Below are 1,153,433 nucleotides of genomic sequence, written 5' to 3'. Positions count from 1 at the left end.
TTCTTTCCCATCTCTGAGAGTAGACAATTGTGTTTTGGAAAGGTTCTTCACAAAACAGCATTATGGCTGCAAACAGATGATGATGTACATGAAGCTGAACAAAGCTGCACCTGCAAGGGAGCCACACCTGCACTACAGAGGGATTTGGCTGGGGATCCAGTCAAACCAGAACAATTCTATTATGTCACCCTGGGGTCAGGTGAAGGCAAGCTGCCCAAACCAGAAAAGTTCTCTTAAAAAGAGGAGAAAATGAAGCAGATGGCCTTCAATGAGGATACTATACTTTAAGAAAACAAAAATTATTAAAAATTGAAACACTAAAGTTAAATTTGGGGAAATAAAATACTTCAACTCTGCACAGACGTCATCTAGAGGCTCCATAAAAGACCTGAGACAAACTTGGAGCAGACAAAAACAGGCTTTAACCTGGCGACCGTAAGCATTCTCATTCTACTGTCAGAGCACTTAGCTCGCAGCACATAAAATATTGAGCTAAAAGAGAGGTATTGATGCAGATGTAATGGATGTGTAAGCAAACTTGCTTTTTGTGTACATCTTAAAAGTAATTTAAAGCCTCATATGTTGGGAATTGCTGAGTCTTATTTTTAGCCTGGGGCAAATTTTTATAGCTAAAAACCAAACTCTAATGATAAAAATTTCTAATGGTCAGACTTAGCTACTCTTCTGCTGCTACGTATCCTAATGGAACTCCCCAGCTTCGCTAGAGCTTGTTCCACAAACCAGTCCATGCACCCACTTGACATAAACTCTAAATTTCTACAACTTGAAATTAGGCATTATTTGGATGCATTTAAATCTCATCTGTTTTAATGGAGAGCATGTGTTAATTTTCTTTCAGACTACCTTTGAAAGGATCATGAGCAAGTAATTAAAACTATTAGTTGACATTTCAGTTCTCAATAGCTCTAACTAGCCTAAAATTGTTCTCTTTAGAAATGGTAAACATAGTCAAGACAAATAATTTCGAGTTATCAAGAAAATTAAAACTCTGAGAGCTCATTTCATTCACATAAAACTTCTCTTGACCTCGAAGTGTAAAACAACTTTTTTTATGCAGTTGTTTTAAATGAAGTATGAAAGTGCCTGTGCTTTTAACCAATGAAGGCAGAAGCCCAAATGCAATTTCCTTTCCCTAACAGACACAAGTATTCACATCATCTGATGAACCACCCTAGAAGGGAAATACTGTGATAGGTATAGAAGCATCATTAATTCAAGAAAAGGATCAATTCAGAAATCACCATCAAAATATTATCAAAAACTTTTTGCTTATTCCACATGAAGCTGTAAGTCTTCTAATGTTGGTCAGGTCAAAAGAATTTGTAATAAACCAGAGAAAACCCAGCAGCAGCAGGGTTTTTCCCAGCAGCAGGAAAAAGGGACACACACGTGTTGCAGGACGCAACACTTCCACAGATAGAAAATCATGGCTCTTCCTCACCTGACTTAGCTAGTGTCTCAGATCTGGGGCAGAATAGGAAATAAGTTCAAGACTTCCTAACTTTCAATTTTCACACACAGAGAACATTCGAAGTTTTGACAGCTGATTAAGATATTCACCAAAAGACTCCCCAGGACACCTATAAATTGAGGAAAAACATCATAGCAGTCCAAATAATCAGCTGGCATAAATTGGAATATAAGTCTTGAACTTGCATTTTAATACCTTTTAATCTAATCCAATACTTTGAGCACACAGAAAAATATTCCTGCCGCAGTTTTTCCATTAACTGCTGTTGACTAATTGCACTGTGATGGTTTCTAATCAGCAAAATACACTAAGCTTTAACAACAGCATGACAGACTACAGCATTACAGCTCCTTAACACTTGTAAAGGAATGAAAAACAACAAAACCTAATCTCCCTATAAATCGTAAAAAGACTGAAAGAATTACGTGTTTTTTATTTAAATAGTTAAAATGATAAAGAGAACTGAAATCCAGTACTAACTAAACAAATAGAATTATTTCAGTGAAGTCAGTCTGATGGCTGCAGAATTAATTCTATTTGCATAGTAATGTTTAAGTACTAGAAACTGCAAAAGGAAAAATTCTGAATATCAATTATGATAATTATGACTACAGACTATTGGGAGATAGGAAAAGATCAGTCTTTTTTCCCTTTTTTTCCTCTGGTATGTGCTTTTCTGTGCACAGTGGTAAGCTGAGAGCTCCAGTTGCTATAACAACTTAACTCTCTATTATAATCAACAATCATCCAAGTTTAATTGCCATTCTGCCCTTCTAAACCAATATATTCAACAGCAGTTGTGTGAAATCCATAAGTCTTGTTACTAAAATCTATTCAAAAATCTCAAAACAAGCTGAAGTACACTTACACATCAGAGTTAGTCTGGAGATGTCCTTCACTTCCTTATTTTCACAATGTTCCATTCACAATGCTTCACTTTGTCCATGAGAACATCTGTCTTGGGCCACTTATCCTCTGATGAAATGCAAAACTAAATATAAAACAGAATTTAAACTGAACGTACGAAATAAATTAAAGTAACAATTTAAAACGTATTCCACGTTATGATATTTTTCTGATTGTATAATCATCCTCACCATATACAAAAAAAAAAAATCCCAGTTAGGTTAGCAACAGGGGTTAATAAGCTGGTCATAAAAACAATTAAGTAATGAGCAGGGAGTATAGAACACCCAATGCACTTCAAAATCTAGTGATACAGATAAACAGAGTATTACAAACTATATCATCAACTATAAAAATTTTTATTGCTGGCCTTATGAATGTTTTCTTTCAGTAATCAACAAAATCATATTGGAAAATGGGAAAGATGTTAGCATTCTTCACAAATTGTCTAATTCAGGCCCTGTGGGCTCAGAATAAAATTAAGCCTTATCATTTACCCATTAATTAGGATGCTGAACTGTAATAACATGCCTTGCACACGGTGTCAGAAACAGACAATCAGAGCAGAAGAAAAAAGTGGAACTATAATACCATCAAATCAGGGTTAAACAAACTAAAAACGCTCTGTTACATAAGATAGGAAAGACAAAGAAGTGATGCCGTATTAGCTGATTCTCTCTGAACAGACAGAATGTTTGCCCAAAACATACTTAAACTTACGTACTTTTACCATCACCTGTTCCTGCCTCACACGCTACATCTTTTTTATACTGCAGAAACTTGCAAATAATGTAACAAGAGCTCATACCAACACTCAAAACTTATCTGTCACATTAGGTGCAGGACCTCGCAGTCATTTATAGCATAATGAAATCCCAGAAAATGACTTAAACACAATACTGGAAGCTAAACCTACAAACGAGCAAGCCAGAGTATACAACTGGACAGCACAAATAATTCAGCCACAGACCAAATTTTTAGCAATATTAACCTGTTAGCTACACCTGTCTTAATATTTGACGGCAAAGACACAGAAGTGCTAACTCTGTGGCCCATGGACCAGCTTCCCTGTCCATGACTTGTTTTCTGATGGTCTCTTCACATCAGAGCAAGCGGGTAAAGCTGGCCTGTGGGGGAGATGGCAGGGCTTGTGCCAGCCTTCCCTCTGCTGGGCTCTCGCCTTTGGTTGCCTCTCGCCCTACAACGCTCTGATGGACAGGACATGCTTTTCAGTGCCTGAATGTGAAGACATTGGAACCACCTTGGTATAAGGCTGGCCATTACTACCCGAGTAGAACAACCACCTTTGTTACCAGCTAACTATTAGGAAAAGTAACTACAATTTCAACACCACTATGAAAATAAGTCACACACATTAAACTTAAAAGAATCATAAAAAAATCAAACCACTGAGTCATGTTGTCTCATGTTTGAATATGCCTGGTTTTAGATTTAATGCACTAATTCATTATATGTTTGTTTGTCCATCTGTTACTTACTGATTAATAAATACAGTACACAAAAAACCCACATGAAATAAAAAACCACCAGCTCAGTATAAGTATTAGGTCAGTAAAGAGAAACAAATGATAACAAGTAACCCCATCCTACAATCCTATCAGACTGTAGAACAATCAAAACTATACTGACATTTGAAATCTATTTAAGCCTTTTTATCTATAATACTTTTCTATTTAACTGAGTTACAATGAAGATTTACGAAAAAAAAAATATATATATGTATATGTAAAGACATGAGGACTTAGGAAGTCAGAACACTAAAAACAAGTTGTGCAGAATTTTTTTTACAAGAACTGCTTGGTACTTTTATCAGAAATCAGTAATTCTAAAATATAGCAATGAATTAAGAACAACTGATAGTCTTTGATAAGGTCCAGTTCTGTGGAATTGCAGTAGTGAAGCAACAGAACAAGCTTTGACTTCTGTTCCAAAAGTAGCATTTCATAACACAGCAAAAAAGGCTCTTGCTTTTGATCTCAGTTTATCAGATCCAGATCAGAGAACAGAATGGACTCTTTATCTTTTAACAGTAATATCTTTTTTATTATATGTCACAGCAAAAATCTTATCTTTGTCTTAGAAGTTTGAGACTAATGATGACGTTAGGAGCCCCATGAACCTTGCCAGAAGTTCAGCCAATTACGTGATGAACGATGAAGATGGAATCTTCTTTACTCCTCTGTGACATTTCTAGAAACATAATTCTGAAAACCTAAATGGAGTCATTGCTTTTCACCCCTGTGGGCAGAACCATAATTCTTCAGATATACATTCTAACTAGGTTTTCTAATAGCTCCACTCATTTCTCAATCTTTCTAACAAGATTGCCAGAGAGGACAGCTTGTCTATGGCATATTTCTCTTCCAAAAGGACAAAAATCATCTAGGCTATTATTCAAGCCTTTCAACATCACATTCTGGTCATCAGGACTTGTCAAATTAAACAAACTAATATTGCAATTTAAAAAGAAAAATTAAAAAGACAAAAGACGACTATTTCCCACAGTTTCCACAACGCACTTTGTACAGTCAATCGCGTTTTAAAAGTAACTCCTCGTCTCTGAAATAGAAGGATATACATTAAGCTGAAACCAACAATTGGCATTCACTATGTGGCGTGAAAATTCTCACAGCAATTCAGAATCTAAAATTGTAACCAAATACTGAAGTACCACTGCACATAGTAGTACTAAATGTAGAAACTGTTCTATTGAATTAGCAAAGGCATTTTTTGAGCAGGTCAGCAATTTGTTTGTAGAAAACAAACAAAAGTTGTTTAGCAAATTATTATTTTTACATATTTACATATTATTTTTAATTCTGAAACTAACAAACGGACATTAAGTGGGAAGGATCTATATGTAAATTTTCTGCTCAGTCAATGTATACATTTCCCTCTATGAATTACTATATTCATAATCATTTTCTTTTACCTTAATTCCACCAAATGTGAACGTTAAAGCCAAGGTAACATACTTGTTGCTGTAGTGGTTTCTTCTTAAAGTTCTCATTTGTCAGTGCGTGCACAGGGTCTCTGTTCCAACAAAGGCTTGAGGAAACAGAACACCATTAGACACACAATCTGCTACCTGCTCCTACCACGGAAAACTTAAATTGTCTCATAGTTCAAAGATTTAGAAAAGAAATCTTCAGATTCATTGTTCATTTATAAAGAGCAAATGGAAACAGAAACTGAAGAGAGGGCTTGGGTTTTTATAGAGTGGACTTTCTTTAAAAGAGAGAAAAATATCAGGAAGCAAAAATATTGCAGTGACTTAAAACAGGGTCAACATCACAAAGAATATTTGTTTTCTGACAGAAAGTGTTCCTTTGAAAACTTAAGCAAACAAAATCAAAAGCTTAGGTTTTGTCTACAGATATGATCCAAACCATTCCATTCTTTTAATACAGTGAACTCCAATTAATTGGACACAAATGCAATGGACTGCAGATCATTTACATGAATTCTTCTAGCAAGTTTTAAAATGAGAAAAAAAGTCCCATTTATCAATACTCAGCAATAGCATCTCTCTGTAACTGAGCGTACACTGTCTTTAACTTGAACCAAAGCCTCCTAGTCCACCCAGGTCAATTGTCTTGGGCAAAGTTTTAATAGTTTGAGATTTAATATTCATTTTATGAAATTCATCCTGGTAAAACTGAACACAGGATTAAGTAGTGAAAATCAGTACATCAGAACCAAAGAGAGCTAGATCAAAGTTTTCTTATATGTTCAAATGCATATTTGTAGGGAAAAATGCACTGATTAAATCTGAAGCTATGAAATAACACCTCCTTTTAGTTTGCTTCACTATATGTATCTCAGCGCTTTTGTATAGCTGCTTCACAACTTGACAGCTACCTTCATAATATTTTTAATTAAAATAGATTACATACTTCAAGGAAAAGGTAGCCAGTTTCCTTTGCCTAAGTAATTCCAGAAACTCTACACCACTAACACCACCTTTCTTGGGATGCAAATTAGTGGTTATTTGAAAGCCTCTACCATCCGCAGCGTTTTTCTCAAATGACTATATTTAAGCTTTTGGTAACTTTTGGCTTTTCTCTTGGTTTCTGTTGGCACCAAAAGGGAGCACGTTCAGAAAGAACTGTTGGGTCAACAAATGCAATCACACCAGCACAGCCAGTGCATATTGAAACTTGCCTTTTAGTTTTAGTCTTCAAAGATAAAGGCCAATGTTCTCTTACATTGAACACACCTCTTCTGCTATAAACAAGATTATCTTTTAAAATGAAGATAACATCTGATACATTTCCCTTAAAACCATCTTAACTTTAAAATTTTTTGCACTGTACCACAGTCACCATGAATTTAAGAGTTACAAAGAGCAAATTCAGCAAACAGCAAATTGATTATAGACTCAAAGCCCAGACTACCCAGACCTTTGGTCCTTTCCCACCATTCAGCCAACACTATTAAAAAAAAAAAAAAAAAGCAACTCATAACAGAATATTCACCATCACCTTGATGAATACCCTAATGCCCTTTGCCCAAAGGTAAAGCAGTCAGTTAAGATAAACCCTGCTTTGATTCTTGCACTTTGTGCTATGTTTGGAAAAAAAAAAAAAAAAAAAAAAAAAAAAAAAAAAAGAGCAGTCTGTATTCCACCTACTGCACTGTTCTTTCCTATATGATGTGTATTTCCACCAATAATAGTCTCTTGCAGTATAGGAATCAATCCAGGATTCCCTGCTGCCCTCCCATTCCCACTGTACAATCTCATAATTGTTAAATTACATTGTTTCTGCCCAATGCATACTAAAACCAGGTTAAGTGAGATTAGAACTGAAAACAGGTTAAAAATAGATTCATTCACCAGAGAGAAGTGTTATATATTCTGAAGAAGGGGTAGGGGGAAAGGTGACTAAGAGGTCTCAACAAGGGGGATTAGACTTTGCTACTTAATAAAATATTAAGCGACAATCAGACAGGAATGTGTGGGAAGCACAGTTTGGCAGTACTGCTCTTTTAGGATCTGTTTCCTTTACAATTTGCATTCCTTTCTGCACGCATTTGAGATACATGTATGTTGGCTTTTTAATGATTAGAAATGGCTTTGATCTTGACTACTTGAAGGAACATAAAGATATAAATAGTGTGAGTGGATATGATTATTCCTAGTAACAACAAACATTAAAATCCAATATAAGCTTTTCTGAATTTTTTAAACATACCTTAGGAAGTTCAGTCTTTAGCTTATGTCATTCATAAAAGAATGATCTACAGAAGAAGTCAGAAATGTACCAGCATTCAAGGTCCCCAAATACCACTAGTGCCAGCTTATCACAGATAAGCGACTAGGAAATTGGAAATATCAGCTTTCTGCTTGAGTAGCTGCCAGTCTCCTTTGAGATGGAATAGAGAGTAGGAAAACATCATTCCTGCCACAACAGAACTGTCAAAATAATGAAATAATATCTGATGATTAGGTATGACAACAAAAATAGTCAACTGTTCTAAAAACAGTCACCAGTTGATAACAAGTGCCTAATATCCAGGATTTGATGGCTATTTATGAGGTGTGAAAACAAAACTCTAATTTATTAGGAGAATTCCTAACTGGACAAATTAAAAAAAGTGGCCCTAAATCTTCATTCAGGTGACAATTTTCTGGTCAGTGAAGTGAGATGAGAGGAAGAGCTATTATGATTAAAAGAGGAAATTTCTAAAGAAAAAATGCAAAAAAAACACCCCCCCAAAACCCACAAGACATTACCAATATTGTATCATCTCAATCCAAGAACCCAACAACCCCAAAACATACCTGTCTCACAAAACAGTAACTTCCAAGGTCCTTAGCATCTTAGGAAAGCATTGCTGAAACCTGAGCTCTGGTCTCCTCACGGGCATAAAATATATCATTTAGGTACATACGCGTGATCTGACCTAAATCCTTAGCCTACTGCTTTTCATCAGCAGCTTTAATGTATGCAGTTGATTACATCTAGTGAAATACAGAAAACTACAAGGAATATCAAAATTAAAAGGAAGAAGTATGGCCCAATTGCTCCAACAAATTAAGTAAAATTTTAGAGAGTTCTACAGTATTTTCCAGTATTCAATTGACTGAAAGAAACTCTCCTTCCTTCCATTACCAGCCACCCAATACTTTTTCACAGGTACTTTGCTTTCATTGGCTATTCAACTAGAAGAAAATTAACTTACAGAATAATAAAGGCACCATGGCAACATAGAATAATTAATCAGTGAAACGTACGTACCCTTTTCTCACCAAAAAATGGCAAAGTCATGGAAGCAAAACTGTACAATGTCATAGTGAACTTGTTTCCAAAATTAGTTGAGTAGTTTCACAGCAAAACACACAAACACAAAGCAGTTCCTTAGTTTCCTCTTTCCACTTATTTTTCTGCGTTCCCTCCACCAATGTCTTGATTTTCAATAGAAATACAGAAGCAAAACACCTACACTCCACCCTTCATAAGCACATGTGTAGATTGAAACAATTTCATTTCTTAAAAAAACCAATTTGTTATTCTGACCAGCCCTATACAAAGCTATTCATGAGAAAAGTACTTTCACTAATTGCATTTTGAAAGGAATATTAAACAAAATAGTTATACCAAGTCTTGTTACTCAGTGAAGCCTGTATTTCAGTGCTAATTTTTCAATACTAATGATGTTTGTACTCAACGGAGGAGAAAAACCTCTTCATTAAGTTAAGCGTGTAATTCATAGGTATTTCCAACAAATTATAAAGCTTTGATCTTCTGAAAAGCACAACAGATAAATTAGATACTGATATTCTATGGCTGGGATTTTGAAAACATTCGATAAAATTTTTACCCAGAGTACAAATATATTAGAAGAAAATGATGCGCATATAAAATTATATAGTTCAGCATCCCCCTGGGATTGAGAAAACGTTAGAACATTAGTCCCAATGTTTCACTCCAAGACCACTGAAAAGCAAGGTTCAGCAGTGCTCTACAGTTTTGCTGTAAAAGCTGCATTTACCTGGGAAAACGGGACGAAGGTTTGTACTTCGCATGATTTAGCATCAGCTACATCTCTGCTATACAAGTGTAATTATTTTTCCAACTATCTCCCCAACTATGACGTTTTGAACAGAAAAGACATTTGATAATAAATCTTAGAACAAAAAACAGATCAACCTCTACACTCCAAACCAAGCAAGTGTGGAAAAATGCAAAATTGAAGAGCCAGCAAAACAAACAAAATATTCTAATGGTTTCTTATTTTTATGTTAGCAGTTCTTTACTTGTGACAACACCTGTAGACCATCTGGAAACTTCAGACAGCAAGGTAACACAGGCAGCAACCAGTCCAGCAACATGACACTGGAAGAAATCTCCATCTTTCAGTCTTTACAACACCAGGATTTCCAAATCTCATCTTGAGTTGATAATTTTTCCTGTCTTCCAAACAAGACTCATTTTCTATCTGTAACTGTCTCTACAAAGCCCAAAGGAAGTTTTTCAGCATTATAAAGAGTAATTAAAAACATTCCTCTAAACAGAGGCAACCCTTGGGGACCAGGATGAAGGAGAAACTTTCCTATGTACCGTGCTTGCAGGCAGAACCATCGCCCACACTAAGCTCTCCAAGCTTTAACCAGTACAGGCACTAACAGCACCTAACAATAATTTTAAAAATCCCTTGTAAACGAAGCATACACCATTTCCCAGAGGAATACATAAGTTTGCCAACCCACAGATGGACCTGACTAATTCTGTAGGCCTTTTTAAGTGAGTAAACGGATGTAGCTGAACGGTGTTTGAACATAATGTGTCAGTATAATAAAAACAAATGAAAACCCAAACTCTGCATTTAAGTAAGATGATGACATAGATACACAATTTGTCCACAGGAAAATTTGAGTAAATCTGAAAGAATTACTGAAACAAATGCATTTATAAAGCAAGCTTAACAAAAGACAAAAAAAGCCACCTCCATCCCACTCCAAAAAAAAAAAAAAAAAAACCCCACCAAAAAAAAAAAAATACACCAAAACCCCAACCAGCAGATTATGTAGACTCAGAATTTTTTTTTCTCTAAAGAAATGTGTTATAACCTTGTTCAGGACATGAAGTGATTTTAATTTGACAGCTGACAACACGTGGTACTTACATGGAGTGCTACCAGCCTTCACAGTGGCAGACAAAAGCCCTGTGTGGTTCCTGCAGTTATATGACTGAGGTTTATGAATTCCCTCACTCATATTCTTTTAATATGTGCATTTTAGAGCTTCCAAGATACAAAAATACAGACTTTGAAAATCAGAGATTAACTTGGTCACTTGTGGAAGGAGGGGTCAGAGCATGGATGATAAAAACAAGGCAGATATTATGCACATGGTGGCTCTCTAACATTAAAAGAAAGCTTCAAAACTACATATATTCTTGTTTGTACTCTCTGGGCTCAGGACTTCAACTATCTTCCGCAATTAAATCTATCAAACTTCAAGCTCCCAATTAAAAATTTTCAAATGCATCATGCTCCAGGGTGTCTGAAATTAAAAACCACTTTACATGTTTGTCAAGTCCTCTTTTGTAATTTTTACGGAGTTGCTCTTTCTGCTGCGATAAGTGCTGCCAACCACTTTCCCTTTACGTGCCATGACAAAAGAAAAAATAAACAGAAATTCCTTCAGACAGCTCATTCTGAGCGACAGGATTTGTTTCAGCAGCAGTGGCTCTTACCTTCTTCAGATACCTAATCTCAAGAGGGAGACAGGGGGAAGAGAAGAATATCTCCATATCACCATTCTTCAAGGCTATTGCTCTAGAGAAGCTGGAAGCAGCTCAGCTGGTGCTCTGAAGACTACCCCTCACCCTGCTCCAGAAGGAGCTGTGCTTGGTGGAGGAGGTCGGGGGGAAAAATACTAATCCTAATACTGATAGGTCCAAGTAAATATAACTATGGATAAAAGAGGTTCATTCCTGATATGCTACTACACTATTCCTAAAATAAATGGTTTCACACACATAGCGATGTTGTGGTGAGTGTCCTACCACAGAGACAGAAATGTGTCTTGGGTCTTCTGTTCCTCACCTCTCTGAACTGATTCACCAAAAGAGAGAACCTAAAAATACTGTGGTTTCCCAAAGACGACTACAGAAGGAGATATAAACATAAATACACAGTTCTCAATTTATATAAGTATGAATTTTTAAAATGATGTGATATATGACACCAACATTGTTTATCTATACACGTAAACCAACGGAAACTGAATGAAAAACTAAAGTGGGAGATGCCAAACAGCTGGATTTTTACTGCAAGAACTGCAATCCCCTCTTTCTCTCCAAGAGTTTCATTCGCCTATCGAGAAAGATTAAACCTGTGAAACCAGATTTCAAATTCCAAATTGCTCAAGATGAGAAAGTCAGAAAATGCTCCATCCCAAGACTTCCTTTGCCATGTAATAACACTGTAGGTAACTTTTAATTAACTGCTACCATTTCTGTTAACTTGAATTCTTATTTTATCTTTAAGAGAAAAAGCCAGGAACTACAGAGAACCTCAAACTGGCATTTCTCTAAAAGCAAAAGATAGTTAAATATATTAGATATTAGGAGACAAAAAGCAGTTAAAACAGAAGTACAAGGGCAGTTCATAAGAAAATAGTACAGTACATAGCGGGTATAAAAGGAATATGCAGAGCATTAAGTACGAACTACGCTCAACCAGTATAATACGAGGGGCAGATCAGAATTCTTTATTTTTTTGCTTTCCATCAATTACATAGGGGATATTTTTTTTCCAACTCAAGTTACATTGTGCATGCATTGTTTACGATGTGTGTAGTATTTTGTTTACTTAGCTTTGCAAAACATCCTGTTTTGATATTACATTCCCACCACAGGCCCTTGAAAATTAAAACACGTTCGGAGAAACATAATACTTGACATTGGTCTGTTGCCATCGTAAACACTCTTTTTTCCTCAGCCCCTCATGAACACCAATACTTGTATTTCATAGGTGTGTGTATCTGATTGTTGTGTTACCTTCTATAACATGTAAAACAAAGTCAGCGTTCTCTGATAAAACAGAGGTAAAGTTTCTGAGTAAACTGAATTTCTTCTCTTTTAACAGCAAAGATGAAGACATCTGGAAGACAAATAGGAACCTACCCTAAAAAAAAGCACTAATATTAGCACCCAGGGAGACATTTCTTATCCTTCCCTTGAAGGAGCAAAAGCATCTCTGAGCCAATAATTACTTGGGTGGAATAATCTGTGGGGTAGGGAATTAAATGTGTGGGCAATACCACTCAAAGTACATATAGTCAAGAGGATTTAGTCACAAAATGAGTATTATTAATGTTAAAATGCAAATCACCACAAACCCCACCACTTATCACTGTGCTGGACTACCAGTCATTCCAAAGAATCCCACTGCATTTGGGTACCGAGATATATTTTCAAATCTGGCCATAAGTTTATCAAGTGAGGATGCAAGTCACCATAAAGGGTAGCAGAACAATGACTTGTCAGCTGCCAGAAAAGAACGTTAAACCAAGGCATGTACTTGCTATGTTTACTACGACAAGTCAGTTATTCCTTTGGGTTTGATGGATTTTTCTTTTTCCTGCCACCAAGCTACATGTTTTGTATTTTAATATTACTACACTGCATAACACAGTGCCCTTTAACTAGTAAGGGATTTCATTTCCTGAATGCAAACTAGATTGCAGAAGAGGTTAATGAGCAGAATAGAGAATTATGTATTTCATGTAGGCTATAAAGTTAACACTGTGCATTTGTTTTTCTTTTTGTCTCTTATCCAGTTACTCTTCTTTGTACATAAAGCCCTGGGTTCCAGCACACCAGTGAATTCTTGTAAAAAACACCAAATGTTCTGCAATCTTATGAAAAGGGAAAAGTAGGAAAAATTAAAACATGTATTGCACTATCCCTGTATGAGTGTTTCTCACAAAAGTTAGTTTTATTTCACTACTAAAATGACTCAGTCGAGCACAAGATGACTGATCGTTACATGTCGTTCATAGCATGTATTTAAGCCAGCTAATCAAAGACAACCCATTCTACATTTTTATCAATATTCTATTTAATGATCAGCAAACAAGCTGTCAGCCTCACTATGTTTTCTCATAGAACTTGGGTTTATCTATGCAACTTTGATGGGAACAATGAAATTCTTCAGTGTAGTATTACATTCTGCAGAAAAGTCATGCAAACCTGCAGGGCAATTTTAACTTTGAACTGCCTGTTCCAGGAGGCAGCACACTTCAGTCTGCCCAGGGTAACCAAGGGTCACATCACAGCATGAGACGCGACCAGGTCTACCACGGTATAGAGCAAAGTCGTGTGCACCTTACTCAGCTCAACTTAAAGGATCTTTTCAGATTTTTATATCTTTCCCTTTCCTCTTCTACATGGCACGTTACAAGAGATCTGAACTGGAACCCAGAAGATGACCTACTCCCCCAGCACATCTCTGCTTCCTCACGAGATCGAGAGAAAAGACCAGCAACGCATATCCAGTGGTCTGCTCATGCTGTGCACTGAGAAACACAAAGGAACAAACACCTCCCTCTCTCTTTCTCTCCTTAAAAGAATACAAACAAATCCTTTTTATTCCAAGCAGTTGAGGATTGTTAGAAATAAAGCAACAGCTTTTTAAGACTCTAAGCATACTGGGGAACTGAAAAGCACCGTGGCCTTGAAGAACGAAAACACCATAAATCCAAAGCTTAGGAAGAAGGGGACATCATCAAGATGATGCTGTCTATTTTAACCTGGGTACAAGTAGCTTCTCTCATCTCTAACAGAGAAATTGTTTTTGAAATGCTGATTTATTTCAAACCGTATCCACACTTTTTAAAACCTCACCTCTTCAGCTGCTGATTTGGGATTTCAGTGCTGCAGAGCAGCCAAGTTTAGACGAGCAAGAGAACAAATGCTTTCAAGACTTCCTGTTCTGCTTGACTTACTCACTTGGAGAAAATTCAAACCAATAAAAGAGAACAAAAGGGTACTTTTTTTTTCCCAGGCTATAGTTTCTCTGTTTGACTGATTCCTGACCATCCTATTAAGAAAACTTCCAAGCTTACCAGCAAATGCAATAAACATTAGACACACTGCTACTTCAAGAAGTTGTTCTACAAACTTTCTGCCTTTAAAAGTTTATCAATAGACTCCATGTTGAAGAAAGACTTTATGTTCTTTTATTTCACATTCATTGCTGGGGAATTGCTAAAAAAAGGTAATTGGCCTGCAATTATTGCTTGTTACAGCTTCACCCCTTTATACTGGTACTTTCCTTGAATGTCAAGCTCAGTCCTTAGCAGGATACCGTCAATCCTCACTTCCAAACCACCCACTAAAGGCATTAACCCTTTCCTAGTGCAAAAACCAGAATCACACCCTATTTCGGCCAAGTCTTCATGCTTTACAGAACAAAACACAGCTGTTCCAGTCAGGTGCACTAACTGATGTGATCACATACAGTATTATACACACAATATATTTTACGGAATCCTTCTCTAATAGTTCTAGCAAGATCTCTCTGCAAGAGCACGCTGTTCTGATCAGCTAGCTGTTGGAATTCAGGAACAACAGCAGCAGCCTAGCAGCCAACCTGCAAGCAGAGTATATTTCCATATACTACCTGACACACAGGGAGTTCTGTACATACATCATTAGGAACGAGGTGTTAACGGTCCTGCTTTATGGGAGCTGGAAGCAAATATGTTAACTGATCTCATTTAAATAACTGAATACTAAGCAGATTAAATTCCTCTGTACAATAAGAATCACAAAAGAGGATGCCTGGTGCTACAACCTGAGATGACATGGTCGGAGAAAACCATGGTGCTAACAGGTGTAACTCCTACATTATTGTAAAAGTGCACAGTGGAGACAAAACTATTGCCCAGAACTGAGGAGGACAGCTCTGCACCTCCTACAGCAGCACAGACTCTGAGTTCAGCATCCAGTCCTTCCAGAAAAGCAGGAAGAGTAGAGATCCTGACTTATTTTGTGGCTGCCCACTCTTGAAGAAAATAGAAGTTTTGTTTTTTTTTTTTTTAACAAATAAATGACTGCAATAAGAAAATCCTCCCAACTTGCTGCTACTATTTCTCAGCCAAACAACCATCACCTTACACTTGAGTCTGGCTGCTGTTGGGCCAAGCAGACAGGAATATCCCAGTCTGACAACTGACCTGAGCCCTAAGACCCTTTGAAGGCCCAGCAAGCTTGTGGTTGTGACTTTCTGTAGGTTTTTTATTGAAGTAAACAAATCTCCGTGTGGCAGCTACTCATAAAGAACATTCAGGAATTCTGGTTTTCAGGCTAAAAAGTGACATTGCACAAGTTTCTCCTCAGTGAAGCAAGACTGGCAGGGTTAGTTGGTCAGTAGTGAGCTTGCTCCCTAATTGCGCAGGGGAGAAGGTTCATGCTTCTTGAATGACAACTGTGCTGGTCTGTCCAAGATGATCCCTTTCTTTCAGATACGGTTCTACCCTAAAGAAAGTATCAATAAAATACAGTGTCTGACACACAGAAATGTTGAGACACTGGGCAGATTAAACTGACCTAGAATGACATGGTTTTGAAACTTTGTGTCATTCTTTAACACTAGCAGTGAACCATGTGAAAGCTAAAATTCTTCAAATGTAAAATTATTTCATTCATTTTTCTGACAAAAATAAATTCTTTTAGTATAACAGAGTTTTACTAAATAAGCTTTAAGGAGAGGGTTAATTTTATTTTTGTATATTTTTTTTTTTATCTGGTACAGAAAAATATCACAGGCTGTCCATACTCTGCAATATTTTCTCTCATTTTTCAGTGGAAACCCACCACAAATACAAACCTTTACAGGGACACCGGATATACCACTCTTCCAGGCTAAGGATCAGAATACTGCAACATCAAATGGAAATAAATAGGAAGAGGGCCATAACTGAGGTAACAATAACCTGTAGTGTATTAAACCAGCAATTAAAATTAATAGGTAGGTGGCATTTATTTGTATTGTTTTATCTGTTCCTGATTATTAGCCTGAAAACTAAGACACTTGCCATTGCATTAAAAGCCGTCATTAAATATCAGCTTGCTTTTTAAAAAACTAATATCATATTAAACAAATAAGTTTTCCAAGTTTTAAGAACAAATGTAACATTTAACTTTATAAGCTTATAAAATGCTCTCAAGTTTTACTTTACATTCCAGAGTCCTCATTCACAATTTTCATTAAATTGAATGAAAACAGCCATTTTGGATACTAGGTTGATCATGGCTACTTCTGAAGTTCTTCAGAAGGAAGATCAATTCCTGCTTTTGTCTGACTATCAGAGAGACGCTACTGCAATGAGCATCCGTTCACAGAGCAGACTCGGAACAGGTTCATTACTTAGAATAATTCAGAGATGCTGTTTCATAGGTTGCTCACAGATCTGCCAGAACACCACTGATAGATTTATCAGCTGCATTTTATGATGGCTCCAACTGCCCACCACCTCCTCAACCAAGCTGGCAGCATGTGAGCCTGCACCACAGCTTCCCCAGTTCAGTCTGATCTCAACAGCTGCTCAAGGTGGGTCTGCACTACAGTATCCAAGGGCAAGGTGAGAAGGTGAGCTGAAGGTACATTATTATTCCTGTCTCCACCTCACCCTTGCAATGCTGGCTGAGCCTGGAAACTGGGGACAAGGATGCCTGGTCTTAGCACTTGCCCTGCTTCAGCTGATAACACAACCAGCTGTCCTGCAGCTCCTGCCTCCTCTTTATGAGCCTGAGAAGTATTCTTAACCAAGTGACCAAGCACCAAGACCCACAGGAAGAAAGCCAGGGGAAAGCAAAAAGAATTATCAACAAAGCTGAAGCTATTGCCATCAGAAAGCATTAAGCATTAGTAAGCTTACAAGGTGATTTACAAGCTGTTCTGAGAAGAGAGGATATCTAAAAATCCTTCCTGTTCTCCCTTTCTTACAACAAACAAATGCCTAAAGCCAAAGGCATAAGAGAAAAGAAAATCTTAGGTGATTTCTTTGATTAAAATTAGGGCAAGAAACATTCAATGCAGAGTAACCTTTTCTTTGAACACTGTAACATAAAAGCTTCCTAGCAGCGTATCTATTTGGATCACGACAAGAAGCGATGCACTCAGCACTGAATTACGCAGGTACTGAAAAAAAAATGAGAAAGCCTGTACTCAAAGAAAAAGCCCTCTCCTCTCTAAATGTATTTTGCCCAAGCATCACTTCTAAAATATGCCTCTGGAGAGAAATTTCTCACCAATTTCACAATGCTGCCATTTCCTAGCAAACCTGTTTGCAGCCAAAAGAAAGATAACATTTATATACCTGAGATGTATTTATTCTCTTGTATACTCTTGTTGAGCTGAAGAATAGGCAGTAGTGATCCTCTTCATTGCTGATACGAGGTTTGCTTGCAGTTACAAACGCCTTAGTGCGTACAAGGTCGCTGAAGAGTCACTACGTGAAGCATTATGTGACACTGCACAGATGTTGAGCTGCAAGGACAAGAGCCATACCACAGAAATGTCTTGAAAAGGAGAAAACCTCTTCCATTTTTCTGGCTTTGATAAGCTTATGTTGCAGCTAAGTTCTGCACAGATCAGGAGAATTCCTTGTTATTAAAAAAAAAAAAAACGCAATACAGAAGAAACAAGCTCTCTGTTAAAAAGTTATGGCAAGAAGGGAACAGCTACTATGCACAGTTCTTAACTAAACAAATGCATGGTAAGAGAAAACAGAAAGTCATTTGCTCTCTCCTACCCATATAGCCACGCAAAAGCTGTTTTGCATCCTTCTTCGCCCATCTGTGACACCACAGAGCTATCTCAGACCTGAACTGCATGGTCCTTGGTTAAAGCCTGTGACCTAGCAGTAGATCACCTCCTTTCATTAATATATCGTTTCAAAATGCTATATTGTTCTTAACTCACACACAGGAAGGATATAATAAAAGAAAATACCACTTGTTGCTTGTACACCTTGCAGTGACCTCACCTCGTACCCACACTTTGCACAACTGCATGAAGGTGTATGCTAAGAAAATAAATCATAGAACTGAAGAGAGATTAATTTTTAAATTTGATTTTCCTAATTACATTCTTGGTTAATCTGGTCTTTCTGTTAGATGCAAGGTCTCAAAGGTCCTTGAAAGATGATCAGAGACAAAACTTTTAAATACAGAAAATACCTACATATCTCCCTCCAGTATCAGAAAGGAAGGGACATAAAATAAAAAAAAAAATTCCATTACAGTATTCAGGAAAGTTTATTCTAAATGTACCAAGGCCACCTAAATGTCACATATTGTTCAGGGTTTATAACACTCCTAAAGTTCACAAGTAAGCTGGATTACAAGAGCAGTAAACCCTTTTTTAACTTTGTACTTCATGTAATAAGACTATTATCTGCCATCTATTTTTTACTGGATTCCAAGTTTCCTGTTGTAAGAGCCTGACATAGCGGAATCATGTATTATCAGCATTCTTCTGACCCTTATTGCTCTTTTTCTCCTCAAGAACATTTGTTTTCTTCAATTCACAAATAACTTCATGACATTCAGCAAGTCATCTCAGCAGTGAAGTTGGTTTGGGGGTTTTTTTTGTTGTTGTGTGTAGGTTTTTTTAAGAGAGTAGCTGAAAGAAAATTATAATAGAAGGGTTATCACAAAAGAAAGAAAAGTGATTTCAATATTCAAGCGTACACAAATAACTCAGTCTCAACATCCTAAAACACTGAGACATAAGACACCAGGGTTATAGAGGCAGAAGTGCCTGATTGCCTGATTTATTTGCATCCCTTAAATAATGCTCTCCCACGCTCTCTGCTTCAACACAGGACTAAGAACCTACTCAAAATGGCTGAGATGAAGTGAATGGTTCCTGCCTTCTCTCTCATGTTGATCTTGTAGTTGTTCCTTATTCATTTATTACCCTTTTTCTCCTTCAATCTGAAATAAAAGCAATTCCGAGAAGAAAAGTGTTTGCTCAAAGTAAACCTTGTAGCAGAAACGTGGGCTGCTCAAAGGCTGAAGGGAAACAATGGCTCATAGGAAGTGAAAACAATAATAGTTTATTTCATATGTGCAGATCCTCTGCACAGCGCATTAGTATGAGCCTTTTAAAATTCAAGCAATAATTCTGTATGTCTTCTCCTTTCTAGCCTGTGTGAATCATCACCCTCTCTTGGACTAAGAAGAGAAGGCAATATTATCAACACTTTATGGATGAAGTATGGAAGATTAAGTGTCATGCCACAAATCAAACAAAAGCCTTCAGAAGAGCTCCTGAACCAAAGGCTGCTGCTTTAACCATATGATAATTTTTCTCTGCCAGGCATTTAAATTTTACCCCAGCAGTTCAGGAGTTCCCATTAGCACAGAATTTGTTCCAGCACCTGTCACCAATAAAAGCGAGAGAGATTAGAGTTCAGGAAAAGGATCCCATCTGGCTCCTTATTACCATACTCTCCCCTCACTGAAGATGGGACGCGGCTACAGAGTGCTACTGAAGGAATCGAGAGTGCGAGTACAAGGGAAAGAGCAAGGAACACATTGCAGAGGCCACAGCAGTTTTCAGAAAACAATAGAGGAAATCTTTGGAGTTTCGCTTGGCTCTGCCTGACACAGACACCAGTCTGGACCTTGGAGATAATAAATATAAAAGACCTGAGCGTGAAGATATCACAGGACAGGTTTCTGGAGAATTGGCATACACTCATTAGATTTTAAACCAAGGTGACAGAAAAAAAAATTAATTTGTATTTCTAATATTTTTGTAAGTAATAGTTCAATATTGTTCTCACACACAGAGTTTTATACCTTACAACTGATTTGCAGCTGCCGACTTTGCCTTCCATGCTTGCATCAACACTGCTCATCTTTCAGGCTAGCACACATGCCCTCTCATTAGCCCTTCAGGGGACACGGGCCAATTTTACCTAGGTAACAATCTCACATATCACAAAGTAGGAGCATTAACTGAGAGAAATCCTGATGCAGCCATACAGAGGAACCATGGGTCCCAGAATACATTGCTTCATGTTGCTCAGAGGTTTTTCTCTGCATAGGTGTAATAATATCACAGCAATGAGGATTAGACAGCCCTTCTGAATGCTACCTTGACACAACAGTAAAGGCTGGCAAGATGTGAAACACGAATCCTAAGACACCCACTCTCTGGGTGTGCACCTTGGAATTAATTAAAAAACAAGTTGATCGATTTTCTTCAAATCTTACTTTGTTATTAGTATTATATAGTTATGCACTACTCAAATAACGCTTAATATGTTACATGTGGATGGAGAAGACTGTGCTTCTGTATTTTCCAAAGGCAAATACCAAAAGCAAGGACGCATAGGTGCACCTAGACATATTTACACACCTTTCTACGCACAATACAGTACTACTAGAACACATAGTTGGTATTTTACCTCCTTCCAAGTCCTGTTCCCAATTCTAACCTGTGGATAGTGATGGTATCTGCCCAGTAAATCCTACTGAAAATCAAAATAGCTTCTTGAGCCAATACAGGCAAGATTTATACAATACAAATAGACAGCTTATGTTTCTGCCAGCATTGTTTTAGCCCCACTCAGCAGCTAAAACATCACACTGTCACTAGCTTGCTCCCCCCCCGCCACTGCCTCCCCAGTGGGGTAGGGAGGAGAACTGACGAGAGGAAAAAAAAAAAAAAAAAAAAAGAAAAAAAAATGTAAAACTCACAGTTTGGGATAAAAACAGTTTAACAGAACAGCAAAGGAAGAGAAAACAGAAAGGGAAAATAAAAACAGCAACAGAAAATACTTAAACACATAAATAACATTACAGCAACTCACAGCAGTTCCTGAAGCCCAGTTCCTTCCCAAGAAGCAATACCTGCCTCTCACCCCCACTCCCACTTTATATCCTGAGCATGGGGTCACATGGGATGGAGCAGCCCTGCAGCTCATTTGGGTAACCTGTCCCAGCTGTTGGTAATGAGTAACCTGTCCCAGCTGTGTCCCCAGCCACAGGGGCCACCAGCTCCAGCTCCTCTTCCAGCTCAGGTGAAAGTGAACTCTGTCCTAGCCAGGACAGACAGAAAGGAATGTTCATTCCATTCAATCCAGTTTTTGTTGATTCACATTGATCATCAGCATTTTTAATGAGATCCTTAGAATGTCTGAGAGTCCACGAAAAACAAAATCTTCATAATCTTAATCTGGAAATATCTTTATCTGTCCTGGGTTACGACAATGCTCCATCAGTATGAAGTCCAAGTCTTGGCAGTCTGAAGACCCGTGTATTCTGATCTTTTGCTGGCCAGTCCAGCAGAGAGATGCTCTTATGGGGAAGATGTGACAAACTAAATTTAATCTCCTAAACCAGAAAATGACCTAGTCCCAAATAAATGGTGAGGAGATCCTGATCACTAAAAATGATATTTTGAGCAGCTAAAAACTGTATTTTCTGTCTTCTATGAGCTTGGATATTTCATCTTTATATTAGAGGAACAGGATGTGGACACTGAACAGCAAGTACTTTGGAAACAGAAAGCCTAAATGAACGCACAATTCAGTTGAAGTTAATTTGAAAACTCCTACTGACTTCACTGAGGCAAGAATTTCATCCTTCATCTCAGAATGTTCAACAAATGCCCGTGATAACTCCTCCCAGTTTATCCCAACAAAGGCTTTCCTGAACAGGACCCAGCTGTGCCCAAAGCATGCTAGCAACAGCTCAGCTCATTAATGTAGGAGGCATGTGATCTATTTCAATCAATCAATGAGCTACAGATCAATATGACAGGAAGGTTTAACGTTAAAAAACTAAATAATGACTTCTTCTGAAAAGTCTGTTTCAATTCTAAGTCTCAGCTGCCCACCTCTGCTGAATCCGCAATACAGAGCACAAAGTTAAGCAATGAGAAGGAAAAAAAACAAAGAAAAAATCCTCGGTAGCAAGACGAAAAGCAAACAGAAGATCCTCCACCTTATGCTCACAAAAAAACCCCAGAAATTCAAGAAGTAAAGTTAATGCAGCAGAAGTATGTTTTTATTTCACAACTTAGATTTAATATTTGAAAATGCATTTAATATTTCTCACCTGATTTAAACATCATGATAGAAAATCAATGTCCTGATTATGTAGATGGTCACCCCACTGATCACTTCCATGATGAAGAAATAACATCAGTGTATGGAAACACTCAGCCACGGGAGTTAATTTTGGATGCTAAGCAAAATGTATTTTTAAGTGCTGATTTATAGAACTTATATTAAAAAGTGATCAAAATAACACTCAGAACTTCAAAATTGCAGTGGTATAAGCTATGCAGTTAAAGTCTAGGACTCAGAATGTTGTCTTTATAACCTGTAAGACTGTACTGCAATCCTTCACATATTATGAATTATCAAAGTAAGCTTTCAAAACTTAACAGCAGTGTAGCAATGGGCAGGCAAAGTAAATTTTATTCTTTTGTTATATTCAGCCTTGAAACTTTGAAGTCTTTTGATTTATTGTTGTTATTTTTATTGCAAGATTTTAAGGTCAGAAAAGACTATTTCTCATCTGATCTAGGTTCCTGTCCATCACCAGTCATTAGCTCTCACATCTCAGCCAGATCTCTCTATGAAGAGCTCTAAGAGGGAGCAGCACAGTTCTCAAGGAAATGTCAGCGACGGAGCTGCCAGATATGCCAGAAGCTCCTACAGTGGAAGAAGCCTGATCAAGTGATGTGCCTGCAGATGAGCTCACAAATGCCAAATACGCCTTGCCATTACAGGAAAGGACTAAAGTTTAAATTTGCTATTAATTTGAAAAAAAAAGCTTCATCAGCCTTATCTTTCTTTATTTGATTATTGTGTGTGTTCACAGAAGTTCCAAATACAAGTAAGATTTATATGCAGAGCTACATAAATTGTCTGTTTAAAGAACACATCTGTGTTTTAACAGATAGATACACGCACACCCCCCCAATCTATTAAAATTTAACACAATATCTCAGGAATCAGCAGAGCAGTACAAACCCCTTATTTTGATTACACCATTCTGATAATAAAAGCAAGTGAAGTTCCTTGGCTATAGGGAGCCTACGAAAAAGTCAAGTAGAAATCTCAAGTCTACTTCCAGCGAAGCCATGAGGTTACCAACGGCTCTGGCTCACGCTCCCGAAGCGAACAGCTGTGGCGGCGTGAAGCTGTACTTCCCCCAGCTGTTCATTATCACTTGGCAGATGTTACCGTCCCTGCGGCAGGAAACAAAACACGTGGCATCACCTTCTCTCTTTCAGCACTGTCTGGTACTTCAGCACAAAGTTCCTCTGACTGTCAACTTGCATGAACTGTGAATGACACACAGCCCCCAAGTTCCCATCCTAATTCACGTGAGTATAACCACTGTCAGATCACCAAATCCAGTTATGTTTTCGGTAGCGGAGTCTTTTCTGTTCACAATTCAGCCACATACAAGTAGCCAGGTAGCGGTTCTCTCCCTGAAAGAGAGCTGACTGCTAACTGTATTAAAACCAGAACTCACAAACGTAATTTGGGTAGATTTCTCTGAAAATTCCAGTCTGGCTGGCTGTACTTAAACTCGTGTGCCCTACACATCTTCCCTACGCAGAGGCAGCTCTCACTGCTGAGTTCATCTGTTTCGATTCATTTTTACATCTATGCTGGGGTTTAAGGGAGGTGAGCAACACCCGAAGCCTTCCCGTAGCGCAATACTGCTTTTCTCCCTGTTATGACCTCTGAGGGTCTTTGGGCTCTGGATTACAACAGTGCAATTTCTCTCTGCTCCCGCTAACGAAAGGGCCTAGGTAAAGATAAGACAAGACTCGTGTTGCGTGAACTTCCACAGGAGTTCGTTGTGTTAATATCAGTCTCCATGGACAGCAGGCATTAAATATTTCAAGATCAAAGAGTTATTTTTAATCTAGCAATTAATCATCTTCGAAGCTTATTCACAAATAACAAGCAGCGTTAAAATCTTCATGCCAAGGTATTACAAACAGGCCTGCGTATGTCCTTACCGCTCTCACAGTGCAGTCTCCAAAGAATGACAACATCTCCATTGCTGGCAGAAGCCGTGCTGAATATTTGTTATTTTGAGTGAGGATATTAGAATCCCATTTCTTTACCTGATCTTAGTTTTTACTGTTGTTAAAGTATTTTTAATATACAAATAAAGAGATAATAAGAACATTAGCATTATCTCTTAATTCTTTTTCCTACATCCAGTCTTGCCCAATGCATTTCGCTGTGAGAAGAACTTGAAGATACTGAGGCAAGGGGCTCTCAAGTAAGACAAAGGATGTAACTTTCTGAGAGAAGAACAAGGCTACACTACAAGTAAAGCTGAGATTCTTGCCACAGCAAACAAGCTTGCAGGAACTGAACACACACTTTTTCTTCAACAATTCTCTAAATATGTTCATAATTCTATTAAATTATAATTGTAGTATTCACTGAAGTATTTTAAACTTTTCTAGAGTACCAGCAACAAGATTTTCAGGACCCTTAAGAGTTATTTAACTTTTTGTAGCCTTTCAGTTATTTTTATCCCATCTGCTATCCATGCAACCACTGTGCCATTCAAAACACGGATAAAAACACTACGCTCCTGGGAAAGGCTGCCACAGAAAAGGTTCCACACACCCAGACCCAACAGCTACACATACGGTATTAAATTCAACAGCACAAAAGAATAAACAATTACTGGGACTGAAATTCAATTGCCTATACTATGAAATTGCTAAAGTAGTTCTAGTAGAGTTATAAATAAATCCTGTATCAGAATTTAGCTCAAACCAGTGACAATTCCCAGTAGACATTCTGACTTTTTTGAATCTGTTCTGGAAGCTCTGTGAACCTGATACTATGAACACAGTCTGTTCCATGCCTCTGATTCATTAGTGTAGCTACAGCCTATTAGTCTATAAATTAGGGTGGCAGGGGCGGGGTAATCCATCACAGTAATGCCAGACATGCATGCATACATTTCACTTTTCTATGCACAGACTTGGGGAATGGGACACAGTACATTCAAAGTTAGCATGTACATCAGCTGTCCCAGTTCAAAGAGCTGTTGTACGGTCGTACAAAGAAGCAGCAAAGCTGATTTAATGGAACAGGGAACATGAGGTTATCACAGAAGAACAATATTTTGCAACAGCAAGAGAGCTGGAAAAACTGTCTGTAGCCTTGGATGCACTGAAATGGTCAGCATGGACAGGGCTGGTTAATGCAGACTTAATAAAATGTAGTTGTATGCCATCCTCCATTACCTTCTGCTTTTTAAGGGAAAAAAAGTCTTCCAGCTCTGGAATAAAGCAGTAATTTCCTGACTAGAAGCTTTAAGAATACAAAGCTGACTCTTGCTGAGCCAAGTAGTCTCCTTACAAAAAGAACCCCACTTTAAGATTCTGCAGTGCCTCTGCAGCATCTCCTTCTAATCAACCTTTCATTGCCGTACACTCATCTTTTCTCAACCCTACATACAGAAAAATAACTACCGCGTACGGTTTGGCTGAGATTGCTTTTTCTTCCCACCTTCACCATTGTTTGCCAGGGTCAAACATAATTGGGTGAGGAAGAAGGCCTTGCAACCATGAATGGAATAAGAAGTCAATAAGAAGCATTACTCCTATACATCTAGTATCTCTTATAGTCCAGAAAAAAAAATCAGGAAATAAACTAACAATCATATTTGTAGTTCAAAATCCATGTGAGGTAGGGGCATATGCTTGGAAACCTTTTGAAAATCTTAATTAAAACTGGCATACAAAAATATACTTGACAACTGAATCAGCATTAAAATAGTTTCTAGGAGATAAATAATTTACAGGCTTTCACAGTTAACAATCTGCTTTCTGGAAATAAACTTCACAGTTTACTATAAAATGATCAAAGAGGGATTAGGTAGCTATTCAATTTACTGGAAAAACGTTACACCATATCAATGAGACTGAGAAAATGAGTAGGGAGCTGAATATGTTCGAGAAGTTGTAATGAATCTAAACAGTGATAGAAATTCACTGGGTATGCAGTCATTAATGTTAATTTTATGAATATTAAAATCACCAAGGGGAACAAATTTGCTGGCACTATAGCTGGCTAAACAGTCCAAAAGATTTCATTTTTAAAAAGTTTAACAGATACATTTTTAACTCTGAATTTGGAGATTCTTTGCAACATATGATATAGAAAGTATAAAATACAGAAGGTTCTTTCACCTTCTACAGATTTGTCTGCTTGCTAGAAATAACTTCAGTGGCCACCTAGCATCCTTTGACAGTTAAGTAACGCAGTGAGAAGAGGATAAAATGTAGACTAATGTCTTCCAACTGGATGGCCTACTGAGATCCCGTGGCTTGGTGCTCATTGAAAGCAAAGGGAGTTCCAAAACCTGCAGTGGAAAATTCATCTGTCGGTGGAGATGTCTTTCTGGCATTTTAGGATTTTTCTCTAATCCTGTGCTGGTTGCCAGCATTACATGTCACCCTGTTCTTTGGGTAGAGGATATGGTAGGATCATTTTATGAGATACTGGTCTTCGCCTTTACATAGAATGTAAATGTTGTGTACGGCACACAAATTTATACCAAAAAAAAAAAGAGCAGCTTTAAATAAAGTCTTTGTAGTGGAAGTGAGGCTTCACAGAATGATAATGTTCAGTTTTCAGAACTCCATGATTGTAGTTCACTATGAAAAATTCTGTGCACTCTCTGACATTGCTTCGGGAGATGATTTTATGACTAACCTCATGTGGTGCTCGTGGCCATTCCAAGTAGAAGTTAAACAGCAAACAGGGCCGGTGAGTATGCTACATGTACAAAAACACAAAATAAGATTTTCAGAGCTAACTCCACCCTGAAACAGCTGAGTGAAGTTCATGTTTGAAAGAATTAAGAATCTCTTCCTTTTTTTTTTTTTTTTTCCCCAGAAAACTTAGTGTTAGTTTCTGAAGAAACAGATAGTAATTAGCAAATAGGAATTCTGTCGCTCTCCTGCCTGGTTTCGTCTTCTCCATTTTCTGCATCTTGAAACACAGCAACAGCAGGAGATTTTGTGTGCATACAGTTCTTTTACATCTAAGGTTTCAGTACTACTTTGAAAGCTCTTTTTAATATGAGTTCTCTTTTCTTTTAGAATGCGGATCTCAATAATTTATTAGTTACAATGTCTCACATTTGAAGAAATATATTTTCACTTCCAATTGTCTCTGTTTCTTTAGGAAGAATGTAACTTCTAGGTGATCACCAAAATCTTGCTTGTCATGGTGAGGGAAATTTCCTTTTTGATTATGAAAGCAGAAGGAAAGCTACATCAAATTTATTAATATATATTCAAGGTGTACTTGGCAACCCACCTTACACCGAGAAAATAATTACTTTAGAATCTCAGAGGTCATTAAAAAAAAAAATTCTTCTTCTAAGCTGCAAGCTGAAAATGAAACAAGCACAACCTAAAAATACAGAACCAGAAAACATTACGTACGCACACCAATACACATTTAAGAATCTGTGAATCATAAATCTTTTCTGCCCAACTTTGAAAGAATGACTAGGAAACAATATGATTAGGACCAGTCTCGGCAACAGCAAATGTGTATCTAGTAATGAAAATGGACATTCAAAAAAAATGCCACTCAGCTCTCCTGCTATTTCGTGCTGGACACTGCAGTGACATTTCCAGGCAATTTACTTATTTCATTTTCTGTTACAGCAGCTGCCATCATCTGTGATCTGAAAATACTACAGGACTGAAGAATCTGACGTCTCATCACAAGTCAAAACTTTTTAATACAGTTTGAAAATGACTGGTTGTGAACCAGTTCCCCAATATTTGCCTGAGAGTCTCATTTATGAATCTGATTCTTGGAGAAATGTATTTCCAGTTTTCATAATCCATTTCTCCCCATCAGCTCTAATCATCCTTTCTCTCTCTTCCCAAAGAATTCTGTGGCATCTCCATTTACTATCATTAGCAACCAAGCAAGAAAATTATTGCTATTATTACTTCCTGAATTGAGATATTTGGAAATTGTTTTTGAAGTTCTATTTCATGCTTTTTGAAGTTATCATCACTTAGAAACAGTAAGAAACATACTGAAATGGAAAAAACACCCACTGAAGTGTACTGTGACACCCTAAAAGTTTCTTGTCAAAACTCAAATATTCTAAATTTGTGCCACTACAGTGTCTGCCTGCTTTCATTTTTCCACATCTTCTACTTGAAGACAAATGTAGGAACAGAATAATTAGTTTCTATCGTAATGAACTGTAAAATTTATAGTAGATTATTAAATTGAGAAGCATAGAACAATATTATCATTAGGAATTTTTAGGTTATAAAATTCAAATTATCTATATTTCATAAATTCTCTCTGATCTTCATTCCTATTACAACTTTCCCAAATATCCTTCTTGTTTCTTATTTCCATCTGGCACACTCTCACAGTTTAAAGGAATCTTTATATACAGTTGTGCAGGATTAAGGCAATTGCAGGGTTTTTACCCAGTTCACCAGTAACAGGTATGCTCAGGATGTATCATCTGCATGTTTTCCTGTGGTGTTCTGTCCTGGCATCAGTCTGTGTTTAAAACACTCTACTTAGAATATGTTCTTTACTATAATCAAAAGAAAAATAACCTTTTAGCACAGTACAGGGTATTATTTTATCCTAGAGAGAACTGAGCACATCCTTTAGAGCACCGTTACTTTATACTCTCTCCCATCAGCTTGCTGACAGATACCTTTTAGAAGTGGAATTCAGCTTAGCCCCCTTTTCAATCCTAATCTTTCCCCAATTTTTGCCCTCTTGTAACATAAACAGCGTAATGACTCCTTCCCAAAAGCTTTGCAGCTGGCAATACTGACACCTTGCCGAGAGCAGCAGCAAGTATTGTTACCTAGTGATCTTCCAAATTGCCATTTTTCCTTTTCAACTCTTTCTACGATATATCTTCTTGATAGAAAACTACCATATGAAGTGCTTCTGAAGTAAAGAGATTCACTTCAGAGGTTCTGGAGAAATTTTCCCTGTTTTTTGCTTAAATTCATGGCTCTAAAAAACACTGACAGTTTTGATGGAAGAGGTTGCTGCCAGCAAGAAAACAGATGCAAAATTAAGGAAAACGTGTGAAATGTTGGGAAAAGTAAATCAGTGCCTCAGTGTCAGAGTCACTATTTCATTATTCAGATGCAGTAGGCTGAGCAAAAAAGATGAAACATGTCAAAAGTAAGAATGAGGTTAGTATTGAAGCTCGCTGAGAAAACTCAGCATCCAAGGCTTCTGCTTTGTAATATTTATAATTACTCTCCAAAATCCTGGTGCTTCTCTGACTCACATCGTTTTTGATCAACACATCTAAGCGTATTACTGCAGTATTTGTTTCACTTCACTGTAATTTCACCAAACTCAACTGATTTCCACCAGTGTAAAGCTAAAGCTATACTGTCCTGAATCAAGCCCAACACAATTACTTACTTAAAAGAACAGAAAAGGTAATACTGAGAGAATGTAACGTCTTTGGGAAAGCTGAAGGAAATTAAATTCCTTTTAGAAAAACATCTAAAATATCCTGACTGCAGCCGGATGGGATTTACTGCCTGTAAATTAGGCCCTGCAGGGCTGAATGTGGATACAGATGTCTGATCATCAGTTTTGGAGGAGAGGACATGTATTCCTACATTTGTTCCTGTTTATCATTTTAAATTAACAGTGTTATCATTAGTTTTGCCTCTTGACAGAAATAATCTGTGGAAGACCAAATAATCGCTAACCTGAGGAGCAAACCGCTACCAACATCACTGCACTACACTGCAAATTGTAGCCAAACCCTAATTCTAGGATAGATCCTTGCTGCCTGAGCTAAACACCACCACAATCACGCTGTATCTGAGCTGGGTTCATTTTGATCTAATTCATTTTAATCTAGTATTTTTCACTATATTCTTTCCAGCAAGTAATTCTTCAGAGGGAAAACAAGGAGTAAACTACAACTACCTGACTGATTCCATGGTCAGTTCATACCCTCAAATGTTACTTGAGTTGTCTGTTGTCTTATTTTGCGCAACTCAGTCTTAAAGTTGGATAAACCTCATCGCTGTAACCCCCTAAAGCAGGAGGCTCATTTTGTTTTGTGAGGTTGGTAACAAAGTTACTTTAAAATACATCACAAGTTCACCTCAGTTTTTCTAACTGTTTACACTGGAATGCAAACACAAACTCTTCTACAAAAATCAGAAATAATTTCATTTTGACCTTTTCAAATTACTTTGCTACTGCATCTTCCGCAAATCATCTTTTCATGTCCAACTTCATTATTGTTTTTAAAAAACTCTAATAATAAAAATATTTTAAAAGTAAAACTGATATGGTAACAAACTTCAAGGTTTTTTTTTTTTAACTTGCTAGAAAACAGAAAAAAATAATGATTACTTATTCAGCAGCTTTAACCTTTCTTATATGCAATGTAAGGCAATGCTCTCTGTGCCTTGCTACTTCAGTTTTGTATGACCGAGAGGAATAACAGGATCATGAAGAACTAGCCCGGAGATGATCTTGCTACTTGTTAAACATAATAGCCGTTAATGACGGATTTCTACCCACACATTTTTCTTAAATAAGGCTTCTCATTAGTGTCAAGTACCATCATTTGTAATTTTTAGAACATTTTAATATGTTTTGCTTCTTACTCAACCAACACACGGAAGGAGAAAGCGTGTAGTATCATTTTTGAATTATGTCTTCTCTAGGCCGTAGTGGCAAGTCTTTGCTAATCAATACATTTCATCTTTCAAACTAAATGCATTTCCAACTATCTGTCATGTGAAGAGTTGAGACAGCAACTGGAATGCACATTCAGAAAGTCCTTTTAACTACTTTTCCCTCCCAAATAAGCCTTGGTTATCCTGCAAGATTTTCAGCCTGATAGTAATCTCTCAATCTCACCGGGGAACACACTGCTTATTTCTTCTGAATTAATATTTTATAGCTTATATTGTGCATTACAATTTTCCAGTCCTCACTCTAGACTGCAGAAGTACATTTATCATTTCCAAGAACAATAGTTTTTATTCCGACTGTGCAGTAAAGAACCAGAGCCATCCTAAAATGAGCAAAATGAGTAGTGCACAGAGAAAAGGAAGATAAAAGCAGGCTTACAAGAAATATAAAAGAGACTTTTTTTTTCCCCCTTGATCAATTTATTTTCTCAAGGTGCTTTTTAACAATGAGGCAGGGCAGCATACTTGGCTCTGTCAAACTCAACATTCCTTCAACCTCATTTGAAGAAATAATGATTTTTTTACAGGAGAAAATCCTGTAGAAAGGATTTTACAGATAGCCCAGCAGACATATTTTTCAAATGGGGCAGACAGTCCTGCAGTTTTATACCAATTTTTGGAAAGCAGTCTTATACCATGAAAACCAGAGATACTACAGTTCAGATTCAAATTCGACCTCTTGTCCTGGGCAGATAAAAGTAGCAAGGTTTGGAAAGAAAAACAAAAAGCAAAAAAAATAAACCCTAGTAATGAGCAAAATCCAGGCTGGAAGGCTTTAACAGAAATTATAACAACCCAAAAGATGTTAGAAAACCTTCATACACAGAATACATTCTTTTCTATTCAAAGCCTTTCTGCTGCCTAGGAGTCCCAGATGATGCCCCTCATTTCACCTGAAGGCCTCACTAGCACAGTGCAAGGAGACAACTGCTTGAACAGCAGTGCCTGCCTTCTCAGAGCTCCCTACCAGGGAAGAAAACCCCTCCCTTCCTCCTAACCCTCCATGCAGCTCTTCTCCTGGCATCTTTTTTTCCAAGGCATCATCAGAACAGAAGGCAGACCACCACCTGCACTCCGTCCTCGGCAGCTCTGGGAGAGCACGGCTGCGTTTACTCAGGACGACGTTCAAAGGCAGGCAGTTTACTTTGTCAGGGCTACTAACAAAGGATGTGTTTCAACAGCTTTGAACAGTAATATTCCCTTCTGCTAAAATCAAAGCACAAATGAATTAAACAGGATTTCTCACTCAAGGAAGGCAGACTGTCAGAGCAATATTTTGTATTACCCTTTTTAAGCTGAGTGAAGGTGTTTCACTCCATGTATCAGCTCTGGCAATGTGCACAGCTGTATGTGAACCAAAAAGGTGAGGAGAAACCGTGGTGCTGGGATACCCATGGTATCCCTGCCCACAAAGCCGTACCGTTCCCTGCCTGCCCACAGAGTTCAGCCCCTCTCTCAGGCCAAGGGAGACGGAGCGAAACGAGGGCAGACACAAGCACCCCTTCGCCGAAGTAGAGTGCTCCAGCTGCTCTCTTCGCTTCCGTTGTCCTTCCTCACCGCAACTCATGACATCGCGTTTCCCACCAAACAGCAGATTTCCAAAAAGTCAAGCTATAACTACACATTGTCATGGGTAAGGCTAATTCTGTGTAAGACATGTATACAAAAATACCTCCAGCAGATTTCTTCGCAGTGGACAGGAAACAACAGCATCTCAAAAGTTTTTATTTATGTCAAATTCAAGATATGTTAAAACATGCAAAGCCTCAGGGGTTAGTCGCACTGGGATAAAGCAACAGCAGTACACATGCCTGCAGAAAACACAAAAGGATTAAGGAACATTTTCTCATTTTTTTCCCTTGACCAAGCAGCACTGAGAGCTGTTCTAGAGGTGGTGAATCCCTACGTTTGCATAAAGATGTTGACAAATCTATCCTACATTTCAGTTTACTCTTGGAGTGATTTTTCTTTAATATATGGCCAGAATAAACATTGTGCAGAAAGCTGCAGCGTGTTTTGATTGTCTATAGATGCTGCAAATAATTTAACAAGCACTTTCATGATGTTTCTTGCTGTAGGCAAAACATTCATTTTCTTCTGCTTAAAAGTGATGATTTTTTTATTATTTCCTTTTTACAACAATTTAGGAAAATACTAAAAAGAATGCTTCTAGTATAATCATTTATGAAACAGACAATGCCACAAAATTGGCTCCAGATCTCGTTCGATTAAAATCAAGCTATGTCAGACACTTGGCCACCATGGATTGCAAGTTCTAATAAATGTTAAAAAAAATCTATTGAGATTTTGACTATTACAAAAGTCTTCAATGTGCAAAATTCCCTACACAGAAGTATGTAAAAGATTCCAATTTACACTATGCTGTCTTAATATTTAATTAATAATTTTGCTCTAATTAACAGTTACAGAGTACCCCATTTATGATTCTTTTCTTTCATCAGCTATCCCCTTTCCCTCCCTGTGCTTGCAGTACCAAACACAGAGTTGGAATATTAGCTTTCTGAACTCTTTGATTAAAAAACATAAGGTACATTTCGCCCAACATAACCTCCCAAAAGTCACAGTTCCATAGTGAAATAACCCAGCTATATTTGCAAAAAAGAGATTCTCTGCTCTGAAGCTCTGAAGGACTAGTGACCCCAAGAAGGCTGAAAGAGCAGCTAAGCTGTGCAAGCTGGAATATACAGAACCCCGTTCAGGGATAACCCACAGTATCCCCAAAGGCTGTTTGCCTTCTTGGACACAAGAAAATTAAACTATTTTTAAGTGTGTTTTCCACACACTCCTGTCCTTATTAAAACAAATATATAGTCACAATATTGAGAACACTGTAATTGAAAGTCATGGCCAGACTGTTCCAGAGGTGTAAATCAGTAAACCCACTGAACTGATAAGTAAAATCCTGATGTGAATGTACCAATGCAAATCCGGGATAATGAGAGTGATTTATACAGCCCGTGCTTGTAACTATTTTCACTTTAAAAATACATTTCGCTTTCATTGACATCTGTTTCCGTTACTTTTATTGACAATTGGTATCTAAAGTTTCAGAATCATCTCTAGGGTGGGGATTATACAGGGGAATGGATTGAAACTGTTAGGAATTCTGCTCCAGATCCAGCATTTCTCCACAGCCTGAGCCCTGATTCCCACGCACGCTGCTTCTGAGTCGTATTCCTTCACTGGGGCCAGATTGCTCTCTAGAGTAAGGGAATATTACTTTGCTCCAAGACAAGTAGTTCCCAGTCACCCTCACCTGTACTGAAGGAGCACATTAAAGGAAAGACATTTCAAGTAAATAAATTTAGCTGGACCTGTGCCATCTTTATGGAAGGACGGCAAGACAGTAAGAACAGTGGAGTCCGAGCAAATGGCCAATAATTTTGTTGTTAATAGCAGAATAAAATACACATAAGAAGTTTTACTGCAGTTCCCAAGTTATTTGTGGCTGAGATGCACCTGAAAAGCTGGCAATTAGTAAGAAAATGTGCTCTTTACAAGGCTCTTACAAAGTTCCATTAAGTCTGCATTTACTTAGCATTTTCTCTAACTCCCTTCTTGGAAACCAAGTGGCAGCAGTTTCAGGAAAAAGTACTAAGAGAATAAATGTCTATTTTTCCATTCTAGTGCAACAAGCAGTGGCTGAACTCCAGACTGCCCAAACTAAAACTGGGCAAACCCAGTGATATGCATTCCAGGTTTGATCACGCAATACATCTCCAGAATAAATTCATTACTATATTCGTTCCAAATACAGATATGAACCTCAGACTGTACAATCTAGGAACACTTGCATGGCTTCAAAATTTGGAGACTATGAAAGAACTGAGAGATTTCAGTGCCCCACTCTGTGTGGTTCACCATAGTGATGCGGAAGCAATAGGTTTAAGTCTGCACAACTTCAAAAAACCATGCATACGTTCAGCCATACATCTCCCACTGATGTAAAACCATAAAGTCACCCAGAAGTATTCAAAAATGCAGGACTATAACTTCAGACCAAAGCAGAGTAATCCTGTTTTCAAAGTTCCCTGATAACAGCTGCAGTCTTTTGAATTTGCCTTGAGTTTCAGTTTGAAGATCTACAAAAAGATATCTATCTCTAAAGCACTCTGCTCAGGAAATGTCAAACGTAAACAGACTTTGAAGGAGTTAAACAACTATTTCCAGAGCAGCAATCACCAATTTTAAGCTTATTTGTTGTTTTAGTTTGATTTAACGACACAGAAAGGAGACCTCAACACAAAGCAATGACATGCAGCGATGCGGTGGGTGGCAGTGTGATTACATACGCTGGGTACCAATATTAATTTTGGGGTAATGTATGTACATACACCACTTTGCAGCTGATTTCATTTCAGTATGTACAGAGTGTATGTTCTGACAGCTGCGTGTCATACCAGGGTCCCATCTCTGTCTGACGTGATTGATGCGCAACCCCTGAGACCGCTATCTTTCACTACAAACAGGTATTAGAGAGGCAGGTAGTGTGAAAGAGGTATCTTCTGTTTGAGGGAATGAAAGGGAAAAAAACAATAAACTGAAAAGAGCTGCTTTTATTTAAAAAGCAGCAGGACAGGAAAAAATAGTTCTTTAAAGAAGAATCTTTCATCTCACAGTGCAGGCTTAGAAGATAAAAATGTTTCCCAATTTTCATATATGAATATCTAAATTCAATCTACAAACAGAAATTGAAACAAGAGTGGCCTGGTTTCCAAATATACTTTCAATTCTTACAGTCTCTCTTATTTTTTTATATCACGCTGGCTTTTAAGGTATCTCTGTATTGCATATTGCAAGCTCATGCAAGTTTGTTGTATGCAATGTCCAAACCAGGCAAACGTGAAGCCAGCTGCAGGAAGGATGCTGGCTGAACAGCGGCTGCTACACCCGAAATATGAAACAGGACTCAGTGTTGTACTAACTGCATGGAGAACTGAATTGTCTCTTTCAGGTCAGCTAAGTCATAAAATTCAGAATGGTGCCCTATATACTCCTGTATGTTGCTCACATGCCTCACTGATGAAAGATAAAATTGTAGTATTTTATTTAAATAATGGATTTGAATGAAAAAAATCAGCAATCTACAATGGAAAATTGTTGTCCTTCATTGCAACCTAATATGATCTGATGGCTATTTAGTATTAGTATTTAGAATTAGTATTTTATCTTGATTTTTTAGCAAGACAACATACATTCTACCACACACACGTGTGTGCATGCACAAGCAGATCCTGCAGCTCAAGTGCCATCACTGTTGTTCCCAGTTCTCTTGGGTCCAGTGACCAACTGTCTTTATGAGAGGAAGGCCTCAGAGTGAAAACCCCTCTCTGGTGGGTAGCAGGCACTCTGTAGTGAAAATAAATTTGAAACACCTTCACCTTTTGTCCGGTAGGATTCATACCCTGGTGAAACCTCTAAATTACAAAGGTGTTGCAATTAAAGTGCAAGGGTAGCAGTGAACACCAGGGGATACATTTTATGTATGCTTAACAAATGCAGTTTGGAGGAAATAATGAACATTTACTTCATGAATCCCATTAACACTTAAGTGTGAGATATGCTAAGCAACTCAGCACTGTCAGAGCAGAGATGTTGTTAAGATTGTCCTGAAGCCAAGCTTTTAACACTAGGATACAGTAATTTAAAGAAAATTTTTATTAACACACACATTCCAGCCATAGAGTGGCTTAGGCTGAACGCAAACTGGCTTAGAATGAGTGATTGCTGGGCAGTACAGACCTTTTTCTTATCCTCCCATCTGAAGCAGCTGTATGCCATCCTAAATGTTTCCCGAGTGTCCTGAAACCATTACTTTCTGCTAAGACGTTGACACCCATGAGCACTGCCAGAATTGCTCTCCTCCATCCCTCATTATTCCCACTTACAACCTACCAACCATAAGTACTTGTTCTCTAGGACAATTGCTTCACCATAATTCACTATTAACTGTGGCCACACTGCAATGAATGGATCTAATACTAACAGAAATTAAAAAATAAAAACCCCACAGTGGGTATAGAGGATCACTTGGAAATCTCCTACATTTCAAACTCAAGTTAAGGAATCATGACTTAATCATGAACTACTATCATCCACATCACTACAGGAAAAAAAAAAAATTAAAAACCCTTTAAAACATTTATTTGCCAACCTCTATTTAACACTGGCATCACTAGTGACCCAAAAAAAAAAAAATTGAAATATCCATCTCCAATTGTTAGCACCTCTTTCTCTCCAAAAAAATAATCTGTCCTGAAGCTGAGCCTCAGATAATCCAGACAGACAATCAAGTTTGGTATTGACTGTCAAGCTGACAATATTTCTATATTGTTAAGCTATCTCAAAACGAAGAATTAAGAAAATCCACAGTATGGACTGCTTAAAAAAAAAAAAAAAAATGCTCCACATGATGACTGCTATAAAAAGAAAGTAATTGTGTAGTGAATCAAAATATTATTACAGACTGCTCATCTCAAATAGGAGGTAAAAGCATCTCTTCTTAAAAAAATAAATTAAAAAATTAAGAAATTAATCTCATTTCCAAAATAAGATTTTTTGGGGCATGTATTACCTCAAACAAGACAGACATCAATTCTCAATTCCTTGTCTTCCATTAAAGTATGTCAAAGGGCTCTTCCTCTGGAGTAATCCAATTCCTCTTTGCAAGAAGATCTTCAAAAAAAGAGAAAAAGAAAAAATCTTTTTGTTGTGGTTGTTATTGTTGTCTTCAAAAAAAAAGTTGACTGACCTAAGGGTGAAGAGAGGCATTAAGCTGGGTATTTTGCAAGAAGCCCTGGGTGCAGAAGTTGTTCGTTATCTGAACTTGCTGTCTCTGAGATATTGCCTCAAAGCAGCCCCAGCAACATCCGTCTCCTGTTCCCAGTCCAGAACCGGACACAGCCTGCAGCGAGCCAGGACCTCCTGCTCACACAGACGTTTTCTGAACTCTTTATCAGCTCCTCCATCACCACCCTTCCTTTTCATCCTAATACACCTTGGTAGTCACCACATATTATTCCCATTCTCAACTGAGTCACAGTTACAGGTCATATTAACACTAAAATCTTTATTCAGCAGAAAGGGTTCAACTGGCCATCAACAGGACTTCTAACTTAGACCCAATGTCATCAAAATTTATGAACATTCATCTCATCTAAAGGCTGACCAACACTCTTCCCAAGCATGAAAAATGCAGTCAATGTCAGAAAACCTATCAAGTTCACTATATACTAACAAAGCCAGCCATCGTTCTTACAGTATTACAGTATTCTTCACAGTGAATGAAGTACAATTCTTTCAAATTAAATCTTCCAAGCTCGTATAAAAGACTATTGCCAAAGCAAAAAGCAGATTTGTTTTTCAGCTGACAAATGAGTGATTATTATTAGACATTTTATACTAGATCTATAACACCAAACTTTCCCTTTGAGAAATTTTAAATATTTCTCCCAGTGCTCCTGAGACACATTTATGGATAGTATATGACTTTTCAAAGAAATTGCACCTCAGAATTTTGTTTCTATGACAAGAAATAAGACTTCAACTCTGTTTAGTTCAAATAGACATACTGAAGGTCAATATGGGCTGCATATTTAGACCTCTAGAGTAGGCAAAAAGTGAAAAGGCAAGTAAATAATCTTAAAAATACAAGAGCCCAGCCATAAAAATTTATTGTTTATCTTTTGCAGTGATGGTATTTTACTTCCAAATAAAAATCCCAGTTCTCCAATGAACAGAATTATTGAAGTACTACACTGTTTTAATTTCAGGTATTTGAAACAATGATACCATAAAACGATCTGAAGTATTGTTGCCACATAAATCTCCCAGCACTTTCCGTGTCCTCAATGTTCAAGCCTAAAATTGTTTCATTCTTTAGCTGACAGTGCACATTGTAAAAGTTGCAGTTTATCACTTTTCTTTCATTCTTCTCCAGCAGTTACATTACCACATCCTTTTTTATTACTATCACAGGATGTCATTCTATAAGTGACATCATAAGGGGAGAACAAGAATTTGCCAGGAATGGTCGGAACTGCTCTGCGGTGCTACACAGCTCTGCATTTCAGAGAAAAAGGGACAGTCTTGCATTTTAGCATGCTGAACATGTTCCCCATCAAATCTACTGCCTGTCACCATAGTCCCTTGGACTGGATAAATTATATGCCACAGTTGGGTAGTACAAAGGTAATTCTGTTGCCATATGTTGTGCCAAAGAGCCCATGCAGTGACAGGGTGCATTATAGATTATGGTTTCCCATGTGAGGCCCATTTTCTCCTTCATCTACAAGGGATAAACCTTGCCTCCTTTAAGATTTTAAACTATCCGAAATAAAGCAGTACATCCAATAAGCTGGAGATGCAAATTCTGCTTTAAAAAAAAAAAAAAATAAGAGAGGAAAAAAAAGAAAAAAAAAGAGGCAGAAAAAGCCCAATGATTTTTCAGATTTTGGGAATTACTTGCCTTGCCCCAGTATAAACCCAGAATTCACTCTGCATCAATCCCCTGGGAACTCCAGCCCCAGCTCTAAGTTACAAGTCAAAAAAAAAAAAAAATGGAGCTATGAACACTGAAATCAGCTTCACGCATTTTCTTTATCAGACGCTCTGCAGTATTTTTGAGTTCTTTGGTTGGTTGATTTCAAATGCTGGCATTGGCAGCAGCTCACACGTAAAGAAAAGAAACATCATGAGAGATGAAAGAAAATAGGTAGAGCCCCCCAGAGCATGTTTAAGAGATTTTGCTTGTCTGTTCAATTTATTACTGGATTTCATTATTTAGCAGAAATGAACTGAAGTGGTTGATAATATGCCACAGATTATTTCAGCCGTCAGCATCTGGCACAGTTCAGGAATACTCAAAAGCCATTGGTACATGACTAGATTTGGGCATCAGGAGAAAGGAGGTCTGCTTGAAGTCTTGTTCCTGGTAAAGAAATGACCACATCATGTATGTCAACTCAGTGAAGACACGGGCTTCATCTTATAGGGCACACATGAAGGAACTACATTTTAGGTACAAGTACAAAATATAATATGTAAGAGGAAAGAATCTAACAGGTAAGTATCTAACACCTCACATTGAGAAAACCTGCTCCTCAAGGTAAAGGGCTGAGGCAGCTAATGCACGTACAATCAAACACTTCTCATATTTTTCAAGAATTAAACAAGACACACTCCATAATCCATACAGTCATACGTGCTCATAGCTCATTTATTTGCTTCAGTGCTTTTTTTTTTAAACTCTCAGAAGAGAAAGACATTTAGAAAGGGCTTTGCATAACAAGAGCCAGTTCCTCTTCCACCCATACATTAAGAAAGAGATGGAGCTATGCCTTCAAGGAACCATGCAGGAGTATGAACCCCAGCCCACATTAGAATCATCAGAAATGCTGCTCGCAGAACCAGGAGTCAAGGGCTTCACACCCTGCCCACCAAAGGAAGCCTAGGCCTGATAGAACACTGACTCCCACCTTGACTGTGTTCTCTTACTTTTTTAAACAATGAGTTTGGATATCTGTTATGCCAGAAGGCAGTCTGTAATCTTCATTCCAATTTCAAGGTTACTAGAACACACTCCTTTTGATTTAAGGCCTTTTGCCTTCAGCTAAAACAGAGCTTATTCTAATTATCTTCATTATAACATCCATAATTCGGGGCTCCCATGGGCACTAAGGGTGTAACAAGGATGGCATAAATTTTCACATCCAGTAACCTCTAAATTACTGCGAGCTTATTTCACTGGAAGAGGGTACAAAGCAAAATAAAGTCTTTGCTTTCCACTCACTTTACAAATGTGGGGATGAAACTTTGTGGGCAGGTATGTGAGCCTATGTCATCTGCATTTCTGTTTTTCAGTGCTACGTATAGATCATGGTCCAGATGCTGCACACATTCAAGCTGGTTTATTGCTATTTTCATGGCCAAGTTGCCATAAAGCCCAGAAAGGTTTATGGCCACATTAAAGAACATTCTCGCATCAAGTCATCCAACTGCTTAGTCATTGTGTAATAGCTCCTGGACACCACCGCCCTCTGTAAACTTTATAGGAGATACTCAGATACAACCAGAAGGACCAAAAGCATCAAGTGGGCTTTTGCCATAAGAAAACACTGTGAAACCTTCCTCAGGTTGGTGGGTCTCCATTTGCCCTAGGGTTCCCAAGACAAAACAGTAACATAAGAATGGAAAGAGTATTTAAGGTGGAGGGAAGAGATAAGAATTATTTTTTCTCTTCAGCTGTGAGAAATTTAAATGAAAAGAATAAACACCATCCCTAGACATGTGGACTTTTCTCATAAAGACACCCCAAGTTGTATGGATTCAGTTACCACGATGAATAGTGATGGTAATGGCACTATGGAGAATAACTCGAGGTGAAAAAGAAGAACAATTCACATTGCATTCAATAAACATTAGATCTATGATAGATCAACAGATACATATCAGTTAACCTCCTGTTCAGTTATTTAATAGGAATATTTAGGATATATATATATATATCAGGACATCCCCTGATCTAGTCGGGGATGTCCCTGCTCCTTGCAGGGGGGTTGGACTAGATGACCTTTGAAGGTCCCTTCCAACTCTAACCATTCTATGATTCTATTTATCATCTAAAGTTACAGTTATTTCACATATTCCACCAAGACCTGTCAGTCCACCTAGTGTTAGGTAAATGCGCTAAGTGAAATCTGATCAGATTTGTTATTTGAGTATTTCTCTTTTTTGTTTTAGCATGCCCCACTAGTTGGCAATTACTGCCTACTGTACAGTCTATTAAATATTCATGTCAGATATTATTTGCATAGAGCAGCTTTTCTCTGATAAAAAACATGTTATTCGTTCACCGCTTAGAAGATTGACCTAAGGTCCCTCCTTTAAACACACAGTTATATTGATTGTGAAAATACACCAGGAAAATTATGTAGTTTATATGCATGCATTATTTCTACTGAGTCATCTTAAAGCTTATAATTTAAGCCTCAGTGTTTCAGGTAAAATAAAATTGCTTCACTAAGTAAGACTGCTTCGATTTCAGCTTTGCTCCAAGCTTTGCCAGGCAAGCAGAAAATCTTCATAGTATGGAGGGTCTTGTTCATATAGAATATATAGTTATGCATTGATAAAATGATATGCATTCAACACACACCTTTCCTTTGTCCAAAGACCGTTTTACAAACCCCTTGTTTTATCTTATGTAAATAATCTCATATCCTATATTAATGGAAAATCATCATAAATGAACAATGAATTTAGGCTTCCCAAGCACTGCTGTGACTACTGCATTATACATAGCATACAGAGGGCAAAGGAAACTAAGGAGCTTCCTTCAAACAGGAATAAAATCCTCAAACCACACCAAAAGAACCCCAAGCAACAACAGAAAGATAAGCTAACTGGATTTAAACTAAAAAGAAATGTACTTCTCAGGAGGGTGTCCCCTTGAGAAAGAAACTCTGAAACACACCAATTTTTAAAAACTTATCTGCATTTTACTTTTCTGCCCCTCTCACTAGACAGTAACAATTTAAAAGCATAAACAAGGGAAAACAAAACAAAACCCCCACAACAACCAAGAAAAAGAGAGAGAGAGAAAATGACACCTTCTAACTTTTTTGTTGGCATTTTGCTATTTTCTTACATCCAGCCACCTGCTAGTCTTTCCCAGGTGCTCTCCACCTTTTATATCTCACCTCCTTGCCTCTCACTCAAGCGTCTGCTGTTTTCTCCCCACTTCAGCCCTCTGTTTCAAGAGAACATTGTGTCCAGTATGGTTATTCATCACAAAAAAAAATCAAAACAACGAGGAAAATTACAGTTCAACACTTAGAGGAATGACATGATCCTGGCAGCGTTGCTTGCTATGACAGGAAATCTATGTCATGGTGTAGCCTGTTCACCTTTTAAGTCCCACAACTCAACGTGGATTTCCAGTTGTGTATGAGCCTTTTGTTGCTGTCTACACGCAGATAAACTGCAATCACTCTGCAACGCCATTTCATTTCAAGACTTAGTAGTCACACTACTGCTGATGCAATTAAAACGCTGAGCTAAATGATGTGTTTGAAGAATGAGCTCCCTTGTAAAACTCTGGCATAGGCCTAATAGGATTCCTGCCTGTCTTGAATAAGAAGTCCAGGATACTATATTCTCCTAAATCTGAAAGCCAAGAAAAACGTTCTCTGAAGACAGCTGAAGTTGGTATCCTGGGGTATACAAAATTCTACATGTTAGTCTGATGAATACCCTTCTGCATTTCACCTGATGTCCTCATTCAGCTCTGTACAGAAAGTAAAACTTTAACCTCAGCAGAAACGCTGGCAAGTTTTGCTGAGCTCTTTTACCTGAGAAACTCACCCACGGAACTGCAGGGGTAGGAAGGTTGCCTGGCTTACTTTGCTTTCATTTATCTACTGCAAAAATTTTTCCGGCCAACAGTAAAGTTCAGAAGCAGATATCATCAAGTAGGTTTTTTCCTCTCCAAATCCAAAGTTCTAATACCATGTTCCCATATATGCACATACTCTTGTTTTCCTTAACCCCTAGTGACTATTCCATTTCATTAAAAATATGAATAATCTAGGCAATACACAGCCAAACTTCATTCTATCTTTATAAATGCAAGCAATACAGTACAGATTTGCCATAATTTGTACTCACTGTGACATGGTAGAAAGTCAAGCATAATCAGCTGGGCTGGAAAACAGATGCAGAGGCTCTTAAAGGACTGTATAACACACTGGATGTGAGAATAACAGGTAATAAGATCCTTTCTCTATTGACATACTGCAGCACATGTGTTAAAAGCCTATAATATTGGCTCTTAAATTTTGTTTCAGGACTTCCTTTCTACTCAAAATGAGAGGACAATTAAACCAGCATTTACTTTCAGCTTGCAGAATGATGAAAGTTATTTAAGAAATTATTTAAGAAATAAGCAGACCATATGCAGCAATATAGTGAACTTACGTCTGAGCTGTAGACAACTGCAAATCCAGCAAACAAAAAGATGATGTGGGACCACTCTGAAGACCTAAGCTACGTGATATGTATGCTACTATTTTTCTATAATTTCTTTACATTTCAAAAAAAAAAAAACAAACATAGTGTCTCAAAGATGAAGCGCCTACCTAGTTTTATTAAACCTGTAGCAATAGGCAAGACACAAGTTCCTTATGGGGTGCCTTACTCATTTGCAGATCTAGACTAAAATATTGTTTTTCAGTGTATCTAACAGGACTAGTTTCTTGTATATTAACTTCTGTGTCCCAGCAAATCAAAGTATAAATGTTAGTGAATACTCCCCTAATGAATAAGATTCCTCTCAGTGTGGAAAAGTCCACATAACATGGGTACTGCTTTTTCAAGACATGAAGTGTCATATCTTTGTATTTTTTTTTCTGTAACACCCAGAAAACGTCAAGGGTGAAACTCATATTTTGTTACTTTATATATAGATTTTTACTTTCAGACGCTAAAGGCTCCTTTTCTTTATTGTTTATTAAAATGATTCAGTAGAAATGTTTCCTGAACATGGTAATTCAACAAAACGCTACACTACACTAGGACTAGAACACTCTTTCTAAAATGCTTCTCCTAAATGGATCTGAGGCTTTCTCATTCACATTTTTATGGAACCACACGAGAATGGATGTTTCCTATACCGTTTTTGCAATATAGAAATGCATCCCAAGAACATATTTCTAGAAAAAAAAAATCTGTGAGAACAATGCAGATCTCATGCCAGTGAAAATTTGGAATAATTCCACTGATGTTTCTAAAATTATCCTAATGTAAAGAAGAATTGCATAAAAGAAAATACAGAGCCTTTTGTCTCCAAGGTCTATTGCTATACAAATAATTAATTAGCATAGCTTGTATGCTGCGGGCCTGCCTGTCTGACCACTGAGCAATTGAATAGAGTGATTCTAGGAGCTGTAAGTGGTTGCTTCTGGAAAGCATGCAATCCTTCAAAACAAAAGAAAAAAACATTCTTTACTAATTCAATTTTTACGTAATTATAACCGAATCAATCTTATATAGACTTTTTGGCATCTCTGTTCTCTCATTGTTACAACAATTCATAACCTCATCCAGCAGTAACAATGTTAACAACAAAATTTGGACAGATTCCAGGCACAGAGGCAAGGGACAATTTCACCCAGAAACTTATACATACATTTTACCGTTACTTAGTATTGCATGTAGGAGATACACGTATATAGAGAAATGTAGGTTTTCCTTGGAGAAAATCCACAGGAACTATCATCATCAGCTAAATGCTGCACCAACTGCATTAGGAAATATATTACCTTTTTGATTTCCCCAAAAAGACTAAAAATCTCAAGGATGGCAATACAGGATTCTTATTTCCGCTGCTAAACTAGAATTGTAATACAACAATTAGCAGTACACAAATGCAAAACATGACAACAAAATACGTCACCAGATATTCGGATCCTTACCCCATAAAATCACCTTCACAATTAGGTGAGAAAATTCTAATCACAATAGTTGATGAGACGTTACAGAGAACGGAATACAAATCAGACACCCAGAGGCCTCTCTAACATTCTCTGGCGATTCCACAGGGCAGCAATGACTCAAAGGTATCCCTAGCACATCCTGTCGATGATCTTATCCTTGTATCCCTGTCTCTAAGCACACAAACACAACACCAGAGAGTAGGTCTCAAGTGAAGGAACAAAAAGGACTGTTTTCACAAAGTGTAGGGTAGTAATTAAAAAAAAATAAAAAAAATTGCATGAACAGTAGAAAAAGTTGCATTTTTTCGTAAGGAGCTTTGGGGCTTGTCTGAGGTATAAAACCGAGGTGACTGTTAATCATTGTGAAGGGTTTGTTTTGCAACCACTGTTCAAGCAGGAGTTCATCAATTTTGTGCATATTAGGTTCAGAAACGACCCTCTTCGCTCGGGAGTATTTAGTGCAACTAGATAAACACAGATGTTTCCCAGAAATCCCTAAACACTCTTGTGTTCAAATATTCACAACATTTTTCAAATTGACTATGCTAATCTTTGCTGCCCAACAGGTTATATCTTGTCTTCAGCAGGATCAGTTGTGTTCAGATGTAATTGAAAACTACGGTCATCTCTAATATTTTCCTCTGCCACTAAACTGGTCCAGTCACTGCTTCCAAATAAAAGGCTGGAAAACTTTAAAGAAGCAGTTTGGACTGGAAAAAAAAGGCAGACAATGTGACAAAGAGAGAGGCTTATTTGTTCATTACCAAAATTGCTCCTGCTATATAATCCTTATGGGTTGTAATTAACATTTCTTGTCTTCACTAAGGCATTTTGATCAAAATTGACATTGTAACTTCTATTCTTCTCCCTGTGTGCAGCTAAATTCCATTCCTCTTCCTGTTTGCGAAGGGGGATTTTCAAACATGCTTGAGATGTCAAGGAAATAAAAACTTGTCCATAAATAATCAGTGTTACATACTGAAGACAAGATGTGCAGGTATCAAAGGAGGAGAGAGAATGGAGTGATAACAAAATTGTCTCCTGGAAGTATCCCAAAAGAGGAATGGGTGGCTACCGTTTGTACCCGGTGGAGCTTCCCTTCAGGAGCCAGGGCAGCACATTTGGCCTCACAGTGGAGCAGAGCCCATGAGGAGACTCACACGATCGTCAGTGGTACAACCGAGTAAGCTGAAATTCACAGCAAGAGAGGAGCTTTACTAAGCGTAAGGTTGTGTTGCAATGTAAATACAGTTAAATCAGTAGAGGAAGCTCACCAAGTTGATGTCCAGATCAATACTACCCTTGCTCTGTTTAATGATGGAGACATGCTGAGAATTTATAGTAACCTGTGACGTACCACCTGGATCTGGGTCAGAGCAGAGCTTGAGATAGCACTACTCCAAGTAGTACTGAATACTGAAAGAGGAGTAGAAATTCTAAGTTGTTGAATACCAGGTACTTTGAGTCCCCAGAAGCATAGTGTACTGTGAAAGAATTTGGAGTAGGTCAGAAAAGAAGGCTGTGATTCTGGAAAAAGTAGCGGAAGACTCATTTATTACTGACTGCTCTATAATCATGCCTCATATAAACAAAGGAAAAGCCCAGTATTACTTGTAAGGATCACAGAATCCACTGTGATATGTTTTGGCTTGAGGCATGTGTTTGTGGTTTCAAGCTAATCCCTTAATCACTGATGTGAAAATTGCTGGGGATACATACAGACAGATAGCTAGGATCCTCACCGCAGCATCGTCGGCTTTTATTTCAAAGAACAAGCACAGCTTGAAGAATAAACAACTAACATTTCATGTTACATACTTAAATTAATTTAGGATAACAGAGTGATATCTTTATAAGATACTTAATAAAAATTTTTAAAAAAAAAAGAATGAGAAACAGAACAGGATTTGTTCAACTTAGCACAGAAAACAAGGTTACTATACAGAGGCTAAAAATATTATTTAAAAAAATAAGCTGTAGAATGAATAGCACAGGAGCTACTAACAGAAGAACTGTAACAACTAGAGAGCAGCCTGCTCTGCTGTACTGCAGTGTAAACGAGGAGTACCTTCAAATTGTCTGAACTGCATCAGAATAACATCAGAATGAATGAAATGAAAAATCGGGGTAAAATCAGAGAAAATAGCATATGTAGTGTAAAAGTCATGCATGAAAGATGAAAATACCTTAACCTGGCAACAGAGGACAACTCTATAACGAATTTTTGGCAGCACACCATGCTGAGAATGGTGCCAAATCAAACATTCCCCAAATTCCACAAATACTGGAATCCAGGTAATTTAAAATGCAATCTGATAAAGAGAACTTCCATGAATCTCCTCTCTAGCCAAATAAAACTGCTTTGATTATATAAGGATTTGTGTTATAGAATATATACCATGTATAATGCATTGATCTGCGTTCATCTCTTCCTGGGCACCTGTGGGACATTTTCATGAGTGTAGGGGGAAATCTCTCCATGTATGAAACCACGCGTGTTCACAACCCAAAGAGAAAATGAAAAGCAGTATGTGTATCTTGACTTCTCTAGGAAGAAACTGTGCTCACTGCTTAAAGCAGGCTCAGCTACAGCAGATCGCCCAGGACCACGCCTGGGCGGGTTTTGAGTACCTCGAAAGGATGGAGACCCCGCAGACTCTCTGGGCAACTTACTCCAGTGTCCGATCACACTCTCAACATGACACCACCACCTGCTTGATTAAACGCAGCTCGCTTCTTAAGCTTAGTTTCTTTCTCTGAAAGCTTTCTTGCCTCCAATACACTTCGTAAATGTGGAAACCATTTCAAAGCACCGTATGCTGGTGTTTTCCAAACTATCCTTTTCTGCAAATTGCCATTTCATAGAAGTTTAGGTGAAAATGCCTTTATTTTTATTTGGACAAAAACTCATTTAGAAAGATGAAGAAATTCCCCCAATACGCAATTCCTGACATTTGGCTATCTCTAGAATGAGATAAAACTAGGACATCAAGCTAACAATTCTCTAGTAATATACCACACGTATGGCATATTTTGGAACATCTATGCTCAAAAATTTAATGTACCTTTGAGATTCATCATTAATGTTATACCATCAACAGGTTCGTTTGTTGGAAATGGCAATCTCCAGAACACCTCTCCTAAGAACATAAATTGCGAAGCCAAATTCTCTGGGAAAAAAAAAAATGTTTCACTGTGGTCCTGTCATATGGTTTTTAGATCAAGCAGCCCCAGATTAAACCAGTTCATAATTTCTGATACTCTGATTTCTGCACTAAATGAATGAATTGACTTAATCAAATTCTTTCAAGTTTTCTGAAAGAAAAGTTTAAATTTTACAGTAACGTGTGATGAGTATTCAGAGCCCGAGGTTCACTGGTACCTGTGCAGCCCATGAAAGCATCCCATTCACTGCAAGTGGATCTGCAAGCGCTCAGCACCTCAGGAAGCCAGGTCCGTTCTGTCTGAGCAATAGCACAGTTGTAACCAAGCAGCAGGAACGGAATAAGAAGAGCAGACAAACAGTAAAGGGTCAAAGGATCCAAACGGCCACACCACACAAAAGCCTCAAGTAAACCATGGCAGCACCTGCCTAGAGATTCAGTAATGCATTTAATAAAATATGTCTATGAACAGCAGACACTGTTTTTATACCTTATCTTGTCCTCTCTTTAATGTAGGATGATATTCCAGGCCACAATGTTGTTAGGGTAAATTTTATTTCCCTCCAAAGTGCAGATGAATCCTTTAGCTCTCCCTTCACCTATATATCAGCAAACAACAAAAGAGCATGAGAGAAATCATGTTAACAAATCAGATGAAACCTGGTGAGGCCATCCTATCACAGTTAAAATAATCCGGCAATTCAATTTTCAAGTTTACTATTGCCCTATTGCTTTAATTCCTAAAACTTTGCTGGATTTCAAACTATCCAGAAAAAGCATTTTTCATGAAGTAACGTCATACTCCAAACTTAATTAGAATTCATTAAATTAAAGCCAAATTAATCTCCAAAAGGACAGCTTTCAGAGGTAAAGAGAAAAATCTCCTGTTGAATATTAGTTATGTTGGAAGAAGCCTGGGCTAACGTGGCTCACAGAAAATCAAGGTTTACTTTTTCCTCCTCGTCACAAGTCTGAGCAAACCTTTTTTAGTAGCTGCAAGCACATCAGATATTCAGACATGGAAGGCCAAGGAAACACAGAGGTTCACAGGTACACAAGGGCTATTAGTACTTGTATTAATGTTATTATGCTTTCAGGTGAAAGATCAAGACTGAAATAGTTATATGACTGTCATAGTTCAGCCCTGATCAGGACCAGACTACGCAGTCTCTCTCTCACTCCCCCCACCCTCCGACAGAATAGGGGGAGATAATATAAGAAAAAATGGCTCGAGGTTTGAGATAAGGACAGGGAGAAAATCCTTAAAGGTACTGTTACAGGCAAAACAGACTCGACTTGGGGAAAACCATTCATTTACTACTGAAAACAGCAGGATAATGAGAGAGGGAACAAGATAACCTCCCCCCACCCCTTCCTCTTCCTGAGCTTAACATTATCTCTACTACCTTCCCCCCGTAGCGGCACAGGGGGGAAGAGGGAATGGGGGTTGCAGTCAGTTCATCATACATTGTTTTACGCCGCTGCTTCATGGTCAGGGGAAGAACTCCTCGCATTCCTCCCCTGCTCCATTGTGGGGTCCCTCCCACGGGCCACAGTCCTTCGTGAAACTGCTCCGGCGTGGGTCATCTCTTCCACGGAGTGCAGTCTCTCCAAAACAGCTGCCCCAGTGGGCACTCCACGGGCCACAGCCTCCTTCAGGCCTCCACCTCCCACAATGTGGGGTCCTCCATGGGCTCCAAGTGGATCTCTGCCCCTCCGTGGACCTCCATGGACTTCAGCGGGACAACCTGCTTCACTATGGTCATCACCACAGGCTACAGGGGAATCTTGGCCAGGAGCCGCATTACTCCTCCGCCTCCTTCTTCACTGACCTTGGCGTCTGCAGCTGTTCCTCTCACAAGAAAAGTTCTTCACAACAGGCTGGCAGACACCTCTCAGAATCTTTTCACATCATCCATCTCATCTCCTCTCCACTTCTTGCAGCCAGGCTGGGCCAAGTTAGGCCCAGTCGGCTGCCTGGCGAGAGGCCAGAGGGTGAGGCCTGCGAGGCCTGCGCCTCCCCCTCTGCACCTCTGGCCCCGCTCAGCTGCTTCACATCTTCTCTTCTCTTTTTTTTTTTCTGTTTTCCCCTTCTTAAATATGTTATCGCAGAGGCGTTATCACAGAACATTCTGCTACCAATCGGCTCAGCCTTGGCCAGCAGCGGGTCTGCCCTAGGCCTGGCAGAGTCCACTGAAAAAAGGGGAGCAACTTCTAGCAGTTTCCTACAGAAGATACCAGCTTAGGCCTCCCCTCACTAAACAAAACCACAACAACGACACACAGCAGAAGTACCAAAAAGCTACTTAGAATATCTAAAATAATTCTTGCACCCTTTATTCCTTCGAAGTTCTAATGACAAATTAACCACTCAGGTGTCATATAGGAGGAAAAAAAAAAAAAACAACCCAAAATTAAACCAATTAATAAAAAAAATTAAAAAAAAAACAACTTGCCTTAAAAATGGCTTGAATCTTATTGCATATTTTAGTTTCTTAAATTGACCCAGCAGGGATTTTTTACTGCTTAGCGTTAGGATTTCATTTACTGTCTCTTGCCTTCTATAGTGATTTGCTTTCTGTTGTTGAATTTTCTTTAAATGCCATGAGAAATCCATAAATTCTCCATCACAATGTAAAATGCTCTGTTTCTGAAGTGCCCTTTCAAACTCAAGCTTGCAAATATGTGGGGTTTTTTTTTCTCATTTTGGCCTTTAGTTGCTGGATTAATCTATGTGGACATACTTAAATTTTTACCATGAAATGAGTTAAAACATTCTCCATAGTAAAACAAAAGATTTTCTCCTGTGGACAACTGATTGCAGACAGGATAGCTGTTACTGTTCCAGGAAGGACTGAAGGTTGTGGGTATGTGGAGGAGGAATTCCCAGCATAGCAATTTCCTTCTGTTTGTGTCTATTTTACTCATGACGCTTCCTATAGTATTTTAGCATTGAACTACACATTTATTCATGAGAGACTGATGTCAAGGTGGAGGTCATTTTTTTTTTCCTTCATATAAAACCAACTCACTTCCATCAGATTAATTTTGCTCTCTAGACATAATTGAAATCTCTTCACAAATAATTTTTTATCATTACATACTTCTACTTTTTCAATATACCCCTTTTCATCCTTTCCGTGTTTCTGTTACTGTTAGTTCTGATTCTTCAAATTCTCTGGAATTAATTGAAAGCTTCAATCTCTCGTGTATATTCTAGAGAAAAAGAGAAGAATAAAAGAGAAAAATGAGTCTTTAGAAGAGATGATCAAGACTTTTGTCTTAACATTTACAGGGCAACTGAAGCACACCTCCAGGAGCATTTTAAACCAACATTTTGCTAGTCTTCCTCTAGGAGTAAACAGGATAATATTTTGCTCCAACCCTGTATGATTTACACCATCTTCTTAATATTACAAACAGGAGCAACCAGTTTTTCTTTAATACATCTGGATGCCGGCGCCAGTTAACTGACCTCACTTTGTCACAGCCTAGAGCAGCACCAGGCAATATTGCCAAGCTGTAAAAGACAATTCTGAAATCACTACCTCACTGAAACTGGGACAGCTTTTCATTTCTACCCATCACTTTTCCTCTGTCTGTTAAAAAAATAAACTACACAATCAGTGCTCAAGGCTTGGGTTTGCTTTTTGTTTTTCTTATCTACCATGTTTTCTGAATAATATTGAAACCTGACAAAGCAATTGCTGCACTGAACTTTGGTCTGCAACCCAGCTAATTGTAAAGACATCAAGGAGAAAAGAAGCTTGACCAGCAACTAACTCTACTTATTTATTTACACAAATTCTGTTTCAGAGTTTTGTACCCCTTAATAAACCTCAAGAAAAGGACTTAGACATGAGATCAAATACACACCTAATGGTAATGTATTCTTGTAGTGTTTCCTACACTTAACACTTTATAAAGTTAGAAAATTAGTAGAAATAAAACTAGGCAGTGTTTTACAAACTCTGTGATGAGTTACTTCTGTCAGATTGGCAATATATCATATAAGCACCACATCTGAGACGACTAATAAACCCTAACATGATAAACTGATCATTTAAAGTCAGAACTAAAGTGGTCATATTTGTATCCATTAACTCATAGCTTCTGAGCATTTGTCTTTCATTTGGTTGATGTCTCAAGAGTTTGGAAGTTTCTTAAACAAATCCCTTTAATTCTTTCACGACAGAGCACTATATAAGTGCTTGTCTTATTTTTATGTTACTTTTGCAGTTTCAGAAATGCAATCTCTTTTAAATTAATGCAAGACTTTCACTCTATATAATCCTCATAATTAATCTCCTCTAGTCTTCTGTCGCAGTCAGTAGCTGTAAAAGCTTAACACAGTTTATCTTTTCATCTACACAGAAGAGACGCTTGTGATGTCTGCCTTCCGTTTGTTCACCTCTTTGGGGCACAGTGATACTGAAGAATTATCTCCTAAATAATCCGAAGCAATAATTTCTAGAACATGTGTAAATTAGAAGATTAGGAATCCACAGGACCCTGATCAAAGCCATTCTGTACTCATGAGCAATAATTTCATTGATTTCAGTGCCCTTTGGCTCAGGCCTCAAACTCTAACAACCTATTTGCTCCAAATACAGCCTGGAAAATACACAAATTGCAACTGAGTACAGATTTTTAGAGTAACTTAGTTTAGTGTTTAAACCTTTACTATTGATTACCTTTCCCGTTTGAAAATCAAATCAAACATGAAAACTGCTCTCCTTTATGATGCAAGAGAAATGATGAAGGATGAAGCAGTTGTCCAAGATAAGACAAGCAGTGATTCTGTGTGGGTACTACAGCTGAGACACTGACTCTTTAATCGTTAACAAAACAACAATATCCAGCGCTGTCTTTTGCCATATATTCTGATATTCCATACATTTTGAATCAGGCTCCATAATGGATATATATACTCCTGGCTCTCAGTCTCCAGCTCAGAAGCTTCTTCCTTGAAAGGTAGCCTGAAGTATTTTCAGTTTATAAAGAATATGAAAAATCACTAGAACACCTTAAGGATCTTCTGGTAACTTATAATTTTGCTGAAAATGGCATAGTATAGAAAATTTACTACAAGATTCAATATAGTAGGAGATACATTTAATTCTGAAAGACTGAACTATATGTTGAGACAACATTTGATTGAAACAGCCCACTGATTTTCAGTCCTCTGCTCTTAGCACATATACTTAGAATTTGAGAACGGCTTCAGCTGAGCAGAGCCTTTGAAGACTAATTTAAATGTCTGGTGGGATGGTGATGTAATTTGATAGCAGAAGTTTTTGTTTGCTTTCTTAATCACTTTTTAATTGCACTGCATTCCTCTCTTTGATAGATAAATTTGCATTACGGAACACAGTAGAACAAGAAACCCGAATGTTATTAGTTTTCTATGAATTAACACACTTCACTTCTGATTCCACTCAACCGCTCAGTTTCACAAAAATCATCATCAGTTGCTGCTTACTCATCCTACATAGAAGTAAGATGAACAGGATTCAGACCTTGCACTAAAATACATGTTTATTAATTTTATTATTTAAACAGTTTGACATAATAGCAAGCATCCTTCATTGCTCCCAATTAATAAGAAAATTGCAGTACACACTTTTGTGTGTACTCTACCAGAGCATCAAACAGATACTAATTTCAATATTTGCTAGCTTTGGATTATTCCAGATTTTTCTCTTTAGTTGTTAGTCATTTACTAAACCAGTAAAATCTACAGTGATTTTAAGTGGTAAGTATAGAATATTCAAAGCTCGAGATTTTCATAACTGAGTCAGTTGCCTTAAGGCAAATATTTCTTTAACGAAAAAAGTGTTATTTTCTTCTAACTGTGACTGTTTCAGGCTGTGCATATTCACCCTATGGAAGGATACCTGGAATATAAGATGCAGTGTCTGAAATCACTCCAGGGTCGTCTCCTACAGAGTATTCTGTATTGACTGGTCATATCCACACTGCATAGCATCGGCCTAGCATTCCTTGTGCACTGCATCACGCCAAAGCCTCTAAGATGTCTTGTTATTTTTTGTGATCTGGGATTTTTTTCCTGTTCAAACTGAGGACTGGGTCATCATCTGCTGCAATGGCATTCCATTGTGTGATGCGAAGAGAACAGCCTCACGACAGATGAGGGATTTCGCAGGTGCAACACTTGTTGAACCAGTGTTGAAGGATCCTGCAGGACAGAGGCAGCCAAACCAGGCTCAGATCAACTGTTCTTCAAAATTCATCTGAGATTTGCATCTGAAGGAAGCAGTCTCTCATTCCAAGAGGAGCTCAGCCACACACTGATGTACATGTGGTGTAGCTACCCAGGAGAAGGAAACAGGGAACAAAGCAGGCAGTTAAGGTAGACAGGAACTCAATATTGACAGCTCTGTTTAGTTAGCACCTGAAAAGAGTTATCCAGGAAAATAGGACTTTTTTGGCCGAATACCATTAAACCGGTAAACACTTTACCTCTACAATAATGGAAAAAACGCTATTTAAATTGCAAATATGAACTCTGTTCCACTGACTGTGATCATATAGAATGCTTTTTGTATTGGAGAATGCCTCATATCTCCTGGCAGAAGACTACAAAATGCCATCTATTATGATTTCCTAAATAATGAAAGCCTGTATTATAAACTTTTGCTGCAATATTTGCATTCACACATTTCTTTTTTTCTGAGGTATTGTCTTTTGATATTGTAAAGTCTTATTTTAAGTCACTTAAATGTCTTTCAGAGTATAGATGAAGGTCAGTACTTTTATAAGCTTTCTTCCTCTGTAAGCCCATAATACTCTTATGATATTAGGTATGTACTTAAAGACTTGATTGTTGGCTTTCATTTACTTAATATCTTGGCAAGTTTGCAGTACTGCCACAAAATTTGTTTAGCAGCAAAGCACACAACTGTTCTGCTTTTTAAGCTAGGTTTATTTATAAATTTATTCCATAGCCTGCTCATCTTATTTTAATGGCCAGATGTTCTTTTCCCTTCACTTCTTAATGAACAAATACCCTTAACTAACCAGACATTCTCAAAGTTCTTCATCCTAATGGTTTTAATATTTCCATCTTTTTCTTCTTCGTCCCTTTTTGGCTACTTTCTTCTATGAATTGTTAAGGGCACTAAAGGCATTTCCAACATAAAAATACTTATTTGAAAGAGATATATCAAAACCCTGCTCTCAGAAGTCATTTACTTCAATATCTAACTGCAAGCTCACCACTTTCTCTAAAGTAAGCCTGGCATCTGTTTTTGTTTACCATTTGTTAATGACATGAATTCATACTAAGAGGATGAAACAAAATTTAAATATAAGTACCCTTTTAGATGCACTGCATGGAGAATATAGCACTCTTAAGACTCTGTTCATCTCCTTATAGTTTACATGGAGGCTAGATGATGTCTTAGTTACACTAAAAACAACATCTGAGTGTGCTGCTTGGTTTACAAAAACAATTCTGTGGAAAACATTTCATACAAAAAACCCCCAAACTTGAACGCAAAACAAACACAAAGCAAAACCTTTGCACTTCTAATGCAGCACTTTTGACCAGATTAGTTCTGAATGTAAGCATTCCTTTAAAGAGAAGCAAATGGCTATGTTCTTTCCCAAAGGTAGGCTAAAACCCACTGTAAAACAGGAAAACAGATAATGTAAAAGATGATTACAAGAGCACAGACTCACGGTAGCAATCTGGGCCTGCGAGCCGGTGGTCAAGGCTACCCCTGCCGGAAGGACCTTCGGCAAACCGAAGCAGTTCTTCACAGACTGTTGATGGAGTCAGCATTTTATCATTTTATACTTCTTGCTTTTAAACTGGTCAGACAAAGGCACATTGTTTAAATTACGAATCCTTAACTAACTTTATTCTGGCCTCAAACCGTCAAGGATGGAGCTATAGAAAGGGTATCTTTAGCAGCAGTTAACTTGGCTACTAATATAGATTTCACATTTTTAATTTTATTGCAACAAGGATGTATTTTCCTTTCTACTGTTACTGTAAAACCGGTCAAGAAACTCTCTAAGACTCACTTTGGAGTTCTAGGAAGCAGGGATACTTTATTACAGTGCTTGATGCATGGGGGATAGCTCCACCTAACGTGCATGCCGTCATCCAAAACCAAAGAAAATATATAGAGGCTATATATACGTACTTATTAGTTTTCAGATAAATCATTAGTATACTCGTCACAGTTCCTGGAACTATTTAGCGTATTTAAATGTCCTTTGTGCATGCGTAGTGAAATGGGTCAGTGGTCCTCTGGGGGTCTCTGGTGGTCCCAGGCCCCCAAAAGTCAGTGTCCTTTAGTTGAACTCTTTGTTGGCGCATGCTCAATATATATCCTAAATCTGTTGCCAAATATCTACCAGCCCAAATTGGTTCAAAACCCTTATCGTCCTTGCCCAGGCCTTGAGCAAAGAGCTGCTTATCTAAGGAAAAAAAGAAAACATTGTTATCTAGCTAAGTTCAGCAATTATTCAACTCAGAGCATCTTTTGATCTTTTCTCTATCTTTGACTTCCTCTTTTAGTCTGGTACCAATCCCTCCTTTTCTTCAAGGGTGATAGGTTCTGACTGTGCCTGTACATTCCAAATATGACCTATTCTATTCTCAAAAATGTTAGTGAAACATTTTACTGACAATTTCATTTTGCTTACACTATAATTATTTGGTACTGATATGATGCTGAGTAGAAAGGGACTGAGGCTGATGTGGTTTTGCAAAGACCATCTTCCCAGCTTTGCCATCTGCCTCTGAAAAGCATACAGCCATTAATACGGTCAGAATTAAAAATATCTATAACAGTAGGATGAAACTATTATAGTTCTGTCTAAATAGCATTGTCAGAAATAGTCTGTACTTAGTAAAGTGTTGCTGAATTACGGAAATTTACTGCTGACAATTCATTTGCAAAGTTCATTAAGACAACTCTATTGTATTCCTCTGTATGTAAAATTAAAATGGAAGCTGAAGCAGCAATACAAAATCATTTTATTTAGCACGACTTCTCCTGTCCTACTTTACCTGTTCACACACACTGGATATTTTTTAAAATAGTCAACAATGACATCTAGACAGAGCTGTGCTCATCTGTTCTCGTCTTGCAGGACCACAACTCATTTCAAGTTTGCAAAGTGTGGTTTATCCAAACCACTCCCGCACCAAGTGCCGATGGAAAGTCCGAGATGTAAGGGTGCAGGCAAAATCCCAGACACACCAGTAGCTGAGGCTGCTCAGCCTACTGCAGCGAACAGCTCCGTCCATGAGGTGGGAGATTGCCAAGTGCTAGGGCACTGGCATTCCTAATGCCCAAATGACTCATGTGGTAAAGCTGAGAGCCACAAGATGCCATTCACCATTCCTTTCATCCCTTTGGAAAGGTTTTGGCTGCCAGGAGAAATAAAAAGGAGGGAAGCACAGAAATAATGAACCACAAGCAAAACCAGCAAGAGCAATCTTCTCCCATTCTAACACTTTTTACATCAGGAACAGAAGGCATTGTGCACTGTTCTCAAAGGTGCTGATCACAGAGCCCTGGGAATCAAAGGCACCAATGTGCTTGAAAGGTGTTACGCACCCAGTTAAAACAGAGTTGCCAAGCCTCTGTCTGTGTCTGGACATCAGATAGTGTGGACTTAAGTATGGAGTGGTATCCCTCAAATTCATAGAATTCCTTAACCATAAAATCTCAGTATAGTACACCCCGATTAAAGACTTTGGAACTGACAATTCAGACAGTTGTTCAGCTCAAAACCAGCTTAGATTCAGTTTAAGTCAAGCTCAGGGAGAGAGGAAGGTTTGTATTGCCTTCAACAAGCAAAGGGGCCATCAACGGTATCATTTAACAATGAGGACAGCAGAACACCCAGTCTGGGGCTCTCTGTAGTAAATGACTTCCTGACAGTCTGATAGCGGTATGTAGCCCATTCATTTTGACATGACATGTACTATTTTTATTATTATTTACTTAGCAAATCAAACTAATCCCAGGAGCCCACAGTTATAGAAGCCTGCTGAAGTATGCTGGGCAATAAATACTTGTACACTTGAAAACAGACCTAAGATGGGACTTCAAACTCCACAGAAAATCTTAAAGGAAGATAGAGAGATTTGCACACTACCTTATAATGATCCTTATCATATATATTCTCTAAGAGTTTAATCAAAAATTGGTTCATCATAACAGTAAATCTGAAGGACAGGGTAGAGCTCAACATTAGCAACAATCCACAACACATTGCTCCACTTCCTACCTCTTGCTCCAGGTTCTTCCAGTCAGGTCTTTAACTAGCAGACTCTCAATACAAAACAGATCTTTAAAAATATTAAATAGTTGACATATAAATTCATATTATTTAGCTCATTTGCAGCTTACTAATCGTCTCCTTTATAATCACTCTCTAAACTTTTCAAACAGGGAGAAGACAATTACCAAGGCCCCTAATTTTGCAGGAATATCAAGAGGAAAACGTCAGCAAAGACAGAAAGAAGAATTAATCGATTAGATTTTTTTTCTCTATTTTCAATAGCCATATTTAAGGAAATAAAAGAGTAACTTGAATATTACATCAAAAAAAATGTAAGAGAAGGATCATGCAATCATAGAGGAACTCAAGCACTGATTTAATTCTCAACATTTTAATTACAGATTTTATAAATTGATTTTGATTCTTTCTGAAAAGTTTTTCATGGACTGTGTTCTGAGGTAATAATATCTGATATAATTTATAGTGTTAGGGAAATTCTATTACAGCTCTTATATGATTGCCTTCACTGATAGTAATTATTCCCTTCTTAGATTTTGATCTACAGGTCTCATTTCTAACAAAGGCTAAAAGGCTAAAGCCAGGGCTAGGATGGTTCTATCTGTCTTGGACACTCGGGAAATGCTCCTTTAACCCTGCTGATGCAACCTTGAAACCTTGCTGGGAAGAAAGCCATTTCCAAGTCAGCTTTTAGAATTTCCTGGCTTTGATTTAGGAGAAATAACTTTTCACCAATTGATTGTTCTCCCAAGTCTTGAATTGCTAAAACCAACAGTTAGATTATGATTGTAAGAAGGGCAGGACAAGAATGTTTTATTCTTGAGCCTTAAGGAAATACTTTAGAGTCCTTGGTAACCTGACCACATTTTTAAGATCACTAACGACCTCTCCTCCCTTTTCACTCGTAGATACCCTACAGCTTGCTTAAATTTCAGTCCTCATCCTGGATCTGTGCAGTACTCCTCAGCCTGCCACATTTTGTATGCTATTTTCTGAAAAGTGGGAGTTCAGTAGTACTGTTTGGCCCTTTATCTTCAAACTGCTGATGTTGCTCAGAAAATACCAGAGCTAATTCTGTGCTTACACAAATTGTCCTTTTCATTCCTCTGCATCTAGCTGATATGAATGTAATTAACTCCATTAACTTTCACAGTCATACCCCACCACTGCTCTCCTTTTTTTTTTATTAATATAAATGAAAAAAAAAAAAAGATTTGGACCTCTACTTTCTGAAGTCAGTGCTGCAGAGAAACAGGCTAGGGAAGGCAGCTACTCCAGAAATACGGCTTGCTATTTATGACATTACCCATACCACAAGAGTCTGAGACATTCTTACATTGGACAATACATGGTGCATTTTAATTTAGATTAACACTTGTTTTTAGAAGGATTCAGACTATCTCAGTGATTGCTGATTGACATAAAATTAAAAGGGAGAAAGAGTGGCTCGGAAAGTGGTTGTGCATATATTTAACTTGGTGATGTACTGAGGGAATGAACAGACTGCCTCTCCTGACCTGTGTGGAAAGGCAGTAGAATAAAAATGTGCCTTTGCACTTAGCCTTTCCTTTTTAATACCTGTCACGTCTCTGATTTGCCACCTTTAGATGAATTGCTACTCCTCCCATGCATAGTGTGAATTGTTTGATGTATCTTTCAAGTAGCTGTTAAATCTGGGATACAGTAAAGTCATGTAATTTATCCTAAGTCAGGGGTGGCATGCCTCTCTGCTGCACCCAGCCACAGAACAGAAAGACTTAAGACTTTCAGTTTTGCTTACTAGTAGGAAGAAGCTAATTATTTCACCTCTTTAGTTAAAAAAAAAAAAATAAATAAATAAAAAAAAAATCCTACCATATACCCAACCATTTCTTCTGGCCAGCAAAAAATTCGAGGTGAGGTCACAACACCTACCAACTTACTGGCTCTTAAGGGAAAATATGTAATCCCTCTTTTCTTCCCATATTTAGCTGGATTCAGCCTCCACACAGAGATAGATACACAAGAATGTACTAGAATGCAACTGTCCATGACAAATGTTTTTCTATAGGGCAGCAAACTCACTGTGTATATAAGAAATTCAATTTTTGTGTTGGCAGGAAATCCAAAGAGAAAAGACATTCTTGTCTAGAAGGAGAAATGTATGTTCCAATCAGAACAGTCACTTCCATGGTAATTTTATTTTAATCTGCATTTCAGAAACTGTAACTCTTGAAATTACAGTCCTTATATAAATATTTGAGAACAGAATCTAGAATATCATTCTGAGTTATCAATTTATTCTCTGACACCTGTTAATACCAGAATTTGATGAGGGAAAACCCTTTTGATACTAGGGATAGACTGGATATTGCATAGAAGTAGTCTTATTTTTTAGAGGTGAAATATTACATTTCAGTATAAGTCAAAATGAAATACGGACAGAAATTTCACAATAGTCTATAATAAATATGTAAAGTTTATAAATAGATGAAGTTGACTGACATCTGGTTGAATTCTTTTTAAGTGACTCATCTATTTTTTCTTTATACGAAAACAGCCAAAGCAAAACAGAAGAAGGGGTTATTTTTCAAATTCAAAACATCAATATATATGACAGACAGGTGCTGTACGAGCCTTTCTTTGACTGTTACCAAATTCCACAGAAAAAGCCAAGAATTCAGCAAAGAAAGGCTATCCAGCCATTTCATGGGAACAGAGAGGGATTGTACCAGCTCATGTTTAAAGAACTATTATTGGCCCTCTCCTAATTCTGTCTCCTGATAGATAAGACATGATATTTATACACAGAAAAGACAGTCACAGCCATCCAGTGGAACCCTGCATCCCATCACCCCGGCACGACCGGCAGGATCACAGGCAGCTGCCCAGTACTGGCACGGCTGTACCGCTGCCGACTGGGTATGAAGAATGCTGGAAGTGATTTGCACAGCACACATTTAAACCCTGACTAAGTGCTTAAACAATACTGTCACTTTCTCAATATAACTTGCTAGATATGCCCTCTGACATAGTTAGTTTTTCTAAAAACCACAAAGTAAAAATGCAGGATGTAGCAATCCCTTCAATGTTAAAAGCTTTAGTTCTGAGCCTTTCATTAGTATACAGAAGGTGAGCCTCTAATTACTAATCTTTCACAGTCTGTAGCACCCTAGGGCTTCCAAACATCCTGGTGAAGGCAGGAAGGATATTTCAGACTCCATTTCAATTCCCTTAAACTTTTGTCAACAGCCTCATTTCAAATGGGAACTGCTTAGTGCTGCTCAGCTGTGCTGTCTCAGCTTCTAAGCCAGCCCAGCTCTGAAAAAAAAAAAAAAAAAAAAAAGCCCTCATTAAAAGAGACGGGCTTGAAATAAGACTCAGTTTCAAAAACCTCTAAACTACTGCAACACTGAAATATGAGGATAAACTTTTAGGGCTTTTCTATATCAGGCAGACATTTGACCATAAAAATATTTTATATACAGTGTGGATGGTAAACAGGAGGAAACCACTGATCTGGTGGATATGGATGAGGCTTGTACCATGGTGTTCTTCTAGTCCTCTGCAGTGCTGCTATACATACACACAACCCAGGGACACTCTTTGGGGCTCGTTAAGGCCTGCAGGGAGCCTTTCTGAAGGCTTCTCCTTGCAGATTTCTGTCACCAGAGGTAAACAACTCTCAAAATTCAATAAATCACAGCACAATGTCCTGTTGTGGCAGAAAGTATGTCCAAGCTCAGTACCCCTGTGATGTGGGCACTTTCACCTTCTTCCTCTTACATTCTTTACAAGCTGGTTTTTTGGACACCATTACAAATGCCCTGATATTTCAGTCTGGGCTCAGGCATACTTAAAGGTAATCCTCCATAAACGAGGGCAAATGTCATTGGCCAAGTGATATATGAACTACATGAGTGTAATTGATGGCTATTCCTAGGAAAGACACCTTGGATGATTAAATGATATTTCTACTTCATTCTTAATTCAAAACTGATTATTACATGTGCAGTTACTCACGTTATACTTCCCAATTTGAAAAATGAAGGTAACAAGATTGAAAACCTCTTTAACAATGCCAAGCAAGAGGCACACAGATCTTGCACCAAACCATGGAGAAGGCATCTGTTCCGATCTTCATGTTTTAAACTGAATGTTCAAAACATCTTTTGTCATTCCTGTCGACTTCCAATGTGAATTCTCAAAATCTAACAGTGTTCAGGAGAGACAAACCTGTGTGGCTTGTTGAGCTACATCAGAAAAGCATCACATCTTGTACAGCTGGTATACTGGTTTCCAACATTTTATGAAGACGTTCATTAACACTGCATAATATTCCAAAATCTGCAAGCAGAATTATTTTTAACTTTTTAATGTTTTCCTTTGAAAGCCAGTTATATATTCCACAGGTGTCTACCACGTAAGATGATATTTGTTTTTTTCTTTAAAAAAAAAAATTTTGTTTTTTTTTTTTTAATAGGAAAAAAAGATGTTTTACGTTAGAACAGATAGTCTCTAATGTCAATGACCTGTTAAAGCACCATTGACACTGATAACAGAAGTGAACCATAGTGCACTACGCTTCATACTTAGTGTTCAGGGAAAACATGATCTGTAGCAGCTCTAAAGAGTAATTCTGATCTCTAGAAAGGAGTCACAATGATCCCATTAACATTGATCACATTTGAAGAAGTCTCAGGCATAATACATTATTAATAAAACCCATTTCTGTTTTTTTTAATGGTTTGAAAAGAAACAAAGGAAATTAGATAGAAATGTCTCCATTAAAATAACATAAGTGGTCAGACTAAAACCCACCAAAGGCAGGAAATCCAGAATCAAAAGTTGCTGCTCCCACTGAGTGTCTTCAGACATTAGCTGAACTTGTGTGCTATACTTTGCAATATTGAATCCTGGCATAAGTTCAAAACAAGGTGACGGAAGGACGAGTCACCTCCTTCCTGCATGTTTATGTCCAAATCTTAATGCACTTTTTGTGTATCATACCAGTAACTGTCCTCTAGTTCTCACTCCTTTAACACATGTGATTGTTGACAGGAATTTCATCTTCCATGAAAGACAAAATCAGGGTAAGAGTAGAAAAAGACAAATTCTCAGGGGATTTGATGGAAAGACTTACAACGCTCAACTCCCAGGCTAGATATAAGGTAAAAAAAAAAATATATATATATACATATCTGAAAACCCGAATATGTTACCTAACCAGCCCTTATTAAGTAGTGGAAAAGAATTATAAAGGAATATGTCTGCTAGCTACCTTCAGGATCCAGAACCAATGTTCACCTCAAATTATGCCTGTTCCAAATTTTCCAACAAAATATTTATTGAATACTTCAAAAGAAGATGGAATTACCAATCTCCAGATACAGACAACTTACACTACGCAAAAACAGGCGCTTGAGGCAGAACGTAGAGGTCAGACCACCAGCTAGCACTACGTGGAACTGTCAGAGGGAGCGTCCTGTTCCCCTGTGTCTCAAAAGTCTGTCACACCTGGATCAGAGGGACAGCGGCCTTTATCAGTGTGAGTGTGAAGTGTGTGAGTATAATAGAATAGGAATCTTAGAACAGAAAGAACAGAAATTGCTGTCTACCCACTCAACCAATTCCACTTAGCAAATCAATTTAACATTTCATGCCACTGAGTGGCATGGTTCCCTTCTCACTCATTCCACCCCACATTCCCTCATGGCACCACTTCCTTACGCACATTTATATGAAAAGGTACTTTGTCACCCTGTAAACACAGTTATGAGCTTTGGGCACTTCTCTAAGAACAATACATGTTATCTAGTATGTGTGTTTTTAAAAGAAAGTTGCATATTTCCATCATAGAAACTTAAGAACAAATCAGCAGAAAGCTCTTATGTCCACAAAACAAGAGTACATAATCAGCCGTATCTTACATGATATCTGAAAAATAATTATTCATAAATTCCTATTCTACATATGCAATAACTGAATTTCATAAGTCATGAACTTACTGGCAAAGAACTTCACAGACCTTTTACACATGCATGCATGAGAACAGCAGTGGACTCTTGTTCAGGACATGGGAGCTCTCTGGGCACTATGTAGGAATTCAAGTGTCACCAAAGATGATCTTTGGGAATCCTGCACTGAGGCTGAATGCAACTGCACAGAGCAAGATTGCTTTTACAAACACCCATCTCCAAAAGCTTCTTTTGAAACAGGCACTTATGGTATTGGGTTCTTCAGAACAAAGATTCATGATGTGCTATTAGTGAACTGACCAGTATTATTCGAGACATAATGTTCTCATCGTATGGCATAAAAACTCCTTGTGGAAAGGAAAAGGCCAAGGAAATCCTACACGGTCCTCTCTGAATGCTTTTTCCTCTCCAAAACTTAAAATATCTAAGGAGTTGCAGCCAATGCACAAACCTGTTTATTCTGCCCATATTGCCCTAGATAGGATATTTTTATGACCTAGGAAGGATGGAGCCCATAATATTACAACAAAGATTTGCTGGCTGGGGTCACAAACTGGAACTGCAAAACCAACTGCAAATTTTTTTTGCAAGCAGTCCAAAGGAAAAGATCATTCTGGCATTACTAACAGGTTTACTAAAGGAGTTTACTTAGCTGCCAAATCAATACAAAACAATAGCAAAAATACCCTCTGCCTTTTTCTTTACCAACAGCAAACTTTCCTACTGGGAATGCCGCTAGTCGCAGAACTGTATCTGTGCAGGTTGTTGAGCACAGCAAAGTCTTCCATTCCCTCTTAAAAAATGATACCATAGGGAAAAGCATTCCCACTTTGACATAACAGATTTCCTTCTTTTTTAATGTGAACCCTCAGAAGATTACCACATAGTACTCCTGTACTAATGCGTTCAGGTTACCCGAGCTGGTTTATGGTCCCTTGTTATACTGCGTACAGGAAAATCTCATTTAATTTCAAACTAAGCATCAGTTATTTTCCATTCATTTTTCACAGTACATCTGTCAAATTAAAACAGGCTTACATATGAAATTATTTATGTATACACTTTGATTTCAAATATGTATACACAGGCATTCACATACCTGTATCTATCTATATATCTAAAATCAAAGAAATGTGGTTGCTGAAGTTTTCTTTCAGAAAACAACAGCAAAAACAGCAGGGGGCAAGCGGCAGCAAAGAAACAGGAGGAGCTTGAGAAGAGCAAATAGCATGAAATATCCCAAAGACATTGGAAACAGATTTGTGTAATAGTATATCAGCATTAGGGAAATATTTAGTTATGTTGCCTTTTTAAAGCAAATCTCCAAGCAGTTAGTATCAATTACCATAAGCAGGCAAAATTCCAGTTCTGTCTTTGTACTTTCGTGAAGCAAAACTCATTGCCCTTCCCTTCATTCTTGAGGGAAGATGTCTTCTATTTTCACCCACCAAAAAAAAAAAAGTAAGAAAGAGGAAATTTATATAATTTTGAAGATGTCATTCAAAACCAAATGCTTTTATTGATACCTAGTTTTATATTTGTTCCATGTATACTAACTAAATACTACAAATAGTAGGTTTTTCCTAGACACTTCAGGTGTCTAACCATCGTCTTTTGGCTCTGGAGAGCCAATTCAAAGAGAGATAACTACTCTGCCCCGGGCAGCTAGGCTCTGAACAGTTCAGACCTTCATATGGAAGGTTACTGCCCTTCTCTGCTCTTATTTCTCTACTGGCCAGCCACAGAATCTTGAATAATCATTTCTGCTCGTCTTGGAATTGAGGGACAGCTCTGCTAATAAGTTGTAAACCTCTTTCTGTTTAAAGGTAGACTAATTTAAGTACTCAAAGTCCACACATCTATTTGGATTTTCCTGACATTTGATATTTGCTCTGGAGTTCAGCAAGATTAACATTTTGAGGTCAAAGTCATTCCAGTCCTCAGAAAGTAATGCTTGTAATAAAACCCATGCCTGCCTTTTTGCTGGCAGATGTTAATTACCTCTCTTCTACAACCTCAGGTATCAGAACAGAACTATAGCCTTTTGTAAAATGGTCTTGATCGTTCAAGACTTACCCAATTAATTTTAAATACTGAAAATAATGCTTTAGAAAGAATTCAGTTCCCTAGATAGCCTTTATGGTCTAGGTAAACACTTGCCAAAGTGTTCTTGTTTGTTTATGAGGAAGAAAATAATCTGAGTATTGAAGAAGAAACCCAACTTATTTTAGCATTGAGAGCACTCTTTGTACTTGACAGCAGACTAGGTGGGGGTATCTGTTTCCCCTCTGCTGAATTTGCCTTAGGATGTAACAGGGGGAAAAGCTGGAGAAATAGAAGACAGCTGAACATCCACATATAGATTTCTCAAAAACTCTAAATTACACATGCCAGAGTGGAGGGTTGAAAGTTGCTGTCCTACAGAAGTTTAATAATCCAAGTCAGGGATGGTCTTTTCGCTCTCCCTCACCCTTATTCATGAAGCCCCATCTCCGTCCCAGCCCTGACATCGATATGTATATGAATGGGCTGTTAACTGGTTCAGAGAGCTGAATAGTTAAATATCTCCCCAAAAAAGTGGTAGGAGGTAGTTAGCTATTTTACCCAGTTCAAGGTTAACAGAGGAAAAGGACCCCAGCATCCCTAAAAAGCCCTGAGTTGAGCTGGGTTTCTCTCATTTTAGAGCCTCCCTCCAGTTCTAACAACAATTACAAGAGTGCTGAAGTCTGGAACAGATTGTTGACCTTTGCCTAGACATTTGGTGGATACACAGCTTGTGCTACTTTAATTAAATACAGGGCTGACAGTTTGGACCAGTCGTCAGAAACTCATTAAAGTAATGAAAATGTCTTTGCAGGTACCTTCCAGGCTATCTTTGTAAACTCTTCAGGCAATATTAGAGATTGCAGGGTTGAGAACAGTTCCAAAAGTCTACTAGAGGAATAAATGATGATGGGGACTCATTATCACATGACAGAAATTAATCCAGATGGCTGGAAACAGGGATAGAGCAAGTTGAACCTAGTTCCGTTGATTTCAGCTAAAATTCTTCCACCTCCAGCACACCAGTGAATTGAGAAAATGTCCGCATAAAATTCATATTTGTATTATAGCTCTGAAATGTCCAAGGAAAGCACCCGATGCTCAGATACTGAGATTTAATTAAATTTAGAATTCAGTTAATAAGATGGAGAAGTTAGAAATATTAGACATTACTCTACATCTGAACTTCTCCCAAATTTCTTTTCCTAAAGTGCCTGTAAGCAGAGGTTCCCCCAGGATTAACTTCTCGAGTATCCCTTCCCTCACAATTTCTGTCAAATCTCTGTTCAAAACCTCCAAAAGCAAAGCAAAACCACAGAGCCATAGCCAGGAGATTCCTGGCATCAAAACCTAAGAAGATGTCTCTACAGTATTGCTACATAACGCACAGTACGAGCACTTGTTAAAGTCACAACGGAACCGGTTTTATGAAGAGTAAATTGTGAGCTATCTCACAAAAGCCTTTGCATTATCATTTAAAACTCTGCATTGGCAAAAAGGCTTCTGAGCTTGTAGTGCCTTAAATTTTCCAAACAAGGGTGTACAGCTCATCAGTCCAAACGTAAAAACTCTGCCTAGTTGATTTTATTTCCCTTGGCATTTTTCCCTTTTTCTTGAGAGAAGACAGCTCTCAACATTGCTATGCTGATAAAAGAGCAGGAAAGCTATATGATACCGCCACCTCCATCAAAAATCACTTCCTTGTCAAAAATCTATATATTACAGTTGTAGCTGAAAGGGGCTTTGGTGTAGATTCAAGGCAATGCTGCTGGGACACTCTATCTGTGTTTGCATTAGGGCTTTTCTCCGGTCTGGCTAGTAATTGTTTCAGTCACAAAACCTTTTTTTGTCTGTGCTGTACTTGTCAACTGCTTAGTGGGTAGGCTGTTGGGAAAACTGAAGCTCTGAGAAGCCTATTTTCAAGGTAATTAAAAGTAAAGATTTTTCCTCTTGTTTTTTTTTTTGCTGCCCCAGGATTTTTGCTCTCAAGCAGAAACTCCCTATTGAAGCGAACAGCGCTTTCAAGAATGACATCTCTGGTCAGTATAACTGCACTCGTGCAGCGGTGGTTTTATTATGTAGTGCTGTGTTTAGCCAACTGAGAATGAGATGACAATTAAAATAAAGCTCTTGCAGAGTACCTGCATTCAGGCAGACATATTATGCGCTTATAAGAGATAATACGCCTCGGAGAATGAGATGGCAAAATTCAGCTCAGATACAAGCTCTTTTGAAAAATACCCATCACCAGTTAAACTATGCCTACGTACCCCAGACCTGTTGTCATCTGAGTAATTCCACAGTGAATCGTGACAATAAGGCAGAATTTCTATGGCAGAAGAACAGAAAAGTGAGAGAATTTAGCAATTATTTCTTTGGAAAGAACATTTTAAATAGGCCTGTTTTCTATAATGCTACCATTCCTAGCTGGATCTAGAAGTTATTACTAAGGTATACCTTGCTGAGATAGGGGGACCTGAATTTAAAATGTCAATAAAGAAGGAAAACAGATGTTCTTATCTTTACCCTGCACAGCTCTTTCCAGGTTTTCCTTCAATCTATTCTCTTCTTTTCTTTCCTATCCTTTCCACTTTATTTTATTCAGTGAAAAACTGAAAAAATTTTAAAAGAAAGAAAAAAAACGAAAAAAATGGCACTAGACAAATCAGTATGTTTCCGCCATATGCTCTCCTCAGAAATCAGAAGATACGGGGAAGTATGCTTTTGATATCAAGTAAGAAAAATAAAGGCTCTAGCAAGGACCTTAATAAGACATAATAGCTGCCAGTATAACTCGCTACTAACTTTACATTAGTGACAAAAAGGAAAAACTCCACTGAAAAAAGGCTGCACTTGTTTAAGAGGAAGATGGTTCAGCTCCATGAAGAGTGACTGCAAATCTCCTCAATACCTTGGCCCTCCACCCTTCTATTGTAACACACTGAGCTCCCAGTGACAATCCAGCAGTTAAGACAATTAACAGCCAGCTCTAAAATTTCTTGATTTGTAACTTTTGGAAATGAGGTCAAGAACACATTTTTTTCAAAGTCAAATATTTTTTTCAAATGTTTGAACTTAATTTTCAAGCATTGCTCTCAAAATTGTAATCAGTCCCAACTACGACACTTAGAGGTCAATTAACAGGCTTAATGATCACCGGTCATACACCAGAATGCTGAAACATAAAATGGCCACTGAAAACTTTTATTTTTAAATTTCATGCCTTAATTTCAGATTTTTTTTTTTTTTTAAGTGTCAAGTTACTTCATACCCACACAAATAGGAACACTCTGAATTAAAGGTCAAGCTATTTCATTACAGGCACCCATTCAGAGCAGCAAGAAGGGAACATCTTTCAAACATCTTTCAAAACATCTTTCAAGTCATTCTGTATTGCAGCTGCCCTTTGCTGAACTTGTTCAGATATTGCTAGGCTTACAGAAGTAGCAGGCAATTTGGGGATTTGGCTTGACATAAATTAAGCTTGTTATTGCTATGTAGATCTTCTGAAATTTGTTACTTAGAAAAGCTGGAGTTATATCATTCAGTGGTTAGAGAAAAAATACAAATTTTGTCATTTTATTTGCTATATTCTAACATTTGCTTGATAAACTTTGTTTTGGTGAATAAGCCATCTATTATGCGAGTAAAATTACTAAAACATACACATAGTGATATAATACAAAGTTCCAATGTAAATTTGATGTGTATGTATTATGTATATGAATTATATGCACTTAGAATTAGGCATATTAATGTTTTAAAGATGTTAACAAATATAAATAGCAAATGCTTAGAAGACAAGCATATACAGTAAATAATGCATGAAAGCATACTTATGGTGGTGATTTCTGGAACTATTTTCCTCAGGAATCAAGTTGACAGCACAAAGTTTTGAAATATTTAAAAAATTCTAGATATTGTTCACAAGAATTCTCAGTGAACTTCAGGCACTTTAAAACATTTTAATGCTGACAATTCTTCATTAAAATACAGACATACCTTTGTAACCAATTCAAATGCTAAATCTGTCTAAACTGTTAGCTTTCATCTCTTAATCATTCCACTGTGAGAAAGGTTCCGAGTCACAGGAATACCTAATGTATGCTTGGAAAACACTCAGAGACTGGAGTGATGATGTCAATGTAAGAAGAGACCCAGATAAATCCAGTGTTCCAGCACCACTGTAAAATATAACGTGCGCTTTCAGCAAGAGACTCATTTAACAGTTGAGCTGATCTTAGTTAATTCTTTACGAACAAAAGGGTGTAACTTAAATATTGACAAAAGTCAAAATCTGAGAATGGCACAACATTCCCAGATATTCTAAATATCCATAAATCCCAGTACGTTTCGAGGGTTTGGAGCAGGTTGAGGCTGGAGGATGTAATTCAGGATTTAGTGGCCACATTCTAAGAAGTCTGCACAGAACATCTAACAAATGAATATTTTCAAAAGTCTAAAAATGTCAAGAGTTTAAGGAAACAAGAGAGAGACGAGTGGCTGTCTCTGCCAAATACCAACTCCCTAGTGCAAAAACTACCAGTGCCCAGCCTTCTCAAAGGTAAGTACTCGGTGGGTTCTTTCTGCTTTAACTGCAGCAAAGAATACCTTCTTTCCTTCCCTTGTTCTTGTACACGTGCAGAGCATTTTAGATTATATTCTGAAAACAAAACAAGAAGGAAATATTTTTTTGACCTTGATGCTTGGTACAGAGAATTGTAATCCAAATGGTTTGGTTTTTGCAAAGTTAGGATATGTGTAAGTTGACACTAATAATGAACTGTCAATTGCCAGTTCTCCTTATAAGAACACAGTTAATATAGTTCAATGCAAACATTTCGTACTCCAATAACTGGCCAGCAAGAACATGTTTTGATATTTAAATCAATATTCATTTTGGTTTTCAGTTGATCATTTTTAGTTTTGCAAGTGCCTGAATCTAACTGGGATCTGGGACAAAATCAGCTGCACATCGAGAGGCACGTGCTGCAACCTAGGCAGAAACATCCGCGGAGTTCTGAGCCTCAGCTTAAACTCCCCATTCAGGTCATATTCCTAATGCCATCTGTTGTTGCATTTGAATGTTTTCAGTCTTCTAACATCAGCTGATTAGTCTTTCCTTCTGTGACTGAAATAATGAAAATGTCCCAAAACATACTGTCACAGTAGAGACTGTGTAACTAGAGAAAAACACAGCACAGGACCAGTTCATTCTAACAAATGGCAAAGGAGAGAAAAGAGCTATTTTGGATTTCTTAACTATAAAAAATGTTATTAAATATTTGTACTGTGAGTATTTAATACATCTCAATTAAATCTTTGCAGTGTACTCTCATAAGTATATATCCATCATATTTTAATGTATATGTTTTATAGATACGCATACACACAGACACTCTTCCGGGGACAAATTAGGTATTTCTAAGTAGAGACAAATATAAAATGACTCAGTATCTAGAAATAAATACACTAACAAAGAGAATGTGGTAGTAACTTGCTCCAAGGCAGCTATGTTTAGCTTTCCTCGATACTGCAGGCAAGCAGGACTCCCCTGGAAGGAAGCGTGCCCTTCTCCAGGCACAGAGCTGGTGCGTACATCCCTGCGGGTACATTACGCGGCACGATGCTCTAGCTGGGCTTGCTGTAATTATCCCTCCTGAGGAACAGGATATATTAGCCTGAGAAAAGTACAGTATTAATGGTTTTTTTTGCCGTACTACTACTACACTCCTTTGAGAAAGGCTGAAGTGCTGCTGAAGCTGAGGGTGGGGAACTTGTGTCCCCGTTCTGCTATGACAGTCACATTGCCTGTCAGGGAAACGCGCCAGATTAATCCCTTCCAGGAGCTGGGCTATGCCTGAAGCTCACACACTGGAAGCGACAGAAGTACTGAGAAGCTAGTTATGTGCCCAGGAGCTAGAAGTGGGCCCAGAGGAAAGAAAGTATATATACGCACAGATACCGTAAGAGAAACAGTAAGGAAAACACAGATATAATAACAGCCCGAGTTCCCTTAAAAAGGAGAACCGTAACACTTGGGAGGTGTGACCCTGGAACAAAGAGAATGGAAATGGAGTAGGAAAGACCTGGGTGGGTTTTTTTTGGTTTTTTTTTGGTTTTTTTTTGTTTTTTTTTAAAAAACAGGAGTCCTACAGGAAAACTAAAAACTACAGACAGAAGTTACTAACCCTAGTAGAGCCAATATCTCAGCAGTTTTTACCCAGATGCACCATGATGAACCTTTGGATAATACGGTCTGGTGTTCTGATCCAGTTCTACATACCTTAAAGCCTTCTACACCAGTAGAAATAACCAGCAAATTAAAAAAAAAAAATTCTGCTGAGTATAGCAAACAGAATTGGCTGAAAAATGGTCCAATGAGCCACAGAGCCAGCACGAAGGAAGGAGTGGGAGGAAATGGATTTCCCCTTTCAGAAGGCTCAGCCGTAATGTGCAGCTTTACTCACACAGTACCAATTTTTTTTTTCTCTAAAAATTAGTTCAGAGACACGTTCCCAATATTCTTTCACCAGAGCAGTATATTCAGCAGCACTAGGCTAAAGTTGATAATGAGAATAGCTACTCACCAACTGAAATTCAAAGGAATTTGTCAACAACACTAAGCTTAAAATACAGATTTTACAAAAAGACTGGGTAATATGGAATCAGCCCAAGGGTTGTTCTGTCTCATCTGAAATGTAGGAAGCACAGACAGTGGATTTTTATACTATGCTATCAACAACAATGAAAGAAGAAGAGCTCCTGTGGTAACATCCTCAAAGTCCTGATGCTATTCCAGTACTGGCACTAAGGCAGCTCTGAATTTTTCTAACAGTCACCCACAACTTCATACACTCCTGAACTTCCATTAGCTTCTGTAGACTAAAGTACCAGATATTCCTCTGGAATTCCTGGTTCTTGTAAGTCTTTGGCACTTACTGATAACTACAAGTTCATAAGAAGTTCTGGAAGATTTTTCTTTCCCCACAGTATTTTCAAATTTTGAATTTGATGTCAGCATCTCTCTGCTGCAGAAATCTCAGCTTTTGCCTATCCCTAATTATGGGTGATTCATGTTATAACAATACTGACTGGCTTGGCAAGAGTTGGTGTGCTACCAATCTCAGACTACGCCTACCATGTTAGGCATCTCCACCTGTGGATCACTTCTAATACACCTAAACATCCAACCTTATAACCTGAAGGTAAATTAGATAGTGAGAGGTGGACAAACTTGGATGACCAAATGTTGCGTCTTTGCCAACTGTGTATAACCTACATGTGGTAATTTATGGAATAATGCAAAATACACAAAAGTTTTAAAAATTTCTGTCCAAGGTTGAAAGAAAGTATATCTAAACCTATTACTCATAAGTATTATGATTTTTTTTTAAATAAAACATTATCAACAAGATTATAATTATTTTCCAGCAATGTACGACAGATATGGAATTATTTTAAATAAAACTGCCCTGTATCTGTCTTCCTGCTTTAAAAGAACCTAAAATGTATTCACACGGTAAAGTTTATTCAGAGATAATGCAAAATAAATGCATTTCCATAGAAGATCCATTTCAGTCTACTGCATACAGGTGTACTGAAGACAGGTTATGCATATTAAACCTCCATGTAAAAAACATCTGAAAAAATATTGCTATCCAAGCAGTTTCTCCTGTTTCCAAAACGAACTGAATCTGCAGATGCACAGGATGCTTAACTAGAGGCAGGGGTAATATATGCATTATTCCTTTTACTCACTGCTTCCTCTCCTAGCTCTCAGCATACTGGTCTGACAGTATATGTAAGAATGAGAGAGAAGAAAGGACTTTACAAATTGTGCCAAATAACATTAATCCATCGAAAAGGACAGAAATTAATCCTCTCTTTCCTGGGACTGAAAGCTAGATATCTATGAACAAGTATTCTAGAAGCTCTTATTTCATTTCTGAATCGAGAAACCTTCATTAATTTGGGCCATTAATTGTGGAGATTCATTACTGGCATATTTTCATCACTTTAGTTTCCTTTTAATGTATTCTTAATGAAATGCTTCTATTTTCACACAGGCCTTCTATATCCGAATTAACTTGGGCGGTTTTGCAAAAGCTGCCCTATAAAAAAGGCAGATGAATGAGCCATGCACTTACCACAAAATACTGTGATTTACTAATAATGCTAAGCGCACTTCAGTATCAGGCATTACACAATAAAGGCTCTGTATGTTCATTGTGTTCTATACAGTGAAGATTCTGCCCTTTAAAATACATGCATCTGTGAAATCCTGTCTTAGAAGTCGAATTTGTCTATTTGGTGGTAACTATTAATTTCAGGTGCTCTTTCCCTAGCTGTTTTCCTTCCAGACTCACACATCACTCTCAGTGACATCAATGGGACACAAAGTGTGTGCAATAGGGAGAGGTAAAAGGATGCCTGCAGTGTTAAGGTAAGATAATCAGGGAAAGCTGGATGAGCTACATGTTAATTATCTACCAGGTACCATAAAAGTGCATGGCTTCTTCAGGATTCTGAGACATAAACCTAATGCAGTTAATTGGACTGAAAACTCTGTGGCCAAATGATTTACAACAATTTCTTTGCTATTCTAAGGACCTTTCCCTTTAGTAGGGTGATAAGCAAAAAGGCATTCCGATCCTATTGATAGTCATGTCATATAAAATCCATTACTGCGGTATATAACATTATTCACCTGTTGTTGTAGTATACACACCTTCAGTAGTATATAGTATAGGTAGTAGTATATACATCTTCAGTCATATATACACCTATCTCTCTGTTGGTTTCCCTGTCACAATTTTAATGACAAATACAGTGTTCAATTAATAGAAAATACTTTAAAAATTAACTTTGATTAATTTATGTAACATGCATCAATTTATTTTCAAATTCAATTTCAAATTATTAGTTTTGTATTTAAATTAGAGTAAGAAATATAAATTCTCACTGAAAATACCTTTGACACTTCACTGTGATATATTTTACAGGTATTTGTTTCATTTTACATGTACAGTAACACATCTGTAGGCATCAGTTTATTAATGGAATAAATTAAATATGTTTTTCAAACCTGACTCTGCACAGTTACTCTCAACTCACACTGGTGAAAGTCCACTGAAACCAGCAGCAGCTATGGAAATGCTCCAATGGTCAGTGTTCTGAGTTGCATTCAGGAGTCCATTTCCAATTAGTACAGTTTTTAAGCATATTGCTAAAGGTTCACCTGTATCAATGACTTAATCAAAACCTTAACATTAATTACACCTTAAATAGTTCATTGAGCAGACTACACTTCAGTTTTGATCAAATACTTTCCCAGAATGAAAGGACAGACTAAAGAGGCAGACCGCTTGCGTTCACTCAGGTTTTAATTTCATTTCACAGGCAGAAATATGCAGTTTGCTCTTACTGTAACCTAGATTGCATACAATCATTTGTCTTGCAACAAATGATGCTGTCAGAAAAAGCACAGTGTCAAATATAATCTTTTTCATTAAAGAAAAGCATTTTAGGAATTTTGTTGTGTTTCACCTTTGTGACATAACGTTTCATAATGCTGTATTCCTTTTAGCACAAATGTCCTTAAATGTCACTGGCTCATTAGTGCAACTATACTTACTTCTGCTTGTAATTATAGGTTACTTATGATTAATGTGCATTTTAAAAATGGTACCTGTTCCACTGAGGATTATTAAAAATGGATAATCAGAAGCATCTCCTTGAGAAGAGGAGTTAAATATTCTAAAACTTAAACTACATAAGTATTGCATGTAATAATCACAGAGTTTAAAATAACAATTCCAAATTATTTGTAATGCAACCTAAGGTAAGTCTAGTTTTCCTATCATTTTATAACAAAAAAAAAAAACAAAAAAACAAAAAAAAAATATACAATGCAACAAGATACAATATAGGTACTGCTGATTCCAATATTATGAAGCTTCCGATCAAAGCCCAGGTCTCAGTCCTAGAAAACAAGCACTTTGGTCTCACAAAGCCATGCACTGCTCTGGGACATCCCTGTGGTCTCTGTTCGGGGAGATGTGTTCTGTATCCTTACACAGGCAAAGAAAACACATCCTCACCATATGAAACACTTGTATTTCAATGGAAAAGAGAAGACCATAACTTTCCCAAGACGCGTGGTGACTCATTCTACAACCACAGACACCTCGTGCCACCTTACAGAAAGTATGAAACTTAGGAATACTGATTGTGAAAAGGGCATTTCCAAAGATTCCATCTGACCTGGATGAGACCCATCAGTAGTGATCTTTAGTTGTTTTCTGAAGTTCTGATTTAACCCATTTATTTGATCCATAAAACCAATCCAAATTTGTAGAATTCCCTACAGCTAATGAAACGACCAGCAACTTCCCAGACCACTGGGCTACACTCGCAACATTTTAATTCCAAAGGCGCATTCATCCCACTCACAATATGATGTCAGTGATCTATATTTTTCCCTATATTGACAGAGTTGTTTATGGCACTCCTCAGGTACAGGCCTTGGGTCCCATTCTACATTTATCTGCTCCCATTAAGTGGTGTCATTAAAGACATTTCGATAGCTCTCTCGACACTCTATGAATGTTTGTGACATTAAAGCTTGAATGTCTTCGAATTTTCTACAGCTAAATGTTGACAAGCTTGAATTCTTATTTATTGGTTCCCTGCAGTAACAAACTGCACGCTCATCTTTGACAGTTCCTTTCATGATGAGCTCTGCCCACAAAAGGCTGAAGTTTTGAAACTACATTTGAGCAAACCCGTGTATTAAGGGCCAAATTTATTGCAGCACTAAAAAACAATTAAAAACATGCATGTATGAAAAGGCATAATGAGATGTTTAAATGCTATACTGACTCACATGTACTTATTTCAAGCAAATAAGCTCCGTCAGAAAAAAAACTCCAGCTTTTGTTTCCGGATGGGATGAAGAGAGAAGTATCCTCATTCCCAGCTCCACTAAAAGACAAGGCTCCCACAATCATAAATTAGCAAATGCAGATCAGGATTTTATATCACTGTCCAAATTCTATGTACAGCACATATAGAAAATTCAGGACTTTAAAATTAGATTAATTTCCTTCTTACTTTCTTTTAGATATGTTCCACTAAACGTTAACTAAACAAGCCTAGCAAAGAAGCTGAGCTCATGGAGGTGTTTTCCCCACTTTCTATTAAGCTGAACATCTTAAACAATACAGAAAGGAGTGGAGTAGTAATTTATTTCAATCATTTGAAGGATAGAAAAAAAGGTTTCATCTAAGGCATTAGACTCAATTAATAACTATATTATTAAAAAAAAAAAAAAAAACACAACAGAAAACCAAAGGCCAAGTGATCACAAATTCAGAATCTCAGTGTAAAGTTAAACCAATATATAAAGTCAGAATATACAAAACCATAAATGTTCCCTAAGCAGGTCTTCAAGAAATAATCATACAGACTTTTAATACAGACTGCCTATTGGGAATATTTGTTTACACAGAGCCTACAAATTCTGTATACCAGCAGATAAAAACTTAATGATACTGTAGTCTCTACTGCATACTGTAAATGTCCAAACATGGACAAAAAGAGAAAGATAATCAAATGATAGTGCAAAAAATTTGTTCTGTATTCATTCACCCTTTGAAAACGGTTGACATGAAGATCTTCATTTCCTGTGCCTACCCATCTCCTTATGCCTTGTGCTGTTGTACTCAATATTCAGTCCTGAGTAACGTTCTGCAGTGGAAATATAAATCACTAAATCTACAGATGGCAAGGGCAAGAAACAAGCCACGCAGAACCCAGAATAAATAATTCACAAAAGCCATAAGGCCAAGATAGGAATGTGTTCTTCTTATTTTCTGTGCTGAAATACTTTTCCAAAGGTTTAGAAATAGGTATTTACAAACAAGAGTCGAGTGACTTGACTCTAGAAGTCATTTTTTTCCTGTGGTATCAGCAGGATAACATTGATTTATTTGGGGACAAGTTCAAGCCCAGCATTTGTTCTTTGTAGACTGCGTCTCTAAAGGTGAAACTCATAGTTCAAGTCTTATACACCAAATAAATTCCACTTAAATCTATTTTGATGGCTTAATTGGGGTGTATGACTTGTGTTGGCCTCCTGCAGAGTGTTGGATTTCACCCTATATTATTTGACCTTATTGTGAGAACAGCGTTGCATCTTTTACTGTTTGTTTTATTCATGATCCTGAGGTGAATACAATAAATAAAAGCTTGAAAAAGCATTCTTGAAGCAGTTCCACTGTTAGAGGAAAACACTGTTTACCTCACCCCTGGGTAAGCAATGGGACTACAAGCACCAGCGGTACTCAGGTTAACTGTTAACTGTTCAATCTACATACACGGTTTGACTTCATTTATAATTTTACAATCCCCTCCAAATCCCAGTCTCAGTTGTTAAAGTTGTATGAGGTGCACACAATACAGAATACGCAGAATGTGTTTTTTCCTCTTTACCAAACTGCTCTGCCTGTAATATGGGAAATGGTCACATCTGAATCAAGCACAAGGAACAATTTCCTTGGTGATGACCGAGTAGGATTTTCAGATACATATACGAAGTGCATATTCACACTAGAGTTGCTCCATCAGCGTATGTACTGCCTTTTGCTTGCTCTGCTGATGCTCCAGTAACTTGCCAAGTGAATCAGTGCACATCTAGAAACCACACTGCTTCATTAGAACACTACTGTGCTCAGATTCATAAAGACCAGGATTACTAACAGCGGCTCGATTTCTGGAACTAGTGTCAAATTAATAGGTGTATATGTCTTTCAGGTATGGCTCACTCGACTGCATCTTGGAGTGGTTTTAACTTGTTCACCCTGAATATTACAAGCCCACAAGCGTGCCCAGTGAGAAGAGGTAAAAGTAAAGGGACACTGGAGCATGGTGATGGGAAAAGCACCCACCTCCTGTTGGCACAAACCCTGCACCTGGATGGCTTGGGGCCATCGCGTTCCTCTCTCTGCAACTCAGCATGTCCCCTGGCAGTGCAGAACTGCATGTTGCTTCTCTGCACAGAACCTCTTGCAACACCTACTGCCTCCACGGCAGCCACGCCACGCCAGCCAAATCAGGCAGGCTTCAGAGAGCAGAGCAAGGATGCCTGGCAAAAAACCTGGTGTCCCTGGTCCAGAGCAGAGGAATGTAGTACCCTAGGAGTGCAGACACATGAGGTATTTAAACACAGGGAAGATGTATTATTGAAATTCCACCATGGCTTTTGATTAGAAGGAAATGATTCAACTCAAGAGAAAGCTTGTGTTGGCTTAGATACAATCATAAAAATAGCTGTATTAATCTACGAAGTTCCTGCTTCCAACATATCTTCCACTGTGCAGAAAGAAGCAGTTGTACTGAGTCATACTGTAAATCATAGAATCATAAAACAGAATCATAGAATGGTTTGGGTTGGAAGGGACCTTTACCAGTCATCCAGGCCAACCCCCCTGCAAGGAGCAGGGATGTGCCAGGCAGATTTAAAACAAACTTCTCCTACTCTCCCAACTTTACCCTCAACTCCACTGATCACGGATTCAGGGTCCTTCAACACCAAACCAAACAGAGCAAAGAAACAAGGATGCTTTTGGGAAAAAAAAAAAAAAAAAAAAGTTTCATACTTTTATGTAGGTAATGCAGCAAATGGCTGTCAAAAGTAGAAGTGAAACTACTTCCCCTGGTACCACCCATCACCCGCAGGCCCTTACAAACGCTCTGTAGGGAAAGCATAACCTTGAAGAAAGAGTAAGAAAGGCTCTAAGTCCCCTGGTAAAAACTATCCTCAGAAAACAAACACACTCCTGTCCTTTAAAGGAGATGACAGTCCATGACCTCATGTTCCAGGAGCTTTTTGTGTCTGCTCCATTTTTTAAGATACAGATACTAAGTCTAGAGCAAAATGTCAGCCATACATACACTTTAACAGTTTAAGGAGAAGAATTAGTCAAAGAAGAAAAATCCCCTAACCTTGCAATTTTTCTCTATTTCTAGATACTGATTGTACTGAAGCTCATAATATCCACTTCACCAAAGAGAAATATAAAAGCTCTACAAGGAACAATGCCTGAAATTAATTTAAGAATACATTTAGGTGATTTTTTTTTAGTCTGACTTTTTTAAGGGACTTATAAGTTAAATATCCATTTCACTAATTTCAATATTTCACAATATATGAAGGTACAGAAAAAAGTGTTAAAATCAAAAAAAAAAAAAAAAAGAAGTATTTAATCTTGATGGCGCTGACAAATTCTGTTCAACTACTCTTTAATACAGATACTCACAAGTCAAACATTCTTCAAACAAGACTTCAAGCACTAAGGTAATTTTCAGAGACACCCCCCCCCCCCCCCCCCCCCCCGGTTTCCTTTCTCATCTCTTTTTTTCTTTTTCCTTTTTTTTTTTTTTGGGGGGGTGGGGGGAGGGGACAGGGGGCAGGGTGCAACAGAATTGGATTTAGAACGTATACAATATTTATGTAGTACAATACATGGGGCTGGGGCAGGGGGGAAGCTTTCTTACCAGTAACAGGCATTCTTAATATGATTGGGGTTTTTTACAACCTATCAGTCTGGTCTGGAAAACATATCCTCTTTGCAAAAGAGTGTATGCATGCCCTTGCTCTATCACGCTTATCCCAAAGATACATAAGGAGGAAGATATCCAAGATCATTTAAATTCTCCTTCAGCCACAGATACTGAATTTCAAATCCTGAAAAACTCTGTAGGAAAGACGAGGAAATAGACTCACTTTCATATAACACATCTTCAAGAACTCCATTTTAATTCAATCTTCCAGTCTTTGAGAGTTAATCCTATTTACATTCACACTGTAGACAGTGCCAAAGAGCTTCCTCCCTTCTGGAAATTATGTGACAAATTGTTTTGGTGCCATCTGATGTCCCAACAGCATGCGAGGAGCTCTACCACATGCCCAACCATTGCCCAAGGCCTCTGAGATGCTGCAGTGCATGGTGAAGGTATGAATGTGACCCCTGTTGCTGCATAACAGATGTCAGATGCAAAGATGTTTCTCAACCGAGCAGTAAAGCACATTTCATTTTAGGCTTAATAATTCATGAGTTTAAATATTCTAATATATCATGGTTAACACCCAGCAGTCACCCACTCCCTGGAAAGTCTACTGCAAAGTGTCAGAGTAAGTCATATAGAAACACATTAAATTCTAACACGTAGATGCAGAACCACGGAAATCACTGTACCTCAAAATCACTTATTAGTCATACTAATTTAAGCTAACAGTCTAAAAATAAACCTCTGCTTCATAAGGCTAAGCTATGAATCACCATAATATATGAATCGTAACTTCAAACGCAGTAAGGAAAAGACATGGGAAAATAATACGGTTTGTTCAGGAGAGCGCTGATTATTCCATTTCACAGAAGACTGAAAAAAAAGCAAGTTTCATTATTTTTATATAATCATTCTAAATTGCAAAACCCTCCACACATCCAGCCTATTTAAATACCATTTTAACAATGTAATTGCTACAGATATTTCTCTCCATCTTCTTTCAAAAAAAAAAATACACTGGTAACAGCACCTTAATTTATTTTGTTATTCATCATTCTGAGGGGCTGACACCTGGCGGAAATGATTTTGTTTAGATTCATTCATATCAGGGTACTCAGCTGGAGAAGGCCCAAGTGAATAATTAACTAATCAGTGGAAGAACAGCGCACTTTCCAGCACAGAGGAGATCCTGGAATTCCCTCTCTGTGACAAAGATAAATCCACATGCAAGCATGAAAATACCAAAGTTTGAGATCTTTGAAGATGAAACAATAAAATATTTGTTCAAAACTTTGACTGCGGTTATCATTTATCCATTTAACAGTTGTGAATCAGCCAACAGACTATGCTCATCTGAACACACTTTGAAGCAGGGACACATTGGCACAGGAATTTAATGACAAATTCTATCTAACATTGGCTACCACTGCCAACCCTATGCCAGCACCAGCTCTTGAACGTACATTATCCTCTTCACAGGAATTAGCCTTCCGCAAGGCAGGCTACATACTTAAAATGTAAGACTATCCACATTTTCATCATGTTCCTTTGAAGTTTGAAAAGCTTTGTGTACATTCTTGATTCGAACTCTGATTCCTACAGAGGAATAGAATATAAAATCTCCTGAATTCTAATCTCTCCATTCAGGGATAAAGTGTCCAGTGACTGGAATCAAAAGCACTGAACTTAATTTGTTTAGACACAACCTAACCCTCCCTATGTACTACACCGATATCTTAAGCCTTAATACATAGGATATCAGGCTTTCACTCTAGGACCAAGCACTTACAGGTCAGGCATCAAATTGAATTTTCAGATTTCTAAATCTCTACCTGATCCAGCCATCATTTTCATAAAGAGGCCTCATGTTTATATGTAAGCAATTCAGTAATTGCAGGGGAAGAAAGTACAGCACGAGGCTGTGCATTGGCAGCTGCTCTTGAGCAATGAGTCCTTCCAACAGAAAGAACTTCTTTGCACGTGTCACCTTTGTAGCCCTGTGACATTTTGATTAAAAATGTAACTAATCTTACAAGAAGTCTTGCCCAAATGTAATCAATTATACTTTGTCCAAAATGAAGCTGTAGCACCTTTGTGGAAGAAAAATGAGAGGAGATGCTGGGTTGTGGAGGTTTTCTACTGATGAATGGACAGAGAACTGTGAACATACCAACTCCATTACCATTACAGGCAAATTAAAACTAATGCACTTCTTTGTACTTCAAGAGTTATACTTTTTTTTTACCAGAGACTGACTAAATTGGAATTCAGTTCTTCCGAATCATGCCGAAGATGGACTAATGAGCCAGAAAATTTCTGTCATGTGTTTTCTCACCCTTTTATACTACGTTAAAAACATTAAAATTGGAATACTTAGAATAACACATAAATACTTGGTCAACATTGCCTAGGCGCTAATAACCAAGGCTTTTAGTTTTTCATAGTGTTATCACATCTTACATGAAGCTGAAGCTGATGAAACTACTTTAAGCTAGATAAAAAGAATTGATTCACAAATCCAAGTTGTAAAGCAGTCGGGTTTTTTGCCTCTCAGAGATCATGTTGAACAGGTAGTAACAGGTTGCATCCAAAATTTGTGCTCATTTCTTCAAAAGATGTATAGAAACTCCACATCCCCCAAAGCTATACTCCGCAATAGCTAGAGCAAGAAATACTAGAGAAGAATAAAAAATAACACAGCAGACTAGAGCTAGCAGCCCAATTTTCTGGTCTGGTAAGGTGTAAATGTAACGTTATTCTTAAAAGTACATCAATATATAAAAAGACAGATTCCAAACCCGGCACTTACAACTGATATCAAAAGATTATTCCAAAACAACTTTTTGAAATCTATGAGCACTCCCTACACCATCGAAAAGGGAAAGGGCAAGAAAACACCACATATGAAGAGCGTATTTTATGAGCATGAATTCAACAAAGATCATCTATGAACAGAAAACAAAATAATTTTCTCTTAACTTGCAGGAGTTACCTTTGAACCCTGAAAAAATTTAACTTTCTTAAATTGGAAGATTCCTGGAGAACGAATATTACGTTATGCTTGGGTCAGGCATCGGTTTTAATTAGTGAAGGAGAAAACCGCAGGTATTACTTACTGGCCTACAATACATTTTCCATACTGTTTAAGGCTAATTTGTGCTTTATTTTAAAATGTTTATGAATCCTGAACTTATAAGGAACTTTCAGCTAGAGTAACTTTGCATTGCATATATAAGTGCAAGTAATAAACCAGTATTTTGGAACTGTAATATGTTGTGGTTTTGTTTAGTGAGGGGGGGTGGCTAAGGTGGTAGCTTCTGTAGGAAACTGCTAGAAGTTGCTCCCCTTTGTTCAGTGGACTCCGCTGGGCCTAGGGCGGACCTGCTGCTGGCCAAGGCCGAGCCAGTTGGTAGCAGAATGTCCCATGATAACACCTCTGCAATAATGTATTTAAGAAGGGGAAAACAGGAAAAAAAAAAAAAAAAAAAAGAGAAGATGTGAAGCAGCTGAGTGGGGGCAGAGAGGGGGAGGCGTGAGCCTTGTGGGCCTTGCAGGCCTCACCCTCTGGCCTCCCGCCAGGCAGCCGACTGGGCCCGACTCGGCCTGGCCTGGCTGCAAGAAGTGGAGAGAAGATGAGAAGTGAATAAGATGTAAAAAGGATCCTGAGAGACGTCTGCCAGCCTGTTGTGAGGAACGGCTGCAGACGCCAAGGTCAGTGAAGAAGGAGGGGGAGGAGTAATGTGGCTCCTGGCCAAGATTCCCCTGCAGCCTGTGATGACGACCATGGTGGAGCAGATTGTCCCCCTGCAGCCCATGGAGGTCCACGGAGCAGCAGAGATCCACCTGCAGCCCGTGGAGGACCCCACGCCTGAGCAGGTGGAGGCCTGAAGGAGGCTGTGGCCTGTGGAGGGCCCGCTGGGGCAGCCATTCTGGAGAGACTGCACCCCGTGGAAGAGATGACCCACGCCGGAGCAGTTCCACGAAGGACTGTGGTGTAGGGGTGAGACCCCACAACGGAGCAGGGGAGGAATGCGAGGAGTTCTTCCCCCGACCATGAAGCAGCGGCATAAAACAACACGTGATGAACTGACCGCGACCCCCACTCCCTCTTCCCCCCTGTGCCGCTCAGGAGGGGGAAGGTAGTAGAGATAATGTTAAGCTTGGGAAGAGGGAGGGGTGGAGGGAGGTTATCTTGTTCCCTGTCTCATTATCCTGCTAGTTTTAGAAAAAAAAATGAATAGTTTTCCCCAAGTCGAGTCTGTTTTGCCCGTGACAGTAATTTTAAGGATTTCTCCCTATCCTTATCTCAAACCTTGAGCCGTTTTTTCTTATATCATCTCCCCCTGTTCTCTCAGAGGGTGGGGGGAGCAAGAGAGAGACTGCATAGTCTGGTCCCGATTGGGGCTGAACTACGACATATATTAATCAAATATCTCTGGTGCTTACATTGTCATCTGTCAGTCCTCAGTACATGGTATTTCCAGGGATGTCACATCACTGGAATACTGACTAGAATCTCTGAGAATACAGTTCCAGAAATAAGGATGCCACTTTCAGGAATGATGCTAAAATATAACTTGTTGACAGTTTTATAGGTTTTTATAATGCTCAAGGTGATGCACACATTGAGTGCATAAAGCATGAAACACTTTATTGACACGGTGTACCCTTTGCCTAGCACATCTGGTATTTTCTTTTTAGATGAAATCCAGTGTATTAATACAAAATAAGATAGCCATTATATATTTAACCAGAAATTGTATTACATTTTGATAACAAATACAGTACTAGTTACAGCTTTTTGGATATTTTTTTTCCTAAGTCCATATAAAATCAATATATTAAAAATTAAAGGTCTTAAGATCAGTTTCCTATTATATGGGAGCTTCTTGAGCCCTTCTAGAAATGCTGCCATTCTTTAAGATCAGTAAACTTTCAATTTCTGTCTTTGCTAAATTCACCCAAGTGGAAAGTAACAGAGAAACTGTACAGGGGAAAAAAAAAAAAAAAGAAAAGTATATTCTGAACACTTTTAAACTCTAGCTATTATCAGAATGGCCTATGCAATATGCAGAATACATTCATTTCTTTTTCTCTGTCTTATGATAAACATTGACATGAATTCCAGCTAGAGATCTGAAAAGCTGCTATAAAGCCAGTTTTTCCTCTTGACTCTTTTGGATCCTATACTGAGATCAACTGAACTAGACAGAAGAGTTATGCATACTGAGGATACAAAATGCAGATCTTTCAGAGAATAAATATGATCACTGTTTAAATGTAGAATATGTATTCGTCTCCATTTGGAATTCTTCTCCATACTGGGGCTCTTGAAGTTCAAACTTTTTTTCTTCTATTCACAGCAAGACAACCAAGTATCACTTCAAAAATAATAAAACCCCACACTTTTAAGTAGTTTGAGAACAATTTAACTTATGTCCAAAAGGTTAATTAGATAAATTACTTGTTTCTGGACACAATTTGATCACTTTGGACAAATTTGGGATGTTTGCAGGTCGTTGGTCTTATGTTTGCTATCTCTACAACTGACATGCAGAATATAAATACTGTAAAAACATTGACCTGGGTTTTAAGGGAAGTTCAGGATCTGAGAAGGCTTGAAAGTTTCCCATTATTTTAAAAAAAAAAAAAGGTACATGAGTTATCACAAATACAGTACACAGCAGATAAAAGATCCACACCTAAGAATTCTTAAGTCTGGGCTTCAGTAGCTATAGAAATTCTGATAGATTATGACAGAGTATATTCCTAGAAATAATAACTGCATACAAAATCTAATACTTACGGCTCAAACTCCAAAAGAAGTAGTGTTGTACCTGCAACAAGTTAAGAAAGTGGAATTTTAAATAACTAAATGAAAATGTTCCCTGGATCCTCTATGAGAATATTTACATATATATGTCTTATTAATGTATCACTAGAATACAGTAATATATATAACTAATACATTACTTGGAATTACTCTTTATTAATTTAGCTTTTTTTTTAAAAAAAAAATTACTTTCACCAAAATGATCAGGAATACAACTGGAAATTCAAAGTATTTACACATCAAAGATCTTCCTTTGATGCTTTACATTTGCCTAATATCAGTCAGCTAAGCTATATGATACTTTATGTGTTTTGTTATTTATACAGCCAGGAGAGTTCTGTGACAGTAACTGGTTCATGGTTGAAGTTATAGAAGGCAATGAGCAAAAGACCCCAGCTATAAAAGTACTTTACAGGCACTTCTAGCCAAGGAGTGGCTGATATATCCATAATCTGCAGTTACACTTCTTTAAGAAATGCAATGAAAGAGAAAACAGTGTGAATAACAACAAAATAGTATGTGCACATGTGTATACATGCACATGTATACATTTAAAAATAATATCAAGGTATCTAAATGACAGGAGCATGTGAAGTTTTGAAAGGAATTTAAGCACCTAGTACACGGATACATGCTGCAACTTTATTACCTAAGCAGGAATCCTAACTGACTGAAAATATACGTGAGCTCTTCATTAAAATAAAAGCTGTGATTCAGAAAATACAGGATACATACCTTCTAATATATTTGTATTCCAGAAAGATAATGTTCTGTGTTTTATCTACATCAGAGGAATCTCCTGAAGCTTTAACAGTGCGTACAAGTTTTCCATAATCTGTTGACATAAAACAGGCTACAAGAAGTATAAAGAACTCCAAAACTAGCATACAGTTGGTATATATTTTATATATCTAACTGAAAAATATCAGGTTGTCCTTTGTAATGGTCTCTAGTTAATATTTAATAAAAAGCTAGCATATCTAGTATAATGAAGATACTCATCCCTGAAAATTTTCTTCTACAGGTTCATGAAACTACCTATGACCTCCTCACACAAAAGCTTCAAGTCTTCAGATTTACAAAGCCGCAGTTGCATGAGCCAGTGAGCCAACTGTTCAATATCTATCTATTTGTCGAGCACACTGGGCTCATTCACTCTGACATCTGTTGTTAGCTCTCCTCCCAACAAATCTGGTGAGAAAGCGTGTAGTGACATGTAAGAATAGTGGAAGAAAGGATATATAGAAAACGACCTGCTGAAGGAGCTGAACTACACACTTAGAGCAAAGCTCACTGGATGTCTCCCTCTTTCACTTCTATAAAAAAGGGAATGATAAAATGAGAGAAAAAATAAGGAAAAAAAGTGCCAACTTAGGAAAGAAAAAAAACATCTTTTACTGAAATTTTAACTCTAATTCTTTTATTGACAAGAATAAAAGGGGGAAGATATGGGTAAATGGAGAACTTTGGTAGAACTTTTCCAATTTTCTATAACTTCTGTATTGTTTTTTCCTTTTAATTCTAATCAGCAACATCCCTTGTGAAGTTACAGTTCCTTACCAGTTATGAATAAATAGTAAAAATAAAAGACTATGCTCTGAAATATCTTTCTATTTACATCAGTATCTCTGCAGACAACACTGTTATTCTTTACTTGAGATATTTCCAATTCAGATTAAAGTGAAAGTAAATCCAGTCCCCACTAGTAATTTAAAAATCCTCCACTCATGTGTGCCAGGTTTTATATATTTTGGAATATATGCCCAAAAGTGGCTGCTTAAGACAGGGTGTTTTAGGAGAGGAAATTGTGTGAGAAAGAAAATGAATAAAACAAGCACAATAATATTTCATGCTTCTGATTGAATTTTTATCTCATCTCATTATCATGCATTTGCTTATTTTTTTTTCTAAATTCAGTGATAGCAAATGCTGATAAAATTATGTTTATGCAGCTCCAGGCCACCACATAATTTAAGAAACATGCACACATACATTTTAAACAAATAAATCTGTCTTGTGTCGAGAGTATTTCAGAACTGGGCTAAAGAACTAATCTCAACACCACAAAATACTACAGAAAAAGATGATTGGTGACAGATGATAAATTACCTAAATGATTCGCTGTTGCTCTTGGAAAGCTCTATTTATCTGCTGCCACATCTGGATATTTGTTGCCCATGCACCTATGGCAATGACCAAAGTCAAAACCAGCACCTTAACGGTGGTCGCTGAAAATAAGTTTACAGTAACAATGGAAGACTGATATGAGAACTAGTGCAGAAAACAGTTTTCTTGTCGTTCAATAACAAAACTTACCGTGCACATAGTTGAGGTTATTGACAGTGTTCTATGCTTCTGGAAAGTGAAGTTCACTGTCGCTCAAGCATCTGAAAAACAAGGAGTGAAGAATTAGAGTACTTCAGATTTATATGTCTGAAAAGCAGTAACATGTATTTGTCAGGATAAAAAGTGACGCAACCTTAACTCTGCTCCTTCACGTGGCCACTTGGAAGAGTCACTGCACTCACTATTGCAGCTCTGGGTCATGCAGAGATCTGCTGGAGCAGCTTTGCAGGGCTGCAATGAGAAATGTGACCCAAGGACCAGTGTGAGGACTGTAACTGCGATAGCAAGAATTCATCTAAAAATTCTGGTCACCATTTTACCTCACTAAAGATCCTTGTGCCAAATGAAACACATATATTTAAATCAAATAAATGTAGCTGTATTTTGAGATGAATACTTCAAAATAACTGTTTTTATAAATACTATGAAAGCATACTTGATAAATATTTTTGGACCTATTACTATCCTGGCAAACATGTTAATCTATATATAAACACAAAATTATTTTAGTACAACTATACATAAATCTCTGCTGAGACATTATATGATATTTCATACTGCTGATAGCAGAAATCACCAGTGACATTAAATGAATTGTATTGTTTCTGCTGGTGAACTGCAGTATCTAACACAGTACCCTGTCTTCAGAAATGTGTATTAATGTAAACCACCAATTTAACCAGAAGCACAGTTATTAAAGTCAATACTATTGGGAATCACCTGTAAGTAAATATAGGGAGACATTCGTTCAAATAAACACACTTACACCAAAACTTTGCACACAACTGCTCAAAATGGCTGAAAACATATAAAAGTCATGTATTCTTTTATTTAATAAGAACAGGAAAGGGTTTACTTCTTCAGTTAAAACATTCTCCTGCAATTAAAGCAAATCACTAAGTGATATGGAAGCTACTTCATTTTCCACTAGCTCCGTGTTTTCTGCATTTAATTTTCATGAGTCTACAAAGCTCCTTTAAAATTGTACAGTTTCTGCGTTTGAAAGGATTATAAATTTCATGGGTGAAGAATCCCTAACAAACATGCAGGGACGTGTTATTGTCATGTCACTTCTCCTTATATTGACAAGTCAGTGATGAAAGTCAGATGTAATTTCCCCAATCTGATCTACTGTGGTTTCTAAATCAGATACATGAAAGACAGCTCGATACGAGGCATAAGTCAAGGTGTGCCAAGACCTCTGAGAATTCAATGAACAAGGACTTCCTCTGATTGTTAGGTATTAGTATTTGTGAGACATTTCTGCTTTATGTTGAAACACACGCTATATCATTCAACAGCTATATTGCACACAGCTAAATCCCGAAGCTTTTCTGAAGAAAAAAAAAAAAAAAAAAAAAAAAGAGCAACCAAGAGTTGCTTGAAAGACTAGATCCACATCTATTGGAAGATGGGCCAATTTCCATCACAAATAAAAGCCGTCCGAAGGCTTCTCTATTTACAACTGTCTATTCCTGGCTCAGAGCTATATACAATCTCTTTTCATTGGTCACAAGTTCCTCAACTGAGAGCTGCAAGAAATCACAATGGCTTTCACCTCAGGACCACTGGGATCAACAAGGATTAGTAGAGAGCCATAACAGTGATTAAAGAATGGGGAAAACAGCCTGAATGACAGATTTTAAAGCTCAGACTGTTTATCTCAACAAGGGAAGTTTAAAAGGGACTCAACTGGTGTCTAAGTATCTAAAATATATCTGAGATCAAAGACAAATGGAGAGCTTTACATGTATGCAGGAACACCCAGTGAAAAATTACAGCCTGCACGAGCAACCACATTTCTACAGTCAAAGCTGGATTTTATAGTATGTACAACTGGTTCAAAAAGGCAACAACTCACACTGGGCAGAAACAAGAATATGTCTTTAAATAATGTGGAGCAATCCTCTTTTTCCACTAGCTGATAAATCCCAGGTAGACCACCACACATCAAGAAGAATTATGGGATTCCTGAAGAGACTAATGCAAGAATGAAGAGCACGAACATGACTTGTCAATCGGCATGACAGTGAAAAGCATTCTGGAGTCTAACCCATTAAGCTTGCAAGCAATTTATAAGGATACTTAATATAAGCAATATACTCAGTTTTAGGACTACTGGCACCAACATGAGCATTCAAAGAACTGAGAGACCTATGTCTGCAATTGCATCGCTCAGGGACTAATGGCCCAACACACTTCTTTCCCCTATCCCATCTGACAACTGCAGCCTACCTGGTGATGGGATACAGTCAGGATTCCTAATAGGATGAGAGTCAACAGTGCTGGAAAAAGATATTCACATGGTATTAATACATTAGTAACTGGAATCCTTCCCTTCAGAGCAACTCAGAAGAAATGCCACCAAATGATAGCTTCTGCAGCAGGAAGATCTGTATTTCTAGATGACTTCCATTACTAGGGTCTAACCACTTAGGATCATGACAGGTCTCATTTTTCATAAATTTCATTTTTACTTTGGCAGGAGATAATAACATCCAGTGAGCTGACTCAACTTCAGATAATTACTATCAAAATTGGTCCTGCAGCTTCAATTGGAAAAAGTTGTCATCTTCACTGCCTGCCTAAAACTACCATGCTGCATGGGTGCATTTCAGCAGTGATTGAAATACTTGTAAAAAAGTGTAAGTTGAAGACTGAAGAATTAAGTCCTTGCAAAGATCTTAATTTTTCTGGTCATTAAGTATTCAGTGATTATGCTTTGCTTATACTTTTACTTGTATTCACTTTGATCGACTGCAATCCTCATTATTGAGAAGGTAAATTAAGTACATTATTGAGAAGGTAAATTAAGTACTTAGTTGCAAGTGGACGTAAGTCACATAGTACAGTCTACTTCCTCTGTTAGGGACCAGTCATCATCCCAAAGTGAATGACTATTTTGCCACTGAGTTAAGCTGATACTGCAACAACTGAAGTACAGTCAACATGAGGAGTTAAAATTACTGTATTTCTGTAGAGTTTGGAAAGAGGTTCCTATCTAAACAGAATTAGGGCACTTAAAAGAGATTTTAAATTGTCTTTCTGGGCTCTACCCTACTGGACTGCCTGAGGTAGGATTTCCAGAAAAAAATAATTTAGCATACAAAGCATTCCCACATGGTCAAAGAAAAAAAAGTGTCATTTCAGTAAAAGGTTTCAAAAGTATTTTCAGTACTTGATGACTACCAGTAAGGAAAGATCTGAATTGTACAGGATGTATAACATTTCTATTTTATGTTACATCAGATGATGAGACAAGTAGGAAATACTTACTAGCACAAACCAAATCTATGTTTTTTTTTCTCCCAAAGTCTGGATGATTATTCCTCTAAAATAAAAACCTTTAAAGACAGATAATGATTTAAATAAGCAAGAAGGAACATTAGAATACCACATGCTGTATTCACAGCCAGAGTATTTGGTCTGTAGGTCAGAAAAAAAAACCTACAGAAAAAAAGCTTGCTGGCAAGACATTTTCTTATTCAGAAACAAAGTGTGAACACATTATTAAAAATCTGCTTGCCATGGTTCAAGGATTCTTTTGCATGTCATTGCTCTTTCTGAACAGAATACCTTCAAAAGTCTATAGAAGAAATTGCTGAATATCACTGAGGTTCCTGATGAAACTGCAGAAATAATTACTCAACGGATTCTGAAGATTGCTAAAAAAAAAAGGTTGTAAACAAAAGTAATATGTCAGTCTGAAACACTAATACAAACTGGATAAGTCTTAAAAAGAAGGATTGAATACAACCTGACTACCATAAAAAAAAATTATGTAAGATAAAAGAGTTCTTGGTTGTAACATCCATACAATCCAGAGCAGTGCAGAGACAGATTTGGATTCCTTTTCAGAAAATGCCGGAAAGCTTGCCACAAAAGTGTTCGCGTGTATCCTTATTCAAGCAGACTCATGGTTTTCTGTCATTTCATCTGAACAGATACTGCATTACTAAAATCTCTGGAACTCACTGGTGTCTGCTTTGAAGTGAATATTAAAACTGTTTGCAGATAGTTTGCAATGCTGTTGAATTTCAATTATTTTCCCATCCAGGCATCCAGAGTCCAGCAGTACTAAGAAGGCTTTTTGAAAATCCAGTACAGAAAAGTAGATTTGCATAGCTCACCCTCAGAGTTGTCCCATGATTTCTCCATTACATCATAAGGCTTGTAGAGGGTGATCAAAACATCACATAACGTTGTGTAGTTGTGCCAGAGGTTTTGAATAAATTAGCTTTTGGAAAAGACAATTAGAGATACTCATTAGAGATGGCTAAAGAGATGCTGAAGAAACTAGGAGGGACCTACAATACTAATTCCATATGCCTAACTCTTTTACTTGTGCAGCTGTGAATCATTTGACATCATAGCACAAGGACACACATGACCTTCAGGATTCAAACTTCTTAGAAGGAACCCTGCTATAGAGAAGCTACAGTATCTTATCAACAGCATCAACAGAAATAGCTCTTTTTGATAAATTCACTGAAATAGGTGAAGTTATCATTTAAATAAGGGTAGGCAAATTCATTTTAAATCCAAAATGAAGATCATAGAGGAACTTACAGCGTGCTAAGCAGTCAACAGCAATGTTGCCGAGATGTTTTCTCCTGAGGTGCTTTTGCCTGGATAACAAAAAATTAGGACTGGAAAAATGAGAGCATGGCAAACTCGGCTCACGCTGAAGAGACAAGTTTTTAACAAGGTCTGAAAATTTTAAAGACAGACGGAGAACTGCCTTTTTTCTTATACTTATAAATATTATGGTTCCATTCCTCACTTCAAAATTAATAGCATTTCACTGTGTTCCTCCCAGAAAGAGAAAAACTACCAGGAAACCAGAGTGACTTTCCAAGCGCAGTCAGTCAGTGCAAGCCCCATGCACTGCCTCTCCCCTCCCTATCAAAGCTAGCAGGGTGCAGAAAAGCCATTTTTGCTCTGCTGCTAATTTAACTTTCAGTATGTGATGTCTTGGGTATATTGATAATCCATATTTTCTTCTCTGTGTTGTTTTATAGAAATAAAGTACATAGTGCTTTCAAAATCCTTTTCCACACCAGTCCCAGCAAAGGATCTTCATATTCCTGTAAGATGGTTCTTCGCCTTTCAGACAGCAGGACAGAACTGATGAGGTGCATGAGCAGCTATCAACGCCCCAAGGAAGCTGTTAACAACTTTTGGCAGGAGAATCCATTAAAAAGGTTCTAACTTGAATGAAGCAGGGGCCAAGAAAGCTGAATTGTACAGCCAATAAGTAAGTCTATCCCACAATACGAACTCTTTTTTTTTTTTTTTTTGGCTCTCAAGAAGATAAAGGACTGTTCTCTGGGACTTTTTTTGGCAAGCTGTACTGGAATGGTATTTTGGCAAGGATACAAGTTACAGTTCAATGCTCATTCACTATGAACATATCTGGAGACGAGCAGTATCCACCTCCCAAAGAAGCCTTTATTACTATCAAAACATATTTGGCAAAAGTTCTCAGTTTACTTTAAAGATAAGGAGGGCTAGAACATATTTGAGAGTGAGAATAAATTAGCTCCGATGCATCATGTTTTTCCTAAATTTTAAGCACATCATTTATGAAGGCTTACTTATTAACTGGAATTATTTTCAAGGTTCTGGCTCTGTCATCGAGACAGGTAGAATGAAGATGAGATAGGAATTGCTTGCTTTCTCCAATCAGGACTCCAAAACAAAGATGAAGTTCACCCGGAAGATTTCTATGCCACAACTCAAGAGATGGGTACTAAATAAACCAAACAAAAAAAAAAGTCCTCAATAACAGAGGCTTGCCCTTCCAGTTATTCTAGAAATGAAAAGGAAAGTTCATTCCGAAGCCCTGACACCTGGTGAGAATATTAAGTATGGCCATCTTTTGAGTGGATCTAGTGCTGAAGCAATGTACATAATTTCAACTGGAACAGCCTTGAACCTACAGGCCAATATTTTAGTTTCAGCTTGTGTTTTTAACTAATTTGAAACCATTTTGTTGCAGCATGTGTGGTGCTATATTTTTAGTCTATTTATCTAAGGCAAAGAGTAACATATTTATAGCCTTAGATCTAATTACTGGTTTCTCCTCCATATTTTTTTTTTGGTGTGTGTCTTGAAATTTAAATTGTGTATTTCAGATACACAAGAAGGGACGGGTCCTACCTCCAAGAGCCAGTGCTGCTAGTGCTGGTAAGACAGAAGGGGGAAACAAATACAGAGGAAGGAACCAAATTAACACACTGGGAAAAAGTTATTTATTTTTCACCCAGCAGAAAAAATAAAGAACTCCATTTGGAAGTGACATGAAGGAAGTAAAAGGCAAGTTTCTGTATCAGAGCAGAGATACACACACCAAACCTGCCTCACTGGTCTTGCTTTGGGTTGGTCTGGCTCCTAGAGCAGCACACACTCCATGAATCAAAACAAAGGACCTGTGCTTCACCAGTTCTGTAACACCATCCTTTTAAAGAAAGATTGGATGCATCTGTCCATTTGTTGGAACTAGAGTCAGCACCTTTATTTCATTTTCTCATTTTTTGTCAGCGTATGTCATCTCCTTCTTTGAAAACAGAAGTTTGTTTTCAAGGTGTTTTTGCAAAAAGTATCTTACAGAGTCTGTAAAGAATTTAAATATCTTATCTTGTTTTAAAATACACCTTTGATGCTTCGGTAATAAGTTTTAAAAGAGTATTTAATTAGAACTATTTCAGCAAAACCTGATCAAAATGAAATACAAAAGATAAGAGCTTTTGCATTTTATGAAGAAAACATCCAGCTAAGATGAAGAAAAGTGCTTTCCTTTGTACATTTGACAATAAAATAACCTTTCCTTCTTTCATTAGTAAACCATGGCAGCATACTTTTTCTTAACACTTTTTAACCTTAAATTTTTTATGAAATGAATTTTATAAATGTCATGGACAGATAAGACCAGCTGACAGCAGGTATAATGAGAGACTGGTGCTCCTGTAAAAGCTCTTGGATGTAGCATTGCTTGCGTACCTTTAGTATGACCTACGGCACCTCCGCTACAGAGTTCTGGGTCTCCAAAATACAAGACAACAAAAGAAAGTGTTATTTTCAATTTAAAATCTTTCTTCACAGTACTGACCACTACAAATACAGAAAAGGGTGGTTGGTGACCTATGGATGTGCTGCAAAGCTAATCTGTCACCAGCAGAGTTGAACAAAGCAATCAACGGACCGCAGCGAAAAATTATATCCTCTGCTTTGTACACCGCTGCACACACAATAACAGCTGTCCTTAATAGAATAAGACTGCTGGGAGAGATCGCCATTTGTTTCGTGATGTTAGTGTCTCCTTCAACAAAAATAAACAGTAATAACAGAAGCAGCAGCTTTGTTGCTGAAAAGTGCACAGGCTCTCAAGGGGATTTGGGAATTAAGATGTCTTTAGGAGGTCTTCCTGAAACATAGTGGCTCTTGAAACCTCAACAGTTTTTCAATATATGAGATCTCAAAAGAGAGGGAGAGAAATTCTTTCTAAATACCCTGTACAAGCGCCTTACACAAATAAGAACACTTATAGTCTGTATTGAGAAGCAGTTGTCCTTGTTGCTTTTTTTAAAAACATTAGTTTTGCTGTTGTCAAGATGCGTCAACAGTGTTCAGGAGCAATAGTCAAATAGTCAGTAACCACTGCCACAATCAAAAAAAGAATATAATGCAGATACAGAAGGAATATGAAGTAATACCTTTTAATTTGAAATTTTAGAAAGCTGTCATTTCAATTTTTTTAAGACTTCATTTTGTTTTTACACAATATACCAAGTCTGTACCATCTCTGGAAAACATTCTAAGAATTACCAGTGAACACAAAGGAAGAATGATGAGGCAGAAGAGACGTTCAGCTGTGCGCTCAAGGACTCTGGGGTGCATGGTGAAGAGCTCCCTCTCCCTCGTGGGTTGGGACTCCCTCTCGCAGCACAGAACAGCTGTATTGCTGAGAGACGGCAGTAAAAAGAAAACACTTTGACAAGACTGCCAGTTCCTCTCCCTAAGGAAAAACTATCATATAGATAGTACTGCACCTGATCTGCTTTTGATAACTTAGATTTTAGGCTGAAAAGCAGAGGAAGCCAAATACATAGACCTGCGGGTTGTGCACAATGCCCAAAGAAAGCTTCATCTTCTGGAAAATGCTTCCCTGATGACCAAAGGAGAGCAAAACAAACTCACAGCAGTGAGGAAGTGAAAGTGGTTTGATTTTTTCATTGACTTTTGATCAAGACAGCAACCTAAATTAAAACTATACTAAATTTATTACCTTTTCTATCATATCTAATATACACAATGTGATCTCAGTATTGACAACTTCTCTTTACTGTCAACAGTGTATTCTTCACAAAATGATTGGTAAACATGTTCAAAAAAAGGTCCCGAGTGACGCAAATGTGTTTGATGTGGGCATCTCTGTTATTTTGCCATCTCTGGAAAATTAACAGTACTACAGCTCCCGATTGTTTGATCACTCGACCGGAAACCATGAAGCGTAATTGATAAATGTCAGATCTGCTTTGTACATGAAGAGTTTTTACTGTGAAACATTGCTCTTTGAGCTCAGGACAAGAGTTAATTAAAAAGTTGGCACCAATGATAACATCCTCAGCAGGCAACATCTATTGATCTCCTCAGCTGCATGAGAGAGGGAGAGACTGATAGAAGATTATAGAATGTTCACACAGAACAAGGCTGATTGCCACAACTTTTCCTCCTCTTACATGCTCAAGATTAGATACTACACAGCATTAAAAGTATAAAGAGTAGCAAATCATCAAGAAACAGTACCAAGCCAACGTTGCTGGTTTTCCATGTTCTACTATCCTTTTTCAAATTCTATCTCAAAACCACAATTTCTTTTAATATGTTTATCTTCCACTTTCCTCCTATAGCTATTAATTTCATTTAGAGAGTAGAAATTTATTAAAGGCTTTCACTGCACTGTGAAGCCTTACACTTCCTCCTTCAGTTCATACTCCTGATACATTATTGCGTACCTTAGGTTTTATTTTTTTCTTTATCCTATTCTACTGTTCAGTATGGATCTGAAAGAGACAAGCAGACACACTACCTAATTCTTCTGTAGACTGTGGGATTTTATTTTCAGGAGCCATTTCTTGGCATCCTTCTGCTCATGAATATTTTTTCTAGCATTCATAGTGTATGGGATGCTCACTCAACACCTCCGTTAATTAATTTAGGAACACCTCAGACATATGAAAAAGCACTTGGATAAACAATTTATCTTTCTGCACTTTCTAGAAACAAAAATTAGATGTTAGTATCACAGTTTCTGTGGTTAAACGTCTGAAAGAGCTACAGAAATACTCCAGTGGAGCTTTCAAAAGAATGGATCATAGGATTGAGCCCTCCATTTTTACATTGTTCTTAAAATCTTGCATGTTGTTCTGAGCAAGAAAGCTATTCTTGTCTTGGGGTCTCTTGCCGAACTCACTGCTTTTTCATTACACTTAGGAATACCCAGGACTACTGGCTAGTATGTGACACGCACTCCCATCACGTGCCACCAGTTTTAGCTCTCCTCTTCCTCAGTTCCGACAAAGGCTCTGTGCACTCCTGTGAAATGCAGGAATCTGCTCCCACTGAACATCCCAAGTTTCAAAGACAATGCATTGTGCTTTTTTTTTTTTTAATACCCTTGATCACACTCTGCTAGCTTATTCCATGCTGTCAGACTCTTTAATAAAGCTCAATTTGAGAGCCATCTTAGACCTTAGCTTTCAGATATTTTCTGATTTCATTTTATTATTATTATCCAGTTATAAACCACACATGCTAAGAGGATGTAAGGAACACAGTTGCTAGGTCTCTCAATTAAAGACTGGCAAAGAAAGTCCTAGAGAAGGTCATTTGCTATGTGTGTTTGAATTTCCACAGAGTTCTAACGAATGCTTTTACCTCCTGGGTCAAGCAAGTAAAGCCTTATGTTATTTGAATGAGGTGGATCAGAGTTAAAAATAAATACTTCTTTAGGGAGAGCAAATAGTGCTTTCTGTTACATTTCTATTACTACCTTCTGTTTAAAGACATGTTGTTGGTATCTTCTCAAAAATAAGGTGAAATCTTCCATTGGTGAGACTTTTTCTTCTATACTGGCCCTTCTTGGTATGACCAGTGTGACCCTATTCTCTTCTCAAGTCAAAAAATGCTGCTGAAAGCCTATCTTTTTAAAGCATATTGTAATTATTTTACATGGCAGGATCTTGGAGCAACACCATCGCAGCTTAGTACTCAAATTAAATTAGCTATTGAGCCTTCCAGCTGGAAGTCCCTTATTATCAGTGACTTCCTGTTGGAATTATGGCGTAATTCAGAAGATAAACCAACCCAGAGCCAGAGCATTAAGCTTGGTGGTTATATCAAGGCCACGTCAGAATGGGGAAGAAGTGATCAGCCATGAACAACATGGCTAGAGGATAAAACACAGCCAAACTGATCTTTCTTATAACTTAGTTATTGCATATTCATAGAACTCGGGGCAATGGATCAGCACTTTTTAGGATCAAGACTATTACACAAGCTGACGTAACTCTTTTCATGGGTTATTTCAAACTGCATAAAAACCCAAAGAGATAAACCATCATCCATACAAAGAAAAGGAAACAGCTTGATTGCTGCACCAAAAATAAGTAGACAAACTCATTTTTAGATCATTCAATATACTGAGGAGTCTCTTAACGTTTTCAGACAGGGCAGAGTAAATCTTGCAAGGCATGTGAATAGACCAGTTGGGAAAGCAGGGACGAGTGTTGCCTGGATAGAGCAGCAGAGGATTATGTAGCTATGGCCTGAAAAAACTGACTTTTTCTACATAATATGCAAATACATAATTCAAAAAGAAAAACTGTATCAGGATTTGTCTCATAATTTTCTGTTATCTCTTGTTATTACCAAAAAGGCTGGTTAAGTGATTTCAAAGGATTTTCACACTGATTGAGGGTTGTATGTCAACATGGTGATCCTTTGCTACACGCTTTCTGTCCTCTCAGGCAGCAGATTATTTTCAGTGCTGAATCTCTTGGAAGAACTTCCACAAAATGCAAACTTACAGAGTGTGATACGATTTTTCTAGTCCCCCTGTCAATTCTCTCAATTAGTGACCATAAATAATTCCATTTTTATTATCTTCCTTGTGCATTTTTGAATTCCCTAAGGCTCTGGTTTGAGTTCTAAGCTTTTGTGTATTTACATGCATCCCAGGGGTGTTATTTTCCAACAACCTCGCTTCAATTTCCATTGTTATGCATATGATGTAAAAAAAAACTTCTTGCCATTTCCTCTGATCACTCGAAAGCTATCTGCGCTCACACTTTTCCTTTAATGCTCTGCCATCCAGCATATCTTTTTTTCCCCTTAAACATTGATAAGACTAAAACTCTTTTTACCAGCTTTCCTCAGCTCATGAAGCCTGTTTCCTTCTCTCCTATTTATATTTCTTATGATTTAAAATCAACTTACAGAGCATCTCTGGCTGTGAATGTTGGATTTTCTGGTCCCAGATCACCTTTTAAGGGATCAGATAAAATATACCACGTTGCACCATCTCAGCAACATCTTTAAATAACTGACATACATTTGAAGATGCAGTTGCCCTCGTGCCTTTGCAAGACATAAAATTAAAGTCATTACTTTTACTCTCAGGTCTTTGTAGCAAAACAGTTCCATGGATTACCACAGATCAGCTGCACATATTATGCATACTGAAATCATTTACATGACTTCAGCATATGCTATCAAAAATCCCATCAGTCCATGCCTTTGCTTACTGTAATATATGGCTACATACATGAAGAGGTCATGGAAATAGGTAATTTTTGTCACAGTAACTCCAGTTAAAAATTCTACCCCGTCATTAAAGGTGTCATCCAGCTTCGCCTACCAGAGACAATGCAAATCCATCAGAAATGGTAAACATGTTATCACTAATAATATGCATTGCTTCATTTTTCATGCATCCACAAAAATCAAATCTATCTACATAGAGACTATGTCAAAACCTGGCCCTAATCAATACATCTGGCACTTATAATAAATAAGAGATGTACAAATATTTTTATGTATACATTTCTTATAAAAAATTCCTAGACCCAGCATTATGGAGGGAAAAAAAAAAACCAAAACCAAAAACAACCAACCAAACAAGAAATTAGCATACTATCACTGACTTCAAATTTTAACACAAACTGAGAAACCAAGCATTAATATTTACATATTTCCTTGCATGATATGTAGCTTTATTCCTAAGGAGGATATCAAGAAACGACAAAACCAGGTAGAAGCATACTGAAGCTGAAGATGACTATTAAACCTCAGTGGCTACCCGAGGTAGCAGATATGTTGGTTGCTAATATCATGGCGATATTATCAGTTAATTTGTAACAGAAAATAGCACCTTCAGAAAAATGGACAGGCATTATATAGAGTCATCGTCACTTTCTCTTTTTTTTTGCACTGCTATGTTGGACACACCTTGATTTTACTTCTGAACCATTGTTATCATGAAATTGGGCTAAATCATGAGTTTTACTATGAAAACAGATATGACTGCATATATCACTGCCTTCTACACATGAAACAAAAATATTTGTTACTTTTGGTACAAACATCTTCCTTCATAAAGCACAGAAATCCTTGATGCTGAACTGCAGAACCAGTCTTTTGTCCTCTCAGTGACTGTGCTGTAAATCAGTTCGATACCTGACACGGCGTTGCGTAACAATCACTCTTTTTAATTCCAACAATTCCAAAAATACTTGAATTCTGGAAATAACTGATTTTTTCAATTGCTTTTTATCTTTTCATAAAAGGTATTTCTTTGCCAATGAATTCTGCCAGGTTAAGAACACTAGAATAAGAGTGGCACCTTTAAAAAGTGACTATATAGAAGTGGTATGCTCTTACATACGTGTATCTCATTGTTTTTATTGCATCTGACTCCGGCTAGCTTTGCAAAGCCAACATACCGACGGGAAAAAAGGAGCTGGATTCTGGTTAAGACATTTGCAGAACTGTTAATTACATTCTAAAAGCAAAAGTTTTATTATTTATGAACTGTAAGCCAGAGAGAACTTATTTGACTTTGGGTTTGCCAATTAGAAAAAAATTTTTTTTTCCTTTCCCATGACAAAATACGATCTGCAAATTACTGTGTTACCATAAATTTGGAACACAGTTTTTCAGGGTGATTCCTTCACAGTATCATTTCCATTTATTTATTTACCTAGGAAACAAACCAGGCATTGTGTCTATAAACCAGTACTTCTTGACCTGTGAGCGCACCTCAGCTTGTACGCCCTCTCTGTTGTGAAATTCTGACCCGAGACAGGAATGTCACTCCAGCACTTACTACGAAGACCAAAATGTAAAGCTAGCTATCTTAACTCTAGGCAGCTATCAAACCAAGATATTTTAATTCACAAACCCCATTGTTTAGATAACCACCTTGCTAGCAAAAAGACCCCAAGCTTACACAAGCAGGCCAAACTCTCAGAGGTGTCAAACAGAGCAATTCCCACCCATGCTGGGAAGTTATACACTGATTTGTCCTCTGCTGAAACCTCTGTTCAGCTTGTAGAACCTTACATGTGGATTAAAATATTTTTTTTTTAAATATGTTTTGTTTTAAAACCTGGAAGTTAGATTTTGGATGCAGACATATTTATTACTGCTAAGTCTTGGATATATTTTCCTTATAAAGGAATTGCAATAATTGCCATTCAGAGCAAGACATGAAAAACACAGCACTTTCCCCATTTCCTCTATCTGTTGCACAGTATTTTCATCTGTCTACTACTGACAATGTACTAATGAAAAAAGAAAAAACTTAACACAATAAAAAAAGTATAGGTGTCTATTCCGAGCTGTGCATGGATTTGAAAAAGAACACAAAAGAATAATACATAAAAGCATCTGTTATGGCAAATCCATTTCACAGAATAAAATTCTGTACCAGAAACTATTAAGAGGGGTATTCAGAGATGCAATAACGTTTTAAACACCAGGATATACCATAAAGTATTTCAGAGAAATTTAATCCAACCATAATACATAACTGGATAAGAAAAGCTAACTGTGCATACATAATCAATAATGTGGTGTGTGCCAGTTTAACAGGATATATAAAAGCTTTATACTCTCTTCCAAAGTCTCGCTTTAAAAAAAATTCAGCCGCTCTTTTGCTAAGCTTACCAAAGTGATCATTAAACATTCTAAACTTAGAAAGAGGTCGTATTTTAGATAAGGTAAAATAATTACTGAATTACTCTTATTTTTCAGAACTTTCCCCCCACCCCATATATTCGATCAAGCATTAGTATAAAATGGTTTTTGCAATGAAATTTACTGCACCAAAGAAATGATTTGTAAAGGCTGAGCAACATATGCAAGCATTTTTCTTTTCCCCCTAAACTGCATTCATTATACAGTGCTAGTTATCATTTGGAACACCTCAAAACTGTCCATCTCTTCATATGTATAAACTACTGCATGGCAAAGCTAAGTTTTTCAAAATATTGTCTTACAGTTTATTGTAATAAAATAGGGCTGCCCCAAAGAAGCACACCTACAGAGTTCTACAGAAGCAAAAGGGAAGGAGGAAAGACTGCTAAGTTCTCCTGGAACCCAGCAGTGCTGCACCCCAAAGCTGTTACCCATTTAGATGACAAACTGCATTGGCCAATTGTCAGGCTCCACTCCTACAAGTCTGGGATGCAGGTTAAGCACTTTGAAGTCCACGCGATTCACAAGCCCCATTCGTAACAGGAATAGTGGCTAACAGCTTTCTTCTCTTGAGGAGTCCACTCCTGCCTGATAACTTCCTGGGAGATACGATGCTTCTACAGGCACGTTGCTCAGAAAAGGAAGATGAAAGAAAATGTACCCCCTCTTGATAAGTAAGAGAGGAGATCTAATGGGTCCCTTCAACCCAATTTTCTGACTACCTTTGACACCTGCATAACAGTAATAGTAGAAGAAAGATCTACGAAAGTGTTAGTTCAGTTAGTAGTGGTTGTTCATTATGACATTTAAAGATGCAATACCTTTAATACTAAAAGCTTGCATAGAATGGCTACACTTGTAAGTGGCAAAGAAAAGAGCGCTCATCTTCACCTTAAACTGGACGTAACAAGTTAACTCCTCTAAACTGAAGGAAAAATACCCTGTAATTAGACACTACATTTTTGGTAGTAAGGACAGTTAAGCATGGGAACAGACAGGTAGGATCCGGAATCCCTGGGATCTCCATCTCAGGTTTGAGAACTGACAGGCTGTTAATTGTCAGCAGAACCCAACACAGTTTGGCCAAGGACAACTAGGATGCTCCCATAAAATATCTAGGCATGGTTAAGGGGGTTATAAGGATGAAGAAACATTCACAGTTTGTAATATTGGTCAGGCAATTCGTTTGGAGACAAAAAGAGTTTAGCCATGTGGATGTAAGACATGCAGTAATATTTCATCTCAGGGCCAGACCACAGAGCCTGGCTTATTTTACGTATCAATACAAATGTAGTTTCTAGAGTCCTTCATAGCCTAGTTTTCCAGCAGTTCTGTACTATGTGCTATGCTGTTCACTAAGATGCAGTCATAAGGCAACATTAAAAAGAAACCTAATTGTCTTTAACAATTGAAATGAATTTTGAGAAGAAATTACTCAGTTGTTCAAAGAAGCAGAAATTGTTAAAGACAATTAGGCAGAACAAGTAGTAGAGTAACTTCTCTCACCTTTAGGTCACCAATTTAAACTTGATTCGGTTCAGTGGTGACTGGAACTCATTACCTTCTGAAAGGTCTGCAAGATAAATCACATGTCTTTGTCAATAGCTTCTCATGGAGAAATGCCAGCATCACTAGACTTGGTATTCTCTAGTCTTATTAATGTTTGTGTAATCAGGACAGTGGTCAAAGATTTATTTTTTTATACTCAGGACTAAAGTCCCGTTTGCACCTGCAGTTAGAACCCCAATATCTTTTGATGGCAAACTTGGGGTCTTCTCCAACGAGGTGAGGTCACCTCCCCTTACTTACAGTACCAGTTAATGCATATGGAGATGAAATTAGCACACTCTATTTTGAGATTGAACTACTTTGCTCTCCAGGTTCCAAGATACATGAGTAACTTGGATTATGACAAGTCTAGCTACTATTTGTTTTCACCAAATTAACTTTAAAATTAACTTATCTTAAGGAGGCATTTGGAGCTGAAGGAAATCAAATTAGGAATGTAGCATGATGAAGGTTAGGAAATAGCAGTGGTAGTGAAGACTTCAGGAACTGGAAAACAGCTTAAGAGGGTTGAAATGAAGGGTAAGGTATCAGGAAAAATAGTGATATTTCAATTCCTGAATAGGGAGGACAGTCTAGCTACTTGAATATTTTTTAATCAGTCAGCACAATTTCAATAATGTTAAAAAGAGTAAGAGTATTGTGATAAGTGGTTCAGCCAAGAAGGAAGATCTGAACAGAGAACATGTCAAGGGAAAGACAATGCAAATTCGTTTGGGCTTGAAAGGAGTTAATATTATGAAGCAGGATTTATTTATAAAAATATCTTGATTTCTCCTGAATTTCTTCCTTCCTCCCTCTATAGCTCAACCAAAGTTCCTGTTGTTGCTGTTTGTTCAGAATCAAAGTACATTACACAATTTCCTTCTGTGTATGTTGAGGTTTTGTAAATATTTGAGTCAATACACGGTTAAATGTAAAATATCAACAGCAATGAAACCTACATTTAGCACTGCTTGTTCCATGTGAGTCTAATATTGTTATATCAGTCGATCACGGAATATTTAACATAGGGTGCTTAAAATCTGGATTTTTATTCTCTTAATGATCTGTAACTTTTTCTGTTAATCATGCCTGCAGTTATGGACAAACTATGCTATCAAACCCAATAACGAAAAACCCTATCATTAGTCTGAGAAGTTTAGTTTAAAACAGAGAAGACAAACTCCAGATTTATGCTTTCCCTTGAGGGGGCCCTGTGAGCTGCATAATATCGTTGAAGCCATGTCAGAGTCACCTTTCCTTCTAATATCCTAAGTGACTGGTTGAAAGGAGGACAGCTGGAATTAAATCTCCTTGCTAAATCTCCTTTGTTCAGCTGGGCCAGGCCGTCATGTCATTGCAAAGTAACTCTGCAATGACACAGAGAAATGCAGAGTAACACCGCAGTGATCCATCAGCGTATTTCATGATGTTATGAATGGCAACACAGCAGCAATGAATTCTTCTCACTCAGTTTGTTCTGAGTTGCACACTTTAGGGTCTTATAGAGGAATAAACTCTGTCTAGATGAATGTCCTGGGACAGTCTGTCCTCCTGAGGCACAAAGTATGCTCGGTTTCACAGAGTGTGAGGAGAAGAAGGCACCAAACCAAGTGCATAAGTGATGCTGTAGAAGAAGCAGCCTCAGGCAAAAGTCCTGCAGTGAGAAAGACTAGCTGCCAGGAGTCTAATGTATTATCTCTAAAACAGTACAGAAAAATGCAAAATTTCCCATTAAATCAGAGCTAGAAATATTGCTTTTGTTAACCCCTTTCCCCTGAAAGGGAGTTGCACAATGTGTACCCTTTGTTTGGGACAAGAATTAACCCTGTGTAAGTGCACTCAGTAGGAAGGACGTTATAGTTTATGTTCCTCAGTCTCCTGGCAAGTTAACCTACAGGGATGGCTCTGTGGGGCTGAACTTCTCAAGAAGACTGGGAAAGACTGGAATCCTGCTCAGCTATCTCTCCACAGACAAACTACTTATCAAGAACACAATACCACCTTTGTATAAAGATCAGTGGTGCACATAATTTCCATCTAATAGAGACCAAAGGTGGGACAGGAGCAGAAGCTGCACAGCTGCATGGCAATGCAGTTTACACAGGAGCCAGTATCAAACAGGTCAACGGCAAAGGCTGTGATAAAAGCCTAGTTCTGTTTTCACATCATGCAAAGTAAGGGTTGCTGGAGTAAATTTTAAATATGATACTCCCTGGGATGACTAACTGACAGATAAACTTTTCTTCTTTCCATTACAGCACTGGTCAATATGCTGAATTCAAGACAGAAACCTGCACTGTAACTTTTTCTTGGAATTAAAAAAAAAAAACCAAAAAAAAAAAGTGACAAATCAATTACATGCTCAAACTGCCTAAGTCTCCAAATACTCTTGATACTGCTTGTGTATTATAAAATATGTATCTACAGTTAACAAAAGGAAGATGTCTTACACATTTTTTGGATGTATTTCTACTTATTTAAACATTCCAAGTTCACAGAGTTACTCAGAAGCAGCATGGCAAAGAGCAGTAAAGAGGATATTTATTTTTCCTTTCAAGATCATAAACGGGGACAATGTTCCATTATCAACATATTGCTAAGTCTGCACTACCAAAAATGCATGAGGACATAAAATCTTTTTTTTTTTTTCCTGCAGGATTATCTGTATTTTCTTTATAGACAAATCCCTACTGTATCTAGTTTTCTGCTCCCCAGCAGGTTGCAGCTCATCTTCCACAAACATAGCAAGATATATTTAATCTTCTTGTTCTCCTCAGAATCAAGAAAAAGTACAAATCTTTACACACTTCATTAAGTTGTTCCCAAAGACTATATTTTTATACATATAATAAATTGCTTTACTTTCATTCACTCCATTAAAGGTTTTGAATTTGTTATACCAGCTTCAGATTCTAACTGGAACAATGTGAAGGATTCTTCACAATGAAAAATGAAAACTGGTCTACTGCTGGATGGAGCTATCAAGGCGCAGGATATGATCTCCTGCAGAAGATCAGACAAGGAAAGAGTTTAAACAAAGAGCCAGTGTGGTCACTGGTAATTTTGCAAACTTTGAGACAGAAGGCATTCTCCTCCAGAAGAGTCTCCTGTAAGAGTCTTAAGCTCCAGCAAAGACTTCAGATCTGTGCAGCCAATACAGTCTTTAGGGAGAGCAGCTAAACCACAGAAAGCAAAAAAGTCTGATGTAATATTTACGAACCCCAGCAAACACAAGTACAAATTTTCTGTCACTTGCAAATGGACAATCTAATGGGGAAGGAGACAGACTAAGATTTCTCATTTCCACAGATGAATTTAATAGTTATGAACTGAGACTGTAATGTAAACTGGGCAGATTGACACAAAAATGGAGCCAAGCACAAAGTGAGCTTCTTCACATCTCCTTGCTGGGGAATTCTCAGCGCCATGGATTATTTTCTATAATAGCTTCTCCTTTTCAGCAGAAATGATATTTAAATATAGTCCTAGTAAACCGTGTCCAAAAGTGGTATTCCCAGCCCCCAAACCAGAATGGGAATACGCACCATACAGAACTAAGAGTGGAGCATCAGGGCACCCAAATCAGAAATCTTTTTCCCCTGAATGCTACAGCACACAAGTCCCTTTATAGCTTTAGCACTTCATCTCCTAATTTTCTGAAGATCTTTTTTTTTGTGTGTTATATACTCAAAAAATACTATAACACTGAAGTGCCTGAAACAGTTACTCTTAAAGCCTGCTTCTTGTGTTCTTCACATGGCTTAGTGCTATGGGCTAAGCTGCTGCCTCCTACACAGATTTAAGTATACTAGAATAATGATGTTAATCAATGTGGTATAATAAAAATGCATATATAAAAATTTCAATACAATGTGTGATAGGATCTTCTTCTTCTAGGATATTCTTAACAAGAGAAGCAGACATGTGCTATGTCTAGAGATCAGATAGAAAAATAAAAATAATTACAAGTAGGATGCCAGTAGCCATCTTCAGAGGGATGGGGAGTGGGGGAAGTATACATCATTAATTTAATTTCTTTCATTAATGTGTCTGCTTCTTTCTTTTCTTAGGGTTGTCTCCTGAACTTTACTCACAAAACCCACAGGCTACACCCTGACATTGATTTATAGGTAGAACTCTCCAGTGAAAGCAAAGAGGAACTTTGTTTATAAATGTATGGTACAGTATCTTTGAAAACGTAGGAAAAGCTTCTCAATTTTATAAAAACAATGGACTTTCTTATCCAGACAGGATACGCTTCTGTAGCAGAAAATGTGCCCAGAACTTTAAACGGCACTGCAGAGTTCTTTAAACCTTCTTCTCACACACTTCTGATACCTCCAGTAAAACAGATTTTTTGAGTGCTTTGATTAAGTCTACTTCTTATCAATTTCACACAAAGCTGCACATGGATGAGCTACTCTTCTAGCCAAAGGGCTGGGGAAACTCACAGTCAAACCAGACGTTCCCATTTCTTTTTGCTTCCAGTTCCAAAACTCGTAACAGTAGGGCAGCGGTAACACAGGAAGCGTCAGACTTGGAAGAGAAAATACACAGCTCTACGCAGTGCTGTATCTCACACATCTAAGTGAAAAAGTACAAGTAGGTCTATCAAAAACAAAACAAAGAGATGGAGCTACAACCAGCTGAAGTGTAAAATCCTGCTGTAATCAAAATGCAGGTGAAATCATGTTGATTGCACTATAGTGTCATATAGGCAGGAATAACAAATACATTCATGCCTGCAAAACCAAGTATCTCATTCCAACACTGTTTCATAAATAAATTTTCCTGTCAGCCAACAGTTACTTTATGTACTAGCTGCTAACGCAATCAATCAATAAACACAAAAAATATTAAAAACCCACATAAAAAAATCTGAAGTTTTAACTGGAATGCAATCAGGTTTTGAATAGCAAGAAACCTTTGGGATTCTTTATTTCATAAGGGTCCAGAAGAAAGGCTGATTTCCAGAAGAAACATGAACTGAAAAGAGAATCTCAGAAAATAAGAGACTTGGCACCACTGAACGCACACTACATCATTAAATTTCTGCTGCTGAATTCTGTGCACTTTAGCATGTTGCTGCTCTTAATAGGGAAGAAAATGCTCATCAAGCCCCATGCGGGATCACTACAACCTCGGGTTTCACCACCAGGTCTGGGAAGAAAGAGCAAACCCACATTCATCACATTTGTTCCCTGCCCGAAATTTATAGTTTGAAACTTCCTCCTGACACTGAAAATAGTATTAAATCTAGGAAGAAGAACAAGAAGCATGAAAGAGAAGAAAAACAGCCTTCAATATTCTATACTGAGGAAAAAGCAACTCTATAAATCAAAAGGCTGACTTATCAGTATAGAGATTTTTAATAGAAAAAATATCAAGGGGAGCATACCATATGGATCAAAGTGCTCTCCACATATGTTAGTTTTTTTCATTTGAAAAGTAACATATGTGAGGAGATGCATAAGAAGTGATTTCTGAAGATCTCATCTGGCTTGTTTTTAATTGGAATAATATTAGATTTTCTATCTAACTGAATAACAAATGACTGCTGTTGCTTCACTAAGTATTACTGTCAGTTATAGATTGAAAGATTTGGATTCTGTTTTCTTTGAATACTAAAGCTAAAATAACTGCAAAAAAAAAAAAAGGAGAATGAAAACTACACAGTATGAAATACATGTAAGCCATGGAAGTTTATCTATTTCTATATCATATTTGTACAACTATGATTTTACTGGGCTGTTAGATTCAAAGGATTTCACAACTCCAGCAAGGCCAAAAGATGTTTAATCGAAGACACCCATTTAGAAAGTCAGAACTGTACATCTCCAAACAGAGTTGCTTGAAGTAATTTTTTGATATCTTTTTATTTCTCCATTATAGATTTCATTAAAAGGTGTCAGAACTTTGGTCAATTCTTGGAAAGTATAGTGCGAGTTTGTTATTTTAACTGAGTTAACTTATTCAGTGGAATAAGTATCTCCAGGACTGAATTTCAGACACTAGTGGTATTTTGACAGAATTTAGAATATATGTTCAACATCTTTGTCGGCGAGATGGATAGTGGGATAGAGTGCACCCTCAGCAAGTTCACCGACGACACCAAGTTGTGTGGTGCCGTCGACACGCTGGAAGGGAGGGATGCCATCCAGAGGGACCTTGACAGGCTGGAGAGGTGGGCCCGTGCCAACCTCATGAAGTTCAACCAGGGCAAGTGCAAGGTCCTGCACCTGGGTCATGGCAATCCCAGGCACAAATCCAGGCTGGGCGGGGAATGGATTGAGAGCAGCCCTGAGGAGAAGGACTTGGGAGTGCTGGTGGATGAGAAGCTTAACATGAGCAGGCAATGCGCCCTTGCGGCCCAGAAGGCCAACCGCATCCTGGGCTGCATCAAGAGGAGCGTGGCCAGCAGGTCGAGGGAGGTGATTCTGCCCCTCTACTCTGCCCTGGTGAGACCCCACCTGGAGTACTGTGTCCAGTTCTGGAGCCCCCAACACAAGAAGGACATGGACCAGTTGGAGAAGGTCCAGAGGAGGGCCACGAAGATGATAAAAGGGCTGGAGCACCTGTCTTATGAGGACAGGCTGAGAGAGTTGGGGCTGTTCAGCCTGGAGAAGAGGAGGCTCTGGGGAGACCTGATAGCGGTCTTCCAGTACCTCAAGGGGGCCTACAAGAAAGATGGGGAAAGGCTGTTTAATAGGGCCTGTTGCGATAGGACGAGAGGTAATGGTTTTAAAATAGAGGGGGGTAGATTTAGATTAGAAATTAGGAAAAAATTTTTTACGATGCAAGTTATAGAACACTGGAACAGGTTGCCCAGAAAGGTGGTGGAGGCCCCATCTCTGGAAGCGTTCAAGGCCAGGCTGGACGGGGCTCTGAGCAACCTGATCTGGTTGGGGATGTCCCTGCTTCTTGCAGGGGGGTTGGACTAGATGACCTTTGAAGGTCCCTTCCAATCCTAACCATTCTATGATTCTATTATTCTATATGATTTCTGTGTGGCAGTTTCTAGTATAAAAAGTTATTACAACACTAAATGTGGCTAAGATGAAACAACTAATTTATTGATAAATAAATAACAGAGCAAACATATTATCAGACTGTGATTGCTTTAATTCTACACAGCTTTTAGATATTTTTTGTGACTATTCTGAAATGAATGAAAACCTATTGCTAATGAATCTATCAGTAGAATCGTTCAGCCTCTAGACCCAAAAGCAGGTGTCTCTTTGTCACGCATGTAAGAAACTGCCAGTGTTACCTCTCTATCTTCTGTATTTCACTCATATCTGAAAAAAAAAGTTTATTCTCATGATAAACTGATAGTTCTCATTTACAAGTGCATAATCCAATAATTTCTGCAAAGGGAAGGGAACTCTTCTCAGGTCTGACTGTAACAAAGATTTTACTGCTGCTGCTAATCAAATTGAAAAAGTCATGTACAAATCAGTATGGTCTCAAGATGTCCATCTCAAGATATCGTGGGCTTTTACAAACGATCTGGGCGCTTATGATGAAGTCTCAGAGGTACGACTCAACTAGCTGTAAAGATACGACTCAGCTAGCTGTAAAAACCTATCACAAGCCACAAATTATTTTGTTTTCTGAAGAAAAAGCAAGATTCAGTTTTAAACAAAACAATACACATGAGCATTATGATATATGGAACTTCTGAAAGATCCAAAGTCAGGTACTCAGCTGAACCCTTAACTAGGACTGACACAGTGTTAAGAATGATGCCAAGCCACTGCATAACAAGTGGCTGCTTTCTATGAGCAAATTCCAGGGCCAGCTCAGTTCCATTAATGTTTTACTCCATTATCTGAGAGCTGACATCTTTTCAGTAATTACTGCAGATGATACCACCTCTAGTGTAATTAAAGAACGATTATTTAGAGTGAAGTGAGCCAAGATCATCCCCATTCTCTGTTTAGGCCAGAGCCAAAGAAGGGCTTGTCAAATAAAATGGATGTTTTGCATTAGGGAGCAAAAAAAGGGTGATGTAAAGAGTCAAGTAATTTGATGGGCAACGCTGCAGTGGAATTAATTCAATATGTTCAATATGGTCAGTTCCATGTGTAGTAATATTGGACAGATGGGTATGATAGCTATGTACTTTCACTGCCTTTGCATTAGTGATTCAGTACTTACAAAGCAAACCTCAGACAGCTCCTGGCTCTTTGCCCAGCGAGAAGACTGGAAGCAAAACACGTTAAATGCTCCTGCAAATCTACACACTCTGAAATGAGCCTCTTTCAAAATGACCCTTTGGCCACCAACCAAAAAAATAATCACAATCGTAACATGAGCCTATAAACTTTTTGGATTAGCGGTTAAATAATAATGAACAAGAACTGAAAGGAGCAATTCACTTTGTATGAATACTAATGAGAGACGGTTTGATGCAATCGTTGGTTTTGATGGTAACTACGTATGAGGAATAATTACATCTCTTACTTAAAACATAAATTGCATGTTTTAAGGAATTACTTAACAGAAGAATGGAGTTAATGAATGCATTCCATCAGACCCAGGATGGTAAAAGATCACGGCTGACCAAAACATATGTTTCCTAATGCATCAGAGTTCAGTGTTTATACAGCAAAGGTCATGTTTGGTCAACTGGACATAACAAGTTTTCCCTTCAGGAGCTGATGGAAACACAGAGATCCTCAAACATGTAGGGAATTATTTAGAAACATTTGCAGGAAGTTTAGCTCCTTGGACAGTATAGTCATCTGTTTAGGCGTTTACACATGAATCCTATAAATACCATCCACAAAAGATGGTCAGGTTCTCTTATTTTGAAAACAAATGTGTCATCATGAACATTTAAAAAACAGATGTAAGGAGAAATATGATAGTCTGGAATCCTGAATGCTGGTGGCTTTCCTAGAATAGTAAGATGTTCACTGAATGACTAGGCTCAAATAATTTATATTTACAGTTTGTTTAATTCAGCTATCCAGAACTTCAAGAAATAAACAACAGCTCATGATGGCTTACTGTTTTTTAGTGGATTAATTTTTGTCTTCTAGCGTCCTGTGAGGAAAGACACTGTGATAGGAAGTGTGATATTAAACTATCAGTTGTTTCTTTCCTGTAACAAAATACTGAAAAAGTGAGGTTTGCTTTGCAATTAAGCTTCCTGAATTGAAGGCTGGGCTTCAGCTTTAATTATGGGACAAAGTATTTTAGAAGTTGGAGGAAAAAGTTAAAACTACTAAGAACTAGCAGAGAGCAAAGATGGAAGGTGGTGCAGTCAAATGAAAAAACATTCACACTGAGCAATAGTTCTGAATATGGAGGAGTACCTGGGACATTATTAGCAAGTTTTCTTTACTTCCTTAGAGACATCCTCCTTTCACCCATGCGACAAGCTGCAACTCCAAACCAGAGAAAGCCCTGAGATTTGATGCTGACAAACCACAGCAACTTTTTGCTGAACGAAAACTGAGATGAACACACTAAGAAGCACTGAAACACCCTCTGTGAACACAGAACAGTAGAATTCTCAGAGCTGAGACCCGAACACATCCTCTACCGGCTCTCTTCAAACCACAGCATGACCACTCTCCCCATTTTTTTCTGGTCCTATGACTGCACAATAGTTTCACACAAGTGGATCAGTGATCAAGTGGATCATACAGCAGGACTGCAGAAAGCAGCATACCCAGATGGCCCTCCAGCTGGAAAAGGCACAGAGAAGATGCTAGCTCCTGGTTCTCATGCAGAGGGAAGAACTGAACCAGTGCAGTCTCTCACATCATTTTAATCTCTCAGCTATTTCATGAGGAGACTGAGAGGTGTCTTTTATCTGAAGCTTATTCTGCTTCATTTACTTCAGGAACGGGCATCAGATTAAGGAAAACTGATAGAAGAGCATCTAGATTACAGATCGCCTTGAGATAGGGGTCCTAGCTTAACTGGTGATTCTGAAACTCTTTGGCAGTCTTACAGGCAAGTAAGAGACCACCACTTGGGACATGTAGAGTATATGTTCTCTTAAATAACTTCTATCCATCGCTGCTGTTTTCAGTAAGTAAACAACAGAACATGGAAGGCAAATGAGAACCTCTGGATGAAGAGCAAGGAACAACAGAGCCAAAGTAAGCAGTTCAGTCTGCACGTGCATTTTGTCTTACAGCCAAGGCAAATGTGGGATATATTTTCTATGAGAATGTCTCAGAGCAACATTTGCAACCATTCGGCATCATACATATACTCTCTACTTAACATAGATCAAAGTCTAGTGTCAAAGTTCTCTGCATAATACATATAAACAGAATGAAACATCTTCAGAAATAACACCCAACACATGTTTCTCTTGCACTTAGTATGATTTCAGTGCATGATTTACATCTGCTTTTTTAAAGAAAAATCGTATATCTGATTTGTAACAGTACTCGGCAGTTCTCGGTAGACAAGAAAAAAAAGTATGACCTCAGACAAGAAATAAACATTCACAGTATTTTTAGCAAAAAAAAAAAAGCCTGAGGTGCATAAGAAAATTATACTATTCTGCACAGGAAATTATTTTGGAGATGAATACTAATCAGGTATCACTGCAGTTTAGGATTACAGTATGGAAACTATGATGTGACATTTCTGACGTGTATGTACTTGTTCTCATAAAGGTCTCACTGTGTTTCAAATACATAACCAAAATGTAGACTTCAGAGAATCCAGAAGGCAGATTTTTTTTGCCAATTCCATTCCCAAAAATTACTACAATAAATAAATTACAGCATATATTATAAATATATGTTTGAAATGGAATGTCAAATCTGAATATTATTAAAACTGAGAAAGTTAAAATGTTATGCCTTAATTATACATAAATTTTGAATTACCATAATCAAATTTAACAAATTATGACAAAATCTGGTATGAGAGCTCTTCCAATACCTATACTGAATCAAGCAAAATCTCACGTATTTCTATCAAAGCTCTCAAGATATGCAGTTCTTTGTCCTTTAAATATGGTGGCAGTACAGGAATCACACAGCTTCATTTGAAGGTATTCACTTTCATGATTTTTTTTTTTCCAGATGAAAGAAAAAGATATCCCTAATATCCTCTGCAATTATCATGGAAATGATTGACATGAATAATTATCTGCTGGGAATACCAGCAGAGTAGGATTTATAATAGAATTACTATCATCCTCATTTTACGCGTTGAGAACTCACGTGTATATGGGATTAAGCAATGTAAGTCACACAGAAGACCGTAGTTGAAAACGGGTTGTTCATTCATGCACTTTTTCCACTTAGTGCAAAGACTCTTCAATGTCCACCTTCCACTTTTCATTTACACGGCCTCTGGTAGAGTTTGTATTCCCGTTGATGACACTGCTTGCTGTTATCATACAAACACTTTTAACATCCCTAGTAAGCTTTTACTCAACATTTTAAATCTTTGCTTATGTCATATAAAACTGCTAAATTGCTGAATTGTTGATTTCTTGCTTATAGTATTTTAAAATCATACTGAAATGGCTTATTTTGAGAAGGGTTTGGTTTTGGTTTTAAATCAGGAAGCCCTTATGTACATGCAGAGACGCACCCGCGTCTGACAGGAGGCTGTTTGCTAGAACTCTATGATAAAATAATTCCTCTCTTTGAGGTCATTCAGAGACCAAACGCTATGAATACCACAGCCATATATCCATCACTTGCAGGATAGCTACGATGACAACAGACAACACAGTGGAAAACTTATTGCAGTGAATGTGTAGGACAGCAAACAAACCTCTGATTATTCCTCTCTCTAGTAGTGTATAATAAAGAAATAAAAGTAATATGAAGAAAATAAAGAAATCATGTGATATGGAGAAAGCTATGACAATTCAAAGCCCAATATGAAAGGTCTGCACGGACATTTGGTACAGAACAATATGAACAATACTTTCAGGAGCAGAAGACCTACCGGGGCCTTTGCACTGCCTTTCTCCCTATACTACCTACCTTCAGCAGGTAACAAAGATCTCCACAGGGCATTCTAGTATATCCAGGCATCTCTCTGGGGACATCCCTTGCCATTTTATAGTCAGTTAACTGATTAGTATTACAAAATCTGAGACGTATTTCTTATTATTAATTATTAACTTCTGATTTTCAGCTGTTTTACCTTCATTCAATATGCAAGTTAAAAGTCACATCCAAAACTGGTTAATTCCTAACCTAGAGTTTTCTAGGGATGGGGATTAGAAAGCTTATCTACAGACTTCTTTCAAGGTTATGAAACCTTTAAAACATTAGCATTTTAAATACGAGCCTTCAACAGCACTATCATCTTCCACAAGCAAATTTCTGCTTTATGTAATCTGAAAAGTGGTTGTTACCTTAGGCTGTGCTTCTTATTTAAGTTCACACAGGGCTACACTCAAGAAGGAAGTGCTTTTTCTGAAATGTCAGAATAAGAATAGGATAAGGGGATGACTTATACTCTGCCTGATGCCATCTGATTCTGAATTTAAATGAGCAAAACCTCAGGAGACTCGTATTTTTCCTAGAGAACCGTATGGTGCTCACAATGGGAAAATATTTACAAGTGAAATGCAGTTGGAAAAGACTGATGTTAAATGTTACTATCATTGCAACTACTTAGCTTTGTTCAAACAGTTGTGCAAGTCTAAAATCATTATTTCCCTTTGTTTTCTTCACATACTGTGTGAGCAAGTTCATACAGTAATTGACCAAAATTAATGCATTAATATACAGTAACAGAAGTGTAACTGGCTTATCAAAATAATTTCAGTATTTTACAAACTTTATCAGAATCAAAGCACTCACTAGAAAATAAAACATAACTGAATCACAGCCATTTCACGCCATTTTAGCAGTCTGGAACCACCCTCTGTGCTCACCTGAAGTCAGATTGGAGTAAAGTTGCCTCTTGGGACTGCATTTGTTAAAAGCTTGGGTGCAAGGAAGTCCTTGCACATTCTCTAGAGTGTGTCCTGGGAAAAGGTGCGTAAGTAGAGGGCTGGTAGCGTGGACGGCAGGAGGTGAGTCTTTCTGCGACGAGCGATGACCAGGAAGGGTCTCTAGCTTGTAGCTAGATACAGGAGAGCTTGCCTGAATGACACTGGTCCCGTGGTCTCAATGCAGAACCCTTGCTGTAAATTACGAGACATATCACAGATCAGTCATCACTAACTCTTTCTCATATGATTATACATTACATTCACATTTTATTTGGGTCAAGTCTTGAAAGAATTAATGGAAGATGGTCTTAAGAAAGGAGATCATTCTCAGGCTTTAGCAAACAGTAAAAGGAAAACATTTTGATTGGTATACCCACTAAACCATTAGTTCACTCCGAAACAGCATATTGGACATAAATATTAATATTATTGCTTGTGCAGTGTGAATAAAAAAAAAAAAAGAAATAATGTTTTCAGGATTTTGTGTGTAATGCAACATCACTTAATAAATGTAACGTATTTCTAAGGAGCACCTGTGGTCAGACAATTTTCAGGTGAAAATGAAGCCGTCCAATTTTTTTTTTTTCCCCTCTGTGTTTGAGTTGAGCTTATGTAAGGAACAGAAGTGCGAAACTCATCCATTTTGCAACCACCTGGCATCATCAAGGAGCTTTCAGAGATGAGAGGAATTACGTGCCATCTCATCTCGTGTATTAACAGCATAATTATCAGCTCAACCTCAATTCCAGTAAGATATTTTCCGTAAGAGGGAAAAAGCTGGTAGCTTTTCATGACCCAGGATGTGGTTATGATGTTGTCCCTCTTGGCTTGGAGAGGTTTATCTCCCTGAGGCTGCAGCTTGCCTGTGGAACAAGAGGTGCCAAAGCTGCTGCCTCCCATTCCAATGACACATTTGCTCTAAAGCCTCACAGTGATAATTTAATAAGTGCTTCTCTGGTTACTTTACAGAAATACCAACCAGAAATGTGTGATTGTGGAATACTACACCATCTTCATACTTTGAATGTTTATTAAATGCTAGCTAAAGAAAGCAATAGATTTTCATTTCAATTAAAAGTAAAATCTTTAACATTTAACTGCAAACTAGCTGAAGTGAGTGAGAAAGCTACGCAAAGTTTTTTTGTTTCCCATTGGAAACTGTCTACTATCCAGAACAGTGGTCTTAATTCCTAGTAGATTTAAAATTCTATTATAGCAACCAACCATAAACATACTTCGCAAGAAGCTTCAGAGCAATTTCAATCATTAAATACATATTTTATTTTTTTTTCCAGTTGTACAACTCTTCCAGCTATTAAATATTAAAACATTGCTGTGTCACTCAGGTCAGTTCAGTAAATCAAGTAAACTCCATACAAAGTATCCTAGTGCCTTTTCCGGTTAAGCAAAAGTCTAATATGAGAAATGAACAGGAGCCAAGGGGCCAGGATCATGAAGATTTCACTTGGATAGTTTCAGTTTGTTTTCTGATTACTAACTGTCGTAGTTCAGACCCGATCGGGACCAGACTACGCAGTCTCTCTCTCACTCCCCCCACCCTCTGAGAGAATGGGGGGAGATAATATAAGGAAAACGGCTCGAGGTTTGAGATAAGGATGGGGAGAAATCCTTAAAATTACTGTCACGGGCAAAACAGACTCGACTTGGGGAAAACTATTCATTTATTACTACAAACAGCATGATAATGAGACAGGGAACAAGATAACCTCCCTCCACCCCTCCCTCTTCCCAAGCTTAACATTATCTCTACTACCTTTCCCCTCCTGAGCGGCACAGGGGGGAAGAGGGAATGGGGGTTGCAGTCAGTTCATCATACATTGTTTCACGCCGCTGCTTCATGGTCGGGGGAAGAACTCCTCGCATTCCTCCTCTGCTCCATGATGGTGTCCCTCCCATGGGCCACAGTCCTTCGTGAAACTGCTCCGGCATGGGTCATCTCTTCCACGGGGTGCAGTCCCTCTAGAACAGCTGTCCCAGCGGGCCCTTCACAGGCCACAGCCTCCTTCAGGCCTCCACCTGCTCTGGTGTGGGGTCCTCCACGGGCTGCAGGGGGATCTCTGCTCCTCCGTGGACCTCCATGGGCTGCAGGGGGACAACCTGCTCCACCATGGTCTTCACCATGGGCTGCAGGGGAATCTTGGCCAGGAGCCGCATTACTCCTCCCCCTCCTTCTTCACTGACCTTGGCGTCTGCAGCCGTTACTTACAACAGGGTGGCAGATGCCTCTCAGGATCCTTTTTACATCTTATTCACTTCTTATCTCCTCTCCACTTCTTGCAGCCAGGCCAGGCTGACTTGGGCCCAGTCGGCTGCCTGGCAGGAGGCCAGAGGGTGAGGCCTGCAAGGCCCACAAGGCTCACGCCTCCCCCTCTCTGCCCCCACTCAACTGCTTCACATCTTCTCTTTTTTTTTCCTGTTTTCCCCTTCTTAAATACGTTATCGCAGAGGTGTTATCATGGGACATTCTGCTACCAATTGGCTCGGCCTCGGCCAGCAGCGGGTCTGCCCTGGGCCCGGCCAAGTCCACTAAACAAAGGGAAGCAACTTCTAGCAGTGTCCTGCAGAAGCTGCCACCTTAGGGCCCCCCTCACTAAACAAAACCAGAACACTAACACAACATATACGTGGGCCTACAGCATTCTGGCTGCACTACAGTAGAACTAAAGAATGCTACAAAGGAGAATCACAGCAAGTAGGTAGTACAGGCACTATGATAAAAATCAGTAATACTAATTATAACTTATCCTGAACATCAACAGCTGAAAATAGCCAGCCATAGGCATGTTTATGGTTGGTTTACATCCTCATCAGGGCACCTAAACTCAAGCACAGAACTGTATTAACACAGCTACACAGACTGGGTTAACCCAGAGCATGAGGTGAGTAGGATGTGGATCTATCTGCAGCTCTTCGTTCCAACATACGTCACCTGAGTCTAGAAGGTGGATCTACGCTCTCCGTCACAAGGATCCTCATTTCAAAGTTCAGAAATGTGCCAATTTGCACTGCAAATTCTTAATGACAATATCATAGCACTTAAAAATTTACTTCCCACACTCACTGTAAAGTTCTATTTGTTTTATGTACAATAATTAGATACAGAAAAAAAGTTACAGAATAGTGACCAGTTATCACTATTTTTCAACATTTTACAGGTTCTGACTTCCCATATACATTCTGCCATATTTCTTCCAATCTGTTACATGATCATACTAGTGAAATAAAAGCTACTAAACAGTAAAAGTTGTGAGTCCATAAATTGCTTTTAAGAAAAAAAAAATTACTTACTTTTTTTTTTTAATAAAACAGGCTCTCTCTACGTATTTCAATTTTCTTTCTGTCCCTCTGTTGATAGGAAATTCCTATGTCATATATATAAGAAAAATACCTAATAGCATCAATGATTCACAAGAACAGTAAAGTAGCAGTACAACTCTGGGGTTCTGCTGTTGTTAACAAAATACTTCATTCCTCTGTGGTGCTTTCCAAGCCGTGGTTCAATTACTGTCCAATATTCAAATATCTAGTCATTCTATTTTTTTTTTTTAAATAATCTTCAAGGTTGTACTAATACTGCTTTAAACAAAATATCACTGCTTTAAACAAAATATCACTGCTTTGGTTTTCTCTGTGAGCTCCAATGCAAAGACAAGCAGTGTAACTTTCTTCTGGAATACATCTGCAGTCCACAATCTGGATTGATATCAACTTCAAAAAATAAATCAATGGAAAAGCATCAAAGAGGCCTTGTGTCAGATATAATTAAAATTATGCTACTTCAGAGCTAGACTTGTCATCTGTATTTCACTAATATATGCAAATGTATTATTCCACATATCAAACTGTACAAATAAGCTAACTGAGGAAGAACCTAATAAATTTAATTATTTTTAAAACTGAAAGTTGTTCTCAAGTGAAGTAGGAGGATCAACATGTAATACTGAGGGATTTCCAATACTGCTATTTAAAAGTACATTCCAAAATACATTGCTCTGAATAGATAAAGAAAGGGCCGCCCATAACTTCTCTAATACTACTTTGACTTTTTAAATCAAAATGAAAACTTTAACCATTCCCAAATCAAAATAATTCATTATAATTCAACTGGGCATTAACCTCTCTTGACAGGCAGCCACAGTGCCTTGTAAAAGCTATAATTTATTTGCCTTATCTTCCTTCTTTGCCCTTTGATAATGAACTGTAATGATCCTTTGTCTCTCTCAGGGTATCATTTGGTTCAAGAAGAATAGCAAAAAAAATAAGCAGCGCATCATAGGAATTCAGCTCTGAACAAAGTTCAATACAGAGAAGAAATCAAAGGATGAGGAAAGAATATGTCTAAATCCAAGAATTAAGGGCTCATTAGAAAAGCTATCAACTCCCCTAAGACTTAGGCAAAATAAATAATGCAGAACAGTGAAAGATACATTCAGATTATTCAAACCCAAACTGCTGAGTGATCCTGATCAAAGGAAACACTTTAGTGATGTATAGAAAGTGAATCACAAATAGTCTAGCAGTTATTTAGTCAAAATAAAAGTTTCCTGAATATATTCCAAGCAAGTCTGAAGAAGAGAAAGTAAATGGTAAGAAGTGTACAAATCATCTGAAAGACCATTAAAAAAAAATCACTAATGAATCTTACTGGGTTATTCTAATGTTCCTTTAAGTTGCACACCTGAAGAGATCTGGTAGAAGTAAGATAGCAGGGTACAACTCTAAAAATGTAATAGATGATACCCAATTATAGCAAATCCAAAATAAGATCCAAAAAAGGCCTAATCAAACTTAAAGAGCACCAGTTAAAAAACAAATTCAAGACATATTTATCGTTCAGTCCACCAGGAACTGCATTGTGGCATACACAAAATATAAATGAGTCTTTCCTGAATCAAGGTGTTTCTCTGTGACTGTGTTTCACCTGTGATGATTGTCTGCCAGTTCCAATTAATTTCAACACAGAAAGAAGCTACACTGAGGTTGTTAAAATGCATAGCTACAAGTACATTAAATCCTATCCTTGGATAACAGCTTACATTCACTTCCATTCTGTTCGATTACAATACATCTGTTGGTACAAGATAGATTTTAGGGAGACATCATGCCTGACAGATCCCCATCTAATAAGATCTAATTGCAAACAAAACTATGCAATAGCTGATATGCAACTCAGTGGATTATTAAATCTAGGGGAATAAAATTAATCCTGCATACTTCAATCAACCATAAAGAATAATACAAAATAAGGAAGGCACAAGCTAAACTGAATAAAAGTAAGTAATTGAGGGTTCTTGAGCTACAGCTGTAGAAGTCTTAATATGTCCTACAATTATGTAATGTTACTTTGATACAGACAAATACAATCATACCTTTAGGATCAAAAGAGTGATGATTATACCACAATAGATATTGTCCTGTTCTTGAAAAAGCTATTGAAATTCCAGTTGATAACTGACCAGGACGGCAGAATTCAGCAGAATTCAAAAGATCTAAAACTCAAAAATAAACAGAAAAAAACTCAAGTAAGCAAAGATTTTCAGAATGTGGTATCCACGTTTTGACCAATCACTTAAAAAAACCCCAAACTTAAACACAAGAGGGGTCAGATATTCCATGAGAATGGCTAAATGTCAGGACAATATGCATGGGAGAATGCAGTAGCTCATTATGCTTTATTTATCAAAAAGCTTAAGGTCAAGCCTTTGAGATCAACTATTGCTCTGTAGATGAAAAATTTGGCAATTGGCTCAGTCTACCAGACAGAAATATGAGATTAAATGGCTGGAAGATAAATTAGAAACAGTCAGAAATAAGGTTCAGTTTTGAAACAATGCCAGCATAGGCGTAAATACAAGATTTTTCAACACTAATCATCTTAAAGATGAGGTGGTTTCTTTTTTTTCTATAAGATCTGCACCAATACAAACAAAAATTAATTCCTGAAGTCAGACTACATGACAGCAATACTCCCTTCTGGCTGCATAATCTGTTATCTAGATGCTCATGGACATCAGTCTTGGCATCTTACATAAATAAATATTTCATTTAATAAGATTTTAAAAACTGAGAGTTGGCTTTGGAAAAGTAACTTAGAATAATTGTTTTTCCTTTAATAAAAAAAAATTTTTGTCAGTATTGTACCTTACTTAATTGTTTCTTATATATTGCTTTTATTTCAGCTTACAAAATTAAATTATTATAAATGCAATACTTTCTAAATGCATTTTTACTGCTAAAGTAATCTTCTCATGCTTACATTTTTCATCAAAACGTCACCTATCATTTTTGACATGATTTATAAAATATCAGCAATACAAACACTCATTCACAAACACAATTTCTTATTGTGATCTGATTTTCCTTTTATCTAAATGAAAAATAAATTATTAAAAATTAAATAAAAATGATACAGTAAGAATATTTCAGGCAGCATTATTCTGATCATAACATTCCTAGTCTTAATTACATGCTGTTCTTCCATGTCACTTCCAGATATTATACTGCCTTAGCCTCTCCATTTTTATGTGCTCCTATTAATATTTAACTATCTAATGTCTTTTACTAGAAGATGTTTAAAGATTAGATGACGAGGAAGGAACCATTCCTGTAGCTACTGCAGACTAAATTATATTCCAAATTGGAAAGCCCTTCTATCTAAATAGTAAATCTACATACAACCTTGCCAGATATAATATTTATTAACAATTGGGTTTGTATATTCTCTGACACAGCTCAATTCAGTACCTTGTAATGATACTTAAAATGTTAGATATAGGTAGTCCTATTAATTTCACAAGTGTAGCATTAAATATGTGCTCGAATACTGTGCTGAAATGTAAACTTAAGCCTGCTGTCATCTTAGATATCACAAGATTTTGGCCAGTTATAAAAATTACATTCATAGATTAAAAAAAAAAAAAAAAAAAAAGTAGTATCTTTTAAAAAAGACTGTGATTCAACACAGGATTAGCTTCTCTGTAAGTACAAGATGAACTGACATACATACAGTACCCTAAGTGAAGAGGATCACGGTGTCATCTCCAGCTCTGTCAAAGTTACACCCATTTTTTTTTAAATGCTATGGAGCTTCTGCATGACCAAAACCATATATCCATTTTTCCAAGTAACACACAATAACATTCCTTCAGTTTTGCAGAGGCTGTATTGCCTGTTTGTGAGGCAAGGGCGATACTGCTGTCAGCCTGTCTGGTGTCTTTCCAATCCTTATTAAACAAACAAATACCACCACCCACCGCCCACACCCTAAATACCCTTCCTGCTTTAAATGATCAAAGCATTTTCATTTTTTTCATTCTCCTACTATAAATGTTTGTAGCTGCACTGTGGAGTTATAGCTTTGTATGCCAGTCCTATAGTGCCAGCGCTGCAATGGTGACAGAAGTTAAAGGGAAGCCAGAGATGGAGCTCGTAATTCTGCTAAGTGTGTTGGAAGCTTCCAAAAGTGTTAAATCAATCAATAAAAACAACAGGACTATAATCTAATTTCAGCAAGATATCATTCATCGGTTTATTTCCTTCAGAGAGCTTGTGTTTGAAATTGCCACCTTCTCAAAATTTGCTTTTAAAAATTTTACTGACTTGTGAACACATTGTTACTCGGCATTTAGACCTGACATTTAGACCTGACTTTTTAAAGTATCCACATAATCATCCATCTAGCTCTTTTTTTCTAATAATTTCAAGCATAATTCACATTTGCTACAACACTGGCAATCAAAAATGAAGCTAATTTTCTGATGGCATTACTTCCAGCACATTGAAGCCCTGGAACGTGTCCAGAGAAGGGCAACAAAGCTGGTGAGGGGTCTGGAGCACAAATCTTATGAGGAGCAGCTGAGAGAGTTGGGATTGTTTAGTCTGAAGAAGAGGAGGCTCAGGGGAGACCTCATTGCACTCTATAGCTTCCTGAAGGCAGGTTGTGATGAACAGGGGTTTGGCCTCTTCTTCCAGGCAACAAGCAGGACCCGAGGAAATGGCCACAAGTTGTACCAGAGGAGGTTTAGATTGGACTTGAGGAAAAACTTTTTCTCTCAAAGAGTGGTAAGGCACTGGAACGGCCTGCCCAGGGAGGTGGTGGAGTCTCCGTCCCTGGCAGTGTTCAAGAGGCGGCTTGATGAGGAGCTACAAGTTATGGTTTAGTAGCTGTGGCAGCAATGGTAGTGGGAAGACGGTTGGACTAGATGATCTTATAGGTCCCATCCAACCATGTGATTCTATGATTCTATGATTCTATGATTCTAAGTAATGGCTAATCATATATAAAACCATCTCTTTAACCAAATGTACAGTAGCAGGCAATACAAAATTCCATCGGGGAAAAAAAGAAAACAAAGGATAAAATGGACACAACGGACAAAAAATCCAAAGGGAATCCATCCTAATTGTGAGACCAGAGCTTTGGATTCAAATAACTAAATCTAAAGCTAGCTAAAAAAAACCAAAGAAATAACCTTCCAGAAAAATGAACATTGATTTAAAAAAAAAACTTATTTGAGAAATACTTTATTGCCATTTGGCTATTTTTTTTTTTTTTCAAAAATTTCATTCTTTTTACAATACCAGGCATAAATACTTGCACTTGGCCTAAAATTAATGGAAAACGTATTGTCTAAAGGTTTGGAGAACCATCTGCTCCCCAGAATTCAAAACCACTCAGGTTTCCTATCTATGCGATGCTGTAACAGCCTCATTTCTTCTCCCAGACAAACATCCAAACCAATCAGCGTGACAGAAGGTGCACATTAGACAATGTTTCCACCACTGAGGAAAAACTATTGAAATAACAAGATCCAGATGTTAGACCAAAAAGGAGTTTATCATTCTCAGAAACCCCCAAATTGTGTCTGATGTTTCGTACAAAGATTGCCTAATTTGCTAATGCGCATTTTCTTGCTATGTGATAGAAAAAAGCACACCTGTCAAGAAACCTGTTTTCCACATGCATTGGAACGACATCTGTAGCAGCTGAGCATCAGGGAAATTCAGATACCATAAAATTATTTCCAACATGTCTTGCTTTGTACAGCTTTCTCTGGAAGCATCAAGCTGCAGAAAATAAATATGCCTCATTTATTTACTTTGTTTACAGCATCTACAGTTACATCAGGGTAAGGAAATTGCTGATGAAGCTTTTTGAATAATAAATTCATGGATTGTTTTACATATTATAAACTTCTGTGTCTGAGAGTTGAGAATAAACTAAATTTCTAGGTAGAGCCACAGGGCTGGATAGTCTGCTTTAATAATTACGTTCGGTATCACTTATGGTCATCTACAACACACATGGAACGGCATCTTTAGAATTCCCCTGGTGAAATACATTTTTGCTACCATTGTATAAAGTCCTGAAATAGAAATCTAATTTCTTATTAAATGTGACAGTATAATTCTGAGAATCTACTGATGAGTCCTAGTTTTTTGACCAAAATCTATCTTATTTCAGGTGATTTTTTTTTTCTAGTGATATTCCGCCATTTGCAATCCTCTGTTTCCAGGCTTGAGGAAGAGAAGAAGAAAATACCAGACTCACTAATGATTAGGCAAAAGCATACTTGGGAGTCAACCTGGACTACCATGTTCAGAAAGTACAGCAAAAACTGGCTCTAATAAATATTTTAATTAATGTATTATGCTTTTAATCAATTATTTTTATCACATCTTCTACACATTGCAATTAGAACCATGACCACTGCAGACAGTAATAAACATGACTGCAGCTCCTAAAAGCTTCCAATCCAAGGGAATGGGCAATAGAGGAAAGAAAAAAAATAAGGCAGACACAGATTGTTGAAGGCCTGATTAAAAATAAATAAAAAATACTAAAAATTTGCTACAAGTAGATGCAACAGTAAAAAAAAAAAAAAAAATAGTAAAAGCAGGGTCTTATCTTACCACGTGACACTTTTAGTTGGGAGGGATGGAGCTCTGAAACTTCCAGAACTTCCTTCTCACAGTGGCTGCATTATAGGCTTATTTTTCACTGTAAGATAAGAGGGATTGCTCCACCAAGATTGTATCTGATGATTGACATCTGCTTTTGTGAAGATGTTCTCAGCAAGATTCATAGGATTTTTCTGTCACTGATATCTGAACAAGCTTTAATTTTTTAACCCACCACAACAAAATTTTGGAGTGTGAGGCTTCTGAAGAAGAAAGTTGATACAACATTGGAGTTGAGCATATCTTCGAAGTATCATAGGGCATATGATTTCTCATATTAATACTTCTTACAAGAACTGCTGAGATGTTGAACTTTAAAATGCAATGCAAGTATTACACAAGTGAATTATTTTACTTATTTTCCATATATTACAGCTGAATAGCAGTTCGAGTATAGTTATGGTTGAAAACTGCTTACATTTTAATATCAGCCTATTCTAAACTCTGAAATCCACCTGCTGACTCAAATGGTTTAAAATTATTTTGCTTTATGGTGGTGGCCAAAATATTGGGTAATTTGGAAAACATTCTTAAGGCACAAGTCAGTTCCCCTCCCAAATGAGTTTGTATCACCTTTTCCTAAAATTTTTTTCACAAATTCAGAACCTAAATGACACATAAATGACATTTATTTTTCTTACAGTGTAAGAAATACTATAAAATAGTTAGAATCATAGAATGGTTAGGATTGGAAGGGACCTTTACAGCCCACCCAGTCCAACCTGCAAGGAGCAGGGACATCTCCAACCAGATCAGCTTGCTCAGAGCCCTGTCCAGCCTGGCCTTGAATGTTTCCAGGGATGGGCCATCCACCACCTTGCTCTTCATCTGAATCCAGAAATGTTTTGTCTGAAACTCAAATTCATTATTTTGGTGTAATATTTTAAACAATTTTAAACTATTGCAATGAGCAATAATGAGTTATGGAGAAGATAAGGAAATCCAGCTACATGTTTTGCATAATTGAACAGAGTCTGGCTCAGGGAAAGAAAATACTGAGTCTCATGGTTAAGACATCTATAAAACTTAAGCTTCCGTGCTCACACAAACTGCTTGGCTTTTGTTAGCTCTTTAACAGCTTGATGGCGGAGCTCAGGTAGTGAGAATGAGGAACAGAGTAAAAGAATTCAAGAAAAATATGTGATGAAGCAGTAAGAGGCCTGAAATACTATAGCTTCTTTCACAAAGAATACATGTAGGGTCTGCAGCGTGATGGCTCAGGCAATTCCAGGTAACAATTTATTGTTGTTGCGAATATTCACTGTATTTTTTATTTTTGCAAATTAAATTCAACAACTGAAGAACTGATAAAAAATGGAATCAACCTTTTTTTCATCATTTTTTGATGAATCAGAGATCATCCTTAAAAAGACATCTAAGTCTAAAGGAATTCACAGGTGTGAACACACAGCCATTGTGCGCATGAGAAGTCAAGCCCTGAGCTATCTATGACCTTCCTGCCTTTTATGGCAACAGTGTCCATCTTCAGAGCTCCTCCTCAGAGCTAACCTACCACTTTAATAATATTACTGAGACGAAAGACAATGAAGGTTTACTGATTCCAAAACTCAGATGCAACACATTATTACACAGCTGTGGCACGTAATTCAGAGATGTCATGAGCACCAGAGGCCTAGGAGAGACAGAAATCAAGGATAAGGGCAAGGAGCTGAGGAAAGGCATCCTTGGTACGCTCCACATTCCCTCCAAACAGGATGTGGGAGGTGCTGCACTTCCCACTTTAAGGTTTGAACATACCTGAGTTTGCATTAAAAAGTGTAAGACTTCCCCTCACTGGCCTTAATACTACATTATCACAGATTTGGGGGACTTAATTTGTTTATATTTTTTTAGACATCTTTTCAGATTCTACACAACAACCAACTAGAAAGCAAGATATCAACAGAAACAACTCTTACACATTCACACTTGATCACAGCAAGACAATTATAAAGACATCAGTTACACAAAAAGTGACAATTCACAGCTGACTGGGAGGAGACTCAAAACCCCACCGCACGGTCAAGAAAAAGTGGCAACTTACTAATATGCCACTCTGAACTGCTGTGGCTTGGCAGAAGAACATAGTCCCTAGTAGATAATTTTCTTGCTCTACTCGTCTTAAATTAAACCTTTAACACTGTTTTAATGTATTTTTGTGATGTGAGAAAAGGAAGTGTCTTATGTCTGAAGAGAAAAAAAATAGTTCAGTTGTCTGAGCCTTTGAGAAGGTTCATCTTGTTTCTAATAGCTCATACAGAATGTAAAAAAAAATACAAAATAGAAAATACCTTTAAATTAAAAAAAAAGGATTTGGATAAAGAACTGCTTTGTATCTTTGTTAATGATGCTACAGTCAATTACAGTTGCTGAACTATTTGTTTTTATAGTACTACAAACCGATTCTGCTTTGTTGACTTATAGGTCTGCACTCAGAAAATACTCACAAATCTCAGAGGATACAGAATCTGTATTATTCCCCAAAAATCCATATACAAGTGACTAGACATGACTTTTTCCTGTATAAGAAAAAATACTTCCCACCTCTGCTTTCAAGGTGCAACAGTATCACTGAAATAAAAAAACAAACAAGCAAAAAACCAAAACAAAAACAAACAAAAACCACTGAAACAAGAGAAAAATCATGAAAGAAAATGTTATACATGTTTCATGGTTCTTTTAACCCAAAATATAAAGGGGGAAAAAATAGCTAGAGAATAAAATGCAGATTTTCTAGAGCAAATTCCTGAAATTCTAAATCTATTTTTAATATGAAATGTCTTTTTCTGACAGCATATTCAAAACAGCATAATGAAGATCATACTACAATATTGCATTGCTCTTTTCAAAAACTTTTCCAAAATCACCCTGGCATATAATAAACAGTGGGAGTTTTTAAATGGATACTCCTACAGAAAACAGTGAACAGAAAAATTAATTTGCTGTAACTATAGAGCTATTTTCATCTTGGCTTTTTTCCTTTGTTCTTAAATTACTGAAAAACATTTGAGCATAGAGCAGATAAGACTAGACAAAAGGGGACGACAATAGAGGTAGATTTGCTATTATAAACTAAAACTCTGAAACAATTATACAATACTGCATGTATTTCTTAATAAATAAATGTCTATGCATTAAATCTCTAACCACGATGAAGCACTATTTCAGAAAGTCTCGCGTACAGGAATTAGCATTTATCTGTTCAGTTAGACTCTCCCACTACTTACGGTATTATTGTTTTGTTGACAACCTAAGCACTGCACTGCAGAACAAGAACTTATGAATGTAGCTGCACTGGGTCATCGCAGAGGTTCTACACAGTCCAGGGTCCCGTCTTTGTCCATGGATAAAAAAGACAGTGATCATGCAACAGTGCTAATTACTAGAACCCTCCCTCTGTCTTCACAAAGATCTACTGAATTACTTCAAGTGAAGTGTAGGTTATCACCTGGCTGCTTTGGAAACTCACAGGAGCAGTTCAGCGGTAGGGACTCCACATACGGTACGTTGCCTTTGCAGTCGACACGTGCCGTCTCTCAGGACAGTGTTCCATTCCAGGCATCATGCCCGTGGTCTTTCCACAAAGTAAACCCCAAACATAACAGCACTCCACCACATTATCCCCAGTGCCCATGGCAAAACTACTTCTACTTTATTCGCACTTCTTGATATCTCTTTCTCTACCTAGGAGGTTCCTACAAGAGAGGAAGCTCCCCATTCTCAGCAAAACCTCGTGGTGCTCTGGATTCCCCTTCTGTGGGACCCACTCGTAATTACTTAGCTAAAAGGCATTTCAAAAGCTAGAGATGGACATTCTGAGTTTGCAGTTCTATGACTAATGTTTTGAGAGATTTTAAACACTGAGATTTCTTCTTCCAAGGTCTAAATCTCTTTACCTTATTAAATAGTTGCTGTAATTGTAGGTGCATATTTTGAAGCTACAGTACTGAGAGGAACTAACTCCTCAGCATCACTCAAGAAAGATGAGCAAAATTTTATTGCTGCTTTTGTTTTCACCACATGTAAAAAAATTACAATAATTTCAGTGTGTTTAAAAAGAATTCACAAAATGGAAACTGAAGTAGTGCATTAGTTGTACTACTTGTAGTACTGAGTACTTTTGCATTCCCACTATTCGAATTTGAAATTTCTAGATCAGATTCTTAGCTACTAGGTATTATATTATATCGAGCTCCATAAAGATTCATCATTTTCTGTCATCTAAGAATGTAGAGAAAGAATCCTACTTCAAGACAGCATAAGATCTCACAGGATTTTATTTCCTTTTAATTTCTACAGAAAAATTCACTATTGATGTGATCATCTGCTGCCTTTAGAGCAATTGTATGAGTAAACAACAATTATCTGTCAATGCCTGCTTGTTATTTGGATAATGACAACTGCAGTATTCCAGTCAAGGGGCAGTAATACAATTGTATTCTAGACTTTCTCAGTTAACTTTTCTGTTCTTGCAAAACAACTAGTAGGAGCACTAAATTGCACACTGCAGGGCCAAAGGTTAAGTATTACAGAATAAAGGGATTAATTTCTCCACTTTAGCACTTATAAGCAGTGAGTGGAAAAGGGGTAAAAAACCACATCTTTCATCCTGTTTTACTGAAACAAACACTTGATAGTGCTGTTCACTTCCAACAGTTGCTTATTTTTATGACTGAATTAAATCTGAAGAATTTATTATTGAAAGAACCTATGTAAGACCCATTCTTGTATCTTTATTCATATTGTTTGGACTCCTATGCTGCAAAAAAAATGGTATGAAAATTATGCAACTAAATCTCATCATGCATGCAGGAAATAAACAGTAAGGTTTTAGTGAATGCCTTGTATTATTCCGTAGTGCACTCACTGAATTAAAAAATAATCACCATCAAAAACCTTATAATCATATTCTGATACTTCAAATTTCTGAACAGATTTTGTTAACTGCTTCTCCTTTGAGCAGGAGGTTGGACTACAAGAACTCTGGAGATCTCTTTCAATCTGATGATCTTATGATTTTGTAGCTATTAGGAAAAAAATGTTTCTCCTAAGAAGCAATATAATATCAAATGAATTTATACGACAGCAGAAAAAAATGAATACAATAATAATGGCTAGCTCCTGGACAATGAAGTGACAAAAATAAATAGAATTAATATAGTGTAATGCATTAGGACTACAGCAACTTTATAACTATTAAACTGAGAAATGTCCATTTACAGGTTCCACAGCACTACAACAGAACCATCACTCTGTACTTTAGCAAACTTGTGAAAGAGGATGATGATTTCTAAAGGCGTTTAAAATAATGGAAGCACTTATAAATCATTATGATGATTTACAGTGATATTTTATCATGATTTATTCTGATATTCTATGATTATTTAGGTATGTTCATGTTTATCTTGCATTCAAGTAATGAAAAGTTGCCTTGGTTTCTCCGTAGACACTAAATTGGCTAAATAAACTTAACAGCAACCATTTTAAATTATTCATTTGGCTTTAATCTTTCATTACGTTGGAGAATAAACCAGAAATAGAAGGCTTCAACTTATGATGGTCCTCTAAATGATACACAACATGAATTAATGCCACTGGCAATAAAGCCTTTTTTCCTTACCATGAGCACCTTGAGAGGACAAAGAATCAGCAGCTCATCTCATCAGCGCAACATGAAGAAACCAGACTAAAAAGTGTTGAGTTAAAAGGAACACGGTAACGGAAAGTTTAGACCAGATATTATCAGCTTTGAGAATGGCATAATTGGAAAAGAGAAGTCAAAGTACAAATGTATCAAAACTCTGTTGGTAACAGAAAACTCTAGATGAAGTTTATCTCACCAGAGAGCATAGCACATTCAACACTTTCACCAAGGAAATGCATTGCATGAACTGACTGATTGCAGTGAAGTTTGTCTGAGACTTAAAATCTATACATGGCAAGTCGGTAGCACTCGTTACCCTGTTTTTAGTAAAACCTCACCCTAGATCTCTTAACTAACAAACACAAGAACAGTGATATTAGTTAAAAAAAAGAAAAAGACTGTTTAAAATAAATCACCATCTGTCCCTTCCAGTACTGTAGATACTGCTTTGCTCAGATCCACTATCTTCTGCTCAAAATGTACGTTTTCCCCTGCTGACTTCCAGCGTAGCAGTTAGACTTGCGTGGACTGACTCTGGGCCTTTCCACTGAGAGCGCTGGGCAGCTCTCACCACACAAACAATCAGCACTAGGGGCCAAGCAGCCATCCTCAAATACATCCACAACATGAATGGCAGAATCTTCTTCAGAAATGTGAAAGAATTCAGAAATGTATCATATCTGTGTAGTTTTATAAAAATACATTCTTCAAACTGTGTCTGTAGGTGAGAATATCAGAGATGTAGAAACCTCACTATGTTGTTCGGGTACTCTGCTGAACACATTCATGTGTGAAACCAGTACTGTGATGTGAGATGAAACTAATAAATAGAAAGGCTGCCTGTCTGAAAGGAAAAGTCAGGACTGTTCTACTTTTGCTCAGTCTCTCAATATGATTTACATCTAAGAGTATCTATTAAAAACCCTGTTGCTTTTCTCTTTGATCTAAAGGTGTCAAAGAAGCATCCGTGATAACACACTGCTTATTATTTCAAAAATCTGAATTTCCTTTGAATGGAAAATCAGATAGAATGACATATTTTTTAATGTATGACAAAAATGCTGTGTATTAGAAATTAAAGAGATCAAGACAATTGACAGTAAGACTACAAAGGACTGGTAAATCAATAGAATGACTGAAATGTATGAAAAGGAAAAAAATACCCACCGTTCTGCTTAAACAAATGTGGCAGGATGAAAAACTTTATAGGTATCAATTAACAGAGTAGGATCATTGTCCAAAACCAAATCACAGTGTTTATTTCACTTGTCAGGAGCCTGGAGAACAAAAGAAACCTGAGCATACCCACAGTTCAACAGAATAAGTTCTTGCTGAACTAGGTTATGGGACTGACTGAAGGTTTACCGGGGAAAATGAATGAAGAATGGAACACAAGTGCACAGACACCACCATCCCTTGCACGTAGGCAGTGGAGAGGTTACACGCTTACAAGCAGTGATAGCATCTAAGGCTTAACTATTAAGACATAAGAACACTCATTAGACTAAATTTTAAACAAAAAGCCTAAACTACAGCTCATAAAATACCATCAAAACGGGCTTAAAATTCTTCCCTGACAAGCTCCAGTGTCCAACAGGTTTTTCCAAAGTATCTTAAACGATTCAAAAGTTTACATTCCATTAAGAGTCACTGGAGAAATGTCAATCGGGTCTCTGTCTCAAAAGCCTATTTCCAACCCACTAAAGTTAGTGCCAGTCACTGCAGGTGACACTTAGGTTCTTCACAGTGCCTTGCACAGGGTCCAGTTCTGAGATGATGACAGTTAGGATTTGAATATCAAGGTATATCACTCCTGACACTCAATGGAGTAAATTTGGCATATTTTCAGCTCTCCTTCAGTTTAAAGAAAAACAAAACAAAACCCAGGAATTCACCTTTCTAAATTGGAAACAGATTAATTTGGAGGGCAGAGGGTGAAGACAAGTAGAAAGAGCCCAGTGTGAATGTCTTAACATTCTTATATTTTTCTATTTGTATATACACCTATTAAGATGAGTTCACTTGAAAACGTGTCTTCATTTCATTGCCATGGCTACTCGACACAAATGGCATATGTCTGGTTTCTGCTCGTCCTTCCTCCACTCACTCAATACACATGCTGCCTGCCTTCCACTGCTGATCAGTCATTTGGAATGTAACCTAAAATTGAACAACCTTCTTTGAAAAAAGCCTTCCCCCCCTAAAGCACACTCATGTAAGTATAAGGATGATACGTTTTTCCTTCATTACATCAAGACCTGGATAGTTCACCTACAAACTACTAACCATTCTTTCCCAAGGCAAAATAAATAAACCTGGAGATACCAGGCAGAACATTCCCAGAATAATGGAAGATTTTTTTCCCTTTTGAACATTTGTCAACAAGCAGGATTATTGAACAAAATAAGTTTCCTTGACAGAATGATTTCAGCTTTTGAGAAAATGTATTCTGTCAACAAGACAGAGTAAGGACTTGACAAAATAATACGTCTGAACCGCAGAAGTGTTTGGAGTTTGCTTCTCAAGCATAACAATGAGAGGTTGTGTGCGTGTGTGTGCAGGCACAATGTCAAAAGTAAATCTTTTGACATTATATGCATGTTTTCTCCTCAGGTGTCAAATTCAAAGACAAAGTCTGGCAACATCTCTAACGTCTTCATATAATGAGCCATGGCCAGAAACCAACGCTGTTTACAGAGACTGATCTCAAGACCCCTAGAGAAAGTCCTTTCTAAGCCAAACAATTAGCAAGAATGAAGCAGTAAAATCAAAGGACAGCAACAGCCACAGTAGATAAAAAATTAATCCAAAACAAAGCAGAAATATCTGAATATAGCCCAGAAAGACTCTTTAGGCTGAGAAAGTTAGAGTTAAACCCTTGTTTTCAAAATTGTCTTGAGGTAGTGGCACTCGTCTTATCCACAACTCCATGCTCTGTACCAGAAGCCCTGCTCCTGCAAAACAGCTGGTACGCTTTCACATCTGTCACAAAATTTCAACTGAAGTTAAACTGCCTTTTATGAAAATATTTCCTCGGAAAGCTATGGGAAAAGAGGGAGAAAGGGGGAGACTCCAAGCATAGGGTTTACACTCTTACTGGTTTTTACTGAATTCACCTTCTCAGTAAGGGAATCCTGGCAGTCAAAACATCCAGCACAAACTTTTAAATCAAAGCTGAGATTTAAATACTTCATTCTTGTCCTCACTATCAGATCAATAGTGGATGTTGATAATTTATAGATACCAATACAAAAGCACACCGATAGAGTCAGCACTGGAGAGAACCCAATAAAGAGTGTGGGGAAAAAAGAAAGAACATTATTTACAATATGCTTTGCCTGCAGTGGAACGCAGTCACCATCAACATTTTTCACTAGGATTTGTGCTGCTGGATATATTGTATTTCCTCATGAGTTCCACTGTAAGGAGGAAAAGACTAAATAAAATTAAAAAAAAAAACCCAGGCATTACATCTGTCAGCTGTAAACAGGACATCGTCCGTTTTTCTACTACCTTTATAAACCACATTCCAGGAAATTACCTTTCATGACTGAATTACCTAAAATCATTTTGATACTTAATGTGCAAAGTCCTCATGCTTATTTGTGGTGTTACAATGACCAACAACATATTTTAAGAGCCTTTCTCCAGACTATCAGTTACTTCTCAAAGGGTATAGATTTCTCCACTTCTGCCTTTGTTTTGATGTTAACTATGCGTTTCCTGCTAGTCACATGTAAAGCTGGCATTAGATTTTGTTTAAGATCTGACCTTTTTTGGCAAGTTCTGTACTTACTAATGAAATAGCCCAAAGCAGAATAAAATCTGTCTTTCCAGAGATAATCTGGCAGTGGTGCAAGGCCCATTTATGGAGTCCTCAGTGTATTTTTGATGTCTTTTGTTCTACTGAAATAACTGGATCAAATAATAACATGATGACAGGAACATGTGGCATCAAAATCCAGGTACAATGCCTTTTACCACTGGGGGACAAAGTCTTGATATCAAGTTTTGCTTTAGGCAATCTTAGCAAAGCCTACTGCTTGATAAAATAAGTTCTGGGAAACCACGTTCAAAGCCAGGCACTGGCATAAGCATCTCAACATTAACAGCTGACTACAATGAATTAGAAGTCTCTCTTTTGGGAGCAAATTCGTGTTAGACTTAAGACTTCTCCAATGCAGCTAGCATTCAAAAATGTTGAGAGTGGTAAAAGAAGGCCTGACAACATCGTAATACCAGGAAATCCAGGTAAGATGTATATATGCATAAATGGTACAGTGGAATAAATTTAGTATGTGCAACTTGGCTATATGAAGAGCTAGTAACTGTGCAGTAACTACTGTTGTGGAGTAATTAAAGAATTAACATATTCTATATACCAAATCAATTTGCTTCTTCTTGTTTATCCTCTTCAGCTGTCTTTTTTACAAGGTGACAAGTGGTGTGTGCATGGACACATATGAGTTCAACAGTTTTTAGTGTTAATTGCAAGAATCTCTACACGTGTTTTTTTGGTTGTTGTTCTGCTTTGTGTTTTCCTTTGTTCTGCTGGGGCAATTGGACCAAAACCAATACTAAACCAAGAATGTTGCACCACTGCTTATAGAGGTAAGAAGTCAGTCGTCATATCATACAAATAAATGGTAAACAACTTCCTGGAATTACTTCTTCTATACCAGACTTTCTTGTAACAAAATGTTATAGTGAGGGTTGCTTTGATGACCAAGTGTTCAATAATAACTTGCATTTTCTGTTGAAAGGCTAATAAACTTTTATGTCTCATGTTGCTGTGTTCACATACGGCATACTGAAAATTCTGCTTATACATCTGGAAGAACATAAATCAAACATCTCTAACACCCACATTTCAACACAAATAGAATGTGAGCTGAGAAAAGTTACATTGTCAGCACTGAATGACTGAAATAGTCAAAATGCAAGAAAAACATAGCCAAAATAATATAGCCAAAGTAATCAGTTAGGGAAAACTTGAAGAGTTCACCAAGCTATTTTTCAGACACTTGAAGGCCTCACGAAACTAAGCAGAAGAAAAAGACTGGAGGGTGCAGGGCCAGTGTGAAGCCACCAACAAATTAGAAACTAGAAAACAACTAGTCTGTGCTGAAGATAACACTTCTGGTCAAATTTCTGCTTTAATGTTTGAAAAAGATCCTTCAGCTTCAACTCTTAAATCCAAATCAGTGTTTCAATGTGAGATAAAATCTTACTCCCAGTTGAACAGAAATCTAATTACTGAAGATGCTACAGTTCTTCAAATGTTTTGAAGTTCTTCAAAACCAGAGTGTGCAAATGTATGGAAATACATACATGTACAGTCACCAACCTACATACTAAACAAGGGTCTATACGGAATATGTTTGAGTGTGTACGTGTGTATATACACACACACATCCCCCTAAAGCAAATATCTATTTGTCTCTCTGAAAGAACATGTATAGGTACACATGTGTATTCAGAAAGGTCCTTTTCATGATTTTGTAATTCTTCCTCAAGTTTAGCATTCCGCATCCACTTACTTAAAGGAAAAAGACTTGACAAATTGCAAATTCAGTAAAAGAATGTTATATACTATTCTTGCATACAGGATGTGACATCTGAACAAAAATAAAAATATTTTTAAGGCTGTTTATAACTTTTTACGGAGATATTTTGAAGCTTGATAAAATATTAAAGAAATAAATGCCATAGCGGAGCACTAAACTCCTGTGCCCGTGTTTTTGTGTTTATGAATTTCCCTTGAGGTCCCATCAGTGGCGCTTTAGCAGCCTATGTTCTTAATACCCTCAGGATCCTAGAATTTAAGATCAAAAGATCTTTTAAAGAATAGCACGTGCTAGAAGCTTTTAATATATAAGATGTTGGAGAAGTTAAAAAACCCCACCTAAAACCTAGCTGCTTTTCACCTATCCAGCTATGTATCCCATGAATCCTGTGAGCAGGTTAATCTTTGACATAGCCTTGAGCTACTTTTATTTTAAGAAGTTAAGCAAAGAACACTGTACAACCTGCCACATACCAGTCTGGGATGTAAAGTGGTTTGAACTATGGCAAGCTACAGCACACATTAGGATTTCTATTAAAAATAAATAAGGGCTTCTCAACATTTTTCTCCTTAAGAGGGAACAACAAAGGGGACAGACACAAAAGTGAATATTAATCTTCCAGTTTAGCTTTGTACTAGGGTATGCCACAGAGCAAAGGGAAATAACAAGAGGCAGTGCAATCAAATAAGTTTATACTGGCACATGGGTGGCTTCTTATCACTCAGATCAAAGGATGTGTTTTACTGGATCAGACCATCGGTGCGCGTGTGATCCTCCCTAGGAGGCTGACATCGCCATACAATACACATCTAACCAATTGCCTGCTCTCACACAGAAGCCCTTTGAAAAGTCCATTCTGATTGACTGAACACTTCTAGCTACACATTCCACAGCCTGAATATATAGTGCAGCACTTCTGAGTCTCCTTCTATTTGTTTTCAATTTATTTCCCTTTGTAGTCATAGCATGTCTCTTTGTTTTCAAACTACAGGACAAAAATTCTCCCTTGGTACAGTACCCATTAGGAAGAAAAAAAACCCCACAAAACAAACCAAACCAAAACAAAATACCCCTCTGAATATTATCATTTAAAAAAAAAAAAACAAACAAACAAAACCCAGAGTAATTGGAAATCTGATGCCACAAAACCAAAACAACTTCACAGTTATCTATGAAAGTCTTAACAGACATACTCCAGATGGATTGAATTATTTTACATGAAGCATTCCCTTCATACCATTGCCCTGCAGGGTAGGCAAAACCATACATTAATAAATAAATAAGGTACAATTTCTCCAATATGCACAGAAATGCCTACGCTATAACTGTTTAATGCACTTTTTACTTTAGTCTGACATTTTGTAGCATCTACCACATGTCAATGCTGCACAGAGACATCACACCTAGTGAGGATCCAAAGAAGTATTTTTCATCACCTGCAAGGAATAAAGTAACTGACAGAACAGTAAATAATAAAAATGCATTCCAATAAAAAAGTGTTTCTCTGAGGTGCTAACAACCTGCAACTCAAAGGAGAGGAAAATAGGACATTCTTTCAAAAAATGAAAACAGCTACCTGTCCTGGATCATACAAAACCTCTATAACTTTACGTTTCCAAAATCTCTACATACAGTAGACATAAATCCTATTCTTTTATTCCAAGAAGAGGAACACTTGCACGCAAAGGTGCTCTCCACAGTCTCAACGTGATATCCAAAGATACTTTGGTAATGCCTCTTCCCCTACAAGAGATTTTTTTTTTTTCCTCCAGAAGTTGTGAAAACACCTGAGCTAAGAAACAGTGTGAAAATCCTCTGAACTGACTTAAATATATATATATATATATATATTTCAGAAAATCTACAGAATATGAGGAAAATATATTTTATTTTGGTCTTTCTGTTTGACAGTTTTTCTGAGCTGGCCATCTGCATTAGTTCTGCATGTCTGCCAGCTGACAAGTTCTATTTGTTGAGCAGATAATTGTAGCTGTTTTATTTTCCTAGTAACACACTATCACAAAACACAAGAGTGTTCAGCTTACTTTAGATGTGTTCTTCCATATACAGAGGGCAGTGAATAATAGTGAAAACTCTTCTGCCTGACAAGCAAAGCATGGATGTGTCACATCAAATACTTTGTCTTGCTCAGTGTTCCTGCAGAACAGATAGCATTTAGCCTTCATATTTGACAAGAAAGACTTACAAAAATAGCTGTGAATAGCTTGCATTTCAGGTATAACTTTTTAAAAAGTTTTCTTCAGGTTTTTAAAACCTTATTTCATAAGTTTTTAATACAGAGACTACACTAAAATAGATAAAAATGAACTGCACTTTTAAATAAAGAAAAAGAATTTGAAAATTCAAGGCATTATAGTACATTGAAAGCAGGTTATGATTTTCTGGTCATAAATACTATCCCTTTACAAATTCATCTATATTTTAAAGGAGATATTTCAATATCAGTATCCCTGGGGATGAATTTTAATTACACTCTGTTGAAGTTACATTGCTTTACAGAAGATTTTATTATTTTGCCTTGTAATTTACAAGGAGCGTAACTATGGCAAATTCACAGTGTACAATTTATTCGGATAAACAACCAGCTACTGAGTTATTCAGTCACCAACTTCACAACTGAGGTCTAGAAGCCTTCTGAGTGCTGTTCCACAGTTACTAAGCTAACTTAAAACCAAGCTTACTACTGACATTTCCCTTGCTTTTTCTTAGGCATTTCAGAACCTTTGCTTGTGCCTTACTAGTATTTGTACAAGTCCAGACAAATCATTTTAGGAAGTTACATTAGCCCCCAAATGGTATCTTTTTCCATCGGGTTAGTTTTTAGCTAATCAGCTTCCGAGGCCGCTTACCACACGATGGCATAAATTCCAGCGCAGCTCGAGGCAGGAACACACAGTTGGCAACAGATGGGACGACTGGACCCTACAAACTGGATTTAGATCAGTTTACGTTTCCATTTATAACAAAATCTCATAAAATGATTTCCCATCAGATTGTGAAGTGAAAATTCTTTTTTTTTTTTATGTTTTGAAACTTACTGTAAAAGTATTTAAGTTGAAACACAAAACTCTATATTTGCAGAACATAGAAATAAGTCTCCAATTTGCTTCTGGTGTTGTCTGAAGACCATGACAGAAATATGACAGTTTCAGGGCAGGAAGGGCGCAGATTCTATTATTTCAAGGTACTTCAATTGTGCAATTTAAAATACAGGGGAGGGGAAACAGGAAAAAATATTACACACTAGTATACACATAAACTGAAACATCACAGCTGTGTTCATCAGAGCAGGAACACAATCAATACCGAATATGAGAAAGTTACGCTACTTCAAGGAACGGATTTAAAGATCATCCTCAATTTGGGCAGCTCATTATGATCATCACTTCTAATGCGGTATAAAGCAATTATTCCTTCAGTTTTGGTTACATTTGCTCTGCAATCAACATTGGCAGAGATGTCAAGGGAACATATTGCAGATATTCAAATATCAGAATTAAAAAAGAATCTTTAGAAGATGGAGCTGCAAATGTGCAGGGATATTAAGAATTACAATGGCTTGTCACTTCAATGTGGAAATCAATAGTTATCCAACAACAATGCCATACTCATGGGAATGCAAGTCCTGACCAAAATGCTGTATCTCACAAATTTTTCAAAAGAGAGAAAGAGGATCTGATCTGTGGGCACTTAATGTGGAGAGAAAAGTAAGAGGAACTACAAGACTCAGAACAAACTGCTGTACATCCGTGGTTTAGGGCAAGGAAACAAAACAATACCTACTTTTGGCTAAAATTTATCTCACTAACCTGAGCTACTAGCTCTACCACGAGGCTAAAGATGCCGCCTAAAGTAGCACACTGCAGATAAAAGACTTGATTTACCAGTGTACTCACCTACTTTACACCAGTTCTATTCCAGTACAACTTGAAGAATCAATAGGTATGACTCACTGCCGTCTGACTTCCACTTTGCACTAGGGTAATTTTATTTGCTAAAATGATGCGACAGCACCATTAAAACAGAAATAAGATTCATTATGTATAAGCATTTAGGCTTATGACTCTCCCTCTTTCTAAAATCAATGGAAAATTCATCCACATCCTTCTGTCAAATACTGTTCCACTCAAACTCAGAATTAAATTAAAAAAATATATACCTTTTAAGTCTGTATTTTCCTACTTTTTCTTTGTTAATCAATCATTTACACACCAGTGCTATGCCTTTATTATCCCATTACTTCATCTCCACTGATTAGCAAAGTTCCACTTAAGCTGCAAAGAATAACTGTTGACATTTATTAAGCAAAACTTGTAATATATAGTTTAAATCAAATTCCATATATTACCAGTTTAACACATTAAGGCTGAATCTTGAAGTGACTAAAATACATGTACATGCAGCAGTAGACATGCATGTTTATCGTCCATCTTTATAAAAGTGTCTTCTTTCCGGGGGGGGGGAATTTATCTGAATTCTAGAAAGTAACAGGTGAAACAGTTAAAAGCACAGCATATCGGGGAAAAAACCCTAAGTATTCATTCAGTTTTTCAAGACTCTTTTTTGACTGCTTGAGTTTCCTCTTTTTGTCTATAGTGTCAGGCATCACTGCACATGTAAACAAGATGGTTTCCTTCTCCTTACAGAGATTTGTCAGGTTAATAATGTCTTTTATATTTAATACATTTTCATTTTTTGGTATGCAAACAGCATTAATTGAGAGGAAAATGGACTAAGGTTCTGGAATATCAATGAAATTTTTAAGAGCTGTATCTTTAGATTTAGCAGGGCACATGGTATTTCTAATGAGCTGATACCTTGAGGAAGGACCACCACGAGGCAGCAATGGAACAGAAACGGAGATGATGAAAGTCTACAGGGAACTGACAGTTATCTGGAATGTCTGTGAAACAAAAATTGTTTCCCTGAGGAAGGGAAACAAGCAAAACTACTTAATTTTTAATCTTATTTTTAATATTTAAAATCAGACTGTCTCAGTCGCTTCTAACGAGAAGAGGCCTAACACAAGGTAAATACAATATTAGCTTATGACAACAAACTTTGCCAGTTAAATGCTTGATTCATAAGCAGTCTGTATTTCTTTTCTTTACATACCAGAAGGCAAGTATAAAGGAAAAAGATGACCTTTCCAAGTAACTAGGATAGTACACTTAAATTGCAGAGACATATACCAAATTAGAGCCATGGCTTTGTAAATTACTGTGTGTAATTTAATTGATAAAGACTAGCATTTACGGCTTTAAAAAACAGTCATATACAGAAGCAATAAAATGTACTTATACAAATAGAACTATGGTAATACCACAGCAAAATGAACTTCCAAACCAGAACACTGCACAACTGGAGATGGACTCCGCCGAATTGTGACAACGGTAGAGACAGAAAAGGACTTTTATCTCCCTCTTCCACAGCCCTGTAAAAGGTCAATGTTGTTACAAGCACTGGACTACCCAAGGGGGATGAGCTAAAAAGGAACTGCAATCACACTTTCAGCTCTATCAATTTTCTGAGACAAGAGAATAGTCTCCGAAGCTATTTTTCTGAACTATTTCTATGAATACTACCACATTAGATGCTCCCGGTCTTTTCACAGCGCAAGAGGACAGAAGCAGAGATATCCGTCACAGAGATGGGCATCAGTTTGTGCAACATATTTCACACACTTCAGCAAACACAAGAAACTCAGCTCCCATTCAAAGTACAAGACTGTATCAGAAGAACTGGAAAACTTTTAAATTGGATTTATTAAGAACATTCAGACAGCCACAGAAGAAATAAATCTACATATGCAAAAAAAAAAAATGACACAATTATATTATTGGCTATCAGTAATTATAACTCAGAACTAGTTTTCTAAAGTTAAACTTCCAAAGTTCTCTTTCGTCTTTGGCTGACAGCTTGGAAATATATTTAACATTTATTTGCATTTATCTGGTGCTTGAAGGGCTAAAATACAAATATTTGTTTTAAAGATGATGCATATTAATAGATATTTAACTTAAATCAACAAACACGAGAATGACAGGCCAGCTTTGATTCAAAGCAATACCATAAATAATTATCAAGAGAGAGAATGAAGGCCACATATTTTCCCCATAGTGTGACTAAAACTTTAAGAGAAAAATACTGTGTTGCCATTTAATGGCACTTCAGAGTACAGTCACACTTACTTAGATTCATGTTAAAATCTCAATTTATCTGGAAAAAGTCTCTTGCAAACCAAACATCAAACAAAAACACAGAAGAAAGACCACAATTCCCTTTCTTCACCCTAGGAATTGAGAACTGAGTCTGTGATTTATGGATGTCTTGCTTGCAGGATGCTCTCACAGGTTAACATGAAATCTATGGCACTTAAAATAGTCATGCCTCCTCTATACAGAGGTACCACAGCAATACTATAAACTTAGGTTTGCCTTATTTTTTATATTCTTTTAGTCTCTATACAGAGTGTAATTGCTGTTGTACAGAAATTTAGACATATTTCTGTTTTGCACACCCTCACAAGTTCTCAGGAACACAGTCAGCAGGTATAAGGAGGGTCAGTTTGTGTTCACCTGTCACACATTTTAATAGAAAGCTGACAAAAACTTCCCTTCAGACCGTTCTTAGGCACCTGAACACATGCCAGGGTCTAGTATTTTAAACTCCCTGCAAGATTTTGCTTACTATGTGAGTTAATTTAGTATGCTGGACACATCAAATATGTAAGTAAAGCATCACCTGCATGAAGAGGAAGTCAATAGCACAGTCAACGAAAACCAATATTTTTGGGAACCTAAGTAATTCTAATTTACTTTGCAAATTATAAATCTGTCTAATTAATTTACTCTGCAAATTACATGAAGAGCCAATATGCACCGGTTTTGCACCTTCTGTCTTTGGTGGCTAAATACAGACATACTTTCCTATAGCACTCTAGACAGGAAAAAAAATAATTCCAGTGACATAGTCAAGATATGGAAACTAAAGCATCTTACATACATTGATTTTGTTGATATTTATATATATTTCTATTTTACATTTTATTTCTTTTTCTACATTTTGAGATCATTTTTCCCAACACTTCCTACAAATTTATGATAAATTATTTCAGAATATAAATTAAAATTATTTTCAAGATAAAGCATTTTCCTTACAATTTGCTGGAATTCTAGTATGTTCTATTCCTGTAACATTTTTTTTAATTAATTATCATTGCCTTAAAAAAGCAAAAAAAAACCTTTTTCTCTAGCTTTACTTTGTAAATCACAAATCTTGGTGCACTGCTGTCAGTAATAATACTGCCTTAATCGAAACATATGGTGAATTTAGTACAACAGAAAAGGCAAAAATGTGAAAATAAGTTGTTGTTCTACAAACAGTGAAAAAGTGTTATCCTTTTGATTCTTTTTCATCCAAGCAAGACCTTTTCAGTTCTTCCCGTTTCAGGGAAAACTTCATATTAATTGTTTGCTTTGGAATTCAAAGGAATTCCAAAAATTCAAAACACAAAACAGGAAATAAATATTTTATTTCCTCTCTCCATTTATGCAATGTACAATTCACCATCATAACCGGAAAAAAAAAAAAACAAACAAAAAAAACCCAACAACGGCACTGACCTAGTCTGTTGGGTGTTTTTAAGGAAAAGATTAAGACAACACACATGGGACTTGGTGACATTCCTCATGTTTGCAACTGAAATATTGCTATGAATTATCAATTTATATTTTTTAGGCTGAACAATCAGAGAAAAGCTATGTCACAAGCTTAAAAGACTGAGTAAAGGCGTGAATATTTCTTTTTTTATTAAGATATGTAAATAGAAGTTGAGCACAGTCTTACACAATACCAAGCATCCTCAACATCTACTCTTAGGAATCCTACCATCGAAAACAATAGCAGCAGAACGCACTTCTTGACCAATGGAGTTCCTTCACATTTCACAATAACTGAGCCCCAAAACACATTGCCTTGATGAGATGAGAGTTCCAAGCAAACTGAATATCCAACATAGCAACACAAAACTTAAAAGACCAAAACAAACGAGCATTGCTGAAATGCTGTCAAACCAAACTTAGTCTACTGTACCACAAGGGGAAATTACAGCCTTCAGAAAATTGTATTTTCAAAAAACAGAACGGAAATACTATTCAGACAAGGATTTTTGCTTTTTTGGATATTTACAAAAATTTTAGCAGCATAAATTTTAAGCAGTCTTGTAAGTTTTACACAATGTTTTAGCTCACCCTCCTAATAAATCCTTGTAAAACAGACAGTAAAAAAGTCAATATCAATCAGTAGTATAATGTGAAAATGAATCCTTATAGTTTTGAGTACTTCTAGTTTAGATTGGGCAGGACTTCTGATAGAAGAATAATTTTCTCTGCTGAAAGAAGATTTTTATACAGTCATCTATGTGAAATCTCTCAAGAGCCAAGGAAAATGCAGGTTCAACCAACAGCAAAAAAATGGCCCCAGAGGTCTAAATATCCTACTCACACCCAAAAAAAACCAAAAAAAAACAAAAAAAAAACCAAACCCAAGCTGAATACTGTATTATATACAAAGAACATGGGAGAAAGTGGCTTTCCCACCCTTGGGGAATGTGTATTCATATTTGCGTCCCTAAACATGGCAAATGTCCATTCATATTAATATCGTTTCTACAAAAGACTTTCTGTAAGCGCAGCAAAAAGGAGATAAGCTCTTGCAAAGAACATGGGATCTGTGCTTTGTTTTCTTTCTCTTAGGCTGCACTTTGTCACCGACTTCTGGAATCAAAGGAAAGATTAGCAACATGCAGAAGGGCATGTACAAAGTAAGCCAGTCTGAGAGCCAAGAACTGGGTCATCTGCTGTCAGCTGTGAAATCTGCTACATGCTACAGAAAGGAAGGGCAAAAAAATACCGGTAAGGTGTTTCCCTGGGTTTAGAGCAGCTGAGAAATGTGTCACATGGAAAAAAACTGCTTACCGGATTCTCACCAAAAGCAACATATAATCTGATTTAACTCTGCACAGAAGATGCTAAATTAGGACTTCATTTAAAATTAAGATCAGTATTTGCAAAAGATTCCTTTTTCTTTTTTTGTAAACTCCCATCAGCTGTTTCTTCTGTATGATTCTATTAGTAAGGTTTGTGAGAAACAAGACAAGTTTTGCAGTAAATTGCCCCAAATCACATACATTAAGGGCTGGGCTGAAAAGGATTTTCAATCTTTCAGTATTTTTCTTCTCCATTTCACATATTCCCTCCTACTAAGGACGGGGTTAAAATGTACTGAACCTTATCTTAAAATAAACTGAACAGAAGTAGAGACACTAAAGCAAAGATTTAAAACCTTGTGATATCTCTTATTCTAGACTACAAATACCCAGTACAGGCATAGCAAAGTGTATTGGCCAAGGCTGACGGTGCTAGAAGTCTGTAGGTCCTCAGAACAAGGGGCTGTGAATTTCCGCAGTGACTGAAAGCATCATTCATTTTTCTTCACGTCTTTTTTTTTTTATTTTACCAGTATTTTGGGATTGGTTTATTTGCGTTTTAAGGAATACATTACTATGCTGTATTAAAAAAAAAAATCATAAATCAGTATTCCAGCAAGTCAACTGTAAATAAAAATCTTACATTTTTATTTCCTGCATCATCTTTCAGCGGGGGGGACCCTAGCACAGGAACGGCTAATGCCAAGGTCATTCTTTACGGTAGCCACCATAAGTGACAATAAGTGACTTTGCATGCACTGACATTTATTTTTAAACAAAATTTCTTTGGCTTTAATGACAAAATCCAGGGATTACAGTAAATACAAGCCTGCTATCGTTAATCTTTTAAGTCAACTACTATGTTTTTCTGAAAACACTTTCAATGGAATTCAAACCAACCTTTAAACAGAGTAAGCTGTGGTTGTAAACAGATCTGTTAGCTTCTTTGTTTGATTGTGCCTATTAAGATTAAACAGAAAATGCAATTTTCTGTTATACAAGACATGGCAAGGACTTCCATGAGAAAATGGGGGAGAGGAGAATGGCATCTTCATTCCATATTTACGTAGTTTGGCTTTTTTACTTTTAGATAAAGTAGTATTATTTTATCATAAAATATTGTCTATAGTTAAAACTGGCTCTCAATTTTTTTCAAGAAACAAAATAGCTTTTAATGCAATTTACTGTTATTGACTCTTAAAACTCTCACAACACATTTCACTGCAACACAGACTGAGATTCTCAAAGGCTAGGAGGGTGCTATTTTACTAAGCTTCATGGTCCAGATTGGGAGATTCTAAGGCAACAGTGTTTACAAGCAGTATCTTCTGCTAACTAACGTTCATCACGTGCTCTTTGCCCTAGAGCAGAATAATGAAGACCAGAAAAAGACATAAAGCCACAATAATGACACAATACAGAGTAGGCTATGTAACGTAGCTCTTGATTCTCTTTATTTTTTATTTTTTATGGTCTAGACAGATGTTTAACAAGATGGTTCAAGCCTTTCCACCTTGTACTAGCTTAATCAAAGAGATTGTAGCTCACCCAAGTATTATATTGTATAATATACACTGGATATAAATTATGTACAAGTATAATAGCATCTATTAGGGTAACTATCCATTGATAAACAACAACTTATCTTGAAATTACATGCATGAGAAGAAGAGTGTTTCCTTACGACAAACACCAAGAAACCATTCAACTGAGGATGAAATGCAGCAGTGATGTGAGGGAGTCCAATTTGATGACAAGATAATGTCATCTCCCTCTCCACGCTGAACAAAAAAAAAAAATCTTTGGCAACATTTTCTTGTATGATCTCCTTAGCTTTACTGCACGCATCATCTCAGAAGAATGCAGGGTGGCAGAGAGCATTGGTTGCAACTAGAGTCTCTGTACCAGTAAGAGAAAAGGCTGCAGCAGAAGCAGGAGAGTGGAAACACTATTGACTGAACGCTTTCAATGACCATATGTCCTCAGCACCCTGTACAGGAGCTGCCATTGATTACTGGAGCCTGAAGGCTGGAACAGCTGGAACAGTTCTGTGACCTGACTATTCATTTCCCTGAGCCTCATGCATCCCACTCGCATAAAACCATTCTGTAGGAGGGAAGTCAAGTTCTGCTTGCATGCGTTTCCCCAGCCCCACACTGTATATTTCAGAAATGCAATGACTTCCACAGGTAGACCAGGAAACACTGCAAGCTTCTGTCACTTACACATTAAGTTCCTATTACTTACACATTTAGGTATGGCTAATGCAAACGATTCTGCACGATTTATTAACAGCAGTGAATGAAATCAGCCAGTGCCCTACCCCATTACAAGGGGACACGCATAGGACAACACTTTAATGAATAACAGCAACAGACCCCCTTACTGAAGGCCTTGGTGGTCTGAAGGAAAGCACACTGCATTGCAGTTCTACCAGCATGCTGGTTTCTCACTGTGTATTACTGGGGAGACCAAAGAAACTGTTACTGAAGCAAAGGAAGTATTTCACTTAGAGAGTTCAAGTCACTCGGAAAATCCTCTCACAAGTGTCTGTCTTCCTTTCTGAAAAAATTCCCAACTGCCCGACAAGCCCTGCATTGCCAAAAGTTGTTCCTCGCTGCAGACTGGCAATGAGGAACATCAAGGCTCCACACTCCCAAACCCAAGAGCTGCTCATGCTCACAGAAGCTTCTGGGCCCAGGCTGCCTGTTACGCTCCCTTCACATGGCACACGTCACTCTGAACTGAAGAGCAGCATAGCCATATCAGGTTTTCCTCCCCCCTTATCCCCAGTTTATTTCCCAGTGACACTCCTATTGCCATTTACTCAAAATATCTCTTACCTTCTATTGCTGAGGTACTATGTGACAACTCCATCCAAATGCAACATCATTGTACTTGGCATTGAAGTTAAACACATGAACAAAAGAAGCATTTTTGCCAAATTAATGTGTACTCTTTTTGCACATAAAAGTGGCAAACGGAGCATCCCACGTGATCTCTTCAGAGCTTGATCAATTATTTTAAAATTGTAGTATCAATATCAATGCCAAACTCTAAGTATACCATTTTAAGAGCTGAAGTAGCCACAGCATCTAAGTCATTTGTATAAACCAGCAAATTACACCCTTCTATAACCATATAACACTTCACATGCTCAGGAGTTGAACTCCAAATTCATTGTGGAGTCCTGTTTGTTCAGTTCTTGATGTAATTTTATTAAGAGGAATAAAATAACCAAAATAGATAGCACACATACAATTTCATCTGTCAGACTGGGATCACAGTTCAAAAAATAAAATAAAGCATAACGGTTTTCCAGCTATGTGTTTTAATTCAGACTGCTAATTCGCAAACTTCACACTGAAATTTTGTGGCAAGTATCTACTGATCAGTGTTGCCCTGACAAACTGCACTTGCTTCGAACCTTTGGCAAAAGCAATATTGGCAATAACTTACTCACCAGCTCTCTCTTCGTAGAGAACTTCTACACACTAGTCTCCAGAAAGAGCTCGTTTGCAGGTTAAGATTTATCTCACAAATAGCACCTTCCCCTGAACCTGCGAGGAAAAAAAAAAAATCAGATATATGGATGTTCTTACCAGAATTTATCTTAGAACAAATTTTCCTTGGAAAAATTAGTTTTGGCCATATTAAATTCCGTACGGAGACCCACTCTCCCTGAACTGCTATGTTTATTCTAACAACAAAAATTTCACAACATACTGCAGTAAAATGCAAGAGTACTGCTATTTATTTCATTTTAATCTGAAATCTATTCTTATTGAAGATGCCTATAAAATTTAATTTGCAAACTATAACTTATATCTACAAATTTTAAAGCAGTCTAAAGAATTTTACAACAGATATAGAATTTTCTATTAAATCGCATGGGTTTTTAAAGTTTTATAGATTCTTGTTCAAACACTAGAGAAGACTATTACAAAAACGTTAAAGGGGTTTTACATAAAAAGTGAGATTGTAGAAATTAAATTTCAGTATGTTTTTGATTCTTCAAAGACTTTCTTTTGCATGTAATTTGAACATGTGCTAGTCCCTTCCAACATAAATTCTAATCCCATGGACAAAAAAAAAACAAAACTAAAGCTAACACTTTGTTGCACAAATTTTATTACTTTTTTTTTTTTTAGCTACAATGATGATCAAGGTCACTTGGGGTAACTGCTGGCTCTATGGTTATACAAGTAGCTGAATAGCTGTTGCAATGGAAAAGAATTTGTTACTACAAAATCATAGTCAATGGAATGAAGCTTATGACTGAGATGACTTATGCTGCTTTAACAGCTGAAATGAAAGACAATTACTGCAGCACATTTGCAACACAAAAGCACACTTTTAAGTGAACAAAACAGTGATGATGACATTTTTCAGACAGTAATTTAGTGGGCTCTTCGTTGCAGTTATGTTACTGACAATCATTTTTAAAAATAAAGTAATATTTGGGGAATAAATATGTAGCTACACTTTCCACACAGAGCAGAAGGAACAAAACCAAATACAGTGCAACCTCCAGAAAATCTGCACCAGGGTCATGTAAGCACATGTCACTCTTGTTATCACTTTCCCCCCCCCTCCCCCATTTTGACTGCAGCAGCATTAATCCATGCTAAGGCACTAAAGATTATCAGACAATTTTGCTGACCATTGCTATTGCTTCTAATGTGCAAGTTTCTACTTTAAAAACATTTAATCAGCATAAGTTCTTCTTCTGCAGCCCAATTCTACCAAGAAATTAAGAAGGCTGCAGTGTATCTATTCTAATCCTGGTCATTTTAACAAACATCTGTCCTGCATAATTTTTGTAGTGTAACAGCTGGCCACATAGAGTTACTTTTTTGAATGTCCAGTAGCAATGAAAGCATTTAATTTCTCCAAAATGTCTGTTTGAGTACTGTAAAATCCTATGAAGAAGAAATATTCCCAAAGTAAATCAGAGTATAAACTCCATAAGGAGGAAGATGAATGCACTTCTACTTCAGAAAACAAACGAAATGGCAACAACTCACTCTTGCCAGACGCAGCAATAGTTTAGTACAGCTGGATAGAATACGCGTGTCACCTGCTTTTTCAGTTAAAAGAACAGTCCATAGAAAGGCACTCTATTGAAATTCATAATCCAGATTTCTACTTTATTTTAAGCTAACATGTCCGTCAGACATGAAACACAGAAACCATGCGTATGCACCGTATATACGCACTGACATAGACAAACTGCGATATAACACACTTAAACATCTGTATGTACGGGTGCATATCAACATATGTAGGTAGGTAGATCTGTATTAGGGTAAGTTCTAAGAGTGACTCCAGAAAGTTGTAGCTATAGGTGTTTAAACAAATATTTTCAAGTATGATGGGGATTAGAATTAACCCAATCAAACTCTTTTCTATATTGTAGGAAACAGTTGCTGGATAATACTACCACAGAATTTTAAAACGAAAGAAATTTTTGTTCATGGTGCATTTAAAATATTACCAAAGTTTTATTTTGCAGCTCACAACAAACCTTGCTTCAGTGTTCTTCAGTGCTGCACTCATTGCCCCCATCTTCACCTAACTGAATCTTTTTTCTCCTTCCAGCCAGGAAAGGCAGTACTCCTTTCATCTTTCTCAAAATCTGTCATATTTTCTAAGACATTATTCAGTAGTTAAGGCTACTTGGTGCTGTACTAAAGCAGTTGATTGGATTAACAGAACTAATACTTATGCCTCTGATAATAAAAAGGATAGTTTTCCTAAAATTAAATTTCTCTGTGATTGTAGATTAAAATCAATTGGAGAGTTGGTGGCTTCATCAGAAAAGAGGAGTGAAGAAAAAGGACAATGTCTTTTGGGGATTTACAGAAGGAAGCAGAGGTTTCCTAAGTGTAACCACAGAGAAAGGAAAACCTAAATCTCATTAAGACCAGCTATCATAATTTAGGCAGCCAAAAAAAAAGACAGTAAGTATCCTATTTTTTTTTTTAAATTTAGGGAGAGTGGTAGTCATACTTCAAGCTTTCTGAAGCTAGTAGAAGAATCTAGAAAATTAGCCTGTTAGAAAAATCTAATATTCCATCAGTTGACTGCAGGAACTTCAGCCATTTGAAGTATGAAAATTGTGACCAAACATCATGGAACTGTGGGATGTGGCCATTCTACACCGCAGTTCAGCCACGTCCTGAAAAGACAACTTCCTCTTGTCCCCAAAAATCTATTCACCTTCAAAGACAGTGTTGGGATTCCGTATTCAAAAACCAAACAAGCAAACAAAAAATTAGGGCTTAGGAGAAGGTATCTCCTGGTCACTCATCTGAAGAAGTTATTTAGTAGGAATCAGCAAGATCCAGAGAGGATACAACTTAGCATGTTTGGTCTTTCTAGAATGGAATAGGTACATCTATCAACTTCTGATCAAACCATTCAAAGGAATGAGAAATGAAGGATAAGAAAGAAGATAATTACATAGGATATCTTGTACAACTTTCAGAAAAAGCCATATTCACAAATTTTCAAGTTACCTGTAACTAGCAGATGTAGAGTGCATTTTCCTTCACAACAAATGAGATGGAGGGCTTAAAAATGCAATTTAGCACTTTTTTAGCACTAAACAAATTATTTGTGAATTTCTAAGCAATTTCTAAGCCTGTAAACCTGAAAATCCTAGATGATACAGGGACCCTGCACACCTGAATAATATACAGAAGGAGATTTTATCTTGGGTATTTCAAAATTAGTTACAGGTCATTTAATGGGTCCATTGACCTTCAATATGCACTCTTTAACCAATAGAAAAAAAAAATCTCAAATGAATGGCATATGGGAAATATAGTTTTAATACTGTTGATAAAGTAATTTGTCAATAGAGGTCCATTATAACAATATTTTTTCTCTTTTTCGCTTTTTTCCTCTTACCTTCATTATACTCCCAGAGTAGCTAACACCCTCTCTTTGATCTCAATCTCAGTCATGCATTTAGAGTTCATGGGCTACTTTCCCTATTTCATCCAGATGCTGTAAAACATGATGTGAAGCTTGCAAGAAGACTGGGACAGGACATCTGGGTGCCTGACATTCCTTCAAGAAACAAAGACCAAAAAATAGTCAGTGTATGCTACCTAAAATTACCATAAATTACAAATTTTATAAGAAGTTACCGTGTAGTGACATATTCATTTATGTTCAGAAGAAAATATTTTCAGAAGGAAACAGAATTATACTGAGGTGCATCCAACTGTATCACTGAAGAACAACAGATCTCCCTGTCACTAAGTACAAGGACATTTGTCACATCATTACCATGCTATTTTCAGATAATTGTCACTGCAGAAGCACCATACAGCCTAATAGGTGTTCATTTGGTTTTGCCTGCACTGTCAATAGTAGGAAAAATACATCACAAATATTTTAAATATTCTGACAGAGTGACACAGATGTTTAGAAGAGGTTTAAAAATGACAGGAGCTCTTTCAGAAGAGAAACAGTAAAGCTCAGGTTTTATTATTTTATGTAGCAAGCTGTTAAGATTGTTACAGGGGGAGTAGGGCGTAAATAAAACCTTCAACATTTAAGTCAACATAGTGTTGGCTATGTATCTATAGAAAACAATTTGGGATTTCATTTGAGGCTAATGCTAATTGAAAAATGTAAAGAGAAAAAATAAACAAAATAACAAGAACAAAAAGCCACCTAACTTGGGTCAGGCACTCATATACTGCAAAAACTAAGAGTATTCAAAAATCCATGGCTACCATCACACATCTGCTCCATTTAAAACGTGAAATGAGTCAGCAATTTCAACCTAACACATACTTATGCAGTATCCCCATCGCAACCGGCACTAATTAACCTTGCAAAGAAGTGGAAGATATTAATTCAAGTGGAGTGCCATCCTAAACAACTCTGCTGCTTCTTCGTTAGTATAGTTACAGCCTTAATTGCCTCAGTGAGCCCTAATTGGGTGTTCAGTCTGAATATTCCAGGGAGAAACACCAACTTCCATTTCCATTCAGAAACACTACTCTCAGCAAGACTTTGAAGCAGATTTGTATGTATATTGGTTCTACTCACGATGAGTATGCTTTCTCAATATTGAAAAGCCTCTTTTCCCCTTAGAGTATCTAACGTTTAGAAGCACTACATCCAACTTGGAAGTTTCTCACATCTTCCAAACAAATACCTGGCCTTTGCGTTGTGATATATTTTTAGAGGCAGTGTATTAGGCTAGAGAGAGGGGAAGGTGAAGGGGAAAATTTCTAGTACACTTTTTTCTTTTGTCCTGGGAGGGAGTAGCTGAAAAGCAAAAATCCCACCATTAGGAGAACTGAGTCCATCACCCTTTGCTTCTAAAGGCAAAAGTTTTGTTGCACCTGTGCCATCTTCCTGTTTTTTCACAAGCCCAATTAGTTTCTGTTGTTAAACACAACAGTGTAAATCAACTGACAAGCTTTTACCCTTCTGGGTGTAGCGTCCAGGTTTTGGTAGCAGTGGGGGGCTGCAGGGGCCTCTCTGAGGAGAGGCCGTGGCTGCCCCACGCCAGACACAGCCGCTTCTGATCAGCGCCATAACGGCCCCACTGCAGGGCCCAGCTGAGCCCAGCAGCAAAGCCGGTGGAGTGGGGGAAAGGTGGTTTACATTTTGTCTTTGTTTCTCACCATCCGTTTCTAATTGGCAATAATTTACATCAATTTTCTGCAAGTTGAGTCTGTTTTGCCCATGACAGTCACTGGTAAGCGATCTCCCTGTCTTTATCCCAAGCCACGAGCTTTTTCCTGTGATCTTCTCCCCGTGCCCTGTTGCAGAGTGAGAGTCAGAGTATGGCTGGATGTGCATCAGGGAGGCAACCACGGACAACCCACCACAGAAAGACAACAAAAATGTCATTAATAAAAAGAATACCGTGCTGTTTTATCGGGTTTTCTTGAACAACAGAAATTCACATTTCATTTACTATTATTGAGTCAATCAAAAACTGCACTGCTTATCCCAGCTACCCTCACTTCCCCACTGTCTGATGAGGATGCTGCTCCTAGAAAAGCCCCTAGGCTGAATTATGGGACAGAGATTTTTCTCATTCCTACTTTGCTCATTTTTCTCTTTTCTCCCTTCTTTATATTTTTCCTTCCAGTTTTTGGAAAGACAACTTCCTTCAGACTCCTCTTCTTATTTTTTACCACTTATCTTGTTGTTATTTCTTTTGTTCAATCCATTTCTTTCACACCTTCTAAACTCAACTTTTACAGGAATAAAAACCTAAAAACACACATTCAGCCAGAACTGAGAAGTTAGCCCTGCTTTGAGCAGGATACCAGACTGGCTAACCTCCAGAGGCCTTCTCTCAATCTGAATTATTCTGTGATTCCGTGATATACATATTTACACACTTATGGATATACAGAGCTTCTTTTTGACTAGAGCACGTATTTCACCTCACACTGCAAAATAAATGTAGGTTCACAGCATCCCAATTTCTGCTGGCCTGGAGAATGACCTTGAATTGTTAACATCAGTCTCTGCTGCCCATTCCCAAGCAAGACGCTCTTCTTCAGGAGGATTATCTGAATCAGTAATGGCCTTTGCTCCTGCACGGATTTACTGTATTTGCAAGTATAACTTGTGCAGCATTGAGACAGAGTAAACAAGGCTATAACAAAGAAGCAATACCAATGAGTTCTGGTTATCAATGTCAAGCTTCAAAAGAAAATTTCAGTTCTGAAAAGTTGAAAATCTAAACAACGGAGACTAAATGGAGTTTCTCATTAGAACAAGAAAAGTTCAAAGATGTGAAAACTTAGCTATAACAAGTATGCTCTTTGCTATTTGTTTTCATGTAGTAAGTTTCTTAAGACAGTAGAAAACTAATTGCTTACTAACATAAATAAACACTGTGTGGCATGTTTGAGTATTCACTAAGATTTACACAAAAGCTAACGAGAAAAAAATATTGTGCCTTCAGGACATAGTGTGATGGCTAGAGCCTGTCACAATGATAAAAGCTTCTAACCTTGCTGTCAGTTGACGTCTTGCTGGAAGTGGCTTTGGAGTCAAATTCAGTGGAAGTCAGTAAGATTAATTCTAGCAAGTACAGTTCATTACCTCTCACAGAAAACACCATCAACTGAGTTTAATAACTTGCTTTTAACTGTTCAGTTGTGATGTCTCCAGTAATAATTATTGATTATGTCAAAAAAAATTACATTTTGTGTAAGACTATTGCACAACACATACACCAACTAAGTGCCAGTTGATACTTCGCCAATTTGATTTATTAAGAGTTACGTATACACAAGTGGCAGCTAATGTGCTGGCTGCCTTCCTGTTATGCCTACGCTATTCTAGTCCCTCCCCTTCAATGCTAATCAGTGAGCAGAGCATAACAAGGAGATAATTACACAGCGCTGCTATTTGTGCCAAGAGACTTTATGTAAATATTTTTAATACATTCAGTTACTTTTCTCTCGCTACAGGTTGCATTTTAAGGCAGAAGTTTGGAGAGACGCTTTCTGATGCTTTGCTTTGTTAGCCTAAATCATGTATGAAAATCTCCTTTGTAAGCAGCAAAGTAGTGAAGACAGAGCTAAAGGAAATTTTGATACTGAGTGTCTGAAAGTGAATTAAGGTATTACATTTTTGGAAGCCAAAATTTGCTTGACTACTCTGCTACTTAAAACAAGGTACACGTGAACTACTGATTTCTTTATTTTGTAAACATTCATATGAAAATTATTTCAGTTTTCCATTCTTCATTCAAAAAAGCTCACAGACTCAGAGAATAATGCCAAATTCTCTCAAAGTTAGTGCTATGATAAACTGACTGAAAATTAGCATGTAGCATTGAAAATACGGATAAATATGACAATAAGCTTAGCTGGCATAATGTTCATTTGGAGAAGAAGCAATTAACCTAAAAAAAAAAAAAGCCTAAACAAGACACTAAAGAGTCAGGCTATTACTAGAAAAATTTGTTTCCTTTCTTCCTCATTTAAATGTTAAAAATAAGTTAGGAAGCAAATTAGATTCCCATACACAGCTTTAAAAATTATGATAAAATGTACCAACTGAAAAAAAAAAAATCTCAGAATAATTCATTCTAATTTGTGTCTACCATGAACAACAAAGTCCCTTGGAAGCAGACCTTTATATAAAGTCATTAGACTGTTGCTATTTCGACGGGCAAGGATTTTAATGAACCAATGGCAGCTAGCTGATAACAGTTAGATGAAATGAAATTAAACCATGCACACTCTTTAAAAGAGCAACAGTGCTCCTGATAACAGAGACTTAACCATTGTGTTACCTAATCGGCCGCCTGCTTGCAATTTACTTCACTGCAGATGAAATTTAGTATTAAATATCCATCAATAACAGTGTGCAAATAAAAATCATGTAAGCAAACGGATTTAATGTCACATTAATGAGACTGGAAACTGCTTAAGGAATTATATTTTAGCCTTTATCAAATAAAGGTACTTACAGGGGAGAGGGCTTCCCTGAACTTACTGGAGTAGGAGATTTCAGCGGTTAATGAGAGGATCAAGACAAAATGCCGAACTAAACAATATCATAAAATCTTTATTTCTGAAGATTGTCAATTCAGAGTCATCACTTCCACATACTCTGTTGTAAGCAAGAGGTTCATTGACCACATTTGAACTTCCAGCAATACTAAAAGTTCAAACACTCATCTGAAATCCCAGTATACCAAAAAAAAACTTAGCGCAGTACTCAATCGCAAAATAATTACACAATGGCTGGAGGAACACCAAATTCCTAAATTCACAGTTACTAACAGGTTCTTACAGAAGCTATAAGGAATATTTTTTTTAAGCCTTGAGATCTAAAACTATACAAATATATGAATGAGTGCAGAGATCTATCAACATTTTGTCTGTGGTATGAGATAAATAAAATGACTTAAGTGACAGCCAACAGGAGTTGCCCTGTCTGATTGGTTATGAGGGTAACTTTTCCCTAAACTTTTCCCTTAATGGGGATCTGCACCTGATCAATGTTGAGGCAAAATATGGAAACTTACAGCCATGTTAATAATTGGATATGTTTAGCTTATCTGCTTAGTTTTCCTTCTTTCTTCATAAAGCAACACAGTTCTTGGATGTTTTTGGCTGTTTGTTAACTTCAGAAAATCAGTAATTTTTTGGAGATTTGATCATCCTTCCAAACATTCAGGATGGCATTTCAGTAATAAGGACCTGCTTGCCAGCTCTTGATCTTCTGTTACAAAAAAAACCAAACCAAAACAAAACAAACAAAGTCAGGTCAGACATGCTCACTTGATGTGCAGGTACATCCAGAAGCCAAACAAGTGCGCTCCACATGTTTTCACGTCTTTGGATCAAATGCAGAGAAACTCCACAGTAAAGAATTACAAGTGAGGCTACAGCAGTGAGAAATATTTTTTTTGATGAGGTGAAGAGCTGATTCCCACCTAGAAGACCAGTACAAGGCCTCTCCATCAATTAAATCTCAATGGAATTTCCAGGAGTTAAGTGGTGCTTAGCTCTTAGGCTATGGTTGACTTCACCAGTAATGAGTGATTCCACATGAGTTACTGCTGGCTAATACCTCAACTCCAAAAACGGGTAAACATTCAAAAATGAACAACCTCAGCATTTTACACTACTACAACTACAACTCTATTTCTCAATAATTCTTCAGGCCTTCTCATATACAGTTCTGATTTCTTCTAACCAAAGGTACTATGCGGGACATTTTTAAGGATTAACCTTGCATAAAACGGCCTTTAGAAAGAAACATTTTCAAGATGATCACTATAGGGGAAAGATGATGAAGAAGAAAGGAAGGAAAAATGCAACTTTCAGATTACCTCTAAAAATGCGTACAACTCCAAAAGGATAAAAAAAGAGATATTAAAAAATGCTAGGCTTTTGCCCTCTCATGTTTCAGCAAGGGATTCTAAATACCATCATGGGAGAAATCAATTTGCAGCAGCTGTGGACAGCCTTAAGGGCTTGAACAGCTTAATTGGAGAAATGTTTTAAAAGTTAAAAGGCCAGAATCATGTCAAGTGCATGAAGCAAAAATTCACAGATGCTTCTAAATGTATTCATTATACAGGATTATAAAGGACAGCATCAACGTAAGAAAAAATGTTCAAAAACGATCATTAAAAGCTAGCTTTATTGATGAATTCTAATCAAATACAAAAAATATTAATATAGGCATCTATATTATATTTTAATCTGTTCTAAAAAGTTGTATTAGTAATTTTTAAGAATTATTCTTTAGTATGTATTTAATGTACAGAAGCTCAATTTTCAGGTACTTAGAAACATAATAGCCACTTAATTAAAGTCAGGATTGAAATTTAACAGTTCGCTTAAACTATTCATCTCCTAATTTAGTTTTCCTCTTTACGTTGACTTTAGCGTTCATGTAGGGAGACAATCTGACTTTCATGAAAGCTGAAGCCCAAATGCATAGAATATGAATGGGCACAAAACCTCTACATTTTAACTTCAGAGACAGAACGTGTCTTTCTCCTTTGGTTTAATTGCACATAGAGATAACGGTGCCTTGAAAAGCACCTGTTTGCTGAGTAACTCAGACCTTAAGGATGAAAATAGCACAGAAGGAAAATAATGTCTAGGCAAAAAGCAGCAATTCTACTGTTTACTATTATGTCCCTCATTAAACATGCACGTTTTACCTTTCCCATCATCATCCCTCAGTGGTGCTGCTTAAGAAGGAGACAACAACGTTCATTACAAGTCCACCACTTCCAAGAAGGAGAGGGTCTTCAGCTATTGCTCCCTCCAGTGAACTATGACCAGAAATGTGGATAAATTAGTAATTCAAAGAAAATGTTACTGTTCTGGAAATACTGTAAGTATACCACAGGTAAAGGAGATCATGACAATCTTCAATTCAGGAGCCCATTTCTACTCAGGAAATATACATTTAATCAGGATTTAAGCAGGTGCCTAAGTTCTCTTTCCCCATTGTAGCAAGCCATATTTAAGGCTGATCTCTTTTATCATCTCCCAATCCATCTGCTTTCCAACTTATCTAGTCTCTATCAAAGGCCAGTAATCAAAAGCCTTTGTTGTTTTTTTATGTTGTACAAAAAATAGCTCTGAAACTATCTGTTCTAAAAACTATGAACAGTAGTGAGGCTATGACATACAAGTCTTCTACAATAAGAAACTAGAATTAAAAGATGAATTTATGTTCTAATTGAACTAATTATTGGGAAAAGAGATTGCAGGAAGCCCAAAACACTGAACTAATTCTCTATGGAATGCCTTCTGGTAAAGAGGACATGAAAAGAGTCCTCACCTCATGTCAGTAATTATTTTGGATAATACAGAGATGAATATTAGGTAAATGTCCAAGTATCTGCTTGTATAAAGCAGATAGTAATTAACAATTAAAAAAAAAAAAAAAACCAAAAAAAGTCCTGTTCTATAGAGCTTCCTGAGCTATTGTCAGAGACACAATCTCAGCTGCAACTGCGTGGTCTGTCTTCTGCTCTAGGATTAATAGGTCAAACTCAAGCAGTCACTGGATAGAACTTTATACCTACACGAGGTTGAAAAGATGTGAGATGGGAATCGGGTGGTGCAGAGCAGCAACACTTCAGTATTTTAGAACAGCTGAGGATATAACTTAAAATCCTTATTAATAAACATACAGGCTAGATACGATGAATGTGAGCCTCTACCGTGCTACTCCAAGTTTCTGTCCTTGAAATTTCTTCAAAGTAATTATTTTGACAGAATGACAAGACTGAAGTGTCTCAATTACAGTGACAAAACCAATCCCTATTTCTGTGCTGTATGTGTACAGTGCATATTGTTCCAATCTCTCCATAGCAAGTTCCAGTACAAGTCCAAAAGCTGTTCAGAAATACCCCTGAAAGCTTTTTGCCCCAAAGAACACTTTTTCTCTTCTCACATCTCATCCTAAGGAACCTCAGGCATCTCTACCTTTAGGCATTTTTCTGCATTTAGCTATCTCCTTACTAAGAGATGCTACAAATTATAATATATGCACCTTCAGAACTACAAGGTGCATTTGTTTTTTCATGTTCTGTTCACAAAATCAGAAATAAACACTTCCTGCCTTTTGCTTAAGACACTTAACTGGAAACAGACGGCTATGTCTGCAGTATCCATCTCTCTGAACTCAGCCTATTCATTGGACTGCACAGTCCTGTCACTCTTATTTAACCTGGGCTAAGTTTGCACTCTTCATTTTCCCTTAAGCAGTAATCCCCCTGTATAACTTGCTGAGGGCAGTCCCAAATTTACAGTCTCTGCTCTTGCAGTCATTTACCAGTCCTGCCTGATTTCCACCGAAGATGAAAGTAGCTGCACTGCATGAACCCCAGACAGTCTTTTCAGACAGGCAGACAGCCTTCCTTCCTCTGTTAGCAGGAAACCTGTGTGCAGCAGCAGCGCTTCCAGAACTGATCATTTTAATTTACTGGTTGCTGTTTTATTTACGTACCTTCAAATTTGTTTTATCGTTTTCATTTTCTACTCGTAATACACGCAGGAGGAAAATGAGTCAAAAAAGTCATATCAAAATAACCTTTCTGGTTTTTCGTAGGTAGATGGGATATTCTGATATGGGAGTCCATTATTTTTCCATTTAGGCACTACAATATCCTTTAACTTACTCCCATTTTCCCTGCCTAATTTGCCATCTCTTAGATGCCAAGAATGCGTAGAAATCTCCGAGGGGTGTTTCTCTCATCAGCAGAAAAGGAGCATTGGAATAATGACTTTCAGGCATTGGTGGTAAGCACTGTATTCTCAGAAGCATAAAATCAGAAATGGAAAAACTCCTAATAGGTCACCTAATCTATCTTTCTGCACAAACTGAGTTCTGCATAGTTGAAAGATCCTCAGTTTCGTTAAGAAGTTGCCTGCTTGGGATTCCATACACAGACTTCTCTCCAGTAATACAGTCTTATGCTCTTCCCCATGTCCCTTCTCAATCTCAAGGAGTCGAAAATCAGAATATATAAAGAATAAAGGACGAGAAGCTCAGAAAGTTGTTACATTAAAACGACCAACTTAGCCTGACATCACCCAGAGTTTTGGGCTCTGTAATAACAGGAAAAAAATAACATTTATGTGGCAATAATTACTTTCTCAATGTACTGGAATAAATTTAATCTTGATGAAATTCCATTTGATGCCAATACAGTGACTAGAGCCTTTCTAATACACCTCTAACTCTCATATCAGGAGGATAACATCTTGAAATTCCTCAGTAATGAACTTCCTTACACAGTTAGGTGATTACCAATATCTAAAGCTACCCTTTAGAAGCTCCTTTCAGAAAAAAAATAATGATCTGTTTGCAAAAGCTTATGGGTTTATATTTGCTCTCTGCTTAGTTCTGCAACTCTTCAGTTACCTTATTTGTGCTACTGTCATCAGTAGGAACTTAAAATGTTAAATGGTCTCTGAACTGGACATCTGTTTAATTAAGTTACACTATCCAACCAGTTTCACCAGCAGAAATTGTGACAGAATATCTGCCCACACCCACACGGTGTTAGCAAACATCCCTAGACCACGGATTACCAACAGGTATTAATAACATCGAGAGTTTTGGGCCACAGTCTCATGCTACTAGTGGAACAGCTCTTATTTTTAATGTGCCTTGAAGATGAAGGAATGAACTGAGGGTGAAGGAATTGAAAGGCTTATCTCTCATTCCATGGCTGTTCGGTGGATCTGGAGAAAACAGAGACCTCACAGGTTCCGCTGAGTAGCAAACAGTCACAGATGGATGAGAAGCTGACCTTCTAAAGCATCACTCAGCAGAGCTGAATTAGCACAAAGGTATAAATAACCAGCTATTAGTATTGCAGCAGAAGCAGCAATTCTGTCATTCTGCAAGGAGAGACAATCAGATTTTATTATTTGTATGTAATCACAGCTGCTATGGGGTAGACAGGAGTGAAGAGAGACAAATAAATTATAACCTTTTTGCAAAAGTAAAATCAAAGTAGTTTTGTGGAAGCTTTTAAAGCAATAAGAGTTCTTCCCAAATGGGGCTTCTTGCATTCATTTTGATAGCAAGGGAATTTTTTTCCTGATGGCGTAAAAGCAAAAAAGAAAAAGTTCCTGTCATGGTTTAAGCCAGTAGTTTTCTCCTAGAAATGTGTTTACAGTTCTAGTCTCAACAGGGAGGCATGTTTTGCATGTAAATAGCAGGTGGTTATGGAGAGTTACTTTGACAGCTAATGTCTTGAGCTGCCTTGACATCTGTGGTCTAATAGAGTGGCTGTGCAGCAAGTGAAGTTCCTGATGAAAGGCTACCAAATTAAGTGGAGTTTTTAATCTCAGTTTCTAGCCGGCTACACTGGGACCATCCAAGGAGGAATGAAGAAATTATTAAAAAGAGACTGCACTCTGGCTCCTGTGGCAACTGACATAAAAGGACTTGAAAAGACAAATAAGACGACACTGATTTTAAAGCCACAGTGGTTCTTCTCAGTCAGCATCACTGGAAATTGCATTGCTCAAAGCAGAGGTGGTCTGACTCTTCCCCAGAAAACAAGCAACACCATGCTGGGGCAGAGGGGGAATGTCAAATGCACCCCCAAAGAGAGGTAATTAAAATCCTTGTTTTATTTATTTTTCTGTGTAGAGAATTAATAGCTACAGTGTTCATAATGTCTCCTGGCTCCTGTGCTTAGGCTTAATTTACATTTTCTTTCTATTTCCTAAATTATAACCTGAAAATTACACTGCAGATCTCGGGAAGGTACCCGATTCTCAATAGTAATGTCTCTGTGCCAAAGAACTGAGGAGGCCATAATTTTTCCATGGACTTTTCCTTTCCAGATGATGGCCTTTCCTATGCACTTTCGCCTAGAAAAACCCGTGACTTATGAATCCTGCAAAGATGCTTGGGCAGAAATACAGCGTACTCGTCAGTCAAATGTATTCAAGGAGTGTTAGAAGACTCCCTAATCCATAAGGCTCTAAGAAACTACATACAATGTACAACTAACTCATCCATAAAGTCATTCACTAATGTTTGTCTCATATGCAGATTAGGACAAGGAGTTTGCAGGCACTTCAAAGATTCACAGTTCAGCTACCAAACCATTCTGGTCCTCCCAGCTGGATCTTTGTGTTTAACTGTGTGGCTTTACTGTAAAACCAAATCTTACTCCTCAACAGCATTTGGGGTATGTTTGCTGCTAGCACTTCAAGACATATTTTAAGCACAAAATATTCCTGAAAAAAAAAAAAAAGCATAGCTTTTTGGAAAACATGGATTTTTTTTTTTTTCCTCTCAAAAAAAGGTATTACCAAGATACAGCTGCTATCTGATCTCACGGCAGTGTTTCAAAACAGAAAACTAGATGTTTAACCATTAAATTTTTTCCTCCGAATTTTAGGAATTCTGGACATTACATCCTGTACAACTGTGAAATGAAAGGGAGTTCATGGAGCAGCTGCTGTGTTGCAGCACACTCCTCACATTTCCAGGGAACCCTCTCTCCAGATCACTTGAGAAAGCCCAAAGTGCGAATGTGACCGTCTCCTCATAGATTTGCACATTTCCATGCCACCAGACCCTGCAGTGGTGTGAAATATTCTCTGCAAGAGAAAGAACAGTGTCACTGCTAATCTGTTTTCTCTGAGAAACATCCCAGTTGAATGGGACCAAAGGTGAAAGCTGCATTTGAGACATGTAAGATACAACATCTCTCTGCCAAACTATAAACAGAATGACAGTCCTAAACATTCCTTAATTATTCTGATTCTACGTCGCCTTCATATTGGCTGTTGGCAAGTACACTCTATTCTGCCCTACAGTTCTGCTTCAGAGGAACACTGTGCTTGTCCTGCCTCCACTGCCTGTCAGAAGAATGCCACCGTAAAGATGGTGGTCTTACTGGGATCTGTCTTGACAGGTAATCTATTACATGACGCATCCTATGTCTGCCTCTTGCCTCAAAATGCAGGTAGAAGTAGCAATCAGAAAAACATCGTGCTGGCTTCTTCTTTTTTTCACTGTATGTATCTGTTTGCATCACTTGTGTTATGTCCAGGAGCATTAAGAAGCTATGTACATGTAAAGCTTAGGATCTGTGGGGAAAGGGAAAGAAACTCTGATTAGATTAGACTCTGCAGAAAATGAAAACACTGAAGCTCCACAACTAAATTCTGAAAATCAAATATTGACAAGAAGATAGTCCATAATAATCTCTTCAGCATTTCTGCTCTGCCAATTATGTGCTAAAAATACTAAGAGCCCACATTTCACTTGAGGTAAAATTACCATGCAAGTGACATTTCCTCCTGCATCTCATGACAAGACTTAGACTCGGAAGTCACAAACAATCATAAGAGTTTGTTAAATCCTTGCCATTTCTTTTTTACTCTGCAGCCTTGACATAACACCATTAGAAATTATAACTATAAATCCACTGCTCAGCAAAACTAGGTAACAGTGTATCTTCCGAAGAGCAAGAATTCACAATGGAATATTCGAATGCAGGGAAGCAAACGTGCTTGAAAATAGATAAACAAGTTTATATCCTGCTGAGAAATTGAGAGGTGGTAGGAAAGTTGCATTTGTGAATGCACACGGAGATGATGCAGCCCATGTGGTTACACAGAAACTATTTCTGGGGCCTGATTCCAGCCCCGCAATGAGCTTCCTCCAAAGCCAGCTCTCACCTTGATTCCGATCCTACTGCGCACTAACACTACCGCCTTCCACAGACTCTACTGCCCTTCTCACAGATCAGGTAATTGTACATGTCCTATTCAAATTCCCTCTCCAGAAAATTTTGTGAACCTGGCTGTAATTACAGACTCCAGACTCCATCCTTCCTGAACTGAACTAAACGTAACGCTCCCAAGACAACAGATCTCTGTTCATTTTGTAGGGGCAGATGGCCTTCACTTTGTTGTTTTGTTTTGTTTTTTTTTTCTCCTTCTCATCAGATCTGAAAAATCTAATTCCTAACAGATGATTGCGATAATACTTTTGTATGCTTTGGTCAAAAGCTCAGCTATAATCTAACATAATTACCCATTTAATGGATACAGTATAGGATGCATTAAAATAATATCCTTCCAAGTCATAGTGCAAGTTGTATTTCAACAGCAAAACAACCATGTCAGTGGCAGAAAGCTGCCAACTGCCCCTGTTTCAAAAACAAACAAAAAACAACCAAACAAACAAAAACTTGGGGGAAAAGTATTTCCACAGGGTGTACTGAACTTACACCTCAAATCAAAACTAAAATATTAAGATTTGTTGTGCATATTTTGATTACTTAGAAATACAGACCATACAGACCAGTATCCTGCCAAAAGCCTGTCACAGTCACTTGAAATAATTTTAATATTAAAAAATACTAACTGCTATAGGATACAATGTTCAATGAGAATTTAGAACTTATAGGTGTGATTTATTTAATACAGGTTAGACATCTATCTCGTAATGCAAGTTTTCTGTTTTCTGAAGGAAGAAAGAATAGTATTAGACAGGAGCAAGTAAAACAGGAAATATTTTCTTACTACGTAAGAAATTTATAGCTACTGGTAACAACTTAGTGTGTCTAATCCAAAGTAATTCCTCTGTTAAGCTATACTTCCACTTTATTAATGAATATTTGTCTGAATTTGTGCCAAACATGCCCAACAAAAACAAAAAGCAAATGTTGCAAAGAGCAACATAAAATGCTGAATGGACATGTCAGCATACAATTTCTGCAGGGCAATCAGTTGGTACCAGCTCTTTTTTGACAGACAATAATGTTCCAACAAAGCCATGATGTGCTTATGCTAAAATCATTTTAAACTCTATTTATACTTAAATAAAATATTTGCTATGGAAAAGATAGGAACTTGGAAAAGTGTAAATATTTCTTCTTCTAGATTACAACTTGAAAATATTTCTCAGTATAACACCAATTTAAAATCATTGCCATCTAGCAGCAAATCACTTACCTGGGGAAGTGAGTAGACTGAATTCAGTCTGGCTCTGAGGGAATAAAAATCTGAGAAAAATCCGTTCAAACCCACGCTGGACATCTTATTAGGTAGGCTGAGGATTAATGAGGCTAGAAACTAACTGCACATTTGTTTCTAGAAATGGTCTTTGTCTCATTACAGGTAAGACACATTGACAAAACAGTATATAAAAATTATATAGGGACTGTCCTTGATGTTTCTGTTTCCTGCGGAGAGGACTTCTCTGCTCAAGTGCAGCAGTCAATAATATACACATGCAGTTAAAATTAATCTTAAAGAGGTGTGACAGATTTTATCCTTCATCACTTTTAAGTTTAAGATTAATGAAGCACATTTCCAAACCTGATGATGTATTTACTCTTTACATCCATGTGCCACATTACAAATAAAGACTGTATAGAGTTATTGCTATTATTATATGCTCTTGTTACAAACCAAAAAACAACCCTTGACTGAAGCAGTTGCTTAACTTCATATGTAACCAACCTTTGAAGTTTTCACATCTTAGATCTCTGGGGTTTTTTTTGTTTGTTTTTGTCATCGGAATATAATGTAGCTTTAATCACCTCAATGTCACCACTTAATACCAAATTAAAATCTAGCAGCTGTTGCCTATCACCAGTGTGTGGCATGTGTTCATAATACAGTGTGTACAAGATGAAGAATTTAGTATATGCTGGTTTTTTCTGCAATGCATCGTACGTATTGTTATTCTCTCTCTTGCCAACAGCCAAAATGAAACATTGAACAGAAGACAGGAACGAGTAACTGAACTGAGGCCAGTCTTCAGCTTTTCTCTTGGCATACTTTGCTCTTTCTTGTTACTCTTTATGAAATTAATCCATCTCACTATCACATCATGTTTAATTAGTATTAGCAATGATCCTCTGAAGTCTTTTAAAATCAGAAGTTTCTAGGATGTATCTCCACATCTTGGCCATGTGATCTATTCTCCTTTTCCTTTACACTCCATTTATTAAACACTGATACACTGTCAAGTAATCCAGAGGTTTTCAGACTGGAAAGGTTTTAGATAATTACTAATCCCCAATATTTTCATTATTTATTCAGAGTTTTACATCACTCGCCTGATATTTTCATTACTGTTGCTCTATTCTGAAGGAAAAAACTCGTTCCAAATTAACCCTACCGATGCTCTGTAACTCCCAATATCATCTCACATCCACCCACACTCAGCCTTAGAAAGCTTTCTTCAACACCTCAGGCATTAGGATGTACAATGCTGTTCCGTTAGGGTTAAATAAATGAAAACCAGAGTATCATCAGCATATTATAACTCAATCTTAACCAATGTCTTCTTCCTAGCGCCTTCAACTGCTCCACGTGTAAACTGTGAAACCCAGCAGAGTCCCACTTAGGAAAGCCTGGTGAGGCAGAAAGCGATCAGTGCGCTTCCCTCTTGGATCTCCTCTGATACAATCCGACAAATTAAGCTCCGCTTTGTGTACTGGGTTATGATGCCGTCACAAATCAATACAAGAGCAACACCACCTATAAAGCAGGCTGCAATCCCAATCCAATTGCCACAAGACAACAGAATTCTCTCTATTTTTTGGGTAACAAAATCCACTGCCATTTAGTAATTGTGATGTGATCGGATGCAGCAATTGCTCCATGTGAACCCTGTTGTTAACAAAATCTGAGCGAAGCTGCTGCCCCACGAGGCCTGCAGAAAGGAGGCCTTCAGCTGTGCTGGTAGTAACCTTCTGTACAGCTTGAAGCAGGATCTCTTTTATTCTTTCATTATTACATGAGTGTGCAGCAATCACACAGTAGGACTCCCAGTCCCAACTGGGGGCTTCTACTACTCTGAGATAAATAAAATATGTGATTAATAATACACACTAGAGTAAGATCAGTACTTCATAAGAAAAAGAAAAATACACTCCTGGAGAATAAGCATGCACTTTACAATAATTATACTTAGCATTCCGTTTTTCTTCTTACTTATAAACAACAGCAACAGGACAAAAGATGGCAATTTTAATTATAAAGCAGCTTAATAATTTTATAAAGGGAGCTGTGCTCCTGCTGTACATCACAGCATAATGAATTCCTTTTGAAATGGGAGAAGGAAAGAATAATCCCAGAAGCTCTAACAGATAAGATGAAATGCCATCCTAATGCAATTTGCATCTTGTTCCCGCCATAATAAGTAGCTATTTTTGTTTAGCAAATTGAATGCTGTGTTGTTCCCAATAACCGGAATGAGTGTGGACGGGGAAGAATCTGCTTACATGGGAATAATTTTTATGTAATTAAGTTGTTTATTGTTCACATTGTCTGCGCAGCCTATAAACACCAATACTGAGCATTCAGCAGAACTTAGACAAACCATTAGCCTAACTTGAACAGTGGGAAGGGATCAAAGAGACCAGATATAGTTTCAGTAGCTTTTTGAATTTTACTTTAATTCAGTAGAGTCCAGCCTACAAATCTCAGGTGATTTGACAGAGTGCAGGTCTCTTGTACTTATGTATCTCTATCTGACTTCATAAATCCTTCATATGTTTCTGCTCAAAAGTTTAAGACTTACACCTTAGTGACTGCCTCTGGATGAGAGTTATCTATGGCTGCCAGTATTCGAAAACGGGGTTTAGTATATAAAAAAAAAAGAGACTGTCTGACAAGACAACTGAACTGTGAATGTGTCTGATGGATTCCTCCAAACTCTAACTGGTTACAATTTTTACATGCAATATGGCTATAGATGTGATATTTGAGGTCTTACAATTAAAAAAAAATGCTCTACAGTGCTAAGAAACTGAACCATGACTTGAAGATGGGTACTTTTTTTCTGCTTCTGTATATACTCATTACTTTTTCCACCTACTGTTTAATTAAGTCCATATATTAACTGCTTTCAATAGCACATTCTCCACAAAAGTAGCTATTGAACATATGACTAAATTAATGTGCTTAACAGTAGAAACATCGCTTCAGCAGTAGTGGGATGTAAAAAACAACAGTGGGACGTTTATGCGGGGGGGGGGAAGCTGCACTATGTGGCTGCTAAAGAAAGCACAGGAGTGCATGCACGAGCCACTGGATGAAGAGGCAGGTAAAGATCAGGAATCTTGCAAGAGTCCTAAGATTTTAACAATATGCCATCAGAAAGAATGATGGTGGATGCCACCTCAGAGCTCAAAGAACTAGTAAGCCCAAGATAAACATGAAAGACACCAGAGTTCAAAGCCTGGCTGAAAACAGAGGCACTGTTTTCTCCAGAAGCAACTCCAGTTAGAAGTGTTCCCCTTCCACCTATTTTGCCAGGGTTTTATTTGTTTTGTTTTAACCCAGATGAGCTTGCTGATCCAACTCACAACATGACTCCATAAACAGTTGTGTTAGTACAACTGAGGGAGCACTATGCTGCAGCACGGCACAGAAACAAACGGCTCTGGACGTGACAGGAGCTCACGCTGAAGGGAAGAGATCATCAAACGAGGGCGTCTCTTCCACCTCAAGAAAAGTGCAGCATTGTTTTTATCGCCTGTGACATAGTTTGATCCAGAAAAAAGCGAAGCTGTAGCTTCATCTGTAGCTGAAAGGTAATCTGAATTTAAACTCCATCATGAACACAGAAAGCAAAGTTAGGAAAGAATATTGTCAGGCCATGATGTATCTTCAAGAGAAATAAAACAATTTGGATTATGACAATAAAGCTTTAACTTGTTATAAAACCGAAACCCTCTTACTTTCTGATAGTGAAAGTGCAAACGATTCTGTTACAAGTGGAACACAAAGAGCTCCTTGCCTCTTATTTGACTATCACAGAAACTGTCTGCAGCACACGAGAGGGTATGGGTAGGTTCATTCCTTGCTGGTCCTCAAAAGGAAACTCCATGTATTATCAAACGGACTTCCAGCCACGGCTCACCAGCAGAAAACCTGGCTTAGAGATCTGCTGTATCTTTCATATAATCGCACAACTCCTATAGATCTTGGTGGGCAGAATACAGACAAAGTTTAAGAGACAACGGCAACCGCACAAGAATTTCTAACGCCTATGAAAAGGCAGATGATGTACTTACATTCTCATCTCAGTTACACGATGACCTACTGAAGGTATAAAAATGCTTGACATATCCAGAATGTTCAAATCCCTGTCTACGAGTAGCACCATAATTCCCAAAATCATTTACAAAAAGATAACAGCAGTATGAGATGTATCATATCCTTTACCTGTGACAATATCTGCAGTGAAGCACGTAAGAAACAATACCAAAAAGCGCAATTTCATTTCTTTCTCTTATCATGCTCAGGTTTTTAAACACAGTAACTTCAGTCTCCATTAGAAACTCCTTATTTCTCTTCCCTCAAACTAGCTGCCTAGTGCAGGCAAATTTCTTAGATCCAATCTGAAAGTGTTCACAACTTCTGTTGCCGATAATTTTACTAAAAATATGTTTTAGTTACAAAGTTTAACCAACAGTTTTCTGATCCTACATTTCTACTATTCCAGGATGAGTTTCCATGATCTGGGCAACCTTCTTTTTTACTGAGGCTTTCTCTGCAAGTCTAAACGAGCTTAGACTTCTGATGAAGAGTTTATCCCTATTGGACTCATACAAGAGCAGGTGTTTGCAGAGACAAAGCACAGCCTTTTCCAAATGACTTGGCATTGGAACACACTATTTTAGTCAACTGGAATACACTGTTTTAGAATTCTTCAGTTAGAATAGCAAAGCACTGAAAACCCACGATAACAGACTTACTTACCTCTCTGCTTCACAGTAGCCATAATATGCCAAATTTTGCTCCAAGCAGCCAGCTCCAAGTTCAGTTCTGGAGCAAACAGTGCCAGTTCATTGGCCCTGTACTGTGTTCCACTGACCAGTCTGGCCAGGATACTGGGAGCTCAAAGAAAGCTGCAAAATACACCTAGACACAGGCTAAATTACCTGTGCTCGGTTTGATGCTCCCATGGCCAAGATTCCTCTTGGCACCAAAATAAAAGTGTTCCAACTCCATACCAAGCTGCATTTCCTTCTGCAGGTAGCAAAGTCAAACTTTACTGAAAGAGAGAGACCACACAGAGCAATTACAGCAAAAGACAGAGGTTAAAATTCTGGAATACGAACAATAAGGTTTCATATTTACGATGCTCAAGTGGATCTTTATATTTTGCTCATTTGTTAGTTCATTCATCAATTTTCACCTTATTTACAATATTTTAATAATAATAAACAGGAAAGACTAATGATTTGCATTATTATAAAAGTATGAAAAATAATTTGCACCTGTGGTTTTTGTGTTTAATTTCCACTATTTCAAAGGCATAAACTTTGTTAAAATCAGCCAAGACTTCACAGGATATTTGAATCATCTCAGTTTTAATTGTAATTAGATATTAAGTGATAGAATTATCTTTGTATTTTCCTTACTGTCTAGGCAAAAGTAATCTGTACATTACTGAATAAAACAAAACAATTTCAGTTTAGACCTCAAACGATAGATAATTCAATGCTTTAAATTCTTTCAAGGGAAACAAACACCCAACAAATCATATATTTTTCACCTTTAAATTGATTTTCAATATTGTTCTGCTTTATTTGCTCTTTCCACATGGTTTCTTCTGTTTCCTCTTTCTATTGCACTTCTTTTTCTGACATGTAATTTCCTACTTGCTTTTATTTCACTTATTCTACTATTTTTTTTCAATTATTTTTTTCTATTATTTCATCTTCTTTTCTGTTTGTCAATTTTATGCCCTTTTTTTTTGTGTGGCTTAGTGGGTTGACATGCCTTTATTGTTGCATTTATTTTTATTTACTTTTTTGCTTTCATTGTTCTATAGATGAGACGCTATGCCAAGTCAAATCCCTTTTCAAATTTTCTTTGAATAAAAGATGAGCTGCTCTGGAATTCTTCCAGATGCAGCTGCCAAAACGAATGGGTCCAGCTCAGCTTCCTTTGGATTATATTCCGTGAGAGTTTCACTACCACTCTAGCTGTAAGAGGAATACAGAAACTTTACCATGAATGTCTTTTTTGGTACCTTTAATTATCTCAGTCTATTGTATTTCAGATGCAAAGCTAAGTGATAATAAAAAAAAAAAAAAGAAAAAAATAGCTTTCTTGTGCTGACTTTTGACAAATATCTATTGATGGAGACCTTTGAAAAACAGTACTTGTATGAACAGTAAAACCAAGGAAGATTGAAATCTTGCAGCTCTTGTCTGTTGGGATTCTCCTGTGTCTACTGCTTTGGGTGTTTCGGGGTTTTGTTTTTTTGTTTGTTTGCTTATTGCTTGCTTTTTTTCCCCCCTTTCTAGCACTTTTGCCTCCAACTTGTACAACTTGAATATTTCCATATTTCTACAGTAGTGTCAAACCTGTTTAAAACATGACAACAGGTTCTGAAGTTTTGTTTCAGAACTCTTCTCACCTTATCCAGTGCTTAATAGCATTGCTGGTAAATTGAACACTCCTGACATTCATACACACATAATTATTTTCAGTCCTTCCTTAAAAAAGTTATTCCCTTTCTGATAGGGAAGACAGATTTTTTTATTATAAACAGAGTAATCTTTTAATAACATTAAAAATACACGTAGTTGGATCAAAAAAAAAGATTCCTTATTTCTTAGAAAAAAGGTCAAATCTGCACTTAAAGAATGTGTTTAATAGCTGTAAGTTACCTGTGAAACATTACAGCATATCTGAATAAAATACATTCCTTAAATGCTTACTACTGGAACATGAATTATTAGACCAAACAAACCTTGCACCAGTACAAGATTTTGACCATTACCACGAGTTTGTGAAAGTCAAACATGTTGATGGATGCATGCACCCAAACTATTGTATCTACATAAACCCTGGATGTATTTACTGCCCCTGTACAGACAAACTGCAGAATTCCTTTAAGGCAACTTCTTTTATCACTACATCTAACTGATGGGCACAGAAATCTCTAACCCGACGTTTCTGTATCACGAAGCAGAGCCTGGTGTGGATGTCTGAGCTGGCATGAACCCAACACAGCAGCACTGACCCAAGGAGGAAGTGTTGAGCACATTTACCGAGCAGACTTTATAAGGCTCATTTGTGCACATGGAGGGAGTCTAAAACTTCTAAGGAGGAATTCAAGTGACTTTCACTTCTGCTGAAAGTACAACACATGTGCAAGTGCCAGAATTACTTGAGGTGCACAGAACAAGCACATATGCACACCATGGACCATTGATATATGTTTTTGCCCCAGAAATTATATACTAAAATATGTTAGTTGTAAAAACATAGGTCTGATTTGTGCTCACAGTCATAACATCTCCTGAGCTACTTTGAGTTGTTCTCTCATTAAGGTGAGGAAAAAAAACAAAATCTCACAATGCCACGATAGCACTCTGCTTTTATTCTTAAGCAGGTATCACTGCAGGTACAGGCACTGCCTTCTTCAGCTCTAGCTCAAACAGTTCTGCATGGCCCCACACTGACACAGCTTTGCATCCTTACATTACAGATCATTCAAAGATCGACTTCTGAACGGTCTAATATAAGCTAATTACTTTTTCTTTTGCTCTGCCTTCACTACGGAGACAGTATTTTTCTTCTCTTTTGAGTGACTGTTTCCATTGAGGAGGTCTCAGTTTACATCAGGTCCATCTTGTGCTATGTCCTGTTCTGCAGACTTCTAACACCACCACTGAACTGTACGCCCATCAGTTAGTTGATCAACAAGACAAGTGCTCTTGGATGAATTGCACATTTAAGGTTCGAGCCAGAGGTTGCCCTAAACCTGAAGTGATAACTGGCTTTTTAAGAGAAAAAAAAAACAAAAAACAAAAAAAACCAAAAAAAAACCCAGAAGGCATTTGAATCCTGCCCTAGCTCATTTGTACCTCTGCTACGGTGTGCTGCAATACCACTGAAAGCCACAATGAAAATTAATTGGTAATGCTCCATCATGACCGTCTCCAGGTGCGAGAAACAGCGGTAGCATAATGTCATTCCCAAGGCACATCCGGAGAATAACACCACAGCTAGCAGCTGGTAGAGCCAATCTTCACAGTATTTAAAACCACTTTTTCTTTAGATTTGGCAAACAGCTTCTTGGAAAGGAAAACACCAACTGTACTAGCAGCTTGTACCTGAATGCTCCTGAATCTATTCAAGCCCACCTGTAATGAATAAAAATGTCAATCAATATATCTGCACATTAGTTTTTGAAAAGCAAAACAGAGAAAAAAATCAGATGCAAGACAGCATTACGTCTATAAATGCAAACAAAGAACATATAGCTGCAGAAGATGCATCACGCATCAACACATAGCACTGACAGATACCAATTTGCACACATGGTACAACGTGATACAGAAACAATGAGACAGAGTCAAATACGTATGCGGAAAGCAGAACACTTGCAGTGAAACAGAAACAAAAAGTTTCTGCATTTGACTTCCAATACTAAACCAAAACAAAGCATATGTTTACATGGCTTGAGGAAAAACAGCTGGTAGCTTGGTTTTGGTCTGTTCTCATCACTTCCGCATTCTTCTCCAGTGACACTTACCATCTCCCAGGTCACCAAATCCTGCTCTAATCCTAGAAAATATCTTCCCTTGGAAAAATTATTATTTTTTTTTTTTTAATGGAGAAATGAGTTCATAATCTCCAAGAAACAGGGAAGAAATAAAACCAGTTTGTAGGGAAAAGTCATGTAACACAACAAACTATGAGTACTGTTGTAATTAACTGCTGCATTTAAAACTGAGAAATTGAATATTATATTTTTGGCTAAGTTTTTATACAGAAGAACCCTGAAATTCTCTCATTCATTTTTAAATAAGTTCACTAAAGCTTTAATACTAGAAACATGCGTTCCAATACCCCTATGTTCACAATCGTGTATGTATTTTAGGTGCCAGATTCAATGCAATGAAACACACCAGACAGATAGCACGCTTCCCGCATGAGGAGCAGGAGGGACAAAACCATTTGTTTTCTTCATTGGTTTTCATCCGGAAGACACGTTTCAGAATGCAAATGGATGCTGTCTTCTGGGCTTCCGTGTCCCAGATGCCTTTTCTTTCTTTGAGTTCAAGACAAGAAACTCTCATTCTTTTGCATCCTTCACTTTTTCATTCTTCCCGTCATACCTCTACCCAGCCAGCAGTTACAGATAACGCGGGTTAGCAGACAAAGTTTGTATGTATCAAAATTACACTCTCCTTAGGCCATACTTGAACATATTGCTCCTTTGTACTGTTCCCCAGATCAAAAATAAATGCATCGTGATAGGTTTTTCATGGCCACCTAGCTCCACCCATCAGAAATGCTGACTGAAACGAAATATGCTACAGGATAAATGTAGTAATTTAACATGTTTCTTTCTACAAGCCAAATATTTGAAAGCTGTGTCGAGCACTTCCCTACTTACCGAATTTGATTTATGGGACTATCACCTCCTGTGATATTACTGAAGAAAGAACATATTAAATGGTGTAACAGATTTATATGATTTTTTTGTAGTGGCTCTGGCCATTATTGACATTCTTCAATTATCATTGACCTTTATGTTCTAGGACAAATACTATTCCCTGGAGTAGCCACTTAGAAGAAAATTTAATGTGCTGTTCCTGAACATGTCATTTTTATGCTACTTTAAAAAAGAAATGCTGCTTAACCAGCTAATTGCACAAATTGTATGTCATCTAATGATAGCTCTCCTCTCTAGGAAACCTAGAGTAAATTAGCTCTGCAAATGGGATGGGGCAATTCCAGTGTTTTCTGGCAGACTGTAAATGATAGATGTTCCTGGCATCTAGCAATATTTTTACTTTGTTTCCCAAATGCTGTAAACTCATTAGCATCTCATCATATTCTTGAACGCAAAACCCCACAGCATGCACTGGACATCTGGGAAAAGCTGTAACAGCAGATTAATCATTGCCTTTTTGTGAGATGGTGGAAACACAGGAAGGATCTTTCTACTCCTGGCAACTAGATTTTTGTTCTATTCTTAATCTTTAATCCATTTCTCTGTTCAAAGTAATGATAACAAGATGCCAAATTTCTCTTGCAGGACACATTCCAGGAAGAAGTGAATTCACCAGTAAATGTTGCAAGACTGAGGTGGTGAGTTTTCCCTCTGTCATCACTGTGTCTATAATGATTTTTTGCTGGACACGACCAGTCAGATAAGGGCCTTACTTTGGTGTAACTAGCTAGGGTACGGGCAATCTTTCTTCAAGGAACACTCTGTGTCTTTATCACTGAACGCAGGGAACTCACCTGCCAGCTATGACCAGAATCGAGTTCCTGATGGGCATTCATCTGTCAATGCCCATGGCAAAGGGCACAAGTATCAGAGGATTTGATTAACAAACAGTATAAGGCAGAACCAGTGCTCTGGTGTTAAGACACAACAACAGCTAATAAAGCTGTCTCTATTTAAATATGCTTTCTAGTCTGTTAAACGATATACATCCTAGCAGCAACAGATTTTGAAGTGATTTTTTAAATGACACCATCAGTTATCAAGGAAAAAATGTTAGAAGTAGGCAGGCAGGAACTTTATCTACTAGATAGAATCGACCAAGCTTTGGGGCCATTTCTGTATCATGTGCACAGAGAGTTTCTTATCAGAGGACCACATCCCCTATTGCATTTCTGAGACTGTATGTCGAAAGTTTATACCACATGTTCATGTCCTTCATCTAAATACAGATTTTTCACTGTCAAATTATGCTCTAGCTGCTCTTAATAAATCGCGAACTGGTTTCTGCTATGAAAAGTTACAGTATTTTAAAATGTTACTGATGGGAACTGTGCATAAGAAGCAAAACCTACACTATATTTTAAAACATGCCAAACAATACTTGCAAATATGTCTTTAAATATATCTTAAAGATATCTTGCATATATATCTTTAAAGTCTATTTGTCCAGTTGTGGACACAGCCCACACAAGTGGGGTTTGCCTAAAGCTCTGGGCTATGCTAAATCAGGCTTCTGGGATAGGTTTAAGAAGAGAAGTCAGAAACCAGTATCAGTTTGTATTCCTAACTGGGACCATACTGAATTCACATACAGTGGAATCATATGGCAACGTACTTTGAGGAGAAAGAGCCTGAAATCTTTAAAATTTATGAAAATTTCCTAAAGAAACGTTAAGCAAGACTGCGTAACAAATATTATTTATTCACATCTTGATTCCAAAAGGTAGTCACAAAGTTACTAAATTGCAACTAAAGCCTGGTGGATGAATAAGAACATGGGATGATCTGTGGGTTTGGAGGAAACAATAGACAGCCTATAGCCCTAATTTATGCTAAATAAATTTTTAAGAAATTGTTGTTTCCTCACAGTCAAAACAATTCACAGAAGTATCTCTTGGAGAAAGAAAAGACCCTCTCATTTCTTGACATGTTTATCTTTAAGACTTCAGCTTTACATTCAGGAGACTTTAATTAAGTATCTACAATTAGACTGAGCAGAACTTATAGCCCAGTTCCTCCCACACAGTCCTCCACAATAATCACACGGCTATTTCAGCATACGCTTCTCTTCCCCTAAAGCAACTTTCTGAAGGTATTTTGTTGTTACAACTTAAGCTGTACAGCCAGAGGAAACTAGAAGAAAATCTCTAGACCCCAGAAGTTTACACTGGTGAGGATCATCAGGGTATGATCTGCTGTAGTTTCCAGAATTATCACATTATTATCTACACTAGCTTTACTCCCCAAAATACCCAAGAGAAAAAGCTATGAAGAATCTTTGATGCTTGGGACTTACACGTACATAACACAAAAGCTTCCTTTTGTTTTAAAAAGGAAAGTAAGAAGAAATCCCAGAGATGCTAAGGCTTCTTTTCCACTGTGGAAAGAAAAAGCAGAAGAGTTCTGCTCTCTGCAGAAAATCTGCTCACTGGTTAACACTGGCCAGACATCCATTTATTTATCTAAATGGTGACCTGTTTTCAGCTTCCACTGATTAAGTAACAGCAATGTTCATATGCCGGGTTTCTTAAAGTGGAATGTTCTTGGCCTCTTTTTTTCTGCAGCAGACCAAAAACCCCGGAAGCTACACTTCCAACACATTCCTGAAACCCCCTGCTGTCACCTCTTCCATTTCTGCCCCAATTACTTAAATTAGTCTTGCAATTTGAGGTGAAGTAGGAGTCTTCTTGCAACTACCGATTACAGAGAAAATGAGCCAGATATACATCTGATGTACACACATGTAAATCTACACCGATTTACACCACATGAGTATCTGACCTCCAAACACGTTATATCCCAAATCCCTGTTTGTGTGTTATAGAAAAATTACACAAATATGTGTTTAGTAGGTATGGTTATATCCAGCAGATACTTTAAAAATAAAAGAACAACTTTTTCATCAGATAATTTCAAAGAACAAAGACCAGTGATCAAAGATTTTCACTGTTTTACCTACACTTCTTTTAATAAAAATATGAACTCAACAAATAAACACACAACAGCGTCTAATTTTTAAATTACCGAAGAACAATTTCATATAATAAAATACTTTTCAGAGATATCCTGATGAATAATTACTGTCATATCTCAACAGTGCAATTTAAATCAATAACATTACTGGAACTAGAAGCCAACATACTGCCCTCTGGTCATGCTAAATGCAAGTTATTTCCCAAACTGCTGAAGTCAGAAGAACAAAGTTATTCCTTTACTAAAAGAGTCTACTTTTACTAAATAGTGAATATAACTGCACCTGATTCTCATGTGTGTCTTTTTGAAGTAGAGAACTCTGATCCTCCACCAAAGTAAGGGAGGCAGACACTGTAATCATCAATTACATCGTTAGAGAGAGCAAATTCCGTATCAGCGACCAAACCCAAATAAGCTGAGGAAAACTGACACAAAAAAGGAAACCACTCCCTTCACTTGCTCCCCCTGCTGCAGAGATAAAACAGGAATTGATCTTTTATAATTTAAATTAAAAGCAGGAAGAAGGGAAAAAGCGTGACATTCTGGGAACGTTCTCCTTTGACTCGGATGATGCAAAGGATTTTACTCCCACATGAAACAGAGGTCACTCCTTACATGGTGGTAATATTTAAAATGTCTTCAACGCTTCATAAGCATAGAGAAAAAGATGGTTTAGGCAAGATGATTTAAACAAAATATAAATTGATTAAAAAAAACAGAGAAAAGAAACATAACATATAATTGCAGAGGGAAATACTCTGTTGCGTTTACATTATATATTTTTTTGTATTTCATAGGCAGACTTATTTAGCTGCAAAAAGTTAAATACTGCTTAGATTGAATAAATGACCTCAAGTGATCAGTGTCATCATCAGCCCATGTTTTACCTGCTTTAATTTTTAGAATACAGGTCTTAGAAAGAAAGGTATAAAGCCTATGAAGCTTACTCCTTAGGGTAAGATATATTCTTAATGGGCAGCAAGTTTTGCCAGACTTGTGCTGTTACCTAGTATTTTCCCTGGCATATCAGGGAAAGGTTTTAAGGCTTATGTTAAGAAATGATGTTTAGAACGATGCTAGGCCAGGCCCTGAGCTGTTCTTAATCCTTCATACGTCTGTTGACTCCCACAGAGCTACGCTAACTCACAGCAGCTGAGCAGCTGTCCTATTTGAATAATGTTTTATCCCTTAATCTGATAAGGGAGTTCTTCACCTAAAGCCATGTGGAGACAGGCATGCATCTGGAAGAAAATGGAAAGTTCAATCCAAGACCAGGAACTGAAAATATTGACATGTCAAACATAATATCAACAACTCCAAGCCCCATGGAGCCCCAAAGTCTGTGTGTCTCAAAGGAAGTCTCATGGTCATCCAGATCAGCTTCTCAGGTGAGGGACCCACACACAAGTGCAAACCAGCACAATGCACATCGCCATCACTGATAGTGCTGCGGCCTACCTGAGACAAGGAGCTTGCTCGTACGGTGAAGGCCCTGTTCTAGATGCCTGTGATAAATAAGGTGAAAAAGAAAAAAAAAAAGAAAAATGAAATCACTGAATTTACATTTCAAAGGTGTAAAGCATTTACTGGAAGTCATGGGATTGAAAAACCTTTAATCCTCCCTTTCTAAGTTAAATATGAAGAAATTCTCATCATGAGCCCTGTCGTGTTACGGGGCCAAGTCAGTGGAAGGTTCTAATTGACTTCAGCTGTGGAATACATCAGGGATGACGAAGACACTCAAATGCTACAAAGAAAACTGATGAATTCTGTTTTACAGACTGCATAACAAAAGGGCTTTGTGAAAAATCATCTCGCATCACTGTATAAAAAAGTGAACAGCTCAGAAAATATTCCTTCTCTTGGCAGCAGCGGAATACTTGTACCAGTAAGGAAAAGGAGCAGAAGCCATCTTCTTTCTGATACATTAAACCTGTTTATCCTTGGACACATATCACTTACTCTGTATCAGTCCACAAAAACCAAACCTATTTCTGTGGTGTGGTTGAGAATGAAGGTTTTAAGAACTTTGAAATTTCTTCATGAAAGCCACTATAAATGACACTTGATACTTTTGGCATTTTATTAATTAGCTATTGATCAGAAGGTTCCAGGCTTTATGCAGCAGAAACTCACCGGCCATGCACAGCGATATACTGAGAGGAAAAACCACACAAACATGTATCTATTGTTTCTCCTCCTCTCTTAGCTCCTTGTTAGAGAGAACTGGTTTAGGAACTTAAAGTTACATTATAAACCTTATTTTGCTAGCTGAAAACCAAATCATTTTATTATTAATAAAAGAAGATATCACATAAGCCTTGTCTTTTTGGGACTAAACTTGCTGGATAGCACTACATAAATGGTGCACAGCTCCTATATGGGTGCATAAATGGTGCACACAATACGCAGAAATATATACAGAAATAACAGAAAAGAGTAGTCTATGCTTTAAGAATCATGACACCTAGGACAGGGAAAAACCTGTATTTCCATATGCCTTACATTGTATATACTGATGAAAGTTTTGCTGTAGCTCATGATTACTTTGAGTTACTCAAATTACAATGCCCTTTGACAGTCTCTGCTGTTGTATTTAAAACATTTCACATGAAATAAATACTGTCTTTTAAAATCTAAGATTATTTTTTCCTGACCATTTTGGGTTATTTCTCTCTCATAAACTTAAAATGCCTTATGTTAATAATGCTTCTCTAGAAAAATAATTGAGCTTCTTAACATAGTCACTGTGATCAAATGTAACACAGTTTCTCAAAAAAAAAGAATTTCAGGGTTTTCACAAAGAAAGACCAGATCACAAATGTTTCTCACATGTCAAGGCTTTCTGCCTACAGGAAAAAGGAAATATCAGCTCCCAAAAGACATGTCTTCACTTTTGATAACTGCAATCATTTAGACTTAAAGTAGCTGACCAGGGATATTTCTCTGTGTGTGCGTGTACATTGCTGCCATTGTTTAGAAGCACTCAAACCCACAGATAATTTGAGCCAATTTTGACCTTTAAATACCAGTTATACCACTTTGAGATAAATGAGTGTTGCTACTTGAGAGCTGTGTGAGGCCAAGAGCAATGCAGGGACTGAGTGCCTGAGCTGGCAGCACAATCAGCAGTAGCTCTGATTAATGAATAAATACAGGTGGAACAAATGAGAAATAATTGAATTTTTTTTTCTTAATGTTTCAGTCTTAAAAAAAAAAAAGAGGGAAGAGACAGAGACAATTTTAAGCCTCTTTTCCTTTATCAGGAAACACTGAACAGTGGGCTCAGCTTGTCTAGCAGCAAAGTCATAATGAAGGTGATGAAGAGGATTTTCACTGCTGTTATTTTCTCTGTAGTATTCCATCATGAAAATTTTAGCTTCAGACATTGACCAGGTTTCCTTGTCGGCCTTCTCTCACCTGTTCTGGGACTGGCCCCGACTCATGTGGGCACTGTGAAAAATAATGGGAGAACCTGGAAGAAGCTTGTGGTGGTCTTTATGCCACAGACCTACAAGGACCTACAAGCTGTGTGCCTTCAGCATACATTTTGGGAACATTCAAATTAAATAAGCCATAGATCATTGCAAGCTTACTCAAAGTATATGAGGTCTTAGATTTTCAACTGTCTTATGATTTTTAACATGACTCTCTTCTGTACTTATATTGCCCACTCGCTCTAATCATGCTAACATCATTACTCCTTGCATCTGAATTATCTTTCTGGGCAAACTGCTGGGGCATTTAATTTAGTCTCTTATATCTAGCAAAGACACAACAAAACTAAACAGGAATGCATTCTAAATGTGAGAATGCATACGGTACAAAAGTAAGCACTGGAATTGTTGCCACTACTAAAACCCAGCAACACCAAAAAACACAACACAGCATGAGAACCAAAACAAAAAATATCTGGTGTTCAAATAGTAAGGAGTTTTCCAATAATGTTTTTTTTCACCAACAAAAAGTTTGTAGATTAAGTATATGATAATACAAGATATCATAAATCAGCAACATTTTTTGAGGAAGAACTTGACCTTCTGGGTAATGGGTGCCATTATTATTCACTTAAGAATTACTTGCATTTTTCTTTATATCTCTGGTACTGGTTACTACCAAATGGAATACTAGATTAGACTCATTCCTCAGCTGCTCTGCACAGAAATTAATTTATACTTTATATCTGTATATTGCAGTGAAATATGGTAAAGTACTAAGGTGACCACAGAAATGCAATTAGGAAATAAAATCTTCCAAGAAAAAAAAGAAGGTTAAAAGTTAATTGTATTTGTGAGTAGGAAGTATTAGATGTAAAGTACTCCTACTGCCATTCACATTTTAGTTTCAACATAGTTTAAGGTCAAATCATCTTAAATGTGATGTGACATGCTGATAACATGCAAATTCTCTAATGTAATGTTACAAGAATATACATAAATATTTCAAACCTAAGTGGAAAGACAAACACAATTCATCTTGTCTCAACACACATTCTCTTTTCCCTGCATCATCCTCAGTAGTTCAAGACTATGATCTACTGTAGACGTTTCCAAGAATATAAATCTTGCAGTAGTTGCTAATGATTCTTTGGCAAGGACAGAAAAAATTAGAAATCTAGCTTATATAAAAAAAAAAAAAAGTCAATGAATTAAATGCAAATCCTGTTTTCTTAAAAATCAATAAAGTGCTTTGGAGATATGTCTGGAAGAAACAACTAATAGCCCAGCGTGGAATTAACAGTGGACATATTTTATTACTAATACAGCATTAATTACGACTATTGAAATGGATACCTACAGCAGGTCATGTAACTTAGCCCATATATCAAAACTACTCAAATAAATCCTTCCTCTTCCACTTATACATGGTCCTGAAGACTAGGATACAGGAGAGGAGCAGATGCTGACACCTCTGACAGGAGGGGTCTGTCAGAGTTTTCATGAGAATTGAACCACAAATATTTACACAATGAAGTATTTAAAATTCTATGGAAATCACTAAAAGGCACACACATATTTCCTAGTAGTTACACTGGATTCAAAACAGAAGCTATGGAGAAGTAACGGGCTTTGCACTACAGGCATTGCAAAATGCTCTTGGCCCACGACACGCAGTAGGATGGAAGAAAAACAATCTCCTCTGGACATGAATGTGTACTCGTGAGAGTTTTCAGATTTCTGTTTTCCTCACAGTTTTCAGGTAGATGAGGCTAGCGCAGGGAACTGAGTAGGCACACTTACATTATGATAACATCACAGATTACTTGCACATATTTCCCAGGCAAACTCATTAGCTGTAAAACACAATAAATAGTATTTCATACATTTCCATCTACCTTCAGTACTTTCCTTTATGATTATTTCAAAGATAGTGGAAACTCCCCCTCAAAACTGTGAAGTAAAATTATGTGCAAAAATTCAACATGACCCTGGTTTATAAAGAACATATACCGAAGACACCAACGCTCCACACCACCTATGTATTCTCCTTAATTTAGAAATCTGGCATGCCCAGCAAAATGGACTGTCCTCATTACACTAACCCATCACTAATGTTTGACCAAAATGAAGAATATTCCAGTCACATTAAATTGTTTGATCTGTGCTTGAAAGACATGATATTAAATTCTCACATATAATATCTCTCACATATAAGACTATTTTTATACATATACATATATACACAAATATATGTATGTTAGCAAGTATATGGTATCATTACAAATTCAGGGGGTTGCATATTTCTTGATACAAGTCTCAACCTAAGCAGGAGAGAACTCCCTAAGTATCTGACAATAATTAATGCTAATGCGAGGAGGAGGAGGAGAAGATAAACTCTTACAGTCTCTTCCCAACCTTTTTTTCCATTTCTCCAAGAACTAATACGATTGTCACCCTCTCATCAGAAAAGAACACGATCTATTAGCTACAGCTGATTAGCACTCCAGAGATGGTTATTTCTTCTTTGCGTTTCAAAACAGAGGTTCACTTTTTAACTGTATGTGATAGAAGAGTGATGGGTTATCAAAACCTTCTACTTAAGATAAAGAAGCTGCTGCTGAATGGATGATAATAGGTAAGAGACAAGTACTTACATTTAGGGGCTCAAGTCAGGTATCTAGGTAATTCAGCTACTTCAGCTGTAATTAACATGCATTACAGACGTTAAGACTGCAATTATTTCTCAGTGAACCTCTATTATTTGTGTCTTTTACAAATATCGATACCTGAATGCTGATATTCACATCATGTAACTCATTACCGCTAACTGATTGGCAAAAGTAAGCTCATATAAATAAATGTATCTTCCAGATATTACCATCATGCCATAGGTATAGGAATATGCTAGAGACTGAAGCAAGACTCCCAGCCAAAAAAGTAGTGAATATATTTTCCATAACAACCTTCCAAGACGGATAGTGGAAGAAAAAAAAAACATAATGACCTAAAAGAAAGATTTTGGGGTTTATAAAAGAAATTACAGGCTGAGGTGTTTGCAATATGTAAGACTGAACCTGATGGCTAGAAAATTGCAGTAAGCCTTATCACATATGTTAATCTTGTCATTCAAAAAGTAATAAATCTAAGAGAGATTAGACATAAATGACAAATGATTCATCCTAAAAACTATATTTGTGCTTTCCCCCCAGAAATGATATTTGCTATAGATTATGTATCAGGTATTTGGCAGAAGATAGCTGCAGAGAACATTCTCCAAAATGTCAAATTACACTGAAATGGAAGCAATCTGGGGGTTTTTTTTGTTACTTGGAATCCAAGCAAATATCATAACTCCAGGATCATTTTATTTCCACCTATACTCTGAAAAGTTAACAACCAAAACATAAGAGCCTCATACAACCAGGGAAAGGACCTATCTAGACCCAACCAGTTATCAGTATTTGAAAATCTGGTAGATGTGTCCACTAGCAAAATAAAGGCATTAGCTAGAAATCTGTATCGAAGAGATGAAATAGCTTCATGGGGTTTCAAATGACCACTGTTAGTTAATCTGTTTCTAAGAGTTTATAATTGTGCAGTCTTTGGGTTAATTTGATATCATGAGATTTAAACTGCTCCAGTGTATTCTGTAACCAGTATCTGCCAGATAGTTAAGCAGAGCATGAGACACGCCATCTTTCTACTCTTTAATTATTTCTTTCCCTTCCCTGCTTGCATTTCATTTTTTTCAGCTCTTTCTTCTATTGCCCTTCAGATTTTCTGGTTTTATTATGATCATCATAGCCATAAATAAACAAACAAAGCACAATACTCACTGATTGCTATCTTATATGCTAAAATTCTAAGATACAGTATTTCAGAGACAGGGAAAAAAAGTCTGATCTCCAGGATAGCACTTGTTCTATTTCTGGAGTAACCACCAATAGCAAGAATCACATTACAATAACAAAAGTCATATTTTTTCCAACAATGCTGAGGAAAGAAATATTCAAACTCTTCCTAATAAAAAGTTTTCTTAAACTCCTTTAGCCTTCTATTACATTGCTGAAGAAATCTTCTACAAGTTCTCCGAGGAATACTTGTATTTCTAGAGAAAGTACACACAGACCAGAAAAAAAAAAGAATCACACTGATTCACTTTCATCTTTGAACACAAAAGATCCCAAAAGTTTCTCGACATTTTCACCTCTTCTTTTCTCTAACAATAGAAGCAAATTACTGTTGCTCTCTCTGGCCCCAGCCTTTTGGCCAACAGTGGGACCTCCTCCAGAAAAGATGGCTCCAGTCCTAACACCTTCATCAGATTTGATAATTAACAGGCCTGGCTATTTTTAACTGAAGTGGTCATTGCTGCTCAGTCTCTCAAGCTTGACATACAAGCCTTGCCCAACTATTAACTGTAACTTCTCAGGTCTGGATCCTCTCCCAGGGGAGAATATATGTGCACAGCTCTCTAGTGTGACAATGTTCTAATGTATCTAAAATAGCAGGATTAGAAAATAATTTTGTGACTGTATCCAATCAAGGAAAAAAAAAGAAACCATATGAAACCCTCTAAAATATAGTTTAAAAGAGATCAACAATGCAAACTTCAGAGCTCTAGGAGAGTTTAGAACAGACGAGTTCTCACGGGGACCTGAGCTGGCCCTCTAAGTAACCACAATCCTTCCCCCAAGCCCTCCCTTTTCCAAGGGGCAGTCATGTTTGGGTACACTACTGGAAAGCTTAAGAAACTCTGGAACAACCAAAACAATATGATGGTGACAGTATTTTAAGTTCCAGCCATGGACGACATCTGGAAGCCGAGTGATGTATGCAGTGAAGTTCTACCTCTATAAGAAGCAACGGCTAGTATGTCAAAAATACCATTTGAAGATTATGATGTCTTTATATATTTAAAATGAGCAAAAGCCCTGAAAGGAGACTCTGATTTCAGGTTTGCACTTAAGTAAACCTCTAACCTATGTTGATGTAAACCCAAAACATTTGGAAAAAAAAAAAAATAAAAAAAATTTTTTTTTTTTTTTGCTTTCTGTTTTGTCCATTACAAATGTTGTATGTGCAGACCTCGATGTTGTTTCAGGGCCTTGTCTCTGGACTTTCTGGCTTCTAAACTAAAGACTGCTCATAACATCTCAGAAGTTCACTTGGATTCAGATCAAAATGACAAAAATTTAGCAAGTCTGAGAATGAAAACAAACTCTCAAAAATTAATAGCCTCTTTGCAGCAGTGTTAAAAATGGAATTCCTTGGCCTCTGCTAGTGTTGTTTTGGTATGTCACACGCTGTTACATCAGTCATGTTCTGTTATGTTAATATGTTGAGATGAATCGCAGCAATGCCACAGCAGCCAAGGAATGTCAAACACCAATACCTCGACACCAAGTGAGAAACAGGCCTTATATATGCTTAAACATTTTGACTCACCATCTTACATTCCACAAAAACACATAATCCAAGTTCCAAGCACTTACTAGAAGTAGAAAATTAAGTAATTTTCCCTTGAGACGGATTTAGATTTAAGTGAAATAATTGTAGAAGTTGAAATACTGTAAGGTTTCATCTTCTCAGACTATCATCTTCCCATTTGAAAGACAGATATATCAATTTATTCACCCTGCTGTCATGAAAAAGCTAGTCACTGAGATCTGTAAGAAGGAATGATGGAAAGTCACAGAGAAAATGCATGTTTTGTTGCCCTGTTGTAAGATGGAGGTTTTGTTACCTCCAATGAAGTAACAAACCAGTAAGAGTGTGGAATTCTGTATTTTATTTTTCCTAATGGATTATCAGCAGCAGCTAAATCAGAAGAGTAATTATTTGAAATAGCATACTCAAATTTATGTGACAAAAGTATCTGTAAGTTTAACACTGAGTCATACCACTAAGCCAGCTTTACTTTCTTTAAAATACCCGCCAAAAATGTGATTCTACTCCATGACTACTGTTATTTTTCAATTCCTAGCAACTCTGCTAAACGCAATGGCTCCTGATATTCCAATAATCCTGTGTGCTGTACTGACACCACTTCTAGTTTAAATATCTCCCAGGAAGTCTAACAGAAAGTCTTCATTTGGTCATTTTATCAGGTGATTTACATCTGTAGTCAAACCACCTCATTCCTTTAGAGGGTGAATACCTTCATCTGTATTCACATTGCTTTTCCTGGTAGACCTGAAGCACAATTTCCCTCTCTCCAATTTCAGCACACAGCCGTGCAGATGTTATCCTCCTTTTGCAGGAAACCGCCCCGTAAGGAGTCAACGGCAAAGACTGCGATAGCGACTTCACGGACTCTGTGAATTATTCCACTGCAAGTGTTAACCTCACACTGCATTTACATTTGGAAAGTTAGACATCTTGAACTCACTCCAGGCATTATACAGACTCAGAGGGCTAGACTTAATAAGGACAACTTGGTCAGAGTAGCTTAAATTTATACAAGTACAAAGGGAAGTCATTAGCAATGCAGTTCACATAAAAGCCATGCATTTATGCATTTTGATTCTGCCCCTTTTTCTACTTTGGCAGAAGAATATGAGGAGAAGAAAAAAAGAAGATCAAAAGCTATAGAAGTTTTGCAAGAAGCCAAGTTAGTTCATAAGACCACAGAACAAAGTAATGTTATTTCCTAAGCTGATGTGGCCTTAAGTGTCTGAAATCTGCCTAGAGCTTGCCAGAGGCAAACAACTACCGCGGACCATCCTACTTCTCGTCTACTTTTTGTTCATTCATTAGGAGAAGTTTTCCGTGTCGTGTCTTACCTACCTCCGTCTTCTCCCCACTCTGAAAACACGTTAGTTACTTTGAGAGCAGGTCTGCAAAATGTGCTCACTGACACATTCACGTAGCTCATACACGTGTACGCACACATACTGGTGGATACAAACTTCTTTGGTATAAAAATGTTTTTTCTTCAGTCTTTCCTTAAAAACAGTGTTATTGCAATATCCTTTGCCTGTAGGTTTGCTGTGCTTAACAGAATTACCAGCTGTCACTAAATTCATGTGCTGTTCATAAATCTAACTGAATTTTTTGGACAGCTGTTCATCTGGGCATAAACACGTTCGTTCTAATAGCTACATTAGCTCCACAAGCTGATTTGTTTGGTTGTGGTGTTTTAGCTTACACTCAGTGTAATTATTTCTGACATTTCTCCATCAAATAAGTTTTTTTTTTTGTGTTGCAAGTTTTCTTACTTTCATTTGGTTTAAGCCAATCAGCGACTTTTTTCATAGCAGATGCTGTAACAATGATGGACAGTCTGTCATAAGCAGATGGATTTGGTCTAAATCCATCCTCAGAAAACCATCCCATCAAGAATGAAGAGCTGGTCTCTTGGGAGTACCAGTCAAGGCTCAGAACACCTTCCCCAGCGTTTAGTCAGCACAACTCCCAGGTGAATTCCAAACACGTGACGACAGGTATGCCAATAATAAAGGGAAACAGCAATATCTTAGCCAAAATACAGCAATCTGCTTATTTTCAGGCATAAACAATCCATATTATGGGATACTGACAGAACAACAAATACAGCATGGAGATAGAGGTAGGGTAATATGGGAGGGAGAGAGCAGGTGGGGATTGGGTTTGGATCACAACTGCTACAGTCAGAGAATAATTCTATAAATGCTCACGGAGCCAGTGAGACTTGTCTCTGTCTCACATACCTATAAATCCAAAACCAGCAAGAAACGGTAATCTATATTCAGCACAGAACGTATTCTTTTCAGTGCTAGGGAGAATGGGGCAAATTTCTATTGACTCATAAGTGCTTGAGTGATCTTCTGAAGCCTTTCACTTCTTCCTGAGGGCTGCTACCTTCCATTGTTCAGAGAAAAACAATGACGATCTGGTATCATCATTGGCAAACAGTATACTGGCCGCAGTTATTTGTTCAGTCTGAAAATTCGCTAATTTTTGATTCCTTGAGATTCTAGCAACTTGACCTTAAAGCACTCCTGTATTTGTTAGTTACTCTGGATTTATGGGTGCCCTGAGTATCTATGAATCAGACCTGATGTGCTTCACCACAAGCATTCAAAATAAGTTCTTGTGTATTAAAGTGTGCTTAACTTCTCTGTGGTCATTTATCCACTTCTTTAAAACACAGTACAGGTTCATAAAGTAGAAAAAATATCATTATTAGAGATTATGTCAGACTGCAGCAGAATGGTTAGGAACTCCTGGTTTGGTACATCTTCCATTTAAACTCCACTGAACAGACAAAAGGATGAAAAGGAAAAGATGCAGAACACAAATGAAATTTTTGAAGTATGAAGGTTGGCTCACATTTCTATAGACTTGTTTTTGTTTCACTACAGAAGCATGCATAGGTTAAAGAAACATAAGAGTGGGGAAACATGAAAAGGAAGAGGGCAGTCAAATGGGCAGAAGAAAGGGAGGAGTAACAGGGAAGGATGGAAGACAGAAAGCAGAAAGAGCTGTAAGATAAAGATGGTAGAACAAAACAGAGAGGTAAGAAGGACTATTCATCACTTCTACTGCCTTCTGGTGATATGGCCCAAGTACAGAGAAACGCAGTGTCTGGCAGATCAAACTGTATTTGCAGGTCCTCAGTATATAGTCTTCCTAGTAAGAAGTGGCATATGAGGTTTTACACAATCACCAACAATTCTGAAATTCTCGTAGAATTGATCCACTAAATGACATTGCCTACTTCCCTGAAGATGCCAGTGACCTCTACAAAAACTCATAGCACACTAATCTGTTTGTCAGCTCTGGCACTCTATTTCGTAAGGTGCTTTTACTAAAACTAATGTTGTTCCACTAGAGTGTCTGAATTAACCACAGCTGAACAAAAAGGCCCAATTGTTTAATACATTTTTAGAAAAGATTGATTCAGTTAAGAACACCAGTCATCCTAGGGGCAGAGATTATATTGCAGCAAGTCATTGTGCATACTCTTTGGCCCTTAAAAATACACAACGGTAGATGGCCGACTACTGTAACCTAAAACAATACGAAAGACCACATTCTTTTTAAAGAAAATAGCATTATGTAATGTCCATGCCCCAAAATTCAGATACGATTAATCAGCCTGCCACTGGATGTCACTGTTCTTTGAGAGCTGGCAACAGGGGAGAAAAAGGAGAAAAAAAAAAAAGAATTAAAAAACCCACCTGTTTTCTATTATTTGAAACATAGAACTCCTAGATTAAAAATTATTTTTTACATTCTTCCTTTTAGCTTAACTTTCAGAAAGGTCCTCTTTAGTACGTGGGTATCTGAAAAGAACTCTGCAAATTGCTTGCGTAAAGCCAACCAAACAACTGTTCTGTAAAAGCATTCCTCAAGTATTTCACAGACATTATCGGAAAGAGATGGCACAGAAAAAAAGCAAGTGTATTTTCCATTATTCCAATGCATTTACTATGTTCTGATGGACTGTTGTGATAAGGAAAGGAAGCACAAATCAATTTGGATTTTACATTCCATTTAATTGCATATACACTGCAGTATTTTGAGGCTTTCAGTACAATCTGTAAGCTGCCATCAGCACAATAAAGCTGCTTGTGCCAGATGCACCACCATAACCAATCTTTCTAGGAAAGATGTATCTTGCACCTGGGAATCAGGATAGAATTTTTGGTTCAAGATTGCTAGGGCTTGAATCAAGATCCACTACATATTATAATTAAAGGCTTTCTTTTTTTTTCCTAACCTAACAGAATGAAATGGCCTAAAGATGGTAGCAATTTTCCCATGTTAATATGGTAATACAGAGATGAAGTAAATCATCAGAGCAGAATGAATTTTACGGTATTTCAAGATTGCTTTACACTGTAGTTATGCCTCTCTCCCCCCACCCCCCCCCCCCCCCCCCCGCCAACTCCCATCAACCCCATACTTCAGGAAGCAAAGCAATACAGAATCTCCCGTTTTACCAGTGAGGGATCTGGCAGCCATCTGCACAGTTCCAGAACAGAGTATGACTCACACATTACGGGGATACATTATTCACAAGATGTTCCAGGGTTGCTTCCATTCTCTCGTGTAAGAGGTGAAAAGCTGTGTCAGCCTGGGGGGCTGCTCAGCAAATTCAGTTCAGTGCAGACAGGCATCTTAGCAGAGATGTGGGATCCTTGGAAGTGGATCCTCACAATGCCAGGCGACTGGGGAATCCAACACAGGCAACACTCAGCTCCACGGAGCAGCAGGTTGCTTACAGAATTGCCATCTTTCACTGCAAGGTATTTCTAGAGCACGCCTTGTTATCTGCATGTTTGAAGTATCCTGGGAGTCTCAGTGGTATTTTATGGTGTTTGCGGAGTCAAGAAGATTTATCACTAATATTGCAGATGGCTGAAAATTTAAAATTAAATTTAAGAGGCAGGCAGAGGTGAGAATCATACTGTCTCTTTCTAGTCACTTTTTTAGATCTCTCAACAGGATAAAATGCAAAAGAGAGTGACTGTGTTCCAAAAAATATGAGTTATTCATATACATGGTAAGAGATGTACTGAATTCAAAAAGTCACAAAAGGAGGTTCTGGAAAGCCTCCTTGCCTCTTCACCAGGGGAATGAGAGAGGCAGGGATAGAGAACACTGGCACTAAGACAACTGCCGCATCTTCCAGGAATAGCTTCAGCTTTTGTAGACACTGTCTCTCCCCGAACGACACCAGCTACACACCACGCTTTCTAGGACTGTGGCAGAGGTGAAGTGGCAATAATTTTGCTGTTGTCAGCCCAAAGTCTCATTATTGCTTGTGGGAACTGGCATTTCATGTTCCAAGTACCAAGAACATAATTTTCTAACTATCACCCATTCACAAATTTTCAGGAGAAAAACCCTTCCCAAAGTTTCACCATGGCAGTGCTCTAAAATTTCCCTGGGTGATTGATTTTGTCAAGTCTAATAATCTTGGATAAAACAGCTGAGATTGCGGTTTGCTTATATCTGGACAACAGTTTGCTCCACAGTGAGCTTTCAGCTTTAGGAAAGACAGTATAAGGGTGTTCTGTTGATTGCAAAAGCTTCGTGATCAAATCACCTTTTTCAGGACAATTATCAACTTTGCCAGGGAGACTCCCTAATCAGTGATCCATGTAATTACTTTTCCATGTAGATTGAACTTGAGAACTGTTCGCTAACACTCTAAATATACAGATAGCAGTGTCTAAATATCCACAATCATAAACGCAATATTTTCCAGTGGGTTTTGTTTGGATATAGTGGCATAAAATATGTAGGAATATAAAGACACCAGAAATCAGAAGACTCCTCTGCAATGGAGATCAAATATTGGTGGGAGTTGCTACACTGCTTGATTTCTACTGGGGACTTAAATTTGATGACATCTCTCCACACACCCAAATGAGTGCTCTGATCACTGGAATACTGGTTGTTCTGGCTTCAGTGTTTTCCAATGAAAGGAAAATTTTGTCACAAGCATAAGCTATAGAAAGTAAAATACTACAATAGTTCCAGGAGAAGAATGGATAGGTATTATAAAATCAGCAACAAAAGATCTAAAACCTATGAGTTAGGTTTTTTTTTTCCTCCCTGGATAGATAATCTCAGAATCTCACCGGCTCCCTTTGCTGAGACCCAGAGACAGAATGGTCAATCTTAAGAGGCCAAAGTGTCAGGCCAACAACACTCTGTGTCTTCCATTTTAAGTCACTGCTTCTGAAAAACCAAATGCATTTTTATGTAGATAAGAAATAACATTAAAATGTTAACAGCTTTATGAGAGATATGTCTTTTTTATGCATGTTTTTTTCTTACTTGGCACCTCAGTAAAAAAAAAAAAAGAGCAACTACATGAAACAACAGCAGATTTTTTTCATTACTGCTAATATACCCAATGATTATATTTGTCCATTTTTATCGCCCAAATAACTCATTCACCCCTGTGGCCAGTATTCATTTTTATCTTTACCTAAATAAGATTTTAATTTGAGAAATAAAAGCCTCTACCTTGGATTGTTCATGCTGTGCAAGATTAGCAACTGGTAATCAATTTTTTCATACATAGAGGCCTCACACCATATTTCAGTCAATTCTCAGTCTGAGACCATTTACATGTTTGATATGGTATCCAGATTAAATGATGGCACTTTTAACACTTCCAATACTCTAATATTCCTCAATTCACAGGTATTGAAATGAAGCACACAGAAAGTGTGCACTCCTCTTGAGAGATAAGAGGACATTAGCTCCTGACATTTTCCTGTCAGAAAAACAATAAATAGTGTATCACTGTACCCAAGCTGATAAACTATCCCTCCCAAGGCTTCAAGCTCTCTAAGCAAGCTCGGCAATATTGGCACTACATGGTAGAAACATCCAAAGCAAGCTGCCTAAAAGCACCTGCAATGTTCTATACTCAAAATCCCAAATGTACGTAAATCTGCTGAGTCCAAGCCTAACGACTAAAATAAGACCATTCTGCATTCATCCTGTCTGCACTAACTGATCGGTAAGGGAATCCCACACAACCATTATTTCTTTGGCAACGTGAAACTCTGGTGACAGAGTTGGCTGAGCTCATGGCTGAGCTGTCTCAGAACCAGACTGGAAAGGTGCACGATGATTATTTGTAACGTGGACGTTCATGCGGCCTAGTGCGTATCTACAGTTGACTCCTACTGCCATGGCCTCCCCATTAGCCAGCACCTCTACACCTAGCTTGATTCTAGCTTTTACATGTGCAAAGTAATAATACAATGCCATCCAGCGCAGTTCTAATACTCCTTGCAATTATGGCACCAAGCTCTAATTACACTCTTACTGGGTTTTTTTAATGATGAGCATTTCGCTTTTGGGGGATTTTTATTTGTTGTTTTTAGTTCAAGGGAGCAGGAAACCACACAGAAAGTATAGCTGTGCATTTTAATTGCTGAGCCTTAATCATAAAAACCAGTGAGAAAGGGAATTAGCCAAATACAGTGTAGCAGAAAAAAAATATTCATATCTATGCAGTTTGCCATAACGACATCTGGGACTGTCAAAACTGGCAGCTGAGATGCTTCAGGAGCAAACTTTGAAAAATATGTACATTGTGAACTCCAGCTAAGTTGAACAAATTTCCCGCACTTCTAATTCTCAATACCAAAGTCTTTGCAGTGGGTTGTAAGACAAAATAACGCCCCTCCTCCCCCAAAAATGTTAGAACTTCAGTGACAAAAGTCCCCACTCCACTGACTTCAATGGATAATATAAAGCAAGCAAAGATTCAGTCCCAAATATTAAACATGGGGTTTACCACATAATGTTGGCCTGAATTTGCGATTCAAGATGGGAAGTAACTGAGGCATCCTGATATTCCAAGAAGAAAACACATTTATACAACAAAATGTACCTTTTGCCAGAGTTTTAATTCATTTGATAATACTTTCTAAAAGTATTTTCATTTTTCTGGTTTTAATGTGGTGAGCTGCTTTCTGTGAACAACAAAACCTGAATTTAACTGTAGGTACAGAAAAGTAAGTCTGCACCTGCTATTTCTATGCAGCATGTCACTTCACATTTTTTCCATTTTATATACTGAACTATACTAAAATTAATTTTAGGACTCTGCACATTTTTAACAACATTTTAAAACCTTAACAGTTGACAACAGTAATCTAATTTCATTTTTCACATCTTCTAAAAATGCTAGAGAAAATTTAATTCTAAGTTCATTTCCTGCAAACTGTATCATTGACTTTTCTTATAAGGACTTTTTTTGGGAAAAACTTCCTTGGTACTGTTGAGAATTTCCTGTTTCCAGAGAATTCTCTGTAACGCAGAGCAGATTACAAACTTCAAGAGAAAAAAAAAAAAAAAAGAAAACCCACTGAAAAATTAAACCCCACAGTAAAGACGGGGAAGAAACAATAAAAATGGAGCCAAAAAGGTATAAAGTCAATCATTACAGAAATGACTATAGTTCCTGTGAGAGATATGTTCTCCAGATGGTTTAGTACTGAAGGCAATACACTACTATTTAGATGTATTTTATGCTTCTTCAAGAAAAAAAATCACCAGTGTTCCCCCCTCCTTTCTGCACTGCCTATTTCCCAAGAGTATTCACCCACGAGTAGTGCTCTCAGCTTAGGAGATCTACATAATTGGTCCTCCCTCTCGCACGCTTGCGTGCATTCTTCCTCCGTACAGCACATTACCTTCATAACTTCCAACCATTTACTGACTCATCAAACATCTTGTCAAGCCTCATAAGTCTCACTAGAAGTAAACTATTTCCTTAGTACTCATTCATCCTTTATTGCGTGAACTGGTTTTGTCTTTTCTTTAATGACCGGAATTTGGAGACACAGATATTCATGGTATTGTAGACTTCATTTCTCTAATACATTTTCAAAGTAAGAGGTGATCAACTGCTGGAACAGTTCTCCATAAAACTGCTAAGAATTTTTAAGCAGTTGCTTTTATAATAAGAGCAACATCCAGGACAAAAATGTCTTGAAGGCATTTTTTTAGTTAATTGTTTCACAGAAGGCCAGATATTTCTTTTTTTTCTGATTTTATATTGTACTAAAAAGAAGAAAAAAAAAAGAGACACATGCATCCAAATATTCTTTACTATTAAAGCCATAAAGAGGTATGTTGCTTTTATTAGTAGTTTGACCCCTTTCAAAGATTAGCAAATACTGAATTTTTCATGAAATACCTTTTTATCATCTTATAGTATGTTAATAGAGTAAAATACTTAATACTTTTGTGTCCTGTCAAACATTCTATATATGAAATACAAATACAGGTAGAAGGGACAATCCAGGAGGTCAGAGATGAGACAATAGTACTTGCTGGTGAAGCCTGAGCTGCATATCTTTATCTGGGCTGCTTCTATCTAGAGCTTATTCTGCGTATCCTGAATATTTTACTCTTCCATGCTGCATTTTCCATACGTATATTCATTACAACTATTTCACTGTGAAAAAGTCACTGATGCTGAAGTCTTCTGTCTCTAAAGACAGTGCAATCTATTATATACAATCTTTCCTAACGCTTGATGTTTACTTGTGAGACAAATTGCAGCCTTGCTGTAAGCTGGTACACAATCCTAAAATGAAATTTATTTTCAGCTGCTTATATGAGGGACAAATTGAAATCCAGATGTACTCAAGTGTAGCTAAAGAAACTTTGCTGGGCAAAATCAAACTATTTCTTTTTATTCTTTACTAGATAACTTTCCTGATACACTCCCTCTAACCCAACTTGGTTCTATTTTGTTGGGTTTGTTTTTTTTTCACTTTTGTCTCTTAGGAACAGGGTATAATAACAAAAAAAATTTCTTAAGCTGGATTTGGATCTACTTAGAGCTTCTATTTCATCATCCGTTTTTCTTTTGCTTCTTCATTCTGTAGATTTAAGAGTAAGCCAAATACTTAAAGTTTCAAAGATGTTAGTCACATAATTATGTATCAGAGCATGACAGAAATCACACAAAGATCAGAAGAAAACCTCAAAAGAACTCATCTGAAGGAATACAGTTTCCAAACTTGGCAGTATTTTATGTTACAAGACAGTACATTAATAATATGTCACGGGTGAAGTGCAGGTGAAGAATTTAGATTGGAGAGTTAACAACATCATTTCCACATCAGATTAGGCAACCTTGGCCAACGGCAGCTGTGCTTGGACAGCCACAAGAGGTCAAGTACTTCAGGTTTTACAAATAATGAAGCACACTCCGAACACTGTTCTTTCTTCGTCTACATGGGAAATTAAGAAATGAATGGATGAAGTATTTCTTATGGCTAACTGGCATATTGTGAAAATACAAAAATCATATCAAATACTTCACCTTCTCTTTTCTCATAGCCAATATACTAACAAACTTCCGAGTAACGGCCTTTGCATCTAAAGACATATCTCCTCAGACTACAGGTGATTAAGAAAAACAATCCACCCTGTGCTACATCTTTCAAAGAACCCAGAGAAGGTCTGAAAACACTTTGCAGTGTGATTATGGTAAAATAGGCCACGAACAGGCACCTTCCAGATATAGAAACTGATTTCACTACAGCGCAAGAGTGGGCTTCCTTTCCAGTCTGACGATACTTTTGCTGAGAAGGATAAGGCTTTGAAGAAATTGACTTAGTTCTGCGATCCTTGTGTAGTGCTCTTCTGGGGCCAGTCCTTCTGATCCTGTAGGCAAGGCAACAGCATGGGAGACCAGCCCCCCCACCTCACCACATCACCACCATCTGAAAACTCATTTTTCTGTGCTGCAGCCCTCCCACCTGGAGAATGGAAATACAGCTAACTAATTTACTAGATAAAATGCCACATTACCAAACAATTACATCAAAATCCCAAAAGCAAATAAAACTAATCTCATAGCTAACTTCTGTATCACTGCTTTCAGCCTGGTGATTAAAGCCTGCAGGCTTAGAATGGGAATTGTTCTAGCTCACTTCTCTAGAGACAACAGTAAGCTCCAGCCATGCTCTCACTAAATTCCAGATATTTATAATGCATTTTTTTAAAAAAAATAATAAAATAAATAAAATATGCATATAATAAGTGCCTGGGCTTCAATGGACCATAGTCGAATTTCAAGCTCTATGCATCTCAGAACAATTTCTACCTACTTTAATTCAAAATTATTGTATTAGGTTAGTGAAATTCCAGTCATTTACATCAACTATAAAATGCTGACGGGCAAAACTGGGCAAAATCTACAAGGACATTCAGTAAGGACAGAGACATGTATGCTAAGTGATCTCATCACATTTTGACAAGAAAGAGGTGAAGTTCAGTCATTTTAACATGCTTTCCAAGAAACTGTAGTAAAAAAAAAAAATGTGAAGGATCACATGAGAAATTGTTGGATAAAACAGTAAATTGGAACAGTCCCCTTCCATTAGCTCTGTTCTAACACGGGACATGGAAGATGAACACAACATGAAACGCTAGATATAGAAAGTGGGACATGTGTAAAATAGTTCTTCAATCAAAATAAGCAAGCTCTGCTGTTTAGCTTAAAGTACTCCAGCAGTCATAGTGGGTTTTCCTGTTATCTGATGCCATAGCAACAATAATCCATTTTAAAAATTGTAGTAAGAAGGTAATATATTATCATGACAGCTGCGTCAAATGACTGCCTCTCCTGTGTTAGGCTCTTGACTTTACACAACAATGTTAAGATGTTTTTTAACCAAGTTTTCAAGATGAAAATAACATGGTGTCAAAATATTTTTTCTAACCAATCAGCACTATTGAAAAACATCACTGAGCTTTGTTTCCATGACAACTACTCTCAAATGTTACAAAACTGCACCAAATTTACTTACAAAGAAGGGTTCTTATACAAGAAATTGGTTCACGTAACCTACTATGCTATACAAACTTACACATGTAACATACGCTCACAACAAAAAAAAAATGTATTGGTGAAGTTTAAATTTTCTAGATTTGTACTTCCTATAGGCACTTTTCATATCTGGAAGGGATATTTTTTTTTTTTCTGCTCTGTTTTAATAAAATATAGATTTACCTATGAATCATTGATTACAAAGTAGCTACAAAATCTATAAACACAAGAGTTTGAAACCATTATTTACTTCCATCAAACAGGGGCAAGCAGGGGCAATTTTGGCCTCGATGGACAGTTATACAATGAAACAAAATAAAATATTATTCTGGAGTTTCCCTGTGTTTCTCCCCTGGGTATTTGCACCATCATCAACAGCTGAGAAACTCAACTTCATTGCTTCTTTTAAAGACAGCTCATCTTGTCATTCCAGTGATTTGTGGTTAAGAAAAATAATCCCATTCATATACTGCCAGAGATGCCTTACCAAACACAGTCTGCTATGGGATTAATGATTTATTATAAAATCTAAAATCATGCAGATTAGTGGCACGGCGTGATTAGTGGAATAAACATCATCACAGTATTATAAACCAAAAAGTAAATTTCATTTATAGTGGATTTGTGAATAACCAATTACAAATTACATGCATTTACAATGTATTACTGTGTACTTTAAGAAAGTTTTTCCACTAACAGTTAGATGGCAGGGAGAAAAAAAAAAAAGAAAAAAAAAAAAGCATTTCCAGTGCTATTCCACCTATCCTGTTAGTAACAAATTAACAAATTCTTAAATCACACAGTAAAGTAATAATGACAGTGCTTAAAAGAGGTATCCTTTGACAATTAACTTGAACCTGTAATAACGCAGTGCTATCCTTTCCCAGTAAAACTGCTATATGCGTGTTCAGGGACTGTGAGAACTACAAAAGGAATCAAAAAAAGGGGTTATAACCTGTATGAGGTGAAGTGGAAAGTCAAGGAATTAGAATAATGATTCACTTTTAAATAGTTATAGAATATTCTTCTAACTCACCTTTCTGCAGATGTGACTTTCTTTTGATTAAAAAAACCCCAAATTTTGATGTCACTAACAAATAGGTTCAAAGTCGGTCAGAATCTCGGTTTTAATTGGTTGACATAACCCACCCTGGTACTTTATTACAATATGCACATCAAATCAAAAATAAAAGAGATGTCAAAGAGTTGCTACATAGTTGATTCTTTACTAATAGACTTTATTACATCTGTCATTCTTGTGACCTCCACTCGAAACATTAAAGAATAGTATTCTTATGACTAAAACAGAATGAGAAAACTCTGAATTGGTGAGCTCTATCCAGAGGTTCCTTTCATGACTGGTACTGCTCTCAGTACAGTAATCAGTCTTTCAGCAAGTGCCTTTAGAAAGTGACGGTTACGTTCTGCTCTGGCTAGGATACTGGGAAAGATTGCTGGAAACCCTACCCACATTGCAAAGCAACAGCTCAGAACAGTCATTCCAAATTATTTCTATGCAAATCGTTACATGAAAAAAGATTCCCAAATCCTCATATTTTCCAGTGATTTATCTGCCTAGTTGGCAAGTTTGGTGAAAGACAATTGTACAGCAAAGAACAGGAATCAGTGAAGCACACTGATCAATCTAAATGAAGTATGAAACAGAAAATGTTTCTCTGCATTGATTTCACTACATCTTGCAATAATCATTCCAGCCTCCTTGATTGACTCGCAAAATTATAGCAGACATTTTTCAGAGTGACATGTCTATACCACCAAATGCGTTCTGGCACAAAGTACCCGTTATTAAGTATCCTTTATAAAGTGATGTTAAACTTCCATAAAAAAAAGACCAGAAAAGATATATTCAGGTTCTGTCTGGATGATAGAAAATGGTAGCCAACAACAAACAAACCAACCCCCATGCAGAATGAGGAATTCTGAGGAAATGACACTGTTTTATGAGAATAAAAAGAAGAATCTGCTATTGTACCTTGGCATGATGTTAACTTGACTACTGAATAAGCCTGGCAGATGCACACAAGGTACTCACTCTTAGAAACATTTTTATAACCTTGTTAAGAAACAGTATTAATTTCTTTCTATTTAAGACTTATGGTCCACACACAGTTCATTATTTACCAAGTAATTAACTACCAAAACAGTCACAATGAGTTAGCTAATTATGTGTGCTCCACAGATGGAAGGAACAGGTGAAGAAGCATAAGCACACTTTTTCACATGATGGCAGCATCAGAGAATAGTGAACTTTGTTTCTATACTCGCAAAACTAAAAGAATTGTAATGAAAACATTTTTAAAGTTCTGCCTTTTTTCCTCCCTGCTTTAAGCACTGTGGATCGCAAAACCAAATAAGCTTGGCTTTTCTTTGTTTAGATGCAAAAGCAACTTCATTCGCTCCTACACACAGGAAAACAGCCAAGTCAAGTGTCAACAATCTTTCTGCTGGTCAACTCTACCTTCTCACTGCCTTGCTAGTGCATGTGTTTGTCCCGTTAAAGCATACCAAGGATCATAATGTAAGCACATCAGCACTGGGTCAGACTTACATGTTCCTCTGCTCTGTCCTCAGCAGTGGCACACTCTTTTCCTTCTCCTGAGCCTGGCACCTCTTCATTTCAGTTGATGTGCCCTACTTCTTGTCCGAAAAGAGACAATGAATGTCATTCCAAAGAAGTCTTCTCTATGCTATGCATGACCTGGAGACCTTTATCATGTGTCTCTGCCATCCCTTCTCCTGGCTGAAGCATCTTGCTGTGTATCACTGGTTCTTCTATGGAAGCCTTTCCATGCACCTGAACATCAGTTTCAGCTTTCTCTGCCACTGTCATTATACTACGCTCTTTTTTAAATGAGCAAGAAAAAGAGGTACATGAAGTAGACACAGAGTTACAAAAGAGCTTAATAATGTTCTATTTTTTAATATATATTTTTTTTTCTGATAAATCCTAATATTTCAGATTCTTTGGGGATATTTTTTGAGAACTGAGCTAAAGCTTTCCCAACGTGCTTCAATGAGTTAATTCATTTTACTGGGTTAATGATTTCAGTAACACAACTGTCATCCTCCTGATCCTCCTATGGCAATGTGGCACTTGTTCTCTGCCTACACTGCCAAGAACAAATGTGTTGTTGGGTTTATTAATGCTACCTGAAGCAATCTGTTGGCCTCACTGCCTCCAGCAAGTGGAAATGCCAAATTCACAACACAAATAATTGTTTTAATGTCTTTGTCTTGATCAGATCTTCCAATTCAGTAATGACCCTCTCCTCAAAATCTGAGAAATGGATTTAACTAACTTACTAGATGATTACTAGATGAATGCTATTAAAAAAAAAAAAAGGAATTTAAAAAAATATAAATTCATACATTTCTTACTCAACCTTTCCAGTAAGATATTCTCTACCTTCAATAATATGTAAGCAAACAATAAACTTCATTAAACCTCTTTTATATGCAGGCCATTTAACTTTCTTCTACATTCCTCAAATTAACTAAGCCTTACCTGCACCCTTGCCAAGTCACTAAGACAAATCCAGGAGACAGCATAATATATTCTGATCTTGGCCATGTGTAAGACACTTACCACCTTCTCACAATTACTCTTGGGACTAAGACAGGAGCAGAAGGAACGCCTTGGGTTTTTGGTATCTACAAACAACATTGCCATTTTTTCTCATCACTTTGGCCAGATAGTCTGGTTTCTACTTGCCAGTATCCAGGATAAGATATCAGCTATGATAATTAATTGCTAGAATTACAACCACAGTGACATAAAAGGTAAAGCCAGATGCTCCCTTAAAAATATGCACAGCATCATCCTCACTGCTGTCTGATGTTCAGATTTTTGCAAAGGGCTTGGGAGGACTACCAAGAGACTGCCTGATGCCACCACCTCAGAGCTCCTGCATAAAATTTCTGGAGCACAGGTGGAATTCTGCAAAGACATGGAAGCACACGTGGAATAGCACAAAACGAGTTTCATGCAGAAACAAATGTTTGGCAGTTCAAGACAACAACTACGTAGGTTTTTTTTGTGCAAATTAAGTGCACAAGGGTTGACCAAGGTTGCATTCATAAAGAAACTCATGAATAAAAACCGCTTGCTGGACTTTGCTTTAAGGTAATCAGAGGGTCTCTGGAGAGACAACAGCAGAAGTATGACATTTTCCCGAATATCGTATGCCAAGCATCTTCAACATTTTGAAACTCAAAATATTCTTAATCCTATGTGTAGAATCATATCCACACTCCAGTGACTCTTCTTCTGCCTTTCTCAGGCCTTTAAATACGGCCAGGCAATTGAGAGCAAACACTTTCAATTAGAGCAATTTTTATAGGCAAGTTATAAGTCTCTGAAACCAGGAGTTTATAATAGCAACAGCGACATAACTGTAATACAGCTTCACTATAGTAAATCAGTTTCTTGTCTTGTAAGTCACACATTCTATAAATCAGAAATTTGGAATGTAAATCTCAGCACTTGTTCATAAATCAGCAATACTGATCAACACTAGGAATAGTGTTTTAGCAGTAAATCCCATTTGGCAAAGATACTCCTCTGTGTTAGTTCACTTAAAAACTGCTTAAAGTTGTATTTCAGAGATTCTCCCTGCAAGTCTTCTGACCGCGCTGGACGTAGCCAGTGTTAGCGCAGACCCAGAAAGCAGCCGCTTCTCCGCAGCCTGCCACAGCTCTGGCTGCTCAGATTCATTGTTAGTCCAGAGGGATGCTTTGTAAAGATGTTGCTGTTACCAATATTAGTCTCACAATAGCAGTCAGTACTGAAATAGACCTCCGAAACTTCATTAACACCCCAGGGTCCTGCACACTCTGCGTGCCTACTTCAAAATCAGTTATTGCTGAATAGTTGAAGGCCATGCAACCATGTTCCCACCACGCTCAGTGCCTGGGCAGGAACGAGAGATACGTACACAGTCTCAGTAACACCTCTGCTGGTGCTTCAAATCTGTCCCAAAAATAATTTCCACATGAAAGGCAGACAGGTACGACAGCAGGCATGGGATGTAGAGTGAAATGCACGTAACAGGGTAAAACCGGTAAAACCATGAGGCTGACAGACAGAAATATGCTGTCACTGGTGTTGGCGCCTTAGTTACTACCCAGCTAAATGCTACAGCTCTTGTAACCCCATCTCCTCATTAACAACTACAATTTTCAGGTATACACCAAAAGCTTTGTCTTAAAAGGAAGAAAATAGCATGAATAGAAGTATTCTGGTTTGTTTTCTGCTTTGCCAGTGCAAATTTGCCAGTGGTTTTCTTTAAAACAAACAAAAAAAAAAAACCCTGTGAAATTGACTTTCCAACTCGTAAACCCTTTTCTACCACAGTGAGAATGGGACTTTCGGGATAACACTTCTTCCTAGCACATGTTTTATGGGACATAGATTTCCAAGGGAAAGTTTCATCTCTTCAGTGCGACCAGTAACCATACCCACACTCGTGTTCATTTAGGGCATTTTAACAACGTGCTGTTCACTCAACTCAGGAAGGGTCATCGGGGTTCAAATTTAATTTTTCTTCACTCTGTTGTTTGAACACATGGAAAATGAGGGAAAAGCTACTTGTTCTCTGTTACTGAATTTTTAAGAGATTATTGCTGAAAAACAGCACAAATAACAATGTAGAGTGAAATGTTCCTTTTTTTAGTAGATTTATCTACTGACTTTAAATTATTTTTATTATTTCATGTTATGGCAATACAAAACAGTGCAATCACTGAGAGTCAGACTAACTTTGCTTGCTTTCCTAAACTACATCTCATTCTATAGCTTCTATGAATGAGATTGAGATTTCTCCTGTGGAAACATCTAATCACAAAAAAGTATACCTGCTACTAACATAGGAAGTATTGCACCAGAATAACATTGTTTTTATTCTTAAATCTGTTGTTTTGTCAGTTTATAGGAACAGTGCACACATACTGACCTGATACGAAAACTAAGTTACAAACCAAACTCATCTCTCCATCGACTTGCAGTTCTGGTGGCTAAAATGAGAAAAGAAATTAATGCCATTACAAGGACACCTCCAGATCTCCCAGGAATTTTGTACACAGAGAGCAGGATTCCAGGAGTGACAAAATGTTTGCCCTTGAAGAGCACACTCCAAACAGGCCTGCCGCTGCCGTTCCCAGGGCACTACAGATGCAAGTCAATGAGCAAATAAAGGGCAAGGGGGATTCTGTGGAGACATTAATCTTCATAACATTGTCTTAGGTAGTCAACCAACAACTGAGAAGGCCTGATATATTCCTTTCGCTCCGATATCTTCTTCAGAGGCCTCCTTGTACAAGCACTATTGGGCATAATATTTCACAGCGGTTATCAGAAATGAGGAATTTAGACGGTACGTTGCAGCTTCCTCGCAATCAATGTAGACTGATGCTCTGGAGGCAGGAGAATACTTCTGTGGGATTATGGGCTATGAATTACAAAACTAGCTTATCTAGGAAATTAATACACAAAATAAAGAAAGATAAATTAAGCAGAATATCATGCAGAGTCCTTGCATAATTACAAGTTCAGATAGTAAGACTGATATGAAGTCCTGAGTTAAACAGTATTTTCACATTGCATTTTTGAGTGGCGAACTACCCTAGTAAGTTGTGTTAAAAAAAAAAAACCAAACAAACAACCTTTTTTCTTCTCTAGTGACTTTCAGAGGTTGAGGTTTTAGTGTCTATTATGTGTTTGTAAGAACATTCTTAGATAAAGCAGATTGCCTACGTTTGAATGGTTTTACCTTCACAAAATAACTGAAAAAAAAGTGAGTTATAATGGAAAATATTAAGCAAATTTAGTGTAGAGTTTGCCATGCTATAATGAAGGATTTATGAAGTATCTATAGTTTGACTTCATAATAACCAATCTCAATCACAAGGTTTGTGATCTACAGATGCTGCTGCCTGTTGATTGCTGAGAAACATTTTCTCTGATTTTGCTGCAACTTCTTCCTGGTGGGTGTTGTTTCATGGAGATGCAGCAATGTGGAGGAGTAAGCCCTGTATCAAACAAACATTTGCATGGCTCATGTTCATACAAAATTTTATGATGTGTTAGCCGTTGTGTTTGTACCTTTGAATAATTTTAAAATATTTTGAAATGGTATTAAAATCCTGCCAGGCAATTCATTTTACAGATTCACAGTCTGAGAAAGTGTAAAAAAAGTATTCTGAAGAATAACCTTTGATTCCAAAGGGAATATATAACTGTGCAAAGGAAATTCAAAGTATTTTATAGTTATTTGTAAAGAATTATGTCCAGACTTGTGAAGGACTTCAATAGCATGATATAATACAGACAAAATATTTCTGCCATACAGGTGTTTCCAAAGAATCTCTCCAGGATTCTTAACTAATGTCAAGTAATTGAAAATATTATAAAACGGTTTCTGAAGTACAACCTAAAAGTGTGCAACGGTGAACAGGTAAAGCAGTTTCCTTTACAAGCTTATCCTCTAACAAATGTTAGATTGCTCCAGTGCACACTATGTTGTGAGACTCCACAGGTGACTTTTTTGAATTTAGTATCTACATGAACCAAAGTTTTTATTTGTATGAAGGAGAAGATAAAGAGGATAACGAAGGAGAAGTAAGTTCACTGTCATCAAGCTGTTAACTTTACCGAAGCTCACTTTTTTCTCTCACAAGTGATTATTTTTGCAGAGTTATTCCTCCAGTGGATTAAAGAAATTAAATACAATTTATAGCGGAAAGTAAAACTAAACATACAGAGACTACATTTTCCTGGAAATCAGACATTCCTTTTTTTTTTCCCCCACCTCCCCATGGTGTTATTGTCCAGGATACGTTACTCTTTTGAAATATAATCCTTGTAAACAGGTAAGAACTGGTGAGATCCATTCTGGAAGTTCAATATTAAATTATAAATAAAACTCTGAGGCAGATGCAACTCACCTTCTTCTGAAGGTGAAGTGGGATAGGTAAACATTTGTAAATGTTACGTATTTTAAAACGCACAAAGTTTAATCAAATTAAAGCTCTTTCACATCCTTTGGCTCTACTTCCAAGGAAACGTTCCTATTCTAACTAGCTGTGTATTTATTTTAATATATAACACTGCAAAATATCATCTTACTTCTGTTATTTGCCTGAAGCAAATTCATTTCAAATATGAAACTTTTACACAATATTTACTGTTCAAGTATTGCAGCTTTTATTAAATGGGGCCAGAGAGGATGCCGAGGGATTTAAAGAAAGAATTAATAATAACCATTGCTAATTTAGGCTTATGCACTACTTTATTGCAAAAGCAAGGATGAAGATAGGAAACCAGGGATAATCCAATTGATATAAAACATTTTGAATCTTTTAACTATATTTGAACGAAACATTTTTAAAAGAAGGCTACATAGCTGAAATAAGATATATAAGCCAGAGATAGCATACAAATTTAATCTTTTCCTTTTTAATTTGTGCGAATGCGTGATAACAGTATGCAGATCTTCCTCACCTTCATATGATCTACTATGATTTCAGTGAGAGTTGTAATATATTAAAATAAAGCTAAATTTGAAACAACTGGAAAGCACAGAAGCTCAAAAATATATTTCAATTAACAATTCTTTTAAAATAAGAACACTGTAACAAAAACAAGACCACAGGGTAATTCACGTTGGAAAGGACCTCAGAAAATCATCTAGTACAGCCTCCTGCTCAAAGAAGGTCAGACCAAGTTACTCAGGGCTTTATCTAGTCTGGTTTTGAAATTTCCAAGAAAGGAGACAGCATCACCTCTCTTGAGCAACCTGTTCCAGTGTTTGATTGTCCCCATCATAAAAAAAATGTTTTTCCGTAAACCTGGTTAGAGATACAAGGACTGTAATAAAGATATAAGGACTATACATTTCCAAAGGAAGATATGCCTCATTTATACAATCAGCTAGGGTGAGAAAGGAGTCTCTGGTCTCATTTCACAATTTAAGGAACTAGTTCACTATTATAATACCTCTGTACAGAAAACAGAAAAAGTGAAGAGAAACCCGAAATTATCGGAAATCCACATCACTAAGGTCTCTCTTTCTTTTTCAGTGGACGGGGTGGATGCACTCTTTTTCATTCAACATGTACATTCTGAATTCAATCCAAACTCTATTGACTTTACAAAACAACCTTTTTGACTTAAGTTATCCTTTCCCTCGAGTTACCTATAATTTGTTAAGTGAAAAAAAAAAAAAAAACAAAGCTTTATTTCAGTGACCATCACAGAACATTTCATTCAAAACCAAGAGAGGTCAATAGATTAACCTAATTTAAGGATCTCATCTCTTTCTCCTGTTGACTCTACTGATGTCAACAGGAGAAAGGAAACATTCAGTCCACATAGGAGTTTCAGCAGTGCTCCCTACAATATAGATGATGTAGTAAAAAAATCTGTATATGTAAACAAACAGAAGAATTTGATATAAAATAGATTTAATGGACTTTGACCATTTATGTTTCACAGTCCATTGTTGTATTTGTTGTTCAGTCTGTGTGTAAAATCCAAATTTCAGAACAAAAAGCCAAAGCAAAAACAGATGAAGAGGAGTGGGAGTCTAACTGAAGCATTCAGAAGGTACTCAGGCATTTGCAACATATATATTGGTCTAAAAGTCTCAGATTTAATAAAAATATTGATGTAAAGAGAAAACATTTCTTGTGCAGTTGCCACCACAAAAATTCTCCATGAGTTTTCCTAATTTAAAAAGTTAATATTTAGTTTAAAACATTGAACACAATCTGTAATGGATCTCGTAAGTGAATAGTGACTGCTAGTTCATTGCCACTTCTTTGCTCAGTTCACATTATGGAGCTAATCTAACAGGCTCAGTACGCTGCTGTAATTTCTAAAAGAGCATCTTCCACATACATAATTCTGTGTATAAATGCATGTTTTATACACACCTTCCAAGTATCTTCCAAAATACATTAACTAGTTAACTTTGTAGAATCAAGCACTCAAAAATTAGCATGTGATAGAATTACATTTTTACTGCAAACTCAAAAGTATAAATTATAATAAAGTCCAATTCCACGACCACACACCATTTTTCCCCACAGGATCACTGCCTCACTGAATACGGAGTTATTCAATATTTACTTTTAGCTCACCACACAATTCATGCTCTCATTTCTAATGAATTGCTTGCAAGCCAGAAACTCCACTTAAACAGGAGAAACAGCTTCTCTCCTAAGGTTATCTAGAATATCCATCAATGTAGTATCTGAATGGCTTACAAATTAGTTAGTTCGTCTTCATAGCACTCTTATAGTCCATTTCAGAAATACAAAATGGAAGCACAAAGGTACCAACTACAGTTACAAATCTTCACTCACTTTCCTTGCTGCATCTGTGGCATCTAATGGCATGGTACTGCTGCTACACCTCAGTTCAAATCAGCCCACACTGGCATGAACTGCAGAAGAGCCCACCTCCACACAAAGAAATGGAGGGGCCTCCCGATAAAGCTGGCCATTATTGCCTTTAAACACCCCTTCTCCAAAGAGTGAAGACTATTCCTGATGGGAGTGAATTGTTCAGACACACGGAATGTGTTTTATACGTAGCCCTAGAGAGCAGTGCTGCTTCAGATCTTCATTCCCTTGCACCTCCTATCCCTCCCCCAAGTTTCTACCCCTGTGCCACTTCTTTACTCTCCTAGGTTTAAGTCAAATCATTCCCTCCCCCTTTACAAAGAGTGTAAATTCCTTCCTTTTAGTTCTTGCACTTGAAACTGTAAAGGCCTTTCATGTTTAGTGGCTTCAGAAGACAACACGCAGCCTAGCAAGCAGGAGATCTGCAGAACTGGAGGGTACTCACAATGATTTTTGAATAATTTACTTTTCACTCACCCTTACAGAACATGTGTGTGATTAAATGTTCAAAGAGCTGCTAGCATATTTGCATAAATTCTCATAGGAGCGGCAAAAGGCATGGCACTACACTAAAATTATCAAGTTTCAAGGTCATTCTGCAAACCATGATTTTTTTTTCTCCATGGATCACAGTATCGTTGTAATGTAGCACCATAAAATACCTGAAAAAGCCGTAGTTTCTAAATTCTCAGAGTCATATATCTATCCTATCATCATCAAAAACGTTAGACTAAAACCCTCAAAAGTGGTGACTCCTAAACTCACTATAAAACCTAAAAAGAATATAAGAATTAAATTTTTACCCTCATATTCTGTATAAGGCTTTTCTTATGAAAAAAAAAATCCTACAGGAACTTAAAAATAACTCTCTGTGGCAGACTTTCTGCCATAAAAAGACCTTCAGTGTGAATTTTAAAGCTAGCACCAAAGATAGAACCCTATCACAGAGCGTGTTAGGAAATCTTCAAAACAAAGGGAGTTGCAGCTCCTTCAGAAGCAGCATGTGAACCCAGCAGCACACACGTACGAGGCCTGTGGCTATTCTAGGGGCAATTTCACACAAAGCTGTCTAAAACCTGACCGCAATTAACGGCAGATAAGCAAGACGTCTTACTTGGCCTTTAATTGTGTACTTCAGCAAGGAACTTCCATGACTTTATCAGGAGAAAAACAAGTGGTAAAGCAAACTTCACTCACTGGAGTGACAAAGCACAGAACTTCAACGGAATCCAAAAACCTTTTTTAAAATTTATCTTATTACCTAAATGAGAACGTAACTGGCTATGTTTCTTTCTTTCTACTAACAATCTAAACTGATTTAGTAAGCAGTTAGGAAAGGTATTATTAATACTAATTATGTATCTGTTCTCTGTTATTTATAATGCATAGTAAATATAGAACATAATGCAAAAACATACAGAAGAAATACAAATATCCTTGCACTAAATTTAAAAAAAAAAACATTCTCATCAAAAGTCTATACAACGCTGAAGAGAGCATCAAGTTAACTTTGTGGCAAAAATTCTTTATGGAATAGAGAAATCTTATGTATTGAAAACTAGAACTGTGAGTTTTAAAACACAGATGTATGAGATGAACTACAGTAAATGACAATTAACTATGTGAATTATTAATGGTTCTAATGACTATTAGCTAGAATTATGTTTGAAGCATTAATAAAGGCACAAAAGACAACCCAAGAAGTAAGAAAAACAGAAGCTAAGACATCCATGCTCAGGAAGAGTGGTGTGAACTGCTCTGAGCTTATTTTGCAAAAGGAAAGTGGCATGGCACTGTGATCTGTCGTATCTTGGCACAAAATCTGTTATTTGAGGCCTCCAATCTGTAAAATCTCCACTCTTGCACTGGTTCAAGGAATCTCAGTTTTTATTATTTTAAAGTCAAGTTTTAGTTGCTCCCATCTTATATAAATCCCACTCTTCTGTAATTTGTCTTTCCCATTCACCTTTCCAACAACCATCCCATTTTTCTTCTCTTTGTCCCCTGTACTCACTGAACGAACTAATTACAGTTGCTGTCTGGGAAGCAAACTCCCCGACTCCATTCCAGACTGTCTCCAACTCTGCCTCTGCTCCCTGCACCGCACTGACACTGCTTTCAACCAAGTCTCTAATTACATCTCCCTGGTTTCAGTATAGAATCGACACATCTTTTATCCTAACTGACCTGGCAGCCACTTCTGACACCCATCAGCCACTTTCTTTGCCATAATACCTTATCATCATTAACTTCTGTGTTTCCATCCCCCACAGATATTCCTCAAGCATTCTCACACCGGTTTCCTGAGGACAATGAAAACAAGTCTGGATTTCATCCCCAAACTTTTCTCTATACCCTGGCTCAGAGTAATCTCTCAAATGAATTCTCTGCTTTATTTAACTACTATAGTCCCAAAATCTCACTCCTCTGTAGTAATATCAGCTCAAATCCCATCGTCTCTGCATCACATTGTTACACGCATTATCGTCTCTACCTACTTAGAAAAACCTCAAGCTCTTTGATACAAATTTGTGGATTTACAGTAAAAAGAACAACCTCAGCTTTTCTAAAGATGAGTTTTCATTGTTCCCCAAAGCTTCTCCAAATACTTAACCTTTGGTGGTCACTGTGGTTTCTATCACTGCTCCTACCAACCCCCTGGTTAACGCTACCTGGTTCCACAAACCCATTATTTTTATGACTTCTTATTAACTTTTCTTCCACGGCACTAAACACAAACTTATCCTCACTAAATGTCTTCCAGGGTTAGAATCATTCTCTAATGGGAATCAGCATGCTAGAACAGGGAATATTGAGGAGGATGAAATTATCCTTACCCCACTGCTTCATGGAGAAGACAAGTTATGGCAGAAATAGCACTTTTTACACAGAGGGATCACTGACCTTTTACAAGATCTACACATTCCCTCATTTTTCATTCCTCTTGATTAAATGGTAGGAAAGTGCAATTTTTTTAATACAAACAAAACATCATATTAATGCAGGAAAGCACATAAAAATGCAGCACAAGCAGGCAGTCCTCTGCTAAGATTTAGTAAAAAAAAAACACACCACACCCAAACAAATAAACACCCACCACCAAACATACCACATTCTCCCCAGCAGCTACTAATTCCAAACACTGTGGAAGAGTTAAAAAATAAAATGAAAAAATGTTAAGCAACACTGTGATAACCATCATAAGGGATGGAGATCCCATTCCTCTTTGGGAAAGGGACTGCAGCGTACTCTCAGTAGGGCCATTTTGTGATCCTCAGGGAAAGAGTTTTCTTATGTATGTCCGTAGTTTCCTACTCAAGTAAATTCTTTAGAAATTACCATAATAAATAGAGAGAGGTAGATTTAGGTTAGATATTATGAAAAAATTTTTTACACTGAGGGTGGTGGAACACTGGCACAGGTTTCCCAGAGAGGTGGTGGATGCCCCATCCCTGGAAACGTTCAAGGCCAGGCTGGACGGGGCTCTGAGCAACCCGATCTGGTTGGAGATGTCCCTGCTCCTTGCAGGGGGGTTGGACTGGACAGCCTTTAAAGGTCCCTTCCAACTCTAACTATTCTATGATTCTATAATGAAATGATACTGTAATTTATATGACCAACAGCAATTACAAAACTCTTCTCTTACATTACCTTTAAAACTTTCTAAAAATAACCTGTGCCAGTTCTCTCCATATTAACACTAACAACAATACACTGTTTGTATTTCTACAAAAATACACGAGAAAAGTCCTATGCTTTTGCTGATTAAAATATTTCCAAAAAGTAGTCTTTACAAGCATAAATTTTCCTTCTTTGATGATCTTCTAGTGTGCCACCTTGCAGAGATGGCAAGTTAGAATGGGTGGGATCATATACTAGTTTGAGACACTTACATCTCAGGTCATGAATCAAAGTGTTGGCACTCTATAATGAGAGATCGATAGTGTTTTTGTAGAAAGACCCTATAGAATTTTGTAAATTATGAGCATTTATTGGAATGTGCCAGCAACAGAGATCAAATTGCATTTTCTCCAGAGGGGTTTTTAAAACCACACCTCAAATGTGATAAATGTAGAGTGACTACAAATGTTAACACACTGTTGTTGTTTGTTGTAAACTTTGCATAAAGTTTACAAAAATTAGAAGCCAGTGCATTTACTTTCTCCTGTTTAATAGCTGAGCAATCATCTCATCAAGACATTTTCTCTTGTTACCGTAGCAGTGGGTCATAGCTAACATTTCTCAAGATTTTACAGATGGCAGCAGAACATAATCATTTCTTTCTTTCCCCATCTACCTCCCCCCTTCCCCACCCCAAAGGTGTTGATCAGGATATTCTAACATCCTTGTAGTTCGTGGAAATGCACTACATGTAAAATATGCAAATAACTTCACAAATTCACTGCACTTTACTCTTATATAATGAGGCAATAGAGCCTTCAAGTAAGACACCGACCGGGAGTCATAGAAATAGCTTTTCTTGAGCTCAACTCCCTCCTCCTCGGCAGGAGGGCTGCCAGAGACACGGGTGCTCAGCCAAGTGCAGCAGGGTGCTGGGTACCACCTCCTACTTCTAACGGCTGAGAACAGAGGTTGAACTTCCTCTCCTTTATCTCTAAATCCATATCGCTCTGCTGTTTTCACCACTGCCACTGGGAGATGTTTGGGATGACCAAGCCATGAACACTATTCCGAAAGCCTTGACAAAACACCCAGGTATCATAATGCAGGGCTAAAAAGCAAAGCCTGAGCCTCCAACACGGACAATAATGTCTGGCTTAAGAATTTTTCCTTCAGTGTTTCCCATACAGCTGTCCTAACATACCATTGATACTCATTCTTACATCTCTTAGAACTTGGTCTTAGCAAATACTGAAGTACTTAAGAGGGAAGGGAACACTTGGGAAATAATAAGGCTCTTCTATCATTTCAATGCTGGATTCAGATACTGTTAGTTCTTAGTTTAGTAATACAAGAGTTTCCTCATATTCCCTTCTAGACTCTCTTGCTTGCTGTAGACAAGTGAGATGTTGTTACAAGGGACAGGCCGCTCAGTAATTACCACATGAGATTGCTATTTGCTATTCACTGCTTTCCAAGCCTACGAGTTTTTGCCGCTCCCCCTCTGGCTGCACGCGTCTGCCCCCAGTTCTGCAGTAGTTCTGGCCCCCATTAATCAAAGACAGCACACAGTAATACACAATCACTGACCTCCAAGGACAAGCTTTACAAGTTCATGTTTTCAAATAGCATTTGGAAAGAACTAGGTGTTCTCTTTGAGCAGAATTTTACTGCAGAAAGCCTTAGTGGGTTACATGAGACATGCAGTCTTGGGCCAGTTTCTTTTCAGAGGTAAGCTGTCAATCCAGCTTGGAGTGCCTTGCAATTTTAAATCCTGTCAAGGAGGTTCAGAGAAAATAATGGGTGCCTTTCTATGCCACCATAAATCAAGGCAAACAATGAATAAAAATAACGTTCCACTTCATAAAATTCTTTATACTCTTCTAATCAATTGTAACTTGGAAAAATATGAATGCAAAGGCTAACTCCAGGTCTAACGTAGCTGAATATTTAAGTGGGGAAAAAAAAAAAAAAACCAGTGGTAGCCAATAAACAAGATTCACCTGACTGCTGTATAGAAATGTTATTTAATGCACATCTGTGTTTAGAAGCTTAGAAGCAGCAGGGAACATGGCATTTGTTTTTTGGTTCTCTCAAGGTCAGGATAGTCTTTATGCTCTAGACAGTGGTAGCCCAAAGTCATGCGGTTAGTTTTAAGTTATTACAAAACAGTGATGTTAATTTATCTTAAAGAAAACCTATTCATTTTGATTTATTTCTGGAAGGATCTTTGCCTACTTGGAAGCTGCAGTAAGTCAATAAATTTCATCAGCGGTTATAATCTCTTGGCATGGACTGAAAAGAAAAGATGAACGGACAAGACAGAGAGTCAGCAAAGTGAAGGTGCTAAACCAGTCTTAAAAATCTGCACATCTGCCTGCCTCAACAAAAGGAGCCAGTGCTCAATTTAGCAGTACAAATATCAGTATCTTTGCTTTGCTAGTCAGTGTAACTCACAGGACCTTCTACTCTACTTACATTTTAGATAACATAGCAAGCCAGATGTAAAATCCAGTAAGTTAATGAATTTTAAAATCCACTAATCCTAGCATGAGTCGTTTATATCTATACCTCTCTATGTATATGTCTTCTTAGGAAGACAGATATATATATGAAAGCACACACACTTAGCAATGAAAATATTTAAAAGAATAGTTTTGGTTCACTTACATGAAGTCTCAAAGTTTGGTTTCTTCTTATAGAATAAATTAAATTTCACACAGTGAACATTATCAACTTACTTGGGAGTTTCAGTCCACATATTGGCAAAAGCAACTTTTTTCTTCTTCCTTTTTCAACTATTTTAACAGTAGTTGTCTGCCAGACCCAGGAATTCCAATCTAAAAGGACAAAAAGTCTCTTCTGATGAGACAAAGTGAGCAGAGCACCAGTTACTTATGAAAGTATTTTGCTCAATCATGGCTCAATCAGCTCAGTCAGTTTTGTTCAGGATTTCTTTGGGTCAAACCAAAGATCATCCCACCAAACATGTAAGCAATCTTCTCAAGTTGGCAACAGTGCTCAGTGCTTTTTTGTGATACTCACGAGACCAAAACGCTTACAATATTTTCCTGTTACAGAAAAGATACATTCAGTAGCTAAGTAACACACAAGCATTGGTGTGTAGCATCAAGTTAAATTAAGAAGTTCAGGTTTAAAAGAACTCAAGACTCAATGTCTCAAACCCTCAGAGCAATGAACTGGCTCCTGTGATTCTTCTATTTACCACAGAAACTGCACACATTCCCGCAACATCGCAGGCTAAACTGCAACAGAGAAATCCACTGAAGATACTCATTAGAGCTAGACATCAGAGACTTTCAACTGTTGCAGGATTATAAAGTTTAGCCATGTCCTGTGACAGAAAATTGACTCTACCATCCATTAAGTAAGTGGCCATCTCTTAACATTTTGGATTCCTAAAACACTTATGCCTAAGCAGGTACCAATGGAGGTGTTGGACAGCTTAGTGGAAATTAAGGCAGGTCTTCCAAGAGAGCGTGTCTCTGTACTTGTGCTTTACAAATGCTGTTCTTTAGTAGTGCCATCTTCAGCAAAACAGGAAAACACATTTGTTTAATGGAGCATGAGTAGTAAAGGCACCAAGAAAGCAGTCGGGGAGTGTCTTTATTAGTGCTGCTATTACCAGAACAGTACTCAAAGAATGTGGGGAATTTATTGAATTACATCCTGAATAATTTAGTTTAGAAGAACATGCTCAAAAAAACCACACAAAAAATATTTTTAAACAAAAGTGACATGAACAAAATAATGCTTGGAAAATTCTTATCATTGTTATTACATCAGTTTTGATATATATTATTTATTTTATCATTTTGAAGAGCCTTCAGGACATAATAACATAAGAAAAGCTAGAACGGATATTAAACAGTTATGCTGGTGGTCAATAAAATTCTTTGATGGAGACAAAAATTCAATTATTCCACAGAACAAAAATGTTGTTTAATGTAAAAACAACAGCCCTTGCATATCTCGTCTCTTCAATATAATCCAGGTCTAAAAAACCTTTGCATTCTGTCCTCACTATAAAGGCCAGATCCTTTGCTGACTTAGGGCACTTTACACCCATTTTAATCACTTCAGACTACTAAGTACCTTTTGTATTTCTAACCAACAACAATCAAATAATAAGTCTTCCTAAGACTGTTACCTTACCATGTCTGCTCCAAGCAGCTAAGGCTGAAAAAGACACTTGCAAATGAAAGTTTGCAATTTTTTTTTGGTTAAGGCTCAAAGCTGTTGTACTCAGCACACAAAGCTGGAGTTATATCTCTACTAGCCCCAGTGACTTATCAGTGGAAACAATATCTTGCAAATAAAGACAATAATATAGCTCTTCTCTGCCTCTGACTTATTGTCTTTCTCTTCCTTTCTAGTTCCAAGAAGTCCACTAAGAAGCGGGCCCTGGGAGAAGAGTATCGGGAAATCCATCTGTAATTTTGTGGTTCTGCTAACTGGAAAAGCATGCTTTCTGCTATTTCCAGGGCAACCATTCCAGTATTTCAGAAAGCACTCCATGTAGACACAGGGACAGCTTCACCTCTCAGGCAAACATACGGCTCCCATTTTCAAAGCTGTATCTCTCCCTTAAGTGTGGAGTGCATCCGTCACTCCTGAGAGTGCAGTAAAATTCTACAAAATCCATGCGGCTTCACATTAACAGTGCAAAAACAATAATCAATCTCCAATTACTATTACATCTAAGAAATATATTCTTTCTGGAGATACTTTATCACTTAAAACCGTGAGAAAAAATTTCAAGAAGTTTTAGTATGTGGAAGCAATGGATGCATAACATGCATGTGGCATGCAGAAGAGTTAATATACAGTAACTGTTAAATCTAGACATTAAAAATTATCTGCCTAGAACAGGTAACTAACCCAGTAATTATACGTAGATACTTAGACTGGACATTTAGCTTTCAAGTTAATTACCAGCAAAAAAAATTTACCTGAGGTGTCAGCAGGAAATAAATAAAAAAAAACTTGATGTGTTAGAAACACAAAGCAGAGCAGTCTGCTTCAAGGCTCATATCAATTTAATTTTTTAATCACACTCTCACACATTCATTCTGTTATTCACTGTCATAATTTATTCATCCCAAGATGCACCTGTGAAACTGCTAGATACTGAAATTTTGGCGTGTTAGCTTTGGAAAAGGTGGGATATATTTACCTCTATAAGTACATGAAAAATAAAGGGTTACGAAGTTTATCTCTTCTGATGAGAGTGATGCAGAGCTCCCTGTGACCACGCTGATCAGTTTTAGCTAACTATACCAGTATCAGATGTTATAAAATCTGTGAGAACCTTTAATCATTGGTGCTCTTTCTGAATACACATAATCAAATTCACCAAATGCTGGATACAAAGCTCCTGAAATTAAGTTTCCTGCTGTCTTTCAATCCCTGTAATCCATAAGTATCATCAACATTTTTTCCAAGTCTCTGTCTCTCTTGGAGTAGCACAGTGCTCCAGCTACTCACTCCAGCTCACGGTGGCACGGTTACGTTCCTCTTCCCAACTGGACCCAGCATCAACTAAATGGCTTCTGGGGACATGTGTATGCTCACTGTAAGTTTACTCCAATTCCTTTGCTTTGTTATCTGACTTTGGAAAAACGATAGCTGAGGTGTATCTCACAGCCCTTTTATTTTCCAAATGCATTAGGATTTGAAAATCAGGACATCAGATATGTCAATAAAGTAAAAAGACACACTAATTAGGCCTTTAACCCAAACCAATCTGCTTCAAGTGACATTTACTTTAAGTCCTGAGATTCTCATGCAATGCATTTATGCAGCAATCACCTCCTGACCCCTCTCTGCTCATCTTCAGAATTCTTGAAATCACATGCCATTGTAGCCTGTATTTGGGATTCTCAAAGGTGTTCTGAGAGCAGTTTTATAAAAATCATGCCAAGGAAAGGCTGAATGCTGAGAAGAGGCTTCTATAGAGTTTATCAAGAATAGCTTTTGATGCAGCTCATGCCTATGACTTTTTCTTTATTCCCCACAGAAGCAGGAGAGAGCAGACTTCTACCTCGTGCACATAAGTAGTCCCATTGTCCACTCAAAAATAGCTCAAGCTTTTTTAACATTCTTTTTCTAGTATTATTTTTGAAGTAAAATATAAGAAATGTTTATGGTTTGAATACAGTAATTTTCACACAGTTTGTAAATAAAGGCTTTACAATTACTCAATTTCACAGCAGAAGTATGCTCAGCTCAGCAAATGGAGATCCATCTGAGATGTGAATTAGGAAATCTTAGATTCTGATCTTACAAAAACTTCTGATCTCCCAAAGGGGACATATGTAAAAGCTTGGAGCAATTTAAAAATTAAGAGAGATAAATGTAGTTAATGAAGTCTGGAAATAATTTCATTTAATTAATACATCTTATGTTTTGTCATTTATTAATCTTGTCAACTAAGTGAACCAAATTACTGCTTGTTCCTTTTTAATTTAATCTTAAAACACTTTGTTATGCTTATGCAGGTGGTTATTTATTTTCAAAGTATTTACTGAACAACCAAGATGAAGACTGCTAGCAATGATGTGGACAGCTTCAGTATCTCACCCTAGTGTACTGCAAAAAGCAGGAGGAGTCATCTTTCACCAGACCCTTACTACCACTCAGTGCTCTTGCAGAATATGTTGGCAATGTTTAAAATCTTTGATCTGTAAGCTCCTTAGGTACTGTCATTATATAATTAAGCACAAGTTTTAGGAGATTTTCCATTAAGTTCTGTTTGGTCAGTCCCCTTTCTCCTGTACACTTCCAAAACCCCTCACGTAAATAAAGATACCTGTGTCTGGCCATTGTGGTGGCCAGCTCTGCAAATTCTTCTCTGGAGAAAGTAGAATATAGGAATAGAAATTGAGATGTTATTTCACTGACTATGATACTGGTAGGTTATCCAGAGGAGAATAAGGCACAAAACCTAAAAGACTGATGCACTCTGTGAAGCCAGAGTGGAGCACTCACTAGAGCCCAGTAGACCCCTTTGTACAGGTCAGCATCACTGTCCATGCCAAGTACTAAGAGGTTAAAAACGTGGCCAGAGGCTGCTCTGTTCTAAGACATTCTCCGAAGCCTTGTCACACCTGCCACTTAAACAGAGCACTTAAATTAATAATTTCATCTTTCAACAGATTTTTATTGAAACTGCAATGTTAGTGACAGATCTGGATTTTGCATCCCTCCTGCCATTTGTTTTGTTGTTGGTTTTTGTTTTTTGGGTTTTTTTTTAAGGGAAGGCAGTACACTACAATTTTATATTACTGAAATACATTACTCAGAAACTGGGGTTAGCATCTGTGATGTGAAGGTACTAATTCTGCTTCATAGCTGTAATTAAAATGCTACAGATGCAATATTCCATGGAGAGTACTGAAAAGTTTATGGGAAAACCTATTATTGAACATTCAAATACAGGATATCCGGCATTTCAGTGCATCGAACAAGGTGGGAGTAACGGTCTTCCTCACATTGTGATGTTGTTGTAAAGACACTTTAAATACATAAAATAAGAAGAAAGAGCAATCATTCCTAGCATAGCAGAGGTATAAATTATCTTTCACTTTGTTTACTATTCTTCAACTTAAATGCTGAATTTCTTGAGGATATGCGTTAAACAACTAATCCGTTATTGTATTAAACCATTACTGTGTAATGAAACAATTACAAGCACACTGAGAGTTACTGAGTTACTGTTGTCCAGAAATGCATACTAAAGGAAAAGTGTAAGCATGATTATCAAACATTTAACATACATGTTCATCACTCACACAACCCGGTTCAAGAACAGCTCCAGAGATACAGCTACTACTTGTTCCACCTGCTTAACTGATTTGACTTTTGAGTGCTTTTTAAATTACCAGCTTTATCATTCTCTGGATTCTTTTTATTTCATAAAAGCAAACCTCTTCGGGAATCAAGGGGCTGAATCATACGCTACACACCAAAATCTGACATACAGCAAATTCTTCTTCCCATATAGCAGTGGCTAGAAACAGGTCATATTGAGGTGAAGGCTCAATATTCCATTCTAATAAAATAATGCTAATACTTGTTATAGCCTTCCATCTCAATGAATTTTAGAAACAATTATTAATCTTCATACCTTGCCGTGAACCTGCATGGACTAAGTGAATCATTTCAGTATTTCTTCATTTTTGCATTTCCTGTGTCTTAGGATAAACGTAAAGATGGCAATAGTCTGGTGGAGAGGCAGGGACTGTAAACTAACAATGGATATATTTTTAGAGGTATTTTGGGTCTTGCAGGTTGTATAGCAACACTACTGGAAGGAGAGGCAAAACCTAAGGTAGAAACAGTGTCCTGTATCTTGTTCATGTGGCTGTCCTATAAATTTGATATTAAATATTGAATTATAAGAAAACTGATTATAAAAATGTCAGCATAGAACATACGTTCATAATCTAGTAAAGAAACGAAACAAAAATTCTGCTAAAACATCTTATTGATAGGCCTTAAAACATACAGATAATATTTTTTATCATTCAAAAACTAGAGGAATGGTAGGAATATCTTACAACACCAAAATAAACAGAGCTTTGTGTATGAGATTCCAAAGATACTTCCCACATTTTGAAAATAATTAACCGAATTATCTCCAAATGACAGAATAAGCAGCAGTAGTTTAATTTCCCTGAATTGTAACAGACACACCCAACACCCAAGCACTATATGACAAAGAGTTTTAATTAAATCTATGTAACAAAAAAAAAAAAAAGAATGTTTCACATCTTAATTGAAAAATCACCAGCTAGAGAACTGAGACAGTGAAACAGTCTGGAAAGCACAGAGATATAACTGAAGAAAAGAACTGGTCTCACTAGTCAGCAATTAGTGTGAATACTGCAGTTTAAATAATGGTATTTTAGTGATTAAGAGAAGAACTAATTCCTATTCTATGATGCTTTGCTTTGAGAATTATACCTCATCTTTGCGAATCCCTGACGGAACACAAAACTTCATCTTACACCCTACCAAAGCAGAAGGCTCACTGTTGATACAAGCACTTTACATGACAGAGTAAGACACCAGCCTCTAAGAAATAAGTGATAACCACGTACTTATGTACACTTTTGCAGGTTTGATCTGTGTTACAAAAATCACCACCTTCTGAGGTCCTTTTTAAAGTATTTGGAAAGAGAGAGAAAAGACTGGTATTTGTGGGCTTTGTATCAGGCCGTGCATTCTCTGCAGTTACACGAGCGAATGCTGCAAGAACAAGGCAATGGCTGAGCTTTACGACGTGATATGAAATGAAGCGGTTAAGTTCTAAGATTTTGACATGGGAAACCTGCCAAGGCCAGATGGAAATCTCAGCTGTCACGAGCAGAGGTCATCCTGTCCTTCTCAGCACAAGGTGCTGCTGAAATCCGGTGTACTATTCATGCAAGTTCATCATACCTATCCTTTTTAATTAGGAGATGAAATGATTTATATGTGATTTTCTTGTTATTCATTGTCTCATCTTTGTTTGGTTCTACTTTTTAATTATAGAAGTCCACCAGAGATGCCCCTAAGGTAGTGCTGATAATCTAGGTTTATATTTCTGAAGAATTTGTTTAAGGGAAGCTTGGATAAGCCTTAAAGGGAATCTTTGATAAGCCTTTGTTCTTTTAAATTATTTTATTATAATGCAGCATTTTCAGAAAGGGCAACTCTTGCTGAATAAAGGAAAGGTTTATTGATGACACTTTTATAGTAAAGTTTTAATGCAGCTGCTTCTAAAATATTTTTACAAGGTCTATTTAACCCTCTGAAACTACCTATAAACAACTCTAATTACCAGACATGCTTAATGCCGATAATGTTGTCCTCCAGAGAAACATATAGAAATACCTCTTATATAACTAAGCATTATAGGGTAGTTTGCACCTTTTTTTCTTTAAATAAAACACAAAATTCAAAGATTTTATTACATTGACCAGAGACAAAAAACAAATCACAATGACAGTTCAAGTTCTTTGAGAGCTGATGAAGGCATATGTAGGTAAAATGATGAAGAAAATTTTAAACAATACCACAATCAGTGACACAGTACACGAAAAAGCGGATTTACAGGACAGTAAATAAATGTTATTAAAAATATTAGAAAAACTGTTTCAACTAGAAGTAAAAACTGAACCTTATTTAAATCTCCTGAACAAATTAAACATACTACTGAAGTATCTTGAAGTCCTACTGTCTCTGTTCAGCTGCACCCAAAATTATAAGATTATTCCTAGATTTGAGGGTTTTTCCATACACTTATTTTCCTTTTGACTCCTCTGTAGGTGCTATTATACAGTAAAAACAAACTACAGTCACGATGTGCTGCCTGCTACTAGAGCTTAGAGTTAAATCAATTCAACAAACTAACCAAATAAAATCTGTATGAGAGTGAAAGTCCAATCCCAGACTGGAAGAACGTAATGTTAGTTAATTTTGCTTATCAAGGGGAAGTGTTTGGTAGAGTTCTGCCTTACACAGTTAATGATGCAGTCTGCAGGGGTTAGCACTGACACTGCCTACCTTGAAGCCACTTCCCTTAGATGAAGTCCTTCACCAAAGGCTGTCAAGGCAATTATGCAGATGTAGGAAAAAAGCATCCCTGCATGGAGAGCAGTGAATAAAGGCAGGAAATAAGAGACTGGGAGTTTTCAGAATAAAGGGAGGACAATGTGGAGTTGGTGGTAGGTGAGCTAGGAGCTACAAACCATTTGGGGTATGGAGGAGGTGGGTACGAACCAGCTGTTCTGTCCCTTTCAGTGCAGAATCAAGACAGTTTCAGTAAGTGGCTGTATCTGCTCAGTTAAAAAAAAAGTAATAATAAAAAGGGGAAAAAAAAGAAGGGCTTCTCACAAGTAGCACATTGGATGTCAGGAACTTCTGCTGAAGGATGCTACAGATGCTACAGTTCTACAGGTGTTTAAAAAAATGTAACTTCTCTTTTCATAAAGTAACTAAATACACAAAACCAAACTGAATTTCAAAGTTAGTGAAGTGAAATCAGATACAAGACGGTTGGTGTCAGGTGTACCTATCACGTATGCTTGCCCTGTCCGCCCTTTTCCCTAGACATTTATTTACAGCCACTTTCAGAGATTGCATACTGAACTACAAGACCTATGGTGACATTCCTACTTTTTCAGATTTAGTTAAAATATTTTTTGCATAATTTACTTCTGTAACTTAAGTACAAATTTTGCTACTTTGTTTTTAGCACACACAATTTACAATTATACTCCAACTACTATACTGAGCTTAAGCAGTGTAAATACCATACAAGCATTATTTCTAAACGAGCTCCAGCACTGTGATGACACACCCTAGAAACAAAGTACAACCCACCCAAATCCATGAAATGGTTTCTATGCTCTGCTGTCAATAATCAGGCTGGGTTTTTTTCAGCTTTCACTAAATTGTTTTAAATTGAACTAAAACTCCTTTGCAACTTAACATATATTTACTTAAAATGCTAGAAATCACTAGATACGTAACGAACGCTTTAAATAACACTTAGGTCAGATTCTTGGGCTCTGTCAAAAATCTGAGACTAAATAAAGCTGATCTCAAATTTCATTACATGAGACCTGAAGAGTTTTAATAGCACATTGTAAATGACAGGAAAAAAAAAAATCTGTTAATAAATTAATTATTTACTGGTCACTGATGGTGATATGTTTACCTGACACCTGAATATCTGCATATGAAATCACAATATCTCCCCTTCCAGGTGTAAAGAAACACAAACCAAAGTTCTCTCCCTGTCTTGCTATCTCACAGATGAAAGTGGAGGGAACGATTAAGAAAACCCACTGGGTGAAAGGAAAAAAAAAAAAGACAATTTATCTACACTAACCTATCCTGTCTCTCCTACCAGTTACACAGTAATATAAAAGCATGTTACTATTTCCAGCGTCAAGTAAGTCTTCATATTGTATGGGAGGAGGAGAAGGAAAAGTACTTTGTATAAATTTAGAAGTACTTCCCATATGGTCCCCTATTTTAAGCCTATTTTCACTTTCCTCCTCTTCCTAATCTTGTATCTACACTTCACCTAGTTAGCAAGCTGCGCGGTTAAATATCTGACACAAACACATGGATTAATGTTTGTACCTAGAAGATGAATGGCATTTTTAAAAGGAACCACAAGGTTCAAAGCATGGTACACTCCATCTCCTGAAAACGGGAAAGGGAAACGTGGGTGCAAGACCTACTATTAGTATCACATTTACTAAACAGTTTATATACCTAAATCCAGCTCGTCCCAGTTTCAATGTGCCTGATGAATATCAGGTAAGAAAAGATAAGAAATTATGTCCATGATCAGAATTATCTATCACGTAGTCATCAAAAAAGTATCATACCAGAATAGGGTCTCTTTATTGTAAGCTTAATATTTTATCCATTATTAGCTCCACAGTTTCCTCTTTCTCCTTTCCTTCCTATATGAATACATCTATTAGCATTTAAAGAACAGAAGAATATGGGTTTTATAGTATTTCTAGGTTTAAAAAACAAAAAAAAAAGTCAACAGTCTTCCTTGCAAACCAACAGAAAGGAACATTCTGCAGAGGGCACCCTCGGTACAGTTAGCACAGCTCACCTTTTTCCACTGCATCTCTCCTTCTCCATAACTTTAACTACATAATATCACATTTACAATTGTCAGAAACACACAATAGGGAAAAGGCTTTCTCTGATGGCAGCATCACAATGTAGGATGCAGACCTGTGAAAGAGAACAAAGTATACCTGTACAGAGTACAGTCACTTTGCTTTTCAAATCTCATCAATGCTTTTTCGGCTTAATAACTTATCATGAGTTAATTTGCTGCTGAGAACTACATACTAATACTAAAGACAGTGTATATCTGCTATTATTTTTATTCCTTTTTCTTCCGTACTGTTCCTTTGAAGGCTTCTATTTATTCAGAGATACAGGAATAAAGTGCTACATTACATGAAAGGAGGATTGCAAGAAAACAGGGTTATAGCAGCGCACATCCTACATGGCACAATATTCAGACTTTTCAGTATTTTAACAACGAGGTCTCATAAGCAAGACAGAAGCTACTGTCTACACTGGGGGTGCAAGGAAAGGCTCATTTAAATGTTATCCAAAAGCATATTTCTCTCTGCATTATCTTACTGCTCAAACCATTCATACCCAGTGCACTGCTCTTTCTGCTGACACAGCTGCTTCTTTTCCAACCCTCCCTCTCATATAACCTTTTTCTTTTTTTTTTCTCCTTCCTCCTTCAGAACCATTTCTGGGCAGTTTCACAAGAATTTTGATTGCTGTTGTAAAGTTTATATCATTGCCATCTGACAGCTGTTTGCTGGCCTCTGTGAAATAAGTTGATGGTCTGAGTTCATTTCCTAACAGGCCGGTGTTCACAACCTAAATACCAAACACCACCTCCATCAGCACAAAGACTTCCAGCCAACAAAGAATGGAAGCGTACGCTCACCAACGGGTAAAATATAAGCCTGAAGTGAAACACATTTTTAAGTACTCTTGTGAGAGTACTGCATTTTGCAGGCAGATGGAAAACTAACAGAAAATGAACTCTGGAAGAGAATCCCAATACAAAAGATCTGAATGACACTGGTAGGTGACTCATGCTGACTATAGTGAAGTCAGAATTTCAGCAGCAGTGAACATGGTGACAAAGCTGTGCTGATACAGCTGTATCTATAGATACACAGCAAGACTGCTCGTGATCTAGGGAGAGGAAGGTATGTAGAAGAAGCAAAACGGGAATACCCATCAATGTTGGGAATTCTTACCTTGCCAGCCACTCTAAAAATTAAAAACACCTCCCTGTAAATTAAAAGATGGCCTATAACAAAGCAATCTATAAAGTGTTACATCTTCTTTACCGATTTCAAGACTAGCTCCTTTGAGAAAACTGGAAAATGTTAAATTACTCAAATTCACTGTGATAAAGCACTTTATGGAAGCACATCTTATAATCATGTGCCATTAGGAAAAGTACTAACCAACAAACAACATGTGGAAAATATTATTTAGGACATTTATTAAGAGCACTGCAATCTGAATCTTTGAATCCAATTAAAATCTGACCCTTCTTCAGAAAATAGTTGGTGCAGAGTTTAATATCCCAATAAAACTACCAAGATCTCTGAATTCAGATGAGTATCACAATTTCGTCACGAGATACAACCATTTCATATTATATCTGACTCCTTTTGTTTTGAAAATGAAAGCAACTTTACACTGACTGCAGAGCATTCTTCTGAGAGTAGCTACTGCTACTTAATTTTATTTCCTGTGTATTTTTCTCAGATTAGAGGAGAATGACTTGCTCTTACTTTATGTTGATTAAATCACAACAGCAAGTGTTTTAATTTATGTGTTCTAGCTATCAAAGTAGAACACAATTTTCATTTTTGGGCAAGGATAATCATAATTAAAAACACATTAGCTGATTATACCAAACATTCATTCTGAAAAAATATTCTACATCATGATTTATGAGTTATGGTTTGCTAGCTAACATATTTTGAAATCATACAACTTCATAAGCTGATGTAAGGCTTTGATACCCCAGCTACCCAAAACTGTGAGACCTAGGACCAGGCACTAAGAACTCAGAAGATTTTATGGTAGCTAGACTGGGGTACAAATGCAGATCAAAAAGAGACCTTTATAAACATAAAATATCTAAGCTCAAACCTTCACAAGAATGAATGAGTAACCTAACTTGAGATTTCTAATTTCCATTAATAAATAACAATTTCCTCTATTTTTCTACAGCTACTGTGACAAAGTTTTCAGGAGAGGGAAAACACCTTGGGTAAAGAAAGCCTGCACTTCTCAGCTTGGGGGTTTGGTTTTGGTATTTCAAACAAGTTTGGACTCACTTTCCACCTTCAGTTATAAGGAAGTCAGCAGCATCAGAATAGATATGAATCTTTATTTTCAGACATTCCTGCTTATTTTAATTTACTGCATTTTTACCATGTTCTGGTACCTGTGCGCACTACAGTGAGCAGTGGTAACACTGGGAGAGAAGGAACTCTATCTGTAACACTGCTGTGCCACGCTGTAGCATCAGATCTTTCAGTGTCTCAAGTACCAGGGAACCTAGAGAAACATAAATTTCTTCAGCCATTATGTAAAAGATCTTTATGTAAAACAAAGGGCTGGAGAAGCATATTTCAAATGACAGCTTCTAGAATGAAGATCTAAATACTTTGAAGCTCGGGTAATGCTCTGTCGTCTGAGGATGGAGGAATCTCCTCTAAAGCAGACTCAGGATTTTCTGTATGGTAAAACTATCCTACTGCTATAATAAGGAGCTTAATACTTCTTCATGTATCTACTCACTTGATCTCATGTTCAAGTTTTTGACATCTTCCCCAAGTAAACATATCCCAGTATAGGATGTACTGCTTTAACAGGTATTCATTTTACCAAGCTCCACTATAATTTGTTAGTCTTACATGATGCCTCAAGATGTTTCACAAATTTTAAAAAGAAGCTAAAAGGGAATAATTTGCATATATTACTTAGGTTGTACATGCTGTAAATATTGATCTGCTGATAAAGAAGCAAGAGCAAAAGTTGTTCAAAAATGAGTGCTTACATTTCTATAGGTTTTAAAAATCATTTTTCAAGATCAATTTTTAAACTTGGTGCAGACATTACAGCTCTGCTCAGTGCTGCAGCTAAAGGCTACTCCACTTCCAGTCTATGACATTCAATGTATATTACGGCAATTTACAGACAATGAAAGCTCTTACTTTTACTCTTTTGGAATTACTACCAATTTATCACAAGTGGTTCAAACCTCATCTACTCCTGCCTGTGTTATACTGAGAATGAAGCTGCATTTCACAATTTTGACGACGTGTTTTAGCCACCTCCCACTGAATCTCAAGGATGATGCACAGATACACTCGTGTAGTGTTCTGAATAACTTTTAAGTATTTTCATCCCTCAGAAATTAGAAACTGTAATTTATCTAATGGCCGAGAACAAAAGGCAACAATAGAAAAGCTTTTATCCTACCTCCATGCCAACCTCCACAATCACTACCTGTTTTAGAAAGGTTCTAGTAGAGAATTGCAAATCTCAGGAAATACGAGTAAACACAAACAGGATTCAGCTAGAGAAGTGATTCCGACATTAGCTCGGAATAAAATGTCACTCATTTAAGAAGCCTACTGTCAAATGTGACAAACACGTGAGGCTTGGGAGCACGCATTGTTTCCCTTTCACAAGCACACAGCACATTAAATTGTCAAGGCCAGGGTACCATTCTGGTTAGCAATGCAATTACCAATATTAACGAAAAGCATACTAGTTAAAATGTACAAAATATTCAATGGATTGCTCACACTGCATTAGTATCTTAATCACAAAGCATGCAAGAAGGAGGTAAAAAAAATATCTTTGAGATAAATATGTGTCTCCCAAACGGTACATGGCTTCTCACCATCACCCCATGCCTTCCCCCACCCCAGTGCCACACACTTTTACCTTTCTGTCCTTCTTTCCTTCTGTTCTTCCCATGGAGTTTTCTGGCTGTCCTCACACTTTTCTACACACAGCTTCTCTCTTCCTGAGACGGCTGCCCACACTGAACTTTCCTAACACCTTCACAACTCCCCACAAAAACCTATCTTGTTTCCTCATTCTTTGGTAGGCTCCTTCTCCTAATTCTCTCTCTCCTGGAGTAGGCAGCTACCCAGAGTAAGAGAAATGCCTCCTAGCTACCACCAGGAGAAAGAGGTTAAGTTTTGAATTTAAATTTTAATTTCAAAAATGAAATTAAAATCCCAATCATGATAACCTTACTCCAGCTCTGGCGAGGTCACACAAATAAATCAAAATAAACCCAAAGACCCTAAGGAGGACTGCGTGCCATTTCAGAAGAAAGTCACATTGTCCTGAATCCAAGGGATTCACGTGAAATAGCACTAGATAGGTCATTAAGGTTCCCAGAGACAACCTGAGCCATCATACAACCATTCACTAGACAGAAGGCCCTGGATCTTACTGGTATATCTGATGCTTGAAATCAGGTGTGATTCTGTACCCCTCTTTTCTTTCAAGCACACAGAGAACGCCCATGTGAAAGCCCTGACATTTCTACCTCCCAAGAATTATTAGAGATATATCACACTTTCCTCTAAAAATAGTTGGATTCATCCAATTTAATGAAAAATTTAACGTTATGTCATACATTACCAATAATGAAACACCTCCAGGAATAACTACAAGCTATGACTGATTCAACTCCAGGGCTGGACAGCAGTTGCACACCGTCAACTTTGGTTTTCAATTTTTGTTCACAATGCAGTGCCTCTTTGCTGAAAATGCCCAGTGTGCTATATCACGTTGCAACAGAACAAAACACTTTCTTCTACCAGAGAATACTGCTGGGCCCAATTTTTCATTGCTTGGATTTTTATTTTTAAGGTTTTCCCACCCAAGCAAATACTTTTGCTCTGACAGCATTTAATAACAAGTTTGACCTTGGAGTGTCCAAGTTGAAATTATTTCAGAGTACACTGCGGCAGAAAATCAGGGGCCAGGGATTCCTTTCCTTATTTGAATTTTATTATTTTGGGAGAAAGGGGAATCCCTTGTTTCACAGAAGAAATTACTTTTGAGCCACAGTGTGAAGAGTTTTTGCATGAGTGCATGAAGAGCTACAACTTTTTATGCTTACTGCAGTTGATATTATGATTGTCACCACTGACAAAAGTAACTCAGCTACGTCCTCCTCCTGGGCATATCCCTGCAAATACAGTAAAGAAATCTGAGAATAACTGGTTTGTATTTCATATGTGTTGGAGAAGGAATATTATTCTAAGGAGTGGGACAGCCTGAGCACTGTCCCTTCCTGACAGTCCTGTGGGCCAGTACAGCTTAGAGCTTTGGAGACTGCAACGTAGCCCTTCATTATTCCAGGAAATTCATGTCCAGCATCCCCTCTGTGGAATGCACCATCATTATAGAGCATCATTCCCAAGAAAGATACAGTTGCAATGAAGAACATTGGCTACATCATTAACTACAATTCGCCATATTTTATGTGTGAACTGAAACATACACTATTCTTTCTATCTGAAGGGTCAAATACACAAGTATTTAATAGAGATGAATAAACTTCCAAAATTGATCCTATTCACATGTTTTGGGCTCTTTTAATCTCTCTATTTCTCATAAACACCACACAAACTGAAAAATATTAAAGAAACACACAGAGTAACTATTTCATTCTAATGCTAAGTAAGAATGAAAATTATCTTTTGTTGCTGAACAGAAGAAAGCTACCGTGGTGCAAAACCACTGTATGGTATGTTTGTCTGGGTTACTACATAACTCAAAGATTTAATTATCTTCGACTAGAGCTGCATTAATCTTTATCCCCCCTAAAAATAATACAATACCAACTACAACAGCTTAGATACAACAGTGGGACATGATTCCTGACAGTCCAATCATTGGTTCGTCTCACAATATTCACAGGGAGTCAAAACATTGCTGTTAAATCGCTGCCCTTCCCTATTCTAAGAAGTCACCAGGTGAGCTGTTTCAGTGGTAATAACAATGGAAGACACCACAAAAGAATTTGTTGTCAACAGATCTGCAGGGAAAAGCAATGCTGCAGACAGAATATTGATTGCTGTATGAAAAAAAAAAAAACAAAAACATTTCAGATGTACTCTGCATTAGACTCACACAAACCCTCTTATGTAACGTGGAATAACGTTACGTTTTATGGACATTCTATTTTCATGGAAAAATGCTTTCTAAAATTATAGGTTATTAATATTCTGTACTGATCTAAAGCAATTTGAATGCATATGCCATGTTCACTACGGTAACTGTGGTACAAAGAAAAGGCATTTATCTCCGTATAGGATCCCCTTCTGTCACAAGTGAGCACAAAAGTACATACAAATTCTCCAAGACATTGTTTCCTTAGTGCATTGTACAAACTCGCAAACAGGAGAGGAGGAAAAAGAAGACAGAAAAAAAATAAAGACAGAACCAATGACAAGTCACGTAATTTGACCTTTTTGTTCTCTGTCCTGGAAAGTAAAGATGATTCAAGAAATGATACTCCTTTAGTTGTTCATCAATCATCTTCTATTTAGCAGTGAGATTTCCCATTCCAAGCTCTCAATAATTGTGATTTACATTCAGAGTTACAGTTTACCAATGACACTCTGAAATGGCGGCTAGAAACATCAAATTTATACTGTCACTAAAGATTTCTGTTTGTAACACAAGTATTGCTTAAAAAACACTCAAATGCCTATACATTTTAAAATAAAAATAATTACAAAGAAAAAGCCATAAATCAAACAAAAGGCATCAAAGGCACTGCATCTAATCTATCTTTTTTAATTGCGTATTTAACTCACAATGCTTGCAAAAAAAAAAACCCATTAGAATTCACAAATGACAAGAAGTAGCTATTCTCTAAGGCCTCACAGGGAAAAAGCGAGCAAGGGTACGTATCGCTATCCTCAGCCAAGAGTAGATGACTGTTTGTTGTCCATGGGCTCCCAGGTGTTACTGAAACATCTGCTCTCAAGCTAACAGCCCTAAATACAACATGTACTGTCAGGTTCTGACTATTCCCAAAACCAGAGAGACCATAACCTCTCTGGACATCTTGTTACACTGCTTGACCATTCTCACTCCAAAAAATTCTCTCTCATGTTTTATATGGAATTTCTCGTATTTTGGGTTAGCTCCCACTACCTCTTGCTACCCCAATCTTTAACCAATTTGGTGTTTATACACATTGACAAGATCGTCCCAGCACCTCCTCTTTTTGATGTTAAAAAATGCCAGCTTTCTCAGCCTCTCCTCTTGTAGCAGAACCAGACACAGCACACCAGACGTGTCTCACCAATGCCGAGTAGAAGGGAAGAGCCACCTCTCTTGACCCACTGGCAGTGGTCTTCCCAATTCAGACAAGGATGCTACTGGCTGCCTCAAATGCAAGGGCAGATTGCTGGCCTACACACCACTCATCCACCAAGACACCCTCAGGGATTTTTCTGCAAAGCTGCCTGCCAGCTGGTCAGCCTCCAGCTTGTACTGGTGCATGGCATGGTTCCTCCCCAGGTATAGGACTTCACTCTCCCCTTTGGTGAACTCAGTAACATTTTTGTTTGCCCATTTCTCCAGCCTGTCACTATCACTTTGAACAGCACCACAACTATCTGATGTTTCTTCATTTACGACACATACACACAACGTACAAGTCTATGACAGCAATGCCACTCAACTTTATGAACAAGCTTTTCATCAAATAAATATTACTTTCTGCAGCAGAGATAATTTATTCTTTGTGTATAATTGATTTGCGCCTGCACTTAAAAATGTCTTTTGAAATCCATATTATAACTAATACTGTCACATAATAAAAAGCAATACTTTCAATTGAAAGTTAATTATTTTCCATTATTCAACATTAGTAGACAAGGCAAGAACATGAAAGAAGTTATTCCAAACTTATAATACATGGGTTTTACAGCTTAATGTCAAGAAGCAATACTGTAAATTAAAAACTAAGCAAAAGGATTGTAGTATCTCATATTTAGAAATTCCACACATCTATAGATAATTAAGGCAGGTGAATTATTTTTGCAGCATTGTCCTGAAATCTGCAATTAACAGTAAAGTATTTTTACAGCAACAGCACACTGTTCTGTAATGACATTTTAGACATAACATCACTATCAAGTTAGACACTCTTACTGCAATACACTGCCACATTTTTCAAGGTTTTGTAGGAGGTATTTCTATTTTTTTCCTTCCTTTTATCATTACTACAAGACAGCTTGCTTCACCTAGCTTATCTAAGCCACAGTTGGAATTGGTAAATCACAGGTATGACAGAGAAAGGGAACGTCATTCACTGCACATATGTAAAGGTGCCACTTCTGAGGCCTCTTCCAAGTGACTGTTTCAGAAATAGAAACCATATGTGGGCAACACATGACTCTCTGCAGCTACTTCAAATTTGAAGAATAAAAGCTCTTCGTAAGACATGTGAAATAATTTGAGCATTGACTTTCTGCAAATGCAAAATATTTTCAAAATGAATAAAACACCTGGAAATGAGCACCATCTCATTTTGAAGGCATTTATCCTCCAAATCATCCTCACAGTGGGTTAGAAGAGAACTAATACAAAACTTCAGCGATGGCGAACTGTGATCCCTCACGGAGATTACAGAAGAAATTGAAAAGGCAGTTTTTCAGTCTTTGTGTATTTCTTATGCTTCATATTATGCTTATTCTGAAACCTCTGTCAAAAAAAAAGTCACCAACAAGAAAGAGCTCCCCCTGGTAAGTTCCCATCAGAGAAGACAGTTAGAAGTACTCCGTGATCTGCATTTTCATGTGGATTTGGATTTGCACTTACCCCTTTTCCCTCACCAGCTTGGAAAGCATTGGGTTTTATGGCTGGTCTTCTCTTTGAAGCCTCTGGAGCTGTCCAGATGGCTTTAACATCCCCATCTCCTCCAAGAAGTATTCTATTCTCTTCTTCAACAGATTATTGGGGCACTCTCCTAACGAAAAAAAAAGAAAAGGTAGTTTCACTGACTTAATTACATAAGTATGTCCTTCTTAGACTAAGACTCATCTACAGCAGGTAGTCCCTTGTCCCAGTGAGATGTATGACATTGCTCCTCCCTCCCTTCCCCGGCCTATTTGCTGCTGTCTGGCACGTTCCACTGGACCTTAGAGTTCTCTTACCCATTTGAACACTGAAGACACACATGACACGTGCAGAATTATACATATACCCCTCATTATTGGCTCTTTACCGAGGAAAGACATGATGGCAGTTAACTGCTTAGGCTGCCTGACTGCATAGCTCTCCTGGCATTACGGGATATTTAAAGACACCAGCTCACATGTACTTCTGCCAAGCATAAGCCTGCAAGTCCACAAGCCCCACGACATAAATTACTATGTTCGTGGCATATGGTTGCTTTTTTTGACAGAATGTGTTCAGATCTATCCAGTCAGTCAATCAATTCTCCCTTCAGAGTGCACAGATTGTAATCATTTGGTAGCCTCGTCTTCTACATCTAGTATACCGTAACTGCTGATTAAAACAACCAACTCCAAAAGATTTTAATCTTATTTTAAGAATATACACACATAGGCTACTTATACAATGTAACAGACCATTGGCAATATGCTTGAAAACCTTCCAATCACATTAATTAATAACAAATAAACCAGTACAGTTGCATGCCTACCATCCCCGCGTACAGACAGTCGAACCGCTGCATCGAAGTCCCTTCAGCAGGCACAGGAAGTCTGCAAAATAATTGCCCTTTAGTCATTACAAGATTACTTTTATTTTAATGGATGCTGGTGTGTGAAGGAGAATATAGAACCAAATTTTATTTTTGAAATGTCTGCATCAATAAAGGTGCCTAATTAAGGTATTCATTAAAGTATACAAAGTTAACTTAACAGGAAAAAATCCAGAGAGTACTATTACACTTCCCCATTAAACTAATTTGATTGGGTTATAACGCAAATTCTAATAAGATGATGATATTAACTAGTTCAATTTCAAAATGTCTTATCATGTTTATTTTTATTATGTTACTAAGCAGAGTAGCAATTGACTTAATTTATTTTATTAAATAACATTTCTCAATTAGTTTAAAAAGGGACAATGACCTAGTTCTTTCCTTAGGCCGCTAGTGTGCTGCCATTTTAATCAGTACATCATAATTAAGGTTTTCACCAATTTCACAAACTAGCATTCAAGACTATATAGACTTTTTTTACTCAAACCAGTAATTTAGTCTGCAGTTATATAATCTGTGAGTGTTAATATCTATGGTCACCGATGAATTGGGAAAAGATCTGCATTTCAGTTTGTTACCTGTTCAGCTGGTTATTTTTTTTTCTTTCTTTCAGCTTTTACAAATAGACAATATAGACATCTTAATAATTATTTAAAATTACTATCGATGATAAACTACAAAGCTATGTTTATCATTCTTCCAAAACAGAAACAGAACAAGTTTTCTTCCTAATAAATTAGGGCACTTTCTGACTTTACTCCATCATGTTATACTCTGAACACAGAAAACGTGATACAGAATGTTCCAGTGGCAAATTCACAACATCCTTGTCTAAAATCTGGATGTAGCTGGCTAGCATAAAGCGGTTACGTAAAGCTACGTACAGTCTGCTGATCCTGGGGCTTCAGGACTGCTGTATTTAACCCCAGGGGCTCTCAGCATGTGCGCTGTGTACCACCAGTGACCCATGCAGACCCACCATTTTCAGTTTTGGGAAGGAACTAGGAAGCACCACAACTCCTGCCAGGTGCATTATCTCCCAAAAGGTGTTTTAGTGTTGCATTAATGCTCTGGAGCAGGAGCCTATTACTGAGATCACAAGAAAGGACATGCAGAAGGTTGTAATGCCTGCAAACTGGGCAAAATAATTCCTGAACACATCTCGGTACCTTGGCAGCGTTACCACCTCTGACACCTCCCTTTCCTCCCTTACCAGTATTCGCGCATTCTGCCACCACTTCACCTGCAGCGTTTTCCCTGCAAATCTGATCTCTGAGAGCCAACTCGGCATGGTGAAGCTTCGTTACGTTCTCTGCACTTGACCTCATCTGCTCTCCTAAATATTGATCTATTTAACATAGTATATGCATTAGAAAAATCAAGGCTGACAAAGTTTTGAAGACCAATCTATTGATATAGTTCAAAACCCAGAAGCGAGAAGGTCATTCAGTGTCAAACTAGGATGTAACCTAGTAAAAAACAACCTACTGCTGTCATTAATAGACATTTTCCTCCCAAGACCTTAAACAATTGAAATACAGACTTTTCTAATAGCTAATACATCATAAATGTATATTTCTTGTTGAGAAGTAAAATAATTTTTAAAATTAATAAGTACATAAAAATAAGTATTTGCATATGCTGAGGTTGCCCACTATTTCTACATTTCTTTTTAGTTCAGTACAGAAGACCTCAAAACTAAACATTTTGGTCACAGAGGTCATATCATTTTAAAAGCTTCCATCTGCTCTGCCACATTGATTTTCTAACGTGCATAACATGTTCAAATGAATACAGTCAATAGTTCAGCAGACCAGACAAATCAGAGACCAGAAATGCTGCAGAGATTATCCTGACGCTTCGCCGATCACAAGTGTGGCCTAATGTCAGGAGATTAAAGGGATTTAATTTAATGTCAAGGAATCAAGTTTTATACTTTATTACAAGTAAAGTTAAACACTTCATAAGTAATTACAAGCACTAAAATATGTCAGGAAATATATAAAACTAAAAATAGTAATTCTGAAGGAAAATGGTATTTTAATGTGGAAAGGGTGAATCAACAACTGAAATTTGGGCATTCTCACCTGCACCTCCCCTCATGTGGCAAATAAATGGGGAAAAGGCTAACCATGTGAATGGTAAAGGAGAGAACACCACAATATCTCACGAGACTTGTAACAAAATTTCTCAGAATTCTGTTCAATGAGTCAGGCATAATATTTCCTGCTAATCTGGTACATTTACTGTTGCTCATGCAATACACCTATTATTAAGAGTTTAATTTCTACAGAAAAATGTAAAAAAGCCAACATTATGAACTTGTTTCAGCTCAAATTCTTAAGAAACCTTTTTCTCTTACAAGACTAGTTGCAAATTTTAAATCTAAATAGAAATGTCACTAGAAAGAGGCATTACTTTTGTTTCTTCTTTGGCTTTAAGGAAAAGGCTGCCAGGGCAAGTGTTTATAAAAGCTAAACCCAAGTGTTTGACTGGCATTCCAACACGAAGCTCCAGCACGCTGAATTAAAGTATTTGGAGACTATGAAGTTGTGCAGTTCGGAAACCATGTCCATTAAAAAACGCAATTCTTTGAGTTTATGGTCCTAAGTCCTAACTTTTGAAAGAGTAGTTGATTTGCTTGTTGATACATTTATCTAGCAGTTCATTATCATCATCAGGGGTCAAAATATTAATCACCCTCATGTATTAGTGAAAAAAAACCCACTGCAAGTTACACAAAGTACATGCCACTAATTAGTGGCACAAAGACAAAGCACATGGATATACAGTGAAACAGTCTCTTGTTTCACAGCAACCCATGTGTAAGTATCATAAAGCAGTAACTCGTTACTGAATTTAGAATGAAGAGCAGCATCAATGACATTAAGTTTAAAAATAGAAGCGTAATTAACAGAGCAGCTTCCACTGTGAATCGGCTGCATGCATCTGCAGTTCAAGCATTTGTCTTACTACTTCAAGGCAATATTTTTAAACTCTCTCCTAATGCTCGGGCTTGTCATAAATACTGATGCAGTGGTCACTGCAGATCCAGTTTACTTCTTTTAGTTTTTTCCCCCAGTAAACAAGATTCAGAATTCGAATTTACTTCAAAATTTGGCATTGTATATCTGAATACAGAAGGTGAACAACCTGCTATTTTACTCTGTTGTTATGGTTTATTTTGAACAAAAACAGGAACATCTACTCACCTCTCTGCACCTACTGGATGAGGAGGACTTGTTTTTAATGGTCTGCGGTAAGAAAATACATACTTATTTTGATATCATGTACAATCAAGACTCCAATTAGTTGCACCGATGCAACCTACACACTCATTTCCAGGAGTGGTGGAGCGAAAAAATTTACTTGCAAGAATTCATTTGTGTGAGTCCGTGATGGACAACACCCATCCATCAGAGTGCTAGGTATTCAAAACCTTAGAAACAAATGGCAGAGTCTGTAAAATACTACAACAAAGTGCTGGTAAACTTTAACATGGGAATGCTGTAAGTGTTAATTTATTTCCACAGAAGGTAAATTCAACATAGAATATAATTCGTTAAGTAAATGCAAGGCTATATGAATGTCAGGTTTCCAAAATAGACAAGATACAGCCAAAAAAAGTTGAACCACTAGTGTGTCTTAATCAGAAGCTTATAGAAGTACCAGTTCTACCTGGATCCCCACCCTGAACTCTCAGTAGTGTCAGCAGGACTGGCAGAGGTGCCCATTAACATCCCACTGACTCTGTAGCTCTGTAAGCCACATATATCTTCGGGGAAAAAAAGAGACACAACAGATTGTGTGGAGGATAGGGAAGAGGCTGGCTATTACATAATTAAAAAGTTGTATCAGTAGTAGTACTAGTAATAATAATAACAGCACAGCTCTAAGCTTCCTTAAAAATTTTGCTTAATTCAGTGCTGCAGATACAATTCTGATACTCGAGATACTGCTATAAATCAAACGTTATTCGGCATAATATAAATGCAATTTACAAAAGAAACCGATTCCGTGTGTTTACAAAGGTTGTTTAATGCCTTCACTGCTCTCTGATATATGAGAGCTCCATTCTGCAAGGCCAGTAAATGTCTTGGTGAGCCATGCTGGTGTCAGTTGCGTGGCAATTCCAGTCTCTTCCTGAAGTATTTAACAGTTGTATAAAATACATTTTAATATACAGTTGGTTTTTTGTCTATATAGTAACTACCATCTACAGAGTTACTTTGTTTTTAATAAGTGCTTAATCTCAAAGTGAAAAGAAATGGCTCTGCTCGCAGTTGAAAAGAAATGTTCAAAACATCTGATCTTTCCCGCAGCATTCTCCCAAGAATTTTGCTCTACCTTTATGAGTGTTAGGGAAAGTACTTGAGACTAGTAACAGCACAGAAAGTATTTTTTAGTTGTTGATGTAGCTGTCAAAATTTCTCAATTATAAAAAAAAAAAAAGAAATCGTTTTCTCGAAATAAGGAGTATTTTTAACGAAGATACAGTGGGAACTCACTTCTCCTTTAGTGAACAATTCGTGATGGAGACTTCATGCTCCTGTCTTCTAATTGACACATGTGTAGTATCCAGAGTGATTTTCTCTTTCTTGAATATATCCTGTCAGGTGGGACTTAGATTCAGTTGAATCTCTAATTTGATTCTATTGATTAAAAAAAAAAAAAATCTGTCAAGTGATTCAAACCATTCTGTCAACAAAACATCCCTGGCTACTTTCAGATCTTTTCTGTAGATACAATTTGCAAAATGATATATTTTCTTGGAAATTTATTTGTAATTCAGAAATGTATAGTTCAGGAGCCTTATCTCCTAAAGTGCTGAATAGCTCTGTTAACATCTTCAACTCCCACGGGAGCACAACTGTGCGGGAAGGTGTGCATTTTGCATAAGCCACCACGAGCATTACAATTTGCTCTGTCACACACAGCCTCTTATGTCTCCAGCATTTCTAACTGCTATTACTGTACATCCTAGAAATGAGTTTATCAGCCAAAATTGACTCTGGTTATTTATTGGTGGCATTAAAAGAAAAAGTCAGATTTACAAATGAAATAAGTAATATTCAATTTCTGATTTTTATATGAACTAAGCTTTCTTGAAAAAATCATATTTAATATAGAAAATGGCAGCAGAGATTAATGTTACGGTCATTTCATGAAGCCTGACTGTAGTATTGGAAGTAACAATTTTGCCTCCTATAGAGGAAGAGTCTGAAAAATGAAGTAAATTCACATCTGCTTATACACAGCTATGGTGTCTGCTCAAGACACTCTCATTCAGTGACACCTCTCAATTTCTTTTTTTTTTTTATTTTATTTTTTTAATGGTAAAGGGGATAAGTTTGAAGGAAATATAAAAAGGAAAAGTGATTCCACCGTGCATTGAAAATCTCCGCAAGCAACACTTGTAAGGACTCCAAGGTTCTTTTTTAACTTTATTTATGCCTATAGCATTTTTTTCTAAACAAATATAAGTATATAGGCTAGGCATTACTTTACATAGTTTCTCAAATTAATAGTTAATAGTTAGTTTTATAGCTGAATGCCCTATTTTTCTACTGTTCCTTCTTGAGCTTAAAGTATAGCAGATACAGCTTAATTTTGGCACTAAAAGGACAATCCACTACTCTCCAATAGCAATGAAACTCTTAAATTCAAGGTGAACAATCAATTTTCCTTGTTAGGTACTATTTCTCTTTTTTAATAACAAAAGTAATCTCTACACAGTATAATGAAAACATGTACACAACAGTACACCACTGCGTACTTACCAGCACAGAGCCTAGATTGTCAAATAATTCTTGAATTCTGAAGTCACGTACAAGGAACGAAAGAGTGACTTCAATCAAGGTCATCATGGTCTCCACATGTGTTTATAATATAGACTACATCACATTACTAATAAAAAAAAGGTGGTTTTTTTTCTCCCTTTAATGCTTGGCTTTTCTGTTTTTAAAATAAAATTTTTGTTGTTACAGGTCCTAAGTGATTAGGAACCCAAGGGCCACGCATTTCCATGAGGCTTCCATTGATAAGTCTGTGGACATAGGGAATGCAACTGCCTGTGCAAACTACATGTACTGAAAATTTCACAATCCTGTAAAGTTACTTTCTGTCAGTACAATGAATCCTTCAATAAAAAAAAACCCTTGCAAACAAGAGTCAAGAGGAAAAAAAAAAAGCTACTGAGATAACAGCACTACATAAATCAAAGTAGTTCTAATGAATTCAGTGGAGCAAAGCCAACTCAGAGAAGCTAAAGATCTGTCCAAATATATTGAACAAATCAATCAAAATTTAGTGTCGTTGTTTTCTTACACATCATAGTAATATGATTTTAAGATCAGTTGATCTATGCACTTAATTAATTTATAGCTGTATCTCAGCATAGCACCAAACATGTTTTCGCTGGGGAAAAAAGGACAACTCTATTGATGATGAGATGCTGAGATATTGCCGGTTTGACACTCCAGGCAGAATTCTGGAGGACAGTCTATATTCTTCTAGGTTCACAAAATAGAGGTAGCTCACACAATTCAGAAGTTTTCTTCAGGGCTTTATCAAATCCCTCACTCCCCAAGAGGGCTCTGCGTATCCCCAGCAGAAGATATTAAGGTCAGAAGAGGTATGCACACACCTCAGCACAAAAAGCCCATTCAGGCCCATGCTCTGTCTGCAAGTTGAAGCAGTGGAAAATAAACGCTCTACAAAAAAAACAGTTGTGCTGTCCTCTTCATGTTCAAGGAAGAGAGTAACACATGGGAAATCTGTCAGGAATTCTCTAAGGTGGGATTTTGGACGAAGATAGAGTCTTACACAACTTAAGCCATCCTCTCTTTCTGGCCTACTTCTGAGAAGCTCAATGGTTGCTGTAACATTGTCTAAACCATCACAGGTTCAAGGTAACAAAAACAGAAACTGCATGATATTAACTACGTTAATAATGTATAACCAGACATTACATAATTTGCAATATTCAGTAAATTTAGTGCCATGGCTGTGCTGTAAGTCACTTCTTGCACAACAGCCACGTCTATAACTGTGACAACTCCACTCACAGACTACATTCATACCTTCAAATGGCTTCAATTTAAAGATAAGGAATCCAAAATGGCAAGCATTTCAGAAAAGAAAAAAAAAAAAATCACAAAACACCAGTCAAGATTTCTTATATTTCTTGAATGTATTGCTTGAAGCTTATTTTTCTCTCAATTCAGAGATGCAGAGAAGGGCAAGAAAAAGTAACCTCTCTATTCCAGTGGGGAAATTCTTGCAGTAACGGAAACACCTTCAAAGGTTATAGCAGAGTTCAAAAGCCTAAGTGCAGCTCAGAGAAATAGAGTTGGGTTTACAATTTCAGACTTCATGACCAGAACATGTTAACCTGACATACAGCAGATTATCCCACTGGTAAGAGACTGAGCCCATTCAGAAACAAAAAAAAAATAGGAGGTGGGGAAGAAACTATGAAGGGTCTTCATTTACCATACAACTAAAATGATTTTGATTCAATGAGCTGAGGGAATAGCACTATTTAATTACAGTAGTGGAAAAAATAGGCACAAGAATTTTAAATTTCCAAGATGCTGAAGCTTTGAGCATCATTTATTTTTGTTCTAGTTTGGTTTGAAGCACCCATCATTATCACTGCATCACAGAAAGTGCAGGAAAAACTAAGGTTTCCCCATATACTTAAAATTATATAAATACTGAGGTATCAAAGTCTATTTTTTTTTAAAAAGCACTTATCAATGTAAAAAAGGAAACAAGAAAAGAAACATTAAATACCCTTTACAATAAATCAATTATTTGCTTACTACAATGATCAGCTGGATCTAACTCTAAGTCACTTTTTAATCCAGAATACCAGAACCACACAATTTAATATAATTTCTAAGCATACACCGACTTTGCATCATATATAGAAAGATATTTCATGCTCTGTAGAGTAAAAAATGTAGGTCAGGACCCACAGGCTATCGTCTAGCTACGCTGCTGTGAGTTTAACATATTATTCTTTTGGGAAAATAATAAAACAATTCAATGCCACACACAAGCCAGTCATCTTCAAACATTCGGATTTCTTAAGAGCAAAAGGAGACTGACACCTAACGCCTCATTGGTGTGAAAGTCACTGTCGTACTTGCAAAAAGTTTTCAGCAGGAAAGCAAGTGGAAAATGTTAAAGTTTTGCCTTGCTTGTAAATGAAAAACACTACCATGGATCAGGAGAACCGTAATTGATGCTGAAAACTGACAGTCAGTTCATCCACCTGTACATTTTACATATACACGTCTCCTTTCTGCTCTAACAGGCTTGCACTCAGCCGGTTTAACTGAAGGGTTCCTAAAGAATAACAAGGCTTATCAGTATCTCTTACTTAAGCTAAATCATCTTTTCTTCTTTTAGGGATCTCTTACTGCAGCAGTCTCATTGTGTTTTGTATTCATTTACCAAAACAAATAACTAAGGTTAAAAGAGTGATTGAAATAAGAAAAGAGAAGTGGGGGCAGCAAAATTAGAAAGTGCTCATATGGTCCAATTTATTGGTTTAGTGCACACAGGAATGTTCCAGTTGTATGTCGGACAGATGATATTTTCAAAAATGTTAGGAATGTTATGAACATTGGTAACAAGCTCTGACTACTTTCGGTCTCACCTCTGTGACAAACCTCTCAAACAACAGGGCACAGCAGAATTTGAACATGGGTCAGAGTCTGTGTTAATCTTACCATTTCAGGAAAATACTGACTTCTTTAAATAACTTTCTCCCAGAAAACTGGTGATATGCTAGTCAAATCAGCAAGCCCTGTAGCACGTAACCAGCTTTGACAGGAGGGATGCTGCTCTATCTTACAGCACACAATTTCAGTCTGATTTCTCCAGGGATGACAGCTCAAGGAAGAAAACATCAAGAAAATGAAGGCTTTCATGAGAATTAACATTGAGACCTGCCTCTGAAGTTCTGCTTAAGGTTTCTCTCTCCCTAATGTTCTTACGTGGATACACTGCCTATTTCTTGTACCAGTGGACATTTCTCGGGGCAAAGGTGTACACATCACAGAGTTGAAGGACAAATCATGTTATGTTAGGGAAAATATTTTAAAGAATTATTTTACAGTTTATGGCTGCAGCGTATTTACACACAATACCTAATAATAAACAATGCATCCTTATTTAATCAGCAGTACCCCTCTACAGAGCATGAATAACATACGTATCATCTATTCCACTACCTCAATACAGAAAGGTGGCAAATACCATTTTGGGGGTGTATCAGTACGTAATATCCCCAGTGCTGCTTATGCAAAATTACTTTAATCATGAGTCATGGTCATACATTTAATTTACGGTTTTCCTGCAACCTTTCTGGCCATCCCATGAATGAAATCTGTGAAGGATCATGGATGTCTGTAGCTCCACCTGGAGACAATAGAGATGATTCTTACTTAAACAAGATTCCTGCTGACTTCCCAAAACACTGCCGTATGAAGACAAAGGAATGGACTTATCAGGGAGAAGTCCTTCTGAACATGATCTAATACTTGACTGATTAAATTTAAACTCAGGAATAAGGTTCATCCATGATGAAACTGGAACATGGCCTATGAGAAGACACCCTGCTGTGTCTAAAAAGAGAGTAGTTTCTTGAGAGTTGCTAAGAAGTTGCAGGCACATGCATTGCAATTTTAGACTACCCACATCAGAAAGACCAACGCAAAATACACTGCACACAAATTTGCAGCCATACTATTTACTAGGTAAGGTTCTTTTTGGCCTTGAAAAGGCTATTTGACAAACTTTCCTTCTTCCTAACATCCCAAAATGCTTAAGAACTAGTGATGGATTATGGCAGCACTGCGCCTGTCTTCACGTGGCTCACCTAAGTTGAGCTATATAATAGCAATCAGCTCAGAAAGATAGGGCGCTAAGAAAATTTTCATTATAGAAGATCCATTCAGATCCTGATTCACATTCCTCATCTGAATCAAGCAGACGTACTGCAATCTAGACAACCCACCTCTTGGTGAATGCTCAATCTAATCATCAGGCTATGTATTGGTGAGAAAATCCTCTTCAAAAGGCTTAATAGGAACTTGAATTTCTAACAGAAAAATTAGGGAAGAATTAGAGAAAAACATAGTGAACCTAGTGAAAAAGGTCAGTTTTGATACACAGATTATAAATTAGTTGTTTTGCATTTATAACTATAATAAAGGTTAATGGAAAATAGAAACTTGTGTTAATAACAAAACATTTGAGATCAACAGTAAGCAGTTATCTATTAGCTTTTTTTCAATAGGGATGTGTATAAAAGCATCTGGCTACCAGTGAGCAACCTGTAATTTGATAAATTACAATCTTTAACTGTAATTTAAATTGCAGGTAGAATAGGAGGGGGTTTGGGTTTTTTTTAAATCATCAATGACTTTACTCGTAAACTCTTGCAGTAAACTTCATTTAAACCTCAAAACGTTAGCACTTACTTTGATCTTAAACCAACAGCAGTGCAGATTACAACAGAAAACTGTAAGCAAGAGCATAGTGAGCGCAAGTAAGAAAGGCATTGAACACATCGACAGTCGTGAAAATTAACCCTCTATTCGAGCTCACATTAGGGCTCATGATCCAACTGAATTCCCATGTTTCTCAGGGATCCCACAGGAAAGAGAGGCGAAGTGAAAGGAAGAACATGCAAAAAACAGGTGGTCACATCTCCTCTTTTTCTTCAGTTAATGGTAAAATTCACAGATCTTGTCTGTGACTCAAAACTTTTGGCCACTTGCATGTTACGTGCGTTAGACAGTATGGGCTGGCTACTTATAAGACCATGTTGCACCAAATATAAAAGGTTTTCCTTTGCACCATTCAGTCAAATATTGCAGTACATTCTGGAAATCAGATGAAATTAAGCACACTGCTATTCAGTCAGCCATTACAACGAGCAAGCTTCCCAATCCACCCTTCAGTAATTCAAAGCCACTTCATTACAGCAGTGCCTTTTTAAAAGTAATATTATGAGTGCTTCTAGTTAAACTATTGTGTTCATCTTTTCTTCCAATTAAATTTACTCACTTATAAAGAAGAGATAAGAATATCTGAAACTGAAATTGTCCCCATCTTGAGAACATTTATACAGTTTCTTTTCCGAGAACTTATTTTAACACCTCAAAAAGAAAAATCTGCTCATGTGAAGACAAAACGCAACCCCAGAGCAGCATGAATGTGTGCAAGGTCACTGTTCTTCTATGATTCAGTCACCACATTGAAAATTATTTGTCTAATGTGCAAATTGCCAAGTTGCTGATGGCGAGATTCTTAACACTTCTAAGCACTGCAAAAGTAGATCTCCAGCTTCCCTAGCCTACAAGCCACAAACTGCAGCCAGATCATATTCATCTCTCCTTACAAATTTCAGTTCCACTTACTTCAGTTCTCAAAACACATCAAATATTTTGGCCATTTTCTGAAAGTACAGATTTTAAGAAAGGTTAAAGTCTCAATTCACAAAACAAAGACTACAAACAGAAAAGAAAAAAGAAAAAAATAAAGGAGGAATGCCTGAGGCACTGCTTTCATTCTGAAAGACTAAGGAAGAATGAGGCTCTTACAATTACAGGCTAGGTGACTGCACTTTCACAAATAACAGCCTGTGCAGATATCAGGCCCATTTTAAATCTCCAAGTCTTTTCCTGCTGTTTGTGGTAATAGAAGTACCTTAAAATATATATTAAATATATCTGAGAAAAAAAACCAACTTTACTTCCCCTACTTTTATTAGTCTTCTTTTCAGTCTTATTGAACTACAAGAACCCCAATTTAAATGCTCTTTTAATTTAAGAATGCTACTTAATAATATTTCCTTCCTAATTCAGGTGCACTTTTGCCCATATATATTGCGCTCAACACTTGGACATCAATGCATTTGCTCAAAATAGCATCAATTACGCATATATATTTATTTAATAAGCTGAACACAGTTAAACTCACAGAATATTTGTAAAAGGATAATTACACAAGAGGTCCAAAAAGTAATGGTTACTGTCTGAAGGTCTGACAGCACAAATAGCAAGTATGCCTTTTAGGAACATAAATATTTTTTAATGATGACTTGGAATGCTGGTAGAACTCCGTAGATTCTATAAAGGACAGAACTTTTCTTCCAATATTTTTCAAAGCAGGATTAGCTTCATTTTACAACAAAGGATGCTGCTGTGAAGGACATTATATGACCCAGAAAATTTCACATCATTAGTCAGTAACAAAGACAGAAACAGAATCCAGTTCCTCTGAACTTTAAGCTCCCATTCAAAATAGCTGTTTATCCCTCATGAACATGAAGGAGAAGGGAAAAAAAATTAAAACCAAGCATTAAAAATGTAAGCTGCTACAAATAGGAGATATCAGTTTCTCTAAGAGGCAGAAAGCTTCTGTCTTCACTTAAGATAGGATTCCATTCACTTTATTTGATTTGTAACACACAGAATGTTGCCTACATCCATATATAAAATAAATACTAATATAACTGTAGAAAAGATTCAAGATACAGATTTGCATCAATATATGGAATTGTAAATAGTCATATGTACAAAATCAAGTGGTCCCTACCCTTCAGCCCTGAGCTTTGTACAAAACAGAAGCCCTACAGTTTAGACAGTCTGCATAATGATGAGTAGATAGATGTCAGGATTTCAAGCAAACAAATTGATGAGTTGATATACATCAAAACAGTTCTTTCTGAATATGTTAGAATTGAAATACCAGGGAGTTGTACTTAAGTCAGCTAAAGGAAATTTTACTTTGGTGTGGCCTGAAAGCTTACAGGCAAGTTAGCTGTCGATATAAACAGGAAACATCTGCTGACCGTAGCAGTTTTGTCCATATTCATCATACGTCTATGCAAATATTGCCTAATATTATACAAATACTTATTTTTATAAGCAGAAACTGGGATTCTTAGTCTCACAACTTCTTTACTCTCTTACTTACAGGATCTACTTTTCTAGCTAGAACAGAAGAAGCAGACTGACAATGGTTTATTCCAAGCTGATACAATTATGTAGTCACTTGATTTCAAGATTGAATAGTTCAAAGATGATACAAGAGAAGTGCTGGAATGGAAACCACTGTTGACAGGCTCCCACCTATGGGAAACAGGAAACAGATCTACTGGTTTAGGTATTGTCATGAAACAGCCGTTCCAGCCCCCAGAGTCTCCTTCAGAATTCCAGGGAAACATTAGAAGCCTCAAACTTTTTCTCCAAGGTTTTTATTAGAAGAAACACATTCAAACTGAAACACTCCAATAAACAAGGAAGCAGGCAGAGCTAGTTACAAGTCCTCAAAGTACCACAAACTAGGCGACCGTTGAGTGTATCTCAACACTTAACTCTGCACAGATTCAGTCTTTATTGTAACGTAATGCTTAGTTACTCTTTTTTTTTTCCAATGCTATGAATACCTTTAAAGAATATATGCCCTAGAAATTTCTGTTTTAGCGTAACAGTTATCAAATATCAGTCATTAAAACCCTGTTGTGGGTAACCAATGACTTTAGCTGTATTACATTACACTTTTTACTACTCCAGGCACTTAAGATCAACATTAATTTCAGCAGATTTCCTGTAACAGAAACCTGGTAAATGTTAGGCATCTTTTGAGATCAGGGCATCTAGTTAGTTTTTAGGCAAAAATACTAACAAATTTCCACCAAGTAAGGAACTAGATGTCAGAGGGTGTTTGGCTGTACTGAAATACAGAAGTTGTTACCTCTAACGCTGATGTTAATTACTTTATTTCTAAGGGGAAATTTACTAAGCAGGAAATGTCAGTAAATCCATTCATTTGCTGGCACTTTAATTTTTGTTTACACATTTGAATTATAAAATATCAAATTTAATATTTATCTTTAATCTTCACAGTAGAATTGAAGAGGAAGATGTGTTTCAGTTTCCTTAAAAGTGAAAGGCATCCAAAACAGTGAATAGCTCTCAAAGCAGAAGTTAAAGAATCTGTACTGCAGAAAAGCCTTTTAAACACCTTCAGTGTTTTTTCATAGCAGACTCCAGCTGTGGATTGTTTGAGAGCTACACGAAAAAACTTTTAACCTTGCAAAAGAAACACTGAAGGGTAACAAACCTCTCTGCCCGGCAGATTACAGTCCTTCTGCAGGAAGCAGACTGAAAAGCATTTACTGTGCCCACTACAGTTTTTAATTCTTAAATCCCAATAATGCCAGCAAGCACATAGAGAAGAAAATCTGGGAACAGAGTATCTAAGCAACATATCAAGGTGGTTTTGTTCATCACACATCCTGTAAAAGATGAGTCCTGGGCAGGCAGCTAGAGGAGCAGTGGCTGGAGAAAGCCCTTGAAAGGAGCCAGGATCACATCTCCCTCCGCAGAGTGCAGGAGAGGCAGCCACAGGAAGGGGAAAGGAGACTAGGCAAGGCCAGATCTGCAATGCAGTGAAGACACACCACGTCCAGGAACCTGGAGTAGATGCACAGGTAGATCTCGAAAGTGATGGAAAGAATTGTTTATATGCCTAAAAATGTATTTGTGTAATCCCCAAAGCCACTGAACATTGCAAGTCTGGTAAACCGGGAAGAAGACAAATATTAAAAAAAAATATGTATAATTTAAAAATTCTGTCTGAAGCTTTTCTTTTTATTTTGAAACTCTAAAACTTGTGGTTCAAGTCTGCATTTTAATAAAGCTCAGCCCTTGACAGTCAAAACATTTTTGTACCTTTATGGAGCTGGAAACAAGGACACTCTTGGTTTCATCTCACTTAATTTGTAACCCCCTCACTCGTAACAGCTATGACACTGGATAATAAACTACTATTTTGAGTGCAAATATACTTTTACTTTCTCAGTTAAACTTTCTCAATTTAAAGGACAAAAGTTCACAGCCATCATTTCTAACCTAACCATAGTGAAACCAAGCAAAAGAAAACCAAACCAAGTCTCCAAAAAAAACCTACAGCAACAAACCTATCTCAAGAAAACATCCACAGGCATTAAAGAGAGGAGCTATAAACAGTCTTACAAAAATGTGACCATCAACACGGTACTCTGCTCTTGGTACAGTTTTATGGCAGCCACTGACATGTCTCAAACATTTAACTTCCAGTTTTGTTCCATGACCTCCCAAGAAACACAGCGCAGCAGAGCCATGGCTGACAGTATCAGTGTTCTCACACTGCTCTGTCAGTTGAAACGATCAGGAAAGCTGTATTTGAAAATTACCAGATCCCCTGAACCTTGCAGTGCATCCTGAAAATGAACACACCAACCTTAACTGCAGTTATAGATTTATATCCAGATCTCCAGAGCCCCAAGACTGGCAACTTCTGTTTTTCTAAACCAGGAGTGAAATCCAAATACAGCAACACACCAAACTCTGGAAATCCACAGTTGTTTACTTAGTCACACATAAACGGCCTAACTGGAAGCTGGTACTTAACAGGCTAAATGAGCAACCAAATCACTTCTCAGAACACAGCATGATGGGGGCAAGGAGGGTAGAAACCAGAGAGGAATCAAGAAGTAATTTGCCCACACAGAAATATCATTTTAGACATTTTTGATTCCTGCTACCAGTTGTTCAAAGGGTCTTATTTTGGGGTGGGGTAAAAAAAAAAAAAAACCCCAAACAACAAACAAAACAAAAAAAAAAAGAAAAAAAAAACCAAACAAACAAAACTACCCCATGTTCTGTTTGCCACACCGGAGAGGCACAGTTTGCCATTTGAGCGGCCTTAGTTCTATTAGCAGCAAGAGCTCCCCACCACGGGGCCATGAAGGCCGTGACAGCACTGACACACTGACTGGCGAGTTGACTCTGTTATGCTCTATTTTCCTCTCTTTTGCAGGGACATTGTAAGGAACCTTTCATCCGCTCTGTCAGCCAGAGGCAGAGCTAGAACCTCACCCAAATGCTGTAAGAACAAGGAAATACTTTAAAGAAAGGGGGTATAAATTAATATGCATAGAAATAAACCACTGAAACAGGCACTAAGAAAACTACTTTATAGCCAGCAAGATATTTTTTCTAATAAATAAATATGTTTAATGTCCTACTGATCACAAAGCTTCTCTGCTGGTGTTTCTTCTCAGTTGCTTATTTTTCACTCTGCGATTGTGCTACATCTGACACAACGGGGTTCCGATCTCAGCTGGGGCCTCTCAGCACTCTCATCACAGCAATCCAAAACACGGTGACAGAAATGCTCTCAGACTCAGTACAGAATACATATGAGCGTATATATATTCCATTTTCCTGAACTTTGGTGACTCCTCACCCTCGATTTCCTGAAAAGAGAGTTTTAAATGTGCTTGTTGATGAACAAAAAAAAATGTATTATTTTTTGCACTTGGAGGGCCTGTATCCAAGGTTCTCCAGTTATCAATAAAAATGACTCTTAAAACACACTAATGAAGTGCAGGAAGAAAGAACCACCAAGCTGTTTGGCAGGTGGATGAACTTAAACAGAATGCTTCTCCAAATATTATCAGTAGGACAGATGGAATCATGAAACTGTTTCTATTTCTGAAACAAAACACGTGGAAGTTCTGCTTTTAACTATCTCGTATCTTATTCCTTATTTTAAAAAAATTCTAAATATGCAATAAATGAAAAAGCTTTTCACATATAAAACCAAGTTGAATTAATAAGCAACAAATATTATACTGATTAAGATTTCTGACAATGTTTTTTATTTGCAGTTCTCATAAAAGATTGTTTAAAAACCTCTAGCTGATACACATTGTTATATTATTTGAATTATTTTTTTTCACAAATTTGCATTTACATAATGAATTCCTAAAGGTTAAGGTGAATTAAACTTTTTCGTTTTGGCCTGAAGTCTTAAAAAAAAAAAAAAAAGCAAAATGTAGTCAGATAAAGTTTTTCTAAATAATATAAAAAGGTTAAAATATTCTTTACATCAACTCTCTCTCTCTCTTAATTAAATGAATGTTTACACATTTGCTTAAGGAAGTAATATACATGTAATTTTTTTATTTTTTTAATATATATTATGGGAAAAGTAAGAGCTAATGACACATCCATACCAGTTCAAGTATCTCCACAGTTCATCTGTTTGGAAGACAAATACTCAGAATACAAAGGTGCTGCCCAATGAGGAACCAGATCTGTCCTCAGAAGAGAAAACTAGAAATTAAAGAGGTAAATAATGATCTAATATATTCAAAATGCAGATAGTGGGGGTTTGTCTCACTTGCCTGAACGGTTAGCTCTCAGCAAATGAAGCACCTAACGAGCTTAAAGATCAGCAAAGCTACACACGTGACAGACCATATTGCACAGGGATTTTTCATACAGCTTCACTTTCAATTTACTGCCCAGTGTCTACCCCAGGTTCTCAGAAATTACTATGTCCTATGCAACTCCTATAATCAGTCCCCAACAAACTAACCTTCCTCACAGCAGTTGATCTGACAGTGCGGATTAGCTGATGATGCTGGCTTTTAAATTGGCATCATAGCTAAAACCAGCAGTGGATTAGAAGGTGCAAAATGGTGGGACAACACAGCCCCAAACCAACATGCTTACCCATAACACAATAACAAAGCTGTAACATGTATTGATTCATTGATCACAGCTGAACAAAACACACAGTACCCAATTTCTCATTCCCGAAACAATTCTTTCACTTGTTACTTTCTGAAACCTTAACTCTGTTTTGGTTGGTCATCAAAGTTTTTACCTTTTTAAAATTTCAGGCAGAGCCCTAAGCCAAGTGAAGTAATTTGTTATCCACAAAGACTTTCTCAAGTTCTGAATAATCCCCTTTGTGGACAGTTATTCATTTTACATCATACTGTTCCAAAGCACCACCGAACAAGTGATATTACATCCTAACAGACTGAAGAAAGCTGGCTGCTTGAGTCAAAGAAGAAATAATGACAAAAGAGAAACCTGTGCTGCAGGAATGAAAGTTAGAAGCTCAGGAAAACACTGTCTGAATTCCAGCACTGGAGTTAAGAAACTGAGGTATGGAATATCCTATACGTGGGTTTTCTTTTGCCATTTAACAGAAGTGTTTGTTACTTTGCAGAGACTCATAATTCTCTCCTTCTGTCTAAAGCAAAGGATGAACAGTTTAGCAAAGTCTGTCTCTTTACAGATTTACTTGTCATACAGCCCTGTAAAGCAAAGACTCCAAAGGAGAGAATATTTTTCAGTGTGTCTTAGCAAGTGCCAATCTTGAGAGAATGGTAATCTTGGGCAGTAGCCCAGCAAACCATGAACTTCTACGTCAATATCCAGGAAATAAGCTGAGATGGAGAAAATGTAGCGCCTCTAACCTGCCCATGCCTTGGGGGCCCAGGGCAGATCCAATTTTTGGATTATGGTACATCAACCTGGTGATAAAATCCAGAAAAGGAATCTGGACTTACTCAATTTCGTGATAATTTACTGTATTAAAATTCAAAAGGAGTACTCCTCAATTCTGAGTATGAGTATCACAGGCTCTTAACCACTCAAATGTCAGACATTACTATCAATGTTTAAGTCTAAAGGTATTTGTTAACAATTCAGATAAACTTTTCCAGTGTTGTTGACAGTAGCTTTAACATCTGCATTCTAGGTATCTTACAGCGGTACATCGAGTGCAGTGTAATTTTTCATATGAACTTTCTTTTGTTTTGGAAGAGAAACTACATTCTATCTTCCATAAATGTCCTTTGACTATCAACTTTAGGCATATGTTAAAATAATTTCTTATCTCATGTTTAAAGCTTCTGTGTTGACAAAGTGAATCACACTTTCTCCATTTCTTTCACACTATTTAATTTTGGTTCCAATTTCCAATGACTTTTCAGCAGATATTTTCTCTGGTATGTTATTTAAGTGTATCCAAGACAAAAACCTACAAATCAACAGGTAGAACATTTTGTAATTTATTTTTCACTATTTTCCTGTATTGATTTATGGATTTACAGTGATTTGTTTATTTTTGCAACAAGAGAGTCACTCATAAATTAGCTATGCACATTTGAAGATCAGGTCAATAGGTTATTTTATATTGTATTAACTGTTACACTGAATTTAAGATCCTTTTTTCATGATATAAACTCCTGAAAATGATTATTAGGAAGATAGTAAGATAAATTAAACAAAACTTTAGAAAATACAAATATAATAAGCATGTACATCTCATTGGTAATAATCTTTATTAATTTACTGTAATTTGTTAGGACTCAACCAAACATCTTGCCTTGTTTCACAAAGGAAACTTCCTCCAACTCAAAGTTTGAAATCAGCTGAAATTAGCAAAAGGTCAGAAAGTGAACATGCAGTTGGAAGCAAGCTTCACAGCTTCCTTGAGGCACTGCGGGCACACAACCCATGCAAGCCTGCACCGCGAGTCCCCTTCCCACTCCCCACTCTGTGACGGCCCTTTTCTGTCACCATTTCCTGTAACAGAGAGCAATCTCATGTCCGCTCCTTCCTTTTCAAAATGCTGTATTTTTTGAAATCACTATCTCTCGCAGAAAGATATTTTAACAAACATGTCCTTTTAAAGTTACACTGCTTCAGTAATTTTGATTCTGAATACAGTCATGCACTACAGCTTGTCTGTAAGAGCTTCAGAGAAATGGCTGGAATTGTTCTCCACACACCCAGTGATGAACTGCAGAATCCAGAACTCTCCTGCTGAGGGCTGAGATTGCTAACAGTGCTTACCAACTGCCCAAAGCTCGGAGGTGGCATGGGTTACACATAGCTTCACGGCACAGGTACTTTATTTTTGGTTTTGCAGATATAAGTTTCTATCCTGCAGCACAGCAAATCTTTTGAGTATCTTGACTTCTCCAACTACGATCAATTTTAGTTTGCTCAGAACTAAGGGAATGGCAGCAATTTGACTATTCTCCACAAAGCTCAAGGTAGGAATGCCTCACTGACAGGTTAAGCTGTTAACCACGTACACCAAAACAACTTTGTTCTGCACTTCTGTCTGCATAGGCTGCTCAGTCTTGACTGCCGCGTGCTTTCCTACGGTGTGTTAGCAAAAGATTTTATGCCAAGAAATTTGCTAAAATCTTACTGAAAGACGCTACTCACGTGCATATACGTGAGTAGACAATGTAGGCGTATGGTAGTCACAGCTAAAAGTGGAAGGATAAGGAAAACATGTAAATAAGGAATACATAACAAGACTACAAAAGAATGGTTTGGGTAGGTATCTTGAGTAAATTGTATGTAATTAGATACACTGAGAGCAGTACAGGAAAAGAAAGACTTACAATAGTGCTTCTCCCCTCCTCCTCTGAATTGATACGTCGTTTCATTAGGTCACAGATGAAAATTATAATAATTGCTTTTCATACCACTACCAAAATTCTTTTCATCTAAACCAGCTTTCTGGTCATAAATTAATAATTTTACAAAATAGAATCACTTTCATGATTATTAGTGGTGGAAAAAAGAAGAGGGAATTAATAATAAAACTGTATTTACTATTACTTCTGCAGATTTACGTGAAAAGGGCTAACAGTTTTAGATGTTTATTTAACAGGCAATAGGCAGCAAAAGTCAATTTTTAGCCATTTTCAAATCCCTACATTACTCTCCAGTGCAAAATTAATTAGGAGAGGCCTAAGACAGACAGTAATTGTTGGTAGTGTTGAACAGAGTGAAAAATGTAAGGGAATACTGGGATTTCAGCGCAACATTTTACTTACCTGACTACCTATTGTTTTCAGCATCAGTTTTTACAGGTCAGTAAATAACTATCCATAAATCTAAAATTTACAAAATAATACAATTTAATATTGATGAATTTTAATACTGCATAATCAATAGTTACTACACTGCAATTGAAAACTAAGAGAGAAATGCAGCTTCAAAGACTTTTTTAAAACCAAAATTTATTTTTCCTGATCACTAACTCATACTAATAAAATTACTTAATAAAAGTTTACACAACAACCAGATTCAGCCCCTTGTTTTAACTTTAGGGCTCTGCATTTACTTCACTGAAGTGAATACTGATACATCCTCCTCTCAAAGGAAAAGAGAAAAAAAAAAAGCTGAAAAAGCCACTATCAAAAACTTCCTTCTGAAAAACAGTTGACTTGTACAATACTGTATTTGAAGAGAAATTAAAAGCCTTCTCACTTACATTTTAAAAACAAGTATTCATTAACTTTGGCAACTAAAGCTTATTATTAGATCAACTCAGATTCCTACACTATATTCCTTTCACTCAAACATTTGATTTCAAGCAATCTCATCCAGTTCTGTCTCGCCTCATCTTGGAGGAGCCATGACACAAGCACAGCCTATGCCTCCACCACCAAATATGATCTGTACCACCAAGTCTGAAAGGCTGTAACATTCACATGCGTTAGTGTCCTCTGCTACTGGGAACTGGAAAATAGAAAAATCAATCTCCTATTAATTTTATACAACGGATTAACATTTTTCAATGAAATTATATACACTGCTTTGCTATTTTAAGCTTGCACAGGTACACTAAGCTTAGCGCCTTAACTGTGCAAATATGACGTGCCCTTAACTGTGTTGGTACCAAGCAGCGTGCACCAGTTTATAGCGAACTGCATTGCAAGAAATAGGATTAACATTAGCATTTTAGGGGAACTTGAGAAAAGACATGCTAGACTTTCAGAAAGTCCTTCCAGTCACTCTGTAAGGCAGCGAGGCAAGCACTTTTTACTACCTTAGTGAAAATAAAAATGTTAAGACTTTTTTTAAAAGTCACTTGTATAGAACCCCTGCACAGAGACATTTTTCCTTCCAATTTCTTCCCCCACAGCCACATACACGCTCAGCCTCCAACCAGCTGTCTGACATCCTTCTTTCTGACTGCTCCTTGTTAGGCATTCCTGTAAGCCTAACTCTCCCACTGTTACAAGTAACCTTTATACCCCTTTTCTTTGGTTATATGGCACTTGTGTATTACAGGAGTTCGCCAAGGAACAATAAGAGCCTCATGGAACGAAGCAGAACTCCCTAGGGCTTGTTTATATGAAAATATTGAATTGCAATAACTCAAGACATAAATCCAAACAATTACATCAAAGCTAGCAGAAAAAAAAAAAATAAAGATACTTCCTTATTTCATTGGGAGCAGCCTACAAAAAATATTTACCTACACAAGAATTAGTAAGTCTCATCCAAAAATCAGTGTGCCCTCCTGTACGTATTTGTTGAAATCACTCACTGCAGTGCATCAGTCCACTACTGGTGGGTGGTACATAGTTGGGGAAAGTGGCAAACAGAGGGCACAGCTTAATCAGATTGATGTGAACTGGCTGGAGAAACAGGCTACCAGGAAGTTCAACACAGGTGAATGCAAAGCCTTGCGTCTGGGCTGGATCAGGCCCTGCAGCAGTGCAGGCTGGGCAGTGATAAGGAACCTGGTGAACAATAAGTTGTTCATTCTCTCTTCATTGGTCTGCAGTTCCATGTAACATCTGATTTTTCTCTGCTGGATACTTTTTCTCTTCACTTTTTTACCTCTACAACTGGTTCTACCCTGCTCTCCAGGTTGCTCTGATTTAACAGCCAGTCATTGACTCTAAACAGGAGCTGTTTACAGCCCGGGGGCCTCTGGTGTCACCCTGTGCTTGATAACGGTCAGCTCAAAGTGCACCGTATTAAATGTCAAGGTATATGTAGCACCCATGCCCCTAGATAACCATACAGTAGAAATACATCTACCAACCTACAATTTCAGGTAATTTCACCAACTTAAAATGAAGTTTTTGGGGGTTTGTTTTTTTTTTTTTTTTTTTGGGGAGCATATCTAAATTCATCCTTAAGCTCCAAAGCTATGTTCAGCCACTACAGAAAGTTTCCCAGCCCAGGAAACTACCTTACTCTGGCATCATATTTGAAGTGATGCTATAATTATTCTCTCCTTTGCATAATGTGTTCCTAATTACAACATCCTGATTACAAGGGTAAGGTAGAACTGAGGACACTGCCTATCCTCATGTGCCACAGCCAAAAAAGATCTCTTCTAAATACGATAATCTGTCAAGACTAAAGATGTACAAACAACATATGACTCTAGCTACGTTAGATCCTGAGAAGGACAAAATTTACCTAATTCTGTTTTATTAAAGATATTTACACAAACAAAACACTGCTTGTAAAAGTAACAGAAAGGGAATGTAGGCATGTTGCAACAGTACAATTTCAAAATCTAACTCCTAGTGTGAAAAAAGGTGAGGGTTTTTTTGTTTTTATTCTCTGGTTTTACCCAGAGCTGAAAATCCAACAGGTACAAAACTACTCCTAAAGGAAACCTGAACCATAAATACAGTATTTTGTTGCAGGTGATGCCATCTATAAGATTTTCTTTCACCTACCTTGGAACTGAAATTTCTGTCACAAAGAGTTTGTGTAGTGACTTGGGATCTCAATTTCATACAGCATATTCTAGAGGCATTGAAGAGTGGGCTGGATTCTCCATATGCTAGGATAAATTTCATACTGGCTTTAAAACTGCGGAAGTATAAGGTTGTCTTAAGTATCACAAAGTTATTTTTAGTCCTCTTCTAACATAATACAGCTGACACAATCAATGTTATGACTAGAAAAATGCATACACGGGCATATGTGTACCTCTGTACATGTGAAGTGCATGTAAAAAGATTGTCACAGCTTCAGAATCAAAATTTCTTACTGACAAATGTTAGCTGATGGCTTTCTTGCATGTAAGAGAGAATGAGTTAGCTCTTACCTGGTGCTCCTTGTGCAAGAGTTGTTTAATATGACCAAAAAAAAAATCATATTTGAAACTGTAAATAATTTGCCTTCTAAGGCTTAAAACGACTATAAACAAGAACTTTATTTCAACAAGAAATAAAATCCCACTTCTCATAGCTGAAACTGTAGAACAGGACACCATGTTAAAGAATATGTTTTTCAGAAAGTTTTTCAAAATACATAAAAGCTCTGCTTTTTTCTGCCTTACACGGTGATGAAACAGTGGGACCTACTGCAACCTTAGTAAAGGGAGAAGCAGAAAAAACACTCCCATTGAAACAGTTACTGTTTCTTTTTAAAATAGGGGAGGTTTTTTTTTTAAATAGACAGAATCCAGAGCGAAGTATACCATAAAGCTTTTCTCAGTGCTTATTTCAAATGACCTGAATAGCTCATCACAGCTTTGTCAGTACTAAGCAGCACACCTATTCCAACAGTTTGTTAAAACCCTTTATATCGTACAGAACCATCAGGCATTTTGTATAGATCATCTCTTTTATAAGTCCAGTTAGTAGATAATAACTACAGCTTGGTGAAGGTAACAATGCCTTCTTTCCCACCATATGTCTATGAAGATAACAATCACACTGGGACAAATTCCACAGGAACTATGCCACAAATAGCTTATAAATCTCACTATTTCAGCTCTTCAGTGTATTGGGTTTCTTTAACGAATTCAGAAGTTTCCCATCATTTGTGTCAAACGCAGTATTTCAAAGCAGCCCTGCATTACAGAGCAAAGCTCCAAAAGGAAAGTGTACTTCCCTGCGCAGAGAGGAATCCGAGACTGCCTAGTACAGACTGAGCTGTTCTTTGATGTAGGTTTTACGCGCTCTCTCTCTTTCATTTACCTGAAGTTAAGCAACTGATAAACAGGGGGGAAAAAAAAAAAAAAATGTATCCAGGAAACCAAAGATTATTCACTGGGGAGAACAACTTACAAAATTGTTCTTCATGCCCAGTAATCACTTAAATCACAAACCATTAGCAGCAATCACATTGATTACACAAAACAACTTACAGCCCCACGAAGCAGCTAACCATAATCCTTCAGAATATAAACTATTAGCAACTGTATGATTTAGTATTGCTAATAGATAATGATTTTAAATGGCTATTAAAAGAGAATATCAATAGCTGCTTTACTATGAAGCTTTGACCTTTGACTACTGAACAAAGTAGTATTTTAACTAAACCATTTCGGTGAAGCTCTTCTCTTAGATTATCACAGTTAGTTAAGAGTTTAGTGTATACATACTCTGCAGGGACTCTGAAGAAAATCTATGGAGTGATGAAAACATTCAACTACAATTTGTAAACTAAACGTTCCCCCTGAACAGGACAAAATATTGGTGATCAAATCACTATTTAATTAACTGCCAAAGTGCACAGATGTATCCATATGAAATTGCATATTTCTTTCAGAATTTAAAAAAGCCTGAGGATACATCCATTGCCATTCATTTCAACATTATGAAGATGTTTGTTTCCTAGGATTTTGGTAAGTATCCAATCAGATCCTCCCCAGACATCCTTGAGAAATTCAGAGTTGCATTGCATTCTGACGTGTCATTTTTGTGTTCTTTAAATTGCTGGAATAAGGAATATATTAAGTGTCTAAGAAGATCACTAGAATTTTTAACATAACAGATGAGAGTGTTTGTCTTTTCTCTACCTCATTCCCCTGTTCTGGACACTGGTGGCATCCACCTTTGCAGGAGGTATCTGTGCAAGTACTCTAACTTAACAGCAACACACCTGATCAAAAAGAAAACGGGCCTCACAATAAGCCAACAGAAACAAATGCAACTATAAGTGAAAAATGGGGAAAAGGGAAAAGGCTACAAGAGAAAAATAACAGCGAGTGGTAAGCACCACAGTATGTGGAACCAGTAGATAGAAGTACATAGCAACTTCCTTCCTATTTCCTTGACTACTTTGAAGTACTTTCAATTAAGGTCTGGCTTTCCTGCAATGCACCAGATACAGCAGATACAGGTGATCTGACGTCATTTATTAATCTGGTACACCAAAGCTACATTCAGATATACATGGATATGGAAAAAAAAGGATACAACGCATTAAGCTAGAAACAAATAAAATATTATTTGACAGTAAAAAAAGAGGAAACAAGAGGTCACATGTAGTAAATCCTACAAGTCCATAAATAATAATGATAATAAAGGTTTAATTGAGTGTCTTTGACATTTCTGTTATCTGATCCGTGTCCTAGACTGCCATACACAGACATAGAATTTAATATTAAAGACACAACTAACAGCCTCCTATAACTATATTAAGTCCAATTAAATTGATATTTCTGTACTTCCTGGTATATAGCCATTCGGAACAGTAAGCAATTATAAGTATACATGGCTGAATACATTGCGTTCACTGGCCTTTGTAATGCTGGGAGAAGAAGTTGATGACAGAAAAAGATACCTAGTTGCTTCATCTGGCATCTCCCCAGTGCGTACCAACTGGATAGGAGGATGGGGAGAGAAGCCTGCCCCACAGATACTGCACAGACAGAAATGCCTATAATTCACTTAGCCCGACAGAGAGCAACAGAGGCAGGAGGAGAAGCCATTTTGGGAGAGGACGGGCAAGCAAACCTGACCATCTGCTGTTCATTTCCCTCAGTCCCCAAGCATCAGTAGTCACCGGACTAGGGTTGTACGTCCTCATTCCTTCCCTTTAGTATGTGTTTATCCATTACCTGGACCGGAATTTCTCCGGTCCCTTTGTGAACCACCTGAAACTTCCTGTCTCCAAAACCTTCTATGCCAACAGATTTCCAAAATTTTCAGTTTAAAAGTACTTCATGGCATCTATTTTAAATTTATCTCTTAACAGTTTTAATTAGTGCCTTCCAGTTCTAGTATCAAGATTTAGTAAAAATTCTGTTTACTTTACTCAGTCTTTATCATTCCATAAAGCTCAAACTTCCCCCATTTCAGCCTTCTATTCTCCAAACTGAAGAATTTTACTTATAAGGTAGCTTTCTCCATCCTCCTGACTATTTTATCTGTCATCTTCTATACCCAAACTCTACTGTGTCCTTCTAAGAGCACTCAAGATATGGGCAGAAGGTTTTAAACAGCATTTATCTCCTTCTCAATACTTTTCCTGATAACACGAGAGGCACCGAGGGCTTTTTTGAGAACAGGTATTCACTGTGCCAGCAATTTCAAGAACTGTTAGCAATGACTTCAAGTTCTGCTCTCTGAAATCTGTCAGCGTCCTATAAGATTTAGATAAGATTTTATTTCCAGATTTGTTACATTAAATTTATCTACAGTGAAACTCATGCCACTTTTTTTACTCATTCGTTACATCTTGTGTAGTCCACCTGGCACAGCGTTCGACTACCCAAAAGAGCTTGTTCATCTGCAGCCTTGGAGACTTCACTGCATACAAAATCACTAGAATTTAATTTTCATCTTTGCAATTCAGTCTATTTTTCTGCTAATTTTTTGAAAGATGTCCATTGAAGAGTCTAACATCTTCCATAACTACACCTATTGCGTTAGAATATATTTGGATTTAAAATAACATTTGAGCTATGTACCTCTTTTTTTAGGCTACTAAAACTCGCTGTAACTTCCTATTAGCCAATGTTAAGTTCTGCAAATAACCAGAATATTTTAGAAAATACCTCCTAGTTCTTAGTTTGACCTCAGATTATGAAGAGTAATGAAGTGATGATGCATGCTATCTTCCCATAGGCATTCTGTGTTTGAATTCTGTGACAGCAAGGCCTCAAAAGTATCTGAAGTCAGGTCCAGGCAGAAACTATTTATTTTTCTGAGTATCTAAAGCAAGCTGCAGTTATTCAAACCTCTTCAGTGAGGTAATCAAAGTAAGTCAGTGTATGATCTTTTAGAAGTACTGTTTTTGTTGTACTCTCTCTCTGGATTAAAGACCTTTATAAAGGCTACATTTAAGGTTGGAGAAGGTAAACAGATACATCCATATTTGTTGGGTTTTGAATTGTGTAAATAAATCCTAAAATTTCCACACTATCTTTTTCTCTTCTTCATGCTTTGATCATAAAAGAGCTTCTGATTCTTCTTTTTTGTTTGTTTGTTGGGAGTTTGTTTCTCAGGAGGAGAATCTATTAATCTCTTCTGAGTCATTCTGATACGTAATACTTCAAAACTGTTCACTGTCTGTGTTCAGCGAAGGAAGAGGAGCATTGCAGTGAAGATTTTACCTTCAGAGACAGGCTCAATTGTCATCAGCGGTTGATGCTGCAACCCAGGCAAAAAACAACTCCTCAAAAGCTAAATCAGTCCCCTTCACAGAAGGGACTCCAGTCTCTGGATCTGTAAGTGCCTTTACGCTTACAATCGCTGCAGATCTGGGAACACAGTCATGTTGTTTCCCTCAGACTACATGTAAACAAGCGTACAGTAAATGACAGAACAGGCACCCAGATAACAATAACAAGATGCTCTGCCAACAGCAGCAATAACTAATTAAATAAATTTCCTGGTGATCGAAGTCCAATAACAATGCTAGGTTACTTTTAACTTATTTATATCAAATCTTGGTAAACAAATGTAGTGCAGTACGCATCTCTTGAAAGAACACATGCACATCCCCTATCTTCATTTTGGAAATCAACAACAAAGCTGGAACTCACCACAGGAAGGCAGCAAGATGGCTCCTGCACTTGGAACAACTCTGTGAGATACAAAGAAGCAACAAACCTCTTTACCATTACAGCATATCGCATCTTCTCAGAAGGTTATTTTTCATCTTTGGGATGCTGTAAAACTCTCCTGTGTAGAGCAAAATGCCCTAAAGCCCTCAGACTTAGCAGTGATTCATTTATGTGGTACAGCTTTGTTGTCTGTGACTGCAGAATCAACCAGTGATCATTACTGCAGACAGGCTCTCTTACTGTGATTATTTGTTACAAGGAATGAGGCTTACGTGCAGCTCAAAGGTGCGTCTCTTAAGCTACCTGTACAAGAGGCTACTCTAAATCTGATGTTAGCACTCTGTGCTTTTTTTTTTTAATAGAATGTAATCATCCTTCAGTTCAATAGTAGAGCTAGGTTACTACTGATGAAAAAGAATAAAAAAAAATACAAGCATGCATGCATACATTAAAGTAAAGGTAACAGCTTTACATCAGTACAATGCAGTCACAACGGTACATACATTTCTATGGTTTAGGACTTTTTTCACCATTGATAATGGACAGCTTCTTCTAGGAAGCAAGCAGCAGATAGTAAAAGTTAAATTTCTTCACAGCTGATTAGTTTAGTATATTTTTTTTATTTCTACTGTAGTCTAGAAATACTGGTTTATGCCATGAGGCAGGACTACTTAGCAAACAACCCCAATGGCAGAATGGCACTTAGTAGCGAGAGCAAGAGTAGGAGACAGTTCCTCCCACGTCCTGCTACAGAACGGTGCGCCAAGTCATAAGAAATCTTACCAAAGGCATTAGTATTACCTGCGTACCCAGGAATTCGGCTGAAATGCTGCCTAAATCATGGAAATCAGTATTGAAGTTGTTACAGGAAACTACCAAGGATCTTACTTAGCCCTACTCACTGTGGAACTAGCAGTGTACTTAACATAAACTGAAAAAGTGAAATAATGTTGACTACAAAACCCTTCCCTCTGTGACCGCTATCTTCTGGAATGCCTACAAAGCGCCACTACATACAAAGAGCTGGATGAACCATTGCTCAAATTATGCTAAAACCATTGAAAAATGCAAAAACTGAGGCAATAGCTTTAAAAAAAAAAAATAGTAAAATGTAATGTATATTCATTATCATCTATTCTTCTCTGCAAATAATAGGAGGATCCCATGCAGACATACTAACGCTATGAAAAAAAAAAACAACAAAATTCAGAATCAAGAGGATTCTAAGATTAAAAAAAAATGGTCTTCAACTGAACCACAGGGAGGGAAGAAATATAGAACAAACTTTTGAGAACAAATATTCTTCTTTTTAAATTCCGTATACTTTCTTAAAATTATACAGGAGAGCTTGTTTCTGAAGTAAAATTGCAAAACAAAAAAAAAAAAAACAACAACCCACCCAATACCTTCTTCCTCCCTCCCCAAAAGAGATTTTCAGTAAAATACATAGTTTTTACAGGACTGCATGTTCTGACAAAGTGGTTTTACCTACCTCCCTCAGACCACAGTCAAACACTAGATTACTCAATAGATTTAACAGTATAAAATCAACAAGAGAAAGCTAAGACTTCCAAAATACGTTTATTAACTGCATAAGGTGGGCAAGAATAAATATTCTCATGAGAAAAATTAATTTTAGAAGGCTGAAATCAAATTTATTTCCCCAGAACCCAATGCCTTAAATCACTGAGCACTTTGCCTCAGAGCTAAACCGCAGTGTAGGTGGACACCGAATTACTAATTCGGTCTCAAAGTGCTTTTTTTAAAATTCTACATACAGACTGTTAATTTTTAAACTGAAGTTCTAGAAATGGAGGCGAGAATTTATTTAAATCTCACTGTACTGCTAACTAAGCTCTGAGACTCTCTGCTGAGGAGAAACAACATGGTCTGCAGCAAAGACTTGAGTGTATGTTCACCAGCACATTTCCAACTGTAACTGAGACAACTGGTAGAGAATTATAGTCTAGATAACTGCAGAGAACTCAGAAGTCAGCCTTGGATTTATAGCCACCCCTCAGCTATTGCTCATGGCATGACACCTTAACCAATGACATAAAGATGTCACTGCTAGGAACAGTCATCTGAAGCCATGTATCCACTCAGCTCTCCTGCTACGCTGCTGGGAAGAGGGAATGGAGGAGCCCACCTTTGCCACAACCAAATCAAATAATTAATACTGACTTAACTACAAGGCTTAAGTATTTGCTACATCAGATATTTTTATAACCTCTGCTTCCATTTTCATGTCCTATTTAATGGTGAAGCCCATTCTTCCATCTAGATCATAAGCGCTCTGTGGAAGACAGTGATATCCTTGGAGCTTCTTCGTAAAAGACACACCGATTCCTGTGGTTCTGCATGCTACGACAAGCACAACATCAAATGAGAAATCAGGGAAAAAAATAGTTCAGTTATTGTCTTTTTTGTGGTTTGTTTTTTGGTTTTTTTTTTCCTGTAGAGTTTATATTAGAAAAGTAACTTCTTAAAACTCTTTTTGGCCACCACTGCAAAATGGCAGTTATGGAATCACAGAATAATTTAGGTCGGAAAAGACCTTTAAGATCATGGAGTCCAACTGGTAACCTAACACTCCCAAGTCCACCACTAAACCACGTCCCTAAGCACCACATCCCCATGTCTTTTAATTACCTGCATGGATGGTGACTCAACCACCTCCCTGGGTAGCCTGTTCAATGCTTGACAACCCTTTCAGTGAAGAATTTTTTCATTATACACAATCTAAATCTCCTCTGGCACAACTTAAGGCCGTTTCCTCTCATCCTATCATTTGTTACTTGGGAGAAGACACCAACACCCACCTCGCTACAACCTCCTTTTAGGTAGTTGTAGAGAGCAATAAGGTCTCCCTTCAGCCTCCTCTTCTCCAGGCTAAACAACCCCAGTCTCCTCAGCTGCTCCTCCTAAGACTTGTTCTTCAGACCCCTCACCAGCTTCATTGCCCTTCTTTGGACACACTCCAGCACCTCAATGTCTGTCTTGTAGTGAGGGGCCCAAAACTGAACACAAGGTGCAACGTCAAGGTGCGGCCTCACCAGTGCCAAGTACAGTGGGACAATCACTTCCCTACTCCTGCTGGTCACACTATTTCTAATAGAAGCCAGGATGCTGTTGGCCTTCTTGGCCACCTGGGCACACTGCTGGCTCATGTTCAGCCACCTGCTGACCAGCACCCCTAGGTCCTTTTCCATTGAGTAGCTTTCCAGCCACTCTTCCTCAAGTTTGTAGTGCTGCATGGGTTTGTTGTGACTCAAGTGCAGGATCTGGCATTGAGCCTTGCAGAACTTCATACAACTGGCTGCAGCCCATTGGTCCAGCTTGTCCAGTTTCCTCTGATGAGCCCTTCTACCCTCCAGCAGATCGACACTCCTGCCCAACTTGTTGCCATCTGTAAACTTACTGCAGGAGCACTCAATCCCCTTGTCCAGATAATTGATAAAGATACTAAACACAACTGGCCCCAGTACTGAGCCCTGGTGAACACCACTTGCAAATGGCTGTCAGCTGGATTTAACTCCATTCACCACCACTCATTGGGCCTGGCCATGCAGTCAGTTATTTACCCAGCAAAGCCTACACCCGTTCAGGCCATGAGCAGCCAGTTGCAGTAACACGTTTACTAATGTCTCTCAGGTAACATTATACAGCTCCTAGTCCAAAAGCATTAAGACTTCAGCAAGCTACAGTTCCAATCTAAGTGGGTTCCCACTGACCTGAATGCAAACTGGCTAAGACAGTATTTTTCCAGTTGCTTTTATGCGTACTTACATCTCATTGTCAAAGATGAAATGTCAGACTAAGTATATTAAGAATACTCTGTTGCAGAACCAGAAAAAAGTCTCCAAACGTGTTTAGAGAAAAGACCCTTCGGGCACTAGAAAAATACAGCTTAGTGTCAAGCTTTTGTTTTGGATGGATTGCAGTGGATCTTTTCATTGGGCAAACCTTAAGGCTTGATCAGCACCAAAAAGAAGTGATAAGCGAAACAGAATTCCCCGCACTAAGCCTCTGAACTGTAGTCAAATGCTTGCCCCCTTCCCCTTGTTGATTTTTCTATCATTTTTAATTAGACTTCAAACTACACAAGGATCCTTTTGATCTTTTTCACTTTTGTTTTCCTTATATGTAACTTTATATTCATGACAGGAGTACATGATACAAAATAAAGAAGTTAACAATGATAAAAACAAAGTAAGAAAATCTCATTCATAAAGCTATAAAGTGCCATATAAACTCTTCAGATATTAATACGGAAGGTGATATTTCATCTTTAAGAAATGTTAACTGTATCAAACATTGACTGTTTCATGGGTAGGATTTTATGGTCAGCTTTATTAGAGGTGTAAGTGAGCTGCAGTGATGGACTGGCTGATTTTGGAGGAGAAAAAAATCTTTAGTTGAAATTTGTGCAAGGAAAATAACTCACAAAGAGAGTAACTATTCAGTGATGTCTAAAAATGAAAGTACATAAAAATGTCCTATTTATATTAAAATTAAAGTTATATGTTCAACAGCAGGAACTTGTATCACAGACAGAGAAAACCATCCTTGGGCAGAGAGGAAGCCCAACGCCAAGCCTGGCAGGCTGCAAAGTGACAGGCAGCACCCAGCACACCAGCAGCCACGGCGCAAGGCGGGGCAGCCACATGCTGTCATCTCTGTCGGCTCAGTGCTTGCATTTTAACCCTCAAAAGGAACTCAGCAGCACCTTACCTGCTGCTGTACCTAAGTAGAGGTGAACTGGTTTACACTCCAAGAAGTTAAAAAGCAGAAACAGAAATTTACCCTTGAAAAACACATTCAAAGTTTGATGCACATACTATGTGCAGTGGTGCACACGTATGGTTATCCAACTGACATTTCTTGTTAAGAATGGTTTATATAGACACTTTAGGAGGATTTAATATTGTTTACAGATTTTTTGCAGTAACATTAGCATTGGTAGAGGGCAGACTATGGGCCATGGATCAGGAATGTCACAAGCAGAGTCCATGCCCCAGGATCAAAGCTGGTCTAATAACACCATGTGATTGTGCATAAGTCAAAGACTACCAGCAGCAACACAGACTACACAGCCATGAGATAATTCATTAGGTCTAGAAGACTATCCAGACCTAATTTAGAGGCTATTTGAAGACAGAAGAGGTATGATTCATGTCCATCTTTGTTACTGCACATTTTGCATCTCTATTAAATCTCATTATTAAAATCAGGCAAGGGAGAGGAAAAAGATGACTGCAGAAAACTCAGTCAGAGGAATTTTTAAAGAGCACATTTCCTTTGTAAAGCACATTCTCTCTCCAGCTGTCTTCCCTTCTGTGGTGCTACAGTGTGACAGCACAAGATTCCCCATGTTTGGAGAAAAAAGGAAAGTGAAGGGCTTGCTTCAAAATATCATCACTGTACTTGGGAGAAAAATATGCAAGGAGGAGGGTATGGAGAAGACTTCATATTACTATTCAGAAGCTAATTTAATCTCTTTAGAATTAGTGCAGGAAAGAATCTGAGTTGTGAAGACATGGATAGGAAGGTAGTTTCTCTTAAGAAAAATTTAATTTTTACAAATGTTCTCCCTCCTCAAGAGGAATACTTAACCCTAACTGAAAATAAAAATTAGACTATTGACAAGACAAACCCAAAAAAGTATACTAATTAAATATTGCTAAGAACAGTATCACAAAAAATAAGAAGAGCTATTTTCCATGTTGCAAATAGAGGCTAAGCAAAGCCTCTTCTAACCTTGACTTGAAAGTTAATGATATCACAATACTGACATTCTTCAAATGTGAAAAAAGAGACAGCCCCTGCAAGGATCACTTGTGTTACTCGTTTCCCATGCTGGGACCAAATCCGATACAGAACTACTTTTACAACCCTGTAATTCATAAGGCACACAGTCCAACTGTGATCTCTCTCTATTGTACAGTGATTATTTCAAAAGTCAAAGCAACTCTGCTGTGACATAACGTAAGAAGCTGATCTGCACCAAATTCATTCTGAATTTCTAAGTGAAGAAGAAACAAATGTAAATATTGGTGTTTGGTAATTTTTTTTATTATTTTCTTTTTTTTTTTTTTAATTTTGTGAGTCCTATAAGCCACTCGTAATGACCAAGCCATGAAAATAAAACTGAACAGTTTCAGTGGACTTCACAAATGCTCCTCTTCCCGTCCCAGAGCACTGTTTAACATGCAACTGGACTGTAATGTTTCTTGTTAGGCAGACAGCTTAAAAATTAGAATTGTGGGAGAAGTGATTGACGATCTGAGTTCCTATAGCCCTTTAATGGAATATATTCCATTTCAAAATATGTTTATTATGAATTATTGGTTTGTCACCGGACTTGAAAGCGCATTTACATGAACAGCTCAGATCTCTACAAGGGAGAACACTTTAATCAGGTAACCTTTCCCTCAGTCTTTTCCATACTTTACAAAAACAGACAACCTAGCTAGAACGTGGTCCTTTGCATACAGAACCAGGTTATTGATTGAACAGTGTTTCTTAGCTTAGAAGCCACTTACTCAAAGTCAAAAAATGTTGTGACCTCAACCCCTTACTCTCAGAATAAGTTATTAAAATCAGTGTCTCAGGCAAAGCTTTATGCTATTTGTACAAAATGATGAAAAATCATCTGAATACCAGATGAGAGAAGAAACATCTTTTCCAGCTGTCCTTATAAGAAGAATATTCTCAAGCAGAATAGTCCTTCAAGCACAAGCTAATTTAAAATTTTTTACCAAGTATCCTGTAACATCCAGAATTTTGGTTTTCTAAGCAGCTCTAGCCTGAGCTTTACTAATCAAACCCAAGAGAAGAGAAGATGCCACTGTGAACTACACAATCACTCCACAGCTTGCCACTCCTTAACCAACTGGGATTCCCTGGAGAACGAGGACTCCCATCACTCACAATACAGTTGGTACACCACCCATGGCAAAGGAGTGACATAGCTGAGTATGGCTATTGTCATCATCTCTCAGTCACAAAAAGCAGCATTTTATTAACAACAAGAAAAAAAAATTATGGAAATGTTTTTCCCTGTCTTATACAGCCCTGGTTATGCTGGTAAGATTTTTTTTTTTTACAAAGTTATCACTGGTCCTCTGCATAAGAAGTTGACTCTCTGAGGGACGTTCAGTGACAGGGTGGTAACATGCAATGCACAAGAGTCCCTGTAGCCATCATCTCAAAACCCCTCAATCCCCATGGCATGAGTTGTTAAGTCAGCAGTTCAGCTGGCCATAGATCTCATTTAAAGTAGAAACCATTCCTTGCCAGAGTGTGATGAAATGATTGCAAGGTCTGTAGCAAAGGATAAATTAGATTACAATTAAAAGCACACAGGAATCATAAAATGCTCCCTATGGAGAAATTAAAGGAGCTTCTAAAGTCTAAGGTCATTGCATAGTATTGGTTGAAGGTCCATGTCAGCACAAACATTGACACATTCTCATTTTCTTTGTATTTTAACACAGGCTCCTGGAACCTCCCCATCCCTTACTAGACCCTTTTTACCCTTACTAGAAGAAAAAAAGACAATGTTGCCTTGTCCCTCATTTCACTAAAGAGTAACTGTAGTACCTCAACTGCAATGAAAACAACTTACGTTTGGAAGATTAATGCTGGTGTTGCCACTAGTTACCATTCAAAACCAACAGCAGAAATAACAGAATTGTGATATTTCGCACAGTATCTTTCACATATGGGGATATAATTTACATAAGTGTATCCATATTTCCATTTCACATGGTAGATTAGAATTTAAATATCAATGGCAGAAGACAAAACAGAAGGCCAGGGTTAAATTTGTTATTAACTTGACAAGAGGAAAAGAATTCTCAGCGCTACAATTAATACATCTCACTGGTAACTGCAAAGTTTCTCAATTCAGTCCACATACATCCATCTAGTTTTGCTAGCACAGTACTATCCAACAGCTTGCTCAAACAGGTCTAATTTTTTTTCAGTAAACTGACTTTTCAGCAGTCACTCTCATTTTCAAGACCAGATTCTCCTCTCACCCTACAAATGCATTTATTCTGACTTAAGTCAGACTTCCATTTATTTTTCTTTTTAATTATGTTGTACTGCTGTATTATTCAATGATTTATGCAAAATGGGAATTATATATCTCAAACAGGGTTTTATAACATGCTGAACTTCAGATCAGTAAAAGCAAAAGTGATCAACCCATCTGACTGGTTTTCAGATTAACACAGAATTTATAATCTAACACATGTAACAGTACTATGAAAAAAGAAAAATAACACACATCAGATATGAAACTAACTTAGCAGAGACCTTCAAGGTCTAAACCATTCTTATTTTTATTTCTGATTCTTATACACAGGGCAATTTAAAAATTAAACCCATTGTTTCTTGAACATGAAGAATTGTAGGTTCAAATCAAGTGTCCATACTGGACTTTTTTTTTTTTTTTTTTTTACACATAACTGGCCTTGCTGGTTTTGAGAGAGATCCTGACAACCACAGACGGAAACAAATTCTATTTTATTTCTCGGTAGTCTTCAAAGTCATTATATCTACTTCTACTTAATTCCTAGATAGGTGATGTCTACAGAAATATGTTATTAAATATAAAAAAATTAAATACAATTAAAATAGCAATACATCAAATGTTCATTATCTTTAATAGGAAATATTCTAGAATACCACTGTTGGAAAGAATACACTTAGCATACAGGAACAGCAGCGATACCTGGCTGTCCATAAAGAGTTAATCTGGACTTTCATTGCATTAGGATTGCATATTACAGTTTCTGCTTAGAGTGGATTTGCATGCACTAGAGGATAGCCAAGCCAAAGAACAGTTTTGCGAGCTACTAAATGGTTCAGTAATAGCTTGAATATTAGTAAAGTGGACATGATGTAAATAGGGAAACACTTATTCCACAAGTAGCACAACTTTAATTCTAAAAATCATCATTTTTCATATTTAAAGATTGTGTGTCTATTCTCTGAAAAACAGCTGCTCTCAATTAGCTTAACAAATGTGTAGCATGAGTCTTCCTCTCCTCCACCACAGTAAAAACATATAATCAGATTTACAGTTCATGGAAAGTCTGCATCACTCCTAAAAGCATTGAACATTTCTTCTATTTCCCCATTTTGTTCAAAGTAGGCTTCATGGTACCAAATTTTTTCCAGATGAAGCCACATTCATGCTCAGGAAGTCACAAGGCAAAAAGAGAGGGAAAAAATTCAGAACAATAATCAAGAAGGTAGCCAGAATTTCCTTGTTCCTTTAATTATTAATCTGATTAAAAACATATATATATATATATATATATATATCTCTGTTGGTATATTCTGCATAAGTCCTCTCTCCATACTACAGGCAAAGTAGGGAATCTAAGATTCTGCCTGGCTCTGCATTATTATGTACCACTGACATGTTTGAGTTCAGCTGCCTTCTCTCCTGGGTTTTTGGCCAGACAGTGGTTGTTATCTGATTTACTCTAGAGGGTGATTTGTAGACATCTAATCTTATTTATCTAAAAATTGCATGGTATGTAATTTTATCTTCTACTGTGTATTCCAGTAAATGTATAACTAACACGATATTCCATATCTGTATGTAAGAGCTGAGATCTGTTAATACATTACATGTAAAACTGCCTGTTCGTTAGAGAACAGAGTTCAAACAATCTTGGTTCTAGAGTCTATCTTCTCATTATTCATCAATTACAGAAGCTAAATATAAATCATTAGGAATTAATACAAAAACATTATAATGTTCAAGAAAAACCCATCATTTGTTAGATAACTAAACACACGTACAAATACATAGTTTAGCTGTATGACAGTATTTTCCATTAAGTAGCATCAATTTACTTTGCAAAATATAATCTTAGTACACAAACCTCAATACTCACTTCAAATTGAATAAGCATTGCCTCCCATTTTACAGTCACTAGATGTGAAGAAGGCTGAGCTGACCAGTTTGAGAGCCAAGCAAGAACAGAAGCATGTTACAGAATGCCCACTGGACTTCAGTGCTCTACTTGGCAAAAGTAGCTTAAGTTTGACACTTTAAAATATATGACTTGCAGACATTTTCATTCAAGTGACACAGAGTAGTCCAAAGCTGTGAAAAGTGAGATTACAGATCTCCTAGGTTCCCCAAACCTAAGAGAAAATTATTTTTGCTATGTTACTGCTCTGCCTCTAATCAAGGGTGGTCAAGGGTAGAAGTCAACCAAAAATATCTTCATGAGTTGGGAAAAGAAACAGTATATTTCACCCCTTACTCTATGATTTTGAATTTCTGAAGTACATAACTTATGTGGCTTCCAACACTACAAGAGTCTAAAAGATTGGTATGATGTCGGTGTCGGGAGTCAGCTTTAGCAAACGTGTTTCTCTCCAGATACACAGAAGACTAAATGAGCTACAGTGCAGTAATATTCCTGAGAATACCATCAATAGAACAAAGAAAACACACTTTGCCTCCTTGTTTTTTTTCCTCTTCACCACAGCAGTATAGCTATGAAACAGATTTATTGATGGGATGTATGATCATTCCAGCAGAAATGTGAGGGAGCAGTGGATCAGCACTCACACCTCATTTCCCGTCACATCCCACCAGAACTGATGACCTCTCCTGCCGCACACTCAGCTGAGGGATAGCACCACACCATGCGAGACAATGCATGTCCAAAGCAGAGGAATCACTTGTCTCGCCTTGTCACAGGTAGGAGCATAAATTTGTTTCCCATATGTACAGATCTATTTGTTTGCTGTGAATGTACAAAGCAGCATTGCCACATAATTACCATCTGCCATTTCATCTAGGGAGAGAGATACAGCTGTTGTTTTTTTCCTTTTGTTTTGGTTTGCCATCTTTTTTCACTGATTTCATGCAACATAAACTTATGTAATGCAAACTATAACTAAGCAGTTTCCCAAGTAACAGCGAGCAACACTTTTACTTTAAATGCAGTCTCAACCTTTCACAGTGAAACGCAAGCCTTCAAGTAGATATTTCATCTCAGGTGTTCGTACGTAAAAGGCACTCAGTGGGACAGGACTAATGATCAAGTACAGAAATCATACTGCCTGGCAGCGCACACATCCCAACGCCCAGATACCAGCCAGCCCTGACAAAAATCACACACAACAGCTAGCCACAGGCATCATCCTTCAGCACAGGCCCTCAATTACTGCGCTGAACAGCACTGACATCTTCTACAGCTGATAAACATTCTTTAACGACCAAATTCAGCGCATCTCATAGGGGAAGTCTTGGAGCTTAGCGCATATAAAAATTGTTTGACCCCAGTATTTATGTTCTGAAACCTGCAGAGTTAATTAGAAGCATTACAAAATGCATTGCCAGCACCGGGAGCTTATTCCAGCTGTAGAGAATGGCTTTTGGGTTACAAACCAAATGCTTAGCAAGTAATTTTAATTTATTTTTTATTTAATTAGTTATCTCAGTCATGAAGCATCAGTGGTTGCTATGATCTAACTAGTTAAGGCATGTTTGCTGTATGTTTTTAGTATGTCATGCCCATGTATTCATATCCTATTTTTTACTTCTTATGTAGCATCACAATTCAGCAAGTATTGGAAAGGTTTTGCCCACTTTATTCATTTCTTGTTCCTTCCCCTCTGAAACAGCGTCCTTCTCAGATGCAGCACGGGCTGAGCAGCAGCATCACATCCCTAACCACTGGCTGTAAGATGTTACTAGACAACAGCCTGCCACGCAACTGTACCAACATAAATACTAATGTAAAGGAATTGCACTTTCTGGTCCTTCAAGGATGCTACTTTTTCAGTGTGCTTTTATTTTAAGCACTGGTTAATTCTTTGCAATTATCTCTAACATCAGACCTCAAGGTTAGGGATTATCCCCCTGAGTACTCCAATAGCTCCTCTACTGGACTTCCTCGCATCAGGGAAAGGCAGAATTCAAGGTCTTTGAACAAAGTAACATTTCTAACAGGAACTGCAACAGTAGTGATAACTAATATAAACCACGTTTGTAGAGACAGATCAAAATTAAGTTTATCATTGGAGTATCAGCCTAGGCATTCAAAACATAAGAAATCAAAGAACTAGACATTCATGTTTCTTTCCTATGTAACTGACATCAATTAATTGAATTGTTTCATTTAGATATGCTTTCAGGAAGACCTATCCCGAATCCAAACATCAGCTGTCTGGAAGAGGTCCCCAAAGAAATAAAAGGGTGGTTTTAGGAAAAGAAGTAGCATTTCTATGAACATCGTAACAGCTGCAGCACAGGACTGTGCTCTATCTTTAATAAACAGACACACTCACAAGTGAAAATAGTAACTGTAGTACTTCAGAGTACATTTTCCATCATCCCAGCCTTCTGCAGGGACACAAAGACAGACACACCTTGCCTGGACAGACTAACCTCATACACATACATCCACTCTAATCGTGAGATAGGCAAGAACAATAAAGAAATTTAATTTCTGAGTGGTTTCTATTCATAATAGATTTTTCTAACAGTAATTTTCCTTAGCAAGAATGTAGAATTTCTCCCAAGGGAAAAAATTTAGACATCTACTACAGTACCAGCTTCATTTTCACCCTCAATCTACACCCTTTAGGTCCCCAAATCCATTCATTTCTTCCCTATATAAACATTTATGTAGTGCATATCTCTCATAAATGAAACCCCAAAGCAATGATGAGCTTGTTATGAGAATAACTTGATACAGATTATTATTCAGCAAGGATACAGCCAGCAAAATAAAACCATCCTAAAACCAGCATTTGGCAGTGGCTATCAAACCAAGCTTGTTACACAGCGCAACCATCTTTTATCAAAGTGCACTCTAATTAAGGAAATGAGATAGCAAGAACACAGTGACATTGTTAACTTAATGACCCATACCCAAATTATTCAAAACTTCTTTCAAGTTCAACTTAATTGTAATGGATATAATATTGAAGAATTTAAAGACACTCTGGATTCCTCCTAGAATATCCTTAATGATCTTTCTCTCCTCTCCCTTGAATTCTGGTGTTTGTGCGTGTCTAGAACACTGTTTATAATCCACGTGTTTAGTATGGAAGTGAATTCCAGTTTATAGCCAGTGCCAGCCTCGCAGTAAAATGACATCCATGTTCTCCAAACTAATCACCATGTCGTATTTTAAACTAATAAGGTACAAGAACTTGGTAGCTATAACGATGAAATTGAACTGGGATCAGACTCTCAGTTCTGTCAAGTGAGACCTTCTCAAAGCACAGAAGGATACCTTTGTAGATTCTAAAGATAATTTTTTAACATTTTAAATACAGAACACACAAAAACCACTTTAAATTAATTACCAACATAACTGTATTTTGCCTTGTTCTAGAAAGCAATCTGAGAAGCACCACAGTGTATTGTGGGCTTCCAACCAAAACAAAACCCATTAAAATGCAGCTTTACTACAAACAGCAAGTTTAAGTTACTCTGGAGACTGTTAGGGAAATCCAACGTACTTATTTTTCTTACCTGAATTGTGAGTGCATTGTTTTCATCTGCAGAGGAAGACTTGATGTCTAATACAAATTTGTTATAAAACAGAAATAGGAAGAACATTTCTATCTTTGGATTTGTTGTTGTTTTGGTTTTTTTTATTTTTTTTTTTTTTACCAAATTATTTGATTATGGGCTCCAGAAGGAGAGCTACTTCCCACATAACGCAGAACAATCAGATCTGTTTTAAGACTACTGATACAAACCATGAGAAAGATTTGGAACATTCAGAAAAGATGTGCAACTCATGTTGTATTTCCTTACTGGTTATTAGAGAGTAAGGAAACATTCAAAAGCACATTTACAGGAAGCAAAACACACACGGAAAAAAAAAAGAAAACTTTAATTAGCTTAGGCTGCAGCCTTTTGGTTCTGGACAGCAACAGAACTGTTGTACAAAGCAAGTCCATCCAGTAATGAAGGGCACTGTTAATTAGCACATATTACTGTTAGAGACTCATTTTGGATGCTCTTAATATCTTCAGAATGATCTTTGTTTCATACAATACAATAAAAAGATCCACTACTCCTCAAAAATCCCTCTGTTAACATTACTCTCCATCTTCAACTATAAGTGCCAAAGAAATTAGTCTAAATGCTTTGTAATTTACCTACCCACGACATGACGTGGGTGATGACTTCATAACCCATATTTGCTGCATTACCTAATCACCCTGCGCTCTGAATCTTGGTGTAACGTGCCAAGCATAAGCAGCGTGGAAGTTTCAGCTTTAATTCTGACCACAGGTCTATTATGCAAAGCTAAGTTCTACAGGACAGGAGTCCAGAAGATCACTGATAGTCTGTACTTACAGTTTCACAAGTTACCACTTCCAGTCCTGTGTCATAGTGCAAGTTTTTCCATGCTACGTCTTGTTAATGAAAACCTCTCTTTTCCCCTTCCCATCCGAAAGCTTTTTCAGGCATCCGTATTTTTGTTTCTAACCGTACCTTATCCTTAATAACTTCAACACAGCTCAAAACCAGGATACTGCATAGCAATTTTTCCCTTCAGTAACAGTCCTGCAGAGCACAGCAGTGGACTATAGGACAAAGACATCAGCAGTGAAAGGGACTCCTGACCAATAGTCCAGGGCTGTTGGTAAAGGCAGTCACACAACTCAATTTCCATAAGCTGATCAAACTGTATTTGAAAACTACTTAGATTTTTTTCACCTCTTACGCTTCTACTAACTATTCTTTCAGAATTGTCTTCAATTACCATTATTTTCTTGCATGACAGAGTTTATTTCAATTCCCTCTGAAATAGCCATAATTTCTAAAACCATAATTTCAGTACAAGCAACAGGTGCAGTAAGGACACAGCAGTCCAAATTTCAGCATAGCCTGTACAACACATCAAGGACTCTGGATTTCTACATGCGTCCCTGGAGTTGCCATTGTTGAATTATCACATATTTACTAATGCTAACTAAAGGGGAATTAGTTTGGATTTGCTTACTTATGCTGTTAATCATATTTTCTTCAGCAGCATAGATAGATTATTAAACTGAGCCTTTTAAAGTATATATTCTGTTATAAAGACACACCAAACAGCTAGGGCAACTGGCATTTCCAGACAGTCCTTTGGAGATTTCAGTCTCTTACCTCCGTCTCATGCTGTCTGGACAAACAGTTAAATCGCAAGTCTGTTGTGTTCAGCAAAACGGGGCTCTGATCTCCATGAAACTCAGCCTTCATTTCATACACAGACAAAAGGATCAACATTTCCATGGACTTTTCAGATATAACTACTAATGCTACATATAAAAAAATAAAAATGGATTAAAATAATCACACTGGCTGAAACAACAAGTAATATGACCCCATGTACCTTGGTAAACTCATCTGCTGTGTTTCCTTGCAGACTATCTGGCCATGTATAGTCTTCTATCCAAGACTACTTAAATGACGATTTCTGTGTGCTCTGCTTTTCTTCTGCTAACGGCAGACTTTTGTTTTAGGAAGCAGCTACCCTTTCCCATGGAACCATCATAATCCATCCCATTGATACTGCCTTCAGATTTTTACAGACAATGGGAACAGAAGCAGGAACCACGCTTGCAGCGAGCAGCTGTCAGTTGCTGCAGTTCTGCATACATGCAGTCTTTGCAGAAAAAGTTAGCTAGAAAAACTGCTGACAGCTGTTCATTTACTGACAAACCAACAATCAAAAAAAAACCAACCCTATGTCATCATACTATCAGCTGTGCCATGAAAAATAATTATGAGGATTACAGAGGTTCAACTGGTGGTCAAGAGGTTGCTCTCAGTCTATGGGAAGGCAGTGTTGTCCTGCTGTTGGATTTGGCTTGCATGCTTTTTGCCTCCTCAAGGAATAGAGTTAGAGCTGTCAACCACTGGTACGGATCTTATAGACCATATTAAAGCTTTTTCCTCTGTGGATTTGGTTATGGTTGATCATTGGCTTCATTTAAAGCTGACACAATGTTTTTCCAATTACAAATCCCTTCTCACGTGGACTGTCTGGTGACTATTTGCAAGTTCCAGCTTTGGCTGTACCCTTACTCCTCTGAGTGCTGATTTGCTCTAGAGAAATCTTTTTTAATGTGATCTGTATGTATCTCAGACTCAAGCAGTCTCCCTGCCTAGTTCTGTTGAAATCAGTGTATAGCTTCAGTAGTTATTAGAAGCTTTTCTTTTAGACATACACACATGCCCACACACTGGAGCACCCCCACCTTAGAAAACAAAGCTGAAAACGAAGAGAAGCAAGCTGCACATTTAGAAATAACATCGATAATGCATTTATCAATTATTGATGGCCAAATTAAGATAAATGAATTCTACTTGCACTTGTAAATGAGCTGCCTTTCAAAAGTGAAAAACCTCTGATTTTGCTTACTTCTGCAAATTTTCCCCCAATTTAGATGCAACAAATGGAATCTTCCCTTTGCTATACATTGTCTCATTTTCTCAGTTTGTGCTGGGTTTAGCTCCAAATCTGACATATATGTTTTTCATGATATTTGCAGATTAATACAGAGATTTGTGTTGCATTTCAGAGGAAAAAAAAAAATAAAAATCAAACAACCAGCCAGCCCTACTGGTTTTGCATTTAGGATTTGCAGTTTTTAAGCACACAGTTTTCAATCTTTCTATAATCCATCCAGCAACATAACAGATGTTTACCAGTATTCTCACCAATGTCTTTTCTCTTTATCAGACCAGGTGAATTTTCTAAAATGCCTCAGTCAGAGGAAAAATACTTTTTCGAAGCTGTTTCAGAAATTTTATAGAGACGAAGTGCTTTCTGAACAGAGCGCCTTATTGTTAGAGATGAAAAACATGACAGCCTAATAATATGTTGGGACTTCAGAGACAAAACCAAGCTCAAAAAAAATACTGGAAACAACGTAGGGATTATTTTCCTTTTACATGTTCAGCACAGATGGGAAGGTGCTGTCTTGCTAGATGGCCTCATTCTCTTTTTAGCAATTCCAATGGTATTTAAGGAATAAAAACAGAAAAAGGGATTTGCCTTTTTAGAGAATTGCCAGTGCAGCACTGTCAGCTTTCTTCTTAATGTCTTTTATTAGTATTTGTAATTTAGGGTGAAAAGGCCCTACCTCATGTAACTTAAAGTTATTATGGTAACAGGTGTGAACTCTAAAGACTGGTTTTGTTCATGTGATTAACTGCATGTAAAGAAACGGTCTGGAACCCCAAAATCTTTTCTCCACAGGACAGCAACTTCACATAGAGAATTAATGACCAACATTTGCAAGTACTTCTCCTCAAGGGAAAGCTACTGAATTCCCCCATCCTAGAACTATGTGTTTCAGAACTGCTACTCTCAGTAGTAGAGAAAGCACATGCAGATAAAATTTGCATTCTTAAATGCCCCTCTATTCCCAAGGCCATATCCCATCCATTTTTAGGTGTGGACATGTTTGTAGTACAGCAACAGAACAATAGGAGGACAGAACATAAAAAAAAAAAAAAGATATATGAGGTTACAAGGAAAGAAGAGCTCCCATTAAACCAGCTCCTGGTCATTCTTTTCGAAAGAGCCGGGAGTCCGATGCCTCAGCCAGGCACAAGATCTGACAGTGCTATCCATAACAAGAGGTTAAAACTGTGCCAACGCTAGCTTGAAAATTCACTATAGGAGATCTGATCTTCCATTATTTAGTTACACTGATCTATAAACTTTTTATATTGTTTATACGCTCCAAGGTGTTCAAACATAAAGCATTACCACAATTGTTCATAACTCCTCAAGTTTGTGAAACAATATCCCTTAAAACAGATCCATTTTGATTTCCTGTTCAAATGGTTTTCACTTTAAGTCATAACTTTTTTGTAGATACTTTAATTCCAGCAATGTTCTTTCTGTATAGATAAAAAAATCACTGCACGCTATTGAATGGGTGGTTGGATAGAGTTGTAATTCAGATCAGAGAGTACCCGCACTCACAATGCAATTCATTGCACAGAAGCCCAAATCAGGCTGAAGCACTTCCTATATACTGTGATTTTTAATAACAAAAAACTTTTAAGAAAATTAATCAAGTTTACTTGCCTGTGATTTCAGACCGAGTATATACTCTCTCTGAATAATTCAGTATGATGACATTTCAGGGCCTATATCCAATAATAAATATTCAAAGTCTGATACTTTTCCAAACCCTTAGGCTGGTGTTCAAATAGTCATTCAAAACAACGAATGACAGTGACAAAAGCAGAAGAGACTGTGTTTAGGAACTAATAACAAAAAAAAAACCAGTAAGTTAATTGCTGAAGAATTATTATCCTTTACGACCCATGCAGCTTGTACAGAATAACTCCAATTTTGCAGTAGGTCCTCCTCCCAAACAGTCTTTAGATAATTATGTCAAAACTCTAATATCAATTTATAGCAAGCAGAGGAAAATTTTCAATTCTAGAAGACAGGAATGTTACAATAAAAAAAAAAATTAGTATTTATGTATTCAACATAGAAATGGAATTTAATTGAGGATCTGAGGCATTTAACTTCTGCACATACATTACTACTCAGTAACCACAAGTTAGAACTTCCTATGATTACTCTGCAGCAAAACTCACCTTTTGCCATTCTATACAGAGAGAATGTCCCAGTGCATCAAACATACACTGTGGTAATATTTTCGTAAATGTTGAAACGCTGACAGCTATTATGAAATCACTTGCAGCGTACCACTGGTATAAACTTAAGAACTTTTCTGAAACATTTAATTTTGACTTGATTGGTATTAGGTAAAGCACATGAAAAGCAGTTACAAAAATATCTCAAAAAAATGAATAGCTCGAGTTTTTGAAATGAAAATTTACACCCTAGCTGCTTCTTCAGTCTGTCACTTCTGTTTTGAAATCCCACAGTGACCAAACAAAATAAAATCAAGGCAGAATCGTTGTGAACTTGAGTACTGTCTGTACTATCCGTTCCTCTTGCTTTGCATCTTGCACCTCAACATTCCCACAGCACAAGGGAGCAAAGGGCTCCCGATGCCTGAATAAAACTCAGGGAGCATTAGTGGTAACACAAAGGCATTTGCACTCGGATTTCTAACATCACACTTAATCTATTCCTGCTTGAAAACTCTCACTTTTAAATACTCCGGAGATTTGTTCTCCTATTTCCCTGAGCTGGTATGAATCAGTGTTATCTGTTAGTTCTAAAATGCTCTCTTGTAAAACCTTTTAAAATTTTATACAGCGTAACAAAATGTATTTAATATTCCTTAATCTAGCCACTTATTGTGCCTCATGATTTGTTTCGTTAAGTAAGCCAGTTCCCACTCCTATTGCTGGATTTTTTATTATTTCCTTTTAAAATTGTTTATATGATGTGTATATGATGTGTCTCTGCAGCCAACATGTTCTGTTCATTTAGACGGAAGATGCATTTGGGGCAATGTTCCTTTCTAACTGAATGCCTAAGCAGTCTTTAGACTGTTCCACAGTGGGATACCAACAAAAACATAAAAGAAATCAGAGTTCAGGTACAGAAATTCATATGGATAACAAAAATAGAAAAGGTAAAATGTAATCAATGCTTACTAACTTTCATACAGGATCTAGAGACTTTTTACTTTAAATTTGTTTTATACTGACGTTATAATTGGCTTCATTAGTCTTGCAAATTGTCGCTGCAAGCAGACAGGCTGACTGCCTGGCTCCTGCAGCTCGAAAATAACATTAGAAAATGCTAATTGTTAAATGAAATTTCGAGCTAAAATATCCTATATGGAAACACATTACACTTTAAACACACAGATACAGAAAGTTTTAGAGCAGATAAGTAGAACCGGGATTTTAAAATACAAGCTCAAATCATCACCAAAATGGGAAATGGGGTGCATTAGAACTTGATTGAAGTTTATTTGAAAAAGCACACGCAAACACCCAGGAAATAAAGCTTCTAATGAAGTAATTCAATGAAGAAACAAATCCTCCATGCTGTGCTTAACAGTTTATTCTGCACTTCTCATTTTTTCTAATATTTGTAGGAAACAACACATAGTACAAATTTAAAGAAAAACTTTTTGATTTCTGTTAAAGATGCACAGTTAAACAGCGGAAGTATAGGGAAAAGCTTTTATCATAAGCTTTACTTAACACATATTTGCATTCTTTAAGTACTTATTAGTAAGAACTACAACCAATGCTTTCATACAAGGCAAGTCATTTATTAGGAAGAATTAGGGAGGAAGCAATTATGAGACATAACTTTAATAAAATGGTTTTGATGAAGTTCTCCTTAAACAGAGATTTAGATCGTCATAGATTTTTTTCTTATTTTATTAAATACTTAGTTATTCATGTTTGCCTTTAATTGTCATCATCCTTTCCCCAATACATCTGCATTAAAATATTAGCACAAGTTGAAAATGCTTCTGAAAAAAAAAAAAAACAAAAAAACCCACTCTCTTACACAGAACTGTCTCTAAAGTGGGCTCTTTCACCTAATTACTCCATTGAGGCTTCCTCAGACTGTTGACAGAAAATTCCTGTAAAGCAGATACTAACAGAGGCATATTGCAAAGTTGAAAGAGAACTGTCTCCACATAAAATCCAGAAAGAAGAATCTAAAGAAATAGGCTATTAGAAAATCACTTTTAAATCTGTCATTTACTCAGTTCTGCAGTCACATATGATATAAAAGTAAAAAAAAAAATTAAAAAAAAAGACTTGAGGAGACAGTCTCCCAATCTCTCATATAGGAGAAAAACCATGTTAGCCAAGAAAAACTTGACAAGTCTGCAAAGCTGATTCATAAATCTTAACAGACTTACAGAGTTCCAGATGTAAATGCCATGACAATCTTTGCTAGAAATTGATATTAAAAAAATCTGCAGAGTAGGATTTTATTAGGGCTGAAATTTATAAAGTGTCAGGAGAAATTACTGAGAGAAACAACATTCCTTCCCATTCCTCCCTTAGAAAATTCTGAAGAAACATCGATAAAGAGCATTCCAATGAACAGCCTTCCCCTCACAATACTCCTATATAACCTTAGGGCTCCAAACCTCTTAGCAGTGAACCTACTAACACACACAGTGTCACCAACTATGGAATATTCAGAACAACAGAGATGCAGAAAATATAAATTTTCTTGACGACGTTTTATCTGGAGATAATAAAAATGGTGTACACTGCAGACGACATTTTCGCTGCTTTGCCATAGTCTTCAAATAGATCTGAGATTCTGCTTTGTCTATCTGAAGAAGATATGCAACGAGCAAAAGTAAGTGCTAAGGGCTTCACTAGGGAGACAGCACTTCTCACGCTACACTCAAGGCCATACACTAGAAGAAGCAAGAGCAGACAAGATGTGCTAGCTACAGAATCCAGATGGAAGGAAAAAAAAGGATTTGGAGAATCAGACTCTAGCAAATCTTGTAGCTGCTAACTGTAGCTATTGTAAACTGCTATCTGCTCCATGTTCTTCCCAGGAGTTAGCCTGTTACCTCCAACACAGGCAGGTACTACACCAAAAATGAAACTGAGAACTGGGTCACAGCTGAAGTGCTGGAATGTGCTTCCCTTGCCACCACGTAACAGAGAAGGGAAACTTCAGCAGCTGACAGCCAACAGCCCCTGAAAATACTGTCAGGGGAGGTGTCATCTCCACTCTCCAACTACTCCTCAAATTCTGTCACACCGCTACCATTCAGCTGCCATCACTTCTAAGATGACAGGGGAAGAGTGGATTTTGGTTTGGAGATTTTTGTCCCTAAATCATCTTAGATCAGAAAAAATTTGTGCACCAGAACCTGCAGCTAGCAAGGAGAAATTATACATAGGTATATAGATGCGCTGAGCTATCAGCTACTGCTTAGGCTTAAATATAATCAGGATGCACTTATCTGCTGGCAAAAGCTATCAAGCAGAAGAACCTTTGACACTTCTGTAATAGTCTGTGTTCAGAAGATCTCAAAGACATCACATTTAGATATTATGTAACATAATAATCCAGCAAGATGCATTTTCTCTGTGCTTCCCCATGTGCTTTGCAAGAGATAACAATTACAAATGCCATTTTCTCTGGTAAGGCTAATGTAGTTTTTTAAATGATGTTTATGTATTACTACAAGGTATGTTTTCCTGCAATTGCTCAAATAGCTAGTACAGATGAAAAATAGTCTTTGGTTACTTCAAGATCTCCATTAAAAAAAAAAATCAGCAGACCTACATTGTGCAAAGGAACCATTTTTTTTTCTCTTCATAGACTTAAAGTAGTAACAGCTGTACTCTGTTGAATCAAAGTGCATTGCAGCACCATAGACTTTGTAGCACTGCAGTCCCTCTCCTTTCTTCCCTACTATAGTATAAAGCACAAGCCCTCAGAGGAGCCTTAGAACAAGGCAAAGAATAGAATATTTTTTCTTCTCAGATTCCGTTTGTGTTCACAGAGTCTGAGCCAGGAGCGGCCCAAGTATGAGCTCTCACTTCATTCACCCTGTCTACAGCATCCTGCAGCAAGGAGTTTCATAATCTCATGTTTCATAATCTCAAAGTTTCCATGGATTCAAATCGTGAGCAACAAACTCAGAATCATTAAGCAGTACCCAGTAACAGACCGGTAAAAAACCCTGTTGCAGAGTTTTTGGAGTTTATTCCCTTTAACAGTGTTAATGGTATAAACCATAGGCCTTGAAAGCAGTCTCAGATTCAAGGAAGGCTGTTCTAACACGCAAATACAGCTGCCTAACATTTCCATTTGCACGTCATAAGGTCTTTAGCAGTTGGCATCTTTATTTGAGGGAAGCTTGTTTATTTGCTGCTACTCTTCCCATTTTGTTTGAACGCAAGTTCGTTATCAATGGACTTGCTGGATTGGATTAGGCATTCCTTTATATGACTAATCAGAACGCAGATGAAGTTAAACCCAGTTCTAACCGCTCATGGCAATTTAAATCTATGAAGTCTAAGGCTTATTGAAATTTAGACAGTGCATCCTCTCACCACAAAATACTTTTCGGTAACAAAACACTTTCTTTCCACTATCACTTTCGATAGATATTGCTGGCACACCTAACATTAGCTGGCTTAAAGCATGTAAAACATTTCCTTAATTGCTGAATGACTTCCTAACTTCTGTACAAATTATGATTAATGAATTTTCAAGCATCAGGGACCTTTTTTGTCAATGTCCGAAGGAAGTACACTCTTGATCTCAAGTATATATAATACTCATCACTCTGAAAACAATAACCAGACAGTGATCTATATGTTATTCTACAAATTCAAAACTACTTGCAAATACAGAAGTACCTCAGGCATAACTAAACTAAGAGAAGTGTTACTCAAGTCATTAACTGCACTGGTTGCAAAAGATTTGTGCTGAGGTATTGATAATAGGCAATTCCATTGTTTTTGCTGTCTTTTTTTCAGCACACTGTTGAATGAGTGCAGGCAAGAATGAATGATATACAAATGTGTACAAGATTTTGTAAAATTCAGTAGAAGCACCTTGGGTAGTCCAGGTACTTCATAAAAATCGCTGCAAGCAGTGCTGGGGAAAAAAAGGATGAATTCTATCATGGGATTTATGTTGGGAGGCAGAAAGATCTTGCAGGGATTGTAAAAATTTCAGAGCCTGGTGAGTAAAGTGGTCTTAGTTTTCACGTGTTTGACCAGAATAGTGTGATAATTCTAAAACTAGTAACTTAAACATACTAAAGATTACTAACAAACATCACAATCTCTCCTGAGGTAATAATCTAAAATAATCTTGGTTTTATTTATTGAATTCTAGCACTCAAATCCAAGGCAACTGCTATGGTGGTGCATTCGTACTGCTGACAAAACTCAGTACACGTGAAGACAGGAAAAGTGTTGATAGTAAGAGGAAATTAGTTTCAGAGTTCAAGCAAGTAAAAAGCTGACTACACCCTACTTGTGCAGAAAAAAAAAAAGCAGAACACCATTATTCTATCTCACAGGTAATAATACAGTTTGATAAATCTGCTACTTAAGTACAGCCACAAGTACTCAGAGGTGAGCGTACCTGACTGTACACTGTGCAACAGCCCACTATGACCCTGGGATACTTGTGGGATTCTTTAGGGATGGGAAAGCACTGAGCAACTGTCTTGACAGTATGAAATAACAGGAAAACTCCTCAAAAAACACAACAGTATTTCTTTGACACAGGGAAGCAGTTGAGTCCCTATTGTTGGTTTACATTCCTCTCTGATTCCATCCTCAGAAGATGACATTTAGGCCACCACTTTATTTAGTGTGGTATTTGAAGCTTCCAGCTCATTTCACAAATGGTCACTTCTCTTGGTAGCTCAAGGCATCTAGCTTAGAGATACAAGTATTAAGGAAGTTAGAAGCTTTTTGAGATGAAACTAAGTATGACATAATTTAGCACAAACTTGTTCCTGAATTCATAAGAAATTATGATTGAAAGATCTGAAGTGTTCATTAAAGATACAAATATAGAACACAAAGTATTTAAAAGCCTTCATGAATACAGCTGAGTTGTTTCCTCATGAGAACACTCAGTGCCCCTCCTGTAAACACATTATGCAGCAACACTCACTGAGCTACAGGGGACATTTTCCCAACTGTGGCTTACATGTGACTTCACCATTCACCACAACTGAGATATCACAGAGGTAACCCTGAAAATTTTAATGGTTTAAATGAAATGGATAAACTTAGGTGGATATTTAAAGATTTAAAAGCATGGAGATATGCAATCTAGTAATTTAAGATTAAGTTAGATGATATATCACCCACTAGACACAAAATAAGAAAGAGAAATGAGTTCTATGTACCTTTAGATTAGCTGTATAGCCTAAAATACTTGCAGGAAGGGTTGCCCAAGGTTCCCTACAGTTCCTAGCGAAGCATAGCAAGATGCACATATGTCACATCAAGTTTTTTTAACCACCACAATAATGGTTACAGTTGTCCTTGTCTCAAACTGATCCTGATGGAAAGTGCTGCGAATTTCTATAACATTATGAGTAAATGAACCTTGCGATGCCTGAAAGAAGAAACATTGTTTTGCCTAAGAAAGACATTTGTGTGTTCAAAGAGGGTGAGACAAACATCTTATGAAGAACACAAACTATTTTCTAAGCAGAAATTAAATGTTTTTCTTTAAGTGATACTTCCACTTCCAAACAGGACTTACATTTACTTGGTTAAGAAAAAAAAAAAAGAAAAGAGAAAGAAAAAAAACGCTGCATTAACAAAGACAAAAAAAAAATCCAAAAAACATGGCAAATCCTCAGTTACGAGTGTTGGACAGGTAAATGAAAACTGCCTGATGTACTTGCAAAGCCACATAATTCTTTACATGGGCTTTCTTACATCTTCTACACATCACCAGATTCACAACTCTCAGCACAGCTAATAGTTCAACTTCACAAAATATGAACATGAATAGTAGAATTTCAGGTCAAATAATATGCTTCCTCAAAGAGATCAAAGTTACATCATACCGAGCGCTCTGAATCTGATAAAGAGTATTTGGTTCTGGAATCACAATAAACAAACAAGTTCATTTTTCACTTACAGTAAAAATATCAAATGATAGAGAGAAACAAATGTATTCAAATTTTTTTTAAGAAAATATCGTTTTTAAGAGTAGGTGAGCAGTTGGAATCATACAGTTTGCATTGCATTTTTAAACCCTCCTCCACAACATAATTGTTACAATGAAAAAAAAAAAAAGTAAGTAAAGCAACAGGGAATACATTAAGAATAAAATCAGGTTGGTAGATACAGACAACGCAGTTGAGTTAACAGTTACAATCTCAGTGTGCTTTCAGGGGCTATTATCCTCACTTCAGCATTCTGTTTATTGTTTTAGTCCATCTGCAAACCATGAACACTTGGAGGTATACTGTTCTTTCCTATAACAGATTTTGTTTGCACTTAAACATTGACACAGTTGAACAGATATGCCTTCTCATATCTGTCATAGATCAAAAAATTTGTTTTACAGATGGCTTTTCCCTGTGAGGGAAATGTAATAATTATAATTCCTATTTTCTGTCCTGATTACATGGTCTCCTTCAGTTTACTAGCTGTGGGTTTTCAACACAGCCATTGCCCATTTCCATGGTTATCAGTAGGATGCTTTGTGCTCTGTTTTCAGTTTTGAAAGGCAAACTGAAGGGTACTGTAACATCAGGATACAGAGAAATCCATTTTCCACAGTTGCAAGCACAGTGCAATTCTCCTTTGCTTGAAGGTAACCACTGACACTCAGTCCATCGGGTTCCTAGTTCCTACATCCCTCACATGACCACTGGTGCTCACCGTGTGGTGCTTACACAGGGTGAAACTTTGCCCAGTGCTGTTAGTCACATCACTTAACGGCACATCTGAGGTTTTTAGATATAGCAGCAACGGACCATGTATACACACACGTGCATTATTTGATACAAAATTACTCGATCATGAAAACTCCAAAGATTCAGAGGAGTCTGTACTTGTGCTAGGCTTGTCATTCTCTGTCACAGACCTTCCCAGTCAATCACACTGCTTGTGATAAAAGGAGAATGCCAAAGAGAAATTTGTTTCCTTTTACCGTATAAGACCAAATACCATTACGTTTTCAGCCAGTAACAGGTTCATGAGACACCCAGACCCTAATCTCTTTCAGGAGCATGAAGTAAAAGATACCAGACTTGACTAATCTGTCATCTCACATTCACATGTGGAGTATCAACATGCTGTTTGACTACTGCGACAGCAGGAGATACAGATTTCAATGAATGAAGTAAGCAGCATTAAAATATTTGGTATGCCAAAGCATTATTTTAATTTTTAAGTACAGCAATTAGGAATAACGTCTTAATTTACAACCAGATTCCTAGCCAAATCTTGAGCCAAATATTCAGAGAGGAAAGCAAACAGAAGAAAGAGGTTACAGTTTGGTTCAGATCAACCTGTACCACCACCAACACAGATAGAAATAAAGGCAGCTCAGTAGCATTTTAAAGAAAGGAATTTAATTTAAAATTCAGATATTCTGCCTAGTAAGTGTTCTTATAAATATAAATTTGTTACTACTGCAACTTTCAGAACTATTTCTCCGAGATCATTGTTCCGCATTCTATTATACCAAGATTCACTTGATGTGAACAAACTAGCACACTTATTATAGTTATCTGCCCAGTTTTGTAACTCTTGACTGTATTAGAATTGGAGGCTATCCATTTGCTGCAACTACATTTACCAGAGAGAAAAGATTGAAGGAAGAAGAGGAATATAAAGGGAAAAAACAAAGACATCTACAGACTTCCCAGTTCAACAGAATGCATCAGAGCCTATACTCCTACCATTGCACCAGCCTTTCCTCAGGCCTTCACCATCTTCACAGAGGTAATTCCCACAAGTAAAGATTAAATTCACGTGGTACCCACTGGACTAAAAAGGCTGTTGAGAAGAAAACAGGCATAGAAACTGCCCCATCTCTTACCCTAAGCCAGCTGATTAACACTAATTGTCAGCTGCAACAGTTGAGGTCCCACAGGAGGGTCTGAGGAGTTTTTTGTTGGTTTTGTTTTCTCCATAAACCAGCATAGACTTTTTACCTCCTGCCTCTCACTTTGAATCTACTTCTCATTAAAATGTGACAAAGAGGCCTGATAGGATGTGTTTTGAGACTCAGTATTTTAGAAAATATACAATTGGATTGTGGGTGGTTGAGATTGGGGAGGGGTGGGGGGTGGTGTTAAACTAAAATAAACTACACACACACACAAAAACAAATTAAACTCCTCCAGAGGTCTTCCAGCAACTGAGTCTTTCATTTTAAGTACAATTTGGAGGAAAAAAAAATATCAAAATAAAAGTTAAAGCTACAATTTGAACTACAGTTGAAAGTCTTCTCTGTAGTCTTTGACTACATAATCACCTGAGTATTTCTGTTCCTTAAGCTGAAGATAGTCAATGCACAGTACAAGCCCTATTCAGCAATTCCTCCTGCTCTGGCAACTGGAACAGTGGTATCATTATTAATGGGAGAAATCATGATCTGCTACCCCAGCAACACCTGTAACAACACAGATCGAAGACGAGTATTAACTGACAAGGAACTGGAAATAAAAACTACTTTAGTTACAATACGGTGATTACTAAATGGAATGCAGTACAGAGGGGAAAATAATGTATAAAAAGGAAGACCAAATCTCTTTTCCAAAGATTCTTCACACGTTAATCCTGAAGCTGCAAGTGTAAATTACAACCCGCTGTTCTGAATCATCTGCTCAAAATACATATTTAATTGTATTCTTTTCTTTCTCTTCACTGAGAAAGAACTGTGCCCTGCACTTTGCTCATATAAAGAAGGAATTATCTGGTATGACCTGAATCCTCGGCTCCTTTGAGAAGACAGTATCTCCGTACTACATACACATGGAGTAGCTAGTATTCTGTGCCTCTCTGCCTTACTAATGATGGAAAATAAAGTTGCACCTACTAGTAATCATGGACTGGAATTTAATTTGTGGCACTGCTAACAAGTTTAGGAATTGCCTAGTACTTACTGTAGTTTTCTCTATTTGGTGTGCAAAACAGTGGAAATCAGTTCAGAAAACATAACAGAGAAGGAAAATTAAGCACCTTGCCTACCGTAACACCTGTTACTGGATTACTAGGTAGTGATGGAAGGCTTTTGTACCCACAGTAGAATTCATCCTGTCAAAAAAAGCTAGTGATTTCTTTCAGCAGAGAGTGCCCTGAAGCACTAGAAAAGGCCGTCATGTTCAACTGAATTCAGAAATCTGAAGCTAAGGAAATAAGCACCTAGCAAGGAACAAAGACGACTAGCAAGTTCTCTGTATTACTAGGAATACACTTTGGAATAAACTGTGAATTAGGAATGAAGTAATTTAATAGAACAATGGATTTCCGAAATTAAGTTTTCTAGATCCTGCTTTAGGCTTTTTAGAGTGTTTTAGAGTGTTGGTCTTTTTTTTTTCCTCACATCATTAGCACTGAAAACAAAAAAAAAACTGCCAAGAATTTATGCTATTATAGTATATACAAGTCTTAGATGTTCACTACAGACTTAATTTCAGTAATACTTAATTCCATTCAACTTGAAAAACAGAAAAGAAGATAAGACAAAGGAAAAATTTAAGACTATATTATTCAAAAGTGTATATAAATATAAAATAACAAGTGCTGCAAACATGCATGTCTTTGGCTTGAACCATATTAAAATCTAGTAATGAAAAATCACGATGCCCTAAATCAGCAATTCATAAGTTTTAGCCTGTGCAACCTTCCACAAGTTAATAAAGGATGGCTGTAAGAAAACCCCTGTCACACATCAGAATGAATTCGAAGTAGACAGAACTCTAATAATATTTATTTCTTATTTTGGGACACAGTCATAAGTACACTATTTTACATTTTTATTCTTATAATTTGCCACCTGAATTTAAAAAGCACATATTAAAAACTAGTTACCTTCCACATTCTAAGAGAATAGTAGCATTGTATTAGATGTACCTGAGGTATCTATTAGATCAATATATTTGTTTAAGACATGATCAATAACAGTAGACTCCAAATTTTCCTGCAGAAAATACCAGAAGTAACAGGTGGACGTCATGTACAATTGTAACAACCCACAAAAGCCCCCATATAAACCCCCAATCCTTCCACTCCTGTACACTGAGGAGAAATTTCTGTGGAGAAGCAGACGCAACTGTAGCAAAGTATCAATCCAGAATCTGCAGTAAATTGTTCTAGTTCAGCCTCTGACTTAAAATCATGCAGTTATCCTTGGGTTCCAAGCCTGTCTGCATTTATTTTTTTCTTAAAGGTATGCTATTATTTCTCCAGGCTTAATTAAGCAGGGTGCAAAACATGGAGGATGGGGAACTCGCAGGACATAAACATCAATGATACACTAATTTGAGAACCTACCTGCAAAAGCATGAATCATTGCTACTAAACTTAAACAGAACTTCCTCCCAAGAACACCGAAAATAAACTACAAGTTCAAGTCCTTTCACCCTCAAAGTCAATTAAATAAATTTTTCAAATATATCCTGCATGATAAAAATGAGTTAAAAAAAATATAGCATTAAATTTAAGTAAACATTTCAGTCATCCCTCTGTGTTTCTAATTAAAAATTTTGTGCCTTACATTCAGTTCAGACCTCAGGATTTTTCTAAACTAAGAGTGAAGGAGGGGAAGAGGTCTTTTTTCTTATTTCTACATTATGTTTTATGAAATTTTCTAAGAAACGGACAAGACTTGACATAGCATGTCATGACTGTTCCACTCACTGTAACTAGCTTCTTTGTCCTAGAAATAACGAATTAACCACCAGACATTTCTTCTACCCACAAGATGTGTGTGGATGAAATAAGCCTCTGTAACAAAACAAATCACTTCATGTTTTTTAAGAATCAATTGAAAGGATAAAAAGTTTTTTCTGAAAAATAAAAGGTACTTTTGCTTCCTTTTGAATCAAACGTAAAATTGATTCTAAACTATTTTATTAGAACAATTACATAGATTTTTGTTTGGCTCAGATCTCAGCTTGAAGCCTCTGGACAAACTAATGTCTTGCACAAAAATCAGACCTCAGAGGGACTGGAAGCTTTGTATTCATTATGCTTCAGAAAACCAACAACATTATTCAATGTTTTCAGATTGTTGTTTTTTTTTCCACAGAGATATTTTATGGTGATAGTTTTATGTAAAACAGTAAATGGTTTCCTATTTTCATTTTATTACTAAGCACTTCCTTAAAGCATCATGGGAGAACAGTAACAAAAATACTGCTCCTTATAACATGGAGCTGCCTCTTCCGTCATTTTGGAGATTACTGCATTGGCATACCAATCGAACAGAACGTTGTCAAATTACTAGGCAGATAAAGCTACAGGAAATAAAATGATGAAAAGCTAAGTAGCGTGCAGTACAAAATAAGATACTGCAGTGCATGTAAAAGGTAGTTACTTGAGATAGGTATGTAACAAAGCTTGTAGAAAACACAAAAATGGGTAGAAACGGAGCAAGTTAGATTCGAACTGACACCTAGTTTTAGACACCTATGTGTCCACGTACATGACAAACAATTAATTTCTTCAGTAACAGCTTATTTGATTTGTCCATTGTTTCCTAATGCCTACTTTATAGTTACACTTTGGCCCCAGCTACACTCTGCTTCTCATGAGGTCTAAGAATGGAGTTCCTGCACCTTTCAGTTCTCAGGATTATAGCAGTGTGTTAACTTCTGAGTGCTGCTCCGATCCACAACTACTTCGTACGAGCCCTGACGACTGTTCGATTAGCCAGGTCTTGCTGGAGCACAGCAGCACTGATCTTGCCATGCTTCTCTGGCTCTTCACAGATAGAAAATTCACAGCACAGACTGTGTGGGCTACTGGAGTCTCCCGACACAACAATTACCATTCAACATCTACATCGTAGCTCTACCTTGTGCCACCAGAACATTGTAGTGGAGCTGCACTGGAAAACTAGTTGGCCTGTGTCTTAAAATATATACTAAGGCATTCAGTGATCTTTGAATCTAAATCACATTACACAGAGAACAGTCTTAAATCTTAATCTGAAATGAAAGAGACTTGTTCCATATTTAAGATCACAGATGCTTTTTAAAGGAGGAAGACATGATTAATAGAGCTATTGTGCTTTTCCCTGACACCATAAATAAAATATACATCAGAATATTGACTTCAATGAAAACAAAAAGCCAACAGCATCAAGCACCAGGAGTTCAGCATGTTCAGCCTGGCATGTAGGTTTCTCAGATCTCTGCCTGAAGGGACAGAAGGTCCCTTCCCTGCAGGGCAGCAGGGCATGAACCCTCTGGAGCAGGAATCTCCAACAGCTGTGATGCGTCAGGCTGGGGTTCGTCCTGGGCTCCATGTAACATATACATCATGTTTTTCCGGTAGCTAATCAAATCTCACCATTACATGTGAAAAGGAACTAACAGCATGGAAGGTAAATTGAAGCGGGGGGAGGGTGCAGAGAAGATGCAAACATTTCCATAAATACAAAGCATTTTATCCGTGCTATGAGAAGCCAATAGTAAGGATACGACATGAGCAGAGTTATTATAAGTCATTGTTTAGTTAAGTTTGTACAAAGACATTCAGGTACGGTAGAAAAAGCAATCATTATTTTAACATGACAAAGTAATTCTTCCAGGAGGAAATCTATTGGCAGAAGATACCAGCTGTGACTGGTACATACCTGCTGCTGTGCAAGTGTACTTTTGGGATTCCTGATAAATACATAGTAGGTAGATGGCAAGGATGCCCTGAACACTGTAGGCCAGCAACAAGCAAGCTACAGGAAGGTTAGCAGCCATCTCCCATTGCCTTTACTGCTGCTTTCAACTATCATTAAAGGTTTTTTTGTCTCTTTAATACAGAATGCTGCAATAGTAAAGGCAATGGCTCTTTTCCTTTGCAGACGTAAATTGGCACACACCTGTATTTTCCAAGGAAGTCACAGGAGGCTCTTAAACACCCTGCCAATGGCCAACTTTCTACACTGGTCACTCCTAGGTGGTAGTCAAAAGTCACTGCCAGATGAAATCAGACTTTGCAACCAATATGAGAGACGAGAAGCAGACAGATTTGTATTTCTTTTACCAGTTTTTTTTCCTACATTAAGGGTTACATAAAAGATCTTCCTTTGAATCTCACTTTAAGAAGCTAATTGTACCGATAACGAGGGTTTACACAATAAGTTAGAGTCAGTAATTTAGAAGGAACCAGAATTCAATAATTTAATCACTTTTTATCCCCCTCAAAAGAAAGTATCAAACACTGTCAAATGGTACAAAATGTATTTCTGAGTTAGAAAATTAATAGAGAAGTTACAAACATAAATTACTCAAAGCCAGGGTAGATTTTCTACTATTTTTTAATTAAAACAAGGAGTGTGTACACACAGTACTCCAGAAATGCCAAACACACATTACACCAGTTTGGAATTTACAGGTCAATGCTTTGCTATGACCCACAAAATTATCTGGCAGTTAGCACATCTGATGAAGGGCATATTGGATAGCCCTCACGTAAGAGACTGCTACAATTAATCAGTAAAAGTGTCCAATAGACTCTCACACAGTAGTAAGGGATTTTTATTGAAACATTAAAAATACCTCAAAACTATGAGTTTCCTTTCAAACTTAAAAACAAAACTCTAATGTTACCAATGTTTTTACCACCAACCACGACAGCATATGCAGTCTCTACCCTTTGGGCCATGCTTTCCTTATCATCTTCTCATTGTAGTTGATAATAAACACAGTGTATAATTGGACTCTGATTTTGTGTAAACTCGTTAAGATGTAGCCAGCGGGTGAGTCAGTCACAGTGCTTTTAACTCCTTCTACTGCTTTAAACCATGAAAAGCTGTTTCTCCACTCTCAGTGAAAAAAAAATAGGTCATACTGGGGAGAAAATAAGCAAAACTTAAAGTACTAAATAGGAACACCAGTAACCAACCAGAATTTAAGGATGACCAAAAAATAATAATAAGAATAATAATACAAGTGTCATGAAGAACGATTCCTTCTGTACATTAACCACTTGCAGGAGGATCGTAAAGAGGAAATCCTTGTCTGCCTATGCAACAAGTGGGGATTAAGCTCTTGGAACTATTTTTTGCAAACGATATTCTAGCTAGAAAATGAAATCATTAAAAAAAAAAAAACACCACAAAAAAACCAAAATGTGTCCTGAGTGATTTAAAGGTCCCATTTTCTCCACACACACTCAGTTGACAAACGTGACAGAGACCTAATGCAAACTTTAATAAGAAAAAAAACTCAGGCAGCGTCAGGTGTGCATTTGTTCTAAAGTAGAACAGATCTACCTGAAGCACTTCAAAATACCATGAGAACACAGGGAAAATATAAAGACCTTCAGAATCCGAGTTTCAGAGCTCAATTGCATGCTTAGGCAAGAAAAACTAAGCTCCCTCTCTGAGTATGAGATGGAAAAATCCTTTAAAATAGTTTAAAAACCATTAATAGACTTTATACTGACATAGGAACAATGCAACTATACTGTGAACGTCCCTTCTCAGGAGAGAACAAAAAGGTTTAAACAATGAGTCTGCCCATAAACCAAACACACAGGAGCAGTGACGGAACTCCAGACAGATTTCAGGGGAGTGAGTCCTCCCACAGTAGTCTGATGGGTGCCAACTGGAAACAGCTCAATATGGCGGGGCAGGGGGAGAAGTCTAAGGGTACATTTCCCCCTCCCCTCAGTTTCCTGAGTATATCTTATTCTGTAAAGCAAAGAGTTATGCCTACAGTTTACCTAGTACAGCTGCTATGTTCCTGATAAAGGGAAGAAAGTGTCTCTCCCACAGAAAAAAAACACGTACACCCACCTATGAAACTCCCTGGAAAGCAAAATACAGGGTAGTGAAAGTTCCATTAGGCATGAAAGTTGTGGTATAGGTCCAGACTGACAGACCCAAGGACAGAGATTTTTGAAGGTATGAAGAGTAAACCAGAAGCCTTACTCATCACAGTAAGGAAATGAAGTAAAACATGAAGGGAAGATGCAGTTTATTTTATCAGAAGAAACCACTGAAAGTTCCCGGGCTAAAAAGCAAGACCAGAAGGCAAGGCTACTAAAATCTGCAAGAACCCAGGTTAGTTGCTTTCCAGCTTCCCTTTCTCTCAACACAGCAGCTTTCTATACAACATACCTAAAATAGCTCCTGTTCTTGTTAATGAGGCAGTTTCTATTATTAGAAAAATTATGAAAGAAAACGATGCTTAAGACACTGGCAGACTGATATCACCTGGTAAATTAACATCCATCATATAAAGGTCACAGGTCACAACTTAAGTGTAACAGAACCTCGCCAGACTAAAAATGTGCTCTAAAAAGCTTTCATACTTTGAGAGTCAGTTGAAAACACGGATTGGTACTGGTTTTCTTAGTTTATGTAGAATTGGCTATGAAGTACATTCTTGTCAGACTGCTACGCCTTGATTCCCAGCAACGTAAGGATTCCGATGTTCTCAAAATATCAAGGCAATTTTCAAAATAACAGCTAGTGGAATCTGGCCAGTTAAGTCTTGCTAATGGGCTTTATGTCCTTCCATTGTAAACCAAGTAAAGAGACAAATAAGCAAGAATCAACGGGACGTTTTTCTTCTTTCACTATTATATTTACTGTAAACTGAGTTTTTATACACTTTTATGACTAGTAAATATCTGTGCTACTTGTCCATCACTAGCTGCTGCCATCTGGTAGCTATGTGAACTATATCACAGATTTTTCTTCTTAAAACAGCAGCTAACCTACAAGCTTTCTTTTATATTGATGCTGCAAGAATTCAAGTTCAGAGTTGTTTTGCCCTTGTACAACGTCTTATGAATTTTGCTGAAGGGTGTGTCAGGGTTTGGGGAAAGGAAGGCTGTCTTGTTGGGTTTTGTTTGTTTTTTTTTTTTAAAAAAAAAAAGATTTTTAAAGATTTGTTCTTATTTTGAGATGTGAATCAGCAGCACTGTGTAAAGCTTTTCAACAATTGAGTTAGAATTCTTCCATCAGCAATAGAAGGAGGCTGTGTGGGAAGGGATGTGGAAAGTGTGGGAGTTCAGAGCATGTTCATTATGTAACTCAGTTGGGAACTGAATTTCGAGAAGTCAAGGAGAAGCCAGCAGAGTGAGCAGTCAAGTCAGCAGTATGTAAGAGTAAGATACTGAATCTGCAGAGGCTTTAAGTTACATGTCCTCCCTTCTTCTTAGCAAAGCTGTCACCTTCTCAGATTGATCTGAATGAATCCAGTATCCTATAGCTTCTCAGCTATCAACTATTCTACGCTTGTGCACAAAGACTATTGTGATAGAAAGAATGAACCACAATGTGAAGTGAAAACACTGCATTTTACAGTTGGAGTAAATAAAAAAAAAATTACATATTATTGATTGCCTACAGAAGAAATGAACTTCCAGAAAAACTGGCAAAATAGATGACACAAAAACAACAGAATTTTCTCAGTAACTACAGCTTGTAATCCTGGAGGTCTTCCATCCCCTAAAATATTTTAGGTATCAGGAGCATGTTTGCATGCCACTTCCATGACTCGATGGGGGGAGGAATTCATTTTTTTCCTCCATGTTGAAAATGAAACAACACATTTACAAATAAGCAGGCTGAAATGTAAAAATAAAATAAAATATCAGTGCCTGTTTTCTGGAGCATCTGGTGCTAGAAATGCCCTTGACAAATTTTTATTCCATGCTAATGTTTAGCTCACACCTCAGAAATCCCCACAGAAATACTACAAAGCTATCCCTAGCTATGCTTATAAGTAACTGTTTTCTACTAACTTCAGTACATTCCTGCAGAAAAGCACCAACATCATCTGCATACACAGAAAATTCCTGAAGCCATGCTCTTTCTGCATTCAGGCTGCTAGAACTGGACAGGCAAATTTAGGTGCATCTCAAAGTACTGCTATTATGTTACCATCAAAACTGCAAAGGGAAAATTTAAACATCAGCAGCACAAGTAAGCTCAAGTGTGATGGTTCATATTCAGTGGGGACACAAGAAGTTTGGGTTTGGAAATGTTCTTTTTAGAGTATTTTCTATTTTTGACAAAATGGTGGAACCATCCTGGCTATGCATTTAGGCTCAAAACAGCAAAAGTGGAGTGTCAGTGACTAACTACCATGTCTTGGGAGTGTTTATCGTGAAGTCTCTCTCATTTTCTTCTGTTTGTACTTCTTCATTTTCTGGATTAGTTTTGACCTGCTCTCTGTTCATTTATGTTCCAGCCCTCTATTGCACTCCCACATGCCCCCTCCTTTCAGTTACTCCTTATGTCTTTCCACAGTTTCTCCTCCCTCTTAAGTATTTATACACATTTTCTCACTTATCTCCCCTCATACGAAGTTGTACACAACAAAAAGGAAGCTGCGTTTTCCTACATTTTTCAAAAGATGAACACGCTGCATCATTCATGTTTTTCTGACAGCTTCCAAAGTCACAAAACACACTACAGGAATAATCACTGTTTAGTATTTCAGCCACTGAGTTTCGCAACCACTACTATTCTTACAGCTCTTAACAGATTCACATTACCACTAGGATTGTTTATTTGCCCTCTGGTCATGCTGGTTTTGTTTAACGGGGGGCAGAAGGGAGCAGCTTCTGTAACAAACAACTATAAGTTGCTCCACTTTGACCAGTGGACTTGGCCAGGCCTAGGGTAGACCTACCACTGGTCAAGGTCAAGCCAATCGGTGACAGAATGTTCTCCGATAACACCCCTGCAATAACGTATTTAAGAAGGGGTAAATTAAAAAAAAAAAGTGAAGATGTGAAGACACTGAACAGACGTAGAGAGGGAGAGGCGTGAGCCTTGTGGGCCTTGCAGGCCTCACCCTCTGATCTCCCACCGGGCAGCCGACTGGGCCCGGCCTGGCTGCAAGAAGTGGAGAGGAGATGAGATGTGAAGAGATCCTGAGCTGCCTGAGCTGATTAGGAAGAATTTCTTGTGAGAGGAACGGCTGCAGACACTAAGGTCCATGAAGAAGGAGGGGGAGGAGTAATGCGGCTCCTGGCCAGAATTCCCCTGCAGCCTGTGGTGACAATCACAGTGAAGCAGGTTGTCCCTCTGCAGCCCATGGAGAAGCAGAGATCCCCCCGCAGCCTGTGGAGGACCCCACACCAGGGCAGGTGGATGCCTGAAGGAGGCTGTGGCCCATGGAGCGTCCACACTGAGGTAGCTGTTACAGAAAGACTGTGCCCCATAGAAAAACGACCCATGTCAGAGCAGTTCACAAATGACTGTAGCCCATGGGAGGGACCCCACAATGGAGCAAGGGAGGAATGCGAGGAGCTCTTCCACTGAGGAGAAACAGCCAAAAGCAGCATGTGATGAACTGACTGTAACCCCCATTCCTTCTTCCCCACTGTGCTGCTCAGGGGAGCAGGGAAGGAGACAGAGATAACTAAAATGAAGTTAAGCCTGGGAAGAGGGAGAGGTGGATGGAAGTTGTTTTGCTCTCTTTCTCATTATCCTGCTTTGGTTTTAATAATAATAGTAAATGAATAGTTTTCCCCAAGTCAAGTCTGTTTTGCCTGTAATAGTAACTTCAATGATCTCTCCCTTATCTGAAACCTCAAGCCTTTTTGTTATATTTTCTCTCCCCCATTCCCTCAGAGCGTGGGGGGACAGAGAGAGACTGTGTAGCTTGGTCCCATGTGGGGCTAAACTACAACACTGGCAAACTGTAAAAACTCAACTATAGGAGACCATGAATGACTTCTGGTGTGACGCAGTGCTCTGTGGTTGACGATACTGAAGTGTCAGCCAAGTTCTTCCCAACAGCATTTCTGCCTTCTGTAGATCTTTATACAGAAGCCATTCCAGTAGTGGTGCAAATGCAATCTCAATGGACAATGACAATAGCAAAGACCACGACTGTACAAGAAAACAATGATACTCGTGTAACTGCTAAGTTAATGTCACACAATTATTTCATTAACTGTAAAGTTATCTGTGATAATTTTTGTTTATATTCAAATAGCTGTAAGGATAAGAAAAGTTTTACTCAAGTCTGTAAATTTTATAGTAATACTGTAAATTTCATAAATGTTTTAGTGTTTTCTAATAAACCCACAATTTCCAAAATAAACAAAAAAGCAAGCAAATAAACAAAACAACCCAACTCAACACACCCCCAAGATCTGTATAACCAATGCTAAAGGCATGAAAAAGGACAATCCTCCAATAACCACATATCTGCAGTTCTCCTTTCTCCCCCTTCCAGCATCACACAAAGCCAAAACTTTTAGGCAGTCCTTTTTGGTTGATAGCAAATTGCATCCAATAACTGATTCAATATGAGTTGCAAATAGCGTATATAAAAAAAAAATCTAACATTTAAAAGAAAACTTATTCTGGCTCATTTTGCCAAAACAAACAATGGTTATGAGAAGCAAAATACTCCATTTTAAACAGAACAATTCACTTGGAGCACTTAAAAGCAGACAAAGTGCAGAAGTAAATACAGATGAATGCTGGAACAGAAGAGGTGGAATAGCTCTGTTTCCTTCCAGGAGATCAAACTCCAGAGTTAGAGCACTCTCAGTCAGTGTAAGCTAAATCTGGCTTTTCTTCCTTTGCCTACTTTATTGCAAAGAATTCAATCAACATTTCTCACACAGGCAATCAGGCTCTGAAATATGCTGAACTGACCTCATAACATCAGGCTCTGGGGTGTGCTGATGGGAGACTAGAAAACCACTGCTCCACTTTATATTAATATAGGTACATATTCATGGAATAAAAAAAAAATATTTTCTGATGATTTGGACACTCATCTGGGAAGCAGTGGATTGTGGTTGTCAGTAAGTGTTTGTTTATGCCAAGCAGAAAAGAATTAACAGGAAAGAATAAGAGAGAACACCATCTAGGATGGAGGTCACAAAAGTGTTATAAACAGCAGAAATTAACAGCTCAAAAATGTTTGTGCAGAAAAAGAAATTAAGTATGGTTCTCATGTTTCAAAGGACTGCCCTAACCCATGAGTGATAAGAAACAAGAAAAATTATCCCGACAGTCCAACACCCATGATTCCAGTAGTTTCCCTGGAGAACAGCTGATTTCACATACTGCTTATACATAAAAGCAAGGGACAGAGTCCTACATGCTCTACCTCCGTTAGAGTATTCCTGCTTTTCCAGGTCTCTTGACTTCCCAGACACAGCTAAATAATTCAGAGGCACTTATCACAAAGGTATGGTGCAGCTCAACTTTTCTGTCAGTTATTTCAAAATTAGGAAAAGCCAGTGTTTTTGGAGTAGTAATCGTATCTTTGGTTTTAATTTTAAGGTGAGGGCCACAACTTGCAAGTCTTCATTCACTATTAAGGAAGCCAAGGTTTGCCAAGTGACTAAAAATCTTTTCAGAGTAAATCACTCAGAATACAACAGAATGATGGATAGGGCACATAGCAGGAGATTGCTCTCTCTTATATCTAAATGCACGAAAGACTTTCCTAATAAAAAATATCAACATATCAAAGTGCATATGAATCCAATTACCCAAGAATATGTTCTGGAGATAAACTCTTCATGCATGTAGTTGATGTAAACAAATTAGCACTTTACTTGTGTTTATAGAGTTTATATCTATTCTGAAATGCTGAGCAATTAAGTTTTTCCACTTTTTATATACAAATACATAGAGGAGTTGCACAGTTTGACTACGTGCACATATAAAGCATCCCTGGCTACACATAGACGATGCACTGTGCTGCTAGATTCACCTTCTATATTCCCCTTTTCAGAGTGGGCTCATCTTCAAAGTGCTGGAAGCAAAGAATCACGCAAGTGTTACCAGTGCAACTTGTGTTTAAGAGAACTATGTGCCATCTGTAACACCTTACATTAATTCCCCTATTTTTCCTCCTTTATTTGCTAGTAAATGGCAAAGGAGTAACTTCTTCTAGAGCTAGAACACACTCTGCTCCTGCTAGAAGGACCACACAGTTTACTTTGAGAATAAAGCCTAATTTTAATATCCATGTCATTATTGGAAACATGTCTGTACAGACAAAAAAATAGAAATGTACACATGTCTAAGATTAAAGCAAAAAGCTTGCATTGACAAAGACATTATGTACATAATTTCTTTTGACATCACAGTTAAATGTCTATATCCTAGAGTACTATTAATCATACGGCAAAACTCAGCTCTCAAGTACAAGGAAAAATGTACAGGTCTTAAGCAAGTACATGCACGAACTATGTCATAGCACACAATTTGCTGGTTTTATATTCTTTGGATCAAATTTCATTCTTAAGGAGGAAGGAAAAAAAAAAAAAAAAAAAAAGAAAAGCAAACCACCAAGCCACACACTTCTGCACCTCAATATCAAACTGCTCTTCAGTTAACTGAATCTTCAATTTCCCAAAAGAGCAACACAGGTAATTACCTTCCGCTGTTATTCATTTATAAGGATTTGTTCTCAAGTATTTTAGTTTGTAGATAAATTTTGTGGCATGCCACTGAACTGCTACAATCTAAACAAAATTCCAAAATTTGGAATGGTCAAATGTTGGGCAGAAATAGATTCAGAGCAAAATGATGACTGCTTCTACTTCTGCAAGCAACTAAGCACACTTCATGGTATTTTCTCAAAATACATTCTAGAGTGCTTGATGATTCTTATTCAATTGCATTCAGAGATCATTTACTGCTAAGTTTAATACAGAAATGTCTGCCCAGGGAAAGACTGTGCTCCTGAAGTGCTTGTACCAATATACATAAAAACACTTCCACCTAGCAGAAGTAGACTAAACAAGAAACAGGGTTCAGCCCACAAAGCAACTTAGCATGGACAGATTACCTGTGGATGAACTATCTAAACAGCATATTTGCTGAAAGCAAAAGTGTTTTTATTTTTCTGGATCTTCTTTCCTATTTCTAGACACCATCATCGCCCTCTCTCTATTCTGCCTTCTACAGTATTTTCCATCCAGAGATCTGGAAATTGCTTACCAGGAATGAACACTTTTATCCTCTTGTGTCTGTGTATACATTTCTGTTTTAAGAAAAAGAAGCCTACAAACGTACACAGCAAGGCACGGAAAACTGACACAAATACCTTAAAGTCACTCAACAGATGAGTAGCAGAGGCAAGAAAAGAACCCAGGTTGTCCAATTCATCATTGCACGTATCAGAATAGCACTTATACCAAATCTGACACAGTAGTGTTCCAGTACGTGGCATAGTTACTGTAAATCAGAAATGTTGCTTTGTTCTTATTTTATAGGTAAAGAACTGAAGCACTCAAAAATACTAAAACTTAGAACCACAGTGGCACACAGGCATCAGAAACAATCATTAAGAATACTTTCTAGGGAGTTTTGAAACCATTAATAGGGTAACTCACAATGCCTACTTTTAAGTCAACTTAAATCATCATCAGTACCTGAAAATTATTTTTGTCAGTAAGTATCTGAAGTAGCTATGTTTATCCTGTAGTGCACACTCAGAAGCAACTGGTTCTTGTCAGTGTTTATAACACTGTTAACGAGTATCCCCTGCTGGGACCAATAAACAAGGTAATCCTCCTCCTTGATCTGTGAAACACACACCTGTCATAACAGGCTCAGCAGATAACATAATAGTGACTACTCCTACAGAAAACAAGAGGTTATCCTTTTCCAGGTATCTTAGCCAAAATGCCAAACACTGGAATTAAATCTTCAGATTAAGACAATTCACACTCCTACTTCTGATCCATCTAACAATGTTCCAATCAGATCAAAAAGCTGATCAAGTGACTGAGCAGCACACAACTCCTGAGGACAGCCACATGACACACAGTTCCTGCTTTCCATATTTTATTTACATAAATTTAAAAACCCAGAATGCATAATGCTTGCATCTCTATATGCAAAAATACTATCCTGCAGTCTTCAAAGGAAAATGCCCATTACACAAAATATAAATACACCGCAATTTAACAAGACTTTACCTGATGTAGATTTGATCCAGACTACTCTATATAATGTAGGTAGCAGTAAAGTTCTGACATCAGTTTTCCTTTAACTACAAGTTAAAAGAAAAAACACTTTTCACTAAAATAATGTTATAGAAGAACCTTATTATATATTTGTTATTAGAGACAATATGTTTATCTAACTGAAAATAAATCAGGAGTCTTTGATCTGAAGCGCAAAAGACCTTTCTACTCCAAAAGTCAGTCTACAGGGGCACCCCTCAGCGAGCTTTTACCCGTAGCTATTATTCAGCACCGAGCGGTTTCAGGTCACTAGCAAACAGGGGGCTTTAACCTTTCTGCACAAATATTACAAGATAGGCTCATTTGTTTTGAAGGTATCAAACTGAGAAGCCTTTTCTGTGTTAAATTGTTGTCTAGGTAGTATTCTCCAACAGTTGTCACTGAACACCTAAAGTAAAACGTCAATGCCTCTAATTTCTTGCAATGTCTATCATATCTCTAATTACGCTGTTGATTCTTCTTGCCTTCTTTGGGAAGATGGAGGGGGGTGGAAATCAAAGGAAGAAAACAAATAGCAAGTCATTTATTTGAGATCAGGATTTCACAGTCAGGACAGATTCACAAACGTGTGATCACAATACTCAAATTTGTTTCTTAGGCTGTTGCATGATTTCTTCTGCCCCTGTTTTGCCTTCCACAAATAATCAAGCATTTGTATTATTATCTGTGCTAAAATATACTGTATCAACACATCTACTAATAAAACACCAAGTTACTAGCTCTTCTGAAAGACAATAATTATAAATGCAAAATACTGAACAAAGTTAATAGAAAAAAATAGATAATGTAATGACAATTACATGTCTCAAATAGCAATTTTTCATCAATATATATTTTTCATGTAGTAATTATAATATTAATATGTTCTTCTGTGACAAAAAGGCACCTCCAAGTTATTAATGACAATTAATATCTGTAATATTAATTTTAAATAATTCATGCAATAATTTATATACTAATAATGTAATTAGACCAAGGTTATGATCTCTGCATAGTAGATCAGTACTCAGTTCATGCTGGCATCTACTTTCTTCTGACACAATGTTTCTGGAGGTTTAATTAAAGCCTACAGCATGTTTCAGCCTTTATTCATTATATAAATATTCTATTCCTTCTCTAGACTATTCTTCCTCCCTGCCCAAAAGTACTGTATTTAACTTCATGGCTGCACAATTCCTAAGCACAGTAGAAGGGCAGGTGCATCTCAGAGCTGTACAGGAGGAAAATACTTGCTATGTTCAATGAACAGCTTTTTTTTTCCCCAAGAAGTCTTCATCTTGAGTAGTATGTCTGTTCTCAAAGGCTTTTTCCCCTGACTACATGAAGCCTACTGCAAAGTTATGCAAGATAACCTGTCTAAAATCAGACAGGTACCAACAGCTACTGCAGAAACAAGTGACACGTATGCCTGCAGTAACTGCCCTTCCTCCGTGACCTCTCACAGCACTGTGAAATCACCTGCGCCAAGATGCCAGTTTACCCTCTGTGCATTTGTAGGACAGTAAGTACAGCTTACCACACAGCAAAGCGCTGCTTTTCTTCCCTCGAAACTCACAATGGTTCCCAACAGTCACATATGTCTCTATAAAAAGATTGTGTAGCTCCCAAATGTCCAAATGACCTCCCCTTGTAAAACAAGTTAAAGGGAAGAAAAAAAGTTCTTACTTTTTCTCCTTCTGAAGTACCTCTTAGGTTTCCAAAATGCAGGGGTGTGGAGGAAAGGTCAGAAGTAAAAACTAGAATCGAGCCTCTAAATCACCTTTTCTTAGAAAAGCATTTCAGATCTTTCTCTACTCAATGCCATTACCTAATACTCGCCCTGTGGAAAAACACATATCTGCTTAATTAATTCAGGTTAAGTTTAAACACAAGCAGCATTGCACCGAGATGTTTTGTCAGTGGGCCATAACGGTTGTACTGCTATTCCAGGCCCAGACTAGTTTGTGTATCACACAGCACTGCTACTCATCAGGAGTCATCTATGCAACTCAGACTGCAATGAGTATAAACGAGAGGGAAACACAGCACTGTTTTCCATCCTTATCTGTGTATCGTCCATATGCTTACCGGGTAACTCTTGGCCGATTATTCTCCTCCTGGCTCCCATCAACAGGAACCAGATAATGCGTCTGCTTTTCACCCCATGGACTGATTGGGGGGGAAGAAAAAAAAAAGTATTCTTCATTGGCTGAGAGTATCCCATTGCACTCTAATAACACAGTCATTTAGATTAATCTGAAAACATGCTTTCTATTACAGAGCTCCAATTTCCTAAGAGAAATATCTTTAGTGTATTAGTAGTATGCTGTTCAAGACTGCTTGGCACAGATTTTGTCTTCTGTATACAACTCTATTATATGAATTGACGATGGAAGATGTTTCTTCTTTACAAACAGTGAAATCTAAATAGCAAAGCCAGAAATATATTAATGTTTGTTGCATCTCATCTCGTATTAAAGGACAATTTCATGGTAGAGACTGAAGTCTTACAGGGAATTGTTTCACTTGGGACCCCTATAGTAAAGGAACAACTTCAAGTTGTTATTCTTGGAAACTTTGTTTTTCAAGACATGCTATGTCTTCCTGCAAATATAACTTGTGAACTAGCAGCCTCTTGTCACCACTTCTGGCAAATACCTGGATATTTCTTTGATCATCTTCTCAAATACTACCACTGTCTCAGTCCTAAAACCACTTGCCAAACCAATGGGCAATGACATAGTTGCAACTACATGTAGAAAATATGAAAACCTTAACAACTGCAGAGTTAACACTAGTTTATTATATTTTGCTAGATTTGCATATCTGAAAGATAATGTTCAACAGATGAAGAGAAAAAGTATAAAGAATATCTTCTACTGAGTTAGTGCGACAAAATGTTTGGAGAGTGCAATTCATTCAGAAATAAAGTACCTTGACAAATAAACTCCTGATGTTAGCAATGATTAAAAAAAGGTTACAATACATCAATGCTTCTGAAAGGTGCATGAGAGTTTGTCACTGGTAATTAAGTTGTCTATTTTTTCTCAGGACAGGTAGTACACAAACAGATAGAGGATGCAAGCTCTGAGAATAGTTCTGGCACACCAAGAAAGGAAAAGTGATGGAGCTGGTCAATGCATCAATGACAATTAATGACGTTGTGTCCTGCCAGATGGCTACAAGATATCAACCCCCTGCCTGTGATCTGAGATCAGCTCTGTACCACTGAGTCACGGAAAACAGAAATAGAGAAATAAAATTGCAGTAAGCTAGAATAGAAAGATAATAACTGTGTAGTCATCTATAGAGATTGAGTCATTGAATAGCACAGCAAAAAGTTGAGACTTCTGAAATCCTGCCTCTCTGAACAGATAATGATGAAAGGCATCTGACAGGAATAGTGGCAGAACATCCCGATCCGCACATCATACTTGTGTGTCAAATGCAAAACTAACTTAAATAGCGTTCTGATCAGTCCACAGTTATCTTCACTGATAACGAAGTTACTCACGGTGATGGAGTAATCCTCATCAGAAAGGAAAAATTACATAATAAGTAGCAATACATCCAAGCATACTTACACTGACATTGATATCTTAAAACTCCTAAACAAACTCACCTCTACCACTTCCGTGGACTAGGAGACTGCCTGTAGCAAAAACAAAAATCAAAGCTACTTCATGTACTTGTGAGTAAAGCTACACTAGTGTTCAGGAGCCAGAAGACATCCTATTATGCTGTGATTCCAGACTAGAGTTTTATTCCAGCGTTTAAGACGCTCCCTGTGAGATAAACAATTTTTATGGGAACTAGAGCATCAATGATTAAAATGGACCAAAATGACTCATGCAGAACTCATCCAAGATGTCTGTCCTGAATGCTTTAAATTTCCACATCTGTTTTGCGAGCAGAGAAATTTCGTGCCAAGAGCCTTCTACTACCATTCAATGAATTCAATTCTACTGAACCGCCTTCAGCTCAGCAGAACTGAACTTCCACTACCAGAGCTTCCATGAGTAATTGTGAACTTGTACTTTGTATTTCTAAGAAGAAAATAGAGTGCTGAATCTTACAGAGACAGTAAGTGCTGCTGTAGTCTACAGTACTGGTCATCCTGAGGTCCAGTGCTAACTCAGACCATTTTCAGATAACCTACGTACCTGTACTTTACAAGGCTGCCTTTTAAACTATTTAGTTTGTCACGTTCTCAGCTTGTCCCATATTGAACTCCAGGTGCTGGCTACACAAATCCATAACTGAAAGCTTTTTTAATTACTATTTTTTATATTTTATTTTCTAAAAGTTAGCAATCAAGTAGCAAAGAAAAACACACACAATTAACACTTTGGGGATTTCCCAATGCCATATTGAACATGGCACGCTGTTTGCAATCTCTGGCCTGCAGTGTCCTGAGGCCACAGAAAAAGATGCTGCTGTAAATTGTAAATGCCATTTTTCAAATAGGATACTCAAAACAGTGACAGGATGTCAGCAGCTTACTGAGAAGTCTACTACCCTGTTCAACAAAATCCAGGCAACTCATATTAATCACTTGTCCTCCATTAGCTGAAGCTTTTAAAAGGCAAATGAACGAAGACAAACGCAAGACTGTGCTGTCTCTCACAGCAAAGAAACACACTCCTAAATTGTTGACTTAAGCTCAGTAAAACGCTGAGCTACCACAGAATTCTCAGTATTCAAGTCTGCTAGAACAAAAATAATAGTGAAGTTGTAAAAATAGCAAAATACTCAGCTACTCGTTTAAGAAAAACAGGCTTCTAGTAAGTGTTTTTGACCAGAAGCAATAATGGTCTTTCACTTTAAGATTGTAGTTGACAAGCTGTTAACTAGCTGTTAAACTTTATGTTTGGTTTTCTCTTCAAAGCTCCATTCTACAGCCATTGCTTTAGGTTTGTGTCTCCACTACATCCGGGGGTGAGGCAGTGGGAACCACACACAAAAAAAAAAAAACACCACGAAACACAACCACCACACAGACATGCAAACTAACTCCTCTTTTCCAAGAGGACAAGATGATGAAAGCGACATGACACACATTCCAGGAGCTTCACTACACCTTCGTGATTCGGGCCATACAACTCCAGGACACCGCAGAGATCGCATCTGCCCAGAAGCGCAGAAGAGATTCCAGAACTAGACAGAAAGCTCTGAACCCACAGGGATCAAATACTGCGTTAGCTGATGGTAGAGCTTAGTCAAAACTGCTGATTGTGCTTACTTACCATCCATCACAGTCATGTCGTTACAAAAACGCTTTTCCATCTTTCTTCGTTTGAGCCAACAAGCCTGCTCCATCACAAAAGTAAAAAAGATTCCATCTGGCAGCTACTTTTCTTCCCTGTTTCAGTATCATTTAATTTTTAATGTCAGAGTCTATTTGTCTCTTACTGTTCAAGCAAAATGTAACCCTTTATCTCTCCTTCAGAATCCTATCTTCAGTTTTTCTCAAGGCAAATAGAAGTGACTTATCTGTTGCAATACTGTTATTCTGCCACCTTTATTCTTATTTGCCATTGTTATTAACAAATGCATCAGCATTTTGTCAGTGAATAATTCTGCCTCAACAAGGAATAACTTAAATTCTTCAAATTATAAAGTGGAAGTAAGCATGCATGTGATTTAGGCACAGGCAGGGAGTTTTGAAATCTAAATACAATTCTTCAAGTACTAAGAATTCATACTAAGTTATCCTCAGCAAGCGGCCAAGGAGCAAACTGAAATATCCTGAAGTAAACTGCTTATACCACCGCAGAAACTGCATGTGGCCTCAGCAGCAGGGCCTACAGCCATTCTGCTGTGCAAGGAATAACACAGGGAGCAAGCAGTACGAGGAGCTGGGGCACACACATCTTCCACAGTTGTAGCGGCGATTAGAAGCACCTGATAGACTCACACACCACTGAAGTTTTCCAAATGTTGATAAAGGAGACCAGCATGAAGTAATACACAGGAAAAAAAAGAGAGGAAAACATTTTGATATGCAATTATCCCATTCATTCTTCCTTCTGCTTAACAGTCTAAGATTTAAACAGGAAAAGAGTCTTGAAGGGCTTAAACCCTGACCGTTACATCACGCTTCAGGGGTAAGGTTTAATCTTTCATTTCTTAAACATCAGCTTCCTCACCTCTAGAACAGAAGTCACTGAAGTACTTTCCACTGTGTAAGGAGCTATGAAGATAGAGGCACAAAGCAGTAACAGTACCTAGAACAGCACACTGAACAGAACAGGTTTGAGCTTACATTCTCTGTATCCTCGGTGTTATTATTCCCTTAAATCATCCTGAATACAAAATTAATCTGGAATAAAAATATTTACTTACAGTATTTAAGATAGCCATTGCAGTTAAAAATGTCAAGAGGAACAGTTTATTTACATCCTGACTTTAAAACACAGTACTTCTGACGTGCGGAAAACGGACTCCACGATCTGTAAGACTGTAAAATAGGGATGTTTATTCAGCGCTGGGCAGCACGGGGGGTAGTCCCCCCAAAACCGTGCACGCCTGACAAGGCAAGTCACTTTAAATTTATACAACCAAGTGTTACATATACATAAAGTTTCGCAATACACCTACACACATGCATGACCTATCCCCGCTTCGTATTAAAATTAGTCCCAAGGGGTCATTTTCATCAGCTCCTCCCATCTGCGCCCGTGCAGTGTCTCCCAGTGGTGGCCATCCGGAGTCGCGGGGATGAAGGCAGGTGACTCCTCCTTGTCACCGCCAGCAATCTTTGGTTCTTGCGCAACCGCAGGGTTTGTTTTGGCTGGTTCTTAAGGCAAGTCCCTGGTTCTTATCAGGAACTGTGTCTCCTGAAGAACCACAAGACTTTCTGCTTCAGATAGTTTGCACAATAGTTAGTAAATCATTGAGCACTATTTATCAGCTTGATTCCTTAGTATTAATCCCTTCTTTCACTTTGACCATTAGGAAATACATACAGTAAAGGAGTTTTTCTGTTACAGCATTTTCGTATATAAGGGATTAACTTTAATAGGATCTTCATCCCTTCCTCCTGCTTTGAAAGTAGCGTCTCTAAAGCTGAACCATACTGGGACACAGCCATGGTATCTGAAAATGCCTACAAAAGGAAACCCTAGCAAGCAGTCCTAACCTTCACTTGCTTTACTACTTTAATCTGTTATAATAGCCATGCAATTGTTACACTCCAAAAGGAGCATAAAGATAGATTTTTAGGAGTCTATTAACAGGAACGTATAACTTCCACAAAAACCCATAATATCAGTACAACTAAAGCCTCCCCAGTCACACATACAAAGAACACAGTTGGTTAGTTTGCATAACCGATTCCTCCTCACTATCAAGTTATTCTCTGGGTTCTTATCTGTGAAAGTTGAATTCTCATAATTAGAGAAAAAATTACAATGATGATAGTCACAGTCTGAGTCACCTTTTGTATTCAACTATGTATTTCAACTCCCTTTTTACTACACAGTCCAAGGATGCATTTCCTTTTTATTCCACAGGACAACTAAAATTTTTAAATGATAATTATTCTTTAATATTAACACTGTATTTTACTCTTCTTATATTCTACACTCCTGAAAGAAGATGAAAAACAAGTAATGCTCAAGCATTATAGAAATAAAAGACTTATGAAATGCTTAAGACTGCATTACACAACCAGTCTAGATATTTTTAATAGCAGGGTGACAGTCCTGCTTTTGAAAACTGGTGGTAGGACAATCCCAGCTGCCTCAACTCCTGTAGGTTTTTTTTTTTTTTTCAGTAAAATATTTATTATCTAAGTACCTTAATAAGAAACCAAATCCTGGATGCTGCCGATAGAAAGAAAATCGGTTTCTTTCTTGGATAAACTGAATGGAGGGAGGGGGAAATAATACTCAAGTTTTCCCACAGCCTCAGGAAACTATCCAGCAATTCCTAAAACTTGTTAGCTGAAATAATTCTCTTTCTTTCTTCATAACAGTCTTACGTATTTTATGTAAATAAAAATTCCAAGGAGGCATCTAGTAAACTGCTCAGTCATTTCCAATCCACTTTTCATTTACACACTTAGGAGAAAACCTAAATCAAAGTCTTTCATGAAGATTTAACAGAGAAAATTGTGAAAAAAATCTGTCCCGTCAAACATGACAAAGATCATACAGGGCAAAACAAGAAGATCCTAGTTATAAAATTACAGTTAAACGATTATTAGTTTAGTTACACTTACCGTGTTAGTGAAAATTAAGATTACTTGATTTTATAAAGTATAGAGTAAAGATCCAGAATACTGAATTATGTTGCCCGATTGATTACAGATGAAACAAGCTCTCAGAAAGGTTGTAGAAGTCATTACTGGGTAGGTTAGCAAATATGGGTACATACTACTTTCTTCTATAAGAAAGCTTTCACTTAAGAAAACAACAACAACAAAAAAAAGGCCAGTTAGGCAACATGACACTTGGTAATCTAGATGAAGTTACATGATCACTTATTGAGAGTGACAAGTGTAACATTAAGGGTAAAATATTACATATTTGTACAAAATGAGTAATTGCTGTACACATCTATTTAACACACATTTAAGAACAAGGTGAACAAGAGGTCTTTGTTCCAGCTAAGAAGTCTATTAGCCTAATTTACAATTACCCACACACTGAAACAAAGCTGTCAGAGCATAAAAATGTCACTGGTGACAGTTTACATTACACCAGTGCTCAGATCACGATGGAACTGCTAGCATCAAATTACAACCAGCTTAAAGAAACACAGAAGTACTATAGCTGTAATAATGTAAATCAATCTTACAGCAAGTCCAATTTTTTCCTGATGTTTCAAAAACGGTATGAAAGGTCAAAGTAGTAACACAACGCTAACCAACTCTGTTTTTTAATACGAGTTTGAGAAAATGTAAACATTCTGTTAGTTTTTAGTGCTAGAGTAAACATGTGGGACACATTTATAGGGCAGTCACAGGAAATTACTTACAGAAGTAATTTTATAACTTACATTTCCTAGGAGATGCTTTGATAAATAATTTTATTGGCTTAACCTGCAAAATCTATTGTAATTCTGCCTTTATAGAAATGCCTAAATCTATCTAAATTATCTATTTAGATAAATGTAGTGCAATCACATTTTCCTGTTCCTCACCTTTCATCATTTGCTTGTTACGATTAAAATTAATTATCACCTTTTCTTCTTGAAAGTAGTGATGCTTTCCAATTTTCTGTGTTAAGATAAAGTTTTTTCCTGTTATACGATGTTACTGTAAAACAACATTATCAGGTACGCTTATACTCCACATTAGGTTTTCAAGAGGAAAAGAAAAAGTCACATCTTGCTCCCGCTCCTACCAAAACCATAACGGCAACAATTAAACATAAATGGCAACAACAACAAAAAAAACATACAGGATCTCCTTGCAAAGCTCAGATTACAGGGTAGCCAAAGCAGGCAGTCAATAAACAATGTATTTCATTACCACTTGGGGAAGGTAGTTACGTAGTTTATGCCATACCCACCCTACAAAGATAGATTAAAAGAGTGAAAGGTAGTTTTAAAACTATGAATAGCTACTGAAAGTTTGCTAATATACTTTTTAAATTCTATTGTAACAGTTCCCAAATGCTAAGGCAAAACTCAACTGCTAGAGTCAGTTTTGTAGTGAAAAACTGTCACTAAAAATGTATTTTTCCAGCTTATTCAAGCAACTTTTCTGTGTTTTAGCTATGGAAATAGTACAGTTGGCAACCACCACAGCTGGTAAAGTGAACAAGTCAATTAAGATGTTTCAAAGCACAGAAGTCACTGTTTAAGAGATGCTGCTCTATCAGCGAATAACAGTCAAAGAAAAGGCCTACTATGTGAAAGAACCCGGTGTGTGGGGTGGGGGTGTTGTAGTTACTGTATTTTGTTCTCTTTATATATGTACAATCAAAGTTACAGAAGGGAAATAAAACTTTAAATATTTTGAGAATAATTAACCACAGTAAAAGAATGAAAGGCTGCTATGCAGGGTATTGAAAAAAGGTAAGGATGGAAGTGACAGGTTTTATGAATGACCAACAGTAGAAAGAAATTGTCATAGCCATCACACCCCTTTTAAATCACAAACACACACACCCCCCACACCATTTCATGTCCCCAACATACATTCTCAATGTGCCTTTTTTTTTGTTTGTTTCTTCTCCTTAACTCAGCTGAATAAAGTGTCCTATCATCCTTCTGCAATCAAATTAAGGGTTAAAATAGTTGTTCTAAACTTTGCTAGCAATGAATAAAGTCTCAGCTCTGTGGCGATCTGCCACTCTCATAACCCTTAACAGCTTCATTGATCCTGAAAAACTTACCATTTTGGGACATCATTAGCATAAAAAAGTATTTATAAAACACCTGCTACCAACTTTGCAATTAAGATCTAATTGCTGACTCAGCATTTTGAGAAATAATACTATCTCAGCAACTATCTTCCCAGGGACCCAACCCAAACAATTGCAAAGCTTGAGTGTCCTGTTACACTTTGCTTTGGAAGTTGCAAATAAATACGGGTATTGCTTAGTAAGTGGAACAGTCTTCCAGATACCATACAGGGATGAACTGCATGACAAATCTGGACAGGTGAGTTATCACAGCAGCATCCAGCATTGCAGCACCTCTGGCCACCTTACTGTCATGACAATCCCTAATGTTTTTTGTGTACACTGCCTCACTTGGATGTAGACTGTAATGCAGAAAATAACATCCTGAAGTATCCTACTGTATTTCTCTCTCTCTCCCATACTTCTCTGTAAGAGAAGCTTTGTGACCTCTACCAAGGGAGGGAAAAAGCACTCTTAAACCTGCCCCTATGTACACCCTCAATTTATACCATGCCAGTAGCTGTAGCCAGAGTGTCTACAGTAGATTCGCCTCCCCAGCACACAGTGATGGCGACAGTGGTGGAGGCTATCTCAGAGTGTCACAAATTCTGAAAAAAAAAAAAAAAAAAAATAGCATTCGCTGGGACAGTCAGCAGTTCCAGGTTTCATAGGAGCGCAGTTGCAATACTTCTCTGCCAGTCCCTCTGGAAGCCTGGTCCTTTTTGACAGGACAGGAAAATGAAGTATAAGATTTTACCCTCAGAAAGATATACCGATCCCAAAACTTAATAAGCATATTACCTGTAATTATACTATGTTTAGAAACAGTGACTCTTTCCCTGTGAAGAGCTACCTGCACTTAGAACATCTCACTTTTGTTTTCTGATTATTACTAAAATTGTTACCCCTAAATCTCAGCTTGAGGAAGCACAGTATGAACGTATCGGCAGCCAAAGCATGTGACCCACAGAGCACCAGAACATAACTTCAGGAGCAAGTGTGACAATGAAGAGAATTAGGAAATTTGGCAGATAACTGCAATAAAAGCAAATGGATTGAAAGTCTAATGGTGGGATGAGAATTAAGTATTACAGCCCTGGGCATAAAGATCAAGACAGTAACAGCTCACTAAGCTTCTTTATCTAGAAACAATCACTGCAAAAGCATATCTAAAATGGGATATTTCTAAGTCAGGTTATTCACAAGTTCTCTGTAGCACTACTTTTTTTCTTTTAGGCTGTTCTAACTTAACTACTGTTGATAAAGTATGCACAGTTATTTTCCCTTCAGCTATTCTCATCCATTTTCTTTATGTTCCTGGTGCACAACTCCATTAAATAATTTGCAATTATCACCTGCTTGATGCTGTCTACAAAACACCGCTACTCCACACCTGCCCAAAGTTCAGCAGCACACATTTAGCATGTACTTCGCCTTGGCTTGCAGCAGCAGGGCCCAGCTCCCAGGGACCAGTTAAACAATGGCTGGAGGTCAAGGAAAGCTTCTGACCTTTCAGCACGTAGCACAATCAAGGAATAAAAAGCAGAACCGATCACCAGAATACCAGTCTCTCTCCTTTGGTCAAACTCAAATGTAACTAAGTTCGGGGAACTCACTCCTTCCGCTATTTAATTATCTGAGGCAGTTAAGTGCATGCCATCCTCGCCAATTTACCAGTATTTTTAATCCAGCACTTTGTAACTTAATTTTTCCAGAGTGAAATGTACATTAAAAAATAAATTTAAAATATCAGATGTTAATAAATTTAGGGGCAGGGAGTGCTCTTCGGTGTTGTTTTGGGCTCCTCTCAACCACCATTTACTTTGGATTTTTAAATGAGTTCTTGCTTACTGCTTTTCCAACCTTGGGAATGGACTAGCACCAACTGCAATCAGCTGCCCAGAGACTGCCCATACCACTGCAATACAACTTATTTTATTTAAGAGAGATCCTTCCTCTCTTACTCAAGACAATCACTTAAAGATGGGCAGGTGCTTGATAATTAAAATGGAAGGGTTTGCATTCACTGTGGCTGTGCGATTGTTTAGTCAAGGGGGAAAGACAAGCACTGTTATTTTATTGAAGATGCAAATGTTCACATCTCTGCTTGTTTGGTCAGCTGCTCAGTAAAAGTTGTCCTTAAGTTTGTCCAGAGTTCCCCTCTGATTAAGGCAGACACAGTGGCATTTGGCACACTTGTGTCAAAAAATTAGTAGACTTTGGAACTGAAAAAATCTGAAATACATTGTGCCCAAAAGTATGCCTTTTACAAGGTAGTAAGTACCTGGTTTTGCTTATTAACACTTCAAAGGCATCCAACAAATTCAAGAACCACCACAATCTTAAAATAATCACCAGTCACCAACTAAGACATATGAAGCTATACATCTACATCTTCTACAAGCTACTGCATCAGCAATACAACTGTAACACATTTTCTCTAAGATTTAGAGGTTTCTGAACAGGAACATTGTTTTACAAATTTAAAATGAAACCTCTGACCATCTCTTGGATATACACTTAAGTTTTTCTTAAGCTTAAGCATCTGCCTTGCCTTCCTCCCCTTTAAAGAGTAACAACATTTTTGCCAACTCCAGTTTTGCCCTTTGTGGTCTGCTTAATACTTACTAAACTACTTTCTTTGCTTTTCATGTACCTTTCCAGCTCAAGAGATCCAGATCTCAGTCTTGCTCTGTCTTTGGCCAAATCATTTCAACACGTCGGAGTACAGTATAGATTTCCTCTGTCCAGGTACCAGCCTTGACAAGTTTTATTTCAAGCTACCATGACAGCTCTAATCTACAATTTTATATTAGGGCGGGGCCTTGAACAGTTCAGTCCACCAGCTAGAGGCCTGGATCCCCATTAAAGTCTTCTTTTTACAAAGACTTCAGTTCAGAGATTGGCTAACAACTGTGCTATTAGTCACTTCGTTCAACAGACTCTTTTTCTGCTGATAGCACTTCAAGACATGGAAGCTTTTTACTGTCAAAATACACGCATTAAGTTACTGGATTCCGCATGTTAAACAAAGAAAAGCTTTGTCTTTTACTCAATGCATGGTGAGTGTTCCCATGAAGTAAGCACTGCTGGAGAAACATACCTTCCTTTTTGACTGACTGAAAACAATACTGAGTGCTTATCTTTGAGTGTCTTAAACACTGACTTTTCAAAAGAACGATCAATAATATAACCCCCAAAGTAGAAATCTCTCCCTGCTGAGACAGTACCCAGAATTTCGAGTTGATCGCATCAGCAGTGACTACCTGAAACAATATTTGTTAGTCAGGGAGTCACAAGTCAGTGACAGTTTCATAACTAGTGTACAGAAAAGTCTAAGAACATATACATTTTTTAAGAAAAAAAGTTTAAACACTTTATGCTTGTGTGGCATGAGAACAATGTTTACTGTTCTGAAATACAGCCTGTGCTCTGATACATCAAAAAGATCCTTCAGCTCAGTCTTCGCTTCTGAAAAACACTTAATATTAGGACAAAGTGATACAGAAGCAGTAGACTACTGCTGAGTTTTCCAAGATCATTTTCTTTAGATAAAGGATGTCAGGAATCCTCCAGAGGAAAGATGAGGTTTCAAGCTTGAATGATACATCTAACAGATTAATTTTAGGAAAAAAAAAGAAAAAAATCCCTATAGTCAAATTATTAGCAAAGGAAAACAAACCTTCAGGGTTTGTTTTGTTTAAAAGTTGTTCTGTTATCAAGTTTTTCTACTTCACAGACAGCTAATGCCTGCAGTGTTATGCAAGGGAAACTGTTCTGCAAAAAGGCACCAGGTTGTCATCAATGAAATTGGCAGTGAAGTTTGACAGACTGAATTCCTTCCTTAAAGTTATATTAACCATGCATACTATATCATGCAATTGGGTTTTTCGGGACTTCAAGCGTGTTCACAGTATTACATACGCTTTGCTGACTTTCTAACACTTAGCTTATTTGAAGAATGTTCAATGAAGTCTTGAATTAGTAGCAAATGTTCCTGGAAAGAAAATTTGAAATTGGCACCTGCACCAGAATCCTGATAGTAGGAGTTACACTCATCCCAGAAATGAACAGAAGCCTACCAGCCTGTCACCAGAACCTCTATTAAAAAAAAAAAAGCCAACAAAAACCACAAAAAAAAAAACCCAAAAAACACCAACTACAGTTAACTAGTGACAAGAGTAACAAAGTATCACCTAAGAAGGCAGAAGGGAAGACTGGTTAACATGTAACAATATTTAATATGTTTTCACCAACAGTTTACAAATTAGAAAGCAAGCTAGCCAAAAGTTACCTACCACAATTTAGAACATTTCAATCATTTATTCAGCTATGACCAAGTTTAATACATTGTTATTTACCAATGATACTTTCAATATATGCCGCAGTTGTCATCTTCCAACTGCTAAGAAATCCATTGTTAAGTATGCTAAGTCTGAATCAAAAGCTTATGTTACAGAAACAGAACTTCTAAACAATTATTATTATTATTATTCCCATAGAGGCATACATCACAGTATTTTATGAAAACCTCCCTCCAGTAGAATAGCAGCAACTAGAAATATTTTTGCTTATCAAGAGAACACACACTCAAAGGACAGTTCTTGTGAAATGGAAGCATTAATCCATTATCAGTTTCATTCCAGTTCTTGTTTAAATCTGGCTTGGATATGTCAACATGAGCTCCCGATCCTTTCTTTCCAAAGGCTTTTTGTACATACAATTCCCCATTATCAGTTCCTTGGACGCTTCCATCTCCCAGAATAACTTAAAAATAAGATTCACTGCAGCTTAACTACAGCTGGACATGAAAGGTTGCAGGAAAAAAAAAGTAATCTTAATTTTAATTTCCAGAATCTACTGTAATGCTCTCCCTCCAATTCCAAATGAAGCATCACAGCTGTACAAGTAAAGCAACTTCTTCTGGACTGTGCAAGGACCTGGAACAATCAGTGCACATGACAGAACAGACTGTTCTTCATACTATCCTCATGGACATCTCCCTCTGAAAAGGAAAGGTATAAGCTCATTTACTTCTGCGCAGCTATAAAAGGATGAGTCAGCTGTACCTGTCAAAGGAAACAATGGGTTTTCTCCCAGATTTTCCAGAGTTTATCAGCTCTATGATTTTTTTTTTCTCTCCACACTGCAGATGGATGATATTGTAATTAGTTATGAGAGGCAGAGCAGAAACTGGTCTTACTCATTGAGTGGTCTTACTATTACTACTTCACAGGTCTACGTGTTGTAGATTACTCTGAGTTGATTCTGAGGACCTTACAGAGCCATTCCTTGAGTGGCATCTCATTCTGGAAAAAGCAGAGGGGAAGTGCATCAGAGAATATGGGTTCTTTATCATATGTAAGTAATATTAAATCTTTAAACATTAATTCCCCATCTGCTCTTAAATCTTTATTCTAATATGGCTTCACCCTCATAACTTCAGATAACTTAAAAAAAATGTAAAGATCAGGATAAATGCAGTTTTACTCTGAATGTAATGGCTGGGTCTCCAGAAATGGAGGTTTCAATTTTTTTCACAACCTTAATTCCACTAGTAATTGCTTAGTATTTCTTTATGGATCCCTGTGAGGGGGGACGGGGGAAGTATTAGAAACCTCTAAATACTGATTCATTTTTGGAAACAGCCTCATATGGCTCTCATGGGATCACAAGGAGACAGTGCAGCTTAAGTAAACAATCTCTACCAACACATCTGAATTGTTTGCTGCTTGATCTCTCAGTACACAAATGTCTGTAGATTTATTCAGTTTGTGTCAAGCTGACACCAGATCTGGCTATCTATACTACTATTTCCAGCCTTTTCTTCCCCCATCCTTGCCTCCCAGTCTTATCTTCTATGTGCTTATCTTCTAATACTCTTCTGTTGCTATGACAACATGAAAAAAACACCATTGCCATAAATTAATACCTGAAGATACTAAAACCAGTGTTTGTCACTTCTTAGTAACTGTGGCCTCTCAGTTACTATTCCCAAGGAAGATGCAAACACTGTGATCTTTTGTTTCCTTTGCTGAAACATGTGCTTTTTAGTTGCAAATAATCTGAACCTACAGATTAGTGCATTTATATGACAACAATTAAATCAGCTTTTAATAGGAACCGCAAGCTCTTCATGAGTACTCAGAAAGGAGTGCATATGACCTAGTAACAGATTTTTCCTCACAGAAGGAATTATTCCACTTCATAGACAAGTCAAGTGAGAGAGAAGTTAATGCTGACCCAAACTATCTTTCCAGTCTACCACCTAAAAAAAATAGTCTCTGTATTTAACACCAACACTACATTATTTTTTTGAAAAAGCAAACCTCAAAATATATAATATAATATAATATATAATATAATATATAAAATATATAATATAATATAACTGACACTGGTGAGTAAGCAAGTCAAGAATTCTAAGAACAAAGTTCACCACCATTCTAACTGTGACCAGGAATTTCACAACCAGTGAGTTTTGTCCCTGACAACTGAGAAGTTTACAAGTCTACTTTGTAATTCAGACTCTTGCTCAACAGGCTTGCTTTCTCTCATGTGTTCGCTTACAAATCTGCCAACTCATATTATTTTATTAATAAGCTGCACCTAGCATCAACACCCAGCACATCTCTTCTGCTCTGTTTTTAATCACCTTTCCCAATAAATTAACTAATAAAGATACAAAACATCACAAAGTAAATAAGGACCTGGAAATAAATTGTACTCTTCTAGTAATCTGAAAACTTAACAAGAAAATGAAAAGTAGTGGATATGACTAAGCCAATAAAACTATCAGCAGGGTAGATCCTGTCCTGCCTTTGTGTGTGTTCCTAAGGCTGAACTCTCAGAGAATGCAAGCAGACACAAATTTGCAATGCCAGAAACAAAGTGAGTGGTGTTATGGGCTTTATGAGACAAGTGTTCTTATTATCTCTACAATGCTGTAGCACCCACAGTTAGTTATTTCATACAGGTGCAGATCTGTTGGCCACTGGAAAGGAAAACAGCAAAGAGTGTTTGTTTGCCTTCAATTATGTAAGTGGTTTTACAATTGGGTACACAGGTGAAAAATAGACCACGATTGCAGCCATCGCTCAGACTGCTTTACTGTGTTGATCATATACAGCTACTTAGGTTACCAAAGAGAACCTGAAATCAAGCATTCACAAAGAGAATTACCAAAACTTTTATAAAATATTTCAGAAGATGAAATAGCTTTTGGAAGTAATAACTTTCATTTTTCACATTTGTAGTGTTTAACTGTAGTAAGTTTCTTTCTCAGCTTAATTAACAATACCGTGTAATACAGGTAAATTAGTAACAATTTTTCAGCAGTAACATGGCATTTTTTCCCCTAAGGTTTCTTTTTTTTTTGCCTAGGCAAGACAGTCCACCACTTACAAGAACACAGAAAACTATGAATATGACAAAGACTACTATGAAGCAATAATGAGGTGTCTAAAATGACTTAACCTTAATCCTGTTATCAAAGGTGTTTTATGCTTAAAGCAGTCTAAGCACTACCAAAAGGCATTAAGACTACAGTTTTTCATGTTATGTCTATTATAAGAACACCTCATCAATATAACAACATCCTCTGCTGCCCAAACCGTCATGTACTGGTATAGGAGGGTCAGTGTATTTCCTACTCAGACATGAAGAACCTCACTGAACCTGCACTGCTGATACCAGACCTGCATTTATCAGAGCATCAAGAGTTGTGTTTTTTGATGACAGAGATCTGTAGTAAGCTTAATGGGTAAAACAAGAATGGTAACTATACACAGCACAGACCTAATCTAAAACATTCTTCTCGCTGCAGGAACAACCAGTCTACCAGTGCTGCTAAGGTAATGACAGCATCTGATACAGGGATGCTGTAACAGGAGAGGAGAGGCTCACAAAGACATAATGCTGCCTGAAGGTTGATTAACTGGGGCTAAACTGCTTCCAGAACTCATGCTATCTGGATTGGAAGCTGTTGCACATTATCATGTAAATTTATCAGCTACCAAAAGCTTCACAGTCTGGATTTGAGAAGCTTGTAAATCCACTTCAGAGCTTACTAACATATCCTTGCCTTTATCTAGTCTTGTTCACCAGCTTCTGGGTTAATCATATGATTTTGAACAAAAACTCAAAGATTTTGGAAGGTTTCTTTCCTGGACCCTGGGACCTCAACTCCTGTCAACAATCAGTCAACAGTTTTTTTTTAACTTCTCATTTAGAGATTTTCATATAAGTTTTTCACATGAAAATAAATAAGGCTGCACCATTCCCAAAGCATGGGATATATATGAATAAACCCTAAATGTCAATATTTTACTGTGAATTACAAATGTATAAGTGCCTGTTAGAGCTGTACAACTTAAGCTTTCAAGTGATTTTTTTTTTTTTTTTCGTTTTGTCTGAGTCCCTGTCCTACTGCCAGATAACAGTTCTATTGCATACTTTTATTATTTGGGGAAAAACATGGGGTGGGAGGAACAATAAGTAGATGCAGACTCCCTAATGACTCAGCTTGTCATTTTTCCCTTGCCTCAGACACATAGTTAAAACTGTGCCATATTATCAAAAAATTAAATCAAAACTTCAAACTTCAGGGAGCCTGAATGTCTGGTTCTAGTGACACAACACCAGGTCAATATCTATCTTTGCCATTTGCTAGCAGAGCATTAATAGTTACTGTGTTGAATTACATCTGAAGCACAAAAGGCCAAAGCAAAAAGGCTGCTTTGTAAAGCAGGCTTGCATGTCTGCACCCCTTGATCCACACAGATCAGTTAGACCATCAATAAACCCAATGAATTATTTCATTTTTCATTAAAATACTTCTTGGTTTGGGATGGGGCAGAATTTCAGGTGGCATTAAAAAAGCTTATGACACTACAAAAAGGTCAACACAGATGCAAACATAAAAAGGATACTTGATTGCTTAAAGTAAATTTAATCACAGTAAGAGAAGCTTTAAAAGTTACATGAATGTTTCAGTTATGCATTATTAGTTTTGTAAAGTACTAAAAGCCAAGGCAATGCACCCAGCTCGCGGTTCCACTGGCCGATGAGAGGATGGGAAGGTGACAACACACGGTGACAGGGCAGGAAAACACACAGCTTTCTCTGAGCTTCTCTCACACGTGTGCACACGCACGGTGTGAAAATTCTCAATACATATGTAAAGTAAAAATCAATTGAAGAGACTACATAAGGTAAAACTAGAATTACTCAATAAAGCTAATGAAAATGGTACTAATGGGTTCTAATCAAATGTTTATAGAGAAAGACAGACTGATTTTCTAAGACCCCTGTTTGTGTTCAGTTATGTACATGGCAAAGAAACTCAACAGTAGACTCTTTTATACCAAAGCCAAGCCAAGTAAATAAATAAACAAACAAATGGCTCTAATAGGCCACCTTCCTCTGTCACCATTTTAACTTCTATTTTCAATTAAGTCATGCTTTCTGTGATATGTGTATTATCTAATATGCTATTTTTACATTAAAATCTACTAGTATAGTTAAACTCCACAGTTCTGCTCACTACTAGCAGCAAGCCTTGTATGATGAATTAGCCACTGCCAGGGACTCAACTATCCCAGAACAATGATTTAATGGAGCACACACATACATAGATTTTATTGTTTCTGAACACTGTCAAATTGGTCATGAGTCAATACTCAAAAACTGTGGTCAACTGCCTTTCTATATAGACTTACACAACTCAGCTATTGTTGTCCTTCAGTGTGTTGTATGTGACATGCAGTAAAATAACACTTATCTGACACACTAGTACCTAGGGACAAAAACACGACAGAAGAGCATTGTCTTCCTGTCCTTTTAACTTACTTATTTCCCAGCTATGACGATAAACTGCTATGGAAGCAGAAATATGAGACACAAAGGGGTAGAAAGGAGAAGTGCTTCACTCAGCCTGACCTGTAGATGACAAATGATCATGTCACACTGAATCACCCCAAACCGTGCCCCGCACCCCCATCAAAAAAAAAAAAAAAAAAAAAACACCCACCACCACACCAAACTCAAACCAAAAATAAAACCAAACCCAAACCAAACATCAGTCCTACGCCACAGAACAGTTATACAGAGGATGAGGAGGAAACAACCTAACTCTACATTTATCACTTTTGGAGATAAATTTGAGGTGTTTCATATTTACAAGTTTTGCAAAGCACAAAGCAGTATTTCAGCTCATTTTCTACATCAACATTTAAAAGAACACACACTTCCACCTTCAAATGCCCTAAATGCACTGAAGTACACAAATACATTGTTTTCTAGAGGCATGATGTCACATGGCTTAAAAAATTAGGGCTGTCAAGTCCAATAAAGTGGCATATGCACTTAAATGTACATTTTCAAATACAGAGAGTAGAACTTCTAAGGCTGTCCCTAAGTATTAGATAAAAAAACACATACCTTAATTCAGCTTATGCAAGTAAGAGGGGCATTTACCACAGTTGTGTTAAATTAATTATATAACTTGGTATTTATAGAGTAAAAGAACTCAATAGACTTCACCATTTTGTTTGTTAGTTTTAAACAGGTAACGACTCTGACCTTCTGCAGCAGATAGGCACTTTCTAGCAGAATTTGCTCATTACCTTTCTCATTTGGGAATGTTAGGACATATAATATAGTAAATATACTGTATTTAGTATATTTTAAGAGTCACTGAAGAAGGTTACTTCAAAAGTGTGTTTCCTTCTAAACTTCTCTGGTGTCCACGTAAGGTTACTCATAAATGTGGAAGTGATGGCTATGAACTATTTCTTTTGAAAACCACCACACTTAGAGCCATGAAGAGATTCAAATCAAACACGAAGGCTATGTGCTCAGGGACAAACAATGATTAAATCTCTGAGCTTCCGGCACAGTATCAGTAAGAAAAAAATCAAGACTAGAAGAGGAGAATAAGTATTAAAGGAAGATTATTTTTCCTTTATATTAGTATAAGCAAAAAAAAAGCTATTAACAGTTATTATCAAAACATAGTATTTTTTTAATCATAGCAGATGTTCTGCCTAAACTTGGCTTAAGCCAAGTACATTCAAACTTTCATACTTCATTTCCAGATTAGAGCAATTAGGAGGAATTCAACCTTTTACAAAAGCAACTTCCGTGGTTTTAAATAATAATCATTAAAAAAAATGTTTGGGCTTCACAGATTTTAGGAACTGCTTAGCTTTTATAGCTCATTTCTTTCCACTCTTAATTTGCTGTTTATAGGAATATAAATAAACTTTCTTCTGTATTTCACTGTTGTTTTTTTACATATGGTCTATGGGTACTCAAAGCAGGATCATTCAGTTTCCTCTAAACTCTAATATATAAAAATTTGTCTACAACAGGATGTAATAAAAATCACATCACTATGCACTCAGTCTGTTTACACATTCAAATCAACATTTATTCAACACTGAAAACTTGGTAAGTTAAATACACAAAATTTCCATAGAAACTTTATCACAGGACATTACTCAGTGTTCGCTTGATTCTGCATAGTTCAAAAGCACAAGATGAAACCCATGCAAGTCTTTTCATAATGCTGTATCACTTACATTCCCCTGAATCAACCACTTACTTGGGAAATAATAGAATTAGCATAATAGAACGGTGTTTTCTCTAATTGGATATTGTGCAAGCATTTTGCACATTTTAAGCACAGACTTCAGGTCTTCCATTCTGCTACTGTATCTTTAGGAAAAAGATCATTAAGCAACTGCACTCTTTGCTACTTACTCTTTATCACTTCAAAGAATGCAGCACAATTTCTGATGCCATGTGAGAAAGGAAGACAATCCATTTGCTTAGTTTCCTCAGATTAGATCATGTCTGCTTTTGGTAAAAACTTTATGACTTAGGCTACCTGTATCACGTCATCGGTGTTGAAAAAGCTAGGTTAGCTAAAGTTACCAGTAAGAATACAGGACTAACTCAGGTGTTGGTCTTTAAAGAAAACCCAAAGAAACCAATTGTACATGACATTTCAGGTTTATTTTGCAGACTAACTCACCTGGCATCCACTGAACTACCACATTAAGGTACTCCACATGCATTACAAATCATAGTGCATCTGGGACTTTGGGGGGTTTTTTTCTTGCTTGCAAAGTACAGAACATAAGCCTACCTGGGCAGTATGGAACTTCACCTGGTCTGCAACAAAGCACCATTTTGAACAATAGGCCAAAAAAAAATGGTATATTTACTGATTTGCAGCCGTAGCTATAAATGTTTATTCAGTGTATTCGGTATTGGTAAAACACTATCATAGCTTACAAGTATTAGACATACAGAACAGAGTGATGCAGATCTGGCCCTCTATTTGAAAAAACCTCCTTCCCTATTCAAATTCTCCAAACATTCCCCCTCCTCCCGCCCCCTAATATTAATGGTGTCATGAAATGGCCATCTATGCCTTACTGTAGTAAGGTGCTCTTTTTTTTTTAATTTAAAACTGTTTTCTCTAGAGAAGATATTGTTCTTTACTTCTAATACTCAGCAACCCCTCAAGCTCAATGTAACTTTTACATTAATATTTGATATTAACTCTGCAGTAAATTTATCACAATAAAATAAATATTGATCCTGTATCTTTAATTTCAGTGGACTTCCTGAGAATTTTTTTTTTTTGGTAACTACTTCTTGGAAGTTTAATTTCGATGGAACGATACTTAATATTCAAATACATCTAAGAGCATCTTCTTAGCTAGCATTACATTAAATGAATGGGAGACAGTATAAGATATTATAGGAAGTTTGATGCCAAAAAGCCTACAGAAGAGCTTTAAAATACTATTTATGTTCAAGATTCAAATAAAATCTCAGTTAATGTTTAATTGTATATCATGCATTCATTTTTCTCTAATTTAACTGTTTCATTACAACATGAAAAGAGGTTCCTCAGAGAGTTCCAGTGAAAAAGTCCTACCACTTTGGGGTTTCTGTAATTCTAGAAACTACAGAAGAAAAACAGTGTTTCTGTACGATACCTGTTACTGAAAGACAAACTAATCACTAAGCATCTGTTGCAATTTAGAGTATACATTTCCAAGAAGGCTGGCCTGACATTAATAAGAAAAATTCACAGGCAAATGCTATTAGAAACCTGACCCAAAGTGGCAGTATTAAAATCCATCTTAAAACAAACAAACAAAAAAAAAGGAATAAAAGCCATACCTAAAACACATTGATTACACAATGTAATAAAAAGACAAATTTTGAGGGCTTTTACTGTCACAGGAAAGTTTATACACCAGCCTGTCTATACAAACTGTTCAACTGTCAGAGAGACTAACCACATCAGATTCTGGTTGCAAGTGAGGGCTGAAAAGGAGTTTCAAGTTCAAATAGACATAATTTGTGTTTTTAGAAGACAACGACCATCTTATCATCCAAAATAATACATAGATCACCCCTCATGCCGGGAAAAAAAAAGTAAATTTAAAAAAAAATTGTTCAGTCTTAGATATAGCTGGATGTCCCCACTTCTGCACATTCAATGTCACTAATTTCTGTGAAATGTCCTGGGCAGAGCCTTGCCTTTGGTTAGTGTTCCTGGTGCTTCTTTCTGTCAGGCACTGGCATACTTTGTACCTGCAGAGAGTGTGGAAGAGAGGGAGGACTTCCTTAGAGACTGTCTCCAGAGCCCCAACTAAGTTGCCTGCAACATGTCTGGATCCATGTCTGGATAAAGATGTTATTCTTTTCAACAGGGAAGTCAGTATCAGTTACAGTCAAGTATACCTTTTTTTTTCCAATAAGAAGTTAGCAAATACTGGTCATCTGAATTACAGAATAATCAGACAAAGAACAAATCCACCAGTATTTTTCAGTAGTGAATAGACCAATTTATCTTTCAATTCATGAAAAAAACAAAACAAAAAAACCACCAAAAAAACCCCAAACCACACCACACCTCTTCTTGCTCTTCACCTTAAATCTCAAATTCTTTATGTGACTTTGCACTATGCAACAACAAAATGCAGCTTTGCAAGGTATGCATGATGTGGAAAGGGGATGAACAAGACCAGGTATTCCATGTCCAACTGGAATTTGAGCTAGAAGTGCTGTACCAACATCCAGTCTAAAGTTTAGGAAGAGTCTTCTGGAGATATCTAGCTTAGGATCAATGAAATTCCTTAACTTCCTGGTCTTAATACTACATTAAGACACCTTCTCAGACCTTGCTCAGAATAGTTCCTACTTATTAAAAGAGCCAAACGGCTACTCGTATGCTACTGTACTTGAAATAATGCTAGGACTTACTTTTGTTGTGGGTTGGTTTTGTTTTGGGTTTTTTGGTTTTTTTTTTTTGGGGGGGGGGTGTTTTGTTTTGTTTTATTTTTATTCCTACAATTCATGGATTTTAAATGTAGATAAACAACAAAACAGCTAACTCTCCTGATCCATATCAAAGTTTTAAACGAATCAAAGAATATTTTACCTTGGATAAAGTAATTTTCAAATGCAATATAAATAAATAAATGCTGATTATACTGGGCAAGGTGGTCTTCTCAGTCTTCCTTTGCATATTGAGACAAACCAGTTAAATTGTAGGAAACAGATTTGGTTGTATTCAGTTTAAGAAATTAAACAATTTGTACAGCATATGAGCTAATCATAACTTTAAATTTTTAAAAGTAACATTACACAGAACAGCAAGAAAATTTAACCTATTAAAGATTTTCTCTTCCTCAGTTGTGAATAATAGGCAAGTTATTTCCAAGTGCCTCTGCACCGTACTGCAGTCCTTGGAAGGCAGGAGGCAAATGCTGCAATCCAATATTACTTCATTCTCTTTGTGTAATACAGACAGTACGCTGGGGAGGAAAAAAGTAACAAAAGCTCAGTAGACAACTGCTGAAATTGCAGTTCTAGCAGCTCTTAACCAGCCCCAGGATCAGACGATTCATGAATGTGGCAACCTGCCACTTCCTCCTTTCTTTCACTGGTCCTACGCTGAATGAATTTCTGTCTTCAGAATTTGTCCCTATGATTGCCTAAATCAAAACAAGTACGATGAGAATCGATTTAAACTTTTATAAGCACATTGTGTTTAAGTGTATGTAGAGAGGGTAAGTTTCACCTGTGTTGATGCGAGATACCTTAGATAAAACACAGGACACCACCACTAGGTACTGACTAACAAACAGGCCATAAACACCATTTAAGAGTTCAGTTTTCAAGAACTTGGCAAACGAAGAAGTAGCTGCCTGGAATCAGCTCAGTAGCATTAGTTTCTAGCTGGAGTTTCTAAACTTACTCCTTGCTAGATGGTATCATGCCAAAACTGGAGACAGTCATTTATTTTGTTTTTCTCTAATGCTAAGACTATTTCATCGTTATATTTGGCAATTCCTTACTCAGCAAAAACCGTCACCGATATCGACACAATGACATTCACAGCGAGCTACTGCACCGAGGCTAACACAATGAGACCAACCGCATCACATTCTGGTCGCAAGTGAGGGCTGAAAAGGAGTTTCAGGAAATTCAACACCGAGGTATAGTCTTTTTTTTTCTGCTCCACCTCTCCACACTGCAATTAGAATACACCCCTAAGTCCACAAATTCTCCAAGTAATGAACTGTCATGTGAAAGGGGACAACAGAAGGAAAAGGTAGAAACCAGCAGCGATTGGACAGAAGTTTGCCATAACCCCTGCTTAGCAAGTTCTCTGCCAAGCAATTTATATCCACAAGAGGTACATTCCATTCCCTTCGCCTCTAGTGTCTTTTAAAGTTAAAACTTCTTTCTTGCTGCAGTTTATGGCACATTTTTACTATGTGTACTTAGGAAGCAAGCAAAGCTGACTAAACAGATTTCCTCCATGACCTTTACTACTGTCGGCTGAAAACAATTTAGTCCATTTTAAGTCATTTGAGTACTGTAAACATAATCCAAGGGGCTTAGGAATGACCGCCTAAACCATGACCTTTCAAGCTGACAGATGACAAAAAATACTCTACTTTAAACTATTTTAAAAGATATTATAAAGGTCTCTTATTCTGCTGAAACAGAAAGGAATTTTCCTTTTACCACTACAGAATAAAGAAGCTTTTTGTTCCTTTTGAGAAAGTCATGGAAAACAGAAATAACCTGAAGTACTCTGGTTCTCTCTCTCTTCATTAAAAACTCAATCCATCCAATTAACGTAAACTAGAAGTGAAATACAAGGGGTAAGCAAGCAACTGAGAGAGTTAAGCCACACACAAACAAACAAAAAAAAAAGAACAAAAAAACTTTACAACAGAAATACTTGGTCTGGGAGTGATGAGAAAGAAATACTTTATCAAAGTCAATTTCATCACAAGTTTGCAAACATACTTTGTTTTTATCTTATTCATACTGGAGGGAAGCAAGATATAACTTTCTATTTGCCATTGTTGGTTACTCTGGAAGTCAAGGTAGTGGTCAGTAAATCCACAGTTGCAATCCAAAAGCTACTATGTTGTGCTTTATTTTAAAATTAAAAGTCAGCCAAGTTTCTGATGCTGGCTCTGTCTCTTGGTCCACTAATAGTAACCTCAGCTCTAGTAACAGACTTGTTCCACTCACTGTCTCCCACCAATAAAGAAAGAACATTCTTGGCATATTTCTAGGACAATGACTACATGTTAAACTCCTGTGAAAATGTAACGAGTACACAAGATGTTAGGTGTAGTGTATCTTGGACTTCTAGAAATTCAACCACATAGATGCTCCGTATCTAGTTTCTCTTGTCACAACAAGATAAAAGGCAAGGTGTATCATATACCTCAAATCTTGTCTTTAGCACACTACAGATACCTAGATCTTACTTTAAGAGTTTACTTTAAATCATAATAGATTCAGAAGGGATGCCATACTGCCAAATGAAGGCAGCATCTTATTTCTGTGAGCTAGCACTGCAGCACATACTCTGCAGAATTTTTCAAAATACTATTCAATACTTGAATTTACTATTAAACATGACTGATGCACTAGAAACTTTTGGGCTCAGAAAGGGAACTGAAGAACCTAACACAGATTTAACTACTATTAAAGTAAAATAGAGAACACAACTCTGCAATAACTATGCACAAACTCTTCTAAAGCAAGACCTTGAGGGCAAAGCAAACCAAAAGGCAACAGAATCAAAATAAATAAAAAGACATTATTTCATCACAGGTAATTTGAAGTTATAGTATAATAAGGAGGCCAATGAGACAATCTTTAGAAGCAGACATGGTATTATGTGCAATATCACAAACTCATATGCTGAATATTCCATAAGGAGAATATTCCTTATGGAATAAGAACAGAAGCCAAGAAATTCCTCTGGAAATTCAAACAGAGCTCTTCAGTATGAACATGAAATTTCTCAAATGTACACTCATCACATGCAATATACAACATGTGCAACTAATACAGCTTCTCTCTCTGCCACTTTCCTATCAGAATCCAGTCGCTCCTGATGACTGGAGCTAGCGTTTGTCTTGAGTACAGCCTTAACTAAAAGTTTACTTTGTCAGTACAAAAGTGAGAGTCAATAAGTAATGCCAAAACTAAAGTCCAAAGCTGTAGCATCAAACACTTCAGTCCTCCTTCAAGTACATTGGAAATGAGTCTGCAAAGCTAAGTGTTTGCTTTCTTGACTTAAGTAATCAGAAATGTAAGAGTGCTTTTTTTATTTCTTTCATTTTTTACGTATTACAGATTCACAGAGTCTAACTGGTGGCCTTTAACATCCAGCTAAGGTATGTTGCTCTCCAGGTAAGATCTTTAAAATAACCAAATCTATGTTGTGGGAAAAGGCTACATTTTGGTATTTCGGCTACTTCAGAGCACATGAACACACTGCTCATGAACCCAACTCTATGCAGAAGAAGGGCTGACTTAACAGAAGAATCAGAAAGCATCCAGAGAAAGAAACATACAATATATGACACCATTTTATTACTATACATTCAATAGACTTGAAATGCTGGTGTATGATGTTCTTAATACCTCATAAAAAAAAAACCTCCAAAGGTCAGATTCAGTGCCTAGTCGAGGTAGTAGAAGTTCTGACAGGAGTATCAGTAGAAACGGAAGCACAGCACTTCTAAAGCATCAAGTGCATCCAACATACAAAAGAGGAGATAATAAGCGACAGGCTTTTCTCCTTGAGGACATGAAGAATAAGACAGTTAAGATACAGAACTGTGAAATCACAGAAGTTTCATTTAGAAATAATGAAAAATGTCTCAACTTGAGAGAAAAAAAAAAAAAAGAGGCAGATGATGTTGTGCTAAATGTTTCTCCTTCTCCAAAACCAAAACAAAATTGAAAACTCTGTTGTCCTGGGCACCTATAGTGCCAGATATCATAAGACAACTCTTGAAAATGGGGGGGGGGCGGGGGGATGTGTGTGTGTGTGTGGAATGTCTCCTGAAAAGAAATTTAATTATTGTCTTTTGAATTTGACTCATGTCAATGCTGCAGTAAGACATTACAAAACAGGTAAGAAATTAAGCCGAATTGTTCCTGGAAGTTACCCCAAAAAACCCACCCCTTTGTGGTGTCACATCAGCACACCACCTCAGAAGTCATTTCTGTGGATTTCTTGAGTACTCACAGATGCGGCACTGCAGCAGCCTACTTAAAACATGCTAAAATCCAACATTTATTGTTGTAGTATTGATTGCACAGAACTATGTCCTTCGAAAAGATGATGCATCCTTTTTTGGCAATGACTAAAGACTTGTTCAGTGAAAAAAAAAAGCAGAATACCTCTGAAAAGACAATAGCTAAAATATAATCCGCATTTTTCACCAATACTTCTACATTCTTACAGGTTATCACAACTAAAATCTAACAGCTAGATAAGCTGTATGTATGTATTTCCTGGAATTATGTATATGCCCATGTAAGTTCACAAGTTTTGACAGAACTACTCTCTTTTTTAATAGCCAAGAGCATCCAGACTTATATCTCCATGCACTTTACAAATCTTAGTTACTACTATCCAGAAGAGTCTTATTTTTGACAGGTAAGATACAGAAAACAAATCATACAGCCTGACTGTATTACTCAGATTTTATTTTCAAACAAAACTGCTAGGTGTCTTCCACAGCAGATTTCCGAGGCATATGACTGCCTGTTGCCTCTCAAGTCAACTAGCACAGAGAATTTATAACTACAGTTAAGACTACAGTAGTGGTAGAGTACATTGAAGGGTAGGCTTACTGTAGACATCCACTCTAAGGAAACTTCACAGATCCCAACGTTGTCTAAAGAGTTTGTGCAATTTTTGTTAACTGTGTTTATTTTTTAAATACGTTGTCTGTACTAGTTGACTGCTAATTATCAGACACACAGCAAACACAGATATCTCTAATGAAATGTCTACTAAATCAGAAAACGAGAAGAAAGAGCTACCTCTTTTGACAGCCAGCCACATGTAGCAGCCTAGCACACTGCTGTTACCCGAGGTCAGTGTGCCTTGGAACAGACAAGGCTCTTGAGAACTCCAGCCACCGTGCTTGTTACATTATAGACATCACATCTTGAGAACACCAGAGCCATTCACTTTGATTTTCTGATGTTCTGATTAGACTTAAGGGGGGTGTGACTTCCTGCTGTTTTAGTTAACTTTAGGCTTGAGACACAGATCATGGAAGTCAACTGCTTTCAGACTAAAGATTTTCCTTTTCCTAGTCCTTCCCGTCCCCAAACACAAGATGCCTTTCCTATGATCTGTCCAAAACACCAGAACTTTCACTTGAAAATGCAGGGGAAAAAAAAAAATCCATGTTGTCCATTCTACAAAAAAATGACAGTGATTACTTTTTTTTTTTAGTTTTACCGTGTTAACGTTGTACAAGTTTTTCTTGTTTTCAAAGATTTTTAATTTTGTAATGAAGGAAAATGTATCTTTAATGTCTTCATTGCTTTCACAGCATTCTCTAAACATAGAAATACTCCGCAAGCCGACATGGATACGAAGCAATGGCAAGTAATACAGACTTTTCTCCCACTGTAGGTAAAACTATTCATCCAGCCCAGGGAGACTTCCTACTAAATGTTTCAAATAGCCATTTCATCTAGTTTGACCAAGTTCGCCAAAGTTTGACCTTCTTCAAGTTTGTGACATGTAACATGGTTTATTTAGCACTTGGGCCACAATTTTCTGTGTCCAACTCACAAAGAATCAGAATTGTCCTGTGGACCTAATCACTGAAGAGATACTTTCAAAGTCAAACAGTGAAAAATTCACAAGCTTGCCAGTCCAGAAGCTACAAAGTCATTTATGCAGATTTTTAATGAGCCCTCTTAAGTACTTAAACCAATTCAGATAAATCACAGTAAGCTGTATCCAATCTGCATTCCCAGAAATATTTTCATCACATACCTTAAGTAATCAGTCAGTATTAAAGAAAACATCCTATTTGCAGTTCAACTTACTGAACTAGCTGAAAACTCTGGGTACAAAACTCTACTCAAGTCAGGCAAAAATGTAGAAGAAAATGACATACAGAATATAGACTTTGACATCAGAGAGTCAGATCACAGGCACAAGATTTGTTAATGAGAAGTTTGACTCATTAAGAAAATACAGAAGGTCAGCAGGATCACTGATAAAAATACCATCAGTGTTACTACAAAGCTAGTAATTCCAAGTACACTAAGTTTTATAACGATCCCCAAAATCTTCAACACAACTCCTCAAGTAGTGCAGAGAGCATCCTTTAATCATTTTCATGCTATCACAAAAGAAAGAGGCACAGTCACAAGCCTGTGGAGATGAGGACCATCACTAAGCCTTGGCAGGCAGAAGACTAAAGTTCAGTACAACAGGTGAAGAAAGTGTAAAGTCATTTTCACCTCTGACATTAGACCTGCCTGCATAAAAGGGAAACAACAAGTTGGGCAGCAAGTGCTGCAGCCATGTGAACTTACAAGTTCTCAGAAGGGTCAAAACCAAATGATACTCCCTTTTGCGAAAGTTTACCATTTTGTCAGACACTCTAGCTCTATCCCGTACCAAGTACAAAACTACATCTAAGACTACTAGATGTCTTTACTAGACTACTGCATGTCTTTACTTGCAACTTCAACAGACAAATCAGAAGTGGCTGTCACTGGCTCAAACCTAGTCCAAGTGTTTGATTTGCCTGGTGTTGTCTTCATGAAGAAAATGGCTTGATTTTGAACCACACTGGACATTCCAAAGCAGAATATGACAAAAACTAAATATATTTGAATCAATAGCTTAAAAAAAAAATCACACCAAGTTCCAAAAAATTATGTTGGTAGGGCCTTAAGTAATCCAACAGAAAGGATCACCACAATGATGGCCCCAAAACTGTAACAGCTCCATGTTTATGTAAATTAATGTTTTCTTGCTAATTTTCTTGGTTTGTTTTCTGAAGTAAAATGGCTAGTATAAATGAAATGAAATTGATTTCAAGCTACGTAACATAATGAAAAGTATTTAGCATTTATTTGGTCTTCTCATCTCACTGGAATAACACAAAAAAAATTCTTATGGAGACTATATTTGTGCATTCTATCACCAGTTTTTAAAAAGTGTATAAACTTCATGACTATCAGTTTATAATCACCCTGCCTTCCTTTAGAAGAAAAAAAAAAAGGGAAAAAAGAAAAAGAACGTTTAGTGTTACCACTACAAACAGGCTGGAACCGTACAGTAAGATACTATTTACTTTCCGTGTAATTGAAAATAAGTTTGAAAAGAAAACAGCCAAAAAGTATTGCAAGAGTCACTAGAAATTCTGCTATGCAGATTTACTTCTCGGTACTCTGAGATACCACATAGTTACACATTATAAAAAACCCTAACAGAGAGCTAAAAAAAAAAATCCCTATTTAAATCATCTTGTTCCTCTTAACGTTACTTAGTTTGATACCATAAGTCTTTGTAGTAGCACCCTGTTGTGTGTGCTGTCTAAAATATTCTACTGTAGTGTAATCAGCTAAACACTCTTTGTTTAAGTCCTAATCTTTTCCAAGTTTTTCCTAACAGCTGAACACCTGCGGAGGGCTCCCATAGTTATCTTTGTGATGCAGAAACATAAAAGATGAAACATGGTGCGTGTTACAGAAGCTATGCATACATGACAAAAACCTCAAGGGATTGCCAGACTGCCCATTTACCATCAGATTATTCCTGTAGTTCATCTTCTGAGCAAGGACACTCACAATACAGCATTGAATTATTGGTTTATTAAATGGAGACATGATTTTATTCAATCAACATTACTGAAATACTGAACATCATTTATTTCGCAGTTTAAATGAAGGCAAGAAAGGAATATAAATCTACACCTCTCTTTCACTCATTACATACTTTATTTCCACTGCATCACTTTTTTTTTCAGATTTTAATTCAATTACCTCTCTCATATTGGTGACTTTTCCTCCTATGCAGAGATCCAACTCCTTGAATAGAGGTATTCTACCATAAAAGCAGAATTAAAACATACACTTCTGTAGAAAAGCTTTATTGTCTTGCACATTCTCCACATAACAGTACACTTTAACTAATCAACTTATTGTTACGAAACATTCAGTCCCTTCAGGGCTTTCAAAAAGCATGTTCTTTACTCAAGTCACAATAATATTTTGAATCTCCTCAGAAACAGCACAAGACATATCCCTTTTACCCCCTCTTTTGACACGTCAGCACCACGAGACTGATACCTCTGCTGCCCCCAGCCCCAAGGATGAGCACATTGCCCTGAGCTGCTCTCCGCACTAGTGCGGGGAGCAGGAGGGAGCATTAGGAGTGCACCAGACACAAACACAAGAGCCTCAATACTCAAAAATGCTGCTAAACACTTAAGACATCAAACAGTCCTGTGGGTGTTATTCTACAAAATTACTCCTGTTTCTTAGGCAGCTTAAGACCAAATAAAATAAGCGTTCAGCATTCAAAAGCATTCTAAAATAATTATAGTTCCTTCACTAGATTCTGATTTGACAGTTTAATGCATATTTGTTTTTGTAGAATTTAAGAAGAAATATTCTTACTCTTCACTAATTTATTCAAAAGCAAATTCTGGATCCTAAATGGAGTCCAAAAAGGGTAGACGACATTCTGTTCCCACGATGCTATAGTTGTCTACCAGGTCTTAGTCTTGCATGTAGAAATATCATTATGATTGATTCCCCCTCTCCCTTCTCCTTTCTTGCTTTTTTGTCAAAGCATTTCACATCTCTAAACATATTACGTTATGTGAACCACAGAGATTTACTCTTTATATGAAATTCACAGCTTTTCAGAAATTGAATGAAATCTAGAGAAGTTTCAGACTACAGATGGCAACTGTCAATTTTGCTTATGCTTGTAAGATTACCTTTAACAGAAGTATTCCTTAATCAGGTTCCATTTGCTTTGGCCATTAAGTCTCTGTAATACTGCTGATCTGGATGCCACCTGGGAACTTAGCTGGCAGGAAAAGTTTCTCCTTCAAATAGAAAGTGGATTTCTTTTTACACAAGATCTTTTGTGTAAGCTGCACAATACGAGCTTTTGCTTGATGACAGAACCTTTACAATGTTTTTAAGCAACTTTGTAAGAGATTGCAAACACAATACTGAAAATAAATTTTCAGGGAAGAGCAAGAAGATAGGCTGCTCCAAGAGCAGAGAGATAAGCCAAGAACTTAGGTTGACCATAGCACAGGCAAGGGCAACCTCATCAAACAGGAGAGACAGTCCCACAGGATCAAACAGAGCCAAGCAAGGTCTAGGGTGCATCCAGGGAGGCAGAAGCCAGGGCCAGAGACAGGACTGGAGAGGAGGCTACGACACAATTCTACTTGGCGACCTGTAGACAGAACCAGAGCTGAGACTGGAGAGGAGCTACCCGCAACATAGCTCCAAGGTCCATCCAGGAAAAATAATCAGTCATCCAAGACAGCAGGAGACAGCTGGGTACAGGTATATCTTTGATGGAGAACAGGCAAGGGCCGTGGACCAACAGGAAGACTGTGTAAGGGATCTGGGTGGGAGAAGGCCCCAAGTAAGTCTTGTCAGGGAAATTAAGGCCAATTAGTGCAACCCTGCCCCTAACACAAACCAGTCTATGCTCTAACCTCTAGGGTACTGTTTAATAAATGCATACATGTAGCAGTGACTGTTGCCCGTTTCACTGGCTCACACACTAACATCTGTTTCAGTTTAAATCCGTATCAGTTTCCACCACTGGGATTTTAACTTGGAGCCCTTTGGTAGCCCTCAAAAGTAGGGCTCAAAAGTTGCCGTAAGGCAACTCTTAGCATATTTTTAAGAACAGACACTTGATCTATCAGAAAATTAATATAAAGTACCAAACTGGACAGGAAAACAAATTCCAAGCATTACAATTTAACCTGAAAAGGATCTTTAACACACTGGTATTCCTGTGCCAAGGGAAAAAGGAAAGCACAGTTCACTGACAACATCTGAAGCTAGTAATTAGCCCAATGAACCACTAAGAATGCAAAGTTACTCTGAAATTTTAAAAAGACTTGCTATTTTAAAATTGTAAACTATCAACTGCAGTTGATCACCCATTATATTGCTTGCACATATATCCAGTATTGGCTTTTATACAGTACTTTCTGTTAAATAATTATCTGCAACAAGAAATGAGAATGAGATGAAGTAGCACAGGTGTGCATTCTGTTAAAATATTCATTAGATATGCAAATCAATTATTTTTTTTCCTCTCTCCTCAGGCAGGAAAGGTGCATTAAAGACGACCATTTTAGAACACAGTTACTGTACTAAGAGAAAAACAAGGTGGTTGTAAAATAAAAGCTCTCGAGAGGATACTTGGGTACAGCCAACCAACACACCACATATAAGGACAGTGTACAATATCCATTAATGATTGCAGCTGACTCTCGTATCTTCTCAGTAGAGAAGGTGGTCACTAACAGAGCCCCTAGCCACAGCACAAGCATCAAAACAAGAATGAAGAGTACTCAAGTTGAGTGGTTCCCAATCTGATTCATTTGCTGCAGACACTTGCTGTGCAGTTAACACGGTAATCCCTGTCTTCACAGGTACCAACCTCTGAGCTTCCGTGCTGCAGTCCGCTTCCCCGAGCAAAGCCCTCCCCCGTACCCCTCTTTGGCTTCCCTACTTTTACAGCTTACTGTAAGGATGTTACAATACATTTCCTCATGAATCATTGAATTGCTTCAGTCATTAGTAAAGGATATTAACAAAGACATTTTGGAAACTCAAGGGGAAAAGATACTTTGTAAGAAAGATGCAAGAGAAGTTACATAGTTTATCTACAGATTTGCAAAGCTTTAGAGGCACCTCTATGTAAAGAGGAAATCTAAAAGTTACCTTAAAATATTTGAGCTACTGGAATAGATTAATAAAAGCAGATTTCAAATCAAAGGAGATTTGCAAGTGGGAATAGTTTTGAAGGAGTGCAACAAGTACAGGAGTGCCACAAGAATCAATATTAAGATTAATACAATTCTTGTCACTATCTCTTAAGATTTATACAGTGCCAGATGGACTGCAGTGACAATATTCACTTAAAGTACAAAGCAGCCGCTGCCAGCATTAAGCAAGAAGGTCATACAATTCACAGGCATAGAGGGTTCATGTTACTATGAAGGGGACAGTGATGAAAAACAAAAAAGAACATAACATTTTAATGAGTTATATCCTACAGAGATGTGCAGGAGAAATATCTGTTCTCAGAAACAATTGTATTCTTCTTTCAGCTTGGATACTAGGTACAATTATTATCAAAGGCAAAGAGCTTTTTGCAATACATTTGTGAAGCTGAATTTATAAAACTAGGTTCTTTGTTTAAAAACAATAGGAAAGTCAGAATACCGTAATACAAGAATAACAGGAAGCAGACCAATTTAGTAGGAGAATAACAAAAATCCCTAATGAAAAGTAGTGAGATTGAGTATTCTTAATTAGAATGTGATTTATTTACTCATCATGCCGAGAAAATAGACTACAATATGTCTTGCCTGAGCATTATACCTTGGGTTTAACAGGAATTTAATGATCATCACCACCCTGGACAGGATTTTGGTTCATAGTCACAGTTTCTGGAAGCCATTAATTCACAGCCATGTTACCCTGTACACTGAGTGCTCCATATAAAGACTTCTGAATAACTGTCTTAACTACATATTTAACATACAGTTTATGATACACACACAGAGATAATAAACAAAATCCTCAAGTTTTAGAAGAGGAGCCGTTACTTACAGTTACCTGACCTCTCCCACCAGTACATACACCTCATTTCCCACCACCACACATTTTCTTTCACCCTCAATACTTAGTGCTCTTACTGTTAAACAACCTCACCTGTTCAGCATAAGGCTAATTATCAGCTCCACCAAAAATAAGTAGCTAAGATCACAGATCTGCAAAATTCACCAGTAACATGAAAAAAATTCTCAAGCTTTGAGCTCTGTTTACTAGTCAGTAAGCCCTTTTTAGCTTCTTTTCCTTCTGACTAGAACTTCAGTGGCAAAGATCTTCAGCTTTATCATTAAATTCCATTCAGCCACTAGTCCTCGTTCAGACAAGCCCAGCATGCAGCCTTACCTCCAGGCATCTGTGTAAAGTCTACCAAATTCAGCAGTATTGAAACACACAGTAAATAAAGACACAAATACATAGGCAAAAAAAAAAAAATGTGTATAGTTAAAAGTACAATAGCATTTTCAGTGACATAACTTTACAACTTTAAAACTAAAGGAATCATTTATATAGCTGACACACCGCACGAACAGAAAAATACATTAATTTAGATGTTTTGATGTGGGGAACGTGTAAAAAAAAAAAACTACAAAACACACCCAATCATTACCTGAGGAATGTTTCAGAAAAGAAGAAAAATTCTAATTAAAAATTACTAACTCTCATTTCAACCAATCTAATCCCTTTATTTGTCAACCTTTCAAACACTGCTATCAGCCACAAATGACACCTAAGCTTGAGAAAGCTGTAATTACTGCAGCGATTTTCTAAGGGAGTTACAAATTGCAAGTATTTCAGTTTTCAATTAAAATTCAAGGCAGTAATTCCACAACATGCCAGTGATCACAAAAACTCATCTTTGGTTTGTTTTTCTTTTCCTCTCTTACAAAGTGTCACGTTTTCAACTGGTGTACAGTGGGTGATGAACTAAAGGGAGAAAGGCCCTTCCCCTCCCTAAATTATCTCCTGTTTGAACAAACATGCAATTTAACTGTAGCAGGGAAGCGATCCCACTAAACCCCACTATATAAACGTATCGTCACTTTGGACACTGCCTTACTCCAGTCAGTGAGAATTACACTACCGTGTTCAGAAATGAAGATAAGAGCTGATTACCAGGACCTCATCCTCCAGACTCTCTACTGTTTCATTAGCTGAGAAAGACAACAGGAGCCACTGCCAAAAATAAACAGGACACAAACATCCAGCAGTAGCTGAAAGCAGTGCCCCACAAAGGCCTGGAGTAGCCACGGCACCTAGACACACGCACATCCATTATAAAGGTAAAAGGCGGACTGGGGAACGAGGATGTCCCGCATCGAGAGCGATACAGACGACAACGCGGCCCGAGGAGGAGGGCAGCACGCAAGCCCTTCTTGGTGAAGAGCACGCTGACAGGCTGGGGTCACAGCAAGAACAAACTGCAGACCAACTGGAGTGCACCCAGAGCAACCTGACGGAGGAAGGCACACAGGGCCCATGGCAGCTCAGACAGCCGTCCGGCACCGAGGGGAACAGAGCCAGCGGGTGCAGCCCCAGGGCCTCTCCTGCAGCACGACCCTGCGCCCTGCCCCTCACACCGCAGGGCCGAGCTGCTGCCGCCGCGCTCCCCTTACCTTACCCGGGGGCGAGGAGCCACCAGAAGCCCAGCCGCCCTTCCACACATTGAGATTCCACCCCGAAAGCAAAGGCAGCCGACGAACCGGTCCCACTGACTTCAGCTCACCCAGCCCCGCAGGCAGCCCGGGCCACGGCGAGACCCCAGCGCTGTGGCAGGACAGGCACGCCCCGGCGGCAGCACAGAGCCAGGCCCGTGCCAGCGGTGGAAGAAGGCTCTGGAAGGCGGCGGGGCGGGGGGTGGGGGGGGGAGGAGGCACGGCCCCGCCCTCCGCAGGTGCCTCCCGAAGCCGCAGGTGCTGGGCTGCAACAGCAGCAGGTTGGAGGTGATGGTATCTGGCACAGAAGGGTGGTGCGGGATCTCCGGTAACTTGTAACGGCGCAGGTGAGCAGCAAAATGCTTGGTCGCAGCTTACAGACCAGTGTGTTGAGCCTCCTCGTTCTCTGCACGCCCCTGCACACCTGCTGTGTTCTCCCTTTTGAGCTGCTCCTAGTGATTGTGAGCGCTCAGAGAAGACCTCCTCCCCGCATAGCGTGGCAGAGAATTAGTAAATGTGCATGTTTAAGGCCCATAACTTTCCTGCTGATTAAATGTGATCATTGTAGGCTTTTTCTAGTGGTAGGCTTTACATCTTTTCATTATTTATTAAGTAGAGATGAAGTAACAACCTGAGATATTAATGTGATTCAGGGCCTGTGAACTGTGTGGCCTGCCAGGTTGGGAACACACGGCAAACTGTAATGCCTCCACAGAAAAGCGAAAGCAACGATCGCATTTGGGGTTGTGTTGTGCTGACCCTGACCTGGCCGCACAGACCTCACCTCCTGGCTCCGCCACGGACTGGTCTCCTCCTCAGGCTCTTCAGCCTGCAGCTGATGTAGTCACTGACCCCGGGCCTGCTCCGCTCGACTTGCCGAGCTTCTCTGGGGCTGCAGCTCGTGATGAGGGCCCTCAGGCTCCCCGTCACCTCCCGGTACGGTGCAGCTCCCCCACTGCTCCCCGCATTGACCATGCCTTGGTACCCCAGTGACTGTAAAGCCACAGGGCAAAGCTTGACCTTCCTTCACTGGCCAGCTTGACAACAGGAGCTCAAGTTCAGCCATCTTCCCACCATGATCACAACGAGCTCAGCTGTTATGTATTTTGTAAGTACTACCTCTATTTTGAGGCCTAGATGTATGGGGTTTATTCATCTCTTTGTACTGTAATATACGGTATTTGTTTGAATTCATCTCAGTGATCTGGATCAGTGGCCTGGCCTCTTCGTTATCTGCCTGTGTGTAATCCACAGTAATTATCTTAGATGATTTGATGTTTTCTTCTAGCTCATTGATAAAATGTCAAGCAGTGAAGGACAAAGAACCAATTACATTAGGATCCTCTCAGAAGGACTTCAGCTGGCTGACGATTTCCTTCTGACTTCTCAGTTATTAATCCCTTAAAAGTATTGTTTTAATTTCTTAATACATCACCACCTAGAATATAAGGATTCCTTCCTAGTGTATTTTCTCTTAATCAAAAAATCTTAATTTATACTCATTAACTACTAGTAAAATAATTTGCTTTTAAGAATTCAGTAAAAACATTCTGATTTTTAAGTCAATCCCATAATACTGGCAGGTCAAAAACTCAGTTACTATCATTCTTATATTTTATTTTTTTTATAGCTAGTTGCAAATTGATCAAGAATTTCTTACTAATTATGAGAAACTTGTGATTTCTAACACATAGCTGAATATTACTCTGTTCTACTTAGTTGTAATAAAAAATTAGTATTATGCTATCTAGAAGTTGGCATCAGTTATTGTTTTAACAGAAGCCTGACTATGCAAGCTAACAAAAGAAATTTCTAAGACTTTATGTATAGAAAAAACAAAATAAATACATATCATTTCCAATGAGTAGATTTTTTTTTTAATTTGGTCTGGAATTATTTTATTTTCTCTGAGGTTAGCATGATACAATACAGTTTTCCAGAGAATGAGGAAATACGTCAGTTTTGTGTTACAGACACAAAGGCATTATTTTAAATCAAGTCAGGCAACAAGGTGGGCCACAGTTCTGACCTAAGGATTGCACTTGCCCTAATATTGTACTTGAATAAAAATACCCTCAAGTTTATTGTTCAAGGGTTTTTTTCCAAGTTTTACCTCCCCTGAAAGAGTCTACTGGTGTCTTTGATAGAAAAGGCCACGGTAAATCCACGATCCTCTGAAAAGCGATGGAGATGTGGAAAAGAGCACATAGGAAATCCTAAACAGGCAGGAAAAAGGGATGATCATAAGCCTGCCAAACAGCTATCAGAATAACGGGGAATTAAATAAGCTTACAGTTGCCCTTACAGTTTCCCATGGATTTTGTAAAAAAAAAATATTATATTTACTTACTTCTGTAGAAAGTGATATTGAAGCCCATCTTGTGGAACTCCATGGTTATGCTCTTGTTTTAAGAAGGTCAACTCTGACAGCAATGTAGACTTCAAATGAGTCCTGTAGTGTTTTTTTCCGAATTAGGAATAAGACTGGGACGCCTGTGCCACATGTCCCAAGTCATGCAGTTGTCCTGACCGGTAGCACTCTGGCTTCAAGCAAAAGGTACCCAGCCAACATTGCACGTACACGTACGGATTTTATATAAGCTTTCATGTTGTGAACCATTTATGATCAGTCAGATATTATGGACTGTTCCATAAACAAACAATACCAATTAGTCTTTCACTTAAGAAGTTGGCTTAAAAACCAAGAATGTTAAGTCATATGCTTCTCCTACTCCTCATTTACTTACTATCCAGTTATCTCCTAATTTGTAGCATAACAGAAAATTTTTCTTATTGCACTTAAAAAATTAGGGAATGGGTTCTTGTACCTGTTCTGAGTACAAACTATTTTTTTACCTACTTTTTAAATTTAATTTTAGTTGATTTAATGGTGTTTTCCTGGCAGTGCTGTGCTACATCAACACTAAAATACGTTTATTTATATTTTTCTTTTATGGGGAGCTGTAAAAAATACTGCTTTTTTTTTTTCTTTTTCTGATCCAGCCATGCCATATAAACAATTTAAACCACATTTTTTCTGTTTAGTATGTTAAAAATGTATATATATCATGTTTAACGTATCAGAATAACTAGGTATTAAAAAAGAAATACTTCTAGACAAAATGCATGAAAGTCTAATCCCGATTTCTGTCAAGCGTGTAACTCATTACAAAAAAAGAGCACTGCGTCCTTGTTTAAAATAGCAGAAGGCAGAACACACGGATGCAATCTCTTAGCTCCTTCCACAGGGATGGTTTGTGGAACCCCATGTAACTGTTAGAGCAACAACAGCAGGTGTAACTGAGAAGTTTGTAGCTTACATCCACGCACCTCTAGTCCTTTATTATGTTTCAGTTCCTGCAATAAGATAGACAATGTACGAGTGGGTAAACAGACTGCATCAGTAACATGCCATCAAGTAAGTGCAATAATACATGCATTCTTTTTTTTTCTTTTGCAATGAATGACTTTTTTAATTGCTTCATGTTATTTTTATTACTAAAAAAATTAAAAAGAAAGCAAAAGAAAATAACTGAAATTAATAACAAAAAAACCCCACATACCAAATATTGCAACTTTCAGTTCTTAACTAACTGCTAATTTCATTTTACCTGTATACAAATGTTGAGCATAGCATCTGCAAATGCTTCATAGGCTGTTTTCTGAACCACCTCCCCACAGAAATCACTTTGCAGATTTTCATGGGCATGACTATTTTTTTCTTCAGGCCCAGAAAGCCTGAAGGATCAGATCTGTTATCTGCTCAAAAATGCCGTTTGTTTTTTCATTTACAGAGACAATCCGTGACATGAAAATACTAGGAGGCTAAAACATACCTCTGCAGTCCCTTCACTTGTTCACTGCAGACACAAAGGATGGAGCAAAGGTTGGGCAACTAGTGTCTTTTCCACCTTTCTCAAGCATAGAGCAAAGAGATGTGAAGATTTTGTTTCCTATCCAAACGTGTCAGCCAACAGAGAAGGGGATGAATACAAATTTGGTGTGCTTCTGGTCAAAGTTCAGCACAGAATCTTGTTCTCATCTGCTGACTGATACACACTGATTTTAGGGTACTCAGCTGTGTAAGACAGAGAAAGAAGAAATTACAAGTACAAAGTCTTACAGGTTTGTTTTTCTTTGCCTTGGTACCTGCAATAATTTAAAAATTTCCATGTCTTTCTCACAGCATCATATTTCAGTTTGTTTCTGCATTTACCTTGAAATTAAGTGTTAACCAAATTACTTGTAAAAAACCAGTGAATTATGATAGAGTATTCCCTTCGAAATCCATTGTAATTCACAGTCTGTTCTTCACTGAAGACTGTATATTGGTATTTACTTCAATTTTTTTTTTTTTTTGTAAATAAGGAGCAATGTTTTTCTTTTTTTATAATCAACACACTTTTCTTTACATTTCCAAGTGCAAAAATACACACAGTAACAGCCACAAAGTAACAATAACCTTATACAAAGAGAGTGGTGGTGAGCCACCTTACATTTATACCTTACTTTTACAAGCAATACAAATTGCAGGTGTTGGTACTGACATTTGCTTAATATGAAAATATATTTCCAGGAAAATATACACGATCAGGCATCTTTAGCAGTCATTTTCACTGTTTTCCTTCAGATTTTAAACACGAGTAGAGGCAAAGAAAACATAATTGAAGTTGTATTAGTAATCATTTAAAAATGTTTTTAAATGATGATGATGTTCTTTCACATTTTCTAGAACAGGTTGTTCTGTATAGAACTTGAACAGTGCTGTTCGCAGCTGGCTTCTCTTTCTGTTTCTGATTTCTTTATTCTTCCACTCCCTGCGCACCTTTTACACAGCCCCACGGCAGTGCTTCTTCACACCAATATGATGTGCCAAAATTCTCTCTTTGTTTTACAGCACACAACCTGTCGTTCTGCTGCACAGCCTACTGCAGCCTTCTCATTTCCCACATAGAATGACATGCAGATCTCAAATTATATCAAAAAGTGAAGCATTCCTGTTCCAATTTCATACAACGCACTGTATTTCAGACGTATTTTTATGCAGAAAGTCAAAGACGAGGTTAGCAATTAACTGCAAGATTTTACAGTTATTTCACAAATTGTGAATTCTTTACTCATTTTTACATTACGTACCATGATTAAAATAAAGTAGTATTAAGTGTAGTGAAGTATTTTTTTAAGTATTAGCCCATGCAGACTTACAGTACAAACAAGGCTATCTGTGTGATCAGAATTGTAAGTACAATACTTTGTAAAATTTGTACCTTAGCAGTGTAACCTTAGATTTTTCTTTACTTTTTTTGGTCTTGGCTGTAGTTATATTGTCTTGCCGTCTGTATCGGCATCTGTCCTGAAATTTCACATTCCTAGTTCCTATTTGATTCCGTTTACTATCTATCCCTCCATCTTACTGGTCTCATTTGCCCTTATTCTATATTTTCATTCTCTTTGTGCTGTTTACACTCATTTGCTTGAGGTCTAGCACTGCCTTCTCTTAGCAATAGAGCTAGATCTCAAGTGTGTTTAAATCACTCTTGAGCATCACTCTTTTTTTCTCTGAAATGAGGCATATTTATTTAGAAAACTCCTTCTTTCCTGTTACATCATTTAGCTTTTCTTCATAATTATATATCACAAATATCATACTATAAGGAATGAAAATGCAAATATAGCTTTTGATGCAATGACAAGTCACTGACTGTTGGTTTTAGTTTGTACCTACAGAGATACAGACCAGTAAACCTCTCCTTCACAAAAGTAACTCATAAAAACAAACAGCTCTCTTTAGTGCTATTTAAGATCCTTCTCCATAATGGAGTTGTAGCAGAATTTTTTCACAGAAAGAGATAGTAGCATTTTTGCTATAAAGAGACCTTTATTAGATTGAGGGGCAGAGAAAATTTGGCTGCTACACAAGATTTGGAGATCTCAGTGCTCCTTTCACGAGAATGGAAGATGGTAACTGATGAAGGGACCTTTGAGAGACTCCAAAACTATGTACACCTCTTATTTTATGTTAGTCTAGTAAAAGTGTAGCTGCTTCTACATTCAGCTGTCTAGTTCAGTTGGCAAGAACTACATTTTTCAATAAATCATTTTCAAGCCTCTTTTGATATCTGTTCCCTTGTGTCAATGATAGGTTTCTGAAAAAGCAAAAGCAAAAAACTCTCCTAGGCTGTTTTTCACTGGTAAATACTAGACAGAATGGATCCCAAATGCTGTCATGCACTTACAAGCACTCGTAACTATTTAATGTGCGTGTAGTAACAAAACACCCACTACTGTCTTGGCTAAGTAACATGATGTAGTAATTGAGGTACTAGCTGGAGCATGGGGACCCGAGTTCTCAGTTGATGCTCTTTTCTCGTGTGTAACTCAAGCATGTCACTTTGGGCCTGTTCCCTATCCTGGTCCTCGTTTCTTCAGAGGACAAAATGTGTCTTACCAAAGTGAGGCATCGTTATCATTTGAGAACTGTGAACTACAGTCTTACCAAGTGGATAAAAATAGACCAGTGCTTTGCGTACAACGTATGTTTCGTACTTAGCAAATAGTACAAAAGAAATCTTACAGTTGGCCAGCCACCAGCTTTTAGCGCACAGCCCCCTGACCTCTTCATTGCAAAGGTTACCACCTGCCTGAAGGGTAGCAACTACGGTAGCATTTGTGACGTTTCTCATCACTGCAAACATTTCGCCTTCATATATTGTCAATGATCGTAGAACTGGGGCATGATGGACGTTTACCTGTTGTTCTTTTGAATCTGATAGGTTTTTCCCTCCTAATTTTGGAACGGGAAAGTTATAGTGAGAGATTCTGAAGTTTATAAAAGAATTTGCTTGGTTTGTACACTTCTATCATGTGTGGTATCATACATGGAAGTATGATGCAAGTATGAGGCTCATGCGTAGAGCCCTTGATCAGGTTACTTCAACCTTCTTTATCTACCTGTATATAAAAAAAACCCTATCATATTATGCCTCATCCAAGAGTATTGCAAGCCTTAGCATAGCATAACATTAAAAAAAATTATATCTGTAAGTTTCGTTATTGCTAATTACTTTACTTGGTCTTGTGATGCCACTCATGTAGTCCATTTGTGGAACACCTGTTTAGTCTAAATGTAATTGACCTAAACTCATGACTTAGTAAATTACATTACTCTCTAAAGAAGTGTACGTAAATAAAAGTATACAGTGGTTTATATTTAGAATAACATAAATGTGCTGTCTTCTCATAGTCAATTAAGTATAAATATACTTTTCACACAGAAGTTTTAATATGTTTGGCATTTTGCTGCCTCCCATGCTGGCCAAGGACTACTTTTACATGCATTACAGGACACATTCATTGCAAGCGAATGCATTATACAAAAATAATTTTTAAAAATTAAATATTTACGTTCCTTTGAAGGTTTAATACCAAATCTCCCTAACGGCTGCATTTTCTCATTTCTGCATTTTACAGTAATTGCTTTGCTCACCATGTAGGCTTTGGTGATTTTCCAATTAATTGCCAACCCATCTGACCACCTTTACTCAGTGTTTTGTTTCTGGCTTATAAAAAAAAATTAGCAGACGTAAAAAACATACTGGTAATGTTTTTGACTGCTTATGAATCTGAAAAGGCTATGCAGACATTAATTAAGTCACATAACGGTATTTATCAAACACTACTATGATTGATGCAAGTACTCTGTAGAGTGTGTATGCGTAGGCAATACAAAGCCCAATCTCAGAGGGATTCCCAAGCCTGAGTTTCATTGGTAAAGTCCACTTAGCAATTACTGGGAAATTTAACTCATTACATCAGCAGTATGACACGGTATCCAGAAAATTGTGGCAGAAAATAAACAGCAGTCTGACAAATGTTAAATGGTACCAAAAGCTACTCATCTCTTTGAGTCTTCATACCCTTTTTATGTACAGACTTTACCGTACAGAGGGTTTAAGACTACTTTTCTTTCTAGAAAACAGGCATTACGATAAGGAAAGGTGTCACACTGCAATGCCTTGCTGAAGAAAATAATAACAAGAACCACTGAAAAGAAGAGAAACTGTTAAAAAACTTAGCTGTACTGGCTCTGTTTGGTAGAGTTTCATTTTAGGCCCTAATCACAGGGACAAGATTTGTCCTAAATTGTTTGCATTTTCTTCTGAACATTTGGAAATTTGCTTGTTAAGTGTTCAGGTGGAGGAAGAAGCCTTCTCAGGTGCAAAAAGAAGTAATGCTGTGCAGTCAGTGGAAAGAAACATTCAAACAATTATACACCCTACTGCTTCAAGTCATATTAAAACAATCTATAAGCTAATTCAGTGCTAACACAATGTCTCATAAATGGTAAACAGGCTGAATGAACATCCTGGCTGAGCAGGCTGGATGAACAACCTTCCAAGTTAAGAAATACAGCATCATTGCGTTGTTCAACAACGTTTTAACTGCCAGTTATGCTTTTTATTCCTGGTATATATAATCAGTGTTTCCAGCACAGATTTGTTTCCAGAGTGTGTGTCGGACAGTACAGAAAATATTATATTCTGCAGCATTTCCTATAATATTCACAGCGGTCCTTTAATTTTTCCAGTAAAATGTACATTTGGACTACTTGTCCCTAGTTCTTAAACATAGTGCTTTGAAGAAACAGATCATGAAAGAAGGAAAACTAACAACTAGCAACTAAGAATCTGACAAAAATTTGACAACCTTTACCTATCTTATTGAATTTCCATATTTTCTGGTACAAGCCAGTTGGCGGAAGAAAATCAAGTGGATTGAAATGGAGATTTAAGAGGATTCTAGTACAAACCTAACCCCCACTCACTCCTCTCCAGCTACACCAGCTCCAACCACAATTTATAGCCAGTCCTGTGGGTTTGGTGTCAAACATACAGAACTTGTGCACAAACACTGAATTTATACTAGAAATAGCTGTGTTATTTTAAATTTCCCCCAGTCTTGTTTAAAATCATGTTCCTAGCTAATTCTGGATAACTAACTACTTTCTACTAAAATCACAAAATGGCACCAATATCATTACATAGGGGACAATTGTAAAAAACATTGAAAAAAATACCATCACCGAGGTGACTTACTCAGAGTTCTCACTACAACTATTTCCACGTACCTCAAACTAAATATTCTGCTATTGCAACTCATGTAATTCTTCTGTTAACATACAGTTTACATACAGTGTCTTCTCATGACTGTCTTGACTCTGCAGGGCGAATAAGCATGAATAGGTATTATCAACTTTCTAACATTTTTGATGTTTATTTTCTTTTTCCTGTGAGGCAAAATTGTTGGATGTAGTCTTCTTCAGAACATTTTCCACTTTAAGAATAAACAGAATAATCTCACTGCAGTTCTCTTACAGAACTGATGGAAAACTCTAAAATTTGAAGCTGATGCTTAATGCCGCCTTGCAGGCTTAGTAATGAGCACTTACAGGCCTTTTGATTGAAAATTCAGCTGGCTGCCTAGTCCCTGAGATACCTTTAAATTAATCAGACTTCCAAATACTTTTTTTCATAATTTTTCTTGATCTTTCTATTTGGTGAAAAATTAAAGCAAAATGAAGAAAACTGGGGAGATAAAGTTAAACATGAGTATCATGAATGCTGTAAACCCAGGAAGCATCAATAAGAGATATTCTGTTTGCAGATCAAATGACAACATCATCTTTAATATCCTGGAGTACCAGTAGGATCAGCTGTAAGATTCATTAGCATTTTTTTTTCCCCGCCAATAAAATTATTTTCGATCTGGACTATATCTGGAAAAGCCAAGGCAAGAAAAGCCTTCTCAAAAAGACAAGGTGGTACATACATCTGCCATGTCCCCAAATGTTAATTACTTATGAGTAAGATTTAAGATCAAAATGGAAATGAAAATGATCTTCAAAGAGTAACTGAAGAGCGATGGCTGTAATTCAGCTTTCTGTATGTCTTGATTCTCATTTTCTGACACTTCAATTGAAGTATGATACTTCGTTCTTACAGATTCCATATTTCAGCATACACTACTCATCTGGTAAAAAAAATTCTAGAGTACTAAAGGGCAATATCTCTTTGGAATGGATGTTACAGGAAGTTTTGTATTTATACACAGATCAGATTGTAATTAGAGATGTTGAAACAGGCATTTTTTCCCTTTTGGTGCTATGTTAAAAAACCCAACAGTTCATTTATTCATATTTCATTGATACTATTAAAACTACAGAATGGTTGGGATAGAAGAAAGGAAGTCAAAACTATTCATCTAATTTTGAAGCTATACATCTGAATTGTTGGATCCAAAGCAGCTCAGTAATTCTGTTAAATCCTAAACTGAATGAAGTTGATTCTTTCACCCTTAAGATACAGAATAATTTTTGGTAATGACTTCTGTTCACTCAAGATTTTGCCCTGAAAGGAACAAAGGCTGCACAAAAATATCTAATCTTCATAGGTTTCTAGACTTTACAAGGAATAATTCCTGCACGGAGGATGATCTCTTGGAAAGAACTTATTTACTTAACCCTCAGTTAGAAGAGTTTATGCACACACAGAACATCCAGACAGTGTCTTAAACTGAGTCTTGAGTATCTCGCTTGCAACCTCTATTCGCTGCTCCGAAAACGAGTAACAGAGCTCCAGAATAGCTGCGTGCAAGCATTTCTGTGGGAGGAGCTGTAGCTAACGTTTCTATAAAATGTTTCCCAAAAAGCCTAATAACATTTTATAATGTCAGAATGGAAATCCTAATGTTCAGTTTCTCTTGGAAGAACTGTTTCTTTGTATCCTTTGCTCAGAAAAGGCAAACTGGCTGTTCAGAGCCCCCAGTTTTGCTGAGGAATGTTTTTGTTGTTACTGCCCCGCAGTGGCTCATTGGAATATGTATGCAGGGCGGTTGTTTTTTTTCTGCTTGAGCAGGCATTTGAAGAGGGGGAGGGTTGCCAGGGAATCTTTTCTTTTCACGCAGACTGCCTTGCTAATGATCTACAGTTATAGGCAAACACAGCTATGATCCAAGATCACATTTTCTTTCACGTCCTTATTAAAGAGCTAATGTAGTCCTCTTCTCAATGTATAGATTATATTCTCTGTTTAAACATAGTTCTTTAGATTGGGTGAAATAGATTTAGTAGACAAATGGGAGACTGATTCAGAGAACAGGCGTTTCATTGAGCCCTACTAGTGGCAGCGAATTCTGCAGGATGCCATGAATGGTAAAAACCTCAATGAGTGTAAATGCACATCCGTGTGTGTAAATACTCTTTTTCACACACTGTTTCTCTGTACGTATTTTTCTTTAATATAACTTATTCAAGAACAAAAACAAAACTACCTTACAGTTTCAATAAATGTCGTTCTGTGTTGTATATTTAGGACATACATTCAACAATCAGGAACTCAGGTTTGCTCGTTTTGCTAATATGATTTGGCAGAGCTAACACTTCACACAATGAACCAGGTTCTCCTGTGCACTGTAGCTTTGGACCGCTCTGCCAGCATCATCCATCTCCCAAAGCGAAGAGCAGGCTCCAGCCACAGACATTCTCACACTACTGCAACTCCTTGCAGTGACTGCAGCCAGCCAAACGAAGGGTTAGCCTCAAATATTCCAGTGCCAGTTTAACCTCCTGGCCCTCTGGCAGTGAGCACGATACCTTAATTCCATACAGAGACACTGGCCTTTGTCCACAGGTGTACTAGAACTGTGGCAGTAAAAGAAGAAGAAGTATAAAAGTAATTTCATTCAATTATTTTTCCAGCCATTTCTTGCAGATTTGAGTTTAGATACACTTACTTCTATAGTCAAATACATTTTTAAATTGGTCTCAGATTAAAATAGGGGAAAGTACCCTGGAATTCACCACTGCTTTCAGTCAGTGAAGCAGGGAGAATGTTACAACATACTAAGTCACCCTTCATTCTGACCTTGATTTGCAATATACAATTTAGTGAATCTCACATCACATCAGATGTTCATTGGGCTAAAAAGATCAGTGAGCTTACCTGCCAGGACACATGTAGCTTACCGCTTTGTTTTGAGTTCAGCTTGTCGGCGTACTAGTGATCCGCGTTCCGCCTGCACGCAGAGGCAGAACCGTTCCCTTCTCACAATGCATAGCCTAGCACTGCACTGTCGTTCCCATTTCAGCTGAAGAATGTTTATGGGGCTGAGCATACTTGTGCTGTCATCCTAATTTTTCTACATTGTTATTGTACCAGCAGAAAGTTCTTGCAAGATGTTGTTTAAAATGCTGGCTGCTCAGCAAATGATCTAGTGCACACAGCATTGTAATAATACAGAAATCTGCATGTTGAATTTCAATTATCCTTTAAAGCTTTCTAAACAGAGTGCTTACACTTTCTTTTCAACATGCAATGAGATGTTACTTGTTTGTTTTTGTTTTTTTTTCCTTTTCTAGAAACATCAGCAAGGCAAGGCACTAGAGAGCTTCCTTCTGTTTAAGTGATTGTTTACTGTAGCTCCTGTGCCCTGCGGAAAGCCTGCCTAGTGAGTGACCATGTTACAAAACAAATTCACTGTTTTCAAATCAGTTAATGTATTATATCTCTCTCATGAAAGAGGAAATTAATTCTGTGGAATGCTTGTTACTTTCCAGAGTTTAAATGGCCAGTGCAGTAATGCATTTTGGGGTTGGTACAGAGTAGAAGGGTGCCCTATGATGAAATTTATTTGCAGAAATTTGTCACTGGTGCAGGCAGTCAGCATATGATAGGGACTGACTGCTTAGGACATGAAATAAGAATCGTTATTTACTACTTCAAACTGGGGTTTGCAACTCACTAGCAGTTATCCTTTTTGTTCTGGGAGACAGTTGGATAACCACTCTATGGCAGGCTAGATTTCATCGGCATTCTGATAGTGCGAAAAGAGCATCTTAAATAACTTTAATAAAACATACGGGGGAAACAGTGCAAGGCTGGATTCAGCCATGATGGCAGGGAGGAGGGAAGAGGAAATTATTTGTACCGTAGCATAGCATTCCTGCCCTCATAAAACATGGTCGCTATAAATTTCACACTGAATGCAGTAAGGAGTTCCCACAGCCCAGAAAACTGAGACAACGCAGCAGTCACCAAGGAAGTGGGGAGGTCTGTATGCCATACTGCAGCAGCATGCAGAAGTGCAGGAATAAAGCCTGGAAGCAATATAATCACGTTAGCGTGGCTGCATATAATCGTGTTAGCCCAGTTTGAAAGGCAGAGCTAATCTGTCCAGCTGCAAATTGTTTGGATGAAGCCGTAGTGCTTCAGGGATCTCTGCATTCTGCTGCACTGGTCTGTGTAGATAAGTCTATGATCTGCCAGATGAAGGTAAAGTATGTTGGGTTAGGATAATGGCATCTTCCTCATTACTAGCAAAATTACAGACTGAGACAGGAAAGCATTTTTGAAGTTGGAGATTATTAAAGGATAAGCCAAAACAATTTGAAGTTTGAAAAAAGTGTAAAATAAGAAATAGAAGCAGCTCTTTTCCCTTCTGTAAGAGCCTAACTAATAGTATATGGTTTTTAAGATAATGGAGAAAGGAACAATGAGAACCAAACTTCTCATTAACAGCATTCAAAGAGAAGAAAGAAGGTGTAGACTCTGAATAACCACTTCAATAGCCTTGCTTACAGAGAGGTTCAGTTTAAACCCCGCTACTGGTTTACAAAACAACATAGACTCAAATTGAAGAGAAAGCATATTAACATCTTCTTGAGTCTAAGTGAGGACTGTCTAAGTGAGACACAACTCTAGTTTTGCACATGTCTGTGTAATATGTATAAACATCATCAAATTTATGATGAGATTGCATCATTATTTTAAAATAATTAAGCTTAAGAAAAATATCCATAAGCACACAGTATTTGTATGACTAGCTCTTACATGTTTCACCACTGAAGAAGACTAATTCTGGCTAATTTGTATCTGTCACTATTAAATGTTTATGTGTTAGTGGTTAGTGATTCATTTTTGAGGAAATGACTGGTAAATACCAGTCCAAATTACTGCAGGAAGTAGTGGATAGGCAGGAGGATAGCAATTTCCCATGTACTACAGGGTTATAAAAACAAGTTAATGTTAGGGGGTTTTGAGTGCTGGAACATGCAGTCTCACAACTGGGGTAATACTTGTTTTTGTCTTACTAGTGGGCAAATACTGAAAACATTTCAGAAATCTACTAAATAACTCTGGAGGAAACTTAACACCGGCCTGAAAAAAACTCGGCTTTGCTTTCATTTCGTATTAGTCATTGTGAGAACTGTCTTCCGAGATCCTGAAGGTATTATCATGGTTGACTACGTTACACTTAAAACCCTCAGGGTAGCACTACACTTACCTGTGCATAACCTGCAATCAAATATGAAAAATAAATATTAAGGCACAGTTTGGAATCCCTGAGGCCTTGTTTGAATGGCTTATGCTGTCAACTTTCATTTATATCATATTTTAAATTTGGCAGACATATCAACAGCAACGGATACTTGATTTTCAGTTCAGATAAACCATTTTGTTTAACTATGTCTAGAATATGCCCTGAATAGCACTGCAGTACAGATTACAGGTTGAGCTTTTTTTCCTTCATAGAGCAATGCGAGAGATTTTTCGTTCAGATCTAACACAGATCACAGCCTCTGCTTTTCATTTATAACAAGTTGCAAGCAAATGAATAGAAGCAGAAGTGGAGAAAGACTACAATACTTTGCTTTCCATTTTCATATCCTGACCCATGGCTGTGGTCAGGAGAAAACAGTATTCTCTAAAGAGATCTACAGCCTATTTCTCTGATTCACATCCTGAAACATCCAGAACTCATCGGGAATTGTACAACATGGTGGTGTATAGTTGAAGTATAGTTAGACAACGCCACAACGTATGTGCCTTGATACGATAATCCTCAATCTGGCATTTACTGGTGCCATGCCTGTGTGTTTGTGGATTAGGACACAACTGCCCCCAGCATAGCTAGAAACCTGGATAGCTCTGCCTAGTGACAAAGGATAACCCACAAGAACTTGAGGGAGGTTTTACTGAGATCAGCTTCTGGTCTTACTCTCCTCTCACATCCAGTAAGTCTGACACATAACAGACATTCCTATTATCAGCGTAGGATAAGATGTAGGCTTGATCTCGTTTAAATTTTATCAGCATAGCTGTTGATCAGCTGTTGTTATTCACACATCCATCCCGATTCTCGAGTTATCCGTTTAACTGCTGCTGTACAGGGTATGCCAGTAGAAACATTTTATACCTGTGTAATTGGATCTACGCTAACGCGATTGAAATAATGATAAAACCAAAAGCTGGTCTTGTCTGTGTGGGGAATTTTATGAGCAGAAATATATTGCTATAAGCAGGGGTTCAGGCACACGAGTGACTACACCAGTAATGCATTACAGCGTAGCATCGGCTTATCCATGGCAACTGGTACCTGCGTGGCCTGAGCCGTTGTACGTGCAGGGTGGGAGTGCGTCACAAAGTTTAAGCAAACGAAGTTTACCAGGGCCTTGCCACGGGCAGAGGGCATGGCTTGGTCAGCTCCTTAGGTCAGACGATGGATTAGCTTGTTAAGCTTCAATAACTTGAGAGCAAGTCTGAGTTCCCTTTTTATGTAGTTACAGAAATTTAAGTCACTCTGTGATAATGTTATGAAGAAAGAGCAGCTCTTCTGTAGTTTGCCTTACCCTGCCTTTACATTTACTGAAGGCATACGAACAAAACTATCAGAACCATGACAGGGGTTTTTTTCAGTAGCTGTCTTCTCTACAAATTTAATGTAAAGAATACCAATATCAAAATTTATTCCTGCCAAAAAAATTGAAAATATGTGTTCATGATAGCAAAAGTAAAGTAACTTAAATATGAGTGCTCTGAATACTTCCAGTAATACAAATCTCGGCTACCTGGAGTAGGCAGCAGTTGTCCTGTTGAGTTCTGTATTTGAAGTTATTGGTAGTGGTGATGATGATAAATATTTACGGATTACTTTACAATTTTATTCATTAATATAAACTTTGGAAGTGAAGCAGAAGCAATTTTTTCAAGGTTGTGCCCAAGATTCATTGTTGGGTTGGAAACAGAGCCCTGCTTATGCCTTTGCAGCCAACTAAATGATTCTTCCTCTCAAATTATGACCAATTATAGTGTATATACATCTATATAAGTTTGGTTATACATTATTATATATTACTGGTTCAAATTGGGTCAAATTATATTCCATAATTAAATGTATAGCTAATGTGATGAATAAACATAATGTAAATTCTAAATATTCTGGGGTACTTGGATTAATCAGACTTCATAGTATAACACTAAGGATTACTTTGGTTCATGGGTTTATGCTGTCAAAGAAAAACCAACCTATATTCAGAAATGTTAATAATATCATTTGTGATAATAACCTGAAAGATGTGGTCTCGAAATCTCATTCATTCCTAAATCCATTTCATCACGAATATTTAAAAACTTTAAAATGTTTCCAAAGAACACAGCTAAGAATATTAGCAAAAACTTAGCAGCATGTAATACAATTTACAAGAAAAATGTTTGCAGAAGTATGTTCTCTAGGAATGTATACTTTAAATGCATAAAGATTTATTGAACTTCTCTCATATATGGCATTAATTTTTTTTTTTTTTTTGCCAGTCACCTCATTTCTAATTTCTTTGTCAAACAATTTTGAACATTGGTGATGATTTATCTTGGCACTGTGTAGTCCTGTTTTCATTTTTTAGTTAATTTTCAGAGAGAGATCATGAAATTTAGGGTCTTCTATGCTCAAGTTTTGCAATTTATACTGATACAGTTAAAGTGACAAAACCTAAAATTCATCAATTAATATAAGTTTATAAATAGTTATAAGAGTTCAGGAGGGTGAACTCCTACTCACATCAATCCTATTTGCACCAGATCAACTGCTAGAGCTTTTATTACCATGATGATGTCTGTCAAAAAGAAATCACAGCCACAAATGCCATAGTGGTACAGCTAATTACACCTATTTTTAAACTGTATGTCTAAGCCACTGAAAAAATAAATCACCTGTATATTTTTTGTCTCATGTTCTTTTTCAGATAATAGGTATAAGTAGCCATCTTTTGAAAGCAAGCTGTGCTTCACTATTAAATATCATAAGTGCAAAGTGGTTTGTTTCTTTAAATTATGTTTATTAGGACATTCTGGAATGGACCACACACTAATTTCACTGGAGAAATGGAATTTTTTTTTTTAATATTGGTAGCTACCAGAAAAACAATAACCATGTGCGAAGAAAAACAAACAAACGTTTGTTGTCAATTGTCTTACTCTAAATCAAATTCGTTATCTGCAAACTGTCACTGCATAGTTCTGCATATTATTTCATTGTATTTCAAGGTTACTAGGAGTAAGGATAAGAACAATTTTTAATCTGTTTTGGTTTTCCCCTCAAATTCTTCACTTTCAAGAAATTATGGGAGCTAACAACTTTGTTTCAACATGGAAATGGTCTAGGACAGCAAATATTATTTTTTTTTTTCTCCATAGAAGCATTTTCTTCCTTTGGCAACAACAATAATGCTGTCTAAAACTTGAATAAAACTCATTTTCTTCTACTGCACTGGAACCTACATTTTAAACCCAAAAGCAAAGGAGGCTTAGCCTAAGCTGAACTAGACAAAGGTCTGTAAGTCTTACTATAACGGACCCATCAATATATTTTTAACTGATTTTTACTTATATTTTATTTTTCTTTTGCTGTTTGCTCTAAAGTTCCTGTGAGTATGTTACCAGCATTGCGTCTGTGGTTTTTAATACCAACTGAGAACTATGTTAATTTAAAGCTTTGTGTGGGATGCTTATCTTCCTGGTTTGTTGTGGTTACACAAGATCATGATTTGTGATACGTGACTTCTGAGGTTAAAAGAGTTTCATAAATAACTAGGCAGTGAAATTAAATTGGAAATTGTATTTTTCCTGCTAAATATTATATAAAAAAAAAAAAACAACCAACTTTTCTAATTTTCTAGTTGCAAAGCTGGAGATCGTGAAGGAGTATCATTGCCTATGACTCCCTCTAGTGATTCTGCTATGGGAAATGCAGCCAACTGCAGATGCCAGCCATGGGAAATCACCCTGGATTCTTCACCAGATAAACTCTTCACGTCTAAAAAGAAGTTTTTCCTAAAGGTAATTAAATTCTTAATAAACTAAAGTTTTATAAGGAGTGGGATAAAGTATTCTAGACCATACACTGTTTTGGGAAATTGATGTTCTCCAGCAAATAAATATTTTCTGATGCAAAGAGTCTTTCTTCTCCTCTGTTTAACGGAGAACCCTGATAAGACGATAGAAACAAAAGCTGATGTAGTAAATATGGATAGTGTTAGTGCCTTCCTATCTTGATATTGTTGAAGGCACTTAATTAAAAAAAAAATTCTGAGCCCTCCTCTTGGGATAATTGGGAAACTCCAACACAAAAATGACTCCAATGTACTTACTGCATCACTTTGTATATCACTTTTTGCAGCAGTTTGTGATGCAGCAACACAGAATGTCACAAGATGTTCAACGTACAACCACTTAATTGTGTGTAACTGTAATTTGCATTCTCACTAGCTAACATTATCTCTCACTAACATTATTATTTTGGAGTCTTCTCTCCAGTTCAAATATTCGCTAACCATTACCATCTGTTGCTGGTATCCCTACGTTATCTCAATAAACTTTTACATGCATTTGTTCCATTTTCACAAGTTTTAACAGCGTGACTTTTATTAGCTGTAAATATTATATTTGTTCCAGATATAGATAACCTTTGCCACAAAGAAATGCTAGTATTTTACCTTGCCTTAAATGTGTGTCGTATTTGTGGCCAGGTATGGAAATGTCCTTTATGTTCTTTATGAACAAGAACCCACTTTGCCACAAAGTCTCTAAGAGCTCAGAACATCTATGCATAGCAAATGATATCCTGGTTTTCTCTGTGTTAAAAAAGAGGAAGGGTGCATTTGTTCATTAATCATAAAAAATTAAATCAGAGAAAGTTAGCTTTGACAAGTGATTTGCTATAATTCAGTCATGATTTGGGGTTTGTTGTGGTGTTTTCTGCATGCAGGTGTCTCATGGTTTCATGTTTATGGGTAGTTCAGTGAGGCATTAACAACAGATGTCGTTTTGAGGAAAAAAAAAAAAAACACCTAAATGCAATTCCAGATTTTGAGTTGCAAAAATACTTTTCCAGCAAGTAGATTTGGAGGCCACGCCTAATAGCCAGAATGGAAATGAGCAAATGTAATGTCCTACAATGTCAACCCAAACCCCAGGTAAGACTGTCACGTTAGTCTATACCGAATTCTTTGTATTCTTGTCAATAAAACCACTTGTTGTTGTGGAAGGAAAGTCTAGTATGTTACATAATCCTGTGAAAAACTTAATAATAAATATTTTGTTGTATAAATTGAAGGAAATGAATTCATATCCCAGTGGCATGCCTTTCTGCATAACTCTTTCTTCCAAAACAATCCCAAGCATTTGAAAAATGCAGAGCTTCACTCACCACTGAAATACAGCAATCTGTGGAATGGGAATTACTAAGCACCTGGTAGCGTTGCACAGCTAGAAGCATTCATACCCATTCTCCATCATTATTTTGACCCCGAGACAGATGGTTATTCAGAAAGTCCTATCTCATAATTACCACCATTGAATGAATAACATTTTTATTGGGTCCAGGTTAGCGTTCTGTCTTGGAAACTCTGTTTTGCAAATCAATTTCTCCATTCTCTAGCACAAAAGGGAAAAAAAATGCTTCAAAGTTAGGTTCAAAGGATTTTGACACTATAGACACAAGTTCCTCTGTTTCTTTCCCAGGTCCTATTATAAAAACTGATATTGATGAGCATTTTTGCAATGCACATTACAGAGCATGAACAGCCAGGGAACATCATTCCCTGCAAATCATGCATCAGAAAGCAAGGTAACATGGTTTGCGCACCTCTCTGCTACTTGGAGAAATGAGAATTTCAGAAATCTTTTTTTTTCTATGAGGCTTGACAAAATCACTATCTAATTAACAGACTTTTCCTAACTACTCAAAGATTCTAAGCACATCTGCTTATTTGAAGAGTCTGCTTTTTTAAATTCCTCTGGATATTAATTTGAAAGTAGGCCGATTTTGTAATGCTGATCTTATATTGCTGGTGATAATGATTGCAAAATAATATCTTTGCTTAAGTATAGTCTGGACATGCCTTATGAATTATTGGGAACTTCGTCACCCAACATCAAATATATCTTTTGAAAAACAATACATGCTATAGTTTCTGATTTAAAAAAAGGTGCTGTTTGCTTTGTTTCCTGCTTACTGGAACTAGTGAGTCCAACCCATGGAAACAGTATAGCAGTTCCTGTTGCACCACTTCATAAAATAGTTGGCCTGTTTTGGCTCCTTGGAAATTTTCAGTACCATAGGTAGTCACCTATGGGTAGAAGGTGACTATAGGTAGTCACCATGGGTAGAAGGAAATTCTACTGGGCAGAAGGAAATTCTACTGGGTAGAAGGAAATACTCCTGCAAATCTCCAGCTGCAGATGTACTACAGTGTTGCGGACAGATTCTGTGAGTCCTTCGCCTGCTGAGTTTGCTCTCACAATACCTGGTGTTCCACACGTGCTACTATCAGTCAGCAAAATACAAAACCCCAAACCAACAGTGACACAGGCCAATGCATTCTGAGCTTAATGCAGACTCCAGTTTGATTTAGATGAGGTCCTGAGTCTCCTGCATACAGACACTTCAAGGAAACTTTAGAAATTTAATTTTTGAAAGGAACTCTCTTCAGTATTATATGGCCAGCAATACCCTTAGTATTACAGTGATGCCAAAAAAGATGCCTAAAATTGCTATTACTAAAGAGCAATGTTTTCCCCTTTTGCAAAATACAACATATTTAATAGCTTATGAAATCCAGGCCTGATGAAGATTTAAAAGCATCTTATTTTAACAGGCCTTTGCTCTGTCAGAAAGAAAACACAAATAAATCTAGGCATGTAAAATACTCATGAAATCAATTACAGTTTTGAACATGAAAAATTCAAGCTTTATCAAATAATTTATCAAACAATATATGTGTATCTTTTTATTCAAACATAATTTGAGCAGTGTTTAAGATATTTCTACTCCTGAAGTTTTACTTTTCATATTTAATAAGGATCTGACAGGCTCAGAAATTAAATGACTTGCCAAAAGGCAGATTGAAGAGAATACCCTGGTGGAAAAGAAAGATCAATCTTCCAAGATCCAGAGCAGCATCTGATTTACTGCACTCCTGTTGTTCCCCAGCTACAGGTGTTGCAAAAAGGCATTGTAAGCTCTAGGAGGAGCCAGGGAAGGAACCGCAGTAATCGCATTACTTGTCAGACAAGAGCGGCCAGTCTTCTGTTTGAAATACTCTTGGAAACTACTCATTTCCAATCTTACAAAACTCCTGTGATGACAATGGGGCTTTTCTTCAACATCTTTGTTACCACCTAAGGATAACTAAATAATGTTCCATAGTTTATAATAAATACAGCTGAATCAAGGATTCTTTCTCAGAAGTTCACCTGAAATCTTCAGTTTACGTGCAAAGTTTGTCTCAGTGGCGTCCTTAGAACTGTGTCTCTGGATGTACAGTTGTTGTGTCACAGAATGTTTCGGTGTCCGTAAGCCAGAGGAACAGTTGTCAGGGTAGGGATCTACCTGCTCTGTCATTACCCTGCACAGCCACAGGGACAGCAATCGCTTACCTTGGCTTGAGCGCTTCCAACATTGTTCTCCAGAATAAGCAGCTCATTTCTATACTCCCGGTCATCCATTCAAAATCTCAATCATGACTCTAGCTGATTATTCTTTAATTGCACACACCATTCAGCTGAAAGGAGAATAAAGAAAAAAATATTTACTTAAGACCAACCAATATTTGCGGCCCTATAATGAATATTAAATAGTATTTAATAATGTTTATATGTTAAAATGGGTTAAGCCACTAAAATAAGGAGTGGGAAAAAAAAAAAAAAATGTGACTTTTCATACTAGTAAGATATCCTGAAGGTTTATGGAATTTTTTTTTCTTTTCTAGGAAATCACTTCTAATTGCATTAACTTGAAAGCAAATTTATATTATAATGGCAGGTAACAGCCTTTTAGTATCTTCTGTTTTGAATATTTGAATAGATATGCAATCCTGTTAGTGTGCATAATTCTGAAATTTATAGCTTTCCAGTACAAGCTAATTTAAAATAATGAAAAAAATATTGTTTATTCTAGCATTTTTGCATGTCTAGACTGCTTCTTAAACACAAGCTGTGCTGTAAAGTACAGCAAAAGACACAATGTATTTCAGCTTTCTTAGTTTGTTTCTATTTTGCAAGACAGAAATCCCCAAACACTCTTAAAGATGCAGAGAATAGCACAGCGTAACACTTGTTAAGTTTGCAAAATTAATTTAAATGAACAGTTTCTGCAAATTTTTATTGCTCACATAAATTCCTGTTATCAAGGACAGATGACAAATATTTATTATACAAAAGGTATTTCATTAATTCCTGGGTTAAAGACTTGGTCTCATATTTACCTTATTTATTTAAGTCATTTATTTAAGCTATCACCTGCGTTGTCATCCATATCCTAGCTCTTGGCTCATGTAATCGAGCGGGAAACCGGCCCCACAAACCTCTGCTTGTGCACTAAGTTCATTTTGAGTCTGTCTAACCTCTCCTCTTGCGCTCCCCTGCCAAAGCCATGCCCTTTGGGCGCGCGTGCCTGAACTCCCCAAATGTGCAGTATCGCAATTAATGCGTTTTATACATAATTCATGGCAGTTAAAAAACATTGTCACTTGCCAGCTGAGATGATAATAAAATTAGTACGTTCTCCCTCCTGCTGTTAGGTACCAGACTTCCAAAGCTCCATCTTTTAATCGTTCTGGCAATAGCCCTGCGAGACACCAAACACCACTGGTGCCTGGCTCTCCCTCAAAGAGGTCTGTATTTAGAAATCGTGACCCTTCTAAAAATAAAGCAGTCTAAACTTCCTACATATTATCAATGGATGTATAATGATGCCAGTCTTGGAATGAAAGGCGTAGGTACCATATAGTTATGCGACAATTGTTCATATAGATTTCTGGCGGTAGAGTTTGTGTTTTGTTTTTTTTTTTTTTTTTTTTAAATAAGTCTGCCATTTCTAATTAATACTGTATTTGACCTCAAGTGATTTGACCTGAAGTTATGCCAGTTTCTTGCTTAAAAAAAAAAAAATCTACAAATAGTTTAGAAAAACTGATCAACCACTGTAAATGACAGCTCACTGCGAACGGTGGGACTCAGACCCACTGTTTGTGCTCGTTACACAGCCCAGGTACAGTATCAACTGGCCTTTATGAATCCGGTGCAGCATAGATAAACGTTGCTCCTAGAAAAGCTAAAACTTGGGAATTCCCATCATCAGGAAGCAGGAGTGAAAACAGTGCTAGCGCTCAAAGAGCCCAAGTGGGATTTATTTTACATTTCCAGTAAATGGGCATGAGGGAAAAGGAAGGGGAAGAATCTATTGTTCACATAAGTATATGGAGAATAAAAGTCTTACTTGGGATTGAGGCAAAATCCTAGGGAAAGATGTGGTACAGTGTAGTTGCAATTTGTTTTCTGAGTTTTTATGTTTCTTTGACAGGAAAAATGAACAAAGCAGAACTCTGCGAGGCCTTAGCAGAGGAAGACCTCCAACCTTCTTTGTCACTCTGGTGAAAGTAGCTCCTTTTTGTTCCCTGCACCAGCCTCCACATACACCTCGTTCCCAGCAGTGAAGGGAAGGCTCGTGTCTCTTATTTTCTTGCATGGAGACATAAAAGTGAATTACAGTCTTTCTTGGAGACTGTCGTTGACAATGGCCTCTCCATGACTTCTCTGGGTGACCCAAGTAAGGCTACTCAAGCCATGTATTTTGTGTGACCTTTGCAAAAATGCTGAGAATTCATCCTACAGGCAGTGCGTTTTTATGAGCAGGTTATTCCCCAACAACTATAGAGCCAGTGGTTGTATAACATCTATGAGACGGTTCTCCTTACATTTTGAGAAGTTTATTAAAAAAAAAAAAACAGCGTCTGTGGGAAGAGAACCACAATAATTGCAATCAGGGAGACGCAGGGACAGCCCCTGCTCTGCAAGGCAGCAGCCTGCCTGCAAGCCGGCCAGCACGGAGGCGACAGCACGGACCTGCTAGTGCACAAATTGCTCCAAATCACCCCCACTGCACACAGGATCCTGAGGAATCAGCCGAAGGTGCTATATGGAAACCATATTTAGGAGAGTTTTTCTCTAAAGTGCAAGTTTTACAAAGAAAGCAAGTTTGACCTTCGCAGTATGCAAAACTTTGGCTCTGGTCCTAGCTCTTTTCACGTGTGAGTAGTTCCTCTGGGGCCTCTTCATGTGCTCAGAGTAACAAACAATCTCAGGATTTAGACCTTGATCTGAGCCAAGGGTAGCAGCAATACCTTCCAATGTGCAGAAATATTTTTGTTCTCAGTGAAGTAATGCATTTGCTGCAGGGATGGAGTTAATCTGACTCTTTGACTCTTCATTTTCATGATGTAACTGCTTTGGTTTGTAGAGGTTTTTGCCCTTTTCGAGGGCACCAGTTTGCCTCCAGTATCTGCTAAGTAATCCATCTACTTCTTCCACCCTTTTTTTTTTTTGTGTGTAAATGAAGTAAGACTTGTCACTAAATTTGACTTTTGGCTGTGTATTTCAAACATAGTTCAGGCTGAGCTGCTGGATCTATTGTAGCTTATCCTCAGACACCAATTTGAAAAGCAGGACGGGTCATCCCCCCCAGACATGCTGTTTGCTTTCCTTTCTGGAATGGCTGATGCTATCACAGTTGATCGCTCTTGCGCAGGACAAACCATCATGTAGGTCATTTCATCTCTCAGTAATATTCAAACATCTTTCAGTACTTTTTTTTCCAAGTAATAATCTTTATTTTAATTTAATCTGAAGCCAGGAGGACAAGAACAGGACAGGGTCCAAACAAAACACAGAAATTTCTTCATCAGTTGCCTCTCCTTAGGTGTAAAATGCAGTTGTCTGTGAGGATATGCCTTTCATGGACTTGGCTATTTTAGAAATCCATTGTAACGACAGCTCAATGAAATAAGTCTTAAAAGAACTGACAGTGGGTCCTAATCTGCGTGCCATCAATGTGATGTAAACCAAGCACCCTGTAGCTGCATGCTGCTCCTATTTCTTGTCTTGTTGTTGTTTATATATGCTTTATTTCAAATTTTATTCAACATTTTCAGAAACGTTGATAAATACGTATAACTGACTGGTAGGCATTACTCTCAGCATCGTGCTGTGCTGCAGCTGGGACAGGAACTCTAATTTGTGGGGAACGTTCTGTTTGCATGCGAGGAGGCACCTCTGCTGCCTGGATGTATATGAAACAAAAATAATGAAGTCACAACTTACTTCACTAAATTCACAGAATTTAGCACCCAGTATAGCAATATACAACAGGCGTGTGGTCAAAGTCAGGTGACTGAAATACAATGTGGAAAAATCTAGAAGAAAAGGAATTACAGCTGTTGTGTAGTATTTTAGCACGGTTAATGGCCACACGATTGTTCATTCCGAGTCCTTATTCAAAGTATCTAATGGAATTTATGAGTTAACAGGTGAGATGGATACAATTCACTGAATGACGGGATTTTTAGGAGCTGTTTTTAGAACCCTCTCATCCTCTGTCTTCTATCCCTTTCTTTCAGAGAAATCCTGGCGTTTAAACTATACTTAGTGATAAAAGTGAGACATCACCTACAGCTTGCTGCAGTGAAGAAGGTAAAACAAGGCTTTCACGTACAGTCATACTACTTTTAAAGAAGGACACACGCAGGAATGTGAGCTGTTAGGGTAAGTGCAATTTCCTTTCTTGTTCGTCAGAAAATGTTTCAAAACTGTCTCCTCACCCAACAGCAAAGTACAGAAAAATGCTACATTATTTACTAATAATTATTGTGCTCACTCGGAAGTGCCTACTGCAGGCATCTGGCGAAATACTGCAAATAATTGCAGACACTCAAATTATTAAAATCAACACCACAGATTAACTGTTAATTAAGCTGTATTTTCACGCGAGCACCGGTAACGGCGGCACTCACCAACACACTCCCCTCCGCACTCACTGACCCTGCACACCGGGGCAATAAGCGGGCAGAGCCCGGGCTCTCGCCCCCGCACGGCCCCCGCACGCTGGGGCAGCGCCTCCCGCCCGGGCCCGGGCCGGCTCCGGCCCTGCGGGGGGGACCCGGCCGAGTCCCCCGCCCTCGCTCGGGGACCGGGGCTCGGCCCGCCTCGAGCGGGACCCCCGGCCCGGCGGCAGGCTGCAGCCCGCCGGGGCCGTCCGAGGCCGGCGCTGCTCTCCCACCCGCGTCCCCGCCTCAGGCTGCGGCACCACCCCGCGCCTCCGTCCCAGCGCCCCCCGGCTCGGCTCTCCCGGCCTCGAGGAACGTCAGACCGACCGCCGCGGCCCCACGCCGCCTGCCCCCGCCCCGGGCGCCCAACGCCCGCCGCCGGGGAAGGCGCCGCTCGGCCGCCAGCCCCTCGCCCCTCCCGCGGGCGCCGAGCGCGGGGAGCCTGTCCCTCCGCGGCCCCGCAGCCTCGGCGCGGCGGCTGTTCCGCAGCGGGAGCGGGGCTCCCCCGGCGGCCGGCAGCTCCTTCGCCCCCGTCTCGGGCTCCGCCGGGGGAGGGCGCGGGGAGTACCCATCGCTCGGCCGCGGTCGGCGGCCCCGCAGCGGGCGCCGCGGGGAGCCGGGGGCGGCGGGCGCCTTCGCGGGTACCGGCGCTCTCCCAGCCGGGGCCGGGCCGAGGCGCCAGAGGGGGCTCCTCCATCTCCCCCCGCTACCCGTCCCCGGCCCCAGCGCGGCGCTGCTGCAGGCGGGGAGCCGGCGGCGCGGGGCTGCCCGGCCACCCCGAACTGGCAGCGCTGCGCCCCGCTCCGGCCCCGAGCACCGCTCCTCCCCGGCCCCGGGCAGGGAGAGCAAGGCGAGGGGGGAGCGCGGGGAGCCGCCCGCCGGGCTTGCGCTGCGGGGCGGGGGGGCGCCGGCGGGGTCTGGGGCCGCCCCCCGGCGAGGCGGCGGGAGCGGGCACGCCGCGGCTGCCGGGGGATTCTCCGTGAGGAGAAGGCAGGGCGGCTGCGGGAGGGGGAACCCCCCTCGGCCCGGCTATTCGCATCCCCGGTGTCGCTCCTCCTCCTGGCGGTGATGTCAGCCGCGGGGAGGGCCGGCTGGCAGCGGCAGAGCGGGGCGCGGGCGGCCGCGGCAGAGCCCAGCCGGAGCCGCCGCCGCCGCCGTCGCCGGGACAGCGCGGGCTTGGGGCGCCGCCGGCAGCGCGGCCCCAGGGGCGCCGGAGCGGCCGCGCCGGGCCAGCAGCCAGGCGGCCCCGGCGGGAGGCGGGTGGGCGCCCAGCGGCGGCGGCTTCTCCCCGCGGAGGAGGGGACCCGCGCTCCGCTCCCCGCAGCCGCCCGGCGAGGGGAGGGCGCGGGGGCCGCACGGCGGAGCGGCGCCGAGTTCAGAGTCTCTCCGCGCAACTTCGGTTACGCGGCCGGACCGCTGCGGACTGCGGGGCTTCCAGGGCGCGACTGCCCTTTCGTCGTTTCGCAGCGGCAAAAGCCAATAATTAACTAAACCCAACAGAAATAAAACAAACTCAGGCTTACCCAAAAGTTAGGATGTCTTTTTTTTTTTCTTTTTTTTTTTTTTTCCCCCTTTCTTTTACAATTTTATTCCCTATGTGGAAGTCGCTGATGAAGCGTGCTCGGCACACTGCATGGGAAGAAGCGGCTTGTGTTTTGGATCGAGGATTTGCTGTTGCGAAGCGGTCTAACTTCCATGCAGCGGGGCAGCCTTCGCTACTCTAAATGCCTCGATGCTGTGCTGAGGAGCCCGAGTAGATTGACATCTTGTGCAGAGAAGGCACTGAAGGTAAGAAGGGGGCTCGGGGAAAAGGGGGACTGTAATATCCTTTTCTGTGGTAGCGTTTGTCCAGCATCCCCCTTTCAGCAGAGCATCAGCAGTTCAGAACAGTATTGACAGGATGGAACTGATCGAGTAAAATGAAAGTCTGCTCCTGTGAAAAGTGCAGGGAGCTCACAAGTGCCTGCAAAAGCTGTATTTCTTGTTAGTCTGATACCACAGGGCGTTTGTGATCTATGCTCACGGCGCGGGCAGTGAGCTAACTCACACAGCTCAGGAATGAGGATCTACAGACTCGGTCTCTGACGGGCAGTTTGCGTTGGCTGCTGCATTTTGTTGAATGTGTACCCCCCACTACCTCCCTGGAGCATCCCATCATCCCGTCTGATTTGGTGGTTTTTTGCAGATATAGTGCCTAGTATTAATGAGAGAGGGAGAGGGATGGGAAAAAAAAAACCAACCCATATGGAACATTTTATTGATGTGATCATAATCCTGTAATGGAGATTGCATTAAATGAGGATTGCATCAAAATGCCTAGCTGCTGTGGAGAGACGAGAAAGCAAAAACTATGCTGGATTGTAAATGAAGTTCTTTGATTGAAGGATTTTCTTCAACCATGAAGGGATGTCTGTAAGCTTAAAGTTGCTGTATTTGTGGAGTACTGGAACGGGATAAAAACCAGATGAAGCTGAAATACATTTTAATTTACTCAGGCTCTGGATACAGTTAGAATTGGTTACAGGCATTGCAGTGATGTCCAGTGAATGCTTGGTTTCAGCTATGGAGACCACAGAAAGGCAAGGAGAGAGGAGAACCCTGAAAGGCAAGGAGGGAATGTTACCGGTTGGGGAAGAGAAGGGTGGTTCATGTGTGACTTTTGCCATAACAGCACAAAGCTTACAGCCTGCTGGTTACAAGGAGAAACCTTGTAGGCGATTGGGAAGGCAGAGGATTTATCTCACTCTCCTTTTGCAGCCTTGGCGCGGTTGCCTGTAAGAAGTAGCTGTGAGGTGTTTGTCAAGAGGCAAACAGGGACTTCTTTGCCCCTCTCGGACACTGAAAGAAACTGTAAGCTTGAGAGAGATGGAGTCACTCATCTGATGCTGTCTTTTTGGGCTTGAGTTGATACTACATTTTGAGTGTTGCTGCTTATCTCAGCTGGCAAAGGAGGGGAGAAGATGTTTAAGTTTACTGAAGGGAGCAGAGCTGAGGACGGGAGATATTATCAACTCACCCTTGCATTCTTTTAGTGCTAAATTTTATTCTGGCATAGAGAACTGAGCCACAAAGAGCACCTTCTTCAAGCCTTACTGAAAGGAAACCTAAAGAGAACAAAAAGATAAAGCCGAAGAGAACGTGTAACTTTTTGCTTGTCAGCAGTGGAAGTAGCATTGATCTGTCACATTACACAGGTCAAAAGAGGTAAGATAGGAAAAAAGTTATTTCTGTATTTACTAACATTTCCTCACACACACACAAAGTTGGCATACAAATAAACATCACGGAGTGGGAAAGCACCATTTCTTAGAACCACCTAAGTTACAACTGGTGTGAGCAGCAGAGAAGTTCCTGTAAGACCACCCAATGGTATTTACCTGTGACTGCAAAAGAGCTGGTTAGAATCAAAATTCTATGGAATAAACCAAAACCAAAGAGCTGATGTTCTCAGAAGTAATTTGTTTTCCCATTTGAGTTGTGTGTAAAACCTGAGGTAACAGCTCCGCAGTTCACCCTCTCTCTTGCTGTACATTTGGCATAAAGCTGAGACGGAAACATTTATTTTAAATAAAATGAAGAAAAGCAGCGTAAGTGTATTGAATTCCTCTTAAGCATTTCAGTTTGGCAAAAGATGACTTCTAGTGAATTGCAAGAGATGGATTTAGACTATTCATGGCTAAGCTCCAGGGAGCTTAGTGTTAGCTCAGTAGGCAGAAGGTTCTTCCTCTAAAGAGATATCTGGAAAAGATGTGTTTACATTCCAAGCCATATTCAGTTGAGATTGTTGGTTTCCACGTTATAAAATCATTTGTTATGCTTCTTAGGGGAATGATGCTTTATCTGGAAAATAAAGCAAGTATTCCTAGCAGTGTGCTTTAATTGTACTTCTGTATGTACAAATGTTCCAGATTTTACTCTATTTTTTATGAAATAACAGCTGAGGAAAAATGTGTCTTTGGAAACCATGGTTATCCATGCAGATCTTGGTCTGTATTTTAGCTACAGAAGAACTCTGCTTCATGGCTGCATTGTTCATCCTTGCAGCATTTCTTTAAATGTGAGCCTTGCTATAGTTAAAGGATAATTTATATTCAGTGTAGTACTGTCTGCTCAGTGGAATTGGCTTTATACATCACAGTCTCTGCAAAAAAGGAGATCAAAGATCCGAACCTGTGGTCCTGGATTGCATTTGTATTCTACATGGATTTGAGTTATCTTATGCTGGAGCCATTCACACTCCCACAGTTAAGAATAAGTCAGTCTTTCCATTAAAACGTTCATTTGCTTAGTAATTTAACAGCTAGTTTTAAAGACGGGCTCTCAGCTTAAGTTAAACACATTCATATAGCAAACCAAAGGATCTCCTCAGCAATTAAATATAATAACAACTGGCATTTGCCAGCAGAGCACTCTTAAGTTGAATTTATGGAAGGCTTAGTAGAAAATAACGCCTGCCTGAAAAATTTAGAGATGAAAAGGAAAAAAAAAAACCCTTTCAGATTTGGAAAGCCCCTTGGGGATCCAGGGGAGTGTTTACAGGTGGAGTTTAAAGGGGCCTGTGATTGTTTGGCAGGCAGTAGGACTCTTCTTAAAGGAGAACTGCACTGGCTCACATCAGGAATTACTCAGGTCTCGGTTTAATGGTTCATGTTTAGATTGTATGAGAATAAATGCCTTTGGCATTGCTCCAGTGAGTTCTTTTGAGGGTTAAGTTACAAGAACAACAAACCCCCAAACCTTGTATCTTAACCAGTGAAGCTATCCTTTCAATGAGCTAAAAAGAACTACACACTGTTTAATAATGTTGGCTGTCTGACACAGCTGTGCAAAGCATTTGGGGGATGCTGCTAAGGCACACTTGCCAGGCAGCCCACCTGAGAACAGCCGTGGTGGTAACCACGCCTTCCAGCACGGGGACAGCCGGTGGGACTGATGGCCAGTTCCCTCTGAAACAGAACCCCTTCTTCTAAAGCATCTCAAAAGCATCCCCAAATCTTTTACAAATGCCTGTCTCAGTGAGATAGGCTTGATCTGTGCAGACAAAGTATGTGAACGCTTGTAATAACGTGGTGCGTATTTCAGGTTAGGAGTTACCAGACTAGAATTAAAAACGCACGTAGGTTCAATGTTACGGTTGCACGTGCTATGTAGGAGCTGTGTTCAAGCAGTAGGTTCAAGAGGCAGCTTGTCGTATTCCAGGTATTTCTTACTGGATTAAAAAAATGAGTATTGTTTGCATGAAAGTTTTGTCATACAAATACAAATTAACAAGAGAGATTAATAGTTTTCTGTCCCAGTTACCTCCTTCTGCAATGAGATCACTGTCAGGAAATTTGCACCAGTTCTCTTTCTTCACTGCGATGCAGTAGTGGTGACCATCTTCCTTAGGTCTTCTGAAAATTCTTGCTCCCTGCCAATACACAGGCAGGTAATACGTGGCAGGAAATTTAGGGTGGAAATGGAAATCTGATTATCCCTTAAGATCCGTGGGGAGATTCCCGTTCTTACTATCCAAAGTAAAGAAAATGGGTTTAAAACAGTCTTTTTCAGTCTCTGAATTAGCTGAGTGACTTTCCAGGAAGCATAAAAGCTTATATAGGTTTTGCACATTTAAAAGCTCCACTGCAAGAGGAGTTTAAACTGTCTTTAAATTTGTTTTAAGGTGTTATATTGTGAGTAAGGGTGAGATTAGTGGAAAATACATCTTGAGTGATAATAACAGTATTTACCACCTCTGGCACAAGTGAGTGAAAGTTATATATATGATTTTTAATTAAAAAAAAAACTTTTTAGAAAAAAATTCCTGTTTCCAAATAAGGAAAATGAGTAACGCTCTCAGTCACGGAGTAAGATTGCATATTTGAACGAAAAAAACCCCACCGAACCCACCTCTTGCACAGGAGGTTTCATGAAGGTCAAGGGAAAGTTAATGTAAAAATTAGAATACAGACAGAAAAGACTGTGGAATTTAGTCTGTGGATACAATCAACTCCTGTCAGTTTTGACAGTAAATAACAAACTGTATCGTAATTAAGCACTCTTTTTATTTGAAGTCTTTTGTCATTGCCTTTAATAAATATCCTATTAAGAATTACTTTATTTCAGATACACTTAGAAAATACATGTTTTCTCACAGATTACGTAACATGTCACCTTCTTGACCCAACATGGCCTGAGCCAAAGCTTCCTGCAGCCTGTGAAAAAATGCCTTTCAGAACAGGGCTTTCAGTAATTGCTTCTTGCATTCCGGAACGTGCACACTTTAACTTCTGCCGCTTGTTTAGGAGTTCAGCGTGTTACTGTGGCGTGGAAGGCATTGCTGTGGAGGAGTTTTGCTTGCAAGGATGGCAGAACTGAGCCTGTTTAACTCACTTCTAACTGCTTTACTGACTTCTCAGGGAAGTTCTTTTTAAATGACTGCTGTTTTCTTTCACTGAAGTTGGAATAGACTCTGCAAGGATTATGTAAGTTCAAGAGAACCTACACAACCAGATCAGCAGAGAGCCAAGTACGTTCTGAGAGACAGATGAACGTTGAAATTGTTGGAGACCTCCAAATTCAGTAGTGAAATTATAAACAGAGGTGGCTCACTGTATTTAAAACCGATCACTGGGGGGTTTAAAATGGCATTTCACTGTGCTAAGAAACTTTGCCGGCTTCATTTCCTGCCAGGGGAACATCTTGCGTTGTGTACTACTTTGATTTGATATGGTTGGTTTGGGGATGACTTTCTTCCTCCAAGCTGGTCTAGAAATAAGATGTCACTGGTGATGTAGTCTGTTTGTATATCAGTGTTTATCTGACATCCTTAAGGACATCGTTTTACTTTTTTGTAATAATTTCATTAGTAATTATGTATGCTTTATGCTGCCTACTGAAGTAGCAGGAAATACATGCTAAAGGGAAAAAAAAATCCAAGTAAAAGTTTGGAGCGCTTTGGGCACAGCATATTTCCTTTAACCAACTACATCATCGTCATTATTATGGCTCTGTGCTATGTTGTTACATAAATAAATGTGTGTGTCTGGGAATCTATCATCTACTGGGTCTGTGATCACTCAGGCGGGCACACTAAAGCCACACGCAGTCTCACTTCCAGCTTTAGTCCCCAGCACACTTGCCCACCAAAAGAAAAGGGAAAAATATTTGAGGGATGACAGAACTGCAGGTTCCATGAAGATGCAGCATAGGGAACAGCTATGAAAAAGTCCACTGCCTGCCTTTACCCTGTAATGCTGATTTCATTACGAGGTCACATTTTTTTATAATCCTCCTGAGAAAGGAAGTTTCATGACTTTGGGGAGGAACGGAGTTTTGTGTCTGCTAACGGAAGTCATGGTTTAAACCCGTGTTTAGTCATTTATGTAGGTTTTGTGATTGCTTTTGTTATTTAAAAATATGTATGTTCCTGTCTTTTGACAAACAAGTATGAAACAGGCACACAGTTACCTGGATCATGCTTTTACTTAGTAGTTTTCTTCCTGAAATGAAGCGTAGCTTCAGTAGAATGCATTATGTCAAGGTGCAGGCTGGAGTCACAAATTGAAAACAGATTTTCTTAGGACTTGTAGGATGAAAGTCCCAGACTTGACTTGTCCATGTTAAATAGCCAAGCAGTGTGCCATAGCGTTCCCTAAAGAAAAGTGCAGAGGAAGTCCAGTGCTTTGGAATTTCATTAAATGGTGACTTAAGAGGAACTGTAATGTGCACATGTAACTCTGGACTCAAATAATTTGTGACCTCACTGTAGGAGTTTGTTCAGACTACAGTTGCTGCCAGTAATTTCTAAATATATGCAAGATATAAGGCATGAAACTAAAGCTATCATTAAGTGGAGTAATGGCTTTACTTTGTCAGTCATTTAATTGACCCTTGGAAAATGTACGTGGCAGTGTGTTGTATATTCAGATCTAGATTACAAGGGCACACAGTAATAATTTTGGGGATGAAAATTGGAAATGAAATGCATAAAATTCATTTTCTGTTCATCTCCCTGCCTGGCCCGCGTGTGAGACTTTACCAGAATCAATGGATTCCAGCTAAGGGTTTCGTAACAGTTTCCTACAATCGGGACTCCACTGCAGGAGACCAGTTAAGTGCTTGCCAGACAACTGTATGTTAACGTCTAGTTACCAGAGAGTTCTTTTTAAAATTCACGTTCAGGAGAGCTGTAATTTTATGACTTCCTAAAGAAAGCTGGATATAAAGTAAGTCACGGGTTTTGTCATCTTAGATCATTTGTTATCGTTTTCTAAGATTATTAAGAATGGCCTTTTCCTTTGGCCAAACAGCAGCTGAAGTCACAAGTACTTTCACCATAAATTTGAGGGAAAAAAATCACAAATGTGTGCATGTATAATTGTTTATGGCACTGGTTAAATCTGAGGAATGAAAGTTATAGGCGGGTCCTTAGATACTGGAAAATAAGTGCATTTTAATTGTATATAATCAACCTGGAATAATGATGACTACAAAACTGAACTATCCTAACATTTAGAGTATTCACATATTATTCCCCCGCCCTCTTGTTTTTCATATATAAGCTCTTTAAAAAGACAATAAACTTGGAGAACACCATACACCATGCTTTCTTAATAAAAAAAAATCTTTAAAATGCCTCTTCAAAAGGCTACAGAATTGTTGGCTAGCAGTTATATGAATTTTTTTTTTGACAATATGTTCAGTCAAATTTGAGTTAGCTTTTATCTTTCACAGTTTAGCTTCATCTACGTATACAAATAGTATATTTTCAAGAACTGCTCTGAAAGTACCCTAAAGCATAATACAAGTATGTTTGAGACGAGTTCATAGAACATTAACTCAAGGTGTTTCAAGCTACAAAGGGGGAGGGGGGGAAGACATTCAGCATATCAGGGGAAAAAAAAAAAAAGTTGGTCACTTTTAAAAAATGAATCAGAAAGCAAAGACATTAATAGTCTGTGTCAGGAATGCACCACTGGTGTGCGTGGTCAGAAGCTGTTGTTTTCCGAGCTGAAGAAGGTTAGGATGTGTCAAACACTGGTAGCCCTGTGATGAGAAATGACGCAGTCCTGTCTTCTGGCTGAAGTACTGTGTCAGTGCTGAGCCAGGAGCATCGCAGAGCAATGTGAAGCTTGTGTGCTAAAGGGAGAGAGATTCTTGGTGACCAAATGACTCTCTGCAGAGTTTGGGTGTTGCCTGTGCTGCTTTTGAATGTTTTAATGGAAGCGCTTAAAAATTCCTGCTTTCTTCTCCTGTCCCTGAAAACAAAAGAAAATTGAATTTACATGGTGCCCACTCTTCTCACTTTTTAAATTTGACTGACTTGCTCACTAGAGCATAGTTTTATAGAGTGGAAGGATATTTTCTAAAGAAATAGAAATGCCATTTGAACATGCGGGGGAAAGCTTGTCAATAACCCCTGCCAGCTTTTTACAACGAGGAAACAAGCACAAAGTAAGAAAGAATGCATCTTCCTCTTCAACGATACAGAAACTCATGTTCTTTAGATTATTTGAAAACAATGTGGTTTTGAATTAACTTTGTTAATTGAAGTTGAAAAGCAGTAAACTAATCATTTTTATCATGAAACTGAGGCAGGACTGATACTTTCAAAAGAACTTCCATAGTTGGGGTACGAGTCCCATTTTCAAAATGAGTCGGACTCTGAAGGAGATGAGAGCTTGTCTGCTTTTAGAAATCTTTTACGGGATTTTTAAAACAGTACAATTTTTGTTAAAGACTAGTTAGAATAACAGTTTGTACCTCATCCAAGTTTTCTAACATTTCTTTGAATATCAGGGACATTTAGACTAGTCACAGTTTGCTGCTTTTCAACTTCAATTTTGTTATGGCTCCCCTCAATGTCAACACTTGTATTTTTGTTCTACTGCACTTAACAAAAACGAGTATTAAAAAAATAATGTCTGAATGAAAAATAGTGCAAAATCAGTCTGTAGAAAATGTGTACAGTTTCAGTTCCTTATATGTAATTAATTTTGGCAGGAACGGTACTTGTAGGTTTTATTGTATTATAAATGCTAAAAAAGCTTGAAAGAAATCACTGGAAAAAGGCTTACAGGAGGTGATTTAGATGAGGCTGGCAGGTACGGCTACTGCAAGATTAACTGAATTCTGAAAATCCAGTCACTTCAGAGTATTGCATCTATGTGTTCATTTAGTCATCGCTGAAGCAAAAGTCATCTCTCTGCTGATCTGCTGAACTGCGAGACAGTGGCTGATGGAGATATTAATCAACGAACAGAAACTACTTTCTGAAAAATTTGGGATGCTTCAGTGATTAAAGTGATAACTTGCTACCTATGTGGTTATATGTATATATAATAAATAATGGAACACTGTGCCATTACAAATATGTCTGATGGGGAAGACAGATGAAGTGTAGGGAATCTATAAGGGACAGTGAAGTTGAAATGATGAAATTTCAAAATACTCTTGGAGACAGCTTCACAAAGTTACTATGGTATTAAAATACCTGTTGATGAGCCTCACAAAAATTAGATAGGCTCAGACATTTCTTAGTCTGATCGCATTTTTAATAGACTATTTTGTGAAGAACAGATTAAGGATGCCATCCCTCATTTTGTGAACTACCGTTATGGCAGATTTTCCTCCCTTCCTTTTCTTTTAATACATATGGCTTTGGTTGACGTAGCTCTTACAAACTCAGCCGTAACTGTTTTGGAGGGAGAAACATGTCAAATCCTTTCTGGGCTGGCAACAGCTAATTTCTTTCTCAGGTTTTTGAGATCCTACTCAGTTTTATAAAGGACCCTGTAATGGGAGCCATAATTGTAGTTTCCCGTTTCTGTCAATATGAAGAGTTGCTGGATATCCTTGACATCAGCATGATTTTAGGCTGGGTTACGCGTGCTAATTTGCACTAGATCCTTTGCCATTTTCTATTTACCCAAACCTGAACTGCGTATTCATCTGAGTTTCCTAGTGATAAAAAGTGTGAATTATTTGAAGCTGCAAGCACATAAGATAATCTTGGTGGAAAACCAAAATAAATACTTGAAGCGGTCTCTTCTTTTTGCATACTGAAAAATGTTGACCTAATTTTCAGAAGAATCCTTGGAAATTTTCAAAGCTTCATCCAAGGCAACCTAATGTAACTTAGAAGCTCAGAGGCAGGTTTGGCTAGACAGCATCTCCAGATGCGTCTTCCAGCCTGAACTGGTTCTATGAAAAGACACTGACGCGTCTATACAGGTCACACATTTTCACCTTATCTTAATTGTGATTTTTTGCTCAAATTCAGGAGCTTGCTATGTCCTTGCTGTTCTGGTTGTTCAAGGAGTAATGAAGAAGTCAGGAACAGGACAGGAAGAGAAACCTACTACTGAAGAGAAGAGAGCTGTTATTTTTGTTCTTGCATTTGGATCTCAACATTGTTTGCTATTCCTGTCTCAGCGTGTGCTATTTGGTGTAATTTTTGGAGGCCTCCCTGAACTGAGGTTACATAGACAGGCTGCCACTTCAACAAATCGTCTATTCGCTGTCTTTCTGCAGTGCTGTTCACAACACAGTTTGAAGTACTGCTTTTGATCTGTGAAACACTTTTTACTTCCCTTTCTCTTTCTGAGGAAGACCTGCTCTACGTTTTTGTTCTTCTGTAAAAACCAACTGGAAAGCAGAAGCCTCAGCTTCATAAACTGAGCCGAGGGCAAGAAAACCTGAGACTGAATCTCTTCCCTTAGCCCTGCCAGACCTGAGTTAGCTGACATTCAGAGCTGTAAGACAAACCTGTTAATTCAGTTTTCCTGAGGGTTTTCTGGAGTGGACACATTAGATGGAGTGTAATTTTGTTTGTATTTGTGAGGAGTGTTCTGCTGACGCCTCATGTTGATGGTTTACTGCTCTTTACAAGAGTGTCTGGGGTTGATTGACAGGTTCGCTGCAAAAATGCAAGAAATGCAGTTTCTAGAGAGGGACTTCAATGTACGGATAAGAGAACAAGATAAGGTTGAGAATAGACAGTATTTTTACTGACAGAAATCTGAGTACCTTCACTAGATGTAAGAGAAGACCACTGTAAATGAAACCAAGGCACTTAAAAATTCTCTTAAAAGTATCTTTAGTGTTACAGATGCCCTAATTTATTCTTTGTTTCATCATGGAATTATTTGTCAAAGTGTGCGGCCAAACAAAAATTATGCACAGGAAAGTAGTGATGAAGGCGCCTGAGTCTGAGCTAGCATTTCACCATTTGCTGTTGGTGCAAAAGCTGGATTAGACTATTTCTTTGTTTCAGATACTTTCACTTATTTTCCATGCTGTCTGCATAACATGATGTAATCGGTACATTTTTTAGATGTCTAAACGGATCATAATACTCCATATGCTAAATTTAACTCAAATTTAGGTTAAAAATTACTTCCATGGGTTTGTCCTGGTTTACTTGGGCCAATTTGAACCACAAGCTCAGGAGAATTCTGCATGTACTCATTCAGTATTTTCCATCCTTGACTCTTCCTGTGCCATTTCATTCTCCATTTTGTTTCTGCTGTCTGAACATTTTATTTCCCTGGAAAACTACTTAGGTGTTACTAAAACATTTCCATAAATCTCTGCCGCTCGCAGTTTATTTGTAGTTGCTTGGTCATTAAACATATTTGTTCCACAATGATGGACCGTTTCCTTCAGATTATATTGAGGAAAGCTTCTTATCCTAATTATTTGTTTATCTTAATGAATGCGTGTAAAAGGCTGTATTGCATTTGTGCCATTAGACGCTCTCAGTCTGGTATTTTCAGAACCCTGCAGATGTGGATTTTAAATAAATGAAAAGAGCAGCTGGTATTTAGGGAAATCTTTGGTAGGCCAAGAAGCTACATCAAAGTCTCCCCGAGTTCCAGGAGATACCCTGCATAGGGACTGTTCTTCCATCAGTAGGAAATTTAATAATACAGTACTGATCTACAGTATGTTGTAGAATTCCCTAAATATGCAGAATATTCCATAGAAAAAAAGTGTATGCCACAGAAAGAGATCTGCAACATTCACTCTGTGCTTGTTAGCACGTATTTGAGACGTGGGGCTTAGGCTTGCTTTGAGATGATCAACCCTGATGGTGCTGAATATAAAAATGTCAATATAATTAGTCATCTCCAGCAGAAAATTTCTGCCATTTTTTTTCATTGTGTGGAGGAGGGGATGAACTGGTTTTCAGTTATTTTTTATCATTCAGGTTTTCTGGTTTTTGCCATTGACTGGGAACATCTACCAATGACTTTTTTCCCATCCTGTATTCAGGGATGGGCTATTTTATGAGCCAAGTCTTACTAAACAAAACGCCCTGATGAAGCAGCGTGAACTGGTGATAATTCAGCAAAAGCTGTTCCTTGACTGATGATCAGGAATAGGACACAGAACCATACATGGTCAGCTTTGGATATAAAGTGAGCTCATTACACTGTTCCAGTGCTAATCCAGGCTGTCTCTATAACACTTGTAATGTGAGTGTTCACTGCAGAAACTTCATATTAAATGTCCTGCATAAGACACATATCTACGAACGGACTCTGTTTTTGCATTGGTGCGACCACAAGAAAATAGCGTTATGCAAATATAAGACGGTACCCACAAACTCGGAGCACAGACAGCTGTTCTGATCTTTCCCTTACTTGCACCACCATAACAAATTCTCAAGTGATACTTCACTGCAATCATGGCTAGGCAAGACAGTGTAATTTACAGGCACAGTTACCATCATAGATAATACGTATGGGTTGTATAACCATAGGGAAATCACAGATTTTCAGTTTCCCTTGGAATGTGTTCATTGTTAGAAGGTATTACCAGAGTATTGTTTGTTGTAAGAGAAGAAAATCCCGTTCAAGTTTTTAATGAATCTCTTGAGAGATTCATCAGATTTACAGGTTAAAAAAAAGCTGTAAACATTCTACTGGGAGCAGTCATTACAGAGAAGATGAATGTGAGTTATCTGCACGTTTCTTATGAAACGGAAACCCTGAAGACGATTTACAAATGGAAAAGCTGTTTCTCTTTAAATGGTCTGTACTGCTGCATTATGTATTGAAATACAAAGTACGATTAAAAGTCTGTTTGCAAGATGAGAAGCAGCTTCACCATTTTGTTTGGAGAATTCTATAGGTAAGACAACATTGATCTGAATTTGAAGGGAAGAAGCCTGAGACAAATGTTTCCTTCATTTCTAGATTAGAAAAAGCGTTAGAGTGGAAGAAAAAATCCTTACTGCATAGTTAATCGACTTGGAGGGCCTTATGCTGAAAATCTGATTTTCTAAATGAAATGAAAATTAATTAATAAAAGGTCTGCAGATTAAATAAATAAATTCAGAAAACCTGCTCAATCCTCTGGTGAGTTACTTTTTTTGGTAAGTCAAAAAGTGACAGGACTGCTAAAAGGCTTGCGTTTCCACGAGGCACTTCATACCCTTGATTACTCACTGAAGCCTGACTGAACCAGCAACATGCTAGTAAAAACTCATAGTTTGAGGTGAAAAAGTTTGTTTAATCCTTGGGGTTTTTTTTTGTCTGAATTATTATAGATGCAGTGAAGGGAACAGTTTTGAATATAGTGCTAAAAGATAAAATGCAGATAAATATTTCTAAACTAATTCACGAAAAGTTGTTGCTTCAAACTTTTAAATCGGTCATCTAAGTTTGCTCTGAACATTTTCTTGTAGTTAGTATTTCTTGCTGCTTCAGAAAGCTCCAGATCTGCCATGAAGAAGACAGTTTCTTTGTAGTTTGGGTGCATTTTGGCATTAGTTTTGTTTTGTTGGTGTAACTCTTCAATGAAGCACAAATGTACTGCAAACTTGGATAACAACAAAACGTGAACTGTGTCCTAACCACATCTGCTGAACATAACAACAGTAGTTTTGCATTTATTCAGCTTTCCAGGAGATCAAACCCTTTGCAAATAATATGCATAACAAACTGCTGTATTCACAGTGCCTCATCATTATGAACAGTGTGTATTTCAGCTGACACAGCCATTCACAACAGGATTTTACCAGTTCAGTACATGACCGTGAATCTGGTCTTACTGCCATACTGGAAATATTCAGGACTCTAAAATAAAATCACTGTGATGCCAACAGCATTGATACCTCTGCTGAATGTTCTTAATATTTGTAAAGATTACCTGCCACTGTGTGTTTTTTCAAAGATATGTGTTGGTGCAATTTTTTTTTTTTTTTTTTTTACTTAAAAGCATGTATGTGTGTTTCTTATGTATATGCATGGCCATGTTGTGGTTACGAAAGTTGGAATTTATGTGCTTGGTGTGAGCTAAACATTGGGCTTACAGGTTTTGAGCAAGCTTCTTCATGAAGCAGTCCCAGTAAAATTCACCTCCCATCTGAAATACCCATGTGCAGAGTCCTCTTGAGCAGAGTCAGTCATGGCATTTGTAACGGTGTGACCGACAATGAAGGTGAATCAAGACAAGAATAAGGACGTGAATTCTGCTCTAGCATAAGACTGAAATATAACAATGTAAAGGAATGTGCTCATTCATGTGGGGTCATGTTTGTGGTGTAGCCTGCCGGTGGAAGATTAACGGAAGGGTCATTGTGTTTGGGTATATCTTAGATATCAGTGTTGCAACATGTTCCATCTTATGTTCTTTACATTTCCTTTTTACATGAATTTACATTTCTCTAGATGACTGGAAAGCATTTTGCCAGTTTTCATGTATCCACTAACCACTACTACCTTTCTGTGCCTGTTTGTCTCCCGCTGACTCCTACTTTTCCACAGATATGGGCCCTAAAAGGAACATTTCTTTTTATGAAAGCAATACGTTCCAAAAGGTAATTTCAAGTCCTGTGACTATTGCCTTTACCAAGGCTTGCAAGATTTTAGGAAAAATGCCAGCTAGTGCGCAGCCAGTTTGGCTCTCAGAGCCCAGCGGTAAGGTTAACAAGTTGTAAATAGCTGCATGTTGCCATTATCTCAAAACCCTGCTGCTTTCAAGACATGATGAGGACTCTAATAAGAATGTTTGTTCATTGCTTGCCTGGTTGTTTTCCTTCTCTTGCACAGCATTTACTGAAGAGTAAGATTTAAAAGTTGGATGGCTTGTGATGGGGTCTTGATGTAGTTCTTTCATCCTACTGACTAGCATGTTACTGATAGAACTCTTAACAAACAGATCACTGAGAGGAGGGGGAAAAAACAAATCCAAACCTGCCACTGGGTTTTTGAAGAGCTATTTATAGGAAGGAAGCTGTAATTTGGGATTTTTTTTTTTTTTTACAAAAGTAAATTCAGTGTTAAGAGAGCTGAATATATTTACAGTATACATGTATGAATGTTTACACTGGATAAGACTTTTTTACAGCTATATAAATGTGCACATCTTGATTGATGTCTGTTGAGCTGTGCTGACTTACGAAAAACATGGATTGTATCTAGCATATGTCACTCAAAGTTACAGCATCTCAGTTTTTCAGACATATATAAAAATTCAGCTTGGTGTATTTAATGAAACTAAATATTTTCAGTGTTTAAGACCTGCTTGCTTTGCTTTGAGAATGTCTGATGTGTTAACTTTTGCATGTATTGCTCAGTGACAATGGCCATGGTCACTGAGCCATTTGGAAACTGGCCATTTGGAAAAAGGTTGGTAAATGAATCCTTATTAGTATATTTTTTGTCCCGAAACGAGCAGTATGAACTGGCCACTGATCCAGGAAGAGTTAGTACATTGAAACTTGGAATTCTACATGATCATTTGCTTCCACAGGAATGCACCAACACTGATCACTAAGAAACATGAGACTTGGATGTACTGGGGAAGAACTGAAGCTTGATGTCATTCTCCTATTAGTTTTTTTTTCTGACTGAAAATTAAGAAAAATATTGTATGACTTGATTTGAAGAAGAGTGAAAATGTTCAAGGTAGACACAAAATAATAATAGCAGTAAAACCAGTACTACACCAGTGGTATTGCTGACAGTACCACTCAAACAGACAACCCAACCAGCAGCAACAAAATTCTCATGAGAATTTCTTCCCAGGAATTTCTGATGTATCAGAATAAGAAAAAGAAAACAAACCAGGCAGACCTTACTGCTTTAGCTTTCTGTGCCAGGAGCTGATGATAATTCATTAATTAATTTTTGTTCATTTTATTTTGGGTGGGGAGAAGGGATGGAGAAGAGTGCACTGTGTTACCTGGCAGCACTGTGTTATGCTGCCAAGATATGTCAGACCCTGCCTTAAGCCTGGTAAATTTACAATGAAACTGAAAAGAACCACCTATGTAGGAAAGAGAGCGGTCCTAGAGGAACATTTCATGGACGTGAAGACATGGTTGTAGAAGTACATGGCTGGAACACCAAAGTACTGAGATGAATACGCTGCAGTATCAAGGCAAAGTGCCAGGACGAAGAGAAAGTGTTCAAAGAAACGACAGCATTGGAGCCTTGCAATAAAGAGAAGCTTTGAGGCAAGACACTGAAGTACTGAGAAAAATATCAAAAAGCCTGAGACGTTTTGCCAAGCTAGCAGAGAACAAGAACCAAGGCGAAACATTAAATTCTCATGGAGAAGTACCCAAGTGCTGAAGGAAAATGCTAAAATGTTCAGATAAAATTGATGGTTCTAATGCAGAGTGCTTAACAAGCAAAAGCAAAAGTGCAGAGTTGAATACCTTTGAACTGAATGGCTGAACAGAGGAACCAAGGAAGTAGTCAAATTAGTTCTTTTCTTGAAACAAGGTTTTTGGGGAAGCTGATGTTATGATTCAGTCTGGTTTTGACTGATGCTCTGCTTATGGCAACATCAAAGGACTTATTGGTGTTTTGGGACAAATGGGATACTTTTACCACAGCATAAGTTAGCAGTAGTTATTCTAACACAGAAGGCTACTGGGTTTTTACTACAGGAAAAGTTAGGAGAAGGGTGCAGAAGTGCACCCCTCACAGTATTTGTTGTGTATAAAGTTCAAAAGGAGAAATTATTTTTGTAAAAATTCTCCTTGGGAGGCTTAAAGTCTACAAAATCCTACCAAATGACATCAACATGCCTTAGGATCAAAGGCTTGTTTAACAGCTATGTGACATGTTTGCAATTTTACAGGATGTTGACATCCTACTGTTAAAGATCTTCAGGAAGGGTTTCCCTAACTGACACCTATTCAATATCATTTATGTAAAGGCAGTGCAAGGTAATTCTGTAAAAGAGATTTGTTTTTAATATAGCAAAGTGTACAGTTTCTTCCATACTGAGCTCTCTGAATATTCCTATCTTTTTTGTCAGTAGTCTTTATTTTAAAAGCAGCAAGGGGACTATAAGATAAAGGGTGTCCCGTGACTGGTGTGGAAATTTGCTGAAGGGAAATGAGATGCAAGTTTTACAGAATCACAGCATAGTTAGGGTTGGAAGGGACCTTTAAAGGCAGTCCAGTCCAACCCCCCTGCAAGGAGCAGGGACATCTCCAACCAGATCAGGTTGTTCAGAGCCCCGTCCAGCCTGGCCTTGAACACTTCCAGCAGGTTGTGTTGGAAGTGCTGCGACTCGCTCCAACAGGTCCACATGCTGGGGGCTCCAGAGCTGGACACAGTACTCCAGGTGGGGTCTCACAAGAGCAGAGGGGCAGAACCACCTCCCTCGACCTGCTGGCCACACTGCTTTTGATGCGGCCCAGGATACGACTGGCCTTCTGGGCTGTGAGCACACGCTGATAGCTTATGTCAAGCTTTTCATCCACCAGTACCCCTGAATCTTTCTCGGCAGGGCTCCACTCAATGCTTTCATCCCCCAGGCTGTACTGATCCCAGCAGTTCCCCCAACCCAGGCACAGGACCCTGCACCTGGTCTTAAGACACTGCCCTTCTAGCTTATTTTCAGGCCAAAAGTGATGAAACTGTAGACAAAGGGAGATGGATATAAAATTCACAGACTCTACTCAACCTGAAGTAAACCTGTCTCACTCTAATAACGGCTGAAGAACCAGAGCGATGACAATTTGTGTGTGAAATGTATCTACGTAAAATAATGCACATTTGTCATAGTTCAGTGCACCTTAAAAGAGAACACTCTATGTACTGTATGCGTGAAGCTGTCCACAGAGTTGGTAAAGTGCCATTTAACCCTCTGCATTTAGTTTCAGTAGAAATTGCTCTCTTCACAGTTGTATAAGCTGTCGCTTTCTGTAGGGAATGACTCGGATGGCCAGCCGTACTTCTTCAATAGTTCCAGAGCTTTTCTATAAAGATAAGATTTTTAGTATAATGCTGAGATAGTTTATGTTTTCTTTTTCTTTAGTTTAAAGGGTTTTCCAGTGCTGATTAGTGCGTCAATTATCGGTATGACATAAATACTGCCTCACCTGATAAAACCAGTGTTGCTTCACTTTTCTTGAGCTGTTTGTTCAGATGGCGAATGACGTACAGCTCCAGAGCATTGCTCTGTGCAGATTCTGACAGATTGCTTGCAACAGAACATAGATGCCTGCATTCTGCTCACAGATTTAATATGGAAAATATATTTTGATTACCACCTTCCATAACATCCTCTTCATGGAATAAAAGGAGCGATGCCTAGTGCAACATTTTAAAATTTTCAGAGGTTGAATCAGACAGATGCATATGGAAGGTCCTTCAGCTTGAAAAAAGCATCATCTTGGAGCACCCAAAATTTTCACTTTACCCTTCAAGTGTTTGCAACACTGGTCTGTAGCACTGAACACACTGTAACTCCATAGGCACTGGAAGTTTGTGTGAGAATTACTCAAGATTTAGAACAAAATTTGTACACAATCCAAGTCTCTCTTGGGCAAACATACCACGCTGGAAACTTGGGAAGAGTGGACATTATGTAACTAGGCTCAGCTTCACAGCTGATTTAGAAAAAATGACATTTTGCTTCCCAGAATGAGATCTGGGTAAAGAAATTTTATCTGGATCAAATGCAGCAGCTGTTGCAGTTTATATTCAAGTGTGATGCAAATCAAGGCCCTGTTCCCTTCTGACCAAAGAGGGAACTGTTGTTGGTGTTTTGGTTTTTTTTTCCTTTTTTTTTCCCCCAGAGAACTGGCCCGTGGTTTGACCTCTGTAATTTCAAGTGATTTTTAAAAAATTATACAAGTTTTGGCATATTGTAATGACACATATAAACAATTTAAAAATACTTCCATGATGAATCTGTGTTGTAACAGCCAGCTGCAGAGTACTTATAACTGGAGTGTGTTAAACCATTTAAGTATTCCAAACATTATGTACAACAGATCTTGTACTAATTCATTATGAAAACAGCAATTTCATTTAATCATTTATTAGCTATTTATAAGGTGTCTGCATATTAAGTATGCATACAGATTGTTGTTCAACCTGGCGACCAGTATAATGACTGCGTAAGTGTCACCCACGTGTAATCACTAATGATTTTTCTGGTGATCATTTTTCTCAACTACTAGTTACCAGCATGACTCTACGGTTCTGAAACATGTATGTGCAATAGAGTAAATGAGTCTTTGACCTCCAAAGAGGGGAAAAAAACCCAACAAATTGCATAAAACAATGTTCACGTTTTAATGTCAGGCATTCACTGCTCATTTCTATTCACTTCTGGAATGTATACTTGCCACTGTCATAATAAAGACAGTGAAGCAGGTTGCCCAGAAACACTGTAAAATCTCTGTCCTTCGAGGTTTTCAAGATCCAACTGGCCAAAGCCTGAAGCAATCTGGTCTGGATTCAGCACTGACACATACCTGCACAGGAGACTGGACTACAGCCCTTTCAAGGACCCTTCCAACACGAACAATTCAGTGACTTCCTATGAAGTCACAGTGGGGAACTAAGCAGAATGCCATTAGTGATCTGGTACATCTGCAAGGTTGTTCAACTTAATGTTATTGTACAATACAATGTTGGACTGTGAATAGAAAGGAAACAAATCCAGAGGAAGCAAATTGTGCAGTACTCTGTCATTCCACCTTGGTGTATCTTAATCACTGGTATTTTTACCACACTGCTGCAGTGCTTTGTTTTTTTTATATGAATGACACATGAGTTTCAGCTTCCCTGTTGTGATAATGAGCCGCTTTGCTGGGTCTTACTGTACCGTAGGTGTAGGGTGCCGTAGGATGCAACTGTTACTAGCAGGATACTGTTTGCTACATACCTTGCCTATATATCCGAACCATCTTACTTATCTAATGATTAAAGCTTTGAGAACCTTAACCAAGAATTTGCCACCAAATTTAAAAATATCCAAGGATTTAGGCTACCAAATCCTAGAGCATGACTCTTATCTATGTCCCATAAAGATTTACTGGTTTGGAAATATATCTTTCACAAATTGCAAAGATCTTAGCTTGAGCTCTAAATAGCTTTACAGCATAACATAAAATACAAATACTAATAATAAATGTAAAAATGTCCAAAATTGAACATACAGCCATCTCGCTAAAATTCAGCTGATCAGGTTAACGTAATTCTCTTCTGTGCCTGGTCACATGCTTCTCTGCCTGCTGCATAAACCAGGATGTGCACTCAATTACGTGTAGATTGAATTTAACTGTTAAAATTCTTAGAGATTGTTAAAATTCTTACTGAAAGGATTATTTTTCACATCTCGTCTTACTCCTACAATGAATATGTGTAGACTGGAAGAGACCTTGTAGGTCTTAACAACCTTGAACCTTGCTACCACAAACACCTCACTGTATAGTCTTTTTTGTAGATGTACTCACAGACTATTTTTATAAAGAGAGTGGGAAATTGGTCAGGTTTTGTTGCAAATAATGATTTTCGCACACGTCAGAACTTCCATTGCTTATTTTCCCCTTCCCAAGTAGATAAATGTAAAAATTCCTCTTGCCAGCAAAGAATTGATAAACTACTGGAGATTTCAAAATTCCAGCTGATTCCCATAGTGACACATCGCTTTCAACTTCAAACTCTTAGACACCAATATTTGGTGCTGAGTATTTGAGGTTAACTACACTATACATTTCTTGTGAGGTGAACAGACTCTCTTAGTCTGTGAAAATGTGCACTATTCAGAGAGATTTGGTACAGTTTTTGATGCTATATGCAAGTGCACCTGCATTAGCTTCACTCTTTTTAATATCTGTAGTGTTGCCATTTGAGTTAAAACTGAGTACATTTTGTTGTAAATGTCTATATTCATGGATTCCCATATACATACCTACACATATATGAGAGATTTCTTTTTAAAACCAATTTTGTTTTCAGTTGTGAGAATGAAATTTCTCTCTCTGGGTGTTTCAAACTGAAAAAAATAAGTTTGTTTATAAGAAAGACATCAACAAACGTCAGCAACTGATAAAATTAAATGGGACATAAGAAAAACCGTGAAAAGCCAGAATCTTAAGTCACACATCAGTACCTGTGGGCATTCAACAATGTGGCACAATATGGCATTCTATCAAAACAAATACTGTTTAAGCAACAGAGATTGAGTGAAAGGATTAACGACAGACTGGAAGAAACTGCTGGCTTGCAGTAATCAGGAGAACTTATCTGGCTACTGACTGCCAGGAATACCTGCCATGAAGTCTTCATTGCTATTACAACTTGAAATTGATGCAGCAAACGGTATAGATTATTTTTGCATAACATTCGACTGCTGGTTATCCATTTTTTCAGTGTTTGTTCATATCACCTAAATATGTTTCCAAAAATAGAAACCAGGAAGGAAATTATCCAAAATTATCTACAAGGGCTCATATAAAGTACTGCTTTTGCTGCTGCCTAGAAGCAGCATGCCAGTTACAGGCACCAGTAACTGAACCATCCAACCCAGTATAAACCCAACTAGAATTCGGCAATGGTAGTACCAAGCAAAAGACAGCAAATAGAAAAAATAAAGGTGCATAAAAATATTTGTGTATCAACTTGCCTGTATATCAACAACCCCAAGGAGAGCTTTTCTGGAGAACTAACATCATTTTACATACATTTTGGTACTTTGAAAATAAAGCTTGATATGAACACACATTGTTTGCTTGTCCTTCAATTTATGCTCTTTTTTTTAACCAGTGAGCTTACACTGACTTAAATGAAATTACATCCTGATGCAATATGAAATTAAACTGTCTTTAATGTCAATTTGTGTAACATTAACTTCCAGAAGCCCATCACCTGAAGTTTAGAAGGAACTGTTCCTTCAATGTATGACTGCAGTGAACTGTAATATTTTATAGCGACATTATGTAAGGAGAAACACAGAATACCGAGTACTCAGCGCTGAGTACCGAGATCCTGCAAGTGGAGTATGTGACAGACCATTTCTAAGTAGTAGAACTGGCAGCCACTGTGCAATCCAGTTTCAGTAAGCACAGAAGCCAATAAGCTAAGTTATGATCTTGTATTTCTTACAAAGCAAATCAAAGAGAAGAGAAATCACATTTGTTAGTTTAGCAGACCTTGGAAAGCTCTTACTTCCACAGTGCCGCCTGATTCTGTGTTATCGTGTGAATATCCTTTTATATGCCACTAACAAAGTAATCTCTCTAAATTCCTTTTCAATTTATGCTTAACCATGCTGATTTGCATGCACATAGAAAAGGAAATGAGAAACTTTTAAAGCAAAAACCTGTATTCTTAGAATTTTATATTCATGCACATTTTTATGCATGGAATTCCCATTAAGATTACAGGAAGAATTACCTACAAATCTTCCATCCTGGAAGAGTGATTAAATTCCCAAAGTTTTATGAGAAATAAGAAAACTGTATCTTGCTATTCAATTGTCAGTTAATGCTAATGAGAGGCATGCGCAACTACACTCTTGTATGTTTAAATTGACCAAAAGGTTTGTATGAAGCTGGAGTTGGACAGGAACCATGAGTTATTCATATCTCAGAGGAAACATTTTTTAGTTTGACTTCTGCTTCAGCTGCTGAATAATTTCTACATTTTATTTTTTCTGCAGAAAAAACCACTTTTAATAAGAATGTGAATACATGTGAATGTGTGTAAAGTAGATTAATTGCATGAGTCTCAACTAAAATTAGCATCGTGTAACCATTTAGATAACAAGACTTTGTTTTTTAAGGCTACTCTTCAATTTAAGGAGTGATACCTTCTTTTAGAACTGTGAGTTAATCTGAATATGGTCTCAGTTGCATAAGTGTGATGTAGCAAAAATTCCCATTCCTATTTAAATTAAAATACACGGCAGCTTCTACCCACCCAACTGCAAAATGTCCCAGAACCTCGCTTCATTTTCTGTTTCTAGGGTAGCAGCAAAGAATAATTTATTTCAAGTTTCATCACTGTTCTCTAACTTGTGGCAAACATTTGGTGCCTCATTTTGCCAGATACATTATACCAGAGGACTTGAATTAATAGAGGCATCTTAGTCTGGTGGTGATGAAAAGCCCAAAGAAAGATCTGCTTATTCAGTCAGAGCTGCTATACAGTAATATACTGTGCACTATACACTGTGTGCAGCTGTTCGAATCTATATGGTGAATTCAAGCAAGCGTAGAAGGAATAAAACTGGAAGAATACTGAGAAACAGTTACTGAGATTGCTGTACAGGAACATGAATAGCTGTATTTTTATCTGGGAGAATTAGAAGGGTCTTTGTTGTTCCCTGCATGTTCTTTTTATATTATTTCTAAGTTTTCAGTGCTGTGGAGTCACTGTAAGCATTTCTTTAGGAATGACAAAAACAATAAATGAGGAGGAAAGAAATATTTCTAAAATTTTCTTTTTTTTTTTGTTCAGACAAATTCTATAACCTGTATTTTATTTTTAAATTATTCAAATTATTTTACTTATTTATTCCTGATAGTAGTGACTCTCAGAATAGCAAATATTCTCTCTGACATGAACACCACTGGAGTAAAATAAGACATTTGGAAATGAAAGTTATTTGATGTTTAGAATTTATATAGAATCTATGTTCTTGCTACTATTTTTATAAATTGAAGCTAGTTTTAATTAAATACCATGCTTCTGATATCACATTCATAAATTTTAAAGGTACAGAGATTCAAATACTTTGCTACTTTTGTATTCTTAGTGCTATGTTCAGCCTCCATGTATTTTTGAAATTGTTTGGCAAAATATTTTACGTACAGTTGTTATTGACTGTTTTCCATTCAGACAAACTCTGCACAGAAGAGAACTTTCTGCTATATAAAAAGCTATAGAGTTCTTTCCAGAATTCAGTTTCCTAGTGTAGCTTCTTTTGTATTATTGTTCAGATCCGACCGGATGTTGTAGATGGCAGTACCATCCAGAGGCACTTGTGTCTGTTACTCTTCTGTGACTCGTTAGTACACCTGATTACATAAATTACATCCATTACATGAATTGCCCTGGCAACCGGACAGCTGTGAGTGCCATCAAGAATTCTATGTACTTGTTGGCAGAGTAAGAGAGTTTGATTATTACAAATATCTTCATTTTTACCTTTTTCAATTAATGCCTAATGCCTCCTGCTTGCATTTTATTGACCTCCTAATTACCTTTAGTTTTGTTTCACCTATAAATGAGGGATTGAGCCATTAAATTTTTGGGGGGGAGGAGAAGGGGGAAAGTACTGCAGATTAAAAAGGAAAGAAGAAGAGAGAAAATGTAATTGGTATAAAAGTTGTATAAATGAAGTTTCTTATTATTTTTCTTTAAATAATGAATTATTCAGTATTTTGGTGTTAATAATTTAACAGAACCCAAAGTAAGATATCAGCAGGACGTATGTAGGATGGGTGGTAGTTCCAGCTTGATCTAAAAGGCTTGCCTTTGTATTGAAGTTGGGTTGAAGCTTTGATCTATTTATAATGAGTATTCTAAGGGTTTACTAATTATTTTAAACCTGAAGAGAATCTTATAGTCCATTTTTCAGTTGGAAAGGAACCAAAAATAAACCTTGCTGGAAGGTAAAGGCAGAAAGTCGTAAAGTTCAGGCTTGTTTTTTAAAGTTAAAGCATGACTGCCTACTGGCTATAATTTCTGATAAGTTTAGGGGGAAAAAATGAATTTTCTGTCTCCTTTTTTCATTCTGTAGCATAAGGAAATTTTCTTAGGTACTTCTAACTTCTGACTAGAGATATGGTGTCCCTTATATATTCCATCCATTTAAAAGTTTGTAGTCATAAAGTTGTAAAGCAGAAATTTATTTTTTTTTGTCTTGTGTTTTTGGGAATTACGTTTAGACGTGTACCAATTTCAGTTACCTACCACATTTAATCTACTAACAAACTAAATTAACTAACATACATTTTTATGAGAAATTGCGGGATGGTAATCCATTTATCAAGGGAAACTATATAAAATGTTCATGACTACACAAATACAGCATTAAAATAAATCTAAATGTATCACTGCTTAGAGCATTGCTCATGATTTGAGAGGTTTTTTTTGGAAACCAGATACTTGTACCGGATCCATATTTAATTTCATCTTTAAAGGCATTATACTTATTCCACTTTGTTAGTTTCTTTGTACAATAATTTTGTCATTCCTCAATAGAAAAACTTTATTTCAGTTTTTCAGATACACAGAACTCAAGTATAATTTCCCAAGACGATCATTAGGAAACAGCAGTGACAGTAATGGGTGGACGTAAGAGTTCTCTAGCTTTATGTCCGTAAGCACTGCAGCACGTAAGCTCACAGCTGTAACAACTGGAAATTTTCATTGTGTTTCAGGGTTCATACAAATATTCCTCAAAGCACTAGTAACAAGGCTAGGGAATTTATATATATATATATATTTGCATCACAGAAAGCAGAAATTAATATAAAACAGTTCTGTCCGTGGTGGCTTTGAATCAGTAATTTTAAAATCTGGAATACATGGAAATCATTTGTTTTATGCAGACATTACTTTAACTAGCTTGATGGTGAGGATGAATACTTTCTCTCACTGAAAACACAGACCATCATAACAAATACAGAAGCCTTGTTCCTGAATGTAAAATGGTGTGCTTCACTATGGTACTAAGTGCTATTTACATCATGTGAGAATTTTTTTTTTCCACTTACTAGAAAATTTTCCAGTTTTCAATAGGAGCTGACTAGTTTAATGAATCTGTAACACATACAAAATCCTTTCTTTTCTTCCCCTTGAATCAGTAGTTGGGATTAAAGGTGAACCTCTTTTCATGGTTCAAATCATTTTCATTAGCAGAAACGAAAAACATGCCCAATAAGCCTAGTATTGCGAATAATTATTTAAAATAGTTCTGAAGAGCAATTTTTGCCTTTTCAATTATGCAAACTGCTCATCAAGTTTTTGTCTTTGGTAATCTTTGGCTGATATTAGAAAACCGACACAGACTTCTTGACCTGACACAAATGTAATTGCTGTGAAGGTTTTTTTTTTATACCTTTACCCAGGCGCAAGATTAAAGAAATGAAAGTACTGCATTCCACAAATCAAGCTCATACTTATACCTGTATCTTATCCTTGCGATTAAATTTTTATAGAATCATAGAATAATTCACGTAGGAAGGAACCTTGGGAGTTTCTAGTCCAATCTCCTCCTGCTCAGAGCAATGTCAGCACTGAATTCAGACCTGGTTGTTTTAGGCTTTGTCCAGTGAGGTCTTAACCTGCTCAGAGAGGGATTTCACAGCCTCTCGGGGCATCCCGCTCCAATGCTTGATTATCCCAAGTGATTTTTTGTGCTGTAATACCCAGTCAGAACCATCTCCATTTCAGTTTATGAGCCTGTCTCTTGTTCTCTCACAGTGCACCTCGGTAAAGGGCCTGGCTTTGTCCTCTTGGGATTTTTTCCATGCTAGTCATTCCTTTCCTCCTTGAACCTTGTGTCTTTAGGCACAAAGACCTTTTCCCTAAAGACAGAGGCAAAGAGGCAAAGTTTCTGTGTCTGTCTTCACTTTTGTGTCCTGTGTATGTCCTTTTGTACAGGAACATGAGTTCCCTGAGAAACCAAGCAGGTCTCCTGGTATGTCTGCTTATTTTTCTGGGTTATCACAATGGAATCTTCCCTGTTTGCAGAAGGTTGCCCTTAAAAGTCTGCCAGCTCTGTGAGTTCGTTTTCCTTTCAGAGCTGCCTCCCACAGGATCTCATGCGCCTAAAAGAAATCCCTGCCTAAACTGAAGTCTGTCCTCTTAAAGTCCAGGGTCTGTACTCTGTTACTTGCCTTCCTTTGTCCCCGCATCTTGATTGACTATCACTTCTAGACTGCTATAACCCATCAAATAATATACAGGAATCTCTTAAGTAACATACTTGCACATTTTACCAAATTCAGTGAGGTGTGGCTATTTTCAGGTAATTAATTACTGATTGATCATTTAAGAATTTGTCACTGGGACCTAGATGGAATAGATAATGAGACTGCTTGTTACAAATTCAAACGAATCTAGATCTAAGTGGAAAGTATACATTCTTTCTTAAAAACAATCACTTAATTAGCTATAGCAAGTAAAAATTTGATAACAAAAAAGATCTTTAACTGTTCAGTCACAGGATTTCACTTCCAAGGTGCTGTATTTTAAAGCCATGTAACACATACTAAGTCCATGAATGATCACTACAGCAAATAGTTACTCATTGTCATCGAGTTTAGCCTTCAGAGGACAAAATTTGTAATGCCATAATATTACAGAGAATTTATGCCTTTTCTACAACAGAATTCTTGCTATGCAAATATTTTGTACTCATACAAGATCAGAAATATTGTAACAGTGAATCTCTCACAATGTCAAAATTAACACTGACTCCAGTTGAACTAGGGCAACGGAAGTCTTGTCCAAGTCAATGGAAGGTCAATACAAATCAAGACAATACAGCACATGGCTGTACTGTTCTTTAAAATTAATTGTATCTCTGTGCCATTGGCTTTATTGGGATTATACTGAGGTAGGTTTTGGTTTGGTTTATTTAAAATATTTTTGTATAAAAAGCAGGAAGAAGATTGGAAGGAGTAGGACCCTATTTTTCTCTAATGGAAAAAAATGTTTATTTTATTTCATTCAGATTTCCCATCCTTTCTGTTTTACTGAAGGCAGTGGAAGAGGAGATTTTTGAAGTTCAGCATCGTGTCTGAATGACATGCAACCAGAAACCATATATGATAAACCACAGTGCAGAGAAGTCATAGTTTATAGTGTAAAAAGTATGGAATCGTTAACTCTATAACTTACTGATGAATCCAGACATACTGTAGTAATCTACTAGCTAAGTAACATACAATAAAACTGAGTTTTTCTTCTCTGCTCCTTATTTTGCCAACATAGTTGACATGTAGAAAGGGGTACGTGGCTTCTAGCTTGTACACATTTTCCTTGGGGTGGTGGTAATTTGAATTTGAACAACGATTCAATACATTGTATATAGAAGATACCAGTAGCTACGGCATACGCAAAAGCCTTATTCAAAACATATGTAGCTGTTCTGAATGTTTGAATATGACTTTTTAAGCTACGTCTGTATCTGTTATCATATGGTGTGTTCTAGTACAATAGCAATTTTCCATAGTAATATATGAAAAATATGTCAATGTTTATTATTTGTCTCAGTACAAAAACACATTCATTCTCATTTTAAAAAACCTCACATTTTCCCACCATGGCTTAAATACATACTGGGAATACTGAATACATTCAGACAGCTTTTTTTGTTGATGACCACAAGATTTCATAGGTTCATTTAGTGAGCACAGGAATATTTTCTCTTTATAAAAAGAAAAACTTTCAAAACTTTTAAAAGCAGGGAATTCAGAAGGCACTGAGGTTTATTTCTTATTATGTGTAACAACAAAATAAAAAAAAAGTAAAGAGAAGATGCTTACATACTAGGAAGAACTGATAGTGTAAGCAATGTGTACAAATAACTTTCAAAAACCTAGGCTGCTTCCTCTCAGTATTTACCATGTTTAAGCTCCCTGAAGACTGCCATAATTAGTTTTCTCCCTCACAAGTAATTATGAGCACCTGTAATTTTTAAAAAAATATTTGTGTCTGAGATATTATCCCTTGGGTATTTTTCTTTTAGAGCCTTCCTCATTTGCTCTTAGAAGTTCTTTTCCACTAACTTGTACTCTTGGGATACTTTAAATGGAATGAAATGTTCTTCTTCAATTACTTCTAAAACCAGATGAGACCTGAAACAACACTGACAATGTTTTTCTTCCCCATGATCATTTTGGACTGAATGTCATAGGTTCAGGATAGCTGACTTACCTGATGAGACAGAGAGGTAAGTGAGGTCTATATAGGGTATACTTAGACCAAGAGAAGCCTTGAAAGGGTTTCACGTGGCTGATATTGAAATTCTCTAAAAATTTCATAGCAGATGGCAACAATGTATGGATCCATAATAATTGCTCTACATAGTTCACTCCATGATGGCCACAAATTTTAAAATAATGTAACCAGAAATGTCACAGGATGGCTGCATAGAAACTGCCTTGTTGTGGACACTTGATCAGACCCTTGTGATATAGGATATCTAACTGATGTCTTGAGGTCCTACTATGGGAACAGGATAGTGGTTCCTTTCACGACTCTGTCCTGGGAGCAGCTCTTAGTAGCTGTTCAGTGACAGAGACAGGGATTTTACAAGCAGTTGGATCTTAAGGAAGACTTTTGTTAAGGGGTGGTAAGTCAACAATTCCCATTTTCTCACTGTTCTGTTCCTCCCTTTCTCAAAATAGACTGTGTATCACTCTGTGGGAATTATGCGATACCACAAACCAGAAGATACTTTAGACACTGAAAATCCCAGCAGTATGTTCCTCTACTCTTCCTTCTCCTTGGATGTGTATGAGGTCAAACTCTACAGAAATACATCTTCAGTACTTGAATGTTGACATTTGTTTTAAGCCAAAATATTTCCTCAGAAAGAATTATTTAATAGTAATTTTACTTAATGTGAGAAACAGACAGGATAAGCCATGAAGCCTACAAAGAATTGCCCATTAATTTGACAAATCTAAACCGCTGACTATCTGAGAAAATAATTTGATTCAGGTTTTATTCTAACACTGTATTGATTTTAGAATGATCTTAGCATTCATTTTGGTACCGTAGATCAGTGATTAAATTTTGTTTTCATTTTTCATAAGGTATTTCGCAATTTCTCTGTGTGCTGAATCACCAATACAATCTGATAGAACTATTTCTTCGTATAAGAAAATTCTCAGTGATGGATAAAAATTACTGAAACTGATTTGGTTTAAAAAGCACTTTGGTTTAGGGTTGTGAGATACATTACATACCCCTAAATTCACATGAGGGTTGGTAAGTGTCCTTAGAGGATAGTGATGTGCAGCCTTAAGACTAAACCTGTGGGTAACATAAAGCACAGGACCTATAACGTTTTCCCAGGCTCTGGATAAAATGTCCGTTACGGGAATTTTCTCAATTTGTGCTGATAAGGAATTCAGACCTTTCCACTTTTGTATCCTCCTTTCCTAGAAAGAAATGCCAATTGCACAAGCTTAGAGGAGACACAAGCTGGTCCAGTCTTCAGTCAGGCTGACTGGGAGACCAGGAGTCAACAGCTCCTGTTGTACAGCTGAGATAAACCCTAACTGGCTCTAATTTCAGTTTTCATCCCTCCTTTAATCACTGTTAAAGATAGTGGAGACACTATACTCTGGGAGGGTAAAAATATGCACTGTTTTTAAGCTATAGCAGTGTCAGAATTTCTCTGCCTTCTATAGCACATTAACTAAGAAAAGGTTAATTAATACCAAACCAGGAAGTACAGCATGCTTCAACATGCCCTTCCTCTACTCTGTCATGCAAATACTTTACCAGAACAGGAATGGTGTCACGCTACTGATATCAGCCCTATGCTTGGCTTCGAAACTACCTACAGACAAAGGTCTTTTCAAGGGGCAGTGCCCATTCCCTTTAAGGCCCTTTAATGTTTTCAGGGAATCAGCTCCACCTGGTTGCATTTGACCTTGTTAAAAAGACTGCATTCAAACAAAGGGGAACTAATCTAGATTTCTCAACAAGAATAAAAGTGAAAGCAATCACTGGCTTTTCAAAATTTGCAATGGTCTTGGCTGGATATGCTTACCTTGAAGTTGTATTTTCCCAAGAGCCCTCTCCCAAAGAAGAGGTTGGGATGCTATTGTAATGTCAAATCTGACTCACTGTTACAGTTGCTATTAAAAGTTAGCAGCTGTAATTAGGGGAGAATTTTGAAGCTGCAGTGTTGTATTGTCAGTTGTAACAGCTTTTAATTATCTTATATTTTTCTTTAAAGTGATCAGCTTTGCAGAAGTTGAATGTGCTTTTATCATTTTTACTCTGGAAATGAGCTGACACGTTTAATATAATTTAGATAGAAATACTGTTACTGCAGAAAACAATTGGAGTCTGTGAACTTTTTAAAGGATTTTGAACACAGGAGACAGCCATAGTGCTTAGAGGGATTTTGCCATCATCCAATTAAAATAGTCCTCCATTCTCTCTAATACCATTCTATCTGGTCTTAAAATGCATAAGACTAATTACATTAGCCCACAGAGGCCTGCATGGCTAATACTATTGGCCATTTCCTCAAATAGAAGAATTATAAATGATTAACCACTTTGCAAATAATACCAGTGTTTCTACTGCAGGACTAGACTTGATACATAGATACGCTGTCATTTTGCACTCCGCTCGCAGCAATGTATGTTACTCCAGCTTAGAATAGATGCCAATGTTGAAATTGCAACGGCCAATTCCACTGTCCCTCCAGCCTACTTTAGTCTGACAGGAAACCAAAACCTTTTGTTGCTATTTCTAATCTGGTCTTATGCTGAGGATAGAAAGAATAAAGACAGAGCCTTATAGATTAGCCTGGTAAAAGGACAAGCCTTGCTATGCATGACTTTACTCCCTTGAAGTCCCTTCGCTCGTATCAGGAAAAAAATATAGCTTTCCAGGGAAGGACTTTGGTTCTTGAGGACCTGAAAGAATGCAGCTAGTGCAGGATCTATGTGTGAAAAAGAGTCTGGGTCAGCAGACTATCTTGTGGCATGCAGCAGTCCAGAAGGCAAGATACAGCTAAAGAAATACTGTACAGTGTTGTCATTTTTGGCAGGCAGCGTCCTTGTCAATATGCATGAGCACCGAGATGAATGAGAGAACCTGTCACCCAAGGGATGTTACACACTGATGACAACAACCACTCACAGGTCCTCTACCATACAGTTAGAATAAGTCCTTTCACAGTTGCCACTCCGAAAGAAGGAAAGCTGCTAGGCAGCCAGGGACAAGCAACATTGGTAGTACAGCCATTCTTGCAGCCAGCGACATTTTAACTTTCTGGATCCTGCTTCATAATTGATTCCTCAAGACTGGAAAAAGGGAAAATTCTGTCTGCTTCAGGAACCCCAGCAAACCTGAAAATTAATCCTTATTTTACATTATCCACTGTATCCCCATTAGAGACCAATTTAGCCCATGATTCTTAGTTCTGGGAATCCTATCTCACACCAGCATGTTGGTATTACATCGTATTGTTTTGATAAATTTTAATTTCATATGTTTTAACTGTCATATCCGACTAAAAATCCATCATGGGACAGATTCACGGTCATGTCATGATCTGTTTTATGTATTCTGTTTTTAATTATCCCAGCTCTATCATACAGTCCCCAGATTCTTTGGGGCAGGGACTAAATAATGGTTCAATTTGGACTTTTTTGCTGTTATTAATGTTTGAGTAGGGATGATGCCTTTCAAATCACAGAAGTGGAATTAATCAATCAAGCAGGTACAGATGAGTGTCCTTTATCCTTCTAATACTTGGCTAGTATATATCAAGAGATGGGTGATAAGGCTATAATGTTTCAGAAAGGATAATTCCTTCTTGCTGTTAATCTCCAAAAAGCTCACAAAATGCTACAGGGGATTTATACTGTTGTGAATCTAAATTTTAAATTTGAAATGTGGCAAATGGGAGCTTTCATTTATCACAGAAGGAAAGATTATTTTCTTTCAAACACATTCAGAAATTACCTGTTCTAGGCAGGTCTAACATCTTGTAGTGGTTTGAGTTTTTTTTTTTTTTTTGGCAACTATAAATGCCTATCAAAGTAAATGTCATCCATAGTAAATGCAGTGCAATCTAAGTGGTGTTGGATAGTACTGGACAGTTATACGGTCACAGTCACCTTCAGAATGTTCAGTATCTTGAGGAAAGAAAATCTCTAACCATTCCCTTGAGAGATTTGTCAGTAGCAGGCATGTTCTCTTAAATTTTGTGTTAATGCCCAACAGAAGTTTATTTCACTGAATGCTTTTCATTTTTTTCTCTTCCATATACGCAGTGTATATATATATACATATAAGTCCTAAATGAGTTTATAAATTGAACCAGAAGATTCGGGGTATTATGTTTTACAAAGTAAATAGGTTTTTGAAAAAATATTTAACTTGGACTTCATGAACGCTGGATGAGATACCCAGCACTGGATATACATTTCCCAGTGCTGTGGGAACCTAAGTTCCACTGGAGGTCTAAAGCATTGGTTCTGATTAAACCATTTATGATCTAACTTACTTTCATGGAGACATGTCAAATTAGGATATTTGAAAATTAGTCTGTAGAATTTGAAAAAGGAAATATTTTCAGTATCTTCCAATACCTTTGAACATATCCTTTCCATGGGCTTAAAATCTCATTATTCCAAAGAAAGCACTAAGGGTAATTTAAAATTGAGTAAAGAAGTTTGGGTTGGTTTTTGTTTTTGGGTTTTTTTTTATTTACTTTGAGGGACTATCGGCTGCTTCTTGAGATTACATTCCAGTATACAGAAAAGCAGTTTATTGCCAAGATGAAACAGAAAGCTTAATAGGCACTGTATCTCTTGATGCTTATGGAAACTTTGCCAATAATCTTAAAAGAAGCTGAATTGGACTCAAAAAAACCTGACACAGATGAAATTTGGAAGAAATACTCCTTGCAACAGTAGTACCAGATGTGTTATTCACACTATTATAATACTACATTATTCTTCATTTTATTAGATTAAATTATAAATTACATGTGTCCAAGATTAATGGGAAGTCTTACTTGTAGAAAAAACCTGGCATTTTTTTTCATCGACAGATTGAAATAATTGAAATCTTACAAGTAGCTTGATCACTTACAAAATTAGCTTTTTACAAAAAGAATTTTATCTTTCTTAACAAGGAAAAGGTGTGTTATCTATTCCATACTTAAAATTTTTACAGGAAACTGTCACAATCCTTCTCTAGGTGGGGGGGGGGGGGGGGGAACTTAATTCTCTACTATTTTTTTAGGAGTTGTAACATGGCAACATGATTTTGATATCCAGTCAACTAAGTGTACTCTTACTTCTTGCAGAACACTTTAAGGTCATTACATATAGAGTACTTGTTATTGTTAGGCACTAGGTGGCCTGCTTGCTAAAATATAGTAATGAAGACTTACACAAAGATAATTTGCAAAAGCAGAGAGTGAAAAATAAGTAAATAAAAACGTATCTTTAATTTCTAGTAGAGGATGATGCACTTTAACTATCTGAAGCAAAATAACATATGCATGGAAATCTGCAGACAGTATAACCTACCTAAAACCAACTTAGCACACAATTATTTTGTTCTTGTCTTGCAATATTCAGTTCCTCCCTGTATGTTTGCATAAGGAAGACCAGTAACTCATTCATACTTTAAGTGAAAACATTATTTTCTTACCTAGCAATGTCTTAACAGTGCTGGCATCAAAAACCATCAAGCTGTATGTGCATCTTATTTCCTTCCCACTACCAAAAGATCAAAGTTTCTCTCAGGAAAACAGGGTAATAACCTGTATATTTTCTAATCTGTAAGCCCTTAGCTCTCTTGAGAGAAGTTAAAAACCGGCAAGTACAATGTAGTAGTAGCATTTGTTTTAGAAACCTAATGGGTTATTATATTAGCTCAGAAACGTGAAAAGGGTCAGTATTATTTATTGTTTCTAAGGAGCAAATGTAACAGCCAATGTTTTAGGAGTTAGTTGTACACATATAGTCAATCTGATCTCAGACAGCAATCTATAAAAAACAATAATTAAAAATAGTAAGCAAAGCAACACCTTGTTTGTTTTTTTTTTTTGTTTAGTAAATGAAGGCTAGATGTGACCTGTGGTCTTTGAGTACTACAACCGCAATCCTGCACACTAAAACAAATCATGGTAAACTTTATTTTTCAGCAATTTTGATGTTTCCATTTGTTGGTCTGTGACTCGTTAGTATCAGTAGAAGGAGATATATGGCGACTTGAGGTGGTGTTCAGTTTGAGCTTTTGGACTTTGATTAAAAAAATTATCAATTTTATTTATTTAAAATGTAATTAAATAATAATTTAACAACAAGCATTCATAAAAATAGTTTCACTGTTTAATTGAATGGCTAAATAATTAACCACAGATTTATTTCACTATAATTATTCACCTTCTGAATTTCAGGTCAAATGCAAGATTAATGAGATGGCTGATATTCTAATGATTATTTTTGCTGTCATTGATAGAATTCTAAAATATTAGCAGTCAAGGAGAGTGCAAAGCTTTGACTCTCCTGCAGAGGCCATGTAAGAAGTACATACCTGAACCAACGAATGGAACGTAATCGCCATTCCAGGCAACACTATTTTGGTCATCAGCGTGAAAATTCATCTTGCAGATATTTTTCAACTGAATTCCTATAATGTCTGTTATAAAACAAATAAATTAACTAACAACAGAAAGCCCCATTGCACTGATTTCTAACTGTGTAAGAAAGGGCATTGTGTGGCTCGTGTAATTCCTTGTTTTGTTTTCTCCTGAAATCATATGAATTTAAACAATGGATTCAGATAACTGATCATATTTTTGTAGCACAGAAATGATATTTCAACCCGGTATTTGTGTGCTTTAATCCGAGTAAGAGCAGAACATACCAGCAAATATATGGCAGAATACAGTGTGTTCCATGAACACGTCTATTTATTTTTTTCCTACAAGAAAACATTGCATCCCAATAGAAGAGGAACTACAAGAATTTTTATTTTTGCCATTTGATAAAAAAGTGTATGCCTCCATATTCCAGCCAAGTCTGAGAATGAATCTCTTGAATTGATTTTAAAGAAATCAGACTTGGCAGTATCCCTCAGGTTACAGGGGATGATTCTCCATTTAAAACGCAGCATCCATCCACACTCTGCACTGAGGAATAATATGCCTCCTCAAACTCTGTCAAAAAAAAAATAAAAATCTGTGATATGTGGAGCAAAATAATAATAAAAAAATCCCATCACTAATGCTGGTAGTAGCAGTGGTGAAGGAACTACTGATTATATACACACTTTCTACTGACGTATAGAGAAACATCACTGTGAGACATTAGACTGCCTCTAGGAAGTCATCATCTCTAGATATCAGAAAATAGGTGCAATGTACTGCATCACATAAAACACAGTGGAATTTTATTAGGCAAATAGACCTGCAAGCTTAAGACACCATGTCACACTTTATATATACTGGTACATTTGAAAAAATTTAAAATATCTCATAATACTTTGCGGTATGCACGGGAGTAACATCATTAAGTTCCAGGCAAGTATTTCAGTCATCCTGTTAAACCTGCTGATATTTTGTTCCTAATGATTATGTTGCAAAAGTGGCTGCTCTTTGATAGCACAATATTTTAGTATCTCCAGTTCCTACACCATAATAGAACATTTTCTTTGGGAACTTTTCTCTAGTGCATTCAATACATATCACATATAATGCAGCATGGGAATTGTGACAGATTTTACTAATAGAACACCCAGTTTTCCTTACTAAACACTCAGGGTTTGAATTTTGTATGTTCTGAGCATCTATTGTACCAGAAATCATTAGGAGTTCTGACTGACAGTCATATTGTCAGAGATTAAAGGTTTGAAATGTTATTATTTTTTCTATTCATTTAGTAACAAATCAATATTTCTACTCCTTATACCAGTAACTGATGCAAGAGTTAATCTTATCACTGTTGCTCTTCTATCTTGTGAAGCAACACATAATTATGTCCTTTGTGTCACTTGCATTGTTCTTGTTTAAGTCATTCAAAACAACTTCTGCATATGAAGAAAAACATCAGTTTTCTTGGTAGGTCTTAGATTTGGAGGCATAATTAGGTGATATATCTATGTGTTTTCATGACATTTCTATTACAACCCTAATACAAATGTCTAATTACCAGAAATAACTAAAAAGTCTTTGGTCACTTCTCACTGACTGAAACGGGCAAAGTTAACAAAATGTGAAGCATTTGTACGGCGTGTACAGTATTTAATACAATCCCATGTTATTCAAAGACTCTCTGTGTTGCTATTCAACTTCAGCTAATAGGCTGGTATGTGTTTTGTGGGTTTTTTTGGTGCTCTTTTCTGTCTTTCTTACATTTAAATAATAAGCTGTTATCAAGTGGTGAAGTCAGTCCATTTATATGCAAAATTAGTTTTTTAACTTGGGTTTGTGGAGTAGGGACATGACTTTTATACTAAACAGAGGAAGAAGAATACATATCTATTTGAAACTTTAATCATTGCTCACATTATTCCTGTAAGATTTTTCCTCGTTTAATTCCTACTTTCAAGAACTAATATTCTATTTTCTTCAAAAATATCCTGTGCAGTGTACCAGTAATTATAAAACTCATCGCGGACCAGTAATATTGCATGAGAAAATGCACTTCAATGTGATTTTTAAAAGCTTTTTCATGAACATCAATGACCTACAGGACTCTGATGTATAGATGTACACTGTTCTCATTATTAATGTAGTTACGACTTCTCCCCCCCATTAAAAACCTTTGAGGCTGTTCACCTTCTTGCACTATGTCAGAATAAGAACGGATGGGAAATAATATCCCAAACCTATGTCATATCACTTGTATCTGGACATCACTGACAGTAGGCTGGCCACACTGAGTCAATGGACACGCAGATTTCTAGATAGAAATATTGCGTCCACGTTATAAAACTCCTTCTATTTCACCCGAATAGTTGACAGGTTTCAATGAGGAGGCAGTGAAGAAATGCAAACAACATATTTTCCATTATTTGAATAAAAGTCTGTGATGGAGCTACAGTATCTTTATAAAGTTTACGGACCTCGGCAAAACTGGAACAATCAAGTTTTCTGAGATTCTGTGAAGTGTCAGCTTTACCATGGCAGGCTTCAGTCAAGGACATAGCTTGTTTTGATCTGGCCTGACATTTGTAATAAAATGCAAAATTAACTATTCAGTGCTGACACATAACAGTCTCAAAATTTTTAATAAAGTTCTGTGGTTTAGATATGTAGGATCTCTCACTTTATGCTTCAGTTAAGACATTCGATTTCCAGAGCCATAGCTCTGGCAAATGTTGTAAACCCTACAGAAGACGCCACTGATTTCAGTGGCCTTTGAATCAATTTAATAGAAAATTGCTGACCAGATCCTCCACTTTTTAAGCTGTATTTACTACACAGGTAAAACAAAATTTAAAGGACAGAATCAGGCCCTGCACATCATGCTGTAACACAGTTTAAAGCATCCTTATAATTCTGTTTCATCCAATTCTGTGACTCTTTTTTACTTTTTGTACAAGTAGTCTGACTGAATTTTGGTAGTTGCTTTCTCCCAAGTCTAAACAGCTATGCTCCATCATTTCCACTGTATAATTTAGTTTTCAATCCCCTTTCCAGAATCACTTTACTGTAGTGCTCCTGGCACAGAATTTCAGTGCTTTGAGATGCAATCTATGTGTTTGCAATCTCTACAGCACTTTGGGGATCTGTCAGGATGAGAGGTGCTATGCACTAGAAAGTACTTTACCAGAACAGTTAGATGGTTCCAGTGTCACTTTGTTTTTTTTTTTTTTTTAAATAACAAAGAAAAATACATTACATTTTAGTCTATATAAACTATAGAATTAAATAAGTATTTTTCTTACATATCAATAAGGCGTGATACTTTTCACTAGTAAGAGAAATTTCTTAGAAATGTACATGATTTCCCCTTTTAAAAGTTGATATATCCTTAATAGTCATGCATATGCTAACACTGCGTTATTAAAAGTTCAGTCTTAGTCCATTAGTATAGAAAGGATTAAGTTAAATTTTGCTGCAATTGATGCACAATTTGCTATATATCTTTTGTTTGGAAGTTACATCAAATAATGTGAAAAAAAATCTGCAGGAAGCACTGTATAAAGTAATTATTATTGCTATTACCATCTTTAATTACTTGCATTGTATGAACATACTGAAGTTATGGTCAAATGTAGTAAGGAGAGAACTCCTCCTTAGAAGGACTGGAAGAACAACAGGCAATTAAACATAAGAGCTGTGTCACAAGCAAGTAATCAAATGATATCAGTGAATTTGATTGAATTTAAAAATATATATTTACTATATCTATATTATAATATCGTAAGAGATAAATTCATCCCCTTAGCAATGTAAGATATGAATTAGCAGAGCTTGATCTTAATCCTTTTAATTATAACCAGCTGGGACCAAGCTCAGATGCTTTTGCTGTCCCACTTAATAAATCAGAGAAAATCTATTCTCAAACTGCTTTTCATTTTCTTTTATATACATTTATTTCCTATCATTAATAGAGGAAAAAAGAGTGGTTCACGTCTTCCTCAGAGAAAATTTTTCTAAAGCCACACTATGCTGTAGCTGCTATTGCTCACACCTTTTATGTATACAGCACCTTTCACTCCGAGTGGTTCCCAAAGTGCTTTATAGATCTAAAACCAGGGATTTTTATTTTCCTCCTACCACTGCAAGTCTGTACCGACAGTGCTGCACGGAAGCAGCTTTGAGAAAGGGAGCACGGAGTAACCTCTCCAGTTGAGCCTACAAAACACTGGCATGCAGGCCAGCCTGTGGTAACACAGACCAGAATTTGGAGAGAATTTGTAAATGCTTATTCACGTGGAAGCACCTGTGCCACAGTTTCCACCAGGCCTACCACTTACCGCCTACTCCCCCTTGTCCGGCAGCGCCTTGTCGGGAACTCTCCGACAGAGGCGCGGCGCCGGCAGCGCCACCCTGCTGAGGCGGGAGGCGGGAACCGGGAACCGGGACGCTTCGAAGCTTCGAGAAAATGGCGGCGGGGAGGGGTGTTGGCGGGGGGCGGGGGGCTGCCACGGTGAGTTCGCGTTCCGAGTTCCACGTTCAGGGTTCTCTTCCCACCCGGTCCGGCGCGGCGGGGAGGGCTTGAGTGTAGAGCTGGTGGGCAGTCGTATGTCCGCAGTTCTCCTGCAAGTCTGCCGCACAGGCCTTTCAAAGCTGAAGTTGGCGGCTTTGTCTTTGCGTTCAGGTAAGGAGAAAGAAAGTTTTTTTGAGAAGCTGCCTGAGGGTCTGTGGGGGGAGTGGTGAGCCCTCCCGCTGGCTGGGGTCAGGGCGGCCTTGGCTGGGGGGAGCTGGCCTACCGGGACAGCGAGAGCAGAGGCTTTTCCTTTTAAACTTAATTTTTTGTTTTATCTCAGTCTGGTTCTGGTGTTTTTGTTTTCTATGGTTTTGGTTTATATTCTAATATAACTTATCTTCAGGTAGTTTTGTTCTGCCTTTGTAACAGCGTTGTGCTCAAATCACATTATCTTCAGAGAGTTTTCTATTACCTACTGCAGTGTTTTATTCATCTTGTGTATTTAGATCGGGTCAGTTAACTAAAAAATTTGTTGATGGCTTCCCTCCTATTTGGGCAAACACTCAAATTTTCAGAAAATTATTTCCCATGCAGTTAGTTCTGTTTGTGGTACTCTTAGAGATTCCAGGGTTGAGTTTATGATTTATAATTATGTATTCTTATGTATTTTATCCATATGTTATATGTGACAACTTTGGAAGAACATGGTGATGAGACTGCTGATTGGTGGGATATCTGCTAAGGTATAGAAAACCTGTTTTATGATATATTTTATATTTTAAGCTCTGAACCAGTGCCTTCTAGTTTAAATCTCATTCACAGTAAAGCTATCTTAAAGAAGATTTAAAAATCCCAAATGAAATGGAGTAGTTGTGCTGTCACTGGAGTAAAACCATGCTGTTTCCTGTCTGAAGGCTTCCATGGAGACTATGCTGCTTTCTTTTTCTCTGTAATATAGAAACTTTTGCTTGAAGGAAATAGATTGAATAGGAAACATTTGGCTTCTGTGAAGTGTTCACAAAGATGAATGTAAAATTACCTGAAATATTTTCTTCTCATTTTACCAAGGAAGAAAATAACAAGCTATTTGATGCTTAGGCAGTTATTAATTACAATGATAAGTAGTGAAATACGTTGCTTAAGGACTGCTAAGTGCATACATTTTGTATGTTTTAACGTGATACTTCACCAGCCTTACAGCATTGAACATAATGTCCGTTTCCAGACAGCCTGGTGGGAGGTTGGAATAACCAAACACTGAGATGTGTTTTGTACATGCCTTGTTGCTGTAGTCTCCTGGTCCTATTTCACGTAAACACACTGATAATTTGGTAAGCAGGAATCATGGAGAAAGTTCAGCTACTCTTTTCCTTCAGGTTTGGAGCGTTGTAAGAACTTGTTAGAAAAATCTTCGAAAGTATTTTCACAGGACACTCAGCCTTCTCTGGGTATGTTATGCTGAGGCAGAGAGAAACTGATGGAAATATAAAAATATAAGTGATTGAAAAAGAACTGTGTAGAAAAAGTAAGATTCTGTTATAATTTAAAGTCTACTATATGAATCTTGACACCCAGGAGAACTTTTTTTTCCTCCTTCAGGAATTTGATGCAATTAATGCGGAATTCCAAATATCCTGGGTTTAACAGGAGTTACAAAATATAAATAGAAGATTAAAAAAAAAAAAAAGAATTTCTTTAAAAGAAAAAATGACATATATATATATAATGTATATAATTTATTATATATATTTGTGTGTGTATATATATTAGGTTTTGTTATTGTGTTTTCTGTAAAAATTGGGAACAGTGTTCTCCAAAATGGAACTTTTGGTTAAATGAGAAGTGTAAGTTAGGGTAATTACATTATCTCTGTGTTTTGAACTGAAAGGGAGATGGAAGAAGGCAGCTGCTTTCTGCTACTCTAGAATAAGGAAATGTTGTTATGTATATGACTGAACTCTAGGCAGAATTATTTATTATAAGAAGGTAATAGACAATATAGTGTTCAACTGTGAGCAATATTCCTATCCCTATTCACAAATACTTGAAGTCTTTAGTAGACACTTTGAAATTTATTTTTCTACCATTCAATAATGAAAGTTACTAACTTGAAGAAAGGCAGTAAAGCAAAATGCCTTGTCTGTGAAACAGGTAATCTTGACAATTGCCATTTCAAAGGATTTGACACAAGTGACTAAAACCATATTTACTTTTATTTTTAAATGAATAAAAGTGTGTTTTAGTTTGAAATACATCCAATGATCACATATGTGATTTCACATAATTTCTTATTGTGTTATTGCATTCTCTTGCCAGTGGTTCATGGATGACTTTTCTTTTGTTTGCTTTAGCAGAGATTTAATTTTCAGATTTCAGGCATGAACAGATTTTCAAGGAACAAAACTAGAGCACTTTTCACTTGATTTGTAAGTTATGTTAATGTGTACAAACAGACAAATAAAACACTTGAAAATGACATTGTGAATCATGCCATTAATAACTTGATTTTTAAAATTGTTTTTGAACGTCAGTCGTGGAATTTTAGTGAATATATATTTGAATTTCTAAAGCAATGTTATGTTTGCTTTGGAATTGTAACATTCATCAGCTTTATGGAGGGTTTGTGTGTTGTGGTGGGTTGGGTTTGTTTTTTTCTATTTGTTCAGGTATGCCAGTGTTTCTTTCAAAGAAGATGGAAATAGCCATGCTTCTTTTCTCAGCCTTTAGCTTTCTATGCAGCTCTGGTGCAAAACTGTTTCACTGGTGAAAGTAGGACTGTCTATTTCCTAGTCTTACTGGTATAGGAAAAAAAAAAAAAAGATACTCTGTATTCTCACAGCTTTCTGAAATAAGTTACAGTGTATTTTTAAAATATTTGCTGAGTGGTTGCTAGATGCATTTTCCAAAACATGGACTATACTTACTATTTTAGTAAAAACGACTTCAGCTTTACAGGCAATCGTTTGGAACAATTAAAAGAAATTACTCTTTGTGCCATGTATCAGTGTGATTGAGTTCAATTTGTTCATTCAGCGCACTCACTGCTTGTTGTGTATTTATAGTTCTGTTTGCTGTTTCCAGCATCTTGATACAAATTTTAATGAGCACTCTTCCTATTAGTGGCGGATTAGTATCAGGAATGTCGAATTTAGTTTCATTAAGAAAGTATCAGTTTCTTGTTTTCCACACCTTGGCTGCTGCTTCACATGGCTGCAAGAATCTGCCTTCGCATCATTAACTTTTTATTTCTTCAAGTGAAGACTGTTTCTTACCCCCTGTGATGGAAAAGTTAAAAAAAAAAAAAGCCTAAAAATACTCTGTTTCCAAAGCACTGAAGGTGTTGAATCAGGAGAGCATGGAACTGTAAGCAAGTTGTGGCTCACACTTATTTAATTCTTTTGTTGACTTAAATGGATGTGGGGTGATGTTTTCTCCTGGTGGTAAGAATTTCCAGTTTCATTTTGTACATCAGTGTAAAAAAAAATCGAATTAAAGAAACCTTATTGAAGTCACTACCATCACGCTAATAAAAAATAGATCAAAGAATAGATCAGTCCCTTAGTGGATTTAGAGTAAAATCATATGAGGGAATGAATTTGAAAGCCTTGATAATATAACAAATTGTCTATTTCTCTTTGAGGTAGGTCTTTTTCTTTGAATATTATCATGAAATATACTATATAGGGAGTGGATCTTGTGGATAAATATTGACGGCTGCAAGATAATTTCTGTTTGAAATATTATAGAGTGTGAAAATGAGTTCAGATTATTTGTTATCGTTTGTGCTTGGCCTTAAAGAAATAAGAGGAATTCCTGTCAGGTAATAGCTTTATAGTGTTTCTTATTGTCATCAAACCAGTAAGAAATACCAGTAGAGTCTCTACCTTTTTAAAAAAGTTAACCATGATCAAAACCAGTCAGTTCCTTAAGAGAAACATGTTGTGTGTGGTGACAAAGGATAAACATTTCTCTGTTTAGCTGTGTTAGTGACTTAAAACAAACAAACGAGGAAAAAAAAAACCCAACACAAAAACCCCACGACCAAACACACAACACTAAAAATCTGCAGTACCAGGAAAGATCCTATCTACAGTCCAGCACCTAAGGTCTACAAGATGAAGTTGAAATCGGTATCAACATGATTGAGAGATTAAAAACCTACACCATACAGCATAGAACCGCTTAATTATCAGTGATCACTTCAGAGGAAGCCTTTGTGAGCTGGAATAGTTGCCAATAGCTCACTCTTCAATTAAACAGCATTGTAATCATACTGTTGACTGACAAATAGAGCCCACGTTATGGGGATCTTTTGATCTGAGAAACACTTATTTAGCACAGGGATTTAAATACTGCTGTTTAAGGAGTCCGAGGTGGGTTAGCAGCAAAAAAAAAAAAAAAGGGATGTTGTATTGAAAAAGTATGTTATACTGGCTAAATTTGTTCATGGATTAAAATAGGTTCAGGAATATGAAGATAAGAAAAGGAGTGATGTTTTTCAGGTTTTTTTTTCTCTATTAAGATTTAAATGTTTTGATCTTGACATAGTTTTGGACTTTATTCCTAAATGTTTAAAATAGTCTGTAGTACCTTTTTTCTTAAAACTTAATATAGCAGTTACAAATTGCTAGAGCTTTTTTATTCCTGCTCTAGGTCAAATCTGAACTTAAGCATCAAGAAACAGTGTCGAATTTTCCAACTGAAGTGGATCCCTGGACTCTACTGCATTTACTGCTTTTCTGTAATCCTCTTAAGCCCTGAAGTCCTGTCATAAGCTACAGGAATTCTGGCTCAGGTGGGACCAGGTTGAACCTTTTGTATGGAGAACAGATTTAGATTCTACCTTTGCATGTTAGTCCATTATGTAGTTAAAGCTTTTGTATTTTGTCTGCTTTTCAAGATATGATTTGACAGCTGCTAAATGAGATAATAATAAATATATAAATAACAATGAAAATATTTAAATTATGCCATTGATATTTAGTATATTGGTAAAAACACAGGTATATTTAAGTGCATAGACACTAATATGAACAATAACAGCAAATCCCAAATTGTTTTCCCCTCCTAGCCTCCATCCTGCTCATTTGCCTTACTGGTTACAGAAGTCAGCAGTAAAGACAGCAATGCATTCTTTTGAAAGCTGGGAAAGTGGCTTGGCAAGCTTGATATTACCTTCTGTTAAATAATTTTATTTGTTCTTAATTTTTTTTTTACTACTTTGAAAGTGTTAGTGAGTGCTGAAGCTTATGGAAGGTCCTTTAGAGTTGGACTACTCGATTTAGCCTTCTGTACTTTTTCTTGTTTTTTTTTTTTTTTCTCTATACTTCAGTCATCAAGAAAGCCCGTTTCCCCACACTGTACTGTGACTGCCTTTCTGCTCAGTTCCTTTCTTTTTTCCTTTTTGCGTTTTTATCTTGTGTGTCTCTCTTAGTTAATCTCTAACTTTTTCCACCATCTGTTTCCATTCACATGCTCTCTTTTGACAGATTCTCTGGATGTCCTGTTTTGTCTGACTCTACCATTTCCATTTGCAGTTTCTTTAGGCTTTCCTTCTGCTTTTGGGTCTGTATTTATATTGTTTTCCCATTTTGTGGTATGTATATGAATGATATATAGACAAATATGAGAGATGTTTAATATTGTATGTCATTAGAAATACTCTTCTTTTGTAAACATCTTTCAGGATGATGCTCGGTTGCTAAAAAGTACCTCATACTCTTTTTTCCTTGCATTGCTGTTGCCATAGTATTCCCATCAGTGCTCCGGCACAAATGACAGGCAACATACAGCTATGACTATATAAATAGGTTGCTTTAAGAACAACACTTTTCCCAGGGCATAAGATGTTCCACCATACATCTAAGCAGAAAACTTGAGTCATGTTGACTTTTTTCCCCTTAAAGGTCCACAGCTCTAGAACAGGTTTTAAAGGTTCAAAACTGTTCCTAGTATTGTTTAGAAAGACAGGTAAAGGCCATTTAAAACGAATGTATTCTACAGAAGTTCAAGACTTAAGTCATTGATGGTTGTTTTTTCTACTTTGAGACCAAACAATTTTCTCTTAAAACTCATAACTCTACCTATTGCATGTCTATACCCTTGAGTAGTTCAGAAAAATCTATGGCAGTAGAAGAGATCACAAAAAGTCATGTTAACATTTATCTAACATCGTTTATAGTAAGTGTTTTATTATTTCCATATTTTAATGTTTTTTAAAAAAAATTGACTAAAAAATATTTTTAATAGATTTGTTAAAACTTTGTTTCATTAAAAAAGTAATTTGAAATATGCGTAGTAATGTGATATTAAGAATTTCCACCCTGCAGTTTTCCTGACAAACCTCTTTAAGTCCTGCTCTTGGTATTTTTATAATCCATAGAAACTCCACTGCAATTATAACTGGGATTGTAGGAATTCTTAGAAGTTATTTTTAATATAATTTGTCTACAGATACTATCACAACTTTTCGAACTGATTTGTGAGATTTTTTTCATGAACTCTTCAGACTCTTCGATTTGTGTACTCATCCTCAAATTGCTTAGTACAACTTGATAGATAAAACACAAACTTTTCCTCTGAGTGTTACTAAAATTCCTTGTGTCTTCAAAATGAGAGAGAGGAGCAGTGTAACATTAATACTCTTGTTAATAATCAAAAGATTTTTATAGCACACAATTATTTATTAGGAAGATGTATATGCATGGCTGTACAATATTTTATATTCTTATAATGTATAGGCAATCCTTAAATCAGTGTTTTCATAGAAGAATTTGGGATAGAGACTGGAATTTGGTTTGTATTTATGATTTTTTTTTTGTTTTATTTCCTTCTGTCAGAAACGGAACTGTAAGTTTAAAATATTATTCTGTAAACATTATGGTGTGAAGGTTTTTTTCCCTGTTTTGTTATTTTTCAGTTTAACTTCTCTTAGAGAAGAAAAAGTGGCAGAATAGTGCTTTGCAGTATTCACGGAATGGGTTACCATTTTGAAATTTTGTTTTGAGAGGAACATTTAAATGTAAACTCTTCATTGTAACTCATACATTTTTTTAAAATTTATTTTTTGCATGAAAACAATGTAAATATATTTATTTTAATCATAGTGAATACAAAAATGTACTTTCCTGAAATAAGAGCTTTCTGCAGGTGGAATGTGCATGGGCAATTACTTTAGTGGGGTGGCAATTGCTGGAGATGTATTTATAGAAATATGAGACGGCTAATAAATAAAATCATAATAGTTGAACCAATATACTTGTACAATATCATTACAGTTCTTTCATTAAACTCATGCTGCTACCGTAGTATTACCATTAATGATAATCAGTATCTGCTGATGACTTCCTTATTTACATATTTAGAGTTTAATATTATAATGGCTGTATAGAATGGCTGTTTATAGTACAGTGTTTCTTCTCTTCTGAATGCCTGTTTAGTGTTGTATTGTGCCTTACACTGAGTTACTGAAGTATTGCAAACAAGTCAGTGAATTACTGAAATACCGCAGGTAATGCGGTAACTGTGCCATATAAACTGCATATCGAGTTCTCGCCCGTGTCAGCAATCTCATTCAGGTTAATTGAATTACTCCAGTGAGCAATGCTTTTTTCCATAAGTGAAGACTTGCAGGATTGGATTTTTATTTCATGTTGCTGCTTTTGTATAATCATAAAGCCAGAAAATGCTTTACGGTTAAATCATGCTGATGTGGAAAATACACCTTGCAGATGCTGTTGGAATGTTCTTTATGTGTTACTTACTCCCAGTCAGAAGCAGGTTGCAGAGTTGAAATGGAACAGCAATATTAAGTATTCCTAATCTGTTCCACTGCAAAATCAAATGTTTTAATTTAAATTACCCTGAAAGTGGTACTGCTGTGAAAGGCACTAACTAATGGGTGAAGACAATTACTAGCTTCAGTAATTTCTTCAACCACTGCAACTTAATCTGCCGGAGTAAATCAATCTGTGCTATGACAGGGAGAATAAAATCAGAAAAGGCAGGAAAAAATTACATTTCTACCTCCACGATGAAAAGAATGTAGATGAGTTAGTACAGGTATATTTGAAACAGATGCTAAGCTGATAGGACTTAAAATTTCATTAACAAAACTAAATCATTTTAGATGGAACTCGTGAACATTTACCTTACAAAAATGCTATCCTAGATTATTCTAAATTCTGGAAGGGCAGAATTATGCAAAGATTAGGCAAAGCAGCATATTCTGTACATGGATTTCAAGAGCATGTTTTTTTTTTCTGTAAAAGTTCTCAGCTGAGGGCTGTAGGTATGTAGATATCTATATGTACCTGTAAGTCATCCCTTTCTACTTCCACCCTTCTTGAAGTTGTTAACAATCTTGAGAGGAGAATATTCTGTTATTCAGAACCTAGGTTGAAAAGTACAAAATTTTCATTTATTTGACGCAGAACAAATCTGTATGTCACTGTAAAGGTATCGGTATCTCAGAGTACTTAGCTCATATTTAAGCAGACATCACCAGATTTAGAATTGTGTGAAATTTCTTAAAGTTCATTCTCCAGGAGAAGTAGTAAATGTTGTCACATACCAGATAGGAAATTATTACTGCATAGTCATTTTTCTTTTAATTTTTTTTTTAATTTTTTTTTCCCCTGACATTGAAGAAAGTAAAAGAAATGTCAACTGTCTTAGAAATTAATGACGAGCATCTGAATGGAGATTATCTGGCAATACAGTGGGCAGTTGGGGAACTAAGAGGGTTAGAAGTTTACCCTTCCTGCCAGGAAAAATCTTTGAGCTTTAGTTCTACATCCAACACTTTTGATGTTTTGCTGTCCTTCATCCGTGTTGGAATTGCTGCACTGCTCTTTAGACACAGAATCCAAATTACAGTGAATTGAGTACTAGTATTTATGTTTTCTTCCGAAGATCAACCTAGATCGTGTCATCTTAAAGAAAGGAACAAACTGCTGTATTAGTATCCCTGTGTTAGACAGATTACCCATTGTTGGTGGAAGTCCACCAGACTCCACCTAGATAACATTTTATTGCTGGTTTAAGTTCCTTTATTAAAAATAACTGAATTTCTTTGCTGTTAACAGATAATACATAAATTTGTCAGTGCAGAACTTAGGGGAGATTTAATATAAGCGTTCTTGGTTTCCCATCTCTGAGCAAGAGATATAAAAAGATCTGGTTCTCAGTAGATGGTTGCTTGCAAACTTCTTGCCTTCTTTGTTCTCTTTTTTTTTCTTTTTTTTTTTTTTTTTTTTTTTTGTTTCCAATGTGGCAGAAGCTTCAAAGGAAGAGGTTTTCTTAAGGAGCAAAGGAAAATCTTGTGCTGGAAATAGAGATTTTTGTATGTGTTTATTCATTGACTCTGATCCGGTTATAAGATTCTTGCCACAGTGTTAACAGTTTTCAGTAAAAAACTGTGCAATAAATTTTATAAATTTTAGGAAGGATTATTAAGTCAAATACCACTTTACTAATAGGATTTTCAAACAGTTCAGGTTATTTGCCATAGGAAAGGTACTCTAAATGTCTCCGTTGCTTTAAGGACACAATATTCTGTAAATTTTAAGAATTTTTCTTTCTTTTCCTTTTTCCAGCTACTCTTGGTGTTCTACACGAATACTCATTAGTCATTCTGGAGATGGACTTGCTGTCTGAAACCTACCTCTTGGCAGTCTTATTAGCATGTATTGTGTTTCAATCTGGCGCACAGGAGAAGAATTACACTGTGCGGGAAGAACTGCCTGAAAATGTCCTCATTGGCAATTTGCTCAAGGATCTTAACCTAACGCTGGACCCAGATGTGCCCCTTTCCTCGCCGCTACAGTTCAAGCTTGTGTATAAGACTGGGGATGTACCGTTAGTACGGGTAGAGGAGAACACTGGTGAGATATTCACAACTGCAAACCGCATAGACCGAGAGAAGCTGTGCTCCGGCATCTTTACTGAGAATCGCTGCTTTTACGAGGTGGAGGTTGCTGTTTTGCCTGATGAAGTTTTCAGACTGGTCAAGATCAGATTTCTAATAGAGGATATAAATGACAATGCCCCCCTCTTCCCCTCGACGGTTATTAACATCTCTATCCCTGAAAACACAGCAATTAATTCTCGCTATTCTGTTCCATCTGCCATCGATCCAGACATTGGTGTGAATGCTATTCAACATTATGAACTCCTTAAGGTGAGTTTCTTCCCTTCTTCTGTGGTACTGTCTGTGTTACTGTCTTACCATAAATGTTGCCAGTCCTCGTCAACCCATTAGACATATGCAACTGTGTACCACAGTGGTGGTACAGTGCAGATACTCATCTGGAAATGTTAATCTATACCCCGAGGGCATTCTAGTGCAGCATATCTTCACTTTGTGGAAAGCTGTTTATGTTACATATGTCTGTGCAACAGGATGATGAAATATGCATGTCTTAATGAACTCTCCACCGGCACTTGGAGTGTTTGTACACTTTGGTTAACAGTCTTCTTGCACCATTAAAGATGTGTTCTTGTTGCCACTGACATGACAGCACCGAGTGCAGCAATAATTTGCATTGGGTTTATGTCTCTCTCTTGCATGACTGCTAGATTTGAGCAGTAGAACTTAGCCTAGAAGCTTATGTGATGTGTTGATCATCTCTATACTGATGTGCTATTCCAGAATGAAAAAGAGTTTATTTGTCAAAGCAGCTCTGTAATGTTTCAGTGGACATAATGTCTGGGCAGGAGAAAGTCCAAGGTGTGCATGGATGCAAGGATAGCAGTGTCCATGGACTTGTAAGAGCAGATATTTTGTATTCTTGCTTCTTTTACCCTTTCTAGCAAATGACAGGAGAATTGCAAATAGGGAGCAAAAGAGTAACATATAAATATGTGGTGTGTAAGAGTGTGTGATTGCTAAATAGATTAGTTTCATTCGAGTTTACTTAAGTAGAGAGTTTAGAACAAGAAAGGAACTTTTCCTAAAACTGTTGGGTTGTCATGTGGGAAGCTGAAAATGTCTTCACTTCCCTTGATTTGGAGTAGGGAACTGTTGGGTGGTTTGACTGCTCAGCAACCAATCTGACACCCTCGTTGCTAACTGGAAGGGTATAGACTATATAGGCCGATATATTGCTTGATTGACCTGATAGCTAATATTCACCCATATCAGTACTTACTATCAATTTAGTAAAAATAGAGTACTGCTTTATTTTAGCTCATTTAAATTGCTTACAACCTGAAGTAGTTGTGGCAGCGTGGGTACTAACTAGTGACAAAGACATAAAGGTCTCTCGGAAAACTACATCCCACTAGACACTTTTGGTTAGCTATCTAAAAAAAAAAAAAAGCCCATGTGTATGTGTCTGCGCTCAGTGTAGCCTAGGAATTTAAAAATTTTCAAGAACTTACTACGATGTTTGAGATCTTTTAAGTAAGCTTTTTGAAACTTAGAAATTCCTAGGTGAAACTGAGAGGAGGCAGATCTACCTGTATGTGGTTAGTTTGTTGGGTTTTTTTTGTTAGCTGAACAGATGCCTCCAGTAGGATGCAGTCTTCTTTATCTGGCATTTTAAATGAGAATCTGGGAATCCGGGGAATGAATAACAGCATATTAAATAAATAACAGTAGGAGTAAAAAGTAATTAAAAACCCAGAACTACAGACAAAATGTGGCAAAATGATACATGGTCTGACTAGAGAAATGTTAGTTAATATCTCAGAGAAATGTGCTGTTATTCTAGGAAAAAGAAAAAAACAAAAACAACAACAAAAAAACCAACAAAATCAGGAGTCCCTGGGATTGAGTTCGGATCACTGCAATAGCAGTCTTGTTTTGTGAGTTTATTTTTGGACTGTGTATTCAGAAACAGAATGTTACAGATCAGCAGAATGATAGCGTATCTGTATCACACAAGTGGGAGCTCATCTGAAATACAAGCTACAGCTCTGTACCAAAACTAGTGGAGGGTGTAAGGCTTTGTCTGATGATCTAATGTGAGATGAGATGAGATGGTCTGCCAGAAAGCCAGATTTCACCAAGAGATGTGCAAATAACTTGAATTAGAAGAAACAGCAAAAATTAAAACGAAAACCAGTTACATGTTTATTCACATGTCTCTGAAAAACTGCCTTTGCCACAGAATGGAAAGAAAAGTGATGTGGATGAACACACACTGGTATGTACTAAAAGTTCTGAATTTTTCTACTAGATGTGTCACAAAATAATTTGTAAAATATAGAAATCCTTATAGACTTATCTCCTAAATTTATCAATTGTATTTTTCTCTTGCATGCCTGCTGGTCAGGTAGTTTTTGAGTTATGGATCCACTGCCTTTAGATAGGCCAGCAATTTCACGTACCTTGGAAGGTATCTGTAAAACCGAGAAGCAGTTTATGACCACCAGACACTGTTTGGAATGGTAACGTCCAAATGTTATTCCATTGGTAGTTTTCACAATGTTAATAACAAAAATGATCATGTAAGAAGAAGGAGAAAAAGTAGTAGAAATTGAAGATTCTGGTGAGCAGGCAGGGAATGTAGCATCCATCTGTCACTGGGGAGGAAGAGGAAGAAAAAGGGAGATGGAAAAAAAAAAAAAGATATGAAAAAGGGAGGGAAGAATGATGGTGCCTGAGGATTCTTTCATGGATAACAGTGAAATACTAGGAGGGAAGGTTACGGGTGCACAAGGATGATATTGCTTGCCTTTTCTCCCAAAACACTCTTCTCATGTGCATTATCCTATGCTGTTTTGGGGGGAATGCTCTGGAGATACTAATGTCTCCTGGCTTGTGATGTGTGTTGACCTTTTCCTTCCTTTCATAACCAGCGTACAGAAAAGTGCAGAAACTGCAGCACATGAAGCTGTCTTGCCTTCTTAGCAGGATGAGTCTCATAGGGCTGATATGACAGTGTTGCTGGGAATTTTGGGAAGCACCAGATCTGAAGAGGATGGGCAAGGCAGCATACTTGGAGAATGGCAGAGGAGTGGGAGATGATAAGATATGCAAGTCACTTCGTCAAAGGCTGATGCAGGCAGCAACATTGTGAAATGTGTTGCTCTGTATTTTAGGGAAAGAAACAGCAAATTGACAAGCTGTGCAATGAAGAGAGAGTTCTTCAGTTATATTTTGGTTTTTAAAAAGTTTATCTAAAATGTGCTTATTATCTGTGTGAAACTAGAAGAAGATAAAGACATTTTTGCCATAAGAATTTCTAAAAAAAAATAAACTTCTCATGACAAACTCAGCTGAATAGTTTATAGGTTCTTAGTGTTTTTAGCAACTCTGTATCTCTTGGGGAAGGTAACATTCATGGCTCAAATTATGGGAAAAAGGTTGCATTTAATTATTGCATTCAGTTTCTTTTGCTGTAGATAATTAATTATAAAGTCTTTAAACTATATTAAAGACATTCATGTTATTTTTATCTCCTGCCTTTTTCTAAAAATAACTTTAAAATAGGAGAGAGCAAAACATAGTAAAAAAGATATTTTTTATTTTGCGTTTGGCATTACTTGGAAGTTTTGTAACATGTGATTTGAGTTAATACAAGAGAGGGCTTTAATTACTGCACAAATTAGCATTCATGCATTTTTTACCTGCATGCATTCTCTTAAAATGTACCTCAATAGAAAATAACTTCTTTATATGTTGCTGATTCATGGTAAGGCAACTTCAAAACTTTCTAGGTGTCTGTGCTTCAACTATACACTGTCTGAAATGCGTGAACTCTAAAAACACAAGAGTTTTATGTAATCTTTGCATTTCTTTTTGTAAGATTTAGTTAGGAGTTATGTGAAGAACAAGTTCTAAGGAAAGTAGTGTTTTGTTTTGTTGGTTTGTTTTTGTTGTTTTTTTTTTTTAAAGGAAGATCCCAACATGTCTTTTGGATAACTTTTGAATTGCACATGCTATATTATTGCCTTATTTAGAAAATGAGTTGCAACAATTTGCAAATATCTCCCACCCAGCCCATCTAATAGCACTAGTAACCAATCAAGGATTTCTCTGATATAAGCTTACAAATATTGAATTATTTAAAAGTAGCAATGCTTTAACGTTACATGAAGTTCTGTTCTTTCTCCCACCCTACCTCCCAGAAAAGTCATGCAAGGCACCTTGCTGTTCCCCAAGGAAATTGTTGTACATAGCATTGTAAAAGATGGTGTTTCCCTGCTGAGATGTCAAAGGTGACCATGGATAGGATGACATTTGAGGTTCAAATGTATTTACTGTGAACAAGACTAGAGAGGGAGAACCTAATTAGATATGATGTAAAAATAAAAGAAAAAGCACTTAGAATTAGGAATAGCTCCAAGTCTGGGTTGAGCAGAAAGATGGCGTAACACTGGTAGTAGGAGGTGGTAGAGGGGGCAGCTAAGATAGGTCGTGAAGTAATTCAGAGGAAGATATGGCCAGACGGAGAAATGATTGTTTTGCCTCAGTTGCGATAACTACTTAAAGTATAAACTGGGATAGGAAAAAAGAGATGGACATTCTTAAACAGAAGTAGTGTGTTAAAACAGTAGAATGCAAGAGCAAATTTTAAATTGAATGTTAATAAGCAGTGGCTTCTGATGAAGGATGAATCTACAAACACTTCTGTGCTGGTTTAACCCTGGTAGGCAGCTAAGACTGCAGGTTGTGTTGCTTACGTGCTGATGTAAAATGTACATTGTGTCTGGCAATACCACCACAGTGTTAAAAATACTTACGTGCTGTTGTTGATTACACTATTTTGGTACACTTATGTTGGAATTCAAGGCAAGCTAATATAAACTGGTTAATACACTCAGAATTTACAAGTGTCACAGGCCTCTGCTTTGACTGGGAAGATTTTAGTGTGAAGCACTTCTTTGTTCCCTTAGATGTTAAAAAAGGGGAATTGTTTTAGAGCGAGTTTTGAATAGAATTCCAGCTCTGAGCACTGTAATGAAGAGTCACATGTACTTCCGAAACTGTTCATATAAGTGCATGCTTTAATTATTTTTTTAATTGGTTACTAAGCATTTCTTGTCAACTAGATATGCCATATATACTAGATGTTACGTAGGCACAGCAATACCCAATTAACAGGGGCCAGACAGAAAGCATAATTGCTCTTACAGGAGCAGAGCATTTTTTCCTCTGAGCTAATCCTGTGTGCTAATAGGTTCTTGTTTTAATCTGTCACATTTTGTGGAGAAATTAGATTGGCGTTACTGTTATAGTTCCATTACTCTTACCTATTACAGTAATTTGCCTGTATTTACTTATCATCAGAAGCAGCTGGTGCATTCCTTTTAGAATAACATAATAATCTATTGGTAACTGTCAGTTCATACCTCTGTAATCAGACAAAATAGATTCTTACTCAGTCTCTCAGCACGTCAGTCTTGCCTCTGATGAGGAGAGTTACTTCTTGCTACTGTAGATCATCTCTTGTCATGTCTTTCAATACAAGCTTTCCCGTTCTTTCTGATACGGTTTATCAGTTCCATGACCCGTGGAAGATGGAGATCACAAATCTTCATGGTATTTCAAGCCTACTCTTGCAAATAGGTTACTTCTGAGCTTCACAGTAGTTCTGGATCAAGTGACTAATGTTACTGTTTGTGAAAATAAAGTATGGATGGAGGTGTATTTTATGGAAAATGAAAGCTAGGAAGGTAGTTAAATAAAAATTATAGAGTGAGACTAGGTTTGTAGTTAAATCAGAACCAGAAAGTCACATTAAGGAAATAATTGCTGATAATCGTAGCATAAGCAGTGCTGCAAATTTGATAGTCAAAACCACTAACAGTGGAGGAGGGCAAACAAGACTTTTCTATGACCTGTTTGTGTTTTAATGTTGCAGCAATGCTGTCTGAGTAGTTCAGTATGTAGAGAGAGAGGAAGGAAGCACAGCTAATGTCCCTGCAAACTCAGGGCACAGTGACGCAAACATCATCTTAACACCAGATCACCTTCCCTGTCCCAGGCATCAGCTGCTTGAACCTCTAATTTCTGTCTTTTATTATGGCTTTGTTCCTTTAAGTGGAAGCTGAAGCAGCAGCCCTCACTTTTTCTCGCAAACCACGTTTGAGTGAGGGAGCATCTAGCACAGCTAATCATACTGAAATTAATGTGGATGATTCTTCAGTGTAGGCTTCAGCAACATGAGAGGACAATGAAGTGGTATATTGGCCCTTTAAATAGGTCACAGAAAGCCTGGGGTGGTTGTTATCAACATCTGCCTTCTGTGAAAAAGCTGCCAAGATAGAGCTTTTTCTACATGTAAACAGACATTTATTAATATTGTCAGGTCTTACTGAATAGTGCAGTTAGACACTAATAAGATTAGGTAAAGTCCAACTTCGTTATCTCCTGTAATAAAAAATCCTTTGTAAATTCATGGTAACCTACTAGTAGGAAAATATCTTTATACTTTCTAATTTCTTTTTTATTAGCAACCCTTTCTAGTAATTGTGTAAGGGACCTATGTCTGAATTGTAAAAGATAGCTGTTCAAGATCACAGAAACTTTCATACTTCAAAATTCACTGACACTAAACCAAAAATACGTTACACGTATCTTGATGTCCCAGGTAACAATAGTGCTGAGGTATTTGGACCTAAAACTGAGAAATAATGGTTTTGTTAAAACAAATCCTAGATTTGACTGTACTTATATACAAGGTGTGATTGTAAGAAATATGTTAAAAAAGCATTTGAGTATTGTGTTTTTCTGGTTTTTGTTTCTTTTTTTTTTTTTCTTTTTTTTTCTTTTTTTTTTTCTCTCCCACTGATCTGTAGCTTAGACTAAGATTTTGACTTTCTGCATGCATGGGGGAATGGCTTGTTTTCTGACTAGACAGTCCCTTAATTAGCATAGAGATTTAATTCAGCATAACTTTGCAGGACAGCTTAACTTCAGTCTTCACTGTAATACCTCATATATTTGCAGAACAGTACTATGTCTTTTTTTTTTTTTTTTTCCCCTATTTCATGTGCCAGCATGGATGAGGAAGGTAATAGATTTAGGGAGCTCAAAAAGAGATTTAGGAGTTTTTTTGCTCTGGAGTTGCATGCCAGTCAAGCTCTAAGGTCACCCTTTAGTGCCTATAATTTAATAACTATGGAGAGTTGGACATGTTGACTTTCTAAGGTAACTTTTAGCTGCCTTTTAGAAGAGAGATTTTCTAGGACAGACACAATGTCTTCTGAATGCTGCTGAGTACTTTTTTTTTCCCCTTGAGTCCTCAGTGGCAGTGTTACTCTGTTACTGATAGAAGATCAGTGTTTTTCTTCAATGTTATAGCATAAGTTCAATTATTTTCACATGGGTGGTTCTCTCTCCTCTTTTCCACTGAGGTGTGGTTACCATCTGAAGTGACAAGAATTTCAGCAGCAGGCCCTTGAAGACTTATGAATGCTACTTGCTGAGATGACCAACTTCACAAATAAATGTTTTTCAAAAAACTTATCTTATTTCCTTTAATATACATTTGTAGCGGTTGAAGTGCCGTTGCAGATTTCTGTTAAAACTTGATACACCTACCTTCCAAGTAATTTAGATTTTTTAATTCTGTTTAGTTTATTCTACTTAGGAAGTAGTAATGTGCTGCACAACAGGGCTAGATGTGAAAGTTAGTCTTCAGCTATAGGGAAGTTCAGGCATTAGTAAAAAGGCTCAATTATTTGAAGGATTGAGCCTCACAGAGTCTAAAACTATTCACAAACACATAAACTTCCCACCAATTAATGTGGTTTAGCTAACATTGTCCTTAGTACCGTTGTGTAGAGTTTCTGATGCTGGCACTGTAATCCTCTGATTGGGGAAAAAGACTTTTTGTTCCAGAAACCTGAGACCAGTTGGTTTCAAGCAAAGTAATAATTTTGATACAATGGTTTTATAGTTAACATCGTCAGTAACTGTCCTTTACTCTAGAAATCAATTCTTGAAAAGTAGATATATTTTCAGAAGTCAATGATTTTCCTTTCACTCAGGCTTTTGTCTGATAGGTACAACGAAGCCTGATCATAGCTTTGTTTTTGACCTTGTTTTATGCAACAGTTCCTTCCCTTCCATGCATTTCTGTCTGTTTTCACATATATACCAACCTAACTTACCCTGCGCAACTTTTATTTACCCTGGTACCTTCCCATAAAAGAAACCTATCGTGAGCCTATGCAATAAGGATTTAGGCGTGCAAAGCAAGTATTTCATAAATGCTTGAAAGAACACATTAAATTACTTAGGACAGGATATATTTAGGTAACCCCATATGTTGTTTTTGAGGGATGAGAGGGGAAAAAAATCTGTTAGTATTGCAAATTGTAAAATTTCTTAATGTTAAATAAATCCTCATATCACAGATGTGCAGAATTTTCTTGTTACCAGTTTCCTTATGATATAAAAGATCAGTTGAAGTAATGAGGAGCAGTTCAAATAGAATGGAACAGAGTGTAGTGAGCTTTCAGTTCAGGTGAAAAGTAATTCGCTCTCTGCCACTGTTTCTCTTGTCTACATCAGGTAGTTTGGGGTTTGTAGATAATATGACATCAGCTATAAAATGAGATGCAGAAACTTGGGGGATGCTTATGAGTGCAAAGTGACATCTTAAAATCTTGAAAAGCTCCCTTGCGAATGTGTGGAAGGGACAAATAACTTTCATTGTGATCTTATTTTCTGTTAGTAATTACAGGAGAACTTATAAAGTGGACTGAGGGCAAAATTATAAGTGTTTCAAGGTAGAATTCTTATCCATTACATTTATCATTATCCTTGGACATCTAGTGGAATATATTTGCTTTTCACTGTTTTCCAATTACTTAACTTCAAGAACATAAGGAATTTAAAAAAAAATTATCTTTACATAGCTCCCTTCAAAATTTTTTTATATCATCTTTGCATCATAAGACAGTTTTCATTATTTTATGATACAGTTCGATATCCACCTTCTTACACAGCACCCTCCATTTACCCATTTGTTCTTACTGTCTGAAATACCAAAGTATATAATCTTTATGAGAAGGTTTTGTAGTAGAATAAAAATATTGCTCAGTATTAATTTGTCTAGAGAGGTTTGAACAGATAAGTAGTCGTGTATGAACGTTGTTTTGAAAAGTCACTGGGTCTGATTTTTAAAGGGGAAAATACCTGATTTACGTTCTTACGGTTGTGAAATAGTATCTCTAAGTAGATAAAACTCAGCTACTGACTGGTGGTAGTGAGTCAAGGTAATTGCTTCTTGTTGGTTGATACAAGGCTCCTTTAGGGTGGTTTATGGCATTATTACTGTAAAACTGTCAGGTTCCATTATCCTGACGTCCCTTTGGGGGATTGACTGAAGACTAGAGGAAGCAGTCTTCCTTCCAGGCATGGTAAGTTCAGTGAGTTAGGGTGAGGGACAAGTTGGTGTATCTTTTTGCATTTGAGGCTCTGATTTTCACACTAGCTGTCATGAAACAATAATATATAACTTAGCATGTCTCTGTGTGGGAAGGATGATAGACTCAAGCTGGAAGGCACAAATCTGTCAAATGGAGATCTTCACTTCATCTATCTTGTATGAATATTATCTTTTGCTGATGTCCAGACAGATCAGTGTGCTAGTTAACACAGATGTGGTGATGCTTTCTGAGCATCATAGACTAAGGATTTGTTTACACAGTCCTCTTGAAACCAACTATAGGCAACACTTAGAAATTAATATTTTCCCAAAATACCTTGAGTAAAAACTTCAGTTTCAGTTCTATGGAAAGAAATCACAAATTACAATTGATAATGTTCTCAACAGTAAACCAGAATAAAAGCAGTAACAAAACCCCCGTGTATCTCAATAAAATTATAGTTTGGTTTGCATATATGGATGATATTGGAACTGCAAATATGCCACATCAAGCAAAGTTACAGTAACTGTGTCGTATTCTTAAGCAGTTACATTGAAGTATCCTCTTATGAATGGTGAATTTTTATGTTTACTATACAATGGCAATGTAGTGCACTTCTGAGGAAAATTTACAGATAAATATTAAATGTCATAGGTTTAGATGCTGGTAATGGTAGACCTGGAGGACAAGGTTTTTTTAATGTGCTTATTTGTTTTCAGATAGCTATATCTTATGAGCTACTTGGAGGATGGGAATAAATCAGTGTTACTAGCTCAAACTAAGTCTGGATTAAGAGAATTTGAGACTTGTGAGAGTTTATAAAGCATGTAGACAGTTAAAAATACTTTTAAAAGTGCTGAAGGATCATTGAAGAGGGTTTTTTTTGTTTGGTTTTGGTTTTTTTTTTTTCTGACCAGTTAACTGCAAAAATTATTGGCTCAACATTTTATAAGTACAAACAGACAATAACATTCTCTTGGAAGATCTCTCTGGAAGTCAAAACTGAAGCCATGACTGAGTTGTACTAGTCACTAGGTCAAGACTTCATTTGATTTCAGTAGAAGCTGCTTTGAGTCTTTTAAATTTTCCTTGTGTTATGCTTGCCATAAAATCCTCCTCAGTTTCAGAGGGTGAGAAATTATTATTTTTATTTGATTTCACTTTCTCTATTTTTCTCCTTTCTACAAGATGCAAGCAGGAAGACAACACTTTTAATTGGATGTTGGTACACAGGGTGCTATTGTTACAGTTGCAAGTAGATTTCTTTTGTTACTACTTGGAAAATTGATCTGAGTTTTAATAGCAGAAATGTGCACTGTGTCTCACGTATTTCACACTCTTACTGGGGGCAAGTAAAAAATTTGAAATAGAAATTTTAGTTTTCACAGCTATTGTTAACTTTCCTCATGATAATCTAACATTGAAATTCAGTCTTGGGAAAAAAATACCTTCAGAGTCTGGAATGAAATACATTTATAGGTGCTTTTGAGGAGTAAATGCTTTTATCAATTACAAAAGCAACTCCTGATAATTATTTGACCCATACCTACAGCTTTTAAAATCAGAACAGTTGTGAAAATCCTATGTAGAAATGAACCCCAAATTTGCCGTCAGAGTACTGAGGTGAAGAGGATGACATCACTGCATGCTTTCCTTGTAAAAAGTGCAAGGCTAGAGGAAAGTGAGGAGTTCAGCAGATGTCTGCTAAGTTTTCATGATTTGATAATGATTTTCAGACAACTTGCAAGAATTTCAGGGGCCTCAGGTTTCATCAGGTTGCCATTTGCCATTGTTTTTATTAGCTACTAAGTACAGGTAGCAGGACGCACCCTGATCTTGCAGCTATCCAGTGCGTGGTGTATGAGCCTGCTCTTGCCTCTGTGATAAGTTATCCGATTTCTTTGTGTGTCTCTTCCCTGTGCTGTTGAAAATGCATCTATCCTACCTGCTTTGCATAAATCAGGGCTCCCCCAAAATACTTAGGGGTAAAATATGACCAGGTTTCTGGCTTTTATCTTTCTCCAAATCAGATAGGTGAGAGCAGTGCTAGCAAATTAGCTCTTCTGGGACTTTTTCTCAGATGCAGCAGAATAAACAGCTGTGACTCAGACTATTTATTTTTATATATGTGTGTGTGTGTGTGTATATATACACACACACACACTATATATATGTTTGTTAACAGTGCACTTAGGACAAATTATACTGCAACCATACTCTTTACTACTGTCTCAAAATACACAATATTTTAAAGACTTCATATTTTGTGTTACAAAGGAAAGAGGTAGGACCCTTTTTGAAATACCCTGAGAGTTTACCACCGTTGTGCTAGTACATTATTTTTATACATTCAGTGTCAGTATCTGCGAATACAGACGTTTCTCTTTGGCCCCCATTTTATCTTTGAAGAGTGACTTGACATAAGTTTTTGAATTTCAGACTGTTTATTTGGTAATTATGTTAGTGAAACTGACTTCGGTTTTCTGCTTATATAGTAGTCATCCTCAATGTATCCAACAGGATTTTACTTTTTTTTTTTTTTTTGTAATTTTCTTAGTTGAAAAGTTTGTCACTAAACTGCTTTATTACTAAGTAAGAGCCTCATTATGAAAGGCAGGAAGAGCAGTCACCATCCAAGCATGAAACTTATTACATTTAAAGACCTTTTTTTTGGCCACCAACATAAAAATAATTATCACAAGTTCTAGAAGAAAATTAACTAATCGTACTCTCTGTTGCTTCAAGGAATGTAAAAGTTCTTTGGATCTGGAACAATTCTAGTTTAAGAATAATTTTGTGAAGTTTTTTTTTTTCTGCTTCTTTTAGTTGTTGGAATAGATGCAGCAATACAAATTTTACTTGAGTTTTGGATGTCTACCATGAGAAACCTTGAATTAGGTTTCCAACAGACTGCATCCGAATCTTAATTTTTTTTCCAATTATTATTACTAAAAATTCAAAGTTATTAATGAATAATTGTCTTTTTCACATGAACCTATGAGATGATTTAAAAAACCCAACTATTTTCAACAAGTTCAGAAAACAAAACATAAACATGAATGATAATAGTCACAAAACTTCCAGATTTTTCTTTTCTCCAGGTCACTTTTCTATCACTTCTGTTTTGTGGAGGGATGAAGATTTCCAGTTTCTAAGATACATTTTGAAAATAGGGAAGTTTTTCCTGGTTTTAGTTGCCATAAAATACCCAATTAAATATTAAATAAGCTTTTACAGTAATAATCTATTCTTGATTTAAATTTTGTGTTTAACTTTCCAATATTGGATATTTGTGATAAAGATTGAAATAATCCTTGTTAGTTTTCCCCCTGTATACTATATGTAATATTTTTCTTCCTTTCAAGAGGAAGTTTAGGGAGGAGAAAAAGGTAAGTCCAAAATTATATTCTTTTAGCTGTCACGGAATATATTTAAATCGAGCGTCACCATGGATCGTGGCACTTGACTGCATTATTATGGTTATTTTTATTCCTGAAAGAAAGGTTTATTACGAAGTGATTTATATTCCATAGCCCAGAAATATAATTGGTCTGAACACTGAAGTCCCGTAGAGCTTTTGAAGCTGGGACATGTAGCAAAGAGCATTTCAGACAATTTTAAAGAAACAAAAAGAAACATTGGTAAAAGGAATGAATTTTGAGTCATCAGCTGTCAGTATTGAAATACACTTTTCTCACATCATGCTGTAATTGCTAGCTCTATTAATGTGATGTGTATTATTGCTTGGGTTATTGCTGATGTTCCAAAGTCAAATAATTGTAACTTTTTCTGTTTGCTTTATCAAGCAAATTGACATTTGCTGTTTTTCTTTTGAGTCAGGATGTTCCTCTGTGCTTTTCAGAATGGGATATTATACGGCTTTTCCACTTTGAGATTACTTTTTCCTCTTCCTTTTAACCCCAGTCATATAATTTTCATCCTCATTTTCCTTGGGGACTTTTCAAAGCTATTTCTTGTAGCACATTTAAAGGTATAAACAAAGTAGTAGCTTCTGTTTTGCTCCCCATCCTGTTTTCCATGAGACCTCAAAAATAGTATTCTGGCAGGTATAGATCGGTATTTTTCCATTGGTGAATTGACCTTTGTATGCAAAGCCAAAACAAAGTGTGAAAAATGTGATTTGAAAGTCAATCTTACAAATAGACCATAACAGTTTGATAGAATTTTCCTGCTTTCCAGCAGTGTTGCGCACCTTTTGTTGTTTCATGTAAATGAAATATTCATCCAAGATTAATATCCAGGATACTTGCTGTGCTTGTAGAATATCAGAACATGAATCAGTTCCTTGTACTTTACAGATTACTTAGTTCTCCTTAAGATTTTACAGTAATTTTTTTTTTTTTTAACTTCTGAGGAGGTCCAGTAGTTGTCTCATTTAAAAAAAAAAAAAAAAAATATATATATATACACATATATATGTTTTCTGAATAATTTAAACCTTCAACTGCCAGCATCACCCAGAGTTCTTGACAACTAAGTTGAATGCCTAACTGGACCCTTGGCAGAGGTAAAGAAAAAAACATTGTTAGTGTATGTTTTAATGTCTGCTTCTGATGTTTTAATATTTTTTTTTTTTAGTATTCAGATTTTGAAGTGCATTGTGTTAAGGCTTTATGACCTTTGCTGTACACTTTCACACTTGAATCTTAGTTGGACTTTCATCTTTTCAATCTTTCCTTGTCTTTATTTCCAAAGCCTCAAACGGTTGCCTCTGCCAGCGCAGTTGTTTTTGCTAAGCACTAATCAATGACAGTAATGGACAGCATGGACAGGAGCAGGATCTGTTCTGTTTCTGTCATGGTTTTTGCTTTCAAGGTTGCTTGTGAGGGTGGTGTCCTAGAAAGCAATAGTGTCTGCATTTCAATCGTAACAAAGGGAAAAATAAACATTAAAAATAGTTCAAAGAATCTGAATTAAAAGATAGAAAGGACAGAAACCATTCCAATGGTCAGTCTTCTAGGACTGTGGTATGTGGGTGGCAGGATGATTATTTACGATGTTTATGACTTCTACAAAAGATCAGTTTTATCGTCATTCTTTCTGCTAACTTTTGGAGACAATAAATGAGCAATCTGATAAAAGCTTTTTGTTATTTAGAGCAGTGCTGTATGAGAAATAGCGTTGTCTTCTTTCAGACTGCCTAGATAGTTTTCTGAAAGGGTACAACTGACTTGAAATCCAGTTCTCACTTTGTAATGCTATCTAAACCAGTAGTATTATCCTTTCGTGTTGTTTTCTGTAACACACACATTCTGCACTCTGATATAATCTCTGAGGGTCACTGAACTCTGTGATTTGGCTCGGTGTGGTTTTGTTAGTGGCCTGCAGAAGTAGTTGTGAGTGAGACACTTCTGCTTTCCATGCCTCAGTTTCCTTATAACTAAGTGGTGTGGGTGATACCGCCTGCACCTGGGAATAGCCTTGGTGGATGAAAAGAGCTTTCATCTGATCTTGTATCCTGTCTCTAACACTTGATATCAGATACTTAGGAGAGACTGTAAGAACAGCACAGGCATATTTTCTCAAACTATTCTTGAGCTTCCACCAATTTGAAGGCCACAGATTTCTTGTCTGGAAATGGTGGTCCTGATATTCTTATCTGGATTTTTTTCGTATGTGCAGTTTCTCCAGTTGGGTTTTGAACCTATTTTGTAAAACTTGTAAGTTGTAAAATTTGAGCATTCAGAATACGGGCAAAGATTTAGATACTACAGCATACTTATTTTAGCTTCTCCTTGCATCAGTCCACTGATGACATCCTTCTACTATGAAAACAGCCCTGTCTTTGAAATGTGTTTTGCATACAGAGATGAAGAGATTAAACGTTATTATTTTACTTTAAAATTTATATAGTTTTTCATAGACTTATGGAGGGGATCAGAAACTGTGCTAACAAATTTTTCACAAATAAGCATACCCATTGTATTAGATAAAGTAGAAAGAAAGTTAATTTGTTTCATATTTGAAATGTATATATGCTTGAGCTAAGATGAGAAGTCAAGGCCAGAGATATAAGCAGAGTTTATTCTGCTACCTAGTGTCAGAAAACTTTGGAATACTCAAGATTTTCTCCTAAATTTTCCTTGTTCAGGAAGTGAGAGAACAGTCCAGGCTCTTTAAGAAGCGATTTCACCTTTGTGGATTTAAAACTTGGGGCTTTAGATGCCTCCGTATTAATGATTAAATTTGATAATAAGTTTAAAATTATTTGATGTATGAGTATATAATTCAGTGTTCCGTTTTGTTGAAAATCTCATTCCCAAGCTTTAAGTCTTTCACAATAAGTAATGAGGAGGGTGGGAGGGTGTATGTGTGTGTAGAAATCGTATCTAGCATTCATAGGCACAGAAGAAATGGTAAAACCACTGGTCTCCTTGTTGTTTTAATGTTCCAATAATATTAGAACTGAGTTCTTAAAAACAGGAGTGAAGTCTTTCAGAAACAGTTTTGAGTATTGGTTTTGAATTGGTTCAGCTGCATTATTTGTCACAGCATAACGCATGCTACAGGCTGCTGGATTTCATGAGCAAGGTAACAAAAAAAATTGCTTTTTATTACTCATTATCTCTAACAAAGACCTGGCTAATTTAAGTTATGCACAGTGCTTTATTTTCCCCCTCGTATTTTTTGTTTTTATGTTTGTTTTTTTTTTTTCTTTGCATACTAGTGAGTGAAACAAGAAACAAGTTTATCCATCAGAAAAAGTTTTCATGTAGTAACTTACATTGTGATTATCAGTAATTTCTGACGTGGTTCGCATTTGAAATATTCAGTATCGCTATAAATCAGAAGTACAAGCTTATACTATAGTACTGTGTGCTGCCTGGCTCTGAAATCACTGAAAGCTAAAGAGATAGGTTAATATGTGTGTTACTGTGGAATGATTGATTGGCTTTTCCTGCTGGGCAGCTGTTGGAACTAATCAGATTGTGCCGAAGAGCACAATAAGGAAAAACTTTATTAATGCTTAGCCCTCTTGGAGGCTCTGTCCTTTCAGCTGTCATACTCAAATCAGTTTCACTAATTTAGTCTAGATTTGCTGTCTTGTTAAAAGCCATATTGATGGATTTAATTTAATTTTATGTTTTACAATGGATTCTTCCACATATATCCACAGTAGGCTGCTTCTTATGGTAATGGTAAAGTTAATTGAGAATGGAAGTGGAATTTTGACTCTGTAGGTAGAATGCATACCAAAATGAGCAACTAGTTTTGTAGTGTCACCTTAGAATTTTGCGATAGCGCTCTAAGTTGTGAATCCATGTGAAAACTGATTTTTTTTTTTTGTTGTAGTGAGCAATTCTGCAGATTTCTAGGAACAAATTGATTCAATTGTTTCTTGAAGAGTACTTGTCTTGTCTTATTTTCAGTATCTGTGAATTTGGTGTCTAATGACAGATGTAGTAATTGGTAGAATGTCCCAGGCATGTTTTAAAAATAGTAATGTGCCTAACAAATTCTGAATTCTAAATCAACTGTTCATTTATCTTACTGCTTCAGAAACATAAGAAATTTAATTCTTGAGTTTGTAGCTTAGTACCTTAATATGCAAGAATCCTAACAATACATTAAACCATTTAAAGAAATAGAAATTAAATAAGTGCAAAAATCAAGATATAGGCTAAGTCTTTCTGTCCAAGTTAAAAATTGTTTATGGAGAGTTTAAGTTAAATGGTTTGAGGCGTACTTCCTTTTCCCTGTTGGCAGTCAGTTTCCCAGTCAGCGGACGTGAGTTAACTTCTATGCTTTTGCTGGATTTTTTTTTTTTTTTTTTTTTAATTTTAATACTTCTAGTTTGGTAGATTCAGTTGTTCACGTCATGTTTTTAGAATGTGAAGGCTAAACTTCTCATTAAATTATTCAGAGCATGGTATCATCCCTGGAGGGTGCTTTCTTACAGCCATTTTCCTAGTTCTAACCTGTATGTGGCTGAGAGATGCTGTCTTTGCTAGCAAGTGTCTCAAAGCAAGATGCAGTCCGTGGGCATTGTGATGGTTCTTTAACCTGAGGTGATAATCGTTGTGGAGTAGTTACAAAGAGTCTAGGGAAAGTTCTCAGTTGTTGTTTGCCACACTGACGCTTTTGTGGTTGAGGTATGTTGGTTGCCCGAAAGCTGTTGACTTTTTTTCACTGAGGAATAGGCTGCAGGTCTGATTTCTGTGTGCATACTGTGAACTTTTGTTGTACCACAAACAGTATGCATACTGTTACTTAGAGAGATCTGCTTCAGGACAGTGACTGAATTAAGCTCAGGAAAGAACTTTGAGTGGATCCAGACCTGGGAAAGCTTACTCTTTCCCTGACTTAAATTACATGAGTCGTTACCGGGCAGAAATTACTTCAACTATCTTTGCTTAATATGCTTTTTCTGGAATAGTACAGTTTGTGTGAGGTCAGTCATATTGCTAAATAACACTTCAGGTATTTTGCTGATTCTTGTGTGACCTTTCCTGTGGAGATACACATTCACTTTACTACTAGGATTAACCACTCTATGCAGTTTTTCCTGTGAATTGTGGGAAAGCTTGTCTCAACCCCGGAGATAGTTCACGGTTTGTTGGAGGATACACGTTACCTGGTGGGACTGATCTTAGACCTTTGCAACAGGAGATGGATATTACATTTATATTCTGAAGCTAGTGTTCTTCGTGCTTAAATGTTGGCTTGTTGTGTTCTATGGTTCTGTGGGTTTTTTTCACATTTTTTCCTGTTGGAGGACAAACCCCTACCCATTAGCCAAAATTTATAGTGTATATTGGAGACTGAACTGCTACTGGAGAATGTAAACAGTGAACAAACACTGAGTAGGAAAACTGGAATGGAATGATAAGCATTTGGTGTTTCCCCTTAAAACATACCATTCAAATATTCTTAATTGCGTTTTCTTTCTTGCAAATCAATTATAACAATTTTGTCACTGATTTTAAGTCTGAGAAATAGCACAAGTATATTCAATTACAGTAAAATTGGAATTTTATTTTTATTTTTAGAAATGAATATATTCTTGAGTATAACTACTTATAAAAGTATACATCAAATATATTTTTAAGATTTTTGATCCAAAAAAACTTGCAAGGAAGCCATTTTTAGGAATATAAGCTGTTAACTAGAAAGTCATGACAGTTTATATACTAGAACTTTCAATAAGCACGAGTAGCACGAGATTACAAAATTGACTATCAGAGTCAAGTTACAGTCAAGTCCTTGCCTTACAGTAAGGAAATGTTTCTTTCTTTTCATCTTACTTTTGTTCTACTGGTTCGGATAAACAGGAGTCAGTAACGCTGGAGGAGGAAGACAAGTTGTCTCCCTGATAAATACATTTTTTTGTTTATCCTCTACATTCCCTGATCAACGTGGTGAAAAGACATTTATTTAATGAGTTTCAGAATTCACTGGAACTATTTTTAGTACTTACTGTCAATCTGCACAACTTTTCAGCAACTGTCTCTGGTTCATTACTCTGAAATTGCAGTATTATTTATTGTTTTCCACTGTGTAGTGAAGTGTCATCTTGCACTTACAGACGTCAAGTACTTTTATAGTTTAATATGATAATTCCACTAATGTTTTCTCACAATAATACAAAAAGGATAAGTTTTCATTATTTGGAAAAGCATAACTTCATTTCTTTCAAAAGCAAAACCAATCCTGTGGTAGTTAAATGTCCCATATAAACTTTCTCTTCTTTTGAGTTTTACAAAACCCTGCAAAGAGTGGAGGCCTTGAGAAAGGCTTACTGTCGTATTCGTTTCAGCAGTGTTTGCCACAGGCCTGCAATTCCTAAAGCCTGTTTGTGAAAGCTGGGGGAAGTCTACTCAAAATGAAAGCAGTGAACTCTTATTATATTAGGGTTTTTTTCCTCATTTTGTTATATTTTTACCCACATGAATTATGAATTTTATCCGTTAAGGCCGTGTGTCTTTTAATGTCAAAATTCAAAGCAGTGACGCATGCACATAAAGGTATAATCTCTGCATGTGAAAGAACGTCCTTGTGATGTAAATCCAGAGATCATGTTATCTTATTCATTTGTTTTCCTTGTGTTTCTGGATGCTAGGGTACCTGAAGGGAAAGATACATGTGCGAGATACTCGTGCCATTCAGATTAAAGTTTTGTCAACACTTTTTCCTGAAAGTGTAAACATAGAGGGAAGATACAGTGTTTTTGCTCACAGCTGAACTTTAGTCTAAAAGGGCCTCAGATTGAATAAAATAAACTTGCGAAATGACTGCTTGGAAAAACTATAGCATCGGAGCTTAGGGTATAGATTTGTCTTAATGAAGATGCCATGTACTTAAATCAGTCAGGCATCTTAGCTGATTTTTTTTTGTGTGGATGTATAAGAGGGAATAAGATAATAACAATACATTAATTATTGAATGTTGGGTTGTAAATTTTTATACTCCCTTTTTAAATAAGGACAAAGTTTTTCTGTCTATTTTTTTTTTTTTTTTTGTTTTTCTGTTTTTCATGAGCCAGATTCCCACTGAAATTACTGGAAGCTGAGGATACTGGTCAGTCTCTGTTCTAGGTTAAAGGAATTTTCAGAAATGTCTCAGTTGTTTCTATTTTCTTGTGTACAACTGGCTGTCAGTTTTAATCTCCTTCTGCCTGAAAGTACAGATCTGGTTATAGAGGAAGAAGTGAATAGGAAGGCATTGCAGGTTCACCTGCTCCAGCACCCAGTCAGCATTCATCTGAGAGCTCTAAAATGTGTGATTAGGAGCCTGAGATACCTTGTTTGGCTGTTGAAGCAAAATGGGGTTGTGATTTAGGAGCTGTTCTGAACAGCAATACATAAAAGTTAGCTGTTACCTCCAGTGATGCAGTGATGCATTAGAGAATTACATCACTAAAACAAGTATTCTTTTCTCTTTTTCAGAGATACTTGATTTTGTTCCTGTTAGTGTTGTCAACTAGGAAACTGAGCAAATATGTAGCAGCCATGCAAATATAAAAATTCACTTGTTGCATATATTATTGCCTAATTAAAATCCTTATTTTTTCCTTAATTATATATCTATAGTCTGACTCTAAAAACAGAGAACATACTGAAGGACAGACAAATCAGGTATCTGGAACTTTATATAGCTGTGGAAACGTGGAAGTTCTGAGCAAAGCTCAAACATGTTTAATACCTTAATCTGAACATCTTCAGGTGTGTTGAAAATGTGATTTCTTGTTCAATAGGATGTCTTTGAATATTTCTGAACTGCAATGGAGGAGATAAAGAGGGGAGGTTACTTCCCTAATTGTCTTACTTGCAGCTATCGACCTTTCCTCTTTTGGGAAGGGTGTCTCTAAATGAAAGAACTTCTGTTTACGGTTCTAAAGTTTAAAGTTCTAAAGTTCAGTTTAAAACATTATTGGTAATTCAGAAGTGACTGGCTCTTTCAGAAAAGCTACGAAGCTTGTACAACTGATAAAATTATTCTGTACTTCAGTTTCCCTTCTTTAGGTAGTGGTACAACTATTTATGTAGCAGGAGTATTGTGAAGATAAGTTCCTTAAAGTTTTGTGGTGCAGCTGCATATTTTGCTGAAAGATGTGATTGTGTGTCTACAGTACATTGTGCAAGACTAGTCAAGTGACAGCCCAGTTCCTGCTGCCAGTTTTTTATAAGCAATTATCTCAGTAATTTTGTATCATGTTAATGCAGTAATGTGGGTACATCATTACTCCTACCCTGGTTTGTAAAGGTTTGTGAAGGGAATTTTTATTAAAAGAAAAATGTCAAGGTTTTGTTTAATTTTTTTTTATTGTAACCTATGATTCAAAAGAGAAGTTAGATTTCATTAAAAAAAAAAAAAAAGTTGAAACAGCATTTTAAAGACCGAAGATGTAATATGGGAAGAGAGCTACTCTTGAAACCTTGTGTGGTCTTGAAAACGTTAAGTGTGTGTGTTGCTACTTTCCAGCTCTCCATGTCCTCGCCCTTGTAAAGCTTGTAGATTAAAAATATTAACGTGTTAGGTATGGAGTTTCAAGCTTCCTTAAAGTGTAGACTGGAGAAATTAGCAGCAAAAAAGTAAATATATTTTAAAATTCACTGTCTCTTATTGTTTCTCCTTAATGGAGGTGAACGTTAATAAATACTTCTGGAGAATTGGGTGCCAAGAACTAGTGAGGATGCACAAATATTCCATCTTAGAAAAAAATTATCTGTCTATCTTTCTTGTATCTGTCTTGGAATATAAAGTTGACAATGTTCAGAATATGACAAGATTGAAAGGAACTCTTTACAGCAAGGAACAAATCATCTGAAAGGATTAAGGAGGCTCAAGTGCTGTAATTGTTAGAACTCTCTCAGTCTTTTTGTAGTAACATTAAATTCAGATTTCCAAGGGAGTAGTTTCATGTTTACATATGCCTCCTGGCCTGTTTTTCTTCTTCAGAAAATCAGTATTAAATGCATTGATTGTCTGCTTCTTCATTCCATATTATGCTTTTTACTGTTCCGTTCTAGCATTAAGTGGTTCATTATTATCCTTATGTTCTATTGATCCTATCTACAGCATTTTGCTTTCTGTCTACTTCATAGGACAAGTAAGGCTTTCTTTGTGTGATTGGAGAGGAAATCTTTGGCAGTACTTTACATTTATAGAAGCTCTCTTATAATTGGAGTGGAAAAATAGCAAGTTATGATATAGACATTGCTAACAAATTATGTCCTTAACTTTTACGTAGAGATGGAGCTAATTAGGATTCTGAATGCACAAAATTCACTTCAGGTTCTTGCCTGATTGGAAACTTCAGAATCCTACTTTTACTGTGGATTTTAACCTCTAAGTTCACTTGACTCAGAGCTAAGTTTTGGCTTGCTTCAAAGGAAACCATGTGATGCTGACAGAAAACCATAAAATAAACAAAACTTGTAGGAATCTTGGCCTACAAATTAAATGTCTGTAGTTGTTTTCATAAAGAGCTAGTCTTTCAAATATGTAGGCAACTTTGCATCTACTGAGTTTTGCATAATAATAACTTATTGCCATTGGAATTTTATTTTCTCCCTTAAGGTGCTGTCACTCAGTTCCTAAGGCCACCGTTGGTATTAATAACACATTTCAAGTAACTTTGGGTTCTAAGCTGTGTGATGTGCTGAGGGTAGTGACTGAGTAGTCTTTAAACAGGACAGCTGTTCAACAAGTTCTAATCTTGTAGGGTGCGTGAACACGGCGTGAGTTGCACACTGTGCAAGTAATAGCAGACAAAGAACTTTCATTAAAGCTACCGCACTTGCGATATTATAGATCTGACTGTACTAATATGCACCTGTTACAGGAACTTACAGCCATTATTGCCTATCATGTAGAATATTCTGTGTTTAAAGCTTTAGCTTGGCTTTGGGAATTCACATTTTCACATGCAAAGTATCACCTTTGAAAGAAAAGAACAAGTTTAATTTTCACCTTTTATTAAAAATACTGTCCACTGTATAACTGTTGTCCAGTTCTCTGCCTTAGGAATTAAAATTGTGCTACTGTACTCTTTTCTTTGAAATGTAACACTACAGTTATAGAGCAGTTCCATATGCCTTCACAAAAAGAGGTCCCAGCCACTCTTTCCTTGTATATCTTGTAATTTTACAGGAGACCTGCAAAGGTTTTCTGTGTTGCTACATCTGAAATAACTAGCAGGTAGCAAATGTGTTATTTTCTGGACTTTCTGAAAAGATTTTAGGGTCTTTTGGACACACAATTTCATTTCACCCAAAGGTTTTATTATTAAGTAATTAATGAATCACCAAATTACTTTCTAATGGGAAGCTGATTTTTTTTTTCCCTTTTTTAGCACTTTGTTTCATTTCCCAGTATTACTGTATCTGGCCTGCTAGAATTTAGTCACTCTAAATCTGCCTGTTTTAGATTCCAGATTTATAGAAATAATAAAACTAGCTGATTTTAAGAGGATTGTTGACATGTAATAAATAAATGTACACTTGTAGCTTATTGAAATGAGTTACTAGTAAAAGTTTGTTATACACGTTGTCTAGCTCTTGACTTTTGTTTAAGACTCAGTTGAACTAAAGTCATACATCCTGTAATGTGTTTGTCATTTGCAATCCATGAAGATAAGCATTGATAATAAGTACAGGGTGAAGCTGTAGACAGAAAACATAGAGCTGTCTTTGCTCCTGTCTTTCCCTAAAGGTTCAGAATACTCTTTTTATGAAGATTGAGGACAGTGTTGGTCTATTCTCTGTCAGTTAACAATGTGTAGTTATTATATAAAATTATAAAATTTGTAATGTTTTAAGAAATAGTGACTAATAGACTGCCTACGAATTTCAGAGCACAGGCAGTCATTTTTATATGGTTATTTAGCACAATATTCTTTCTCTTCCCTATTTCAAGATGTTTTGAACACAGCAGACCGTGCCACTGTTACAAGCATTAGCCAGATGCTGGTCTTTTTTCCCATTCCTCTCAACAGTGAAGCCCACATTACAATTTGTGGCCTGAAAGAAGATTCATTACAATGTGCTGGTAGTCACTACCCCATAGATTTAACAAAATACTGTGGTACTGCAATATGTATGTCTAGAGGCAAGTATGTGTAGACTTCAGGTGCACTTTGTCACACGCAATCCTGTCCGTAATACTAGAAGCTCTTCTAGTTTACCACATTACGTGTCCATGTGTCATTGATTCTGTATTTATTAATCTACCTGAATGTTACAATTTTTAAAAAAACTCTCTAATTTTTTATTTACATGACAGCCCAAAACAACTCCGAAAAGGACATTTGGATCCATTACAAATGATCAGGTAAATATACGATAGGGAGCGTTCAACAGGAATACCAGTGTCATTGTTTCAGAGACTACCGTGTGCATGAATCCGCTGAAAAGATGTTATGAAAATTGATAAAGGTATCAGAGTTACTTACTGCCCTAGTAAAAGGATCTTGTGATCAAGGTCAGAGCCTCTTAAAGATAGTCCTGGCTCTTTGTTTAAAAAGTCTTTTTAGATTAAACAAGTCAACCTTTTTTATTTCTCACTGTCATCCTTCTGTAGTGGTAGAGATAATAACGTAGCAGATAACTTTTACCAGTCAGTCACTTTAATGGTGAAAGGTACTATATAAATGTTAATTATCTATTATGCTTTTCCTATGGACTCATACTCTTCCTAGTGTGAACGAAACCTTCACATGACTGGGATAATGTGCTGCTGAGGTACAGTTCAGTCCAAATAACAATCTGACCCTAATGGAAATTTTCACTTCGTTGAGGTTTTAATGATGATAGGCCATTTCCTTCAGCATCCATAATTTAATCCTGAAGGTTTTTCTTCATGTTTCTCTCAGGATTTTTAACTCTCAATTTCTTTGCTTATAAGGGAGAGAATTAGATACTTATAAACTTAAAAGTATGTTTCATGAATGTTTCATCGTTTTTGGAGTGTTTAGAATGGGAGAACTCTCTGTTCTTAGAAAATGCTTTTGTTAAAATGCAGCATAATGTCACAGCTAACCTTATCCGTTAAACAACGTGAAATTGGCTTGCTTGAATTAGAAGAAAGTATAACTGTAACTCTCACTTTTTTTTTTTTTTGGTGGTTTAAAAAGATGTTTAAACCTGCAATGAATAGCAAGAAACACTTAGATAAGTAATGTTCTATGGAAAAATACTAAGTGTTAGTTATTGACTTGTAAGAGAACTTTGTGTTCTTTTCTGTTTCTCCAGTAATTTCCTACTGGTGGTGGGGAACTGAAGCTCTATATTTTGTATCAAACTTGTATGCTATAATGAAAAATATCTTTCACATACTTGATAGTTAAAAGCAGAAATGGCTATGCATATGTATGGCTGCATGTATTCAAAGTCTATATGAAGTGTTTGTTGTAGTTGTGGGATCTAATGACAGAATAATCAGCACCCATCTGTCAACTTGTGTTTTTTTTTTGTTTTGTGTTTTGTTTTTTTTTTCCCTCTAGCTTCTGTTACTTTTTTTTCTGTAAATCTATGTTAAAATGTAGAATATATGATTCATAATTTCTCAGTAATTATGAAATTTATAGAAAAAACCTGCTAGCCAGATTGAAGATGAAGAGGAAACTCACACTCTGCCTCCATTAAGAGATCAACATAAAATTACCCTTCTAAAATTTAACCTAATTGATTCAAAATGTGTATCTTGATTTAGAAATTATTTGCAAGGCTTATATTTTCATATGCCTACTGCTAAAGAAGCTAAAGCTGTACTTGTTTTATTGTTTCAAAATGTGTCCCAGTTCACTTTAGGCTGCCCCTAGTTGCAGCTTAATGTTGTCACAAGTACTGTGGAAGTGGCACAGTAATTTTTGAAATGTGGATGAATAGTTCTTTTCTATGAAATAAATGATTACTTACATGGGGTCAAATCCCAGCGTTGAGAAAACAGGCAATGAAAATGTACAGCCTTACACAGAGTTAGACCTGTAAATGCATTCACTTAAGGGTGGGTAGCAAGATACAGTGAATACAAATGTAAGTATTTTACAGTTAATGAGGAGTAAGTCCTTGCACACTGGGAGTGTTTTCTTTCCCTTTAGTCTGAAGTGTCTCAGATCAGTTTAGAACACACGTACAATTACCTGAGTCAAGGTGAGACAAGGACGATAAACAGAGGAGGAACCAGGCTGGACGCAGTTGTTCGGTTTCTTGTTTTCCTTGAAACTGAATGTTGGTTTCGATCCTCCAGTGCATGCATACTGTCTTGCCTTTGGACATGGTTGAACTTCGGTTTCATTCTTCTTCTCCACACTCACTTATACAGTGGAGAAAGCAAATTACATCTGTCCTGGAATTTAATAACTTTTCTGCAGAAATAGAGAAACTAGTTAACAAAACACGCTACCACCTCCTCCAGCTGCCCCCCCTCAGTTTTTCTAAAATGTCCATTTCTTCACACGTTTGCTCTGAAGCTTTCTTAAGGCCCTAGAGCTTAAAGCAAAATCAAATATTGCAAAATAAAGGTAAATATATAAATGTGTATTCCTGTATACAGTGTATGTGTAAAATATATATTTTATGTCACTTTCAGAACATGAATGAGATGTTTCTGAATTTAAATATGCTGTCATGCTAAAGTATGTTCTTTCTGTGTCTTGTAGGGTCAAAATGTATTTGGTCTTGATATAATTGAGACACCTGAGGGAGATAAGTGGCCTCAACTGATTGTCCAGCAGATCTTGGATAGGGAGCAGAAGGATACCTATGTGATGAAAATTAAAGTTGAAGATGGTGGAAGCCCTCCAAGATCTAGCACTGCCATCCTGCAAGTCACAGTGACTGATGTGAATGATAATCGCCCAGTCTTCAAAGAGAATGACATTGAAGTGAGTGTTCCAGAAAATGCTCCAGTGGGCACTTCTGTTTCTCAGCTCCATGCCACGGATGCAGACCTGGGCTCAAATGCACAAATCCACTTCTATTTCAGCAATCAGATCTCCAGTTTGGCCAAAAGGCTGTTTGCCATTGATAACACCACTGGCCTCATCACTATCAGAGAACCACTAGACAGGGAGGAATCTCCTGTACACAAGCTAACTGTTTTGGCAAGTGATGGCAGTTCAACACCATCAAGAGCAACAGTGACTGTGAATGTCACAGATATTAATGACAATGTCCCATCAATAGATACAAGATACATCATCAATCCAGTGAACGGGACAGTGCTTTTGTCTGAGAAGGCTCCTCTTAATACAAAAATTGCATTGATAACAGTAATGGACAAGGATGCTGATCTGAACGGAAAAGTTACTTGTTTTACAGATCACGATGTCCCTTTTAGGCTAAAGCCAGTGTTTGATAATCAGTTTCTCCTGGAGACAGCCACGTTTCTAGATTATGAAGCCACGCGGGAATATGCCATTAAAATAGTGGCTTCAGATTCAGGGAAACCTCCCTTAAACCAGTCTGCAATGCTCCTGATCAAAATTAAAGATGAAAATGACAATGCCCCAGTTTTTACACAGCCTATCATAGGTCTCTCCATCCCTGAAAACAATGCTCCTGGTACTCAGCTAACCAAGATAAGCGCTACGGATGCTGACAGTGGACGCAATGCTGAGATTAGCTATATCCTGGGTTCTGATGCACCCCCTATTTTTAACCTTGACCGCCGTACAGGCATTCTGACAGCAGTGAGAAAGCTGGACAGAGAAAAGCAAGACAGGTACTCCTTCACTGTGCTGGCTAAGGATAATGGGATGCCACCGTTGCAGACCAATGCTACTGTGACAGTGTCTGTCCTGGACCAGAATGATAACAGCCCTGCTTTCACACATAATGAATATAATTTCTATGTGCCAGAAAACTTACCCATGTATGGCACAGTGGGGCTTATCACAGTTACAGATGCTGACTCTGGAGAGAATGCTGCGGTGACTCTCTCTATATTAAACGGTAGAGATAATTTCATTATAGATCCACTTACTGGTGTGATAAGACCTAATATTACCTTTGATAGGGAACAACAGGGGTCATATACTTTCCAGGTGAAAGCTGTGGATGGAGGAAGAGTGCAGCGTTCCTCAACTGCCAAAGTGACCATCAACGTTGTTGACGTAAATGACAACAGGCCTGTTTTTGTTATTCCTTCATCTAATTATTCGTATGAGTTGGTTCCAACGTCAGCCAGTCCAGGGTCTGTAGTTACCAAAGTCTTTGCAGTTGATAATGACACAGGAATGAATGCAGAGCTCCGCTATAGCATTATAGGTGGGAACTCAAGGGGCTTGTTTACGATTGACCAATTAACAGGCAATATTACTTTGAAAGAGAAGGTAATTACATCAGATCACGGCTTGCACAGACTGGTGATAAAAGTCAATGACCTAGGACAGCCGGAGTCTCTTTATACTATAGCTCTTGTGCATTTGTTTGTGAATGAGACAGTAACCAATAGTTCCTACATACAAGAGCTGGTGCGCAGGAATATGGAAACTCCAGTTGGCCAGAATGTTGGGGATGGTGAGATAACCCCACAAACCAATGATTATGTCAAGATCATCATTGCCATTATTGCAGGCACTATGACAGTTATTCTGGTAATTTTTGTTACTGCTTTAGTACGGTGCCGCCAGACACCTAGGCACAAGGTTGTCCAAAAGAACAAGCAGAGTGGTGAATGGGTTTCCCCAAACCAAGAGAACAGGCAGATCAAGAAAAAGAAGAAGAAGAAGAAGCGCTCTCCAAAAAGTCTCCTCCTCAACTTTGTGACTATTGAAGAATCTAAGCCTGATGATCCTGGCCACGAGCACATAAATGGCACTTTAGACATTCCTGTAGAGCTAGAAGAACAGACTATGGGAAAATACAACTGGGCCACCACACCAACCACATTTAAGCCTGATAGCCCAGATTTAGCAAAGCACTACAAGTCTGCTTCTCCGCAGCCTACCTTTCAAATTAAACCTGAGACTCCTGTACCCCCCAAGAAGCACCATGTCATTCAGGAACTGCCTCTAGATAACACCTTTGTGGTGGGCTGTGACTCGCTCTCCAAGTGCTCATCAAGCAGCTCGGACCCTTACAGTGTTTCTGAATGCAGCTGTCAAGGAGGCTTCAAGACCTCAGGCCCCATACACAACAGACAGGTAATGGAAATTTTAAGGTGCTCTCTTTTTTTTTTTTCCTTCCCTTCTTACTTTGCCCTTCCTGGAACTCTAGCTCTGAGCACTTTGTCAGCAAGGACTAAAAGTTTGAAAGGTCGTACTTGATTGAGGCATTGAAAAGTAAACAATTTAAGATTCATCATTGTTAAGGGAGAAAATGAAAATGCCATGTCTGTTGGCTCTAAGGAAATTGAATTATTGCATTGGTGGGTATGCCTGACTGCAGATGGCAGCATGGCCCTTCCTGCATTACTGCAGTACCCGTGCGGCTCTGTAAGGCAGAGAGGGCTTGTGGTACTGTCCTCTGTAGTGTTGTATGCTCGAGAATTGAAGTAATCTAGGCCAGGTGGAAAGCAATAAAGCTTTACCGGATCTGGTAAGTGGTTCTTAATATTAATGGAGTCTGGAATTGCAGCCTTCATTTGGGCATAGCTTTACTTCAAGGTCTCTCAAAAGCAGGCAAGGATTTTCCTCTGAGAGTTTCAGTGCCATTTTCAGAATAGAAACATACTGGACTACTCAAATCTAGTGGAATGACACAGTTGACAGGCAAAGTTAGGGTAAAATTAGAAATATTAGTGTAATTGCTCTCACTTATTTGCTGCTGTACCTGATAAACCAGGTATTAGCTTCTCAGAAATTCAGTACAGCAAAGGAAATGTCTAAAGAATCCTAAGCTTAAAGCTAAAATTAAAATGAGAACCAAAATACCTTTTATTCTTCAGAATAAGCCTAGAAACAGGCTTTAAGTCACCGGAAATTGAATTGAATGTCTGTCCATATTCTGGATAAAGCTTTGCTATTTGTCTGTTTACTTCTCTTTCTTCACAAATATCACAAAGTTTTCAATTAAAGTAGTTTTCTAGTTAAGCTTTAATTGGTCAAGGAATTAATCACTGAAGAAACAAATACTTCAGGAGAGTTAATTATATTATTACTAACCTATTTTAATGCTATTTTTCAGGAACAAATCCTCAGGATGACTAACTCTGGTAGACTTTTTGCTCAAATGAGATTTCAATTTTTTTTCTATAGGCTTTCTTTGGTTACCACTACAGTGATAACAAAATGTACCTAAAAAAAGCTCCTCATTCAAAGTAGTCATCATGTTTTGGAAAACTGCAGCATGGGTTGTTCAGTTTATTCTGTTTTATTCCCCTTACCAACACAAATCTGTGCAGTAGTCCAGATCACTATGCTTTATAAAACTTCATTCTTTTTCTGAGATGTGTTAACAGAAAAACTGAAAGAAAATAAGTTCTTATTCTAGGACATGATAGCAATGAAAATTGTATAGCTTTTTGAGATTTTAGTATTTTCTGTTAAAGATATTTTAATGGGTTAATTTAAGTTACGTGTTAGAGAAGCTTCTTGCTAATTTCTTCATCTATTTGAACTCTCCTAGCTCTGAGGAAGGGGGGTGCTGTTTTCAGCAGTACTCTAGGCCTGATCTGAGTGATTTTTCAATTGACTTCTGGTATAGTTCCTCTGAGCCAAAAACGTTCTTCCATTGTCTGCTCAAATTCACTTTGTCATGTAGTAATTCTGCTAACAAAGAAAGCAAGCTCATGACTCTAGGTTTTTACTAAGGTAGGCTTCCATCAGAAGGGGCTTTTAAAGGACAATGGAAAGCAATTCTCTTCTGCAGAAGCTGGTTTGGTAAAAGAGCATTTTCATTTATCTGTACCTTAAAGGTCAATGACAGGGGCTTCCTATCTGGAAGAGCAGAATAGAACTGCTTTTCTTTTCTTTAATACTCATTACCTGATATTAGCTTATCTTCATATAGCTGTACCTGAAATTATATTAATATGATGTGCTGAATATATCAAAAAGAGATTAGACTCACTATTTGTGTGGATTTTGTTAGATTTACAACTGTCCTTCTTTAGGTTTCTTTTTCTGTATGAAAGTGATCGTGTTGTTGGAGAAAGTATAACTACTCACTATCAATAGCCTTTTACACTGATTTGAAAACATTTACCTTTAAACATGTGAATTCTTATTTAAATAAAATATAAGTAATTCCATAAATGCATTCATTTACCTAAGTTGGGCAAGAAAGACCATTAGATTTAAATCCTCAGCGTTGGACCAGGATCACAAAGGCAGAATGATATTTCATGATAAGTAAAAACAAGCAAAGTATTTCTAAAATCTCAACAGATCTTTTAAAAGTCACTCTTAATCCTAAGCTGGCTTTGTGTATGTAGTCTGTACAGTTTTATCTCCTGTGGGGCTATAGGAGGTGGGTCAGGACAGACTGACTTAGAGTTGTCACTGTTGGCCAGTAAAGAAATGAAACAAACACAAATAAGCTGCTGCCCGGTGCTTCAGGTGTTGTGCTGTCCGGCCGTCCTCCAGCCTCAGGAACTTACAGGGTGTTTGCGCTTAAGGGTGCGTTTGTGTGATGCACTCTCTGAATTTTCAGAAAACTGTAGGACAGCCTGGAGAACTGAAGGATAGTCAGTTCAGTTAAAAAGGGGGATGTGCTAGTTTGAAAAACGAAAATAATGTTTAATATGAGAAAAAATATTTTACTTTATCACTAACAATTACTGTAATGCATCCCTTTTACAAGCCAGAAGCTCTCTGAAGGAAACTAAAGAAGATTACATTTGCTGTGAAGATATCTCTTCAGTTTCTAATGGGTGCTGATATTAATAGGCTGCACGTCTCAGCTCTTCTTAGTTTTGTCCGTGCAAGACTTTCTATTCAGATATTTGAAATAATAAAGTTAAAAATATATGTTTTATTCTGAAGCTCTAAATTTTGTGTTTGTCTGAGTGGTATTGATTCAGGTCTTTAAAGAAAGGAAATTATGTCTTTGCTTTACTGCTAAATTTGTCTAAGTGATCTATAAAATGACAGAAAGTCATTATAACAGTTGTACTCAAAAAGCATGCAAGAAAAGATGGAAAGATTTTTCTACTAAAAAAAAAGTGTCTCTTTAGTGGTCATGTGGGCAAATAAATACAGCAATGCTACAGATGAAATTTTTATGGAGACGGAATCAGAGACTCCTGAAGCAGCGGAGGACACATTGAATCATGAACTACAGGAGGCTGAGGAGGGAGAAGTATGGTCCTAATGTAATTCCTCTAAAAGAGAGATCAAGCTTCTGTTGGACTTGTATGTAAGAAAGGGCAAGGGAGAGAGATATCAATATTATTTTGAAGTTACACAGTAGGAATTAATGAATAACTACTGACAGCAGAGCTTCAGAATAGCATGCTTTCTTTTGGGATGTAGTAGAGATAATTCTTTTAATCAAGTTTTACCAAGTGATAAATTGTGGAGGGGCTTCTTTTTGAAAAACCTTGTTATGAAACTAGGATATATCTTCTAATTCTTTTTGCATTTGCATTGGAATGATGAAAAGAAAGGAGAGATTTTTTCCAGTCTAGTTTTCAGGTAGTATGTAACACAATTTTAAAATCTGAAATCTTTGCTCAAGTACTTTAAAAAGTATTCAGATAATTCAAATGCCTGTCTAGGTATCAACCTGTCTATTCAAAGCATGTGTAATTATAGAGTACAATGTTATTTTTGGCAGCTTGGTTCAAAGAAGCAACTGCCACAAAGTTTCATTAGAACTTCCCATACATCCTCCTCCTTCTCCCTTTCTTTCAAATAATGCTGTTTCAGACATTCTTTTCATCTTAAAATAATATAATGCATACTATAGGAACAGTAGAAATCTTCAAAAATAAACACCTGCTCACTCAGGAAGAGTCCTGTGACCTTTTGTATTGTCATTTTAAACTTTAACTTAAGAACGAGATTTTTCTGACTTTGTGTTACTGAAGGAGTGTGACTGTTCATGAAAGCAGCACTGGAGGACTTGGTTGAGTTTAAGTCCACCTCTTCCACTGGGAGCTGGAAGGTGCAGTCATGCTCTGAATCTGTGGTTACATGGTTTTTGGTGGTTCTCCCTGCTTCACAGTGGACTCTGGTCTGTATCTTGATTTAGCTCCACTGCTAGTACACATCTTCGGGAAATTGTTGAGGGAGTCAACAGGCATGTAGATTGATTTTTCTCATATTTACTAATGCAGATCTTCATTAGTTGATTTTAGTTTGCAGGATTCCATCATCTATCAACATATCCATGGTTAGGAGTAGAAATTTTAGATGACACAGTGGTCTCTGCTGGACTTGGTTGTTAGAAACTGACTGGTGATAGACATTGTATTCCTTACAGAAACTGAATGAGAAGTAGACCTCTGTGGTGGTTTAGCCGAAACCAGGACAACCTCATTTAAAATACATTACGTTTTGGGGCCCTTATTAGCAACTGCTTAGACATACTTACAGTTGTGGTATATTTGATTTTCTGATTCTGATTTGAAATGTGGTGAAATGTCATTGTAGCTTCCCACTCTCTGTGAGAACAGTGTGCTTAGGCTGTGAATTGAAAGAGTATTGCACTGTTCCTGAAACTAATAGCTCTGAAAACTCACCTGTTATGTAAATCTGTAGCTGCAGGATTTCTTGTTTTGTTTAGTAACAGTGAGAATAGTGTGTTTAATCCAGTATACTGCAGTGATCAGTAGGCAGTGCTGATGCTTCTGCTATGTTAAAGGGTATAGAGATAACACTGGTACCTTGCATTGTCAGACACAGAATAAATTACACTTCAAGAACATTTTCTTCTAAATATCAGCTAAATAACTGTTGGTATAAGCCGTTCCTAAAAGCCGTTTCAAAATTGAGTGCTATGATTCTAAATATTCTTTTTATTTTCTCTTGATTTTTCTGGCTGTTAATTTTGCCAGTAGTTCAGATATGCTGCCATGTATGTACATTTCAAAAAGCGCCTGACATTCCCATCTGGAGAAAAGGTTTCGAACTGAAGGATAAGGGAAGGTCTGTGGCTCAGAAGTTAATGAGCAGTTACTTCAATAGTACTGCACATTTAAGTAAAGCTCATCAGGAAAATGCTTTTCCTCTGTGGAACACTTTGAAGAAAAACTTCTTCAGAGTTGTTCTTTTAGTATGTATCTTTCACTGGAAGAGCGTGGGGAAAGATATCTGGAAAGCCCCCCTGTTGCCTCATAGTAGAAGATGGAAAGAGAGCACAAATGGGAAGAAAAGAAAAAATAAATTCATATTTTGTGTGAGGCAAAAATGAAAGATTTTGAACATACCATTTGAGTAAAAACTAATTCAGAGAAAACACAGGCTCTCTCTTCCCCCCGCCCCTGCTAAGTAAGAACTCATTGACTGAGTTTGTGCTGAAGTTGGTAGGTGAAGTTCCAGCATTAATAATTTGGTGATTTTTATGCAAGCTAGGATAATACACAACTTTCTCTCCAATAGCAACTTGCCTTGAGGTAGTAGCAGCATAAATTTTCCTAAGTATTAAGTGCTTTTCACTTTCATTTTTCAGTGGGATAACTGAAAAGCTTACTCTTTTCTCCTCATGACTGAACCTTGTTTTTTTAAATGACATGTAGCTATAAACCATTGCCAACAATGAAGTCTGATTTAACTGCAGTTTAATTTTCACACTTCTTTCTTTTCCTATTTTCTCCCAGAAGATATTGCACTCAATAATCTGCAGTAGGTAGCAATTTCCTGACCAGTGAGTGGCTGGTGCCTTGGTGACTGTGGTATTGATAGTGCTTTCTTTCCTGTGAAATAATTGATTGGAATGTCCTAATTTCTGTGAATTTTTAGGACTCTCAATCTGTTGATGATAAATATAGATTAAAGATGCAAAATAACTTTTCAGATCAGAATATTCTGTGCTCTTAGGAACAATACTCTTGAATGAAGTCTGCTAAAACCCTGCAGAACGTTTTCTAGGTAGTATAGTAGTCTTCTGATAACTATAATCTTGCAAGAGCACTTGGGGTTTTGAGTTGATAAAGCAAAAAAAAAAAAAAAAAGAGTAAGAAACCTAGAATAACATACATAGAAGCCATTTCTGTGACTCCTTCTGTTTCAGCTTTTTTGCTATGTATGCAGATCTTTGTGTACAGAAACCTGGAAAAACACATACATCAAAAATAGTTGGTTACTTAGAACTGCAGTAGTTCAGTACTTCTCAAACCATAGCATGACTGACGTGGTAGAAACTGGAAACAAATTTTACAATATTTGGGGAAAATTATGCAGGAAAGGGCTTTTCTCATGCTGTTTCTCTGTTTGCCAGCTCTGAACGTCATCGCATCTGATGTTATATACTGAAGTCGTACGTGTACACAATGATGTTAAGCCAGCAAACATGAAAACAAGGAAATAGCACGAGAAAGCCCTTTGTCCTGTCTCTGATTGCCGAAGAAATTTATCGTCTGATCTCCAGAGGGGTTTGGAAGTGACGATGAACTGTTCAAGCTGCCCTACTGAAAGGTATCAAGGGCAAGAATTTTTTAAAAAAGAAAAGACAAATAAATTTTAGTACGTTGTGCTGTAGTGTTCTATAACATAGTTTTGCTAAGAAAGAAGTAATGTGACCCATCCTTCTTCACAGTTGGCAATTATAGTAAATCTATTTTGTTTGTAATCATCTTGTCCCAGATTTTTTTCCTTATTTATTTTATTAAAACAATTAGAAATTTTGTTTCTATAAATATGTTAAAAGGGAGCAATAAATTTTGTTCATACATTGAAAAGAGAATGTAAAGTTCTTTATACTCCCTGCATTTAAAAGGAAAGCAAATGAATTGTTGTCACTTACAGCATCATTATACATGTTAAGACTTAAGTGTTATTTATATCTATTCCATAATATTTTAATGATGATATTGCTGCTATGAATCATAAATAGAATTGATCAAATCACTGCTTTCTCATTTTATCGGCACAATAGTAGTAGTGAAAAATGAGTACTTCCTGCTTTCTTATCCACAGCTTTTTGTAAGAAACGGTCACCTCTGAAATAACTGGAAAGTACTCAATTAACTTCTAAGCATAAAATTTAATTTGCGTGTTGCTTGCTGAAATTTAGATAATGTCTATGTAACAGGTGCCATACATTTAACCTTTTGAAGTATTTTTGTTTATAAAAAAAAAGTTATAAATCCAGTGTCTTGCTTTTCAGTGTGGTAAAATAGGAAATAGCATACATTTTTTTTTTTTTCACTGTTAGGCAGCACATGGGAAAAAAATGGCCTACTGTTGGATTATTCCCAAATTATTTATCTATATAGTTAACTTTTAAAAAAATATTTTTTTTACATTATAATTTGTTTTTTAGCACAGGTCATTTAAAAAGTAAAATTTTACTATCATAGCTTTGTTTGCAGGTTGGTTGCAAGTTCTTGTATATTGCCTCACATTTTAGGGAGTAATGCTTAATATGTATCATCTATAATAGTAGAATTTCATATGCGATGCAAAATCTCTTAGGAAGCGAAGGAGTATAAAGAACCGTGTTTTCTGCACTTATATGAAGACATGTAATATTAGTTTGCTAGAATAAAATGAAATACAGACACTGCTTTTAACTGGGATGTATACTATATATAACTTTCTTTTAAAGAAAAAGTTATTAATGATTCATAAATTAGACTACAACATGGAACTCTTACACATTATTGTATGTTTGATGTAAAGATATTTATAGGCTTGTACTTAATATTCATGTTGCCTCAGTTCTTGGACTGCAGAATGTCTACCATGACTGTTGCCTATAGTTTCCTCCACATTTGCTATCTGGCTCTTTTAAAAATGTGTATTTGGCTATTGGATCTGTAAAATAAATTCTATTAATAATGAAGTACGTATTGTAATTTAGCATATTGTATTGCATAATTATAGCTATGACTGTTACAGAAAATGTTTGATTTCCAATAATGAAATTGTTTTATTGGGAAGAAGTTTATGTACCCGTAAGACGGTTTTGCTGTTCCTATTTATCATACCCTTGCAGCATAACTAAAATACCAACACTTTCAGTGGGTAGACATACAGTAATGGTATTTATTGACTCAATGCCACAATTCAGCCAGTTGCTTTGAGTTGAAAGTTCATTCCTAACATAGTAAGGAATTTATTTTCTAAGTATTGTTTAGTGTAATGAAGATTAGGCCTCCTTATTGCTGTTACAATTGTTACAATTATTCGCTTAGATGCTTGGTAGGTGGGTGATGGGAAGCGCTCAAAGGTGTTTGTTAAGAATAATAACCCTTTGACCTAGTAGAGTTGTTAGACAAGAAAATGGTAGGATTTAAGAGCCTTTCAATTTCCAGTTTTTCTTTGTTTTTTTTAATCTTTGGATTTCTGTCGTTATGATAATTAAGTTGGTTTTCTTTTATGAGAAAACTCGTATACATAAAATTAATGTTTGTTAAAGAACAGAACCAAATAATTTGAAACTTTTTTTTTTTAATTGAAGGACACTGAGGGGAGATACTGAGCTAGGTTAGTCTAATCTAATTTCAAGCATTTAACTTAGTCATCTCAAGCCGTTGTATAGTTGCCCTCAGTTTTTCCTCTGGTCATGAAAAGGCATAGGTACAGTATACATTTATTTTAGGACTACATGCTATCTAGAAGTGCCTACTTTCTTACACTGAGTATGACGAGAACTTTTGATAAGTACCTTTCTAATTCAAATATGCCAGCTACTTTCTGAGAAAAATATTTGTTATGAGATTCCTGGTTCTGCTTTTAGCCTAGCTGAAGGTTTGCCTTTTTCTTAGTATTTCACTCGTCATATGGTTCTAGTCTACCAATAAATAGTTCTAGAAGAATCTAAGGTGATTTAAAACTTGAAAAAAATTACAAGAATGAAATAAAAGGTACATCAAGTGGTTGGATTATTGGTCCAAATCATGAAACTCTCTTCTAGTTCTCTCATGAGTAAGCACAGCCAAATGTAACCCAGCAAATGTTCTAAGGGAAAAGCCAGCAGCCTCTTAAGTGGTTCATTCTCATGTGCTTCCTCACTTGCTGTTTTTATTTTTTTACATCTGAGCACTTTTTAAAAACTAAGTATTTCATAGACAGGCGTAAGACTCATTCAGAGAGCTTGTTCCCTTCAAAGGTTACATGGGTTCATGAAAGTTTCATGAAAACCTTGTGTACTGACTTAATGTCTATGTATGCCAAATATTTATTTCTGCGCTTTTCAGTGGTGTGAAGGCTAAATGGAGGCCACTCAAAATTTTTTATGTAGTTTCATGTTTTGTTTTGTTTTTGCTGATTTTTTTTAAATTAGTATACTAAATCAAAGCTAGGTGTATGTGTGTCAAAACCAACTTTTCCTCAAATGTTTTCACCGACAGAAATGCTGTTTTCTGACTGCACAGGAGTCAGAGTAAATCAAGAGTAAAAGTCACTGGGTTGACCAAATGCTGCTTTTGAAATGGAAAACTAATTATATTTTCTTTAAAGTATCAGTCATACTTTCTAAATTATTTTATTGTACTTCAGCCTGCACATATTATTACTTAACATCATCTCAGTAAACTTCTACAGAGATTCATCCTTTATCTAGTGCACATTGCCAACCCTGTCACCAGTGCAGACAGGTCTGTACCTGTAGGTGAAGTCCTAGAGTTTGGTTTTGGTTAGTTACAGTGCTACGTGTGGCTCAGCAAAAAGAACAGTTCTTTATTTATTGCCAGTTTTCCAGAGTAAGTAAGTTGCATTGCTGCTTTTAGCCCTACAATGCCAGCAGCCAAAGATGGCATGCAGATCTGCCGTTCTGCATCCTGTGTCATGTGGTCCGTGCCTGGATTTCATAGGAATGTGTCTACCAAAGCTCAATGCCACTCCGTCTCAAACACACCCTGTATCAAGTGAGTCACTCCAAGGGAAAGCTGTGGCGCACAATCTGCAGTTTGTATGAAAGCTGCCTATCATATCAGAACATATATTGGACTTCAGAGGATATCTTTAAATTCTTCTGAATTTAATTGAGTGGAGAACTGCTGAAGGGCAGTAGGGTGCTGTCAGGAACAAAGCTGTTTTCTGATGTAAATAGAATTATTTTTTTAACATAAACTGTAATGCTGCGGGGGTTTTTTGTTACACATTTTCAGTGATTTCCCATTTTACCATAAAGCATATATTTATGGTATGTCCCGGTCTTAAGTATTATTTGTAAAATCTTTTTAACAAGTATTTTTTTAATATATATTTTTGCTTTCATATTGAATTACCGAGCACTGTTCCTTTATGTCTTATTTATCTATTTCTGAAATAAATTTTGTTTGAAGATTTTATTTGTATACCTTCTGGAGAAGCACTGTTTTTAAATACACTTCTGGCCTCTTTGCTTAGTGCATGCACACCATCGAATCTACACAATTACTGAGGGTTTTTTACAGTGATTAGGACCTCTATTATTAAAATAACTTTACCATACATAATGAACTGTAAAGCCTTCTAATAATCTAAAGAAATATGCTTCTTTCAAAACCTCATACTCCTTAGCAGTACATTTATTTTGTCTACATTTTCTTTCAAGGAATCTGATCTAAGCAGGAATTCCAAGAGTTGTACATCTTCTAACAACGTTTACATGCATGTGTGGGTGTTTATACAGTGTTCAGGGCTAGAGAGAGAGAGACAGATGTAGTGCTTTTGTATCTGTACCTCTGAATGTATGTATTTTGTGTGCACATGTATAGAAAGAATGAGCCTGAGGGTGTGTATACACATCTATCGTGTATTCCGTTAGCAAAGGTTATAGGCAGTATATATTACATAGAATATAGCTGTAGGTACGTGCGTATTTCAGTACCCAGTGTATCTCGCTATGAAAGATGGCCAAGCACTAAGGTTTCACTTGACCACAGTGTTTGAGAGCTGGAAAGATCGGTCTTCCCTTCTGAGAGTGTACTGGGTCCTCACTGTATTAGAGAGTGACTCTTGATAACCTGGAGGTTAGGATAAAATACGATAAGTACAGTTTTGAATTTCAGTTATTTTTCTTTCACTGTTTCGCTTTTACTTATTCCAATACTTCCTATTCTATAATACTATTTTTTCTATTATATAGATTCTTTTTCTTAAATCTTGCCACTGAAAATGTCACGAGAATGATGTTTCCGTATTTCCTCCCAATTGTGAGCTTCTGCTCGTTTCACAGTTGTAAATCAGATTCAGTTATTTATATTCATACAGATGGATATTAAGTAAGTGTGTTATCAGGAATTTTTCAGGGGTGCTACTGACTTTCTACAATCCTTAAATAGATTTTATTCATTTATATTTAGTATGTTTTTCATTTTTATGGAAGGTGTTCGTTAAAGCTCAAATAACTTGTTTCCAATAAAAACTGGATGATGATGTCAAAGAGATGAGCTTTGATTTCCCACCACTGAATTGCAGCTAAGAATTATGAGCTGAATTCCAGTCAGTTTTCTCAGCATAGTTTTCATCTTTCTCTGCTAAGAGATGCCCGTGGCTGTCAGATGGGTGAACAGCCCTCTGCTTATGTTCTCTGTTTCCTTCTGGGCTGTGATACTCTCTTTGTTCTTGATATGATCATCAGACTCTGACATGAAATTTGAATCTAAGAGCTGTCCTCAAAGGAATTTCCTCTTTTTTATTGTCTAGCAGTACGAAAACTTCCCTTTTATCTGTGTGCATCAATAGCAAACAAGTTGCAGGCGTATAGGCACACAGACATTAATATGGATCTGAAAGACTCCAATCATAGACTTTCTCAAACAAAAATATTTTTCCTAGATCCATATCTAATGCATTCACAGGCTGATTCATAAAGAATGTCTCTTCTTTCTCTCTTCCTCTACTGCTAAAAAGAAAAGAACAGGAGAAATTCTGGTCTTATCCAGACACTAGTGCCTGTGTGTTTCAGATAAGCAAATGACCAGTGGACAGAAGAACTTCAAACAGGTGAATGGAATTTGGAACTTCTTTTCTTTTAAACTTTTAGAGCATTTGAGTAATTGGAAATATTCAGGAAAACACATGCCTTCAATGACTTAGACATACTTTATAGGGGGAAGCAATTCAGGGAAACAAAAAAAATCTTTATTCTAACCACATAGTATCACAATCTCTTTATCTGTTATTTTGTATTAAATGACAATTAAATATTTTACTTTTTAAAATATAAATTAATTACAGTTAAATACAAAATAACAGCTGAATATTTTCTGACAGAAGTGGAACTTATAAAATAGCTTCTTATAAAATAAGAAAAAATCTGAGTATTTCATTAATTTTCGAGAATTACGTTGTGTCATTGTATGATATACCAAAATTTCTGTGTATTTGGGAGCATGCCATTGGTGGAGTTGTACTAGAAGATCTGACTTGAAGTTAAGAGGACTTTTTGGCTTACATGCATGTGGTACTGTGGTTTTACTTTTTGGGGGGACGAACACTCAAATTATTCTATATTTTCAAATCAATTTGTTTGTAACGTGATTTGTGTGATCTTAATTGCTAAGGTACAAGAAAGCATCTTTAGGTATTTGAAAGAAACTAATAGAATACAACAGCAGTACAGATTCTTAACCCGCCGGTAAATGAAAAATACCCGTGCCTCACCTATTCAGTGCTGTGTATCTGTTGTCACTGCCTGTCAATCAAAGTTGCCAAGGTCTGTATAGACAAGGTCGTGATCCTGTGCAGGCCTTGGGTGGTATTGGTGTAGAAAGGGGTGAGAGAAAAGGAAGACCTTGTTAGGGTATAATTTTTATTGTGGCAAGATAGCTCTGTCAGAATCTGAAGTGCCACATCAGAGATGTAGTGCCACATCTTGGCTGATGTAGTTTGGAGTCACATTCTGACATATTCTGACATATTTTCTTAATTGGATTGGTGTGGATTTATTATCATGGATAAAGGTAGCAGAATGTTACCTGCTAAATTTGAATGTATGCGTACACATGCATATGTGTTCTCCAGGTGAGATCCCACCTGGAGTACTGTGCCCAACTCTGGAGCCCCCAGCATGAGAAGGGCATGGACCAGTTGGAAAGGGTCCAGAGGAGGCCACGAAGATGATCAGAGGGCTGGAGCACCTTTCCTATGACGACAGGCTGAGAGAGTTGGGGCTGTTCAGCCTGGAGAAGAGGAGGCTCCGGGGAGACCTTATAGTGGTCTTCTAGTACCTAAAGGGGCCTACAAGAAAGATGGGGAGAAACATTTCAGCAAGGTCTGTTGTGATAGAATGAGAGGTAATGGTTTTAAAATAGTAGGAGGTAGATTTAGATTTGATAGAAGGAAAAAAGTTTTTGTGCTGAGGGTGGTAGAACACTGGCACAGGTTGCGCAGAGACGTGGTGGATGCCCCATCCCTGGAAACGTTCAAGGCCAGGTTGAGCAACCTGATCTAGTTGGGGATGTCCCTGCTCCTTGCAGGAGGGTTGGACTGGATGGCCTTGGAGGGTCCCATCCAACCATGACGCTTCTGTGATTCTATCTTCTGTTTTCAAAAGCATCTGGTTTTGGGAGGGTTAACATGAAACTAGCTGTCGCAAACCTACCAATGAATCAAACTGAAGCTGGGAAAGTGCTTTTCTATTTTCGATAGTATATTTGTAAACAAAGTATATTTGTAAACAAGACTTGGAGAGGGGAGGAAAACATTGGATTGTGTTCTCAGGCTAGCAGAAAGGAGGCAGTAACTTCTATAGCCTGCTGAGATTTTGATTGCTATTGATTTCATAGTTAGATGCCAAAACCACTACAATTTATAGGAGAAATGTTTCTTCCAACTTGTGTTGAACTCAGTGAGAGCTGCAACTAAGAGCCGCTGCTACTTGTAAAGGTATGTCTGATATTGTTATTAGCAGCAGTGATCAGCGTTGTATTCGCTGTTCTGCAGTGCTTGCTGAGTCAGCTGGATCTGCAATATTTTTTAGAACTGAGTGAGAACAATGGATTTACCATCTATCGTACAAGAAAATCCCATTTTCCTCCCTCAAAATAGCAGTAAGCAACTCTTCCAAATACAGATATCTAATACTTTTCAGAAGTATGTCCCATTAGACACATTGAAGTAAGATAATAGCTTCTATGTGGATCTTTATTCTTCACACTAAAGATTATTTATTTTATACATTATGGGGCTATAGAAGCCTATACGTAGCTATACACACAAAAAGAAGGTAAATTTCTAATACTTTTCAAATGCTTTTTTTCTCTAAAAGGGCGTATTCTCAGATACTTCTTGCTGTTTAGTAGCATGGCTGAATGGATTTTTTTAATGGCACAAAGTAGATTTTTTTTTTTTAATCTAGCAAAATTACATTGTGACTAATTAAAAAGCATGGATAAACAGATTGGGATTTACTTACAAATGGGGCGATCATTACACCTACTAATTTTGAAAACATTAGGCTTGAGGATTCCTTCAAACTTATTAACAAAGAGATGATAAGTTCTAAGTATGTGATGAATCCATTTTAAGAAGGCAGTAACATTCTTTGGTTGTTTTATGGCCAAAGTTGTGAAGTAATACCTGATGAGTGGTTGTTGCCAATTCAATTCCTTTTCCTCATCAAGTTTATTTTAAGACCACTTCTATGTAATATTCCTTTCACCAGGTTCCTAACTCAAGTTAGTTGTGTCCTGTTCATGAAATATTAGCTTTGTTCTTTCATGGTTTAGAAGAATATTTGTATGGTCTGACAGCATGAGATTCTTGTTTTCTGGTCTCTAATAGAGAGTTTAGAATTGTCTTATTTGTATGTTTCCCTAATTTTTTATTAATATATTGACACTGTGATGGGTTTTTTTGTAACAGTCCAGACATGTGTAAGTTCTTGCACAGGGCATTGTGTCAACTTGATGTTTTACGAAGGCACTGTGATAATAACCGAAGGAATTAATATCAGATGTATAAATCTTTGACAATGTATTACAACCATCTAGGATATGTTGGTGAGTCACAGAATATACTTCTATTTGTTATATCAGAGTCTTTAAAGATTATAGATCATGGAATCATAGAATAATTGAGACGCAGAAGGACCTGTGGCAGTCACCTAGTCCAATCACGATGCTCAGAACTAGGCTAGTTTGGATCAGTTTGCTCTGGATGTTGTTTAGTTGAATTCTGGCTATCTCTAAGGGTGGAGATTCCAAAACCTTTCTGAAACACTAGTTCCTATTTGACTAACTAACCCCATAGTGATTTCCCCCCCCCCCCCCCACTCCCCCCCTCCCCGATCTTAATTGGAATTTCCCTTGCTTGTGTTTGATTTCTAATGAAGGAGCATGCATATACTTTACAGATTGATATGAAGTACTTGAGTACCAGTGAAACCTTTTCTGGGGCCTTAGATACAATCTACCGAAGTCTGTTTTGAATGGAAGTCGTTAAAGCAGATCAGTCATTCATTGTATTTCAGTCATATCTCTTTGTTTCTTTGACAAAGGTGTGTGTGGTGTCCCAGACAGCATACATGCTCAGTCAGACTGAGAATTATTGTATGGTGAGCTCTCAAACAAGAGACTTGTTCGCTGCCTTCCCAGTTGAAAAAGTCACGATGGGATAAAGTGAAACTTTCCAGTCAGCTCTAGTGAGGCCCTCATGTGTTCAGGTAGTTTTTCTTTCTTCGTTCTTTCCTTCCTGTCTTGAACATGGCTTCATTTTGAAAGATAAAACTGAACTGCTTCACCTAAGGAAGCTGCAGGATAAGCTCTGTCCTTACAGTCTCACTTTTGTCTGTATCTGTCTTGCTCTTCACTTCTAGATAGGGAACAGTCTTCAGCTGTCTTAATCGTGCTTCACCAAACATGTCTTCATCTTTTTCAGTCTTCATGTCTTTTGCACTCTTTCTGTTTTAATGCAGACAGTAGTGTGTTGCATCATCACACTTTATTTTGTGTCACTCTGTGTTGTTGCTAGTACAGAATCTGTGAACATTCACACAAATGAATTTTAAACTAATGCTGAAAACTAAGCATATTTGGAAGAACTTGACTCTTTGCTACATCAATACTTTCAAGAAAGTACTTCTTCCTGTTCAGCCCATTTCTGAGATCCTCTTGGAATACAGTCCTACGTCAGTATGAATGTTTAATATTTCTGAATTCTCAAGTATATGTAAGTGTCTCAGCGGAAATCAGAATCTTAATTTGTTTTATGGATCTTCTACTTATATGCATAAATATCAAAATGAATTCAGTTTCCTTATAGATATAAATATTTGGCATATATCTATTTATATACGTTTTCAGGAAAAAGTCTGAAAGAGCACTGTTACCTGCACACTTGCATGGCTCATCAACTTCTGTACTCATCTTTATTTCATAAATATCTTGTGAGTTTTCATATGGGTTCCATCTAGTTCTACTGGTGAAAACACCGATAAGTTGACATAGTTGTGATTGTTTTACCCAAAAAGTAATGTGTCAATCAAACCTTTTCAGAAACTTACTGTGAAGGTTGGATATTAAAAGCAGATAGAGATGACAGAATAATGCTGTCAATAACAATTAAAAAAAAAAGAAAATGTAATTGGAGGGAAAGATATTCTTTTGATGTTGTCTGTATACAAGATATACAATGGTGCAATTATCTGTTTGCTTTCAGCTACGAAGCATGATTTATTAGTTACGGTATTTTGGCTTTGAAACACTGAACATGGATAAGACAGCACGTGCTCGGTTGTGTAAGGGTTCCAACATCTGTCCTGACAATCCTCTTACAGAAAGTCTTTTTGGAATTAGGAAATGGCAACATGACTTCTGAAATGGATATGAAAGAAACGGAGTAAATGGGGTGGGGGGATTGGAGAAGAATGTTTCATTATTTCATTGCCCCTTTTTAACACATTAACTGCTTGAACTATTTGTTTTCGTTATTCCAGATGGTAGCAAGAAGCGTATAAATGAATAAAATTAAATAGAACAAATCAAATGCTTGGCTGCTGTTCAAGAGCAGCTAAGGCTAAGCTTTATTAAATTCACATGAGGATATGATAACTGTGGAATTTCACAGAATGAACTGCAATAATCTTACTCAGGAAGAACATAATTCTTCTTGAGATAGATGGGAGAATCTAAAATTTTATCATGGAAAAACAAAGCCCCTTTGGAGCTTTATTTTCAGAGGGCATTCACTACTTGAGTGAAATCTGTCTGTGTACCACAAACAGAATCAACCTGCACAGTCCATTTTTAGAAATCCAAAGTTTTAAGCTTTTGTTCTTTGTCAGTGGCAAACTAGAGAATACCTCAAAGAAAGTTGGTATATTCTATGTTAAAACTCTTCCCTTTGGCATATAAAATCCCTTAAGGAATAAGCATATTTATATTTTAAGAGGAGGGGAAAAGTATTAAATTTTAAAATTATATTAGATTGATTTAATTTTTATTTTAGTAGGAAAAAATGTAAAGCTGACTAAACCAAATATTTTTGGGTTTTTTGCAAGATGTAATTCACATTGTTGATGCTTTTTTTTTTTTGTGACTGTAGATAATTATTTTATGCTTCTGCAGTTAAATGGCTGTCTCTACCTCAATGTTTTTCAGACACCTCTTTTGTCACTTAATGGAATTAACTTTAAGCAAAAATTAATGTTTCTTTTTAATATTCTATTTTTATCTTACTTCTTTTCAAAGAAACTCCAAAACTATTATTCAAAATTTCTGATGAAAGAACCACATGTTTTCCTCAAAACCCTTGTAATTTATTTCCTGTTTATTTTTTCCATTTACATATAAATCAAATTGAATTTCATTCTTAAAACTTTCTTTGTAAACTGCATCCCTGTATCTAAAATGAAGGAAAGAGAAAATCCTAAAGCTCAGGGCTAAATGACTCTGAGCATGCGAATCAGTTGAGGAGCTGGTCAGGGAAAAACAAGGGAAGGAATAAATCCAAAACTTGTTTTATGTTCTCTTTCCACTGGGAAAATGTGCAGGGAAAAGCATTCCTAGGTATGCTGTCCACTGGATGGTGGCCATCTGCTATGACTACTGAACTTCATGGAATTTACTAAATTTCATAGTCAATAGGTAGTTGAATTGAGTAACAGGGGACATAATTTATCAAGTCCTGCAAATCCTGGTATTTACACAGGGCCCATGTCAAGTAATTTACTCCCTCTCAGTGGAGTTACCGCATGGATCAGGAGAAGAGGTGAAATGAAATTCCCTTTGAGGAAAGCTTCGCAAACATGGGAAAGGATGCAGTTCTTGCTTGCAAATGTCTTGATAAAAGTTTCTGTTTGAAAGGTCAAAAAGATTTTGAAGCATTGAGATAGCCTAGAAGGTAACTCTGAAATGACAACTTGATGAATAGTTGCAAATGTAAACATTTTTTATTCTCTTTTCCCTTTCTTTTTCTTTGCTTTGTTTTGGTTTTGTTGTTTGGGAGTGTTTTCATGCTTGAGGGTTTTTCCCAAGTACAGAATATGTTATGCAGTAGCCTAAAATATATATATATATTTTTTACTGGACTCTATACATATACTTTCTTACAGCTCTTTGGCTGTTTGATGTAAGGTATGAAGTAATCTAGATCCTCAAATTCAGCCCAATATTTTGAAATGATTCAGTGCTGGGTACAGAACCAGTGCAAATCTATGTTGTATGTATTTTATATAGCAGGCACTTGTGTCCTGTTCTGTGACTTGTAAGTCAGTTTGAAAAGCTTAAACTAGTGACATCTTTTGATCTTATGTACGTCTTTAAAACTTACTTCTCTGGGTTTTAATCCTGCATTGAAATTATTAAAAATTAAAATTCTAGAACAAAGAAAGGGAAAACTATTAAGAGAGAGCAGTGAACTATTTGAATATTATATTAATATATTTTAAAAAAAACATTAGCTGTAACAGAAACTTTGTCCACTTATTGTTTATTACTTATGAGTTATATTTATCTTTTCATTAAATGTGTTTATACTTAAGTTATTTTTGAGCAATACACAAACCCAGAGCATGGTTTGCAGTAGCATGGAGAAATATTGTAGTACAGTAATTACAATTTTTTTACTAGGTACAACTCATTAACATCTATTCTTTAACAGGAAGAAAATTGTTGAAAGAACATGGGAAACTTTTATAGGAACTGATGAATCATTGCCTTCCTAAAGTTAGGTATAATTAGAGCGGACATCACATGGAAATAAAATAAAAATAGTAGAAGGCGACTGCTGTTTTAGTCTTTTGGTGAAGTCCTTTGTAGTTGCTTTGGGTAACGTGCAACACATGTCGCTTTTGGTTTTGGGGCCAGAATAACTTGGTCACTGTTGTGGATTGAAAGACAGAATCCCACTGCTGGATAAACTGGAGGTATTCATCAAAGCCACAATTGCAGAACTTACTGGAAAGCTACCTGCACTCATTCCTGAAGATAATAGTCCAATAGTCTATATAAAAAATAATGGCCAGAAAAAGTCTGTCATATGCCATAACAGATATATAACCTCTTCTCTTTGCGAAACCGGCCCAAATAAAATCTCTCAGATTTAATCAGAACTGGTTTTCCTTTCCCTATGCCACTCAAACGTTTCCTATTGATAATCTGAACAAAATAGGTTTCAGAACACAAAGTCTACTTTTGTATTATTAAGATGAAAAGATTCTGCCAGGATTTGATAACATTTGAGATACAGAGGCTGCTAAAGGAACATAATGAATATCAAATATATCTGCAAAAAGGACTTTTTATCAAGATAAAATCCTGATGAAAAATGCCACTTATTCTTTATTTTCCATCAGGCAGGTTTAAAGACTACAAGTCAAGAATGTAGATCTATATTTAATGGAGGTATTTCGTTTAGTACTTTATGTGCTGAAATGTGAACCTGAAATTCAGCTGCCTCTCATCTGATCCAAAAAAATAATTTAAAAATTAGATTCAGTACTTTCATATTCAAATACAAAATGTTCTATTAATAAATCAGAACTTACCAATGGTTGTCACAACCTTATGGGTAAATCTGTGTAACCTGTTATTCCAAAGGACTTCTGTAGTATTTGAACTGGTTTTGATGTAAATACTTTTTCCTCTGGAAATAATTCACAAAATAAATATCTGGCTAGTCACTTTTAGTTTATACGCCTTAGCAGTGCTAGGTTCCATGGGTGAAGAAGAGGGTTATTAGTCTGTTTTTAATTTTTTAATTGGTTTCTCCTTATTTCTAGTTTTATCTGCCAGTGTAATGCACTTGATACGGACTTCGTTAAGGGGGTTATTCAGGAGCTGGAACAGGGTGTTCCACTACCAATAAAAAAAATGTTCTGTGGTGGGAATTCACAAGTGAATGTCTTGTAGTCTTCCACAGGGGTTGTGGAAGATGGTCTTACGCTGTTTCTGTTCCATGACTTGTGTGCGGTTGTAGGCTTTGTATGGATTTTCCTTTTTGTAATTGTTTTTGTCCTAGCCATACTGTGGCTGGAGATGAGAAGAAAAAGAAAAAAAGTCAGAAGAGCTTGATAGCAATTTTGGTTTTGAAAGGGAGGGACTGGTTGATGCAGCTTAAATAGTTGGATCAACCAGTAGTTGTTGAATTAGAGACAAATACAAACTGCAAAACCTTACAGGTCAGCTGTACACCAGCTGTGACCGGAAGAGGATAGTGAGAAGGAAAGGTGAATCAATAGGACATATGGTAATAAAATTTTGAGAGAATATCCAAAAGCAGATGGATGGATATGAAATACCCCTTCTTTGCTAAGTAAATAACAGAGAAAATAAAAAAAAAAAAAACCACTGAGTTTCATAGCCCTGCTGTTTGGAGTGTTGTTGAGGATGAATGGGGTTTTCATAATGGAAGACAGATTTCTGATTGACAAGTACATTGACTGTAACCATGGTGTTTATGCGAAGTAAATGGGCCGTATTGAGGTGACGGTATCTCACTGAGGCAATGATCATACTGGATCCCTTAGACTGGTGGTGAACGGGTTTTACGTACTGTAGTAGGAGAAATGCTGAAATGAAATGAAAATTGACGGGTTTGTTTTACTTTACATTTTACTGTCTTTGGGTTACTTGGTTCCCTTCTGCAAATTTAGAGCAGATTGGCTGACATACTGGATCAGAAACTGTTGTATCAGGCCTGATACTCAACTGTCAGTGGGCCGAAGCGCAAGCTTGTGGAGGGAGAATGAGCAGAGCACATACGGCCCTGTTACTCACTTCTTATTATATAGTGCTTTATGTTGAAGATGGACATCAGAATCTCATAGTGACTTCTTCCAAGTGGTAATAGTTTCCCTTTTGGATGACTATAAGGGTAGCAGAAATATTATTTTTTTTTACGAAGGATTTAGTTTGGAATTCATTTCTTCTGTAGGGGGTGAAGGAAAAGACACACCTAGAGAATCATTGCTGTAGCTGCCTCAGATACCTAGCATAGGCTGGAGGAGTCATTCTCTATGTACTGTAGGGGGAAAGTATGAACACTTAGCTTTTAGATAGCTAAAGCTGAGTAAGATGGTTTCTGAAATATAATTAAAAAAAAAAGTAGGGCTCACAAAACTGAGAACATTTTGAAGCTATGACACCTTCAGTACTTGTTGGAGCGTAGTCTCAGACCCTACTGCACGCTAGGCAGAGAGCCGACTATTCTGACCGTTTCCGTGCTTTTATACCCATAGGTCCTCCAACCACCACCAGGTGTCCCTTATCTTTTTCCCACTACCACGTGTCCTCGATCTTGCTTTCCTTCTCTTAGAAAGTCCCTTGTTTTTCAAACCCATGGCTTCTGATATTTGTGGCCCCCAGCAAGTACTATAGGCATATATAATCTCAGTTAGACAGAGCCGAGGTAATTACATGATAGATAATGCTGAGAAGAGTTTTCAAACTGAGTAGAAGTATTGTACTCAGATATTTTGACATCCATTGACTCCAGTGTTAGGGTGCTTATTCCATCTGTGTTGTTAGAAGTTGTTTGAAGTATTAGTAAACTTTACTGTGTAAAGAAAAAATAAATTATCTGATATTTTCCTTTATTTTTGTAGAATAAACATTTCATATGCTCTGTTATAACAATCATATTTCTTACCTTTGAAGTAATTTCTCTTCTCACATCATTTTGGTATGTTTATTTCCATCAGTCTGATTCACCTCCCTTACTCTTTGCCATAAACTGGTAAAGATTCAAGTGGATTTGTTCTACTTGTTTATTTGGGCATATAATTTATCACCTATATATTTATCAAAAAAGTAAAAAGAATTTTGGAGAGCATGTACTTAGTGTAACAGCACATGTCTCCATATTGCTAGCAGGCAGCCTGCAGTGGATCCTGATACGTTCCAATAATCCAAAAACGATGCCTGAGAAGAAAGTGAGAAATGTTTTCTTCAGGCAGTGTGGATGGTGTAATCACTTTCTTTTTTTTCAAAGTTCACAGATGTCAACACGCATGTTTTTGTTTTCTTTGATAGCATCTAACCTTTGGAGAAAATGCCGTTCACTTAGCTTGCTGACAGGATTCACTGTTGAGCTCAGTCAATGAGGCACCAATCAGTTTAGTAAGCCTCTTTCCCAGCACATCATTACGAGATAAAGTTCATGTCATGTTGTAAAAGAGGTCAGAGACAGTGTCTTCTCAAGCTGTATTCCTGTGCTGCTACTTCATAACTTGCAGGAAACGTTTTGGGAGAAACAGTGTAATAGAAAACTTGTTTTCAGAAAACACTAGGCATTTTGCCACATACGTACTACTGTCGACGCCTAAATCAAGTTAATGGTTTTAAAGAGTTCGTGTTTCTTTTGGAATATGCCACCTGGACTGCTTTTGGAAAAACTGGACTAAGAATGAGAATTCATCGGTGTAATTCTGAGGTGCCTGTTGCCTGTTTCCGCTTCCCAGAAACCTTTGGAATACTGAGCAGCACAGTTACATTTTTATGCAAAAGTGTAGGAGCAGAAGTTGGCAGTAGAGTGATAAGAAAACGGGAAGCGGACACATTGAGGGGGAGGATTTTATCCAAATTAAAGCTAAAAATTCCTAAAATGTCACGGAAATTTTTGAAGCAGAAGAAACTTGTTGCTTTGCACAGCTTTTGGTAAAGTTGAGGTATTTTCATGTGTGTTAAGCAGTTTTTACTTAATCCTTCCTTTGGAAGGAGTACGATGTGGGGTGAGAAGAACCTTACGATGCAGGAAAACCGAACTTAAACTCCACTGTAATACAATTCTGTGTTTTATCAAAATAGTCCATTGCTCTTTTACTGTTGCCAGAGATAGACATCCCAAATCTCAGAAACTTCCATCCTATGTGATATTAATTACCACATTTATTGTGATATCCAGAAGGATTTCAAAGTCTGAAATCTCAAATTTCAAAATCTGAAAGCATCTGACAGTTAAACTATATCTTCAGCCTAAGTGCAGCTCCCGTCATGTGAGGTTTTACATACGTTGGAGTGCTGTGGTAAAGCTGCTCTTACGCTGTGATACGTTTTGGAACTGGAGAGGTTTCAAACCTGAACTTTCCTGAGTAGTCCTGATACTTCTGATGGCTGTGTTTTAGAAAACCCTAAAAAATAACTTGTATTATTACTATTTATTATTTGGCTAGTTTTTGTTTCTTTAGGGCCGCATCTTGAATTTTTTATATGGAAAATCAAAGGTACAGTTATTATTTGATGCTTCATCTCATTCGCTTTCTTCTAGTTTGAAGAAATAACATGCTTTTATTGTATGAATAAAAGACCAAGAAAAAAGTCTAATAATGAAGTAGAATGATACTCTGTAAAGACATCTGTGTGATACTACACATCATACTGCATATTTGTTCACAGCTTTGCACTGTAAGAAAACTACAAGGGGATGGAACCTCAAGAGAAAAAGCCCTCTGAAATGAGAACAATACCAGAGCGTAAGGTGTCTTGCTGACCTTTAAAAACCCAATGCAGTCCCACACAATTTTCTTCATTCAGAAGCAATCTGCAGCTCTTCGGCAGCAAACCAGTCAGTTGAGTTCTCACTCACTTTGATGTATGAGTTGAAATTTAATAAAAAAAAAAAAAAAAAGGAAAGATCTTTTGGAAAATTATATTAATGGAGGTTCATTTTCATTATGTCCATTTTTCTTTCATTATTAGACTGCTATAGGGATATCTTTTTTCCCCCAGTGCCCTTTTTGTAGGTTATTTGTGTGTGTGTGTTTGTTTCTTCACATGCCTTGAAACCAGTGTGATAATCTCTGCTACCAGTTTCTTCCGTCCTATCCTGCTGCATTAATTTTAGCTACAAAATTTTATAGGTTAAAATTTTAGAATCAATTGTCCTTCACTGCGCTTTGCCATCTTACATTTTATTTATTTGGTCAGTGGCAAAAGGTTGCTATTGCTTTATCAGGAAATATTTGGTGTTTTATATGAAACCAAGCATCTTTGCATGATCTCAAATACTGAACAATAAACACAAAATGAAGATACGGTAGTGGAAGTATTTAAGTAAATTGTTGAATTTTGTAATCGAGGATTATTATATGCTTTTAGCTCACTCTGTTACCTACTTTTAGTGACTCAAAGCACTGGAACTTGATTATCTTAGTGAATGAGTACTCATATTATGGTGAGTTCAGAGGAGACTGTTGCTCCTGAGCATCACTTGTAGACCATGAAATTATTCCTGTTCTTCAGAAATTCTTATTTCGGTACATGCTTAAGATGGGCTTTTCAAAACTGTGCAGGCTAACGCCACTTTCAGTGCATTGACTTCTGGGAAAGCAGAGTAAGGTCAATGCACAAAGCTTTAGAAAACTCCATTTCTCTGGTTTTCATTCCAGGTCATCGTTAAGAGGGTAGGCAACATGAAACGGGAGGTTAACTGTGAATGCAAGTGTCATTGAAATGGCTGAAGTTACAGATGACTCCATTACTGTCACTCTTTTATCTAAAACCATATTGATTTATTTTGAAGTAGTTAATTTTTCAGTGTTCAGTGCAGTTTAGAGATCCATCTTTTTAGTCACATGACAAACTGATGTTTGGTGAACTGGCTCAGTTCACTGAAAATTCCCCAATTTATGACATTATATCACACTGGATAATTCTTTGTGTGTCTGTATAAAGAAGCATTACATTAAGCTGAACTTAGCATCATGTGAAATTAAACTGTAGTTTCAATCTCAACTTTGAAGCAGAAATTACAGAGATACGTTTCTTTCACTGATTGTTTACAGGTATCTACAGGAAAAAATGTTTAAATAATTAGAAGAATTTAACCATTCAAAAGTAAAGAAGGCCTATGCTTAGAGCCATTAAAATCAAAGCTTCTCTTTGTTAATCCACTGCTACTTAACATCTATTAACTGGGATTTCTTTCTTACCGACAGGTGAAATTAGGACTGGATGAATCTAAGTTTAAACAAGACCTCTCTGGTTTGATAGAGCAAGGACAGTGGATTGATCCAAGGAAGGCATAATGAATCAATTAACTTGCTACTTGTAGAGGGAGGGAATTGTGAGCATAGGAATGACAATCTGAATGTTCTTTTCACAAAAAAAAAAAAAAATTACTAGGAAGCAGTGGAAGAGAAGGAAAAAAGTTGACTTCCATTTTAGTAGTGGAAGTTACAATGTGTATACATTTGAATAATACAGACAGATGATTAACATGTTGCTAAATTCAGCTGGTCACTCTTCAACAGTGATCCCTAGAAAGGACAGATAGGATCTAATGAACATTTTGTGTGAAATCTAAAATGTAACTAAAATAAAATGTTGCTCAAGAAAACAAAAACAGCAGGGATTCACTCAGACATTGTCCGTTATTACATATACTGGAAAAATGTGAGAGCAAGATTTAGATACCGTGGATGATGAGAGAGTTTTAGGGCTAGACTACAACAAGCCGAGAATTCTTTATCTGTTTTTGAAGAGACCTTCTGTATTACATTCCTGAAGAATTATATTGTTGTACATTGTCCTGTGTCCTTTTCTGCTTTGGAAGCCTAAATGTAAGGATATGCTTGATTCAGACAGCAGGATGCAAGGAGAAACTTGTACTGGCCAGCTAACCTGTTTGTATGCCATGTTGAGGAGAAACACAGACTAGCATTCATTTGTAGCGCTATCTATTCAGTCTCATCCCAAAATTTGTTGATAAAAACAAATTTCCATCATGAATATTAACTAACCTATTCACAGTAGAACCTAGTGATGGTTTATTTGGAACAGTGTGAATCCCTACAAGTCTGATAGATACATTCATAGATTATCTTAGTTTGGACGGCATAGGAACTCACAATTTGGAAACCGTTGGTGTTAGTTTGACTACATGAAGAACACCTCCTGTGGCTTTATAGTCTTCAGTTTCCATTAGCTATATTTCCATAGCAAGGACACCGCAAGCTTTTTGAGAAAATTTTCAGAGTAATTACTATTGTGAATTATCGACCACTTGTTTCACGTAGCAGAGGCTAACCTTACTTGTTATCTATTAAAGGAACTCTATCACTTCAGAAAACAGAATATTCTTAGGTGACCAGTAAAAAGATTTTTATTAAGTTGAAACAATGTTCTTATAATTATCCTTCAACAATATACACTTTTAGAAAAATTGCCCTTTTAGCAAAATGAATATAATGAACCACTCCAGAGAACTCGCAGTATGTAGGCATCTCATTTTTTAAAAAAACTCCCCAAATAAAACATCTCTAAAACTTTGTCTTTTAAGGATATATCTATATATATATTTTTATGTTGTACAGCAGTTAATAAAACTGTGTGAACCCAGCCTAGCAGAGTGTGATGGAACCTCTTAAAGAGAGGAACATTGATTGATGGGTGTTGGTAGTAAGTAGTAGGAGAATTTTCCCAGTAGACAGGAGTCGTTAATTAGAGGGAAGGCAAGTGCAAAATGTAGAAAGGATCTGAAACTGGATTAGGTACGTACCGATTCACTATGCCTAAAGAGAATTTTCTCAATTAACTGCATAGTGTAAATGGTGCTCCATTAGATGTTGGATTTCACTGAGGGTCTCTGTTTTCACTTGATTTGGAAGAAGTAATGTTTTCCAGTGTACACATTCAAAACAGACTTTGTCTCAGGGGAAATAATAAAAGCTTTAGAAATATGACTGACTGATTTTCCTTCTTGTTCCTCCTGCTGTAGTAATAATCCATTATAATTCAGGTTTACCCCTGTCTGGAAAAAAATAGGATGAAAAACTCTATTGAAATCTAGTTTAGGAGACTTGGACTAGGAGTTAACATATCATGCTAACCACCTTTGCTAACCTGTTGTTACGCACTTTCTGAAGTTCTGTGCCGCTAGATAAATCCAGTTTACAAAGTCTGAAGGTGTCTTACAGTAGAAGCTGCTTCACTTGCATTCTGTAATCCCCCATTTCCTTATTATAGCACTCTGCATCTAAATGCCTACAAAGCAAGAATTTGGAGAATCTTACGGTTCTGTATTCTTTAAAGTTTTGTTTGAATAATGATTAGACTAACCTGGCTTGGGTTAGGAAGAGCCTGTTTAAAATTGCGCTATCCTGAAATGCCATACAAATGAATCCTGATAAAGGATGAGCTAGAGAATGTGAAACTGTTTCTGAGCAGAAGCCAAATCAAAGGCCTGCTCTTTGTTGCTAAATATTTCTTGCTTGAATTAACTTAGACACAGAAGGTGTCCTGAGGTAAAAGCACAGTGAAAGGATGTATTCGTTTCATCACAGTGAAAGCTCGGTGAGGTCAGCCGTATGCCGAGGCACGTTGCTGACCAGGCCTAATTTATCTCACAATAACATGGAAGAGTGTTGTCGCCTTTTCTGTGTTATTTTGTTCTTTTTACGTCGTGTTGTTAGTTTTTCTTCCTTAGAGCTGGAGTTTCTCATGGAAATCAACCACTCAGCAGTAATAACTTTTTTTAGCAGTGAAATTACTTTAAGAGTTTACCTTCGTTTCATGATTACTCCAGTTTATCATCAGGAGAAGACTTTTGCTTAACGCTTTGCTTTGCTATAAGGTTCCAATCAAACAGATATTTTCTCAATTTTTTAAGCTTTAAGAGATTGTAACATTATTGAGTTCAGTAATGGTTAGTTACATGCATTTCTCTCACCTTCCTAACAGGATCAAATGTACCAACTTTTTTCTATCTTGCAAGAAGTTTCTTAACTCTACCGATTCTCTTACCTCTCATTCATACTCACGATAAGGATTTTACGTGGTATAGTTTTCCTTTTACATCTTTATTCCTTCTGCTGTAATGGAATTAATTAAAAAGAAAACGAACACTGATTTGACAACTTGTGAACATTAAACAATTTATGAACAGACCGTTTTCTATCTTTAAACTGTAGGTAATGGTGTAAAAATACAAATGTAGCAAATTATTTAGTATGTAAATATAACAAGTGTTAAAAAATTGAATATGACACTTATTTCTAGTTTGAGAACCAAGACTAAGGAACTGTGAAAGGTGTTTGCTATGTAACAGCCTTTTGCGCTAGGCAGAGGCAGCTGGGGCTTCTTTTGTGAACAGAGTGGGGGAGAAATAATCTAACAAAGAAAGTAAGTATAAGTTTTAATTTTATGGCTTGAAGAGCCTAAGATAAGCACCATTCCAAAAAAGGGGAACAGAATTTTGAGATGTGAGAATAATAAATCACACTCAAATCCTGCCAAATATATGAAATAAAATTTACTTTTTCCCCACAACTGTTTAGGACTTGGTGTTTATTGAAGTCTGCCATTATTTAGAGTGAAATAGCAATGAAAAAGAACAGAATCTGAATCTGTTTGCTTTCCTATTGTCTAAATATTTCATATTCCTCCAGATAGTAGAAATGCATGTGAAGCAGTAATGCAAAATTTGGCTGCTTGAAATATGTCAGAAAAAAGTCTGAGTCTTCATTCAGAGAAGTCCATCACTTGCATTTCCAGTCTTACTTGCACTTATTGTCAGATAGTGTCTGTCAAATTTTCATAATTGAGATAAATCTAAAGGTTTCCATCTCAGCTGAGTGATGTTCTCTAAGTTGTGGTTTTTGCTACCTGCTTACAAGATATAAGGGTGATGAATAGACTCCATCCATGTATTTAAAGATGGACACAGTGGCAGCTGGATAGCTTCATCTTCATCTTTGTTTTTATTTCATCAAGTTCATCCACTCTATTCTGATAGCGTGAATAGTAACTATGCAATTCGGCCTGAGGTTTTATAATCTAAGAAAAAGGCAACTATAAACAGAATTTAAAACCTTAATTAAAAGTAGGGGGAAAAAAGCCTTTTCTTTGTTCATTTGTGTACAAATAATCACACAAAATCAAGAAAATTCCATATCTAAAAATGTACTTAAGATAGAAAAAAAAGAAATGTAAATATACAACCATTTTTTCGTAGCATTCAAAACAGGCAACACAACTGCAGCCATTCCTAAAGACAGATGAAAAAAATCAAATCTCTGTCTGCTCCGCTTGTGCAATGGTTCCCGCGAGTTTCTTTCTTTCTCTGCATTCAGCAGAACACAGGGAACGCATGATTGGAATGATGGACTGAAATGTTCCACCAGCATAAATTAACACAGCTGAACAGTTATTTTAATTCAAAGTGAGTAGCAGTGTAGTGACATTACATGGTGATTACAAAAGCAGGAACATCTCTTAAACTGGCCTTGTATTCTGCCAACTCAGGAAAATATGTCTCAGCCACTGAAGTGAGAAATCTCTAGTTCGGTTTTTATTTCAGCTGCAAAGAAAAGAACAGTTCAGCCGTGCACAATGAGCAAATTCCCCTCTCCCCCTCCATGGCTCTCATTCAGAGGAGGCAGGCAGACATGCACTGGAGTTGTTCAGGGGTTCTGATCTCTGGCTTTGGTGGGCAGTGGAGCTGAGGCTTGCCCCTCTGGTTCTTGCAGGAGCGTTGCTGGGTTAGGAAACCTGATAAATTCTTTACTGCTGTATGTTCTTCAAAACAGGAGCTATGCTCCATGTATGATTACATCACTTAAAATGCTGCTCTCTAGGGATATACACTGCGGAGTGCGCGTCCGTAACGGAACCAATGGTCCCCGCCCAGATTCCTATGAAATCTTGAGGCTTTGTTAATTTTCATACAACATCTTAAAGATTAAGTATAATAGCTAACATCACCTAATATTGTCATTTATGTGCAAAAATACATAGTTTCATCTATTTACTTCCACAGAAACCATCCGACAGGTTTCAAACTGACAATGTACGTATATGAATATAGAGGTACCTTAGCATAACGTCAGCGAAACAGTTACCAACGTAACGGCGTGATTTAGCTACATGCAGAAATGAGTAACGTACTTGGTGATGATATCTACAGTCTAGAAAATATACTTGGGAATTTAGCCCCTGACGGCAGGAAAATAATAAATGAAGCGATTGTATTCTGCACCAAGGTTAAAAATAACCTAATGGAGTTTTAATGATCTTACTAAAACCTGAAAGTAACTGCTAGTTTTTCTGTTAAACTGGGTCATTTCACCAAAACTTGGTTGGACAAAGGAATTAACCATATGTTTTCTGACTCTGAAACTAGTTTACATATCTGTTTTATCTTACATTTTTTAGCTGTCTGAATTTTGTGAACACATTTTCCCTTAATGATTGGTGAGGTATCCTTAATTAAGTGTGTAAATTTAAAGTGTGTGTCATACAGCAGTCAAGAAAGAAAGGAAGGGAGGAAAATTTTTTGGCAGCATGAATCAATATGCTCAGATATTGACACTGTGTATTCTGTTGTAAATTCTCTCTTTGTTTTCCTATCACCACTGACTGTTGCCACTGCTTAGACAACGAATGGAGCTGAATTCACAACGTGAAGAAGATTGAAAGTGCTTGCCTGGCGCTGCTTGTTCCAAAAGCAGGAATCAGAATCCCCCTTGCAGATTGTCTTCCTGGCCAGAAATGAAGCTTGTATGCAGTGTGGTTTCATATTTTAGATGTGTCAAACACACATTGCAATAACCTAGTTAAAATTAGATGCAGAAAAAAAAGGGAATGGCATGACCGTTTGCAAGAGCGATAGAGAAGGAGAATTACAGAGTGAAGAAGCTTTTGTTTATAGAAATGAAGCGCATTTTCAGTCAAGTATGTAGCACATTATGTTGCTTATAAAGAATACATTTTCTTATCTGTGAGCATTGGCTGTAGCAGGACTGAGTTATAAACTGTAGCATGGCATAATGGTATTTATTTCTACCCCTCTTTAAAATGGTGGACTGTGCTTCAAGTTTACTTTAATTGAAAAAAAGTTATCTCTCCTTGCAACTATGCTTCTGTGCTTCAGTTAATAATCTTGCTCAGGCTGTTTTTTACTGTTTCATTCCTAACTTGTCGGAAGAATTTTCTTTAGGACATAGTACCTCAGCACAATCTACATTTAAAACTTTCTTTAAATGTGAAGACAAAAAATTTTTAGGTTTTCTTGTATTTCCCCAGAAATGGATTGCAGTAATCACCTTGGCTTACCCTGCGTTCCTTCCTCAGGCTACGTTCTCAGGGAAGTGTGACTTTGATGGAAGTCGTGAGTAAAGAGTGCTGAACAGGACCCATTGTGATTGTGACACATTTTGAAAAAGCTTTAGGAATGATAAACTGCACAGTTGCAGTATTGCTATTTTATTTTATATTTAAGGAAGACCAATGAGATTTGAGGTCTTCTAAAAGAGCAAAACGGATAATAAGAAGTATGTTCGCTTGGAGTTTTCCTGAAGGCACTTTCTTGTCTCCTTCTGTCATGCTCCAAAAAGTGTAAAATAAATTGTAGGAAACTAAATGAAAATTTCTACAAGGAGCAGCTTTTTTTTTTTTGTCAGTGTAATGTAGGATGAAGTCTTCTGAGAATTCACAGGAAGTATCGTGGATTAAAGATTTAAAACGTAGCAACGTTATAAACAAGTAGAAGGTCAAACGAGGTCATCATGCATACAATTCAGGATTTCGTTGTGTGTGTCACCTGCAGAGCTCAAATAGTTGAAAAAGTGCAGAGTCATGGCTTCCTGAACCACGGTAAGAGCACAGATTATGAAAGACCAATATTGCCCCTACGTTAATTAACTAGCAGTGAGTAAATGAACTCAGTGCTTGTAACTTTTGTAGAGAGGGAAGCTGGGAGAAGGAGCAATGAATCACGTGGTTTGCTGCAGCGCTCTGCAGTCCAGCCTTAGCTCTGCATCCAGTGTTGCATAAACCTAAATCAGACACTTAATACTTTTATTTTACTTTGTTTGTATGATAATTGGCTTTCTCTGTGGAGTATGAGATGGAGGACATTAAATAGCAGCTGGGAGTGAAACCTAGCACTAGGCAGGCACTGGGTAAGTAGTTAGGAGTGACAATGGCTCTCTCTAGGGAATCACGTACGGGGTGTCACCCGCTGGCTGCAGCACAAAGAAGCCCCACAAGGAGCCTGATAGGAAATAAAAAGCATACAATTAGGAAATACAAAAGCGAAAATTACTTTGAAACTCAGTAGGGGTGCACAGCAATCCGCTGCTCAGAAGCAGATGAAAACTACCTAGGTCAGAATCGAGTCGGCCAAGTTCCACAGAGCACTGCAGATAATGAGTCCATTGCCAGGGAATCCGTCAGAGCAAAACCTGCTATTTAAAGTGTCAGAACTGCCAAGGACAGTTTGACTGATCTGGTGAGAGTGTTGAACCCATGTCACTTAGAGGCAATCAACAAATTAACTTTGAAATCTCAAAAAGATAATCTCAATTTAAGAGACGACATTTGAATCAATACGCTTTTGGATCTTCTGGTAAAAAAGGGATGTACGTTGATTCAAGTTTACAAGCTGTAGACAGTAGTCTGTTAAAGCAATTATAGTCACACGTCAGGCTGGTTGGAAATCAATATCTGCAAATGTGAGATATTTGCATTTTTTTTTTTTTCTGCACAGGCCTATTTAAAAGAAACTGATCATTTTCCCTCTCCAGGCTTCGAGTTACAGCTGTTTAAAATGCACTTTACAGTCGACATTCAGGAGTCTTACAATCAGGTAACACTATTAAAAATAGTCTAGGAAAAAATGAATACCAGACCTTGATTAATATTACTGCCTGGTAACACCGTGAGAAAGAACTTGAGTATTCTGTGAAATGAACTCCATGTACTGTCACTTCTCTTCACTTAGCTTTCAGGTGGATTTCAAGCACATCAGCACAGTGATGCTAGATTATTGCAGATTTACTTAGCCACACTTTCAACAATCGTGATAGACTTTTAATTCTTTTAGTCCTTTCTCAGAGTAATTTTAAAGAAACACTAATTAAAGCTTTTCTATTGAATAATACATGTGCTTCACCCTCCAAAGTTTAGCTTAAGGGACTCACATTGACAAAAATACATTATATTCCTTTCACTTAATTTCATTAGTGGGACTTCTCTGACTTTGTGGGAGCACACAGATTTTCCTCCAGAGCATGTTAGAGCACAGAACGATTAGCAGAGCATTAGAAGTAACCACAGCCCAGGAATAATGTCAGTTAGCCCTATGGCAGTGTGCGAGTTCCAGGGCAATTTGTAGATGTTCTGTTCAATGGTGTATAAAATAGGGATGCACTGCATTGTACTTGAGGCACTTTCTCTAGAACTCCAGCCAAGTCTGATACACTAAATAATTCAGACTTATACCAAGCAGTATACTTGTGTACTGTATTGACAACGGAAGAACTTCAACTTAAAAAGTGATTTTTTTTTTTAATGTCAACTTAGAAAAGATGGTTTGATTCTTGTGTATATGCTACTGAAAATCAAAAGATATTCTACTGAAATCAAAAGGGTTTTACTGGTGTAAAATGAGGTTAAAGAAGAGGAGAATCATACCCTCACGGAGCATTACGAGGCAAGGGGTGACAGTGGAAAAGCATTGGTATTCTACTGTGAAGCTAAGCTTCCTGCAGTAATGAGTCCATAGCAGAGGCCAAACAGAAAGCAATACATTTGGGTTCAGCATCGCGTTCACCTTCTGTGGTCTGAGAGCACATGGGAACAAAAGGAAATATGAGCAGTGGTTTCAAGTATTTCTTGTTATCCTTTTATTTCTTTACTGCTTTCTATTCCTTTCTGTCCGTTATCGGTGATCATCATTTTAAAACCATTTCTAGTTCTGGGAACAGTTCGTACTCCTTTGTTGAAGCATTTATGATTGTCAGTAAAGCTTTTCAGGCTATCATTTTATTTAATATAAGCCAGCCATATTGTTTTTCAGGCTACTAGAAGCATTTTTCTTTTTCATCAGCCAGTCAAGTTGCATGGCTGTCCTGTATGTGTAAAGTTCTGAATTACGTTACAGTCATTCTCGTTGTAGGACAGGTCTTGCGCAACCTTGGTGTTGTGTGTCTACTCACTATATCCAGGAAATTTGCCAATGTTGATAGGAGTTTATATATTATTAATACTTTATTTTTTTTTAAGTGCCAGGTCTAATAAAGTGAACAAATACAAAAAAAATACCCAAACATTCAGGGCTACTGATTTTAATGTTTGTTCTAACTAGTGCAATTAACATTACACAGATATGAACTAACAATAATGCAGATTCTTTTTGAACAACAAGGAACTATCCTGCTAAAGGAATTTTCAGCTTATAATGTTAATCAAATTAGTTGATAATATAAAATAAAAATTGACTGATATTCTGCCCCTACTGAATTACTTCTCTTCACTGAAAATCTGCAGTTTGAACTGCTGTTTTACAGATTTGAACATACAGCTTCAAAACCTTTGCAGTAGAGTCATGACTTTCCTCATGAGGTCACCCACTCATCCTCCTCCTAGTTCTCTGATAATTTCTTCATTGTGTTATCCAGCACAATATCATCTCCTCTTCTATCTTCTGCTTTCACTCCGTTTTCATCACTGGCCTGTCCTCACTTCCTTTTCTGTGTCCCTCTACATAATACATCTGAATATGATGGGTTCAAAGACCATCATGGTGTTGATGATTCACAATTCTGCATCCTCACTGTACATGAGATCTCTCCTTTAGGCATTGAACTAAAATGTAACGGTCAGAATTGTGCTTCTGATTTTTTTTTTTTCCTAGCCTTGACTGCCAGCTTTTGCTGTGTTGCATCCAAATTAGCAAACTTAGAGGATGGGGTACCAGACTGAGCACGAGCAGGGGAGTACTAACCCAAACACCAACTAATGCTTTCCCTTTGAAGTGAACAAAAAACTTGCACATGTAGCAACACAGGCTACTAGAGAGATTGGTTCTTTGTATCTTAGTGTGAAATAAGGCAGCAGCAGAACTAGTGGGTTTTTTTGTTTCAAGCTTGCATAAAAAATTTAAAGACAAGGCTACCTGTGTTCTCTGCTTGTTACATGAGGACTTGAGAGTGTGCATCCTACACAACAGGTGGTCAGTGTTTCACAACAGGTTCCTTCTTCCTTCAAGATGACAAATTTCTCCAACAAGACCATTTTGTTTTTACCAATACTCTTTAGGATACAGCTTTCTGATAGCATAACTAATGGCTTCATTAAAACAATTAAGCCATGCACACAACCTTGGTTTTGTCATTGCTGTTGATATGCCCTGAAGCAAGTTTCCTTCCAGGTTGTGGTCTGTGTTTATTCACAAGTGGTCGTCTACGTTTATATTTCTGTGGCTTCTGGTTTCACTTTGTGGCTGCATTTTTGAGCCTTCTGCTCTCAGCCTGGGACTCACTCAGTATGCATTATTATTAAAGAGCCCTTGACAGTTCACTCTTCAAAATAACAGTTTCTTAAAAGCCTATATATTGGTATGTACGCAGATATTTTTGATATCTAATTATAGCAGTGTTACTGATCATTTTCAAATGGGTTTTCTTTGTGTTTGTTTGTTTCTCTTAAGATAAAAGCACCTCTAAAGAAACTGCTTCCCACCTGATACTCCATTCACAAGCATTTTGTACTTGACTCTTCCTACTACGCTTGGATGCCCACATATTTACGGGCTGATAGATTGTTATAGTGATTTTCTTATATTTTCCTCCATCTAGGATATTACACTTGTCCATTTGATTCAAATCTGAGAATGTCCTGAAAGGGAGGAATAATTTTTAATTTCCAAACCAGAAAATTGTTAGAATTTAGCATGCAGCGAATGTGGCATTTTAAAGTCACATTACTATAAATAACAGGTAGTACAATTTTGATAAAATTTTATTCTTTTTGTGCATATCAAACAGGATATTGGAGATATTGGAGAGAACAGAACTTTCCCGTCTCTTATAAAGGTCTTCTCACTTTTTTCTTCAAATTGGAAAAAATTACTTAGTAGGCGGCTACAAATAAATACAGAAAACTTTTTATATTATCTTACTTTCAGACAAATTCTCACTTAAAATCTATGGTTGATAATAAAACATAAAGTCCAGAAGTAATGCTAACCTCCTTTTTTTTTCACTTCTGTGTTGAACAGTGAAAGCTTTTTTAGATAGTTACTGAACGACAGACCTCTCTGGTTTGTTTTGTTTTTTTTTTTCCATTGTGACGTTTAGACAATGAATCTACGCACCATAGTCTGACGTGAAGTGATTTATTTTTTCTGTTCATCTCTTCCAAGCACTGTAACCTGGTGCACATGTATAGCCAGTTTACTTTGTGGGCTTGACCTCACAAGGGGATTTCAATTTCTTTTCTCATTGTGAATGTGGAAGAGTACATAGACTTTTTATCGGTTTATTTTCTTCCCAGAAGTTTCTCATGGTGCACAACATTATATCTCCTCAGACTCTTGCTTCCTTTTCAGCCAGGTAGTTTTCTGCTTTTTTTTAAAAAAAAAAAAAAACAAAACACCTGCCTTCTTGTTTAGTATTCATTGAAACCTTAGAATAATATTCTGACTTTTTAAAAGCAGAGGCTCAAAGTGAAAGGATGCTACACAGGCACTGTCTAAATTTCAATAACAGCAGGGTGAACATGTACACTATATTACAGCTTTGCAAGAAAAATAAGATACAGTATTTATAAAAAACCTTAATATTATTGATATACAAGTGTATTATCTATTTTATCTTACAAAAATTTGTACAAATATTTACAGTTACTATGTTATTTGTAGTCATAGAAATAGGACTGGGCTCTATGCATTTGAACAAGAAATTCCACTGATTGCATGATAATATAATTGAGCATATTTAGCCTGCCTACCCTCAGTGATCTTTCCCTGTGGTTTGTCACAGTTCTTGTCCCAAACCCTGTCTGTGTGATCTGACAGAGCAACGTTCCTGACAACAGAAAAAAAAATTCACAGACAATTCAGTAGGAAGATTTTGGATTTTCAGCAGCTCTGCTGGTCAATGTAAAATTGAGGAGAGTTATGCAAACCCACTTGATTCATTATTTTAGCCAAAATTAACAAGTAGAGCAATTTGAAGAGGCCATCATCGGAGAGAAATTTGAGAACCAACAATTTTGATGAAAGTTTCAGTAGGAATATGTAGGTGAATTGTAAGATGGTAATGCATCCAGACTTGCAACTAATCTCTTATTGGTGTCATAACAGAATTTCTATTACTCTGTGATCTCTCTTTTGATGATTATAGGCTACTCAGAAGACTTATTGAGCTTCCTCACTTGAAAGAACAACTACAAAGGAGATTTTTCCCATCCAGTCAGTCTAGTATGTCTGTCCCCCTCCGACCCCATGGAATCTACGCATTTAAAACGACAAAATTGCTTTAATCACTGTCTTAATCGTAGTAAACTTGACTGAAATGTCTTTATTTACTTGCCACAGAACAAACTGTTAGAGATAAAATGTACTGGCCATTGTAAATGTATCGTCTAGAAAGGACTATTTTTATTGAACTCCTGCCTTACTTTTCATCATACATCCAAATTCATTCTCCCATTGAATGAAAAATAAAAAAAAAAAACAAAACCCAACCCAAAACAGATGTCTTGGGATTAGAATGCTGAAGTTTTTTTTTTTTTTTTTGCTTTACTTCTTGATTTTACAAAAAGAACAGTAGATTATAATCAACATTGTTTATTTCACTGCTTGACTTCCTAAATATTAGCGGCTGGATTATGAGCTTGTCTGTGGATAATCAGGAAAGGCCAAGAATTGCCTATTTTGAAAATCCTTTCTGCCCAGGGTAGGAATCTGTATCTAGCAAAGCTGATGGCAGCTTTTAATTCCTGATTAGTGCCAGCTGAAAAGCTGTAGAAATTAACTGACCAGACAGTAATCAGAAAGCAGAGACAGACAGACGCTGGGAATGCTTAATGGATAAACTGTGATTATTAGCCTGACAGTGGAAACCTCGTTGCAGTACTCAAAGAGAACAATAACTGTAACTTCAAAGTGGAGTAATACTTACAGCTTGAAAATAGTTGAAGCAAGTTGTACATAATGATAGGAAGACTTTCACGTGGTACGTGTAGTGGAATGAGCTGTCACAGCACTGGTATTGTTCGGTTCTCACTTCCAGAGCCCTTAGGATACTAAACCTTGAGCATATGTTTAACTCCTTGCCTTGGTCACCCTTGTCTCTCACATTAACACCTAAGTGCTTCAACATGTGAATGCCCTCTGCTTGTTTGCAGAGGAGTGGAGTGGATACCTTGAGGTGTCCTTAGAGCAAGGGCTGGTTATTTCTACCTTTTTTGAAGGACTGAGTCCTACCCATAAAGTGCAGGAGATACCACATTATTTAGATTATTTTTCCTTTTACATTTTATGTGTTTGTTTATACTTCCACATGCCAAGCAGGTTCCCACCAGCTTGAATTTCGTAGCCATACATGTTATAGATCAGCTGTTCATGCTAGGATCCTTGGTATAACAGTTATGTCTGGAGGAAATAATTTATTACTTCCTTAGGGATGTTCCAAAATACGATATTTAAAATCTCTGAACTGGAAAAGCATTTGGCAACATATCTAAGAGTGCATAGCATTTTAAGAAGCAGCTTTGTTCACATCTGGTAAGTGCTATGTGTGGTTTGGGTGGTTTTGTTTGTTCGTTTGTTTTGGTAAGTCAAATTACCCCTGCTCACTGTGTGTAGGAATGAAGGAACTCCTCGTTAGGATGCTTAGAGGTTTTACAATAATTAGTTTGCAGTGTGCCACACGGTTCGTGGTTGTGTGTATGACGTATGATTCAGTACTGCCAGTTAATCTGAAATGGCATGATCCACCGATGCTCCTTTAGCATTTAACTGACCTGACGTGTCATCTTTATATTTTAGCGTTCTCTGACTCCGTGACATAGAAAGTCATTGGGTATCATGAGTACAGATATGTAGTAAAAAAATAAAATTGTGACTATAAATTATTAAGAAACTTAGATATTATTAAATGTCCCAAACAGTGGGTTTCCAACTTGCAAAATTTCACATGTTCAGATGACTTTCACCTGCATTTTTCCCATTATTTAGTTTCTTGATCTAGTTTTGAGAAGGCTCTGTTTTATTCCTCTTTTTTTGAGTCATAGTGACCCAGCAGCCTAGTACTAGTCACACATTTATCTTATTCTTATGAAGTGAAAAGAACTGTCGTCAGTGTGACCTTTCTCTTTTGAATAATCCTGAGCATTAATAGAAAATAATAGAGAATGAGCGCTCTGAAATGCTTCACTGTAAATGTTGTGTCCTCAGCGCTGCAACTCTGAAGTGTGTTTTCACCATGAGACGATTTCTTTGTTATGACACTGTGTGTATATTTAGCTTGCAGTAATGTGACACTTATCATCTCCTTAAAAGCTGCATCATTTTCTTGAAACTAAATATGATACAGTGTAGGTCATCCCTATAGCGCTTATATGACTCACTCCTGGTATCACTAGCCTATCACGATATTATATCTTCAAGATAATGTAGCTGGAAGTAGTTGGAATTTTTAGTGCATTACTTGACCAGCCACATTACTTCTCCACAAAGTGTGAATTCACATCCTCTATGGCATTTCTGTTTGGGATTCCAAGAGCAACAAGCGGTGACCACAGTACCAGTCAGCCTAATTTGTCTCCTCTTTGAGCTGGTTATCATGACTAGTAAGGTTTCGTTCTGCCTTTTGTTCTGTCGATCATAAAAGTATAGCCTAAGTGTATTTCTTAGTAAAAATGATTCAACAACCAAAGGTATTGTAGAGACTTGGTAAACGCCTGTGTCTATTGGACTAGTAAAGTACATTAAGTTATTACAACTGAAATATTTCATGTTGTTCCTGTATTTGTCAGTGATTTTGAAAAGAATCCCAGTATTTGAAACATTGCTAACAGGTGCAGCTCAGCAAGTCATAAATTAATGGAATGCAAGAGAGTCAGAAGAGAGGGAAATAATATTTTAGAGTGTGTATCAATTGCAGGAGAAAATATTTCTGTGTGATGCGTAAGTAAAAATGCGTATTATGTCCAAAAGTTCAAATGTGAAGAAAAGTCAAATAAAAGCATTTACAATTCTCAAATACTGACTATTTTCATTTCACCTCTGGGACAGAGATAAAAAAATTTCCAAGAGGCAAAAAAAAATAGGAATTTGCGTGTGTCATCCAATGAACATGTGATTTTTAACATCAGAAGTTCTAGAGAACTCATGACATTGAAGTTTGTGTGGAAACAGACAGTGTATGGTCCATGGGGGGGGAGATATTGAGTGTAAGACAGATATGAATATTAATAAGAGTGAGAGTAAAAGAGAAAAGAAGACCGAAACGTTGTGTAGAAGATAATGAGCTGAATCCACAGGGAAGTCTACAGAGCAGGAGATGTGAGAAGTCATGGTTACTGCTGAGTCAGAAGGTAGGTTAAAGGTGTTGAAGCAATGGGCAGATTGGATGGTGCAACTGCAGCAGAACAAGAAGTTACAGGGAATTATGTAAGCAGTATTCTGTGAATTAATTTAAGCAAATGAGCATTTCACTTCATGCAAAGAGTTGGTACCAATTTGAAAAACAATGAGAAGAGAATTAGTTAAAATTCAAGAAGCTGCCAGAAACATTGTCAGAAATCTCTCCATGGAACCCAGGACTTGTGTGTTACACTCTAAAACAAATCGAATTCTGCATCTTGCTTTGCAAAAGTCCTCTCCTAGTAGTGGGAATCTGGTCAGAGTCTGGCACTCTAGAAAATATGCAAATGACAAGAGATCCAAAGATCTTCTCTAATTTTTGTCATACACAGTTAGAAGCTTCTGGAGAAATAGTCAACGTGCTGCATTTGTGATCTTGTGCGAGTATTCAATTCTTGTGTTCCTAAGAAGAACTACAGAATGATGAATAGCATACTATATTTCCGTGCTATAGCTGTGAATTATGCCAATATAGTCATGGTTTTATGAATGTTAACTAGTAACTACATTTCAACAAATTAATTAATGAAGAAATACGTTTAAGAAATGGAGAGCCTGTTTTGACAAAATTGAGGCATTTTGTAAGGCTGCAGTTGGAAACAACACATGAGATGATCAGAGCACTTCTTGAGGTATTTTAGCCGTTCTCCTGTGAAAAAGATGGTCATTCGTTGTGGCTTTGATACAAGGGGGAGCGTTGTTTTTCATTAAATGGACCAGCCATCTGCAGGCTAAGAGATAAGAAGATCACAGAAATAACTCTAATATCTACCAAACTCTATGGGGTTTACTTTTTTTTTCCCTTCTTCATTTGAATGGGGAGAGGTATATTTCTGTTTTCGAGTTTTTCTCATTAGTATGAGAGGATTTTCTCATTGTTAATAAGTAAATTAAATAAATAATTGGCAGAACTTGATCACTTGCAGCCTAATTTTCCTGTGCAATTTGAGACACAAATGTAACCAGGGTAAAATGTAATTTGTCAACTGGATCAGTGCATAAGTACCAGTGTTAATATGGTCATTTGTTAATGTGGAAAGTGAATTCGTTATAAGCTAGATGTGCAGTCATTTACTTTTGATTATTGTAGTTCAGTTTGAGAGGCTGGCAAACAGGCTGCTGATGGAATTTTTCCTAATTTTGTTTTGCATCTGTATTCTAAGGACTTCTGAAAGGAAAATGGAAAAATAAACCTTGTTTAGGAAAAATAATGATATGTGTAGAAAATATAATCTAGTTTCTAATGTGAACTTTGGCAGACAACATTTGACACAGCTACTCTGTAAGAGTACACTTTTAGAAGTAATTGCATTTGAAGTATCTTTAGCTGCTGTTTGTGGTATTTATTTTGGAAAGACAACTCCATTTACTGTCCTACATGAAGATTTTGGGTGCGAATGTAGTTTATTTCTTCTGACAGCTCATCTCACTTAACCTTATTTTCTCATGCAAACACGACCTCTCATTTCATTGTATTAAATTAAATTATATTCTTGTCTGGCTTTGGAAAAACTTCAGGAGAGGCGAGAAGGTTATCTGAGGAGAAGATAGGACCTGTGGACTCTTCCACTACTTGTTGCTTGACTTTTTGAAGAAAACAAATAGTGGTTTTGGTTTTTTCTTATTAATTTCTCATCTCTTCGTTTTGGGGATGGTACACCTCTATTGTCCAAAAGTAGATTGTAAAGGTACCTTTAGCCATTCTAGGGCTTGCAGTCAACTTGTGGTGTCTTATGTTTCTGAATAAACAAGAGTAGCCTTGCTTCCTAGATTTTTTGGTTATAATTCAATGAATTTTTAGGAAAGACTAATAGACACTCTGGAAGTAATTAATAAAAGAATGGCAACTATTCTGCTTTTGCCCCTTCAGCATTCTCTCACTGTTTTCTCATTTCATACAGACCACATCATTATCAAAAAAGACCAATTTTAACGTCCTGGCAATGCGTTGTGTCATGTAGCATGACCACTATTGATAGTACACTGAATAAATCAAAATAACGATGAATATAAAGACAAAGCATGCAATTGAAGCAGGCAGGAGCAGAAATAACAAAAAGGAAACAAGCAGAGGTTTACTATGTTTTACATAGTAAATGATATTTTACGTGTTATTTTATTCTTTGATTACCATAGAAGACAAACAGAAAAGGTAATTAACAATAACATTGATGCTAATGAGTGCTATTATTAAAGGAAGGGCTATTGAAGAAGTCCTTGTAGTTGTAGTGCCCATAGGTTTTATTCTTTTCCCTTTTTTTTGATGCAAAGTTATATTTTTATCTACGTGATGATGCCTGATGTGATGAAGCAGCAGACTAGATATGATTTCTTTTTTATTTGGTGCCATCATTTTGGATTATATTATTATGATTTTTTTTTTAAGCTCCTTACTTGTAAAATAAAGATCAAAGCTGTTGGCTTTATCCATCACTTTTTTTTTTTTCCAAAGCCAGATAAATCACAGAAGTTCAAGTCACTCAAACAACTTAATAAAAGTCTGTTCATGGTTGGATTGAAAACTAAGAATAGATTTTGTAATTTTTAAAAAGTAAAAATTGCAAAGGTTAAATATTGGGTTCTTTAACAGATTGCAGAGTATTTGAAAGTAAAGAGGTTTTCATGGCTCATGTTCATTGTTGCTACTGAGTACGTGTGAAGTACGTAAATACATAAGTATGTTTCTCAGAACTCTCATATGTGCTCTCACAGACGTAGAGGTGGAGGCTAGTTTCTACTTTTATCCTTGAAGTTGTTCTATACCAGTATGGAGCTCTAAGTCACTATTGTCTTGTATTTGTCATATCTAGCTGAGACTCTGACTGTGTCGTGCTGTACAAGATTGCTTATCAGTTCCCCTAATGAGGTGCAGTGGAGGGAAAGGGAGATCTGTTTCTACTAGGCACTGTTTTCCACGCTTGATTTACTCCCGTGAATAGCTGTTCATGTTGATACACACTTTAGAAAGATTTTTAAAAGTACCTCTAGTAATGTGTTGCTGTTTCGTCATTTGTCTTAATTTCATATTGATGTTTTACTAATCTGATTTAATATGTAGAGGCACAAAGCTTTGGCTGATGTTTTCTAGTGTGCATGTTCCTTTGTTTTTTTGTTTTTTCCTTGTTTTTGAAGTAGGCAGTTTAGATTGGTGTGTGCGTAATTCACAAAATTCTGAAAGAGTTTGTGTATCACTCTGCAAGCATCCTGATTGCTTATGCATTTTGCCTGTGCAGTCTGGAATTTGGCAGGGTTCCTTCTGCTGGGTCTGTCTGCTTCGTGCAATCACCGTGATGGGCCAGTATGTGTACAACGTGTGCCTAAAGCACTTGTGCAATGTCCTTTGCAGGTTAACAGGTAGGGATTTTCTTTGTTAATTGCAGGTATAGTGTTCACTTGCTTTGTGAACGTGTCACTACACTCTGTCTATAAATCAGCCCAAAAAGGACCTCAGCTTACATCTCTGATTGTGGCTCTTGCGTAGGAAGACATAAATAGGAGAGCAGTATCTCTGTGGAAATACATTCAGAGGATATGTCTCCGAGATAACATGCTAAATGACTTTTGTGTGTGTGTTTAAAAGAGGTTAACCTTAATTAAAGAAGATATTCTGAAAATATTACCAGGAGTACTTCTGACAAGACTGTTTTATTCAGTCTTGTCATATCTTTATATCCTGAGCACAGTTAGACAGCTCTGTTCTCCTGTGGTATACAAGAGGTATTTTCACCCCGTTGTTGCTCAGAAAGTTGTGGCTCAGCTGGCATCCAGGTTGGTACCCGGCATGTACAGCCGTTTGCAGCCTGACTCTACAGCACTTACCACTGAGAGGAGAAAGAGAAGGTTAAGGGTTGTTCCTTTGCTTGTAGAGCTCAGATTCATTTTGTTTACAAGAGGCTATTAGTCAAAATAACAAATAGCAATAAATGAATAAAGTAAGTCCATTCCTAATTTCCAATATATAATATGTGGAATCTATTCAAAACCGATTATTTGTGAAGTTTCTTAAAGCTGTTCATGTTGTCTGGATACTGGTGAAAAGGAAGTGCAAGTTTGTCTTCCTTTTCTAAAACCTATTTATTTTCCTGTACAGAATATTGCTAAAAGCTATTTTCAAGCCCATGCTCAAGCACAACCATAATTTAAAAGCCCCAGTGCGCAATGAGAGCTCTGCCTCTTTTGCTATGTCCATTGCTGCAGTCTCTTCCAGCTGCCTAGAGTTGTTTTAATTCAGTCAAGTTACCACAATGTAATCTTTCCGCTTTCTCATCCACTCTGCATGTAAGAGGATGCACCGTATTTTATTTTGAGCATATGGACTGGCAGTTTGTGTGGCAGATTTTCAATAGTTCATCTTTATTACACAAGTAGTCCTCTTTTTTTTTTTTTTTTTTTTTTTTTTTTTTTTGCGTTGAGACCTTTTAAAATGGCTGCAGAAAAAAAAGATTAGAGAGCTGGGGCTCTTCAGCCTGGAGAAGAGAAGGCTTCAGGCGGACTTTAGAGTGGCCTTCCAGTACCTAATGGGGGTCTACAGGAAAGATGGGAAAAAACTCTTCAGTAGGGCCTGTTGTAATAAAACAACGGGTAATGGTTTTTAAATAGAGGGAGGTAGATTCAGATTAGATATTAGGAAAAAATTTTTTAAACTGAGAGTGGTAGAACACTGGAACAGTTGCCCAGAGAGGTGGTGGATGCCTCATCCCTGGAAATGTTCAAGGCCAGGTTGGACGGGGCTCTGAGCAACCTGATCTGGTTGGAGATGTCCCTGCTCCTTGCAGGGGGGTTGGACTGGGTGGGCTTTGAAGGTCCCTTCCAATCCAAACCATTCTGCGATTCTGTGATTTAGAAATGGAAAAAAAAAATGGTTAAGAAATCAATGTAGCAACAGTGGTGAGCCTAAAATGTCAGCATTTTAACATACCGAAAACTACATGTGTTTTGCCAAGCTTTTGCTATTAAAGCTGTTGAAATGCTGTTTGTTAGAGAAGTGGTTTTCACTTTCCATCCTTCACATTGCAAGTGCACCTAATGTACGAGGCCGTAGTGTGCGCGTTGTGTATTTTCTGCTGCTCTGCTGTTGGAACAATCGTTTTCAAGTTATACTGCCCCAAATAAAATGAATCTTGGGCAGGTTGGTTGAAGAAAAAAACCTGGGAAAACAGTAAAGGAAAATACTATATTATGTTTCATTTTACAAATTGTTATTAATTTCAATTTCATTTTTTAATCCTTGAAAAGTAAAGCTTTTGAAGCCCCAAACCTGATTTGAATAAGTATGGTGATATTTAAAATTCTACACTGAAGTATAGCATCACTTGATTTTCTCTGCCATGTATGTGCATTTAGAATTAATTTGAAAGACTATATTTAGCACAGAGAACATAGTATGAAAGAAGTGCTTTATTGTTCAGTGGCAATTAGACTATTGTTTTTAAGCTTTCAGTCTGATTTTAGACCTTGAGGACACAGCTGAAAGCCAGCATTAGTTAATAGTTTTTAAAGACCAGTTCAGTTTCTCCTGCAAATGATAATTCTAGCAAATGTTAGCTAGCTCCAAGTTCTTGCTCCTAGTTCTTCGCTTTTCCACAGCTACAGAAATTCATCACAGCGGGAGACCTGGGATACTGCAAAAACCAGAGATTTACCAGCTTGGAACCTCTGAACTGGTAAATCTCTAAACTGGATAATTTGATTTTTAAATAGCTATACAAAATCTCTGTTACATGATTTTCTCTAGGAAAGGCAACTCTAACAAAAACACATGCCTCAGAAATTACACGTGAGTTTGTTCTGGAAACTGGGAAGTAACAGTCCTTTGAAACTGAGGGACACTGTTACGGATTCCTAGGTGTAACCGTTACCTGTTAAGGCTTGATGGCATTTTCACAATTGTTTTGCTTTATAAATGAGAAAGAAAATGTAGAAGATAAGATTGCTAGGGTATGATAATACATACAACAAATTAGATGTGAGATGTGCCATTTGGCCATACAGTAGCATGTAAATGTTGAAAATAATGCCTGCTAAAGTGTCTGCTAGAAAAAGAATCACAAGAACTGAGTTCTAAGTTAAATAAATACATTTTCCTGCCAGACAGTCTGGCAGGAAGCTGCGTTACCATTTCTTTTAAGGCAGTGGTATTGGTAGCTGTGGTGAATGCTGGATTTTTTGAAAAATAGGTATTATTTTAAATTCTTTTTGTAGTTTGCCTACTTCTCTTGCAAATTGTCCTGATACCTGTATGTTAGCTTATTCTTAGCCCTTCGTACTTAGTTTTTTACCCTCCATGAAATTCCCACTACTTAGTCAAAAGAAAATTAAATTTTCTTGGATCACAAAACTCAAGAACTTTGATAAATGGTTTCTTTCATTGTGCTTTCCTGTAAGTCTTGGGTTTCCATTTGTGTAGAACATTTATAGTCTTCCATAAATAGTTCACTTGGATTATTACTTGCGAATAAGGCTTTTATTTTGACCTTGAAAATTTCATTTCATTTCTGAACTACTAACAGATCTCTGCTCATCTGACATCCTTTTCGAATGAAACCTGAAAGCAAGCACACATTTGCAGAGAAATCATTTTTATAGGAGAAAAAAAAAAAAAAAAGATACGTTTGCATCAGCCACAAGTAGGTTTAAACCAAAAAGTTTGACGAACTTATAACCTTCACTTTGATATCTTAAAAAAAAAAAAACATCTTTACAAATTTGTAAAGCTCCTTTACTTAGATAATTTTTGTTGGTTTTAGCACTGGCATCTCCCATGGATTGCAACTTGAGCTACTATGGAGGGAGCTTCGTAGAGCAGTGACGCAGCAGTAAGAAAGCATGAGTTCTTCCTTTTGAAGAGTGCATTCATAAACTTACAGTAGGCAAACACATACTTAATACTTGAAATTTTAGAAAATATTGAAGTTTTAGATCGTGTACAAAACCTTAAGGCGTACCTTTCCACTGCTGCTGATCCTCCTGTTTCAGGTACACCTAATAAAGTATGTACTCTGTCACCTAACTTTTAAAATAATAATATTATATTTGTAATCTCTTATTTTTAATTAAGATAAAAATACTGGTACTCTTTCAGTATTTAGTTGTCTTCTGCTAAGTCTGCTGTGTTTTTTCTTACTTGTGTTTCATAGAAACACAGGAAAGGGCATTGGATGTTGCCAGAATTAGAGAGAGAGAATGAATGAATAGATGAATATTTATTGAATACTGTGTAGTGATCCAAGAGGCCACTCTGGGGGAAAAAGTCAAACTCCAAGGAAACAGTAATTATGTTAGATCAGTGTCTTTCAACTTTTTAGCCTATGCCTGCCCTGATTCACTTAAGGGAACTTTGGCAGCCTGTAATAACTCATGGAGTGTGAGGGTCCCTTCACTGGGAGCGGACCTGCTCGTCATTCCCAGTGCAAGGCACCACCCACTGACGCTGCTGAGAAACGTGTTCACCAAATGCCTCTTACCAGTTATCAGAGACAAAGGAGTGGGTTTTTTGCAAGTTATATCAGTGTATTCTTCTGAGGTAGTTGGTGTTATTGTAGGTAATTTCTGGGAGTGAGAAACCAGTAATTCTTTCCCTGGTCACAGCCATCACCTGAGCTAATCAGTCTTTTGAATTCAGTGTAAGCCCTCAAGGACCCATGTTATTTAACTGAGGTTTGTTTGGAGATTGTTGCTGTTGTGTTTTGTTTGTTTTGGTTTTTTGTTTTTTTGGTTTTTTTTCATTTTCTGACTGTCTGAGAATCAGGTTTGGGGCAAAGCCTGTTGTAGCCCAACTTATCACATGAGACAGAGATGTAAGGTTGAAGACAGTAATATCTTAAAATAAACGCACTAACAAACCAAAACCAGCCAAATAACCTAAAAAAAAAAAAAGAAACCCAAACCTATATCCACAACTATATCAAGTGATGGTAAAATCTAAAATGTTTAAATATTACTATCTATTTGGTGCTGCATTCATTTATGTAGTTAGTTAACGATTGCTGAGTGTAATTTCTTATTGAATATTCAATTGTGACTAGAAACAGAAGTTGCATACATACTTTGTAGCTACATCAATTAATAAAATTTGAAATTTGGAAACCTGAAATGGGTTTGAGCAAGGTTTGGATGTCCTTAAATGATTTATTTCTTGTGGTACAAAATAAGAAATCTTTAGTGGTTTACTGAAAAGATTTAAAATATTTTGTGAGTATTTTCCTTCAGTGAAAAGCTGAGGAAATACGAAGTCATGTGATGAAGTTAAATACTGAAAGTTGTGTAACCTGCTGATATTCAAAAACATTCATTAAATATGCTGTTCATGCCAGTGGAAGTCAGAGTGTTACCTACCTGCAATCAGTTAGGCAGCTTTCGGAGAAGAGGTCATGTATCTTCTCTGCGTTGTGACAGTTTTGCATAAAACTTCCTGTGAATTCAGTAGCTCTTTCCCAAAGCTGTGATGCGAAAACTGAAGGCTTTTTAAAAGCCAAAGTATCTGTTTTCCTTATGCCTCTATTGCAATAGTGTAGAAGAATAATAATCTTAACCTTCACAGCGATGAAAGGTTTAACGAAGGATGTACATCAGCTGTCACGTCAGCCACATGAGTATAGGAAGGTAAACTTTTTTCCAAGTGCACAATTTCTCCTGTAGTATCCACGTCTGCTTCCCTGCTGAGGTTCTCTCTATATAGTTTGCATTTTTTCCCCCCTAAAGTAGTAACAGAAATACTGGAGGGTGTTTTACAATTCTGCAGTACACCTAGTACAGCGATAGATGAGAATTATGTGACTTCTCAAAAAAAAAATTACATTCATGCATCAAATAATAACTTATTAGTGTTACAGGTGTTGAATGTATCAGTACGGAATTGTCAATTACAGAAGAATTTTAAAATATTTTCATACTTACTTTGTATATCAATACCTGCTGGCTCTCTGCAATGTTAGAAATCGTGCATCTTTCTTAAATGGCACTTTGTGTAGAATCTTAGTCAAGTATATTAAACAGAAGTCATATAAAATAAATGGGTAATGTTAAAAAAGTGACTGTCATGAGGGTACTTAGTTTTGTTAGGAAATGTCTTCAAAATTAACTCTACCATGTTAATCACATAAATCTCTTCAATAATTATCAGTCTTACTCACTGGAGCTAAGCTTTTAGCAGGCTTTAACAGCAATTAAGTACTTTGCAAAGTTATCAGAGCTTTTAAAAATTATTTATTGAGAGAATCTCGTGGAATATTCATATGGCACCTGAAAGCAGTTTCTAAGATACCTTTGAAAGAACAGCGTGCGGGTACATCTCTTGCTCGTCTGTCTGAGTTACGGGGATCCGGTGTGGGTTACTCTCAACGCTTGCTATTTTGACAAGCTGTGCTGCACAAGTTTAACAAGTGTGTTATTTGCTAGCATTTGTAAAAGCTTACATGCATGCAAGCGTTCACCTTTGTTAGTATTATTAGGTAAAAGTTATGTCAATACATGCAGTAATCAAGATACAAACACAGAAGCACGATTGTAAAGCCTGTTTCTCATTGAAAATGCCTGAAGGAGCTGAAGTGTTACACGTGCTGGCATATTCTGGTTCAATGTCTGGACTAACAGATACTCTGATAGCAACACAGTGATAGTCATTTGTCCTTGAGAATATAGGATGAAGACTGTCGTTCAAGGAAACAAAACTTTTTTCTAGGGTTGGGAGTTTTCAGTTTCTCTAAATCATTGCTGCCACTTATAATGTGCCCGTAATTATGAATGCGTGTGACCATGCAACTGGGAGATTTACCTCTTCTGAGGCTCTAGAACAGACTTATTTCACTGTCTGGGGCTGTGTTATTGGTGTTTAAAATGATGAACCATAAATTTAATTTATTTAATTTAAATTTAATTTTTGTTTAGATGTTATCCATTTGGAATGAAATAGGCACAATTAAGGGCGCAGGTAATATTGAAGCAGTAGGGTGAAAGTGCTCTCAAGATTTAATAGCATTAGTATCTCTTGGCGTATCTTTGTGCCGGGATGGCTTTCCCTGCCTTTCTTTTGTGAGTATGTGTCTGCGTATGTTCCTGTGTGTGAGCAGTTCTGTCTGATATGTGATTTATTTTGAAATTTAAGGCAATTGAAAAAGAGTAAATGGCTGATAAGTTTATGCTTTGAGTTGCTTCCTGCTAAATCAAACACATTATACTGCTTCCGTCTTGACATCTGAAGGTAAATTCATTATACAAATAATCTTTTTTTTTAATATACTGGTTTTTAATTAGTTTATGTAGGAAGTGTTCAAGCCTCAAAACCAATTGTTGTGGTAAGTGGGTAAGAGCTGATAATGTCAAAGATCAGCACAATTATCTATTTTACTGAGGTTAACTCTTTTCCTAAGAGTTCGTATCAATATGTTAGACGTTTTTTTTTGATTTGTCATAAAATCAGAATGAAAACAAAGATGCTTCAATTTGAAGAAGCCATCCTCCACTCCGGTTCATTTTATTCTTCCCTTGAGATAGATAAGTTGCTAGAGAGCTAAATGCCAAATGTCTCACACTACAGTCCTGTGTGACTGATGCCTCTCCCACTCCATGATACACAGCACTTAATTGCTTCCTTAGTCTCAGGGTATGTTGGTCCATTTTATCACCTAATTAGATTGTGCTTGAAACACCATTTGGTAGTAACAATGCAATCTGCTTTGCCATTTGGTTCTTCATTAATTTACTTCCAAGGTTTTGTTTTTGCTGGGGGGAAAAAAAAGAAAAGAAAAGAAGGAAGGTTTTGTTGTTTTTTGGTTTTGTTTTTGTTTTTTTTTTGCCACAAGGTATCAATTAACACATTAACAATCCAGTATTAAAAAGCCACACTGAAGAAAGCACGCAAGTTGTTGGTAGATCAGCTCTAAACTCCACTTGGATTTCAACTTCACTGCATTTCTAGCTTGAGAGGACTGACACATACATATTAAAAGCTGCAGGGGAAGATTGGCAGGCAGTGAAGACAACCCCCAAATGCATTTTCATGGTATGTTATAATTCAGGACTATTATATGCTTTTACCCATCCAAAACTCTTTGTCCTTTTCAGCTCTGTGTGCAAGTGGGCTGCTGGTCTCCCAAAGAATCGTTTTGTTCTTTTAACTGTGTGCAAAGACATGTCATTCCAAGCTTTCAGAACAGTAGATATTTTCAATATGTGATTGTCCCTGAAATAGTGTTTGATAACTGAAGATGCTCTTTGATGAGAAGAACTGCCTCCTTCAACCATTTGTTTTCCAAAGCTGATTGCCTGTGGCATGATTGTTTTACCTGTGTCTGAACAAGAGAATATACGATTGACTCAGTGCTTTAAATCAGGGAAACATCCTTGAACGAAGAATAAAAGAATGTCCTCACTCACAAAGCAGCATTGTAGGCTATATGGTAATGTAAATTTAGCACCTATAAACTTATTTTCTTGTAGTTAGAAAATACGTAACGAGACTTCATTTTGTCCAGAGTGTAGCTAGATGAAGAAATGCTGTAGGGAGAGGACAAAGAACCCCCAGTGCCCTTGTAGAATGGGTAAGGAGAAAAAAGATCTAAGAATTCTTTTACTGTACAATTTTTTTTTTTAATTCTTTAGTAGCGTGATACATAATTAAGCCAGAAAAGCAGAACCTTGGTAATGAACTTTCTATTCAATGGCATGACTTTGTTAGCCACCCTTAGTTATGCTGTGTAAGAAGTAAAGGTTCTTTGAATAACTGTATTTCGCACCCCCAACCCCACCCACCCCCAACACACATTTGTCACCAGCTGTTTGGGTCTGGAAACTCAACTGATCACTAATAGCAAAAGGGAAATGTCAAAGAAAGCTATGGCTGATGCATTTCATAAGTTAAGAACTTCTAGTCTGAACTGGTATGGCTTTTCTCATGTTTCTTTAGACTAGCGTCTTCCTTCTAGCAAAGACAAAAAAGCAGGAAAGGTAGAAGTACTTCTTACCTTATGATAGCATGTGTCTTAGTTATGACTTTGATTCTTACAGCATTTAATGTATTTTACTTTCACAAATTAGTCCGGCTTTTTTTTTGAACCCACAACATCCGTAACACTCTGCATAAATTAATTCCCCAGTTTAACTACAGGGAGTCTGAACAAAAAACTTGTTTTAGTTTTCACTCGTTACTTGGTAGTTTCCCTTGGTGCCCCCCGTAAGTTCTTCTACTCTTATTCCAGTACAAAGAAAACCCAGTAAACAGGTAATCTTTGCCTTCTCTATGCCACTCAGTTTAAAGGTTTTGTGTCACACACCCCAAAGTCAACTCTTCTGGCAGAAGAGGAGTTGTTTTTCAGCTGTCCTTGGTACAGAAAGCATCCTGTATCTTTCCTTATGCTGTCTGTAGGCTTTTTGAAGTACCTTACTTATTTTTTGATGAGTGGAACCAAACTTAGACACAGTATTGAAATATCTGGTAGCACTTTAGATGGTGTTTCATGCTTAACTGCCAGAAAATTACAGCCACAGGCTGTGCTTGAGGAGTAAAAGTATCTTTAATATTTAGACTGATATTACCTGACAACTAGATGAATCTGAGGTGAATGTTGGGTTGTCATTTGACATGTTTTTCAAGTATCTGACTGGAAGTGAGAAATAACTAGGTTTGTTCTTGCTCAAAAATATTTACATCTCAGATTTGAAGTCAGAATGTCAATAGGACAATTAAGGATCATAATATCTCTTACATTCATTAAATCAATGTCTTTAGTGTGCCATATGCTAGTGAGGGTTGTAAGGAGCTCCATGGTGTAAGAAGAGGACTTAATGTTGACTTAAGAGGATTTAATGAGAGAGTGGATTACACATGTGCTTCTTTTATACAGTCGTAGAATGACTTGTATAGGCATACCAGCAGAGAAATGATGACACTCTTTAAGAGAAAGAGAGTTTCTATAACTTTTGGAGATGTTTTTTCCAACGTAGCCTATTTCTGTAGTCAGAATACATCTTACTTACCGTGCAGGACTAGGGACAGTCATCTTTGGTTTATCCTCTTTCTGTGTCTCTGCCGAATTTGCTGTAACTGACCCTCCAGCTTTAAAAAAGAGGAACAGGAAACTAATAGCAAAACCACCCAGAACAAAAAGCATTTAAAAGCAAACTGCCGCAGCTATTTTCCATGGACTACTGTGCGACAATCCTGTTGCAAACAGATTAAAACAGCAGGGCAGCAATTGTGCTGATAGTACCAATATCTGCTGGTATTATTTTTCCCCAGGCGTGGAGAGGAAGTCTTTGTGCAGTTTCATCTTTCGTATATACTCGTCTCCAAGATGAAAATACTTTTGATATCTTAGGCAAGGTGACTATTAAGAAAATGAAAAAAAATTTCCAAATATCTGATTGCCAATACTCTTATTTTTGTTAATACATTTAGAAGTTTTGAAATTACATTGCGGCTGCTAATCTGAAATTTTCCTGCATGAAATCGACACATTTCAAACTTTGCAAGGTTTACAAATACTGATCCTAATTTCACCACTAAGTACAGCCAAAGCTGTTCAATGGAGGGTAATGGAAAGCAGTATTGTTCTGAGGAAATGGTCTCAATTTTATGAAGACTTTTTTTTTAAATTTGTGGTTAACCCAACCTTGAGCAAACCAGTATTAACCTCTGCCATCATGGATGGTCAAATGGATTTTGCATATTTTTCAGTTCTTCATTCTTTTGGGACCACAAAGGTGACAACTGGTGACAGCCCATTACTTTAAACAACTTCTTTTCAGAGAAAAAAAGTGGAGAGTCAGATCTGTTGGCTACATGGAAAGGGACACACATCCATCTTTGTTCAGAAGTCAGCAAAACTAAGCAAGAAACAGTTTAAGACTACTTCAAACAGGATAAGTTGAACACTTCAAAACAGTGAGACGTGAGTTTTGCAGTCTGGTCTAGTCCTACCAGTCTTACAGTGACTTAGCCAGCAGTGACTAAGATTGTGAGGGAGTTTTTATACTTCTTGCAAGTCACATCTGGTAAGGGAAAGTTTGTTTTTAGTTTGCTGGATGTGTTTTGCTTGTCCTATTTTGATCCTCTTTCTTCTCAATGATGCTTTCATGCAAATATATCTTTCACTATTTATGCTAGGAGGTAAAACTCCAGGTACCTATGATCAAATTTTCACATACACTGTAAATAGACCTACTGTATTGAGATCTGAATTTGCAGGGAGCGATCAATTGAAAGCACAGGTTTTTTTCTTCGGTTTGAAGGTTGTTCATTTTGCCACAAGGCATCTTAGCATTCCTCCACCTTGAAGTGTTTTTAGCCCGCCATAAAGATAAGTACAAGTTGTGTTTGTCTTCTGAAGAACTATGCTTTTGAGATATTCCATCACAGCCCTGATATAGATCTGAAATATTGAATGAACATAAAATCCAAATGAATTGATGTCTCATGATCAACATATATAGAATCAAATCACAGTATGCACTAATGAGATGGGATGGAAACTGATAGTACACAAATCTTTGTACTTCTGTGATTGTGTGTGTGTGTGTGTGGTTATGCTCAACACCGACTAATGAAAAAAAAGCTGAAAAATAAATGATAATTGCTTTTTATCCTGGAGTTTATGAAACATGCAAGAATGTTGCTTTGTGTCAACACTAGACTCTTTCCCAAATAAATCTACATATGGAGAGTGGAAAAAAAAACCTTCTGCAAACAGAACAGCTGAAACACATGCTTGGCTGAAAGTACGAAGTACAAAGTGCTCAGTTCCTGAATTGAGAAAAAGAGAGGTGATGTTTGGGAAGAAACACGACCAGGGCATTGCTGTATGTGAGACTGCAGAGCTGCTTTAAACTCTGCTTTATGTCCAGTAAGGGACCTCTCCAGATAGCGATATATCTCTACCAAACTCACTACTTTGCAAACAATTGAAAAGCTATTATTAAATTTTGTGTTTGTTTAGCACAAGAGGCTAATCTAGGATTTTATGCTAAGTAATATATTTATATACAGGTATTTTAGAAACATACTTCCTGTTCCTTCAGATTTTTTTTGAAGACTATAGAAAAATAGTCTCAGGGTGTTGAAAGCCTAGAAGTTGTCTGTGTCACTCGGGGGGCTGAAAGCCTGAGGGTTGGCTCTGTCACGTCTTGAAGTCTGTTGTAATCTGAATTCCCATCCAGCTGCCTGCTGGTAGAAGTGAGATGTTGCTGTTTGTAGGTGGAGAAAGGAAGAGTTGTGACTGAGAATTGTTAATTGAAAAACCCAACCAGCTGTGAATAGTAACTTTACTACTGATATAAGTGTGAATATATTTATTACAGTGTAGAGTAGTATAAGCTTTAAAATATGACAGTGCTCATAATACACTGGTCTAAAGCAATCAGCCTAATATATAGAATCATAGAATCATAGAATGGTTAGGGTTGGAAGGGACCTTCAAAGGTCATCCAGTCCAACCCCCCTGCAAGGAGCAGGGACATCCCCGACTAGGTCAGGTTGCTCAGAGCCTCATCCAGCCTGGCCTTGAACGTTTCCAGGGATGGGGCCTCCACCACCTTTCTGGGCAACCTGTTCCAGTGTTCTATAACTTGCATCGTAAAAAATTTTTTCCTAATTTCTAATCTAAATCTACCCCCCTCTATTTTAAAACCATTACCCCTCGTTTTATCACAACAGGCCCTACTGAACAGCCTCTCCCCATCTTTCTTGTAGGCCCCCTTGAGGTACTGGAAGACCACTATCAGGTCTCCTCAGAGCCTCCTCTTCTGCAGGCTGAACAGCCCCAACTCTCTCAGCCTGTCCTCACAGGAGAGGTGCTCCAGCCCTTTTATCATCTTCATGGCCCTCCTCTGGACCTTCTCCAACTGGTCCATGTCCTTCTTGTGTTGGGGGCTCCAGAACTGGTCACAGTATTCCAATAATAAATATAAATAAATAAAATATATTTATTATATAAAAATAAATAGTAAAAATAATTAAAAATAAAATAATAAAATAAAATAAAAATAAATAATAAAAATAATAAAATAATAAAAATAAAATATATTTATTATATAAATATAAATAAATAAATATATTTATTAATTATTGATGCTTTCTGTCACTGTACAAAGCAGCGTTCTTCCTGAGTGAACATTTACATTCTTAGATGTCCAGATGTAAAATATTGAGTTACTGCGTAATCACAAGAAGTAGCTGACAGATGGGCTCTGTTATTTGTGAATTGACATAAAGTCATCAAAGTTCCTGCAGACACCCTATGTATTTATTGAAATGTCAAGATCTTACTAAAAGCTTTAGTCAAGAAAAATTAGTATTGCAAATTATATTAATCAGAGTATATCAAGCTGTACTAACCAGCATAATTTATCTTTGTATTAGAAAGCTTTAACTGGTTGTAGCAACACTAATTAAAAGAAATGTACAGAAATCCTTTTTTATTACCAATCTGCCTTTCTTGTTCAACAGGTGTCAAACCATTCAAAATAGCTAAAAACCCCCAGAATTTAGAAAAACTACTAAAATAAGGTGTAAATAGTGCTGAATACAGCTACATTTTATGGCTCATTAAATAGATTCTTACAGCAAACTTCATTGTTTCCTGCAGGTTTTTAAATATAATATCAGATACTGAGCTCAGAATAGAATGGGAATTTCCTGAGCTTTACTTTAAAATATGCAAAAAAAAAAAAGAGCATTTAATTGAATTCACTTCTAGGTATAGCAGCTCAAAGCTCTCACATCTGATTTTAAAACGCTCTAGGAAGATTTTGAATATTGAAAAGACTGTAAAATGCCACATTATTCCTTGTGATAGATAAAAATGTTTTCGTCACTTTTAATGTGTAACAAGGTAAGAAGTAAAAGTACTGTTCACAATTTTTACTAATTTCTGGAGTTTAAAATGCAACCACCTGTCTCTCAAAGCCTGAGTTGCAAATCTCTGGAGTGAGTACCTTGACCCTCTCTCTCGTGGTTAGGTAAGGAGATGCCCCTGCGTCCTTGCCGGGTTCTTTTGCTGGGTGTTCTCCAGCATCTGCATTTGACGTGGGAGGATCTGGCTGAGGTAATGCAGACCTTCAGTTTAACCTTGTGTGAGTTTTTGTCACGTTATGTAAGGCTCCATTTGGATATATATAGGTGGAATTTTTATTTTTCCTCTAATTAATGATCACTGCCTTCTAATTAGCACAGCACTTTAGTGTTTTTTTCCTCCTGAGAGTGGAAAACCTTGTGTTTTAAAAAGTTAAAACATTTACCAAGTGGTTGCCTGTTATCCACTGAGACTTTCAGTTGTTTTAAAATAGTTCAGGTACATCTCACGATAGCCCACAGCTCTTTCTCTTAGTATCATATAGTTTTAAAGGCCTTTTCTAAGGCTTTAAACGTTGCGTATTTCCCTTTCTCCACACCCCTCCCGAACAATTGAAACTTGAAAATATTTGATACATAAATCGGTGTTATTATTCAAGTTTAAAAATTTGCCATTGTCTTTATACAGCAGAAAGCATTCCTTGCCTTACTCGCCTCTTTCGGGGTGAATTCTGACAAGTTTACTGGCAGGTATAGAATGTTAATGTAGTATTTTTTTACATTTTTAGCCTTTTCTAGGGAGGAGATATTTTTGTCCCCAGTATTTCCTTCAAGAAGCTTTCAGCTGGGAACTTCTGTCCCCATTGGGCCATAGAAATACCCTCACAGTTCAATGAACAACAGAGCAGGACTGAAGAGAGGGGAAGGAAGGCGTGGGGATGGGGAAGGGATTCTGTGTGTCTACATTTCTGTTAAGTACCATCCAGTGCTATTTTTGCCGCCTGAGGAGATCCGAAACGTGAACGTGGGGGTAGCAGGTCTTACATGGGACCTACAGAAGGTCTGTACCCTTCTTGGTTGGTATTTGGTGTCCAGCCAAGACAACTTAGGGCATCTGTAATGGTGTTACAGACTGGTGTTTAGGCAACCAGTTCCCATTTTGTGTACTGGTGAATTTTCTAACAAAGATGAAATTGGACTAGATGAAATGTGTGTAGTTAACATTGCTGCCAACTTCAGGTACATTGTATTCTCACATGGAAATTTTCAAGTGCAAACGCTAACATTTGTTTTCTGAACAGAAGCACAAAAGGATTCTTTTTATTTAAAAAAAAATAAAGTATGTCTTTCTTAATTAGTGAACTTCACCTCTTAGCTTGTAAATTATCAGATCTCTCATTATAACCCAAAGGAATATATGTTCTTATTTTTTCCAGATGGGTTGGGGGGAGCTTTGGGGGGGTGGGGTTGTTTAGGGTTGATTAGAAAGTGGCTGCTATTAAAAGGAGCTGTTTCATTGCCTGAGATTTGGTTTGATCTGAGGAGGAACTCTTTGGAAGCCTCTGGGCATTCGCAAATGTTTCCACATGTCAAGGCAGTTTAAGTGTGGAACAGTTTTGAGCTGTGAAATGAGTGACTAAGTGCAGAGACTTGGTTTGTTTTTAAGTGTTCATCTTAGATAATGACGCATTGGCAATTTAAAAATCATTCTTCATTAGTTTCAACTGAATGCCAGCCAGACTGCATAGCTTAAGGAAAAAAAAAAAAGAATCCAGTATCAACAAACTAACCACAGGAGGCTCTTGCTTCGTAGCGATGCTCAAAAATGTGTTAAAATGTTAGGAGAGTGTGGGAAGCCAGAGAAGAAAACCTACTGTTGTCTGCTCTGACACAGAAATAAGTAGATTGATCTGACGTAAACAAGTGAGTTAATCTGAGTTACAATGGTTTGCAGTCATCAAAACGCTTTTGTAATAAACTGCTACTTGTTGGAGGGGGAGAAAAACCTCTCAACCTGCCCTTCACTGATTCTTATCATAAAAAAAACCCAAAACATTAAAGGAACAGCAGGACAAGATGTCTATTTCGAGCAAACCAGAAAAGGCTTTCTTTTACGTTTGATTTTGCACTTGGGGAATTTTACTTCATCTCTCCCTTCAAAGGCAGCAGAGAATTCATTTACTGTAGCCTGAAGTTATGGTAGCAAAACAAAGGCTTGCAACTTAACATACTTCAGAAAAAACAAAATAATTCAATTAGACTAACTCGCTTGGTTGTTCCTGAACACTTGTGAAGTTGAGAAGGACACGTAACTTCTGTTTTGAAAGGAGATAGTCTGTAAACTGGAAAGAAAAGGAGAGTCTGGGAAAAGGAAAGGAGGGAGATTGAAAGGGAGCACTTGGACTAAAATAAGTCCCTCAACTTCTACACCTTCCCAGGGTGAGTAGGGTTTTAAAGTGGAAGGCCAAGAGATCAGACCAAGAGGGCTTGTCAGTTTTAAGGATAATGAATTTGATCTAGAAGATAAAATGTTCATTAAAGTTGAGGTAGTGAATATTTTATACCGGTGGCCATATGATCATGAGAACTTTTTCCTACTGACAACGGAACTCATCTTGCTCTCTAGAGCAAGTTACCTAACCTTAAGTGAGTAATTTATCTTCAAGACTTGATGCATTATCCTTTGAAGTGACTTCCTCTCCTGTTCTGCTATTTCATTTGCTGAATTTTGAAAGTGGACAGATGTCAGGCAAGCTTGTATTTCTAGGATATTTTGGTTGGTTGCAGTTGGAGCTATGCTCCCTCAAATGCTGTGCTCTGCTACTTTGGCTTCAGAGGAGGAGGAATATTGGCTGATCTTTGGCTCATCTTCCTGTCTTCCCTGGTTTTCAAGCTAACAATTTGAGTAGGTTTGAGACAAACTGTCCCTTAACTTTTACATAAAAATAAATGTCAATGGAAAAATATTTTTTACTTCTTCCCAGAATATTTAATTTGGCCTTTCATAGTCAGTCACCCTGGTGATATAACTCATCCTTTTCAAAGCAAAAAGAGATATAAGTGCTCCTGGTTTTCCCATTTTTGTAGTCCAGTAGTTCCGGTGCTGCTGAAAATCAGCTTTTAATCTCCCAAGTTAAAAATAGATTTGAATTCAGTGAATAAGAAGATGAATTTTTTCAGTTTGTTTTTTTTTTTTTTCTGGGACAGGTGAGTGCACCTCTCCCTAATTTTCTATGTATTCAATTTCTTTCCAAATCCTCATAAGTAATCCTGCTTTTACAAACATATTTATCTTCCTTTTTGGAGATGAGAGTTGCAGATGGTGAGATTTTTATAAAAATATTTAATCTGGAAATAAACCAAAGAGGATTTAAAACTATGATGGGAAAAAACAGATGAAGAAAGAAACCTTGAAGTGATCCAGGAAATTCAAAAGACAGCTCAAACCCATTATATTTAGTATGTTTGCATTGTATTTTTCTTCTGTACAGAGTTGCAAGCATAAATTTCAGAACTTTTTGTAGTTACATGATATTCAGTGCTAGTAGGGACCGTATGCATTTGTAAGAAGTTGTTTCTAACGTGATAATCCACAAATGATGAAATAAACATTTCTTAATTCAAACAAGTTGGAAGATTTTTTATCCTTTCTACCTTTGAACATCTTTCTTCAAGTCCAGACCTTGTATTTTCATTTCTATTAGTGAGTTAGTATTTTTAATACGTTACATTTCAATATAGGAAACAGACTGTAAAAATGTGAATTGAAACATTTCAAACACGTACGCGAAAGAAGAACATAGTGGAAAATGCCTCTGTGAGATTGTCTTTAGTTAAAGGGCTCTAACAAATTGCACACTTCCCTTTGCTGGCAAATGGAAGAACTGGAGGCGTGACTGGACAGCTGCAAGTGCTAAAACATAGTGCTGGTTTTATGGTAACAGAAAAAAGGAATTGAGTTTTGTCCCACCTGTGGGAGAAATTTTGGCATTTTGGAGAGATAGAAATGCACGCTTTTCTATAAAATGTTAACTATCACTGAATCAGCATAGCTGAGCGAGTATTGTTTCAGAAAAGAAACTTCTAGGAGACTTCCGTTGAAAAGGCTGCAAGATGTTAATGTGTGGTGTAAAGAGATGGATAGCCTTAAGGAGATCATTCATTACTTCTGCAAAACCAGCTTTGTAGGTATGTGGCAACTGGGAAAAATGCGTCTTCTTACTTTAAGAAGTGATTCTCTTTCACATTTTATTTAAGTACTCAACCAGCGGGAGGGATACGGACCACACATAGAGGATTACAGTGTTATGTATGTAACTCGTTATTTGGTTCTCCGAGGAAGTATTCTGCTTAAGGAGGACAGTGAGAGAAAAAATGGGCTTATGTTTGATTTTGATTTTGTGTTGATTTACAGGCTTCTTTTATAAGCTATTAAGGAGAAAAAAAGTTATAAAGGGATATTTTCACAACCAGAATTGCCACTATAAGTTACATTTTTTCTTCTGTACCCACAGCATTCCATTCTAATGGAATGACCTTTGTCTTGCAATCTAGATTCCTTCTGTGAGAGTCAGCAGCTCTCCTAAGTCTAAATTCAGCTATAGCGCTGCAACCTAAAATATGTGAACAGCTAGAAAACATTCAAGGTGAATGATTTAGTTTTTGCTAAACAGTCATGGCATGACTGTTATTCACAGTTATTATTCACATATCTTCCCATGCTGCAGTTCACTTCGAAGGCAGCAAGTCCTGAACACAGGTGGATAGCCAGCTTTGCCTCCAGCACATTCCTGCTGCCTCCAATTTTGTGTCGTTTGCAAACTTGCTGAAGGTGCACTCCATCCCTTCCTGCAGGTTGGTGATGAAGATATCAACTGGCATTAGCCTCAGTATTAACTACAGAGTAACACCACATGTAACTGGCTGCCAGTTATAGTTTGAATAATTGGCCAAGCACTTGAGCCCAGTATTACAGGCATTTTTTTTGTCCACGTTATACTTTGCTTGTCCCGTCCATATCACCTCATTTTGCCACTATGGTACAGTAGACTCTCGAAAGCCTTCCTAAAACCAAGATAAATGATACCCACTGCTCTCTGTTATCCACAGAGCCATCCGTTTAATTGTAAAAGGCTTGATTGGGTTGGTCAAGTATGGTTTCCCTAGTGTGAGTTCCATCATGGCTCTTTCTTCATGTGCCTTTTGTGTTTAGACACGATTTCTGTGTAGACTTGCTCTATATCACCACCGAGACTGAGGTGAGGCTGACTATCCTGAATTCTTTGTTGCCTTTTTGAAGATGAGCATACTATTTGCCTTTTCCTGTCATGGGATTTTTCCAGTCCTCACAGTCTTTGAAATGACAGACGGTGTCTTCCTGATGACATTTTTTCAGCTCCTTGCACACCCTTGGATGCTGCCCGTCTGATTTCCTGCCTGGGCTTGTGTGTGTGCTTATCCAAGCAGTGCCTAACTTGATCCTGCTCTATCATGAGTAAGTTTTCCTGCCTACGTGATTTTGCTACTAGATACATGACTGAGAGAAGACCTTGCTGGTGATGACTGAGGCAAAGGCAGCACCAAACACCTCAAGTGTGGGTACTAGTAAGAGGACCTCAACACAGTGAACAGTTAAAATACTACTAAGGATTTTAGGAAAATGGAAACTGAGATAGGTAGATGGGGTTAGAGGAAGATATGATAAAACAAGAATGCGTTCTTCAGGTTTTCAGCAAAAGTTCTGGAGCAAACACATCCCATAGTGCCTTGTACCGTCCTGCTGAACTGTAGGAGCACTGAGATCATGCATGCATTTTAATCAGACATGGGAACAAATACCTTGCTGAATCGGAGCACTGTTAGTTAAGATATATGTGCTATAGCCTAATTCAGTAGTGGCTTCTTATTTCTCTGTAAATACACCTGAACTTTTTATGCAAGTATTACCTTGTCTCTCGTAAGATTTATCCTTTCTGTGGTTTACTAGATAAGTTTTTGGTTTGGACTACAGTCAAGTAAGTGCTTTAGTTACCTCTGCAAATAGAAATATTATAAAATGGAGCTAAGCTTAGAAATAATTTTTCTTTGAGTTATCTGGACGTGTATTTGAAATTTCAGTGGCTGTTGCTTTTACACAGTCAAGCTGATGAATGTAGGTGCAGGTTGCCGCTGGAAAGGGAAGGGATGCCCTGCAGTATGGGATATGTAATTCAGTGTTTGAGATCCGTGCATTCATTAAAGGTAATGAGTATCCCAAACATGCAGCCCTGTCAATTGCAGTGATAATGAATCAGGAGAGCTGAGTTTTCCATAGATCTGAATGTATTATGGTGAAAACAGCTTTAATGACTTCCTGACAAAATTTACAATGAAAACATAGTTCAGCTAATTAGTTTTGTTTATATTCCTTTGACAAGAGGGCTACAGCATGCTTTTGTAATTCCCCTTGGAGTGCAGTGTTAGGTTTTAAGATGTACACTTTATTTTCCAGCGTTTAGTTTATAGAATAAGAATGAGCTTTCTGCCTTAGCCCCTTCTTTCTCTGCTGCTTGTATCCATTGTCTTAAAAAGACAGCAAATACAGTTTCTTAGAAAACTGTATTTCTTTCCCCAGAAAAGTTGCATTTAGTATCTGGACATTTTGCTGCTTTCTTCATTATCTTCACATTTCCCTTCCTCCTCTAGGTTAATCACCTCAACATTTCTATAGAACAGGTTTTCCTGTAAGATCACCTGTCTTGGCTTTTGTACAGAGGAACAGCGGAAAAAGGAAGAAGAGGAGGAGAAGCTTTTCCTTTATTGTATATTGATTTAGAAATGAAAGACAATAATGGAAATGATTATGATTATATAACTTTTCCAAAGCAATAAAACAGTAGTGAAACTTGAGTGCTCTGAGTGAGCAGACTCACAATCATTCTTTAACAATTACCTCGATGTTCTCTCCAGAAGTTGCAATGGAAATAAGGTTCCTGTGCTGAGGATGAAAAGCATCACCTAAACTTGGGTGAAAATCTTCACACATTTTAGGATACTTTTCTCTTAGATACATTTTCCTCCTTCTTGTGATTCTGATAAATATACAGTAAGAGTAAAGAAAGTAGAAGAATGTCCAAGTACTAAATGCAAGTTTTCTGAGAAAAAAAAATTGTGTCTAGGTGAAGTCCTCTAAGTGTGGAACTTCTTAGGCTGTGGAGTAAAACAAAAAGTCTAAGCTCCTAGGAGATTTATGTCCTTGCTATATTATCCAGTCAATGTTTTTAGTTATTTGGAAACATTTAGTGATTCTCTAATAATACTAGAAGTAAGTTTGTAAGGTTTCCTGCTAATCACTTATAGAAATGACCATTAAAATTCAGGACTGGATCAGCTCCAGTTGGTTTGGAAGTAGACGGTTGTACCGTCTAGTTCAGTTAGTGGCACAGTTGGGAAAAAACCCCATGAACTGGTTTTCAATTCCTATTTTGATGCATTTTTTTATTCATTATAATTTATTTATGATTGCACATTATCAGTATTATGGAAGCATTGAGAAGCTCTGAGTAAGTGTTTAATTGTATCAGACACTATCAACGTGCAAAGCAAGCAAAAGAAAGCCTGTTCTCCAGCCAGCTTAGACTCTGACAGGGTAAAGATGCGGTGGGGAAAGGAAGCTGCTTTGTCATCACTTCACAGATCGGGCTCTAACACAGACTGACTCTTTTCTCTTTTTCTCTCCCTCTCTCTCCCCCTCATTGTCTCTCTCATTTAAAATATCTTGAGCACCTACAAAACCAGTTTCGTGTAACAGTAGAATTTCTTCCTGGGTGCCCAAATTGGGTTGGTTACTGCAAACCTAAGGCAGGTTACAGAACACGTACAAGTAATGAGCACATTTTTCAGCCCAGTGGAGCTCTCCATCACTTTGCCGACTCGAGTCGTTAGTGATGGAGGGCAGCGTTCAGCACGCTGATTGTGGGAGCGTTCCTGCCAATGAGCAATGCAGACTGTAATAAAATCTCTATTACTGTTGCCGTTTTTCACAATTCTCTCCTAAGCTTGGTGTGTGATAAATTGCACGGAATTATAAAATTCTGTATATCAAATGCTTATGGGACGCTGGTTTATCTTCTGGGCATATTTGGGAGTGTGTCTCAAGGAAACTTGGTTTATGTCCAGTTCCATTCTTAGCGAAATATGGTGTGTAAAACCTAGTCAGTCAGATTCTTGGTGCTGATTCTTTAGTAATAACATCTAAAAAATATCAAACAATTCTCTATAATAAGCAAGGTGTAGCACAATGGAAGATGTTTGGAGTTTGTCTATGACATTAAAACAGAGTATACAGGAGGAGTGATTTAAGGAATAAAATCTATTGGAATAGAAGAGGAAAGTTATTTATGTCAGTATTTTAGAAAGATATCTTATTCAATATCATTTATAGGAAAGCTATAGAGAGAGAATTTTCTTCTATTTCTTTATGTTATTCCTAACAATATGTTACTGAATATTGTTTCTTTAGAAAAGAATATTTTAACTTTGTGCAGAGAATAAATTTATTGGCATATTTTAATACAAGACTGTATAATTACAACTACAGGTTCTTTTTTTGCCTTTGTTGCTTTTGTTGTTGTTTTTCCTTAAAACCTACAAGGCAATTTAATTTACTTTTCCTTTCAGTATAAACAAACATTTCCTAATTATAATAATCAGTTCACGTGCAGTAATCACATTAGCTGTGGTAATTATTATATGCATCACCTGGACCTCTATTTGGGTTGACAGACAAAATCAATAATTCTCAAGTAGGCAGAAGTGCAAGGCTGATGATGTGTTCAAGTGATCAGAGATCAGATTGCGTTTGATTACATGATTTGGTTGGAGATTTTAGTAATTAATGTTCTTCGTTAAAATACAAAGAACTAACCAGATGCGTATGCTCTACCCTTGCTGATAAATGGTCATGCACACTGAATGCCGTGGTTTGAAATTGAACACCAGAGTGGCAGCATGACACTCAGGATCTAAACTTGGGTCTGCAAGTTTAAAAAAATAAAAATTCAGTCTTTTTATTAATCACCTATTCTTTCCTGAAAATACAAATTCACAACAAGTCTTTAAAGGTGTGGCAGTTGGATTCTTCAGCCTTTGTCTTTTAACACTGCACTACCTAGATGAAGTTGGATCTTTGCCGGTTGAAAACTTCCGTATATCTGTATCATCCTGGGTGTATGGATGCAATTCCTTGGCTTGAGGTTGTTCCGCAAAGCTGATGATTGTCCAGCACTTTCAAGTTGCTAAATAGATGTAGTTTCAGAATTCATGAAAATTAACTTTGATATTTAGAATATTTTCAGTAGCCTTAGCACGTAATTTAGTCTGTATTAGCATATTGTTGTTTATTATGTTTAGAATATTAATATATACTAAAAGGAATCTTAGTGCAGTACAAAATTATAACTAAAGACTTAACAAGCAACAGTGCAGGACTCTTTGAATTATTGCGTTTTGTGCGGTACCTCAGGAGAAGAAATGAGATGGAACGGTGACTAAATCAGTCTTCCACCTCCCTTTGCTGTAGGAGGATGGATTGTCCTATATAGTGATTGTATAACACATTAAAATAATATAAAATTAGTTAATTATTTTATTGGATTATAGTTGCAGTGAATCCTGGCTTTGCTCTCCTTGTCCCTGGACACAACAAAAGGGGACATCTCAGGATAAACACGTTTAGAATTCCTGGCTTTACAGTAACCATAAATTGGATCTAACTGCTACGTTAGAGTGTTCTGAAGCCCAACAAGTTAAAGCACTCTGAAAATATTTTGTTATATGAGTTTTTCAGTGTATGTGAAAATAACTGCCCATGTAATGCTCATGTCAGCTCTGTCTTGGAGAGAGCAAGGAATTAAAGAAAAAAGGCCTCATCCTCACAACGCAAGAACACAAGTTGGGAAAAAAAGTGAACACTAGCATGAATTATACCACACGTTAAGTAATGTGTCTATGAAATGTCAGCTGTGTATGTGCTAGACCGTTCAGAGAATGGTGAGCAAAAAAGCCAACCAAGCAAAAAGTTCTCTCATGCCTGTAGTAAAAGCAGAACCAATTATTGCTGAAAGTCTGGTTCTGCATCCCCAAAAGAAAGTTTCTGTGGTCAAAGGAGGCACCTTACACTGGTCTTGAAACACTCAGTTATGTCCATGACCAAAGAGAACCAGGTCCAGCTGTCGAGTGAAGAAGCGTCCCACAATACAGAGTTAGAATGAAAGACTGAGAAAATTACAGGCAAAGTGTTCTGTACATCAAGATATGCTATTTCTGCAGAGGTAACGGCAGAAATTTACACTTAACTCCCCTCATCAAGGCCAGACTACATGAAAATGCTGCTCTCCACATTACAAATCATTCTACAACAGCACTAACATAAGAAACGGTGCTGCCTGCGGCACTTGTTACTGTTTTTTCTGCAGACTCACAAGGTGTAGTAGGATGATAAGTTGCAGGCAGGTAGAAAGAATGACTGGAGGTGTGGAGCTGCCTCTGTCGGAGGGGTGACTGCATGAAACAGAGCCCTTCAAACTGAGAAAGGGCACCTGAACGGAGATGTGACGTGACAGAGCTCTGTAAACCCACGTGTGCCATGGAAAAGGAAGGTAGGGAGCAACTAATTGCTCTTTTCCAAAACAAGAACTGGAAGGCATCAGGTTAAGCTAGCACCTGGAAAGTTCAGAATAATAAGAATTCCTGGTTATAGTTAAGCTCTGGAATTTCTTAGCCACACAGCATTATTGATAATATGTTTTCCAGGAGTTCAAGTGATAAAAAAATCCACTGGGAACTTTAATACAAAATACCACCTCTTGTTCAGAAGACAGTTGAGTTGGAAGCTGAGGGAAGTACCTAGGGCAGGATGTTGCGGGGTCCATCCCTTCTCTTGGTCACTGTTGAGGACATCATACAGAGTTTGGTGAATCTTTCCTCTGTGTGGCTGATCTTTAACATGTGGGTTTTAAAAGGTAAAATTAAGTGTATTTTGAAGTAGTAAGGAAAGCTGGATTTTCAGTTGCAAAATTTACAGATTGATAGTTGAAGGAAGTGTGTTTTCACAAGTCTAGCACGCAGCCACAAGATCACTGAAGCACAGCAGCTGTTGGGTGCTGGTAAAATTCAAGAGCTGGAAGCAGAACCATAGGGCAAGAACTTCCTGAAATAGATTGGACAGCAAAGGAAAAAAAAAAGAAAAATACATGTATCTTCTTTTCTGTGATGTATCTCGCAAATAGTGTTCCATGAAGGTTTTTGAAGGACATATCACATGACCTATAACGCTTTAGTAAGCTGGACTGTATTACAAAAATCACATTGCAGTGTATTGCAGAACTTCTTTACCCTTTTTGGCATATGGTGGCAATACTGAAGGAAAAAAAATTAAAAAAAGGAAGATGTTTAAGAGTATTAATGGAAGTCTTTCCATGGCCTTAACTTTTATACAAATAGATTGTGTCAGCAAGTGACAAGTGGTGCTAAAGAGTTTACCCTTCTTTCAGGGATAGGTTTTAGCCCTTTGGGGGCATGACTGTTGTGATGGTGTGCTTCCCCGCACTCCCACCACCTCCACGCTGACCTTTCCCTGTAACCCTGCTAAAGCGATAGCCACCAGTGGCAGTCGTGATGGATGAGTCTGGCTGTGATGGCTGCATCCAGCTCAAAGTCGATTTAGGGGAAACAGATAACAACACAGTAGCCACAGGCTAATTTATGGCAATGCGCCCACCTAACCATAGTGCTGGTCAATGTCTGACTCAAGGCAAGTTGGAAGAAACTAACATCTGCAGTTGGTATGCAAATTGGCCTATGAGTCAATTATCTTACTCCATAAATAGTGGACAGCCCAGGGCCCGTTGACCTTCCCTGCATGGCAACAGGATGCATGCCAGGATCTCTGCTTGAGTAGGGAAACCTCTCAAGGTTACCCCTCAAGGCTGAGAGAATCCTTATCATGTCAGATACAGGTAAGTGAATTGGGAATAAGTGTGCTGAGACTTTGTAATCTTAGCTAAGTGATAGAAAGGACTGATTACACGTACATAATCTGTTAGACATAAACCATTGACCAAGTCTGGGACTAAGACTGGATCCAGCTTCACCAAGACTTCTTTCTGAGAAGGAGTTGAGAATGCAACTCTGAACCTCATGAGTCAACGGGAGGGTCTCCCTAACAGTTTTGTTGGACCCTGTCCTCTGTGCAGTAAATAATCAAGTGTGCTTTGCCACTGAATCTTGTTAAACCACTGTCTCATTTACCATTGAACTTTGCTAACTCACTGTCTTGTATCAATAAAATTTATTGCTGCTTCTGTCTTGCGAGTTAAGTGCATCACTCTTTTCTGTGACAAATTGGTGTAGTTGGCAGGATGGCAAGTAGTATCACCGATTATTTACATAGGCATAGAGTGAATTGGGGTCCCAACTTCTCAGAATAATGGATTAATGATAGTTGGCATAATTAGGAAGCCATTGAAGAGCACCAAAAAGTAACTAGGTGCCACACAAAGGATGGAAAAGGGAAAGGAGTTATCTGCAAGATGCTAGGTTGAGACAGAATTTGTGAGAAAAGGTCAAGATCATGCTTATGCAGGCTCCCCACTCCCCTGACATCGTATGGATCAGGAAACTAATAGTATCCCAGGAAGAATGGGATGGACACATCTGAGGTGATCCTGATGATAGCAAGCCAGAAGAACTGTTTAAACACATGATGAGATTTTGGAAGGTCACCAAGCATCTTTGAGAAAGGATAGGGCAGGTGATCTAATATACAATCCAGTAAAAGTTTGCACCAATTGAGCATGGAGAGATCTCATACAGACATGATGAAATTCAGCTGTTCTTTCATGAAAGAACTACGGCACTGTTGGTTGCAGGGCGGCCCAGCTTGTAGCTGTCGCTGCACCAGCCTGCAAGGACTGCTTCTGTAATTTATCAGTTGGAGAAGGCAACAAAAGCAAGCAAAGAGAAAGTTTTAATTTGTGCAATCCTTAGCCTAAAAAATGCTCAAAATTAAAAATTTGAACAATTTTTCTTATGAAGTCCTATGCACCAATTGGGAATTGTATGCAAGTTTCAAGAGAAATTGTGATTTGCTATAAACTGGAGTAAGCAATGCAAGAGGAGTTTTTCCTTTTCTCCTGCAACTGCTTTTTTCTTCCTGCCCTGTGTGTAACCAATACCACTTAAATGCTGTGCTGCTCTCAGAGCTCCCAACAGTATGTAAGTTAAGTTTAACCCATATCAGTATAAAACCGATGAGTGATTATCTTCCCTCAAGACTACAGTATTTTAACATTGTTTTCATTCTAGTTACCATCTCATAAATTATCATAAAGAATTACTGTAACAGCAAGTTCAGTACGCATCTTTTGTTTATCCAATTCTGTTTCTCATTTAGTTTTTCTTCTTGTTTAAAAGAAAATGAGTTTCCTATTTACCAGAAGCAGAGGAGTTCTTTGGATTCACTTAACAAGTATTCCCTTTTGTCTCTGTCTATTAGAAAAGCTTTTGAGGATGTTGTCGTTAGCCTATTAAAGCTGGAATATAAAGTACTCTCAGAAAGCTACTTTTTATTCTGAATTTTATCAGACAAATTGCTAAGAATTGTCTTATTTTTTCCACTTTTTTATCAGAGTTCGGAAGACATTGCTGAATCTCAAAAATATTCTTGCTCAAATATTAGTGCTACATCTGGAAACCTTTCAGTAGCTTTAGGCATGTCATTCATGGAGTTCACCAGATTTCAGAGGACCTTTAAAGGCTGCAACAATTGTCCCTAGTGCTACGCACACGTTGCTCAGAGGAAGTTCAGTTATGCTGAGAAGCACAGACCAGAGAAGTAATTGTGATCCAGGAGATCAGATCCAAGCATGGCTTTGGTGGCTGCCTATGCTTAGGTGCTTTTTCCGTAACTAGTGGTTAAAACATGTCTCACTGACATAGCCTGTAAGTGAACAGGGAACAGAGATCATGCTGGTACACAGGGAGTAAAAAATCAGTTTGAAACTGAAAGACTTACTCGTCTTAATTATCATTTCTGATTTCTTTTTGATGCGCATCCTGTGACCAAACCCTTTCCTGGTGTCCAGCATGGTTCCATGCTAGAGGCTTTGATACTTCCCTGTGACAACTTCTTTGCAATTAATTACGTAGAAGAAAATAGAGTTGCATTTAAAGGACAGGACTACAGTTAATCTGTCCTTCTATGTAATGCTGCAGTCCTTATACGTTCTGCTGCAAAATATCTGATCTATCCAGGTGGCAATGTTTAAAACCATGGTGCTTATTCCTTTTTTGTTGTGCAAGTTACATCTGTAAAGCTTTAACCTAGAGTTATGATGTTTGAAAGAACATTTAAATGCAACTGTTCTACAACAAGAAAGGAGAAAAATACAAAGAACAAAATAAAAAGAATAAATCAAGATCTAATATCTGATGTTGGGAAAGAAATAGGTAACCATCTTGGCAAACGTTGCAGACTTTACAACATCGGTCATTCAGTCACTGATTTTGGCTGCCTGTTGAAGAAGGTGGGCAATAGTTCTTTTGCGTATGATGTCAGAGAGATGGAAGGGCCAATGCCTATTGACACTCTTCTAGGTATACTCTTCTAGGTGTTCTGTGTTTCCAGATTTCCCAGGAGTGGAATGTGGATGTGAAGATTGAGTTTCTGGGAAGTAATGTGAAAGGTTGGTAAAAAAAATAATGACCTTTTCAGATCATGAAGTGAAACAAAGGATTTAAACCATTCCAGATGTTTCAGTTTGCAGTTTTATGGAGAGTCCTTGATGGTCAACAGTAATGGATCTTTTAGACAGAACCAACAGTTGTGGATCTTATGCCTGAGAACATTTCCCTTTTTTTTTTCTTTCTTTTTTTTTTTTTTTGTACTGAAGCAGTCTATCTCTAATATCTGCTTCTGGAATATTTGCTTCTTATACAGGCTAAGAAGTTTAACATGTGCAGATTTAGTTTGCACCTTCTCACCTTTGCAGGAATCTAGTTCAGCTACAATTAACACATGTAAAATTTTTCACACATTTTCAAACACCAAAGAGAAAAAGAAAATCTAATGTACAATCAGTGAATTATCTTGGATAACCTTGCAGATATCCAGCCACTTAGGAACTGTAAATACTCAAAGTTATTTCTTATTGAATATGTAGGAAAATATCAAAGGAGTGTTAGCAAGTATATGAACGGATGGTAGAATACATTGAGCTCCTTGAAGGAAGGAATGAAATCCTGATCTTGATTTGAAGGACAAACTCACGCAGTCATATGTGGTTCACTTAGAGGGAACCGGTCTCTTAGCGTGATTCGCGTTTCCATATTTATGTGTCTTTTTGTGTGACCCTAATTGATTCGTCCTGGTGATAGAATAATCTAATACACAACCAAAGGGCATCTGTAAGAAAAGCTTTAAAAGGAAGGAGTGAAAAAAATGTAGCCTGATTGTCTGCAACTCTCCTGCTTTGAGTTAGTTTTGTTTCAGAAAATTTAATAAAGAGAGACACTACAAGCAGCATATTCTCTGCAAACTAGTTTGTGTTTATTGCTTAACGCACACACAAGGGAGCTGAAGGTATCAAGCCCCTAGAGTTCATGTGCTCACCAGTCCCAAACCCACACGCCGTGAGGCTTTACTGGCCAGGCAGTCATTGGTTGGACGGGGGAGGGCTGGCCACCTTTGCTCCTTGGGACAAGCTAAAGTGCAGTGGTACTGGGCTGCCATCTTTCAAGTTTGTTACCTCTTTGTCCCCCATCCCTGACCCCCTGGCCCTTTTCATGTTCGTGTTTTTCCTCTTGTGTCCTTGAGCCCGTAGCTATTACCATCTCACTCTGTTTTTACTCTTCTCTTCTTGGCTCTAGCTTATTTTCTCACACTTTCTTTCTAACAACTTATAAATTTTCTCAGTAACCTGAGCTGAGGTCACCCGGCTATGCCACATCAAAGCTAAGCCTTGGATCACAGACAGCTGAACCTCTGGGTTGAGCGTTACGTCTCCGGGATAACTGGAGTGCAACAGGTTTAGGAAATACATTTCCTGAACAGATCAGCCTGGATTCCTGATTGGCACTTAAGTGAATAGTTAAACATTTCCTTTGGCTTTACAAAGTAGACATAGAATTGGCATAATCTTGAGGTTTTCCTAAATAGAGGTATTAGTTATAGAGTTTGAGGAATACTTAAAAGTTTGAAATTCAAAATTATCTTTCCAACAGACAGATCTTTAATACCCTGAATAAGTCTTCTTGCATCAAACAGAATTAAAGCTTAGTGGCGGATTTCTTTTTGAACATTTTCCAAGAGGTTGTATTTTTCAGGAAGCTCTATTACAGTCATATAGAATGCTTCTAAAGCTTAGGTATATCACGTAAAGTAAAAACCAAATATCCTACCTTTGGATAATTCTCCATGGAGGTACTTAAACCAAATAAAACTTCATGTAAACTCAAATATTAGATCTTTTAAGATCTTTGGAGAGATTTTAATGATTTCTGTGGCTAATGAAAAGAAAAACTCCATTATTGTCTTGTTTCCTTCTCCCTAATCAGCAAAATGTTATGTATTGAGGTAAAATTTTAAAAATTTTGAAACTGCTTTCACTGAAGTCAGTGTCTGTGCAGAAAGCCGACAGTAAGGACTGACTCGCAATGCAGGAGCCGCTTAGCTTCACTGCCGTTGTTTCTAGGTGAAGTAGTCTACTTCTCTCCTCTGTTGTTCCACTTCGCATTCCCATCTTTGTGAATCAGCAGCTTAACCACTATGGTTTATCCCATATTATGTTAAAAAGTCATTGATTTTTTCCTTTCGTTAATACATCTCCTTGTAGTTTTCAGTGGTTCAGTGGATATTATATGAGCACTGGAGCCTGCAACATGGAGTTTTTATATAAGTCACAGGTTTATCCATCTCCATTTGTAAATTGGGGCTCAAAGAATGCTACAAACTGGGTGTATTTCTCATCCAGTGGTATCAGAGGTTCCTTCGTAAATGTTTCCTGGCTAGTCCTGGGTGATAAATGATGATACAGTCCTTGACTGGAAAAAAATGATGGCCTGATAAGGTTCACATGAATGATGATGAAGAGAGATGTGATCAAATAAATACAGTTTTTACATGAAAGTATGTTCTTACTTCTGTTATTATAAATAGTTAGAGTAAGTGTAAGTGCTAAAGCATTAGATCCTCATTTTTACTATGGAATTATACTTAGCATTCTCTGCTTATCCAAAAGGAAAGTGATAGTTCTTCGTTTCCATTTGATCTATTTTTTCCCTCCAGCATAATGAAGAATGATGATACTTTTAGATGTTGACATTTTAGAAAACTGAGATGGTACGTAGTAGACTACAAATGATGAAAGCTTAATGAAAGTTATTTTCTCATAATAGCTCTAAATTGGCTATTTCTGCAGAGTGGAGTGGGTCCAGTGTATTGAGCTTGCACTTTTTACCCCTCCGTAATCCCGTAGTTACTAAAAGTAATGTGGAATGACTTTAACTGTTTAGCTTTTTAAAGTCTAGGGCTAAGAGAACTGATTCAACTTGAATTTTCACACTATTCCTGTATGTAACAATTTGTTACTGTAAAGAGATGAAGGATTGTTATTTCCTGACATACTGCATTTCAAGCCTGGCAGTCAAAACCAGAAACCATGTTTTACAAATAGTAAAGATCATAATGTAAAGCAGTAGAAAATGGGGATTTAAAACTTCTGTACTAGGATAAGATTTTCATATTATCCAAACTGTGAGCCAAAATATGAAAACTTTCAGTAAATCAGCCTGTAATAATTTAATATATGTAGAGCTGGAAGGCTTCTAAATCTCATTTCTTTCCAGAGAGTTAGGAAGATTGTTTCCAAATGCATAATAAAATGAAACTTTTCCCAAATTTTATCTTTAAAAAAATTCCAAAAAACTTATTTCTGCAGGACCCCTATTTTCAACACTTAAAATTGCTGGAAGTTTTGTCATCCTGATTCATGCAGATGTTCTCAGGTTGCAGTGATTTCTCGTGTTCATGCTACAGTGGGTCAAAGATACGAGATAATAAACCTAAGACTTGCGAATACCATTCTAAAAAGAAATTCTGAGATTTTTTTCTGTCCTCAAATGTAATTTTTTTTCTGTGCAAGACTCTGTTATCTATTATAATAACATTTTTTTTCAGAATGTACATGTTTATAAGAAAGGTTGACTTTAATTCTTGTAGTTGTCTCAGGCTAAAGATAGGGTTGTAATACTTCAGCAATCTTAAAATGTCATCAGCATCCTGGGCAAACGCATTATTGAAATACAAGTGTTTTCAGACCTAATGTGATTTTATCGATTTATTAAGCATAAGCTTCTATTTATAGGTGATTGCTAGAATTAATGAGGAATGCTCTGCTTTTGTAAATCTCCATTTTATAAGCCTGCAGTTCCCAGTAAACTGTTGGTTCACCCTACCCATTTGGTAGAAATATGTTGTTGAACTTCCTAAGGATATATTCTAGTTGCTTGGCAATGGATTGTGGAACAATTCATTTAAAGTTCAGTGAACACAGAACTAGAGTAATTTATTCAAATCCACCACTTATTAAATCAGGATTTGAATTAATTTTTTTTCCTGACTAATAAAATGGACTTGAAAAGAATGCGCTAAACCTCTGTAGAATTGTGACAAAGTCATTCTGGTGACTGTGTTGTCTATTCGTTTTTGCTGCCAGTAAGGCAAATGGAGATGAATACATTTCCCATTGTTTCGTGGATTGTCAGAAAGGGATTTATTTTTAAACAGTTTATTGTCTCAACATCATCCTCCTTTCAAGATAAGTAACGTGGAGATAATATCCTTGCATTTTTATTAGGCATCTGAAGTATCTGAATATTTCACAAGAAGGGGTGTTTTCTTTTTCTATCCCTGGTAAACTGAATGGTAAAAAAAAGACTGCAGGTGTTGAACTGGAATGGTTTTCTGATGGGCATGAATAATTTAATTGCTTGGATTTAAAACGTTACAACAAAAAATACCTTTTATTTTAAGTATCAGGTTTGGCCCAATTTTACTAATGCATGTGTTTCCGGTTGGATACTTGCTGCTTCTTTAATCTGTACAAAGAAAGACAAACGGAACATGACATATTCTTGAAATGTCAAGCTCACCTGCAGTCACTGGATTTTGCTGTGCAGCTCTGTGAGCTTTTGATCAGAGCCATAAAGCGTGTTTTATTATGCATTAGGACCTGAAAGGAGGAACGATGAGTCTCCAAGGGTTGTATGGTTGTTACAGCACGATCCTCACTGCCTGTGGATCATCTTCAGATCAGGGCACCAGAGCCCTGTGTCCTCTAGGAGAAAACAAAGCAAGACAGACCCAGGAGCCTGCAGACTTAGTATAAACCAAGATGTAACTGAATGAAAAAAGAAATGCATTTCCTTGTCTCCCCAGTGAGAGAATATGGAATATTTATCTAAATACCAGTCAAGTCTATGGGATTGACAGCTATTTGTAGCTCCAAGACAATTAATCTTATTTCTTCCTACCCATCATCTCTTTTGAAGGGATCTCAAACATGGGCAGGGTGCCCAGCTGTAGCTGAGACGACATGATCTGGCGATGTCTGCTGATACCTAAGTGCTGGTTCTCTCGCAGGCAGCCTCTCTGACTCGGGCAAGTCCAAGCAGGAACATTTCTCCTGCAGCACAGCAGCAGTGTGTGCTGCGCTTCCTGACCAGTTGGCTTCATCGCAGATAATGTGCACAAAGAAGATACACACTTACGGTGTTGTGGCTCTCACGATTTAAGAATGTAACCAAGACAAAGGTTATAGCAGAGAAGATCTTAGGCACATAAGCCCTTCTTCGTAAGGATTTTGACGAGTTCTGTCAGGATTTTGAAAATGTCTTTGTGATGGCATCCTCAATAGGAATCAGAGTAGGACTGCCTTTGTGAAGAAGGGAGGATAGTGAAGACATGGACCTGCCGGAGAGGGTCCAGAGGAGGCCACGAAGATGATCAGAGGGCTGGAGAACCTCTGCTATGAGGGCAGGCTGAGAGAGTTGGGGCTGTTCAGCCTGGAGAAGAGGAGGCTCCAGGGAGACCTTATAGCGGTCTTCCAGTACCTAAAGGGGCCTACAGGAAAGATGGGGAGAGACTCTTCAGCAGGGCCTGTTGTGATGGGATGAGGGGCAATGGTTTTAAAATACAGGGAGGGAGATTTAGACTAGACACAAGGAAAAAATGAGACATTCTAAATACAATTTTAGCAGGCCCTAGTGTTTGGTAAACAGTGTGATAGAGAACCTGTTGTTTGCAAAGCTCTTAAAAACTAGTAAATTAATCCCCACAACTTCATTAAAAAGGTAAATTATTTCAGGTGAAAAGGGAGAAAAATGACATAGAAAAAAATTACACATTATACTTAGAATTACATAGGCTTTTTTTGTTTGTGTGTGGATGTTTTGGGTTTGGTTTTAAGCGTGGAGTAAATTCAAGAGTTCTTTAATTTGCATTCATACAAGTAGGTGCTAATCCTTCCTTCAGTCTATTCACTTTGCTTCCATCATAGTTTGGCTCAATCACTAGCACTTACCATGTAATTATGTAGTGAAAACTTCCTAGAAAGGAATAATGAAAGAGACTTTCAGCCACTGCTCTTCTACGAGCGAATTCAAAACCAAAGCACAGGAAATGTTAGACGAGTCAAACCAGTTTTGTTTCTTACCCAAACGTACACTGACATCCCGATCAGAAGAGCTGATGGCCATTTTCACCACTTAATGCTTTTAAGTACCAGAGTCTTAGATGCCTGATTTTTTAACAGTAGCATTGCTTCCAGAAGTCGTTGGTGCATGCACACTCTCCTTCTTTCCTGTGGAATTTCTGTTAGCTCTGGGTTTGCTGTATTATGGGGAATATATTCATATTGTGAGACAGGAGTTTAAAGTCTTTTAAAATGGAATACAAGACTGTTTCACTGTCACTGATAAGCAGAATATCTTTGTAACAAGAAAATGGTATCTCTAGGAGCTCAGTGTTGAATTCACATCAGTGTGCCCTCCTTTGTGCAAGCTCCTTCAGATGTGACCAGACGCAAAAAAAAATGCGTTAGGTAATGGTGATAAAATTCTGTGCGGCAAAATATGACACCAGCAGTACTCCTGTGAATACCACTCCATTTTCTCTTCTTCTAGTCATCAGTAATTTATTTCTTATCTTCCTGTCTTATTTTTCTAAGAAATAATTGATTAAACTGTGTGTTATACTCACTGAATGTTATTCCTGGAAAAGAATTGAAAGTATAAATTTCAGTGAGACTGGAATTGTAACAGTCAGCTTTGGGAATCCCGTGCAAAATTATTGTAAAGAAAATCCATTCTAAAACCATAGGGAGAGTATGATGGCTGAAACAAAAAATGGAGCCAATGTGCATGATCTGTGTTTTTTTCCCATCTATCTGTTCTAAAAGTACTTCTGAAAAGAGCTTCCTGAAACACAAAAAAGACCCCTTATACATTCGCTAGTGAAGTTTTTCAAATTTGTGTTGGTAACAAAATGTAATAGCAACTTGGAAAATGTGAGAGGAATCAGAGTAGACTGGAGTAACTCTGTGTTGGAAAGAATGACTAGAACTGGGTGGCTGCTTCATAATGGCATCATGTCTCATCTCATACTAATTTTTTAAACTGATAAATTACAGTACTATGTTTTCTGACTTAAAAAAGAATGTTTAAAGTGTATGTGATTATATTTATAGCATAACAGAAATAACTACTTCTAAAGCTTAATGACAGCGGTGTGCCAATTAAAAAGTTGGTTTAACTTTCTGTAGCAGTGAGGATATGGATAGGTTTCCTTTAAATGAATGGTATAGAGTATTTAAAGGGCTTTAAAAGGAAGACCTATATTTTGTGTTTTATTTCTGCAGATGGTTTTATTAGATCATTAAAAAGTTATATACAAAGGGCAGCATTTCTTACCAGGAAAATGAGATTTTAAAATAACTCACATTAGTGGTCAATCCTTGCTATGTCTGTTTGAGTTCTAACACCCGTAATGATTTGTTTTAAAGGAGCCATATCAACCTGTGCTGATTTTTAAGACTTTGCTGATTGATTTGACTTGTTTGATGTATTATAAATCACACAGCTATAAAGTCACAGTAAAAATTCCATTAAACTTGTGAGGTAAAAAAAATACATAAATAAAACAGTACGAAATGCAAGACAGCAGGAAATGTGCTATTTCTTTTCCTTTCTAAAATTTAAGTTTACAGCCAAGACCCTTTTTATGTGAAGAAAAACAATGGCAACAAATAAGAATCTACCGGGAGTCTCGCTCTGTAGTTGCCTTTTATTTCCTATACTTGAAATACAACAATATTTCATTTTCCTTCACTGTGCCTCCATAAAGCTGGATTTTGTTATTTCATTGTTCAGAACTGCTAGTATTTGTTTTCAAATTAAGACACATGACCAGGAAAACCATTGTTGAAAATACTAAAAATAGCTAGAAGAGGTAAAGACTTCCAAATACGATCGCTCTTGCTTCTTATAATTTAGTTCTTCCATTTCCACAATCTAGCACTATCCAGACTGTCTAACCAGTAACTGTGCTGAAACTCTCCCCAGACTCGGTTTCCTGTATAATTTCCTGTTACTATATGTTTTGCTGTGTGAATTATCCCTTTTCATTTCCGCATTTGGCCTAAATTGATAAATACTGAAGTAATTCTTTACAAGTGACAAAATTTTTGTGATTGAGATCTCAGAGAGGAAAAAGACCTCATGTTCTTGAATTAAATATATTAGAAAGTTGAATGACTAGTTCTAACTTACACAATTTTATCAGAATTCTTGACTTTTTCTTCACAAAAAATAAAACTTAGCTTAAATGTAAATTAAAATTATTTTGTTTTCATTGAGGTAGGGAAATATTGTTAGAATTTACTGTGTTTTCATTTTCATTTTTTTTTAATTCATAAATTCAGGATACACCTTTGTTATTTCATTGTACCATAGCATCTTCGTAGACACAAGGTATAATATCCAAGACACAAGATTCTCATTTTGAGTGCTATCAGAACAGCCAAATATGACAGCGCGTGATCTGAGAGTTAAGCTGGGCTTTGGTTGTGCTGTGGGACTGTGACATAGTGGCGTGCGTGTGAGATACATGTTAACTGGCTACTAAAACATCTCCTGAAATATCTTAAAGCTAATGACGACCTCTTTCACCGGAGGCTGCGTTTTTATAAACAGTGATACTGGTGATGGTGATCCATGTGCCTTTCTCTTACCAGGGAGATGTGGCTGAAGACCTGCTCGTTGCAGAGGTGTTGATGAACATGTGATGCATTGCATTATGCTTTGTCTGCCTCCCAGTACTGTCACATGGACAATAATCCTTGATTATTCCGTGCTGCTGTCCTCACCCTGGCTCCTGTGACTTCCATTTAGTGCTCCGCTGTCGGTGCAGGAGGGTGTATACGCCTGAGGCTCTGCCCTGGTGCGGTTTGTCACCGTCAGAAGAAGGGGACAATCTCTGAAAAATGACCACATGGTTTTTGTTAGGCATGACGTGCTGGAAAGTCTGCATCTGGCACTGTGACCAGTGAGGCTTATGAGGCCATTGGTGCTGTCTTGTCTCCTGAGTTGTCGATAACAAAAATATTCCTAGAATTGTTGTAGGAGTGGAATAGATGAAGTTTCCAATCTGTTCAGGCAGATATATAAATATATACATGCTATTTCAAGCAAATAAGTTCAGGAGAGAATACTTTTGCTATTAGATAGACTTTTAGCGGCAAGACTGTAGAATCCTGAAACGTATTCATTGTTATATGCAGTAGGAGCACTGAAATGAGACAAGACACAACGACGTCCCACAGACCTGTCCATAGCTGTTAACCACAATGGCAGAGTTCTAAGGAAGGGTTCCTTACTCTGGAAAGGCCGGCATTCATTCACTTCCCTCCCTTTCTGAGTAATCCTCATGCTGGGAGCTGCATGCCAGCAGGTAACCGGGCCGGTTAAATGTACAAGGAGTAAGTACCGGTTGACACTGGTCTGAGGTGCTACTGGGCGCATTACAGCACAGGGTGGTGGCACACCGTATGAATGGGCGTTAGTGGAAATGAAGGGGGAGTACCAAGGGAAGAACACAGTCACAGGGTCATCCTTCCCGTTCTGGGCTTGTTAAATCGACAAGTCTAACGCACAGTTGGTTGTATTACCTGCCAGAAGGGGGTTCCTCTCCAGCTGGTGGGCAGATACATGGAAATGCACAATTCATTGCATGTTGGGACTCTTGCTTTCTGTAGAAGCGCACATGCTGATAGCTTTTTAAATGCTGGATATATAGCTGCCTTTGATGAGTGCCAGTCCAGACAAGTATAGCGAGTGCCCCAAATACCACATAACAAATGTAGCTCATGAGTATGCAAAGGCAAATATACATAACCAAAGTGTATTCCAGTTCACTCTGCTGGCTGCTGATGCACAGAGTTTCTGAAATTTCTTTATAAAATTCTGTATCGCTCATTTTTCACGGAATCACAACAGAAGGCTCAGAAAGCAGCTCCTTTCCCTCCACTGTTGTTCCTTTTGCTTATTTCCCATTTTCTTGTTTCTTATTTCATGTACTTTCATGACTGCATGGAGCCCATCTCTTTAATCTGTTATCAGATTCCCTCCACTGGTCTGTCATTTCGTCCAGAACTTCAGAATCCTGACATCAAGTGCTGTTCTTGACAGGTCGAATATTTGTTCCAGAAAGAAAATTTGGTTTTGTGTTTTTCTTGCATATGCAGGCACTATTGCAATTAAATAGTAAAGGATTTTTTGTTGTTTTACTCAAAAGAAGAACATTCTTTTGTTTTATGTGTATATAGTTATTGAGATGATTAAAATGGAAGGAATAGTTGGATAATTCTGCCTTTTAAGCACTCAAATATTCTTTGCAGCAACTGCAGCATTACAGAATGTGATGTTTCAGATACAACGATGTAAGAAAGACCTGTTATTTCAAGCATTGGAGCTGAAACCATCTGTTTTTGCTAAAGAAATTTTTGTATGTCTTTTGACAGTTAAACTGATAAATAACCAAATGGGAATTGCAAGCCGCAGTGCTAGCAGTGTGGGTTTGTCATGCCAAGAAATCTCAGAGACCACCTGGAATTACTACTAAATGAAAAAAAAAAAAAAAGTTTTATTACTCCTGAGTACCCTTCCTTTAATCACTTTATCTTTCCTGTACACGGATGTCTCGCCTCCTTATCTCATGTTCTTCCTGCAGCTTCTTAGAAACACTTTGGTTTGGTCGCTGTTCTGCTTTGTTAAAGTCATGGATTTTGCTCCTATCAGCCACAAACTGCTGCAAAATTGTTGCTCCGAGATTACCAGGAGTCTGTACAAGCGTCCTGACGGGATTAGGAGGGGCCATTGGTGCTTCAGATCATGAAGATAGTCTAGACTGGGGAAACTGCAAGCAGTACGGAGGTGTGAGTACCAGTCAGAGAGATGCCAAGATAGCCTATTTATTGTCTGAAAGTAGAGCACAGAAATGGTCAAGGAGCGACATAAAAGTGTGTTCAGTCCAGTTGTTGAAAGGTGGGAGGGAACCGTGATACCTAAATTTATTTCAGCTACCTTGGCCGCATGCGTTCGCTTCAATATACGTTTGCAGGTTGAAGACAATTTTAAAAGTCCTTGGTGCCCGCAGCAATGCTTACTGCTCTGTGTGTTGGGTAGATATTCACACGTGTGCCAAAGAGAAAAAGCTGCGTGAAGAACCTCTGTGCTGAAGTCACAGCCGTCGCTGGAATAACTGCTGCACGTCAGGGGTCCGGTTTGTCGTCTCCAGCAGAGCTCCCTGGTAGCCCAGGGGCTCCTGGCTTTCCAGAGAGATGCGTGGAATGCAGGAGAACTTTCTGCGTTTGCTTTGCTTGTAGGCGGCTGGTGTTAGAATAGGCAGAGCTTTAGAGAAGTGAAGCCTGGGTGGGTGAGTGCTTCTTGCTGAGCTGAACAGAGGATGGCAGGCAGCGTTTTCCCTTTGATGTCTGCTGCATTTGACAGAGTTTCCCGGGTGGCTAGGCTTCTTTCAGGTTGATGTTCCTGCTAGAAACAGCTAATTTGGGAGACATCAAATAGTTCCTAATTTAGCTTATTTGAAAGGAACTCAATATTGAAAGTGAAGCGGCTACCAGTGAGATACTAGTGAGAGCAGCAGGTGAGTAAATGTAAGTGGGGTGAGTAAGCAAAGGAGCCACTTCAGAGTACTAAAAAAAAAAAAATAAATCCATTTGCCTTATGCTGATTTGGCTTCAGATACATCTCCTCTGGAAGTGTCACTGAAGTAAGATTTCCCCACTGTTCTCACATATACTAGGAGTGTATTTACTCGTTACTTGCATATGAGGAATAAAGTTGAGGAGGCTGAGATCCTTCATTCAGACATTGTAAGTATTAGTATGAGAACATCAATCACAGGACATGACCTATGGAGATGCAATGGAATATAAAGTCCAATTTTGAGCTAGGGCAAGGATGTGTGCAGCTCTCCTGGTGAAAAGAAAGCCCTGAAGACACGTCCAGTCTCTGAGGAGTTTTTCCCACCTTCTGATGCATAGCCTGTATCAGGGCCATGGATACAACCTTACCTGTAGCCTTCTCCTTACCTAACGTCCTTGAATATTATTCCAGTATCTAATTTTAAAATGCCAGCTGGTTACTCTCTGCTTTTTATCCCTTCCCTCATAGCATGATGGGTTGCCTGTGTTCACAAGACCAATGGTGACCTTGAAAAAACGTGATTCCGAATCCAGTTCACAGTTGGCTCCTTAGGCAGCCAGAAGCCGACCATAGACGACTTGGCCTGGTAGTGGTGTCTTACAATTGTCCCGTCTTCCCGGCTCCCACTGAATGCTCAAAGAGTGCACATGCAGGGTGCAGTTGATTGATTCATGCATCAAGCTGATGATTGCATAATAAGCCTAATTAGCTGCAGATCTACCTATTACCTATATTCTGCGTGAAAATGGGTGGCTTGCTGCAGCATGGACGTGCTCTACACCTCAAGAATTTCCAAGAGCTTGAAACATTCACTCCTTTATCTCGTTATCTCCTTCAACAGACTTTCAAAAATGTCAAACCTTCAGGGTCTTTAACACATTTTAATGTTACAAAATCTGTGTGCTGGACAGGTAGCATTTAATCCAAATTTACTGTGATGTTTGGATGAAGATCCTCTTACCTTAATTATTTTGCAGATACTTAAGGATATCTTTTAGTATAACACCAGGATTTGACTTTACTCTTGCACTGAGGTTGAATATACTGGAAACACAAAGAGGCTGAATTTCGCTGTTTGCACTTAGCAGAGTAGCAGCACAACGCAGTTTATACAATGCAAAATATGGGGTTTTTTTAATATTTGTCATGATTTTTGTTGTATTTTCAACATTACAACTTCCACAAGTAGTTTGAAAATGTTTCTTTTCATAGTAGTCAAAGATCCAGTATGAGATTATGATGTCATATATTTCTGATTACTATTGGCCTTTTTTCCTTCAGTAGAGGACTGTCAGATGGGTGTAGCTGATGATACTTCACATGCTGACTGAACAAAAAAAAAGCTAATTCACTCAGCACTGACAATATTTACATTATGTATATTGTGTAGAAATAAACTTCCATACAGTCTCACATAGAACTTTGATTTACAATCTGGGGCACTGCAATTAAAGAAAAAAAACTGACTCCAAATACAAATCAGAAAAATCTGATATAGATATGATTCGTGCAATCAAAAGGAGGATTTTTTCTTTTTTTTTTGCATTTGGTTCAGATGTTTGAGGAAGGAAATAGTATCTTTATAACGTTCTGTAATGGCGATAATATTGAGGTTTTTGCAATGACTCTTTCTACCTAAATACTCAGGCCAACAGATTTATTGAGTGCTGTATTCCTTGCTCACACTGGCATCTCTATGACATAAGCACACCGACTGACTGTATTATACCAGAGAAAAAAATACTTCTCAGTGCTCAAGAATCAGTTATTTTTATAGTTTCAGTATCTATTGCCACAGTCAAGAAATGAGTCAGAAAAAATTAAACACATGGTAGGTATTTCCAAGAATACCTTCGGATACTGCTTTCAAGATATATTCCCTCTTTAAATTATTTTTTTAAGAGGTGCTAGAAATACTGTCCTTCTCATGTATGATGATTTTTCTGGAGAAATATCTGATTAAATTCAAGGTGAGAAGTTAGAAGTTGTTTGCTGAACGTTCTGTTATCAAAATCTCTGTCGTATAAACTCCTATACTGCGTCCCGCAGAATGGAATTTCTAGGTATAGTAGCAATTTGTTAAATAATCACAGTGCTCTTCAATTATATTCTGACTTCTTTCTTTCTCTCTAGGGGAATGGCATGTTCGTAGGCTATTTCTGCACGTTCTCAGTTTCATAAGGTGGAGACTTTCAGAAAATAAGACACTGGTAATACCTTCCAGCAGACCATACACCCTCAGAGTGAAAAGTGATGCAGCACACAGTCCAGATACACTTTTGTATAATAGATGTTTATTAATACTCTTTGGATAAATCTAGTGGGTTTTGTTTGTTAGTTTTTTATTTGCTTTTTTTTTCTATGTGTAGCATTTCATTTTATGTGGTTTGCATACTTTCACACTCTTTGTTCCAGGAAAACCTCTCCCGTAATTGAGTTTTGGCTTCATGAGAGTAGCAGGCTCATATCATAATTTTACCGTGCCTCCAATCTGTGGTTGTTGTGCTGGACTTCACACTGGCACAATAACAACAACAAAATGAGCGTTGACAAAATCACTTTGACTTTTCCTGATGTGATGCTGTCTCCGACGTCCGTGGAGCAGCAAGCTTTCGGCTCGGAGAGCACCCGGCTGTCTCTGGCAGCTTTTGGTTCTCTCTGTCTCTGTGTTAAACTTTGTAGTTGCTTTGGAGAGGGGCCGGACAATAGAATGAATGGACAAATATATCACTGCATTTTAATAGCTTCTTTCCTAAAGGTCCATTCATACCTGGTTAAATATAGCATCATAAAAACATAAATGTAAGTTTTTGCAGTCTAGTCAGTGTGTAAATTAAGACTTTCTGGTTGAAGCTATTTAATGTCAGTCTAGGCAATTTGTCCTTTTTCTTACATAATTGTCTTGGCTTTGGATAATTACAGATGTCATAAACTGATCAGGAAACCTTCATATTTTTTAGCAGTATAATATCTTCACAGGTACAGTAACCTATAGATTCCACTTTGCAAACGTGGCTTTAAGTTAGCAGCCGTACTGAGAGCTGCTATTGAAGTCAAACCTGTAAAATAGAGAAGCATGGGAAGACTTTATCAAAGCAATCTGTAATATTTAAGCAGAATGAAATTAGCTCGGTAAGAATAAGATCAAAGCTTTAAGTGAGGTTCTGAGGGTAAAGAAAAGGCTGCAGCGGTGAATAGTGATTACTTGTAGTTAATTTAAACTTACTGAAAGATTTTAAGGATCAAAGTTGGGTCTTTTGAGGAAGGGGATTCATCCAATTTCTTCTACTTATATTATTCCAACATAAATTAATCTTGATATATTTTATTAGCTTCTTACTTTTTTGTAGGAGCAGGAGCACTTTGACCGCTCTCTGCTGAAACTCCTCAGCTTTTGTCCGTTGAAATCCCACAGGAGTTCCTGGGTCGCTGTTCCCTGGTTTCAAGCCCTGTGGGCTGGCCCCGGTCCTTCCCCTCAGCAGGACACGGCAGCACAGGTCAGCGCTTTGCCGGGAAGGAGAAATGGTTCTGCAAAGCCATCTCGGGTCCAAGCCCACGTGGGTGCTCACAGTTTGTATGTGCTAGTTAGCACACACATGTTGTCAAGTCTTTGTTTTCTGTTCAGCTTTTAATGCCTCAAAGAGTCATTGTGGCTGTTGTGCTTACTATCTTTTTTGAAACTATTTCTGTAGTCGTGATACAGGTCTTAAGCAATTTGTCTGCTACTAGTTGGATAATCTCTGTGAAAGAAGCACATTTTGATGAGTGAGGGATAGTTTATTTTTTGAAACATAATAGCTCGTGATACACCTTCCTAATATACTTAATAGACTTCAAAACTAGTGTGCTGTGTTACAATTAATTGTGATTGCCTAGACTCCATACAGTTACTGTGCTTCAGTAGTAAATCTGTGTCGTGGTTTTGTTTAGTAGGGGGGGCCTAAGGTGGCAGCTTCTGTAGGAAACTGCTAGAAGTCGCTCCCCTTTGTTCAGGGGACTTGGCCGGGCCTAGGGCGGACCCACTGCTGGCCAAGGCCGAGCCGATTGGTAGCAGAATGTCCCGTGATAACGCCTCTGCGATAACGTATTTAAGAATGGGAAAACAGAAAAAAAAGAGAGAGAAGAGAAGATGTGAAGAAGCTGAGTCGGGGCAGAGGCGCAGAGGGGGAGGCACAGGCCTCATGGGCCTTGCAGGCCTCACCCTCTGGCCTCTCGCCAGGCAGCCGACTGGGCCCGACTCGGTCCGGCCCGGCTGCAAGAAGTGGAGAGGAGATGAGAAGTGAATAAGATGTAAAAAAAGATCCTGAGAGACATCTACCAGCCTGTTGTGAGGAACGGCTGCAGACGCCAAGGTCAGTGAAGAAGGAGGGGGAGGAGTAATGCGGCTCCTGGCCAAGATTCCCCTGCAGCCTGTGGTGACGACCATGGTGGAGCAGGTTGTCCCCCTGCAGCCCATGGAGGTCCACGGAGGAGCAGAGATCCACTTGGAGCCCGTGAAGGACCCCGTACCGGGGGAGGTGGATGCCTGAAGGCAGCTGTGGCCCGTGGAGGGCCTGCTGGGACAGCTGTTCTGGAGGGACTGCACCCGTGGAAGAGATGACCCACGCCGGAGCAGTTCCATGAAGGACTGTGACCCGTGGGAGGGACCCCACGCTGGAGCAGGGGAGGAATGTGAGGAGTTCTTCCCCCGACCATGAAGCAGCAGCGTGAAACAACGTATGATGAACTGACCGCGACCCCCATTCCCTCTTCCCCCCTGTGCTGCTCGGGGGCGGGGGGAAGGTAGTAGAGATAATGTTAAGCTTGGGAAGAGGGAGGGGTGGGGGGAGGTTATCTTGTTCTCTGTCTCATTTTCCTGCTGTTTGTAGTAATAAATGAATAGTTTTCCCCAAGTCGAGTCTGTTTTGCCCGTGATGGTAACTTTAAGGATTTCTCCCTGTCCTTATCTCAAACCTTGAGTTGTTTTTCCTTATATTTGCTCTCCCTGTTCTCTCAGAGTGTGGGGGGAGTGAGAGAGAGACTGCGTAGTCTGGTCCTGATCAGGGCTGAACTACGACAATCTGTAATAAATTTGTAATAAATATGAATGCAATATTAACATAAGGCATGTTAACGTGATGGCAATATCCCTTTAGGATAACCTTTCAAATTCTTCTTTCTTACCTAACTTTGTCATCCATGGAGATATCCCATCAGATAATGCTGTCCAATGACTTCATTATCTTTTTTGCAGGTATCAAAAGCCTCAAAAAACATTTTATTTTTTATGCTACTGTTTGACAGCTGTGGCAATACTAGTATATAATAGTAATATATAGCTGAATGGCATTTTAAATCAAATATATTACAAATTGTCCTGTTCTAAGTAATAAAATAAATAAAATAATAAAGATTAATCAGATATTGCATCAGAATAAAAAAAATCTCTTGGAAATTAGGTTTCAAGGAGCATGTAGCAGTAATTTTGCTTACCTTAAAAATTTATTCTGATAATTAACCGTATATGGTACTATTTTAAGAAAAAATATGATTTAGAACAATGTTCAGCTCGGGCAGCTCCAGTAGGTTTCTTGTTGGTAGTTGGTGTCCCTCCACTTGGTGCAAGTTAAGAACTATGTGGTGTGTTACATTCCTTCGTATACTTCTATGAATGTGAAACCCAGAAAGAGAGCTTAAAGTAAGAACAGATGTTGTTTAAGATGACACCATTTGATGTAGCTAGTGCGTTGTTTTTAGGCTCAGACTCTCTTGATGAGCTTTCAGCTGGTTGATGGCACGGTGAAGTGCTGGTGAAAGCGCGGACTCGCCTCTGTGCTCTGCGTCGGACTGCACACTCGAGGATGCAGTGATCTCTTAGTGATCAGGGGGATCCCGCGTGTGATCTGAAAGGGAACGGGAAACAAACCAAATGAGAAACGCAGCTTCCTTAGCTCCGGTTGCTGAGGCGACTCTCTCTGCTCTTTAGCCGCCACCGTTCCGATGCAAGGGAAAGGTGCAGGATCCCTCCTTCGACAGCGGTTTGCTGCAGTGGGTAATGGTGCTGGGAGATCACCCAGTGCCTCCTTTCTCCTGCGGGGTCTCTCCCGACGCGGAGGACAGGGCCTGAATTTGGACCCCCAGCCTGCGCCATTAGCAGTTTTATATTCCACACGCCAACAAAGTTGTCTGTACAGCAAGGCAATTGCTTCCACTCTTCTGGCCAAACCTTCAGCTAGCATGAAGGGTTAACGTCGTTGATCTGAGTAAAACAATATCGAGTTTGAACCAGGTGAGAATTGGCACTCTGAGTTTGGAATTTTCATACTTAGTAGCCTTCCTACTGCCTTGCTCGTACCTGCTGCTGTCACCAGCGTTTACAGACATGCTTCATCTTGCTGTTCTGTGACAAGCTGGGGAGAAGCAGAGTTGCAATTCAGTTGATCTCCTGAGAACAGAGATGGGCATATTGGGGATTTTCTTTCCTTCAGTTCATATTATGAGCATGATTTATGTCCTTCAGTTTTGAAAAGGCAGTGTTTTTAAACAACCTTCCGAACGATGGCACCTCTTTTGATGCCGTCCTGTATACAAAAGCATACTTGCTAGGTCTGCTGACTAGAAATGTGTTAGAAAATAGCTTTTCAACTTGGCTTTTCTTACCGCTTTAATTTTTAAATATTATAGCTCTTAAAATATGTTTTTTATCCTCTAAAGTGAATGGCAAAACTTCAATACAACATTGGTGTAAGGATTATGAAAGCTCTGAAATCTTTTTAGTCTAACCTTAATTTTCTTCTTCCTTTAAATCAGAACCATGTTTAAAATTTTATCCTTAATTATGAAAATCACAATTGTTATATCTTCAATTCATGAGCTTCTTCCACTTACTAGTAATTACGGCCTGGGGGAATAAAAACTTGCGAGTTTCTTTAAGACTGAAATAGAAAGCTGGGAGTTTGTAGAATACTCTCTTCTTTCTCGATTAATACTTGACTGCTAACGGTGGTGTATCACCGCCTGTTTGATCCATGAGGCTGCTCATCATTGTCATGACACAAGTTTATGCAGCTGAAATATTCCATAAGAATAGTGCTAAAATGCTTCATCCCTCATATTTTAGTCCGGGTATTCAGCTGCATACAGTGATCTTCACAAAGAGTTTTAAAAACTTCCTTCTGGTAAACCTTTATAAAATGTGTAATTCTGCACTGACCTACTAGAAATCCAAATGTCACACAATTAATCCTACTTTTCAATATAAAGAATTCATATGAAAGACTGGGATAACATGCGTGTACATAGTTAGCCTAAATCCACTGCTACCTTTTTTACGTTGTGTTCTGGGAGATTTCAATTCTGGAAGGGATGCAGAGAGTTACATCTCCCAGTTGATGATATTTGATGTCTTCAAAGACATGAAAGTGTGCTTCTACACAGAAGACTTTTTGATGATACTACAATATTCCTTGAAGAGATTTAAATTCCAAAACTACTGTCACTTGAAAGTGGCTTATTATCTCTATATCTCGTTTCAATGAAAAGACACGTGGCGTAACACATATTTAATCTTATTTGGAGGTTATCTAAAGGACAATATGCGCAGGTTGATGAAAAAGAAAAGTTCAGTGGATACAAACACTTTCCGCTATCAGTTTGTTGCAGAATGTGTCTACCTGCAGGTCTTTGATTACCAGATGAGTAAGGGAGAAGAGCTTCAAAGCGTAACTGCTCACGGGGCCAGCAGATCACCGGCTCTCTGGTCAGTCAGATAAAGAGAGCATGCCTGATCGGGCAAAACAACGTTTGCATCTCAAAAAAAGAATAAAGTAATCAACATCTTTCATTTATTTGGATACATTTCGTAAATATTTTTTACATCCATTAAAAATAAACATGTTTGAGATGTGAGAACAAGTGTGAGGGGGAGGAATGTGTTAAATCTGCTCAGTTCCTTGGAAAACTCAGACCAGAGATTAACTCTAAAAGCTACCAGGCTCCCCTTTCAAATAGGCTTCTCCAACTAAAGAAACCTGAGGAAGACAGAGTCCCCAAGGAGGTTTTGTCAGGAAGGCCTCTGGAACAAGTTGGCTGGATACAGAAGGAGAGGGGCCTTTAAGATGTAATCTTAGTTTGATAGGTTAAGTGTGGTTTCTCTGTCGTTTCTTCTTGTAGCTGTGTGAAATGGTAACGTCTGGTTTGCATGGTGCATAAAGTACTTCTATTTTCAGTTTACTTTTGAGGAAGTTTGTGTTGAAGTGTAAAGTTTTCTTGGTCAACATCAAGCTGTCCACCAAAGAGTGTCATCTGTAAATCGGGATACTGAAATCTGAATAAATGTTCAGCTCTCCTTAAGGCTTTACTCGGCGGTAGTTAGAGAATAATGGTCTGTAGCCCCCTAGAAATTTCACAGACCATTTGGTGATGTGGTTTGGAGGTGTGGAAGAAATGTCATCTAGTGAGCAGTTTTAACTGGGATGGGTCTCTAGAAAGCAAAAAGCACTAATAGCTGCAGTCAGCAAGGTATCCTGATGTTCTTCCAAATCTAGGGGTATGGTTGGGTAGGAAATTTAATATCCATGCACACTAGATTATGAAATGAAAATCTGGAGACCCAGGGCAAGATTTCCCGAGTGCTTTTTGGCTTGTGAACAGAGTACATTGTAAATGGAGTAGTGTTCTCTGCACGCACCGGTGTTTGGGAAGATGTATTCCATGAAAACAAATAAGATTCCTTCAGTTTGAAAATGCCAGAGTATTTACTTGCTAAATAAAATATAAAGAAAGCTGTAAATATGCTTCATTACAACACAGCCTGGTCTTTAGAGGATTTTGAATAGCTGTTGTGCACAGTGGAAGACAAATTAATCTCTCTGAATCTCTCTCAGCTGAAACATTCTAATGTTAACTAACAGTTTCTAGTGATCAAAGTGATTTAGTTGAATTATTTATTTGCATATGCATTTAAAAGTTTTTATTGTTGTAGCTCAAGGGAAGAGAAGGGAAGGTGGAAGAAAAAGAAAGTCTTAAGATAATTACCTGAGATTTAGGAGCAGCTGGCCCTGCCTTGCCCTACTTCCAAAGCTGGATCGGGCATCTTGGGCTGCCCAAGATCTCCCAATGGCCACGTGGTCTTTGCTGTGGCTTCTCACCGTTCGAATAGCAGGCGTATCTGCCCCTGTCTCCTTTTCACTTGTAATCAAGGTGATCAAGAATAGATATTTTCATCCATTAAAAAAGGTGGTGTATTCCACTCAAGTCAAAATGTTTACTTAAAGGGTATATTTGCAGAATATATCGCAGTTGTGTGTATTTTATTGTTTCTTTTCTGTTGTTCTCTGTATTGATCTCTTTAACAGGAAAATTGTCAGCTTAAAAATCAGAACCAGATTCTGTTTGGCACACAGGAGAAATCAGTGGAAAGCTAAGGTTATAACATGGCTTTGTTTTCCCTTTTTTTCCCCCCTTCAAATTAATTGGTTACAGTTGCGTGTTGCTGCTTTCAGTTAGTAGTTCAGCCAGAGTCTGCTGTGCTGTAGTGTATAGCCCCGGGAAACAAACTGATTAATGAAAGCTAATTGGAGTGCAAATTTGTTTGTATTGGCGTTTGAAGGCTGAAATCAATACTATATCCAAACAAAGCCATGAAACTATCAACTCATGTATTGCTCAGCTTCAAAATGAAAAAGGCAGCAAGTTTTGTTTTTTAAAAATATCTATTATCAAAAATGATACTGGGAGAAAATTGCCAGTTCTTAGTATTTTGAGTATAATTCGTGATCTATTTTTAGTTCTAATGCCTTTGAAACTTAAAAAAAAAAAAACACAACGAAACAAAATCTCCAGAAAACCATTTAGAAAGGTCAAGGTAAATCACTTTTTGTCTTATCGCCTTTACATCTGTGGAGACACTAATTCTCAGAACTCGTAGGAGGAATAATCTATTATGCCTTTCAGAAATGAAATAAATGTAAACAGAATACCATTGTGCATATTCTTAGAAGGAAGAAGCATCACTCTGTGTGCTTTGGGAGTCTTTCCTTTACTTTTATTGTATTCAGGGCTGCATTTTAAATAATTGTCTAGCCATACCTGTGTAATAAAAAACATAGGAAAAAGGGTCCAAAATGGTAGTTAAGCTATTTGTGAATGTTTTGTCTTGTAGAATAAAACTTCTTTAGTGAAAGGTTAGTGCAGCTTCATATTTTGATTTTTTCAGCCATTCTTTGCAAAGAGTAGTCCCACAAATAATTCTAGAAACCAGTTTGCCACATGTTTGTATCATGTTTGTGTCCAGACTTCAGCATGTGTACTCATATATCCACAAATAATTATATTTATATATATAATCCTGTTGTGGGAAGCTTGAGAAAAGGGTACCATTGTATGATTATTTATTTGTTTTGTTGTTTTTCTAAGAAACCCACACTATTACCTCAGCATTCTGTAATACAGCAATGTGGTGAAAACAGATAAACTGTTATTTCAGGTAGTGAGTTATAAATATCAGTTCTGACTGAAAAGACAACTTTAATCTAATAAGAAGTGTAACTGGTTAATTACATTGCCTCGGATCTGGTTTATACTCTTATCAAATATGAACAAGACCTTTCTTCGTTGCTCATGAATGAAAATGTATTAAATTGCTAATTGTTGCAGTTACTTTTTATGGAAGAATCAGTAAGTGAAGTATTCTAAGATTAATTTCAGGTCTATCCTGTATTATCATATTCTGCAGACAGGGCGTTGTTATATTAAAACCAGACCATTTTCTTTGAGTCATTTGCACATTGCTATGATTTTTAAAACAGATTAGGTTTGACCTAAATCTCTCGCATTGGATCTGGTTATTTTCAAGGATTCTATGATTCTGCGATTCTGTGCTTAAATTGCTTGTTGTTTTGTTTTTTCTGTTTGCCTGCAGCCTAAAGGAAAAATATAATGCATTAAAGTAAATGGCTGTGATAAAATATTGTGATTAAAAACCTTTGGAAGAGTTGCAAAAGTCTCTCTGTGCTTATCTGTAAATTAATCTCATTTCTGAAATGACTGGCAACTTTTTTTTTTCAAATTCTGATTATAGACTGCTTTTGTGGTGTTGTCAATTATTTGTATGAGCTAGATGAAGATTTTTAAACACCTTTTCACGACTAGCTAACTCCCAAAGAAGGATTAGAGTCAAGGTCCCCCGAGCACATGAGTTACTGTATCAGTTCATGAAGTTCTGTTATTTCCCACAATGAAATTTAACAGGAGAGAAATTGGATTTTTGTAGCCATTAGCTATTTCAGGGGCATTTTTTCTTCCATTTTTTCTGATGACTTACGGTTGCATCCATAAACACTTGGAAATAGATTCCACACACTTGGTGTGGTTTGATGTGTATACCTGATTGTATGTACGGATCCGTTTTCAGCACAGTCTAAGAAACTGCAGAAAAAAAAAAAAAGAGAAAGGAAAAAAACCCACTTTTTTTTCACCTCTAAATCTTAAATTTTACATAGCATTACTTCTTTCCTGTGTGTCATTCAGACTTTGTATTCTTTTTTCTGTGTAAATAATCCTACCGCTATGCTGTTCTTCCCTACCTTGGATATATTGATTTCATATCTTTGTCAGACATACTTACAATTTCAAATTTTTCAAGCATTCTTCTGGTTGATTATTTTTAGTATTATGATTTTTACGTTTTTCCTGCCTGCCTGCACTGAGTCTGGACGGCATATATGAGACAAATTATTTTTCTTCTTTTTACCAAGTTCTAAAAATTTTCTATTTGAATAGCTGCATAATGATAACTATAGCAGTTCTCTAATTCAAGCCATCTGCAAAAGTAATGTATCCTTGGAAATATGTTAACCTGATCTAGTGGAATTAAAGGATGTTTATTTTTTTTCAAAAAGACTCACTTGAAAGAAGAGAAAATCTAGTGTCTGCATATTTAAGCTTTGATTTAAATAGTGACCCTGAACCTTGAAGTTAAGGGTGAGTTTTTAGAAAGTAAGATGTTGAAACAGAAAGACTGGGGTTCTGATTCCTTTCCCAGCAATTTCAATGGGTATGCAAGCAAGTACTGGAGAGAGATCCAACTCATCTAATTACCCACTTGTATAAGATTTTAATTATTATGAAGATTATTGAGACTGCCAGCCTAGAAATCAATACTTTTTCCCTGGGTCTTGTCTATGTGTGCATCCATACCGTCTTTTTACAAACGTGTCATTATGCTGAGTTTGGCAGTTACCAACACAGATCACTGCCGATAAACAAAATCAAGAATACAGCTTCGGTAAATATATGCTAATGGTTATTGGTAAAAATGTGGAATTACATATGTAAAAGACCTAAAGGCCATGGGAAGTTGTAATGTTAAAGTGTGTAGCAGATGATACTGGCTTTCCTAAGGGTTTGCAGTTTTATCTTGATAATTGCCTGTTAAAAGGGCTCCGTTTTCATTGCGTCAGATTGAACTTACCTTCAAAAATTACTCTGGGATACCAATATCATAATGATTCTAATACTGCTTTTAATTAATGATCTCTAATAAAGATAATGAGTCAGTTATATTCTACCAGATTAGTTTAGCAATGGACTTCAGACTGCGGTTTGAGGGGCTGAGGCAGGCAGGGGCTGGCAGGGAGGGTCCGGCTGTAGCAGAACATTGATTGGAGACCAAGAGCACTGGCTGACCTGCAGCATCCGGGATGTTCCCTGCCAGGACAGGACCATTCTCCTGCCCTTTGCACTCCTTATCAAGTTTTGCGTGCTTACAGATTTCAGAACAGAAGGATGACGTATTTTGTGATCATTGTGTTATTCTTTGCTTGTGACCCATTTCTCGCAGTGCTTCTCTTTACCTCACAAGAAGAGGCTATGTTCAGCGGAACGTGCACCCGCTTTTCCTTTTCATCTGGCTCTCCTACTTGCCTTTCTTTCTGTATGCAATTAATTCCATATCTATGTATTATGTATTTGATCTAGATGTTCATATTCATTCCACTGAATTGAAACTCTGAAGTACCCTAGCATGTGATATCTATAAATTATTCAAAATTCCAGTCATAAATTTTAATTTGATTCTGAACAACATACTAATCTAAGGAGATGTTAAGTAACCTTTGCAATATATGTTGATATATAAATAGTGGCATTAATGTCTCTGAACATCTCGATAAGTGTTTCATGGTATCGTACATTCTCCATCTCTCTCAGTTCTAAAAGCCGTTGTTAGCATTTGTAATTTTCTTTGTGAATTCTCAGAGTCTGATCCCATATAGAGCTGCTGTACAGCTTAAACTGTTTCCCATTCATTTGCTCACGTGAAATATAGGATTGTGTGTGGAGAGTTTAGGAACCTAGTTTTGCCGGTTATCATCAAAGAATCATGGAATGATCTAGGCCCTGCAGAATCCTTTGATATCTTCTTGTCCAAACCCCATTCAAAGCTGGGCAAACTTTGGTGTTGCTTTTTTTTCCAGTCATTTTTAAATATTTCCAAGAGTGATGATTCCACAAACGCTGGGCAGCTTGTTCCAGTCTGTATTTGTGAATGTTGTGGGGTCAAAACTAAATAAAAATGAGTTTGAAGTACTACAATTAACACGTCATCGTTGTGCTGTGACTTCAGGAGGAGCTGTTCATTAGCATGTGAATGAGATCCTCCATGTAACATCATTGTAACATTAAGTAAATAAGTCTTGTCTCTGTTTTTACCAATGGGATTCTGTTATCATTACTCCCTGGTAATCGTATTTGAGTTAGCATTTAAGAGTAACAGCTCTCACAGGTACCCATCAGCAGAATATTGCGTAAAGAAGCACAAGTGTTTTGTCTTTTAGTTATGAGTATGAAACGGTCTCATTTGATTTAAAAATCAAAGAAAACTTTATTGTGGATTGCTGTGAACTGGAAAGAAGAATTTGGTATTTGTAGTACAATTTAGTGTAAAACAATTAAATCAACCACAGAAAACAGTCACTGGCAGGAAGAAGAGATAACTTGAAAGTTTTATATTTTGGATATTTCCTCAAGTAATTGTTAACGATATGATAAGTAGAGGCAGATTTTATAGCACTGCAGTGTACCTGCCAGGAAGTGTGTAACAAACTGTTTCAATTGCTAATGCACTGGTATTAACGGTGCGAGCCATGACAATCGTTCTATCAATAATTACTGAGACATGGTAAAAAATAGTGTACGTTGCTTGATGTAGCCAGCCAAATGGAGGCCCAATAATCGTCTGCTGCATCAAACTGTAAAATATAATGACTTTTGAAGGTTGAAGTTTATGAGAGCAGTTTGTTATGTGTTCCTAACAATGCTTTCTTTTGCTGTTGTTTCTTCGTTATGTGGATAGGAAGCACTGTAGCAGAAATTGGGCTCGAGGGAAACAGTGTCTACCAGTAGTTTAACCTTGTGACATTCCGCTAAAAAGCACAGGTTCTTCTGAAATACATAATACATGAACTTCTCTGATTGTTTAGCATTGATCAGTACTCAAGTAAATTGAGTTACTATCTTATTAGCACAAACAGCAAGGCTGTAGTGATCCTCCTCACCCTCCCATGGTGTATCAAGGGGCCTGGGGATTTCTGCTTCTTTAAAACGGAAAGTCAATTTAAAAGAAAAAAAAAAAAACTGAACAACAAACACATAGCTAGAAAGCTCTTTAACAAAGGTAGAAAAGTATTTTGAAGCAGCATCCTTCCGACTGCAGATGCATCCATTTGAACTTCAATATTCAGGTTTCAGTATAGATTAGTTCTCAGGCTTTTTGTCCTCTGTTGTCAGGTCTGTCGGTCGTTACATTTTCCTCTCTCTCCATAACTGTATCTATACATTATGTATAATCGTATATATACAGTATATAGATAATGTAGATTTCTGTAGTAACATAATTAGGCTGTGTTTCTGTCCTGGTTCTGGCCAGGATAGAGTTAATATTTACCTGAGCTGGGTGGAGAACTGAAGCTGGTAGCCCCTATGGCTGGGATAGTTAACTAATTAGCTAACAGCTGGGGTTAATTTACCCAAATTAGCCAAAGGGCTATTCCATCCCATCTGACATCATGCTCAGTATATAAGTGAGGAGGGTGCTGAAGGGAGGCCCTCCTAGTTGGAAGAGACTGGATGTGGAGATCTGTTGTGAGCTATTATACTGTATTTGTGTTCCATCACTGTCTTGTTTTCTTCTGTCATTACTGTTAAATTTACTTTTTGTTCAATCTCAACCCGCGTGTTTGGGTTTTTTTCTGGTTTTCTTTTGTTTGTCAAATCTCCTCCTATTCTCTCGGAGAGTGGGGGGAGTGAGAGAGAGACTGTGTAGTCTGGTCCCCATTGGGGCTGAACTACGACAGTTTCAATGGCAAAATTAAAAAAAAGTCTCCCGTTCAGGACCCATCAAAGCAGAACATTAAATATATTTGCCTCCCTCAGAGAAGAAACAACGAAAGCATGTTTTAGAAGCGTGTTGTCTTTCATTATAAAAATATGTGCACGCACAGGTGATATATTTAAAAAGCTAACAGTTTGTCACTGAAAATGTTTTTCGTTTGCAATCCTCGCTTTTCATATCTCCTTCCTTTCACCTTTCAGTTGCAGAAGGCAAACTGGCCAAAATGGGTGGAATGTTTCTAGTGTAAAGTAGACTTTGAGGCTACTTTTATCTTCAGTAGTACATAATTGTAATTGTCATCGTTTATTTTTAACTCTCAGTGAAAGGTCAGAATGAAATATTATGTTGAATCAGGGGAACATGCAAGATTAAGGCTAACCATGTTTTAAGAGCATTTCAACTCTGAGGGAGGCACTTCTGTCTAAATTAAAGTTTGATGTTGTGGGAACTAACTTTGATTTTGTAATGTTCTGAGCCAGTCATCCAGATTATCAAAGGTAGTTTCCCTATAAGATGGGCAGAAAACATCAAAAAGAACCCTTTCCAAAACCAGCTCCTAGGGCTTTAATTGTTCAGCATCTCTGATGACTTTGAATTCCTCCTCACTTGTCAAACAGCCTCAGCTCTTTCAGATGATGCTTGGATACCTAGAGCCGCAGCAGCATAGGAATCTCAGGGCTGTGCCAGGCAGCAAGACCTCAGTTTTCATGTCTGTTCCTTTTTCTGCACACTGATGATGCTGAAGCTAATTTCTGATAAAATTAGTTAAGAGAAGTATGTTGTAGATAAGTGGAACTGTGCTATAGTTATGCGCTGTCACTTGCACATAATTTACAGGTAAACTTTTGCATGAAAAAATATTGCCAGAATTTAAAAGACATTAAGTGTGTGTGTACATATTTGACAGAAGATGTTATGTGGTATCAGATCAGGGCGTTTGGTGCCTTAATCATTTGCTTATCATTTTGGTCCTTTTCTCATTCAGATCCTAAGTGTCTTTTTGTTGTTAAATATATTTCGTTTTGCTGTTCCTGCACAGACACTCCAGAAGTGGAACCAGCAGTGAGGCAGTGATTTCTGGATGCACAAAGCCTCCTTCATGGTTCTGTGAGATGAGCTGGTATCTGTAATTCTTTTTTGGGCTCTCTGAAGTTAATGTTCATTTGGAGTACGTGTAAATTCAAGCTGTCTTCTTGGCCAAGAGTAAACCACACAACCTTGAGAAAAAATGTAAATCTGGAAACTACTACTCCAAATGAAAGAGAGAAACAAGTAATGCCCATTTGGGACTTAAGATTTGTCCAAAGAAGCCACATAAATCTTCACTATCCTTAGTCTAGAGCTTCAGCAGCTTCAGCTTGGCTGTTATCTGGGTACTGATAAAAGGATCTGAGGGTCCCTAGGCTTGTTGTGGCTCTTCCCTGCTCTCCCTTTCTTCCTGCTCTGCTATCTCTGGATCACCCAGAGGAATCTGTAACCATCTGAGAAGTTGCTGTAGGTGGTTGATCCCCCTATGATTCATTGTACAGTAATTGCTGTGCTCTGTAACTATACTATGGATGAATTTTTGAGAGCTAGATACACACACTGAAGGTTTCTGTGCCCTTGGTATACCAGGATTACACGGCTATGCAAACACTGCATGCAGCGGTGAGTTCAATCTCATGTCGGGCAGTGGCATTTCTCCAGGAGGTGGTTGTATCACTGGGAATTTCTGCTCAGGAGAAGCTTTACTGGAGTGGCTGAATTGGCTTGCTGTAGTAATGAATTCAAACATGGATGTGTGCGGGTTTTGAATGGGATAAAGTTAATTTTCTTGATAGTAGCTGGTATGGGGATATGTTTTGGATCTGTGCTGGAAACAACGTTGATAATAGAGGGGTGTTTTCATTACTGCTGAGCAGTACTTACACAGTATTTTTTCTTGTTTTGCTTTCCTTGCATGCGTGGTTTTGCTTTATCTATCAAACTATCTATGTCTCAACCCATGAGTTTTCTCAGTTGTACTCTTCCAGTTCTCTCCGAATCACACTGTGAGGGGAGTGAGTGAGCAGCTGTGTGGGGCTTAGTTGCCAGCTGGGGTTAAACCGTGACAACACGTATGAGCATTTCTGTAGTTAGTGTTTGCACAGATAATGATCCCTGTTGGACCCGAGTTTCAGGAGTTAGATTTCCATTCTAACACAGAGAACTCTTAATTTTCTTTTCCCAGTGATGAAATAGCGGTTATATTTCTCTATAATGTCCTTTTCCTCTAAGATTCAATCTCTTACTAATCTGTCTGGCATCAAAATATTCTGTCCACAAGTTACATTTGTTTTATTTCAGCCTAGCACCTCTATTTTTCAGTATCCAGCATCATATATTGTAATATCTTATAGTTCGTACTTCTGCCTAATATTTCTTGCCCTGAATACTGGAGTATATTTTGACACAGATTAATAGCACCGACGTGTGTGATTCAGTCATTTTGGCTTGGGGTGAAAGGTTAAATTACTACTTCTGCTGGTTTGAGACCTGCTGAAACATTTCAACACTGCAAATACAATTTGTTCAGATTTTTTTTTTTTTCTCATTTGACTTGTAAAGAAACTTAAGTCAAAGCAATTTCATTGTAGCAGATGTCCTTCAGCTTAGGCTACTGGTTACTTGTCTTTCTCCACTGCCTTCTTGACACAGTACTGAACTAAGCAAGGATACGTTTTTTAATAGCACAATGGGAGATAAAAATAATGTAATTAAATAATTGCCAAAACTTTTAGCAGATGACACTTAGCAAGGGGAAGTTACTGGTTCCATTATATCTGTGTAAATCCCATGAGATTTATAGATGAGTTCTGTGAGAAAATAAAAACACTTGTTGGAATGCGCTAATAACAGATCACTGCCGATATACCGATATTCTTCTCACCTGTAGAGAGGAAATAATCAGCCTCATTAACCCAGTAAAATTTATCAGAGCAGCTGACACTTTTGCAATCTGTACATGGCTTTTCATAGGGAAAGCTAAGAAATACTGCCAGATGTTGATTGATTAGAAGGCTCAGGAGAACTTGCTGAAGAATCATATTTTTGTTTGTTTATTTGAGATCTCAGGTAACCCATTCTATACAACTTTTTTTAAGTACGCTTACTATGTTATCAAAGATTTTTACGTTACCTAAGTACTTTGAAAGAGTGAATTATATGAATTGTCTGTCAAAGTAGAACAGAACCAAATTATTCTTAGTACTTGCACTTGAAAAGAATTCTAAAACTGCAAGTGGTTTTAAAATACAATTTTAAACAACTGATCATTAAACTAATTTCATGTCCAATTCCATTTTGTGAAGGTGGATTGAAACTTTTCTCTTCTGAAGATTTTTTTTTTTCCTTATCCATCAGTTTAGAGTGTAGTTTTTTAAAATCATTAAACTAAATCAAGAACGTATGCTTTTAACAGACCCAAATCAAAATGTGTATAATTCACATTCTACACAAGCTCCTTCCTGTTGGAGTTGCTCCTTGACGGTGTTTCTGTCCTCCCTTTAGGAGATTACAAGGTATGAATGTCACAGTATCTTTAAAATTGGCCATAGGAAATATTTTCTATCTTCACTTTAAAAGATTTTTGTCAAAAGTACTTCATCTTGGAATTCATCCTTTTCCTCCAATTCACATAGCCTGTGTCAGCTTTTTTAACTGCTGTAGGCAAGATTTTTTTTAAAAACTGGTTGCTAACTTGGTGGCGCTGGGGGTTGGTTTTGGGAGGTGGGGGGGATGGTTGAGTGTAGAAGTGGAAGTAGCTTTATGGGTCCTTGTGCTTGGTAACCATCAAGATTTTACAGTTTACAAATTTCCTTCAAACTGTCAAAAGTGAATACTCAAGAAATCACTAATCACTCCCTGTACAGTGGAGTCATACTGCCATTATGCTTTAAAGAGGAAAAAGTGGGACATTTTTCCCAAAATTTAGTGTCTGGGCAGAGCTCTGCAGGTAGATCCATCATCACTTCTTGAACAGCTTCCATGACATCCATATTAATTCTGCAGCAGTGCAGTAATAAGGGACTAAAATCTAAACTGGTGAGTTTCCCTTTATGCTTGACAGAAAGTTGCTCCCGAATCTGCGCTGAGGGGTAATGTAATCAAAGCACCCGCATCAGAGAATTGCATGGAGGCAGCCGCTTGCCCTTTGGCATGTGTGGAGTCTGGGAGCCAAATTGCCTGACTTACTGCGTAACGGCTGCCATTAATATGTATGAAAGGATAGCGTATGCGGGTGTGCCATGAACCCAAAGTGCAGGAGAGAGTAGTAACGCAGTGTAGGTGTGAGAGCTGTCACGTTTATAAAAGCAAGAGATGGTAGACTGATTTGCAAGGATGAATTTGGTGATCTATTAATTCTTTCCAAAATCTCATAAGCTCAAGCATTCAGCTAATCTGATTGAAGATTTTAAATAATCAAACTAAATCAAAATAATGCATTTTAAAAGGGAATCCAATCAAAGTGTTCTCATTATGGCCATACAGATATACATCTGCATGCATCTCTGTACATCAACTCTATACGTCTAGAAGTACAATCACAACTGATAGGAAGTGCCTCTAATAACCCTCAAAGAGAAATATAGACGTTTCGGGCCTAATTAGCCGTAACGTGAGAAGAAAATTGATTGGAAGATAGATGTAAAGACCAAGTTGCTCATACTAGAGTAGAAAATACTAGAGAATGCTAGAGAACGGCTTGCTGCCTCAGCCTTGGTTAAAGGGATTGTGAGTCCAGCAAAAGGACAACCGCTCAATTCTTTAAAAATGAGAATAACGGAATTTTTAGATGAGTTTATTTGTCTTGATAGATTGAAAGACAGATGTACAGCATATAAAGGTTTATGAAAACATAATCAAGTCTGATTCTGAAATATTTTTATGGCAACTTTCATGGCACACAACATAACTCAGTTTACCTCCATGATTATTTTAAGCTGAAGGGCAGTGATAAGTCTCTAAAATACCACCCGTCTCAAGAAGCTATTGCTGATACCGTCATGAAGGTATTTGCCCATTATATATCGCCAGGTAGCAGTGACCCTGTAGAGATAATTTTTAAATAACTAATAATTTTTCATTTCTTACATGCTAGCATTGAAGGGTTATCCTTAGCTATTTGGTATTTGTCCCAAACCAAGAATTATTAATATCCCTTAGACATTTCAAAGTGTTCAAGATGGTTCTATATTTTCCTCTTACATATTTGCCCTGTTTATCTACCAAATTTTGTCTTGCTGTCTTTCAGATACAAAACAAAAAAGCACTTTATAATCCTAATAGTTCTTTAATGTGGGATTTAAATCAATGGCTACCAATCTTGAGTATTACAGCCTTCAGCTTTCTTCAACTGAAAGAAATGTTTTCAGGCTTTTATTTGTTTAATTTGTATCTGCAATATTTTATTACAAATGAGTCTCCACAGATTTAGGCTATGTGATACTTCAGTTCACAGTACAAACATGCAAACAATCGGAGCTGGTTTTGAAACATTTAATAGATTCATTTCCTTTTAATTATCTTTTTTGCTCAAATTGCTGAAGTCAGCAGTCTTTCCCCAGCACAAAAGGATATTTTTTTCAGAGAGAAATACTAATAAAAAAGAAACCATCAAAACCATATTCGTATCTAAAGTCCACCTTCACCTGACAGTCTGCAAACAAATACCTTTAGAGTGGAAGAGAATTATTACCTGCTCTGCTGATAAATTTCTCATCAAAGCCATACAAATTAACTGTCTCTTCCAAAGCTCTTACTCTTCATTACTTGGACCATATTTATTTATAGTTCTCACCTAACTTCTGCAAAAGAACATGTTCAGTATTTTTATATTCTTAGGCCTGATTAGTACCGCGGTTTCAATGGAGGAGTTTTCATCAAAGCAGCTCCTGCCTTTGTCTCTCTTATGAAGATGGAGATTTTTTTTTTTCCTGAATATGCCACATCATTAGGTCTTTTTAAAAAGAGAATCTTCCTTGCAATTGATTGCTTCAGCATTCATAATGTAAGTATTTTAAGCAGAATGAGAATTTACTGTAGCCTTGGTAAAAAAATTAAACATTTATTTTGCTACAGTTTTGACAAGAACAGTTAGTTCTGGACTGGAACTTAAAAGAGCTGGCCTAAATTCCTGGCTGTGCCACAAACCTTTACTTGGGAGCATAAACAAATCATTGAGTTTTCTCTTGACCTCAAGTCTCTATTTTGTTAATGGGGATGTTAACGCTTTCCACTTTTTCTGACAGTTTTAATAGATCAAACACTCAGGACATATTTAGGTACTGCAATTGTACACGCATATATGTACACACAATTATTTAAAGTAAAAAGCTCTAGATATACTTCATGTATTTCATAGACAATAATTCGGTGTTTATTGCAAAGGAAGACTGAAAAAGCATTTGAAGGATGTGAAAGATGAAATGTAGTTCCAAGTAGGATTTTGACTTTTTGTGCTCTGTAACCTTGCACTAGTTAATATTCTGAACTTCAGGGTTTTTCCTAACTTTAAATTGGATTATTTAATTTATTTATTATATACATTAAGTAGGATGTAGGTTAAATGTCTGGTATGTGTAAAGGATCTATTCCTCTAGGTTTTGTAGGTTAAACCTGAAGACTTTAAAATGTAGCAAAATTTTACTTAATTGTAATGACCATAAAGTGTTGGCCAAGTAAACCTGTGGCCAAAGTTCTCCTCTCCACTCAGTCATTAAAATCTTTGTTAAAAAGGGTTACTAAAAGTTCTCCTAGTTCTCCTGATTAATTTTCCATAAATTACTGGCATATCAAGGAAAATATTTTGGAAGATTTCTGTAATATTTATTGGAGATGGATGCATTGAGAATGGAACGTGTTTCTTTATTAAAAATCAAACCAATTAAATCCAGAAAGTTCTGAATTTCATCAGTAAATAAGAAGAGTCCCCTTAAGTGAGTCATTTATATTCCAGTAGAAAAAAATCAAACCCGGGTGCTGTAACATGGATAATTATTCAAGTTTCCAAAATAAATTCAGAGTCATTCTAATGATAACTTCACCAGTAGAGCCCAGGATTTAGGGATTGTCTGAGGCAGTATGTGACTCCAGCTACCGAGTCATGACTGGGTCCTTCTTTGTCTGGAGGGAAACATATGTTGGGATGGAAACCACCAGACATCTCTTCAGTTGACTAAGCTCCGCTCTGTGCGTGGAAATGCTTCTGTGCAAATGTGTGGGTGGAAACGAGCCAATGTTGTGTTTATTCAGCCAGCACAATGATCTGAAATAACTCCTGCTGGTTTTGTGTGCCTTAATAAATAAGTTTAACTATGATTCATATCATAGCCAATAGCTCACTGATGATTATTATTTCAGGCTTGCATTGCAAATACAGAAGGTGTCTCACTGAAAAATAACATTTAATTTCTGATAACAAACTAAGCCTAAATTTTACTCATGCAGTTTGTTCCCTATAGGCAATTTTTTTTTCGTTAAACTTCGTACTCTAAGCTTGCTGATAATTTTCATTATCAGAATTTCTGTATACCTGTTTTGTATGTCCCTTTTCTTTTCACTTTGTGAATTCAACCTAGATGTATATCTGAGACTCGTGCTCCATAACAAGCAGTGATGCTATCCCTGCACTCCTGCTAAAAAACCTGACAGCCTTCATTAAATCAAACGCTGTAACTTTTTGGACACAACATTTAGTGACTTTAAAAACCAAGTATTTTCTCAGGCTTATTGTTTAAAGAGGATGGAGGTGGCTATAGCCAAGGCTAGAAGTCAGAATGACTGTTGGGAAGGAGTGTGTAATAGCTGTTTCCTATAAGATATGTCCAAGCCACTCCATTCATGCAGTGAGTTTGATTGCCAGGCAAGAGACTTGCAGAACTCTTCAAATTATAAATTGATCAGAATAATGTGATTTCTATATGTTTAATACATTTAATTTCAAGGAAACTAAATACAGCATAGAATTTTATTTTTGTTATTGTTAAGACAAAGCTTGTAGTAAAGGTAAGTTAAGGAACTGAGATTCTTTCCTTGGTGGCATGAGTTTAAATAGTCATCTCAAGAACATGGTCTTGACGTGCTGGAATTGGTATCAAAAAGCACACCAAAATGTTGAGATGTGTTTTAAGAACTTGGCCTGCCTAAAAGATAGCGCCTTGTGAAAGAGGCAATCAGAAGAAGGATGATTAATAATGGAAAGAAAAAAAAAAAAAGAAAGAAAATGAACATACATTAACAAATGCTGCAAGAACGGAGAAAGTGTCTTCATCAGTGCCTGTTACTCAAAATAGTAATATTTTTGTCTACCTCAGCCCAGAGGCTTAGTGAAATACTTGAAGAAAAGATGTATTTGCCTGCTGTTGGAAGAATAAAATTCAGGTAACCGATGCAACTAAATTGTCTGTCTTCATCAGTTAGTTCCTCATTCCTCTGCTCCTGTGGTGTGAATGTCTCTCATAAGTCTTGGAACTATTACAGTGAGATCATTGACCCACGATTTTTATCTCACTTTAAACTCTAAGAGAAACAAAGAGCAGTACTTGTATTGAAAAGCTAAATTGGCAGTTCTTCCTGACCTGGAGACTGACCCTACCTCATTTGTCTCATCATGAAGTAGAGACGCTTAACTCCATTAGGATTTTAGAGCACAGTAGGTAACTTAATCACATAATGGAGAAGCACAGCGTTTTATTTCTTCTTTTCCCCGTCCTGGTACTAAGATTTCCTGCTTTTACAGAGGTAACTTCTGCGTGGGTAGTAACTTGTTTGTGTCACAATCAAAGTCAGTGTAGCCAGAGCGAGGGCTGCAGCGGGAGCGGTGCCGCGGAGAGAGGCTCAGGTAGGAAAAAGAATGTTTTGTCCTTTTAAATTCAAGATTAAGCTGTTTTAAAAAGAACTGTGTATGTCAAAGAAGCTGGAGAAAAGTGTTAGCAAGTGGCTTCTTGTAGGCTTTTTCAGTCGCTGTGTCAGTTTATTTGAGTGTACATCTGCTGGTAGGCTCGTGTCAGGCTGAATAAAGTTCTTAAAAATCTCATTATTTTGACAGTTCAAGGAGTTGCTTTTTGCTGTAGCTGTCACAATTTTTAAATTTTGTCAGTGACATCTTTTAAGCATTTTTGCTTAGTTAGATACTACATTGTAGGTAAGGCCAGTGGCCCGCATCTGTTATACTGCCATTAGGAGTAAATTAATTAAATAGATAATTTGACTCTTGTGAGCAAATGTTTTAGTTTGCCTAACAGTACACAGAATTAGGCAGACTAAGCATTCATATTCGGTGGGATTTGTTGTAATGCCTCCTGAAACTTAACTTTATTTGAACTGGAAATGACTTGAAAGGCTAATTCCCTGCCTGTAAGTTCATCTTATTACTGGTTGATGACTTCATAAACAGCATTAGCAAAGGTAGATTTTTCTTTGGGCTTTTGAAAACCTTGAGGAAAAAAAAAAGAAAAAAAAAAAAGGAGGAATTAAATACGCACTAGCAGGGGATATGCTAGTGTCAGACTTACCTGAACAATTTAGGAGGAATTTCTGCTGAATCCCAAGGACTCTCTCCTATAGCTCTTTAAAGTTCTTCAGTATTTGAGACTATTGTGGTTACTTGCCATATTCTATATCCTCCTTAAAGTACTCTGGCTCTGTTAGGAGTCACGGAAGTTCTGGAAGTAGTTTTACAGATTTATAATTAGTTTCAGAGAAGAGCAAGACTGGAAACCAGCAAGTAATTAGCTAGAAAGAGTGAGTCCCCATTAGCAGCTGAAGAATTTGGTAGAATTTCGCTTGGAAACCACCTTGGCAGCTGTATGGCAGTTCTGATACACATTATGCTTCTGAAAAGGGAAACTCTGGCGCGTGATTTCCATCAAACAGCCAACTTCAGAGCCAGCTCAGTCCAGCTGGGCCATATGGAACCGGCAGCAGTGGCAGCCCTACCCCTCTCTCCCCGTCCCTCTCGATCCATATGGAGCAGGAAGAAGCCAAGTTCCAGCAGAACTGGCATGCTAATTCTGGTATCTAGCAAAGCTGTGCCTGGGCGAAAGAACGTTACCAGGGGCATCGCTGTATCTTGTGAGCTCTTCTACCAGTTGTTGTACTGGTTCTCTGGAATTCGATGCTTTTGAAGGGGCTGGAGTTACGTTCTCAGCTTGACAGGTTCCAGAATAGGGTAACAACCAAACAGTACAATCTTGCACTCCTCTACCTCTGTCCTGTTCCTGCCAGGATGCCTATGGTTTGTCATACAAGCTGCAGTTACCACTTTTACATCGACCATGTAATGGATGCCATGAGAAATTTTATCCAAAAAGTTGGAAGATATGGTCTGCAACATCTAGCTCATTGAACTGCTGTATGTGCTGGGAGGGAAATGTGAGGAAAAAGATTATTTTATGTTATTGTAGGATCAAATTTCCATATTGATAAGGCATAAAATTGCTACTCTGAAGTTACATGGTAACAGTACGAGATTTTATTAAATAAGGCATTTGTCTCATCTCAGATCGAACATGATTGTGCAATGTACCTCAGATAAAGGGGTTGTGTGCTGTCTTAGCCATTACTGCAAGACTGCTTTTAATGAACAAATATACTATTTTTTGTTTCTGCTGCTTGTATTTTATGTTGTAGGAAAGAATATTGTATCTGTCTTCTGAAAAAAATAATGCTACTGAATTAAAGAAACACATTGCTGTCATGGACAAAAGATCAATGGGTTTTTTTTTCCTTTTTTTTTTTTTTTTTCAAATTTCAAATTAATCTCTTGCAGAAAGTAGTCTAACAGAAGAGGCTTTTTCTTTTTTTTTCTTTTTTTTTTAAAAGTATTACTTCCTAGTGGCTGCTTCTATACTGTTCTGTATCAAGTTCTTCCAAGAAAACAGGAATCTGAATTTATCTATAGATACATTTGCTGTCTGAAGGCAGCTTTGGGGGTTGGATTTAGAATGATCGTGTGGATATTTCTAAAAAGAAACCTCATTTTTACCCCCTGCTATAGAGCCTGGTCCAGGGTAGGATACCTGCGAGTCCATCTGTCCTTACGGAAACAGTGATGGAGAAGATGAAGGAGAACTTGTGGGAGGATTTCCTAGGTGGGCGCTGGCATTGGCGACGTGTGCAATTTCCAAGTAGGAATTCACACACTTGTGGAAGGGAGGAGGGAGTTTTGTTTCCTCAGCTGAAAGGGAATCTGAAAAAAGCCGAGATTTCTCAAACAGAAAAGGCAATGATGGGCTCCTGACAGCTGAGGGAGTTGTTTGGGGTTAAACGGCTGATACACTGGGTTGGCATGCAAAGGCTATTTCTAGCCTAAACCAGCCAGCTTTATTTAATCTGCTCTGCAGTGGTGGTGTTGGCCATTTTATCAATGCGAGCATTTATTTACGGTTCAGGAACCACAGTTTCTTTCTTAAGAAATGTATGGTCTGAAAATTTCAGTCAATTCTAGAAAAGCATAAAGATCAGAGAAACTTTAGTCTCCTAAAATTAGTCTAATTAGAATATCAGTAGCTGCTTTTCCAGTGTAACTGGAAAGCATCATGGGAAATTAGCAAGATAATTATGGGAATCGTTGCTCGATGAACTTGACTGCTTATTTGGCAAATAGTCCTTTTGTAATGAATTGCTTTGTGCTGTGTTCTACCATTCTCTTCAAAAATACTCTCGTAGATTCTGTTTTTTATACCCAGTTCCCCATTTAAACTCTTATGTAAAGGGGAGGGGAAAAAAACCTGTGAAGGCTGGTTTTAAGCAAGCAGTTCTGCTTGGTGAGGCACTGCCTAAGAAAATGAAGATTTTTGGTTTTCTATTTTATTTTTTTTGTGGTCAGAGCATGATCTTTTTTTTCACAGATTTTTAAATAGAAGATACTACTAAAAATGATGATGCATGCACATATTGCATAAAGAATGTTTTTATTTATCATCACTTCTTATTTATTTGGTGGTGAAAGATGCATTAGTTTAGAAATAGACATTGCAAGTACACAAACTACAATTTTAAAGAAAAATACTTGGCAGAAATAATGCAAGACATAAGCTTTCTGTAAGAAGAAATGAGAGCGAAGGATGAGATTTGGCCAAAACCTGTCTTCATATGCTCCCCCCCCCTTTTTTTTTTTTCTGTAAGGCAAGAATGAGATTGTGTTCAATATTGTAAAGTCTGATTTTGTCATAACTAAGTAAATAAACTTTGTCTATGTTTTTCTTCTGTGTGCTTTTAGCATACTTTTGATTTTACAGTTCCTGTCAATAGAGTTCTTGCTGCTTTCTCTCTCATGCTAAGAGAAGATTAATAGTATATGTAAGAATGAAAGAGAGGTACTGAATGAAGTTTGACTCTCAAAAGAATTCTTATAAACTATGGGCTCTGACAGAAGCCTACACTTATTGTTTTCTGTTTATTTAAAAGCTGCCAGTCTGCCAGTGAGGTCGGTACCGTCCCCAGAGAAGAGGAGCTTTATGCCATTGCCAAGTAACATCTCTTTGATTAAACACATCAATTAATTCTGCTGTAACCTGACAAAATTGGGTCCTTTTGACTTTAACCTTCCTTAATGTGGCATGTCTGTTGCAGACAAGAATGTTTTTAATTCAGGAAATAATGCTGTGTACATGGAAGAATACTACTTTTTTTTTTTTCTAGTAGAGACAGAGCAAATTAACTCCCTGAAATATCCCTCTGTGTTCTGGAGTGGATTTAGGTCGTGCCGTTAGCCAATAACTTTTATTTATCACGGATAACCAGCATTGTTGGAAGAGCTGTAGGACTCAAGTTGTGCTGCTCTGGGGACATTTAAAGACCTACAGTAAATCTGGAAGACTAGCGAGTGCCCCTGTCCAATTCTGTTATGTTCTATTTCTTACTTTTTCATCCTCGGATTGCACTTTACACCTTAATCCTCAGTCCTCCACCACTGATGGTGAAGAAAACACACCAGTTTACACTGGATACCAAAGCTGTGTTGTGTGGCACTTCTTTCTCCATGTCGTTGCGTGCGTACCATGGACTGAATTGCTAAAAAGCTGCTGCACAAGTCCAGGTGTGCGATAGCTGAAGCAATCTGAATTAAATGACACCGTTTCTCAAAGCCCTGCAATCCTTCACAATGTAAGATGTACGTGCCCAGGTAACCACTGGAAATCCATAATTAAGGGACAGGAAAATACTGTGCCGTTTCCCTTTTTCATCTATTTCTAATAGAATCCAATAATTACTTGAAAGCAGAGAGAATTAATGACTAAAACAAGTCAGCGTGGAATTTATAAACCTACATTAAAGTTACCTGATGTGGTAAGGCATTAATCAGAATTTATGAGGAGAAGCAATTTTCATATTTCCATTCTGATATATGTCAAAGTTGGGGAGGGGTTGTTTGTTTATTTTTTTTAACTAGGCTTCCCTGCAGGCTAGCATTAGCTCAAGAAAAGCTTAAATAATGTTTTAAATAAATATACAAGGTAAGAAGTTAAATTAAAATAAATGAAATTAATTAAAATACCAAACTCAAATTCTGTAGTATTTCTATTCATGAAGTGCTATGGTGATAAATTAAGTGAAATCTAGAGTGACAGAGAAGAATGTACCTTACAATTGCCTCTTTCACTGTAATCTAAATAAAGAATCAGTGAAGGAGTAAAAAATGTAAAGGTATGGCAATGCTTTTAGTTTTAATTAGTCGTGAATATCAGCAATATTTAATCGTTCTTTAAGTACTGCAGTATTCTGCAGTATGCTAATATGTGTTGATTATAACAATGTTTGTGGAGGCCCAGAGATACGCAGCGCTGCGCCTTGTCTCTTGTAGATTGTCACGGGTAGGTCACTGCTTCCGTCTGAATCTGTACAAACGTGCAAATCTCCGTGGTGAACTATCAGTCACAGAAAAATGGGCGTGACTTCTGGTGATGCACCTGGCTGCCGGCTTTGCTGAAGTGATGCTTGGGGAAAAACATGTATCTGGCTCCCCCCCACCGCCTTGTAAAGCCACTCGAAATGCTACGTTTATAAATCAGTGAACAATATCATGTAATGACAAGTATGTAATCTCATCAAGTAAAATTGAGATGTTTTATAAATTGTGATGATTGGTTTATGAAGATGCCTACTCTCCCACCCCACTTCACATTTGGGCATGGTTATCATTCTAGCTCTGAGTTGTAACCAGGAATTAATGCTGATTATTTTTCTTCACCCTTTAGCATAAGTTAAGCTCCTCAAACATGAGGCTGGTTGAGGTTTTTGCCCTTCTAAATAAATGCTACAGTTCATCCAGTTTTATTACAGTCTGTTTTTTACGAATCGTGTAATTCGGCGTGAAGAATTTTTCGGCAGAAGCTCAGCTGTACTTTGTGTGGTACATACAAGGAAGATGTGCCAGCAGGAGAGACTGAGTTGCCTGTTCCTTTTTCATGTTGTGTCTGTCGTAAAAGGCCATACCTACATTTAGAGTGAGAAGTCTGAGTCTTTAAATTGCTAGAGAATGGGTTCTGGTTTAGACTGAGTAAGCTCTTTATTCCTCCTGGAACTGACAAAATCAGGAGTTAAATGCTGATAGCGCAGACTTGGCAGGCAGATGGTACAAATATAGCGTGCTGGAGAATAATTCGCTTGTAGCCTTGGATGTTAACTGTAGGATATTCTGTTAAGAAAAGACATGGTTGGCTGGTGGGATTCTCCTTTGTGTCTTAGCCCAGAGGCCAAAATGTGATTTTTGTATGTGTTAGGAAATGAGAATATAGCTTGAGCAGATTTGGATCTCTATGTACAGATTAGAAGCCAGGTACAAAACAGAAAAACCTGTTGGCTTTTTTTAGTTCTTCTCCCCTCTGTTACTTATCTTGGCGTTTTCTGTTTTCTTTCAAATGGATTAAGCCTGTCATGTTGAAAGTCCTTGGCTGCTCTATAGTAATAGGACCATAGGGCTCCATCCAGCAAAGTGCTGAGCACGCTGAACCCAGTGCAATAAAGCACGTGAGTGTGTACTTACAATTATCAATGCGATTGGTTGCAGTGGGAATTTTTATTTCGCTGCATGCTTTATTCTTTCTGGATTTGAAGGAAGAACAATGTTGCACCTTCTAGAGATAAACTCCTATTAAGAATACATTTATTTAATTGTTACTCTTGATGTAGTTTTGGGATTCTACCTGCAGAAGTCACTGCTGTTTGATATTGAGCAATTGTGGCTCATCCAACTTGAAATATTTTTATGCTGGGTTAGTTATTTTCTCATTAGCCTTTTTTAGTTTTTGTTGAAATTTCTCTAACTTGGCACAGGTTTTTCAGTAGCCTAATAGGATGCATGATGATCTGGTAATCCATTGTTACGTGAAATTGAACAAATTTGATCAAATAAGCATAAGAATTGAAAAATGTGATGATGTAAGTAGGGATTCAATTAAGTCAGTCAGGTTGCTGCTTCTCCTACTCCAGCAGTGTAATGACTGCTTTTAAAAATGAAAGAGTGGTGGGAGATCAACTCTTCATCTTCTCTTGGATTTAGGATTCCCAGTCGTTCCAGGAGAAGGAACATTTCCCTGTTTCCTCTTTGAGGGAATGGAGATGGACTTAGTCCCCAGTGCCTAGTACAGGATTTTAACAAAGCACATACTTGCAAACCATCACCAGTAAGATGTCATCGCTCAAGTGCTGTAAACGCTGAGAAGAAAGCAGACTTGTTTAGTGTGTCGTAAATTGGGTACCTAGAATTGGTGACTGTAATGTCTGTAGCAACCCTAGCTCAGCTGTGGGATATTTTGTCTAAGCAAAAGCAAAAATCTGTGTAAGATAACAGAGGGAACAGCATTGAGATGAGCAGTAAGGATAACTTACGATTTCTTCTTAAGAATTGCCTCAGTGCTAATTCCAGGGTGGAATAAATGTTTAACTGCTGTTAGAAATAGCAAGGAAGTTCTGATGGTGTCAGAAACCCTGTGACCTAAAAACAACTAACGTCAGTGCCCAAAAAAAGTAAACCAAATGTAAAGCAGTTACAGGTCACCTCTGTCTTACTGTGAGGTTGTAACTGTGTCACAGGAAAAGTTTGTCCCTAAGCCTGGACTTTCCTGTTACAGTATCTCGATTTTCTGTCAGTTTGCAGAGCATCACATGCAACATTCACAGGCCTGCAATTGAATACTCCTAAACTATTGCAAAATGGCTGAAATTCCTCTGAACTGCTGCCAGATTTAGGATTAAAATGGTATTAGGGAGAAGTACTGTCCCTTTCATAACTTTAAGGAAAAATGGGACATTTGACCTTGTATTTACTGCAGACAATAGCCAGCTAACTGCTTCTACCTTTCGGGCCAACTTGACTTCTCGGTGCTTTATTATACATTTTCCTGGAGGCAATGGCACTTTCATTTTGCTTGATTTAGAATAACAGAAATGTTTTGATTGGAAGGACCAGCCAAAGCTAACTTCAGTGTTTACCCTGAAGCACGATCCCTGTGAACACATGGGGTTTATTCATCCAACCATTACAGAAAACGGTTTTTAAAAAAAATTACTCTCACATCCACTGATTTCACTGTAAATGAAGGCCCACGGCCTTCCCCCTGGGCCTGCCATTACAAAGAAAGGTAGAGACTGAAGACGAGGGGAAGACTTGTATGTCTAACTCAAACATGTCAAGCGTTCACTTCTTTGCTGAAGAAGAATAATGCATTTAATTAGACTATCATTGTGACAAATTGGTTGTGATGAGGCCGTCTATCTCAGGAGAGCGATGCTAATCTTTCTTGTAGTTTAAAGGCTCTCCTGTGTTGGCATTAGATAGATAACTAATCTTTTTGGGGCTGTGGGAAAACAAGGAATTATTCCTATTAGAAATGATTGGATACCTGAATTGCCTTATATATGTATTTTTTTTTTAAATGAGGAATAATTTTGAGGACATTAGAGTTTTAAAGGACTAGATCCCATTAATGCCTTAAGCACTGCAGAACTCAATTTATGAGCGCGTAACTTGTTAAAACCTCTGTCCCTGTAGTGGAGTCCTGGACCTACAGTTTTGCTCTCCTGTACCGTAAGGAGAGAGTTACCCACCTGAGGCAGCTGGTCCTCAAAGTTACTGAGTAAAGGACACCTTAATGAGCTGAAAGGAATTGCAGAGCAGCGTGGCACACGCTTCGCAGCTGAGATGCCTTCTGAGCCCTTGTGTGCAGGTGCTGCTACTTCTGTTACACAAAACCAAGAATCCTGCCCTAAGAAAACATACTGACAAATTTCTTTCTCGGTATTCAGCATGCTTGTTTCACTTCAGAGCGTGGCTTGCACTGCATCACCTCCAAAAACTGAGCAGTGTAACAACTAGCCATGTCTTCACTAATCTTTATAATCATGTTTTCTACTGAAGAGCTTGGCATAAAGAGAAATAAAGTGTTATTCTGCTGTAGTTGAAGAAAATTTTAAATGCTTGCTTTTACCTGATAGGAGTGGCCCTTTAGGATCTTGTGAAATCCCGTAAAAATAAACACAACTGCCAAGACTATTGTAGATCATGCTAAATTGATACATTTCATCATGAAAGGCAGAAGACCAAATAGGTCATCAGCCTTTGGTGAAACACATACACACGCCTGACACGTCACTGTTTCCTAAAGACAAGTATTTTACCATTTCTGGTGCTCCCTCTTAGCCTTTTCTAAAGGACAGCTGCACTCTTAACTTCCCCTACGCGCCCTGTCCCCAGTATCTTGTTTCCTAAACTTCTAACCATTTTGTTAGTCTCTGGTCTGTCTCTGTCTTCAAAGTATGGTGGACAAATGCTGCTCCTCCTGAGGCCTCACTGGAGCTGGGTGAAGTCATGGTCTTCTCCCTTTCACATGCAGCTTTGTTAGTATTTCCAAAAACAACTGACAGCTTTGAGCCTCCGTGTTGTAGATAATCATAATTAAATTTTAGGGAGCTATGTTAATCACTTCTCAGTTGAATTTATGTAGTTTTCAAAAAACTCAGTGTCAGTTCCTTACTGTCCTGTGTTATGTCTGCCCATAACAAAGTTCTCTGGACAGGCAGCTGCATAACATCAAGTAGGAGACTGAAACAGTAGGAGCACGTCAAAGTTGATGTGGACTATTCAATGTTGACCTAAGTTAGGCTGTTGATCCAAAGTGACCAAATAGAGTAGAAAGACGCTGGCGGCAGGGAAGGAGCTTGTTGCTATCTCCTTAGAAAGCGTGAGCACTTCACTCAGAAAGCAGTACATGGACTTACTCGTCAAGGTGGTCTGACTGGCATTCGGCCAGTGGCTGCCTTTCCCTTATTTATTGTGAGTACAAGATGCAAACACCTGTATGGTACAGCTGGGGCGTGGGAAGACGAGTATACTTCTCCAGAATGTTAATTAGCTTGTGTGAGTAGCTAAACTGCCTTAAACTGACAACCACAGTGCAAAAAGCGTTAAAGGTCGTGGGGGACTGTTGGATGTGTGGTAATTATTTCCGACTGTTCCATGCTGAAGTGTCAGCTGTACCTATAGAAATCAGTAAGATTACATTTCTGGAAAGAGCTGTTCCTTCTCTTCCTGCAGGCTTACCCTCAATAACATTATAACGAAGGATCTAAAGGACTTTCATCTGTTTACAAGGTGAATATACATTGAATTAAACTCTCTTATCCCAACCGGGTAAAAATTAGTCTTGTAAAGCTGAAGTTTATATTGATGAACAATTAATCAGATGGGTAGTCTGCTGAATAAAGGCTTAAAGCAACAGACTTATTGCGAAAAACATTACCTTTCTAGACAGCTGATATCACAGAAGCAATCTGTTTATTTGTACTGTAATTGAAATAGACCCCTGGACACGGTGAAGGTAAGAAGGCTTCTGTGAGGCTTTGTATAGCCACTTAATGTCATGTCATTTGCTCCTATATCAAGTTGCAAATGCGGAGGCTCAAGTGCAAGTCTTCCACGCTGTTGGCCCTTCAGAGAACTGCTGGGACAGATAAGCAATTGGAGCTGCCGCATGTTTGCAGGATCACTCATTAACCTCGCCTGGGTTGCACGTAACAGAAACGGTGTCATCCTGCTTTAACCTATGTTTGTTAAATATAGCAGCTGGTAAAATAGAAAGAGAGAGAGCGAGCGTGCCTATGAAATAATCTGCTTGAAACACCTTGGTATTCAGGCCGAAGGATAGCTGTTTTCTCCCACAGATCAGGTTCAGGGGCTTGAATAGCCACAGTGCTGTCATTGCCTCCGGCAGCACATGAAGCGTATGTGCCTATGAGATAAATTTAAAGCTAAGAAAATTCCATTTTCCAATGGTAGTTTCAGAAATCATGATATGTTTATATGTAATATGTTAAAAGGAATTCTGCTCTATTTTTTCTTAGGATGTATTGTTTCCCCCAACGCGTGTCGGGATTGTGTACATCGACAAACCGTACTCATTTGCTGGAGTCAGAGTTCGGTGGATATTCCAGAACTTGTAAACATCTTCTTAATGAGGTCTGATTACTACAATCCTATTTAAATGACTGAACTTTAGCAACAGTTTTTATGCTATGGTATATATCTTGATATTAATCTAGTTATGGCTGAAGGAACGCTTCAGTTTTTCTAGGAGATAGAATCACTATCTAAAAAAAGCCGCCTGTTTTCCCCCTGCCCTTCTCCTTTCCCAGATCTGTGGCCTTCCTGCTACATCCAAGCAGGAGAAGCAAATGTTAACAGAAAGCTGTGAAACATGGTTTAAGGGAAAGACTGGGCAAACAAATGTTTACTCAGAGACTGATATGTAACTTCACATGTATTGTATTAAAAAAAAAAAAATGAGAGGACACCTATCAAAAAATTTTCCTTGTGAAAGGAACATTACCGTGAAAGAGTAAAGAAAGGAGAGCAGTACCAGCAATAATATAACGTGCATAACAAGTGGGGAAACGTGGTGGAGTTTTGCTAAAACTGAAAAACCAAGAACAACAACAAAAAAATCCCCCCTAAATAACCAAAGAAAATATGCTTTTGGAACTTGCTCCAAGAGGTGAACCAAAATAGACTTTGGCAGTTGCAAACAAGAGCTCTTCTACCTCCTGCACACGTGATGTTTGCTGATAACTGCCCTTACTCCTGTATCCCCTGATAAAGTGTCCGTGCCGCTGCTGGTTATGCTGGTTTCTGTCTCGGCTTGTGACATAGTCTACCTGACACCATTGAGGTGAGATGGCTGCCTATCCATCCTACCACAGCTGCACACCAGATGACGTGGTTTCGCTTCCAGTACGTGTGAAATGAGTTGTAATGCTTCCTTGGGAGTTGCCCACATTTGCAAGTAGACCCTATGGATGTCCACACACCCCGGCCATAACGTCCTGCTGCAGATGTTAATGGCTGTGCAGCAGAGGATTGCTTTCTCTTCGGTTTCTGCACAGTTCTTTCTGTGACACAGTTTGAGATTTTTAATGATTTATTTTTTTCCCAGTAAACTGCAGTACTTGCCTTAAGAGAAGACAATAAAGATGTGCAGAACTGTGATCCTAAATATTTAAAGCAGTTTCATGATGTCTTGTCTTTTTTTTTTTTCATTTAAGCTGAATAATTGAAATTGCATATGGAACTAATCTTTGTCTTTTTGAGAGGAGTTTTTGATAAGTCTCTTGGTGTGACACTGGAAATGAACACGCTGGGTGTCGTAACAGCAAACAAATTATGGTATAGATAGCTATGTTGAAGCTGCAAAGCTTTTTCTCTTTGTTGTTCTACAGTTTTAGAAGCCCAGTCTTTCCAGCTGTTTGCTGGGTGCACACTAAATTTCCATCTTTTTTTTTCTGCTAGGTCTGATTTTTGCACATTTACAAATAAATAGTGCAGGAAATCCTCTTTGTATAGCAAATGGTATGCATAGGTGTTTACATCAAGAAAGAAGTATAGAAGAATAGATGAGAACCACATGTATACTGCTGTGCACACAGAATAAATTATTTTAATATGTGGATAGGATTTGATATACGTGGACTAAGGGCAAAGTCTAGTCTCCTGCCTGAGTTAGAGCTGTGCGGCTAGAGGGATTTCCTGAATCGTCCCCATCCGACCAATGACTTAGAATTGGGATTTAAGGCAAAATGACCTTATAGATTAATTGCAAAAGAATGTTTCAGATTGCAATATTACTAGGACTTTTGGGGTCACTGTTTGTGTTTTTTTTGTTTTTGTTTGTTTGTTTGTTTGTTTGTTTGTTTGTTTGTTTTTAAAGTCTTTAAAATCATGAGTACTTCACAAAAGAATTTGACAGCCATAGCCCATAGTTCATCGCTGACAAGTCCTCTGGTTTTTCGTCTTTTACCTACCCCTGACCCTTCTGCCAAGGGTCATGTAATACTTCATCACAATGGAGCAAGGGTAGGGAAACGGCTTATTTTTTTCTGCAGTCCTGAATGATTCACATCTGGAATAGTGCAACAGCTGTAATGAAAAATATTCTATATTGTTGACTGGAGTGCTTGGCTCTAGTGAGAGTGCCAGTCATTCATTCCTGGTTTGCTTTTTTCCAAATCAGTCTTGGGAGCCCAAAGAAATTCAGCAGTAATCCACTTCCCCACAGCTAAGAGAGATGCTTCAGAAGAGCTTTTCTGATCGTTTGTAAGCACTGCTGTGATGCAACACCTGCACAGGTAGTCTTTAAAAGCTCCTTGTAAAAAACTAATGTACAAACAAGCATTGTATGTGACATTAGTTTGTTAGAATTGCTGCGTCAGCAGCAATAAATATTTCTTAAAAAATAAATATTTCTTAAATAATTATCAAATACTGGGCAAACCTTGTCAAGTCTGAGCTGTTTATTCAGCTTTTTCATTCTACTTCTTATTTAGCTGTCTATAAGCTTGTATATGCATATTTTCTGCCGGGGTGTGGGCAGGAATTGCATTATCCAGGAAGAAAACTACAATCCTGGATACATCCTCATATGTGCTGAAAGTAGTGGGAGATAATGAGAAAATGTCAGGACAAAGCTTTTTTATACTTGTATAAAAAAAAAAAAAAACCCTTGTGTCTCAGTTAGATTCAAGGAAATTTTTTACAGTGAGGGTGGTAGAGCAGTGGAACAGGTTGCCCAGAGAGGTGGTGGATGCCCCGTCCTGGAAACGTTCAAGGACAGGTTGGCCAGGGCTCTGAGCAACCTGATCTGGTTGGAGATGTCCCTGCTTCGGAGAGGGGTTGGACTGGATGACCTTTGAAGGTCCCTTCCAACCCAAACTGTTCTGTGATTCTGTGAAATCTCTTGGTCTTAGCTCCATTGTGATGCTGTGTTTTAAAGGTATTTCTTACTCCTGTAAAGATGGATGAAACCCCCAGCTGGTGAGATAACTTACATTGCTTTTTCAGAGTGAATTCTGCTTTTTAATTTTACCTCAACAGTGCTTTATTTTTTTTTTTATTTTTTATTTTTTAATCTGCTTATTACTGGGCAATCCTTTTCCTGGGTTTTTCCTGTGCTGACCTTTCTCACTGGCAAGGTGGACTTTTCCCTTCCCTAACAAGTCCAGGAGGTTTGTCTACGGAGAAAATGTGGTGAACAGTTATTTGTACTGAAGTCTCCAGCGAATTAAACGTTAATTGGTAAGAAATGGGCCAAAGCTTCAGTGGGAGGATGAATACACACACAGCATTGCTGGTCTCCAAGAGGTGATGAAGGGGCTTAGAAAGACAAGTGGTACTGCTGGTTCCTATAAAAACATTTTAAGATTATTCTGGACCATTTCAGAATCCAGGGCATGGCAATTCTTGGCAAATTATGGACTTTGAAAAGATAACTGTGCATTAAGAAGTAGAGAAAAGCAATATTGGGATTTCCTTGCCCTGCAGCAGGACAGGGTGTGGCAGAGAAGTTGTCACAGGTTTTGTTGGTTGTTAGGAGGTTCATTAGAGCTTATAACCAGATTGTTTGGTTTGTTGCAGAGGGGAATGCAGAGGAAACGTTTCAGTAAAAGCTGGTTGAAACTGTCGTCATGCTTCTGTGCTAGTGGATAATGCAACCTTTACTTTTTCCATTTCTTTCTCTTGCTTTCCCTTTTCATTTTAGCAAATGCTGATCACCTGGCTTGCAAATAAGTGACCTCATCAAACAGTGTGCTTTTCATCAGTTGCTTTCATCTGGTCTGGAACACTTAATTTAAATAAATAGAAGTTATTTTTGCATTGATTTGAAGATTTTAGAATAATTTCCCTTTTCCCAATTAACCTCAGTGTGATGTCTTCTCCTTTTCAGTGTTTGATATCATCATAATAGAAACATAAATCTCCCTCCCTTCTTTTCCTTAACTTTGTGTGTTGTTTTACCACGTGAATTCTCACAAATTAAGCTGGACTTTCAGATTTCCTTAGTGCGATTGTATAGGCCATTATGTACCCGTAGCTCATGGTTTGGTTGCATGTTTGCATGCAGACATAGCTTCTAAACTTTTACCTGACCTTTAAACAAGGAAAAAAAAAAAATGTTCAAGGATTGGACTCTCATCCTCTAGAAACACTGGGTAAGTGGAAAAATTTGGTCTTTCCAGCATGCTGAACAAAACCATTGCTAGGATTCAAATCCTGTATTGTTTGGGGTTTTTTTAGAAGAGGTTTGTCTTTTTCTGCCTATCAGAAGTAGGACTTAAAAACGCAAAGGTTATGCATTTGTAAGAACTTCTCTTCTTGGATGGAAGAAGAAGAGGAGAAACAGCACATCATGCATTCTTGTTTCACTGACAGGTCACCCGTGTGAGCTGAGCAAGGCAAAGATTGCTAGTTTCCCATATTTTCCAGATTATCTACTGGAATCAGTATGCATCTGTACATCATCAATAAAATAATCAGAGAATACAGTATTAAATAGTCAGCACAAGGAATCAGAAAAAGGAGAAATTTTATGTTAACTAGAAAATTCTCTTAATTATTCAAGAAAGCTACCAGAATACAGCAACAGTGCAGACTTTTTTTTTTCTTTTTTCTTTTTTTTTTTCCTCTCTTGTCTTTCACAACAGATGTCCAGTTGGGAAACAGCACCAAGAGAGTTGTTTGGTTGTGCTCAATGCAAGGAGAGCTGCCTGGTGTGACTGAAACAAGAAGCAAACCCAAAGCATTTTGATATGTCAGTGTAGCCCAGACCTTAATTTATATTTAATTTCTGATCTACCAGTGAACTAACTGGAAGGTCAGTGATCAAAATACTAAAGTTGATTTTCCTATGGCAATTAATTTTCTTCATTAACCTGGATATTGCCAAGATACAATTGGGTACATCTTTACATCTGTATTTTCTTTTTATTGGTGATCTTGCTACTGTATCAGTGGAATTAGCTAACATGAAAAAGGCTTTCACTGTGAGGTGCTCTGTCATTTTTCTGCTTTATCTCCATGCACTTTACGCCTAGGATTCATTTTATCCCTAATAAGCAAAGAAGCTGTACAAAATTAAAAGCCCCCATTAAATTCAAAGGGACAAAACACGCCTATTAATTAGAAGGGAGTGGTTTGCTGAATTGGGGCTGTTGGCTGAAGGCCAAATGGGTGGTTATATGAGCACGAAAGGACCAGGCAGATGGAAATCGCTGTCAGTCCTTACTGGCGGTGGTTCTTGCTTACGCATCTGGCCGTGCAGTTGTTGGGGAATGCCTGGGTGGCAGCCCTAGCACATTCTCTGCTGTTATCCGTGCTGCTGTTGGATGCAACAGCAAGCTTTCAAAATCTTTTAATAAAAATTTTTATTAAATGTACTGCATTTAAAGCAATGGCACTGAACAAACTAGAGTGCCTCTTTTTTTTTTGTATGAGCTGCAGCTTGACGGAATGCTGGATCATCATGTGTACACAAAAATTAGACAAGGTACTTTAGTTTTTCCTCCCTGAACTTTTCTTCCCCTTTTTTAAAACATAAGATAGTATCAAGACCTCATGTGAGCTGGAGGATGATGTTTTAATTGAGTAAAAATGAGTCTGTCAGCCAAATTCAAAGACAAATCTTTACTTTGCTCTGAACAAATTAAAGTGTCTGGGTTTATTATTTTTTTTGTGCTATAACTTCAGAAATGAAGTTAACATTTCAAGTCAAATCTTTAGAACAGTTTATACAGCTGCTGTGTCCAGCTGTCAGCAGGCTTGGTAACAGAATTTCGAGATTATTTATCTGCTTTGCTTAAATATTCCAAATTGGAAAATGCTAATGTTTCAGTGGAATCTCATCTTTTCATTCTCTCCTCTTTAAAATCTAGATATTGATTTTATCTACTTTGTCATCTCATGTTTCATAAATTATAGTTTCTGTGTGTAGACATAGTATCTTCTTGCTTCTGATCTATGCAGACTAATGCCGGGCAGGCTTTTTTCCCACTTTCTGGCTGATCAGCTCTTGAGATCAGGTGCTGCAAACCACCGTTTCATGGGCATTCTCTGAGCTGTGATGCCTCTATGGAAGGTCCAAATCTTGCAGTAAAGCTTACCCAGTGTCTGTGAGACAGATTCCATACATTCAGAAAGAAGTGCTTGCGGGCACTTGCTTTTGAGGTCTTGGTGCAGAAGTGAGACCCAGACAGTGTGGAACAAACGTTCAGCACTGGGTCTGTGCTGGTCCTGTAAACTTACTGGCTTAACCCTCCATTTTCACTCTTCTTTGTAGGGAAGTGTTTTATCTTTCTTCAATATTTATATTCTCTATTTTGTGGATGAAATACTCTCCTAAATAGCAAAGTGCAGTTCAGGTATTTGTTCTAAAGGACACATCCCAGCCTAAACACGTCTGTAGCCTTTCCCATCGGCTCCATATAGAGTTCATCACAGGTACGTACATAGCAAGAAAGAAGCCTCAGTGAAGATGCGGGCTCGACCAAATCACCCCTTAGTTCCAGATATATTTACACAGACATCTTGAGCAATCTGAAGAATACATATTTTTTCATGTTGGAGATATCACTATTTCTGGTTTATTTCCTTACCATAGTAAAATTGTTCATAGAGGGATGGAAGTACATGCGAGGGAAATTATAAATGACTCCTAGGCAATGTGTGTGTTTTAAACAAAAGAACCCCAACTATTTATTTGTTTGTCTATTTACTTTCTCTCCCCTCGCCCCCCCAGTCTTTATGGCCTTGCAAGTCAGCGTGATTGAACATCTGAATAAATCTTCTTCCTTCATTTCCTCCTAGACTTTTCTCTGTGCATTTCAGTCATATTGCGGGAGTTGACATGTATATAAATCCCACTCAAATCAAATAGAAATTAAACATTGATAAGGTTATGCCATAGCTTAATAAATGTAAGTCCTGATATTTCAGGTAAATGATGAGTAAAGGAACACACAACTTCACTCCAGGAAGGATTTCTCTGGGAATATGTGCTTAAACTTGTGGGGATTTTTCTGTGCTCATATTAAGCTGCTAGAATCACTTAGCCGATGCCCTTGAGCCCGATTTATCTGTGACTATATTTGTTTTGTTGTTGTTTGGGATTTTTAGATCTTATTATATTTATCAGAGTTTCCGTGTTATTTGAGCAAGGAGCTAAAAGGCAGAACGCGGTGCTCCACGAGCACGGCTGGCTGCAGGAGCGGCGTTGTTCTCAGGAGACCTAGAGAACATCCCACCACGTCTCCCACATCAAAGATGCCGGTGCGCGAGAGGAAAACAGGCCAAGTACTGACACACTGACTGAGGTGGGAAAGCTGAGGTCGTCTTAAACACCCCGTTTGTGGAGATAATCAGCTGTTATACAGGAACATTTATTCACCTCAACTTTATGAAATTACATACAGTTCTGTCTAGGTAACATGAAAAAATAAAACATACGTAACAGTTCTGTACGACAGAATAGCAAAACCCAGAATATAAATATAGTGTTGATTTTCTACCCGTTTAATCACATGGGCGCTTTCTAAAAGACGTGAAGTAAGTGTCAAAATTGTGTTATAAGCCAAGTTTTTGTTGATAGGTTTTGTGATGATTTCTTAGTTTGGCAATTTGGAAAGCCTGCACACGTACACTTGATGTGTTAACTTGCTAAAGTTTGGACTTGGTCTAGTTTTTGTATTTAGTTTGAAAACTTGTAGTCTGAGTTCTCCTGTTTAAAAATCAAACATCTGCGTGTTTTATAGTATGACTATAATTTGGCAGGGATTTCTTTGTGTTTACATGTGTCGTACCATCAGAAGTGTTTCTAGCTTCACCTGTGTGTCCCTGAAGGTAAAGGCTGGATCCTTTGCTTGCGCTGTTCTCATTACTGGGTACATTTGCATCGAAACAAGTTAATTACAATACCTTCTGCTTACAGGAGATTCCCCATGTACTTTTAATTAGATACAACCTCCTTGATTTCATTTAGTGAACAATTACGTAGCTTGCTATGCAATGTTAAATAGTTTGTGCTTCACCCAAAGCGTGTGAACGGATTCATAAATATGATGGGATCATAAAATCACTTTGTGGGTGTAAAATTGCAGATGGTGGAAAGCAATCCAGAAACACCATGACCTGGGATATATGGCGTTCCCAGGAGAAGCTGGGGTACTTGGAGCTACATGGGGCAGAGGAAGGCAGAGAAGATTAATCTATTGCAAATCTTTCTCTCCCTCCCTCCTTGCCTCAGTTTGCCACCCATCGTGGCAGTGAGAGGAGCTTCCCTGTGAATTGCAGAACCAGAGGTTGCAAAGGAGGCTAATAATGCTGTTTAGGGCTGGTGGTTATCAGTGGGAAGACAAAGAAATGTGGGGTTTTTTGTGCTGTGTATCTGTAGATTTGTGTATCCCAAATGTCAGAAGGTTCTGCTGATGTCTTTCAAAAGGACACTTTGCACTGTGCTGCTATAGCTGCTGTGGCTTTGCTGTCACTCATTTCTTCACTGTGGGGAGCTCAGCGTAGGCTTGGTAAAAGCTCTCAGTTCCTTGAACAGGGAACTCTGCAGCCGCTTCTGAAATGCTCATTGGGCTAGCAAAGCCTTTGGGGCTTTTTGCCCCCATTCTTTCTGAGCGTTTGCTGTGCCTCTTGCCTATCTCAAGTGTCACTCTACATTTTCCCAACTGGATTAGTGGCTGCTTTATTGTGTGTTTCACTTTCTTAATCCCTGTGGGTCTGGCGTAGTGTGGGTTTTCTTATTTTGTGTTTGTTTTTTTTTTTTTCCCAGCTTCTTTCTCTCAGCAGCCAGTTACCAATAGTATGCATTAGGAAAGAAGCTTGTCCAAACCAAACAATTTTAACGCAATATCCAATTTCTCTGCATGCCTAAACCCGTACCTTGATGCTAAGCCTGGCCAAGTGATGGCTCAAATCTCTCTAGTCTCTTTTGCCCATTCCTCTTCCTTTCATGTGGGTTCCAGCTCTCTTGAGAGTATAACTGTTTCAAATATACCGGTCATGTTATGATCACAGCTTGCATTCATGTATTTTGTCAAAGAAAAACAAGGTGAGTAAAGGATTTGTTTCCCATACATGTACGCTGTACCTAACAGCATTCAGAACAACTGAACAGAGGTGTTGCCTGTAGGCTTAGGGGAAGCTGAAAAAAATAATTGTGAGCAGCATCCCACCTACTTAATGTAAATTCTTCTCCAGGAGAAGAAAAAAACCCTATTTTCTGGTAATATTCCATTTCAGGGCAAGCTCCATGGTGCTGTGTTTGTCCCCTCAGCAGAGGCAGAGCCCGTGCTGTTTCACCAGACAAACCACAGCAGCCCTTCTCCTCTCCCTGTGCCACGGTGCGGTACTGGGCAGCTCACCCCTTGGGCTGCAGTCACTTGAAAGGAGTTGGGATACTATCAGAAACGGGGAGGTTTCCCATTTACTTTGCCACTAGCATAGGGTAGTGTTCTGAAGGCAGTTGTAATTATTGCTAAGGGAGCTGAGCCTGCACCTGAATCCAGACATTTGCTTTCTTTGATAGTAGCCAGTCTCACCCATCCCGGCAGAAAGTGCACAAAGATTATTCTGCTTTCCTCCCCAAACGAGTTTGTGGGTTTTTTTTCACCAGATCCTAAAGAGCAGAAGCAGCCTTCGAATCCACTGACTTTGTACTCTTCCCTCAGCGCATAGTTCTAGCAGCTTCTTCATGCATTTTGATGTTTGGGTTTTTAATTTTTAAACCAGGTTCTTTATTACTGATGAAAAGTCAACATCAAAGATACTAATTTGGAGGCAGGTCTTCTCCTTGTCTGAAAAAGAAGCAGAAACATTCTAGCTATCTGATTTCCAAGGGAATGCTTAATTTTATTATGCCAAATACAGGTGCTACATATTAAATGATGAAACTTAGCTAGCAACAGTCACTCAGAGTTAGAAGGCCACAGTATAATGTCATCTTAAAATGGAATATGTGGTTTATGCATATGGAAAAGGATAATAAAAATTCTTGATTTTTGTATCACGATTTGCATAGTTCAGAAACAGAATGTCCCCCGTCTGTAGTTGACTGGGAGGTCAGAAGGTTTCTGGTTTTAATGAATTGAAAATCTCTTTGTTATGACAAATCTTACTTTCTTGAGGAAATGTATTTTTATTTTGCCCTTGCTGCAGTCATTCACGTTTAATGTAATACGACACGTACTCCTTCAGTAGACAAAATGCCGCAATGTGCTTGGGCTTCATGTCCTCCTGTATCGTGCTCTGTTCCGAGGCGTGGTATCCGTACCCCATCTATCGTAAGGACGCTGTGTAAGTAGGAGATTAGCTCAGATAAAAGCACTTGCCAGCTGCCTCCAGCTGAATATTGCACCTGTGGTACTGGGATAATGCTGTCTCCCAGGCCTTCACATCCAGGCTCCTTCTGGAAAGCGTCGCAGGTGACGGTGCGGTCTGTGGCAGCGCACCTTGGCAGGCGTAAGGAGCGGTGTCCCCTTCCAAGGTGTAAGTAGCATGGTGAGTATTCCAGAGGGCTCGGGTGCCCTGAGATGTTTCACTTGCACGACTTTTGCAAGAGAATATCCAAGCATTATTTCTTGGGCTACATCTTGTGATGGGCTTTTTCTGTGATTTCTGTGCTTTTGCACTCAGCATAAATAAGCAAATCCTTAGCTTCATTGTACCCATTATTGTTCTCTATGCTGCATGGTGAATGTAAAGATTTATCTTACCTCGGGCTCCAAGCACCAGATGTCTTCATATATGCTATTCTGAAAACTTCATTTCTGTGTCAAAAACACAAATGCTCCAAAGCAGATTGCACATGCCCCCTCAGTTCCCCCATTTCAAGAGACGGTGTCGTCTTCTACTCCTCTCATCTGCAGAACTCTCAATTGGTATTGAGGCTTGAGCGCTAAAGACATCTACTAAATTGCCAACTTAATCATCTCAGAAGACAGGGCAAACTCTAGAGCTTTTCTCGGTGCTTCATTCATCAGTCTCTGGACAGGGTACCCTCTCTTACCCAGTCTGACAGACTGCCAGAAGGTGGGCAATGGAAGGAAAGAGGCTGGCAAGAGAAGGGCAAGGTGAGTATGAGAAGCTACCTGCCTTGTTACGGTGGGGCAGGTGTTCCCAGTGAAGAGTAAGCAGTGGTACAGAGGCTGTATTTCATTAGCAGTTGGTGCAGCGAGTGCTTCTCATGGTTTTGTGAGTAGGAGGGAGGCTGTTCAAGCTAGAAAGGATGCACCAAGCTTGTAAATCTGAAGAAAAAAAAAAGATGCAGAATCAGAAACAGCTTTCCAGGGAAGCAGCTCAGTGGAAGGTGGGAGGGGGCTGCGTTTATTTTAACACTGCGACAACTATGGTCGGTGTGGAGTCTGATTGTTTAGACATGTTTTAATTCACTTTTTCTTCTTTATTTGTTTCCAATTTTTATAATTTTTAAATTCCGTAATGCACCTGGTGAGAACAAACTCAGCTTTGGGAGAGTTTTTTGCTTCAAATTGACTGTTTTAAGGCTGATTTCTGAAAGCTCTCGCAAGCACAGCACACGTTCCTTTTCAGGCTGAAGTAATTCAGTGGGGACATACTTGCAGGGTGTTCGCGACCTGGAAAACTCAGGAGTCTCCCAGGTTGGAAGCTGCCAGCAGTGAGGTTGCAGTGCAGGATACCGGGGAGGGCTAGCCCTACGGTGAGGGAAGAGCATCGACAGGCACCCACAGCCACGGCAAGTATGTGCTGTCCCCCCAAAACATATTTTAACAAATTGAATAGAGAATAATTTATTTCTTTAATACTTTATTAGGAGTACAATGTTGGGAACTAATGCTACTTAGTTTCGTGTGAACTGCTCTTTGGCTCTTTTAAACACTGTACCTGAAGGGTTTCAAGCAGAAGAACTGATTTTTCCCTAAGGTTGTTAAACGATATTGCAGATTTATGTTTGCTTATGTAGCTTCTGTTACGCTTCATGAACACTTCACGAATGCTTTGAATGCTGAAAACGTCTCAGTCAACTTAGAGAAAGCTAAAAACACAATCTCCAGTGTTTTGGCTTTGTTGTTTTTTTCCTTTTTTTTTTTTCTGTTTTTCTCCCCTGTAAGGTTTTATTTCAGATTACTTACCTAAAATAAAACTGTCACAGCTCTCCTCAATCTTGCAATCGTTATTTTTCAATCTAAACATGCACTGCCTAAACAGAGGACCAAAATGCTTTAAACATATTTAGATAATTTTCTTCTTGTTAAAGTTTGTTCTAATTTGAGCCTACAAAGTAGATTTCCAAGTCATGGTTGTCTTTTCGAAGCAGCAGTTGTCCTTGCTGGTTTTTTCAGCCACAGTTCTCATTTGTTGTGTATGTGAAAAAGATATGCGCACTGAGAACGTGCTGTACGTTTGGTAAGAGTATGAAACGATGTTCCAGGGGTGTTAATGGGAGTCACCCGTCATCTGTCGGGAGAATGGGCCTGGGAGCTCCTGAGCCACCCAGGGAGCCCATGGTCTGAGTGCTCTGGGTGAGCTGGGAGTTTTCAGAGCAGACGAAGTACGTCTTTAGTGGTTTGGTATGAGTCCGGTTGTATCTATTTCTCTGGAGACTGTGATCAATGTGATATTTATTCCGGTATCCATGTTATGTAAATAAGTACAGATTCTCTTGTTCCGGCTGTACAATGAAAATGTAATTATCTGTGAAGAGATATGGAGTACGGAATCTGCTGAAGTGTGGGGTTCCTTACACCTTGAAGAACAGCAGCGGAATTTACGTGCTGGCTCAAAAAGGTTATTAATTAAACCTTGATTTAGATACAGATAAAAATAGGTCCATTAAATACACGCTCTTTAATTAGGTCTTCCTTTTAAAATCACGCAAAACTTACATAAATTATTATATGAAGTATTGCCCGTTTGTACTATACAAATAGTAACATTTATAGTTTATATTCCTTAATGTTAATAACTCAAGGAAGTTGTTTAGCAATGCTAAACCCTACGATTGTTGTCATACTTGCAAACCACGTGAGTACGTGAACAAAACAGTCGACAGATGCCTTGCCCTGTGAAACAGGGAGAAGTATCCTGTCATCTGAGCTGTCCAGTTCACGGCCGTTTGTAAACTGTATCGGTTTTTAAGGTCTTTCACAAGGTTTTTAATATTTTATTCTACTGATTTACTGTTAGCAATTAAATCACCCTTGTATTACAGCATCACCCCTGTCAGAATATTGCTACATTAATTTTGTCTTGAAAAATACAGGCTGAAGGATAAAATCTTAATTGTAAAACAGCGCATGTTATTTAGTTGTTGTGTGTTGATATGATACAGAGTAAATTGACTTTATTATTTTATCATTACATTAATTTATGAACTTATATTCTGTTGTATGCTTATATATGATACTCACGCTATACCAATATTCTTTCTTTTACTAGACACAAGATGTTCTTGCTGGGCTTTCAAACTCATTTCTGGCCTCTATTTGTGAATTCATATAACTGTCTGGGAGTTTTAATAACAAATGCTTTTAACAAATACCTTATTGACCAGAGTCAATAAATATTTGACTCCTGTAATTAATTTAGAACATTTTAAGGTAGTTCCATTAATTAAGTAGGTTTTTTTTGGTAACACCTCGCATATCTGCTGAGAAACTGTTTTTACCACTTTGATCACAATCAGTATGCTTTCTGGAGCTTCATCAGTGTTACAAACCTGCTTCACTCATACCAGTTCTGGTATTTTCATCACAACCAATTTATGTTTCTTTTTTTTTCCCTCCTCTGTCTTAAAATACCAAATTTTTAATGATAAAAATGTATCTATGTCCTAGGGGGATACTGATAACGATGATTAATTGTGGTTAAGGAAGGAAAAGACTTTTTGAACTTCTATGACTGGAATGTCATAAAGACATTTGTGAGTATTTTATGGATATCATCAGAATGTTCAAGTAATGCCCTGTAGAAATACAATGTACTAAGGAGAATATAGTGAGGTGTCAGCTATGTGCTTCCCTCATGCAGGCTATTCCTTGATTTCAAGGGCACAAAGTATGTGAAACTGTATGCCCAGACAGCGTAAGCAGGTATCAGTCAAACAGCTTCCTTACACTGCGTTTGGTGGCTTTGCATTGATACGTGGCTAGGCTGTGTTTCTAACATCAAACATACAAGGAATCCATCCGAAATCACAGGAATGATTGTTCATTACTTTCAGGTACATGAGCAGAAAGGTGAAAATCTGTTTATATATTGGAACCATAAGTAACTCCTTATGCTTTAGTAGGATCTCATATCATTAAAATTATCTTCCCTCCCCCTGAACTGGAATCTTTGCTTATCTTGCTGGTGAAGAACTGAAAATAAAATGTGTGGCTTGCTTTCCAGCTGCACATCTCGTAGTACAGACTTTGCAGCACAGCATGCAAATGGGTGCTCCAACGAGGGCTGGGTCTTGTTAAAGCTTATTGACAATACTGAAACCAGAGGAAGATTTACGTGTTTTCATAACATCAATATTAAATCACGTAGTCATAATACGAGTGTGTGAAAATGGAGAGGAATTGTCTCTTTTGAATGCATGGAAAGTATCCCTCTCCAGGGAAAATGATTCCGAAATACTTCTCCCATTGAAAACATTTCACAGGTTCATCACAGCCATCGTGCTGCCCAAACTTAGGAACAAGAAAGAAAGCAGAATAAACCTCTTCCATCTTAAATTTACTGTATATCTAAATTAGGGCATATCACGTCCACTGACAAATTCTGTCTTCTCAGTTTGAAGCCTTCTGATCAAGTTGTGTTTGGAAATGTCTGAAAGTGCAAAGTGAGTTCAGTAAAGTTGAATGAATTGTAAAGGAATAGTAGAGAGACTTTAAAAAAAAAAGTGCATATATATTTGGAAAACAAAAGTTCTTGTTGATAGTGATCTGGTTCAGCCATTATTTTGGGAGACCTTGAACTAACAACCATTTTCATAGTGTGTTTTGTTACATCCTGTGGAAACACAGCAAACTAAACTGGCAGCGTATACTCTACAATCACACGTTCATGTGCACTGCTGCAGTGTTACAGCATCACGGAATATTATTTGATAGGACAAAGCTCTATAGACAGCTTCATTGCTTTTAAGAGACTTGCACAGTGGCTCAGATCACGGCTCTGATCTTTCAATTAACTGTCATTACTGGGAATGGCATTGAGCCTTGTGAATAGGAGGGATAACCACTAACGTGCTCAGCGCTTTGCCTTCTGGCCTCTCTTCTGAAAAGACACTTACATTAAAATTGTGTTTAAATTTTTTTCTTGAAGGTGGAACCGTTATGTACGTGAGGTTACACATGTTCTGACTAATAGAAAGACATTTGAGGCATTTTGGATTTGTTAATTTTTTTTTTTTTCCCCCAAGAAACGTGTATGCTATAGCTGTGTAAAGCCCTGTATCTCTGCTGCTGTTCTGTAAGGTTGACATATAATTAGCAATTTTAAAGCAAATGAGAAAAGAAAAATGACTGCCTGTTTGATAGCAATGCAGAACACACAAGTGCTTTACAGAGGTAAATGTAAAATTCTTGACTTTTTTTTTTTTTTGGTAAATGGAAGTCACAGAGTAATGGTAGGAGCCCTGTTTGATGTGAGTGCATTGGCTGTTGTAAGTAAAAGCTCTTCACTCTGGTGTGATTCCTGTTTGCAGACTGGTAATTTGATGCTTAGCCTGATATTGCAAAAGAAGTAAATCCTGATCAATATGAATAAATTTATCAAGCTTGAACATTCAGAATTGACACTAGAAAGTGCTTCAGTGTGTGTGCCTACAAAAAGGAGAGCAAAAATTCAGGAAGATAGAAACACTCCTCACCAGAATTATATATAACTTCTAAACATGGGCTGCTAGAGTTAAGACGGTGGGATGTTAATTACTTGTCACTTATTTCAGGCTGAGTAATATTGCTCAGCAAAATTTTATTCCTGAAGCAGGCATTGCAAAGCTAAGAGGAGTTTGCAGAACTTAGCAATGTGTGTGTTTGCTAATGTTTCCGCTCACTGCAAGAGGAGCTTCATTTCTGGAAATATAAAATACTTTTTCTTTTGTGATTTATAGGAAGATGCTTCAAGTAATTCAGTTTGATAAGTAGGTCTTTCAGGAGTGATTAAATGCTTCCCGTTCGCTAAAGAAGAAATAGATACATGCTGTAGGACATTGTATACAGGCTGGCAAATTGGTTCATAATGCTTTCTGTCTTATTTCTATCCCCTGCTCTGAAAAGCAAGAACCCAATGGCTCCTCAGACATCAACATAAATGATAAATAAACTTGAAAAGGAACTTTAGTAAACGGAGGAAACCTTTAAGAATCAGAGTATCTTCCTGGCCAGGCACCATTGCCTTTAACGTCTCTGTTAAAAGGGATTCATACCTGACAAAAGAGGCAATTAGTTTGCTGAATGACAACAAGAAATGTCACCACTGGTAGTAAACGGATGACTCTATTCCTTATTCTGTTGGCAGCTCTTATTATTATGAACATTAAAGTAATCGGTTCGCTGTCACTTAAAATCCATGCCTACCTCCTCCTTCCTTCAAATACCCTGCTTTCACTTGTATGCTGTGTTATTTATGTACTGTTTTTACTAATCCTTGCTGGCTTGAAACATGGCAATAATCTTGCGATCTAGGTAGAAATATATAAGCATAATAAGCATGAGGAAGAAATGACCATGCTGGCATATAATCATTGTTGAATGCTCTTTATAGCTTTGTAATGGCATAGGGGTCCTCCGCTGCTTTAAAGAAGAAAGCAAAGAGGATAGAATTAAAAACCAGAATTTTAGTAAAAATTTACTTTCTACTGCAATGAAAATGAGGCAGACTTTTTCTCCCCTCGCTGTGTCCGGGCACAGTCTTTTCATAAATGGCATCCTGGCAATATGCTGTTTGCCAAATGTACCCAGCCTGAGACTGGATTTGCTCCTTCTTCTACTTTTCTCTGTCGGTGATTGCTTAACTAAAAAAAAACTAAATAGCAATCAGATTGTTTTAACTGATCTTAAATTAAAAAAAACCAAACAACTGTTGGCTAGAAATTAGGAAATCTTAGAATAAAAGAAGCTGTCTTTTGAAATTTTGTTTGGCCTTATTGAACACTGGGAAAATGATCCCAGATTTGCCAGTTGGATGCAGAAGATGCGTCTGCGTTTTAGTTCAGATAACGTGATCTCTACTTTGTGTCCCTCACTTCATTTTATGAAATGGTTTGGAAGCATGCAAACTGAATTTGGTTTGGGGTAAAATAAAACGAAGGATACACTTCAGGAGGACATCTGTGCTTCAGTTAGGTTTGGTTGTTGACAATGGCGCCGGACTGAAGCTGGACTGAAACTCCTGAAACACGTACAGGGCAAAGCTCCCGTGTCGGTCTGCAGTTTCACTGTACAGATCTCACTCTAGAGCAGACTCCAGTCCCTTCTGGGATTTGAGCTTTCTCCACCATGTTGATATGTGGTTTAAACTTTGTGTCTTCCAATCATTACTTTGAAATACTCTGCTTGGTTGAAACTTCGCAATGTAGGGGATAAGAATGAGCTGGTTGGTCTTTTCTTGGTCTTTCGCTGTGGATGTTGTGTAGTGTCTGTGTCCGGCCACTGAGTTGGGTCAGAGCAGTGGGTGCCCCCACTAATGGTCATTGAACTCCAGGCCATTGCTCCCACTGTATGAGGTTAAGGCTGTGCCGTAGCTGTTGGAGTTTTTTTGGTTTAGGTTTAGGGAAGAGTGTGAAAATAAGCCAACAAATAATCTAGGAAAATCCTGTAAAGAAAAAAAAAAACCTCAAAGATTGCTGGTTGCACATCTGTCTAAACTGTGCATTTAAGGAAAGAAAACCCTTCATTTCACCTCTTGAGTTCAGTGGGAAGCACTTCTCTGAAATGCTCTGCTGTTGCTCTGGCTCTTCTGTCACAAGACACGTTAGTATGAAGAGAGAATCTTAAGTTAATGGCATGATTCATGGCAGTTTCAGTTCTGAAATCCATCCCTGGTATAGCACACTAATGACTTACCAAAACATCGCTTATTCAGCGAGCGTGCAGTTCTGCCGTTGGGTCGTGTGTACGTGAATGGCTGCTGGCCATCCAGGCTTGGGAGACAAACAGGGTCTGAAGTGCGATTAGCTACATACTTTGATGACAACTTTCAAAAAACAGTCACAAGGTAAATGGTGTAACTCGTTTTGGCAGTTGGTGATTTACAGGAACATTAACTTTCGAGCTCAATTGACAGCCTCGGAGCTATGTTTCATATAAAGTACGTGCAGTTTGGAAAGAAAGTCACAGAGACAAAGAAGTCATCTATTCCATTAGAGGAAGTACGCTTTCAAAAATAACTTCAGCATTATGAAAGGAGGCATTAGTGAAGTATTACTTTTACACTTCTTTTCTTGATTCTAAACAAAAGAAGCAAGTGTCTTGCAACAGACACCTGAAAAATGTTTTTTGAGCTGTCATTATGAGATTGGCAGTTTGGGAGATCTCGTGTAGAAGAATCAAAAGTTAAAAAAAAAAAACAACACAAAAACTTTGGAAGTCTTGGAAGCTTTAGTAACTTACTGGTAAAAAGAGTCTTCAAAATAGAAGGTGACCGTTCTGAAACTGTGTATGCTATGCAAGAGATCTTCTACAGAGTGAAAAATATTCTTCTAAGTTTAAATATCTCTTCATAAATATGCTAGTGACTTTCTAAACTTTTAATTCAGAGTAAACTTTCTACTTAAGGGATTTTAATTTTTTTTCTGGTTGGATTGATACATCCAAGATGAGTACCTCCTTACATTTCCTAGGCTCCATCCTATTTGTTTATTCTCTTTCTAGTTTGGTCCACGTTTTGTACTTTGAGTGGAGGAGAGTTTTTGACTGATTTCTTACTGCTTTGGTGAAATCAGGTAATCTTTAACTGGTTGAATAATTCTCTGTGTCAAATGAATAGAGTTACTGTTGTTGAAATTGTGTGTTTGCTATGGAATGAGCTAATTTGCAAGATCTGTGACACAAATTAGAGATACAGAATATCATATAGCATCCATATTTTGCTGTAGTCTATGTTATATCTAGAACTGGCATAAAAAAATAATGTAACAGTTGTGACTGTAGTTTTTATGTAGTCTGCATTTGCCTTATTACTGTATTTTCAGACTTACATCTTCAGGAATTTAATCTAAGACCCAAATACTAAAGCATCTGCTCTGGAAATATATAGTCCTATCCAAATAAAATATTCATGGGAATCAACAGTACGATTTGTCCTGCTGCTCCATGGTGCGATATCTGGCTTTGTTGCAGTATTACTTCACATCTGAAATAAAATGTGCACATGGTATTGTGCAGGTGGGCCATCTTAGCTTTCATCTAGAACATTACTAGTCTGCTAAACTAAATATTTTGGTGTTCAGAGATGCTTCTTCAATTAAGTCTGTTTCTGTTAATTTCTCAACATACCACCTTGGAAAATTCACTTAACCTCTGAAATTTATCTTTCTATTATTGGAAAAAACACAGGATAATAGTGCTTATGTAGGGTGGGAAAGATTAGATTCATTGATATCTCTGTAGTCTTTGTGCTTTGGAAAATTAATTACTTACTTGCATTTGAAAGAGATATAACATATTGCCAAGAATATTTATTCATTGAAAAATCATCCAACCCAGAAAGAACAACAACAACAACAAGAATTAATTCAGTAGATAGACAGACAGAAGTTATCTGTTGTAGGACTGGCCAGTTAATAGTGCAGATGCTCTCTTTTCACTCTAACCGAGCATACAGTTCAGGTTAGTATATCTGTAAGTAAAGCTGAAATTTAAATACTGTTCACAGCACTTGCTAAGAGATTTGAGATTATTATTTTATTTCAAGATATAACAAGACTCAGAATTAGGCCAGCTTCTGTGGCCATGTGTGTAACACGTAAAGCAGTGCTCGCCTTTTCCCACAGTGACACTTGCACAGGAACGTTAACAGAAATATCTCTGCTTCACCTTCAGAATACCTGTTGACCTCTCTAGTTTAAAATACTCATATCTTTCTCTCATTAGCATCTCTTGGGAGAAATGAAGTGAAAAGATTGCTGCCTTATTCTAGTTAACAGCCTATTTAAATTAAAATGGTAATATGCACACGCATGTATTCTCCTAATTTGATTCTCTGCGTTTTTTCCAAACAAAGCATTTTGTGTTTAAAAGAAAAGCAGGCATTATTTGTCTCTAAGGATGAATTAGCTGTATGGCTAAAGTGTGTAAAGATTAAAAAAAAAAGATATTTCACATAAAAACAGACCTGTAAGGAAACCAAGCTCTGTCTGTGACTTCCCCAATTCTGTGCTTTCCAGTCTGTGGAGTCTTTGTATTTTGGGGGCATCAGCAGGGGAGGTGGGAAGAGGATAGAAGACAAAGCTTTCCAGACAAAAGAGAAAGTCAGATCTTTATCTTCCAACTTCTAAAATGTAATTACTGGAGCCATTCATCCTGGCAGTCACTAAAAGTGCTTTCTGAAGGTTTCCAGTTGCCTTGAAAGACTTCAGGGTAGAAATGTTGTATTAGCTTAGTAATCACGTTGTGTTCTCGGTAGTGGTGGTGTGTTCTTACCAGCAGAGTTCCAGAAGTTTCGCACTCGTTACTGTATCTGAAAATCCAGGAGATTGTTGCTTTATAATTCCATTGTGTTGTGAATTCTCCTCTTCAGCGTCTGATTTGTGGGATGGCTGAGATGCAGCCCTACCTCTCTGAGGGACTGCGGAGAGGCGGCGGTGGGGAGAGCAGCTCCAGGGAGTGCCGGGGCCCAGCCCAGCCTCGAGCCCTTGTGCGAGGGGGCTGAGGAGTTGTACCCACGACTCTGCTTATTCCTTCACGCATCGCTGTCCTGCTGAAGCGCGCCATTTTGTGATTTAGGGTTTGGGCCGTGCACGTCCTTACGTGTGGTGACGGTAATTGTGAGCACATCCTACGCTGCTTACGTAACAGTAGTCACTCTTATATTTATTTCAGTATAGGCGATAAGTTATAGCTGTAACATGTGGATGTTAAGTGTTTTACACTGTTGTAATTGTAAATCTATCTAATTAGATGGAGAGTCTTTTCAAGATGCTGACCCCTGTCTAACAGCACAAAACAATTTTTATTGATGGTGGTAATCCAGATGGCTAGCAATAGATAACTGAAAGGATAGAAGAGTAAGTGAAATAAAATAAACATTTCAAGTTCAACTCTTACTGCAAGAAGGGTTAGGAAAGTAATTTAAACATTGGCAGTTCAGGAGAAGGCCTGCTTTTTCTATTGTATCTGAAATGGTGAAGAAGTTCTTCAGCTTAGAAAAGAGAGGAAGAAAAGCTGTGCGGAAAGTACTTGAATATGTTTTTTAAAAAGAAAACCACAACAATGCAGTTTCTGACAAAAAGCCTGAAAACAAAAAGTTTTCATCCTTCCTTACAATAAAGGTACACGCACAAGGACTCTTGGTGCCATGTCAGCCATAATGGATCTTTGTAGTTCTGCAATCGTGTTGTACCTACGATGTTTAAAAATATTTTTGAGAGAGTAGAGAAGGTTATTTGTTTGAAAAGAGAGGAGGAAAAAAAAAAGCTCTCAAAACTAGACAGTTTGAGAGGTTAAAATTCACAATAGTTGCATAATTGAAACAAATTATTATTGTACACTTAAGTGCTTTGGTAAATTCTTGTAATTGACTTATTTACCTTTAAAAGATACTACACTGCTTATTACCTATCGAAGTTGATATGTGTGTACATCTGTAAAGAGTACAAAAGGGGGATAAATGTTAATTATAAGCAGCACTTTTATTCATATACTAAAATTAACTATAAAAACTGATAAAATACTTGTAAATTGGTATGCAGTCTGTATTATGCCCTGTAGGAAGATAAGCATACTCTTTTAATTGTTATTAATATTTTATGGTATGCCAAAACCCAGCAACAACTAACATCATATAAATAAACAGTAGCACAGACATATCTGGTTGTTTTGTTCTTCATAAAGATACTGGGCACAAAAGATGAGCTTTGAGAGTTCCTTGGGAAAGTAGATCTGAGCAGAGAGTTTTGGTTTTATTCCAACATAAACAAAACAGCAGACCAGGGAATTTCAAGGAATTTCAGTTGTGTTGAAAATATTCTTTCTTTCTCACCGCAGTTGTTAGGGAGTATGGACAAAGCATGCCATTTCTTACTGGTGGAACGTTCCTGTGCATACCAGTTTGTGGTACACAATTTTTTTTTCTGGCCAGAACAAGTCTCTTGGTGACAACTTTTATAAAATGTGGTTGTTATGCTGCCTTGTACCACAGTGTGAATTCCATACATTTGGGCATGTATTCCTGGTTTTCTGTAAAACCAGGGTATTTATGGGTATGGGATTTCATAACACTGGTTTATCTTGGTAGAAATCTTAGAAAGAAACAAAATCCCTTTATATAGCCTTAATAAAAACAGCTGAAAAATCAGATTTCAGAAGACCCTTTTCCTCACCACATGACTTTTTATCATGGGCTGATAACTTTAAATGAGTAGTCATCTTTACAGGAAAGAACCTTAATCATGTATGTCTCTGTATGTATGTATGTCTAATCTACAAACTCCAACAAACTTCCAGACAGGGAAACCAGGACCAAAGAAGCAAAGGAGGGATGGATGCAGCCATAGACTTGTTGCGCTGGAGAGAGCTCTTCTGGAAATGAGAATGTGAAAGTGAGACAACAGATTCAACTGTAGTTCACAGTCAAAGTCATACAGTAGGAAAGAGAAGAGCTTTCAGAAGAATCTTTGGAAGTATGTAATCAATTTGGTTTTATCTCCAGTAGCAGGGATTGGGGGCGTTATTAGCACAGTATAAATACAGGAATTGTGATTTTCCCCTGGCTCTGGGTGATGGCAGCTGTGGAGAGCAGCTCGCACGTCACACTCCATGTGAGCCTTTTTGCTGCATCGCCTTTGTTTCCTCTGTGCTCGGTACCAGTTAATGATTCTGATGAAGAACTTGGCTATAACTTTTAACATCGAGTTGACAAGGCCAAGGTGCTTGCGTTTTTTTTTTTGTCAGTGCTGCATTCGTAACAGCTTGTATTGGTTGCACTTCTCTACGCGGTGATCTCCTCCGCACAGAGGGCAATTTCAGAAATATAAGTTTCAGATTCAGTACAGCGTGCTGCACCAGGGATGCTGTGTTTGGTAGTTAACTTCTCCAGATTTACTCACTCAGCCAATCGGCACTGGCTGATAATGAAGTGGGTGATTTACGAATGCTGAGGGCACAGTGAGGATGAACCTGTTGACATCTAAAAGCAGAAGAGTGCATGTTGAGCCTCGGGTAATCATAAAAGCTTTTTACGCTAGCGAATGCTTACTGTGCATTAGGGAGCTGACCTTAATGCCCCAGCACATTTAATTCTTTTTCCTTTTAAATTCCATGAAATATTTTTCTTTTTTTTTTATTTTATTATTCTCATGTTAAAACTATTACAACCTACAGCTTTCTCTCATAAAACTTGTAGTTCACAGATTTCTCTGAGAATCAGACACTAATTTTCCTATATTAATGCGTGGGATTGGAAGCCAATTATAGCATGCTCTAGCAAATTCAGGACAACATATCTCCTGTTTACTACTTAACGGTTTCTTCCATGAACTGTTTTTATGACTGCTGAAACACAGTTACACAGTTTGCCACACTGGGTAACTTTCTGAAATGCTAACTGTAGAGTGATTCCATGGTTCTGCAGGTTTTGCTGGTGCTGCGGCAGTGCGATCTGTAGCCGTTTGGGCGTGGGTTGCGCTGAGAACCATGAAATGCCGTGTTGTGCCCTGCCTACACCGGGAAAGTCATCTCCTCAGAGCTCTGCTTTTTAGTTACTGAAATTAAGTCACTGGAGCACACACGTCGTGACATCTTGGCATAGCCTGCTTGTCAGCAGGAGATCTTGTGTTGTTCAGGGGGTTGTTTCGCTCTGGAGACAAGCGATGGTTTGCCAGCTTCCATCAAACATGTGCGGACAAATGCAAATCTGCAGAAACAAACACTGTGTTGCTAAAACTGTAAAGCACTCCAGAACTAACACAGGCACATGCGAGTTGCTTATGAAAAATGTGTTAGAAGTGCCATAGGGTGGAATTATCACTTGTAAAGATCTCACTCCCACAGCTTAGAATAGCCTCAAGGTGCTGGAAAATAAGGTTCTGCACTGCTCTCTGGAGATCGTGTCTATTTTGTCTTAATTATTATAGCTCTGAATATTGTTACTCCTTAATGCCATGTTGTGAAATCCATGATGCGCTCATCACTCCAACCACACAGCGCACAAGCTATTTTTTTTTAATTCCCTTGAAATCCAACATAATAATTTAATTGGTTCCTCCCACTTGTTGAACTAGAATTTTGCAAGCACTCACCATATAATTTACTTGACCTACAAACACACCGGTGTGTGTCAGTGTGTATATAGCCTCTTATGGCATACTTTTCATTTTTTTCAAAATGAGCGGTGCCATTCACTTTAATATTTCTGTGGGAGTGGTATATTTACCTTGTCTGTATCCGTTTTCTTCCTGTCTCTCTGACCTATCTAATGACATGGTGTACTTCCCAAGATATAAAACCATCTGATGTGAAGTTGAGTTATTGACTTGCTCCCCAATGTCTGAACCACTCGGTCTTCAATTACGCTTTGGATTGTTGAGGTACAGCAATCACTCTCAGCAGATCTTTATCAAGAAGATACTTCTTTGTGTGGCCAGTTCTAGTAATTATCTAGTTATTAGTCAGTTGAGATCAAGTCCTAGAACACAATTTTGTAATTTTTTTTTTTTCCCATGATAGTACTTTTTTTTTCTCTGTGGGGCAAATAGAAAGAAGTGAAAGAAGTGTTCCAAAACTGTAAGATGGAAAGGCGTATCCTAAGAGAAGTTCTAACTGTGGTGCCTGTTGGTGTGTGTGAGTGGATGGAGAACCTCTACTGGTCTGAGTAACTCCTGTGTGTGGGACAGTGTATTCAGTGTTCCTGTCATCTTCCAGCCCTGATGGACAGTGATGACAGTGAGCTTGGGAGCACCGACACGTCCGTTGGCTCCATATGAACCCAGCTGTGATGGCAAATGTGTAACATAAAATGAATCTTTCCCCACTACCACAGAGAAATACAAAAGAAGGAGGATTATTCCAACTTTCCTATTGTAGGAAAGGCGTAAGCCTTCAGAAAAGTTGGAGGAGTGAAAGGATTGATTTGTTGTGAAGGATAGTTAGAGGAGACAGCAAATCAATTTACTGAAGCGAGAAGTTTGTGGGAGGGTCTGCCAGGACTTGTGGCTAGGGAGGACTATGTTAAATGATGCCCCAAAGTAAAATGATGTAGATAAAGGAGAACATTTCTGAAATGAAAGGAAGGAATGTAGAAATAAATGCAGATCTCAAAGCAGCAAAGAACCTACTCTTGTGCTTGGGAATTTATGACAGAGATAAATTAAAGAAGCCAATTGTTGGCAGAAAATTGCTTGAAGAAATTTTATAAAGTAGAGATAGCTTCATAAGGACTGAGAAAGAAAGAGAAAGGGAAAAGAATCAAATCCCAATATGTTTCTGGGAGGGAAACGTTACAATTTTTTAAAGGAAATCTGATTTCTGGTTGAGATATAATCTTAAACTTTTGTAAGGAGATGGCTATTTAAGACTTTACTTGAGCTGTGTAATTTCCTTTATAGCCATTTCAGGCTTTTATGATAAGATTCTTCCACACTAATTTTTGCTGAAACAAACTGTTCTGCCTAAAATGAAACAGTGGTATCTTACGCTATAGTAGAACATTTCTCTAAAGTAAGAGGTAAATGTAGGATAAACTTGTAAATAGAGAAGCAGGAAAATTATTTCCACAGTGGATTTTTTTTTTCTGTGAATCCTGTGATTTTGTAATAGTTCATGCATTTATAGGTATAATCTGAAGCGACATTTAAATATGAATTCTGTATTATTGATATTTCATCTAGTGAAGAGTGATTCTAGATACTCTCTGTGATGAGTTGGGTAATGGAGGAGGGACGTGTAATTTGAATCTTTAGTGTGATTCATTGATGTGTTAAGAATAGAAGTATAATACGTCAGGATACTTTGCTATCTTCTATTTACTGCCATCAGCCTTTCTAAGATTCTTTAAAAAGAGTCTAAAAATTCCCTGATGTAACACCGTACTTTAAACATCACCATGAAACCGAGATGTGAGGTTCTGTAAAAGTCCTCACTCGCAGGATTCGGAACAATGCAGGATTAGGTCTGTTGTCTTCAAGTTTGTTTATCATACATCTTTAGCATAGAAAATAGTATTGCATTTTTTATTTGGTTGGCAGCTGTCCGAAGCCTTCCCCAGTCCCTGCTGATACGTCTTTTGTCTGACCTCAGTGGTGTGACGCATGCTCATGTTGCTGTGTATCAAAAGCAGCTGGTTTTGAGGGAACTCTTTTATATCATTTACCATTTAATTAATTATTCTAGCTGTGATTTTTACATTCACAGTGGTTAAATTGTGTTAGTGTGATCAGTGTATGTCTGCAAAGGGGAACAAATCTCTTTCATTCCTCATTTTGAAAGGTTTCTCTTTTTGGGCTTTTCAGTTAATGTCTTAATCAGCAGCGTCTCTCAGCACCCAGAGACTGAGCAGCAGTGACATTTTTGTTCTTCTCATTTTCATTTTTATTCCAACTCTTTGTTTGCTGAAGAAACAGAACAGGATGATTGTTTTAGGATGTTGGCAGCATGGGTTCCTTGGGCTGGTCGATACACATCTTGCCGAAAGTGCTTGTGCCAGGTACGCCGCTGCGTCAGAAGTGAACACAGAAATTTTGAAGGGCACAAAAAGTTGATGATGTTTGCTTTTTGAGTTCCACTTCACTAATATTGAGCAGCAGTGTGTGCGCTCAACTGCACAGAGGAGGAAAGGGAAGATGAGCCGGTGCTTTTGTGTAGCCAGCCTATCTGGACTGCTTGTGATTGCCTATAAAATTCCATTTTGTTCAGTCAACAAGTTTTACGCGGTCTCTTCTTTCTTTCCAACTGCTGCCTTTGAGATAAGTCTGGAATAGCAAAGAAAGGAAAAATATTATTTTTGCCTTTGAATGCTGAGGCTTTATACAGGTATAGACAGATCATAACAGCTTTACGTTCTTGTAATAATGGTATTTTATCTTTATTTATTTATGTTACAGTGAGACTGACAAAAATATTTAAAGGATTGTGGGACAACGTGTTTTCCATTTCCCTGCTTCAGAAAGAGATCATTGAAATAACTTTTCTTTGATTTGGCTTGATGATATTCCAATTTACGTGTAATATTAAGCTATACTTGCATTTAAAAAAATCAAATAATCTCTAAAAACAAAGAATACTGACCCAGAATCTTTTTGGTTGATTTCTGGGATTTTTTTTTTTTTTTTTTTTTTTTTTGCAGTGAGCCTTGGACCAGTATTGCCCCTATAAAAGTAATTTGGTGTGAGTTCGGATCTTTCATTTCAGTCGTACTTCATACGGTGTGGGAAGTGGAATAATAAAGAACATAGAGAACATAATCTGAAAAGGTCGCAGGGCCACTGTCATGCAAGTTGTGAGTGTTTCATGTTCCTTAAGATTTCGAATTTACACCAGGAGGTTTAGTGCAGTAATCCTCAGATAACAGAAAGGTGGGTTTAGGTTTTTTGTTTGTTTTTGTTGTTGTTGTTGTTTTTTATGGAATACATAAATCACAGGCATTAGAGAAGATCATGAAGGACTCGCATAACTCATTAGAAAATTATCACAATCTTTATACGTGAAATTATTCCCAGTCTGTTGCATATGGACAGGATTGTGCACTTCATAATCAATTAATGAAAGTGGCTGCTGTGTGTGATTTCACTGCTGTGTATTATTTCACTGAAAGTGTGTTTGATCTAAGACAAGAAGCAATTCAGTGTAAATAGTCTAGAAATCCAGTGATGGCCGTTTTCTGTGTTTTCAACATTGCTTTTCACAGCAAATGTTTATTTGCAAATCTCTTAAGTGAGATATGCAAAACCCTCAACCTCCATCAGAATGATGCTCCAGTGATTTTTATCTTATTAACTGTTTCTAAAAGCTCAAATTATTCCTGGAATACATCATCTGGAAGAATTAAAGCAATTCCTTCTAATAAGCAGACTGCCATTTTCTTCAACACGTATCGGAGCTCTGTGTACAAAATAGCAGCTCCTTTGATATTGTATTCCTTAATCCACTAGGATGCATTTTCTTCTACAAAATAAAGAAAAGAGGATGGTTTAAAGTTATCTTCGTTTTTATAAGTTCATATCTATGACCTTATCTACCTGAAATTTGAAATTCCAGTTTTTACTCTTTTTGTTTTCTGTAGAATTTTGGTTTAAAAAAATAGATTTCTAAATCTTGCAAAGCTTCCCGTATTTCTTTGTAAGCTGCCTCAAATTGAAGTCTCTGCTCTCATGTCTTAACTATTTTTGGTGTTCCACCCCAGCTAGAATTAAACCAGACCAGGTATGTGTATGCATTAACATGTTTTGGATTCTGCATTAAAAATCCCATTTGCTGGAATTCCAAGAGTTTCGTATTCATCTGCGTAGGGCCAGAGCTTGTGACAGGTATCACGTCACCGAACTTATTCCCTCGAGTTTCACGTGCCCCGTATCTGTAACTTACTGCTGGGAAGTCAGATGCAAAAAAAAAAAATATTTGCAGTAATTTAGAAAAAAAGCCTCACTTATACAGTGCATTGCTTATTAAGAGTATCTTCTACAATGTAACAGAGTCTGTTTTATAAAAATGCGTAACAAAGATCAAATACATTTTCATGTAGCATGTCAGAAATATTTGAAATCTGGAGTGGATCTGGAAATCAGAGAGTGTGTCTCTGAATATGCATCTGTTTTGAAAGACGTCTTCCAAATTCTAATCTTATACATTATCAAACCTACTTCCGATGTCCTGCTGTATTTATGACAGTAGTTTTCTTCCCAACCTTATCAGAGAGAGGGCATCTTGTCTCTCGTCGTGCCATTAGGAAAAAAAATTGTCTGCTGCTTGAAGAATTACTATATGTGTGACTCTGCTCTTTACTTTGCCATTTTTAAAATGAGGAAAATTATGCTTCTGGAAAAGTGACACTAACGGAAGTTCATTATTGTTTTTATAAAACAGAACTGTGCTTGAAAACTTCTCCACTGCAGGCACTGTTAGCAGAAGCAGACCTGTATAAACTCATTTAATCATAAGTTTATGGAAGATATGATTTCAGATACTATGTTCTGAGTTTTCTTTTTTTCTTTCCCCCACCTTGCCCCAAGGGGGAAAACAATCTCTTATTCAATAATTCATGAATAATAGAAAATAAAATAGAAAATATGCAAAGTGTCAGGAAACATGTTTGAGAAACAGCGTGTGTTAAGATTAAAATAAACTTTAAAACGGAAGGTGAGAATGCATCAGTACGATACAGTTGGTAGAAGACAATCAGAAACTGATTTATCTTAAGTGAAGACACCTTGCAGGATTAAGTTTTGACATCCTTAACACCAGTGTAACACCCGCTCATTCATGTTCTTCTGTCTTTTGGAAATATTCCGGGCTCGCCTGTCATTTAAAAGGCTCGGATCTCCCCGGAGCCCTTTGTGTTCTTAACTTTCCCCTTGCGTATAAAACCTGTGGAGAACATGGGGTTTATTTCTTCTTGTGTTCGTTATTTTACCTTCTAAACTTTAACTATCCTTAGTTACAACAGCAATAAAGCATTGCAGTAACGTGGGGTGCGGCACAGGCTGCGTAATCCCCGCGGATCCCCGATCCGCGCTGTGTCCTTGCCACGCTTGGCGCCGGGTACAGCGGGAGCAGACAAACTCCGTCTCTGCCTCATGCTTCTGCTCTGAGCATATTTCTGATCGGAGTGGGGACGAGGTAACAGATGCACCAGAGGTAATGCTTGTATTAAGTACTTAAGTTTTAAAGCCATTCCAATATCTGGGCTGAGGAATCTTTGTCTAGACAATAATGAGAGCACATCTCCTGAGTGGGCCCATTACTTGTCCCTGGGTATGTAAAAAAACCTCCAAACCCAAACAAAACAAACAAACAAACAAACACAAAACAAAACACAAAACAAACAAACAAACAAACAAAATTCTTCCAGAAATAGAATTAACTATTCTCTTGACAGCAAACCCTATTATGGCAGCTAAATATGTGATATCAAGGTAAGATTTTTTTCCGGCAACTTTAGAAGGGATTCCTGAGATAGAGTGAAGATGGGGTTGGTATAACGTATGAGGATTAGGGGAAATGAGATGGGACTTTGTGGACATCTTAGGGATAGCACTTTCCTATTGGAACAGGTAAATAAGTATTTTCCTATTTTTTTTCTTGATGGAAGGCTGATGTGCTTAGTTGTCCAAGGGAAGGGAAGAAGCTGCAGAGAGGCAGACAAACACCAGTTTATTTTGGTTAACAAGAGTGCAATACACCTTTAAAGAGATTTTACTATAATAATATTGAGATTTCAGACTCGTATCTTGACCACATGTAAAGTAACAAGTGCCAGGAGTATTTCATTACATATGTCTAATCTTGTAAGAAGACTCATATACTTTTTTCACAAGTTGTGCGGATGTAGCCTGCTAACATTCTTGACGTAAGCGGGGCGATGGATCTCCCTTGCCTTGACCCGCCTTAGAATGCATGGAGCTCCTCTCGCCTGTACTTACCCTCGGTGACTCCTGCGTGCGTTGCCCTGCTCCTCTCTATTGTACAAGTTACACTGTTTGCATTCAGTCTGAATTCTGTGCCATAGGTTAGGATACCTGCTGAATAATTTACTCAGAGACTTGATAAGGAAAAAAAAGTTATTTCTGAGCATACTTCTTTATCTCTTGAGGGATTATTTATGGTACAAGTACTTGATCTGGTCATACTCTTGCCACCTGAAGAACGCTCTGAGTTTATATTTTGCTTCATATACTAAGAACTACAATATGCACTATAAAAATCAAACATACTTTCTAAGACAAATAGTCACAGCTGGGGATAAGGAATATAGATAGGATGACATCAAATGAGAAGAGCTGATGATCCAACAAGGCTTCTGTAGATCATGTTGTCTCTGATGTCAGGAGAATTGCAGATTAGTCTTGCTGCTCTTTATAAGTAAGCCTATTTATCAACTTTCTGGAAAAATCTAATTTAAGGTGGCACATTTTCCTTAGTTCTGCCACACTTCAAAGCTTAAAGTACAGGGGTTTGTCAGCCATTCTCTCCTGGCTATAATCGGCGTGCGAGGTTCCCATGCAGGCCTTTCTCCACCAGCCAGGTCTGGGCTACTCCTGGCTGGCCCCGATAATGTAATTTTAGTTTGCTTGATTAGTAAAGTAAAAAAACGAGGAAGCCTTAGCTTTTAACAACTTTATCCCATTCAGATGTAATGTTCAGAGAGAAAGCTATTTAAATTGCAAATGTTAAATTGCAAAAGTATAACTTAGTCACAGCATAGAGAAAGAAGATGACAAGCCCTAGGAAAAAACCCAGTTGGACAAGGTGGATACTGGTGGAGGCTATGCTGTTTTTCCTGAATAACCTACAGAAAGAGAAACTATTTTTATGAAGGGATATAACAAGAAATGCGACTTGTAAAAACTCCTGAGAAAATATGCAGGAATATAAAAATGCATGGTTTTGCTACCATGTACTACATTTTTAACATGATGCTTTATAACCGAGTCACAAAACGGATTTGTGTACATTTATATTCATTCTTTAAAAGCTAAGTAGAGCTCAGGCAACTAAAACAAGCTGTTTGATATGATGTTCTTTTTTTTTTTTTTTCCCCATTTCACTTGATGTAAGAATACCTTAGCATATAATGTCACTTTAGTTTTATATATGTAAATACTTTCAAGTCAGAACATGTAGTGTGAGCATATTTTATCAGCTATTACTGCTAAGATTTTTACATATACGAACTAAAAAAAAGTTCTGTGTTTATCAAATTTTAAAGTAATTTTTCTCCTTTAGGATTCTCTGATTTTTTTGGGAAGGCCTCCGTTCTTATATCAGAAAGAATTTAGCTATGCGTTCATTAAGAATTTTTTATAATTTCTGAAATTTGGGAAACTCGTTTAAGTACGTTAGCAATGATGTGCAAGATAGAACAGAAGTGTGACACAGTATCTGACTGTTATTTAAATGTAATAAAATCAGTTGAACGACCAAGTCTTCAATAGCATATTCTCATAGATAGGCTTTTTCTTAGGCTTTCCAAAAAGCTGATATTCTTACAGAGAGCTTTAGGATAAACCCATATAATTCCTCTGTGTGACATTTTGAAATGACCAGACCTGTGAATATCACACCTGACGGCTTTTAAGTCAAAAGCTTTCATGTGCAGGAAATAAAGGTTCAATTAAAAAGAGAGAGAAGAGGGAGGTCATTTGACATTGCTACATTGCATTCTAAACCAGGTACAGAAAAGGAAAATGAGAGCAAATTCAGTAGGCTGCTAACTCAAAGCTGAACAGACTTAAATGTTTGTATTGCCTGTTCAAAAGAATGATAGATCACAATTTTGGTATGACATTATTGTATCAGCTCTCACAACTTTGTGGTCTCAGTCCCTTGATTTTTGAAATTTTGCTGTTGGCAGTTACCAAGTGCTTGGTTTTATTCTCCAGCAACAGAGAATCAACTTTGTCATCATTTAGAGTCTGAAATCTATAAATTTCCTCTACTGTAATTTTAGCTGTGAAGATGCCGTGTGAGATTACAAGCACTGACAGCAGGTGGAAAGAATTTCTGCACCTTAGTGCACTGACTTTGCTTTGTGCTTTTCCAGGTGAACTGTACTTGATTCACTATTAGAAGTATATCTATGCACTGGTAAGATTAGTGAGCATTTTAATGTTTAATACTACATACAGTATCTGACATTTCACAGGGGATTCAGAGCAAATCTTTTCTCCTTGCATAAAACCTATAGGATACATTTACCTTAAAATTGCCCTTGAAATAGATCCTTTTTCTAGTGATATTTGGAATAATTTCCCCCAAATGACATCTCCTTTCTTTTAAGATGCTTGATCACTGAATCTTGAAATACAGGTTTGGGTTTTGCTTATGGTTGAATTTCTTTACAGAACCACTAAGAAAAAGAATTTGCCACGTGAAGATTCACCATGTATCTCTGGATTTGCTAGCTGTATAAAAAGCATTGTTCTTCTATGGATGACCTCCTTGTACAGAATGATAGTTTTATCCTTCTCTACATCATTATGTTTGCTGTACAAAAATCCTGCTGTGCTACATCATAATAACATGTAATCTTCTTGCTCAGTTTAGTGGAGATTTAAGGAGCCGCTGTTCATGGAAGCAGTTTTCTAAAGTCTGATCTATAATTTACCAGAATCAACCAGGCAAAAGAGCAAGAGGCTTTAGAAGAGGCATACAGCCCTTAAAACTCTTAAATGAAGATTAGTTTAAAGTTTACAATCCGGTACAGAACCATCTGGCAAATCTCATGTCAGGCTTTGTTGAACCTCTGAGCTTTCCCAGCGTGCTGTAATCGTTCGGCCCCCACCCCACACCCTGCCTTTATCTTCCATCCCCGTGCCTCCTGCCAAAAGAAGGATACGTTGGAACAAAAGAAGGAAAAAAGTAAGCGAAGGGGTGATTTTTCCACGGAAATAGTAGAACAACTGTAAACGGTGGAGGCTGAGAGTGTGCAGCACCTCTGGAAATCCTGCCCTTCTAATTGCTGTCTGGCTGGATATGCACTGGGTGATTTATTGCGTCTTTGAAGAGGTAATTGCAAGATAAAAGCTGCCTGTTGGCAGAACCATTAGAGACTTGCTGGGTTAAATTGTGGCTTTGGAGGCCAAGGAATCACTGGGAGGACATATAGCAACATCACAAAGCATTCTGATACTTGTAAAAATGGAACCGCACTTGTTACAGCCGAAACAGCGTGGAAGTTGTGTCGGGGTGATCCCAGGTCGCTGTTCCGCGCGGAAAGCTGATAGCTCCCATCATTCCGAAATCACATTTCAGGGCTCTAGATGGTGGTTTCCTTGCCAATACCTTCACAAAGGGCTTAAATTGTCTTTCTGTTCCTTGGCAAGGAGAGAGCTAATGTGTTTCTCAAAGCAAAACCCCTCCCATATGAATTCCTACTCACGTCTTGATTTCAGCTGTCTTACGGCTTTCCCATACACTCCTGTGTCATACAGATTTATTTTCGGATTTATATAAAGCTTGGAAACACGGAACAAAATAATTGTTCTAGCAGTCTATTGCATAAAGTTGTACTTTCTTCACTGAAACGAACCCTTCTGCTCACCTTTCACATGAAGGCTGTTAGGAGGCTGAAGGAGAGGACTGCAGGAATCCAATTACCTGAAATCAACTTACGGGCAAGGAGGCAGCGTTAATGGAGATAATCTCCTGCTCAGGCTTACGGCGCTTCTTTGCCTCAGTGCAATAATAAAGATGTTCTCCCTGGACAGTGAAATTAGTATACATGATTTCCTGATTATAATGTCAGACAGAAAAATAATAAGTCTGCGGTTCTTGTCTAAAATACAGCTTTTGGCCATATGCTTTAAACGTAACTAGAAAAGACAAAAGCTGCCCCAAACAAACATGTGCGATCCCAGGCTTCGATAATGTAACAGAGCTAATAGACTACTTACAAAATGTCTTTTGCTGTTTGTTTCCTAAATCTCACTTCAAGCCATACAGGATTTCAGGTTGAAAGACAATTTTGTAAAGCACTTTTTTTTTTTTTTTTTTCCCTCCTCTCCTGTAAAGCACAGGAGTGGAACACTTTGAGTCAGACAATCTTAATGCTGCCGTAGCAATTTTGTAAGGCACCAGAGAAAAAGGCATCGTATTATCTTTGAATTTCAGTCTGCTCTTGCTCCTCGCAGCAATCAATAACCATTAGAATTATTGGTGGTAGTATCCATCTAGATAATTTTAGGGCTTTTCCATGAATCAAAATACATAAAGGAAAATTGTCATGTTGTAACTTTTTCTTTTCTTTTTATTTCTAATAAATCGAGATTTGTTTTGAAGAAAAGCAAAAAACTGTCAATAGGGAAGTGAGATGAAAAGGAGATGACACCGAGATGAACAGATCCATTAGTCAGTATTGGAATAAAAAGTTTGAGGCCCAGAACAAATTCACTTTGCAGCCAGGAAAAGTGATAGGCATTGAAAAATTAGTCATATCCTTGGGTCAAGTTACTAGAAATTTTTATGATTATTTTAAAACCCCAGCTCACGAAGTAGAGGCCAACCAATTGACTGTCATTTAACTTCTTTTGAGCAAAAAGGGAAGGACTTTCCCACAATTTCAGAGGATATGTTTTGTATTGAGCTGGCTGCCTGGCAGCTCAGGAGTCGTACGGCGGGCTCTGCGGTGGGAGCACAGCTTGAGCTGGGTTCGGCAGAAGCGGGAAGTGGGCAGCTGCCCGCAGATCTTTGCCCTACAGCTGGACGTGGCAGCTTCCTCTGGTTCTCATGCGATGCGCTGCGGAGAGGGAGAGGCGAAAGGGAGAGCTCGGCTGGTGTCTGTGGGACCGGGCCACAGGGAAAGGGCATCCCTCTTCCTCAGTCACCTGCATCCCACCTCCCCGGCCTACACAGGAGCCTCGCAGGGCAGGATGCGAGACGAAGCGGCCTGGACTGCTACGCAGGGCAGAGAGAGGATGGGGCTGAGCCTGCTGGAGAAAATAGGTTGAGCAAATTAGCAATGTCTTGTTACAGATCAGCCTAACCTGCACAGACACCAGGAGCCAAGTGGTTTTGGGGGGACAGTGCCATCAGATGGGAGATCTCCTATGCACCAGCGATTGTTGTAAAATAATTTTGAACTAGCTCTGGTGCACAAGAGATTTCCCCCTCATATTTCAGAGTAGAGATCACCAGTGTGGCATCTTAAAGATAAAAATGAGATCTGACTTAAAATGATTACTTTCATAACCTTTAAAATCTATTTTACAATTTCTTTTCTCTGGTAGATTTTGGAAGCTTGGATATTACCTGTCAAGCTGTCATAAGTAATTACATGTTTGTTAACTTACTGCTCCTAATAAACAACAGGAAATATTCATGATGAATTTCATTTTTCCCTAAAAAAAAAATTAATAATGACTTTGATTAAATATTAAAGGTTTCTTTTGTTGTTACAACTAGAGAGAAAATTCCAAATATCAGCAAAATGTTTTGTGCACAATTGTTTTACTACCTGGCCATTATGCTGGACTGTATTGATTGCTGACATAATTGATCAGGATAATTTGTAGGTGGTCAGGTGGAAGACTGATGTGACTGGCTGTATGATGAGTCAGCAAAGAAAAACTTCTTTCCTACTGTCTCACTGCAAATACCAGAAAATTGGGCTTTCTTTGGATAGACAGGATTGCCCGGCCACCAGTACCTTATGTGGCTTCCTGGGGGATTTTTTGCCTTCCCTGGTGCCTGTACCAGGGCAGTGATATGCAGTGTCAGGTAATGATGGAGAGCAAAATTAGTCTCCCTCAGCTCCGGCGGAGTGGGGGATCTCAGAAGGTGTTGGGTGAATGGCAGGAACTGAATCCATTGTCTGGATACACCCGGTGCTTGTGGAATGGTAGCTGGCTGTAGAAGAAGTGACAGGTGGTTCGTAAAACATGAAAAGAACCTAATTTATTCCAGAAGTCAAGCCTGCCTGCTAGAGAAATTGTAATCTGTGCGCCTACAAGAGCTAAGGGAGCTTTAATGGCACTGCTGAAACCATAATGTGTTATCCAGGTTGAAATCATTCCATCTTTATCTCATTATGAGTACAATTTTCTTCTATGTGTGAAACTTCAGTGTCAAATTGAGGAAGTAGGGGAACATAAACAAAAGACTGTAGGCATATTCTGTTGTTTCTTTAGAGGAACTGTAGAAGCTGCGGAAGGCTGTGGGAAGATGCTCCAAGCAAAATGGGGGGAATAAAGGCTTCCAAAAACTTCCTACTTTCAGTAAGAGCTTCTTTATCTGCGCTGGAAGAAAGAAGCTCCCGGGAGGATTGTCTATCAGTACCGCATTCTTTTCTAAAAAAGAGAAAAGAGAACTTGTGAATAAGTGCTGCTTGTGGGATCCATTAAGAGCGTGTGTATATCTCGGCGAGCGGTGAGTAGGGAGCTTGTACACTGGGAGCACAATTGCTATAGTAACAAGTAGCTTGAACAGCTATTTGCACACGTTGAGTTTTGCGGCACGCTGAGTTGGAAGCGGCGGCAGACGTGCCGCTGGTTGGTGCTCCAGGTGCTGGTTCCGTGTAAGCCACCAGTGCAGTCACAGCTCTCGTGTAGGATGTTTTCCCACACTGAAAAGTGGCAATGCAAAACTTCTGGATTCTCCATGGCAAACCAGATCTGTGCCACGCATTAGGGCCTTTAGTTTCTAGAGCTCAATTCCTTTAGTTCTGAGACGGCACGGTAAAAATGGAATGTGAGCTGGAAAGGAGATGTGTGCTGTGTGGGGAAATCCGGGAGGCGCTGAAAGCAGTTACTGCTTGCTTTTGTCTTTCTTCCATTTTCTCCAGGATGCAGGCTGCTGACTGACTCATAGTTGCCCCAGGATCTGCTCGATTTTCGCTCTTGCTGTGTTTGGTTACTGCTTTCTGACGCTTCTCTACGGAGGGGTGAAAGGGTCTCTTTGGGTGCTGGCAAGTGGAAACAGTGGGAAGTAAATGAAGAGCACAAGGTGCTAGGCTATAAGAAATTCAGCATTAAGAGGTGTTTGAGCCTTCATTAAGTCTTGTCTAAGATTTAAAGTATTGTTTTCAAGTGTTACTCAAGCGTTTTGAGTACTGTCTCACCTAAATGTACTTTTGCATCCCTTTTCTTCATGTGCTCATACACTTGCTTGTTTCTTTCTGCTCAAAAATAGAACTGAGTGGACAAATGTTGTATTAAAAACTGATGTGAAATTCTAAGGAAAACTATTCCTCAAGAAATAGAGTGATTTTTTTTTTTTTTTTTAAATGTCAGTTCCTGGCAGGTTATCCCATATGGAATTATTATGGTATCTTGGCACCACAATTGATATGTTTAATAATTTTCATTATGTGTTTGGGTCCCTTTTGATGCTTGATTATTACATTTAAAGAAAGATTATAAGGTAGAATACATTTGCTTTTGAACATACGAAAAATACAACCTTCCCTTTCTAGATGCATTCATCTTAACTCTGTTTAGCATTCACTAAATCTGTGGTTATTTCTTTTTTCCTTTGAAATGCACTTATTGTTCTATTTCAAGAATGAATCATGTTCTGTTGCTACCCCAAAATACAACAAAAATGGGAAAAATGATTGCCTGTAATCTATTATTACAGGCAATCCAACCTGCCAAAACAAAATTGCTGTTTAATAAGGTGTTTTTTTTGAAATGAGCCCTGTGAATGCTCCATGCTAACTGAAGTTGCCCACAAATTCTGTATTTAAAGAAATGTTTCCTTTTAAGTGGCCATACTTTACTATAGAAGACAGACAATCCAATAGCATCTCTCTTCCTCTCTTTGTCAGCCCTCGCAGTCTCCATGGGTATTTAGATCACTCCGACGTGAGACCTGGATGAGATGCTATTTATGTTACATATTGTCAAAAGCCTTCTCCAAAGGGTAGCACAGCAGAGATGATGTATTTCAGGAGGAGGAAAGTCCTGGCACTATTTAAATAGTGTATTTCAGCAGAGGACCTTTTTTTTTGTGAACGTCATTGTTCCTGTTTTATGTCAGAAAGAATTTAGGGAGAAAGAAAATGAGAGACTTGTCTCTATTTCTGCAGAAACATGTAAAGTTCCTTCCCTGGGAAATTCATGTGGAAAAAAAACAAAAGGAGCCAAATCCTATTCAGTGCTCAGTCCCAGTGCTCAAAAATCTTACGTATTTATTATTGAAGCAGAACAATTAACACGTTAACAAGTAATTGCAGAATGTTTTGGTGATATTAAAAAAAAAAGGAAGTATGAAGGGTCAGCAAGTCTATTTATTTGGAGACCGCTTTAATCTATCTGATTTTATGGACTTCTGGTTTGGGTTGGTTGATCTTGAAATATTCCAAGGTATTGGAAAGTCGAGGAGACAAGAAGCTGTTAACTGCTTGGTCTTCTGGCTCCAGCTCCAAAGAGCACTAAGGAATGGCTACGGCTCTCATCTGAAAGCACGGCTCCCCTGCTCGCATAATGGAGACTTTTAAAAAGTTTTCCATAATATTTCTCTTAATTTGCCTATTTAAGTTAGTTCCACTGCAGTCTATGTCCTTCTTTCAGGGTGTCCATTGAACGTAGCACAGCCTGGTGAGGAAACAGCAGAGAAACTGGAGTTGAGTTCCCTGCTGAACCTTACTCTGTTGGCAAATAATTTCCTATTTTTGTCTGAGTGTTTTCACCTGTACACGTAGATGAAGGTTTGTACCCCACACCTTGAAAGTTAAAGCAACTCTATAAATAATAAGTTACCTAATTGCAAAAATAAGAACTACAGTCTACTCCAAATTTATGCAGTTGTGATATGTTACCATTATTTTGTATGAATTTGGTAGCTGACTGTTATATTCCCTCAAGGGAAATTAATGCTGAATGCTGCCACAGTGGTTGAACGTGTAACTGATGCATACTTTTCTCTCCTAAAAGCACACAAAAGAAATGGGAAGACCACAAACTCCTTTGAAAGAAACGACCCTGGAGCCTTGGACTCAGCCACAGGTAGGCTGGAACAACTTTTCTGACAATGGGTTTTCTGTAAGCCATAATTGAATTAATCTTGGGCTCTGAAGAACGCTGCAAGAGGTAGCTCTGTGGTTCTTGGCATCATATGTCAAAATGATTCGTTTGGTGTTTGGCTGCCCAGACTATTGGTAGTGTCCTTTTAGTTGAAGTCTCAGTTTTTTTTTTCCTAAGGGAGAAACGCCAGGACTATTTTGCTTTCAGTTTGTGTTCCTTACCTGCCTAAAAAACCTTGCAGAACTTTACAGAATGAAACTGCTGTCTGAACGGTGTGTCAATAAACTGCGAGCATCTCCTGGTGTCAAAATGAAGTTTGTAGAAGTTTGTTAATGTTCTGGTTTTGTTAGTGAGGGGGGGCCTAAGATCAACCTTTTGCATCATAAAGATTTAACCAAAAGTGAAGCAATACTTAATCATGCAAAACCAGATAAAGCAATGGGGATATTAGTATGCAGTCTTCCTTAACACAAAGTGGTTTTGGAGGTGTTGGCTTCGCAGTTGTGTACTTACTGGAGCAAATCGGTTATTATAAATTTCTTACATGCAGGAGCTCAGAGCCATTTTTGCTCTTTATTCCCTGGGTATCGGTGTACTGTACTGCACACTGCAGTATGTGGCTTCGGATGTGATGGGAGGGAAGGAATGAGCCAGTTCATAGCGGAGGTGAAACTGGATGTTGTTGGTCCAAGGACAAGGATTGGGGCTGTACAAGAGAAGGGGCTGGAGTGGGATGGAGATGAAGTAGGGTGTGAGGAAGACCAGCCTGGAGAATCAGGTTACTTCTGCAAATTCCCAGAGGAATATTTCTGCTTTTTATGAACGGGGGGGTCATTTTTCCTTTAGCATTTTCCTGACAGAAACACCCCCCTGTGCTTTGCAGGGTTCACCCGTTGCTGAAGGCAGCAGTGAGTCTGTAGCTGCAATACCCAAGTTGAAAGTTTTGTGGCAAAGATCGAGAGAACCAGGCAGAGGCAGCAACCCCTGATCTGTAATTACGCTGTGACCGTAGTCTGAGTAGGCTCTGCCTCGTCTTTTCAGGCTGTAAGCACTTTGCCCAAACAAATATTCTCCTATTTAGTCTTTTGTTTTACAAACTACTTATATGAAATCCTAGAGCTTAGGCTTGTTCCTCCAAAAGCATATGGCAAACACAGCACACGGTTGTAGAAGTAGAAATGAAAAAATACCCACTTCTCTGTTACTGCTACCTTTGTTCATGCTTGAGTGCATGTTTTTTATTAGTTGCAATGCTAGCTGTGCAGGCTTTCATGGCAAAATCTATACAGCTGATTAAAATATAGTAGCTCTTAAAGGGTAAATTCTCCACTGTAGTCACAGATACGTAGTATTTATGTTTGTGCACCCCTGCATACAAAAAGAAGATAGGTACCTGTAAACATGCAAGCCATGTATTGTAGGGAAGTCCCTCAACGGTTGCTCTCCAGAAGATTGGCCTCCAAACGCCTCTGTCCGGGCAGCTGCTAATCGCAACAGTGCAGCGCGCATTGATCAGCGTCTGCAATCGATGATGTTTGTGTGCAGGACCACGGGAGCTTGCTACGGTCCATAGACACCAATAGAGCGTAACTCCTTATGTGCAGGAACAAAACTGTTAAGGAGAGTGTTTCTTCCCGGTAGTTCCTGCTAAACAGCTAATGAATCGTTATGGGAGGGCTAACGGGCTCCTGTTCCCTACAGCACGTGTTGCGGAGGGAGCAGGCAGGTTGGTGTAGTTCAGCCCCGATCAGGACCAGACTACGCAGTCTCTCTCTCACTCCCGCCCACCCTCCAGTGGGACAGAAGGGAGAATTGGTAAACAAAACAAAACAAAAAAACAAAACAGCAAAAAAACATAGGTTGAAATTGAACAAAAAGTAAGTTTAAAAGCAATAACAGAAGAGCAATGGAGTACAAATACAGTATAATGGCTTACAACAAATCTCCACACCCAGTTTCTTCCAAATAGCAAGAGGCTCCCCTCAACACCCTCCTCACTGATACACTGAGCACGATGTCAGATGAGATGGAATAGCCCTTTGGCTAATTTGGGTAAATTAACCCCAGCTGTTAGCTAATTAGTTATTATCCCAGCTGGGTGCCCCAGCCATAGGGGCCACCAGCTGCAGTTCTCTGCCCAGCTCAGGTGAATATTAACTCTATCCTAGCCAGAACCAGGACACAGGTGAAGAGCTTGGAGTTAGGGCTGGGCTTCACTTTGTTGGCACAGAAGAGGGAATTTGGGCTTCCTTGAGAGGAGGAGATGAAGCAGCTTGATGCTGCGGTCATGGTTTAGGGGGGCTCTGGTGAAGGAACGTGGGTGACAGAGGTGAGGTTTTGTAACCACTTTGCTGCGGTTTGTGTGGCTGTTACCAGCAATATTCCATTGTCCTGTCCCTGTGCTGGTGAGAATTATTGTTCTTCCTGAGTGTACAAGCCATCGCTGTGTTATCGGATCGCTTCCAAAAGCTGTATTTGCTACTGCTTAACTTAGTAACTACCCAGAATAAAATGTGTGAAATGTTTTTGCCATTCCTATTAATTATTGGGAAAAAAAACCCCTGCTTTTTAAAACATACAAAGAAGCTAACACAATGTCGTGGTTTTGTTAGTGAGGGGGGCCCTAAGGTGGCAGCTTCTGTAGGAAACTGCTAGAAGTCGCTCCCCTTTGTTCAGTGGACTCGGCCGGGCCTAGGGCAGACCCGCTGCTGGCCAAGGCCGAGCCGATTGGTAGCAGAATGTCCCGTGATAACACCTCTGCGATAATGTATTTAAGAAGGGGAAAACAGGAAAAAAAAAGAGAGAGAAGAGAAGATGTGAAGAAGCTGAGCGGGGGCAGAGGCGCAGAGGGGGAGGCACAGGCCTCATGGGCCTTGCAGGCCTCACCCTCTGGCCTCTCGCCAGGCAGCCAACTGGGCCTGACTCAGTCCAGCCCGGCTGCAAGAAGTGGAGAGGAGATGAGAAGTGAATAAGATGTAAAAAAAGATCCTGAGAGACATCTACCAGCCTGTTGTGAGGAACGGCTGCAGACGCCAAGGTCAGTGAAGAAGGAGGGGGAGGAGTAATGCGGCTCCTGGCCAAGAATCCCCTGCAGCCTGTGGTGACAACCATGGTGGAGCAGGTTGTCCCCCTGCAGCCCATGGAGGTCCAAGGAGGAGCAGAGATCCACTTGGAGCCCGTGAAGGACCCCGTACCGGGGGAGGTGGATGCCTGAAGGCAGCTGTGGCCCGTGGAGGGCCCGCTGGGACAGCTGTTCTAGAGGGACTGCACCCCGTGGAAGAGATGACCCACGCCGGAGCAGTTCCACGAAGGACTGTGGCCCATGGGAGGGACCCCACGATGGAGCAGAGGAGGAATGTGAGGAGTTCTTCCCCTGACCATGAAGCAGCGGCGTGAAACAACGTATGATGAACTGACCGCAACCCCCATTCCCTCTTCCCCCCTGTGCCGCTCGGGAGGGGAAGGTAGTAGAGATAATGTTAAGCTTGGGAAGAGGGAGGGGTGGGGGGAGGTTATCTTGTTCTCTGTCTCATTATCCTGCTGTTCGTAGTAATAAATGAATATTTTTCCCCAAGTCGAGTCTGTTTTGCCCGTGATGGTAACTTTGGGGATTTCTCCCTGTCCTTATCTCAAACCTCGAGCCATTTTTCCTTATGTTTTCTCTCCCTGTTCTTTTGGAAGGTGGGGGGAGTGAGAGAGAGACTGCGTAGTCTGGTCCTGATCCGGGCTGAACTATGACACACAAATAGGCTTTTTTATTTCGTGGAGAGAAGAAATGTAATCAACAAAATAAAAAAAAAAAAAAAACAACTCCTGGAACCATTATTGTAGTAGAAAATTAAATTAGTTGTTAATTCTTTCATGGATGTAATTCTGGCCCCTGCAAATCCCTCCTTAGATATTTTGTATAAAGTGAGTAAAAATTCATGGCATGGATAAAAGCTTTGTCTATTTTATGAGCAACAGGCAAATGATCCAAATGGTGCTCATAAAGCAAATGGTTCTCAACTCTAAAAGGAGAAATATATTTAAAAGCCTCTAGAATGAACCATGAGTAAAACCAAGTCCTATTTACAAAAACGTGTAGCTTACATCGAAGTTTCTTAGTGTGTCCTCTGCCCCCGCAAAGGGAGAGGCTGACTACTTTTGTCTACTTAATCATTTTTGATTGCATTTTCTTGGGCTACTTAGTGCCGCTGAATGTTGAGAGCTGCTATGGGACGCGTTCTATCAGCCAAGAGAGCACATGCAGGCGCTGAGAGCGCAGTTCAGCGTGCAGGGCCAGGCGGTCAGTGAAGCAGAAAGCTCCACATCTGGCCTCTGACACCGGGGGGGAGAAGCCGGTACCTATTAGCGGCCGGGCAATTGCACACAGAGGTTGTAGTTGGGAGAAACAAGAAACCGTGGGGTTTTTTTGTGCGGAGGCAGGGAAGGATCTATGTTCGTGTACCCTCATGGCCCTCGTTTGGCTTATTTGTTCAAGGTTTCATCGTAGAAGCAGGCAGGTAGCTGAAAATTTTGAAACGGAACTGTTCAGTTAGACAAAAAAACAAGAACTTCAGCACTTTGTCAGGCTCATTTCTTATTCTGTGGTGGGGGTTTTGGTTTTGGTTTCACGCTTTTTTTTGGTGGCTTTTTGGCTGTGATTTAATAAGTTCTTAGAGCAATACGACATTGCCAACGTGGGAATTCTTTTTCATGGCCATGCCTCTTAACTTGCAGTTTTCTGTATCTTTATCTGTGAGCTCAATGAATGGAAACTAATGTCACTGCCTGGAAAATAAAGTGTGAGAGACTCCTTCCGATAAATTCAGGACAAGACCTCCGCAGATAAGGAACATGTGTGGTAGAAGTTGCCCAAATAGACTTGTCATTGGTTTACAGGCTTTATTTAAATGCTAGATACCATATATTCCTGTGGTTATGTGTTTTGCTGCTTTGCCTGATTAAACATTTAGCTGATAAATCCTGTCAAGGCTGTTCAGAGCTGCTGCGGTTAAGATTACGTATTTACAGCCTCTATTTTTTTATGGTCAGTGTGAAATAGGATAATTTAAAATCAAACTAATCTGTGATTGTTTAAATTTTTGAAGTTGCTGATACTTTTTGAAAAATCTGAATTATGTATGGTAACGGCATGAAATAATATTGATTGCAATTATTTTGGTTCTGAAAAAAAATTGCTTTCTTCTTTCAAATTAGTAGGAGGATAAATCTAGAAAGAGAGAATAAAGATGTGCTAAAATAAGGAAAAGAACAATGATTAAAGTTCTATAGCTTAAAACTGCATTAGTGGCAAGTAACGAGGTCAAACAGCACAGCAGATACAGCAAAACTCCCACTCTTCAGTTTCAGAGCATTTCTGGCGTACAGCTTTTTTTTATGACTCTTACATCTTTATCTATTCTATATCTGTGTGAAATACTGCAGATAAGTGATTCCTAGAGGTGTTCGACATGATAAAATGTGAGAAGGTGGTGTCACAAGTGCTGTAGCTTTTAATTTGTTTATTAATTGTAATATCGCCAGGTGCCCTTACTCACTTAAGGTAATGGCTAAAAAGCCAGGGTACAGTTGCATTAATTTTCCTGGCCCAAATGTAGCATAATTACTTTAATGAACACATTAATTTATCCCCTTTCTCATGCTCTTCCTCCCTCACAGTCCGCATTGTCACTGGAAACCCAAACAGCGATGACCCTGAAGGTTTGTAGCTCTCCTCGAAGTTCTCTGTGAGGGTTGAATATCCAAGGATTGGGATTTGTCAGGCTTAGGTGATGCACGTCATGTGTGTCTTACAAATGAGCAACACCTCGCACCAACATGCCTTCGTTACCGCCTGGTGTAACTGTGGTGCGTTGCTCCAGTGCTGAGTGTGAGCGTGACAAGATATGGACCAAGTGCAACCATTTTTCTCTCAAAAGCAGAAGAGGACAATAATTTGTTTCCCCTTTTGCATCTATAGTTTTATTTTCTTTTTGTTTGTGTGCAGAGCTCAGTCATTTTTTTTCTTCTTTTTTTTTTCTTTCTTTTTTTTTTTTAAGTAGAATTAGTCTTTGTGGAAAGGCAAAACCACTCAGACTGAAATCTAATTACAAATGATAGAGTGTAGTATTTTTCTGCTCAATCTTAAAGAATCACTTTATAATCTTGGAACAGTGGATAACAACATCACTAATCCAATATTTTAGCAGTAAATACGTTTGATGATGGGAATTGCTACACTAATCTTATATCCCTCCACAGTATAGTTAAGAAATCCACAGGGGGTTTTACTAATCAGTTCTTGTAAAGTAAATCAAGTCATGTAATTCTCCTTCCCTCTAAATGCCCAGCAACTGCAGGCAGAACAATATGCAGTACTTATCATTCTTTTCATCAGTTTTGTACCCAAATCTGCAGCCATGCTTTCAGTATGCAAGGAGAGACTTCTGGAGAGACGAGTCTCCAAGCCCCCTCCTGCACGTGGTTGAGGAGTCGCCACCAAGAAATATAATCTGGCTACGTTGGCTAGCACACTTCTAGCACGTATGGTTTAAGCTATGTAATTTAGACCCCAGTTTTACTGACCAGTGAGATACATTACAATATGGCTTGTGTTTTTATCTTATTTTAAAAGACTGTCAAAAGTAAATTAGTTTTGTTTTTTAAATTATAAACAGGGTGTTTTACATTAGGAAGAAATATTCACAGCCATGGTTAAATATTTGAAGAGAAGCAACTAATAAGAATTCTGTGCATATTTTTTTCTCACAGTTCATGGGAACTGAATTATTTTTCATTAAGTCCTGGTGTGCTGTGTTTACTTAGCTCACAGCTTCAGCCTTTAGGTTTCAAAATCAGTGAAAGTCTGAATGAAAGTGAAGCTTTATTTCTGACTTGGTGTCTTCAGCTTAGATACAAACCAGTCACCTGAATAGACTTAAGCAGTCTAGTTATACCCTGGTTATAGTGTTTAGAATCTATGTCCTGAAAATATTCCTGTTTTAATTGGTGCCTTGATAAATTTACATGTGCCTCGAGTATATTTCTTGTTTAATGGAACTTCAATTGCAATCTAATTAGTTCTAACAGAAAAGACTTAGTAAATTTAAAATAATAAAAAGAAAAATCCAGATAGAAGATGTGGGGATTCTAAAGGCAATGTGAATTGCCTACATAAGTATCTGAACTGTTTTTAAACACTTCAATCTTAAAACAAGATTTCTTTTGTCTCTTAAAAAGAAGGCCTTGCCAGCTAGAAGCTGACTGGAAGCAGACAGTTGTTTTGGTCTGATCTGAGTACCAGCAGGAGTAAAATAGTATTTTATGAAGACACTTAGGAGGAAAACACACTAATTTTTGCACTTGGAAAATAATTATAGTGGATACCCTCATAAACATTTAATCTTCCCAGCAGCAGCTAGTGTAGTACCTGGCTGCCAAAAGGTACAAACCTGGCGTCTCACAGATAGCGACGGTATTTAGTTTGAGCTGTGTTCCTAGGTTGTAATCTGTAAGGAATTCCTGACGTTCTCTACTAATAACATATCCAGAAATCAGGATACAGTTCTGGAAAGTACCTTCTCAGAAAGGCAATTTATTAATTGGAAATGGGCATTAACCATTTCCTGTCTAGCGATGGTTGTCCCTGATTGTTCTATTTCACACAGAATAGAGGAATACCAGTATGCCACGTATAAACCCGTATGTCAGCATGTGTTTTGGCTGTGGTAGGCCACTGGTAAACTGTAAGTTTAAGTAGTGAAGTGTAATGATAAGATGTTTGCAAATAAAAACTGTAATTATAATCTAAATAAAGATTTATTCTGCAGTGGAGCGGGGTTGCTTAGATAACCTGGCCAACAGGAAAAACTCTATTAATCTATTAAGAGTTTGCTACATTTATATATGTAAGTATGTGTTTTTTCAAGATCAAGTTTTGCCATAGCATATGAGCAGTGGAAGTTAGTAGCTGATGTAGCTCGAAAGTCACTCAGAAAAAATAAGAAAGCAAGCAGGATATCACAGTTGTGAGCACTGAATTTACTATTGATTTCAGCAGGGGAGACCATTACAAAGGCAGAAAAAAATCCCATTTCATTTAAGTTTATCTGTCTGTTTTTCAGACCAGCTCATGATTCTATGATTAAAAACTCTCGGTCTGAGCTAAGCTGCAGTTCTCTTACAAGTTAATTAAAATAAATGAGAACTCTACAGACAGTTTTCATACTGTTTCCTCAGGATATTTTCAGGCGTTTAGCTATACAGAAGCAGAAAGCCAGTTGCTTTGGGGGTTGTATCTCTGAGGACAAGCGCCTGCATGTTCGTCTCTGTCAGATTGTTCCATGTATCTTCAGAATCCAAATGTCAAAGCTGCTGAGTGGAAAATTGGGGGATAGTAAGGGCTTCAGGTCCTTACTACCTTGAAATATTTAAATCTTTTCTAAGTTATTCACTGAGACTTTGAAGAACGTATTTTCATTTTTTGTCCACCACGACAGTGATGTTGTCTGCCTAATTTCTTTGACTCACACTGTTAAATCTTTTCCTTCCTCGTACTTCTGACATCTTGGAGCTGTTATTACAGACTTGAACAGCGGTGTAAGTGGAGAAAGAATTGGTAGCAGGAGTGGGGGGCTCTGCTGTAGAGCATCACCTGGAAATTCAGCCCAGTGTGCAGGAAAACAGGTAACCCCAGAAAGCATCTTGTCGGTGTGCAGCGTACTGGAGCTACAGGAGGGAGCCGTGCTGCTCAAGGCAGGCAGATGATTTATTCTCCATTGCCATACACTGAGTTAGAGAAGATTGGGTACTCAGTAGTGAAATATCCAGTGACATTGTTTAAAAAGGGCAGGGAGACAGCTACTCCTTCATCTTGTGAGATGCGGGAGGCCCTGTCGGTGTCTAAGTAAATCACCAGGAACCTGCTTTCAGAAAATGTAGATGAGATCTTTGAGGTGCTCAGTTATCTGTCGGGATGCTCAGATCGGCTTTCCTCCCTGCTCTATTTCTTCTGCCATCACCCCCCGTTCGGTGACGTCCCCATTATTTAGGAGAAAGCGAGGAGTAACAAAATCATTAAGTTGCATTGGACTGTAACTTACGTGCTCTGAGCTGTGCCCAACATGCATAAATCTTTAAACAGAAAACATAAACGAGGCGTGATTCATCAAGGTGTCCATTTTTCCAGTGTCCGGCTCGCTGTCGGTCGCGGAGCAGTGAGCTATAATGGAAGGCGGGAGCTGGGCACGGGAACAGATCCATCCTCACTGCTGCGGCTGGCGAATGTGTTTATGCATCTCAGAATAAAAGGAGTGATCTGAAAAGCTTTTGGAACACATAATAAAAGCTTTTTGGTGTTGTGTTTTGTCGTAGTTCAGCCCCGATCGGACCAGACTACGCAGTCTCTCTCTCACTCACTCTCTCACTCCCCCCACACCTTAAACATGGTATCAGCTTTAGCATGGACCTTTGTGCATACAGTGGGTGTATGAGGGAAAGCTTTTGGAAGCTTTTTGGAGGCTTTCTACTGTCTGTTAAGCTTTTTGAAAACTTGTAACCAGTTTTTTGTTGTTGGTAGTGTTTTTGTTTGGTGGTGGTGTGGTGGCTGGTTTTGGGTTTTTTTTTGGTTGGCTGCTATAAACTCATACAATCTTTAATAAGAACATTATCCCTTCTCTCCTGATGAATGAACAACACAAATTTTATTTTCCTGGATAGCAAACACAGGCACTGCCATGAAGTCTTGTGTCCTGGTTCTGGCTGGGACAGAGTTCATTTTCACCTGAGCTGGGAGAGGAGCTGGAGCTGGTGGCCCCTGTGGCTGGGGACACAGCTGGGACAGGTGACTCATTACCAACAGCTGGGACAGGTTACCCAAATTAGCCCAGGGGCTGGTCCACACCCTGTGACCCCATGCTCAGTATATCAGTGAGGAGGGTGCTGAGGGGCAGGTTTTGCTACTCAGGAGGGGGCTGAGCATCAGGATCTACCATGAGGTATTGCACCAGAAATTGTGTGCTTAAGTATTTTCTGTTATTGGGTTTTGTTTTCTTCTGTTGTTCTTGTAAACATTTTTTTCTCAACCCACCAGTTTTGCCACCTTTTCTCCCTGTCTCACTGGAGAGTGGGGGGAGTGAGCTGTGTAGCTTGGCTCTGAGCAGGGCTGAACTGCAGCATCTTGTCCCTAGGAATAACAGAGGTAGGCACTAGATGTGTATGTGAGCTCTTCACCTGGAGATTGCCCACGCTGACCACGATTCTGAAATGCTGAATGTTTTCCTATTGATCACAGTGGAAGACTGAAACCTGGTGTCAGCTTTCAGGTAAGAGGGACAAATTATTCCGGAATGCTGCTAGGGCCCCCAGTGCACGCTGACACAAGGCATAGTTCATATGTCTTTGGTGTTGAAAATAGTTTTTGACTGAGTTTAGCTAACTGAAATGAGGCAGTCACCAGTACGTTAAGTTGTACGGTTATTGCTGTGTGTCTGTGGTGGAGACGGTGGCTCTGGGTTGCTGTTGCCAGGTCAGTTGCCGTCTCAGTGAGTTTCTCTGCTATTATATCAGTTGTTTTTCTTGAAGGGTATTTTATAGACTGATGAATTTTTTGGCTGCAAATTCTAGCATATAAAGCACTTACGTTCCAACTTGGTGCCACGGTGGCTATACAGCAATAGGTACTGCACATCCATTCAAAGCCTAAATGAGATCAGCACCACTGTTCTCTCCATCTCTCCATCTGCCTTGGAGAAAGAATCCCATAAATAAGAAGGCATGTAAGGGAACACTATCACATTATATTCAGCATTTACAGTGTGTGTATTAATTACTGCAAGGCAATAGACGCCCATGCGGAGCGGGCAGGCTCTGCTGAGGGTGCCTGCGTTGGGCTCTCCTCACCCGGAGCAGCGCTGGCTGGAGACGGACCCGTCTCGCTCCCCGGGCTCTGCCTGGTGGGCTCGCTGGCAAGCAGAGCTGCGTGGTGCTGCTTGTTAAGATTATATTGGTTTTCTTTGTCTGAAAGGGATTGCAAAATAGGGAGGGGGTAAAAAAAAACAAACAAAACAAAAACAAACCAAGACAAAAAAAAAGGATTTGTAGAGGTTTTGCCTATTCTGATAGCTTTTGGTGGCAGATTCTGATGCTGAGCTGGGAGGGTCAGAGTCCAGCCTGGCCGCATGGCTCCCTTGCATGTGCTCCCTGATCTGCATCCAAGTGTCTGTGCAATGTGCAAGTGTGTCTTCTCATAATTAGTTCCGCAAATAAGACCACCTTCCAGATCTCTTCCTTCTGTGTCGCGTATTCTCGCATCTCATATTCTTGCACCGCAGGAGCAGTCGCTGATTTTTATGCCGTACAATTCCAAGCCATTTCTGTCCATCTGACTGAGCCTGCTTCTTGTCCTCCAGCACAAGTTTTTGCAAGAACTGGAGACGCGTTACAGGAGGTCTCAAAAAGATGGTGGCCTGCAATCAGTTGCCACTGAAATGGCGTATCCAGGCTGCAGTCTGCCTGCTTGTAGCTGAGGGACACAGGTGAACAACACAGTGTATGTGCCGACTCTGAAGATGCTTAAAATAGACTTTTATAATACAGCATTTGTCATCTTCTAGAAGTGAAAATATATTTGTTTGGCAACTAACTCTGCTTTGGTGATGGAAGGTAGTTTTCTGGTATATATCATTCTTCCTATGTATGAACTTCTTAATTTGGAAGGGCCCTATGACATTCTTCCATGCTATTAAAAATACAGATTTTACAAGCTGGTTCTAATTGCTTTGTTTATTTATGAAGTTAAATTAGGGAAAACGCCATTAGAAACAAATGCCAGGTTCCAGATAGTAGATGTTGGTGCTGCAGACGGAGACCATAGTTTGGAAAACAATGACCAAAACTTTACATTTTGACTTTGTTTTGAAATGCCTCTGTGCTTTCCCAAGGAGAGTAAAACTATTTGTTGTGCCTTATGCTGTTTTTCTCACTCTGACAGTTATTAGAAGCAGCTCAGACCCAGAAAGGAGTGAGTGTTGCAAATACTGTGACAATGGTTGGTGTTTGTAGTGGAATTCATCATTCCTGGAAAGATGCATATTGTACTGCTTTGTTTTTAAATCCCATAAATTTTCACCGGTAGCACGGTACTTAGTAACGTGATGAATTTCACTCTATGGCTGCAATATGGATGGTGTAAACCATGAACCAAGGGAGAAATTGCACTTTATTTGTCATATCCTCTCTGTGCTACTGTTCTCCCACAGGATTTTATTCTAAATTCCTCTTCACTTTCAGGCAAAGACTCACCTTAAATAGTCAATTTGCCACTGCTTGTGGGAAGTTCCTCTCCCGAGGTGCCCACAATCCGTTACTGCAATGACCAAGGTTAGTTTGAGGTGCTCATTTTTATAGTTCAAGGTGTTCAGGGCAGTATCGTCCTCATCTGAAGTACTAACAATTCCCCAACTATTTACAGTGTGGGGACATTTTTAGTACAGGGTTGTTTATCTGGTGGTAATCTATACTTACATTTTTACTGTAAAATTGCTGTAGTTCTTGGGCCTGTGGTTCGGATAACATGACAAAATACCATCCTCTTCATTCTGTGTGTTTAATACAGCATGTATGTTTGCTAGGGGATCTTGAACAGCTTTCCAGGTATTACTGTGCAACCCCACTGTGGACTATAAGCCTCCAGTCCCTGGTTTTACTGGGAAAGAAACCCAGCTTGAACCCATAGCAGCACTGACCAGGTAGAGGGAGGAGGTTGCATGCTGAGCTGTACGTCTTACGCTAAGGTTGGTTTGTGATGCTTTTTTTTTTTGTCAGGATAATAGTCAGTACTATGGATCAATGTGCACTACAGAATGCTTTTAATAGGAATTCAGTCTTTTTATATATTTTGCTGTCTCTCACTTCACACGTGTGTCATTGCCTAGCCAGCCGTCCACAGACCTCACAGTCGTTTTAGCAGCTGTGTCGCGGTGGGCCATGCCCGTAGTCGGGGTAAGCGTACTGACAGAAATGCATAGTGTAAACCTGGGTCTTCCTCCGTTTGCTACTTTTTACAAATAAGCAAAAGAATGGGAGTGTTGGTTATGAATTAGTATCTCATTGTTTTGAGGAAAAAACTGTGGTCTAAAACTGGTGGCTTGTTTTGTTTTGAGAATGCTATTACTTAAGGCCTTTAGAAAGTTTTTGTTTTTTTTTTTTTTTTTCATTTTCTGAACAGATGTGCACTTTCTGTAATCAGAGATGAATGATCAAGTTGTTTGTCCATTCCAGTGTATTTGATTGGCTTTTCCTTCCTCTTTTCTTCCTCTTTTCCATATAGGAAAACCTGTTTTTTGCAGTGATCCTGTCACGTGCGTGTTACAATTTTCTCCTTCCAGATTTTGTTTCTGAACATGAAGGATCATTTCTCAAGATCCATAAAACCTTTACTATCCACAGTGGATTCTTATGATTTGTATCCGCTGATTTTATTTTCCTGTTCAGCAGCCCGCCTGCGAGGCGACGGGACAAGGCAGGCAGGTCTGTGAGGACAATGCTCCTGGTGCTTTGGAATTCTGATCGATTTTCTAGAACTGCTTTCGTATATATGTCTAACACAGATCTTTGTTTAAGTAAAAGTAATGATGCTTTATGATCTGTTTCATTCTCTCTATTTCAGGATTTACAAGTGTTGTGACTCAGAAGCATCTCAGCTTTTTTTTTTAAAGAGGAGCATTGAGAGGAACTAGCTTGCTTTATTTCTTGTTCAGAACACAGCTGAAATGGTAGGCTTCTGGGCTTGGCAGTTTTACAGCAGCTTGATAAAATAAAAATAATCGTGCCATCGCTGTTTTATCTGACTTCTTTCAGATGTGCTTCCTTCAGAATTGCTTTTCTTTCTTTCATATTTGTGGCACTGCGCTCGGCAGAGTGGCAGCCTGTTCGCAAGCGCTGCCAAGTTGAGGATTTGAGAGAAAGTAAACAACTCAGTTGGAAACGTGGATAGCAAGCACTGCATAAACTCTAAGAAGCAAAGATATGCTGCTGTATTATACAAGAGTTCGCTTAATGGAAAAATGCTGTTTCCCCTTAGAAGGAATGAATCTCTCTTGCTGGCCATTGTAAAGCCAGCCAGTCGTGCCTGACAGCTGCGCTCTGTTTGGGCAACTTCTCTATCAAGTTTTTTTATAGCTCTCCTCCTGAAAGAGGAAAAAGTGATTTTTGGCCCTCAGTTAGAACATAAGCCAATATTTACAAGGAATAAATCCACATGCTAGGACTACCTAGAGAGAGCTGATGGAGAGAGCTGGGAAATACCTGAGAGAGCCGTGATACGGGCCATTATTGAAGAAGGCTTTTCCTACATATGAAATAGTTGCTTCTCACCTATTCCTCAAATATTAGTTTACTTCTACCGATATTTGTTCCAGGGGCTACAAATCTATTAATGATACTTTACAAAACAATACTCAGACCATGACAGGTTTTAGTTTTTGCAAACAGACATGACTTAACTCGGCTGCTTCTCAAGTAATTTGTGTATTGCTCCTACCCTCACCAAACCACCAGACATCAGTGAGATGACAGGCAGTTCCTCGTTATCTTCCTGAAGAGGAAATGGGACTCCACTTTTAAGAAACATGTTAAAAGCATTGCCTAGTGCAGTTTTCCCAAAGCAGGAAGATTGCTATTAGATTTTTTTTTCTGCACTGTTCCTATGTAGACTTTAACTCCATCTCTTGTTTCTCCACACTCAAAGACAGATGAAGTTCAGAATAGACCCCAGAATTATTGCTTTAAAAAAAAAAAAAGTCAGTCCTATAGGTTTGTGAAGCCCCATGGCATCTGTATTAGTTTGAGGGATTGCAAGTAACTCACACTATTTTACTGAATTCACCCCTCACGGTAGCATACTTTAGGTCTTCACTTCAACATTGTTTTACCTGTAGCTGTGCTTCAGTGAAAGAACTTAGCGGAAGTTGCTCTCATTAACCTTTTCGATTTATTTCGCTTTGCTCTAGAAACCTGGGAATGTGACTGACACTGTACATTTGAAATGATGTGTATCAATTGCACTCGGATATCAGAATTATTGCAGGGCATAATTTAAATTGTTGGAAAGAATAACTACTACCTTTTTGGAAAGGAAAATTTCCATTCCACTTAAATAGTGTCTTGAGAGATCATGTTTTGAAATGAGGTGAGCATAGGAGTATTTTAAATGTTTTTTTTTTTTTAATTAGCTACCAGAAGACTTAAACTGGTCCTTATTCCATGATCTTCATTCTCCAAATAAACTAAGCTCCCTTAAAAGGTAGAGGTGGCAGACACGATGATAAGGAGAGAGATACAGAATGAAGAGCAGGTACAGACCTGCTCGTGTGATGCTGTAAGCGAACACAATGCAAACCTGTGTTGGTATGTGGGAATGTACAAAATGTATATAGCAGATGACCAAACGAACATAGCTGCAGAAAATAAATGCTTCTGAATAAGATTGTTTAGCCGTGATAGATGTGTTGTCAACCTGCTGCAGCTAAAAGCTAAATACATGAGTTGGAGAGAAAAAAAAAATCCAATTGAACCAAATCAATCATTGAGGTGTAGGCTATTAAACGCTGACAAGTGGTAACGGCTGGTTATACTGCTGGAAAACTTTGGGGTATAGCAGAGCCCTTTGAGTAAACTTACACGCTTTAAATCAAAAATGAAAGTTTGTTGTTTTCTTTCATGGCATGGTGTGTCAGAGGCCAGTATTCTCAGACACTGTTACACAGTGTGAAATTACTGTTTTACTTGGTTCTTTATATTTCTGGCCTCAAGATCTTGATCGTTACAGTCTATCCATCTGGCAGAACTACAGAGTTCAGGAAGAGTTTAGATTCTATGGCAATAAAAATCTCTATTTTTTTATTATTATTTAAATAATGAGCAATATTGTTTATGCGAAGTGGAAGTCAGGTAATCTGTGATTTGTTTTGTTCTCTAGGGAACTTTACACAGAAAGTCCACATGGCTCCTTCATTTGTTTTTCTTCTACAGCCAAAAAATTCGCCACACAATTGTGTGAAAATGCAGACTGAAGTCTTAAGGAGACAATATTTCCGACTGTTTGGAATTACTTGTTTAAAATAACAAAGCTTCCATGGATTTCTACTTCCCCAGTATGTTTTGTACTATAAGGCTTAAATTGTTTAAATTTATGTAGAAAATAGTGAGAATAGACAGGGCATGTTAACAGCGTGGAGGCACGGAGCTTCAATGGCACGTTTCCTCGCGCATTGATCTGACCGTGCTGTGTGGCGGCTCTGCCGCTTTCTGAGGGCTGAGGACCAGTAATCGGCACTCGCTGGAAGAATGGGAGGGAGCTGGTAACCAAATTTAACTGCGACAGCCTGCTGTCCTCTGAACAATGCCGAGGAAACGCACTTCTCTTTGTGACAGTCAATGCTAGAACAAACAGGGGGGGTGCTAAGTGATGAACAGTAGTCGTAACTTAAAGGTTTCACTTTATAGATCTACGAGGAAGGAACAGTAAAACAAAGAATGAAAACCTGACGTGTCTACTCCTACTGCAGGTGAATTTTTCAAAAAGAGTCTTTAATCTCCATTGTAATTTGTGTCCTCTTGCTGTTTTTCCTCTGAGGTGCACTGTTGGGCTCTCGTGACACACGTAGCAAAGCTTTTGACGCGCAGGCTTGTGGCTGGATTGTGCCGAACAAAATAGCAGGGCCAGGATCCTGACAGGAAAGCGCTTTGGTCACTTCCAAGCCTCTTCTCATCTTTTGGTCAGCTTTTATGGGGTGAGGGCAGGTGGGTGTGAAAAACACTTGCTTAAATCATTATTGTAGTATTCTTCTGAATGTTCTTCTGTCGGGGCGCTTACCTTAGAGTTAGCGACAGTTTCCTAACACAAAGAAGAAATTGCCTCCGAATAGAAGCGTACTGGAAACGATCAATCTTCCATAGCGGCAGTAAGCTATTGGAACAGAAAGCAGAACGTAATATTGTATGTTATATGGCCTGTTACTGACTTCTAGGCATTACTACAGAGCAGTCAAGGCTTGTCTGGGAAGTGGAAGGCACTAAATGTATAGCTGCTAATTAAGCCTAGACAAAATAAATTTTATGGTGTGTTTCCTATAGGTAACATCCTGTGACTGTGCCAGGCTTCATGGGGAAATTAAGGCCAAATGAAGAAATGGCACTGCTGCTGTGCATGTGGTAGTTTTCCTTAGAAACAAATAACAAGATATATTCTGCGGTGACCTCACCTGCTGCAGCGCAGTGTGAGGTAAAAGGGATTTTTCAAATGGTAGTTGTGGTTTTAAGGATTTTCCAGTTTAATTGTAGATGCTGGTGCAAGAAGGTGCAGAAATGCAGGTCTTTTGCCTCTGTCACCTGCGAGAGTGGTAACAGCCCGTTTTGTCATACTACCTCTACAGAAGACATATGAGAACAGAGTAAAATGTGTATAAACCCAAAATGTTTCTGTCTGAAGAGAGCTTTAAATGCTCCCACAGCAAATATGTGAGTCTCTGCCTCTTTTGGAGGCGGGTGACGTTCCTCGGTGGCATAAGAAAGATCAAGTCAGGACAACAACAAGTAGGTTTTGGCATGAAAAGGTAACAGAATTGAGAAGCGTGCACTGTTAAAATCTTGTTGTCTTCAGCGTGTTAATAAAGCTGTAGTGAAAACGGCCACTGCAAAGCACAGAGTGGGAAGAGTGGCCAACTGGGAGGTGGCCCAGGAGAGCACCTTGGGGCAGGAGTGGTGTGGGTGTCCAGCGGATACCAGGTACCCTTTCCTGAAGGTGTTAGTCTGCGCTACCCAGAAATATTTGCAATCCCTCAGTGTTGAATGGAACCTTAAATAATTTACAAGACTACTTAAAAGTGCTTTGTTTAAAAACTTTTCACTGCATTTTGTGTTTGTTTGAATTCTTCTGTTAGTTGCTTTGTTGATAAAAGTTTGTTTTCTTATGCTAATCTTTGTTCAAGAAACCCACCTTAGCTTTCCCTCTTACAATGAGTTTGGATGTGCAGAAGAGTAAGGAGCCTCAAGTGTTCCTGAAAGGCAAAGACAACTGGAAGTCTAAAAATTCCTTAAGTTCCTCCAAAATTTTTAGCCTACGTTCTTTAAATCAAGGGAAATGTGAAAGTTTAAGGGCTTGTTTTACTGGTAAAATCGTTACTTACAAATAGATCCTTGATGTCATGCATGAGATAAATCCTAGCAGTGGTTGTTTTGACACTCTGGAGTGTACTTATATTATGCACTGGTTTCCCAAGAGATCTTAAAATTTAACAAGCAGAGGCCAGCGTGAGTGATGAAATGAGGCAGCAGCAGAGCCATTTCAATTATACTTTTATTACACCATAGCCATTCTTCCTGGAGCGCTCCGTCCTTTTTGTAATGCTTACTAGAGTATGAAGTGCTCGGTGTGAAGGCAAGGCAGCTCCAGTTTTATGAGTAAGTGGACGGCGTGATTTCAACGTGCCGTGACAGCGGTGCCGGGGTTGTACAGCACGAGGAACGCGGGGGAGCGCGGGGAAAACGAATGCTCTGCGTAACTGTCCTGGCTGGGGCTCTCCTCAGAGAATGGCAGGATTTGCTAATTCAGTAATATTGTCAGGAACAGAGGTACTTGCAAATGGTTTAGGTTTCTCTGGTTTGTTTTAAGATAATTCACTGTTTCAAGTCTATAGTTAACAGTGGTTACCTTTTTTTTGCCACCCCCCCTCCCCCCGAGCAGGCCAGTGCAACAGCTTTGATATTGATCATGTTTCTTACTATCTTTTTACACTGCCTATCTCATAGTTATCTGCTTGTATGTTCCTGAATGTTTATTTCTAATATAGGCTATCATCTAGAAAGGCTATTGAATATATTGAAGTGTTAATAATGTAACTTATACTTCAGATTACGAATATAAGTGAGTTCCCTTTTTGTGCAAAGACAGTAACAGGCATGTTGTACAGATTAAATGTAGAAATACATAGTTAAAGATCCAAAAGTTTAAACAACTTTTCTCACTTAATACATTTTAAGGAGCAATTTAAAGTTATCATAAGGGATTACGTTAAAATAACTTTCTATTTAAGACTGGAATAACAACACCAGGAGCTGGAACTCCTCTTGGGTCACACAGGAGATGAAACAGCTTTTGTTTCTATAGTGAACTTATCATACCTCAAGGGGGCCTACAGGAAAGATGGGGAGAAACTCTTCAGTAGGGCCTGTTGTGATAGGATGAGGGGTAATGATTTTAAAATAGAGGGAGGGAGATTCAGACTGGATATAAGGAAGAAATTTTTTACACTGAGGGTGGTAGAACACTGGCACAGGTTGCCCAGAGAGGTGGTGGATGCCCCATTCCTGGAAACGTTCAAGGCCAGGTTGGACGGGGCTCTGAGCAAGCAGATCTTGTTGGCGATGTCCCTGCTCCTTGCAGGGGGTTGGACTGGATGGGCTTTGAAGGTGCCTTCCAACCCTAACCATTCTATGATTCTATGTGGCCTCTGCTTCCTTTAAGGAATGTGCCTTTCTGTGTTATTTCATGTGCCCCTTGAACCCTCAGCACTGTCGAATGGCCTCCAGTAAACGCAGAACCAGAGCAAGTGGCACCCAAAGAGAGGGGTTCCCTGGCCCGGGTAGGACAGTGCTTCGGGGGGGACGGGAGTCGCGGCTGCCACTTTGGTGATCGAAGGGCTGCATGTGCTCCGCTTAGGCTGCGGCTGATTGTGATTATTAAATTCCCATCAGAATACACTCACTTTCATTCTAATACAGCATTATTAGAAATCTCCCTCAATGTCTAAGGTAATTGTTAATTTAGACCACTTGTGTCTTTCTGAGATTAGTGAGAAGGGAATCTATTTTTTTCTCCCTTTACAAGCAGGCCTGTTAAATCCTTTAGCTGAATGGATAACGATTACAAGTCTCAACTGACAAGCTACAATTTTTTTCAATTCCTGAAAGGTCATTTATAATAACAGAAATGACTAGCACAGCACACCTACAATATCTGTGCTGTGAGAGAACTCTGATTAGAATTTCAGCTGGTACCAAGGGGTGTGCTTTTTGTATGCAGAGGGAAGCTGTTAGGCTGCTATTCATGTCCACGGCTGCTCTGGCCGGCAACAAATATTCACACTCCTTTCTTATAAAAAAAATAAATGTGATGGTATAAATGCAAACTGCCTCCATTGATGGAATATTATTAAATTCTTCTGATTAGAAACAGATGTGCAACATTTCCTGCTACAGAAAGTATTGTCAGGCTAAAGCTGCAGTGCAGTGTGAGCGTATGAGGAAAAGAAGAAAAATTCAATTTTAGAAAATGCAGAGGGAAAGGATTTTTTTCTGTTTGCTGTTTGTGGTCTGAAAAAAGTGAGAAGGGAGACCTATCTAGTGTTTGAGAACAGAGCTGTATCTCTGCCAAGTCTTGGACCTGGTTTTTTTTTTTTTGTTTTTTTTTGGGGGGGTTTTTTTTTGTTGTTGTTGTTTTTAATTAGCTTCTGCTAATATAACTCTTAAATATGCTGGAATGAGTATGGAATTCCTGGTGTAGGTTGAACAGTTCTTGTATAGTTGTAGTAGTCTCTAAAAATGAGGACGTTTGCGAGTACTACCACTCAAGAGTCTACTGGGAGAGCCCAGCAAGCCGGGTGTTGATTCAGGAGTGACAATTCATGTTCTGTTCTTTTGCCTGTACCTGCTCAAACTTTAATGGAACTTTATTGGGAAATCTTATTTTCCCTTGTAATATCTGTGACCTGGAGTTAGCTACTGATTATGCACCCTTTTAAAATGTTGCTTCTGAGCTTACAGAGGAGCATTTTGTTGGACAGAATGAAGTGAATACCTTGCTGCAAGGAAGTTCAATTAAAGCTGCTTCTTAGCAACTTAGCCGGCCATTCTGTTCCACTTTGGACGAACGACACACTTCTCTGTTTCCTTTTACTTTTTTTTAATCCTTTCCACATAATAGACCGCCACAGTTTAAAAAATGTTCCATCTGACAATATGCATACATATTTTCCAGGAATAAATTAGGACATTTCCCAATGCTCCAGCACATCACTGTTTAATATAGGCCAATAGATCAAAGACAGCTACTGTAGTTTCCCTTCTGGGTCTGTTAAAACCAGTATAAATGTGACCCTTTGTAATACGTGCTGTATTATTTAGAAGGCCACCGTCTTCCTGGAGTTAATCTACTCAAGAAACTACTAAATTTGGGCTTCTTAAGTACATCTTTCTATGGTATGTCCACATACATATCTAGTTATGTGGTGTGTTTTAGGTAACCAACTAGTTACCCCCTCGCGCCTACCTAGTAACCACCTGGGCCTACCACACTGCGTCACATTTGGGCTATGAACCAGCAGCCACCAATAGCTTACCCAGCTCGTAGCTTCTCATTTTCTGTATGGAGCCCTCAAATGGTTAATGATTTGGACAATTATCAGTTTCCTGAGGAATCCAGAGGAGGGACCGCATTTTCATATGTATGAATTTTTACTTCTGAAGAGTAAATTACATTTGATGATCATATCTGTGGAATCTGCTATTCTTGTGAAAGCAATCGGTGTTTCCCTCACAATACAAAATAAGTGAAGTTGCTGCGTGCACGCGTACATGAGAGAAATAAGGAGTGCTGTGTGTATTTGTGAGAAGTTGCCTGGAGTATATACGCCGCTTTCCGAGAGATTCTTGTGTAATACTTTCACTCGCACATTAAAGACTAACAGCACTGGTTCCAAAGGATTAAAATTTCTGAGCTTTGCTAGAAAATAAATTAATTAAAATGCGGCATCAGTAGACTAAATATTATCACAATAAATGTTATATCACCACTAAAAATGAGTTGTCGGAGCATTAATGTGACTTTGAAGTCTTTCCTAGCATTTAGGTGATGCTGTATTACTTTATTTTGAATTTATCATTAAATGAAAACTAGGGGAAAAAAGAGCGGAATATTTTATTGTACTATAGAAATCAGAATGGAAAAAATCCCCAACTCTCCTTGGTTCTTAGCAGTACTCCAGGTTTAGAAAGTCAAAAGCCTTCTAGTATCCAGTATGTAGTTCTCAGATGAAGAAATGATGGAAAGGTGACTTTGTTGGAGAAATCTGGAATAGCCATAGTCCTGTCCAAGTTTGTAACTCAATTTACAGATGTGTCTGTTAGCTTCCAGGTAGAAACAGGAGATATTAGTATGCAATTTCATGATGAGATTTCATAATATTTACTGGTTTATAGCAAATAAATAGGGTAAAGGGTTTGATAATGCTGCTTCTGTAAATTTTTGCACCGTTTCTATTTTCCTGCCCGCCCAGCTGCGGAGAAGTGTGTTGGTCGGTGTCCGCATTGCTGGCTGTCTCGGCAGATGCCAGGATTGATGTCCAGCCCTGAGCTCCTGCGTTAACTGACCCCACTATCTGAACAGCGCAGTATAGCTGGACGGCGCTTTATTCCTGCTCTGTCACGCGCTGTAGTTACTTATTATCCTCTCTTACGCAATTTAGTACACTTTGGCATATGCTCAGATGAATTACATCCAAGATTAGTGAGGTCTTTTATTTTCCCCAGGAGACTGAAATTTAGAATTGTGAAAATTAACCAGCATTGCTTCTACCCCCTGACCCCTGCACCCCGTACCCCACCCCACCCCTCCCCCCCCATCCATTTTAAAACTCACAGGATGTAAGTTGAGCAGTGTTTACTTAAATTGGTGCTGAAAAAAAGCCCCTGCAATCAGTTTCAGACATATTCAGAAATGGCTGATCACAGAAATAGATTTGTTTGGGGTTTTTTTGGTTTTTTTGTTTTTTTTTCTGCTGGTAAACGGAGTAAAGTGGTTGGTTGTGCACTGTGGATGTTAACACTGAGAGGGCACTTGTGGCAGACTTACCTAGGCATGGTCGTAGCGGTGATTTGTCGTTTAATGAAATTTCAAGTAGCTGAGGTAGAGCATCGCGTTGAGTATAAACAAATAATTTGTTATATAAACAAATGAGATCTAAATTACAGTGATTTTTCACCTGACATAGATCAGTGCAGAGTAAATAGTCATTTACATTACACTGCGGAGCTGGCAGCGTGTCGCTGCACAGGGGGGAAGGATGAAGTCCTGTCCCTTCCTCGGCCCGTTTGCTGCTGGAGGGTGTGTACGGGTCTGTGGCAGCCGGGAAACCTTCCCCCCTCCTCCTGCTGCCTCCCTGAGGGGCGATGGCAGTTGGGCCCCTAAATCCTAACAGAGCGGTTCGTGCCGAAGGAGACAGAGGAGCCTCAGTCCTTCTCTTCAGTCGCGTTTCATTTCCTTCCTTTACATAGTTTTTTGATCTGTGAAAAACTAATTATTCTTTCTGTAAAATCTGATCAGTTGAGAAGGGAGAAAAAAGTCTTGGATCTGACCTTTCCTGACATTAATGCTTCAGGGCTAAAGCAGTTCTAAATGTTTTTTTCAAATGTATATTTTATAGACAAAGGAATTACTCACTTAATTCCGAAGCGATGGAGCAGTGTTGGCCACTTCGCATTGTCTTTGAGAAATAATCAAGCTTGGAAAACGTGACTCATAAAATTTCAGTGAGGTGCCTGTGAGTAGAAGTGCTGGGGAGCAGGGATGACGGGAAGCGTTGGCAGCGGTCTGGCTGACGGACGCTCGGGCGGAGGTGCGTGGTGTCCTCTGGTGCAGGATGGGCTGTGCGCACACAGTGGATGTATGTGATCTCTGGATTGCGTGATTTTAAAAGAAACATTTCTAAAACTCGGAAGGGAATCCTGTTATTGGGGCTGATAACTCCAATAACTGACAGGGATGCTGAAAACTTTCTTCTACCTTGATGGCCAGCTGGTCTACATCTGTCCCTCAAGTGCTGGGTAAGGTGGTAGCTGCTGTTGTTATCAGGCAGAGAATGATTCCCAGTAGCAAGTTTAACCTTCATTTGAACCGTCAGCACTGTTAAGTTGTTGATAATGATACGCATTTGCTCCAGCATGGTGCGTTGGAGAATATTTTCTTGACCCATTTATGCCTCTCCCATGTATCCATAGCCTAGTGCTTGTAAAATATTTTCTTTTTTCTGTGCTTTACCTCTAATGATTAATAGTAAACCTAGTGATGAATGTGAAGGAAAGGGTGGCAATTATAATTTCATTAATCACCAAATAATTGGGGTCCAGGGCTCAACTGTGACTTTAGACTTTGACATCCGGAGGAATTAAAGAGAAATTTCTATTAATCACCGTGTCCCAGCTGCTGACAAGGCCTGTTCTAACAATAGATCTAATCATTTCAAGATGTGCTACAATTAGTGTGAGGATGATAAAGGAGTTCATCCTCTGAGCCAGCCTTCTGATCCCAGGAGGCTGCAGGAAGGAGCCTCTCTATTACGCCAATGATTTACCTCTAAATGCTGTGCGTTGAAGTCATGCTTCCCTGGAGATTTATAAACGTAAAGCTTTTAATAAACTCAACCTGACTTAGGGAGCCTATTCAAAGCTGGATGGCGTGTTGCAGTTGGATCTATCTGTGATGATTAAAGATGTAGAAATTAAGGATATAGTATGTTTGTTAATTTGTGCATGGAAAAACATCTGGTTGCAGTTCCCTCATTGCGCCGCAGCGTGTTGAGAAGGTTTGAGCAGATGTGTGGTTAAATGGTAAATTAGAAAAGAGCGCGGTGCCTGGTTTGTGTAACCAAAGAGCAACTCCGTAACGCCGTTAACAGCTGGGGTGTCCGGCTATGCCGAAAATAGGGAAATGTCTTGTGCCGTTATTTCAGACCTCCGGCTAGTAGGAGCATTTTTTTGTGTAAATCTTCCAGAGAAATTCTTCAAGTTCACTGGCTCTGCCTTATCTGCCCTGAGTATAGAATTAAATGAAGCCACCAATGTGTGAGCAACATTCTGAAAATAAAGACTCCACGCGTAGAGAAATAATGAATTTTCTAAAATCTATATGTGCAGATAAGCCACAGGTATCCATGTTTGAGATACTGAAATGATGTAACTAAGGCAACTGGAATAATAATTTGACATCAGAAGGAAGCTGGTATAAATGGGATTGCAGGGAGTTGTATACATTTTCCGGAGGTTTATTTAAACTCTTTTCAGCAAAAGTGAAACTTGTCAGAAACATAAAAATCTGTTGAAGTTACCAATGTTTTATGTTTATCATTCATGTTTATGGTAAATCTCTTTAAAGGCTTTTGTTTTTGAATAGAAGATTATAAGTAATCTTCTAAAAACAAATAAAGCTTTTTAAAGGTTTGTATATTAAACCTTCTAAGCCGTGAGTTGTGCGTAATTTTATAAGTGATTCCGCATTGCAGTATTTGTCGGATATTGCTTATACCCTGGCACCTCCAAGGGCTAAAGCAGCCTTCCCCACACGTAGTAAAACTCTGCGAAGACCTATTCTGAAGCAAGATGATTGAACTAAATGTACTAAAGCTGGGGAGACAATTAAAAGCAAACGAATTTTGGATGTCGATTTGATGTTTGAAGCAGGCTAATCATACATGGGATAATTAATCTTGTAGAGCAACATAATTATTTTATATATACGCATAAAGTGCCACCTGGATCGTTATTTCAAAACGGATCGTTTGAATGAGTAGTGCTAGAGCTGTGCTCTTTCTCTATCACACCGATGTTCAGAGGATTTGGCTGTTCCTAGGTAGCCATCCTGAACAAGGGCGTAGGGTCCGTCGTCCAGTGTTGGGTAGTGCCTAGAAATCAGTGGAAGAAGTGCTTTGCAAGGTGTCCCTGAACTGAATGCATGGCTTCGAAAAGTTAAATTAAAATCTTGACCAGGTGATTAGGTGAATCGCATCTGATTGAGGTGAGTCAGAGCAGTTCAGTGATCTGAGGTGAAGCTAGCATGATCAAATACTTTGTTACTGAAATTGAGCTTTGCAGATAATTTAATTGTAAATTCAGTTATTGAATTTATTCTCCTTTTCAATTCAGAGGCTGTTTGAAAGCAAGTTTTGGTTTTCTTTGTGGTGTTTGCTACTCCTGTTGTTTTTAATTTAACTCCATGAGTCACTGAACTCTTTGCTTTGGTCGTTTGCGGCAGTGCAATCAAAACCAAGCCATTCGGGTCAGTTGTCGTTGCTTCTTGGACTGCTTGGCGAAGCGTGCATCTTAAAGGGAGAACTTGATACAGCTTCTGAAGCTTTTGGTGCCTGAGATAAAGGAACAGAAACTGTGTCTTCAGAAACTAGGTTCGGTGGCGCTACAAGGACCTGCGCGTCTTTGTGAGGCTCAGTTAAATCCTGGTTCTCAGGGTGGGTTTTGAGACTCTTTCCCTGTTTCTGTGTGTAAGCAGGTGCCTCTGCCATAAGTTCTGCTTGGGCTGGTGGAAGAATTTGGAGACTGTTGCCCATGAGGATTTGTGTACACAAAAGTTGTTGCTTGGCAGCGTCGCGAGGTGAACTGGTGTGAAGATTGGAGTAGTGGTCTTCTGAATTCAAGTGAATTGGATTTTAGGGGACATTCACTCAACTTGTATGCCATTTTTTCATGTTTCTGAGCAACATTCATTTTTTTTTCCTTACAAAATCTTGAAAACAGAGGGAAAATAGGAGTGCTGGGATGTTTTAAGAGCAAATGGGCTGAACTTCCAAGGTGTGCTTGGTTGCCTTTCATGTATTGAGTTACGACTTTATTACTACAGTAGAACAAGTGATTGCTGCCCTTTTTAATAAAGACCTGTTATGATATGTAAGAATAGAAACAATTTGAAGATCATATATTTAAATTTCAATTGCTGTTATTACACCTCCCTTCTTCCTTTCTTTAAGAAGAGACATTTCGGATCTTTCCATTATCTTACATTGTGCTGTACATGCAATAATACAGGGAAAATTTAAAATCTGTGAAGAAATGTTAGCTGAATTGTTTGGGGTTTTTTTTTGTTTTTGTTTTTTTTTTTTTTTTTTTTCTTCAGTAACGGAAAAAAGGTCTTTTGCGTTTTTGTTATATCCACTGATGTTCACCACAAAATTATTACCTATAGAATTTTGAGAATCATAGAATCATAGAATGGTTGGGTTGGAAGGGACCTTCAAAGGTCATCTAGTCCAACCCCCCTGCAAGGAGCAGGGACATTCCCGACTAGATCAGGTTGCTCAGAGCCCAGTCCAAGCTGGCCTTGAACATTTCCAGGGATGGGGCATCCACTACTTCTCTGGGCAACCTGTGCCAGTGTTTTACAACCCTCATTGTAAAAATTTTTTTTCCTAATTTCCTAAATCTACCCCCCTCTATCTTAAAACCATTACTCCTTGTCCTATCGCAACAGGCTCTACTGAACAGTCTCTCCCCATCCTTCTTGTAGGCCCCCTTGAGATAGTGGAAGGCCACTATAAGGTCTCCCTGGAGCCTTCTCTTCTCTGGGCTGAACAGCCCCAACTCTCTCAGCCTGTCCTCATAGGAGAGGTCCTCCAGCCCTTTTATCATCTTTGTGGCCCTCCTCTGGACCTTCTCCAACTGGTCCATGTCCTTCTTGTGTTGGGGACTCCAGAACTGGACGCAGTACTCCAGGTGGGGTCTCACCAGGGCAGAGTAGAGGGGGAGAATCCCCTCCCTCGACCTGCTGGCCACGCTTCTCTTGATGCAGCCCAGGATGCGGTTGGCCTTCTGGGCCGTGAGGGCGCATTGCCTGCTCGTGTTAAGCTTCTCATCCACCAGCACTCCCAAGTGATGAATTCTCCCAAGTGAGAATTTTAAGTGAAGTTCAAAATTACTGGTCCAAAAAAGAGATCGGTCGAATGATCTCTTATTTTCAAATGATTTTATAAACAGTGAAAGCGTCAACATAGATCAAGTGAATGAAGAAAGCTGAATTTAAATAACACATGAAACAGAACGTGAAGACCAGAAGTACTGAGAAGAAATGTTTCCAGAAAACAAATTATTTTAAACTGTTTGCTTACTATTACCATTACATTTTCAGCAAGTGCTTCAAGTTCATAAAAGGCTCATCTAATTCTGACTTTTTAAATACATATATACTCTATTATAATTTATTGGATATATAAAGAATTTATAATATTATAGGAAACTTACATGAATCTCAAAACAGTAATCTTGCTTTGCTGATCGTATTGAAGAACAGACCATGAACAACAAATAAATGGAAAAATCTGTGTATTAGTTCTTACAACACTTGCTTCCTTCCCTCTCCTAATACTGTTTTCTTCATATTTTCTTACATGCTTACACAGATTTTTTTTTTTTATATACTGTGTAAAACATAAAGCAGTATGATATTACAGCTTCAAATAAGGACACTGCAAGTCAACATACTTCAGAATTCCTCTGGAATGAAGTTTCTCTCTGAGCAATGCTGTAAATTGCAGTGAATGCATGCATAAGTGTTTTTATTGGGATGCATTTGAAATTGGCCTTTTCAGGGCAGCCAGTTTCTAGTATTCTTCAGGTCATGAAAAAGACTTAGGCGAGTACTACAAACAATAAGATTTCCTCGTTTGTCCCTTTCTTGTAAGGACTGAGAGCAGCAGCCGCTGTGTTATGGCGAGTATTGCCGGCTGGGTCCTGCTGGCAGGTAAATACCGTGTAGCAAACGGTGTCGTTACAAGGACTCGTTTCGCCCAGGCCGTGATTCATTAGTACCAAATATATGCTACAGAACGTGATAACTGCTGCAGCCTGAAGTTTTACAGTACTGGAAAGGCAAGAATAAAATGCATTTTAAGAAAAGAGAGAGGGAGATAGAGAAAGTCCCCCTACCATCAGTTGAACACGCTAGTTTTCACTTGACATTGATAAAATGAATATGCAGTAAAAATGAATATGCAATAGAGAGAAGTTATGTAAAATCACTGTACATATTAATATAAGGAACAGGCACTATTCATAAACCTTTGCATAGGATCCTTTTATGCCCCTTATTACTGTTCTTTCACTGTACCTTCCCGTGATAGGAACCTCAGCTTAGAAAAAAAGACATAACATACCATTTATGTGACAGATTTATGATAATCAAGAAACATATATAATTTTTTTCTTTTTTTTTTTTTTCTTCTCCTAGCAGAATATTTTCCTTTAAAACCTGTGCCCTGAGAGGAGTTTTGGATGCTTTAACTTGATTCAGTAAAGGGAAGCCCTTGAGTCTCTTGGCACAGCTAGGATACAAAGTTTTTCGTATAAATGATGTGAGGAAGTTTTTTTCTCATTTACATCAATCTCTCAGCTCCCTAAAATTTCTGTTCAGAAAGGGCAGAAGAATAATGAGAATACATTTTTATATCCCACACATTACACGTAGATTAACTTTAGATTCTAGAGCTTTCTCATTGTTTCAGCATATTTAATTTGCACTCTCAGTAAATTTTGTTGACACTTTTTGCTTCCTGTAATTTAGAATTTCGAATTCACCTTGAACTGGAGCTGCGTACCAGCTGAGGAAATCTTTCCATTTCCTTGTTTTAATTTTTGGCAGAAGGTGTATTTGCAAATCAGTGTAGTGTCCTTGTGTATGATGTATATGCAGTGTTCTGTTATGATTGTTTTTAGCAAAATATGGGGGTTTTTTTCTTATTTTTGCAAGTGCTTTGCTCTAGTGTTGAAGTTGTCTTATGTTTGCTAGAGTTTGTTTTCATTATAGATGCCATCTGTGGAACAACATGGCTTAAAACTGTGTTGAAGAATATACAACATTTTCAATAAAAGTAATTCTTGTGTCAGGACACAGGCATGTTAAGGATTATAAATCTTTATTTTACTGCCAACCTCTGCTGGATTTTACTTGCTGCTCTGTGCAATCCTCTGTTGAGCAAAGTATTGTCTTTGTTATTATTTAAAAAGTTAAGGACATCATTTCAGTATTAGAAGGGATAAAAATTTTAAGTGTCCTTTCCTTCTTATGGTTTCTTGCCTGTTCCACTCTGCAGGATTTTTTTTACTCACTGTATAACAAAGGTGGCATTGCCTTGTAACCGTTGTACCTTATTAATAATCTCATTAGCGTTCTTTTTTTTAATGAGTACTGCCATTCAGGTATCGGGGGGAGCTCCCTTGCCCAGTTACTGTCATTGCTTACCCAAATGCTGTTATGATAGAAAAATGTTTGGTCATAAACGCAACCGGGAGCCGCAGCCCCGTACTAGGTGTTAGAATCTTCCTGTTAATGAAGTTTTCATAACTGTTTTTGTTGACCTCAACGTTCTTCATTCCCAGTGCAGAAGTTCCCATAAGGTAAAGGTGATGGAGCTGTAACTCTGGATAACACCTTTGAGTCTTGTCTTTCCGTTTGGGTCTAGCGGAGCCACGTTTGGGGCATGGGGGAGGCTGGGTGGCATGGCTCTGATCTCTGATCCTGTGGAAGGGATAGGTGTCTTCTGCAGATTTGGATTACAGCAGTGCAATTCGGGCGTGGCGGTGGGCTGTGGCATGGGAGACACGCTTGAAGCACCTGAGGTTCAGGGGTAGATCGGCCACCCTTACTGTGTTATCTCCTTAGATGCTCTCCCATCCTCTGTTAAGTCCTAGAGGCAATGGAAGAGATGTGGCCATACAGTAGAGTGCTTTATTGGTGCACTGTGGCACTTCATCTGCGTTGGCCTGTGAAATGATGGGTAGGTGACCTACGCAGCATAGAGCACGCTTCAGCTGCCTGTGCTCTGCTCAGACTGACCCAGGTCACTAAGTTTAAGTAGCATTGTATAGAGAGCAGCACCAAGATGATTCTGCTGGTTTTTGCCCCATTTAATCTTTTGCTGAGTGGCAGCAAACGTGAATTACAAATTTGATGCCTTGATTTCCTTGCGTCAGTGTAGCAATGACACTTGCTGCGCTTCTCCATTGATGGTGAAGCATCTGCATCTCCTGGTGGTTGATCAGCATTTTGAATCTCATAAAAGCAAAGGCTTTAAAAATGTATTTTCAGTTACAGCGCTCAGATGATATTCCATATGCATCGTGTTTGTTTGTTTTACTGAACAATGATACAGTAAATAGAAATATTTAATCTCTGATTCGTTAACGCACTGCCTGGGAGTTTTTGGAGAATTACTTGTTTGTGTCTTGACTTGTCAAATTAGCTCAGTGAACAGATTTGCAGACTTCGTGTAGTAAGATTATATATAAAATCTGAAGTCTGTAAAACTATTCTTGTGATGTAATCTTTGTAATGCTTATGCTTGAAATGATCTCATACTGTAGATTTACCTAGTAATGTGATATTTTGGACTGAGAGGCAGGACTTTCAGTTTTTTCTGCTGATCACGCTTCCTGTTGCAACTGAGGTCAGATTGCTGAATGAGTAAATTTTTCCAACAGTCTGTGGAAGAAACTCTCACTTAGCTGCTTATTTTTGATGAATCAGACTAACCTTAACCAAATATTTTTGCTCTACAGTTTATTTTTTAAACCACCAACCACCCAGAGAAACTGTCCTGTCAACATGCCATCCAATGACATGGTTTATGTTCCTTTTTTCCATCAGAAAATGAAAATTTGTTTACTTAAAAAGTATCATCATCCATGCTTCAGTATTCATTTTCCTTATCTTTGGGAATGGCCGCAGTTCAGTCAAGAAGAGTGATCTTTTATGTGACATAATTATGTTATTTTATATATATATATAAAGTATATGTTAAAAACTAGTTGACGCATGGGTATTTTCTTGTGAGACCTAAGCAGCTGGTATTTTTACGTCCTCTGGCATGTCTGGGTGAAAAGCTAAGTGTCAAGAGTTATGATGAGGACAATAAATAGCGTATATTGGGAACATAAGTGCACAGTGTACATTGCAAAAGATGCCGAAGTGTGGCCCAAAGCAGTCTGTAATCCGATGTGCCATGAACACAGGATTGTGTGACTCAGCTGTGTACAAACAAAGCAAATGGTTGACAAACGCTTTTGGTATGAATGAGTGGGACTTTGGGAAGGTGCTAAGGATTGTGTTTTTTCTCCCACGGCATGAACTCCATCTCCCACAGCGTAAAACTCCTCTCCTTCAGGTTTCAGTTCTGTCCTCTTACAAAACATATTACAAACTGTACTTCTGTGGTTAAAAAATGACTTACAATCCATGTGAGAGTTTAATTCTTTACTGTAGAAACTCTATGAAGAATATCAAACCATTAACTCAATTTTAGAAAATTATTACCTTAATGTAATCCATCGCAAATGAAGCTGTGGGTCCCTTTTCTGTTCGCTGGAGACTCTCTTAGGCAAAGTGCGAAGGGTGATGGGAGGCCGAGGATGAACTTTCCACTCGCCCACCAGCCCCATGATCAATGTTGTAAATATGTATTACTCGTGAAGTAGTTATTGAAGCCAAGAAGGTGAACTAATTCTGACTAGACGTTCAAACCAGAATGTCAATCAGCATGGTCGCTGCAGCTCATCATGCTTTGCTCCCAGCAGATGGTCTGATAGCACACTTGTAATTTATTAGCTAATGTGAGACACCGCATTGATTTAATACTCTGTTCTACTGGCTTACTGCGATGTGGTGCAATTTTACCTTGGAGCATGACCTCAATGAAATCAGCTTCAGGTCTATAACGGCACTAATATAAATCATGTGTCTCACCAAAACACTCCGAAATGTTGACTAGTAATTAAAATTTGCATGGAGATGGGCGTACCTAGCCAGCCGCGTAAGCTGTATTTTACAGTTTTATTTGTTTAGTATATTTGCATTAGTTAAACTTTAAGCCCTTCATCTAGTTTTGTAAAGGTGTGTACAGTCTCCATTTAAACTGTTATGAATCCGTACTTGAGATGCGTTTTCACACTTGCATGACTCCTAATTCTACAAGATTTCAGCAGAGAGGCAAATGTCTACCTATGAGGATGTGAGAAGAATTTTTTTTTTTTCATAAAAGTCTTTTATTCCTTATATGAATATTCAGAACTTGCTGGAATCCTTCTCATGAGCTAAGAAAGTCCCAAGGTTTTTATATTTGAAGGAAAAGTTAGAAAGGCATTTTTCTCGTTACCTTAGAATTAATATTTGATTTATATTACTTGCATGAAGTGTATCTTCATCAGTCTGCGATCTGTGATCAAGTGTATTCTTTCCATTTAACTGCAAGTTTTCAAGATTCTCTGAGGATGTGTTATCCAATATTTCTATTAAAAGAGAGTGCATGGAACAGAGTTTAACTTCCCTAAGGAAAACAGAGTGAAGTTCACTCAGATTGTTCTATAGATTCGTAAGCAAAAGGGGCAGGAGGAGGGAGATGAGATTCATGTTCAGTTAGCAGCAAGCCTTGGTCACGTTGGCGACCTTCAACACGGGGTCAGTAGTCTTAGGAAGGTCATCTGTACAGGTGAGCAATTTCACAATTTGTGACAATAAAGAGTCGTGTAGGTCCTTGGATTTCCAGCCTGCGGAGACTGGGAGTTTTATGACTATGCTTTGGCTGGTGCTGTTCTCCGTACTCTTGCAAAGCATCTAATTTCTCCTCGCCACAGCTGAGTTTGTGTGTGTAGGTAGGACATTGGGTTTTGTCTGGAGGGGTTGGTTTGATATATAGCTGCCTGAGTTATGCCTCTGTATTGGTACAACTGTTAAGTTTAACACTATGTAAAATTTGACAGACATAAAGACAAACCTTATGATTAAAAGCTAATAATTAATATAAAATAGTAAACTGTCTCCCAGAATTTTAAACTAATTCTAAACTAAACCTTTGTGTCGCATCAGAATTTATCACGGATGTGGTGAAGTAAGAATTGATGGTTGAGGCTTCTAGGTAGCATCTCCATTAATTAATTTTCCAGCTTTTAGATCAAAATAAGCAACAAGTATTGATATGAAATTTGCACACCAAATTCCTTCTTGGCTAACAGAAGGAGAGAGAAAATTATTTATAGCAGTCTTGACTGATTTTACTATTGCTAATTAGTTTCTAGTAGTTAATGGAATAGATGAGCTGATGGAATTAAACCAATGCAGCTAGCAGTGTTTTGCCAGACAGGATTTAGTGAGATGCTGAAAAAAGTTGGTAAACAGTAACGGGTAAATGACAGCTTGGATTGCTTTCAGAGTGGAATGCTCTTTCTTGCAGGTATGATAGTTTCTGAATATTAAATGGACAGAATTTGGATAGACTCCAAATTCTGAAGAGTTGATTAACTTAGGCTGTAGGAATAGTTAAAAAGCAAGATTGCAGATTTTTTTAACAAGAATTTCCTTCCCCACCATGTTATTGTATCTCAGTGTTTTGGATCTGTGGTGAATAATGGAACCCGAGCGGCACTGGAAAATCTTCTGCGCTTAATGCTCTGTAAAAAACTGTGCTGAAATAAGGAGCAGGAAAGCAATGCAAATGTGGCTGGTGCTACGGAGAGGTGTGTGGTAGGTCAGGTACGGAGGGATGTCTCGTGTGCTAATGAAGTCACTGGATCTGTGAGCAGACGTGTGTAAACCGGGGCAGAATCCGTTACCAGTTACACCTGTCAGTGGAAACTGAGCGATGTGGATTGGGTTTGATTTGCGTTCTGGCCTGAGGTGTGACCATATCTGTGAAAATCTTAATTATGTTTAAACAGCTCATAATGAGTTTCCTGGTAAAACTACAGAGAAATTTCACCAGTTTAAGAATATTCATCCCTAGTACTTCACACACGTTGTGTGTAAGCTTTGAGGCACGTGCAGTGCTTGTTAATCAGGTCTGAATGAGATGATGACTAGCAATGATGATAATCAGAAAGTCTAGATGGGTATTTTTTAATATTTCCATTTTTTGCTGTATCATGGGTCTTTGTATCCTCTGAGGTGGAAGAAGCCACAGATGCTCACCTCTGACTATCCCAGTCTAGTCCTAACAGAGTAAATAAGACATGATGGTGATAATTTAAAGATATTAATAAACTACTTGTAAAAAGAAACAAAGAAACCAGCCTAACATAACAGTATTGGTTACTTACATGTCTATCTATAATAGTTAAAAAAATACAATAAACTGTCGGTTATTTCTTGTGCTTATCAGGCAGTTATGATTACCTCTTTGAAAATGAGTCTGTTTTTCTTCTGAAATTGAGATCTTGCTAAAGTTACAGAAGCTCTTCACAATGAAACCCATTTGAAACAGAAAATTAAATGTTAGTTACGTGTGATAGAAGATGAGAATTTTTTCCCGAGATCCTTTTTGTTTGATATCAATGTGCTGATTTTGGTGAAACAAGTATTTCAAAGTGCTAACTCTTTCATACTCGTCTTGTGAGCGGTTTTCCATCTGACTTTATTTTCCTCCCAATAATATATTTCCTGCTGTTTGGAAACTACACGCAGCTGGCGACATCGCTTAGAAATAGTCTTATATTAAAACATAACACACAGTGATAAAGGGAACTACACTGATCTTAATTCTCAGTTTAACTGTGCCAAAAATTAGTGACTAGGAGTTGGAAAGTAATGAGAGGGGATCTGAAACAAATGCGATAAAAAGATGAGGGGCTTGGCCTTTGCCGCAAGGGCACCTGGCAGATCTGTGTCGATGTTGCCCCTGAAAGGACTTGATCAATCCTAAATGAGGCTTGTCTTGCCTAGGTCCACAGGCTGTAGCTCTTATTTTTTATGAAGAAGAAAGATTTTACAGTATAGTCAGCTTTTCACGTGTCTGCAAATAGCAGATCACTGGTACAAGCTCTACATCCTTAGCTATGGAACTGAGAGAAAATTTCAAAGAAAATGTCACTGTAAGATTTTAATACAAAGTAATCTACTTTTCTTCTTTTTCTCAGTAATAGACTGAATTGAAATAATAAAATCATAGAATTGTAGAATGGTTAGGGTTGGAAGGGACCTTCAAAGGCCATCCAGTCCAACCCCCCTGCAAGGAGCAGGGACATCTCCAACCAGATCAGGTTGCTCAGAGCCCCGGCCAACCTGGCCTTGAATGTTTCCAGGGATGGGGCATCCACCACCTCTCTGGGAAACCTGTGCCAGTGTTCCACCACCCTCGTTGTAAAAAACTTTTTCCTAATATCTAATCTGAATCTATCTCCCTCTATTTTAAAACCATTGCCCCTCGTCCTATCACATGAAATGACCATTAAAAAGATGGTGGACTCTTTATAAACAAATGGTGGAGTTTTTAAAAACAAATATAAATAAGATTCCCTAGAGACTGGTGGGCAACCTCCTGACCGTCTCAGTGTGCCGTAGCTTTGTTGGAGCTGTCTACAGCCAAAAAGAAGCAGACCAAAATGTGCCAGGCATCATCCCAGCCTCAGGTGTGCCCTTCCAAGTAGAATGAAGTTGTTTGGTAAAGACCTGATAGGTAAAAACTGAGCTTAAAAATAAATGAACTCATTTGGCTGAAAGTGATTAAGCAGCACTTGGATCTAGAGAGGGTTTGTCAGTGGGAATTGGGATAATTTGGTGGAAAGACAGCTTCTTTAGCGGGCACTGCTGGAGTCAGAGGAGGGCACAGCCTAATGCTTCCAAATTAATAATATCTGAAAACAGATTTGAAATTCCAGGCGGTTTCTTAAATTGGTATTTTGTTTAAATAAGGCAAAAAAAAAGTATTTTTATGTGAGACCTGACCATTAGGCATTTATAATAGGAAATAAGTATTCCCAAAATTATGTATGCTGTTTTTATGCACATCTGTACTGAAAAATATTTTTGAAAAAAAATAATACACAAGGAGATAAATTCTGACTTGATTTCAGGACGCTGATTAATTTCGTGCTCAGTGTACATTTCCCAAAAAAAGGTTAATGAATCTGTTGAACTAATGAACTTTTCTTAATTAATACAAGTTTCAATTTTCTCAGAGAAGGGGCGTTAGAGAAGAGAGCAATGAATATCACACAAATAAGCACATATTGACCACATTTTTGTCAAGTGAAAACACAGAGGATGGAGTTATTTTTCTGCCTTTATATAAGACACTTAAGGAGTGAATCTGTACACGTGTATGTAAACATACGTAGATATTTCAGGATTTTCTCCAGAGTGATTTTACAGAGAGTTGAGGTTTCGTCCCTCTGAGACTCTTTTTCTTTATGTAGCTATTTCACAGAGGTGAAATCCCTACGAGGAAAAACGATCATTGTTCTCTTAGTTAAATTGGCCTATAGATCCTGAGGTGGAAAGGTTCCCGCTCGGAACGGAGGCTTTTTCTCCCCACTAATGTCTAAAACTAAATTGCCCTCAGGCCTTGAGCAAATGGCCAGCCTTGTAAAAGAGCGTGTTCACCAAAGTGCTAAACGAGAGGTGGCAGGAGCTGAACCAAGGGGGATTCTCTGCGGAGCGCGGTGCGTACGGCTGCGTGCTTGCCTGAGGTGAAGTTACAAAGCGGTTCCTATCCATCGAGGCGTGTGGGTAACTGAAATAGGAGCTCAGGAGCTGGGAATGGAGAAGTCACTGCCTGTCCTTGGCCGCTCCAGTCCAGTGTGGCTGTCGGCAGCGTGGCCGGCGTGCTTGTGCTGACATGGGGCGTGCAGAACCCTCCGAGGGTCTGAGGAAACCTGTGTCCAAATGGGAACTTCCCTGCCTCCTGCCAGTGCCACCCTGCGCCTTTCCGTCCCCAGGTATCCCCCTAACCTTTTGATGGCTTTACAACATGGTAGGGAATTACTTCCTTCACTGATTTTCTTCTGATTTTGACCGCTTCCACCTTTCAGTATTTGCTTTGGATGGTGCATTTACTTTTTGGGGTCCAAACTTCCTTACAAAATTATGACTTGCCTCGAGTTGTAACTGGAATAGATCCTGTGGTTATCAGAGGGCAGATCCTTCAGGTCTCTTCTGAACTCATAATTTCAGTGAAACAAACTTTTCAAGAGCGCAAGCTGCATGTACGGTTTCAAATTAGGGAATTTTTATTTCCTCTGTAATTATATTAAATGCCTTAATAAAGAAAAAGGTATTAAATAGATCATTACTATTTATAAAAGTAGTATTTATGCTGTTATTCTGCTAAGTAGCTATTAAGGATTGTCAAAGATGATTTGTAAAATAGGAAGCAGGAGTTTAATTATGTAGACTTTTGTGGTTAGCGGAGCTCCCTGTTACATCCTCTTTCTGACGCGGGAAATTTATTGAGCTCGTACACTGAAGTGGAGTGGGTGTGAGGGAGGGCGGGAGGAAATACAGCCGTCGTGCAGGGCCATTTGGATGGATGCTCTGCTCTACAGTTTCTTTAGAAATGTGGTCCCAGCCGCCCTGTGTTTGGATAGCACTGGCTGCCTGTTGAGAACCTTGTACACAGTTTCAAGAGTCACTTTTTATTTTAGCTCATGGATGCAGCAGCTGAAAGATCCCTCTCTCTTTTTTCTTTTTTTTTTTTTTTTTTTTTTTTTTTTTTTTTTTTTCCCCCCTCCTTTCCTTAAATTGCCTCCCAGTTTCTTGGAATGAGCTTTGAAGTAAGTCTGTGATGCTTTGTGGCACCGCTGTGTCAGTACGCAGCCCTGCTCCGGAGTTACCCTTACTGATGTGTGGGGTGATGATGAATATGGAAAGAAATCACCGTCCCTTTGTACTTGTTGCTTGTCTGGTCAGAGCTGATGGTCTGTGGGAGAGGAGGTAAACTGCTGTCAACACGGGCTCAGAAAGGGCTTCGAGGAGCAATGGGGAGCCATGAAATGACACTGGATTCTATTCCAAGGCTGGGCAGGTTCCTGAGACTTAGTTGATATTGAAATAATTTTATGTCATCTTTTAAATCCTCCAATTTCTGTTCATAGAGAAGGCCCCCTCTGCTTCTGATAGAATGCATATGTCTTAGAATTGCTTTTAAATGTTAAAAAATTTTATTATGAAAGAAAACAAATTTAATAAATTATTTCATAATAAAAATAAATTACCTGTTTTCAAACATAATGTTAAACAATTACTTAACATGCACAAAACCCATTAGGCAAACAAATTTATCTGAAATCTCTGTCTGTATTCTTTTATATTTTCTTTTAAACTAGTTTTGTAATTTACTGTCTAAAGTACTGATGGACCCACTCGATGAAATAAACTTTTATTAAGTTACAACTTAAAATAAAGCTTCTATGCTTTTCTACCCCTCTCACTGTTACGTATGGCTTTCAAAGCCAGTTTTGAAGGGTTTAAATAACTTAGGAGAGAAATTCAAATTGTAAGTATGGTCTAAAGAGCAATGAATGGCCTCTTGTTACTGAAAAAAACTTTACTTCCAAACTTTGTGTCTTTAAAATCACAAACACTATTTTAACAAGAGAATATTGTATTAGTTAACAATGTGCTAGCAACACAGTAGAAAAAATAGAATTTACTTCTTTGCTTTGCATTTATCAGCATTGTTGTGCTTTGGTTTCCAATTCCAGGAACTGTATTATTGACGAGATTACGCGTCTCAGATTCACCTTACAAAGGTGCACAGAATGGAGGGGAAAAAACGTTATATATGTCTATTTTTAATAATTCACACATCAGACAGATAAAGGTCTCAATGTACGTGGCTTTCATGTAGAGCCGTTTGTGTAATCCCAGTGCCTCCTGAAGCGCTGTCGGCACGGATCCGCCCGCCTGGCCGTCCCGTTCGCAGGGTGGGTTGAACAGCTGCCAGAGGAGCCGTACAGACGCGCAGGCAGTCATCCTTTGAGCGGGAAGCTGTAAAACAAAGCATTTTTAGAATAGGAGTGCTTTGCAATAGGAGTGCGTGTGTTTGTAACGTGCACGGTGAGCATCAGTCAGCTCAATGCCGGGAAGCAGGTTAGTGCCCCAGGTCCTTCATCCTCCTTTCAGGGTACTCAGGTGGATGGCAACCAGTAAACAGATGAAATGTTTTCTGCACCTTTCAAGGCCCAAGTATCTTAAGAGGTTGAAGAACACCCAGCTCCCGGGAGGGCTGAAAGGGGTCATCTTGCAAGTCCCCATTTTTCTCCCCAGCACTGATAGGAAATCAGGCGTATGATAATTAATCCTTGTGTTACGTTGATTGAGCTGTTTGTACAAAACCAACTCAGTTAATACACAGCTCCATCTGTAGAGGATACAGAATATTCAGTCACTATAATGGCACAATCAAGAGCAGCAGCTCACGTTCTTCCTGGGAGAGCCCTGCGACAACCCAGCACACAAGTAAGCAAATGAAAACGTTACTGAAGTATCGAGTGACAATATTCCTTTAGTGCTTCAGCGAGACTTCATTCAAAACTGTTCTCTCTAATATTCAGCAAGCTTATTTGTGTTTTGAAAGTAAAACTGGCTTTGCTACACTAATTTTTAACTTATGTAAATATTTGTTTGTATTTTCATATCTAACAACATTGTGTTTCTTTTTTCCACTGTCACAGATGTAGCCAATTTTCTATCCCTTCCCCCCAGCATTTTTTTGGCAGCTAATGAATGCAGTCCTTTGGATCTCATCTGATCTTTGGCAGGATCTCTGGAATTGATGTCCTAGGATGTGTGTAGCTAGCTCAGTAATGATGTTACAGGAAAACTAAACACTCCAAGCTACAAAGCTCTATTCAGAAATTTTCTCTGATCCAGAAGCAAACTAAAAACTTCTGTAGTCCCATGAATCACAAAATGAATATTCAGTAACGTGCACAGATAGCCAAGGGAATGAGAGGGTGATCCTCCAAGGAAAGCGTAATACCAGCAACTTGGAGTGCTTGGACTCCTCGTTAAGGAGATCGGTATATATTCTCAAACAAGTTGCTTAATTGTTTCTCCGTTGTCCTCAGAAAGAAGTGTAATGATGTAATGTGAAGTATTGTTAGCGTACGGCTTGATATCCATATTCAATATCAAGATCTCATTGTGAGGGACTGTAAAGTCAGTTTGCATTTCACCCGCTTAAATCTAATTCCTGCTTCTGTGGGAGTAATACAGCAATCCCAGGTGGGATTTATCCAGGATGCTGCCAGGTGCCAGGAGCTATCACACAGTGCCTGAGCTGATGTGAGGCAGGTGGAGGACTGTCACTCTCCTCAGCTCTTAGGAATAATTCATTAAATACTTCTACCTGTGTCACTTGCAGGTAAAACCTCCGGTGGAATTACTTGTCTCTATTCTTGTTAATCCCTTGCCTGCCAGCTCTCGTCAGGCATTACATTCTGCCTGCCTTAGCAACTTTCAACATGCAAATTCTTTGGCTGATGAAGTGCTGCTAGACTGTCTCGTATAGGTGTATATTATGGATTTGGGTGTCATATATTAATCTTACAGTAATATTTCTCTTTGTAGTTTGGACACTTTCTGGCACAGTTTGTAAGAGCAAATAATTGGAATATTTTTTTTTTTTCATGGAATTCGACATCTATATGTTGGTTTGTACTGAAACGTCAAATATCCAAATTCCAGTTTCAATGGATGAAAGCGTGTTCCAGCGCAGCATGTTCGGCGTACGATGCTCTAATACGTTTTACAGGGTGGTGGCTGCACTCATGTTAGCAGCAGCTTTACTGAACTCCAGCTACCTGGAGGCTGGGCATCCGCAGTCCTTGAAATGTTAAATCTTTGTGTAGAACAGCAGATCAAAAAGGTTAAGTATTGTTTACCTGCTGAAAAAGGACACAGAGACAGGACTTATGTCCTTAAGATTTAGCTAGGACACATCAACTTCTTAAGAAGCATCTTGCTGAAGGTCCTGTTAAAATATTTCATTTACGCAATATTTAGGCTACTGCGCTGGTTTAATTCTGGCTTGGTATATTGTGCTGTCTTAGGAAAAAGACCAAATCATTAGCTTAATTTTAGTGCATCATTTAAATAACAATACTGATAACATATTGTGCTGTGTAATTATAATCTTTTTTGTAAAGAGAAGATGATAATTCAGCTGTCCGTGGATTTTAATGCAGTTAATGTAAGTTCTCCACCTCGAGCAGTGAAGTGCAGTTGTTCAAACAGTTACCTTTAGTCACCACTCTCCTTCCAAACAGTCTTGTGGAACTCAAGGTAAAGTCTGACTCAGAAGATGAAAACCACGGATTGCCGAGGGGCCTACATATTCTGCAGCAACTGGGATCTGTACTTCTAAACTGATTAGACGGGTATGTTCCTTATCTGGAAATAGTTCAAGTATTTACAGTTGGGGGAGGTTTTATCCAACACCATTTGTTTCAGATATCTGTCTGCTAATGTTTAAACATTTTCTGCTGTATTTTGAAAGCCGTAGATCTCGACTAGGCACTACAAATTCACTCCTCCGCATGTCTTGTATCTGCATAGCTTATGTACGGCTTGATATGTTTCACTCTGCGTCAAGCCCAAAATATCCTTTCTGTATTTTCCATTCAATACACAAACCTTTCAACATCTGAAGCTTTAGAAACTATGCACTTCAGGAAGTACGGGGTTTCTTTTTGGAGTCCAAAATTGCCCAACAATTTTTGGACAACCATTATTGCACATATGTGTATAAAGAAGAGCTCATTCCTGTCTCTGAGATCATTCAAGTTGAATTACCGTATAGATGCACGTTTACCACGCAGGTAAATACACCTACACGCACGTCTGTACAGTGAAGGGAACAATTCACTGTCAAGTAGTGTTTACCACAGAGCTTTGGAGAACTAGGGGTGGTTTTCGGTGTAGTACATTTGCTAGAATGGTAATGGTGAAGAGGAGCCAAAAATCAGTATCCTCACACTTTTACTATTAAATCTGACTGAGTACAGGTAGGAAAAAAATGGGAAGGATGATATTGCATCACTAAGTTTAACTTAAAGAGCGGGACAGAGGAAAATGTGATATGAAGTGTGGTGGATGGAATAGGATGCCCAGGAAAGAATACTTTGAGAGATAATACAGAAAAATCCTTTTCCTCTCGTTCTCAAAAGGCACGTAAGCCCAAGACCTACCTCATCCTCAACAACCTAACCCAAATTGCTTATCACTGAAGAAGGATGAAATATATTTGAGTGGAATAATGAATTCTGAAGTTGTCAGTTTGTTCCAGTACTTCTAGTGCTAGAAGCCCAGAGTACTTGCCAAAAGTAGTTTTGTCCACATAATTAGTCTTTTAATGTAAAATCAGATCTTTGTGGACTTTTTTTCTTTTGTAGGACTGCAACTGTGTTAGGAGCGTGTTTTGATGAGCGTGAGTGAGCAGCAGCATATGTTTTCAGTGCTGTTAATAGGCTGGAACCAGTGTCAAAGAGAACATATGTCTCTAGTCTTCCAGCCGCCTCTTTTGGCTGCTCTTTGGACATTGATGCCAAATAAATGAATAAATCTTGTCGGTCTTTTCAGGCCATTCATTAACTTCACTTCTTTTTGTTAAATAATTTCTTATCGCTCTAGGGCTACCAATATTTTTTTTTGCATGACTTTGATTTTTCAGATTCATACACTTATTTCCTGTGTGTTAAGCAAAACCCTTTTCCTTTTTAATTGGATTCTGTGTGTTTGTGTGATTACTTAAAAGTGGAATACTTAATTTTTGTTATTTTTTGAACTATAAGATTCCGTACAATTCTGAGAGCTTCCTGTAACCAATACCTAGTTTGGACCCTGACTATACTGTTTCTTGAAGAAGTTTCTCTTTTCTAGTTCTAGTATTGAAATGCTGGTTTAAGAGGCTGTTGCTGCTTTTATCTTTTTTTCCCCAGTGAGAGAAGAACTGGCTAATGGGGTTTGTTACCTACCTTGAGATCGAAGAGGTCAAGATGGATCTGCGGTAGCCAGTAGTGAGGTGGACAAGGCTTCTCTAGGTTCACAGCCTCAACTTGCTGTTTGACCCTGTGTTTCTGTGATGAACATTAGAGATCTTAGACAGATAAAATATTGGAATACCAATGGAGTAATTGGTATTCCGATACTGGAATATTGGAAATATTCTGGAAAACATCCCTCCTGCTCATATCCTCTCATAGCTTATCCATCTCACAACAGCAAAAGCATGGCAGGATTAAAATATAGATGTGTTTTGGAAATGTTAAAATGATAAATTATGTAGGTTTATTACTTTTATCCGTGCTTTTAATAAGAACTGTTTGAAATTATAAAGCTCTGTCTTTTCATGCGATTGTGTCTGTCAGTATTCCAGAGGGAAGACTGTCTCCGGGAGAAGGTATCAGAGTATGAATACTGCTGAATGATTCATTTATAAGTCGCTTTATTTTCTTAGGAGTTATTCTGTTGTACTTTCCTCCGTAATACCTAAATTTTTCCATGCTGTAATAGGCTCATATTCTTAAAACCTTTGAGAAGGTGTGATGTTACTTTGATCTCGTGGGCTGGACAGCATGGCAAAGGAAGCATAGCAGACTGCCTTAAGTAGCCTTAAGGTTCATCTGGAAATGGGGCATGTGTATCCCTATTTATTCTGTGTTGTTACCAAAACATAGCCTTTTCTTGGTGCACACATGTCAACGTAGCTCAGAAAGAAAACTTCTGTTTAAGGCAATTGAGTTATCAAGGAATTGTGTGTGTTTGGGTTTTTTTGTTTGTTTGTTTGGGTTTGTTGTTTTTTTTTTTTCTTCTGGTGTGCTTGTAGGTATTTGGTGTGCATGAGTGTGTGTGTGCTGAACACTAAGATGACCACTTGAATTCTTTAGAGAGGTTGAGGAACAGTGAGCAATAAATGGGATTATTGACCCACTTTAATAAATGGCCTGTTGAAAGAAATCATTTATGTGCATATAGTATTTTTTCTACACTACATAAAAATTTGTCATGTGGACTTGACAGATTTGTTCAAAGAAAATATTTATTGTACCCTGAACTATGTAACATGTCTTGATTATTGATGTTTCTTGGTTTTGCTGGCAGAGAATGATATTATTGTTTGGTTTTTTTTAAGAATCCTTTGTGTTATTCTTAACAGTAACGAAGTAGGAGTTCCACACCTTCGTGGCAGTGCTTCATGCAGTACAGACTGTGTGTGTTGTCTATGTCTGTTACGAGCTGCTGAATAGTGATATTCTTCTCTTTACTCCCAAGATTAAATATCCTTTTTATCTTCCACTTCCTTTTCAGAGGGAAGAAAAATATGCTTAAACTTGTGTCTTAAATGCGATTCAACTTAGTCTTTTATTGTTATAATTTACATGGAGCTCAGATGGCTTAACAAACAACTTTTTTTTTGGGTCAGCTAGATGATGCTGAGGCAGCACAACATGCTTTTCTGCAGCAGTTATCTTAATTAATAAGGCTCTTGCATGCTTTCTGTGAAGTCCTCAATACCAGCTTTAAAAAGCCTCTTGATTCTTTAACCTGTCTGATCAGAAGAGTGTTACTGGAGGAAAACAACTACTTAAAATGAAAGACAGTCAAAATGCGTTTAAAGAAACTTTTAGAATATGAATGTATACGTTGTTACAGAGCTGGAAATACGGGGAGAGAAGAAATCTCAGGCAGTCTATTCTAGGGATCTGAGCTCGAAGGTGAACAAGACAGTTCATTGAGATTTTCTTGTATTTTCCAAAGAAACAAATGTATCTCTTGTCTGTGTCATTGTCTGTTAAGAAAATGCTAGTGTGAGTAATATTTGATGCGATGTATTCTTATTTGTTTGTATCTCTGACATTTTGTTAAACATAAAAGCAAGTGGGAGAATAAGGTGCATCAGGGGGATGTTATGGCTGAGAGGGAAGTTTATCACTGAGCTGTCATTGACAACTGAAAGAATTCATAGACCCAAGTGTCACGCGATAACACATTCCTAACAGCAACTTATTTAAGTATATAATTCTGAATTTAATCCGTGTGCTACCTTCAAGGTTAGTAGCTAGAGGATACTTGGGATCAAAGAAGGCAGAATATGAAGGAATCTATTAGAGTCTAAACCAGGTGCTTAACTTAGATGTTGAAATGGGTTTCTCGCCTGAATCCAGATCAATGAATTTGTGTTTAGCACCAAGTCCGTTGTAGGGTTTTTGTTGTCCAGAAAATGGTCCTGTTCTTGAGGACAAGGCATCATATGTACCCTTATCATCAATAAAATGATGCATAGAGTCAGGTGAGTGTTGCTTTCAGGAACAATTTAATCCCAACAACCCTTGTCTCTGGTAACTTCCTCTGTAAGGTTAGATCAGGTATTTTAAGGAGAAATTAATTTCTAGCAAGTTGAAGCAGAGCTTTCATATTGAAAATTTAAGGAAAAGAAAAAAAACTTATAGGAAATTGTTCTATTGCAAAGGATGTTTAGCTTAATATTTTACTTTAAACATGGAGACACTTTTTTCTGTCTTTATATTTTTATTTTCTGCAGAACAATTGGGTAGTTGACGGAGATAATATTGATTCTGTTTCTTTCTCCTTAGCTGGTTGGTGATGGTAAGGTTAACTTGGAAAAAAACATGCTTTTGAATATTGTGCGTCCATGAACAAAATTCCTATTGTCACAAGCACTCAGTAGCATTCTCCAGGATCAATTCAGCTTTGCATGTCCATATTAAGTGATTAGATTTTAGGGAAATCCATGAAAGTACGTGTGAATATGTATGGCTGCTGAATGTGCCTGTATAAAGTCACTTGTAGAATAAGGACCTCAAGTAAGACTTTTAAATTAATCATTATGTTCATTAAAGAATTCCAAATGTCTGCAAAGCAAACATTTAAATCTTCCCTCCGTATGGAGGAACAAGCTGTATAGCATGTAGCTACTAAAATCGTAAGACATCTATTTCAGCAAGCAACTTAACAAAACTGATGCAACTATGACCAAAAAAAAAGTTACCTTGCCCATCACCATCTTAGAGAAATATTTTATACTCCCTCATAAGAACCTTGCTGACAAAGAAGAACATGCTTAGTGACTCCAGGTATGGGTTGAAATATGCTGTGTGGTCAAAGAAGGTCTGTGAAGGGCAACTCCCTTCAGAGGCATCTTATGAAGCTTCTGGAAAGAAACAAGTGAGGATGTGGAAGAACCTGAGAGAAAGTTTGAGTTTGTACCTTGAGTTATGATCTGAAGTAAGAAGTCAAATGTCTATAATTGCATTAGTAGTTGATTGGGATAATTGAACTAGTTAGTTGATTCTGGATTGAACATCAGTGCTGGTGTGTGGAGGGAATTCTCTGAAAGAGCGAGGAGAAGGTGCTAATGGCAGATCTCAGTCACAGTGCGCAGGTGGTGTTGTCCTGTGACTTCCAATAACCGTAGCTTTCTTCAGTCTTCATTTTGAGATGATTTTTAGCTTTCTCTCCTGAAATCAAGATGTCTAAGTTGAAAGACTGGTGTCAAAAGCCTAGAGTCACTCAGTTAACACACTTCCCTCTCACCTAAAGTACAGTACCCTTAAGATGGGACTTGTTTCATATTACTGCCCAGCAAGTTGGAATCCGTGCTTCCAGATACATTTTTCACCATTTACAGCTTTTGATGCAGTGCCTAAAGCTTGATTTGTTGCTTTGAGATGATTCCATATCAAGTGCCATGAATCAAATTATTTTCTAACACAATGGGGTTAGCACCTCTCCTGCTGTGATGACTGGTTTTGCAGGGGTACCAAAAATACATGCTCCACAGCAGCAAGGTTTATTCCATATTTCGAATAAAATCTGTCCACTTGACCATTCTTTGGTTAGCTAGAGACCAGTACAGAAAATATTTTTCCTTTGATGGAAATCGATATCGGTATACATCATGGGCTCTTTGGAATTAATTGTTCCAGGGAGACAACTTTCACTGAGTATGTGGTGCCCCTCGCTACGGGAAAGTACCTGTGACCTGGTGCCCAATTCCAATGTCCTTGGCAATGTTGAAGAAAAACCAAGCTACAGAACTACAGTCTGCTGGTCTTGATGTGTTCTTTTTTTTAAGTCTATGTGCATGTCGCTCCTTATATGTTTTTGTTATTCTTCCTAAGGGAAGCAATGTGTACATGGGGTTTTTAGACCTTGCAAATTAATTCCATGTTTTGAGCAAGAGTGCAAGTTAACTTATGGAACGTTTGCTGATGTGAATATTCTGGATCTCCAGTGAAAGAAGAATTAACCTATCTGTATTTTTTTCTTTACCTATTTAATGATTAGAGAAATAAGATTGACTTTCTGTAAGGCCTTTCAGTTGAATACCTTCAAGCATATAATAAAATATGAATTATTTTATCTTTCCATCTATTACAATGCTAACAGAACACTATAATCTCTATTTGTTGATGGAATTATTGAGTCACTTTGCAATATTAGGGAGAATTCAGATCATAATGGAGAGAAAAAAAAAGTGAGGCAGGAGTGGGACATTTTAGGGGCAAAGAGACATTCTATGTTTTGTGAATAAGGAGAGACACACAAACACACTGACATGCATAAACAAATTATTAAAATAATTGTACATGTATTAGCTCCCAGTCTTTGATATTCTTTCCCCAAATCAAAAGCTTTGACATTCAAATGGTATCTTTGTTCTCATAAAATGTTAGAATAAAAAACCCAGGGCTATGTTGGCAGTAAACTAAGGTTGCTTTCTAAGTGCTGGTTTGACTGCAGCAAACACCAGCATACTATCGACAGAACAGTTTTTCTTCAGATGAAGGTTCACTTTCATCTAGAAGTTTATAGGACGTAATTTAGTATGGAAACTTTTCTTTTTTACAAATATGATTGTATATTTTACACAAGATACTTTCTAGACTATCAATTTTGTACTTCTGTTTTAGATTGCATGTTACTAATGCATTGTAATTTCTCCAAAATGCTGTGCAAGAAGAGACCTACTGCCCGATGGTTTTGTGTATAAAATACTACATCGGGTACTGTATTTCACATTTAATTTGAAATCCCAATGAGCAATACTGAACTGCTGAAAACAATTTGGGTAGCTGGTGAAGCACAATATCAAGGCCCACAGATAGTGTAAGAGATTTTTTAACTTTTTTGCTTAGTTCTTTCAGAAATACAATGTCAGAGCTAAGGTATCTCCTATTTAACTGGATCAAAAATTTTTTATTTCTCTAAATGGCAAACTGTAATGAAATTGCTACTTAGGAAAAGGTTATACCTACTCTTAACTTCAGGTTTTTCATACACAACATTCTGAAGTCATTTAACATAAACTTCAGATTTTAGTCTACGTGTCTGTCAACATCCATAAGTAAATATGTAAATAGATGGGAAGAATTATTTAATTAATGCTAACTGATTGGCCTCTAATATAAAGGTGTTTGCACTGTTTGTGCACTAATTCTCCTCAGTGTATTTGATTGTACTCTGATGAGCTGAGGGAGGCTCAAAGACAAAAGTACTACATTATTTCTGAACGGTTATAAGGTAGTTATCTGAGATCCTCACAGTGAAAGGGGAAGGAGATTGCATATGGTCCATGTCACAAACTATTTTGTTAAATTTGAGATTGGATTATCCCATAGCTAGATATGTTTTGAAGTACCCTTTGGAATTGTTTTGAATCTGATGCCCTTTCTGTAATGTAAATTCTTTCAGCTTTACTACTAGGCTTTGTGTTTAGTTAAGGATCTTTCTCCCAAGTATGTATTTAAAATGCTTAAACTGCAGCTAGTCTCAGTCTAATGTAACTTTAAACTTCTTTATTTCAACATTTTAGAGCTTCCTTCTCTTATCTTGTTCAGTAATAAACAGGAACACTCAGGCACAAAGATGCGGTTCAGATAATGGAAGCAGACTGGTATTGAAAGATATATAGGAATTAAATACATACTGTTGTATCGCTTATCTTACAATTTCTGATATCAATGAATAAGATGTGGCAGCTGAAGTTGACAGTAGCCTTGAAGGTATCTAAGGCTGACTAAAGCTCAGCCAGACTGCCCAATGAGTTAGCCAGTTGTAAGTGTTGTGTTGACCAAGTAAATCCAACTGAAACAATAGCTAGTGTTAAAGCAAAACCAAAAATTTTAGTTAATGAAAATAGAAATTAAAACATCATTTTGTAGCACAATAAATTTTGCAAGGCAAATCCTGTGCCTGTTCTTACCTCAATGTTGCTATTGTACGTAGGAGAGAACAGCACACACACTCTTGCAGAAGGAAATACTAAAATAGAAATTTCAAAATGAACTAATGTCTCTGAGAGAAATCAGATTCGCTTCATCATGTAGCATTTATATTAGCACTGCTACTTTACTGGAGACAAATTAAGGGGATGACTTATTAGAAAAAAATTACTTGCACACACTGTAATTGCAATAGGTTAAGAACCCATAAGTGCTATCCCAAATAATGGAAAGAAAATGTAATCATTTAATCTCATGAACTCTTGTCCCTGTTTGGATAACTTCTGGAATTATAAATTCCGATCTTATTTTTTATATTATTTTGTGTGAGGCTTTTTGGTAGACTCTTCTTAAAATTGCAGCAAAGTCTATCCAAGACATATACATTCTGTATGGAAACATGCGAGAACAGTGAAACAGGAATCTGGGTAAACAGTTTTATAATGACAGCTTTGGCATGTGGCTATTCGCTCTTGTCCAAGGTCATGCCTGCTATTTGCAATCCATTTTAAGAGACACATGAGGAAAAACTGCAATTTGAGGTGCTCAACGACCTGCATGGCTTCCCCATACAGAGCCGAAGTTCATTTTCGAGTATTGCAACTATTCTGTAATTATGAAATATAAGTATATGTGAAATTTCCATCTTTTCTGATTTTAAATGTGGTTGACTATATCCAAAACCATCTATTTAGTGAGAAACTTGGAATAATAATCTAGAAATCCTTATTCTTACTTTTGTGCCTCAATCACAAAACTAAACCTAGGCTTTTGGGGTTTGATTTTATTCGTCCTAAAATTGAAGAAGGGAGGCTCCAGATCTTGATATTCAATGTACAGATCAGTAGCGTTATGTTTTGCTCTCCGTGTTCCATGGAGGTGTTTTCTGGAGTATTTTTTTTTAACAATTGTACCACTTTCAAAATGTTATTTCTACCTGCTGCAGTTAAATTAACTGCTGGACTGTAAGCTCCTATAAAAGCAGTAGAATGTAACAATATAAGTGAAATCTTTAAAATTACGGCAATGATTAGAGTGATAATGAGCAAACCTCTCTTAGTTGCCAAAGAGTGTATTTTTATTATGGAGCTGATTTTTGTAGGAGCAGCTCATGGTGTGATTGAAGTCTGACGGATCATTTGTATTAAATACAACAAAATTATGTATAAAGCAGGTATATGAATCACCGTTCAAGGTTTTATAGCGTTTTGACTTCCAATCAAAACGGTATTGTTACTGGTAAATGACTGTGAATGACTTTGTCTGTTGTAGCACCCTTAGCAACGTGACATTGTGGTTTTGTGCTGCTTGTTGAGTGAGAATGTGAGTAGATTTCAAGTCAGGAAATAAAATCAACATTGATGCTCTTGCAATAAATGGAATAGGAACTTATTAATGATGAAAAGAAAATCAAAGGCACTGCTTATGTGAGCTGAGTTCTGTGGGAATGAAAACATAAATAGTTTAAAAAATTGGTGTGTAAAAATCCATACTCTGAATAGGAGGACAAAGTCAGGCTCAGTGGGTGAAAATTGTCAGTTTTACTCCCTGTTTGACAAGTAAAACCTGATACTTTTTAAAAAGACTTTTTTTTTTGTATTTGTGACCACTATTTTCATTTGTTTCATTTTTCCTCTTCTAACAAGAGGCTGTGCAGCCCTATATTCTTATTCATTGAATCTGCAGAGTGGATAGAGAGTCCTTAGCTTATAAGAAAAGATTTTAAAAAACAAACCCAAAACCGCCTCAACTTCAATTGCTTTGATCTCAGTCTCATTACTACTGCTCAAGGAAGATTCTGCGAAGAGCCACACACAAACCATTTATTTTGCAGCTCCCTTTTGAAATCCAGTCAGCGCAATACTTACAAAGCGTAAGGGCTGCTTATCATCTGAAATGTGTCCCCACCGGGGAACACGTGCCTGCATTGCCCACGCAAGCGAGGACCTGAAGCCAGAAGGTGCAGAATGATAATGAGGTAAGGAGAGCTTTAACGTTGCAGTATGTGCAGGTGGAGACCCTGTCTGGGTGAAATGAGACTTCCTAGACATGTGGGAATCCTCTGGAAGGAGCTGAACTGGCAAGTCAGCCAATTTCCCTGATTTCTAGCTTAGGTAAATTTGCCTGAATGACTCGTCGCTCTCTCTCCTCATGAATAAGAGCTTTTGAGTTAAACGTATCAATCCTGATGAGAAAAAGAAGATTAGGAGACAATGACATCTGCTGGCTTTGGAAAGAGAAGACATCAAACCAGCATATCCTGGCTAGGCAAGGACTTTGCTTTTTACCAGTCCTTCATTTTGACTTCTCCACGAAACTGTGAACCTACAAAACAATGTGAAAAAGGGTGTATGGACACCAGGCAGCTCGGGAAGGAGAGTGGCTGCTGGCTTCTGCTGGATGCAAACTCGGCTGGTGCAGGAGGGCGTTTCAGAGAGAAGGAAGGTCCTGACCAGAGCTCTTCTCTGCGGGCACCCTTGTAAAACGTCCTGAGACACACTTCTTGTGTGCTTCTTGATTTGGATAAGAACAGTCACAACTAACTACTCTGCAAGGAAGATATTGTCCTAGAAAAGCAGCATACAAGAAAAAAAAAAGACAGAATTTTTTTTTTGTTTTATTCCTTCTTCAGAATAATGGAATAGATCCCCTTTCAGATGTTTCTGTTGGAATTCTTAATTAGCACTGTGCTACGTGAAGTATATAACATCTTCCATCTAATGACATCAGAAATCTTTTTAAAAATAAATGAGTAAGGGGTACCTATCCTTTTTTTCCAAAGTTAGGAACTTCTTATCCAACATCTCCAGTCTCATTTGTTTGGGGATGATAAGATTGGATTCAAAATCGTAACATTTGCATTGAATATTTTAGGAAGATTTTTCTGCGTTTGCTTTTACAGCTTTGATTAAGATTCATGTATTAAATCCTTCTACAGTCTCTTAAATCTCTGGGTGTCATGTAATCACATCTCTCTAGAAGCAGAGATCTAAGGAAAACATTGAATAGGAGGTGTTTTGAATTAAAAAATTGAAGGTTTTGACATTTAGAAGCCATCCTAGCGCAGTAGGCACCTGGAGGAAAGGGAGGCACTCTTTTTTTCAAAGATTTATTTGGGGGCCCAAAAGCCAAATGAAAATACCAAAACTGAAGCTGAGGCTTCCAGCTGCTCTGACTGCAGTGGGTCTTAGCGCCTCTCTTGAGAGAGAGACGGTAAAACACTTAGGCCGCAGCACAGCCCAAATGTCTGCGCGGCTTTTGATTTGATCACTCAGACCCACTACAAAGGGAAATGTTGATTACAATACAGGTGGGAGACTCAAAGTACTTATTATTTGGTCTGTTGTACATTTTCTGTTCATCTTTATTATAGCCTGTTGCTTGCCTTCTACCACTTGCCCTCGAGCTCCAGACTTCAACTTACAAGCTGATAAATACTAAAAGTCAGCCTGCTGGGTTTTTTTGTTTGCTTTCTTGTTCTTTTTTTTTTTTTTTTTTTTCCTAGCCGTACTTCAGATGTTTTTGTCAACCTGCTTTTCCTGTTCTAACCTGTGTACTAAGAGGAAAAACGCGTCCACTTTCAACAGGATATAATAGCATAGATCTGAAGTCAAATGGATGTATTAGGATTATGGTTTCACTTTGCAAGCAATTGCACTGTGTCACTGCGGTGCTTTTGTGTGTGAAATATAGTTTACTTATTTCAGAGTGCGGGAGTGTAAAAGTATTTCTGTGATTCTCTGTCAGTCAGCCGTCACTCGCATTCCTCTGCCGTAAGTTCTGCTGTTGTTTTTATTTTTTCTGGGGTTTATGTTGTTTTTCTTGTTTGTTTGTTTGATTTTTTTTTTTCCCCTTTAAATCAAGCCTGGTGATCTAGTTGGCACACTGTAGCTGGATTTGTACAAGAAACTTGTTAAAGTATCATGAAAGAGAATTAAAAAGATGAAGGGTCTCTGGACCTAAATAGTTTAAAGCTTCTCTGTATACAAGAAAAAAATCCTTAGCATTCGTAGCACGCCTGATAGAAATGCATTATATATTGTTACCACGTCAGCTTGTAATATTGGTACATGGCTTCAGTGCCTTGCTTGTATTAGTAATTACATTTAAATAATTTAACTCCACTCTAGTACAATGTCTAGTGGAAATGCCAGATTCTTTAGGAAGACATTTCCTTTCGGATTGACCTAATGACTTCAGAAAAATGCTATTATTAAAGCTTGTTAACTATTGATATGCAAAAATAAGCCTGTTATGAGTGTAATGGAAGGAACTAAAAAATATGCTCATTTTTGAGAATATTTGTGCAACTTGATAACACATGATTTGATTTGGCTTCTGTGGCTGATATTCTTAATAGCCTGAGTAGTTGTATTTTGCAGATCATAGGTGGCTTTTATCAAAATCAGGCACAAAGTGTACCAATAGATCCGTGATTGAAGCGGGCCAGTGTAATACAGTAATTATTCTAGAATGATGCAATACCCAGCTAAATTCTTGGATGGCAGCAGGATTTCTTGGACTCCAATAGGACTGCACTCACCTGAAGCTGGAAGAGATGGTGGAGTGCACAGAGTAGATTTTTTTGTGTGTGGTTTTATGTTGGATGTGTAAAGGGTAGCATAGCTTCAGATATGTCGAAATTCATCTCATATTTTGCTTTGAGTTTGTACCAACACTTTAAAGTTGTTTTTCAGCCTTCTGTTGGGTTTCTTTTTGTGTGGATTTGTTGGGTTTTTTTCGTTGTGGAATACAGTCTGCCACACGTTTTGAGTATAAAATGCTGCATCTCTGTTGCAGAATGTCACACAGGAGAAGCTTCTAACATTGTAAAAATGTACATAGGTGGCAAAGTACTCTTCCTTTATGTTTTGTTTGCACTAAACAAGCCTGTTTGCAGGCTCACAGTAGGAACTGAGTAGTAAGTACTAAGATGAGCACGTTGTCTTTCCTCGAACACCAGTGAGTCCTTCCTCAGCAGCACTGTGGAGCAGTCTATGGAGCGCTACAGTAATTTATCAAAGACACTCAGTCAATCTGTTGTACCTTCTCATCCTTGGGTTGCTGGTTCACTTTGCTGTTACTCCACAAAACGGGCACAAGCCTTTGGCTGTCTCTCTTCCTAGGTATATCTCTGCAGTGGTTGAACTGCTGGGTTTCTTTGGCTTTTTGCTCTTCCTTTTTCCAATCTGTTTATTCATTTCCATCAAATCTGCTACCTTCTCCCCATCTTTTATTCTCCTTTAATCCATAATTTCATCTTCCTAATCTCTAAGGGCTTTTGAATGTCTTCCACTCTTTCTGTTCATTTTCCATCAGGGGATTCTTGTGGTGGATCCAAAGGCTTGTCTCAGGTTTGCAATGCTCAATGCATATGATGTGCTCTGGCAAAAGGGTAGCAGCTTTCCTTACCCCCCCCTCTTCTCCCCCAGCCCTTCCATCTGCAGTGACAGGCTCAGATTTGTGTAACTGTGGAAAAAACCTAAAAGCATCTGGGTCAGGTTTTCTGGTCCATTTATCATTAAATAGATTTCCTTCTTAAGAGGCTTCTATGGAGCAAGGAGAAAAATAATACATATATGAAGCTAAGTGGAAAAGGATCTAAGTGAAATATCAGGACTCTTTTATTTTCCAAATGTGTTTTTTTTTTTTTTTTTTTAGTCTGTTCTAATTTTGCTCCTAGTGGTGAAATTAATGGATTAATATAAGATTTTTGACATGCTAATGGACATGTCTGAAAAACTGGGAATTATTATTTTTTTTTAAACATATACCTTTAAATATTTCTATATTAACTACATTGAGGTTTGTTTTTTCTAAGCTAATTGGCAACCGTCTAAATTACTGACTTTGTATATTCTTACTGAACTAAATGCTTTGATCTACTTAATATAATCAATAACAGAAATACACTCTGATTTGCAGAAAAACAGATGATTTGATTAAGTGTTGTTTTTTTTTTTTTTTTTCAAACTAAGGACAAATAGCCATCTCTCCCTGTTGTCAAATACATTTCTCTTTGATTGAAAGTACAGATACTTTCATTATACATTAGCTGTGTTACTTAATGAAATGGACGTATTGTTACAGCTGAAAACTATATATAAATTACATATTGTTATAGTTGCTATGGCAAATAATAACCATTATTTAATGGTAACTTATTGAGTAGCAAGGCAAATGTAGTTGCTAAAATGCAAAATGCTGTTTCTCTGGAGAATATATTTAATACCTGATCTAGATTATTTTTTCTTAATTGTCTGGCCTCATGGCTATTTTGATTTGTGTACCTCTGAAATATTAACAGGTATACAAGAAGGCAGCATGATTTTGGACAGAGAATATAGCTGCATGTACTCTGTGGTCCTGGTTCTTGTACTTCTAGTTTTAAGGATGTTCCTCATTCATACTCCAGCCTTCCCTCTTTCCCATCTGCTGGTGTTAAGAAACTGTGCCATAACTTTCTCATAAATTAGTCCTAGACTGCCTCAGACGTCAGGCTGGTCTAACTGTTGCTCACGTCAGTAGGGTGTTACCTTTTAATATCGAGGGGATTTGGCTATTGGTCAGAAATGATGTTCTGAATTACAGCCAAGAAGATACTACTGATATAAGTGCTTGATGCTGGCCTCTTTAAAAAGGTGAAGTTTCTATCATGCATGAACCTTTTGGGATTGTTCATGGGAACCAACAAGCATGCTTCTTTGCAGAAATTTTCTAGCTAAAAGGGAATCGCTGTCGTTTACTCAAGAGAGGAACAGATGCAACCACGCAGGTAAGTGTAAGTAGAAACTCGTGCAAGCTCAATATATTCCAGAGGAAAAGATGGAAATAAATCTTATATGTATATTATACTGTCAAACTCAGTAGTAATTTTAAGATTAATTTTGCCTCCCCATTATGGATATGTGTCACATTTCCCCTGGGTTGAGTCAAACCCTGTTTATTTTTTGCCTTCTCTCTCCCTCCATCAAAATTTGAAAGGTGTCTAATATGCAGAGAAGTCTGGAGCTCAGTGTTATTTAAATAACAGATTGATCCAGGGCTTGCCATGCAAATAAATGGTACTGGGAATAATTGCAGATTTGGAACAGGTCTAACAAATGTATGGCAATTGAAATAAAAAGTCAGCGTTTATTAGTGTGCTGTGCAGCGTTGTTCCTCCTTGACAATAGACTTATTCACAGGATCTTGCTGTGTTAAAACTTGGTCACTGTTGGTTTTGTCAGGTTCTGTTTGGTACCTGACTTAACATCTTTGTAACAGACTGCTCTTATCAGTGGCTGAGCTCCTTCTAGCCAATAAAGATGATCCAGCTTTCAACAGAGACTGTACGAACACCAACTAGCTTGAAATCCACTCTCCCATTGTCAACTTTCTGGATTTTCTAGGTTGACTTCTGTTTTCAAGGAGCTGGGCAGAAACGGCATCTGTAGTTTTTCTATTACAAAAGTGGTTCTGGCTCATTTCTCATTTGTGCACTTTGTTCATATCTCATATCAGAAAGGAAGAAGAATGAGAACTATATTAAAAAATGTGGCATTTAACACAACATAACCTCATCAATTAAATAGCTTAGATTTGGCAAGGATTAGATATTTACAGCATGTAAATAGAATTATTAATTACATAATATATTGTTTGCTAAGGTTCTTAATCCTCCTGCTTCAGGGTGTAAACTAATTAGTAGGCAGTGCTGAAAAATGTCATCATTTTATGATATGAGTTCATGGGCAAACTGTGGATGAACAAAACAAGCTGCCATGTGATATTAATTGACCAGCAGAGACATCGTTGGCCCTTGATGGGAGTTTGTATATGCAGAATGCTGGGAGAAGTGTTCCCAATCAACTGGAGAACTAAAGTGGGGATGGTAGCAGCCCTTCAAGGGGAAGGAAAACATTAAACATCTAATTCAACTGTCTTTAAAAATCTTATCTGTAAGAACGGGCAATAATTAGATGTCTATCTTAAATAGACCTTTCTCAGCAGAGACCACACCATGAGTGTTTTAAGCACAGGCGGTGCATTTGTCTTTGAGATGTGAAACTCTTTCTTAGTTTTCCAGTCAGCAGAATAATGGCTTGCAAGAACCTCGTCCAACGCTGCAGTTAAATCAGGGCTGTCTCTGTGGCGGAGCCGTTATCCCGTGGCCCGGCAGCGCTTTGACAGACTTTGTGCTCCGGTGGGTAATGGGGGTGAGGAATGGGCAGCAGCTAGCAGAGGTCAGATCCCTGTAACGATTCACCTTCTTCCGAAAAGCCTATAAAAGGAAAAATAAACCACCCTTTTATTCAGCAGCACAGTGCTACCACTTTGAGCAGGACGTATTTCTCACAGGCTGGCTTTCCCACACAGAACCTTGTGCTTTTTTTAGCTGCTCTTGATGTCTCCCCTTGCTCATCCGTAGCCTGAAGGATTTGCTGGTGGTTTCAGAAGTCCAGGCTCATCACCCTGGTACACATATCTTCTTGCCCTGTTCACAGAAACTTGTAACGGAGAGGAGCTCTGCTCTTTCACTGGGAGGTACTGGGAGCCCACTGGAGAGCATCTGCAGCTATCTGTATTCCCAGAGCTCTATTAGGAGCTCAGGGATACAATGGGAGCAAAGAAAAAGATAAGCCAGTGTTAAAATAATTAAAAAATTTGGTTTTGTGGTTGAATTCACAATGCCAGCAAGGTTCTGTGTATTTGTGTGTGTCTCTGCGGAGGTGTGTGTGTGTGCGTTCAAAGGGAGCGCGTGTGTGTATTAATCCTGAAGAGGAAAACAGATGTTCAAAAACTAGGAAGTTATTTGTTCCTGTAGACAGAATAATATTGTTGTTAAAAACACGTTGGGAATTGGCTTCTCCTTCCTTTACAGTCAAGGTTGGTGTAAAGAAGGACCCATGGATTTACAGGTAGTTCACAAAAAATATTTTCTTAAAACAGGATAGAATGTGAAACCTTTGGAGAACCAAAACAATTTTCTGCCCACATGCAAACAAAGTGACATAAATAATATTTCTGCTTCTGGTTTTCTGTTCCTGTAATACTGAGGAAACTCAGTGGACACTGCAGTTCAGGAAGGTTACTCACCGCTGCCTCTTCTGGCTGCAGAGCTGGCTGGGATCAACGCTCCACACCAAAGCAGATTTTAGGATTTTGCACCAGCTCAGGGTATCTGATGGCAAGAGAACGAGTCTCATTCCTGCCTTTCCAAGCGTTCTGAGACATCAAACAGCGTGGCGGTGTAGTGTGAATGACTTCATACCTAACTAGTAGATGTGATGAGTATCAGGGTTACAAGTACGCTGTGAAGTAGCGTAAAATTAGAGTAGCTCCCTATGATACAGGATGCAAAATGAGAGTTGTTAGGCTGTGAAGAGATCACAAGAGTGATACTGAAGCAAGTGTAAAGACGGCAGGTTGCATCTCCATTTTACAGCACTATTCTTCTAGCTCTTTTTCTTTCTAGTCATGTATCGCTATTTTTTTTTTCCTGAAGTGTAAGATCATTAAAAATTATACTAAGTGAATAATTTTTCTCATTCTTTGTGTTGAAGTAATGGATTGATGGTGTTCTCACTCATGTCTGAAAGTTGCTCACCATTAGTTTAATTTATTTGTCTAATTATCTTGTTGTTTTGTTAAATAATTGGTATAATAAGGCTTTGCAAAGCTTTCCAAATAAATAAAAAGCATAGAATGGCATATTTGAGATATGATTTTTGAAAGTTCCTGCCCCAAGCTTTCAACACATCTTAATTTTTTAAGTAGGCAGTGTGGATGAACAGTCTTGAAGTCAGAACTGCACATTCATCTGTTTACGTAATTTGCTATTAATTGGGATTGCCTACTATTGTCAATAGGCTGTTAGACCTTCAGCTTGTTAAATGTTGGCTTGGATTTTGTTGCTTGTCTCTTTTTCTGGTTCTGACTGAGTCTTTCCTTTGGCATATTGCTTGTAGCCCGTCAGTGACTTTTTTTTTTAAGTGTTTTGTGACTGGCTAAATTTATTTTTTTTTTTGGCATGGTTGAGACCAATGCAAGAAGTAATGGAAGGAACGTGGAAGAAAACTGTTGTAATTGCAATTTACTCTGATTCATGAACACTCAAGCATAGGCTGCAGTTAAACCTCATCACATCTGCAGTCAGCAAATAAAATCCTCATGAGAAATTAGAAGTGTTGCAGTGATTCCAAACTTGGTATTCCCATGGAACTATAAACTGATGCTTTTCCAATATCCAGAAGAAGATACCAAGATGAGAAATTAGGGAAATTATGTTAATTTAAGTTAGCACTTAAATACATGCTTAATTTTACTTAACTAGATACTCTAGTTTCAGCTACTCGTGTGCTTAAAGTCCTTCGTAAGTGCTTTGTTGAGATGTTGATGATGTTTTTTCCATCTAGCATTACATAGTGATCAAGCAGAATATGGACTATAAGTTGTACAACTGCAGCAGATTTTACAGTCTGTACTCCTTACTGAAGAGACCTGGAGGGAAATAACTGTTTCTTTCATGTGTTACCAGTATGAATTAGCTTATGTTTGCTAATTAGTACAATAATCTTCTAGTAATTCATTCTTTTTCTGCATGGCTTTTCATTCTTCAAGTGTTTTTTTTTATTGGTATTGTTCCATGGTTTTCCAAGTCTAATGAAGACTTCAAACTCGGAGAGGGGGAAGAAGCATGAGTAACATCTAAAAGAGGAATTAAACAGAGTTGTGGTAATGCTAAATACATCCTTCCCAGAAGGACAGGAGAGAGATCTTACTCCAATCTGCATAGAAAAATCAAGATAAAAAGCATTTTAATATTCTTCAGGATTGCTAGTGCTCTATGTTTGCAGAAGACTGTGCTAATGGTACTGAACGGCCTGTGGACCGCTGACTGCCTGCGTCCCCTTTGATTTATCCCATGCACTGGAGTTCAGTAAAGGCAACGCAGCCATCGGAAAGAAGTGTTGTAAAGTGTGACAAACCCAGTTTCTTCTGAAGAGTTCAGCTGTCATGATGCATATTTTGCATCTTTCTCTGATGTAACGAGAGGTGTTAGTTCCTTTCTGATATTACATTTCAGAGCTGGCTATACAGCTTTAGACTTGCCTGGAGCCAAAAGATGTCCATTAATATGAAATGTTTTATTTTGGGTGAAGGGGCAATAAATCTTTTGCAACTGGAAAGAGGGGGTGGGTTTCCTGATAGGCTCTACTTCGATTTGTGAAGACAAAAAGGGTTTAGTGATTACCCTGCCAATTTTGCATCGTACATATCATGTAGGTTGATAAATATTCTAACTTAAAATGTTGTAATGAAGACAATCAAAAGTTCCAGAAAATATTTCAGGAATTCGGAATAAAAAAGAAAATTATCTGAAAGTATCTGCAGAGGTAAAATCAAATCCAACAAAAGCAGCCTCTGGAGAAAGTTTAGCTAAACTGAGAAATACGTAGGAAAGGAAATGATGATAGGAAATGGAAAACTTTTGAAAGATGAAACAGAAATGCTACAGGGATAAAAAAGGAAGAAAAAGAAATCTTCCAGTTTAGATAGGCAATTTGGTGAAAAGAGACAATATTTTGCATTTTATTTTTTCTACTTATTTCTACTGTATGTTAAAGCAAAAGTCAGAGCTGCAGGACTGACACTGTTGTTTCAGTTACAAATCTCTTCCGATTCCACTGTCAGCAAGTTCTTCTTTGCCAATTTTCGGGCTGTTATTTCATTCAGCAAAGTCACTGATTAATTAAAAAAAAAAAAAAAAAAAGAAACAAAAACCTATCCACGGACCTCTGCCCATGAAGAGAATATTTAGATTTTCAAGTTAAACAGAGAGAAGCTATTAAATGGCCCATTTTGAGCAAATTAGCCAAGAAAGTGATATTGTTTCCCTTTTTCGGGTATAACTAGCCTGTTCTGTGTGTTGAAGCACGCACACGTTCTTTATTTCTGTTGTAAACCGAGGGACAGATGTATCTAAGTTATAGAATGTAGATGTAAAAACAGAACTATGAGATTGCTTTTTTAGGATTCATTTTTTCTTTTTTTTTTTTTCTTTTCAGGAGGTAAATAAATACAGTTTTTCCAGTGATCCCACAAGGGCATTGTTTAGGGAGAAGAAACTAAGCAAAACATTATTCCTTCTCGCAATGGGATATAACTAGCTGAAATTTCTTCAGTAGTGAAATTTGATTGTAATAATAGGGAAAGACTGCTTTGAAAAGCTCCTGTGATATAAGGTTATGGGGATCTGGCAATGCTGAACTGTGTACCTGGAAGACATTTATGTACATAAAGCCTGAAGAGAAATTATTATAATCAATTGTATTGTTTTTCCTTGCGTTTCAGAATGAGATGCAACATCCATAATGCAGTAAAAATCAAGTGAGGAGAAAGCGATGTCATGTGAATTCATCTAACTAAATTCTAATTTTCGAGCCCTTTGTTTGGCTGGGGAATAGCACTGGCAGGATAGTGGCTGCTGGCAGAGAAGTTCATTTCTTTCCCAGAAGAAAAGAAATCAAAACAGCTTTGCACTGATCAGCTGGCACAGGCTGCTGGATCAATGGTTGGCAATTTGCAGGGCTGTGCTGTAGATAAGGCTGTCACATTTTGGCAGTCTCATCGCTACCAGTCAGGCACATAATAGCTGATAGGTCTCTTTCAGATAAAGATGAGTAGCAGATAGAAAAGTGAAGAGAAAGGGGAGTGAAAAGGGGGATAGAGGAGGCAGGGAAGATGGCAAATCAGTATTTTTAACCTCACTTTGTAGTTGTGCTCCTTGTGCTCCAGTTAATTAAAATGCATGTTAATATTGCTGTTAATTCTTGCAGCTTTCAACTGATAGTGGTGATCATCAGTGTAACTCTTGGGTTTTGTGCTTTATCTTTCTGAAAATGAACAGATATTTGCTGAAAACTAGAGTGCCCTCCCCAAACCCCCAAAAGCATAAATCCAAGAGAGTCACTGTGTGCTTCAAGATGTCAAAAATCTCTGGTTTACATCTTCACATTATTTTGTCTCACTTTCTTTAGTGTAAGTATGACATAGAGTGTGGTTATCTTGAAAAAAGAAAGTGGACTTTTGCCCAGATTCCCTCCTGGTCCATTATTTGTTGCAGCTTAGCTCTAGATAATCTTGGGGTTTTCTTCAGCAGAGGTTGTGCCCTGGGGAAGGCAAGCTGGTAAAGAAGTGAAAAGAACAGGAAAAAAAAAGATACTTACCCAGTCGCTCAATTATTTTCAGATGGTTTCTGGTTTCAGGAAAATTCAGAAAAATAGCAGCTTCCTTTGAATTCTTCTGCTTTCTATTTTCTAGTGGTTCACTGCAGGTCGTAAGGAAATCTTTTAGTGACTGGATGGCACTGCAATGAAAAGAGGTGTGGGAATCATTAAATTAATACTGATAAAGCTGCTAAATATGCTTAGGGAGACGTAGACATTTCCAGAAGCCGAAGAACACACAGAGTAAAGGATTCTTTAGTAACAAGTGCCCTGGCTAGTCTTAATTTTTAATCTTGAGCTTGCATTAGGTATTCCTGACTACAGGGAATGCTCTCTAATTCCAGTGTCTAGTGTTGTACAGCCTTTCAAAATCAGTTATACCCAGTGCAGGGAATAAGTAAATGTTTTACTTTTCCCTTTTTTTTTTTATTTTTTTCTTTTTTTTTGATTTCCAGATTTTACCCATCAGGAGGAAAAATGCATCTTTTAACTGTAAAGGAAATTCAAAAGGATGTTTGGTTTTTGTTTTGTTTTTATTTTCCTTCAAACCGAATTTTCAAGTATTTTTATCAGAGCAATTAAGTACCATTCATTTTGGAAATCTCCATGCAAGTTATTTTTGCTGTTTAGTCCTTCAGTCTCTTCCTTGGGGAAAACAACTCTTTTTGATCCGTTTCAGAGAAGCTGATGAGGCTGCATGTATCTGCAGTTAGGTAGAAGAACTCTCCCTAAAGTCCAAAAGGATTTGGGATGTAGTCAGCCAAGTCTTTCAGACTATTTTCCAACTTGATTTAGTCAATTCTTATGGTGCATTGCACCACTTTGCTGTGACTTGATGTCAGAAATAGTGGGGGAAAAAAAAAAAAGGGGCGGGGGGGGGAGGAAAAAACTCTTCCCTCATTGGCATTCTGGGGAATTAAAGACCAGGAATGAGAACACCACAGTGGCAGCTGACATGGATTGTTTATTTAATTCTTCCAATTTGTTCACCTTAATAAAACACTAAAAGATTTGAGTGAGCGGTAATTAACAAGAGAGAGCCTGTCTAATGAAACCGGTACAGGATGATATTTGTTTCGAGGATCGATAGAAGACTGTGAGTGAGGATCATACCGGCATCATTCAGGAAAACAAATCACCTTGTGCCAATCAATTGTCATGCTGCACATGCATGAATCTGTGTGAAGCATTTTAAATATTGCATCAGTAGGAAGACAGGAAAGGAAAAGCTGGGTAAATTTGGAGGTATCTAGTACTTAATTTGTTGGTCTGTCAGGTACTATAATTATAGTTGTAGCATTCTTCTTCTGTGCCTTCAATAGTCATTACTAAGCAATTCTAGTGACATAATCTAATTAAAGTGTGCTTCTCTTAGAGCGCACCGAGTCCTTTGCGCAGGGTTTCTTTGTATTCTGCCACCGCTTGTGTGTTTTCAGGAAAACAGCATAGGCTGCATTCCCAGAAAGAAAGAAAGAAAACAGAGCAGCTGATAAAAAAAAAAAAGCTACTTCCCTGACAATCCTTTGGGCCCTCCAGAGACAGCAGTTGGATTCCCTGTTGCCACTAGTTGACTTAGTAATTAATAACGCAGCAATTAGCAGTGAGTTTCCAGGTCTCAGTGCACAAGGCGGGATTTTATTTATATGGTGAAGTTACGTTACTACTGGCAATAACAGAGTGAAAAGGAAGCGGTGATCCAGAAGTCTCTCAAAATACAGAATCAATTTGATTATGGGAAGAATGGGGTTAGTGCTAAAGGAAGGTAAATATGTCCTACGTGAGATTATTGAAAGCAATATTAAAGCTAATGTGAAATTGCTTTTGCTACCAAAGGACATAGATTTGAAATTGCATTTCTGAAAGAACAGAATTTAGGAAGTTTTTAACTGCATGGAAAGATGCAGATTATAGATAAACGGTTAGGAACTGGATTATACTGCTGACTGTAATTTAGAATCACAGAAAGGTTAGGGTTGGAAGGGACCTTCAAAGGTCATCTAGTCCAACCCCCAGTTCTGTTCAGAATGGGACTGATGAAGAGAAGATTCAGAAAAACAGAAGGCTTCCTTTGAACAACGGCTGAAGGGTAATTCAGAGAGGCTTAATAAGATTAGAAGTGATTTTTTTTCAAAGAAGGTATAGACATAGTTTTTTGAAAAACAATACTGCACTTAAACTCAGTCTTTGACTTGGACAAAAAGCAGTTCCAGAGCCAAGGCGCTGCTGAAAATAAAATAACCAACTTAATGTAGATGCGTAGGCTTGAGTTGCAGGAAACAGTGTGGAGGATGGAGGGAAGTTATCAGTGAGATTCATTCAGGTGGCTGGAGGAGGTTCAGAAGCTTTACTTTTTTTGCTCTTTGTGGATGGCAAGATGAATGACAATTTCACTGGAGGAGCTGGTACATTTCCAGGAATTCTGTTCTAGAGCACTTTTTTCTTTTTTATTCTCATTTGTAAAACAATTAGAAAATTAACGTCACAGCTCTGTCTAATGCATACTTTGTTAGCTATTCAGACAAATTCATTTGGGTAATGGGAATGCATTTTTTTATCATAAATTCAGAAATTTAAACTCTTGTGTAAATCTTATGGGCCTCATTGAGTCCAGCTACAGGAATCGTATTCAGCAATTGCATTTGTAACTGGCAGCTGGAGCTGAGCTGTAGCTCTGAAAATTCTCAAACCTTGTGAAGTGGTAAATAGCTCTGACTGGCTTTAGTCCTGGGATGGCAAGGACTCCCAATTGAGAAAGTGCCTTTAGAAAGGGGAATTTGTGTGGAATATTCAACCGCCAGCAGCCACAAACAGGAGGGAATGCAACAGGGAGATGTAATTATGCTTTTTGTCAAAGTGCCAAAGACAAGATGATCAACAAGTGGCACAAGGTGGCAAGATTTATAGGCTGGAAGCTGTAAGAGATTAACGAGAGGAAATTGTCTTTAGCCACTACAAATAATGGTTTTATAGATCGGGATACTGCCCCATCGGATTATTGGGAGATACATGGGATAGCATGAGTAACTGGAGATTGCTTCAGTGACTACTTAGAAACATTATTTCTTATTATTTCATCTCTGTGTGTGTATATTGGTGGTGTGTGTCTGAAAGAGTATGTATAGATACGTGTGGTGGCACTGGTAATTTCTGTCATCACAGCAAGTGAATGGATTGTGGGAGGGTCTGAGACAAAAGAATGTGTTGAGCTTGCAGCCTTGCCTTTGTGTGGCAGGGGAAGTAAAATGGGACAAGGGAAAGACCTTACACAGTGAAACTGATTTACCATTCATTAAATTCCTTGAACAGATTTCAGCTGTAACAATAAAACAGCCTCTTTCCATAACCAACAATTTGGAAGCAACAAAATATTGCATAGAATAAGGGCTGTTTGTGAATATGTCAAAAAATCTGATTTCATTAATCAAAATGAGATGCAAGACATCAGTCATTGAACTGCAGAGACAGTAAATTAGTACAGTTATTTAGGATCCAATCTAAGCTCTTCTACACTATTTACTAGGTTCTGCTGCTTGTCAGTTAAATGTGTCAGTTATCAGGAGTTCCCGAGTAAAACAACTGGGAAACTTGAATTGTACAAGCTATGACTGGTAAAAAGTGTTGGTTGTTTTTTTTTTTTTTATTTTATTTTATTTTGCAGTAGCCAGAATGTGAATCATGAGAAAGGAGTGCTACTGACAGGAAGAAAATTGAAATCTTTAAGGTTCGGTGCTGTCAAAATTTCAGAAAAGTAGACAAAAGCTTATGTTAGAAAAACTGCAGAGACTTTTGTCCAAAATAAGTTACAGCAAATTTATTTGTTTGATCAAGATAGCCATCGGAATGATCATGATCTTAAAGATACAATTCTCTGAAAATACTGCTGGAAGATCGTGGTAGTAGAGGGCAACCATGGTGACATGGATAGAAGATATGCTGGGAGACTGGATGTTGGTGCTCAAAGCTATCAGTCACTTGAAACAACCTCTAAAAATTCTGTGGTATGCAGGCTATAAATGAGTTACATATTTTTAGCTGATTTGCTTTCATCATGTTTATTTTAACACTATAAATCTGATAATGTCATTATGGTACTTCTGGAAGAGGAATTGATCCTCCTCCACATTATAAAAATTGTACAGTTGTGAAGTTATTGGATCCTAGATTGCACAGATATTACCCATGTGCTAGTCTGCCTTTAAAACTCTGATTTTGATTTTAAAAAGAAAAACAATTTCTGATGAATACATCTTATGATAAAGCTTTACATAGAACGTTCATTTTCTACAACCATGACCCTGCGTGACTGATAAATGACCATTTCCTCATGGTCACGGCCATCTTCTTTCTCAACAAGTTGCTCATACTGATCTGCCGTGACGTGCCTCCCATTTTCGTACAAACTCACTCTTCATAGAGCAACTCCAAACTGAAGAGGCAACCAAACAATGTTTGAGGAAAATTCCTATGTTGCTTTTCTGTTTCCATTAGGAGACTGCTGTGATTTTTATGTAAGTGTTGACCTGTCTGTTGAAGTACTATTTTTTTTGTTCGCTACATTGAGTATGTGTATATAAGTTGATAAGCGTACATCTCCTTTATCTGATACTTTTCCTCTTGTTTTGAGACTCTTCTGATGACATAAATAATCTTTCTGTGAAATAATAAAAATATTTTTAGGTTAAGACTAGGTACATTTTCAATATAGAGAAAAACAAAACGGGTGGAAGAAGGATTTAATTTGCAAAGGAGTGGTAAAGTAATTCAGTGTTCAGGCTCTTGTTTTCTGGTTTTGTGTCCAGTCATAATAAATAAGTAAAAGTATATGAGTTGTCAGTAGTAGTGAGAAGGTTGAAATAAATTACATTGTGTTTTAAATAGTATTTCACTTGTAGATTGGCCTGGACATTTGTGCAAGTTGTAAATATTCTATCTGACAGCATGCATGAAAATTTGACATTTTGCTGGGGAGGTCAAGTTATTGTTTGATGTGAATTGGAATTGAGAAGATACTCAGTTTTTCTTAAATACAAAAGTGCATTTCTACTGCATGTTCATGAAATTTACCAAAATTTCACATTATTTTTTAATATTTCCATCTTTATTAATATTATAGCATGTACCTGCAAGGCTATATTCATTACCCCGAAACAACATACATAAATCAAACATCCCAACTGATTTCATCCCTAATGTATCTTGGAACACTAATTATTAGCTGAATAAGTATGCCTTCATATACCATGTGAAAAAGCAGAGGGGGCACGCTCACCCTCCTCGCTGTTTGTTTTCCTTACGCGCTTCAGATGAGAACGGAGTTCAGAGCTGGTGTGTGTGTGTGTGTGTCAAAGTATCGACATGTCCCCATGTCTGAAAACAATCTCACATTTGTTTCACACTTGGGTATGTCTGGGATTTTTTTCTAAAGAAATCGGGTACATAGGTAGCTATGAAGTAGTTTGTTTTCAGATGCTGAAAGAATTAATTTTTTTATCATCCGTTCCCTATAATATCTCTCTCTATTTCATGTACATCTGTCTCTCTTTGTTCTAAGAGCCTGTTGTTATTGCTGAGGATTTGTTATGCTTGACATTTCAGCCACCTCTTGTCCACAGTCTTATCGTTTATGTTGGTGAAACGTGTTATTCACAACACTAGCAGTGGCTAAATATCTATTGCGTATTTAAAAGCAGTATGAGGAAAAAATGACTTTTTTTTACGTTGTATCTATATTCATTGCACTTGCAATTGCTGTCACAGTTGTAAAGAGAAAAGAAATGGGGAACCTATTAAACAGATAAAACATCAAGTATCTGAATTGTGAAAATGATTTAGCATCTAATCTCGTTCAATCTGTGCAGATGCTGCTGGAAAGGCCTAGGGCTATTTCAGTCTAAAATTTTTGCAAGGAATTACTGTTACTTGTATTTATTTATTTAGAACGAGTTGAGTTCCTTCCATTTGAAGGATACAGGCAATTAAAAATATGTTTTCTCTTTTCTTCTTGGTAAATACAAAAGATGAAATGCCAGCAGGAGTTATTGCGTCGCACAACTGGGAGGATATGCCAGTGTGACTGCTTCCTTTTCTCCCTGTTACTCTGAAACCGTTACTCAGTGTTGTATGGATTGGGTATACGACAGGCAGAGCGACGTCTACTCATTTAGGATAAGAAAATATGACTGGAAAGTCTCCAGGTGTTTGGTTTGATTTAGACCCATTTGCAGTTGTGTAAGAGAGAGAATAAACCCTGAGGAAAGCTGTGGACCCGTGATGTATAGCACTATGAGGACTGCATTAGGGCCCCTGTCTGGCAGTGTAAATAAAGACTTTTGTGTTTTCATTTATTGACTGCAATGCTAAGAAAGCTTACATTGTCCAGCAGAAGTGGCTGAAAAATAACGTATGGAAAATCTATAGGAGACACAGAGTCATTTTAGAAAGTAAAGAACAATTAGCTTTATCATCAAAGACAAAAGCATTGTTATATACAGGCTGCTTTGCTTCCCAACGAACCTATTGATATTTCACCCTGCGTTGAGTTCCTAACAGTACTTCAGTAGAAAAGGCAAAAACTGTTCTCACTGAGGGGGAGGTGGTACTTCATAGTCCATTTGTCTTTTCTGGAACGCAAATATTTCTGGGAAAGGATGGGTCCGAGCCCTCTGCCACTGGGATTATAGGAACTTTTTCTTTAGTGTCAGTATGACCAGGCTGAGATCTGGGTTGTGTGGAAATACAGGAGGACTGACCCGAGTGTGCGTAGAGGTGAGGAGTGGACAATAAACTCAGCCTCTAATCTACAGCTCAGTCCCTTTTTAACAAACATGTAGGAAAACGGTCCAGTGAAGACAGTGAAAAGAATTATACATTCCATTAAGTTGATATTCGTATTTCTTTTAATAGGCTTTTGTATCGCTGAATGTGTAGGGGTTATGTTATAGTATGTAATATCTTCAATATTTTAATAAAAATGAGTGATTAATGCTTCACAAAGCACTAAAATTCACTAGTCACTTCATTAGCTTGTGAAAATTAGCTCTTATCAGCAGAGCATATATACATTGTCCTGCTTTCCTGCCGTCTCTCTAGAATAAGTATAGATAATATATACAGTGGTGAATGTACCCCTGAAGGCTTTTAACCATCAAAATACAAGGGCTTAAGTAGGCTGGAAGCACTGGCCTGAGCTCTGCCATTGTCATGGCTCCTGAAGTCACGAACCATTCCTCGTGGCTCAGATATCACCGTTAAACTGGAAATGAACGGGAACAGAAAAAAAAAGCTAAGGAAGAGATCACAGCTCCCATTAGTCAATCTAAAGCCGTCTTTGTAAAGTATTGCCTTGCAATCAAAATCTGTTTTTACTCACATAAATAACAAAGAAAAAAAAAAACAATGATCTTGATTTAAAAACTCCCCAGGTATGTCTGCAGAGATGTTTGTAGTCATCTCTTATTTATACTCAATTGATGAAAGAAGGAGGTGGGATCAGGATATAGTTTGTCACTTAGCTTTGATCAGCACCTCTATAGGAAATGTTACTGAGACAGGAGAAATGCGCTCTGTGAGCAAGTCGCACTGCTTGTGTGTCCTGAGCAGCGGGAAAGGATGGTGTGAAGCGGGGGAGTGGTGGGATTGAACTGGAAACACTACTGTGTGCAAAAAAAAAGTGCAAATTGTGCAAATCATGTCTTTGTAGTACTGCACTCAGCAGTAAAGCATGAGAGAACTTGTCTGTCAAACGTACGGGAGAAGAACGGAAGGGACTGAACGTAGAGCTGATCCAACAGCACGGGAACATGGCCAATGGTTCTGCAGGAGCGCTGAACACAGGTGTGCTTTTGTTTCTCTTTAAATGCAAAGTAACTATTGGTTTCAGTCCTGTTGCCCTGGATTCACGCAACTGGAACAGAGGGGACTCCTGTTTACCAGTATGTAAAGCTGTTCAGTGCCTGTTTACCTGCCCAGGATATTTTCATCTGTGTACCAACTACCAGTGCTAGCAATTATATATCTGTTAGATTCCATAACTTGATTTTGCACCTTCCTAATCCTCACACTACAAATCCAAATGCTTTGGGTAAAAGTTATATGCCTATTGTTTTCTTTAAATTAGCAATTATTACCAAATTCCTATACATGGTGATTAATTATATATTTTTTTAAACTCCCTAAGTTAAAATATATAATTAACATATTATATTTGCATACTCACACCCCTATTTGCATGGAATACAGTCCGGTGCATCTAAGAGATACCCATGCCACTGACAGATGAGCCTCTGCTAGGTAGTTAGCTCTTGCTGTAGTTGAAGGTACGCATGTAACTAGAAATTATTCCGTGTTTGACTTTCTGCACTCCAGGAATCACGCAGGCAGTCATGGTTACTGCCTGGCCCAGCCTCCCTCTGGCTGCTGGGGTGCTGGGAATTGGGCAGCTGCAGATTCTCCAGAGCTGGAGAAGCTCTGTATGCCAACCTGCGAGTTGGTTTTGAATAATTTAATATGTTTATAAATGAGTTCATACAAGGCAAACTTTGCTTTTTAAATCCTGAGGTTTAACATTTTATTGACACATAAGCGTACCAATAATACTAAAAGGAAAGCAATGGGCTTTTTTTTTTTTCTTTCTTTCCTTGAAGTGATTACAAAGAATTAGTTTATCCCAATGCACCAGTTTGATAATAGGCTCAGCACTTGCCTAAGCCGGCAAATAACATGGGCAGGATTTTGCCGTTAACCTGCAAGTAAACAGTGACAGTAACTGCAGTGCCGGTTTTAGAGTAATAGAGGTTGTTTTTTTTTTCCTGTGGCACCGGTGAGTGGGTGATCTGGAACTTGGGAGACCAGTGTGAGAGACCCAGAGGCCAGGACATCACCAAACCATCGCCAAGGCGCGCTTGGGCTGCAGCTGTTAAAAGCAGCATGAGTCTCATAATTTCAGTGTTCCCGCTGCTTCTCTGCTTCAGTCCGTTTTTCTATATTCTATTTTAGCTGGAGTCTCCCTAATTTCACAACTCCCCCGTGGTGTATAGGATTTTTTATAGCTGTAAGGATTGTGAGTTGTTGCCTTGGAAACACAGTTGTGCATGCAGCTGTTGTAACTGTACTTGTTACTTTTGCTTTATCACAAAAGGTTTCAAAGCTTTTCTGTATTTGTATGACATTTCTTGATTCTGTAACTCTTTATAACAGTCTGTTTGACAAATTACCAGAGGAGGAAATAAAACCTCAACCTCACGGTGTACAGCATGCCCCCGAGCCCTGCCGGCATCACCTGCTTTCCTGCCCTCGGAAGCCTCCAAACTCCACTCAGTCCCCTGCCGGCCTCTCTTGAAAAATATGAAAATGTAAGAATTTTTGAAAAAACACTTTTTATATTCTCCATCAAGGCTTCTATCTGCAGATGCTAGGGCTGGCGTGGAACTGCAGCTCCTCCCGATTTCTGCATGGGAGCAGGCAGCTGTAGGAGGAGAGGTGCCTGTGCCAGCCCGGGCCTCTGGCAGGGCTCCCACTCCTCAGGACAGATCCAGTGGGAACAGTGGGTGGTAGCAGATGATTCCTGAAAGCTTCACCCATGTAGAGCACCTTTCCCATGAAAGCTGCTTTGGTGCCAGAGGAGGACTAACGTTCATACTCGCTGCCTTTGTTGTAACAGTGCTTAATCCCGTCCTTCGGGCCTCCCGCTCGACATCAGGCCCTTGAAGTGAAGGTGTTTGATCCCTGTTGGTACTGAGGAAGGGGGTTGTTAGACCAGAGAGCAACCACACAGGATGCCGTTCCAGGGCAAATCCTCCTGACTTGCCAACTGTGAACTGATGCCAAAGCTTAGAGATGGCTGAAATGTGTAGGCAGCTAGCGTAGTTCTGAAAGTTGTATATGTTTGGTTTTTTTTAGCCAAGGCTTCTGACTGCCAGTGTATTTTCAATCCATATACTTGTCAACTACACCAGTTTAGCTGGCACTGCACTGCCTTTAGATTGTATTTTGGTTTTATAGCAATATAAAAAATGGTTCGTTTGTTGTGTGTCGCTCCCTCGCTGGCGCTCAGACTGCTGAGCTTTCCCATTTCCCCTCTCTGCAACAGAAGCCACAGTAGTTGGAGAGGACAGGTGGGCCCTATTTCTGCCACGCTCTCCGAAAGAGGGAAGGATGCTGCATGAATAAATACAAAAGCTGCTAACTGCAATTAGGTACTACAGTGGTTTTGTCTCCTTGCATCTATCTGCTTCTCGTGGACCTCAGTCCATTTTGATGCCTGTGTCTTGTGCTGCGCGTTGTTTGCAGCTGAAGATTTTTTAGATAATTTTTAACGTGAAGATTTGAGTCAGGGCAGCAACTGGCAGCCAGGCCTGGTTTAGATGACCAATGTGAAGTTTCACTGGATTTGCTGTGGAGAGACACAACCTTACCCTACTGAGAGAGGCTCGCTATAGCATAATGCAGTACAGCTTTCTTCTTCAATTTAGTGTCCTCAGGTGTCTTAACCTTAGGAAGTTAGAACTACTTTTTTTTTCTTTTTTTAAGGAGTTTATTAGGAAAGTCATTAAAAAGCAGATCAAACCGGAAATATCTGAACAAGTAATGTGCAGACATAATACACAGTGCTGACAAGGAATGGATGTTTGTGCTCGTAAACTTGGTGAAAATTATAAAATTACATCTTTTCAAATTGCTGTTCATCTGATGAATACACATGTTAACTGTCAAATTGTAATCCAATGGCAAAAGTTACCAAGTAACCCCAGAGGAACATAGCAAAACACCGGATGGTGGACAATTCTGGAGTTTCTTGAGCTCTGCTTGAGAAGGATGGAGAACATCCTGAGGATGTTCACAATCAAAGGCACCTTTTTACCTCCTTCTCTTTAATGATTCACTCTTTGGAATAAGAGATATATCTGCAGAGAAGCACAAGCTGTATCTTCAAGTCTCTTGATTACAGTCATTAAGCTGACAGGGATGATATAGGATCTGCTGTTTTATGCCAGATCCTCACTGTATGAAGAGAGGATTTACAGGACCTATCATCTTTTTGTCTAGGCATCTGCAACAATGTGAATTCAGTGAAGTTCAGAATTAGAGCAATAATTTAAAGTAGACGATAGTATCAGTTTCAAAGCAGCATCTCTGTCGTACTTTCAGAATATAAGTAAATATAAAAATAAGTACAGTCTAGATTGTTAGAATGTGTTTTTACTGTTTTTATGACAGTATCTGAAATTCTTGCTTCTTCTGTTTGTGTTGAGTATCGAAAAGAAACTGTATTTGACTCTACAAAGGTCATATACTGCCAGATGCAATATTCTGGAAGCTGGATATTAATGGTCTGTGAGCATCTGTAGTTTAAGCATTTGTAAACTTATTAAGAATTTATTGAGGTTGTGTCCTTGGTTGCTGATTGGAGTGGGTTGTGAAAAGCATTGCACAGTATGTTCCGTCATATTCTGATGTATTCTTCCTCTGTCAGCCCTTCCTGGGAGGACACTTTGACATAATAACCTTTACAACAGAAGTTTCCAAAGCCTGAACTCTGGGACCTTAATGTATTTTGGACTTGCATGTGTTTTTTTCTTAACCTTGGAGGATCCTTTGGATGATAGAGGTTTTCAGTTGCAAAATGTGGTATGTATAATAATAATATAATAACACGTACCATGGTGCATTAGCAAGAGTGCAGATGTTAGGTCCACATAAATGATTGTTGTCCTCCATTCTTGTGAGACCATGTCTGGAGTCCTGTGTCTGGGCTTGGGCTCGCGGCTCCCAGGCAAACGTTACAGAAGCAAATTAAGCAGAGGCCATCAAGTTGGTCAGCAAGCTGGTGTACATGTCTTGTGAGGTGAGGTTGAGAGGATTATTTTGTTCAGCTTGGAGAAGAGGAGGTGAAGGGAAGATCTTCTTGCAGTGTGCAACTGTCCTAGCAAAAAACAGGGAAAAGATAGAGGCACTAGGAGTGTGGGCAAATACTGGAAGCAGTTTCCCAGAGATGTTTTAGAATCTCCATCCTTGGAGACGTTTGAACCCAACTGGACATGGTGCAAGACAATTTCTTCCCTGTGGACGTACTGTGAGCAGGAGCTTGGACTATGATGTTGCTTGCAACCAAAATTATTCTATTCCTCTCTGATTTTTTTTTTTCTTTTTCACCCCATCAACCTTGTCAAAAATGCATTCATCATCTACAAAAGCAGTTCAGGAAAAAAAAAAAATTATTTGAAGATTCATTTTACTGTTTGCTCAAATCAAGAGATATTTGCAATTGTGGAAAAAAGCAATGGATAAGATGAGAGAAAAGCCAGAAAACCCCTGATGAAGGTTGTTCACATCTCGGATCTCTCTCAGAGAATCTCGAGAAATAAACTGTCTTAAATTATCCTCCCAGGAATGGGATGGCAGTGGAAATGAATGCTGCATTTGCTACAAATGCTAGTATCTTAATCTATGCACTTTGTGTTTCCTCAACTGTCTTCCCTATCAGATTTCAGCTGTTGAACTCTAAAGTCAAAAAGCTAACAGCTTTGCAGATGAAGTTCTTCTTTCCCATTCCGGACTGCGATTGCTTCTGACAGCCTGTGTTTGCCTGTCTTTGAGATTCACACAGATTAATTTCCATCTTGGCACTGAGGATTTGCATCACGCTATTAAATGTACAAGGACACAGTGAGTGAATACCTATCCATGTCCTGAAGACACTCTGGGTCTTGAGAGCATTTAGGGACTTTATAAACTGACTTGTGCAGATAAGGAGATACCTCAGTGAAACACCTTTGGCAGCTACTGCGACAGCCTTACGGATTAAAACAAGATTTAGAAGCTATTCTATTCTTTAAGATAAACAGATTTCTGGAGCTCGCTCATTTTATGTTTTTTGTATTCTTGAGGTGAGGTTTGACATTACCATGGAGTTCACTTTGCATCTGGGATCAAAAAGCATCAGCATTTTTGACTAGGTGAAGTGTTTTTGTTTTTTTTTTTTGTTCTATACCTTCTTCCGTGATGTGCCAACAAGCTGATTGGTACGTTGAAGGTATGCATGTATACGTATCTATGCATATTGCATATAAAAAAAATAAAAATCTAAGAATTCACTCACAGCAGTAGCTATGCCACAGGTGAAAGGGTGAATTTTTAGGGCCATTGAACGCTGTAAATGTGTTCATTGTATCAGTGCTTCAGAAATACCCATTCTAAATAACTTTGTGTTGATCCACTGTGAAAATTCATTGTGCTCAATTGCCCTCAAAATTTCTCATTTCTCATCTGTGATGTTGCAGTCTCCTGACTGCACGCTGGACTGCTGTACAAAGCATGTGGGCACCCTGCCTCAGAGCATCTTAAAATACTGTATATTGCCTGCAAGGTTTCCGTGTTACTTAAAAACCGAACAGATCTGTGTCTAGGGCTTGTCTCTGTGAGACTTTCAAAGATGGGAATAGATTTCATGGAGCTAGTTTCTGAGTTGAGGCGTGCACACACAATAAAACAGTCTTGCCGATGTCACATATCATGTGTATCTAACACGGAAATGTGGAAAATGGAACTTTGGCTTTAATTTTTAATCATACCTTTGATTTAGAGAAATCAAAACCACTCTCATATCATTCCAATTCTATTCAATTTAGGAGAAAAAAAGAAGAAATTACTAGGGGTGTAAATAACTTTCTTTTGGCATGCATGGCAAGAGGTTGAGTCATAAAACGATTGGGATTTTTTGACATCTCATTGGAAACATGATTTACGGGTTGGATTTTTTTTTTTTCAATTTTAAAAAAGTACCAGAGTTTTAATGTTTTTTATGTCCTTTAATTTACTGTATTGTCTGATTTCTTATAAAAGCCTATGCATATCAACCTTTAAGGCATAGGAGATACCTGTTTTGGAACAAAGGACACATGACATTTAAAGACGAGCTGTCTTGATTGGTCCTTACTGTGTTACAATACATTGGTTATTGCCTCTGGATGCTCTCAGGAATTTCAATAACGATGTCACCATAAAAGCCTGATGAGATTGGCAGAAACACTGGCCAAGGAAGGTGCGTCTAAGAAAATGAGAACTTTGCATTCAAGTTAACTGAGACAGTGTGTTGAGGAGTGCAAAGCTGCAGATTTAAGAGGTGTTGCTTTTGTTCACCTTGCAATTTTATGCTTATAAGTTTACAAGACAAAATCTTGCCTGTAATTTAGACAAGTTGGACATTTTGTCTTAAAAATTATGGTCGGAGATACTTAATCTTGTAATAAGACTTTGATTTTTCTTCCAATTAGTAGGAACTTTAATTATGTCCTTGTACTAATGTTCTGCTGGAGCAGTGGCTCATTTCTGAGTTGCTGTAGTGGGGGAGTTCCTCCTTAAGCACCACACAAGCCACTGCTCCAGGAATGATTCAGTCTTACACTGCTAAACCTGAGAGTCAACTGGACAGTGCCAGGGCCAGACTAAGCCTCACTCGGAGTCTGTTAAGTATCTGAACTCTGTAGTAGCTATTTAATTCATATTCCTGCAAGTTCACAACTGTGTTTTGTTTACAGTCCGTAGATTTTTACTCTTTAACAATAAAATGGGAAAAAATAGAAATACAGTCTATTTTTTTTGTTTGTTTTCTTGGTTTTGGGGTTTTTTCCTAATCATTAACAGTCCATTTACCTTCCATCCCCTCTCTACGCTGGTTTTTGTTTTTCAAATAGATTATTGGTAAGCAGGTGAAAGCTGTCTTCTAGGGACACGAATATCAGTCATAATTTTTTTAAGAAAAACAATGTTTGCAAGCACATTGCATTTTTCATTTTGAATGTTAAGTATACAACAAATTATTACCTTGGCAAACATATAAAGCACTTTCCTGAATCTGTACATCTCTACATTCATCTCTAGCATCTAGTAATAATACTCTGGGTGGCAAAGTAGTACTAATTCATATAAACGATGGTATGAACAGTCATAATTCATCTATTCTTCAGGTGTAAGAAAGACCTGGTATTCTAAACCAGAAAATATTATCTGATTTGAAGTTCTTGGGAGCAAAAGGGAAGATCTCCATTGTTTTAGTGCCACTTTTTTTTTTTTTTGTATTTAAATGCATGCATTCAATAGAGCCATTCTTAGAAAGAAGATAAAACATCAGAGAAATATTCTTCTAACTAGGCTTGTGAAAGCTGGATTTTGTCTAAATTATTTGCTGACTTCAGTTATCCATTTCTCAGAAAGAAAAAAAAAAATCACAATCTCAGAAGATCTCTCAAGAGAAGCTAAAGGCCAGCTTGAGTCTATTTGTCTAGACTTAACTGTTCAATACTCATCATCTTTATTCTTTTTATTCTTATGCCTCAAAGTAATTTTAAAATGATGAGAGATAATAAGAATAGTTGTACAAGAGTGGTACCTCTGACAAATATGACCAATTCTGTAGAAAAAAGAGTTCTGGTTATAAAGCTTTAATTTTCTTTTATTTAGTTGTACTGCAGGTCTTCAGCATTTCGCTGCTGTTTTTATTGTATTCCAAAAAACATGTACTTTCCCAGGAAAAGATTATATTTATGTAGTCTGTGAATTTACACTTTTATAAAGTTACAATTGCATCTTTTGTTTCGATAAAATTGCATTAACATTGTGGTTTCATTCTGTTTCATAATTAAATCACTTCCAATCTAAGTAAGTAAGTACAGGAAATCTATGCTTCAATGTGCAGCTCTGCTGACAAAGTGAAGGGTAACCCAATTCTCATCCGTGCAACTTTTTAATTAGTTGCTACACATCTGAGGATTAGGTTTGTTGGGATGTCTTGCAGAAAATAACTTTAATGTTCAATTTGGTTGAGGACTTTCAATAAACAAACATAATTAATAAAGCTATTAAACAAATGTCTCTGACCAGTTTCCATATGTATTGCAACTACTGTAAGCCATTTCCAGATGCAGACAGTTGAGAAGGGCTTATCTTTCAGTGGTTTTGCTGAATCTTGAAGACTATCTGGGTATTTTCCATTATGAGCTAATATGCATTTGAATTTGCTGAACATATTTTCTAGGGTCTGCAAAAGCCAGGTGGAGAATCATGCTTTGTTACAAGCTCTGTTATCGGCCCTCTCAAAGTGCAAGATTTCATTTTCTATTTGTCTAGGTTTCAGAATATTCTACATCTGAACAAGATAGCTTTTTTTTATTTTGCCGAGTTTGAAATTATTATTTTAGAGATGAAAGGTTTGTTAAATTATGCCCTTATCTGGAATACTTTTAAATGAATTGTTATGTGAGGGAATAGTTTTGTGAAATGTTCTGGATGAGCCTCTACAGCTCCAAGTTAAATTACTGGTATTAAAACCAGCTCATCTAAAGTAAACTTGGAAATTATTTTAGACTTATATTATCATTTGAAAAATTCAGAATTTCAGTGAAAGAGAACTGGTATAGAAATGAATTCCAATTTCCCATATCCCTTGGAAAATAAGCTCTGCTATTTAAGTCCTGGCAAGTTGGCGTTGATTTTGTGTGGAGACTCTTGGCTGGTTTTATGGTGGCATAAATTCCCTTTATGTTATAGCTTGCTAATACATACGGTGCTATAAATCAAAAACATTCTTTCACAACTTTTGTGAGCTATTGAGGTGATGGTGATGATGTAACTTATCCCAAAATACTATTTTCATTGTACCAAGATTCCTGTGGGGACAGACTGCCTTTACATCAAAGAGCCATTCAGTTCTTAACCAACATATATTAATTTTATTTGTATGTTCTATGTATTTTTAAGTGTGTATGTGAAATGTATTTCATTTTCTGGTTTTTTTTTCCAAGAAATTTCAAGTCTGTTTTAGACAGCACTAGAAGAAGGGCTGTGAAGAAACAGCCAGACCCAATATAGTAAAGTTTATTTCTAAGGATTTTATAATGTGAAACAAACCTGAGAAGAGTAACATTAACCCACAGGTGCAAAATTGTGTGCTCCTTTTTAATGGACTGGATTGTCATTAGTCCTTTTCACCATCATTTCACTGTCCTGTTGTTGATTAAAAACAGTGTCTGTGGTTTCTTCCCTGCCTCTCAGTCAGCGGTAGGTGCTGCCTGCCTTCACTGTATACGCCAGGGCAAAAGTCACGTATTTCTTGTTCTAACAAAGATGTAATGACTTATAATAAAATGTTTTCTCACCATGTCTTGCTGTCCTGTTTGGCTGAACGCTCAGGACATGGATATGAATGGTTAATCCGGCAGAATACCAGCGGTTTCTGCTGTCTGCGGCCTGGCTGGTTGTCAGCAGGCGGGATCCAGCGGGTGCCTGCCCACCCTCCGCAGGGAGCTCGTTAGGCTCTGTGATGTTTGTTGCTGTTAATTTGATATGGCATTGCATACAGAACTGGCCCAAAATCCAGACTGCTGTTTAGGGAGAAGCAGTGAAACGATAAAATTCTTCCCTTGTTTGGTAGAGGTTTTCTTCCAGCCCTGAACTTGGAGTTATCTGAGGATTGAATCCAAAGGAGCTCTGCGGGAACAGATTTGTAGTTTCATTCCTTAAATGAGAATGCCATAAATTGCAGTTATACGTGACACCATTTTCACATTTTCTAAGTGCTCTGTGAATTGAATGGCCTTTTCCCAGGAGGAAGGGGATTGATACCTGGGTTTTAGGGAAGGGTTGGGACGGGACACGCTTCCTTCCTGCTTTCCCACCTCGTTTTCTGTAAGGCAAAGTGCTGCTGCAGCCAATGCAAGGCTGATGCAGATCAAATCCCTCCCTCCTTTCATGTGAGAGAAAGGTAAGGTTCCTAATGCAACCTCTACTTGGCACAAACATGGGGAAGGTGAAAAAATGTCTCTGAAAAAGGATTTTTGTGCTCTGAAGGTTGATATTGCTTAGCTGTAACAATGGCAACTTCTTAACCACTTTAACAGAAGTTTTTCTATCAGAGGTAGATATTAGATATTAAGGTACCCAGGAGGAACCTATGCAGACATTGATCTATTGAGTTCTCAGGAGAAATTAAATAAATAATAAATTGTACCGACATGATAAATTTGGAGGAAGCCTTTAATCAATTATTAATTGATTATTCACATGAGCACAGTGCTTGTAAAGATCAAAACCTAATTTTGACAACATATGCAAACTTTTCCTTTTGAATTTAATAATATATTCTCAATCTGTTGTTCATTAAGGTGAACATCTGTGAATTCATTAATTTTTCTCCAAGCTTGCTGCACCATGAACTTCGTTTCTATAACAAATTTTCCAAAGAATAATCCCATTACAAGCTTAGTTTATAATACATACAATGACAGCTTCGTTAGCATGCTTATCTTTTTTTTGACTAATAAGTCTTTGCAGCAAAATCTATTCCAAGATGGTATAGGGCAGTCAGACCAGGAAAAGTGTGTAAATCTGATTGGGGAAACTGGCTGCAGAGTCTGAGATCTCATTATCTGGCCTTACAAAAATGTGACACCACAGATTTCCCAAAATATGGTGTTTCTTAGCTGTAAATTGTCACTTGCAAGTTACAGAAAATATGAATTTTAGCCAGCTTGGTATTTGCCTTATTTTCTTTTCTAAACTGGAGTTTTAAAATAAATTTGTAAAATCCCTCTTTTGATAATTTCATATTACTGTTTAAGTGAAATTATTGCGGTCCTGCTGTCCTAAATATTTTCAAAGCATACTGGGAAGAAGGAAGAAATAGATTAACGATTCCACCTCCAAACGTTGATTTTGCACTTTTAAATGGAAATGTGTAAGTAAAACTGCACTCAGAGATAATACCTATAGGTGCTTCTTCAGACAATTTCCAGGCAGCATAGTTTCTCCCTCTCACAGCGTACAACCGTAGCTGAAATCTGCCTGTCTGTCCCTTTCAGGCATTTAGATATAGACAGTGGCCTCTTCTTTCTTTGACTTTTTTTTTTTTTCCATGGAGTTAATGGTAAATGAAATGCTGATGTTTCGGAGGAGATGAGTTACGTGCTGTATTAATCTGACCAGTCCACATTAGGAGAGCGCTGAGCAGAATTTGCAGCTGCAGAAGATTGTCACTGTGTTCCTGTGTTTAATGGAATAATTTAGGCATAGAGACAGAAAGAAGTCTATACCAAGATGAGTACAAGAACTTTTAAGTAGAAAACCTGTAGCTAATTTTCAGTCCTGTAATTGAATTTGCAGGATAGCACATAAATAAAGCTAGGCTTTTTTTTAAAGTCAGATTCTTTCCACTGCACAATAATGTTTAACTGCCTTGTAATGCTTTCCTGTGTATTTTCCCACATGCTGTGCAATTCCTTTGCAGCGCTGCACGCCTCGAGACTTCACCCGGGATGCAGCCCATGCCGTGTTGCATCAGGGAAGCTTCAGAAATACATGCGGGTTGATTCATACCTAGCCTGCTAGGTATGAATTGTTAATTTGTGATTTGTTGCAGCGTGCTCAGCCATCGTTGCGTGGTCTTGGCTGTGCTGGATCCTAAAATGAGGTGCAAAACTCTTTCCTTGAAGATTTTTTGATGATGATAATGTTTTACTCCCACTAAAAGTCAGAGCATTTCTTAAGAGGTTCGATTCCAAGGCTGAGCTTTGAAGAGTTTCATTGAAAAGAAATTCCAACAGAATAGTATTAAATTATGTTAAGAAATACTTAACTTTCTTTTTCCTCTGACTGTATTGAATTACTTCCACTTGGTGATTGAGCAGAAGTTTTTGCAACTTATGGATTAAAATGGTTTTAAAATGTTGCTGTAATATCAGCTTAAACAGTCAATACCCCCTCACAAATGCCTGTTAGATTTTGTGCATTTGAGATGCAATCTTACAAAACACTGAATTCTCTCAACCTTTTGTAAAGTCAGTGGAAACCAAGACGACCTGGGTTGAAGCAGAGGACATTGAGTTCATTGTGAGATTGAGTCTTCACTGTACCTTATGCTCTTAACATTTTAGATAATCCATTGATCTCTTTTGAACAGGTAATATCTGTAATAATACCACTTTTCTACCTCATCTGAAGTCAATTAAAAGGCACGTATTATAGCTGTATTTTAATCAAGACTTACTGGGAAATGGAAGTAAAGAATTCTGCTTTTCTTAATAGTACCATTTGCAACAAGGAAAGCTGACTTGAAAATGAAATGAATTATCTGTTCTTTATACATCCTTTATGTGTCCACTTTCCTCCCAAAATGAAATTAAATTACCTCTAGCCTACAGAAGAAAAATCATGAGAAAAAGTAGATGGATCTTGCCAGAGCATTCACATGGAGAATGCAAGTATAATTCAGTAAAGTTTGCTCTATAAATATGAACTCGCCAAAATACAGGTTGTCATTGAGAGGTGGTGAGTAGATAACTAATTTTTATGTCTTCCAGTCCTGTCTACTTACAGGATTTAAATTAGAGGTGGTGCATCTCACTATAAACTAGGATGTGGAAGAAACAAACTCTGTTCAATGGGCTGCAGAAAAGGTTTGAACACATTATTATTTTTTTTCCTCACTCTTGGAGTCTGGAAACTCTGCTCCGATGTGTAACGACGCTGTATGTCTGGCTGTTCCGGGTCAGCCAAATACCTGCCTTCAGAAGACTGGCTGTTGCATTATTTCTGAACTGGTCAGTGTTAGCATGACTGTGTACTATACTACTCAATTTTGAAGGGTTTCAGGCCCAATGTTGGGAAGCATTTACTACATTTTGGTGTGTCTTAAAGTAAAAAATCAGTATCTTACCAATTAAATAATCTCATACCTGTTCAAAGAAAATAGTTTCTTGCATGTGGATGAGGGATTGTTGTAGACAGTTGAATTTAATTTGAAATCCTAAATAAATAATTAAAAAAGGAATCTACAATTCATCTAGTGTGTTGTCATTTACATTCTGTACTTCTGTTGAGGGCAAGCTCAAGAGCAGGTGTAATTAGGAAAGCAAAGGCTGGTTTGCTATTTACCACACGTTAAGAATGGGAAAAAAAAAAGATACTGCATTGGCAATGAATCTATTGGGCCTGTGACAGATTTGAGATTAAGTTCTTACACTTCCATGACATTTTGAAGTAGACCATTTTTGTTGAGGAAAAGGAAAGGTCATGTCTCTCTTATCAAGCAGTCATAGTCTCCTGTAAAATAGAAATGTCTGTTTAATGTCAGTGAACAGCCTAGATGGAGATTCATGTTGGAGCAAAACATCTGCACTTTATTTTACACTTCGAAGTTTATGCTACTTAAACCTTGTGATAACAGGATCCGAAGTCATTTTCAGATGGAATTCCTCTACCACTACAACATGATGCTCCATTCATGCCCTGTCCACCTTTTTCCTCTTCTCCAAAATCAGTCTCTCTGCATTCCTGACAAAATAATCCTTGTGTCAGGTATCTAACATCATAAAAGACTCGGCGAGCTCAGATTCGTGTTATTACACTAAGATATCTCACGGTTTTTGCTCAGAATGGATTTTGCAAGTCCTTTTTTCCTTCCTGGCTGAATGTACAGACAGAGAAGCCAAGCAAATCATTGACCAAAGTGATTAAGAGGAGTGATAAGTGATGCTCCAGTGGTCCTATAAGGCATGAAAGAGGGATGGTAAATAAAAGCATATTACCTACGTAAAGTTTAACTTTGTAATTCCTTTGAGCTCTATATAAGGAAAGACTTCATTTCTATACTGCCTTTTGTTTTATTCCATCTCGCTCCTTTGTCTTATGAATCTATTTCTAGCATATGTGTATTTACCTACATTATTTATTTTTAAGAATTGTTTCTTTAAAGCTGTTCTTTACTGATAGAACAAGAGTCTGTTCTTCTTTTTAACATTTACAGGCTATGTAATAATGGAAAAAATTATTGTTGGAAGTCATGATAGTTTAATGGCAGTAATAAGAGCGATAGCTTTTACTTTATTACTCTGTGGAGTTATGTTTCTGAACTATTACTTTTCCCCACCTTAAAACAAAAAGAATTTAAGTGCAGCTTACCTGAAGGTTAAACGTGTGTACGTGCATTTGAATGGCTTGTACACATGGGGGCTTGGCATAAAACTGGACCCCCTGTAAATTAATATGGGGCTTGAAGGAAGTTTTGATATTTCCAGAAACTAAAATGATTTTAGCAGATCAGTGTATTTTTTGTGTGTGTGTGTGTCTTTGTGTGTGCACGTGTGGTGTTTTTTAATCAGCTTACAGAGCTTTTTTTCCACCGTGCCCTTCTACATAAGGAATATCCTTCAAAGAAAGGTATACTTTGTAATAGCTAACACTTTCACGTTATTTCTGGCAATAATTGGTGAATATTATTTAATAAGTAATGATTGAAATAAGTCTTTCACAGAAATTACCTATTAAGGAATTTCAGAAGTGATGGCAAATTATTTTGCATTGCATATTCATGCAGTTTTATTTAATACAATATTTAATGTAAAATATGACATTAATTGCTTATAAATAGTTTCTTATACTCTGGATGCAATTTTTAAAAATCCTATACTATCAGAAATATTCACCTGGCATTGCATTTTAATCAGTCAATGTCTTTGTTAATGTTAGGTCTGTTGGCAAAGCAGTAACCATCGGAAAACAAGGAAAGTTTGATTATTTACTCAGAGGGGAACTTAATGATAGGTCTTCCGGCGTCTGGTATGGTGAAGGAAGTGAGGTCAATGTTTTGGCAGCTAAGATTGTAGGAGAAATAAACTTAAGTAATTAGTTTGTTATATGTTACTCTCTTCAACTTTTTTTCACCTGCCACTTTCTCCTATATTCCCTTTCCCCTTTCTTCATTTCTTCTACTTTTCTCCAGTACTTTATGTCACTGCTTGTTCCAACTTTGGCCTATGGTAATTATGGTTTTTTCCCTTTCTTTTTCAGGATCAATCCTCTTAGTCCCTTTTCTCTACCTTCTGCACTTGGGTTTCATTTTTCATCCTCAAAACATTATTTTTCCTGATTTTTTTTCATACCTTCTTATAATTCCTTGGAGGCTTTTTTGATAGAGGCAGAGGGCACGCATCAGCTCACAGTCCTCGTAAGCCGCAAAGCGAAACGGTCATGTCTGTGGAGCACAGGATGCAGCAGCAAAGTCAATGATGTGTAGCCAGGTACCATTACGGTGTTTTGTCCTAGATTTCAGCAGTTACCTTTGATGGGCAGGGCTTTGTCTACATTCTTCTCTCTGTTATTCTGGAGTTTTGCTTTCTTTCAATACCTTCTCGTTAGGAGCAATGAGTTGTCCCTATATGGTGTGATTTGCTGTCATTGGTGGTATTTTACTTTTTTTTTTTTTTTCCTGATCAAAACATGTAAATGTCTCTGGGTGTCTTGGGAAGCTTTAATCTTATAAAGTAGGTTTTATTGAAGAGTTGTTGTGTTTTTAGATTTATGATAAGTTTGATAATTACATTAATTATTATTCTTTCATGTTTGCTATTTACAATCAACAAAGAATCTGATTCTGAAGCTCAAGGGGAAGTCAAAATATTAGTAGAGTCAAAGCTATAACAGCAATCAAAAGCACTTACAGTTTCTGTTGGAAAGAAACAGTTGAGTTTGAAAAGGAAGGATGGTTGTGGACAGTTGTTTCACTGCCACACCGTGGCACTTACACCAAACGTGTTTTGGCTGTGGCAGATGAGAAACTCATGACTGGAGTGCAGTCAGGTTCCCCGTTATCCTTGGTAACTGTGTCATCTAACTTTCTTTCATAAACTCATCAATTCCTGCCCTAAATCCCTTGAGCAACCATTTAAATAACTGGGAGCTCAGTGTGTCTATGTTTTCAATTTACAAAATTTATCACTTCACCTCTGGGTTTATAGTGCGGATGTGCTGAATCTGAACACTTCAAAGGAAATTTAACAGTTGGAGTTCCTAATAAATCCTTAGTTCACCCATCTGTATAGTTTGTATTAACTGTCCATTAAAGGTTTCCTTACAGCATGTAGATTTGTTTCAGAAATGCTTCAGAAAATTGAAATAAGAGGAAAGCAGACAATAACAACATTCTGTAAATGTGTGTCTATTAAAAGTGCGGGTAACTTCAACAACAAAAAGCCATTTCTTGCTCCCGTCATAATTAACTGAGCGCTTTACAAATCATTTTGCATCCCAGTCTCTCAGGCTGTGAAATACTGGACTCCATCCTTCTCCTCTTCCTTTCAGTGAGTTCTGGTTTGGAATTTAGTGCTTTTCTCCTAATATCAGGTCTGCTCTGTTACTTCTCATTTTTTTAGTATTCTGCTAGAGCACAATGAATTATTCTACTACTACAGTTAAATGTAATTTAACTTATCTAATGGTTTACCTATGACAGGCAAGCGTTGGATGGATGGTAAAGGCTCTTTTTGAATGAGATTATATTTATCTCATGACCAAGATTTTTCTTTACAAAGAATAAGAAAGAGAGCAAAATTTGAATTGCTTAATATTATTGGGTTTTTTTGTTTGTTTGTTTTGCTTTGGTTTTTTCAATTCAGATTTCATGCAAGGGCTTACCGCCTCTCTCCTGGGATGGATGCATTTGCACAGCTGTTAGTATAAAAGTATTGTCTGGAAATTGAGAGCTTTAGACTTTTCTATATCATTGGTCCTCTGACTTACAGTCTTAGAAACCCACATAATTTTGGGGTGTTTTGTTTTTCCTCCTAAAGCTCATGACACACTGGAAAAATCCCTATTTTGTTTTAATTCAGGTGGAAATCTTTTTAAATACTTCAGTTTGACCACCAAAGTGAATGCCCAAGCATTCTTTTTAACTTCTTTCATCGTTTATTTAAAGAGGTGATGATGGGGAGTGCAAATGGGACATCACGTGTGCTGGAGAGAAGAAGGTATTGGAAGAGCTGCAGTTTCTCAGGACTCTGGCAGAAATACTGAAATATGAAGACATTTTCAATGGAAGTGGGGAATGTGCACTACATTTTGACTGACAAAGCTATTTACTTTTAGTATCATTAATCATCTAGAGCCCAGCTGAGTCACAGGTCACATATCTAGCCATGCTGAGACTGTACCCATTTATCCCATCAGCTTCAGTGTCGCTCCGTACAAGGAAACCGAACATGACTGTCTCTTGCTTCATGCAGTTACAGGAAGATAATCTTGTAGAGACTTCCATTGGGAAACTCAAAATGTATGTAGGTGTGTGAATTTTCTGATACGCTTTATGTTCCATCTTTTTACTATGTTACTAAACACGTTCCCTTCTTCCCTACAACTGCCTTGATTATTTTCTGTTTTGTCATAAAATATTTGCTTAGTAACAGGCATAGGAAATTGGCAGTCATCTCCACATTTCTGCCTTTGATTGTTAGGAGCTTTGAACCTATACAGAACATTTCACAATTCAGAGGGGAAAAGTAAGCCTGGCAGTTGATTTCCCGCTTTTAACCAACACACAAAGCAAAATATTTATTTACAGTGATCACAGTTCTATTGTTCTCCAGACTGTAGGAAACAATAATGCCTAATCAGATGCTTCTGCAATTCAGAACCTAAAATTATCTTGACTCCTACGAGATTGGCTTTAACCTTTATCTTACAGATTTTTCTTTCTCCTGTTTTCCTCAGATTTTTAATGGCAGGAAAAATGAAGACACTTTTGCATTTTTCTGACTTCAGCATGGAGGGTTTTATTGCCAATCTGTCTGACTGGACTTAATTAGAATATATATCAACCCTATGCTAGATATTAACAATATTTATCAAAAAGTTCATTTTTCACATGAATCCAACATTATTCTTGAGCCATCTGCTATGCTTCCCTGAATTCAGCAACTTGAGGGGATTTTACAGAAAAGGTGGCCCCTGTGGCAGTGTCAGTTGTGGGACAGCAAGTGGGATAGCGTACGATGAAGCTGGAATGTGTCGTAGCCTCTCTGAGATGTGTAGCATCCCCAGTGGTTTTGAGTAAAAGCACTTTATTCCTGAAGCAACTGTACATGCATGTTATAGGGTATTTAAATGGTCTGTTGATCTAAAAGGCACTTGGCTTGAGGGGACAGGAATTGAATCTGGGGAAGAGGTAAAATAGGTGATTTAGTCAGAGGATGTTGTGTGTCATCATTGCTAGCCATAAGGAAATAGATGTGATGTGCATGTTGTATTTCAGTCTGTTTCTGGTTCTTACAGAGGGCAGGAACCTAATTATGCTGTCAGTTATTCCATCAGGTCGATGGGCAATGATATAATATGGCAAATTAAAAGGTTTTGTATTTGTAATTCGTTAGCTGGTGTGAATGAGCTGAAAGTTGCTTTGAAAACTAGGAAATTACAAGGAAAAAGGAAAGAAGAAAATTACAAAACCATTCACTGAAAAAAACAGAAAGTACTAGAAATACGGTTTCAGTGAAACTATCAGTCGTATTGCGTATATTCATGATTAAATAATCACATGTTTTCTGCCTGGTAAAGCGTGAGTACGAATCAGGTTCATGGCGTGAAGTTCCAGGTGCAACAGCACGGAGGGGAGCGAGGCAGGGGGGAGCCCTGCGCACCCGCTGATGGCCACGGAAGAGTAAGGGATGGCGGGGAAATGGCCGTGGGTTCTCAGTGTGTGAGAACTGGCCACAGGCCCCTAGAACCTGTCCTTTCTCTAGATAATCTACTACTACTACAAAAAGTATACTATTACAATAGTAGTAGTGAAAGTAAAATAATCAGTGTCTGTGAATCGCTGAGAAGCTACTCTATGGATAGTGTAGAAAATTGTAAGGAAGATTAATAATGAAGTCTTCATCTGAAGTACAAGAAAAATCTTTGAAAAGTATATGGAAATGATATGCTTCTCTACAATAACTGAGGAGAACAAAATACTGAAAAACTCCTTGTTTAGTGAGCACTGTCTACCTGCTTTTTAAGTTTTGCAGAACTGGGAAATGTATCTCTAGAGGTACATTGAGTCTCACACTGTGAAACTCTTGTAAGATGAACATCTAGGTTTGGCAGCCATGTATCCCCATGGTCCTCTTTAGCGTCCGATTATGAGTCTAGTTCAGCATATGGCTATCTCCGTTAAATAACAGATACTGTCTTCAGTGGGATCTGGATCAATATTTCTATAAACTCACCACTTTCATATTTTGAAGTGTAGTGTCCCAACTGGAGATGATTTGTCAAAGGTGAGTAAGAGTAAGATCAACATTGGCCATTACTGGAAAATCCCCAAATACTGCCCTTTAGTGAATTCTTAATACTGTTAACTAATTAATTTTTATTTTTAAGGCAATAATATAACTTTTGATCTTTCTAAATTAATCTGATAATTACAAACTATTAGACCATTTCCACTTTCTAGACAATACTGATCATGGTCAACAATTTAGCCAAAGATATGGAAGGAGAGTTTGTCTTTGTTTACATTTTTGCATGTCTAAAAGTAAACATCAGGAACGGACCCTTTTGGATATGAAGAAAATTAGATAGCCATACAAGTAATAATCAGCTAATACTAACAACTCTTTTTTTTGTGTGTTTTCAGGTCATGTCATGTAATCATGTTTTTACAAACAGCCTTCAATTATAGTATGCTCCCCTTTTTCCATGGGCGTGCCAGATTTATTTGTCTCTGAACACTTATCTCACAGGGCTGCCTGACATGTGGCAGCCCCTGATAGTGGTTCAGACATGCTCAGAAAAAGTGATTCTTTTAGCAAAGACCAATATGAATGATTGGAGCTGCTCTGTATGTGCTGGGCAGTAATCTGGGCTTTCACAGTAAATCCAACTGGCCCCGAGTGTGTCCAAATCGCTGAGCATCTCCCAGCTGTGCCTTGCAGGTTTGGAGGTTTGGTGGTTGGGGAACGGTGGATCCACAGTGCATATATTGTATATGATAAGTTCTATGATATGGAAATCTCAGGGAATAAATTTGGTACCTTTGCGTCGTGTTTTCCCGGAGGAATATATCAAGATTGAATAAATGTTTTAAAAAGTGAGGGTTTTTTTCAACTTTTGAGAACTTTGAAAACTTTGAAATAGAAGAGGTAGAAGTTTCCTCTTTTTGTTGTGGAAATATAGTTGAAATTTATTGGATGAATTAACTTTTTTTTTTTTCAGTTAGAAATCTGGACAAATGTTTTAGCTTAATTGACGTATACCTTCATTTTATCCTCCTTTTCTTTATGCAAAATGCTTTTAATAATTTGATTTACATAAATATATATTTGATTTGGAAAAAGTAAAAATGTTTTGAAATACAGTTTTCTGATTCTCCACTAACTCTGGTGATCTCAGAAACCTTTTTCTGTGGCTTGTACAGAGTAACTACAGACAAAGTGCCATTTTCTGACATGTTTGTGTAGGTCAGGTCAGAAATGCCTCTGTCAGTTTGAGTCCTTCCATCATTTTGGGTTTTGAAATCTGTTGAAGTTGAGCTCAGACAAATCCCATATATAAACTTTTTTGGCTTGTTGAGGTCAGGTGGATTTATGATGCAAGTTTGGCTTCTCTAAGTATCTTGTCTTTAGGATTTGGGGTTTTTTTTATTTATTTTTAGGGAGAGCAATGAAAATAAATGTCTGACTGACGTTGGACCTAATTATGTAAAGAGCAGTATCAGAAACCTGGTCACTAAAAGTTAAAAGCATGATGCAGTAGTTTCTCCTACGTTATTTACTTGGCACCATGCAAAAGAATAACTTCTTCATTTAGCATCAGAATAATTTTCTTCAAATGCAGGTAATCCAAAATTTTCTGCAAAATTATCCCTGAAAATATGTATGCAGGGAGATAAAATGAGGAGGGTTAGGATCTTAAAATGCAGGAATGGTGGTGAATTTTGTGTGACTACTGACAGGAAAACAAGCCTGTCCCATAGCCAGTCCAGCCACATAAATAAAGCAGAGACATCACAAATCATTCGCTTCTCTTTTCACTATCTCTCCCCCTTTGTGTTGGGATTTTTCAGCAGCTGTATGTGCTATTAATCTGCATTTAGGTATGCGACTGACTGTCTGCTGTGCCCTCGTTAACAGATGCTGCATTCAATTTGCTAGTTGGGATCGAGGCATTTTAAAATGCCATCCTGTGTTTTAGCATTGTGTGCAACATGTTTCTTCAGTTTTGGCTGAAAAGCTTACTTTAGTGAGGGAAGCGTGAACAACCATGTTTGTTATTTTTTCCTTATTAGCCCTCCTAAGCGTATTCCCCTTTTGCCAGCAGTGAAGCAGTTAGCGTGCAGTAGAACTCTCCCTGATTGCCTGCTAATCTGTAAGGATCTTTCTGGTCGCCTTCATTACTGCATCAGCAAATTACAGGATGCTTTTTTGGTCCGTGCTTGGCTAGGTCTGGGACACTGCCAATGCATTCCATCCAAAGAAATGGTGGTGTTCTGCCTGAAAGCCTCCATCAGATGGAGTTTGGTGGAGCAGAGGCTGTGGCATGCTTGTCATCACGCTCGTTGTAACACGGACAATTAGTGATGCTGCTGGGTGGTGCGTACCACCTGGTTGCATAGATGAAGTCCTATTTATTACTTTCAGCAAGAAATTAAAACAGACTGTGACTGTACAATTATGGTGATAGGAGAGTTTGCCTTACAAAGTACCTGTGGGTTTCTGACCAAGATCTCCAGTGCAGCAATCTCAGACACCCAACGTCTGTGCACATCGTCCTGTCATTGTTATTCCCTGCTCACGCTCAGCACAGCCTAACGTCAGACTCTCGCATTCAGCTCATCTTGAAAGAAACGACAGCACCCATGGCTTTGCTGCCTTTCTTCTCAAGTTATCCGAGCAGAGCTTTGTGGAAAGTTCTGCCAGTTTAGAAGGTTGATGGTGTATTTGCTCCATCCACACATTGTGCGCGGGGCATGAGCAGAATCTGTGCTCTGAGTGAAGAGCACAGAGCCTGCACACGGGCTCTCCATGGTGTAAGTACATCCTGAGATATTTCCGTGTCAGTGCTCCTAGCAAACAGTTACACTTTGATCCACGGGGGAAACAGACCCTGGGAGATAATCTGAATAGCAAAGCAAAGCAAAAATCAAACTGCTCCTTCTGTGCATCTTTGATGCACTAGAACTTAATTTACTTTATGCATAGAACTGCTTTAACTTTACCTGGAGGCAAGGTGCAATTTAGATTGCCTTTTTTTTTTTTTAAAGAAATCCCATTATCAATATTAAAGTATTTCATGTGTATAAAAACATAGGCTGTAGATTAACTGTTATCCCTTTTTATTTTTTTACTCAGCTTGAAGCAGGTTTTGGATTCACCAAAATTAACAATTAATTTCTTGCAAACCCTTTATATATCAAGTTATTCTTTCAAATACTTGGCTAATATAAGTATGGCTTATCCTGTTCTGCAGGTGGATGTTAATGGTCTCATGTCTTTACATGGCAGAGACACAATATGCATGTCCAGAGCAGAGTGCAGCTTAGTATAAAAGCCCATCTCGTTACACAGTTCAGGCATCCCAAATTGTGTGAGTAGCAGTGATATATCTGTGATTTATCAGTGGGAACTCTGGCTTCCAAGTAAATGAAAGCCAGGGTATATACAAGCAGGTACATCAAATTAGATGTGCAAATTAAATTGCAAGATTTAGGTTCCTAAGTAAGTTTTGACCTAATTTTTCTAAATGTCAGTCACTTGCTATTCCCTTCTGCCTTACCAGGACGGGTTTTGGTTTTCTAAAACTATAAGTGGGAATGTAGCTTTAAACACTTCATTCTGAAAAAGAAGCAAGATAAACAGTTTAAATCCTGGAATTAAACTTGAATCTCCTATGTTCCTATTTACAATATATTGAATGCACTTTTAATAGAACTTGTAAATTTACAGGTCTGGCATAGTGGCATCAGTAGTGAGGGTTTAATTCTGAAACAAAGCTTATTTCCACCTACAGTAAATTATGTTCAAATAGAATTTTTTAAGTCGACTCCCATAGGTTTATATGCATTTTTGGTTCTGTGATACTGACAGAATTAGAGGATGCCCAACAGCAGCTGCCCGTTGAGTTGTCACTCTGCTGAATGCTGGTTTGTGTCTGTGCTGGGATTCTTTTCTTTTCCCTGAAATACTGTTGTCTAACAAGCAGAAGCCACATTCTACCACTCCCAATTTTAATTAGAGCATTTTCTTAATGCAGAATGCTATTCTTTCTTAACTGTAAATCCACGTGGGTTTTGTTGAATTCTGTTGTCCATGGGGCAGACCTTAGAGGAAAGCAGCTCTTGGTCTCAGAGGGTTAATGCTTTAGCCAGTGGGGGCTCAGTAAAGCAAGAGCATTAATATTTTCATCAATTCTAGCTAACTTACAGTATTTCACTGGTCAGATCTAATTTGTTTGATGAGACATCACTGAAAGATGTTATCTATAGTGTAAGCTCAGAAATTGATTGTAACACATAATTCAAGGGCACCGTTTCATGCCTAGGGCAAGAAATACTCTTTTTCTCTTCATTTCATTTGCTCTTTTATAATAGCGTACCTTTGCCAAACTATATCCGCCACAAGAAGCAAAAAACTACGATAACAAAAACTCCTAAACTATGTATTTTCCACTCGGACCACAGAGTAAAGTCGCGTTTGTTTATTTTTGCCATTCCTGCCATGTTGGAAGGCAGGAATATCTGAGGCAAATCAGATCTCAGTTTATATCTGCATTCACAGCTACTGTGGTTAGTTTGGTTATCTCATTCTTCAGTCCTTAAAAGAAAAGACCTAGCCATCAATATTTTAACAATATTGTGAAATTCACATGTTAAACAGGCTCCACTGATGCTTTATATATACATACATATGCATGCCAAGCACAGCAGTCACATCTTTTAGCTAATATCTGTTTAATGTGTATCTTAAAGGTGAATCTTCAGCTCTCAGACTGAAATTCTTAGTTAATTTAAAATGTCCCCTTTCTGCCAGTTCCATCGTGTGTAAGCCCAGAGCCATCCTTCTGCTTTGAGTGCCGTAGGTTTTATTAAGCATGTCCCAAGATGATCTGTACTTCAGCTGTTTTGTTTGCTTCATAGTGGATTTTTCCACCCTTTGTAATAAGAGAAAATATACTGTGATGAGTCAGCCGAATGCTTAAGGTACAAGTGAAATTTACTGCTGCGTGCCTTTACCCTTATCCTGTAACTCCCCGGGGACTGCAGCCATAAATACATTGCCTTCTCTACAGCTGTCATTCTGACGCGCTAGAAAACGCTGACATTCAAAATGTTAAAACAAGCCATCAGTAGTTTTCCACAGTGCCCATGAAAATTTTGGATTTCAGACAATTCAAGCATCATTGACCTTGAATGTGATTAATTTAATTTTTTTTTTTTTAAAAAAAAAAGGAATGGACTTTTTTACTGTTAGCTCGGATTTCTACGTTTTTGATAGATTGTAGGCAATGTTAAAATACTCTCCTTTAGTACACACTTTGATAATGGACACAGGAATAATTGGATCATGTTGGATGTCGTCTTTTCTGATTTTCTAAGATTCAGGTAATTTGCAAAGTCAGAATTTACCAGAGCAGAGCACTGCCCAGAACAGCCAGTTCTCTTAGAAAATCTGGTCTCTATCCATGATGATAACCCATCTATCTTATTGCTTACAATAGGGCTTTGTGTCTCCCTTTCTTATTGTTTTATTTTGGTAGGAACAAGTTTCCCTTTCTGTAGCCAGTGCTGTTGTTGTTTGTCCTCCTGCCTTGGTTTCACAGTGTACTTGAGGCTTTTATGTGCACAAATTTCTTGTTCTAATCATTCTGCTATTGATTGGCCTGTCACATTGCCAAACTCTTAGATGTGATTTAACGTCTAATAAATCATTAATTAATGAAGAAGTAGTAATGAATTTAGTACAAGTAACTCATTTCCTGGTCAGATACCAGTCTGACTTGTCAAAAGCTTGCGGTCAATACTTTGGAAAACCAAATCCCACCCATCTCTAGTCATACCAGTATCACTCCCAGAGTAAGAGCTTGTGTTTGCTCAAGTGATAGCTTGAAGTATCGCTTCTACGTAATGTGAGGCAGGGCTCGTTTTTGTGGGTTGATATCATAGAATCATAGAATGGTTAGAGTTGGAAGGGACCTTCAAAGATCATCTAGTCCACCCCCCCACCCCCTCACCCCCCCCCCGCAAGGAGCAGGGACATTTCCAACTAGATTAGGTTGCCAGAGCCTCACCCAGCCTGGCCTTGAACGTTTCCAGGGATGGGGCTTCCACCACCTCTCTGGGCAACCTGTTCCAGTGTTCTACAACCCTCATTGTAAAATTTTTTTTTTCCTAATATCCAATCTAAATCTACCCCCCTCTATCTTAAAACCATTACCCGTCGTCCTATCACAACAAGCCCTACTGAACAGCCTCTCCCCATCTTTCTTGTAGGCCCCCTTGAAATACTGGAAGACCGCTATAAGGTCTCCCCGGAGCCTCTATAATCTCTTCTATAATCTCTATCTTCTCCATATTTCTCCAATACACCATAGTTTGACCTTTTGGGTCATTTTTAACTTTTTTTTTTAAGTTGCAGCAGTAGAGTTGGTTATTGAACATTAGGATGTTTTCAGTGGTCTCTTCATACGGTGGCTTGTGGAACAGTTGTTCTGCAGATCTGTCTATACTTCCTATGTATAATCTGATTGCCTGTGACCATACGGGAATTGAATCATTGAAGAAATGAAGGCTTCCAGTGCTTTGATTGTGCTTTTTAATTCAATCACTGTGTAGATCCACTATTGTTTTTCGGTGTTCATTTCTCATTCAAGCAAAATTATCTTACTATTCATGTTAGGTTATGCAATGAATATATTTGATGCCCCTCATTCTGAGCATTGTCTGTTCAGGATTCAACACTTCCCTTTGACTGAAATTACCATTATAGGTGCTGTTGTCATAGTTCAAATTAATTTCCTGTTTAACAGGGATACTAACGAGCTACAGTGACAAGGATAAGTGCAGTTGGAGTCCGCTCAGCTGAAAACTGAAAAGTAAAGTGGTCGTCTCTTGAGTTCTCAGTAATATGGTTGCCTTCCTTACAGAGGAGGCTCTGTGATTCTTCCTGTATTTTTATCATTTACCTTTTGTGTTGTAGCACAGGTGTGTTTTCTTGAACGACATTTGGCATAGATTACATTCTGCCTTCTGCTGCTCAGTTGTGCCCTTATGTATTTCTATGCTGAGCATTTGCATCCTTGAAGAAAATGGCTTAATTTATAGAAAAATTTTACCTGCCCATATTTCAAGTATTTCAGTGGAAGATGTACTTGACCACTTTAATTAAAAATAAAAATAATAAAAAGCCCCAAACAAAAAGCAGTCTGTTTGGATCTGGTCCTGAATTTTAGGACTTGCATGGCAGCTATAGTGCTCTGTGCCATGTATGAGAATGAGCAGCTCTGGAAGAACTGAAGGACCTTTTGACCAGACATACGTGACCACCATTCTGAGCACTTTGTCTAATGAGAACAATGGCAAGAACATAGTTTTCTTTCTTAGATTAACACCCATCCGTATGGGGTTTGTGTGGCCAGGTTTTGGTAGGGGAGCTGCTATATGGGTGGCTTCTGTGAGTTGCTGCTAGAGGCTTCCCCTGTATCTGACAGAGCCAATGCCAGCTGGCTCCAAGACGGACCCGCCGCTGGCTAAGGCTGAGCCCAGCAGTGATGGTGGTAGCACCTCTGTGATAACATATTTAAGAAGGGCAAAAAGTTGCTGTGCAACAGCAAATGTAGATGTAGAGAGGAGTGAGAATATGTGAGCGGAACAACTCTGCAGACACCAAGGTCAGTGAGGAAGGAGAGGGAGGAGGTGCTCCAGGCGCTGGAGCAGAGATTCCCGGGCAGCCTGTGGTGCAGCCCATGGTGAGTCCGGCTGTGCCCCTGCAGCCCGTGGAGGCTGCACTCGCTCTAGGGGACACAGCAGAGAGATGGGAGGTAAAGTCAGGCCTGGGAAGAAGGGGCACTCCCTTGTTCAGCAGAGGACGGGGAGTGGTAGAGTGGCTTTGGTGGGCACATGGCTTCCAGCCAGGGTCAACTCACCACACCACCCCAATATCGATCGGAAGAGGAAAGATATTCCTCTTCATTATCACATCCAAGTTTAGAATCTGTAAACAGTATTATTCTTCAGAACGTTTTTCATATATGCCTATTTCTGTGTTAAGGACCTGGGTTTGTAGACATCTCCAGAAGCTTTCTGTTTTGGTTCAGGCTCTTGCATTTTAGTCATCTGTTCCTGCTACGCTTCACGTTGAGTGAGGATATTATTAGTTCCTCTTCATGAAGGAACATTCTGATAATTCATTCTTAAAAGTTGATGGAGTTTTTGGAAATAAATCCTGAAAGCAAATTGTTTTAAAAGGAGTATTACATTTAACCATTTTAAATAACCCATAGTAACATGTAATAAAGCAAGCAATAGTAATGTATTTCTACATCCCAGACGTTATATTTTTAATTAAAATGTGCTGTTACATAAACCTTTTTTTAAAATAGCATTACATAAATTCTGGCAATTATTTTGAGGCTGAATTGAATGTTCCAAGTTGGTTTTGACCTTTCTTATATTGTATACCAAGTAGCTGCAACAAAGGATGCCTGTCCTGTTCCAGAGTCCTTTAACAAAGTATTAGCTGTTGTAATTTAGGAAAAGGATTTAAAATACTGTTCTAGAAAGGAAGGAAGATCCCTGACTTGTAATGAGCAGTCCCTAGGACTATGCCTGTGTGGTTTTCTATGATCAGAGATGGCTGAAGTCATCAAACCTTTGTGTCAGGTCCTACAGCAAGAGAGCATATCTCTGCGTGAATTTTTGCTTAAGTAATCTCATAACACTTTGTCTCCCCCAAACCTGTCTCCTTTGAGATCGGTGTGTCTCGCTAGTGCTATACAGACTGCTTTCTGCCTGCTTTCTTTGTAAGCACCAGAGTAAACGCACACAGGTGGAGATGAGAGTGGGAATATGCAAGGGAGTGATGCTGCAGGACAGAACCCACTGGGTCACATCGGCGTCTTTCAGCACGTGTCAGACCATTTCCCAAAAGGCAGGTTATTACTTTGCTGCCACCCTCACACAAGCAATAAATAATGAGAAATTAGTCAGACAACAAACAACTGCAAAGAAAAGCAAACCATACTAAGCACCTGCAAAGGCAGATGCTCGTGCTTAGGCATACATTGAGGAAAAGAACGTTCCAGAACACACCTAGCAGGACTGGGCTTAATGAACAAATCGACTTGACAAATGTCACCTCCTCTCCTCATCTGCAAGCTTTCACCATTATGAATTTCCTGTTCTGAATTACCTGGTAAGTATTTCCTGCATAAAAATGTCAGCTTGTGAATTGCTCAGATGCTGGGTTTTTCTCATTACCAGAGCTGTCTGATTGCCCGCTTAGTTAAATGCTCCAAGTTTCTTACCCACCAGGCAAAATACAGCTGCAAAAAGGTAAAGACCCCATACCAGAATTACGTTTGTATCCAGAATCTTTACTTCTCTTTGCATAGAGTAGTAGAAGTTCATGCTCAAAATGCTTGCATTTGGGTTTACCACCGAGTAAAGGCTACAGTGCCAGAAAAGTAGTGTCTCTGATGATGTGCCATTCTTTGGGTTGCTATTAAAAGAAATAATAGGTCTAGAATGGATATCTAATGATATTTTTCATTTCCAGCTATAAACCTTTTCATTGTAGTTTATGACAGGTCCAGTTGCATGTATTTCCTTTTAACTTTAGCTCAAAAATAATAATAGAATCATAGAATGTTTTGGATTGGAAGGGACCTTCAAAGGTCATCTAGTCCAACTCCTCTGCAAGGAGCAGGAGCATCCCTGACTAGGTCAGGTTGTTCAGAACCTCATCTCACCTGGCCTTGATTTTTTTGCAGGGATGGGGCATCCACCACCTCTCTGGGCAACCTGTTCCAGTGCTCTACAATCCTCATTGTAAAAAAAAAAAAAAAAAAAAAAAAAAAATTCAAGACAGTTTGTGGTTTTGGAAAGATAACTCTCCTGTATTGGGTACCAACACATGCTGAAAGTTTGGAGTTGAGTCATCCGCACGCACCATTTTTCCACAGTACAAGGAAGGTGTGACCCAGTGAGGGCATGCCGAGCTGGAGTGGCATACGTGGTGGTAGGGTATTGACTGGAAAAGAAGCAGATTTTTTTGTTCTTTCTGTATCCTATACTCCTGTCGTTATCTCTGCACCCTCCTGCTGTTTTCCTACAAATGCTACTATTGCTCACAAAGCAAATTAAGTTTTCAGGTAGATTTTAAACTTTTTTTTGGTATTGGAGTTAAGGAATATAGAAGGTAAAGTAATAAAAACCCTGGACACCAGTGCCTATTTACTTATTGCAGAATCAAAAGAAATGAGCTCAAGATTGCTCTGATGTGGTCTTACCTGTAGCTCAAAAGGCTGAAATGATTCCCCCTCGATGGCTGCACAGCACTTTGGTGATGGAACTCCTTCGCTGCTGGAGTTTCATCTTGTTAGTTATACCACCTCTTCGGTGGTAATCTGTCAGGACAACTTGAAAGGATATTGATTAAGGTCTTAACTCCCTTTTTATCACAGCTAATTATATTTCTGGGGGGCAGGTGCTAGATTTCAAGACATTGGTTTTGGAGCAGCCTCTAACAAATGGGATGATTAGAACTTCAGAGAACTGTTGACTATGAGTTCTGACTGTCAGCTATCAAAACTGGTATTCATAAAGAGTTTGAAAATGGAAATTTTCTAGTTTTCTGAGATATCTGTTAAAAATTCAGACCTTATCTTTGTAGTGAGTATGTATTGCTGTTCGTCTTCCATTACTTGCACTGTTGCTTGTCAAAATTCTGGGGGAGGTTCTGAACAGTAAACTAGAAAAATTTTGCTTCGGAATTGTCTCCAAGGGATCCATTGGAGATCTGAGGGATCCATTTCTGAGGGAGATGTTAAGAGCACACCTTTGAAAATAAGAGATGAAGAATTAACCAGGGTCAAAGGTCCTGATGTACTAATTAAATTTAAATATATTTATACAAGCATCAGCACAATGACTTTTTTTTAAATAGTGTTTACATGCTTATAGAGTGTTCATTGTAGTAAGATCCTAGCGTATAAATTTTTATCGTTGTTACATGCTGACTTTTTTCTTTCTGAGGCTAAACAAGTATTTATAATTGCATTTTATTGCAAATTACCTAATATTTTAATTAATTTGGGAAGCATGCTAAAGCTGGCCTTTTTAAGAAGAAGGAACAACACTAATTAACTTTGTAAGGAATGAGATCAATATTGTTCTTTTCCACTTTCTCAATTCAATTTCTCCTTTCTATTTTCTGAAAATGGAATTGGTGTAGGTTATGGTCAAAGGTTTAATGTGGCAGTTTTCATAGTTGCTCAAGTGAGTAAGCATCTCTCCCAATTGCTTCCACAAACATAGTCTCGTACACTGCCACCGTGACCAGTTTGTTGCATCCAGACTACAGAGGTGTTTTGAATTCTCCATCATTTTGCAGTTAAATTCTTATTGTGGGCAAAAGAAAACACAGTTTCAGTGCAAAACCAAGAATGTTAGTCTAGTTGAAGTCTTAGTGGTCTAAAGAATTATTACTAGTCCAGTTGCAAAGACGCTTACACTTTTCATTCAAATTATATACAGTTAAATTTAATCTATGCAAACTTTCTAGTATCTGCCCCTTTCTCAGGTGTTACGTTACTCAAGCTCAAATAGCTGTGTTCTAGAGGGAGATGAGAATCCCTCAGTCGCGAGCATTTGAGTCCTTCCCCAGAAGTATGATGCCAATGTTGGTGATTTCTTCTTCCTCGCACTTCAGTGCATCAGAGTCATCTTCACGTTCTTGCTAAATGTTCTACACCTTGCTCTTTCTTCATAGGATTGCCTAGGTCCAAATTTACAATAGACAGTGTATTTTACGTATGTTGGATACTTGTTCTTTGTTCTCTTTGTTAACCATGAAGTGGTTATACCCAGCTCCCAGGGGTGTATTCACCATAATGAGGTGGAGTTCAAAGCTCCTGGGCCACCAGTATCATCCTGTACCCATACTTTTAAGGTTTCTACTGTCATCTTATGCCTGTACTTCTCTATGCTGCATTTTATCTACAGTCATAGAGAGCTCATTTTACCTAGAATAACAGTATGCATTGCTATTTATTAGTTTCATATATTTATATGTGCATGTATAAAACAAGAACTCCTTCCCCATACCAGAAATGATTGCACCTGTATATCTGAGAATTGCTGTTACCAGCAAAGCAAACAAACAAGCAAAGCAAAGCCCACCGCAGCTGGGCCGAGGCAGGTCCGGGCAAAGCCTGAGAGCGCAGGAGGGCTGCGCTGCCGCTTCGCACAAAGCCTCTGGCCTCTTCCGAGCAGCGGCAACACCGCGTTTACTGGGCCGCAAGGCTACACAACAAAGCAAAAGTCTGAGTTACAGGTTTTTTTTTTTCTCTACTAGTGTATCACAAACGAAACAGTTCTCTTTTCTCTTTCACAGCAGTAAGCTGAAACCCTTAGCTGCCCTTTTCACACTCACCTTTTAGCAAACTTCGCCTTGATTCACCAACAGTCCTCCTTCTCCAGGCTGGTACCTGCGTCTGCCAGGCCTGCTCGTACCCTTCGTGCACGTTTTCTTTACCTGTGGATGACCCCTGAAAGGTACCAAACAGTGAGATATCTGAATGCTGGAAAATGATAGTTGATGCCTCTTAATAGTGACTAATGAAGCTGAAATGTGTGTCTGTGCACCTTCCCTGCTTTTTAAATGCTGAGTTTTGGGCAGAGGCAGCAGGGCTGTGTCTGGTGTGGATGTTGAGCACTGAGCACAAAGAGAAAAGTCTGGACTCTGAGCAATTTGCAATAAGCATTTGTAAGTAATTCAAGTATTAAGTGTAACAGTGCTCTCCCCCTGTGATTTTTAGCACCCATTTTTTCCCTCCTCTTCCTTGATTGCTAATCAAATCACATATAGAAATGCTTTCCTGATGAATCTCACTCAGTCTGTGGGCAGTCTCTCACATGTACTTCACTACCAAAACATGTCATTTGGTCACTGTGTGCCTATATAATATAATTCATCTTTTCAGAAGCTTAAAAGAGTCTCCCTCTGTGTCAAAAGGCTAAATATCCCAGAAGGCTGTTGAGTGGACCTGTCCCTCAAGCCTTAAGAAATAAATGGAATGCTGATTTGAGGCAGTTTTGAGCACCATTTAAATAACCACGGGATCCCATTTCATAAACTGTATGCTGTCTTAAGGCTTCTCTGTATTGATTTTCATGTGTGGGAATGTTATTGTGGGTTTTTGCAATTTTGCTTTTTTGTTTTTACGAGAGGGGGCAAAAAACCCCAAAGAGGAAGAGAGAAGGAAGAAGAAAAGAATTCTTGCTATACCTCTGAAACCTTTTCTTTTTTTTCATATGTTGTAGGCTTTCATGTCCAAGCTCTCAAGGATTTTGTTTGATAGATTAGCCTGGGTCAGTGATTCTGAAAAAGTACGATTTGAGGGAATTACAAGAATGTCCATGTGAGCAGGACAGGGGACAAGAGCAGCCTGTTACTACATTGCCATGCCTGGACACTGACAATGCTGCCCGTGATTGCACTAATGGACCAAATGAATAAAAAGCCCTTTTTGGAGCAAGTTAAACAGTCAGCCTGTCCTTAAAATATTCCTCTGTCTTACTGAGTTAGCTGTAGCTCCTGAGAAATCACCAGGTGCTATTTTTATGCTCTTACTGTGCAAGTAGAGATGTCACACAGCTGGCTTTTCCCCTGTTTGTAGCTCCTGCGCGTAGCCAAAGGTCAGTATGTGACGATTTCGGCTTATCTTTGGAGTCTGATGTTTGATGCTGTGCTAAGGTAAATGATCCATTTAAGTGCTGTCTGAAATTAGTTGTCTTTTGTTCACAATGGTCTAATTCGAGTCACATAATAAATAATGAATGCAAACGAGAGGTTGCAGTTCAGTCACAACTTATTATTTGCAGAATTACCTCTGACCTCTCATTTGCACTTACAAGTGGCAGACCAGCTCTTGAGGTATTTAGGAGATTGCTTAATGAAGATTCATTTATGAAGACGTATGGCTGGCCAATATACTGGTCATTACATTGATCTTGGCATTGAATCAGAGTGCAAGCAACCTTTGTGTAACTGAGGAATGGAAAGGAGAAGCAGCTAACTACTTTGAGCAACTTTGGAGTCAGTATTTTTTTTTTATTTGTCTACTCTTTGTATTGAGAGGTAGCTCATTCTTTCTTTCAGTCTTCTTTAAAAGCTTTCTTTTCTTATTTAAAGAAAAGATATTTTATTGTATAATATTTTTAAAAGCAAGATTTTGTATAATAGTGCAGCATACTATTCCATAATTCTGTATTACATTTTCATTGCCTATTGTAAAGCCTACTGTAATTCCATCCGCACGGGCATATATAGTCTGTTCCAAGCTTTGTGGTTTTGACAGACAAATTACATAGGTATGTCAAAAGTATAAACAGAGTAGAGAAAGAGAATGTCTAAAATGTATTTTGTTCGTAGGCATGGACCATTGTGTCACCTAATCAGGGAAGATAAATGTCTCTTTGAACTTAAGCAGTTCATAGGTATAACTTAAGGTTGTGTCGTGCCCCACCCTAATTTCTAAATCTTATTTGTTTTCTTATCAAAAGTCATCTAATTGGTAAGAGATAAGTATGTACACACTGCTTAGGAATGATGTAGTTTCTTCTTTCTGCTGCAGTCGTTCTTGGCCTGCAGTCGCCTGCTTTTCACACCCTTTCTCCTCCTGGGAGAGGATGCTTGATTTTCATGAAGCAACTTAAAAATACGTCCAGATGTAACCCAAGTCTTGTAAACAAAGGAACCTGAGGTCTCCTGTGTGACCCACGAGGGAATTGGTGCCCTCCCGATGCACGGCCGAAGCCTCATGGCTTCTGTTTTATGGCAACACTGCTTCAGCATCATAGCGTTTTTACTGTGCCTGGAAGAATCAATCTTCATTGCAAAATACCCCAGGGTGACGGAGTGTGTTTGTGTGGCAAACAGTGCTGTATATGCCAGATTATAGCCGCAATTCCAGTGTCAAAAGATTTTGTGTGATCTGTCTGCAGGGATTTACTGGGTTTATAGATGACTAAAACTACTGGCAAAGTAGTGACTAAAAGCACGGGGGTTGTGTTTGGCCATCAACAGCTGGAACCCCACCTCAGAGGGATGAGCGTGAGTATTGACCTGCAGAGTAACAAGCTTTGGATTTATTCTGATGGCACAATAACACTATACAAATATAGGAAAGTGCTTTAAATGTAGGGAAAGAGTGATTTTGGGTTTTTATTGTTTTGGGTTTTTAAAAATAATTTAAATGGAATGATGGAAAGCCAAGGTAAAGTATGTTTTGAATTTCAGATTTTCAGGAGTTCTGTTCCTGAGTTTTTCTTCATTTCCATGCAGAAGCTCAGTGTTGTTGTTCAGTGGCTTTGACTCAGTTGTTTATCTTCCTGGAGTTGGAAAATTGGATTGTGCCTGAATTTCCATTCTGGTTAACTTAAATTAAAAACCACACAATGAAACCCACAAACAAAGCAAAGAAACAGCCAACCACCCCAAAACCCCCAGATGTCCAATGCTTTATATTCATGGATGGGAAAACAGCCATTGATTGTTTTACTGAAGTTTTTAAGCTAGCTGGGATAACGCAAATCATTACACTTAAAATATAAGTTGCAATAATTGAACGTTCTGCCTTTGGTAGGGATATCTCAGTGGGAACCTTTGTCAGACGTTAACATGCACTGAGAAGACATCGACTGTTTTAACTTTCCATTTCTGAAGTTAATTGTCTGGTCTTCTTTCACCTCTGTAAATCGATCGGGTTTTCAGCTTTTTCTGCAAACACGCACACTTACAGCACTGGTGGAAGGTAAGGCAGCACGTTGTAGAGTCTGGGCTGGATTTCCGAGCTGCAAAACAGACTCATTAGAGAGAAAGTCTACCTTACATTTTCTTGTCAAGCAACAAGTATCACAAGTGTTTTAGTTAGTCTTCTAATTCAATGGGATCCCTTTGTTCGGAGAAAGCCAAAGCAGGGAGCTGAATGTGCGTTGCTCCTGTCTGGGTGCCGTGTCTGGCCATGGGAGCAGAACAGTCTGGAGGTGAGGATCAGCCACCATTAACAGCAGAATTTGCCCTTTGTATTTTTATTTTGTTATTTTTAATGACCCAAGCATTTTGCAATTTAAAGTGAAATAACTCTTACAAATGATCTTTCGCCTGGTGAGAAATCCTTTTAAAAGAGAGAAAGGAAAATATATTTGCATGTTTGCATTAAGGTACAAGATCTCTGCCTACTGTGATTGAAAATATATAAAAAATCAATTTGGTTTTCAATATTTTTCAGTCACTGAAGCTATCAGAAAACCAAATTAATTAGTTTTTCTCACAGGAATTATCAAGGGTCGTCTCAAAATAATTTAGAAGTCAAACTATATACAATAAAATAATTATTTTGAATGAACAAACCAGTAAAAATCTGAGAACATGATGTCTTCAGCTGTCTGGAAATTAGCTGGATCTGTTCTGGTTCCTGTTGGATTTAACCACAGTATCACTCAATATTTCTGGAAGTTACCTCAGAACAAGCAAAGTGTAAACAAATTTTAAAAGATAAAGTTTGGTTTTTTTGCTATTTATTCTCGGAGTGATTCTTTTTGTTTTTTAAAGCTTGTAAATGGATGAAGAACTGATTTAACCGTGTGCTGCTTGTGGTGAGATGAAAAAGAGCATGATGTAAACAAAAAAAAATACTGGTGTGAGAGCTAGTGCGGTGTTCAAGAGCCTGTTGAGTAACTCGGACCCAGCAGCGTGACTCTGCAGCAGCTTCTTACATGTGCTGGGGGGTGAATTGGTTCTTTGCCACCAAACCCTTATCCAGGAGGCAGCAAGGACTCTAGACTAAGGAAGTTCGAGTGCTAAGGAAGGTGAAGTGCAAGGTTTTAGTAGATTTTCCACAGGTTGGTGTTTCAAATGAAGCAGAATGTTTGGGTACCTGTGCAATAAATCAACTTAAACTTATAGGTAAATTTGCTGCTACTGCTTTCAGTGTTGCTGTGTCTTAATACTTCAGTTGCTTATTTGAGAGTATTTCCAGCTGGAGCTGTAGTAGTGTGCTTGTAAGAGCTGTAAACTCAGACAAAATCAAACCTTTACCGATGGATGTGTTGGTTTGTGATATAATGCCTTTTGGCTGATTTTGATTTGCATTGATTTGCCTGTGTTTTTGTTTGATTACCTCTAGGCTGGTATTAGAAATGCGTGCATTTCCGTTTGATCCCCCATTAGGCTTTTACCTCGATGTCCTATTGATACATGGCACTTGCGGCCTCCCTCCTTTCCTGCCTGGCTTTGGAACTTGGAAAATTAAATGAAAAAAATTTGGAGTGGGCCTGCAGCTGAACTGAGCTCTGGTGTTCTGAGTTTATAAAATCAATAACAATGAAATATTTCAGCATTTGTTTAATATAATGAAGCTTCGTGAAACTTCTGTGCTAGCTTTCCTGGAGAAGCTTGCTGATGCTGCTCTACAGCAGGGCTTTGGTTAAAAAGAGTCTCCTGGAAAAATATTTTGGTCTTTTTTTTTTTTTTTTTGTAGAATGTTACTTCTGCTGATATTTTGATTCAGGTTGTGTCAATGTTGAATTGCGAGATTGATGCAGGAGAATCACTGAATGCTTCTCTACTAATGTTTCTTTTGTGAAGGGAAGCAACATGTAAAATAATGTCCTCTTTTCCTCTGCGGATGTCTTGTTGTACCAGTGATAGCTTGTGGGGACTCGAGATTTAGCCCAGTATCTTTGCACTGGTCACTATTACCATGTCTTAAATCATGAATCTGGATTTTATTGGGGCTTTTATAATTCACTTCACCCAACAGTTATTTGGAAGGAGGTAGGGCTGGGGAGAAGCACTTTAGGGAGCTTTAGGTAATGCAGCTGTTGGGGCTATGGTGGTATTTACCTTGAAGCATTTTAAAGTCTGAGCAGATTGTAAGGTTGACTTAAATGCAAAAAAAAAAAAAAAAAAAAAGAACACCCATGCTTCTAATCTAAATTCTGTATTACATGGCAGATCTGGTAAGTTGTTGGACATGACAGATTTCAGGCTCCATGCTCAGACTCCTCCCAAAGCTCAGACTATTCTTGTGGAATGCGTGGCAAACCCTGGCAGGAGCACTGCTGTCAATGCAACTTCAGAACGAGAAAAAGACAGGTTTAGAAGTGATAGCAGATAATTGTAATGACTCAGTCTTAAGCTCCATGAACCAGTGGAGCTTTTACGCAGGAACTTTGCTCGTCAAGGCAGTCCTTTTTCAGCCGTGGGTTTCTCAGCTCTAATTTGAAGATTTCCATTAATGAACTGGTCTGTTACTCACAGATGGAATATCTGGCAGAATGCATCTTCTGCAGTCACCAGTTTTTCAGTCTTGTTAGAGCAGATAAGATCATTATTGTTCTCGCACTTGCTCACAGAGGTTTAGTGTTAGATGATGTTGCTAATGGCATTTTAAAATCCATATGGCTCCATTGAGACAGAGTGCATTAGCACTCACTCCAGTGAATACCCACTAGTATTGGCCAAACCAGTCAGAAAACAGGTTTAATTGAGTCACTTTCCTTTGGGTTTGTGGTGTATTGTCTGGCTTTGATATGATTTTAAGTGCTGCTCTATGTGCTTGTATTTATGTGCATTATTCTCATAAAATGCACGTTCTCTATTTTGGGTAGTCTGTGATAGTTTATTGCAATGATTATCTTGATTTCATTTTTGGATTCTGCCATTGACTTAGCCTAACCTTTAATCACGAGAGTCAAGAGGGCATAGCCATTTGTGCTTTGGTTTGTTGATTTGTAAACTGTTTTAATAACTGCCTTTTCTATTCTGTTATTCTGAAACTGAATTCATCTTTTGAAAGCCCATTCGAATAAAGAATGATATATATGTGCAAAGTGTTATTACACTATAGGCTATTTTTCAAAGTTCTAACATCTATTGTCAGTCTGTGGCAGTTATTGTACGTTTGTATTGCTGGGAGAAGGAAATTTACTGAAATGCAAAACCCACAGGATGCAAAAATGCTTAATGTCTACCCAGCAAGTGTAAGAGTGCATCGCTGATAAGGAACTTTGCAGACTTATGCTGATAGGGCAACGCGCTTGCAGAGTGACAGGCAAATTATTGATTGGCGCTGGAGAGTCATCTCCTTGTAGTTGTTGTTTGTCTTCTCTTTCTTCTGTGAGTCCCTGGGGAGCCAGTTGGGAATTAGACTGTAGTCTATACCAAGAGTGGATTTATAGTCTTTGACTGTGGGGAGAAAAATGGGGTATGTCTTTTGAGGGAGGGATGTAAACAATTACAGAAAGTGAATTTGTTGGCTGAGGTTACAGAGAGCCAGCAGAAGGGCATATAACAGAAGAGGAAATTATTTCCTCCCAACTCGGGGAATGACTTCCACAGCTGCCTGATCTCTTTCATCAGAGACTCTCAGCATTCGTCATTATTTCGTTACAAAATAAATGAACGTATCATGGTCCTGAGTCTCCAAGGCAATTCTAGAGATGTAGGTGAAGGGGACAAAGTGTTGCTCTGGATCCCTTCTGTTTCACTGCTCATGATGGCATTTACTATCTTGCCACCTTGCTGTGTGAGCACTGAGTGAAATCTGCGCTGAGTTTGATTGTGTTCATTTGAGATGTGACAGTACATTTCTCTAGTAAATATAACCCCGTCTGTGCTTCAGCTACCTACGACAACATATCCCCAGTCTTTTGAACTTCTGGGAAGAGTCTGCTGGTGTGCTTCAGGCTGCTGCTTCGCTTCTGGTTTCCTGGTAAACTACTTTGAAACCAAAGCAATGCTGCCAGCCTTCTTTCAAACAATGGGCCTGCCTCAACAGTTTGATATTATTCCGCTGCATCTCAGACAAGCATTGGTTTCTCAGAGAGGGAGTAGTTGTTTTTTTTCTTAGAAATTACTTTTTGTTTTTGACACGCTAGGATGAGATCAAAGTCACTTCAGTTTATGTTCTGCGCAGAGGTCTGAATCCAGTGTTCTGGAAGTGAAGCTTCATCTCCCTGTGGCTTTGATTCCCCCCTTGCAAATATCATGTTTATGTGTTTTCTTTGTTATATATCTCAAAATGTTTAAATGTCTTATACATTATATAGGTAGTATTTCTCCTACTGAATCGACTACAAGTTTTGCAGCATCCCTCCCCTTCTCACTACCCCTCCTGCATTCACTCAGCTTCTGCAGAAAGGGAGTTTTAAACAGTGTGGGCAGTTAGCTATAACAGATATTTTTGATTCCTCAACACCGTATGGAACTGCCAGAAGACTGTAGGATTCACTCCATGAAAGGCAGTTGCTGAAGTTCATGATGTGCCTTGATTTCTGGCTACTAATGAAAATGCTTTCGGAGTCTGTTGAAATGGAAGCTACGTTACCTTCCTCTAATTCTTCACCAAGAACCAATATGATTTTAAATAAAGTAGGCTTCTTAGAATGATGATTAGTCCCTGGAGTAAAGAAGGGTCCTGAAAGTGTTTAATTAGGCAACAACAAAAAGCACGAAATGAGCAAAGCTGATTCTGTAGATAGCTGATGATCATACTGAGATATAATTGAAGTCAGGAAGCCTGATGCTCCTCATAGTTTAAGTGCCTTGCACACCCACCGCATGCACTGAGTACAATAAAATGTTCTATCACACATTCTCTTCATCATACCCAAGGTATGATCCATGCTCCTGCAATAATAGCAGGGATAATTAATTCTGGCTTAAGTATTTGGAAAATTATTAAGTGCTGCAATTACAGGCTTTCCAAATGGCAGTATTTAGAAGCAAGAAGCTATTCTCTACACACCCCCCCTCCCATATCTGAGCGCACTGAAAAACTTCAATTCAGCAGCAGAAGGAAAAAGCCCCTGCAGGAGTGCATCTTAATGGGGTATTAATTGGGTAAAGGCAGAACACGGCTCAGGAACACAGAGGGTGCATTTGGAACAGGACAAATAATCGGAAATACAAGTTTGATGAACTCCCTTCATCTCTGTGCTGTGGTTGCTGCAGCACTTTTGTTTGTATTGATCTGAACGGCATGGAAATTTTCTTTCATCTGTCATTTACATTCATTTTACCTCTCGCAATTGCCTCTGCCAGCTTACATGCTTGTTTTCTGGTGAATCTATTAATAAGATTTCCCCTACATTAAAACAATTTCTTTTGTGCAAAGGTAGAATATAACATGCCTAAGGTGTAGGAGTGTTCCTAGCTTCAATTTTACCTACTAAAAGTTATTAATGAGTTTTGTGAAGTAAAAAAAAAAAAAAAGATAATGCTAATTGCATACTATAGATTTTCCTCCATTGCTTACTCATTTAGTTGGTGACTTGCAGAACAGAATATTTACACCATAGCTTTCTTCTGATTGCAATATGCCTCTTGAATTTACAAAAATAGGACCAAAGGTCAAACCAATTAAAAACAGTAGGAGAAAGAACAGAATTAACACTACAAGTTTGTATTTACACGTTTTGCCTGGAAAATGTGTGAGGTGCGTTTTGATTTGTGCAAAGCATAGATGCTGTATGCCAATGAAAATAAGAAAACACTACAACGTACCTTAAAGAGCAGAATTAAATTGAATTCTTCAGTCAGGAAAATTTATGCGTAACAGTGGTTTCAGGGTGAGCAACCAGGGCCACCACAGGTATTCGATGGTGTGATGGATACAGGAATGCACGTCTGTGCATGCATGTGTAGCTGTGTGTGGAAGATCCCCATGGCCGTAGTGTCTCCCTGTTGCCCCCGTGCCCTATGCCAGCTCTGCTGACATTAACGTTACGACCTTTCCACACACACGTTTTTCCTGCTGGTTGAATTCAAAGGTCCTCCCTGCTTCTTAGGTATCTACAGCAATTTGCTGTCTCATAGGCACTAAGGATAGATCCAAAGCTTCAGTTTGTTCCTGCATGACTGCATTTTACAAGGGATTTCTGCACCTTCACGCTTTTCTGGATCAGCTAGAGCAAGCCGTTGCCTTTCCTGACCGTTCCCTCGGTGTCAGAGTTGTGAAAGAATTGCAGATTTACGTTGCAAGTTCAGTGTGGCTTGTATGGAGAATTATATTTACCTCTGATTTAACTGAGGTTTACATTAAATTTGAATAATCCTGAAGTAAAGATGGTGGCAGTGTTAATCTTCTGTGTGGCAGGTGAGGAAATAGAGGTGACCACTGCGTGCACTCAGGGAGCTGCAGCAGTGGCATCCACGGTGCCTTCGGCCTTCCCTCCCCAGCCCCTTTTGTTTCTCAGCTCCTTGGGGCACTTCTACTTCAGCACCTTTACAAAGATGCAGGGACTCAGAACTCAGGATTATGCTATTTATGAGTATGCAGCAATGTTATTTTTGGTTTTGTACAGTAAATGGCTGGGACTAAGTTGCTCTTAAGCAAACCGGTGGTGTGCTCAGTGCTGCGGCAAAGGCTCTTGGTCTGTGTGGGCTGTGCGGCCGGCAGTCCCATGAGGAAGAGTTGGCCTTTGTGGCTCACAAAGTGCCCAATCCTTCACAGTGGTGGAACACTGGCCCAGGTTTCCCAGAGAGGCGGTGGATGCCCCGTCTTTGGAAACATTCAAGGCTGGGTTGGTCAGGGCTCTGAGCAACCTGATCTGGTTGGAGATGTCCCTGCTTCTTGCAGGGGGTTGGACTGGGTGGGCTGTAAAGGTCCCTTCCAACCCAAAACATTCTATGATTCTGCTGACTTCTCTACAATTTCCCCTTGGTGCTTTATATATTTTTGCATTAGTACCTTTCTCTTGACTCCTGGAGTTACTGACTAAACAACTTCACGTCTGTCTCAGTTTCTACTTACTGTGTGTGGCTGGAGTTCACCTGTTTGTCACTCACCTCAGTAACTGCTTGTCAGGAAAGCAACCGGAGGTCACAGGTCTGTGCTTTATAAAGCCGGGTCCCTGGTGACAGCCGCCTGAACCTCACAAAACCGGACCTTGACTTCCAGCTCCCCTCCGCAGCTGCGCTCTCATTGTGATTTCAGAGCACGAATCCCCGTGGCTGCGGGTCGTGGCTGGCTTGGGACAGGGGCAGCTGGGTCTGAGGGCGGGCAGGCCGCCTGCTTTTGGCAGCACACAGCAGCTCTCGGCTTGCTTTGAGAGGAGACTTTCCTCAGGCTTCAGCTGAAGTCCCTCGGTTCCCCTTGCCCAGAACGGCATTATTTCTTTATGCAAGCTAACATGCCGCGTTACTTTGGTAATTTGCATCATATATTGTGCTCCGTGAAGAAAGATGAGTACATAATCTTAATAGTCCTAAAGAATGGCTGCACTGAATATGGAAGTAAGCTTGAAAGGTTTAAGGAACAAGGGAAGGCTAATGGCTTTATATTTTGCTTTACTGAAATTACGCAAGTGGTGAATTCTGAAAGACAGTTATATATTCTGATTATCTGAAAGGACGATTGCAGAGCGAAGGATGGTATCAGTGATACAATACAGCACTTCAATTTGTAAATTTTTTTCCATTTACAAGTAGGTATTTCAGACATCCATTTAAGAATGTTAGTAGCACGTAGCTCAACTCACTTTAGTAATTGTGAATATTTCATGTATTCTACTGTAAATATCAGCTAAAAACTTGCTCATTATCATCCCAATAGTATGAGCTGTGATGGAAATGAGAGATTTCTGACTTTAATCAAATAAAAAGTAATGCTTTTTCTTAAAAACAACTTGGAGAGAAAAATAAATATTTCAGATATTTGAAATGAAAACCAAGTATTGTAACAGTGTTCACCACGGCATTTATCACGTAGCGTCTTTCCTATTTACAATAACAGAAGATTGAAACAAAGCAAAGTGCACTAGTCAAAAATGTCTTTATTTCAGTGTACAAAATAACTTCTTATATTGAGAGTAAGACTTTTATCTGGCAATTGGAAAGGCAATTTCAGGACACGTGTTTTGACCCTGGAAGCTTTCTTGGATTCTTCTCATTGGTATCTCTTCTGGTGAAAGTTTTCTTGGCCACTGGAGTCCACTAAAGAGTGTAATACTGATAAACGTTGCCATAATTAAATGCTAGATGTTTACTTTGTGCAAGGAAATACAGCATGAACTGCATCACTGCTTTTAAATTTTGTCCTACAGCTTTATTTTACACAGAGCAGCAGGTTTTCTTTGTTATTCTCTTGCCTCTTCCTCAACCATTTCACCTAAAGGTGGACTAATTATAACTGCTTTAGATAGGTGACCTCAGATAGCAAATGTACTGTACATTTAAAAATAAGAATAGGTAATCTAGGTAGTTAAAGGATATTTGCTAAAGGCCAAAAAGATAAATGCTGCAAGTGAATACCTGAAAAAAAAAACCAAAAAAAAAACCAAAAAAAAAACCCCAAAGAAACCCCAATGCCTTCCCTGCACTCTAAGTAAGTCTCGAGTTTCCCAAGAGCCCATTTTGGGTGAAAGGGTAACTTTTTCTCTATTCTTTCTCTACTCCAAAAAGCAAGATGCATTTTTTTTTAACAGCAGCATAAAATATATTAGTTTTATTCTTCCATTTTAACTGTCATAAGTTCCAATTCTAGCTAATCAATCACTTGATATCAAACATAGATTTGCTGCTACAACAAATTAAATGCTGTTACAACAAAGATGTGCCATCATAACAGGTGCAGTGAGATAGTGACATGCCAAGCAGCTGCTTTTCTACTCACTTTAAGAGGCCCTTCACTTTTAATGTCTTTATTTTTTGTGTTGCAACTCCTTAGGGAGGTATTGCAGAAAACCTACTTCTTTACTATGTCGGGGGCAGCAAGGGCAGGCTGCTCCCTGGGGACTGGGAGCAATGGGCGGCCTCCGTGACTTTCGACAACTACTGTGAATGATACCAAAACTGACGGAAATGTAGTCTAGAAACCTTTGGATCAAAAAATATGGAGAGTTTTTCTGGAAGAAATGAAGGAGATCTGTCTGTCTTTATTCAAGAGGTACCCCAGACTCTTCAGATTCTAAGCTTATAGTTGGGCCTTGCTCTCTGCTGTAATTTGTGTTTGGTTTTTTGTTTGTTTGGTTGGTTTTTTTGCTGTTTTTTGTTTTTGTTTTTGTTTTTTTTTTAACCATAGCAAAATGAGTGTACATTTGACAACCACATATGTGAATATCAAACATACGGTTCTTCCATTCCATGCCATAAGGTTATTCCATCAAACATAAGGCTATTCCATACACATGAGCTGCTTGATAATCCTCCCACTCAAATATCCTATCCACACCTGCAGGAAGAAGTTCTGTGGAGATGAGATTTATTTTATAGGGTGAAATACAACTAAAGTGACACACAGGTACTTGTGCTAGAGTATTTAAGAATACTTTTTGAGCGTGCCTCACTACAAGTATGTGTCTGTGTTTTTCTTCCGCCTTCAGTACACTTTGAACCCAAAGAACCAAAATTAGATAAAAGTCCCTTTGCTGGGAAACACTACTAGGAATAGCTTAATTTATTGGTCAGAAATGATGAAGGCACATTTTCAAGCCTCTTTAAGTGAATACTTGCGGTGGCTTGGGAAGTTATGTGCATGTGTATTGCTTCAGAAAGATTTGACCTTTAAATTAAAAACTACATAGAAAAAAATCGCAAATTCAAATTGAATCAAGTTCTTGAGATTTCTTCCAGGTCTCTGTAGCTCTAATAACCTCATAATACTTGAACTTAATGGCTTAGCCTTGACTGCTGTGATGCAAAAGTAGAGGCTGGAGGTCAGTGAGTAATTCACTGGAACAACATTTGTTATTCCATAAATCTGTACCGTACTCATGAAGAAAGATGAAGCCTCTTTATCTGAGCTACAACTGAAATGTATAAATTAACAGAATTAAATAAGAGCTAGAGTGCTATGTACATTTACGAAAGAATAAATTCTGCTCTATTTTGGTATTAACACAAAAGTACTAGGTAAGCAATAGCATTGCTTTTAAAAGAAATATTCACAACTGTAATAACACTCAATCAATATTCCTGCTAAAAATGATCCATGCTGTTGAACCAGCAGTCAGAAGTGGTGTTTCTGTGTTATTGTTTATGATTATGTTCCTTTAACTAAAATGGCTTTGCCTATCAGAAATGAAGCATTGAAGATAATAACATCACAGATGATAACCTGGAAAGTGAAGAACGTATTAAAAAAAAATCAGAATTGAGACCTTCCTATTTTTCAACCTTAGCGACAGCACAGCCATAGTGCAGCTTTCATGTGTAATTTTTATTTAATCATATGTCAAATTGAAGACTTAGATGAATTAAACTTTAAAAAGCATACTTTCAGCTATCATTTTGACATCTAGTTAGCATACAATAACTGCCTTTCAAAAGCTAAATAAAATGTTTGACATACTTTAAATGTTATTTTCAGTTTTATTTGCTTTTTTTATTTCAGTTCTTTGTTGTTATTTCAAGAAGCTCAGAAAACACAATTGTTAAATGTTGCTGGGAAATGTCGTATGAGATATACTCTTTGGCACAGCAAGGATTAGAGTCTGAAAATAAATACCCATTGAGGTTGTTAATCAGAAATTTGTGAAGATCCAGGTTTATAAATGTTTTTGTTCAGCAATGGTTTGACTAATGAGTGCATTCCGTGACCTCTGTGCCGCAGGAGGAGTATGGGAGTATCGACTTAGCCTCTAGTTACCTCAGTGAAAAATGGCATCGGCGAAAATTTCCTTCTTAAAGCAGGTGGTGTTAGAAAACCCTGTTGTTTACCCATATGAAAAAGAGTTTCACAGAATTATTCTTTTGAAATATATGATACTTTCGCTTATCAGTTAGATGTGGTTTTACATGCCTGCCAGAAATGCCTGTAGGGGCATGTAAGTATGATTTTAATAAGACACCCTGAGTAAGTGAGTGTGGTAGAGTTACAAGATCATCTTGCAAGTTTACTTCTCATTGCTTGAGCCATCTCTTCGTGTGAGTGAGTCCAGCTACAAGATCTGACTATTTTAAGTAATTTCCCTTTGAGCAGGTAAGGGGGCAGGTCTGTTCCACTGGTTTGCTGTGGAGGTCATAATTATTTCATTGAAAAACTACGGATCAGTCTAGGATAGTCATCCATAATGAATTTGCATTTGGCTGGGCAGTCAACTAAGCTTTTACTTGCCTTTTTGAAATTAATAGATTATGCTGCCTGCATCCAAATAAATTAATAAAGTGGGAGGAGTTATTTAAATAAATAATAAGCTAAAGTCTAAAACCATTTACATATCTCATACTACTATGGCACAGTTAGATCGTTAATCACAGTGAGGAGAGGTAAAAGTATTTATCAAAGCTTTCTCTTCTGTAGAAGGCAGCCAGATGCTGTATTTTCCATTAGTAATTAGTGAGGATGTAAGATGCTAGTTACTAATGTTAATTGTATTACATCAGAAGGACTAGATACATTTATAACAAGAATGTCAAAAGGATTATCTTGGATTTCTGAAGTTTTAATTATCTGAAAATGTAATGTTTTGCCACTATTTAAAAGGGTGAACACGGTGAACTAGGAAAACAGTAGGTGTGTTTGTTTTGACAAGCATAGAAAATCAGAAGCTGAAAGGGATGCAATCAATAAAGATAGTGCAGTAAGAGATACAGCTGAAACTGTTCAATAAAAAGAAGGGCTTGTTCAACAAGTTTGATCTGTATGAGGTGACAATTAAAGCTAATAGTATTGGCAACAGCTGGGAGCGTTACTTTTTCATGTGAGACGGGGAAGATACTGGTTTTAATGTCCGCTAAGCTCGGACTGATCAAATCAGCTGGATATTTTCACTTGGCCACACACTACCTCTCCTCTTCCCCTCCAGCAGATAGACTGTCCACTTTGCTCTTTTTAAAAACAAACAAACAAAAAACAAACCAAAAAAAACCCAACTGAAAAACAGTCCTGTGCTGGATCACTGCAGGCCATATTAAAGAAACTTTTAAAAAACAACTGCTAAATCGCACAAGGCAATCACAATAGTGATTCGTTATTAGTGAAGTGTTTCTGCTTGTGTGTAATAATGGTGTATTCAGCATCTTTATAGATGCCCCAAAAGAAAATACAGATCATTGTTGGTTAAAATTTAGAAGTTATTCTAATTTGAATGAAGAATGATAATGAACTATATTATGTGTGTTGTCCATCACAAACTAATAAAAATAACATAGTAAGATCTTGGACTTAATGCTCTGAGCCTGCAATAAGTATGTGAAATATAGACTTAAAAAACAATGGATAGAAACTCTTTGGGCCATAATAGCTATGCTGTACACTACTAAATTTAGGGAAAGGAAAAATAAAAATACTGTTTTTTTCTTTCTTGAGTTTCAACACAAAGATGTTTCCATTGGGTTTGTGGTTGAGTCCCTTTAATGCTGTTTGTTTTCATGTTATTCTGAGAATTTTACATTGATAGTAGCTGGGTCTTGTGTGTCTCTATCAAAGCTTATGGAACAAAAGATTGTAGGTTTGGAACAAAAGGTGATAGTAGAGTATCAAAAGACTTGAGCTGGAAATTATAGTTTGATTAGGGATTTTCTTTTAACAACTGAAAAGCAGTACCGGTCCTAACTGAAGACAGTTGTTGTCTGATTATTTAAGGCATGCATTTCATACCTTGCTAACATTTGAAAGATAAAAGCAACTGAGAAAATGAATATTACTATCAGAACTAAAGTTTAAAGTTAAAAATATTTTTGACTACTTTATTCATTGGCTGCTAATAGTGGAGAAAAAGGTTGCAGTGGTCCTGTTATTTTACTTTCATGCTGGTTTATAGAATCTGCTAAATAAGGTTTGTTTTAAATCAGAATTATCCTCTAAATAATATAATTAATTCAACATAAATGAAACAGTAATATTTTTTTCTTTATTATATTGTTTTAAAAGGATATTAATTTGCTTCAGTGAATGAAGATAATAAGGTTAATAGTTTAATGTTCCTCAATTGATATCTGCTGCTGTTTCTATTACCTTTTTTCAGTTTTTGATTATAAATTGGCTAACCCCTGGTGTATAATTCCAGAAATCATCCCTTCAGTGTATCCAAAGCTATTTACTTAGACTCATCTTTTATTATTCCCACTGCCACAGTCTAATTATTGTAGTGAAAGATTGAACACAGAATAGTTTGGGGCTTTGATCAGTCTTCATATAAATTTCAATAATGAGAGTAAAAGGTTTGCGGTTTTCTGAGATAATTTGATCCCTCCAGACACGCGCTGCTATTACAGAATGCAGGGGTTTTGGATGCTGTACAAGACCTCTGAAAGAATTTGTGTCTGGGTTCGTGACATCTCTGGAGGCAAAATTCTTTCTTCATATGAATAAAGAGTAATGTAGTATTGTTAAATATGTCAGAGAAACTATATACTACTGTACATTCTTCCTTAAATTTTTCACTTCATTTTCCCATCTCAGTCTGATTGTCTGTATTACAAGTTCCTGCCTCAGTGTTTTCAGAATCCACTAAGAATATATAATGGATTTGCTTGCATTTATCTCTTTCTGAAAAAATATACTCACTGTCAGTCAAATAAATAAAACAAACCATAATCCTTGTTATTCTATTACTATTGGTACTAACTCCCTTTGGAGATAAATAGAAAAACAGTTGGAGTCCGAGGATGTTTTGTAACCTTATAAATTGAAATTTAAATGCCTCAAGGAGGAAATTTCCCTAATAAGTGTGACGGAAGTCCCAGCTTTTGGCAAAGTTTTATTAGAATTACATGTTCCAGATCATTGTCTGATGCCTGCGTGAAGTAAGAAAATGGCAGCACTGCCGTGTAGAGAAATATCTGGGTTTTTTTTTCATCTTGATAAACTCTTCCGAGAGTTCTCTGTCATCAGCGTTATCAGGTATGCCATACTCAGGGGCACTATCAAATTAAAAATCATGAGCCTTTAGCTGATGCCAGTTTACTTTAGATCAAATGGGCTTTGTCTTTACTACTAATAGCATCTCAAATTATGTAACTAAATATTTAAAATTTTTTACCGAATGTGAGGGCTGGTTAGTGTGATTTTAATTTTTGTTTGGGGTATGGCTTTTGTTTTTTCTCACTGGGCTAGGCAGTTAAAAGAAAGACTTGGTGACTTTCCGATGTCCTTTACAGTCATCTGCTAAAGAACTTCTGTTGTATTTTGACCAGAAACCATGAGCAGAAATATTCATTTGTTTAAGCTTGGTGAATCCCCAGTTGCATATAACAGTAACCGTTGCATTCCCAGCCATTTGCAAAAGCTTATACTGGTGTGTAATGCCAAAACTTGGGCTAGTAACATTTTCAGAATACTTTATTCTTAAGATTCGCTGGTAGCAGGGAGGTAAGAAGATAGAACCTAGCATGAGTACCAAACAGCACACGTACAAGGTGAGACAGCAGGAAGAATTTTGTGAGACCTCACAAAACGTGCAGAGTTTTTACAAAGAGTTCATGCAAGGAAGGTTGATTTTTCATAGATGCTGTGTATCTGTGAGAGCAGACTCATTTAGGACAAAAGAAATAGCATATTCGGTTTCCACTAGCCATAGCTGTATGGCTACGCGAGCTTGGTGTGGTTTTGTATGCGGGGAGTAAATCAGAACCCTTGCAGGAATATTTTCACTGGATCAACTCAACAAAACTTTGAGACTTTCAGATAAGAGCTGAGTGAGCCTGCTGGTATGAACAGGGCTCTGAGAGGCAATTGACAGTTAAGAAGTAGAATAGGATCAGCCATATCAGTAATTTCTGTGGATCCATCTGGTTTTTGGGCTGTGCAGAGACGCTCCATGTGTCTCTACCCGTCTGTGGTGGGAAAAGGATCAGCAAGCCAGTGGGAGGTGCAGGACCGCTGCCCCAGCCAGCCTTCCACAGAGCCCTGGGAGCAGCTGCAGACACCTCGCTATAGAGTTAAATAGTGAAAGTCTTCTGATGACACCAAAAATGAACGGAGTGGGTGTGGGGGTGTCAGCTGTGAACCCTTCACCATCTGACTTTTTTTTCCAGTGGGCTGTAAGGCTTCTCCTGTGGTCACAGGAGGGAAGTCTTCTCCCCTTTCCATCCTGTGTGATGGGAAGTCATTGTGTATTCAAGTTTTCAGAGCTCCTCAATGATTTCTTGGCTTGATCTGCTCCAATTTTTCTTAAAGATCTGCCTAAAGAAGGAGAATCCAAAATCTGCAAATTTGGTAAACAGGAAAGCAGAACTGGAAGGCAGAGTGTACTTGATGATAAACAGATGAAATCATCTGGAAAAACAGAATGGCAGGAAGAATAAATGCAAAGTGCTGTGCGTAGGCTCCAGCGATCAATGGCACCAACCAGAAAGGGGCCAACTAGCGAAAGATCGTTAGAAGACGAGCTGGACATGATGGTGGCTGGCAAGGAAAATGTGTTACGCTGCCATGAAAAAGGCAAAACCGGTAGTGGAGCCTGCAGGAGATGTGAAATGATCCTTCTGCTCTACTCCACGCTTTGAAGATCTCAGCTGAAGCTGCGTAACGAGTTTTGAGCAGTGCACAGAGCAGTAAGAGATATCAGAAGGCGCACGACAGATTGGAATAATAAGGTCTGTTTATTCTGAAGGAGGCTAGAGTGCCGAATGCCAGAAAGATGAGTGGGAATAACCAGACCATAATGGATGGGACTGAAAAACTGATTTATTTTGTAGAAAAAAAAAAGAGGTAGGTTAGACATTAGAAGAAAACCTCTCCATTAGCAATGGTGAAGCACTAGAACAGATTTTCTGAGAAAGCTGTGGATTTCTTACTGATAGATTTTAAGGAGAGTTTTCACCCACATCTGTCAGGAATTGCACAGGTAAAGTTGGTCTTGCCGTTGTCTTGGCTGTACCGCACTGTACAGCAGCTGGCTGTGGGCATATGTAATAATGGCACAGTGATAAAAAAGGGATTTTGATAAATAGAGGAACTTAAGTTTTTAGTAAAAACTTAATATAACCAATAATGCTCAATATCATCACCTATCGGAACCAAATATCTAGGGACTTCTGTGTTGTAAACACAGTATGTACTTTTTTGCATAATAGCTTAAAAAATCTGATCTCCAGCTTTACTAATCCCAGCAGTTCTGGAACTGGAAAATTTTGCATTGCCTTTCAAATGGAATTTTGAGTAACATCAAACTAAGACTATTTTAAAATAATATTTTGGGTTTTTTTGAGTCTTTATGTTTCATGTTTCCAAGACACATGGAAACAAGACACATGGAAGTAAGCAGGAGAGCTGCTTATTTCTTTATCCATATATATTTTTTTTTAATACTGAGACAGACTTATATTTCAGTTATTCAGCTTCTAAATCACACAGAGTCACTTAGGTAATGAAAATGCTGTCCTATACTGAACTATGCTGTCCTATCCAGAACTGCATCCAGCTCTGGAGCCCCCAGACATGGACCATTTGGAGAGGGTCCAAGGAGGGCCACAAAAAAGGAGGGCTGGAGCACCTTTCCTATAAGGACAGGCTGGGAGAGCTGGGGCTGTTCAGCCTGGAGAAGAGGAGGCTCTGGGGAGACCCTATAGCAGCCTTCCAGTACCTCACGGGGGGCCTACAGTGAAAGATTGGGAGAGGCCGTTCAGTAGGGCCTGTTGTGATAGGACGAGGGGTAATGGTTTTAAAATAGAGGGAGGTAGATTTAGATTAGATATTAGGAAGAAATTTTTTACAATGCAAGTTGTAGAACACTGGCACAGGTTGCTCAGAGAGCTGGTGGATGCCCCATCCCTGGAAACGTTCAAGGCCAGGCTGGATGAGGCTCTGAGCAACCTGATCTGGTTGGAGATGTCCCTGCTCCTTGCAGGGGGGTTGGACTAGATGACCTTTGAAGATCCCTTCCAACCCTAACCATTCTATGATTTTATGCCTGATGCTTTCCTTCCTCAGCTTGCTGTTTCCCAGCTTCCAGCCCTTTACAGTTAACGTACAGGTCTGTGGTGTAACAGAAAGCAAAGGGGTCATAATGAAATGTCTGAAGGAGGGCAGTGGAATCTACTTTTAATTCATTAGTTTAATGGAAGTGCAAAGTCTATTAAAATTGTTTTCATTACATCAGGCTTGTTATTGTTTGTTCTTTCTCTGCCTTAGAGGAATCCAACAACATTAGAAGTGTGTCACATTTTTTAGACCCAAAAGCGTGGAACAGCTTTTAATGGGAAAGAAAATGTTTTTTGAAAACTAGAAAACTGAGCAGTGAAATAAATTGAGCCTCAAAAAGTGATTGAAATCTCCAAGTCAATATACAAAAGGCATCCAAAGACTTGTGAAGTCTGACAGAATCTCTTTAGTTTGAGGTGTCTTTCATTTTGCATCAGGGCTTACATTTTTAAAAAATAGAAGAAAGCAGTGCTGTCAGGTGAAGCGGGTTTGAAAGCAGGCTGCCTGTTCATGAAAGCCTGAAATTGTGCACAACTCTAGATAATGCGTCTTCAGCAGATAACTGAAATAATACATTTCCTAAATTGCTTGCATTAAGCAATTACTGATACTGTAGTGGAAACCATATAATTTTCCTTCCTTCCTTGTAGCCTCAGCGCCGTGTCACGTTTCACCTCCCAGATGGCTCCCAGGAAAGCTGCAGCGACAGTGGGCTCGGGGACCATGAACCCGCGAGCGGTGCTAGCACGTCGCACCCCCTGCCCCTCGGCTTCCCCCAGGAGGAGTACTATGAGCAAGCTTCGCCCAACAGCCGGACGGAAGGAGACGGCAACTCAGACCCGGAGTCCAGTAAGTGACGAACTCTGGTCATCTTAGTTGTTGCATCTTTTGAGTGTCAAAAGTGGTCTTCTTTTTTAGGTAATTATCAAAATGGAACATTGATTTTAATACGATCAAAGAAGCCCTGTATTTTGAAAAAGGTGAAGTCTGAGAATTGGAGATAAAACACTCTTGAGCTGTAAAGAGTTTATGGATTACCAGGTATTTTTATAGATCTGCTGTGCTATACGCAGAGGAGCTTTCTGATGAGGTTAACACTTGCCCTTATGCTCATAAATACCACTTGAGGGAGTTCACGCTTTTTAATTTGTTTTCCTACCCAACACTACCGCGTGTTGTAGTTTGTTTTAACAGGAGGAACTTCTGGGTGATAGATCTGTGAAGACACTGCATCTCCAGAAATAAAGGGTTTCTTGATTTCTCTTTTGAGAGCAACTGTAGTACGTAGTAATAATCTCAAAAGAGTTTGTTATCTTACTTCTGCTGTTATCACCAGCTTCTTAGGATATTGAAAACAGTTAGGCAAAATCAAGATGAGCTCAGGACCACGCTAGAGCTCTGGATACTGGTATTACTTTCTCTGCCGTGATGTGATAGCCAGTTAGAGACTCCACTGTACTTCAGTCAACTGTTAATTGTCCAGGGGCTCTTTATCCAGATTAAATTGAACGGTGCCATTGATAAAGAGACACCTGAATGTGTGTGAGCCTCTAAGGCCTTGTTAGCGGCCTAATAAGTGATTTGAAAATACATCTGTTCTGGGCAAAACTTGACCCGAAAGGTGTATTTCAGCTGCTTTAGTGTATCATGAAGAATGAATTAGTAAGTCCTATGCATTTGAAATAGCTCTATGAGAAGGCAGTTAATCTCTGCACTGGCAAATACAGCACCCAGCAGAGAGCATTACCTCCAGCTCCGAGCTGGCTCTGACAAACTCAGCCTGGCTTTTGGAAATCACACATCTGCCTTTGCCTTGTGCTGCCCGAGACGGGAGTCTGAGGGGCTTGTCTGCATGGATGAGGTCTGTTCTCTCTTTTTCCTTTAGTTCATAAGCTATTAACTGGGGATCCTCGGTTTCAGACTTTTTAAACTTTGTAATGTTATATAGTCCCTGAAATAATGCCAGAATATTTTTTTTTTTTTTCTGAGCTGATAGACAGCTGACAAGAACCATCAGAGCTTTTGGATGTTGTGTTGAAAACATTATTCATCATTTGCTTTTGTTTGTGTTTATATCTGTGAGGCTGTAATACACCCTTAGGAATATTCTAGGCAGTCAAACTGAATTCTTTATAGAATGCGGCTCTGAAGAGCTACAAGTACACTCCAAAAGAAGTAAAGTTATGAGTTATGTGTTGTATTTGCTGCCTTTGCTATGCATACTCTGATCTGAACTTGCTTTCCCGTTCCCTCCATTTGTTGTTTGTAGCTCTGGTATTTACACTCTATGGAAGTGAGCAGGCCACACGTGAAATCAGTATTTGGGTCCTTCCACACAGAGAGCGTGGGACAGGACCTGGCGTATGAGGAGCTGTTAAAACAGACGTGTGGATCTTGGATCTTGAGGCCCAGGTTTTGGGCTTAGCTCTGCTTTTTGAGCCCAATTTTTGCAATTTCAGAAGAAATACAGATCATGACTCTTCTGGAACGTTGCCCTAGAAATAATACAGCTTTGACATCTGAATATCATTGACACGTATCACTGTGTGGAGACTAAGAAGGCATCTGATACCTTTTCAAGTGTGAAGAAAGTTTAATCACCTGTCTAATTACCTGACAGTTCAGTTTTCAACTCAAAATCACAGTTTAAATAGCATTTATGTTATGTGAAGATTTTTTACCCTTCTAACTTCTATCTTATTGAAAGTTTAATTGACACAATATAGCATGATGCCTACAGTGTGGAAAGCATAGTTTGCAGTCCTTTTTAGTGTTTTATGCTCATATTAATGGCAGTATCTAGTGGCAATAAAAAAAAATCCAGATATAAATAGATATCTGTTGTGTGCTCTCATACATCTAATTAAAAAAGAAAGAGAAGACCCACAGCGTATTGTTATTCAGTATGCTGCTGTAAAATGATGTGCTGTAGGTAAGAGCAACCAAAGTGTCTTGTGTGCTGATCTATGAAAGTGTTCAGCCGGAGGTTCGTTCCGTTCACTTGTGTATGTATGGCATATCTAGTCCATAGTGAAATAGTGAAAACCACTCTGAATTGATAGTTTCCTCTACAAACATGCTGCTAGATTTTTGTTTGAAGTGGCATGATATATTCAAAGTATTTCTATTCTTGTTTCATTGACCAAAATGTTAATGTGAAAAGAGAAAGGAATATACCATCAGATAATCTGAGTAGATTCCAGAATTCATACAACAGAATAAGCATAACCTTCATTCTGTCCCAAGATCTTTAATATCTGACCTATCTTAATCTGAAACATTGTCTAAAACATGAAGCCTGATTGATCATCTGATGGTGATTTAGTTCAACTTTGCTCACCAAGGAGACACAGAGTTGGGATGAAACAACTTCAGTAATGTCTAGTGTCTACTCAGACGTTAAGTAGCTTATGAAAGCTGATGGCAGATGCTACATCACACAGCGATATATTCCAAAATGTTTTCTCCCTATTGTTTTTTCTGCATACAGTTCTTAGGTTTTATTGGTTTCTTTAATATTGGAAAATATTGTATTTTTGAAACTTCCCATTTATAAGCAATAGCAAAGCGTTTATTACAAAACACTGAAAAGATGGGCACAACTTAAAATAACAGAAGCTGGGAAATATTGGTGAGAGGAAGGCTTACAAATTCACATCCAGTATGAGACTGAAGCAGGGAAGAAAGGGTAACTGTAAGAATACCGTGGTTAAAAAACTGACTGAGAAGTCCTGATTTCAGCTGGTATTGTAGCTGATATAGTGCTGTGTTTTGGATTTAGTATGAGAATAATGTTGATAACACACTGACATTTTAGCTGTTGATAAGCAGAGCTTACACTATGTTAAAGACTTTTCAGTTTCTTGTGTCCTGCCAGGGAGAAGGCTGGAGGTACACAAGGAGCTGGGAGCGGACACAGCCGGGACAGCTGACCCGAAGTGGCCAAAGGGATAGTCCATACTGTATGACATCATAGACTGGGCGGAGTTGATGTGGAGGGGTGGCGGGATGGCAAATGCTGCTCAGGGACCGTCTGGGTGTTGGTTAGCGGGTGCTGAGCGATTGCATCACTTGGGTTTTTTGGGTTTTGTTTCTCTCTCTTTTTGTTATTTTCTTTTTCATTACAACTATTTTTTTAATTATTATTTTATTTTATTTCAATCATCAAACTGTTTTTATCTCAGCCCACGAGTTTTCTTAATTTTACCCTTCCGGTTCTTTCCCCCATCCCACTGAGGGGGGTGGAGTGAGCAAGTGGCTGTGTGCCGACTGGAGTTAAACCATGACAACACCTTTAAAATTAATTGAATGTACTAATTAAAATTAGCAATAGGCTATTTAAAATGATTTGTCTTCTCTTAATTTAGTTGCCTCCTCAAAAAAGCATGATGTGTAGTGCGGTGGATGCGTCATAAAGAAGAGATGCCAACAAACTGTTACACTAAGTAAAGAGTAATGTAACAATGCATGTAGGTTTGTAAAGAATACAATCCTTAAGTAACAGCACCAATATACATGGTATTCATATATTTTTTTTACTCATAAATTACTCAAACCAGTAAGGATGCTCCAATAACTCCCCATGCTAAGGATTTTAGCCATACCACCTTTTTTTTTCCTTTATTTTTTTTTCCCCTCTGTATTACATTTAAATACAAAACATACTACAAACATAGACAAAAAGTAACAAATTGTTGTCTTTGTTAAGTTCCTCAGCAAACTATCTCTCTGTGGTGCCCACTTAGTGGCTGTAAGCATGGAAGGGGTTGAAAGGTACATGGTAACCCCAGCTATGCTTGCTTATTTAATACATGTGTAACATATTAATGACAGATTTTCATGCTTCAACTGTTTTTATAGCCTTATCAAAGCGATCTGGCTATTTTTTTTTTTCCTCTAGAGAATAAAATTATTTTTCTTACTGTATTTGGAGAAGGTTGAATATGCCCAGTTCAGCCAAGAAATTGGTCAGAGTAGGAGGAATACAACCGCAGCTTTGGGGGCAAAAAAAAAAAGCCAGAAGACCTGTAAGTAATTGTAATTATTTTGTATACACAAAATGGAAGCACAAACAAAGCTAGCTGAAAATTAAATGACTAGTTAATGAGGCAAATCGCAGTGAGATTTCAGCATTTGGAATAGGAGAAAACTGACGTCTTAAGGAGAAGGGGGTCTCTGTAATGATATTTAACATGAGTTAGTGACTAATAAGTTGAGAAAGTTGTCTTGAAAATCAGAAGGTGTTGCGGTAGGGAAAGGATGGCCAAAAGGTGAGCTGATATGTGCTGTAACTTCATGGTCACTTGGAGCTGGTGTTGGCAGAGGTGTCTGTGCTCCCGATTGCACCTTCTCTTGTGGCAGCACAAGCATCTGCAGAGCTGCTTGGGTGAACAGGATAGGAGAATTCATCTGGGTTCAACCTTGTCTTGGGTGGAGCAGAGGGGGAAGTTATTTTTAAACTGATCAGTTCCCCAGTTCCATTCGTTACATGAGGCACTGCTTGTGGGCAGCAAAGGAGTGAATGACTAGCTGGGACAAAGCTTATGCTGGCTTTAAGCGATCATCAGACTTCAAGAGAATTATTCTTAAAAAGGGTTAAGACTGTGATCTGTGGTATTTAGCCACATAAGAAGGAGGTTTGCAGCAAGGATGACATCTGTTCATGATTAAAGATAGCATGTATTTCTTCCCCAAAATTGAAAGAACACTTTCACCTTGCCTTAATTTTTGATAAGGCTGATGTTGATGGAGCAAAGACAGGCTGATGAAGAATGATGATAATGGAACTAAAAGTCAGAGCAGGTTCAGTGCATTCCTGTGGAGGAGAGGAGATAATCTTCCTCCCAGGATATCAAAACTGGTCGTGTTTTCTTTATTTGTCTGAAATTTTAAGGGATGAAGTGTCAAGAAAAAAAAAAGGACTTGGTCAGGTATCACTGCTGGAAAACACTTACAGGAAAGAAACTAAGATATGTGTAAACAGAACACAATACATGCTACCATAAATTCCCCAGGATCAGTACGAGATTAGCTCTATTGTCTCACCTCAATGACTTGTATTTTTTATTTTAGGAAGACATGTATAGTTAGTCTATATAGATTTAAGAACTACTGACTGTTATTATGACTTAAAGGTGGGTGGAGCGTTAGTAACTAAGAAGGAAGAGACATATTAATAGAAGAATGGAAAAATCTCCATCATTATCTTCATTAATGAGTTTGGCATTAAAAAGCAGGAATATGTTGATGAAATATTCTGCTATCCCAAAGCCAAGCATCACTGAAAATATAGAGGAGGAGCTCTGTATGACACAAGAATTGGATTTTGCTAAGGATTTGGAGTAATAGCAGTGGGATGAAATCTAACAGTTGAGAGTCTTTCTTATAGGAATGGATGTATGCAACCAGTATTTAAATCACCAGCTGCAAATGACATAAAGAAACAAACAACTGAATATTACAGAAATAAACTATAAATTGCCAGTACCCAATATGATTGTGGAAAAAAAAAACCTGAGTTACCCCTAATACAGGAAAAAAAAAAAAAAAAAAAACAAAACAGAAACCAAGGCATTGATGATACCACAATGGGAATATTATGAATTGTGTTGGCTTCCTGCATTAAAGAAAGGTGAAGTCACTTGAGAAACAGGTGTAAAGAAATATTATTAATAACAAGGGAATGGAATGCCTAGGTACAAAAAAAAGGAATTAATATTGGCTTGTTTAAACTGCAAAGTAAAGGCTGGCTGGGGATTAGGACTGCTCTCAAGTAATAGCAGAGAATGGAGGTAGAGAGATTTTGGTGGCCAAAATGAAGCGCCGGGTTGCTTGAGAGGCAAATGAACAGGGGCTGTCTGCAAACTGTCCGAGACCAGAAATTTGGGGATTTCAAACAAGGTCAGTGAGGAAGTTTAGAAGCAGGGAATGAGAATGCTAACTGATTGTTAAAGAGAAGCTTGGTAAATTTATGAGGGGGCAAATGAATTGCCCTCTGTAAGAGCAGCAACTCTGGTCTGTGATGGAAGAGGTTCCTTTTCCATGTTCACAATAGAAAAGCTGTTGGTGAGCATGTTTGCCAAGTCTCAGGTCTGCGTTAGCCCTTGGCTCAAAGTTCCAGCGCCGGGCTGGACGCTCGGCGGGTGCACACGCTGCTTACCCCGGCCGGGGCCCGCTGCCCCGCCGCCGCCCAGCGCCCACGCTGGCAGGGAGCCATGCTGGCCGCCCCGTCCCGCGCAAGCGCTGCGGGACACTTACGGCTTGCGGAGGCCTGTGAATCTCATTGATGTCGTCACGAAGAAGAAAGGGTCGGTGCTGCCCGCTGACGGCAGGTAGCTGAAGATAGGAAGCTCGCTCTCCCTGGGGGAAACAGCTGCTTTTTTTGCCATGCTGACTTGTCTGATAATCAGAAACCCTGCAGTTACTGAAAATACTCTTTAAACATCATCAATAAGACTGCTCTGGCAGCTGGACTTCAGACCTCATGCTGAGGCACAAGAAAAAAAAAAAGTACAAAGTTTAAAGTATCTTGTTCCCTATTCAAAAACTGGGGCTGGGAGTGCTTGCCAGCAGATACTTTTTTTTTTTTTTTTTTAAATGGTGTTTTCTTTTTTTTTGTTCTCTTCTTGTGTGCATTTAGTTCTACAATAAGGTTGCAATGTAACAGTAATATTTTAATTCTATTGTTGCTGAGTTATAAGCACACTATAGCACTTAGGTTTAATTTGAGGAAAAAAAAAAAAGGAAGACACTGTCATTAGTTAAAGATAATAAATCTTGGGCTAAAATACGTCTCAGTCTACCACATCTGCCCATTGGGTCCCTTTACTTCTACTGTATTGGGTTTTTCTATCCCCACGGCTGAACACTAATAATTAATTCAGAAAGTGCTGAGGTAATTAATCTTTCTGAGGCAATAGAGTTTGATTGATCTTCTACCTTTAATCAAATTAGCTTGTACGTAGGTGGGAGAATGTAATGGCTGACTACGGTACTGTACCACTTTGTGAAATGCCAACCTTCCCGATGACCTCCTGAGAGCGTGCCCATGAATCATGTGTGTATAAACCACCACAGCAATCATTAAGTGCCTGTTTGATTTGAAAGATGGGGAATTGGCAGAGAGCAAAGTCAGGATGTGCTCAACGTTCACATTTTAAAGTATGTCTTCTTTGGAAGTGCGACTTTCTATCTGCATGGCATATGTTTGAGGGCTTTGAATGTCACAGAGCTGACAACAGTGTGGATTTTCCAGATGTTTTAGCTCTCTTTCTCTGAAATAAAATAACTCTCTAGTCAGAAGCACATACAGTGAAGCAAAACAACACAAGCTCCTATAAAACAAAACATTATGATATTTTTGATTTGTTGATGACTGGAGATTGGAGCGGGGGGAAGAGGTCAGATTGGAGAGGTGAATTGACAATGACACAGATGAGTGGCTTTTGCAAGCGAGTTTTTACTTGTACCTAAAAGGATACAGATTGCATATTCAGAAATAATTCCGTTTTTTGGTAATTTGATCCCTGAGTGCTTGACTTAAGAGTTATTAAGGCAGCTGACACAAAGGGGAAAAAATGGACAAAGCAAATGAAATGCAAAAGTAAAAAGAAGTAAAAAGATTGTGCTGCTCAGACCCTATCAGTTAAACACAGCACTATAAACACAGGCTCTGATTTTTAAAATCTTATCCTTTCTGTGAATAAGGAGCACTCTCTATAAATCTTTCAAAGTATATATATAATATATATAATGCCTTGATGCACGTTTTCTACTGTTTGAAGAAAAGTAAGATAAAAGCAAGTTTTCCGGCATGCGCCATCTTCTTTCATGCAAAATCAATGGGGATTGATGGGGAAAATCTGTTGGATTTTCGAAACTGCGTACTGGGATGAAGTAATTCAGGCAATAATAATGTGTTTGTGAATACCATCTAATGTTATTCTTGACTGAGGCTTATAATAGAAGTTAGTCTGTGTAAAAAGATTAGAAAGAATAGCTCCACCTTGCAGTTTAGAAATCAGTCATTTCTTGTGAAATAATAAGGAAGGCTTTAAAGTGTTTGTTTTGGGGATTTTTTAATAATAAATGAGATCTGACATCTATAAACAGTGATTTAGTGGCAGATGTTCTGTGATATATATTTATGTTATCACTTAAGCTGACATGGTAATGGATAATCCTATTTTTTTTCTGTTTGAGGTTTATGAAAGTTTTAAAATATATCGCTGTAGCAAGCAGCCTGGTGGGGCAGAGGTGGAGAGAGAACAAATTTCTTCCCTCTACTTTTTCAAACTCCTTTTAGATCTGACGAGCTGTCATGTTTGCAGTAAATAGAGGCCCTGAAGTGTGGCTGGGTAAATGGAATCTGATTTGGAGCACCCTGTATCCGGGAGCGCATTAAGGCTGTGATGGTTGCGATAGCTTGAGAAGTCACAAAGGGCACAGATTAAAACGAGAAGTTTATCTGGAGCGTGTGAAAGCTGAAGTCGTTGATAGAGTTCCCTTCTGGTGACAGCTTTGAAGATGAGTGTATCCTCCATATCTGAAATCTAGTTATGGATGAGATAGAAGTTTATCATGGGGAAGCAGAGCTCTGCGAGCAGAGCATCCCCTTATCTTGCCCACCAGGTTTGCAGGTGACACGTGGGGAGCCTGGGCACGAGTCCCGGGAGGACGCGGAGTCTGGGGCCGCACAGTCACCCCGCTCCAGCGAGGCTTCTGTCGGACGGCAGTGCTGGCCCTCTCCTGACAATAAGCCTTTCTTCGCTTCTAATTTGTACCGGGCCACCCACACAGCAAGATAAAGTTCATATGACGTTTTTGTTTCTATTACTGATGAGCCACAAAGAAACTCATTTTATGCGCTTCTCCTATCTGTCTTGTTTTGTCTGAAACTTTCACTTCTTTCTTATTTTTAGAATAGGAAAACATTGCTGATGCAATTTGTTTTCTTTTTTTTTTTAAGTCAAGCTAATCAGTGGCACCCAGAGGAGCTTTTAGCAATATGAAATATTAAGGTGTTTGTTAGCATCTAGTTCCTATTTTAAAAACAGAAATATAGAAAAAAAAACAACCCTTTTTTTTGTATTTTACATAATTTAAGCCATGTGAAAAATTGTATGATTATAATTTCATTTGAAGCATAATAATTTATTGCTTGATTTCAGTGTGATTAATGAAAAATATATCAGGAAATATATCTAATGAATGTCTGCAGCTACCAATCTGCCTTAGAAATTAAATGGAAGATTGTGTTTATTGAACAAAGAAGATTCTCAGCTGACAGTGCACTTACAGTCACAACATTTGCTGAGTCAAATCTGATCAGCTCAATAAATCCAGTGATTAGAGATGTGGGTATCCTATAATCTGATGTTTTCCTTTTAACTGGACTTTTGGTAGGGAAATAGGATCCAGTCGTGAAGTATGCATTAGAAACAACTACAATTTTTGTTCGAGAAAGCTCGTGTGTATCCATATATTCTGGAATAAGGGGGATATTTTTGCCTGTACTCTTCAAATACCTTTTAATCTTCTGGAGAAGCAGAATGTTTAATAAACTGCTGCTTCTGAATTTGTTGAGGTTGTATAATCTGTGCTGTGGTCCTTTGTTTTCTGGCTACTTTTCAAACCTCAGCCTTGCAGTGGCAAGGTCACGGGAACGCTGGGGAGCCCTTGCACAGACTCTGCGCCAGGGGAGCGCAGGGCTGGTGTCCTTGGTACCTGTGGTTAATCCAGCTGGTATAGCACCGGGATTTCTTGAAACCAGTAATATTATATACACGTTCTGAAAGATAAAATACATTTGTCTGGGTTGAACTGGAGAGATGTAGGCAAAATAGTTAGGATGATGTTTTTGTATTTTTATTACATCGGAGGTTGAGAGTCTCACCTTTTACGTTTTGTACCAAGAAATAATGTTGCTGCTTTATAGTTAGTGGCAGGATTTTGTATGGGTTGTGTTTTATTCAGAATGCTGTGTGATTCAGTACTTTTGTTATGAAACCAAGTGACATTCTAATTGTTCGTAAATGTTTTCAGAGTTCACTCTGACTCTGTACACTGCTGATTTCAGCGATACCAGAAGCTCCTGCCTCGCGCATCCCTTTCATCGTTCTCATCCAGCTCTCACACCGTCTTGGTTATTTGTACATATCCATTCCCAAGTTTCAGTTTGAATTAGATTGTAAACTCCCTGGATTACAGACAGAAATTCTGTTGTATTTGTGGGGCTCTGAGCACAGTGTGGCTGTTACACTTATTTTATGCTCCCAGTGCAATTGCAGTGGAAATGTTCACCCACACTTGTGTAATAGGAGTGGAGCTGATCAATACAAATAACATATGCTGTACCAGCAATGCTTCTAAGTGCATATCGGGTCTTTTTGTTTTCGTTTGTTCCTGTAGAAATAGATAGTTAGCTTGTCTCGTATTGGATTCCCAAAGTTCAATCACACTGTTAATGACGATGTGAGTTGGGTAACTCGTGTCGTGAGGAGGCAGGCGCCGTGTGTGGACGGGGAGGCGTGCTAATGCTGCTGGGCAGCACTGTGGTCGGCCAGCATCGTGCTGGTTTAATTTGCAGAGTCACTCGACTGCCAGAGGTACTGTTTCACAGAGCTTCTTGCAATCACAACTTAGTTTAACCTTACTGTACAAGGTGTCTGGCAAATATTCACCTGCCTCTGTGCGTGTTAATAACACTAATTTGCTGATTGTATTTAATAAATGCCTTTGTGCTCCTCAGATTTGTGTTACTTCTGTCGGGGTGAGCAATGCTGTTGCATCCTGAATAGCTTGGCTTAGATGGGGTGATAGGGTGGGATAGGGGGATGGAACGGTAGTTAGCAGCATCTTCCCTTTTTCTGCTTTGTGCTTTGAAAAAATCATTGCTTTCTAACATGCCTCGCTGCCAAGCAGCACTGTTGCAGTGCTTGTCCTTGCAATGCTTAAAGCTCCACTTAAAGCCTTGGTGTGTCAAATGAAAATTCTCTCTATATAATAATAGGAAGCAACAACTGATCCAGCTAAAATGCTGTTTCCAGGATAAGGACATGAGTAGCTGATTCTGTATGGTCTACTGTACTTACATTCCTCTCATCCAAAATAATTCTGTTTCTTTGAAATATCAGGAAGAACAATGACACTATTTCAATAGCTGTTCTTTTATCTTCTGTCTTGACTGATGTTCCAAAACCAGTGTCCCAGAAGATGTGTCCTCTATAGGATGAGACGATACAAAGTCTAGCCCTCACCTAATACTTTAAAATAAAGCAAGCATTTCTCTACCAAGAAAGGCTTTACTCGTGTCACATACTAATCATACACCAAAGAACTGTTTAGAAAAAGAAAAAGACAACCTCTGCCTCTCCTCCTCAGGAGCAGTACATGTAAAGAAAAACAGTGGCAATAAAGGGAAATAGGAATGGTGAGAGAAAGCACTTTGAAAACTATAAAAGCAAAAATTGTTTTTATCTTATTTCAACTGATATTAAAGCTTTTCTTTATACACATGCTCATTTTTTCACTGGGAGTCAAATATCACAGATTACAGATTCTGCTGGGGAGGAGCTTTCGTACATCTGTCTCTAAAATTATCTCCTCATTCCTCTTTTTTGTGAAGATCACAAGAATCTCTTTCCATCAACCTGTTATCAGTCGGCGTTACTCTGACCCACTCTGATACTGGAACATGTTCTCAGCATTGTGAAAAAGATGTGTGCCAGAGAAATCTTTAAATAAAATGAGTCCTTTAACTTCCATTGCTGTGTCCTCTGTTACGGGAACAGCGTTTGGTTGTAGCTGTACGTGGGGTTTGATTTGTCACATGATAATTGGGAGTTTAGATGATTAAAGTATGGTTTGTATGTTTTGTAAAGAATAGTAACAGATAAACAATCAGCTTGGATATTGAACTATCCAGTTTTCCATTTAAAGATTCATAATGGCAAGATGTTCAGCTTTTGCAAGAAGGATTAAGTACTTTCTCCTCTTTTTTTTGTTTTTTTTTTTTTTTTTTTTTTTTGCCTTCCCCTTGAAATATTCTGGCTTTTTGGTACAGTGAGGCGATTTGTGTGGAGGGAGTTTGTGTCTGGATCACTGTGTGACTCCTGGCCCTTAATTTGTGTCAGAAGGCAGCAGATTGCCAAGTACGTGTCACAGCTTCAGAAATGCGACTCTCTGTCGTCCTATAACTGGCACAATAGAAGCAAGCACCGAGGAGAGAGCTGTGATGTTAGCAGGGCTTCCTTTGCTACTGACACCAGCTGATACTATAGTTAGTGGGGCTCTGACATTCGCACTTAACTGCTCGATGAACCTAATGAGTACACTTGGTTTATTTGAAGCGGCCTGCCTCCGCGACAAGAAAGCTGACTCACTAAATCGGAATGCAGAGGGAGACTTTCTGTCTTTGAGCTAAGACGAGGCGCGTATGGCGAGGCCTTCCGGGAGCGTTTCCTCAGAGGGTTTCTTTCTGGCGGGGACCGCGCTGTGACAGGCACCTTGCAGTCAGAGCTCTTCACACAGAGCCCCAGCAGCTGAAAGCAGAGGGAGGAAAAGAGGGATTCACATCGCAGGATGGAAATTGCCAAGGAGACACTGTCCAGGTCGTGATAATCCAATGCACTGACATAAAAATTAAACACCCTGATAGACAACACTGCCGCAAATCCCAAGGGGGGACAGATATTTAGGAGCAAGGAAAAGAAGAAAATGCTCTGACCTTATTCTAGCTCCTGGGTTAGGAGTGAATCGTTGTAAGGATTGCAAAACTTAATACAGTAATGTAGCTACTAAAGATGGCTTAGTTAAAAACTCTCTCGTAATTATTTCTTTATGCTTTTTATAAATATTGCATTTTAGGATTTGATTTTCCTTTGAAACATACTTACAAAGCAACGTGGTTCTGTTTAGTACATTCATCGTTAACCTCTGCTATCAACTTTGTGTTTCTAATCTGATGAGTTCAAGAGAAATTGTAATACAAGTAAGCAGATGTTTTCTATTTTGTGTAACACCTATTCTTGCTGAATAAGGAGAAAAGATGATATATGTAGAGGGACATTAGTATTTCTTGTTAAAACGTGCTTTGCAGGCTGAAGAAGCTCATATACATAATGATAGTCAAAAGTCAGGGAGTAAAAATAGGAATTTGTTAAAAACAGCTGTGCTGCACAACTCTTTGACAGGAATAGAGGAATGCTTTCTCCAGTAAAAAAAAAAAAAATCAGAATTTATTTAAAAGGAACTGTAGCTGCTAATTTTCATCAAGACAGAAGGTTAACAAGTCTGTGAAATGGGGGGTTGGTTCGGTCTTGTTCCGTGACCATGAAAAAAGAAACGTTTAGCTCTCTGATAGAGCTGCTGTTTTTCTCATAGCAGGATCCTCTGTAGCATCACACTGTGATTGCAGTGTATTTTTAATGCTGCCAACTGCGCCGCTATCATCTTAATGTTTCCTGAGACTCTTTCAAAGAAACGCTGACACAAAATAATAATCCTTTTTTAACGCTCTTGTCAGTTATTTTTTCTCTGTTTTTTTCCAAGGTGATCTTACAGCCGTCGCCCCGTTTCCCAATGGAAGCGCCAGGAGCGCAGCCCGGGGTGTTTGCGTGCCCCGGTCCGGGGCTTTGCGCGCCGGGCAGCCCTGCAGACAGCGCGAGTGATTACCAGTGACGTGTGGACACGGGTTACGCGCTGTATCGCTCAACTGGAACTGGCATTGCCTAAGTAGTTTTCTAGGTTATTTGGTTAGTATAGACTGTATGTCAGAAAAGATCTTGGCTTTTTAGCCAAATGATTGGCAAGCTGAATTACAGATGGTCCAGTCTATGAATTTAGAAACCAGATCCAGACAGCTGCCTGCACTTGAAGGCAAGATAGTTTCTTACCTGCAACATTGATGAAGCTCCAGACTATCTAGTACAGTACTGTGTGGTGTTTATGCTTTAAAAATTGATTACACTCTCAGCATACACTGTAACTGTACCTTACTATTTACAGTGACTGAGAGGAACCAGATCTAGCGTCCAGCGCTGAACAGTCTTTGACTTGTAATGCACAATTGTGAAATAAGCACATGAACAGAGTAGACGGAGGGGGTCACAGAAAGATTTTCTGGTCCAGAAGCTGGACATGAAATGGTGACCCAGCCAGGCAGCCAGCATTTCTAATTGGCAGTCGCTCGATCCTTTCCCCCCCAGCACATGTACTCTAATCCATAACCATTTTGCATGCTGAGGTGAGATGTTAAATACAAAGAATTGCTTTTAAATAATGAGCTTATGGCAGAAACTAGCAAGAACAGGGATCTCAAGGTTAAAGATGGCATTTCTCCTTCAACCTAAACTGCTATAAGGGAAGAAAGATATTTAAAAAAAAAAAAAAAAGCTGTGAATACATCAAAATACATCATAAAAAGATTTTCGAAATCTTATGTCACTGTATATAATTCTAACTAAGACATTTGTCTTCCATTGTTAAAATATTTGTATGGAGGCAAGGTCTTTCTCAGGTGCTTGCTCCATATGTACTCGATTCAAATTATCATTGTCTTTGTTGCATGTATAACTAATTGCAGAGGGACGTATTTTAATGCAGGTAGCAATTTTTTTTTTTTTCACAGCAGTAGAAGATGGTTCCAGTAAAAATATGCTACCTTTATTCAGGTGTCCATAGTTACAAAAAGAGGAAAATAAACAAGCTTTTTTCTTATCAGAAATCCCTTTGAAGACAAGTGGGTTCTTTACTCAAGTGTTAGTGGTATTTCTGGAACATGTTTGAACGTTACGCACTTTCTCTGAGCTTCCGTTGTTTCTGCTCTGAAACAATCCTTTGTCATAAACACAGCTTTCTTCTGCTTGGCATGGGCATGTGAGGCAGTTCTTCCTGGAGGGAAATTAAAAACTTGTTAATCAGTGACATGAGGCGGGCTGCAAAAAAAGGGTCATATATCTGTTTGTGTTGTTTTTAAAACTTCTTAAGAATTCCATTGGATTGCATGAGTGACTTTTGATTTCATTTTATAATATAATTTGGTAGGTTACTGATACAATTGAAAAAAATCTGGCAAAATTTTAGCTCCTCAGATATCTCTATAACTCTCACTGATTGAGGACTGTGCAAGCCCTGGGTTTGCTCAGAGCTTGCCTTTGGGTTGTTCCTTGTCTTCTTTGACGCTAGGTAACATACAAGAAAAATTTCAGGTACTGAAGTGAGAAAAATAGAAATAAGCCCAGGCTGAGAGTATAGGTCTGAAGCTATCAGTAAGAAAGCACAACACTGTGTTTAGCAGACTTCACTGTAAAAGCAGTAAGATTAAAACCAAACTTTGTAGTTCTGTTTCAACAAATTCATTTTTCCAGAGGAGAACTTCAGCTGAAAAGTCAGATGCCACTTTTCTTTCAAAGTTTGTAAGATAAAAAGAGCTTTCTCTGGAGTCCCTGATGGAACTTGCATTTTTATTCCCATTGTGTCAGGAATTTGTCTAATTTGTCATGTCAGGAGAATACTCAGTTGTACAATGTATTTGTACATTACTGTTTGAGAATCTTGAACTAAAAGACCTGGTTTATTTGATGTGAAAATAATTCTGGTTTCATGTGTAAGATACGTAATATGTGACAATAATCTTGCATTGATTGTACTGGGTTTGTGTGGGGAAAAAATAAGCAACCCTGACTGAACTAGGCAATTTGCAGCCTTGATTAAATCGAGCAGACTGATGAATAACTGAGATGAAAAAAAGAGCCCTGAAACTGCGGACAGAGCAGTTTGCCTAGGCAGTACAGCTTTTGTCTTCTTTTTTTCTTTTCATGTGCTTCAGCCTGGTCACCTATTCGGTATCCAAATGATGGAGTTGTAATATGCTTTTCCATGATCATGTTGAACTTAGAGTTGTCTTTCAGCAAGGCTCTGGTTGCCACCCAAGATCTTCTCTAAAAATATATCTATCACTGAGCGAGTCTCTGGTATTAGTGTGTTTTGCTTAGTCCTGCTCTGCCTGCTGATGGATACATTCTTCTAACTTTGGTGTCCGTATTGTGGCATGGGGATAGAGGTTATACATGACATGGGCTCATGGGACAGATGCTTTCTGCTTCCAAATGTCGTTAAACCGTGGAGTGGTTAATAACAAAAACTATCAGTTCATAAATTGGTACAATTACTATTTGCAATTATGAATGCGAAGACATAAATTAGGAAACTCTGGACACCAGTGTAACAGGCACAACCATGGCCAAACTTTACCATGAAGTGCAATGGATAAATAAAGGGATAGATCTGCAGAAATGACATCATCTATGAATAAATGCAAATAAATTGACCGTGAAGGGGTTTGGGGTGCTTGTGGGGATTGCTTCATTTTCCGGCAGTGAGGGAAATAGAAAAAAGACCATAGCTAACATACAACAACATCTAAAGATCGGCTATATTAGAGGGAGATGTCAGGGCAGTGACTGACTGACAAACACGAAGACAGAATTGTTCATCCACGACACACCAAATAACGGTAGTGCAATACTGATCCTAGGCCGTATTTACAAGGGTCATATCATCCTTTGGCTTCAGGCCTTTGAATGTGTTACAAGCTTACTGTCATGGGCTCTTGAAAGATGGGCATCTCTCCAGTTTCTCACTGGAAACTGAAGTGAATCTATGCAGGTAGTTTACAAAGCATCCAGCAGATATCACATGCTGGTAATGCAGTACGCGTTACTTACAGACGTGATTTCAACCCAAGATCTATTTAACATACAGTGTCCTGTAGAGCAGTTTCTCCAAAAGTCTGTGTTCTGGAACTCAGAAATGAAAAAAAAAAAGTATTAACCTTAGTTTCAAATAACCTTTTACATTGAGATTCTGTAAGTCACCGAGTGCTACAAAGGCAGATTTTTTTTTTTTTCCAGTCACCAGAAGAACACACTTCTAGATTTAAATCCAGCTCATTTGTTCAGTAAAAATTGTTTTGAAGTATATTATATTTCCATTTTAACAGTGAAACTTGTGTGTGCTCAGAAAGCTGAACAGTATGTCTGGCTTTAGCCTGTGCTCATTTGTATTGAGTAATTATCTAATGACGGTAGTGTTCAGCATGCATGAGAGCTCCTGGAGCAAGATTTGGAATTTTAAGGAAACGTTGTAGATCAAATGATAATGTCTCATTTGTATTCCTTCAGTTCCCTAGCCACTACTGCACTTCATAAAGCAACTGCAGAAATGGATCGTGGCTTGCAAACATGCATCATTTTTGTGTGAGATGAGAAAAGGCTCTCCGTGATCCTTAAGTAGCACCAGTAATCCCTCTGACACACCTTACAGCATCAGATGGTCCTGTTCCAAAGAAATTGCACATGTATGAAATATGTTTTCAATCCTGTTGAGAAGTGCACCACTACTAAGGTCTTTGGGGACAAACATATATAACTGAAGGCAGCATTAGCTCTGCACGACTACGTGGACATGTACTGGAATTTTTGTCATCCATATCTTTAGTTGGAGGATCTGGTGATACCTTTGTGGTAGCAGCATTATGCTGGAAAACTCATTTTGGAGTTTCCCCCTTTCTAGTCTGGGATTTAGGACCATGGGATGCGTGTATGAACTGTGACTTGAATAAAAGTGTCTCCTTCCACTCTAGACAGTGAAGGATGTTGTCTGTACCATCTTTAGCATCCGTTTTCACAGGGCAGATTCATAAGTGTAACCACGTTTTGTCTGATTCATTGCCATGTTAATCAGGTTGCAGCCCGAATGTGATGGGCCGATGGAGAGAGGAGATGCCTCTCTTCCTGTTGGCAGGGTTCCATGAGTGCTCTCCAAATGAATGTGTAGATGGAGCAAAAGCCTTTTTCTTGCTGTCAGTGTCACAAGGTCCCATCCTGCCCCACTGGGGGAGTAACTGAAAAGATGGCACAAACATGGAAAAGTTTGAATTGACCAAAAGCTCCAAATTTGTGTGTATTTCCAGCCATCAGCTGAATCCATGCGTGAAATTAAGTCTAGCTGATTGTGTTATATCGGCAGGAAGAAGATTTTTGGTTTGTGAGGATCTACAGAGCTGTGCCCGTTTTGCAAATCTAGGCATATCAGCATCCTAAATCACAGTTCCTGCTCAAGAAAAAGCTGTTTCCTTACAGATTATTCTGGCCTCTCTCCTAGTGTGACTTGGTCACATCTTCACAGACTGTTGTATAGTCCAATCTTTATATATCGTTCCACTTGTTGTATCACAGGCTGTCTCTAACTTTCCATAAAATTCAGGTGACCTCATAAGTGAATTTTCTCTGTATTTTGCCAGTGTATGTTAGCAAAATAGAGTCGTTCGGTCATTAGCATGAGGAAGCAATTGCAGGCTTTAGACTAGGACTACAAGATCAAGGTAAGATTTTATGGGTTGTCTTGTTACCAAATCCACACCAGGTAGTTTTTCAAGGTCTTGCTGTTCAGAACATTGAAGGGTCTTGTACTGACACTGTTGTCGTAACAGCAGCACAAGTTCTTATGTTGTCGTACGTTTAATAATTACTCCTTTGCTGTAGAAAACCAGAGTGCATGAGATGGATTAATGAATATGCCATACAGACAGAACATCATTGAGAGCAATTAAATACTCTGTTTATGCAATGGAATATAATTTTTAATATAAGCTTGAAGTACTGTATGCATTGAGCAACACACGATGGCTAAGTCATGGGTGCATGTTAAAACTATGAAAAAGTATATTTTCCTTGGAGGTTCAAATTCTGTTCCACTGTGGATCATGTGGATAAGGCAGTCTGTGGCAGTAGGATAAACTTGTTTCATAATCTTGTACTCTGTTCCAAGAGTTGCACATATTTAGTGCAATCAAGTATTGAAGTTCAAAGTCTGTTTTTCCATCTTGCAGCAACTGCTTTTTGGTGTCTAACATTGAGAGTGAAGAGTGTATGTCTGCGTCTGTAGGTCGATGTTATGGATCCGTCACAGTGATATGTGACACCAGCTGTGTACAGAGTGGCTTTATTCCCTAGCATTCCACAAAAACTGTATGAAAAAACCCAGATGATCTAGAAATGATATGGTATGTATAATATAACGTGCACATAACTGTGTTACGCCCTGGACTTTTTGTACTGCTGTTACATGGTTTTCAGGGTTTCCCATCAGCTGGAACCCTTTGTCATAACAGGGTTGAGCTAAAAGTGTTCCTTATCGTGGCGATTGTTCAAATCCATGTGTAACTTACGACACCACGGTACCTCAGGCTAGCTTAAATCTGTGAGCATATACAATATTTCCATTGAAGAACATGGTGTCTTGTGTTAATGCCGTAGGCATAAGTAGTGTAACGTAGGGGAGGGAAGATGTATCAGTCTGAACCAGTGGTGCCTCTGCACTGTTTGCTGTTATTTAGTTAATGGCGTAGTTCCATAAACGACACAGTGTGTTGAGTGAATTGTAGATAAATTCTCTGCTGAGTCAGATGCCCTTCTTCCAGTGTGCTTTTAAATGTGAAAAATGTTTCTTTTTGACATATTAAAGTTGCTTGGTTTAGCTTTTCATTATGTAGTTGTTCATTTCACAAAGATGGAAGGGTTTACGGGGTTCTGTATTAAGCCAGAATGACACGATTATTATCAGTATGCCCATGATGCACATTTAGAATCTGTTAAGGTTTCAAAGCCAAACATACAGAAGAGAGTAAAATGAGAATCAAGACTTCTTACGTAATCTTAATTTGGTGTCTTTTTACACATGCTGCATGATATTCATTTGATCTTTGGATCAAATCTTATCTTTCTACAAAACATTTTGCTTATTTATTCATAGGATAGACAGGGTGGTTTGAATGAGCAGCCTTTCAATTCTCACTTCAGATCTTTAATAGAAACTGCAATTACTGAACCTTATTTAAAGACTAGACTGAATAAAGACTGGTGTTCCTCTTGCTCCTCAGCGTTTCCTTGGTTCTAACCCAGAGAGCGTGGGAGCAAAGTGGAGATATTTCCAGAGATAAATGCTCTAGTTGGCACTAGCGCAGTTGACAGTCAGTGATCTTTGGGATAATGCACAGACAATCTAGTTTTGCTGGGCAGAGGAATGGGACTGGGATATGACGATGAAATTTAGCTACATATTTCTAACAAGTCTACAAAGAGGACCTGGCCCACTTGGCCAAGCACTGCTTCCAGAGCCACTGTTGGACCTGCCAACAGCTGAGACAAGAAAATGTTTGATCTTTGCCAGCTGGCTGACCAGCCAGCACATGTGCACCAGAGGTTGTACAACCAGGCCAAAAATTGATGAGGATTGATGACAGCACAAGGAGGCTGGAATATGTAACTGAAAAATAATTCAGGCATGGAGGGTCCCACTTCCTTGCCTGAGTCAGAGTCTCTTCTCTTAAATAAGGTGTGAAAATTTAGGGAAAATCTTTTTTTTTTTTAAAAAAAAAAAAGAACAGCGATGTTAAGATTTCTTCAACAGCTGTTAGTCCCAGTTTCAAAGCATGTATGTGTCAGAACTTTCCGATGACGTTATAATGTTTATAGCTGAAGTGGAGGGGGGAATAACAAAAGCTTGAATGGCTGCTCATAAATGAGAAGCTTGGTAATCCTTTTAAAACTTTTCTCTGTTTGCTGCTGTTAATTAAATAAATGAAAATCTGATTAGCAAAATAAAAATGGTTCCTAATGTTAAAACAAATGAACTGGAAACGTGAGTATTCTATTTTTAAAGAGATTTAGGAGTTTTCCATTGACAGTAGACAATAATTTGACTTCTAATTTCAGTATTTTTCTCTGTGTAGGAGATATGCTTGTATATATGCATATATGCATAATTGTCTGCTTTCATAATGTGGACAAATTATGTGTGCACCTAAACATGTGTATACACAGATGCATACATCTCATGTCTCACTGACTCATGGCTCCATTTTGCTTAATTCAATACTTTATCAAAGCGACTATCAGGGAACAGTTCCATGCTTCACTGGGCAAAGACAAATGTATCCATGGAAGACGGTCTTCTAACTGGAGATAACAAAGAGCAAAATGCTTTAAAGTCCACCATGGATATAAGCGTGCAAGACTGCGTTCACTGTTTAGCTTATAACCTGCACTAGACTGTGTGCATTCGTTAGTTAAATTACATACTCCGAGCAGTTCCAATGAATTCAGTGGGTCTACCCTGAATGAGCAAAGTTAAGTAGGTGCATAAGTGCTTTCAGGCTTTAGGCTTTACAAGCTTTCATAATTAGTGCTGTAGACAACATTAATTAAAGAGTGCTTTAGAAGGAATATAGCTGTTTAAACCTCTCTAGTGGCTTGCATCTCATTCAAGGATCCCAATCAATGCAACACATGGATAATCCACTCAGCGATGCTGTGTTGGGATGATTATAGTTTAATGTAATCTGTATACATCTTTGAATTGTGTATAACGAACATAACTTTATACAAAGTCACTGCAGTTCAAGGATAATTAAATAGAATACAGTAATAATGAAAGACAACATATGTTTTCTATTTTATTATGGAGTTTCTTGCAAATATTGTGATCTATGGTAATCAAATATGATGAAGAGGCAGGATTTCCAGAGGCTAGTAATATTTTTCTTATTTCCTTCTCTAGCCTTGGGCCAGAGATAGAATTTATATCTCTCTCATCCTCCTATTATTTTATAATTGAGGGGGAATTAAAAATAAAGCACTGATTAATAGCCCTAAAATGCTTTCATGAACAAAAAAAAAACCCTTCTTGAAATGTTAAGCATTATGTTATATCTAATTATTGTTAAAAGTATGGTTTGATTTTTTTTTTTTGTTGCACTCTGCGTTATACAATATGGTCTCCTGTCTTCGTGAAACTATCTTAGTATCACACGGCAAATCTTTTGACGTATGATTGAGAATTGTGTGTGGCAGTATAAGATCCCCTGCAGTAGCTCTACTTAAGGCTTAAATACAGTTTTATTTTTTGACACTCCTTGCCTTTTATGCTGTCTTTTCCTCCCATATTGAGATAATTTCCAAACGCTGATGAAGAAAATTACTGCATCTTATACTGATATAGTTGTAAAGGCACAATAAAATTTGACATCTTCCATTTAGTGAGTGTGTCTTGATCAGAAATAGGACTATCACTCAGAACAAATTATTTTGAAGCCTAAAGCAGGAAGGATATAATAGTTAAGCACAAAATTACCTGATGGGTCTTTAATCACCCGACAATTATAAAAGAAAAGATCTCTGCCCATTACTGAAAGAGGAACAAAAGACCAAGAATAGAAATAGAGACAATGACAAACTAAATTATTGAGGGGGTGGGGATCTCCTGTACTATCTAAAAACTCTTATCAGTGCCTAAAGATGCTCTGTGGTAGCGGAGAAACTCAGACATTTCCTTGAGTACGTTCGGCTTCTTTTCATCTGGCTTTGTATTTTATTTGTTCTAACAGAAAGAAAATTCTGAAAAGCCCCTAGAAAATAGTGATGTCTGCTTGTTTTCCTATAATGTTTCCCTGAAAAAAAAAAACTGGTGGATCTAGAGTGCTTGCAGGGTTTGAGGTGTGGAAACATATCCAAGACACTGGTAAACCACCAGCCTGGACACTGGTCCGGCGTGCCAGAGAGAGCACATCTGCAGCAATTTGTTGGGTTAAGAGATGGAGGTACCCAAAACCACAGAAACTCACATCTTCAAAATAGTGATACAGTTCCTTCTCAAAGAGGGACAAAGATACAAAATTCTGTCATTCTGTAAATACTATTTCAAGTTTTCTTTGAAAGACTAGTTTTATTTATAGTGTGCACTTTCCACTCCCTCTCGTCATTGATCCTACCAATTCCACTTAGTTAAATTAAGCTCCACTATAAAGTCCTGATTTGGCCTGATAATACAATAACTATGGAACAGGTGAGATTGAATCATCATTTTTTCCTCTGGCCTCAACTCTGTGCCAGTGACTGCTGATTATAAATACTATTAGCGAAACAGAAATCAGCCGAGTGTACTCAAGTTTCTTTTCAAATAAAGGGCTTTTTTTCAGCATTCAGCTTCCCCATAGGCTTTTAATCAAGGTTATGGGAAAGTCCATAAACTTTCTGCTGAATATTTAACAAGCTGGAGGTCGTAGCAGACATGAGGTCTCAAGGACAAGTGAAATGAGATTGCAATCAGAAGAGCAGAGGAGACCTGGAGATAAGCAAAGCTTTGTCTGCAGATAATACCCAGCAGAACAAACACAAGAGTCACGTTTTCAAGCTTCTTTTTTGAAACTTAATTTTCCCCGGTATAAATGGCTGTAAAAAGAGCTTAAATACAAATTGGTGGTTGCACTGAAATTCATTGAAATGATGATTAAAATCCAGTCTGGAAAAAGTTTTAAAAATGGAAGACATTTCATTATAGCTACACAACTATATTTTTTTTTCCTTGTATAAGAACTAATAAAATATTTGCCCTCAAAAAATCTGCTGAACCTCAGGTTGGCATTGTAGCTCAAAGGCTGAGCACATCCCATTTCTATTAATAGAGCAGGACATTGTTTTGCAGTAGATCTGGTTAATATTGTCTTTGTGTTAATTATTGTCATAGAAGAAGGGCTGATATCATGCTAAGTGTTTTTCCTCATTTTCTTATACCAGATACTGTTAAGGACCCCAAACGTTAGCAACTCTGTGACAACCGTTGTAGGCCTGTGATGATTTCCAACAGTCTTTCGTAAATCAAACCATTAATTCGGGGGATCATTTCTAAGAATTGGATGAATTTTTCTTCAAATTATTTCTTTCATAATTTCTGTTCATTTTCATTGAGGGGAAAAGGGAGCCCAGAAGAGAACTGTAAGCAAGCTGTTAATTTTTGTGACCAAACATTTGAGGCATTTTTGTTACAAACGTTCTAGTTTCTACAGCACTCTTACACCTTCTCTCATTAGGTGAATGGATTCCTCAGGTCAAATATCTTGGCGAGCACTTCTAGCAAGGAAGGCTAAAAGTGACTCAGTGGGTTTTTTTTTCTTTAAATACCAAGAGCTGGCATCCCTTTTCTCTCCCTAAAGAATGAGGACTTCTCATCCAGAATGGCTGGGCTCTCTCTCAGACCCAGTACTGATACTGGCATTCCTATCCACGCCATTCTAATGACGAAAAGGTTACGCACCTCAGGAGTAGATATTTTTTGCATGGCTTCTTTCAAAACAGGGAAAAAAACACCTGTTTGGGTATTCTCTTTGCCAGACTTAATAAGGTGAGACTTCTGCATGGGGTTATGCGGGATGAAGAGAACTTTTCCTGTGTGGGGTTGACAGGCCCCTTGGTTTTCGATTATGCTGTCAAATCACATCTTTGCCACTATATAAATAACTTCATATGAAAAACAATTCAGTCCTTCTGATGTACTTAAAAATACAAGACAAAACTGTGAATTGTGCAATTTTTAAGTCTAATCATAAAATAACAATTGAGTATTGCAACAAGAAACAGATCTGATAAAAATACTGAAAACCTGAAGGAAAGGTTGATTAATAATAAATGTAATCTCAGGGCTTCACTTGTAAGATATTCATGTTTCACTTGAGACTGTGCTGCTTTCAAGATAGAAGAGCTGAAAAGAAGTATATTGTAAACATTCATTTTATATAGTTTGTGCAAATATATTTTTCCTTTGCCAATCTAATAATGCAGGGTTATACTTTCAACATAAGACAAAGGGAAACAAGTTCAGTAGCTGATGAAAAAATTATAAAACTTGTGTTGAAGATGAATCTTTTGACCACGCTACATTCAATCTGTCCAGTGAGCTTGCCTTGCACAGGAAATGTTTATATTTTATATTTGTGGTGGTTTAGCCCAGATCACCACACGGTTTCTCGCTCACCCTCCCCCTACCCAGCAGGACAGGGGAGAGAAATTGGGAAGAAAGGAAAACTCGTGGGTTGAGATAAAAACAGTTTACTAAAAATATTAAAAGCTACAAAGCTAACAGGATGTAAGGATATTAATATATACAAAATATAAAAAAAAATGAACAATGTACAATTTCTCACCACCCAATGTCTGAATGACCGACGCAGCCCGTCCTGAGCAGCGATCACAGGAACGACACCGAGCAGCAAGCAATGTGGGGGAGAGCAAGCTAGCAAGGTAGGGGGAACGATGCTAGCAAGCAAGGGAGAAGAAAAGGATGCCAAGGGTGCCCAAACGGATACCTGAATGGAATGGATGCCAGAAAAGAATGCCCTCTCTATGGGCAACCCCCACTTTTATACTGAGGGTGACGTTTATGGCATGGAATACTCTCTTTGGCCGGTTTGGATCAATTACTCTGTCTGTCTTTCACCCAGCTTCCCGCATCTGCACATTAACGAGACTTTAACGAGACTTGGAAAGCCAGACGGTGTCCTTGGTCTCATTAACGACAACTCGTATCATCAGGGTGTTTATCAACATTCTTCACACACCAAATCCAAAACACACCGGCTACTGAGAAGAAAATTAACTCCATCCCTGCTGAAACCAGGACAATATTTTAACTGCACTTCTCAATGGAAATATAATAAAGTAACAAGTATAAAACTAGACAAAGGAAGTTTGTTTGTTTGAAATAGAGAAGTCTGTTAAAAATGTAACAATTATCTAACAATAATGCGAGGAGCAAAATTTATAGAAAATATCAGGTTATAATTTAAATTTTGTTTTTAAATAATAACTCCTTTTTTTTTTATGATACCAGTAATTTATAAACTCAGTAGCTATCTTACCAGTCCAATATAGGACATTTCAGTGTGGAGATACTGAGTTTAGTTTCTCCCAGTAACAGACCTTAATAGTCTCGTTATCTTTGATTTAATGTATTGCTAATATGTTTGTCTGCCAGAGAACAGCAGACTGATTAAAGATAAGAAAACCAAAAACTTTTCATCTCTTCTTACTGACCTTTCTTCAACCTATTCTTTTTTTTTTTGCATTAGTAATGTATAATAGTTTCTCAGTCTATGTAGAATATATTTCATAAATTTAATAGATTGAACGTAAACCTATTCTTCCACTATACAGACACTTAAGTTTATGTATAAGTATATATCTCTTAAGGAACATATAGAGGTTGAGTTGTTGTGAAAAATAAGTATTTTACAGAACTGCATTATATATGAAGATTTTCAAAATGTTTCATAGTACATATAACCTATCAGCACTTAACAGTAGTCATACTTGTTCTGGATGATAGATCATACCAAGTATTTCTCTTAGACTGGCTTATTCCAGTGGCCGCAGAGTCACAATCTCAGGTCTCTGCTGCTTTTGGCAAATACAGGCTTGGAGTTGTCTGACTTTGACAAACCAGCACAAGTGTCTGTGGAAAAACGTGATTTCCCAAACCGCCTCTTCTGGTTCTGAGACATCCATGAAATTAGAAGAAAGGGAAGACAGGCTGAGATTAGAGACCCTCAATGTGAAAATTTTTCACAGTATCTCTGCAGAATATTATAAATGATGTGCTTATGAATAACCCATAATCATTGCAGAGATTTCATTTATTCGTGCAGACGTGTTATTATGCAGGAAGTGCAATAGATACCGTATATATGTCTCGTACATGGAGGTGAAAGCGATCCTTTTCAATTCTTTGTGCTTCTTTGCATTTTCAGTTTGTTTTCTCTGAAAATATAAAGTATTTTTAGGAAATTTAAATTATTGGAGGTTTTGAGGGGAGTGGTTTTGTTTTTCTTTAAAGGTTAGGAAACAGCGATAAGCCAAATGAGGGAAGGTATTAAGAAGGGTAGAGATACAACAGTTTCAGTATGAAGCTGACTGCATAACTATTGATCTTGTGAAAACTGGAAATTTAAAACCTGTCTCTGCACAAACTCTAAGATAGGTATTTGATACGGATAACAATGCATATTAAAGGAGATGTTAATGTGTTGATAGAAATGAGATGTACTGATAAAAGTGAGATACTTCCATTCCACACTCAGCATAGTAAAAATATGTATAATGTGATAGCTGTTTCACCTAATAGAGAAATAACAACATTGTGGCTAACAAATATGATAAACGGGCTACACATGCAAAATGAAGAACAGTATCTGAAAACCTGGCAAGACTGTGACAAGCCTTCCAGATAGCTAAAAAGCAGTAATGAAAGAATATGTAGTCTTGCCATATTAGAAATATTCATAAATCCTGCATAATGTGACAATGACATGGTTTTCAGTAGGATTAGGCAAGGAAGTGCAAAATTATTTATTTTTCCAGAAAATAAACTAGACTGCAAAAATGGGTAGGATGACATCTGTCAGCATCTCTGAGAACCCTGTTTAGCCCATGCCCTTCATATCTGTTCCATATTTACAAATAAAATATATTATGGAAGCATATACGAGTTTTCACTATTACATGAATTTCCAAACTGTATTTTTCCTTTATTGTAAATGCCCATTTAGCCACGTATTTTGATGTAATACAGAGATATGTTGTTGGGTTTCATACTAGAAAGTAGACACATTCCTGCCTTCTCAGTCTGTAGGCAGGATACATAGCGTGCCGTAAGATATTCATCAATATGAATGATAACTTAAAACAAGATCTCTTTCTCAAGATGGGGCAGGTAAGGAAAAATAGTGTCGCTGGTTTGTCCTTGGTGCTGTTTCAGATTTTTTTCCATACTGTCTCAAATGAGAAAAAAAATACTGGTTTTGCTCAGGAAGTTAAAAATAGTTTAATATGTTTTCATTTGTTTTTGTGACACACTAATAAATGTCATAAGATATAACAAGAACTGATAGTGCTAAGTTGAAGTCTGGTAGTTATTTATAGGAGGGTTGTCAAGCAGTGAAAATGACGGATTTTCAGAAATTAATTGGAAAGCTCAATATGTATATTTTTCTGAAATATTTTCTCCACATTCATATTATTAAAGATTCATCTGAAGTGTTTATTGTAGTTAATTAATTTCCCAAATAGCCAACTTCAAATGATCTTTATATCAAGGTCATGTAAGAAAAGTTTATTACATTTTAAGGAGCTTTGTTCAATTTCTGTTGTTCGCATATTCTGTTGTTCACAAAGTTGGAATTTTCCTAGCAGTTATGAAAAGAGAATTTTTTTTAAAGGGGCACTTTGTTTTAGAAGCAAATATTAAGTAAGTCATTCATGAAGAACCTCACCTTTCTGCCAGTCAATTACTACATTTTCAAATGAAATTATGGAAGACATGGAGATTTGAAATAACATTCAACCTGCAATTCCAATACTGAAACTTAAGAAAAAGCTAAGAATAGTCCTACAAATAGAAATGAATAAAGAAATAATTCTTCACGTGTATTTTTCAAAGCTATGCTGACATTTTTCATGTTGCAAATTTGTTGTTTGATATCAGTCATTCTCATTAATCCAGCAATGGCATCTCTGCCTTCACAAACACCTTGGTGTGATTGCTATATGCTATCACTGATACCTGAGAACAAAATAATTTTAAGAAAAAGTTATACGTATAAGATTTATAGGTGGAAAAGATGCATTTCATTAAAAAAAAAAAAACTAAACGTGATCAAACCCACTCATCTGAAATGATTCAGAAAGTTTCTCGAATAACAGCCATGGAGAACATTTTTCTGGGTTTTGGGCAAGACACAGTAGTGATTGACTGAATTTAGTGTCCAACGGCAAATATTACCTAGACACAACATTACTGCCAGTATTATAAAATCATTTACTGTCCAATCTGAGTAGTAAAGGTGACAATGGAAATTGGAGTTGAGAGCTATATGGCTTGCCAGAGACCCATAGCCACTCTTGTCCTATAAATCTTAATTTGCTCAGTTTGGTTTTGGCTTCATTTTGTTACGGCATGCAAGTACCTTCTGAATTGTGAAATCACAGTGGGATTTTCTCAGGTATGCTCATGGAGACAAGTACGCGATGCTGTATTCTGTCTCCTTATTCTTGCAGTTAAAATTATCCTGAAATAATGTCGAAATCTCGGCTATATATTTGTGTCATTTCAGTATGAGAAAATGCTGTTATTCGTTCAGCATGGGTAGTTAGTTTTAGTGATGAGAAATTCTAGGTAAAGTCTCTTAATGGAAGTCAAGAGAGGCAAACCTGTTGTCTCTTTTAATGGGTTTTGTGCCCATGCAACGGTTGATGTGTTAGGTACACACACAGGGATTTAAATTAAGCTGTGGTTATTACTTTATATTTGTAATTCGAGATGAAATAAAAGGAACTTGTTACTTTTAAGTCTCCCTGCTGGAATTCTGAAAGTGGTATCTGTAATTTCAAGTTAGGTTCTTCCAAACTTTCTATAGTATTCAGACCATATGCATGTTTTGTGGGAAAAAAAGACTACGCATCCACACATTGAAAAGAAGGAGTTCCCGACTTTGTTGATTAACAGTTTTTAAAGAAGTCATAGAATCATAGAGTCATAGAATGATTAGGGTTGGAAGGGACCTTCAAAGGTCATCTAGTCCAACCCCCCTGCAAGGAGCAGGGACATCCCCAACTAGATCAGGTTGCTCAGAGCCTCATCCAGCCTGGCCTTGAACGTTTCCAGGGATGGGGCCTCCACCACCTTTCTGGGCAACCTGTTCCAGTGTTCTGTAACTCGCATCGTAAAAAATTTTTTCCTAATTTCTAATCTACATCTACCCCCCTCTATTTTAAAACCATTACCTCTCGTCCTATCGCAACAGGCCCTACTAAACAGCCTTTCCCCATCTTTCCTGTAGGCCCCCTTGAGGTACTGGAAGACCGCTATCAGGTCTCCCCAGAGCCTCCTCTTCTCCAGGCTGAACAGCCCCAACTCTCTCAGCCTGTCCTCATAAGAGAGGTGCTCCGGCCCTTTTATCATCTTCATGGCCCTCCTCTGGACCTTCTCCAACTGGTCCATGTCCTTCTTGTGTTGGGGGCTCCAGAACTGGACACAGTACTCCAGGTGGGGTCTCACCAGGGCAGAGTAGAGGGGGAGAATCACCTCCCTCGACCTGCTGGCCACAAACATTCACACAGTATTTCACCTGAATACTGTGGAATCCTCAGTTAGACGGGTCCTGTGCCCTTACCAACGTTAGGAGATCGTACTCTCTTCCTACAGTTCTCCGCAAGGAATTTACAATTTGTTAAATGTGAATAAAGGATAATTGGTGATTGGTTGTTTTCAGCTCCCTAGGCTTGTTAAGTGAAGCTTTCTTTGGAGCCCAGTATTGCTTTATGAGTGCAGTTTTCATAGCATGGACTATTATTTCATCAGCAGAACAGAAATCTCACTAATTTATTTTACCGATGACAGCGCCTGGTAGCTGGCACTTAGGCTTGTTTAAGCTATTGTATTACCATTTTCTTTAGTGTTGTTTTCTGCTTTGTGCTGTGAGTAAATGTCATCTGCAGACAAATTAATAATTTGTTATCATTTGTTGAAGCAAGGAACAGGAGAGCTGGAAGTCAGCTAAATAGGCAAGGCCACTGCAATGGTAGAAACCCAGTAAATATAACTTACAGTCAACCCTCAACATATACATGTGGAATGCAATAAAACTGAAATAGTTTCTCACACTTGTTTACCACCTTGAGTACATTAACAAGAGATAAACATTCAGAGGTGCTATCAAGTTATGTTTGTTCTGTCAGAGTGATTAAGGAGAGCATCCATATTCCGAAATGGAGCATGCTGCAGTGTGGGGAGGCCTACAAAGCCTAATCTTGCAGCAGAAGCAGCAGGAGTTTCATCATCCACGTTACTGCATATCTGAACAAGCTTTTCTAGCCAGTCAAGTAAACACATACATAAATGATCTTTTAGTATGTGCTCTGAAGAATCTGGGAGTCTCAGCTAACTTGTGTCCATTGAATATTGAAGTGGGTTTCTTACAGTATCCTGTGGAAATGTCCTCTTCCAAAGAATCTACATTATATTATCACCTGGAGAGGCCAAGGTATCTCTCTTTAAGATGCTGAGTCCCTTCAGAGTGGTTCAACAAAGTCCTTGCTTCCTACTGGGTCCAATCGGAGTTTGATCAGCAAGTTATTAGGGAGAGGTGAAGGCTGCACTTGTCAGAAAGTGCTTTTTGTGCTTGTGGGATTTGATCTTGCCATGCAGAAGGACTTGCTTGTAGAGGACACGGTGAAACCTTTTACTGAGCGGCAGTTGAGCGTAGCTGGCTGGCCGGCTGCTGCTTTTAATTAAATCGACCACCAGCCAAACAACTTGGCTTGTTTCCATGGCCTTGTTTCTTAGAGGTTCCCCCCCCAACAATTTGTCCAAGGATAATCTGAATGCTGCAGCTCATTTGTGATGTTGACTAAATAGCACATTGCTTTACTCTTGGTAGTTTTCTTGATCTATATTAAGCTCAAGACTAATCTGAGCATACTCCCTTGATTTTGCTTTTATTTTTGATTATAGTCCTTAATAAACAAAATCATAGTCATATTATAGTCCTTAATAAATAATATCACCTTTATCATTGGTAGAGGTGCTGTAAGGAGTAAAAAATGTCTTCAGAACAAAGATATCTTTGCGAAATGGCTGTGTTTGTTATAAAAAGTTGTAAGATATCTGAAAAAAAATGTAAGCTTATTCAGGATATCATTATTTGCTGGTACCTTGATGGATTAGTTTACAAATTGCAGTGGTAAAACATATTCTATCATTTATACAATGGCTTTTTTTAAGAAAGTTCATTTTTAAGGTAAGCAATCAAGTAATTCCTTATATGGAGATGAGGGAATACTTAACCTTGAGTACAACAACATTAACTCCAGTGAGTTTAATGAATTATTCATGCTATTATCCACCTTGAGAGACATCAAATCACTCTGCACTGTCTGCAAAGTGCAGTTTACCAAAAAATGATAGCTTGATGGATTGTATTTGTGTATCTGAACATTAAACTGAAGACAGCACTGTGAGAAGGCATTGGCGGACGTACCTCTGTAACCCACGCAGAAGCAAGGACTTGCGTGTAATTTCCTAATCCACTAGCAGCCATAACGCATTAATAATTTGTTTGCAAGGAATGGCGTAATAGACAAAAATCATTTAATATTCAAAGATTCATATAGCAGCAATAGAGGATGTAATCACTGCGTTACCAGCCTTTTTACAAAGAAGCTGCTCGTTATGGCTTATGGAGTTGGGTACAACATCTTGAAGTATGAAGCTGCCTTTTTCTCTATTGTATTTGGGTTTTTATAGATGGAAACCAAAATGCTACTTGCCTTTCAGTATGCAATTCTGGAAGGATAGTGATAATTTTAAAAGCTTGGTCGAGACTGGCGCTGGCATTTTTTTTTTTTATAATAGCAAAATTCAATTTTATTTTTCTGAGGTCTTCAGCCGCATGCTCTTCACAAATATTTCCTGCTTTTCTCTTCCCATTCTAAAGCCCCAGTTTAGCAGGTTACGTAGGTACATATGCATAATTATGAAGCATACATAGAATATCAGTTTCTGAGTTCTGTGTGTGATTTTACACAGAGAACTTTATCCCAGAATTTCCTTATTTGGAGACATGTATGTCTGTTATTTTATCTATAATATTATTATACTTTACTTTGGAGAAGGTTCACTCAATGAAATCATGTAAGAGACTGGGCCTTGTGGGTTGATATGTGTCGTAGTTCAGCCCCGATTGGGACCAGACTACACAGTCCCTCTCTCTCTCTCCCCCCACCCTCCGAGAGAATAGAGAGAGATAATATAAGAAAAAACGGCTCGAGGTTTGAGATAAGGACAGGGAGAAAATCCTTAAATGTACCGTTACAGGCAAAACAGACTCAACTTGGGGAAAACTATTCATTTATTACTAAATATATGATATATACATTTCTATTTTTTAAATGCATTAAGAATGTCATCAATTCTCAGGGAATATAGGTAAGAACAAGAACAAATATTACATTGTTTATCTTCTGTTCAATAGACTGCTATTTATAATCAACAAGGGCTACCTGGATTGGCTTAACACGATGAGACAAGGTTTGACGACAAAATTGCATGCTTCTTTCCAGAACGTCCCCTCAATAGCTTAAAGATCTGTTTACATACAAATACTTACACTTTTTACTTTCTCTATATGCTGTTCATTCTCTGGACCTTAGCACAGAATTAATACACTTTTCTGTCATATTTATTATTAACATTTTAAAAATTATATTTCATAATCTTAGTAACCATCCGTTATGCTTAGAAATAAAGGGGAGGGGGTGTTTGAAGAGGACATAATTCTACTATCTGTATAGAGATAGATGCAGAACTCCCACGGAAAGAGATTTGTCATTAACTAAAATTCAGAACATCAAAAAGATTCAAATTGAACCCTCTGGCATCTTCAGCTCCATATCAAGATGGTATTACCAATTTCTGAATATAGTCGCTAATTGCTTTTGTCTGCGAAATGTCTCTTAAGCCGTTAAAAATGCTTTGGGCAAAACCCATGTATTTTATGGATTTAGTTTCTAATACTTTGTAACTCACAAGATCTGATAACTATGATAAATCTCTAAAGGTTCCCAGGATCTGAGTCTCATCTTTTCCTTGTGTACTATGCTTGTAGCATTAATTATAATTTATATATATATATATCTCCAAATGCATTAACTAATTTTGAAATAGCCAAATAATTTAAAATCAGAATGCTCATGAGGAGCTGTTTCCCATCTGAACATCCAAGCCCAGATAGACTTTTCGGGCTGTAGAAATATCAAAATTAATAGGATAGACAGCCATTTGCATCAGTTCCACCTTTTGCCAAGAAACTTTTAATCAAAAGATTGAGAAGTTCTCCAGTCAAAGTCTAGACTGGCAGGAGGATATTGGCACCACTGTAAATTATTATGTATGATAAGGGATTACGGAAAGAAATCGTAAATATTGAATTTGAATCTGTGTCGCAGTGTGGACTCGAAGGGCGAATGCAGCGTTGGATGGTTTTGCAGCCACCTGGAGTGTCCTGTGGTTTATTTTACAGGTTCCTTATAAAGCATTTATCGAGTCCACCTTTACAAAGTACTTTTTATTTGGTTTTCTTTTTAGAGCTAATTTCAGTTTTGTGGTTTGACTGCTCAGTGTTTTTGGAACATCTTCTGACTGTTTTCAGAGCTTGTAATTTTAAAATTATATTTTCTGGAATATGGAAGGCTCAGTATGATATCTGACAGTTGTGTATCTCTACAAAGAAAACTAATTTTTTGAATAATTTAAGTAAAACTATGTTTATCTGACTTAACCTTTTTGCCAAGAGAGATTTTGTTAATCTTAAAAATGTTTGGGAATAGGAGGAAGCAGCTTTTCTTTTTCTCTGAATAGGAAAATAAATAATCTGCAGAAACGATTTATTTAAGTCTGTAGTTGTTTGGTTGGGGTTTTTTGTATCTCAGCTGAGTGGGTCCCCCCATGTACCCTTTGTCTAACTCCATAGGTGATACTCTGAATATTGTCACTGTAGCAAAGGAATGGCAGGTGCAGAATTAGACACTGGGACTGACAGAGGTGGTCACGAATGGAGCAGGACTATAGAGAAAACCAGACTGTTTGTTTGTTTTCTAGTTTTGATTATAGTAGTAGCTCTGCATTAATCAGTTTAATACTAGAATATAACCTTGCTGACTACGTGAATTTGAAGAAATTTTTAGGCTTCCCCGTGCCAAACACACTTTTAAAGAGTAATGCATCACCTTAGTGCTTTTGTCTTTGTTTCCAGACTGGGCAGGAATTTCTTTCAGATAGAATTTATTAGAATAGGTTGTGTGCATACTATAATATATAGAATAGTGTATCTATATGCATATCAGTGTACATATAGTTAATGTTTGTCATGTCGATTCCTTTTATTATCTATGCTGTTTGTAATTTGTCAAAGACACTAAAAAAAAAAAAGGAAGGGGAAATGTTAGCTAAAATAGGGAATGAGAAATACATGTTGACCCTTATATTAATTAGAGATCACTCAAGTATTTTCCATGATTTGTACTATATCAAGAAACTTCCTCAAAAGTTTGGAAGATGTTTTGGAAAAAATATTCACTTTTGATGTTTAATATACCTTCAGTATATTTACTGTCTTTTAAAAGACAAATCCAGTAGTGTAGAATGAAAACTTCAGTGCCGCCTGAATGGAAAGAAAATTTATAGATTTAAAATAGACCTGTTTGAAAATTTCAAATGCTGACATTTTTTTAATTTCGATCACAGTAGTACTGATGAAAAAAAAAAAAAGTTGTTCACATGCTTATCTTCAACTAAAGAGAGTGAAAACAATCTGCTAATTTTAAATTACCCTACTATTGTTCGAAATACCTGGGAAAAGCTCATGTAAAAGAATCTGTAACCATCTGCTCTTTTGCTTTTACAAATTCCTATAATTTATACCAAATTTTCTTTTTATTAATGCCTCCTGTCCTATTTTCTTGAGCTGTATGTGTACCTACCAAGATTGTGAATGATCAAAACTGCAAAGCAGAAGCCACAGGAAATATGGGATGTGCACCAACCACATTTTCCTTAGGGTTTTTCTGTTTGTTGGTGTTTGGCTTAGTCCTTTTCCCGATCCAAAACAAAACAATATCCACTTAATTTTCTTTTGCAAGTGGACCTGAGGTAAAAATTTATTGCAGATACTCACAGATACCACATCATATTGAGAAATATATCACCATTGCACTTCTCTTACTACTTCGGAGTAAGGCTGTCTATTATAGCATGTGTTATTGTAGGTTGTATATGTTGTTAGCTACTACTGGAATTGATTCCTCAATTCACAGAATTTATTTTGCATGTTTCAACCAATTTTGAAATTTAGTTGATTATTGTTTGATGAGTAACAGGCGTTATTAATATAAAATAAGAAAAATAAAATAAATTCCATCAATTCTGAGGATGGAGTAGAAAAACAATACTCTTCAAATTCAAGATGACAGGTTTGTGGATTGTGGTTTGAAGCAGGCTCAGCAGATGGACATACTCAGTCACGTACAGCTACCTGATATTTGGTTGTCAAAGACCTTGGACTGTGCTGGAAGCAGGCATATTTACCTCTCACATTTACAGATGGGTCAGGACTGAGGTCACGAACAACAGAGTGAAAGAAATCTCAGACTTTGCCTTGTAGCACTGTATCTTGGGATGCAGCTCTGTTCTTCCTGAGTTCAATTTCTAATGCTCTCTGACCCTTACTCTGTTATAAATAATCAGAAATATTCATTACAGAATGGCAATAGCTTTGGAGAAGTGATGAAGTGTATGTTTTAAAAGGAAAAATACATTCAATTCTCATAACTTCTTGCAAATTGTATTGGAAAGCCTTCAGCTGAATATATTCACATCCTGCTTTAAGAAATGCTGCAAATAATGTGATGAGCTGAATTATCCTCAAATAATTCAGCTCATGTAGATGTGTGAGTACCTGTTTCACAGTGCAAAGGGTTGTATTTTTCTGTTTTCAGACTGATACAGCACATTGAAATATTGGAAAGAAATCCTTTAATTTAAGGTCAGATATCACTATTAAAGTCATAAAGTCATATAGATTGGGGAGTGCTAACATGGTATACTGCCTGGGTTTTTTTCTATTTCTGTGCCTTTTTTTTTTGTTTTCTGTATAAGCTTGAATCGTTAGCATTAACAGCCTGGAAAACCCTACTTTTCCAGACATTAATGGAAAAGAAATCAGATTCCTGGCTTTGATTCCACAACTCAGTCACTTGCAATGGATAAAAAAAGAAGAATGTGCTCTCGGTAACATCATTCTCGTGTATTCTAATTTAGTGAAGGGCGCTCTAGAAAGAATCATGAGGATCTTTTTTCTGTATTAGTATTGAATTTTGGGAACGGCTTGCTTTGGATAATTTTCCACTTGCTCTTGTGAAACTTGTTACATTTTCTGGTTTTGTTTTTTTTTTTTTTCTCTGCAGCCATAAATGATAGAAGCACTGTTGGTTTTGCAAGTCTTACTGCTGCTTTGTTTTGCTCACCACAGAAAATGAAATTCCATAATGCATTTGCAAGCTGATGCTTTAATAAAAGAAATGAATTGTAGAAAAGCAAGGAATGCAAGATTCAAAGGCTTATCCAGGCTGTTATGGTCTATAACAGAACCTATGGTTCTGATTTTCTTTTCTGTTCAGTGCAACACAAGAAAAGCAGCTATTAGTTTTTATTAATTATTTTTTTCTTTGTTAATTAATTTAACTTAATTGACTTTATTAAGTATCTGCCTTCAGTTTCTAGCTTCAGCGTTTGCTTTTGCATAAGACCACAGAAGTCTGCTAAGTTGTGACATTTGCAAATGTTCAACTTGCTCCTGCAAATAAATAAAATCCTCCCTTGTAGGCTTCAAGCACCAGTGGAACTTAGAAACTTTAGTGGAGACTGTAATCACAACTAAGGTCCCATTCCATGCTTTATTTCTCAGAACTATGCATTTAACATTATTACTGTTAATATTCAGTACCAATTATATAAAAGGTTACTGGGAGTGGCACTGTAGTCTGTACGGTAATATAGGTCTGAGGGTAATATCTTCTGTTTTGCAATTGTTCCTATTATTTATGCTTATATTTACCTCTCTATTGATTTATATTTGGGTTGGTCCTTTACAAAGGAGGGACAATTCTGACAGGTGCAGTAGAATGAAAGCTACTCGTGTTACGCGTGGCGGTGGGTTTAAGAAACCAGCAGATAGGTAAGTCCTCTGGCATGGGTAGACCGACGTCTACTCTTCTTTCTACGTAAACAAGTCTGTATTTGCAAGGAAGTAAATATAGATGGGAAATTACTTCACTTTCCGTGATCCATACTGATTCCCCTCGTAGATAGTATGCTCAGTGGTGGTCACTTCAGAAGAGGGAGAGTGAATTCTTGCAGCGGGCTCGTACGGCACATTAACAGTGTCTACGAGTGGAGTAAGTGCAGAGTCCCCTCTAAATTTACAGCCTTATTTACTGCATAATAAGTTCCCAAGGGAGGTAAACTCTCAGGTGCAATGATCCGTAAAGGCTAAGAAGAAGCGGACTGACCAATGTTCTTCAACTGATTACTCATAAACCTTGGAAAAATAACCATTTTAAACTCTCAGACAGCCTAATTTTATCCAAACAGTGCACTGTTTTAACTTCATGTTACCCTAGAAATTTTCATGTGTTGCCCTGATAATTCATGTGATGTTCCTTTGCAGGAATAAAAATCTATCTTGCACTTAACACTTTTTGATAATTAATTCTCCCCCATCTGCTTACAGCTGGTATGGTAGAAATGTGCTCGCACTCCCCTATTAGCTCATGCCTTGGAGTCATCGTGGCGTATAAATAACTGTGAATCTCCCAATAACTTTGAAATGAGCCTTTTTCAGTTTCTGGCCAGCGTGTCCAAATCATATTCCTTGTTGCAATTTTTAGGTTGCTGTTAGGGAAATCAACCTGACCTTTTTATACTACTTAATAGGAAGGGACAAACTTTACTTCACATATGACCCACCTTGCACTTGAAACAGAAACATCATACCTCTGAGTTTATCTGTTTTCTTCTCTCAAGAAACTCCACAACATTTAAAGTATGTTCTTTTTGCAACCAGGCAATGTGTAGGGTGGAGGGGTTTTTAAAACATTTCTTGCAAGAGTTGTTTTTTGACCCAGTTTTTAGGGTAAATGGATCCAACTTCTGCTTCATGTATCTTCTTTATTGTAAAAGCCTGTAATAAGCCAGGAGAGAATTCCTCCAAACCAAAATGATACTTGAACAAAGTAGCTGGGCCCAAACCAGGTTATTCTTAAGACCTTGGCAAATGAGTTATTTTAACTTACGATTTGTTGCAGCTTTCCTGCCGTGTCATAGTCTGCAGTGTGGGTTTGCTGCTTATGCAGTGAGATAAGTAGCAGTGGAAAGAGAGCTCCCAACATGTATTTAATGAAGAAAATGTCTGCAGGCAAGGTCTGCACATGGTTGTCTGGAAAAACGTATTTGGCCTTGGTAATTACAGCATCCAGTCACCAAGGTTTTACTTGGATTTTGCAGAAGATAAGCTGGGTGATTCTGTGCAGCTTGGTTGTGGTTTAGGAAGTCTAATTTTCACGTAGGCTTTTATTCTGAAGTATTTTATTACTTTTTATTACTCCTAACTGGTGACAGACAAGTACTGATATCTATTTCTATTTTTAAAACATTTTATACTTTTTAATATATTGTACATTCCTTTAAAATTTTCCTCACCAAACCCAGTATTGAAAACACCTGGAAGTCCTATTTTTTAATTAATACAACAAACTGAAACATGCATCAGTCTTTATTCATATGCTGTCAACTACTCTGTTGAGCTGTTAATTTGTCGCAGTAACTCATATTTTTCTAATCCAGTTAAGACCTGTCAGAAAAGGAATTGAGATGTTCAACTAGCTTATATTTAGTTAAATAAAAATACTTTAAACAGTGTAAAAAAAAAAAATTGGAGATTTGGCCTCAGAGATTTGGCTTTTTGGAATTAAAATGCTAATTTTGGATGAAATCACATATTTTCTGGTTGCATTTTCAAATTAATTTTTTGAATCTAAAAAACATAATGGAGATATATTTAGGTAAATGTTATTTAAATGTCAAAGTCATCATTATTTTCCAGTGTTTTGGTTTTCACAAGCCACTGCATACAATCAATGAAATGGCTGTTATTTTTTATAATTTGAGTAAATACAATTCTAGCTAAAAAAGTCAAAGCTCTTCTCAAATCAGTGGAAAAGAACAAGGATGATTTCTCTTTAGATAAAATAGTCTGTTCTCAGACAGGACACATGGCAGGGATCCTAGCCAAACACGTGGCTATTCAGAGCGACTACAGGAGAAAGTCTAAATCAAACCGTATTTCTGGTGGCTTTAACGTGTTCTGCCCACTCGGTAGGAAGGCAGCTGGTTAATTCACGCTGCGGCATATCGAAGTGTGGATTAAAGTCACCTTTGGTTACTCTTGAAGTGCAGAACTGAATTGAGTATTTCACATTTCATTGTCCTCCATATAGAAACCTCTCTACAAGTACTTTTTCTATTAGTATGCCAGGGAAATCAGTGCTTTTGTTTTATGTACTTTAAAGTTCATTTCTGCTGCAGAATATAAGCCATAGAATGAATGAAGTAAAAATTGTGACTTTTGGCATATTTTGCTGAAAATACATACTATTTTCAGCACTTGACTACATACAGCGTTCCTTATAAAACCTTCTCATTTGCAGGGAGCTGGCTGAGCAGAATTGACAGCTAATGAGATTTGGATATCTGACTTCAGGTAGTTATGGTTCAGTAGCTACTATTTGCTCTCAAAATACTAAACTCCTGTGGTTACTGTTGTCAAGTAACACCGAATATTAAAAGGTCATTGTCATTTCCTGAATTTGCTGCTCCATGTCATGTCCACTGGTAAACAGTGACTGGAAAATCTTCTCTCATCTTTGCTTATAGAGTTTCAATTTTAAGCATCCATTTCCAGAGTTTCTACATGGATATGTTTAAATTCTCTCTTTAGGAAGACAAATGTGCAGATTCAGTGACACAAATCTAGTGGATTTTAAGAAGGCAGGAATGCTTTGTAACGTCATATTGGTGGTTTTTCTGTATTGTAATCATAGTGCAGTGAAGTAGCTTGTTCCAAGAAATACTTATTCAAAAAAAGGCCTGATCAATTTTCTTCTTGACCTTTTTCCCTATGTTATCCAAGTAGTTCATCAACACTACTCGGTTTATCTCCCTAAAGCTTCTTGTGTGGGTTGTGATCGGATTCCATTTTATAGATGGAAACACAAGCAGAAGTGGACTTAATAAAAAAAATTATCAACTAGAAACTCTACAATGGACAGGAAATTGTCCTTAATGGGACCTAAACTATTGTTTTCTTATCTTTTTTTTTTTAATTTGTTAAATGTAATTTAAAATGAGGTTGCAAAATATACAAATACTTTAAAAAAAAAAAACTTATAGCAAAGTATAAATAGGTTTCTTGGGAAAACCCAGCTGGTGAGTAATATCTTGTACTTAATTAATTTATATTCCCAAATTCCGATTTCATTTCAAGTCATTGCAGAGGTAGACTACCGAAGACTTTCATATGGCTGCTTACTCAGTCTCAGAACTGGAAAAGGATATATTGAGGCTCTTGTTTACACAGTTATCTGCTACCCGTATTAATTTTTCTGAGCTGTAAATTGTCACACAGCCCATAAATAATTTCCGACTCCTCCTCTCTGACTATATAGAGACTGATTCAATCATTCCCTTGTATTGAATAAGTATTACATTACTGCTGGTTGTGATCCGGTGCACTACATTGAGTCAACGCTTACAAATATCCCTCAGGTTTGAAGTGCAGTTCTAATTAAAACCCTAGAATTTGGGTAGTCAAGTGCCAATTGGTTCATAATTCCCACAGAACACATGGAAAAATCTAATCTTTCCCCCTTTTTTAATATCCTTCAGATGGCAGCCTAGCAGATGCACAGCTTTGTGCTGCTGAAGCACCAGCTGCTGAAGATGCCTTTGGTGGCACAGCATGGGGCTGTATGGAGCTGCCATGCTAGCGGGGCACTGAGAACATTCTTGCCCTTCCTTGCTTATACGGGTAGCCTGCTCCATTACCCAAATTTGCCCAGATATCTCTTTGCCCAGGTCAGATGCTTCTAAACTGCCTCAAATTGTGTATCTGCTACCATTAAATCATAAGTTTTTTTTAAAAATTAACTTTCATTCCAAAGTACTACAGAGAGATTATTCCATCTTTATTTGTGCAATAGTGTAGGCATCCACCAGATTTTTTGTATATGGAAAGCCAGCTTCAAATGTTATCCTGGTAACAATTCTTTCTGGAACAAGCAAAGCAAAAGTTGTTACTAATTACAACGAACCCATTAAGCCAAGTCATGAGTTTCATTCCATCAGGAAAAGTTTTCGATTACTTTCTCATCTCTTCTGTTCTGTTGAGAATAATTAGTGGAATAATAATCTGATTATCTGAAAAAGGAATAATAACTATTTTCTAATCCCAGTACGGCATGTGATTTAAAACAAGGCCATTATACTTTTGAGTGGTTGGTTTGTTTATTTTTTATTAGAATTAGGAAAACCATAAGTGTAAAACAGACGATATGGTGAGTTCAATTGTTCTGGGCTGCTTTTCGTGACTCGTCGTAATGAGTAGCTGTAGCCTTGCCCTTCTGGTTGTCATTGCCGCTGAGGTGCGTGGAAGCAGACACCAAGGACACCTCCAGGACTCCAGTTCCAAAGTGAATAACCCGCTACATTAACAGCAGCATTATGTATTTGCTGAAGATACAGAGATACCTTGTAATGTTTATGACTAGGAATGTCTGCTGTCTAATGGCTGAGCTGCTTTATACACGGTAAAATCAATAATGGTCTTGGACAGTTTTATGGTTTTAAATATTTCAGATACCCATGCTCGTGCAGAAGCTTGTTGTTCCTGAGGAAGGAAGGTGTTCTTTTGGTGTCTCAAAAGCTACATACAAAATGCTAGCTACCAAGCTATTATTTCTCTTAGAAGCACTAAAAGATATACATGCAAAAAAAATTCATGTCACTATGTTCCTGTGACAGAGAGACAGTGTGAAGAGAAGCAAAATGGCTAATTCCTGAATTTGTTTTTACTATTTTTTTTTTGGTCACACATAGGAATAGGTGCTTTGTTTCATGACAGCTCCTGTTGAGTAGGAGCACAGTGATTTCTTGTTGTTCCAAAGGTTTGAATAGCTCTTTGTGACTCAGGTCTTCTGGTGCTTTCTTGAAAAAGGTTCTAATCTAAGTTACAGACAGGAAAAGATGATGATCGCTTCAAAATATGAAAGTTTTTATGGTAATAGCTACTATTGCTTAAAAAGAGGCTTTGAGGCAGTGTTGACGACAGAGTTGGTGTGCACACTGAAGACGTCTAATACAAGACAGCTTGGTCCCAGTATTCTGCCTGACATCTCTGTATCATTTAACTCCTACTTAACTCACAGAAAATTACTATTTCTTTTCTGCACACTAACCAGTACCTATGCTGAGTTTCTTACAGTCTCTGGCAGGACGTTGCTATTTACTCTGGCATTGATAATTACAAGTTACAGTTTGAAGGGCACCTGGGGGAAATTCTGTGTGTACTGAAACAAACTCCATATTACAATAATGACCATGTTTTCATGTAGATCATAAAAAAAAAAAAAAAAGGGCTGGTACCACCTTGCCGCTGTCTAAAGGAAGTGTCAATTTCTTGATCTAAGTACACCAATAATAAAAGAGAATTTGTAATTAAAAACAAAGATCTGTGACAATAAAGCAGAAATTTGAACTAAGTTATATATATAGCAATCGGCAATAGTCATGGAAAAAGATACTGACAAAATTCCATGTGCTTTTTTAACACTTTATTTCTCCAAAAGCACTAAATAGCAATACTGATTCTCCTCCTGTGAATAGTAAAAATAATATATTTTTTGTGATAATATTAGAGTAACATTTCTTGCCATGGTTTAATGCCCCATTTCTGCATCACTAGGGGAGCTGCTTGATATGTGCAGAACAGCAGCAAAATTGTTAATGGAAGAGAAGCAGCTCGCAGTGTAATGCTTAAACAAGTGCTGTTGATAGAACAAACAGGGATCTGGCCGTGTAAAGCACCACCTTCTAACAGAAGAAGCTTGCTGGTTTATGTAAATTTTCACAGAGAAGCAGACCATGAAATATATTCTCTATAGTATACTTTCACAGAGGATGGGGTATGTGCTTGCTGAGGAATGGATGTGAGACTGCAGTGGGGATGCCTGCTGCATTTCTTGGTAGGCTATTTATGAGAACTCTTTAAAAAAAAACGCTTGAGCTTTTCATGTTATTCAGCTGTTACCTTAGGCTGCTTCACCTAACTGCTCTGTAACTGCTGTGTGTGTGCAAGTATATAGCAGTTTTAGGTTTTAGTGTGCTGACAAGTCAGACAATAGAGCAATTTCTTTAACGTATTATAAGTTCAGTCATGTTTTGTATTCACTAACTTGTGTATCATATTTATGTCCTTGTTATTTTAACATGTGTACATGACTCAGGGAGATCAGAGGTTATATTAAGGCAGTTTGTCTCCTGCAAAAGTTACAAAGCAAAAATGATTACACACTGAAAAACCAGTTGTATCTAATTGCAAGAATACTGTACTCTCAAAATCAATATCCTTGGAAGAAAAAAAACAATTAAAAGCAATAATAAAATCTATTAGACATTAAATTGCTATGATATATTAGGGTATGTTTGTAAAATGGCTTCCTATCTTTTCAATGGTGCATTGAAAAGCAAGGTAGGATGGATGGATGAGTCACAATATCCATTATTAAGAAATGGTTAGGGCCCACCAATATCCTGGGGTCATTAGGCAGCTTAATGGGAAATAATTCTAGATCCAGAAAAGGACTGTCTTGCCCCATATCTTCTCATAACTGGGTGGAGTATCTGTAGTAATGCCTCCTTGTAGTCCAGTATGAACATAGTATAACTTAGGTTACATATTGTTGTTGTGGTTTAAACCCAGTGGCAACTGAGCACTCCACAGCTGCTCGCTCACTCCCCCCCAGTGGGATACGGGAGATAATCAGAAGGGTAAACATGAGAAAACTCATGGGTTGGGATGAAAACAAGTTAATAGATAAAGCAAAAGCCACACATGAAAGCAAAGCAAGACAAGGAATCAATTCACTGCTTCCCATCGGCAGGCAGGTGTTCAGCCATCTGCAGGAAAGCAGGGCTCCATCACATGTAACGGTTACTTGGGAAGACAAATGCTGTAACTCAGAACATCCCTCCCTTTTCTTCTTCTTCCCCCAGCTTTATTTGCATGATGTCACATGGGATATCCCTTTGGGCAGCTGGGATCAGCTGTCCCAGCTGTGTCCCCTCCCAGCTTCTTGTGCACTCCCAGCCCACTCACTGGTGAGGTGAGGAGCAGAAAATGCCTTGACTCTGTATAAGCACTGCTCAGCGGTAACTAAAACATCTTGGTCTTATCAACACTGTTTCTAGCACAAATCCAAAACGTAGCCCCATACCAGCTACTACGAAGAAAATTAACTCTCCCAGCCAAAACCAGTACAGTCATCCCCCTTAACAGATAATATACAATGCTTTCCTGAAGGAAGTAAAATAGACTCAAATAAGTTTTTCAAGAAATGAGTAGAATGGCTGCCATGCATGTAGAAATGCAAAAGTACGTAATGAGAAAACAGAACTTGATAGAATGACTAGCATCTGTTCTGGCAAACTTCTTAAAGCCTACCTGAGTGTAACCATGTTCTCCTATACCTTCTATTTTACGAGTTTAAGTGGGACGTGGCAGATGACGAATACACATCGATCTCAATTGTCTTTTTCCTTTACTTATTCTGATAATATTTTCTTTTTACCGATACTGCACTTATTTTTCTTTCTGTTTAGCACACTGTTGGATTTATTTATATGTTTCTTGATTGCTGAGTTTCTATTTTAACACCATGGAGACTAGGGACACCTAATTCTTCTAATGCATAGACTTAGAGTGCAATGTTATGTTAGCACACTATGGACCATCAGTGGAACGAAGGTTCAGACTGGAATACTTCTCAAGTAGGATTAATAGCGTTTGGTTATAAACATGAAGCCCAGACCAGGTCTAATTACGTCAGTGAAACAGTATATTTCTCAGTATATGTTACAATTTTGGTAAATCGATACATTCCAAACTAAAAATTTCCTGTATAATTTTTCTGACAAGCTATGTTGTAGAGTGTTCTAAGTACTCTGAACTACTGGGTCCTAGCCACCTCAGACTGCTCATCAAAAATTTGTGAGTACCTTTAATCTTAATTTCTCTCCACCTTAATTCCTTTCATTCTTGTCTGTCATATATTTCATCTCACAAAGGCTCCGTGAAAGTAGATTCATTATTAGTGAAGAGATGCCCCAGTGATGCATGTTAAAAAGTGGTAGTAGAGAGATGAATAATTCCACCATCTAGAGGTGAATGGATCTGTCCTGAGAGCTGAGTTTGAAGTGTGCAGTAAAAATTAAACAACTCACACACTAACGAGGAAGCAACAAAATGAACTATACATTAAATGAAAAACTCTGCATCCAAGATCATATAATCAAAAACTGTATCAAACTGCACACATACAGAGGCCTCAGAGATTGCAAGCACAAGCTTAATTCACACCGAAACACGAGGCATATCATCTCCTCAAGTACCTGACTTGATCTTAAGTGTTCTGTCTGAAATTAGTGTGTGAGGAAAGATGTGTGCACACATGATTCCTACTGATTGGTCAAAGCTTACACATTTCTACAACATATGGGAAACTGTACGTACCATAATCAATAATTTTAAAGTAGTTTTTAAATCTTGCAAGAAATAAAAAGAGCAAGAAGTGACAACAATAGCAATTAAATCCATTCTGCCAGCATCATACACTGTTGTAGTATGCCTGTGACTCTAGTTCTTCATTACCTAGATTTCTTTCAGCTACTGACATCTCTATAATTAAGCAAAGTTTGAGAACTATCTTAGAAATAAAGACCTGGAAAAACCCCCAACAGCCTCCCACTCTCCCAATTTCAGACACAAGCATTTAGAAAATTACACTTATGTGGGCAGTAATGACAAAAGCTACTGATCACTTATTTTGTCTTAGCAATCACCTTGGATTGAGGCTGTTTTGTTTTTACACCACAATAAATAATACTGCATTTAAATAAGAAAGCAAAAATGAGATGAGAATGCATAAAAGAGTAAATTGTGTATGACCCAACCAATGAGCAGTGCAGACAATACATGCTCTGAATAAAAGTTGAGGTTGTTAGCTCCCTCTGAAAACTAATGTGGTGCTTATGAATAACTCCTGGGAATGAACAATGGCAGATAAATGGTTGTTTCTGCCATTGCAGTTTAGATTCTTAACCCTCAGAAAAGAAAGACAAATTGCATACAGGATTTTTAAAAGCCTTGATGGAATTATCCTCGTGTTTCTCTTAATATTCCTTGAGGTAATCATCACATAACTCATTTTTAAATGAGCAAAAAATCTCTGCTCTTTTTAGAAATCCTTTCAGTGTGAGATACAGAAAAGACAGACTTACAATAAACATTTCTTCCTTTTCTCTCTTTCTGGAATTAGAAATGAGATTATTTAAAGTGCTTTTCTGGTTCTGCATATCATGGTATCAAAAAGTTTGATTCTATTGAGGTGTGAGGAGCATTAGAGTGATATGATTTACAGGATCACCATGGATCTGTAATGTGCATTCCTGGCTGGTTAGACAACATATCTGTCTATTCTCCACCTAAATGGAAAGGAATGAAAGAAAGATTTGAGATTTAGTTATTCTGTAAAATATAAACATCACTAATAGGAAATTTAAAAGACATAAACCAAAAGTAAACTTAGAAGGAACGTGGAAGACCTACAGGCAATTTGCGTGTGCTGAAATACTCTGCTTTAAATGGCAGTTTCACCTTGGATTCTTTCTGACGTGTGGGATACTTCAGATAATGGAACAAACATCTTGGACCCATGTTTGAGTGCAGCAGGTATACCTCAATGGTATCTTGAAAGGGATTGTAAAGGAAAGAGTTTTCACTTACCATATTGCTGCTAATGCAACTTCATGTTGAATTCTTGACCTGCAGCTTAGTGATTACTTTTTTTGGTGCTTGCATAGTGGAATCTCAGTCGCTTGCATTGTTCTTTGTACATGCAAGATAGAATCAACAACCTGTATTTATTGCTGAGTACTGTAATTATCACTTAAGGTTGGATGGATCTTACTGAGAATAATGTTTAAAAAAAAAATCAAATGTAGGTTCCATGCAGAATTATAATCCAAATTGGAATTTACTTATGTACCTGTTAACAGAGATGTCTACTAACTGCATCACTTGAGTATGCAGATCACGTTATCTTCGGTAGAGGTCCTGCAGGTTCACAATCAGTTTGGGTTCAGTTTGTCCAGAAGTGAATTTAGTTTTTAATTAAGCCCTCATAAATAAAGGAAATAATAGGAAAGTCATATGACTCTCAAGAAATACTTTTTATTTTTCTAATAAATCTGAAGATATCAAGTGGTATCACTTTAGAATGCTTTCCTCTTTTTTGCAATATTTCCATACATCTAGTACATATGGAAAAATACCTTTCAGAGAAAGTCAGGATCAGTCACTTCAGAAAGCACTAAACTCAAAGAGGTTGTTTGTTGTCTATTAAAAATTTTCAGAGAGTCTGTTGTTATTGCCTTCAGTGGAAGATAAAAGGTTCTTACTACAAATATGTTATTTAATGAGTTGACTTTTCCAATTTTTAAATAAGTTCTCTTTAAATATTTTCAGAAGTGTCAAAAATTTGCGTTGGATAGTGTGAAAGCGGGGGGGTAAGTACATGAAAGAGAATGTGTTTGCACACAAAGAATGAGTGTCAGTTCAAAGATACCTGTGACCTTCCTATTTAATGAACACAAACCAGGCATAGTTCTGTGTTATAATTGCAGTCAGACCAGCAGCAATCTGAACTAATGTTATTCTTTATTCTCTAAGTGCTCTGATTGTGGTGAAAAAGCAGCAAATACTCTGCCAAAGCAATGTGCTGAAGATGAGGAAGAATAATGGTAGTTAAAACTACAATACAAATTGTGTGTGGTTATAAGATGCAAAACTTAGCGGAAAGAACATCGAGTCTGACAGAGATCTAAAGAAAAGCATTACATTCTGATTCTTTTCAAAACTGTCTTTTAAATACAGGCTAATGGAACTCCATTATTTTTTACAAGTTCCTTTTCCAGTAAGGACTACGGATTTTTTTTCAGGCATTCTCCCATTTCTTGAGAGAACAACTGTGGTGAGCACACCAGCTTTGAAAGTATTTCTTTTAATTAGCCTAACCATAATAAATTTCTTATTCAACTGAATGATGTTTTCTTATACATCTTTTTAGTTTTATGTATCATGAAGATATGCTAACAAATACTGTTTTCAGTTGAAAAATGGAGAAACTGAGATGGAAAGATGAGGTACCAGTGGTAGATTTAGAAGTAGCAACTGCCTCTCCTGATTCCTGCTCCTTACCCCTTATTGGCATTGGTACAGGATTTTACACCACTTCTTCATCACAGGATTCGTTAAGTCTTGTCCTCACACAGGATAAAAGGCAAGGAGAATTGGATTCAAAAAGAATATTTTTAAAGCACATGCATCACAACTTTCGTCTAGGAAAAGCTAATGTAGCAGAGGTTTGACATTTAAGAAATATTATTCTCGATCAGTCTAACAGTAGTACTGAGTATATAGCTCATCTCTGTCTATTGATGGATCAATAATTAGTAAGATTCAGCAATTAGACAGATACAATGCAATTTTTAATTATTTTATTGGTGAAAAGCCTCCTAATTACTGCGTAGTGGTTCTGGGCATTCAGGGCTCCTTTAATAGTGTTACTCACTAAGAGAGATTTAATTTACGTATTGTGTTATTACACTCTCTGGTTGTTTTCACTGGAACATTTTGTCACACAGCAAACAGTCCAACAGTTCTCTCATGTGAATAGATTTTTGCCAATCTACATATTCCTCAGTTTTGATAAAGAAATGTAAGAATTTTTGACTGAAGCAATATCCTTCAAAGTATTTTTAGAGCTCTTTTTGTTACAATTGTTAGACAATTGTGCTTTTTGCCAATAACGTGAGATAAACTGCCTATGACATTGGATTCTGTCTTGTTTCCAGCATTTTATTTGTAATACCTGAGTTATAGCCTTAGATTTCACTAGAACTCCTTTTTTAACATCCATTTGCTGAATAACCTCAATAAACTGTGTGCCTTCATTCAGCGGGACCGCTGAAAAATTTATTTGATCTTAATTGTATGTTACAGAATTCCACATTTTCTCATGTGTTTTATGCTCAATGGCCTTTAAAGCAGCATGGCAATCACAGCATACATTGGTTTCTGTGAAGTACTTCTGCAAACTTCTTCTGTCTTTAGGGTGCTGTTATTTCAAAGATGAAATATGCATAAATCAGGATCTTGATAAGATTTTCCATTTGCTCTCGTCCACTTCTTAGTACAATTGCATAACAAGGATTTTTTACTGAAGGAATTTCTGCTTCTGAAGGATTTTAAAACTTTACAAAGCTAGTAGATTTGTGGTCTTCATTATTCTGGATATTGTGATCATCTTAAACGATGGAATCATGAAGAGCTTGTGTCTGAAAACCATAGATTTCTGATGCATTGTCCATATGCTTAAGGAAACTGAATGAGGTTTTAAGTTTTAGGATCTCGGTGCTTGTTTACACATGTGTACACAGGAAAAATAATGCAAATGAGTTCTGAAATTATCTTAATTCATTTTATCTTTAGGAATGAAATAAGATAAACTAAATTAAGATTACTTTAATTTTAAATAAGAATGTCTACACAAGCACTTAGGATAATGTAATTAATCCACTTCAAAGTTCATACATTTAGTTAATTCAAATTAACCTTCTTGAGTATCGTCATGTTGGTAAGTTCCTACGAACATGTCTCTAATGTAGTAATGTAGATGCACAGGAGTGCTTGTGGCATCTCTCTCCAGAATGAGAGTAGAGAACAACTTTCTTGAAGATGGTTCTTGTTTCTGGGATACGTTACTCTGCGTTGTCTAACTGGGCTCACTTTCTGAGGAATACTGCAGGATACTTTTAGGTTTACTTTTCTAGGGAAGAAGAAAATACCCCAAATGCTGCTATATTTAAATTACTGAATGTGCAGCACAAAAGACTGTAACGTCAGCATTAACCCAAATATGAAGAATCTCACTTTTTCTGGACTTATCAGCATTTGTATTCATAGGAATGTATACTTCTCTCATCACAGCATCCTCGTTGGAGTCATACTCCTTTATCATGTGTGCAGAGATATCCCATTTCGGAGTTTAGGGTGTTGGGGTTTTTTTTGTTCGCGTACGTGTGTGAGTGTTTTTCTAACAGTGAGCGGCAATCTCATCTTTTTCTAGTCAACAATGTCAATTGAGTGAGAGCATTACCTTTGGAAGACTGTTAGCCCTGAATCCTCACTGCAAAGAGAGTGGGTTCTAATTTAAATGAGAGCATGGCCTGTGTTATAAGCTGTACATCTACTGTCAGGAGTCTGTCAGGATTTAAATCACTTCCAGTGCAGGTAAGATGTTCTGAGATAGATAAGTTGTGATGTAAAACCTAGCTAAATCTGCAGCATTGACACACCTAAATGATTAAGTGTTTTGCAAATCACACAAGGAAACCCTTTGAAATTCCTGGCATCGTGCTCAGATTTTGGATCAGAATTGCGTTCAGTTAGTCCTGCTTAGCCCTGCTTACTATTTACATTACCTGATCTTTTCAGGTTCAGAACGTTATCCTTACCCTTTATCCTTTATGCCATATACAGATTGCAGGTTACTTATTCCCAGTCACTTACAGCATGCACGCTTGCGTGTTCATGCACGTAGTTATTGTCCAAGGAAAAGATACATCAGAATGAAATGGAAACTCATTTTGTCATACATTCCATTCAAACTGAATCAGCATTTAATTGCACAGTGTTTCCATTACACTGCACCTAATATTTAATTGCTTAGCACTATATCAACTCTGATAGGTAGGGCAGGAGTACATGCAAAAAGTGGAGTTAATCTTCAGCTCTTTTTCTCCAAAAACATTTAAAGACCACTTTATCAAAAAGCAATAAATTTCAGGTTTCTAAGGAACTTTTCTTCAAGACCTTGAACTTGAATGCTCCAGAATCCTTTTTTTTTGTACAATCATCTGCCCAAATATATTCAATGCAAGAATAATCTCTAAAAATAAAAAAACCCATGATCTATCTTTTTAAAGTTTAAATGCAATCACGTTATATTGGACGAGTTATGTTCACACACCTGACCTGAAATAAATTTTACTTTATTTGCTATCAAGTTTGCTCTTCTCTTCCCCAGAGTGATACTACAGCTTCTCTGTCCCTTTCAGGCTCTATCTTACTGGCATTTACTCCTCAATCAGCTCGTCCCATTAGCAGCAGCAGATTTCCACCTGGTTCTCTTTTCCTCCTTACGCTGTCCTACAGTCATTCTGGATGCTTCAGCTTACAGGCTAATGACCAATTTCTTTTGAGATGTATATTTCCTTGTTCATGTTTTCATTTAATCTAGGACCCTAGTACAGCATTTCTCTGTACCAAAGTAGCTTTTCTTTACTCTTTTATTGAACACTCCTCTGTCTTTGAGGCATGTTGTTGTTTCTCCTTTTCAGCAGATGTCTTATTCGATACTGCCAACAGTTTTTTCCTGTATGTAGCACCCTACTTTTTTTGGACTTGTTTTAAAATTCTTTCAAATCTGTGCTCTCTTCTTATTCTTCCCGTGCTTCCATTTATTTTTATGTCACTGCATAATATCTTGTCGCTTTCTTCTGTAAAAAAAAACCTGACAAAATGAGGTGTTTATCTATGCCTTCCTGTTGGTTTGACATTCTTTTCTCCATCACAAAAACCCTTCATTACAAAAAAACTCAAGTTTCTTTTCTACTTCCTATTCTAACTGTTCTGCTTGTCCCATCACATTTCCTTATATTTCTTGCACTGCTTTTATATTTCCTTTTATTTCCCTTGACAATAAAAACATGATTAAGCCTTAAGCTTCTCAACCTTTAAAAAAAAACCCAACACCTGAAACATAACTTCTGCTCTTCTCTCCATTTTCTTGTGTTTTATGCAGGATTCCAATAAAGGTTGTCTGGAGCTCTTTTCCTCTCAGTCTTACCTCACTCCAGCTTCTGCACTCAGCTACAACTATTGCTACTAAACTTTTAAATCATGTATTTTTAATTGAAAGTCATTCTAATCTTACCTGAGCTGTTAGATTATTTTACCAGTCAGCCATGCTCTTTTTTTTTTTTTTTTATATACATATCTTGTAATTCCTTGTGTTTTCTTATTCTGTCCTATTCTGGAATCTGTCTGCATCTGTCTTCCATTTATCTTATTGTATTTTGTTCATTAACAACACATATCTTGTTATTTCATAATTAGGGCTCCTGTTTTTGTAATAATACAAACCATAAAATTTTAAATGTGCTTAGCTTTTCCTTAAATCATATTGTTTCATTCAAAGAAAGTAGTAAAGTTTAAGTAAGAAAAGAAATTTGAGAACATGTACAGAAATGGCTTATAGAACTAAAATGGTTAAAATTAGTCATGGCACTACCATTAATAATTTTAGGACATTATCTAAAAGTCTGAAGCTAAGTAACACTTCCAAGTAGTAAGCAGCATATAGAGTGCTGTAAATTAGGGCTAGCTATAGGGTAATAGTCATACCTACCTGGAGGCAGTTTAAGTATTTTATCCAGTAATTAAAATGCTACATTATCTTCTTATTATACTAGTGATGTTTCATCACATAAGCAAAAATGGGAGAGGAAAAATAAAACAGAACACAACACTTCATCCTACACTGTTTTCTATAGCAAGTCATTCCAAGTAATTATGTTACATTTTTCCGTGACTTTGTAAAAAAAACCCCAAACATTCACTTGTGTCAAAGTTCATAGGCAGAAATGCAAGATTTTCAAAACTGCGTGAAGCCTGTGGATATTTTTCACTAATACCTTTGAGAATTGTTCACCAAAATCCAGCATACATCTTTCAAAAAGTACCGTGGAATATCATACAATCTGTATACAACAGAATCTTGTGTAAACAAACACTTCATGACGTGAGAGGAATGAAATGGCTTTTAAAAACATCAGCTTCTCCTGTTGAATAGATTAAGCTGTTTTAATGAGAACAACATAGTGCAATTCTGTGGTTTTCCATGAAATAGCATTGGAGCAAAGTTGCAATTTGTAGCTTAAAATCTGCTGGCATTGCAGCCAAAGTGGGTAGGTATCTATTTTATATTTACTGTATGCACATGAAACTTTTAGGTGATCACAGTCTTCAAAACATTCTAGTTTACGGTAAGATTTTGAAACTAATATTTTCGAAACCTACAACTAGAAAATGGATCTAGTCTTTAAAAGCTTCGATTGAAACCACCAACATGAATACAAGATAACTGTTGCACATGAGTTTTGTAAGCAGAATGACCCAAAACATACATCAGGTGAGACTGATTATTTTTGCACCTGATATTTGTGTTAGAACATTATTAAAATTAATATTGTTTACAGGAAAAACAGATACTGGATAATTATGGCATTTTTTCCAAGTATGCTGGTTTTTATTTGGACTTTTCCATGATTTGACCTTTAGTACAGTAAATTTTGCTCTTGAACATTGAAAAAAGTGTTCTAAGGTTAGTCCATAATAAATGAGAATATAATTTAGAAGTAAATTCAGGGCTCATCAGAGATTCTCTGCAGTGGGAATTAGCATATGAGACTTTATATATAAAGTTAGAAAAGAAAAACAGCTCTGCAATACATATTCATAAAGCTATATCCATAAAGCTCACTCTGAAGTGTAGGATTATTGCATTAAAGTAATTCAACTTTTCAGTGAGAATGCCCTTAAACATCAAATAATAGTTTCTGCAATCTTGATTATTATTGTCCATATATGATTCAATAATATCTTACTCGGAGTCTAAGATTAAAGTCATGAATCTGTAATCTCAAATGCTGTGCTTTTCGTGTGACCTCGGGTAGAAAATAGTCAATAATTTACTTTTCGTTTAACCTTAGATAGAAACTAACCAATTATCTTCTTTCACAACTAATACTGATTTAGAAATTAAACCTGAAAGAAAAGCCCTTCCTCCAGAAAAAAAAAAAATAAAATTCTCTGTGGTCTAGAGGAGTAACAAGAACAATGAATGAAAATTGTTTTATTACAAGTACAATCAGACTAAGCCGACTTTTTTACATTTTGTTCCTTCAAAACTTTATTAAAGAATTATTTCCCCTGCTTCTATTTCAAGAAAATCTCTGCTATGGCAGGAATGTGCAGTAGGGAATCATATACAGAGGCTTGTGGGCTGGAAAGGGAGCTGAGGGCAGTGAGCCAGGAGCTGGGGTGGGTGAAGTGACTCTCCCCACAAGGCACCTTCTGGTCCAGCCCGTTCCCCAGCCATAGCCAGAGGTTGGACGGTTGTAGATTAGAGGAGAAAAGTTGTCTATATGAAATGGGATAAGGGGATACAATTTGTGATACAGTTCTACTTTTATTTGCTTTACTTATGTGTAACCCAGACTTCCATTGAATCAGCTTTAAAAAACAGTGATTGGCTACATCCATGAAAATATAAGCTAGGACAACAAAAAAGGTCACGTTTTGAAAAAAACATGTAAGTAAGTATTGTGGTTTACTGTATAGCAAGGGTCCCTAAGGGTAAAAGCATCAGAGGGCAGCAGACACATGGGAAGAACAGGCAGGTGGTGATACTGGAGATCCCGAGCGTATAACACAGATCACAAATGGCCAGTTACTGCTCACTGGAGAAATGCAGCCTTGAAAGCTGAGTGGAACTTGTTTTGGGGCATAACAAAGAACATCTATACTGTCAAAGATGTTCTAAATATGGTGAAAAGAAGGTAAAAAAGGTATATTGAAAAAAAATGCGCAGCTCTTACAAAGCATATGGAGAAAGAACAGAAAGAAATGCCAGGTTCCAGCTCTGCTGTTAAGGACGCCACATCTCCTTGTCTATGCGGTGGTATTGGATGTGTCGCTCAGCACAGATTGCTAGTGCGGATTCAGTAATCAATTTGTAAAGTACTACCTTTCACTTTATGATTGGGATAAGGAAATTAGAACTTTTAAGAGCTATGTGTCTGTACGCATGTGCTCCACACATGACGAGGTGGTGTCACAGCACCCAAGTCAGGGTAAACTTGGACGTAGAAACCATTACCTGGTCTGTGATTTTTGATACTCTCTTCTTATTTCAATAATATGTTCTAGTGTTAAAAAATGCCACTCTTCATTAAAAAAAAAAGGCAGAATTGAGGCACTACTTCAGGAATATCAACAGATGTCCCTTCAGGCTAGCGCCAAATAATGCATGCAGTTCTTCTTAGGTTTTCTATTTGACTTCTTTTCAGGATTTTCAAAAGGCATGGTATCATTACAGGAAATTAAGTAGCTATAACATGAAAATAAGAAAGGTCTTTTATGCTGAAAAATGGAATTTTAAAATCAATAAAATAGGAAAAAAAATCATGTCAGTTTGATGAAATTTATTTTGAACTTTACTTTCCAATCAGTTCACAAGAATGTGAAAATTTGTTAGCCCACTTCTCTCATCAGCTGTGAGAAGTCGCAGTTCAGGTCATATTTTCTGTGGGCTGGCAACAGAGGGACTACAATTTCTCTTAAAACAAAATTACTCTTTTAAAGCATAAACTGCAGAGTGTGTTTCAAAGCTTAAAAATAAAATCATAAAAAACTTTTTAGGCTCTTTAGGTGAGAAAATACTACAAATTGGAGATGTAGTTAGCAAAAGGTCTTGAAAGAATGGGGATACCGAGCTCTCTGTAGCTCTTATGAAGCACTACACCTATCAGAAATGCTCTGGTAATATCAAATAATCGGAAAACAATGAGCTGAATTCTAATGAAGCAAACCATGTTGGTTTCAAAAGTATCAAAGTATTTATGGAAAATATTTTTGACATTTATTAAAATTTTAAAAATCCTAAAATGCATGTACTAAGAATATTAGGAAGTGTCTGTATTTCATTTGTAATTGAGGGTGAAATGACATTTCTAACAAAGTTCTAACAAAACTTCTGCATTTTCTTCTGTTCTTGTGTAGAGCAGGCATTTTAGTATTTCAGATTCAATAAATGTTCTCCTGCGCCATAGCTTAGGTCAGGAGCAGAAGTGGATTGTTCCGAGGCTGTCGTCAGGGAAATTGTTACAGTTTCTGTGTAGAGCTCATAATGGGATGTTGTTGTTTTGCGAATTTGACATCTGCAGTGATTTACATTTTACAGAGAAATGAAGATTCTTCTAATTGCCTTAGGTCTTTTTGTATGTGTGAAAATTTGCACTGCGGGCTAAAACGTGTTGGTCAGTAATGCAGATCATGCAGTGATCTTCCTGTGGTCAATGAGCTGTGCGGGACATGGTTTCCATAAGCTGGTTGTGTGAAATGTGGTTCCAGATCTTTCTATCACGCTGCAGCATAAAAAAAACCAGGCAGAGCTCGATCATCTGCTGCTGTAAATTACTGTGTCTGAAGTCTGTGTCAGCTCGGGATCTGCTACCAGAATTTTATGCAGGAATTTACACATAGCCAGAAGGTTTGCTTTGCAGAAACAGTTCAGGCTTTATTTTATACCACTACTTGGAAGGATATGTAAATTGTAGGGGCACCAGACTTTTTTCTTCTTGCCTCCAGATGTACTGTTTCAATTCTGAGATTGCCCATTTGTCTAAGCAAGGTTGGATTAGGTCAATACTTCATGCTATTCCTGAAGCATCCCGGTTTTCCTCAGAGTCTTTTCATTGAATAAATTACACGTTAAGTCAATACTGAGCAAATCACTGTGTTCGGAGGCATGATTGCAACGTGTCAAGGAAGTGCCTCTTTAATTTGAAACTTTTTATGAGTAAGAGTCAGCCAAAAAAATAAGCACTGGAAAAATGTGACCAAAAGAAATTCCATACATATCCACCAAAAAAACCTATGCATTTATGTATAGGGTGGCAGTTTTGGAGTGTTATTAATTGTCAGAGAAAAAAAAAAAAAGTAAATTTAAAGAAAATCAGTTCCACAATTTTTTTTTGCCAGTATTCTGTGTTTTCAAAATATTTCTCTATTTAATTCTTATGTGTTTGACCCATTATTCTGATAATGACAACAGGAAATTACTCTATCAATTCCTGCATTAAAAATTATTATAAAATGGAAAATAGTTTCATATCTATTACATAAGTCCATATGATAGTGTTGTCTCCTTATTAACATTGTCCAATACTCTGCTTATTATAGAATTTTTTTACACATGATTGTAAGTCTGGCAGAATTCTTGCTCAAATCTAGCATACTAAGTAAAAATGCTGGAAGCTTCTCACAAAAAATATCCAGCAATTCTTGTGCAATATTATGACAGACTACGCTCAGTTGTTAATACTAGGAGTATGCACAGGAGGATGTTCTGTTGTGAAGCCTGAAATGGAAGGTCCATGAGTCTTGTCATTGTTTGTCAGGAAACAATTTTAATGTTTCTCATTCAGACAAATTCTTGGTTGTTGAAATACATTTCCATTTATTCAGTGTGATTAAATTTACCATAAGGCGAAAATTCAATATACAGCTGAGTCAGATACACCTGCTGCCAGCTGAGGCAGAAAATGGGAGAAAAAAAAAGGAAATTAATAAAATATTTCATATTCTTTCAGGTATTTTATTAGTCAATTGTACCACATATATTTTTCTAAAAGATAAATATATTAATAAGAATAGGAAGAGATCTCAGTTTATTTTTATTTTTTCTTCTACCTCTTCTTTTGTGTTCTGTTATCTCTGTGTTATTAAGTGTATCAGCACTATATTTTTATTTATACTCTTTATATAATTATATTTAAATGTTTGTATTTGGTAAGTATGTGGACTACCCTAAAACGTACTGGTATGCGGTAATATTCCCCTGTAGCCCCAGGAAGTTGTGAATATTCTCACAGTTAGCACAACACCTCAAAAAGCAAGTGAACAGAGGGGTAGGACAGTTAGAGTGGATCCTGCTTTCTGAGGTACTACTGCAGAATGACACATATTGCTGGGAAAGTGGCAAATGCTAGCTGAACATACAGATAATGAATATCTCACTGTCAGCGGCAGAGAAACCTGAGACACTTTCTGTTCATTTTGTTGCATATCAGATTCACGCCATTATAACACCACTGTTGGAGAGGCACTAAACCTTAAATAAGCAGAAAACAATTTCATTCTAAGCTTGTGTTATTGAAGTTTTATTAGGTTGCATGAAAAAATACTACTCAAGTATAGTTTGCTTTAAATTACAAGAAAAAAAAATTCTGCAAAATATTGAAGTTGTATAGACAGAAATAAAATCAAATAGGTTCATTCAATGTAAAAACATACCACAAAGTGGCTGTTAACTAATAACACTATCCTGTATCTTCTCCAGATGGAATGCGAGGGTAAAACAGGCAAAATGCTACCGAAAAAATTCAGAAAGGGCAGAATTTAAATTAGTTTTTGAGCATGATAAAGGAGATTCCTAAAGAAACAGAGTTACATGAAATAATATCTCTCACCTACATACCCACACATATATGTAGAGTATTAATGTCTTCTCTGAAATAGAAACCTTGATACTGTTTTAAATAAGCTTAGTTAGGTAGCAAATCCTAAACGAAATATTCAAAATCTTTGGCAGAAGCTGAAAAATGCTTGTGCTTTGTAGTTGAACACCGAATTTGACTCACGTAGCCATTAAGCAGGTTCAGCCATTTGCACAACAACAGTAAGCACTGTTGGGATGGGTTTTGCAAATTAAGGATGCCGTGCAGTTCCTGCTGTCCACGACATAAAGCAGCATTATAAAGTCACTCATTAGCAGGTAGGCCAAGGATAAAGTAAGACTGGTGGTCTCAGTGTCATACTGGTAAGAAGCCTACTGTTTGGTGCAGATCAGAGGTAGGTCGGCTCTGACCCACACAGAAGTATGCAAAACCTGTTTATTTTACATTTGTCATTGTCCATGCCACACGGCTACAAGATCACACAGCGAAAGTTAAAACATACCAGTTGAAGGAAAAAAAGTAGTAGTCATTCCAACCAAGGGACGAAAAGAGAACAGCTCTTGGAAGAGTCTATAAACCAATTTCCAAACAGCAATGTTTTGCAATTGTTATGTTTAGGAGGAATCTCAATTTTAAAACAAAGGTATGTGTTACTCTCAAGTCTGCCGTGAGCAAGAGGTCACTGGAGATTTAAAGATCAGATGCTTTTCCCTCGGAAAGCCTCAAGGTTGAGAAAACTCAGAACGACCTTACTGCAGAAATAGGAGGCTGACAGCTGCAGCAGTATTAAAGCTTTCTGACTTAAAGTCAGTGCTGGAGGTGGCTAAGAAATGGCAGAAAGATTCCTTGGCAATACTACAAGACATATGTCAGGCCACACGTCTGAAATGACTAAGTAGCTATTTTAACATACTTTGGTTGGTTCCACTAGTGATGTTGTCACCCATGTCATATTTTAGTACATCAAACACTATGTTATATAAAATAGATTTCTAATTCAGTAACAGGCCTTCAAGTCAACTCCTGTGCAAAGATTCATCTTTGCATCAAATCTGGCTTGTCCTGACAGATATCATTATAATATAGTTCTGTCAATCTGTAATGCTCACAATGTACGGAAAAGTTTTGTCTCAGCTTACGTAGTGCGGCAAGTCAGCATACAAGGAAAGAATTGATGTAATTAACCATATATTGTAGCAGGATTGTGAAATTATGAAGTAAATAATTGTAAGCAATTATTTTTCTCTGAGAAGACAGGAGGGCCAAGGGGGAAGACTTTAAAAAAGCTCAGTATTTATTAAATATTTCCTCAGGTCTCAATGACTCAGCCAGAACTGGTTTCTTAAGTATTTCGTAAAAGTTGTCTCAAGGAAACTCATCCGTCAGAACTTTATTCGCTTTACACAGCGAAACACTGAATGCTTTCCAGATTGTACCAATTCTTCTAAATACTTGCACGAGGCTGCTTTATCAACAGCCCCTTCAAGATGCAAGGGGTTCTGTGAAATGGTCAAAGCAGAGTGCCAGTGCCTTTACTACCTCACGATTTTTGTTTCTATTTTTAACAAACCCTTTGCACCTTCTTCCTAAAATAGCAATAGGACTCTTCATAAATTGAGTATTAAATCTCAGTAATGGCGTAAGTACTTTTTTTCCTTACTGTCTCAGATGCCTGTTTTTATGCAAAAGAGGCTCAACAGTAAACCAAAAGACACCCTGCAGGGTACACAACTCTTTCTTCCCCGGGGAGAGAGAAGCAAGTTAAAATAATATATAGCACAAATGAAGGAGTCTCATTAAAAGCACTTACCCCCTAATGCCCTGCGAGGTAAAACTGCCGAAGTGTCAAGGAGAAGTGACTATTTAGACTGTAGAAAATAGAACACTGCTAAAATTATATTAAATTCAGGAAACAGAAGCAAGAGACAAACAGTAAAAGAGGATGAAAAATGCAATTTATAGAAAATGTGATGATAACTTTAAGTGTTTCCCTTCAGTCTTTACTAATTTCCTGTAATGTTCCGTTCAACCTTTTTCATACGTAGACTTAACATGGAGAAATAGGGAAACCTGTTCAGCTGAAGAGTTCTGTGATGCAGAGCTTAGAGGTGGATGGTTCATGTGCCAACTCTCGATTTCAGCATTCAATGGCCCATGGAAACTACCTTTTTTTTTTTTTTTTGGCACATTAAAAAAAAAACCAGACTATGTAGTTATGAAATAATGCAAGTAACAGTTTTCATCTGTGCTTCGATAGGTAAAAGCTAGTTTCTACTGTAGATCATAGAAGTTTATGGTGGTGGTGTGGTTCAAATCCTCAACAGATAAATAAATGAGCTATTTTTCATCATTTCTTGCTGCTTTTACTATTTTTAAACAGTTCAGGACTACAGTATGTTCTGTGAAAAGTAAATTACACATTTCTTGAAATCTGTATCAAACTACTCAACTATCAATTTTTGGGGTTGGACTAGATGACTTTTAAAGGTCCCTTGCAACCCTACCTATTCTATGATTCCAACTGCACTTGTGTAATTGCACTTTTATGAAAAACAATGAATAGGGTAATGGAGTAGGACAGAGCTATGAAGAAAAAGAGGAGAGGACAAGTTAGGGGGAAAAAAAACCCAAACCAGAAAACAAACCCAAACCCATTTCCAGATAATAAATGTATTGGAACTTTTGTGAGGAACACCTTAAAATCTGGTCAGAGAGAATGTATTGTGCTTTAGAAATTGTTGCAACTTTCACCAGCAGTGATCAGATGTTCTTGTGGTTTCTGTTGATGAATTTGAAACAGAAGTCTATTTTTACTTCTTTCACTTTTTTTTTCCAAAGAGAGAGGAAACAAGTTAAAGGAAAGTATTCAAGCGGAGAAAAAATAAGCGCTTAGATTCTAAGAAAGAAGAAAAGTGAAGCAAAATATACTGTATGTCTCAAAAATATCTCACACTGCCACAAGTCTATTTACTACAATGAAATTATCCCATTCCTCCTATTCTTTTTGAACAGGAATAACAACAAAGTAGAAGAGTTAGGAAAACAAATCAAAAAAGAACAGCTAGGCTTAACAGGGGATATCAAATTTGAATACAAGATGATGCCCTGTTAATAGCAAGTATTTGCATTCCAGCAGTCAATGTGCAGGAGTGGAAAAATATATGGAAGTTGGTTTGTCACCACATTGATTTTTGTAAGATAAATGCAGTCAGTGATAATTTGGACAGTTAAAATGCTAGAGGCGTGAGAAACTGAACTACCAACAATGCATGAAAATGCTTCCTCTTCCAGTGCCGTATGTGCTATCCAGATACTTTTTTTAACACAGCCTGTTATACAAGTAGCATTTTTTTGGACTTCTTTGAGTCATTAGAATTCACTGGATACCATGTTATCTGCTAAGCTGTGTATAAAAGGAAGACATCTATAGATACATTCCACAGGAGCTTTGGCAATAAATTGGTAAAAATGAGTTCTTAATGGTAGGTTATTTTGTGGGATGGAAACTTGCTATATTGTGACCTTGCTGCCAGTAGATACACTGTTCATGCCTGGATGGAGTTTCTGACAAAATCAGCGTGTAATCATGAGAGTTTCATCAAAAGTTCAGAGAGAGAAGATACAGTCACTATGAGTTTGACAGGGTCACTTTGAAAATGCGTTCAGCGTGCAGTCTTGCATACCTGCTGTAGCAATGCAGTTCAATCAAAGGCATTTCAAAAAATGACTCCGTCACTAGATGCTTCATCTATGGTAATACCTTTGGATCCCATTTCCTTGGAAAGTTAACAAGGCATATTCTAAGGATAGATGCCTTTGGCTAAGGTATATCCAATATTGTGTATACAATTTTTCATTTAAATGAGTAAGTCGCTTCAAAATTAACATGTAAGTATGCATTTCTTCACTGTTGAGAGCCACTATTAAATATGTTTCTTAGTACAGAATATGCTGAAAAGCAGTGTGAGAGAGAAAGGATCTAAGGCTGAACTTAATAAAAACTGTTCTATGTATTTTGGTCTTTTTTGTTAACTTATCGTGTTCTTCAGCTGATCAGATATAAGGCAAAGAGATACTAATGAATGACTAAAAGCTAAAATGAAATAAGGTTCTAAGCTTGTCAGGTTGCCAGTCTGCCTTCTCATGAGCTAAGTGAAGAAAGCAGCGGTATCTTGCCAAAAGCATCCAGCCTGGGATCCACCTTTTCTGGTATCCCCTGGAAAGCACTCGGCAATGAGTAGAGTTGTAGTGTAGTGGTGAGTATTTACTGGTGAAAGCTCTTTCCCTTCCAAAAATAAGTGAACCGATGATAATATTTTTCTTTTTGGAAATGCACACTGTTATATACATTGGGAGCTAAATTATGATAGTGAGCCAGAAGTTACAGGTGCCTCAGAGCAATTTCTTTCTTCTTCAACTTAATTCATGGTTAAAATGAAGGAGTCCAAGATCAATCATTGAAACCCAGAGAAAATTAGAACTGCAGCTACTTACATTCTGTGTTTGTACGTCTCTGCTCAGGGCCTGAAGCCTCTGGAGTGCAGGAATCGCCAAGACCCATCAGCCCAGCATCAGATTTTCAGAGAAAGCGCACATTTTCCATGCAGACAAGTTGTGCATGCAAAGTAAACCTGATGTTGGGCACATCAGATTTATTGTGTTTGCACAGAATGTTTGCATGTCACATACACCACAAATCTAACTGGGACATACAGACACCCAAACAGCGCTGTGCCAGAACTGGGATGACAGCTACAAATTTGTATGCAGAAAATGTTTTAGAGTGGTGCCATACTGACAGAACTAGAGACCAATACATATTTTAAGAGCTTTTTCTCACAGAGTCAGAGAAAACAACATTGAAAAGTTCCCACCCAGCAAACGCAAAGTCTCAAGCATGAGCCAAGGAGAAGTAGCTGGGTGAAGGCTCAAAGTGTAGTTACTCTTGGCTTACCGATGTGCTTGATCATGTTATTACTCTGTAATCCTAAGAGGCATGGGTATTGCAGAGTAAGAAAATCTCATTTTTATATTGCTTGATTTGGCTAAATAATAACTTTCTTGACAGTAATGTGTGATTATTTAGTTATTTCAGTTATACTGTGATATGAATAAACCCTGAGGCAGGAGTCGTCCTTCTATTTCAGGATGCACCAGTAACAGCAAGTGGTACGCACTAATGGCTTCCTTGCACACCACTAACCCAGTATATGAAAACTCCTCTGCATATCTGTCATTGTATCATCCCTCTTCTCCAAGATGACATGGCTCTGGATTAAAACCGGTCAGAGTTGTATAAAATTATTTTTATGCTTTCATTTATGTTACCTACTAACAAGCTAGTACCACTTTCAATAGTTCTACTCTCACATCATTGTATTATAGTTCAGGAGCAGCATGTTTTAAACTTCTCCAGTACTGGAGGAAATATTGCAAATATAATACTAGAACCACAGAAACACGTAGCTTGGAAGGAACCTCTGGAGGTCATCTAGAGTGAAACTTGAAATGCCACTGGAAAAGCAGCACAACACTGTTCTTAAGTAAAGATTTTATTCTTGATCTTTATTTATATAGGAAATCCAAGACAAATCTTGTTCTTCCCAGCAGAATGAGAAAAGTAATAAGTACTTTTGTATGCCACAGGAAAGGTTGTCTTAACTACAACCTGGAAAGGGCAAGCTGCGTGAAGTGCTTTGTGGAGAAGCCAAAGTTGTGGTTGTCCAGCAATATCTCTATTGAAACCAATGTCTATAGGAGTGATAGAGGTCACTCCTTGCTCTTAGCTGCTCCATTGTACCTGTAAAAAAGAATCTTAGAAAGAATCTAATTTTTAGATTAGAAATAATATTTTCCTGGAGAAAGACTTTGAGAGCAGTGAAACTTTAATAAAATGTCATACCTGGTCATGTTATTTATGAAAGGGTACTCTTAGTGAACGTAGACCATCTTATGGATGCCGATGAATGCTGGAATTGCGTGCTTCAAGAAGAAGCATGATAAATATGTTTATATTTCTACTGCTTCCCTGTATCTGGTCAAAATAATTTAAAAAGGGCTTTCATTTCTGCAGCAGAAATTGAATAAACATTTCATTCCAGTGATTGGTCATGTTCTTCATGTTAATGATTTTGGGTGGTCACTTCTAAAGCAAAGGTAGTTTTTTAAGTGCTTCTATACTGGGCAGACACTGTGTTTTCTAATCTTATTATTGAGTTTAATTAGTATAGGTTAAAGGTCATAAAATGCCAAATTTAAAGTAAATATAATGTATAATTGCTTTATAAGAACGGTACATTACAGTTTCAACCCACAGTCTTATTTACAAATTATTAATTCAATACTAGTATTGCAGCATATACCATTCCCATTGCTTGAATTTAATTAAGAACGCATTCCTGCTAATTGATTATGGTAGTGCTTTCATAGAGATTACTCCCTAATGGCTATCTCGGGATATTTCTTGCTAATTAATTAGCAAATTTCTTTTCTTTGCTACATTATCACTAAAAGTAAAAACAAAATGAGCTTCACCTGTAAGTGTTCTCCTAAAAGTTTCAAAGAAATTGCATACCTTTACTTACATTTTTTACTATTTCTTTTTCAAAATCAGGCCAGCCATATTTTCTTCAAGTTTTTTCAATAAATTAACATTCACTAGTTCACAAAGTGTATTTATAAGAATGTTTTCCTTCTCTATGGAAAAAAAGGGCCAGACTGGATCAAGGCTAACTTACATTTGATTCACAGCTACCATTAGGAAATAAAAAATGAAAGCATTCAATATTGCAGTAATTTTCTCTCAAGTGAGAAAAATTCTCAGGACAAAAAGGAGGTGGTTTAGCTCTGTGCAGAGGGGCAACTCAATAAGGTACAAAATGATTGAATTTGTGTCAAATACTAGAACTTTTTGCAGATTAAAGGATTCTTTCCCAAAAGTTCAAATCTGACATATTATGTCTGAATCGTTCATTAATGAGCACCTAATCTAAGTAAGGGAGTGTTCAGGTTGGTCATTGTGTTATTTCTCTGATGTTTGTGGGTGATAAAATTCAATGGCGCTTTCACCTTGCTTATACTTGTGAATCTAAGAAGATATCATGAAAGTTAGTGCGGCACTGTTAGCAGCACCATTCATCCCATCAAGACCTAGTGTCTAATGAAGTAAGGATGACAGTAATAAACAAGTGTCTTTGGGCATATTCATGGATTCATATCTTTATATTTCTCATTACTTTGGTTTGAGACATCTCTACTTCTGATATAAAAACTGACAAAAGTGGACTCACCCCCCTTGCATCCAGCAATATATGTGATTAAGGTCCCAAACCTGAAATTTATGTGAATTTTTCAAGATTTCACAGCTTCGCTTTGGAGACAAATGAGAAGTGCCCCAACAAGTGATAAACTCCATCAGAATAAAGACATATGTCTGTGCATGCTGTGCAACAAAATATATTTGAGAGCGCTGATTTTTAGCCCTGCTTCTCGGGCAAACTGTTGCTTTCCTCATAGCAGCTCAGTAAGGAAGGTGATCTCACATTACCAAAATACCAGCAGGTGACAGAGGGTATTAATAAGTAAGCTCTGATGAATCTGGCTGCTAGGCTGATTTAAGTTCAGTTTTCAGAATTTGCACTGAAGTACTGAAGATGCACGCAGACGTTTCCTTTTGTCGACTGCTGTGGGTGTGAGAATCTATGGAGCCACCAGCTGTTCTCACTGTTCTTCTGCTGACTCCTTTGTGTGTGATAACTTCCAGGAGAAGCATTGCAGGACCAGCTGGCAACTCCTTAGATTATCACGGGAAGACCTGCCAGAACTTCTCATTCGACAGCCTCCTTAATGCTCAGGTTCTGTGCAACCGCCCATGTGCTGGCTGTGGTGATTTTTTTCAACAGAAGTTTGAATATCTCCACGTATATAATTATGAAGATTATCAATAGCTGTGACACAAATTAAAGAATTCTGTTTGAAGGAAACCATTAGAATACATTATGCAGTGAAGAACCCTTATACTTTGCCTTGGCATATAAAGAAAATGGAGCTACAGTTCTACCTATCCATTTTTCAGATCTATTCATCTATGGGCTAGCTAGTATCTTGCATATAAATCTGGTTATTTTCTTCGTGCCAAAAAAGCACATATAAGTTTTGTATTTTACCATGTGGCCCTTTCGATCAGTCATCTAATGGTGATCACTTAGACGATGAATGTGGAGGGGAGAAATCCACTCAAGAAACAGAAGGGAAAGAGCATCTCCATGTATAATGATAAAGATTATTTCCTTATGTGTCAATAAATTTCAATCTGTAAGCTGTAAAATGGAAGTGTACCTTTTTCTTGAACTGAATTCCCCTGAAAGGTGTCACGTGAATAGTTTTTTGTATGACAGTTTACAAAAATATCATATTTTTAAAAGATACTTAAGTGGTCATACTATGAAAAAAAACAATCAAAGCAAGCATTTGACATTCAGCAAATATCTCATTTCTTTTGTAATTTTGTTCAGAACAGTCTGTGTCTTCCTGTAAGCACACTGACTTTCTGATTTGATTTTTTTTTCCCCTCTCTTGCATTTATCTTTGACATTTAATTTCCAGATGGGTGCTTAGTATGACTGATGCTTTTTTTGTGTGTGTGTGTGTGTAATCCAGTCGTGAATTCATTTTCAAGGCTGCAGAAAGTGATGGTTGCAGTTAGATACCAGTATTTTTTTATTTCTATATGTGAAATCCTAATTTAATTGATTGATTAATTGTTAAATACAAATTAACATACCAAGAATCACACAATCTCCATACATCTCTAGGTCTCATAATTTCTGTCTTATCTGATATATTTTGATCTGTTCTTCATTGACATCACTGTCACCATAGTTACCACCAAGACAAGTTAGAAAAACGTCTCAGTAAAAACAAAGGAGAAAATATGAGTGTAGGGTCTAAGACAGCAAAAGATTGTCTAATAGAAATTGTAGGCAATATTCAGATTTTTTTGCATTGTAAGGTTGTTACAGACATGTCTTATTTAAAGTTGATGGGCAGGAAATTTGCATAAGTGTTTGCAATTTTAGCGTGCGAGTAGCCATTACCATAGGCTAGTAATTTTTTTAATGTTTTCTTGGAAAAGCCTGAAGTTGAATACATGAGACAAACAAAACAAGACAAAAATTTTTCAAAGCATTTTTAACAAGTGAGTGTTTGTTGTTTGCTTTTGGTTTTGTTTTTTTTTAATGGTCACTTGAACAATTGAAGCTGCGGAAAACAATTTGGCAGTGGAGCAGGCAGAATAAAGTTCAGAGGAAGTGCTGTTCACAGAAGTTCATGTTTAAAAGTTGATTAAGATTAACATTGTACAAAACAATTATTTAATTTGCAATGAGTCAAACCTAGTCTCAGCATAGAAATAGTTTTGCATGGCTTACGGAAGGATTAAATACATGGCATGACAGAGAAAGAGAGAGAGAGAGATGGACAGACAGACAAACAACATATATGTACATACATCCTTTGGTTCCATCATTTAAATTTTTGTCTCTATTTCTCAAAATTAATATTGACTATTATATTGTAATTTAGAAGACTCACTGATTCTGTGTGTGTGTATATATATTAGTTTGTAGATATTGCATGTAAGATAGTAAATAATGGAGTGGCTGTACTCTTTTGGATAATGTTATGCAGCTTTGATGTCAAATTATCAAAGTTAGTTCACTTTCATAGATAATTCAGTAGTCCCTCTCCAGTCTAGATGAATGAAAAATTAACTGTGACATTTTAAGTCTCTTAAAGTATCTGACCTGAACTTTTTTTTTAATTCTTGTTGTATATTTTATATTGATTGGTCCCACTTAACCCTGTATTTTGAAGAAGTACTTCATTTGAAATTGCTATGAATGTGTTGGTGTATATTGAATTCAGCAGTCAAAATGCAAAACGGAAAACTGTTTTTAAAACAAAAGGTCTTTTTTTTTTAGAAATGGATGATTGTACTAGATAAGATTCTAGACTGTTTTGGTGTCAGATGAAGACTATTCCCGCTACATGTGGATGTGGACACAGAATGGATAAGTACATGCATTCAAATTCAGACACTGAAATGTGAAAATAGGCAGAAAAGTGAATAATGCTGTGGATTCCATAAATCTGGCAACTAGAGATGTAAAGAAACATCTCTAGTCACTTTATTTTTGTCCTTCTACTTTCCTCTTCTAATGCAAGATCTGTCTGTGGGATTAACAATCCTCAATCATATGCTTAGTCCAGTCTAGATATTTTCATATTTTATGTCAGTCATAACTATTATAAAGTTTCTCCGAGTACCTATCAACTAATTAATCAGTTAAACTTGTTTTCTAGCTCATATTCAGTTTAAAAGACAGGAAACAAGAGGTCACATATGAATCTTAATATTCTAAGTAGGTTTTTTCCCCACTGATATTTGGGAACAGAATTTGAGAACAAACTCGTTTTCTAGTTAAAATACAGAAGATCAATGTAAACTGTAATGAAAAATGTTAAGTTTAGCATTTCTAATGTGTGGTTGTGTAGCTAGGTAACCTTCAAGTGTTCCAGATGTATAAACAATATTATCTCAGTGAATTATATATGAATGTTAATTATATTAGATTTTCCTGCTATACATGGTATGTCTAACGCTTTTTGGTCATAAGCAAGCAATTGTTGGGAGACAGAAGAGGAAAAAAGTTCTTACAGTAGAAGCTTTCCAGCACATGAAAAATATGCCTTCAGTAGTCATGTATACTTCTAGGAGATCCTCTGGGATTATATTAAAATTGTTTAAAAGTCTGATTAACTTCTAAATTTCAAACTTTTAACATAAAAGCCTGTAATAAATATGTCTGTATCTCTAATGACATTAGCCTCTTTGGAAAGGACAGTGCTGGTATACTTTCCACTTATTGAGATTAGAAAAACTTGTACCCTGTGTTAGCACTAACTTATTCAGTTATAACAAGATATTGTGTTGTTATTACAACACAGAAAATGTAAAATATTTTTAATAACGTATGTAATCATAATTTCTTACATCATCCCTCCTGTTTATTAAGCCACTAGTTAGACTGCTATAAAACAACATTATACCTTTTTCCAGTCAGCTTCTTTTCAACATCCAATGACTAAAAAACAAAGTTCAAAGTACAACACTTGTTTTTAAATAGTATTTTTTTTAATTTAATGATTGTATGTAATGCAAGGACAATCAAAGCTTCATAGTGCTTGCAGGTGTGTGTACATAACAAACCAATGATACTGCATTAAATAACCAGCAGTCACCAGCATTGCTTCACCTTATCAAATACCTTCTCTGGAAACAGATCTGACAATAAAAGGGTGTAATAATAATAGCTTCCACAGGCATTTGTTCTTTGTCATACACTTATGATGTGAAAAACGTTTTGTTGACTTTCTTTTAAAATGCATAACCCAATATTAATAGCTCCACAAGTTAGAGCTCGTATGTCAGGTTTCAGCATTGCATTATTATTTTTATGACTGAGTCACAAACCCCGTAGTGACTGGAGCTAAAAATGCTGATAATTGTCTAAATCTCCTGTCATTACAGGGCTTCAGAGATCAGTGAGGTTTTTCAAGACTGCAAAACTGTCAGCATCACTGACCTACAGTCATGGTGAGAGTGCAGGAGTCAGTAACTTGCTGAATTACAAGGCTTAGAAATGGCAATGCATACAGTACTTCCAGAGCAGGGAAAAATATAGACACATTTAGAGAAAATATGATTATTCTTCCACTTTGAAAACTCTGTGATAGTTTTACAAATTGTTGCTGGGCAAAAAAGATTCAGCAACAGCCAATTTGCTGTTAACACAATTACAACTCAAATGGCTGACTAGAATTTTGTTGTGTGACAGGAATCTGATATCCTGCCACAGTATATTATGCATGGGGATTTCTAACCGCAACCCATTAGAAAAAGCCACAGTACTGCTCTTTTGAGTTCCGAGCTGCAATTAGGCAGCAGTGGGACACTGATGCGAAGCCTTTATGAATAGAAACCAGCATGCCCCTGGGCAAAAGAAGCGTGTGAAGTGAAGGGAAGGCTCAGCAGCAGCAGGGGACAAACTCACATTTTAAGCAACAATGTATATTGCATGAGAAATGGTTTTTAATGCGAACAGGCATCTACATTCACCTGGGTATTATAGGAGACTAACTCCCTGACAACATCAGCACTACCATTCACGACTTGAGCAAGTAACAAGTACGACTCTCAAACAGCAGGTTGTTAAATTTGTCTGTTTATGGAACTTTTTCCACAAGTTAACCTCATAAATAGAGCTAGTAACACAACTGAATCTTATTACATAGTAAATCTATTCATGGCGCTCTTCAGATGGATTCCAAAACTGAGGAAGAAGTAAGGAAAATTAGCTTTAGAAAGGTGACAGGTGATACAGTTTGCAAAGTTTGCCCACTAAGGTTTTTGTTTCATTACCTAAGGGCTTTGATTTGCGGTAATTTCGTTCCTTGAAGATTGAGAGAGATTGGGTTGTACAGCCACAATTGGGCAGATAAGAATAAACTATCAAGAGCTGTCAACATATGAATGTACTTAACTAAGATAAATCAATGAAGGACCTTAGTAAATGTCAAAAGATCCAGAGCTTGAAACAACTAAATTATCAGGTTACAGAGACAAGGTCTGTGCCAGCAGGGTGAGGAAAAAAAATCAAGAATGAGAGAGAAGGCTATATGTTCATACAATCTAAATTTCCATGGTAATTTAAGAGTTCCTAACTCTATTTTTTTTTTAAATAAATGCTCTTCTGTGCAGTCTCAAACATCAACTGGTTGCAGACATGAGGTAAAGCATAAAGAAAATATATTTCATTAAAAAATTACATAGAACAGTATTTACTGGGAATTCTCAAAGTACAGAGTCTCAGGGGAACCACCTCACCATCTTTGTGAGGAAAACGAAGTATGCATAGTTTATAGAAGCTGGAACTCAGCTTGATTTCATGGTACTAGACAGACAGGAAGCTGAACTCATGTTCATACGGCATGCTAAAAACACCTATTGCTAGAAAAGTACTAATATGTCAAGAGGTGGTGTTGCTGATACATAATATTACCAGTTTAGACAAGTACTTCTGATTAAGTCAGAACAGCTAAGTAAACAAATCCCAGTAACATGGCTTATTTGTCCATTATCTGCATGTATGCTATACTTAATTATCATCTAACCCTAGCAGAAATGTACAGCGGGATTCAGGGCAGCATGCATATACTGGTAGATCTGTGCTCATATAAGGGACAGATAGCTCGGAGTCAACAGTTTTACCATAGTCCCTAACTGCTGATTGAAGTTAGACTTGAAAGACTCTTGATTTTAAATATTAAATGTTAATGAGTTTTAAATCAGAAGCATTTTGATCACTACAGGTATTTTTAAAACTGAAACACTTCAGAGGTCAAAATTCCCAATCAAGATCCAAACATAATTAAATATGTACTGAAAAAGAAGTGAACAGAAGAACTCCATAAACGAAAAATCAAATGGAGCAGTTCAAAAACTTCTGAAGATACAAGAGAAATGGCCTGAGATTACAGTCTCTAAAGTGGGAGAAAAGCTTACTTAAATAACTCTGTTTGGAAAATTATCTTCCCTAATCAAAAATCAAAATAAATTTTTGGCATTGTCAAATCATTGTGAATTTTGTCCTTGAGTCTGGGTTTTATTTGCAAAAAATCCACATTCCCAATTAATTTGAGCCAAAAGAATAAAGAAGTCATTTGGCCAGTTCTACTTACTTAAACAAATTCTGTTATATGAATTAAAGACAAGATAAGGTCATCAAATCAGAACTTGTGAATCTTGTCTGTACCTGCCACAATGTATTTTTGCTGCCAACGTTTATCTTTCTATGTGTTAGTTTGTAAATCTATTTTAGAATTTCTCAGAGCATAACAGAGTCCTTTCACTCTCATAGCATGTCTTTAAAAGATCAGTAATTTAACATCTGTACAGTACTCTCCTTCCGATGAGCCAGAGCAGGCCAATATACAGATGAGCTGCTCTGCTGCACCATGAGGTTTAACAGAGTTGTATGCAGGCAGATTTGAGACAAAATTCTTTTGGGCGATTGTATGTTTAACCAGATCAGCTCTAAGCCATCCTCTAAAGTTACATTCAGATGCACAAACCTTCAGCTGAACATGCATGTTTGTGGTTTTGCAATATTAAAAGGTAACTGAAACTGCCAAAAAAAAGGTGGCAATATTACTCTAGAGAAGTAGAAGTTACATAAAATGCAGGGAAAAAAAAAGACAGAAGCAGCCTATTCTCCCATTTTGAGATCTTAGATTTGTATTTACTCTAAACTAGTGGTGATTTAAGGCTTCTCTCCTCTGTCAAAAATGGCCAGTGAAGTTACAAAAAGGAGGCATATCCTAAGTCCCAGCTTCCTGAAGATGTACTAAACATTTTGAAAGTAAGTGCAGATGGTTAGCCCTCTTAGAAGCATTCAATATGCAGGAAGCATTTATTATGAAAATATGTTTAAAATCCATCGTTCTCAAAAATGCTTTTTTTTTCTGTCAACATAGCAAAAATTGAAACTATGTAAAAAGCCTCATTATCCCATAAACGCACATCTGAAAGCCTTGTCAGGCTGCCTATTGAATTAGCAAATACAAAAGTTGAGCACTCTGATTGATGCTGCCCTGCCAAAGTAGCAGCCAAGAGGATTTAGGTAGCTTTATTAAAGCTGGGTTGTACGGCAAGACTAAGTATTAATTCTTAATATGGTCAAACACAAGGTTGGAGCATGTCTGCTGAGACTGCTTTTTCCTTCTGTTTGATTACCAGATTCAAGCTTACTGTCAAAATGCAGAACAGAGGTTTAGATGTAAAGTACTAACTATATTCCACCAAAAAAAAAAAAAGCTTTCAGTTTTAACCATATGTCAGTTTTAAGAAAAGGACCCAAAACCCACCCCCAAACGAAAAGAAATACAATACATGAAGCAAAATATAAAAGATGTAAGAAAATGTCTTAGATACTATCTCCAACTTTCGGAGGGGATGCTTGAGTCTTCAAGAAAGGAGAGTATGAAGAATGAGTACCATTCCAATTCCTAGCAAAACAAGGAAAGGAGCAGATGTGGCTGCACTATCTTGTTTATGCCAGAGCTTCACAGAACTGTGCCTGCTACAACTGCTCCATCAGCAAGGTGGGCTTAGGGTTAAGACAGCCTCTGCAGTCAGAAAGGTCCCCATTCCCACCCACTCCCATTTACAGGGAAAAACCACCTAGGACTGGTTACAGGTTTCATCCTTGAATGGCAAGATTGAGTTTCTCTCACGTTCAGAAGACTTGAAGTAGTACTTGCATTATTATGTAGGCTTCATTTGTCTACAGCAAAGGGGAGTAAACTTATTTCTACAAGAAAAAAGTCTGTAACAAAAAAAGCACCATAGTTAACTTGCTTATTGTTAACTGTTGCAGATAGAGCAAAAATTGAATAGGATAGAAACAGAATTTTCAATTTTGAAAACATTTTTCAGACTACTCTTGTCATGTCTTTAACATGAATTAAATAGGAAATGCTTACAACTAGAGGACTCCTACTTTTTCATCAAATGCTGGTTTTATTGATATATATTTCTGTGCATCCAGAAGGGGGTAGAAAACAAGAACAACATTCAAATACAAGCTTACTGCTCGTCAACACTGATGCTGTGAACTACTGAAGTGTCTGGAAAGATACATCTCTGTGAACTGTATCTGGTTGCATAGGCTACCATGCTCCTGTCTAGCTATCCAGAACTTATGGTACCGTGTTTGTGTCCCCTGTACGCCTGATGCCAAGTGCAGTGTTGGAGTGCCACAGACAGGGGATTCTGAGTGGGCCCATAGTCCATTGTGGAGAAAAGTTAATTGGACTATTTTTAAGCCACATTTAAATTTTGAGAATAAGGTTTCAACTGGTTCAGTGTTTTCCATCAAAACATTAATGTCTTAGTTGTCTGGGGTTTTTCCCCCCATTCTCCTCCTTTTATGAGGCTGCTACTTTGAACAAAACAGACTGCAAGCTTCACACCTGTTAGTTTTTCTGCCAGGGATTTTGTGGTGATTTTCCCATTATGCACAAGCCTGACTTATTTTGCAAAATGTTTTATTTGCTTGCATTTTATTCTGCAATGTTCTTTGTAAAATGTGTGGGTATAGGCTGCTGTTTGTCTTGGCCTGCTGGCTGCAAACTGAGTCACCTATGGAGAAGAGTACAGAGCAGTAGTTCTTCCATATCTCCTCTTAATTTAAGAGGGCAACTAATCCAACTCTCAAGTTGCTTTGGCATCAGGTAAGAAAGGGCGAAAGCATTGAGAATGAGAGAGACCCAGCAGGGAGCCGACATGCAGACAGATGTGGAGGCCTGAGAGGCAACAGACAGAAACATCTTAAGGACTCAGAGCAGAGCGAATAGAGCTTCTAACAATGCCCGAGCTGCTAGACTGAGAGCAAAGCAGAAAAAAAAAAAAAAAAGACCCTTTCAATATCCTGTAAAGACATAGTGACAAAGAGGGTGCTTTGTTTATAAATCTTTTGGTTTTATTGTCTCATCCTGATGTTGAACTACTGAAGAAGTTAATAGCTCTAGGTCTGTTGTAACCAAACTTGGCTTTTAAGTTTGAAAGCCCTTCTGTCTCTCGTCCTCGTTATAAATAGAAAATCTACACAGATCCAGGCTCTCAAAGCCTGACTGAATTGGAGTCTTGCATCATCTCAAGCTTAAAACACTGAAATAAGCATTGCATTGTTGAGACATTATTGCAGCACACTGGCAGCACTCCTGGGACTAATGAAACAGCAATTTCTTACCACTTTAAGCATTTTAAATAGGTTTCCCTACTCTAGTTTGCAGCCTCAAAAATAGAAAAAAAAAATTCATATATGCTGAGGAAACTTTGCTAGACATTTTGGGAGTTTGTTTTAAACTAATTAAATGCCTATCTCAGTTTCTGGGAGTTGCGTGTGCTTTTGGGTAAGTTTAAATCTGAATTATTATCAAAGAAGGTCATAAAATATAGGGATAATCAGGATCTAGAATAGCTTTATAGAAATTTTTAAAATCGCTCCATTTGTGAAAAATAAAATGAATATTGTACAGTTTCTCTTTCAGAACCATAACACACCACTTAGAATCCATTTCCTACCATATAATGTGGCAGTTTCTTCAAAGAATTTCAACAACAAGAAGGACAGCTACGTTAAGAAGTGTTTGGTGACCAAATTCATATGAACTAACCAAAACTGGGAGCATCTGCTTAAGCCCTAAGGCATACTAGTAATCTACGAGCTGATTTTTTAATAGAAGCATATTGTAAAATCAGGAAACATGTACATAACTCAAGCTCAGCTCATGTCGTTCATAGCTAATTTTTGCTTGACAAAGAAGGATACAAATTTGATGAGCTTTAACATAAAAGATAATAAGAGCAGTCCCATGATAGAGAACACTACACAAAAAGAAACCGAGAGAAACATGAAAAGCTAATTGCATTAAATTCTCAGCAGCTGTAATGAAATACAGTGAGAAACATCCCCAAGCCATACTGCATTAGATTCACTTGCATAGAAATCAAGGACTGATTAAACAAGCAAAACTGGGATTGAACACTCCCTAGCTCAGTGGCTCCAATTTCAACACAATTTTTACAAGAAAATGCATGCTGTTTACCCAGCATGCACAAATTAAAATTAAGCTAAAAATGTTTTTCTTAGTTCTTTTCTACTTTGCTTTCCAGTGAGCAATTTTTCTCATGCAAACACTGAGCAGAGCAAGTAACAAGCTCATTGAAAATATGAGTCAAGAACAAGCAGTTGATTTCTTACCTTTGCACTGCAAATTAGGCATACAAATTAAATACAGTGTTGTCCTTCTTAAAATGAATCTTTAGGTGTCTGTAAGATCATATTTATTTCAAAAAAAGGCGCTCACTCTACCAGCTGAAATATATATTATTATAGTCAGTTTTCCACTTCTGTATTACCCTGTTTTTAGGTCCTCAATGGAAGCACATCACTCAAGCCATGGAACTTACCTGAGGAGTAATTTATGGTTTCATTCATAGGTGCAATGGAGTCAGTGCTGGGGCAAGTCAGACCAGTTTTCTTATACCTGTAGAAGTAGTGTTGAAGTCAAGGATACCACACTTCTCAGAGAAAATAAAACCCAAACATTCCCAAACATTTTGTTGCTAGCCTATTCAAAGTAGGAGAATTAACCAAATCATATAGACTGAAAGATTTCAGTGTTAGATTATTCTGTTGTAATTTAGGTTGCTATATACACTATTACTCCTGTCATATCAGTCTGGCATAAGGGCTAATGCCCATAAAAGTTAGACTCTATCATGATGATATGTCAAAACCTGAATTTTAGCTTATTTCAGTCATTCCGTATAATAAAAGTCTCATACTTTCCATTCCAGAGTTTAAATCATAACAATCAAGTAATATTTGTTTCTTGCTCATCTGACGTGACTGTGTAGCAATTTTCTGAAAAAAATCTGTTAGAGGATCTATAACTTAACCAAGGACTAGCTACCAGCAACTGCTACTAAAACTAAATTTGCAATTATGACTACATTTTACTCCAGATAATAGGTAGCAAATGAGAATCTCAAAAGGTATTTTGTAATAGCTGGCATTTGTGAAAATCAGCTATACTGAATATCAAGTATAGATTAGCTCTCTCTAGTTGGCTGATAACTCCAAGAGAGTGAAAATGCTATGTTTTAATGACTTGCTTCGGTTAAGTATCTGTCAGTTTCACCACTTTACTCATAGAAGTTTTAAGTAGCATTCTAAAAGTCATGTTACAAAGTCCGTTACAGTCTGACTGAAGTCATCGTCCCTTAGGAAATCAATTCAGTGAAAATTTCTGTTATATTTTGTAGTTAAGTCATTTCCTCCTTTTCATTTGGCAGTTGAAATAGTAGAGTTTAATGAATAAAAAAGCTTGTGGTGTTAATTCTCATATTCCACATCTTTACTGCAGTTGACTAACATGTTGAACAAAAAAATAAATGCCCCTTTCTTTTCCAAAAAACACATAATTACTCATTTTCCACTTGAATATCAGGTGTCAATCAAATGCAGGCCTCATAACTACTGTTGTGTAGTAATTTCCATTAATTATAATTATATGCATAACAACATATTGTTTCTAAATTCTTCCTCAGAAAAACAGGATGCCACTTTTTAATTCTGCAGTTTATTTTAAAGATTAAACTTTGACTTTAAAGCAAAAATCACATTGCACCAAAAATAAAGCTCTGTTTGTTATGACTACACTGAATAAATATCTTGTACATTTTATTCTGAAACTTCTCATTCCGTACAAGATTTTTGATAAGTTGAATATATTTAGTGCAGAAGTGCTTCAAATGTTCTTAGCTTGACAGAACAATAAATAAATCAGTAAGTAGAAAAAATATTTAATGCTGTTAGCAACTGCTTCCACTGTAAGGAAAAAAGTGGTTTAAAGTTTGTTTTCCCAATATCTAAAAAGCAATTGTTTGCTTGTTTATACTAAACTAGCATAAAACTGTTATATCTCATAATATTTACACAATGTATATTGAATATTGTCAAGAACATTTTAACCTTTAATAACCAGAAGAGTTCAATTATTACATAATTAACCTCAAATGTCAAGATGTTTTGGGTTGGTTGTGGTTTTTTGTTATTATTTTTTTTAACAGTCCTTGTGTCTACGTTAATAAAGAGTGAATTTTTAGACTGGGCTATTTCAATATAGTTTTTTCAGCAGCTGAAGTACTGCATTTTATATCTGAACTTCCACTTTCAGTATTTCACTGTCCTCATTACAGGAGTAAATTAGATATTTCTTCCAAGTTGGGTGGCTGCAAGGGACCATCCAAGTTGTTCTACACTGTGTAGCAGACCGGTTGTACTGGTCCTGAGAAGGATTTGCAAGCAGAGGTTGTTTCCTCTTCTGTGCCGTGACACAACCTAGGATCAGTAGTTTGACAAGGCCAGCTCCGTTATAGAGACTAAAGATCTCTTCTTAAATGGCGGACAGGCAATGAACTGATGGTGTGTTTGATCTACAGTCCTCCACCTGTTCCGCATAAGGTGAACTTTGCAATTTATAGACTTCAGTCTTATTAAACCATCATTTGGGAAAACAGTAAGGAATTCTAAGCAGTAGGCCCAAGTCCTAGTCTTACTGCATGAACGTCCTCTAGCTATTGCACGTCTGACATTGAGAAGCTTCCAGCAAAAAAACAAACACGCTCAAAATGGGAAAATGGTGTTTGTCCATCAATATGTGAAATAAGTGTAATAATTTCTTCTGTGTTCCTTGAACTTAGTGGACAGGTTGATTTAATTTATGCTAATTATATGTTTAGCAAGCCTAACAATGTCAGCAATTCAGTAGTTATAGGGGAATATTATGTGTATCCAGCTGTGCAGTGGGCCTTCCAAGTAAACCTAAATCTTTTATTTGGCTGACTTGCAATAACGCGCCTTTCAAGAAAGCAATGCCACAATCCTTTAATTGCCACACATTAGGAAAGCCATTTTATCAAAGAATCAATAGGGTAATCACTTAGGCAATTTACTTCATTTCTGCAGGTTTCACGCACATGAACAAGCTTTTGCCTTAATGTGAGTTAAGGCCTGGTCTTCTTTAGATTAAATGCTTCACAAAAAGCTCCTGAGAAAACCTAGGGGTTGTTTTTATGGTCCTAACATACAACCTTATCAAAAAGAAGTGAAAACAAGTCATAGAAACACTAGTTTATAAAAAACAATGGTTGTGGATTTTCAGTTAAGAGCCTTAATATACACGATCTGTGTAAAACAGGTTTGTGCCAGAGAAAGTGGGCTAGGGGGTTGGTTATGTACGGATTGCAATCAAAGCACAGCACATGAATTGAATAGTTTCATTAAAAATTAGAATAAAGCCTCAAAATTTTAAAATACATTCATTCTGTTTTCTCTTGGCTCTGATTTCACAGAGCATGGCCTAGCACATAGCTTGTTTTCATCCAGCCTCAGACAATTTGTTTCCTTTTAAATAATAAGCTAGAAAACTAACAAAAGACAACCTGCAATGGCGAGCTTAAGGAGTAACCCTTAAAAAAAAAATTAATATGATCTTTCCAAAATGATTCTTAGGATCCCCGTAACACTTTCCATTGCCAGTCTCAAGGGTGATGTTTCCCAGTAACAAACAGGTACAGCCTGGATGGAGGGGGCTAGGGGCGGTTTTGGTTTGTTTTAAAAAATCTCACTGCTACAGGGAAGTGCTTCAGCCCTGTTCTGGTGAGAGGATTTCTGACAGGCGGGAAGGGGAGTTCATTCTCCATGGCCTATTCAGTCACTGGCTTCTTTCTTTTCCTGAGGCTGCCAGCAAAAGTGCCAATTAGTAGCAATTGTGATGGTGATTTCTGAAGTGCAGTTTAAAGGATTTCTAACTAGGTTGGAGCTGTTGTCAGTTGACTGACTGGAATAATAATAATAAAAAAGCTCACTGCTTCAACAGAAGCTTGTTAGACTTTCCTGTGTGATCTGCTATGGATAGCGTGAACCGCAACAGCTTCTGCATTCAAAAGAGGGATTTTCGTAAGAGCATCAGTGAGCACTTGGCTGTTTTATCTGCTCTAAAAAATCCTAATTTTAAATTCTGTTAAAAACAAAAATAAATGAGGATGTGGAAAGAGGAGGGGAGGAAAAAAAAAAAAGCAACCTGCGGGGCATGCAAAACTGCTTCAGTACACCAGGATCCCTTCAGTGTAGTCTTACCAAGTGGAAAAATATTGTGCATTTTTTTCATGTACAGAGTTACAGAGATAGAACTGTAAGCACTAAATGGGTTAAAACACAAAGGACCTGATATATATACTGAGGCTTTGTGTTGATATTTTATCATAAACATCACAAACTGACATATACTGACAAGCCATCCAAAGAAATAAACATTTATTATTTGCATATAATAAGGGAATGCTTGAAGTGTATTTGAATGATATGAAGCCACCTTTTAAAGAACTAATCTTTGTTCAAAACATTTTCCTTTTTGAGACTATACATAATTAGCTTCCTAATTTTTTTTTTCCTTACTAGTTTATTCTTATAGCACTGTGAGACCTGTTCTCAGGGTTAATGAGCTCACACAAGCAGCCACTTAACAAAACAACATTCTTTAATTTTAGAGCCATATATATTAGTTGTGTCAAATATCACCTTCTTTTAGAGTGATGTGGGCCTGATCTAGTTGCAGGAGCACAGGCAGGCCTCACCGTGTGGGGCATGGCAGGCCGTGCCCATGGCCTCCTTCAGGGCTTGCAGTTGTCCCCCAAGCACTGAACAACTTTCCGTTATTCCCAAGGGCTCTTCTCGAGCTGGTCACTTATTAGAAAAAAGGGACATGACTGAAGGAGCACAAACAAAACAAATCCCACATCAGACACGACATTTGTGGCCTTCCTCCCCCAGCGAGAGAGGGGCTTAGGCAGGAGTTCCTGGGCTTTATCTGTCAGGCCTCAACCTTTCTATCCTGCTTTTATTAACATGTTGTAAAATCTGAGGGGTGGGAGCAGGTTTAAAATCACTACATTTTGAGCAGGTGGTGTGTGTTACTGAGTGGTTGCACCTGTGAGGCAGTGTGCCTGCATTGCACATACTTTGGGATGGGGCAATGACTTGTGATCCTGCATGGGCCCAGCCTGCAAAAGTCAGCCTGTGAGTGAAAATATGGGGTTTGTGTTGTTTGTATGTGTGTTGGGTCACTTATTTTGTTACTTCTGTTAAAACATCTGAACTGATGCTTTAACAAAACTAATGCTTTTTGTAATATTTGAGGTGTTTTCAAAGCAGCAAGTTGGCAGACTCTAATGCGTGAGGTGTTACCTGCTCGTTATGTGTGGTGATTTAATTATATTTGTTCAAAAAATATTTGGGGACCACCAAGAGACAGTACTTCCAAAATTATTTTTGTGACTTACAGTAGCTAATGCCTAGCACAACTTTTACTCAGAGAATAAAACCCAATATTTTTTGTTGTGTGTATCTGTTTCACAATGGGGTTTAAGCAGACATAAATCATAAAGAGTTTTACACCACTTCTGTTTCCATAAATAGAAGTTAAAACTCCTAATATTGTAAAAAACTTTTTGTATGTAAAGAATTATATTCTGGTTATATAAGCGACAAGTGCCTTAGAGACTGAGGGTGTTCTGAAATATGCAGTAGCTATCCTTTGGAGAGAAAAAAGGAAAAAATGCAATTAATGCTATTAAGAAACAGAGGGACTACTGGTTTAAAATGAGGGGGAAAAAAAGACCTCTAAAAAGAACTGCTGACGGAAAATACAGGGTTTTCCCTCTACATCCATTTCTAGTGGATATTATAAAAGAAAAATCAAAATCACTTGGTTTACTTTTTTATCTGAAAATATGGAGCTTAGTTTTTATAAATAAAATTTTGTCTATTAAAAAACCCATTGAGGCTAAGGTGGTTATTTTGTAGAGTAAATTTTGAAACCGTAAGAAACAGTACAGGATTCCACTGGACATGTTCACAGATCCTCCACTCCCAGCAGAAGTGGCATCAGTACCAACTGGTAGTTCACTGAAGTTTTACTGTTCGTGTTCATAGTTATAACAACAAGTACTTTTACTGACTGCAAATGGATCTGCAGATTCAGATCTGAAGGTATATCCATTTTTCAAATACAATTTTGTGCACAAACAATATATATTTGGTTATATATATAACCAAAATGGATATGCTTCTTTTTCATGAAACAATAGCAACTGATGAACATTTTTTATGTAAAATTATTCATGCAAGGATCTAATGTGTTTTGTCCTGGCTAAACCCCACCTGAATAATACATATTTTAACCTAAATGTGTTATGTGAATATTTCTGTATATATACCAAGAAAGATCCATGTGATTAAAGTACATCACATATTTTAGGCACAAGCAGTTAGCCAAATTCAGAGTTATGATCACAAAACACTTCTGGGTAAACAAATTCAGCCTCTCTTTCTGGCAAACATATCGCATAATGTCTTTTATGTCAGGCTCTGCCTTAAAAATGATACTTGTGAATGCTTGGAGCTATCAAATTCCTTTAATAGTTCTTAAGTTTTCTAATTTCCATGCCAGTTTATTCATGGCATTTGTTTTGTACCAACATTATTCTTTTAATTCAATAATTTTTATTTTTCTGATCCATTAAAAATATACATATAATTGTATTTTGGAATTCATTTTACTAGACAAATAAGCAAGCATCTTCTCTCTACTTTGTTGTAGAGTTCACCATTCACCAGTTGGCCTTAGTAGTTCTTCTCTACACCCATGCTAAATTAGCTTCATTTTTTTTTCATTGCCATTTTATCCCATTCTAGATAAGACCCTCATGCATTGAACTAGGGTATGAATGCCTCCCGATATCTATACAAAAATACCAAAAATGCTTGTGTAGAAAAGCAAAGTACATTTTTCTTTTTCATGATCATGTTAACCAGGAATGCTTAGAGAGAGGAGCATCTGGGGCAGTTCTGTAGAGACCCATTCTCTCCCAGTCAGAAACATCTCTGTAATTCTTTAAATATAAGTAATATAGGGAAGAATGGGATATTTCAAAACAGAGGTGGAAAAATTGAGGCATTAAAAAGAAGTATGGGGGAATAAATGGGAGTTGCTAGGATGGAGGAAGTTTGGGATATAGTCATCCTGTTAATTAATATTCAAAAGATATTTTCATCTTGTAATTTTTCCTGTGAACTACCCCCTGGGCTACCATTTCCTGTTATTAGTACACTTAAATTTTAATAGTGTTAAATTTCATTCTACCATCATTTCAAGGTCATCTAGTTCTTCATGTTGGGTAGTCTAGTGCTATTTAAGCTGATGGCCTCCAATGTCCTGCCACCAGAAAACCCCACTAGCACCTCCTGCTTTTTTATGGAAGCCATTGACATTAGATAAGAAGCCTACAGCCCACTTGTTCCTTTTTTTTTTTTTTTTTTTTTTTGTTTTGCAGTGTCTTTGCTACATACCCTTTAAGCAGTACCGTATCTAGCTTTATAATTCTTTTACTACCACTTTCTATAGATTAACTGAGACTTTCCTATGTGTGTCAAATACTTAATATTACGGTTCAGGTAGGTTAGTTCTACCATATTTCCTTTATCTATAAAATCAGTTATCATTCTGACATCCAAAGTCATGGGTAAACTTATGCTCTATGTCATCCCATTCATCATACCTATATGTCTTTACAAGGAAAGTAATATCTTCCCTTTGTGTGGAAGCGAAACTCATCACGGAAGAGTTGAACAATAAGTTTATTTCTGTATCTTCCAAGCCTATTACAGTCAGCAAGTAATTCAAATGCTTTCTTTTTTTTTTTTTGTGGAATTATAATACTTATGTTTTTACACACTATACAGAGTCCTGCCTTTCTGACTTGTTTCTCTGAATAATTCAAACTATATCTCAATTTCTTTCCGTGTGGAAAAAAAAACAAACCCAAACCTTTGACATGAACATGCAAAGAGAATGAAATAGAATATTGCAGTGTGCCTAGGAGTATGGTATGGGAACATTTTGATTACCTGATTCATGAGAGCAGTCCAAGTGTCTGCAGTGGAATTTCCTGCATAGAGCAGGGAAATTATATCCACTCTGTTATTTGTATTTGTAGAATGATGATGGTCATTTCAGGAATAAATTCAAGTCCTATGTATATATTTAATCCTAAAGAATTTTATATTTCCTGGGTGACCTGGCTTAGCAGGTTGTAGGAGTCAAAAATCACTCCTCAGAGCTAGAGGTATTTTGTTTTCTTATCAACAGTCATTATCATTGCTTATAATCATCGCTCATGCAATCTTATGCTACGAACTGCTGAGAGGCAGTCACTTCAGAATAGTTAGACAGTGTTTTCCTCGGCAGAAGATCTGGGTTGAGAAGGTCCTGCTCTGTTCCCCTGCTTCTATCTGCCCTTCTCACTCCTACATCAGGTTTGCTGCCATTTCTGTCCTCCTGCTGCCCATACCCAATATGTACTGATACATCTGTTTGTGAACCCTAGAAATGGTCTAGATGAACCCTACACACATACACGCACATGAGGGGAAAAAAGCCACCAGAGACACTGAGATTTTTTTTTTTTCAGCTGTTGTTTTTTAATTTGATTTACAACCAAGGCGTGCAAATTGCTGTACGGTGGGCCAGTCCACCATATGGTCAGCCCACAAGAACGATGGGTTGGGCAGGGTGTGTTAAAGCTCTTCTGAAGAAAATGTATTGTGTAATTCCTTTCTGTGTCAGCTTTTTAGGGACGTGCTGTGAATCACCAAACTGGAATCTATACTGCCTCCATACGTGCCTTTCATAGTTATTTTGAGAACTCTAGTTAGCCAGACTTTAACATAGCTATGTTTTCAGTGATGATGTATCCTCAATTAGCTGTATTATATAATATACTAGTAGCTAGTTTTTTGTTTTGAACAAACTATCCATACACCTATTAACATTTAATCTGTGAAAATTGCATTTGGATGTTAACATTCTATCTGGATAAACGGGGGCTGTTCACACCTTAGTAAATGTCTTACTATTTCAATTTGGTTGTGAACAAACAAGACAGCCATGAATTCTTGTGCAGTAGAGAGTCTATCTTTGCAAACCGGAGAGCTAGAAAATTTTAGTTACAGTGTTGAAATTCTTAATGAATAAAGCATAACCTCTAAGAAGTTCTGAAATTCATAGGCTTCTCTTAGTGTTTCACTTCCCAATTCCATTGCCATGAAAAGCTGATTTTCTTTTTGTTTTATACCACGATATAAAGTTATGCCATAGGGAAACAGTACTATTTACACTAATTTGCATTTAGGATTCCAGAGTAATCTGTCTCCCATACAGCACAATGGAAATGTAAAGTTTCTCTTAATTCAGTGTGTGAATATCTGTATCTCTCCAATTACTTTCCAAGGATTGAGGTAAAGAAACTGATAGCATCTGGCAGAAATTCACTTTAGGGATTTTATAAAGCTCTCCTTTCTTTGCCTCACAAAATTAAAAATAAAATACTATTCAAACCAGAACGTTTGTCCATAATTCATTGGATATATGGCTTGCATGTTCTAAAGGCAAACCATGAGAAATCTTGTACCTGACATTCTAGGATATTCAACGCTGCTTTTAAAGCAGAGTAGCTGGTTATGATGAATGTGAATTATTGACTGATTTGAGAAAATAGAGTAATTGAATGAACCTTTAAATATGTAAGGTGTAAAATCCTGTCTATTGTTTATGAAAAAGTTAGATTTTTATTCTGTCCTGACATGTCTATGGTATCTTAGCCTAGTTTTGTATTTAAGCTGTCAAAGATTTCCATAGATTTGAAAATCTGTCCCCTGTTCCCTATATTAAATGTCACTGTCAGTTTACTTCATGTAAAATGAAGTTTATTTGATGTGGTTGTCATGATACTTGTGTAAGCAGTGCACCTATCACATTTTTCTGTGAAGAAAAAACTGACGTGATATGTAGTCAGACTTGTTTTCTGTAGTGACTTTTGCAGAGAAAAACTGGTAATGTATGCTTTCTTTATTCAGATAATTTACAGAATACATAAAAATTTAATAGTCTAAAGAAGAAGAGGGTAGATAGAATACTTACGTGCTCACAATAGGATTTACATCGTCTGGATCAGTATAGCTGGAAATACTGCTTGGAAGCAGTCGTATACAGTCCGTGTTTGTTCTTACCTGTAGCAAAAATTCATTCTTAAACAGTTATGAGGATTGATCTGTAAATATTCACCCCTAAGCATTTATATATATTTCTCAAATTGTCCCTTTTCATTGGGACAAAAGGGTAACAGTGGTCACTTAGCTGCAGAGTACCGAAGAGATGTGAAGGAGCTACAAGCTATTCCCTTTTTCTAGGGAATTCTCTTGGGTGAAAAAACTCCAGTGAGAACAATATCCATTGTGACTGTCTCCATTTGACTTTCACACCAGTATGGTATAAGATCTATGCAGTTAAATCCCATATCAGTCAGTCTGCCTATTCCATGAGGACATTGGAAAACCATTTTCATCACTGCATTTTAGGAGCAGTGTTTCTTCAGATGATTTTCCAAACCTGCAAATGGCACATCTTTCCTTTAAGCTGCCAGTGACATTAGGCATAAATCTTTCTAATGCACTTGAGTTAGTGCTCTTTATGTCCGTTGTTTTTTTTTTTTCTTGTTAATTCAGCTGCACATAAAGAGTGTATTTGTATTGCAATTGATCTCTCTTTTTGGCCCTCACTATTGTATTTTAGGATTATCTCTATCTCTGTGTTTCACTGTTGTGTAGCCCCTCCTAGGTTAATCAATGTACATATACATTCTCTCATATGTATACAGAAAGCATACTGTATTGGAGTCACTTTATTACGTAGTTAGTAGAAACTGCATTTCTGCTATGAAATGTAGTTTCACAAATACATTTGAAAATAATTAAGTTCTTTATCATCTGTGGGACTCCATTTAGTAGTACAAATTTGTGCATATTCTAAAGAATGATATTTTCCCCACAAAAATACTTGGAATCTAAAATGGCCAATATCTAGTTGGCTAAGTGGCTAGTATCTAGAAAGGCCAATATATACCTGTACTGCAGTAATATTGCTGTCTGTAGGTATTTATTTTGTCTTATTTAGTAAAGAATAGTTCTCTACGGAGTTCACGGAACACCTTAATTCAGGTCTTGTAGCATGACTGGGCTTCACTGGAATTTGTCTCCTGTACAGCTGTTAACACTATGCTTAATTACAACATGGCCCAAATCACCTGTCATCAGCAAGAAGAAAATCAGGCATTTAATGAGCCATATAGTAGCCAAGAAGCAAATCCCACACCTAACATCAGTTTAGGTATAAATTTCCTAACGAGTGTTTAGAAGTTATCATGAATGAAGTGAGATTTGGTGTTTTAATTAAATACCTTTCCTACTTTACAAAGTCTAACTTAATGTATTAATGTAAGTTATGGCATACACTGGCCATCAATATATTCTGGTAAATTGAGGCATCATTTAAGTGAATATTTTAGTCTGTCAAACTTGCCTGAGCAGTTATAATAAATCTAAAAAAATAATTTGCAAGTCTAGCTGACTTATATATTATTAATAATAGCCTCCAAGACATATGAGGCACTGTACAAAAACGTAGCATTGACTATGATGCCAAAGGGCTTACACAAAAAAAAATAAAACAGGCAGATAAGAAGTAAGGATGTGACTAGAAACCTGCAGGTTTGCCTTTCAGTCACTATAATTTTCCCCCATTAAAAAAAAAAAAAAAAAAAAAAGCTTTGATTGCCTGTACTTCTCTCCATCTTTTCTAAGTTTCAGTTATTTTTATAGTACAGCTCTCACTACAACACTACAGACCTAATTTTATTCTTGTATTTGTACTTGTGTGTTCCCCATTAATGTTTCATTTGAGTACTTCAGAATCCTTCTGAATCTGTAATAAATTTTTACCTCAGAGTTGCTTTAAATAGGGGAGAACTGATAGAAAAAAATAGTAAGATTGTGCAGAAGGTATGAATAACTAGAAGGGGTCTCCAGATTTAGGACAGTTTTCCAGCTATTCGGTGGTCTATTTTCCCACCAACTGCCTGGCATGTTCTTTCTCATTATCTCTCTGCCATCACTTGAAACTACAAAGTACTGATTCTCACCTAACACATAACCAAGTCTTCATTTTTGTTCATTGAACTCTCCTAATGCAAGGGAGAGAATTAATTTTTGAGAGTAGGTGAGGTAAAGCTGTGATATGAGAACATGGAAGATGTGGAGAGGATAGATCCATATTTTCTAAATCCATATTTCATATTCTAAGGAGGAAGGGCACAGAAATGGAAAGATGGCCTGTTCAAAACCAGCTTGTTTTTCTCTTGAGACTAATGATTAATCTGCATCACTCATTGCCATATGGTATCCTGAACTGAACATTAAGAAGAATAAAATAACACTACTTGAAATGATTAGTATTTAAAAATATGTCAGAGTATTGAAAGGATTACAAATCTTCATGCTTCCTTGCATAAATGGTCTTGTGGCACATGTGGTAAAAAGGACGCTTTTCACAGGATAGATTTGTCTCCTAAATGAAGAGTTTTGGTTTTTTTCCCTGTAAAATGTCACTGTTCAAGACAGGATTTGGGATTAGATGGATGACTGCTTTGATCTGTGCTGGCCATTCCTCTTGACACTCCAGTCAACGGTTTCTAGGAGTAAAACTTGTCGCCTTGAAGATTTTTGATCATCTGGCTGCCTTGGGAGATGGAGGGTTGCTCCATGATCTGACAAAGTGCTGTAATGGGTTCAGATTTTCAGTCAGGCTTTAGGCAGCAGCGAACACTTACTGACAAATTGTCGCCTACTCTGAAGTAGTTGATAGTAATGGAAATGCTAAGGAGCCATTAACTCTGTTTGAGTAACTTCTGCTACTGTAATTAAGAGGATATCAGAAAATCTATGAAAGATTATTTTATAATCTGCTAAAGATTTCAGCTTTTCTTTGTTTCACATCTTTTAATAGTGACAGCGAAGAAATGCCCTTGTTTAGATTGAGAAAGATTTGAGAGGGGAATAAACAGATGTCTGAAGTTATTCCCCAAATGCCGTAATTTTACATCTATTCAAAAGTGTTACCGTTGTTAATGAAGGTCAGTATGCCTTTGACAAGTAGATAATGTCATAAACTGGGCTGTTAGTTGTGGTGAAAATACTATGTTGAATTAGTACATACTTGAAGAATTGCAGAATAACGGTTATGTAAGTAATGAAACAATAGGATTGTGTTTTTTTGTCTGAATGCGATGTGATTTTATTTTGAATAACTGGAGAAAAAACTCACTAATGGTTCATGCTTGTACACACTTTCTCTCACTCTCCTTTTGCCTTGCATCTCCTCTTTATAAAAGAATGATCAAACTTTTTTTTGTTAACTCAACCACTACATAGTCCCTTCTCTTAGGACACCTTCACAGCACATATGGTATGCAAAGTCTCCAATCTTTGGAGTCCTGTGATACAGTATGGTAGTTAATGGCTCCTAACTGTGACCATCCAGGCTCAGGATTTTAAAGTTAAAGTTTAAGCAGCATCTGCTGTACAAATTTAGTTTATCTAATGCTCACTTGAAAAGCGTAAGCCAAAATGTCAGCTCATAGAAAAATTATTTGGTTGTATTAATTCAATAAAAATACTTTGTATTTTTGGAAAGTGTTAAATTTGGATCATAGTTATAGATCAGTGACACTACATAGAACAGCTTACCTTGAAACCAGTAGGCTGGAAGGACATCTAGAAATATTTGGACATATCATCTATCACAACAGATGCTGATCTAGAAACTCTCATTTTTAAAACTCCCATTAATGCTAAAAAAACTCTTGCTGTATAAGCATCTATTAATCTGTTAAAGTATCTTTGCCAGTTATTGATGACAGGTGAAGACTTTTTACTGGGGCAGGCAGGGAATTATGAAGTCAGTGTCTTCACATTTTAAAAACTGAGTAGAAAAAGTAGATTCTTTCTCCACATGGTTGCATATAAGAAATTCCGCTGAGCTCTGTTCTTATGTATGCATCAGTGGCTATGCTTGCATTGCATTTTTTATTTTTAAAAAAGTTTCTTTGTTTTAATTTTTGGGAGTGGTCTTCTGCCTATTTAACTTTGAATATGTTCACATCCATATGACTCACGTTTTGTAAGGCAGTCTGGTACATGCAGCCCAGGAGGCTCTCTCTGCTGTCCCTTGCTTGGTGCCTTCACCTCAGAAATGCTTACATCCCCGGAGTCTCTAAGCCAGTGGATGTAGCAAGCCTAATCCTTTCTGCTTTGTCTTCTGTAGGACCTGTTCAGCTCTTGTTATAGGACCTTAATGAAGGCTTGGGAGTTTTTTTTTTATTTTGACCAGGGTTTTTCAGGGCTGTAAGTCAGAAGCACAAAGCTGTTGCGTTCCTGAAAGTGGCCAAGGAGAGTTTCACAGGAGTACACGTAGTCCTGGTAAGGCTGGGATACTATGAGGCACACTGTCACAAGGTCATGCACCTTGCTCAGTGCTGTGACTCCGGAACATTCAATTTTTATATGCGTCATTTAGGAATTATTTTTTTTTAAGTGATATGTTCAGCACGATTCACAGAGAACTGTATATGTATTTTTATAGCAGGACAGTAGTGTGTGTGTGAAGCATGCAGACAGTGTTTGAGGGTGGTTCTGAAAGATCTTTTGGAAGACTGAGCTGGGAGGAGTGATGCCTGATGCAGCCTCTGCCATACTAGCTCATAGAGTACTCCCAGGTTTCATTTAGTGGAAAATCTGTTGTTTCTAGTCCAAAAGAGGTTTTGGAAATGGGTTAGCATGTGCATAGTGTGGGCAGGAACCTCAGGGCAAGATCCAAGGATCTATGTTGATGGAATTAGCTACTCTTCTCTTGTTGAACCGTATATAAATTGCAATGTGACTTAATTGATCCAGTAAGCTTAATGCTTTTCCCTTTGGTTGTTTAATTCAACAAAAGCCCTTCCACTGACTTTCAGTAGATTCTGGATTGAACTCTCAGGAAAAAAAACGGTGAAATAATTGTGACTACTACAGGAGATGAGGCTGAAAAACTTTTAATTTTACAGTACTTTCCAATATTTAGGGGCTGAGACTCAATAAAAATATTAACGCTTTTGAATTTTGTTGTTCTTAATACTGTATTAAATATGTATTAATTTAATAAATATTCTTTGAAAGATGATCCACACTTATGTATGTTTAACAGTGAAGCTTTATTCCCATGTTAAGTGGCATATAAAGAGGTAATTAAAAAAACCCCTTTGATGGAAGGTGCCTGTAATACACACATAATTAGAATGCACAACATTCACCTTTTATTTTCCAGTGTCTGAATAGGTACTAGGTATTGACTGGCTTTGTCTAGCCTAGCAGCGATCCCAAACTATTCTTTGTGAGTGGCAGAGAAGAGATAGGAGTGGAAGGGGAGACGAGATACAAACATTATCTCTGAAGTACAATCAGATTGTCATTTTATTTTGTGCTACCATTAGCAGATCACAGTTGGATTGTTTCAGTGCATCTGTGTTCAAGAAGACTTGCAGCTAGGAAGCATAAGAAAAGACATAATTCTAAAGGAAAAATCCTTTCTGTTGTTCAAAAAAGGAAAAAAGTTTTAAGTATTGCAAAGAAGTGCTCTTGTTGCTGCTTTCAAATATGCAGCGAATGTGCATGGTTTATGGATCTCTTCAAAAGCAGTTAGCCATTACAGGCTGTAATGGAATGATAGATCTCAGTATGATTCGGTAACATGAAATTTAAACATACAGGCTGTCTGATACTTTATAGGAAGAAGCAAGCATCAGCGAAGGATTCTAACTCTTGTTTTCTGTTTTAAAAAGAGTTTATTTTTAAAAATAAAACAGCTGTAAAAACTGTTCTGTACAACCTTTGAAGCAAATAGCTGAGAGTTAAAAATCTTAATCCTAGCAAGGACTCCCGGTATAACCTTGAGTGAAGTTAATTAACTTTTCTTTTATTCACATCTAAGATACTTTAATATCTGATGTATAAATTGGGTATCACTATGTATTACTACTTGGGCCCTTGTTAAGGTAAAACCTTAAGCATGCTAAAAACCTAGGTATACGTATCAACCCATAACTCAGATTTAATTTCATCCCATGTCAGTAGAGTGTCCAGTTAAGAACAGTCTCAATATGACAAGAATTGAGCTGCTTTGTGTTCTACAATTAGTTGTTATTATTACCGTTATTTATTTTACAAATGAACAAATCAAAAATATTACATTACTTATAAAGTATAATTACATCAATTGCGTTGTTTTCACTGGCTTCTTTTACAATTGAGGCAGGCATCCCTAAACGAGAATTTTCACTAGAGGGAAAAACCTGTAGGTGTTAGTGATTCTGCATTTAAAACACTGTGTATGGCTGAGTATGTATGTAGAGTCCTATGAGAACAGTAAATAAACGTGAACAGTGTTTCCAATTCTCATGAACATCACTCCTCCACTGGTTCAGACAGTTCCTGAGCTGCAAATTGCAGCAGGCTGGGACAGTATCCTCATCTGCGTAGTCTTTGCCAGAGTTGCGATGCTGGGGCACGTGGTCTTTTGACATGACCTGGTGCAAAAATTGGTTATGTACTGAGCTGAAGGTGGTTCTCTGAGGGAGAATTTTTTGACATTGAGATATATGTATCTTATAAATAATGAATACATTTGACAATTTGCAAAATTTATAAAAGATCTTGAACTGATAGGGCAGAACGTACAGAAATAGAGTGCTTACTTTGTACTAAACTGTCTCAAAACTTTTGAAAATTCTTAGTCTTTTCATCATTTCCACCTTAATTATAGTAATATATTTCTTTACTGCAAATGCTTAGTTGCGACTGCAGATTAACTCTGCCAAACTACTTTTGTATGGGCAAATTTAGGTACAGTACCAGGCTGACTCTAGCAATATAGACCTCAATCTAAACTAATTAACAGAGTTTTTCAGTGTAGATGTGTAGACAGATCGGCAGTTTTCCAAGTGAACGCTTTAAGCATTTGTTTGTATACTCCAGACCCATGGCAAATATCTGCACACTGTTCTTTGCTGTGAATATATTATATGGAAAATTATGTACCTTATACAGAGTATTTTTATCCACCTATTTTTTATATTCACTTTCTTGGCAACCTCCTGAGGAAACAAGACGAACTAAAATTAAAACAGCAGCAGCAAAAAAAAAAATAAAAAATCAGTTAGTGAGGTGAAGTTGAGAAAAGCAAAAGTGACAGCAGTTATACGAAGAAGCGCTGGCTCTTGAAGTTAAGCTGCTCTGTCACATACCATCAATTGGACTATTATCTAGCACAGGAGGACTGTAATAAATTGTCAGATTTTCTTCTTAGAAGAAATGATGGGATGGAAATTGTGCTGCGTATTTTTGGACAGGAATGGGGGGAAGAATCCAGCATGTAGCTGATTTCCTCACATGCCAGACCGGCCATGATGCACAAACCCAATTTCCAAAATGTAGCTCTTAGAAATCTTGTATGATAGAAGCTGAGATGGTTAAAAAAGAAATCCTATATCTTCTCAGGGAAAATAAGGTCAAGGAGGAGAAAAGTCACTAATAAGAGACAAACTATTTTTTTTAATATTTAAAATCAATAAAATATGTGGTTTCAGATGTTTTTTTTCTCCTTGTCAGAGAAAATGATGAGGAATGCAGTCTTTTCTATATTGCTGTCTCTGGTTCTGTAGCATTTTTATTTGAAGTAAACTTTTACAGAATTACAGTATCAGAATATTGTTTCTCCGATAGCTGGATCTGATGATCATTGCTTTTGTGTGGGTCAGGATACGGAAAATATGTTATTACGTACAGAAATACCTTGTGGGGTTTATAGGATCTGATTTAGGCTATTTGTGATGTTTTGGGAAAGCAGCTGATAGTATCCATTGATGGTATGACCAGTAAATAAAAATAGTTCTCAGAAGCGGATGTATTTTCAGTGGAATTATTGTAGGACTAATATATATGTCTCTGTATATTATATATGTAATAATAAGTTATTGATACCCACTTTTAAAGCCTTAGCTGAATCATAACATAACTGCTGTAGTCAACAAGCTTCAATTATTTTGCACGGCCAGCATCCTTAAATCATCGCTAAGACTTCAAGGATCCTGTATGGTACTACAGTTTTCTGAAATATTTATTACATTGAAAACAAAAAGTTCTTAATTGAAAACTACTCTGAATTGAAATAGATAGAAATACCATAATTAGGAGTTGAAAATATCAGTAAATTTAGAATCCATTAAGGCTGTCTGCTCTGTTCCTCTACTTCATTATGACCAGTAGTTGGTCATTCACTTTTTTCTCTATTTTCCAGTCAGCTGCAGCACTAGTTCAATTATGTAAAAACTCACTTAGGAGTCTTTTCAGCAATGTCGGAGAAGTTCAGGCAATGAATCAAACGTGTATAGCAGAAGAGACTGTGAAAACCTATTTATCTACTACCTTCAACTTGCCTGTTGTGATTCTTTGTGAGCCATTTAATATGGAAGGTTCAAGTTATGAACTACAACAAAGACCTAGATCTCAATGTACCTTATGAAGTAATCTGTGTATATAATATTTCCATTATTAGATAAGGCTGTGAAATGTGAATGTTGTATTTAGATCTTCTTTCCTGGCAAAAAAAAAGGAATTGTCATAGATCAGAATGTGTATTTTTATATCAGTTCAAAGGTCTTGGTAATAGAATCTGAAGTTTCTTTCCACCATAAAATGGAAATTTAATCTAATGAAGTCAATAAAAAATTGTACAAACCCAATAAGAAAGTGTGGAACAACTAGACACCAATGAAAAACACGTCATCTACTGGATCAATCAGCAATATGAAGAGTAAAGGAATCAGCACGCCTGTCAGAATACTAGGAAACAGAAAGCATAGTTGAGAATCATGAGATAGTGAAAAATCAAGATTATTTACTTGCGTTATTCCAGTGCCATTAGAAACTGAGCCAGAAATGGAGGTGCCAGAGCATGTCGAAGAAGTGTAAAAAATCATCAAGTGTAGACTATGTTGATCTATGAATTTTAAAGGAATGTACTAAGATGAGCAAGCTGTTAACAAAAGTGTGGAACTTGCATCTAAATAAACAGTGGTGGAGGGAAGAAGGTAGCAGCTGCTGTATCTACTTTTTACAAAATGCTAGAAATGATCCTGGGATCATTTCAAAATGAGAAAACTTGTTGAGAAAATGTTTAAAAAGATCTCAAACCTCCCATCAATGTGAAAAGAATTCTAAAAAAAATAAATTATGTCAGCATAGCTTCTGTAATATTATGTTTTCCCATCCTGTTTCTTCAGAATTTCCTCAGTTTGTTGAATAATAACAGATACAGTAGAATTTGTTGGAGCAATTCCTTTGAATATTAAAAGATTAAAGTCTGTGACAGATTAATAGAAAAGAAGTTGTTATGAATTGTCAGGTAAATTATCGGTTTGGATTAGAAACTTGATAAGACAGTACGACAGTAAGAAAAGGATAAGAATAAGTAAACAATTTAGAACAGTGTTGCCTCAAGGTTCTACTCTGCTACAATAATAATTAAAAGAAGACTTAAAAAAGAAGTTGCAAACTGATAGATGGCACATGAGAAAAGAGATTAGTGAATGTCTGAGAGGTTCAAGGGTGTTCAAAGATTTTATCTCAGCTGAGAAACTTTGGATTCACCACTTTATGCTGCTATTTTAATTGTTTATAAATGTGCAAATGTGTCTTTTAAATCTTACTGAATATTGTAAATACATGTTTCTACTTTTTAATGGTTTCTTTTTTATTGGAAAGTGTATATGAAAGAATAGGAACATAACCTCAGTCTTTGGGTGTAAAATTTCATATTGTTATGTCAAAGCTTGTCATTTAAGTAAAACAGAGTATTTCTTAAATTAAAGAACAACCAGGATTGTTCTATGAGATAGTGCTATTACAATTGATTTTTTGGTGCTTTTGGTGTGGGTATATATCTTCATTTTGTGGCTAAAGCAGTGGGCAACAAATCTTTACAAGCCTTTACAAAGCTTTACCAACCATGAAACAGATTTCACGTACCATCTGCTGTGTGAAGGACACATTAAAGTAGTCCCCCATTTCTCGGAAGCATCAGCACATTCATGCAAATCCCTATTCTCCTACCTGTACTTTTGAAAGTGATGGAGTGTACTATCTACACAGTTCATTGAATCGTATTTGAACTGTGCAGTCTTGTTCACAGGAAGGCTAGATAGCTAGATAAGAGCTAAAATGCAGCACTCAGATGTATTCAACATTTTAATTTGCAGTAGAGGTAGTCAACTACTTAATATAGATAATTACTCTGAGAATTAACATTATCCGAAGTCCCATTAAGGGTATAACAAAATTTTGTAAAAGCAGTTAAAACTTCTGGGGAAGGGTAAACTCATGACATTCAATGCTGAATTAATAGCAGTTCCTCAAAGAATTAATCCATTATTTGTCACAGTTGAAGTTACTTTATTGAAAGTCTATTTGAACAATGAGACAAAACCAAAGAAAAAAATGAGAGCGCATTAATAATGAGTGCAGTGTTTTTTGTTCATTTTATTGACTGACCCAAATAATTTAGCCTACTTAAATAAGGTGTAAAGACTTTTCATCCAAATGTATTACAATGGCTTGAACAGTAAAAGAAACGTTCCTGGCGACACAATCTAGTGGTACTTTAACGTCTGTAGACTGCGACCTTGCTGTAGACTTTTACTTGTCTTATACTAGCAAGATGATCTTAGCTTAAAAGAGCTAACAGAGTGGAAGAATTCTTGACAATCAATGTTTATAACTTTTAAGTGTAGTGCTCAAAAACCCCACGCTGTTATTAATTGTCAATAGAAAAGTGGTAGTCAGCAAAATCCAAAAATATTAAACTGTTCATCATAATCAGTAGAAAGCAGCAGCTACCTGGAGAGACTTCAGACCTTTAGAAACAGAATAGCAGGCAGTCTGCAATATATCACTTCAAAAACCCTGCATATGGTCCAAGAAGCACTTGAGTAATTTTAGCACTGATTTACATGTATTGCTTATCTTGTACTTTTGTATTCATGTGAGTATTCTATACAGTTACAGCATTTAAAGCAAACTATTCCAAAAGTATTCAGTCCTTCATCTAGCTCTGAGGGTCCAGACATTTCCACTTCCATATGACAGGAAATCCAACCCTGAGCTTTGTGTTGCAGATTCTGTGCTATTAAAATGCGTACTTGCAGAGGGACTTTGGTTCAGGGAAGGTTTTTTTTGTGGATATAGCAGTTTGATTGCTTTACTGAGAACTTTCATTTTGGAGGAAAATAGCTCCTTGTTTAAAAGAAATAAGGAAGGTGCCTCCTGTGTAAAACTTTCTTTTTACTCACTTCTAGGGCTTTTATCTTTTTTTTTGTTGAGTAGTGAAGTAAGTTTAAAAGAAATTAAATTCCGTATCTGGAATGTCTGGGTTTACTACAGATTGAATTGGAAAGTTTCAGTGTTTGAAGTTTTCTCTTTTATTCACATCTTGCAGCTCAGAGCTATCTCCATCGTATAATAAAAGAAAACAACTAGGTAACAGAATGAAGCAAAAGAAGCAGATCTTTATAAGTGTTAGCTGTGGGGCTTTCTTGTCCTTCAACATTGATTTTTACTAAATGCCATAGGCATAATTCTATTCATTCTTGGGAAGTGATTCCCTAAACTCCAGTATAAAACTTGGCTTATCACCTTAAAGACAATCTTAGTCATTCTGGAAATCTCATAAAGTAGTCTCACAGGAAGCGTTCCTTTCATTTACTTACTCTGGTTGAGTTTCTTGTATCGTGCTATCCAAAGACAGCTTGCGTAGTTTTATTCATTCTTGCCCCTGATCTAGTAATAAATAAGCCTTAAAGAGGCTTTGTGGTGCCTCAAATCTAACATTGTAAACTATATTTTAAAATAATGGCACAGGATGGGGTAAAACGTTTAGAATCTAGTCCATTTTAAAGCAGAATCTATCTGTCCTGAATCAGTGTTTTGTTATCTTTTAACTGTGGATTAAAGGGAAAAGTCATGTTTCATTCCAAGATAAAGTAATACAGAAATTGTTCCAAGATTCATGAAATCAGCTGTATCGGTTAAACTTTACATCAGGCTGTTATTTTTTCAAATATATATCATGGAATTTTAAGGAAAGAAGAATTGTATACATTACTGGAATGTTTAGGAAGTGAATTGAGCATAATCACTGTTAACAGTATGAGTCACAATGTCCAGTGCTTCTGTCATTTGTCCTTCCTGAATATGGTTTTAGTGTTAGTTTATAAAGATTTGAAGTCTAAAGGTAGGAAAACACCAGAAAAATTAGAGAAATAGTACGTTAATCTCTCCTTGGCTGTGTAAACATAATTCTGTATATTGAATTGAGGGGTTGCTAATCCCTTACAATCATGTTTCTTCCAATTAAGTTGCAGAGCTTTAAATACTTTCAATCACAGGAGGCTGAAGAAGCAAGTGCAATGTCAGGAAGGGGAGGAGGATGGTAATCCTAAATGAAAGTAATTTTATTAGGAGAGAAAGCAAGCAGAAGTTCTGAAGTAGAGAAGTTCAGAAAATAAAGGATTCTGCAAAATACTCTGACCCCCTAGGGAAGTGAAGAAATAAAATTGGGATTTTCAGCTTGATTAAAGTTTGATTTATGAGCTGCTTTTTGTTAACAGCAGTGGAACAGGAGGAGGAGAAAAAGGATTTAACTTGTAAGGGAGAAAATTCTTTTGGAAATTGCCTTCAAGTTCATGAAGTTTTAAAAAAGGGACAAATTGAACTGTTTTGTGAGTACTCTCCTTCTAGCCTCTACTTTATTCTCCACGCCCTCCAATCCATAGTTAGTAAGGAAGTATAAATAACAGTGAAGTAATCGAAAAACATAGCAGATAACTAATTTCATGTTTTATTGTTGTTCAAGAGTAAGTAGTTTAATATTGAGGCACATATCTTCTGTATTTATATTGTGTGCAGTCTTAATTAGGTGCCACAGAAATGCATCAAAAGATCTAGAGGGAGATCACAGGTTTAATTTCCATACATGGAGGTCTTGTGCACAGAGGTTATTGTATGTAGGAGATCAGGAGATGGAAAGAAATTTCAAGAAGTGCTGAACCTTTGTGCAAAAAGGTACAGTCTTTCACAAGTAGAATTAAGATAGGAAAAATATAAAATAATGAAGAGTCTCTTATGTTTTTCTCCTACTGGGAAGGAATGTGGCTAAAGTTAGGGTTGGCAGGCAGCGGCAGGTGCTACAGCTTTCTTCTTGCTCTATGTATGGAAACATTTCTCCATCCTTGTTTCGTCAAGCTTTTATTCCAGTTTCACAACTGGTGCTGTGAGCTGTCAGTCCACAGCAAATGGTAAAACAAATCCTCATTTGATGCTGCTGTCCCTTTACTCTGCAAAATGTTAGGTAAGTGACTCCTGGACCCAGCAACTTAAGGCAAGATGCCGTTTCCACAGGTCTGGTTCTCCAAAACAGAGTCATGGTGTCATCCTACCTAGATCCAAAGAGAGAGAATGTATTAAAAGTTACCAGTTCTTTAGTGCACTGAAGGGTTAAAGAAACGCTGTCATGCTTTGTAACTAATAATGGGTTCGCATTGCCTTACAAATTGAAAGTTACTATTGTAGAATACCTTTCGAAGGTAAATGTAGGAGTAAAATTGCTTTTCAGTTTGAATTGACTCAGACACTGAAAATTCTGAATTGTCATCATAAAAATTCAGACTGCTAGTGCTTTAACAACCCTTACCTTCCATTTTTAGATAAAGCACCAAATTGTGTATAGTAATAACACGCAGGATTTTTTTTTCACTGAACAGACATTATAACTTGCTGTTCATCAAAAGTTTTAAATGCTGTAGTTTTGACCACTTTGCAATTACATGAAATCTTTTATTAATTTCAATTTAACTTGAATTCTAAATGGACTCCCAAAATTTCAAACTAATAAGAATGAAGTTGTCACTGTGCTAGTTGATACAGTAATTTCATTCATTAACACTCAGATTGTGCATTTGTCAGTAAAACATACTAAGTAATACACAGCAGCTCTTGAGACCATCTGTCACCCATCATCAGGACTTCTTTATTTCTTACAATTTACCTATTTGCTATAAGGTCAACTCTACTCCGTTTGCTAATACATATGATATATCAGTGAAAATGGAAAAAGTATAAGTAGCTGATTTTTAAATTATTTGTCTTCCCTTAAAAATATAAGCCAGCGTATACTGCATATATTTGTGTAAAATTATTTGATTTAATAGGCTGCTGTACATTAGCAGCCTAAACATCTGCCTATAACATGTACCATAAGGTACAGACATGCGTGGTATTCTGCATCTGTTCAGCCAACAAACTCTATTTCACTATTTCAGCGGAAGTCCATATGAGATAGAAGAGTTTACCAACTATTAGCCAAATCAAGTTTTTCAATCTGGACGTCAGAAGGATGGAGTTTGTCTCTAGTATCTGATGATGATAGGCAATAATATATCAATACTTTCAGTGTATCACAATTTTAAACATCCTCTGTCTGCTCTTCTTGTGTATGTGATACCAAACCACACCAGAGGTGGCAGGCACTGGTATAACAGTAGTGTCTTTGTGTGCTCTTTACACTAGAGTGCAGAATCTGGTCTAACTCCCAACTCACTTGGCACTGCAAATGGAGGAGATCTGGGGGTGGCCTTGTCCCCTTTTCTTTCCTCAGCCTCAGCCATCTTCCTTTTCCCATTGGTGGGGCACAGAGCAAAGGCCCTCCATGGATAGGTGGATGGGAGGCTGACACAGGAATGGGTAAGGGAGGAGGATACTTGCGGTACTACAGCCCACTGGAATGAGAGCAGAAGAGGTGGCTGCCCTCACCCAATGTTCCCTCTATTGGCAACTTTGCTACAGCTACATCCTTGAAGAGGTTATAGCTCTGTAATGAGAAAGCAAGTTAGTGGAAAGAAGGAGAGAGAAGAGATTTGAAACATCTAAGTGGTTCACAGATATGTTATGTAGCAAATATATTGGCATGAAATTAATATTAAATATCTGTTAAAGACATAGTATATTGGCTGAAAAATCTCAGCAAGTACTCCCATCACAAGTATAAAACCTAACTCCATCTCTGGGGTTTTTGCTTCCTAAGTGTGTAGGCATCAGGATGAAATCAGACACTATAAACCAAATAAGGATTGCACACCAAATGTGTTTACTCTCATAAAGGCAGAATACCTTCTCTTCCATGAGTGCACACATATAGTGTTGGGTTGAATGCAGCAACACTAAGTACTGGTGTATGTAAATTTACAAATATCGATCTCTAAAGTCAATGTCTGAGATTAGAAAGGACAACTGAGTGTCTTCTCTTTGTTGAAGGGCTGTCTTTATTACAGTATATGCAGTAGGCGGCTTCCGCATGTTGAGATTTGCCCCTGCAATCATTGCACCTTTAAGATTATCTTCTTGCCATTTGGGTGTTTCTGGACTGTCCCTACATTCCTGGCTGCCAGTGTCAAGCTCTTGGAAGAGAAGTAGGCTTAAGTACTGCTGATGAATGTTATCTGTAATTTACCACAAAAAGCAGAAACTTTCAGGGTAAAAATTCTGCCCTCTCCTATCTTTTTTTGGGTGCTATTTTATTTTTAATGTACTTTTACAAGGCAGCTTTGAACTTGGCTCACATAAAAGAGCCTCCAGCCGTACATCTTACAAAAAAGCATGTAGACCTCATTTAATCATTCTTTTTATTCCTCTGACTTGAGTATGATCTCTGTTCCACTCTCACTGATGGAGCTGGCACTTTAACTTCATCCAAATTTATTCTTGATCTAATTCAATAGAACACATAGCAAAACGGATTTCCAAAGTAGAATAATAGCCACTTAAATATTGTTTAAGCCCACAACATACAGAGACAACAATTTCAGTTTCTTCAAAATTATTTTACATCTTCAACTAACATGATTCTTCTTCCTCCTGCTTATTAAGGTGCCATCTAAGCTGCAGCACATCTGCTATAGGCGAGATGTAATTTTATGTGATCATTGTTAGACCTTTTGTGTTGGAATGATTTTTTTTTTTTTTTTTTAAGACTGCTTGCCACCATGTTGAAGAATTGTTTTTGTTTTCCTCAAACAGAAACCAGGATGGGTCTTCCTGGAACATAAGCTACTGAATGGGGAACTTCACTTACTCTTTCCCATTAAGAATTAAATTTAGCATTTTGGATCATGTCACTGTGGTTCCCAGGCCACAAATTTCTTTGGTAGTGTGAATTCCTGCAGCTATTTCCATCAGATTGGAGTGGACAGATCAGCAGAAATACACGTATTGTTCAGTTTCTCAGAAATACTCTGATTACTTGGCCTACAGAAGAATAATGCTTGAAAATTTATTACTGTCTTGCAACTTTGAGCCAGGTGGGAATTGTTACCTTTTCCCATCTACTGCTGTATGAGTATAGAACTGTAGGTCAGATGAAGTGGAATTGAGTTTAAAAGTTGGGACATGTTTTCTTGTTAGCCAGTACATGAAGTAGCAAATAGACCTTCATTGCATGCATTAATCTGTGTGAAATAACTTCTCAGTAAATTTTTTTTTGTTCAGCAGTGGCCCTTTCCATTCTTCAGTAAGCAGCTTCTTAGATAGCAAATGTAAAATAAAAACATTATTAAGGCAAAGTGTATCTGGAATAAAAATATATATATATATATATATTGTCCTTTAAGTGGTACTTCTTGGTGTGCTTTTTTTGCTAGGAAAAGCAATTTCTATTATTTTTTTAAATTACTCAAAAAAAAAAAATGAAAGGTCTCTTCACCAGACTTCAGCCATACAATAATACCTCGTTCAGTTAACCTGACATGTTGTTTCCCAAATTTTCAAAATTGTAAGTGTAATAGATATCTTTATCTTACGAGGATCTATTGCACAAGCCGGCCGTCAAAGCAAACTCTAATGCAGCCCTGGAATACTCTGGCCATCAGCCTTGGAGGTGGTACATGCAGAAGGGAATTGCAAATGGTCACAGAGTTCATAAATGAGCAGCAGCAATGCTGTCACAATTGTGCCATGACTGCAACATGTCATTTCCTCACTGTGATTAACTGCTGTACCAGAAATACATTTTTCTGTAGAACAAAATGGAGGAATTGAGTTTCCTTTGTATTTCGCTTACTTTATTGTGACCGTAGACTTCAGTCCGTCTGATCCAAATTGGTTAAATGTTAAAGCAATTTGGCCTCTTTTCAGCTCCGATTTCTACTTTCAGAACCTGAAGACCATGAACTCTGTCGTACTAAAGGGTAGACTCAATTTTATTTTCTGTTCTGTGAGCTAATTTGTGAGGGGTTCTCATAATGTCATGTCTTCAAGGAGATTGCAATGAGTGTCTTAAAGTTCAGGCCAAACATGTGAATTTGCTGTTCGTGTTATAGTATTAATTAGAACTAACTTAGATCTTTTCAAAATGTCCAAACTCTACAACTCAGGTAGCAGAAAGTCTCATCTACAAGTGATCCGAGACCTTAGACAAATTCCATCAGAAGTGTATTTAGAGTAGAAATCAGGATTCTTCTGTTGAATCTCTAGCTGTTCCATTGATTCATTATTTTTCACTTAGCCTTCAATTCTTTCTTCATTAGTGTTTGCCAGATTGCTTAGATTTTTATAGGGGCATGTCACCTAATTATTACATTTGGCAGATTCTGACACAACAGAATGTATTTTCATATGTAATAAGGTATTATGATTTTAATTAATACAGCTCATATTTTCACCAGTGTTTTCATTGTGTAGTGTTGTATCCAGTCTTAGTAGTGAGTCCTTAAAGATAACCAGACCAATGAAATACAACGCAAGTAACATTAAACCAGATCCTAAGATAATAAGACAATCATTTACATATAAAGGAGCAGTGCAGTACAGGCTATCAGAATGATTAATTCTGCTTAACCTAACTCTGGAGCAAAGGCAATGTGTACAGCTCAGTAAGGTTTGTGGCAGTATTTCTTAAACAATTTAGCTGTGGTTTCACTTGTGCTGTTAGTTATGGACAACTTTGATTTCCACATTTAATTTGTGTGGTTCCTGTACTGGGTTAATTCCCATAAAGGGTTTCTGATTTGTTTTGTTTGGTTGGTTTTTAATTTGCTGATGTATCTGTTCTCTGGACATCCATCAAATTATATTTTCTCAGGTAACCTCTTCATCTTGTGGACTGTATATTTTCTCATAACTTGCTTATCTGTGAACCATCCATCAGGATATGTTTTTCCTCTGTAACAGATTAACGTTATTTTGAACCATCTGTTACCCATTTTTGGCCAAGCATGGTTCAAGATTGCATTAATGTATTCTTGGTCATCCAAACATTGGTACTCCAGAGTTCCTGAATTTCTCAGGGTCCCTGAAAACTCAAGTTATGTCATAGCAAAAGAATATATATGTGTGTGTGTGTCTATGTGATAATTTTTTAACAACTTGTTACTAACTTCTTAACATCTTATGTTAATGGTAGTTCTCAAAGATGTTAGCAACCTGATCTAGTCGGGCATGTCCCTGCACCTTGCAGGGGGGTTGGACTAGATGACCTTTGAAGGTCCCTTCCAACCCTAACCATTCTATGGTTCTATGATTTTATGTTTTCTTAAAATCATTTGATTCTCTTCAGGATACAATGGTACAGGTAGGATTTGGTGTTTTTCGTTTTTGTTTTTTATTTTTTTGTTTTGGTTTGGTTTGGTTTTGGGGTTTTTTTAATTAATGTTCCCAGAAACATAGAAGAAATTAAATGCTGCAAAGAAATACTCTGTTTTGGCCAAATGGAAGGATTGAAGGGAGTTTTCAAGATAATGAACAGACGGGTTTGCCATAATCCCTCACATAAGGAAAAAAAAGACAGCCATTTGATGCTTCTGTATGGCTAGCTCATGCTAGATACATCTGAGTCAGCATTTCCAATACCAATTTCAATCTAATCCATGGCTGCGAGTGCTACACGAAGAAGAGATCACAGCTGTGATTCCCTACAGCGCAGCGATAATGACGATTCGCTGCGGTTGCCGGTTAAGGCAGTAACCTTCCCTCTGACGTGCCAGGTGGATCCCCTGCAACTCTTCATGATGGATGTGATCTGGTTGGTTTATAGTTCACTGTATTGGTGCTTTATGCTATTTTTTTTGTGTGACTGGGAGGCAAACGGGAAGGCTGACTGCTTTATTGTGACTGCTGTACCCGAGGTGGGTGAACACCCTGGGTGAGGAGGAGCGTGCTATTTGGCAACAGCTCAGGTCCAGACAGGTTCATCTCAGACCTCTAATACCTTGGGAATCCACCGTGTACTTATATATTACTGTTGAAATATTTTGATAAATGGCAGTTGTCATGCACATGATAGCAAAAACATTAATTAGATTCTTGATCATTTTCATTACTCTGGGCCTGCAATAATGAAATACTATTACCGTAGTTATTGCTTCTTTAATTGCTGCTGGCTTACAGGTGAGTGCACAGTAGATTTACTGTTGAAGCATCATACATAGGCATACAGGCATTTGCAAGCAGCCACTGGTGTTTATTTGAGCTGAGTTAAAAAATTAAACCTGTAACACATGCAGAAAAAAAAAAATCAAACAGGAAAAGATGAGTTTAAGGGGCTCATCTGTTTTCTGAAAGCACTAATCATAGCAGCACTTAAATGTGTAGACATTCTGGGCTTTCAGATATTTCAGATGCAATTTTACCCACTCTTTCAAAATTAATTCTGTACCTTTCCATCTACTTCTGTACATAACCTATATATTCCTACCATGAAGAAATTATTTTTTTTTAGTTCATTTCTAGCTAAGTATTGTATGACAGTAACTTGCACTGAAAATAAAAAACTGCAAAACCGAGGAGAAAGAGGAAGCTACTCCCAATCTATCTGTTCAAATTCAGAGAATAAGGAACTAGCCTTAATCAAATGGATATCCTTTGGCGAACAAAACAGCATAGCATTGGCTATGAGCTCTCTTCTGAGCTTTTGTCAGGAGTTCAGTGGAGTAAGCTGCCTCATCTGGGAATTTAGAAGGGGTATTTGTGGCCAAGGGATTCTTGTTCAGGGCTTCAGCTCTTCAGGAATTGCTGAGTCCTGTGGAATACAGATGTAAGCATATAAATGCTTAGAAACTCTGAAGTTTTCTTAAAATGAAATGAAATGTTGTTCAAGGGTAACCCAAACTTTTATTTTTCCTGATATTTGTGGAAGAACGGAACATAATGACAAAATAAGCTCTGTAATGGTGACCACTAGGAAAGCACAGCTCAAATGGTTAAGCTGGTTTTCTATTGTTTACGAATCTCTGGCCTTCTTTTTGATTATCTGAATAATACCTCTGCAATCCTGTAACCCAGAAACAAATCCCTGCCCTTGGTAAGAAAGCTGAGGAAATCTTATTCTTCTGAACATTTTTTAATTAGTTCGGATGGAGTAAAAAAGGTAATTCAGGCAAAACAAGAATAGTTCTGAGTATAACTTGTGGCTATACACTTTCTCTTACCTGAGTTAAACCAGAAGTACATGTTTTTAGAAATGAGCATATATTAATTAGAAAATCTTCTAAAGTATACTCTTTTTATGAATAAGACTGTTTCAGTAGCCTGTGAGATAAGTCTGAAAAGTTAGTACAGAGTAATGTTTTTAGCACCTTAGAGCCTAGTTTATCCCAGCTAACTCAGGCATATGGTTGTGGACTACCAGGGACCAGAGCAGTCCTACTCTCCTCTGCACCTTGGCTTTCTGCTCCTCCTGCCATTCTTGTGTTTTCTCTTATTTTTAAATATCTGTTCTACTTAAATCTACCTCAGTTTCAATCTGCTTTTCTTTTAGCATTCACAGTCCAATTTGTTTTGGATTAAGCGATACGAAAGCCTCACTTGTGCCGATAAATAACATAAATTAAAACAGAATCTAACTTTTAAGTCTGCTTCCTGACAGTTATTCACTAACAGTGAAGGTAATGTAATTAATTACTCAGTTTCTTAAAAGAGTTGTAAAGCTGGATATCTTGATATGACTCAAATGGAAAACCAATATTTGATTTTCTGTTGTTGTTGCTGGATTTCTGTATATATATAAAAAAAAGCCATACTACCATTACTTATACTATTAAGCCGTGGCTAAGGGGTGATTGCAGATCTGTGGATTTACAGATAGCAATCCTTTCATCAGTCAGTTGTGTGTTTTATGAGCATAGGATTTGTACGTTGTGATAGTTGCTATGGTATCCACATGTGTACCAGGAAGATTGTAAGAAAAGTGTGATTTATGTTAACAACAAACTAAATTTGAAAAGAAGTGTTCAGAGGTGACTAGTAAATTTTCAGATGTGTTCCTCAAAAAACCAGAAACCTCTTTCTTTTGGTATAAGGCCAAAATTCTGATTCCCCGCCCCTGCCCAGGATAATGCTAAGTTGGAGGTATGAGTGGGCATGGGTGCTGGGCTGGTACTGTTTATACAACCTGCTTTTTTTTTTCTTACCTGGCTCCAGAATTCTCTCCCCTGATCTTTGAATCTATAGCAAATGCCACAGTCACTCAAGGTAAAATTGAACTGCATGAAGGGGAGATGCAGGTTGGCTAATACATATTCTAAGAAATACAGCAAAATACTTGTTTTATTGGAGTGGCCATTGGCCCAGCAGTAACAGATTACACCTCTTTATTTCCCTCTCATTCCTCTGGTTGAAGTGGCAGTAATCTGGTAAGAAATCAGTGTACTCAGTTCCTTGAGTTAAGGATGGGAACGGTTGGCACTACATCTTCAGCAGTAACCCTTTCCTCCAGCTGAAGATGTGGTAGTCAGAGCTCTGAGCTCCGGGCCATTCTGTGCTGGATGAAGCGTGGCTGGGCCAACCGGGCACATGGCAATGGGGAGAGGTCAGATTCGGGTGTGTGCGATTGCACAGGGAAGTGACGGAGCAAGAGGGAAGGGAGACTCATGTTCCTGCATTAAAGATGAGCTTTTCCTCTTTAAGTTTGAATTCTCTCTTCCTTCCAACTAAGTGAGGTGACCTCTTAATTCCACCTAATTAGAGGGGGCTTTAGATCTGCTCTCCGTTAGGGGCACTGTACGTGCAAGATCAGTGTCTTACCTTTGCCGAGAACTCTAACAGATTAATCATTTATTTTGCATAGTCTAATTATTTCAGTTCAACACTTATTTACTTTTGACTTCTAATTGACTTTATGAATGCCATCATTTGTGTTGTAAGACTCCTTCAGGAGCAGCTGACAATATTGTAAATTTTTCAGTAAAAATAAAAAAAAATCTACAGGAAACATTGTTCAAATAGAGTATTATTCAGGTAAATTTGTTTTCTAAGAGATTACAATTTGGAGAACTTGAACATTTTTAACATATAGTCCAAAAGCTTTTATACTCACAATTTTGTAATTTCTCTGAATTGCTCTTTCTCAGTTCTATTTAGTTTCCCCCTTTTGTTTTCATGCTACTTTCTGAGAATCTGGAAAGGCTTTCTTTTTGAAAAGAAGCTTGTACCTGTGTGGATTGAGATAAACAGCTTCAAAACATGAATCCTGAAGATGCAAAAATCATAAAGGTACAGGTGAATGCAGCTCTATGAAATATTCTCTAAATGTGACATTTTGCTTGATCTTTGAATTTGATTTTCTGAAAGTCTAGTTGCTTGAGTTTGAGAGATGACAATTCTTGTATGTCATTGGACATCTCTGGTGCCAAAACATAGCAAATGTAGTGTAAAAATGCACTTTCCACAAAACAAGAAAGCGGAGCAGATGTCAGCCTCTTCTGCTAACCCTACGTATTCTTCTCTAAGGACCTTGAGATATAGGTTGCTAATTCTCTGTCTGGTATAACTCTAACCAGAAGATAAATGAGGGAATACTTGAAGCTTTTTCTTCTCTTTCACCTCCTCGTCCCTTGTTGCCCATCAGGGGAGCCAAGGTTTGTCCTGGACCTAGCTTTTAAACCAACTGGACAAAAAGGTTTGAGTAAGTTCTGTATGGTATCCCCATATCTGCCAGCTAGGCGAGGAAACCTGACCTTTTGGTACTGCTTACAATAGTAATCTCCATAGTAGGCTCTACAAGTAATCTAAAATAGTGTTTTAATTATTCATGCTGTGATTTGATTGTCTCTTACATGGGATTTTGTTTTCCCTCTGGATGCCTACTTGTTTTTAATGGAATGGTAAAATGTTAAACCTCTGGCCATAGCCAAAAATATTCCCTATACATTTTGCAAAACAGTTTATAGTCTCTGGATACATGGCATTCCAGTGATGCAAAGTTTATTATTTTGTCTCTAATAAATACTTTATTAATCCATCAATAATGAATGAATTATGTATATGCCTTCCTTTCTTTAACTTGCTATCATTAGTTGTAAAGTGGACTGCTTTTATGCAGTGTCTTTCCTGCCTAGAACCATTTTCTCCTTCACTTTTACATTTAGCCAGTTTATGCAGTGACCATCTCCTACCTTGAAGACCAAGAGCCTTCTACTTAAAATACAAGAAATATTTATTGGCAAACAGCTTTGTTTCATAAAGAGAATGTTTCCTTGAGAGAGTAATTGTTATTTTTTTCCCTGCTTACCAAAGGAGCTTATCAAGTCCTTTTACAGAATCCTTAATATTGTTGTTTTTCTGCCCTGAATGTGAATAAGAGCTACAGACAGTCCAGAGGAGAGCTGATTCCTAAGTTATATTTCTTTCTTGAAATAAAAAAAAGAAAGTCTTTCACAAATCATGAGTTATAACTCTGTTTTCAGAAAAAAAAAAATGTTCTGTATTGTTGAGTCCTGTAAACAAGACAATCACTGTGCCTGCAAACTGTATTGGTTCAAAGGCAGGCAAGTCCCCTAGACGTTTTAAAAAGAACAAGTCAGCTTAGAACAGAACAACATCTAATAATGCAATAGTTATAGGTCAATTTTTTTTTTTGGCTGTAGAATGAGAAAATATTTTAAAGGATGATGTGCTGGTGGTCTGTCAATATTAGGACTAAAGTGGGAATCAGGTAGACGAAATCTACTGGGCATTTGTCTAATTAGAAGTGACCTTTATTAAAGCAGAGCTGTCTGAATTAAATTAGTTATTGCTCATCTGGTACTAGCTTTCTTTATATCTGAGAATTTGGTAAATCTCATCTCGAATGCTAATTCTATCCTTCCCTCTTTTCCTCCAAGGCATCTTTTAATTTAATGATGACTTTCCTCATTGTTTTTAAATTTAGGACAGAGGCCCCTTTTTTTTTTTTTCAGGTTATCTTTTAATTTCTGCACTACTTTCGGAGAGAAAGCAGTAGGAGACGTGGATACTTTAAGAGGAATCAGCTCTGTTGCTTTCAAACAGAAGAATAAAGCACTCTGCTTGAGTAGCGAGGTAGCATCTGACAATTGAACTTCTCTCTATTTCAGGAGATTATAAAAAGTAATTTCTAGCATTTAGCATCCTCCTGTTCTAAACTTATACATGTCATTTGGGGAGTTCTCTGCTGCCACTGGTTTAGATTTTTTCAGGTGGGCACGGGTGCTGCCCTACAGCCTGGAAGAGCAGCAAAGTCATGGTCAGAGAAGGAGAATGACAATGTAGCCTGTGCTCAGGTTCCCAAAAGGCTCGTTTTCACCATTGCTACCCTTTTGGCTAGCTGCTAACCACGTTAATCAGCGTGTGCTTGCTGATTTCAGTGATGTCTGGTGTGACATTCTGGTCATTTTGGATCACGAGTTCTCCATAGAATCTGCATGGGCAGCTGTTTAGAGCTCAGAGAACAGCACCTTCAAATGCAGCAGAGCTTTCTGGTCCTGGCACGTAGCAGGCTGTAGCCGCACCCTGGAAGCCATTCCGTTGTCACGAGTGTTTCATGCGCAAAGCACGTCCCTTCAATCTGTTGTTCTTCTCACTCTTTGGGTTAATAATGTCTCCTTGTTTTAATCAAGGTGGTTCTACCCGAGTTTGCCTTGAGTTGCCGACCACCCAAAGTTTTAACGTTTTGAGGCTGAGCTGAGGAAATGCAAAGTTACTGTTGTTACTGTGAGCTCAGACTGCCAAGATGCCTTGATAAACTGGTAAGGAAATGAATATACAAGGGTAGAAAGGATTACAGATAGAGATAGAAGGATTAGGCTGTGAACTAGCAGGAAGACTTGCTGTAAAAATGTTGCTTCGGGCTTTTGTTTATTATTTGGAGAAATTCTATTTAAATGCAGATTAGATTTTCCACCTAGAAGTACAACTTATTCTTTGTTTAGGAACTCTACAAAGACGAATGAATACAGAATGTTTTTGTTTTCATTTCTTCAGGAACTTTGACAATCACGTTGCTTATCCTGTTATCTGGATTAGATATGCAAGCTGTGGATATAGGAGTTTTAACAGTTTGTTTAGAGACCCTGGTTTAATTAATCAGTGTAAGATTACCGAATTGCCTTGGGATGAAAAAACGGCATCTGAGCAGTCATAATTGGCTACTGGCTAAACAGAACGGCCCAGCTCTGCACAGGGTATTTGGGGAGGGATGGAGGGAGGGAGGCAGGGGAAAGAGAGGGAAAGAAGAAGAAACAAACAATAAATTAGACAACTAGTGAATCTTTGGTGACCTGAAATCTTTTCATTCTGTTTACAACTTAACTTTTTTGTATTGCTGCACATTCTGTAATCAGTCATCTCTTAAAATGCCGTTTCATCTTCCTTAGAAACAAAAAAGAAATTAAAACAATTCTTTATCAGTTCTGCTGGGTTTATGAAAAGTAGTATGAAACGTCTTCACTTTAAATAGACTCTCGAATGCTCCAAAATTTTTCTCTTGCATATTGCAGGCTTACTTACCATAGCAATATCAATAAAATGTAGCTAAGGGAAACATCTCAATCACTTCCCATGGGTTTATTTTTATTCCTTTATCCATTCTTCTTGTATCGTGTCACTAGCATCTCCAGCATTTCTTCTTTCCCAACATAATTTGTGAGTTATTCACCATGTTTTATAACAGAAGTTTTGCGCAATGATTGGCATGAACTGTCACTGGGATTCATGTATAGAAGCACTTGAACTGAAATATATTTCAGAATGTGAGATTTTGACCCAATTTTAGAAAAGTGTAAGAGTAATTTGAATTCATTGGATATAAAGATGACTTGTCGGTTTTTATCTAACATATAAGAAGGTGGCCACATAAGGCTGATTGGAAATCAAGTATGTTCTCTAAGAAGATCTACTTCACTACCCATTTAGCATGATCAGTAATTTTGTATTGATCGCTTAGCATGGAAATAACATGCTAATGTAATAGATTTAATGTGGTGTTATGGTAATTACGTACCATTTAGCAAGGCAATATTTTAGTATTACCAGATTAATAAAAGCTTGTCTTTTGAGAATATAATGAAGATTTCTCAGTGTATTACCTAGCTTTGTTATGAAGTGTAAGAAATAAAAAGATCAAGCCTTTTCTTAAAGGAGGTTGATGAAACTTTGGGCCTCAAACTAGATACATTTTAGGCTCGCTGTGGTTTTTTGTTTTTTTCTCATATTTCTTTTTGATGGACAATCTGAAGCAGTAATTAATCTAAAGGAAGATAATTCTTCAGGAGATAAAGAACCCAAGGCCAATGATTTACAGAAAGTAGCATGTTCTTAAGAGTTCACCCATAGCTAGTTCACCCATGTGAAGCTCTCCTGTTATGTGGTAAGAGTTTGATACCCCTTCCTCTCCATCCTCCTGTATAGCTGTCCTCAAGCCCATTTACACACTCTGTTACATAAATATATTGACAAAATCTATACCAACATGACATGGCAAGCTCTAACCCATTTTTATGCGCTTCTTAGTTCCTCTGTATCTGCAATGTAGTCTTTCTAGCGACAAGGGCTGAAGCTCGTCCAAGGAAATTCAATTGTTCCATTGAGGTAACATGGATATAGCTTAAATTCCTCTATACAGTCACAGAAAAGCTGCACAGTTGCTGCCCTGAGCTCCCTGTTGCTGCAGCCGTAATGGCAGTTATGCCTGAGCTGGCTTGGGTATCGCTAATTGAGCTGAGCATATTGTACTGCTTGCAGAATAAACCTCTTTCTTACTGTACGTAGCTGTACATAGCCCTTCTGCATTAATTCCTAACTTTCTGCCATCTGTATGATAACAATTTGTAAGATTTACTTTTCCACAGATGATGATTGTATTGGAACTAAAAAGGGAGAGCAGACTTCCTGCTATCAAAAGTATTTTATCCTTTCTTCTGCATATGTCTCCTTCCCTTCTCTTCATTATCTGTCTTTGTATCGGGCTTGTTCCCTAAGGAAATAAGTATTTAACTTCACTGCATAGAAACTGTAGCCTGTCTACAGTTGTTAGGAAGGAAAGGTTACAACTCATGTCAGAAACATACAGAGAAAAAAAAAATCTTCAAAATTAAATAATCATCAGTTGAAGATAATAACACAGTTCTGAGAAATATTGATGTACTTGTCTATTTTTAATTACACATGGCCAAATCTGCTTTTAATTTACATACAAAATCATAAAGATTTTACAATGGATGTGGTTGTAACTGTAGTCCAATCTATTTTACAAAAGAATTCAAGTTTAATTCCGAGAAGCACTTTGAGAAATTTGTAGAAATTTATTTAGCATGTAAAATTTTATGAAATCATAAAATTTTATTAAATTAGAGTTAAGGATAAATTTTAAGATATTTCTTTCAGAAAGATTTGATACCATGTCAAATCATCAAAGCATATATAATCCTTGGATTTTCAGTGGTTTATTAAAATAATGAGCTCTTTGTCGCAAGAGGACTATTTAAAGTGTATCTATGATTTTCTGATCTTGTATTTGGTTACATTTACTAATGACAGCAAAAGATGAATCATTAATACATCTCTTTTTTTTTTTTTTGCTGTACATTTCTAAATGTACAATACAACTCTTTGGTGAAGAGAGAAAACTGAATTTTTGCTAATATATTGTGCTCTTCAGGTTTCTTTGTGTGCCAAGGGTATCATTGACTGCTCCAACAGATATACTTTGAAATCTTAGCATCATGTGAAATGCTTAAGTCTGCAAGAATCTAGTTTAAGAGATCTCAAGTTGGGCACCAAGAAGAAGTGGAGACTGCATAATTTTACCTGATTTCTTTGTGCCTCAGTTTCCCAGATGCAAATGGCCTCAATAAAGCAAACAATGTAAGTGGGATATTATTCAGGTTCATGAAGCTTTTGATTGTGCTGTAAAAACAAGAAAAAAGTACGCAAGGAAATGAATAAATCTACATTCAGCAGAAGGGTTTGAAAGTATTAATTAAAGAGGTGTATGGCCACATGCTGATTAGAGTAGATAAACAGAAATATTGGATAACTTCTTACTCCCTGAATTGGGCCCAAGGGTCCTATGAGAAAAATAATATATAATAATTTAATTAAAGTTTGCATCAAAACACATTTACACAAGGGAGCTGAGTTAATATTGCAGAATTTGTACTTCCTAACTTTTCAGTGCCTCACTGGGAAATGTTAACTCTTTTTTAATATAGTGATTTTTCAGTGTGACACAACATACTGATCAGATATTTGGCATATTCCCCTCACTGAATTTCTGAGATTCAGGGCATTAATGTAATAAAGTAAGTATAGATCTTGAATGGAAACGCCAAATGGTGATGTGCACTTGGAAACACAATTCTGCTGAGTTCTGGAACATGACAGAAGGAAGGGGGGAAAGAAAGTTAGGATGTATGCTCTGATTGAGCAAGCCAGATAAACCTACATATTTACATGTATTTAAGCACTGATGTTTATGATTATTTAGTATTATTCTCATATTTAAGTTCCTCTGGAAAATATGTAGGCAGAGCCTGGTGAGATTTGTATTTCTTGGGCAGGTCTGGAGTGCTTACTGTTTAATTTCGTGCCCCCCCCCCTCCTTCCCTGGGGAAGTGTAGTTACTCAAGTCTTGAAGCTGCATAATTACTCGGTGTAACAAGACAAGGAGCAGGGAAATGGCTCTAGTATGTACAGAATGAGAGTATGATTATATGAAGCCATGGATAAATGGAGTGATAGTCCCTTCGGGAAGTGACCATGTCCAATATACAGCAGCTTTTAGTACAGGGGAGGGGAAATTCTCCCTGTGCTGCAGTTGGGGATAAAGCAATACCTGGGTGAAACAATAACAGGTAGAATATTGACTATACGGTGGTGATTAATCAAGTGTTTCCAGGCTTTAAAATAAACCTCTACAACCCATATTACAATTACAGTGGTACCGCATTCATGACAGTATCACAGTGCTTTGCAATTTTACTATATAATGGACTTATAATGGCAAAAAAGTTTGGTGGTTTTTTTTTTTTTCCTGTTGTAATAGCATGTGAAACAAGAAAGATGGGGAGAGGCTGTTCAGTAGGGCTTGTTGTGATAGGACGAGGGGTAATGGTTTTAAAATAGAGGGAGGTAGATTTAGATTGGATATTAGGAAAAAAAATTTTTACAATGCAAGTTGTAGAACACTGTCCCACGTTGCCCAGAAAGGTGGTGGATGCCCCATCCCTGGAAACGTTCAAGGCCAGGCTGGACGGGGCTCTGAGCAACCTGGTCTGGTTGGAGATGTCCCTGCTCCTTGCAGGGGGGTTGGGCTGGATGGCCTTTGAAGGTCCCTTTCAACCCAAACCATTCTACGATTCTATGATATAAATGCTGTTATATCCAGCTGTCCCTGGAATTTAGATAATTTGTAGGTACATAGAAAGTGTGTTATAATACTTAGAGTAGTAGATTACCCAAAATCTGTTAATGACTGTTATAGAAGGGCTAATTACAACAAATTGTAAGCAAAATAAATCACTGTTACATTATGCAGCCCTTTGCGGCATGGATCTGTTGATGAACAGAGTAGCAGTACCATTCCCGTACAGCTTTGAATGTCACTGTCCCTCCTTGTAGGGGCTTGGTGGTGCCCCTCTGCGTCTCTGGGCTCTGGGGTGTGCAAACGATGGCGAGCAGAGCCTTAAGGATGACGTCTGCCTCAAGGCAGCACAGAGAGGAACGGACCTGCGAGGGTGAAAGTCAAAGAGTCAGTGTCAGAAACCTACATATTTTGGGAGTTAGCCTCTGGAGTTTTTGTTTGTTTGTTTGTTTTTCCCTTGAGACTTCAATGTCCTTTTCTGCAGAAATTCTGCAGTCATTACAGTTTCATCTCCCGGCATTCCAACAGCCCAGTTGGTGGGAGGCTTTTTCCCAGCCATGATAAATTATTCTCTGTCAGCTTCCAAATCTACCTTTTCACATCTGATCATTTTTGATGAATTTATTCTTTTAACTTGAGCTTGAATAGAAGCAATAGATGATAATAAATTAACTTTGAGCATATTAAAGAAATCTCTAGGAGACTATGGATGAATTAAGGAATAAATAGGTTGAATAGGTTCAGTAACAGGCTGGTGAACACTTACTCAGCCATTAGTTGGTAGCTTTTCATTTAGGTCCTTTATATCCTATGGTTAATTAAAAACCACAGAAAGATTTTTAAATCAGCCTTTTGGATTACAGACAAAGTATGAACTCCTCCTGCCATCCACACTTGTTGTGGAAAAGACAGTTGTCAGGTGTCCTCCACTGAAGTTTAAGGAACATCAGCTTCAGAAATTCAGGTTCATACCCTCTTACAAAGAAATCTGTGTGCCAATCATGGCAAGAGCTTTCTGTAGGCATCTGCCAGAGCAGCACTTACCCCAGACTTAACATATCTTTTCTATAGAGCTTATAAAAAAATAAACGTAAATCACGGGCTTTTGTGGATTTACTTTTATAAACAAGAGATTAGGATAGTATTTGAACTTCCATTCCTAACAAGAGCTGTTGTGATTTCGTCTTACTTGGTTAACTGTAATGTGTGCTTGCTTCCAAACTAGTTTGAAACTTAGATTTTCAAAAGAGCTGGATGCTAAGCTTCAGTGACTTTGTAAGAACTGAGTGTTTCTTAAATCTGTTTCTAAGGGATTCTCTGTCATATGCAATAGAGAAATGGCTGACTGAGGCTTACATACTACAGGAAGCGATGAGTTCCTTGACAAATCTGAATGCTAGTATTTAACCTCATTTAATAATATATGTTAGGTTTTTATTAGCCTAGGTATACATATGCAAAGCATATCAAATAGGAGTGAACATTACGTTTTTTTGCAAAGACAATTATGGTCTATTAAATGTATAAAATGTCGAATTATTGTTTTATCCTAGGACATCTTGTTATTCAAATAGGGCTGAGTCAAAACTTTAACACCTACTTTCTGAGATTTGAAGCTCAACAAATATATCTCTTCAGAATCCTCAATATAGACACACATAGACAATATGTGGTTCTAAGAAGATTAAGTTTATATAATTAAGTTTATTAAAGCATAGTATAAAGGTCAACCATTCAAAAAAAATCCTATTTTAAAGCATTTCTGTCTTTGAAGTAATGGAATTTAATCTCCTGAACAATTAGATACGCCATGAAGTTTAACTCTGTACACCCACAGTTTTGTGTTTGCTGTGCTCATAGTAATTTCTTTAAATAAATTAATAATAATAATTACACTACCCTGTTTTCAAGCATCATCATAATCCTCATGGTTGCAGTCACATAACCTGACCTGACAGCTATTGAAATGGGCTGAAAAGATCGCTGTTAGCAGTTGCTCACTCCCATTCTCTTGGCTGATAGTGCTGACCCTAGAATCTTGCAGAACAATCCCAGCTATGACTGTTCCCTAACTCTGTCTTTTTAAAATTACATATGCTACGAGAAATCCTGTTCTGTAAAGAATTGTGTCAAATATTGATCTCACCTAAGTATTCCCATCATGTGTCAATTGTCCAGGTGCTGAGAGAATCATCTGGTTTAGAGAAGGAAACTACAACCTTACTAATGTTAGTAGCTAAAATGAGAATATTTTTATATTTTAATTGAAAATTACTTAGAGGAGCATAAAAGGATATTGAAGAAAGTGTGAAGGTCACTGCTGGAAGTTGTTCACAGGAAACCGAGGATTAAAAAACGAGATAGTATATTGTGTGAGAGAGTTTTTGGTTTGGTTTTTTTTTGGTTTTGTTTTTATTTTTTTTTTCTTTCAGGAAAGAAAAAGGGGCAAGTTTGTAATATATATATATATTTCTATCCTGTCAGCAAAACTCTTTGATCCCAAAAACTTCTTAATAGTTGAAAAAGGCTTCTGTGAAGCTTTTTGAGAAACTTCCAGCCAAACAGTAAAACTTTAGTGGATAATGTGGTCACAACTGAATGTTTAAAGGATGATAGCTGAGAAAGTATTGCCTCATCAGAATGGTGCCAAAATTTCTGAATGTGCTAGCAATGCCTGTAAAGGCCCAATTAGGAAGTCATAGTCACAGTAAGGAGTTTTGAACTCATGGGTAAATGATGGAAACTCTGGTCAGGCATCCTTTTTCTTCTTTCAAATGTCTGTTCGGAATGAGGCTCTGAGCTACTGCGCAAAGATTGCTCCAAATCGCTCCGAGCCACACTTCTATGCCTGACTGGAGCACAATGAAGTTTGGATTATGCTGTTTAAAATTATCACCCATTTGAAGTAATTTTCTTTATAAAACAAGATTAAAATGACTGTAATTCAAAAAACATTTTACCTCAAATTGATGTGAAAATTGTAGTGTTCGTATTATTTCCATTTTTCAATTTGACAAAACATTTCACTCCGTGTATAAGCTTTTCTGTGTTGTCACTATCTTAAGAGTGAAAATATGCATTTCACTCCGTGCATTTTACTCTTTCCTGATGTGTCTTATTTCTTAACACCAGTTATCTAACTTTTTAAAGGCATATCTTTATATAGTCTATTGTGGTACTTGGGGAAAATATAAACAGATTTAGGAGGTTTGCTTACCTTCTTTCTACCCCACACAATAACAGTTTATAACTTCATATTGTTAAATGTGTTCTCTGCTCTTTCTACATGATACCTGATGGTTAGATAAGTGCTGATGATAAAGCAAAGCGAAGAAGAACGTGAAGTTCTAGCTTGATAGAGTTGAAACTCAGATTATGATGACTTTTCTTTATATGAATCTTCCTTTCATTTGTTTTCATATTAATATCGTAGTGGGAATTTCTCTCCATATCTTTTCTTCAAGGTTTCATGTCTGCTGAATAAATAATTTAGGGAAAGAATAGTCTTGTCTTTTCCTCAGGAGTTTATTTCATGGACAGGCAGCTATAGCAGTAATTCTTTTTTAAAATCCAGTAAATTCTGAGTTACTTATTTCAGTTCCCTGTCATTAAGGGTATTTGTTTCGTCTGATATAGAGTGCTTCTTACAGACTGCTTCTGATAGTGAAGTACAGAATAATACTGAAAAACACTGGAAAATTAAATGATTTGCAGAATTCCGTGGCTAAATTAGTGCCAGTGAGAATTAGAACTATAAAGTTCCTTGCCTAAAAATAACGATATACAAATGTACTTATTTTTAAGTTACACTGTATTCAACCGTAAATGCAACAGAATGCCAAACCCTGTCACTTAATGTAATAGCAATATGTATGTCAGCTATCAGACCCTCAGACTCTGGGAAAGAGCTGCTTTGTGTGCTAAATCTGCAAAGGATAATTCATTCCTTACTAGGGGGTATGATTTCATGAGCTGAAAGGTTTAACTAGTACATATGTATAGGATAGACTTAAAGTGATTATGGAAATGTCACCGCAGGACAATACATTATTAGTTGTTCCTCATATGTTGTGTACTGTCCCCTTATGTTTGCTGATAATTAAAGAGCAGATTGGGATGTCATGATAAGAGTACAAAATGTCCCTTCTATCATTTGCAACAAATAAGAAATAGTAGTCTTTCTGTATCCTTCGGTGATTGTTCTATTTGCGTTGGTGACAAATGACATCTTTCTCCTTGTAATGTGCCTGCAGGGTTAAATGACTTTATTATTATTAATGAGTCATTGCTCCAGCTGCCCAGGAATAGAGGGAGTAGGAAACGTAAGAGATTTAGACCTGAGTAATTACAAATGTAATTATTACCTTTCAAATTTCATTTTTACAGCAATCACAAAGTTGTTAATCAAACGTGGCCCTTTCCATGTATTCACACTTTTGTGGGGTCTTTGTCAAAGGGATGAGTGGCTTCATGGTTCCACTGAGGGTACTCGGTGGCAGATTGACAAAGTGGTAGTGACAGAAAACTGCTGTGAAAAATTAGTTAGAAAATGTTGTCTAGTCATCAAGGAGTCTGTGGTTCACAGGGTTTTCCAAGAGAAAAACCCTCCTGAGCTGCAGCCATATGGAGGAGAGTGTCCTCTTGGGAAGGACAAAAGCTGCAGGAAGGGAATCCTTTTGTCCTGTGGAGATAGGAAATGTCAGAAATTTACTCATCCAGTCCGTCCTTCCGCAAGGTTGTAATTGTCATTAAGGAATCTCAGCAGCACCACAGCACCGACACGCTGCTGGACACCTTAGGGGAATTAAAAAGTGTGCCCTCTTGGCCCTGCAATAGTTATCCCAACTACTCATAATTCTGGATTTTCTAGTTTTTAGATGGCGCACAAGGCTTGTTCTTCTGCAGTAATGGTAAGGGAGTCACAGGGAATTTAGAAAAGGGAAATGGTTGTGGATTGCAGTAGACTGTGTTGCAGATGGACCATGTTGCTGTGAAATGTAAGCAGTGTTGTTTTTCAGAATCTTAATCTGAACTTGAAATTTATTGTGAAATGGAGAAGCTTTGGAGAAATTACAACTTTTCCTTTCAATAATGTCATTTTTGTATAATGTTGAAATATTAAGGATTCTCAGATTTTAAAAATCTAAATTAAAATAAAATGAATAGAGAAAATGGAAACTATTAGTTCCTGTACTTTATACCCCAACATATTCTTTAAATCAACACTGTCACAAAACAGTTGAACTGTGAAACTATATTTTTGATGGAAAACTGTTTTGTCAAAAAAAAAATTCAGCAAGCTTTACTCATATATTAAACTGGAATAAATAGATTTGATGTTGTTGTTGGTCCAATCAAATGTAATATTTATCAGGACTCAAATAAGCATGGTGTGTTACTTAGATATCAGCATGGGTAAATGTTGTAAAAATGTTTAGAAGTATTCTCAAAATAGATAAAGTCAAGGTATTCATGATAAAAACAAATTTCTTTTGTTTACTTTCTAATAAAGGTGTTTTTTTTTTCTTTCTTGAAGTGCTATTGGAGTCACAGCATAAAAGCTGTAGAATATTTTTAGAATGTTGTAGGTTTTTGTTTGCTGCTCTGGTGGCCTTTGACTTTAAATTTCTGTTTGTGTATACCTGATGAAAACACAATTTCAAAACATCTTTTATTGTCTATTTCTTGCGTTATCACAGGAAATATATGTTTATTAGCTTACTTAGCATTTGATTTTTTTGGCATGTAGATATATCAAGAAGCTTTTCTTGAAGTGAACAGAGGGTGTAAATACAGATGTTTGAACAGAACTGTAGGTCTTTTATCCCACACCTATTCCTTGAAGGAGCTGCCGTATGTGAGGTATCTCAAATACAAGTGAAAATGAACTTCTGCTTGTCCCCTTCTTCCTCACCCTGCCTGTATTCTGCATTGTGCTGAGGATGAGTCACTCACCTGATCTGCTTATTGTCACAAGTGTTAGAATTCATTATTGCAGAAGTAAGAGAGCACACTAACATTTTCATGTAGGTCTTTTATCAAGAATAAATGCTACTGACCTTATTCCACCTAGAAATCCTGTTTCCTTATCTCTTTGAAGTTCATCCTTTTTCCTATCTCCAAGCCCAGATCTTTGTTCTCTAGCCAGGAAACCACAAAAGGTAATTGATTTTTTTTTTTTTAATTACAGTGTCCACAGCCTAAGCTTGGGAAATGCATTTTCTGCTGTTTCCACACCAAATGAGTTTATGTAGATTCAGTGATTCTTAACTCTCTTTAAGAATCTTCATCCTTTTGAGGTTACCTAGTGATTTATAATAAAACTAGTAAACTACTTCTCCTTCATACACACACACAATTTTATTTAAAACTCACACCTTAAAAACTGAGTGCAATATTATGCTCTCTTTACTTACACTGTAGATTCTGTAACCAAGAATTTTATTGTTTTTAAAACTTTATATATTTGAATGCAAGTATGAATGAAACAGAGCAATGTCTTTAGCTAGGTTTGACAAAGAGAGAGAACAGATGTTAAGAATTATCTGTAGAAATTACCACTAGGTGAATTTATTTTTCTAAGGATTAGCTATATAAGCTGCACTTTGAAGACTGCTCATTTTACAGTTTCAGACAAGCAGCCTTTCTGTACAGACAAAACCCCAAGCTCTTTGTATTGTTTTAATGTTGGGGGTTTTTTTTTGTTTTTTTTTTTTTTCTGCTTTCTGGGGAAAGTATAGTAATGGCCATATTTCCATGATATAAGTTTTGTCACTTTGTTTTATCCTTTCACCATGTTCAGTGTCTTAAAATAGTATATTGATATGTCCCTAAATTCCCCAGCAAACCCACATGCAAAAGATTCTGCTCAATGTTGAATTAAATAAAAGAATATACTATGAACTGACTCTGGATTAAATATATAAATGAATTTACACAAATACCCATCTGTTTAATTGGTGGTAATGGATCCTCATATACATTCCTAATGAGGCATTTGAAGAACTATTTGATCACCAAAAGGAGATATAAATGGTATTTCAGTGTATACAGTTACCTTCTATTGGTTAAGTGATTTTTCTGTCAGTTAGTCCCCATTCTGTTTTAACATGTTTGACCAGATCACTTTTTTAGTTAAAAAAAAAATTAAGGGATGACTTCCACTTGCACGCTAAAGAGCAACTTTTACTGAGCATATAGAATTTAATCTCTAGAAGTTTATACGAGATATACTATTCTTCATAGATTTCCTGCATCTCATATTTCAAGTGATGTTTAAGGATATTTAAGAAAGCATAAAACTAGGTTTTATATACTTGTAGACACATGAGCAATAGGGCTTTATAAATATCACCATATTAGAGTATGTAGTGAAATAAGTATTGTACTTATTACTGCAGGCTCTCTAATAGTGCTTGCAGATACGCTAACACTACACTTTTTGTCTTCCCAGTCACTGTAACAGATAGCATTGATCAGAAAAGCTCATCTTCCAGAGAACAGTAAAAGATTTCCAGTGCTCTCAGCACCTCTGAGTGGGTGGGAGTGAGCGAGCGGCTGTGTGGTGCTTAGCTGCTGGCTGCGGTCAGCCCGCCCAACACTTTAAGATAAAGATGTTCCTTGAAGAGGCTGTCATTCCAGGTGATAATTGCTGGATATCTACAACTATCCATAGACTCTTCTTTCCCTTCGCTGCAAATAAGAGTTGTATCTTGAAAGGCTTAAAATGAAATTTTACACATCGAGAGAAAGTTTGCTGTGTTACAAATGCCCTACAGAAAACTTGTATTGAAAATATTTCCTCTTCCAGGCACCAGCTGAAAAATGGCAGCTGAAGCCCCTTTTCATACAGCATATTTTTGTAGGATGTTGGGTTTATTATAGAAACTTTACCTCAGTAGAAGAGCTTAATCTATACCACCTAAAATGCATAGTCTTCTCAGGTCCGGGGCAAGAAATGCAAATTTCACTCTTTACTATGTTTCCAGGTCAAAGGTTATTTCTAGAGGATAAACCATTTTTTACTCTGTAGTTTCACCTTGTTTAATTGATTTTAATTTAAATTTATATTCTGTGTTAAATAATGAAGGACATATTAATAATTAAGAAGCTTCAGTAAAAATGTGAAGCAGTTAATTAAATATTAAATAAAGCACGTTGTATTACCCAGTGTTCTAATCAATATACTAGATTTTAGGCAATTCATTTTAGGTGGTCATTATACTTTACAAGTTATGGTTAAAATCCTAATTGATAACTCAATATATGCTTCATAGGTTAAGAAACCTGCGTCCTTTGCAAATTACCATATTTGTTTTGCCATAATTAGCAACAAAACACTGACATTAAAGATGAATAGAATTGGACTGTTGAAGCAATAAGGGTCAGTGCCACGTATTCTACAACACTGTCACGCCCCATGTTCTTTGGGCTGAAACAGAAGAGGTTGCAGGTGGTTTGGGGACTTGAGATTTTTTTGGATGAAATCTCTTCCTGTGGTAAACAGCAATTATTGAAACTGAACTTTTTTATGGGAGTGTTACTTTTAGACCATTTCTTGGTTTTGATTAATACAAGATTGAAATTCTAGTCAGAATAACAGTAAGAGATGACTTAATGAAAGATTAATCTGCTTTATTTATGTGGCTATTATTTGTGAAGGAAATATTCCCTTCACTTCACGAGCAGAGTTAATTATACAGGAATTACCATATGCTGTCTCTTTTGCCCTGATACTTCCTCCATTCCCTGTCTTCTTCCTCACCAACTTCCCCCAACCAGCTATGATAACGTTTACTTGACTAATTGAAGCCAGGTGTAAAACACTCATACCTCATACCATTCAGATTTTATAAGAAGCCTAACTCATGGCAGTTTTTAGGATTAAATTAAAATTAAAATCATTGATGTTAGGATATAAACTGTGTTCCCTGGAATGGAAGGAGAGCTCATTCTTGCACGATATCCAGTACAATCTGGCAAGCCTAGGTAGCACTGTGAAAATGTGTGATTTCCTGCATGCCTGTTGACTCCTCAGTTAGAACATCTGGAGGATGAACCTTCCTCCGAGTATGGTTTCTCACAGGCTCTGGTAGAGGCAAGCACTGTACACACAGCTGAAAACTAACCGAAGTGGTGTGTCCTACTCATTCTTTGAATAAAAAGGTTCAAAGGCTAGAACTTAAGTAACCCTTTTAGTTTTTAATTTATTGAGACATGCACAGGAAATAAAATATTCATAGGAAACTTCTCCCAAAGGCATTTTATTATTAAACAAAAAAAAAAAAAGTAGAGTATAACAGCAGTTATTGAGGGTTTCTACATTCAAGCTTCTTTCTCCTGACCTTATTCAAGTAACCCAGTTTACACTAACAGCTATTCTCCCCTCCCATTTTTATTGTTAATGTCGTTTCTGTTCTCTTTGCATAGTGGAGGCCGCTAAAGGATATTACCCAAGTGGCCACTTTTGGTCACCAGGGTAATTCTGGGCTATAATTTCCCTATATTATGCTTGAATTCCTGTCTAGATTTAGTACCACATTTAGTAAATACACATGGGCAAAAAATGGGGGGGGACACGACCCGTTCCTTAGGAGCTATTGGCTGAGATGAGTAGTAGAAGGTTGTCATCTTCATCACTCTGGTGGGTTCCTGCTGCGCAGAGAGCACGGAGTGTGCGGTGGGAGCTGTTTAATACGAAATGCTTCAGTAAACGAGAGGCACTTCTGGATGCTGACAGAATAGCGTTGGCACTGCAAGCCATGTATTCATATATGTGCTGTGTTGTGAAAATACGAAAAATAGCTCAGCAATGGCATAATTATGGGCAATTTGCTTAATTGCTTGCTAATTGTTGCTTGCTTTATTATGAAACAAGAGTGCTCTAAATGTAACACTGGATGGTTTGCATCCAAAATGTGTCAAATTCAATACTTGCTTTTCATTAAGACTTCAGCTACATAGCTTTAAAATTCAAGCACTCAATATTCTGTGGTTTCTCTCTTTTTTTTTTTCTTTTTTTTTTTTTTTTTTTCATTTTCTTTGCACAATTTTTAAGCTGCTAAGCCTGCATCGGTACAGTGCAGTCTGGCAGTTTTTGAACTTCTAATGAATCTGAGTACTTTGCTAATGAATACATTTACAAATGTCTTTTGATCATTATTACACATGTGGATAAAGGTGGAGATGTTTTAAGGCTTCTCTGGGAGCTCATGTTCTTTATTGTTCAACTCCTAGAAACACACATCTCCCTTTTTACATATACATGGAATTTTTTTTTTTTTAAAGGTATATGTGCAATTCTGAAAGTTTGACCTTGCCTTTTGGAAAAACTCTTCTATTTTGACCAAGATATCCTGCTTTGAGCGGAAGGTTAGACAGACACCTTCTAAAGTCCCCTCCAGCCTAAGGCTTTTTGTGATTCCGCGGTGCAAGTGATGTGTTCTGTGGCAGACCGAGAAAGGAAACGGCCCTCCTGACGTTGTCATAGTAGTATGTCTCCCTGTTGAGGGTGGAGGGGAGGGCACAGGAGTAGAAAAGAAAGTGTATAATTTCTACACCAAGTATACGCTTCCAACTTTTCAACATTATGAGACTGCTGATAACACAGTCATGCTAACAGCCTGTCTTCATTTGAGAATCCTCTATGAGAAATATTCTTAAAACTGGAACAAAATATTAAGCTGCAAATGCCGAAGTCTGCAGTAGTATGCCACGTGTTTTGTAGACAGAGAGGGAGAGCGACATTGTAGAGATCTTCAGCTATCATCCCCCAAAAGCAAAGATAATAACCAACATTTTTATTTGCTATCTGTAAAACCCTACACAGGCTTTATAACCACAGAAAGTCTCTAACCAAAACAAATGGGGGGAAAAAAATAATATGTTTTTAATAATTGTTTTGACTGAAGGATAGCTACCTGGTAAGGCTGGAATTCCACATTTTTTTAAGTGAAAGTAAATATTCTTACTGAAAACTGCTTTGACCTATAAATGATAAAGACTGTAGAACAATGAAGAAAGTCTTTTAACTATTGTGCTTTTAGTTATATTTGACAGTTCTGATCTAAACATTTCATAAAAGCTGACAGACACGTTCTTTAAAAACGCTCTTCGTTCCAAGGCAGACAATTTAAAAAACAGTTTCATTCCTGAAACAATCTGGAGTTCAAATCAAAGTGGTAAACTCACATGTGCATGAGTGTGAGAATTAAAAATTCTGTTTCATACTTGTTGTATGCCATGCTTGAAGAGTCTCCATGTAGTATGAAAAAAAATATATAAAATTAAGAGTTTATTACTGAGTGAAGTACGAAAAGAGGTAGACTGGTAAGAGTTTGATGGAATCTATTGTTTATTCGTAATATATGGGAGATATGTGCACTTCTATTTCCATTTATAAACCTGTCATATCTTATGTGACAAGGTGTTACTAGACACTGAATTTCAGTAGCAAAAACAATAATTTCTTCTGAAAATATTCAGAAACAGCAGGAACCTTCTTTTACTGGATTGGTAGAGGTAGATGTCACAGTACTTACCGCACTATGCAGAATAATCACGTACGTTACTACTTTCAAACAATAGAGAGGGGCTCAGAAAACTTTATTTTCACCCACATTTAGCAATGACTTGCAAAGATGCCATATAGAGGGAAGCTTAAAGAGAAGCAGCTAGAAAATGCCATGGTCAATTCACACGGCTTCTGATAAACGGACACTTGAGCTCTGAACTTCACCCTCACCCGGCTGCATGGCCTGAATCCCTTTTCAGATGGTCCTCTGGGATGCTCGGTGAGCCAGCCAGAGAATCCTTTGTTTAAAGTAGGCATCAAGTGGTGGAGGGGAAGCCAGACCCGGTGTTGAGGACAACATCTCAATGCTAGTTACTGTGACCTCTTTGCCTGTTAATTCTGTAACGGAGTATTTGGAAATCAGCTGCGTTTTATCATAAGTTGGTACCGTTAGCGTAGTACCTTGCTAACATAAAGCTCTCTGATACAATAGGGAATTGTTAAAAATGTATTTTCAACAAAAGGCTTAGTTTGGATGACAGTGCAATGCCAGTGCCGAGGAGCTATGCAGGACTAAAGGTGCTAAAGAAGCAGGAGAATGATGATATGCTAGGACAATGAATCAGACTGACAGAAAGAAGCTACATTTCATGGCCTGGAAGAGCAGGCAAAAAAAAAAGATAATGCCTGGTGAATATTCACGCAGAAAATTTCCTACATTTTGTTCTAGGTTCATTCACAAACAGATGAATTATGCTCCAACAGTCATTTTTACTTCATTGTACTAAAAACATAGTATTTCACACTGCTGGTCATATTCATTTTTACTTTATACCAAACAGAAACTGGTTTGCATCCTAGTTATCCTTACTAGTACTGGTTACTGCAGCAGATCAGTTGATGAGATTTTTCTAAGTTTCCTTTAAATGCAGATATTGGGGACCTTGCCTGCCTCACGCTGCGTTCATCCTAACACCCTTAGTTAGTTTGGTTTTCTATAGCATACCCGGTCTCTTAAAGACTGCCTCAGGCTTGCGCTAACGCTATGGCCTATACGCAGGTGATTCGGATTAAAAAACCCACAAAACAATATTATTAATTAAAAAAAAAATTGAAGTTAGTCTAGAGGTTAAGGATATAATTGATTTTTTTTTTTTTAATGAGTGCTGTATATTATAAAACAACACTTGTTTGTTACTGTTGGAAAAAATAATTGAGTCAGACATAATAAAGAAAAGTACTTGTATTTGCTAAATACTTTTTATTTCCTGCTCTTCTGCAACGCTGCAGAGGTGCTCAGTAGAAAAGGGTCTTAACTCTCCAAAGTTCATGAAAACTGTATATTTTACATGTTGTTAATCATAAGCAGTGAGGAGAAACATACTCTGACAATCAAGATTACGTGTGCCTCATACCAGCGTGGCCTGGCAACACATGGCACCAAATTACTGTCCTACAGATCTGTCGAGATGGCATAGAGGATGTTTTATACGTGACCTTTTATTTCTGCAGTTGCCCTGTCTAAAGCTGAAATGTTAAGTTGTTATTGCCAAACACTTCTTTTGATGGTTTAGCTTTGTTTACTCTCTTGCAGAGGTTTGAGAGAGACAGTGCAATATAAGTATTGCAACCGCTTGCTGCAAAGAGCTAGAGATGCATAAGTATTACTTCCAAATAAATAATTTTGTGTTTTTCAGTATAACCAAACTAATAGCATTTTAAAAGTAATTAGAAAGCCTTGAGATAAAAGAAACACTGAGGTACTGGGTATCAAAAAGGAGTTTTTAATGAGTAGAAAACGATCCATTTCTGTGTAAGAGGGATAACTCAATACTCTGTCAAGGTTGTACCTGAGTTCAATGAATTGCCTTGATCAGAAGAGAAGCAAACCTGGATAATTAAAGAGCTTAACAAGACTGGTATATACTCAAATGTATGTCTCTAATAGCAGATAGTAGGACACAGAAAGATTAGACTAATCTATCAGTAGTAACTTTTTTTTTTTCAGGAACTATTGCCTCTGCTGAATTATTTCCATATTTATGTCTCCTACTGCCCATCAAAACTGGATTAGTATTTCAACAGCAAGGTGTCAAAGCTTTGTCAGGATTACATTGAAAAATACGGAGACAAAATGACTGAAGACATGTTGAAATGCCAGTAATGGGGCAAAATAGCATTTATAAACAATCATTTATCTAACTGGCACATACTTAAGGAGAAATTATCAAGAACATAGCATTCATGATACAACAAACAACCAGTTGTCTACTTAAACAGGGTAGATTTAAAAAAGATATATCCTGTATTTTGCACAGCAGTGTTATATATTTCAATGCCTGAAGGAAAAACTTAATTCCTTTGTGTTGAGATGTATCATGGAAATATGTATTTGTGCTTTGTAGCTTTACATAGATCTCAACATGTGAAGTATTTATTAAAACAGAAGTGCAGCATGTCTTCAAACATAAAGCTCAGAAGGTGAGAGGCTCCTACTCAGAACTCGTATTGCTATAAGTAATTCCTAGCGGCACGCCTTCTCCAGTACTTATAAGCCAGAATCCAATTTTAAATGTTATTTTCATGAAGACAGCTATTAAAAATATGTATCTTTCATTGGAAAGTTGTGTGAAGACAACACAGCGAAATATCTAATCAGATACTCTTCCTCGTTCCTAATGTATTTAAGTCATGTACAGAGCAAGAGAATATAAAATTGAAACCTATAATAGAATATAAAATTAGCACCTATAATATGAAAACATTTCAAGGAATGATTTGCAGAAGTTTAATTCTATTTGTTTGATTTTACAGAACATGGTAAAGCCACAGTTTAAATGAAACTGATCAAGATTGTTTATGTATTGCAAATTATGTCTTTCGGATTTAGTAGTTTATTTGCCTTTGAACAAATTATAATTTCCATAATCCTTTTTCAAGAGCACAAACCTTGCACCTACTGAAGAAATCTGTTTTGATTACTAGTAAACTACAGAGGTTACAGCTTCTTTTGCTCTTACCCTTTGATTTTTCAAGGTTTCCAGTATCGAATACATGGAGGAATCAATTCTCTTTAAAATAGCTGTTACGCTGTCTTTCATTCTTAAAGCTCTTGAGTGTATCTTTGAAGCCAATGTACCATCTTTGGCTATGTGTCCAAATTAATTTTGTATTGCCTTAAGCAAAGTGAAACAATAAAAAAATCCAGGTTTAAGAGAACATTAAAAAAAAATTCCTAATATTAATAATTATTTTTTTCCAAGCAGTTTTATGCAGATATATAGAATTACGGTATTAGATTATTATAAAGCTTTTAGCTGTATTACACAAGTGACAATTTCAAAAAGTGAAAAGTCATTGTAAGTAGAATGTATAAGGGCTTTAGTTGCATAGCTGTAATGACGGTATCACCTGTTCATTAAACACTGACTTTTTTCTGATGATAGCCAATGACAACGCTATGGGCCCCAAACTTGCAAATATCTAAACCTTCACTTAAGTTGTACACTTGGAGGTATTTTCTTTCTAAACTGTAGCCATTATTGTAGAACTGTGATTGCTTTGTTAACCTTGATTCTCTGTGCACATCAGTTTTCCAACTTCTAATCATGTCTTGTCTTTTTCCATCCTCCCAGCTATTGAAGTCAATCTCCAGAAAGCCCTGGCTGAAGCCTCTGAAACCTGCACACAGGAGTGTCTCATCCTAGGCCATTCTGACAACTGCTGGATGCCACCTTCTTTGACACAGTATCAGCAGTCCAACACCCCTTTGCCATCATTTGGCTTCCAGCAAGGCTGGGGCCGAGGAGCCAGGCCTGAGGGACGACACACTCTTGGAAGGCCCCTTCCAAAGGATGACACTGACAAAGGCCAGGGTGGGCCCAGGCCCCAGTTCTACAACACCTGCGAAAGACATTGTGCCAGCGAAGATCCTGTCAAAGTCATTCCTCTGGCAAACTTCGCTGCATCCCACCAGGCACCAGTGTCTGGGAGTAGCACTACGTTTATACATGAGCACCAGCTATAAATGCATATCTGACACATCCATTATTTCAGGCTTTAAGTGTGACTGTATATAGTCACAGCCTAACACTGTTCTTAGTGCGTACACAAACTTGTTAGGCTTGTGAATATTTATGTATATAGAATCCAAAATTTGAAATTGAAAAGCTAAATCTTTAGGACTTAGGTAAAAGAAATTTACCATAGTTCTTGGTAAAATCCACAAAATGGGGAAGAAAACCCACAACCCAGAAACAATCAAAAGAAAAACACAAAATCCTGTCCATTTTCTTAATACAGGCCATATAGTGCAAATACTTGCCAGCAGTTCTTCCCCCCTGTTGAAAGCAATTTCTTAGTACAGTTTGGGGAATATTACAGTCTAAATATAGTTTACTCAAATTTTTATTTATTTAGTAATTTACAGCATATTCATAGATTTCATCTTCCATTTGCTTAGCAATAGACATCAAGTGGGCAATTTCTCATTTGATTACCTTACATAATAGAATAAATAAGATCTTAAAATCCAATTCTTAAGAAGGATGGTATATCATTCCACCAAAATTTCTTTTATGTAATTAAGAAGGAAAATGTACTTAAAGACATGACAACTGCTTTTGATTTTGTTTTTTATTGGCTCAATCTACAGGTATTTATTCTTTGAAAGAATGCAATATGTGAAATAGAAAGCTCTCACTAGGCTTTTCTGTGTGAAATAAACAACACGACGATAGGATATGCAAGATCAAAACTGGAAAAAAAATAATAAATAGGTTTTTTTTTTAATTTCCATTGTTTTCCTTTCTGCAATAATGCAAGCAACAATGTGTTACATGTTATGCTTTACAAGCCGTAAGTCTATTTCTAATTTTCTTTTTGTTTTTTTTTTTTTCTTTTCCATCTTGCAGAGCTTGCTTTGGCTACTGTTCCTGTTAGTTGAATATTACATGGGCACTGCTGAAAACAGTAGGAAAATTGGGTAGTTTTTTGGCTGATGTGATGTTGTGGCTGCAAGCTACTGGTGTTGAAAATAATATTATCGTGATGTAAACGGCTTTCTTTTACAGCTATAGTCACCTATTGTAAGTGCTCGGTAAAAGTTAGATATAATATTAGTTACTTCACCACAGACCTATTAGATCAAGGAGCACTCGTCATTGTGGCTTAGTTTATTGGAGAATGACTGACAGTTCTCAGCAAAGAAAGAAGAATCTAGGTAATGAAAACTGGATAAATGTAATCATAAACACACCCCAATCATATTCTTTGATAAAGTCTCAAGATGATTCTCTTTAAAGATGAGGGATTTTTTTCAGTGTTCTGTGTACTGGAGGATGGCAGAAAAAAAAGCTGTTAAATTCTACAGTGGATGAAAAAGAGATTCCTTTCTCAGATGAAAAAACACATTTTCCTTCTAGTATTTTGTTGCTGTTTAGCCATTTCATCATTTATAGTATGTACATACTAAGAAATGTTTTCTTTAAAATACTGCATAACTTTGTTTAGTTTTATTGCTACATGAAGTGAGACAATCGAAGTTGTATGAAGGGAAAAAAGACAGTGTGTGAATATTTCCTATGGATAGAATTCTATGTAGGCTTCATATTGTAACTTAAATCTGTAATTTATAAACAAAACTGTGTGTAAAAATGCTGTAATATTAGCTGCTTGTAAAATGTACGGAAGTTCGAGTTGTTGAGGGTTTCCAATGAATGCTGAAAGAGCTTCTCTTATGTGCCCAGCAGGTATAAGTAGCTTTATATATCGCTGTCCCCACTGTAAATCTATTCAAATCACATTTAGATTTTATGTGCAAAATAAAAGAAGCTTCACTTTTAACCTACTGATAGGGTTGAATTAATGAACATCAGATTATCTAATGATGTACTACTTTTCTTTTTTTTTAATGTAGTTTTCAATAACGTTTAGAAGAGATGTGGCACACTGGCTTCCAGTTGCATGTAAATCCTGGAAAAAAAAATAATAATCCTTTGGGTACTGACATACAATAGATGACAAAACTCATTTCCAATTCCAAGACAACTAAAAATTTGACAAATTAATTCATACCTAGTATACACAAAGCCCTTTGTTATTTGCTTTGGAGACATCACAATGAGAAAATTCGGCAGCCCTTTTCAGGGATAAGCAAAAAAAAAAGCTTATCTGTAGTTTACACAGATTTACCAAACATATTAATTGTGTAAATTTAGAATAATGGTGACAGCTAATGTTTCGTATTGTAAACAGAGGACTTAGGTTTTTATTACAGAGGGCTGCCACACTAAGTATTTACAGAATTGGCAGCTGAACTGGAAAACTCTCAACTTTTTTTTTGCCTGCAACATTTGCTATCTGGCTGAAAATTGTAAGTTAAATTTCCTGGCAAATAATTCATTTCTACAATTTTAGGATTTTCATAGGTAAAGGTGAAGGAACCAGGATTAGTAGGATTAGTGTTTTGTCATAGGTAGAGAAAAAAAAACCTAACAAACTTCACATTTGAATGTTTAAGGATTTGGGTTTTGTTTTGGGGTTTTGGTTTTTTTGTTCCCCCCCCCCCCCCCCCTTAAGGTACAGAAGCAATTAACCATCCCCCTTTCTCTTGAAAACAAACAACCAAACACCAAAACCAGAAACAACAAGAAATTGCTTTAAAAAAAAAGTATTGTAAAGATGAATCTGATTATAGGAAGTACTAAATGTTATACTTATGAAATTGTGTTGTGATATTCTAAAATTCTGTAGACAAGATACAGAACAGTTAATTGTAAACACACATTGTATCCAGGAGTTAAATGGTTCTCTCATTTTTATATATTACCTAATATATAAAACTATGCATTTGAGGCAACCTTTTTCTAAGTGGCTTGTCAGTATCCAGAGGAATAACATTACTAGAGACTCTTTACACATCTTGCCATATATATAAATAATTTATCTAGTACATAGACTGTATATTTTTGTGTAATTTTCTTTTTTAGTCATTTAACTTATTTTATCTTACTTGTGTGAATTCGTGGAGAAAACAATCCTATATACAATATACAGTAAAATGGTAGTTACATGATTAGATTTGTTTCATACGGTGTAACAGTAAAGGAAAACCTTTGCCTTCAAAGGAATGTGTCACACAGTCTAGCCTAGGTTATTTCCCTTCCCCACCCCAAATTCGGAACGTGCTTGTTGCTGTTATTGCATCGAAGTGATGGGGAATGGTGGCGAAAGGTGGTACTTTCCGTATTTTAAAGCAGTCAATTACAAAAAAAAACCCACCTTCCTAAAAAGAATCCAGTTCAACCTGTTTGATACAAAATAAGCTGTTTCTTTGTTTTCCTGAGCTGTGTTCTGAAGTGTAACTTAATTCTAAAGAAAGAATAGTTAGGCAAGGCTGCTTGGCCAGACAGAGACTACTGAGCACCTGCTCTCTCTGGGCTGAGAGCTGGCCGGATGCAGGTCATTTAGCTAATTATGATGGCAATGAGCCCATGCTAATAGGACCTGAGGGCTTATGAATGTTAGCATGACAGCTAGCTTGACTTAACATCAGTTATGTGGTTCTGAATCCAGCCAGATCTTTCTGCTCGGCATAGGGCTGGAGGAGAGCAGCCACTTTGTACCAGAGATCTACGGCCCCTGCCTGTATGGATCTGTGGGGTTTTTTTGTAAGAGAAGTGCCAGTTTGCTCCAGTGTGGAACCCTGCTTCCAGCGTGGTCAAGCCAAAGGCAGTAGACCTAAGTAATTCATAGTCAGTAATGGCTGATTAGCTCAAGGTTGTTTGGTTCAAGCTCATAAAGTTTGAGTTTTTAAAGCTTGAAAATTTACACTTGACGTTATTTGTTTGCTGAAGTTTTGCTTTTGCAGCTTTAATGCCAATCCTTAATGAATCGTTACCAATTAAATGATTGCATTGCAGTTTACTACCATTATTTAACTGGATTAATTAAAAAAAAAAAAAAAGAATTGGTTTGTGCAGACACAAAGTAAAGTTGAAGGCAAAGATTTTATTTGGTATACGTAGGAAAATTGTGTATAACTTATGTTATCCCTAGTGAAGAAAGAGATTGACAATTTCTTGTAAATATTTGAGTTTGTATTTCTGGGAAATGTCCCTGCTCTATGGCATACTATGGGATCTGAGAGTGAGCAGTGTCTGTCTGTGTATTGAAACAGCCCTAACCACACTACAAACCATGCAGCTGGGCATCATATACTACAGCCCAGCAGCATGTAAAGTCCAGTAATTTCAGGTTTCTGTACAGCATGTTGTCTTGTTAATTACAATGCTTATTAATAAACTAGAACCACAAAAGCAGTTTTCTCCTTTGCACTGTTTTCTTTGTCTTTCTGAAATGTAAGGGTTTTAAAGTACTCCTCCAGCTACACTTCTCTCCCATTCCCAGCTTTCCAAAACTAATTTCTTTGTGAAGCCCCAAACTGTCAGAAAATTTAACTTTATTCGCAGTTGTTTCATGCAAGTGAGTAGCAGGCTTTTGGTAAACAGTAGAAATATTCACACAAAACGTGTACAGCTTCATATTATGACAAATATCTTCATTTTCTGTGTCATTTCATACCAAGCTCCCCCCTCCTACTATACCTTTGATACACTTACTTATAGAAGATCATGAGCTGGAGGCAGGAATGCTTATGGGTTTTGTTTTGTTAGAAAATAAGCTATTTCTAATTGAGAGAACGTGGTTAATAGGTTGTTGTTGAGCTAAAAGGATTATCCTCTCACCACGAATGCGATATAATGAAATAACTGTCAAAAGAGGAACAAATGAAGAAACATTTTATGCATTTTTCTGTATTATTTAAGTCCGCATTTAAAAATCAACTCTTTTGATAGTTGTCCTAACACTAAGGCGGTAATATCTTATTCTTTGACACAATTACAGCTTTGCAAGCATAGCTTTTTTGTCTGCAGGACCTTTTCAAGCAGGAAAATAATATTTATTTTGGCGTCAAAACTATGCACAAATATATTCTTTCACTGACAATAGCTATTGAAACATTAGTTGTTATGCTAAAGAATATATTCAGCCTACAAATTAAAAAAAAAAAAAGAAAAAAATGGATAATAACTTCTGGAGATGGAGGGTTTCCCAGGTTTGGGTGGTAAATTCTTAAGCTGGGCTCAGTAATATTTTGAAGGGCAACATCAGGAGGCAATGAAACTGTGGAATATCACAGAGATCTGATAAACCAGAATAATAGAGCAAGGCAGAAATATGTAGTATCTGAAGATGTGCATAGTTTTAGCATTGGTGTCGCTGTGTAAAACTGCAAGAGGGTTGTAGAAGTAATGTTCCCCGGGAGTCATCTTTTTACTATCCTCCTTGCGGGCACAAGGAATACCTGGAGCACCTCTCTGGGCACACCGGAATACTTGAACCCCAGGTATTTGCTGTGTAGGTCTATAGAGTGCAATATTTTCACCAAAGCACTGCAGCACTGAGGGAGGGCTGGTGCAGTGTTCAAAAAGCATCTCTTACCGGTAAGATAGGCTCCAAGACCTCCAGGTAGGTAATTTGTGGTGAGGTAATGGCATGTTAGAATGTACACATGGATTTATTTCAAGAAGAACATGTGTTTACCCATAGCAGGCAATTTTGGAGATATGCTGCTCATATGATCCTTTGGCATTCCTGCCTTTTCTTCCGGTTTCTTCCAGGTGTGGCCATAGGACTGAGCTGTAGTTTGATTGAACAGCAGCTAGTCTGCTCCTCCTTAGAAGTGCTACGTATCAACCAGAGGAAAGAAATGAGCAAGAAGGTACTTACTACAGTGAACAGAAAACAGCTCTCCTGCCTTGTGTGGTGGTGAAAGTCATATTTTAAGAAGGTACATAAGGACTCCGTTTGCCAGTTACAAGTGTTTGTCCAAGATGTAATCTTTTTTTCCTGGTCCTTGCATTCATGATCCAGTATGAAACTATATCACGTCTGATAACTACAATGAGACTAATAATACATTTCCATTTTTAACATTTTTATTATTTTGGTGATTTAGAGGTCTTTTGATGGTGCTAATTTTGTGCTTAAAACTAAAGCTCTAACAGTAAATGCATTTATGATCTGAAAGCTATGACTTGGTATTTAATTCAAAGCAGGAATTAAAATCTGCAGGCCTATACTTTCTGGAAAGCTTTTAACCATGGAATTGATGCTATACCTCTTCTTACACTTTTTCTCACTAGGATTAAGTCTTTATTTATAAAATAGAAAGTTGGGATGTGCACCTATCAAAGAGACAGATAAACGAAGTGCCTGGAAGCACTGTACTAGGCCGCAACCCATAGCTTGAAGCCACCAGCTGTGATGTGTTCTAGAGCAGATAAGTAGGATATTGCAAAGAAAAAGACATTTTCTAAGGCACTGAAATGAAGTTATTCATTGCTACTGCAGCTGTTATGTATGTAGTAAAAGAGTTGATTAACATATTGAGATTAAATGAAGAGATACCGCTTTTAACCTGTACATAGCTGGAGTTGTTCAGTTGTCAGAGATGACAAAAGACTACCCAAGAGCTTGCCTAATTTTCCATATGTCAGCTGTTCTATAAAAGATGTATTTTTGCTTCTCTGCTGTGTAGATCAAGCTTCGATTCACAGGTGTATGGAATTACCCTAAGCCAGTGTGTAGTTCTCAGGAGACTAATTGAACAGAAGAACGTTAAAATCAGGCTGAAAAATGAAGTGAGGTGGGCGGGCAGCAGGAAAGGTGAATACTTGGAATGCTTTAGGAAAAATACTATAAAGACACAGGCAAGCAGGTAAAATGAGTGACTTTTCCAGCTAACAGATGTGCTAAGATACACTGGGTTGTCTACAAACTTGCAGTGGAATGCTGATTTTACTAGTTAACATTTTGTAGATACGTAAAATTTTGTGTGTGTGTAAAAATATGTGTTAAAACCACCAAAATCAAGATATATAATGGCAAAGAATACATATGTGGAATATTCTTAGGCCTATTTAAAAAGGCCCTTGTAGCAGGTAGGCCTACAGTCTATTTTCTAGTAAATATAAAGCGACTCTTGCTGTTGCTGTGCAAGAGCTAATGCTTTCAAGTGATTCTAACTAGAGAGACCAGAATGGACTAAAATGGTTTAAAAACTAAAGTTCAATGAGAAAATAAAGATGTATAATCAATCTACAGATAAATATGCACACTCTTAATTTAATTTTCTTTGTTTTTAAAGTTCATCTGTGTACCAGAGACAAATGTCATCACTGAGCATCTCACCAATTACTATATATAATCTAAAAATATTCATTATATTGTGTAGGTGTGCACAAAGTCAAAGTTGCCTGTCTTGGCAGATACAAGTTGCTGTTTGTTTGTTTTAATTGCAGTGGAGACATTTAGCACTGTGCCTGCCTGGTAACACAGGAAACGCAATACAAGACCTTGACATCTAAAAAGATTAGACTGTCTGAGCTGACTGGCTCACGAAAACGATGCTAGAGGAAATTGGCAAAGAAAACAAGTCTCTAAAATTCTAAACAAGTATTTTAAATGCAGAAAAATAATCTAAAGGGTCATATTTGCAGCTTATGTGCTGCAAATAATGTGCTGCACAGCTATATCCACATAAAAGTAAAATTTTCACAGTGAAGCATGGTAAGAAAGCCTTATTGTTAGCTGAATTCACTCTCTTGCAATGATTACATACAATCAATCTACTTGGATTTTTAAATGCTTTTTATCAGATTTCAGCCTATTGAATCATAAATGTATTTTTGTCAGTGTAATACTACTGCATATTAAAGAAAAGATCAAATTTTCCAACCCAAAGGCTGTCACTTCAGTCTACAAAAGGCAGTTATTGAAGCCTATTACTGTTTTGGAAATGCTTGTCTGAAATTCCCTCAAGATATGCTACTAAAATACACAGAAAGGACCAAGAAAATACTAATATCCAAGATTTTTGCTGTAAAATTTGACTGAATTTGCATATAAATGTTTCATAGGATATATGAAATGTAGTGAAAATTCAGGAATGTTAATGCTTTCTCTGCTCAGAACATCTGATGTAAAGTGAGCACCTGAATCTAATTACAATGGAAGTAAATCTAGCCAGCAGGCTGAATAGAAACAAACATACAAATATATACACACATTTGCCTGTTACAGATTGGAAAAAAAAATGTATTTCTCTGTACTTCTAATTAGATACAATAGCCAAGGACAGATACATCACCCTTAATTTTAGGGAGGTGTTTTGTCAAAGTTAATTGTCTCAAGCATCTCTAAGCTGGGTATTGGGAAAAAGGTACCTGCAGGGGTAATTCCTTCAGTTCTAACATTTCAGAATTTGCACGTGCCCAGCTGGTGATGGAGGAGAGCTGAAAAATTAAGATTACATCTCTGCCTTACAGATGGCAAAAATAAAATGACACCAAAACCTGGTATTTGCATAAAATATTACATTCTATATTCTAGCTATGAAAATGAATGTGATCTGTGCATATCAAATCAAACAAGCCCAACCCCTCTTCTCCCACCATGCATAACTACTAACCTCTCCAGAACGGTTTGCCTGCCAGGATGCTCCTGGTTGTGTTTTGTCTTTCGTGCCAGCTTCCTGTCAGAGGGGTATAGAGAGGCTGACATTTGATGTATGCGAAAGAACAAAGAATAGGTTTTGCATTAAAGCCAAATAGGCAAATATTTTTGTTTCCTGGCACAAGAGCCAGCCGTGCGGAGAAGTGTGCTCCTATAGTGTAAACCAGAATCTATTTAGGAAGGTAAGTACAGTTGCTGGGCTTCCACTTCCCTTTCTTCACTGCCTTGCTAAACGCTGCGCTGGCACATCACTTTCTTTTCTGTGACAAGTCTTTCGGAAAGCTAACAGGGAGCCAACTGTGCTTAGGCATGTGCACCTGTACCACAGAGGAACCAAATGAAAACATTAAATAATGTTTCTCTCTGTGCAGGAGAAACATCAAGAGCAAAAAAAATCTGCTAGGAGCATTGCCATAATGCAGAGTATAAATTGGTAAATGGTTTTATCTCTTCATGAAAAAAGACAATTCTTCTGAACTAGGAAGAAGTTTCTTATTTTTTGAATTTGTTTCCTAAGTATTTATATCTGAAGAACCTGTGGCTGCAACAAACCAAGAAAACAATTATGTCAATGATACTGTTTTCCCTGGGCTTCAGTTTAACAGCTGATCACCTGAAGGAAGGTCGCGTGCAGGAAATTCAGTGAGAAGGTAGTACTGGACTGACCTAGGTGATATGCACAGGTCTCCTTTACTTGGAAATCTCTTGGAATGCCATCATCCACCTTGTACACCCACACAAATCTGATAGTGCCACTTCTAATAGGGAAAGGACTAAAATCTCTTTTTTTTCCAGTAAATTGTTTCAATATTTAGCAGCTCCTTCTATGCACATTTCAAACTCCTTCTCACTTAAGTTTCAGAAATTTACTCCAGCCTGCAGCATTAGTTTTAACAATTTACTACTAATTATTAATTCATTAATTGCTCAACTGTGTCAACACTGCATGTTCAAGAATGAGCTGCCAAAAGCCTGTAACTTAATAGCAGCTGCCTTACTCATCACATCTGCCTCACGTGCTAGAGCATGGGACACTAGAATTAGGATTTGTTTGGCAAGTTTCTGCCTTCTCCCTCCACTCATGAGGTTTCCACCTATTATATAAGGTCACAGTTGGCTGTAGTTGGAAAAAACTCAGCTAAAGTGACACCAGCTGCAGAATGTTTGCAGCACATGCAATGGTGATTTCAATCTGAGGGAGAAAGCTTCTCAAAGCAAGTTTTCCTAGATGACAAATAACCAGAGATACAAGTTTAACATGAGAAATATGCACAGACAGTAAAAATGTAGATGTTGGTATGAAGAAAATTATTAATAATATGAGTTACATTTACCTGGTTCTCAGTACAGCTGGCTATAAATATGCACAGTAATGTAAATATGTCCTGTGTATTTTTAAAATAATTTCCTCTCCATCTTCCCCTCAACTTTAGTCTTTGTATCATAAACCTTTTTAACTACTCAAAAACAGTCCTCTTACTGTGAGTTATTCACCTTTTTTTTTCCAAATTTTTCCCAAATCCTTATAAACTTAGTTGCCTAGTTACCTGCACAGACCAGATATGACATCAAAATACAATAATAATAAATATAAACTCAAAGAAGTTCTGCTTGTCATTTCAGTGCAGAAAGTTTAGATCCAGAGTAGGAAAATTATTCTTTTAGACAGCTACATTACAATTCTTAACTTGAAGTGCAGGCACATGATAAAGTAACATATTCATATTGTATTTCACATAGACTTTATAAACTTGATTTGCTGTTTTCTTAAAAGGAGTTTAGAGCAGCTATAGTAACTCAAGGGCTTACAGATTTTTCTGCAGAGCAGTGTGCCCATTTTTCCTCAGTTTATGAACACTAATTTTAAAAGCCAGAGTTTGTGACTATTGATTCTATAATAGATAGTTTGTATAAAGGGTTTAAAATGGAGTGATCAATTGAGTGCTGACCCTCTAGAGATGCTTTAGCTGTTCAGCATAAGTCTAAGAAGTTTGACATAAGTAGATTGTAACTATATTGCTTGATAAAAAGCTGAATTATTCAAGGTTATTGTAACCTTGTTTATTAAAAGAACCTCCATGTATTTATTACAGTAGATGGTGTAGTAAAATTACTTTTTAGTCCTGAAAAGTGTTAATTTATAGTATTACTATTACTATGGAAAATTGTACGGGTTGAAGCAACTATAACAAAGGTGATTTGTATAAATCAGTAAGTATTACCTCACATACTTCTATACTTAACGAGCACAATTAAGAAAAGCTGGAGAATCAAAAAAAGGTCCAGGTAATATCTTTGGATACTATGGCAGCTAGTTCCAACTAGCACAATTTCAGAAAAAAAAAAAAAAAAATCAAAAATTGAAACAAATTTACCTCTCAATTTCTGTTTAAGGGAGCTTGCATTCTAGAGTAATTTAAGTGTGATGCTAGAAGTGAAGCTAGCAAAAGTACCTGAGCCTTCTTAATCTTAATATAATTATCAACAAGTGAAATTAAGGGAAAACAGTTGTGCTAACTGAGTGTTCAGGGAAGGGAGGCAATATGGAAATTGTCAACAAAGTACATCCTAGTTTCCAAAGCTACCATGAAGTTTTATGAGTTGAATTCTGTAAAGGAATCAAATTAGCACTAAAATTTATATTAACGTGGTGACTTTTACAGTCAACTTCTTACATTGGTAGACACTTCCCTTTAGACTCTCTGTCTAAAAAACTGTATCCTTAAAGGGATGTGAATATTAGTTAGTACTAGTTTTAACCTTGTCCTTGTCACATCTTCACATTTTAGGCTAGAATTAAAATCTTATTTTCAAAAAAAAAAAAAAAAAAGGCATTTTTGAAGATTTTATTCACAAGGATAAAAACATTTTAATTAGTTGCAATTAACTTACCTCTGTATCTGTCACAGGAGAATGTACAGAGAGACAGTACCAGCATGGTCCATCAGGGACTAGACAAATTTGTGGACAACAGATCTATAAGCAGATACTGAAAGGGATGGGCAGGGGTACAGCTTCTAACACCACTAACACAAAAAGTGTGCCTGCTGGAGGATTGCCCGGGGCCTGGACAGCAGAAGACAGACTAAGTTCACGTGCTCCTTCTGAGCAGCATGTCCAGCTGCCCCCATCAGAGCCAGAACACAGAGCTGGACACACTCCTGGGCTCACTGAGGAAGGCATTCCTCATGTGCTTGTGCAGTCTGTCAATGACATCTGGATGATTAACAGTGCTCACAGCTCACTGAGATTAATCCCGTCTCCCAGGAGCCACTTCTTTAACATGTCTGCAGATATGGCCCCTCTTCAGAAGAGTTTCTGCATAAGCAAATGTTTTTAAAAACTTTTCCTTTCCTTTGAATGCAAGTTTTAAAGTCCTCAGACTTTGAAGATGTGATTTGTTTTTCACTTGCAAAAACTAATATCACTACTGGTCCTAGTAATTTTATTTGGCCTTTTCCCACTGTAATTTTGAAACAGTATTTGATAATCCAGAGAAATTCCTTCTACTACTTAAAAAAAATACTCAAAGCTCTTCTCCAAACACACACTCATGACAGTGAAGGCATGGAATACAATTGCCTCTCTGTCATTTACTGTACGGAAAGCAGCGCTGTAATTCTCTGGCATTGCATCATCTGTCCAACCCAGGTTACTCACCCTTCTGCATTATCAAGATTGTATTTTCCTCCCTGAGAAATAGCAGTTATAATAGACTATTTTCAAAATGACAGCTTAAGTGGCTCCATGGTTCCTTAATATCTATTCAGAAGTCTTGTCTCCCTGCATATTTTTATTGCTTTCTTTAAAAAGCAGCTTGTGAGAAAGGTAATACATTATTAATGCCACATGTCATAAAATAAAATAAATACTCACTTTTTGAAGAACCTGATCCACTAATCAAGAGTAAATGAATGCATCTGAATTATTCAAAGAACCTCAAATAGTGCAACTTGTACTCAAATTGAATATTGTGAATAGAATATTTGCAATGTAACAAAAAGAATCTCTAGTCATATTAACTACTCCATTTTCATAATAGGAAATAGAATTTTTATTCTTACTTTTAATCAGTGTAAATATTTTATCCACCTTGCAAGGGCAAAAAGGCCCAGGGTAGGTTTCTGCACTTTGTTACCTTTAACCAGCCTGCTAAAGTGATGTTTATGTTCATAAGAATGGTTGTTAGGGCAGGTGCCCCATGCTTCAAATGGAGCAGGTAAAACTCTCTTCGGGTGTAAGAGAATTCTGTCTCCGGTAACGGTGAGCTGCGGGCTGGTCGTCACTAAACAGCTGTGCAAAGAACATGTGAAAAACACTCCCATTTGTTGTGAGAAAGTGAGCATTACTGAGCTGATGGCATTTTGAACCGGTGAGTGACAGCATCAAAGGCAAGGCAAGAATGAGGAGATCTTAGGCATTTAATTAAAAACAGCTCCTGCAGCCAGGCTTTGTTTCCTCTCTATTACCATCCATTTATGTCAATGAATTTTCTGGCACTGCTTCAGGAATTTTTCACTTCAGCACCCTGTTTTTCACGCTGTGGTATTTATACTATATCCCCAAAGATATTTGCTTTCCCAAGTAAGAGTTTTACTCGGAAAAAAAAAAAAAAAAACAAAAGAAGCTGCGCCACGTTTATAAATGTATCCGCAAACTCTCCTTCTTACACATAGAATCCTCCTAAGCCTTGTGCAACAGTATGTCATGCTTAGATTGCTGATTTATTTAGGTGTTTCTATTGAAGAGATTCTTCTGGATTCAAGTAGAGCTGCCCAGGAACTATGAGGAATGTCAAACTGGTAAAACTAATGACGCTCATCCGAAAACAGTAAAGCAACAAACTGCTATAGGAGAATGGAGTTACGATTCTATTCCTCGCTGGTTCTGTGATCCAGTCACATAATCAGTTCTTCCTTCTTGGCCTCAGTTTGCCTGCTGAACACATGCATGGTTTCCTAGTATTGCCCCATCAATGAAACTTTCTCATGGCAGACACAGGGTGGGAGGGGAGGAAGACATCTTCAAGACGACGCACATATTCTCTCTCAACATCTGAAAAGCAATAGCCTGTTGCTGCAGGCACTCTCACAGTGACTGACCTCATGTCAGTGGGGTTGATAAGTTAAAGAACTGCTAGAATCATTTTGAATAGCCTTTATGACATGAGAATTTTGTTTATGTAAAGCTGAAAGCCAATGCTGAAGGAACATACTTTATATGTTCTGATAAGAATTTAACCTATGTACTGCAATATAAATCATACAGCTATTTTTAAACTAAATCAACAAGCTAGAAGTAGTATTTCAGGATTTGAAACTGCAGCTTCCATTTCGGAATCTGAGGTTTGGCAGACATACCTTGACCCATGATCCTGTTACTGGAAATACCAAATTAATGTTCAAATCAAGTAGCAAGTTTGAGACCTCAAACCTGATCCAATTCCTATTGAAATCAATGGATTGTTTCCACTGAATTCAGGGGCCATCTGTTCAAACCAAATGTGCTTTGTATTTTGTGACAAAAAGAGTAAAGAGCAAGAGAAATTTTTCATCTCAGATAGTGTTTTCCCTAGAGGAAAGCCACAAGCTGGAGCTATGGGATTTACGAACCCCTTGTGTTTAGTCCTGAAGGAACAAAATGTCTCCAAATGTCTATATTCCCATTAGCTTTATGTGCTGTGTCTCAGAATAAATATATTTTTATGTAGTTGTGTTTCAAAAATACGGGAAAATCTGCAACAATCTTGAAGAAAAGCAACTTCTGCCTGGAAAATATGCAAATTTCCTTCAGAACCTGACATTAATCTAGAAACATGAAATGAAGTACGTACTGAGTTCTTTCTATATGATTTAATTGAAATGTAAGAAAGAGTCACTTCAGTATTAATTTATTTTTCTACTCAACTTTGAGCATGTTTTCATGGATACATAGATTTCACTAACAATTATTTTCAGCCTATGGTAAGTGATACACTGTGTATCTATATATACACACAAACACTTCTTCATTATAGCGCAAGCAGGTCAAAGCAGAGCCAGAGAGAATTTGTCACATCTTCTGTTCAATCTCATCTGTTTTTCCATCTACATGTATTCATCATAAATCTAGTAAAGCATGCTGAAATGCAGTGGAAGGGCAACCTCAATAACGTCAGTAGATTTATGTGTTAGCAAGAGCAGATTTTAACAGCAGCATTACTTTCCATTTCAAACCTGTGATAAAACTTCTGCTGCAGTTTGAGAGCTATCTGACAAAACATTTCCTTGTTTCAAATGTGACAGGAAGATGAATGATTGCATTGGCAGAATGCTACAGATAAAAGGTTAGGAACATTCTTTATCTAGATTTTTTTTTAATGTATCTTGGAGAGAAATATAGATTATCCCGCTTAAATCTTGGGTCCTTATCCATGTACTTTGCTGGGGGCTGGAATTTCCAGGAGCTGAGATATCAGAACTAAAACCCAGTGAAGTCGACCAAAAGATTTTAATCAGCTCTCAGTGGACCTTGAATCATGTACCAAATGAGTAAGGCTTCTTTTATAGCAGTGAAAAAAAAAAATTAAAATTATTTTAGGGAGATCTGATATGTATCTCACTACCTGTCAAAAAGATAACATACTTAGTACTAGTTAGTAAAAGCTTTTTATATTAACATGTACTTTGAAGATAGCCCTCTTTCTTCCTGCCTTCAGTATTTTGAGTATTTTTGTTGCCGTGTTAGTATCCTACACACCACCTTTTTCCTTTCAGAATATTCAGGCCTTATGCTGAACATTAAAATAAACATTTTATTTATTTGCAGTGCGTTTTTATATAAGAACACATCTAGACAAATAATGACAAGTGTACTAAGTGTTTTGAAGTGGTATGCTACCTTGGTATGCTTTGATGTTGAGATCGGTGTTTGGCAAACGATGTAATCTCTGGGACAGGCTGAACTTGGGAGCTGTACAGAAGGAGCTCTGTCTGGATGAAGGAATGGCTGCCTGGCAGAGGACCACTTTCCAGGACGAGTTTTGTGTATCCTACATCCTGACTATGTAGAAGTTTTGGGAGGGATTCAAAACTCAATAGAAATAATTTGCAAAAAATGGTTTCTTGTCAAGTATGATATAGAGAACACAAAGCATTGACAATGTTGGGGAAAAATATCTCAGTCTCTTGTCTTATCAGTCAGTCATAAAGTATAATTGGCCCAGTTCCACAACATGGCATGAATCATTAGGATGACATTATCCTGTCTTCACTCATTTCTCCTCTGCTGTATCTCACAGGTCTGCGATGGGCAGCTATTTTTAATACTGAAAGCTCTCATATGCCAGGTCTCACATGAAATAATGCTGTCCTCTATCTCATTCAACATCTGCCAGTTTAGCAGCGGGTAACATGAGATCTTCCAGACTCAAAAGCCAGTGACACCTGATGACACAGCGCATCTATTAGGAGCAAACACAGCACCGTCCAGATCCTTGAGTGACTGTAGTGTACACACAGATGAAAAGTAATTGTCTTGGGACATTCAGAGAAGCTAATACTCAAACCTTTCCTTGTGAGCAGACTTAGCTGCAGCACAGGTTTGTCTAGCGAAGCCTCAATCTCTTCAGGCTCTGCATCTACCCTGCAGTCACAGTTTCATTGGGTCTTGTCACTCTGTAATGACATGTGTACAGTGGCACTCAACTCAAAAGTGGAGTGATTAGAAGTATATTAGAAAATGATGAGTGGTGTCTGACATGTGAAGAGGAATTAATTGCCCATCAGAAAACTAGAACAAAACTAGCAAGAGTTCAGAGCACGCAAAAAGAGGTGGCTCTTCAGGTGGCTGCAGTTCACATCTGGCATTCCTGGTCACAGGTTGCTGTCACGGCTTAGAGCTTACTGGGTTCAGGAGGAGACACAGCGAATCCTCAGAGAAATCCTCTGTGTAATTTATTAAATGTATAGCAACAATGCCAGCTCAGAAAGGGCTGAAGCTACAAATGGTTGGATCCTGAGAGAGTATCAGGAGTAAGTACTGTACCTGCTTTAGCCTTTTCTTAACATCTAGTCAAGGTATCCCTCCACCGGGCCACTCACTTTTGGCTTGAACCCACTACAGCCTCTCTTATGTTCCTTATTCACAGCCATCCAGTCAGGTTATTGAGCTCAGGTATGGACTGCCAATTAACATAATGTCATTTAATCTAAGCATGTGCACTAGTATAAATTAGAGAATGATTTATAAGTTGGTTAGAAGGGACACCTGGTCCATTCTGCTGTCTAAGGCAGAGCTAAGGTTAGGTCAGGTTGCTTGGGGCTTGCCTAGCTCAGCCCCTGTTCCAGCACTTGATCACTCTCCCTCTGAATTATTTTTCAGTTATATCTAATGAGAACTTGTCCATTTACTTATTTGTTTGCTTCTGGTTCTGTGTTTCCACTACATTTCGGTTTTCTAAAGCCTAGACTGCCCTACTGCTGCTTTCTGTTGCTTCTGGCAGCTTCTAGAAGGTTCTGCAGCCCAACACTTCTGTGGGCTCTGATTGGGTGGTTCATGGTTGTTAGCTCACTCTTGATTGGCTGGTTCTTGAATAAAAGAGGCCTGCAAAGTGAGTTGTTGACTGGTTGGGCTGTTGGTTGTCTATGTTGGGGTACTGGCTTAGCAGGTAAGTGGGTGTCTACCTGGCATGCTGGGCGCTGGAAGCTGTTTGGGAAGGTGTGGACGTGCTCTGCGGTTGTGGTGCCATACCGCAGGCTCAGTGCCCGTGCTGGCAGCCGCCATCATGTCCAGGGTGGCAGGCAGGGCCTGGGGACTCTCACAGGTCACTGGAGCTGAGCTTCCTTCAGCTGAGTTGCATGTTCTGACCAAATGTGTGAGCGTGCAGGTGCTTTTTCCAGGCACAAATTGTCTTATAGTAACACAGTAGATATGAAACTTCGGGGAAATGCTTCCTTTTCTCACTCTGGCATTTTTTTCTGTTCTTTACAAGTTGGACTAGGCTGTGCTTCCATTAAAAGCCGTGTTAAGGATTCAAGTCTGTATAAACAGAAGGATCATCCTGAAGGATTGACACTTCATACTGGCTATGGACTGTTCTTTGGTCATAATGGCCTTTTTTCTGTCTTCAAGAGAGTCAGAGAAATCAATCTGTTCAGCAGTAGGAAGAGAAGACAAAGGAGTGACCTGATTGCTGTTCACAGCTGCCTGATGCAAATATGCAGAGGAGGCAGAGCTGGATTCATTTTGGAAATGCACAGTGGACAGGCTGAGACACACTGGACAGAAGTTGAAATGAGATAGTCCAGTTAGATACAATATTTTTTTTTTCCACTGTGTGAGTGGTCAGACCCTGGAACAGAGGATTGCAGGAGCTGTGGCATCTCTGTCCTTTGAGACACTTAAAACTCACCAGGGCAACTCTGAGCAACCTGATCTGCTTAGCCCTGCTGTGAGCTAGATGACTGAACTAGCTGAGCACCAGAGGTTTGTTCCAACCCAAATTATCCTATGATTCTATGAATCCTGTTGGCAAGCCTTTAGTACGTCTCTTCATTACTACACATTTGAATAAAAGTATTAACAGAAATAGTCCATGTGAAATTTGAATATCCTACTTATCATTTCCTTCTTTCTTTCTGCATGTTTTTTCCTGATTCCCCTTATTGAACAGGAAATCTTGAAATACTTTATTGCAAGAATTTATGAATAACATTCCTGGCAGAAAATAGGGGGAAAAAAAAGGAAAAGAAAAAAAAAAGAAAAAAAACCCAAACCAAACTTCTTTTCAAATTTTAAGTTTACCAATGGCATTTTTTAAATTTACTTTTTGTTATCTTCATGATCAGTGTTCAGGGTTCAACATTCACATTGCGAATAGAAGGGATTAATGAGGGGGATTATTTTGGTGGTTGAGGTCAGGAGAGTGAAAGAATAATTTGTAGAAGTACTAGAGGCATGACTCAAAATGATTAAGAATTTTCCCCAAGATAAATTTCATACCGTGTATGTCTGAGAAAAGATCTTGAAATAGTGTAAATAGTAGTCTCGCAGAAGCAGCTACCCACTCACCATGCAGGTGTTGCTAAAAACGTATAGGGCAGTTTTACTGATTCTTCTCCAGCCTTTCTGCAAAGGGATTGTTACTAGAAGAAAATAGAGGTAGCCATTATAATGTGTCTTTTTTCATTAGTCCTTGCTATCAGGCTGTATAATATAAAAAAAAAATTCTCTCTTCACCTTGTGCTTGTCCCTGGAATATCTCTCTACATAATAGAAAAAGAACAGAGTAGAGATAACTGTTGTAAAAGGATAAGGAATTTTGTGACGTGGCTAGTCGACAAAAAAAGAGATAACAGCATCTCTGCTAACGTAGGGTGTCCATTTCATTTCTTCCTAACCCTTCTTGCGTTGGTGTCAGGTCTAAGGCTCTATTTAGGATTGCCATTACAGATTAGTCCCAAAGGCAGTGTTGATAGGTAGGGACAGGTGCCTTCAGGCATGGGTCCTGCCAGCCTGATTCCCAGCCTTCCAGAGCAGATAATTAGGTACCTAAGATGCAGTAGATTTCTGTCCAGCAGCAACCAGAAGATGGTGTACAGTCAACACAGAAGTTAATCTGAAAAGCTGTCAGGATGTCCTTGGGTATTTACCCTTGGAGATAAGAAGTGCTTCTAGGTCACACTTTAAGGGCAAATCCATTCCAGGGCTGTCTCATGAGCTCTGTTTTGCTGCAACATAAGACCGATTGTTCTGAATTGTATCAAAAGTTCATGTAGGCCAGGATGCCACCTCCCAGAGTGGCTGTAAATGGATGCTTGAAGAAGAGAAAGACAAGTTCCTCTAGTAGCTGAGTTTGACACCTGAAGCTTTCCTTCTTTGCTTGGCTATGTACTAAACCAGATGTAGTTTCTGTGTAGCTAGTAATGCATAATTAATACAGGATTTCTCTTCCATGAGCTCATCCAGACTCTTACTGAACCCATGTAAACTTTTGGTGTCAATGATGGTCTTTGGCAAGGAGTTCCACATCCTAATGGTGCATTAATGGTGGACCAATGTAGGTTGGAATCTGCATCCCAGTAGTTTGTTTGATGCCATCTAGTTCTTCTACATGAAGGGCTGGTAGTTGATCAACAAATTGATTCAGAGCCACCTCCTATGCCACTCACAGTCACAGTTTTCTACTGCATCTGACGGATACAGAGAAGTCTTTGCGTACTTGATTATTTCTCATAAGGAAGCCTCTTTATCAAGCTTTGATCATGCTTGCTGCCCTCCTCTGAACCCTTTCAACGTCTAGTATATTATTTAAGGTGAGAGGATCAGAACTGGATACAATATGCAAGATAATCAGTGAAACATGGATTACTTGTGGTGCTTTTTCCCATGTTCTTATATAATAATTAACATTTGCTTTGTCTTTGAGCTGGTATTTTCATGGAACTATTTATAGTAACCCCCAGTGTTTTGGTCCTGAATGATAACGGTCACTTCAGAGCCTGTTTTATACATGAAATTAGGATTGCTCCACTCATCCAACATACATCACTTCTTCATGTTTTTCTTCGTTGAGTTTTGTCTGCTTTCAGTGCCTAGCTGCCCTAACTTAAAACCACCTGCAGTTCTTTATAGCTGCTCTTTGTCCTTGCTCCTTCTAATGACTTTGTATTGTTGAACTTCTATCACCTAACTACCTAGCTACTTGATCCCTTTTCCATCTTGTGAATGTTCAACAGTCGCAGTACACATCCCTGCAGAATGTCATTAGTGACCTCCCTTCTTCATGAGGGCAGATCATTTATTCCTACATTTTGTTTCCTATCTTTTAACCATCATTTACCCAAGACATTCCCTCTTGTGCCATAACTTCTTAGTTCCTTTCAAAGCCTTGATGGAGAAATTTGTTGAAAGCCTTTTAGAAATACATGTAGACTTTTATCAACTGGATCATTTTAACTGCACAGAGGTGACCTTTTTGGAGACTTCTTTTAGGTTTGTGAGGGCCATTTTCCTTTAACAGAAGGCAGGTTGACTCTCTCAAAGTACATTATTTTTGTCGAGATGTCCATTAATTTTTTCCTTACAGCTTCTATAGATGTCAGATTTCCAGACATGTTATTTCTCACATCTCTTTTTGGCATACTTCTAAAACTTGGTGCTGTATTTTTCCCTCCCCAATGCTCAGATGCCAAGGTGATTTTAAGTGAATGGTTATTCACTGCTTGAGTAATTTGGCTATTTGACTTCCCTTAGAAGTCTTAGATGAATACAATTTAGTCCTTGTGATTTTATTTTGTTCCTGATGTAAAAATGTCCTGGAGTCTCTTCTATAGTCACTTCAGTTTCAAACAGATCCTTTGAGTCCTCCCCAGAGAAAGATTTTTGGAGTAAGAATCTCCTCTCTTTGTGCCACAGGGAACATATGCAAATAATTTGACTTCTCTGAAATAGAGTTGGCTTCTCTGATCATTCTCTTGGAGTATGTGTGTTGACCTTACAGACTTTTTGAAATGTTTTCTGCTATTGGTGTATATGAAAAAAAAAAAGATTCTTAGATTTGATTCCTTTTGCTTGTTGTTCCTTGAATTCTTCTTTGATTGACTTAATGTGTTTGTATGTTCAATGTACCAAAGTCTATTATCGCATCATTTTTAATAGGATGCCTTCTTGTGTACAAAAAGCTATAGGGAGTGCTAAAACATTTTTAACATCTTTAAGGAAATGGACGCATATTGGAATATAGTAAAATGTGTTTATTTCTTCTCCCCTATTTAAACTGATTCTTTTAAAGGTCATTTTTTTTTTCCAAAATTCCTTTTTTTTTTTTTTTTTGGTATAATAATCTGTATAATGTCAGTCACATAAATGTGTATGTACACTTCTTTGCTGAATAGGAAAGGATTTAATTAGACACTTAAATATTCTGCTGAATCGAGGCTTGGTAACTCTAACTTCCTAAGAGTCTAAGTGATATTTAATGTGTCAACTATGAAGAATAAAATTTCCCCCCAAACACCTTGAAGATTCTAGTTAAAGCTATTCCAAGAGATCAAAGCTCAGTTTAGCAACTTTCCTTGGTTTTGTTTTGTTTTTTTTTTTTCTTTTCTTTTTTTTTCCTTTTCCTCTAACTAGTGCTTAAAAAGTTAGGTATACTTTTTCATTGCAATGTAGCATACATTATAACATAAAATTACTCTGGAACCTGTTTTCCTTCCATTTCTAGTGAGTTATAAATCAAGGGATTTGAAATGATTGTTGTGCTTTTTTTCACTATTGTTCATTAATTCTAACAGCACTGTTCAGATAGAGATTTATCAGGTAAACAAAAATTCTCTCTCGTTTCCATTTTGGATGACTAGCTTTAGATTTGCAGTAGCTTGTCTAGATCTCAGGTCTTTCTTTTAAATTAGTTTCCCTAGGGTTCTGAAGTTTTATCAGATAGTGGAGTAGTAAACAGTTTTCCAGGCTTCAAGCCCTAATGTTTCTGATTGAAGACACACAAGATTTTATTTCCTATTACAAGTTCCAATAGAAGTAAAAACTCCAATTCAGATTTTTCTTCATAAATAAATTCTTTTGTAGAAAGCAAAAACAAACAGCTATATTTATCTAACTTACTTTCTTTAAAGATTACATGAATTTGGAATATAAACTGCTTGCTTTACAGCTATTTACTTGGTTTTTTACATACCATATTTACCAAGGCTTTCTAACATACAGTCCACATCTCTACTCAGGTGGCTTTTCAGGCATACGGTGTTATGTTATTTTAGTTAACAGTAAGCTCTGCATCTCAAATCTTTCTACGTAGACAGAAAGAATAGTTTAATGTTTACAGCTTTGACATGAGAGCTGCTAGCTACAGCAGAAGTTTTAGTAAATGTAGTTAGAAATGCCCTCTTAGTATCAAGAGGTGTCCCTAAGGTAGGGGTACATGTATGAATGATGGAGACGTGTGTATGACCTTTGATTCTACAGCACTGAAGTAAAAGCCATGCTATAATGCTGGTATAGGTTCTCAAAGATTTCAAATTCTATTCTGCTTTGTAGAAATTTCTTGTACTGTTAACTTATTCTTCTTAAGGGTAAATAGATTTAAAAATTAAAATAAAGGCCTGATCTTACATCTATAGTATAGACTGACACTGTGGCTTGGGTTACTTCTATAATAAAAGAAAAAAATACTTAGGAGATACCTGGCTGTTGTTGGCTGCTTTATTTCCCGGAGAGGCTAGAGAGAGGCCTCCTGTTGTCAAGACCAGTACCTAGTATCAAAAGTAAATATAGTGATGGTTAATGCTTTTTGACGCTGGAGATGGCTTTGGGATTGTTATGAAGGCAGGAAGACTACAGTAATAGTGTGTCACTGAATCCTCTAGATCAACAACAGATGGAGTGAAGGAAGTGTTAGTGTCATATGTCTGGTTTCAATACACGTGTGTTAAAAATGAGAATAATCAAGGATTAGGACTAACAATTAAGCCAAGGTTTAGGAAGAGAGACTCTGAAGTAAGATTACAGATGGACTAAGTAATGCTACAACTCTAGAGTGCAGATGGTTAGTTTTGTTGTAAATACTTGGTTAAGTTTGGACTTGGGGGAAGAAAAGGCTGTACATTCAGTTTATTGCTGAGGTCCTAATGTTTAGAGTGAGGGCTGGAGATGGCAAAACCCTGCTTGACGAGTGTACAGTTTATACAGTAAGGTGAAGGACTTGGTAGAATGTATGACAAGCAGACCTGATGGGTGGGGTTTATCAGTGGAGTCTACATGGGCTGAGGTGGTGCCGCTGTAGAGGCTGATCAGTGTTTGTATAACAGCTTTTTTTTTTTTTTGTCACTAAGATGATCTAAAGGCTGGTTAGGTTTGATTGCTGGAATTAATAATTAACATTTCATTTCAGTTTAGGTTATCATTTGGATGTAATTAAACCCAAGGTCAGGGTAGGTCATGATTAATTATTGAGAAAAATATTATTTATTAGTAGGGTCAGTTCTTGGTCTCTTCATAGCTTATTTGTGAAAAACTCCAATATATTGTTTCTTCTTAATTTTAGTCACAGTCCTAATGCCTCTTTCATTGAGAGGTAGACAGGCTTCATTCCATAGATAGATCTTCCAGGCCCCAGAGAGCCAAGGTTGGCTTCAAATTGGGAGGAATAATTCAAAGTGACATTTAGAAAAGTTCAAGAATGTTATCTTTGTACTTTGTGTGTGTACAAACATATATGTGCCAGTCTCTTTCTTCCAAATAAATAATTGCAGTCAGTCGCTTATCAAATGTAATATCCTTGAGCCTGTCAAAACTCTCAGCATCATCCCATTGCCAGTTCATTTCCCCCATCACAGACTGTGTTCATTTCCCATACAACACTGATCAAAACAGTTGGAGAGTTTGGCCTGCAGATGAGACTTTGGCAACCTTGTTTAAGTGCTAAATTTGAATTTTCTCTTCCAAATTAGAGGTTATGTGTTCTTGTCATCTCCTGACTCCTGCTGAGTTTCATTCTCAAGTACAAAGATGCTACTGATATTTTCCTTAAAGCAGAGGTAGATAGTGCCAATGACATCCTTCCAATGGGTTTGCAGTAGGGTGGAAGCCAAAACCAAGGAAGAGCTGCCTCTTACAAATTTGTTCAGCATACCATGGCTCTTGGCTCCCTGTCCTGTGGCAGTTTTAATATGGGCTGCTGAATAGAGATGAATAGACAGACTGTCACCCACACCGTAAATTGCTAACCTATCCTCCAAGCAGTGGTCAATTTAAAAAGATTACTTTCTTTCAAAAGCATTTCACTAATGCATTTAGTTCCTTTTCATCTTTATTTCAGACTATGCATCAGCTCTACCTGCTTTTTTTTTTTTTTTTTTTGAGTTGCTTTTTCACTCCAGAGTCAGGGTAATGTGAGATGTAGGCAAAGATAAATAAATAAAAAATTCTTAATTTGTCTGTTAAAGAAAAAATAAATCCGATTTGTAAATTTGAGATTCTATTTGCACTCACCAGTATTGGTGTTTGATTAAGTGTTTTTAATCAAATAGAAGGCATTACTTGATGTCTCCAAGCTTTAATAGTTCTAATAGGAGGTTGTAAGTCTCATTTGTAGAGATATTCTCTATATAATGACTAAGAAAATCTAAGGCAATACAATTAATGACAGAAAAAATTGGTAAGAAATCAATGACAAGTCAATGACAGCTGAATGCAATTCTTATAAATGTGACTGGTACTAAGAGCCATCTGTGAAAGCCTCAACTACAGAATTAATCTGAACTTTCTGAACTCTTCACTTTCATTTCTGCTCTTTCTTCATGTGTATTTTATTCCTGTCAGGAAAGCCTTTGCTCTTCCAACAGTTTTACAGATGTTAAGAGCTGCAGTAAACTAGCAGACATGTACAGTAAGTTCCCTACAGTCTTTAAAAAAAAAAATTGATTATGCCATCTGGAGTTCTGGGCAGATTAAACAATTTGCTTTTTAAAATGTGTTTGCATGTTTAAAGGTATTTTCTTATAAATATTGTAATATCATCATCATATTAAATTCAACATTATCAAACAGCAGACAGAACAGTTTAGCAAAGGTTTAATTTATTGATTACTATAAGATATGGAGGTAGAGTTCTATAAATGTGCTTTGGAATGCAAGAGCATTGTGCTGCGTAGATCATCCAGTTCAGTGCATTACGTTACAGCATCTTTAGTGACTCAAGTCTAGTATTTCACTGTGACAGCAACTGCAGTCGTCTCCTCTAACGTGATTCCACAGCTCTGCTATTCTGTGTACCCCTTCCTAATGAACAAAACAGTAGGCTATAAGATGTTAAATAAGCTTAAGTATAGCGTGAGGAATGTTGAAATAGGGAAATTTAGTGATTTAGCTGTAGTGATATAACTCTCAATATAGACATATTGTTTCTGGGTTTACAGCGTCACTTAGACTGTTATTTGTGTCTCCTTGGAGGTGGCTCAATTTTAGCAAAACCTCCAAAAATTAAAAAAAAAAAAGTAAAGAAAAACACTAAATTCCAAACATAAAGACCTGTACTAACACAGGGAGTAGTATAATTATACTGGTTTGAGTACACCAATATATTTTCCTGAGCAGACATTCTTTAATCATATTTTGGAATTTCTATTGATTTTTCTTGTTAGCAGTGGCCAAAACATGATTGAATGTAACATCTAGCTTATGCAACAGTGCCCTGAAATAGCATTTAGACATATCGGCTCAGCCCTCGCAGTGACACACAAAACCTGAGTATGAATTTCCAGCAGCATCAAAATAACTAATAAACCTTTCCCCCCTCAGGAAGTTAACAGAAGATCATCAGTCAGGCAAGCACTTTCTCCATCCTTGAAGATGCTGCCTCATGTTACACCTTTTGTTCACAGGGATTTCTTGGAGTGGTACGAATTAAAAATACATGTTTTTTTTTTTTTACCAGTAGAAGTGTGGTTTGTTTGTGTTTTTTTTTTTTTTACATAAACCTCTGTAACTGCATCTTTATAGTTAAATATATACACATAAAACTGTGTTCTGCAAGTACTTGCAGAAATCTTAATAGGTACAAAATCCATCTGCATGTCTGTATTTTTATATATGTAAGTGTAAAGATTACTTGGAGGAGGTTGAAGCATTTTATTCTAAATAATCATTCTGTATTTTCATAACATTTATCTACTAAAAAACTTTATTTCCTCCACCCACCCTCTCAATTCTCCTACTCAAGAAAGCTGCTGATACCTTTTAATTAAAAGTCTACAAGACTAATACATTATTAACATGGTTAAGAAAGGGAAATACTCAATGTCCTGCCAGAAGTAAAACAAGAAATAGGTTGAATTTGAAACGAAAAAATACCTATAAGTGGCTAGAAATTTTAGGAGAGGTCTTAAGCGTGTATGGTATTCCAATTTTCTATCTTTTAAAGGTCTTGCATTATGTTGGAGATTGTTTTGTGATGCACTATGTGTGGTGTCTATTAAAATAAACGTGACTATTTTTCTTCCATTTAAAATTTGTAAATCAATATTTCAAGTTTGTCTTTAAATTAAGTATGGCAAGATATTGCAGCATTCTTGTGAGGTTAATTTTCACTTGAAAATTAACATGAAATATTACATTGGCCTTCTGCATTAGTTCTGCCATGTCTTCTGAGTTCTACTTCGTTATCAGGCCAAATCCTGAGAGCAGTGTGATGAATGCACTCTTACTCCACAAAAGAAAGGGAGTGAGATCAACTGAAGAGTTGAAATGTTTGCCTATTTGGTTGTAATGATTTCTCAGTCTGCTTCTTGTGTCTTCGCCCTGGGACAGCAGCCCTGTATTGTTCAGCAGTGGCTTGTTTCTGCAGTCCAAGGATAAATGGCAAAGCAGCAACGAAGATGAGTAGCAATTTGATCACCTTATTGGTGCACTGTGCCATGTGTTGTCTGAGAAAGCCATGAAAGCTTGAGAACTTGTGGAAGGCTGCAATTTGTGTTTATCATTCATATTTTATGGATAACAACTTTGATTTTCAGTTGTGAAAGCAACAGCAAGTGATAGCTGGGAAGCTGTCAAAGCCACTGAAGCGTTTAGCAGTGTTATTCCAGTGACTATGCTGAAGACTATCTGTGGAATTCAAAACCATAAAACATAACTGAAGTCAGGTCCCTTGCTTATCTATTTAAAATGGTTGAATTACTTGTATGGAGACAAATGTGAAAGAAGTATAAAAGAAAAGGATATCTGAAGACTGGAAATAAATGTAAATTATTTTCCAATACTCTGTTAACTTGGACATTTTGGCACTAAATGCCAAAATATTCAGAAAAACACATAATGATCAAGAAATTTGTCTGGGAGAACTTGAAAAGTCACTAGGACCAACCCTTTCCTGTAAGCTGTTATCAACTGTCTGTCTAGGCAATGTGTTCCAAAATTCACCTGTCTCCATTGTTACAAAGCTTTTTGTAACGTCTGACTTTGAGTGTGCCTTGCTGCAATATTAAGTAAGTGATCCGCTGCTGTTTATTGTGCTCTTGTGAAAGTGGAAAGCATGACCTTCCTCTTTGCAATAGTCTTTTAGACCACCTCCGCTGCTCTGGCTTTTTCTCAACTCAGTCCTTCAGTCTGTCTTCTCAGATAAGGAACGAGTGCTCAGACTCGCAGGGGTAGAGACCTGTTATCTCCTTCCTCCTTGGTAATATTCATATCCTTAGCACTTAAGGCACTTCTAGCTAAACTAGACAGGCTCTCACAGACTAGCTGTTACAACAGAATTCTTGACAAGTTGAGAATGTTAATGCTCATGTCCCTAATCAGATAAAATTGCTTCATTCTGCATGAGAACTTATGAGATTTTCCTCATGGAGTAATGCTGAATAATGAGTAGTCTTGTGAATTTATCACAGAATAATCTATTCCCAAGTCAGACTGGGGGTAATCCAGGCATATTGTAATATCTCTTAACAGAGAGCATAGGAGGTGTAACATCTTGAATATATCCCAGAGCTGCAGTAAATCCTCAAAGTTCAATGTTACAATGCTCTGGATAAAACATTTATTGGGGAAAAAAATTAAAAGACTGCTGGAAAATGATGGGGTAGGGATGCTCTTCCTTGGAACCAATAAGCTCCGCAATGGGCATAAATGAAAACATGATTAGGACATATAAATTGTTGTTAGTGAACAGTAGTTGGGTAAATAGTATGGAAAAGGACAACAAATATTTAAAGATTATAGAAAAAACCTTTCATAGCACAGTGATGGTGCCGATGATCCCATGTAGTTCAAGAGCTTCACTGAACTCTAAGGTCTTTAAAACACCGAAACAATTTAACAGCCAGCTTCAAAGTCTGTGTGGCATGACGAGCTGTATGCCTGAAGAGATTTAGCTATCCTGGGAATACCAAAAGTAATGTAGCCAGTCTTTGAGAAGCACAAAGAACAATAACATTGCATTACCTTCCTATCAAAGGATTTGTTGACCACCCTACTATAGGACCTACTGTAGCACCTACTATATTTTGCTGTTCCTTTATTTTAATATATTAATCAGATATTAAGAAATTTTAGCCTGTGAATTTTTCAGCTGGTGACAAATCCACTCTGCTGCAAATAGAATTTTATTTCTGCAGGAAAGTGGATATTCAGTTTTATTTTATGCAAGAAAAATGTAGAGAAAGATGAGCAAGACTTTTTTAAGAGTGAGAAAGTAGTATAATAATTTTATTGAATGAATCTCTTCAACTCTGTTCTGTCAGTCCCTCGGTTTTGATTTAACTGTTAACCTACACATAGGAGTTTTTGTAGTAGCTTGGGAAGATGAATAGAGAAGAAAGCCCATTTAGCATCCAGAAGCTGGAAAGAAAGAGAATGAGAAATGCATTCTGGACCACGACTTCAGCAAACTTCTAAACTTAGGAGGAAGAAAAGACTTGCTTATTAGCCAAAATAGGCCACTGCCACTTTGGATAATATACTCTACAATTCTATGTTGCGATATCTGTGACCTAGAGAATGTATTTTATGATTATCTACAGAAGTTCACCACTGAATTTCTATTATGACTACATTGAAAAGGCCATAGTTTTACTGTATCTGCACATGTAACAAAATTGGCTGGATTGCTGAGATCTGTACTTCCAGATGAAAACCCTTTTAGAAAGCTTTACAGATTTCGTACTTCAGGGCTTTATATGCAGATTCTGACATTGTCTTTTTCTCATTGCTTCTTCTAGGGAAGTAGTGTGCTTTGGCATAAAATTAAGTTACTTTCCCCTCCCCACCTCCCATAGAAGACATCTGTACCTCTGATGTTTTTTAAATATTGAACTGGTCACAGTTACGTCATTTCAATGTTGTTGTCTGGAATTGCCATGTGATAGGACCAAAGGTGGCTTCTGGTACAGGCATACTGCTTTCTCCATCAGCTAGATTCAGATTGCTAGAAGTGAAGCAATTCTTCTTTATTTAGACCAGGTGGAGTAAAAAATCCCACAGAAGCAACTCTAAGTTCAAGGCCAGAATCCGCTTCACTTCAATAAATTCAGGTTTATTTTCCATTGCCAGAATTGAGGCTATAGTTTAGTAAATGCTACAAATCTGATAAGAAGAAATACTATGATATTCTGTCTTTTTTTTTTTTTTTTTTACCAGATCTAATGCTTCTAAGAGCTTTCTAAATCTATGAATTAGCATGTCTACACATTTTAAGTCATATAGTGACCATACAGCAATTTAGTTTGGGGACTAAAATAAATGTAACAATACTGTTGGAAACATGCTTCTTAATTATTCACTTAAAGAATTCCAGAGAATGAACGTGTATAAACTCCATATTTTTCCCCAGTAGGGGATCTTCCCCCCACCCCCCCCCAAAAAAAAAAAAAGAGGGGCTGCATAAATTCAAGCTGTTACACTTCCTTCCATGGTCAGAATACTGAGCAGAAAAGTTCTCATGCATTCAAGTCAGGTGGAATATAGAAGGCGTTACGATCAACCGTGGTTTTATGTTCAGAAAGCCTAAACCTCGATCTTTAACTGAGAGATATACAGAGAAAGCTGAAATAGCTCAAATAGTATAAATTATTAACCTTAATAACGAGGGAGAAGAAACCAAATGACCTTGAGAAAGCACACAGTGTTCCTTATTCTAAGTACTTGTTATTCCCATCTCTCCTCTACGTAGGCTTTGCTCTATCTAATACTAGGCTGCTTACAAATTGCGTCCGTACTTAGGGCAGGCAGGTGGTGTTTGGCGATAGGCTCTCTTATTTCCTCAGCAGTAACCACATGATGGTGCTGCAAGGCCAAGTGGAACAAATCAGGAGTCTGCCCGACTGCATCCTGAGCAGTGACCCATCCAAATACATCCTCAGTGATCTCTCTCCTCCTGGGCAAAGGAAGGCTAGCAAAAAAAAGTTTTGTACAAGCAAGTGAAAGTCTTTATCTGAGACTTACTATCTAACTGGGGTTGCCTGGTTCATTCCTATCCCACTTTCCTAACTTTTAAATGACTCTCTTGTTTCCTCTGCAGCTTTGAGGGTGTACTAACTTTGACAGTGCACTGACACAACTTATTCTCAGCAGGACAGTTCAGTAAGTAAATAATCTAGGCAGTGGTAACATTCTCTTCAAATCCAGCTTTGTTCTGCTTTTACAGAGCAGTTTACCTGCAGCTGAAGCACATATAACTCAATAGACAAAAGAAAGCAAGCAGTTAGATCTGTGCAAGATAATAAGCATGAAAGTTATACTCTTTACCAAAATTATGAAACTGGTTTAATATTAGTGTCTTATGTCTTGTAAACATAATATAAAATCCTTATGCTGTCTGGATAGTAGTGTCTCTCCTTGGCTATAGGTCACTCTTTTTAGTCTGTGTGCTAAGGATATTGCGGTGAAAGTAAAACTGTGCTGCAGATGTAAGAGAGACAAATTCAGGTGAAATTTGATCTGCTGGTGATTACAATCATACCAATGACTTACATGACCAATATGTATCTATCTGTTATTTTTATTGTTTATACTAACAGATTAAACTGCACTGGGAAGCATGAATTAAGAATTAGAGGATCATGGCTTCTTGTTAATTTTCCACTTACAAATGCTAGCAAAGAATTGAAGAAAAAACATTTTGAGATCATATCTTAGTATAAAATAGTTCTGTATTTTTCTTAGGCTCGCCTTTGTACTAGGTCAAAATGCTTAGGAAATTTTAGAAGAACATCTTGCATTTAGGACGCTGCTGCCCTTTTGGGAATAGCATCTAATAGGCTAATAACCATGCAAAACTACACACCTTCTGGACATCTGATTTTGGACACTTGATGAACCTTATTAGACTCTCATAGCAATATGATCTTGCTTTTATAAAAGGAGACTCCTTCCAGATATTTAGAGAAAAGTGGAGGAAACCAGAAACAGAACATAAAGCTTAAATAAGGGAAAATTTTTCACCTTGGTATGTTTGCTGTAATTTTAAGTGAAGACTCTGTTTTTTTCCAAGCCCATCTACAAAGTCTGTGGGAAGTGTGCGTCAGCCCACTGTTTTTGTTCAGAGACAGACGAGAAATCGGACTGCCCAGAACTCTAGGATTCTGGAAAATAGTGTACTGATGTCGGCAAGGAAACCGGGAAAGGTCAGCTGCATTCACACGGCAAACAGTGCTGCAATGGTGATATCCCATTTCTGAGACAGGGAAACACAGGCTGTGCTCAAGAAGCACATCAAAAAGTTAAAAATGACAGCGCTGGCCAGCATGAGGGAAACCTGGATGGACGCAGTTCCAGCACATAAGGTCCAAACACAGAGTTCTGAGCTGTTTCAGTGATGGGAGTTTGCATCTCAAGCTGTGCAGAAGAAAGAATACAAATCAATGTATTGGTGGGAAATGATCAACAGGGGTTATAAACAGAAAACATTAAGTTTTTCCAGATGAAAAAGCTGACTGTTTCATTCCCTTTTCTGATACATGACAAATCTCTTCCTGCAAGATTTCCTTACCAGGCTCCCCTCAGTGAGAAAAAGAAATCATTATCCTGCTAAAACCCTTCAGATTTCACTCAGGAATGTTTCAAATCTTTCTCATCCTCTTAAGTTTTTCTTTGTAGCAGTATGAACTGTTGCTATCAAAGCAATCACTTATTCTGTATGTGAACAAAGAAAGGCATTTCACAGGTTTCACACAATACTACAAACAGTTTAGACGGCTGGATACTTTCTCTGTCTAAATAATTTCCTGATGCCTGGAGAGGAACTGCAGGACAGGATGAGGTGTGAGGTTGTTCTGGAAGTTGTGTAGGAGAAAACATCATCTTAGTTCACCTGAAACTGAGGTAGAAGCGATTAGTTGGGACAGTGATTACTGGTATTCCGTGCTTGCTTTTTTTCAGTAAATTAATAATTTTAATGGAAAGGTTTCCATATTTAAATAGCCTCATATCACAATATGAGACAGCTTTGTCAGTGACAAGTGGTTTTCAACTTCCAGGCTTGTGAACTGCAGTGATGTTAAACTAAGAGATCTGTTTTCCTTTGAAAGGGACACAAATCTTCCTTTAAGATGACACGGATATTTAGCTTTGTCATCTGATTTGCAATGCTTACTGTCCTAATGGGATCGTTTAGACTCTGAGACGTTTAGAGAAAAGCAAGTCACCAAGTAGGCAGTAGCAGATACCTATCCATCAAAGTACGAAGGGAGAACAAGTTTAGTATGGAGTTGGGCTCCTGTATGTTATTTTTTATCGAATCAACCTATTGTTTGTGTTGACTGACAGCATATTTTCATAATGTTAATGCTTTGGCAGACATACAGAAAGTGCTGTTACCCACCCTGAAAATATTCTGTTGGAAAAAGTGAAATACATTAGGATTCAAGATTCTTTGGTTTAGGGATCAGTGGATATCAGTCCACTGCAGTGGCTGCTAAACAGTATGGAGAAATTCAACTAGCTGGTTTTAGCCACCCTGTCAGAAACAGCTGCATAATTACGGCATTAGGAGGATCATAACGGGCCAGTTCTGCTTGATTTCTTGACTACTCTGAGACTGTCGTATGGATATGCTCCATGTATAGAAATTTTCCTTTCTCCTTCAAAAAATTTCACACTCTTATTGTAGGTTATATTTATCGTTTTTGATTTTAAGAGCAGGAAAAATAAGATTTCAGATCTTTTCTCAAATGTTGACATTAGGTGAGCTTCTGTAAATTAAGGCAGAATTGGACTTACGAGGTGAAATATTTAAAGTCATTGTCTGTCAGGAAGCGTGATTCCTTACCTGGTCCCTACATCAACATTTAACCATCATTTCAGCAGCTGGCAATATGATTATTACAGGTAGCTGTCATATATACAGTGTGCCACTTTGGTCTGGAATTGTCATATTGTGCATTTTATGTTTGAGTTTGACATGCCAGGCTTTGCAGGCTTTCTGTAACTTCAATCAAGTAGTTGCACAGGCATGTGAGGATTTCTTTTTTCAGTAGCGAAAAGTAGAATCATAGAATGGTTTGAATTGAAAGGGACCTTGAAAGCCCACCCAGTCCAACCCCCCTGCAAGGAGCAGGGACATCTCCAACCAGATCAGGTTGCTCAGAGCCCTGTCCAGCCTGGCCTTGAACATTTCCAGGGATGGGGCATCCACCACCTTTCTGGACAACCTGTGCGTGCGTTCCACCACCTTCATTATAATTTTTTTTTCCTTTTATCAAGTCTGAATCTGCTTCCTTCTATTTTAAAACCATTAGCCCCCATCCTATCACAACAGGCCCTACTGAAGAGTTTCTCCTTGTCTTTCCTGTAGGCCCCCTTTACATACTGTAAGGTCTCCCTGGTGCTTTCCCTTCTTCAGGCTGAACAGCCCCAGGTCTGTCAGCCTGTCCTCACAGGAGAGATGCTCCAGCCCTCTTATCTTTGTGGCCCTTCTCTGGATCTTGCATTTGGCCTGGTTGAACTTCAGGAGGTTTGCATGGGCCCACCTCTCCAGCCTGTCAAGGTTCCTCTGGATGGCATCCCTTCCCTTCAGTGAACTTGCTAAGGGTGAACACTGAACGGTAAAAAGTGGTAGCACAAACAACATGTTGCCTTAAGTTGTTCTGCCCGTATGGAAGAACTTCTTAATGATAACCTATGACATTAAGCTGTAGCAGATTTCTTAATAAATATTAATGTAATTAAAGTGGAATGCGTAAACAACAGCTCTCCACTAGTGACCTGCTGGCAATATGACTCAGTCCTATCATATACCAGATCAAATTTGCTTCCTCATTAGGTCTTATAGGTAAATGTAGGTTGTTTATGCACATAAGTCCTCATTTTCCATTGAGAGTACCTCTGTGTAGTAAGAAATGTAGTTTGCTTCTTCCTCAAATTTCCTTCCTATGTATTCTGCAAATGAAAAATCTAGGGCAAGGGCAAGATGTCACAGAATTGTCCACGAGGCTGCAGAATTGAGTATGACGTTACATACCATAGAAAGAACCAAAGTTAAGGGTTTGCTGCCAACTATCATCATGCTTGTCCATCATTATCCATTCTGTAGCCCATGTTACCATTCTCGTAAATCCTTGGAATCACCATATACCTGATTAGAACATGCTGCAGAGAACACTTTAAAAAATGGAAAAACCACCAAAAATAGTGGATTGCTGGGTCCTCATATCATCTGACTCATCCCTGTTAGCACTCAAACTGTCCGTGGAAATAGTGTGACATTTTAGCAAAATCCACTTAAATTGTTACCCTTCTTGGCTGAGAAATCAAGAGTTTGTACTTGTTTTATTATAGGATAGGAAGGTGAAATGCTAACCGTGTTCTATTGTGCTGCAGTAAACCATTTGCCATGTTGCTCTGTCAGGCAGAATTTCTGATGTTTAAAACCCTGAGCACAAGACTGGGCCAGTAAGCTGCTAGTAGAATTACGTGCTGGCTAAGACAACTGATGATTCAGAAATATTCCAGGCTTTTCCTTGGCTCCAGACCTGAAAGGAGAACTCTCAGATCGTCAAGAAGTGACTCATTATAGAAAATGGAACTGCCATCCTTTACTACTGGAAATGTTTCTACATTTTAACATACTCCTGCTTGAAAATGATCTGCTGATTTTAGCAGTTTTATTGTGGAGCTAATCTGGAAGCTGCATACTGTGTACAACAAAAGAAAACCCTTTAAAATTTGTTCCTTAGCCTGCCCTGGGACTTTAGGGGGTCTATTTAATTGGCGTTGCTTCGTTCATCCCACCCTGTTCTGGGTTAGAGACTGCTGCATTAGCTTCCTGTGTATCTGTGTCCTTGTGCGTGTATCCATGCTTATATTCAGGTGTCGACCTCTAATGTGGTCACCCAAGATATGCGAAAGCTTGGTCCAGATGAGAAACTTAATTAGGTACCTCTGCCCATCAGTGTTTTTTGCGTCTTTGTATTAAAGACAGTGAATTAGTACTGCAGTCTGGGTCTTCCTCAAGCTCTGGGAGGATGGTGAGGAAGAGGAAGCATGGGCTGGGAGAATGAGGATGTGAGTGAAATACAGGAACACTGCGTGCCAGGAGCAATGCCAGTGTGATTTTAGACAGATTTTCCAGTACTGTCTCTGTCTCGCATTTCCAGCTTATCTATGTATGGTAAGAATGAATAAGTTAATCTCAGTGCTGTAAAGATGTAAGTCAAGATGTTTGTAACGAAGAATTATGAACAACATAGATGAATTCAACTGCATCTGTTAAAGAGAAGTGTGCTGTTAAAATCCTGCACATAAAGGATAAAATGTGTCAAGACTAAAAACAAACAAGCAGGCAATTTTTAACCTTATTAAGGTCTGATGCCTTTCTGTCTAGAGGGCTTAATCTTTTAATACAGAGCTAAAAAGAACAATTACTTTTTTATAGGTTACACATACAATCTAAGATGATTTACTCTTTGGCTTATATTGCTGATTGCTGATGAGAGTTGGGCTGATAATTTTGCTGGATTTTTTTTTTTTTTTGTTTTGATGCTCATTCAGTCACTCATTGTATTTTCTGCCTCCTAAAAATCCTTCATGCTTCCGTGCCGGCAAGTAACTTGGCTATGTACTACAATTTGTTGAGGATGTAGCGGCAGAAAAAGCATTACCCCCTTCAGATGTGACATTTGGTGTATTACCTGCATGTGCAGTATTGTCAGGGGTGTAGTTTCTGACCTGCAATGCATTATCTGCTCTACTGACTTCGGGGCTGTTTATCACCGGTGACATAATTCTCTGCAGGTACCTGCCATTCTTCTTGTGCCTGCTTTAAAACACTAAATGCAGACATACGGTCTGAAACTAGGTGCAAATTTGAGAGTAGAATGAAAACAGATTTTTTTTTCTTTCTTTAACAATTCCCTTCAATGTTGTCAGCTAAACGTGGTGCCTGGTAAGCTGCTTTGGCTACAGTACCAAATATCATGTTAAAGAGCAGAGGCACTGCAAGAGTGAAATTAATTATGTATGCTTTATGCTTGTCCAACTCACCACACTGTATTCCCAATGAAATACTTAACACATCTGTGCGTTCCTAAAGTCAAACAACATCACTATAATTTGAGACTTATTTTGAGCAGGGAAGAAAAGATTTTGTTACACCTACAGGAGAGCTATTCTTTTGGAGGGTGCTTTTTTCATTCATCTGCTTTGATGGTGCGCTACTTAATTTAGTCAAAAAGTCTAATTGAGCTTATTGGCAGACTGCCTGATATTTGGCACAGTAGGAATCTTTACGTTTGAACCTTTGGGAATGTTTTCAGAGGAACGTATGTCTTCTATTTCATGCTTTATTGTGGCAGGCTGATGAGAACTTTTAAAACGAATGACAGTTGACATAAAATAACTCACACTGGAGTTTGTTCTCCCACTGTTGCTTTTTAAATGATGAATTTCAGATATTCTATTTCATTTGGAATATGAGAGTATTTGATAAGATGATAATAGATGGCAATGGCAGCATAATAATTTGTCATGGAACAAGAGGTTAAGTGTGAAAAGAACTCTTCACGGGAATGATTTCTGATGAAGCAATGCGTAGTAGATACTAGAGCAGCATTCAGTATCTGAAGGAGTTAAACAAGATAGATGTTATTTGACAGAGCCCTATGTGTCATGGTCTAAGCAGACATAATAGGATGAAATTAAGTAATATAAATATTTAGGTTACAGACAGGACTATTTCCTGATACTAAGACCTGTTCTAGTTAAAATGGTCTCTCAAGGAAAAAAAAAAAGCAGCTAGCTCCTAGCAGGGAATATTTAACACCATGCTGAACAATATGCTAATCCTCACAGGAACATTACAGAATTGTCAGCAGGATGAACTAGCTGATCCCTTCCATCTCTGTTCTGTCTCATTTCAATATCTCTTAAAGTTTCTGCTTAGGAGAATATGTACTTCACTGATTCGTTTTCCTGTTTTCTTGAGAACTGTCATGTCTATAGCCTAGAGAATAACCGACTCCTGCAGGACATCCTGTTTGCTTCTCATTGCCCTTGATTTTTCACAAGTAGATTTGTCCGTGAATGGCTCCAGCTGAAGCGTTTGAGCTCAATTTACCTAGTTACATACTAAGTATCTCTGTGGTATCAACCAGATGCTTCCCGCTGACCTGGAATCATCAACTCTCCAACGCTCCAGGACTCTGCAAACGGATGTATACAAACAAAAAGCATACTTTGAAGGCTTGTCATCTCCCCTCTACTCTCCCAGGGAGAAACTGGAGGATTTACGTGAATGTCTGCCCCCTTTTTTTGCCTCTGGAAACGTGGAGATAATTCCACTTAAATAGGACGTGTGTGAAAAATGAGACAAAATTATGCTGAGAGTGATTTTTAAAATGATGTTCTTAACTCTTCAAAGCATTCTAGGTCAGATGAAAACTTCCTACTTTTCTGCCAGATCTAGACTGTTACATACATCTGGTTTTCAGCACTGCTGGCCTCTACTCTGTTCATAAACCTATTTTAAAGGATACTCATGCACTCTGGGGAAAAAATAAAGTGCTAAATTTTAAACTTTCAGATTGATGACCTAAAAGAAATAGATTAAATAATTTTAATTTATTAAATTAAAATACATTTAATACTAGTAAAAAAAACCAATCCTGTAAAATAGTTGTTGTTAGTAAACAAATTCAAACCAAATCCTCCATCCTGCTCGAAGTTGCTTGAGTTCTTATAAAGACAATGGGCTTTAGAAACTCTGCTGGTCTGTGGTCGCTTACAATTTTCTCATAAATTGAATGACTTTTTGAAATGTGGAAATCCACTTGTATGTTTTGCAACGCTGTTGTTCTCAAAAAGTTCTTTAACATGATATCCTCTACAGGAAATATGAATTTGGAAGTCACCCAAAGTGATCACAAACCTCTAAAAAGATAAGGTCTTTTGTTCAAATTCATAGTATTCAGAAAAGCAGTGAAAAAATCAATTGAAATAATAAATCATAGGTGCTGAGTATCCAAGTCTGCAAATACATCCAGTTTTAGCCCCCTTTTCCATATACACCTGTGGCATATCTGCATGTGCTAACCAGTGTTGCTCACTCCTAGTGGGTGGTAAACATATTTTTGTCAAAGTAACAACTTGCTGCTTCGTGGCTTATTGCTATTGAACAGAGTAATCATTGAAGCTTCTGGACAGTTTATTTATAAAGAACAGTGGAAAATATTTCCTGTGAGATTCCCAGTGTAGTTGGTGAACCATTAAGTCGTCTTCCTGTAATAGTCTTTGGTCTTTCTAACATCTTAAGATACTGAACCTTCAGGTTTAGTTTTTCATTACCCTTCCACTTCCATAAACTTCCATAAAGTTTACAAAACTCAGTGAGGACTTACTTGTCACCAAGAAATCTTTCAAACTTTTAACCTAATATTATGGAAAGTAAAATAACAAAAAAGCAGTGCTGTGTAATAAATACATTTGGAAAGATATTTGTAAGATATAATCCCCATTTTACTTATGATAAAATTGGAATGTTCCCACTAACTTATGCAAAGTAGATGACAACTTTAATGATACAGTGTGTGGTGTTAGAGAAATGAAGTAGCATCTAGTAGTTTGTAGATTTGTGATCATTGCAATTTGATTGTAAAATATTCTTGCTTGAAGTCACAAATCTATCAAAATAATATGAATCATTTGACATAATGAAAAGTTATTGATCCTTTTAATAGGTATGTTGTATAGTGCATAAGCATTCAAGTCATAACAATGTTATAGAAATAAAAACTAAATGCAATCACTTCATGACTCATAGTAAGATTTGAGAAGGTATTGGATATAATGGATCTGACTCAGAAAGGCTTCGTGTAAATACATGTAAGTGAAGTAGAACTTAGTTTTCTGGAAAAGCCGTTCTTTGGATGTCACAATCTGAGTTACTTCAGAAGATTTGGCAGGGTTCTGAGAATAGTGACAATGAGAGACCAAGAAGAGAACAGGTTTGCCCATTCAAGGTGTTTACATGTTTTTTGGTATTGAATAGCATATCATCAGAATAAAGACCAGAGGGGAAACAGAAGTCCATAAAGACCAGAGAAAGCCATAAAGCACAGAGTCCCAAGCACCACTGATGAGCAGGCACTTCTTCATTAAGAGCTTATATATAGGCTTGACCAATTTATTTTATTTCAATAGGGCACCAAGTGCTTCCCATAAAATTTGAAGGCACTCAGTACTTAATTGAAATCAGCCACATATAAGCCCTGTACTCAAATAAATATCTAGCTTTTCAGAGGTAATTAACTGGACTTTGTATACAGTAGAATATACAGAATAGCATACAATAAAATGCCATTTTTTTCAATAATCATCAACTTGTACATACTATGTAATGATTAATATCCTTTTAATAATTGGTGTGTCAATGCTAAGGACTACTTTATTCAAAGCAATTTTTAACAGGTTTGGGAGTGGAAGTGGTCCAAAGGTTACTGTGCTGGCGCTAAATGTACAGAAAAAAATTAAAAACATTTACTTTAGTCTTAGAGAATCTCAGCTGTGTTTTTTCTCATGTTTTATTATAAAACTGCTTATGTTGTTACAATCTTGATAAAAATATTACACTATACGATATGCATCCAAAATGATGGAATTCCTTTCTTTCTCAAGCTAGTTCATATTAAGTGTAGTTTAAAGTGGGTTATGTCATGCAGTGTTCAAATGTCCTATAAATGGCTCCTCTGCATGTTTCCCTAAAGCTAGGTTTCTGGCTTTTGAGCCTTTTACTGCAGTGTCTTTCCCTTTCTCTGGTTTAGGACCTTGAGTAGGCTGGCGGTGTGTGTGATCTTTGGAGTAGCAGTCCACCTCCATAGGCAATGGCCTATTGCAATCTCACACATAAGCCTGCCTTTATTTCATAGATTTCACTTACTGTGACAAAAGAAACCCGAAAATCTGTTTAGAAGGCAGCAACCTTGACTCTATACTGTATTGCATACTGAAAAATTGCTTACACCTTCACAGCTTTTCCAGGTGACTACCGATCATCAGATTGGATAAACTAATATGAGTAAATATACATGTGAAAGGCAAAATATGCTCCTGTAAAATTCATATAGTCTGAGAATCTTTATTTCATTAAGAGCTGGTAGGATATAGTTCCGTCATTTGGACCCTCTATGAGAACAGAATAAAGAGAATTGTAAATAAACATTTCTAATAGCTTGACTGTTTCTGGAAGTATATAGGATCTGTTGCTGGAGGATTTAAAAAGAGCATTTATTTAATAGAGTTCTGTAACGTCATATATATATTTGAGCATGTAAACTGCTACAATGTATTATAATATACACAAAACCCAATATGCTTTATATACAATCCCATCTGTTTTAAATGTGATGATTACTGATCATGGCAGACGGCACACATAGTGTAAGCAGTTTGCAACACACAAACCGATTTATTCTAACTACAAGTCAATACATTTCATATACAGTCCAATTAGGTGTCCTAGAGACTCCTGTATTTAGCAAATGTAACGGATCTGTTTCAAATTACTAATTTAGATAGACCGTTATTTAATTGACAGACCAATATATTTGAGGATAGAAAACAACTTATCATCCAGTGGAAAAACATAATGAAAATAATGCTTCAAAGTACAATCTGTATAAGTTAGTTTGTTTGAGAAAACAAGTATCTCCATATGGGAGAGAGTGCCATGAATGCCATTTAAGTCCTTTTCCTTCCAGTCCTTCTGCGATACTTCATTTTGTAGAAAATTATCTGTAAACCTGTACAAAACACAGGAAATATAACTACAAGTTTGGGATACAAAGACTCAGCTCTTCAATGAACTTTCACACTTGGTCAGAGTAGCACCGGAATGACTGTGGAAAGTCTTACTCAGACGCATGAAGGAGGAAAGAATTAGGATCATCCACGAGGTATTGGCTTAAAAAACAGAATCTACATATCTCTGGGAAAGGTGAAGCATTTCCAGAAGCACTGAATAACTTCAAGAAAAAAAAAACAATTAGAAGGAAAACAAGGCTGTTCACAGCAGTTTGATCCAATTATCAATTTAAATCCAGTATGAAGGTGGGAAGATTACTCAGAAGGTCTGGGCTTAATGTAGCTGTACTGGTTTGGGGCAGCTGAAATCCTAAGCAAAGCATTAGGGCAGATCATGTTGAATGTTCTGAGGCGTTCCATAGAAAGATTTGTCTTGGAAATTTTTGCTGAAGGTCCCGAACACTACATTGGTTGCACCTATGCCAGTAACTTCATTATCACTAGGTGTAACTTTTTAGATTCCTTAATATCTTAATATTAAAGCCAGCTCTGGGGCTCTATGGTAACTGTTTAGCCATCAAAAATCCAGCATATATCAATTTAGATCTTAATTGTAGGATGAGATATGCTATTGGATGAGAGAGAATGAAAGAAATTTCCAATTCGCTTCCAGTCCTCTTTCCTCTATTGCAACTGCTGTGATTATTCTAAATGGTTGCACCCAGGTCATAAACAGCATTTTATCTAGTCTAGCTGAATTGAAAGTTGTAGCCTTGTCTCTGGCAGCAGTTAGTAGATAAGCTTTTTTTTTTTTTTTTTCATTTTAAAGGTGTTATTCTTGGCATTAGTAAATTCACAGTTAGATAATGTTTGTCCTCTTACTGAATATGCAGCACGTGACTCTTAGAACTGCGTTAAAGGCTCCCCAAAGAAGGAAGATGACACTAAAGGGGAATTTATTTCAAAGCAAAATTGTATTGCTTCCAAGAGAAAAAGAATAAAGTTGGGAATTCCTAGCAAAGAAGCCTTAAGACTCCTTAGCTTACAATTATTCCTCTTTCCCATTCTAGTCCCATCTCTGAAACAGCAAAATGATCTGAAAAAAACTGCGCATAAAATAATTGATTTCCTTTACTCTAGGTGTAGATTCTTTCTGCATAAAAATGTTCCTGTGGAGTACAGTTTGTAAGGCTGGGAGAATCAAGGATTTGGTCTTTTGTTTAATACTTGATGGTTTGCTTTGGTTTTCCTAGCTGTGCTCCATAGTTCTGGCTAAGGGAAGTTCTTATACAGCAGTAAATGATGGGTTTGATCCTGGTTAAAGACCTGAATTTTTATCACTTTTTTTTTTTCTTCCAGATTTCATTTTTAGCTCATGCCATGGTTAAATCTAGGCAATTCCACAAAAAGGCAATTCCACAAAATTAGAGACTCTGAGCGTAATTTAAGAAAATAACTTTTTAATAAACTCCCAAATGAAGCAAGAGAACCATGTTGATTGTGCCTTTGCATCTTTCTGAAGACCGGACAAGGAGGACCTGATTTTATCCTCATCAGAAAGAGTAAATAGAATTAATGTTTCCTTCTCAGAGATGTTGATGCTTTGTCACACCGTGCCTGATAATGTGCATTCATGTACTTGATAGTCCAAAACAAGAGTGGTTATTTCTACAGGTCCCTGTGCACCAGAAAAGAAGTACCCTAAAAAGCATCAGGAACAGCTTCAAAGATACATCATAGTTTTATTTTAATGGAATCAGGTCACACTTGTAACTCATCAAGTATGGCAAGGAAAGCCTGAATTTTACAAGGATGGGAACAGAATATTGAGAATTAGCATTTTGTGCAGTTTTGTAGTCTTCTGCTGCCTTTCTGTCAGCATGGATGGGTGACTGGTATTACCTCTGGTCCATCTGGAACTTGGGCCTGTCAAAAATATACAAATCACAATATAAAATAATCAGCTCATGAAAAAGTTCAGACTGAGATTTGTTTCTCACTTGTCAAAAACATCATCAAAAACAATAAACCTTTTATTCAGGAAGCTGGAGAGCATTTGATATTAATCCTGCTGATATGCAGGGAGAATAAATGAGGAATTTTTGTTGTTCAGGTGTTCATGTAGCATATTAATGATTTTGATAACATGAGGATATTTGTCTACTCTCTAAGGTTAAATTAAATTGTTGTGGCCTTAAGACTGTTTTTGTCTGCCATTGTTTTAGTAAAGTTATAACAACATATGATTGCTAAAAGAGTGGAGAACAAGATCAAGTGTAGTTCAGACTATGGTAAAACATTTATTCTCTGTAGGTAGGTTCACTAAATCTAGTTTAATGATTGACAGGCACACACACTTGTTTTTCTTAATGAGCAATCTGCTTAATCTTCTGCGATATTTATGTGACATATATGTGCAATAATAGTATAAGGACATTAAGTTTAAAAAGAAATAATTCAGCATACTAAGAAGCAGCTATACAGAAAAAAAAACCCAACCCAATTCTATTTTTTTAAAAAAGCATATTTTTATTTAGACTAACAGTCCTCCTACAGAAGTTGAAAAATGTAAAATGGACTAAATTTAACTTTGCTACTCTCAACAAAGGTAATGATGTGTCCACCTTCAGACAAAGTAAACTGAGTGACACTCACTGAACTAATATTTACCAACATTCGGGTCCCATGGGAAAGACTATTCATGAGTGATAGTAGTTTGGAAAAATAAACATGTCCCTCTCATCTTGAAAAGACATGTTATTGAAGGAGACTTATGAACTGCAATATTGATGCAAACCACAGAGCCATCTCCTGAGCTATTAAGGGTGGCTAGAAAATGGTAAATTTGTTTTGTCGGATATTCAGACTGATTTCCTACTGTTGAGAGATTGACTACAATTGTTACAATGCAACACCCTCATGTGGACATTTCACCAATGGAATCTGAGAGCAGAAAATCTGTTTTTTCTCATCTATTCAAAGTCAATCTTTTGCTTTGAAGGACCTGTAGACACAATAGAATCAGATTATTTTTTTATTGTTACATTTCTTCCTCCTGTGGCTTACAAAATAAAATCTGTAACTTAATTTTGTTGTTGTTGTTGAGTTGAGGATAATTCACTCTTTCTCCAGTTAGCTAGTTCAAGAATATCATCTTGATTTGTGCATTTAGAAAACGTGTATAATCAGATGGTCAGTTAGAGAAAGGCAGATCTGGAGCTAGGTAGAACTGTTTTCAAGGGTAGAAGAGAACAAATGAATAGCTGATGTATGTTAGATACGCTATATTTAATAAATTTGAATGTAATTTGCAGCTGCAGGTCAATGAAAAAAAACAGCAAGATGTGAAAGTGTGTTAGAAAACCTAAAAATGGCAGCAGGTAAACAGAAAGATGAGGAAGGAGAGAAGGAAAAAGAGACCCTCAATATCAGCATCATACTCCTCAGGGCAAAGGCCTTAGGGTGCTGATGATATGCCATACTCCGCTCCTCCAACCAAACTGAAGTCATCAACATTAGGGAACCCAAAGGGAAGTGACAAGGTGAGTGTAACACCAGAAAAAGAGTTAGAAACTTAGTAGCTTGGTGTCCAGGGCCAACCAGTCCAGTCCCAAGCCTGCACACTTCTACAGAGCATCCTGTGTCCTCACTTCTTAATGCCTCTGCTGTCATACCAAGCCTGTATTCCTCTACACAAAAACATTATGCTGCAGTCATAAATATCTCATAGTACACAATAACTAAACTACTTGTTATTACCTATATAAAAAGAAAGGCTGTACCATACAAAGATTACCAAAAGAAATTAGGTATAGTCAACAGGTCTTTAGAAAAGTTGCTATTGCAGCAAAATCAAGAAAAATATGGGCAGCTCACGTGAAGCTTGGACAGAGCCTGACCTGCCTCAGTCCTGATACCTTGCAAACTTGTGACAAAGCCTGTGACCTGTTATTTGCAATGGCAATGTTGAACTCCTACAAAAAAAATTATTTGTTTTCAGTCATGCCATGAAGGTTACAGCTTTTAAGCTTGAAGGCTTGTAACCATGCGGAAGTGAATGAAATGTTCATTTTGGTGCTGCTGTTTCTGGAACAACACTTTTAGGAAGGATGAGTAGAAAATTAGGAGTTTATTTAAGATAATGAGCCTTATAGCACTTTCATCATGTAAATGCAACAACTAGCGACGCACTCAAATCAAGATAATTAAATTTTATTGCATTAAGTTGTTAAATTCTTTTAATGGCATTAACACCAGTAGATGCATATTTCAGAACTCTGAAAGACAACAACAACAACAACCAGGGACTTACGTAGGTCTTCAGTGTCTGTTCTGCTTCTGACCGTTTTCATGCAGGAATAAGCAGTTCACGAAGCACAGCTAGTAAAAAAAGCAAACTGGCATTATAGTTTAGGGATGATTTCCCCTCCTAGCCACTGCATCTCCGTAGCACCTCTTTCAGCTTGAGTCACTTTCTCTCAAGATGAAGGCTGGTAGAGCATCGCAGTCATGTTGCCTTTATGTACATGGCTGTATTGGTTTTTTTTTTTTGTGTAAGACAGCAAAATGTCATTTGCATTTTTCAGTGCCAAAGCAGATAACAAATACATTGTCCAAATCAGAAGGAAGTAAGTGATGTAGTGAAGCTACTGCTTGGTGATATTCTGAACTCAAATTAGTGTAATTATAAGTACGCATAATGACAATCAACTAAGATTTATGTCGTACTTGTAATGTCAACTTTCTCGTTTCTAACCGCATTCACAGGTTAGCTTTATACACAGGTCTCTTGGATGGGCAGCTAAAGAGAGCCAGTGGAGGCATGTCAGTTTGTGCTATATAGTTGGTATTTTACATTAATGACTTCATGGAAAATACACAGATCAGTAGGTGCCTGAACATGAGAGCCTCCCATTTCTTTTGGAGTCATTAGACTTCAATGCCATGCTTAAACTAGCCTATATTTAGCTCGATTAATTTTTATACCTTAAACTGAAATAAAGACGCTTCAACGGGAAGATGAAGTTCTCTATGCACTGTAAAGTTGCTAAAATGCCTTAGATAGTGGACTCAGATGCCTGAAAGTTTAGTTCCAGCAGTCTCTCTTCCACAAGGGAGTTCATCCCCCTCTCTCAGATATGGAACATGGGAAGACATGTCTCAGAAGGGCATCCGCATAAAGTGTTACTTAGCTGGGCAGACAACACTGAGGACAAGAGCGTGTTACCAAAAATCTCTGAATTATCAAAAAAAGGTGCAAGTTATTAACTCAAACAATCTGATGCTTAGAAATCTAAGTCCTATTCAAGGTTAACTTCACGTTCCACAGATAAAGTTCTGTCTGTGGGTTAGAGGCACATGAGTGCCACCAAGTAGAGAAAAAGATTAATAAGGTCTGTTCAGTTCCCATGTGTTCTTCTATAATCAATCTGTCATTGCTTCCTTTGATTTTACTGCAACAAAACATAACTTTAGACTTGAATATAAATCTAACTTGCAAAGTTTACCCATTGAAACAGAAGATATGAGACTACAAAGGAGAAACTCATATAACAGAGTGCTTTCTTTACTGAAGCAAATCCTTTTTTGCTCCTCAGAGAGTGAGATAGTATAATGTGGAAAGATTGCACTTCTCACATCTGGAAGAACAGTTTATTCATTGTTCTGACAGCATTTATTTGAATCTTGAAGAAATAGGTTATAGGAAGCATGGAGAAAACACTGTGTTTGCCATGAATTACTCTCCTTGGAAATCTGTAATATGGAATAATTTCAGTCAGTGTCTTTTGAAGAATGTTTCTGGCATCAGATTCTTATTTTGAGAAATAGATGCTAAGGGTAGTTTCACTAAAAAAAACTCAGCACCTAAGCTCCCTAGAAAAAATAACCAAACCAAACTAGACAAGCAGCACTGGGAAAATCTGTAACTGATAAGAAAATTCTGGCTGGAGATGCAAGCAAACAAATTATCTGCAGATGCAGCATTCTAGAACCACAAAAATATAGACTATTTTAGGTTGGAAAGGATCTTTGGACATCATCTGGTCTACCCCTTTAAAAATAAAGGTTATTTTTGTGAGATTGCCCAGTGCTTTTTCCTTTCGAGTTCTGAATGGCTCCAGTAATGGAGATTTCATAGTCTCTTTGGGCCCTTGTTCCGATGTTTGACCACCTTCAGCATGGAGAAAGTTTTGCTTAGCTCTAATGAAAACTTTATTTTGCTACAACTTCTGTCCATTGCCACTAGTCTTGTGCATCGCTGAGAAAACTCTAGATCTGTCTTCCTTATGATACACTCGCCACGTAACTTAAAACAGATATTAGATCTCTCTTTAAAAAAAACTTTGGCAAGTTACCGAGAGCCCAAAACTGGGCAAAGTGTGATCTAACGAATGAAAGGTAAAAGAGAAAAAATTACTTCTCTTGACCTGCTGGCTACACTTTTGCAAATGCAGGGTAATGCAAAGTTAGTGTTCATTGCTTCAAGGACCCAATGCTCTATAATTTTCAACTTTTCCACCAGGACCCTCAGATCCTTTTCTGCAGAGCTGCTTACTGGCCAGTTGATGCTCTCCCAGGACTGTTGCATGGGGTCCTGATGTCCCAAGGACATGTCTTTGCATTTGCCCTCATTGAACCTTGTTGGCAGGTTTCTGTCCATTTTTTTCCAGCCTTTTGGGATCCCCCTGAATGGCAGGGCAGGCACCCAGGGAGCCAGTGCAGTAGAGCCAGTTCATTGTCACCTGTCAGCGTGCACAGGGTGCCTTCCACCCAGCATCCAGGGAGCCAGCAATGTGAAACACGAGGGGCTGTGGTAGCTCCCTCTAAGTAACGCCACTTTTAATCAGCTGCCAGGCAGACTTCAAACAGCTGATGCATTTCAGGTCTGAATTTTGCTCTTATTTTATTTTTAGAGTAATTTCTTAATCTATTTAAGGAATTCCAGAAATTAACTATCATTTCATTTCTTGTTATATACGGAAATAAAATTAGTTCTTCGCAGACCTCATAGAGAGTACAGCTAAAATGTGTTGCATACAGAGTATGTCCTGATTATTTACCTGTGAATACTCCATTGAAGCTGAATAGAGCTATATAAAATTTGTTGTGTTAATTTATATCACACATGAAATAATGACATTACAGAGACCGGGGCAGAAAAAAAAGATATGCTGTACCTTCTCATCTGAAATTTCCAAGTCTGACAGTCCTTATGGTACTCTAGTGCTCTCAATCTTGGTTTGGGACTCTGAGGCAAAAGCAGTCCATCCAGTCTGTATGCTTTGGTTGGTTGACAGCTCCTAGAAGCTCAGGTGACCCAAACTATCATAAATTTTTATCTCAGTTCTAGGCTTTAACCATAACCATCTTCACCTGAGAATCCTAAAATCAGAAACTTCTAAAATTTTGGTACAGATACATCAGTTTCTGGTGTTAAAAAAAATAAAATGAGAATATTTAAAAGTATTAGAAATGCTGTCCTTTCACTCTGCTTTCTACCACCTTAAATATCAGGGTTCCCTACATGAATGCAGTAGTATGTAAATAAGAGGCCTGACCATGCAGAAGTTGAAACGTGTTGTAATGAGATGGCAACACATTCAAGATAGCGAACGTTTGTAATAAACAACCCTTGGCTCTATTTATCACTGCTCTGGGATATCTAGACACAGATGCTAGTCTTGCAACAGGACCATAAAAGTGAAGCCAAACGCATTCAGAAAGCCTTTTTCTGATAAGCACAATCTCACAGAGGTTTTTGCATGAGTAAAATGAAAGTACTTGATTGAATGGTACCAAACAGTAGATAGGAAAGCTTGGCAATAGATAATCAGCACTTTGGGGGGAAAAATCTAGTTACGTTAGAAAAGGACTTGCTGAGATGTTTGGCAGTAAAATAGTTACACGGTGAAAAATAATTTACTTTTTTTAAACTAGTATTCCTGAATGTATCTAGATGAATATACTTTTGGCTCTGGAAAGTCTCACAGTTACGTCAGTCTCATTGAAGGACATAGATCTCCTTAATTATAAAATTCCAGTAAGGAAACTATGCACAAGCAGGCTTCCTTGAACATGCAGGCAATCCAGACAAAGGTTTTGTTGCATTATTCTATAATCACAAGTTGATTTCATAGAGTAATTTAATATGTCATATATTAGGTTCAATTCTTAATGTATCTAATTCAGTCCAGTGATGTTTCTGGTTTGAACGGTGATGCATCTTGATTGAAGTGAGGTGCTGGATGCTGCGGAAATTACATCTGATGCAGCAGTGGAAGTGGCTGATTTGCTGAATGTTATGGAAGATTCAGGAAGTAGCGTCACAGATTTAATGGGTAACATCATTTAGAGTATAGTCCACTGCACTTCAGTATGAAATCACACATGTGTACACTATGATAGTTTATTTTCTGTCTGAATTTTATCATTAACATGTTTTGAAAACAAAGAGAGATAAAAGTACCATTAGAATAATCAGATTGTGGAAGAGCTGCTATGTTTGGGTGTACAACATACACTCTGCTTTAATAGCAAACAAAAATGACCACATTTGGTCAGAGACAGAATGGGGAGATACTTGGGGTAAGTGAGGAGAACTCTCACAGTTGACAGGCACCTTAGATTTTGAAGGCTTTGCCAAATTTGTTCTGCTAAGGTAGCAACAAAATTTGAGAAAATGTCTTTGCAGATAATCAACAACATTTAATAAATTTTAAAATCTGAATAATGGATCAGTCAATCTCAGTCAAACATCATTCTCAATCTCCCTTTGAATCTTAACATACAAGTTTCATGGATCAGAAAAATGAGAGAGGCGAGAGGCCGAAGACTTTGGCACATTGGGAGAAAACAGACAAACCAGTAAGTGTTACAGTAATATGAACTAAAGTTAGGCTGCTGTAGTTCAGGTTCACAATTTCCTGACATTTTAGGCAAGCGTAGTGCAATTGCTACACTTGTAATATGGCAAGAAAGTGATGGGTTTCCCAAACCAGAAAGTGAAAAAAGAATGTTTTTCCCATTATTAATGGGATGTTTTCAGAAAAAGTGTGTCTGAAAAATCTGGGGTTTTTTTTTGCTTGGTTTTTTTTTTGTTTTATTTGACATACTAATCATACTTAGAAAAGGCAAAGGCAATAAGACTTGAAGAATCTGTGCTTCTTATGCCATTCATCCAAGGGTCTGTACGCTAAGTGTTATTTTCAAGTCCTAATGATGTTGAGTATCTTCCACAAGACGAATAGGAGCAATGAGAAATATATTCCTGTCCTGATTCTGTCTTTTGCCGTAAGTGGACCCACGATGCAACTGAGCAGTTTTTCCCAAGGGATCATAATAGGCAGCAACCTGAAAAAGAGAATGCAGCCCCAAGGATTTTCATCTGTACTTCGGGGTCACTCTTCATACCATAAAACATAAGATTACTGGAATAACACCAAAAGAATGAATCTCCATCTGCTATGTAAATGTAGCTATGCAAAGGCAAGAAGTGTGATTTTTGCATTATCATTATCGTACATGTTCCGCCTCATGTGTTCACAAGATTTGTCAATTCTGTAAGTTTAAGTCTAAGCAGATGAAAGTTTTAACCTCTGCTGCAACTAATACAGTAAGTATGGAAGGCTCCACAATAAATTGCTTTTTCTATACCCGTTTCTGTTGTTGTACAAATAATAAATTTTCTTCCTAATGTAACCGGTTTATTTACATCATTGAACTTAGAAGAAGACAGATAATCACCTTTGCACCATTAGATATGATTAAGATAAACTAAGAAATTCCAACTGGAAGGCACTGGACTGTACATTTCATAGAGCAAGTTTGAACGGGAATGTTTTTTAATACTAAGGACTTGAAGGGGGTTTGTTTTTACAGTTATGCAAATAATTTTCCTGGTTGCTTTCTACAATGTCAAGGATATATTTAACAGTGTGTCAGCTGGCATAATACAGAGCAACAAAAGAAACCAAGCATGCAGGTGAAGTTGTTTTTTTTTTTTAATTCATACCTAAGATCTTCCATGTTCTAGACCTGGGTATGTTGTTATTTATGCCATTAATTCAATTTAATCGCACTTCTATGAAATAATTCTTAAATGAATTAAGATGAACTTTTTAAAATAAATGAACCTCTGATTTCCAGTCTTTCAGGCACATTTTTGGGTTTATAATTAGTAAATTTCTTTCAGATAAGTGGAAGAAAAATAATACACATTTTGTGTCCTCTGCAATCTTATACAGAATACTTAGGGTAAATAAGTGAACTGCTTATAGCCAGTGTGCAACTAGGGAACGTGACAGTCAGTCAGTCACAAAGACACCTACAGGGTGGTTACAAAAGTGATGCTCTAGGCATGTACTTGGGATCTCTGCAGGCCTTTGCAACTCAGAGTCAACCTTTTGCTGCCAACATCACAAAATTATTGCTACATGAATGTGGTAGACAAAAGCTACCTTTGGAGTAGATACATGAAGGGCACGCTTATCTCCTGATAATTGTACTGCACTTATACCCAAGGGAAAAAATATTTTTTTATTAAACAAGTACGGTCTGTGCATACCAATCAACCAAATCTGATCCACTAAAAACTATTTAATACGGCTTCCGGGAAAGCTAGGCAATGAAGTTAATTCTTGGATAACTAAAAGGCCAGTGGGTTCTTTTATAACTAAATAAGGAGTTTGAAATTGCTGTATTTTCAATTTACTTGTGTTTGTTCTTACTTGTGATACTTTGTGTGCTGTCATTGAGACCAGCAGTAAAAAGCAAGGACGTATTGGAATCCTAATGATTACACTGCTTGTGCCTACTATTAGAAGAAGCATCTACTAACCTACTGTTTCTATTATTAGAAGGATTTGCATCATAACTAAAGGTTTGCTTGTGTTTTCAAGTGAGGAAAAAATAAATTATGTCTGCAGCAGACACGTCTGTCCTTACAGCAAGTGTAGATCTCAGCCCATTACCTAAGCGCAGATGAATAACGGAGAGTCTTAGTGGATGGGTTCTTTCCCCAAGAGGAGCAACCTTTCTCTTTTGGAGGGCAACAGTGCTGCGAAGCAATGGGACTCTACAGGCAGAACTGCTGTAAGCTGGCCACTGCATGCTTTAAAGCAATGTAAATTTTGGTTTCCCAAGGGGTACTTTTTAGTTTTACTTGGGTGGGGATGGAAGGCGACTCTGGAATGTTTGCTTGCCGTGACCTAATAGCTTTCTTACAGTGAAATACAAAAAACCCCATAATTTACACCTTTTGAGAACTTCAGCAAATTTTCAATAGATTTATACTGGGAAAGAGATGTCTTTATGGGGACCTGCAGATGAAACTTGTATTCTGAGCTTTTATGTAAGTAAACATGAAATGGAATATTTAGTATTTTGGGGTCCAAATTGAGTATATACTGCATGTTGAAGGATAATATTAGAGAAATTTTTCTCACTGACAGTGGCTCTAAAAATGCAAACTTCCAGTAATTTCAGGCTCCCTGTATTTTATCTCTCTCTCCTTCTCTCCATCTTTCATGTTTTAGATTTCCACTTAATACATATCTAGAATTTTTTAGGCTTTATAGTATGTAAATTATTATGAAACTCCTCATTTTCTTCTTGCCTTACCTCTTAATGAGTCTCCAGATTGTTACCTTTGGGTGTACACATACATGTGTTCACAATGAGGAAAAAAAAATAAGTTGTTAGAGACAGAAGAAGTACTTGATAAGTAATTTTTTATCTCTGTATGAATTCTCTTCACAACCTAGATCCATGTTTTGTTGGCAGTTAAGGTTGTTAACCAAGAAAAAAGAACCTCATAACCAAATAAAATGGAAGTTATTTGAGGTCCTTTTCTTTACATGAAGAAATAAGCAAGTGAAAAGGTTCTTAGTTATGCATGTTTCAGTAGACATCATGTTATTAAGCAGTGTGAATGCAAACTGAAAACTTGTTATTTTGCTGAGGCAATCATAGGGTGTAAGGTGAAGAAAATTCGGCAGCGAAGTCAGATAGAAGTGAAACATCATATTTTTTTATGATTCATCTTTCACACATTTAGCTTGAAGGAGTAGCTCTGAATAATTCTACTTTGGAATGAAGTGGCCTACCAAAGTCAAACAACGTGACAGACTTGGACTGAAAACATACTCACCATCAAGGCTGGATTGTGAGTATTGTGTTCATGACCAGCAAAGTTGCCTGAAAACGTCTGGTTTTGCAAGTGCTTCCCTGGAATGGAGCAACTTAATTTGGTTGCTCTGCAGGATTATCTGATTTTAGGGGTGCTTAGACATTGATTTGTCAAACCCAAATTACATTCAACAAAAGGTCATAGGTGCTTACTAGTTCACAATTAGCTCTGATTTAGATTTGAAATTACTATAGATTTCTCACATTTTCAACATCCTCTGCTTTTCCAGGAACTTACCAAACATAATCAAATAATGACTCAGGAAAATCACATTCATTAACATCTCTACTTGTCCAGGATATGATTCTTGACCGCATACCCTTGTAGTTAAAAAATACTTCTCTTCTTTAACACTAGTAGGAGAGTTATGTATTGTTTCTTACTCACATTTCTGAGGGGAGAAATCCCATTGTCCTTGCCTTGTGGCATAAACCTCTGATAGCAGATGAGTAGAACATCGCTTCAGAATGTCAAGATTAAAAAAAAAAAAAAAAAAAAAGAAACGTTAGCTAACAGTTTGTTAGGCCAGACCTTCATGATGAACTCCCACAGCTCTGAATTTCTGAAGGTGTTCCTCATATTCGATGTGTGTATCCTAGTGTTTAGTACAAAATAAACCTCATATGTGCAAACAAGTTCATTAAAATTGCAAGAGCCTGTAGCACATTTGTAACAGCTTGCCCAAAGGTTAACATTTATAGTTTTGCACTGCCAACATCCTGCTTTTATGGGGCACATTTATATGCTAAATTGCCTATTATGTTAAGCTGTAAGTTCCCATTTAGCAGCATCAGGAATAAGATTTGACTATAAGTGTTTAGATTTTATTAGTGCTATTCTAGTCGTCTTAGCAGCTCAAACTTCCTACAGGCTGAAAATTTGCTGCATCCTCCACAGAGGTTCTTGTGTACAAGATGTGTTTAGGAACAGCTGAGGCTAGGGAGCATGGGAAGAAATGTAAGACACTGCTCACTGATTGGAAAAAGATGCTTTACTGTGTCTCACCTCTAAGCGAGTCCTAAATGTCATGTTTAAGCAGTGATTGTATCTAAAACAATCTCGGTAACATCCCCTTCTTGAGTTAACAAGACCAAAAAGGTCAACTGAAAATATTCCAAGAGGAAGGGTGCTTTTATTGGTAAGTAGATATGTTTAGTTGCTTTGCTTTTGTCTTAGGTTGCTTCCCAATGCATGACCTAACAGAATGAAGTGTGATATACCAAAAGGTAAAAGAAATGTATTTGCTAACGAAATTGTGCATTGCTGTCTTCCCTTGCTAACAAGTAGTTCTCAGGAGATCCTGGGTCTAAAGGAGTTAACAGTATCACAGAAGCCTTTCAGTTCTAGGTCATTAGTTTTTCAGAGCACGGGTCTGATTTCAGACATTACTTTATAAACATCCATAAATATTTGCTTTCCTTAGTACTGACTGAAGTCTGTCAGTGGTGACTGCCTATTGGAAGTGACTTGACAAAAATAACAGAAGCTCAAGTCCTTAGTGCAGGCTTTCTCTGTAATTTGGGGGGGCGGGGGGAGGGGAGAAAAAAAAGTGTGAAGAAATTTATTTTTGAATCCTTCTGTCAAAAACAAGAATGTGAGAACCTTAAGATGCTACTTTGCTCCTAAGCTTTTTCTAGCATGCTGGAAAACAGCATTCGGAAGAGATGTGCTTCACAAGCTGACCAGGCCAGTTGTGCAGACTTATTTGAGTTCACACAGTGGGCGTAAGAATGATGCTCTGTGTTTACAGCTCGTCAAAGAGCTTTGGAAACACAGGCAATTTAAAACCATTGTTGTTTTCATAATTATTAGACTGCAGTGAGCCATTCACCACAATCACAAGTGGAAAACAAAAATGGAGCTTCAGGTTGTTCGTACAGAAAAAGAAATATTTTCTGAGAGAGAATGACAAATGTGTTTTGATGAAACAGGAAGTTCTTAGCGGCAAGTAAGAATGATAAAAGTAATGTAAAATCTCTCAGCACAATCCATAGCTGAAGAGAGCTGCCTCAATCACAGATTAAATAGGACTGCAGAGAGTTTTGAGTGCGCTCTGCAGAACTCCAAATTTTTCTATGATTGTAGGCATGAGGAAGGTGCTTTCCACATAAAATACAATATCATTTCCAAGAGACAGAGGTCCCACATGAAAGCTCTGAGGTCTCTGTAGGAATCTGGCTGACTGAACATCCTGACTTTGTTGCCGGTTAAGGCTGCAACCCCTGGCAAATGCAGACAGTGCTTTACCTATTAAGACAATCCATAGGGGAGAGACTTGAGGAAAGTAGCTCGGAAAGATTTTTTTCAAAATGACCTATTTAAAGTTACATTTTTCAAATCATTTAAGGAGAAGACTTAGTTAATGCTACTTAATCAAAGTTCTCTGCAAATAACTTAAAGGTGACAGGTCAGCAAAGACAAGCTTATTTAAAGACTGTATTTTAAGATTTAAAATGCTAAGAGTCTTACCAAGTCTAATCTGCTAAGAATTATAGTAAAGTATAAGAGAAGTTCAAACCTTATTTATTTCAAGATCAGATTTATTATTTTTTTAAGACCTTGCAGGCAAAGAAACAGACAAGAATTAACAGAGCAACTATTTCTCTAAAAGCATGCAGCCTATCTGTGCTGGTGGTTGAACGATGATTGGTCACTTCTGTTATCCAAAATATCTAGGATTTCTGGTTGATTGTTCTCTATAGTCTAAATGGGTTACTCTATTTTAGGCAGTTGAAGTCATTTACTTTGGGAGTTGTTGTTTTTTTTTTTTTTTAAATACAGATATGACATGACAGCATCTGTAAATATGCTGCAATGCTGTGTTAATTCCAAATTCTTCTTGGTTTTAAATTTATTTTTAAATAGTTGTTGCTGTAATTTGAAATGAAAATGGTGACCTTAACAAGCACTATCATTATTACGCCTTCAAGGGACACTCTCATTCATTCTGATATGCTGTATCTGAGTAGCTTGATGTTCTGGGCTTGATGTTACTTTGGTGAAATCACTGAAAAAAAAAAAGGAGGGCTATGGATTGTCCTATGTTTCTTTCTTCAGGTACATTTCATAATAAACCACTGCACAGTAGGGTTCTCATTTCAGATTAGTAACTGGAATGGTATTTTCATTAGAAATGTGCAACCAGAGCTTCACTTTTCCTATGTCAGAGTTACATCATGAATACGTAATTGAGGAACAAAGCCCAAGTGATTTTCTACTTTTTATTAGCAGAAGAAAGAAGTTGGGGGCTATCCAGTGAAGATGTTACAGAGTCCTGGAAGGAGGGAGATTTCATTGATGTACCATGATGCTCACAGCTGGGAAAGGAGAAAGCACCAGCTAATGAAATGGAGTGAACCACAAGTTCAAAATTCTAAAGAAGACTTGACATAACCGCTGATATATTACTAGCCTAAATCCAAAATATAACTCAGCCTTGCAGTCTGTGAGAGTGACAGGATCTGAATGCCCTTTTTATATCTGAACACTATTTGAATTACAAGCAGCTCAATAAGGGACGAGCAGGGTTCTGAGACAGTGGGGAAAGATTGCACCATTGTGCATTTTCTAAATCGGTGCTATCCCAGCAAAAAATAATCCAGGGTATGGTTTAGATCTGTTTGAAGATTTGTGAGACGTATATGTCAAGCATATTAAGAATGAAAGAGCAGATCCAGACAGCTTTTAAGTACCAAGTGATGTGCTTAAGTTTAGAATGAAGCACTCAGTGTTTGGAGAAAGCTTTTAATAACAGTGTCTCTCCTTCTGGGAATTACCAGTGCAGGAAATTTCTAATTATTTCTACAGGTAAACAGTGTATTTATTACATTCAGAAAACAACAGGAATTTACATAGCTGAGCCTGCACATACTCTTGTAGCATTTTCCTTCTCCTTTACCTTTGTAATAAACATGAATTATATATGGAGACAGCCATGCTTTGTTTAAACTGCCGCACTAAGTACTCCTTGACGGCAGTAAATCAATGATTTGCTTTCTCATACATTTGAATAAATGTAATAACTGGAATAAACAATTAATCTGATGGATACACAGGAACACTCCTTGCAGCTAAGAAAAACTAGAAGAATAATACTCTTCCATTGTTCATACATTTGTCATTTGTTGATGATCATACATTATTGACTTTCTGTATTATTTGTCTATTTATTTGATTCTCAAAGTTATTTTGAATAACTTATTCACTGACATCTGAAAAAAATTGTTTTCTCGATCTCCAACTAATAAGCCAATTAAGATCAACTTTGGAAGCTATTAACAAAATTCCAGTTTCTATTTTTGCTACCTAACTAAATGTCATGTTCCTGGTACTACGGTGACACTTGGGCAGTTAAGGTATTAATGTTTTTAAAAAAAGAATTCCAGTATTTGTATAATATATATATACACACATATACATACATATAGATATGAATGAGATACTAAACATATGTATATATCTATATATGTAGAAAAAAAAAAACTAAAATGCTAATGACTACTCACTTATTAACTTTAAAAAGCAGCATGAGCTCCAGTTTGGCTTTCAGACTGTTTTAATGTGTCAGGAGACACCAACTGAGTGAAATTGTTCAGAAGAGCTGCCTGGTGCCCTGAAGGTGTCTCAGACATCGTTAAATTAACAGACAAAACAAGAATGGATGTACAGTGACATTCTGTGGACAAGCATGAAACATTAGATAATAAATTAACGGAGCTTGCTCCATTTTGTATCTTTCCATTTTAGAAATGGGGGAATTGGAACCACTTATGTAAGAGAAAGAACAGCTAGGTGGAATGTTCCTGTTCCTATTTCTCTGTCTTTACTAAGTGAAATCAAGGAACAAGGAAAACAGTCTCTTTAGGACTATTACCCGCCATATTTGCTGAAGCTCTTGGATTTTTTTCATTAAGTGCAGAGATGCTGCACTTAATGAAGTTGTTCCTGGAAAAATGCTGATTAGGCTTGGCCTTGCACATGCATACCCAGACCTGATTGTTGCCTACCCAGACAGTAAATGGAGTCAGTTAATAACTTCGTCCTGGGCAAACATTTTAACCATGGTTTAAGGGCCGCGACAAACAACCAAGACAAGTGACCCTTACATCTAGGGTGAAAACATTAGGTGTTTCTCCCCCGTGAACCTTCTGGTTTCTCCAGTGTAGCCTACATTCTTAAACTGAGAATGTTAATCCTAACTTATGCAACCACATAACTGAACTCAATGCATGGAAGGCGTTCTTGGTTTCTATTTGAGGCTGACAGTGACCAAATCTGTTTGGGACAGGATGAGTCCAAAGGCATGAGCTTGCCTTTGGGAGGCAAGAGGCTTAATTGATAACAGTACTGTAAAAAGCATTTTTCTTTACTTTCTGACAATCCTGTGAAAGGATTCTGAATAGTTTGTGTGCAGCCAATGATATTCATGTTTAAATGATCAAAAACTTGTCTTTGAACATTTTTGTCTTGAGGCCTGGATAATTTCTTTCTTATGCTTTAAAAATAAATGAAACCAAGCCATTGTGTAGCTACTTAAGAAAGGCATAACAAGCTCCTGTGGATGGACATGTAGGTTAAAAAAAATAAAAATTTAAGAGTCATTGCAAAGTTTAGAACTGTGTAAGACTTCTCCTAAGGGGGACTTCAGTTGCAGTGCAGTGTAACTGAAAAATAACCTCATTAAAAGCCTGATTCTATTTTTTTAAGTTTCCATGACTAAGTGGAAGGGCAGCCATCTGAGAGATTCTGAGTCTCCATCTCAGCTGGCTGAAGTCATTCAGCATCACAGGAACAAATATACCCTACTTACTGCAGTTGTCTTTGGTCATGTATAGAAGAAGTGATTAAAAGACACGCACTGTAGTCCAAAACTGTTTGAAAGAAGAGAAGGAGGGAGCAAGCACCAACCAGGTGAATCCCTAAATGCTAACTGGTGACTATTTTGTCTCCAGTTTCCCCTGATGTACCATTGTCTGCTGGACACACAGAGCAAGCTTTGAGTCAGGCCTGTTTTATATGTATTTTGTTTGCTTGGTTTTATTGTGATCCATGTACAGGAAGGGCAAGCTGCAAATAATTTTTTTTTACAAAAAATAAAAATTATGGAGAGCATTCTTTTTTTTGAATTGTGTTTAAAAAGTTATTTGCTAAGAAGCATTTCAATGGAATATACTTTATATTCACCATTTGGGTGAGATTCAAGGCAGATGACTAATTTGCTATAAACTCATAACCTGTTCTTCACATTGTCTTTGCATTACATGGAATTTCTTCTGCCTTTCTTTGGATACCTACAATAACTGCATTGCAATAGCTGCACTAAATTTAAGAGGTACAGGGGTTGCAGTTAAGGAATCTTTTATCTTAGTGGTAAAGAGCTGTCTTTGGACACATACCTTTCTCGGTGGTCCTTCCTAATATTATTGGGAATATATAGCAGCATCCTTAACCAAGTTTTATTTATAGAATGCAATCGCCCCAAGGACCTCCTGCCATCAACCTAGAAGTCAAGCAGAAGTTCCCCAACCATCCTCCTGCTACTCTTCTGCACCACCTTAGGCGTGTCCTGAAGATTCAGGAAGACAACATATTTCACCCCCTCCTTCTAACACGCCAACGCTACTGAGAAACATAAGGCTGCTTTTCATTTGACAGCAGTGTGATCTGCTGTACAAAACTCACATGAGTAAGAAATTGAGTTGTAACACAAGCGGTCAGCTTTCTCATAGTCACCGAGAGTTATGACTCTGTCCTGCCAGGTGCTGAGACTGTGGGCACAAAGCCCTGCACTGCATCAGCCTGCTTAAATCAGGGTTGCCTGCAAATCTGGAGTTCTAGATTCTGGCTTTCAGTTGGTGTCTAGCATGCAGATCAGTTAAGATTGGGAAATATAGGCAAATAAATTGAAGAACCTAAGCCAACAGTTGACACACAAGTCATCTGCTGTTCTCTGTCCTGGATTTCAGCACACTGGGTATCAAACCACTTGCTTCTTCCATCAAATAAAGTTTCTGACCTGTAAATGTCTTTTAGAAAACATTGGCTAGCCATCCCCAAAGGTAGCTGGAACAGTGTAACACACCTGAAATTTGAAGGTTTGTCTCGTATTTAGCTAAGTTAAACTGCCAGAATCTAAATCATGTTTTTGTTTTCATTTGTAAATAGCAATAAAGGATGAGCTTTTGTAGGAACAGTCCATGAACTTACCTCTTTTTTGTCTTTTTGTAATTAAGTGAAAGGCTATACTTGTAGGAAAAAGCAAAAAATATGTTTTATTTTCCTGTATGTTTTGCCTTTCTGTCTCAGAAAGACGCATACCTAGTGGACACTAGTATCGATGGTTGGGGGAGTGCAGCTTCTGAAACTAATTTTATTTTTTGGCAGATCCTTTTAACACCTGCGGTAAGGGCAGATTAGAATAAGCTCTACGTCAATGTAGAGGTTAAGATGGTAAAAGTTTTTTTTTTATTATTATTATTGTTATAAAAGAAGACATTTCCTGAGCTATCTAATTTAAAGAAGTTATCTATTTGACAAAGGTAATATTGCACAAACATGCCCAGATTTTAGATACGAATTTGTTTCATGTCCCAAAGCCACAATTGACTTTTCTATGGCAGAAGGTAAAAATATTACTAAAAACCACTCCTTTTTGAAGCATCTGGGAATGCGGCTATTACATTTTACTCTTTATGTCCAGAAAGGGTTGGATGTTTGGGGAGGATGGGGCAAAGCATGCCACAAGTTAGTTCTACGAGGAAGAAATAGCATTATTAAGTTAGTTGGTTCCTTGGTAATATTTATGAATAACCACACAAATTCCTCTACAGGTGAAGGAAACATGAAGAGTTGGTTAATTTCCATCTTTTTTTTTCTCTTTTAAATTTTTCTCTCACATTGCTTTTCCTTGTACTAGCTAGCAATTTGTTCATATTGCTTAGATTTTTTTTTTTTCTTTCTTCCTCCAGAGCTAAGCTAAACCAACAAACTTGTGATCTCTTTTGCCTAACATGTGCCTTTATTTCAGGTCTATCAACTATTAATCTGTAACGCAAATAGGGATTGGAATGTTGGAGTTTATCATGCACTGAAACAACAGCAAGGTGCTCACAGGTCAAAAACCCCCGCTGCCTGGATTTTCTTCATGCCAGTATATTAAAAACTGGATGGAAAAAAAAAACCCAACAAACCATCTTCATTTTGTCCTTGAAACCTCACAGAGAGCACCTCTTCATGAAAGGAGCAGAGGTATTTTTCCCGTAACTGACAGCAGGCCTGTGTCACTTGCTATGAGGATCTGATGCACGCTAATCCTGAAGGTTATTCACGGTATTTCCACTTACTCAGGCACTTACACGCCCTCTCGCTGCCTCTTGTGCTGTCGTATGCATTAACATGCTTAGAAATGCAAGTGAGCATAGCTAGCTGAACTACTACTCTTGAAAGATAATCTTCCATTTCAGTTTTAGAAAAGTTTCTTAGAAATTATCATAAATACACAGCATGCTGAAGTGGCCACAGTCACATTCCTAACTGGATGTCTCGTCTTCTGTAATAATGTTTAGTCCTTCATTTGGTAACATAAGAAGATGTGGTAACTCGTCGTGTATTATGCCAAATCACTCAATGTCAAATAGACATTTCCTTGAAAAAGTCTACTTGGAAAGTTGGAGAAGCTGGCTAGCTAAAAGCTTCCAAAGGTTTGTTTACAAAAACATAATTATCATGTGAGAGAGAAGATGTAAGTATGATGGTTGGAAAAGGCTGATGATTACCAAAAGCCTAATGATAATGAAAATAAAATAGTACTTTGAATTAAGACAACCTAATTTTATTTCCCTCCTCCCACTGACTGGCTTTAATAACTTACTTATAAGGATGATGCTGTTCTGCATGACCACACTGGTATTGCATCCTCTTCTGAGATGTGAGTCCTCCTCTGCATTTTTTGTGAAATATAGTGAAATTAAAATGACTGATAATTGAGTTTGTAAAACAGTTTGGCAGTCATGAAAGTGAGCCTACTTTGATACAGCCAACAGACCTGCTGGCATTAATTTTTTGTTATATTAGGGGGAAAGGAAAAAAGTCAATTCCCAGATAGAGTTTACTGGCTAATCTAAGGTCTGGGTGTCCTTACATTTTGTTTAACCTCTCTACAGATGTTTGATGGAATGTGGACAGATAATTGAGTGCAGGATCAAGTCTTATTCCTGGAATGGCTTTCAGGGCTACTGAAGTAAAATTTCAGTCCAATAACATCAAGAAAGCTTTAAGTAAATGGAACGTCTTGTATTGTGGTTAAAGAGATAAGAAATGTAGCACTGTAATAACCAAGGCCGTCTTATTATCAAGAAATATGACAAAGAAAGCCAATAGTATTCTCATTAAAAAAAAAATCACAATCAGAATTCAGAAAGGGAAAATTGATTCCACTTTTTAAATCCATAAAGCTGCACACAGTAATAAAGTGTGCTGAATCCAGTAGCACCTAGTCACTATTTCCTTTTCCCTGTACATACAATGTACTTACTGTCTGCTTCAGTGCTGCTGAAGGTGATAATCACTTGCTGCCAAACCAAAAGGAAAAGCAAACCATTATTATTCTCATGGCAGTAACAGGGATTTTTTGTAATGAAGGAGCATGTGCACTCCAATTATTTGACTTCCTGTCAGAAAAGTAGATGTTCGTATGTTTGTTTTCTGCTTTCCAGTCAACGTGTTTACAGCGCTGCATTTTCTAATCTTTCTGGTGCATAGGTTGACATTGCAGCACCACGGTGTAGTCTGTTACCTTCTGTCACGTTCGCTTAGATCTCAAGTAACATGTATATACTGAGACACAGCCTGATGAAACACAGCGCGTCGACAACATAAAGTCATGCTCTCTCTTGGCCTTGGGGACAAGTGTAGAAACTGAAATTCTAACACAAAAGACACTGCAGGCAATAGTGCATTTGTTTACTGAATTCATTGGTTAAATGAGAATATTCCATTTTCAATGATGAAAAAAATTGATAATATTTAATTAAAACATTTGCTAAAATGCATGATTTCAACATGTGGTTTTTTTCTCATTGCCTGTTGTGCAAATTCTAATGGGAAAGTCATAAATGAACAGAGGGCCAACCTAAGTTGTTCCTACTGCTTATTAGAAACCAATTCAATATGTGATTAAACAATGTACAAGCCTTGTTTTAATCCTGTTGATGGAGTGAATTTTATTCTGTATAAGTAATTTTTCTGTAGAAAGATCATATATAGAAAGCATATCATGACAGATTTATCAACAAATTCAATTAAACTAAAAGCTAGACTGTCTGCACTAGCAAAAAATTGTACAACAGAAATTGCTTCATGAAGTTAATAATAATGCATTACGTCTACTGATGATCCAGCTTTCTGATTCCAGTTAAGATTTAAAAAGAGAAAAAAAACCTCCAACCCAGACTCCTTTGCACTGTCAAAACACAAAAGAATATGACCCTTTTAAACTTAACATGAACTGAAGGCTCATAAAGCTCTTACTACAAAAGAAATCGTAAGGTGTTTATTGCTGATAGAGGATAATGAATGAGCATGTTCAGGAAATTAAGTTACTTCAATGAGAGGGGTCTTCTGTGCAACCATGTAGCAGACCTTGCATTGAATGCTTCATCCTTGTCTTCTCCAAGTAAAAAAAAAAAAAATGTTGACGTATTATAAATTCCCTTTTCCCTCGTAGAGGATCAAGCTGAGGGAGACAAAGGTCACAACTTGTATTTATTAAAACCTTTTATTAATTCAGTTGGTATTATTAGTTGAATCCTGCCTTTATAATTAATTACAGGTAGCATGTAGTTACACATCCACTTACTCCTCGAAACAGTTCACTCACACACCCGTATGGGCTGACTCACAGTTACATGGATGGAGGCCAACCACGTAGAGAGCCATGGTGACACCAACAGCTTCTAGGTAGGTCTGGCAGATGCTCAAATGTGTATGTATAATATTGGTGTCTTGGTTTGAATATGGCAGCCACCGCCTTCTTGGATGTGGTCCGAGTGATATTACGCCTTGCTGTGCTACTGTGTACTGGTGGCTTTGGACAAATTTGTCAGACTTCTGCTGTTTTATCCATTTTTCGCATGTTCAGCCAGACCATTAGCTGCCAGAGCTTATCAGACCTTGGAAGGCTTTTAAACACCATCTCTCTTAACACCTACTTACCCTGTCTTCAGATATTTTCTGGTAGCTTTGTCTCCAGCGATGCACATTGGTACCTCTGGACCCATTTCACGCAATTTCATGCAGAAAGGTGTGACACACGACTGACCTTTCCAAGGTGCGTGCACAAAATGTTATGCTAACATTGTATTCCTGCCAGGTTATGCACAGAGTGTTGAGATGCATAGCCATATCTTGCCTATATGGACTATAGTGACAATGTTAATTTATGATCAAGATTAATTTTCCACGCCCTGCTGAATTAATTATTAATTAATTAGTTAATTAATAATTCCATGCCCTGCTGTGTCTGCAGACCATTTTTGGACAGGTACCTGAATTCAGGTAACTCACGTACACTGAAAAAACAGGTAAGGAAAGAAAAAAAAAACACTGAAGAGCTTTCATTTGAATTTATTTCTTCATTTTTAGGTTCAAGACTGGGGAAAAAACCCAAAACATCTATTTTATTTAACTTTTGACCATATCATTGATACTTGAGAAATAGACTGGGATCTTGGCTTGCTCATAGTAGTCATTAGAAGAAGAAGAAGAAGGTTGATTTAGCTATTTGAGCACTGGCTGCTTGTTATTTTTTTTTCCCATCTTGTGCACCGGTTGCTTCTGTTTGTTAAAAGCAAATCAATACAAGTGTTAAAAAGGAAACTTGTGTATTCAACTTCGCAAAGTTCTTCAATAAGCACCAAGAAAAGTGGTAACAGAAAAAAAAATATGAATGTGGGACTTAATTACCAGTGTACACATAAAGCAATATTGTTTTTTCAAGTACAGAGAACTGAGTGGAAAAAAAGAAAAAGTATTTCCAAGGAAAACAAAAATGGACTGATAACATACATTTGCATTTCTGCTATGTTTATATCCTTTCATTTACTACTGATGTATCATAAATGATTTGTTGATACAGGGGAAAATTAAGGTGAGAAAATATTTGTACTTAAAAAATAAAGGAAAAAGCATGATTTTTATTTCAGTTGTTGGCAAGAATTGTTGAATCACCTGTATACTCTTTTAGATTCTAGCCTCTGAATATTTCAGTGCATTCGTCTGGGCATTCTGAAGATGAAGAAACTTTAAATAATTTATAATTCTCTCAGGGAAAAGAATGGCAAGTCTGCAATCCTATGTTTTGGTTTTTTTTTTTTCCTTTAAGTGAATTCTGCAAGACAAGTAAAACATACGGATGTACTCCCTGCCTGCTTCTGAATTAAGATACTGATAAAAAAAAAAGGACAGAGGTAATAAGTTGGATATTGAGTCACTAGATGGAGCATAAATTAATAATTTCATACTCTACTGTATTAATCTATCTCTAAATTTCACACTTATTTTCTCACTCATTTCTAGTTAGTTAAGAGAATATGTTTATATACCTTAATTGATACCACAATGCAGAAAGCTTAGAAAAAAAAAAAAAAGCAGATCTTTTCAGGTAAGCAGCAGGGCACATTATTCACCTGAAAAAAAACCCCATATTTACTAAGAGTAGAATTAATGATGCATAGTGGTAGGCTTTTCTGAGATTCCTGTCCCCTTTCATGTATAAATTGTAAGTTGCCAAGCCAGAGCTGCCCAGCACAAGTAGACTTTCATGTACTAATATCCTGGTTCTGGCTGGGACAGAGTTCACTTTCACCTGGGCTGGGAGAGGAGCTGGAGCTGGTGGCCCCTGTGGCTGGGGACACAGCTGGGACAGGTTACCCAAATTAGCCCAGGGGCTGTTCCATCCCCTCTGACCCCATGCTCAGTATATCAGTGAGGTGGGTGCCGAGGGGCAGGTTTTGTTACTCCAGGGAGCTGGGCTTCAAGATCCACCATGAGGTGTTGTACTTTTAATTACGTGTTTAAGTACATTCTGTTAATAGTTTTTGTTTTTCATCTCTGTTTTCTTTTCCTGTGCTGTTCTGTTAAACTGTTTTTATCTCAACCCATGAGTTTTACCACCTTTTCTTTACCAATTCTCCCCTCTGTCTCACTGGAGGGCGGGGGGAGTGAGCAAGAGACTGTGTAGCTTGGTCCCGAGCAGAGCTGAACCGCAGCGACTAATGAGAGCAGGAAGAGTTGCCAGTAAAAGAGACAAGCCTAAATACATTACAGTTTGCTGGGAGGGTGAGAAAAGGTATATCTAAGGATGAGCAGGGAAAATAAAAAGCCAGCTCTGTTGTCTTTTGTTCACTGACACCATTTCACAGGCAACATGTAATAGGGGAGAAAGGGAGGAAGGACTCCAGCTATTAGGTATTGATGTTTGCCAGTTCCGTAGCTTCAATTACAGCCTCTGGTGTCTGCCTTGTAAACACTTAAATATTTAAAAAAAAATCAAGAGTGCAAATATAAGAGTAATATGAGCTACTGTGATGGACTATAAGAAGCTTTAAGCTTTTGTTATCCTTTGCATTTCTTTGTCAATTTTCTGGTCCTTCTTCCACTTCCCCAACCTGCTCTCTTCTAGTATTAATGGGCTGATTGATGGTACTGAATTCTGAGCCAAGAAGTGAGTGGAAGGAGAGAAGCAGGTTCATAGTTGCTGTGGATATTTAAATATGGAACATCAGAATTTATAAACCAGTCAGAGAATAGTGCTTTGTAGATTAATGCAGAATCATACAGAGAAGATGTTTATGAGCGTGTGTGTTTGTTTCATTAAAAGTTTTGTTAACTTCAAGTAATACCAAAGAGTCACAGTCTAGGCTCAGAATCTCTATTTTTTTGGTGTAGATTAAGAAGATTTGTTTATTAAAGTCACTGGACACAAAATGGTATCTCAAGACATAACTAATCCTTTACATCCTCTATAGGTAAACCCTTATAAGAAGAAAATATATTTATCTACAGCTGATTTTGCACTAAAATATTTTTTACAGTAGCAAGGTAATCGCTAAAGGTTTTTATTAGTGTTTTTTGAATACTCCTTACAATGAACACAAAAATATTTTTTCCACATCACTTCCAGCCCCAGCCAGCTTTAGTGGTTTCAGAGGTGCCTTGGTAACACGCCACCAATATATAATGAAAAATGAGAGAAAATGCTGATCCAGAAATCCTTTTAATTCAAGCAATTAAAGAAGTGCAGTTCTTAGCAAAGCTGTTTGTGTTTATACTCTATGTGTTATGCAATTAAAAATCTCAAAAGCTCTTTGGGACTATGCTTATTTTCTAATGAAATCAATGTCAGCATCTAGTTACTAATAAGAAACTCTCAGTAACAGATCCTTGCAAGAAAGAAAGTTATTTCAGCTTCAGGCTGATAAAAGGATTATTAGAAAACAGCTCGCTCTGTGTGTGTATGCATGTATAAATGTTTAAACAATCTTGAGAAATAATACTTTGACATCATTCACCTCAAGCCCACATAAACAAGACTGTCTCATCCCACCAAAAGCAAATGAGGATATGTATCTAAATATGGTGGATTCAGGAGTGTATCTTGGACTCATGATAATGGCTGTAATAAACACACACACACAAAAATCATCCCTCTGAAATCGTGGTAAGATTTTGTGAGAAGTTTCCATAGTAGGGTTTTTTAATATCTACCCACTGCCAACTTATCATACTTGCTAGGATTTCCTGCAGTAGCACACTGCATACTGTGCAGTAGACTTACGATGTAAAATACCAGCAAAAGAGGTTGACATAATGACTCATTATGAGTTAAATCTTATTACACAAATCTTCATTCAAGTCAATATACCTAGTATAGAACCGCAGGGGTACACTTTAGGGGAGAGGAATGAGTTGTACAATTCTCATTATGGTTAATAGAAGAAGCACACATATTGCCTCATGTAAGCCCCTGGAAGCACACCTCACAATTCATATTCAGATCGCATTGGACAGTGGCTACTCCAGTAAACAATCAAAGTAAAATAGCTACATTTTGATCTTTAAAGTTAATCTCATCCAGAATTTTTAGAAATGACATGGCATTATATTGATGACTGAGTGCAAGTACATCATTGGCAGTGATGATTGCTCCTAATTGCCACAGGAATAAGTGGAGCCTTTCAAAGCTTAAAAAGGGAGGAACATAAACCACATTAACATGGATCATGTCTTTCCTCTCCTCTCATTATCTTCACTGGCAGACTGCTAACTTTTCCCTTCCTAGGCTCTTATAAACATTGTTGTCCACACAGAAATGGTCATTACAGAACCTGGCCACTCCCTTATTGAATTTTAGGATATATTTTAATTACTTTTTAAATAAATTATGCTAGAAAACTAATAGCTTATATACTTATGGTTTTAGTTGCTTGTTTTACTAATGGCTTGTTCCAGCTAATTAAAGGAAATCTCCAGGAAATCTCTTTCTTCTGATAAGTAGGTTGCACAAACAGCTTCAAGGAGAATGCATCCTTCCAGCCGTAAATCTGTACTTGTAACTGCCAACTCTGTTTGCATAGTCTACAGTGGTATGCTTGTAACTTCTGTTTTATTTTATTATTGTAGATTCATGTGCTGTTTAAAATATTTCTTATTAATTATCAATGATTTTTGAAAAAGCATCCTGTGAAATATTTTAAATTATGAACAATGCTACTGTAGATTATAATTAGGTGTAGTTTTTACTGGGAATATCTACATCAAAAAGGACTGAATTCTCAAGAAAAAAAAAAAAGCATCCTATCTTTCAAGTTAACAAAAGTGATTGTCCTTGTAGAACTTCAGTGCAATTAAGGGATTTGGTTTACAAATGTGAACTGCAAGATCCAGCTGATTTCTCCAACTTCTTAATTTTTCCTGTTTTTTTTTTTTTTTTCCAAAGATGAATGCCCTAACTCAATTTTAATTCAGATAGCTTGCATTGCTTACGGAACTCTTAAACTTTAAAAAAAAAAATCTCCTATTATCAGAGATTTTGAAAAACAAAGTTGCATGTGTTGCGAAAGCAGAATCTAACCCAAAAAAAAAGGAGACTTTATTGAAGATGAAAGCTATATAGAACATGTGTTTGAATTCATTTCCAAATGAATTCAAAGGGCTCTTGCTAAATCCTCAAAGAGCAGAAAGGTGCAGGTTACCCGTGCAGTGCTGCTTCTGCAGAATGGCAGCGTCATCAGAAATTCAGCTTCATTGCTGCGATTTAGTGGAGAAGCAGTAAAGCACCCCTTATCCGGAGGGCTTGCAAAAGCACTTTCTAAAAGAGCGGGATTTCCACTGTGTCTGTGTTGTGAGCTTGGCAGAGGTATTCATCAGCCATTATTGATTTAGAGCGCGGCGTGGCTGGAGTGAGGAGGATTGATCTGAATCCTCCCTTGGCCGAGTTAACTATTGAGGGATCTAATCATAAAAGATGGAGCACTGAAGAGTGACCTGCAATGATAGGAAACAGGTATCGCTGTCATCTTCTTTACAGTGCGTGTGAAAAACTCTGGCTTGTTGTTCTTGGGTTTGTTTTATTTTCCTCCATCTGTTAGCTTTCAGAAACATTATCTTTGGGAACTACAGAGTAGCAGTTTCCTCTGAGATGATCTGCCAAAGTGATAGGGGAGAAAGAGCTATTGAGTTTCTATTTAAGCTGCAGTCTTACTTGTCAGAAACCAAAGGTCGCAAAAGATATCCAAGAGGAGTCTGGCTTAGCTGTGCCTTCTTAGTCAGCCCTCCCTGTCCCCAAATCACCTAGCATCTCCCCAAGTTACTTCTGTGGTCACTATTGCCATCCTTGCCTTTCCTGTTTATATATTGCTTCTCTTCCAGAGGAATCTGCAACTTGCCCTTCTCAGAGACAGGACTGTGAGCTAAGTGGACCCAGGAGAACTGGTCTTGCATTCTCCTGGCTGAGCTCCCTTACCTAGGTAGCTGCTGGGCTTGAACCTCTTGGCTCTGTAATCTTGTAGGTCATATTTCATCCCCACAGTTTTGCCCAGCTTTCATCTTACACCTGCAACATCTTTCTGCAGATTGTACAAGTGCAAATTTGCCTTACTGACAGCCATCTGAAATGCTTCTGCAAGGAGCATTTCTCTTTTCCTCTTTGTATACTTTCATTATTTATTTTTTTTTTTTTTTTACCCATTTCTGTCACTTCACAGACAACTTGACTGTCATGTGCCTTTATGGCCTTTCCTCCAACTCGTCATTTCACATGAGCCACTGATACATCAAGTGCCACCACTGATTAGCTTCTGATCTCAGCTTGTTCAGCTATTTATTGGAGTGAGGGATAAGCACATTTGTTCTTTGTCTTGTGCTGTTCTTCACACTCTAGAGGTCCTTTCTACAAAAACACGTACAAGGCCATTTCAGGGTTTTCCATGCAGTCTTTTTCAGGGAGAAATAAGTACCTTTTCCTTATGTGCTGCTCACTCCCTCTTTATGACTTCCACTTGGTTGAACAAACACACTAATGGAGACTTTATCTCCTCCAAAAAAAAAAAAAATCCCAGACCCCCAAACAGATGTCTTTTGTTATTTTCCTGTTAGTCCCACTTTAAAAGTCTTTGTTACTATTTCCACAATAAACTTAACAAAGGTAAGATTTTTTTTGGGCGTACAGAATGTACCCATTTTAAGGGAATTAAGGTAATTATTGTCAAATTCTGCACATGTCAGTAACTGGCTTGTATTTGGTATGCAACTTGGGATGTCTTTTTCTTTCTGGTTAGGGCAGTGGCTAGCACAACAGATTCCCCTGTAAGTAGGGCCCTGTGTGCTACAATACAAACAAATAATAATATTCTTATTAATACATTCAAAAGCAAGACCGAGGACTTACAGTTTAGATCTGTTTTGTAATAATTTTAAATAAATATAAAATTGATATTGTCATTTAGAATGTTACCTTTAAAACTAGATTATTCAGACCTGACAGCTTCGTAAAGGAATAAACAGAACCTAAACTTTTCAAATAAAGACTAAGCACGGAATTCAATGATTCTGAGTAGCTCAAGGTCTTACTTCATTACTTGGCTTACTTTATGTCAAGATCTTTATTTTAAGTGCTTCAGTCTATCTTAAGAAACCTGTGTATACGAACTTACTTTCCTCACTTACTGTGCTTTGCTTCACATGGTGGAGCACCAGCTGTTAATGGAATTTTAGTCCCAGGGACCAGATTAAAGTCAATCTGAAGTAAAATTCCCTCAGCCATGCATAATGTGGTTGGTGGGTTTGCATTTCAGGGTTTAAAAAAAAAAAATCGGACAGAATATCCCTTTGAAATTGTTAATCATGAGAAGGAAGTTTACATACCTTCATTTGCATGGATTCCTGTGAAGTGGACAGTAGAAATCACAATCACTCTTTTTATAGTTAATTAAACTGGGAAGTAAATATTTACAGTCCAGTTCTTCCTGAAAGAGAACACAAGTTCAGGATGGGAAAGTGCTGAAATCCAGAACAGTGAGGGATCCAATACATGGCTGACATTTTTCTTTCCAGAAAATTGTGTTGTGACCCAACAAAAATCTCTCATTTTAGAGAGTTTTAGTATGTTTTATAAACTTCTCATCTTTGCTGCTGAAACCACAAGACTACTTACTGTGTTCAGAATAAAGTGATCATTGTAGTGAGTTGACCTTCAAATCATCCCATGTTTCCTTCACATTACCTTTACATTTGAGTCATAACATATTGATTTCATCCTTACATTACACTGAGTTTCACTCTCCCTTAATAGACAAAATGACTGTTTGCTTTCTATAAATCCTACTATTTGTATTTCTTTTCTTTGAGCTGTAATCTGTGACTTAGAATAGGTGGCTGCTCAGTGAAATGGTGAGGTGCTAGGTTTTTGTTCAAATAAAGAAAAAGTCTAACTGCCAGCCTGTTGTTACTAGCACTTCTCTAGTATGTGTTCTTTAAATTATCCGACTTCCCAATAAATTGAACAGTGCATTATATTCACCTGAAAACTGTTCAGATAATTGTATCATATTTGATCCCTTCACAATGTTCAGTGTTGGCTACAGTTCCCTCCTCCACACTGTACAGTTCCAATTTATCACTCACCTTCTGTAATGTTGACTATTCTGAATTACACATCATCCTGCATTCAATTCCTTCACTGTGTTGGATATAACACACACACGACTGGATTGTCAGTACAACATCTTTCATTGTATTTTTTTTTCTTCTAACACCTTTCTTGGTTCTCTAAGGTGGTTACAGGTTTCTGATCTGTGACCTGAAAATACAGTGCCAGCTCTATTTCACATGATTAACAAATGAACATTCTCCATAATGTTTCTTACAAGTCACTGGAGCCCCATGAACTTGTACCTCTCTCCTGGGTTTTCCTGCTTCTTAACTTACCTGCTGCCTGTCAAAAGTTTTTTGTCATATTTTTACCAGGAGAGGTATAACTTTGACCATATCTGTGTTTTATTAAGAGATCAAGTGAGATATTAGACCCCAGCCACTTTTGCCTTTTCTACTCTTGTGTAGAAAGAAAAAAAAAAAAAGAATTTCAGGCAGGACAGATAGTACCCTCAACACAATAGAGAAATATGCTTTTAAAATAATAATTTGAGACAGAAAAAAACCATGTAATTAACTCATTGTTCTTTAAAACTGTGGACTGTTTCCATATCCAGCTTAGTGTTCAGCCCACAATCCCAGTGATCCAAACTCGGGGCTCCTTTAAGCTGAAATGAAGTACATAAAGATCAGCCCAAATTGAATTAGGTCTTGGCTCCTTTGATATGGTTACTAAGAAGAAAGAAAAACCTGTTAATAGATAATGTTTTGGTTTTCTTCCTTCTGACCGTGACAGCCATGAACAGCTACAATTTAGGGAAAAAAAAAAAAAAAAGAGAGACCTCATTCAGCTTGTTGTTTGGTGCCAAATTATCACACTGCACTGATCAAGTCAAGCATCTTGGTTTGCCTGTGCTTCACTTTTCTTCTGGTGAGATGCCATCCTTCAGCGCTTACTGCCATCAACCTTTTGTCAGCTCTAGTCTCCTTACGACTTTTACAGATTTATTGTGGAGAAATTTCTTCATGAAAAGTGAAAACAAGATCGGCATCTGTTTTGGAGAAGTGCTTTTTCAACCCCCTGAATAATAAATGAAAAGGAAAAGGGTGTTGAACTTATGAGAGAGTTTCTAATGTAGATCTCATTGGTTTTTATTTTCTTTCTCTCATTACAATGCAATTGAATTAGTATCTATGACATTCCTTTTTTAAACTTGTGTTTTAAAACAGATGTTTTGATGAAATGATAAATAAGTCTGGAATCTGCATAAATGCAACAAAGAAAGAGGATTATCAGCTCTCACATCAGCAAGATGTATTGGTACTTTTACTAAAGTGGAAAACCTCACATAACATCTTAGTAATTAGGACTACTTCTAAGATGTAATAAAAAATTGCATTTAACAATAGTGAAATTTTAATTTCCTTTGATTAAAATAGATTTTAGCAATACAGGCTCATACATCGAACTCCAGAGAAGCACTCATCACAATGGTTGGTGGTAAAAACCATTTTATTATGGGAAATTTATTGTGTGAAATAGTACTGGAAAATCAACTATTAATTTTAATCCAGGGCTAGCATTTTAGCAGGCCAAAAAGTCAACCAAAGAACAGACTAAATGGAAGGTGCAGTGCTTGCATGAAGAATAGCTGCTCAGTTGCCCTGTTCTTAACCAAATTAAAGGTGTGACTGTTGTATACCCCCTCAAGTAATTGTTATTTCTTACAATGCTAGCTTCCAAGTTATTTCTCTGATGGTCTCAAAACAGCAGACTGCTCATGGCTGCATAAGACAAACTCCTGTTTGACTACAGGAGAAACTGTGTGGTAAAACTGCATCCATTTTGCTTCTCTGATAATCTTCCCTATTCCTTCGCCTCCTTACTTCCATCCCCGTGTATGTGTGAAGAACCACCTTCACCCCATCAAGCAAGCAGCCCTTATATTTGATGGAAGTTCTGCACCTATTGTTGGACACCTATTTCCTTTAACCTTGAGCATATACTTGCTTACTACCAGATAAATTCAATTAGCTTTTACACATGGAGTTAGGAAAACATGAGATTGGTGGGGGAAGCAATGTCATCACAAGGGAAAAAAAGCCAGTCTAAGTTGAGTTACCTATTCAGCTTTTTGACAACGAGGCAGGAGGGAAGCATGGTTAGCATTGTTATACAGCACACAGATGAATGATGGCTGAACAGAGCTTTCAGGTCTTTTAATCTGTTCTTTGATCATCTCTGAAATAGATCAAGGCAAAGCCGTTCCTTTTTCTCTCTGACAAAAAGTACTTACTGACTTCTCTGTATTAAACATAGCTTCCTGTTCTGGAAATTAGGCTCAGGATTGTCACCTACTTACTCCATTTCACTCAGCTCAGTACAAAGGCTTGACCCTGATCGTGTGGTACTTCATTGAGTAACCAGAGTAACTGGGGCATATCCTTCCTGGACTGAATATATGATCGATAAAAGGAGCCATAAGAATGCTGAAAGGAACTAGTAAGAAAGAACTGAATTGTTTGTATATCAATGTAGATGGCCTTTAAAACTAAACAGAGGAATTCTAACAAATGATGCAAGTCATGAAAATTGATATTATAAGAATCAATAGATACCTAGTATAAAAAAACAGTGATGACTGGAGTACATCTATCAAAGTCCTTGCACTCCCAAGAACAAACAGTGCCATAAACGTATGTTAAAGATGGACTAGGGCATAAAGATAGAGTAGCACAAGAAACCAATCCATTTGAGTCAAAATCACACTTGGAAAGAATGATAAATAGCTATTGAGAGACTATGGGGATTCTTTCTATGTAGTCCAAAAGGTTACCTTAACTCATGATTGATATCTTGATAGTATTACACAAAGGCCCAACTCCCCCCCGCAACTGTTTTATTTTCTCTCACTGGGGAGAAATGCGACTGGTAACAGTCAGGCCCATATGTGCTTTGCTGTGAAAGTTCACTGGGTTCTTCAACAAAAAGTGCCAACAAGGTAGATGTTACTTTAGTTGCAGGTCTGGTAATCGGTGAGGATATTAAATAGGTGGTATAAAAATAACCTTGTTGTTGATGAAGGCATCCCAAGTTTGCTCTGTTTAAATGTAATGAAGAACAGAGAAAAGAGGGTCTGTGACAGACCTCCAATTTCAAAAGGGCAACAAAAAAAAGGTAAGGAAATGTTCTTTTAGTTTATTTTTGGTCTCTCTCTTCCTGCATTCCCAGGTTTAGTTCCTAAACTTCTTTGCATTTGGAGAAAGCAAAGCTCAGTATAACCTATAATGAGAGAGAAGATCTGTTATCCCAATGCCTTTTCTGGTTCTTCCCTCCATTTTATGATAACTGACAGTTTTGAATACTCCTGCCATACTTATGCACAGGTATTCAGTTCTGTATCGGAAAATTATTCCTGTGGCACCACTGACTTACGGATGCTAAACCCAAAACCTGAGATAGCTTAAAATTCATCAAGTGAACAGTAGTAGCATTGGTACAGGGCATAAATACATATTTTGACATCCTGAAGACAGTGTTAAGTTTTCTGTTATCTTATTAAATTGTATCAGACTTGCCTTGCATAGAGTACAGCCGGGCCTGATAAATGCTTGGCTTCAGCTACACTCTCCCATTTATTTTCAAACTGTCAGACTTAATCCATAACTGCTGCTCAAAGGCGGCAAGCAGGAGATGAGGGCACATCTTGACTCAGCTGGTAGCTGGCTACTGGCAGCCAAAAGCTACAATAATTTATTACTATTCAGACTGCATCTTGACATAATTTATTTTCATTTTTTATAACCTATTCTCTAAGGATAAACAATTTATAATCACATGATTTAATTAGCTTTTATTTTGTGTCAATTTGCTTAATCTCATTGACCAGAAAGCATGGATTTTTTATGGTGGAAAAAAAAAAAAACAACAAACCAACCATAGCATCTGAAAAGCACATAGAGGACATAAATGCAAAACTTAGACTGCTGGAGTTTTTATATAAAAGTCTATGAACACATCTTTCACTCCAGTTGAACACAGTACAGATGTTACTGCTCCATTGCAACAGATAGGCTTGAATTATCTTGAATACTTTAAAGTGATGGGGATACTCTCAAACTGGATTTCACTTCAGCACAGTCTTTGGCTGGTACCTTCTCCAGTTCACAGCTGGCATTTAATACTGGGGACAGGCACAAGAAAAGAAAACTAATTTTCCATGACAGAGGCTGTATTTGTTCATCACCCAACAAAAGTGTGTTTTTCTTTGTTTAAAGGCTTATGTGGAAACAAAAACTTTTGATCCTAAAATGGCTTAAAAATTACATCCAAATACATTTTCTCAAATAAGCTGCCATAGAGATGAAATAGAACAACCAATGTGGATTTTGAGCATCAATTCATCCCATACAGAGTCATACCCACAAACAGTAGTTCTCCTTGTATTTTGATAATATTCCTGCCAAGAAAATACACTACATTGAATAATTAATATGATTGGTTTTCTTCTAGGATAAATATTGAAATTTAAAAAAAACCCAACCCTGTAAGTATTTGAGTTAAGGTTCATAAACCCCTTCTATTTAAGCTGTTTGGAAGCAGCTGAGAAGTTAAAAGGTCCTTATTAGGTCCTCATTTATGGCTGTTTAGCCATAGCAGCTTTATCAGATATTTCTTTCAGATGTAACCTAACAGCTACTGTCCAAAGAGCCCAAGGTTAACATCTGTGTTTAAATAATATTGCTGCAAATGAAAACCTGACCATTGTGCTTCCACACTTCAGGTAAATCATAACCCATGTGGAATAATAAAGATAAGTAAGCTGTGTCTTAGAGACCATAACAGAACTCACCTTGAGATGTAGTACCTTGAGATGGTACATAAACACACAACAGTGCTAGGAAATTAGTGGGGAAGATGTTTGGCTTGTCAGAACCCACCAACTCTTTATTTTCCCAGAAATCTCCTGAATAAAAAGCAGCAAGAAGTAGTGGGTCGCAGAGCCCACAGGGCAGGTGTTAGAAGGACCATTGGTAGGAAGCCTTTGCTAGAGAGCAGCTACTAGGCTGGGCTTACTACCACCTCTGTTCTAACATTTCTTCCCATGCTCTTTATGTGCCAGTGCTATTTATTTTAGCTGTCACACAGATTAATAAATAGAGAGTAGGGTATTTCTGCACACTGGGTGCTAACTTATCACTCCTTTGCCCATAATTTGATCACGTATAGTAGAAGGAAATACACAGACTTTGTGCTCACAAGAAACACTCTGAAATGATTTCCTCATATTCTATACTTTTAAAAAATAAAACAAAACAAACTTAGGAAAACATTAGTAATACCGGTGCCAGAGTCTAAAGGTAGTATCATACTTGATGGTCCCTCAGATAACATTTACCTTTGTTGGATTGCAGCTAAATCCTGGCAGCTGTGCCCATTCCTCTGCAGGGGTTTATACAGTGAGGGGCAGTGGAAAAAACTCTGTAACAAAGAAAGAGCTTAGCACTGTAATAGATTGCCTGACACAGCAATATAAAATCCCTCTCACTGGGGAGTTTTAAGATTAGGTGAGACCAGTCTTTTGATAACCAAATCAAAATCACTGGCAGTCACTGCCTGTTCTCCCAAGATGCCCTCACCTTGGGCAGCATCCCACAGCTGCTCGCTGAGCCTTTCTCGAGACACATCTAATGCCTTGGGGCCCATCAGCTATGTGCTCTGGCCAGGCACTTGGGTTTGTCACCACACTCCTGTGCTCTCAAGGTACAGCAGACTGCCAGGTACATGCTTGGAGGATGCCCAGGTTGGACAAAGGTGTCAGAATGATGCAGGAGGCTAATCATGGCTCTGATGGGTGGACTAAACAAGCTCTTCACATTTCAGGATGTATTTTTGTGCTCTATGATGTTACACTGCAATACTTCTTCCTAAAGCAGAATTCCTTCTACAGTGAGTACACATGGGCACCCTCATGGCATTTTTTTTTTCCAACAGGAATCTTTTTTCTAAGCACAGCTCTACAGGAGAGAAGAGGACAGTTATTTGAGTGAATAGTTTCCATTTTATCATTGAAATCAAACCAAATGGTACCAAGTCATCCAACCAGATGGCAGAAAGAGGATTTTGCAACAAGTCCTGTCTGAGAGAAAATAAGGTATTTTCTGAGACTAGTCAGTCAGTTCCTGAATGATTCATGGATAGAAAAAAAACCAAAAAAAAAAACCAAAAAAAAAAACCACAACAAAAAAAAAAAACAACCCCAAAACAAACCAAAAGAAATCAAAACAGATTTTGTCAGTTTACTTTCAAATTATTTATGTCAGTGGATTGCTCTACTTCTAACCCTGGTAAGACTGTCAGTGCTGAACGTGGCACAAGTGGTGTATGTCAGCTTCAGTCTAAATCTTTTAAAACTTTATTCAAAACAGAAAGAGCACTGATTCAAAGAGACTTACCACATGATTTGGTAGTCAAGGAAGCATACATTGTACTGACTTGCTGTACCTCTGCAGAGAAAGACGTGGTAGAAAAATCCTCATGTTGTAGGGGACTAGGAGAGGGAGGGAAACAACGGGTAAATGGGGAAAAAGAAAGATCAACACAAATTGCATTAGGAAAGAATCATTATTATTATCATTGAGTAGCATAGAAACATAACTGCACTGCAAATCACGCTAAGTACTAAGACAGCAGCATTAGGACTTCGCTCACGCATGCCAGCCTGTTCCAAGAGGGCAGGATGAGCAGCAGAGCCTGGTGTCACAAAGGCACCCTGGTACCACTGGTCTGGAGGAAGCTGCTGTGACAGCTTCTCAGCTCTGAATCCCATCACTTCAGTGGCACTGCTGGAGTCTCTATAGATAATCTGGTGTGAACACTGCTGTTTCAGGACGTCTGTATTAGGACCTTATAACTAGGTAATAAAATCTAACTCCATGATATTACTTGGTAAGTAGACTTGATGCTTGAAAGCAATTTTTTTTTTTTTAAAGTGGAATTTATGTTTTCATGGAGTTTGCACTTGCAGCTGTCATCCAAGCTTTGTTTTCTTTGGGAACTCGACAGCTTTTATAGTCCTGTTGGTTCTAAAGGACACCTTCTCTCCCTCCCCCCTTAAGCTGGGAAAAGATCTGATAAAGCTGTTTTTCACTGTTTTGTACTAAGCTTTGCATAGGCTGGGATTGCGTAGCACTTTGTCAGCTGTGACACCTATATTCGCTCCTTATAGGTAACAGAAGATCAATGGTGCTATAATAACATTTTATCTTATTCTTACTTTCAACTTGTCTTGCCGCAAAAATGCTCTATGGGGGGGAACTATGTCACTGTGGTTGTATCATAATTTTCCAGCTACTATGCTGCAGGGGGAGGAACGTTCTCAATAGCACATAGTATATTTCACTGTTTAGTCAGATATATTTATTCATAGAGCTTGTTTATTATGAAGACATGTTAAATGTGAAAATAAAACAAAATAAGTGTTTCTGGATGTTCCCATTCATCATTAGAAGCTATCAGAATTGCAAAGATGCGACTGTATCAAGCAACCATTTCCTTTATCCCCTGGGTTTTTGAGAAAATCTTATTACAGCATCTGAGTTGTTCCCTTGATTTGAGATGTAAAAAAAAAAAAAAAGAAAAAAAAAAAAAAGGAAAAATATTTCATTTGTTGATTCCTTTGCAGCAGGGTTCTAGCACTAACAGTACAACAAAGCCTGTGCCTGGGTCAGACTTCAGCAAAAATTCTTTGTGTTCCTTATCTTCACTTAAATATGGTATGAAACCATGTTGATTTACAAGCAATTTTGTCCTGCTTAAATTTTCCTGTCTCTAACCAGTTTATAGTCATGCTACTAATTACCTTATGGGTAGAAGAGCAGTCATAGTCCCAAGAATTTGTTGTGCAAAAAGCTGAATAATGAAGCCAGGACGTTTAAACCTATTTATGCAGGTAAAAAAAAATTGAAACAGAACTTAAAAGATTCTGTTGTATATCAAGAATATTGGCTTACATGAAACCTAAGCTCTTTTTTCTCCTCATGCTTAACTTTTTCATCGGTGTAGTTACAGAAGAACTACTCTGAAAACTGAACCAAATTGATAACCGCTGTTGCAAACCCAGTTAAAGAGTTGGTGCTGCACTAGAGAAATGGAGCAGAGGATAAAGGAGCCGCAGCGCTGAGCTGTGAGCAGTGTAGCAATGGGAAGATCCATTCCCTGTCTATTCTTATTTATTGAGGCAGAATGGTGAAAGGAGGCCAAAACTAAAGTATTCATATTCGTTACCAGGGAAAAAGAGGCAAAAAAAAAGAATTTTCTCTTTACTTCTTTTGATTTCAGGAGTGAGTAGGTTCAGTTGTGGCTCTTAAATTGCTTGGTAAGTGTTCTATCTCTGTCATTTCTATAAAAGGGATAATATATTTCAATGTAGCATTTTCACTCAAAAGTGAAATCATAAAGTGGAATCATAGAGAACTAGAAGAGGGGGGCAAGGTAGTGCTCTGAGGTCATTAGGATGTTTTAAAAGTTGTTTCATTGTCTGTCTAGAAGCACTCTATCGCCCCTCTTCATATCCTGTAAATAGGAGAGCTGCCTCTCCTGAAAAACAGCATTAGTGACCATTTTAGGATTTTTTTTTTTTTCAGGCTCAATTATCCTCTGCTAAACTACTGAGCACAATTCATCAGGACATTCTTCTATAGCATCAGACTCAGTTAAATCTTACTATAAGCACCAGTGTTCTGTCACAGATGGCAGCTGCTTTGTTAACAGCACCATGCTAAACACTGTATAGCCAATACAGCCAACAACAGGAGAAAAAAGTTTTCTGAAAGTAGACACTACCATTTGCATCCCCTGTGCCATGTCACCACTCTGCTGCAATGTCATGCATGAGCCAGGTCTGAAAACACAGCTGGAGAACCCAGGTTACACCTTGCACCTGCAGTCTTTTCTTGGTACTGCTGCTAAGCGAACTCAAAAGAGGAAGGAAGCGTTGAGCTTACTTCAGTGTAATGGGCTAACAAGCTTGGCATAGGAAATTGAGGAAGAAAAGATGGAAAAATCATTGAGGAAATAGCTCATATTAAAAATTTCCCCCTCTACTCTGCCCTGGTGAGACCCCACCTGGAGTACTGTGTCCAGTTCTGGAGCCCCCAACATGAGAAGGACATGGACCAGTTGGAGAAGGTCCAGAGGAGGGCCACAAAGATGATAAAAGGGCTGGAGCACCTTTCCTATGAGGGGAGTTGGGGCTGTTCAGCCTGGAGAAGAGAAGGCTCCAGGTAGATCTCTGGGGAGACCTGATACCTCAAGGGGGCCTACAAGAAAGTTGGGGAGAGGCTGTTTAGTAGGGCCTGTTGCAATAGGACAAGGAGTAATGGTTTTAAAATAGTGGGGAGTAGATTTAGATTGGAAATTAGGAAAAGATTTTTAACAATGCGAGTTATAGAACACTGGAACAGGTTGCCCAGAAAGGTGGTGAATGCCCCATCCCTGGAAACATTCAAGGCCAGGCTGGATGAGGCTCTGAGCAACCTGATCTAGTCGAGGATGTCCCTGCTCCTTGCAGGGGGGTTGGACTAGATGACCTTTGAAGGTCCCTTCCAACCCAACCATTCTATGATTCTATAATAATAAAGGGTCCAGATTTTGGCTTTGTTATAAGGCAGATCTACAGCATCCTGGCTTCAACTGAGATTGCTTGTATCCCAGAACTTGAATTAAACAAATAATATACATTACTAAGGTATAAAATTTTGTGTTCTGATTAAATATTATCTTTGTGACACCTATCCAAATTTATTTTGAGAAAAACAGAAGAAACAGGGAAAATAAATTTAAATATGCTGGTTTGGAACAGAACTCTAAACTCAAAGCTTCTTTTTTTTTTTTTTGGTGGGAGAGTATTTGCAACAACTTTCTAGTGCAAGTTGAAAAGTGGACAGTACATATTAAAATTATATTCTCTTATCCATGTGTGATGAATTCAAGTACTCTTTAACATGTGCTGACCTCACAGCCGAAATACAAACAGGCCAAACTACGTAATTATTCTCAGGGCCACCAATGCTTTGCAAGTCAGACTTCCAGACCCAGAGGAGATGTCTCTATTCAATAATCTTTAATTGATTTCCCTATCATTAATTTGTTGGCTAATACCAAAACCGCACACATTTGCTTTGTCAGCTCAAACACAGATGTACCCTATTTTATGAAACTGTGCACACTGGATATATTATTTTGTTGAGTCTCTGAGCATTGTTTGAAGAAAGGATGTATAAGATGTTAGTAAAGACTATTTCAGGATATCAAGAACACAGTTTTTCTTATTAATATAACATGGACATGTGTTTTAGCTACATGAGCAAACATTTTATACTGTTCACCAATCCCAGATATGAGGTCTAACTTCTTCAATGCATTACAAATTTGGATTTTAATTTCAGTTTTGGGCTCTGTACTGGGAACACTGAATCTACTTGGTTCTTTTAACTTCTTCAATACATGACACATTTGTATTTCTTGGTTTTTTTTTCTGAGAGCAGAAGAAGAGAACAGTAATATTGTGACCTCAATATGCATTCTAAATGTGTTTAGATGTGTCTTAGGAAAATAAACATGTTGTCTACTGTACCTATCAGGGAAACATTACAAACATATCTGGCACTATTTTAGAGAAAAATAAAAGGAATAGAGATTTCATTAGTAACCATGACTTGGAAGATTCAAAGAAAAAAAAAAAATGTTGCTTACAAGGGGCATTTGATCCTACTGTCAATTCATCACCCATTTCCCTGACTCAGGTGCCAAGTGTAGAAAAGCACATAGAGTGTGTAATTTGAAATAGATCAATAACCATTGTCCTTTTTAGTAATTTCAGAAATTAGTATTATTGTGGGCATGAGGGCAGTCTTTGAGCCATAAGGCATGATTCCAATTAGCTGTCAGCATTGCCAATCGAGAGTTGCTTCCAGAGTTCAAAAGAATTACATTAGATGTAAATGAAATCAGAATCAGACCCACACATTTCAGCAGTTGTTTCTAAAGTTATACAATAGCCCCAGTGTAAAGTTTTACAGTGTGTGGTAAAGGTCAACAGATAAAATATTTGGAACTTTTACTCATGAATATATTTAATTTGCTACTGCAAATGATTTTGATTACATTTTAGAAAATACATAGCTGCTTCTCCTTTTGCAATTAAAGATTCCTAATAATACAGTCAAACCTTCTTAATCATTGTTCATTCTAGCATAAAGTAAATCTTACTGTGTTTGAAGAGAACCTAGTCATCTTAACAGCATCCGTTTTTGTTCCTTTTTATTTTATGAGGTTAGAATACTTAATGACCTTAACCATATTTGGCTGCAGTGGAAATGTGAAGAAGAGTAAAATTTGCACAATGGATTATATGGCTGGGAAAAAACTCAGTTCTGTAATTAGGTTTGGTTCTGTTGCTTAGGTTTGCAGAAAAAGTCAAAATTAATGATTCTTTTTGCCTAAGATTCCCCTGCAGAGCTATCTATAATAGTAAAGCATGGTTAGAGTCAGACCTTTTATCTGAATATTTGCCAAAACCATTGATTTTTTTTTTTCCTCGCTAAAAGCATTCCAGTTTGGAGGAAAATAAATAGAAATAGTCAGTGCCTAAACAGTCATCATTTTAATTGCAAATAATTAAGATGGTAAAATAGCCCTGGAATGCTCCTGTACACTTGCACTCATCTTTGTAGTGACTTAGAGAAACTCCAGCAACCATCCTGGATATTGAAAGTCCAGAGTTGGTATTGCTGGACCTTTAGAGCTCTACGGCAGAGCAGTCTTGGGAAAGATCAGCAAGCCTTTGTGGGCATCCCCCTCAATCCTCAGCAACTGAGCAAGGAGTTCTTTTAAACACAAACTTGGTTTTCATTACAAAGAAAAATGTATTCAGGCAAGTGAGGGAGAAATGAACCAACTTGAATGTATTGAAGTTCTTTGCTTTGCTACAGTGCTTTTTAAATGGTGTCTAAACAGTTGGTCACAGATTTATTTATGTTTCCATGTAAAGAAAGAAAATATTATCATTTTCTATACAGGAAACAGTTTCCCTAATTATTTGGCTCCTTTTTCTACCACATAAACACAGCAATTTGTACCCCTCTCCTTCAACTGGCTGCAATTAGCAGTTACATTGCAATAAGCAGATTATGTTAATTAAAAACTCAAAACTATGTAAACAATGGGAAAGCTGACTAGCCATTTTCTATTTTTGCCAACTGAGAGGAACAGAAGAAAAATTAGTACCAAGCTTCATTTTGCTGTTTATAATTAAAGTTATTTGTAACAAATAACATTTAAAAACTATTTTTAAACAATTAACTGTATCCCTCTACACTAATTGAACCACATCTCACATGAGAAGTTTTATGTCTGTACTGAGGAGGAAAAAAGTTTCAAAAAAAAAAAAAATCTAAAAAGGTGTTAAGGGAACAGATTTGCACACATCATTACCAAACTGGAATATTAAACACAAGTTCCCTTCCATGCCTGAGTCATGCTCTCAAGAAGTAATAGCTAAGGATAAAAGTGTAACTTAGTTCTGCTTCTTTGCAAAAATTTGATTAAACTCTAGGATAAACATTACCCAGCAGACTTGAATAAGTTGTGACACTTTAAGATATTGCTGCAGTTTCATACAGGCTATAGTTTTGGTTTTTTTTCTTGTTTCCAAACCAGGGTTGTTTAATGAGGGTGGGAGGGAGGCAAAAGTGGATTTTACCCGTTAGTTATTGTGTTCCCAGTGCTCCCTCCTCACCACGGAGACACCTCTCTGTGTCACACACCAAGGGGATGTCACCACCAAATGAACTGCATGGACAGAGAGGTTGTGTGCGTATATAAGATTTACTGACTATGGCTGTGAACTTGCCCTTGACCTGACTTTAGGGAAGAAGAAACAGAATGAAGGACTACAGCCCTTCTTCACCTTTGTATAGGACATGCACTGTTCAGGTATGTGAAGGAGACAGCCCATTTCCTTCCGAAGGCTGCACTACTAGATGCTGCTGATCGACTACAGAGAGGAAAATATGAGAACAATCACAGCTTCAGATGAGGTGTTGGACTGTTTCTATGGGGGTTTTCAATGACTATATAGGAAAACAAAATGATACAGAAATACATAATGGCTCATTCAATCTGGGACCAGACTTTCAGAGTAGTTAGCATAAAAATATTTGTACAATGTATTGTTTTGATTACATCCCTGATCCAAACTCCTTTAGAAAATGGGAAAATTCTCAGAAGATGTGAAAGTTGCTGACAGAGTTATTATTTACAGACCCTTAGGAGGCCACATAATGCTAAGTGTGTAGGAAAAGACAACAAGAGCATGTGTCACTTGAAGAGGACAGAGATTTAGAAGAACTTGCCACATCGCTCGATTTTGCACTTTTCAGTCATTTACAGAGAGTGAGAATACTGAAGTGCTTCATGGATATTATGTTAGAAAAACATTTCTTCCATTTTAAGGGCAACACTGATATCCCATCTCCTGCTCCCCTACAGAGCTTACAGACCGTGGGAGGGCTACTCAAAATAAAAGTGTAGTTGATCATTTCGCTTTTTAGGTTTCCACTATTTTCCTTTTGGAGACGTGAACTTTAAATGAGCTGCTGTACAAGCTTCTTGGGGTCAAACACAGAGAAACGCACAGCAGAAACCCCAGCTCTGACCATTATGTTCAACTCAGCAGTCTTTTTCCTGTTGGTAGGTTTTTTTTGATACAAGCTTAGCATTAACCCAGGCTGTCAAAACCAATGAAATCCATTTCTGTGTCATTGAAAAAGCTCTTGATGAAAGTCAGTCAGTTTAGGGAATGTTTTTTTTTTTTTTTTAAGAGTACTTGGAATAAAGACAGGAGAAGAGTTGAGTTTTAACAGAATTGCTGCTTTTTCTTAGTTTCTGTGAGGTGAGGAATATGTGCTAAGTAAACCATGTATTCTGCAAACAGCACGTGAAGTGCTTGATGCCAACAGCTCCATTTTAATCTGACCATTTACTGAGAGTCTTGTTTCTTAACAGAGTCAGTCATTTTGCCAGATCTTTTATTTTGAAATTATTGGAGGGGTTTAGCTCTTCATGGGTCTTTGTTTCTGGGTAACACGCAGAGCAGCCCTCAGGCTCCTCAGTGAAATAATTTTTAGTTTTCATAAAATAGAATGAAGAACGTCAAAGGGGATAGGAATGATGAACTGCAGGAATAGCAGCTTGGGTGATGCCAATGATACTGGATACTTTTTCTTTATTCAAGCTTTCACCGGATTTCCCGTACAAATACATTTTCATTGCAGTAAGCTGCTACTATTAACAAGTGCAAGACTACTGCAGAAGGCTTTTGCCTGCTCATGCAGCATTTTGGATGCTTTCTAGGCATTCTGGACTTACAGTATATAAATACATAGTTGGTAAGACCATTCAGCAACCTTATCTAATCCAGAAGCTTTTTAAACCACAATGTAAACAGTTTGTTTTGCTTATAAGGAGTTTTATGGTCTCTTTGATTACCGTTGAAAAACAGGGCAGAAGATATATACCCCAGCAATAAATGTGTTTGGTGGTGTTATGAATTATTAATTGTTCCTTTGTATGTATTTCCCCAGCCTGGAATGTAGCTATGGCTGTTTAGATATGAACACTTTACAAAAAGGTTCACTTTTACATCTTAATCCATTCTCCGCTCAAGGTGTAATGAAAGAAATTGCTATCTTTTCCCCAGTCAGTTACAGTTTCATACCATAATGGTATGAAAAAAATGAGTTAAATATTGACCTTGTCAATACAACCAAGTTCAGATGAGCTAAAAGTAAATCAAGCAATCTTTTAATCCCAGGAAAATATTTTAAAGCTTTTCTTTTTATTGTCTCAAGCTCCCTTTAAGTTTATGACACAGTAGTGATTCACGCAATCACCAAAAGAAAACTGAGAAAAGAATAAAACAATGGTTATCCACTTTTGTAGCACTGAATCAGTTTTATGGTTTGTTATCTCAAAAGCGATGGGTACTTTAAAAAAACTCTACTGATTGTTACTTAATTTTTCAATAAAATAAACCTACCAGCAATTTTCTCATCCAATTTAAATCAAACCAAACATCACTTAACACTGGCACTTCTCTTTGCTCCCTTTCCAGCTAACGTTGCTCAATTTTACCCACTGTTAATATATTTTACATTTTTTATTCAATACAAATGGTACTTATTACTCTTGCTCTAGCTTCTGATCTCTGAACTGAAGCCAAGACTCAGTTCAGAGCCTCCAATTCTACATGGGGGCAAAAAGGCACTTCAAAACATAACCTAAGCTACCACCAACCCTAGCTATTAAATCAACATGTGGGCAGAATGCAACTTATTTAGAAGGTTTTAATGCTGATACCATTCAATCTCCAGTATTCCAAGGAATTATTAGGTTAACCAAGTCATCGACAAAAGCAACAAGAAACCTACTGTTAGTAAATTATTTTTCCTCTTCCTAGGAGGGTAAATTTGAGGATATCCCTAGACAGATTTTACCCTTCCATTAATTGTATTGATATTTTCCTATTTCTAACTTTTTTTTTAAATAGGTAAACTAATGAAGTATGTTCCAGCTTTGAGATTAGGTTGTTAAAAGATTTAACTGGTCCTATAAGGATACAATTGGGTTGTAGGTTTACCAAAAATCTTCCATTGATTCTGGATATCATTCATTTCTTTGATGGTACCTTTGAATAACTATTTCATTTTTTTTTTAGGCTATAAGAAAAGACAAGTTATAATTTGCTTAATAACATTATTATGAGAGGATTCTATGGTAGCTTTTCTCCTCCATGGAGTTGAGTTCAACCCTTGCATAAATGTAGCTTATTTCTCCATTACCTTTCCCAATACATATATTATCTTTCATTATTCTAAACTCTATCATGGATGAATTCCAAGACCACTAAAGCTATAAATCTCCTTGCTGTTAACTATGCTACCAGTTTCTAGATGAAGCTATCACAAAGATTCCACAGAGTCTTTTAAAATGGTTATAGCATCTTTACGGTGTAATTTACTCCATGAATTGCCACGTTATGGCATTGGCTTGGGCTGCAGTCACAGCAGTATTCTCCAGACCCTGCCACTGACTCCAGGACTTGAGGTACAGATTTTCTCATGTTCAGTAAGAATTCACTTTCGGAAGAAATCTCTTCACCTCTAGTGACTGGTTCTCAGAATAACATTATTATTTTAAATAAAAATTGTTAATTATTTTTTTTAATGTCTAGGAATGTGCAGTATGTCCAATATGTATCATACAACTATTGCTATTTTCCTCCCACTCCAATCCCCAGCCCCACCAGGAGTGATAAACAAATCCAGAGAGATGTGCCAAGCTCACCTTCAGTGTGACAGCCCTGAGTGACCAGAATTTTGAGCTGACAAGGACATAAACTCTTGTAAGTGAAGTGTTATTGATTTGTATGCAGCTACAGTGCAGAGATCAGAGGAAGTTCAAGGCTATACACCGTTGTTAAATTCCTCTCAGATTAGAGGGAAAAAAAAAATCTAATTACTTTCATTGAGGTACACAAAATGAAAAAAATCTATTTTAGTATTTTGAATTTAAAATTGATCAATTCCTTTGTGTATTTTACCTCTTGAACTGATGGAGGCTTTGATCCCTTATGTAAAGAACAATTACATCTTAGAATAAATTAAAAGCAAATATATTGTTCGTAAAACTGAATCACAGATATTATCTTATTGTGGGCATTTTAAAATAAATAAAATCAAGATCATGACTCAAGCAGATACATGAAAAAAAAAATTATTATTTAAAATGCTCTTATTACAGTTAATACAGATGACCCGGGAATAATTCCCCCTCAGAGCAATCATTTCTCATTTTATTTTTAGTAATTTTCAGGCTGACTCCAAGGTTCTTTGCAGCCCCAGGAAGGTCTGAATGGTCTGATGGTTCATTTTTGCTGTGCTCGTTGGTGTTATTATTTTATCCACCACTCGCATTATCATCAATGCTTAAAAAAATATGCACTCTAAGACGTATCTAGAAATGAATTAATTCCACATGATTTTCAGAGTCTTAGGCCTATTTAAAAAAGTCTCATCTGCTTGATACAAATAAGTCATGGTTAGCCCTTCCCCCTAGTTTGATTCAGTTTTTCTCTATTGTTGTGGCAGACCTTTCAAAATGTGTTTGATCAGACATTCTTTCTGCTTGATGTTCTGTGCCAGTGATTGACAACAGTCCTTTGTGAGCAAGCATTTAAGTAACGATGTACGGACTTGTTAGGGAGCTGCTATGTCAAGAAGAGAAATGAACAATAAATTAGAATAAAAAGGAATTGCATTTGAAACTTGGCTGGAGGATTTTGCATTTGTGAGGACAAAGGACATTTGACAATCTGAGTCATCTTGCAGCTTTGCCTGTAGCAACTGTCAAATTAGTTCTTAATGCTACAGGGAAAGGGATTGAGTCACAGCATTGCTTAAAGTTAAAAGGCTCATCAGTAAATCACTGGCGATACTAACAATTAATATGGTGAAAACACTCCAAATATTATGCTTACAACAGAAAGTCAAAAGGTGAACATAATTTTGCTTTCAGATTCCTGCGCCTTCTCCCAGGAACTATAGCTTGTGTCTATTTCAGAACAGAGAGAGGCAGATTCAGACTGGATATTAGGAAAAAGTTTTTTACACTGAGGGTGGTGGAACACTGGCACAGGTTGCCCAGAGAGGTGGTGGATGCCCCATCCCTGGAAACGTTCAAGGCCAGGCTGGATGAGGCTCTGAGGAGCCTGATCTGGTTGGAGATGTCCCTGCTCCTTGCAGGAGGGTTGGACTGGATGGCCTTTAAAGGTCCCTTCCAACCCTAACGATTCTATGATTCTGTCACTCTACACCAACTACACCTAGCAGGATCCTGCAAGTGCTCCTTCCCTCCTCTCAGACACTTTTGACAGCATCCCTTCTGTGCAATAGCTAGAAGATGTGACCATTGTGTCCATGCTGGGGATAAGAATGGGTTGCGTCACATACACCAGTTCCAATCCACACTAAGAGAAAATTAATTATATTAATTATAAACCATATTAAAGAACAATATTGTCTTTCCAATTTCCTCACACACACAAGAATCAGAGCATTACACTGCTTTGGATGCCAGAGACATTTAAGTTTCTTCACAGAGCGCAGTCCCTTTGGTGGATTTGGGTCAGACAGTACTCTAGTGTTAGAAAAGCTCACAGAAAATCTTTGAATTTGAATTATTTTTTAAAATATGGTACATTTTCAGGTCAGCACTGACTGTCATGATCATTTCATGCATCATTTCATAGAGTGGCTTTCAATGGAAAAAATAAAAAATGTACGCCCATATTTTAAGACTGAGGATAAGACTTAACTCTCCCATATGATGATAAGCATAATTTCATCTCTTTCAAAATCTCTGTAGGTCTAGCTCAATATGCTGTATAATATTATAAAGAATCTATTGTGCCAGGCTCTATGCCACTTTTCAAAGACACAACTGCACAATTCTACCATTTTCTGTCATGAAAGGGGTCAGAGGGGAACAGAATTAGAGATGTTGTGGGAATGGCCTGAGGTACAATTGCACTGACAACTCATAATGACACTATAGGATATCTTCTTTCATAAGCTGCACAGGTCTTTCACACAGTAGGTATTGCCCTTTTAAGTGCTTGCACACCGTAATGAAGTCCTGTAACATTAATAAAAGAAGGATGATGAGTACATTTGCCACCTGAAGAGTCCTTGTAAGTGATGTCAGAGAAAGAAATGTCCTGAGCTTTGCAAACACTGTGCTAATGAAACTTCAAGAGGGATTGGTTGATCAAAATACATTAAAAAAAAAACAAAAACAAAAAAAAAAAACCCCTCACAAACAAGGAAATTAACTAATATATGGAACTCCACTGATACATATTTTAAAAGAAGTACTATTTCATGTACCTTAGCTCCTACATTGAGCAGAGATGCCTTTCTACTTACCAAGTTCTTTGCCTGGTGCACAAAAACACAATCACAAGATCTCAGATATCTCACACCATAATAAAGATTACACAAACACTGCTATTCACATTTGAAATTGGTCAGTCTAATTTGCTGGAAACTCATTTCAGATCTATGAGAATTTGTGAGTAGACTTGTTTATAACCAGGCTGGAAGCACATTCAGTTCTTTAACAAGCTTTACTATCAGCTGGATTGTTAACAGAACCTGAGCATGCAAGTTTTTGGTAGATCTAGCTGAAAGCAGAAAATGACATCCAGTTCAAGGGATTTTGCAACAGACCTATTTCTATTTTGCATTTTCATTTGTTTTTTACTAAATGTGCTCAGGTTTTCGGTAAATAGAGACAGTACTGTCAGTGTAACGCCACCAAATCTATATAGTAAAAGTTAAATAATAATTAAATAATAATTTTAAAGCTAGCAATTAAATTCACAGAAGTCTGCAGGACTGTCACCAAAATGCTTTCTGGATTATAAGATTGCTGGTTATGAGAACATCTCTGATGCTTTGTTCTCAGAGTGGCTTTGCAAGGCTAAGTGTTAGATTGTACAGTGTCATTTGTAAGTGAAAGTCATGAGAAACCAGCTCCACAAAATGGTTTGATATTCTAAATTTTAGTTTAAAAACATATTAACATAAAATATGAGTATTGTCTTTAGACCCAATATCTGTTTTTAATTCTTTGCAGGCTGAGGAAAGTCTGCTTGCACTTCCAAGTTTTTTTTTTTCTTTTTTTTTTCTTTTTTTTTTTTTTTTGTTTGAGAATACTTCTCTATTTCAAGCCAAAATCTCTAACAAGGTCTGAGAAAATATTGTAGAGAAAATAATTTTGAAAGGAGCAACAATTCAAGTCACAAACTCCTAAAACTTCAGGTACAATGTGTACAACTCCTTGTTAATTGTAGGAGTGTTGGATGTGTGAGCCTTCCTCCTCTGACACTGTATATTTTCTCCTCACATTGGAAAGAACTCCTTAGAGTGCTGAAAAGAGCATAATACTGAAGGAATTTAGAAATAATTTCTCTCTTCCTTCAATAAAAGTCAAATAGTGAGCCAAGTAACTTATTTTTTGAACCATTCTCCAAACCACCTGTTTCCAATATTTCAAAAGACTTCAAACTCAATCCAGAGTCAGGAATTTTAGCTCTTTGTCTTTTCAAAAAAAAAAAAAAAAGAAGCTAAAGAACTCATGTGGTGCTGGTCACTGGTAGCTCAACCTGCCAAAGCTAAAAAAAAAAAAAAAATCTAAAATAACTAACTCTAGTCATCTGTAAAATAAGGAATATCAGTAATGATGTTTAGACAAATCCCCAGAGAAGATGAACCAAGATGATCTAATTTTCTTGACATCTTCCTTTTTATTTGTTTGCAAGTGGAACATTCCCATTTTCTTAACCTTTATTATTTGGATTAATAAGCAAGGGCTCTTCTGCATCTAGAAACAGCTTAAATACCTGAGATTAATTAAAAAGAAAAAAAACAATCAACCAAATATAAAAAAAAAAAAACAGAAAAAGAGTAATTATAATAATTTGTTTATTCTGTACTAAGAACCCTGAGGAAAGGGATCAAGCTTTATACAGTAGCTTGATGTAGGACCTTTTCTCTTTCCAGGGAAAATATCAATGAAAAACATCCTGAGGGACATAAAAAATGGAAGTTCTGAACTTAATGAAGGTTGACAATGACTATTATTGATGTCCTTATCACAGATGACAAGAGGTTTAGGAAACTGTTCTAGCATATTGACACTATACTGGTTTACTGGTTCAAATGCCTTTTTTTTTTTTTTCTTAAAGCTACTGTACTGTCTGCTTCAGAGGCAGCATTGGAAAGACTTGATGTGCAGAATGACATTTGTCACCGTTTGTTCCCCAGCTAAGAGCACTATCTTCCTGTTAGTCGTCTTTCAAATTGAATAATCGCTGCATTAACACAAATTATTCTCTGTCCATCAATTTTAATTTCAAGATGAAAAGCAAAGGCAGTACTCCAAGTGGAAGAATGTTTCAAGAATGGTTTCTCCCCTACCATCCTCCTATCCACTTACTGACACAAGAATATGAATTCAGATGCTAGAATACAAGATGAATGGGAAGTAGAGTTCAGAAATATTTCTATACTAGCATGATACAAATTCTAAAATGGTATCAAATATTCCTTAAAGATGTCATCAATTTATATTGTCCAACTTCACCGAAACACTAATAAGGAAGTTAAGAAACTGGGAGAAAAAAAAAAAAAAAAAAAAACCAACCAAAAAACAACAACCCCTAACAGTTTTGTCTCTAGACATCAAGAATGGGCATGATGCCTTCAAAGTACAAAAGAGGTCATCTAACAAAAAGTAGGCGCAAAAGAAATCCACTCACTCTGCCCCTGCAATCCTATTCTGAAAAGATCCTAAAAGGGTACATGTCTATTCATTATGAACAATACTTGCTGTACGTAGAAGGTATACAGCTCCAGTCACTCAGAAATTATCAGTTTCCCAACATAAGATTTATTAAAAATAATTTTGAAGTATTTCTAACTTGTCTAGGTTTTAAGCCTTTAAATTAAATACTCAAAATACAATTTCAAGCTTTTTATCTATAACTAAACACACTGGAAATATTTTCTTAAAAAGGTATAAATACACAGTTCCTGAAGCTTAAATATAAACAAGGCAAAGTTGTGGTATAATGTGCAACTAGGTAACGCTTGTGTATAGCATAACATACTTGTAAGTCGTTAGTAGTATCTCAAAGTATAACCCCTTCACCCCCAGCTCATTACTATTAAAGCCTGGAAATGAGAGTTTGTTAAATAAATTTATCTTTCCATAAAACAAATTCTGACTCTGCACTGCTTATGACAGGCAGATTCAACCAGCTTTAAGACAAAAAGTTCTTGGTCTTATTATTTTCCATTTTAATAACCAGCAATTGCTACAAAAGAAGCAAAATGCAATTACGAAAAGAAATAAAAGTGCACAGTAAAACTAGTGGAAGAAAAATTTTCAGCTTTAATATATATTTTTGATCTATATCAATGCTTACACTTGCACATATAGAAGACCAGAATACTAGTGTGTATTTTATAAGTAAGGCTCATTAAGATCAAAATATGCAGACCAGAAGCTGTCTGCCTCATAAAACATTGCCCAAGTTAAACGTATGTACACCTCAGGTTGGATATATTTTAAAAATAATTCCTTTCCATGCAAAAAATTCTTTAGATTTTTTATCTGAAATAGGACAGGACTTAAAATGTGGCTGAGAATCTTACGGCAGAGACATATTTGAGAAACAGCTGTAAAAAACTCCACTCAATTTATCCAAGTTATAAACCTTTTAAAAAACAAAATGCTAGTCATTTGCTCATATGGAAGAGTTCTTTGTGCTAAGCTTCCAGAGTCTGTTTGCACCAAGATGAGTTTTCCTAGCAATGCGCTCTCATGTTTCTGCTGGCAGGGCTGGCTACAGAGATTTAGTTGGAAAACTAAAGAGCAGGATAAATAGGTAAAATGATTGCTGGGAACAAAGGTCTCTGTAGACCCATTAGATAATAAAAATAAATTCCACTAATCCAAATAAACCTGTCTCCTCTAAACCAGACCCCTCTATTTTCTTCACTCTCAAAGAACATCATGCCTAAATGTTCAAGTAAGGAAGCATCCCTCAAATGGAGCAGTATTCTTGAAGGAGGGGAGAGAGGAGGGGTGGAACAAGAGAGAAAAGGGAAGAAAAAAAAAAAAATCAGGCAAGACTTGCTATATCAGTTGAATAACTTAATATATCACATCTCATATTTCTGTTGTTAAAAGTTTTTCATTGATCTTTGTCTATTACACTTAAAATATGTTTTAAAAAATAATGCTACACCTATTTCATGCTTCAATAGCAAATTCATGCCATGTCAGGATGTCTATCTAGTTCAGTATCTTACTAGGAGTCTACCAAGTCTACAGCACGCTTAAGCAAGTAATCAAAAAACCCCAATTGTCTGATGGAGTTCTTTATTTCCACTAGAGCTTTGCAGAAAGTGCAGTCAATGTGAAAGTAGCCAAGAGTTATGAACTGTCAACACGCTGATAGGAAAGTAAACAACGTAAAAGTGAAGCCAGCATTTGAGTCTCACAGCATGGTACACTGCTGTAATGGTTTAAATCATAAGCCAAATGATTGTTATTATAGAGATAGTGAATGTCATGCTTACAGAAAAATTGTGCATGTTAAAAATGACTGCCATTAAAAAGATAAGTCTCACAGGGGGAAGGGACCTCAAGCCAGTAAACAGACAAAATGCATTACAGAAAAAAAAAAAAAAAAGTAGGACAAAAAAAGGAAGTCTTGTGTAATTACCAGATTCAGCTATCATTTATAGACTCTTTACTACCAAGAAAGGGCCGGAAGAGAGAGAGAGAGATACAAAAGCAGTAGACAATTATTTCATTTTTAAAAAAACAATAGCATCTCAGTTAGAATTAAGAGCATGGCATAAAAAAAAAAATGCATATCTGAAAAGAAATACTGAGTCTGTGTAGGCAAGTCTTTGGCATTAATAAGAAGAATTCAGCACATAAATGGCATTCTTATTTAAATGCCAAAATAAAAAAAAAAAGAAAGATAAAGCTGATGTGTAGACACTTAGAGAATCATGTCAGTCCACCATTGACACAGAAATGTATGGAAATCTGCATAACTATCCCACCCTGTTATTGTAATCAGACTAATACACCAGGAAAGGAAATCTCTCTCAATACAACAATTAACAGGGAACCATCTTAGTTTACTGTCCAGGAGGCCAGAAAGAGAGGACTTGTTCATGTCATAAAATACAAGCTACTTTTTCAGTGTTCTGTTAGCTCACAGCTCTGCCCAGAAGACAATTTAATCCCCTTCAACTTGGAATTCTAGCAACAGCTCTGTGGTAGATGACACAGAACAGCAACATGTTCAAGAATGCTGAAGAATCAAGATTCAAAGTTTCTAAATCCAGAGAGGACCATGATCATGATGTTTAACAGCCTCCTGTTCAATGGATTTTCTTGAATTAATTCCTGCTTGCTGGTCAAGTCATTTGAAAGAAAATCAAAATACACACTCTCTTTTTAAAAGCTACTGCTGATGGAGAATCTACCAAAATTTTTAGAAAATTGTTCCAGTGATGGATTACTCTGCATATAGTATGAGATAAAGATGCTATGAAGAACCTGCTTTGCACAATGCATGGAAAGTATCACTGATCTTGTATCATCTTCTTACAGCAAATAATATTAATTTAGACACACCCCATGCTGTAAGGTGTGATATGGTTTTTGAAGACACACTTGTTTCTATACTATGCTATCAAGCATTCTTGAGGACACTCTATCCTGTGTTGTAATCAATCTCAAAATACCAGTATTAGAAAGCTCATTTTCCACATGCTTTCTGAGAGCCAGCTTTTTGGCCAGTAGAGCTGATGCTCAGACTGAATTTGTAAGCTTTTCTAGCCATACAGTGGCTTTTCTGAGTTTCAAGGGAGTCTCTACAGCAATAGGTTCCTCTGAAATGGGCAAGCACCTCTGGAACAAAAACCTGTTTGATAGGATGACCCACCCTTATATGCACCTTCTCTGTTTCTGTGCACCCAGTCTGCATAGCCGTCAATGTTCATATTTTAGGATCTGCCCAGGAAACATTCAGATTTGCTTCTCTTGAGTTCTGACATGACCCCAAGCTCCTAGGCCTTCCCAGACAGTGAGATGACTGAGGAGCGCAGCAGCAAACACCTCCAGTATGTTGCACAAGTTTCTGTCATTTTCTATGTGCCCCTTATCAAGTACACAGCTAGCAGAACCAGCCACTTTACTCCTGTTATTATCACAGCCATGTTAAATGAAAAGCTTCTGGAACTTTTCTATTTAATACTCTCTTCTTCACATAAGTAAGAAGCATATCAGCCCCCTTGGGCATTCAGAGAAGCTTACGACTGATTGCCCATTTGAATTCAAGTGGGTTATCCGCTGTGGTTGCAGATTGCTCCCAGAATAAGTCTACGGGGTGGAGGAGATTCTATGAAAAGAGTACTCTTTATTCCTAGGAGCAAAACTTTCTTTACTTCTAGCCATTTCAAAGACTCATTATTTATTGGAACCCAATTGCACTTGGAAACTAATATGTGAGAGAAATGCTCAGTATAGAGCATGAGTTGAAGGGTAAAAGTCATCTTTATAAGTTATTCTCAAGGCAGTCACTTCATATCTCTTTTCATTATGCAGCATATTTTTCAGGTATTCATTTTGAATATATTTTAAAAAAGAAAACATTGAGCTCAATATATTTTAAGACTCCTAAAATACTATCAGTGCATTTGAAGGATTTTGTGCTCCAGGCCAGTAGTTCGTCATCTCTGTTTCTCTGTTACATGTGAAACTAGATGAGAAAATCAGATTATCACTCTCAAAGCCCTTTAGGAGAAAGAGGAATTAACATGACAATTGAAGTTCATAGAAGAAGATACTTGTAAAAAGTGTGCGTGACTTATAAATTCATTTGACATTGACTCTGCAATTAAGTTAGCCTCCTTCCTTAAAGACACTGCAGCAAACTTGAGAACGTCATAAGTAAATGAAGTAGCAATGCAGAAAGTTGAACTCAGGCATTACCTTTTACTACCATTTGGATAACTGTGTTTTCAAAAAATTTCCATGTCTTCCAGAACTCTTCAGAACAAAATTATGGCAAAGATAAAGGAAAAAATATAGCTGGGACTTTAATGTTTAGAGGGAAAATGGCAACTGCAGAAGGAACGGACAAGAATAGCTGGCACAGGCCACAGTCTGGGTAGGATTGTTACTGTTTTCTGGAGGGCAATATCTATAAAACTGGTGGTATCTCAGGGCTGGCATATAATGCATTTAACAATACTAATATGTTAATACACTTTAATTTCTTCAGCTCAGCACATTGCTTAAGTGTCCTTTGAAAGATTCGTAATACAAGTACAAAGATTGGTAGGAATGAAGTGTGAACAGAAATGTATGTATGTAACCACCAGATGAAGCAGCAGAATAAGATGTGGAAAGAATGTCCTATACTGCTAACAGAGGAAGCTATACCCAACAATAAAATGAGGAATGTGCTGCTTTTGTCAAAACCAGAAATCCTGCACTCCGATATCACCATGGCCACAGACCACGTGTTGGCAGAAGACCCTGCATTCTGCAAGCAGGGCAGTAGCATCAGGGTTACAGCATGTCACATAGCCCGCTCTTTTTCCAGTTAGCCACCAGGAAAACAGACTGCCATCATATAGATGGATCTATCTCAAGCAGGAACAAGACAGTAACCTTGCCTGTGATTTATGGAGACTAATGCAGTCAAGATTTGGAAGCAAAGGCCCACTCCACAACAGCTGTGAACTTCTAAGAGTCTGAAAGTCCAAAAATGAGTTTGCTACTGCCACGCAAGAACCTCAGAGACGTGATGGAATGGGAGACAGGATTCAGCAGTTGATGTCTTTTGTCCCGTGTCAAGCACAGGCCATCTCAGACAGACTGTTTTGGCTCATACATGTCTGTGCTTGAGTACGTTGTGAGAATGAATGCAAGTTTGAGAAAAATCAGTTTACTTACAGATTCTGTAAATAGATACCAACTTCTGCTGGTGTATTTCCTCACACTTAACACAAGTAGGAAAAGCAGAGCCTTGAACTTTTAGTGGAAAACAAGTGGTTGCAGGAGAGGAAAGGTGATTTACATGTCATTACTTCTCAAGCAAACACCTATAGCTTTTGCAGAGAAAAATGCCCTCCTCAAAAGATGTCATGAAACTATTTATGCAGGATAAGTAGATAAAATGAAGACAAACGGATAGTTTTCATGCAATATCAAACTTAATTTCTCTCTTGTGTGGTGTCTTTATGTTTGTAGACATAGATTATAACGTCTAATTTAGGGGACAAAAGAGATGGACACCTTTGTGCAAGCCCCTGCCACTTTTAGTGAAAACTCTTCTCTGAAGTTAAATCTCTACACTTTAAAAGAGTTTCCAGAAATAAGCAGCAGTAGAATAAGTGCAATAATAGAAGAAAAATCTGTCAAAGAGTAATATGCTCTTGAAATCCAGCAGAAAAAAAAAACCCACTAGTACTGTAAGTTTGGAGATCCTGGAAAGAAAAGGGTGTTTAGACTACTGCAGAATAAAACAAACAAACAAACCAAAAAACCAAGAGATCAGGCTATGGATTAGTATAAATTTCAGTTTTATACCTAACAGCCTGCTCCTGCTCAGCAACCCAGCAGCCCAAGAGTCCAGTGTTGGGATGCGTACACAGCAGAGAGGTGAGCAAGGGAAGCAGAGAGCATGGCCAGGGCTTGACATCCTCTATTTCATGGCTCAGTGAGTCACTGACACTGCATTTAAAATCTGCTGTATTCTAATAATCTCCTGATTATAACAAACGTCAGCATAGATGAACTTTACATATGTGACTACCTTACTAACTAAGCAAGTTTAGTGGTTTAATCTGTATCAGGTTTTTTTTGCATTTTAAGATGGGGTAAACAGTCAGCAAGAAATATTTTTGTTCAATTCACTTGCAAGGTGTTTCTCCATCATTTCTTTCTATCATTGCTCAAGGTATGATGTGATAGGAATAATTATAGATGTAAAGATCCTGCAGTTCAATTAAAAAAAGAGCAATGAATAATTAGAAAGAGGCAGACAGGAAAGCACAATTCTGATGAGCATGGGATGCATTTTCTTGCTCACCTCACAGACAGGAAGCAGCAGTAAAACAATGCCAAGACTAAGGTGCTACAGGGAGTAGGATACATGAAAGACCAACTTCCCAGATACATCAAACATGCACATTGCAGTTGTCAAGACAGGGGATGCTGAAAAGCTATTGCCATAACTGGGTCTTGAGATGATGCAGCTGTTTACTGTGACAGGTGTTTCCTTAGACAACTCACACAGAACAAACCTGTAATGCATGTGAGGGCCTGGAGCAACGTCCAAGTCAAAGAACAGCCCTTTAAGACAGGCAGAATGGTGGTGATCTTGGTCTGATGAGCAGACAGCACTGCAGGCTGCTTATTAGTAACCGTATGCACATCTTGACATGAAAAACAGTCACAACTAGTAAAATCCAAAGACAGTAAATTCCACAATGATCACACTGAGAGGAAATGCTAGTTTCTGTTAAAGGTAACCTCTTCACCACAACATGAACTTCTGAAAGCAAGGATGTGTTGCAATATTGAGACTGGAGGGGATCATCATCACCCTCTGGAGCTATTGAATTTAAGCTCATTTTCCCTTTGAGTTTGGAAGATTCCTATTCTTTAACTCCAGTTGAGTGCAGAAAAGTCTGTCTTCAGAATGTAACTGTAGTTGAATTTCATGCAGCATCACAGATACAGAGTGTGCAAAATGCTTTGCAGTGCTACCTGGTTTCTAAAACACAGCTGCAGACAGAGAGTGTCACCGTAAGACACTAGAGGTTTTGCCAGAATTCAGATAGGAGCTTAATAACTTTCCTTTCCGTTTGTCACTTTAGATCAAAATATTAAATTTCTATTTTGCACTTATAATGTGCCTTTGCTTCATAGGAATACCAAAAACCACAATTATATACAGAGATAATTTCCTTCATCACTGAAATGAATACTCATTTGGGATAACAGATAGATACTACAAAAAAAAATTTTTACAAAAGGGTAATGAAACACTGGCCCAGGTTGCCCAGAGAGGTGGTGGATGCCCCATCCCTGGAAACATTCTAGGACAGGTTGGATGAGGCTCTGAGCAACCTGATCTGGTTGGAGATGTCCCTGCTCCTTGCCAGGGGGGTTGGATGACCTTTGAAGGTCCCTTCCAACCCAAACCATTCTGTGATTTTTATGATAATGAGGAAGTGAAGAGCACACACCAAATCAAGAACGTTATGTTCAAAAATAAATCTGTATATATAAGTCTAGCAAGGTGCATGGGCTTTGACTTCCAGACAGACTTGAGCCAGGTAGCTCAGTAGGAGAGAGGATATTTGGTGCTTTGACTATCTAGCCACAAACAGCACAATCAGAGCTGCTGTACAGCAAGTTCTCTTTGAAAACACAATGGTGCACTGGCAGCCAGAGCACTTAATAAGGCTTGTGTATCAGCCACTGCCAGGGAGGCTTCTCCTGCCACCCAGGAGTTCTGAGGTCACATCAACTCTTAAGTGCTGCCTGTTGAACTTTCAACACCATTTCTGAGCACGGGTGTTAACTCAGACTTAGCACAGCTCAGATTAGCTTAAGCGCTCTGTGCTAATAGGATCACAACACTGGAAACTGCGGCCTTGCCCTCCCTAACCCTTGAAGCCTTCTCAGACTGAAACAGTCTTTGAAAGCCTTCAGTTAACATCACTAATTATAACTGCCTTCTCCTGAGTTTAAAAGCAGTGAAACATTGTTTTTAGCCTAACTGAGGCGATGCTAGAGGTCTCAGCAGAAGACCTTTCTTGTCTCAAGCCCCCAAAACTTTTCATAAATGCAGTACGCTTATTATCTTGTAATGATACAAGATAACTCGTTTTTACTAGATTGCATATTGAATCTCACACAGAAAAGTATTAACTTCAGGTGTCCCTTTGTCTTGTTAAACTATAACAAAAACCCCAGAAATAACAACTATTGAACATATTAACCCCTGCCTCAATAAACAGTTTCTGAAAACTATATATATATTTAGGCTATTATCTACAGAGATCACAGATACAATCAAACAATTGTCACCAAAAAAGTCATTTCCCAAGCACATATTTGTAGTATGTTTTATATACAGATGCACACACACAAAAATATTACTACCCAGCATTAAAGTCAGAAAAAATTCTTGATCATAGCAGAAAAAAATCCCTCGATTGTGTGGTTTTAAGTAGCTACATCAGTAGAACTATGCAGGTTATTCAGTCACAAACATGACTGACATCAAATAGAGCTGCTCTTTTCCAGCTGTTTTTGTGTTCTAAATAAGAAAAACAACATAGTGATGTCACAAAGCAAAGACTCGGGAGCGCTCATGCAAACCTCGGTCTTACAGCTTCCCAATCAAATCAGATCCTTCAGCCATACATCTGCCTTATCACATGTTAACCTTTCACTTCAGAAGCATCAAGATCACCTATATAAATCTTTCCCTCCTAGATGCCTTGCACTGTTCAGCAAGGTAGCTGAAAGGATTTATCTCCAAGTCCAGCTACTCAGGGACATTAACACATTTCTGCTCAGTGAAGACGTCTGACGCTCCCTGCAGAAAAGAAGTGCTACGAGCATGTGCGACAACAGATATTCTGAGTCTCCTCCAAATCTCTTAACATTTAATCAAAGTAAAAATTGATTTGTCTAGTAGGTAGGGAGCTACTTGGGATGGGAAGGTGTGTGATCCCTCCTTCAATGAATATGTAGTGTGAGATGTTGACGTATTTGTGAGAATGAGAATACAAGCCTGAATTTCTCACACATTATGCTTAAAAGGAATGTTTGTGTGCTCTCTTTCTCTCCTCTCCACTGTCCTCTGCCTTTCCCTTGCATCTTTTCTCCAGCAAAGATTTAATTATTTAATGCCAAGTGCAATAACATCAGGAGACACCAAGAGCATTCTTCCATGGAATACTTCATAGCACACTAATTAGGACTCTTCTGAGAGATTTAACAATCCCTGGAGGCAGAGGAGGAACTGAATCTGATCTCTTCTAATCCAAATGACTGTCCTCATTTTTGTGCTATCGCAAAGGGGTGCAGAGAACTTCCAGTGGCCACCTTTTGTGAGGAAAGTGCTGCTCATGCCTCGCTCCAGCTGTGGATGGGTGCCCCATTCAGTTCCAAGAAACTGGTTAAGACAGAGACAAAGCTCAGTGCCCAAGTGCCCAGCACCTGCTGTTGTTAGTGTAGATTACACAGCCTACTGCCTAACGTGCTGGCTTTGAGCCGAGCATGTAAGCAGCTCTTCCTCCATGGGAAAAGAAACACGTAGCTAGTTCAGAACTGCTAATTCCTGTGTGAGGCTCTCTAACGCCGTCCTTGGCTTCCTTTGGCTGAACAGAGCTTACGCAGTATGGAATAGAAAAGAAGCAAGCCATATGGGGAGCACGTTTTCATTTATGGCAGAGCATGTTGTTGAGAGGTGAGGAACACATGCTAGAAGGAGAACACCAGCATCAAGCAGCTGCCAGGAGGAAAGCAACACATAAACTGGCAGGCTTTACTTTTCTCACAGTTTTGAGCTTCTGACCACATCATGACCACAGCATTGCACTTGGGTCAGCACGAAGGGGATTTTGCAGTGCATGAGTGAAGTGTAGGAAAACTAGGGGATTAGCACTGGTCTGAAATACGTTACATGCGTATTTGGCCCATTAGTTATAGGTGACATACACCAAGGGCACAAGAATAAATGCTTAAGTGGTAATCATAATCAATTACCTCACCCCTTATTATGGATCACTGACATTTCTAATATTTCTTCTCTTCCTTAAACTCTTCAGTTCTGCTATTGAAAATTCAACAGTAACTAGCTGCGATAAAAATAAGGACAACAAATAAGGACTGTTTTTTATTAAAAGCATGGCCAGTATTTTAAGAATTATTGTAACACTTATTGAAATCAACATAAATCTTCCCCCAAACTGAACTAATCTAAGGATCTTTTCATTACAAATGAAAGTTGCAATACAAATATTAGTTATGTTGCCCTATACAATTGATCTTTTTTAAACCAGAGCAAATGTGACATTTTAATATTATTTTTAAGTTGCTGCTCTTTATTTTTACCAATTAATGACTCTTTTGAACTTGCCTCATGATACCTGATTAGCCCTCTTAAATATACTGGAGGATATACATTCCTCATTTGTGTCATTCATTAATCACTGTTCAATAAATACTGTCAGAAAGCTGTTGTCTTTGATGCCTCATTGTTCACTGCGTTCTTTCTTCTTGGTAGTTAATCAAATACTCCCCCTGCTGCGGCCAAAGCTCAGTTTGATAGCAGTTTCAGAGGTGATCCAGCATTAAAACACAGAGCTTATTGTAAATGTTCATTTTTTCTCATACCAAGCTAAACAGAAAGCTTTCATTCTGCAGTCCTTGGCAAATGACACGTTGTTGTCATGCTCTTGTGACTGGGTAGCTCAGAAAATAGTACTAAGTTTTGCCTGCTAACTGAAGCACACTGTAGTGACTGACTAATTTCCTGCAGGTCTGAAATGAACTGCAAAGTTTCCACTGTCAATCACAGTGAAATAATATTTCTTTTTTTTTTTTTTTCCTCCTCATTTTAGAGATTGGAATTAGAACAATTGTCAAAACGCGTTAAAACTTCAGAGGGTGGTAAGTGAAATGAAAGCATCCAACAGAGAAAAATTTCTATCCTGGGATAAAATGAACATTTCTTATGTTTGTTCAAGACAGATTTATATCGAAAATATTCAGCAAGAAATTCTGCAAAAGCAATAGTTAGCAGGCAGACTGAAAGCAAGTGAAGTACTAACTCAGAAGAGAATGAAAGAGGAGAATGAAATAGGACCAAGAACCATTGCTGAAAGAAGACTTTAGAAAGAAGACTTTTATACTAGGTAATAATTTTATAAATAATATATAAAAATGACTGTTTAGCAAGTGATAAACAATAGTCCCTAAGAAGCAGCTAATGCACTTTTAAGCAGTTAAGAGCCTGCCCTACTGCATCACTGTTCCCTGGGTTCCTTTTCTGAAAAAAAAAAAAAAAAAAAAATCTAGTGATAGTCACCTATTATTGAGACACTCAAAAGAGTAAGACAAGATCTTAGAATGTGTATAGGAGAAGTATCCTGGAAACTCTCAGATTGTGGCTAGGTATCAGTGTAATTTAAAAAAAAAAAATATTGTAAAAGCATCTTTGTGGTAGACATTTTATGATCCAGCCATGGTAAACACAACGAAGAAGTCCACTTATGTAATTTTTGGATCTCTGTACTGTGTGGTTTTGCTATAGCTATTATGAAGAATACACATCCGTAATTAACATAAGAGCTTGGTGGACTTTTTATATTCTAACATTCTCTTTGGTACCTGCTATTTCCCATTTTCCCCTCATTGAAGACTGAATAGAAAAAAAAAGATGATGTTTTAGCCTGCAGGCACTCTCTCTAGTTCGGGGTTTGTTTTGGTTTTTTTTTTTTTTTTTTTCAAATGACTGAGGGAACAAAATATTTTCCTTTCTTTAAACACTAGCATTCCACCTGACTCAAATCCCCATGGCTTCAACTACCATTTTCCTTTCTGCTCAAGTCTAGAAATAAAAGCACTAAGTTAGTACATCATCAGTCTGCTCATGCCTGTCACAATACACCTCTTGGTGTGCATTTTGACCTTAAGAAAAGCAGTATAAAAAGTTAAAGAAAGAACTTGAAGGGTGTAAATCCCTGTTGTACTAATAGCAGGCGCTAACCTATTCAACATCTGGAGGCTAATTTGCTAAGATTACAAGGTAGCAATACCATCTCCATTGATACCTGTAATGCTGCAAACAGGTCTCTTTCCAGCAGTATCTGAGGTTCACTGACCTGTTTAGCCTAGCTCTTAGCTTACATTGCTTAACTTCTGTGTGATATTGCTATTGTCAACTTATGCTACTCTCAGACAGGTAAAATCGAAAAGAACATTTCAAGAAAAGAAGTGACAGCATCATCATCCTGTTTCACAATAAGCTGCATGACGAACATCTGTGGAGTATTTCAGTGCCAAAAGATGGGTATTTGGAAAAAGGAAGGACCCACTAGCATGTTTTCCAGTGAGATTTAAGTTCAATTGCCTGATTTTGGTTTTCTTTCCTACGCACATTTTTGGTATTGTCTCAGAGCCTCCATTCAGTAACTGCCTCCAGTGCAGTTACTGAATGTTTTGCAGTAACATTGGGAAAAAAAAGACTCAGGCTAAATCCGCGCTGTTGTCTAGTCCATCAAGATTATGTGAAGTGTAAGCCAGTAAAATTGCATTAGGATGAATTCGGACTCTCATTCTTTAAGAAGTGTGAGGGACTTTGCTACAGTTGCAAAATGACACATTGCTGATGGCTTTACATATATTTTATAAACTGAGTTACCCATAAATAATTATGCTAAGTGAAGTCAATGCCCCATAGCTTATTCATGGAGGAAACTGAGAACTCTAGAAAAACCACACCACAACATTGAGGTAAAGTAAGGAACTAACTGAAAGGGGCTTGTATTTCTTTGCAAATTGAGCTACTATTTGGTGGGGGGCAGGGGGAAGGGGTGGGTGGGAAAAAAAGGCAGCTCCCACAGCAACTTTCCAATAGGTTTAGGTTTTTACCAAGATGTTTAAATTTTAAGATTTTTGTATTCTGAGCCAAATGCAGAAAAAAAACCAACTGCTGAACGTTCAAACCATGGAATCAAGAGAATTCATTTAATTTAATCTATGATAGCACTGAGTCTTTTCATATTAAAAATTTATTTAGTGTCTCATTTCAGGAAATACGATCCACCAGGGAGAAGGAATTTGACTCAGGTTGCATTATTTTTCACCTAACAAGTCTGCATTCTCAATGTAAAGTTCCCTCTCTCTTGTAACTAGTATTCCAAGGTATAAATTATATGGAGATTGAAAACCTTTTTGTTTTCTCAATTTAAAACTGTTGCCCACAGCTCCTCTTCAGGACACAGGCTGACTCACTATCTTGTCACAACTTGTAAGATGTCTTCAGTATCTTCATTATATCTTTTTTTCTTAATGTTTTTGTCTTTCTATGATTATTTTTCTCCCCTTTTTATTTTTCTCTTTTTCGTTGCTCATTATCTCCATATTCCCCTATGGGCTTCCAGAAGACACTGTCCTTGGTTCCCCATTCTCCTCTCTGCTTTGTCTACAACAAATTTCATTTTTACATTTAATTATCCTTATTAGCTGCTTTCTCTGCTCTAGACAGATTTTATTTTATTCTGCCTGTTTGATAATCTAATCACATGCACCTAGTTTTGAGCTGCAGCTCAGCCTATTTTTAAACAGCTTTTAATCCTTCACCAGAACTTCATTTCTGACCACCAGACAGACCATCAGCTTCTTGCCTGGCATGGTTATAACACAGGGAGCAAATTCAACATGGATCCCAATTATTCAGGTTGTATCTTATTACTTTTTCCTCCCTTCTACAGGAAGCAGTTGCTATTCATTCCCGCAGCTCGGACATACCTGAAGTATGCACGCATCCTGCTGCAGGTCCCCATTGATTCTGTCCTGCTCCGCTCACAGGCATGGAGAATGCCTCTTTTCTGCTACTCATTATTGAAAAACCAAGAACCTTAAAATAAACAAACCCACAATTTTTTTACTAGCTTGTTCATCCCACTACTTCTCCTTATCATTATCTTATTACAGTTTATATTTCTCACCTGTTTGTTAGTACATACAGGTACTAGTCAATAAGAGGTAAGAGAGAAAGGGAGGAAAATTTCCCTCCAAGCTAGACATTCCTGCTGGCTTCATAACTTCATAATTTTCTATACCCAAGGTACTTCTGGTTGCATAGGTATTATCTGCTTGTTACAAACAGGAAACTACAGAAATGATCACATGAAGAACACATTGTATTAAAAGGAAAAGATATTCTTAACTTTAATAATATCCGGAAAATATCTAACTTAGAAATACAGGCTCCTGAAATGTTCAGTGGAGAAGTGAGAGCTTCCAGAGGGAAGCTCTGATCAGCTACGTTACAAGGAATCCAGCTGCTTCTAGAGTAGACACATTGGATCATGCTTTTTGTGTTGTTTTTTTTTTTTTGTGTGTGGTTTTTTTTTTTTGTGTGTGTGGTTTTAAGTTTTGGGGTGTGTTGCAGTATTTTTTTATATCAACATCTTCCCACTGACAGTGCAGGAAGTTTTGGCAGTTGGTCTAAGTCTAGGAAGTTTAAATACGGTACTGGGGTAAGCTATTGGAGTGAATTGTGCTGGCTCTTGAGGGAAGACTCTGGCAAAGTCAAGTATTGATGATTATTTATTTCTCAACAGAGTTCAGGTACTGAGGGGAAGTGTTTCAGTGCACAGTATGTTATTTACTGTATACGTAGGAAGAAAGACCGACTACTAAACTGACACTAAATATGATCATGTAACAAGCTGTAGTTTCATCTAGGCATACACAAAATCTTAGACTCTTACTACAAAATGGTATGTGTACATAAGCTCTATATGTAAAAATACTGTATATAAAAATTAAAATAAACATTGCATATGTGTGCACATACGCATGCCAATCTAATACCAGGTATGTATATATACATTGAATGAAAGTTATTGCCAAATACAAAATTCTGTTCTAGCAGAAGAGTAGTAAGCTGCAAATGGCATATTTCAGTGGCATAAGGGATTTTTATGCATTCTTTATTATCAGCTATGTTTCTAAGTTGAATGAAAAATGTTATCTGTTATCTTGACTCAAAACTCAAATGTACAATCTCTGCAGTATTTCCAGTGAGAGGAGACATACTCATTTTTATCCTGGGAAAACTGACATGCAGTTACTTACTTAAACCCATCCTAGAAGTTGTTAGCTAAACTGAAAATTGAAGTCAAATAACCCAGCTATTAAAGCTGTGCTTTTTCCATTAGGTGATTGCTTTTACCATGGCAGGCAACCTGAGTAACGTGAGCCAGAGCAGTGTTTATTATCCAAACCTAATATCCATGTTATCTTCATACTAGGGGAACAATTTATAATTTTGGCATTAATTTGTTCTTTTAGGTGCAGGAATACCATTTTCTGCCCTGCAGAAATTCACATGGTCTGTAGCTTTATGTGCTGCATCACCGTTCAGAAAGGACAGTGGAGGAAAAATAAATGAATCACTTGGACTTAAACATGGAATTTAGAATGAAAAACACTGATAGAAGCTTCATTTAGAAGTGTTTTCTGGTGTCACTGTGATAAAGCATAGAGCCTAGACTGTCACAGATCTTACAAGAATAATGCAAGTATTCGCATATGTCGTAGTTCAGTTCTTTTAATTAGAAAAAAAGAAAAAGTTATTAATAAATGATAAATTAATTTAATTCAAGATAATCCTGATAAGCAAAGCTAGAAAACTGAAATTCCATTAAATGACTCCTTTCCTGTCTTTGTAATTATATCTATTATCACTGCAATTAGGATTTTCAGGTGCAGGTGAAATATCCACCTGCCTTATGGAATGCTTCTTCAGCATGCTTGCTTTTTTTTTTTTTTTTTTTGAGAGGAATATGTTCTCAGAAATGAGAGAATGATCTTTTGATATGTCATATTTTTCTTGTTATTTTACAGTACAGAAAATTTTATTACTGCTCTTTCCAAAGGGGATATAAATTGATTTTATTGAATTTGAAAAAGAGAAATTCATTTAGGAAAAAATAATTACTGTTCCCTGTTACCTACTATTATTTCCATGGTGACATGACACCCTACTGAGAGGCATGCACTGCTCAACGCTGTTAGGATCTGCTTTACAAATCCAAGGGACTTACAGTCTCACTGTAAACGCTGAGACTCTACTTAACCTCATTCAGATGGCAAGGCTGAAATCTCAAATTTTTTCATCCTTCTGGGTTCTTGAGCATGTGCTGGGCCTGAGCAGCCTTTCACTGTCAAAGTATGACATAACTGATTAGTTTCACTTAGATACATTGACTTTCCCAGAGAAAAAAATACTTTTAGCTGGAAAGTTTCTAACAAGTTCCCCTTAAGGAGTGCTAGCTTTAGAAAAACCGTTGTCTTTCTACACAATATAACGTCATTAATCAATTGAAAATGTCTTACTCTTGAAACATGATCAGACTTAAAGCAGGCTTGCAATTCCTTGCAAGAAGAAGGAAAAAAAAAAAAGGGTTATTGAATGAAGAAGACCATGCTCTCAAGTGTAATTAATGGCAAAACTCATCTAGATGAGACTAAAATCAAGATAAGCTAAAAAGATGGCTTTATTAGGGTATTTTTCCTATTCAGTTCAACTGTCACTTTAGTGTGGAGAATATAATATTTGAATTAACACAACAGTACAGAGTTCAGATCTCAGCAACTGTTAAACTAGTTCTTTTATGTGTGAGGAAAATAAAAGTTTTAAAGTAACCAAGGAACAGGTCTCATTCCTTCCATGTTAATCTAAAGCTTCGTTTGAGATATTCCCTCTGAGTGATTTTCAGTTAAAGAGCAGATGCTTCTTGTTATACTTTCGAAGGAACACAAAAGACCCAAGTCAGTCATTAAGCTGGTGTGCCAGCTGATGAACTGGCATATTCCAATAGTCCCAATCTTAGATTTCAGAACAATCAGGGGTTTTTTTTGTTGGTTTTTTTTTTGTTTTTTTTTTTTTTAAGGATAAATTTTTAGAGAAGTAAAAAGCCTATAGTACCTTTTTTTTTGTTTGTTTTCTAAGTTGGGAAATATACACCAGGAGCTTCAACTCAGCTGCTTAAGAATATTAGATTCTATTTGCTACCTGAAATTATGAAGTAACAACATTAGGTATCAGGCCTTGTCATTGCACGTGGTGGAGCATATAGCCACACTGTGCATTTACTACTGCATTACAGTTACAACTTAGGCAACGCGCTGCACTCAAGGGATGTTGGAAACTGTTGACTAGTTTGCAAAGCTCTCTGTAGATAGCACAAAGGCAATGCTACCTAAACCACCCTTGATGTACACTGTCAATGTATTTTTCTGCCTGGACTCCTGCAGTGTGGCCAGAGGGCTCCTCTTGGTTCACACTCAGCTTCTCTGGAGGATTGGCAGCAGCCATCCCTACTGGGATCACTCAGCAAAGCAAAGCAACGCTCCAGGCTTTGAAGACTGACTGATGGCTGCTGGTGGAGTTCTGAGAGGAGAGAGACTGCTACATGGAAAACAGCATTATTTCTCTTTATCCTTTTTTCAAGGCTTTCCCCAAAGGGATTTGGTAGGATATTTAATGCCCTGGAAGTGTACAAATAAAAGTTGCTGAACTGCATTCAGAACATTTTTTTTAAATGCAAATTTGTAGCAACGGTTGCCCAAGACTGTCGCAGAATCAAGAACTCTTAGTTCATCTGCTCATGAAATACAGTAAGATGCAAGCAAGGACTAGACAACACTAATCAAGAGGAATGTTTCTGTAATTAGATGGGATTGTTTGTTAGCCCAAGAAATTAGAGAAAGCTCTTACAGCACAAACAATAACAGAGTTTATTGCCTCTGTAGTAATTTTTTCCCTTCACAGTCTCATGACTTGCAATAACATTTTGATTGTCATTTTAAGTTGTTTGGATTTTGCTGCTGCCACTGCAGTACTTTTAGGCTGTAATGAATGAAGATAATATATTATCTTAATAATTTACCATCACAACGGTGCTGTGGTAGTTTTTTGTTTGGTTTGTTGGGTTGTTTTTGTTTGGTTTTTTTTTAAGAAAGTCAAGAGAATCTGCTCTTAATGACATTTTTTATATGTCACCTTCCCCATCTTATGCCTGTTCCCTTCTGTTCATCAAGCTACAGCCATTTCTCCATACGAATACATTAATATGAACTAAGAGCTGCAGTAAGAAAAATATTGGTGTTTCCAGGTATGCAAGCACGTCAGCAATACCCGAATGCCATCTTCCTAAAAGACTGAAACAAGGAAAGTGGAAATGCACAGCAGAATGGCAGGTGTAACACCATTAGCATGCTGCAAGTTGTACTGGTACCTCTCAATCAGGAATAATGAGGGTCAATATATAGCTTTCATTGCTAATCAGCACAGGAAGAAGTAAATCAGGATCCCACTCATTTTCGCTCGGCAGAAGGCAGTCACAGATCACTTCCAACCCTTCCCTCGATGAATGATACTTCATGCTAGATGAGGCAGAGCTTATTTGTGTCATTACAAATGCATAAAGCAAGTTCCCCTGGGCTACTAGTAGGTACCTTTTATCCTCCCTCTGTATGAGATACAAACAGGTTTGCATATGAGTCAATGAAACTGTGTTCATGACAACTTAAGTGTTATTTTCTGAACACCCTCCAAAAATCAGACTTGCTATGCATGCAGTCTGAAACATATGAATGGCTGTATCAGGTCCCCATGGTTCTGCACATCCCTCATCTTTATACTCTGCCCAGCAAGGTCTACAAAAGGCTGGCATTATGTGACAGTTCTTTATATGGATGCCAAAGAGATTCATACACATATACACAACTTGATTTTATATAGGGTAAGTACTGTGATGTTGAATCACCTGAATATATAAAACCAGAGACTCACCACTACTGACACATTCAGTTTTTAAAGAAGTAAGCTGAACTGCAACACAATAGGTGTAAAATGTTGTAGAGAACAGAAGTTAAACTCTAAAATTATTGTTAAATTGAAAATTATTTTTTAAAAAATATGGTCAGGATAATTGACACAGCTGGTTGAAAAAAGTGCAAATCACAAAACTAGAAATGTTTTTAAATGCTAGGATACTCTACCTGGAGTACTGTGTCCAGTTCTGGAGTCCCCAACACAAGAAGGACATGGACCAGTTGGAGAAGGTCCAGAGGAGGACCACGAAGATGACAAAAGGGCTGGAGCACCTCTCTTATGAGGACAGGCTGAGAGAGTTGGGGCTGTTCAGCCTGGAGAAGAGGAGGCTCCGGGGAGACCTGATAGTGGTCTTCCAGTACCTCAAGGGGGCCTACAAGAAAGATGGGGAGAGTTTGTTCAGTAGGGCCTGTTGTGATAGGACGAGGGGTAATGGTTTTAAAATAGAGGGGGGTAGATTTAGATTAGATATTAGGAAAAAAATTTTTACAATGAAGGTTGTAGAACACTGGAACAGGTTGCCCAGAGAGGTGGTGGAAGCCCCATTCCTGGAAACGTTCAAGGCCAGGCTGGGTGAGGCTCTGAGCAACCTGATCCAGTCAGGGATGTCCCTGCTCCTCGCAGGGGGGTTGGACTAGATGACCTTTGAAGGTCCCTTCCAACCCTAACCATTCTATGATTATGCCATCTCCCAGCACACAGTTGAGTATTGGCTGTTGCGTGGTTCTCATAACTTATGAAGCGTTATTACCTATCAAAATTGATTCCATGTGATTGCATTTTGTATTGTGTATGGTATGGAGAAGTAGTCAGGCATACTCAGACACAATTAACAGGACTGTGGTACTTGGAGCTCAGTAGTGCTCTGCACCTTTATCCAAGTTAAGTCCCTAGCCTTTATACTCAGTGCATTGCTTCTGAACTTTTACTTCCAAGAGGTATAAATGGATGTTCAATAAACTTAAAACACAGAGGAGAGGTGGAAGCTGAGTGTGCCTGTATAACATTAGAAAGTTGCACTGTAGAGATGTATTTGGGACAGGATGCAGCAAGAAGTCAGGTTCTACAGGAAGCTAATAATATGCTAATTTCAATAGTTCAGTCTCACATTCTAAAAACCCAGCTAATTTGCATTTTGTAGTTTTCCTTTCACATCTGAACTTCAAAAGCAACAAAAAAGCAATTGCCCATTCTGCACCCAAAGTTTCTGTTTATTTAATGAAATAAGGAATCCTTTGGTCTTTTATCAGCTGGTGTTTGTACTCTCTGTGGATCATTTATGTACGATGGTTTTACTCCTGGATACAAAGAAAGGTGAAGAAAAGAAAAAGTGCATTCTTCTTGAATGCACTGAATATGACAATGCCCAGACAGAACAACCAAAGTTGTACTTTCTGCATAAAATACGCACAACACTAATTTTCCAGAAACTTTCCATCAACCATAAAGTGGCACCACTTAACAGAAAAACTATGTCATTGCGTTAGTGACTTGGACAATCCCAGGCCTCTCTGGAGGTTATTGTGTCGTACAGTCACCAACTGCTTCAGAGCACTAGAGTGTTGGACCACAAAAAAAAAAAAAAGACCTGGTGAAAGTAACCCAATTGTCTAAGTGCTGGTGATAATTTAGGACTAATAATGTCAAAAAGCCATTGACCACTTCTACTTTGTTTTGCTTCCCTACAGGAGGCAAATCTAATCTAATGCCATCATGTGCCTGCATGCTCTAGGAAATGTTTTATTTTATTGCAAAAATTCAGTGAGATTCTAATTACTTGTACTACAATACCAATGCAATGAACTATACATAAGAGAAAGGAAGATTTGGGCAAGAAGTTACATCCTTTTTTTTTTCCTGTGGAAAGCCAAGAATCTTAAAGTTTGGGACACTACACTACACAATGATTACATTTTCATAGTGATACAATTTGTTGGAAACAGTGACAGAAAAGGGAATTGTTTTGGAAGACACAAGCAGAGTATATTCATCTCTGTTATCTCAAGTAGTTGGCACTAGATTACAGCTGGGGGAGGGAGTAGACATTATATCTGCCTAAATAAACATCCCTGTTCAGGTTACTCTGAACAAGGTTCTGCCTATCTGCTGTTTGCACCTTTGTAACACTGGCACGTTTCAGTCTGTGGCCAGCAATGCAGAGTGTTGAGCTTTATAAATATGTTTTTAAACAATTTCCTTTCATCCAACACAGGAAATACTGAAAGTACCAAAAATGTTAATATGCCCCCAAGACAGAAGGGGAAAAGGGCCTCAGAACTTGAGAATAAAACTAACATAAAACATTTCAGACACGTAAGTCTAGTCATTCTGAGTCTCATTTGAAAAGCACTGTTTTCTTCTGAAGGGTTCAGATTAAAGATGGAGAGGATTTGCAAGCCCTATTGTAGCTAGCAAAGTCAGAAGTCTAGCAAGAACCTAATTAAAGTCAATGAAGAAACTAACAAATTCTCTCTAGAAAACTAGAGAATAAAAAGAACTCATAAAAGAAAAGGAGAACAAAAGTCACAGTGGTCAGGGTTGGTCGGGTTTTTTTAATTGACTTTTGTATTTTCAATACAATGAGTCACCCAACCTACAGTTACAGCACCACAGAAATGCACACATCTCTGTATGTATCATACATCATGCAATTTTGGGTTCATGTGTCCCCATCAGAAGCTGAAAGTAGATGTTATACAGAGAAGCCTTAAAAACAAATTAGCTGACTTCCTGCAAGAAAACCTTCAGGGTCCATTTGAGGGAAATCCTTAAGAAAGACACTGAGGTGCTGGAGTATACCCAAAAAAGGACAATGAAGTTGGTGGAGGGTCTAGAGAGCAAGTCTTATGAGGAGCAGCTGAGAGAACTGGAGTCAGTTAGTCTGCAGAAAAGGAGGATGAAGGGAGACCTTCTAATTCTTTACAACTACCTGAAAGGAGGGTGTAGCAAGGTGGGTGTTGGTCTCTTCTCCCAAGCAAGAAGTGATAGGATGAGTGGAAATGGGCTCAAGTTGCACCAGGGGAGGTTCAGATTGGATATCAGGAAAAAATTTCCTCACTGAAAGAGTTGTGAAGCATTGGAACAGAATGCCCAGGAAGGTGGTTGAGTCATCATCTCTGGAGGTATTTAAAAGACATGTAGATACAGCACTTAGGGACATAGTTTAGTGGTAGACTTGGCAGCATTAGGTCTGTGGTTGAACTCAACAATCTTAAAGATCTTTTCCAACCTAGATGATTTGGTAATCCCTTAGGGCACACTTGCTCTGTGGGCCAGTTTGGCACTTTTTGCGTTATCCAATTCCGTGCCAGCTATCACACCTGTTGTTGTAGCATGAAGGTCAGATAAAATAGATGAGACTGACTCGTTTCTTGATGTGGTTTCAGTGTCCTTCCTAAAAGGACATGAAGACATCACCTATTGCAGAGGCAGAAACAATTCATAGACTGTCTGAATGTATATTCTGCACTGGGAGGCAGCCTGTGCTACGTGTGTGAAAAGATCATCCTGCAAATTAGGACATCTGCAGAGAAATGTTGTCAGGAACAGGCAACATAACTTTATTTTAGGTTTCCCTCATACTAAGTACATTTTAATGTAGCCAAGGAGGGATCATTTCTAGAAGATTAACTGGCTTTGGTACAAGAGTTTGAATATGAAAGTTGGACCACTGTAGAAAAATATCAGTTCTGATTACTATTTTGGAATTAATCAAATGGATGGGGAGGAATGGAAGTATGACATGAACTCATACAGGTCACCAGTACATCATAAGTTATTATCTCTCTTTCCATGTCTGCTGGAAGTTTGATGATGCTGAATGTAAAACTTTGTAAATATGTCTAGAGGGATTTTAGAAAAAGAAAAAAAAAAAGTCCTTGCAGCTGTCTCTTACTTTTCTAATCATGTTGGAATTTGTTTGCCATTTTCAGATTCCTATGTTTTGACATTTTTCCTAATGTATTAATGGACTTTGCCCTTTAAATACCACAAAAATTGCTCACAAAAGACTAATTATAACCACTTCATACTATTTTGGTGCTCAAATATGTTGTAAAATACTTACTGTGAAATTGGCACCTTTCCAGCTATAGGTGTTTACACCTTGCAAAATGACACATTTGAATCATATGCTCTGATAAAAAGAACAATTTATTTTCAGTCACCACTGCATAAATAGGAAAATACCCAAAAGGAAAGCTGAAGCAGAAGTCCCAGCTATGTCTAAAAGCTGTCTGAAAAGTCCTGGTGTGATGCAAATATTTATGCATGCAACTGAGAGCCCTACTCTGACATCTCTGACAGGTTGGTACTGGAATTATGGTTGGGCCCATACACTTCTGGTTTACTGCACATGCCATTCCAACAAGTTGTTGGTAAAGTTCACATCTGAGAGTTGTGTATATGAAACTGGAATTCTGGAAATATCATAAGGCTGGCAATTAACGAAAAATTAAAGCAACATAGTAACGATGAATATGTTAATTTCATGGGAAAAATACCCACTGTCAGTCTAGACCTTGGTCTTAGTGGTGTTAGTGACAGATTCAGCTGTTGAATTTCTGATGGGGGAACAACTTGCAAGAGAATTCTGAAATATGTTATTGAATAATAATTGTTCCTTTGTGTTGCTTGAGTTTTGTGTGTAAATTCCAGCATCTACAGAGTGGTCAGGTATCTAATAAAATTAAAAGTATGATCAATACATAAGTAGAGAGCTAAAGGGTAAAACAATGCCATACCTGTTATAAACTAAAAAATGCAAGCTAAATCTTCATGTTAACACTATCTACAGAAAGGAAGAGTCTGAAAGCAAGGAATTTCAGCAGTTACCCAGAGACAGGTTGGGCATCAAACTAATCAATAAAATAACTGTTTGGGTATTATTTTGCTGTAGCTCATACATGACATATTAAAGAAAGCTCTGCCTTGACAGATGATCCATAGCCTTGTCTCTCATAAAGCTGATAGGCCCATATTTCAACCCCTAAATGGAAGAAGCAGTACATTATTCTTTTCTACCACTTAAAAAAAAAAAAAATTAAAAATCTTCTTTCACATCTCCATGCGTAAGAATTACAGTTACCTTTCCTACAATCATATGGGCTTTTTGAGCACAGGTAGTTACATTCTTATTCTAGATTCTGAATTATATATAAGTTCTTTCAAGCAAATCATGACATAGAATATAGCAGTTCTCTTTCCAACAATAATCATAATTCCAGAAAACTGACATCTTTATTACTGGATTATGTGAAGTTGCAGATTTCAAAACAAACTTTTTTAAAAAGCACAACAAGAGTAGATTTTTCTGTAAATAGGTCTAATTGCAATTGCTGCTCAACTCGCCTGAAATTATCCAACACTTTACTACCAATTTATCGCTTTCCAGAATTGACAGAAAGTGACATTATTGTCTCCCTGCAAGGAAGCAGAAAATACTCAGGGTCTTGCAAGGTCTTCTCACAGTAGAGGAGAAATCAGTAAAATAGAATCTGAGTATACGTTAAGAACAACTCGATTTAGATTGAGACATAAGCTGTACCTCAAGCATGAGAGGCCTACAAGTGACAGTATTTGAAACAACCTTATAGAACATAACAGTTTTCAAGCACTAACTCTGCTTCAGGTATTCAAGCACTCTGTTAGGAACAAATTTCCTTGCACCACTCAGCACATTACATAAGAAAAGTGACAGCAGCACTTTGTATATCTTTAGAAACACACCACTTATTTACAGACTTAAGAGAGCCTGGAACGTTCATCTAGGCAGCTTGTTATGCAATTTATATGGTACAATTTGCTCCTACAATAATAGAAGTACCGACTGCCTTTCATGTCTTTATATAACATGCCATGTAGGAGCTATAGGTGTTACACAGATTTGAGGCTGGAATCTATACTGATTCCCAATACAGCAAGTATAGTCATTAAATTCGAAGCCTGTATGTTCTTTCGTTCAGAAACACCCTGAAAACAAAGCAGACAGCACAGCTCTATTTTAAATATTCTTTTTGTTAAATTTTATCCTCCTACTGCTTAATATTACAGGCACAAAGAATACACAAAAGGGAGTAATAAACTTCAAAAGCCGGAGTCAATGGAAATTTGCAGATGCAGATTTCTCATTCTCAGACAGAGCGAATGTGATTGTTCCTCTCCATGAATTACAAGTGGAACATAGATTAGGTTTGCTATAAATCTTGGTGAACTCATTTATACGGTTATATTATTGCGTATCAGAGTGATAATTCATGTGACAATTGTAGAAATTGCATGAACATTCAGCATCAACTGATTTTTGCCAAACTTTCTTTATTTAGCTATAAGATCAATTTGCATATTTTGATTTAGTCAGCATAATTTCTAAACTGTTAAGCTAATGATAAATGAGGCTGTTTATTGTCACCCAAGGAGATTATCACAACTGTTGGTCCAATGACCATCCTTATAGTAACAAAGGCAAGTCTTTATGGGTTAATATTGCTCACTTGGTGTTAGCTTTGCAGTATTCCTGCTGCTTGATAACAAAGAAAATATGAACTGCCTTGCAAAGCAGACTTTCCTACTGCGCACTTCCAACATAAAGCTTTTGCTTTACAAACTGATTTGAACATTATCACTCACTTTTAAATATAAAATGGTCCAATAAGCAAAAAGACTAGTAAGCACATAACTCTATCAATAGCACACACATCTCTTCACACAAAAAAAAGAAGTCAAAGTTAATCCTTTTCTAGTACTTCAGACATGGTGATAGATATTCCGCCATTTAACTCCAAGTCATTTCTAGAAGTGATCCCACATTTCAACCAATATATTCCTTGTTGCTCTATGCAATTTGTTCAGTATATTTACTGACTAAAAGAAAAGCATTAGGCCATTAGGCACTGTCATTAAAATACAAAGCTACTGGAATCACGGACATCATAACAAAAGGGAAGAAAAACAACCTGTCACCCCAGTCATCACACTGACTGCAATAAAAGCCAGCCTTTGGCATTTATTCACCTTAATGAGACATTGTTATTGAGTAGGTTCACACATTACATTTCCTGTAAAATACTACCTGCAGTAACAACATATGGCTTGGCTGAATTTTGAATATTGTGTTAGTGATAAAGCCAGGAAACATTACCTAGGTGCTGGAACTGGAACAAATTCGGGCTACTATCTAAGAACTTATTGCGCTACATCAACTGTTCTGCATATTATGAATAACATGAAGTGAATGGTCTTAAGGCCAGAGACACCAGTGAAGTATACAGAGCTATTTGGCTTCTATAACAGCAGCAGCAGTGAGCGGGACAAGCTCATACAACAAAGGAAAGGAGTGTGTGAGATGCATGGATAGAAGTCCCAGGAAGAAGCCTTTACATTGATGTATCACGTTTCTTGAAGAAATCATTAGGGACAGGAATGGAAAGAAGAGAGTAACACAAAACTTTACAGAGTAAAGCACAGCGAGTTGCTTTGTGACAGTAGAGGCTCAAGTACATTTCCTCTAGCACCACCGAGTTTATGTGATGCGTTCTTTCCAACAATCAGACCTTTCCCAGTATTAGGTGGTGAATTGTGTGGCAAAGGATTTTTCTCCAAGATAAAGTTTCCCTTTTTAACACGTATAAGATTTCCTTTGAAAGGGTTTTCAGATTTCTAAACATGCTCTTACTTAGAATTTTGGTTTTTACAACTGTTTTATTATCTCTCCCCTTGAACAGGTTAGGGCCCATTTCTGCCTTCCTCAGAAATTATTATTGCACAGTAGTGGAGACAATTAAAAGACAAAAAGTTTTTTTAAAAAAACCAGCAAAATTACCCCCCAAACATCCTAAACCAAGCAGTTGTGGCATTCAACCTTTAAAAATGAATGACTCAAAGACAGAGTAAAGATAAAGAATTAACGCATCTTGAATACACCAGGAAAGCAATACAAGTTATTTCAGTACAGTTGGCACATATCCAGAACACAGCAGAAAGAATCAGACTCTGGCTCTACTTTTTTGTAACACATACATTTTGCTTTTAAGGAATATTCCTGCTCTGTAATATTTCAAAAACTTGTCAGCTGCAAAAAACCTGAAAATTCTTTTCCTATTTCATAATTACTAAGTTGAAGCAACAGACGTAACCGTAACTTTTCCAGCATACAAAAGTTCAAAGTTTGTTTCTGTCGTGGTTCAGCCCCATTCAGCAACTAAAATACCACAGTCGCTCACTTACTCCCCCCTTCACTGCTCCCCCAGTGGGATGGGAAGGAGAATCAGGAAAGAAAGAAAGGCAAAACTCACAAGTTGGGATAAAAACAGATTAACAGAAAAGCAGAGGAAGAAAATACAGAGAGGGAAAACAAAAACAGTAACAGAATATACTCAAGCACATAATTAATAGTACAGTAACTCACAGTGGATCCTGATGCCCAGCTCTCTCCCAGGTAGCAAAACCTACCCCTTTCCCCCATCCCCGATTTATACACCGAGCATGGGGTCACAGGGTGTGGAACAGCCCTGGGGCTAATTTGGGTAACCTGTCCCAGCTGTTGGTAATGAGTAACCTGTCCCAGCTGTGTCCCCCAGCCACAGGGGCCACCAGCTCCAGCTCCTCTCCCAGCTCAGGTGAAAGTGAATTTTGTCCTAGCCAGAACCAGGACATTTTTCAAACAGAAGTGACTGTTTATCCTAAGTGTACTATTAAATCTATTCTTTAAGACAAATTAAAAAAAATATTATTAATTTCTGAATACTATTTTTCTGCCTAGATTTTTATTTAAAATAATCAGGTAGCTTTATTAATTGTTGATCTCATTGAGGAAAGAAAAAACAAGCCTTAGATTTATAAGTGACATGCATATTGGAACGGGACCCTGGAATTTCTATAAATTCAGGGCAGAAAGGGGGTCAGATAACAAATATTTATTACAGCAGGTGACAATTTTTTTTCAATGCTGAGTCTTTGTGAGCATTCGTTCAAGTTCTGAGAAGGCCAAAGTACAATGGAGTGCATGAAATTCTGGTTATGATGACTCAGAGGCATTCTGATGGCTTTCAAATAGCATCATATGATGTGTAAACTATGCTCTATTTGTCATCTGCACAGATTAAGGGCTAAAAATGTAATGCCATTGAAGTCAATGGAAAAGTTCCACTGGCCTCAGTGGAAATAGGATTTACTGGGAAAAATTAGTGAACTATTGCAGACACAAGATGAAATTTGAAGTCTCCCTGATGTTTTATGTTTATATTAAAAAGCACAACCATTAACAGCTGTTCAAAGGAGACCACAACTGAACTTGCAGCAGCCTTAGATAAAATCATTACATAAACCAAAAGAGAAACTTTAGAAAGCTTTAATACATACACAGTATCTACTTGAATAAACATTATTCCCGGTAACCCTCTTGCCTACTCAATTCCCATAAGTGTCATATGTTCCTATTGGTATTTCATGACATTTATGTTCAACACACAATAGTGTTTCTTGAACCGTGCCCAGGGTGTTGACTGCGCACCTCACTTTCCCAGACCTGTGGTTACACCACTGGCAATTTTAAAGCATAAAGAGATTTTGGCGTGGCACAACAGTATAGAAGTTGTATTCACTGTTGGTGACATTGAAAATTAGACACCTGCCATAGATGAATCATCTTGGGTAAGGAAAACATTATGAGACCAAGGAATTAAACCACAAACAGAAATTGCAAATTATTTTATACCATCACAAGACGTTTAGGAAGAAGACTCCTTGCCTGATTCATAGCCTGTAATCTGAACCAGAATAGTTCCAAACAAGATGACTTTGCAAAGAGTCTGCCTGGAAGCAAAGTCCAAGTCATAAAAATTCAAACAAATTAGTAAGATTATGCTAACAGCCTTCTTATCAAAATCATGCCAAGCAAATAGAGAGAGAGAGGTAAACTCATGCTTATAAACCAACAAGTGCCAAGGATCTAGGATCCCTGCTTCAAATACTGAGTTCTGGACCTATCCCCCAGTTGGCCTACATGGCAGAGCACCTCAACTGTCTCACCTGGAGCAGAGCAATTCCCAGTAGCATTAAGATGGGAATGCTGTAGCAAACTACCTCAGATATGGAAGAATTTAGAGGAGGGGCACCAGGACCTGATGCTATCTCTTGAAGGACAAATTTATGTTAGCAATGCATAAAGCTTTCACATTTTACCCACTTGCAGTACATGAAAAAACAGCTGGCTGGAAACATAACGATAAATACATATATTCTCTCACTAAGATACTTTCTGCTTTTCACTGTGTAGGGTTCACAACAGCCTTGCTACATTTCAGAAAATGCTTCAAACAGAAGCACTTGTCTTTATGACACTGCAGTTCCACTGTGCCTGGAATGGTTTCCTTGGAGCCCTGGGCCAAAGGGAACCATAAAGACCACTACAGACAGCCCCATCTCTCCCCCACACCAGCAATCACCCCATGCTCCACTTCCCTTGCACACCTGAGATACCTGAAATCAGTTCCAGCTGCAGCTGGGTTGAATGGCAGCGATTTCCCGGGAGCGTTTCACACATAGAGTTTTTCTTAAAAAACCCAGCCTTTTCTTAAGGCTGTTCCTCATCAAATAAAACAGCCTCTCAGTTATGCTAAAAAGCTATCAACTTTTCTCCTTAAAGAAAAAACAAAGGACAAGCAAATCCATGTTCAAGCACAGAAAGACGAGAGATGTAATTCATCCTGTTGTTCTGTACTATATGTGTGCATCCATGATGCACACAGAATCTATGATTCTATGATCCACACTATAGGCTGAATGTAATATATTACTGCATTTAGTAGGCAAATACTTAGGGTCTGACCACTGGGTAAAAATGCTTTTATCCGTCAAGGAATGGGTACACGGTACCTTGATACACAAGCCATGGTATGCATGTACACGACAATGTGAAATAGTTTCCCTCAAAACCATATTTCTCACCTTTTTTTTTTCTCTCTCCTTTCAATTTCTACTATTTTTCAGTTGAAGGACTGTGATACTACTGTAAGTTTTCTTCTCCAAAACACTAGCCAGAGGAGTCCATCTCTTTCCCTGGGCAGCTTTGGAGCTTGACCTCCTTACACCTTCACCTTTTTCAGAGAAATCCCTACCTCTACCTTCCAGCTGAATTTTCCAAGTCTACTGTGTGGATAAAGGAGCAAGTAGCTGAGCCTTGGCCTCTCAATTCATTTTTAGCTCTCTAACCATCAGAATACCTTTTATTCAGAGAAATTTTAGTAAGTTCACACCTTCCCTTACAGAAATACAATTTCTTCCAAGAAAAAAAAAGAAAAAAAAACCTCAAAGACTAACATGAATGTCTATTTCTCTTGATCTGTAAAGATGCTAAAAAATCTAATAAGCTTACAGCAGTACCTTTACCTTGTTTACCTCTTAAAATATCTTCTTCCTAGCTTAGATGGCAGCAAAAATATAAGATCTTACATATTCTAGATCTTCCCCGCTCTTACCAGTTGTATAATTTAAGCTAGGTATAAGTAAGACTAGATGAAAATGGGATTTAAAATTCTAGCCATCCTCTGCATCAGGTTTGTCCAAATGTTACCAGTGGCAAGAACATCTAGAACTTTCTGGGACATCTGATATTCTGATCAGTATGCTATTGTATGAAGCACTCATTTGGATAATCTTAACTATAAGAGTATAAATCTGTCTAAGAGCTAAAATACATGCATTTTTGATGTTGGTGAAAACAGACTGGGACAACCTACTTTTGGCACTGAACAGACTGGATGGACAGATATTCAACTCAGCACCTGGATTCAGTTCAGGTACTAGAAGAACACAAGCTAATACACCTTGGGGAAACTATTCTAAATAGACATTTAATAATAAGAAAAGTGGAAAATACTAAAAAAAAATTAAAAAGTTAAAGAAGCATTATTTTCATATTCATTTTAGTTTCAAAACTACTTAAAGTTTCCAATTCAACAGGACTTTTAGATACAGTTACCAGCCCACTTAAAAAACTGTATTGTCTTTTCATTACATCAACAAATACGCTTTAACAGAAACAACAGACATGACAGGAAATACTGCATGTTCTAATTTCTACTTTCCTTATTTTGTATAAACACTAAATACAACTGTATTTTTAAAATGTAGTTTGGAGAGGATTTTTTTAGCTCTGAGCAGTAGTGTTTCTGTTTCCCAACCTATTAAAGTGACTGGGAAGAAATATATACCTCTACCTTCATGAAAAACCAAATGATTATTTAGCATAATTATAAAGAGAACACACTGAGAACCACATGACTGTCTTAGGCAACGATTTTTAAAAATCTTTTTGTTCTGTCATTTGCAAATAATTTTCCGTGATTCATCACATAACTTGTTATTCAAGCCTTTTCCAGAGGAAATATCAGACTCATAAATTATTTAATGGTAACTCCGCGTTGAACAGGTTTCACCCCGCTTTATACTACTGGCATAATCACATTTTTGTCTAGAAATAATAACTCAACCCTTCTTTGACAATTAGAGTGAATCACACTGAGGTTTTTAATCAACTAAAAGATGGGTAAAGCTAGAACGGGAACTAAAACTCCATCCAGAACCTATAAAAACAGAAAATCATAGTAATATCTGTTCTTTGTGTTTCACTTTGAGCTGTACATATCAAATGTATTCAAAAGAAAAAAAAAAAGAGGAACGCTTTAAAAAAACAAGGTTAGTATGTAAGCCCAAGCAACAGCATCATTCTTTTAACTATTTACCAGCTCTTGAATAAGCTACATTTAAAGCTTAGATGTGAAGGAAAAAATACTATTCCTAGGGGGCACATGGAACCCAATAACTTTCTTCTTGATGCTTAATAATCTTGCATGTGAGGGACCAATCTAATTTGTGGAAACGAATTGTACCTTAGGGATATGTTATTTCAACCCAAACTGAATATATTAGTCATTCTAAAAAGTAGCAATAAAGATTATATAAGATGTAATTCATTATTTTTCTAAATATTCCACGATTCCACTGGGAGGTGAGACTTAAATAGCTTACAGGAAGCCTACCTTAATTAGGTTGCTTTTCAAATCAAATATAATATAATTTTAACATAAAAATGTCACTCAAGGGAAGCATTCCATTTACAAGGATGATTAATGAAATTTAAAGGGGGGAAAAAAAGATAGATCCACGGGTAATATAACATGTGAAGGAATCTGAGGGAATGATGCACGCATAAATGGACGTGTACAAATATGCAACTAGCTATGAGCTATATACAGATATCCGTCTCATATTCATGCATGCCTACACACTCTCACAAAGAAAGGCAATTTGTTACCAGAGCAACCACGGTCAGTTGGTTTTTTTTGTCCTTCATCAGAATTGGCTTGCATTTTTGTTAACTCATTTTAGCTACTAGAATAGTAGATAGATTTATTTAAGCTTAGTCCTTATTTTTACATTTGTAAGAATGTCTTTTCCAGCATTATGATGAAGAAAGAAGAAAATTCAAATATTTTCCGGAGATTTACAAACAGTTCATTGTAAGACATTGAAGTTATAATTGAGATACTTCGCCTCAGTAGTGCTATTAAAATATTGATGTGTATGCCATAGAAATAATCATTGCTTTTTCTGTGTATAGAGAAATGCTCCAGTCGCTCAGATCCCAGAATGCAGTAATTTCCATAAATATTGACTTTTAATGAGGGCTGTGGTCAATGATTTAATTTGCAGACTGCAATTCCACTGTAATTTAAGAAGCAACAATAATAGCTGAAATTTAGGAGCTTTCTCAGTGTATCCCTTTAAAAAGACACTTAGTACTAAGTTTTATAAGCTTTCAAATAGCTTTTAAATGAAGTACTTGAATTCCACTATCACCATGCACTTGCAACACTCCAGGTACCCAGTCACAGATGAATTTTCTGCAATTAGGCAACAAAAGTTGAAACTTCTAGGCTTACCTTTTCTGCATCCCAGTTAACACAGTAGAAAACATACTCTAGGAAAATTTAAGCATTCAAGGATTTATACATCCTAGGTAACCACGGTCCTTGACTGGAAGATGCTGGATATAATCTACTCACAATTCCTTTTTCCTACCAGACAAGAAGCTCATGGAAATGAAGAAGTATTTTGACCCAATAGTGAGTGAGGAAAGAAAAAGCTAGAATTTATTGCTTTTTTCCTGTCTTCTTCTTCTTTTTTTTTTTTTTTTTTTTTCTTCTGTGAATAGGTGTAAAAGCTTGTGAGTCCAATCAAACACGAAATACAGTATTCTGTGATAGGACAACTCACATCTTCTATACAAGAAGCAAGTCGATCCTGTAAGTCTAGTCTATGCTAAAACCAAAACAGATTAATGTATTTTATTAATTATCATCTGTTCATCAGAGACACTTTCCTAGTTAATAAAAATCATACATGAAGTGGATAAGGGGTTGCAAACAGTTTTTTTCCTCAGAAATGGCAACACAGGTTTTGTAATATGATTTCACATAATATATAATATTAAGAAGTACTTCACTAAATCTGTGAACAAGTGTTATTAGTTTTTGGCTTGGTAAAGACTACAATTTGTAATTAGTTCTGGGTCAATTTTTTTTTTCTAGTTTGGTTAGGAAAAGCAACAGATGCTTTTTTGAGTCAAAGGAAACTTTTTAGCTATATATTTTAACTTTAAAATCTGCTATCTAATTTTAGGCAGTTTTCTAGATGAAATGTTATTTCAAAATTTTTTAAAAAGCACCTTTATGTATATTTCTTTTTAAATTTTAAAATATCTTTCTGGAATTTTAGTTGACTTTTTTTTTTGTATGAATAATGCAATGTACTCAACAAATTAAAAAAAAAAAACCTACTCAAAACTTCATGCCAGTCTCTATGGATCTGCAGACCCAAGTTGCTCTGGACATTTCACCCAGCTGCAGATACCTCTCTATTTCGTCACCCACAGAAGGTGACTGCTACTCACTGCCAATGCACGAAGCATCTCAAACAGTAATCTTTCTGTACTCTCAAAAAGATGAGGCTGTAGTAATAGGCAATTCTGAAACTGTGAGAGACTTAGGAATAACCAGGACTCTTTTGTTAATGAACAAAAAACAATTAATCAGTTCCACATAGCAATTTGTAAAGCAAATAGGTAGAGTGATGAATTGTCATGCAGAAGCATCATGTACCCAAATACTGATTACCTGCTTTATAGTGTAATGCTCTGTATGTGTATTACTATGCAGATTTAAAATAAATTACATCCTTTGTTATGATTAATATTTGATGTACTTAATGATATTTGACAGATGCCAATCCTTTTTCTTTATTTTTTAATATTTTCTTCTTATATCACTTCTACCCTGAATCTAATTTTAGCCTTCTCTAAACTACTTGCTAAGCTGCCCTTTTCCCTATGGAAAGCATAAAAATGTAAAGGACTGAAGCATTTTGGGCACATCCCACAGTAAAAGCCCCTGACATCCTCCCTTGGTGGGGCTTTCAGCGCATATGAAAGATTCTTTACTATAGATGAGAAGAGCTGGGAAAAAGAATAGCCTTTCAGAGCCCATCCATAGATATGCATATTCATCAATCAACTCTTGGGTACTGATTGACTTTATGACATGAGGAGAGAAACAGCTTTTCATATCAACACAGAAAGTTCTATGGCAACCATCCAACCTCTTGTGTTGATAATAGGAAATTAATCAGCTACTGGCTGAAGGAAATTAAAGGTATTGCTCCTTTACACACTGATGAGGATGTCCTCTGAGCTAAGGTGAACACAACTCTCAGATGCAATTATGACTTTTCCTCTAGTTATTCCACACATGGCCACTTAAGCTCCACATCTTCTTCTGGGAGAACTCCTCTTTCTCCCTTCTGCACAGTTCCCATCTGATGACCTGGAGTTGGCTCCTCTTCAACTTCAAATATCCTCACAGGTTTATAGGCCATCTTCTCCAGCTCAATGAGCTTCTTCCCAGTCCATCTGTCAGGGTCACAGGACATGCATGATGCTTTGTGCAGGAATGAGGTTACGACCCTTTGGCTGTAGAGTCACTGTAGTATGAGCACACATCCCCACCTATGGAGGTCAAAAGGTCCATAAGAGATGGGTCCATTGGGGGCAGGTGAAGAAGAGAGGTGGTGGAACACAGTGGCCTTTTTCTCCTCAGGGGTCAACAAAAACATTGTACAAATGAGATTATACAAATGTACAAGTAAATAACTGTCTGACCATGTCTTGCAGCAGTTCCAGACCTCTTACCACCTTCTGCTTCACAGGCTTTTCATGCTAAGTAAGGGTCACAACATCTGTACTAGCTGCTTCCCAGACAACCTCAAGGGACTTACAAGGGCTTGATGGAAGGGGTAGATCAATATACAATTTACAAAGCTCTCTTCATCCTGAATATCTCTCTGCTACACTTCGAAGTGTAAGGGACTTAGTGATCTGTAGTTCTGTGTTCTTGTCAACCGGCAAGTGGTTGGGTTTTTTTTCAACATGGCTTACTACCACCACAAATACTTGAAACTGAACATGGAGGTATATATTTTCCATATTCAGGTGAATCATTTGGGATTCAGCTATGGTCACTACAGTTTAGGTGAGTGGGGTCACCAAGGAATAGTGAGAGAACAAAAAAAAAAAAGAATTTCTGCAAGAAATATCTGTCAAAGGAAAGGAGATATTTCAGTTGTCGGTTTTTATTTCCTATGATTTTACAGCCTGCTCTTTGATTTTCTGTGCAAGAAACAGTCTGCCTGTCTTATCTGTAAAAGAAGATAAGGGCACATCACATCACAGTATTTTGAACCAACTCTTAGCCTTAGACTCTGCTCTAAGGTCTCATTATTCCCAGAGGATATAGATAGAGATGTCTGTCTCAGGGGTACAATCTTTTTTCCTTCAAATTATATGACAAGTCTTTAAGAGAAGTTATTTGTCCATTATGCTACAATATGTCTAGAAATGGTATCCATCATGACTGAGGAAAAATCATTCATTTTCAGACCTGTCAGTCCGAGCAGACAAAATAGGTAGGCATCTCAGCATGGAAAAATAGAGGCAGCTCATCTTCCATTAAAGTTTAGCACCATCAAGGGACCTCTGACATCCAGTAAGTTAGTTCTTCCTTCCTAGCAGTTACTTTTACTTTTTTAACAGGAAGTTCAAGCTTAGAGTTGGAGTACAGCTATTTTAACTCTGCTAGCAGGAGAGAGCTGAAAAAAATTGAAAAGCTTGAGTGCACACTCAACCTATACCTCTGCTGTGCATGCAAACAAGCTAATAGTTACACACCCACAGTTTATTCCTCGTTTGTGATATCTCGGTGAAAATGAAGCAGTAAATGGTCAGTATAAAAATTCAATATAGAGGCTAACAAAACAGTATTAGGCAGGTGCAGCAAAATCATGTTTTGGAATGCATAGAAACTTGTCATATAATGTGGTGATTGTGTTAACTGCTTCTTGGACAGAAGTCTTACCTCATATTCCAGCAGCTCACAGAAACTACACCACTCTCAGGAAGCAAGCTATGATAGTAAAAGCTACATAAATTCATTTTTTTATATAGATTTTTACAGACATTCTTAGATCAGATTACTTATTTTTTTAATATTTTAAAATAAAATATGAGAAAATATTCCAGTTTTTAATGAGAAATCTAGTTGCACATGTTAGTTAGAAATAGAAATTGTAGTAACATCACTTAATGGGTAATCCTTCCTCCACTCCACCCACAAATATGCATAACTTTATGGAGAAAAAGATAAACTTATTCTTGGGGATATTAGACATCTTTTCGTACTAAGATATTTGTTTCTATAGACGACTCTGACCACACTGAGGACAGGATCTGAACATTAAACTTCCACAAGCCTCCCTCTAATGCCACTTGGAAATCCCTGCCAAAGAACTTCAAATGTAAGCTGTATCAGCATGATATGCCAACGGATTGAATGCTGTATATGCTACATAATTTTATCCCATAGTCAGCTTCCTCTCAGAATCATGGTGTTTTTAAGCATGGAAACAAACACTCAGGTCCTTAATCCTAACCCTTCATGGCTTGGTCTGTCTCTTTACTACAATTTCTCAAACAGTACTGCAAGAATACAGTTGTGGCAGAGGACTTTCCTATTAAGAATGGATTGATTCCACAGTATTAATATCTTACAATAAAAGCCCAGATAAGTAAAAGTGTTAGCCAAACCCAATGGTTAGATCTTCCAGCTTACAGAAGCAGACACATAACACTTTGTACTTCACTTATTATGGGGATTAAACAATTCTGCCCAAAAGCTGGACTGTAATTCATATATGCCATTTCTTTAACTTAGCCTATCTTTACAGAATCATAGAATGGTTAGGGTTGGAAGGGACCTTTCGAAGACCATCCACTCCAACCCCCCCTGCAAGGAGCAGGGATATCTCCATCGAGATCAGGTTGCTCAGAGCCCCGTCCAACCTGGCCTTGAATCTTTCCAGGGATGGGGCATCCACCACCTCTCTGGGCAACCTGTCCCAGTGTTCCACTACCCTCATTGTAAAAAAATTTTTCCTAATATGTAATTTAAATCTACGTCCCTCTATTGTGATGGACATTATTAAAAAAAAAAAAACAAACCCACAAAACCAACAAAAAAAAAGAAAGCTTGAATTAAAACATCTCCTTCACACAAAAGCATGTACATCAAAACAAATTGCATGTGTAATTGTATTTTGATCATGTTCGTCTTATCTATTATAAATCTTGTAAAAAAAGTCTTATAAATCTTGATTGAACAATTACTTTCTACGTTTGGCATAATTGTTTTGATCTTAAATGGTACTCATTCTAAGAGAAAAATAGAGTAGATAATACTATATAACAAATGAAGCATTTATGAGTAATGATGTTGCTCAGCAAACCCATTTTCATTTTTCCCTTTAATAACTACACAGCTACTGTAATGGTTATGTTATGTTCATGGTCAAAATTACGTGCCAATTGCTAATACAATGATATGGCTATGGTGACTCCACAATTCCTGAAAAGTGAGTCAGATAGTGTAAATAAAAATTGTTGTGTAAATAAAAATTTTGTGTATCACCTGTCTGTAGCCAAATGTTAAGTCAGTAATATTTCAATTAGAAAACATACATTATTATGTTTTTATATCACAGTAGGTGGCATCCTAAAATCACCTGATTATAGCCACCAGAAAGTAAGGAGTATAGTTGAATTCTAAAATACCAACACACTGACAGCGAGAAAAGAAAAAACCTAGTGGACCATTGGTAGCCAATACCTCCCCAGTGGTGGGAAATTTGTTGAATAAGATACATAGACAATCTAGCTGGTGAGCTTTACTGCACACTGAAGAAGAAAGGAATAATCTCAAAATTGGAAAATCAGGCTTGTGTTGCACAGCTTAAGGAGCTTAATATATTTATCTTACCAAAGAGAAGGCTGAAAAAAGGCTTGCTCTACCCTGAGCAGGAGGGACAAGTATATCAGTCAAGTTGAGCAGCAATTCTAATACCTCCCTCCAGCACCCAGGATATCCTGTTTATCATCCTATCTTCATTTGGAAAAAGACTCCAATGTTTCAGAAAGGAGACAAGAATCTAGCAAGTAATGGTAAAGTAATACTTCTGTGGAAGGGGAATGGTTCTGAAGCATGAGACTAACAAATGTTATGTTTTTGTAAAACTAAGTGCTACGAGAGTATTTAGAGCAAAAAGACCAAATGCCCCAGAAAGATGCAGCAGATCACCTGAAAGATTTAGGATGATTCCTCAATACACACAGGCTGAACATTTCTTCTGAAAAGCTGAATTAAATCATACACATTTTAGAAAACTGTTCCAACTCTCATCAAAGACTCTGAATTATAAGAAGTTGCATCTTTGCACTGTCTGTCAGACTGCTAGGAAATTGTATTCTAATTAGGAAATGCATTTCTCTAACCTCAGTTGCCAGTCTTTGGATAGAAGGATTTTCAGGCTTCACACTATTCAAATGGATCCATGCATGAGCACTTCTAAAGAGAAAGCAACTCTTCTCTCAACTTCCTCTTGGATAAGGCCACTCTTTGCAACATAAGGCTTGATACTCCAAATTCTAGATACTTTTTGTCAGTTTCCTTTATTCTTACTTGATTATTTTAATATTAATTTTTGTGGTAGTTTTAGCACAGCCAGGAAAAAAAAAGCAAAATATTTTCATTACTTAAGTTGCTGGTTTATTTTTTTATCAGATTTTTCAATTTTTGAGTCTATTTCTTGAGTTAACTCTGAAATTAATTACTCATAATGACCATTAAAACTCTTTTTAACTTACTGTATTTCTACACAAGACCTCCAATTTTGCAAGGACAGTATGTGGTCTTTGTTTTGAAATGCATATCATTATGGATATCAGTATTCAGTTGTGACCATGTAATTAAGTGCTCCAGGTCATTCTTAAGACCAGATGTACTGGAAGAAAGAAGGAAGAGATTAATGCAGTTGTAGCTTCTGCCCTGAGGGAGGATGTGTTGATGCTCCACTTGCATGGCTGCTAGCAAGCAGCCTCTTCAATCAGGTCATCAACTGAATCTATACCTTGCTCTGCATTAGTATCCCACCCTTCTCATCGCTTCTTATCACAGAAACATTGTATCATTTGCAAACTTCACATCTATGACTCCACATAGTCGCTATATGCCTGCAGCAAATATTAATAGGTCAGTAATAACCCAGTACTTTATTTTCTTTCCATTAGCAACTGAAATTTGTCTTCCATGACGGAGTCACTTTCAAACTTAATCTTCAAAATACCCCGTTATTCCATGTAATGAGAGCTTTCAGTCACAAAGAAGCTGGAGAAATCCAGATGTTATGATACTGACTGTCTGTTTTGACCAGGTCTGCCAGCCTGTCAGAACAGACAAATACAGGCAGGAAATTTTGAAAAGACAACTTGCACAAAACCAGACAAGTAATGTAAGAATTAGCATGGTAATAATTAGTCATTTTAAAAGTTCCAACTCAATTGTTCCTGTATTTTACTTATAATCAATATCAATCTAGTTGATACGTAATTCGTAGGTCATGATTTTCACCTTATCCAGTACTTGAGCAATTTTATAACCTCAATCTTCTGTGCAACCCTTGTTCTCTTGTTAATGCTGATATTAATTGTCGTTAAGGATAAGTCAGTTCTTCTATGACTCTAGGATGTCACCTAGGCTAGTTGATTACATATGGTCTGCTTTTAGTAAATATTTCTTCCTTTCCTCCCTGGTTATATCTGGCGACCTTTCTATTTCACAAGGGCTGGAAACAGATTCTTTATTTCAAATCCTGGCATTGCTGTTATTCCTTACACAGGTTTTACAATGCTAGTTTTAGCCCGAACACTACCTATTTTGAAAAATCTCCCTTTTTACTTACTGTATTCATTACTGACATCCCTGTTCTATTTTCTTGCCCCCTTAGTAATTTCATGAACCTTTTAAATAGTAAATTGTATTTACTACCTTTTTCCTGTTTTTATATCCTTTATCCTGTTTTATTGCTGCTCTCCTGTCTCCTTTTGACCTAGATGACTGCCTTGCACATTGTAGCTTTATTTAGAGAACAATGCAGAGAATAAAACATACACGCTAGAGTTAATTATTTCCAATCTGTGTGGTTTACAATATAGTTAGTTTTATATATCTTTGTATCTATAGAAGTAAATACTGCTTTCAAAAATCAGGATTAGTGATACTCTTGTTGATTAAGACAATGCAGCCCTCAGTGGCCTGGCCAGCATGCAATCAATACAACTTTGCTCACAGTACCCAGTTTGCTGGCTAACCAGACTCCAGCTCTTTCATATGGCTGAGGTGATATGATACCCCATATGGCTTCATAGCTGCAGGACTTGCTTTGTAGTATCTGCAGATTTGCTTAATCCTGATGTAGCTACTTGCTTAAGTATGGGTCTGCAAATAACATTTGACTTCAGTTTTTAATTTAATTCTTAAAAAATGGCTTACTTAATAAAGTAACAGATTAAACATATTGGAAAGAGTGATTTTTATGGAAAAAAAAATGCATCCCATTTAAAAGACAAGTCAGTATGCTGCAAAAAATAAAAATACCAGGGAGAAAAAAAGGATATTTTGCCAGTGGTGAACCGGTCTTTTAAAAAGAAAAATCACTAGGACAGGATCTGTCCATTAATCTGCTTTCTATTCCCATCCCTGCAAGACGTAGCTATGTATGAGTGGAAGGAAAGGCTGCAACAGCATTTCAGCACTCTGAGTTCCTGAACTCCCTTTCTTCCCTTCTTTTTCAGCTGCAGTTTCTAGCAAAGGTTTGTGTTCTCAGCACCCGCTGCTTCCTGGTCCACATTCACCCATTTTTAAGTGGTGCTAGAGAGAGTAAATGGATAGCCGAACAGCAGCTGAGGGCAGGATTGGAGCGAGCAGGCTGCAGGATCCTTGAGGGAAGAGCAGCTTTACAATTGTTAAATTGTTTTTCTCTGTACAGCAGAGGAGATAAGACTTGGTTTTACCTGAATGCTCTCTGGACCAATTGTTTTTCCTCTTGCTGTCCTTAAAATACCTTTACACATCTTTGAAGTCAGACACTTAAAGAGCCTTAGCAACTTTCTGCCATTTAAGACAGAAATGGCTTTGGTGAAGCTTCAAAATATTATTTAAGAGCAAAACTTAACCCTCGTTGTTTTCCCATGTGGTTATTGTGAGCTTTATTCGGTATTGACCTTTCAATGAATCCAATGTTCAATTACATACAATTACAGACAACTTTACGAACCAGGTTTACATGTTCTGCATGGTACTGACAAACTCCTCCACTAAACTGAGGAAAAAAAAAAAAAAGTATATATAAATAGGCTTGAATGCCTTTAATGCAAACATCACAGTTTCATTCATTCTTCACTGCAAAGCTTTGTACCAGACACTAAGACATCATCCACACTCAGACAAAATGATCACTCTCAAAATAAAGGAAGATAAATTGTCTATGACAATATTAAGTTTGCACATATCTCTCTCCTCCTTCACTCAGTTTAAAAATGATTATTTTCACAAGCCCTACAATTTATTTTTCTTGGGAAAAGAGTAGAAAAGATACAGTAAGGAAGTCCTTATTATATGAAATCTGTAGGCAGGGATTCTCATACTGTAAAAGTACTCTGAAATTCAGTTCTTTATAAATCAGTGTATCAGGTATTTCTAATTCTTGTTTGGATTTAACCTGAATACCTTTTCTGTCCTTTCAATACTTAATGTTGTATAAGCTTTATTAAAGTCACTTTTGAAAGTATTTGAATTTGAACACAAAGTCTCTTAATAATAATTATCTGATACAACATGTGAATACTGAATATTAATATGATGCTACTTGATACTCTCTTTGCCTTGTTACTTTAGAAGCTGTTTAAGTATGATATAAGTCTTGAAATAAATTAATCATATGGTAATACTTAGGTAACAGCCTCTTATATGCAAGAAGGCAGAAAGAATCTGCTCCTCAAAGATTAGCTTGCTGAGAGTTAATTGTGCTTCAGTGGCTGCTGTGCAACATAGCAATATCCAAATTCATTTTAACTCCACTGCTTACTGTTATAGCTATGTATAGCAGGCTTAAACTCAGAAAAGGCTCTTTCACTCTGAGAAAGGAAATATATCATAACCTTTATCTAACATATATATTTCTTTTTTTTTCATTTTTGTGTACAGATTTACAAATCACAGAACTATTCTGAATAACATTATTTCAAACCTTCATCCTGAAAAAGTTATCTACAGAGGTCTACTGAATTTTTATTTGGTTAAGTATTTGTTAATGTGAAACTGAAAGATGTCCATTCTGAGCTCAGAGTGAGTGGCCAAGAAATTTTACAGTTTACTAAATTCAGTAATTTGTTCTATGCCTGAGAGCATAAAAAATGCACAAGCTTTTCAATAGACAAACTAATGATTTTTTCTGATGGGAGAGGACAAGCAAGGTGTGGAAAAACAGAAGATATAATATGTTATCAATAGGAACAAAACACATATGTTCAGGTACAGCAGATATAGCAAAACACCACTATGACACTATAAACTTACTTGAAATAAAGACATCAGAGAATGAGAAAGAAGTTGACATTTATTAAAGGAAACTCTTGGCTAAGGCATTAGTTATCAGTAACAAAGTTAGGACTTGATAAGAGATGGATATGGTTAAACCTAGCCACAGACACACTCCATTATTCATAAGTTTCTTAAAACACATTTAGGAAAAATTGCAACTGAAACATAGTAATAGAATCATAGACTCAGAGAATTGTTAAGGTTGGAAAGGACACTTAAAGGCCATCTGGTCCAATGCCCTTGCAAGGATCAGGGATATCTCCAACCAGATCAGGTTGCTCAGAGCCTCGTCCAACCTGGCCTTGAATGTTTCCAGAGACGGGGCATCCACCAGCTCTCTGGGCAACCTGTGCCAGTGTTCCAGCACCCTCATTGTGAAATTTTTTTTCCTTATATCATCCTTTTATTTTATTTATAGCATCCTTTTATTTTAAAATCATTACCTCTCATCCTATCATAACAGGCCCTACTAAAGAGTTTTTCCCCATCTTTCGTATAAGCCCCCTTTAGGTAATGGAAGGCTGCTATAAGGACTTCCATAACAATAAGGTCTTCCTATAACCAATCAAAAAAAAAATCCAAGTGGAAGAATGAGAGGCAAAATGCATAGGGGTAAAGTTGGAATTCATTGCTTCTTAATAATTCTCTATTTACTGCCCAAATTTTGTGTTACTATAGTTTCCCTTTCACTAGAGCTTTTTTATATAGCTAATGAATACACATGCAGTATGGCCTCTGAGAAAGATTCTTTTTCAGGCTAGAACAGAAGTGTTAGAGAAACACTACATCAACTATATTTCCCAAAGTAGCTAACAGGATCATAGTGGGAGTGTATCACTGGCTAGTTAGAGCTTAACTAAGAGGCTGCAATCTTTGAAGATGCTTTCTTACCAGAGGCCACAGTGCCTTCTGAAATACATCAAAAATGGAAGCAAAAAAATGGGTTTGAGCCATCTTTTTGCTGTCAGCTGAAGGATAGACTGAATGAGAATGGCTGTTGAGTATTTGTGGTTTTCTACTGATTATAAACTCATTGTGTACTCTTGTAAGTCTATTTCTCCATTTTTAGCTTGTCCAGTCAGTATATGAAAGGCCTGAAAGCTGTCTTGTTTCTCCAGAGTTTTCATCGGAGTTGCTGTCTTTAAAGCTTTCACAACGAGGCCGTGACGGATGGAGACTTGAGTAAAAGCCAAAAGGCATTTAGAAGGAAATGGTCTCTGGAAAGAGAATGCCCAGGCTTGGGGTAATTGAAAGAGTAAGGTGGTTTTGACAGCCACAAGGGAAACAAAAGGGAAAAAACTCAAAAAGCGCTGAAGTGAATCCTTAGGCAGCTGCTTTTTGTTGTTGTTTTCCATTTTTCCTAAAGAACTGGACTGGCAGAAACCAGTCAGGGGGTTCTCCTAGGCTAAAAGTTAAGAAATGAACCTCTGAGCTTTAGTGGGAGATTTTCTCTCCGCCCTTCCCAGTACATTGATTTTGACGGCTCAGAACCTGGATCATCTTATTTGAACTCTGTCAAGCTGAAACTTCTTTCACTATATGCTTTGCATATGCTAACTTCCCTCCTGCAGCGTCTATCTCAAAACAGTTGATGATTTACATTAAAAATATATTGGTCAAACAAAATAACTTGCAAGGTTAAAATGTATTAAACTAGCTATTGAAATGAAGTCTTATAAAAATTAAATAATACATCATATGAAATTCAGCAACTGCAAAGCAAATCTATAATGCTTAAGACAACTGGCAAATCTATTTCAAATATTTGTTTAAACAGAGTAACATTCTTTTAACGCAGCATACAAATACATCTCTTTATCATTGTTGCATTTCTTTCTTGTGAATATTTAACCTTTGCTCATTCATAGCCTATTCAATTAATATTTTCTAAAAGTATAGTGAAAAAAAAATAACATTCAAAACCAAAAATTTTAAAAAGCACAACCACCACTCACCAGAAAATTGTACTTTCCCATATTCAGCCTAGCTGCAGAACTTTACTCATATCCATGAACTGTTTCAAGAGAGGTAAATTGTATTTTATAAAGAATTAACTATTTAGCAAGAAAATATTTGTCCCATTACAAGTCTTCATGGAGCTATAGGAGGTACTCACATGGTCTTTAATTCACCTAACTAGAGTGCCTAAGTTAGAAAGCCAGTCACACACTGTATACCTAAAAGTAGTAGGAGGAAGTTCTCTGAAGGAGTCCAATTCAAAGCACCTAAGTTAAATTCTTACTCTGAATTTCCCTCTGAAGAAATCCATCTCTCTCGTCATAAATTTCATTGGAGGCTTAAGGAGGTGAGTTTCTGGTTTTGACATCAAAAGCTCTTGAAGTTAGATGGTGCAACTATTGCTTTATGTTCCAAATAGGCAGAACTAAACACATTGAACCATGCTTTTTCTTCGTCTACAAATGTGGATTTGTTGAATTGTAATAACTTTCCAGTATTCAAATTAAATTAAGTTGCTGTTACTTTTTTCATAACATGACAGTCTATGTTTGTGGGTGGGGGTAGGCGGACGTGGGAAGAAAAATAAAAGAAAAGAAAAAGAAAAAAAATGGCATTTCCAGTCCTTTTAAATTATTATCTTCATTGCTGAGGCTGGTAAGAGTGTGGAAAGCATTTTGACTATTGAAATCCTTGCTATTTTTACATATAGGTTGCCAGGAGCAGTTATAGCATTCCCGATTATATTTAACCAAACTTACCTGTTAAACAGAATAAGGGCATTTACCCTCTGGAAAGAATATGAAAATGAGCAAGCAAACACTTGCATAAATAAAGTAGACATATAGGGAGCAGATCACACTGCAGTGCTCTGACTTGCTCTGGGTGACAGAGCAAATATTAAGCTGCACTGTGGTTGAGTGATTTTTTTCCAGAATAGTATCAACAACACGCAGTTCTGTTTTTCTCACTCACTGCCTGTCAGCCCCCTCTGAAATTCACTATATTTCAGGTGCTGTCTGTGGTTTCCTTGACATAAGTCAATGATTTGTGTCCCATTCAATTTAGTTCATGTGAAAATACTCATAGCTCCTTGCCATATGTCATTGGATGATAATTGCATTGATCCACCTTGCAGTGGGATCAGTAAGGGCACTGCTCTGATAACTGAGTAACCAGAGGCTATTGCTTGTTAGAATTAGCAAATTTGACTCTTTGACTGGTTTGATTCCAATCAGACTTGACAGAGCGATGCATAAAATAGGGAGAGCTAAATGTGCCAATAAGTGAATTACTTTTCAGATTAGGTTGCTAGTAGAGATATTGATGAGTAAGCTTTGTAAGCTGAATATAGCAGCTTGCTACATTCTATTTTCTATTGAATAGGTGAATGTGTTCTGATAAAATAAAGAACAATTTTAAGTTTTCATCTCTAGACTGTTTAAAAGACAAGTATTTTTTTTAAGAGCACAGTAATTTTTTCTAACCAAAATTTTTACTCTTCTACTTTAAAGTTCTCATCAGGAAAGAACTCTGAATAAGAAGACCTATCCTCATGACAATGAAAATTCAAAACCCAAATTTATTAGATAGACTTCCGACAAAGCTGTTGGAAATACAGCCAGATTAACATAATTTTGGGGTATAAGATTCTTGCTAGCTGATCTTGCATCAGAGCCTGGCTCTATATTTTTTTTAAAATCTTTTTTTTTAGATATATTTAAAGCATCAACTTCTGAAAAACTTTATTAAAAAGCCAAAAACATCCAAACATGAAGATGCCAGCAGGTAATTAAACTGTCAGTGTTCAGTCTATGCATTTATTGTAGAAATGTTCTTATACTTATGACTCCTGATTTGGACAGTAATGACTTTTCATGATCCTTATCTTGTCTGAGAATATTTTCTAATATTATTCTTAAGCAGAGTAGCTCTAAGTCTGGGGTAAACTAAGTGTAGAATGAGAGATGAACAACTTCATTATAAAGCTGTCTCTTAGCATCCACAGCTCCAAAGAACTTGTATAGAAGGTGCAGATGTTCAGCACCTCTTAAAGAATATTGCCAGGAGGGTCATGTTTACGCTGTGACTTACAGCATGCCAAACATTCATTAGCATTGGTAGGACTTAGGTAGGTTTCAAAGAGAAGTCTCTCATGCTTACTCCCTTAAGTTTTGGGCAAAACTTGGTGCTCTACATACTAAATATTGAAAGAATGAAATATTAGCATTAATCCCATTGCTGTTTAGCCAGATTTTGCCAGCTCTTCTTTATTTGATGAGTATAAGTACAAGGAAATAGCATCAATAGTCCTAACAGGGTGGTTTTGAAAGAAAAATGCTATTTAAATTCCTTGTAAGTAAGTGTTTGAAAGAGAGGCTATCTATAATCACCTAAGACTTGTAAACCATAATTGAAAGCCAAACACGTGAAACTACTCCCTACCTACTTGTAAATGTGTATGAAAGAAGCTATGTTTAATATTTAATTTTTTACTCCAACAGAAAACACATAATTACTTTGTAGACAGAAAAGGAAATAAAAACATGCTTAAAATTACTTAAGAACATTTTAACTGCTTTAATAAAGTTATTGTTTGATATACTTGTTTCACTTTTTAGAGCTCAGTTAATGCAACTGCAGGAAAATAGTATGTGTTCTTACATGATGTTCAGTGATGAATGTCCCATGCACTGTCATGTTGTCTGCACTCAGGTAAGTTAGATTCCAGGACAGTATGAAAACCAGAAATATAAATTTGTGGAATTTATCATTGGACAGATATTTTCAGTAAAAATTGCATCTGTGAAAGTAATAAAGAACAAGATGCAATTCCTGAATGTTGAAAAACATGGTCATTAATTAATATATTAAGAACAGTTGGCTGTTATTCCTGTCTTTGGAAAAAAACAGTGGGTGTATCAGTATATATTCATTGGCAGGAAATTAACTTTCTAAGGGGAGAAAATTAGGATAACCATAACTCCTATAGTTTGTTAATTCACCAGCACAGCAGAATGAGCTTGAATAGCAACTAGTGAGCACATGTTGAATCAATGAAGCCTGTGTAAGGAGTTTCAGAATTTGCTGACCTCCAGATGATATGTGGAATTTTTGCGTAAAAATCAAAGGCCCATTTTCAAGTGGAGTCTGATCTAACATTTACTGAAATGAGAATAAAAGTTACTGTTTTAAGCTCCTCCAACACATAATCATAAATCACAAATCTTACATAATTAGAGATGGTGACTCAGATGACTATTTTTGGCTACTATTATAATTTGTTACATGCAAAATTAATACTGAAAAACTAACATGCATCTAATGAAAATGTGTGCCTACCAGGTGCACTTAGTTTACCCATAGATTTTAGTAGGAAAGCTTTAAAACAGCTAGGATCTGTGTTTTAAAAATCCGAAGTGCCTATTGAAATTTCATCTCCTACTCAATACGGAAGAGTAAAAATATTCCTACCATCCTCCTCCAAACTATGCCATTAATCATGTTTTCCTACCTACTTAATTTTCTTAAAACAGCTTGTTTAAACACGTTACAGAAAGGAAATCTTATGGAAAGATCTTCTTAAAAAGCTTAAGCTTTATCTACAACAATAATAAGAAAGAGAATTTGTGATCCAAAATAATAGCAACAGCAGAAAGATTGAAAAATGTATGGAAGAAAATGAAAGAATGTGGCTGGTTATAGATACCTGCTGGCTGGTTTAACCAGGTCTACTAAAGTGCTGCTTTAACATGTAATCAGATATTCTGCAGAATTTTTTCAAAAAGCTTTTGCTTATAGACAATTCTGCTGGTAAAGCACAAAATACGGATTTATTTGTTTCTTTGGTTCAGTTTTTCAACAGTAGGCCCACAAACTTTGTTGTAGGATTATTGGGCTGAATTTGGTAATAATGAAAACACATGAAGATCAAGGTATTTATGCTTCATTTAAATTGGCTCCTCTTATAAAATCACAGTCGTCACGGAGTAACAAGTAAGCCTCAGAAAATTATAATAAGGGTGTACTCAGGGCAATCTTTTGACTATTAGCAGTGTTGAGTGATGTCAACAATGTCATACATTCATATTATTAAATGCTTAGGATGTATATTTGGGTTCCCAATCAACTCTTAAGCCATTGTGTTATTCGAGTGTTTGAGTAATTATGCACATGCATCCAATGAACGCTTACTTTACTTGTTGAATGACTGGCATAAAACATTCTCCTGTCCAAATGGTATCTGGAGAACTGCATCCAATATAAAGTAGCCAGTTAACAACTTTGGAACATGGCTCTCAAAATAGTCAGTATAGTCAGTTCCATAATGCAAAAGGCAGCCTTCGCTTGCATCAAGTAGGTGAGACAGAGAGATCCTTAATCTATCAGACAAAGAAGAGAAATAAGATCAAGAAATCCTTATGTTCCACCTATTCAGATTTTCCTTTGTATCTTTATCCACATCATTTGACCTTGGTGCATTAATTTTCCCTTTTTAAGATGAGGGCTATTACCAGCCTATTCATCAGGTAGAGTTTATCACCTCAGCTGGTCTCATAAAAAGTTTTAACTACTTTAACTTCTATTATGAGAGAAAAGTGAAAAAATTGAATGTGGCTGACCAGCTGATAAAAATGCGGGTGGTGGCGTGCAGTATTTTGCAGCTACTGTCTTACAATAACTATTGCTGCTTCAAAATAGCAAATCACTCCCAGGAGATAAGCACACAGGCCATGAACAGCAGCTTAACTCCATTAGGTTGTCTTTCTAAACAGAAATAGTTTCTGCCTTTAGATGTCTAAAAGAACTGTGGCAGTTTCTTTAAGTGGAAAAAAAAACCCGTAGTCTTTACACAGAAATGATGGTAGCTATTATTGTATAGAATGTTTTATATATGGAATCTGGAAGACTCCAGCTTTAGAATCTAAAATATATGTGTAAAATAAATCCCTCCAAGAAAGAAAAGAGATGGCCATGGGTAGTCTCAAGCAGTAAGACTCCTCCTGTATTAGTATCAAGGCTGATTTAAAAGTTTTGAACAACCATTAACAATACATCAATGCCAATCTCGAATCTTAAAGATCTCCTAATTATTCCATATAACAAAATGTTTCTGATATAAGAAAGATCTGTATGTCAACATACAGAACTGCTCCAAGGCACTGCTCTGAATACATTCATGTGCAGATATTTATAAAGGAAAGCACTATCTAAAATGAAAAAAGGTCACACAAAGAAACGATCCCAACAGCTCAACAAACCGTAATTAGCCAAAATAACAACGATCTGTGCAAGGTCACAAATTTTTAAAAAATTCAGATGCTATCAGCCAAACACGCTGCCCATCAAATCACAGTGAAACACCATAGACCACAATGCCTTGAAAGCCATCCACTTATGTTGAACCTGCAGCATATTCTCTGATGTTCTTGAACATCAATATAGAAAATATTTTCGCCTTCACACTTCCCTATCCAGATATCTCTCCATTGCAAATACTATCTTTCTTTATCTTGGTGTCCTCTCTAAATAACCTGCAGAACGTTCATTTTTAGTGAAACTACACTGATAGCAAGGAGTAGAATACATAGTCAGGTCTTTCTCAATGCTACACCTGAGATAGCACTCATAATATTGTGGTACTCTTTGTGCAAATACATCCTATATAATAAATATGATTGGTATTGCCAGCGCCTTCTCTCACGATGCTGCTATCATCTGTCACTGGTTTGGTGAAAAAGCTACCAAGTAGGTGAGGATGGTGGGAATTGCTCATATAGTCATCACTTCACTGGGCCAAGAATTAAAACAAGAAGGTTTCTTAGCAGTACAATTTGTTTTTTCAACAAGTTCTTTTCTGAAAACACTCTTGAGTTTGACTGGTGTTCTTATGACTGTATTTACTTTCTGTTTATTCTTATTTTTTAGCTAATGAGAAAAAAATGGTTTCAAAAGTCTTCATGCCTTGTGGGGTACTGCTATTATAAAAATTTAGGTTGTACTTCTAGGAGTCTTTGTTTATGCTTCACTCCGAGAGTAATTTGTATTCCAAGTTACAGGAAGGTATGAAGTATCATGACACTCTGGTTCGTACTATTTTCTGAGGATCGAGCTATGACAATTTGGGAAGCTTGTATGTAATTTATGAGCTCCAGCTTTAATATGAACTCTAAATTTAATAACTGTCTACAGCCTTATGTCTTTCCTGCACTGCTACTGTACACTGCTTAGACAAGTGACTGCGGGATGGACTGGAAGACGGCAGTCTCTCAATATTTATTAAAGTCAGTCAGCCATCACCAGAGCACAATTGCTTTTACCAGCCAATAGAAATACTTCTAAAGTATAGAATCCTTATTAAAACTTCTCTTGGGGGTTTTCCCCCTCCACTCTGTTTGCTACTCTCTGAATCTTCGATCCCTTTCTGGAGGAGAAAGAATGGGAATGATCCTACTCAGCGTACTTTGTTGACAGGAAGAGCTTCAGAGTGGGGAGGACACTGAATCCACCATGCTTAAGTTCCCAAGGGCAAGATTTAAGAGTATATCCTTGGGATTAGGCAGCTCCCTATTTTCTAAGTAGAAGTTGCTGCTCTGAGTTTTGTAACTTCCAATGCTTTGACAGAAGCTGAACTGAGTTTGGATTCCACTCTGGAAACCAAGCAATAAAAATTGAGGAGCTACAAGTCTGGCAGTGATCCAGCACCCTTGTTGATCCTCAATAAGCTTCAAAAATAAAAGTCTGGACATATTATAAGGTTTTCCATCCAGAGTTGAAAGACAACAAGGAAGATGGCAGATAGCAAAGAATTATTGGGGTGTTGGGTTTTTTGATTGTTTTAGATCAGCGTATTTCTTACGTGATCTAATATAGTTACTTCAAAACTTCAGTCTATATCCTTTTTTTTTAGCCATCAGCTATTGCTGAAGAAGTGAATTATAAACATGACAGGAAAAGGGTGTGTTTAGCATTTGGATAGCCTGTTAAGGTTGACACTAGTCACTGAGTATTGGCAACTCATCTTTAAGGAGGGTAGTCCTAGAACCAGGCGTTGAAGGAAGTTAGATGAATGTCCAGTAAGGTAAACTTAACAAGGAGTCTGAGAAAATAATTGGACAATGATTTGTCCATACAAGGATTTGTAAATACATTTTTATTCTTTGTGTTTATGCCTCTTTGAGCTTTATTTCTCTTATCGAAACATTCAGTGCTTCTTGAATCACAAAATAATTTTTTTTTTACATCTTTTCCAAAGCTATATCAGCTCTTCAGTTGCAGTTTACTTCCATTGAATCCAGATTATTTGGGGTGATTATAATGGAAAAATCCCAACACTAAACTGTTGATGATTTCACTCACATCAGAACATAAGAAACTCTGGAATGAAAAAAAAAAAGCTAATGAGAAGAACTGGAAAAGAAGAGAAACCAGATTGTCCTTTATCTTTCTCCAATTTACTCTGTCGAAGTCAAGGAAATCTGAGCAGTGTAATGAAATGATGAATCAGACCTAGTGCCTTTCTCCATTGCAAATTTAATGTTACAGAAAATGATATTAGGGTACAATATCCATACTTTAGTGCTCATGATAAACAGACTGCGTTTTCTGAAATGGCATTAAAAAATAAATTTAACTTCTCTCTCAGACTCCTTCAATATTTCAGGGTATAATTTAAGAGCACATCCTTCATTGCTTTCAATAATTCTTCCTTGGGAGTGGGAATTCAGAACTTTAATGGTAACTTTCACATTCATGCATGAAGTTATGAAGGAAACTTGAGGTAAAAATGAACATTTCGGAATACAGAAGTAAGGTAGCATAAGGAATGGCATGTTTCTCTTTCTCAAATTGCCTTTGAGTAAGGCAATTTAAGCGACATGAAGGATATTTTAGCTTTCAGAAACAGAATTAAATTTATGGATCATTACCTGTGTCAGTCTTTCTTTGTTATAAATGTCCATTTACATCCATATTGAAAACATTTTTATCAGCTTAAACCTGTGCAAGTTCTTTCAGATAATTTACCAAATAAAAGAAATAAATTAACATTAGACTTACAAAGAATGCAACAGGGCGGACTGATTGTCAGGTGTCAGCTTACCTTGGACAAGCTAAGTGGCAGTAAGAAGAAATCTACTTTTCTCAAAAAAAAACCCCACTCAACAAAACCTCCTCAAAAACAAGACCAAAAAACCCTAAATCCCACTTGGCTGAAAGTTGCACAGTTAAGTTATTCTTCCTGAGTGTTTGAGGATGACATGTTCTGTTTTATGGTGAGATATACTCTTTTATGATATTCTGCTAAATGAAGTAATAAAAACTTCTGCTTTCCTGAACTACTGTATTAAGTGTCTTATTTTGTACTTGCAGCCCTAAGAATATGTATCTCCAAGATTTAGAGAGTTTAGTGCTTTTATTAAGCCTCTTGTCATGATTTAAAAGGGAAAGACTTAGGCAAAACTATTTGAGGTACCTCAACAGAAAAAAATACACTGAAATCAATACACATTAAATTAATGTCAGCCAAGTAGTAGCAACAATTTTCTTTCTACCATCACTAATATCTATTTAAGAAATATTTTAAGTTTGATTTTTTCTTTCCTTTTGTTTCTTTTTTCTTTTAAATGTCAATTTTATTAACTTTGAAAATTAAATACTCTTCGGTATTGTATACTTACAGATGAATTGGTATATTCAGGTAAAGTACTGGAGCAGTGGGAATGAAAATCAATCAGTGCAAAAAGTTGCAGAGGTCACTCCATCACTCCGCTACCAAAAGCCACTGTCCCATGTAATGTGCTGAAGAAGCATCTGCAGCCAAAGAGAATTTCTCTTAAGGTCACATCCCTCCCCGCAGCGGTAATGTGGGACAATGACAGCACAGAGGTGTGAGCTGATAAAAGCATCACTGCAGGTTATCTTTTCTGTTTGTCCCTCCCTCCTGACCATAACCTCAGGAACAGAGTCCAAACAGTGCATTCAGCCTTGCTATTGCATCTGTTTCCTCATATAAACTGCACAGATTTTATAAAAGGAGCACACAGCAAAGAAAGAAATTTCCATGACAACATGTTGCAGCAACTAAACTTGTACTTGGAACCATTTCTCATTTTAGTTCTAAAAATCACAATGTCTCTGGACTGTACTGGTCTAACGACAATCATTATTTGTCCAAGACACATTGCTAGAAACAAGTGAATTGAACACAGGGATCCATCCCCAAGTGCAGTGCCTTCAGTACTTTGCAGTTACTCTTAGCTTTGTTGTTTAAAGCATCATCCCTTTCACAGAAGATGCAGCGCTGGCTGATCCAGCAAGCAATGCCACCTGGAGCTTGGCTCTCAGTTCTGTAGCACTAGCAAGTACCTGGCTGAACCAACAGAGCTCCTGTTTCTGCTTTTCTCCATCTATACACAATCCTTTTTATTTCTGTAAGCATCCACACGTCTTTCTATAAAGAGAGAATATAACTCATCCCTTTACAGTGTCACACAGTTTCCTTTTGTGATTCTCTCTCTCACCAATACTGTGCCAGCTCAGCACCACAAAAGGTAAGATGCAAGGAGCAAGTGTTGTCACAGATCGCATGGCAAGAACTGGATGACTGCTTCGATTCTGCAAGGCAGGAATGTAGCAGCAGCATTGCTACCGCACACCCTCAGAGAAAGACCTGTTTGGTTTTAATTTGGTCATTAAACAGATGCTGAATTGGAAACAATGCTGAAATAACATTTTTTTTTTTTAACATCCAAAGCTGCATTTCTGCAGTTAAAGAAAACCTGTAGTGTTTCTTTATGCAAACTTACCGTCTCAAGGGTCACTATCTGACTTGAATTGCAGAGTGAATTTTACGTAACTGTGTAATGCAGCTTTGACAATCTACGTTTCATGTTAGCGCGACAAATGTCTTGAGATGGAACAGAACAAACCATACGAGTGTACTCCATTCCTTCAGGAACATAAGAAATGCAATCAAAAATGTTTCCTTCAATTTTGGACCCTATTTTAGGTTTACTATGTCTGCAAATATATGTATTAATACTTCAAAATAAGCTTCTGTCATTTAGTTTCTACAACTATTAAAATCTTCTGAAACCAGCCCTTATACCAAATCCTACCATAGACACTTCAAAGAATTTATGGTTTGGGTTTTTTTTGAAAGAATTTAATTAGTTGGAAAAATTTTTCTAGGTGTAAGAACTCTGTAGATAATGTAAAGATGTCACACAGCACTCAGATACCGAAACATATTGAATAACATGGCTTTGACTTATTTGATTGCAGATACTAATCAGGACACACAGATCTTTGAATTCTGCCTAAATTGTTTGATTATCGTATGAATAGTAAATTTAAGTGCTTTCTACATTTCTTATAAGAAACAGCCCTTTTTAGTTACTTAATTCATACACTGATCAAACAATTATTTTATTTCAGTATAAAAATTACAGAAGCACTAATCAAAAGTATTTAGTTAATAATAAAAGAGAAGACAAAAGCCACTGGAATGATAACATGGTTAAAGAATTCTGCGAAAATTGTAATAGTCTTTTAAAAGAAGTCAAATGTTTGATGTACTTTTTAAAAAAATCTTTCTTGATTTCAGTCAATATTAATCTCTAATTGATGAAATAAATGCTGCGGCTATTTCTCTTTGAAATGAATGCACACAAAAATGTTCAAAAGGAATCCTTTACAGTCATCACATGTGGCCACATCAGAAACCTTAAGAAGTTAAACTACATCAGAGTGAGAGCATTAATAGTGGCTTGAAATAGAGGCAATGATCTGTTGAAACTGCACGTTGATCAAGTATCAAAAGAAAATCATGCCACAATTATTTCCTTTTGGAAACATACAGTCAATTAATAAAATTAGAATATTCTCTGAAAAACTATTTGGAAACCTCTTTCAATCATACATTTTTTAAAATTTGAATTATCTAAACACTAGAATTCTGCTATAGGAATATCATGAGGTCTGTTAAAACATAAAAAATAAGTCCTTATTCTAGATGGTAGTAACAACCTACATAAACAGAAATCGAGACAGTCAAGATTTCTGTTTTCTGAAGTGACTGTTGATTATAAGATGCTCAGTACGAGACAAGTTGTATAACCTTAGTTTTTCAAAGTTCTGAAAACTAAAACGTTTCTCTAGTCAAGCTTATTCACTACTCAGCCTCTGAAAACGAATCCTAAGAGTCTTACTAACATTCACTAACAGACTTGGTCAAGGAGCTGCAAAATCCCATTTCGCAGTACAGTCAGGTCTTTCTGAACTCCTGTGCCAAAAAGCCATGCTTTAAAATGTTATCAGCTCCTTTGAGAGCTGTCTGCAGAGACTGCTGCAGAAAGTCAAAGTGGTCGAGCACTGTAAAGCTCTACAAAGATGGGTGTCTACGTTGCAATGACACATTCAGAGGAGCAAAATTATAGAAATGTAGTTTGCTATTATAACTATGCATAAATGAGGTATTAAGTTGATAGCAGTATAATATTTTGAATGTATGAAACAGTATAGAATTGAATTTCATCCATTTTCAGTCACCACTAATCTGAATCAAGTTAAACCAATTATGTAACATTTAATCAGCAGGAATGATACTGGATCTTTTTTTTTCTGTTCCTTAAAAAAAAAAACAACCAAAAAAAACCCAACAAAAAGCCCACCCAAAACTTAACCTTGATCTCTAAGCTTCTACTTTCCCAATTTACCTCATCCCACACAAAACCCTGGGCCCTGTTTGCCATTTATGCCAGGACCACTATCTAATTAAAGACAGACATGATGTTCTTAACAGCACACTCTCGGTAATTGGCCTATAATGTCCTCCTACTTGTTCTACGTCTTGGGTTTTTTATGGTATTATAAACTATTCAGTATTCTAATTGCTTTTCTTCAATGCTACCTCTTTTACAAAGATGTAAAGAGGAACCATTAAATAAAATTGTTCTAGTTGTATGGAGAATAGTTTTTTCTGTCTTTTCCTTGCTTTTCATTTTACAAAGATATCAGGGAAAGTCAGGCAAAGCTGGATAATTTCACAGGTTCTGAAGGAATTTGAGGGTGAATTTTTTCAGTCTCTATTCTGAACTTGCCAGTTGTTCAGCCACCCTTCCAGCAGCTCAGGCACTCCTCTCCACCTGCCACCGCTGGTGCACAGGCTGCTGCCCTCCCCAGCAAGCAAGTCCTTCCGAAACTTTCCTTTTCAGCTTCAGGAGGACAAGAATATGAGACACTTTTTAACAAGACATTTCAGTTTTTCAGAGTGGGAAGTAATTTATGGAAAACAGTGGAGTCCCATGGTCTCTACTGTTTAGTAGAAGTTGGTTTAGACCCATAGTAAAACTGTTCGGTATAAATGGGCCAGAGGACACCTGCATTAGATACCCAGAGTAAACTCATGAAGGACTATTAGGCTGAACACTTTTAACAACAAACACCTTTATAGTAACCTTAGATTTTATGCTTTCTTGAGGATAACGGTCCAAACCAGTTTTCTTTTTTTTTCTTTTATGGTACACAAGTCTATTGAATGGAATACAGAATATTCTCCAGTGAAGCAACTGGTTTCCGTGGATACAGCTCAGATTACACTTCAGCATATTTTTTTTCCTTGCAATTCAAAGCTTAGAGGAGCTCAATTTGCCTTATTAAGAAAAAAAAATTCTTTAGTAGCCTATCCAATATGCAGACAAAGGAAAACAAATGTAGCTTTCTAAAGCAAGAAGTCTTATGAGGACTGCTGCCCTTTTAGCTAGAGATCATTAAAAAAGGTTATATACTTACAGTAATATCTGTAACAGAAACTTTTAGTTTGAACATTGAGAGGATATATATGTATAATATCCTACAGGGTAGATTAACTCTTCTTGATATAGGTAGACTACAATATACTAGAGCAGAAAATTTTTATTTGTGAGATTTTAAATTTCAAACAGGATTTTAAAAAGTTAGTTGACAAGTAATTATTTTTATGTGTATACTGAATACAAGAAACAATGTATTTTTCATTCTTTCTTTAAACAATTATGTGATCCATGAACAGTTCAGACTCCCACATATTTCTGCATCTCATCATTACTCTAGAATAGAAATATATTTTCAGTTACAAATATAACTATGATCTTTAAATGATTCAGTTACTGCAGCTTCCATTACTCAGATGCTGTCTTCATTAAATGGCTTACAGTAACCTCTGTTTTTATAAAAATTTTTAAACTGTAGGACTTGGCCCTATAAAGCGTACTGGTGACATCTTCAGCAATTTCATGTAGATTCTTGAATCCAAACAACGGATATCAGAATTCTACTTAGGTAACAAAAAAAAAAAAATCTAGTGTTTTTAGCTCCCAGTGAGTCAGTGGAAGACCAAACCACAGCATGAAGAAATTCATATTCAAAAGATATAATGCGAGCATTGAAGTTAGAAAAGTTATGGCTTCTCAAAGTTTACATCCTATTATTACAGCTTATATGAATGCTTTTTTTTTTCTAATGATATTCATTGACATTAAATGCTATTTTGCTATTACATCCCTTGCATGTTTAAAGAACAAACACCACATTTCTGCGTAATTTCTATTTCTTCAAGAAGGCTGCAATGTTGAAGTATTTTTATGATTTTATCTGTTGAAGTACATTTCCTGAGTTTGCCTGCTTTTTCCCTAGTTGAATCACTCTGAAGACACTCTCAAACTTCTATCCAATTTACCATATCTGGTTCAGCTACTATGACACAATTCCTTTTTGCCTCTTTCCAGTGTATTTTTTGCTGATTAATAAAGGAGACAGCTCTGTAAGACTACCTATCTGCTGAAGTCTGTCCTATTTCTTGATCCTCAGTTCCTATTCCAGACAATGTCATGATAAAATTCAGTAGTGATCAAATTTCTGTTCTTTCATTAGGGCTCCCCTATCTATATAAACATTTCATGTTCTATCTTTCACAATGCCTGGAGATTTCAAAGTTTTATGGGGTTTTTTTGCCACTTCTATCTTTAATCTTGATCCCAGTTTGTTCTTTATAGTTAGCCAGAGGCTTGAGTTATTTTTTGTTTTGTTTTGCTTAGTTTTTTGACTTTAGATACAACTTTCCGTTATACTGCTTGCACTGAATGCTGACAAATTGAAAGAAAGGAATAAAGGAAACACAAGGTAAGACTGCATTAATCTACAAAACCTGTTTCAGATAAGTAAGCCTCTGCATAATTAATATTCTGCCAGAACAAGGCCAATGAGTATGAATTTTTAAAATTAAATACATAAATAAAATTTGAGGACTTCTACTTGTAGGGTTTGATAGCTACTTGGTTTGTACAAGTTCTTATAACTTCAAACTGCATTAAAAATAATATCTTCCATGTACACATTTTGGTAAACACTTTGAGGAAGCTACTTACATTTTAAGGAAAGTTTTGTCCGATAGTGTTTTTGCGGGTTTTTTTTTTGTTGTTGTTTTTTTTTTTTTGTTTGCGTGTTTGTTTTGTTTTGGCTTTTTTTTTAATGGACTATGTAACTTTGTATAGTTTTACTTGCCTACTCCATGAAAATATATACATATCCATCATTACTATACATCTCTTTCTGGGAGAAAAATCAGTCAAGAAACAGATGCTCTTTATAATTTAATACCAATTGATACATTTAAGAGACCAAAACTGCAATATTTTATAATACCTTACAGTTTTTTAACTAAGGGTAATTAAAAAAAAAAATCCCTTGCCTTCGAATTATGTTTACTAGAATTAAAACAGTTCCTCAGTTATCATTCCCCTACTGTAGTTGCTTATTCTGTACTCAGAAATCTGAGAAATATTTATTTCATTGCTGTTGCTAAATGTGAACTATAAATCTGGATTATTAACTTAAACATTAATTTTGATGCAGTTAATTTAAATTTCTACATTGTTATCTTATTAATCAAATTGCAAATTAAATGCATCAAAGCTTATAAATTATGCTGAATAAAGTTTAATACAACAGTAGTACTGCACAAATCTTAGTATTATCATTTAATTCATAATTACAATATATAGTATATATGATACGTGGTCTATACGACATATTATGATATATAATATAAAATATTTTATATATTTAGAAATATCAAAATATTTATTTTAGCACAGCAGGTTTTTTTTTAGAAAAATAGAATCATAGAATCATAGAATGCTTAGGGTTGGAAGGGACCTTCAAAGGTCATCTAGTCCAACCCCCCTGCAAGGAGCAGGGACATCCCTGACTAGGTCAGGTTGCTCAGAGCCTCATCCAGCCTGGCCTTGAACGTTTCCAGGGATGCGGCCCCCACCACCTTTCTGGGCAACCTGTTCCAGTGTTCTGTAACTCGCATCGGAAAAAAATTTTTTCCTAATTTCTAATCTAAATCTACCCCCCTCTATTTTAAAACCATTACCTCTCGTCCTATGGCAACAGGCCCTACTAAACAGCCTTTCCCCATCTTTCTTGTAGGCCCCTTTGAGGTACTGGAAGACAGCTATCAGGTCTCCCTGGAGCCTCCTCTTCTCCAGGCTGAACAGCCCCAACTCTCTCAGCCTGTCCTCATAAGAGAGGTGCTCCAGCCCTTTTATCATCTTTGTGGCCCTCCTCTGGACCTTCTCCAACTGGTCCATGTCCTTCTTGTGTTGGGGGCTCCAGAACTGGACACAGTTACTTTAACATAGTTGAAATGTCTTATTGCACATTTTTACTGTATAGTATTTATTATAGAAATTGCATTTATCTAATTGTCTCTTTAAGGTAGAAGAAGAAATATTTTTATTTTAAAGGATTTAAATGCTTCTTTCCAGAATGAGATTTCATCAAAATGGCCATGTTTCTGCAGAAAGTTGCAAACTCTCCAAAATGACATTTTGTCACAAAGAGCACTTCCATTAAAAATGTTATGACTACTTCAGGCTATGAAGACTTTTGTACAAATTGTTGCAAGAAATATACTTAATTTATACATACATGGAAAACAATTCTACTTTCATTTAATATTTCAGTTATGGAACATTAAAAAAATATTTTCCTTTTCTTAATTGAGCCTAATAAGAACACAAACTGGTGAAATAACTGATTAAATTTAAACAAATATTTAAGGACTTTTTGCCTCCTGGTATTTTCCATCTCAAATATACAGCTTTCTCATCATCACTTTGAAATTACATTCAGTCTGCTACAAAGTCCTGCCTTCTGAAAATATAATATTTTCTATTTTCTTTTACCCACCAACTCCAATTGTCTGAAAACTGTTAACAAATCTTAAGTCATTGGAAGAAGTAAAGTAGCCTGTTTTGTAGATTATTTTTCCCCTCCAACCTCATGCAACCTAAATTGCTTTTCATAGCCACTGTAGAACAGTTACTGCCCATCTCTTCATCGTCACTATTTTCTATGGCCCTTCTGTTCTGATTCAGCTCTGTCAATACCCCACAGAGCCCCTCATTTCATTTGTAGCACCTCACATACTCATTACCTACCAGCGTGTCTGTCAGAGGCACTGAGTGGATAAAGCCAGAAACTGTCTTGCATTTTTCAGCAGAGTATTAATCTGAGTCGTCCCCCATCCCCTATACAGTACTTGTCATTAAATTTGTAGGAACTTAATTATTTTGGGACTTCTGCCCCTTGGTCAAATGTGGTTGAAATTGGCCAAGAGATTCAACATTTACTGAAGGGAGCATGGGAGACCAGACAGAGCACAATATCAGACAAATCCTCTTTCCTTAGGACCCAAGGCTAAAAGAACTCTGTAACAAATGGTTTGAAGGAAACTGTCTTATAAATGTACCAATTAAATCACAGGCAAGTAATTTGTTTTGCATGTATTATCATAAATATGCCGCTTTACCCTTTGCAAAATCTCATTTAACTGCATTCATTTTAAAAGAATTATTTCAGTCTGAGTTTTGTTTTTGTGGAGCACTGAGGGGAAAATGTCCTCTTATCTTCCGATGTTATTAACCGGAAAAAAAGTGTAACCTACTCTTTGAGGTCCTTATTGCAATTTAGATAGACAATTAGATACACAATACCAAAAAGAGAGAGAGAAATTTGTAGCAGAGATTTTTCTCCTAGTGCCTCAGGTGATCACAGTAAACTTCCTTCTGTGTTCAAATGATTAAAAACTATCATAGCCTTCAAGCCATTTTTAGAAAGCTATTTATAATTGAACTATCAAGTAATATAACTCTTTAAAAATTACCTTATGAGATTTACATAGCATTGTGCTTTTTTATAGGAAGGCGTGTCCTCCTTTGCAACAGTTATTTTATTTTTTCAAGGTTAGAAACCTGCAATAAACCAAAATCTTCCTTCACATAACTGGATACATGAAGAAGAATTTCAACCTTGGAGACTTCCAGTAGCTTCAGTAGTCCCGCTATAGATATCAATCACTTTAACTAATAAAAATGTGTATCTCTGCTCTGTCAGGAATCTATCCTTCAGGACAGTGTTGAAAATGAAATGTTTTATGCTCTGAAGTTACGCTAAAAAACCCCGTTCTGGTTAGATGTTTGAAAGGGACAAAAGATTACAAAAGAATATTACTTTTTTTTTTCTTGTATCCAGATGATGCAAGCAACTATACTCATTAAGTTTTTACAGATAGAAGGAGCTTTAATGATTTAGTCTCATAGGACCCATGAGGAAGCTTGTGATTCAAAAACTGATGTTTTTTTAAGGTAACTTGCATTTTGTAAGATGGGAAATAGTACATAGCTTGAAGAAATACTTCTTTGAGGGATAAATGACCTCCAAAATTAGTGGCATGTAGCTATATTAAGCTTAGTTCAAAAGCATCTGCAGAATAATGCACTTAGAAGGCTTGATTTAAATGTTGTTTTGTCTTCCGCTCCAGAGATATTGCTGAGAAGATGCCAGAGTGAAACAAATAATTAAATAAAGAATTTTGGCATCCCCATGCCAAAAAAACAGAGGGAAAGGAAAAAACAGAAATGCAAATTCATTTGCTTTTCCCTAATTTGTAGCTATATTATTCAATCATGCATAGATGCTATCAACTGAAATGTATACTGTATGAGGTCTATAGGAGCCACTCTCAGGTAACTTCCTAATTTTTCAACTACATATTTGCATGGGCATCAGATTTTGGGGGGTTCTGAGAGCCTGTAATGGTGGTGAAATTATATTTCTAGAATCACTGGAAATCTATAATTTTCTTCTGTTAACTAACTACTTCAGCACATAGCGTGCTGTAGGCAACTCATCATTTACCTTTGATAATTAGCTTTTGTTTAACAATGTTGTGTGTGATTTTGTTGCAGTTGTATCTAGACAGAAGACCTTGGTGTGATGTGAGGGTATGACCCTGTAGAATGCCACTGCTTAACTAGAGCCCCAAAGTCAGGATGTTAATTGGCTACAGAGAGTAATTTATACAGATATATGGAAAGAGTTTCCCCTGTTAACTGAAAAATTATGTGGTAATTAAACTCAATTTAAGAGAATAAACATCAACAATTTTAGTAAAATAGTATTTTTGCACAAGACTAAGCACATTCAGAAATACCTAAAGGTCAATTTATGTAAGAATAATGTGTTATCTTCACCAGGTTGTCACCAGACAACTCGGAATACGTTGGTTTTTTTTTTCTGAATCAAAACTTCTGGCAGACTTTATAATCAGCTCTTGAAAGACAAAGATGAAAAACAACCAGACTAAACTAACAGTAGAAAAATGTGCATCTTTTCAGAAATCCAAGATTTATGGAAACCTACGGAGGAACTGAGATACTGAAAATCAGAAAACCTAAGGTAATCAGAAAACCAGGCTGCTTTACTCTATGGAAGTACATGCTTCACTTCAGTGTTTCCTGTTTGAGAGTATTGACTCTCTTTTTACCTGTGTAACAATGTTTTCTGTGTCATCATCTTAATTTTAAGCTTTCCTAGCAAATTCCAGAATCAAATCTAAGGAACTCATTAAAATACAGAAAATGCTATCCCTTTCTCACAGATGTTGGTCACTCAGTGTCACCATGATCTAATGCAGGTTGAATCTCAGTTTGTCTACACAATACGTGTCTGTCTTTATTTGCAAATACAGGAAATAGTAAATTTAGCAAAATAATTTTAAAATTAAAATTTACTTTGGAACTTACGTGATTGATGATTAGAAATTTGAACTTAAGGTATGGATAAACTATATTATCTCTTTTTTTTTTTTGTAAGATATGATCAATGGATAATCAATACACATTTTTTTGTTAAAAACTAATATCAAGAAGGCTTCATTTGCAAGACATATATTTTGTAGTAATATCATTCCATCCAGCAGAAATCAGTATTGCAGACTCTAAAACTGGAAGTCCTATAAATATATCTCACTCAAACTATACCAAATAGTATCAGAATGCATCTCTTTCTTCACGAATGCCAGAAGGGTAATCTACATTAATAAAAGCCTTAAGTTAGTTTGTATTTCAAAATGATATCAAAATAACACAGATAAAATTTATCTAGCTTATGTTGTACTCTATACATGTTATAGCCTGCAGCATATCTGACTGATGTTATTTAGCTATGAAAAATGTAGCTACTTGATTTGGCATAAAAGCTTATAACCTATGTTTTATTATAGAATTTTAAACCGTCTAACAGCCTGTTACGTAGATGCTACATTTAAGTATTTGAAAAGTCACTTTTAACCCTTTAAAAAACATTTGACTAACTGCTGAAAGATTAAGAGAAAAACAGTCATTAATGACACTGTTCAAAATGTGTTCAGACTACAAACATATGGAATGTTATAAAATAAACCAGAACTTACTCACTTAACATATAAGTGAAAGGCTTATCTAAATGTCAGCAAAACTGTTGCAGATGTCAAACCAACATACTGATTAACTTAAAAAAGTTTCACAGTAGGATCCTTGACTTCCTTTTTTTTATTTGACCTTTGAAATCATTTGTCCTCCTTTTCTTCCTCATTCCTCACTTCATCTTTCTTTTTTGAGAGAAACAATGAAAACAGAAAAAATACCTTCCCTGAGGACAACAGATGAAGACTTGAAGCTCCTTGTATTTCACTCAAGTCAAATTCTGGAAGAAGATTATAGGCTTGGTCAAGAGGGAAATGTTGTGGAAGACTATCAAGCCTATCCATGTAGCACATTAAAAGACTCTTTCTCTCCATTTAACTCTGCTAATCCTTCCAGCCATTGTTGGGTTTATGCATAATTTTCACACCATGACAGACTTGAAATTGAAATGTTAATATGAATTTGAGAAATCAATACAAACTTTTAATATCAAAGTAGTTTTCTACAAAACATCAAAGAGTTTCTCTCAGATATTGTGGTAACTGCAATTTCCCTACCAGATGGTAAGCAAATGTGATTGACAGTACTTTGATTTTAAATTGTATCATCCTGTCCTCTAGAGAACTGGGAAAACTGTTTTCTCACCTAACAGTAGTGCATCAGTATTGGAAGGTAATCTGAATTTGTTGATTATATGGTCTAATTCTTAATTTGTCCCAATGCTTTACTATGCTTACAGGAGAAAAAGAAAAAAAAATTCCATGGAACTAGTATTTTTCACTCTTTATTCCAATATTCTTAGGTTACAATACATGTAAATTGCAATCTCTTATTTTTTACTACTTAAAAAATAATAATAAGCCTGACGGGTAAATGCTACATAATGGCATATTTTAAGTATTTTGAAAGCAAGAAAATAAAAATTCAGAACACTGGCAAGCTGATAAAATATTGTCCAACTTCCATTTATTACTAGTAAATCTTCAAAAATAAGAATATGAGAATTTTCAAAATGGATGCATATATCTGTAAGGCCAGTGAGTAAGAATAGTTTTTATAAGGATACTTTCTATCTGCAATCCTTGCCCTGTGCCATGCTTCAGAGCTGCAGCAGAGTGTCACCCATTAAAAATTCAAAAAACAGAGAACATGATGTTTCACAATCCTGACACGTTAACGCTTGTTTCCAGTTTACTGATAAAATTCCTTCTATTTCCAACTAAAGTAAAAGCTGGTAAAATTAAATGTCTCAGAGGAAGACACTGACTGGTTGAAACACACATCCTCAGTTTAATGAAGTTGTAAATGCTTTCATGCTAGGTAGTGGAAGGTCAACTTGTTAAAATTTCCCTACACGCATAATAGAAATAAATAGCATTATAGTTAAATTTAGCTAGTCTGAATTCCTAGAAACTCTTCTATCTAATTTTAGAATATTTTACTGTTGAATACTGAAATATTATGAAGTACAAAGACATTATCTTTAATTATCATGCCAGATACACTTTAGAGGTGTTCCTTGTGTGATCATAAATCTGTACATTTTTGTTTTTACTTAAGAATTTTTCTAGAGTGTGTGACTTCTTACAGCTGAGAAAATGTAATTTAGTTTTAAAAAGAGACAAGGTGATTACAGTACTATCAAACTGCATATATAATTATTTTAGAAAGCAACCTTTGATGGAATTTATTGTGAAGTTATTTATAAATTTTATACTTCTAACACCATTACTAGTAATTTTACACTAACAGGCCCAAAATATCTAAAAAAATTCGCTGATACAAAGCTAAGTATGGTAAGTATTAAGTAGTATGATTTAATTTTAGTTTGCTTTCAATGACAGTCAAAACCATTTAAGATAGATAGAATATTTCAGATTCCTTTTCTACTGTTATTAGTGACTACAGCTCAGTAGTCTTTCTGAACAGTCCCATTCAGGATTTGAATCCCAAATAACTTCTTTTAACTACAAAAAAAAAATTCCTTTGCATAGGATTAGATGTTTCAAGAAAAGCAGAAATGGGTGAATACTTTCAGCTCCTCATATTGGTAAAAAACCAAAAGTGGTTGGACAAAATACTCACAAATCCTTTCCATTCCCTAAAATGCAACTTTCATATAGAAATGAAAAATATCATGGAAAAAACTTGTAATCTATTCCATTCATTATTTAATAAATTATTACAGTGTTACCATAATTACCTCTCAGACTGTGGTAGGTATAGAGCACCTATCCCATAGACTGGGTAGCTTTTAAAACCAAAATGAGAAAAAAAAAAGCTGAAAACGGTGCTGAAGGAATCCATAGCACTTTACTGTTATCTTACCAGATGATATATTTTTCTTAGTCCAAGAGAACTGTTAAAATTCTGTCGGAGGGTGGGGGGAGTGAGAGAGAAACTGCGTAGTCTGGTCCTGATCAGGCCTGAGCTACGACATGTGAAAAAAAGGCTAATGTTGTCAGAACGTCTTACCTAACCACTAGCTATGATTCTGCGTGTGTCTGGGACAATTTTAGAAGAGTGCATGGTTTCAAAGACAAAAAGAAAGTGTAAATAGAAGGTATGGGTAATTTGTACTATTTCAAGCATTCTTCAAACTCTGTTTATGTGTCTCAGGGAATATTAAGCCTATTCTTCTAAAATACCTTTGTTTATAAGCTCCAGATTTATTGCTTCTATTTCCTAACTGCACTCAAATTTTACGTGAAAGTGTCTTTTATGGAATAGTTCCTTGTAGTTACTGATGACACAGACACGGGGTGAGACAATGTCATTAAACCAAAGACTCCTGTATTTCCCATTCCCACACTTAACATGAGTGGAAAGAGCATGTAAACCAAACTTGAAAAAATAGACAGATAGAGGCTCTTCAGGAAAAAGATGAGAAGGTGGGAAGGAAGGGTTGTGTTCTGTGCAGAAGAGTGGCTGAGGCACGCAGAGCTTCATCCTGGGCCAGGGCAGAGCTTGTGGGAGAAGATAAGGGACCAACACAGGTGATGCTGTGGTAGGCATCTGCTCCAGACCAGCTGGTCAAAAAGATTATACAGATGCAGCTTTCTTTAGAAGCTGATGAGCTTTCCCTTTGCCCTTAGAAGGACTATGGAGCAAATCCTTTGGGAAGCCTTTCCAGAGCCAGGTCATGCCTGACAACTTGATTGCTTGCCATGAAAAGATGACAGACTCTGTAGGCATGGGGAGATCCTGTTGATGTTAATATAATCTGCGATTTTAGCAAGGCCTTTGACACTGCTGCTCACAGTGTCTTTATAGCCAAATTGGTAGGATACATACTGGGTAAGTGGATGATAAGTTGGATGGAAAACTGGCTCAACACATAGGTTGTGATTGGGAGTTAAAAGTCCAGCTGGTGGCTGGTACCTAGTCCCATTCCTCAGGTATCAAGCATTGTGGTCAGTAGAGGTAAATGTGTTGATTAATGACCTGGATTAGGGGACAGAGTACACACTAAGCAAATCTGCACAGGATACCAAACTAGGGGGAGTAGCTGATATACTAGGCTGTCTTAGCAAGAGTTCAACCAGCAGGTTGAGGGACATGATTATTCCCTCTTACTTGGTAGTTGGGTATATCCAGTTTTGTGCTCCTCAGTACAACATAGACACAGACACACTAGAGTGAATCCAACATACAGCACCGGGCGGTCAGGGGGCTGGAGGACCGTGGAAGCCGAGTACGTTCAGCCTTCAGACAAGAAGGTGAAGGGGAGGTCATATTGCTGTTTACAACTGCATGGTGAGAGGGCAGAGAAAAGATAAAGCCACACTTTTCTTGGAGATGCCTGGTGATAGGATGAGAGACAACAGACAAACTATGCAACACAGGAAATTCCAAGTATGTGTAAGGAAAGCTGTTTTCACCATGAAGGAAGTCAAACACTGCTAGAAATGAGCATCTGTTTGCAAAATGCCTCCAGTACACCTCAGTGACAGATGTAAAGTGGTTATAACGGGACAGCTGGGAAAAGGGAGGGACTGAACAGTATATGTCACCAATTCGACTAAATACCAGAAGACAATTCTAGACAATTTGTGCTTCACAAATTATTTGGCAGAAAGTTTTTCCACGACAGCAGAGAAAAAGCATGTAGAAATCAATACCAGTATTTCTACCACAGCTTTATAACATCCAAATAGTATCAGACAAGAGCCCGGCATAGAAGTACACAAAAACGTTTGCCTTGGTGATGCTGTTGAACTTCAAGGATGCTAGTGGCAATAGGGCAGAAACTGAGACGTTAGTATACTTACAGCTGGTTTTGTTTTTCAGGTAGGTGAACCAGAAAGTAGCCTGAGAGTTAAGCAACAGAGCTAACAGCAAAACTACCAAATAATTTTAAAAATGTCCTGTATTTAACCATAAAAAGCTGTACAACATATGTAATAAGAATTCTTTTGTTAACCAGTCTAATGCATTAATTGCTTTCAATAAACTAAATTGGTTTTGCATGATAGTTGCATGCTTCTGTATGCCCATCTGTTGTAGACCTTCCATGAAAAACTATGTATGATTTTTAAAGTATCCTAATTATTCAAAGGTGTTGAACACAGTGTTAAGGGAAAAATTAGGTCCTTAGGGCATGAACTATAAAAATAACTTTTGAAATATCAAATTACATATTTAGACTGTAAGAGGATATCAGACAGAATATAACTGCAAATTAGTTAGATATTCTAACTGCAGGAACATATTTATACCTTATAATTTGAAAGTAAATGATAACTTTAAACAACTGTGCTCTTTTATCTGTGATTTTTAAGAACATTACTGGTTTATTTACAGTCTGGCTACATTCTTGATTTCATCAGAGTATCTGAATTTTCAACAATCAGGCCTGCAGCATAGATTTTTATATTGGATAGCTGCAAAGGGTATAAACTGTGACTGTTAACATTTGGTTAAGTAACTCTTGGCAGATTGCTTTCATTGCATTAGTAGGAAAGAAATAATAAATGAGGAGGAAAGGACATACAGATGCCTGAAAATTATTGAAGGGAGCACAAAAAGGAATGGGGAAAATAATAGTAAATAAGACACTTCATCTTCCTGTATAGCTAGCAATTTTTTTTTTTTTTTTAAAGAAAAATTAAGGATGAAAAATCCCACAAATCAGGATCAAGCAGAGCCACAAGACAAAACAGGATGCTACTATTAGAGGTATATTATAAGACATTCTTTGATTCTTTTCTATAACTCCAGGAAGTTTAAAAGCTAATAGGATGGAAACATTTCAGAAAGATGAACTTGGGACTACTGTCAGCAGCGCGATTAAGAGCTTCATGTCCACACAGTAACCAGTGCATTTTACATAATACAGTTCAGCATCTACTCCCATTATAGTTAAAAAGTCAGTCTTCCATAAATGCATTAAAATTACTGAGTTATTCACATATTTTCTTAAGCTATTTAGTAAGTGCACTTCTAATGGAAAAAAAACCCTCACTACAAAAGGGAAAGTTTTATACTTACTAGGTTCTGATTATAAGACAATTCAAACCTATGAAAAATTCCTTATTTTGGATAACATTAAAAGCTTCCAAATACTTGTGGGCTTAGTCTATGCTTCGTTTCTCTATGATTAATAATGTAATTGCAAGCAGAGTTTTTGCAATCTAACAAAATATATAAAAATATTTTACCTTATTTACAGAACATAAAAGCTTTACGCAACTCACCAACCAGTGTGAATAACATGTCTGTACACTGAGTCCAACATTTCCTAGTAAATGTCTTAGCCTTATTCAGTGTTTGTTTTTAAGGAAAGGGGTAATTCTTAAAAAATATCAATGAATCTACGATGTTTAGGGGCAGGGCATAACATTTAGATAAAACATTAGATATGTAGTAAATACATCTTTCTATCTGTTGATTAAGGAACAAACATGCTTGCAAATATGGTAGTGGTCTTCATGAAAAAAATTAAATGAATCAAGAATAGGGAGTTCAGCTTCTAAATGGAATGTCAAAATTAGCACTAGTGGTTAGACACTTTAGAGTATATAAACATAAAGAACTGTAGTTTATTTCTCAAAGAAGTATAGAGAAGGTAACATGACATGATTAAAACATAGGAGAGTTGAGGTGACGAATAAGGTGGAAGTTTGGTTTAAAATACATTGCAGTTTAGCTGTTTGTGTAATTGACTGTATGTGGATAAAAACATTCACAGCGGAATATAGTTCTTAGGTAAAACTTGTCCTCCCTTTGATATACAGCCAAATCATATTTTAAATGTGAACTACTGAAAGACATGCTTTGTTAAATTGTGAATAAAAAAAAAAAAAAAGAAACAAAATACTGTTAAGACAACAGATCAGGGGATGGCATCTGGCCTTACTCTGGAGGAAGTCAGCACTGCACTAGAAAGAAACCAAAGAGAAAAAGACTTAGAAGACTCTCAACATTTTATAGAAGAAAGTTGAATTGATCATTGTGCATAGCACTAAGAGGTCCCTCTGGGAAAAGAGATCCCATTTAGCAAAAGCAGAGAGGCTGAAGAAAAAAGAAAGAGGAGATTGGGTGTGAAATCCAACCCCCTTTGAAGTCAATGGGAATTTTGCCATCAATTTCACTGGGTCAGGATTTCATGCAAGGAGGATGCAGACTGTGCTTTGTGATATCCATACTGAATTGAGCTGTATTAAAGTCACTCCCACATAAAAATAATGTAGTAGAGGACAGAATAAAGTCCATTATTTTGTTAAGCAAAGAAAATGAAAATATTACAGTAAAAACCTAACTGTTAATGTAATTAAACATAGACAGAAGGAAAGAATACACCTTTCAGCATTTACCTCCTACACCTGTTTTGGTTTGTCTCTTTTTTATCTTTCCTCCCTGAACACTCTTATGCCTCCCTGCTTCACACCTTATACACACTTCAATGCTTAACTGCAAATTCCAGTGGGGAAAGTAAGCTGGGAAAAGTACACTCCCATTTTTGTGCAACCTAACCCCTTGAGCTTCACTGCTCAAGTTTTGGGTAAAGTTTGTTATACATAGTTTTTTATACGTGTTTTATATACATTTTTCAGTAAGAAAAAACCAGTTAATTTTGTTATTAATAAACCAAATTCAGATGTGCAACTAACAAATACAAAAATGTCAGCTTTTAGTGAGGTGGGATTTGATGTAAACAAATAACATTATAAGGGCTATTTTATACTATTGTGAACAAGCAATATCAAATATAGATTATTAATAATGTCATAAACAGTACTTTTTACAAATAGGAAAACCAGATCACTAATGGGATCCTTCTCATTAAGTGTATTCAAAAGTTACAGTAAGCTTTGTGCTTTTAGATAGGTTATGGGAAGATACATTTTCCTTATCCAAAATTGCACATATCATAACAGCCCATAACTTTGATAGAAATCATATCCAATTAACATTGATTGGATATGATTGGAGAACAAAAGAAAGAAAAATAAAATTTTATATGGTACAAAAAAAAGTTTGCCTTCTTTCCAATTAAAATTACTTCTGGAATCTAATGTTAAAAATGTGCGTTCATTCCATACACATATTTAATGGAATCAGAGGTGCTATTTAATCAGATGCCAGAGACTTAAGTTGGAAATAATGAATATCAGTTTGGGAAAGTATTCAAGTATTCTTTACCTGCTTCTTTCCTATGGTTTGTTAAATGTGTTTTTAATGCAAATATATTGGTGTGCTTTCTTCTCTCTGCTGCCTTTGATGAAGACAATCCCACAAGGGAGGATTGCTGGCCTCTCCTGTTTCTTCCCTGCTGTGCCAAGAGAACAAGTAAGTTGTAACTATCATAAAATGAATGATGCCTGCCTAAAGCTAGCAGATCTGTGTCTAATATAATTTGGTTTTAATTTAAAAATAGTCTTGCTTACAGAATGCAGCAGTTCAGAAAACCATTTTTGTACATTCAGCTGAAAAAATAAGAGTTGACTATTTATGAAGCTTTATAGAAATATTCCTCTCAAACAACTTCTTGTCTGCAGAGAAAGACAAGATTCCTGAGTTAAAGAAGGCATCCTTTTCTTTCAAAGTAAACAGTGTCAAATGTCTAACTGAGTAAAGCGTTAACTACTACTAACTATAAGGATCAGACCTAGTAGTCTTTTTCCATCATGTAAATATTTCATTTTAAAAATCGAAGTGATAAAGAGATTTTTCCAAAAGCAAACTAGCAACTGAACTTTAACTGAAAGGTGATAAAAACAAGTCTGAAGTTTCATTTTTGCCTTCTGAATGTATCGAATTAAAGAGCATCATTATTCAGTATTAAAATATAAAGATGAATAATAGTTCAAAAATAAAACATACAGAAGCTAGCTTCCAAGCTATTGCAATCCCTTGCTGCTAAATCAAATCTTCTCAATTTTCCTTAAGTTGAGACTTAAGGCAAGCTCTTTTCAAAGGAAAATAATTAATGAGTAGCAAAGTCACAAATACCACCATGGGACTCAGATTATACACAAATCATTCTGGGAAAAAAAAATTCTAAGGAATACATTTAAAATGTATTTAAACTCCAAATTTTTATCTGATTGCATAACTGTATAGCTGCAGTTATCTATCTCTCTCTCTTTATAGATATATATATATATGCATATATATACATATGGCCCCTGAAGATTCATCTTCTCAATCATCACTTAAAATCCAGATCCTGAAAGATGTTAACTTGCTTTGACTTATGACTACAGAAGAATACATCTCATTGAAAATAAAGGGAAATCAGGCTAGGTTTGAATTTAGGGGATTGAAAAATTTGAAAAAAAAATTCCTTTGTTTTAGTTGAATCTATAAGATCTTGCATTGCTGAACAAGAAATACATCTCTTTGAATATCAAATGTATTAACCAAAATGAAAAAGCCACAGTTTGCTTGAGTTTTCTCTCAAAACTTTTGTATTTAGCATACTTTATAATATATACCAAATTCTCACTTTTGTCCAGTAAAACAGCTTTGTTTTTGAAGGATAATTATGTACGAATACTGAGATCTACAGTCAACCCTGATGGTTACCCTTGTCTTGTTCAATTCATAGGAGTCACAGTTCTTCATAGGCATCTTCTCGTGATGTTTCTCCTACTACACATTTTAGTCCTCTGTCTTGACTCTGGAGTCTTTGACTGTTTCTAAAGGCTGCCAACAGACATAGGATAGAGAAGTAGGAATGTAAAGAAGAAGAAATTGTGGTGCTATGTTCAGGACCTCTAATGAACAATTTAGCTCCTACTATCTTAAGGGAATGAGCGTGCACATACGTCTCCAAGCACATTCTTACTTTCACAAGAGCTGCAGGACTCAAGCTAAAGTGTTGCTAGGAAATCAAGCAAAAATTTGTTGGTATTCTGAGTTCCAGAATTACTTCAAGCATGAGTTTAAGTACACAATAAAGTTTATTTATTGACTGAGCAACTGTTATTCACAAATATATTCATGATAGCAAACACTGGGGGGAAAAAAAAAAAAGCCATTAAAGCTGCTGATGGTGTTGTCACATCAGCATTAAAGCAAAGAAGAAATTTAGGCTACAAACGGGAAACTGGTTTATAATTCCCAGAAGGGTGAGATTCTGAAGCAGCCTTCTCATGGGGTGAGAGAAGAGTGAGAGGAGGGAAACACAACAAAGCAAAGAATACATTCCTTTTAAAATGAAGCTTGATAAATTTAAAGAACCAGCCTCAGCAGAGGAAGGCCCTTCTAAGCCTGTACTCCAAATAAAATTAAAGGGATTGTTGAAATCACTTCAAACCTACTGAGGGGCTGTCCAGTGAGACTTGAAAGGGATGTGCACACTTCAGATAGAGCACATGATTGGTGTGAGGATTCTGCAAATCAGGGCAGGTTTGTCTATATAGGAGTTAACAAGAAAACCTTGCAGTTTAGTTGGAAATGAAACAACCCCCAGGTCGTACTGCAAATTCAATGAAAAACACAAGAACGCTCTGTCTCCACAGTAAAGGCTTTAAGCACACACTGGAAAGAAAAATGAGTATCATGAAGGTAATCCCTGTACCAATTCATCAGGTGGTTTAGTTGCTTGCTTTATTTTATATTTTGTACTGCTCTAGCTCCAAGCCTTAAGCCTTTCTATAAACACTGCTCCTCTTAAAGAGCAAGGTGTGAATGATGTAGCGTTTGTGCTTTAACAGCACTGCTGTGTTTTTAACCATTCCAGAGCTTTTTGTATAATATTCGACTACTAATGCAGTCTGCTCACTCTGCTTCAAATATATCAATAAATTATTTTCTAATGAAAATAAAGAAAACTGACTTCTGTTATTGCAGTGAAAGACTAAGGTAAATAAAAAAAAAACTGGTAGGCTAACTTCTAAACAAATAGGACACTAATGGAAAAATTAATATAATCACAAAATAATTAATTCTTCACTAGAGAAAAAAAAGAGTTCTCATTACATGACACTGAAGGTCACAGTTAATTATCACAAATTATAATTTGCCTTAATTTCAAGACAGAAAAAAAATTAAATAATAAATGTATGGCTGGTGTTTTTCATGTAGAAGAAGAACAAGTTGTGGGTTTCATAGCATAAAGAAAAAACACTCACTGATTACTCACCACATATCTGACATTGGCTTCTTGGGATCAAAGAAGATCCCAAGCACCGTGGGGTTTGACATCAGATAGGCCTGTTTGGCTTGCAAGGATAGCTGTTTTATGCAGCAGGTTACCATAGCAACTTGTCCCAATTTACATAGTGAATAGCTGCATAAGTTAACGTGACTCAATATACACATTCACTCCCAGTCGAAGATTTCTACTTGTTAGCGTAAGACAGACACAACTCCTATGTAGAATTCAGAAGCTGATCCTGTGTAGAATTCAGAAGCTGAAATGCCTAGACATAGCCATTTAAATGACTCAAGCCCATTTTCCTTACACAAAGGTTCTTTCTTTGTCATTTATACCTTATGCATATTCCCTGCTCACAGTAGTCAACTGCTAGCTTGAAACCTAGCTTGCACAAATGAAATAAGACTTTTTTCTGTCAACTTAACCTGCATAATTAACTACAAATTTAACCAGTATATTTCTTCCATGCTTTCTGTTCAAAAAAAAAAAAGAAAAAAGAAAAGAAAAGAAAAGGAAAACTTATAAAACCAAAACCCAACAATTTCCTACATGGAGATTGAGGCCAAAAGTCAAATTCTTACACAGGAGCCTTAAATCTGCTTCGGTCCTTAATTATTTAATTCAGCCTGACGATACAACTTCAGTCTTACTTCTAAGAGCATTCCAAAAATTTTTCTGGAGTAAGGGAAAGAGACTGAAACCCAAGAACTCCGTAGATTTTTTTATTACCATTGTGCCTAGTCTTAATCAAGAGCTATTACTAACTAATATGCAGTAAGCCTACTTAGATACTTTTGTAATCTTACATGCACCTACACCCACATTTCTAAAAGCAAATTTCAGTATGTGAAAGAGTAACTGATGTAGGGCTAATCGGTTTTGCAAACACACAGTAAAGAAGCAAAGATTAGACAGAAGTTCTTTGGAACAAAATCTGGGCATTGTTTTAGATTGTGACCAAAGTATGAGTCAGTGTCATGATATTGTTGAAGGCAAATATCATACGGGGATCTACAAACAGGAGTTAATTCTTGCAAGATATATAAAATTATCCCTATTTACACAGCATGGATAGAATTTCTGTTGAAATAGGAGTTTCAGACATTGTGTTCCAAGAGATACATGGAAGAGAGCAATGAGATGGATGAGAGGTCAAGAGAAACATGTACTAGAATAGACAGAGTTAAATGCTATTTAGCTGAAAGACTGAATTCTTTATGAATTTAAGAGGCCCTTGAAAAGAGGAAGGCAATACTGTGTTTTTCATGGTTGTGGGATTAAATTGCAGTGACAAAAATTAGAGTTAGTCCTGGGAGGGAAGGGAAACCTTTCTCACAGTAATGAAGAATCTCTAGACTACAGAAACCCAGAGCAACTGCAGCTTCTCCTTCAGTGGAGATCTTAAGGAATATGTTAGACAAGCTTCTACCAGGAACGACAGATGATAGTCAATAGGATAGCTCTGTTTAAATTCTCTCAAGCCTAGTACATTATATTTTGCACACTGGAAATTAATATGGTACTGATATGGAAAGGGAAGATTTCTCTCTCAGCAGGCTTATTATTATTATTTTTTTTTAAGTAAGCATTATAGCAGCCATAATTAACTTTCATGTCATTGTACCACAGAGACCTTAATATTCCTTAAGTAGGGAGAGGAGAAGCGAGAGTTCAATGAAAAAGTCCGAAAAACTAATATCCTTGAGATGATTTGTCCCATACAGCATGAAATAAGCATTGAAATTTTCTCTTCCATGTTATTCTGGATCATCTTTACTCAGATTTATATTGATTATATTGATTGTATTAATTCATTGTCAACCAAAGATAATTTATTGGTCAGTCACACAACAGTAAGTATACTCTTTACCTGAGTCCTTCCATTCATTATTCAGGTGAAGGGTTAATCTGGTCTTCCCTACAACACAGCTTTTCAGACTGGAAGTCTTAGTCATAATAGTGATATTTATAGCAATTTAGCTTTGTCTTCTGCTGCTCTTACACTGGGCTTACTTCCAAAGGAAATTCTCCTTTACCTGAAATATTTTTTTTTTCTTCTAAAACTTCCTTCTAAGGTGATCTTGGATTCCTTGATGGTCAATTAGTTGCCCTTTGAATGCATTTATTAAGAAAAATAACTATTTTCAATATATTTTAAAAATGTGAAATTTCTTTTCCTGCAGAGATATAAGTAATGTTTCTTCTTATCTCCAAGTGCTGAAATATTCAGTTAGTGGCCCCAGGACTATATACTTAGTACAGGCAATTGTTTGAGGAATTTCATAATGCCAGTCCAAGTATAAAAACATACAAACAAAAACAATGATAAGACAAAACACATGGTCCAGTTACACAACTGGGAAATACTGCTTATTATCTCTACCCTTATCAGCGAATTTCAGAACATATAATTATTGCAAGATTTAGATACTTATAGTATCACTTATCACTTTAAGTGATACTTATATATCTGCTTGTCACAGTTTTGTTCTTTTTGCTAAGAGTGCTTGCCTTGATTTTTTTTTTTAAAAGGTATTCTGAAAAGAACAGTGTCCATAGAATAAATAAAAATACTGAAGTTATTTTAAGTTTACCTTCTTCCTGAAGAATTTCAGTCTTGGAAAAGACCAAAGGAGAATATTGCTGATATCCCTATTTTTCAAATTAAAAGTATCAGAAACAGGCTGGTGAAATGACTTCCTGAAGTGGAAGAAAAAAACATCTAGGTGTCTGAAAACTTAGCCAGAGGCTATTTAAATAGGACATACTGTCTTCTTCTACTCCAGGTAAGCAATTTCTAAAATTTAATTATCTAATTTCCAAGTCTAAGCATTCTAAAAACTTCTGGAAAAATAGCTGGTCTCATTTTATACACAAGGTACTGAAAGAATCAGTATTTCACTTAGTCTTTCTAAAATCTATTCATTCCAATTACTAAATAAGATACCCGAATGCAACTGCCCCGACACACACAAAATATAGCTTTTTTTTTTTTTTTCATATTTTAGAGAGTCTCTGCAAGAGTACACTGACTTATGCACAAATTATATTGCTGTCCATAGATAACACATAAAGTTCTACACTAGATCTCTGGAAAAAGAACACGGTCTTCTCTTTTCATCTTTCTTGTAATAAACACTTTATGGATCGCTTGAAGGTGTATGGGCAGGAGACTATCCAGTGTCTAGTCTCTTGAAAGTCTGATTGAATAATAACTAAATCAACCAAAGATCCTAAAGGATATTGAAAATATATGCAATATATACTGGAAAGTGTGATACTTAGTAGTGTTGTGCTCTCTTTTCAGTACTGCTGAAACAAAATGTGCCAAGATTTAGTGGTGGGAACCAGATATGACAGAAAGCTATCTGTCTTTGAGAAGCTTTATTGTAAGGCTGAAATAGCTGCGCCTTATTACAAACTTAATAAGATTCAAATTGTTACATGTCTTGAAAAGAAGAAAAGATTTCCAAATTGCACATTTTTTCCCAGAATACAGGTACAGTTCCTGGTATATCAATAGCCCAAGGGCACAACATATTGAATGACTTATTAAAGATTCATGGTACAAATTTATTTCCTAACAACACTGTAGGAATGTGTTGTTTTCCATTACAGGAAGCAATGCTTCTCAAAAGTGTTTACAACTCTCAAATTGCAAAATTTAATTTTCAAATCGAATGAAGCATAATGAGCTTCATGAGCTCCTCATTCTTCACACCCAGGCTTAGTTACAAACATAACAGAGCAAAACAGATTAGAACAAGCAAACAGGTGTATTAAAGAATTCTGAAGTAGTGAATGAGCATTGTCCTCTTGACCAATGGCAATTCAAGAGAGTCTTCAAAAGAACGAAGCATGGTGAAGTTAACAGCCTATCTATCTTCATCTCTAAGCTGAGAAAAACAATGAAATTACATGCTCTTTGCTGAAAACGGGTGAGTGAACACTCATCACATTGACATTTTTTTTCTATCATCTCCTAAAGAAGCAGCTCATTGTTGAGATGTACACCTACATACAACCTATGTCTCATATCTTTGCAGAAGGCTATGATTCTATTATAAAAATACTGTTCTTGTACGACAGTACCATGGCAGCAAGGGGAAATCAAAGGAAAAATTCAGCAAAATGAGAACCAGAAGCACCAATCGAATTCCAGGTAGATAAACTGAAAAATTACTAAATCTGAGCTCTTGAGCCCAATTTTAGAAGCAAGACTGAAACTATCGAACAGTTATACTCCACACATCAAAAACTGCAACTCTGCTTCTCTGTGAATATCACTGTCTGGAAATTTTGAAACTTGATTATTTCTATTGATCCAGTCAAACAGAATCACAATAAAAGAACCACCACACTTTTCAATGAACTATTATGAAGGCTACCTCTGTTTAAACAAAACAAAAAAAAACCCCAAACAACCCAAAAAAAAGCAATTAAAACCCTGAATAAGGTGTTAAACCAGATGTGACTAAAAATTTTCACTTTTACATATTTTTCTACATTAATGACTTCATAAAATATTATGCAACTAATCCTTTATTCTGTTTTGAATTAGTTTTCCACACTTTTGGTCAATGTTAACAACAGATATTTACTCAGGAGCAAAAAACTCACAGCAATTTAATTTAAAATTACTCAGTCCTCCAGGGTAGTTTTGTCTTGATCCTCTCCTTTTTATGAATACTAGATGATGTTTAACTCCAAAGTTAGCTTTTATCACAAAATAAATTAGAATATTTATTTTTATAAAGAAATTTTAAAATAGCTAAGGAAGCCCAGGTTAAAATATAAAAGCAACTTTAAAAAATTGCCCAGACACATCCCTGCTTCTAGGTGGGTTTCAGTCTATTGTGCACGTTTCTGAATAGTGACAAAATCTTAATAATCCCTGCAGATCAAGGAAGGTTATTTAGAAGGTTGTCAAGGTCTGGAAATCTGTTCCCTGCTCTGCTTAGTCTACAGATCCTTTGTGAGTGCCCAGCTTGCTGTTATGACCTTATCGCTCTCTTCTGCCTGGAATAATCCCCCCAGACAATGCTCAGTGTTTGCCCAGGAAAAGCACCCTCTCCCCTCTCTCCAGACAGTGTCACCTTGCCTGATCACTCCTTTATAAAAGAAATAAGATGCAAATTTAGAAAAACAAACTCAACCAAATGTTCTCTGTCACACTGCAAATTGACAAATTCATGCACATAAAAAAAATAAACGAGGTAAAGGATTTACAGTGGGGCTTGGAAAGTCCACACATAAATTGTAATTTTTTTCAAAGTGTTATTAAAAAACAAGGTAAGTTTGAATAAAACTTCATAAATTTCAATAAGTGTCTTTGCTGTGGCATGCCAATATATAATTGAAGAAAAGCCCAGGAGAGGCAAGAGTTTAGTTTTCCCATGATAGTCATTTCCTTCTGGTTATGCTGTGACAGCTGGAGAGTGAATCTTAATTTTTTTAGAAGTGAATTTAATTGCTTTAGAGAGTCAGTTTAGCATATCACTTCAGAAATGCCCCAAAGCTACAAGTAAATCCATTGTTAGCCAAATAGCTTCTTATTTGTAAGATTCTTAGTTTAGGGCTGTAGTTACCAAATTATGTTTTCAATACCTTACTGAGTATTCCACAGGTGGCCTCCAAATCTTATCCCTGTTGGAACATTTTCAATTAAAAGTTTTATGATGAGGATTCATGATAGTTTGAGAAGTGTTGATGGTAGATAACAGGCTATAATCCAATGAATTTGGGAATCAGTGGCTTAAAGGTTATCCTGACAACAAGAATAATCCACCGAGTCTAAGCAGTTCTAAGGAAATAATTGTTTAAAATATGATAAAAATTTTTGAAAAAGTGGTAAAGTTCATCTTCTGAAAAAGATACTGATTCTCAGCTTGAAAGCAGCTTATCTGAAATGAAACAAATGTAGTTTATAATTAACAGTTTATAATTCTCTGATGAGAATACAAAATGCTGCTTTAATTGTAGAAAGTTTTCTAATCATCCAAATATCATGGCTATATGTTTCCCACATATGCAGTTGTTGGATGTGTGATAAATATTTTATCTGCTGATATAAAGTATCTCTACTGAAAACTTTGTCTTCTGGAGGCATATCATTGATTTCCAAACACATACACAAAAAAAAATCATTATTGTATATTTAAGGAAAACAAGGTAAGGCAACAGACAGTAGTGACATAAAATATAGTAATCATGCTGCATTGTTTCCCTAAAGTACAAAATTTTCTGGCAATGAAAAATTCAGAAAATTTAATCATAATCTTGTATTTCATGTACATCTTACATCTTGATAACCACTTTCCACATTTTTGTAAAGCTGTTCTTTATTTTGAATTTTTTGTTTGCTTGTTCAAAATGGTAAGAGATTAATTCATTAGTCACACATTTAAAAAATAAGATGCATATTTACATGTCCAATATATCCATGCAGAGGTACTGTTCATAAAAATGTGACTCAGTTACTATTCAATGACAACTTGTCTTCTAATTTAAGATATGCTGAGGTCTTACAGCTAGTTCTTGTAGTATTCAACACTGCTGTAATTAATCAATTAATAGAGCCTATCTTACTGGCTGAATTTATTAACAATTATTTTTTTTCCTCTTCTCAGAAAAACAAAGCTCAAATGGGGATAAGCTCACTATGTGGTTACTATATTCAGGAAGTACAGCGTGTTCCAAGGAAAAAAGAAAATCAAAGGCTAAAAGAAGGACTACCACTAAACTAATAAATGAGATTGATAGCATATACTTATATTTCTCAAAAGATGAAGTTTGTAGATCTGGAATGAGAGTTTATCCAAAGAAATTAGCAAAGTAACCCAACATCCAAACACTAAAATACCTAATAGTATATGAGGATAGCTCAGTAAAAGGATAAACAAAATAAAGAAATCAGAATAGCCTTCATAAGGAAAAATGACACAATTTATCGTAGAGCAACAAGTACAGTTTTGAAAACATCTCTCTAGCTGTTGGAAATGTTTCTAACAGGCAAGGATTTTACCAGGTATGCTCTCCATCTGGCAAAATTTCTTCTCAAGAAAGGATTGTGTACAAACGTATTTCTCATAATTTAGAAATTTCTAAGTTATTTCCTGTGAATGAAATAATGGGTCATTATTTGAAGTACACTTGCTCATGAATTTTAAATTATTTTACTTCATACACATACTAGAGACCTGCACTCACAAAGAGAACACAAACACTAGAACATTTGAATTTAAATTACATTATAAGAAACAGTTCTGGAATACGGCATCCTACCCTGCTCTTACATGTGCCACAGTGAAGCAACGAAACATGATACAAGGGCCATTAAAGGACGCATATTGCAACAATTAGCAGCAATACTAAAAAAGATCTCTCTTTGTATAGGGACCTCCTCAACTCATCTGCAGTGACTTTATCAACATGATGATTCCTGTTTTCCAGGTCACCGTATCAGTAAAATTATATGGATGTTCCCTACAGTGACAAGAAATTTCTTATTATCAATCTTACCATTTCTCCTTCTTTCTGATATTTAAAAGTTAGAAAAATTTTACAATACATAGCAAAGTTATGATCAGTAATAGTAATAAAAAACACAAGAAAGCCCCCACAGTATTATGCTAAACTTATAGACTGTGATAGCTGAAATTTCAATGGATAGTATTTTCACCTCCAAATAAAATCTACTTAAAGGGCACACGACCAACTCTTCTGAAGTGTGCAGTGTGATATTTCAGCTCATTTATTAATTTGTATTTTGCATGAGGGAATCTAGTAACTAGCTGTGAAACATAGCTACATTTAACTTTTACATTTGCTAGATACAGGCAGCTTCTTTACAGCTATTGATAGAGAGCATCATTCTAATAACCTCATTTTCTTCTAACTTAGTATGTCTTTTACACAGGAGAATGTCATTCAGACTCAAATTTTGGTATGGAACTTCTGTGTTTCTTGTTCTGGGTCAGCTAGACGCTTGCAGGTCAGTAGGACTCAATGCGCAAATACTGTTTGCTGTGATAACCAGAATTCAGTAAAATAAACTACTGAAATCTTAAATCTAGGAAATCAAGGTCACCTTATTACTGTGTTAAAGCAATGGAAAACACCTGGTAAACACAGCATACAATGAAAATTCATACCATTATACTTTCATTTTCTTACAGGCATGAAGGTTTTTCTGCACTACTTTTAACTGTCGTTCTACCAAATTTCAAGCACTGCAAGCAAGCCAGTGATCACAATTGCTTCAATACTTTTCTTTCTCCTCTATAAGATTATGACACTCCTTTTTCCTACAGCACAGGCAAAGAAAAATTACTATTTCACCTCACAGAAACAATCTAAATTTAATATTACGAAATAATATTCCAGAAAATGTACAAAAACATGTTAAAGGACAGCTGATTAATACTTTGTTTCTAGCAGTCGTTTTGTTCCTTTGTACCTTTTAATGCATGGCTGATCTCTAATGCTTAGTTCTTCAAGAGAATTGAGGATAGTTTCAACCACATAAGTAGGAATTAAAGCATATAAGTCTACTAATTCATAAACATACACTCAGTGTAAAATCCAGACAAGATCAGCCCATCTGTGCTGTTTCTTCTCTTTGCTAAGCGTACTCTTGTATTTGTTGTGGCCTATTCTTTTCAGTTTCTCTTCAGAGGTCTTGCCATAATCATAACTGTTTCTGCCTCCATATCTAGACTCTGATAAACACATTGAACTTACTCTTATTTCATCCATCTCTTTGATGATACATATTAATAGCTCAGCAGTAAAACTGTTTCTAGCCATGAATGTGTATGAGCCACTATCATTTGTCATGCCTTATTGGCACTTCAGTAGTTGACATTCAAAGAAAAACATCACAAAGCCCAGACAATCTGAACTGAATTCGTAATCTGCTTTGGCAGGATTCTCAGAAGCACATGCCTATAGTTTAAAAAGGGTATAGCAACAGTTACCATATTGGCTAACATGCCTCAGATAAGAAAAAAAAAATAACATCAAATCTAAATGGATGACTTGGTATGAAGCGAAATAAAAGAGCCATCCATGCTTGTTCAAAGATGCTTTACACATTTGCCATTTAGTCTGAGATACATCTTCAATACTAATTTCTCAGTTAATGTGCTAAATTGCGAACACCACATTTGCAGTCACTGATTTTTAAATTCTTTTTAAAAGAGATTTTATTGTGGCAAGAATGTGCTTTCGTGATTCAGGCCAGCCATCTACAGTTCTCTATTCATATGGAATGGAAGGGAATATTTCAGTTGGAAAGGACCTACAATGATCATCTAGTCCAGATGGATGCATGATTATGAATTGTAATCCATAAGACATCCAGTAATGCCACAACTGCTATTTTAAAAGGTAGTTAATTTCTTAACATGTGCAACCTGATTATACCAGACATGTATCAGACATCAAATAACAAAATGCAAAACCAACAGTTCTCAATACCAGATTAATCTCCCATCTACAGCATAGAAGTTTCTTTGACAAAATCACTAAATACTTTGTCTTTTTTTTCTCAATAAGAGAAAGTGTGGTCCTGTACAATCCATAGTTAAAGTGTATTTTGATGGTGGCACGTCTTGCCCTGCCCAGCTTACCCCAAGCTGTTTACAGCCTCATTGCTCCAGATGTGGAAGGCCGTTGCAGTCTAATGGGAGTAGCATATAATTGGCATTGCAATTGAAGAGGTCAGAGAACATCAGCATTAATTTGGTCTCAGTTTAGATGGCTACATATGAATTAAAATAATGGAGAAAATCTTCTGTACCAGAACACATAGGTTGGTCACTCCTGAAAATGTTAAGCGTCAGTTTGCATGACAAACATTGAAGGACAGTTTTCCTGTGAAAGGACGTGATCTTGAGTATCACTTAGAATTTTTTTTTATCAAATAATATCTGCAACGTCTTTGATTTCATTTTAACCCTGTTTTCATTGATGTCTGCAACTGCTATTTTAGAGCAATGTTAAAAAGCAGTTGCACATGGGCTGAACAACAGAAGCTGTCTACCAGCTTTCTATTTAAAAACTTGTAGAAGCCTTAAAAAATAATTGCCAAGTTCAGAATAGAAGGGTCATACTTTTGTCCTTATTTATGTTCCCACACAATTGCTTGGGACAAATAGAAGGTGATACAGGAAATGGGTATAAATAAACACTTTCAGATTTTTCTCATTCCTTTCAGCACTGTATAGGAAACATGGCAATGGTTTGAAAGGGGTTTCCAGATGCTGGATGACAAAGATGACTCCAGTCAAATATTATACCAGCATAATTTAGAGCTCTTATGGTTACTTTCAGTAGAGAGGAAGAAGTAATTTAATATCTGAATCTTAAATACAAAGTTGTTGATGATACTTCTGAATTTTAATGCATGTTTATCTAAATTTAAACTCACTAGTTATAGAGGGATTTGAATTCCGCCTTCAAGCTGTACTTCTAAATCCTGTTAAACCACAATGCAAAGCTATGCTTATATTTAAAGACCAAATATATATATAGCAGGTATCTGGATTCTTTCTTCACTTTTGGATTTCCAAGTAAGCTGTTTTGTAAGTGTTGGATATCTATGAAGAAAAACAAAATTCTACTGCATGGTTTTGGAACAAGTAATAATTCTCTGTGTCCTGCCATTTCACAACTAAGGATTATTTTTCACAATCAGAGTAGTCCAGGCAAATCCCATGTTTTTGTCACTGCAAGCTGTAATTTGGACACATCAAAGGATCCTATTTAGAGAAAACTCTATTGCCAGATCAGTTGTCAAATTATATCAGCATATCATTAAAATATAATCTTTATGTTTTTTTAGACATCGTAAGTTGATGTATGAAAATTAAATTAAGTCTGGGATCATGGACTTGGTCAAGGACTAGTACTTTGAACCTCATTCACACAGCTAACTCTGAGATTTCCCCATCACAAAACTCATTATTTTTAAGGACAACTTTCAAAAATTGAATTCTCAACTATAATTTTTAAAAGCTTTACCTATAAAGAAATAGCAGAAGAATCTTGGAATAAAATATGTATTCTTCAGTAATTAGTTCCTTTCATCCTTAGGGAAAGGGACTTCAGTGAGACTTTTATGGGAAGCTTTACAGCTGAAAGATGTATGAGATGCACAGACTGCAAAACACAGCTGGAGTAAAGGCGTGAAAACATGACCACATTATCACAAATTTAGCTAAGGCAGCCATTTGCTTCCTGAAGAAAAACATAAAGTAATAGGACACAAGTGGTTACTATGCCAAAGTAAGGTTTTCCAAGTAGATATAATCAGAACCAAGCAAAAATTCTCAAAATCTCATCCAGTGCAGAGCCTGAGCTGGAGAGTAGATGTGCAACTGTACCACTGCTACTTAGACCACAGAGAAAGCTGCATTTGACAGACTCCAAAGGCTTTGGGATGACATAGAAGTGAATGCAGTTACATTCATTCAAGTTCCAAGCATCTAAGGTATTTTTACTTCACGTAAACTATGCCATTCTCAATCATTTTTTTTTAAGCTCCCCATAAGCTGACTATGATTGAATGCATGAGGCCCCCTAGGCAAAGACATCACTTTAGAGTTACAGAGGAACTTATCAAAATTGTCAGGATTAAGGCTCTGCCATGGTGTAACAATTTTCTTGAGGAAAAGAGTATATCTGAATATTCAGATGATTTTATTAAATCAGTTCTCCTAGGCCATGCTCACATCCTTTAGGGTGTTTGATTTTCATGAACATTTGAGTGACTAACTTATTGGCATGCACATTTGTGCAAAGTTAATTTCAAAATCCTCTACACCAATATTCGCAAAAGGAAAGTAAAATCCACACACAAAGTATTTGTGCTGGAAGGGCTTACTGCTGTGAGACTTATCTGATTTACCACAAAATCCCAACCTCTAGCAGTCAATACCTACTGAACTACTCGTCATCTCTGGAGTTCAAAATTATTTCAAAAATGTGACTTTTTAAACAATTAAAATTTTCTTTAACAAAAAATCTGCTCATAAACAACAACCAGAAAAAAAGACTTAAGATTTTATAGTGAACATATTAACTATTTAGCTCCATTAGACTTCAATTATAATTTCACTAGATATAGTGAATCATATTGGTAGAAGTCTATTGGACAGAGTTTTTGCCTGTTTACTTTTTGCATGGCAACAATATAAATCCAACGTCAGTTCCAATGCCAGCTTTGCATGCACTTCACCCTTCCTTCCCTTCCATATCAGCTCCCTTAATAACATATTCATTTTTCCCCCTCCAGAAGAGTGAAATAACAGGTGATAGCTATGGAAAACACAGCTTTATTCGATTTATTGGGTGAATCACTGCTTCTCTGGTTCATTAAACTTCTCGGTAAGAAAATTTAAATTAATCTACATTTTTCTCCATTTTCAAGTACACATTCCAGTTGTATTGCTCAGCTACTTTCAATATAAAAGATGAATTAAAGCATTAATCTAGGCAATCATCTTCTAAGGGAAGTAATGATAGTTTCATACAAAATTCACGGTATAATCACATTTTGAAGCACCTGTCATAAAATCACATTGAGCTGAGGAAGGAATAGAGCCTTAACAGTTGTCCTGATAGGACTTTACTATTATTTTCCAAGTTGCAGTTGCTAAACTACGTTGGAAACAGATTCTTGTTTATATTTCCACTTGAGGTTTTAGCAGCTGTGGACATTGTCATGAAACATGCAAAGTAAAAATTGAAAAATGGACTTAGAGAGCTCAAAATGAAGTTTTAGTCAGGCTTCATATTCCTACATGAAGACACTTCTACTTTACTTGTCACTGTAGGATTCACAGGAAAGGAAGAAAACCACACATTAGGTTCTGCTTCCTTGCTTTTTCTGTGATCAATGGAAAAGCTGAGTTTATTTTCAGTTTGTAAAAAGACAACAAAATAGTCACATAAGAAATGAACTTTGGTGCATTGTTGGAATCATCACACCAAAGGTATGAACACGCATTGCTCGCACATGAGGGCATGTTGCTATTGCCACTGAAAATAAGACAGGAAAAGTTCAGGAAAGAACTAGTCTCTTCTCTCTTTAAAATCTGCATGGAAAGAAGTGGTAGGGAGATGCTAGCATTTGGCTTCTCCTGAATCAAGGAGGCATATGAAATAGACGATCTGAAAGTAACCTGGACAGCTCGTTAGAAGAACGCCTCCAGCACTCCTGCGCTGCTCTGCCTCTGTAAAATCTTGCACTCACACACAGCAAGTGCCTCAGAAAGCAGCATGTCAGTGGGATTATTGGGTAGGCAGAAACCTCGCCTGGGGAGAATTGTACCCTTTTTTATTCTTTTTAGAATGTGATGTGCAGGGCTCACAAAAAAAAAAAATAGACCTGAAGAAAGGAGAGACGCTAACCTGCAAAAATGTGAAAAAAAATAAAAGGTGCTCTGGGAGCCAGCACAAAACACAGAATGAGCGGAAGATTTCTTACTCATATACACGGATGTGGCTACATTTCACTTCCTTCAGACATGACTCTTACACTTTTCTCTGTACTCCTGCTTAACAGGCAGACAGTCTCCTGGGAATTCTCCTCCCTCCAGGATCTTGTAAGGGACATTATAATTTTTTCTGACCTTTACACTTCTCTGCTTCAGGGTTTTACGTCACAATTACCAGATCTTTAGTGAAGGACTGGAGGCTGCCAGTCAGACCTAGTTAATACCACTCCATCCAGCCAAGTCAACATGGAATACTAACAAATGCTTAATTTGTAGGCCTAAAACAGACATCAGTGCAAAGACAAAGACTGTTTCCAATACAACATAGCATAACATATCAAACTTATCTTCAGTTCAAATTTTACTTCTGATTTTTTTTCTTGGAATACAATTTATTGAGAGTTACCAATTTGTGAAGGTTTAATAAGAACTGACAGCAATATGTTTCCAGTCAAAATTTAAATATATTTAGGACAAGGAGTAAATTTCATTATAATACTTTGCAAATACTTAATTTCTTATGATTGAAATCTGGCTTGCCTAGTCTATTTGTTTGCCCACATGAATGCATCTGTGATAAATCCAGCATATTACTTACAATAACTTCCAGCTACAGTTAAGGTCAAACAGCTTTTCATTACAGCAGTAGATGGGGAAAGGGAGTTGGAGGAAGACAGATAATTAGCCTTTCTCCCCTTCAATTCTGTCCTTCCAATTTGCATCTTTTTCTTCCTTGGATCTCCCCCACTGTGTCTCTCCCTGGCAGACAGCCTCATCATGTGAGCTCTCCTGACATGGCATAGAGAGAAGCTCCAGGATGGAATGTGTTCACATCGGGGTCATTTCCTTCTCTTTTCACTGTTACAAGCATTTTTAACAGATGCTTATAATATTTAAATAGTATTTCTTGTAAATATACAAAAATCCCATATTTTTTCCTTTGGAAAAAACATATTTGCATTAAAAAGTTTTTTGTCATTTTGAAATTTGTCAAAATGAAAAAGAAAAGAAGTCTATTAAGATATATATACCCCTATTGTATTTAATTTTTTTTATATTTTATTTTTTATTATATAAGAATATAAAAATATTATTTATTATTTTGTAATAGTATGCAATATTTTTTTTTCTGAATATTTATCTTTTGCCATTGTAAGAAAGGTCCTGTCTTGAACCATTAACTTTGGCCTCACAGGTTAATTAATCCACTGTTGTTGTGTGTACAATTAGGTAAATGTTCATTTGAGGTAGTAGTAACCTTTCCAGATAAGTTATGTGCCAAAAAGCGGAGCTCATTGTCCCCTCTCCATTCTGAGTGTCCATGTAGGTGCTGAAAGAACTGAGACAAGTGTAGATTGATATTACACAGGTAAACAAAACTCGCCCACACACACCAGAACCTGCAAGTTAAGGCTTGAACCTAAAAATTAGATACAAACAGTTCAAGCCTTCACGCTGCAGATTTTGCTCACAGTAACCGTAACCTCCAGTGAACAGAGTTTGGATTACTCATGATCCTTCCCGGGAACCTCTGGGTCAGAAGAATGGAGGAGAACAGAAAATGCTACCTGATGAAAATTCAGAGATAGAGGATGTGGTATAAAGCTACAGTTGATATCTATTGACATATTGGTGTTTTTGCAAAATTAGACCATACCTGGCTCTTGAGCCTGGGGCAGCATCAATGGATGTTCTGCAAAGATTCCTGCCTTTAGCGTTGTCATCCTTTATCTTAGTAAACATCAAAATCCAAGCACAAAAGACAGAAAATGAGCTATTGATTTTCCAGTATTGTCTTAACCTGCAGCTTAATTGAAGGTCAGTGTATGTATTCCTGTCAAAGACAGACTTTTGCTATTCATTGCGAGTGTCTGATACAAAACTCTCCTCCAGAGGGAGAGCACATATACTCTTTAGGCAGTTCACAAAAAGAATACGCAATCCCAACACCTTCAAACATTCTCTAAGGAAAATTGAGGCATGGAGAAGACAAACTGCAAAGTAATAGGATTAGATGTCAAAACCTTTACAGAAAAAAAGGGGGAAGAGGGAGAGAGGAAGAGGGAGAGGAAGGGACAGAAAGAGAGGTAGAGAAAGGGACAGAAATACATGAATGTGAGTTTGTCTTTATAAGACAACAAGTAAATTGTGTCTTTAGAGAAAGTAAATGACTGGCTCTCTCCCTCTGTGTTGTTCTCTTTCTCACTGAGGGATGTAAAACTGCAAATTCTCCTGTTCCTAACACTGTAAAATAGCAGCTCTTGTGAATAAAACTATCTTGTTTTATTAGAAGACAAATGTAGTATGACAGTAAAACAGAAGTTGTCGAATAATACATAGGAAAGAAAACTCACATCTTTCTCTTATTCTCTATTATTGCTCTTGTTTTGTTTTGCTTCACCATCTTCATCTCATGAAGTATCAGGTTTTGCCATTTCATATTTGTCGTTCAAGAAAGTTGTAAAGATTATTTCTCAAAAAAAAAGAAAAAAAAAGGAAAAGCAGTAGATACTTCTATTTCCAAGACTTTAAAATCATTTATGAAGCTTGTACTTTTCCTCTGTCATTAATCTACTTTAAGTCTTTCTCCTCTACACTACATGAATTCATTTTCTCCTATATATGCCAATCAACATCATCATATAGTCCTCCTGCTTCCACTGTAATGATTGAAATCCTGGAGAGATGAGCAAAGGAAAAAGCTTTATGTTTATTAAAGCCTGACATTGCAGAGAAGCTTCTCAGATGGTGATAGTCAAACTAAAATGTTTTGGTAAAATCACATAGTCCTGTAAAAACCTTTCATTTCTGTCAGTATAAGAGTTTCTGAATTAGCTTTAGACTGTTTTCAGAGGACGATTTGCATGATCACAAGGATACTGAGCAAAACCAACATTAAGTCCTTCACATATAATACACAAGTTTTTTTTGCAGCTAGGAGAGCATAAGTCACCTGGTCTTAAAAAAAACCCCAACTTTTAAACATGGATTACATGGTGATGAAGTGACTGTGTTTAACTGTTATTTGCTCCAGAATGAAAGCATGCAAGAGCATATAAAGCTGATAGCTAGTAACGGTTCATATTTGAACTTTCAAACCTTTTGTGCTAGGGTTTAAAAAAACCTAAGTTGAACTAAATGGATAAAAGTAAACTTAATCGCAGGCACTGAGCACCATTTCAAAAATCTTAGTGGTCTAAAAGTGTTCCCAGGAAAACTGAGTTCTCAAGTCCTGGAAGGACAAAAGGATTCATAAGTTTTTAAAGTATCTCCAGACCGCAGTGTTCTGTGGCCATCCAGACACAAAATAAAAGGCAGATGTTTTATTCAGCGAGCAAGAATTAGTTTTTCATATAATGATTTTATTGAAGTCACACTTTTCATTTGACCTCCAACCATCTTTGGACCTTTCTCAGCTCAGCTCTTTGAATAAAGATTGAATGAATGGCACTGTACATCTTTCATAATGTGGTTATCATATAGAGTTTGTCATTGCAGTTTCTGAGACCGAATTCTTGCTATCATTTACGATAGCTAGCATATGTTACTGAATGCTTCTTAACTAATAAATCTGTTCCTTATTTTAAAAAAATGTATGCACAAGTCTTTCATTAGAAGGGGTCCAAGTATGTGGATTTGTATCCAAACCAGTCAGAGCTAGATCTATGACATGCTTCAGGATTCTGGGGTTTCTAGCACATAATCTTGTGCTCAGACTGCTGCCATAAAGCATGCACAATGATGTGGAACAGCACAAAAGCTACAGTAGCAGGTGTACGAGATTGGAGCATTACTCACAAACAGCAAAACTTATGAGCCAGCTCCGGTAAGCAGCCTGAATGAGTGCTAGTAAAACCTTTTGTATGGCATCTTCATGTACGTGACACATCTTCATTTCACAAGGAAATCTTTTATGACCATTTGAAATCATTTAAATATCTTAACATTCTGCACCTACAAATGCAAGAGACAATTACCATAAATCTCTGAATGAACACAAGGGATAAGAAAAATTTTCAATATATTGCCCTAAGGGATTAAAAAAACCCCCAAATTTCAGCTGTATGTAAATAAATGAAAAGGATAAGGTTCCATTTCTGTAACTCAAACCAGGAAGAACAGTGGGATGCAGCTGAGGAAATTAAAAATACTATTCTAATAGTAGAATAGTGGGGGGAACCAAAGGCAATATTTTAACTGGGAAAGGTAGACCTTAGGCAACTCAGACTACAAATCTCTTCACTTGAAGTATTTCCATCATCTCCAAACTGACACATTTTTCCTACCTTAATGCCTATTTATATTCTTTTTTTCAATTTTGTTTGATAATTCTTTATATGTCATACACACCATGTAGAATTATGAAAACAAAATAAACAATCATAGGCTTTGAATGTGTTTATCTGCATGTGTTACTCTACACAGCATATCTATTGTTTTAACAGTTATCATGCTTATTTGTTTATTTTTTTTAATTTTTAAATGAGTTCTACTAGATCTGTTGTTTTAAATATGAAGGTCCAAATCCTGCTGCCAGGAAGATGAAATAAATTACTCCAGTTGAACCCTTTCATTTTTCCTCTGTTTATCCCATCTACCTCTTTGTTGTTGTTCTTCATGTAAGGTACTTGCCCATAATGGATATGACATTCTGGCTTGTTTGTTTATGCTTTCTCATTACAGAGAAGGGAAGTGTTTCTCTTACTTTTAGTTTACCTTGTGTTTAGATGAGTGTGCAATTTTAGAGAGCATTTCTAGTCCAGTATACTGAGCTAGATGATAACAAGAGTTTCATTCAATATTCAGAAAATATCACTGTACAATAAGACTATTTGATTTCAAAATATAGTCTCAAAAATAGTGTATACAGTTCCTGATACTCATAAGACCCATAGCTTCAAAGGTCAAAACTGAGTCATGGAAAAACTCCTTTTTTTTTTTTTTTTTTTTTTTTTTTAAGTAGCAGCTTACACTGAGCACTGTGGCATAGAGAAATGATCATTTTAGAGAGGAGGATACAGATGATGTAAAAACATTACAAACCAGCTTGGAAATATTTTCTTGCTTCCTAAAGGATTGTCCAGGACTGAATTATTCCTGTAGCTATGAGAGCTATAAGCTGGCAAATCACAGCTAACTTCTTTAGACAAAGTTAACTAGTGCTACAGAAACAAAGCAAACTGAGAACAAAAACCTTCCTAAACACCCAAACACCTTCATAACTAAGGAAACATTAAGTTCTACATGATGCTGTAAACTTGCAGCAATTCCTTTCACAGCAGGAATTCAATACAAATATAAATAGAATACTTCATCTCATGATATTCTCCTGATAGCGTATTCACTGTTCTGGGATTCCTTATTGCTTCTTTTGAAAACACCTTGCTGGTTTTCTTTTCTCTGGCCCAAATTGTGGATTGTGATTACTACAGACAGCAGTATAAATTGGTATTGAGTGGAGACTTAGCTGCACATCTTTCTGGCTATATTTATAATCCACCACCACCTGTATATTTTGGATCTAGTACAATGCATATAGCACTACAGCGAGATTCTCTTTGGAGACTTCAGTCACATTCGAGATTGCCTGTGTTTTCTTTCTAGGCTCACAACTCTTTAAAGTAATTTGTGACAGTAGGATTAACCCATAGCATGTATTTTCTGAATTATCATAATTACTAGTGTTTTCCTGCCATCCAGAGGGCAGCAGGATGAAACTAAAGATTGAATGGCTGCACCTCAAGTTAAGTACTCTACTATTTAATTCAGAATAACTAGGTTTTATATTTTTTAAGGAAGACGGAAGGAAAAAGAGAACTGACTTGTAAAGTAGACAACAAAACTGAGAAGCTTAAAAACAAAAACATATTTATCTTTTCAATACAGCTGAAATACAGCAAGCAAGCTCTTCTCCAAGAGGTGGATTTCAACATATAAATATACATTCTCATACAAAGGCTCATACTCAGAGTTACAAGATGACAACCACATCAGAACACAATCAGTAGCTGGAGAATACGATCTTATGAAGAACCAAAGCACTAACTTGATTTTTTTTTTTTTTTTAATCCTACCAAAGCTTATGAAATCATTCTGTTCCAGCATGATAAAAATTCTGCTGATATGCCATACCTTCACAGTGGGAGTCTGTTTTTTCTTTTTAATTACTAGGAAGCTGGAAAAGACTTGACTTCCCAAGAGAAAAAGGACTTGAAACTCAGCCAGCCACCTACAAGTGATTCTACAAAGACAGTACAAGCTACATTTCTATAGCATGATCAAAGGCTAAAAGAAATGACTGGGAACGCACTGAATTTAGAAGCTCCTATTTCCTCTTTTAGACATTGATGCAAAACTCATAGATGCTATATCTTGCTTCTAAATATCTCTGGGAAAATGTATAAATTATACTTTCTCTTATTTTATACTTTTTTTAAGCTAATCTTTTAATTACTTTCAAACAAGATCGCTTTTACTTCTACAGTTGGGTTTGTTTTTTTTTTTTACTTTGAACTATTTTCAGGTTATACTCAGGATTTCTTTATTTTCTATTTCATGTCTCCTCTTTGACTTTCCATTTCCTGCCTCCTAACTTCATACATCTTTGTATCTACCACATATCCTTCAGTTCAGAGTCTTTGCTCAAGCTTTCTGGAGTACTTTCCTGCACCATCGCCTTCTTCAGCATGGGCTTTTTGCTGGTTTAATTTATTAAGGGTGTTTTATGAACAACTAAGTATAAGCCCCTAAGAATACTGGATTTGAGAAAGAAATCCCAGCCTGACAAATTTAGGGAGGGATTTCTCAAATCTTGAGCAGCTAGGTTTGGCCACACATAACAGGCTGGTCTCCCTGCACAGCTGTACCAAAAGGAGAGTCAAATAAGCTACATGGAGGGAACGGTGGATGTCTCATACCTCATACTCCTTTTTTAGAACAATTTTTAAAAGTACATAGTCATAATATTTGAAATGAATATTGTTTCAAAGTAAAAAAAAAATATTCTGTCTAAATAAGACACTTAATGAAACACAATATGTTTGGTAGTGTTTTGTAAAGGGGAAAGTTTATTTTAACAATAAATAAATTTGAGTGAACGGCTCCACAGAATCAAAGACCTGAATTGCCCCTAACTTTAAGAGACCTCAAGGGTAGGGTGGACAGAGGGTATAGAGAGAAGGGGGAGTTTTATTTTATTATTATTTATAATATTTATACAAATATATTCCTTGAAACATTTGTTATAGTAAATATCAAGAATGCTCTCGTACAGGGATATACTTAACTCCTCTAGATTTTGGTACCTGTTTTCTGGGTTTAAATGATAAAACTTGGCATCAGTAGTTCTAAAAGGAACTTTTTTTTTTCTTCAAGAAATAATATTTGAGAAATCAGACAATAAAGATTTAATCTTAGCTCATATGTGCAAAGCTTTGGACTTTTCATCATCTGTAGGTGTTTTGGAGCAACTTCACCATAACTGTCTGTACAGTCTTCTCAGTCTCTCCCACTAAGCTCCCACAATCTCTTGTTGCACCAACAGAACAGAAAATACTGCTGTGTTAGTTCAGCAGATTGTTTGTGGTTTTTAACTCTTCCTAAGGGATGTGTGTGTTGGATATAGAATCATAGAATAGTTTCAGCTGGAAGGGACCTTTAAAGGTCATCCCTGCTCCTTGCAGGGGGGTTGGACTAGATATCTCCTGTCTTCATTACAGCCTATGTCATATTCATATAACTTTTTCGTTTATTACCCACGGGTAGTCTACTGTTTCTAAACTAATATCTTGAGAAAATTTTTTGTATAAAAACTTTTGGTAGGTTTTGTAAACAAATGTAAAAATTATTCTTTGTCTCAAAGTTTGTATTGTCAACAAATATTTTATAACCAAAAAGAACATTGAGTTCTGGATGAACTTTGAATTTCAAATAATTTGGTATAGATAAATTCCTTGGAGCTCAGAAAACCAGAAATTTTAGGTGAGCCAAGGCACTGAACATGAAAAAAAAATGTTACTTATTTTCAATGTTGCATCTTCATAGAAGGATTTTTTTCTCAGCTTTTCTTCTCTTATAAATTGTTGTTCTGGTTTTGTTAGTGAGGGGGGGCCTAAGGTGGGGGGAGCGAGAGAGAGACTGCGTAGTCTGGTCCCGATTGGGGCTGAACTACAATTGTGTACCTTCAGAAAAACAGGTACAGCCAGTTTCATTGGATTGTTGAAGTGACCTTTTTATTTAACCGAGAGTTTTCTGGTTGTGGAGTTCGGTGGTTTTTTTTGGGGTTTGGGGTTTTTTTTTGTTTTGTCTTTTTTTTTTTTTTGACAAAATTCCTTTGAACCAATCTGGATAATTCTATCATACCAATCAGCCTAGTTACGTTTCATACACTCTGAAAGAAAAGAACGGTTTGTGAAATGTCTAATCTAGAAGAAAACCTCAGTAAGATCCTGTTGCATGTTGAACTGCAGCCCTGCTAAAACTTTTCTAGAAATATGACAGATGTCAGCTAGTGAGGTGCAATACCAGCAATAACTCTTTTTATCTCCATTGAACTGAGAAATGCTAAAGGGGGGAAAAAAATGATGCTCAATGAAATCATTCCTTTTCCGTGATACTGTAAGCTAAAAGGTGAGATGTGGGTGGAGAAAAAGCCTCAAAAGTCTCTGACCTATTTCATTACCTTTTTATCTCATAGATTCACAAAAGTCTGAAGGAAGTTAAATACATTAAATGTAGTTCAATTTTGTTATGTCAATTGTACAATGTGCAAAATCACAGGGGCTCCTACTACATAGCTAGTTGATAGTTTCCCTTTATTATGTTAACAGTTTCTGAAGAGTTTAAAACAAGCTGAATTCTGAACCTCGGTGGAAAAAAAAATAAAAATCTAACTTACTGTGACAGAGAATTTGTCCATATTGGAGAAAAAAATTTCAGAAAGCAAGTACAGATTAGCTAATAGCTATATAAATAAATTATTGCAATGAATACTTCTTATAGGATATATTTCACTGACTGCTGCTTCCAAAATTTTAAAATACTAAAATTAATTTTACCAAGATCTTTTCTCCAAACCAATGGTATATTGAGCTACAGTTTTAGGGGCTTATGAGTTTGAGGATTACTTTTCGGTGCCCTACCTAGAATATATTAAATGAAGAGTGCTTGTGTCATTGTAAATTGAAAGAGTGAAATTAGAGAAGAGATATATATGCACCAACAGAGTTATTCAGAAAAGGTCTTGATAGCATATTTAGCTAAATGGTATGCACATCAATCACATAAATACCTTTTTCAAGTATTTTGCATTTCTTGTGCAATTCAAAACAACCTCTCTACAAATGTTAATCTTTTCTTCTCTTCTTCACTGTATCTTAAGGTTCTTGTTCCCTAGTACCTTTATATCAGCATAGGAATCAAACTTATGGTTATGTTTTTATAAAAGTTGTAACATTTAAAATACATCTTGATAGAAAACTTACACAGGGACCCCTCACGAGTGAATATATCAGTTAAAAACTCTAGTTATTTTTAAAATGCTCCATGCTTCTCTGTGCACTGTATCAATTTATGCAAAGTTTACCATTTAATTACAAGTTGTTTCAGTCCTCTATATTCAGTCTTAAATAAATAAATACAAAGCTGAAACATTGTACTTTGAGTCAATGCAATAACAGAAGTAGATGCTTTTGTTCCCTCAGCCTATTTTGTATCTTGATAGCTGATTTTCTCATTTTGCCGTACAGGCAATTCAAGGTGATCATCATCAGCACTCACTTTCTGCCTGGAGTTTGATTTTTTATTAATAAAGCACAAACAGAGTAAGTTCCAGCCTGTTGAAACTCAGCTTTTCAGGTAGTTTGCCTTACAGTTTTACTTAGTTCACAACAAAAAGTCTTTTTTTTGAGAAAGTCAATTCCAAATTATACTTAGGTGGGCAAGACCTATCTGTCTGGTTAACTCTTCCACCTTGAACTTTCTGTATGTTATCATACATGATGTCCAAAGTATGTCACTTTTTAAAGACATAGTCAAGCCCATTCCTTATATATATAATATTAACGGAACAAAATATAGTCGCCCCACTTAACAGAGATTGTCTGAGTTGCAATGCATTTAATGTCAGCCAGGAGGTATTAACAATTTTGAGGCAAAGCATTTGGGAACATAAAGGAGGAACATAAATATAATTAATGTTTAGAAGTCAACACCTTTCCATGACTTTACCATCACACTGCACTGAAAAGCCAGTGCTCCCCTGCTCCTGCATACAGTTTATTACTATCCTTTTCCAATACCAAGAACTTTCTGATATTTATCTCTATGGTCCTTACAGTTGCACCTTAGCCACAGCATATCAGGAAAAAGTATCACCCGCATTACTGGCATTTGTCTGTAAAAGAAGAGTAACCCTTTTACACATAAGTGTTATCCCAAAGCATGAAAAAAAAAACCCTTAAACTGATAAAAAATGAAAAAGAACTCTGTTATTCCCAGTTAATATAGTCTCATAAAATTAGCTCTATTTTACAATTATCTGATAAATTCTGAAATGTGTTTTCCTTTTTTTTATGTAGGGGAAGCCTTTATTTTATCTTTGCCTTTCATTGAGGGGAATCCACTAACTAAAAAAAAAAAAAATCTTTTCCCAAGTGCACTACTCGCAATTATCTGTAGCTATGAAGCTTTCTGACTGTTCTTGTGGTTTAAAGCACACAGAATCTATGGACACTCTTCAGACTTTTGGCAGCCATCAGAATTTCCTGAGCTTGTGCACAGCTCTGACAACTGTATTTGAAGCAATAGCCCTCCTTAAAGTCAGATGGATCCCTGCCCAGGCTGCTCCCTCAGCTGATTCAGTGGAAGACAGAGTGGAGGAGGAAAAGTACATCTGTTTTTCTTCATGGAGGATGTAGCCCTAGTCCCAGATTTTATTAACATCTTCCTATTACCTATAAAGAGGCAAGAGAAAATGTGTTTGGTATTACGTGTTTTACCTAGTATACAGTGGCAGAGAGGATTTTGGCAGCTCATTCATGAGGTCTGCTCTTGTACCTGTGCCATGCTGATTTGTGACACACTTTGCTTGCTCTCTGACTGGCTCAAATCACACCTTCAACTCCAGTGTTCCCTTCAACAATCTCCCTTGAGGCTCCTTAACAGCTCATATTATCAAAGTTACAGAGGAAAAAAACCTATTCCCACTTAGAAACCAGCTGTTATTTCATCCTCCTCCAACACTTAGGAAACTAGGAAAGCAGAATTAATTCTAACAGTACATACATTGCCTACAGTTGCAAGTCTGCCCATATCTGGAGCAGCACAACTCTCCCATCAAGCACAGGGAAGATATCCAAGGAGAGATAGCTCTTAAGTATGTTCTCAAGCCATCTGTGAACATTTTAAAGTGTGTTCCAAAGCACGCAGGAGACTATGGCATCATTTCGAGTGTAAGCAAAACGCATGGCAAGTAGCTGGATCTGAATAAATTCCTTCTGCAGGGAGGTTAAGAGTAAACCACACAGTTCTTTTGAGTATTTTTTTACCTTTCCAGAGCTGTGACTTGTGACTATCAGACTGCATTACTCCATGCTTACAGACAATTGTTTTTCTCTATTAATAGCCTCCTGTAGAAAAGCAAATCTTTTATGGGGTTTCTTAGAAGCAAAGCCAGCAGGGTCCGTGCGGATGCTGAAGCTTTCCTCTTTCCATCTTCGTGTACAGAAATAATGCATTTGGACTCAAAAAAAAAAAAAAAGATACTATTTAACGTATTCCTAGGACTAGAAACTTCTGTCTGAATGAATTGCTTTCTTTTAGAAATGATACCAAATTGATTTCTTTAAATAAAGGTTTATTTTAAAGGAGGTCCTGTTATGTTCATTGAGAGTAAACTCTTATGGTAACAGCCTGTCTTTTGCAGTTAATTGCTGCTTGTCTCCTTGGATATCATAATTTGCATAATTGTGATTCTTTTCAATAAAAAGGGATTATATAATCTTGGAGAAGCAAACATCATAAAATTTAAATTTACATGAAATTAAAGGAATAAGTGTTCCATGGTAACAGTACTATTAAATTCCACCAAAGAATGAAGACTTTAATATTATAAAGTCAATGTATTTATAGAAAATCACTTAGACTACGCTGCTTCTCAAATGTCAGGCAAAATTAAAACATCAGACCATACTTTGAAGCAGCATTGCTGAAATAAATACTAATGTCAACTTTAAATGTTTGTAATAAGGACATAAGGTCCTCCTGAGCTCAGCTTCAAATTTCTGAATTGGAAAATTTGATCCCTTCTAAGTGCAAAACAAGCAATTGGATTGCAATTTTATAAATAAGAGGAAATTTCAAAGTATATGCCACAACGAGTTTTCCATGCCTTCCCATAGACACGTTGGCATAACCCATGGTTACACAAACAAACTGCAACAAGTTGCAGTGAGACTCTGAGTTTATAAGATAGTTTTTCCTGCCAGGGAAACTGGATCATTTATCCCTTCCTTTTTTATGTATGGATTAATTAATTGCATTTGTTCTTATTGCCACTAACATTTGAAACTGCCAAGAACCCACAGCAGGCTAATCTAATTAAGAAAGTGCTTTGTAAGCTGAAGAACAAAACCAAATTAGTTCAAAGGTCTGACACTGAAGAGCTACCAACTTAAATTCTCTAATATTAAGTGCCAGTAAATTCTTAAAGAATTTTTTTTCACAACATATTGTGGCACATATAATACTCTCTAAAAATTTGAATCAGGCCAAACTTCAGCTCAAAACCACAAAACAGCCACTAGAACCTCCTTCCCACCTTGCTTAGCACCATCCAACTTCACATAAAGTTTTTACTTTCTGTCAAGTTAGCTATGTTTCTGATACCTTAAGATAATTTATTTCAGCTAAATCCCAATGACAGCCTTCATTGTCATTCATATATGCAACCTCAAATCAGTCCGTATGGAGATCATACCTACGGAATGTAACACAGTACTAAACACAACTAGCTCTCTTCTAGAGAGGACAGCCTCAAATGTTGAAGATAGATGATGAAGACACAATTCAAAGCAGAATATATATTAAAAAAAAAAAAAAAACAAAAAACAAAAAACCAACTGATGACAATGAGCATCTGCAACTTCTTTGAAGGTCAAAAAATTTGCTGCTCCAACCTAGTAACAAGCACTTTTCCCTTAACCTTCATATAGTTAAAAAGACACGACAGAAAAATAAGCAAGCTAAATAATCAAGATGTCATCATGATCTGAGAATGAATGGATATAAGCCTGTTGCCTCAGCACACCATGCAGCTCCTCAGCTCAGCACAGTGAGTGACAAGAATTTTTCCTAGAAAAAAAAACCTTGGTCACATAGCAAGAGGTCTTTGTCTTCTGTAATATTTTTTAGTTAAAGGCTGTTCAGAAAGACAGATAAAATCACATAGCCTGTGTCAGCCACCTTAGTGTCCAGAAAATAGCGACTGTATTTTACTTGACATAAATGGGAAATCAGGATGTCCCTGCCTACCCCACTCTGTCCTGTCTGTTCTAAGGATTTGGGAAGCTATAAATTGATGGCCACAGCAAAGTAAACAATTTTGTCACAATTCAGTGTACATATTGAAAAAGATATCCAGAACAACAAAAATAAGTCTATTTATTTTAGGTATGGATCTTGGCTAACATAATTGGCTGGAAATACAGACAATGCACAAAATCAGCCTGCATGTGTATTTGCCTTTCTCATTGCAGCCAAATATGTTAAATGTTCCTGTTTAAAAATAAGCATCAAGGGGAAAACCGTAACTAAAGACTGGGTGGGGACATCTTTTAGTGATTCATTCAAGACAAAAAAAAAGAATATTTCTAGTTCTATAACTGCAAAACATTGGAAGACTTCCTTTGCAAAGAAACACCTTTGCAAAGATCAGTAACACAAAAACAACAAACCAGATGAACAGTAATTCAATAAGTATCCTATCTTCAGTTAAGAAGATGAAATGGTATAACATCATAATAAGAAATAGTTTCTCACTGAGACACAAATTCATACTTAACAAAGCAAAATAAGGACAAGGAAATAATAGACATTCACATCTTGAGATTAGAAAACATTTACAAGCTCGGAAGAGCGACTTCAGATAAAAACCAACAAATTTATGTTATTCATTACATTGTATCGAGCCTCTGGATGCAAAGTAACTTGCATTTATGAAGTAATAATATACAGTGTGTTGGAAATGCTTGATGAAATTTAATGACCATGGACATATATCCTACAACTGTCAAAAAAATCTTGCAAACTATGCTTTTATTCAGAAAAGTCATAATACAGGAGATTCTGTACAAATCTTACATGGTATAAAGTATACATAATATATATCCTGTAGCTTAAAAAAAAAGGTGGGGTCAAATTTCTGGTTTAATTTACCGATGTCACAACTACTCTATTAAATAGGAATCCTTTAAAATAATCACTTCATTTTAAAAAGTCTTGGGATGTTGTAAATGCATACCTCAGTAAAATGCTTTCTTTCCTTGCAACTAGAAAGAAAAATAACCCTCATCATTGCAAACTGATTTGAAGTGTTTTTCCTAACTTCATCTATCTCTACATCTGAGATGGAAGGTGGTAAAGGAGGAACAAATAAATGGACAAAACCTCCAGCAAGGGAAACACCAAACCGATAAAACCACATTCTCTGATGAAGTACTTCATCTCTGTAGTAACCTGGTACAATCTGTGGCAGTGCTGGAAAAGAGACAAAAGAGGCGGACTGGTCTGCTCCTAGAAGTGGAAGGACCAGAATAGAAGAATTTCTTCTAGAAGTGAAAGGACCATAAGTACTGAGATAAAGTTACACCTACACATACAATCGTGCACGGCACGCTATGCTCAGCAGGAATGGCTGCAGTTTTCTCAAAGACATGACGGTGAAGTTAACGTCTTGGACTACAACCCAGGAAGGAATTGTGATAAAGCCATTGGCAGCCAGAACTCAATAAGAACCCAGGTGTTCTAGTCTTATCTAGATTTTTTTTTTTCTGACAGACAGAGTTCTTCTGGACAGACTGTACTCCTTTTGAGTACAGATGGTTGAAATTAAAATAGCTATGACAGTTCATTAACATTTTGGGGACAGCTGCTTTCTGCCTGTCCTTGCTGTTTGGACTGATTTTGTCCTTTGCCAACTACAGATCTGTACCTCACATAACCCAGACAAACAGTGCAACTGGTTGCTGCTGGGAGTCATTGCTGTACCAACGCACTGCTAAGTTATGCATCACTCTCTGCACTGCCTGGCTCAGACTAAGAGCTGCAGCACAGAAACTGTCATTAAAAACCATACAGACAACCATGTGTCTTCAAAAGATGTGCATCAAAGTACTTATGCAAGGCAACTTCAGAAATTGCTACTGTACTATAGTACAATACTAAACTATAGTATAATATATAATGAGAGAGAGAGATATAATACAATAGTATAAATTTCTGAGCACTTTTTCAAATATTTTAATGAAATAATGGAACAAGGCAACCATTGTTTGCTTTGGTTGAGAAAGGACAGTATTTTTTAAAGATACCACTTGCATAATCTGCAGAGAGAAGGAACCTTCCAGTTCCCTTCTCTCAGAAGGACCTAAGATGAGAAATTATGGTATGTCATCTGAAAACCTCCAGATCCACTGTCCAAGAAAAGCAGTTACAAAGGGCTGCATTAGAAAGACAAGAAGGGAAAACAAAAAGAGAGATCAGACAGTTCCACATACACAAATTATATTTAGTGGCATTTATCGTGAAAGTTGGTGGTTATGTTTCAGGTGATACAGCCCTCTGTGTTGACATTATGTTTGCTATCAGAGTATAACATGTGAAAAAAATGTTTTCATGTCAGAAATGCAGAAAGAGCCATCTTGGCTGGAAGAAGTTGTTTCTTTTCATTGCATAAAGGGAACCATTTTCTCTTAGTTGAAAAGAAGAATTCAGGTTTTAGAAGATCTTCCTAGCTATACTCATTTTTAAACATACACAGAACAAATATGTCTGATTGAGGAGTCATAAATTTCTTTTACTTTTTTTTTGTTTGATTTTTCATTTAAATATTTTGTGGTGAGAAATTCTGATTAAGCTTTATAAAAACATACATCTTAATACAAAACCCGAAGTCAAAGGAAGTTTTCACATGAAAACAACCATCTTGTTTCAACTTCAACTAACTCTTTAGTGAGTATTCAGCCCAAACTGGACTCTATGATCAATTAATGTTGGCAACTGAAATTAATGTTAAAATATTTGTCCCCATGCATTTCACCGTATGTTACTACACAATGCACACCATATAAGACATTGCTTCTAGGAATTATTCCAATCCAATTTTTCCTGGAAGAACTGTATAATCAGCATCCAAAATCTACTAACTATGAGCAGAGAAGCTACAAAAGTTCTACTATTGCACCCTCAAGGACACATAAGCACTGGATCATATTTCTTCCTACAATAAAATAAGAAAAGTAAATAAATAATAGTAAAATGATACACACCACACGCTACCCAAAACACCAGAACCAGGGCCATTTGTCTGGAAATTTCAATATCCATGGCATATCGCTATGCTTTAGTCCAGATTGACAAGCTTATGCAAAGTGTTAGCTGTACATTACACCCAATGTGTGATTTTAAGTCTGGATTAAATAGCTATTAAATGATAAGAATCGATGTAGAGCGTTTAAATGCACAGCAAGCCCATTATGACGTGCAGTCACTACAGACTGCATGGTAGCTGTGTGCCTTTCCCACTTCTAACAAGTTAAATGTAAGTTATTGCTGCCACCAACAGGATGTTCATCGGTATATTCTATATTAATATTGCTCAAAATATGCCTTTCCATACAGACGTCTGTATGCTTGCATTCAGATGTAAAGCTACTACTGATGTGATATGAAATTCATAATCGACGTTCAAAAAGCAACAAGTAATACCATGTTCCCTAGTCAACCTGAGAAGTGCATTACTTTTCCCCCCACGGAAACATCTTACAGAAAACAGCTTGCTGTCATAGGTTCAAGGCAATTGGTCTTAAAAAAAAACCCAAACAAGAATCCCTACCCAAACAACATAGAAAAAGTAAAGACAGGCTGTAAAAAGGATGAAGTGTTCAATCTGGTGAGTACCACAAAAAGTAGCAATGACACTGTCCGACATATTCTTAGTAACAAGAGTCAATATTTAGATAACGCAACCATGATAATACCATGTTCAACTTAAAACAATTGAAAAGAAAGCAAAATCTGGGATGAAAAGCACTGCTGATGTAGACAAGGGGCGCTCCCTTTTCATATTCTCCTATTTATCTGGCCTTGTTTGGCATATATGTGTTTGCTGACCATGAGAGGGAAGCAGGGAAAGAAAAACAGTGGGTACTATCTCTGTGGCACTTCATGCTGTAGATGGAGGGATGCTTCACAAGTGACATTGTCCAAGCTTTGGAGAATGACAGAGAACATGGCCGAGGAGGTGTCCAGCAAGGCTGTACCAAGTAGATCCCACAAACAGAAGGAAGATTTAAAAAAAAGCCCAAAATCCAATATTACAGCTTCTGGGATACACTGATAAGTATTGGCACTGGCCAGATGATAGCAAAATTATTGTCTGTAAGAACAAAGCTTTGACAAGACTAGCAGATTTACAAACAAATCAATTCCAATCTGTTGAAAGGTCATCTTTCTATTAAGACTGAATAGGAACAAGATTAAATTACATGGTTGGCTACAGACATCTACAACAGGGCACCAAACAGGTAGAAGGTTAGGAGCTGACTTGCATTAAAAAAAAACAAAACAGAGTGATACTCCATGGCTCTGGTCACCAAACACTCATGTGAGCCACGTTTTGGTGAGGCTGAGTTTGAAACATATCTTTATGATGGTTAAAGGGAAACAACTGACCAAAGAAACACCGTAATGATAGTTCACTCTATTCTTACACAATAAGCATTTCTTTTCTCCTTCTCTATAGATTAAGTCCAGCTGCTGAAACCTGCAACAGCAAGATTCAACTGCAGTGGATCACTTTCTGCCATTTTTCTTCCCTGCAAATTTTGCCTGTTAAAGAGCTTTAATGAATTTCTGTTCTAAAAAAAAAAAAGGAGACTGACTGCAAAATCTAAAAGCTATGCACAGAAGCAAGGGATGTGTGTATTCAACCATACTGGGAAAAAAGGGAGGAGAAGCAGGAAAGGGACAGAACAGAAACTTTGCTATCAGCATCCAAAATCCTCACAAGAAAGATTATGCCCTACCTAAAAAGATAAATTATGAAGAGATGCAATTACCATGTGGATTACTCAGTTCACTCTGCACATCTCTGGAAAGTCAAACATGAGCAGGTCCAATGCACATCAGCTTTTTTTTGCTTAGTTGATGGCTAAACTGCAGCAGATGCTAAAAGGATTTTTAAGCTGCAGAGACCACATGTAGAGGCTGCTGCAGCACATTGTCCATATTGTATGCTAGCTTGATTTCAGCGTTCCCTTTGAAGGTAAAAAAGCACTTCTACCATGAGAGAATGACTCTTCTTCACTTCTGCCCCCAGAATATCTTTTAAGACTACCATTCTGTTTCTAAGACAAAGAAAGCAGACAGATATTTTAAAAATCACTAAAGAACTGATGTGTTTTTTTGGGGGGATTTTTAATATAGTTTTCTAATGTCTGCTTTAAACCTGTCATTGAATACTGTAGCTTAATTAGCTTATACTGGCACCTATTGGTAGAAAATAATGTTTGCATGTGCCATTATCAATTATTGCTTGCTCTTTAATCAGGGACAGAAACGTTGTTTATAGTAATTATTGGTTTGCACTTTTCCCTCTTCATTAGGAGAGTATTTTCCATGGCTTTAATTGTCCTACTGTAATTTGGTAATGAGAATAACAAGGGAAAAAAACCTGTTCCAATTCATATGACTTCATTTAAAAAAAAAGAGAGAAAAGAGAAAAATTAAGTGTTCTAAGACATTTCTTAACTGATTTATGCTTGTACTCAGAAAATCTGCAGAGTACACTCAATCAGTGTGATGGGACAGAAATCCATGACAAAATCAGAGGTTTTAAATGGAAGCATAGCATGCCTAAATCTTAGCAAGCAAACCACCACCTACAGCAATTCCAGAAGAGATCATTGACAATTATCCCTTGAAAGGTAATTAACTAGAATAGCATTGCTAAAAAGAGTTAATTAAAACAAAATTAATAAACAACAAATAAAATAAATGAAATAATTATTATGAAAATTATTCCTGAATGGGACTGATTTGGAAATAGCTTTCTGGCTTCTTCCCCCCCCCCCCCAGCTATTTGATTAAGGATCTGATTATTTATTCAGAAGGGTGAAAATTCAGCTCTTCAATGACAATTTATTTAGTAGATTGTATCAGGAAACTAAAATGATTTCAAGACTCTCTACAACTGTGTTCTGAATGCACGTCTCTATGTACTGAAAGGATATCACCTCCAAATTTGTGTCCTCATTTGAGGATACTTTTTCCCCTAGGGGCTTAATAATATTTGAGATTATTAAAAACTATATACATTTTGAATCCTACTACTTTTCAATTTTGCAATGGCTGTTTCTTGCCATTCCTGGAGTCTTTTTTTTTTTTTTTTTTTTCTCCTCCTAGAACTCCAAATTTCAGCTGCCATAAAGGTCATTACTCAATAATTCAGTTGTTTAACTATAGATTTCTTGTGCCATTTTACATGCTCATACGTAGCCTCCAGCTGCTGCTCCAGAAGGGCATGGGTGTCCCATCCATCCTATCTCATACCTGCTAGTCCCACAAAGCTGTCTTTAATACTTATAATAAAAAATTGCTTTAGATTTCAATATTTAGGCAACAGAATTTTACACTTAATATCCAGAAGAGATTCACAGACATACTTGCTTCCACTGTCAGCTTGTACTTTGTAAGCCATATAAATAGCTAATAAAAATAAACTGATGCAAACCCCTGAAGTTTCATGGAGTGCATTCTGTAACTGCTCAGTTACTGACCCTTTCCCGTGGTCTATTCTTCAAATGGATCATTCAGCCAATCAAATGAATCACATGGCTAATTTGCACACTTCAACAAATATTTGTACAGTGAACTTAGCTAATTTTCAGAGGCTGATTGTATCCATTATACAGAAGCTGGGATAAAGATACACAGCAAAGCTGGAAAAAAATATTGAAATGTATGAAATATTTTTATTGAACAGTACTGGCCAGCTCTAGCAATAAAAAGAAGTGGAGGGAAAGAACACAGTGTCTACTAGACATTTTGACCATATCTTCTTTCACTTTGAGCTCTGTAAAGATGCCCTAAGCACACATCTTTATGGTATTGTGGTTGTGATTTCATTTCACATCATAAGCTGCTATCAACACAGCCTTGTCATTGCAATTTGTCACACACAGTAGTGTGAGCTTTCTCTATCTCACTGAAATTTTTATCTCACCAGTCACAATCACAGATTGCTAGTTTAAAGCAGAGCTCTCAGACATTACGAGGAGATGAAATCACAAAAGATAACATTAATAGACATTGCCACCACCATAGAGGCAAATACTACAGCTTTTCTGGAGCTTACAAAATCAAAGCTAATATGATATAATAGCCAAGCTCTCAGATATGTATAGATGTATGAGTGGGAAAAGAGAACCCACTTAAAACAGTCCTGAAATTTTCATAAAACTTATCCAATGCTGTTTGTGCGAGTATGAAATTTGCCTTTTTATTTTTTAAAATAATTTTTTAATGTCTTTCCTCTTCCCCCTTTCCATAGCGGCAGTTCTCAAGGAAGAAGCTTTGTTCTTTCCTCAAGTCTGGAGTTTCTCACGTTACATTTTCTTCGTCATGATGTAGATTTGCTCTGCCCATGCCCTGCTGTAGTGTGCACTGTGAAAGACACAAGCCTTAAGCCAAAGATTTTAAATCAATCAAGGTAGGGATAAATAACAGTGCTTGTCCTAAACTATAGCACATGAAGAATTCTTAAGAATAAAGACCACCTGTGGTTTGTGGCTATAAAATTCCTGCCATATTTCAACTAGTGTGTACATATTTATTTATTCTTTTGTGAATTATTTTCTTTCCAGAGATCTATTGTTATCTTCAAAAGTACTAAATGAGATTGTTTTTTCACTTGGATTTCAAAACAAGCTGAAGCATTTAATTGAGACTTAATGAACTAAAATCCAGTATCCCACCTATGCCATTAGGCATACCTCGATTACAAGTTCCTAATTTCCCCTGGTTTCATGTTAAAAGGTAATTATTAGAGATGGACAACTTTGTTAGTGAGGTACCTTTGGTGACAGCCATATAAAGTAAAGGACTAAACATTCAGAAATATTTTAGTATCTACTTCTCATTAGTCTCCAATTATTTTTCTGGAATTGACTGAAGCGTTAATAAAAGATTTTTCCAAAAACCATTTTTAAACAGTGAGCACCCTAAAACATGCTAAAACAATTCCTTGCCCAGGGTGAACATGCTACACATCCTGGGATACATGTAAAGGCAGAATACATGTAACTGCTAAGTGCTACTGAATCTGGAAACAACCATGAACATTTTGCATTGCCTTGGTTCTATTAGTGATCTACCAATATCATTTTCATTCCAAATTCCTATATTAAGAACTGCTCAAGGGATTATTTCCACTTCAGTTAAAGTCAAGCAGCTTACTCTTCAAACAGAAAATTATGCTTCTAAATAGAAAACATCCAGTTTGTTTGTTCTCTGGCTCTGTTTTGTTTTGTTTTGTTTTTTGTTTGTTTGGGGTTGTTGGTTTTCACTGTTTTTTACTTTCACTGTAGAGAGAATGAATACAATTAAAAAAAAAATATTATTGAGAAAAAATATCCAGGCTTGAAGTAAAAACTAAATCACTCTTCTGTGAAAAGCCCTTATAGGCACAGTTGCATTAAAGAATAAAAAAAAAAACTACAACAGAATAAAAAACCCACTGTAACCATATTGGGAAAAAAACCCAACAGCCTAAAATGTCCTGCTTTATACATTATTGTACCTGTATTTGTTCTACACAACACCTAAATAGCAACAAAAATAGGAAACTATTTTACTATTTTAACAAACTCACCACATGCTGCGATTGGTTGAGATTCAGTTGAGGTAGTTTATTATGTCATGACAATGTGATAAGATTGCCCTATGCTAAGCAGACGCCCTGTGTTCTCATGTATCCAGTAAGAACAACCACTATTTCAAGTGAAACTTCACAATAACAACATGCTTTCACTTTTTTTTCTATAAATGATAGTTCAAAAGATACCATGGCTATGCCTAGTTACATTTGATAAAGTACTTCATTAAAAAAAGAAAAAGTTTAACACGCAGTCACTTGGTTTGTCACAGTCTGAAGCCTCCTATTAAAGTATTCTTCACAAAGGGATCAAACTAGCACTACAGCTTCTGAAGGTTTCTGGAACTTTTGCCACCATGACATTTAGTATGTTATGTAGTTGGATTTATTCCAGCTTTTGCTTTCTTTATCATTGTTTGCACTGTAAAAACCAGATGCTTATCCAAGGATGTACAACCTTTAACTTTACTAAAAAAGTATTTGAATGACTCAAGAAAAACTTTTGAGGCCTGATATTGGAGTTTGCTTTCTCTACAGAAAGCTGACACTTCTGAATTAAGAACAGTAACTTGGTCAAGAACGACAGTTTTTTAAACGCACTTTCCATTGTTGGGTGTAAGAACGCAATCTCATTCTTATTAATTAAGGTTATAGAAATAGATCATATACGGACACCTCTAACTTTAGCAAACAATTTGAAAAGTACTGCTGGGAAAGGCAATGACAGATGTACAAAATTAACATTAACATTAATCACCTCTGTTATATCTGTGTAATTCTTCTCCTCGCCCCGATAAAATTGCAGGTATCCTAATAAATGAAAACCAAGTAGATTTTTCTAAGGAGTACCTAATGTCATAAAATTTTCTGTGAGAAATGGGTACCCTCCCCAAGATTTGGCAAATACAAATGAGGTTTCTTAGCATGTAGAGATACTGTTTAGTAAGATTAACTGTTCAGGAATTTCAGATCATAAGGATAATGAGTTGGAAGACTAGGGTTTAAGTAGTTTGGATGTTGAATTCCCTAAGCAGTTAATAGAGATGGGGGTGGGGGGAGGTGGAAGTAGCAAGTTTTCATGTTTGGAGAATCATCAACAATTCACAGAACTTTTCCACATATATTTCCTCTGGTGACAAAATGAGACATTCCTGAGAATTTCACCCTAATGCATTATAGGTCCCTTTTGTTTCTATCAGGAAATATGTATATATATAAAAAAAAAAAATCAATGGTAAGAAAAATAGAATCATAGAATCATAGAATGGTTAGGGTTGGAAGGGACCTTCAAAGGTCATCTAGTCCAACCCCCCTGCAAGGAGTAGGGACATCCCTGACTAGGTCAGGTTGCTCAGAGCCTCATCCAGCCAAGTGTAGTGTTCAGCTGCTCAGCTCCTACAGGAAAACAAACAAACAAACAAACAAAACCATCCAAGCAGAAGTCCTAATGGAAGAGTCTAATCTTGGGTAAGAGGAAAAGAGTATTTTATTCCAGACTACAAGTCTACAAACTCTGGAGAAGATGAGACCTCAATAAGTCAGTCTGCAAGACAGAAAGTGATTCATATTTCTCTGTGGAAAATATTTAAGATGATGCTGCTGTTAAAGATAAAAGGTCTAATGATGACGGAGGACTTTTGAAGAGTGAGTACATGTTTTCATATATTGTTTATATTTGCCAAAATATAAAACTTAAAAAAAAAGTTTTTTTTAAAAGAATGTTGCATCTTAAGTTTTTCTTGAATATGTAAGGATAATGCCGCTGGAAAAAAAAAACTGTCATTTGGATTGGCAAAGAAGTAAAAACAGTTTTAAGACTTTTTCAAGTAAAAACTTCTGTATTAGCTCAATTACTTGGCAAGCCAAACAGGAGGTGAAAGGCTGAAGGAAAAGCTGGAATCTGAACAAATGATAACTAGAAACGGGTATGAAACACAGACATATATGAACATCTCAAAGTTAATATCCTCTCAATCTACTGAATTACTGGATAATCTATTAATTCAACAACTGCACTTCTATTTCTTCTGTTGAACCCAAGGTGCCTTTTTCAACAGAGGAGGTGAATAAAATATACATTTAATTTAAAGTCCAAGAAATAATCACCAAAGCCACTATACACTTAACCTGAAGTGTCTAAATCTAAGCATTAATATCTGATACTTTCAATACTGTGTATTTTTATTTCAAATTATATATTTTTCTAGAAATTTCACTTATCTTCAAAAGTATAATGAATCTCTAAATAAAATGATTGGTTACACAGATTTTTTTGTGTTTCTATCTGAACAAAAACATTGACTTCTGGATTTTAAAAACTTTACAGCTGATGAAACAAACACGCTATTCTCTCTATGTAATTTTAGTTTTGACTTCATTAAACTTATAAACTGACAATGAAAGAGCAAGCTGCAAGAAGCAAAATATGCAACATGTCGTTTGCACAGAAAAAGTAGGGGATCTCATAGATGAGACAGACTGCTGAAAGACTGAACAAGGAAGGTACCACTATCTGATTAAATAAAAGTAAGTATAACAAGTTTATATTTCATGAAACCATCCAGGGAGAGAACATATTAACAAGTACAAAATTATCTTTGTATTGCAAAAGCATAAGCACACTTAATCTATAAATAATCACACACTATGCTTCACAACCTGATAAAGTTCACTATGAAGAAACACAGTAGGTCAAACTCTACTCTGAGCTATACCAGTGTCATGGAAGCATCAACTTCCAGCAAGACTCCTTTTGTTATTAGTGATTATCCTTTAAAAGGTACAGTAAAAAGACAATATGGATTCAGGAAGCCGTTACAGAAATGCATGTAATTAAAGTTTGTCATAGTCTAGCTACCATCATCACATTTCATCACTCATTAAGCACAAGGAAGGTACAAGAACAGAAGTCAGAGTCAGCGTGGAACCTACAAGGAAAGCAGCATTAAATACTTGCACTAGCGTAACACAATTTCCCTAGAGCTCCCAACTGGTATCAGAATCTAGACTCGGACCAATCTGTATTATAAGCCATTAAGGTCGCTGCTAGGTAATAAAGATGGTGAAAGTGTCCTCAGCAAATGTGAAGCAGCTCCTGGCATCTGACAGTCATCACTGACATTTAAAAATAAACCATCATTAAACGCTGAGAGCTTCACACTACCTGCTCCCTTAATCCAGAATTAGCTCTTTAATTCATTTAATCAGAAACTTTTTGACTGTTCATAGCAAATTTTCCTTAAACTTTGGGAGAAACAGCCAGAATTGTTAATACTGTAAAAACTCAAAAATATCAGTATTTTAAAGTTTTCCCCTAAGCAGGAAAATATGCGATGCAAACAGTCTTGTTCTTAAACTATCCTCAGACATGATAACTTTAAGGGCAGGGTTCTCTGTTCAGATTGTATAGGACAGTGTACTTCTCTTGCACTGAAGCAAGTAGTGAGGAACCCACTAATGATGCCAGGGCTTTCAAGTAATGACAATAACATCCTCCTTTGAGCACCACAACAGACAATATAATATATCAAGGTGCAGAAGCTGAAAATATCCAGTCCTGAAGCAAGAAGTTTTCCATGAACTGCTCAGATAGATTCCTAGTAGCATTTCTATGCTTCTGTGGACCAGAAGCTGTGAAGCTTTAACTTCTTCCCTTTAGGGATATTATGACTTACGGGAGCAAGTCTGAAGGATTTCTGCCAAGACGAATGCCTCCTGAAATAGCTGAGAGATGAATGCATGCACAGTTTAAGTCTCTACTATGATTTTAGCAATTTTATTTTAAGAATGAGCTTGGACAAGGAAGCATGCTGACCATGATTCCCACATATCTTCCATGATCCCCACTTCCTTATCCTCTGCAAAAGAAAGCAGAGCTCCAAGGCATGTTGTTCTGTTTCCAGTACGCATTAACTGGAGTAGAGAAGCTACAGAAAGGGACTGTGCCCATCTTGCTACAGCTACATCTTGCCTTTTGCCAGATGCAGGCTGCTGAAATACCAGTACAGGTGGCCCAATTCAGCCTGCCACACTGACACAAGGCGGAAAACAAGCTGTGAGAATCAGCAGCCAGCTCATGGAACATGGATGCAGCTGTAAGAGTAAAGGAGGATGCAGTTATTTACAACCGCAGTTTCACCTTAGGCTTTGTCCATTCTAACTGTAGGGTCCGGTCTTCTCTCCTCCTCTTCCCAGCCATCCATTTTTCCTGTGATAAATCTAATTTCCTGTAACCGCACGGTGCTGTTCAGGAGCTTGTGGATCTGGAGGAACACTAACTCATCCAAATGAACCAGTCAAAAAGGTCTGGTTTTTTTCATGGCATTGGTTAATTGGAGCAAACATTTTAAAAAGGTATATATACTTGATGCTGCCAATGGATGTGCTGGTAACAGCACTTTTAAAATCTTCAGTACAATAATAAATTTGCTGAAAAATTACACATTGATATCTGCTTATCTTTTTATTACAACTCTTACCATCCTCTCCCACATTACAGGAAATGGTTTCACCTTCTTAATGCTTTTTTCTGGAACACTGATAGAGAATGACTAAAAGTGTATCAGTTAAAAACTGAACCAAATTTTTTTTCTTCCCAATTTATCTACTTATTAATTGCCTACTATTAAGGATGTTACAGCTTAAAAGTACTTCCTTATACTAAAAATTATGGCAGTAAAATAGTTTGCAATCAATTTCACGAACAACTCAAATTTTTGCCTTCAAATGTGATAAAAACCAAGCCTGACTCATTGAAAAAGTCTTCCAGCACAACTCCCACATCATACTGGCAGACAGATAAATCCTAGAAAAACCCAGAGCAATAAGTGACCTCAACATGCTTTCAAAATCCAGAATATTAATGTTAACGAGTTAATGTTAACTGGAAAATATTGAGTAAAATCATGCATCCCTTATATCACCTCACTGGTAAAAAAAAAAAAAAACCAAAAAAAACCAAAAAAAAAAAACAACCCAGAAGTATCCTAGAGAGCAATATCCTAATTACGTAAGTTAAAATGATCAAAGGTTGTGCTTTTATGGTTTTTCAAAAACTTGTTAGCATAGTTATAGGATGCAAACAGCTTTGTAAATAAGCACAAATAATCCACAGAGTTAAATAAATGTAAATATTTTACTCTATTGTATGTTTTACTTGAATTTTATTTGCACTTATTTTTAAAATGTCATATAAATCAGACTTTATGTTTGGAAGTACAGAACTCTAAAGGAGAGAAAATTCCTTTTAAGACATATCTTTATAAATAATAAAATTTTCTATGTTTTCCAGTAAAAAAAAATATTTTTTAAAGCACGTATTCTCTGGAAATTGGGTCTCTTAACAGTTTGCAGAAACATTTTCTTTCATAAGTTAAGGTTTTTTTTGGTTTTTTTTTTAGTTCTAGATTTGAAGAAATAGTTAGATTTCACATGGTTTTGCACTGCCAATATCACAGAAAATGCAAAATCTTAAGTCTGTCTATAGAAAGACAAGCAGATCAGCAATTAGTTTTCAAAATCTGAAAATCCCAAGGACTGAAAAGAGAGTAAATTTAGCCCACAGTAAAAACTACAACCAAATATATGAAAGTTTTTACATGAAGTTGTACAATAGACACATCTATTTGCACATCAATTGCACTACTTCAATGAGGAATTTATTGGTTTCACACACTTAATGTATGGCACAGAGTCAAAATGCCCCACAAATGTAACATCTGCTCATTGCCTCTTTCTAAGCCCCTACAGAACATGGATAAAAGTCTCAGAGACGTTATCCCAGTCTACACTGTAGTTCAGGCTGCTGTTGACAGTCTTTGCCTCACTGCTATGTTTCCAAATCCAAGAGGTAGTTATTTGGGGATGCAAAGGGAGTCACCAGGATATTACTTACTCTAGAAGAGCAGAGGTGCAATTCTGGGCTCAAGTACTTTACGTTGCCTGCTTGCAACACATACCATGATAGCACCTGCCCTGTTTCAGCTACTAGAAATCAAAACCCATCTTTTATTCCTGGAAGTTAATGACAGTCTGGTTTGTCCTTACAAACCTAAACACAATTAAATAGATAAAACAGTAGAGTGTTAAGAAGATGCCTCTCTGTTGATGAAATAAGCTTTGGCAACAAGAAATTACAGCTAAGAGGAAAAAAGCTTGCACTTAAAGCAAAACATGCTAGTGCGATAATCCTGTTACTATATTACAGTTCTGGCAACAAAGAATATCTGGATGGGAGGATGGCTGAGATGGCCTTCAATACTTGATAAATGCATTTCCTAATCTATAAATCCAAAGGGTTTAATAATCTCACATTATTTGGATTTTCTATAACTTAAATCCAGGAGAGTTCATTAGAAATATGTTCATTAAGCTATAGTACATCTATACAAATCCAGGTTTAAAAAGGTCTCTTGTTGAAAATTAGATTAAAATATTTGAACTATCCAAAGGTAGAGTCTGGAGAAATACTTTGTTTCTCTATGGATGCTTCTATTTGCAGTAACAATAGCAGATCAAGCAAACGTAATATATTTGCAATATGCATTATCACAGGTGGACCTGATATCTTAGAAACATGTAAAAACCTAGGTTCTTGCTAGTACAGCCTGAAGACAGAAATAAAATAGAGGAAATTAAGCTGAAGAGCAGATGGCACTGAATAAGACTGCAGCAGAAAAGCTAAATAAAATTTGAAAGATAATAAAATCAACATTTAAAAACAAACAATCATACTTCTGAAATAGGCATACTTCCATAATGATACTGTAGTTCTTTTGGTGGCTAGGTAAAGTTCCTGGCATGTAAAAAGGCATGCAGATACATCTTCAAGATAAGTCAACTAGAAGTCAACTTCCGCACCAGAAATAAAGAGCTCTCTGCTCCAGTCACATTTAATTACCTTGCCTAATGAGGTCTTTTAACATAACTGCTGAACTGTTCACCTGCTGTACCTTTCAGGGAAAATATCAAGTACATAATTTCCACTTTTTAAGGAGAAAAAAAAAAAAAAAAGTTTGTTCTTTTTCTGTGAAATGGAAAATCATCTGACATTCTGAGGCAAATCTGGAACCTCATAAAAGGTACTTCAGGAACCGCTCCTCTCAACTAGGTTTACTCTTCTGGGAGTTTTTGCTAACAGTTAAAATACATAAAACAAGTAAATCCAGATTTACTGAGATTATAATTGTATGCAGTATGAGTAGATGACATGAACAAGGCAGGCTAGAACAGCCTTGTGAACTAATACATAGTGTGATAGAAGAAATTGGACATAAATAATTCCTATGGCCAGAAACACATTTTAACAAAAGTTTAACCTCAGTTTTCTGGTTAAAGACATCTGAAGCAATTTTTAAAAGTTAAAAATTCAGTCAGTACCTTACTTCAACAGAAGCTGATCCTACAACAGAGTCCTGTATCAGACAATACATGGAATTTGTCCACTAAGTGTAACACAGGGCTGTCGCTGGGGGAAATGGGAAGTACACGTAATTAGGTAGACAGGAGAAAGGAGCAAGTTGAAAGAAAGCAGCCATAACCAAAGCGCACTGAGAAGATAAAAGCCAGAAATGAGATTGCTTTCTTACCTAGGAGAGTAATAAACACCAGTCAAACTCAAACGTTAAGTCCTCAGCTGGTCAGGAACAGCCCAGTGACACTGACCCTCTGGAAGCCAACATACAGGAACAACAGCTGAAGTGCCCTGAGGATCCTCCTTCCCTCACATGTGGTTTCTATCCAGCTGATTGCAATCTAGACTGGCAATTCAAAAAGCTCCATTATTTTTTTACCTATACAAAACTTATCAGCTATGACTTACCTTGAAGTTTACTTCTGATGCCTTTCAAAGAGCTGGCTGGGCTTAGCCAGGAAACTTTGGGATTTGACATATGTGAAATTCTATAATCAGGTAAAGCTGAAAGTCAGGCTGTACAACCAATAGATGGTCTGTTCGAGCCTTAAATTTTCCAAATACTATGTGTATTGGGGAGAAAAAAAAAATAAAATAAAATCAACAGACAAAAGAACTGCCAATGAACAATACATCTTGATTTAGTATTCCAAAGACTGGTACCACACACTAAGCAGAGTACCGAATACACTGAAAGTTACTGATAATAAAATCGTAATACATACAGCACAGTTTATTTCACAACTTACAGAATGAAGCCTACCAAAAATGAAAATATGTGAAACACTCAAATCTGTCTTGGGGTCTAGAGGCACTCTAGGGCAAGTAAGGCAAGTAAGAGAAAGAATAACTATATTAAGAGGGAAAAAATAAGCCTAGGAGAAGGTTGAAAACCATCTTTTTCTAAATTCCACCTAGTGATCTCCCTCAGTCACCCATTTTAACAGGTACAGACTGGGTTGTCTCACATAACGCACAAAATAGGAAACACAGGTTTCATATACCATTACAAGCATGTAAATAGTAACACATCAATATAAATGACTGGAAGTTCAAGTTCAGGTAAGCATCTGGACACCGGAATGCACTGCAACATTTTATTCTGTTCCCCAGTATCTTCACGATCCCACAGGAAGTCTCACAAGAACAAACCATTGTAGAGTACACCTTATTGAAGTCCCAGGTAGAAACCAGAAAGCTATCTACAAATACGTTTTAAATAATTTAGGTGCTATTCTAATATGGATATTAGTTGATCATTCCCTCACAGGTATACGTACACATATACATATCTCTTCACTTTTCCCTTACCAAATAAAGAAAAGCAGACAAAACAAGATATTTCTTATGGGTTTCTATGAAAGATTAGGCAAGTTTATAGAAAAAACTTGTTCAAAATTTCCCAAAATCCACCTGAAGGTATTCCTCAACTTCTTGTAAGGTAGTTGAGGCCAGCTTCCACTGCATGCTTTGTTTTTGAATAATGAAAAGCATGACGAGCTCTAACTTGGGTGATTAAAAAAAAAAGACAGTTCTGTAAGACAAAGGCCTATGCAAGAAAATTCTTCAGTACAAACGCATACATGAAATAGCCCAAGGAATTTGTACACAAGAACTAGCAGGGATTTGATTACCCTGTGAGCTGGCTAAAAAGGGAGAAACCAAATGATGTGAAGTAAGTTGATTGCCAGACACCAGTGGTTGGACTTCAGCCTCATACAACATAGGGTCCTGAAGGAACCAAATTAAACTGTCACCTAAATTGCAAATTATAATTTTCAGAACAACTTGAGAAGTTTACAGTCCTATCCTTCTCTCCAAATATTTCACTTGTTTCACACATAGTATTTGGAAATTGTGTGAAGGAGTGGAAGGATCAGACAGAAATGTGGCTCAGCTGGAAATATGTAACAGAAGGGGAAAATGTGCTTTCATAAGAACTATGTACTCCATTGTGATTTTGTAATACATATAAATTTCTAGGTCTTTAACTGATTTTTTTTTTTTTTTATTCCTGACTTCCAATAACTTATGGCTCAAGAAATACTTTATATACTCATACATGGATGTAGTTTATGGTATATTGGATTTATTGTACTCAAGACTAAGTAGCAGATCAAAGTAAAATTATTAATCCATTTACTAGTTTTCATATACAGTCCTTATTTCTAAAAGCTTGTATACATGTTTATATGACTATACCTGCTGAATTAATGGAACTAGCACGAATATAGTGAAGTGCATCTGTAGAACTTGATAATACCATTGTTTAAACTATGACATTGAACAGAAAGCTAAAATAAAGTGAGTATGATAATTTTCTATACGCGAAACACTGCTCACGCAAGCATTAACATTTAGTTTTTTACTGACTAAGTAGAAATAAACTAATGCAAAAAAAAGTTAGTCTTTTTTGTTCTTCAAATTAATATGTTTTTGTTGAATTTGGTGTCAGCTTTGTATAAAACTGTCATATTATAAAAACTGCAAGTATTTTTTAATCCTTCAGTCACTTTGGTACTTTTAAAATTTAATCATCCTTTCCATCATTTAGGATACTTGATTGGCCCATGAATTTAATCAGAATTTTTATTAAGCGTATCTGTGGAAAACAAGGGTTCTCATTAAGAGGAACTGGTCAAGCTTTTACATCGACAGCTGGTATTCACTCAGGTCACCAGAGGTTCTGGACCAACACTGATTAAAAAAAGGTGATAAAAACTAACTTGTTGTTCTGACCTTGACTCAATGGTTTATTGTTCTGCTCTTCGGGTTTCTCTATCTTGCTATCTGAATTGCCACACAGAAATACTTAGGTAATACAGAGGAATGACCTAGTTTCAACATTGAAAGCAGCTAACTAGGGCAATCCAGAGCTCAGCACACCCTTAGCTAACTTTTTTTTTGGTCACATTACTTCCAAAATTTAGCTTCAAAGTATCGTACAGGGCCTGTTGTCCCATGGAACCTTTCTTTTCACAAAAGGACAACTGGTCAATTGAACACAACCGCATTATGCTCATTTTATTATGTTGGCTTCCAAACAGATCCTCAGTAGGTGAAAGATTCAATGCGGTATTGAAGTGCTCAACATCTCCAGCTTACCAAGTAGAAGTCTGTATTATATTATTCTTTGTACGCAATCATTTTTTGAGACTTGAAGGGCAGAAAGGTTAAAGAGCAGAAGGAAAGGTCAAGACAGATAAGTAAAAGTCCATATTTCATAGAATTACTGTTTTACTTATCACTTTCCTTGAGATTTGACAGGCATACTGGTGATTAGGTTATCACCTTCAAATAGATTTACAGGCTCTAGGGAATTTTTATTCAACTTACCCTTGGGGATGTCTTGATATAGTGTCTCTATGTTGGCATTTGTGATTTTTAAAGGTCTCACAAAAAAAAAAAAAAAAAAGAAGACAGACATAAGCAGCAAATATCTATGGATTCACTAAATATTCTGGTAGCAAATATTTAACACTATTTTAAATATACCTGTTTGCACTACACATTGTTTTTGAATGCACACTGTTACTGTTGAAAGATTTTTTTTTAAAATAGTGAAAAATCAGCATTTCCACTTTGGATAACTTTGGTATTTGTCTTTTGTCATCAGTCATCCTGTTTGATGCAGCATTAATTAACTTCATGGGATTCTTTCATACTAATTGGACAGGTCAGCACTGAAGCAAACACAGTAATGGATCCAAGCTCCTCATATGCAGGAAAAAGTGTGCACACTTTGTTACAATATACCCAGTAGGAATTTAAACAGGGAATTTTCCAAAAGCTTGTACACTTTGTTAGAACCAAACGCAACTGAAGCACTGCCTTGCAAGTACACATCATAAATCCACAGATTTACTCAGCCGCTGATTTCTCAAAATATTTTCAGTCTGTTATTGACAGAGCTGTAATCTTAAGTATAAGTTCTTACAAAAAGTGGTCCTGCCAAGTTTGCCACAAAAGATGTTCCCATCTCTACCAAGAAAAAGAGAATCAGATACCATTTTACACAAAATAAAAATCATAGCATTGCTGCTAGACACAGCAACCAGATGTGACAGCAAGATCCACAGACAGACAGCTGCCTCTTCAGCAGTACGGCTCTGGTTGATTTGTAGACTGCTACTTCATTATTCTGGATTTCAAGGCCATTTTTTCGGGGTAAAATCAGCCAACAGCTGTATGGAAGAGTTAGCACAGTACCTGGACAACCACTGTTGGTCTCATTTCAAAAGCAAAGATTTCACTGCTGTCTGGATGACCAGCCCCTCTAGTAAGAAGTCTCTCAGATTAAACCTAATTTTAATTTCTCAGTTTCATTGGGTCAATGTACAATGTCTATGTACAAAAAAGAATGAGATCTTTTTTGTACTTTGTTGTTAATACCCATCAAATATTCATGTGGTTAGCACAGACATCTCAATATTATGGCAACTGTTCAGAAGCAGGAAAAGAACATTTCCCCACAGGAAGAAGCTTACTCAACTTATTGTTTCTTCAGCTTCAAAAAGGAGATACCTTCTTGTTTGGGGGCAGGGGAGGGAGAGGGGGGAGAACTGTCACTGTTCCTTTCACCAGTTTGAGACAAAAAAAAAAATTGACCATCAGCTAGTTTCTGACAACTGGCTGTTATTAAACTCCAACTTGCTAGGGCCAGCTGTGCCTAATTTGAGTCACTGGTGCAAAAACAACCAGTCAGCAGGAATTGAGGCAATTACGGGTAATTCTGCTGTGGAGCAGTCCTGCATCAGAATCCCAGGATTAACTTTAGGCTGGCACTCCAAGGTGATTGAAGGAAGAACACAAGGCTTCAGTAAAATCATCAGTAGCTGAAATCAGTTTCTATATAAGCTGATTTTGAAAGCCTGTAACCTGTATTTTAATTTATTTACAGACAGATTGTCAAAATTCTGTTAATGCTTGAAGGTACATGGAGGAATATAATATTTCCAAGGGGCTACTTGTTTTACTGTTAAATATCCAGCCCTCTTGCTCATATGTTATCCTATAATCATTTTGCAATCCAAACAATCTCTAAACAGGTTTAGCTATTTCTATAATTTGTGTTGCATTCGCTGTGCTAGATTGCAAAATAACACATGCAATTTTCTTTTTTTTTAAAAAAAAAACCCTTAAGAAAATACTTCTTCCTAGTTGAAAAACACATAAGGCTATCTTTGCAAGTACTGCTACATAATGCATACAATAAACAAATTCAGAGAGTAAAAAGTATTCTTCTAAGCAGTCAGCCTTAATTCCAGTTTCTATGTAAAAAAAAAAAAAAAGTAGAAATAAAATTTTAAGTAACTATGTCATTTTGACAAAAGACTCCAGAAAAAAAGTGGTACAACTCCATACTGCAAGATGTAGTTTATTTTAAGCTTTTAATATGAAAACAGCAACCAGATGTGCTATACTATTTAAACGGCTTCATTTAAAAAATAATGTATGAAAAAAATCATGAAAAGAACCCAGCAAGCAGTTTAAATTTCACAGTCCTGTCATTAGTAGTAGTATTAGTGAGACCAATATAAAACATCTGTAGCTTTGTTTTTAAGGATGGCACCTTATGCTCAGCCCTTCTGACTCTGATGTATCACTGTAACAGAGAAAACTTTTCATACAGAAAATTAACAGTATCTTAATTGTTCGTGAGAATTACTACAACTTTCAGTTTTTCCAGCTTCTTAGGATAGACCTGACAGACAAAAATATCAGGTATACTGACACCGTTTCCTGAAGTCAGCTTCTGTTGAAACAAAGCATACGCTCCCTACCTCTAACAAGGTATAATTTAGGATATCAAGCCTCTATTCAAGCTAATAAGTAGATCCATGTCCCTTCAATTATTTATTCTTCTGGCAGACAATTCCATTAACCCCCTCCTGTGCAATAATTTGTTCTGCCACATGTTAGAAAAATTATTTTCCAGCTGCTCAGCAATCCTGCTACAGTAAATTGAAAGTATTTCCTGGCAGACAGCTGATACTCAACAGAGAGGTGAACAGTGACATCTGATACGTGGAGGGTAATGTAGTAGTAAACAGCATAGGACAAATGATAAGTTCCTCCAGCATGATGTTTGTGGACTGACAGCAAAAAGACATGCAAAAATACTGATGAATTATTCACTCAGCTCAAGAAATAAATTAAAGCTTTTCCTGCTATATAGGTGAGACCCAAGCACGAAGTGAACACTAACACTTCTTACAGAAAAGTTAACTTAGCAGTAAGCAGTACAACACAAACATGTTTAAGTTCACCCGCCGTGACGTTTGTAGACTTACAATGACAAGACATGTAAAATACAAATGAATTATTCACTTAGCTTAGGTAAACAAGAAACCATTTCATTTTCTGCACCCAAAAGGACTCTCTGGTGAGGCAATACGGGCAAAAGTATTATGACAGCAGCCTCTGCTTCTGTACTTTATAGGATGCTGCATGGCTCAAAGCTATGCACCTAGTAGAGTTTTTGCAAAAGGTTTTACAGCTACACCAAATGGTATCTCCACAACAGGTACAAACTTCTGAATGGGTATCCAGTAGCACATAATTCTAGATTGAAACTGGTGAGTAACAGCAGAAGTGTTCCCACTATGCTGGAAATAAACAACTACGAAGGCAAGACAACTCAAGCTTTGTACAGATGTCCTATTCTTCAGTTAGACCACGATGAAGATTACTGGATGGTCATGTACTTCCCTAAGTAGGGATGACCATGACTGGATGGTCATGTATGATCAAGAAATGAAGAATTAAGAAAAAGGCACACAAAAAAAAATGAACAAAATCCCACACCATTCAAAAAGCCCTGTCCAACAGCACATATACCAAATGTTTCTAGATAGAAGTAGTATCAGCAACTGCTAAATCAAGACCAATAGGCTGAATTCCTATTTTCTCCCCTCTTTCTCCTCATTTTTCTGAGGGACTTTGGTGGTATTGTCTCTGCAGGTTCATTTCCCATATACTCAATCCAAAGGTAGAGACCTATCTTTTTAGTTTGAAAACACACACACACACATATATACACACGACTTAATCCTGTTCCATGGTTAGAAGACAGGATGGCATTTTTTGTGACCAATTTGACTAGAAAAGAAATTACATAGTTTTAAAAAACATATAAAGAAACAGAAATCCAGCCACCAGGAGAAGGTGGTTTAATGTAGAACAGAAAAGACACAGCATGCTTTACAAATGCTAATGTATGTGACAGAAAACTATCAATCTCATTTCTTGATAGAAAATTTAAAATTCCAAGCTTAAATGGTTTACCAAAAATTACACAATAAGTCACTGCTGAATTCTGAAAGTAATCCCAGACCTAATCCCCAGACCAGAGTGAGTCCCTAGGGAATTACTTATGGATGTATTTTTCACTGAAGTTGTGCTTTCCCTTGTTTCCATTGTATTTAATAGAAACCATGGCTCAACAGCCTTGAAATTTATTATCTTGTATTTCACAAGCAGCAGAGATGAGCGCAGACTGAAGCTGTACCCTCACTCTTTACATGCCCATCAGCCCCATGCAAATCCGAGCCACCTTTTCCACCCTGAGGATTCAGGGGCCTTTGGTTGTTTGAGGGCCTCCTGTCCCCCTCAGCTCGCTGCTCCCTTCCACCTCCCATCACAGAGTTGGACAGAGTCATTCTCCATGTGGGAACACAAGTCTTGTAGAAATAATTCAAAATGGATGAAATGCAAAACATTTGCCTCATTTGCGACACTCATAGGGAGAGCAGCAGGATGGTGGTCTACAGGGCAGCCATGTCCTCGCCAAGCGGGTGCAGGCCCACCACCCCCAGCAGGCTTGGGGCCAGGGCCCAGGGTCTCCTGCAGACCCAGAGATGCCCACTGGGACATTGGGAAGTCAGAGCTTGTATCAAGGTCCCACCAGTGAGGCACAAGGTCCCTTGGGCAGGAGCAGGGGCACTGGCCTGAGCACAGTGGCCACCAAGGGGGGCAGGTCCCCATAGCTGACCACCTGCTCCCCATGCTGGCATTGAGTACAGGCTGCCAATCCCCCATCTGACCTGGCCACCATTGCCATCCCTAAATGAGCCTCTATAAAAAACTAAATCCAGGTTTGAATGAAGAAATGTATGTTTGGTAAAATTTTTAAGAGTCACTGTGATGTGTGAAGAAAACTCAGAAATGAGTATTATAGCCAGAATTGTAGAGCCACTGCAACTTACTGCATTATCAATTGTTCCTCATACTGAAATGATTCTTAATCAACTTGAGAAACTGTGTACCAAACAGCACTTTTAAGCTTTTTACATCACCTATTTATTTGCTTATATTAGCTGCAGGTAGAGCCATAATTTTCTGGATAATTTTAAAGGAAATTTAGGCTGCCGTAAGGAAGCTTTTTATATCTCAGGATGATTTTACTTATGCAAAAACAAAGCTGCAGCCGAAGAGGGCCTGATATAGTCACATAACTGAATTCTGCAGAAAAAATTGATTTTATTCTAGAATTCAGGATGCTGGTAGTCAATGGAAAAAGTAGAAGAAAGTACTCGGACAGTATAGGAAGAAATGAAATATCACTTATATGCTTATCATCCAGACTGAGAGCGACAGTCGGAAGGGACTGAGCAAGGACTCTGGGAAGGAAAGCCTGTTTCTGGATAAGGAGGGATCGAGACAGCTGAAAACAAATCTAGGAAAAAATTTCTATCTAGGTGAAGAGAATGAACAAAAAGACAGGCAAAGATCGGGAGAAGTGCCATGTATGAAATGGTTCATTGGCATGGGACACACAATTAAACTATTCTTTTTACAGGAGAAATCTGAAATCTACCAGTAAAGTGTTCTCTCCTATCCAGGGCTGGTTGATACGGTGATAGTAAGTTGTTGTCAAGGTGCTCTGCTGGGCTGTGCAGGAAAGTCTGAGCACAACACTGCAAAGCTCCAAATCTGATGGTGGAACTGGAACATCAGTATGATGAAAATCCAATGAAGAAACCTCACGGAGCAAAACGAGACATATGAAAGTATCAGGACTGCAAAAAAAAAAAATCAACTTCTAAAACATAATAAACCTTGCCTGAAAAAAATTATTTAGCTGTCTCATATTTAGTGACTCTGATTAGTGGATGATACCAAACTCATTGTACATTTGTTTATTGTTTCTGTTCCTGAAGAAATATATCATTGTTACAAAAGAAAAAAGGATAGTCTTACAGTCAGAACAGCTGAATGCTGTTTTAAAATAGAAATTAGAATTCTCTTTGTTGCACAATTCATATATATAATGCTAGCTAATTCCTTTATTTAGGTTTTTCTACAGATGGTAATTTTGCTCATGGAAAGTGCGGTATTCATTCCCTAGCATATCCCTTACAGATACACTACTACAGCAACTAAGTCAACGAAGCTATGGTATAAAAATACAAAGTTCCACATAATGATACATGAATATGGTGAAAATACCGACATTGTCTTTCTCATTTTGGGCACCCCATATGAGACAGTATTTTAATCTTCTTTCTGTGCCCTGATACCCTAGTTATAATTCCCTAGTTACATGGAGAATTTATTTTTCATCTTACTGTTTTGATAATAAATAAATGTTCTTAAAGCACTCAGACTTTTCAAATTTTGTACAAAAGCCAAAAAGAAACTAAGTCCATCTTAATAGTTTGATTTTACTTGCCTATGATAACTTAGGACAAGAAATTGAACAGTAAATTAGCATTATGTGAGCACTGTCCATCTTGTTTAAAAGGACGTAGAGCCCTGTGGAAATGACATGATGATTGTTTTAAACACATTGTAATTCATAACAAACTGATTAAAGCGCAAACAGACAGTGCCAATTAAAGAAGTCCTCAACTCTGCTAAATTGGTGTTGATATTTTTATGTAGTATTTTGTTTGTGTCTCAACAACAAGCAATATTTAGAACAGTAGCTGGACTAGAAAAAGTAGCAAAATAATACATCAAATAAAAAAAGATAAACCCTATAAGTAGTGCTTATGAAGCTCCAATTCATGATAAGAATACAAATGGAAAGTTGTAAATATTTTTTTAAAGAAAGTGAGTGAGTTAGAACAAGCCCATAGAAAGATGATTGATGGAGTATGGTGGTATTATGAGCAATATTCTGGAAATGTCTCAACAGAGAGCCTATAAATTTGAGTTCACACATCCCTGCCTTTCACAGATCGCAGTTCCACAGAGCAATGTCTTCTATATGACCTTCCTCTGTCATGCTTGCTTTATGCATTGACTCTGTCTTAATGTAGACACTTGTACAGGGGTTTTCAGCAAATCGATAGGGAGGGGCAAACAAGGGGTCAGGCAAAAGGTTACCCCAAACCTTCAAATGAACTATCTGGCTAGAATCCAATCAGTAGTCAAGAAATTAAATACACTTTCAAGCTCAGTGGGGGACATTAGGAAGAAAAGGGAATAACTCTTACTAATGCCAGAGAGAAAAGCACGTTGATATTTCTGCCTTCCCTTAGATCTATGTACCATAGATACATTTTGGGCCAGCCTGTAGAGCTCAGCAGGTCAGGAAAAAAGTCAGATGTGCTGACTCAGAATTTATCTGACTTGGCAAGTTAGCTAAGGGGCAAAAGAGTCCTTCAGGAAAAAGATCTCAGTCTTCAGGAAAAACTTCAAAAACATTTTCTATTGTATCTGACCTTAGTGTCTAAAACACTAAGAATAATTTCTAATAGCCATTAGTTGAAGTCCAAATGGATACAGAATCTATAGGACATCAACTTTAGAACAGAAAGATTTCAACAACTTCAAACTGATATTTAAGACTTGGTTACACATCGAGCATAATGAGTAACTTCCTAATTGGGAAGCCGAATGTTTGTATAAACGCTTTCACAGCATTAATCATCTCACTTATAAGATTAGTGACAGAGAACAGCAAAGGAGAAAACCTATTTCTATGTGCACATAAACACCCAAAGAAACTGATTGTGCCTAACCCAAATAATTAATTCCTTAAAAAGTGACAAAGTGGATGATAAAAATCAAAGAGCAAATAATGGACTATACGAAAAAAATCTACTCTTATGGCAATTTTGTTCTTCTAAGAACTTTTAGTTCTCTGAGAGTTGCTGTATTAAGTCTTTAACTGTGTCATATAGATGTAAATTTTTTTTAAAGGACATTAGAAAGATTTCCTTTCAAGACAGCGTATATTCTGAACTCTACTATCTGGTACATTTATAATAGAGTACAAAGTCCCTTTGCTTCTAATTTTAAGTGCAGATTTAGTGTAGTTGTAGATTTTATCTGAACTTGCTTTTAATTACCTAAAGAGTATGTCATAATAAATTGGGTTGTCTTTCATCATATTATTTCTGTGGCACAAAACAAATGCATATAAACTGGCATAAATGTAATATACTTAAAATACTTTCCTAACTCTTACATTTTACTGAAAATGAATGAGGTAGTGGAACGAATCTTCCCCAAGGACTTCAATTTTAGCCTTAATTATGATTTCAACTTTTCAGATCTCACTTCTGATAAAAAAGTAGGTTCTGGCGAAAAAAAAAAAAGCGGAACTTTTCAAGAGTGCTAAGACTGGAATCAAAGAACATTTTCTGAGGTATTATTAAGAAAGCTGCAATTGGGACAAAATTTATGATTTTTAAACATTGATTTGAATGTCAAAAAGACATAGCTTAGTTGGGACTGGATGAAGTCTAACAGGATAATGTGCTTCCATTCAAACAAATCATGCCTTCTGACTTGGAAGCAGGATCTGTACAGCAAGAATTGAAAATCCCATATATGGAGCAGTGTGAACAGATTAAGTATTGAAGTGTTTAGGAGACTGACTGTGGAAACATGATACATGCTGTCTTAACAAGAACAACAAAAAGCTCATATGCCATTGGGAAATATGGGTGAAAAAATAAATTTTGCCTGAAATATACTCTTAAGGTTCACCAAAACAAATTTATCATGACATTATGTACTAAATAAGGAATCTGAAAAGTAGCTTGCACATAAAGAACCGGATACACTGTAAAAATAAAAATTTTAAGTACTTTTGAAAATCTGAGTCCATTAATGAAAAAGGATATTACTTTAATGTTCTGACTGGGTAAATATCAATTTAAGAAAAGCTCTTTAGCAGGATTCCAAATCTAGGCCATATGATATAAGAAGTTCAAAACTTTATTTTTAGTGCCCTAAGTAGGTGAATGTCTCTAACTGGAATATTTTCTTTGCTTCTATTCTGATAATCAAATGATAATCAATGATGACAATCATAATCACTCTCTGGGTGGTAAAATGATATCATAACTCTTGATAGTACTTTTATTAGGGATCTTGAAGAATGAATTTGGAATAAAACCAATTCCTTTGGCTTTATATCAACAGATGGGCTATACTTGGAGAACTGTTTTCACACACAATTTAGTCTAATTTTCTTTCCTAAGCACTATGGACTGACACATGTACCTGCCCACAAATATCTATATGGATATTCAAAAACTATGTTCATTATAAGGTATGCTAAAAATGTTTTACATCCTAGCTGCATGTATTAGTTTTAGATTCACAATCTTTGTTGATCCTAGAAATTATGGATTTGTTGAAGTACAGCCATGTCTCCTCAATATTACATCAAATGCAGTGCTGACAAATTGTATTGAGCATATAGGCCCTGTAACATTAATTTTGTCACTAAATTCAAAGGCTGCAGGGCTAAACTTCTATGACTGAGCAGTGTAAATCAGAGATTTTACCTAAGAGGATATTATTGTTCAAAAATTTATGTTTAGGCAACACAATAGGCTCTTGGTTTTGTGCCTAACAGATACCAAAGATGACCATGAATGAAAAACATTATGTTGTCCTAAATAAAAAGTCTGTAAAAGGGATAGATGAAAATGACATTGTTCTATCTAGTGAACCTACTAACAGTCTTCCATTTCTAAGAGGAAGAACAACATTTGAATTCTATAAGTCTTTGTCTTTTGGAAAACATGTTCAATAATTGTTATCTCTGCTCTCCTTTTCTCTTGTTAGTTCTGCTAGTTGATTACAAAGCCTTAAGCAAGCAGCAGTGAAAACTCCTGATGATTCTGCTCAACTATATTCCAACAACCAAAGATCTACCCCGATACATCCACCAGCTTCATCATTGTGACATGTGAGCACACAGAGATCCAATCACATTCCATGCATTCATTGAGGCATCAGCTTCCGACATAAACTACCATCTTTGTTTACATTTCTACTAGTATTCAATTCTTGTCACATTCCATATTCCATCCTTTTTCTAAGCCACAGAACACTATATTCCTGCTAAATATTGTATAATCTTCAAATAGGCAACTATCAAATGAATTGGGAATTACTGTGCATGCAGTAACATAAATAAACATTCTTGAGAAGTATTTCACAATTATTTCAAATTATTTCCTATACCGTTTTAGTTTTTGCTATCATTAAGTTGCATCTTGTACGCTTCCAGAATGAAACATATTTGAAAGATATATTTCTACCTGAATAGACATTTGAAGTGATTATGGTTCTTTTTTGTACATTGCCAAGATGCAAAAAGTTACATTAATGAAACGTGAACATCATGAATTAGAGGTAGTAAAATATTTAAACTCAGTTGTAGTTGTTCTGTAACTATGACACCCAGTCCACACTAGAAGTATACAAGAAAACTAATTAGTGGGGGATTTTTTCCTTATTATTATTTTTAATTTTCTTTAAGACATTTTTTAAATGCAGTGAGTTATTCAGTGTACACACAATACTCACCTCACAACTTAGAGATTTTACAGCATTTAATTTATAGCACTGCCTCCAAAATCTTATTGAGACAATATTTGGTAAATGCACATAATAGAATGAAATGACACAAAATTCTTAAGATGCCATTCTTCAGTGTTTCCGAACTGACCTTCTGCCTGCTCACACCTAAACTGGGAGAAAGTTTTTAAAGCATTTTGATAGCCTTTTGACAGCAATAGTAAGGGACAAAATCTAATTAATTGTGAGATAAAGCTTGCAACATTTGCAAATAGGATTATATAATTTAATTCCTAATGATAGAATAGTCTAGACTCCCAACCAAGATACCTGCTATTTCTAGTCCTAACATTTAGTGTGATTAATTCTGTAGAATTAATCAGCAGAATAGCCTTTATATAATTCGCAAGGTATGATTAGCCAAGATAATTTTTACTGAAATCACATTCTAAACTTTTGCTCATGAACGGCCCATGTTCTAACTTTAATTTGAATGTGAACAATTGTAACACATTTCACACTACCTATTTTTAATCTTCTCTCCCTTTCCTCAATGAATACGATTTTTATATTTCTTCTCTGACTACATAGTGAACTAATTTATATCCTGTTTCAGTCTCCTATCTGATTAGTTCTTTTCCCTATGGATTTAGCTTTGCTGAACCATGATGGTACCATGCAGACAGCAGAATAAAATATAAAATTCATACATAACCATGTAAGCAGAGATAGAATACCTGCAACTCCTATTCATTTCAAAGAACCTGCCATTGTTTAATACCTTTAGAAGTTGCACCACTGTTTATATTCAGTGGAATACATTACCCCAGCATACAGCACTGAATAATTATCAGCAGATGAATGCACACTGTAAAATAAATATCAGAACTGGCACAAAAAGAAATACCTTCTTTGTAGACCGCTCATGTCTCCAGAATAATTATGTAATCTTTAGGAGAGGGGGGAAAGAGTCTGAAAAGACCCTTGAATGAAAACCTTCCCATATCTTTAGGTTTAACAAGAGTACCACTGAAAGAACATGTACAAAGCTGGAAAGAAAACTGAGAAAAGCAGATTGAATTTCCATCAAGAATCCCAAAGATTTTAGCACTATCAGCAGACTCAGATAAAACTCTAGACATAAGCACTTCTCTGTCTTGCAAGAGTATGTAATAGAAAAAGGAACAGCAGATTTTGTTATAGTCGTCAGTTCTATTCAGATAGGCATATAGTGGTACTGTTCCCTCACATGAAGCATTTTCTGCAATTTATAAGGCCGTTCGGAAATGTGAGCAAGCTGGCAGTTTATTACCAGCTGCATTTTACATAGCAGAGATGGTGCAAGTAATTTCCATCTAGAATTAGAAAGAAGTGGTGGCAGTCTCCCACTGCCAACAACCACATGGTCTAGTAGGTTGGATATAAAATTTAGGTTAGAAGAGACCTATCTTGCTGCTAACTTTAGCAATGGACTTAGAATCTCCTACATTATCTAATAACCTTTACACAGCGTGTTGGTACCCTGCCTACAGTTAAGACACTTCACTGTTGCATACAGTGTTCCTATGCTCTAAATTAGTTCTCAAAGAGAAGTAATTTTTTTTAGGTATTGGGTACAGCAGTTTCCAGCAACAGGAAACTATAGGAATTTTTACTTGTTGACAATGTTAAATTAGCATTAATATTGCTAGGCCCGTATTATAAGTTAATATAACCAGCCAGTTTATAATAAACAATCAGAACAGCAGAGAATCACTGAGCTTCAGTCCTAACCTTTGGACAGTTACAAAAGTCCACATGCAAAATTTATCTGGTTCATTGTAAATTTTGGTCAATTTAAAGCCTGAAACGTCTCTTACTAAATGGAGATCTATTCTTCTCAGCCTTTTACCTTTTACCTATTTGATGCCAAAATTAGAAACCACTGTGTGAAAATTTGACAACGTAAATGGATGAATTCTTCAGATGGATCAGAGAAATATTATAGCAGCAGTTTCTTTGAGCGGCGAGAAGCACCTAGATGCGGCTTACAGTTCCCATGCGCCTGTTAAGGATAAGATGGCACTAAAAATAGGTCACAAGTATACCACTTCACTTTGTGAGAATTGAGCCCTAAACAATTAAAGTAGAGCTGCTGAAATAACTAGTGTGTGAAGAAGAAATGAAAAAGGTTAAATATTTGATGGAGTGGTGTCAAAGCATCCCATTAGTATTTTGCTCCTGCTTCATGGCTTTTCTGAGAAAACTTGTAAGCTCAGCAGCAGCGCTCAGTAGCACCATCTGAATACATAAAAGCATTACAGTGAAACTTATGACCAGAAAATCTGCATGAAACTGAGAGCAGGAGATAAGTGAAAGAGAACTTTTAAGCATTTACAATTTGATCATTCAAGAATGAGGTATTCCTTCGGTTTGCATGATACAAGGTAATAACCTAAATTTTAAGCTCTCTCAGCTTCTTCATATCACCCACTTATACTCCAGTACAGCTACTAAATGTCTTACCAACAGCTGCTAACTTTTACAATCTGAGTAATCCACACTTTAGCAAGGGAACTTAGATTTAAGAGCTGCTGCTGCTGAAGTGTGTAAATATAGCCAAAGATAGTTTGGGAGGAGGATAAGTGTCCCAGTCCTGCAAACACACATGAACCTCCAGGTTCTCAGGTGAATCAGCAGTAAAGAAGTCACAATTTTAAACTGCAGTTTTTTACACTTCATATCTATAATTCAATGTAGGGAAATAACAGGTCTACTATTAACTGGGACTTTATGAGGTGGGCAACGAAGATGACCTTTGGCAGCCCTCATTCCTGGGCCAGAAGGTGGTGGTTCTGTCCTCCACACCAGGCTTTTGGGACCTAGCCAAAACTAACACTCCAATCTATTATGTGCTATTCTTTGGATGAGATGTTATAGATTCGAGTTCATTGCTACAGATCTCACGAAACATTTTGAAAACAGATGGGGATAACCAATGCTTTCTGGCCAGCGTATCCTCTATCACACAACATGACTGCAATATACCTTCTGCCAACAGAAATAGGATGTCATGCTGAAATCTATTTTACCAGCCACTGTTGATCACATCATAACTGTCACTCATGACCATCTCCTATCACTGTCGCCCTACCTTTACCAACTGATTCCCTCAAGAGATATTATATGATTTCAGACAAACTTCATTATGGACTACAGAGTAAGCAGAATCTCATTCTTTCCATTGAACTATGTGCCATCTCATTTTGAGCTGAGCCAACTAGTCAGCACGTTAACTACTTAACTTAAGGTAGCTGAGTAAGCAGCTTAATTTGTTTCCAGTGAAACTTCACAGAGCTTGGCACAAGTATTTTTTAGATAAATATTATTTTGAAAATCATAAAATACTAATAACTTAAGGCTTTTCAAACAGTATAGAAATAGCTATGGCAAACCAAAACCAATTATCACACGATCAAATGTTTTGCTGAGTAGTAAACTTAATTAAGGAGTTTTTAATGCTCCACAACAGGGTATTTCAGACTGACCCAAGCTAGAAATATTTTTTCCATAACCAAATAATTTGGATTCTTTTCAATTAAAACATTGTAGCACCATTTTCTCACATTACCTAGCTCTACTGAAAACAGAAGCACAAGAAAATTTTCCACACGACTTTCACGTCACTTTGATACTTCTGTTTCTACATGAAAGTCTCAAAAAAAAAAAACAAACAAACAAAACATTCTTTAAGAACAACACAGTAGTCATCTTCCTGATGGCATACAAAATCTCTTTCCTTTTTTTTCAGTTCTTTCTGCTTGCTTCTTCACAGGAGGAGAAAGATATCACAAAACACAAAGCATGAAAGGAAGGGACAAGAAAGTCCATATCACAGACAAAAATCTACATGATTTTGCTGGGAATAATGAACCCAATGCACCAAAATAGCTTTTAAGAAGCAGACAGAGTTCAAGAAACTACCTTCTTTTCACTATGCACTCAAATGAAACAATATTTTCACAGCTGGGAAGTATGTAAATTGTTCTACACTTCTTTCCATATACTTCTGTGCTTCCTCTCCAGAGACAAGTCTAAAGCTGAGATTCAGTATAAAACAATACATGAAACACCACAAAAAAAAAAAAGAATCAACTCCTTGTCAACATCAGTAGAATGAACACTTTTTCAGACTGATAAAAGTGATACTTGTGTAGGTTGTTATGTTCTTTTGGATACCTTAAGGCCTGATTGTGCAGTTAATTGGATTCAAGGGAGTGCCACAAAGTGCAGGCGGCATCTGCCAATAACAACTGTTGGCAAAAGTAGGGAAATGTTTTAGAAGTAAAAATACAGAATAGATATTCCAAGAATGTTTATTATTCTACTAAGTATACAAAAATATTTATGTACTTTTATACCTCTGTAGCAGATGTCATATCATTTCTGATTAAAATTACTTGCCAGTAATTGATTTCTCTCAGGCACAGATTAAAATCAGCTTCTATAGCTAATTGCACAAACTAAAAATTTCCACTGCATCTGCCAAAATGTCCTCCACATTTTCTGATACAAATAGGTAGACAGATACAAATAGGACATCAAGAACCGCAAGTTAGAAGATAGAAGTATTCTGAACATCATCTGAAAGCTCATTCATATAGAGATCCCACTACCTGTGGATAATTTATGTGGGCTCCTTCCACCTATTGCTGATTTAAAATATTAAGACAGCTCACTAACCTCAGTAAAGAGACTCACAGGCTTGAAAGACGAAATGAGGCAAAAAGAACAAGCTTTCTCTGAGCATGCCAGGTTAAAAATTTATAATTTTAATATATTTGTATTTCCACATTCTATTATATGTTCATCAGAATCTGAAGCATGGAAGAATAGTTCCTTTATTTCTTTTCTGCCTCCAGGTATATCCAAAGACATCAAGTTGATGGGTTGGTTCATATAACACCAACTCTCTTATCACTCCAGATAATTTATTTATATTGAGAACCATGAGTTTTCCCAGTAAGATGTTGATGCAATATGACTGCCTTTGCACTTTCTAAAGATGTATAATTGTTAAATGGATACAAATATTGATAAAACATCATTGCTTACATGAAAGCAAATGTGCCGTACAAGGAGAGTTTTCAGTGATGGATCCTAGGAAATAAACATCATATGATTTTCAACTCAGTGAAATATTTCTTCAATATTTAAGTCTGAACTGCTGAGCAGCTCTAGACTTTTCACTCCTATATTAATTAGCCTATTCACAATTACCTGGAAGTCCTTCACTATGTATGTGTGCTGTTTACTTGCCTTAGCTCCTGGAGAATGGGCACAGAGGCTGTATTTTGAACTTGAGTTCACAGAAATGCACAGACATGTAAATTCCATGCATTAAACCATAATATATAAAATGGTCCCCTGGCATAATAGGATGCACAATATATGCACGAGGTCATGCCAGATATTACACCAGTACACTAAGCTATTTGATGGGAGAAATGAGGGTGTTAACTAGAGAACGTGTCTTACTGAGGGCACCTTTGCATATGAGACTTTGCTTGAATGTACACAATTGTTATGGCCACACTCAAGGAGTTGTGGTCAATGGCTTGATATCCAAGTGGAGACAAGACCAGTGATGAGTGGTGTTCCTCAGAGGTCGGTATTGGGACCAGCCCTGTTTAACATCTTTGTTGAGAACATGGACAGTGAGATAGTCTACCCTCAGCAAGTTTCCTGAAGACACCAAGCTGTGCGGTGCACTTGACACACTGGAGGTAAGGGATGCCATCCAGAGGGACCTTGACAGGCTGGAGAGGTGGGCCCGTGCCAACCTCATGAAGTTCAACCAGGCCAAGTGCAAGGTCCTGCACGTGGGTCGTGGCAATCCCAAGCACAAATGCAGACTGGGTGGAGAATGGATTGAGAGCAGCCCTGAGGAGGAGGACTTGGGAGTGCTGGTGGAGGAGAAGCTCAACATGATCCAGCAATGTGCGCTTGCAGCCCAGAAAGACAACAGCATCCTGGGCTACATCAAAAGAAGTGTGGCCAGCAGGTTGAGGGAGGTGATCCTGCCCCTCTATTCCACTCGCGTGAGACCCCATCTGCAGTACTGCATCCAACTCTCGAACCCCCAACATGAGGACATGGACCTGTTGGAGCAAGTCCAGAGAGGAAGACCATGAAGATGATCAGAGGGCTGGAGCACCTCTCCTATGAGGACAGGCTGAGAGAGTTGGGGCTGTTCAGTCTGGAGAAGAGAAGGCTCCAGGGAGACCTTAGAGCGGTCTTCCAGTACCTAAAGGAGGCTGATAAGAAAGACAGGAAGCTCTTTAGCAGGACCTGTTGTGACAGGACTAGGGGTAATGGTTTTAAAATAGAAGGAAGCAGATTCAGACTTGATATAAGGAAAAAAATTTTTACAGTGAGGGTGGTAGAACATTGGCACAGGTTGCCCAGAGAGGTGGTACATACCCCATATCCCTGGAAACGTTCAAGGCCAGGTTGGGTGAGGCTCTGAGCAACCTGATCTGGTTGGAGATGTCCCTGCTCTTTGCAGGGGGGTTGGACTGGACGGCCTTTAAAGATCTCTTCCAATCCTAACCATTCTATGATTCTATTATCAAGTACAGGTTAAGTCCTTGTGTGATTCCTGGTCCTACAATAACAGTAAAAAGCACTGGAAACAAATCAGGTTGCCTACATCAACATAATGCCAAAAAAAGTATTGAAAATCAGACCTGACTTATAAACTATTTAGAGAATTGTACACAAATCTTTCCCTTACAGGCTGCTGGAAGTCAAAGACATTAAGACTTCTTCTGAGAAGTATTTAATAGATGCTAGTCAAGTTATAAAACTCAGGTTAATTAATGCAAAAATAAAGGAAAATAAACCAAAAAGGGCTGTATATTTCAAGGTATACTTACAGTTAGCATAGCCTTCTTTACAGGAAAATGAACATCAAATTCTGTGATTCTGTTGAACTACCAAATTCGTCAAAAAAGACTTTTACAACTTTAAAAGTTACATATCAAAGCTTTCTTTTAGATTTGGTAGCCACTGAGATGGTAAATTTCCTCACCCCTACTTAGTCTAAGCCCTGTGCAGGCTTTTTCAGACCAGAAGTTAAGTGGTGCACTTGGAGCTTTGGTTTGTGCCGAAATGACTTAGCAAGACTAAACCCAGTGATAACAAAACTTCATAGATTTACAGACATCTCGAGAACAGTAGAAGCTAGTTCAGTAAGATACTCCAGCACATAATTACATCATTAAAGTATTTTCATTAAAAAAAAAATTAAAAATTATGAAGAAGAAGAGATAGATATTGCTCATAGAACTGAATAGTCATATCAAAAGACAACTATAAAGAAGAAATCTTTCCAGTCTTCCAAAAATGATCTATTTGTTTGAACTGGTTATTTCCATAATTAAATTTCAAAATACTTAAGTTTCAAAACATTTAAAACGTTCACTCTAGTATGTAAGAAAGAGTGACTTAACCAAGAACATCACTAGGTAGCTCTGCAGTAATTAGAGGTGTTACTTCAGAAGTGCTTAGACACAGGTCATAACGTCCTTACCAGTGATTACTCCCAGAAGATGAAGTGTATTCTTTTCAGCAGTGAGAAATTTAGGATCAAAACCTAGCAATAAAGGAGTTCGAAATGAATATGTCAAGCAGGGCAACGAAGTATCTCCAACACTTACTGTACTGTTGAGAACATACAAAAGTTATGAAGACTCATTACGTGCAGAACACCATGGTAAAATAAAAGCAGTTTCAACATTTAAAACATTTTTTAATTCCTGAAATCTGAATTTAGCTGTACGAGATATTCTACATCTACAGTAACCAACCAACCTGAAAAACATTTTCTCTGTTTGAATTTCAAATACAGCCTATGACAGTTTGAGTCTCCCTCTAAAGAAAACTGTAAAATCCATCTGTTCTGATGAGCAAAAATAAATAAATAAAACCCTAACCCTTTCCACATTCCAAGCATGTCTGTTAACTTTCTCTATTAACACCCTTTGGATAGAAATAGCATATAGAATGCGCAAGAGCTAATACTGCAAAAGCTAAACAAAAGCTGTAATCAAATTTTAAAATAGACAATATAAAGCATTGTAATTAACTGGGTTGGAATAAAGTGGTCTTTATTAGTGCAAATGAGCTCATCTGCTATAGGAATGAATATTTCACAATCTAATCCAGAATGTATTGACATCAGCCAAACATTTACATTTCTTCCATGGACAGATTGTTATTGACCTTGTGATGTGACATATCTACTGTCACTAAGCTACAAAATGAGAATCTCATCCTGCCTCTCCTCTTTTATATACAGAAAGCAACTAATTTGTCAGCACGCCAGCTTTAACTAGCTGAGATGAAGGTAAGCTAATTTAATAGGAACTGTTCAATAGCTTCGACCCACCTGACACTGTCAGTTAAGGCAGCTCCACGTTGCAGTGCCTTTCATTATTTCCAGTTCTTTCTTCAGACTACTTGAACAGCAAGTCAAATAATATGCTTAGGAGTCAATAGGCCTGACTTTTTCTCAAGGACATTCTTTTGATGCCAGGAACTGTCAAGTGGGAAAACACGTAGCGTGAAGGTGAGAGGACGCTAATTAAATATACATAGCTCTGGCCAAAGAAGAATGAGGCACAGCTTGCTATCTGAAAACTCAGTTGCCTGCTTGACTGAGGTCACAGCTGTTGACTTGTACAAGTTCTTAAGTTGCAGTCTCAGTATGAGATACTTTAACACTCTTAAATACTAGACAAAGGCTATCTTCAAGGATTCTGTGTACAGTTATACGTGCTTTTGTAGTTTAAAGACAAACAGTATAAAGTCCTTATTTAAGTTCAGCTCAAATGAATATGTATCTCTTATCTATCAAACTTTGAGGTATTACGCTATTTCCTGAAGCCAGAAAAGAATCTAAGCTTGTTACAACACAAGTGATACTATTAATCATGTCCATGCAGAAACTGACTTTTTAAAGGCCTATTTCAAAGCATGATTCTAACCACAACACCCCTTCAGATTAAATTGGCTACAGTGAAGAGCAAAGAACAAAAAGTAAATTCTTTACATACACACATTTGGATTATTTCATGGTGAGCATCCATGTTCCCATCCATGTCAAACACTTCCAGGCCATAAAGCTATAAAAATATCAGACAGCCTAATGCTTTCCTCCCTTCCTTCTGTTTTCTTTGCACTACCAATTGCTCTCATTTAATATATATTATCTAAAATCAAAGACGGGTATCTCCGCAATGGCCCCACAAGGCTTCCAGTGCCCTGGCTGAGTCTGGGAGTCACTTCAGCTGTGACACAGGTGTGCCCTTGAGATCAGCAAATAACAACAGTCACAGAGTTGAAATACTTCTTACATATCCTTAAGACAAAACATCCAGGTGGTATTACTGGTATTTGATTGTACTCAGCAATATCGCGTACAAAAAGCTATCAGAAGACTGTCATTTTGATCTGAAAGTTACGGCCTTTAGGAGTCTTTGCATCTTCCCAAATGCCACCCTGACCTGCAGAGTCACACTTTTACCCTGCTATGCATGACATGATTTGTGGATGTTTGGCCTTTCACAGAAACCTGGGTAGCAATGGCCCGTACCTACAATCGCATTTGTGGTTTTGTGCAACAAAAAGAGATTTTGTAAGGCAGTTCACATGTTATGAGGACTATCCCTCCCTTCCGACTCAAGGGTAATCAAAACCCATGTTATCTGTAAATGTACAGATGAGGAAGTGCTCAAAACTGGGCTTATACAAGAGAAAAAAAAAGTTATGCAAATTAACACATTTCAAACTCCAACATTTACTATTCCTAGTACATAAATATAATGGCGTATCAAATTTGGTCTTTATTGTTTCCAGCCTCTTGCAGTTTTATCAGTCTATCACCAAGGAGAGTGTGTTTTCCTGGAAACTGAATTCTTCTTCCCAGCTTTCCCTGCTGACCATGCAAATGACATTGCACATTTAGTTTATAAGAACAACTCTTGTTCACCAGCCATCTCAAAGAACAGGGAAAACCAGAAGTTCTTGCTTTCTTCAGAGACTGGACTTGACCTTCTTCTCTTCATTTTCTGGTCTGAAAGCCGTGTGATTAAATATTGTCTGATAAATTACTAATATGCCATTTTACTAAGTCTCTTGGACTACTTGAGAGCAATCACAGGTCTCAGTTCATAAGCTTTTTGAGTTAACAGCCTTTTTTCCCCACGTTCTAATGGTATTACTCTCTGAACACATTTATATGTAGGTTGAGAGCAGTGTAGCTCATAATCCTTAGGAGCAACATGTAATATGCTGTTGCTGAAGGCAAAATCTCCAGCAAGATTAACACATGCTTCACTGGATCCTGTTCTTCACTTCTGTTTACCTTTGGTTGTAATTTTCACGCTTACTTGATGAACAGTCTCTGCATATATGCATCAGTCCCTCCCGTTCAAGACTCAGCTGTCCATGGACAAGCAGGTTCCACACGGTTGAGGGATACCCAGCAGCTGCTTTACTCACCTTGCTTGATTTCAATCTATTCACACACTGTTCTTACGGTTTTATAAACAAACTGAAATAGCAAACACTTCCTGCCTTGTTGCAATTACATATTTTTTAAACGTCTTGGGTGTCACACATACAGCCCATGAAAACCTGGCTGAAGCAGCTGGCAAAGCTCAGCTCTATGGGTTTGGCCTGGCAGCTCTTCTAGAGACTTCATTACAAATCCTTCTCCTGTTTACTGTGAATTTGCACCAATGCAGTTCTGCTGACTGCAGGAATCCCTTATATTTACACAAATGTAACTCATAGCAAATTTTGTCCTTTTGAGCTTAAAGAAAAATGAATATCAGCTGCGTTTGCTAGTTTCAAATCCTTTAACACATTATGCTCTCTGTTCTGATATTGTGCTATAATCTCACTCCCGTCCAAAATTACCAAAAGCAAAATTATATGCCTTGACCTTTTTCAAAAATATATATTATTTCCAAAGTATTTCTGAAGTATAGTAACAGAGGGAGGAAATACAAACGCAACCATCAGGAATGGTGACAGTAAGTGACAGTAGTTTGCGATGGGGCAAACTGGATGAAGGCAAAATGTTCAAGAAAAATATTTTTGACTTATCATTCACCCTGAAACAATTGCAATACATTGATGGCAGATAAAAAATGTGAGATACCAAGATTTCTACAAAACAATACATCAACTATGTACCCAATGGCTGTTCTGTAATTAGGGCACCTTAGGCACTGACCCACTTTAAAAAAAAAAGAAAAAAAAAAATCAGAAAAAATAAAGTTATTTTCCTTCCTTCATTTCTTCAGGGCAGGAAGCATGTCAGTGTTTGTAAACTGTTATGTAAATACATAGCACTACACAAATTTTGTTAACAATGAAGTCATTCTATTTCTACACACAAAATCCAGATATTAAGAGTAACCTTTTTCTAGCCAAGGACCCTATGTAGAAGTATGTATCGCAGTATTGCATAATAAAGCAAACCCCACAACAGCAGCTTTATTATGTCACACAATCTTGCAACTTCATGAGCACACTTAAGGTGGCTTCAACACTGGCTTTAAGAGCAACTGCTCCTAAAGCAAGAACCAATGTGACACACTTGGTGACCACAGTGGATTTGTAAATGACTGACTCGGTCTGTCAGTAGAGTATGTGTTCTACTGCACCAAATAACATCCTACCCGTATCTGGAGATGGAACAAATCACCACCCCTTTCCTTATCACTTTTGCAACATGAGAATATCCCTTTCTTTTGTCTCATTTGACTGTACAAAGAAATATTGAGTGTCTTTTTATGATAAATAGAACTTACTGCATAGCAACAATTGAACTGAAGATAATATGCTGGGTAAGAGCAGAAAATGATTCACTAGCTCCGGTGAATTTTTAAAAGCATTTGACTTGCAAGTAGTCTTTATTGTGCAACTCACAATAAGGTTTTTATACAAGGCCTGTGCCTGTAATGCTGCATTCATTCAGGTTTTAGGAGGAGTACAACTACAACAGTATGGTGTGGGCAGGGAAATGAGCAAAACTATCTCTGCTGCTTTAAAGCAGCATCCTAGGGCTGCTCTAGAGCATCCCAGCAAAGTTATCTGCTTTGTACATGTCAATAATGAGTGACAGATCCAGCCTACAAAAAACACTTAAAGTTCTTTAAAAGTGAAATTTTGGAATGGAACATATGTTTACAGGAACTTTATGTACAGCTTTCTAAATTTTACGGTACATGTTGGTGAGACATCAAAAATTTAGCAGCATGACAAAATACTGAACAACTCATAGGTCTAACAAGGGCAGAAGTTATGTTTCTAGCTAACATGCTCAATTTTGGCTCAAAGTTGAATCAAGATAATCTCCATCATCCATGTTTCCTTCATAAAATTTGTGATTTCAGACCTGTTGCTTAGGTGCCTATTTTGCAAAAACTCTAACACAAAATCACATTTGTTTCTTTTCTTTGGGCAGGGCATTAGGTTTGGAGTTTTTATTCCAAATAATGGAAAATATGAAGTTATGCCATTGGTAGTATGTGCATCAAGATTTAAGGTCACTCTGTAGGATTACATCAAAGCTTAATTTCTCAGATTAGGAGTAAGACATATTGTATAATAAACAATTCTTGGGGGGGGGGGGGGGGGGGAACAAAAACCATGACTTATCTGTAGCTTTTGAAATCTACCATTAAAGATTTTGCAAATCCCAAAGAATTTTTATATTTAAAAAATAAACAACAAACTGATCCTTGATTTCACATTTCACAACAATAACTTAGACAATATGCTGATCTAGCCTTACTGCCTTACTATATTAGAGTACTACATTCATACGATGTATGTGCAAATACCACTCAGCTGTATATAAACTGAACTATAATTGTTTCTCAATGTACTGCACATTTTTTTTAGGACCCAAGGATAGGATAAATTAAGTTATACAAATTCTTTAATTTGGACACAAATCCACACCTTTTTCCTGCAAAACTGTTTTTTCTATCTACACCGGAGGGTAAAACGTTACAATTTTAACAGTTACAGCAGTGCAAAATTGCATTCACACTAGCTCTTAAGAACATTACTACATATTATGCTAGTTTAAAGCCAGAATCCTCAACAGTCAGCTTCTAGTAGACAGTTTTAAACAGGCTGGAGGTCATTATGTCACGTGAGCAACCACTTCTCACTAGAAAAAGACATGCATGCTTTTCATATTCATTATATTTATACTTGGCTTTATAAACACGTGCATTTGACCTGTTCTAAACTCACATTTGCAAGGAGCTGAGTGCAAGCAGGTTCTCACTTCATCAAGGAAAACTAACTGCCAACAGCTGATGTAGATTTAGATTATGGTATGATCTCCAACAAGAGTACCAGTGCCCTCAGTTTGCCTGGAAAACATTGACTGAAGACATTTTAACAGCACTTTCAACTTAACTCCAGCCCTTCATTGTAAAAATCTACCAAGAGTATAAGGCCATTTGATTGATCAATGGTATTTAGATATATTAAGTGTTCCACCATATTAGTCAAATCACAAAACTGAGATGTTAAGAATTTAGAAATCACATTCATGCTTACTACTCCAATGCTGCTCTGGTTCAGACCATGCATTTTGTAGCATTTTTTATATTCTAATATTCACTTTTAAATTAATCAATTAAATTAATGACATAGTTTTTCAAGTAGAAGTTATAAAATATCACGCTACATGTATTGACTTAAGAAAATATATGACAGAGGTATATAAGATAATCAATGATATGAATCAAAATGCACTATCTCATCATAAATGATCTGAGAGTTAATGAAAACTGGGAAGTAATTATTAAAACAGACCTTTTTTTTTTAATATAATACATAATTAACACATGGAACTCATTGCTTCCAGGCATCATTTAATGAGGAAGTTTATGAGGTTGGGGGATTTAAAGCTTTGTGTGGGTAATATAAAATTTCATGTATATTCCAGAAGGCATATTCTGCTTCAAGCTACAGACCAGGGATGTCATTTAAAAGCCAAGACTCAAAAAACAAAGTGTACATTTCAGGTTTATAATCCACTAAACCATGAATATGTTACTGTGCACTGTATCATTAAAAGCCACAAACATGCACGTATGGAATTTATCATTGTATTAAAAGCACTGCTACATTAGGTAGGGACCAAATGACAAAATACGGTTCACTCCAAAATTTTGATTATTACAGGGTTCATGTGTCAAGACTTAGAAACGTCACTGACAAACTTCAACTTTTCAGTCTGAAATATGGCACCTTAGAAAGCACTAAGAAGAGCTCAATGGATGAGATCAAAGAACCCTCAATGGCAATGGGCTGTCTGTCTCTATGTGGGCTTTCAAGGAAAAATTTAGGAATAGGACAAGTTTAGAGTGATACTTGCATGGAAACGCTCCCATAAACTTTTCCTGCAGGAAACTTTCAAACCTCTTTTGGAATTAATGTCTACTTTAAATATTCATAGCATAATAGTAAACAAAAGATTGCTTTTTAAGAGCAAGATTGTTTTCTATATATAGATATTTCCATTTAACTGCATTTCATGTTAAAACTTCTTTATAAGGGCTATATCTCAATTGGAATATGCAGTTACATAGTACCTTCCATTTCTCCAGGAATACATGCTGCTCTAATCTTTCGGTCTCATCTGTAAGATCATGTTGCCCCAAAATGCCTTCATTTACTCTTGTATATGTATGAACAGAAGTAGATATGTTGCATTGATGGAAACAGATGCAAACAGAATTTTAGAAATGTAGGATAGTATGTTTTTAACACAATCACTTGAATATTATCCTAAAAGAAACAGAGCAGGCAAAATAACTGCCCATAATGCACAGACATGGTTTATTGCAAGACAACCTAACAACAAAAAGCAAATCTAAACTTTTGCCTACAAGAGGAAAACAAACACTTTTCTCTTGCATTAGGGATTTTTTAAAAAATTATCTTTAGAGGGTGCACAATTTTGAAACAGTAAATGGAAACTATGTGAAAACCACCTGCTTTCAGGAAAAAAAAAAGTTTGATTGCCAATAAAAAGTAAATACTTTTTGCAACTAGTTTTCCTGAAGCAGTTACACCTTTCATGGAATTAAGCTGGACAGAAAGAGGAAGAATTTCAAATAACTGGGAAAAAAAAGCAACACAAATCTGCATTGCCCTGCAAACAGAGTCCCCTAATCATCAGCTACAGTCAGAGCTTTTTTCCTCTCTTTGAAGACACAAATATGCAAGATGAAACAGATCAACATGAACAACTGAGGATACTGTCTTTCAAAGTCTAACCAGTTAGACTAACATTTGAAATCTGAACTTAGGTCTCCCTCATCCTAATTTAGTGCTCTTAGCATTTGGATATTAGGAGAAAGCATCATCATCATCATAAATTTACAGTTACATATCTAGCTCATTTTCTCGTCCTCTTTTATTGCAAATAATTAAAAATAAAAGGTGTAAAAGATCCCAGTTTATCTTGTGTAAAAAGCAGTTCATGACACAAAAGATGACTAAAGGGAGAGGTTCATTTTATTTGGAATAGAAAGTACCGTTAGAATAGATTTGATTTGGTTTCTTTAGTTTCCCGTTTGGTCACCAAATAAAAAAAAAATGCAGTTTGCATAGCACCAGGATAGATTCTCCCTCACAAAATAAGAAGCTATAAATATCAGCAACCAACAGCTATGATAAAAAGAAACAAAAACTGGACCAAAACTCATAGCTGTTGCTCTCTGCTTCAAGAGATCCAGGCAGAGCTTAAGACTGCAGGAATTCCTCTATTTTCCATGGATGGGGAAGAAGGAGAACTTAGAAGATGGTAATAGGCAAAGTATTTTGTGATATGCAGATGGTAAGAAGCTAATTTCCATTTGACTTTTTTTTCTCCACTGGATAATTACACTCTCCCTAGCAGAAACTTTATGTCTGCGTCAAAAGCAATAGCCAGCTCTCTAAGCAACCTATTTTGTATACTGGGACAGGGAGAAGGGGGTTTTGCAAAAATTTTTTAAAATCTATTTTGGTTAGAATCTTTGTGCTGCAATTTCACTTCAAGTGGCTACTGTAATCACATGTTAAATTTGGCACCTACACTCTGCTAATCTAATATTTTTCCTACTCATTTAAGCTAAAATATAAGAGGATAGAAAACTAGTTTTAGGCTTCTGTAATGCAATTTTTGCCTTTTATAAAAAAAAAAAAATAAGAATGTGTACCCAATTAGTAAATAATGAAAACTAATTTCCCTTTGGTAGCCGGCAAAAAAAAAAAAAAAGTGTAATTTCTGTCTTACAAATTTTTAAATTACCTTGTTTACATGACTAATTTTTCTTCCTCTTACTAAGTTCTGTAAAGACTTTTAAACAAATAAACATCAAAATTCTATAATTACAAATTAGAATCACTGATTACATGTATTTAGGGTAATTACATAATTAGCAACAATTACATTAATTATACAAACAATAGACCGTATTGAGTAGCAATGAAAAACAAGAACATTCTCACATATAAAAACATGCTTTGAGCTAGGAAAACAGGATTTTATCATTAGCACGAAAACGTGGAACTGAAGTACACAGAAACATCACTGTATCATGCCCTTTTTTGTTCAAGCACTGAAAACTCTTTTAAAAATACTGGTTACAAACACGATGCAGTATTTTGGGATACATATATCCCAAATAATATACACAGAACTAAGGAATACACAAGAGACATGGAATACATTAGGGATAGGGATTTATTTTTCAAAAGCACCTAACTCTTGTTTTCAAGAGCCTGACCCTGTGGCTGCACAACTGGCTTAAGCTGATCACACCATGGGCTGCCAATGAAAGATGGGACCTTGCATGTGGTACTGCTTCCCTGCTGCACCCTCCCATGCTTTCTCTTGTGCTGGCTCTGGTGCTGGGTGACCACTGAGCTCAGATATTCATGATGCCAACTATTTTTATGTGGCATTGTTTGTTTTCTACCAAGCTGCTCCAGATTATCCTACGGCTGTGGAAGCTTTGGAGCTCACGCTAGAAGGGAGAACACCACTCTCCTTTTGAAAAGCAGCACTGTCTTAGATCCAATTAAGCAGATAGTGAAACTGCAAATTTAGATGCTTAAATTAGATAAATATGGATGCCAAATGAAGGAAAGTCAGCACCTGGAAGATAATGGCATTCTGGGGCCACCTCACTGCACATCAGTCGTACACACTACCTACTGCAATGTTAGCAATATGTCACCAAGTGGTCCACCTATACTCACCTACTTTGAACTTCATTGCCAAATGACCACCCACTGCAAAAAGTCGTAATATCATGGAATCATAGAATGGTTAGGGTTGGAAGGGACCTTCAAAGATCATCTAGTCCAACCCACCTGCAAGGAGCAGGGACATCTCCAACCAGATCAGGTTCTCAGAGCCTCATCCAGCCTGGCCTTGAACGTTTCCAGGGATGGGGCATCAACCACCTCTCTGGGCAATCTGTTCCAGTGTTCTACAACTCTCACTGTAAAAAAAATTTTCCTAATACCTAATCTAAATCTACCTCCCTCTATTTTAAAACCCCTCATCCTATCACAACAGGCCCTACTGAACAGTCTCTCCCCATCTTTCTTGTAGATCATTGTTCATGATACTATGCTTATTATATTAATCTAAGGATTAGTAGGACAACAGGACCACAGTTTGTTTCAGTTACTAGAATACTTTGACATCAAAGATTTAAACATAGGGAAGGCCTACTAGTTCAATAAAAGGCCAAAGCTTCTGAGATTCCTCAAAATCACAATGAGTTGCAGGTAGAGCAGTTACTGTTTAGAAATCTAGCTATAGCAATTGGACTTAAAGCACTTTAATTGTGCTGTTCTCATGCTACCTTTGTATTTAGTGAGTGACAGCAGTGGTGAAGGTTTAATGAGCTGTGAATGGCTACACAAAATGTACAGGATCACAAAACCTGCTGCTCGTAATTTACACGAACAGTTACATCTAAGCACCAGAATCTATGTCATGATCCATTGTTAATATACTCTGTATACTCTGTATGTTCCTTCTCAAGATTGGTTGGAATACAATTATTTTCAAGTCTCCAAGCTCAACCTGTCCATTCTGGTTTTCCTCTAGCTGAATCACACATTGATATACAAACAGCCTGCCTGTGAACATCAACTCTCCAGAGGTTTTAAAAGTTCAAATATTTGATATGTTCATACTTTCCACCTAACAAGAGTTTTTTAAAAGAGAACGCTCTACATTTCTGTTTAAATCTCAGTCACACTCTGCTTGTGGATTTGCAGGCTGCCAGTGTTCCCTGCTAGAACACCTGTAGGCACGTAGCACCACTCACAAACCTGACAGAGGCTCTTGCAGAGTGGACCGATGCATTACCTTCCCTTGCACTTATATTTGTTCTTGTGCTTTTTCCAGCTACCTAGAGTGCCAGAGCTTTTACTCTTTGCACATTGAACTGAGAACATGCTATTTCCTCAATGTAATATTTTTTTTTCTGAAGACCACTGGTATTCTTGCAAAGTGTCCATATCAGATGTAACGCTGCTTACCATAGGAGACTTAAAAATCATATCTCAGAGGGACACAGATGAACACAGTAATCCCTTAAGCCAAGTCAGATAGTGTTATCTCATTATTTGTAGTTATTCCCTAACAAAGAAGTCTTCGTCTTCTGTATACTCATCTGCACTTCTATCTCAACTTATAAAGAGTGGCCATTTACTTTAAGAAATTCTTATTAAGAAATCCTCCAATTTTATCTCTTTCAGTATCTCAGCTCAGGAAATGACTTGACATCATCTATTCATTAATTACACAGATAACCAAAAGCTGTTTCTCATACTAACAAGGGAAAACTGTAGGAAACAAAGAAGCCAGGAACAGATTAAAGTTCAATATTTATTTCCCTGTTAAGGCACCTTCCAGAGAGTATAAAAATTTGGTTTAAATGTATATGAAAATGCATCAGGAAAAATAATTCACCATTAGCCCTTTACATACGCATACATGGGTGCTACTACTCTTAAAGAACCCATTTCTACAGTCTACAGAATGCTCAAAAATAAATTAGAGGACGACTCAACTGCAGTGACACGGCTAATGCTGTAGTACCAACATGGAAGATAAAACATACAGGCTGGGAAGTAAAATATTATTCTTCATCGCCAGCTTGAAAAAGACTTAAGAAAAAAAAATCTCAGCAAATTCTGTATAAACAACCCCAACAAACCCCACTTTTTTTTTTCCTTCACAGTTCTGTTTATACAATTGTTAAAATCAACTACAGAAATATAAAATAATTGCCTGGAGATGTCAAACAAAGAATCTTGTCCTTGATGTTACAAATATCAGATTCATAATCAGACTTTTTACCTGAAATGTTCCTACAAGCTCTACAACATACCTGCTTAACATTTATTTCTGAAATAACTCCAGGTGACCCAAAAACCAGAAATACAGCAGCCCAAGAGAGAAATTTTACTGTACAACAGAGTAAGGAACACCCAGGAAGGAATTCTCTACAGCCTGGGCTGACGTGGATGTGGAGAAGTGAAGGTGGGGTTGCTATTCAATTTCCAAAAGATGAATCCAAAGTAAAGGCAAACATTTTTCTTCTTTTATGTCAGTTCCACACATCAATCACTTTATATAGGATAGCGGCAAAAACCAGGAGAAAATATAGAGCACAAATAATTCACCTTTTGCATGCCTCAGCTTTGTACTTCATGTCATTTTGCTCAATGACCTGGTTTGTCCAAATCACACACACCTACACTTCTAATTTTTTTCTATGGACTTTAAGCATAAGAGTTATTGATTGCAAATATTCAGTGTCAAGTGTCCCACTGTGTTTGTCCATGAGCTGTTACAAAATTATGTGTCTACACTGGGATTAACCCCAGTTTTAATTATGCTGTGTAAGGAGTCTGTTTTAATATCAAAGCCACATGTTCTCTGGCATCTTTTGCAAATGGAGCATGCAGATCAGTGGACAAAGTCCAATTAAAATAATACCACAACTCAGCAGTAACAAGAGCATGGTGACTTTCCATGGTGTTAACAAGTACATAATGTTTTGCCAGTGCTGCTATGCTTGTTTCCAAAGAAGTATTTCATTATCTTAATACTTTGAAAAATGATAACTGGCTTTATGTGATGCTAACTATAGCCTTCTTTCTTTTCCATCTCTATGTCTTTTAGAAGAAAAAAAAAACCAACTTCAAAATCACTAAGATTTTTTTTTCTCCATCTAAAGGTGGAAAATTCACACACTTGGAAAACAGCTAAAAATTCCTTATTGTAAGTTTATTCCTGTTTTTTTGTTTCATACCTATCTGTCTTTCAGATTTGCAGTTCAGGTAATTAGTTCCCTACACAAAGCGCAGGAAGAGTCATGAATACCAATCCAAAATTGCCTAACCAGTATAGCCAACAGGACACCCTAAGAAAAGGGATGTTTCTTTCCCCCTGAGCTACTGTCTTAACATTATCCATATCCTCTTGCTTAGAATTGTAATTCTCATCTGGAGCTAAAGACTGAAGCTGCACTGACTGTACAGTCACCCTTCTAAAGCAACATCGTGTATCTCACTATTTCATCATCCTTTGTTTAACAGAACTATTGTTCTTTGTTTAATTCAGAAGACATTACTTGAATACTTACTAAACACATGGGATAGTTGATAAATAAGTAGATCAATTGATCTGTAAAGGTCTTAAATTGTTGTTTCACTTCCTCTGAAAAATTACAAGAGATGACAATTTGTTTGAAGACAGAATTCTGTAACAGACTTCCATTAATTAACAATCCAGTGAAACAATCATTCCCATTCCCAAAGGCCCTGAAGATCAATGTTATAATATTTTCCTCACTCAAGCATTATTTATTAATACAGTAATTTTAATTTTTTTTTTTGTTGCAATGTGACAATTTGTCAAAGAAAAAGCATTTTCCAGTGCTTTGACTTTAAGGGGATTAGTTAAAAACAAGAGAGAATATTCTTAAAGCCAATTACTAACAGAGAGGTACAAGACTGTCCAAAATGCTGCAGAATTTTCTATTCGAGACATAATCAGAAGCAAATTGCCTCTCCCATCTCTCAGGTTAGTATCCTAATCTAGTGTCTACATTGCTTCATTTGCCTCCTCTCTCATCCCTAAAAATAATACCAAACAAAACTCTCCAACACAAGACAGAAGATATTTTTCAAGCATATTTGAAGTGCTTGAACTGGTAATGTTTAAGAGATGGACTTTATGCTCAGTTTCCACATGCATAAAGATATCTTGTGAATGCTCCACTTAAGCTGTAGTCAAAAGGAATTACAGCGTAATAACTACAGTTTTAAGACCTTTCAGACTTCATCAATAAATCTCTCTCTGATGCTATATGAAGATATGGGGAAGTTTAATCAATAACTAATGTTAATCACATTCAGTCTCAATCAATAACAGAACTACTACTCTTTTCAAAGCCCAGAGACAGTTCTGTTAGGTATAAAATCAGATTTAATTAAAGTTGTACATGCAAAGAGAATTGTTAATGCCATCATGATTAGTTTGTTTAATATTGCAACTGCCAAACTCCTCTGTATCTTTTGCAGACTACTTGAATATTAAGTTCATTATTTGCACCTGCTGTGCAAGAAAGTTGGGCTGTTCATGTACAGCACGCATACATGAGACTATAGAGATACAGGGACTCTCTAATCCTTCCAAGCCCATTGCAAAGTCTGCTCAGAAATAAGTAGATAGTACCGAGAAACCTGAGCATTTCTGAAGAAGAAAGTTCTCAATGGAAGATGCATCAGAGTCACCCACCTGTGTGTCCCGTCAAAGGCTGCTTTTATATGTATGCTATGACTTTCTTGTGCCTCCCAGGATCATTAGGTCACATTGTGGAGAACAGCAATTTCACTTACTGCAAGTTATTAGGGAAAAAAAAAGTTTCTTCTTTAACTTGGGATCAAAAAAAAGGTAAAGTGCTACCCATTCCTTCACCTGATCTCTTGAGAGAAGTCAAACTGAGCCTTTCTGTTTCCCTTCACTCTTGAAAGAGGAGGTCACAGCGTAAAAGTCAAATATTTAACAACCCTCCAAACAGTGTATTCAGTGCCAGAAGACCCGAGTCAGGGAAGAGGGGTAAACGTTATGTGAACTGTGCTCTTTCAAGATTGTTCTCTTTCCATTCCAGTTCTGCTAGTAGGCGTCTCTTTTCACACATTATAAATTAGGTAAATGTTAACCTGTTCACACTGACAGCTGCCTATAATGGTATATTTCACACTCCATGTAAAGAAAAGAAGAAAAAAATCTGTTTGTTTTACCAGTATGTCTCATTCACAATAGCAAATATCACTGGCCAAAGGTCTGTTTAATACCATGTTTTTGGCGAGAAGCAAGACAATGGTGCACTCTGATTTTTACTTTATTAGAATCTAAGATTTGCTTCTGAAAATGAAAATCTTTATATTTTTAAATTTATAAAAGCATAAATTCTCTGCTACTTTGAGTCTTATCCTACCTATGCGTTAATATAGGAATTAATACTACAACACATACCAATATTATCAGTTTCATCCATTTGGATTGTTGCCTTGAGCTCACATATGCATAAAATTAAGCAAGTAAGTAAAGATTTGTGAGCTTAAGACCTTAATAATGCAACCGCTCTCCAGCAGTCAGATTTGACCAAAATGCAGCAGTAAAAAGTCCTGTAACATTAAATAAACAAAAGACAAAAGCACAAAATGGAAATTCATGAGCAAGTGCATCGCCACATACAATAAAGAATACCATCGATTCACCGCCTGAACGTTTGTTACTGCTCTTTTGGCTTTTTCTGAAAAGTAAGCACAGAAAGAAATTTGCTCTGTATTTATTTTTCTGTCCTTAAGCATTCCTGATTGCTGCAAGATTCGTCTTGTTAAAGTGTAGTCTTGCATCGTTATATATTTCATTGACCATTTACTGTAACGCTGAATGACTGATCAATTGGCAGTTAAACTGCTCATTAAGAAAAAAGTACAAGTTCCTCTAAACTCAGCTACCACATTTTTCTCCCAATCATTTCCTCAGTCTATTAACAGGCAACTTTTGTCCTACTGTTCAATAGTGCAAAGTTAGATTTGCCTTATTCTGCATAGTGTAAAGCACTTAGGTAGTTTTAAAGTGAAAGTACTTTTTGAGATGCTTCTTTAAATCCAAAATGACTGTAATAACATACATCTTAAATGCTAAATTTCCATGTTAAAGCATCAATTCAATAATCTGTGAAAAGCAAAGTTATTTTACTGTGGTTTTATTTGTTACAATGAACTGACTGCTATTCCCAGGAGCAAATATGCATGCTATAAAATTTAAATTTAAAAATCTGACACTAATGGAAACTTCAATACACAGACAGAAATCTACTTAGTCAGCAGCCACAAATAAGGACCACCATTTTCTTTCAATAACCTTTGCAACCTGTCTCGTAAGTCAAAAGGGCTTATTAAAGAAAATAAAAGCAAATGCTCATGAAGGTGTAGCCCACGAATTATTCACCCCTCCACTCCAGCAGTGCAAGGTAAAATCTCTGTGCAAGAACACACCTGTGTCACCTCATCCCAAGTTATTTACATCACACAAACCTTCTTTTTCTTCTTGACAAGATTTGAGGGCATATATATATAAAATCAAGTCACATGAGCAGGTCTTCAGAACTGAGATACTAGTGACTCATTACACACAGGTTAGTGCTCATCTGCATAAAAATCGTAAAACTTATCCTTAGATACAGCACTGTCCTGTTTATTACATCACTGCACATTCCCTTTTTCCAGACAGGTGGCTCTGCAGCACTTTGGCTTCAAGCTGGAGGACCAGATGCTAGAAAGACAAAAGGTACCTGTTTACTAAAGCTCAGAAGCAACTCTTCCACCTTATAACGTTGTCACCAGTCAAAATTTGCTAAAGCCACTGTTAAAAGTCAGGAATCTTCATTCATAAGCCATCAAAAGAACAGAACTATCACCCGAAACACCTGCACATGAAAATGTATCCTTAAAAATCCCCACAGGAGCAGTAATGCTGACAAGCTGACCTAAGTAATACAGGGAACTGAAGCAGTGGAGCTACAAATGAGGCAGGATGTATGAAGAGCATGAAAAAACTGAAAGGAAGCTTGTAGGATGCTGAAGAGCACAGAAAAGCAAGGGAACCATGAGAAACTGGAAGATGCTGGGCAACATCCTGACCAGAAACAAGCCTAGAAGAGCAGACAAAGGCTCTGTTCTTGTTCAGTTCCTCTGCATGCAGGGACTCACAGAAACATCATCCCCCATTCCTCCTCCAGAAACTAAACAGTAGACTGTAGTTTTAAACAGTTCAGTTCCTCAATACTAATGTAAAATACCTCTTGTGGGGGTCTTTTAGTCAGATTAAAGATGTGATTTTCATCACATGCTTTCTTCAACAGGCAGTCTTTCTATGTGGTTTCTTTTTCATTTGGTTAAGTATATTTGCAAGCTCTCACACCTTGAATCTCATCAGCAAGAGGAAAATAGAAATGTAACAGGTCTGGACCTCAGAGACAGAACACTCTGGGTTGTGTGACATTTGGGAAAGGGATTTTATATTTTGGAGGAAGAAAAACACTCAATCAAGTGGAAAAATCAGAAGTTATCTGGCAGCACTTAGACATTTTCTGTATTCATAGTTTTGCACAGAAACTATCTGGGACATATAGAAGAAAGAACAGTTTACCAGAAAAAGTCAAACTTATCACATGGTTGTCACCAAAATGTTTAAAGACTGTAGAGAGAGGGACCATTTGCTTCCTGTTTCTGTTTGAAACTCTACCACCTCTGATACAGTTATAACACATAATAGATCTTGTACAATGCCAGTATGATCTGACTTCTGAGAATTTTATAACACTAATGGAAGACTCTTATTGCTTTTTTAAAAAGCAAGCTCTTGAATTTTCATTTTCATATATTAAATATAACTTGAGTCCTATTATCATTTTTCATTTTGGTTTTGACTTAGTTCTCTTTAAGAACACTGCTGATGATCTGTTAAAATTTATATATGTTGCCATTTAAAGGGAACGATGAAGACAAAAGACCAAAGTTTAAAACCATAAAGTGGGATATGAGAATGAACCCCAGTACCTCAATTATGACTATGCACAAAAGTAAAGCTCATATTGAGAAGAAAAATCTGAATTAACATGCTTAATCTCACAGGAACTTTAAAAAGTAATACTTATGTTTGATTCAGAGATGAAAATATGCCTTAAACAGTTAATATTGAGCCATCTGTCACGAAACACCAAGTGCGGTGACTGGGAAAGTAACTGGACTCTCAGTTTACAAGCATCTATTATGTACACTGCATAAACCAGCAGACAGGACTGCAAAGGAAAATGACAATCTGTGGTGTACCTATCACAAAAACAAAGACCTAGCCTTCCTCTGATACATAACTCTAAGTGAATCCCTATGCTGTTTAGCTTTTGTGAGCTGTACTACTTCAGCTAGTTGCTTATTATGAATAAATGTTCAGTCTCAGACCTTTATGCTATCTTATTTCACTTCTCTAGGTAGGACAATTAAAGTAAAACATGCAAACAGCTGAGGAAAGCACTGACCATCTGGAAAGACATTCAATCTGCTTCTAAATCCAACCAGACCTTCACAATAGTGGCATGAACAGCTTTTTACCTTTACAGATTTTTACTCTTCCCTCGTTTTGGAAAAAAGAGTTTTAACTACAAAACTCCAGTTTGCTCCTCTCCCCCTTCACAAAATCTTTCTGCATGATTTCCAGACATAGGAACCTAAATAGCACTCTAAGACATAGTAATAAAGATAAAAAAGCACCACAGTCTTTACTGAGATTCAAAACTATAATCTCATAGTAACCTCACATAGTAAAGGAAGAGTCAGGAACAGATAGCATTGAGTAACTCTGCTCTAAAACTTTCTGAAAAAAACAACAAGGTTTCCAAAAAGCTATACAGCTCTTCAGATTTGACTGTATCTTAAAATGAAAACAAAATGTGTACCTAGACTAGTCACCTCTCTCTCTCCTTTTATATAAAAATATGTGTGTGTGTATCCAGATATATATTACAAACCTTTTATTTCTAGTTAACCTAAAGTTCTAATGTAAAACAAATAAATGCCAAGAGGTGATTTTACTAAGTCAACTAAAATGTTAGGCCTAAAACTTATCATTGCCCCTTTAACTTTTAAGTATAAGTCTTACCTACAATAAACCAAGTCAACTACCTCCCCACTGAACTATAAAGAATAGATTTAGTGAACACATTATAGCACGCTGCTCTGTTCATATACCTTTGCAGCAGAAAGCCAAATTAAATGCTGGGCTAAGCAAGATCAATTCAGTTGTAGTCAGCAGAGATGCATCGGCTCACCTGCGATCACAATACAATTTACAAATGAAGACCTGCCAATGTTGTATAAATACTGATTAATATTACCTGAACTTTTTTGGTTGGTTGGTTGGGGTTTTTTTGTTTGTTTTTTGTTGTTGTTGTTGTTTTGTTTTGTTTTTTTTTCTTTACATACACATGGCTCTGGAATTAAGTCCAAAAGTAATGATTTTATTACCTAATAGAAAACAGTGGCTTTTAGGGGCTATGCATTTTTACACCCTTGAAAGATAACTCTGACAACAATTGCATTAGTTTACAATGGGAGAAATTAAAACATGCCCTGCAGTTTCAGTCATTACGCACATTACTTCATCACACTTTTCAACACAGAATGAAATAACTTGGCAGAAATATTAGGCTTAAAAAATAAGTTTATAAATGAGAAGCAGGTATGGGAGATATCAAAGTAAGAACTGGAGTCACCCTGTTGAACGCAGTAAGATAAAGGAAGGTCAATGGGTATACGTATAAATTGAAATGAAATTAAAGTTACTCGGGCTGTGGCGTTCTGGAGCAGGGTTCCAGCATTCGGAAGCAGCAGAGTCAACATAAAGATCCTAACTGCTTTTGAGATGTAGCTTGATCAATTTATTTTACAATCCCTTTCCTATGCCTGACTGCACTAGCAGGAAAATGGATTCAGTCATGCAGGGTGTTCCTTCCAGTACTCTTCCTTGCTAAGAGATATAAATAATATCTTAAATGCTTGTATTGTTTAATTTGAAAAATCATTGAAGTGAATTTTCTAGTTAGTTGGAGCTATTATGCTGGTACTGAGGGAAGGAGGCTTTGCCAAGGTAAGTGTATAATTTGCAATGACTGCAATTTGAGTGCACCTGGATGGAGATGCCCAAGGAACTCCATGACAAACTGACAAGATTATTTCAGAACGCACAGAAAGTAAATAGCTACTCGCACCTGTGCACATACTTTTAAAACAACTATGTTTTGGCATAATCTTGAGGAGATTAACACCAATACATAAATATGTAAAAGCACATTCTACAACTGAATGGCATTTTTTCCTAAACACAAATTAAACAATTTAGCAAAACCATTTAGAGCCATTCTGTTTTCATTAAAACAGAATTTGATATCTCTCCATGTAGACAGAACTAGGCACAGACCGACTTGGGTCCAGACAATCTTTATGTAATTTCTGACCTTGGTCTGAAACTATTTATGTCGTGATTGTCAATTTAAAAGCTCAGTTTTGCTTCTGGAATCAGCCAGCTGCAAAAATATCTCCATTCCTAGTTCACAATTTAGAGGGTGCTGATGCGCAGTAAGATCTGAGAAAAGGAAATAATTAAAATTACACCTTAAATTTAACTTCCTGTAAATGCAGAGCTTTATTTTCACTCACCATTATTTTCTCTATTGCTTTTCAATAAAAATGGAGTTAAATACTCTTGTGCTTCAAAATGGCTCTAAAGGACTGAATTTGGACACAGTGATGCATTGTCTTTCATTAATTTTCAGAATGTTTGAGATCTCTTCTCCATTGACATGCTGAAATCTTCCACATTTGTTATTGATACCCAAGGTGGACCCTTCCATTTATGGTGATTTAGAATAACAATAAAGGATTGCCTAAGTATGAAGGAAAGTAAAATGCAGATAATTGCTGCTTGTATTTACAAATTAGTTAGAAAGTTAGGAAATTAAAGGTGATCCTGATCATCTACAATTGTTACTTTTATTACCAAGATTCAAAAGTTTTAACACTTAACTTTCTTTTGGTTTTTAAATATATCTTCTGTCCTAAATAAAGTTGAGAGAAATCACTATTTTTAATATGGCTGTTCTGGGAGTGACTGGAAAGTCAACTATTAAATACAGAGAGATACTAAAAGTTCACTTTTTCTGTTACTACAAAAATCCAGCAACATTAATATTCAGGTGTTTCTGAGAAGTCTTGGCTTGTGCAAAATTTGAACTCATAGTTCATTACTTTCAGATTAAACATTTTTAGTTCTTTTAAATTAACAAAGTAAATAAAGATCTGATCTTTCCTGTTCTAATTTAATACACCCCTCTTCTAAAATGCCATATAATTAGGTTGGATTATACCAGCATCTAACTTGGATCTTAACAAATACATTTTTTAATTAATCACATTGGGTTTTTTTTCCGGATGAACTTCAATGGTTTATCTAAAACACTGTAATCCAGAAATGCTTCCATGTCATATCATAAAGCTAATAACCTTGCTAACTACTTATTTGCTGACAGAACACACTGTACTCATTTGCAGAATGTGAAGAATTCAGAATTTGAAAAAAAAGAACTTTAACAAGGTGCAAAGCATAATTTTTTTTTTAAAAAAGCTTTATCACCTAGCTTCATTTAGACAATAGCCTTGTCTCCTCTAAAACCAGTCTAATTAAATACAGCTGGAGATAGCACAAAAGAATTTCATTAATTAATTGGCAACCTGCTGACACTAATTAAGCTATGAAAATTCAACTCCCTCACACCAGATTTTAAACATTAGTCAGTTACATTTGTTGGGAAGTTTGCCTTGTGTCTCTAACACAATCAAAAAAGAGAAAATGAACTTTGTGGTTAACATGTGTGGGAACAAAATGACCTATTATGGGAAAAAATAGATACTAAACCTTGCGCTGATACAGAGAAGTTGTGCTACAGAAGGTCTTACTGAGACATTCCCTTATGAGCCGGATTCAGGGTTTCAGAACTACAGCCTCCTTCCCACTATGTAGGATTACAGCACAGCAGTAGGTGATTACCTTGATTTAATCCTCTGCAACATCCTGTGCAAGGTGCTGCAAATCTCTTGTGCAGCTGTCTACCCATCAAGATTTCATGCAGTAACTAACAGAAAACATACCAAGTCTTTTACTCACATTCTAAATCTCATCTAAAATATCACTAGTTCTATTAGTTACTGCATGAAATCTTGATCTACATACAGTAGAAGTTCTGTAATCTAATATGCTTTCAGTTCTGAAATTCTCACTTTGTACCTGGTGAATCAGCCACAAAAGTTGCAATCTCATGTTAATGAATGGCTCTTTCATTAAATGTAAAAATCTTTTTAAATTAAAAAAAATATTAAAAATTAAAGAGTCTAGATATATACTAGTTCACATTCTCCCTCTAAGATATGAGCTTCATATTGAGGCTGTAACGCAATGTAAAGCCAACTAAAATTCACAATTTCTGTGCAGGTTAAGGTGACTAGCTGTGAGTCTCAAGACTGACTGGCAAGATCTGAAGAATTACGTTTGACTGTGTCCTTAAATGCTTTCTTGATACGGTTGAGCTAACCGAAATGGGAAAAAGGTAAGAAAATGCTTAAAAGCTTCTTGAACTGTTGCCAACTAGGAGTAATCAGTCACTGAAATACAATGGAAGTTCCATTGCCTCAGTCATTGCTATACAGTGATAAAAGTCAGCCAGATGTGAACACGATCAGCACCCATCGGAATTACTCCCTTTACAATGTGCTGATTACAATACACAAAACACAGTCAGGAATACATGCTTTCCATTAAGGGTGGAAAAGAAGCATGTTAACCAGCGTACCATTCCTACTTCCTAGCTTTACTATACTCTCATTTACTTACAGTTGTAACTGTGATATTTTATCATAAGATTAGAGTGCAATTGACAATACGTTTGACAATGTGTTTGATTAACAGACAAACTAAAGTAGTTTATGTTGGCTAGTACTCCACAGTGTTCACATAGTCTTCCATTTTTCAGCCTACCTCATGTTTTACTACTTGGGCCACATCTTCCAAATGCTGTGAAGTCAAACTGTCAACAAAGCTACCATAGTACAAGAAGACATTGAGATTATCAAGTGCACCAGAACCTACAGGGAAGTTTTACTTGAGTATAAGCAAGGTCACACAAGATCAAATGCGATAAGACCATTTTAGAGACTGAGCCTCAGATTTAAACATTTGATTATTTTTCAAGATAGAGTAATAACTTAATTCCAGAAGTATGTTTTTTTTTTTTACAAATATTTATTCATATAATGATAGTTAAAAATAGGTGATTAAAGGAGAATGGCTTTTGTTCAAGGAGATACTGCCAGATGAGGGCTGGGAAGACCAAGAATTCAATGGAACACAGGATGTTGTCTCACTATGAGAACAGATCTCATAGTAAGGCCCAGGGACATCATCTGGGCGATATGGCAGTTTCTAACAGTACCACTTTTCACAAAACTACCAAAATAATTAAGGAAAGGAAGAGATGCAGAAAATGAAAGCAATCTTATTCTAACAATTGACTTTTTTTAATCTACTGTAATTTTTTAAAGGCTTGGATATTACACACAAGTAAATATTAATAGCTAAAACAGCTAAGCTCTTCCATTGGAGACTGAATCTTTCAGTTATCATGATGACAACAAAATAAAAATTGAGACAATGAAAGTTATATTGACAATAGAAAGGAAAAAAGTTCAAGCCATGCCTGGGGCATGAAACGGAGAGCAAAAATTAAAGGAAAAAATCATGAAAGATACATGACTATCAGATTCACATGTATTACTGTTAAATGCATTCATTAAATGATCATAAAGAATATATGGCATTAAAATGAAAGAGAAGAGCATAGTCTCTAATAGAACCTGATAATTTCATTGTAGGAAAAGCAGCAGACCATGGCAACAATTTAAACTAAGATCACTAAATCTTACATTCCAGCTTCTACTGCAAGCAATGTGTAAAGAGAAAAAGTATCACACAGTAAATGATACAAGTGAGAAAAGAAACGGTGAGATCGAATTTATAGGCTACACAGCAATAGTGCACAATGAAGCATTCATTTGTTTTGAAACCATCAAGAAATTACCTGATTATTAAACATGTCGAGGAATGCATTTGTTCCGAACACGCGCGCACACACACACACACTGCAAGTCTCCTGAAAAGACATATTCTGCTAAATGAGTTGTAGTGATTTTGATCAGGTCATTTGGTGTTTGAAGCCCTTTACATTCCATTGTGGTTTATACCATCTGTATTATTCACATAACAGGTTATAACAGATCCTTTGGCCAGGGTTTTGACACCTCTGCATGAGATGATGTTTAACACTTCACCAGTTGGTATACATATGCTAATCGTTGCTGTTTAGCACCTGTTTTCTCCTTTCCTGCTGTTCAGGCACAACACACAACTACCACAACTCTGACTTCACAGTATTTGCAGAGCATCTCACCACTTTACAGAGAAAATCAGATCTGCCTTTTGAAAATGTAGCCAAGAAAATCCTGTCCCCACCTCAAATAAAGTAAAAAAAAAAAAATGGCTGAAGTTACCACTTCTTATTAATATTTCTTTCACTAGTTTTGTATGATAAAAGAGCAAGTCAGGTATGGAGAATGGGAAGAGACTGACTTGGTGCAGGAGATTCTCCTCACCAGCTTCAAAACATTTTGTGGGCATTGTTCACCAAGTTCCATACCATACATACGCTGGTGGTCTGTGCCAACCCATGACACTTGTTAACTGAGCATATTGCATTATAAAATAATCCACAGATTAAACACGTCCCCCTTACCCCCACGAACTTGCTATCAACAAATTCAGCCACTAGTGGTCTGTGTCACTGGAATTAAGGCAGGTGATGAAGCTGACAGGGATTGCTCAAATACCTGTTTCCATGGCTCTGTCTTGATTTCTCAAGGTCTTAGCAAAGCTTAAAACTTACGCTCTCTCATCATCTCACTAATGTTACGAGTTTTCTTCTTGGGAGGTAAATGAAGGATGTGAGCAAATGGAGAGAACACTTGTTAGAATTTCTAACAAGAATTTACACAGAGCTTTGAATTAGATAATTTTAAGGATAAATTAGAAAATATGATAGAATTCAGGATAAAAGCATTGTGTGTGTTCTTGAGGTTACCCTCTCCTTGAAAACATGAGAAGGCTTGCATACTATGAGTGAAAAGAAAATAAGGGACAGAGAATCATTACTAGAATGAATAATTATAAGTCATCCAAGAAAATACAAAATGGCTTTAATGTGAGTAATCCTCATTAATATCGCCATAATATACACTTGAATACTGGTACTAAAATAATTTGTCAATGCTAAAGGAATATCAGTGTCCTCTCTCGTATCTGCAGTCCAACCCAGCAGACTCTTTGCAACGAATTTTAACTATGTGGCCATACACATTCAGTCTTACAAAGGAAAATAAAAGTCTGCATTTTCATAAAGTTTGACTGACATTGACACTGGGGATGTGACCTCTCTTGTGCTCTTCCTTGTCATCAACTGATTAAAATTCACCATAATGCATCAGATTCAGGCATGTCATGGAGTATTTTTATTCCAAGCAAAATCCTGACGAGTGGGCCTGCAAAGTATCAAGCAACATAAGGAAACATTTTCCCATTTGCTTGCAGTCAAGTAAAGTAGATCAAACTCTTTGACAAAGGAGCTTACAATTTACCTGCTGTAAAAAAGCTCACAGAATGCATGGCCTTTACTTATAGAATTTTCTAAAATAAAGGTGCCAAAGCACACTAAAATAAGAGAGATAAGTGATCTAACTCATGCCATTCAACTAGCTGTCTGCATCAAAAGCAGTCAGAGGAAATATAATCAATAAGACCAACAGAATTTAAAGCATAATTCATCCAACAAAACATAGGCAACTCCACAGACTGTACTGACAGGTGCCATCGCTGTGTAAAGGGAGGCTTTGATGACTAGGGTTAGACATCGAAACTTTTCAGCACAGGCACTTTAATTCAGATAAATGATACTCAAGAAGTCCTTAAAGATTACTATTTGACAAAGTGTCTAAGAAATTTCCAGACATGGGAGAGTTTAAGATTCTTTTTACTTCCAGTTTAGTAATATTTAGTAATAGTTAGAAAAAACCTGATTTATTCACTATCATAAATTAATATATTTTGGAAGGGACCTCTGGAGGTCTCTAGTCCAATCCATGTACAGAGCAGGGCCACCTAAAGCAGGTTGCTGGGGCAGAGTCCAGTCAAATCATGAAAGTCTCCAGAGATTCAGACTCTACAGCAGCTCAAGGATCCATTCCAAGTGTCCTGCTTTCTGGTGAAAACAGTTTTTCTTACACCTACTTAGAACTTCCTGTGTTGCAATTTGTGTTCATTGCTTCTCATTCTACTACCAGGCACCTCCAAAAAGAGTTTGGTTTCTTCTCTCTACCCTCCCACCATGCAGCTATAGGCAGCAATAACATCTCGTCTTCAGCTTTTTATCTGAAGGATGAACATACCCAGCTCTGTCGGCCTCTTCCTGTGCTCCAGCCCCCTGCCACCATCTTGGTGGCCTCTTTTGGATTTAATCCATTATCTTGGAAGCCCCAGACTGAAGGAAATAATCAAGACAGTGTCGCAAGTGCTGAAAAGAGTGGAACAATGGCTTCCCTCAACCTGCTGGCCACAGACTTGCTAATACACCCAGAATTTACAATAGAGCCTAAACCTTTTTGGCTAAAAAGCTACTCTGTTATGTTCAACATATTGTGTAATAGAACCCCTAAATTCTTTTCTGCAAAGCTGTTTTCTATACATGCAAAGTAATAATTCTGAAAAAAGTGAAATGCCTTCAGCACCTTTTCTATGTATGCACAATACTACAATCTCAAAAGCGATTATCAGATATCTGTAGATATCACCCTAAATAGCTACACTCACATGCATTTTTTCCTCTAAAGTCATACTAGGCCTCCAAGAGTTGGTGTAAGGTCCTGAGTAGCATTCAAAGATTACAAAGACACGTGAAATGACTGATACCTGCATAATTCACATTTTTCTGCCTCATGTTTGAAAGTATCAAGACTTTGAAAATTCTTGGGTTTACGTCAATAATATAAAAATCATAAATTAAAAGATTCATTTTAGTGTATGAAGGTAAAAAAAAGTTTCTCCTTCTTGAGGTTATATGTTGCAGAAAAGAAAGTGAGGTGTCATGGCTAAAGCAATATAGCTGGAAACATAAAAAACACTGTGACAAAAAACAGAGAAAAGCAAATAGTAGAGGAAAAATCTGCACATACAAAAAAACGGCTTAAATGAACACATCAACAGATAAAGTATTTTCAATACATTGACCTAATCAGTTACTGCACAGGTATTTATTGCCATGAGGACACTCAAGCAATGGCTGCTTGAAGCTGCTTAGAGAGGTTGCAGAAGGTTTCCAAGAACAGACTGGATGAAGTCCTGAGCTCATAGCTGACCCTGTTTAGAGCAAGAGGCTGGACTACATGACCTCCTGAGGTCCTTTGTAACCTGAGTTATCCTTTGATCTCATTATCCCAATGCATAACAAGTTCTAACTTCTTTTTGTCATAGTTTTCCTATGCACTACTGTTGTATTTACTAAATGAATGTTAAATCAGAACCCAAAAGCACATGTCGTAGTTCAGCCCCAACGGGGACCAGACTATGCAGTCTCTCTCTCACTCCCCCCACTCTCCGAGAGAATAGGAGGAGATTTGACAAACAAAAGAAAACCAGGGAAAAAAAAAAAACCAAACACGCGGGTTGAGATTGAACAAAAAGTAAATTTAACAGTAATGACAGAAGAAAACAAGACAGTGATGGAACACAAATACAGTACAATAGCTCACAACAGATCTCCACATCCAGTCTCTTCCAACTAGGAGGGCCTCCCTTCAGCACCCTCCTCACTTATATACTGAGCATGATGTCAGATGGGATGGAATAGCCCTTTGGCTAATTTGGGTAAATTAACCCCAGCTGTTAGCTAATTAGTTAACTATCCCAGCCATAGGGGCTACCAGCTTCAGTTCTCCACCCAGCTCAGGTAAATATTAACTCTATCCTGGCCAGAACCAGGACACACAGTATAGTATTAGCATAGTGTTGATTCACAGTTTGATCAAATAAAATAAAACAGATGTTTTACTGGAATGATGACAGCATACGCTATCATCACTCAAGGTCACTGCCCCGTCCAGTCTTTCTGAGGGTTAGCCATTGGGTATCTGGGAACCTACATGGTCTGGTCAAACATGAGAATACTAGCAAGAGCAATGCACAAACATTTCATGGTAAGTTCATCAGAGATGTACATCACGATCATCCCTAATTTAAAATATTAATGTGTCTTCAAATTAATTTTAAAAGGTAAGTATCAACTATGGAAGTAGAATTCAACATATTGCAAATTCTTGCCTTCATAGAATTAAACACTGTGCTCTTGAGAGATTTCTACATCGTTATATTTTTTAATTAGGACAATAGTACAGCTGCTTGAGACATTAGTATATTTTAAAACTCCAAGCAAAAGAAGAACAACATCAGTGCTTCAGGCACTGCTGCTTGAGCTTTCAAGATAACCTGAAGCATAATTTGGCTTCATGTTGTAAGCAGGTCTAGAGCCAAATCCAGCATTCCCTGCCGAGCTAGTCTAGATATCACATGTAGCTGTGGCACAGAAATGTACAGAAGAACAGAAATTTGACCATTTTAATTTGAAGAACAGAATACATTGCATAAAGCTTTCCAGCTCCTTGACATTGAAAATAATGGTGTCTGACAGTTCTAGGGTTAAGTAGCCACTCATTCAGCACAGCATCGTTTATCTGCCAACAGTATGTGTCTCTTGTTGTTACTTCAAAGAAAAAATTCAATAAAAATTTAAATAAAAACAGATCTGTCAGTATAAAGCTTTAATATTTTACACCATACTCAATCTCTTTCCTTTGTAAAGTGCTTTCATACTTCCTGAACTTGTCCTGCAGTACACAATTCTCATTATTTAAAAGAAAGAAACCATGAATCACCTTTAAACATCTACACTTTCCTGAAACATTAACATTTATTTTTAATAGACATCACTCTAAAACTGGCTTCACTAAGTACTGTAGAATGCTTCAGAACTCTATGTAGATTGAGAGAGCTATAAAAATATATATGTTAAGTACTTCAGCATCGTTACATACAAGCAGGTTACTCAGTTAAGCATTCATGATTCAGAATATAACATTAACAGTTTCATTTCTAAGCATAAATCTTTTCCTTCATGTATATGAAGTATATAATAGTCTTTAATTCCGTATGCTCTCTCAAACAGTACATTTGTTACAGACTGCAGACATTACTATAAATATACTTTGAAATAAGTGAAACAAAGGATTCAGTGATTCAAGACAATGGCCTCTCTATGTATTTTTGCCCGATTTTTCCTTTACCCACCCACATATTTTACAAATCTAACAATTAAATACTGCAGCATTCACTGCTTATGTCAGACTTGTGTTTCAAAGCTCCTAGATCCAAGAAATCAAAGACAGTTTATGAGAGATAATCAGTGTTTCTCTTCTGTAAGTGCACATGGCAAGGTATAGTCTCTCAATTTTAAGTTATCTCCTATATATATTTTAATAATAAAATGATTAATCTGTTTAGAAATCTTTCCTACTATTTAATAATTCAGCTCTGGAGTGTAACTACTTTGAGGAGGAAAGAAGCGAGCCACTGGCCCCATGTAACAGATTCAGGTTATAATAGCTTCAATAAAAACATTTTCTTTAAATTTGATTGCACACCCTAAAAGCAAAATTAACAATCTGCCAAAGCCAATATGTTCATATAAAGAAAAGATTGTAAAATATGATAATAATTATATGCATAACAACAGGCTCACTTCTATTTGATTTTAAAAGTTTCTTCCAGGCAAAAACCACTATAATCTATTTTCTATCCCAGTCACAAGTTTATAACCATGCTACAAATTACAGCACTAAAATTCTGTGAAGAAGATTATGAGAAAATTGTCATTTCATATCAACTTCACTGGGCAAAATACAGGTCTTAAAATGATAACAGGAATAATCTATTATCTTATTTAAGTATCTTCATTATTTGAAATGACAGTTGATCCACGTTATTTGCCAAAATGCTTTGAGTGTTTTTAAAGGTCATAAACCTCTGCCACTCTCTTCTTTATACAAGTGTTAACTATAAAGTTGTATCATAATTTATGAAAGGAAATGGTTTAAGTCAAACAGATAATATTAAATCTGTTCTTTCAATAATAAAACCCATGCAGCTGAGAGCTGCTCATTATTTATTTAGCTTCCTCAAACCAACACCTGAATTTGTTTCCCTGTAACTTCACTTCACCATCTTTCTTTTCCTAGGAAAAAACCTGTAGCTGTATCTTCTCACTCCTGTATGTTGCACTGTTCACTGGTATGAATCTACCTGTATCACCTGTTTCATTACCAGTTATGAAGCCATCACGCAAGAGTCTAACTGAAAGCATATTCCTAGCCATATCACCACTGATATGGAACTTCATTGAAGACAACATTACTAGAAGAAGGATAAGGTGACACAAATAGGAAAGAACGTGTGGATTTGGAAAAAGGGGAAAGAGCATCTTGTATTTTACAGGAGGCTGCTATCGCATCCCTTACAGCCCAGCTCTGCTGCAATTCTCTGGGCAGTTTGCAGTTCAGTCTAAGCCATGAAAAGTCTGATACAACTCATACCGAGGAAGGTGTTGCAGCCTGCACAAGTGAAGGGCTGGAATTCAAGCAGTCAACACGGTGATGCTAGCTTTAAGGCTCACTTGTCAGAGCAGAGCAGGATCAGAATAGAACAGTATTTAGAATAGAGCTTAAAATATTTGAGTCCCCTTAAGAAAATGCACTAATGAGGCAGTCTGTCTATAACATCTAATTCCAAGCAATAGCCATACTGGGGAGCTCTACTTACTCCCACAAGTCAAAGCACAGGAATAATCTCCTTTTCAAAAAGCCAGTAGAATTGTTGTAATGAAAGTGAAGAAAATGAAATGAAGCGGCAGAAAATAAGCTCAGTTTTGCAAGTCCAGGATGAGATACCAAACTCCATTCCCTGTGGGCGTACGTTAGTAGCTAGTATACATCCTGCATACATTAGCGACACAACCTTTTTTACTCCTCTGAAAAGAAAAATCTTGGCCTTCTGTTGGAGCACGACTTCACAATAAGCCAAGGATATAGCTGGGGTTCTCCAAAATAATTAACCAGATCAAATAACCATGAAACATAATGTTCAGGACTCAGAAGTGCAGATAAAGCCAGCTGTACTCCAGAGTGGGTGGTATGAGTGAAAGAAAGTGGGACAAGAAACAGGTTGGCAACTCCTTAGCTTAACCTTCACTAGATAATTGCAAAACCAATGCTATGAAAGGTCACCTGTTTAGTCTTCTCAACAGACCAATACTGCGGTTCTGCAATGCTAAGGTTTTCAAAAAGTTAAGCTGACATCCATGAAAGAAAACATTATGGACAGCAAGAGATTCCAAAAGACTGCTTCTCATAGGAAGGGATGCAGAGGAGAGGAGAACTTCACCTAAAAAAGACACATCTTCAGATACCACTCTGCACATATTTGCATCTCCTCCTATAGCTGCCTTCCAGATGGCAGAGGAGACGCCCCAGTGGGAGCTGTATCGCATCGGCGGCAGCCGCCAGCATGTGTGGGAAGTGGATTGCTCTTCCATTGCCACAGCAAAACATTTCCTCCTGTGGCCAAATTTTACTGTGGTTCGTTATCTTCTTTGCATGTTTTAACTAAGTATTTGATAACCTGTTTTGAGATCCTTGGATGGAAAATATTATTAATTCACTGTTATTTATAGTGGAATTTACAGATATTTATGGAACAGAATCATAGCAGTACCAATTGCTTCCTTTCATAATGCTGGAAAACCTATCTTCTTTTTTGAAGAGAATAGCATAAGAAATCTTTATTTTAGCAAATTGGGAATAAAGCATATAAAAGTTCTTGGCACTTAAAGAGAAAAAAAAATTCTTCTCTCCCTGATTTATATCTGGCAATCATAGCAGAATGCACACAATACACAAAATGCTCTTTCATGATTTAGAAATACTACACAAATAAAGTTTGAAATCTTCCTGTGGAACTGTAACCATGCAATCAATGAAAGCCCAACAGTTAATCAATGGTAGCTTCATCAGTGATTAGTTTATTTAAGGGCAGCCTTCCTCAGGTCTTTGATTTAAAAACTTGAAGTTAATTCAAAGCAACATGAGGCAGCCAGAAAAGTATTTTCTGCTACCTGAAAAGTCACACATTTGAAAGTTATCTATCAGACATACAAAAGAAAGCCTACTGTTAATCACCCCAAATGTAGCAGAGGATTTGGTAACGTACCAAAAGATTAGTGTCATCAAAAAAAATCTGCTTTTCAGGAAAAAAAAAACAAACAAAAAACAAACAAACAACCTCAACAACCCAAAAAAACCTTTTAATATTTACACAAATGTGCTAAAATAGCAACTGGTAAAGCTAAGCTTTCAACTAGTAAGAAAACAAAGAATGGCTTGCTGACTCTTCCCAGTAATTATCTATTGTAACATTCATGAAGTTCCAGTATTTCAGACAAACTTAGATGAAGATATAATGTCCTCTGAAATTCAGAGGCATTTATCAGATAAACAGAATTTATCTAAACAATTTGCAATGCTCAAAAGCATTGAATACTACAGATTTTAATTCCAATAACAGCTTTCATACCTGCCCGTAAGCATGTAATATTACTAGGTTTTTTTTACAGTTCAGTGAAAGTATAGGTTGACTTGTAACTCACTGTTAAAACACAAACTTCAAAAAACCCCACATCAGAGAGTAGAAAAGCTGGAAACAGCAGTAGGATGATCCTGCTTGGTTCAAAGAAACATCTGCCAAGAAGACAAGGAGATGCAAGCCTAAAACGATTGTTGGCCAAACTGACAGTAAGCACTAGTGCAGCTCCACCTGAAGAAGCCGGCCACTATCTTCAAAGCTTCTCTAGATTCTCACTGATTAATTGAGGCCAGGATATTAGAAACAGCTAAACAAATGCACAGGAATATAACACCTCCAGAGCTAAATAGCTAAGTTAAACACATGCCGGATAGTAACCTTGGGCTAAAAATCAATAATAAAAGATTAATTTCGCTTTAATAAAGAAAGATAAAAGGTACAAAACATGTACCTTCAAACCTATGTATTCCAAGGCTAGGCCTTCTTGACATGTTAGAGGTATGTTCAAAGGAAGTTCATGCCCTTTTATACAATCATTAAATGTAAATACATGTGATAATAAACAGGTAAATAAATGATCTAAATGCTCTATTTTGTAATTAATTATGACTCTTAATGTCATTTTATGTCAAGACTAGAGAATTAAAAAATGACTCCTGAGCACCTGCCATTTAAAGGTCCCTTCCAAACCAAACTATTCTATGATTTGCCATAAGCAGGTACCACACCACTGTGAACCCAAAATTATGTAAATACTTGGTCTTGTTCCGAGAAACAGATTCTACAGTTAGGAAGTTACTTCCTTGAAGCAGGCAAAAATGTAGCATTAAGAAAGCTTAATTTCAGGCAGTACTATGCACATAGTACCACCTTTACAGTTGTAAGAATAGAAGCTGCAATCAACAGGATTACCGTTATCAATGATGAAAGAGTATGTCTAGTCATTTGTAAAATTAAGATCTAAGACCCAAAATACAGGATATTTAAATGTAATCAATGACCAGAACTTAATAATTATTAGTAGTTTTCATCTTCTGCATTCTGTGATATGATTTACACTTTTAAAAAGAAGTATTGGTGCACACTGTTGGTAGGTGTGCTTAACAGAGCCACTTAAAAAGAAAATTATATGTGTTCTCCCTTGTGCTTGCTGGAAGGAAGACAACTTGGAAGTCACAGGTCATGGGAACACACACGGTTACATTTCCTTCTTGAAACCTACCTCAGGCTGAATTACACATAGCATTTTGTCACAGCTGAAGATAAAGAATTATAGTGTTTTATAGAAATTGAAAAAAAAAAAAAGAAATTAAAGCCGCTGTCTTTTAACAAGATCAAAATGACAATTTACCTACTAGTGAGCTAATGGTGCTAGAGTCATATTAACCTCCTCAGTGCACTTTTCCACCTGTCCTAACCTGTAGGGTCATGTGGCAATAACCAGCCTTCACTTGTGACTACTCCTTCTTTCCACCTCTTCTGGATGATACTTAGATAGATGATACATTAAAGCTTGGACAAAATTTATTCTTCAAATGTTAACTTTAAAAAAAAAAAAAACAAAAAAAACCCTGTTCCTCTCAGCATTTGTTTGCTATTTGCTCCCTTTTAAAGAGATATTTCTTTCTACTTCTTTTTATGTTTGGTGTCATGACTAATTTCTTTATTTATCTGGGAAATTAGAAAACAAGACAAACTTTCCAAAAAAACATCCACAGTTGGTAGTTTTCCAATAACGAGCAGTAACTCCCCCCACCTGCCACTGGAAATAGCTACTCAATATTATTAAGTACTTCTGGTTCCCCACAGCTAGACAAATCCCAAAGTACCTTCTTTATCACATTTTTTTATTGATGAGGTTTGTCATTTTATGGGATGTGGTATAATAGAGGGCAATTTAGTCACTGATGCACACAAATGTTACCTTTTTGCAATGTGTCAGCAGCAATAATCTTCTTTCAAATATGCTGAGAAGCAGCTATAAACCTTCTCCTGCCAAAGGCAAGCTCTAGTGAGTCAAACTCAGCTGGGCTAAGAGACCTTCACAGACTGTTTTTTAAGGTCTACATTCATCAAAAAATAGCAATAAATAAGTCACAAAAGGAGCTGAATTTTTTCATGGGTCAAAGAAAATAGCCACTGAATTATCTCTTGAGTTTTCAAAACAGTTTACTCGATCTGTTCTCAGTGGCTCTGTCTGAAAACCTTGAGGAAGACACGAGGCCCAGCTACTATTTGCATGTCTTAATCATCTCAGGAAAGGGAGATTAGAAAGGTCACAGGAGTCAATGAACCCTAGGAAAACCTGTTAACATTCCAGCTGATAACAGAACTCCCATGAACTGGAAGGTATTGGGAGTAGATCCTCAATTTCTATGGACCAAAACCTTTCTCCCCTTAACCCTGGTGAAAGTATCACTTTTAATCACGCCAGAAGCAGAAAGAAATGAAAATCTGATCCTCTCTTCAACATTTACAAGTCAGCTAAAAAAAAAAAAAAAAAAAAAAAAAGAGGTATTACAGCATGCCATTGCACAAAGCAGTAATATTCATTGAGATGAATATTTTTTCCCCAAGTACTAGAGAACACTCGATACTTGCTAACAGAAATTGAAATATTTCATGGAACAAGTTATAGAAGCAGCATTTTCACTAGAAACAATTTAAACTAAATCATGCAATCACAATTTATATCTAGAAGTGAAACATTGGACAGACAAAAAAAAAAAAAGAGAACTCATCCATCGAACTTGTTTCTGAACAAGCGGAAGCTGTAAACCATGTTCGTCATTCACAGAGAAATAGCTCCCAGGACCAGTAACTCTAGGACTGACAGACATGCATGGGAGACTGTAAGAATTGTTACAGTCCAGGTATTGGGCTGGAATCACAAACTACTCAGTAATAATTTTGATTCCAGTTGCAGCTTATGGCCCTGAGGAAATCACTTCATTTCTATCTCAGCTTTTTCATTTATATAAGGAGGACGATGTACATTTTCCTATTTCAGAGAGGTAGTGGACAATTACTTATGACTTGTAAAGCTTCCTGAGGTAACAAATCTCTCTTCTGCTCAAGTCTTGTATTTTAAAAAGCCTGCAATTTTCATAAATCTACCTCTAAACAGTTCATGGCAGTAGAAAAACTAACCTAAGTTCTGATTATACTTCCAGACTGAAATAAAAGTGACCTGAGAAAGTATAAATTAAATGTATCAGTATCCTCATGGTGCCTGGGGAGAATCTTCTCAGCAACAATGATGGCAATGTATTGCAGGACCACTGCAATTAGCACCACCGAGATCTCCTAACCTAGCAAGCATTCCCACACTGGGAAGTCTTGTGTGTGCATAAATATGAATCTGTCTCCCAGATGGATATGACAATGATTTCTTGACTTATTTTTGAAACACATATATTTCCATTTCACATTTTACATTATGAAAACACATAGATGGAAACTTAACCATGTCAAAAGAGATTCCAGCCGAAAACTCTTACAATACTGTTTTACTTTTTATTTTATATTACTGTTCATTTTTATCTTTTCTCCTAAAGCAATTAATGTAACAATTGTTTCACAAGCTAACAATAAATAAGAATTGTAGTGAAACACTATTAAACCTAAAGTTATTCAAACTTCAAGCATTTAACTGTGGAGTTAAAAGGAAGGAAAGAATGGCAAATTCTGTGCAGAGCCAACAGTAAGGTGCAGGACTTGGAGAATAAGATACCTCTGAGATCACTAAGTGCCTCTCTCTTTGCCTTTAATGACTACAGGGGGAATCTATGGTAATATAGTTCTTCATCTGGGAACTTTGAATAGCTGGGAGAATCCTGGGACCTTGTTCTCTCACTCTAGCGTATATTCCCAGCTGTTTATACACTCGATCACAGATACGGCAGATTAAAACTGGCCAATATCAGGAGCAGAAATCTCTCAGAAGCTAAGTCCTGACAGATGTTCCTGGTTCTTGAATTAGGCAACACCTAGGAATCCTGATTGTTTAAGGTATAAGCTGTTGCTTTTCACACTGTTTTTGGTTTGTTGTTTGTTTAGGTTTTTTTTTTTTTGTTTAAATATGTACCACTGGTCTCCAAAAATGCATTCATCTTGTGATTATTCCTTCACTGACTGAAAATTACAACGAAAACCACAAATCCCGTATTTTTTTTTCAGTGTATTAGGCATATTCTAATAATCCTAGTCTTTTTCTCTATTAGCAGCTATATATAGAAGGCTGCTCCAGTCAACAGCGAATGGCTTGAGAAACTGAAAAGCACTTACTTCTTCCCCCGAGACCAAAAGCTTCAAATCCCTACTTTTAAGTTGCTCTAGGCTTGAGACATGATTCCATTCTCCTAAATGGCAGCACTATACACTGCTGCAATTCCACTGGGTCATTCTTTATTTAAATTCTCATTAAGAGAGGCTTGGGTAACATTACATTTGCAATATACTTCTCCAGATTCTGTATTCTGAAATCCAGCTACAAAGCTACAGCAGCTCTTTCATTAACTCACAAATGTCAGACAGAATACTTGGCTTGGCAGCCACATACAAGTTTTTTGGAATGTTTACAGACAAAAATCCTCTCCCTTGACTAAAACAATAAAATGAATTATACCCACAGCTTTGGTCTGAAGATTTAAACATAATACAGCTTGAACAGAAAGTTAATGGTAAGTCAATGTCGTCTGATACAGCTTCATACAATACTCTGATCCCATTGACCTTTAGAAGATAACATGGCACCATAATTTATTCAAATTGTAGACACCTCAAGAGAGAAAACGACAATGTTTATTTTTTCAAATGTTAATTTTTGTGGATTGCAACACAAAGGAAAGGACAAGAACAGAATGCTTGCAGAAACAGCAGTAATAAACATATTTTTAAAAAATACAGCTAGAAAACCATTAACAGATGCACTTCCCACAGAGTTTGAGCTACATATTGAGCAACCTATGGTCCTCTTCCCCCAAACCTTCAAGTTAATTTCCACCAAATGATCTACTACTAGATTACATTGGTCAGCCATTTGTGTTCTGGTTTTGTTAGTGAGGGGGGCCCTAAGGTGGCAGCTTCTGTAGGAAACTGCTAGAAGTCGCTCCCCTTTGTTCAGTGGACTCGGCCGGGCCTAGGGCGGACAGGCTGCTGGCCAAGGCCGAGCCAATTGGTAGCAGACTGTCCCGTGATAACGCCTCTGCAATAACATATTTAAGTAGGGGAAAACAGAAAAAAAAAAAAAAAAAAAAAAGGAGAAGATGTGAAGCAGCTGAGTGGGGGGCAGAGAGGGGGAGGCACGAGCCTTGTGGGCCTTGCAAGGCCTCACCCTCTGGCCTCCCGCCACGCAGTTGACTGGGCCCAACTCGGCCCCGCCTGGCTGCAAGAAGTGGAGAGGAGATGAGAAGTGAATAAGATGTAAAAAAAGATCCTGAGAGGCATCTGCCAGCCTGTTGTGAGGAACGGCTGCAGACGCCAAGGTCAGTGAAGAAGTGAGGGGGAGGAGTAACGCGGCTCCTGGGCAAGATTCCTCTGCAACTTGTGGTGAAGACCATGGGGAGCAGGTTGTCCCCCTGCAGCCCATGGAGGCCCACGGAGGGGCAGAGATCCACCTGCAGCCCGTGGAGGACCCCATGCCAGAGCAGGTGGAGGCCTGAAGGAGGCTGTGGCCCGTGGAGGGCCCGCTGGGGCAGCTGTTCTGGAGGGACTGCACCCCGTGGAAGAGATGACCCACGCCGGAGCAGTTCCACGAAGGACTGTGGCCCGTGGGAGGGACCCCACGCTGGAGCAGGGGAGGAATGCGATGAGTTCTTCCCCCGACAATGATACAGCAGCGTAAAACAACGCGTGATGAACTGACCGCGACCCCCATTCCCTTCCCCGCCCCGTGCCACTCGGGAGGGGGGGTAGTAGAGATAATGTTAAGCCCGGGAAGAGGGAGGGGTGGAGGGAGGTTATCTTGTTCCCTGTCTCATTCTCCTGCTAATTTTAGAATTAAATGAGTGTTTTTCCCCAAGTCGAGTCTGTTTTGCCCATAACGGTAAGTTTAAGGATTTCTCCCCGTCCTTATCTCAAACCTTGAGCCGTTTTTTCCTATATCATCTCTCCCTGTTCTCTCGGAGGGTGGGGGGAGTGAGAGAGAGACTGTGTAGTCTGGTCCCGATCGGGGCTGAACTATGACAGTTTGTAAGACGGCTGTACATGAAACATGTTATATAAAGAAAAGAAAGAGTAAAACGTCAATTTTCCTTTTAGCTCATAATACATAGGTTTTCATTTTGATTATGTAAGAGATCCTGTCATGTACCTATGTTGTTACATTTTCTAAAATGAATAAGCATTAAAGAATGGACACAAAGAATCTTGGTTGATCTTATACAGCACGCTTTTTTGGTACCATTTTCTTAGGACATAAGTGGTTTTTGAAACTACATGACAGAGATTACAGGACCACATATAAACTGATAAACCTCATTGCAGTGCTGTTGTTTAACTGCTATCACGGTGTCTTTTGAGTGCCAAAGTACAGAGTCGCATAGAGAAAACTGACAATTCTGGAGAAAAAGCCTTATCCAAGTTCTTATCCCTCACCTTGCCATATTCCAGGTGAATGCGCCGAGTCCTGGATGCTCTCTATCGCAAGGAAAGCTTTCAGTTTCCTCTTTTAGATTTGCTCTGCTTTACAAGAGGTTGAAGCCAGGCCTCACATTCTAGGTAACTCCACCAATTAGGCTAATTAGCTTTATTTATCAGATTTCTTCCCAGGAACTGATGAATATTAGATTATTTAAAATATGGTCAATGGAGGCAAGAAGATGGTCTGTCCCCAGAATGGCCAGTACAGCTTAGATGGAACAGCAGTTTCACCTCACATTTTTTTGTTTCACAGAACTATGTTACACTACAACATTGTGTTCAATCTTTAAAATACAGCTTTGTGTAGTTAACCCATAAATATATGTCCTACAAATTACACAGCGTATTTTCGCTTACAAGAGAGATCTAAATAGGAAAATAAAAAAAATATATATAACATCCTAAATCTCTCTAACATGTAAGCCAATCTGTTAAATTGAATCAATATAAAACAGTAAAGCCAACTATCACAAAAAGATACAAAACATGGTGCAGAGTTAAAATCTGAAGACAATTGAAGTTACATGCAGCTTAGGTTATACTTGAATTTTACTTTTTAATTTCATGTGTATGCATCTTATAATTTTATGTCTAACTAATATTAACTAAAATAATTTAAATTCCAAACAGAAATCATAGTAAATGCCATTTTACGGTTTGCAGCTTACCTTACAAATGGGACTAAAAGAGGAACTGGAGGCTCTACATCTTTTATAGTTTAGGAAACTCCTCTGAGTACCTGGCTGTCACTCACCTGGCATACTAAAAATGACAGAGAGATACAATATGCAAGTAGGCAAAACGTTCACTTGAGATGCAAGAGATATATTTTCAAGTCTATGCACTAATCAGCACTGTAGAACACACTGGCTATTCTAAGCCATCCTATGCCTGCTTTTTTGTTTGCTGAAGAAAAAGAGGAGGAGATACAGATATTGGTTTGAGGATTTTTTTTTTTTTTTAATTTCAACAAACTACATAGAACAGGAAAAGGAAGTGCTTCTGAATATTTTCAAAATTCATTTCATGCATACTTATACATCTTACAATAGCATTTCTATGCTTTATTTTCAGAAATTCATTAAGAAAAAAGTTAATCCGCTGGGCAATATGCACACTAAACTGCAAGTTACTAATCCTCAAGCCAGAAAATTAACAGTATTCCTTGGAAAAATGGAAGAAAGTCATATCAGGCTCATTCCCATAGTACCTCTCTTTCCACAGTCAGCCCCTATCTTTTGATAGGTCATTAGAAAAGATGACATGTGTATCCTGGCATAACTAGGTCCTAGGGAAAACTTGACAGATGTTACAGTATAAATCAGTTCTGAAGCACATTGTGTTGCCTCCAGAGGCATCTTCTGGTCTTCTGAAAAAGGTTACTGAACCATAGATAATACAAAAATGCAGATACAATTGTAAGGAATAAATGTAAGGTTCTACTTTACCCTACTCAGAAAGTCTAATGCATGAATAATGTTCCATCTGCACAATGGTCAAATGTGACTGAAATTGATTTTAGATGTACCACATGGAGCAGCACAGGCCTTAACAAGCTTAGTGACATAGGGGACCTTGTCAGGAACCCGTACAAAATTCATGATACAAGAAATTTCTATAAATGAGAATCTGGGACAACGAAGAATGGGGGTTATATTACAGGAAACTTTTGTATCAAGTAATCAAAATGAATCACATACTAAAGGCATTCTCAAGCAGAATATAAAAAGTTTAGTCACATTAAATTTATAATAAACATGTGAAACATGCCAAATGTGCAGCTACATATCCTGACCATTAATTTTTCTAGATGCATGAATAAAACGCGAGCAATGGGAACAAAACACTCTTCTGCTAACCTGTTTAGCTGAACAGATTTTTTTTTTTTTTTGCCTGCAGCTTTACTATTTCCACAACCTACCTTAGTCAACATCAGGGTAGTACATCCCACCTGCATCCGTGACAGTCCAGAGTTGCTCCAGGCTTCCTCATATCACTCCTAAAATGCTGGACAATGATCCAGTGACATCTGACAGTTCTGCAGAGAAAAGAAAGAAGAGTTAGTCATAATATTCCACACTTTCTTTCCTCTTCTAATAGTAAATGTTCCATGACGCTGCAATGCTGGAGGGAGTTGACAAATACAGAATTGCTCTAGCCTCTTGATTTTCCATTATCCTTTTTCCTGTGCAATTCTGTAATCATTCTGAGCAGGTATACTAAATAAAGCAACAGGAAGAACTTGTGTTTGATCTGTATTCGACAGGAGAGAAACTATGTTACAGCAGCGCTTTACTTTTATTTTTTGAGCATAAAAAAAGCCATTTTATTCTTCTTGTTCTGTTTGACTCGCACTTGTTTCACATCTTGAGGGCTAGTTTAATTCTCATTATTGGGTTCATCTGGATTCAGCATAACATGAACAACCTGGTGAAACCTCTCTACAAATACATCCAAGGGAGAAAAAATAGAACACATTCGTAGTCTGTTATTCCTCAAGATATACAGTTTTCTTAAAAAAAACATAGCACAATTAATATGTTTTATTGTCAAAAACCAAAATACTAAAATATTTCTTAAAATTCTTAATTTTCAAAATGAGCTATATATAAATATTTTCTATAAGTTTAAATCAAATTACTGAGTTTAAATGATTAAAAACAAGCAAGTTCATTTTATCTTACCAAAACTATTTCAAAAGCTTGAAGCTTTTAAATTATCAATTTTCTTTCCCATCTTTAATTAATCTTTTTAAGGATTATGGATTTTTAAAGTTATTTTAAAAATAATAAGTATTCTAAACTTTGGAAATGTCTTGTGCCAGAACTGGTACATTTATTCATTAAAAACTAAGGATGAACAACAATCTTTGAACAAGCACTTATAAGTAATTTCACCTTTCTACCTGATCTACCATTTTCATCAATATGTAAATACCATCGATAATATTTACATCCAGGTATAATTCACTGCACTCTGTTCAACTCATTTCTGAAATACAAAATAGTTAATCTCTTCATCAGCTCTTTATATCCTCTGACTGTAGCAGACTAACACCTAACAAAGAGGGGCCACCATATCCTGATGAGACAATAGCGTTATCTTCGTTTTATAGATGGAGAAGTGAGACAGAGAAACAACAAAATTTCCTTTAAATTAGGACGTCTAATCTAAAATATTTAGGGATCCATTTTTCAGAGTACTGAAATTCATAGCACAGTGAACATTAAAATAATTACTTTACTTCAAGCTGTGTCAAAGTCATCATAAAATTCTCAAGTTGTAAGCCAAAAAAAAAAAAAAAGGAAAACAGCATGAATATTTGTTTCAGTATTTTTAAACTTTATTTCCAAACCTCCAAACTGGATAAAATTCAATCTCAACAGCCTCAAAAAGAAAACCGTGCTCTGAAATTCTTCTAGCCTGTCCCACTCCATCTTGTATTGACAATTCTGCAGCCTTTGTGACAATTAAAACAACTTTTAATGTATGAAACCACTTCCACATTCATTAGGTTGGTTCACTCCCAGACACATCTTTCCCAACAAGGCTTAAAAATTGTAAGTTGAAGAGTATGTCACAATTCATTTAAAAGGAACAAAAATACTTCCTTTAGTTTTAACAATTCTAAACTTGTGGTTTGATGTTGTAATCTTGGTTTCATTTGGCTATGTTTTATGTGAATAGCTTCCCCTATGTTTAAACAAACAAAAAGTAAACCTAAAAAATTCCCAGTTACTTAATCTTGACTTTCCACCTCTTGACCCACAGCATCTCCACCAGTTAGCCCAGTTCTGGGTGTACAAATGTAGGAACACGTAACAGAAGGAGGATGAAGGAAAGTGATGTAGCTTGAAATACCACAGCGCAGTGAAACCCTGGGTCAGTCAAATGGCTGAGAACCAAGACAGCAAGGCCAAAAATGATGAAGTTTGAGAAGAAGCGTAGCACATTCCAGAGCGTAACTGTATATTCAGAAAATAATCAACAGCTTCAGTAAGCAGTTTTTTTCCCCGATCTAGTTCCCTGTTTTACATTTCAAAAAATCAGAAAATTGATCTTTTAACATACGAATGGCATAAGAACTGTGAGGATGTGGATACAGTTTAGCTGCACAGCAATAATAAACGGAGAAGCCTAAACTTCTTCCCTACTTCCCTGTGAGACCATTGTTTCAGAAATCAGGCCTCTAAGTAGACTCACAAAATACGCCTGAACCAATATGTTCTGTTCAGAAAGGCATTCAGGCACCACAAATTCATGGACTAAAAGGTCTGTCAGTCACCAATTTAGTACAGTGATTTATTCTTACATGTTGCAGTGGCATTATGAGCCACATACAACTTATGCTTTGAAAGAAAACACGTGCAGTATTTTTCAAATTGGCTTTAAATTTATACATTGATCCTGTAATGTCTCAGGCTGCTTTCTCTAACTCACTTCAAGGTTTTTATTATGGAAACACAGAATTTAAAGACAAAGAACTGAAATAAAAGTTAATACAATAAAACCAGTTAAGTGTTTCTTTCTACCATCAGTCAATTCAATTTTCACAGATAGGAAACAGAAATAATTCAAATAGTCATTCACCCAGTCATCTTTTCTCAATTTTGACACCCTGTTTTGCATTCTTTTAAATGCTTCACACTTTAAAGTGTTTAGGGATCATATTCCCCGGCATATAAAGATTCTTCAGTATAGATTTCTACAGAGGGGACTGCAGCAGCTTGAACGATGGAAGCTAATAACATCAACACAGCATGCGTATGATTTTATGCACAGAAACTTGGCAAGAGTAAGAGTGTTTTTAGTGGAATGTGGCTATGCTAATACTCCCTCCTGTGAATAGCTCCTTTTCACTGTATAATCAAGATCTCCATGCAGCGATCTGAGATGCCTTTTCACAGAGAGGCTTTAAAAAATGAAATTATCTTCATTATTATTAATTTTATGAAAATAAATTGCCTTGGAGTTTAGTGCTAATTACCGTCCCTGTCATATAGCCCAATAAGGAGAGGCATAGAATTTTATGCAACAGAATCTCACAGATAGAGGCTACAACCTTGCAAAGTAATAAAATGACTTCTAATAAGCATAATAGAAACCTTGAGCTAAAATGTCTCTGGTCGCAATTACCTCACAACAGAACACAATACAGAGCATATTGCCCCTTTTGTTTTCAGCTCCAATAACACTACTTTTACGTTCAGAGGAAACTACAGAATAAATACTACCCTTTTTCTGCTGCATTTTACAAGTTTTCAACAAGCATACATGGCTGACAAGGAATCCACATCTGAGTTTTGGCATGTCTGGGGGTTTTGTTTCCTTGTTTTGCAAATAATAAGGTTTCATTGAAATACTATTGGAAATAAATATGAAAAAGGCACATCTGAAAATCCATTAAGTCTCAGAAGTTTCTGCCACAATTTCACTTATAGATTAAGGGTTTGGGAACACGGAGAAAACTCACTAACCTTGATTCTTGTTATCACTTAAGAGCAGGCCAGATAAGCTCTTGGATCAAATTGAAGATACTTCAGTCTAAAATCACCTGCCAAGTGCTCAACCACAGGCTTAGGTTGAGCTTACCGTCTAAGACAGTATTGTCTTACATGTCGCAACTTGATGGCAGCAGCACATGAAATAGGAGCTCTGGCACAGCCTTCCGCACTCACTCCTCAGAATGGCCTTTTCAGGGCCCGCAGATAAAATCAAGTCCCAAGACACTCTGAGCGGTAACCTGAAGAGGTCTGCTTGATGCGACTGAAAACCGCACAACAGCTTATGGAAAACTGCAATACTAATAACAGTTCATCCCCTCAAAAACTAGCAATTTTGAAAATTACTAGTTTTGTTCTTTGACCTTAACATTCAGGAAAGAAAGAAGCTAGAAACCTCTCAAAAACATACCAATCCCCACAAAATCCTAATTCATGCTGTTTCATTCAAAGAGAAGTAGCAAAAGGCTGTCTGCATGAGAAGAGGCGAATTTGGAAACTCCTGCTGCTTTTAGTGCCTTTCTATAAACTACAGTCAGCAGAACTAAACAATATAATACAACATTTGCCACATAAAAATAGTTTAATAACTGCTAGGTAAGAGAAATAAAAGTTAAAAGGAAGTAAAAGTTTTCTCCATTCTCTTTTCCTCTCTCCGTCATTCAACCAGGGAGGTATTAGATGAAGCTGTTCAATAAATCTTAGGGCTTGCTTAGATAAGGAAAAAAAAAAAAAAAAGAAGAAAAAAGCTAGTAAAAAATCACTGTTTCAATACTGATGTAAGTTTTACTTTCACCAACCATATGAAAATAGTTACCACTTAATCAGTATTGCAAGTAGATACATTACACTGTACATCCCTGAGACTTTTTAGATTGAAAGCAAAGAACATGAGGATCTGCAGAAACACCACCTTCCTAATTCTTTTTAAACCTAAAGGATTTAAGATACTGTATGGAGTAAACACTTCAGTTTTATGAAAAACCCACCCTGTTTATTTAAAATGTGTTTAGAGATATCTCATTAAATAAATATATTGAACACTTATTTTTCTCACAAGTTGAGAAAACAAATATGACGTTTCATTAGATTTGAAATACCAAGCAAAATAACAAACATCACATCCATCACAACCTCATTTGGTTAATTACATTCAGATGCTCAGCTGAGTAATTTTAATTAGTAGTACTGGACATATTTTCAAGTTTTCTGGAAGCAGGAGTTTTCAATATCTTATCATCCTTTTCTTGGAACTCATAAATATATTTCACTATTTGATTTTAAATGGCTATGCCCATACATTTTTTACCATGAACCATGAATTATTGTAACAGTTTGTTCATGATTAACAGGTGGCTAAATAGAAGTGGAATGGGGCTAGCACATGTTAACTGCAGGCTCATCACTGGAAGATGTTAGGTTGATGGAGTCACAGTAAATGTGTTGGGTTCCCCGCCCCCCCCCCGTAATCAAATCTCAAATGCAGATCTCCTGTAAAAGCACTTTTTATTTTCAGATGACTTAAGGTTGCATTTCAACTCACTTACCGTATTCCCAAGTGACTTCAGGAAATCACGGTGTGTTTTTTTTTTTTTTCATCTAGAGTGGTAGCTGTACTTTTGACCTCAGCAACTAACAAAAAATACTGACTCTGACTTTTTCTTTTTCTTAGAAGGAGGAACAATAAAGGATATCGCTCGTTATTTTGATAATTGAGAATTTTTATTTTACAACATAAAACTTCTCAAGAACAGGAGAAATCAAAACAAAAATTTCTTTGCCCAGAGCAAGAAGGTTCTTACAAAAACTTTGCATTAGGCTCTTTTCCTAATGCTGTGTTCTCTGGTGGCTCAGGTTTTGCATCACACTTGTTTCTTTCTCTGCCTTTATATCTGCCTTCTGCTTCTTGTCTCTAACACAGGCACATCCTATTCAGAACAACGATGAGCTAAGGGGATCCTTTTACAACTCATGCCTTGAGCAGTCTTATCTTTGTCTTCCATAATAAAGGTACCTACCCATGTTTTGATCTGGCTACTGCTTGTTTTCAACAGTAAATAGAAATGACTTCTAAAAGCAATCTTCAATGACAAATATCCTGCATTCTTAGGTAAATTATACCTAGCTCATAACCGCTTAAACATACCAAATTTTTCACAGTTAAAAGCATTGCTATAATTGCCAATTCAAATACTGAAGGCTAGGAAATGTCCCCAAGGTTTCCTTTGCAACCTTGGTTTACCTTCTAGGCACCATTAAATACTGTTAATTTTTAATAGCATGCTAATATATCTTTTTTTTTTTTTTTTTCACTGACTGTATTACTGAGGAGTCATTCACCCATTGTGCAATCTGACTGCCCTGTTTTCAGTTGGTAGCAAGCGAATGATACAGAGCATTGCAGAAAACAATGCACAGACACGTGCTTAAGGCAGCAGAATAATTCTCAGCCATAGAATTCCTTGGTTTGTTTACCATTATTCTGACATTAGACAAGTCTAAAGCACAAAAGATTTGCCAAAAATGTGCCATCACATGCAAAATTTCTCAGTCTAATACAGTGTATAGAGCAGCTGATAAAACACTATTTATTGTTTACATCATCTCAAATGCTAAGCACTCGCTATTGCTAAGATTTTCACACATAATTTTGTTTCAACAGTCAATGTTGTTAATATTTTTAATTGGAATAAAGTAAAGTGCCACTGCATTAGTCTGCCTGCACGAGAGCTCAACCTGAAATCACAATGTTCCACTTTTTTCTGCAGAACATCTGTGAAGTATAATTATAATTAAGCATGTCTTGCATATTAATAGTTCTAATGTCACTGATGTAATGTCCTAGGATACACTGAATCAGTTCTGTTTTATTTAAAAGCTTTGCCAGATGTTCTAATCATTGCACTTAGATTTTTCCACCAGGAAAACAGTTGCTGAGATTTGTGAATCTCCTGCCTTTGCCAACTGTCAAGGAAATAATTTCATCCCCAAACAGGAGGTGAAATCTCTTAGATTTTTTTTTTTTTTCTAAAGAGAGAGAGAAGCTATGTTTCAGAAACATTTGTATGCTGCTGGCTTAAAAAAGATTTTGCCGAGAACAATGCAATTACTGCAGTCCTGAGCAACAATGAGCCCTTTTATTCATTTGAGTACTCAACTTAGATATTTGCATGTTCTTTTCCCATCAGATCCCACAGCAGAAGGTCAATGCAGTCTGTTTCAGTGTTATTGAAATGGCCATTTTAGAGGACCATATCCTTAACTGATACATCACTCTATCATCACTGACTTGATTAGTCACATGCCAGAACAGAGCATCTGAGGATCTGATCCCTCTCTAAACAGTGCAGAGAGACCCTCAAGAACTGCTCAAACTGAAACATATTATACGATTACTGATTCCAACAGTCCTAGACCATTGAATGTAAATTCACTTGCATGACTTCATCATTACACTATCTTAAATGTGTTATTGTAGCTTATTTATAAACAACAATAAAAGAGAGGCCTTTATATCAAGATTCAACAGCGACAATGAATGACTGAAACATCAAGCTATAGCCTCAGTAAGAATCCTATCTGCTTGACACACTGCTCTGAAATAGTTCTTTCAAAGCAACTACTTATAAAAAAAATGCTGAATACTTGAACAATGAGTTCCTTAAAATGTGTTGTTTTCAGCAAGAATATAGATTCCGTGGAGTGGATTACAACTTTTAAATTCACATGAGCTTAACACGCACTTGGCAGATTTTGCAGTCTTGAGCAGGGGTTGGACTAAAATGACGTCCAGAAATACCTTCCAACCTCAGCCATCCTGCGACTCTATAAAAGAGTGGTTCATTTATGTAAAGAGAGAGGCAGCAGCACTTATTGCCATGATGGTTTCATGGTGAATAAGAAAAATTCAAGATGCAGGCCAACATCTGCTTGGACTTTGGTTGGACAAGCTTTTGGGTAAGCATGTTTGAAGTTCGTGCATAGGTAAGAATAAACTTTTTATTACCAAAGATAGTAATGTGCACTTTTTTGCCACGTTCACTTTACACAGTATTAACCTGCACAGAAATAATTTTAATCAGCATGCAGCAACCAAGGTGAGTTTGGCTAGCTTTGTAAAAATCTGGATCAAATTATTCTGCCAGTACTAACTGCAAACAGAAAACAAGTTGTGCCAACATTTTGCTGTGCCAGCCACATATTCATCTGACAAACAAGTCCTATGTGAGTCCTGAAGTATCAGACAACATATACATTATCATGGCCCTATTCTGTTCCTAAGGATAAGTATGTTTGGGGAAATGACCTCATTCAGAGTACAAGATAAATAGTTAAATTTTGCTGTAAAATAATTCTTCTAAATTTAAGTTTTACATGCAGAGTATACAATAACACCTTTTAAACAGGATATACCTTATTCAAAACATTTTCCTTTCTTCTCTTATATACCTTCATCAAAATTTCATAATAAATTGGTCTGAGACTGATAATATTTATCATGGAATAAGTTCTTGAAAGCATCTTCAAAGGAGATCATGATAGGAAGAGCAGAAGATGTAGTTTATCACCATACTCATTAACAGATGGTATTAGCATGTGTCTCATAAATAACAAGGAAAAAAATAGATGAAAAAAGTAATTTTTCAAAGGTGGCCAGAGATTCTAATATTAATCTACATGTTAGAAGAAAAAAGTGAAAAATAGATGCACTAACAAATGTCACTGCAGTGAAATCCTAAAAAAAAAAAGTTTTACCCATTTTTTCCTAATGTTACAATTGTCCCTCTTTTGCTTTCTTATACAGAAAAAAAAAATCAAAGTTTAAAAATTTTATCTTTGCATGTAAGTACAGCCTTTTATTATTTTAATGAAAATACATCTGACAGTAAAGAAAAAAAATAACAGCATGATATTCAGAAAAAGAATACCCACTGTGCCAGAAAGACTTATTTTTGAATCAAAAAGGATAAGAGAATGAATTCCCTGCTCCAATCAACTTTTAACTACTTGAACAAAGCAGAATGGTTTTCTTGGAGAACACAGAAAAAAAATGCCCTAGTTAATAGTCATCCATTCATTTTGAGTCATGAGGTAATCAGAAAATACTGTGGTACTGTCCTGGTTTTGGCTGGGATGGAGCTAATTTTCTACCTACTAGCTGCTGTGTTTTGGATTTAGTAGGTGAAGAACATTAATAATACACTGATGTTATCAGTTGTTGCTAAGAGATGAAGGACTTTTTCCAGCTTCCCAGGTTTTGCTAATGTGCAGGCACAAGAAGCTGTGAGGGGTATACCCAGTACAGATGACCCAAACTGGCCAAACAAAGTATTCCATACCACACGTCATGCTCAGTACGTAAGTGGGGTTAGCTGGTGGGCAGCTCTCCTCTCTCTCAGGAAATCGTGGTTCTGAGATTGCTGTTCTGAGATCCCTGCTTGGGATTTTTCCGAGATCACTCTTGGTTCCCTTCCATGATCACTGCATGGGATGGGCTGTATCAGTCATCAGGCAGTGAGAAATTATGCCTAGTCCATTTTGTATATTCTATTATATTTTTTGTTATCATCA

The 1,153,433-nt window shown here is 37.3% G+C and overlaps 1 protein-coding gene across 2 annotated transcripts; it reads left to right on the top strand.

The window, feature by feature from the left end:
• Positions 1-376,595: 376,595 nt before the first annotated feature.
• On the top strand, positions 376,596-871,883 carry PCDH11X (protocadherin 11 X-linked). Of its 2 annotated transcripts, XM_086756657.1 has the most exons (7): positions 376,596-376,736; positions 425,622-426,205; positions 450,100-450,147; positions 452,477-454,963; positions 613,137-613,208; positions 736,804-737,002; positions 868,988-871,883. In XM_086756657.1, exons 2-7 carry the CDS (start codon positions 425,666-425,668, stop codon positions 869,377-869,379), a joined length of 3,738 nt encoding a protein of 1,245 aa, XP_086612783.1. In that variant the 5' UTR covers positions 376,596-376,736; positions 425,622-425,665; the 3' UTR covers positions 869,380-871,883. The 2 variants fall into 2 exon arrangements, with proteins under 2 accessions (XP_086612783.1, XP_086612785.1); XM_086756659.1 differs by lacking the exons at positions 613,137-613,208; positions 736,804-737,002; positions 868,988-871,883 and adding an exon at positions 461,142-462,707.
• The last annotated feature ends 281,550 nt before the right edge of the window (positions 871,884-1,153,433 follow it).

This window comes from Chlamydotis macqueenii, chromosome 11 (genome assembly GCF_036417535.1).
Source record: "Chlamydotis macqueenii isolate bChlMac1 chromosome 11, bChlMac1.mat, whole genome shotgun sequence".
NCBI classification, from domain to species: Eukaryota; Metazoa; Chordata; class Aves; order Otidiformes; family Otididae; genus Chlamydotis; species Chlamydotis macqueenii.
Note: the sequence above shows the minus strand (reverse complement) of the source record. Positions and strands in the feature narration are given on the sequence as shown.

Excerpts from the sequence above, each read along its gene's own strand:
- PCDH11X (XM_086756657.1), top strand. The coding sequence starts at position 425,666 with ATGGACTTGCTGTCTGAAACCTACCTCTTGGCAGTCTTATTAGCATGT. Across the intron at positions 450,148-452,476 it reads GATCCATTACAAATGATCAG|GGTCAAAATGTATTTGGTCT; the intron begins GTAAATATACGA and ends TGTGTCTTGTAG. Across the intron at positions 454,964-613,136 it reads GCCCCATACACAACAGACAG|CACACAAAAGAAATGGGAAG; the intron begins GTAATGGAAATT and ends CTCTCCTAAAAG.